General features: G+C 42.4%; 4 protein-coding genes, 1 long non-coding RNA gene, 1 other non-coding gene and 1 pseudogene across 43 annotated transcripts in view; 2 read left to right on the top strand and 5 right to left on the bottom strand.

Moving 5' to 3' along the window:
• The window catches only part of LOC126295288 (uncharacterized), a 562,445-nt gene extending 370,093 nt beyond the window's left edge, over positions 1 to 192,352 (bottom strand). For 4 of the 34 annotated variants that reach the window (XR_007552435.1, XR_007552428.1, XR_007552434.1 and 1 more), the window contains exons 1-9: positions 191,940 to 192,315; positions 191,044 to 191,128; positions 149,288 to 149,347; positions 139,015 to 139,077; positions 114,392 to 114,529; positions 85,328 to 85,390; positions 39,828 to 39,895; positions 26,523 to 26,762; positions 14,034 to 14,191 (exon numbers count right to left, since the gene is read on the bottom strand). Coding sequence is in view for 13 of the 34 variants with exons in the window: in XM_049987716.1 (XP_049843673.1) it covers positions 14,034 to 14,191; positions 26,523 to 26,762; positions 39,828 to 39,895; positions 85,328 to 85,390; positions 114,392 to 114,529; positions 139,015 to 139,077; positions 149,288 to 149,347; positions 191,044 to 191,070 (817 nt within the window). In the remaining 21 variants the exon portion in view is untranslated. The other 30 variants (XR_007552429.1, XR_007552437.1, XM_049987717.1 and 27 more) reach the window with 22 other exon arrangements.
• A 55,808-nt stretch (positions 192,353 to 248,160) lies between these two features.
• On the bottom strand, positions 248,161 to 266,947 carry LOC126295292 (uncharacterized). 2 transcript variants are annotated; one of them, XR_007552450.1, is made up of 7 exons: positions 266,356 to 266,947; positions 266,012 to 266,174; positions 263,454 to 263,658; positions 262,916 to 263,339; positions 260,900 to 261,122; positions 260,657 to 260,791; positions 248,161 to 251,716 (listed from the first exon to the last, which is right to left on the bottom strand). It is a non-coding gene; the product is annotated as an uncharacterized LOC126295292 (long non-coding RNA). The 2 variants fall into 2 exon arrangements; XR_007552449.1 differs by having other exon boundaries at positions 262,733 to 263,339; positions 266,356 to 266,940.
• A 36,826-nt stretch (positions 266,948 to 303,773) lies between these two features.
• On the bottom strand, positions 303,774 to 812,283 carry LOC126295284 (procollagen-lysine,2-oxoglutarate 5-dioxygenase). 3 transcript variants are annotated; one of them, XM_049987713.1, is made up of 17 exons: positions 812,162 to 812,283; positions 757,819 to 757,989; positions 644,997 to 645,085; positions 612,122 to 612,255; positions 607,362 to 607,525; positions 590,752 to 590,928; positions 574,075 to 574,274; positions 561,375 to 561,506; positions 546,390 to 546,511; positions 534,740 to 534,841; positions 504,966 to 505,091; positions 367,345 to 367,483; positions 352,328 to 352,510; positions 346,679 to 346,783; positions 328,038 to 328,184; positions 310,888 to 311,016; positions 303,774 to 308,955 (listed from the first exon to the last, which is right to left on the bottom strand). In XM_049987713.1, exons 1-17 carry the CDS (start codon positions 812,220 to 812,222, stop codon positions 308,800 to 308,802), a joined length of 2,337 nt encoding a protein of 778 aa, XP_049843670.1. In that variant the 5' UTR covers positions 812,223 to 812,283; the 3' UTR covers positions 303,774 to 308,799. The 3 variants fall into 3 exon arrangements, with proteins under 3 accessions (XP_049843670.1, XP_049843671.1, XP_049843672.1); XM_049987714.1 differs by having other exon boundaries at positions 757,819 to 757,986; positions 812,162 to 812,274; XM_049987715.1 differs by lacking the exons at positions 757,819 to 757,989; positions 812,162 to 812,283 and adding an exon at positions 728,052 to 728,233.
• LOC126295291 (immunoglobulin domain-containing protein oig-4-like) lies at positions 464,661 to 490,917 on the top strand. Of its 2 annotated transcripts, none has more exons than XM_049987729.1 (4): positions 464,661 to 464,738; positions 474,738 to 474,914; positions 483,302 to 483,451; positions 490,562 to 490,917. In XM_049987729.1, the coding sequence occupies exons 1-4, from the start codon at positions 464,730 to 464,732 to the stop codon at positions 490,718 to 490,720; spliced, it is 495 nt and encodes a 164-aa protein (XP_049843686.1). In that variant the 5' UTR covers positions 464,661 to 464,729; the 3' UTR covers positions 490,721 to 490,917. The 2 variants fall into 2 exon arrangements, with proteins under 2 accessions (XP_049843686.1, XP_049843687.1); XM_049987730.1 differs by having other exon boundaries at positions 464,673 to 464,738; positions 474,744 to 474,914.
• Trnat-ugu (transfer RNA threonine (anticodon UGU)) lies at positions 654,601 to 654,675 on the top strand. The gene has a single exon. It is a non-coding gene; the product is annotated as a tRNA-Thr (tRNA).
• Positions 660,829 to 660,946, bottom strand: LOC126295526 (5S ribosomal RNA; annotated as a pseudogene).
• Positions 812,284 to 828,983: 16,700 nt separating the features above from the next.
• On the bottom strand, positions 828,984 to 835,908 carry LOC126295018 (serine/arginine repetitive matrix protein 2-like). Its single transcript, XM_049987270.1, has 3 exons — positions 835,129 to 835,908; positions 834,271 to 835,063; positions 828,984 to 834,187 (listed from the first exon to the last, which is right to left on the bottom strand). Exons 1-3 carry the CDS (start codon positions 835,906 to 835,908, stop codon positions 828,984 to 828,986), a joined length of 6,777 nt encoding a protein of 2,258 aa, XP_049843227.1.
• Between the last annotated feature and the right edge of the window lie 317,525 nt (positions 835,909 to 1,153,433).

The raw sequence follows: 1,153,433 nt of genomic DNA, 5'->3' as shown, positions 1-1,153,433 counted from the left end.
CCGTGCGCCCGAATAGAGAGCAGTTCTAAGCTGTCCTCAATCTGCGCACGCGCAAAACGGGGTACCGCAGTGCTTTCCGATTGTTATTTGCAACAACTTGGTTTTATACTAACTGCTTGTGAAAGCATTTTTTCTTTCATATTACAGAAATGAAATGGAGCAAAGAGGCATTAAGTGTCTAAATTCAGGCATACAGCGAGGAAAGGTGTATGTATGGACACACTGTATTGTAATACGATATGTTGGCTATCAGCGCCCCCCCCCCCCCCTCCCCCAAGAAAAGGTAGTGTGCATACAACATTACACGGTGATTTTCGATTTGTATCGTAATGCCTTAGCTTACGAAACTTCATGTTTGATTCGATTGCATCTCTTGCTTTTTCTCACCATGCCAGAAAAGAGAAACGGACAGTGATGGCGAGAAAGCCCGTGCAGTTTTGCCTAGTGTGACAGTCGGGGACTGCAAAACTCTGAGTAGCACATTGCACATTGCATTCAACTTTCTCAAAATTAGAAAAATAACACAAGTGCACCTTTAAAAAGTATTGGTCCTTGAAAGTGTTGCAAACTGCAGTGAACTCATTCACAACTTTTGAAATAATGGGCTGTGCTATTCTGTGGCTCAAAGTCAGACTCGTGAAAGATTCCCCAGTTGCAGGAAACGTAATGTTACAACCAGCTTGCAACTTAACAGGGCATGTACTGGTATTTTATCAGTGATCAAGGCTGGTATGATCACAAAACATATAAACATATGATTAAATCTTACTTTCGAGAAGGTGACACAGTCACCCTCATCACCGTATCACCTTGCTTATTCCATTTTCTAAGACAGACAGCGGCTTCTCAAAACGGGCCATGTCCATCCTCATGAAGTTCTGAAATTCTTGCAGGTCTTCGAGCCTCACTTTTTCATACAGAATATCATCCTCTGTCTTCGTTTCTTCCTTTCAGCCAGAGTCGAACTCAACAATGTCTGGCTTTTTGTTTTCGTCATCGTCGTCATTTTGCCCTAATCTGAAAATTTATTGTCACTGCCAGGGCAATAGCTCCAAAAATAAGTGGGTCCTCCATGAGCAAAATGTAACGTTTGGTGTACATCTACCTGTGTAACCAAGTGTCATGATACAAAACTACACTACCGGCCATTAAAATTGCTACACCAAGAAGAAATGCAGATGATAAACGGGTATTCACTGGACAAATATAATGTACTAGAACTGACATGTGATTACATTTTCACGCAATTTGGGTGCATAGATCCTGAGAAACCAGTACCCAGAACAACCACCTCTGACCGTAATAAACGCCTTCATACGTCTGGGGATTGTGTCAAACAGATTTCGAATGGCGTGTACAGGTTAAGCTGCCCGTGCAGCTTCAACACGATACCACAGTTCATAGAGAGTAGTGACTGGCGTATTGTGACGAGCCATTTGTTCGGCCACCATTGACCAGACGCTTCCAATCGGTGAGAGATCTGGAGAACGTGCTGGCGAGGGCAGCAGTCGAAAATTTTTTGTATCCAGAAAGGCCTGTACAGGACCTGCAACATGCGGTCGTGCATTATCCTGCTGGAATGTAGGGTTTCACAGGCATCGAATGAAGGGTAGAGCCACGGGTCGTAACACATCTGAAATGTAATGTCCACTATTCAAAGTGCCGTCAATGCGAACAATAGGTGACCAAGGCGTGTAACCAACGTCACCCCATACCATCACGCCGGGTAATACACCAGTACGGCGATGACGAATACACACTTCCAATGTGCGTTCACCACGACATTACCAAACACGGATGTGACCATCGTGACGCTGTAAACAGAACCTGGATTCATCCGAAAAAATGACGTTTTGCCATTCGTGCACCCAGGTTCGCCGTCGAGTACACCATCGCACACTCTCCTGTCTGTGATGCAGTGTCGAGGGTAATCGCAGCCACGGTCTCCGAGCTGATAGTCCGTGCTGCTGCAAACATTGTCAAACTGTTGGTGCAGATAGTTGTTGCGTTGCAAACGTACCCACCTGTTGACTCAGGGATCGAGATGTGGCTGCACAACCTGTTACAGCCATGCGGATAAGATGCACGTCATCTTGATTGCTAGTGACACAAGGCCATTGTGATCCAGCACGGCGATCCGTATTACCCTCCTGAACCCACCTATTCCATATTCTGCTAACAGTCATTGGATCTCGACCAACGCGAGCAGCAATGTCGCGATACGATAAACGGCAATCACTATAGGCTACAATCCAACCTTTATGAAAACCGGAAACATGATGGTACGCATTTCTCCTCCTTACACGAGGCATCACAACAACATTTCACCAGGCAATGCCGGTCAACTGCTGTTTGTGTATGAGAAATCAGTTGGAAACTTTCTTCATGTCAGCACATTGTAGGTGTCGGCACCGGCACCAACCTTGTGTGAATGCTCTGAAAAGCTAATCATTTTCATATCACAGTATCTTCGTTCTGTCGGTTAAATTTCGTGTCTGTAGCATGTCATCTTCGTGCTGTAGCAATTTTAATGGCCAATTGTGTAACTGTCGAGTATGTAATTCAGACCAGTAGTAACTTACATAAGAGAGTAACAATTAATTAATAAATAATGATAAAAAACAATTGCTTATTAAATAAGAACCATGAGCTCACATAAATAATTTGAACGAATGAGGTTCCAATATATTACACGGTCCCCCTTGTGTTTCGCGCAGTAGAACGAACAACTTTACAAGAGAGCAGATAATTCTATTTGCGTTTCAGAAGTTATTACCATCTACTGCGCTTGGACGCCAGGTATAGCCCGCACTTATGGTGTAACAGGTGTACGCGAACCAGCACGTAGTTAGAGAGACGGAAGCTTGGGGCGCTGGTGCATAGGTGTACGGTTTACCCGCATCGTGTAATAGGTGCGTTAAGTCCACTGTACTTGTTGGACCACTATCTAACCTAGGCACTTCCAACGCTGCCCCTTTGAGCAAGTACATTTGTCATCATGCTCACAGTCAGGTGTGTGTGTGTGTGTGTGTGTGTGTGTGTGTGAGAGAGAGAGAGAGAGAGAGAGAGAGAGAGAGAGAGAGAGAGAGAGAGAGAGAGACATGCGCAAGCCACTCAGTCTCCCTAGCCTGTGTGGAATCGGCCTTTGCTGTAGGCTGGCTAGCACTATGGCCCGGCTGCAACACTTTGCACATGTCAGCAGTTTTCCCACTCCTGTACGCCTGTGCCTACACCCCACTGGCTGCTGCCAGATGGGCACATACACTGGAAAGACCTAACCTTACCAGTCTGTCGTCGAACGGTGCACTGATGACCTACGTTTCTGCCAGCTCGGCACAGATTGTAGCAGCACTGTTCCCTTCAAATGCACAGAATGACTCACTACCAGATACTCGACTATGGGGGGCAGGACTATTTTGTTTCAGTTCCTCTAGTGTTATGCTACAGAAATGTGATGTGGAAATTTTGAGACATACTAGAACTGCAGACCTGTAGTGGCACACTAACAAAAATCAATTATGTAACTATTTTTTCAAGGTGACAATTAAAACTTTATGACATCCCTGTATAAATATTATGGAATATTTTTTAATTATTTTGGAACAACAAATTTTTCTCCACTAATATACAAAAGTGGGTCTTTCGACAACCAGGTTAACTGAAGAGGAGCTACATCAGGGAAATACCTAGTAGTAATTCATACAACAACACTCATTAATTTGCATTTGTGTTGGGGATGAAAGCTTGTGAAAAAATTAAAACTTCTTTGCACGTCACATATGCTCCTGATCACATGCGATTTGTGAATAAATTTCAGCTATCGACAGAAGTGTACAGTTATAGCAAAACCACAGTTTCTCTCCAGTAGTGTGTGTGTGTGTAAATAGAAGAAAGAAGCAGCACTTAAACTTTTAATAAAGGACAACCTCAACTGGAAGAAAACGACCTCTTTACAAGAAGCTACTGCCTTTCCAGTTCCAACATTCAGCTGCAGCTTACTTGGGGATTGCCTTCAGACCAACAAGAACATGCCTGGACCTCAGTCAAATTTATGCGTTTACTATAACTGATGTAGCTGAGAGACCCACATCACAAAAAATTAAAAAAAAAAAATCGTAACATCGTGTCATGGGTCCCCTTATAATTGTAGAACTCAGACATAATTATATTTTGTGGGCTTAGTTGACTAAATTTTTCAGTGGGCATCTGATATAAATTAAGGCAGCATTCACTTCTCCAACCCTGCACTAACTCGCATTGGATTCCCTTTGGCATCCAGTCACAAGCAAGCCACTTCAGTTGGCAAAACTACCCAGGCTTTTAAATGGACGATAAAAAGAATTCTGGCAGTCTCAAATATGTTCAATTCTGCTGAAAGCCAATTTCTCGCCTATTTAATTTCATCTAAACCACAATCCACATTATGTTCCCCCCATATCGAGGTTACTCTAAGAAGGTGCCTGTCAGTAATCATCTCTAGTGGATAAAACAGAACTTACAGCTACTAACAGCAGTGGACAAATTTCTTTTTAAAATTGATTAGAAGCAGGCCTCAAATCTCCACAACATTAGAGGGCAGACTCAATGATTTGGCTTTCCTTTTTGCAGAAAATGATATTTAAGACAACTAAGTAATAAACCTACTGTAAGTAGCTTAATCTTGTGTGATGTGTATGCAAAAGACAACTAGAAGGTAAAATTATTTCAATTCTAACTTGTAGGCTGGTCGACTGGGCACGTAATGCATTGGAATTAAGTATAGCCAGAAGTGAAATACCACGCGATAGACATAGCAAGGTGCACAAAACGTACACTAACACAGATGATGAGGGTATTCCTGGCCAAAAGTAGTCTATTAGTGTCAGATATGTAAAGAAATTTCTGGGAATGTATGTTTCGAACACAACATTGTATGGTAGAGAAATTTGAACTGTGGAAAATTCGGAAAAGAAGTGAATCGAATCATTTGAGATGTGATGCTACAGAAGGATGTTACAGATTAGGCAGATTTATAAGGAATGAGAAGGTTCTCCACAAACTCAACAAAGAAAGGAATGTACAAAGGGGTACCCACAGAAATTTGGAATTATTTTTTAAAAGTTATATATTTTCAAATCCAGGGTGACAGCTATTGAACTATATGGGGAAAAAACGTATATTAGTTATAAACTACGGTGAACACACACTTTATTCAACACGTAAACATCACTACAGATACTTGGATTTGGATTATAACATGTTCAATTTGCTTGCCACCATTGGCAACGATGTGGGGGAGACGAATAGCGAAATTCTGCATGACACACTGAAGTACCAGAACATCAATGCTGTCGATGGCCTGTATGACTGTCACCTCGTCTTTAATATAGCCCAACAGAAAGGAGTTGCCCGTATCCAGATACGGAGAATATGGCAGCCAATCGAGGCCCGTGCCAGTGGCCTCTGGGTACCCTAGAGCGAGAATGCAGTCCCCAAAGTGCTCCTCTCTGGGACATCGGCACTCTCCCGCATCAGTGGGGTCGAGCTCCGTCTTGCGTGAAACACATCTTGTCAAAACTGGGGTCACTTTGGATACTGGGGATAAAATCATCTCCCGAGTCCTTCACGTACCGTACGGTAGCCACCGTGCCGTCGAGCAATATCGCACCAATAATTCTGTGACTGGATATTGAACACCACAGTGACCCGTTGTTCCTGAAGAGACTTCTCGATCATGAAATGTGATTCTCAGTCCACCAAATGTGCCAATTTTGCTTATTGACAAACCCGTCAGAATGAAAGTGGGCTTCATCGCTAAACCAAACTGTACACAAATATATTAATTCCCATCATACCCTGCGGCCAACCATGCAGTTTGAACATCCTAAACCAGATCGTTCAGAAGTGATGACAACTTTATTTCATTTGTTCCACCAGTGCTTCCACTGTTCTTTGACTTCTCCAATGCTGTCAAATCAGTGTCCTTTCATGTCTCTTTTCATGCATGAAAATAAGAAAATGTCTCACGGAGCCTGGTCAGGTGAGTAATGTGTGTGGTGCAGCAGGTGCCCTTTTTAGCCAAAACCCGTATAACAGAGTGTGTGTGCAAGTGCATTGTTGTGTTGTAAAAACCAGTCTCTTGCCTGCCACAAGTCTTCCGTTAAAATTTGCTGAACCTAGCTCCACGATAACCAGCTAATCTCTGAAAGTTGATCAATTGTCTGTCGACAGTCTGTGAACACGAGCTCTCAAATTTTTTCGATACTTTCATCAATTCGGGCAGTTGGTGGACGTCCAGAACGGGTTTGTCGTCAATCAACATATCGCCATTCTTAAATCGAGCAAACTATTTGTACACTCGAGTTTTTCCGATAGTGTCATTCTGGTATGCTGTAATCTTAAAACAGTTCAGCAGCATTTTTACTGACTAGAAAACAAAATTTCACAGTTTCGCGCTGTTCACTTAAACTTGTCATAGTAACAAATGAAACAAGAACAAACAGTGCTACCAAAAACAATAACTGTATGTGAACAGAACAGGCCAGGTCGACAACACAGGCAGCACCGAGCTGGCAATGAGTTCCACTATACACCTCTAGCAGCAGATGTGCAAACTGCACAAGATCCGCCCATAGAAATGTAATTTCTGTTTAGCCGTATGGCAAACACTGACAAAAAGGTAGGACAGGATGGCAGGTGGTGTTTTAAGACATCACAGAATAACTTGCTTAACGTATGCAGCAGCAATTGTCACCTAGGCAAGATGGACAAATTTTAAAAGATCATACACTGGGAACAGGAAACCATCAAATTCATTCCTCTGACACCGTGGTTTTTGCAAAAACCTAACCATTACTCTGTTAGAATGTACAGTGAGGCCATCAAAATTCAAAAGCACAGAAATCACTGTAAAAGATATGACGAAGGATCAAAATTAGGCAAGTTATCCGCTTTGTGCTAAGTAAAACAAATCGCAGCAACTCTTCCCCACTACAAGGTCCGTAGCATATGTCGACATGACTCCACGATTTTAGGCAGTGGTCTGATGACTTCACTTTGGCTTGCTGAGCTTATTTGAGACTGTAATTCATTTCTGAGCCATCACAGCCTCTGATGATGCCTCCAGTATTAGATGAAATTTTAGGCACAGAATTCTGCATTGGACCACAGCCTAATGCCCATAAAACCAATACTAGAAATAAGGTCAAGAAAGCTGAAGAAGTACGCCAGGAAACCTGCTGTGCTCTGACGAGAACTAAACTGATCAAGTCGAATATTACCAGCAGGGAGAGGGTAGCCATTCGAGACCAGAGACAGAGACTTCAGATTGTTGTCTTACCAGCTGACAAAGGCAATGCTACAGTTCATCTTTCCCATAAGGGCTACATTGAGAAGATGCAGAGCCTGCTAAATGACCAATCTTAGGGGAAAACCAACACTGACCCCACAAAGAAGGTGGAGAACGAGACTATAGCTCTTCTCAAGGACGCAGAATTAGCAGAGGATGTCACCAATAAATTGACACCTCAAGGACCCGTACCACCAAGACTTTATGGACTGCCTGAAGTCCACAAAGAAGGGGTGCCGTTCCGCCCAATTATCAGCAACATTAGGGCACCTACATACTTGCTGACCAAATACCTGACAGAATTACTAAGCCCTTATGAGGGTAAATACCCTCATCACATTCGTAATTCTGTGGATTTCGCAAAACATATCGACAACTTCAAGCTGAATGACTCAGATATCCTGGGGAGTTTTGATGACATTTCATTATTCACCAGGGTGCCTCTTCAAGAGTCAGTCAAGCATATTGCACAGAAATTTGACGAGAAGATGACCGACCTTCCAAAGCACATTCTGACCTCCACGTATTTTCTCTTTAAAGGAGAATACTGTGAACAAACAGAGGGAGTCACAATGGGGAGCCCACTCTCGCCTGTGGTCACAAATTTTTATATGGAGTACTTCAAGGAGGAAGCTTTGGCGTCATCCAAATGGAAGCCCACTTGTTTTCTAGGTTGTGTGGATGACACGTTTGTGATCTGGCCCCATGGAAGGGACAAGATCCTAGACTTCCTTACACTCCTGAACTCCATACAACCGAACATCAAAATATCAAATTCACTATGGAGACCGAAGCAGAAGGAAGATTATATAAATGTCATGGTCAAAAGAAGAGCATATGGCACCCTGGGCCACGGGGTATACAGGAAGAAAACACACACCGACCTGTACTTTCAAGCGGATAGCTGCCACCACCCTGTGCACAGGAATGGGGTGCTAAAAACACTGGTCTCGGTTTGCAGTAGGCTGGCATATACCAGATTCTGTGTCAATGTGGGAAGACTTATATTGGACAAGTCGACAGTCGCAAAGCACTGTCTGTCCGAAAATCACGAAATGGACTATCAACATACCAGGGTACTGGCACAGACATCTAAGTACTGGGACAGCGTCGTTAGAAAGGCTATCAATATTCGTACCAGGGATGGACTCATTAACCGAGATTGCGGCTACAACCTCAGCAGGGCATGGGAACCAGAAAAAACTCTCAGCAAAGGAAACGGACAGGCGACTAGGGCAGACACTGTAATTACACCAATGCCACCACAGAAGCCGATGCCAGTGTCTCACCGATCGCTGATGCGCGGGTGCAGACTGCAGAGAGAACGCCTCGTGAGGGGAGGGGATTTAAGACAGCTGCCCGACCTCAAGAGCTCAGTTCGTCAGCGCACCTGACGATGGCGACACATCTGATCGCCAAAATATTGTGCCCGTTGGACACTATGGACCGGCAGTACACCTGTGGACTGTTCGAGCAAGGTCAAGAAATACTTCTATCGTGATGGCTTAATATGTTTGAGGCAGTACACGAGGACAGTACACCCACAGAAGTGGTGTGTGAATGAGTGGATGCTACTCCATAACAAGGCACGATTGCATACGGCCCACATTATTCAGGAACTTCTTTACTAAAAACAAAATGGCATTTGTTCCCCCCACTTGTCGTGCTCCTCAGACCTGGCCCTGTGTGACGTCTTCCTCTTTCCCAAGATCCTCAGTTCAAAAAACAATGAGAAAATTTTGACAGAACTTTCCCAGAACACAAGAAATTTCTGATCTTCTATAAAATTGCTAAGTGGGTCTAAGGCTTCCATCCAGTCACTTGTTGACCAGTCTGGTGTGGCAGCAGAAGATAGCAAAAGGAAAGCCAAAGTTTTAAATTTCACATTTAAGAAACATTTCGTGCAGGAGAATCGTACAAACATACTGTCATTTGAGCATCGCAAAGACTCTCATATAGAGGATACAGGAATTGACATCACATCTGTGACATAGAGAAGCAACTGAAAGAATTGAAAACGATCAAGTCATCAGGCCCAGATGGAATCTCAATTTGGTTTTACAAAGAGTACTCTACGGCTCTAGCCACTGACTTGCAGTTATCACAAATTCTCACAGGATGCAAAGTCCTAAGTGACTGAAAAAAAGTGTGGGTGGCTCCTGTATACAAGAAGGGTAAAAGAACAGACTTGCAAAATTACAAACCAATAGTCTTAACATCAATTTTCTGCAGAGTTCTCGAACATATTCTCAGTTCAAATGTAATAAATTTCTTTGAGAAGTAAAAGCTTCCATCCACAAATCAGTACGGTCTGAGAAAGCCCTTCTCAACCGTGGATGGAGGCCAGCAGGCAGAGTCCATATTCACAGATTTCCGAAAAGTATTTTTCATGGCGCCCCACAACAGACTGTTAACAAAGGTACCAACAAACCGAATAGATTGACAGATATGTGAGTAGCTCAAACACTTGTTAAGTAATAGAACACAATACGTTGTCCTCGACAGCGAGTGTTCCTCAGTGAGGTGTACCTCAAGGAAGTGTGATAGGAGCACTATTATATCTATATACACAAATGATTTGGTGGTGACAAGCGACCTGTTACTGGCTGTTGATGATGCAGTGGTGTACGGGAAGATGTCGTAATTGAATGACTGCGGGAGGATACAAGTTAACTTAGTCAAAATTTCTAGTTGGTGTGATGAATGGCAGTTGGCTCTAAATGTAGAAAAATGTACATTAATGCAGATGTGTAGAGAGAGGGAACCAATGTGTAGATACAGCATTAATAGTGTGCTGCTCGATACAGGTAAGTCGATTAAATATCTAGGCGTAACATTGCGAAGCGATATGAAATGGAATGAGCACATAAGGACTGTAGTAGAGAAGGCGAATAGCTGATTTTGGTTCATTGGGATAATTTTAAGGAAGTGTGGTTCATATGTAAAGGAGATTGCATTTAGGATACTAGTGCAACCCATTCTTGAGTAATGGTGAAGTGTTTGGGATTTTTCACCAGGTCAGATTGGAGGAAGACATCAATGAAATTCAGAGGTGAGCTGCTAGATCGGCTACCGTTGGGTCTGAACAACATCCAATTACTATAGAGATGCTTCGGGAACTCAAATGGAAAGGCCATTGTCTTTTCGAGTAACACTATCGAGGAAATTTAAAGAACCGGCATTTGCAGCTGACTACAGAATGAGTCTACTGCTGCCAACTTACATTTCGCGTAAAGGTGGTGATGGTAATAATATCAGAGAAATTAGGGCTCATATAGAGGCGTATAGATAAATGTTTTTCCCAGCTCTATTTGCAATTGGAATAGGATTAGATTAGACTAGATTAGATTAGATTAATACTTGTTCCATAGATCATGAATACGACACTTCGTAATGAAGTGGAACGTGTCAGGTTAATAAAAGATGTCCGTACAAGATATTACATTACACAAAATACTGCATGACACTAATGCTTAAGTTAGTTTTTTTCCCTCCCTTAATTTATATCTAAAAATTCAGCCAATGAGTAGAAGGAGTTGTCATCTAGAAATTCTTTTAATTTATTTTTAAATGTTGGTTGACTATCTGTCAGGCTTTTGATGCTGGTTGGTAGGTGACCAAAGACTTTTGTGGCAGCATAATTTACCACCTTCTGTGCCACAGTCAGATTTAACCCTGCATAGTGAAGGTCATCCTTTCTCCTGGTGTTATAGCTATGCACTCTGCTGCTACTTTTGGACTGGGTTGGATTATTAACAACAAATTTCATAAGTGAATATATATATACTGTGAGGATCCCTATATCCTTAAATAGATGTCTGCAGGATGACCGTGGGTGGGCTCCAGCAATTATTCTGATTACACGTTTTTGAGCAATGAATACTTTTCTACTCAACGATGAATTACCCCAGAATATGATACCATACGAAAGCAGTGAATGAAAGTAGGCATAGTAAGCTAATTTACTAAGATTCTTATCACCAAAATTTGCAATAACCCTAATAGCATACATAGCTGAACTAAGACGTTTCAGCAGACCATCAATGTGTTGCTTCCAGTTTAACCTCTCATCAATGGACACACCTAAAAATTTTGAAAATTCTACCTTAGCTACAGACTTCTGTTCAAAGTCTACATTTATTACTGGAGTTGTGCCATTTACTGTACGGAACTGTATATACTGTGTTATATCAAAATATAAAAAAGAGTCCGTTTGCTGAGAACCACTTAAGAATTTTGTGAAAAACATCATTTACAATTACATCACTTAGTTCTTGGTTTTTGGATGTTATTACTATACTTGTATCATCAGCAAAAAGAACTAACTTTGCATCTTCATCAATGTGGAATGATAAGTCATTAATGTATATCAAGAACAGTAAAGGACCTAAGACCGAACCCTGTGGGACCCCGTGCTTGATAGCCCCCCAGTTTGAGGAATCAGCTGTTGTATTAACATTACATGAACCACTTATTTCAACTTTCTGCAGTCTTCCAGTTAAGTATGAATTAAACCATTTGTGTACTGCCCCCCTCAACCCATAATGATTTAGCTTATCTAAAAGAATTCCATGATTTACACAGTCAAAGGCCTTTGAGAGATCACAAAAAATACCAATGGGTGATGTCCGGTTATTCAGAGCATTTAATATTTGATCAGTGAAAGCGTATATAGCATTTTCTGTTGAAAAGCCTTTCTGAAAACCAAACTGTTTTCTTGGAATTATGTTTCACTGTTTTCTTGGGAAAACAATTTTCAAATACCCTTAAAAATGTATTGTGAAATAAGTTATATTTCAAGTTTGCATCGGGTTCCATATACACTTCATCCCAGTCTAGCTCCTTTAGTCTTTCCCTGAAGTTTGCAGTATTTATATTGTTAATTGAACACACTGCTTTGAAATTCTGATTTGATATACTGCATGGAGCTATGCCATGTACTGTAACTAGCTGTGCACCATGATCTGAAAGACCATTCTCAACAGGATAAGCATTTATGTCCTTAAATTTATCTTGGTCTATAAAAAAGTTATCTATCAATGTCCTGTTGTTCTTTGTTATCCGAGTAGGAAAATCAATGACGGAGCTCAAATTGAAAGATATGAGTAATACTACAAGGTCATTCTTCCTATCACACTCTTTCAGGGAATCAACATTGAAATGCCCACAAATGAAAATTTGCTTCCCTCTGTCTGACAGATAGCACAACAAAGCATCCAAGTTTTCTAGAAATAGCTGGAAATTCCCTGAGGGGGACCTATACACTGTTACAATTATGAAAGTGCCATCAGTTAGTTTTAGTTCAGTGGCACATGCTCCCATATGTTGCTCTACACAAAATTTTTTAGTTTCTAAATGTTTTGCGCTGTGGAAGCTTTTGACATATAGGAAAGGAAATGACTACTAGTAGTACAGGATACCTTCTGCACATGCACCATACGTCGGCTTGTGGAATAGATAGTAGAAGTTGATGTAAAAAACCAAGTTGGATGAGCAAGATTTGCTATAATGGATGACATTGGCAGTGGAATTGTTCAAAAAATGGTTCAAATGGCTCTGAGCACTACGGGACTCAACTGCTGTGATCATCAGTCCCCTAGAGCTTAGAACTACTTAAACCTAACTAACCCAAGGACATCACACACATCCATGCCCACGGCAGGATTCGAACCTGCGACCGTAGCAGTCACACGGTTCCAGACTGCGCACCTAGAACCGCGAGACCACCGCAGCCGGCGCAGTGGAATTGTGTAAGATACTAAGCATGTTAATTGAGTGACTTCCAGGAGGGATTTCGAAAGTGACAGAAACATCTGGATCAGGGTTTCTCTCCTGAAGGGATTACTTTGGAGGTTGTAATGGGTCACCCTCCTCTAATATTACCTTTTTTATATATATATAGAAATAACAGATACCATGTATATTATCGATTCTTGCATAGCTTAAAATTATCTCTGCTGTTTCACTAAAAGAATTATATGATTTTGTATACAATGTACTATATTTCAGCCAAAAATGTATAAAAAGAAATTAATGTGTTACAATCGATATGTACTAACAGTTAGTATTGCTCTTCTTTTAAAAACAACTGACACTGCAAAATTTGTGGCATACTTAAAATTCATATTATTAATTGCACAATCTAACACTAATTATTAAATTTATTTTTAGCTCGATTTACAAAAAAATTGTATATTTGAGCGAAGGTTCTTCTTCGGCGAAGAAACTTTGTAAACTCTTTCGCTTTGTAAACCTCTTTGGAATAATGAGAGACCTACAGAATGTAAGTAGTGGAGGGGCAAGCCTCTAACGGAAATGTACGTATTTTGCTAAACTTGTCAAAAAAAATGTAAGTTTTGGTGTGCTAGAAGTGAAAATTGTAAAGTAAGTGTGATTTACAAGAATGGGATAAAATAAAAAGATATTCATAACAACATGCAAATCTTCATCAGTTATTTTGTCTTCAGGGACACAGAACGTTATAATATTTCATCTGTAAGAATGTAACCCTAGACAAGACTTCGAGTCAAAGACAGAGAATTTTAATAGTGACGTGTGGAACTGTAAGATTACAAGGTGATGGTGCAACAAAAGAGCTAAAAACGGTGTAATAATTTAAATTAATATATTTCTTAACTTTTTGACATCGCCCACATTCTTATCTTGCCTTCGTGGAGCACAATACGGATAGAGGCAGCAGACTCACCGACTGACCAGTAGTGGGCATTGCGCTCGGGTGTGCGCTGCGTCTTCACGAAGAGTGGGCTGATGGACAGGATGTGCCTGATGGAATTCTGCCAGTTGCTCCGAAACCTGACACACGGGAAGTTCCTCCTGGTGTATCTATAGATCAATGAGATACGCCTGCACAAACAAATAGTTGGCACGTAATGTTAATTTTCAACAAAGTACGGTACAATACACGTAGGTCACGACTTCAGTATCCAGTAGGCATTGAAAGACAAAGAAAATAAGAAACACGAGAGAGAAATTTACTTACAAACACTTACAAAGCCATTCAGACATAGTGGTCATTGTAACTGCATGGACAACCCTAGCACACCTCCCATCAGATGCAAATTCTCCACTTAGCTGCTCACTACTAATGCAGTGCCACTTATACAAGAGATTATTGCCCATCTTGCCTAAATTATATATATATGTGGTACCTGTTCTTTCAGACAAGTCAGAATTCAGGTGAGGACAACCAATGGTCTCTTCAATGCAAATGCACACAAGGGTCAAACTCTTATGGGAATCGGCGAAATGCCACGAGTAATATGTGGTGTGTCTCCATTCGGACATGTCTTACAGAACACACCAAATATATACGAGGGCTGTTCAATAAAGAATGATCATAATTTTTTTTTAGAATATACTTCTACTCATCCTCATTAATTCTGATGGTCTTTCTCAAAGTAGTCTCCCACGAATGTGATGCACTTTCTCCCAGCAGTTCTGCCAGTCTTCAAATACATACTGGAAACCATTTTTTGAGAGGTCCTTCAAAATCGTCTCCGCAGCCTTCACCACTGCTTCTGATGTTATGTAACGTTTTGAAGGTGTTTTTTCGTGTTAGGGAATAGAAAAAAGCCACACGGGGCTAAACCCGGACGACAGGGAGGGTGAGGGATGCACTTCACGTTGATTTTTTCAAGATATTCAGCAACAACACTGGCAATATGTGACTGCGCATTATTGTGGAGCAGCATCCAGCCTGCTTCACAGAAATGTTGTCTTTTGCACCTGATATGGACTTGCAATGTTTTCAGGACATCCCTGTAGTATTGTCCAGTTACTGACATGTGTGCAGCTACAACATGCTGATACACCATTCCACGAATATCAACGAATGAGATGACCATAACTTTCCCAACAGAAGCAACCACTTTTGCTTTTTTGGGGGTTGGTGATGAAGAAGATTTCCACACTGAGCTTTGCTGTTTGCTCTCAGGATCAAAATGATGAGCCAAATTTCATCAACAGTGATTACACTAGAAACAAACTCCGGATCTTCCTCTAACATCAAGTTAACTGCATGCAAAGTTGCACGCAACTGTCCTTTTGTTTGAAAATCAACAGTCTCGAAACCCGTCGTGCGCAAACACGTGTCGTGTGCAATTTTTCTGTCACTAACGTGTGGGTGGCACCAATGAAATGTTCAGTATTCCAGAAAGTGATCTTAAGGTAATTCGTTGATCCTCTCTCACAATGACTGCAGAGGTGTTGATGTTTTCTTTTGTATGAGCAGTAACTGGAGCACCGGGTCCACATTCCTTTGAAATTAATTGTCTCCCCTTTTTAAACATTTTAAACCTCCTTCGAGCTGTGCTGTAGGAAAGAACAAACTCTCCATAGGCCTGCTGTAACACTGTATAGGCCTCAGCTGAAGATTTGTTGAGACGAAAGCAGAATTTCAAGAATTTCAGTCCCATATTGTTCCTAATGTGTTACCTCCATTGTAGGGGCAGGTGTTACTTAACATGTCTGACCTTGCCTGCCTCTCACAGGCAGGAACCAGGAGTCGCAACAATGAAACTACTAGGCATGTTTGTTGCACATTAAACTAACAGAATATCATAAGGTTAAATTTTAGCGTGAGAAATTATGACCATAAAAAAATTACGATTATTCTTTATTGAACAGCCGTCATATAATTAAGGAGGGACAGCCAATGACTTCTTCAGTGCACATTCACACAAAGCTCAAACTCTTACAGAAATCAACAAAATGCCACATGGGAGGATAAAGGCTGTGCGGGTAAGTTGAGAAACTGGGTCTGACAGGAGGCATGCTAAAGTAGTCTGTGCCGCTGCAATGACAATTGTGTCTGGACAATTCAGCGGTCAGAGCATCTGCCTAATAAGCAGGAGACCTGGGTTCGAATCCCAGTCCGGCACAAATTTTCAACTTTCCCCATTGGTTTCGGTCAATACCTACTCACAGCCAATGCCTGTCATTCCTCTGTGTCTTGTAATTCTTTTTGTTTAAAGTTTGAACTACCTTATTGTTTCATCTGTACAAGAGAGATTACCAAAATGCATTCGTTCATTTTTAAAACATAGGAGTTTTCTCTTAAAAATGATGTATTTAACTTTTGCTGGATTTTATTCAATAAGGGTGTTCCGTATTGCCAATCTGTCTATCAAATCTGAGATGCAATTTTATTTCATTTGCTAAAGAAAAGAACACTCCAAACTTTAATTATAAACTGCATATTAAATATGTACAAACGATACAGCAATACCTGAAAATCTTTCATACCTCACTGACCTACTAGATCTTTAGCACTAGATACAAAATTAAGCATTTTTGTTTTACAAAGGGAATTCAGAAAGTAAGTTACCCCCCACACTGAGACCACTGCGCAAAAAGAGAGAAGAGTACATATTGTTGATTTTCTACAGAGACAGTTCTGCTGCAGTACGAATAACAAGAGCATCACAGTGTGCAGGAGTTGGTGCAGCAACTGGAGATGTACTTCAAAGCCAATACAATTTTTGTGAGCAAAATGTATGAAATGCACGCAGATTCACCCACGAAATATTGGCAATATACGGATTGAATGCAATGTCTCATCCAGCCACACTGACATCGAGTACACAGATGTGGGGGCGGCGAAGGATCGTATGGCATTATTTGTCTGCCAGTGGTTTTCCGACCACCTGGTGTGAGTCTTTCTATTTGAAGGCACTTCAGCAAAAACACAACTATATAAATGTCTATAGCAATGTGTCCACATAGTTTTATAGACGGTTACTGTTGATGCCTATAGGCATTTGCACTTCCCATTTGAAAGCTGTCAAAAGAGCTGCCAGGTATTAGGGATATGCTTAATTTGACCTGATTGTACAACTGCATTAGTAGTAACGAAGAAATGTATTAAACCTTCGTGTATGATGTGGTAATTTTTCATCCATCTCCGTGTTTATGACATCATATCTCAAGAAATATGCGTCATACAGTGATGTATTTCAGTAGGTACATTCAGCGGCACACGTGCATGCTCTCTGCAAAATATGTTGCCAATAAACTTACTAGCGAAGGAGTAATAGACTTTAACATCAAGCATGATGTAGTAGTTTCTCACAAATCACAGTGTTCGTGATGTCATATCTCCTGATCTACATGTCATATAATAATTTAATTTTGTGGGTACATGCAGCAGCATAGACTATGTGATCAAAAGTATCCGGACACTTGGCTGAAAACGACTTACAAGTTCATGACGCCCTCCATCTGTAAATACCGGAATTCAATATGGAGTTGCCCCACCCTTTGCCTTGACGACAGCTTCCACTCTCGCAGACATACATTCAATCAGGTGCTATACAATTTTCTGGATAATGGCAGCCCATTCTTCACGGAGTGCTGCACTGAGGACAAGTATCGATGTTGGTCAGTGAGGCCTGGCACAAAGTTGGTGTTCCAAAACATCCCAAAGGTGTTCTATAGGATTCAGGTCAGGACGCTGTGCAGGCCAGTCCATTACAGGGATGTTATTGTCGTGTCTGCCACAGGCCACGAACTATGAACAGGTACTCAGTGGTGTTGAAAGATGCAATCTCCATGCCCGAATTGCTCTTCAAGAGTGGGAAGCAAAAAGGCGCTTAAAACATCAGTGCAGGCCTGTGCTGTGATAGTGCCATGCAAAACAACAAGGGGTGCAAGCCCCCTCAATGGAAAACAGGCCCACTCCACAACACCACCGCCTCCAAATTTTACTGTTGGCACTACACATGCTTGCAGATGACTTTCACCAGGCATTCGTCATACCCACAGCCTGCCATCGGATTGCCACATTGTGTACCATGCTTCGTCACTCCACATGTTTTTCCACTGTTCAATCGTCCAATGTTTACGCACCTTACGCCAACTGAGGCGTCATTTGGCACTTACCGGCGTGATGTATGGCTTACGAATAGCCACTCAACCACGAAATCCAAGTTTTCTCACCTCCCTCCTAACAGTCATGGTACTTGCAGTGGATCCTGATGCAGTTTGGAATTCCTGTGTGATGGTCTGGATAGATGTCTGCCTATAACACATTACGACCTTCTTCAACCATCAGCGGTCTCTGTCAGTCAACAGACGACATCCGCCAGTACGCTTTTGTGCTGTATGTGTCCCTTCACATTTCCACTTCACTATCACATCGGAAACAGTGGACCTAGGGATGTTTAGCAGTGTGGAAATCTCACATACAGACATACCACACAAGTGACACCCAACCACCTGACCACGTTCGAAGTCCATGAGTTCCACGGAGTGCTCCATTCTGCCCTCTCACAATGTCTAATGACTACTTACTCAAAGTTACTCAAATTAAACAGAAGTCTATAATAAAACCATGGATTACACACAGAATAAAGATTTCCTGTAAGACAAAAAGGAAACTGTATCTGTCTACCAAGAATAGCTCCAATACTGACGATTTAGCTAAATACAAAGAACACTGTAAAATATTAAAAAAAAGTAATTCAAACATCTAAACAAATGCACTACGAGAAGGAGATAGCAATGCCAGGGAACAAAATAAAAACAATATGGGATATAGTGAAAGAGGAGACTGTTAGAACCAGAAAGGAACAGAGGCAAATAGCATTAAGGGTAGATGACACATTAGTAACCGATGGGCATAGTGTGGCAAATCTATTTAACAAGTACTTTATATCCGTTACTGATACAGTGGGATTGCCAGGATCAGTAAATAATGCCCTCGAATATCTGAAACTAGCCTTTACAAATAGCTTCAGCTACATGAATATGTCACTCACTTCACCAAAAGAAATAACTTTCATAATAAAATCTTTAAAAACAAAGCATTCTAGTGGTTATGATGAAATGTCAACAAAGTTAATTAAGGCACATTCTTGTGAGTTTAGTGCAATTCGAAGTTACTTGTGTAACCAGTCAATTATAACCGGGACATTTCCTGACTGGCTAAAATATGCAGATGTTAAGCCTCTATTCAAGAAAGGGGATAAAGAGATACCATCAAACTACAGACCAATTTCACTTTTGCCAGCATTCTCAAAAATTTTAGAAAAAGTAATGTACTGGCAACTTCTCAACCATCTGACCACAAATAACATATTATCAAGAACACAGTTTGGATTTCTGAAGGGTTCTGATATCGAGAAGGCTATTTACACCTACAGTGAAAATGTACTTAATTCATTAAATAACAAATTACAAGCAGCAGGTATTTTCTATGATTTGTCAAAGGGATTTGATTGTGTGAACCACAACATCCTTTTAAATAAATTAGAATTCTATGGTGTCACAGGCAGTGCTGCAAAATGGTTCAAGTCATACCTCGCTAACAGGAAACAAAGGGTGTCAGTGCAAGGGACTAGTGAATTAAGTCATCAGTCATCATCAGAATGGGAAGAAATTACATGTGGTGTCCCACAAGGATCCATCTTAGGGCCATTGCTTTTTCTTGTGTACATTAATGATCTCTCATCAGTTACACTGCCAGAAGCAGAGTTCGTTCTGTTTGCGGATGACACAAGTGTTGCAGTAAATAGTATGTCGAGTGTAGTTCTAGAAAGATCTGCTAATGATATTTCCATGAATATTAATAAATGGTTTAAAGCCAATTCACTGACATTAAACTTTGAAAACACTCACTATATGCAATTCAGAACCTGTAAGAGGTTTCCACCCAGCATATGCACAAAGTATGAAGAAGAGCAGCTAGAAGAGGTTGACAGTCTTAAATTCTTGGGACTAGAACTTAATAATAAAATTCAGTTGGGAGGAGCACACCATTGGACTTCAGAAACGCCTTAACAAATCTGTATTTTCATTTCGAGCGTTAGCAGACATAGGCAACAAAAAAATGAAAAAGCTTGCATACTTTGTCTACTTTCATTCCATAATGTCATATGGTATAATACTTTGCGGTAACTCTTCAAGTCAAACAATAGTTTTCACAGTCCAAAAGCATGTAATACGTATTACTTGTGGGGTAAAATCACGAACATCCGGTAGAAACTTCTTCAAAGAACTGGGTATACTAACTACTGCCTCTCAGTATATTTACTCCTTAATGAAATTTGTCCTAAATAATATAACTCTTTTTCCAACAAACAGCTCAGTTCATAAATACAATACCAGGAACAAAAATGATCTGCACAAGAAGTTAAAAGCACTTACTTTAGTTTAAAAAGTGGTCCACTACTCAGGAACACCAATCTTCAATAATTTGCCAGCAAACATAAAAAATTTAGTTACAAATAAAGATCAATTTAAAAGGAGCCTGAAAGATTTACTAGTGGCCAACTCCTCCTACTCCACTGAGACGAATTTTTTAACAGAAACAAATGATGTATTGTATATATTCATACTATTAGTATTGTTATTTCAGGTTAAAAAAAAAAATGATGACATGTTCCACATCCACGAGGATCTCCTCAGCATGGATCTAGGATCTACGTAACGAAAAACTGATCTAATCTACTGAGGTCGCTAATATGAAGTACCTGGCAGTAGGTGGCAGCACAATGCACCTAAAACGAAAAACGTATGTTTTTGGGGGGTCCAGATACTTTTGATCATATAGTGAAATTTATTATGAATACAGTTAGTAGCACACGAAGTAATGCACTGAAACGTCATGCGTAATGTCGCATTTTATAATGTATCTAATTGTTTATGACTTCATTTCTCCTCAAATGTGTTAGGTAGGTGGTTCTTACCATCACGATTGTTGCCTGACAGTAAAGGATATGTGTATCAAGTTTGGTTGAAATCTCTCCAGTGGTTTAGGAAGAGATTTGGAAAACACACACACACACACACACACACACACACACACACACACACACACACACACACACACGTCACATATTCATTTTTATAATATGTATGGATAACTTGCATCTGTCAGTGATGCAAAATGTAAGGGAGAAGAATCATTTGGCAGTAAGCTTTAAATACTGGTGATCTAAATTTTTCCAATAGTATTTTGCAGAAGAATTTCATCTTCCCTCCAGGGCATCCCATTTGAATTCACAAAGCATCTGCAAAAACTCACATATTGAGTAACACCTGGTAACAAATGTAGCAGCACGCCTTTGCAATGTTTCGGTGCTTTCCTGGTGGGGATCCCAAACACATGGGCATTTCCCAAGAATCTGTGTAAGTGTTCTATATGAGGTCTCTTTTACAGATGAGTTACTATTTCTAAAGGTCTCCCAATAAACCCGTATCAAACATTCACCTTCCCTAATATCATACCTATGAGCTGATTTCATTTGCACCATTAAGCCTAAATATGTAATTGACACGACTGTCAAGCAAACACTACCACTGCTGTATTTTAACATTACACTGGTTTTGTCAAATGAAAGCTGAAAGTGCATTCAATGCAGCAACTAAATTTTATAAAAATGTCATACAATAAAATTTCCACAACAGATGTCAAGTGGAAATTTGTAACTTTAAACAAAAACTGTATTAATCGAATGGGTGCCAACAAAGAGTGGTGAAACTAGACAGTAATTACACCCGCAATGAAGCAATTTTTTTCAGTAATGAATGATAGCTTACAGTATTTCTTGCAATGTCAATATGACATCAAATACTCAATGTTGCAGAACAATTGTCAAATAATTTTACTAATGAGCAAGTGAAAAAAAAAGGGGGGGGGGGGGGGGGTGTCTGACATCGTGACTATTCTGGCAGTTACAATTTTTAATACATTTTGTAGATGGTCCCCAGTTGGAAAATCGAAGTTCTCAGCCTCACATCATCTGTGCTTGCGCTACAATTTTCTGTGTTTGTGCGCAGGGAGGGGGAGGGTGGGGGGCGGGGGGCGCCGATTTCACAGCCACACACTACGCCCCCCCCCCTGCAGTTATAGTATCCTGAGTAAATTTTATTCAGTTAAAAAATTCTTACATATTTTTATTTACAACTTTTCTTCTACCTCTTATAGGTTCCGAGATATAAATATTACACTGGGGACAGAACTCAAACTGTTGATGCTTACAGCACATGCTGCCTATTATACCCTCCACTCCTCCAAGGCGGTAGCGTGCACAAAAGCAAGCCATGCCGCGAGTGGCGACAGGTCGTAAACACACATTATCAGAATGCGACAAACAATGCAAGACACAGAACAGTAATACATTTTCAGCTTAGAGTGACGTAAACACCTATAACAAAGAGAACAGCACTTATCAGATCAAAGAAAAATAAGCAATCAATTCGAACCAGACGAAGCACGTGAAAAAGGAAATAAAAGAATACGGACAGAGTGTCTGACGCATAGCAATGGCTACCTGGTAAAGGTTACAGGAATCGGGTGATCTATGCGTAGATATCTGTTTCCACCAACCTATAGATAATTTGTCCAATCCGTGCCACACACAATCTGCTGTACTGTGTTTCAACTGCAGATTGACTTGCTATTAAACAGACGGTCATACGTCTGACATAATAGAACAGACATTTCGCCAATACTGAAATGTGAAGGAGGTTACTGTACCACTCTACAGTGTCGCGGAATTTTTTCCTTGTCCTCATAATATCTGTACCTCACTGAAATGTACGGCATAGGATTCCATTTATGGAACATCTGCAATTGAGCTGCACGGTCAGATTGAAAATACCCACTTCTCCTGTGACTTTATTTTCTTATAGACATGATCGGTTTCAGGAAAATATTGTTCCATCTTTTTGGGTACAAATTTACTGAACAAACAAATATTGCCAGTTTAGCACTATTAATACATTCTGCACTATCAATTCCTTCATTATGGCACTAGATTTGTTCCAATTTAATATTTAGTTTTCACCATTTGTGAGTGCTCAGGCCAGTCAGCTGTCTTAGTTCATTTCCCTCTACTGTCAGATGATGACTCTTCTTTCCTAGCATTCATACCAGTCAGCAGTTTACCTCTTACCGCAAGCTGCCTGCTCGCACCACCACTTTCCACAGTGCAGTTTGGCGTGACATGATGTCTTATAAAAAGTTGCTAAATGCTCTCTCTGAATTCTCCTTAGACAAGATAATTCAGTAGCCCACTCACGATGAAATTATACATCCAACAACATTACACCGAGTCAAAGTTCCAGGCCACAGGGCCTGCATATGTATGTACATACAGAATGAGTCTGTGATGACGTTACTAACTTACGGGGGTAATTGAGAAAGCTGAATGTATCAGTTTGAGATAAGGGTCCTTGTATCGGAAACAAATGAGTCGAAAGTTGTAATTGACAACTGTTCTGATACTTCAGACAGTGGAATAAATGTGCTGGCACTGTTGCTGCTAAGAGTGTAGGGTAAGCAACTTTCAGAGGTACTATGGATCAAAACAAGAAAAAAAAATTTCCCTTAAACATGGGCTCTAAAATGCATACCTGAGAAGCTACGGGCACTCATTCGATAGAGAAGATGTGTTTCACAATAACGAAGACGTAAAATGCTCATAGCTCCTCAACTATGCATTTTAGAGCCCACATTTACTGGGCATTTTTTCTTGTTTTGGTATACACTATCACCTCTGAAAGTTGCCTGCCCTACAATCTTAACAACAACAGTACCAGTACATTTATTATTTGTTGCCAGACCAGTGTTCCTTACCTCAAACTGGTACATTCATCCTTCTCCATCATCCCTGAAAGTTTGTATCATCATCACGGAATCATTCTGTATGTATATAAGCATATACAGGCGCTGGGGCCTACAACTTTGATGTTCTGTAGTGTCCTTGTATCACGTTTCTGGACCCAGGTTCCTACCTTCACTTTGTTCCAAAAGACACCTTCTACATCCCCTTGGTGTCGGTGTAATTTTGAAACGCCCTTTACATTAGGGTTAACAGCAACAAATAGACCTGACCTATTTGAGGATGACCACATACAAATTCATGTACGTGACTAGTGACAACTATTCCACCAAAGCCTATTTACAAAGTTTCAAGAAGCAGTATTACATGAGGGATCTAGAAATATATGGGGGCGGTTTGGGAAGCAACCTCCATTTGGCTGTAAATAAAAAAGTTACACAGAAAAATTTTTGTATTACATACATATTGAAACTAGCTTTTTGTTGTTTTACAACATAGTCAATTTAAGCATTTGTCATAGCATTTCAATAATTTACAAATTCCTTCTTCATAAAATTTTTCCACTTGGGCACATAGCCATTTTGTCACAGAATTTTGAAATTTGTCGTCATCATCGAGGTGCTGTGACACGAGCATATTCTTCATGTATACCAAGGCACAAAAATCACTTGGTGCCAAGTCTGGGCTGAGTGGGAGATGATTAAAAACATCCCATTTGAATTGCTTCAAAATCCCTTTAGTTTTTGGGTACTGTGAGGATGAATATCAGTGCACCGCGAGGTTTGTTTTGAACTGACTGTAGGAAATACAAAGCTGATGATGAATGTCTGCTGATGAAATGTTTTCACAGAAAGAAATCTTACTTTCACAGCTGGACTTTTACTAAATGATAGAACACATAGATGTGACAACAGAGATACTCTGGGCACAAATACTAATGCCATGATTTACGGGTGGTTACTTTATGGATTGCCTTCATACTGCAATGTGCTACATATTGCTTCAGAGCAGACCACCAAGGTGAGAGTAAACTAATGACATTGCATACAGAGGCACCTATTCAATCTTTCTTCCCATCCTCCATACATAAATGGTACAGGAAGAGGCACTAATACGTGGCAAGATGAGAACAACCCTCTGCCATCCACTTCACAGCAGTTTGCACAGCATAGATGTAAAATTGGTGTACACACTGTAATTTAAGAGTGCTTGCCTTTCTGAGGGAGGGTACAAACAAACTCTTGGCAGTGACCTTATTAACGCATTTCACCGGGCACCATATAGGGAGCCATAATTAATTAATAATAATACATTGACAGTAATCAATTTATGGTTTTCCGTATCTTCCTAGAGGCACAGCACAGCACTGTGCTAAATTACTGTCAAAAATATGAAACGACGAATGACAGAGTGTGTTCATTGGCTTTTGTCTGTCAACTGAGGCAGACCATCTGAATGGCGAGTGTGTGTGTGTGTGTGTGTGTGTGTGTGTGTGTGTGTGTGTGTGTGGCCATATGTGCAATGTGTTTGCTTGTCAACAGTTGGCTTGTGAAAAACACTGACCATTCCTATCCTGTATATTTACTGGTGAAGAGAAATAGTGTCTTTACGCTAACCTCTGGAAAAGAAAGGAACGGGTGAGCCCAAACAAAGGAGCAGCTCCTCATACAAAGACCTGCGTGCATGCACAAAAGAAAATTTTAAGTATCTGGTTCAGAGATGTTATGGTGTACTATGAACTGCTTCCTTGAGGTGTAAACCCCCATGCTGGTATTTACTGTCAACAACTGCAATGTCTCGTAGACACAATCCGAGAACAACACCGAGGACTGTGTAAAGTGATGCTACTGCGCGAAAACACCTGCTCGCATTCTGCTAGACTGACAATAAACACTACACAGGAGTTGAGTTGGGAAGTCATTCTGCACCCACTTTATTCACCTGATCTCGCGTCACCACGTTTTCACCTTTTCCGTTCTCTATCAAACACCTTCAAGAAAATTCCTTTCCAGATGAAAATGCGTTCTGAACGTGGCTTAATGAGTCCTTCACCTCAAAACCACGTGATTTCTACAGTTGCAGAATCAAAAAGTTTCCCCAGAATTGGCAAACTGTTTCAAATACTGAAGGAGACTATATAAGTGACAATTAAAGTCTCTGTTTTGTGTACCTGTTGTGTTAATTAAACTTGTGGAAAAATATTATGAACTTACACACCAACCCGACACATCCTGGTCAAACACTGAATACATGGTCACAAATTAATCTTGCTACAAAAGAAAAGCATTTAATATTTCAGCGAGAGCAATATGAAACATTAAACATCGTGCTATGAAGCAGGCAGTCACAATGTTGTTGCTCACTAGTGTAGAGTAGGATTACATGCATTGCAATCCCTGCCAGATAACATGTTGGTCAGCAATATAAACTTCAAATGGATCATTAAACTACTCCACACTGTCAAAGTGTCAAAATTGCATTACAGAACATGCAGTTTCAACTACTCAAAGATCTTCTCTGAATGTAAGCAACAGTGCAGTTTTTTTTAAAAAGTGAAAACAATTTATTTTAAAGTACTGTCTTTATTAGTTTGTTGGTAGGAAACAAACCAGTTTGGGGAATCCATGATAGCCATGGTGAGCATCTGGGAATACGGGATCCGTTTCCTGGCGTGTCCAGGACAGACGACTGGATTGCGGGGTACCACCTCGACTTCGTCGTCGTCTTCTTTTCCTAGGAAGGCTGCAGTACCGTCTGCACCTCTCAGAGAGCTTCCCGACCGTGTGTTGCCGACGTAATTGATGTAAGGCGGCAAAGGTGACGAGGGCTCCGATACTGGTATACTTCTGCTATTATACACAAAAGGAAAACATTTGGAATAAGAAGAATAGATAGTTCAGAACAATGTTTAGCATTTACAAGCAATTAAACAGCTTACTACATTTACAAGCAATTTAACAGTTTACTACATTAACAACGTATGCATTATATGAAAGTCTGTAACATTACAGAAATGGGAGTGAACGAGGTTAGAACGGCTACATTAAGAAGGCTGTGCTCAACCGAGTGAGCTAATCATATTAGGCTGCTACATCGCAGCTAGGCGAGTCGTGTCGGGCTGCTACGTCGCAGCTAGGCAGGTTGTGTCGAGCTGCTAAGCCGCAGCTAGGCAGGTTGTGTCGGGCTGCTAAGCTGTAGCTAGGCAGGTCGTGTCGGGCTGCTAAGCCGTAGCTAGGCAGGTCGTGTCGGGCTGCTACGCCGCAGCTAGGCGGGTCGTGTCGGGCTGCTACACCACAGTTAGGTGAGTAGAGTCAGGGGGCTATGCCATAGCTAGGTGAGTGGCATCGGGGGACTATGTCGCAGCTAGGTGACTGGCTTCCGTGGAGCTACGCCACAGCTAGGCGAGCAGCTTCCATTGGGCTACGCCACAGCTAGGTGAGTGGTGTCCGGGACTATACCGTAGCTAGGAGACCGGCCTGGGGGGCCTACACTGTAGTTAGGCGAGCGGCATCAGGGGGTTTACGCTCTAGTTAGGCGAGTGGCATCAGGGAGTTACACTGTAGCTAGCAAAGTGGTGTCGGGGGGTTATACTGTAGCTAGCAGAGTCGCGTCTGGGGGGTTACACCGTAACTAGCAGTTGGCGTTCGGGGGTTTCGCCTTAGCTAGGCGAGTGACAGCAGGGGGTACGCCTTAGCTAGGCGAGTAGTGTCAGGGGCCTACGCCGTAGCTACTGGAGCAGTGTCAGGGGCTATGTCATAGCTAGCCGAGTCATAGGACGAATCTCTACTTCATCCGAGAATACGTGCATAATTCTCCCAACATGTGGGTGTGCACTGTCGTGGATCAGTGAGAAACCATCACCAATAAATGGAGTGATGAAACACAAATGCTTAAAGGGATTTCCTCCACATATTGATGTGCTGTAAAGGTACATCTACATTCGGATATATGTATCGCGACATGTCAATTTGACATGTCGTGATACATCACCTCGTACAAAAATTCACGGAACTTGTATGCGGACCCTCGAGCTCATACATGTTGCTTATACATTTTGTATATCGCCTTTTGGCCATATACGCGACATGTATGAGCGATATTTGGAGAACTCACGCACGCACAGTACTATCACTTCCTGTCGTCTTGTCGCCTGCCGCTTATTTTGACGATTAGTGCATGCGTAGGACCGGGCTCTTTGGCGGCTGTTTCACTTTTGGAGGTGCCGACTGTCGTTTCGACGTTAACGTGTCTGCATAGAATATCAAAAAGTGCCATATGCAACACTATTCTTCGTGTTTGCAAGGCCACTGTCCAAGTTTTATCGCAAGAAGCGAAGGTAAAAGTTTTATATATATCAGAGTATGTAACACATTATATAATTTTTTCATGCATCTAGCAAATATATAATTTTTTTACTATTATTCCAGCGGCCTCGTGTGATAATGTTAACAAAGGATGCTGGCGGCCTCGTGTGATAATGTTGACAACGGATGCCGACAATAGTGTGTGAGATGTTGGCATTAGCAATCGCGCGACAATGCAAATGTTTTGTCATGAAATCTTCATTTTACGAGGAATCCCCAGTGGCCAAACAACGGAGTGTTACTGCCAACTGATCCTCTAGCGGAATCGCTTCCCGAAAGTTTGTGTTGGTTTTGGACACAAAGAGATAACAAACTGCGCAAATCCTCCATACTCATCCTAACATAATTTCTAAAATATGGGCCATCCTCTAGCGTTAATTCGCGTGAAACTCTCTCTGCCACCATCTACGCTTCCTCCGCCTTTTCTTCCTATCATCTTCCAAAAGAGCAAGTGTACCAGCACATAAAAATGTGAAATCTTCCAAATCTTCGTCGGAAGCCATCGCACAGTATACAAATCAACCAGTGTAAACGTACGCTCATACATGTATGAGGTTGATACTTGTCAACTCATACTAGTCGTGATACATGTTGCAGAGTCGCATATACATGTATCTCATACATGTGCCGATACAAATCGCAGTGAAAATGCACAATAAGACCAACACACCACAAAGACCAAATCCACTTTTGCAGTCATACTGACTGCTGTCCACACCATTGGAGAACCACCCCCCAAAAGCGACCTGGATGATAATAAGCAAGAAGAATGCCTTTCCCAGGCCCACACTCTATTGTCAGGTGATAGCAGGCCAAATTGCAACCTGTCGATGAACACCGCTTGCTCCAATTGTCGTATTTTCCAGCAGCAATATTCCTTAGGGAAACGTGGTCGAGCTGTGCGACACTCTCTGGTGACTTCGGGGCCCCTATCAGGCCTTCTGGACTTAAGATTCGTTTCGTCCAGTCTTCTTCATCAGTTCACTAACACTGACCCCCCAAACTCGGTGGAGTCGATATTGCACTTCAATGGCAGTAGTGTGTTGGTGGCTGAGGAGAACTTTTAGTTGTAGGAAATGGTTACCTCTCACTGATGTCGCCCTCCTTTCTCGGGTCTTATGACGGTTTCGTTTCACAGTTTCTGTTTACCTGCACCTGCCTCTGTTTCCCAGCACCTTCTTGCGGTTCTGGAAATTGTTGAAGGTGCAGTTTTCAATATTAAGATGCGTTCACACATTGCTCTTTTCCTCTTCAGCTTTCTGCATAAATTTCCAACAAGCAAGCTGGGAGCTTTTTACTTCCTCTCTTGCTTTGCCACCTACCTCTTTAAATTCATTTTATTTTTATTCTTGCCTAATTACCATTAACATACATGAGTATAATCAGCATTTCCATAAATAGAGAAAGGTTGGCCCTCAATCTTAAGGAATATAGCACCAGATCTAATTTTGTGCTTAGTTTTGTTTCTGTAATTAATCTCCTAATTTATTTGCACTATTCCTAGTTAATATCTTTTGTTATATGGTGGAATCAGTAATTGTTTCATGACTTAAATGCTATTGTTGACTTATAAACAAATATAAATTCTGTAATAATTCTACGAATTTGGAAGAAAAACTACTAGGATTCTTAAAGTATTTACTTGGCTTTATTTGAAAACGTGTTAGCAAAGCCCGCCCTTAATTTTTTCCAGAATAATTACCAGGTTTGTCAAAAGCAATGTTTGAGTAACAATATCTGTGAATTACACTATTTAAACAAATGATTCGGCCTAACCTTTGTGGTAGAAGAGACTGTTAAAACGAAGGAATTCTTCAATGTATTCAGTTAATCGGATGAGTTATGTTTTAACTGTACTTTCTGTAAATGAAACATCAAACAATGTGCCTATTATGGTGCAGATATGTAAAGGATGCATTTTTGGTCTCTGCCCACGGCTGATTTTCAGGTGGGAAGCCTGTATCAATTAAGAGTAACAATAATTGATTACAGCAACAGTAGAATTAGGGTAACACCCAATAGGCCATGTGCTAAAACAACAGTGTCTGTTCAATTTATTTGAAAAATAGTGTCACATGTACCTTATTATTCAGCAAGAACTGTGTGGTTAGGTATTTCCTGCTCACAGATGTTGCACAGCAAACTATTGTAGCAGTATGCTGATGTTTACCGGCAAGCTATTAATGAGGCTTATCATTTAACAAAAGCAAACTGGCCACATAACTGTGTAATATTGGGGGTTGTGAACAGTGAAAGTAGAGAACTGTGAAATGCAACTGTGCAACTGTCAGCTACATCATTTACAGTAGTCAGTGTTGAACTTCCAACCCCCATATTTCAGTCGGTACTATTTCACTTGCATCCTGTATCGTGATTCACAATGTTCTGTCAAAGGACTACTACTTTTTTGATGAACTTGGACTGTACGTAATTCCTGTCATCGTGTAGAATTTTGTGGACCAGGTATGCTGTGACACATCTACGCGAATTCCTCTTAAGTGTCTTCTCTACTGCAGGAAACTGCTAAAGCTTTCCGACTAACGACTTATACCAAATAATCAAATGATGACTTGACACGTGCTTTCACTTTCGACCAACCGTTTCCGGATGTTTATTGCATAACTGCATTTATTATTCAGTCCATTAACATGATGCTAATACAGTCTTTCTCTATAAGAACTCAAACAAGATTGCCGCTGTTCTAACACTAACACAAAAGCTTTCTTACATTACAAGCAAAAAAATATCATTTGTCTTTCTCCTCAGAGATTTCATAATCTTGCTTATTCTGTATGTGTCTTCTGGGTCCACAGACTGTATACCACCAGATGGACAGCAAGTAGTTACCATTCTCTTGGCTCCCGTGTACTGTGGCTACATCTTTCCTCGTACGCACTCTCTCCAGGAACAGACGCAGTATGCACAATAGGTCTGTCGATATTTAACCCCTCCTACTTTACTTAAACATCATGAACATCTTTAGTTGATGTGGCAATTCTTCACAGTGGAACAGGACTTTACCTACAACGTCCTGTTACACTAAACCATTACTGCCTCATTTGTAACGAGGTGTGTTTCACGTTGTGTGGAAAACAACAATTACTGGTAGTGTAATAAACAACTGAGGCTTCATTATTTGCTTGCATTGCAATGTCAATAATGTATCCTGTCTAAAACTACAAGATAATGTGGCATACCCTGATCGAATAGACTATTACACATCATTTATTGCACGCTGCATTTTTCATGCCATTCAGTGTATCTGTGTAATATAATTCGAATGGTGAGCATTATTAAAAGCTTTTTCGTGCAAGTCGGGGGTGAAAGTACAAAAGGGCTGGTGTCTGTTCAACACGAGTCAGTGTCACTCCACACAGATAGAATATTTTCCATGAAGTGGAACATAGAGACTGAGCTGTGATCGGTTAACACAGAGTTTCAGTACAATCCCCCTCTGCTGCTTTGCTTCAATTTAGCTACATCTCAATTTCACATTCTGGAACTTTAATAAATTGAATTGCAGTCCCCTCTCCCAGAGGCACAAAATTATGAGGGTAAATGACGTTTCTAATTAGGAGTGCACCGGCGTTCATGCCCCCTCACAGAATGTGGGTACAGGATTTTTATTCATTACAGAATTTTCATTAATGTCTAGCTCTATTTGTTTTCAGCTCTACTAAACAGCGAGTTTAACACTGCCAACTGCGACATGGAATACTGTGACTTTAGCAGTCAATACATATCTCGGATTTTGTTGGTCGTCATGCTGATCATGGGAAATCATACACACTCCTCAGCGCAGCATCACCAAACGTTTACAGAAGTGGTAAAACAGTGCCCTCAATCTTTTCTCTGACACTTTCTCATAATGCTCTTATCAAGCTGCAGGAAGGGGTCAATTCGAGACTATCAGACATGAATTCCCATCACACCTAAAATATGGCAGCAATATGCGTACCATTACCATTATCAGTCCTCAAGTCCCTCACACACACACACACACACACACACACACACACACACACACACACAATGACGACATGAAAATAATGCATTAACTCCAGTAACATGGTTAGATGTAAAGTTTATAGGCAAACAAAGTTCTATAATGGAATCCAACTTGGGTAAGTCTTAATTTACTCCCTGTTTTATCAGTGTTGCTAATCTATAATAGGATTTTCTCAAATGCTCAGAGAGTCAATAACATGGGCAAAAATATAAGATTATAAAATGGAAGAAATTAAATCAAATTTAATACATAAAGTATAATAGGAAGAAAGATAAGAGCAAAACAATAAAATAATATTTGTTTAAAATGATGTGACAAAAAAAATTAAAAAATATGTTTAAACCAATTAACTGATTAAAAATAATGACAATAGTCATCTTGATAAAGATTTAAAAATAGAAAATTTCAAAGCATGTGACGAGATCCGTACCCATCTTTTGCATGTGTGGCCTGTACCTTAGCCATTAACTGCACAACCAGTCTGTTAAACATACCTTTTCCACAAGCTGTGGAGCATCACACAAAACACCGGAATTTTTTTCCATCAGTTACTTATAAACTAGGGCCCACCACGACATGATCTTAACCTATATCACTATACAGATGATTTCAAGAAGTCGATCTCTCACCTGGGGACCAACACTGGTATTTATGTGATCCCGTGCCACTGCTGAAAAACATGTATTGCCAGGCGCTGTGCACTGCACTATCACCATACAAAATTACTAGGACCTGAGAAATTTGCTGTGGTGGAGCGCTGTCTAGCCGACGGCTACAGAATGAAGTAACACAAGGCACAGGTGCTTGCTCCCAGGAATCACTACTGGGACTCCGCCTTAAAGAAATCAGACTTTTAACGGAGAACGGTGGGACTGTCCTACTAGTTCCTATACCACTCCTGACCACTCTTCCCTTGTCTGATCTCTTTTTGTTAATGGTACACACACAATAGTCACTTGAAATATTCAATTTGTTATTCATACAACTTTGCTATTCACTGTGTAATTTAAGCAAGCTCAGCAAGCCAAACTATTTTACATATCCATGCAAAGATTAGCTCTTGATGTCGTCACATCGCTGCCTAAGATTGTTGATATGCGCCTACGTGTGTCGTCCAGCTTACAGCGTGGAAGAGTTGGTACTGTTTGCTTTATTTAGTTCTGTGTCTTTCAACTTCTCTAATTTCAGTCCTCCTCATCTTCTGTTAAAGTTTCTTTTATGCTTCTGACATTCTATGGCATCTCTGCACATTCTAACACAGTAATGGCTGGATCCCGAGAAAACAATAGTATCGGAGAAACGAATCTGGCAGTTCCCTGGTCTCAGTGTGGTTCCCCAGATGTCAATTGCTCTTTCATTCCTTAAGATCGGTGGTAATATTTCTTTTTGCAGTGCCTATGTACAGGGGCTTTTGTACTCTTCTGTTGTGGCCAGTGGTAAATGTAGGTCCTTCGCAGTGTTCTAATGTTAATGCGCATTTTTTGTCAGTTTTGAACCATATTGTTCCTACGATATTATGATTTTATCAGATCTGATCATTCTATGATAGGATGTACAGAGAGTCAAGAGAAATTAAAAAAGACAAAAGTTTTAACAGAAAAGGAACAGGACTGAAACAGGTCAAGTTGTTGGCCTTAGTACTAAATAAAGCAAATAGTGCAACTCTTCCCTGCTGCAAGCTCCACAACACATGTCAGTTTCACCGTGCCATCTTCGGTATTGGTGTCATGACACCATAAACCTACTATCACATGGATACGTATGAACAGTTTGGTGAGCTTCTTTGAGACTGTAGCTGCTTCCTGAGTCATTATAGCCCCAAATGATGTCTCCAGCATTGAAAGATGGAATGTCAGGCAGAGAAATGCACAAGTTATGTTGTTACAAACTTTGCAGAATTCTGTTTGACTCGTGTGAAAGACCTCACACTTTTTATTTTTCAGGGCCAACTGGCACTACTTTTCACACTATTCAAGTATCTGATCCAGTTCATACTGCAACTCACATTTATTACGTATTAACTTCACTAGGCAGTTAATGATTGCATCATTCGTAAACAATCTAAGAGAGCTCTTCAAGAACAGCAAAGGACCTGTCACATTTCCTTGCGGAAAACAAGACATCACTCGGATTTTTTTAATGATGACTATGGTAGATGTCATCAAAAGACTGGATTTAATAAATCTGATGCAGCAAGATTACTGACTGTAGAAAGAATTAATAGCAGCAGGTGAACTGAAGACAATCAAGTCTGGGGGTTAATTTTCCAAACGCATGAGAGTTTCTGATTTTTCTGCGCAAAATTGTGGGCCATTTTTATTTGATAATTATTATAGTTGAAAGGATAGTACTAAAAGAATGTAATAAGAAAACCAAAAACTTAATTTAGAATTGATTTTTAACTGCTGTTTAATGTACATAACGCAGGACACCAGCAAATCACAAAGTCATAAAAGCAGAAGAAACTTACTGATGATTTTTCAGCGTGTAGTATACCTTGAAGCAAGGTTCCACATACAAGGTGGTGAAAATGGTTACAAAATTACTTATGCGAAAGGATACATGTGCAAATGTCTGTGTGAGAGACGTGAACATGTGAAACATGACTCCCAATGTTTAAGAGAAAAAGAAAAATATCTGACAGGAAAACAGCAACTCCCAAGTGCAAACAGACCAGAAATTACGTCCGACACAACAACAGCAGAGCTTGTGATATTGTCTGGATAGAGCTGAACGCAGATACCTGCGTGCCCATGACTAATGATATTTTCTTTGTCAATTGGTTGTCCCTTGTTACAGTTTACCTGCCAATGTCACCTTTACTAACCCTTATGTTTAAGTTGTAACAAAAGCTAAGCGTTTTGATGAGATCTGTCATTCTATACTAATACCTATTATCACACAAACATTCCGTAGACTTCAATCTAACAAACTGTATCACAACATACAATTGCTTGGTGACTTCCAACTTGTCTGTCCTTACAAACACTCCCAAGTAATTTAATTATTTGACATTTGGTTGCCAACGTACGTCTAGGGACAAAAAAACAAAAAAAAACTGTCTAAAGAATATTGTAACAAAGAACAAGAAATTGGCAGTTTTTATCCAAATAATGCAAAAATCAGTCATTTTTGCAAAAGATCATCAAATTTTGCAATTTCTCCATTCCTGTGTAAAAATGTTTTAAATAGGATGGCACAGTTGAAAATATTATTAACTGATATGAGGCGTGTTTTTTAAATAAGTACTGTTTTACAACACCGAGGCCGCAGTGCTGCGGTCGGGGTTCTGCGCATGCGGGCTGGGTACCTGCATCTGTTGTCTACGCACTGACGCCATTACAGTTTGATTCTTCCTTGTTTACGTTGTGTACTGGGTGTTTAAGATGCCTCCAATAATCGTGATTCCCGCAGACAGTGAAGTACAGGCTGGTAAAAGATTTCTTAGTGCTAAAGGCCTAAAAGCAATCAATATTCATCATGAGATCTGTGTAGTTTACGGAGAAAACATTATGAGTGATGGAATGGTAAGAAAGTGGGAGAGAGCATTTAAAAGTGGCCGCACAAATGTGCAACATTTTTCTGCAAGACAATGCCCGTCCGCATGTGGCGAATCAGAGCAAAGATTTCATCACATCTTTTCGATGGGAAACACCAGATCATCCTCCGTATAGCCCCGATCTTGCGCCCAGTGACTACCATCTGTTTCTGCACTTGAAGGAACACGTGAGCGTTCAGAGCACCTTCGAGACGATGACGAAGTCAAAACAAGGTTGATGCAGTGGTTAACAAGTCAAGTGGCAGACTTCTATGAGGAGGGTATTCAAAAACTGGTACAATTTCAAAACGGTACTTACTTAAAAAACACACCTCGTATTAATTTACTGTTGAAACTGGTTCTTTACTTTTTCTGGGCTGAGGTACATGTATAACCTTACACCGGACATTCATTTCCATCCTAGAGTAGTTGTGCCGTAAATGTGACATTAGCTGGTAACAGTTAACTGCCAATGTCACATTTACTAACCCTTATGTATTACCGAGGGAATTAGATTAGGAAATGAGACACTTAAAGTAGTAAAGGAGTTTTGCTATTTAGGGAGTAAAATAAATGATGACGGCCAAAGTAGAGAGGATATAAAATGTAGACTGGCAATGGCAAGGAAAGCGTTTCTCAAGAAGAGAAATTTGTTAACATCGAGTATAGATTTAAATGTCAGGAAGTCGTTTCTGAAAGTATTTGTATGGAGTGTAGCCGTGTATGGAAGTGAAACATGGACGATAACTAGTTTGGACAAGAAGAGAATAGAAGCTTTCGAAATGTGGTGCTACAGAAGAATGCTGAAGATTAGATGGGTAGATCACATAACTAATGAGGAGGTATTGAATAGAATTGGGGAGAAGAGGAGTTTGTGGCACAACTTGACAAAAAGAAGGGACCGGTTGGTAGGACATGTTTTGAGGCATCAAGGGATCACAAATTTAGTATTGGAGGGTAGCGAGGAGGGTAAAAATCGTAGAGGGAGACCAAGAGATGAATACACTAAGCAGATTCAGAAGGATGTAGGTTGCAGTAAGTACTGGGAGATGAAGCATCTTGCACAGGATAGAGTAGCATGGAGAGCTGCATCAAACCAGTGTCAGGACTGAAGACCACAACAACAACAACAACAACATGTATTACTTGTACCAAAAGCTAAGTATTTTGATGGGATCTTCAATGCACTGCATCACTTACACTGCATTTTCCCTATTACACAAGTATAAATATAGAAACCACTTGAATGGCACTTTAGCTTCACAAATACAGAGTGTATACGTGGACAAGGAAAAAAAATTCCCTGATTTCCCGGTTAAAAATAAACTTTTTCCATGTTAATTGACAGTATACTCTTCCTCGGCACCGTAAAACTCATCAATTCTTTGAATGTTTATGGGGGAAAAAAATGTTTTGAAAGGCCTTTGATGTGCAGCATCGTGTACGCTGCATATTTCCATATTACGAAGGTATAAATTTGAATTCCACCATATACCGCACGTCACTTTCCGAAGCACTGAAATCGAGATTGCGATGCACTGTTGTGAGGCAATCATGGCTCGTGTCACTTATTCTCGCCAGCTGATGACAACATAGGCACGTGATGTAGTCATCCAATAGCAAGATCATTCTTAAGTAGCGCGAGCACACAAATAAGGAAAGTTAATGGTTTAAATTAATATACATAGCATTCACGTATAATATTGGTGTCGAAGATTAATAAGCTGGAAGAGAAGCTAAGCTTCCACGTATAATGTTGATCTTTTTTGCGCGTGTTACGCTTCCAGATACATAATACAAATGTGCCAGTAACATTTTTAATAACGACGTAAATGTCTGATCTCGGCTCAAAATTCTTCTAAATTCTTCGAAATTCTTCCTCAAAGAGTTGAATTATAAATAAATGAGAGTCAAACGCTTTGTGATTTAAGAAATTTGTCGTACATTCTCAAACATAGTTCATCTTACGTAAAAGGAAATTTGGTTTGAATGTAACGCTTTTCAAACCACCATTTCCAATATTTTCCTGCGGCCTTTTAGAAATAGGTTCGTTTCAGCAGTTGCAAGAGAGTGCCAGATAATAGGCATCACCAGACTTGTGCAGCTACGATGATGCAGGAAGCCCGTATGTTCGTACGTGTAAAACATTAAATGATCTTACATTGTGCCATAAAAGACACAAGACAACAGAGGATACTTCAAGAGCATCAGAATTTCGTGAACCATACTAAAATCCATAATTCGGCTTAAAATGCACATTCATGTGTCCAGATTCTTACTGTATTATCTCATGTTTGGTTCTTTATTATGGCATAATGACATACGTGCACTTGAAATGCAGCGAACAGTTGAAACTAGGCAATAGTGTGAAAGTAAACACTTCGTTTCAAATAAAGCAGAAAAGATTAATGAAAGCTGTTCTGCAAGGTGAATGCTTGACTGTCAGGAAGGTGGAAATAAAATCTAAAACAAATAATATAGCCTTCCGTAATTATGCAAAAGTATTTTAATTCATTTGATAACTCCCACCCACAATAATCTGTTTGTTACCATTTAACGTGAGAAAATAAACTGTAAGTAAACAACAAAATCACTTAATGTAATCACAGGTCACGTGGAGACATTCCATCTCTCCACCACAGCTCACGCTGATCTGGGCACCAGAGCCAGATTTACTACATGTCCGAACCGGTGCAATACTAAGTAGTGGCGCCCAGCCATACTTCTGTAACCAGAAGCGAAAGAAGGTACTGCTCGTAAGCGACTCAACTGCGCATGCGCAAGAGCCCGCCCGCAACTGCTCAAACGAATCTAATTTAAACAGTTGCCACGTCACGGGCATCGGAGGAAATTTGTTGTTAGGAAGCAATTCATAGTCTTCCTGAAGCCTTTGACACACTTTGCTGTTGGCAGACGCTTGTATGAGCACTGTGTTTTGTTGTTGTATATGGCGCGTTTCCTTTGCAACCAAAGTTTTATTTTTGTTTTTTTCCCCCCTCTCATTCATGTTTTGTTTCTGCAGTATTATCCTGTAATAGCATGATACAGTAATATCCTTTGTTAGAGTATTGGTTCTTACCAGTCAAAATCACAAAAATTTAACTGAAAACTAAAACAATGAAAAATTCCCGGAATTCTAAACAATTCCCGGGTTTTTCCCGGTTTTCTCCCGGACTAAAAAATTCCTGGGTCTTTCCTGGATCTCCCAGGTCGTATACACCCTGAAATACATAAACTGGTGGGCGCCTATTAGTTCGCTACTGTTCACCACAATCAGACCTAAGGCTACACAAAAGTTCAGACTGTCACCACGGACTTCACTCAAAAATAATTTAATATTTTATTATTTCAAGATTGGTTTTAAACAAGGAACAACAGTTTTAAAATAAGTCCAATGGAAATAAAAATAAGTGAAACAGCATAGATGTCCCCACATTTACCTACGAATGTCTGCAGAGTTTAAAAGTAATATCTCACAAACAAATGGTATTACACTTTACAGTGCAGTCAATTATGGTACAAATCATCTCCATTATCCATTTTGTAGTAACAACAGGTATTGTTCTATTAAACACACTATCATGTGCTACTGTTACATTACCACTGTACAGATTAGGTTTGCCTGTTGCTACAAATTCTATTCCAAGGAAACAGCACAACTTTACACACCTCATTTGAGAAATATTCACAGTATTAGCTTTGCACGATTCATCACACACTGTGCAAGTAATTTTTAATTTCTTTAGCTATTTAGGTACAAAAATAGACTTCAATATTATTAGTCAATATCAGCACAGTATCTGAATGCAGGTAGTGCAACAAGTAAAGCAAAGCGAGGCTGGCCACACACAAAAGCAGGTGCGAGTCTTGCACCCCTCGAATGGCAAATCCTTGTTCAAACAAAAGAAGGATTTGACAAGTTAATAGCTCTGAACACCATTCAGTTTTTTGTTCTGGTTACTGGCCGGTTTAGCTACTGTATAAGAGAAATTTTCCAACTTACTGAAATGCAGAAGCTGACAGTGAAACTTTCCTTGTACTGTCGGATGTGACGACTGCCGAATGATGTACCTGCAACAACAGAATTAAATATGTGGAAAAAGGATTTTGCACCTAAAGCCTGATTATGAATAACTGTTTCATTTGTACGACTATTAAGCTTCACTGTCTGACATCCCAAAATTTGGCTAAAATGCTGTATGTATGTTGAATGCAGACCTGTAATATGGTTAAAATACCATTTTATTAAATGGAGCCATTGAATTAAAGCAAGTGAATAAAACAACATTACACAACAGAATCAGCATGTGCTATGCTATGTTATTTGTTCTAAAAACTATTTTTTTCCAAACATTAATAATAATGCAATAAGAAATGAAAAGTCACAGCAATGAGAATGTTAATCAGAGATCTGTAGGACACAGATGTACATCAGCATAGTACCTGATAATACAAGGTCTGTTCAAAAAGTTAAAAATCAGACAGAAATGCTAATGGCCTTTGTGCTTACGCCATAATGCGATGGGGCCAAAGTGAAAATTATATTTTGCTTTTGTTATGTTGGCACGTGCTGTGCAATAATTTAAGTCTATTGCCAAAATAAACTGTGGAATAGTTGTGTCAATAGGGTTTTCAAAATATTCACAATGTGAGAAATTCACTGGAATGGATTAACTGCAATACACACCCATCTTAAAACCCTTTGTATGTGACAGTTTACTGCCTACAGGGAATTGTTACAAGGAGTCTACTTCATCATTTTCAAGAGTTAGCAAATGGACAGCTTTGTTCGAATGTTAGGATACGAGGATGAAGCAAATATAAACTGTAACTTTTTTCCATTAGTTTATTTAAGCTTCCAAAAAATTCATATACAAGATCTTAATTTTCTATACAGTCTCCAGAATTTCATATATTTTTCCAAGCAGATAAGCAGTGTCTTGAACCAGTTTTCATAAAATGAACATGGCTGTAACAGATGCGAGTTGTGTACGAACGCTTTGACAGCACCATTGTTATCCAAACAGTGGCGCAAACCACTGAAAATTGCAGGACGACATGTCTGGACTGTAAGGATGGTGTTCTAGTGTGGTATAGAACAATTCCTGAATTTTTATTGAGATCGGGCAGCCGTGGGGTGTGTCAAGTGTTGTCATGAAGCACGATCACATCCAGGATTGGAAATGCTTGCCGTTTCTGATAATACGCATGTTTTGTTGGGTTCACAAGTTGGCAACAGTATAAAGCATTCCCAGTAAAAAGATTGTAGAGAAAATCAATGAGAACTCCTTTAAAATAAAAAAGGATCATTACAAGAACCTTCCCAATGGAGAGACAGTTTTTGGCTCTGACTGGTGCAGATTCATCACTTTTGCACCATTGTGTGTTTTCAGATTCCAGTGTGTAATGGTGCACCCGTGTTTCATCACAGGTCAAAATCCAGCACATAAAATGCTCACCTTCAGTTTGGTAGCGCGTTAGCAGCCATTTGCACACATTGAGACAATGAAATTTGTACTCTGCAATGAGAAGATGACATACCCAACTTACAGACACTTTCTGAAATCTGAGGTTGTCAGTAATGATTGCCTGAGCACAACTGTAACTTATGTCAAACTCTGTAGCAATTTCACCAAATGATATTCTGCAATTGTCTTCAATAAGTTGGCTAACATGCTTATCTCGCTAGGGGTAAGATAGATACTGCCTACAGACAAATTAAAGACACCTTTGGAGAAAAGAGAACCACCTGCATGAATATCAAGAGCTCAGATGGAAACGCAGTTCTAAGCAAATAAGGGTAAGCAGAAAGGTGGAAGGAGTATATAGAGTGTCTACACAAGGGCGAAGTACTTCAGGGCAAAATTATGGAAATGGAAGAGGATGTAGATGAAGATGAAATGGGAAATACGATACTGCGTGAAGAGTTTGACAGAGCACTGAAAGACCTAAGACGAAACAAGGCCCCGGGAGTAGACAACATTCCATTAGAACTACTGACGGCCTTGGGAGAGCCAGTCCTGACAAAACTCTACCATCTGGTGAGCAAGATGTATGAGACAGGCGAAATTCCCTTAGACTTCAAGAAGAACATAATAATTCCAATCCCAAAGAAAGCAGGTGTTGGCAGTTGTGAAAATTACCGAACTGTCAGTTTAATAAGTCACAGCTGCAAAATACTAACGCGAATTCTTTACAGAGGAATGGAAAAACTGATAGAAGCCAACCTCGGGGAAGATCAGTTTGGATTCCGTAGAAATGTTGGAACACGTGAGACAATACTGACCCTACAACTTATCTTACAAGAAAGATTAAGGAAAGGCAAACCTACATTTCTAGCATTTGTAGACTTAGAGAAAGCTTTTGACAATGTTGACTGGAATACCTCTCTTTCAAATTCTGAAGGTGGCAGGGATAAAATACAGGGAGCGAAAGGCTGTACAATTTGTACAGAAACCAGATGGCAGTTATAAAAGTTGGGGGACCTGAAAGGGAAGCAGTGGTTAGGAAGGGAGTGAGACAGGATTGTAGCCTCTCCCCCATGTTATTCAATCTGTATATCAAGCAAGGAGTAAAGGAAACAAACGAAAAATTCGGAGTAGGTATTAAAATCCGCGGAGAAGGAAGGTTCACCAATGACATTGTAATTCTGTCAGAAACAGTAAAGGACTTGGAAGAACAGTTGAACGGAATGGACAGTATCTTGAAAGGAGGATATAAGATGAACACCAACAAAAGCAAAACGAGGATAATGGAATGTAGTCGAATTAAGTCGGGTGATGCTGAGGGAATTAGATTAGGAAATGAGACACTTAAAGTAGTAAAGTAGTTTTGCTATTTGGGGAGCAAAATAACTGGTGATGGTCGAAGGAGAGAGGATATAAAATGTAGACTGGCAATGGCAAGGAAAGCGTTTCTGAAGAAGAGAAATTTGTTAACATCGAGTATAGATTTAAGTGTCAGGAAGTCATTTCGGAAAGAATTTGTATGGAGAGTAGCCATGTATGGGAGTGAAACGTGGACGATAAATAGTTTGGACAAGGAGAGAATACAAGCTTTCGAAATGTGGTGCTACAGAAGAACGCAGAAGGATAGATGGGTAGATCACATAACTAATGAGGAAGTATTGAATAGGATTGGGGAGAAGAGAAATTTGTGGCACAACTTGACTAGAAGAAGGGATCGGTTGGTAGGACAGATTCTGAGGCATCAAGGGATCACAAATTTAGCATTGGAGGGCAGTGTGGAGAGTAAAAATCTTAGAGGGAGACCAAGAGATGAATACACTAAGCAGATTCAGAAGGATGTAGGCTGCAGAAGGTACTGGGAGATGAAGCAACTTGCACAGGATAGAGTAGCATGGAGAGCTGCATCAAACCAGTCTCAGGACTGAAGACCACAACAACAACAACAAAGCAAATATTCTCCTCAGTCGTGCTGGTCCTTGAGTGAAGTCGGTGAGCTGCACTTTAAACTGTTTCTCCTCCTCGTAAAAATGGTATGTGCCAGCTGTACCCTTGCGTCTTTGTTAAGAAAGTTGTCTCTGAACTCTGCCACAACTCTTTTCAAAATTTTGTACAGTTTTACACCCTCTATTGTGAGTAACTTGATTATAACGCCCTGTGCAATGTATTTCGATGCCTCCTGTTCTGACATTGTAATTCTGACCAAAGGAATAGTACAACACATTCCAGCTGTGGAGAACAACCGTGGAAATCAAAGCACCGACAAGCTGAGATTACGTTGCTATCCATTTACAAAAAGACGCGTTCAACAAAAATTCCTGCTTATATTTGCTTTACTCTTGTACTTTTCTATTAGTTGATTCATGTGAAGGGCACATCAAAACTATAACTACACATTAACACACCAGGAAACTGCACAATATGCTACCAAGAGCACAATATGTTCCCTGATGATAAGTGATTAAAAGATATACCAATTAGCTGATATCACACGCATATTAACAGATGTGTGTGTTTTGCACGGCAAATTAATCGCAAGAAAGTTGACACGTGTAGCAGTTACTGAATGCACAGGTAGATTCTTCTTAATAAATTATCTGTGGTGCCCGATTTATGTCTATGTACGAGAGGAAATGTAACTGCTTCAGCTAAGGACTATTGCAATATATAAAACCTTGGACTAGTGAGGTACACGATGCTCACATATTTCTAATGTGAATGACAGCCGTTTCTTCCCGGCAGGTTAAAACTGTGTGCTGGACTGGGACTTTTGAGCCGGAGCCTTTTACAGGCATGTGCTCCACCGACTGAGCTATCTGAACACAACTCTGACCCACCCTCTCACAGTTTTACCTCCATCAGTATCTGATCTCATACCTTCTAAACTTTACAGATCTCTCACATACCTTAGAGGACTATCACTCCTGGAAGGCAGGATATTCTGGAGACACGACTTGGCCACAGCGTGGGGGGTTGCTCCTTGAATGAATTTCAAGTTTCAGTGGTGTGCTAACTAGAAGTTTCAAATCAGTGTGAATTCCACTGCAGAGTGAAAACTTATTCAGGTACACGAGAGGTTTTTGCCAATTTGTAGCTTCGTTGGATAAATGTACAAGTCAATAACGTAAAATACAAATTCACGTGAACCAGATACTTCGTTGTCCAATGGCATGAAAATGAACAAATAGAATATCAAAATGTGTTGTTGAGAATAAACAAGATTGTACATATCTTCAAGTCACACACCATTTTTTTCCCTTTTTTTCTCAGTATGTTATGGCTAATTTCAGGATCTAATGTATGTACTTTGATACGGTATTCAATAATAGAGTAATACGCTCTAGGGGGCAAAAAAGATGTTCAACAAAGGAATTATCTAAATGGAGTGGAAATTGGTAAATGTGATGTACAGGTACAGTCAAACAAATAATTACAGAGTCAGAAAAATTGGAAAGAGCTTCACAAATTGAGCAAGTCAACAACACATTGTTCCTCATCTGGCCCTTATGCAAGCAGTTATTCGGCTCGGCACTGACAGATACAGTTGCCGGATGTCGAGTGATATCGAGTCCAATTCTGTCCAATTGTCGAGTTGTAAATATCCTAAGCTCGTCAGAGGGAGCTGCTCGTAAAGCTCCAAACAGCGATCTCGATGACCGTGGTAGTGTTTGGCAAATACGAAGACAAGCAGAAGAAACTCTCGTCCTGTGCGGGCGTGCATTACCGCCCTGAAATGCTAGCCCAGGATGGTTTGAAATGAAGGGCAATACAACAGGGTGTAGGATACCGTCGTACAATCGACTTACCACTGTGCTGTGAGGTTGCCACGGATAACAGCCAAAGGCATCCTGCTATGAAAACAAATGGAACCTCTGACTGTCATTCCCAGTTGGTGGGCCGTAGGGCGGGCAACAGTCAGGTCGGTGTCCCACCACTGTCCGGGCCATCTCTAGACACGTCTTCGCCGGTCATTGGGCCTCAATTTGTAGCGGGACTCGTCACTGAAGACAATTCTACTACAGTCAATGAGATTCCAGGCCGAAGTCACGCCTGAAGGTGCCCCAGACAGCGGTGGGGTATCAACCTGACTGACGCCCGTCGTAGCAACTGGGTGCCATTTATTTTCGTAGCAGGACCTCTTTTCCCGTCATCCGTGGCACGCTTACGACACAGCGGTACACTGACGATTTTCTACAGCCCGTTTTGTTACCTTCGAGGCAAGCCACCCTGGGCTCACATTTTAGCATGATAATGCCTGCCCATGTACAGTGAGAGTTTATACTGCTTGCCTTTGTGCTTGCCAAGCCCTGCTTTGGCCAGTAATGTCACTGGAGCCCACCTCAACTGAGGACGTTTGGAGCATTACGGGCAGCGGCCCCCAACCACCTCAGGATTCTGACGTTCACACATGCCAATTGGAAAGAATTTGTCGGGAGGACATCCAACAACTCTACTGATCAGCTACAAGATGTAAAAACGCTTTACTGACTTGTGAAGCTCGTTCTCTTGAATAAATCATCTAACTTTCCTAAACTTATAATCACTTGCTTTTCTGTACATATACATCACATCCACCGATATCCATCCCAATCAGATAATCTCTTCATGGTGTGTTGTCTTTTTTTGTCTTAGAGTGTAACTAAGAATTTGAAAACAGAAACAAGCAGGAATCTGAGGACAGAGAAAAGAAAATTTCTGACTAATTAACAAAATAAGATGACATAGCAGAAAAATGTTTTAAATGATGGAATGTTCATTTTGTTTTGTTTTAGGACACAAAAACAATTAGGGTCATATGCAACCATGTCAGAATCATGGAATATGAACATGAAAAAGAAGCTAAAAGCTAATACACGATAAACCCAAGTGATGGACAAAATACAGTGAAAAGCAGGGACTTTGAGAAAGGTCCTTAAAATACACCATAAACACAACGGAGGTCCCAAACTAAAGATTAAATGTCCTTCACCATACTGCTTCAAAAGATAAAAAGTAAAACGGGGCCGACAGCCTGTCTGTCGTTTGCTAAAATGGCTGATAAATCAGATGGCTAACAGAAATTTGAATACAGGTGGTTAAAAAAGGGCATTCAATCAGGAAATGGCAAACCTTCAAAAGTAGAGGACAATGAGCAAAAAGTGGTGGGGGATCACCACTTAACAAACGGTGGTGTCTAAAAACATAGTGCCCAACATGCAACATAGCTAAAATGATCTCCTCGCAGCAAGATGGCAGAGCGGAGGTTGGCCGAGCCCCAGGAACACATTTAATTTCCCAAAGTTTGTTCTCGTGAAGGGAAGACCAGTGTTGATGCCAAAGTGACACCACCTGGTGACAGACGTCAACACAGAGATCACTGGAGGAAGTGGAAGAACTAGCGGGCCGAGTTACGAGGACTGCAGCCTCAGCAGCAGCGTGAGCAGCCTCGTTTTCCGTCAGTCCGATGTGCCCGTGAACTCGCATAAACATCCCGGTGGATCCATCGAGAGTGAAAGCTTTGCTGGACCTGTTGCAGTAAGGAATGGGCGATGTACAGCATACAGAGTCTTTGAAGGGCACCGAGTGAGTCAGAGCAGACGATACAATTGGAAAACCTGTGTCGCCGAAAGTACTGTGTGGCCTGACGGAGGGTGAAGAGCTCCACTATAAATAATAAGCACTTTTCTGGAAGCCGATAGGAAAATTCAAAGAAATTAATGACAAGAATAGAAATAGGCTAACAGAAAAGGAAAGGATTCCTGACAGGTGGAGTTGCTGAATGCTGAAGATCCCAAGTGTGTCCCCCCAGGAAAAAAGAATTGCAGATATGTAGAGGAAGAAGAACAGTAAACTGAAAGATCAATTGAGAAACTTAAAGAATAATAAGACACCAGAAGAAAATAGCACAATTACAGAGATGTTGAAGGTAGTAGATGAAACAATTCAGAAAAAAATATACAGTCTCATAAGTGAAAAGTGGAGGAAGGAGATCCCAAAAGAGCAAGGGTCTTCTACAATTATCCCACAATACAAATGGAACAGTAAAGGAAATTGCAGTGACTACAGACGAATTTCTCGACTACATGTACACAGAAAGTGCTAGCGTTCTTAATTCTTGAAAAACTGAAGCCTGTGGCTGAAGATACTCATAGAAATTACCAATGAGGTTTTTCGGCTGGAAGCTCCAACTGTAGACTACATTTTCAACAGAAGGCAAATCTGGAAGAAATGCTGGGAATCCAATCATTGACTTTTGGTAATATTTGTAGATTTCTCAAAAGCTTGTGATAGTAAGCTAGTCAGACAAAAAATTAGTCACCCCTAGATAAATCATTACAACCATTATTTAATGTCATTTAATTCCAACCTCGGACTTGATAACTGCTTGTATTCGGTTAGGAAGGGAGTCCACAAAGTTGGGCAGGTACGCCACATCCAGGGTAAACCATTAGCGCCGTGTGTTGCCGTATGGCAACGTTTCTAACACATTTTTAAAATAGTCGATTCCACGACATTTACGAAGTGAGATTCCGTTCCACAGGACTGTAAAAATCACTACAATGCACCAGTGTTAACAATACATTTAAATTCTGCGGCTTAAGCAGTGTCAGAAGTCATTGTTTGCTGAATGACGAAGAAAAATGGCGTACAAGTTCGAGTAAGTATGTTTTACACAGTAACTTACGATATATAATTTGGTTTTTTAGTACGGTTGTGCTTTAAGCACTCAAATACATATTCTTTGGAGGTTACTGCTTGCTGTGAAATAAATTACATTCATTTAGGCTGTTTGAACATCGGTGTTGCCGTATGGTAACGCCAGGCGCTTGTACTCGGTAAAAGAACAAATTTTCTGTTTTTTGTTTTAGAAGGGGTTTCTCACTTGCTGAGGTGCTGGAGATTCTTTATAATGACGATATTGAAGGTGATGTGTTTGTTGAGCCCCCAGATCTGAATAGAAAAGAATGATGGATTATTGTATGTGCAGTGGCTGGACAACTCAGTTGTCACAATGATCTCTTCTTCATGTGATGCACTAGAAGATGGCCAAGTCAAGAGATTCTCACAACTAAAAAAGCGAAATATAATGATTCCCAAACCAAAACTGGTAGCCAAATATAATACATATATGGGAGGTACCGATCAGATAGATCAGAATCTAGCAGGCTATTGCATTGCTATAAGAAGCAAGAAATGGTACTGGTGTCTCTTTACACGGATGTTAGATGTCGCCGTACAAAACAGTTGGATTTTGTATAATAAAGCAAGAAACCAAACTATTTCTCAGCTTGATTTCAAGAGAGAAGTAGCAACAGTGTCATTGCAAAGACACCAAGCTTTACCAAAAGGAGTCGGGAGACCATCTGCACCGAGGACATGTTCCGACATCTGCATATCAGATTCAATTAGGTTTGATAAGACTGACCACCTCGTCCAGCACACAGAAGGAAAGAAGAAGAAAAGGTGTGCACACGAGGACGGTAAATCTATTGTGAGAACAATCTGTTAAAAGTGCAATGTAGGATTAAGTATCAATTGTATGATGAAGACTGAATAATAAATTTGCACAAAAATTGTATATGTAATAAGAAATTTCAATAACCACTTATTTTACTTGAAGTTGTAATCCATATAAACTTAGGTAGTGAAAGCACCTAGCGTTGTTATACGGCAACATCAAATATCTCACTAATGGCGGTAATGACTTTCGTCGAAACAACTCTGTTGTGTAATTTATGACTTTTACAGACATAATAAAGGAATTTTTTTTAAAAAAAATCACAAAAATTCCGGCGCTAATGGGTTAAGCAACTTGCTTAGAATTTGATTGCGTATTTCCACCAAACTGGGGGGATGGCTGATGTCGACATTTTACCCACTCGAGCCGTGGCGACTCAATTTGCTGGCGTAACAACTGCTTGCACCGGTATTGATAGCCACCTCCCTCGTGACTGATATTCGGTTTTTCTGGTCGAGGTGGAGGCTCGGCACGGCGGCAGTGAGTTGTGAACGGGACGTGACGGAAGGAGGGGGGCTGGAGCAGCAGTGCCCGGAGGTGGGGTTTTAATTGGGCCGAGTTGGGTTCGACGAAACGACTTGTCAAATGTCGGACAGCTGATAAAGAAAGTGACGAAGGTCGTGTTCTGGAGCTCTGGTGACGGAGCCTCCTCTTGCCTCCTGTTATTTAAAAAGGAGTTAAAAAGGTAACTGACTGTTTGGAGAGTGCACCTTAACATAGTGTCTATCAATATTCTAGCCCTGAGGATTTATTATTTAAAGGAATATTGGCAGATGTGAAAATTGACAGATGTGAACATTACCGAACTATCAGCTTAATAAGTCACGGCTGCAAAATACTAACGCGAATTCTTTACAGGCGAATGGAAAAACTAGTAGAAGCCGACCTCGGGGAAGATCAGTTTGGATTCCGTAGATATGTTGGAACACGTGAGGCAATACTGTCCCTACAACTTACCTTACAAGCTAGAATAAGGAAGGGCAAACCTACGTTTCTAGCATTTGTAGACTTAGAGAAAGCTTTTGACAATGTTGACTAGAATACTCTCTTTCAACTTCTAAAGGTGGCAGGGGTAAAATACAGGGAGCGAAAGGCTATTTACAATTTGTACAGAAACCAGATGGCAGTTATAAGAGTCTAGGAACATGAAAGGGAAGCAGTGGTTGGGAATGGAGTGAGACAGGGTTGTAGTCTCTCCCCAATGTTATTCAATCTGTATACTGAGCAAGCAGTGAAGGAGACAAAAGAAAAATTCGGAGTAGGTATTACAATCCATGGAGAAGAAATAAAAATGTTGAGGTTCGCCGATGACATTGTAATTCTGTCAGAGACAGCCAAGGACTTGGAAGAGCAGTTGAACGGAATGGACAGTGGCTTGAAAGGAGGATATAAGATGAACATCAACAAAAGCAAAACGGGGATAATGGAATGTAGTCGAATTAAGTCGGGTGATGCTGAGGGAATTAGATTAGGAAATGAGACACTTAAAGTAGTAAAGGAGTTTTGCTATTTGGGGAGCAAAATAACTGATGATGGTCGAAGTAGAGAGGATATAAAATGTAGACTGGCAATGGCAAGGAAAGCATTTCTGAAGAAGAGAAATTTGTTAACATCGAGTATAGATTTAAGTGTCAGGAAGTTGTTTCTGAAAGTATTTGTATGGAGAGTAGCCATGTATGGGAGTGAAACGTGGACGATAAATAGTTTGGACAAGAAGACAATAGAAGCTTTCAAAATGTGGTGCTTCAGAAGAATGCTCAAGATTAGCTGGGTAGATCACATAACTAATGAGGAAGTATTGAATAGGATTGGGGAGAAGAGAAATTTGTGGCACTACTTGACCAGAAGAAGGGATCGGTTGGTAGGACATGTTCTGAGGCATCAAGGGATCACCAATTTAGTATTGGAGGGCGGTGTGGAGGGTAAAAATCGTAGAGAGAGACCAAGAGATGAATACACCAAGCAGATTCAGAAGGATGTAGGCTGCAGTAGGTACTGTGAGATGAAGAAGCTTGCACAGGATAGAGTAGCATGGAGAGCTGCATCAAACCAGTCTCAGGACTGAGGACAACAACAACAACAGGAATATTGGCGCAATGTTATTGTGTCCTGTTCAGAGAATAATATGTATTTGTTTTGCAGTGTGTCTTGCCTTGACAGGGGCTAATGATTGTTAGTGCATCTTCTTTGAAGGCATGTGATTCTGTTAACTGGTAAACCGTTTCTGTCCACCCACTTGGGGGGCGATGTTATGAACTGAAGTGGTAACACTGGTGAGTGGCACTGTACCCGGTGGCAATGTCATGGTGCCGTATCAGGTACTGGCTACAACTTTTATATATCTAATTGTGATTTAGTAAAGTGTATTCATTCTAACCTACGTTAATGTGTTTTAGTCGCAACTGAATTATGTAGGGCTACTACCGAGTGAAATTTTCTGCTCTGCTTAAGTTCACCCTAACTAGTGTTTCTTAAGCCAATTTAGCAATACTCATTCAAGTGTTGGTGTGTGTGTGTGGGGGGGGGGGGGGGGGGGTTAACTGCAACTGCTCTCTTTGTCCCGCGTCTTGTCAGCTACACGTACTCGCTTATCACCTTACCCAGAGAGAGGCGTATGTATTTATTGTGTACGACAAAATCCATTCTAATTATCTCTGTCAATCTTAGCAAGTTTCCCCTGATCTTATTAAACGCCTTGTGAAGGTGTGTGTGTGTGTGTATGAAAAAGCACTGGTAGATAGACGCAATAAAAAACACACACAAATTTCAAGGTTTTGCAACCCGCGGTTGCTTCATCAGGAAAGAGGGAAGGAGAGGGAAAGACGAAAGGATGTGGGTTTTAAGGGAGAGGGTAAGGAGTCATTCCAATCCCGGGAGCGGAAAGACTTACCTTGGGAGGGGGGTGGACAGGTATAGACTCACGGGGACACACATATCCATCCGCACATATCCAGACACATACAAACACCTGCCTACACTGTGAAGCTTTCTATGTGGGAATGACCAGCAACAAACTGTCCATTCGCACGAATGGACACAGGCAGAAAGTGTTTGTTGGTAATGAGGATCACCCTGTGGCTAAACATGCCTCGATGCATGGCCAGCACATCTTGGCACAGTGTTACACCATCCGGGTTATCTGAATACTTCCCACTGACACCAACCTATCAGAACTCCAGAGATGGGAACTTGCCCTTCAATATATCCTCTCTTCCCGTTACCCACCAGGCCTCAACCTCCGCTAATTCAAGTTGACACCCCTCGTACATCACTTGTCACTCAACAACATCTTTGCCTCTGTACTTCCGCCTCGACTGACATCTCTGCCCAAACTCTTTGACCTTCCCTCTTTCCTGATAAAGCAACCGTGGGTTGCGAAAGCTTGAAGTGTGTGTGTGTGTGTGTGTGTGTGTGTGTGTGTGTGTGTGTGTGAGGTTATAAGTTGTATGTATCTTGCTAAAGTGAGACTCATAATTTGTGAGTGTATATTCTGTTATTGCTTGAGGGTGCTGTCACGCATGTGATTTATGTTCACAGTTGATTGCAAAACAAACGAGTCTACCTTGGAGTTTGCAGCCGTGACTTATGGAGCATTCTGCCCAATGCCCGAGGTCTAAGTTACTGCCGTGGGAGCACTTTGCCGCATCGTCTGTGGTGCCTAGCAAAAGTTGAGTAGTTGTCCTGTTCCTCAAAGCAACACCCGGGTTGAGCGACTGCCGCCAGGGTTGTAGGCTGTGGAGTTTAGCGGGATCAACTCGTGAACTTTGTAAATTACCGAACAATTCAAATTTCATTCTTACTGTTCAACAACTCGTATGTCTTGTGTTTATTGAATGCCATTTCCTTTTGTTTATATTGGTAAATTTCACTAGTTTGTCACTTTATATGTTACTGTAATTCTGATGGTTTTGATGATGTCATTAATCTGGAATTTAATTGATAAGTATGTTTTTCTTAAATGAATGTTAATCTGGTGAAAATGACGAACTATCTGACGGGTCTCCTTTCACGTAGTGATGAGTAATCCTTTCCTATCCTGAACCTGATACCTGGGGGGTTTCACCATTCTTCCAACATGTCCCAAGGATTTACTACAAGGTTCCATATAGATGATTGTGCAGGCCAGTCGACACGTAATAAGGTGGTGGAGTGTTCAGGAAACTAGTCTAATATTTTTCCAGGCCAACAAACACTGCTGTTGTCTTTTTGTGTCTGTGTGAGCAATGGCCTCTTCCAACACGAGTGGCTCCAAATGTGCACTTCCCACCACAGCGCTCCCCACTAATAGGTAGGAAAAGAACTTCACTTACTACCTGCAGCAATTCCAGACGTATCTGGAAGCAATTCCGATTCACAAGCTGTGCAATACATCTATGGTCACTCTCAGTCAGGATTTTTTTTCAACTACAATTCTGACAGCATGTTTCCAAGCCACTATTTGCAAACACATCAAACAGCCCATCACGGGACACCTACAAATCCAGCAACTTCACACACTGTACAATCACTGGCACAGACAGCACGATTACCCCTTTTTGCAATTCTGTCACACCCTTACATTTCTCATGTTTACTTACAATGTCTACATCTACACCTACATTTATACTCCGCAAGCCACCCAACGGTGTGTGGCAGAGGGCACTTTACGTGCCACTGTCATTACCTCCATTTTCCGTTCCAGTCGCGTACAGTTTGCCGAAAGAACAAACTGCCGGAAAGCCTCCGTGCCCGCTCGAATCTCTTTCATTTTACATTTGTGATCTCCTCAGGAGGTATAAGTAGGGGGAAGCAATATATTCGATACCTCATCCAGAAACGCACCCTCTCGAAACCTGGACATTAAGCTACACAACGATGCAGAGCGCCTCTCTTGCAGAGTCTGCCACTCGAGTTTGCTAAACATCTCCATAACACTATCACGCTTACCAAATAACCCTGCGATGAAACGCACCAATCTTCTTCGGATCTTCTCTATCTCCCCTGTCAACCCGATCTGGTAAGGATCCCATACTGATTAGCAATACTCATGTATAGGTCGAACAAATGTTTTGTAAGCCACCTCCTTTGTTGATGGACTACATTTTCTAAGGACTGTCCCAATGAATCTCAACCTGGTACCCGCCTTACCAACAATTAATTTTATTTGATCATTCCACTTCAAATCCTTCCGTACGCATACTCCCAGATATTTTACAGAACTAACTGCTACCAGCGTTTGTTCCGCTAGCATATAATCATACAACAAAGGATCCTTCTTTCTATGTATTCGCAGTACATTACAGTAGCCTGTGTTAAGGGTCAGTTGCCACTCCCTGCACCACGTGCCTATCGGCTGCAGATCTTCCTGCATTTCGCTGCAATTTTCTAATGCTGCAACTTCTATGTATGCTACAGCATCGTCCACGAAAAGCCGCACGGATCTTCTGACACTGTCTACTAGGTCATTTATACATATTGTGAAAAGCAAAGGTCCCTTAACACTCCCCTGTGACATGCCAGAGGTTACTTTAACGTCTGTAGACGTCTCTAAATTGAGAACAACATGCTGTGTTCTGTTTACTAAAAACTCTTCAATTCGGCCACACAGCTGGTCTGATATTCCGTAGGCTCTTACTTTGTTTATCTGGTGACAGTGTGGAACCGTATCAAACGCCTTCCGGAAATCGAGGAAAACGACGTCTACCTGGGAGCCTGCATCTAATACTTTCTGGGTCTCATGAAAAAATAAAGCGAGTTGGGTCTCACACGATCGCTGTTTCGGGAATCCGTGTTGATTCCTACAGATTAGATTCTGGGTTTCCAGAAATGAAATGATATGAGAGCAAAAAACATGTTCTACAATTCTACAACAGATCGATGTCAGAGATATAGGCCTATAGTTTTGCACATCTGCTTGACAGCCCTTCTTGAAAACTGACACTACCTGTGCTCTTTTCCAATCATTTGGAACCTTCTGTTCCTCTACAGACTGCTTGAAACATAAATGTCTCACTGATCGCTACTCCTTTACACTCATATGGAGACAGTGCACACACCGTTGAGTGCACAACTCAACCACTGCACCACCTGTAAAAGCTTACCAATTCATCTATCGTCTGTATGTGCACACAGGGACGACTAATTTTTTTTTTCCTGGTGAGCTTATACACGTATTAAATATGCACGTCATCTTGACAGAGATTGGCATACTATGGAAGATAATTAACTTGTTGAAGGTGCGTGCAGTGCAGACAAAAGCCAAGGTGAAATACCTACGGGAGCTGTCCGAGCAATTCAGCATCAGAACTCGTGCGAGACAAGGTGACATAATTTCACCACTGGTTTTCAATTTCGTCTTCACAAAAGTAATTCCGGAAATGTAAAGAGAGGCAAAGGAGTAAAGATAACTGGAAGATCACAGTTACTGGGATACGCAGACGGCATGGCAGCTACGGAGGAAGAGATGACAGGCACTGTAGGGGAAACAGCAAAGAATGTGCAGAGATGACTGAAATAACACAAGTAGACAGAGAAGCTCTAATAACACCCAATTACAGGCAAGAATATGAGACATAACCAGACTGCAAAATTTAAATATCTTGGTTCCTGGTTCAACAGAAATAATAATTTAAAACAAGAAATTAATCAATGTATGTTAATGTATCAAGGTTACTTCAGACTGAAGTAGATAATGTCATTACAAAAATGTATCAACTAAAACCAAACTTAACTCCACAATGCAGTGACACTACCAACATTGTTATGTGGGACAGAAGCCTTATGCAATACAAAAGAAGGTGAGAACACATTAATTTCGAATGGAAAATCAGGAAAAAGATCTCTTGACTAATCCACGAAGAGAACACCTGAAGACATGGAATGAAACACTTGAACACTGCACAGAAACTTAACGTGCGGAGAATAACCCTGGCAGACACTTACCGGGTCAAAGCTGTGCTTACAGGAAAACCGGAAACATTCCATCCAATTGGAAGATCGAGGAAGCGATGGGAGGATGGACTTCAGAAAGACCTTCAGCAACTGGATGTCCAGATCCAAAGTCCACACGATTGCCATCTACTGAGGAACACTGTTAAGTTGGTGCGCGATCTTCAGGGTCCGTGATCACCGATCTGGATGTGTGTAACTGGTTTCTTAATAACGTAATAGTTTGCATAATTATTCAAAGATCGCAAATAAAAAGTAGAGGTGATACATCTTCTTCGTCGTACAGTTCTGATCGAGGATGATTACTGTATTACTGTAATGGCTGTGAAGGAGCCTTGCACTTACCAAAAAAAAATTGAGGCAGACCAAACTAACCCTTACCGATCATGTGAAAAACCCTGGATCTCTATATTACGTGAAAAGTGCCAAGTAAAAATGTTTAGCTTTCTTTATACTTCAATTGCACGTGGTGCTCTGGCATCGAGTTGTGCAAGGCACTACTCATCTAGTGGGAGTACCGGGACTTTTTGTTGGTGACTTAAGATTTCTTCCTATTTTTTATCAGTTTTTCAAACACACTCTCAGTATAACTTCAACGCAGCCTACGTGACAGATCGAATCGTCTCCTCGAAACAACAGCTGTTCGTTCGGGTAAAAACGCCGCCAATGACGTGAGTAGGGATTCGGACTTGATTCCGACACTAATCGACACCTGCCACCACCGTCTCGATCGGTCAGTAATCTGTTCGTGTCTTGCCTATAAAAACCTCTCACCTCATTTCTAGCTTCCTCAGATGCCCTCTCCCTGGCAGACAACACTACGGACCACTCGACATTCGCACAAACTCGTGTCGGAGGACTGTGGGAGTGCCGTCAGCACGAGGGAGTGACGCAGGGTCGGCCCGGCACATTCGCTTCTCGAGCTGCCGCCTGTACCGGTCTCGCTCCTCCGTGACGCGTGCCACCGCCACCTTGAGGCGCTGCAGCTTGGCGACGAGTGTACGGTTCTTGACCTCGAGGGCCTGGCACTGACGCAGCCGCTTGACGCGACAAATCTGGGCGTAGCCGCGGTTCTTGAGTGTGCGCCGCCTCTGCTTCAGGTGCATTACGACCTCCTGCGGGTAGCCTCGGAGTTTCCTGTTGAGCTCGCAAATTGACAGCGATACGAGAGCGTCGTCACTGAGGATACCCTCGGCAGAGGACGTAGTGGACGTGTTGTGGGGCTGCCGTGCCGAATCCTCTCGTCGCAGCTGCTGTTGTGGCAGGTGGCGAGATGCCGACAAGAGGGGCGGAGTACCCAGCAGTCGCACGAGAACTGGATCCGCGCCGTCGACCTCACGCTCCCGGCACTGTCGCACTTGTTTTGGGCAGGAGTCCTCCACGTAATTCCGGTTATGGAGTGTGCGCCACTTCTCCTCGAGGTGCACCACCTCCTCGGGTGGGTAGCTCTGCAGCTTCTCGTCGAGCTCGGAAATTGGCAGAGACACGAGAGCATCGTCATCGAGGATCTCCTCGGCGGAGGTGGGATCTGGCGGCTGTGGCGTCAGCTCACAGTCGTCATACTGTCGTGACTGGTCACAGTCGTGTACAGTCAACAAGTCAGAGCCAGTGCCCGGCGGCCACGACACTGCCGGCTCCTCGATGTCGACCCGAACCTGTCGCAGCCGTTCCTTGCGGCACTTGTGCCAGGAGATGCGTTTCTTGAGCTTACGCCGCTTCTGCACGAGGCGCGTCACCACCTCGTGTGGGTATCCGCACAGTTTGTTATTGAGCTCGAACAATGATAATGACACGAGAGCGTCATCACTGAGGATGTCCTCGGCAGTGGAGGCAGTGGACTCGGTATATGGCGGTTGTCGTGCTTCCCCGAGGAGGAGATCGTGTGACGGCGGCGAGTCGGTGCCGACACTGAGCGGTACCTGCTCCTCACTCTCGGCACCGACCTCCTGGTACTGCTGCAAATGTTTGCCGGGGAGGTTCTGGGGCTCGGGCCACTTCCGATCTACGCACGGTATCTTCTCGCACGGAGAACTGTGCAGCTTCTCGTCGAGTATGTTGTCACTGACAACATCCTCGGTGGACGAGGCGGCGTACGGCACCTGCGGTAACAACTCTTGGGGGCAGTTCTGTCGGTAGTCGTGTGCTATAGGTGAGACCGTACCGGCATCCGCCATTCGCACCGATACGTGCTCCCCACTGGCGATCTCTAGCCTCTCGTGCTGTTGCCTTTTGCTGCTGTGGCCGGTTTCTTTCCAGTGCTGCTGTCGTGACCGATGTGCCTCGGGCGAGACGGAATCTTCACACGGAGGTCGCACCAGCACACGCTCCTCGCTGTCACACTCGAACTGCCGAGACTGTACCAGCTGTTTGTTTCTGGTATTCTGCGTGCAGCCGTGATTCTCGAGAGTGGGCCGTTTCTGCTCGAGGCACCTCGTCACTTCGCACGGGGTGCTGTGCCATTTATCGTCACTGTTAGTTTCCACGGAGGAGGAGGCGGTGTACGGCGGAGGAGGCAGTGGCACCACCTCGTGGGGCTGCTGTCGCGGCCGGTGGTGTCGGTTGGGCGGTGCCGGTGAAACGGGTGGGGTGTTCGGAAGCTGTACTGGAATCTGCTCCTCGCTGTCGCCCTCGGGCTCCTGGCACTGTTGTGGCCTTTTGCCACAGCAGTTACGTGAGTAACCACGATTCTCGATTGTGCAGCACGTCTGCTCGAGGTGCACCACGTCCTCGTGTACACGATTGGGCAATTTTTCGTCAGGCTCGATCTTCGAAAATGACACGAGTTTGTCACCAGTGAGTACGTCTCCGGTGGAGCGAGGTGGCCGCGGTGTGAGCTCGCGGTGGTCCTGCTGTCGGAGCCGGTCGTCATCACACGCGGTGGGCGAGATGGCTTCGGTGTCCGGTGGCCGCTCTGCTATCTGCTTCTTCATCTGAAGCAATTTGTACTGCCGCAGCTGTTTCCTGCGGCGGTCACGGGCGTACTCGCGGTTCTTGAGCTTGCGGCGCTTCTGCATGAGGCGCACCGCCACCTCGGGTGAGTAGCCGCGCAGCTCTCTACGGAGTTCGTACAGTGACAGTGACATTAGAGCGTCGTCACTGAGGACGTCTACGGTGCCGGAGGTGGAGGATGCGGCATACGGTCGCTGTGGTGCCTGCTCGTGGTCGCGCTCCTGATGTCGTGGCCGGTGTGCCGGTGACGAGACGGACCCGACGCTCGGCAGCAGAATCGGCACTCCCTCCTCGCTCTCGACAATGGAATCCTGAAGCTGTGGCGACAGTTTGCCGTGTAAGTTCCGTGTGTAGCTGTAGTTGAGGAGCTTGTGCCAATTAGGTTTGAGGCACACCACCTCACTGCACAGAAAACCATGCGCCTTCTTGTCGAGATCACTCACTGACGGCGACACGAGTGTGTCTACGCCGAAAGTGCCCTCGGCGGAGGAGGTGGCATACGGCAGCTGCGGTGCTAGCTCGTGCCCGTGTTGTCGAGGGCGGTCGTGCTCCACAGTCGAGACGGAAACTGCACGCGGGGGTCTCTCCGACACGTGTTCCTCAGCGTTAACCTCTAGTTCCCGGTTCTGTAGCTGTTTACTTCTGCAGCTCAGCTCGCCGGTGAGCCTGTGCTGCGGCCAGTGGCAGTGGCGTGTTTCGGGTGAGGCAGAGTTGGTGAGGAGTGGATGTACCAGCAACCGCTCCTCACTGTCGCCCTCAATCTCCCGGCACTGTCGCAGCTGTCTGGTGTCGGCATTCTGCGTGTAGCCACGTTTCTCGAGTGTGTGCCATTTCTGCTCGACACACACCACCACCTCACTTCCAGTGTCGTGCAGTTTGTCGTCAGACTCGCACGTCGACGGCAACACTGTAGTGTCATTTTTAGGTATTTCGTCTGCGGAGGATGTGGTGGATACAGTACACGAGGGTGGCAGCAGAGATGGAGACGGCGGAGGTGGTACCGGTGGCGGCTGCTCCGACTGGCGGTGCTGCTGTGGCGGCCGGTGGTGTGCTGCAGCCGACACAGAGCCGTTAGCCAGGGGAAACTCCAGCACTCGCTCCTCACAGTCGACCTCGAGCTCCTGGCGCCGTCGCAACCGTTTCCTGCGGCGTTCCTCCGAGTAGGCACGGTTCTTGAGCTTGCGCCGCCTCTCCATTACGCGCACTACCTCTCTACGCCGGTAGCCGTGGAGCTTCTTATAGATCTCAGAAATAGGGAGTGACAGGAGATCATTGTCACTGAGGAGTTTTTTGGTGGAAGAGGCAGTGGATACAGTATACTGCAGCCGAGGCGGAGGCAGATGCATAGGCGGAGGTGGTGGTGGTGGTGGTGGTGCCGGAGATGGTGGTGGTGGTGGTGCCATCTCGTGGTGGTGTTGCTGTTGCAGTGCTGCAGACGACACTGAGCTTGCGTCCAGGGCCCGCACCGGGACCTGTTCCTCACTGCTGATCTCGAGCTGCTGTTGCAATCGTTTCCTGCGTCGTTCCCGTGAGTAGACGCGGTTCTTGAGCTTGCGCCGTTTCTTCATGAGGCGCACCACCTGCTTGCGTGGGTAGCCGTACAGTTTCTTATAGAGTTCAGATGTGGAGAGTGACACGAGAGCATCATCACTGAGGATTTCCTTAATGGAGGAGTTGGTGGACACGGTGTATTGCTGCTGTGGCAGTGGCGGTGGTTGTGGAGACTGCACCAGCGGTTGCGCCTGCTCGTGGTTCTGCCGCCGCTTCATCTGGTGGGACGCTGCGTACGATGCGGGGCTGGCGCCCGGGGGCGTCACCAGCACTGAGTCCTCACTGTCGACCTCGAGATCCCGGCAGTGTCGTAGCCATTTCCTGCTGCGGTCCCGCGAGCTGCCGCGATTCTTGAGCCTGCACCGCTTCTTCAGGAGGCGTACAACCTCACTGCGTGGGTAGCCGTGCAGTTTCTTTTTGAGCTCGCACACCGTGAGCGATACTAGAGTGTCGTCACTCAGGACTTCCTTGGCGGACGAGGCGGTGGACGTGGTCTTCTCAGGCTCGGGTGGCGTTAGGTCGCAGTGGTGCCGCCGCGTCCGGTTACGGTGGTGCACCGCAGACGAGACAGAGCTTTCGACAGGCAGCTGCACCCGTATCTGCCCGTCAACTCCGAGATCCTGGTGTCGTCGCAGACTTTCACTGTGGCAGTTCTGCGTACGGCCGCGGTTTGCAAATGTGCGCCTCTTCTGCTTCGGGTGCACCACGTCCTCACGAGGGGTGCCGTGCGGTCTCTCGTCAAGCTCGCACAGTGACAGCAGTACGGGAGTGTCGTCACCAAGAACGTCCTCAACGGAGGAGTCTGTGAAAATAGCCCGCTCTAGCTCCGGCCGGTCGTGGCGGTGCACCGCGGGCGAGTCGGAACTGACGGCCAGTGGCGACGACAGCACCCGTCCCTCGCCGCGGTGCCGCCGTGGCGCGTACTCGGCCGGCAGCTCGGAACAGTCGCCAGTGATGGCGAACGTCGTCGCCGGCGCCCGGCAGGTGGCGGCGGGAACAGACTCGTCCCGCGGAGGCATCGCGTTTTCCACCGTGCAGCCGGGCTGCAGGTCCAGGTCGCACTCCCGTGCGATGCGGGTCAGTTCCACCCTGAGGTGCTCCAGCTTGGCGACGAGCGTACGGTTGGTGACCTCGAGCACGTGGTGCTGCCGTCGCCGTTTGCTGCGGCAAACCTGTGCATAACTGCGGTTTTTGAGCATGCGCCTCTTGTGTTTGAGGCGCGTCACCACCTCCTGCGGATAGCCTCGCAATTTCTCCTTCAGCTCGGACATCGGCAGTGACAGGAGAGCCTCGTCACTGAGGATGTCCTCGGCAGACGAGGTGGTCGAAATGACAAGTGGAGGTCGTGCCGCCGGCTCTCGAAAGTCGCCGTCTGAGTCGACGAGTGTGCCTCCGGGCGCACAGCCGGCATGGACAGGCACTGGCAAATCTGGGGGTTCTACCGTGGCATCGGCCGTGCAGCTGGGCTGCAGTTCGAGGTCGCCAGTCTGCGTGACACGTGCCAGCTCCGCTCTGAGGTGCCGCAGTTCGGCAACGAGCATGCGGTTCGTGGCCTCCAGGTTCCGGCTCTGCTGGAGCTGCTTGCTGCGGCTGTTCTGTACGTAGCTGCGGTTCTTGAGCGCACGCCGCCTCTTCTTGACGCGCAATACCACCTCAAACGGCCAACCGGACAACATCTTGTTGAGCTCACACGCCGACATTGACAAGAGAGTATCGTCGTCAAGGATGTCGTCGTCGAGGATGTCCTCGGCGGAAGAGGTCTTCCGCAGCTGCGGTGAAGCCAGCTCACGGCTCAGCTTCGGAGACCGACTGCGGTCGGCGGTCGGCCCGGACGTACACTGCGCCTTCGGCGTGTCGTCTGTGCGGTCGGGCTGCAGGTGGAGTGTCTCCGGTGCCGGGGAGTGCACGGCAGACTGCAGGGACCGGCCCACGTCGCTAGCCAGTGCCTCGGTCAGTACCTTTCGCCTGCGCGCAGAGAGCTCTCGCGGGCGTCGCGAACGTGGCCTCGTCAGCAGACCGCTGTCGATAGCCGAGGGAAATTCCTGGAAGAAAAGATATAGTGGATACGCCGCTTAACCACTACCTGGGGGATTGTTTCCAGATTTTCGATCTACAGTGGAATGTGCGCCAATTTGCGGACTGCCAGTCCCGCGAGGTAGCGAGAAACGTCTCTGAAGTTTCGAAGGTAGGTGAGCTACTGGCGGAAGTGCAGTAGTGGGGGCAGATTGTGTGTAGTGCTCGGATACCTCAGTCGGTAGAGCAATTGCCTGCGAGTAGATGTCCTGGGCTCGAGTCCCGAGCCTGCGCACAGTTTTAATCTGCAGGGAGCTTTAAATCACTGCACAATCCGCTGCAGAGCGAAAATTCGTTCTGAAAACAATCCCCCGTTCTGTGGCTAAGCCATGTATTCACAATATCATTTCTTCCACAGTGCTAGTCCTGCTGAGAAGTTTGGTACACAGGAGCCCAGGCACTGGCAGAGTACGAGCTGTGGGGACAGGCCTACTGTCCAAAGGACCCACGTTCGAGTCCCAGTCCGGCACACAGTTTTAATCTGTCGCGTAGTTTAAAATCGGCGCACACTCTGCTGCAGAGTGAAAATTCATTCTAGCAGATATTTTATTGAGGGTATTGTCCCACAGATTGGTGAAGAGATAAAGATGGTGTCATACTCATCTTTGCAGAAAGCAGTACACCTAGGTCTGCAAGGAGAGCTGGCTGATCGTTCTGTTTAATTTTCTCCCCGTGGCAACGACTTCCGGTTTGTGTAAACAATGAAGATAAATTGTGAACATTGGAAATACTCGGATCGTATTGTTAATAAGTCTCACACTACTCCTTATATTTACTATAGAGAGATTGGCCACCAAAGTGCCAATTGCAACCGTTGGCGGAACAGACAGGGAATAGGCAGACGAGGACCGAGAAGTTTTGGAGTCGACGTGAGATCTGGCAGGGAAATGGCAAAGGGGGGTGTCTTCACCACTCCCAGATCTCCACGAAGTCGCTGATGAAGTTAATTTTTGTGACTTAAAGAGGTGGTAAACACAACTGCGCAAGGCAACATCACATATAGGCCTGTTAAGAGTCTGATAGACAAGGGTGAGCAGGTGACCCCTAACAGCAGGCAGAAAAGGCCGAGTTTCCGCATTAGTGGGCTACGGACTGAAATTATTAGTCCATTAGGAACACGTCATGTCGATCTGGAGACTGGAGGTGGACAGTATAGACTGACACGGAAGGGATCAGAAAGAGGCCACGATTTTGGCACTATTCTGGGGAAATATTTCCTGCACCACTTTCAAAGCATAGTAGACTTCTGATTCAGTACAATCCACCAACTTGGCAGTGACAAAACTACATGCACTTGAGAAATCAAGTTAAAAGTGCCTATTTGCTCTATTTCGGTGTCGAGAGCCTGAGCTCCTAAAACTGTTTGCGTTGGAACAGGGAGAGTTCTCTGGGTGACAACCAGAATCCTACCACCTGCAGGAAATGTTTTCTCTGTTTGACATGCTCACCAGAAATGAGTTCTAGACCACCTGCAGATTTATGCAAAAAGAGGCATCCTAGGACAGAGAACATAAATGGAAAAAATCTGTACATCAGTAGGTTCGGATAGTTTTGACACTCACTCAAGAGGCAACATTTTCACACAGAACGATACTGGCCAGTATATACAAGGTTGTGACATTAGACAAGGAACAGCACAAGTTCAAAGAAAATAAAGAAACTACACTGCAGTTCTAAGAAGTGTGTCAAATTATGCCACCTCTAGAATCCAGTTCACACGAAAATTAAATGCTTTTGTCAGAACCAGACACACACTTCCTATGTGCCACGTTGAAGGAATCTGCGTGGCTGTATAAGGAGAGGCGATATTTTCCGACCACATATTTAACACAGCGTGAAATTCTGATAACGAATGGATGGCCCATAGCACAAAAGCCCTAGAGCAGGCTCGTCCAAACTGTGCCCCTGGGGCGCTAGCAGCCGCGACCGCCCGCGGCCAGCGCCCTGGGCGAATTTGTGTGTTGTCGCAGAGGCCGAGCCGTGTCGCGCAGGTGGACAAACCTCGTCATGCCGCTGTATGCAAGTATTGCAACAGATAAGAATTTATTTTGCGACCACACATCACTGTACTTTTCAGCAGAACTGGGGGAAAATGCATCTAAAACCAATCTTTTTTGTTAGTTCTTTATTTGAGTTTCAATGAATGAAACGATCAATCGTTAAAGTGATAAAAGTGTTTTAAAAACAGGATTGTACAAAATTAATTTTATGTTCTTTTTTGGCGTGGAAACAGGTGGGCAAAGTTTGTGCGCAAGTTACAAATGATCGTTGGTCCACCAGACCTCACGGAAAAATTTGAAAAAAAAAATAGCTCTTTCACCTCGAACTGTTGCTCACTGAGCAGCAATTAATGGAGAGAGCGGCAAACTTCATTTCATTTTCTATTCTAGGTGTCACCGAAGAATTTCTCAATCTTATACCATTAAAAGACAGAACCATGGTTTTGGATATTTTTCTAGCCGTGGAAAACGTGTTAGAATCAATGGGTTTAAACTGGGAACGCCTGATCAGTGTAACAAGGGATGGAGCCCCTGTGCTACAAGGGATACGCACTGGATTTCTGAGTTACGTGAGGTCAAAAATGGCTGAAGTTGGCTGTTCCTTATTCACGACAGCCCATTGTCTGTGCGAAGACTGTCAACATAACAAATGTTATGGACACAGTTCTTCGAATGGTTAATTATCTTCACTTGCATGGACACCGCCAATTTAAAAAATTTCTGGCTGATGTCGAGGCAGATTACCCAGATATCCCCTACCACACCGAAGTAAGATGGCTGAGCAGAGGAAAGGTGCTTCATCAGTTTTTCTCCTTGAGGGACAAAATAAATACCTTTCTGGAAATGAAAGGACGTCCAGAGGAATTACTTTGTGATCCTAAGTGTGTGGCGAATTTGGTTGTTTTGTGTGACCTTACTGGTCATTTAAATACTTTGAACATTTCACTCCAACACGGAAATCACTATGTTGTTGATTTAGTGCAGGCGATTGAAGCATTAAAAAAATTACAAGAACGAATTACAAGAACGGTTTGAAAACAGATTTTTGGAGATAAATGAGCTTCAGTCGGCCTTAGATAAATTTTTTCACCCGTTTTCCCTTCGGCATAGGGCGTCTCACAAGTGCTTCAACTAGAGATGATTGACCTGCAGTGCGATATCCGCCTGAAGGACCGCTTTCTCATGTGTAAAACTTCAGATGACTTTTACAGCTGTCTTCCACGAGAGAAATATCCTCTTTTGCACAATCACGCGGTCTAAGTTCTCTCAATGTTCGGTTCCACGTATATCTGTGAGCACTTTTTCTCTCTTTTAAAGCTTGCTAGAACTAAGGACCATTCAATACTTGGCGATAAAAATTTGACTAATTCTTTGAGGTTACGAGTCTCAGGAATATTGTATCAAGCATTGACAAAACCGTTTCCTCGAAAAAGGAAAAAGTGTAAAATGTTAATTGTCTTCTTTAACAATGTTGACTGTAAGAATTAAAGAGCTTTATAACCTATTTTTTAATAACTTTTCAAATGTGATCGGTTAAAATTATTACGTACAAAACAGCAAACTAAGGATCCGATTTCTAAACTCTAAAAAGGGATACAAAGAGATGTAGCCCGAAGTATAACAAAAAATACTTACTTGTAAATGCTAACAGTAAAAATGAGACTCTATATCCCTTACATAAAGTTATTTCTAAAATAGAATATTTATAACTCTAGTTCATTTAAGAAACTGATTTATTTTTCAGAAGACACCTACTGTACATATGACGAGTTTGCACGTGCAGCGGCCGGCCGGAGTGGCCGTACGGTTCTAGGAGCTACAGTCTGGAGCCGGGCGACCGCTACAGTCGCAGGTTCGAATCCTGCCTGGGACAGGGATGTGTGTGATGTCCTTAGGTTAGTTAGGTTTACTTAGTTCTAAGTTCTAGGCGACTGACGACCTCAGCAGTTAAGTCGCGTCGTGCTCAGAGCCATTTCAACCATTTTGCATGTGCTGTACTAATAGAATGAATGTGTGGGTCAGAAAACACCTAAGATGTTCTTCGATTCTTGTTTTGAATATTGTTGTCTAAAGCTTTGCGCAGTAATTCTGCCACACGAACACTAGTTGTTACCTAAACGGAAAATGGTTTGCTCGTTTTACTGCTCATCGGCCTCTTTTACAGAGGTGTGATTCCTCGGTTATTTTGTTTGCGCTGGATCTGACTGTGGGACAGTCCACCGCAGAGCAGTGGTCTGTGTTCTCTCTCTCTCTCTCTCTCTCTCTCTCTCTCTCTCTCTCTCTCTCTCTCCCTCCTATGTCGACAACGGACAGGGCGCTGAACTACACTGCCTGAAGCCCGCCAGGTGCAATCCTTGAATGAGCCTGCCCTAGAGCATACCCTATCATTTACTGTCAGTTGTGGAGGAAAGCATGTAACAGCGACAGCGTGCCGGGACAATTGCCCTTGGGCATTTTCTATTATTATCATGACCCAAAAGAAATCATTAATGGCAAGAAAACTTAACTGTCTTTGCGTCAAATCGTGAGCAGTGAATTGGGCTAACCACTCCCGACACGTGTGTGCTGCCTCATATTCATGAAATACTCTAGCAAATGGGAAACTGTACATATTCTACCACTCTACCTACGAAGACAGGCTATTGTCAAATTGCAATCTCGCCTTGGGACACACACGACACTGCATTTGTCACGTCTTCTAGACTGTATGAGTTTCTTAGACTGTCTTTTGGCTTGAGGCATGCGCTGCACCCATCACTTTTCCCCAATCTGCAGTATTATTGCTGCACGGATTGGAACCCAACACTTATTTAGTATAGCTGGATGAAATCGCTGACTTTTCACAGAAGATATAGGAACACGCTGAACAACTGAGAAATATACTATTATGGTTACAAGTTGATAGCCTAAGGTTAAAGTTGGAAAAGTGTTCTTTAACACAGTGTCAGGTAAAATACCTGCGCCACATTGTAAGTTCTGGTGGCATAAAAGCTGACCCGCATCTCACAGAAGCAGTTCACAATTCCCCACCATCAAAAACTGTGAAAGAGCTAGAATCAGTTCTCGTTCACGCTAATTACTATCGCAGATAGCCTTTAACTATATTATTAAAAAATGGTATCTTTCAATGTGAAATGGTGATGAAAAAAGTTAAAAGATGTTCTGACAAAATCCCCTCTGTTAACTTAACAACATTTTGAAGCACTACTTATTCTACCGTGTGATGCTAGTTACTGCACTCTATTACATGTTTTTAGTCAGAAGAAACACAATGAAGAGGAACCAGTCGGTTACACATTGCATCGGCACAATGGAGAGGAAATTATTTATAATAAATGTTTTACAGTAAGTTGAGCCAGCTCACGCTAATTTTAGAAGGTCCGAGTAGTTGACTGATAGCATGGTCTCTGAAGCCGGCTGAATACAATTACGAGAAGACCACAGAAAATTACACCAAATGCTGATGCCCTAATCCAAACAGTTCGTGTGCAAAAGCAGATGAGGTACTTACAGCCAAATTGCAGGAGGTGCACGAGTAGGACAAAGAACGCAAGCAGTATGCTACTGTAGTGTCGCAGAATAGTAAAGAGTTGGAAACGTGGAATATTGTCAAAGTTTCGTTGCCAATGCTGAGAGCCAGAGGCAGTAGGTTAGCCAAGAGGTAAGAGGATTGCACATGTATAGAATGTGTCGTCATGCATGGGCAATGGCCTGGTTACACACAACAGGTGAGAGAGAATTGCTTAGCACGCGGGTTTGTGTTAGACGGAGACTTTCGTAGAGTGCAAGACAGAGGTATAGCGTCAGCTGTACTGCACTTCACAACTTCGCGTAAGTATGCCGCAACAACACTGTTGCAAGAAAACCTAAGGGTTGAGTACGACAGATAAGTCAGCAGTATAAGTGGAACGAATGCGTTCATTACAAACGAGCACGATGTCAGGATGTTGCTAGTGCTTCATTTAAATGCGGCAGCTTTGATAGCAACAAGACACTCGCAGTTAGACTTGCAGTTAGATGTGTACTGGGTCGCTGATGGACATGTTAATCTTTATTAAGGAGATGTTGCAGTAAGGGCGGCCCATCCAGCAGCAGACGTGACAGGACAGTACCAGCTCTGGTCCTCTCTGCTGCCACTGTCAATCATCGGCCCAGGATTAGCAGACATTACGGCAGACTCGCTCGCTGCCAATGCTGACCACATCGGTGAGCCGTCATCGAAATCGTGCGGGGCCCAGGCCCTGTGCGTCTGCCGTCAGAACCAGGTGAGCCGACGCCGCCGGGGGATTGCTAACCATTCAGCCCGTCCACCGCGGGCAAGCCACCAGGAGGAGCAGGGAAGAAGACGGGGTGGGTCAGAGTACACTCCGCACTACGAGAACGCCTCTCGTGCTGACAGCGGCGGGACTCCAACACGGAGCCTCCTGCTGTTCGCAGCCGAGCCGGCCAGCCAGCCGGGCGCCACCAGCCACACACGGCCGAAGTACGAAGTGAGGACATTCCTCCGCCACGTCACAGCACACGGCGCTGCGCTAGCAAGACTGTGCGGCCCGGATCTGGAGTCATCGCTACGAGTCAGCGAGGACTCGGGGAAGGTCTTTGATATCACCAAGCCACATTGTACTCGGCGGGAATAAAGTTGTTATGAATGAATAATGTTTCTCTGGCATTTCTGATGCGTCCACAGTCACAGCATCCTGACACAAGTGGAGAGGTCACCGCTCGGACTCCAGTCCACCATGAGCGACCGGGACCACCGGGGAGCCTACACTACTCTTCCAGAAACTGCATAACAAGTTTCCATTTTATATCGTAAACCACAAGGAACTCAGCTGGTAATACCAAAAGTGCTCCTGCACCGTATTATCGTACAGCATCACGAATGTATTCTAGCTCGGCATAGTGAAAATCGGACCACAATGCCCATGTAGCGGCGAAGTATTTCTGGAGGGGTGACATCGCAATACTGAAGATTACATCTGCGATCACATTCCCCGTGCACGGTGAGCACAACAAACTAAACCCAGAGTGCTGCAGGAAACTCTGCCTGAGACCTGCACACCTTTTGAGACGGGAGCCGTGGACATCTTACGACCATTACCACAAACGACACAAGAACACAAATGGATTTTGTCTACTTTTGACCATATTTCACTGTATGTAGTTCTAGTTCCAATTGTTGATATAGCAAAGGAAACTGGGGCAATGGCCCAGTTCTACCTTTCGGAAGCCCGGACGAGAATTAATAAATGAAGAACTAACCTTTTTCGTTCTAAAGAAAATGGCACACTTGAGTGTGTTCACGAGACAATCACAAAGGTGCTTTCTTGTACGTTAACAGAACTGATAATGGGATATGTACTTACTGTACACGGTGTCTGTCTGAAACAGTTTTATCCACGAATGAAGTTTTGTACAGGCGAAAAAAAGTTGAGCTACCTTTTTTAAGTAGATATGCTGCCAGCAGGCACGGACTCTGGCAAAGTCAAGGGGCTAGCCAGGATGCAAAGCTATTTGAAGAAAGGTGAAACACAATAATTTCCAGAGGAGCTCCTACGCAGGTAAAGAGGGTAGTAAAAATGCAGTCTTCACTTCCTACCAACGGGCGGAATGGGTCTTACCGCAAAAATCCTATAATTGTGACAAGAATGACAAAGAAATTCTCCCCGTGTTATTCACTAAGGTACACAGTTTCGTCCATAGATCCACCAACAAAGGAGTGTGAGTTATGAGGATTTAGTTAATTTGTATATTACCTTGTCACTGGTCTTCAAGCACGGAGAAGCCTGCAAATCCACAACTCATTGATAATTCTTCTTATGTCTGTAGCAAAGCTCAACTTCGACTAAAACCAGGACTCGTCGGCTCTGATTTATAGGAAGGCTTTTATCTACATCTACATCTACATCTACATCCATACTCCGCAAGTCACCTGACGGTGTGTGGCGGAGGGTACCCTGAGAACCTCTTATCGGTTCTCCCTTCCATTCCAGTCTCGTATTGTACGTGGAAAGAAGGATTGTCGGTATGCTTCTGTGTGGGCTCTAATCTCTCTGATTTTATCCTCATGGTCTCTTCGCGAGATATACGTAAGAGGGAGCAATATACTGCTTCACTCTTCGGTGAAGGTATGTTCTCGAAACTTTAACAAAAGCCCATACCAAGCTACTGAGCGTCTCTCCTGCAGAGTCTTCCACTGGAGTTTATCTATCATCTCCGTAACGCTTTCGCAATTACTAAATAATCCTGTAACGAAGCGCGCTGCTCTCCGTTGGATCTTCTCTATCTCTTCTATCAACCCTACCTGGTGCGGATCCCACACTGCTGAGAAGTATTCAAGCATTGGGCGAACAAGCGTATTTTAACCTACTTCCTTTGTTGTCGGATTGCATTTCCTTAGGATTCTTCCAATGAATCTCAGTCTGGCATCTGCTTTACCGACGATCAACTTTATATGATCATTCCATTTTAAATCGCTCCTAATGCGTACTCCCAGATAATTTATGGAATTAACTGCTTCCAGTTGCTGACCTGCTATTTTGTAGCTAAATGATAAGGGGCCTTTATGGCTTTAATTACAAAACGTGATCAGAGGTTAATCAACTACGTACATCTTGTTCTTAACAAACTCCACACTTCCAAAGAATAACAAGAGTAGCCATACATCAGCATTTACATTATTATAATAATCTTCTGGTCATCCGTATTCCTCGAACACACAGTTTGTGCAGAAGATCCTTTGCTACCTCTGATTACTTTGCATGCCACGATGCCAAGTACAGCTCTAACGTCCTTAGGCACGGCACATAGCTTGTGTGTAATGTGTCAGAGAAAATAATACAACGCATGAAACGAGACTTTTAACTTCTGGGCGATTTTTCTGGATAAACAAATGAATAGATTTTCTGCTAATAAAGCTTGTTCATTTATATTCCAAATTGGGACAAGATTTCACCCTACATCAACAAAAGCTGTGGCTACAAAACATCTGGGAAATCTTGTTTTCTTCCAATTTGATGGCAACATACCGTGTCTTGCACTTTGTCTGCTGCTGTAAAAAGGCACCTGTGCTCTTCATTAACACCAGCACTGTAACTTGACAGTTCTCAGCTGGAAGCTGATGGTGTGAACCGCCATAATGCGCAACAGAAAAAATTAAACAGTGACTGACACAGTAAACTGCTTTATTTATCAGGATGTACACATGGACAAGGAACAAAAATTCCTGGATTTTTCCCGGATTTCCCGGTTGAAAGTACACTTTCTCCAGGGTGAACATACACTTTTCCTGTATTAAGTGATATAAGTGATAGTATACTTTTCCTCGGCACTGTAAGACTTATTAGTCCTCTGAATGTTTATGGTTTTATACGCCGACGTAGAATTTCCCAGCACTTTAGAAAACGAAACACAGGAGGGAAAAAAACATGTTCTGGAAAGATCTTTGATGTGCAGCAACATGTATGTTGCATATTTTCGTGTTGTGAAGATATAAATTCGAATTTCACCAAACACCGCATCTTACTTTCCAAAGCATTGTAATCGAGATTGTGAAGTGCTTTTGCAAGCCAGTCATAGCTCAAGTCGCGTGATGTCTTTCTTTCAGATATTTTTTTTTCTTTTCTTTTTCTTTTTTTTTTACACCCGGTCTGTGACTTGGGGGGGGCTGGAAACCAGCAGCAATGGGAGCAAAACTCAAAAAAGTGGGGAAACCAAAAAACAGAAGGAAAGCTTAAAAACCACTATATAAGGGGGTTGTTTCCCCCAAAAAGAGCTTCAAATGACTGACATTATCTCACTGGCACTAATGAACTCAAGAACACGATCGGCTGATCGCATGTCATCTGCTAAAATGGAAGATATATCAGGCGACAGCTGCAGACGGGCGCGTAATGGAGTAAATAGGGGCACTCAAGTAAAAGGTGTCTCACCGTCCACAGTTGAGAGCAGTGGGGACAAAGTGAGGGAGGATCGCCGCTTAAAAGATGTCGATGGCTATATAGACAGAGCCCTATCCGGAGCCAATTAAAATTACCTCCTCCCGACGACGAGTTCACGAGGAAGAGGTCCAAGCACAGGGAAGAGCTTTCATGTCCTGAAATTTATTATTGGGAAGTGTCGACCAATGTGCGCGCCATAAAAGAGCAACACGACGACATAAAACACTCCGCAGATCGGCGAAGTGAATCATGCAAACGCCTGGCCGAAGAAGAGAGACTGCAGCCTTGGCCGCTATATCTGCCGCCTCATTTCCACAGATACCAACATGTCCTGGGATCCAGAGGAACGCCACCGAGACGCCCCCCAAGTGGAGCAAGTGGAGGCAGTCCTGAATCCGGTGGACCAGAGGGTGGGCAGGGTATGGAGCTCGGAGAGGGGAGATAGTTGAGTGAATCTGAGCAGATAACATACTGTATCCACTGATGGCGAAGGGTGTATTGGACAGCCTGGAGAACAGCGTAAAGCTCCACAGTAAAAACTGGACACTGGTCGGGAAGCCAGGGGGGTGTCGCCAACAATATAGGCACTCCCAACTCCAAACAATGGTTTTGAGCCATCAGTGTAAATAAATGTGGCATCCTTCATTTGTGCGCATAGAGCAGCAAATGCCCGACGATAAACAACAGAAAGGGTACCATCCTTGGGAAACTGACAAAGGTCACAGAGCAGGCAGGTCCGAGGCTGGAGCCAAGGCGGTGCTGTACCCCAAGTTGTCAAGAAAGTTTTAGGAAAGTGGAAGGAAAGAGAATCACGTGATGTCGCCATCTGATGACAGCATAGGACACGTGATGTAGTCAGCCAATAGAAAGATCACTCTTAAGTAGCGCGAACAGACAAATAGGAAAAGTTAATGGTTTAAATTAATATACATAGTGTGCTACGAGAAAAACAAAGCTTTCACATACAATTGTGGTCTCGAAGATTAATAAGCTGCAAGAGAAGCTAAACTTCCACATATAATGTTGGCCTTTTTTGCTCATTTAAGATATATCACACAAATGTGCCAGTAAAATTTTTGATGACGATGTAAATGTCTGATCTTCTGGGCTCGAAAATCTTCTAGGTGGTCGCCCTCAAAAAGTTAATTTTTAATTGAGAGTCAAACGCTCTGTGATTTAAGAAATTCATCGTACATTCTTGCATATAGTTCATCTTGTGTAGAAGGAAATTTACATTGAAAGTAACCCTTTCTAACCACCATTCGCAATATTTTCCTGTGACCTGTTAGAAACTGATCCGTTTCAGCAGTTGCCAGAGAGCGCCAGATAACAGGCGTCATTGCTCTTGTGCAGCTACGATGACGCAGGAAGCACGTATGTGTAAAACATTAAGAGGTCTTGGACTGTCACAAACGAAACAAGGCATCAGAGGATACTTCAAGATCATCAGAATTTCGTGAACCATACTAAAATGCGTAATTTGACTTAAAGTTCATACTAAAATGCATAATTCGACTTAAAGTGCACATTCATATGTCCAGATTGGGATGTAAATGCCATGCAAGCTAGAAGATGGAAAATGTGCAGTTGAAATGCAGCGAACAGTTGAAACTAGCCAACAGTGTGAAATTAAACACTTCATTTCAAGTAAATTGAACGCTTCAGCACTTAAGATTAATACAAGCCATATCTCTTTAGCAAACCGACAAAAATAACTTCATCGTTCTGCAATGCTTGACTGTCAGAAAGGTGGAAATAAAACCTGAAACTAATAACATATTTTAGCCTTCCGTAATTGTGCGAACATATTTTAATTCATTTGATAGCTCCCGGCCACAGAAATCAGTTTTGTTTTTATTTAATGTGAGAGCAGTAAATGAAGAGGAAACAGCAAAATCACTCAACGTAAACACGGGTCACGTGGAGACTACCCACCTCCCCACTACAGCTCAGACTGCTCTGTGCATAGCCCCAGATCTACAACATCTCTTAACCGGGGCAATATTAGTGGTGCCCAGCCAAACATCCGTAGACAGAAGTGGGAAAAGGCAACATATGCAACTCAACTGCACATGCACAAGAGCCTGCCCGCAACTGCTCAAACGAATGTAATGTCACGTCACGCTCATCGGAAGCAATTTGTTGTTCAGAAGCACTGCATAGTCTTCCGAAAGCCTTTGACACACTTTGCTGTTCGCAGACGCTTGTATGAGCACTATGTTTTGCTGTTCTATATGGCACATTTCCTTTGCAACTTAAGTTTTTTTTCTTTTTCTTTTTTTCTTTTTTTTCCCCCTCTTGTACATGTATTGTTGCTGCAGTATTATTCTGCATAAGTGGGACACAGTAATATCTTTGTTGGAGTACTGATTGTTACCAGTCAAAATCACAAAAATTTAACTGAAAACTAAAACAATGACAGATTCCCAGGATTCTAAAAAATTCCCAGTTTTTTCCCGGATGGAAAAATTCCCGGTTTTTTCCCGGATCACCTGGCTGTCCCGGGTCATAGACACCCTGTTTATAATTATCAATAGTCACAACTTTCACGATGATGCCCTTTACGGACGAAATAATCACTTACCGCACCTTTCACACCTGGCAATGTTTGTTAACATGAAAGATGCCACGACGTACCACGGCTGGGAGTCCACTTTATGTGGTCACTATATGCCCCCCCTCCCATAACTGGCTAGGGGGACAGCACACAAGAGCCAACAGAACCATGTCTAGCAAAGCACTGTTGTTTTCTACACAAACTTCAGGTTGCTGGCAATTTTATTTTTTCAACATTACTTAAATTTATATTTGATGTTACCAAGTTTCTCGTATTAAGAAATGTTTTACCTGCTACTGATGGGACAATGTCACACATTACAATTCCACCATCATTCTGGAACCACTCACTGATTTGCGAGAACAGTTGGTTTTGCAAAATTTCTTTGCTGCGTTGCTGAACTTGAGAAGGGTGTGAGACACCATTTCAGCTTCTTGCCAATGTTATTCAGTCAGCACGAAGATGAAGATGTGAAGGAAACCGAGGAGAAATCCGTAAAGGGAATTAAAGTGCAGGGAGAAGAAACAAAAACTTTGTGGTCTACCAATGTCACTGGATTAGGTTGGTGCATAAATTAGTTGTGTTTTTGTTTTGAATCTTACAAAGGGTGTCTGTAAAATATGGTTCCCAATTTTTATTTTTTTTTTGTTTCCACAGTGTAAAACATGTTTATTTCATGAATGCATACATTTTTGGAAAGTTCAGACTTTAACCTATTTTTCTACATAGTTGTCATTGAGGTCAATACATTTTTGCATGCAGTGTACGAGCTTTTGAATAGCCGAGTAAAAACATCTACCGCCAAGCTGCACAGATACCTGAGAACCACTTCTTGCAGCTCTTCTCTGCCGCCGAAATGCGTTCCACCCAGGTGTTTCTTCATGCCAGGGAAGAGACGGTAGTCACTTACAGCTAAGTCCAGGCTGTAGGGTGGGTGTTTCACAATACCCCATCCAAATTTTGCAATGAGCTCGTCGGTAGCTCTAGCGGTGTGCGGTCGAGCGTTATCCTGATGGAAACGCACCCCCTGGAACAGCGTACCCCTCCTCTCGTTTTGAATTGCACGGCGCAATTTTTGCAGTGTCTCGCAGTACACGGCAGCATTGATTGTCGTACCGGTGGGCACGAACTCGCACAACAGTACTCCCTTCCTGACCCAAAACACTGTTGCCATCATTTTGCCGACATTTTGCGTCTGTTCGAATTTTCGCGATCTCGGCGACTCTGGGTGCTTCCACTGTTTGGACTGTTCTTCGGTTTCGGGTGTGCGGTAGTGCACCCGAGTCTTGTCTCCAATGACAATGGAGTCGAGGTATTCCTCGTCACAAGTTCCGTGATCTCGAAGAAGTTCTCGGGACGCTTCAACACACTGACGTTTGTGGTCTTCGGTCGACATTCTGGGTACTCACCTCGCGCAAACCTTAGCATACCCTAGACGCTCCGTCAAAATCTTGTCAATAGAGGTTTCGCTGACATCAGGGATCATTTCGAAGAGCACACGAACCGTCACTCTTCGATCTGAGAGCACCGCTGCCTCCACTTTTGCGGCTGTTTCGTCAGAAACAGATGGCTGTCCGGAACGCTCGTCATCATGGACACCAGTACTCCCGTTCTCAAACTCTCTGCACCATTTTCGCACATGTTGTACGCACGTACACTTGTCTCCATAGATTTTGCATAGCTGGGAATGGATTTCTGGCAGCGCAATGTTTTTTGAAGACAGGAAACGGATCAAAGAGCGTAGATATAGCAAAAAGCGAATTACGGCTGCCAAAAAATAAAAAACTGCACTATACTCCATGCTCAAAAATAAGAACCTAAGTAGGAAATTAAAGCCGACAATTTACAAAACAATGGTCAAACCAGTTCTTACGTATGGCAGTGAGGCACGTGTACTGACGGACGATTTGGAAAAGAACCTGGGTAGGGAAATTGCTGAGGAAGAGTTTTCATCCTGTAAAAGAAGGAGACGTATGGGGAAATAGGACCAATGAAGAAATAAGGTCTCTGTACACAGAAACTGGCTTGGTAACCTCAGTCAAAATGATAAGGCTAAGATGGTTAGGACGTGTCCAGCGGATGCCAGAAGAAAGGCTCCCGAAGAAGCTGATGGTGGGACATCCGGGCAGTAGAAGGAGAGGACGGCCACGCGTAAGATGGCTGGAAGACATGGAAGCTGACCTGAGAACAGTGATAGTGAGGAGATGGCGCAGGTGTGCTGGAAACCAACACGACTGGAACTCTGTGACTGAGAAGACCAAAGTCCTTAGAGGACCATAGTGCCACAGATGGGGATGCGATGTTTCACATGTGCGAACACATTCTGCACGGTACGCTCCTCATTATCTCCTCCGGATGTACAGATCGTTCCTCTCTATTACAAGGAACACAGATTCATCACTGAAACATCCTCGGATCATAAATACAAAATTCTGAATCCCATTACGAAATGAAAACCTCGTATGTGTTAACAGACTATTACAAGCAAAGGAAAACAGTTGGTAGAGCACTTGCCCGCAAAAGGCAAAGATCCCGAGTTTGAATCTCAGTCCGGCACACAGTTTTAATCTGCCAGGAAGTTTCATATCAGTGCACACTCCGCTGCAGAGTGAAAATCTCATTCTAGCAAAGGAAAAATCTGTGTCCTCAATCTAAATTGCAAAACTATCTTAGCCAAGACTGATCACTCACTTCCACAAAAAGATTAGGACCAACTCTAAAAACTCCTTCTTGCAGTTATGACTGACAACTCGATTTAAAAATCTCTCATTGGTGAGAAATAACTCTGGATTTGAGTCTGCAATGATTATCATTTTTTTAAAGTCTTCCCATTGTTCTAAAGGAAATGTTCCTGTCTTGTTCATACTTCCTCTGACCTTCTGACTAATATTTGCCACTTCCCTCCAAGTAAATCTCTGTCCTGCTCACAGTTTTCTGCCAATTTTCTTCTGCTGTCACTGGGAAACAATGGAACATTAGCAATTTTTCTGGCTGAAATGGTCGGTCAGGAGTTAAGGGACTAAACAAAAACGTCACCGATCCCTTGGTCGACGGTTAGTTCATCTGGAACTAAGTAGCCACCACATTCCAGTCTACTTTATTGTAAAATACTAAATCTGATACCAGCAGAAACAAAAATCTATTTTATAAATGTAACAGAGGGCACGTAACTCAGAACTGCTATTGAACGTCCATTTCTGGCACATAATAATTACAACACAAATGTGTGAAGATTTAAGATGTTTTGGAATCAGACCTCATACATTCTTTATTTGTTCCACAATGTTTCTTTCCTAGCAGAATTTGAGTTCCTTGCATCGCTCACATTGTACAATTCAGACTGCTGCCTCAAAGCTTCAATTAACATTTCGTCATTCTTTAGAAAATTATAAATTTTAACAAATGAATTAATTTATGACAATAATGATTAGCAAATACTTAGAACAAGTGACATCAAACACAAAAAGCACGACGGAACAAAGTACGGAGGATTAGTGCATGGCTGTGTATTGGAAAGAAATGTCACGTGATCGACAATGGACGATGACGTCAATTGTCAAAACTTTCTTCACAAGAAACCTCGACCACGACATGACGATCATGTCTGGCCTTTAGTGATATCTGCCAGAAATGCGATCGGAAGACGAATGTATGTACGAGTAGTAAGTTCGACACACTGGTGGCAATACTCGTAACAGAGCTGAGAAGTAATTTACAGAGAAGTTAAGAGTATGAAGACAAGAGCTCTGTGCCAAGAGGAACCTCACTCACATCCAACTTCCCACTAACCCAATTAAGGGAGATTTGATGTCAAATGAGCCACTTGGAGTGGCACCACAGGATATTTTAATTTCCATTGCCTATACTTTTACGAATAAATTCATAAAACTTTGTCAGCATGACCAGGAAGGATTCAGGATTCTCACTCATAGCAGTGAAAGTTCAAAAACATAGCAAAGTAAATTTATTTTACATATGAAATTTATTTTTTCACTTGCTATTGGCTGCATTTGTTGCTATAGGTACATTTTTCTTCATAAGTAAGAGAGTTTCTTAGATGAATTCTGCACAGCATACAAACCGTGCTTACTGGTGTATGAAATTCTAGAATCTTCCAAATCTACTAAAAACTGTGGTATAAACTGACACAATTAACTATAAAAATTAAGTTTTCTAAGCATTAAGTTTAAAATGTAACAGCTCATTCATCTTTTCATAAATTAAATAAATCTCTCTTACTTATGAAGGAAAGTGTACCTACAGCAACAAATGTAGCCAATATTAAGTGAAAAAATGACAAAATTTTGCATGTAAAAAATATTATTTTGTTATATATTAAAAACAAAGATTCTAAGACTTACCAAGCACGAAAGCGCCGGCAGACAGGCACAATGAACAAAACACACAAACACACACACAGAATTACTAGCTTTCGCAACCGATGGTTGCTTCTTCAGGAAGGAGAGGGAAAGACGAAAGGATGTGGGTTTTAAGGGAGAGGGTAAGGAGTCATTCCAGTCCCAGGAGTGGAAAGACTTCCCTTAGGGGAAAAAAAGGACAGGTGTACACTCGTGCACACACACACACACACACACACACACACACACACACACACACACACACACACACACACACACATATCCATCCACATGGAATGACTCCTTACCCTCTCCCTTAAAACCCACATCCTTTCGTCTTTCCCTCTCCTTCCTAAAGAAGCAACCATCGGTTGCGAAAGCTAGTAATTCTGTGTGTGTGTTTGTGTGTTTTGTTCATTGTGCCTGTCTGCCGGCGCTTTCCCGCTTGGTAAGTCTTAGAATCTTTGTTTTTAATATATTTTTCCCATGGGGAAGTTTCTTTCTATTTTATTTATATTATTTTGTTATGTTTTTGAACTTCCACTGCTACGAGTGTGAGTCCTGAATCCTTCCCGGCCATGCTGACAAAGTTTTATGAATTTATTTGTAAACGTATAGACAGTGGAAATTAAAATGTCCTGTGGTGCCTCTCCTACTCCAAGTCAGTCCATTTGACGTCCTACCCCCCTTAAGTGTCAAGGCCGTTACAGCATAAGGAATGTCTTCTAGTCAGGAGGTTCAAAACAGTAACACAAGTACACTAAAAATGTAATGGACATACATTCAACCAACAATAATGAAACACAGTGAGAGAATTAATGTGGTTACCAGGGAGGTGAATGCATGTGACAGGGGCCATCCCTCCCACAACCAACCCATCCCACTATTCATCAGAGTGCTACCTCTAAAACTAAAATAGGATCTGGCAGGAAGCACGGCAAACCCATTCTAAAAGTAATAAGAACACAATAAAAGAGGGACGACTGAGGCAGATGGCAAAGCAGGTAGGGTTCAGGGTCCCACAGACCCAGCAAGAGGCAGGAGACATCCCAATCATGATCACCCTGCTCCGGAAACACTTTAAAACAGGGCTTCCCAACATGTGATACGCGGACCCCTTAAGGGTCCGCCGGCTCTTTCTAAGGGGTCTGCAACCACCTTTGACCAAATCGTGCAAAATAATGAGTAAAATTATTGAATAAAAATGTGAAAATCAATATCATCACTTTTTTTTCGTGTGTAAAATATGTGTACTTTTACTTCAGGTCGTATTCCCAAGCAGCGTTTGTGGTTCCTAAGTGAGAACGCATACACAGTTTAGTGCCGGTGAATGCGGGTTCTCTGATCGACTGTTTCGCAACAGTACGGGGGTCATTTGTGCGCCGGCTCACGGCACTAGATGCGCTGAAACCTTTTACGCATGCGCGAAGCGAGCTTTGTCGACCAATCACAGTGCTCGCTGGCATGTATGCGGCTCCAGACATCGTTAAATGTTACACATGCTTTGTCAGTGCACTACCTATTTCATAAGTCGATTTTTGACCAGTTTATTACTTCTAACATGGATCCGTGGCTGAAGTCAGGATCATTGAAGAAGGGTGCGGTTTCTCCATCGCCTTCACAAGGGAAGTTTCCAGCTGAAATGAATGAGCAGGGAGGACCACAAAGGAAGAACCATCACAAGAAGCTCCAAAGACTATTGATACTTCGGGGGGGGGGGGGGGGGGGGGGTATTGGGAATATGGCACTTGCATTAAGAAGTTTTCAGTTCCCATGGGTTTTGCTCTGAAATTTAAAGTTATTGTGCTCTTGACTGACTAGGGGTCTGCCAAGGATTTTCGACTGTAGAAGGGGTCCGCCAGCTGAAAAGGTTGGGAAGCACTGCTTTAAAACATTGTATCTGAGGATAGAGTAACAACCGCTTCAACCGCCTGCAAGTCATCCTCCACCATTAGAATCAAAGAATTAGGAAGACCGTGCTTAGTATGGGGAGCAAGAAGAGGGGGGTAAAGGCTCTATTAACAACAACAACGTGGGAGTGGCACGCTACATAAAATAAAATTTCAAGTTAAAATAGTTTGACCAATGAGGAGGGGTGCATAGGACAGTAGATGTCTTCCGAAAAGAACAGATGGAGGAGTGCCGTGTAACTGTAGTATCTTTGGTAATGCGGATTTTATTACAGCCCACCAGATGTTGTTCCATCTCTGAGCCTTGCACGCAAATCCACACCTAGAATCATCGAAGCGGATGATGGGCAAGTATTCACTTCTCTAGCTCAATGGTCAGCCAATCTATTCCCTGGAATACGCACAACTTGGAACCCAGAGAGAGACAAAGGAGCAGGCAGTACAATTAAGTTAGAGAGAAGGTCACAAAAAGCAATTAGCACAGGGTGACAAGAGTAACATTGATCAACAGCCTGGAGACTAATCATCAAGTCACTACAAACTGAAACACAGTCAGTGCAGATCTGCTTAACAAAATGTAGAGCTCTGTCAAGGTGTACAGCGAGAACAACCCAAAACAATTGCAGACGGCAAAGTAGTCGCCTGCAGGGGGTGCGTTGCGGAGTGCAGCAACAGGCAAACAATGCGATCACTTGTAAGAACTACGTGTGGCAAAATGTCTGGTAACTCCACCACGGTTATTACGCTGTTACTGGAAGGGGAAGATGGTGACGTTTCAGTATAACATACCAGGAAGAGATGAATGCTGCATTTATATGAAGTAGGTCAGCAGAAGAAACTTACACAGTGTCCATTCAAAAACATGTATTAAGTGATGAGCACATATTCAGGAGCTATTGTTGTTTACATAAAAGACAGTTTAATATCGTGCACAGTTATATTAAAGATAAAATGAAACCACAGTGCCTAAGAAATACAATAAGTGCAGAACAGAAATTATTTTTGATGCTGACGTAAGTGTACAAAATTTCACAACTTCTGTGACTTGCAGAGTCAGTGTTACTAATACCGTACACTGCGCCAGAGGTGTGATGGTTGAAGGACCATGACGTGTGTTGCACTATGCCGCCATTATTTCATAGTCAGAAGCAGTATTAACTTTTTTTTATAACTTTGCTGATATGGGGGAAAATACATCGATGCCATCATCTTTGTTTTCTGTAAAAGTTGTTAGCAAATTTTGCTTGCTTTCTTTCCACATTTTTAATCTTATATCGTCATTACTACCAACTTTACTGTGTTTTCTTTTTTGTACTGGTACACTATGTTCTTCATTTGTTAACTCAGATCTTTCGTCACTAATTCCTATTGTATTTGTTTGACCTCTGGTAACTGTCTCTTAGGACTTCTGCTCCTTCTTACAGCCATCATCTTTAAATGCAGATTACATTATGTAGTTATATGTTTTCACTTGTTTCAGGTCCTTGGCTATAGGTGAAAGCTACCAGTCTGTGTCACTTGCATATCATATGTCACCATCCCACACATCAAGAAATGTGAAATATGGAATGAAGGTTTAAAGAATAAGGCTGCTGCCTGTATTGATGCCATGTCCTCTCAAATCAGATTTCACACATATTAAACAAGAAATTAACCATAAATTGAAAATACCTCTGTTATGTTGGTGGTATAGATGGAAAACATTTACATTTTTGCATGCAAGCACCAGAGAAGAGTGGATCACTGCCACCCCCCCACCTAAGATTTCTTTTCAATTGTTTTTTGTCAACTGTGCAGAATATTTCAAAAATCAGTTTTGGGGGAGAAAACAGCAACAAAGAAGTCAGTCACTAAAATTTAGCAATGTTCCTTTCTTCTGCACAAACCCATTAAGGGAACGTTTATGTACACCAAACTATACATTCATTTCATTTATCACATGTTAATTGCACCGGGGGCAACTACAAGGCTGATTTTTAAATAAGTATCATTTTGAAATAAAAATACAATAATTTGATTTTTTTAGCAATTTTATTGTTACACAGAAGCCTGTACTTTAATCTACTTTTCTACACAACTCCAACAAACATAAAGGCACATAATGTATCATACATCCATCTTTTGAATACCACCCTTGTAGAAATCTGTCACTTTATTTTGACAACCACCATAACATAATTGTTTTGACATTTTCATTGCTGTCGTGGCACTGACCACCCAGATGCTCCTGCAAATGCAGGAACACTTGGTAGTCACTGGGAGCTAAATTGGGGCTTTATAAAAGGTGGTCAGATTGTTCCCATCCAAATGATGCAACAGCTCTCAAGTTCGATCGGCTGTGTGTGGAGGGCACCGTCATATAGCAAAAAGATCCGCTTACTAAGTCAGCACGCCACGCATTTAGTTTTGGATTGTGCGGCACATTTTTTTAAGGTCCCTGTTCCTCATTCTGCACATTCATATGATAATCTTCAAAATCTGTCGCCCATTTCCGTACCATCCCATTTGCTCATAATAATGTTTTCTCCATACACTTCACTGATCTGATGAGTTTCAACTGTTTTCACACTTTTAGCACTAAGAACACAAACCACACGTATTTATAGTCGAGGAGGCATTTCAAGCATAAACACCCCGAAGGACTCTGTAACAGCATCTGTGCCTTGCCAACAGAGCAGCACAGCAACACAGCATGCATGCACCGAATGCTGACTTCACTGCAGCGGCAGAATTTCAAAACTTTACTTACTTTCAAAACAAGTCTCATAAATCTACAGCAATATACAGGGCTATTCAAAACGAAGGAACAGATTTCAAATATTTATTGCTTACAGACAAGAAGAGATAGAAACTCTTTTTCTGGGGAACGGAAGACATATCACACTGAAATTTACATAATATACTAAGGTCTATAGTCTCTTGGTTGTGTAAGACACACAAGCCTCTAAGTCAATGCAATGAAAATTATATGACTGTCCATCTAACCATATGTTAAAACCTTTTTTTCCTCAGGAAAGGGTACATGCATAAGGTTAAAATTTTGTGCCACATATGAAAGACTATGCAACCTTGGCGGCATAATAAACATTAGCTTTTAAGTCAATGCAGACAAAAGATGCAGCCATTTGGGTCATATGGTTTGCTGCTCGCAGACCCACTAATCAAAACCTATTGGTTACTGCCCATCGACCTACAGTCATAAAATTTGGAAGAAGCAAGGTTTCACAGTACAAGGGGGAAAAAATATTGTTAATTTGCAATGTTGTCTGGCTTCAAACTCAAAAATAAAACATTCTCCGACGATTTGAAGTGCCTGGGACTGATATGATGCCACCATAAAAAATCATCGAGATTCTCAATTCCTAGGGAGGGAAGGGGGGGGGAGGCGTAAACTACCTATAAACATACTCATAATTTAAGGTTCTGTGGAAGACTCAAAAGAGTGTGAGATGTACTTGCTCCTGACCAATTTCTAAAAATGACAACATTTTACAACTTATCTGTTACCAATTATCATTCACAATCACATTTTTAGCTATCATGCCATTGTTGACTAACAGTGTCAACAACATAAATTGCTAAAGGTCCAATTCAACTTTATGAATATGTTCTGTTGATTTTTCTTTTAATGGCAAATTATATTTTAAAAGTTACACTACAACTTACCTCATTATGAACACAGTTGAGAGAGGACAGCATCAGATATGAATTAACACACTTCGTAATGAAGCAGGACGTGTCATAACTTCAAAAAAATAATTTGGCTTTAACGAAATTTAGAGAATGGTGCAACAATCAAAACTATGAAAAATATGTTGCCATTCTTTAAGAAATACTGAGAAACACTTCCTCTGCACATAAGTAGCAAATCTGTCAGCTACCAAAACAATGAAGTCAAAACTTCAACAACTACAACCCTAAGGAACAACTTGTAACACTTTTGAAGTTAGAAAATTATGGTTTGACAGTACACACAACAATTTGGAGGGGAAATTTGCAACAGAGGAAATACTGTGTAACAACCAGTTTTGCAGTACCTTTATTGAAAGATAGCGGCAGAGAATTTCTCAAATAACGAATCGACACCTAGTAAAAGCAAATCTTCTCGCTGCATGTCCACATTAGCTTTCACGTCATCTGAGAACAGCTTTGGCCATGTATCCTCACTCTGTGTGTGTGTGTGTGTGTGTGTGTGTGTGTGTGTGTGTGTGTGTGTGTGTGTGTGTGTGTGTGTGCATAATAACTACACAAAATATTTAAGCACTCATATCTCACCTCTTTAACATGACGAATAGCAGACACTCTGACTCCGTCACTCGGTAGCGAATCTGCGGCACCCTGTAACAGTGAACATTTCACTTATATGTAGAAGTGTATTCTCAATCGAAATCAAAATTAAAATCAACTAAATAAATGTAAAATTATGATGTCATTCCTTAGCTGCTTCTATATTATTATTATTATTATTACACAATGGAAAATCCGGGACGGAATGTAACAACATTGTGAGCAGGAAAGTTGCCACTCACCATATAGCGGAGGTTCTGAGTCGCAAATAGACACAACAAAAAGACTCTCACAATTAAAGCTTGCGGCCATTGGCTTTCATCAACAAAACACACACACACACACACACACACACACACACACACACACACACTACACAGCTGCCAATTCTATCATCGTAACCAGTCTTTTTATTTCACTCCTTTTCTGCTACTACCCCCCCCCCCCCTCCCTCCCCACCTCTCCCCAGCCCTCCATCTAATTTGCAGCACTTAACTCTCTGCCATCCCCAACACACTATCCCTCCCCCTCCCCATGCCAGCCTCCTCCTTACCCCCACCCTGCCACCATTCCCATCATGCTCTGGTGCTCCTGCTCGCAGGGTTGTTTCAGCTGCCCGAGACTGCAGTCATGTGTGTGAGTTGCGTTTGCATGAATGTGTGTGATTGCATATGTGTGTCTATTGCTGACAAAGGTCAATAGTCAAAAACTTATACTATTATTAATATTATTATCAACACCATCAGCAAGGTGGTCCATCAATATAACTAAATAAAACGCTGTTTGTTTTAATGCATTTCACTTCCCTTTATTAATGAGTTATCATCAGAGGCCGGTAATACAGGCTTGTTGAAATTATACGAGGGGGGACCGAAAAGAAACCAGATTGTTGCCATTAAAAATTTATTGATGAACCTTTATACAAAATTACCAGTCACCTTCAAAATACTCTTTATTACATGCGATGCACTTGTGAAGTCTCTTTTCCCACTGTTGGAAGCACGTTTGGAACTCTTGAAGTTTGACATTGCCCAGTGCCCTTTGCGAAGCTGTTTTTACCGCCTCTACATCATCATAACACTCCTCTCTCAGCGTTTTTTTCATTCGTGGAAATAGGAAAAAGTCGCACGGGGCTAGATCCAGCAAATACGGAGCATGGGGAGCGACACACCACCTCTGATCTGCCAAATAGTGGGTCACTCGTAAGGCCGTGTGTGCTGGAGTGTTGTCGTGATGCAGAAACCAGTCACCTGGTCGCCAAAGTTCCGGGTGTTTCCTCCTCACGTCCTCTCGCAGACACCTTAAAACATCCAAGTAAAAGTGCTGGTTAACAGCCTGGGCAGGGGGTACGAATTCCCGATGCACAATTCCATGAACATCATAAAAAGACAATGAGCATTGTCTTCACATTTGACCTCACTTGCCTTGATTTTTTGATCTGGGAGAGTTGGAAGTCCTCCACTGGCTTTATGCTTGCTCTGTTTCTGGGTCATACCCGTAACACCAACTCTCATCCCCTGTAATGACTTTCTTCAAGAAGTTTGGATCATGTGCAAGCTCTGTTTTCAAGTCCTGACACACACTCATGCAGATGGTTTTTGGTACTCCTGTGTGATAAGGCACGGAACAAATTTAGTAGCAACGCGTCTCGTGTGCAAATCCTCACTCAAAATCTGCTGGCACGAGCTCCAACTGATTCCTGTCTCTGCTGAAATTTGGTAGATCGTTTGGCGATGATTCTCGTCAATCTTTTGGCGGACCTTTTCAATGTTCTCCTCATTTAGCGTGCAGAACGAGCTCGGTCTTCAACACACATCTCACCACGTTTAAAGTGCCCAAACCACTCGAAAACCTGTGTGCGACTCATAGTGTCCTCCTGGAAAGCTTCCTGGAGCATTTGGTGTGTCTCAGCTGCAGTTTTTTTTAAAGCAGAAAACAAAATTTCACACACACTCTTTGTTCTTTAAAAGTTGCCATAACGACTTGGCTGAGGTAACCCGCCAACAGTCAGACAAACACAATACCACGCTTGCACATTCAGCTCTATACTGACGCTGTCTGCACAGCTGTTTCATGAAGGTCTCTACTAAAACCATCTAGCGTGAGAACCCTGCACTACGTCTAATAGTGGCAGTGCCCTCGGAGTCCGGTTCCTTTTGAGTCCGCCCCCCACATACATAAATTCACTGTATAACATTTCCAAATACACACCATCCAGCCACATTTATGTGACCACCTGCGAAAAGTCTGAATAACCACCTTTTGCAGCACGACAGCTGCAAGACATGAAGGAAGAGAGTCAATGAGGTTCCGGAAAGTACCGACAGGAATTCGAAGCTGCGCCGAATCCTGTGCTGGGGCCACCCACAATAGCTTTCTCGGTCGAGGACCCCTCCGCACAGACAGCTCGATCGAGACGGTCTCTCAGGTTCTCGACTGGGATTAAATCCGATGAATTTGACGGCCAGTAAAGTACAGTAAATTCGTTCCGGTGTCCTTTGAACCACACACGTACTACCGAGCTTTGTGACACGTCACACTGTCCTGTCGCTAGATGCCAATGAGCAGAGCAAAAACAAACTGCGTGCAGGGGCGGAGATTGTCTCCGAGGATAGGTGCGTACTCGTGTCGATTCACTGTGCCTTCCAGAATGCCTAGATCGTGCAGAGAATGCCACGAAAACGTACACTCTTTTCTGGTTGCAGAATGTTTCCTTCCAGACATTTCACAGTGTACTCACATACAACCGTCTGTCCAACTGAGCATAAAATGCGGTTTACACGGAGAGGCCATTTGTCGCCACTCGGTGGATGTCCAGTAGTGATAATAGTGTGCAAATTCCAGCATTCATCACTGATGATGGGCAGTTGGCATGGGTGCACAAACAGGGTGTCTGCTGCAGAGGCCCGTACACACACACACACACACACACACACACACACACACACACACACACACACACACACACACACACACACACACAGAAAAGAGAAAAAAGAGAAAGAGTTCGCAAAATGTCCGACAGATGGCACTGGACAGTAAAACGTCAGTGACTGCGTGTGACAGTCATGTATAAAAGGAACTGTAATGAGAGATAGAATCAGATGCACCAGCAGTCGCAGCATGTTGACGTTACCTTAAAAGGCGCTTTTAGTGAATGTGTATTATCAGAATGGGGAATGTGCTAGTTCAGCGTTACAATCCTATCGCCATAGGCAGGGGATTCGAACAGGTGAAGGTCCGTTGACAAATGGAGCTGTGACGAGAATGATTTCAAAGTTCGATAGTCCCCGTAGTGGCTGACCAAGCACAAGGCGTAATGCTGCTGAGACAGTTCAGAAAGAAATGGAGACTAGCGGATTCGTCTATGCACGGCGAAGTAACTGCTACCGTGATGGGTGAGAGGTTCACCGATATGATACAGAATCGCATTATCCTCAGCCTGGCTGATAAACACCTGGTAGAACGTACGATGTTTATGCAGGTTGGCGCTCCACCCCATATTGCTAGACGTGTGAAACATCTCTTGCACGCAAAGTTTGGTGACGATCGTGTGCTCAGCCGCCACTTTCGTCACGCTTGGCCTCCCAGGTCCCCAGACCTCAGTCCGTGCGATTATTGGCTTTCTGGTTACCTGAAGACGCAAGTGTATCGTGATCAACTGACATCTCTGCGGATGCTGAAAGACAACATCCGACACCAATGCCTCACTGTAACTCCGGACATGCTTTACACTGCTGTTCACAAAATTATTTCTCGACTACAGCTATTGCTGAGGAATGATGGTGGACATATTGAGCATTTCCTGTAAAGAACATCATGTTTGCTTTGTCTTACTTTGTTATGCAAATTATTGCTATTCTGATCAATTTCCCCCCCCCCCCCCCCCCAATAAAACTCCGTGTCATTCCAAGCATGTGTGTCAATTTGTATCTCGGTATCTACATTATTCCGTGATTTATTCAGTTTTCAAATTTATACTGAATTTTTGATCACCTGGTACATTTAGCAGTCACTGCCTGTAGCCCTTCTCTTCATCTGGGTGGGTAGTTGCCTAACAGTTGCACATCTATTCCCCCGTGCATATCTTCACAGCTGAAGTTCACCCCGTCATCTCTGGCCTGTGGTGGACCACAGTTGTCTCACGTATGGTTTTAGATTATATGCATACGGCACCCGAGTACTACAGGCCATTGACAACACCTCATAAATAAATGAAAGTGAAATGTGTATAACATAAAAAGAAATAGCTTTCTATTTAGTTGCTCAGACAGATCACATCTCCATGAAGATAGTAATAAAATGTAAAAATGTCTCATATGCCTAATTACTGTCTACTGCTTTTCCACAATAACTGATTTAATCTATATTATTAAAATGCTATCCTAGAACCCAGTACCAGTTGCAGCGTAGGGGCAACAAAAATTTGATTTTTGATATTTTGTGTAGTTACTGGCCAAATTTAAAATGCTGTCTCAATATACTCATTAAGAGGTATAATTTTATATTCAATATTTAACACAATAAGACAAGTATCAGAGTTACATACTGCATGTTTGTCTTTGGGGTAGCACAACTAACAGAGCACTACTACACAGACTTATTCATCTAGTATTTGAGAGTGAGACCACTTAACAACTTTCACATAATTTCAAACCTTTACAAAATGTTTTTCTCACCACAGAAAATGAAGGGAGGAAAAAAGTTTATCGCTTACTACATTTTTGGTCTTCTGCAGAAAAACTTTAGCATCAGGTATTACATTTTAATGCAGTACTTCTTTAGTACTAGCTTGATTTACAACACAGTCCACGGACAGCATCCGCATATATCACTGAATGTAATTGCAATAACAGCATCCACATACCAGGTGTACCGGTATGAAATGAGCATTTTTTCGTGAAAATGAAACACTAATTTTGAATTGAAAAGTAAAAACATTTTATTCAAAGTACTGACCATTGCTTTCTATACATTTGGACCACCTTTCTGGAAATTTGTGGACACCACGCCAATAGAAATGTTCGTTCGTTTTGAAGCAAACTGATCAGTCACCCAATTTTCGACTTCTTCGTAGGAATAGAAGTGTTCCTCAGCCAATGCATGTCCCATTGATGAAAACAAATGGTAGTCGGAAGGGGCCAAGTCTGGTGAATACGGCGGGTGGGGTAGCAGCTCCCAGCCAAGTGTTTTGATTGTGTGCTGAACCAGTTTTGCTTTGTGTGCAGGTGCATTGTCATGTGATAAAAATTACTTTGCCATGTCTTCTGGCCCATTCTGGTCTTTTTTTGATCAATGCATAGTTCAAACAGATCATTTGTTGCTGTAGCGATTAGTATTCACAGTTTCACCGGGTTTTAGAAGCTCGTGACAAAACCACACCTTTCTGATCCCACAAAACACAGAGCACTGTCTCCTTGCCGAATCGATCTGGTTTTGCAGTCGATGTTGATGGTTGTCCCGGATTAACCCACGACTTTTCCCATTTGGGATTCTTAAAGTAAATCCATTTTTCATCGCCAGTAACAATTCCGATGCAAAACTGATTTTTTTTCATGTCTTTGAAGCAAAATTTTACAAGGGTCAGAAATTGTTTGTTGTGCAACATTTAGCATTGCTGCCATTTGCTTCTGACTCAGAGTATCATCTTCATCCAATATTCCTTGCAATTCGGAATCTTCAAACTTTTTTGGTGGTCTTCCATGTTCTTCATTTCCTACATCAAAATCAATATTTCTGAACCATTGAAACCTCCTTTTGCATGTTGCTTCTGATAGAGCACGATCACCATATGCCTCGACAAGCATTCAATGTGACTCTGCAGCACTTTTTTTCAAATGAAAACAAAAAATTGATGCTTCCCGCAAATAATCACTATCTGATACAAAATTCGACATTGTTAACACGATGAAAACATATGATGTTGTTTGTTCCATGACTTGATGTATACTAAATATCTTTGACAGATGTCATACCAACCACAAAAAAATTAATAAATAAATAAATAAAAAATAAATAAATTAAGGCTCCACAACAAATTTTCCCTATCGACACATTTCTATCTTAACGCTCATTTCATAACAGTACACTTGGTATATCACTGAATGTAATTGCACAATTATATCATTACACAACAATAGTTAAGAAATATGATGTGATATACATTGAGATACCTATAAAACTAACTTTTGCTTCAAATGCAATGCAAACTGCATTGTTTATATTCATCTAACGTTTCAGAATGAGAGCTCCTAGCAACTTACAACAAACTTTAAGCATCTTTTTAAACTTTTTCTGACCTTTCTCTCACTTATGTGCTTATAGCGAAATAATTAATATACACTACTGGCCATTAAAATTGCTACACCAAGAAGAAATGCAGATGATAAACGGGTATTCATTCGACAAATATATTGTACTAGAACTGACATGTGATTACATTTTCACGCAATTTGGGTGCATAGATCCTCAGAAATCAGTACACATAGCAACCACCTCAGGCCGTAATAACGGCCTTGATACACCTGAGCATTGAGTCAAACAGAGCTTGGATGTGGATGGCATGTACAAGTACAGCTGCCCATGCAGCTTCAACACGGTACCACAGTTCATCAACAGTAGTCACTAGTGTATTGTGACGAGCCAGTTGCACAGCCACCACTGACCAGAGGTTTTCAAATGGTGAGAGATCTGGAGAATGTGCTGGCCAGGGCAGCAGTCGAACATCTTTTTTTATACAGAAAGGCCCGTACAGGACCTGCAACATGTGGTAGTGCATTATCCTGCTGAAATGTAGGGTTTCCCAGGCATCAAATGAAGGGTACAGCCACGGGTCGTAACACATCTGAAATGTAACGTCCACTGTTCAAAGTGCCATCAATCATATGTTTTCATCAATGCGAACGTGTAACCGAGACGTGTAACCAACATCACCCCATACCATCACGCCGGGTAATACACCAGTACGGCGATTACGAATACACACTTCCAATGTGCGTTCACCACGATGTTACCAAACACGGATGTGACCATCGTGATGCTGTAAACAGAACCTGGATGAATCCGAAAAAATGACGTTTTGCCATTCATGCACCCAGGTTCGTCGTCGAGTACACCATTGCAGGTGCTCCTGTCTGTGATGCAGCGTCAAGGGTAACCGCAGCCAGGGTCTACAAGCTGATAGTACATGCTGCTGAAAATGTCGTCGAACTGTTCGTGCAGATGGTTGTTGTCTAGCAAACGTCCCCATCTGTTGACTCGGGGATCGAGACTTGGCTGCACGATCAGTTACAGCCATGCGGATAAGATTCCTGTCATCTCGACTGCTAGTGATACGAGGCCGTTGGGATCGAGCAAGGCATTCCGTATTACCCTCCTGAACCCACCGATTCTATATTATGCTAACAGTCATTGGATCTCGACCGACGCGAGCAGCAATGTCGGGATACGATAAACAGCAATCGCGACAGGCTACAATCGGACGTTTATCAAAGTCGGAAACGTGATGGTACGCGTTTCTCCTCCTTACACGAGGCATCACAACAACATTTCACCAGGCAAGGCCGGTCAACTGCTGTTTGTGTATGTGAAATTGGTTGGAAACTTTCCTCATGTCAGCACTTTCTGTCGCCACCGACGCCAACTTGAAAAGCTAATAATCTGCATATCACAGCATCTTCTTCCTGTCTGTTAAATTTCGTATCTGTAGCAAGTCATCTTTGTGGTGTACTGTGGTTTACTGGTTATTACCAAACATCTTCAAATTTGTTAAAAATAAATAAAAGGCAAGTTAAGTGTAGTCACACCCAACTTAAAACATATGAACGACCCCCCCCCCCCCCCTCACCACACACACACACACACACACACACACACACACACACAGACAGACACACACACACACACACACTATTAAGTAAAATGATGTACATTATATAAATAGTGGCTGAACAGTACTACAGTACTGATAAAGAACAAAGCTACACAAAATTGAATTGCAGGATTTATAAAGGAGCACAAATTAACTTGACCCTTTTGCTGTGGATGCTGCGAGAGTAAACATGCAATACCCACCTACGTTACACTATTTGGCTGGAAGTGAATGGAGGGGGATGGTGGAGGGGGAGGTTGAAAATGTGTAAGGGAAACAAGTCCTGCTACGTCCTCACATGCTAGGTGGTACACTGGAATCAACATTGTGTACACATGTCTGGTACAATGCTTTGGGGTTAGCTAACGTTGGCAATGGGCAGGAACTATCTGTACCAGCCAGGATTCATGTGACTTCCAACCATTGCTTTGTTCCCAGACAAGGGCCAGGTTACACATTCTGTATCGAACACATTACACTAAGATGACAAAAGTCATTGGATACCTGCCAATATTGTGTCGGACCTCCTTTTGCCGCCATTGTGCTGCAACTTCTGTGATTATTTTTACCCTCCACGCCTCCTTCCAGCACTAAATTGTTTATCTCTTGACGCCTCAGAATGTGTCCTACCAACCGATGTGCCACAAATTTCTTGACTCACCAATTCTATTCAGTATTTCCTCTTTAGTTACACTATCTACCCATCTAGTCTTCAGCAGCCTTCTGTAACAACACATTTCAAAAGCTTCTATTCCCTTTTTGTCTAAACTGTAAACCGTCCACATTTCACTTCCACGCATGGCTAGACTCTGTACAAATACTTCCAGAAAAGATGTCCTCTTCACTTAAATCTATACTTGACGTTAACGAATTTCTCTTCTTCAGAAATGCTGTTCTTGCCATTGCCATTCTACATTTATATCCTCTCTACTTTGACCATCATCAGTTATTTTGCTGCCCAAATAGCAGAACTCATGTACTACTTTCAGTGTCTGATTTACTAACTCAATTCCCTCAGCATTTCCTGACTTAATCCAACTACATTCGATTACCACTGTCTTGCTTTTATTGATGTTCATCTAATATCTTCCCTTCGAGATGCTGTCCATTCTGTTCAATTGCTCTTCCAAGACTTTTGCTTTCTCTGACAGAATTACAATTTATTTATTTATTCCATGTGATCTGATGGTACACAGTGTGTTGCCGATGTCGGAAAATATCATTTAACATTGCTAACATATATTAACATAAGCCTATAGTATCCTAATGTATTATATTGCTCAATTGTTTTCAATTTAACACAAAGAGCAAGATTACTGTTCTAAGAATTCATTTACAGAGTAAAAACAGTGACACAACAAATACGACTTCACAGCTTTGCTAAATTTTATGTTGTCTTCAATGGACTTAATACTAGTGGGAAGATTGTTGAACAGTTGGAGGGCCATGTGGAAAGCTCCCTTTTTACACAGTTGAGTGTTTGTACGTACAACATGCAGGTTTGCGTTTTTCCTGGTGTTGTGTTCATGTATTTCATTATTTTTTACGACTCTGGGGTCAGTTGGCACTATGTGGTTTCTGAAAAATTTTAGTCTCAAGAATATAGAGGCAAGGGAGAGTAAGGATTTCCAACTTTCTGGAGATGGGTTTGCCGGAGTCTCCCAGTAATAATCCTCAGTGCTCTCTTCTGGATTCTGAATGTGCTGAGAGCAGTTGGAGAATGTCATCAGCAAGCGTCAAGGTCTTTTTTATTTCTTCTCCCTGAACTTCAATTTCTACTCCAATTTTTTCTTTCACAATATTCCTCAGAGCTGAAGGAAGAAATACTTGAAGCCACCATGTCAGAACCCAAATCTTCATACAATAAACTATTCTCTCTTCCATGCAGTGCATTAATGATTCCATACTTCTTAAACTATTTAATCATTGTTTCAGTTATAAAAAGAGTCCCACATAGTTTTCACCCACTAACAACTTGAGAAATGCCAGGTCTCTTCCCACTTTCAATTTCAAAATTTGTAGATTGTATTTGTCTGTTCCACTTCTCCTCCCTAGTGTTGATACATACATCTAGTGGTTTAAGTAAACTAGTTATCTCTACTGGAATTACAGCTAACTGAGTCTCCAATTCATCCAAAAGTTCAAACTTTCCTCTTTTCTTTGCATTAACGACAATTTGATAAAATTCAACATTTTTTTTTTTCTTCATACTCAGCTGGCATCTTCTCTGATAGTTCTGTCTCGGCCCATATACATAGCCGGTGCCTCTTCATAAATCACGAACACAGTGATATCGATCCGAGGAAGTCATGAATCCCTTTATTGGTGGATATTGCTTTCACATAATGAACGATCATTACCATAGAAAAAAAATTCCCATTTGTCTGTTCTCTAAAATACAAGTATTGAGTTCTCCTTCAAGTTTTGGCTATTTCACAGTTCCACTTCTCAGATTATGTTTACTATGAGGTTGCTTTCTGGCTTTCCGGTAAGTTCTCATCATCTTGTTTAGTTGGAGGTGGCCCAGAATGCCTTTATTGCAGCACTGTTTCCACACTCTTCACCATTATGCAGTCAATTATAGCTTAAATTCAATAGTATAGCAACACCATTTTTCAGTCACACCTTGCAAATAAAACCACAACACAGGTATGACACAAGTGGCTCTCCAAACCACACACAACAATAACTGAAGTTTCAAAGAAGAATACAAAAACAGTTAACAACAACACATGTGCACCCACTTAACTCTACACAATTAGAATGCTCAAAATTCACAAAGAATGTAACAATGATTTGTTTCAAGCTGAAACAGAAATTTTGAAGAAATAGAGCTTACTGGTACCAGCCTTAACTTGCAACTGGTGTATAAGACACATCCGGTTTTTGTGCCTATGTTTGAAGGAAAAAATTACACCTCCTACAAGGGTTGGAACTTAAATAGTGGCAACTATATATTCACAACTGATACAAAAGAGTTACATGTTTGCACCTGCTTAAGTCCTTCAAAGCAGGCACCAGCATTGTGTAGAACTTGTTGCCAGCGATGTGGAAGGCATTAGCAGAGCCTGTTCTGTTGGTGCAAGTGGAGTGGTCTACTGCCTGTCAAATCTCTGGAACAGTTCTGAAGCGAATGCCACGAAGTGGTTCATTCATCTTCGGAATCACATCAAAGTCACAAGGACTAAAGTCCGGGGAGTATGGTGGAGGGTACAGTACTTCCCAGACCCATCAACCGAACAGAGCAGCCACAGCTTGCGCTGTATGCGCCTGCGCATTGTCATGCAAAATGACGGGTGGGTTGTGCAGAAAGTGTCACCACTTCTTTCACAAAACTAGTCGCAGGCGATACTCCAAAAACAAACAGTAATACTGTGCACTGATGGTCTGCCGTGGAGGAACCTAATGCATTAGGATAACACCATCACAATCGTACACGAGAATCACCGTAACTTTCACCATACTAGGGCTCTGACGCACTTTCAACTTTTGCGGCGGCCCATAATGACGTCATTTGTTGGATTGGCGTTTCAGTTTTGGCTCATACAATGTGGCCCACATCTCATCCAGTGTTACGATACGGTGTAGGAAAAACCTCTCCTTTGCATTCACAGCACTCTAAGTGCATCTGAGCAGCGTCGTAACGCATCTATACTGCATTTCCGCCAAGTCGTGTGGAACCCATTGTGATGCAATTTTTTGCATGCCCAGGCGTTCCTTCAGGATGTGAAGCACAGTCGTATGCGCTAATCCGGTTTCGTGGGTGAGCTCACGAATCATATGGCGGTAACAGCGTGCACTACTTCTTCAGAGTTGCTACGAGGACCTGCCCGAAGCACGTCTGCCACAGTTTGACGACCTTTGTTGAAGGCTTTTACCTAATGTGCTGTTGAAGGCTTTTACCTAACGTGACACTGTTCTGTATGGCTATGCCAATTCCCCAAACTCCTCTTGAAGATCTCAATGACACTGTCGTACTGTACGACCTCTGGCATTTTCAATCTCGATCCAACTACGTTGTTTCTGTTTCATAAACATAGTGACACCGCTACATTAGACCGCTCGCTCACAAGTGACTGTGTTTCCATTGACTGCGTGCGTAAGCCAGTGATGTGGATGGGCGAGTCCATTTGCTCAGAGGTAAGGTAGGTATGTCAACAACATGTGCTATCAGTGACAATAGTAGATTCCATTGCATACTGTCTCCACAGCAGTGTTGACGGAAAACCCAGTGACCCCCCAAGTAGATGCTATATTCCTTCACTTCTGGAAGGCGTTCGATACAGTTCCGCACTGTTGCCTGATAAACAAAGTAAGAGCCAACGGAACATCAGACCAGCTGTGTGGCTGGATTGAAGAGTTTTTAGCAAACAGAACACAGCATGTTGTTCTCAATGGAGAGACATCTACAGACGTTAAAGTAGCCTCTGGCGTGCCACAGGGGAGTGTTATGGGACCATTGCTTTTCACAACATATATAAAAGACCTAGTAGATAGTGTCAGAAGTTCCGTGCGGCTTTTCGCAGAGGATGCTGTAGTATACAGAGAAGTTGCAGCATTAGAAAATTGTAGAGAAATGCAGGAAGATCTGCAGCCGATAGGCACTTGGTGCAGGGAGTGGCAACTGACCCTTAACATAGACACGTGTAATGTATTGCGAATACATAGAAAGAAGGATCCTTTATTGTACGATTATATGATAGTAGAACAAACGCTGGTAGCAGTTAGTTCTGTAAAATATCTGGGAGTATGCGTACGGAAGGATTTGAAGTGGAATGATCGTATAAAATTAATTGTCGGTAAGGCGGGTACCAAGTTGAGATTCATTGGGAGAGTCTTTAGAAAATGTAGTCCATCAACAAAGGAGGTGGCATCCGAACCAGGTCGGGTTGACGGAGGACAAGAGAAGATCCAAAGAAGAGCAGGGCGTTTAGTCACAGGGTTATTTGGTAAGCGTGATAGTGTTATGGAGATGTTTAGCAAACTCGAGTGGCAGACTCTGCAAGAGAGGTACTCTGCATCACAGTGTAGCTTGCTGTCGAGGTTTCGAGAGGGTGCGTTTCTGGATGAGGTATCGAATATATTGCTTCCCCCTACTTATACCTCCCGAGGAGATCACGAATGTAAAATTAGAGAGATTCGAGCACGCGCTGAGGCTTACTGGCAGTCGTTCTTCCTGCGAACCGTACGCGACTGGAACAGGAGAGAGAGGTAATGACAGTGGCACGTCCACACACCGTTGGGTGGCTTGTGGAGTATAAATGTAGATGTAAATGTAGATTTAAGTTCTAAACTATGTATGCTGGCAAATACAGTAAGTTGTGGCAGTAAAATGGTGTGAATGTGCCAGCTGGCTGTACAGAATCAGCATTGCAAGGTAGGGCAACATGGGTAAGTGACAGAATAGCAGAATGGACAATCGTGTTTGTATGAAGCATTTACTAAACCTAGAATGAAGTTGCTGATTTCTTTGTGTGTCAAAGCGCACAGTCCGTGTCTGCGAGGAATGTCATATCACGTGCAGCCACGTGACAAGGGGGACGAACAGTGGTCATGAAAACATCCTAAATGACAGGAACCAGAGATGAGTGACATGCTTGGTCAACAACACTCAGTTTCTACACCAACAGGAATTGCTGCTGTCAGCAAACGCACTTCCTTTTCAACAAATTTCAAAGCCAACAATGTGAAGGCAACTGCACGCAGCAGACACACGAAGTTGGACACCTCGTAAAAAGCCATTGCTCACAGTTGCACAAAGTAACAAGATGCCGTGGTTCTAAAATCAAACTTTCCAATGTTTCGATTGTTGATTTCCACATAGTTTATTTGATGTGCTCTTATAGTTTGTTTATTATCATCATTTAAAACTTTTGTGTGCATCAAGAAATAAATTTGAATGGAGAACATTTGTGGGCTCTAACCTTTTGCTATCTTAAATCGTCATTAGTGCCTAAGCAATGAGAAGATCAGCTTTGACATGTATTTGGCAACGAAGCCCTGTAAAACGCCAACAATTATAACTAGTACAGCAAATTCAAAATGAATAAGTTTTCTGCTTAGTTATAAATTTTATGCAGGGCACCCTAGAACTACTGTTTCTAATGAAAATACTGCCACTGTTCAAGCAGTGCTTCAAGGAGATTGACTGACACAAATTAATTCAGGTGACATCCAGCACTGGTATGAATCAAATCCAAGACGTTTTACAACAACAGTTACATGTGAGGAAAGCTTGATGTCGACAGTTTCCACTCCCGACGAACAATGACGACACGCGGATACGTGCAGAAACACTCTGGAAACATTACAATATGGCACTTCAAACTTGGTTTGGAACATTCTTACTGGTGATGAATCTTAGACCCATTGTAAAAATCCCGGAAAGAAAAGTCTCCAAGGATCTTTCAGATAGAACATAAGCACACAAAAGTCTGACAAATTCATAGCTCTCTTAAAAAAATGTCGCCCCCCCCCCCCTTTTTTTTAACAGACTATATTGTTGCTATAGCATTAGAAGTTAGACATACTGTTACAAGCTACTTGTCACACAAAAATCTGTTTACTGGAAATGATTTTAAAGTTTGTGGGGTGAAAAAGAAAACAATTTTTCATCATGACAATGCACGACTGCATACAGCAAAACAACTGAGAATCTGTTTACAGTCCCTGGAAGTCAGCACCATGTACCCTCCGCCACAAAGCCCCCACCTAGTAATACCATTTCTTTTTGTGCCCAAAAGTTAAAGATAAAATCTATATCTATACTCTGCTAACCACTGTGAAGTGCATCACAGATGTTCCATTGTACTAATTATCGGAGTTTCTTCCCATTCCATTCACATATGCAACGTGGGAAGACAGACTGACTGAATGCCTCTGTGCAAGCCGTGACCGTGTTATTATTGTAATCTTGACCACATGATCCCTATGTGAGCAATAAGCAGGGGGTTGTAATATTCCTAAAGTATCATTTGAAGCCAGTACTTGAAACTATGTAAGTAGGCCTTCTCAGGATAGTTTACGTCTGTCGTCTGTCTTCGTGACGCTGCCAAATCAGTTTCTTCAACATCTCCATGGCACTTACCTATGGGTCAAACAATCCTGTGACCATCCGTACCATCCCTCTCTGTGTAGTTCAATATTCCCTGTTAGTCATATTCGGTACAGGTCCCATACACTAAAGCAATATTTCACAAAGAGCCGCACAAGTGTTTTGTACGCAATCTCTTTTGTAGGCCAATTGCCTTATACCAGTACTCTACCAATAAACTGAAGCCTACCACCCGCTTCAATCATGACAGAGTCTACACGATCATTCCACTTTGTGTCCCTACAAACAGTCACACCTGGGTATTTGTAGGAGTTGGCTGATACAAACTGTGACTCACTGGTATTTCAGACATAGAATACTATGACTTATTGTTTTGTGAAGTGCACAACTTTACAGTTCTGGACATTTAAAGCACGTTGCCAATCTTCCCAACGCCCTGAAATCTATCAAGATCTGTCTGAATATGTATGCAGCTTCTTTTAGACAGTACTTCATTGTAGACAATAGCATCATCTGCAAAAAGCTTGAGTTTACTATTAATATCGTCCACAAGGTCATTAATATACAACGTGAATAGCACTGGTTCCAACACACTTACCTGGGGCACACACAAGTTACTTCTGCATCTGATGATGACTCTCCATCCAAGATGCTGTGCCCCTCACTACTAAAAAATTCTCAATCCACTCACAAATTTCACTTGATACCCCATATGACTATACTACTGATGACCAGCATAGATGTGGTGCTCAGTCAAACACTTTTCAGAAATCAAGGAAAACTGAATCTGCCTGACTGACTTTATGTGAGGCTTTCAATAAGTCATATGAGAAAAGTAAGAGCTGGGTTTTCACACTCAATGTTTTCAGAATCCGTGCTGGTTGGCATGGAGAAGGTCATTTTACTCAAGATTTCTCATTTTGTTTGAGCTCATATTATGTTCTAAGCTACAACAAATCAATGTCGAGGATTTTGGGCAGTAGTTTTGTGGATCACTTCTCCTACCCAACTTGTAAAGAGGTGTGCTTTCGTCTAACTGCTGGGTATGGTTTTATGTTTGAGGGATTGACGATAATTACAGTTTGAAGATGGGCTAGCTCAGCTGCATACTGAGTATAGAATCTGACAGGAATTCCATTGGGACCTGAAGCTTCATTCAATTTTAATGATTTCAGCTGTTTCTCGTCACCACTGACACTTCTTTCACTCATCTTACACAGAATCACGTTTTTGTCATCAGATGAGGCAGTGGAATGTCATGAAAACCTGGTTTCTAAAGTGCCTCAAGAAGAGTACAATCACTTCTTTATGGAATGATTCCATCAAATGCAAAAATGTACTGATGTCAAAGGGGAATATTTTGGGAAAAGTTTGTACAGTAAAACTGTTCTTTTTACACTTTTCAGAGACTGACCCAAAAAAGAGTACAATGTAGGAAAATGTAAAATACAGGAAGGCACAGGAAACACAACAAAGGTGAATAAATTGCTGTTACAGTCATTCTCTTTACATTGTATAAAATATGAAATTAAAACAATTTACTTTTTACGTATTTAAAAAAATCTGAAATAATTGATTGTTTTTGTTTCTTTGTAACAGCAATTGGCTGAGTGCTGACACACACAAATGCACACTTGGGTTTCCCTCATCGTTCTGATGATGTCCAATGGCATAAACAAAACACGGAAGCAGAAGTCTTTCATGAAACTATATTAAAGTGATATTTGTGTTCTAATGGGAGACTTATTATTGATAGTTATTACAAAATTATGGTAAATAAAACTTGTAACACAATACTGGTTAAAACACAACAGCTGCAGAGAACAATGGACACAAAATCTATAGCTTGTTGCCGACAAAGAGGTTGCTCAGTTCAGGGATGTCCTGGGTGAAAAACAGTGTGGAAATCATCATCATCATCATCAACATGTTATGGAGCATCTTAAGGAGGAATGTTTACGTCTGACATCAGGTTGTACCAACTACAGCCATCGACACACAGACCGTGCTGTTGAACACGAACGTCAAGTTCAACATGCTGCTGAATGCTCAGAAACCACACGACCTAAGCATACGCTACGAATTCCTCAACACAGTACACGCAACAGCAGCTCTTCCAAGCGGAAGATGTTGGCTGTATCTGGCTCACGCATCCGATTGTCAAAACACACATTTGCTCCCTTGCCCATACACTAGTTATGTTGTTCTGTCTGTAGTATCCTTCTCATAAGGCAAAAAGAAATTTATCGTGCCCAGTCAATAAGGACATCAGCTTACAAAGGTTCCTTAACAAACAGTGCATTACAAATTCTCTCACTTGATTACTATTCCTGTTCAGCAACAGAATCTTTACAACATGTGAAATAAAAAACTTAAAGCAAGAAAGAGCAAAATATCTTACTGCAAGCTGTCTTGCAGATTAAGCCAATCGAACAAACTCACGCCTCAGAGATACTGCACTTATATTTACATAACACTGAATACTATAGAATATACTTTCATTAAACTAATAAGAAGCATCAGAACCTATTAAAAAATGTGAATACTGATGATAAAATTATTTGGATCTACTGAGGCAAGAACCAGCAACATATCAACAACTGCATCACCATTCAGTGACGCTGCTTCATTGCGCTATACCAACTATGACCGTTGGGTGACCATACTTTGCATCTTACCATCTACTGAAAGTTTTAATCGTAAATATTTTACTAACTGACATTTAATTATAACAAACTGTATCAATAACATTGCATTTCCTATGGATCCTAAGTGTACAACTGCCTTGAAAAGGTATACTTTCATAATATGCAAGTTACAATAATTCTTTAACAACCAATATCACATTTCCCATCATTGTATTTCTTAAGAAAAATAAAAAAAACAACCATACAATTCAAGATGAGTTTTTCAGAGCTTCTCAATTTTATGATGCTTGTTGATGGCACATATACGTATGGGCTTCAACTTAAAGCCAACACAGCCTCCCATGAGTCTGTACTGAAGAGATATGGCACATGCATGATACAGGTGGCTTTCTTCCATCTCAGTGATCAATATTCAAACACAAGTTCAGAATATCTGTCATGTTTGATACTGCTCTGCACATTTGGAAAAACTCCCAATGCACCTTTTCCATCCTACGATGTCAGAAAATGGCACACTCCACGGTCAAAATTTTAAAGCACAGTCCGTGTGCCAATGGCTTAAGACTGCACTCCAAGTACGTATTAGCGTATTTCATGTTGAAGTAATAACGACTCGTGAAAGCCTATTACAGAGTCAGCCAACTTTAAAAGCATTGTTTATTTATATAAAAAACTGTGAGATTAAATTAAAGCTGTTGTAATACAATGCAACGAGTAGGGGGGATGTCGCTAGTAAAACCACTGTCATCTCACTGTGATTATTGTTAAGGCAGTGACTCAGTATACTTTCCCACCCTTCCAAACATTGCAAACTTATAAACAGCTGCCCGTGACCCGACACGCTGACAATGAAAATCTTGCTTACCACGCTAACAATATGTTATGTCATCACTAACTTTGCATATAGTCTGCACTTTCTGCTTTGTTCTGAGGCTGATGTTGAGCAGGTGCTTAAACTGCAGCATGTGTGGAGCGTGTAGTTAAGGCTACAGGTGGTTCTGCGATGTTACGAGAGTGTCGCTCGTAAAATGACTCGAGCTCTTTCATTCAGTTAAATGTGATCACGAAAACTGACATTTATTTCAGCATTCTCAGTGATCGAGTGTTGCCACTCGTACATCTTCATCGTGCTGATGACGATCGGTTTGTGGGGTGCTCAACTGCTCGGTCATTAGCACCCGTACAAAGACCCAATTTTTCCACAGTACAATCTAACCACTGTCATGAATGATGACAATGATGACGAAATGGTGAGGACAACACAAACACCCAGTCTTCGGGCAGAGATAATCCCCAACTCGGCCGGGAATCGAACCCAGGACCGCGTGATCCAGAGGCAGCAACGCTAGCCACTAGACCACGAGCTGCGAACGCCTTCACGATGAGACTGCTGCAGACAGTATCACTTCCTAGATTATAACAGCTGTGTACACAGGGCTGCAGATGTACAACCTCGTCTAGACGAATGTTCAGAACCCTCTCACACTTCGACTGGTGGGCCATATCACTCGATCTTAATCTCACTGAAAATGCCTGGGGCTAGAGACAGCAGGGAAAATGCAGAAACCACCCTCCCTGCAACTTGTTAGCTGGATGAGGCATGTTGTTGTTGTTGTTGTTGTTGTTGTTGTTGTGGTCCTCAGTCCTGAGACTGGTTTGATGCAGCTCTCCATGCTACTCTATCTTGGGCAAGCTTCTTCATCTCCCAGTACCTGCTGCAACCTACATCCTTCTGAATCTGCTTAGTGTATTCATCTCTTGGTCTCCCTCTACGATATTTACCCTCCACACTGCCCTCCAATATTAAATTGGTGGTCCCTTGATGCCTCAGAACATGTCCTACCAACCGATCCCTTCTTCTGGTCAAGTTGTGCCACAAACTCCTCTTCCCTCCAATTCTATTCAATACCTCCTCATTAGTTATGTGATCTACCCACCTAATTTTCAACATTCTTCTGTAGCACCACATTTCGAAAGCTTCTATTCTCTTCTTGTCTAAGCTATTTATCGTCCACGTTTCACTTCCATACATGGCTACGCTCCACACAACTAGTTTCAGAAAAGACTTCCTGACATTTAAATCTATACTCGATGTTAACAAATTTCTCTTCTCTAGAAACGCTTTCCTTCCCATTGCACTTGCGCAGCTACGATGACGCAGGAAGCCCATATGTTCGTACGTGTAAAACGTTACATGATCTTACGTATGGCATAAAAGAAACAAGACATCAGATGACAGTTCAAGAATGTCGGAATTTCGTGAACCATACTAAAACGCATAATTCGGCTTAAAATGCACATTCGTATGTAAATTTTCTTGGAGTACCAGTACTGTATTATCTGATGTTTGGTTCTTTATTATGGCATAATGCCATACATGCACTTGAAATGCAGCGAACAGTTGAAACTAGCCAATAGTGCGAAATTAAACACTTCGTTACAAATAAATTGACTGCTTGAACAGAAAAGATCTATAATAGCCAAATCTCTTTACCAAACCGACAAAAATAACTTCATTGTTCTGTCAGGAAGGTGGAAATAAAATCTGAAACTAAAAACATACTTTAGCCTTCCCTAATTACGCGAACATATTTTAATTCATTTGATAACTCCGGGCAACAAAAATCCGTTTTGTTATCATTTAACGTGAGAGCAATAAACGAAGAGGAAGCAACAAAATCACTAAACATAAACACAGGTCACGTGGAGACGACCCACATCCCCACCACAACTCAGACTCCTCTGGGCATCAGCCCCGGATTTACCATATTTCTGAATTGGGGCAATATTAAGTTGTGGCGCCCAGCCACACTTCTGTAACCGGAAGCGGGAGAAGGTACTACTCATACGAGAGTCAACTGCGCATGCGCAAGAACCCGCCCGCAAGTGCTCAAACGAATCTAATTTAAACAGTTGTCTAGTCACACTCATCGGAGGAAATTTGTTGTTAGGAAGCATTGCGTAGTGTTCGTAAAGCCTTTGACACACTTTGCTGTTGGCAGACGTTTGTATCAGCACTGTTTTGTTGTTGTATTCGGCGCATTCCCATTGCAACTTTAAGTTCTTTTTCTTTTTTTTATCTCTCTCTCTCTCGTTCATGTTTTGTTGCTGCGGTATTATTCTGCAGTAGCGGGATACAGTAGTATAATTTGATAGAGTATTGGTTCTTACCAGTCAAAATCACAAAAAATTAACTGAAAGCTAAAACAATGAAAAATTCCCGGAATTCTAAACAATTCCCGGGTTTTCCCCGGTTTTCTCCCGGATCTTCCGGTTGTCCCGGGTCGTATACACCGTGCAGCAGTGAAATCTTCGGAGAAGCATCCGGTGCTAGCAGAAGACATCGGCGCTGCAAGAAAGCAAAACTAGCATTCTTCAACAATTAAGTCCACGAAAACGCTTAAGTTGTATAGAGAGAGCTTAACATTACACCAGGCCACCGCATCAGGCCCCTGCTACAGAAACCCGTCACCGAATGGTCTCCGAGGATACACTGCTGGTAGCCCCTGGATTCATCCGGACAGTCAGCTGCAAATCTATTCACCTGTTCCCATATCCGACAGCCGTCATTCGCCTGTCACCCAGGCCAGTCATGCACTACAGTTGCCTCAGCACCGGTTTTGGATACAGACATTTTGCCGTGCACGCTATACGTGGTGACTCACGAGGTTTTCCCCCAGTCTGGAGAATTTGTTTTGTTGTGGTCTTCAGTCCTGAGACTGGTTTGATGCAGCTCTCCATGCTACTCTATCCTGTGCAAGCTTCTTCATCTCCCAGTACCTACAGCAGCCTACATCCTTCTGAATCTGCTTAGTGTATTCATCTCTCGGTCTCCCTCTACGATTTTTATCCTCCACGCTGCCCTCCAGTACTAAATTGGCGATCCCTTGATGCCTCAGAACATGTCCTACCAACCGATCCCTTCTTCTCGTAAAGTTGTGCCACAAACTTCTCTTCTCCCCAATCCTATTCAGTACCTCCTCATTAGTTATGTGATCTACCCATCTAATCTTCAGCATTCTTCTGTAGCACCACATTTCGAAAGCTTCTATTCTCTTCTTGTCCAAACTATTTATCGTCCATGTTTCACTTCCATAGTCTGGAGGGTATTCCTTAGGTTATTTGGAACAAAAAATTTAAATAAAGTAATGGGATCCATAATTAAGGAGCTACAGTAATCGGAAAAGCTCAGGAAAAAAGCAGAAAAAAACTTTTATTGTACGATTTCAACATCAAAAATTCACAAAATAATTAATTTAAACAATTTTGTAGCATTCAGAGTAGATTTAAAGCAAGTGTTCAAAATTTCCTCTCTGCATCTGAAGGCAAAGATTCGCACGGGAGTGAACTGCGTGAGTAGCAGTTCGTAATTTCACACACTCGTCCCTTATTGACATTGTGGCATCTAAAATGCGTTGTATCAATTCTTCTCATGCTTCCACATCAACTTTGTACACAATGTATTTCATCCACCCCCAGATGCAGTAATCTAGCAGTGTTAAATCTGAGGATCTGGCACGCCAGTCGATAGGGCCCCCGCGACCTGTTCATCTGTGTGGGAACTGCCAATTAAGATAAGCTGTTACCACACGGTGGAAGTATGTAGGTGCCCTGTCATGTTGGACATACACGTGCTGTCTTGTTTCCAGAGGAACATCTTCAAGAAGCTGTGGTTAAGTCTTCTCGTAAAAACTTAGCGTACATATGACCATTTAAATTTCCCGCAAGAATAAATGGTGCCATTAACTGGTCACATGCAACACAACACCTGACATCATCATCATCATTTAAGACTGATTATGCCTTTCAGCGTTCAGTCTGGAGCATAGACCCCCTTGTAAAATTCCTCCATGATCCCCTATTCAGTGTTAACATTGGTGTCTCTTCTGATGTTAAGCCTATTACTTCAAAAGCATTCTTAACCGGATCCAGGTACCTTCTCCGTGGTCTGCCCCGACTCCTCCTACCCTCTATTGCTGAACCCATGAGTCTCTTGGGTAACCTTGCTTCTCCCATGCGTGTAGCACGACCCCACCATCTAAGCCTGTTCGCGCTGACTGCTACTTTTATGGAGTTCATTCGCAGTTTTTCTTTGATTTCCTCATTGTGGACACCCTCCTGCCATTGTTCCCATCTACTAGTACCTGCAATCATCATCCTAGCTACTTTCATATCCGTAACCTCAACCTTGTTGATAAGGTACCCTGAATCCACCCTGCTTTCGCTCCCATACAACAAAGATGGTTGAAGGACTGAACAATGCACAGATAACTTAGTCTCGGTAGTGACTTCCTTCTTGCAGAAGAGAGTAGATCGTAGCTGAGCACTCACTGCATTAGCTTTGCTACACCTCGGTTCCAGTTCTTTCACTATGTTGTCATCCTGTGAGAATATGCATCCTAAGTACTTGAAACTGTCCACCTGTTCTAACTTTGTTCCTCCTATTTGACACTCAATCCGTTTATATCTCTTTCCCACTGACATTACTTTCGTTTTGGAGATGCTAATCTTCATACCATAGTCCTTACATTTCTGATCTAGCTCTGAAATATTACTTTGCAAACTTTCAATCGAATCTGCCATCACGACTAAGTCATCTGCATATCCGAGACTGCTTATTTTGTGTTCACCTATCTTAAACTCACCCAGCCAGTCTATTGTTTTCAACATATGATCCATAAATAATATGAACAACAGTGGAGACAGGTTGCAGCCTTGTCTTATCCCTGAAACTACTCTGAACGATGAACTCAATTTACCATCAACTCTAACTATCTGACTATCTATGTAAAGACCTTTAATTGCTTGCAAAAGTTTGCTTCCTATTCCATAATCTCGTAGAACAGACAATAAATTCTTCCTAGGAACCTGGTCATATGCCTTTCCGAGATCTATAAAGCACAGATACAATTTCCTGTTCCACTCTTAACACTTCTCCATTATTTGCTGTAAGCTAAAGATCTGGTCCTGACAACCTAAACCCACACCAGACATTGACACTTAATCAGCGTTGAAATTGAGATACTACTGTACCATTTGGATTGTTGATACCATCTCTTGTAAAGGTCGCCTCATCACCGAACATTATGAAGCGACAGAGCTGCCGATTTCCATTTAACCAGACGCAAAAGTGCAAACAGTAGGCACAATCATGTGGCTCTAAATGGTGAACTTTCTGCACATGAAAAGGATACAGTCCATTCTCATGAAGAATCCTACATAACTTAGTTTGTGAAACATTCAGTCGGATAGCTAGGCGTCTCGTACTTGAACGAGGACAGTGTGGTCTACTGAATTACAAATGTTTTCCTCTTCTCGAATGTCACGGTGTTTTTCGGAGTGAATAAAAATACTGGGAAGAGCATCAGTTTCTAGCAATGAAACTTCCTGGCAGATTAAAACTCTGTGCCCGACCGAGACTCGAACTCGGGACCTTTGCCTTTTGCAGGCAAGTGCTCTACCATCTGAGCTACCGAAGCACGACTCACGCCCGGTACTCACAGCTTTACTTCTGCTAGTACCTCGTCTCCTAGCTTCCAAGTTTGGAAGTGCGTGAGTCATGCTTCGGTAGCTCAGATGGTAGAGCACTTGCCCGCGAAAGGCAAAGGTCCCGAGTTCGAGTCTCGGTCGGGCACACAGTTTTAATCTGCCAGGAAGTTTTATATCAGCGCACACTCCGCTGCAGAGTGAAAATCTCATTCCAGTTTCTAGCAATGCTCGATATGTTCCACTAAATGTTTTGGCACTCGCAAACTTACAATTAGGATACTGACGGTGATATTCGGCAACAGCAGCTTTTGCATTACCGTCACAGAAGCCCAAAATGTACACCAACTCTCCATACTCCGGCGGTGAAAACTTGTACGGCATCACAAAGTACACTGTATACAGGAGACAATAACAGTAAAGAGTGACTGCAGTATCAACAACGTGGTTGTTACCCAAACGTACTACTCACTGCACTCGCCTTCCTAAGACTGATGGTGTGTTCTGTGACCAAAGTGTAGCGCTCCATACACCGTGGCATGTTTCAGGACTCTGTTGTAGCTCCTTAACTATGGATCTGATCGCATTACTGTATTTACATAATAACCTAAGGATAACCTCCAGCAACTGGGGCAGAACCTCGTGACTCACCCTGTAGTTTATGCACCGTGGCACACGAACTGTTCGCAAACTCTGCTGTTTCGAAAATGCTTCAACCCCTCATCCAAAAATAAATGGCTGTGATGTGAGGTAAATCACTCCATTTCTGCATTACGACAACTGCAGTGCTGGTGCTGCCACTTGGCACGTGTGAGTCGTCAATGTTGAATCTAGGCATGAGTCATTTTAATGTGACTGAATTGTGTACGAGGAAACTCGATCACAAATTGATTTTAAATATGAAGACAGAGATGTTACCGGTGTACTTTGTCTGATCAAAATTATACGCACGCATCTACGTATTGTCGAATTAACCACATGTCACGAGAGACGGGCCCACCGGTACAAGAGAAGCCAAACAGTACTGTGTTGTCAGCAGGTGAGCAGTAACAACAGAATGGGTCGGTCAAGAGAGCTTAGTGGCTTCAAATGTGGACTACTTACTGGATGATAGGTGAGCGAAAAAACCATAAGGGACATTTCAACCCTCCTAACGCTGCCAGAGTTGATGTGACTGTCGGGTGGAAATGAAAAGGAACAATCGCGGCTAAAGCAACATCCGTGCAGGCCTCGTGTACTTACCAACTGGGGCTGTGAAACATTGCAGACAGTGGTTGTGGGTGGGTTTGGGTTTGGAAAAAGCTTCACAAATGGTAACTGCTATCACATTTAGCACCTAAAGTCAAGTACAGAGAAGGTGTGTTTTTTGTGGGTAGCGTGTGGTCCCCTTACTGCACTTGAAAAAAATGTTGAATGCATTGCAAACTGCGTACAGTAGCGGACAGTAGAGGAACAGTCTGCAGGCAGTAACTCTTTGCATCATCATGACAATGCACCCTGTTGTAAGGCAACAGTTTGTGAACAATAACATTCCTGAAATTGACTGGCCTGTGTAGAGTCAAAACCTGAATCCAATGGAACACATATGGAATGAGACAGAACATCAGTTTTGCTCCAGACACTAGCGTCCTATACAGGGTGGAGAAAAATGGTGTCACAAAATTATAACCCTGGATTGCTGATGCCAGTAGGAACCAAAATTGCTAACGTCGTGTATGTCAACGGAACCAAAATTGCTAATGTCGTGTATGTCAACGGCACACAATTTTTAAACTACAGAACCTCGGTACCACGCGCTGCAATTGGCCGTGGAATTGCCCTTTTCCCAGGTGCTCTGGACAACACGTGACCACGAATGCTTTGCCTGCCGGAGACCGCAGCACATCCGAGACAGCCTGCACGCTCGATGGTAGCGCGCCAGCTTTCCACTCTGGGGGCAAACCCGTCGGGGTTGTCAGGGTCCTGACACACATCGTAATTCCGCGATAAACACACTGGGAACAAACCCGTCAACAGTTGTTACTTTGCATTCAGAAAGTCTTTTACGAGTTGTGTCGGGCCTGAAAAGGGCCTCGTTCGTAGTTAGGACATTGTTTACTTAAAGCAGGTGCTCGAACTGGCGACCCTCTGACGCAACACGAGCTCGGTAACGTCGAATGGTGTTTTGCCAAACTCTTTCAAAGATCCCTGGCATTGCCCTGATGTGATTGGTGGTATGTTGAATATAATCCATTAATTCCTCTTCATTTCTAGGTTGTTCGTGTCCAGGTGGGTGAACTAGAACCTCGAAGAATCCCCACAGGAAATAGTCCAGGGGCGTGAGGCCCGGTGACCGCAGGGGCCACGTCTTACGAGTGCCTCTGCCAATTATCCGGTCGTCGAAAAGTTTATTTAAATATCTGCACACGGCACGACTATTATGTGCGGGCGCCCCATCGTGCTGCAACCACACGCGTAGCCTTACGTCCATGGGAACATTTCCAACAGGCCGAGTAGAGTTTCTTGCAAAAAATGAAGGCAATTTGACCCGGTAAGTCGAGGAGGTAGACGGACCGGCCCAATCAGATGGTCACCCACAATGTCCGCCCAGATGTCAAGCGAAAATCGTTCCTGGTGTCTGTGGATGTACGTAACGTGTGCATTTCCCCTTGCCCAGTAATGAATGTCTCGAATGCTGTAAAGGCCATCCCAGTGGAAGATGCACTCATCGGTAAACGACACAATGGTGAGGAAGTCGGGATCTCGTGCAACGCGTCACAGAAACCACCGGCAAAACCCTAGCCCTTGTTCGTAGTCCACCACAGGATTTAAGTCTTGCACAGGGTGGAAACTAAATGGATCCCTCAAAACCTCCCAGGCTAACCGACGAATGGCCCACGTCACGTCCACCCACTCAAGTACTTGTCGTAGCTGCTTTCTCAAAGTGCTCGAGAAGTCTGTTCAAATGCAACATCCCTTCGTGTTCGAGGTCTTCCGGCATCACCGCGATATCTCGCTAAGGAGGCCGTTTCGGCAGGTCGCTGGTGAATTGCTGTAAATGTTTGCAGCTGTGAGTGGCGTCTTGCTGGATACTGTTCCTCACATAACCATCGAGCTTCGTGCACATTACCATTGGCTAGTCCATAAACAAAAACCATATCTCGTTGTTCTTAAAACGAATACTGTGCTGCCATGCTTACTGTATGGCTAAATTGCAGGTGACGTGTGTGTGCTCCGAATGTGTGACTGCCTCTGACATGAGGTGGAGACAAACACCAAGACCTACATATTTACTCGAATCTAAGCCGCACTCAAATCTAAGCCGCACCTGAAAATCAAGGAAAAAACATTTTCACGAATCTAAGCCGCGCCTGAAATTTGAGACTCGAAATTCAATGGGCCGCATCTCCAAATCCAAACAAAGTTGGTCCATTGCAATATGAAACACAATTTAGGTTGAATGAATGCGATACAGCTACAGTAGTTTGGTTCGAGTTGTAAGCTTAGCAGTTAAGCTTTACCAGGTAGTCATTGCTATGCGTCAGGCACTCCGTCTGTATTTTTTATTTCCTTTTTCACGTGTTTCGTCTGGTTTGAATCGATTGTTTATTTTGCTTTGATCTGATAAGTACCGTTCTCTTTCTTATAGGTATTTACGTCACTCTACTCTGAAAATGCATTACTGTACTGTGTCATGCATTGTTTGTCGCATTTTGATAGTGCGTATGATAGAACATGTTCTGAATGAGAGTTTACGAAAAAATTTCTACGTTTGAAAATCTTTGCAATCGACTCTTCAGTACATCACAATCTGCACAGAAATTAAGAGTCATCTTAGATTTGAAAATCTAGTCAATTGCCGTGCTTCATTTCTGACTGTATCACTATTAGACATAAGAATAATATGAATATAAACATGACATGATATGTATATTCTTCCCCGTTTGCTATTGTCTCACTCCAGTTTCGTAGTTTATTAGGCACACACAATTTAAATGAGATAGCAGCAAACACGAAACAATACATGGCAAAATGTTTATATTTGTATTATTCTTATGGTGAAGAGAATACTGCATGTGATTCACAATTCATAGAAGTTCCTATTAGCAACCACCTCTTCTCACAGTTAGGAAAAAATTCAGAATGTAGAGTTGGCCAAATTGACAAACATCCCAAACAGTCTTGCTAGCCGGATTTTCGTAGTACATTGAAATGCTGCTACATTCGAAGATGATCAATACGGAATTTGTATTTACTTCGTTGGATAATGTATGAAAATGCAGTGGTCGAAACTGGGGGCGGAGAAAAAAGCTCATCTTCCACATTTTTTTTAAATTTTATTTACTGAGAGGTTTTAGTGCCAGTATTTATCTTTGTGCCTACAAAACATGCCTGCGTAGCACTACATATATTCAATGGCAGAAGTTAGTTGTGGCGGCACCCAACGACATTTTTCAGAATTTCCGCTTGCTTTGCACTCGATTCTAAGCCGCAGGCGGATTTTTTGATTACAAAAACCGGAAAAAAGTGCGGCTTGGATTCGAGTAAGTACGGTATTCGACACGTGTACAAATCACATCGGGGCAGTGACAGGTTGAGGGATGCCATTCCTCCACAGACACTCAGCTACTTCACTGAAATCGTCCGCAGCAGAGTTCAAGCCATCTCAAAGGAGAAGGATGGGCATACCATGCATTAATGTCCACTTATAGGTGTCCGCATCTTTTGATCAGATAGTGTACATCTGCTTTGAAAGTGGCTATGGGTCTGAAATGTCACCTTGTTCCACTCAGATCAAACTAATTTTAGCATGCCTTTGGTTTCCATTTTGTAATGAAAACTGCTACTGGAGATTGCCATGTCCTCATACAGCAGACAGCAGTCCAGTTTTTTCACGAATAGATAATCTTTTGTGAAGCTTTTGCTGATTTCTGAAATGCAACAGGGTCCTTCCAGTTAATCTGTGGTGCAGAACATCAGATACCTGCCTTAGACAAACTAGGAAAATGAAATACCTTTTCTCGCTTCACAGTCAAATCCGACGGTGGAAAATTCACGTCAGCTCCCTCGACTGGCTCTTCTTTAATAACACGATTTTTCACTGGCGGCCACACCGTGGGTTGTTTCTCTCCTCGTCCCAGATTCTCGCAGTCCTAAAACAGCACTCACATGTCAAATAAAGAAAGGGTGTCCCTACGGAATGTTACTTTTGAGTGCATAACAACATACAAATTTATTAGCCAAATTCAGCAATTTACATACCATTCCAATGGACGCTACCTGTGTTTTTGTACGAAACGTATTACTCAAAAGAAGGCACACGCTCCTGCTTTCGATGAAATTTTCCATAATTTTTTGGCATTCTCGTGCCTAAATTTCTTAAATTACACGTTGAATCACAGCTTTAAGTTCTCAAAGTGTCTGTGGTTTGTTGGAATTCACATGAGATTTCAAACTCCCATAGAAAGAAACCACACAATGTCACATCACAAGATCTGGATGGCCGATTCACATCACCACTGTCAGAAATCACAGGGCCAGGGAATCTTTCTCATAAGAAGTGAATTGCTGCAAGTGATGAGTGACATATTATATATTCCAGTCCATGTCATTATGGAACCCACCAACAACAGATAACGATTCAAACGAAGCCTCTGTTGCTATACCTGATATTCCTCCTGCCATGATGAGGTTTAATTACACAACACCTTCTTTCTAATTACTTTTATAGTTTATTACCCTCTCCCCCTACCTTCTCCCTCATAACTCATTATTCTGAATGTTTTTGCTATTTACCTTTTACCTCTTTAGGATTGCCCTTGGTTAACTTACATTTAATGACAAGGATGTTTCCCACCACTTTTCTACATGACAATGGGGCCCAATATTAAATGCTTTCAATTTTTTTTTCCCCCACTCGCGTTTTAGCGATATTAGATCCACTGCTTGTTACATTCACGTGTTTGAGCAGTAATTATTCCCTCACTATTCCAGTCTGATGACGCGATAACTGTGTGAAATGCATAACTACAACACAAACTGATTACTCATTTGAATGTGATAGGTTACACCAGCAATGAGCAGCCTGTGGGCCGTATATGGCTCGCATAAGAAAGTCACAATCCTAATTATATGAACATGGTGTCTGTTCTTTTGGACCATTTTGATCCTGCAGTCATTACAAATCGAGACACAAAGGAATTAAAGATGTTTAGATACTAGTGGGCATTGATTTACATTGATAAAGAGTCCTCGGTTCATATCCCGTTCTACCACAAATTTTCAACTTTCCCTTTTGAAGTAAATTAATTACCACTGGCAGCTAAATGTCATTAATTCCTTTGTATCTCGATTCATAATGGCTGCAGGACCAAAACGGTGTCCGTTCTTTTAGACACACAATTAAGGTGAAATTGGCCAATGATCCCTTTGGCTCAGAGGCACACCACACTCTGATCAGTGACACATTGCGTGTAATGAGGATAATGGGCAAGGGTCACTACATTCACAATATGTATACGAGTTGAGAATTTGGGTGTGACGCAAGGCGTGCTACAGTAGTCCGTGCAGTCACAATGACCGCTGTGTCCAGATGGTTTAGCGGTCAGAGCACCTGCCCAGTAACCAAGAGACTCGCATTCGAATCATGGACTGGCACAAATTTTCAGCTTTCTCCATTGATGTAAATCAATGCCCACTAACAGCTAAATGTGATTAATTTCTTTGTGTCTTTACTCCTAATCGCCTGTGAACTGGCAATGCCTATCTCATCGGCAGATTTTGTTTTCTATTCTTTCTCGTTTTAATATTAGTAAAGAATTCTTATTGTTATGAATATATTAAACACTACAACTGTTGAAACTGAAGATAACTTGTGATGAACTAATGAACCCAGAAATGCTTCTTAATTGCTAAATATGTATGGGAATTAGGTATATGTCATGACCTCCTTCTCCCCCCCCCCTTCCCCCGCTTTCTCTGTGCATCATCTCCCCCGCCCCCCCCAAAATCTCTCTCTCTCTCTCTCTCTCTCTCTCTTTCTCTCTCTCCCCCCCCCCCTCTCTCCACCCCCTTCCCCCCCCCCTTCCCCCCTCCCTCACTGACCTTCAGCCTTCTTTGTTTTTGCCACAGAAATTAGGAGTTGAAGTCACTTAAAATGAATGTGTAAATTGGTTGGGATAATTAACAAACGGGTATGGGAGATCTCACCTGCTGCTGGATCTATGAGGGTAGTAGCTCCCATGACAGTATTCTGCATAGTTTTAATTTGCAAAAGGGTACCATTACAAAATTTTGCACGATACAGATTCTTCAGAAGTATTCTCACCATAAGGCAATATGCCATACTTACAACCAACGTGTTTTCTGTTAAAACCAATACAGTTGTGTATACAATATTTGTTTAAAATTATATACAAGGTGTTTGGGGAGGAAAGGTCAATATTTTGAACAGTGATAGTATAAGTAATTCTGAACAAGAAATGTCATATGAACATAGGTCCGCAGATGCTTTGTTAGGGACGTACAGGTATTGAAAGGAACTTTTAATTCTGCAAAATTTATGTGCACAACATGAACGTATATGCAATACAAGTGGACTGCAACGTGACTTTCTTGAAAACAATGTTACAGAGAAGTAAAGTTATGCTACACATTTTTACATAAAGTTTATTCATTTATTTAGTACATAATGCATTAATTACATCATGCATGTTACATGTATTCAGTTGAAAAAGACGTACAACGTCTTTTACAAACGGCTTTAACACTTATCATTCAGCTGTTGTACAGTTCACAGAACAGGTTGGAATATCCCACCACGAATTTCAATGCACTTTTGCACTCTAGCGATAACATGTTGTGTTGCTTGTTCAACTGCCTGTGGTTGGTTCCTAATCAATTCAGCAGTGTCCATGATGCAAAGAAGCAGTTCATCTCCTGTATTTGCCTTTACTTTGTGCACCTCCGATTTCATCCCATCCCACAAACAGAAATCTAAATCTGTAACGTCAGGTGATCTCGGAGGCCAGTTAATAGAACCGCCACGGCCAATCCAGCGATTAGCGTAGGTGCAGTTGAGATGGTCAATCAAATGTAAGGTAACTTGTGGAGGGGCAGCATCATGTTGAAAATACATTCCAGTTTGCTTGGCTAAAGGAACGTCCTCGAATAGTTCGACAAACAAACCTCTCCGGGTGACACCACCTTGACGAAGCACTGTCCGTGCGGGTCGAGAGGCTTGCGTATCCGTGTGAAGCTGAGGGCTATACCGAAGGTAGAGGACCTACTGCCGGAAAGGCCTTATCTGATGGATGAGACTCAGTGTCCCACAACGCCCCAATGTTCCCTATCCAGTCCTAGTGCTTACCCAATTCCCTTTCGCAACCCGAGGTGTGATGCGATCTGAGCCGAGGGTTGTGCGGCACACGGGAAGATGTGTAGTAAACGGAGCGTCAGGGATACCGGGCAACCTCACTGAGTAAGTAGCCTTACACCGCGTGGGGTATTCGCAGTGTGGACCGTGTGGATCCCCAAACCTCGTGGGACCGAGATGGACATGACTAAAGAAAATAAATTAAAACAAACTGAGGGGCAAGCTGAGACCTCAGACACCCAAACATCGGGATCAGAACTGATGGAATGCATTCCCACTAGTGAATCAGGGTCTATACCTGAGCCAGAAGTGGTAACTGTAACCAAGAAGTTGGACCAGATGAAAATTACCGTATTTACTCAAATCTAAGCCGCATGTGAGAAATGAGACTCGAAATCATGGAAAAAAATGTTTTCCCAGATCTAAGCCCCTCCTGAAATTTGAGACTCGAAATTCGAGGGGAGAGAAAAGTTTTAGACCGCCCCTCCAAATAGAAACAAAGTCGGTCCAGTTTAACATGTGACACAATTGAGGTCAAATGGATGAAGATACAGCTACAGTAGTTTGGTTCGAGTCGTAAGCTTAACAGTTAAGCTTTACCAAGCAGCCATTGCTATGTGTCAGGCGTTCCATCCGTATTTATACGGGTACCCTTCCTTTTTCATGTACTTCGTCTGGTTTGAATCGATTGCTTATTTTGCTTTGACCTGATAAGTGCCATTCTCTTTGTTATAGGTGTTTACATCACTCTAAGCTGAAAATGCATTATTGTACTCTGTCATCCATTGTTTGTCACATTCTGATAGTGAGTGTTTACGGCCTGTCGCCGCTCGCAACAATGCTTGCTTTTGAGCGCGCTACCGCCGCTTACAATTAAAAAAAAAAAAAGAGAGAGACAGAGACAGAGACAGAGAGAGAGAGAGAGAGAGAGAGAGAGGAATTGTCTCTAACTGAAACAACGGCAAGAGACTGCTATTTGTTGTTACTTACACTGCTGCTTTCTTTGATAATGATCAACAAGAACCAAATAATAGACGGTGTATGATAGAATTTGTTCTGAATGAGAGTTTAGCGAAAAATTTTCTCCGTTTGAAAATCTCTGCAGACGCCTGTTTAGTACATTACATTCCGCATAGAAGTTAGAGCCATCTTAGAGTCATGCTTCATTTCTGACTGTATCACTATTCAGCATAAGAATAATACGAATATAAACATTGCATATGTATATCCTGCTGCGTTTGCTGTTGTCTCACTGTAGTTTCGTAGTTTATTAGGCAGACAGAATTTAAATGAGATAGCAGCAAACACGAAAGAATACATTGCATAATGTTTACATTCTTCTACCTTTTCTTTTAATTTATTTACTGACACAGATGTTTTGGTGCCAGTGTTTATCTTTGTGCCTGCACAGCATGCCTGTGTAGTGCTAGTATATTAGGGGACAGAAGTTAGTTGTGGTGGCACCTACCAACATTTTTCAGAACTTCCGCTTACTTTGCACTCGATTCTAAGCTGCACGCGGCTTTTTGGATTACAAAAACTGGAAAAAAAAAGTGTGGCTCAGATTCGAGTAAATACGGTAAAGCCTTGTCTGGGGCACACAGGAGGAAACTCCTGAGGGGACAGAGACAAAAGGAGGGGAAAGAATGGCATCCCAGAGACAAGTGGAGGGAATTAAAAGGGCTTGAGTCTAAGACCCCCAAGAAAAAACTGTCTCAGGTTGAAGGGATATGCAGCCCGCCACATCATTGAAGACAGGCAGCAAGAGGATAAAGGAGAAATCCAAGACTCACTCCTCCATGGATAAGAGAGCCCGAAAAAACCGAGGCTAGGAATAGGGAAACAGACCTATAGTAGTGCAGTCTCAGTTTTTAAGATGGCCGTTATCCAGGAAGCCTATCCACTGGTAGCCATCACATTGCAGCAGGAGGAACTTGTACAGATGGCCCTCTTCGAAAAGATTGGGGACGAAGGGGTGGGGTAGGGGGGGGGGGGGGGGGCGGGGCTGGTCCAGGACCCAACTTCAGGAGGTCTATCTACATTGTGGTGCACTCATTTTCGTCTGAGGGGGTTCACACGGTGGAATGGCTAAAGTACAAGATGCCCATGATATCCCCGTGGGAGGATGCGAAGCTGCCGGTCGAGGTGGCAGTGGACCTTCTTATGACTGCAAAGGTATGGGTACCAAAGATCCTTAAGGATGTCTCCCCTAAGACTCTGTTAGAGAAAATAGGGGTCCAGAATCCAAAAGTCTCGACTGGAGAGTAATCGACCAGAAGGTTGTAGCGAAAGAACGAACCACGGTGGCGGAGATCGGAGAGAAGTCCCTGAAAGTGATGCGAGAGCGAGACCTGAAATTGTTTTTAGGGTTCTCGCAGGTCGCCATCAGGGTTATTGAAGATCTCAAAGGCAATGGTGGCAGCAGGACGCAGACTGGAGGTGCTGCAGATTAATCTGCAGCACAGTAAAGTGGCCTCTGCTGACCTGAGCCGCAGCCTGGGGAGGCAGGAAGTGGACGTGGCCCTGATACAAGAACCCTACTCGTACAAGGGAGGGGGGGGGGGGGGGGGGGGTATCGGGCCTCGGAGGCACTGGAGGTAAGCTGATCTATGCTAGAAATCTAAGAAACTCCAGAACATGCATCTATGTAAGAAATGGAATTTCTTTCATGCCAATGGTGGATTTCTGCTCCAGGGACCTAGTGACCATAAGCAATGTGAGGACGGTATCACGAGGGAAATTGTTTTGGACTGAGCATACCTTCCTTAGGAAGACAGCTCTCCTCCTCCACTGGAAGTGAGGAGACTGACAGAAGCTCACCATTGGTGAGGTGACCGACTGTCGGTGGGATGTGACGCCAGTGGGTACAACCTAGTGTGGGGCAGCAAGGACACCGACATTAGAGGTGAGTACCTTCTCAAATTTCTCTTAGCTGACAACTTGGGAGGTCCTGAATAGGGGCAATGAACCTACATTCAGGAATAGCAGAAGGGAAGAAGTACTTGACATAACCTTTGTTTCCATGATGATGGGCAGCTATGTCAAACAATGGCAAGTGGCATTAGAGCCATCCTCATAACACCACATGTACATTAAATTCGAGGTTGAAATGGGAATCAGACAGACCACGGCCTACAGGAATCCCAGGAAAACAGACTGTGTGACATATAGGAGGGACCTAGACTTAGGCTTATCAGAAATTGAAACCTCAATAAGGATTCCAGTGGAGTTTGAGGAGGTAGCAGAGGCTGTTACCTCTGCCGTAGTGACCTAATATTAGAACAACTGCACAATCACCAAGAAGTGCACAAATAGGAGTGTGCCTTGGTAGAATACAAACTTCAAAATTCAAAGAAAACAGGTACGAAGACTGTTTAACCTTGCAATGGGCAAAATATCGTGAGGCTCTTGTCAACTACGACCTTGCAATTAGACAAGCGAATTCGGCATCCTGGAAGGCATTCAGTGGGGAAGTGGAGAGCACGGATGCTCAAGCCATACTTCACAGAATCCTCACTAGAGTACCAACCAATCCAGAAGGTACGTTGAGGAACGAGGATGAGGAATATACAAAGACAGCATATGAGATGCTGGAACTGCTCCTCAAAACTCATTTTCCTCAACACGCTCAGACCAGAATGCGATCCCGATGAGACAACGGTTCTCAGGCACTCAAAGAGAGAACTGGGAATCGGCCAAGGAGTGTGTGGACTTCAATAAAATCCAATGGGTGGTGGGAACATTCCAACTGTTCAAGTCACCTGACCTGAATGGAATCTTTCCAGCTCTCCTGAAACAGGCAGATTATTCAGAATTAGCCTAGCAATAGGATTCATTCCCAATGCTCGGAGGGCAATGAAGGTTATCTTCATTCCAAAGCCAGGGAGAATCGATCGTATCGAGGCCAAGGATACGAGACCAATCAGTCTGTCCTCCTCCATTCTTAAAACATTGGAAAAACTGGTTAATGTATACGTTGGGGGGAGGAGACTAATTAGGGCTCCACTTCATTCAAATCAAAATGCATATAAACCAGATAAATCATGTGAGACAGCTCTCCAACAAATCATTGGGAGGGAGGAGAAAGCACTTCACTTCCAAGAAATAGTCCTCTGCATCTTGCCGGACATCGTGGGGGCCTTCAGTAACGTGACCTTCAATTCCGTAGTAAGGGCAGCAGAGGTGCGTGACCTAGGGAGCAGTATATGTAGGTGGATCAGGGCCATGCTTTGTGGAAGGAAGGTAGAGGCTACCATGATGAAAAGTTGGTAATTAACACCACTAGAGGTTGCCCACAAGGAGGAGTTCTGTCCCCTTTATTGTTGAATCTAGTGGCAAATGAACTCATTCAGGAACTAAATTCCAGACAATGCTTTTTCCAATGAAACACAGATGACCTTATCATAGTAATACTTCGAAAATTTACCGACAGTCAGAAATATGGCACAAGGAGCACTGGACATTGTGCAAGACTGGTGCAATAAACGGGATCTAAGGCCGAGTCCTAAGTGAGCTACAGAAGCGAGCAACAGCTTCAGGTGACAAAACACAACCGCAGGTGTAGTTACGGAAGTGTCCTATGTGAGCGACATCTGTGTCGCTGCCTGTCTCCCACTGCAACTGGCTACGTTTTAATTCAGACGTGTTTGAATCTTGTCGCTGCAGCATGCACGACACAGAGCGACAGCCAAATGTCTCGGAAAAGCAGTGGAGTGGATGCAACAGCAGCTATGAATTACTCAACATCTGATTTTTCTTCAAAACTATTCAGTGAAAAAATTTGATTCTTCCGCAACCTATAGCTTGATATACTTAAACGATTAAAGCATGAATTTATTTTCGTTATTCATCATAATTACTGTGCTGCATAAAATTGAGTACATGGCTGCAAGAAATTTTTAAGAATTTGCAGAGGTAAAATCATATTGTGTAGACTTTCCATATAGTTCATTTAAGACCATACATGATTGCGTATGAAATGTAACCAATATCTCTAAACTGTATTTAAAGTTGAAACCGGAATTATGTCTCTTTCATTCGTGAGATATTGGTTGTTATATCCACGGACGGATCACTCTCAGTGCGTCTGAACCTTTCCTGCGCTTCGGGAATTGAGAGGTCGTAAAAATCATCGTATCTCATAAAAGGCACAAGATATCGAAACAATGAATTTTGGAAATGATAGCATGCAAAAAGGACTATTTTATCATACAATTAACACTCATTACGTTTTTGTAAATGCGTGATCAGAGCGAAAATAAGACTCCCTATAACTTACACCATGAGGTTTGTCCAAATTTTCATAGCCAAAGAAAGGGAGAAACAGGTAAACGGGGTATCAAAGTGACCAGCATGAGGTCTAGTTTGGCATGAAAATATTTAACTGCTTGAAAGTAATCATGGTAATTAACAAAAACTTAATTAATAAGCTGAGGAAAAATTGAAACATTTCACGAATAGCTGCTGTAAATAAAGTGTCAAAAATTTCATCTGTTCAAGACCTAGCTATTTTGCACATAAAAAGATACATTGGTGCGGTATTTAAATGTCAAAAAGGCTTCCTTTGAGTCAAGTATGTTAGGAAGGCAACCGAGGAGTCAGTAAAATCATGCTTTCTGAATAAAACTTGAAATAAAAAATGAAAGAAATCAGTCAAATATTTTATGAAATGATTTGTGTAAAAGAAATAAGTAGATCAGAGAAACGTTCTATGTGCCTTTGATAGATGCTCAAACAGAAAATGAAATGCACCAAACGGTTCCCCAATTTTTAAAATTTTTATTTAGTGTTACTTTTTTTCATGCTTTTATACAAATCAATACACAAAATGTTTGACTTTCTTTTCAAAAATTTTGTAAGCTTTACTTTTACAGAGTATTTAGAGTAATTGAAACACTCGGCTTTAACATTGACTGCTGATGAATTACGTTTGCAACATCAAATACATGTAAAATTTCATGATTCATTGTAATTTATTAGGAATTAAATGTAAAATTTCACGATTCATTGTAATTTATTAGGAATTAAATGTGTGTGATATACTGGGATAGGTGTGAAGATCAAGTTCTTTGGCAAGACCTTGAAAACGTACTTAGCGATGCAGTATAAACAGTATACATAAAACTTAGTATACAGAATTGTAACTGAGTCAGTAAAAATATAAGGACGGGGGGAATTTGAACTGTGGACCTTTACCTAACACATTATCACAAACTGTATTTACTACCCCTAAACCACAGCTCACTTTTCTTCACCAGTATCAATTTGTGTACGTATGTTTGTATTTAGCGTAGTTAGTCACGTAGTAGTCATTCCTCCGCATTTATTGGCTGTTAAAAGTTCTTGATCGTGTAAAAAAACATTTTTATTTAATTTATTGATGATATAGTTGAACCATTCGGCTCCTCTGCTCATTCACGTGTATTCGAAGAATCTGTCTGGTGATCATAGTTGATGATACTTATGAAATTCTCCATGGAGATTCCTCCCTTTGTGAATTTCATGCACAGCATTCCTTTTCATTTTATTTTCTTAAGTAAACCTAATTCAGTAGCATGTCTCTCCAGCTACAGTATTGCTCGCGTATCATGTCATTTCAGGAAACCCAGAATCTACTCTGTAGGGATCAACATGGATTCTAGAAACAGCGATCGTGTGAGACCCAACTCGCTTTATTTGTTCATGAGACCCAGAAAATATTAGATACAGGCTCCCAGGTAGATGCCATTTTCCTCGACTTCCAGAAGGCGTTCCGATACAGTTCCACACTGTTGCCTGATAAACAAAGTAAGAGCCTACGGAATATCAGACCAGTTGCGTGGCTGGACTGAAGAGTTTTTAACAAACAGAACACAGCATATTGTTTTCAATGGAGAGTCGTCTACAGATGTTAAAGTAACCTCTCCTAGTATATAGTGTCAGTTCCATGCGGTTTTTCGCGTATGATGCTGTAGTATACAGAGAAGTTGCAGCATTAGAAAATTGCAGCGAAATGCAGGAAGATCTGCAGCGGATAGGCACTTGGTGCAGGGAATGGTAACTGACCCTTAACATAGACAAATGTAATGTATTGTATACATAGAAACAAGGATCCTTTATTGTATGATTATATGATAGCAGAACAAACACTGGTAGCAATTACTTCTGTAAAATATCTGGGAATATGCGTACGGAACGATTTGAAGCGGAATGATCATATAAAATTAATTGTTGGTAATGGGGTTGCCAGGCTGAGATTCATTGGGAGAGTCCTCAGAAAATGTAGTCCATCAACAAAGGAGGTGGCTTACAAACCATTCGTTCGACCTATACTTGAGTATTGCTCATCAGTGTGAGATCCGTACCAGATCGGGTTGACAGAGGCGATAGAAAAGATCCAAAGAAGAGCGGCGCGTTTCATCACATGGTTATTTGGTAAGCGTGATAGCGTTACGGAGATGTTTAGCAAACTCAGGTGGCAGAGTCTGCAAGAGAGGCGAAGAGAGGTGCTCTGCATTGCGGTGTAACTCGCTGTCCAGGTTTCGAGAGGGTGTGTTTCTGGATGAGGTATTGAATATATTGCTTCCCCCTACTTATACCTCCCAAGGAGATCACAAATGTAAAATTAGAGAGATTCGAGCGCGCACGAAGGCTTTCCGGCAGTCGTTCTTCCCGTGAGCTGTACGCAACTGGAACAGGAAAGGAAGGTAATGACAGTGGCACGTAAAGTGCACTCTGCCACACACTGTTGAGTGGCTTCTCGAGTATAAATGTAGATGTAGATGTAGAAGGGCAGTGTTTTATAGAAACAGCTGGCTGGCTCTAAGCAGCGACCTTGTAGCACGACACGGTCGCTCGCACGCAGGACAGCCAAGTTTTTCATCCTACGCTGCTGCTTGTTGCTGGAGTGTCGTGTATCCAGACGTCGCTCTCTTCTGTCACTCACGTAGGACACGGCCTACAGGTTAATCCTAAGAAGACTGTTGTGGTGCCATTCACAAAGAGACATATCCAACACTCAAGTTGGAACGTGAAGCTCTTGGATGAAACTCTGCCTGTGAAGGGGATAGTGAAATATCTAGGGGTAACCCTAGATGAGAAACTAACACGGACCCCTCACATTAAGAGCATCTACTCCATGGTGAAAAGTACTCTAGTGAGTACCAGAAGGGCATGTGATAAAAACTGGGGTCTAAGCCCCAGAGGTATGCAACGGATATACATCAGACCTAGGATTTCCTATGGGGCCGTAGTGTGGTGGAAGAAGGCACAACAGCGCCTTGCAGCTAAGGAGCTTGCTAAGGTGCAGAGACTGGCCTGCTTAGCCATAACAGCCGGAATTAGCAGCACACCAACCGCTGGGATGGAAGCCGTGCTGGACATACCTACACTAACCCTTTGGGTAAAGATGGAGGCAGCAGCTGGGGCATACAGAATTAAAACTGGTAAAAACAGGATCTCACTGGGATATCAAGAATCTCTCACTAAGATAGTGAGAGAGGTAAATGTAGTAATGGCTGGAGAAATGCCAGCCAACTATATAATAACTCCCAACTGCTTCAACAAGCATTACAATACAACAGCTGGAAGGAGGGAGCAGTGGGAAAGAACTGTTCGACACCGTACGGGGGACAATGTTTGGTTCGCCGATGGGTCGAAATCAAACCGAGGCATTGGGGCAGGGGTGTACGGCATGCAAGCGAGACTGGAGGGCATCATCTCTCTAGGAAAACTGGCCTCAGTATTCCAAGCTGAAATTACTGCAATGAGGGCATATGTGGACGAGAATATGCATAGGTGCTACAATGACTGTAGCATCTACCTCTATTCAGACAGCCAGGAAGCCCTGACCATAAACAGAAACGTGGTGAAGTAATGATGCCTAAGCCATGTTTTAAAAGAAGCTCTGTAATCCTGGGATTGAACAGGAAAGAGATCAAACCCGTGACTGGATTGATGACCGGCCATGGGAATTTCAAAAAACACCTACACACAATGGATTTAATGGAAGAAGACCCTAAATATAGGCTCTGTGATGAGGGTGAAGAAACTGATCACATCTAAATCTTCGAATGCATGGCTTTGGAGAGCAAAAGATACAGAATCTTCAGGACAACTAGACCTGAAGAAATTGTGTCTAACAAAAAACTGGTAAAGGGACTCCTTGCACTATGGGCATTGGTTGGCTTTACTAGATATACAGGGAGCGATACCGCACAATAAACTCGGTTTCACTGCGGGCAGTGGTGTGTTAGACCAAAGCTGTTTTAGCTTCTCTGTCAAAACCAAATCAATCCACAAACGAGTTTTCCAAACGATGCAGGCACCTCTCTCCTGTCAGTCGCTGATAGATAATAAATGGACCTACCAAAAGGTCATGCCGCACCAAACATTTATTGCAAAATGAACTTGGAAATTGTTATCCACTAAAGCATGTGTATTTTCCCGTGACCATTGATGATTATTGTGTGTGTTGTGTATTCCATGTCGTGAAAACTGGGCTTTGTCAGTGAATACTACGTATGGAAGCAAATGACTATTCTCAATTACCCAGTGACAGAACTGAAGTCGTTGAGCATTGTCGCCAACGTGGAGATTTTGGACACTCTGTATGTGAAATGGTTACAGGTTTTCCACATGTAATGTTTCCCATACACGTGTCTGTGGGACACTCATATGCAGGGACATCCTTCGTATGCTCGTACCGGGACTTCGCTCAACACTTGCGATAACTTCTTCCTCTTCTTGCAAAGTTTGTTGACGATCACACTCGGACGAAGAATGTATACTTGGAAGAGAGCCTGTTGCACCCAAAGTGGTAAACACTGTGCGATCAGATAATCATCGAGTAGGAAAGCACCTGTGGTATTCTTCTCTCGCAGCAGTAGCACTACCGTCACAGAAGCCTAAACATACACTGTATCTGCATATTCCTCATTACTGTAGACGTGTAGCATTGTAACCAGCACTTGTACAACAACAGTTAACACCATACACTACACAGTTAACCGATCCATCGTCTGTACACTACACAATGTGACTTACACGGCACAACTGCGCAAAACAGCGGGTGATTGTACTACGTACGTCACACGACCATAATACGTGACAGGTTGCATAGCGTGCATTGTTTACAAGAAAATCACATTATGATCCAGTTGCATTGTGTGTACCTTAATGCTGAGCACATCAATTTTGCAGAATTAAAGTTAAAGTGTCATTAAGAAAATTTAAGAAAATCAGTCAAGAACTTGTCAAGATTTTTGCTAAAAACCTTTTCATTCATATAGTAAATACAAATTTACATATCATATATATTGTAAAAGATCTGCAGCCTATGATGGTCCAAAAGTTCATTAGAGTACTGTCTAATCTGAAGTAAATCTATGAAGTACATAAGACAACGTCTTTACGGACTAGCTGGCATGATTGCTTTTATGGGTGACTATTTTTCGGTAATTACATTTAAAGATACCTCTCAACCAATCTTCATATGCTTACATTGATTCACGTTTCGTGAATATTGTTTCTTTATTAACAGCATTGTAGAATTTTGGCACGGAAGTTTTAATGACAGCTATCATAAAATGCCATAAGTAAGGATATGATGTCCACAAAATAATGTACTCTCAAAAACATGGGTTTTGAGGCACAATTTGCTGGCATTGCATACCAGAAAACCCAAGCCATTCATTCATGTCAGTGCATTAGCCGATAAACAATAACATCACAGACGCTACAGTTTTGACTTTATGCACTAGGAGCGCTGCTTTCACGTTACACAAAGAGATGGCCCATGAGCTTAAAGAATGATGTGAATCAGGCTCACGGCTCACCAAATGTTGCCTGTGCTTAGGTTACACCATCTTGTTGAAACTGAACTTCTTCAGCATTATAATCCAGTTCAGACCACAAAACACCCCTTATGATATTGCAGTAGCATTCGCCATACATTGTCAGTGCATTTCCAATGCTGTCTTCGAAGAAGTATGGCCCAATTACACTCTCGGCCCAAATGCTGCACCACACAGTCACTCACTTAGGACATAACGGATTCTCTATAATTACTCGTACTTCTTTCTGTGCCCTAATTCCTGCAATTTTGTTTGTTTATGAATCTGTGCAACTGAAGATGCACCTCATCTGTGAAGGTTATTTTCTTAATGAAACTACTGCCCGCTCTTTGTATCGCAAGCACCCAGCGGACAAATGATCGAAACTTTTCGTGATTGTCTGGCTTCACTTCTCGGGTCAGTTGGATTTTATAGACCCGGTGGTGTAAATCACCTTTCAGAGCTTGTTGCAACTGTTGTAAATGTCGGCAAATGTATTCACCAGACTTACAGCCACATCATCTCTCATGATGGCAATGTTTTCCACTGAACAACTAACACAAGCCCACCCTGTAGGTTTAATGTCTACAACTAAACCGGTTTCCTGGAATTTAGCAACCAGTCTAAACACAACTGATATATTCAATGCATTCAATTCATTGTAATGAGCGTTATCTGTGACAGCATGCAGTTCGGTCATGAAGCACTTCATCACTCGCCAAAACAAATAAGAACTGTAAAAATGTTCAGCACTGCTAACTTATTCGAACAGCAATAGTGATCATTTTAAAAGCCGACTTCTTTACAGGGCCAAATAATAATAATAATAATAATAATAATAATAATAATAATAATAATAACAATAACAACAACAACAATCAGATCCCACCTTAGTCACTTTATTTGCTTAGAAACTTTTCATATGAGGAGTGGTGATATTCTTCAAATATTTTCAATCCAGGGTCGTGAAAATTTGTTTTTCATAAAACGTTAAACCCTAATGCAAAAACAATGCAGAGTGCCATCTTGTATGAAGCTGGTGCAATCCATTGATTCCAAATTTGGATGAACATTCAGTTTTCTACATCTAACAGAATCATTTTTTTATTTGACAAAGAAAGATGAAGGCACAAACTTTGCATATAGGTCTTCACAAATGAATCACATTCAACAACTATCATAAGACCTTCACATTAGCAATTTCTAAGATCATGTTGTTAAACTATATCTGTTGTTCCCACATAGTGATTTGTGAAGATGGAAAAAATCGATATTCGAGCAGTGATTTAGTAATTTGTAAATAAAAGTATGAAAGCAAAGGACATTCATGCCAATTTGCAGAATACACTGGGGAACTCTGCTCCTTCATATTCAACTCTTGCCAAGTGGACAAATGAATTTAAGTTTGGTCGGGAGAGCTTATATGATGATCCATGCAGTGGTTGGCCAAAATGTGTCACTACTCCAGAAATCATTGGAAAAGTGCACAAAATGGTCTTGGAGGATTGCCGATTGAAAGTGCATGAAATTGCTCACGCATGCCAGATGTCGTCTGAAAGGGTATATCACAAAATTATCTGCAAGATGGGTGCCACAACTCTTGACGTTGGATCAAAAACGCATGAGAATGGACATATCAAAACGACACGAACTAAGGTATGAATTGTTGCCACAGCTGCCTTATTCATCTGATATGGCTGCTCAGACTTCCATCTCAACCCAAAACTTGGTGGACGAAGATTCACTTCAGGCGAAGAATTGATAGCCAGAGTTGACAACTATTTTGCAGGCCTGGAGGAAACTTACTTTCGAGATAAGATAAAAGCACTGGAACATCATTGGACCAAGTGCATTAATCTACAAGGAGATTACATTGAAAAATTAAAAATATTTCAGTGATTTAAGTACTTTTTTTCTATTCTGTTCCGACAACTTTTCAAACCACCCTCATATGTTACCTTCTTTAAGCTTTAATATGACATTTTCCTTCATCTTCAAAATTTCTTTTTGCTTATTATGGGCGCAACTTTTATCACAGACCCGGCACACTACCTGATGGGAACAGAGTGACTGTAATGCAACAAAACTCTCTTATTATAACTCTTGTCCTTAATGTCACATTATAACAGTATCAAGTTCAGTTTCAACTTCTTAGCACATATAAAAGTAACACACTACGCAGGTACAGCTCACAGTACCTGCACTGAAGAAGGCCATTCCATTTACCAATCGAAACTATGGTGTCAGGATTCTCTAAAACATTTCCTTTCCTTTTCATGATCAGTTACTAAATATCACCAAAAGCTAAATCCAAGATAAGATCTATAGGTAGCACGTTTAGCTGCCAAACAATCATTTCCCAAAACTTTAGCATAAAGAAATTTAAATAAAAATGACACAATTGGAGAGATCCTTAATGTAGTGTACCACTTTAAAGAAAGATCAGATTCCAAATTTTCAAAAAAATAGATAATTTAGTTTTTTTCTGCTATATAAATGGACTTTCCTGGAGATGTTGGTGCATAATTTTTGAAAAAATTCTGTTTAAATGGTTTTTTAACTTGACACATCGCAATGTCTCCATTGGTTTTGTCGTCCTCTCGGATTTATATTCAAATCTCAGAAATACATGCCCTAGAAGGCTGTTGTTTTTTTCTTTCTCTTTGGCATTGTTTACCATAGGTTGGCTGCACAGATTATTTAATATTCCTTGCCCATACACTTGCATATCTTTGAAAACAAGGGAAATGTTTCCATGTTTGGTAGTTTGCTGTGTCTATAGTGAAAATGTTGTGCGTTGTTGCTCTTATTAAAATGACATAACCAAAAGGTATCTTCAAGAGACGCCACAACAAAGGAAATAGGTACTATAGAACATCACCAATTGTGGATAATATGAATTGAACCAAAATAATTGTTCAAAGGCTAGAAGACTGTTGGCACTCTCCCCAGTGCATTGAAAAAAAAAAAAAAAAATTGCTAGCTCAGTGTGATGGAGGTGCATTAACTGTCCATGAATGCAGTGGTGTGAATATAATTATAGATTTGAATATTTTAACAGCAGTATTGAAAGAGACTTTAGCATGCAAGTTACGTGTTAGAGATACAGTGAATTCAGAAGATGTGATTGCTGGAATAGTGTGTAAACTTGAAATTATATGCAAAAATTGTGGTGTTGAAAAATCATTTCTAACTTCTGCCAAATTTCAGGAATACAATGGCAAAGCCATAAGAGAAAACCCACATGATTTGGATAGCATGAAATGAGCGTTGTGGGTAACATAATTTCAAAGGCTATCCACATACACTAACCCTGTAAATAGCTTATGCCCGCCTGCACCAGATACACGATGCAAATATAGAAAAGCAGAGGCAGCAGGAAAATTAAATGCATTTAAACATAAACATTCAACACTGAAGCAGTAATGGAGGCCATTAAGCCTATATTTAGAGACTTAACACATCCAGACTTGCTAAAGAAATGCCTTCATGGGAAGACACAGGATACTAATGAGGCATTTAACAATATTGTGAAGACATGAATTCCCAAAAATGTGTTTGTAGGCATAAAAACTTTAAGACTAGGTGTGTGAGAGATGCAGTTATTTTTTTCAATGGTAGGAATTATGGGAGATTAAAAGTCCTGGATCAGCTGGGAATAAATGGAGGGCAGAATAAGGCAACTACACTGGAAGCTATGGACTGATTAAGAGTGCGCAAAGTTGAAATTACTGCTCAGCAAATGATCAAGGAGGCAAGAAAGAACAGAAGAATGAAGAATTTAGGTGAAAAAGAAGGATCAGATTATGGTGCAGGCTGCCTTTAGTCAGTTTTTTCAAGAAGAAAGGTATGTTTCTATAGACTTCTTATTTAAACTTGAATTTTCTCAAAACTGTAAATTTTCATGCAAAAGACCCATTTTCTCATGAACCAATAATTATAAAAACATAAAATTTATGGGGATTGTTTATATAGAGGAGGTGATTATATGGGTCTACAATCAGTGTTTTGAGAGTTATATAATTGATGATGTGCTGTATAAAACACAATAGTTTATTAAAACAAACAGGCATATTTACAAAAATTGTATCTCTATTTCCACTAAGTGTACTTTTTGCATTCTAGATCAGTGAACTAAATACATTCAGATAATCAATTGGTAAAAATTTGGTGGTGATATCATCAACAGTTTTAGAAATAATTGGTTAAAAGTTGAAAGAATTTAGCATTGACGGCATGGGGGGGCTGTTCTCACCTTAATTGAAGATTTTTGTAATACACACATATAAATGTGAAAATCGCAGATGGTTCATAGCATATTAGCTTCACTGCATTCTTAATGCTTTCCGTGTTTTCAGTACTGAAATTGAGATTGTTTTTCACGTTTTTTCAACCCAAGGCCCTGGCGAGTTTACGTGAAAAAAGAGTGATGTGCTGTGGTTAGCTGATACAAACAAATATAGTATGTATTGTGTTATTTTAAGTGTTTGCGAAGCAAACATGTTATATTTCATGGTTTTTGTACTTATACGAGGGTTGGAACTTTAATAGTGGCAACTATTTATTTACAGCTCGTACAAAATAGATACGGGTTTCAAAGTTTAATTGACCCTCAAAGTAGTCACCAGTATTGTGGATAACCTGTTGCCAGTGATGTGGAAGTCGTAGGAAACTCTTAGCAGTGCCAGTTGTGTTGACAGTTCGAGCGGCGCGGTCTATTGCCTGACAAATTTGTAGCAGTTCTGAAGCAAATGCCATGAAGTGTTTCTTTCTGTTTAGAAATCGAGCTGAACTCACGAGGGCTTAAGTCAGGGGAGTGCAGTAGGTGGTATGGCACTTAGCAGCCCCATCAGTCAAACAAATCAGTAACAGCTTGCACCATACGTACTTGAGCATTGTCCAGCAAAATGATGGCCAGATCCTGCAGAAAGTTTCATCACTTCTGTCTCTAAGCTGGTCGTAGGTTGTGTTCCAAAAATGAACAGCAGAGGTGTTGAGTCGCAGATAGGCACAACAAAAAGACTGTCGGAAACTAAGCTTTTGGCCAAAAAAATCATACAAACGTGCCAGTAAAATTTTAAGGCATGACGTAAATGTCTTCTCTTCTGGGATCAAAATTCTTCTAAGTGGCCAGCCCTCCCCAAGTGTTAAGCTTTAAATGAGAATCAAATGCTCTGTGATTTAAGAAATTCAAAGCACGTTCGCACGTGTAACAAAATCCATGTTGCGTAAAATGAAACCACCAATCGCAATATTTTCCCGCAACCTGTTCAGCAGTTGTTAGAGTGTGCCAGAAAATGGGATTACCGTACATGCACACCTACAATGATGTAGGTAGCCCAAATGTTTCTACATAGAAAGCATTAAGAGATCTTACATTACGTCATAAACAAAACAGGACATCAGAGGATACTCCAAGAGCAACGGAATTTTGTAAACCATACTAAAATGCATAATTTGGCTTAAAGGGCATATTTGTATGTCCAGATTCACAAAGAAGTAGGCCCCAACCTGTTATTAAACATTTCAGAGTGGTTTTCAGGATGCAAATTTTCTTGGAGTATCAGTACTGTTGTTATCTTATGTTTAGTTCTTTATTATGACGTAACGCCATACGTCCGAGGAGGTAAAAACGTGCACTCGAAATTCCACAAACAGTTGACACTAACCAATACTGTTTCAAATAAATTGACTGCCTTTGCAGAAAAGATTAATTAAAGCTAACGTTTTTTAGAAAATCAACAAAAATAACTTCATTGTTCTGCAAGGCAATTTATGCCTGACTGCCAAAAACCTGGAAATAGAATTAAATCAGAAAACTGAAACCAATAACACATTTTAACCTTCCGTAATTATGTGAATGTATTTTAATTCACTTTATAGTTCCCAGCCACAGAAATACATTTTGTTTTTATTTGGCTTGAGGGATGTAAACAAAGAGAAAACAGTAAATTCACCAAACGTGAAACCGTTCACATGGAGAATATTACTCAACCTATTACAACTCACACTACTGTTGGCAGATGCTTGTGTGTGCACTGTTTTGTTGTTCCACATGGTGCATTTTCTTTGTAACTTAAGTTTGGGTTTTTCCCCCCCTTTGTTTATGTTTTATTGCTGCAGCATTATTTTGTAGTAGAGGGCTAAAGTAAAATTCTTTGTTAGAGTATCAGTCCTTCCCATCAAAACCACAAAAATGTAACTGAAAACTAAAACAATGAAAATTTTTTGGAATTTTAAAAAATTCCCAGGTTTTTCCCAGTTTTCTCCCGAATGAAAAAATTCCTGATTTTTTCCTGGTTGTCCCGGGGTGTGACTAAACAGCACAAAAGTATTTAGTACAACAACTATCATATGTGGTGATTTTAACATAGATTTCAACTAGAACTCAAAAGACAAATTAAACAGTGATGCCTTATTAAAGACTTATAACATACACACAACCATTAAATCCCTGACCAGAGTCACCAAATCATCTAGTAGCGCTATAGATCAGACAGTAATAAATACAGATAAATATTTATACGAAACTGGAAACGTGAATCATTATGCACAATTTATTGGATTCCCAATAGAGACCACTGACAATACTGAACCACAAATAATAAGAAAATGTAGAAATTTTAACAAGCAAAACTTGGAACATCTCAGGCACTCACTAAATATCTTGTGCTGAAAAGAGGAGACTTCATAAAAATTTCAAAACACAAAATGTTACTGAAGAATTTCTGATGTATTTCAAAAATTATAAGAGAGTATTTCACAAAGATATAGAAGAAGCTAAAACAATGGCAAATGATAACTACATAATAATGGCCAGGAACAAAATGAAAGCCACATGGAAGAGAGTCAAACAGCAACTAGGTGAGAGCCCCCCCCCTACACCCCCTCCCCCAAAAAACAAATGGTAAGCCTCTAGCTAGACCAAGATGGCAAACAAATTACAAATCTGGAAGTAGCCAGTGACTCTAATACATATTTTCAAACATTAGCAAACAATCACTCTTTGGTACAAAATCTTCTAATACAAATTTTAACAGACTGCCAGAAAATCTAAATAGAAACCCTGACTCCCTATTTCTTCCCCCAACCAATCCTAAAGAAATTTTACTAGCAATTAGTACATTAAGAGCAAAATTTTCAACAGGTATGGATGATCCTAAAGAAATTTTACTAGCAATTAGTACATTAAGAGCAAAATTTTCAACAGGTATGGATGTGATTCCTATATGTCATTAAAAATGCAGGTGACCTCATTGCTGTTCCATTAGCCCAACTTTTCAACTATCCATTCCTTCCTGCTTAAAGATAATGATATTCAAGCCAATGTTCAAAAAATGGTAAGAAAGACAACATAACTAATTACACGGCTATTGCTTTGCTATCAGTATTTTTGAAAATACTACATAAAATTTTTCATAAGATGATGTTAGATTTCCTAAAAAAAGTGCACCATATTATCCACAGTCCAATATACTTCCCAGAAGGGCCAATCAACAGTAACAGTAACAGCAATACTTGAATTTCTGAGTGAAGTGCTCCAAAAACTTGATAGCGGAGGAAAAGTAACTGGCATATGTCTTGATCTGTTTAAGGTCTTTGACATCATGGACCACATCCTACTGCTGCACAAACTTTATAATATTGGTATCAGAGCTACACCTGACAACTGGGTTAGGTCATATCTTATTGGCTGGAAGCAAGTAGTACTAACAGAATTTCGAGAAGATAGTAAGTCAACCATACACTATTCCGATCACAATGAAGTATGGATGGCAAACCTTAGGACTCAGTATTGGGCGTCAACCTGTTTCTAATATATGTAAATGACGTAACATTAACTGAACAGTGTCATAGCACTATCCAGTACACAGATAACAGAAGTGTTCTAAACTGATTCAGCCAAAACAAACTAATAATAAATAAAAGTAAAACAATAGTATTAAATTTTCATAATATCAAGAGAAACAGCAAAGAGGATATAAACAATGCAGATATCAAACACAGATATTGTAAGTGTAGTGAATACAAAATTTATGGGACCTGGCTCTAAGTTAAATTTAAATACACTGCTGGCATTGATAGTATATTTAAGAGGCTAAGTACCATGTGCTATTTAATGAGTGTTTTTGAAAACTGTTGTAATAAGAACTGTCTAATGACTGTGAATTCCACTAATATACACTCTATTCTGAAGTACTGGATTACTTCTGGGGTAACTCGCCATCCTACCTAAAACTCTTCATTATGCAAGAAGGATAGTGAGAATCTTGGCTGGAATAAAAAAGAACAAACACTGCAAAACACTATTTAAAAGGATGGGATTCTTCCTCTTCCACATATATACATCTCTGAAAGTCCAATGTTTATCAAGCAATACGGAATAACAAATCCGAGTGTCGTTCTCAAAAATGAAAATCTGTATCAACATAACACAAGACAGAAAACTGACTGTCACATGCTCCAAATAAAAACTGATTTGTGCCAAAAATGAACATTACACTATGGTAAAATTATTTACAATATGTTGCCAAAAGAAATTACAATAATAAAATATCTAAAAGAATTAAAGCAATGTTAAAAGCATATCTATTAATGTATTGCTTCTATAGTCGGGAAGAGTTCCTCTAAAATCTTTGAGAGCTTAAAGAAGTTAATGTTACATGTATAAGCCACATTCTTTATCACTAACAAAAATATTGTGTAAATGTAACTATCTACTTTTAGCATGCAAAGATTGTTATCATTAACATTAGTTCATTCGTATTTTAGTTGTAATTATCTAGCTAAAGTGATTTAATTATAAGTCAGAATTTTAAAAATGGATTCGTTGTTGTAAAACTGAAGATATATCTGGACAATGGAAAATCTAGGATGTGATGTAACAATATTATAAAAAGGATAGTTGCTGCTCACCATATAGCAGAGGTGCCGAGTCACAAATAGGCAAAACAAAAAGACTGTTGGAAAAGAAGCTTTCGGCCAACAAGGCCTTTATCAAACGCACACTCACACACACACCATTGTGTGTGTGTGTGTGTGTGTGTGTGTGTGTGTGTGTGTGTGTGTGTGTGTGTGTTTTGACAAAGACCTTGTTGGCTAAATCTTACTTTCCGACAGTCTTTTTGTTGTGCCTATCTGTGACTCTCAGTGTTTCCACTATATGATAAGTAGCAACTATCCTTTTCCTAAATTTGAAGACATATTTGCATTGACCTGTCCAATATCTGCTGCGCAGTACTGTACATGTAAGATTTACTGGCCCAAATAAATACAATACAATATAAAAGTACGTTAAAAACTCAGAAATCACAAAGACAGGCATCTCGCAACGGTGGTTTAACCCAACTCTTTCTGAAGAAAGAGTTGAATTTTCCTCCATGGAAAACCACTTTACTGCCAGGAACTATTATCAGACAACTATGTTTGGAACGTCACGGTAACCTCGAATGGCTGCCAAGGTGTCCCGACCTAATGACCTGCAATGTCTTCTTCTGGGGGCAGTCTAGAAAGAAGTTTATCATACAAAACGAAAAATTCTTAATTAAATGGAGGAGCAAATTCGCCAAGTTTCTTGGAAATGTATCGCCAATTATCTGTACAAGTCTGTCGGAAATATCCACATCCGTTTACAGAAAATGGTAGATAATGGTGGTGCTTATGTTGAATTTTAGCAGTGTGCAACATTTCTACCATTTTAAAGAACATTTCTACCATTTTGTGTCATGGAAATTGGTTAAATACTAAAAACTGTGAACTGCATTGTGGATAGTGTCAGAGCAAAGAAGTAATACATAAAGGTGTCATGTCTGATGGTGAAAGTTTTACTGCAAAAAAGTTTTACAAAGGTTTCAATTTTCAAATTACTTCTAAGGCTTACTGAAAGTTACTGAGTGTTCTCATTCTCTAATACTGGGTGAATATAGTCTAGGTATTTGTGCGCCACTTGTTACACCGCCTCACGACAATCTAACTCTGATACTTGTCTTACTGTGTTCAACTTTTAACAAAAGATTACAATGAACAGATTACAACTGCATTTTCAGTTTTAAAATTCAGTGAATATATATGCAAAGTATCGAAAATCAAATTTTTGTTGCTCCTGGAAACTGCTATCTAGGCCCCCTGCAACTGACCCAGAGTTTCTGTATAGCGGTTAAATAATATAGACAATGTTACAACCTGATTTACACACTAACACATTATTTTCTAAGTCCAATACACAAAGTAATCTCTCCTCCAGTGATACCACTACTCTTGTTAGGACAAGCCAAAGCGACACTGATACGAGATGAAATTTCTACACCTTTTTCTGTCGAGAATCATTGGAACTGAATTTTTGTCTAGGGCGATACAAGGGGGAGGGGGTAGTTACTACTTTCTAGGTAACACACTATGTCAAGATTCTAAAGCACTAAATAATAATAGAATAACTAATGGTATTTAAAGTTACCTGGTCTTCTTCAATGCATAAAGGATCAGTTTCCTCCTGAGCACTATTTTCAAATGACCAGTCCTACAAAGAAAATGAAGACAGTGATAAGTTATATGGAGACAGGAGCACTGAAACAAATTTTTCCCAAACTAAAAATTACAGGGGTAAGACGATTTTTTAGCCTGCTCGTCTCCTTACTACTACTGCTACTACTACTACTACTACTAGCACTACGAGGATGGCTACTCAAACTCGGAAGAAAAATTGCCTGTGAATTCCAGGTGAGGAGGAAAATGCTGCCAAGAACCTCCTGATAAATTATGATAAATTAAGGGGGAGTGCAGAGTATAACACAATAACGATCTTGCTTTCTGTCCTCTCACCTGAGATAAGCTAACCATAAGCAATAGTTTTAAGCACAGTTTTTAAAATATATAATTTATATGGAATAGTATCCATACAAGTAACACATTTTGAAACAAAAATATTTTAAAATTTGTGATTTATAAGACTCGATAAAATTGAATTTTAATGCTAGGTTAAAAACACAGCATTCCCCAAGATTTTATGAAGTTTCTGAAGTTCCCTGATTTTACCAGGGAAACTGTAATTCTCTGAGAATTCCAGGTTAACCAGAAGAACTGCCACCCTGGCAAGCAGTAGCAGTGATAGTAGTATGCTTTTTAAAGTAGTCATGCTTTTGTGTGTATTGTTTTTGCCACAGATCATAATTATGAATTGCTGATATGTGGAATGCATCTATCTACAAATGTAATACACTTTGTCTACAAAAAAGTGTGGCAACAAATTACTGTATACAGCATTATCTTTTACATCTATTTTTTGAACACACACACAAAATCATTACACATTCCATTCAAATGTATTAACTGAAATTCTGTGCAGTTATAAAATTATTTGTTTTGAAAGGTATGTCGCCAAAAGAAATGTGTCCAGTTTTGGTTAAGGTTTACAAAAATTATTTTCCTTCACTGTCAACAGTTAAGACATTCCTTTTTTCTGACGACTGCGCGGACAGTGCAGTGAAGCGGATGCGACGTCACCCGCCTGCTACTGCAGTACTAAACATAAAATACCTGCAAATAAATTTGCCGAGACGATAGTTTAGCATAGCCTTCAGCTACGTCATTTGCTACGACCTAGCAAGGCGCCATTATCAATTACTATTGATATTGTAAATCATGTGCTGTCAAGAGCGACGTTCGTCATTAATGGATTAAAGTTAAGTATTCTACCAGCTACGTCCATTTTTCTAAATTCTAATTTCCTTGTCCTGTTCCAGACCTCACACCAGCCTGCGTGAGCTAAATCACGTGCCTTTCGGCCTCCTCTAGTAACATGGTGTTGGCTCTCCTGCCAACCACAACAGACTGTAAGTCATCATTTAAATTTCTTGTCACGAACACTTACTGTTTCACAAAATTTATTCAGCAATTTGTGAATTGCTTAATGACTCTGAATTGGAACACCTGGAAACTTCTGTCCAAACAATCTCTGGCAGTACAAGCAGACCCTGAATGCACATTCGAATTGTAAATAAACACTTGTTGTAGAATGGAATAATTCGGTCTTGCCACTGTGGCGTTTGCAGACTTCAAAGTTACACTCATGGTGTTTGTTTCACTGTTCGAATGACATTGACTGAAAAATCGCACAGTGGGACGTGGGATGCATTCAACTGGAATGCGTGACAGGTGACCGGCAAACACAACCCTGTACATGCAGTTGTCAGATAAAAGGTGCAACATGTAGACTGCATCCATAAGTATAGCAAAAGAATAGTATGGTAAATTTTGCGCAAATAATAATCTACCTGAAACCATTGTCGAAGACAGGTGCCACATTTGGTTAAGTCATGGCCAAAAGCATAAGCAAAAATGCACTGCTCAACAATTTTGGTACATGTTCAGAAAAATTCAATGGATTTTGTGTGCCAACATGTCTGAGCGGATTGTTATATAATTGAATGCATGAATTGGAAGAGTAGGGGAGCCAATTATCAACCCTTAAATCTTTATGACAATGCCAAACACGTTCAGGATAATAGATTTATCACTTCAAATCATCAGAAAGCAATCAATTACCAAATGCTCCAGGGCCCCATCACCAAGACAGGTAATATTACATGCCTGAAATGTTGGGAACTTTATTTCTTGGGAGTGTGGTTTAACATGACATTTCAGCAGAATAATGTGTAACCCGCATCTATATAGTCGACACATGACAGCCGCCACATTTGACACAACTAAAACCGTGTAGCATAGGGTGGTTATGATTAAACTTTCCAGAAAGGATGAGTGCTGTAGGACAACGGAGCTTTGTGGAAACATTTGTAACGACATGCAGAAGAGAAATAACAAATAAACCATTGAAAGAAATTTGTTTATGTCCACACGAGAGAGTAACACTTGTTAGCTCCTTACTACGTCTACAGTCCAGGTTACAAATGTTGCTCAATGTGATGACCATCCGCATCCGTCGACAGCCTCGAACTGCAGTGGAGATACTGTTTCGCAACTGTTCGCAGCACTTTTCGGAAAGTGGATGGAGCAATGTTCGGCTGTCGTGAGGCCTCTCATGCGCTGCTCGAAGACAGCACGCTGCATCCAGCATTCTCAGCCGTGGCAACAGTAACTTGTGATGTATTTTCACAACAGTTCTAGGATTTCCAGAAGCCCAAATTCTGCAGCTGTGGGTGATGGCACACCCTCAGAGTGTGAAATGGGCTTTGTCAGTCAAACACATAAACAACCAGTCGTCATCTCCCCCATTTGTTTTGAAGGTCCGACATCGCAAAAGGTCTCTGCATCACAAAACGGGTGGTTAACAGTTCACGTTTACAGCGGATTTTGTACGGATAGCACTGGCGGGCAGGCCTTCGTGCTGTCTGAACAGTGTCGCTCAGAATGTCGTCGTGACGTGTGACTTCACGAGCACTGGGTGTGGAGATGTACCCACTAAAGTCTCCATTTCTTCCTGAGATGTCTCAGCAGCAGTAGCACTTGTGTCTGGTTGCCCACTACGGGGATGATTATCCGAACAATCTGTGGCTTCAAACTTCGTGGCCATTTTCCCACAGTCACACTTGTCACAAGACCTTTATCAATTTGCAAACCCTTCTTATGGCAATAGAGTTGTATAGTTGCAGCAGCAGAGTCTCTAGTCTGATAGTAAGGCTTGAATAACAGCACCTTTTCTGGTAAAGTCTAAAGACTGACTGCTGACGTAACTGAATTCCTATCTCACTAACGTTCATTCTATATACAATTCTCATGCAGTGTCAGTGACACATCGCTGTCAGGTGCCATTAGCTGGCCTAACTGGAAACAGTGAACTTTCAAATGCCACCAGTCTTATTTGTCCCATGACACAATCAAAAACACTACTCACAGCAACACAAGACACAACACAAGATTAAAAATAAATACAAGGGATCAAACACAAGGATCAAGAGGTCATTACAATTTGTACGGAAACCAGACTACAGTAATAAAGAACCAGAGGACACGAAAGGTAAGCAGTAGTTATGAAGGAAGTGAAGCAGAGTTGTACCCTGCCCCCAATGTTATTCAATCTGTATATTGAGCAAGCACCAATTTTAAGTACTTGGGTGTGACACTGTTGTCCAATGGTAGAAGTACGGATGATGTAAACAATAAAATAGGCCAGGGCAAGCGAGCCTAAAAACAACTAAATGGTATTCTCTGGGACAAAAACATAACACGCAGAACAAAACACACCATCTACCACACAATTATTGAAAGTATCACAATATATGGTGCAGAGTTGTGGGAACTAACTCAGTGGCAGAAAGATCGCCTGCTGGCTGTCGAGACGAATTTCTGGAAACGGAGTTGTGGATACTTCAGACTTGATCATATTAGAAATGATAGGATCAGAGAGGTTATGAATGTCAAAAGCACAATACTAGACTACATAGAAAGAAAGTGTCTACTATGGTATGGTCACTTACAGCATATGCCAGACACAAGATGGCCAAAACGGGTACGCCAATGGACTCCACATCAGAGTAGAAAGCATGTAGAGCTGTGAGATGCTGGAAAGACGACGTCAACGAAGCAATGGTGGCGAGAGGTCTTAACGAAGGAGATTGGAATGACCGTGAACGATGGAGATTGGGATGCGAGAGGCGGCGGCAGCCGTAGAAACCTCACTATTGAGCAAGCAGCAAAGGAAGCCAAGAAGAAATTCAGAAAGGGATTTAAGGTCCAGGAAGAAGAAATAGTAGCACTATAAATAATAACATTGTAAAAAAGGACACTGTAATTCTGTCAGACATGACAAACGACTTGAGCACTTGAACAGAATAAACAGTGTCTTGAAAAGAAAACAAGGATAATGGAATGTAGTCAAAGTAAAACAGGTGACATGGGGGACATTTCGTTGGGAGATAGTAAAACTATAAGAGACAGTCAAATGAAAGCCAAACACCTGTCACAATGGGATCACAGAATGTTTCCATTCTAAAGTAATCACCAAACACGTTAACCCTTTGCGAGATGAGACAGTCAATTTATGTTTCGTAGAATGCGGATGACCTCTGAAGGACCCACAACTGCACCCACTGTTGCATTTCCTCTTCTGGCTGAAACAGATGTCCATACACAACTTCACCACTTTCTTCATGTCGCCGAGATGTGAAAACGAGGTGAACGATCTGAACGGTACAGAGAATGTTGCAGCATCTCCCAACCAAATTACCGAAGCGTAGCCTTCGTCCGATTGACAGTGTGTGGGTGGACATTATCGTGCGACAGGGCGATTCTGTCTGACAGGATTCCTGAGCGTTTTGACTTTACGCCCAAGGAACTCTACAAGTGGAGAGCCCCGGCGGTTGACGAAGCAGGTCATCACTGAATTTCTTTGGAGGGGGATGGGTGCAATGTTTCCACTGGTGGCTTTGCCGTTTGCCCTTAGGATCAAAATGGTCGCGCCACACGAGGTGGACGTGGGTTTCAGTCAGTCAAAGTGCGAGAGTGGATGCGGGTGTGGATCTGTCGGCAGCAGATACATCCTACAAAATGGGAACTGACCGTCTCAACTCCAAGTTGGATAAATGTCTTAATGTGTGTAGTGATTGCTTTTGGGTGGAAATGTTCCACGGTCAGATTTTGGTAGGTATTCGGTTTCCATTTGACTGACCCACACAGTAAATGATCTTTGCTATTTGGGCACCAAAGTAACAGATCACAGCAGAAGTAATGAGGATTTAAATGCAGATTGGCAATACCGGGAAAAACTTTTCAGAAAAAGGGCAATTTAAGGGGAGTTGGAGCACCCTACATCAACAAACTTAAATTTCGTTGCTCTTATTCCCTGTATTTCAGAAACCACAGTAGCAACAAATATGAATCTCTTGCAGTGTCACACATTAAGTTCTTAGTGTAATGAACAAAAATCATTGTATTTCATACAGTGGTTTCAGAAATACAATCTTTTAACTACACAGTTAAAACTTTGCAAAAATTTTTGTTCGTTTTCCAATATAATTTTAATAATATTAGCATTACGTTTTTATTTTAGTTCAGTACTCACTATACCTATGTTGCAACTCCCTGAACATTTGAAGACTCTACTCCAACTGGTTCATGACATTTAAGAAATAATGCAATCAAAAATGCCCAAGTTTCAGAAACAGCTTCTAAAGTTTGAAATGAGTAAAATTTACTTCACAAATGTTAAAAATGTTATTTTTACACGCTGCGATGCACCCTGTACTGTGTATCGTCCTCTTGATCATTTTCCGTGGATCTCATTCTTTTCTCATTTATGGACTCTTAGGTGGCCATTTCTGCCGGCTACTGTCCTTTATCGATTGAATATTGTCCAGTCAATGTAGTTTCACTCCCACTCACTTTAGTATCTTCCTTCCAACAAAAACATTTTTTGGTATGCAAGTTGCTATAAAACTGTCAAAAAACTAATTCAGATTCCGAGTCTGCCCGTGCAGACATTTCTTATAGTCAGAATGTGCGAAGTCTCTGTAAATGTGCTTTATTACTTCCATGACTGTTGCTGGGAGACAATGTTTCTGACTGTATAAATGAGCATTGAGCACTGTGATACTTAAACCACGAATCTGGTCCAGAAAGCCAAAGTTGATGTATTGGTCTGTCATATGTTGACAGTTTATGCAGAAAGGTAGCCCATATTACCTGTCAAATTCTGAACAAATCTCCAGTGTTATTCCTAAAGGCCCATGGTATTGTTGTAATTCATCAATAATTTTGTCTGCCAGCCAAGCCCTTATGACTTTACCATTACATAGTTTCTTGTTTCTCAACTTCCATGGCATGGTGCCCATCCTCTTCTGGATGTGATCCACACACTCCAGTTCTGTGATAATCTTATCGATATAAGACCAAGCTGTTACTACAATGTTGCTTGCTTTTGAGTCACCATCACCTAAAAACATAGAAAACAAACACCCATTTCATTCCTGGGCAGACTGAAAATTTCAATATCTGCAGAGGCTTCCATCCCATCACTTGGTCCTTCATAGTTCCTATCACAGATGTATTCTGCTTGGTTCACTGATTTACTTTTATAAAAAGTTCTGTCAGAATCTGAAAGTTGATTACCTTTCCAGTATCCACAACGTCCATCATTACGGTGACGTGATCAAGTTGAAACTCGTGTCAGTTGTGAGTCATTGCCTCGGTCACTACTGGTTACTGAGGCTGTGTTGTGAGTAATTCAGTTTTAAAATGAAAGCCGAAATTGAGTCAGGTTGGATTACACTGAGTGACACGGCTCCTACATCAAAATCGAATCCTTTTGCAGAGAGAAACCAATGGGAATTTACAATGCTTTGAGATAGGTGAGTAGCAATAGTCTAATGGATCACAGCACATTATCACAATGGTCTGTCGCTTTCCTTGAAGATCAGATAGGCACTGAGGACAAATCAATAAGGGGAGGGCCATCAACTGTAACAAAGTTTGCCTCTCATGTTACTGTTAATGAAACTTTAAGACAGGATCAACAAATAACATGTGAGGCATACGAGGCCAGAATGTCTGTCTCTTCAGTTTACAGAAACATAACTGAAAAGTTGAAGATGAGAAAAGTTGCTGCCAGATGGGTACCACATGATAGAGCAGAAAGCAAGTCGCAAATGAATTAAAAAAGAATTGATTCAACATTTTCAAACAAAAGGAGAACAATTACTGAAAAATACTTTTGCACTCGACGAAACCTGGCTGCAAAATTTTTAACCAGAACTAAAGTCTCAGTCATCACAAAAGAAAAGTTCAAAGTCTCCATGTCCAGAACAAATTCTGTTGCCATCAATAAAAGGTGAACTGATGATCTTTGAGTATGACACACGTCTACAGTCAGTGTGTCTCAGGGGATGTCTGTAACGGGCACATACTACAAGCTGTTTCAGCAAACTGTTTTGTGCCTGAAAATTCATCAAATAAGCCCTGACAAGCTTGCAGCTAATGTCCACATTTTGCACGATAATGCAAGTCTGCATATTGCCCTACCAGTGAGAGAAATGCAAGACAAATACTTGCCCACCCTCCATGTTATTGTTGTTGTTGTTGTGGTGGTCTTCAGTCCTGAGACTGGTTTGATGCAGCTCTCCATGCTACTCTATCCTGTGCAAGCTTCATCTCCCAGTACTTACTGCAGCCTACATCCTTCTGAATCTGCTTAGTGTATTCATCTCTTGGTCTCCCTCTATGATTTTTACCCTCCACACTGCCCTCCAATACTAACTTGGTGATCCCTCGATGTCTCAGAAGATGTCCTACCAACAGATCGCTTCTTCTAGTCCAAGTTGTGCCACAAGCTCCTCTTCTTCCCAATTCTATTCAATACCTCCCCATTAGTTATGTGATCCACCCATCTAATCTTCAGCAATCTTCTGTAGCACCACATTTCGAAAGCTTCTATTCTCTTCTTGTCTAAGCTATTTATCGTCCACGTTTCACTTCCATACAAGGCTACACTCCATACAAACACCCACTATACAGTCCTGATACGAGTCCACCAGTCTGATTTGTTTCCCAAATTGAAGAAACAACTCTACAGAAAACATTTTGATACAATTGATGCAGTGAGGTGACCCATATGATCAGACAGTTCAAAATGAAGGTGGCCAATCTGGAACACAGACATTGCTAAAATGTTGGGAAGTTGTCATAGGTAAGAATGGAGATTACATTGAAGACCTGTAGCATTACTTTGGAAAATAAATTATTTTCATCAATTTCATTGATTCTGTTTTACAGTCTGCAGGACTTTTGAAATGACCCTTGTATTAGGGAAAACTACTACATAGTTTCCAACAGTGCTACCAACAGATACATAATTTCTCCTTTGTAATATTGCAACCCAAAGTCTTCTACACAAAAAAATTACAAATTTATTTTATCTTGAAGTAAAGCATGTACAATTTTTAACATATCAAACAGTTGCAACCAATATGGAAAAAAAACTTCACATGCTAGTTTACAAGTGATTTATATAGCATTTTATTAAGCAAATTGCAGATTTTATAATGGGATAAAAATCCAGAAATAAAATCCATTTTAATTCCTCCCAAGTATTTGCAGGTCTTTTCTGAAAGTATACAGACAGAAAGAGAATCAAAGCTTCTGAAATGTGGGTTTGTGGAAGGAAGCTCAAGCTTAGAGGGGTGGCAGATGAGGAGGTACTGAACAAAATAGCTGAAAACAGGAATTTATGGGACAACCCAAGTAAAAGAAGTGACAGGTCGATAGCACACATCCTGAGCCATCCAGGAACCATCGATATGGTCGGTTGGTCGATTTGAGTGAGGGGACCAAATAGTGAGGTCATCAGCCCCATTGTTAGGGAAGGATGGGGAAGGAAGTCAGCCGTGCCCTTTCAAAGGAAGTATCCTGGCATTTGCCCGAAGCAATTTATGGAAATCATGGAAAACCTAAATCAGGATGGCCAGACACGAGTTTTAATTGTCGTCCTCCCGAATGCGAGTCCAGTGTGCCAACCACTGCTCCACCTCGCTCAGTCATCAATTTGGTAATAGATGGAAAGGAGAAGTAGGGGAGGGGAAATTCAAGAGGGAGATCAAGGCTTGACTACAGTAAGCAGGGTGCAATTGGCACGCAAAGATGGAGAGGATGGCACATGAAAGATCAGCTCACAGAACAGCAGCAACATAAATCACATTCTGTAAAACTACACCGACAGAAAATATATAAATCATAACACCAAAAATCAGTTGTGTGACATGAACAAAAAAGTCAGTAGGCTCATTTCTACATCTGAAAGATGATGTCTATTAGAATTTTGTACCGATCATGTAAGATAGGCACTAGCAGCGCCACTACGAGTGTGCAAATCAGGTTTCCTTCAAATACATGCCATTACAGTTGTGAGTGTTAGTTACCCTGAGACTGGACATAAGTCTACGTCAGCCAGGAATGCCTTCTGCGACATTGCAGCAAGACTTGGCAGTGATGTAACCACTGTACATGACTGCTGGCGGTGGTTACAAGGATGTCCGGTGGCAAGAAGACCGGTCCACGGAGTGGTGAAAACTGGTTCTGCGTCGCTGCCAGTGATGGCCGTGTGTTGGATAGCAGGTGGCTAGGTGAGTGCCTTCAACCAACCTGTCTGAAAGCTAGACACACTGGACCTCCACATGGAGTTATGATCTGAAGTGCCATTTCATATGACAGAAGGAGCATTCTCACAGTTCTCCCGTGCACTCTGACTGCAAATTTATATGTCAGTCTGGTGATACAGCTTTCTGGTGCTGCCATTCGTTAACAACATTCCTGGGGGTGTTTTCCAACAGGATAACGCTTATCCACATAATGCTGTTGTTACCCAACATGCTCTACAGAGAGTCAACAGTTTTCCTCGGCCTGCTCAATCACCTGACATCGGATGCCAACTTCAGCAACATCCACAACCGGCATTAACTATCCTCGTATTGACTGACGAAGTGCGACAGGCATGAGACTCCATCCCACAAACTGAAATTCGGCACCACATTCAACACTCTAGTCGTTACACAGGTTACGAATATACCAGCATTCCACATTTGCAATGGCTTTTCACATGCTTACATTAAACAGTCACTTAAATATGTTACCTGCAAAAAGCTATTTGCAAAATTTCATTACATTAATTATGTCTCGATGTTGGGTTTTTTTTCTGCCAGTGTATTTCAGTTAATATTTCACACCAAGTAGTTCAAAAATCTCATCCGCAACTGTAAATTAACAGAAAAACTTTTGGAATTACTTACAGCTTGCTCCGAAATAAATATCTGGTGAGGCTTTTGAAAGTGGCCAGGTACTTCCAACATCTGCAAAGAGAAAACAAAGCACAATGTAACTTTCAATAGCATTAGTACATTAACAAATTTTTGTGCAATATCTCAGACTTGAGACGGGTGAAGAAAATGGGAGCAACTTGATATCCCTGGATATGGTTACTATAACTATGATTGCTAGACAACTGCATAGCTCTTTCAGAGATTCGTGTTCTGACCTGATAATCACATTCTATTACTGGCAAAATGTCACAATTTCAATAAAATTTCACAATTCATGTCAAATATTTTTGTAAATAATGTAGTCTATGTTCAATGACTTATGCCTTTCGCAGCATTTATTAAGGAATGAACACACCAGTGAATCGCTCATCAAAACGTACCACAGTGAAACAGTTACAATTTATACGGCAACATTAATTTGCTGCCAGGAAGCTCCTATGTAGAGTTACGGCCACATACGTCACAAAAACTTTTATCAGCTCTTAAAGTTGGTTGGTCGGTTGGTAGTTAAGAGACTGAACAGCGAATGAACCCTTAAACAGTTCTTCGAGTGTCGAGTGCTATTCACTGTCCAAAAGCGTATGCGCTAGTTACGTACTGGGCATTATCTGCTACTTGTAACAATACTGTATGACTGCTCCCACTGTCTGTTCTCACGGGTCTATGCAGGATGAATGTGAAATCCAGCAACAAAATTTCAGAGATTGTTTAGGGATATTTTCTGAGTATTTTGGCATTGGGGATCAGCTGTAACAGAATACGTGCATTTTGTTTGATTTCTTACTCCTGTTTGTTTCTGTGTCTGTACTGCACTGAAAACATCTGCACAACAGTGCAAATGTCTACAATATGCACCGTGTGCGACTCATTTCCTGACATACTTGCCCCATTCACTCACGATCATTGCTGTTGACAACATCAATGCTCACTCTGCTCTTTGCCCTCAAACCTGCATTGAGTACTGCTCTGTTCCGTCTCAAGGTTGTTAACCCGGCAGAGTTAACTGTACATTGAGAGGACCTGGATGTTATGAAGGCTCAAAAAATTTGAAATTTTGTTTTTTTTTATCTAACATAATTTTCCTATTTTTCCTACTCTTAAAATATATGCTTTATGTATATTACTGCATCACTTTTGTGTATACATGTCTTTTCAAAGCAGATGTGGCACATGTTCTTTAAATGCCTAGCTGTCAAACACGAAACCTTCACTAAACTGGAAACACACACACACACACACACACACACACACACACACACACACACACACACACACACACACACTACCAGAAATTGTTATGGTAGTGTTGATTTGGGGGAAAAGACCAAACAGTGAGGTCATCGGGCTCATTCGATTAGGGAAGGAAGTTGGCCGTGACCTGTCAAAGGAACCATCCCGGCATTTGCCTGCAGCGATTTGGGAAAATCACGGAAAATCTAAATCAGGCTAGCCAGATGCAGGATTGAACCGTCGTCCTCCCAAATGCGAGTCCAGTGTGCTAACCGCTGCACGACCTTGCTCGGTGTGTTATGGTAGAACTAAAGCCAATATTTAGAGATCGTTCAGATTCTAAAATACTGGAAAAAATTTTAGTGGCAAAACACAAAACCACATGGAAATTTTTATAGTTCATCAGTAGTTCTGCATTTGACTTTATTGCTCATATGATACATTTCGGAATTTATCCCTCATCGGATACCTGCAAAAAGCAAATGCAAAAAAAAAAAAATTAATAAAACGCAGTAATGGATAGCTACTGGGTTCCAATCAACTAAAATCTCTTGGCACAAAGTCTACTAGACCTACCTACAAGTGATTGCTGCACATAGATATAGCGTTTAAAGTTGCATGGGAAAGAAAAATTTGCAGACTGTGGCCACTGTGTTGAATTTATTTTAGAAAATATTCGTAGCTGCATTTGGGAGCACTTGCCAAAAATTATATTTGTTGGCATGTGAACCTTCCACAGACTGGTGTTCTGGTGCAACCACAAGTGCCAGAACGAAGATGAGAATGCAAGACCAGAGAAGGAGGTGAGACGACGACAGCCAATAGTGCACTGACCAGGATGTCACCACAATATGAATGGCGTCTAGACTAGGGATTCCCAAAGTCGTCGATATTAACCCCTTGGGGTCAATATAAACGAAAACTTATTTTGGGGGTCGACGAGGTCTAAAAATCGACCCCTATTAAATTAACACAAGTTCTTATTTAAAACTTTCAAGATAGGTAGGTACTGTATTCTTTATGTTGTGGTACGTGTACTAAGAATAATTAATATTTTTGTAGGAAATAGCATTGTTGTAATAATGTAAAATCTCAAGTTCGTACAAGATGAAAAACTCGGCAAGTCTGTGCGAACAAGTTTGTGCAAGATAATGAGTACGTCTTTCAGGCGCGTTTTGACTTGCTCTCTATTTGACGCTTACGCGATTTAACACAAACGAATTCATGATCGAGTCCAAACATGTTCCTGATATTTTACTATTTAACGAGCTTGCACTTAAGTTGAAAGTCCGTTTGCGTTTTGAAATTCGTTGAAGCTTGAGCGATAATAACTCGTAAAGTACTCATTTATTTCAAGAGATTACAAAGTTATTACATAGCTAAATTAAGTGAAGTAAAGTGACTGAAAAAGTGGTAAACACAACATACAACATATTTTAAATAGGTAGGTATAAAAGTATTTGTAAAAATTACTTACACTTAAGTTGTTAAGTAGGTAGGTACATAAACTTTGAAGTGTTCAGTTTGCTTTGGTTTTCGTTCTTATACTGATAGGTACCTAACTTACCTAATACAAATTTTCTATACCTAATTACCTACTATAGTTATTTACCTAATATAGGTATCCAAGTTTATCAATGAGTAAGTCAGGAATACCTAACAAGAATCCATTACCTGGGTGTGATAAAAATAAGATAGTGTGCCAATTTAACAGTTTATTATTGTTTTTTATTTAGGTAGTTTTTTATTTGAAGGATTACTGTGAGTTTTATGATGGCAGACACGAAAAAAATGTAGACAATACAATTTGGACTACTTGAAGTTCAGATTTATTGCACCTCCATCAAATCAACACTTGCTGATGTGTCTCATATGTGAAAAAGTATTCAGTAACGATGCCATGAAGCCTTCAAAAATGGATGACCACTTATGAAGAGTACATGCTGACAAAAAAAGTAAGCCCTTGTCATTTTTTCAAGCACTTAAAGAAAAACTAGACAAAAGGCCATCCATAAGGTCGATGTTTGCGTCATCATCTATTAAAGATGATGATGCGTCCCATAATATAACTTTACTGATAGCGAAGTCGGGGAAACCCCACGGAATTGGAGAGCAGCTTATCTTACCAGCCATTGCGGAGGTTCTTAACAATGTATTGCACAAACCCACACATGATATTTTAAAGAGAATACCTTTGAGCAATAGCACTGTTCAGAGATGCATAGACGAGATGGAATGCAATGTGGAAAACATTTTATGCAAGTTCTTAGAGACCAACAGATTCTCTCTCAAGTTGGACGAGTCTACATTACTCGGCAATGAAGCTCTGTTGTTAGGATATGTTCGATTTATCGAAGATGAAAATATGTGCCAAGAACTTCTTTTTGCTACATATTTAGAGACTGATACCAGAGGAGAATCGATTTTTAAGGCCGTGGAACGTTTTTTTACTGACAAACCTATTCCTTGGAAGAACATTGTTTCTGTTGCGACTGATGGTGCACCATCTATGGTTGGTCGTCATCGTGGTTTTATAGCTCACTTAAAGCAACAACTGCCTGATGTACTGGTCATTCACGGTGTGATTCACAGGCAGCATTTAGTAGCAAAAAAGCTTGCATAAGTCTTTACAATATGTAATTAATGCTATCAACAAGATTCCAAGCAATTCTTTGAACTCTCGGTTATTTTCTCAGCTGTATGAGGAAAATGATGAAGTATTTACTCTATTACTTCTGCATACTGAAGTTCGCTGGCTATCAAGAGTCTCTTGCTTATAATGATTTTCAGCCATTTTTGAATCTGTGTTGGAGTTTTCACAAGGAAAAGATCCGAATTTGAAAGAAAATCTGAACGGTTATAAAACAGATATTTATTACTTGACTGATATCTTTGGAATGTTCAACAAAGTTAATTTGCAGCTGCAATGATGTTAACTTGATTAAAACAAAATCAATAATATCGGCCTTCGTGGGTAAACTAATCCTTTATAAACAAAATTTAGGCAGAAAAGAATATTCGCAGTTTCCGCATTTGTCAAATTTACCAGAAATGCTTCAAGATGATGACATTTTATTATATGCCACTCACGTAGATGCATTACACAAGGATTTTACGAAGAGGTTTGAGGATCCTTTAAATTTAGCCATAGAAGACGCCAATGTCATAATGCAAGAAGAGTTGATTACCATCAGCACAGACAAAGAGCTTAAGCAGAAGTTCAACCAAGGCTGGTTGCAATGCAACATTGAAACACAGTATCCTACATTGTGGAACATTTGCTGAAAAATACCTTATCACTTTTCCATCATCATATCTAGTTGAAAAAAGCTTCAGTGTGGTAACAAACATTTTGACGAAACAAAGAAACCGTTTGAAAATCAACGAACGTGGAGATTTAAGGCTGCAACTCACCAATATTGAACCGGATGTAGCTAGACTGGTAGATAGTCACCACGTTCATCCATCACACTGAATGTTTTATTTTCTCTTTGCGAATTAATACTTTTTTAATATAATTTCCTACCTACTTCAGATTCTTTAAGTACTTAAATTGTAATAATTATTATAAATTAAAATTGATATTTACTGAATTGTATGTCTTTTTATTTTGTTAAATTTTGATGAGAAAATTAAGTCAGCTTTACTTACTTAACCAAGTGCAAAGTTTTCCAATTGGTACCTTAGTACCTAGGTATTTTGTATCAATAGGAAAAAACTAAAGATAGGCCCCCTTATTCATAATAGTCTGCTAACTTAAAGCATTGCTAATTCTCACTCTGTCTTCTTCTATTGACCTAAGTCAGAATGAAAAATAACACTCTGTAGCAGCTGTTTTAAGTTAGTGGACCATTATGAATAAGGGGGTTGATCTTAAAAGTAGGTAATTTGGCCATGGGGGTCTGAGGTAACAGTTCACTTTGGAAAAGGGGTCACTTGTCCAAAATAGTTTGGGGATCCCTGGTCTAGACGAAGCAAATATAAGCACCGCTCCTGCCAACATCAGGCGGGCAGTATTAGCACAGTAGTAGCAGAGAGCCCTATGATAGCAGTGACGTGTAATCCGTATCAATTGCTTAAATGGACCTTGTATACAGCAAAGGACTTTGATTGTTTGTATGTTGCCCATTGCTTGTAACACTGTTGTAAATTCAAGTTACGTATTGTCAAATCTGCTTTATTGAAATAAAACTATTAATGTTATTTGCTTGAACTGTTGTATAGCATTCCAAGAACAGAGCATACTTTAGGCTCCCTCTTCAAGATGAGTGCGCAGGACCCCACAATTGGTGTGATGGGGCGCCATGAGGTAGTGACAATCAGATTAAAAACAATGAGCAAACTAAGCATCAAAACTAGGCAAAAATAGGGCTCCATTATGACAGCTGCCACCCATTCCATATCAAACGGTCCCTTTCCTACAGCCTAGGCCTTCGTGGCAAACGAATCTGCTCCAGTCCTGAATCCCTGAACCATTACACCAACAACCTGAAAACAGCTTTCGCATCCCGCAACTACCCTCCCGACCTGGTACAAAAGCAAATAACCAGAGCCACTTCCTCATCCCCTCAAACCCAGAACCTCTCACAGAAGAACCCTAAAAGTGCCCCACTTGTGACAGGATACTTCCCGGGACTGGATCAGACTCTGAATGTGGCTCTCCAGCAGGGATACGACTTCCTAAAATCCTGCCCCGAAATGAGATCCATCCTTCACGAAATCCTCCCCACTCCACCAAGAGTGTCTTTCCGTCGTCCACCTAACCTTCGTAACCTCTTGGTTCATCCCTATGAAATCCCCAAACCACCTTCCCTACCCTCTGGCTCCTACCCTTGTAACGGCCCCCCGGTGTAAAACCTGTCCTATGCACCCTCCCACCACCACCTACTCCAGTCCTGTAACCCGGAAGGTGTACACGATCAAAGGCAGAGCCACGTGTGAAAGCACCCACGTGATTTACCAACTGACCTGCCTACACTGTGACGCTTTCCATGTCGGAATGACCAGCAACAAACTGTCCATTCGCATGAATGGACACAGGCAGACAGTGTTTGTCGGTAATGAGGATCACCCTGTGGCTAAACATGCCTTGGTGCACGGCCAGCACATCTTGGCACAGTGTTACACCGTCCGGGTTATCTGGATACTTCCCACCAACACCAACCTATCCGAACTCCGGAGATGGGAACTTGCCCTTCAGTATATCCTCTCTTCTCGATATCCGCCAGGCCTCAACCTCCGCTAATTTCAATATGCCGCCACTCATACTTCACCTGTCTTTCAACACCTTCTTTGCCTCTGTACTTCCGCCTCGACTGACATCTCTGCCCAAACTCTTTGCCTTTACAAATGTCTGCTTGTGTCTGTGTATGTGCGGATGGATATGTGTGTGTGTGTGTGTGTGTGTGTGTGTGTGTGTGTGTGTGTGTGTGTGTGTGTGCGAGTGTGAGTGTACACCTGTCCTTTTTTTCCCCTAAGGGAAGTCTTTCCGCTCCCGGGATTGGAATGACTCCTTACCCTCTCCCTTAAAACCCACATCCTTTCGTCTTTCCCTCTCCTTCCTGAAGAAGCAACCATCGGTTGCGAAAGCTAGTAATTCTGTGTGTGTGTTTGTGTGTTTTGTTCATGTGCCTGTCTGCCAGCGCTTTCCCGCTTGGTAAGTCTTGGAATCTTTGTTTTTAATATATTTTTCCCATGTGGAAGTTTCTTTCTATTTTATATAGACACACACAAAGATGCCTATATACAAAGATGCCTTAACTTACCAAACGAGAAAGCGCTGATATGTTGATAGACACAAAATACACACACACACACAGGTGGTGGTAGCATCATCACATACACAAGGTATTAAAGGGCAGTGCATGGTGGAGCTGTCATTTGTACTCAGGTGATTCGTGCGAAAAGGTTTCTGATGTGATTATGGCCACAAAATAAGAATTGACAGACTGAACATGGAACGGTAGTGGGAAGTAGACGCATGGTACGCACCATTTCGGAAATCATTACGAAATTCAATAATCTGAAATCCACGATGTCAAGAGTGTGCCGAAAATACCAAAATTTAAGCATTACATCGAACCACGGACAACGCAGTGATCAACGGCCTTCACTCAACAACCGAGAACAGCAGTGTTTGTGTGGAATTGTTAGTACTAACTGATATGCAATACTCTGTGAAATAACCACAGAAATCAATACGGTATGTATTGATGTATGATGTGCAGCGAAATTTGGCATTAATGGGCTATGGCATCAGCAGACCGACACGAGTACCTTGGCTAACAGCACAACATCAACTGCAGTGCCTCTCCTGGGCTCGTGGCCAAATCAGTTGGGCCCTAGATGACTGGAAAATCATGGCCTCATCAGATGAGTCCTGATTTCAGTTCAGAAGAGCTGATGCTCGAGTCCTACTATGGTGCAGACCCACATTGTCAACAAGGCACTGTGCAAGCTGTTGGTAGCTCCATAATGGTGTGGGCTGTGTTTAGATGGAGTGGACTGGAAATGGTTACATTAGGCTACAAGGAGACTGAGCAATGGTGAAATGTTTACGGATAATAATGTACCAGGTCACGGGGGCAGAGTTGTTTACAATTGGTTGAAGAACATTCTGGACAGTTCAGGCAAACGATTTGGCCACCCAGATCGCCTGACGTGAATCCCATCAAAGATTTACGGGATATAATTGAGAGGTCAGTTCGTGGACAAAATCCTGCATCTGAAACACTTATGCGATTATGGTTGGCTATAGAGGCAGTGTGGCTCCATATTTCTGCTAAGGACTTTCAACAACCTGTTAAGCCTGTGCCACGTCGAGTTGCTGCTCTACAGTGGGCAAAAGGAGATGCAACATGATATCAACATGTATCCCACGACTTATGTCACTTCAGTGTAATGTTATTTTCTTGATATTAAAATTACTGGGATTACCGAGTTAGTCCCTCTTCCAACTATAATTTATCATAGATCCCTCGCATAAAAGACTGTGTCCAGTAAATGAAAGAAAGCACAGTTCACACCCTGTACATGAAGGGCACTAGAAGTGATCGACAAAACTACAGTCCAATATCCTTGACACTGATTTGTTGTAGAACCTTAGAACGTCAATTGAGCTCAAACATAATGAGGTATCTTGAAAAAAATAACCTCCTCCATGTCAACCAACACGAACTCTGAAAACATCAATCTTGCGAAACTCAACGCGTACTGTTCTCACATAATGTACTGAAACCTTCAGATGCAGGCAGGCAGGAAAATGTAGTATTCTTTGATCATCAGAAAGTATTTCAGCTCAGTACAATGCTGATGTTTATTATCAAAATTATGATCATATGGTGTATCAAGCAAAATCTATGACTCTACTAAGGATTTTTTGGTAGGGAGAACACAATATGTTATTTTGGATGTAGAGTTGTCGTCAGATTAGGATTAAGTGGAAGTATGTTGGGACCTTTGCTTTTCAGATTGTATATTAATGACCTTGCTCATAATATCATAATATTAACAGTAACATTAGACTTTTTTTGAAGGTGTATGTAATTTTACTTATGTTCGAAACAGGCTTATGTCTGTTGAAGTTATTTAATTGGTCTTGATGCAGCCACTGAGCTGAGACATTTTTCATTTATTAGTGTGTATGACTTCTGAAGAAAGCTATATTATTATAGCAGAAACCATGGCCAAGATTTGAAATAAACATAATTTAGGACAACTACAGGCTGTCTTTCATACGAGACAATTTCGTAAAGGTTGCTGTTGTCGCTACCATAATCCTTAATGTCAGTGCGTCACACAATTCTTGAGCATACTCTCAGTTCGAATATAATAAATTTCTCAGAGACAGGAAAGCTCCTGCCTGCATATCAGTGTGGATTCAGAAACCATTTCTCATGTGAAAATGAGCTTGCCATTTTCTTGCATTTTATCCTACAAACCATTGATGAAAAACAACAGGCAGATTCTAAATCCCCAGATTCCCAGAAAGCATTTAACATGGTGCCCCACCGTAGACCATTAATGAAGGCAAGAGCATACGGAATAGTATTTCCCAGGTATGTGAATGGCTCAAAGACTTGTTAAGTAACAGAACCCAGTATGTTGTCCTCAATGGTGTGTGTTTATCAGAGTCAAGGTTATTGTCAGACGTGCCCAAACAAAGTGCGATAATACCTCCTTATTCTTTATATACATTAATGATCTAACGGATAGGGTGAGCAGAAATCAGCGATTGTTTGAACAAGACGATGAGGTTGTGGGAAAGCGTCGTCGTTGAGTGACTGTTGGAAGATACAAAATGACTCGGACAAAATTTATAGTCGGTATGATGAATGGCAGCTTTTACTCAGTGTGCAAGTTACATTACAACTTAAGCTACTGCAGATGACTATGAAAAACAATCCTGTAATACTCAAATATGGCGTTAGTAGTGTGCTGCTTGACACAGCTCGATTAAATATCTAGGGCTAATGTTGCAAAGTGGTGTGAAATGGAAAGAGCGTGTAAGGATTGTAGTACGGAAGGCGAATGATCGACTTTGGTTTATTGGGAGAATTTCAGGAAAGTGTGGGTCATCTGTGAACAATAGTGTGACCCATTCTTAAGTACCACTTAAGTGTCTGACACCCCTTTAGGTCAGATTAAGGGAAAACATCAAAACAATTCAGGGGCGGGATGATATATTTATTACCGGTCATTTCGATCAGCCTGCAAGTGTTACGGAAATGCTTCAGGAACTCAAATGGGAAAGCGTGGAGGTAATATATCTTTTTTTTATTTTTTTTATTTTTTAAGAACACTATTGATAAAATTTAAAGAACTTCAAAAATCATTCTTAACCGAATCCAGGAACCTTCTCCTTAGTCTACCCCAACTCCTCCTACCCTCTCCTGCTGAACCCACGAGTCTCTTGGGTAACCTTGCTTCTCTCATGCGTGTAACATGATCCCACCATCTAAATCTGTTCGCCCTGACTGCTACATCTATAGAGTTCATTCCCAGTTTTTCTTTGATTTCCTCATTGTGGACACCCTCCTGCCATTGTTCCCATCTACTAGTACCTGCAATCATCCTAGCTACTTTCATATCTGTAACCTCAACCTTGTTGATAAGGTAACCTGAATCCACCCAGCTTTCTCTCCCATACAACAAAGTTGGTTGAAAGATTGAACGGTGCACAGATAACTTATTCTCGGTATTGACTTCCTTCTTGCAGAAGAGAGCAGATCGTAGCTGAGCACTCACTGCATTAGCTTTGCTACACCTCGCTTCCAGTTCTTTCACTATGTTGCCATCCTGTGAGAATATGCATCCTAAGTACTTGAAACTGTCCACCTGTTCTAACTTTGTTCCTCCTATTTGGCACTCAACCCGTTTATATTTCTTTCCCACTGACATTACTTTCATTTTGGAGATGCTAATCTTCATACCATAGTCCTTACATTCTGGTCTAGATCTGAAACATTACTTTGCAAACTTTCAATCAAATCTGCCATCACAACTAAGTCATCTGCATATGCGAGACTGCTTATTTTGTGTTCATATATCTTGATCTCACCCAGCCAGTCTATTGTTTTCAACAGATGATCCATAAATAACATGAACAACAGTGGAGACAGCTTGCAGCCTTGTCTTACCCCTGAAACTACTCTGAACCATGAACTCAATTTACCGTCAACTCTTACTGCTGCCTGACTATCTATGTAAAGACCTTTAATTGCTTGCAAACGTTTGCCTCCTATTCCATAATCTCGTAGAACAGACAATAACAAACAATAACTTCCTTCTAGGAAACCGGCCATGAAGATAAGGTAAGAGAAATTAGCACTTGTATGAAGGCATATAGACAGTCATTTTTCCGACAGTATACGCACGTGAACAAGAAAGGAAATGACCTGTAGTGGTACAATGTGCCAGTAGTGGTACAATGTGTCCTCCACCATACGCATGTGCGGTGTATATAAGTAAATGTAGAAAAAAATTATGTCTTACAATATTAGTGCACAGCCTTTTTTTAACTGTGAACTGTGGTTTCAAATTGTTACTGTTCTTTTACACAACTAGTTGTAACTTTATCAGGTCAGTAATAATGGACAAGTTTACAATACATCTGGTCTTGTATGGCAGAATGTCTGGGTGGCCTCAAGGAAAATGTCGTGCATGAAGGTTTTGAGCAATGGAAGGAACAAATGCAGATGTGTATCAAGTCAAATGGCTCCTATTTTTAAGGCAACAAACCACTATATTTGAATTCACAAAGGAACACTGTACATTGACGATCATAATTAGTAATAGTGTGGTTCTGGTTGCTATCGATAACATCATCTGCAAGAACTAAATGACATATTATACATAAGACAAATGACCCCCATCAACATAGAAACAAAAACACCCCATACAGCATCTAAGCAACATTACGCCACTTTCAACAGATGACTTGTTCACTGGGCCCTGTGTTCCACACAGGGCTCTTCAATGTCCTGTTAAATAATGCAGCGCAAAACTTACATACAAAATTAAGAAGTGGGAAGGTTTTGACCACAAAACTGTTCAAAGGAGGCAATGAAGACAGTAGACAAGCGAAAAGAGAAAAGAAAAACGTTGACTCATAAAAAATTGGAAAGTTACGTGAGCAGCTTTTTGTGGTTGTCAGCAGTCCAGTAGCAGAAGAAAACACTTTGGAAAAAATAACATTTTGGCAAATCGAGAGCTGAGGAAATGGCATTGCAGAACAGGGATATAACAATTAAAGCAGTTGTAAACTGCCACATATATTGCTCCTATAGGATTCAAAATTATCTACAAGCTATCAATAATTTAAAAGTCACGGAAATCAAAATAAATATGGACTAATGTGTTGCTGTTACGTTTAATTTCATGGTGATGCTTCATGTTCCTCTCCATCAAATATCTCTTAATGTTGATCACAGGAATGGACTGTCACATTCACTGAATAGCAGGATTCCCTGCCTTACAGTCGATGTAAAACGACACAGGCATGCAAGTAATGGTGCTATTAACGAATAACCCATTCATCAACTCGTTAAAACGATGGCCGAAAAGCTATGACAAGGCTTCCTCTATTTTCATAACGTGAACTATTTCTGTGCTGCAATCACTTTCCTTACAAACCTTAAAACTGTCAGAAATGCCTAGAAAATTCAATATTTTCAAGTAGCATTACCAGCATAAATATTGCTAGGACTTTAAATTTATAGTATACTCGGGCCTAAGACGGATTTATTATGACAAAATATCTAACAAGGTAACCCCTTATCAACTTTCTAGAAACAAAACTTAAATTAATTTAAGCGTCACTTGTGTGAAATTTCCTAATATGTTTCAAGTCCACTTACGCCATTTGGGCAACTTTGCGAATTGCCCTGCTGATTTTTCTTATTGGATCCCATTTTTGTCTAAATCTGCCTTCCACAGATTGTCTTCTGCATCAGCAAAACACATTAATTTCTTATTGAATTAATGCATTGAGATTGTCTGTAAGGAGAAACAGTTTTCGTTCGCTCGCTTTCCGATTTTTCATTCGATCTACGTTGGGCAACTCTAAATTTACACGGCCTGAATGGAATCACGGTTGGTATAGCATCTGGTGTTAGTCTTGGTATTTTTCTGGAAAATTCTTTAAGTTCTCCAGTATCGAAAACTCTATCTGTTCGAATTATGCACGATTCCTCAAAATGTTTAATGCATACACGAGGTAAATAACTAGAGTCAATTTGGATGTGCTTTAAGCCAGGCATTACGGCGTTTTTCATCAGATGGCAAAGAAAACATTACAGTTCGTTCGTTTTCCAAATAAGCATTCGACAGACATCCTATAACACTACATTTATGTGGCATAGTTAAATTCCACAAATATAACAATTTTCACATAGTGCATTACAGCACAAACACTGCAGACTTGCAGAGTGCAGTGGCTGACGGAAGCCAACTTTAACAATCAAACTTATTTTTCGAATTCAATCTTTACTGTTTGGGCATGTAAATTGATATCAACAGTTTTCTGTTTATTTCTTTGCGTTAAGGTGCGTTCACACGAAAGAATCCGTATATGTATCTGCGTCCTCTACATCTATACTCTTCAAACCATTCTGAAGTCTATGGCAGACGGTACGTGCACCAGTTACTTCCCGTTCTATTCACGTGTGGAGCGTGGAAATAACGATTCTTTAAATGCCTCTTTGCGTGCTGCAACTAACGTAACCTTGCGCTCATGATCCTATGGGTGCGCTAACGTAGGGGGCCGTAGTGTATTCCTATAGTCATCATTCAAATCCGGTTCTTGAGACTTTGTAAGCAGGCTTTCTCCAGATAGTTTATCTTCAAAAGTCTGCCAGTTCAGTTTCTTCACTCTCCAACGGATCAAACAAATTTATGATTACCCACGAATGAGCCTATACAGTCATTCCATATCATATATCTACAAAGTCTGTCATCCAGGTATTTTATGAGTTGGCCGATTCCAAAAGTGATTATTTATTTATTTTTTTTTAACGTTTCGTGAAGTGCACAGTTTCATATTTCAGAACATTTAAAGCAAGTTGCCAGTCTCTGCACCACTTTGAAATCTTATCAAGCTCTGGCTGAATATTTATGCAGCTCCTTTCAGATAGTACTTCATTATAGACATCAGCAGCATATGCAAAACGTTTGAGGTTATTATTGTCTGCAAGGTCATTAATATACATTTGTAGTGTTTTTCCACAAGTTTAATAAACACAACACATGCACTTGGAGGGTGAATGTATGTGTAGCATTTTTGGATACATTTAATAAACAACAGATACACATAACAGAGACTTGAGTCACCAATAAAATATTCTTCTTCACTATTTATAACAGTCTGCCAATGCTGGAGTATCTTTTCAATTCTTTGACTGTACAAATCATGTGGTTTTGAGGCGAAGAATTTGTCAAGCCTGTTCGGGGCACATTTTCATCCATAAAGGAAGTTCATAGGGAGTTGTTTGTCAGGGGGCAGAAAAGGTGAAAATCTGTGGTGCAAGACCAGGTGAATAAGATGGGCACACAATGACATCCCAATCCAACTCCCGTGCAGTGTTTCTCGTCAGTCTATCAGAATGCGAGTCGGCATTATTGTGGAGTAGCATCACTTCACGCAATCTTCCTGGTCGTCGTTCTCGGACTGCATCTGCAAGATCTCTCAGTTGCTGACAATAAATATCGGCAATTGTGGTTAAATCTCAGGGACGCAATTCATAGTACACAACGCCATCACTGTTCCACCAGATGCATAACATTATCTTTTGTGGATGCACACAGGTCTTTGCACGGAGAGTTCCTGCTGAGTAATGATACAGGATAGGAATGATGGGTATTGATCACGAGCCAATTGGTAATGAGCAAGCTGAGATGTACATATACGATTTTTGTTATTTTGGCTTAGAGCAAAAGGCACCCATACACCCAATTTTTGAACCTTACCCCTTGCATGTAATTGTCGCACAATGGTGGAATGATCACGGTTCATCATATTTGCCAGTCCTCGAGTACACTGATGTGGATCATTGTGGTTTAATGTGTTTAAACGATCTTCATCAAACGCTAAAGCTCTTCCTGAATGTGGAAAGTCACCAGTGCCACAGTAATCTTCCTTAAAAAGAGAAATCCATTTTCATGCCGTGATCTGTCGAATAGCATTATCTCCGTACACGGGGCAAATGTTTCTGGCTACCTCTGCTGCTGTCAACCCTATGCTAAACTCAGAAGAATATGTATGCTAAACTCAGAAGAATATGTTGTATAATTTCCAAGAAACAGTGCAAATTGAAACTGCAGCCTCATTACAAGTGATACACACTATGCGATCAAAAGAATCCGGATGCCCCCAAAACATATGTTTATCATATTAGGTGCATTGTGCTGCCATCTACTGCCAGGTACTCCACATCAGCAACCTCAGTAGTCATTAGGAGAGCAGAATGGGGCACTCCACGGAACTCGCAGACTTTGTACGTGGTCACATGTGTCATACATCTGTATGCGAGACTTTCACACTCCTAAACATGCCTAGGTCTAATGTTTCCGATGTGATAGTGAAGTGGAAATGTGAAGGGGCATGTACAGCACAAAAACATACAGGTCAACCTCATCTGTTGACTGACAGAGAGTGCCGACAGTTGAAGAGGGTCATAAGTGTGTACAGGCAAACATCTATCCAGATCATCACACAGGAATTCCATCAGGATCCACTGCAAATACTATGACAGGTAGGTGGGAGGTGAGAAAACTTGGATTTCAAAGTCGAGTGGCTGTTCATAAGCCACACGTCACAACATGACGCCTCGCTCGGTGTAAGGAGCGTAAAAACTGAACGCTTGCGAACAGTGGAGAAACGGTTTGTGGAGTGACGAATCACGATACACAATGTGACGACCCAATGGCAGGGTGTGGGTATGGCGAATGCCTGGTGAACGTCATCTCTCAGGGTCTGTAGTGCCAACAGTAAAATTCGATGGCGGTGGTGTTACGGTGTGGTCATGTATTTCATAGAGGGAGCTTGCATCCCTTGTTGTTTTGCTTGGCACTATCACAGCACAGATCTACACTGATGTTTTAAGCACCTTCTTGCTTCCCACTGTTGAAGAACAATTCAGGGATAGCAACTGCATCTTTCAACACGATTGAGCACCTGTTCAGAATGCACAGCCTGTGGCAGAGTGATTACAAGACAATAAGATGGTTCGCATGTTCCAAGATCTGATTATTTAATTCATTCAGACCCAAAAATGAGTGATACACCAAGACTGGTCTTCAGGTAGTTGGCATGCTGATCGGATGTGAAGGCAAAAATTTGCCATTAAGAGACTCTGTGATAAAGTGTGAGATGTTATGGAAAACTTCTTTGGATCCTATGAAATTAGACGACTCTTGGAAGAAAAGCAAATAAGTAGTAGCACATGTCTAGACGGTCCTGGAAAAAGCATTTGATGACTCTAGACACGCGCAGAGTGATCTTGCTTAGAACATTAATCATACCCAAATTAAATGAAGGCCAGTTGGAAGATCACTATTGTTATTGACTCATCATGAGAAAATTTAACTTAAATGAAATGAAGTTCCCAATTAGTGAAGAGTGGATAGGAACTTTGATCCACACTGGATTATTTGATCATTATGAACCTACAGTAGTGGCACTCTCCCAGAAATCCCATTAATGTAAAACTACTACAAGAAGTCAAACCTGAATATGCAAACAGATATGATGAGTCAACATTACACCTAAATAAAAGTCATACAAAACACATTATTAAATGCTACATATACAACAAACTGAATCATACTGCCTAGCATGGGTGAAAAGGGTGGAAGCTTGTCAATAAATAATAATGAAACCTTTCTTGCAGAAGATTCAATATAGTCTCAGAAGAGACACATGTCATATTTGTAAGAGGCAGTTAAATGAAGAAGTAAATAAAATCTCTGTAAAACACTGTCCTCACCCATCCAGCCCCTTCCCTACTCCCATTCCAGCGCTACACAGCCGTCGTTCCACCACCACATCCAGTCTTTTATTTATGTTATTTTTTATTTATTTCTCTCATTTTCTGCTACTTACCACTCCCCCCTCTTCCCTGCCCGCCACCCAATCTCCAGCACTTCACTGCCCGCCATCCCCACCATACTTATCCCTCCCCCTCCCCACTCCAGCCTCCTCCTTTCCCCCACCCAGCTGCCACTCCCATCATGCACTGGTGCTGCTGCTCACAGTGTGGTTTCAGTTGTCTGAGACTATAGTTGGAATACGTGAGGCAATACTGACCCTACGACTTATCTTAGAAGAAAGGTTAAGGAAAGGCAAACCTATGTTTCCAGCATTTGTAGACGTAGAGAAAGCTTTTGACAATGTTGACTGGAATACTTTCTTTCAAATTCTGAAGGTGGCAGGGGTAAAATACAGGGATCGAAAGGCTATTTACAATTTGTATAGAAAGCAGATGGCTGTTATAAGAGTCGAGGCACACGAAAGGGAACGAGACAGGGTTGTAGCCTCTCCTCGATGCTATTCATTCTGTATATTGAGCAAGCAGTAAAGGAAAAAAAAAAGTTTGGAGTAGGCATTAAAATCCATGGAGAAGAAATAAAAACTTTGAGGTTCGCCGATGACATTGTAATTCTGTCAGAAACTGCAAAGGACTTGGAAGAGCAGTTGAACGGAATGGACAGTGTCTTGAAAGGAGGATATAAGATGAACACCAACAAAAGTAAAACGAGGATAATAGAATGTAGTCGAATTTAAGTCAGGTGATGCTCAGGGAATTAGATTAGGAAATGAGACACTTAAATTAGTAAAGAAATTTTGCTATTTGGGGAGCAAAATAACTGATGATGGTCAAAGTAGAGAGGATATAAAATGTAGACTGGCAATGGTAAGGAAAGCGTTTCTGAAGAAGAGAAATTTGTTAACATCAAGTATTGATGTGTCAGGAAGTTTTCTGAAAGTATTTGTATGGAGTGTAGCCATGTATGGAAGTGAAACATGGACGATAAATAGTTTAGACAAGAAGAGAATAGAAGCTTTCAAAATGTGGTGCTACAGAAGAATGCTGAAGATTAGATGGATAGATCACATAACTAATGAGGAGGTATTGAATAGGATTGGGGAGAAGAGAAGTTTGTGGCACAACTTGACTAGAAGAAGGGATCGGTTGGTAGGACATGTTCTGAGGCATCAAGGGATCACCAATTTAGTATTGGAGGGCAGCGTAGAGGGTAAAAAATGTAGAGGGAGACCAAGAGATGAATATACTAATCAGATCCAGAAGGATGTAGGCTGCAGTAGGTACTGGGAGATGAAGAAGCTTGCACAGGATAGAGTAGCATGGAGAGCTGCATCAAAACAGTCTCAGGACTGAAGACCACAACAACAACAAGACTATAGTCGTGTGTGTGTGTGTGTGTGTGTGTATTGATGATGACAAAGGCCATTGGCCAAAAGCTTTTAATGTAAAAATCTTTTTGTTGCACCTATCAGCGACTCAGCATCTCCACTATATGGTGAGTAGCAACTTCTCATAATACTGGATTTTCCATTGTTTCATTAAATAAACTGTTTATTATTTCATGTGTAATCACCATAACTGTTAATGCATTTATCCCATTGTGAGACAAATCAGTCAATGGTTTCATGGAAAAATGTTTGAGATTGCCTTCAGAACCAAAATTGGACACAGGTGTGCACCTCTTTGTAAGAAGCAAATCAATGGCCACAAAAGTTCTTCTTCAGGACTCCAAAAATACTGAAATTGCCTGTGATTTCAACATTTCTGGCATCCTGAAGGAACAAATTCATTGCTTTTGATTTGCTTCTCATGAAGAGGTCCACACCTCAGTCCAATCTTGATTCCTTAAACAACCTCTAACATTTTTCCATTAAGCCATTGACTGTCGTGTCTCACAATGTGATAAATGTATTAACAGCTATGATGACAACTTCTGAATAACAAAACAATTTATTTACTTTATTTCATCTCTCTTGTTTTCATTTTAACTGCCACTTACTGATTTTTGTGCCTTGACTTGCATCACTAATGATGGATGGAAGCTTCATACTGCCAAGTCATGTAATAGCTCTGTGGACAGTGTAGCAGATGATGGATTTGTAGTAGGAAATTCTGAAAGTGTTGATCTGACCTCCTGTACTATGATAAAACAGTAGAGGTACAAGGGTCTGACATCACTAACATACTTAACTCAGCCATGAATATGCCCAAGTTAGTAAAATTGCAAGCAAAGTGAATAACATGTTGTTGTTGTTGTCTTCAGTCCTGAGGCTGGTTTGATGCAGCTTTCCAAACATGACCTCTAATTAATTTTTTAAAAAAAGTGGATTTATTAACGATGTAAAAGGTAAACCGACTGCCAGATCATTTTCTACAAACGGCATCTATTGTTTGAATACAAATGAAATGAAGCAATGCTACTAGAATAAAGGTAATGGATTTCTATGGCATCACAAGCTAGGACCCATGAATAGCAATGTATAGTGAAGTTTTCAAAGGTTTCAAAAGGATTAACTGAGGGTATTGTGTTTCGAGGATCCCTGTAAGATACGCATCACAGAAAAATAATCATGTCTCCCTTTCAGTACTAGTACATTCTGATTTATGCCAACCAATGGAAATTGCATTTTTCGTTGGGAGCCCTGATTTTCTCACATTTATTTATTTTTCAAGGTACAAGTTTGCCTATTTTTTGAAGAAAAAAAAGTCTGAGATCACACAGAACTTAATAATGTCAAAGTCATGGTAGAAAAGCAGACTGGCAGAAACATTAAGAGGTTGTAGTCTGATGATAGAAAGGAATGTGTCAACTATGAACTATGCTCCTTCTGAATGTAGCATATATCAATTTATAATATGATAGTCTATGGGAAAATGGTGTTGCTGAGAGAGCTAATCAGACATTGGTTGTGTTTGATGCCACATAACCAAAGGAGTATTAAGCTTTTGGTTAGTCTACTGCTGCATATCTATCAAATGGTTCTCCTTCACCATACTTGAAGATAAAACATGATATGAATTGCTTTACAGAGGGAAGTTTTCTGTACCGCACTTCAGGGATTTTTGCTGCTGTGCAATGGTTCAGATTTTGAAACTCCATCACAAGAGGTGGGCTAAGAAGTCACAGAAGTTTGCATTTGTAGGCTACTGCCAGAGAACCAAAGGTTATAAATTCATCTACATGTAGACTTTCTAGATAAATTCCAGCAAGGGCGTTTAATTTTCTGGAGGATGAGAACTTGCTAAGTTCAAAGACAGAGGAATCTAATGTCGCCAATGTCGTACGATTGTGACAATCACAGCTCTTTGTGACATCAATACTTTACATATTGAAGAAGAAATTAAGTCAATATACCTCGAAGATCGAGCAAAGAGCCAAAACCCGAGGAATGGCCTGATCATTTTACTTGCTACTAGCAAGGATGACTTCCGAATAAATACAATAATACGGAATAAATATGGAAAAAAGCACTGCTGAAAGAATTCTCATCTCTGGTTCACAATGGCACATTCAAAGAGGTAGTAGCTACACCCTGGGGACATAAACCTCTTAAGACTAAGTGTGTTCAAAATGTTCCAATGTGTGTGAATTCCTATGGGAACAAACTGCTGAGGTCATCGGTCTCTAGTCTTACACACTACTTAAACTAACTTATGCCAAGAACAACGCGGACACCCATGCCCCCGCAGCCACACTGTGCGGCACTAAGTGTGTACGAAAGATAAAACCAGGGGCTGCCAGTATACCTGAAACATTTAAGGAATGCCTAAAAGGTACTCTCATATTCAACATGTCGGTTATCACGGAACTTTCATCCCAAGGGTCAAGCGTGCATCCATTAGATGTATCTTGTCAGCAGCTCGGAAGAAACTGGATAGCGAACACGTTGATACCACCATCCCTTATCTCTAAGAATACCTAAATAAAGAAATTTCTGTCATTCCATATATATATATATATATATATATATATATATATATATATATATATATATATTCGTGGGAAAAATATGGAAGCTGAAGAACACTGTTTATGGATTTAAATAACATGGACGGAACTGGAATAAAAAAGTAATGAGATGTTAATAAAACTGAAACCGATCAAATCAACACTGATCCGTGTAAATATGTGTAGATCTGCAGTCTGGCCAGGTCACATATAAAAAATCATATAGCAGGGAAGAATGAAGTCACTGATCACCAATTACGTACGACACGTTTCAGAATTATTTCAATCTTCGTAAATTTAAAATAGAAATATAACAAATGGATTGGGATACAAAAATACATCAAAATAACTTTTTCAGATAGTAATAACTAAGCAACATTAAACAAAAGGGCAAACACAGTCCATTCCTATCTACACAACTACCCAAGTGCAACAGTACCACAAGGACAAGACTTAAAAATTTGCTGCGCTACCAGGAGAATATAAAGCAGAGCAAAACCTTTACAATAAAACTTACATTTGCTCCACTTCATTTTCCGGTATTACCACAGCAAATTGTCAGTGTTGGCTTGATATCGCTTGGCAAACTGTACCATTTTTATGATCAGTGGTCTATGACCCAGTGTGTTTTGACACATGTAATGTTTTTTAACATTTCCTTTATTATATTATTAAAATAGCTCATTACATTGCACTATTTTTGTATGCACTGATGTACTACTTTAAATTTATCATTACAGCATATATGAAACAGAGCCACCATGTTTCGCATGTTTTACCCTGCTGCCACCCAGCGGTAATTCTATTTTCTTAGTCTAGTTTTATGGGAACTCACTTAGTAATTTGCATCTCATGTTACGTACACAATTGGTAACACACTTTTACTTGTGCTACCTTTGCAATTTGCTAGATGGGAATTGAGTGTATTTGCACTTTTGTTTAATGTTGTTTAGTCACTACTATCTTAAAAAGTTATTGTAATGTATTGTTGTATACCAATTCATTTGTTATATTTCTATTTTAGATTTTTGAAGACTGAAATAATTCCAAAATGTGTCACACATACTCTGTGGCTGACAGTCAGTCTTCATCTGCTGTATGATTTTTATTCAACTTAGCCAGCTTAACTACAGATCTACGAGGGTCACTCCAAAAGAAATGTACACTATTTTTGTAAAAATACAGTTTTCATTCTGCATGTGTGAAAGATTGACAGTGTGTAGATGCATCCTTCCCACTTGTTTTCAAACTCGGTTCGACATGTTCCCGTGAGTGGCGCCGTCACAGCATGTCTTCAAGATGGCTGCTACACTTGACGTTCGTCAGATGCAACGTGCTGTCATAGAATTCCTGTGCTGTGAAAATGAGACAGTGGGAAACATTCACAAGAGGTTGAAAAAGGTGTACAGAGATGCTGCTGTCGGTCGCAGTATGGGTAGCCAGTGGGCAAGCAGGTTACGTGATGAAAGCGGGCACTGCAATATTGAGGGTTGTCCTCGTACTGCACACACTCCAGACAATGTACAGAGTTAACGAATTGGTGACTGCTGACAGACGCGTCACAGTGAACGTATTGTCACACTACGTTGGGATAGGGGAAGGAAGTGTTTGCAGAATACTGAAAATGTTGGTATTAAAAAAGGTTTGTACCAGGTGGGTTCCCAGGATGTTGACAGTGGCTCACAAAGAAACAAGAAAAAAAGGTATGCAGTGAACTTTTGGAACAGTACGAGAATGGTGGAGACGAATTTCTTGGAAGAATTGTGACAGGTGATAAAACATGGCTCCATCATTTTTCACCAGAGACGGAGAGGCAATCATGCAAATTCACGCAAGAAAAAAAAATTCAAAACCAAACCTTCTGCTGGAAAAGTTATGGCTTCGGTGTTTTTCGATTCCGAAGGACTCGTGCTTGTGGACATAATGCCGAGTGGAACCACCATAAATACTGAAACTTCAAGCTCAACTGAGTCGTGTCCGTCCACATCGGCAAAAACAGGATGTTTTGCTATTGCACGACAATGCATGGCCACATATCGGTCAACAAACCGTGGAAGCTATCACAAAACTCGGATGGACAGCACTGAAACACCTGCCTTACAGTCCTGACCTGGCTCCATGTGACTATCATCTCTTTGAGAAACTGAAAGACTCTCTCCGTGGAACAAGGTTTGAAGATGATGAATCCCTTGTGCACTCTGCCAAACAGTGACTCTAACAGGTTGGTGCAGAGTTTTACCGTGCGCTGGTTCCAAGATGGCTTAAGGCAGTTGGGAGGGATGGAAATTATGTGGAGAAATGAAAATATTGTTCGTGAAAGATGTATATACACACTATAAAACTTTCAAACATGTAGAATAAAAGATTGATTTTAAAAAAAAATAGTGTGTATTTCTTTTGGTGTGACCCTCGTACGTATATTTACTAGAATGGTCGCTAGCCTCCTATGTGACTTTATGTCACACCTCTGTTACTGATCCATGTATTTCTTTTCACAAAGAAGGCACCAAACTAGTCAACACAGCTTTAAATGTTGATGAAATGCTAGCATTTTCAAACAACAGAGATATTTTGAATCACATCAAAAAATATTTTAAGCGACTGTTTGAGGTAAAAGACTTAGGACCACTGAGCTAATGACAACATGTGCAAATTACACAAAATTGTGAAAAACAAAAGTTTGGATCTCACAATCCTATGCTAGAAAAGTCCTGGATAAATTTGGAATGAATGAAGCCATGCTGGTGTCAACACCATTAAAACTCAGTTTGAACTCTGAGGCAGTGAAATTAGGCGACATAAATGTACGTTATCAGGAGGCTACATGACTTCTTCTATATCTATTCCAAACCTCCGGACCTAACATGTTTTGCTGACAATCTCCTTGACAGATACAATCATTGTTTCGAAAATGTCCAATGGTTGTCAGTAAAAAAGAGTATTTTGATATTGAAAGGGAAGCATGAGCTATACGCTGGGATTTTCTAGAGATGTCGGTAAAGAAATTATGTCTAGCAGGGATGAAGACTGGGCAAATAAAATCAATGGTAGATACTCTGTGTGGTTAACCCTTTGGTTACCTGACAATGGCCAAGGCATGCCAACTTCTGTGAGTTCTTACCAATTTTCTTGCAAAAGGGTTTTGGGAATGGTTTCCTGATTACCACCACCACCTCACCTCAGTCCCAGGCTTTATCTTTAATATCCACATCCACTTAGCCTCCTGAGATTTAAGTCCCACAGGTAGCTCCGCCTCTTGGAATGTGTCATCACGAACTACAGATGAGAATTCTTTCTTCGTTGCTATTTTTCTGCTCTTCCTTATTTATCCATTCCAAAGTGTCTTTGATGTCAATGTTTTGGAAGTCCTCCTGTTTAGTAGCAACTGAATTAATTTCTTCTTCAGTATGTGAAGTATTGATGTCACAAAGAACTGCTTCTTGTCACAATCTTAAGGCAGCAGTGATCTTAGGTTCTGCAATTTCTGGGCTTTGAACACCGTGGTACAGGCTTTTTCTCCCAATGTTTGAGTAGTTCTCTCAGCAACATCACTTCATTATGGAGGGTATCATACTGTAAACTACTGTATGCTACTTCAGATGGAGACATCTCTACAATTAACAGTCCACATATTCCTTCCCATTTTCAGACCACAACTTCTTCATATTTTTGCCTGTCTCCTTTTCCACCGTGAGTTTGAAGGATTTAAATGTCTGTGTGACCCCAGACTACTACTTTAAGTGACAAATGAAAAAACACCAATAAATGTGGTGAAAAATCAAGACTTCCAGTAATAGAAGTTGTTTCCGTTGGCCCACCCAAATCAGAAGTACTAAGTCCAAGGCGTTTTTAGTCCTCATTCAATCCGATTGAAACCTTTGCCAACTTCAGTATACTTTTGTGAGTCATACACCCTCAATTGTGAAGCTTAGGAATCCACTACCTTTCGTGTAGTAGCATTGTCTCATTTTACTTGTATTCAGACAATAGACACAATTTTTCTGAAGTGCTGGTTTGGCTATCAATTCACCATCTTCATCACACAGGAATACGGCTCTGGTACGGAGCGCCACGGGTTTTGAATCTGCGCCAGACGGCACGGAACTCAATGACCACTAGAGGTCTTTGCAGCAGTCGCGCCATAAGCCGTGGCTGCGTGCGCTCCCGGCCCCGACTCTAACGTGAGGACGCCACCGTGGAGCACGGGGTTCCAGAGGCCAATAGCGACATACCCTGTCGTGTATTTAGGCAACTGCCTCTCACTCAGCAAGGCAGTCTGGTATTCGCGTCAAATCGGTCGATATCTCCTTCGAGACATCGTATTTACTTTGTGTGCTCTTACTTCCCGTTTACGAGTGGACGTTGTTTTGATTTCGTGAGGTTATCTCTTGTGACCCCGTCGCTTAATACTTTGTTGCTGGTCTTGGTGTCTCGCTCGGTTGTCTGTTGTCATGCTCATCTTTCCATTCCCGTTCGTCCATCTTGTTTGTTTGCAGGCCGCTCCTGTTTGATTCCACCGCGATTTCGTTAGCGGCAACCCCACGACCATTCCTGTAGTGGTTACAACAGTGTCGGCACTTACTGACCAGTCACATTAAGTGGCAATGACCTATCTCCAGACTAGCAAGCTCGGGGGGGGGGGGGGGGGGGGGAGGGGGCTCCGGCACAGAACTCCGTGGTGAGAGAGGGGGCTGTTGAGTGGGGTAGAGGAAGCTGAGAGCGTGGTGGGCACGGCATAGCATAGCTGGAGAGCCGAGCAAATTATCTGGGAGCAAAAAGTGCACTTGGAGACGTGCTCAAACTGTGTTACTGCACAAGTCTCAATGCTCGACCAGAAAATGGGACAAACGTATTTTGTGGCGGTATAAATACTTATGAAGCCGACGATTGAATTAAGGTACGAGAGTACTGTGTTCTGCAAAGAGTTTGCTGAAGTAGCCTCTGAAAAATGTTCACCACTGTTGTCACGGTCTATCTGTTGTGAAATACCGGTACTATTTGTGGTTCGGAGACAAGGTGCTGAAATTAATATTGGTCAGTCCCTTGCAATGTGTCAATGGTGTTTTAAAAGACATTCTTACAAGGCACCAAAGTAACAGGCTGGCATTTCTCTAATACTGCTGGTAACAGCCTGACACTATGATCTTATTACAGGTGCTTGCATATTATTTGTTAAGCTGATGAAATCTTGTTGTTTCCAGTGTGTAACATATACTTTTGCAGGTTGATGAAGTAAGTGTCTATATACTACATATATGAGGCCACAATCTGTGCCAATGGACTCCACGAAGTGCTTCTGTAAAAGGAAAACGCACTATCCACACAGTCTATGCTGCTGACTTACTGGACAGGATAGTGGCAATGGTTTTAGTGGGCTGCAACAGAAGGGAAGCATCAATTTGTGTTCATTATACAGGGTGGCACACGAAATGTGTTACCATTTTGTTTTTGAATATAAACTTTATTGTCAATACAATCTGGAAGGAACATATACTACAATGAAGAGCCGTCCATGGAGATGCTCAACATGTACTTCATTTTGTTTCCCAACTTCCTTCAAACGAACACTGAAGTTAGTGGTTACCCCACAGCACGTCTTCCGTAATTTCACTGCAAGCTTGAAGAATAAGTCTTCTGAGCTCCATTAAATCACATGGACGTTTCGGGAAAATTTTTTCCTTTAGGTACCCACAAACAAAAAAGTCACATGGATTGAGGTCTGGAATATTGGGGGGCCAATTTTGTCCGCCATTGAAGCGACCTGGAAACTTGAGTGAAATGATCCGCATGACGAAATGCTCGTTCAAAAACTCCAACACAGTGTTTGCAGTATGTGGCCTAGCTCCATCTCGCATAAACCACTGCATGTTGAAGGGCAAGGCAGTAGCAAGAAGCTGTGGAATGAAGCTATTGCGAAGCATGCTCAAGTAACACTCACTATTCACACTTTCTTCAAAGAAAAGGGGTTCAATAAGTCAGTGACTGGAAATTGCTGCCGACACTGTAATCCTCGGAGCATAATGTTGTCGTTCGTGAAGCACTTGTGGGTTTTCAGTGGCCCAAAAGCGTACATTTTGTTTGTTAACCACACCGTCTAAATGAAAATGCGCCTCGTCTGAAAACCAAATGTTGCTGAGAGTTTCTTCCCTATCCTCCGCCCACTGAGCAAACAGTAGTTTCTGCTGTTTGTGTTCTTCAGTGAGCTTCTGTGCACAGGTCATCTTGTATGGTCACTTTTAAGAATGCGTTGAATGGAGCGTCTGGATATTCCCAGTTGCACTGATGCCTTTCTACACGATTTCCCGGGACTTCTCTGTACAGCAACTCGTACCGCTTCAATATTCTCCGATGAAAAAACGGGCTTAGGCTGAGGTCACTTCGCTTCCAATACTGTTCCTTCCTGTACAAATTTATTGTGCAACCTGTGGATGGCCTTCTTGCAAGGGACCCATTGTGTGTTAAACTGTTGTCGAAAATGCCTCTGAGTCACAACAAGGCTTTTCATTTCATGAAAAAGTAGCACAATTGCCGGTTGTTGCAGTGTTCCATTATCAGCCATTTGTGCTTACTAGTCTCCTAGTGGCAGTATCGTGAATTACACGTCATTTTGTAACTCATTTGTTTTTCCAAGCTCTGCTGGTACTGCTGTAGAGCTTCCAGTGGGATATCTAATGTGCGTCATAAATTGTGAAAGACACAATTAGTAACACATTTTGTGCGCCACACAGTAGATTTCTGTAAAGGTTGTTCATCCAGTCCTATAAATAGATACACATTCTTTACTGCTGAATTACTGGACAGGATAGTAGCAGCAGTTTTGGTGTACTGCAACACAACGGATGCATCATTTTCTATTCATTACAGAATTCTGTATTTTTGTATTATGGTTTTACAAAAATAAACCATTTTGTATTTGTTGTTTTTAAAATTTTCGTCTTAATTCCTTCACCCTGTTAGTCATTTAGATTTTACTAAGTATGCTATTTATACTTGAGGTAACCATTGTGCAATTTGATAAATTTGGCCTTGTATTGTACACTCAATCAACTGACTCCATGAGTAATTATTTTGGGCTCCAACTCCCCACTTCCACAACAACTTTTAATATAAAAAAAGGGTTGTATTATTCCCTTTTGCTACCATTTATGTAATTGAGAGCAAATTCAAGGCTGAGTTTGGAATGTGAGTTACATAAGATGCTTGTACTTCTACAATTTTTATCACCAGTAGTAAGTCAGATCAACACTTCCAAAAGCCTCTGCTCCTAAGCCATCGCATCTATCTCTTGTGAATGTTTAGAATATGCTGCAAGAAAGGCTTTCTTTGGTTCTGCCTATATTCTAGTGACATTCCCCAACCCCTTTTTTATGAGCTTGTTCCTAGAACAATTTTTAGCAACGGGATTCACTTTGTTGAACTTCATAAAGCCTTTCGCATGACTGTTTATTTAAGTATAGACTACCACTGATTCATCATATCTATTTGTATTTTCATCTTCAGGTTTGATATCTTGTAGTAGTTTTACTGTTATAGATTCTGTGGTGATACATACACCACTATTTTGAAGTCCCACAATCATTGGCTGCTAATGATCAGGTAATCCATTCTTTACTAACTGGTACTTCATCTCATTTAAGTTAAATGCATTCATGATGATTTGATTGCAATTGTCATCTAACAAATTGCATTTAACTTATTTGGTTGTGACTGATGTTTTAAGCAAACTTGCTCTAGTCTCCCCCCCCCCCCCCCCCCCCTTGTCCTGGGCTTGTAACCTTTTTGTTGGTCTTTTTGGTATTAAAGTGTAAGCTTTGCAAAAGCTCATTTTTGTAATGAAAAATATTATGTGCACTGCAGTGACTACACATATACGAACACACAACAACCACAGAGTAACAATAACAAAAAGAAATAAACAGAAAACTGGTGATATCAATTTATTTACATACTCTAACAACACCCAACGGCCACAGGAGTGAAATATTTAACACAAATGAGTTGTTAGCTGCAACAAGCGGAAGACGAGCTTTGTCGGTGCTGCATATTTTAGTGATTTTGATTTAGACAAACACATGTTGCAGTGTTCTTCTTCGGCACACCTGTGTAGAAGTGTGCACAGAATCAGCTAACAAAAATCCGTGCAATACACATGTTTATTTATACTGTGAAATATTGAACACTCACGAGTGCAGCGATAAACTTGTACTGTTATCGTCAATGGTAGTCTTAAACTAAATTGTGCTCTTTCAAAATTTTTGAGAACAATATGCCTGTCCTTACTCAAAACAATTGTACAGTTGGTGAGAAATAGTTTAGTTTGAGAATTCTCAGATGCTTACAAAACTATATTTTTATAAGTTATTGGTATGAGTGTTATGGGAACGTAATTTATTTTGTAGCAAATCAGTGTTTGTGGTTCACAGTTCAGCCAAAGAATACATCACCCCTGAATTTCACTGTATATCAATGCAAAAAAACGTGCATTTTTGATAATTTTTGGTAGCTATTATTATCCTTTGCATAATCTATGAGCAATTTGTAGCACTAAACAGTTACTGTAGCAGATTTCTAACTAACTTATTGTGTTATATCTAGTTTTCCCTTAAAGAGGAGTAGCCCTATATATTATCTGCATTTCTCATAAATTAACTCTGTTTTTCAGTTTGCTAAGAACTATATCTAAGATCAAAACATTTTTGCACTGCACTAAAAGAAACCTTGTTTTGTATATTTGCTTCAATTCTTACAGGGAATTAGCAATTGTTAAGCTTAACAGAGTAAATGATAATCAGTGGGCTTAATTTAAAGTTATTTGTTGACTGCCTTGTAATACACTGCACCAGCCAACATGCAGCCCCAGTGTGAATAGTGTTCTCAAACACGGGGGATGAGTTGGTTGACGTTCATAGGCAGATGGAAATCACCCTGACTACTGTCAAACGATTGGCAACTGCTCCAAATCGGTTGGCCCTTATTTCATCAATGGTAGTCTAAACAGCACAGTGTATGCCAACCTCCTCAGATGAATTCTCCGTCCTCTTCTGGATGAAGTGCCGCTAAAAACCAGAATGCTTATGTGGTACAACACAGTGGGTGTCCAGCACACAAAGCCTTGCGTGCACATCGTGTTGTGAACCGAAGGTACCCTGCCATATGGATTGGTTGAGGAGGAACAGTTACTTGGCCTGCTAGGTCCCCCAATTTAAATCCTCTGGACTTTTTTCTTTGGAGATGCATTAAAGACAATGTATATTGCAATATTCCAACAATTCCAGAGAACATGCAGGAACATATCGTGCTTGCTTGTAATTCTCTTCAGCAGGCAACACTGGAAGCAGTCAATAATTCTTTCTTTCAACGGGTGCACCAGTGTATCGGTGTCCAGGGTCACCACTTTGAGCACCTTTAAATGTTCTACTCCTGGGCAATGGTACAGGAGAGTCAAAGTCAATTTCGTGTAATGTTTTTATTTGGTTTTCATTTGTTTTCTGACAACTCCAGCAAGTGGGTAAGTTTGTGATTCCGGGCTCAAAGTCAATGTTGTGTTATGCAATTAATAACGCACTGTGATACATTTTTGAATATGTCTTTAGGAGAGGACATGAATTACCGAATAAAAAATACAGGGTGTCATTTAAAAAAAGTCATAGCACTGTTCATATCTTTGTAAAAAAACAAAGCTACAGCGAAGGCAATCAGGCCGATTGATGTCCACCTGATGGCTAAAGAACATTTGCTTGAAACATTTTGTAATTTGCATCGGGACAAAGCTGTTTGGGGTGGTCAAGATAAATGGGACCACTAACACACTACAAATGTTTTTGCAATTCTGAGGTAGACTTAGACGCCTCACACACTTGCATGTTGATGTCTGTCTCTGTTTCGTCTCAGTTAGATGTTGGAGGAACAGAAATTGCTGTATGTACAACTTTAGTCTGACCAATCATCCTTACCAGCTGTGAGAAGGAACATGAAGTGGCTGATTGAACCGTTTATCTGCTGGCTAAGCTCAAGGAGATTTTGTGCCCCTAATGTAAAACTACTGAGCATACTATGAACAACCCTGTCAGTCGGTATGCCAGTAATTACTGCCATGTAATCCGCAGGCTCAAGATTAACAAAAGATACTTCATAAATACATTAATCCATTACACCACATCCTACATGTATTTAACGGCTAAAGAGATATGCTGAAATTGTGTGTTTTGGCAGAGGACACAAATTTAATACTTCTGTTTCAAAATGAGGAGCACAAGAATAGCGATCATTGATCTGTGTTGTGGATTATACCAGAGGTTACTGGTTTTTGTATTTATTTTTTGTACAGTATGTTTCTTGGAACGTCACAGAATTTCTTGGGATATTGTTTCATATTCTGATGTTTCAGTTTGGTTGTGATTTGCCAAAACCAACAAATGTGGCGGGATGAAAAACTGGTTGTGGTGAAGGACTGATCTGTATGGTAGAGCGAGGTTTAGGTTAGGCTGAAATGTAACAGTTTGGTTGTGGGTTGGCTCTGCCAACAAATGCGACTGGAGGAAAACTGGCTTTGGTGACAGAATGATCTGTAGCATGTGGTGTTTTCAGAATGACCTGATTTCTAAGGCAGTAGTTACGCAGGAAGGTAAGAGTACAGTTTACCAAATATTCTGTTTTATATGACAGCGTTCTATTTATGTTGCCACGTAATTTCACACACGTGACATCACGACATTTACCAAACTGTATTTTTTCCTCAGTTCCACCACCTTGTCTAATCATCCAATCCATGATGTGTCATACTCTCTTCCGGTCTTCCACCCCACAAACAAGTAACAACTGCAGCAAGCAATGGAAAAGCCATCGTACACTGCAAGTGTACTTTCACCCATTTAACAGACCCTAAAAAAATGTCTAAAATGTAAATATTGTACACATTCTGGTGCCATTTTTCTAGTAAGCTATAAACAGCATACTAAATTTTCAAATAAATCCTTACAGTTACAAGTGCCAGTTATATATAGTACCTTATGTTTGAGAGACCAAGTTGTAAATGGATTTTAGCATTTACTGTTCATGTGTCTATGTCAGTTCAGAACCAAAGGGTGTGAACTTTACTGACGTGCACCACAGAATGTGTGCAGTAAATAGCACAAAATGCATAGCATTCTATGTACTGTAGATTAAACTACAAATACAGCACCTTGGGTCTTCAGTTTTATACGGTGGTAATAATGATGAGAATGAAGCTATTTTGAAGAAATACACTACACTTTAGCACCTAAGGTGTGGAGTATAGAAATGCCTCCAAACTTTTTACATTTAAACGGAACAAATGCTATTAACATTCTACATCTTTATTCTTCATGTCTCCATATTTATTTCTCAACATATTCAGCCTGGCAATGAATTCATTTCTCCCAACAAGAGACCAGATTGTTGATACTGTCACAGTAGAATGTTCAACTTAGCTGATGGAGTCACAGCCAGTCTCACCTCTGCTTGCACTGCTCCATCACTATCAAAATGAAGTCCTCCTCAGAGGTGTTCTTTAAGTTCTGGGAACAGAAGAAAATCAGGAGCGTACGGAGGGTGATCAATGACAGTGAACCCGAGGTGATTAATTGTTGCAGATGCTGCAGCACTGGTTTGAGGTCTGATATCGTCATGCTGAAGGAGGGAGTATTCCACGTGTGGACAAACTCTTCAAATCCTTGCTTTGAGGCTTCTGAAATGCAACGACACAGTTATGTTACGCATCGCTACGTTACGTGCAAAAATCTTTAATCCTCTAGTGGCTATGGGTTGCAAGTTGAATCACTGAAGAGGTAGTTTTGACCGAGTAATATGCACAATACATAATACTTCAATTGATACTGAGAATGGAATTAACAATTCAGAGACATTACTTTTCACCATGTGAGGCTCCTGCAGGTGTAGTAAACAATAGAACTAAGTTGACACAGTTATAGATTAACTGTGTCATCATCATCATCGTCATTATCATCATCATTTAAGACTGATTATGCCTTCCAGTGTTCAATCTGGAGCATAGTCCCCCTTAGAAGATTCCTTCATGATTCCCTATTCAGTGCTGCCATTGGTGCCTCTTCTTATGTTAAACCTATTACTTCTACAGAGTTCATTCCCAGTTTTTCTTTGATTTCCTCGTTGTGGACACCCTCCTGCCATTGTTCCCATCTACTGGTACCTGCAATCATCCTAGCTACTTTCATATCCGTAACCTCAACCTTGTTGATAAGGTAACCTGAATCCATCCAGCTTTCGCTCCCATACAACAAAGTTGGTCGAAAGATTAAACGGTGCACAGATAACTTAGTCTCGGTACTGACTTCCTTCTTGCAGAAGGGAGTTGATCGTAGCTGAGCGCTCACTGCATTAGCTTTGCTACAACTCGCTTCCAGTTCTTTCACTATGTTGCGTCCTGTGAGAATATGCATCCAAAGTACTTGAAACCGTCCACCTGTTCTAACTTTGTTCCTCCTATTTGGCATTCAATCCGTTTATCTCTCTTTCCCACTGACATTACTTTCATTTTGGAGATGCTAATCTTCATACCGTAGTCCTTACATTTCTGATCTAACTTTGTCATATTATCCAATTTCTTGTTCAGAAAATCAAAAAGACCAAGTTCAGCTTCCTTTCACAAATGCAATCTATACTTTGACGTGCTACCCAAAAGTTTCTGAAATTTGTATGAACCACACTTACAAACAGTAGTGCAACCACACAATGCTAGGATTAGTGTAATAAATATCTTATGTGTCAGTACGCTCAGCAGCTTCGATCTAAGTGAACAAGTTTATTGTTGGCAGGCAGTTTTCAATTGTGATGTTTGCTTGTGTTTGTGATTTTGCAATGACTGACCTGAGAGAACAATGTTGCTGAATTACATGTTGTTTCAAACTTGGTAAAACAGCCACATAAATACACAAAATACTAGTGCAAACATTCGGTAATGACACTTTGGGCTAGATGCAAACATATAACTGGTTTAAACATTTTAAAAATGGCCAGACATCTGATGATGACGAACTTTCGGGATCACCACCTACCGACATTACACCACAAAATATCAGTGCGATTGGGAATGCGATTGCAAAAGCTCACAGGCAGGCCCTCCACGACATCCGTAACGTCGGGGTATTATCGCACAGCACAAGTCAGCAGATTCTGTTGGAAAAATTGTATGTGAGAAAGACGGCTGCAAAGTTCGTGCCACAACTTTTGAGTGACAGTCAGAAAGAGCAAAACACATACATCTGCGTGGAACTGAAGGAACTGCTTCACACTCATTAAGATTTTCTTTCTACGGTTGTTACAGGTGACAAACGCTGGGTTTACAGATATGACCCTGAAACTAAACAGCAATCATCCTGGCGAAGCATCCAATCTTCAGATTGCCCACAGAAAGCCCATCAAGTTCAGAGCAACATCAAATCCATACTGATCTACTTCTCTGATACTGGTAGAATTATTCACAAGGAGTCTGTACTTTGTGGTCAGACAATTAGCGGACAATTCTATCAGGACGCCCTGGGGAGACTGAGGGGGGGCATGAGAAAGAAACATCCAGAGAAATTGTGTAGCAAAGGCTGGGCCCTTCACCATGACACTGCGAGGCCACATAAGGCTTTAACAACGGAGTAATTTTTGGCAAAAAACAACACGGTCAATATGTAACTCTGCAGGCTTTCGTGGCCGTTGTCACTGAAGTTAAAATCTTCTGGGTTATTATGCCGCATCACGTTTCTTCTAAAATGATCGACGTTTCAAACCCTCTGCTGGGATCTTTCTCAGGATCTTCTGGTGTCCACTACTGCTAGAACACTGTCAGAGACGAGTGTCGCGTCCTCTTACAAAGGGGAGTTTTCACGTGTTCATGTTGGAGAAGTGATAATATTGGTTAAAATTCATATGGCTACCATTGGTGGGCCATAGTCATTTGCTAATATTCCCGCTCTGATGCAGCATGAGCAGTGGTAGCTCATCTCCTGTGGATACGATTCTTGAAATTTCTGAGAATGCATCTAATTTCAACAGAGAGGACGGCTATCGGCTTCTGGCATCGTGGCTCCCTGCCATCAAGGAAGTAAATACGCGGCCGCGATGTGTGAGCGGCATAAACAATGCGCAGCAAGTCGCCTTGGCGGACATTAATATTTTGGTTAAACATTCCCCCTCTCTTGCTCTGTCCGTTTCGAATCTAGCCACTGATGACGACCAACCACTAGCAGTAGCAATCATTTCAACCAATAACCCTTCTCCAGCATAAGTGTGGAATAGTGCCTTTCTATCCAATGAGGATGGACCGCCAATGGTATCCACAGGAGATGAGCTACCAACACCCCTTCTTCTGCATCAGAGTGGGAATATTAGCGAATGACTATGGCCCACCAATGGTAGCCATACGAATTTTAACCAATATTATCACTTTTCCAACACGAACGCGTGAAAACTCCCCTTTATAAGAGGATGCGACACTCGTCTCTGACAGTGTTCTAGCAGTAGTGGACACCAGAAGATCCTGACGAAGATCCCAGCAGAGGGGTGGAAACGTCAATCAGTTTAGAAGAAACATGACGCGGCCTAATAACCCAGAAGATTTTAACTTCAACATGGTGATGATTGACGATGATCGTATGGCATAGTTGGCTGGGAGGCCCCATACGAGGAACCCTGGCCGTCGTATTGCAAGTCCTTTTTAGTTGACAGTTCGGCGACTTGCAAGTCAACGCTGATGATGAAATGATGATGAAGGACACACAACACCCAGTCATCACGAGGCAGAGAAAATCGCTAGCCCGGGACCCCGTGCGCAGAAAGTGAGAACGCTATCGCAACCCACGAGCGGCACACTTCAACGTGATGATTCTTCCTCTTCCACCATGTTCACCCAACTTAGCTCCGTGTGATTTCTTTCTCTCTCTCAGGTTTAAAATGAAGTCAAAAGGAAGGAAGATTTGACATGTATAGTAGAGTCAAGTGGAATCATAAGTGGTGCTGAACCCACTGACTAAAAATTACTTTCAGGGTGCATTCCGTTTGTGGCAGAAGTGCTGAGTTCAGTGTTTGAGCTCCCGAGAAAACTACTTTGAAGGTGGTCTTAGTCAACAGAAATCTTGTATTATATGATTGTATTTGGTGTTAGAGTTCAGAAACTGTCGAGTAGCACCTCATACTACAATGAAAAGCCAAAGAAACTGGTACACCTGCCTAATATCGTGTAGGGCCCCGCGGGCGTGCAGAAGTGTCGCATCACGACGTGGCGTGGACTCGACTAATGTCTGAAGTAGTGCTGGATGGATTTCTCACTGTGAATTCTGCAGGGCTGTCCATAAATCCATAAGAGTATGAGATGGTAGAGATCTCTTCTGAACACAGCACATTGCAAGGCATCCCAGATATGCTCAATAATGTTCATGTCTGGGGACTCTGCTGGCCAGCGGAATTGTTTAAACTCAGAAGAGTGCTCCTGGAGCCACTCTGGACGTGCGGGGTGTCGCATTGTCCTGCTGGAATTGCTGAAGTCCATCAGAATGCACAATGGACATGAAAGGACACAGGTGATCAATCACACACGATGTTTGCGTACATGTCACCTGTCAGAATCATATCTATATGTATCAGGGGTCCCAATATCGCTCCAACTGCACAAGACCCCCCCACCCACGCACCCACCCTCGCCCCATCACAGAGCCTTCACCAGCTTGAACAGTATCCTGCTGAAATGCGGGCTTCATGGATCCGTGAAGTTGTCTCCATACCCGTACACATCCAGCTGCTCAATACAATTTTAAACAAGACTTGTCTGACCATCAACAGTTCAATGTCTTCGTGTTGTGAAGTCATCAGTCACCAAGGATACAAAAGTGGACTATATCGATGATGTTCCATTGAATGGTTCACACACTGGAATTGTTGATGGCCCAGCACTGAAATCTGTAGCAATTGGAGGAAGGGTTGCACTTCTGTTGTGTTGAACAATTCTCTTCAGTCATTGTTGGTCCTGCTCTTGCAGGATCTTTTTCTGGCTGCAGTGACCGGAGATTTGCTGTTTTACCACATTCCTGATATTCAAAGTACACTAGTGAAATGACTGTATGGGAAAATCCCCATTTCACCGGTACCTCTGAGGCACTGTGTCCCATTGCTCATGTGTCAGCTATAACACCACGTTCAAACTCACTTAAATCTTGATAACCTGCCTTTGTAGTAGCAGTAACCGATCTAACAACTGCACCAGCCACTTGTTGTCTTATACAACTATTGCTGACTGTAGCAAAGAATTCTGCCTGTTTACATATCTCCGTATTTGAACATGCATGCCTATACCAGTTTCTTTGGTGCTCCAGTGTATATAAAGTCACTGTTTAGCTGTGTTTAAAAAAAAAAAAAAAAAAAAAAAAAAAAAACTTGACTGATTTACTTCACATTTCTATATAATACTATAATACTTTACTAAACAGAGAGAGAGAGAGAGAGAGAGAGAGAGAGAGAGAGGGGGGGGGGGGAGGGGAGGGGAGAGGAGGAGGAGGATATCAAAAATCTTGAAAAGCTATTGACTGATTTCCTTCAAATTTTTATACAATACACTAATAAAGCTTCAGGCAGACATAGGCCATATATATGTTTTAAACAACAATGTAAAGGTTTCCTGTTAAAACTAAAACTGATAAGAAAATGCTGAGCATAAAAATGTGTGGAATTTTTTCTTTCACGCAAACAGTTTTATGTATGATAGCAGGCCATGTAAACCATTAAACAAATTGCTTACTCCCTATATATAATGTTAAAGAAAAATTGTTTATACACAAAAATGTGCTGTTTTGTTTTCTTTCTCACCACTGATTTTATAGAAAACAGGGCACATGTAATTACGGGTTGTGGTTTGTGGTTAGAATACTACTATAGAATCTGAATCATTAGAAACTTTGCAATCCTACCTGTTCACAGATGAAAACTATGTGAAATACTGTCACTAAAGCTGTTATCCTCCCAGATCCAACCGATTTACCAATTCATTTTAAGTTATTTCAATTTGCTACAAGGTTTAGTTTGCAATAACAATAAACAGGGCTTCAGGTCAGAGAGAGAGAGAGAGAGAGAGAGAGAGAGAGAGAGAGGAGAGAGAGAGAGAGAGAGAGAGAGAGAGAGAGAGAGAGAGAGCAGAGAAAAGGAGATGGATAGAGAAAGAGAGTGAGAGAGCAGAGAAAAGGAGATGGATAGAGAAAGAGAGTGAGAGAGCAGAGAAAAGGAGATGGATAGTGAGTGAGTGAGTGAGTGAGTGAGTGAGTGAGTGGGTGGGTGGGTGGGTGGGTGGGTGGGTGGGTGAGTGGGTGAGTGGGTGAGTGGGTGGGTGGGGGAGGGGGGGGGGGGGGCTGGGGAAAGTTCATAGGGGGAAGGAAGGAGGACAAAGAGAGGGCAGAGGAGGAACTGAAGAGAGGATGAGATTGACAGAGATAAAAGAGGATGAGATGGACAGAGATAAGAGGGAGGAAGTGGCTCCCAGGAAGGGGAGTGGGGGGGACGGTGAGATGGACGGGGAGAAGGGGTAGGAGGATGTGGCCAGGAAGGGGGGGGGGGGGGAGTGTAGGGTGTATATGCAATTCCCACACATATTTAGAAACTGCGAAGCGTTGCCACTTTTTCTGGTCTGCTTATAAATTTTGAGTAAATGTACGCTTGGAAATAATTGCGCCTCTGTCTCATGTTCTTGTCTCTTTTCGTCCTGACAAATAATTATGCAAAAGTCTGATACTATAGCTATTTTTCAACTACTCGCTAAATCTACCCTCCAGATTACCTCTGTAACCCAGCCTGAAGTGACCAGATAACTTATTCCAAGTTAATGCTTCAGTTCAGCATTATCCCACATTGGTAAAATGCATTTACTGCACTGTTCCAAGAACAAATGTTAACTGGCTGTTATTCGGATTTTGTACAAACACAGTGTCTATGATCAGTTTGACTGCACCATAAATGCTGCCAGTAATGACTGATGACAATCAATTTCTACTGTTACAGCTACTCACTGCAGCGACCGTAATGGCAGTGAATAAATTATACCTACTGGCCTACATTATGATGAACATAAAAAAGTGAAATTTAGCCAAATTAAACCAGGTGATGCTGAAGCAAAGAAGGGAAAGCAGAAAGATGGAAGGAGTATATGAGGGTCTATACAGGGGCAATGTTCTTGAGGACAATATTATGGAAATGGAAGAGGACATAGATGAAGATGAAATGGGAGGTACGACACTGCGTGAAGCGTTTGACAGAGCACTGAAAGACCTGAGTCGAAACAAGGTCCCCGGAGCAGACAACATTCCATTCAAACTACTGACAGCCTTGGGAGAGCCAGTCCTGTCAAAACTCTACCATCTGGTGAGCTAGATGTATGAGACAGGCAAAATACCCTCAGACTTCAAGAAGAATATAATAATTCCAATCCCAAAGAAAGCAGATGTTGACAGATGTGAAAATTACCGAACAATTAGTTTAATAAGCCACAGCTGCAAAATACTAACACAAATCCTTTACATACGAATGGAAAAACTAGTAGAAGCCGACCTCGGAAAAGATCAGTTTGGATTCCGTAGAAATACTGGAACACATGAGGCAATACTGACCTTACGACTTATCTTAGAAGAAAGATTAAGGAAAGGCAAACCTACATTTCTGGCACTTGTAGACTTAGAGAAAGCTTTAGAAAATGTTGACTGGAATACTCTCTTTCAAAATCTAAAGGTGGCAGGGGTAAAATACAGGGTGCGAAAGGCTATTTACAATTTGTACAGAAACCAGATGGCAGTTATAAGAGTCGAGGTACATGAAAGGGAAGCAGTGGTTGGGAAGGGAGTAAGACAGGGTTGTAGCCTCTCCCCGATGTTATTCATTCTGTATATTGAGCAAGCAGTAAAGGAAACAAAAGAAAAATTCGGAGTAGGTATTAAAATCAATGGAGAAGAAATAAAAACTTCAAGGTTCGCCGATGACATTGTAATTCTGTCAGAGACAGCAAAGGACTTGGAAGAGCAGTTGAACGGAATGGACAGTGTCTTGAAAGGAGGGTATAAGATGAACATTAACAAAAGCAAAACAAGGATAATCGAATGTAGTCGAATTAAATCAGGTGATGCAGAGGGAATTAGATTAGGAAATGAGACACTTAAAGCAGTAAAGGAGTTTTGCTATTTGTGGAGCAAAATGATGATGGTCGAAGTAGAGAGTATATAAAATGTAGACTGGCAATGGTAAGGAAAGCGTTTCTGAAGAAGAGAAAATTGTTAACATCAAGTATAGATTTAAGTGTCAGGAAGTTGTTTCTGAAAGTATTTGTATGGAGTGTAGCCATATATGATAGAGAAACGTGGACGATAAATAGTTTGGACAAGAAGAGAATAGAAGGTTTCGAAATGTGGTGCTACAGAAGAATGCTAAAGATTAGATGGGTAGATCACATAACGTATGAGGAGGTATTGAATAGAATTGGGCAGAAGAGGACTTTGTGGCACAACTTGACTAGAAGAAGGGATCGGTTGGTAGGACATGTTCTGAGGCATCAAGGGATCACAAATTTAGTACTGGAGGGCAGCACATAGGGTAAAAATCGTAGAGGGAGTCCAAGAGATGAGTACGCTAAGCAGATTCCGAAGAATGTAGGCTGTAGTAGGTACTGGGAGAAGAAGAAGCTTGCACAGGCTAGAGTAGCATGGAGAGCTGCATCAAACCAGTCTCAGGACTGAAGACCACAACAACAACAACTATGTTATTGAGCTTCTATGAATATTTCTGAATGTTAACGACAACTTTTTAACATTCTAAAATATTCCTTAATTTTGTAGAACGTTCCTGCTTATTTTAACACTCTCAGTAGTCTATAGGACTAAAGAAATGACTGGCAGAGTACTTAATTCCAAATTGGGTATTGTTGAATATTTCAGTGGATTTAGGAGCACCAGGGATACTTTCTGAATGGAATGTTGCCATTTTCATAATTTGTTGCATGATCATTTTCTGTGTGGCATACTAAAACTCTTATGATTTGTTGACTGTTCATTTTTACTATGTTCTATCATGTTCTCAAGTCATCTGGCATGTTTGCAGAACACAAATGAAAATAACAACCATGCGAAGTTATTATTTTTTTCAGCTAGTCTAACATCAATTTAATTGTTTGAAAGTCGTTTTTGTAGGTAGTTATCTGGAGTGTAGACTCTTATGGAAGGAAACTGTGGACAATAGGCAGCTAATTAAGAAGAGAATAAGTTTTGAAACATGATCATACAGAAAAATACTGAAGAGTAGATGAGTACATCTAATAACTAATGCAGAGGTACAACGTTGAACTCGGGAAAAAAGAAATCTGTGTAACAATTTGACCAAAACAAGAGTACTCGTCGATAAGAAATGCCCTGAAAGAATTATCAATATGGTAATGCAGGAAATGACGTTGATAAAAATCGTAGAGAGACCGAGAAAAGAATACAGTAAGCAGGTTCGAATGTCTGTAGGTTGAAGTCCTTATTCAGAGGACAGCCTGAGCACGATAGAACAGCATAGATAGCTGTGTCAAACCAGTCTTTGGACTGAAGATAATACACCACTGTCGATCAATTCATTCAATTAGATTCTCATTAACACACTACCAGGATAAATCAAATACCGACATAAAGTCATAATAATGTAAATTACATTGAAGCAATACAACTGTTATATCTTTTGTGTTATCAACTCTTTGTAGCCACAAAACTGTGAAAATCTTTTGCTCACCTCTTGTTCAACTAACCTGCAACATAAATATTACCCACAGCCTCCTTATCCCCATCATCACTACATCAATTTTATGAACACTTCCCAGTCACAGTACACTTGCAAGTATAGACATACATTCCATTATATATAGGAGTCTATTTATTGTCTTCGCAAACTAAACATTATTTCCACTAAAATCTAAATACATTATTTGTGTAAACATATCATCTATAGAGGTCGAGTCTTACCTCTGTTACATCACTATCCGATTCCATGATGTACGAAGAGGGTTCTTTTATTGAAGCGACATCACAACTGCACAGACGAGATCACCTACAAGAAAATTCAGTTCGTATTAATGACTGTGTCCCCACACACACAAAGCTGGCAGTATAAGTACCCGAACAACGGAAATTATCGTTAAAACGTTGTTACAATTAAAAATTACTAGACACAGTCGTATCTTTCTAAAACAGTTACTATGATTAAATGACACAAATTTTCCATAGTCTATGTAAATTATGAAATAAAAGCAGTATTTACTGTCAGTTTCATATCCCGTTTTTACAGACTGGCAAACTAATAGAGAAAAAGAAACTGCAGTACATAACACCTGGTATTGTGTGTTTTTCACAGTCTAGCAAGCTGGTTTATAATACCGCCAATTATTATTAATCAACTCGAATAAAAAACAGGTCATGGGTACTAAAGGGAAATCAACAACATTACAAAACCTACTGTAAAACGCAACATAACCAAACGAGAAGTTTGCTGCTTAACAATGCCCAATAAAAATAAAATATATCGACTAGCGACTACAATGTTGCAGTCACGAATGTTAGCTCAGAAAACGAACTCCTACATTTGCTATACTTTTCGGCTTAGGAGGAGGGAATGCGAAAAAAATTAGAAAATGAAATCATCACACGTTTTCACGAAGTTATGCACTTCCTAATCAACTTACGTTCTGCTTTTTCTGGGCCCTTCGCCTGAATAAAAACATATATTCAAAGATTCATTTGTTCATTTAAGTCTTCATTACCCATTAAAAATTTGCTAAATATTTTTTGTTCATGCAATATGACACTTCTCGACGCACATCATAGATACTACTGCAATATTTACGTTCGTTGCAAATACCAACCTGCAAATTGTTGACGTAAGCAACTCCACCTAATGCGTTGAAGTCCGTATTATAGCCGTAATCGAATAGTGTTACAGTGCATCGTGACAATATGCACCGAGATGCATGGAACCAGAAATTTGGCATCACGTACGAGTAATAACCAACCTCTTTCTGTTGCCAGACGCCACGCAGTAGTAGAGGCCCAGTGTGTGTTAGATTCAAAAAATGCTGACAGCAGCATCAGCATTCCTGGAATTCTGACAGCATTGCATCCGGACAGTTTCACCACAGTCTGTGTTTCACCAAGGCCATTACATCACGTCACTGCCCTGTGAAGGACATCCTCAACCCGCGCTCCACACCTTACACGCATCACGGGAGCTCTCAAATTAATTTGCATGTGTTACTTTTCAAACAATTAACCGCAGACACTGCTGACTGCGGGTCTGCAGTTTTGCAGAGATGAGCTGGCAAAGCCTGCGATTGTGACGTCACAATCATAAAAGCGCGGTTTTTACGTACAAGTGTGACAACAGCCAAAAACCTCTTTCAAGTTATTATAACTAATATGTATGATGTTCGTAATTGTACTATAACGCATTTTAATGCGTATGCACATTGTAAGAATGGACGCACTTACACATCAGACAATTCTGTTTTGGCTGGTCATCTGCATATTGGTTTTTCCTATCAATTTTAACAGTTTCCGAAAAGACACCCTACTAGAATGCCAATTTTTTTCAATTTCCCGATCTGAAGGCAATGGTACCAATTACCAACATTCAGCCAGTTTACCACTTTCTGGATTTGGCTACTTATAAAATTTCCAATTTTACAAACAAGTTTTAGCAATTTCCAATTTGGCATCCTACCAAGTTGCCAATTTTATGTCCAGTTTTAACAATTTGAAGATCTGGCGTCCTGCCAAATTACAAACTATACATCCAGTTCACCAGTTTTTGGATTTAGTGCAAGTTGGCAATTTTATGACCAACTTTACCAATTTACAGATTTGGCACCATACCAATTGGCCAGTTGTGCAAGCAATACTATCAATTTAAAAAAAAGTACAACTGGTAGTTACCAGACAATGCTGCTGCAAGCTCAATTGCTAGTACTTTATAAACTGCAAGTGTGTGTGGAGGGGGCGGGGGGGGGGGGGGGTTGATTGGTAGGGTTGAAGCAACAGCAGTGACGGTCCACAGGATTTCTTTCCAGCCTGTCTGACTTGCTCTTATTTGGCAACATCAGATAAATGCTAGAAAACTACTGCTGTTTACGAATATGTACAGTTTGATTGCAAGTGTATTTAAACATGTGAATGTGAGCCTAGCACCCCACTGTGACTTTGAGATGGTAACTGAAACATAGAACGTTCAACATCTTGGTACTAGATTGCTGTACGTGAATGAGACTGTCTGTGTAGTATGACAGAGTCAACTGATGTTTGTTCAACACACATGCTGATTATGCCGCTCACATTTTTGCATTTCTATACCATGTGCATTTCTGTTCAAGTCCCATCTGCCACCATGTAACTGCTGAGAATGCTGTAGCTAACTGTAAAGAGTATGTACACAGTATTATTATCTATGACAGACACATCTAAAGTTAGCTGTGAGTGCTATCTGGTGTTGTACATCCACCAGCTGTGCACTGTTTCTTGCTGACACACTTCTTGCTGAAACAGACACAGTTGCACCTTCCACTAGACATAAAGCGTTAACGTGGCACGACTTCACAGCACACACAAACTACCCAGAATACTCAAAACATGAAGTCTGTGACACAAATGGAATTGCTTAATCTATATAAAAGGAAAGCTAGTATCTGATCCCTAGTGAGTAAGACAGGAACTGAAATTGAGAATAACGAAGCACAAGATGAAATGCTTAACTTCATTTTCAAATGTACTTTTGCAAAGGAAAACATATGAAAATTGCCCCAATTTAATCCTTGTACCAATGAAAAGTGAATGAAATGAGTATTAGTGTCAGTGGTGTTGAGAAATAGCTGAAAATATTAAAATTGAACATAGCTCGAGGACCCAATGGAATTACTGTCAGATTCTATCCTGCATTTGGTGCTGAGTTAGTCCCTCTGCTAACTATAATCTGTCATAAATCCTTTGAACAAAAAACCATGCCCTGTTCTTGGAAAAAAGCACAGGTCACACACATCTACAATAAGGATAGTAGAAGCGATTGACAGACCTACCATTTAATTTGCATATCAATTTGTTGCAGAATTGTAGAACATATTCTGAGCTCAAACATAATGATGTATCTTGAATAGAATGACCTTCTCAGTGCCAACCAATGCCGATTCCAAAACCATCGATCACATGAAACTCAACTTGCAGTTATCTCACATGATGTAATTGATGGTTTGGATCAAGGCAGTCAGGTAGATTCAGTATTTCTTGATTTCCGGAAAACCATTTGACTCAGTGCGTCATCAATGCTTAGTGTCAAAAGTATGACGATATGGGATGTCAAGTGAAATCTGTGAGTGGATAAGGACTTTTTGGAAGTGAGGACACAGCACATTATCTCAGCTGGAGAGTCATCGTTAGATGTAGAAGTAACCTCAAGTGTGTCATTGGAAGTGTGTTGGGACCCTTGCTGTTGATGTTGTATATTAATGACCTGGCAGACAATATTAATAGTAAACTCATACTTTTTTTGCAGATGATGCAATTATGTATTATGAAGCTACATAAATATTCAGCCAGATCTTGATAAGCTTTCAAAGTAGTGAAAAGACTGGCAACTTAATTTAATCGTTCAAAAAAAAAAAAAAAAAAAAAAAAAAAAAAAAAAAAAAAAATATTAGCATATAACTATAATATCAGCAAATCACTGTTGGAATCAGCCAGCTCATACAAATACCTGGGTGTAACACTTTGTGGGGATATGAAATGGTTTGGTCACATAGACGTAGTTGTGGATAAAGCAGGTGGTAGACTTCATTTTATTGGTAAAATACTGGGTAAGTGCAATCAGTTTACAAAGGAGATTGCTTACAAATCACTTGTGCAACTGGTTCTAGAATATTTCTGAAGCATGTGGGACCTGTACCAGATAGTACTAACAATGGATATTGAATGTATACAGAGTGAAGGGCAGCACGAATGGTCGCAGGTTTGTTTGATCTGTGGGAGAGTGTCACAGAGATACTGAAGAAGTGGAACAAGTAGACTCTTGAAGACAGAAATAAACTATCCTGAGAAAGTCTATTAACGAAGTTTCAAGAACTGGCTTTAAATGATGACTCTAGGAGTATACTACAGGGTGTACAAAAAGTCCAGGAAAAAATTCAATTATTTATTGCACAAGAACCAAAATTTGTACAGATGTCATACATATTACATTTTGAAGAAAAACTTGGAAAGTTTTTTGTACAGACATTCAATATGCGAACCGTGAGTGACCCGGCAGACGTCAATACGGAGATCGAATTCTTGCCCCACCCGTCCCGGCACGGCATCGTCGGCTGTGGCAGTCACTTCCCGTATTCTCTCCCGGAGCTCTGCTATGTCACGTATTAAAGGCGGTACATACACCAGGTCTTTACTGTGTCCCCACAGAAAAAAAGTCACACAGAGTGAGATCTGGTGATCGGGGAGGCCATTTTGTCAAACAGCTCGCTCCACACCTGAAGTCGCCATGCTTGTGACTAGCACTGAGACAAATTACCAAACTGCACTGCAGTGGTATACATGAAAATAAAACTTTGAGTGTTTCTTTTCAAAATTACATATGTATGATATCTGTACAATGTTTGGTTCTTGTGCAATAAATAATGAAAGTGTTCCTGGACTTAATGTACACCCTGTATAATCCGTGATGTATTACTCATGTAGGGGTCAAGACGGATAAGATTAGAATAATTACTGCAAGCACAGACACACTGAAACATTCTTCCTGTGCTCCATATGTGACTGGAATGGGAAGAAATCCTAATAACTGATGTTTTGGGACGTATCCTCTCGCATGCACCTCATGGTGGTTTGTAGAGTATAGATATAGATGTAGATGTAGAAATGTCCTGACTGATTCGCTGACTCACCACTGGCCAGACCCAGTGGCTAAGAATAGACACCTGAAATTTGGAGATATTGTTGTTGTTGTTGTTGTTGTCCTCAGTCCTGAGACTGGTTTGATGCAGCTCTCCATGCTACCCTATCCCGTGCAAGCTTCTTCATCTCCCAGTACCTACTGCAACCTACAGCCTTCTGAATCTGCTTAGTGTATTCATCTCTTGGTCTCCCTCTACGATTTATACACTCCACGCCGCCCTCCAGTACTAAATTGGTGATCCCTTGATGCCTCAGAACATGTCCTACCAACCGATCCCTTCTTCTGCTCAAGTTGTGCCACAAACTTCTCTTCTCCCCAATCCTATTCAATACTTCCTCATTAGTTTTGTGATCTACCCATCTAATCTTCAGCATTCTTCTGTAGCACCACCTTTCGAAAGCTTCTATTCTCTACTTGTCCAAACTATTTATTGTTCACGTTTCACTTCCATACATGGCTACACTCCATACAAATACTTTCAGAAACGACTTCCTGACATTTAAATATATACTCGATGTTAGCAAATTTTTCTTTTTCAGAAACGCTTTTCTTGCCATTGCCAGTCTACATTTTATATCCTCTCTACTTCGACCATCATCAGTTATTTTCTCCCCAAATAGCAAAACTACTTTACTGCTTTAAGTGTCTCATTTCCTAATCTATTTCCGTCAGCATCATCTGACTTAATTCGATTACATTCAATTATCCTCGTTTTGCTTTTGTTGATGTTCATCTTATATCCTCCTTTCAAGACACTGTCCATTCCGTTCAACTGCTCTTCCATGTCCTTTGCTGTCTCTGACAGAATTACTTTGTCATCGGCGAACCTTGAAGTTTTTATTTCTTCTCCATGGATTTTAATACCTACTCCGAATTTTTCTTTTGTTTCCTTTACTGCTTGCTCAATATACAGAATGAATAACATCGGGGAGAGGCTACAACCCTGTCTTACTCTCTTCCCAACCACTGCTTCCCTTTCATGTACCTCGACTCTTATAACTGCCATCTGGTTTCTGTACAAATTGTAAATAGCCTTTCGCTCCCTGTATTTTACCCCTGCTACCTTTAGTATTTGAAAGAGAGTATTCCAGTCAACATTGTCAACAGCTTTCTCTAAGTCTACAAATGCTAGAAATGTAGGTTTGCCTTTCCTTAATCTTTCTTCCAGCAGGAGGCGTAAGGTCAGTACTGCCTTACGTGTTCCAATATTTCTACGAAATCCAAACTGATCTTCCCCGAAGTCGGCTTCTACCAGTTTTTCCATTCGTCGGTAAAGAATTGACCTTAGTATTTTGCAACTGTGACTTATTAAACTGATAGTTCGGTAATTTTCACATCTGTCAACACCTGCTTTCTATGGGATTGGAATTATTATATTCTTCTTAAAGTCTGCGGATATTTCACCTGTCTCATACATCTTGCTCACCAGATGGTAGAGTTTTGTCAGGACTGGCTCTCCCAAGGCCATCAGTAGTTCTAATGGAATGCTGTCTACCCCTGGGGCCTTGTTTCAACTCAGGTCTTTCAGTGCTCTGTCAAACTCTTCACTCTCCCATTTCATCTTCGTCTAAATCCTTTTCCATTTCCATAATATTGTCCTCAAGTACATCACCCCTGTATAGACCCTCTACATACTCTTTCCACCTTTCTGCTTTCCCTTCTTTGCTTAAAACTGGGTTTCCATCTGAGCTCTTGATATTTATACAAGTGGCTCTCTTTTCAGTAAATTAGCTTACTATGCCTACTTTCATTCACTGCTTTCGTATGGCATCATATTCTGGGGTAATTCATCGTTGAGTAGAAAAGTATTCATTGCACAAAAACGTGTAATCAGAATAATTGCTGGAGCCCACCCACGGTCATCCTGCAGACATCTATTTAAGGATCTAGGGATCCTCACAGTAACCTCACAGTATATATATTCCCTTATGAAATTTGTTGATAATAATCCAACCCAATTCAAAAGTAATAGCAGTGTGCATACCTATAACACCAGGAGAAAGGATGATCTTCACTATGCAGGGTTAAATCTGACTTTGGCACAGAAAGGGGTAAATTATGCTGCCACAAAAGTCTTTGGGCACCTACCAAACAGCATCAAAAGCCTGACAGATAGCCAACTAACATTTAAAAATAAATTAAAAGAATTTCTAGATGACAACTACTTCTACTCATTGGCTGAATTTTTAGATATAAACTAAGTAAAAAAAAAAAAAAAAAAAAAAAAAAAACTTAATCATTACTGTCATGCAATATTTTGTGTAATGTAATTTCTTGTACAGACATCTTTTATTAACCTGACACGTTCCACATCATTACGAAGTGTTGTATTCATGATCCATGGAACAAGTATTAATCTAATCTAATCTAATCATCTAATCTCCAAAGGTCTCTTTAATTTTCCTATAGGCAGTATCTATCTTACCCCTAGTGAGATAAGCCTCTACACAGCCATTTTGCACTTCATGTCAATCTCATTTTTGAGACGTTTGTATTCCTTTTTGCCTGCTTCATTTGCTGCATTTTTATATTTTCTCCTTTCGTCAATTAAATTCAATATTTCTTCTGTTACCCAAGGGTTTCCACTAGCCCTCGTCTTTTTACCTACTTGATCCCTTGCTGCCTTCACTGGTTCATCCCTTAAAGCTACCCATTCTTCTTCTACTGTATTTCTTTCCCCCATTCCTGTCAATTGTTCTCTTATGCTCTCCCTGAAATTCTGTACAACCTCTGGTTCTTTCAGTTTATCCAGGTCCCATCTCCTTAAATTTCCACCTTTTTCCAGAGTCTGCAGTTTTAATCTACAGTTCATAACCAATAGATTGTGGTCAGAGTCCACATCTGTCCCTGGAAATGTCTTACAATTTACAACCTGGTTCCTAAATCTCTGTCTTACCATTATATAATCTATCTGATACCTTTTAGTATCTCCAGGTTTCTTCCATGTATACAACCTTCTTTTATGATTCTTGAACCACGTGTTACCTATGATTAAGTTATGCTATGTGCAAAATTCTACCAGACGGCTTCCTCTTTCATTTCTTACCCCCAATCTATATTCACCTATTATGTTTCCTTCTCTCCGTTTTCCTACTATCGAATTCCAGTCACCCATGACCATTAAATTTTCATCTCCATTCACTACCTGAATAATTTCTTTTATCTCATCATACATGTCATCAATTTCTTCATCATCTGCAGAGCTAGTTGGCATATAAACTTGTACTACTGTAGTAGGCATGTGCTTTGTGTCTATCTTGGCCACAATAATGCGTTCACTATGCTGTTTGTAGTAGCTTACCCACACTCCTACTTTTTTATTCATTATTAAATCTACTCCTGCATTACCCCTATTTGATTTTGTATTTATAACCCTGTATTCACCTGACCAAAAGTCTTGTTCCTCCTGCCACCGAACTTCACTAATTCCCACTATATTTAACTTTAACCTACCTATTTCCCTTTTTAAATCTTCTAACCTACCTACCCGATTAAGGGATCTGACATTCGACACTCCGATCCGTAGCATGCCAGTTTTCTTTCTCCTGATAAAAAAAAAAAATGTAAAGGAACTCTATAAATTAAAAATACATTTTAAAGAATATTTACAAAGAACAGTTTTTACTCCATTAAAGATTTTATGAAACATAAAATTATTACAAATAAACAAGCAAGGGCCCTATTAAAAACTAGACAAAGAAGATGGACTATGATTGTTATCAACACAATACATTGTAGTTTTTAATTTACTCCAAGCAATACAAAACCAAGGTGTATTATCGTAAGAGTCTTATGTTTTCATTTCTCTTGTTTGAAGCAGGCTCTTCTGTCTTATGTAATGCAGTGATAAATTGTGTACATGTATACTTGTATTATGAATTTCTTACATAAATCCTGTTTTTCCATTATATTGTGTATTTTTAATATAGATTATTCATATATAGTGTGTAATGACAACATCCATGCAAAGAAATTTGTTTACAGATGAATGAATGAATAAATAAATGAAACTCTGTCACACTAAATGTAGAAGATAAATCTATGCCAATGACAGAAGTAGTAGTTGGGCATGTAGTAAAGAAACTGCTTAAAAACTGGATACCCTTACTGCACCAAGTTAGTACCCATCTCTTGAACAAATCATGGAAAACATTCCTGAGCACTTCACTAACAGTTCTACACATAATCATGGACTTACATTTGCCAATAAAAAACAAACATAAAACTCAAAAAAGCACGTTCTATAAAGGAACGAAATTCAATAATTTATTTCACAATGAAATGACAAAGAACACTATATTTACATCTAAGTGATTGCTTTGCTATTCACAATAAAGTGCCTGGCAGAGGGTTCATTGAACCACCTTCATGCTGTCTCTCTACCGTTCCACTCTCGAACGGCACACGGGAAAAACGAGCACTTAAATTTTTCCGTGCGAGCCCTGATTTCTCTTATTTTATTGTGATGATCATTTCTCCATATGTAGGTGGGTGCCAACAGAATGTTTTCGCAATCAGAGGAGAAAACTGGTGATTGAAATTTCATGAGAAGATCCTGTCGCAACGAAAAACGCCTTTTTTTTAATGATTGCCACTCCAATTCACGTATTATGTGTGCGATACTATCTCCCCAATTTCGCGATAATACAAAATGAGCTGCCCTTCTTTGTACTGTTTTGATGTCATCCATCAGTCCCACCTGATGCGGATCCCACACAGCACAGCAATACTCCAGAATAGGGCAGACAAGCGTGGTGTAAGCAGTCTCTTTGGTAGACCTGTTGCACCTTCTAAGTTCTGCCAGTGAATCGCAGTCTTTTGTTTCCTTTACCCACAACATTATCTATGTGATCGTTCCAATTTAGGTTATTTCTAATCGTAATCCCTAAGTATTTAGTAGAATTTACAGCCTTCAGATTTGTGTGTCTTATCGCGTAATCGAAATTTAGCTAAATAACTTCACACTTTTCCTTATTCAGGGTCAATTGCCACTTTTCTCACCATACTGATATCTTATCAAAATCACTTCGCAAGTTGTTTTGATGATCTGATGACTTTATAAGATGGTAAATGACAGCATCATCTGCAAACAATCAAAGACGGCTACTCAGGTTGCCTCATATGTCGTTAATATAGATCAGGAACAATAGAGGGCTTATATTACTTCTGTTTTACTCCATGACTTTCTGTCTATTGCTATGAACTGTGAACTTTCTGACAGGAAATCATGAATCCAGTCACACAACTGAGGCAATAGTCCATAGGCACGCAGTTTGGTTAGAAGACACTTGTGAGAAACTGTGTCAAAAGCCTTCTGGAAATCTAAAAATATGGAATCAATTTGACATCCCCAGTCAATAGCACCTATTACTTCATGACTATAAAGAGCTGGTTGTGTTTCACAGGAATGATATTTTCTGAATCTGTGCTGACTATCTACATCTACATCTACTATATGTCACTAAATCATTTTCTTCGAACTACTTCATAATGCTCGAATACAGTATATGTTCCAAAACCCTACTGCAAATCAACGTTAATGATGTAGGCCTGTAATTCAGCGGATTACTCCTACTTCCCTTTTTGGGTATTGGTGTGACTTGAGCAATTTTCCAGTCTTTAGGTACGTATCTTTCTGTGAGCAAATGGTTGTATATAACTGCTAAATATGGAGCTATTTTATCATCATACTCTGAGAGGAACCTGACTGGTATACAATCTGGACCGGAGACCTTGCCTTTATTAAGTGATTTAAGCTGCTTTGTTACACCGAGGATATCTGCTTCTATGTTTCTCATCTTGGCATTTGTTCTTGATTGGAATTCAGGAATATTTACTTCATCTTCTTTGGTGAAGGAGATTTAGAAAACCGTGTTTAATAAGTCTGCTTTAGTGGCGCTGTCATCAGTGACTTCGCCGTTGTGATGGTATTGATTGTGTCTTGCCACTGGTGTGCTTTATGTATGACCAGAATCTCTTTGGGTTTTCTGCCAGATTTTGAGACAGAATTTTTTTGTGGAAATTGTTAAAAGCATCTCGCATTGAAGTACACCTGTTTAAAAAAGTCAGCTAAAACATTATTCATAAATGATGCCTACTACACAATGAAAGATTACTTAGAGGACTCAGGAGTAGTGGTTAATAATGCAAAGAGGTAATGACAACATCTTGTCACATTAAATTATCACAGTGTAATACTCTTACAAGAAAATCCTGTGCCAGGATCTACAGTGCATGATAGTAACGTCTTGTCATTATCCTGAGCTCAACATCTCACTCATGATGAGGATGGGGAGGTGGCGGCGTGGTTGTTAACCCAGTTTATCAGGTGGACTGCAGACATGTATGAGGCACATATAGTTACATGTTTATGGGCCTGGAGTCAGTTCTTTGAACAAACTAGAGTGAATGTTGGGGCCATAGTAGTGTATTTGTGGTCCAAGAGTAGCGAGTTGGTGTCTTCTGTGTGTGCAGTGGTGCGTGACAAAACTATGCTTCCTAAGTGCGTACTGAGTGCAAATTAGAGAACATTTTACAACAAGGACCAACTGAATGTGTCAGCTGCAGTTGTTAAAGTCACTGACATCGTATTCGGGAAGATGAATTTTGCTGTGTCCCACCATCGTGATTTAGGTTTTCTGTGATTTTCCTAACTCATTTCAGGAAAACGCTGAGATGCTTCCTTCAGCAAGATTGTGGCCAACAACCCATCCTGCTCTCTTGAAAGCATACTTGTGTATTCTGTGTGTATGCATTTGGAGCTTTTTATTTGTATTATGGTGACAAATTGAATATCATTCTGTAGATAAAGCAGAGAATACTCAAAAGATTTTTGGTCCTTTGTAACTGAAGAGAGAGGAAAAGTAACAAAATGGACAGAGGTCATCTGCCTACTGAAAGATGGCAAAAGTCACATAGATTCTCTAAAAATAGCAAACATCTTTAAAAGATACTATATAATTGTAGCAGATGAACAGATGAAACAAAATAAAACAGGCAAAGAAAATACAAAGTCAAAAATCCCATATATAAACTATACAACTGTACTCACCCCAAACAACTGACACAGAAGTTTCAAATCTAATAAAGAAACTAAAAGTCAAACATTCATCTGGGTTAGGTGGTGTTACATCACACCTATTAAGGAATGTATGGAAATCATACTAAAGCCCTTAACACATTTGCTGAATTCTGCAATGGAGAAAGTCATATTTCCATATTCATCATCATCATTATTGTCATCACCTTCCTTTCAAGGATTACAAATGTTTTATTTTACCTTTGAGCATATTTACATGCAATCGGTTTCATCAAAGTTCAGACAATAATAATAATATAAACTTTTTGCACATGTCATTAACTATAAGAAAATAATCCAAGATAGATACACAACATATTTAAATAAATGACAATAACAATAAAAAGTTTCCTAACAATACACTACACACAGTGTGCAGTGCAGCAACTTCCTTATTTGAAACGCGTGGCACACAGTGGCTGTTAATCAATGCTGCTTGAGTTTCAGTGCAATCAAAGGTGTGAGACCTAACTTTTTTTTAAAGGTTAGTTTAGTAGTAGTGATCACACAGTGGGCAAGAGAGGAGTGCACGTTCACCGTTGTCACCTACTTTTCAAATGGACATTCGATCATCAGAACTCAGTGTGCATTCAAGAAGCACTTCAACATTGTGCCTACAGATCGTGTTCCTGAAGGGAAATCAATTGTTATGTGGACAGAAACCTTTATGGATACTGGAGTGGGCTGAGAAAGAAACCAGGTCCTTCAAGAACCACCAGAATGCCTGAAAACATTGAGAGAGTAAAGATGTCAATTTTGAATTCCCCCAAGTGATCTGCATGCAAACGTGCAGCTGCCCTTGCAATTTCTGAATGCACAGTGAGATGAATTCTTCATGAAGAGTTGAAGAACCATCTGTATAAACTGTCAGTGATGCACAGACTTCATCCACGTGATTTTGTTTGACGAAAAAATGCACATGAAGCCTTAATCGATGAGCTGCCTCGTGACGCCTTAGTGTTCTTCAGCGACGAGGCACATTTTCATTTGTCCGGCTGCGCGAATAAACAAAATATGTGGTATTGGAGTAATACGAAACCTCGAAAACTTCACGAGCGGCCCCTGCATACAGGACGTGTGACTGTTTGGTGTGCACTATCTAAAGCTGGCTTTACTGGCCCTCGGTTTTTCGAAGAGGACAATAAGGCATTGACAGTCACTTCTGAACATTATTTTCAGATGATTGAACAGTTTTTTCTTCCAGAAATTGAAGAAATGGATGTGGGAGATGGCTGGGTTGAACAAGATGGTGCCACAGCTCACACAGCAGGAACATCAATGACCGTGTTGTGCAAACACTTACCCGATCATCTCATCTCTTTGAGGGACAATCTCCAGTGGCCAGGTTTAGCACGGTGCAACTTTTTCTTATAGAGCTATATCAAATCCTTGGTGTGTACCTATCGTCTGCAGACCCTGGCTCTGCTACGGGACAATATTACTGTTGCCATTCCCAACCTCGACAAAGACGTGTTGGAAACAGTGGACCGAAACTTCTGATTTCAATTCTCCAAATGCATTGAGCAGAATGGATGTCACCTTCAAGATATCATTTTCAAAACTTAATGGAATAAAACCTTAGATGTTACTCTTTGTAAAGAAAAGAGAATTAAATTGACGTCTCTTTTTCTTCTTCTCCTTCGCGGATGGATCACTAAGGACCAAGTGTAACCAACATTTGTTGGCCTTCCTTTTCGCCCAGTATTCCTTCATAAACAGCGAATGGGCTAGCTTTCATTGCGTAGACCACGTATGCTGGTTAGTTTTTCTCTCTTATTCCTCAAAAGCCCCATGGACTTCCTGCGTTAACCTGTTTGAGTCCATTCTTTCTAAATGCCCCATTAATTGGATCCTTCCCATGCGCATTGTGTCTGTTATTTTGGAGATATTTTTCTATGTTTCTGCATTGGGTTTTGTATAATGCACACCACCTTTAGTTCTTGGCCCGAGGAGTTTCCTCATTATTTTATGTTCTTTCACTTCTGATTCCCCTTTTAGTATTCTGTGTTGAAGGTTTAGTGGCTCAGATGCGTAGAGAGCTTCGGGTTTAATTACTGTTGTGTAGTGTAGTATTTTGCAGTTCCACGAGAGACTCTTTTCGTTGTAAACGTCTTTTTTTAACTGAAAGGCCGTCTCCACTTTCTGGATTCTTGATCTGACAGATTTCTTTTCATTACAATTTTCTGCAATCCATTCACCTAAATATTTAAATTCTTTTACTCGAGGGGTGTAGTTATTATCAATTTTGAGATCAGAAAGTGCATCTTTGATGTCAGCCATAATTTCTTTTTTAATTTTTTTTTTTTTCAAATGAAATTTGTAATCGTATTTTTGCTACCTGCTCTTGTAATAATTCTAGCTGTTTCTGTGCATTGGTAATGTCTTGTGCGATCAGTGCCACGTCGTCAGCAAATGCTAAGCAGTCTAATTCTATGCCGTTACGCCTTGGTGCCAGTCCGTGCGCTGGTGCGCCTGCTATCAGGGAGAGGCTACAACCCTGCCTCACTCCCTTCCCAACCACTGCCTCCCTTTCATGCCCCTCGACTCTTATAACTGCCATCTGGTTTCTGCACAAATTGTAAATAGCCTTTCGGTCCCTGTATTTTACCCCTGCCACCTTCAGAATTTCAAAGAGAGTATTCCAGTCAACATTGTCAAATACTTTCTCTAAGTCTACAAATGCTAGAATCGTAGGTTTGCCTTTCCTTAATATTTCTTCTAAGGTAAGTCGTAAGGTCAGTATTGCCTGACGTGTTCCAACATTTCTACGGAATCCAAACTGATCTTCCCCGAGGTCGGCTCCTACCAGTTTTTCCATTCGTCTGTAAAGAATTGATATTAGTATTTTGCAGCTGTTACTTATTACACTGATAGTTTGGTAATTTTCGCATCTGTCAACACCTGCTTTCTTTGGGATTGGAATTATTATATTCTTCTTGATGTCTGAGGATATTTCGCCTGTTTCATACATCTTGCTCACCAGATGGTAGAGTTTTGTCAGGACTGGCTCTTCAAGGCCGTCAGTAGTGGAATGTTGTCTACTCCCGGAACCTTGTTTTGACTCAGGTCTTTCAGTGCTCTGTCAAACTCTTCACGCAGTATCATATCTCCCATTTCATCTTCGTCTACATCGACTTCCTTTTCCATAATAGTGTCCTCAAGTACATAGCCCTTGTATAGACCTTCTATATACTCCTTCCACCTTTCTGCTTTCCCTTCTTTGCTTAGAACTGGGTTTCAGTCTGAGCTCTCGATATTCAAACAAGTGGCTCTCTTTTCTCCAAAGGTCTCTCTAATTTTCCTGTAGGCAGTATCTATCTTACCCAAAGTGAGATAAGCCTCTACATCCTTACATTTGTTCTCTAGCCATTCCTGTTTAGCCATTTAACACTTCCTGTCAATCCCATAAAAAAAAAAAAAAAAAAAAAAAATTAAAAAAAAAATTCCAAGACTTACCAAGTGGGAAAGCGCCAGTAGAAAGGCACAATAAATAAAACACACACACAGAATTTCTAGCTTTCGCAACTGACGGTTGCTTCTTCAGGAAAGAGGGAAGGAGAGAGAAAGACGAAAGGATGTGGGTTTTAAGGGAGAGGGTAAGGAGTCATTCCAATCCCGGGAGCGGAAAGACTTACCTTAGGGGGAAAAAAGGACAGGTGTACATGGGATGGATATGTGTGTGTGTGCGAGTGTACATGGGATGGATATGTGTGTGTGTGCGAGTGTACACCTGTCCTTTTTTCCCCCTAAGGTAAGTCTTTCCACTCCCGGGATTGGAATGACTCCTTACCCTCTCCCTTAAAACCCACATCCTTTCGTCTTTCCCTCTCCTTCCCTCTTTCCTGAAGAAGCAACCGTAGGTTGCGAAAGCTAGAAATTCTGTGTGTGTGTTTTATTTATTGTGCCTGTCTACCGGCGCTTTCCTGCTTGGTAAGTCTTGGAATCTTTGTTTTTTTATATATTTTTCCCATGTGGAAGTTTCTTTCTATTTTACATATGGCTCAAATGGCTCTGAGCACTATGGGACTTGACATCTGAGGTCATCAGTCCCCTAGAACTTAGAACTACTTAAACCTAACTAACCTAAGGACATCACACACATCCATGCCCGAGGCAGGATTCGAACCTGCGACCATAGTGGTCTCGCGGTTCCAGAATGAAGCGCCTAGAACCGCTAGGCCACCAGTGACCGGCTTGATGATCTCATTTTTGAGACGTTTGTATTCCTTTTTGCCTGCTTCATTTACTGCATTTTTATATTTTCTCCTTTCATCAATTAAATTCAATATTTCTTCTGTTACCCAAGGATTTCTACTAGCCTTCGTCTTTTTATCAACTTGACCCTCTGCTGCCTTCACTACTTCATCCCTCGAAGTTACCCATTCTTCTTCTACTGTACTTCTTTCCCCCATTCCTGTCAATTGTTCCCGTATGCTCTCCCTGAAACTCTGTACAACCTCTGGTTTAGCCAGTTTATCCAGGTCCCACCTCCTTAAATTCCAACCTTTTTGCAGTTTGTGCAGTTTTAATCTACAGTTCATAACCAATAGATTGTGGTCAGAGTCCACATCTGCCCCTGGAAATGTCTTACAATTTAAAACCTAGTTCCTAAATCTCTGTCTTACCATTATATAATCTATCTGATAACCTTTTAGTATCTCCAGGCTTCTTCCATGTATACAACCTTCTTTTATGAATCAAGAAAGTCATGTTAGTTACACTATTTATAGCTCAAGAACGGCTGGACCGATTTGGCTGAAAATTGATGGAGAGGTAGCTTAGAACCAGGAGACGGACATAGGATACTTTTAATCCCGTTCGACCGCTGTAAAACGTGGTTTAACAAAAACGCATCTGGAGTGGAATAACAAAACGCAAATGTCAGCAAAATGTCTATGGTTAAGTATCAGTATATATCATTAATTAAAGATTTAAGAAATAATTTGTAAAACATTATTAAAAATGCCGAAACCCAGACGATCGAATATTTCTAGACAAAGCCGTATAATGCGAGAAGGATACAAAACATTGCGAATGAAAGGACTGAAGAAGAACAACAAATTGCCCGCGAAAGAGCGCCACGTTAGTATGGCTCGACTTCATGCTCTTCAATCACAAGAGCCAAGTGAGGCAGCGCGTGAAACGGCTCGTTTGGCAATGTGAAATCGTCGAGCGAACAACAGCGATCAACATGAAGATAATTTTCGACGCACAAGAAGAGATTTATCACGTGATGAACTGAATCGAGCAGCGTTTCGATACGATTGCTGCACTGTTTACTGCTTGCATCCTTGCGTTTTCATTGGGCCGATGGACGTTGTTTTGCGAGTATTGTGGCGCATTGAAGTTTTCCGGAGAAACGCACGGATTGTGCTGCCTTAGTGGGAAAGTGAAATTGCCATTATTGACTCCCCCACCTGAGCCATTGCATTCATTGCTTTGTGGCGAAACACCCGAATCACGTCATTTTCTTGCAAACACCCAAAAATACAGTGACCTCATTTGGGGCAGACCAAGGAAGACAGTGTCAAAGAACGAGGATTTAATCCGACATTCAAGGTATTTATTTATTTATTTTTGTACTTGCTCTGATTGTTGCCAGCAGCAGAGTAGTTTCAGGGGTAAGACAAGGCTGCAACCCGTTTCCACTGTTGTTCATATTATTTATGGATCATATGTTGAAAACAATAGACTGGCTGGGTGAGATTAAGATATGTGAACACAAAATAAGCAGTCTTGCATATGCGGATGACTTAGTTGTGATGGCAGATTCCATTGAAAGTTTGCAAAGTAATATTTCAGAGCTAGATCAGAAATGTAAGGACTAAGGTATGAAGATTAGCATCTCCAAAACGAAAGTAATGTCAGTGGGAAAGAAATATAAACGGATTGAGTGCTAAATAGTTCAGGAGGAACAAAGTTAGAACAGGTGGACGGTTTCATGTACTTAGGATGCATATTCTCACAGGATGGCAACGTAGTGAGAGAACTGGAAGCGAGGTGTAGCAAAGCTAATGCAGTGAGCGCTCAGCTACGATCTACTCTCTTCTGCAAGAAGGAAGTCAGTACCGAGACTAAGTTACCTGTGCACCGTTCAATCTTTCGACCAACTTTGTTGTATGGGAGCGAAAGTTGGGTGGATTCAAGTTACCTTATCAACAAGGTTGAGGTTACGGATATGAAAGTAGCTAGGATGATTGCAGGTACTAGTAGATGGGAACAATGGCAGGAGAGTGTCCACAACGAGGAAATCAAAGAAAAACTGGGAATGAACTCTACAGATGTACCAGTCAGGGCGAACAGGCTCAGATGGTGGGGTCGTGTTACACACATGGGAGAAGCAAGGTTACCCAAGAGACTCATGGGTTCAGCAGTAGAGGGTAGGAGGAGTCGGAGCAGACCAAGGAGAAGGTACCTGGATTCGGTTAAGAATGATTTTGAAGTAATAGGTTTAACATCAGAAGAGGCACCAATGTTAGCACTGAATAGGGGATCATGGAGGAATTTTATCAGGGGGCTATGCTCCAGACTGAACGCTGAAAGGCATAATCAGTCTTAAATGATGATGATGATGGTGATGATATTTGTACTTACGCACAGTACAGTAGAAGTATAACTTACTATACTTATTCGTACATATTATGTTTGCTAATTCTGAAAAAAGTGGTTATAAATCAGTAATATTTTATTTCTACATCTACATCTACATCCATACTCCGCAAGCCACCTGACGGTGTGTGGCGGAGGGTACCCTGAGTACCTCTATCGGTTCTCCCTTCTATTCCAGTCTCGTATTGTACGTGGAAAGAAGGATTGTCGGTATGCTTCTGTGTGGGCTCTAATCTCTCTGATTTTATCCTCATGGTCTCTTCGCGAGATATACGTAGGAGGGAGCAATATACTGCTTGACTCTTCGGTGAAGGTATGTTCTCGAAACTTCAACAAAAGCCCGTACCGAGCTACTGAGTGTCTCTCCTGCAGAGTCTTCCACTGGAGTTTATCTACCATCTCCGTAACGCTTTCGCAATTACTAAATGATCCTGTAACGAAGCGCGCTGCTCTCCGTTGGATCTTCTCTATCTCTTCTATCATCCCTATCTGGTACGGATCCCACACTGCTGAGCAGTATTCAAGAATTGGGCGAACAAGCGTACTGTAACCTACTTCCTTTGTTGTCGGATTGCATTTCCTTAAGATTCTTCCAATGAATCTCAGTCTGGCATCTGCTTTACCGACGATCAACTTTATATGATCATTCCATTTTAAATCACTCCTAATGAGTACTCCCAGATAATTTATGGAATTAACTGCTTCCAGTTGCTGACCTGCTATATTGTAGCTAAATGATAAGGGATCTCTCTATGTATTCGCAGCACATTACACTTGTCTACATTGAGATTCAATTGCCATTCCCTGCACCATGCGTCAATTCGCTACAGATCCTCCTGCATTTCAGTACAATTTTCCATTGTTGCAACCTCTCGATACACCACAGCATCATCTGCAAAAAGCCTCAGTGAACTTCCGATGTCACCCACCAGGTCATTTATGTATATTGTGAATAGCAACGGTCCTATGACACTCCCCTGCGGCACACCTGAAATCACTCTTACTTCGGAAGACTTCTCTCCATTGTGAATGACATGCTACGTTCTGTTATCTAGGAACTCCTCAATCCAATCACACAATTGATCTGATAGTCCGTATGCTCTTACTTTGTTCATTAAACGACTGTGGGGAACTGTGTCAAACGCCTTGCGGAAGTCAAGAAACACGGCATCTACCTGTGAACCCGTGTCTAAGGCCCTCTGAGTCTCGTGGACGAATAGCGCGAGCTGGGTTTCACACGACCTTCTTTTTCGAAACCCATGCTGATTCCTACAGAGTAGATTTCTAGTCTCCAGAAAAGACATTATACTCGAACATAATACGTGTTCCAAAATTCTACAACTGATCGACGTTAGAGATATAGGTCTATAGTTCTGCACATCTGTTCGACGTCCCTTCTTGAAAACGGGGATGACCTGTGCCCTTTTCCAATCCTTTGGAACGCTTCGCTCTTCTAGAGACCTACGGTACACCGCTGCAAGAAGGGGGGCAAGTTCCTTCGCGTACTCTGTGTAAAATCGAACTGGTATTCCATCAGGACCAGCGGCCTTTCCTCTTTTGAGCGATTTTAATTGTTTCTCTATCCCTCTGTCGTCTACTTCGATATCTACCATTTTGTCAACTGTGCGACAATCTAGAGAAGGAAGCACAGTGCAGTATTCCTCTGTGAAACAGCTTTGGAAGAAGACATTTAGTAATTCGGCCTTTAGTCTGTCATCCTCTGTTTCAGTACCATTTTGGTCACAGAGTGTCCGGACATTTTGTTTTGATCCACCAACCGCTTTGACATAGATCCAAAATTTCTTAGGATTTTCTGCCAAGTCAGTACATAGAACTTTACTTTGGAATTCATTGAAAGCCTCTCGCATAGCCCTCCTCACACTGCATTTCGCTTCGCGTAATTTTTGTTTGTCTGCAAGGCTTTGGCTATGTTTATGTTTGCTGTGAAGTTCCCTTTGCTTCCGCAGCAGTTTTCTAACTCGGTTGTTGTACCACGGTGGCTCTTTCCCATCTCTTACGATCTTGCTTGGCACATACTCATCTAACGCATATTGTACGATGGTTTTGAACTTTGTCCACTGATCCTCAACACTGTCTGTACTTGAGACAAAACTTTTGTATTGAGTCACCAAGTACTCTGAAATCTGCTTTTTGTCACTTTTGCTAAACAGAAAAATCTTCCTACCTTTTTTAATATTTCTATTTACGGCTGAAATCATCGATGCAGTAACCGCTTTATGATCGCTGATTCCCTGTTCTGCATTAACTGATTCAAATAGTTCGGGTCTGTTTTGTAGATACAAGGACAGATTCACCATCGAATTGGATCATTGCTACCTCTCGAAGATGCACAGCATAATTTTTTACAAATATACTTCATGGGCAACATGGAAGAACAACTTTAGCGACGTCAAGAGATCAATACAGCAATGAGAAGAGCAACTCTTCAAGATTTGTAGCAACTACTTCATGAATATCATGCGTTGGTCAGGCTGTTCAAGAGCGCTTTAGAGCACATGCCAAATGATGACTACAAAGGCGTGATCAGAGCAGATAAACGACCATCTGGAACACGCGAACGCACATTTAACGCTCCAACAATAGATGAAGTTGCCATCCTGATTGTTGGTGAACACTTGGAAACAGGCGATATTGTGCTTACACGTCGCGAATCGCGACACTGGGCAACTGCAATGAATATCTGAAACACATCGTTCATATGACACGTTGCAATAGCCACTGATGTTCTGGCAAGGAGAAGATGGATATTATTTCAATATCAAAATGATAAATCCATTGAATGGTGAGTGTCAAGATCATAGTTCAACATGACATACATTTTACATTGTTTGGTTTTGTTTTACAAATAAAGACCAATTTCACTGTTTATTACCAGGAAAAGATTAGGAGTTGTTTGTGAAGATAAAATTGTACAAATGACTGGCAATTGATTTTAAATAATTTAGCTTCACCCCTTTATAATTATCAGTGATCGGATTAGGAGTGAATTACCTCAAACATTGTGCTTAATATGGATAAGACGAGGGACTGTGGGACTCTTGTTTTTCAACAGAATATTTTTTATGTGACAGTACTTATAGTTACTCTTACATCTGGGCAAATACTTTATTAAAATAAAACATATTGTCATTTTCAACCAACTTAGAAAAAGAGGTTACTCAAATCAGAAGTGTGGTGTCACCGCCAGACAGCACACTTGCTAGGTGGTAGCCTTTAAATCGGCCGCGGTCCGGTAGTATACGTCGACCCGCGTGTCGCCACTATCAGTGATTGCAGACCGAGTGCCGCCACACGGCAGGTCTAGAGAGACTTCCTAACACTCGCCCCAGTTGTACAGCCGACTTTGCTAGCGATGGTTCACTGACAAAATAAGCTCTCATTTGCCGAGATGATAGTTAGCTACGTTATTTGCTATGACGTAGCAAGGCGCCATTGTCAGTTATTATTGATACTGCGAATCATGTAATGTCAAGAGCGACGTTCATCATTAAATGGATTAAAGTTAAGTATTCCACCTGCTACGTCCGTTTTTCTGAAGCCTAATTTCCTTGTCCTGTTCCAGACCTCACGCCAGCCTGCGTGAGCTAAAACGCGTGACTTTCGGCCTCCTCTAGTAACACGGTGTTGGCTCTCCTGCTAACCACAACAAAAAGTTTCCATTTTCTTAAAATATTTGTTCATGGTTTACTCAGAAACTACTGGGCCAATTGAAATGCTTCTTTTTTGTTGGATCAAATGTACCTTAAGGGTAGTTTCTTTAAAAAATCATGAATATCAAACCAGGATCGTCAGAGATGATGAGGGAAATAACTTCTGAAATTACAGCGAATATTATATTTCTCGCTGTCTAGCAATTGAATTAGCCTTAAAGAACTGGTTTGGAATAATGAACCACTAGCTTTAGTTATGCTGTTTTTGTCTAAATGACCACTTTGCTGTTTAGCAGTAGAATCGGCCTTGAACTTTTAGGTAGCAGGTAATAGGCCTATTAGTCACTGAAGTGGACCACTCTTCTTAAAATGTATGTTGTTTCATCGATAGATCGCAAGCGCGGTTGCGGTATCAAGATCCACATACAATAAAAAATACTTTGCGCGCTATGAGCCAAAAGGCAGAAAAACAACTCATGAAGATCTACAAGGTGGACAGTTTAAACGTACAAAAAAACAGTAATAATAATAATAATATATAATAAAAGTTACCCAAACCGTCCACCACCTAAACAATGTACTCTATCGGAACAATGTTTATGTGGTCACTGTATTGACCTACAGTCAATAAAAAGGCTATGCGCGATCTTCGTCTAACACCAATTTTTTTTACAGTATGAATATATTATGTTCAAATTATAGATTAACAAAAATATAATTTCGCAAAATAACACAAAATTTAATACTTTTTAAATGTAATGCCAGGATTACAAGTTACTCATATGTAGGTTCATACTAAGCTTATGCACCAAAGTACCGCAAATAAAATTCTGGGACTGCAAGTCATATCGATATTAAGCTCATACACCGAAGTCTTGCGAAACTGCACTACCTAATCCGACGATTGATAATTATGCTAATAATTTTACAGGAAATAATAAATCTACTGTTTTAATATCAGGTGAAGAAAGTACAAAGAAAGTTAGCTCGATGAATTATTATGCATATCGTTTGCTGACAACTATTTGCTGCGGTTTCGTAGATTGTTTGAGCAGTATTGTGTCGACATGTACGTCAAAATAGAAACGGAGCGTTTAACTTTCATGAGGTTAAACCGAGCCAAACTGCGTTCTGAGCAGTATATCCATTTACGTGATGGAATTGGTTCTGAAGGGAAACTATTCTGCCGGCGACATACATAGGTAGTCCACGTCATATGAATGAATATGCGCAAGATGCAGTGACATATGTTCGTCATTACGGTCGGCCAGATCTCTTTATTACCTTTATCTGTAATCCAAAGTGGATAGAAATTGTTCAGTTGCTGCTTCCCGGACAAAGATCAAATGATCGACACATCACAGCTCGTGTATTCAGGCAAAAAATGCGTTCCCTGATGAACTACATTGTTAAACAACGCGTCTTTTGAGATACACGATGCTGGATGTATTCAATCGAATGGCAAAAACGAGCCCTGCCGCACACACACATTCTTATTTGGTTAGTGGTTAAGATCTCAACCAGACCAAAAGATGATATCATAAGTGCCGAGATTCCCGATCACGAAGCCGATCCAGACCTACATGATGTAATTACAAATATGATTCATTGTCCGTGTGGCGCCATCAATTCCCAATCAGCTTGCATGGTCGACGGAAAGTGTTCAATAAAAAGGCTATGCGCGATCTTCCTCTAACGCCACGGAAATTAACGGCGGAGATCGCCACTGGCAACGATGGTTATCCACTGTATCGGCCTCGACCGCCCGATCATAGCGGTCCAAATATCACAACAAAAGTGAAAAGAATGGATTTTTTTGTCGACAGCAGTTGGATTGTTCCATATTCGCCACTTATTTCCAAAACGTACAAGACACATTGTAACGTTGAGTATTGCAATTCAGTAAATTCAATAAAATACATTTGCAAATATGTCACGAAAGGCAGCGATATGGCGGTTACCAACGATGAAATTAATCGATATCATGTTGGTCGTTATGTGAACTGCAGTGAGGCGATTTGGCATACATTCGCATTCCCTGGTCACGAACGTCATCCTATTGTTGTGCATTTGGCGGTGCTTCTGGAGAGTGGTCAACGCGTATATTTCACGGCTTCGAATGTTGTTCAAAGTGCTGAAACACCTCCAGCAACAACACTGACCAGTTTCTTTGCGATCTGTCAAAGCGATCCGTTTCCACGAACGCTGCTTTAATAGGAGGATGCCACTTTATTACACTTGAAATGCTCCATCGAAGAATTCTCAACGACGGAAGCAAGGCAATGCAGTTCCTGATTATTCAGATGTGCGTTCTACTGATGATCTTGGTCGTATGTATACAGTTCATCCAAAGCATGATGAATGCTTCTATTTGCGGTTGTTGCTGGTAAATATGCGTGGGCCAACGTCATTTGAGACACTACAGATTGTTAATGGTATAATATTCCCAACATATCGTGCTACATGTGAAGAACTCAGTTTACTAGAAAACCATACCCACTGGGATACAACAATCGGTGAAGCATCTGCATCTCCAAGTCAGATATGCACATTATTTGCTATCATCATTTCAACCTGCTTTCCATCGAACCCATCTTATCTGTCCCAGAAATACAAGGATAATGTGTAGAAGATAACTTACATCAAATTCGTGTCAGTCCCAGGAATCAAGATCTTGGAATGAATGAGGAGATACTTAATTGGGCTTTACTCTTGATCGAAGACATGTGTTACCGCATGTGTGGAAGTTTATTAGTCAGGTTAGGAATGGCAGCGCCAAATCGTGAAATGAAGCATTTAATCGAGAATTGGAATGGGAACGTGAATATGATCACCAGGAATCAGATTTAGTAGTTCAAACGAATGTACTCCTGTTGAACCCCCAACAAAAGGAAGTTTATGATACATTAATGAAGGCAATTGGTGATGGAAATGGTGGTTTATATTTCCTGGATGCCCATGGTAGAACTGGCAAGACATTCCTCATTTCAGTAGTTTTAGCCACTGTTCGTGCGAGATCCGACATTGCGGTTGCAGTTGCTTCTTCTGGAATAGCAGCATTAAAATTAGCGTTAAATCTTCAAGCTATTGAAGAACCAACATGTAATATTACAAAAAACTCAGCAATGGCCAAAGTTTTATCAGCACCCAAGATCATCATCTGGGACGAATGCACAATGGCGCATAAACGTGCATTACAGACACTTAACCGAACACTGAAAGATCTACGCAATGACTCGAGATGTTTTGGAGGAGCAATGATTTTACTGTCTGGCGATTTCCGCCAAACACTGCCAGTACTTCCCAGGTCAACGGCTGCAGACGAAATAAATGCTTGCCTCAAATCATCGAATCTTCGGCGCTATATAAAGAAACTTCAGCTGACAACAAACATGAGAGTTGCATTGCTTAGTGATACATCCGCTGAAGATTTCTCTGAGTAACTGCTGACTATCTGTAATGGTCGAGTACCTGCCCAAGAATCGAGAGGATTGATTTCATTTCCTCATAATTTCTGTAGCTTTGTCTCATCGAAAGTCGAACTTATCAGCAAAGTACTCCCAAACATCATGACCAACTACAAAAGTAATGAATGGCTGAGTGAGCGAGCAATTTTAGCGGCTAAGAATAAAGATGTAGATGACGTAAACTACATAATTCAGAATGAGATCATTGGTAAAATGCATTCATTCAAATCTAATGACTGTGTGACAAATGAAGATAAAGCCACCAACTATCCAATTGAATTTTTAAACTCCTTGGAAGTGCCTGGCTTACCACCACACAATTTAAGCCTAAAAGTTGGCTCCGTAGTAATCATGCTTCGAAACATAAAACAACCAAAACTGTGAAACTGTACGCGTTTGGTGGTAAGTTAATTGATGAACAATGTTATTTGAGCGACGATACTCAAAGGAAAATTCGAAGGTGAGGAAGTTCTCGTTTCGAGGGTCCAACGATCCCAACCGATATGCTGTTTGAGTTTAAAAGACTTCAATTTCCGATGCGTCTTGCATTCACCGTGACCATTAACAAATCACACTACCAAGTTTGTGGTTTAAATCTGGAATATCCATGTTTTTCACATGGTCAACTATAAGAGGCATGTTCACGGGTCAGAAGACTATCTGTGTTGTGTGTTCTTGAGCCTGATAATAAAACAAAAAATGTTGTGTATCACAAGATACTTAATTGATGAGTGGAAGCTATGCACCAAAAAACATAAAGAATAAAAAAATCATTAAAATACTTAATTTTTTATTTGTATTCCCTAATAAAAAATTGAACTTAACATCCAAAATCTGATTATTTATTCGCTTTAAGGCGGAACAGAGTTTGCTGGGTCAGCTAGTATATAGGGTGGTCTATTGATAGTGACTGGCCCGAATATCTCACCAGATAAGCATGAAACGAAAAAATCTACAAAGGATGAAACTCATCCAGCTTGAAGGGAGAAACCAGATGGCTCTGTGGTTGGCCCACTAGATGGTGCTGCCATAGGTCAAACGGATATCAACTGCGTTTTTTAAAATAGGAACCCCCATTTTTATTACATATTCGTGTAGTATGTAAAGAAATATGAATGTTTTAGTTGAACCACTTTTTTCATTTTGTGATAGATGGCGCTGTAATAGTCACAAACGTATAAGTACGTGGTATCACGTAACATTCCGCCAGTGCGGGAGGTATTTGCTTCGTGATACATTACCCGTTTTAAAATGGACAGTTTACTAATTGCGGAAAAGGCCGTTATCGTGTTGATGTATGGCTATTGTGATCAAAATGCCCAACGGGCGTGTGCTATGTATGCTGCTCGGTATCCTGGGCGATATTATCCAAGTGTCCGGACCGCTCACCGGATAGTTACATTATTTAAGGAAACAGGGAGTTTCAGCCACATGTGAAACGTTAACCACGACCTGCAACAAATGATGATGCCCAAGTAGCTGGTTTAGCTGCTGTCGCGGCTAATCCGCACATCAGTAGTAGACCAATTGCGCGAGAATCGGGAATTTCAAAAACGTCGGTATTGAGAATGCTACATCAACATCGATTGCACTTGTACCGAATTACTATGCACCAGGAATTGCATGGCGACGACTTTGAACGTCGTGTACAGTGCTGCCACTGGGCACAAGAGAAATTACGGGACAATTACAGATTTTTTGCACATGTTATATTTAGCAACGAAGCGTCATTCACCAACAGCGGTAACGTAAACCGGCATAATATGCACTATTGGGCAACGGAAAATGCAAGGTGGTTGCAACAAATGGAACATCAGCGACCTTGGCAGGTTAATGTATGGTGCACCATTGTGGGAGGAAGGATAATTGCCCCACATTTTATCGATGGCAATCTAAATGGTGCAATCTATGCTCATTTTCTACGTAATGTTCTACCGATGTTACTACAAGATGTTTCACTGCATGACAGAATGGCGATGTACTTCCAACATGATGGATGTCCGGCACATAGCTCGCGTGCGGCTGAAGTGGTATTGAATAGCATGTTTCATGACAGGTGGATTGCTCTTCGAAGCACTATACCATGGCCCGCACGTTCAACGGATCTGACGTCCCCGAATTTCTCTCTGTGGGGAAAGTTGAAGGATATTTGCTAACGTGATCCAGCGATAACGCCTGACAACATGCGTCAGCGAGAATGAGATTTTCATTCTGCAGCGGATTGTGCACTCATATGAAACTTCCTGGCAGATTAAAACTGTGTGACCGAGACTCGAACTCGGGACCTTTCGCCTTTCGCAGGCAAGTGCTCTACCAACTGAGCTACCCAAGCACAACTCGCGCCCCGTCCTCACAGCCTTATTTCTGCCAGTACCTCGCCTCCTACCGTCCAAACTTTACAGAAGCTCTCCTGCGAACCTTGCAGAACTAGCACTCCTGAAAGAAAGGATATTGCGGAGACATGGCTTAGCCCGCGAAAGGCAAAGGCCCCGAGTTCGAGTCTCGGTCCGGCACACAGTTTTAATCTGCCAGGAAGTTTCATGTGTCAGCGCATTGTCAATGCATGTGCGAACATTACAGAAGGCGAACTACTCGCTGTTGAGAGGACTGTCATTACACGTATTGGCAAATGTATTGAGGTTGACGGACATCATTTTGAGCATTTATTGCATTAATGTGGCATTTACAGGTAATCACGCCGTAACAGCATGCGTTCTCAGAAATGATAAGTGCACAAAGGTATATGTATCACATTGGAACAACCGAAATAAAATGTTCAAACGTACCTACATTCTGTATTTCAATTTAAAAAACATGCCTGGTACCAACTGTCCGTCTAAAATTGTGAGCTATATGTTTGTGACTAGTACAGCGCCATCCATCACAAAGCGAAAAAAGTGGTCCAACTAAAACATTCATTTTCTTTACGTACTACACGAATATGTAATAAAAAATGGAGGTTCCTATTTAAAAAACGCAGCTGATATCCGGTTCACATATGGCAGCGCCATCTAGTGGGCCAACCATAGCGCCATCTGGTTTCCCACTTCAAGCTAGACGAGTTTCGTTCTTTGTAGTTTTTTCGTTTGAGTCTTATTTCGTGAGATATTTGGCCCAGTCACGATCAATGGACCACGCTATATATCCAATAGTTTTGGTACACATTCTTCATCACGCAATCCACTTACACAGTACGACAGTTTCAGCATAAAACTTAAAAAAATGTATACATTCAGTCTAACACTTCTAGCCTAGTTCTTCCCAGAACAATTATTTTATTGAGAATTCGGACTTCAAGAACAAGGCACACTTCTCCATCTACCTCACCTCTTGCTAACAATGGTCCGTCGCATTGAAAAAGGGAAGGCTCTATAATACGCCATTGTATCATTTACTGGAGCTCCTGTTTGACAGCCTCCCTTTTGGACCACAGGGCGGAATAGGCTGATTGGCAGTAAGTTTTATGCGTTATGACTTCCATCCAATAAACATAATCCAATTATTGTCTACCTAACTATTGATGGATGTCAGTCTCATAATTATATCAGAGCATGTTTATCTGTTCATTCAAAGTATCGCCCCCGTACCGTCCCACAACTGTCAGCATGGATACCGTCATATTTAGTTTGACGCCCTGGACATTGTCACTGGTGGCGCTTCAACCACCTCAACCATCCGGACGTCCTTATTATAGTTATTTCTGTTTTGGTTTACAGCCGTTGCTCACCCTTGATTATTTTGGGACCACTGATTGTTGTGGCGTTGATTCCCATTGTTGTTTTGTCAGTTGCTGCTTCGATTATTTTGATAACCTGAATGTTACCAGTTATTATTTCGTCTCTACCTTTGAAAGAATGTCTGCCAGCTTTGTGGACCACCATTGTTGTCGTTCGGATTTGCGTGTCCTGTTTGCGGCGCACCACCGATACTCCTCAGCCCACCGTTACAGCTGAGCTGTTATTGTCACCGTCTACATTTTGGTTCGTGGACTGTGAGCTATTGTTGCCAGTGCTGCTTTCCACATATTCTTGTATTAGAACTATTGTATCAAGCACTGACAAAAAGTGTTCGAGGTCAAAACCGGGAAGTGTTATTAACTTTTCCCTTACGTGCACAGGCAACTTTGACTTCAAGATGAGTAATACGAGGGTAAGTCAATTATCATCTGCAAAGTAGTTATAAAATTTTATTGTAATCACGAACATCATTTTTTGACATAGTCTCCTTGCGTTTCAACGCACTTGGTCAATCGTTGTATAAGCTTCCTGATGTCCTCTTAAAAGAAGGTTCTCAGTTGAGTTGCGAGCCAGGAATGCACCCCTACTTTCACTGCCTTGTCCGAGGCAAATAGACGGCCCCTTAATGATTGTTGGAGTGGACGAAACAAGTAATAGTCAGAATGGGCAAGATCGAGAGCCAATACTTCAAATTTGAGTTTCTGGAGCGTTTCAGCAGTGTGGACAGCAGTATGTGGACGGGCATTGTCGAGCAACAACACAACACATTTCGACAGTAATCCTCAGCATTTGGTGGCCATGTGGGTCTAGGCACTTCAGTCCGGAACGGCGCGACTGCTACGATCGCAGGTTCGAATCCTGCCTCGGGCATGGATGTGTGTGATGTCCTTAGGTTAGTTAGGTTTAAGTAGTTCTAAGTTCTAGGGGACTGATGACCTCAGATGTTAAGCCCCATAGTGCTCAGAGCCATTTTGAACCTCAGCATTTGCTTCGAATTGCAGGCTTCAGCCTGGCAGTAAGCATCTCACTGTAACGTACACTGTTTATGTTGTGCCCCTTTCCCCATAATGTTCCAGTACTGGACCGTGTGCGTCCCAAAAATCCGTAAGCATCAGTTTTCCCGTGGATGGTTGGGTCTTGAACTTTTTCTTGCATGGCGAATTTGGAAGTTTCCATTCCATACTCTGCCGTTTACTCTCCGGTTCGTAATGATGGATCCATATTTCGTCACCAGAAATGATCCTGTCTAAAAAGTTGTCCCCTTTGTTACCATAGAGATCCAAATGATTTTCGCAGATGTCCAAGCGTGTTTGTTTACGGAACTGTGTTAGTTGTTTTGGGCCCATCTTGCACAAACACTGTGAAACCCCCAAATCGTTTCCATCTTGCTTGCGCCCCAGGTAGCTGAGTTGTCAGCACGACGGAATGTCACACCTAACGGCCCGGGTTCGATTCCCGGCTGGGTCGGAGATTTTCTCCACTCAGATACTGCGTGTTGCGTTCTCATTGTCGTCATCATTTCATCCCCATCGACACGCAAGTCGCCCAAAGTGGCGTCAACTCGAAAGACTTGCACCAGTCGAACAGCCTACCAGACGGGATGCCCTTGCCACATGGCATTTCCATTTCCATCTTGCTTGCGTACAGTGGAAAGTAGCTATCTTAGTATAGCGTTTAGTAACAATGTCTACTGCAATTACTAAGTTGGGAACTGTGTGAAATGCAGAAAAGACAAATGGCTGTGAATTAAATGAGCTGTGCCTCGCAGGCTACAAAAGTGGAGGCAATTGGTAACATGTTGACGACTATATCTTTCTCCCTGTGTTGCTTCTTGGTGTCTGCTTTAATTCCCATTACACCAGTTAATATCATTTGAGTTTCTTGTAGCCATCATCAGTTTTCTCTTGGCGCTAGCAATACAGTTGATTCCTGAAAATTAGAACAAACAAGCAATGGTGGCTGTTGTTTAAGAGCACATGAACGCCCTTTTTTTTTTGACAAATTGCAGATTTATTGGTTATTTCCATGGAGGTAGAATAAGAGGAGATGGCGCTACAGACTTACGCTGTACGTTGTTTTGAAGCCAGTGGGCGGAGCCTGCCACCATCTTGGATCCCCCAAAACATTAGCAGACGACTGTTTACTATTGCATCTTGTTCGTTATTTCTGTCGAGTGCACGCGATATTCGTTTTATATAGTAAATATTACACTGTTTTAGTGAAAAACAAAGCATAACGAATGCAACTTCAAACGTTTTTCTGGTCTTAAATGCGTATTCGATACAGTAATACGACACGAAAATATGACGGCTCTGGCTCAGTACTGCAATTCCTTTTTGTTTATACACTTCGAATAACCGAGAAGAGAAGTATGTGCTATGAAAATCGTGCTTTCGTAATCCATTTCTACTCACTTTCATTGTGTTTGTGTCGATAATTGATAAAGCCAGAGCTCCAAAAGCAGTTATTTATAGTTTAGAGGCACTGGTTTGTATTCGTTGTATTTTCAAGTCAAATACAAATTTTAAATGTTCCAGTTTGCAGGAAACTTACCTTGTTTCCTTTGGTGTCCCATAGATGTATGCACGGATGATATAAACAAGCCAGCTGTTATGTCAACAAAGTGAAAGATTCGTTAAATTACGAAGGAAAAGTACTGAATTTAAGATTGTCAAGCCCATTGTAGTTCACCCATCTGCTTTGTTTTTAAATTGTATCTACCAAATGACATTCAGTGTGGCAAATAACAGCAATTTACAGGGTAACACGACAACACAGTGATTAATGTAATGATCTAAGACTGGTCTTAGATAAGGAACTTTTCTTTAACAAATATGTATCCCTTTATGTACTTATAATTTAACCACTGCAACAGGTATTCCACACATTTTACTGAAGATTTAATTAACTAAATGTAGTTACATAACTTTTATATTAAATTATTGCATTTTAAAACATCAGTCCCCATTTCCAGGATATTTCTTGCCAGGACTTTTCGGTTACTTGGGAATAACCAAACAATGAAAACCAAGTGTATGGCTCACCTCCAGAGAGCTCTTCACGTTGGATTGATAGGAAATCTAAAGTCAAATCACAGAAATAAGACTGTAAAACTTCACAGTGCATCAGAATTTCAAGTATATATAAGAAAATAGAGCTTAAAGAAGCCTACTTACGAATGAAATGTGATTGGTTTAAACTTTAGACTACAATCAGAACGATTAGTACACCAGTAAGCCACACAAGCCGGTACTTTTTTTTTTTATCAAAACACTTCACGACTGCACGGAATCAAACCACCAGAAGCGAATGTTTTGGGGTAGCTAACATGGCGGATCTTCACTTAGGTCGGCTTCAAGTTTGTGACGTCATGACAACTCCTCTTATTTTTACTTCCATGGTTATTTCTCTTTGAATGCTGTTAAACATAATGTAGATGTGGTAATCTGAAATGCACGGCAATAATTCTACCGTGCTATGCTACATTACTCCATTTTGCATGTTCTGTGCTTGCACAACAGGCGCGACGTAATTGCCTTACGGGGTAAATACATACGGATTTGATACACAATGTGCACGGTTCACAACGTTAACTGCTAGCCCTTACTAATCAACTACAAGTTTATGTCAGTGCCACTAGGTGGTAGCACGTGCGCTTGGCATAAATCGCGTTTGACATATTCATAGATATGCCAATTCACTCACTATATAGTGAAATTAGATTGGACATCAGTATATGTTACAGTTATACTGACAGAAAAATCCATTGTGTGGGATTCTGAATGAGATATAGTACATTAAGTTTTGTATTTCATTATCCAGCATTTGAGGTGCTGAGAACCATAAAGCACGTCACCATCGATTATGAAACTGTAGCATTTATTCATGCTTCTGACATGTAGATCAGGTTTATCCGTACTGTAGGCCCACATTGTATGTATATCTGAACATTCACGAAAAGCTGTTCCATTGATTTATCTGATATTCACTTAAATATGGGGAGTCAAAGACAATGTGCTTTTGGTAGATACTACCACTTGTATTTAATAATTTCCACAAATGGAAGTTTGTGTTTGGCGTTGGTTGTTTACAGTGCAGGAAACGGATTTCCTGTGCAGTGTCAACACGATCTACGTAGATCCTGTACATTACATTCATCGTTTTCCATGGATCCCTTGGAGAGTAGTGTGTGGGATATGGAAAGTGTCAAAGTTTTTTTTTCTCAGATACATGGATATTGCACAATTATAAACCAGACGCAGTTATGAGCTATAATCCATCTAAAGATATTCATCGATGGAGTAGAAAGAGTTAGGCATCAGGAAGTTCTTTAATTCGCTCTGAAACCGATAATTATCACTTATAAGATCTTTGATATGTTCTGGTAAGTTGTTGAATATGTAAGTACCCATGTACTTGACTCCTTTTTGTACTAATGCTAAGCTTTTATAGTCCTTATACAGATTGTTTTTGGTTCTGGTATTATAATCATGTTTTGCACTATTTTGTGTAAAGAGAGACATGTTGGAAATGACACAGGACATCAATGAGTATACATTCTGTGCGGTAGTAGTTAGAATACTAAGTTTCTTAAAGTGGTAGCTGCATGATCATCTAGGACTACACCAGATACAATGTTAATGACCCATTTCTGAATTTTGAAAATGTTCTCTTTATGAGAGGGGTTTCGCAAAAGATGATTCCGTAACTCATTAGTGAATGGAAGTAGGTCGAATAAATAACTTCTTCATTTTTAAATTACCTATTTCTGCTCTCATGCATACTGCAAATTTGGCTGAACTATGGTATTTCATTAAGTCTAGAGTGGGAGTTTTCCAATTGAGGCTGCAGTCAATTTGTAACCCAAAAAATTTGACGCTGTCTGCAGCTTTAATTTCATTGTTTGAATACATTATACTTGTGTGAGGTACTAAACTGTATGTACTGGGTCTTGTCAAAATTCAGTGACAATCCATTTCCTGTGAACCACTCATCGATACCTACATATATTTCATTAGCTGACTGCTCAGTGAGATCACAAGTACGGTTTTTTTATACCAATACTTATATCATCTCCAAATAAGACAAAATTTGCTTTTTGTGACACTGAATATGGAAGGTCATTAATTTATAATAGGGACAACAAGGGACCTAAAATAAAGCCCTCGGGCACTCCTTGTCTGATGGTTTCACATTTTGAATGACTATTGTTATGTGGTAAGCCTGATACAGACATACACTGTTTTCTATTAGAAAGATGGGATGGGAACCATGAGCCTGCTACTCCTGTTATTTCATAATATTTTAACTTTTGTATAAGGATATCATGATTAACACGATCAAAGGCTTAAGCTTTATGGAAAAATTAGCAGGAAAAATTGTACAAAAAGGAATTACAGCCTTGCAGACCAGATCCTTTGTCTGAGAAAGTGATAAAATCAAATAAGTGTGACCACAAGCGAATATTTAACAACGAAGTATAAAATAAACACAAGCTGTTCTGTGTGTGCAAGATTAATATGCCTGATTTTCAGCCCTGAAGTTAATTCATTGACTGATGGGTCAATTAGAGATCTTGCGCATTTGTCCAAAAAATTAAAAAAAGCACAGAAACTCCCACTTACACAAAAATGCGAAACGGAGATCAACGAAAGCTTAAACATTATTTCGTTCTTGCCATAAATTGTACTTAATTATGTACAAAACAACAGAATTCCACAAAAAGGATTCTTCATTTATTCAGACAAATTATGCATATTATTATTATTATTATTATTAGTGACAGCGACTGAAGTCGTATAAATATGTTGATAAGCATAACTGTTATACAGCAGATGCTATTATTATTTTCACAGTTTCATATTTATCTGAATTTGAAAATTTGTGAACAACCATAATGTATACCTACAAGCCGCTACTGCAAATAACCATCAATTAACATCATACAAATTTTTGTTCGAGCAACACGTTCACTGCTTTGCTTAATAATGAATTTGCAATCCCTCATCCAGCATCAGATTCTCATTACACCGACAGCATTGTTTAGGTTGCGTTCACAGTCTCACCAACTACGACGATTGTCAGACGCTGTCGCCATAGTTTGCCCAATAACAACAGCCAACTGCTTGCTCACTGTACGTCCAATCTCATTCGTCAGTTTTTGGCGGGATCGAGGAGGTTGGGTTATGTCAGAATCTATTTTATGTATTAAGTACGTTGTATTGTAACCTCCAAGGCCGGAAGGGTACCGCGATGCCTCTTTGCTTAGATATGAGTGCTGCAGTGCGGCTTTTGTTGTTAAAATATGTGTGTAAATGAACTGTGTCTGCGTCGAAACGAACGTGGTGAGCACCGCACACTGCGTTCTCAGTTACTTGAAGGAAAAAAGACCATGCAAAAATTAAAGATGCTTTAGCTTTGTGACGCCACTTTCCTTTTCTCACCAGTGATTAGGGACCACTACATCTACATCTACATGACTACTCTGCAATTCACATTTAAGTGCTTGGCAGAGGGTTCATCGAAACACAATCATACTATCTCTCTACTATTCCACTCCCGAACAGCGAGCGGGAAAAACGAACACCTAAACCTTTCTGTTCGAGCTCTGATTTCTCTTATTTTATTTTGATGATCATTCCTACCTATGTAGGTTCGGCTCAACAAAATATTTTCGCATTCGGAAGAGAAAGTTGGTGACTGAAATTTCGTAAAAAGGTCTCGCCGCGACGAAAAACGTCTATGCTGTAATGACTTACATCCCAACTCGTGTATCATATCTGCCACACTCTCTCCCCTATAACGTGATAATACAAAACGAGCTGCCCTTTTTTGCACCCTTTCGATGTCCTCCGTCAATCCCACCTGGTAAGGATCCCACACCGCGCAGCAATATCCTAACAGAGGACGAACGAGCGTAGTGTAAGCTGTCTCTTTAGTGGACTTGTTGCATCTTCTAAGTGTCCTGCCAATGAAACGCAACCTTTGGCTCGCCTTCCCGACAATATTATCTATGTGGTCCTTCCAACTGAAGTTGTTCGTAATTTTAACACCCAGGTACTTAGTTGAATTGACAGCCTTGAGAATTGTACTATTTATCGAGTAATCGAATTCCAACGGATTTCTTTTGGAACTCATGTGGATCATCTCACACTTTTCGTTATTTAGCGTCAACTGCAACCTGACACACCATACAGCAATCTTTTCTAAATCGCTTTGCAGCTGATACTGGTCTTCGGATGACCTTACTAGACGGTAAATTACAGCATCATCTGCGAACAGTCTAAGAAAACTGCTCAGATTGTCACCCAGGTCATTTATATAGATCAGGAACAGTAGAGGTCCCAGGACGCTTCCCTGGGGAACACCTGATATCACTTCAGTTTTACTCCTTAGAAACTAGCAGGCCTCAGTTGTTTTTCATATTTATACACATGCATTACGAAAATATGTAGTTTCAGTGACACACTACACTAATGATCTCTCCAAAATACTTTGTCCAGAGTGTGATTTATTATGATACAGTGGCAGGATGTGCGACTTCTGTCTGTAAAGTTTTTGCCAATGAGGTTATGAGTACATAATGATTAATTTACGTGGTGAAAGTACAAGTTTCTATTATATTATACATGGATAAAATTTGTGTGTAAGGAATCAACTATTAGGCATATCTAATTAATGAAAGGAAGATTTGTGGTTTCACAGCAGATCACTTTATTTTAAAAATGGTGGAAATTAATGTAGCAATGGCAGGATATTCAGATAATCAGATTATAGCACACTTCGCAGCTCTCTGAACACATAGCCAGTGGATATGAGAAGGGAAGTAACAATATTCCTGGGGGCGGTATTATTTGAGATTGTTTTTTGTCTTTCAACAAAGAAAATCAACAGCACGTTGTATTACAGCGTCTTTTAGTGTACCTGCAGAGATTCAGAATTCGGTATAGACAAAATTTTAAAAAAATGGTTGTATGGGTATTTGCGGTGCATGAGTGAAAATGTCGTATTTTAAATTAGTATTTAGAGCATCGTAAATAGTATCTACCATATCGCACAAAAACTTTGATTCTGTACTTTTCTGAACGTGATATGGACCTAATGATTAGAAAGATATAATTGACAGATTTCAATATCCAAGTGTCACTTCTGGTTTTACTTGAACCAGAAGTGCATGTTTAATATGAGAATTGGATTTTATGATAGACCTGGAATCAAACCTCTACAAGTAAACGCCTACTCGAAATCTGTTTTGGTGAATTTATTTAACATTGTGCAGGAGTACTTAAATCAACTTCAATGACTGTCATTCAGCATATATGTGAAAGACACAAACTTTAGTGTACCGGTACGATACTCTGAACACGTAAAGAACAGAAAAGTGGAAACACATGCATACACCATATTTGCAAACCATTTCATGTAACAGATTCACCACCATACTGCCATAAAAACAATACCGGTAAGCAGTAATAATAATTTGTTGACAGCTGATGTCCACCTACAACAACCTAAAAACATACACTTATTTGAAACAATCGGCCGTCTTCAGCCGATGTCGCTCATCGGCAGAATCCACCGGTACCAATGCCACTGTGGCCGCAGCCTCAGAGGCCAGAGATCGTTCTCCAAATTATGCAGTTTACATAATTACATTGCCCGCAACCTGATAGAAAAGATCTGTAAAAGAAATAAAAGTTTGATTAAGTAACTGCCGACTGAACACTAGTAGCGTTGGGATGTGGCCACCAAACAATCCGTCAGCAGCTCTGCCAGCCTGAACAAGTTCAAAAATGCAACATAATAAATTAAGATGTGGCATTAATGGAAGGGGAAAGTAGGTTTCTTGATTCAAAAACGGCTGTTATCTTTAAATTAATGTGATTATTTAACCCAAAGTTAGACATACGAGAGCGACACTTAGATTTTATGAGACCAAACAAGCTAGGGACAGAGAGAGGAGGATTTATTTACACAGAGAAAATTAATTAAATGCTTGGGGCATATTTTATTAATTATTCAAAAAGCAACATTTCATCCAGTCATGCACTGGCCCTTTACTTCTTTCCTGTTTATACACTGAAGCTCCAGAGAAACTGATATAAGCATGAGTATTCAAACATAGAGAATGTATACAAGTAAAATACACACTGAAGCCCCAGAGAAACTGATATAAGCATGAGTATTCAAACATAGAGAATGTATACAAGTAAAATACAACTATGTAAGACAACAAGCGTCTGGCAATGTTTTAGATTGGTTACTGCTGCTACAATGGTAGGTATACAAGATTTAAGTGAGTTTGAATGTGAAGTTATAGTTGGCGCATGAGCAATGGGACACAGCGTCTCTGAGGTACCTATGAAGTGAGGCTTTTCTCATACAGCCATTTCATGAGCTTACTGTGAATATCAGGAACCAGTAAAACATCAAATCTGCAACATCGCTGCAGCCAGAAAAAGATCGTGCAAGAAGGGGACCAACGATGACAAGAAAATCGTTGAACATGACAGAAGTGCAACCCTTCAACTAATTGCTGCAGATTTCAGTGCTGGACCATCAATAAGTTGTCAGCATATGAAACATTCAATGAAACATCATCGATATGGGCCTTCAGAGCTGAAGGCAGGACACAAAGCTTTACTCCTCACCTTGGCCCTCAACACCGACATTGGACTGTTGATGACTGGAAACATGTTTCCTGATTGGATGAGTCCCGTTTCAAATGATGATGATGATGATGATGATTGGTTTGTGGGCCGCTCAAATATGCGGTCATCAGTGCCTGTACAAAGTCCCAATTTTTACATAGTCCAATTTTTTACACACAGTCCAACCTAGACACTGTCACGAATGATGATGATGACGATGAAATGATGATCACAACACAAATATCCACTCGGCAGAGAAAATTCCCAACCTGGCCGGCAATCGAATCTGAGAGCCCATGATCCAGAGGCACCAATGCTAACCCCTAGACTACGAGCTGCGGACCACTTCAAATTGTATCAAGTGGATAGATGTGTATGGGCATGGAGACAATCTCATGAATCCATGGATGCAGCATGTCAACAGCAGACTGTTCAAGCTGGCGGAGACTCTGTAATAGTGTTGGGCATGTGCAGTTAAACGGGACGACTTAGAGAAATGGCATTATCGTAAGCATCTTGTCTGACCAGCTGCATCTGTTCGTGTCCATTGTGCATTCCAACAGACTCTGGACATTCCAACAGGACAATGCGACACCTCACACTTCCGCTCGCCACCAAACTCTCCAGACATGAACATAATTGAGCGTATCTGGGATGCCTTGCAACGTTCTGTTCAGAAGAGATCTCCACCCCCTCGTACTCTTACAGATTTATGGACAGTGCTGCAGGATTCATGGTGTCAGTTCCCTCCAGCACTGCTTCAGATGTTAGTAGAGTCCATGCCACATTGTGTTGCGGCACTTCTGTGTGGTTGTGGGGCCTTGCACGGTATTAGGCAGGTGTACCAGTTTCTTCGGCTGTTCAATGTATGTTAATGTTTCTGTAGTTTGGGCATGATCAGTTTGGCGCAATGTGACCAAAAGGACAAAAAAAATCAATTTTACTTGCAGGATTTGTATGGTACACATGTTTTGGAGCGACAAAGAACTGACAGTTTACACTTCCTATTCAGAAATTGTCGAGGACTGTTTGTGAAGAGGGAAAATTAAATGTGGTTCTTGGTTTTGTGCAAGTGAAACTGGTGAACAATTACAGTGATTGTTAAATTTATGATAAGCAAAATACAGATTTATTTTTTGCTTGTGTAATACACCCCACAGAAATAAAACTGAACACATTCTTCAAGGTTCTTCCCAATTTAGATGCAACAATTAATATTTAAGCGGTTTTTTATTCTCTGAGTTGTATGATTAAGGTATGCTATACTATAACAGTAATGAATCATAAGATTCAATGTAAGCGTGGAACAGCTTACAAATATTTTACAAAATGTTCTACATATTTGTTAGGCACTAATCTTCTTACATTCATCGAAGCCTACATTCTAATACAATAAGTTTTGAAGCACGTTATCCATATGAGTGTAACTGTTTGTCAATATTATCATTCTTTGGACTACTATCACAGAAATACTCTGACAGAGATGCCATTTTCTTGTGGTCAGGTATTTTATATCTATAGTTTTCTGGAATGGTTGAAAGTGTTTACAATAGTTACATGGACTGTACACTGAATGCAAACAATATACCTGCAAGTTCTTGCATCTGCCATGGGTAACTAACCTTTGTTTTAGGTTGGTTCAAAAGTTTGTATCGAAGGAAATTGACGGAGATCCAAAATGTGAAATGATTTGGGTGAAGGTCACGGTTAAAGCAGGGTCAGACATGGTAATTGGATATCTCTATGGGCGCCCTGGCTCAGCAGCTGTTGTGGCTGAGCACCTGAAGGATAATTTGGAAAATATTTCGAGTAGATTTCCCCACAATGTTATAGTTCTGGGTGGAGATTTTAATTTGCCCAGTATAGACTGGGAGACTCAAACGTTCATAACGTGTGGGAGGGACAAAGAATCCAGTGAAACTTTTTTAAGTGCTTTATCTGAAAACTACCTTGAGCAGTTAAACAGAGAACCGACTCGTGGCGATAACATATTAGACCTTCTGGTGACAAACAGACCCAAACTATTTGAAACAGTTAACACAGAACAGGGAATCAGCGATCATAAAGCGGTTACGGCATTGATAATTTCAGCCGTAAATAGAGATATTAAAAAAGATTTTTCCGTTTAGCAAAAGTGACAAAAAGCAGATTAGAGAGTACCTAACGGCTCAACACAACAGTTTTGCCTCAAGTACAGATAGTGTTGAGGATCAGTGGACAAAGTCCAAAACCATCGTACAATCTGCGTTAGATGAGTATGTGCCAAGCAAGATCGTAAGAGATGGAAAAGAGCCACCGAGATACAACAACCGAGTTAGAAACTGCTGCGGAAGCAAAGGGAGCTTCACAGCAAACATAAACATAGCCAAAGCCTTGCAGACAAACAAAAATTACGCGAAGCGAAATGTAGTGTGAGGAGGGCTATGCGAGAGGCGTTCAATGCATTCAAAAGTAAAGTTCAATGTACTGAAAATCCTAAGAAATTTTGGTCTTATGTCAAAGCGGTAGGTGGATCAAAACAAAATGTCCAGACACTCTGTGACCAAACTGGTACTGAAACAGAGGATGACAGACTAAAGGCCGAAATACTAAATGTCTTTTTTAAAACCTGTTTAACAGAGGAAGACTGCACTGTAATTCCTTCTCTAGATTGCCGCACAGATGACAAAATGGTAGATATCGAAATAGACAACAAAGAGATAGAGAAACAATTAAAATCACTCAAAAGAGGAGAGGCCGCTGGACCTGATGGGATACCAGTTCGATTTTACACAGAGTACGAGAAGGAACTTGCCCCTCTTCTTGCAGCAGTGTACCGTACGTCTCTAGAAGAGCGTAGCGTTCCAAAGGATTGGAAAAGAGCACAAGTCATCCCCGTTTTCAAGAAGGGACGTCGAACAGATGTGCAGAACTATAGACCTATATCTCTAACGTCGATCAGTTGTAGTACTTTAGAACACGTATTATGTTCGAGTATAATGACTTTTCTGGAGACTAGAAATCTACTCTGTAGGAATCAGTATGGGTTTCAAAAAAGACAGTCGTGTGAAACCCAGCTCGCACTATTCGTCCACGAGACTCAGTGAGCCAAAGACACGGGTTAACTGGTAGATGCCTTGTTTCTTGACTTCCGCAAGGCTTTCGATACAGTTCCCCACAGTCGTTTAATGAACAAAGTAAGAGCATATGAACTATCACACCAATTGTGTGATTGGATTGAGGAGTTCCTAGATAACAGAACACAGCATGTCATTCTCAATGGAGAGAAGTCTTCCGAAGTAAGAGTGATTTCAGATGTGCCACAGGGGAGTGTCAAAGGAACGTTGCTATTCACAATATACATAAATGACCTGGTGGATGACATCGGAAGTTCACTGAGGCTTTTTGCAGATGATGCTGTGGTGTATCGAGAGGTCGTAACAATGGAAAATTGTACTGAAATGCAGGAGGATCTGCAGCGAATTGACGCATTACGCAGGGAATGGCAATTGAATCTCAATGTAGACAAGTGTAGTGTGCTGCGAATACACAGAAAGATAGATCCCTTATCATTTAGCAACAATATAGCAGGTCAGCAACTGGAAGCAGTTAATTCCATAAATTATCTGGGAGTACGCATTAGGAGTGATTTAAAATGGAATGATCACATAAAGTTGATCGTCCATAAAGCAGATGCCAGACTGAGATTCATTGGAAGAATCCTAAGGAAATGCAATATGAAAACAAAGGAAGTAGGTTACAGTACGCTTGTTCGCCCACTGCTCGAATACTGCTCAGCAGTGTGGGATATGTACCAGATAGGTTGATAGAAGAGAAAGAGAAGATCCAACGGAGAGCAGCGCGCTTCATTACAGGATAATTTAGTAATCGCGAAAGCGTTACGGAGATGATAGATAAACTCCAGTGGAAGACTCTGCAGGAGAGACGCACAGTAGTTCGGTACGGGCTTTTGTTAAAGTTTCGAGAACATACCTTCACCGTATATCTCGCAAAGAGACCATGAGGATAAAATCAGAGAGATTAGAGCCCACGCAGAATCATACCGACAATCCTTCTTTCCACGAACAATACGAGACTGAAATAGAAGGGAGAACCAATAGAGTTACTCAGGGTACCCTCCGCCACACACTGTCAGGTGGCTTGCGGAGTATGGATGTAGATGTAGATGTTGGTTTCTGGTTGTTATGGGTTAATTTTATATTGTCATTTGTTATTTCCATTGCACTGTCACTATTTGTGTTTATGTATTGACGTCTTCACATTTGAAGATAATGAGAGGCGCTGTGGATGCTAGAAAATGGAGTGCCACTCAAGATAGCTGAACATTTCCAACATATTCTTCTGTTTGATCTCAACAGAGGGGTGATAGTGGTGGAAGCAGCTAGAAACATTTGTACCATGTGTGGAGATAATGTCACTAGATGGAGCAGGGCAATAAAATGATTTTTTTCGTTTTAAGGAAGATCATTTTGATCCTAGTGACACTCCACATTCAGGAAGACCTTCAGAATTTGATGAAGATCATTTAATAGCCAGTCAGAAGTGAATGATGCAATCACGTTACAGCTCAGTTACACAAAGTTAAGCAAAACAATAATTCATGGTGACCTGTACCTGGAATTAGAAAGCAAAAATTTCATGTTACCTGCACCTTGAATTAAGATGAAAAGATTTCATGTTAGTAATAATTAACAATGTATAAAGTGAATTATTTGCAAAATACGGACATGATCAGTCTTAAGCGGCTATGATTTTGAACTTACCTTGATACTAGTAATGAATGATATGAGGCAAGGATTTCCATGCACTTCCCTCATTTCTGACAGAAATGACAGTGATGAGTTGACTTTATTTTTCAACTATGTAAAGTCACAATTTGGACAGATTTGCTCCAAGATATTCATGTCAGATCTGCCAGAGTCCTAGAGTAATGCTTGGAACAGAACAATAGGAGCTCTTAAAAATGAAACTTTTCTGGAATGTGGACAGAGCATGAAGGTAAAACATCAAGGTTAAAATTCTGTACAGGGACAACAGAAATGAGATGTAAAAGGTTGTTAGGGCATTAATGCATGTGAGAGATGTTGCTTTGTTTGAAGAATTGCTGCACATTACATGCGAGCATCTCTGTAGTTATCTAGATACATCCGAATTTGGTCATTATTTCAACACCTAATATGAAAAACTACGAAGTGTGGGGAATATTGTCACAGGATGCAAGCTGGACTCAGTCCAACCATGCACTAGTAGATTATGCACAAGGGTGTGAAATAAGTACGTGGTGTTCAAAAAGTCTCTCTGCAGTGCCACGTGATTGTTAGCCAAGCGTGCCATAATGAATATAGCGGAATGAGACTCATTGAAATACAAGTTATTAATTTATTGAATATTCATTTTTACTTACAAATTTTCACATTAAACGTTGAATACACAATTTAGTTCGTCTAATCATGTTTCCAAACACACACTGTAACATTTCTTCTGTAACAGAAGCAGTGAAAGTGGATATTGTAGGTTTCAATTCACCGATAGATTTTGTACAGTTGCTTTCACTGCACCCCAGAAGAAAATGGACAATAATGCAGTCTCTTGCCATGATCAGTTCTTGCACGACTGTCACTCTGCATGGGAAAAGTTCTAATTTTTTCCTTACAGCTGTTTGTGCCGTTCCGACACTAACATTGATTTCCTAGCGAGTTTTCTGACTGCGTTGTTCGGACTCATAGACATTTTATCGGAAATATTGAGTAATTTATCCTATAACAAACAGCTAGGATGACCACTTCTCGGTGCATCTGTCACTGAACTCGTACTTCGAAATTTGTTAGTCAAATCTCACACAGTTTCGCGGTGTGGGGGTGTTGTCTCTGGGAAAACTGAATTAAATGTTTGACGAACTGAAACTGTGTATTTACCGCCAGCTTTGAACACTTGTTCGCCTAAAAACACACGTTCTTCAGTGGTTAGCATTTTAACACTGACAAAACCGAAACAAACGGACAAAGGAACTAAACTTAAACGTTCACACTAACACGTAACGACAGACACCAACGATACAATTGACGCTGGCTGATATAAACGAAACAGTGGAATGTCGGGAGAGTCCACTTGAAGTAGGGTGACCAAATTATTTTCGGTGAAAACCAGGACGCATTCACCCAGGTGCCAATGGACACCTCATTCCACATGTACCCAGGTTTCTTAATTTTAAATATTAATGTTTTGTTGATAGATTTTGTTAACCCGATTATTATAACTAATAAGAGACAAAAGATTGATATAATCTAGATTATATGTATAATTAATGACATTTAATAAACGTATAAAGTAATACAGAAATGTATTACGATTTTACAAAATTTTACAGCCATTCAACTTTTAATCAATTAATATTAACATGAGTTTCAATATTACTGAGCACTTGCAAATGGAATTGACTGTCTTTGGAGAAAAGGGTATTTTTCACTGCCTCCAGCCTTTCTGATCATGTCTTTGTTCTTTGAGACACAGTGATAAAACTCGGCACAATCCATTTTGTAGTTGTACAGGATCTGCAGGATTGCCTCAAGAGAGTCCACCTCCATTCTGTTTCTTCCTTCAGTCCACTGGATATTCATGAACGAAAATATTCTTTCCACATTGGCATTATGGGCTGGGATTGCAAATAAATACCTTGCAATTATTACCAATTCAGAGTAACGCCGAAGACAGTCACAGCTTTTTTTAAAAAAAACTCGCCCACTTCTCATGACATTCCAATGGTGTTTTTTTTTTTTTTTTTCATCATTCCACTTGTGAAGACTTTCTTCAACAAAATTTGTCAGTATGCCGAACTGATAAAAGAGAATGGAATCATCGATTTCAATCACTTTACTCTTCAAATAAGAAACTGCCTCCTCAACACTTTCCCATTTCGGCACTCTCTTCAGTAACATGCAATAAAACGCCGGCGATGAGGGTAAATATGAGGCGCTCCACTTGCTGAGATATTCTACACAAGTGTCATAAAACTTGTTAACTTCTTCTCTAAAACTCCTTTGCGCTGCTTCTGATACTTTTGCTCTTTTAACGGCAGATTTAACATTAAAAGAAATGAACTGTTGTTCTCTCCTCTTAGTAACAGTTTCCAGAGTATTTTTCAAAACATCATTTACCTCTATTACACTTTTCGTGCTTCCCTCAATTTCCTTGATCCCATGCTGCAAAGTGCTAAGCTGACTGTGAATGAACCGTAAATAAGCTTCACTCAAAGGGTTACCGGAAAACTGAACCAATATTTTGGGGGCTTTGTCTTCATTTAGGAAAAAATCTCTTAACGGTCCTAACAGGCGGATTACTCTTTCAACTGCTGGAAACCGTGATAACTAACCAGTTTTCGAGTGGCACATTACTTTCATATATTAAGTTCCCACATAATCACAGAACTCCTTAAGCCTCTCTGTTCTAACAGTATATATGTAAAAGTGTGAGTATACCTTCATGACGGTAGTTTCAACATCACAGCTTAAACTGTCAGCAAATATCTGCACGCTATTGAGTAAAACATGTGCAGGGCACCCTATGCCTTCAATGTTTTCATGCAATGTTGCCTTTAATTTGGTAAATGCGTTGCATTTGCCTTGTCTTTTTAAACCACCAAAGTTTGTGTTGGTGTTGTCTCCACAAAATGCCACACATTTATTTTTCTCAAGATCAAACATTTCGATAGTATTCATACAAAATCTTGAAATTTCGTCAGATGTTTCATTAGGTAGGGAACTTACCTTCAAAAGTTTGGTCTCAATTCCCTAATTAATATCGAAAAACTGAACAACAAAAGGAAATATTTTAGTGTCCTTATGATTGCTGGCATCAGTGGATATCTCGTAGAAAGAAGACTTTTTGATGTATTCAAGGCTTTCCTTTACACTCTGGGGAGCAATAACTCCTTTCACTAAGGCTGACACTTTAGTTCTTGCTGAACTAAACTTTTTTGCAATGAAAGAATCATGAAACATAATGCCGTTACGATTATTAGTACAATCACTAGACCTACAAGTTTGGTGATGTTTTACCGTGCGGTAGGCTAGTGTGGGCTCAGCTGCTCGAACTTTCGTCTCTTCACTTGACATGTTTCACAAAATAATTTTGTAGAGTTTTACAGCAGCTCGGTTCAGTGCATCTGTTAATGTGTTTCTTTGACCTGATGTGATCAGCTATGTCGGAACGTCCACCATGACTTATACTAAAACAGTTACATACGGAACACTCTGCTTCGTAATAAAAAAGGATCTTTCTTAATGAAATACCATTCCTTGGAATAACGGAAAATGAACTAGCAGGCACGCTTCGGCATTATGTTTGACAGTGCTGCAGCAATAAAACCACTAGTATGAGAAAAAACTATTGCAGTTTCTCTGAAAAAAATCAACTACTACACTGTTCTGACAATGAGTGTGTGAGTAAGTGGCGTGACAATCGGACGGTTTCACAGCTCTGTTACAATAATACAACTTATTACTCGTTGGCCAAAGTACCGCTCAAAGTAAATTATTGCCTGAGTGTGTCAATACTGATACTGTGATTACTAGTATGGGACAATGGAGGTTTTAGACAAATAAGCTAAATTATATGAATTTATTGTGTTGTATTTCCTTTAATATAGCGAAATCCCAAAAATATGAGAAAGTTTCACGAAATGTATTTAAAAACTGAATTCTGGGACTTTCGAGCGTCCCGAAACAAATTTTCAGGACGCCGGAACACAGGGATGAAAACCGGAACAATCCCGGTTTTCCGGGACTTTTGGTCACCCTAACTTGAAAGGAAGTATCCCAGACAGGGGAACAATCATACATCAGGCGCGACTAACAATCATACGGCACTGCGGAGAGACATTTTTTGAACGCCCCATGCACGGTAATGCAAAGCAAGTGAAATAAATGGGCAAAGGTGTATCTGCACTGATGTCATTTGTAACAGTGAAGCTGTTTGATAGGTTTATTGAGATCATGAAAGGACTAGTAAAGTAAACGACAATTTTCTTATTAGGCACAAGTCTGTTTTAATGGACGACTTCATCACTAAAATAAACAGTGGCTGGGAAGTACCTGCCTCAAGATCATCTTAAGTTTATCTTGTGAAAGATAATAATGTCTGTTGCAAGGGTAGATAAGTGTGCACTAATTGTGAAATAGGCATTCACTGGCATTCTCGCACATCGATTACAGTATTAAATATGTGTAACCACATTCAAGTTGTTTGCCAAATGTAAAGGAAGAGCCGAGGTGATTTCTCTTTTAAAATCATGACGCACTTGTTACTGATGCTGGAGATGTGTCTGTGATTAATGAGAGAGAAGCAATTTTGGACCAAGTAATTGTATATGCTAACTCCAGTATCCAAGAAGCACAGTCGGATGAGAAGAAAAAGATTATTTGAATCTACATCTACATTTATACTCCGCAAGCCACCCAACGGTGTGTGGCGGAGGGCACTTTACGTGCCACTGCCATTACCTCCCTTTCCTGTTCCAGTCGCGTCTGGTTCGCGCGAAGATGACTGTCTGAAAGCCTCTGTGCGCGCTCGAATCTCACTAATTTTACATTCGTGATCTCCTCGTGAGGTATAAGTAGGGGGAAGCAATATATTCGATACCTCGTCCAGAAACGCGCCCTCTCGAAACCTGGACAGCAAGCTACAGCGCGATGCAGAGCGCCTCTCTTGCAGAGTCTGCCACTTCAGTTTGTTAAACATCTCCGTAACGCTATCACGCTTACCAAATAACCCTGTGACGAAACGCGCCGCTCTTCTTTGGATCTTCTCTATCTCCTCCGTCAACCCGACCTGGTACGGATCCCACACTGATGAGCAATACTAAAGTATAGGTCGAACGAGTGTTTTGTAAGCCACCTCCTTTGTTGATGTTTTCTAAGGACTATCCCAATGAATCTCAACCTGGTAGCCGCCTTACGAACAATTAATTTTATATGATCATTCCACTTCAAATCGTTCCGCACACATACTCACAGATATTTTACAGAAGTAACTGCTTCTAGTGTTTGTTCCGCTAGCATATAATCATACAATAAAGGATCCTTCTTTCTATGTATTCGCAGTACATAACATTTGTCTATGTTAAGGGTCAGTTGCCACTCCCTGAACCAAGTACCTATCCGCTGCAGATCTTCCTGCATTTCGCTACAATTTTCTAATGCTGCATCTTCTCTGTATACTACAGCACCATCCGCGAAAAGCCGCACGGAACTTCCGACGCTATCTACTAGGTCATTTATATGTATTGTGAAAAGCAATGGTCCCATAACACTCCTCTGTGGCACGGCGGAGGTTACTTTAACGTCTGTAGACGTCTCTCCATTGATAACAAGATGCTGCGTTCTGTTTGCTAAAAACTCTTCAATCCAGCCACACAGCTGGTCTAATATCCCGTAGGCTCTTACTTTATCAGGCGACAGTGCGGAACTGTATCGAACGCCTTCCGGAAGTCAAGGAAAATAGCATCTACCTGGGAGCCTGTATCTAATATTTTTTCGGTCTCATGAACAAATAAAGCGATCGCTGTTTCCGGAATTTATGTTGATTCCTACAGAGTAGATTCTGCGTTTCTAAAAACGACATGATACTCGAGCAAAAAACATGTTCTAAAATTCTACAACAGATCGACGTCAGAGATATAGGTCTATAGTTTTGCGCATCTGCTCGACGACACTTCTTGGAAACTGGGACTACCTGTGCCCTTTTTCCAATCATTTGGAACCTTCCGTTCCTCTAGAGACTTGCGGTACACGGCTGTTAGAAGAGGGGCAAGTCCTTTCGCGTACTCTGGGTAGAAACGAATTGGTATCCCGTCAGGTCCAGTGGACTTTCCTCTGTTGAGTGATGCCAGTTGCTTTTCTATTCCTTGGACACTTATTTCGATGTCAGCCGTTTTTTCGTTTGTGCCAGGATTTAGAGAAGGAACTGCAGTGCGGTCTTCCTCTGTGAAACAGCTTTGGAAAAGCTGAAATTTCACCTAGCCAAAAAAAGTGACATTATCGAAGGCAAAAGTAGATGCTGCTGCTTGAACCCATGAGCAGCAGTTCAACACTAGCCCAGAAAATAGTCACAAGAGAAAACTTGTTCCACAGAGGGGGCTGACTTCTACACAGAAAACAGATCACGCTGCCACATCCTACAGCAATGGTTGCAGCTACGCTCTCACGTTCGTGTGGTGTCAGATTCAAATGACTTAAGCCAACACGAGTCGACACAAACTTAAAAGGCACCTTCCTTCCTTATAGAGGACGTTCACCTCCACAGGGCACTCTCCATTAATTTTGTTACCACCTGCCATTTTTAGTTGTCTTATGCCTTCATCTTTGAGGATAAAGACCTAAACGAAACACACACGTAACTCGAGTAGTCATCAAGAAGGCGACGGCCTTGCCGCAGTCGCGACACCGGTTCCCGCCCGATCGCCAAAGTTAAGGACGGGTAGGACGTCAAACGGGCCGACTTGGAACAGGAGAGGCACCATAGGACATTTTATTTCCCACTGTCTGTACTTCTACAAATAAATTCATAAAACTTTGTCAGCATCACCAGGAAGGATTCAGGATTCACACTCATAACAGTGGAAGTGCAATAACATATCAAAAGAATTTTTTTTTTGAGATATGAAATATCATCATTTTTTCACTTACTTTGGCTCCATTGGTTGCTATAGGTATATTTTTCTTCACAAGTAAGACAGATTCTTTGCTGAATTTTGCACAGCATACAAATCGTACTTACAGGTGTTTGAAACTCTAGAATTTTCGATATCTATTAAAAACTGTGGTAAAAATTGAGATAATTAACTACAAAATGAGATTTTTTTCCAAACATAAAGTTTAAAACGTAACAGCTCGTTCATTTTTTCATAACTTAAATAGATTCTAGAGCTTTAGACACTTGTAAGTATGGTTTGTATGCTGTGCAAAATTCATCGAACAGTCTCTCTTACTTATGAAGAAAAGTGTACCTATAGTAACAAATGCAGCCAACAGTAAGTGAAAAAATGATGATATTCCACATGTAAAACAAATGATTTTGTTACGTTTTCGAACTTCCGCTGCTGCTACGAGTGTGAACCCTGAAACCTTCCTGGTTATGCTGACAAAGTTTTATGAATTTACTTGTAAAAGTATGTTATCCTTGTGGTCTTCAATCCTGAGACCGGTTTGATGCAGCTCTCCATGCTACTCTATCCTGTTCAAGCTTCTTCATCTCCCAGTACCTTACCGTACCTACATCCTTCTGAATCTGCTTAGTGTATTTATCTCTTGGTCTCCCTCTACGATTTTTACCCTCCACGCTGCCCTCCAATACTAAATTGGTGATCCCTTGATGCCTCAGCACATGTCCTACTGACCGATCCCTTCTTCTAGCCAAGTTGTGCCGCAAACTTCTCTTCTTCCCAATCCTATTCAATACTTCCTCATTAGCTATGTGATCTACCAAACTCATCTTCAGCATTCTTCTGTAGCACCACATTTCAAAAGCTTCTATTCTCTTCTTGTCCGAAGTATTTATCGTCCATGTTTTACTTCTATACATGGCTACACTCCATACAAATACTTTCAGAAATGACTTCCTGACACTTAAATCTATACTCGATGTTAACAAATTTCTCTTCTTTAGAAACACTTTCCTTGCCATTGCCAGTCTACATTTTATATCCTCTCTACTTCGACTATCACCAGTTATTTTGCTCCCCAAATAGCAGAACTCCTTCACTAATCTAAGTGTCTCATTTCCTAATCTAAGTTTTTATTTATTCTCCATGGAGTTTAATACCTACTCCGAATTTTTCTTTTGTTTCCTTCACTGCTTGCTCAATATACAGATTGAATAACATCAGGGAGAGGCTACAACCCTGTCTCACTCCCTTTCCAACCACTGCTTCGCTTTCATGTCCCTCGGCTCTTATAACTGCCATCTGGTTTCTGTACAAATTGTAAATAGCCCTTCGCTCCCTGTATTTTACCCCTGCCACCTTTAGAATTTGAAAGAGAGTATTCCAGTCAACATTGTCAAAAGCTTTCTCTAAGTCAACAAATACTAGAAACGTAGGTCTGCCCTTCCTTATTCTAGTTTCTAAGATAAGTCGTAGGGTCAGTATTGCCTCACGTGTTCCAACATTACTAAGGAATCCAAACTGATCTTCCCCGAGGTCTGCTTCTACTAGTTTTTCCATTCGTCTGTAAAGAATTCGCATCAGTATTTTGCAGCTGTGACTTATTAAACTGATAGTTTGGTAATTTTCACATCTGTCAACACCTGCTTTCTTTGGGATTGGAATTACTATATTCTTCTTGAAGTCTGGGGGTATTTCGCCTGTCTCATACATCCTGCTCACCAGATGGTGAGACACAGGTCTTTCAGTGCTCTGTCAAACTCTTCACGCAGTATTGTATCTCCCATTTCATCTTCATCTACATCCTCTTCCCTTTCCATAATATTGTCCTCAAACACATCACCCTTGTATAGACCCTCTATATACTCTTTCCACCTTTCTGCTTTCCCTTCTTTGCTTAAAACTGGGTTTCCATCCCAGCTCTTGATGTTCATGCAAGTGGTTCTCTTATCTCCAAAGGTCTTTTTAATTTGTAAAAGTATAGACAGTGGAAATTAAAATGTCCTGTGGTGCGTCTCCTGCTCCAAATCAGCCATTTGACGTCCTACCCCCCTTAAGTGCTGTACGGCTGGCTAGCACTCGGGTGGGTGACAGTCCGGTCTGCCAAGCGGGTACATTCAGACGTCCTGAGGCAAACTAGGGAGCTTCTCGATAGATAGGTAGTGGCTCTGGTTACACAAACTAACAATGGCCAGGAGAGCAGTGTGCTGACCACACGCCCCTCCGTATCATCATCCAGTGACGGCCCTGGGCCGAGACGGTGACACGGCATCTGGTCAATACCGTCGGGCCTTCCGAGGCCTGTTCGGACAGAGTTACTCGTCGACAAACTTAATGCCACAGTATTTGATGAAGCTGGATTGTGTAGCTCATTATATTTCCTCTTTCCACTTTAAAAATTGCCCTCCACTAGAGAACACCCAATCTTCAGATTTCACGTGATGAGTGGATTGGAGATTATCAATACAGCACTTTTTAGACTCCACTTCAAATGTACGTGTCCGCACTTTAACCACTGCTGCTGCTGCATTACACCACGAATATTCTGTCGTTGGTGTTTTAAACTTATTTTTCACGTAAAACTCTTGTTGCATATATGGCACTGGTAGGAACATGAAGGTTCATTATTTGTAGCACGAGGTACAATTTCGTTCATCTGCTCTGGGTGTGCTTTGGAAATATGCCATCCCAGAGTTTTATGGCAATTTTATTCGTTTTCACAAATTTCACAGTTAAATGAATTCATTTTAAATACTTTTAACTATACAACACTGCTGTGGCAAAACACATAGACCACAAAAAGGAGGGGAACACAGAAATTCTCGCACTGCAACACACTACAAAACATGATGACCACCACACACACACACACACACACGCACACACACACACACACACACACACACACACACACACACACACACACAACACCCCCCCCCTCTCTCTCTCTCTCTCTCTCTCTCTCTCTCTCTCTCTCTCTCTCTCTCTCTCTCTGTACAACACGGCATCAAAAATCGAGGAACAAATAAAGGCTCTCACAGTAGAGCTGGCTCAATAAACACAGGCACCCCACAAAGTGATGACTACCACAGACCATGCAATATGTGCTTCACCCCAGACCATTCCAGATAGCATAGGGACAGGTGTGGAGGGGAGTGAATGGACAGGACTTGTTCCAGCTCCGGGCCTGTCGCTGTTTCCTCTGAAGACCATGCATTAGTATATGCTGGACTCACGGGAGTTGAGGGTACCACGGTATTGGCTCCACACGACAGCACGCATCACTTGCACAGTGTTGAGGCAGCCACAGCTTGGCAGTCGCCGTGCAGTTACAGCCCAAAACTATTTAAACAACAATCCACAGAAAGGATGAATATCACCAACTTTTGTGTAACGACTCTTACTTCGCATTCAACTGCAGAAGACCCCAGGGATAACCAAAAATTGCACACTGCGCTATAGGGTGGCAGCAGTACCATTTTCTAGTTGCATTTCGGTATCTGCAACGTTAGAGAATTAGTGAAACAACCGTCATTTGAAGATCTGGTTTACTACGGAAGCCAATTTAGTTTACAAAAGTATCCAACAAAACGTATTTGCTGCAGCACTTCTAACACAGTTAGCACCATAGCCACTTCATATATGTAACCAAATTTCATTCCTATAACGCAATCATACTGGTAATTAAACACAAAGAACTTTTTTTAAGGTTTAGACAAATTGATGTGTGCCAAGAAATAGAGTTTAAGCTGTATATTATAGTTTGCAGTATTGAATACTTCAGATGGGCTTACAGTTAAATAACGACATAGGTGGAATCCATCAGTTTAGTTATCAGTATAATTACAACCACGAGTAGTGGTTAGTGGCAGGAATGTAATGTGAGTCATACGATAACCTTAGCTAATTAGCTGTCCGGTACATCTCAGTTGATGTTTGAACAGTTATTGGTGTTTCGTATTATACGTTCTATAGGTTATTGACCACAATCAGAAATATTATCCTCACAGTTGCAACAGAAAATTCGCCACAAAACTGTTCAAGTGAAATGTTAAAAAGTGCTTTTTTAAATACTGTAAACTGTGGCTACACTGCTCTTATGGGGGTTACTTTGCTCCAGAAATGAAAAAAAATTCAAAGCCCTTTGGAGGGTAAAATCTTCAACTAAACTCAAAAGCTCTCAGCTTTAAATCAAAGATGGCATCACAGTCTTCCAGCACTTTCTGGGTCTGCCTTTTCATGTTTAGCTGTTGACTGGAAGCCACTGAGTTGAAGTGTTATTTATTAAGCTGAAATTTGCATTGGGAAAGTTGTCTCTACAGAACAGAATTTTATTACTGAAAGTACAATTCAAAGCTGAATTAAAATTTACTTCATCTGATAATGCAGTTGCGTCTGTTTTTATCTTATTAAAAAATAAATAAGTGAGGTTACATTTTCCACAGTCGTGGGGCTACTTTGCACCAATCAAACAATGGAGCAAAGTAACCCCACTCATTTCTACAAAATGTATTTTAGTTATATTTCTGTATTATTTCTCATAGATGTGGTTCACAAATAAAGGGTGTTACAAAAAGGTACAGCCAAACTTTCAGGAAACATTCCTCACACACAAAGAAAGTAAATATGTTATGTGGACATGTGTCCGGAAACGCTTACTTTCCATGTTAGAGCTCACTTTATTACTTCTCTTCAAATCACATTAATCATGGAATGGAAACACACAGCAACAGAACGTACCAGTGTGACTTCAAACACTTTGTTACAGGAAATGTTCAAAATGTCCTCCGTTAGCGAGGATACGTCCATCCACCCTCCGCCGCACAGAATCCCTGATGCGCTGATGCAGTCCTGGAGAATGGCGTATTGTATCACAGCCGTCCACAATACGAGCACGAAGAGTCTCTACATTTGGTACCGGGGTTGCATAGACAAGAGCTCTCAAATGCTCCTATAAATGAAACTCAAGAGGGTTGAGATCAGGAGAGCGTGGAGGCCACGGAATTGGTCGGTCTCTACCAATCCATCGGTCACCGAATCTGTTGTTGAGAAGCGTACGAACACTTCGACTGAAATGTGCAGGAGTGCCATCATGCATGAACCACGTGTTGTGTCGTACTTGTAAAGGCACTTGTTCTAGCAGCACAGGTAGAGTATCCCGTACGAAATCATCATAATGTGCTCCATTGAGCGTAGGTGGAAGAACGTGGGGCCCAATCGAGACATCACCAACAATCCCTGCCCAAATGTTCACAAAAAATCTATGTTGATGACTTGATTGCACAATTGCGTGCGGATTCTCGTCAGCCCGTACATGTTGATTGTGAAAATTTACAATTTGATCACTCTGGAATGAAGCCACATCCGTAAAGAGAACATTTGCACTGCAATGAGGAATGACACATTGTCGGATGAACCATTCGCAGAAGTGTACCCGTGGAGGCCAATCAGCTGCTGACAGTGCCTGCACACGCTGTACACGGTACGGAAACAACTGGTTCTCCCGTTGCACTCTCCATACAGTGACGTGGTCAACGTTACCTTGTACAGCAGCAACTTCTCTGACGCTGACATTAGGGTTATCGCCAACTGAACGAAGAATTGCCTCGTCCATTGCAGGTGTCCTCGTCGTTCTAGGTCTTCCCCAGTTGCGAGTCGTAGGCTGGAATGTTCTGTGCTCCCTAAGACGCCGATCAATTGCTTCGAACGTCTTCCTGTCGGGACACCTTCGTTCTGGAAATCTGTCTCGATACAAACGTACCGCGCCATGGCTATTGCCCCACGCTAATCCACACATCAAATGGGCATCTGCCAACTCCGCATTTGTAAACACTGCGCTGGCTGCAAAACCATGTTCGTGACGAACACTAACCCGTTGATGCTACATACTGATGTGCTCGATGCTAGTACTGTAGAGCAATGAGTCGCATGTCAACACATGCACCGAAGTCAACATTACCTTCCTTCAATTGGGTCAACTGGCGGTGAATCGAGGAAGTACAGCACACTGACGAAACCAAAACGAGCTCTAACATGGAAATTAAGCGTTTCCGGACACATGTCCACATAACATATTTTCTTTATTTGTGTGTGGGGAATGTTTCCTGATAGTTTGGCCGCACCTTTTTGTACCACCCTGTATTTAAAAAAATCCAGGATCATGTCGATACGCTGATTATTCACCCCAACATTCAGTGTTGCTTGCCATAACAGAAATTGATATCTTTGAAAATGAAAAAGCATATATTATTCAAAAATGTTCATGTAGTATGGACAAGTACTAGTAGGCTCTAATGTAAGTAAATCCACTTTTATTTAAATACCATTGACAAAGTATCCTGACATGATTATTGTTTGAAGCACACCTGTATTCATTCCAAGTATGCCTCTATCAAATGGTTAATTTGGCAAACTGGTGTCTCAAGGGTAAATACCCAATTGTACAATTTTCCTGTATAAAACTGATGTACTAACTACATGTAGAAAATGTTTCAAAGTCAATGACCAAAAACTAATTAAACAAAACAAAGCCTACAATGCGTACAAATTGAGAAAAACTCATCTTTCTCTTAATAATGTCACAATGAAGTTCCACAAATTACATAAGTCTTTCTGTACTGAAGTTGATAAGATACACCTTTAACAAGATTGACCTGATACGGCAGTGGCACTTTTTCATCATTATTATGCCACTAAGCATTAGGGATATGGTATATTTTGAGAAGATATTCAACTATTTTCCATTTTCAGGTCACCTAAAATACTCAAATATTTCAGTAAGTGCAAAATCTTATAAAAATTAACATGTTGTATACTCTTCACAATATCTCATAGCTTTCCATATTATGTATTAGACACAGTGAGAGTTTTTTTCAGAGTAGTGCCACAAATTATTAAGCACATTTTTTGAGAAGGTTGAAGATGTGCTACATTTTGTATCACTGCTGAGCTGACTTTCCTATCCTGCCCCAAAATTAACAAAATATATTTTTTAAAAATTACTGCATAGCATTTCAATTTAAGACATACATGGCTATGCAATATGAGGGAAATTCCCTTACTTGTACATAAAGTACAGGGTGTCCAAAAAGACTTTCCCTGATTACATAAATTGATAACTCAGGCTAGAAGTGAGATACAAATATGAAACTTGTGTCGAATTGTTTACAACTATCAAAGTTTTCTTTTTCTGTTTTAGGTTTGCAGTACGTAAGTAGTGGATGAGCTGCAGTGCCCAAGAAGCCATGTTAAACAATCAGGAGAAGGCACAATGTGTCCTGTGGTACCATGAGACACGATCACCAACCACAGTGCAGAGACACTTCCAGACAACATTTGCAACGAAGCCACCTGATGTCAAGAGCATTAAAGCCTCGTATGAGAAGAACACAGGACAAGTTGCTGAACTTCCGAGGTCTGGTCGACCAGGAACCTCAGCAGACAGGGTGGGAGCTGTAAGGCAGTCTTTTCTGCGAAGTCCGAAGAAATCGGTGCGCAGGGCGTCACGTGAATTACAGATGCCAAAAAGCTCTCTCCATGACATTATACACAAACGTTTATTGTTTCGTGCATACAAAGGGCAAATCGTTCAGGCCTTGTTGCCCAATGACGGTACACGTCGATATGACTTTGCGGTCGAAATGCTATCACGTATTCAGGACGATTATGGTTATCTCAGACGAATTGCCTTTTCCGACGAAGCAACCTTTTTGTCAGTGGAGTAGTGAATCGCCATAATGTGCGCATTTGGGGTTCACAACCCCCTGGCGAGGTCAATGAGTGCACCAGAGGCAGTCCAAAGGTGAATGTTTGATGCGCGCTATTGCACAATCGAATTATCGGGCCATTCTTCTTCGCTGAGGCTACCGTCACATCTGCAGCGTATCTGGACATGTTGCAACTGTATGCTGTTCCTCAGCTGCTTCAGTATCACCCCGATGTCTTGTTTCAGCAAGACGGTGCACCGCCTCATTGGGGTTTGGACGTCCGTGCCTATCTCGATATGACCTTTCCTGGGCAATGGATTGGTCGTGATGGGCCAATGGTTTGGCCTCCACACTCTGCTGACATAGCCCCGTTAAACTTCTTTTTATGGGGTTATGTCAAGGATGAGGTCTACCGAACATGCGTACTAGATCTTGAAACCCTGTGGCAAAGGATATCCACAGTCGCTGAATCGATCCCTCCAGTGAAGTTGGCTAATGTGTGGAGGGAAACTGAATAGCAACTAGATGTGTTACATGCTACCAAGGGTGTTATAACCAGGAATAACACAATAACCTCTTCAGTCTGGTTTATTAAATCACAAATCACTTTTTAATAATTATGTTAGCCAAGCGTCTACCCAGGCTCACACTCAGAAGTAATGCATAATTAAAGTTTGGTTATACCAATGTCCAAATGTACATGGTGGTGTGCACGTCCCGTAATTATTCCCAAGTCCAGTGAAGTTCAGTCTCTCCGAGTGTAGATTTCCGCCGAGCAGCCAGGTAACCTCGAGTGGTGCGGCGAGTCATCCACAAGCAGCTGGAACACGGCGTACTGCACTTCCCGATGAGAACTGTCGGCTGGGTTTATATAAGGCTTGCTAGTTAATGGAGCCGTCAGCTGGGGTCGCTGTTGTCCAGGGAAAACCAATTGCAATGTTTCCTGGCGTAGGCAATTGCTGTGTGCTGACAAACGCGCGCGCGCTCACGCGTTGGCGGCCAGTGATGGTAGCCGCAAGCCGCCCGGAGAAGTTCGGCCAGCGATGTATTTCTCGGCCACGTAAGGGAGCGTGCGTGTGAAGACGGCCTGCGATGGAAGCAGCGGGCCGCCCAGAGAAGTGTGGCCAGTGATGTATTTGGCGGCCGCGTACTGGAGCGCGTTGTTCGGCGTTTGTTAGAAGTGGTGTATGCCACAAAGGGTTCTCATGTGGAAGTTTACTGATGTGTGAAAAAACTTTGATAGTTTGTAAACAATTATAGACACCAGTTTCATATTTGTATCTTACTTCTAGCCTGAGTTATCAATTTATGTAATCAGGGAAAGACTTTTCGGACACCCTGTATATCCTACACCGGTAGTAAGTACTCATCTTGAAGCTCCTGGGTTTTCAACAAATTATTTAACAGTGTACAGGGAAAAAAGGAAGATATTTTAAAATAAAAAATGGTATCTAAAACAAAAAAGAGTATACATTATGAGATAATTTTATTTCTACTGTTTTCCACAATGATATGGAGGGTTTAAAACATATTATGCTATTATAAAGAGAATGAATAAACAGAGTTAAGGTGCTGAGTACAAACTCTGGACAAGGATGGGGCAGCTACTTGGCCATGGCCTATTCAGTGGGACCAAAACACACACACACACACACACACACACACAGACAGACAGACAGACAGAGAGAGAGAGAGAGAGAGAGAGAGAGAGAGAGAGAGAGAGAGAGAGAGAGAGAATGTTTACAGGATCTCTATAAGAATGAGAGAGGTGGTCGGCCATGGCCTTGCTGAAGGAACCATCCCAGCCATTTGCCTTAGTGTCCAGGAAAACCACGGAAAGCCCAAATCAGGATGGCCGGACAGAGTGAACACCATCCTCCTGCACATGAGGTCAGTGCCATTAACAGCTGCACCGCCTCAGTCAGTTAGCCCCTATTGTACAATATTATTTGATTCCCACGAAAACATTGCAACTAGCAAACAATGATGAAATATACACACAATTACATATGCGACTACACTGCAACATTTTTCTCTATCACATCATACAAACACACCACTACCGCTGGACACTTCATTCACAGAACGTCTGCACACTGTCAGACTGCTTCACAGACTGCTGCATATACGACTAGTTATCTGAAACAGAAGAACAGGAAACGAACAGTAGTAATATCCTTGTCTAAAGACACTTTAGGAAAAGAACATAAAACCTGGCAGCAGCTACACATCTGACTCACACTAGAAGTAAACATTCACTTAAACAGTAAACACATGTCTGTAGCAATGAACTTAATATGTCCTTCAAACCCCTTGATGTATGCTGATAAATCGCAGTAGGGTGTGATCACAAAGTAGCTTACATCTCAAGAAACTGATAAGAGTCAGTGATGTCATCTTCACAAATTCTGGGATGTTAACATATGAATAGCTGTTTTCTGCAGGACAGTGATGTGTTTGTTATTATTGTAGGGTCCCGTATGTGAGGCAAGATGCTTGATACTGTGCCGACTCACAGAAATTTACATTTTGATGAAGTTTTAGATTAACATTTAAATACTCTCAGTTCTATCACCTCTGCATCTGTTAAGGGGGTGGGGTAGGACGTCAAACGGGCCGACTTGGAGCAGGAGAGGCATCACAGGACATTTTAATTTCCACTGTTTGTACTTTTACATATAAATCCATAAAACTTTGTCAGCATGACCAGGAAGGATTCAGAATTTACACTCACAGCAGTGGAAGTTCGAAACCATAACAAATTTTTTTACATGTGAAATTTCATCATTTAACTTACTAATGGCAGCATTTGTTGCTATAGGTATACTTTTCTTCATAAGTAAGAGAGATTCTTTGATGAATTTTGCACAGCATACAAACCATACTCAAAGGTGTATGAAACTCTAGAATTTTACAAATTTATTAAAAAATGTGATAAAAATTGAGGTAATTCAATAGAAAAATTGTGTTTTTTCTAAACATGAAGTTTAAAATATAACAGCTCATTTGTTTTTTTTTCATAAATTAAATAAATTCTAGATTAAAAACAAAGATTCCAAGACTTACCAAGCGGGAAAGCGCCGGCAGACAGGCACATGAACAAAACACACAAACACACACACAGAATTACGAGCTTTCGCAACTGGCAGTTGCTTCGTCAGGAAGGAAGGAAGGAAGGAGAGGGAAAAATGAAAGGATGTGGGTTTTAAGGGAGAGGGTAAGGAGTCATTCCAATCCCGGGAGCGGAAAGACTTCCCATAGGGGAAAAAAAGGACAGGTGTACACACACACACACACACACACACACACACACACACACACACACACACACACACATATCCATCCGGTTTCATACACCTGTAAGTATGGTTTGTATGCTGTGCAAAATTCATCAAAGAATCTCTCTAACTTATACACAAAAGTGTACCTATAGCAACAAATGCAGCCATTAGTAAGTGAAAAAATTATGAACTTTCGCACGTAAAAAAATTTATTTTGTAATTTTTCGAACTTCCACTGCAATGGGTGTGAATCCTGAATCCTTCCTGGTGATGCTGACAAAGTTTTATGAATTTATTTGTAAAAGTATAGACACTGGAAATTAAAATGTCCTGAGATGCCTCTCCTGCCACAAGTCGGCCCTTTTGACGTCCTACCCCCCTTAAGTTTTTTTAAGTTTAGAAATCGCAGGATGCAGGACTGTGATGATGTCCGTATGTTCGAGTACAATTACCCATTAATACAGCCACAATTTAAGATAGCAAACAGATATCGAGAATGGCAATTTTAAACACGGGGGGAAAAATGTGACATAGCATCGAGGGGAAAACTTCTCTGCAATAGTTAGATGGGCAGTAACAGCAGTAGCGAATTTCTTGCTATCTGCAAGAGATCGTGCAAAGATAGGTCATGTTAGTAGCATGTACTGTGCAGTTTGATACCAGTGTTATAACCAGCTGCACATCATACAAAGATCAGTCTAAATGCATGTCGGAACACCTCATGCTGCTATGGGGGAAGGCCAGTCGGCCACCTTTGTGTACTCCTATCCTTCTGGATCATACACTCTTATATTTAATGTCTTATTTAATAAAGATAACACTCTTCCATTTCTGGCACCCTTTCTAGAATACAAACTAGCAAAATTATGAGAATTAGTTATTTTTTATCTCAACCACAGGAAAACTTCAGTCTTTTGCAAGTCAAATTTATTATTGAGCACGAGATGTTTCACCTATTCACGTTTGGCATTTTCATTATGGTGTACTGTTTATGCAACCATTTGTTCTACAGTCTACATTGCTTACAGTAAATATTTCTCAGCAAATAACCTATACTGCAAACTTGCAAAAGACTGAAACTTTCTTATCTCCACAATAAAACATAATTTAAGTTGACAACTGAGGAAAATGGTTGCATATATTAACATTATTATAAGATTTGGTCTTAATACACATGAGATTGATGTCAGTACCATTTCATGATAGTTCAATATAATTCTTTCTCAGATTAGGTGCTACAGCTAACAATTTTTAAGTCAGCAGAACACAAAATGCTACTGTACTTAACACTTTGAAGTGTCGCATGCCTTGCCGTGGGCTACCAGTAACGTGCAACTATTTTTGGCATCTCGCGTCTCAAAGGCACTTAATTGGATTGCAATCTGATGATTTGAGATATTAGCATTAAAGAGAATATAGCTGCATCTAATGATGGAAATTTCAGAGCCATTGCTGAAACTAAGTTGTAAGTTAAGAAAGTGCCAATATTTACATATACATCACTAGTAATGCATTCACGTGTCATAACATTAAATATACTCTACAGATGTGTTTAAATTATTAGGGTCTAAAAGTAGGAGAAAGACTGAGTAACTGAGCTGAAGGAAGAGATATCCACTTCCTGTACGATCCAAAAGACTGAGGGACCTTTTCATCATCAGCAGCATGGAGATCACAAACGACATCTGACTTGACCTTTGTTATGAGGTGAGCAACAGGAGACGGGCTCCACGCGGAAAGGAGGGTATTACCGAAGTTCCCTAGAAGCCGCACCAACCTGTGAACGCCGAAGTGGGACCATCAATTTCTGTCATACAAAGCCCTCCAACCCAACGATGGAATCTAAAACAAGCTTACTGGGAGACATTTCGGACTCACACAGAGAGAACAGTGAACCGTATTCCTCCACTACCAGATAACTATAAGTGGTTCACTACTCTGATATATAAATCTGCACTGAAAAGTATTCCGCGCAGTGCAAGGAAAGAATATACTCCGTGTGGACAAGAGAGAGTGAATCATTATTTGAAGAATGCCAGAAGACGGAAAACTGTGAGGTTGTGGAAGAACTGGTCCAAACAATGAACGAAGAATGTAGGTGTAGATGGATGGAAACAATGGAGAGCACGGATTACTCTCATTCTAGCCGCAGGAGCTAGAGTCTGTTAAGAAGATTAGGAGGAGCCACAAACCTACACAGGCGACAATGACACCCAGCCAGATAGCGCTGCACTTAAAACAAACCTCAAAAATCCATCTAAGGACATCTGAAAAGAAAGACTTCGAACATATGATAAAAAAGGGAATGAAGAACAACCAGGAGAACACAGATCTGATAAAAGATGTAGAGTTTCAAGAGATCAATAACGCACTGACAGGAGTGAAGGCCGGCAAAGCAGCAGGAGTAGATGGAATCCTACAAGAATTCCTTAGAAATCTAGGACCGGCAGGAAGAAACTGGCTGCCAAAACTCTTCTGAGTGCATCAAGCAGATCGAAAAAGCTACTATACGGAAAGAAGCCAATGTAGTCACTGTCCTGAAACCAGAGAAAAACCCAAACATTTTAGACAAATTTCTCTTTTATGCACTGTGTATAAACTACTTGAGAGACTTCTGAGGACCAGCTCTCCCTGTACATAGAACCCTCCCTACCAAGGGAGCAAGCGGATTTTAGGCCTAAAAGAAATTGTTGTGATCAAGTCCTTGCCCTCAACTTTTATCAAAAAGGGCTATCAGGGAAAGAAGAAAACTGGCATTGCCCTATTCGATCTAATATCAACATATGACAGAGTGTGGAAGAATGGTCTACTTTATAAACTGATAGAAAACCATGGACCTTGCCATGGGTGGGGAGGCTTGCGTCCCTCAATGACGCAGATAGTCGTACTGTAGGTGCAACCACAACGGAGGGGTATCTGTTGAAAGGCCAGACAAACATGTGGTTCCTGAAGAGGTGCAGCAGCCTTTTCAGTAGTTGCAGGGGCAAGAGTCTGGATGATTGACTGATCTGGCCCTGTAACACTAAGCAAAATGGCCTTGCTGTTGTGGTACTGCGAACGGCTGAAAGCAAGGAGAAACTACAGCCGTAATTTTTCCCGAGGGTATGCGGCTTTACTGTATGGTTAAATGATGATGGTGTACTCTTGGGTAAAATATTCCGGAGGTAAAATAGTCCCCCATTCGGATCTTCGGGCAGGGACCACTCAGGAGGACGTCGTTATGAGGAGAAAAAAAACTGGCGTTCTACGGATCGCAGCGTGGAATGTCAGATCCCTTAATCGGGCAGGTAGGTTAGAAAATTTAAAATGGGAAATGGATAGGTTAAAGTTAGATATAGTGGGAATTAGTGAAATTCGGTGGCAGGAGGAACAAGACTTTTGGCCAGGTGAATACAGGGTTATAAATACAAAATCAAATAGGGGCAATACAGGAGTAGGTTTAATAATGAATAAAAAAAATAGGACTGCGGGTAAGCTACTACAAACAACATTGTGAACGCATTATTGTGGCCAAGATAGACACAAAGCCCATGCCTACTACAGTAGTACAAGTTTATATGCCAACTAGCTCTGCAGATGATGAAGAAATTGATGAAATGTATGATGAGATAAAAGAAATTATTTAGGTAGTGAAGTGAGACGAAAATTTAATAGTCATGGGTGACTGGAATTTGACACTAGGAAAAGAAAGAGAAAGAAACGTAGTAGGTGAATATGCACTGGGGCTAAGAATTGAAAGAGGTAGCCACCTGGTAGAATTTTGCCCAGAGCATAATTTAATCGTAGCTAATACAGGGGCGATGTTCCGGAGGGCAATATTATGGAAATGGAAAAGGATGTAAGTCAAACCTACGTTTCTAGCATTTGTAGACTTAGAGAAAGCTTTTGACAATGTTGACTGGAATACTCTTTCATATTCTGAACGTGGCAAACCAGATGGCAGTTATAAGAATCGAGGGACATGAAAGGGAAACAGTGGTTTTGAAGGGAGTGAGGCAGGGTTGTAGCCTATCCCCGATGTTATTCAATCTGTATATTGAGCAAGCAGTAAAGGAAACAAAAGAAAAATTCGGAGTAGGTATTAAAATCCACGGAGAAGAAATAAAACTTTGATGTTCACCGATGACATTGTAATTCTGTCAGAAACAGTAAAGGATTTGGAAGAACAGTTGAACGGATTGGAGCATGTCTTGAAAGGAGGATATAAGATGAACATCAACAAAAGCAAAACGAGGCTAATGGAATGTAGTCGAATTAAGTCGGGTGATGCTGAGAGAATTAGATTAGGAGATGAGATGCTTAAAGTAGTAAAGGAGTTTTGCTATTTGGGGAGCAAAATAACTGGTGATGGTCGAAGTAGAGAGGATATAAAATGTAGACAGGCAGGGGCAAGTAAAGCGTTTCTGAAGAAGAGAAATTTGTTAACATCGAGTATAGATTTAAGTGTCAGGAAGTCGTTTCTGAAAGTATTTGTATGGAGTGTAGCCACGTATTGAAGTGAAACGTGGACGATAAATAGTTTGGACAAGAAGAGAATAGAAGGTTTCGAAATGTGGTGCTACAGAAGAATGCTGAAGATTAGGTGGGCAATCACGTAACTAATGAGGAGGTACTGAATATAATTGGAGAGAAGAGGATTTTGTGGCACAACTTGACTAGAAGAAGGGATCTCTTGGTAGGACATGTTCTGAGGCATCAAGGGATCACCAATTTAGTACTGGAGGGCAGCGTGGAGGGTAAAAATCGTAGAGGGAGACCAAGAGATGAATACACTAAGCAGATTCAGAAGGATGTAGGCAGCAGTAGGTACTGGGAGATGAAGAAGCTTGCACAGGATAGAGTAGCATGGAGAGCTGCATCAAACCAGTCTCAGGACTGAAGACCACAACAACAACAACAACAACAACAGAAATAACTCAGATGAGCCAGACCCATAAACTTATGAAGAACAGTTTAACTGGAAGAAAAATTAGAGTGACTCTGAATGACAAAACCAGTAGATACTCAGCACTCAACTACAGACCCCCACAGGACCCAGTCCTGACCCCTTTATTGTTTAACTTGTTCACTGCGGATATCCCAGAAACAACCCCATGAGTTTATATATGCAGATGATATAGCAATAGCTTATCACAGCAAAATATTGAAAAAAATAGAGCGGAAACTGAACAAACACGTAAGGCTGTAGCACCAATACTACACCAAATGCCATTTACAACTGAATTCAGACAAGAGAGTTAGTATAAACATGCATTTTAGTGACAGAGGCCAAGAGAAAGCTAAAATCTGCATGAATAACCAGACCATTCAACATGAAGACATTCCTCAGTACCTCGGAGTGAAGCTCAGCTGGTCCTTAACATACGGAGCCCAGCTAGAAGATACAAAACAAAAACTGTAAACTAGAAATGCCATTCTAGCCAAACTCAACGGAACCACCTCGGGATGTGATGCAAATACCTTGAGAACTTCTGCCTCGGCACTGGTATACAGCGTGGCCAAGAATCGTGCACCTTCATGGGCCAGAAGCGTGCATATATCAAAAATCGATATCCAGCTAACAGAAAAAATGAGAATAATATCAGGAGCACTTAAACCTACACCTATAGATTAGCTAGCCATACTATCTAAGATAGCATCATCTGAAATCAAAAGAAATCCGCTACTATCAAGATAATATAGCAAAATACTGGCAAACCCTCCCATACACCAGGACCTGACACAAAAAACCGTCTGAGGTCAAGCTCATCTCTATGGCAAATAGCTGAAGTGGTGTTTCCCTTCAACCCAGAAAATGAGTGGAAAAGTTTATGGAGTAGAAGTAAAGTACAGAACAGAAAACTTGTTACTGACCCAAGCATACCAATAGAGGGCTTCAAGCTTTCCAGAAGAGTGTGGACTATGCTGAACAGTGCGAGGACGGGTGTCGGAAGATGCAGAGAGATGATGACAACATGGGGCTTCGCAAACGACCCTCAGTGCAAATGTGGACTCAATCAATCAATGGCCTACTTGATCAAGTGTACTGTGCATGGTTTTAATGGTGAACTGGAGGATATACATAACCTCATGGACAATGCCATTGAATGACTTCAAAAAATAAGTCATATTGCATAAAATTTTGTATTTATTATATGTAATTAAGTAATGCTGAATGTCTCATTTTAATGCTGTAATATCCCAGTTTAATATTTTGCCTTATAAATGCCAATCAAGTAAATACAATAAATAAGGAGAGAAAAGTAATAATGGATTTGTTTTAATGGTTTCATCGATTCCACAAAGGTTCACTTCCAAGCAACTCACAGATCACTAAATTTTTCACAGTTGGTAACATTTGTCCGTGTACACGCTTTGAAACTGTGTTTACAGTAATGTTTTATTTTTCTGTAGTGTACTTCAGCTTGTTATTTATTCTATCAACTTCTTGCTACATTAACAAGACATGTAGCGTGTGAACTTGCACATTTTTAGCTGTAGGAATAGATCATGATGTTTCCAAAGAAAGAGAGATTATGGGGAAGACAAAAGATGTTTCACCTCAGAAAGTTTTGGCTGTGGTAGCACTTCTAACTTAAAATCATTATACACAGCCAGAAATTGCTGACAGAATCAGAATCTCACAAAAAACTGTCAGCAAAATCAAACTTCCAGTGCAGAAAGGTGGTGCAGAAAGGAAAATGCAGACATAAAAGAAAAATCAGTCCTAGAACAATGAAAAAACTTACAAACATAGCACCAATGAACCATAAACTTACTTCTACAGGCATGAGCCATCAGCTTAACAGTTTGTGTGTTGAAGTTTCACCTGTGGCAGCGAGGAGGAGGCTGTTTGAATGTGGTTTAAAGGCATGCCGACCAAGGAAAAAGCACCTGCCATGACAACCAAAAGATTGCTGTGGGCTAAACAACTTCAGGAGCAGAGAAGTGAGGACTGGGCTAAGGTACGTGCAATGATATGGTAAATTAAGTGGGTCTGATCTATAAAGTTCGGAGTTTTTGCTTGAAATTGTGATGTTTTAGTGATACTGCACAGTTGAATTTTGGGACTGTTGATGCCTCCTATGCTATCATTCTTAACTTTTCAAACTTGCAATTTTGTACACATACTTCAGGTATGCTTCAGTGATGAATCTGTATTCACTGTTGTGGAATAAAGCAGCCAGCGTGTTCACTAAAGACCTGGAGAACAGTACTAAACTGAGTGTATGCAGCAATGTGCGAAGCATCCAACTTCTGTTATGGTCTGGAGTGTGATGTCCATGAAAGGCCCTGGCAGATTACACACTGTTGAAGGGACAATGAGACAAGAACAATACAAACAAATCCTTGGAAAGGAATTTTTCCCCAAATAAATGAGTGGTTTCCTAATAAAGATTCCATTTTTATGCATGATGGGGCACCTTGCCACAAAGCCAAAAGTGTTTCCAAGTACTTGGAAGAAAAGCAACTGAAAGTGTTGCCCTGGCCATGGAATAGCTCTGATATGAACCCAACTGAAAATTTATGGGCTATTGTGAAACAGAGGTTAAGGAAAACTACAAAAACCACCAAACAAGGTCTCATGGAGAAACTAGAGGAAATATGGTACCATGACAATGATACTAAAATGTCATGTGAAAAGTTAATAAAAACTATACCATACCAAACAGGATAAATATGTTGATTAAGAACGAAGGTATGCATACAAAGTATTGAATGTAGAAATATAATCTGTATGTGGATGTAAATGTATAATAAATGTAAAGTTTTGGAAAAAATATCTTTAGACTAACAATGTGAACACATCTTTACTTACTGCAAATGTACCTCCATTTTAAGTGAAAGGTCATATTTGCCGTTCATGTAGCAAACCACTATTACCTCATTCTTCAAGTTTTCCAAATTATAATTGTGTGACGTCTGCTGCTGGTGAGGGATTTTAGAGCAGTGACTGGAACAAAGTGCTCCGAGTTACTGACTACCAATATATTTTGCACACTACAAATGTACCTACATTTTAAGTGGAAGTTCAATTTCCCATACGTGTATCCACTAGTACCCGTTTCTTAAAGGTCCTCTTCATGACTGTGTGACATCTGCTGCTGGTGAAGGACTTTTGGAGCCATAACGGGAACAAAGAGCTGCGAGTTACCATCTGCCAGTATACACACTACCTCCATTTTAAGTGGTGAAATGTATCCAAAGGATACCTTATTCTTCAAGTTTCCCACACTATAACTGTGCGACATCTCCTTGGTAGTGACTGACTTGTGATGCCGTAACTGGAATAAAGGTATCCGAGTTACTAAGCCATTACACACTACAACTGTACTTTCATTTTAAGTGAAAGGTTAAATTTCCCATGCATGTATCCAAACTACCACCACCTTACCCTTACAGTTTCCTACATTATAACTGTGCAACACCTGACAATGTGACAGACTTGTGGAGCCATAAGTGGAACAAAGAAATCTGAGTTACCATTCACCAGTATGTTCCTCACACTAACTTCATTTGAAGTGAAAGGTTAAATTTGCCAAATATGTATCCAAACCACTACCACCTTATTCAAGGTATCCACATTATAACTGTGTGACATCTGCTGCTGGTGACTACTTCTGGAGATATAACTGGAAGTCTGACACACACACACACACACAGAGTCTCTCTAAATGTGTCACAACAAATATACTCCACACACTACAGATTTGTCGACCGAAACATCCGATCCCACCCGTCGGCTTTGACCCGTGACGTAAGACTGTTGTGGTGTGTGACGTCATGAAGGCGCGGAATTTAGTTTGTGAGAGTGGCGTGTTTGTAGGTGTCGTTTCGATGCGATTGGTGATGCTCTCTGGTGTTGTGTTAGGTGATGTTTTTGGTTTAGTTTGCGAGTGTGGCGTCATTTGTGAATTTTGGTAAATTGCTTTTTTTATGTCTTTGGTAGGTCTGGATATGACTGACAGGGACAACAGTTTTCGGTTGTCGGCTATGATTGGGACAGTGCATTTTCTCTAATAAAATTTCTTCAACTATTCGGATTTTTGGATGAAGTGTCGTGAAGAAATGAGCCTTACTTAAAGTTCTGGCGTCTCGGACCAGGGACGGCTGTATGTGAAGATGTCTTAAGGATAACAGGTCAAGGGAAGTGTTCGATCCCAAAGTGTGGCTGTGAATGTTAGTATCACGAGATGTTTTTGAGCTATATAGGTCAAGGGAAGTGTTCGATCCCAATTAATAGGATCGGGAGCTGCTGTTGAGCTATATAGGTCAATGGAAGTGTTTGATCCCAATTTATAGGATCGGGAGCTGCTCTTGAGCTATTCAGGTCCAGGGAAGTGCCTGATTCCAGATGATATTGTGGTTAGTGGTATTTGGGGAGTTTTGTGATGTCAGTTTTTTTCATCGTTTTGCGTGGTTTTTGGGGGGTGGGTGTCTAAATTTGTTTATATTTAGTTTGTCCCCACCCAAAAACCTCCTATTTCCCATGCGTTAGTGTCATTAGGCTTTTTGTGAAACGTGTGTATGTTTGTTTTTCGATGTATTTTCGTCCTCATTATGTGTATGTAATGACTTTATATGCGACATATTGGAATTGTGGTTTATGTTTGTTTCCGCCATATTTGTGACGTCACGGGCCAAAGCAGACGGGCGGGATCGGACACTTCCGTAATGCCCTACAGAAGTACCTCCATTTTAAGTGAGATGTGAAATTCACTAAACATGTACCCAAACCACAACTACCATTTTGTTAAAATATCCTAAGTGTTAAACCGAGACTGCTGCTGATTTGTCCCCTGAATCCACTACTTAAAGATCTAAGATAACAAATGCATATTCTGGTGTATATTTCACCAGTAATCTCTCATTAAATACAATAAACAACCTTTACCATATATCAGGAAATTCATGCGTCTCTACTGTTCATAGTTTTTTGACTTTCGAAGCCTCGAGATGTGTTCACCTTTCACCTACAAGGACACCTGGTTTCAAAAGTATCCTTTCACATGGTACAGAGGTGGTTCCTTTACCACTTTTGAAATATTCCAGAAAATATATTGATACTCTCACATACCATGCAAGTGGATCCTCACTTCTGCTAATTACTTGTCCAGATAGCTTTGTACTTCCACAGCAGCAGCTGACTGAGGACTGCCCCGGAACTGTTGCATCATAAACTCTCCATACTGACAAGGGATCAGTGCTAGTCAACACTGATAGTTTCGTGACCCTGGCCGGTGTTTGTCGGTCTTCTGTCACCCAGCTTTTGCATTAGCTGGCAACAAGCAGCTTCTTTGTGTTTTTTTGCTGCTACTCGGTTTACAGACAAGTTTTGAAATGTGTATCAAGTAGAGTAGCTACTGCTGTAGACTTTCTCATCTCTACTTTGCGGAAATGGTCCTTCAGGTCTTTTGTTAACCCTTCGACAACAGAAACACACGTGGCCTCTTCAAAAGTTCAGCACACACTGGTGACAATCCCCTTGTCAGGACAATAACCTGAAAGTTGGCATAATTTCTTCAGTATAACACAAACAGTACAATATCTCAAACAAATATATGGCATAAAGTCATAGCTAACACTTTAGCAAGAAAAAAAGCTGCTTAACTTACTTGGCTGCCAGCAGGATAGGACTCTGCACTAAGTTGTGTTGAAACACGCTCATCTAGTTTCAACACAGAACAGCGTCCTGAACAGATGTTCCATTCATCCTCTGTCAGTTGTTCGAAATTCACAGTACTTAGTGTTAGTCTTCACTGCATCTTTCACTTCAACTATTCGCTGTAACAGAGTAGAATTCCACCTCGCTGGCACATCCTGAAACCAATTTTTTTAAACATTAGTTACACCACTGTTTCTTTGGAATGTCGCCAGTCATTCAGTTGCCTTGCAATTACTCTTTAAGAATACTACATTAGCTTTTATCTTTTGCTGAATTGGCTGGAAATGTTTTAGCGCATTCTGCAAAATATGGCTCAATGTACATGCATAGTACCCAAAATGTTTCCATCATAAAATAGATCCTTCACTTTCAATATTTGCTGCAATATCCGTCACAACAAGAAAAACTTTATCAGTCTGAGCTTATCTGTCATGTCTATTAGAAATGCTGGCAGATTGGAAACAGTATGTGGACCATGACATTGGGTACATCCTTGCATCAGACTAAAAAGTGAAATGTTAAGAAGCAAAATGCCTTGTCACCACTATCTAGATTCTATTTCCTGACGATATCGAGCAATCGGTGGCCAGACAAACTGTCATCACAGCTAACAGTCTTACACTTTCACCTTTGCTGGTGTGTATGCCACTGGCAGCATCACACCTGAAACATGGTTCTTGCTTGGGATTTCATAAGCAGGATTAAGAGCCCAAACAAAACCATAAAACCCCAAATCTTCAACAACTGAAAAAGGCTGGAAGTATTTGCTGAATAGTTGAAGAAACTGCCCATCTATCCATTATTTTTCTGAAGTACTCCAATCCTTTTGCGGACATCTCATTATTGCAGTTTGCTGCATTGAGGTGGCTGGACTAGCTTCCCCTCCCACACAGCATGTGCCAAGCAGTCATCACCACCTCTACAGCTGGAGTTTGGCCTACAGAAAAATAGGTATAATATCAGCATGGGCAACGATTAAGTTGACAGCAAAAGTACAATAGAAATGATGCCATTTTCAAATTCTAAAGGAGGCAGGGGTAAAATACAGGGAGCGAAAGGCTATTTACAATTTGTACAGAAACCAGATGGCAGATATAAGAGTCGAGGGACATGAAAGGGAAGCAGTAGTTGGGAAGGGAGTAAGACAGGGTTGTAGCCTCTCCCCGATGTTATTCAATCTGTATATTGAGAAAGCAGTGAAAGAAACAAAAGAAAAATTCGGAGTAGGTATTAAAATCCATGGAGAAGAAATCAAAACTTTGAGGTTCACCGATGACATTGTAATTCTGCCAGAGACAGCAAAGGACTTGGAAGAGCAGTTGAATGGAATTGACAGTGTCTTGATAGGAGTATATAAGATGAACATCAACAAAAGCAAAACGAGGATAATGGAATGTAGTTGAATTAAGAGAGAATTAGATTAGGAAATGAGACACTTAAAGTAGTAAAGGAGTTTTGCTATTTGGGGAGCAAAATAACTGATGATGGTTGAAGTAGAGAGGATATAAAATGTAGACTGGCAATGGCAAGGAAAGAGTTTCTGAAGAAGAGAAATTTGTTAACATTGAGTATAGATTTAAGTGTCAGGAAGTCGTTTCTGAAAGTATTTGTATGGAGTGTAGCCACGAATGGAAGTGAAACATTGACGATAAATAGTTTGGATAAGAAGAAAATAGAAGCTTTCGAAATGTGGTACTACAGAAGAATGCTGAAGATTAGATGGGTAGATCACATAACTAATGAGGGGGTACTGAATAGAATTTTTGTGTAGAGTCTACTATATAGAACTTGCAGCTTGAGTGTTTACTTCATACTAATTGACAGTTGATTCTGTTCTGGACATGTGTGTAGCTTCAAGTTTCTTCTTGGAAAATATTTCCATGCCAAAATTAAACCTAGCAATAGCAACACATTTTCAATAATGTGTATCATCAGGAGACAAAAGGGCAGGTTACTTTAAGCCCACGCTAAAAAAATCCGTTAATTGTTGTTGACATATTAACATATATTTTAAAGAGATGCCGTTGTGTTTAAAATATTCAATAGGCCTATGACATTCATTCTGGAAAGTCACATTTATTACTGCAGTGACAAATTGTTGGATTATGTTCCACCAAAAAATTAGAACATTTATGGAATGGAAGACTTCATTAAAAACAAATATCCATTTCAAATATTTAAATACAATATTTTCAAAGGGTGGACATAAAGTACACCCTCCCCCTTGGTATCGCGAGTGTTAAAATAATAACATTACTAATAATTAGGAGATGCCAGTTGCGAAGCTTCTTAATAAACACATTAGGGCTTATACAGACTTTTGAAACTAGGCGCCCAAATATTAAATACCCTCACAAACGGCAGTGACATTTTATTAGAACTATCGCTATTACATCTGCAACAACAACTCTCTATATATAATATCTGTGTGTGTGTGTGTGTGTGTGTGTGTGTGTGTGTGTGTGTTATACACGAAAAAAAAAAAAAAGTATTTTTCCCGTTACTTACCCAAATCTGACTCCGAAGGTGTTTGTGAAGCCAAATTCGCATGTACGTCGTACGTGTGATTTCTTTAGATGCTGTGATGCTCTCTTGTAAGTTCGACGTCGTTGATTTATAAACACAACACAACCAAAAGCCGGAAAGAGTAACACTGCTCAGTGTTCTGGAACTGCAAGAAATGGAGACAATAGAATATTTGTTCTCTCCAGGTTACCTGTAGAGATAGGCCGTTAAGTGGCAGAGAACAAGAACTGAGCGCGTAAAAGATAACTGCCACAGAAAAATATAGACCTGTGACAGTTACTTCCATAGTCGCTCGAATTCCGTATGGTAACTCTATTTGCACTAACCAAACTAAGTTGACAAACAGTGCGGGGTCTCAGGCGAACCTTACATGTGCAATGCCTTTAAGGTCTCGTATCAGCCACCGATCTCACATTAACTTTGTTTAGTTGTTTGTGCTGAAAGTAGGGAGAACGCACGAAATAGTAAACAGTTCTGATTTGATCCATTATAAATGGTTCTGAAAGCCCGCGACTGAGAAAACAATAGGTGTGTTTAAAAATAACTCATCTGCTACCAGTCACGATTTTCTTTATTTTAATTTTCACACGACGCGTTTCGGGGAATGATTCCTATTTTCAAGCGAGTTTTTTATGTCATTCCTATGTGATGTCGAATTGTGAGATTCTGATTCCTTTCGTTGACTTTACTGCAATATATAATAAAACACGCGATTTTTAGGTGGTTCTCGATCTTTTTGTGAAGTTAGTGGCGAAATTTGGAATAATTTCTACTCATAGTTTCCTTATTGTCCATTTGTGAACACACACACTTGACACTAAACATCACACACAACTTGTACACTTTTAAACATCGAATTTGTTTGTGTAAAATGTTTTTCGATGATCGATAACATTTTACACAAACAAAATATTTACACAGATGTTCCTACAAGTAGTCAACAGAGATGATAGGTCTTCCACACAGTACAATATGTTTTTGTGGAGAGATTATTTACCTTAACAAAACAAATGATTCAAATGGCTTTGAGCTCTATGGGACTTAACTTCTGAAGTCATCAGTCCTCTAGAACTTAGAACTACGTAAACCTAACTAACCTCAGGACATCACACACATCGTTGCCCGCGGCCGGATTCGGACCTGCGAACGTAGCGGACTCGCGGTTCCTGACTGCAGCGCCTAGAAATGCTCGGCCACTCCGGCCGGCTTTACCTAAACAATATGGATCAAAATTTACTTATTTCTATGTTACAATTGTGCTTATTTCAATGTGTTCCTATTTTTATTTAAGCATACTGTCGAAACATCTGATGTTTAAAAGTGTACAACAAGTTGTCTATGATTATTAGTATGTGCGAGACTCTGCACAAATAAACTGAAAGAACACATTCTTCTAAATTTCGCCACTAACTTCACAAAAAGATCGACAACCAACTAAAAATCGCGTGTTTTCTTATATATTGCAGTGAAGTCAACGAAATGAAGCAGAATCTCACGCATCGACAACATCACATAGGAATGACATAACAAACACAAAAAACGCACTTGAAAATGGGAATCATTTTCTGAAACACGTTGCGCGAAAAAGAAAATCGCGACTGCTAACAGATGAGTCATTTATAAACAAACCTATTGTACACAGTTCTAGGTAATCGCAAATCATGTAGGCCATTGTTTCAAGAAAGGATGATCCTGCCACTTCCTTGCATATATATACTTGAAAATATAATGTATCTAAAGCAAAACTTACATACAAAAAGACCGCTCATCACTCAAAATCACACAATACACAGCTATGATACGAGACAAAAATTTAATGTACATGTTCAAAGTGCCAACGCAAAGTTATTTCAAAACAGCCTTATCCATCCTAGTATCAAACTATACAATGCCTTACTAGATACCACTAAACACATACAAAACATTGGTCACTTCAAATCTAAGCTGAAGTCGTACCTCGTTGATCAGTGCTTTTGCACAGTAAATGAATACCTACAAAACAAAATTTTTCTGTGTTTACTCAATGTAGTCTCATTCAGAAGAACATTTGTATTTTATCTCTCTGTATATAGCGTAACTACATTTATTTAAGTATTCATCATTCATTGATATATTAATGTGTGTTATTATGTACAAAGGTATATTATATGTAAAACTGTTAATATTAACAAACAAATCCAAATATCTCTTGCACATTGTGCAGCTGTAGATTAAATGGATCAATAAATTAAAAAAATATCAAAAGATGGCCCGTGGTCTCAGAGTTATTTCCCTGACCTATGGAACACCTTCCAGATGATCTATCCCTCTCCTTCGTCGCTCGAATTCCTCTCAGATGTCGCGAAGGCGTAGTATGATCTTCGGCAAACAGACAACGCGAGCCAGTGTTGGCAGTTATCGAAATAATTGATAGCTTCAGGTGGGCGGTTATCACAGGAACTGCTGCTACTCAGTAACCAGGTATTTCTAGCAGTTACATTATTTTGTGCCACATCTAGTCCACTGCATTAACTTTGGTCTCGTGAGGAGTAACTACGCTGTGAAGGCAGCCTACTGAATTTAACTGATGCAGATTATGAGACGTACAGATTGTGAATGTTTGCTTTTGTTTTCTTTTATTAACTTTTTCTCTAGATGTCCAAATATTGCTAGTCTGTCCATGAATGAGTTTCGTCTGATAAAGGGGACGTCACACGTTCAATAGTATTATCAAACTGCCAATATATTGACCGTCTGAGAGGCGTATTGATGAGCAGGATTGATGGAGCTGAAAATAGTCTCGGTATTGTCAATACATACTGAGCGTGTGAGGTCAAATATTGACGGTTTGATGATATTCTCCATCCAGGTGTTGACAGAGCTTCAGGAAGCAGCCACGCGGCGTTAGCCTGCACTGTTTTTTTCAATAAACGATTTATTGTGTTTTTTTTCCAATTCGCCATTGTGTACACCATAGACTCTATTTTTAAGGAGCCTTTTAATACAAAAGAATTTTAACAGCCTATGCAGGGGTAATCATGGTATATGCCACTTTGGGATGGTTAACGGAGGATATGACATTGCTTACGATATTAATTAGATTGGTGTTATATAGCAGTGTGGAAATACAATCCCATGTCAAAAAATATGTCGTATATCTACAATGACTACTAAGAAGTCTGCAAAATGTACGTCAGTTTCATCAGATTCTCGCAAAGTGTAAAGAAAAAATACGTTAATCGTCTAAACAGGTCCTAGCTAGGTAGATGCAATTGGTTCACAGGTTTCCATAGAATTTTACTAATTGTCCTTGCTGACACACAACTAAACTTCGAGCACTAGCATTGCCTGTCTGTCGCCAATCGCCATACATCTCGAAGACACTCCTAATCTATTGTAGAATGCGACTCCCTCTCTCATTAACACATTTTGCTTCTGTACTTTGTCGTGTATCAACAATAAAGTGCGCGTCATTTACGACGGCGGCCGAGTTTAGGTTCGTTCTGCGCATCTGATGTCACAAAGCACAGTCAGCCAATGAACAGAGAACGACGTTGCCACAGCTCGACTGCAGTGCAGAGCGCGAACGAGTGCCTTCAGTTTTAGAAACGTTCAGTCATAAATAAAGTAATTGAACAAAAGCAGTGTCTTGGTAGCGGGCTTTCTTTTACAGAAAGTTTGGAAAAGGCATTCTTTATACCAATTGCTTCACATTCTATTAATTAATTAAACCAAACAAGCAGTAAGCCTCCTAATTCAGGCGATAGCAAGGAAAGGTATTTGTATCATTCTCACTAACTGCTTCTTCGTAATAAAGAACAGTGGTAATTGTTTACTTCCTGTTGTACTTCGACGTAACGTGAGTAATTCATAGTCAGACCAACAGTGTTTGTCGGTATTCTGCGTGATAGTTTAAAGTTGTCTGGGGGCTGTGTTGAATGGCGGGCTGTGTTAGCATAATGGTTAAAGTGTATGGCTGCTAAGGAAAAGGTTCCGAGTGCAAGCCTTGGTCGGTGTTTAATATTTTCTTTATTTACAAATAATATCAAGTGTCTTACTTCATGAATTTTATTTGTTTGAATTTTTTGAAATCTCTAATGGCAACTAAAATCGACCATATGGAAAGTATACACTATGCACTGGTTTACTACATATAATGCTGCACAATAACTGCGTTGAACTTAGAAACAAAATTAAGCCATTTATGGGGGGAAGGTATCAGTCAAGAAGATGTGTAAAAATCAAATTTTTGGGCCAAATAGTTTTTGTGAAATCGAATGATAAAGTGTGCCAAAGCAGTCGAAACACCATGTTTCTGCACAGGCGAGCAGTGCAATGATGACAAAATCGCACACATCGCGGAATGCGGGGAGCACGTGTCTGTAGCAGCGAAAGGGTTAATGCGGCCGTGGTGGCTTTACTTCATAAACTGCACGCTCCCACCTAAACGTAAGTTTGCGAACTATACTATACTATGGCACTGCTTCTCTTGGCGCGTACAACTGGCAACGCAGCAATCTCCCGCATCTGGGCGAGCATGCGCGAACTGCCAAGATAAAAGAATTGAACTATAGTAACTTTTCGTACGATGCAGAAGTCATCAGAGATGCTTCTGATTTTAGTCAATAAATTAACGTGAGACCAGTCGTTCGTTTTTTCAACCAGTCTCGGACTCATTTCATAATTTTCGATGCTTTTTGTTGCTTGCAAGCTATAGATAATATACTGCTCGCACGCTTTATTTTGGCTGTTCGACATCTTAATCTTGTGAAAAGGCGGTATCAACTGACAGTTTTTGTCAATGTTATTGATAGTGTGAGGTCGTTCAATGTACTGAAGGCTTCACAAAGTAGTTTAGTCAATAAATATTGAAGTTTGTAGGCCCCTTTAGGTTACAGAGAAACAAAATTTAAAACTGATGTAAGACAATTGTTGTGTCCTAGGACATTCAAGCAGTTTGAGTGGTGATAAAAGCTTCATCATGATGTACCCTCTCCTAATTGATAACAAGATTCCCAGAAAAGACTAGTTATCTTCCAACTGACCTGTGGTCTCTGCTACGAATTTCAAAGGAGAGCATATAATAAACTTTGATGTGTGAATGAAATATGAGCAGAAATACTGAAGAGTGCGACTAAAATTAAGAGTTTGTGCAATATAAAAAATTTTCGACAGTCTTCCTCATTATTTAAGCAAAATGCCTAAATCTGACTCAAGGAAAGATCCAAATGAAAGAAGAAAGAAGGTAGAGGAAGATCCTCATAAAAGAAATGAAGTGGCTTGCAGTAGAGGTGACTAAAAGTTTTACAGACTTGTGCGAAAACATAAGTTGAAATGTGTAAAAAGTGACATGTAGTGTCATACTGCGATTAATGATGCTATATGTCTCTTTAGGTTATCAATGGCAGGCATTATAAAAAATTGAAAGATTATTAGGTGTGTGTGTGTGTGTGTGTGTGTGTGTGTGTGTGTGTGTGTGTGTGTGTGTGTGTGTGTGGACAATAATATTGTAAGTGCCTCTATATCTGAAAATAAGCTGGTGGTCATAGAGAACATTCTGCAGAGGCATGTAACCATTGAAACTGTTGGAACTAGCACAGCGAATAAGTAATTCTGAACCAGGAAAAGCAGGAATAAGGCAAAACTATATTTCAACATCTATTACATAGAATAGCGCATTTACAGTCAGTGGTTAAGATAACACCATAGAGTATAGAAAGCAGTCACACACTCAGTGCACTACACTATCCCACATACACATCCACGTAGAAAATTAGTATTCATATACCTCCAAGTTGCACAGAGTACAACTTAATCATAGCTAACACTTGGTTTAAGAATCATGAAAGAAGGTTGTATACATGGAAGAACCCTGGAGATACTAAAACGTTTCAGATAGATTATATAATGGCAAGACAGAGATTTAGGAACCAGGTTTAAAATTGTAAAACAATTCCAGGGGCAGATGTGGACTGTTACCACAATCTATTGGTTATGACCTGTAGATTAAAACTGAAGAAGCTGCAAAAAGGTGGGAATTTAAGGAAATGGGATCTGGATAAACTGAAAGAAACAGAGGTTGTACAGAATTTCAGGGAGAGCATAAGGGAACAATTGACAGAAATGGGGGAAAGAAATACAGTAGAAGAAGAATGGGTAGCTTTGAGGGATGAAGTAGTGAAGGCAGCAGAGGATCAAGTACGTAAAAACACGAGGCCTAGCAGAAATCCTTGGATAACAAAAGAAATATTGAATTTAATTGATGAAAGGAGAAAATATAAAAATGCAGTAAATGAAGCAGGCAAAAAGGAATACAAACATCTCAAAAATGAGATCGATAGGAAGTGCAAAATGGCTAAGCAGGCATGGATAGAGGACAAATGTAAGGATGTAGAGGCTTATCTCACTAGCAGTAAGATATACACTGCCTACAGGAACATTAAAGAGACCTTTGGAGAAAAGAGAGCCACTTATTTGAATATTAAGAGCTCAGATTGAAACCCAGTTCTAAGCAAAGAAGGGGAAGCAGAAAGGTCTATACAAGGGCGATGTACTTGAGGACAATATTATGGAAATGGAAGAGGATGTAGATGAAGATGAAATGGGAGATATGATGATACGATACTGCGTGAAGAGTTTGACAGAGCACTGAAAGACCTGAGTCGAAACAAGGCCCCGGAGTAGACAACATTCCATTGAAGCTACTGACGGCCTTGGGAGAGGCAGTCCTGACATAACTCTACCATCTGGTGAGCAAGATGTATGAAACAGGCGAAATACTCTCAGATTTCAAGAAGAATATAATAATTCCAATCCCAAAAAAAGCAGGTGTTGACAGATGTGAAACTTACCGAACAATCAGTTTAATAAGCCACAGCTGCAAAATACTAACACGAATTGTTTCCATACGAATGGAAAAACTAGTAGAAGCCGACCTCGGGGAAGATCAGTTTGGATTCCGTAGAAATACTGGAACACGTGAGGCAATACTGACCTTACGACTTATCTTAGAAGAAAGATTAAGGAAAGGCAAACCTACATTTCTAGCATTTGTAGACTCAGAGAAAGCGTTTGACAATGTTGACTGGAATACTCTCTTTCAAATTCTGAAGGTGGCAGGGGTAAAATACAGGGAGCGAAAGGCTATTTACAATTTGTACAGAAACCAGATGGCAGTTATAAGAGTTGAGGGACATGAAAGGGAAGCAGTGGTTGGAAAGGGAGTGAGACAGGGTTGTAGCCTCTCCCCAATGTTATTCAGTCTGTATATTGAGCGACACTAAAAGAAACAAAAGAGAAATTCGGAGTAGGTATTAAAATCCATGGAGAAGAAATAAAAACTTTGAGGTTCGCCGATGACACTGTAATTCTGTCAGAGACAGCAAAGGACTTGGAAGAGCAGTTGAACGGAATGGACGGTGTCTTGAAAGGAGAATATAAGATGAACATCAACAGAAGCAAAACGAGGATAATAGAATGTAGTCGAATTAAGTCGGGTGATGGTGAGGGAATTAGGAAATGAGACACTTAAAGTAGTAAAGGAGTTTTGCTATTTGGGGAGCAAAATAACTGGTGATGGTCAAAGTAGAGAGGATATAAAATGTAGATTGGCAATGGTAAGGAAAGCGTTTCTGAAGAAGAGAAATTTGTTAACATCGAGTATAGATTTAAGTGTCAAGAAATCATTTCTGAAAGACCACAACAACAACAACATATCCCCAACACCCCACAAATATTTCGGATGTCAAATCCACAAATCAAACCATATTGTCTCACTATCTTCTTTTACAGTCTACTTCAATGTTCCCTTGCTCTACGTTATCCCTTATCAAATGGTGCTTTGCATCAATGTGTTTGGTTCTGACACTAATTACATTATTTTTGGTTAAATTTATAACTCCCTCATCACAGACTATCTGGGTGAGTTCTGTACTGACACTGCTCTCTATATGCACTTCCTTAGAACCCTGACCCTCAATGTTTCTTGAACTGTGTGTAATACAGCCATATACTCCACTCCTACAGTGCTCAAGGCAACTGTTTTCTGTCCTTTACAGGACCTGGTTGTCAGTTCCTCCACTGATCTAAAACAACACCCAGTAATGAAATGTCTGCTCTCCAACTCAGATCCCCAAGCAGCACCACTATAGCCCTCGAGTTTTATATTTCCCTTTCTACAATACGTTAATTTATAATCTGTTTCCTTTAGATATCTAAATATCCTTATAATGTCTCTCCAACGTTTCTCTCTTGGGCTTTTGCAGAATCTGCTTACATTTGTGGCGGAAACAATATCAGACCTTGATATTTGTGACAAATACAAAAAGCTCCCTAATGCCTCTAAATATGGTACATTTGCACTCTATTTCTTCTTCATTAGTCGTTAACTTGGCTGCAGGTTCGAACAGTGCAGCAATAGGTGTACAGTCATTTATGCCACACTCTTCCAATATTCGTTGTGTATGTTGGTCTATGCATCAATCTTCTGTCATCTTATTTTTTTAAATCTTCATACCCAAGTATTGTTTTACCACTCCCAAGTCATGCATTTTAAACTTCGGTTTCAATTGTATTTTAAAATTATTCATCTGACTTCATCAATAATTAGAATGAAGAAATCATTGACCGATATAGCCATTACTGTGACCTCTTGTAATGGTACTTTGACTACCGCGCCTCCGCCAATACAAAGATATGATTTACGACCGCGCATGCAGAAGAGCGCTGCGCCAGTGACCGATTTTTAAAAATAATTTTGATCTTTTTCATTTACTCTTGCGTAGGTGTTTGTTTTTAACAACTAACTGATTACTTTCTCTCCTGTCTATATACTTCCAAGACGTGTACTTTTTGGCGCTGTGTTAAATATGCTTTTAAGTGGAAATTAAAACTATATTACGAAACGAAGTTATTTCAGAAGTGATTCGAAATGGTTATCGTCAAATTTATAAATTAATCCTGACAGTTACAACTTTTCATCATACAGAGAACAAGAGGACTAACGAACAATGAAAAAAAGGACATCCTACAATAAAATTAAGAAGTATTCCAGACGCAGTCACGAAGACTATAATATAATAAATACTACGTTTCTAACAGAATTATAAGGTATATTTCAACTTATTTCTGATGCTATTTCCTTACAGTCGCTTTTTGTAGTGTTCACGACCCAGTCTGCCATTCACGGTCAAATTACAGCACTATCTCAATCAGTAATATGGATTTCGCCTTATACGTAACTTATTCCATCAAAATTCAAAACCCAATCAGATTTTCTATTTTGTATTTCACGACAGAACCCCGAGGAAAGGAAACACTACAATTGGCGTCCTGGTGACAGGACTTGCAATCTTTGGATTTGATACAAGTGCATTTATTATAAATTTTGGACATTTTATCTAATTTGAATCACTTAATAGTACCCGAAAATGAATTTGGACTAATTCTCATTCAATTCAATTGTAATGTTACGTGCATGAAATTTACAACAATATTGTTTTCCCTGTTATTAATTCGTGGTAATTTTCATTTTCATCCTGAGGAAATTAATTTGTTAAAAAGGAAAAGGATAACGTTCCATAAAATAATTTGCATGGAAGCGAAAGAAAAATTTTGGATTGAAAACTGTATATATCTGACGCTACATTTGCAACGTAAGACTGAAGAACAAAAAAAAAATGGTGAGTACAGAAATTTACATATTTTCCAGTTTCAAGCAGCCATCTGTACTTTCTTTATTCCGATCCATTTATATCGAAATTATTTTTTCCCAAATTGTAGTTAAAATTGATTTACTGTTATTGCAAATGACAAGTGAAGAGCATATTCACAGTCATTTATTTGTGAGAGGGGAATTCAATTTCTAATTAAAAATCATATAGAAATATCCATTTCCATCAGAGAAATTTCAGATTACGAAAATCGAAAGATGGACGCTAGATGCTTAGAAATTGATTCTGCGGACGAGCTTAGTGAAAGTGACACATTGCAAAACATGTCCGACAGTCAAATTAATATTGCACTTAATAGTGAAGATGTTCAAGACATAATTTTACCGGATCGATTAAGACAACAAGCCCTATATTTAAACAGATATACAGGCGAATGGAGAGGGAGTACTACGCGACAAAACCAAACATCAATCAGACACGAAAAAATGTCGAAACTAAGACACAGGACCCTGATATGCTCAACCAGATTCTGAAGTTACTTGGTAACGAAAACAGAAAATTTGACACTTTAGACAAAGTACTTGACGCATTAGACGAGAAAAATGACAATTTAAAACGTGACATTGGGAAATTTGACACTAAATTCGATGAACTGACACGGGACATAAAACAATATTTTGAAAAACAATCGAGACAAATTGCTGACTTGACAGAAACCACCAGTAATCTTGGAAGGAAATTTACTGACTTATCAGACAAGGTTACGAGACAAGAAAAGGTATTTGTGGAATTCAGTGACGAGACAAAAACTGACTTACGACGATGTAACGAGGAATTGTTAACAGTAGTTTTTGAACGACAGAAGACCAGTACCCAAGTTGACGAATTACGACAGTCACACAATTCCGTAAAAATAAACCAAGAACACTTAGACCTGACGATTACAGACCTTTCAGACAGATTACATGATGTAACATTGGAGCAGAAGTAGCATCTTTAAAGAATGACGCAACTCTAGCAGAGAAACTTGTACATGAATGCAAATTATGTGATGATTATTTAGATGAGACGTTTGAGGCAATAACACAGATCATTTTAGATAAGACAAAGGAACAAGTAAAGGGAAAAACAGATAATACTCAGAAAGAAGTACGCAAACTTAAAGAAAATGTAATACCAAGTTTGTCAGTGATACCAAAACCCATAACAGGCAACCAAAAGACAAATGAGAATTCGAATAATGCTAGGCCCAGCACACAGCCGAAAATAGGATTACCAATGAGTGATACAAATCCCAATGAACCATTTTCAATGCTACCACAAGATCAAAATTACCATCAGACATCACCACATACTATGCACAGTTTGACACAAAATGTAGGACCCGTGATACCATCGGGAGTAGCTGCTGAAATATTAGTACGGCATGGATACTTTCAGACATTTTCATGTGATGAGAAAGACAAAGTGCACCCGATTGTTTTCATCGGCTCTTTTGACGGTAATTTCCAGAGACATTGGTTAGAAGCTGATAAAATTCGATATGTTACGAATTTGTTACGTAGAAGAGCAGCTAAGTGGGGAGCAGCAATGAAAACGACGATTTTTTACATTTAAACAGTTGGAACAAGCATTTCTTGAGGAATTCTGGTCGATCACAGAACATCAAAGTTTAAAACGAGAAGTATACAATCCAGAAATTTACAACCCGAAGAAAGAGACTTTACGTCAATACTTTGAAAGCTACCTAGACAAAACATTATATTGGACAAAACCAGCAGATTTACCAGACGTAATTCTACATCTACATCTACATCCATACTCCGCAAGCCACCTGACGGTGTGTAGCGGAGGGTACTTTCACTACTTCTATCGATTCTCCCTTCTATTCCAGTCTCGTATTGTACGTGGGAAGAAGGATTGTCGGTATGCTTCTGTGTGGGCTCTAATCTCTCTGATTTTATCCTCATGGTCTCTTCGCGAGATATACGTAGGAGGGAGCAATATACTGCTTGACTCTTCGGTGAAGGTATGTTCTCGAAACTTTAACAAAAGCGCATACCGGGCTTCTGAGCTTCTCTCCTGCAGAATCTTCCACTGGAGTTTATCTATCATCTCCGTAACGCTTTCGCAATTACTAAATGATCCTGTAACAAAGCGCGCTGCTCTCCGTTGGATCTTCTCTATCTCTTCTATCAACCCTATCTGGTGCGGATCCCACACTGCTGAGCAGTATTCGACCAGTGGGCGAACAAGCGTACTGTAACCTACTTCCTTTGTTGTGGGATTGCATTTCCTTAGGATTCTTCCAATGAATCTCAGTCTGGCATCTGCTTTACCGACGATCAACTTTATATGATCATTCCATTTTAAATCACTCCTAATGCGTACTCCCAGATAATTTATGGAATTAACTGCTTCCAGTTGCTGACCTGCTATTTTGTAGCTAAATGATAAGGGACCTATCTTTCTATGTATTCGCATCATTCATTAGAACGCTTAAAAGCCACTTACTACTTCCTTACCGTGATAAATTAATAGGATTGTCCGAGGACAACATAAAGAATTTTTTCAGTTATGTTGATGAGATAGATGTTGTTTACAGAGATGAGATTAGGAATTTCAATCAACTGTATCCGATCCATCCAAGCAGTTCGCATACGCACAACAACAGAAATGACAGAGGCTATTGGAATCCGCCTCCAACACCACAACAAAACACTCAAAGAAACAATTCGCACTGCACTGGGACAACTCCATTCAATATTAGGAGAAACAACTCGCAGCATTGGCGAGGAAACGGTGATTATTACTATAATGGTTATCCGAATAGTAATTACAATCAGAACAATAACAGTTATATTCAAAATAACAACAACAGAAAAGGAACCGAAATCATAGAGATCAAAGAAGAGAGGATAACAGGTACCATCCAGAATATTTTCAGAGAAACAACAGACAACAACATCCAAACATGTATTGCAGGAATAACAGTAATGGCAATAGCAGTTACAGTCATGGGCGAAACAATGTATTGGGAAATCACAATGGACCAGACCACTGCCACGACACATGCAATACAGCAACCCTCAACCAAACAGCTGATACTTGGGTGACACGCGACTGAAATGTAAATATTATTGAGTTGGGCAACGACCCCAACCCGCAGAAACAGCCGAATTTGCCGGAAAACGACTGACCTAAGCGGTCGAGTTACAGTCGATAGGGAGCAGAGCGCAAACGGAACCGACGATTTGTTTTCTCCGATATGATGACAGTAAGAAAATAGAAAAAGAATTATATCAGGATGCAGATTTTAATAGTACCAGTAAAACCAGTAAAACAAAAAAGATTATTCAGCCTATAACACGAGTTATGACTGGTAGTTATGAAGTGGAAGTAATGTTAGATATAGGAGCAGCAGCAAGTGTCATTTCAATGTCTTTATATAATGAACTCAAACAAGTAATGAACATACAAACATTGGCAGTACAGAATTGTCACATTATAAGTGCCACCGGTAACAAATCAAAGAATGTGAAATTTCAAGCTCTCATTAACTTCACATTTTCAAATACACCACTCATTTACGGTTTTCTGGTAGTAGACAAATTAGTTATGCATTACATATTACGAATTTACTTTTTGAATTAATGTCAACCAACAACAACTTACAACAGAGTTAACACAGGGTAAAACTTAAACAGTAAACAAGGTAAGTTTGAACAGTTACATTTTGTGTATCCACCAGCAACAAACATATGTAATTTAACTTTTAAGGTAGCTGTATCTCAGGGAATTAAACCTAATGATTTATATGAGAAATGCACAGAATCCGAATATTTGACGAAGGATCAACAACTTGAATTATTGAAGTTTTGTAGCAATTTGCTGAGGTATTTGTGGACAAATCTGGAATTATTAGAGGGTTATACTTATGAGATGGATGTTAAAACATACTGTTGAACATATTATAATATTCCTTGGTCAAAGAAACCCACAGTTTTGAAAGAGAGTGAAAGAATGCAAGATTGGGGTATCACTGAAAGGTCACATTCACCATATTGCAGTCCGATCCTAGCAGTTAATAAAGAGGATGGTAGTGTAAGGTTAGTGCTGGATGTACGAGAAATTAACAAAGTCATATTCCCAATCTGCATCTGACCTATAAACTTTGAAGAACAACTTTTAAAATTTCATAATGTACAGCATTTAACCAATATCGACCTCTGCTCATCGTTTTAGCAGGTGAACCTCCATAAAAACAGCCGTAAATACACTGCATTTCTATGTGAGGGACATAGTTATCAATTTTGTGTTCTACCCTTTGGTCTTCGAGTGAGTGCTGGAGTATTTATTGAAGCCTTGGATGCTGTTCTTGGACCACAATTGTTATCGCAAATCACAGTTTATGTTGAAGACAATGTCATTGCCACCACTACTTGGGAAGAACATGATAATGTTTTGATGCAACTTTTGACTAAATTTTTGATGCAGGTGTCAGTATCAATTTATCAAAAACGAAGTTACTTCTTCTATAACAGACACCAGGGCCTGCCTTAGATTATTTCAACTAATCTTTAGCAAGGCTTCATGCAAACATCTGTTCCAGCAAAGGACACTCTGCTTCAATTCATAGACGCCTTTCTTCAATCGCCAAATCTTCCATTTTTCTAGATGAGTTTTTCTAGTTTCTTCTGGTGGGATCATATACAGGGTGAGTGACCTAACATTAACCCTGGATATAGTTCGTACATCACATCAAATGCTGACGAATCGATTCTACAGACCGAACGTGAGGAGAGGGGCTAGTTAATTGGTTATACAAACCATAAAAGAATGCACGGAAGTATGTTTTTTAACACAAACCTACATTTTTTTAAAAATGGAAACCCGTTAGTTTTGTTAGCACATCTGAACATATAAACAAATACGTAATCAGTGCCGTTTGTTGCATTGTTAAATGTTAATTACATCCGGAGATATTGTAACCTAAAGTTGATGCTTGAGTAGCACTCCTCCGCTGTTCGATCGTGTGTATCGGATAGCACCGAATTGCGTAGGGATCCAAAGGGAACGGTGATGGACCTTAGGTACAGAAGAGACTGGAACAGCACATTACGTCCACATGCTAACACCTTTTTATTGGTCTTTTCCACTGACGCACATGTACATTACCATGAGGGGTGAGCTTCACGTACATACGTGGTTTCCAATTACGGAGTGGAATAGTGTGTGTCCCGACATGTCAGGCCAATAGATGCTCAATGTGGTGGCCATCATTTGCTGCTCACAATTGCAATCTCTGGCGTAATGAATGTCGTACACGCCGCAGTACATCTGGTGTAATGTCGACGCAGGCTGCCACAATACGTTGTTTCATATCCTCTGGGGTTGTAGGCAGGTCACGGCACACATTCTCCTTTAATGCACCCCACAGAAAGAGGTCCAGAGGTGAAAGATCAGGAGAAAGGGCTGACCAATTTATGCGTCCTGCACGTCCTATGAAACGCCCGTCGAACGTGTACCTCACCCCTCATGGTAATGTACATGTGCGTCAGTGAAAAAGACCAATAAAAAGGGGTGTTAGCATGTGGACGTAATGTGCTGTTCCAGTCTCTTCTGTACCTAAGGTCCATCACCATTCCCTTTGGATCCCTGCGTAATCCGGTGCTCTCCGACACACACGATCGAACAGCAGAGGATTGGTACTCAAGCGTCAACTTTAGGTTACAATATCTCCGGATGTAATTAACATTTTACAATGCAACAAACGGCACTGATTACGTATTTGTTTATATGTTCAGATGTGATAACAAAACTAACGGGGTTTCGTTAAAAAAAACGTAGGTTTGTGTTAAAAAACATACTTCCGTGCATTTTTGTATGGTTTGTATTAAACAATTACACTAACCCCTTTCCTCACGTTCGGTCTGTGGAATCGATTCGTCAGTATTTGATGTGGTCTACGAAATATATCCAGCGGTAACGTTAGGTGACTCACCCTGTGTATTTCTTCAGCTAACTTTCCAGTTAACTAAGCTGCCTTCATATCCATTTGGTGAATTAATAAAGCTTCCTTAATTGTTAAGGCTAAAAGGTACCACTGGCGAAAACATCTCTCTGTAATCTGTCCCTTCACTTTGTGAATACCCCTTCCTGCAAGTCATGCTTTATATTTTCGTGTTGTGCTATCATGATATCTTAGGCTAAACACTCATTGGGCTGTAACGGATTTTTCCTTTCTGACATTTCAACCAACTCGAAAGTTTCATTTTGATAAAATGACTAATTCTGTTTTCATAGCTTCTCTCCATTTAAGATAATTTTGATCACTCATAGCCTCTTCAACTGTTGTACATTCGTCATTAAAAGATTGGGTTCGATACATTTCATAATCAGGGTATTCTTTAGGTTTAGGTACATGAGAAGAATGTCTCAAAACATTTTCTTCCTGTTCTTTATCCTCTAAAACTTCATCGTACTAGAATATCTCTTTGTGTTGATTGCCATCTTCTCTTCCTCTCCTTCATTTTCTGTTTCTTTTTCAGAATTATTACTTCTTGCACTTGGCGATGTTAATTAAGTGGTTGTACTCTCTCAATGATCCTCTTTTAGTTCAGTTTTATTATTCTCAAGGAATACAACTCTCTGCTAGTCAGTATCTTCATATTCATAGGATTCATGAGTCGGTAACCCTTTGAGTCTTCATAATAGCCTATAAAAATATATTTCTTGTACTTTAGGCGAGATCTGTGCCATAGCCTCACATCTTAAAACTTCTAAGTTGCTTAGATTAGGCTTCTTCACTGTCCACACTTCGTAGAATGTTCTATTTTTTACCACTTTGCTAGGCAATCGATTGATAAAATACCCAGTTGTCGACACCGCCTCTTCCGAAAAAACATTTAGGTAACCCACCATCAGTTAACCTACTTCTTGCTTTTCCAACAATAGTCCTATTTACTCTATCCGCAACTCCATTCTGCTGGTCAGTATCTGATGGTGATTTGGTGTCTAATTACTACTTCCTTCAAATTTTTCTTGAATTTTTGATTGGTGTCCTCTGTCCCATTATCAGATCTAACAACTTTAACCTTCTTTCCCATTTCTCTTTCTACCATATTACGAAATTTCTCAAAAATTCCATTCACTTGAGCCTTAGAACTTGAAACATAAACATTATTATATCTTGAATAGTCGTCTATAATTGTAACAAAATAATGGCTTCCTCCTGTAGCATCACACTTCATTCATCCACAAACAACCATATGTATTAAATGCAGGACATTTGATCTTCTGCTTTTGCTGGGCTGAAAGGATAGTCTAGCCTGTACACATATTTCACAGATTTCTTTACATTTACTGCAATCTTCCATTCCTGTCACCATATCCTTTAATAATGATGTGCCTCGAATATTCTCAATGAATATTTTGTAAATAGCGTCATCACCCCACCCATCATTTCTGCCTCTGATGCAGAAGTATTGCTCACTTGTGCAAAACAGACAAGAAGTGAGAAGTTTACTTGGACCCGAATCACATTAAATGATATTCATAAGCCCATAAACAAATTAAGTAATTCCAAAACAGAAGATTATTATGGACTCAGTAATCTCATCATTAAATGTATAGCAAAAGAAATTGAAATGCCACTTCTGTCACTCTAAGAGTACTTGATGAAGGAATATTCCCTGACTGTCTTAAGCTCACAGTTACTTTGCCTGTGTATAAAAAAGGTGAAAGAACCCCCCCCCCCCCTCCCCTAATAACTACAGACCCATTTCAATAGTACCAATCATATCCAAGTTAGTAGAAAATTGTAAATAAAATAGAAAGAAACTTCCACATGGGAAAAATATATTAAAAACAAAGATTCTAAGACTTACCAAGCGGGAAAGCGCCGGCAGACAGGCACAATGAACAAAACACACAAACACACACACAGAATTACTAGCTTTCGCAACCGATGGTTGCTTCATCAGGAAGGAGAGGGAAAGACGAAAGGATGTGGATTTTAAGGGAGAGGGTAAGGAGTCATTCCAATCCTGGGAGCAGAAAGACTTCCCTTAGGGGGAAAAAAAGGACAGGTGTACACTCGCGCGCCCACACACACACACACACACACACACACACACACACACACACACACACATATATATCCATCCGCACATACGTATGTGCGGATGGATATGTGTGTGTGTGTGTGTGTGTGTGTGTGTGTGTGTGTGTGTGTGTGTGTGTGTGTGTGTGGGCGAGTGTACACCTGTCCTTTTTTTCCCCCTAAGGGAAGCCTTTCCGCCCCCGGGATTGGAATGACTCCTTACCCTCTCCCTTAAAACCCACATCCTTTCGTCTTTCCCTCTCCTTCCTGGAGAAGCAACCATCGGTTGCGAAAGCTAGTAATTCTGTTTGTGTGTTTTGTTCATTGTGCCTGTCTGCTGGCGCTTTCCCGCTTGGTAAGTCTTGGAATCTTTGTTTTTAATATATTAGTAGAAAATTGTGTGCATAAGAAGATATACAGGTATTTTGAAACCAACAAAATTTTAAATGAACAACAGTTTGGCTTCAGGTCACACCTATGAAGTGTAAAAGCAGTAGAAGCTTTGGTAAGCAATGTTTATGAAGGGTATGAAAAAAGGGTATCAATGTCTGGAACACCTAAGTAAAGCTTTTGACTCAGTGTCACGTGACATACTCATCAAAAAGTTAAAATACTACGGCATTGAAGATGACGCACTCTGACTATTCAGATCTTATCCAAGCGATAGGTTGCAACTTGTATATGCAAATAAGCAGAGGTCAGAAATACTCCCTATAGAAAGAGGAATACCCCAAGGCTCTGTTCTTGGACCTTTTCTGTTCATTGGCCACGTTAATGACTTCTCGAATTACGTACCATGTAAGGACATACTATATGCTGATGATATGACATTAATAAGTACAGGAGAGAACTTACAGAGTGTGCTGGACAAAAATAGAGAAATGGGAAGTGGCTAATTACTGGTGTCAGGCTAACCAGCTGTGCATAAATCAAACAAAAACAGAAGAAATAGTATTTAATCACAAAGTAACTAAAAATGAAAACAAAACAGTGAAATTACTTGGACTAATCATAGACCAAAAGCTCTCATGGGAAGGACACACCAATTATCTATGTAGTAAGCTAGCACAAGTACTTTTCTTATTGTATAAATTAAGAAACAGTGTGAGCAAGCAATTGCTACTCCACTTGTACTATGCTTTTTTTCATTCCCAACTGCAATATGGAATATTGCTTTGGGGTAACTCCCCAGGGGCTGAATGTATTTTCAGATGGCAGAAGAAAGCAATCAGGTGCATGGAGGGGTTAGCACCCAGAGAGTCCTGCAGAAATTATTTTAAATCTCTTGGTGTAATGACAGTACCAAGCATGTACATATATAACTGTCTAATATATGCCAGAGAAAACCTGAAAAAATTGAATATGAGATGTGATGTGCATGCACACAGTACAAGAAACAGTCGCCTGCTGGACTTGCCTTCCACAAGACTTGCTGTAGTCCATAATAACTATAAGTATTTAAGCATAAATTTTTTCAATAAGTTACCATGCTCAGCTCGCGCAGTACCACTAAATAAATATAAGAATACATTGCAAACCTGGCTAAAAAAACAACAAATTCTATACAACTGAAGAATTCTTAGAAACTAATCATCAAAATATATGTTTTACCTATGTTATCCCTCCCATGAACCATGGACCTTGCCGTTGGTGGGGAGGCTTGCGTGCCTCAGCGATACAGATGGCCGTACCGTAGGTGCAACCACAACGGAGGGGTATCTGTTGAGAGGCCAGACAAACGTGTGGTTCCTGAAGAGGGGCAGCAGCCTTTTCAGTAGTTGCAGGGGCAACAGTCTGGATGATTGACTGATCTGGCCTTGCAACATTAACCAAAACGGCCTTGCTGTGCTGGTACTGCGAACGGCTGAAAGCAAGGGGAAACTACAGCCGTAATTTTTCCCGAGGGTATGCGGCTTTACTGTATGATTAAATGATGATGGCATCCTCTTGGGTAAAATATTCCGGAGGTAAAATAGTCCCCCATTCGGATCTCCGGGCAGGGACTACTCAGGAGGATGTCGTTATCAGGAGAAAGAAAACTGGCGTTCTACGGATCGGAGCGTGGAATGTCAGATCCCTTAATCGGGCAGGTAGGTTAGAAAATTTAAAAAGGGAAATGGATAGGTTAAAGTTAGATATAGTGGGAATTAGTGAAGTTCGGTGGCAGGAGGAACAAGACTTCTGGTCAGGTGATTACAGGGTTATAAACACGAAATCAAATAGGGGTAATGCAGGAGTAGGTTTAATAATGAAAATAGGAATGCCGGTAAGCTACTACAAACAGCATAGTGAACGCATTATTGTGGCCAAGATAGATACGAAGCCCACACCTACTACAGTAGTACAAGTTTATATGCCAACTAGCTCTGCAGATGACGAAGAAATTGAAGAAATGTACGATGAAATAAAAGAAATTATTCAGATAGTGAAGGGAGACGAAAATTTAATAGTAATGGGTGACTGGAATTCGAGTGTAGGAAAAGGGAGAGAAGGAAACATAGTAGGTGAATATGGATTGGGGCTAAGAAATGAAAGAGGAAGCCGCCTAGTAGAATTTTGTACACAGCACAACTTAGTCATAGGTAACACTTGGTTTAAGAATCATGAAAGAAGGTTGTATACGTGGAAGAACCCTGGAGATACTAAAAGGTATCAGATAGATTATATAATGGTAAGACAGAGATTTAGGAACCAGGTTTTAAGTTGTAAGACATTTCCAGGGGCAGATGTGGACTCTGACCACAATCTATTGGTTATGACCTGTAGATTAAAACTGAAGAAACTGCAAAAATGTGGGAAATTAAGGAGATGGGACCTGGATAAACTGAAAGAACCAGAGGTTGTACAGAGTTTCAGGGAGAGCATAAGGGAACAATTGACAGGAATAGGGGAAAGAAATACAGTAGAAGAAGAATGGGTAGCTCTGAGGGATGAAGTAGTGAAGGCAGCAGAGGATAAAGTAGGCAAAAAGACAAGGGCTGCTAGAAATCCTTGGGTAACAGAAGAAATATTGAATTTAATTGATGAAAGGAGAAAATATAAAAATGCAGTAAATGAAGCAGGCAAAAAGGAATACAAACGTCTCAAAAATGAGATCGACAGGAAGTGCAAAATGGCTAAACAGGGATGGCTAGAGGACAAATGTAAGGATGTAGAGGCTTATCTCACTAGGGGTAAGATAGATACTGCCTACAGGAAAATTAAAGAGACCTTTGGAGAGAAGAGAACCACGTGTATGAATATCAAGAGCTCAGATGGCAACCCAGTTCTAAGCAAAGAAGGGAAGGCAGAAAGGTGGAAGGAGTATATAGAAGGTTTATACAAGGGTGATGTACTTGAGGACAATATTATGGAAATGGAAGAGGATGTAGATGAAGACGAAATGGGTGATACGATACTGCGTCAAGAGTTTGACAGAGCACTGCAAGACCTGAGTCGAAACAAGGCCCCCGGAGTAGACAACATTCCATTAGAACTACTGACGGCCTTGGGAGAGCCAGTCATGACAAAACTCTACCAGCTGGTGAGCAAGATGTATGAGACAGGCGAAATACCCTTAGACTTCAAGAAGAATATAATAATTCCAATCCCAAAGAAAGCAGGTGCTGACAGATGTGAAAATTACCGAACTATCAGTTTAATAAGTCACAGCTGCAAAATACTAACGCGAATTCTTTACAGACGAATGGAAAAACTGGTAGATGCGGACCTCGGGGAGGATCAGTTTGGATTCCGTCGAAATGTTGGAACACGTGAGGCAATACTGACCTTACTACTTATCTTAGAAGAAAGATTACGAAAAGGGAAACCTACGTTTCTAGCATTTGTAGACTTAGAGAAAGCTTTTGACAATGTTGACTGGAATACTCTCTTTCAAATACTAAAGGTGGCAGGGGTAAAATGCAGGGAGCGAAAGGCTATTTACAATTTGTACAGAAACCAGATGGCAGTCATAAGAGTCGAGGGGCATGAAAGGGAAGCAGTGGTTGGGAAGGGAGTGAGACAGGGTTGTAGCCTCTCCCCGATGTTATTCAATCTGTATATTGAGCAAGCAGTAAAGGAAACAAAAGAAAAATTTGGAGTAGGTATTAAAATTCATGGAGACGAAGTAAAAACTTTGAGGTTCGCCGATGACATTGTAATTCTGTCAGAGACGGCAAAGGACTTGGAAGAGCAGTTGAACGGAATAGACAGTGTCTTGAAAGGAGGATATAAGATGAACATCAACAAAAGCAAAATGAGGATAATGGAATGTAGTCCAATTAAATCGGGTGATGCTGAGGGAATTAGATTAGGAAATGAGACACTTAAAGTAGTAAAGGAGTTTTGCTATTTAGGAAGTAAAATAACTGATGATGGTCGAAGTAGAGAGGATATAAAATGTAGACTGGGAATGGCAAGGAAAGCGTTTCTGAAGAAGAGAAATTTGTTAACATCGAGTATAGATTTAAGTGTCAGGAAGTCGTTTCTGAAAATATTTGTTTGGAGTGTAGCCATGTATGGAAGTGAAACATGGACGATAAATAGTTTGGACAAGAAGAGAATAGAAGCTTTCGAAATGTGGTGCTACAGAAGAATACTGAAGATAAGGTGGATAGATCACGTAACTAATGAGGAGGTATTGAATAGGATTGGGGAGAAGAGAAGTTTGTGGCACAACTTGACTAGAAGAAGGGATCGGTTGGTAGGACATGTCTTGAGGCATCAAGGGATCACAAATTTAGCATTGGAGGGCAGTGTGGAGGGTAAAAATCGTAGAGGGAGACCGAGAGATGAGTACACTAAGCAGATTCAGAAGGATGTAGGTTGCAGTAGGTACTGGGAGATGAAGAAGCTTGCACAGAATAGAGTAGCGTGGAGAGCTGCATCAAACCAGTCTCAGGACTGAAGACCACAACAACAACAACAACAACCTATGTTATGAAGAAAATGTTTTGTTATTATATAAACTAGTTATTTACTGTGATTCTTTTCTTATGTGTGTATTTAATTACTGTACAAAACATTGTTTTACATAATGCTGAAAAAAAGGTCTTTAGTTCCTTTGCTCCCCTTTCTGTAACTATTTGAATATAATTCTGAAATTAAAACCCTGTGTAAACTTTGACGAAGCCAACTGTATGAAAAATACTGAAAGGCAAATAAAAATATTCTATTCTATTCCTTTTCTGTTTAGGTGCCCAAGTCTTCTATGCCATAAGAAGCATTTTGCAGAATACACAGAATGGCTTACAACTTCATCCACATCTTTAGCTGTATCTAACTTGAAAATTCCTCTTTATAGCTGTAGCTATAACTTCCCCATACTGGTTAACTACTTTTGCTCCATTCATATCGAAGGTTACTCTGTTTCCGTTCTTGACTGATAACAAGCTAGTTGCAGCATCTTTTACATAGTAAACATGTGCTGCAATATTTTCTTGTTATCCGTTTACATTTATCTTAAGATCAACTTTCCCGGCAAGCTCACATTCTAACTTGGAACCATCCACTGTGGATATAATCTTATGCATTTTATTAGTACCACCATAAGAGCTATTTTGTCTCTAATAATGTCCACTGATACTCCTGAATCTAATATCCATTCTCGCTCCCTATTAGAAAAGAGTAATAAGTAGATAGTGCCTTACCTTGGTCAGCAGTTCTCCTCCCTGAACCATTTGCATCTTTTTTTTTTTCCTTTGTTCTTGGCCTTTGGAGGTATTGGGATAACGTGTGGCCTATGATCTGGCAGTTGTAGCACTTGACTAGTTTCTTCTTCTTCTGAGAATAAAGTGTTGTAGCCGTTTTCTTCACTGAAGTAAGACACACTGACATATTTTTTATGTCCAAGAGGATCTTCACTTTTATACTGTCTCCCCTAATCGGTATGCCTGAACTTTCTGACCACATAATCCTGGGTGCATAGTTTTCGGGCAGTCCTACTAAAGGTAATGTGCCTGTCCATTCATCTAAAATCTTGAACCTGATGTTCCCTAATCGATTCAATGTGGATATTATCTGATTGACATGTTGTTGTTGTTGTTGTTGTGGTCTTCAGTCCTGAGACTGGTTTGATGCAGCTCTCCATGCTACTCTATCCTGTGCAACCTTCTTCATCTCCCAGTACATGCTGCAACCTACATCCTTCTGAATCTGTTTAGTGTATTCATCTCTTGGTCTCCCTCTACAATTTTTACCCTGCACTCTGCCCTCCATGTCTCAGAACATGTCCTGTCAACCGATTACTTCTTCTAGTCAAGTTGTGCCACAAACTCCTCTCCTCCCCAATTCTATTCAGTACCCCTTCATTAGTTATGTGATCTACCCATCTAATCAACATTCTTCTGTAGCACCACATTTCGAAAGCTTCTATTCTCTTCTTGTCCAAACTATTTATTGTCCATGTTTCACTTGTATACATCGCTACACTCCATACAAATACTTTCAGAACAGACTTCCTGACACTTAAATCTATACTCGATGTTAACAAATTTCTCTTCTTCAGAAACGTTTTCCTTGCCATTCCCAGTCTACATTTTATATCCTCTCTACTTCGACTGTCGTCAGTTATTTTGCTCCCCAAATACCAAAACTGCTTTACTACTTTAAGTGTCTCATTTCCTAATCTAATTTCCTCAGCATCACACAACTTAATTCGACTACATTCCATTATCCTCATTTTGCTTTTGTTGATGTTCATCTTATATCCTCCTGTCCATTCCGTTCAACTGCTCTTCCAAGTCCTTTGCTGTCTCTAACAGAATTACGATGTAATTGGCAAACCAAAAAGTTTTTATTTCTTCTCCATGGATTTTAATAACTACTCCAAATTTTTCTTTTGTTTCCTTCACTGCTTGCTCAATATACAGATTAAATAAAATCGGGGAGAGGCTACAACCCTGTCTCACTCCCTTCCCCACCATTGCTTCCCTTTCATGTCCCTCGACTCTTATAACTGCCATCTGGTTTCTGTACAAATTGTAAATAGCTTTTCACTCCCTGTATTTTACCCCTGCCACCTTCAGAATTTGAAAGAGAGTATTCCAGTCAACATTGACAAACGCTTTCTCTAAGTCTACAAATACTAGAAAAGTAGGTTTGCCTTTCCTTAATCTTTCTTCTAAGATAAATCGTAAGGTAAGTATTGCCTCACGTGTTCCAACATTTCTATGGGATCCAAACTGATCTTCCCTGAGGTCGGCTTCTACTAGTTTCTCCATTCATCTGTAAAGAATTAAGATTAGTATTTTGCAGCTGTGACTTATTAAACTGATAGTTCGGTAATTTTCACATCTGTCAACACCTGCTTTCTTTGGGATTGGAATTATTATATTCTTCTTGAAATCTGAGGATATTTCGCCTGTCTCATACATCTTGCTCACCAGCTGGTAGAGTTTTGTCATGACTGGCTCCCCCAAGGCCGTCAGTAGTTCTAATGGAATGTTGTCTACTCCAGAGGCCTTGTTTCGACTCAGGTCTTTCAGTGCTCTGTCAAACTCTTCACGCAGTATCGTATCTCCCATTTCATCTTCATCTACATCCTCTTCCATTTCCATAATATTGTCCTCAAGTACATCGCCCTTGTATAAACCTTCTATATACTCCTTCCACCTTTCTGCCTTCCCTTCTTTGCTTAGAACTGGATTGCCATCTGAGCTCTTGATATTCATACACGTGGTTCTCTTCTCTCCAAAGGTCTCTTTAATTTTCCTGTAGGCAGTATGTATCTTACCCCTAGTGAGATAAGCCTCTACATCCTTACATTTGTCCTCTAGCCATACCTGCTTAGCCATTTTGCCATTCCTGTCGATCTCATTTTTGAGATGTTTGTATTCCTTTTTGCCTGCTTCATTTACTGCATTTTTATATTTTCTTCTTTCATCAATTAAATTCAATATTTCTTCTGTTACCCAAGGATTTCTACTAGCCCTCGTCTTTTTACCTACTCGATCCTCTGCTGCCTTCACTACTTCATCCCTCAAAGCTACCCATTCTTCTTCCCCCCATTCCTGGTAATTGCTTCCTTATGCTCTGCCTGAAACTCGGTACAACCTCTGGTTCTTTTAGTTTATCCAGGTCTCATCTCCTTAAATTCCCACCTTTTTGCAGTTTCTTCAGTTTTAATCTACAGTTCATAACCAACCGATTGTGGTCAGAGTCCACATCTGCCCCTGGAAACATACTTGTTCTTAATATTTGAACATTCCAGTGCACGTTGTTCGTCTAAACTGTCTTTTTCACCTACCACAACCAAATCAAATACAAAAGCTTTTTGTTTCCTTAAACATCTCAGCACAAAATAAATTAAGGAACTTCCATTTTCTCAAGAATTTAACAGACAGGCTGTCTGAAGTGGAAATTCATAATGTAGAAGCAAGACTTCAGTTGTGTGGACAACTATTTGATGCAAACACATTCAGATATAAGAATCTGAAAATAAAAAAGTTGTGTCATGAGTTTACTTTGTTTTGGTCTTCGTGATAGGGATGAATTTCTTTCAACCACCAGATTTCGAATGATGATGTTGGAATGGTCTAGTCTGATTCTGGTGATGGAGATGATTGCATTTTTCTAGCAATTCCTGCCCAGACGTGTTTTTCACTGGATGTAATGAAACCGTTTCCTTCATACTGCCAAATGCAAATGAAACTAGGAAAGCCACAAACGTTGTAACTTTAGTTCTTAATGAATTTTCAGAAACTCGATATACAATATCTCCCTTGAACTGAAATTTTGGATTGCTATAAATCTCATCTATCTGTAAAATACGTATTGTTTCAACAAATGGATGAGATTTATTTGCATTTGGCAGCAGGAAGGAAACGGTTTCATTACATCCAGTGAAAAACACGTATGGGGAGGAATTATATGGAAAAATAAATGGCAGGGTTATAACTTGTAATATCCCGTGGGCTTAAAGTCGTAACTATAATTTGTGATAGTAATGATAAAGTAATGTATGGCACTGTACATCTGTCTGAGAAGATAGGAAACAACTGAATAAACTTAGTAGATGCAGACAACTTACAAGTCATTTACATTCCCATTATCTGATCAGAATTGTGATCAGGGTTTAGATTATGATTATACAGAGCAGAATGAAGAGACACATCCATTATAAAAGCAGCTTCAAAACTCGATTACAGAAGTGTGTATCCTAAGACCACTGGGCACCAAAATGTACGAATAAACTTGGCAAACAATCTTTTTGATTCGCAGGAGAGCTTCTGTAAAGTTTGGAAGGTGGGAGACGATGTACTGGCGGAAGTGAAGCTGTGAGGATGGGGCGTGAGTCGTGCTTGGGTAGTTCAGCTGGTAGTGCACTTCCCCGTGAAAGGCAAAGGTCCCGAGTTCAAGTCTCAGTCCGGCACACAATTTTAATCTACCAGGAAGTTTCAATCTTTTTGATGACACAAGTGTTCTGCTTTCGTTTGTTTTGAAGTGCAGAGTGACGGTACAGACCAGTTTGTATGAATAATTACAGACTGGTGGAAGTTGGTGATGTGAGAAACTCAGTTCATGGGTTTGCTTTTAATGATTAGAAGCTACCAGTTTTGTTAAAGTTTCAAATGTTGGTTAAGCAGATGACAGTCAGTCAAGATAGGCTAAAGGTTTCATCAATCTCAAGAGAAACACACAAAGCATTTTACTACACTAATGAAGAAAGTCTTGCTTGCATCATTCATTTATGTGTTTAGTAATTTCAAAATGCAGTTTCAGACTGATAATGTAGAAGCAAGATTTCGATTGTGTAGACAACTATTTCATGCAAATACATTCACATATAAGAATCTGAAAATAAAAATGTTGTGTCAAGAGTTTACTTTGTTTCGATATTCACATTATTTTCACCACCAGATTTCGAATGATGATGTTGGAAAGCTCTAGTCTAATTGTGGTGATGGGGACGATTGCATTTTCCTAGCAAGCCGAGAATGTGAAGGTTCATGTGTCAGAGTCATGAGCAAAAGTGACAGAACAAATAACAACCCTGCTTTTGTTTGTGTTTGTGGCAATGCAGAAGAGAAGACTTGATGAAAGAAATCTTGCGAAACTTGTGTTGCCATTTTAAAGTCAAGCGAATGCTGCCACCTTCATTTGAGGGGGTCAGCGTAACAGTGGTCTAAGGCACTTTTTGTCCAATTGTGGTTTATCTTGGAATCTGGAAATCCCACTTTTTTTTGGTAGTGGTGTATTCCATGGTGATGGGTTAACTTAACCACAATGTTGTAAAGTCTTTTGTGAATTAGTGCAGTTTTTATGAGGCACCTGCAACTTGTTTTCTTGGTTAGACCACTGTTGCACTGACATTTTTATGTACATGAGAAAGAAGAAAAAATGTTATTTGAATAAATGTAAAGTAATTAATCATGTGTTCATCCTAATAGTTCTTTTGCAAGTTTTAATATGAATTTAAAGGAACAACACATTACACAAAGTGGTTCTGCCAGTAAAATATTAATATCATTATAAGCAAGAGCTTTCTTTTTCAGTATGTGTTTTGCAAGATTACACAGTAGGCCTACTTTACATAATCAGGAATATCAAAAATGTCTTCACTGTCATCCTCCACAATATGTTGTATATTTTCATCTTCCTCAGTTCTATTTTGAGACACCAGACTACTGTAAAACGAATGGCGAATGTGTGGAACATATTTCAAAAGCTCATTAATGTCTTTAAGTTCCTTTGGGTTTATTGGCCTTGGGTTGGAATATTTTGGTACTAGCTGAACATGTTGTAGTTCAAGGGTGTGTTTATTCTTTCTCTTTTGTCCTTTAACAATATTCACATATGCACTTTGCTCTATACTATCTGAAGAACAAGACCTGACACAACATTTCCGTGGTTGTTCTATAGAGACTTTCAGTATCAAAATGTGACTGAAAGCAACAGGTTCTTTATTCTCAGTAAATTTATGATTAGTTATTTTATTAGTTAAAGGCTTTGAACTTATGAAATCAACCTGTTGCATTTCAGTTACATTAAATTTTCTTTTACCTGTCCTAGTACTTCTTATAATATCTACCCACCCAGCAGGTGTATACATGTATTTTTCCAATCTCCTTTTCTTCTCTATGAGTCCAAAGTCCCTATCATGGGGTAGGTAGCTATGACCTGATACTAGATACCTGTGAACTGTGTCCTTAACATATTGTCTGCGAAAAAGTTGCAACCAAAAACATACAAAGGATGTATTCTTATTATGAGCAAAACAGTTATCAGAATACATGATTAATTTACCAATATTTTGAAGATTGCTGGAAGTATATTTAATCAAACATGATATAATTCTAAAGGTGGCAGGGGTAAAATACAGGGAGCAAAAGGCTATTTACAATTTGTACTGAAACCAGATGCCAGTTATTAGAGTTGATGGATATGAAAGGGAAGCAGTGGTTGGGAAGGGAGTAAGACAGGGTTGCAGCCTCTCCCCGATGTTATTCAATCTATATATTGAGCAAGCAGTAAAGGAAACAAAAGAAAAATTCGGAGTAGGTATTAAAATCCATGGAGAAGAAATCAAAACTTTGAGGTTCGTCGATGACATTGTAATTCTGTTAGAGACAGCAAAGGACTTGGAAGAGCAGTTGAACGGAATGGACAGTGTCTTGAAAGGAGAATATAAGATGAATATTAACAAAAACAAAATCAGGGTAATGGAATGTAGTCGAATTAAGTCAGGTGATGCTGAGGAAATTAGATTAGGAAATGAGACACTTAAAGTAGTAAAGGAGTTTTGCTATTTGGGCAGCAAAATAACTGACGATGGTCGAAGTAGAGAGGATATAAAATGTTGACTGGCAATGGCAAGGAAAGCGTTTCTAAAGAAGAGTGATTTGTTAAGATCGAGTATTGACTTAAGTGTCAGGAAATCGTTTCTGAAAGTATTTGTATGGAGTGTAGCCATGTATGGAAGTGAAACATGAACGAAAAATAGTTTGGACAAGAATAGAATAGAAGCTTTCGAAATGTGGTGCTACAGAAGAATGCTGAAGATTAGATGGGTAGAGCACATAACTAATGAAGAGGTATTGAATAGAACTGGGGAGAAGAGAAATTTGTGGCACAACTCGACTAGAAGGGATCGGTTGGTAGGACATGTTCTGAGGCATCAAGGGATCACCAGTTTGGTATTGGAGGGCAGCGTGGAGGGTAAAAATCGTAGAGGGAGACCAAGAGATGGATACCCCAAACAGATTCAGAATGATGTAGGTTGCAGTAGGTACTGGGAGATGAAGAAGCTTGCGCAGGATAAATTACCATTGACAGCTGCATCAAACCAGTCTCAGGACTGAAGACGACAACAACAACAACAACAACAACAACAACAACATGATATTATTTCATCAGCACCCTGACCAGTAATATGTTGTGGCCATACATACATGTGCACATCATCTGAAGTACAAAAATTGTAAGTCCACAACTGTCTCTTGTAGAAAACTTCACTAGTGTGTAGATGGGGAGTAGGCAGAGCTTGTTGTAAATCAAATGCTATCACTTTCACAGAACAGTGGTCTTTAAAATAAGCTGTATTAGTCTTTAGATTATTAAATGCCTGTTGCAATTTTAATTGATGCAAATCTAACTCTTTTTGGACGTTAGCTGTTTCAACATCTTCCCCCGCACGTGCAAGTTTTATGCGCAATGAATCGCACACCTCGCGTGTGTCAGTAGACGGTGAGGAAAAAAGAGAGGTTGAATTCAGTATTTAAAATATCCCTGTAAATATACTCACTAACAATATCTTCAGGATTATGTTCCTGTTTCACACAAGTAACGTAAAGTTTATACATCATAGGTGCATTAAGACCTTCAGGCAAATATTTTCTGCTTGGTGCAGAAGCTCTCAAATAATGATTTTCATGCAGTGGAAAACTAATAATATGATTTACAACTAAACTGGACTGATGATCACTAGTTTTATTGGGTCTATTTCCATGTCTATGTTGTTTTGTTGTTAGCTCAGTCTGTTTCTGTGAAACTGCCCTCAAAAGTCTACCATTACTGATTCCAATCAAAGATATGAATGGCTGCTTGCAAACTCTTTTATCAGTACCATCTAACGAAATATAATACTCACGGGTGTGTTGTCTCCTGCTCTCATTTGCACTAGCACCATATCTTTTCTTCACTAGGTTTACTTTGACACACCCACTAATAAACGTATTTTGTAAACTAAAGTCACACATATTCCAAAACCTTTTGAACACTGTTTCGCGTAACACTTATGTTGACAACCACATGGTGGGCATTGTTTACGTTTGCCTGTTCTCTCTACATATTCTTCTCCTACATTTCTTTCCCTCTTCTTCATGTTCCTGTCCTGGGAATGTATACACCGTACCCTTTTTCTTCCACAGTTGTCCACTGTTTCTTTGTTATTTTCATTGCTTGAGACATCACTCTCACACTGAATGTCAGCCATACTTGATTTATTACACGTGATCCAGTTACTGAAATTAGTGGCTTCTAAATAATATGTACGAGCTGATATTGATCTATGCCACATGACAGAAAGGTAGTTCACCTCACTAGACAACAGATGGCACCAATATCTCATTTTCCATTTTGGAGAGGGTTAGACCACTGTTGCATCGCCCCCTCATTTTGACATCCTTAATAAGGTTGGCTTGACTTTGCGATCCTCAGTTGTTGTAAAATTGTGTCATCTAGCTTGTTGGAGTACAGTTTCTGTACTAATATCAGATTCTTATGGATCACACTTTAAAAATGTATAAGCAAAAGCAGGATGTTAAGTTAATTTTTAATAAAATAACCTCTTCAGACACCAGCCTACACCTCTTTCTTCATAATGGTACGAAGATGTATCCAATACAGTTCCAAATATTCTGCTGAGTAGGCACACAAAACAAAAACAAAAATAAAAAAAATGCATTCAAAAAATTAACTGATACAAGTGAGACGAAAATTAATTAATTTCAAGGAAAGTAAAACTTTAATCACATGTTGTTGTTGTTGTTGTGGTCTTCAGCCCTGAGACTGGTTTGATGCAGCTCTCCATGCTACCCTATCCTGTGCAAGCTTCTTCATCTCCCAGTACCTACTGCAGCCTACATCCTTCTGAATCTGCTTAGTGTATTCATCTCTTGGTCTCCCTCTACTATTTTTACCCTCCACGCTGCCCTCCAATACTAAATTGGTTATCCCTTGATGCCTCAGAACATGTCCTACCAACCGATCCCTTCTTCTGGTCAAGTTGTGCCACAAACTTCTCTTCTCCCCAATTCTATTCAATACCTCATCATTAGTTATGTGATCTACCCATCTAATCTTCAGCATTATTCTGTATCACCACATTTCGAAAGCTTCTATTCTCTTCTTGTCCAAACTATTTATCGTCCATGTTTCACTTCCATACATGGCTACACTCCATACAAATACTTTCAGAAACGACTTCCTGACACTTAAATCTATACTTTATGTTGACAAATTTCTCTTCTTCAGAAACGCTTTCCTTGCCATTGCCAGTCTACATTTTATATCCTCTCTACTTCGACCATCATCAGTTATTTTGCTCCCCAAATAGCAAAACTCCTTTACTACTTTAAATTTCTCATTTCCTAATCTAATTCCCTCAGATCACCAGACTTAATTCGACTACATTCCATTATCCTCGTTTTGCTTTTGTTGATGTTCATCTTATATCCTCCTTTCAAGGCACTGTCCATTCAGTTCAACTTCTCTTCCAAGTCCTTTGCTGGCTCTGACAGAATTACAATGTCATCGGCGAACCTCAAAGCTTTTATTTCTTCTCCACGGATTCAATACCTACTCCGAATTTTTCTTTTGTTTCCTTTACTGATTTCTCAATACACAGATTGAATAACAATGGGGAGAAGCTACAATCCTGTCTCACTTCCTTCCCAACCACTGCTTCCCTTTCATGCCCCTCGACTCTTATAACTGCCATCTGGTTTCTGTACAAATTGTAAATAGCCTTTCGCTCCCTGTGTTTTACCCCTGCCACCTTCAGAATTAGAAAGAGAGTATTCCAGTCAACATTGACAAAAGCTTTCTCTAAGTCTACAAATGCCTTTCCTTAATCTTTCCTCTAAGATAAGTCGTAAGGTCAGTATTGCCTCACGTGTTGCAACATTTCTGTGGAATCCAAACTGATCTTCCCCAAGGTTGGCTTCTACCAGTTTTTCCATTCGTCTGTAAAGAATTCGTGTTAGTATTTTGCAGCTGTGACTTATAAAACTGATAGTTCGGTAATTTTCACATCTGTCAACACCTGCTTTCTTTGGGATTGGAATTATTATATTCTTCTTGAAGTCTAAGGGTATTTCGCCTGTCTCGTACATCTTGCTCTCCAGATGGTAGAGTTTTGTCAGGACTGGCTCTCCCAAGGCCGTCAGTAGTTCTAATGGAATTAATTACATAGGAGTGTGATTTTAATCATGCTGTTATCCTCTATCCAGGTAATTTCATGTTTTGCTCTTATGTATCTGAATCTGGTTTTTGAAAACCGATTCTCCTGATTCAGGAAGTGTAATGCTGTGGAGATATGAGAAGTGTATACTTCTGTCTAATACAGTGTGAAATTTTTCCTGCCTAAAGCTTTCAAATCAGTTACATTTGGGGAAGTTGTGTTCATATGGCCACATTTCCTTGCATTCCCAAATTTGTAAGCCTCTGTTTTGAGTAATTGCAAATGTATGTAAAGGCACCAGGGAATATGACACAACAGCTCATCACAAGTATGTAGCTTTTACCAATGAAGTAAGCAATTGGGTAATAGCTTTAGAAATGGCTTGATGCCTAATTTATGCAATACAGAATAGCAAGTTTCTGTGAACTTTTAAACTGCAGTGCATTCTACAAATCTGGCTCTCTATTTTACAACTGAACCATGTTGCCACGTTGAAGACTCTTGCTTGTGTACAGTTGGCTACGACAAAGTTGTAAACATTCAGTGAAAACAGTGTTCCTTCAGGGTGCCATTTTTACACAGTGATTTTAATTATAGTTTGATTCCCTCAGTTATATCTTTGGTGACTGGACTTTCCCTTTGCATCAAGCCACACGCCAAAACTGGTAATCCATTCCCCTCCCATTTATTCCACATGGGGATCTCCTCAATCCTGCTCTGAACTCAAATGTTAACTGGCTGACAAGAACTGCATTTCTACAACAGGTGAGACATTAAACAGGTAGCTTCTCTTCTTAGAGAACAGAATGAAATGTACATGGGACGAAAATTTTTTATCATATTTAGAGGGCTGGGCTCTGATTCGGTCCACAAAGGTAGACCATCAATAACTACGAACTTACACATTAAAAAGCTATGTGCTGGGCCAGGTGGCAGCAGTCAGAACCAAACTTTTATCCACAACCACGGCTATTATAATTTTGGGAACCATTTTGACCCGTTCAGTAAGCCAGAACTAACTCTAACATCAGGGATGTGCCTTACCGGTGTTGCTTGGTGAGATCTAATCTAATGATTCATTTTCTATGGTAGATGTAGATGCCGATTAGGACAAAATTTGATACAATATACTCTGTCACACTTTTGTTGCTTTCATTAAATTATAGTTTTCAGTCATAATTACTCAAACCAATTTGGTGAAGTTTTGCACCGAACATCTCTGCAACATTTGGAACTCAGAAGAAATAGCTACAACTTGCTGTCAAATACTGCAAACTGTCACATCTTTGTAATACAGCGTGTGTATCAAGAACATCAACAAAAGCAAAATGAGGATAATGGAATGCAGTCTAATTAAGTCGGGTGATGCTAAGGGAATTAGATTAGGAAATGAGACACTTAAAATAGTAAAAGAGTTTTGCTATTTGGGGAGCAAAATAACTGATGACGGTCGAAGTAGAGAGGATATAAAATGTAGGCTGGCAATGGCAAGGAAAGAGTTTCTGAAGAAGAGAAATTTGTTAACATCGAGTATAGATTTAAGTATCAGGAAGTCTTTTCTAAAAGTATTTGTATGGAGTGTGGAAGTGAAACGTGGACGATAAATAGTTTGGACTAAAAGAGAATAGAGGCTTTTGAAATGTGGTGCTACAGAAGAATGCTGAAATTAGATGGGTAGATCACGTAACTGATGACGAGGTATTGAATAGAATTGGGGAGAAGAGGAGTTTGTGGCACAACTTGAAAAGAAGAAGGAACCAGTTGGTAGGACATGTTCTGAGGCATCGAGGGATCACCAATTTAGTATTGGAGGGCAGCGTGGAGGGTAAAAATCGTAGAGGGAGACCAAGAGATGAATACACTAAGCAGATTCAGAAGGATGTAGGCTGCAGTAGGTATTGGGAGATGAAGCAGATCGCACAGGATAGAGTAGCATGGAGAGCTGCATCAAACCAGTCTCAGGACTGAAGACCACCACAACAACAACAACAACAACCACCAAATGTACTTGGTGACACCTTAATAGGTCTATTAAGTAAGATTGCAGTGGAACACTTTACAATGTAATACATGTTGCAAGTCGTACTTGTAAACATATATAAGGAAATTTTTGCACGTGATGCTGATTTTGTGCTGAACACTACCTCTGTCATACGTCGGTGACTTCAAAGGGACTGAGGGAGCAACAGAATGGAATCAGTACCAGTAGTTTCCACAAGTCCTTGCCGACTAAAATAAAACAAAGCTACTGGAACATACTCAGAGTTAGTCTAGCAACGAAATAGAGGAGATGTAAAATGCAGACTGGCAGTAGCAACAATGTTCTTTTCAAAAAACATAAATTTGTTAACATCTAATAGTTTATGAACTTAAATGTTCATGTGGTGTCACCGCCAGACACCACACTTGCTAGGTGGTAACCTTTAAATCGGCTGCGGTCCGTTAGTATACGTCAGACCCGTGTGTCGCCACTATCAGTGATTGCAGACCGAGCCCCGTCACACGGCAGGTCTAGAGAGACTTCCTAGCACTCGCCCCAGTTGTACAGCCGACTTTGCTAGCGATGGTTCACTGACAAAATAAGCTCTCATTTGCAGAGACGACAGTTTAGCATAGCCTTCAGCTACGTCATTTGCTACAACCTAGCAAGGCGCCATATTCAGATACTATGAATGTATTCTGAACAGACAATATTGTGAATCATGTACCGCCAAGAGCGATGTTCATCATTAATGGATTAATGTTAAATATCAAACTAATTAGTTTGCTTTCTCAATTCTAATTCCTTGTCACGCTCCAAACCTCACGTCAGTATAGTCCTTCCCTCCTCACGCCAGCCTGCGCGAGCTAAAACGTGTGCATTTCGGCCTCCATTCGTAACACGGTGTTGGCTCTTCTGCCAACACAACAGTTCAAAAGTCTTTTCTGAAGCTATTTGGCTGCAGTGAACAACGATAAGACGTGCATAATGGAGAACAGGTTTAAAAATGTGATGCAATAGAAGAATGCTGGTGTTTATATCAGTACATCGAATAACTAATGAAGGGGTACTGAACCGAATTGAGGAGAAAAAAATATTAGTGACTCAACTTGATTACAAGAAGGCATTAGTCCGCAGAACAGCAAGGAATTGTTAATTGGTGACAAAGAGAGTTTCTCATGGTGGAGGGGGAAGGGGACAGATATTTATCACATCACACTGGTAAATGCCAAGCGGCACTTCACTTGGTGTAAGGAGTGTAAACATTTGACGATTGAAGAGTGGAAAAATGTTGTGTGGAGTGACGAATCGTGGTACACAATGTGGCAATCCGATGGCAGGGTGTGAGTACGGTGAACACACGGTGAATGTCATCTGCCAGCGTGTGTAGTGCCAACAGTAAAACTCGGAGGCAGTGGTGTTACGGTGCGATGGTGTTTTTCATGGAGGGGGTTTGCACCCCTTGTTGTTTTGTGTGGCACTATCACAGCACAGGCCTACATCAATCTTTTAAGCACCTTCTTGCTTCCCACTGTTGAAGAGTAATTCGGGGATGGCGATTGCATCTTTCAACACGATCGAGCACCTGCTCATAATGCACGGCCTGTGGCGGAGTGGTTACACGTCAATAACATCCCTGTAATGGACTGGCCTGCACAGAGTCCTGACCTGAATCCTATAGAACACCTTCAGGATGTTTTGGAACGCCAACTTCGTGCCAGGCCTCACCGACCGACATCGATACCTCTCCTCAGTACTGCACTCCGTGAAGAATGGGCTGCCATTCCCCAAGAAACCTTCCAGCACCTGATTGAACATACAGCTGCAAGAGTGGATGCTGTCATCGAGGCTAACGGTGGGCCAACACCACATTCAATTCCAGCATTACTGATGGAGGGCACCACGAACTTGTGAATCATTTTCAGCCAGGTGTCCGGATACTTTTGATCACATAGTGTGGAAAAAAAAGAAGATTGCCACTTTCACGGGTCAGAATGCAGAGTTGGCTATCACGTGTGTGTGATGTGTACTTGGTTTCGTGTCCGAATGGTATGTGTATTCTTTTACTGTGGCTGAAGGATTTGTGTAAGTGTCTTCTAATTGTGCCTGTCTGCAACTTAATGTGTCCTCTTTGCAGTAAGTAGCAATCTATCTTTTCCTACATTGTTGATATTCCTACCTGGAGTTTCCATTGTTTAATCTTATCAAACACAAACTGATTGTTGTAGACACTTCTATACATTGGGTACAGCTTACCACCACAAGCTGTCATTCACAAGTGGAAAGAATGTGTTAAAACTGCTGCATTGGTGGTAGGTATGCTTCTCACATTCCACAAAAATAAATATTAATTGATTACCAAGTTTCATGGGAAAATCACTTTGGTGGTAGCACACTTCCCACTAGCTTTTAAAACAATGTTATTTGGTGGTATGTATTATTTCTCAGAGCACAATGGACATTTCACGACAATTAAAACGTATATTTCTCAACAGACAAATACTGCAGCTGGTACAGCAAACAACCTCTAGATTCCAGCAGTGTACCGAGGTGATACGATGCAGTAAAGAAATGTAGTTCCTTACGTAAGGGTTAACTGTTTTCCTAAGCTTTAATAAAACCACAGGTTTTGTATCAATAGTTTACTGTTCAAATTACAGTAGAGTCATGCATACATATAACACTAAAATTACTTAACACTTTTATATTCTTAACAAAGCTATTAATTTTAGAAAGCTATAAAAGTCTGACCAAGCAGCCATTGATTCCCAAAACATCATTTTCACTTTGTCATCAGTCGACATCTTACAAACTAGCACCAATCAATTTCAAAAGTGACATACAGGCCCATACATTACATAATTACTATTTAACGTGAACACCAAATGTAACACAAACATTATTATACCGAAGTAAATGTTAACTGTGAGCTCAAACAATTCGGGCCTCAACTAGTAACCTTTATCATCAACAGTACTAATCAAATGTAAGAAAAAAATGTGAAAGGCATCACACATTACTCTTACTTGTCATTCCTCCTTAAAATGTATAACAAAGCAAGTGATTATTTAGTTCCTTACACGAAAGCCTTATGACAAATCACCGAAAAATTGGGAACCGGATAAGAAGACTAACAGGTAAAAAGGGAAGACATTATTTGTATAATATATTTAGAATATCAGTCATTGAGTAATATCAAAACACGGGAATGTGTTACTAATGTGTAGAAAACATCCTGTCTTAGCTTCAAAGAACATTAATTTGTCTGTGCTACCAATGACATTGTGATAATTTATTTGTTCCAATTTTGCCATCTTATCTCCCTTTCGTAACACAACAGTCTTACTATAGAAGTCAAACCCATTACACTACGAGGAACAATGTCATTTCATCGCTCTTCATTTTTGTATATCCTACTACAATAAATAAAGTGCAAGTAATAATAACTGTAGGCTGACCTTACAATGGTAACATTGGAAACTGAATGGTATTAGGAATTACACTACTTCTGTTTCGCACAATAATGGCAGTGTCAAGCTTAACTAGTGTACGTGTGTTACAAAATTATTAGTGTAAAAAATAATTTTAAATTATTTGTGCCACACAGGCAAGATGTGGCAGCTCATCATTATTGATCTATAGTTTAAAGGTATCTGTCATGCAGACTACAGTACAACTTTTCTTATAATGTGATACTAGTCGAAGAAAATGATCAGAACTATTTAGGTCATAACGCATTTTTATCCCATTTCTTTAATGCTGCAATGTGTTCAATACAGCTGTATTCATAAGCGCACACTTACAAAATGGCGCACACTTACAAAATGGCAGCTCCTAATTGTAATGCAGTGTGTCCTATCTCGCATTTCATGCATATTCTGTAACTGCCATTGTGTTCATTTAATACACTGTTGTACTGAAATGAGGGGGCAAACTATTAACAATGCAATGGCATATTTATTAGTACAATGTTGTTGTGACTCAGAAAGTTGCTTTTAAATACACTGGGTGGTGGCAGAATAGCTAAAGAGTAGCGACAGATGTTCAGCAATGTTAAAGACCAAAAGGTCTGCATTATTCTGTTGTAATTAGATCGATTATTTTCAGCTGGAATAAACTGCTACGCATATATCATGTTTTATCACTCATACTAAACAGGCTGATGTGTTATTCGAGGATGCAGGAGAAAATTTGTTAGACTATAATGATGTTTCACACTCTAGAAGATAACAACTGTGGGTCATGATGAATGTTAATGAAGAACAGAAACAGAAAAACTCTAGATGATTATTTACTGAAAATGAATTGAAAGCAAATGATACAGAATATAGAGTATTTTAAGATGTCAACAAAAACAATCAGTTTCTGAAAATATAACGTAACTGGACACACAAAAAAACTACTATAACCAGCAATAGGAGAATACACGTGTTAAGGTACTACAGCCTGCAAGATTTTGAAGCCTCTGGCTTCTTCTCCTTCTGGCAGAAGGGCTGAAGGGTGAAGGAAAAGGGGTAGAGTTCGGAAAAGACCCTAGAGCTGTGGATACTTATTGGATGATATGACAAGGAAAAAATGATTGTTGGACTGCACTAGACAAGATATGAAAAACTCATATTGGTTTTTGATTTTTCATATCTCATCTGGTGCAGTCCCCAACAATCAGTCTTTCCTTCTCATCCCACCCATTAAGTCTCCCCTGACCTCGGGTTTTGGGTGACTTTTCCAAACTCTTTACCTATTTCCTAAATGTCACCATTCCTTTGCCTTCACCCCTTCTGCCAGAAGAAAGAGCCACTGGCTCCAAAACCTTGCATACGTAATAACTTCTATCTGTGAGTTCTCCTTCCACTACCTGGTGTGCAGTTTCTTTATCTATCCAATGACATTAGTGTCTTAAGAGTAATTCCGTGAATGAGTTGTCAGTGTCCAGTGAGTAATGCAGTGGGCTTTCAAATGTAACACGAGCATGTTTTGGAAATACAGCAAAGAGCAGTTTCCAGTAAAAACATCTGTCTTTTGGGTAGACTGTGTTCTCTAGTCATCGGTACAGACTTGGATCTGCATTAACCTGAATAGTTGGGTGCTTGGTGTACCTTATGCAAGATTTTTCCTGAAATATTGGTTGCAGTGTGTGGTAACCACAAAACTGCCTGCCTAGCTATTTGCCAATATTATGACGTAACATTCAGTTCTAGTTGCACCATTTGAGAGAAGGTGGGATGAAGAGGACAGGGCAAGAGAAGAAACTACTGTGAACCCTTTGCCCTAAACAATGTTGCTGGTACAAGTTGTCAGATTGGTTCTAATAGACACCATCTTTGTTGTCAGCGAGTTGGACAGAGAAGTTTGTTCCATTATTTTTTAATAAAAGCTTTTCTGATTTTGTGTCATCTGATTTAAGGTAAGTCATTTACATAATTCTCGTTATCTCAACTGTATGTAGCGTAATGCCTTTTAAAAATATCAATGTTTAAACAATGAATTTTGGCCCACAAATGTAATTCCTTGTTGCTTCTTTCGGTCTGGCAATTTCACTTGTGAACCACTAATGCCGACATGGCAACTGATCGGGAAAAGTGTTTACCCCAGCAAGACTTGGTTACTTCTATACAGCACACATGATACTACATATCAGACCAACTTCTTAATCTTTTTATACAAAAAGCTATCATCTGTCATTCTACCCCTCTGTAACAATTTTGAATTAACTAATTAATTTTATTTAATACCTTCTCTGTTCCATTGTTTTTGGTCTAATACAAAAATCCAATTAAAAATACAAAAATCCAATTAAAAACAATGTGCTGCAGCTGCACAGTATTCTTTCAGATACAAGGGGCACCAAGATGCCTGGAAAATATGTCAGAAAAATGGAACAAGAAATGTGGGATCCTGTTGTGATGGCACTGGTCGTATTATCTCCTAAGACAGGAAAAAGTGGTTACTTTATAAGCCCTCACAAAATATCCGTATACAGTTCCATATATTATTTTCTTGTTCACTTAAGGTATGATGCGTCACAGAATCTAGATTCAAAATGTGTAAGCTGCAAGCTTCTACGATAGCCACAGTTCGGTGAAAATACAATTGCGCTTAGTGTTGTCACTTTACCCCACCTTCCCCATTTCAGTAATTGTCAATTCAAGAGCTGGCGTCAAAATTTTAGCCATTTACTGAGAACAGTTTCAATCTTTGTTGTACATTCTCACACTGCCTGGTAGGGTCTATAGGTACAAAATTAACCACTTCCTGTCCCCCAAAATGAGGAAAAGTACACGAAGGTTGAGACTGTCCCGCTAATATGTATCCGGTAAAATTACAAGGAGGCAGAATGACTGAGTTGCACTTACTATCAGGAATGGCGAATTCCAAGTACTTCCAACAGGCTCGTTTAAAACGTAGGATAAATTATACGGTTGCCTAAACTGTTAGTTTCTTTCACTGGGAGGAAGGAGTGACGGATTGGAAAGCAGAGAAGGTCAGTCAGATGCCAGGTCGAGATGGAGGGTGGGAGGTCAAATATAGGCACACACTGGCTTTCGAAGTGACAGGACAGAGTGAGGAGTGAATTTGGACTAAGAGGAACAGAGTCTCATGTGAAATTCAAAGTACAATTAAGAAGTAGGGGGAAAGCTGAAGAATAAATGGGGGTTAGGCTCGAGCATCCCATCAATGACGAGATTAATTGGAGAAAATATGAGGGAAGGAAACTGGCCACACCCTTTTCAAAGGAAACATCCTGGCATTCACCTTAAGCTATAAAGGAAACTGTGAAAAACCTAAACCTGGGTGAGCAGTCAGCCATTTTAACTGTCACCACCCCTTTGTACTAGCACCTCACTCAGGAGTGGGGAATAGAAGGTAACATTTGTGACACGAGACATTTTTAAGTAGAGAATGCAGATAAAAGTGGTTCAAATAGCGAAGAACACGTGACTTGTGCTCACGTGAAGGAATACTTTTCTGGGATTGCATATACAAGTAAAAGAAGTGGAACTTAAACAAATGTTGCTTATTTATTATCCACTCAAATGGTGTGTGAGTGCTGTACAATTGGGATAATGAAAGCAGGATGAAAATTACGTTAAACTGTTTGACACTATACTATTGGAAAGGAACTGTACTTTAACTATCAGCCCATGTGAATGAACGAGCACACGAGAATTCTGTTGTCTAATAATAATAATAATAATAATAATAATAATAATAATAATGGTCAACTGAGAGGATCTAAAAGGGAAGTAAAATAGCTGGATAGTTTAGGCTCAACAAGTTTCACACCCGGGGTGACCTCGTCACTGTACGTGTCTGTGGAGCATGTGAGAATAAATAAATAATAGAGTAAATAATGAAATTCTACAAATGGTAAGAAATTGTATAAAGAAGGAGTAGTTGTATTAATACTTTTAAATATGTTATGGAGGGTGGGACTTAAGGCTACCTGCAATACAACGAATTCCACCTTCTTGATATAAGTACAGCCCAGCCGTTCTGTCCCTTTATAATCTACTTTTGGCTTACGAGAATTTTCTATCTGGCACTGTATTCTGCATGACGTAGAGCTGCACCAAACACAATACAAGTAAAAGAGTCTCCGCACAGAGGACTGACGTCCACCGGTGTCAAGAGTTTCGCCACTGGGCGCACCGCTCACGGGTCGACGAAGGAGATCATGATGTAGCGCGTGCCCTTGGTGACCTTGAGCCCCTCGTGGTAGTGCGTGAGCCGGCCCGGGTGCATCAGCATCCAGCCGAGGCGCGTGTTCGTCACCGAGCAGTTGTACCGGATGAATCGGCAGCCTCCACCCTGAAACAGCAGTGTGCCACGAGTGACATCGTGCAGCGACAGGTAAGCCGTATATATGAAACATTAATTTAAATGTGCTGCTTTTGACTTGAAAGACAGGCTGGTGTGCCACACAAGTTTCAATGGGAAAGTACTAAAAGTGAAAAAAAATAAATAAATAAATAAAAAATAAAAATAATTTGAAATAAAATTTTCAATCAAATCTGTGAAATATACCCCAACTGCTGTACATCCCGTACAGCTTCTGCTATTTCGTGAGGTATTAATGTTTGTTTCTTTTACAATTAAATTTGACATATTACAACAATTTTGAATGTTCTCTCTTTGCACAATCATCGATTCATAATCTTCCTGAGAAAAATCTTTTTTTTGGTCAAAAACTGTAGTACTACTATAAAAATTGAAATTTCTTACAGTGGTCTTGACTTTGTGGAATGTCATTAGTTATTCCACTAATGCTGGACTTCAGCACTTCCCCATATAAATTTAGTAATTTAACTGTTTTACTGCTCTGCGCATCTGTATGTGTACTGCTACACTGTTCCCCAGGTGCTGTGGACACAAATAAGCACTTCGCTTTGGTTTTTCTACAGTCCCACACACATCTGCACGCATCCTGAGCTGCCGACTTCTCACAGCTGCAGAGTTATTTCTGTACCTCAGTGAATAAAAGAGTTTCGAGTATTTATTATACAACATATGTGCTACATTGTGTGCTATCATTTGCAGAAATCTTCACTTCAATATCTTGAATCATTTATGAGATGTGACGATTGTTATGAACAAATGATCCGTGATGTGGAAGAACGTGAATGGCCATGTTGTGTGTGACCGTCCTTCACATGTTGTTGTGGTCTTCAGTCCTGAGACTGGTTTCATGCAGTTCTCCATGCTAGTCTATCCTGTGCAAGCTTCTTCATCTCCCAGTACCTACTGCAACCTACATCCTTCTGAATCTGCTTAGTGTATTCATCTCTTGGTCTCCCTCTACGATTTTTACCCTCCACGCTGCCTTCCAATACTAAATTGGTTATCCCTTGATGCCTCAGAACATGTCCTACCAACCAATCCCTTCTTCTCATCAAGTTGTGCCACAGACTTCTCTTCTCCCCAGTTCTATTCAATACCTCCTCATTAGTTATCTGATATACCCATCTAATCTTCAGCACTCTTCTGTAGCACCACATTTCGAAAGCTTCTATTCTCTTCTTGTCCAAAATATTTTTCGTTCATGTTTCACTTCTGTACATGGCTACGCACCATACAAATACTTTCAAAAACGACTTCCTGACACTTAAACCTATACTCGATGTTAACAAATTTCTCTTCTTCAGAAACGCTTTCCTTGCCATTGCCAGTCTACATTTTATATCCTCTCTACTTCAACCATCATCAGTTATTTTGCTCAATAGCAAAACTCATTAACTACTTGAAGTGTATCATTTCCTAATCTAATTCCCTCAACATCACCAAACTTAATTTGATTACGTTCCATTATCCTTGTTTTGCTTTTGTTGATGTTCATCTTATATCCTCCTTTCACATATAAAAGCTAATAACTCGACAACAAAGTAAGATACTGTTCTGCTCTCAGTTTTAAATGAAATTTTGATAACTTATGTACATTTCATTCACTGTCATGTATGAGCTAAAATAAATTGTGTGGAAAGTTTATGCAGTGCAAAGGCTTTAAAATTTCACACATTTTACTTAATTTGACGAAGCACAGTGAAATTGTACTCATTTGTTTGTCTGTACACGTATGTCACGTCTACGAATTTCCATCTCATTTGGATAATTCCTCCATGGTGCATTGTTATTTGTCTTAAGAGTGTATTGTGAAAGATCAATCACATCAAAACCGTCTGAACACAATTTATTGTCAATACTCAGGTCACACGACTCGTGGAGAATTCTCCCTACAAAGCTCACCTCATAATCGACCTTAGGTGTGTTGAGGGCAATGTTGATGGTGTAGGTCGAGGAGTCGTGGTGTGGCCGCAGTGACGGCTGCTCGTCCGGCCGATAGCGGACGACGAAGTTCATCAGCGAACGTGGTGGCTGTAGCGAGAGATGGGCAAATTGAGGATACATTAATATTGTAAATAAACTGGGAAAGCTTAAAATTAAATAAAAAAGCTACTGATATCTGCATTGTATCAATGGAGTGGCCCGTATCAAACCGAAGACAGTGTGAAGCACAGTGTCAAGCTGAGCTGAAACTAAGGCTGTTACAAATGAGTGATAACTACCAGAATAAGCAACCCACAGTAGAACAAAAGCAATATGGTGATAAAACTCTATTACGGTAGTGGCTACATGGCAAGCCAACATGCTTATTTTCTTCATTTATAACAGTAATATGTAATTTGGAAAGTGCACTCTATTATAAAAGTGTAACAGGCATCGTAAAAAAAAAATGTTAAAATAATTCCACGCATAGCTTTCCATAATAACACACAAAAAATTATGACACTTCACTGATGTCATGAGTAAAACTAAATAACAATATAATATTAAGGAAATTTTTTATCCTTACGTACGATATCAGTCATTTAGGTGTGAAGTTGGCTCAAAACAATAAACTAAAATATCATTTGTATTGCATAGCTGACTTAGACCAGTTAAAATTGTGTATATGAACATTTTTTTATTACACCAATGTTGTTACTGCAGCATATGTACAACAAATAGTACAAAATAATTTGTGCACAAATGAGGTCACAATTTGAAAATTTTCTTTACCACGGCAGGTACATAGCAAGGAGCAAAAATTACACACGGTCTTCCTCTTAGTAGGGAAATTCCTTTGCGTATTATTAAATTGGCAGCATAAATATGCAACAAATAATTCTGGAGTTAAAGGTTAGAGCTGTGAACCTAACAAAAAACACAATTTTAATTAACAAAATTTAAAATGCAGTAATCTATCCAGGAATTCCCAGAAATTTTAAATGCGGGTTGTCATTTTTTAAGAACTACAGTTCCAATTCAGATACGGGAGAATAATTGGTTTGTTGACACAATTCAGAAATTTTTTTGGCTTCTTTGAAACTCCATGACAATCTGATAACTGCAATTTGAAGATATCACACATTTCGATCATAAGTCCCACTATTTTAATTGATTGATTAGATCGTGGCAGTAAAAACACTCCCCACCACATATCCACATTAAAACAATTTATACACTATGTGATCAAAAGCATCCACATACAGGGTGACACACGGGAGACGGACTGTTTTGAACTGCGTAATACTGAGGGCGCGGTGGTGGGAGGTGATCGTGGTGGGGATAGTTCTGATCCACACAAGACGAAATTTCATTTACTCAGTCACTATTGAGCAGTGGGACTTGCAACATCGAGTGTTTGCCTATGACAGTTTCGTGAAAAGTAGTGAATCTATTATTGCTACGCAGCGATTGTTTCGTGCGCGGTTTAATGTCGGTCGACACGGAGCTGTTCCGAGCCGTAACACAATCCTCAGATGGGTGGATAACTTCAGATCAACTGGAAACATAGTGGATAAGAAGCATCCTGGCCCGAGGCGCAGAGTAGACATCGTGCTAGTGAGTTACAAATCAATCGTGAATCGGTTAGACGAATTTTGCATAAAGAATTAAAAAATTCCATCCCTAAAAAATGCTCATTGTCCAACAACTTAAGGAAACTGATTTTGCTGTACGAGAAGACTTCGCTTACAGAATGCAAGTGATTTTGGGATCAAATAAAACTGAAATTTTATTGATGAGCGGTGTAGCTCATTTTCATTTAAATGGAACTGTGAATAAGCAAAACCTACGCTACAAGGCTGCAGAAGATCCACACCTTATCCATCAGCAACCTCTATACTCAGAAAAAATAACAATCTGATGCGCTCTTGGCTCTGTTGGCATTAGTGGACATTTTTTTTTTAAAAAAAGAAAACGGGGCCACAGTCACTGTTAATTCAGTTCGTTACAGTCGTACGCTTGAAACATTCTCGAAACCAGAACTAAGAAGACAACGAATCCCTTTAAAACGTGTTTGGTTCCAGCAGGATGGGGCAACATCGCACACTGCAAACACTTCAATGACAGTTCTTAGAAGCATGTTTCCTGGCCGGATTATCTCACGTTTTGGCAATGTTCCTCGGCCTCCCAGGTCTCCTGACTTGTCAGTACGTGACTTTTTTCTGCAAGGGTACCTTAAGAACTGTGTCTGTAGCCACAAACCACGAAATTTGGACGAATTGAAGAATGCAATCATTCAAGAAATTGCTGCCATCCCTGCAGAGATTTTAGTCCATGTGATGGAGGGTTTTGAGAAGAGACTTGAGTCCTGCATTCGAAATGACGGACATCACCTTGACGACACTGTTTTTCACAAATAACTTTGTTAACTAAAATGGCAAATAATGAGCTTTGATTTTGTGTAAACAAACATGCATTAATTTTAAAGTTGGCTGAGTATTATTTCATTAAAAACTGCCCGTCTCCCGTGTGTCACCCTGTATTACTGCACATTAACACAGAGTGTAGGCCACCCTTCGCCTTTATGAAAGACTGCCCTCTGCTGAGGAGATTTCAGAGACGAGTCTGAATGTCTTGTGGAGGAATGGTAAACCATCCTTACACAAGAACTAACTGAAACCAGGGAAGGCAATGATGAAGGACGCTGGATTCTGGATCACAGTCAGTGTTCTAACTCGTCCTGAAGGTGTTCTATAGGGTTCACGTTGGGGGTCTGGGCAGCCTGTGCATTTATTTTCCAACACAGATGCACTGTCGTGACGATCTAAACAATCTCTGTCTCGGAACTGTTCCTCCACTGTACGCAGTACATAAAGCTGTAGAATGTGTCGATATCCTTCCACATTTTGTTTTCTTAAGTGAAATAACAGGACCGCACCATAACCACAAAAAACATCCACATATCGAAACGGCACCTACTCCATGCTTCAGTGTTGCCACTACACATTCTGGCTGGTAATGTTCTCCAGGCATTAGTCAAACTCAAACTCTTCCACTGCACTGCCACAGGGTACAGCGTGATTTCTCTTCAAATCACTCATTTCCAACCAGAGGCGGCTCATCAGTATATATTCCGAGTGTTCACAAATTTTTAGATTCAGATAAATTTGAGAGTGTGAAATTAATATCATCTTCTGTACAACAGTTGAAGGGCGTATTTCAATAGTGGTACAAGTCCATTTTTGTTCATTTTGAGATACAGAGTCCTAAAGTTAAATGATCGCTGAAAAATCTGCAGTTGAGTCACCACAAATATTCAAGCATATGGCTTCTTGCTAGAGATGGACCTTTCTTTCTGTTTGTTTGGATCATTAATTTCAGAAGCATTATAGACAGAAAAGTGGAGGTAATGGACTTGTACCACTATTGAAATAAGCCCTTCAGTTATGCATGTCAACAAGTTTATACAACTACAGACACTGCCAATAATAATAATAATAATAATAATAATAATAATAATAATAATAATAATAATAACGATAATAATATCATCATCATCATAATTATCATCATTTAAGACTGATTATGCCTTTCAGTGTTCAGTCTGAAGCATAATCCCCCTTATAGAATTCCTCCATGATTCCCTATTCAGTGCCAACATTGGTGCCTCTTCTGATGTTAAACCTATTACTTCAAAATCATTCTTAACCGAATCCAGGTACCTTCTCCTTGGTCTGCCCAGACTCCTCCTACCCTCTGCTGCTGAACCCATGAGTCTCTTGGGTAACCTTGCTTCCCCCATGCATGTAACACGACCACACCATCTGAGCCTGTTCGCCCTGACTGCTACATCTATAGAGTTCATTCCCAGTTTTTCTTTGATTTCCTCATTGTGGACACCCTCCTGCCATTGTTCCCATCTACTAGTACCTGCAATCATCCTAGCTACTTTCATATCCATAACCTCAACCTTGTTGATAAGGTAACCTGAATCCACCGAGCTTTCACTCCCATACAACAACGTTGGTTGAAAGATTGAACGGTGCACAGGTAACTTAGTCTCGGTACTGACTTCCTTCTTGCAGAAGAGAGTAGATCGTAGCTGAGCGCTCACTGCATTAGCTTTGCTACACCTCGCTTCCAGTTCTTTCACTATGTTGCCATCCTGTGAGAATATGCATCCTAAGTACTTGAAACCGTCCACCTGTTCTAACTTTGTTCCTCCTATTCGGGACGCAATCCGTTTATATCTCTTTCCCACTGACATTACTTTCGTTTTGGAGATGTTAATCTTCATACCTTAGTCCTTACATTTCTGATCTAGCTCTGAAATATTACTTTGCAAACTTTCAATCGAATCTGCCATCACAACTAAGTCATCTGCATACGCAAGACTGCTTATTTTGTGTTCACATATCTTGATCTCATCCAGCCAATATATTGTTTTCAACATATGATCCATAAATAATATGAACAACAGTGGAGACAGGTTGCAGCCTTGTCTTACCCCTGAAACTACTCTGAACCACGAACTCAATTTACCGTAAACTCTAACTGCTGCCTGACTATCCATGTAAAGACCTTTAATTGCTTGCAAAAGTTTGCTTCCTATTCCATAATCTCGTAGAACAGACAATAACTTCCTCCTAGGAACCCAGTCATCCTTTTCTAGATCTATAAAGCATAGATACAATTCCCTGTTCCACTCGTAACACTTCTCCATTATTTGCTGTAAGCTAAAGATTTGGTCCTGACAACCTCTAAGCGGCCTAAACCCCCCACTGAATTTCATCCAATTTGTCCTCAACTAATAGCCGCACTTTCCTTTTAACAATACCTGAGAAGATTTTACCCACAACACTGATTAAAGAGATACCTCTGCAGTTCTTACAATCTTTTCTGTTTCCATGATTAAAGATTGGTGTGATTACTGCTTTCGTCTAATCTGATGGAACCTGTCCTGACTCCCACGCCAATAATAATAATAATAATAATAATAATAGTATGCATAACTTGTGTAACAGAAGAATGGACCACTTTCGCCAAATTTTGTTGTTTTATACATAATTATGTAGTGGTCATGGACAAACTATGTAAGTGGGAGTTAAAAAAAAAAATAAAAAAATGTAAATGATCCCTAACACAAGTATGAGTTAACAAATTAACTTGCCGGCTGAAAATCAGGCATTCTTAAATTGCACCCACACAAGAACTTCTGCTATTTGTACACTTCTGTGTTCGCCTGTAGTCACACTTATTTGGTTCATCACTGTCTCAGCCAACAGATCTGGCCTGGGAGGACCTAGTTCCTTTAACACTAACTTTTCCTGGTACTTTACTTTTTCGTTAGCACATATTACAGAGTTCGTGTTGACACTGCACACAGAAGCTGATTCCTGCACAATAAAAAACCAACTCCAAGCACAAACTGGCATTTGTCGAAATTATTAATACTGTCTGCCAGCAGGGTCACTCGACTACAATAAAAATGAGGTGCCAAAATAAGACCCAAAAGCACACCGTCGTCTGTCCCGCATTTCAGTGGATATCAGACAAACCACCGAGACAGCTTTTCATGAGTGTTCATATATACAGTGTGGGCCAACAGTACAGATAAGCCTGACGCACCAGAAGATCAACACATGCTAGAAGTACAGATAAATGCTACAGTCTCACAATCGACGATGATGTACTTTATGGTTTCAGCCCCTCAAATGGATTATTGTATGATAAAATTCAAATTTTAATATATTATACCTCATTTATAATCACACAAAATAGGTGTTTCTGGCAGTATAACTACACTACATGATCAAAAGTATCCTGACACCTGACTGAAAATGACTTACAAATTCGTGACGCCCTCCATCGATAATGATGGAATTTGTTATGGTGTTGGCCCACCCTTAGCCTTCATGACAGCTTTCACTCTCACAGCCATATGACCTGTCAGGTGCTTGAGGGTTTCTTGGGAAATGGCAGCCCATTATTCACGGAGTGCTGCATTGAGGAGAGGTATTGATGTCAGTCAGTGAGGCTTGGCACAAAGTCGGTGTTCCAGCCCAAAGGTGTTCTATAAGATTCAAGTCAGGATTCTGTCCAGGCCAGTCCATTACAGGGACATTATTGACACGTATCACTCCGCCACAGGATGTGCATTATGAACAGGTGCTCGATCGCGTTGAAAGATGCAATCGCCATCCCTGAATTGCTGTTCGACAGTGGGAAGCAAAAAGGTGCTTAAAACATCAATGGAGGTGTGTGCTGTGATAGTGTCATGCAAAACAACAAGGGGTCCAAGCCCCCTCCATGAAAAAAACCAACCACACCGTAACACCTCTAAATTTTACTGTTGGAACTACACATGCTGGCAGATGACGTTCACCGGCCATTTGCCACACCCACACCCTGCCATCGGGTCGCCACATTGTGTACCATGATTCATCACTCCACACAATGTTTTTCCACTGTTCAATTGTCCAATGTTTATGCTCCTTACACCAAGCGAGGCGTCGTTTGGCATTTACTGGCGTGATGTGTGACTTATAAGAAGCCACTCAACCACGAAATCTAAGTTTTCTCACTTCCTGCCTAACTGTCACAGTACTTGCAGTGGATCCTGATGCAGTTTGGAATTCCTGTGTCAAATTTAATTTTACTATGTAGTGAGTGAATTTGCCAATGTGAGGCGAGTGCTACCATCTAGCAGAATTTATGCCAAGTGAATGGGGATAAAAGTCTGCTGCTGTGTGCTAACACCCAGGGGCATTGATGCAAACTTGTAGTTGAATAGTAAGGGTTAGCACTGCACACCGTGAAATGTGCATGCCGTTTATCAAATCTGTGTGTATTTGACGCACAAGGCAATGACATCACGCCAGTCGTGTGCGCACGAAAGCTCCGCAGAGTGTGCACAACTGAAGGTATGCTCGCAACCCTGATGCCTATTTTCACAGAGCCTAGAGGAGTAGCAATACAATGCGCAGCAGATTTAGTGCCACGTATTTCAGTTTACTGCATCTATGGTACGTTTAACAGCATTTGGAGACAAATAGCCAACAAATCCACAAGGTGTCAAAAGTCAGGATGTTCACGTGCCCCCGCCCTCTTACGCAAAAGGCCGCCACTGTTTCCAGTCGTACATACACTGTCCAGTGGCATCACTTTTTACATCACCTCCAGCTTCGCTTAGCACTAACTATGAAAATGCGTGGCTTATGAGAATCTGAATAAAATCTTCTCAGATTTCGAGCCGCGTCAGTTCGAATAAAATTCTCGAGCTTCGGACGGCAATCTCCGCAACTGGCGTCAGGAGTAAAACCGGTGACTGCTAACTGCCTCGACCACTGTATTTCCTTCTTTTCAATTCCCTACACACATCACTGCGCTAGGTGAACTCGAGGTAGCACTTCGAAACTTTCGGCGATTCCTTCTGATGAGTCCGTGTCACATTTTACATCTGCAGCCCTCAACGTGTGTCAGTGTGTTAGGTCTACTTGGTCTCAGCTTGCCTCTGGTCGTTCCTTCATGTTCCCACTTCACAGTCACATTACCAACAGTCAGCTCGGGGAGCTTTAGAAAGACTCATTTCTCGCTGATCGATCTGCTACTCCTTGTCCACATTCCTCTGTCACTGCTTCTCTCAAAACAAAACTCCCCGCTTCCTTTTATATACAGATCCACTTCTTGTGACATCTAGTGCTCAATTACACAATACGTAAGGGTATCCAGGTACTTTTAATTAATAATAGGTACTGCCAGTAGATGCATAAAAAAAGTACACAACGCTAGCCTTACTTGCAGGTAAAATCTTCTGGGTTATTAGGCCGTATCATATTTCTGCTAAAACGATTGAGACGTTTCGACCCCTCTGCTCGGATCTTCGTCAGGATCTCCTGGTGTCCACTACTGCTAGGACACTGTCAGAGACGAGTGTCGCTTCCTCTTATAAAGGGGAGTTTTTCTGACGGAAACGGATGCACCTGTTTGCCTCCACAAAGCAGGCGCTTATCAAGTGAAATGTGGCTGCGGCCAAGTGTACCGTATTTACTTGAATCTAAGCCGCACCTGAAATTTGACACTTGAAATTCAAGGGGAGAGACAAGTTTTAGGGAGCAACTTCAAATCAAAACAAAGTTGGTCCATTGTAATATGAGACACAATTGAGGTCGAATGAATGACGATACAGCTACAGTAGTTTGGTTCAAGTCGTAAGTTTAGCAATTAAGATTTGCCAGGTAGCCATTGCTATCCGTCAGACGCTCCGTCCGTATTTATATGAGTACCCTTCCTTTTTTCATCTGCTTCGTCAGGTTTGAATCGACTGCTTATTTTTCTTTGATCTGATAACTTCAATTCTCTTTGTTATAGGTGTTTATGTCACTCTGAGCTGAAAATGCATTATTGTACTGTGTCATGCATTGTTTGTCGCATTCTGATAATGTGTGTTTACGACCTGTCGCCGCTCGTGGCACGGCTTGCTTTTGCGCATGCTACCGCCGTTTAAAAAAAAAAAAAAAAATTCTCATTAGCAAAACAATGGCAAGAGACTGCTATTTCTTGTTACTTACACTGCTGCTTTCTTTGATAATGATCAACAAGAACCAAATAATAGACTGTGTATGATGGAAGATGTTCTGAATGAGAGATTAGACAAAATTTTTCTCTGTTTGAAAATCTTTGCAGACGCCTGTTTTGTACATTACATTCTGCACAGAAATTAGAGTCATCTTAGATTTAAAAATCTATTCAATTGTCATGCTTCATTTCTGACTGTATCACTATTACGCGTAAGAATAATACGAATATAAACATAACAATGATACGTATATTCTTCCGCGTTTGCTGTTGTCTCACACTAGTTTCGTAGTTTATTAGGCTGACAGGATTTAAATGAGATAGCAGCAAACACGAAACAATACATGGCAAAATGTCTATATTCTTATTATTCTTATGGTGAAGAGAATCTCTTCTCACAGGAAGGAAAAAAATCAGAATGTAGAGTTGGCCATACTGACAAACATCCCAAACAGTTTGCCAGTCGGACCATTGCAATGCTGCTACATTCGAGGATGAACAATACGGAATTTGTATTTACTTTGTTGGATAATGTCTTGAAATGCAGTGGCCGAAACTCGGGATGGAGAAAAAATGTCATCTTCCATCTTTTTTTAAATTTATTTACTGATGCAGAGGTTTGTGCGCCAGTATTTATCTTTGAATATAATAGAGGGAAACATTCCACGTGGTAAAAATATATCTAAAAACAAAATATGATGTGACTTAACAAAACCAAAGTGCTGGCATGTTGATAGACCACAAACAAACACAAACATACACACAAAATTCAAGCTTTCGCAACCAATGGCTGCTTCACCAGGAAAGAGGGAAGGGGAGGGAAAGACGAAAGGATGTGGGTTTTAGGGGAGAGGGTAAGGAGTCATTCCAATCCCGGGAGCGGAAAGACTTACCTTAGGGGGAAAAAAGGACAGGTATACACTCGCACACACACACATATCCATCTGCACATTCCTCTCCTTCCCTCTTTCCTGATGAAGCAACCGTTGGTTGCGAAAGTTTGAATTTTGTGTGTATGTTTGTGTGTCTATCGACCTGCCAGCACTCTCGTTTGGTAAGTCATATCATCTTTGTTTTTAGAAGTATTTATCTTTGTGCGTGCAAAGCATGCCTGTGTAGCACTACATATATTCAACAGCAGAAGTTAGTTGTAGTGGCACCTACCAACATTTTTCAGAATTTCCGCTTACTTTGTACTCGATTCTAAGCTGCAGGCGGTTTTTTGGATTAAAAAAAGTGCAACAAAGTGTGGCTTGCATTCGAGTAAATACAGTATATAGGCGAAACGGGAAGAACTGTTAAAGAACACATTTAGGAACACGAACGGCACATGCGGCTAAAACAAAGCACAAAATTGTCAGTAGCGGAACATGTGAGAACTGTGGCTCTGACATCGATTTTAATAACGTACGTGTACTGGCTAAGGAAAGAAACGTTTATAGAAGGAAAGTCCAAGAAGCAGTTGAAATTTCCAAGAATGCATGTAATTTCAATAGAGAGGACGGCTACGGGCTTCCGGCATCGTGGCTCCCCACCATCAAGGAAGTGAATACGCGGCTGCGGTGTGCGAGCACATAAACAATGCACTGCAAGTAACCTCAGCGGACAATAATATTTTGGGTATACATTCCCCCTCTCTTGTGCTGTACATTTTGAATTTAGCCAATGATGAAGACCAACCAATAGCAGTAGCAGAAATTCCAACCAATACCGCTTCTCTAGCGTAAGTGTGGAATAGCGACTTTCTATCCAATGACAAAGGGCCACCAGTGGTATCCAGAGAAGATAGGCAACAATTTCCCTCATTCTACATCAGAGTGGGAATACTAGCCTATGACTATGGCCCACCAATGGTAGCCATATGAATTTCAACCAATACCATCACTTCTCCAGCACGAACGTGTGAAAGCTCCCCTTTATACGAAGACGCGACACTAGTCTCTGACAATGTTCTAGCAGAAGTGGACACCAGAAGATCCTGACGAAGATCCAAGCACAGGGGTTGAAACATCGATCATCTTAGTAGAAATATGACGCAGCCTAATAACCCAGAAGATTTTATCCACGATGACAACGCCCACGATAGCCTGCAGACTTAGCTAACCGTACTTGCTTGCCTTCTCTCTCAGGGAGGAAAGAGCAGTCGGTTGGAAATAGTTAGAAAGGAGGACAGGTCACTCAGATCTCAGGAACTTGCCCGTTATGAGGATAGGTGAGCAGAGACCATTGTCAACGATGAGATCAAAGATAATACTCTGGTAATCCGTGCTCCAACTTCAATACAGAGACTTTATAAGGACCAAGAAGAATGAAAAGATGGATACAGGAAAAATAATGAGAGGCCAAAATGAAATGCACTACACAGGGGAAAGTCCACATAACAGTTCAAAAAACAAAGAAGAATAAAACAAATGATACAGCATATGAAAGACACTCTGAAACATTTTTTTTCTTCACAATATTTATAAATTTAATACTAATTTGACTCTCATAGCTTTCTGTCTTGGAGAGTTTGTATGCATTTTTTCGTTTGTTGCACAAATGTGAGGAGTGTTGGCATTACGCTTCGTTCTCTCACAATATTAAACTGTGTCATCTCAAGCTCAATACGTAACATCAGTTTTATTGGAAACACTTTTTAATATTTTTGGTTCCGTAAACGATGCCATGTTTCTGGACTTCGGTGTTCAGTTGCCACCAAAATTTGCTTGTATGTATTATGTCATATGATAAAGCTATTATTTTGATAAATAATGCAGTAATATTCCCTGCATTTATTAGAGGAAAAATCAATCCAAAGAAAACAGCAAATTGTTGAAAATCTTCCTGTTGATGAAGGAGAGAATTAAGACTGTGCAATCTGTATGGTGAAATTTAGTATGAGATATAGGAGGGAAATGACATAATAAGTCACTAGAAGAAAATAGTTACAGGCATGAGAAAACAGCTTGCAAAGCATGAGGCTACACCCGGACATCACACTGTAGTGCATGAGCAATGTTTTACATTGATGGACTGCATCACTGATACAACGAGAATGCCATTTAACAAAAAGACTTCACAGCCTTTAATCCAACCATACCAATTACAACAGATGTAACTGTGTTATTTGATTTGCACTGAAGCAACTAACAGTGACCTCGAACAAGCACAGTTTATTTCAGGAATTATTGACTCTTCCAGATGCTCAAATTTGAAGCAGGCTCTTTTACTTGTCATATCGAGATAAAGGTATCGTGCCTCTTGTTGCTGGTCTTCCATATTTCCCAATGCTGTTAGCTGGTCCAACCAACCTGAATTTCTGTCCTTAAGAACTTGCTACATCATAAAATATCACTTTTGTACACATATAAACAGATTTTGCATCTGCCACTATCACTATTATTATTATTACACTGTTGTTGTTGTTGTTGTTGTTGTGGTCTTCAGTCCAGAGACTGGTTTGATGCAGCTCTCCATGCTACTCTATCCTGTGCAAGCTTCTTCATCTCCCAGTACCTACTGCAGCCTACATCCTTCTGAATCTGCTTAGTGTATTCATCTCTTGGTCTCCCTCTATTATTTTTGCTCTCCACGCTGCCCTCCAATACTAAATTGGTGATCCCTTGATGCCTCAAAACATGTCCTACCAACCGATCCCTTCTTCTGGTCAAGTTGTGCCACAAACACATCTTCTACCCAATTCTATTTGATACCTCCTCATTAATTACGTGATCTACCCATCTAATCTTCAGCAGTCTTCTGTAACACCACATTTCGAAAGCTTCTATTTATCGTCAATGTTTCACTTCCATACATTGCTACACTCTATACAAATACTTTCAGAAACGATCTCCTGACACTTAAATCTATACTCGATGTTAACAAATTTCTCTTCTTCAGAAACGCTTTTCTTCCCATTGCCAGTCTACATTTTATATCCTCTCTACTTCGACCATCATCAGTTATTTTGCTCTCCAAATAACAAAACTCCTTTACTACTTTAAGTGTCTTACTTCCTAATCTAATTCCCTCAGCATCACCCGACTTAATTCGACTACATTCCATTACACTCGTTTTGCTCTTGTCGATGTTCATCGTATCCTTTCCAGACACTGTCCATTCCGTTCAACTGCTCTTCCCAGTCTTTTGCTGTCTCTGACAGAATTACAATGTCATAGGCGAACCTCAAAGTTTTTATTTCTTCTGCATGGATTTTAATTCCTACTGCAAATTTTTCTTTTGTTTCCTTTGCTGCTTGCTCAGTATACAGATTGAATAACATCAGGAATAGGCTACAAACCTGTCTAACTCCCTTCCCAACCACTGCTTCCCTTTCATGTACCTCGACTCTAATAACTGCCATCTGGTTTCTGTACAAATTGTAAAGAGCCTTTCCCTCCCTGTATTTTACACCTGCCACCTTCATAATTTGAAAGAGAGTATTCCAGCCAACATTGTCAAAAGCTTTCTCTAAGTCTACAAATGCTAGAAATGTAGGTTTGCATTTCCTTAATCTAGCTTTTAAGATAAGTCGTAGGGTCAGTATTGCCTCACATGTTCCAATATTTCTACGGAATCCAAACTGATCTTCCCCGAGGTCAGCTTCTATCAGTTTTTCCATTTGTCTGTAAAGAATTCGCGTTAGTATTTTGCATCCGTGATTTAGTAAACTGATTGTTTGGTAATTTTCACATCTGTCAGCACCTGCTTTCTTGCGGATTGGAATTATTATATTCTTCTTGAAATCTGAGAGTGTTTCGCCTGTCTCATACATCTTGCTCACCAGCTGGTAGAGTTTTGTCAGGACTGGATCTCCCAAGGCTGTCAGTAGTTGTAATGGAATGTTGTCTACTCCCGGGGCCTTGTTTTGACTCAGGTCTTTCAGTGCTCTGTCAAAGTCTTCATGCAGTATCATATCTCCCATTTCATATTCATCTACATCCTCTTCTGTTTCCATAATATTGTCCTCAAGTACATCACCGCTGTATAGACCCTCTATATACTCCTTCCACCTCATCTGAGCTCTTGATGTTCATACATGTGGTTCTCTTATCTCCAAAGGTCTCTCTAATTTTCCTGTAGGCAGTATCTATCTTACCCCTAGTGAGATAAGCCTCTACATCCTTACCTTTGTCCTCTAGCCATCCTTGCTTAGCCATTTTGCACTTCCTGTTGATCTCATTTTTGAGACATTTGTATTCCTTTTTGCCAGCTTCATTTACTGCATTTTTATATTTTCTCCTTTCATCAATTAAATTCAGTATCTCTTCAGTTATCCAAGGATCTCTACTAGCCCTTGTCTTTTTACCAACTTGATTCTCTGCTGCCTTCACTATTTCATCCCTCAAAGCTACCCATTCTTCTTCTACTGTATCTCTGTCCCCCATTCTTGTCAATCATTCCCTAATGCTCTCCCTGAAACTCTCTATAGCCACTGGTTCTATCAGTTTATTCAGGTCCCATCTCCTTAAATTCCCACCTTTTTGCAGTTTCTTTGGTTTGTGTCGACATATGCCTCTGAATTTAATGGTACCACTTCCTGGCATCACATCAATGAGAATCACGCCCTCCCAGTCTCAGAAAACGGTGATCATGACCTTACCAGTGAAAGCAGTTACTTTTGAGTTTTTTCTTCAGTGAGGAGTCGGAATGGCACCTTTCCACCGACTGTCGTTTTGTTTCGGGCTCAAAATGGTGAATCCAGTCTTCGTCACCTGTCACAAAATGGAACATGAGGGCCTCCCCCTCAGATTCAAAATATTTCTACAAATCGAGCCAAATGTTTTTTCTGTGTGATTTTTGATCCACTGTTTTGACACTGCGGGACCCACCCTCACACACACTTTTGAATGTCCGAGATTTCGAATAATTACATCCACACTTCCTTTGCCGACCAACAGATGCAGCACCAACTGCAGAGTCGTAATGTGTCTGTCCTCACAAATTACATCAGCTCGCTGCAACGTGCCGGGTGTGACAGCCGTGGACGGTCACCCCGACTGCTGCAAATCGTAGAGCTCTGCCGAACCGCCTTCTACTGACCTCATCCTCCGTGGTCAGTGACTAACTGTACTTTTGTGGACAACAGATGCTCCGTACACTTTGCACAAGCGTTTGTGGATACTCCCCACAGTTCCTTTCTCTGCAGTGAGAAATTCATTGACGTTTATAACGTAGAGATGCCATTTTGAAACTGTCCTGCAGCTACGCTATCTGTCGGATGTGACAGAAACTTGGCGCGCTGCCTCAGAAGACTTCAAATAATACATTCATAACGTTTTGCATTCATAGCATTGTTTTTCGCTGGGAAAAAAAAATGCGGCGCAATATTTTCTGGACAACACTCATACTTACATAATGGCCAGAAATGCAGCAATGTGTTACAGTTTTCCTCAATTTGTGAAACTCTTCTGTTGAATAAATCATTCAATCTTTCTGAAATTGTAATCATTTGTCTGTCTGTACATGTACATCATGCCCATTGGTTACCATTGCATGTGGATAATTTCTTCACGGTGCATTTTTTGTCTTAGAGTGCATAACATTAGAGGGCCGTATAACATTACAGGTTGGGATTGATTTATGAGGTCTTGAATATCTTATTTGTATCTGTCAGCTGGTATGGAGGAATTGAGATTTGGGGGATTTCTTTATATAGTTTTGCTTGCGTGCCGACGCTATGCAATGCTGTCATCTACTTATGTGCGATTTGCGATCTGTTATGTGTTACTTTCTGATAATAAATCATATTTTCTTCTGATTACTGTTAAAATATAATGACGATAAATGTTTGAGATAATTTGGAATAATATTTTAATAACTATGTAGATGATGTGATGTCATTCATATACTCTTAGAAAGTAAAGAAAAAAAGTGTTAATTGTGCGTTTATGGATGGTCAGTGTCGGGATCAGTGATTACGATTCCAGAAATAATTTGATGAAGTTCAATTGCACACTATCATGTAGGGTGAAGTATGACCTTGAAATTGGTTGTAGATGTATGCAGGTCAATTTCGTGACAGGTTAGTAAGCATCGCAAGTGTGCCGTGGTATCAACACTACTTTCACGCAGCGATGGTTTGCTTTAAACTTGTGAAAACACAGTTTACGAGAATTCTTAATTGTTGCAAAAGGGTAGTGTAGTGTTGGCTGAAGAGCCAACACCGTGTTACTAGAGGAGGCCGAAATGCATACATTTTAGCTCACGCAGGCTGGCGTGAGGAGGGAAGGACTATACTGACGTGAGGTCTGGAACATGACAAGGAATTAGAATTGAGAAAGCGAACGTAATTAGTTTGATACTTAACTTTAATTCATTAATGATGAATGTCGCTCTTGACGGTACATGATTCACAATATTGTCTGTTCAGAATACATTCATAGTAACTGAATATGGTGCCTTGCTAGGTCGTAGCAAATAACGTAGCTGAAGGCTATGCTAACTATCGTCTCGGCAAATGAGAGCGTAGAAGTCAGAGAACCATCGCTAGCAAAGTCGGCTGTACAACTGGGGCGAGTGCTAGGAAGTCTCTCTAGACTAGACCTGCCGTGTGGCGGCGCTCGGTCTGCAATCACTGATAGTGGCGACACGCGGGTCCGACGTATACTACCGGACCGCGGTCGATTTAAAGGCTACCACCTAGCAAGTGTGGTGTCTGGCGGTCACACCACAGGTAGAATATTTGACGAGCCATTGTGGAGGATGTAAGTTTGGGTAGAAAGATCATTTTCAAAATCCAATATAAATCCTGTTGATGGAAGTAGCCTAGCAACCCAAAAGCTCATAGTGGTTACAGTGTACTATTTTTCATGGAGACATTTACACTCTAGATTGAGGTGTGGATGATTTGTGGGTGTGAAATAAACATTGAATGCATTTGTTTGGATAAAAAGGAAAAATATAAAGAAGTTGATTCGTATATTTTGTTATTTCATGTACAGTGATACTTTGTTTATAGTGGGGTAGAGCCTTATTATTTATATTGTGTCAGACCAATCACAAGTGCTCTCTTTACAAGTCGAGTTTTGGGCCTGATTAAGAGTAGCTGGTTCTTAAAGTCTCAAATGTTAAGAGAAGAATAATATCACACTTAAATAACGCAGCATCGAAACCCACTATCTTTACACTATATTAAGCTAGCTATTCCGGAATCCGGTGATACCGTTGCCACGCACGTGTGGTGTCGACAACAAATAGGTACACACTAACATAAACAAAAATTAAAATATAGCATTTCAATCTTTGATCGCTATTTTTTATTTTCAATGACCGGTTTCAGGCTAGCTGCCCATCTTCAGATCATATATTGCAGTTACAGAGTAACTTGTCAGTACAGAACTATCAGTTCGCTGTCAGAACATTTTGACTAACATAAACATTTCTCGTGCTCCAATAACGACGAGGGAAAGAGGAGACGACGACGACAATGACATAGATGAATACGTATACAAGTGGTATACGTGGCCCCTTGCAATACAACGACACAACAGACGTCACAGTATAAGTGTACTCTGCCGGTGGCTCGGACAGAAACGAGCTGCAGCAAGGAGAACCGGGCTCAGACTCACGTCGTGGATGTATCCCAGGAAGACGAGCTCCTGCAGCGGCCGCACGTACAGGCGCAGGAACTCCATCCACTGCGGGTCCAGCCCCACCTGCTTCATGTGGATGTCACGCGTCGGCACGTTCTCGTATCCGCCCTCCAACCGTGGGTCCTGCAAAAGGAGACGACAGCGTGAACAGACTGGCTGCGAGACTCCTCTGGTGCTGATACTGGTACTCCCATTTTCTGTATTCTGAAGCTTTTAAGGGGGGTAGGACATCAAACGGGATGACTTCGAACAGGAGAGACACCACAGGACATTTTAATTTGCACTGTCTATACTTTTACAAATAAATTCATAAGACTTTGTCAGAATGACCAGGAAGGATTCAAGATTTACACTTATATTGGTGGAAGCTATAAAACATAAAAAATAATTTTTTTTCTTTTACATTTGTATTCCACCTTTTTCCATTTACCATTGGCTACATTTGTTGCTATAGGTACACTTTTCTTCATAAGGAAGGGAGATTCCTTGATGAATTTTGCACAGCATACAAACCATACTTACAAGTGTATGAAACTCTAGAATTTTCCAAATCTATTAAAAACTGTGGTACAAATTGAGATAATTAACTATAAAACTTGAGTTTTTTCTAAACATGAGGTTTAAAATGTAACAGCACATTCATTTTTTAATAAATTAAATAATTTCTAGAGTTTTTCATACACCTGTAAGTATGGTTTGTAAGCTGCGCAAAACTCGTCGAAGAATCTCTCTTATTTATGAAGAAATGTGTACTTATAGCAACAAATGCAGCCAATAGAAGTGAATAATATGAATTTTCACACATAACAAAATTATTTTGTTATGTTTTTGAACTTTCACTGCTATGATTGTGAAACCTGAATCATTCCTGGTCATGCTGACACAGTTTTATGAATTTATTCGTAAAAGTATAGACAGTGGAAATTTGAAATGTCTTGTGGTGTCTCTCCTGCTCTAAGACGACCTGTTTGACGTCCTACCCCCCTTAAGTACTGGCAGAAAAAAGAAGAAAGATAGACAGGGGTGGCACATCGCTGACGATCTCACTGGAGCTGCCACCAACAACTGGTCGCTCACTTCCACTCTGCCACACGTTATCAGTTTACTGAGCGATTTTGACCCATATTTAGACTGACACGTTCAAATAAAATAATCAATAAAAAACCGAACTGAATGGTTTGTAACACGTTTTTTGGAAACTGTACAATATATTACAGAATACATAACATTTTTCACTGACTCCAAATGTGTTGTGAACATCTTTCCAGCCCATATTTCATAAACACACTATGTCATCAAAAGTATCCAGACACCCCCAAAAACATACGTTTTTTTTTATTTTAGGCGCAATGTGATACCACGTACTGCCAGGTACTCCATATCATCGACCTCAGTAATAATTAGACATCGTGAGACAGCAGAATGTGGCACTCTACGGAATTCACAGAATTCAAATGTGGTCAGGTCATTGGGTGTCGTACGTCTGTACGTGAGACTTCCACAGATTAGATTAGATTACATTAGATTAATACTTGTTCCATAGATCATGAATACGACACTTTGTAATTATGTGGAACGTGTTAGGTTAATAAAAGATGTCTGTACAAGATATTACATTACACAAAATATTACATGACACTAATGCTTAAGTTAGTTTTTTTCCCTCCCTTAATTTATATCTAAAAGTTCAGCCAATGAGTAGAAGGAGTTGTCATCTAGAAATTCTTTTAATTTATTTTTAAATGTTGGTTGACTATCTGTCAGGCTTTTGATGCTGTATGGTAGGTGACCAAAGACTTTTGTGGCAGCATAATTTACCCCTTTCTGTGCCAAAGTCAGATTTAACCCTGCATAGCAAAGATCATCCTTTCTCCTGGTGTTGTAGCTATGCACTCTGCTATTACTTTTCAAATGGGTTGGCTTATTAACAACAAATTTTATAAGTGAATACATATACTGTGAGGTTACTGTGAGGATCCCTAGATCCATAAATAGATGTCTGCAGGATGACCGTGGGTGGGCTCCAGCAATTATTCTGATTACACGTTTTTGAGCAATGAATACTCAACGATGAATTACCCCAGAATATGATACCATACGAAAGCAGTGAATGAAAGTAGGCATAGTAAGCTAATTTACTGAGATTCTTATCACCAAAATTTGCAATAACCCTAATAGCATACATAGCTGAACTAAGACGTTTCAGCAAACCATCAATGTGTTGCTTCCAGTTTAACCTATCATCAATGGACACACCTAAAAATTTTGAAAATTCTACCTTAGCTACAGGCTTCTGTTCAAAGTCTATATTTATTACTGGAGTTTTGCAATTTACTGTACGGAACTGTATATACTGTGTTTTATCAAAATTTAAAGAGAGTCCGTTTGCTGAGAACCACTTAAGAATTTTGTGAAAAACATCATTTACAATTACATCACTTAGTTCTTGGTTTTTGGATGTTATTACTATACTTGTATCATCAGCAAAATTAAGTAACTTTGCATCTTCATCAATAAGAAATGGTAAGTCATTAATGTATATCAAGAACAGTAAAGGACCTAAGACCGAACCCTGTGGGACCCCGTACTTGATAGAACCTCAGTTTGAGGAACCAGCTGTTGTTTTAACATTACATGAACCACTTATTTCAACTTTCTGCATTCTTCCAGTTAAGTATGAATTAAACCATTTGTGCACTGCCCCCCTCAAACCGTAATGATTTAGCTTATCTAAAAGAATTCCACGATTTACACAATCAAAGGCCTTTGAGAGATCACAAAAAATACCAATGGGTGATGTCTGGTTATTCAGAGCATTTAATATTTGATGAGTGAAAGCGAATATAGCATTTTCTGTTGAAAAGCCTTTCTGAAAACCAAACTGACATTTTGTTAGTACTTTATTTTTACAAATATAGGAGGCTACTCTTGAATACATTACTTTCTCAAAAAGTTTTGATAGAGCTGTCAGAAGAGAGATTGGGCGATAGTTGTTGATATCCGATGTATCCCCCTTTTTATGCAATGGTTTTACAATGGCATATTTCAGTCTATCGGGGAAAACACCCTGCTCCAGAGAGCTATTACATACGTGGCTGAGAATCCTACCTATCTGTGGGGAACAAGCTTTAACTACCTTGCTGGAAATGCCATCAATTCCGTAAGAGCTTTTACTTTTCAGTGAGTTTATTATTTTACTGATTGGTGGAAATGCAGTTGTATCAAACTGCACAGATATGGCCTCTCCTATTAGTAGCCTTGCCTCTTCTAGTGAAGATCTAGATCCTATTTTCTCCACAACATTTAAAAAATGATTATTGAAAATATTTTCAATTTCTGATTGTTGGTTAGTACACTTGTCATTCAGTTTTATGGCACTAAAGTCTTCCTGTGCTCTTGGTTGCCCCGTTTCCCTTTCAATAATATTCCAAATTGCTTTAATTTTATTATCAGAGTTACTGATCTCAGACATGATACACATGCTTCTGGACTTTTTAATAACTTTTCTTAGTACCGCACAATAGTTTTTATAATATTGAACAATTTCGGGGTCAATACGCCCTCTTGCTGTTAGATACAGTTCTCTTTTACGGTAGCAAGATATTCTTATTCCTTTAGTTAGCCAAGGTTTTTTATATGTTTTCTTGGAATTATGTTTAACTATTTTCTTGGGAAAACAATTTTCAAATGCCCTTAAAAATGTATCGTGAAATAAGTTATATTTCAAGTTTACATCAGTTTCCTTATACACTTCATCCCAGTTTAGCTGCTTTAGGCTTTCCCTAAAGTTTGCAATATTTATATTGTTAATTGAACACACTGCTTTGAAATTCTGATTTGATATACTGCATGGAGCTATGTCATGTACTGTAACTAACTGTGCACCATGATCTGAAAGACCTTTCTCAACAGGATAAGCATTTATGTCCTTAAACTTATCTTGGTCTATAAAAAAGTTATCTATCAATGTCCTGCTGTTATTTGTTATCCAAGTAGGAAATTCAATGATGGAGCTCAAATTGAAAGAACTGAGTAATACTACAAGGACATTCTTCCTATTACACTCTTTCAGGGAATCAACATTGAAATCCCCACAAATGAAAATTTGCTTCCTCCTGTCTGACAGATGGCACAACAAGGCATCCAAGTTTTCTAGAAATAGCTGGAAATTCCCTGAGGGGGACCTATACACTGTTACAATTATGAATGTGCCATCATTTAGTTTTAGTTCAGTGGCACATGCTACCATATGTTGCTGTACACAATTTTTTTTAGTTTCTAAATTTTTTTACACTGTGGAAGTTGTTGACACTCCTAAACGTCCCCAGGTCCACTGTTTCTTATGTGATAGTGAAGTGGAAACCGTGAAGGGACACGAACAGCACAAAAGCGTACAGGCCGACCTCATCTGTTGAACTGACAGACTGCTGACAGTTGAAGAGGGCCATAAATGTGTAATAGGCAGATTTCTATCAGGGTGTATACGTGGACAAGGAAAAAAAATTCCCGTATTTTTCCCGGTTAAAAATACACTTTCTCCCGGGTGAAAATACACTTTTTCTGTGGTAGGTGACAGTATACTCTTCCTCGGCATTGTAAAACTCATCAATCCTTTGAATGTTTATGTTCTTATATACCGACGTTTTGAAAGACCTTTGATGTGCAGCAACATGTACGCTGCATATGTCCGTATTACGAAGACATAAATTTGAATTCCACCAAAGGCCGCATGTTACCTTCCGAAGCATTGAAATCGAGATTGCGAGGCGCTTTTGCAAGACAGTTACAGCTCCTGTCACGTGATGTCGCCAGCTGATGACAGCATAGGACATGTGATGCAGTCAGCCAATAGCACGATCACTCTTAGGTAGCGCGAACACACAAATAAGAAAAGTTAATGGTTTAAATTAATATACATAGCATCCACATATAACATTGATTTCAGAGATTAATAAGCTGGAAGAAAAGTTAAACTTCCACATATAATGTTGATCGTTTTTGCGCGTGTTACACTTTAAGATAGATCACACAAATGTGCCAGTAAAATTTGTAATAACGACGTAAATGTCTGATCGCGGCTCGAAATTATTCTAAATGGTCGTCCTCAAAGAGTTGATTTTTAAATGAGAGTCAAACGTTTTGTGATTTAAGTAATTCGTCGTAAATTCTCGCACATAGTTCATCTTGCGTAAAAGGAAATTTGGTTTGAATGTAACGCTTTTCAAACCACCATTCGCAATATTTTCCTGCGACCTGTTAGAAATAGGTTCGTTTCAGCAGTTGCAAGTGAAGGCGAGATAACAGACGTCACCGCAGCTACGATGACGCAGGAAGCCCGTATATTCGTACGTGTAAAACATCAAAAGATCTTACATTATGTCATAAAAACAAACAAGACATCAGAACATACTTCAAGAGCATCGGAATTTCGTGAAACACGCTAAAATGCATAACTCGGCTTAAAATGCTCATTCACATGTCCAGATTCGAATGTAAATTTTCTTGGAGTACCAGCACTGTATTATTTCATGTTTGGTTCTTTATTATGACATAATGCCATACGTGCAACTGAAATGCAGCGAACAGTTGAAACTAGCCGATAGTGTGAAATTAAACACTTCGTTTCAAATAAAACAGAAAAGATTACTGAAAGCCAAATCTCTTTGGCTAACCGACAACAATAATTTCATTGTTCTGCAAGGTGAATGCTTGACTGTCAGGAAGGTGGAAATAAAATCTAAAACTAATAATATATTTTAACCTTCCGTAATTATGCGAAAGTATTTTAATTCATTTGATAACTCCCGGCCACAAAAATCCGTTTGTTACCATTTAACGTGAGAAAATAAACTAAAAGGAAACAACAAAATCACTTAACGTAATCACAGGTCACGTGGAGACATTCCATCTCCCCACCACAACTCACGCTGCTTGGGCACCAGTGCTAGATTTTCTACATTTCCTAACCGGTGCAATATTAAGTAGTGGCGCTCAGCCACACTTCCGTAACCAGAAGCGAAAGAAGGTACTGCTCGTTTTTCCCCCCTCTCGTTCATGTTTTGTTGCTGCATTATTATTCTGCAATAGCGGGATACAGTAATATCCTTTGTTAGAGTATCGGTTCCTACCAGTCAAAATCACAAACATTTTGCTGAAAACTAAAACAATGAAAAATTCCCGAAATTCTAAAAAATTCCAGGGATTTTCCCGGTTTTCTCCCGGATCAAAAAATTCCCGGGTTTTTCCCAGATCTCCCGGTTGTCCCGGGTCGTATACACCCTGTCTATCCAGACCATCACACAGGAATTCCAAACTGCATCAGAATCCACTGCAAGTACTATGACAGTTAGGCGGGAGGTGAGGAAACTTGGATTTCACGATCGAGCGGCTGCTCACATCGTGCCAGTAAATGCGAAACAATGCCTCCCTTGATGTAAGGAGCACAGTGGAAAAACATTGTGTGGAGTGATGAATCACAGTACACAATGTGGTCATCTGATGGCAGGGTGTGGGTATTATGAATGCCCAGTAAACATCATCTGCCAGCGTGTGTAGTGCCAATAGTAAAATTTGGCGGCGGTGGTGTTATGGTGTGGTCGTGTTTTTCATGGAGGGGGCTTGCATCCCGTGGTGTTTTTCGTGGCACTATCACAGCACAGGCCTACATCCATGTTTTAAACACATTCTTGCTTCCCACTGTCGAAGAACAATTTGGGGATGGTGACTACATCTTTCAACACCCATCGAGCACCTGTTCATAATGCACAGCGTGTGGCGGAGTGGTTACATGACAATAACATCCCTGTAATGGACTGGCCTGCACAGAGTCCCAATCTGAATTCTATACAACACCTTTGGGATGTTTTGCAACGCCGACTTCGTGCCAGGCCTCACCGACCGACACCGATACTTCTCCTCAGTGCAGCACTCCGTGAAGAATGGGCTGCTACTCCCCAAGAAACTTCCGAGCACCTGATTGAATGTATGCCTGCGAGAGTCGAAGTTGTCTTCGAGGCTAAGGGGGGCCAACACCGTACTGAATTCCAGCGTTACTGACAGAGGGTGCCACGAACTTTTAAGTCATTTTCAGACCGGTGTCCGGGTACTGCTTATTACACAGTGTACATACAGAGCCCCTTAAACCAGACGTATTTACACAATGGTTTTGCAGTCTCAATGCGTCTATAGAAATTTTATTGAAATCAGAACTGCTAGTTTCAATAATTCTCACTGCAAATTTTATGCCAGAGAGTTAGATGATATGATATGATAAGGGACTTAAGTGTGGCTGTAGAATGGCTATATCCTAAGAAACTAAATTAAATGCAATATTGCAGTTTGTGTATTTGTAAGAAATATGATGCAATGTTCTTTAGACACACATGCATATCCTAAGGAATAGGGACTGCAATGACCACAGCTGTCATGAAATACAGGAAATTTCCCAGTCCTGCACAAATTTTCAGTGTCGCCATTCCATTCCACACTTGGATGTTGCCCTTATTTGCAACTGCCATTTCATATCCTGTAGTCACCACAGTGGCCATTTCTTCAGACACTGTACTATATAGGCACTACAACTTTGTATTACTCTGCCAAGACCAAGCCAGCGACTCTCAAATAAATGTCTCTCTGTACAGGAATTACATAATGTGTATACAAGTACAGGTTGTGACACCAGAAAGACAACGTACGGGAATATGAGTCTGGCCGTTGAGTTGTGCACAGGTATCCAACACAGTTAAGGTGATCACTCATGTAAAGTGGGAAATCTGGGTTCAAATCCCAGTCTGGCACAACTTTTCATTGCTATCATTCGATTCTACAGTTGCAGGTTGCCCTTATTCGCACATTCAAATACATTTCCTGTAACTAAATTAAAATGTCCACTTTAAATTTCATAATACACGTACCTAAAAAAGTTTTACATCACCCCAGTTCCCACAACGCCTGAAGATAGATGTTGGCTGTGGATATTGTATCACAAACACAGCCCCTTTGACTGTTGAGAGATGTGAACAACAATACATGAACAGTGCCTGTTAGACAGAGGGGGTCCGACAGCTGATCAGTTCCAGTCATTCCACCAGGAAGGAGGTACACGGCTGGTGTTGTCTGTAGTTCAGGTGGTCAGTACTACGAGTCGATCGCGTCCGCATTGTTACTTTGTGCCAGGAAGGACTCTGAACAAGGGAAGTGTCCAGGTGTCTCGAAGTGAACCAAAGTGATGTTCTGACATTGAGGAGATACAGAGAGACAGGAACTGTCGATGACATGCGTCGCTCAGGCCGCCCGAGGGCTACTACTGCAGTGGATGACCGCTACCTAAGAATTATGGCTCGGAGGAACCCTGACAGCAACGCCACCCTGTTGAATAATGCTTTTCGTGCAGCCACAGGACATCGTGTTACGACTCAAACTGTGCGCGATAGGCTGCATGATGCGCAACTTCACTCCTGACATCTGTGACGAGGTCCATCATTGCAACCACGATGCCGTGCAATGCGATGCAGATGGGGCCGACAACGCCCGAATGGACCGCTCAGGATTGCTATCACATTCTCTTCACCAATGAGTGTCGCATATGCCTTCGACTAGGCAATCATCGGAGACGTGTTTGGAGGCAACCCAGTCGAGTTGGACACCTTAGACACACTGACCAGAGAGTGCAGCAAGGTGGAGGTTCCCTGCTGTTTTGGGGTGGCTTTATGTGGGGCTGACGTACGCCGCTGGTGGTCATCGGAGGTGCCATAACGGCTGTACAGAACGTGAATGTCATCCTCCGACCGATAGTGGAACCGTATCGGCAGCATACTGGCGAGGCATTCGTCTTCGTGGACGGCAATTCGCGACCCCGTTGTGCACAACTTGTGAGTGAGTGACTTCCTTCAGGATAATGGTGTCGCTCGACTAGAGTGGCCAGCATGTTCTCCAGATGTGAACCCTATCAAACGTGCCTGGGGTAGACTGAAAGGGCTGTTTATTAACGATGTGACCCACCAACCATTCTGAGGGATCGATGCCGAATTGCTGTCGAGGAGAGGGACAATCTGAACCAACAGTGCCTCGATGAACTTGTGAATGGGATGTCACGACAAATACAGGCACGCATCAATGCGAGGGGACGGGGACGTGCTACTGTGTATTAGAGGTACCGATGTGTACAGCAATCTGGACCACCACCTCTGAAGATCTCACTATACGGTGGTATGACATGCAATGTGTGGTTTTCATCAGCAATAAAAAGGGCGGAAATAATGTTTATGTTGATCTGTATTCCAATTTTCTATACAGGTTCCAGAAGTGAGGTGATGCAAAACATTTTTTGATGTGTGTAATTCTAGTACTTTCATAAATAACTCAAAATCACCATGTGGAGCGAGGTATACGATGACTTCCCATTACTTTTTACTTATAAAACAGAACCATAAGTATGCTATTTACTGCAAAGTCTAAGAGTATCATCAGTTTTAGATTTGTATCCTTTCTTATTAGTAGAATATTTGACTGCCGCTACACTCTTCAGAACGGTCTGTGCTCCCTGAATAACTATACGTCTAATACAAAGGACATGCTATGTGTGTTAGTGAGACAAAACAAAACTTCCCAACTATGCTCAACAGCTAGGCAAATGAGTCACAGCCATACTGCCACCTCGCGCAAGTGATTCACGAGACCACTCAGAAATTATAAGCGATCAGGAACCGATCGGGGACACGGCGAGGGATCGCTGGACTCCCACACCCTCACGTGGGGCTCTTCACGGAGACGTCGACAAAGTTGCGGGATTCCCGTACATACGTCACATTTGTGACCGAGGAACAATTAATAGCAAAACTGATTTCATCAGATGGTTTGTTGGATGACTCAGTTCATTTCTCTGTAACCTTTCAGCATTGAGCACCCATTTCCATGCACCACATTGAGCTATTGCCCCAGTTAAGATGATGTGGGACATTCTGATCACGAAAGCTTACTTGATGGTTGAATGGCTAGTAGATAGGTGCCTGGGATAATATTTTCATTTCATCAAACATAATCTTATATATAAGTTTTGTGGTACTGTGTTCAGCAACAATAGTTTTGTAAAAATTGCAATATTTAATGTGGTGTAGGTGCTCTGTGCAGCATCACGAAATTGTACATATTGACTGGTCAATGTACCTGCAACGCTCAGACCAAGGCTTTTTACTGGGCACAGTATGTCTTTAATTTTCTTGGTTGGTCATAAAATGGAGTGAATATTGTGTCTGTCCCTGGACTCTGCCTATTTTTATTTCTTTTAGCTCTAAAGAAAGGAGTGAATGCTATGGGTTCATTGTCTTCTCGTGATGGTCTCTCTCTCTCTCTCTCTCTCTCTCTCTCTCTCTCTCTCTCTCTCTCTCTCCCTCCCCCCTTCTCCTCTCACTCTCTTCCCCTCTTCTCCCACCCCCCTCTTTCTAGTGCTGCTTAACTTAACATCTCATTCAGGTAAAAACTCACCAAATAGCAGAGGTGTCGAGTGACTGACAGGCACATCAACAAGATGGGAAAATAACTAGCAATCACACAAATTATTCTTCCAGCTAGAGAACGCATGTAACACTCCCACCCCCCTTCACGCCTCTCACATGCAAAGCAGTTGTACAAGTGTGTGTATCTGTGAGTGTGAGTGTTTTTCTCTCCAGCTAGAAAAAAATTAATCTGAAAGCTAGCAAGTTTCCCATCTTTTTTGTGTGTCTGCCATCGGCTCATCGCCTCTACTGTTCAGTGAGTTGTTATCTTTGCTCCTAAGTTATTCACGTTCTACCAGTATTTCCCATTCCCGTACGTTTTCAGGTATCTGATCTCAGAATAAAAGAGGCCTTCATCAGAAACAGTTTCAGCTCTATGTAGCAGTGTGTTTAACACTTTGGGCAATAGCCATATAGACGAATATCGGGCCTAGGAAATTAGCCATTTATGCTGTTATTTAAAACATTATTGGCACATACTGATATATCTTCAAGAGTAATATATGCAGGGCCAAGGTTCAAGATATATTTTTCATATTTCCTTTAGTTCTTTGACAGATTACAAATTTTAAAATAATTTTGACAGGAAGTACAAGGCGTGTTTTTTTAAGTAAGTACCGTTTTGAAATTTAAAAAAAGACGTGCTAAGATATCTCAATAATTTTATTTTTACATGAAATCCTGTACGTTAATCTACACACTGACGCCATTACAGTCTGATTCTTCCTTGTTTACATTGTGTACAGAGTGTTCAAGATGCCTCCGATAATCGTGAGTCCCGCCGACTGTGAAGTACAGGCTGTTATTAGATTTCTTAGTGCTAAAGGCCTAAATGCGATCGATATTCATCGTGAGATCTGTACAGTTTACGGAGAAAACATTATGAGTGATGAAATGGTAAGAAAGTGGGTGAGAGCATTTAAAGACGGCCGCACAAATGTGCACGATCAACAACGGAGTGGATGGCCTTCAGTCGTTAATGAAAGTTTGCTGCAGGAAGTGGACAATAAGGTGAAAGAAAACAGGTGCTTTACGATTTCCTCCACTGTTTCTCATATGGCGTTGTGACCGAGCACTCGAATTACCGAAAATTGTGCGCACGTTGTGTACCGAAAATGTTGACAGATGTGCACAAAACCAAACGTTTAGACAGTGCACTGACTTTCCTCGAGTGGTACCACAATGACGGTGATGATTTCTTAAGCCAAATTGTTACGAGCGATGAAACACTGGTGGCCTATGTCAAAGCAGAATCAAAGAAACAGTCTACGGACGTTGAGCAAGGGCATCGTTTTGCTGCAAGACGATGCCCGTCCGCATGTGGCGAATCAGACCAAAGATCTCATCACATATTTTCAATGGGAAACTCTAGCTCATCCTCCGTACAGCCCCAATCTTGCACCCAGTGACTACCGTCTGTTCCTGCACTTGAAGAAACACCTGGGCGGTCAGTGTCTTCCAGACAATGATGAAGTCAAAACAGTGGTGATGCAGTGGTTAAGAAGTCAGGCGGCAGACTTCTATGAGGATCGTATTCAAAAAGTGGTACAGCGTTATGATAAGTGCCTCAATTTTGATGGAAGTTATGTACAAAAGTAGATTAAGGTACGGGCTCTCACGTAAAGATAAAATTATTGAGATACCTTAGCACATCTTTTTCTAATTTCAAAATGGTACTTACTTAAAAAATACGCCTCGTATAATTATACTCACAAGAATACAATGCGAGATGAATTATTGAGCAATTTCTTCCTCTTGAGCTTCCAAAGTTATTTGGTCGGTCAACAAACATAAAGTGTCTGTAATAGAATTACAGCAAATTGTGAATGTAATGAGTACATGCGTGACATTACGTCAGTACAATCACATTGACTCAGCCATTCACGACAACAGCTGTTACATTTGCTAAGATTTCTTTTGAAACAGTTTTCAAAATTGATACCTGAAGGCAGCACCAGCCAAGGGGCAGGTCTCGAGACATCAGTACATTCTTTTCATACGAAATGAATCCAATTATTGAGCAATAAGTGGTTCATGCTTTGAGAAAATCGTGGCCGCACCTATACCCGGGCAAGGGACACAAAGTGGGGGTCCGAGCTACTCTCCGGCTTTGTTTCCAAAGTCTTAAAACTGCACTCTATTGGCTAAACGGGGTCTCCGGTTCAATTCCCAGCGGGGCAAGGGATTTTCACCTTTTCAGACGACTGGGTGTTTGTGTTGTCCTCATCATTTCATCATCATTCATGTAAGTGGCGAGCTTGGACTGAGCAGAGGTTGGGAATTTGTGCGGGTGCTGATGGCCGCGCAGTTGAGCACCCTGCAAACCAAACAACATCAACATCATCTATTGGCTGGATGATGAAAGCTTTGCACGTTGAGATACATGCTACAGAGAAACAAGCTTAGTTACTTGCCTTCTAGTGGAATCAGCAGCATTACCAATGCCCCTCCATCGCAGAGACTCACATTATCTCTGGTAGTACAAGGAAGTTTCAGGAGTTCGTGACACAATTTGGCCAGCTAAATAAAGTACCGCACGGCCGACAGCTTAACTCCTGGCTTGACAACGGGGGACATCATTCTTAGCTCAGATTTATAATCACTCACAATGTGGAAAGTAAGCACAGCCTCTAGTTTACACCAAAGCCGAAATTTAATGTGTTCCTTCCCTCTCACAGTTCTGAGTATGACTCATTCAGATGAAATGAAATAGGATACACGTACAGACCATTCAGGAGGGAAGGGCCAACTTTTCCACCTCCAGTAATGTCTGACTTGTTAAAAATCAAACAATGGAAAATCAGGGATGGAATGTAACAATACCAGAGAAGGAAAGATGCTACTCACCATATAGCAGAGATGCCGAGTCGCGAAAGGCACAACAAATAGTACCACATCCGGCCACAGAGGAGCATTCCCCTCATAATTCTGTACTATCCGGGACTGGAGCAACTGAATTACATTCTATGGATTGGCGACTCCATGGAGTGTTCTGTGCACCACGACCAGATAAAGGATAACTGGAATATTTTTTTGTTTTATTATCCGCATTATTATGTGATCGCTCTAAGCTTGTTGATACCAGTGCCTAACAATTTTAATTGTATATTACAGCACCGAGGATGGTCACTAAGTGACCAAAAATTGATTTTGCAGATAATAAAACGAGAAAATACGACCAATGCTGTTTCTCCTTCCAATGGAATTACATTCTCCACCAAGGTTTCGATTACCTCTAGTCCTGCCCAGAAATGAGAAATGTCCTACCCACTATCCTTCCCACTCCTCCTACCGTGGTATTCCACCGTCGTCCACGGAACCTACACAATATACTCGTCTGTCCTTACACGACCCCTGCTCCCAATCCCTTACCTCGTGGCTTGTACCCCTGTAATAGATCTACATCTACATCTACATCCATACTCCGCAAGCCACCTGACGGTGTGTGGCGGAGGGTACCCTGAGCACCTCTATCGGTTCTCCCTTCTATTCCAGTCTCGTATTGTTCGTGGAAAGAAGGATTGTCCGCATGCTTCTGTGTGGGTTCTAATCTCTCTGATTTTATCCTCACGGTCTCTTCGCGAGATATACGTAGGAGGGAGCAATATACTGCTCGACTCCTCGGTGAAGGTATGTTCTCGGAACTTCAACAAAAGCCCGTACCGGGCTTCTGAGCGTCTCTCCTGTAGAGTCTTCCACTGGAGTTTATCTGTCATCTCCCTAACGCTTTCATGATTACTAAATGATCCTGTAACGAAGTGCGCTGCTCTCCGTTGGATCTTCTCTATCCCTTCTATCAACCCTATCTGGTACAGATCCCACACTGCTGAGCAGTATTCAAGCAGTGGGCGAACAAGTGTACTTTAACCTACTTCCTTTGTTTTCGGACTACATTTCTTTAGGATTCTTCCAATGAATCTCAATATGGCATCTGCTTTACCGAAGATTAATTTTATATGGCCATTCCATTTAAATCACTCCTAATGTATACTGCCAGATAATTTATGGAATTAACTACTTCCAGTTGCTGAGCTGCTATTTTGTAGCTAAATGATAAGGGATCTATCTTTCTATGAATTCGCAGCACATTACACTTCTCTACATTGAGATTCAATTGCCATTCCGTGCACCATGCGTCAATTCGCTGCAGATCCTCCTGCATTTCAGTACAATTTTCCACTGTTACAACCTCTCGATACACCACAGCATCATCTGCAAAAAGCCTCAGTGAACTTCCGATGTCATCCAACAGGTCATTTATGTATATTGTGAATAGCAAAGGTCCTATGACACTCCCCTGGGGCACACCTGAAATCACTCTTACTTCGGAAGACTTCTCTCCATTGAGAATGACATGCTGCGTTCTGTTATCTGGGAACTCCTCAATCCAATCACACAATTGACCTGATAGTCCAAATGCTCTTACTTTGTTCATTAAACGACTGTGGGGAACTGTGTCAAACGCCTTGCGGAAGTCAAGAAACACGGCATCTACCTGTGAACCTGTGTCTAAGGCCCTCTGAGTCTCGTGGACGAATAGCGCGAGCTGGGTTTCACACCACCGTCTTTTTCGAAACCCATGCTGATTCCTACAGAGTAGATTTCTAGTCTCCAGAAAAGTCATTACACTCGAACATAATACGTGTTCCAAAACTCTACAACTGATCGACGTTAGAGATATAGGTCTATAGTTCTGCACATCTGTTCGACGTCCCTTCTTGAAAACAGAGATGACTTGTACTCTTTTCCAATCCTTTGGAACGCTACGCTCTTCTAGAGCCTACGGTACACCGCTGCATGAAGGGGGCAACTTCCTTCACGTACTCTGTGTAAAATCGAACTGGTATCCCATCAGGTCCTGCGGCCTTTCCTCTTTTTGAGCGATTTTAATTGTTTCTCTATCCCTCTGTCGTCTATTTCGATATGTATCATTTTGTCATCTGTGCGACAATCTAGAGAAGGAGCTACAGTGCAGTCTTCCTCTGTGAAACAGCTTTGGAAAAAGACATTTAGTATTTCGGCCTTTAGTCTGTCATCCTCTGTTTCAGTACCAGTTTGGTCACAGAGTGTCTGGACATTTTGTTTTGATCCACCTACCGCTTTGACATAGGACCAAAATTTCTTAGGATTTTCTGCCAAGTCAGTACATAGAACTTTACTATCGAATTCATTGAACACCTCTCGCACAGCCCTCCTCGCACTACATTTTGCTTTGCGTAATTTTTGTTTGTCTGCAAGGTTTTGGCTAGATTTATGTTCGCTGTGAAGTTCCCAAATCATTTCACATTTCGGATCTAGATCCAAGACCTGTCCCACACATCCTCCTACCACCACCTACTCCAGTCCGGTCACTAACATTACCTATCCTTTCAAAGCAGGGCTACCTGTGAAACCAGTCACATGATTTACAAGCTAAGCTGCAACCACTGTGCTGCATTCTATGTAGGCATGACAACCAATAAGCTGTCTGTCCACATGAATGGCCACTGACAAACTGTGGCCAGGAAACAAGTGGACCACCCTGTAGCTGAACACGCTGCCAAACATGATACCCCTCATCTCAATGACTGCTTCACAGCCTCTGCCATGTGGATCCTTCCCACCGACACCAGCTTTTCTGAATTGCGCAGGTGGGAACTTTCCCTGCCATACACCCTACGTTCCCGTAACCCTCCTGGCCTTAACCTTCGTTAGTCACTGTTCTCACCCATGTAGCCCCCTCCCTTTTCCCATTTCAGGACTACACAACTGTCATTTCACTACCACACCCAGTCTTTTAATTTCTTTTTACTTCCTCTTATTTCTCTCCTTTCCGTTACTTACCCCCTCCCCCCTTTCTCTCCTGGCCTCCGCCTAAACTGCAACACTTCACTGCCCGTCATCCCCACCATACTATTCTCCCCCCCCCCCCCTCCCCACTTTTGCCTCCTCCTTACCCCCCACCCAATTGCCACTCCCATCATGCACCAGAGCTGCTGTTCGCAGTGAAGTTTCAACTCTCAGAGACTGCAGGTGTGTGTGCAAGTTGCGTTTGTGTGAGTGTGTGTGTGTATTTGTGTCTACTGCTGACAGAGACCTTAATGGCTGAAAGCTATAATTGTGTGAATCTTTTTGCTGTGCCTACCACGACTCGGCATCTCCGCTATATGGTGAGTAGCAACTTTCCTTCTCTGGTATTGTGTGACTTTATAACGATATTTATGGATACAAAATCTACTCACCAGGTGATGGCAGGAGAACACACATATACAGGTATTGAAATTGGCAAGCTTTTGGAACCAATGGCTCCTCCTTTGGGCAGAAGGTTCAAAGCAGAAGGAAGAGGAATGAAGGGAAAGAACTGTCGAGGTTTAGGAAAAGTCACCCAGAATCCCAGGTCAAGGGAGACTTGCCGAATGGGATGAGAAGGAAAGACTGATTGTTGGGGACGGCACTGGATGAGATTTGACAAACCTCATATTGGTTTTTGATTATTCTAATCTCATCCAGTGCCGTCCCCAACAATCAGTTTTTTCTTCTCATCCCATTCGGCAAGTCTCCCTTGACCTACAGTTTTGGGTGACTTTTCTAAGCTATGCCCCTTTTCCTAAATCTCACTAGTTCTTTTTCTTCACCCTCCTCCCTTCCCCTTCAGCCCTTCTGCCAGAAGTAGCTGCTGGCTCATGAGGCTTGCATATATCAAAGGCTGTCTCAAAGTACAAAGACATCAGAAAGAAGATCCTAAACACAGGTAATTACCTTACCTTCTGATGAGGTCACCCTTAGAGGTGACGAAACCTGGTCAAGGTATATAGAAAACCTATGCAACCGGTTGGCATAGTTTTACATATTTTTCATATTTCAGTACTTTTGTGGACATGTTCTCCTGCCGCCAACTGACGAGCAGACATTTGTGTTTATACAGCTACATTATACTGTCCCAAAATTTATTACTTTTGTTCATTAAAAATATTTAGTCCCTTTTCAATGTGAGAATTTATGACTAAAGACTTATGAAGCAAAGACTGAAGCATCTTTGCTACTTCAATAATGAACACTGTGCAGCCATTACTCTTTTGAATGGAAGTCTATTTTTTGTGATTGAATAGCATATTTGAGAGACAAATTCAGCAACGTGGCTTCTTCGCAGGCTTGGCAGGAAATGATGAAGCAAAACACAGAGAATTTGGGGATTTTTGTGCTGTAATTATGGCCATTCAAATGGCACGCTGTTGGGAAGTTAACTCCACTCTTCACTTTCCAGTGCACGTAGTGATTCAGTTTTTTCGTTGGGGATTTTGTGAGGTGGCTCTCATTTGTGAAAGAAAATTTCCAACTGCTCAAGAAGATCCATCGTCAAGCTTTTATCAGGAATGTGTGGGATAGAAATGTTACCCTTTTTCAAACCAACATCACAAATCATGGAATGAGCACCAGAAATATGAATAATCTTCACAAACATTTAAAGTCACTTACTTTGCTCCAGACAAGTTGTTCATTATTCAGAAACGCAAATTTTCAATAACTTGGCAGCTGCTGTAAGAAGTTCAACTACTAATAAAGTTCAATTTGAGAGGAGCCTATAGGATTTATTGATTGCCATCTCCAACTCTTTAATGAATTTCTTAGCAGAATCAACAAATGTGTACATGTTATTAGCAATACCAAATAATGTATTATGTACAATCTGTCATAAGTACAGATTCAATGGACTAATGAGATGAAAGTCGATGTTGTGAAATTTTATTTTTATATGATGACGCTTGGCTACATCTACATCTACATTTATATTCCGCAAGCCACCCAACGGTGTGTGGCGGAGGGCACTTTACGTGCCACTGTCATTACCTCCCTTTCCTGTTCCAGTCGTATACGGTTCGCGGGAACTATGACTGCCGGAAAGCCTCCACACGCGCTCGAATCTCTCTAATTACATATCTGTTTTTCTTTGTCAGCATTTTTTGTGCATTCTTGTTTTCTGACATGTTCTACAGTCTAGAGGATCCCTTCGCGATGGCTCTATTAGAACAAAAAGTACTTCTAATCTAATGTAAGTGTAAAACTAGCCTTTCCAAAATGTTGCACTCACAATGTGATCTTATGCAACAAGAAAGCTGTGAAGATTTTATTGTGATATTCACTTACATGGTTGGTACCATCAGACCACTGTCCAAAAGTTTCCATGATCTCGATGAACTCCTTGCAGAAACGAGGCGTCACAATTGGGAACCAGTAGACATCTGGACACGGCTGCAAAACAGAAGAAGCATACAAGTTATGTAATGAGTACAACCGAGAAATGTAATCTTACTGCAACTCGCAGCTATGTTATTGGCAACACATTTGTAGTAGAATTAAATTTACACAAACAATGGAAAATCCAGGATGGAATGTAACAATACGAGAGAAGGAAAGTTGCTACTCACCATATAGTGGAGATGCTGAATCGTGATAGGCACAACAAAAAGATTCACACAATTATAGCTTTCAGCCATTAAGGCCTTTGTCAGCAGTAGACACAAATACACACACACACACACACACACACACACACGCATCTTCAGTCTCAGAGAACTGAAAATTTATACAAAGTATGTTACAATATGGAATTTTTGTCTTTATTAATAACAATTAAATTTTGAAAATTAAGAAATGGGTAAGAGGAAGTAGCCATTACTCAGAACAAATAAACAACACTATCTTAACCATGCAGGAATGCTAATAAGTTCTGGCTTCAAAGCAGCAGTCTATATAGCAATAATTTTTTTAAATTTTTTATTCTTTTTACTAATGTTGATCTTTCAGACCATCCTCAGGCAAAGGCTCTGCAATGTGAGGCATGTCCAGAAACTAAGTTTCATTTTGGGGAAAAGAGCTCATGAATAATTTTCCAACAATTTATTTTTACAAAAAAGAGCATTTCTTAACCTAGTATTCAACATAGTTGCAACCATTTTCAGACATTCGTCATACTGCGAAACCAATTTTTCTGTGCGCTCTTCACAGAGAGATGCCTCCAATGAACGCAGGCACTGCTGAACACTACTTTTGCGTCATTGTTGTTGTCTAAATGCCTCCCTCCAAAATCATGCTTCAAGTTCAAGAACGACTGGCAGTCAGAAGACGTGAGATCGAGACTGTACAGCGGGTGATCGAACTGTTTGGGTGACACGAGCAGAATGGGGATGAGTAATGTCAAGAAGCAACACAATGTCTCGATTGCACATTCCACTTTTTTTTTTTTAACTTATAACCAGAATGTCGTATCTCTCCCAGAACACAGCGCATGTGTTTTTTTTTTCCTTTTTTTGTACTGACAACATTATTTTGAATTTTTGTTTTTTGGGGGATCGAGACTGCCTCTACTCTGTCAACTGTCGTTTTGATTCTGGAGCGATACGACACACCCAAGTTTCATCACCAGTCACAATTCTGTTTAAGAATTCATCTCCTTCAGTACTGTATTGCGTAAGAAATGTCACAGCAGTGCCAAGTTACTTCATTTTATGGGCAACTTCACGTATTGTGGAACCCAAAGGGAACACAATTTGCGAAAATTTAAGCAATATGTGACAAATCTCTAGCAAAACAGTTTTTGAAATTTGTGGAAACTCGTCACAAAGCATTCTTGTTTTGAACTGTCTGGAGGCCATCCTCTACATGCTTTGTCAAGAACACTGAATTGTCTTCCCACTTCCTCACTATTAGATAAGTTATTACACTTTCACCATAAATCTCTACAAGCTGACTTAAACACTCTCGGCATTCAAAAACCATATTACAGGACAAGCTTCACAGTCAGCAGCTCAGGGAATCTCTTAAACATTTTGAGATACGACTGTGACATTAATGCTGCGGTAGCGGTAAAATGAAACAGTTCTTACTTTCCGGACACACTTAGTGTATAACAGTTACAAAACATGATGTGCGACATACACTTGACAACATTGAAATATAACATAAAAGCAACATATAATGTTACGAGGTGTGACAATAAAGTAATGAGACTGATTTTCTTTGCAAGATGTGGCAACCCTGCAGGCTTGTGTAGGCACAATATCTTTGACCTCTGTCTATATGTTGCTTCTAGTCCAAGCAGCACATCGATGCAACTGCTCAGTTGTGAGTTGTGCTGTAATAAGTTTAACATGTTTTTGTCTCTCGTCACGGAAATGGTACCACATAATATTGCACAATGGTATGCCATTTCTTTTTGCGTTAAATTGGGTGACTATGCGCCGACAACTTAGGGCAATCTTCAGAAGGTTATGTGAAGAGCTCAAGTTTTTCGTTGGCATAAAATGTGTAGTGAAGGCAGAACGAATGTTGAAGATTAAGGCCGCAGTTGACGACTGTCAACCTCACGGACGGATGTCAACTTGGCCAGGGGGCGTGAACTTGTACGATCTGATTGAAGATTATCTGTAAAAATGATTGCAGAAGAACTGAACATCAATCGAGAAACGGTTTGTCTAATAATAACTGAAGATCTTGGTATGAGAAAGATTTGTGCAAAAATGGTCCCCGAAAATCTCATACCACAACAGCGAGAAACACAGAAAAATGTGGCAGCCGATCTGTTAGAACAAACGGAAATCGATCCAGAATTGTTGAACAGTGTTATCACTGGTGATGAAAGTTGTTTTTTTTTTTTTTTTTTTTTTTTTGTGCGAAACAGAGACAAAATGTCAAAGTTTGCAAAGATGCTCAAAGAGATCACCCAGACCAAAAAGCCTCGCATGTCGAAGTCAAAAGTGAAATGAATGCTTGTGTCCTTCTTTGATTCCAAGGGAATTGTTCATAAAGAGTGAGTGCCTCCTGGACAAACAGTTAACCAATATTACAACAAAGAATTTTTAGAAAGACCTCATAAGAGAGTTTTTCGTGTCTGTGCCAAAATTGCTGATAATTGGATTCTGCATCACAATAATGCGCCATCCCATACTGCTCTGTCACTACAGAAATTTTTAACCTCAAAACAAATATCAGTACTACCACAGTTATTTACCAGATATCGCTCCGTGCGACTTTTTTCTGTTTCCGAGAGTCAAAACGGAGGTCAGGGGACACCATTTTCAAACAACACAAGATGTCCAAGAAGCTGTGACGAGGGTTTTGGAGGATATCTCAGAAGACGAGTTCCAGAAATGTTACCATCAATGGCAGAAGCGCTAGAGAAAGGGTGTGCAATCAGAAGGGAATTACATTGAAGGAGACAACACTAAACTTGACTAAAACGGTAAGCAACATTTTTTTTCACTTCAGTCTCATTACATTACTGTCGCATGTATTTCCCAGCCTGTGCACCAAGCCGCTGTGTACACCTGACTGGCACCTCTCAGAAACTGCTATCTAGCTAGTAAAAGCTATGGGTTATAGAAGTGAAGCTCCAACTTCTGTTCCTCATACTATCCTTACTAAAAATAATTAAAATTGGCAAGCAGCATGTATATAAGAAGAAAATCCTCATACTGTGCATGAACACGTAATACAATATTGTCTACAATCTGGTAAAACATTTACAAAAGTTTAAAAGGTCAACAGTAATAGACAGTCGTAATGCATACGTGCATTCCCTTCACGTGTTTAAGTCACGTATTACGCACATTTATGTGATCGGGAATGCTCAGTAGCCGCCAGGCTTCATGTACATTTGACAACTAAGTGTCAGCAAGGAGCATTATATAACTTTCAGCCAATTGGCGTTCAGATCGCTGTTGCTAGGTGGATCTGTCTGCTTGTGTCTGTGTATGTGCGGATGGATATGTGTGTGTGTGTGAGAGTGTACACCTGTCCTTTTTTCCCCCTAAGGTAAGTCTTTATGCTCCCGGGATTGGAATGACTCCTTATCCTCTTACCCTCTCCCTTAAAACCTATATCCTTTTGCCTTTCCCTCTCCTTCCCTCTTTCCTGATGAAGCAACCTTGGGTTGCGAAAACTTGCAATTTGTGTGTGTGTGTGTGTGTGTGTGTTTTTTATTTTATTGTGTCTATCAACATACCAGTGCTTTCTTGTTTGGTGAGTTAAAGCATCTTTTTTCTTTTATATATATATATATATATATATATATATATATATATATATATATATGATGATGTGAATAAAACAGAAAGAAACTTCCACATGGGAAAAATATATTAAAACAAAGATTCCAAGACTTACCAAGCGGGAAAGCGCCGGCAGACAGGCACATGAACAAAACACACAAACACACACACAGAATTACGAGCTTTCGCAACTGGCAGTTGCTTCGTCAGGAAAGGGGGAAGGAGAGGGAAAAATGAAAGGATGTGGGTTTTAAGGGAGAGGGTAAGGAGTCATTCCAATCCCGGGAGCGGAAAGACTTCCCTTAGGGGAAAAAAAGGACAGGTGTACACTCGCACACACACACACACACACACACACACACACACACACACACACACACACACACACACACAAATATCCATCCGCACATACACAGACACAAGCAGACATATTTAAAGGCAAGTCCTTTTTTTCCCCTAAGGGAAGTCTTTCCGCTCCCGGGATTGGAATGACTCCTTACCCTCTCCCTTAAAACCCACATCCTTTCATTTTTCCCTCTGCTTCCCTCTTTCCTGACGAAGCAACTGCCAGTTGCGAAAGCTCGTAATTCTGTGTGTGTGTTTGTGTGTTTTGTTCATGTGCCTGTCTGCCGGCGCTTTCCCGCTTGGTAAGTCTTGGAATCTTTGTTTTATATATATATATATATATATATATATATATATATATATATATATATATATATATATATATACCTATGTGCAGGAAACGAGTGAAGTGTCCTTATTGGCTGAGGAAGAAAGGTGGGGTTTCTTTTGTCCATCAGGAGTTAGAACGGTGAGGAGAAAATATTCCAGCTGTTAAACATGAGATAAAGTGAAGGTTAGTTATCAGTGAATGCCACATGTCGTGGGCGGTGTGTATCACGATTACGGAAACTGAGAAAGGTGTTAATGTCAATAAAGGGTCGAATATAACAGCATAGTCCAGAGCCGCCATATTGCAAATGATGATTCTGTGCCGGTGTGACAAAGCAATTGCTGCATTAAAACAAGTACGGTGCGAACGTTGTTGACAATTACCAACAGGCATCCCTAAACACTCCACTTCAGCAGGATCCTTTTTCCTACAGGGAACCTGGCGACCGAGTGCTACTACTGTGTGACGAGGGAATTACGGAAGCAACGAGACACCGGGTTAGTGATACCGCCCAGAGAAGTTCTTCCATCTCGCTACAGTGTCACTGAGGGTGTTGTACAGTGTATAATAACCTGCCCTCTGTCCCGTACTCGACCGAGTTTATGCCGTGTATACGGTTCAGGGGCCAGATGCAGTGAGCACGCACACCACTTCAACTCACACTCCACTCACATCCCCCAGTATCACACGACACTTCTCCGACACATCCTATCAGTTGCTGCAGACACTGCTCTCAGAGTGTGGCCTGTCAACAAACTTAACTAGAACTACCCACTTCTGGCCCGGAATACAGGTCGACTTTGGCCCCCAGGCCACCAAAAGTGTATTTTATTTGGGTTCATATCATATGACATGTAATATATATATAATATATGTATTATAATATATATGTATATGTGTATGTATATGTATATATAATATATGTATTAATCAATAGCTGCAGGGAATCTACTACCAATTAAGACCTGTAAGGGAGTTATTTGAATTAAATGTTTTTCCCAGCAAAGAGAATATAAATAAATAACAGAAACAGTTACAGAAACTTGGTACCACAGCAATGCCTGGCCTCACCTGCTGGGCCGTGTTGTTGGGGTTGAAGTTCTCGGTGTAGTTGGCGTGGATGTAGCGCTGCTCCCAATCCCACCTGTTCTCGAAGATCTGGTACACCTCCGGGTTCGTCTTCGACGTGTCGAACGTGTCCGGGTCCACCAGGTGGCCGAAATCTAGCCGGTTTGACACGTGCATGAAAATGTCCTGCAAGGAAGAAGAACACATTATTCGAAATGCTCTGACCAGGATGAGCATTCACAGGAATGTATCCGAGTATCCAAAAGGGGTGGGGGCAAAGTGAAGTTCTAAAACATTACATTAAAAAAATGCTGCAGTCTAAATAGCTGCATTTAGTATAGAATTGGAAGGAGAATCAGCATTGGTTGTATTTTTTGTTTTTTGTTTTATTCTCTGTAATCGCTAAGCTTGTTGATACCAGTGCCTACCAATTTTATTGTATATTACAGCACTGAGGATGGTCACTAAGTGACCGGAAATCGATTTTACGGAGAATAAAACAAAACAAAAAATAAATAAATAAAGAAAAAAAATACGACCAATGCTGATTCTCCTTCCAATTCTACCCACTATTTGGTCGTGGTGCACAAAACACTCCATGGAGTCGCCAATCAACTGCATTTACTGCCACCAGTGTATAATGTGTGCGTATGGAAGGATTGTAGTGTCAGTGATTTATTCGCCAGGGTTGCCAGCAATCAGATGGTGCTCCAGAGGCGTGCCCTCTATTTTGTCAACGCAGGCAGCAACTGCACTGGATTTATAGGTGTACAGTGTCTGCAACATTAATTTTTGGCTACAACTGAGCTGCTCTGAGTGTTCTCCTGCTGAATAGCTTCAGCCATTCTAACAGTCACACTGTGGGCCTGCAGAAAGCTGGATGGGTGTACTGATGGATTACAGCATGTGTTAGGCGCAATGTATCAGTCACTGGTTGGTTGGTTGGTTTGCGGATTAAAGGTACTAAACTGTTTGGTTATCAGTCCCTTTTCGGACAGTCACACAGTTCCTGGACAAAAACCACATACCACAAAAATCCTATTGCTTGAAATCTGGAGAAGGAACAATATATGTGAAACTAAACATGTAGTCACACTGAAGGAGAACACGAAACAAGCACGCCAAATGTGAAAACATGAACTAAAAGGAAGAAAGTGCTAAAAGATGTTAAAACAATATACACTACTGGCCATTAAATTTGCTACACCATGAAGATGACGTGCTACAGACGCGATATTTATATGACAGGAATAAGATGCTGTAATATGCAAACGATTAGCTTTTCATACCATTCACACAAGGTTGGCTCTGGTGCCGACACCTACAACGTGCTGACATGAGAAAAGTTTCCAACCGATTTCTCATACACAAACAGCAGTTGACCAGAGTTGCCTGGTGAAATTTGGTTGTGATGCCTCATGCAAGGAGGAGAAATTCGTACCATCACGTTTCCAACTTTGATAAAGCTCAGATTGTAGCCTATTGCGATTGCAGTTTATTGTATCGGGACATTGCTACTCGCATTGGTCGAGATCCAATGACTGTTAGCAGAATATGGAATCGATAGGTTCAGTAGGGTAATACGGAATGCCGTGCTGGATCCCAAAGGCCTCGTATCAAACAGTCGAGATGACAGGCATCTTATCCGCACAGCTGTAATGGATCGTGCAGCCACGTCCCGATCCCTTAGTCAACAGACGGGGACGTCTGCAAGACAACAACCGTCTGCACGAACAGTTCGATGACATTTGCAGGAGCACGGACTATCAGCTCGGAGTCCACGGCTGCGGTTACCCTTGATGCTGCATCACAGACAGGAGCGTCTGCGATGGTGTACTCAATGGCGAACCTGTGTGCACGAATGGCAAAACGTCATTTTTTTGGATGAATCCAGGTTCTGTTTACAGCATCACGATGGTCGCATCCGTGTTTGGCGACATCGCAGTGAACGCACATTGTAAGCGTGTATTTGTCATTGTCATACTGCTGTATCACCTGGCATGATGGTATGGAGTGCCAGTAGTTACACGTCTCGGTCGACTCTTGTTCGCATTGACTGCACATTGAACAGTAGACGTTACATTTCAGAGGTGTTACGACCCGTGGCTCTACCCTTCATTAGATCCCTGCGAAACCCTACATTTGAGCAAGATAATGCACAACCGCATGTTGCAGGTCCTGTACGTGCCTTTCTGGATACAGAAAATGTTCGACTGCTGCCCTGGCCAGCACATTCTCCAGATCTCACACAAAGTGAAAACGCGTGGTCAATGGTGCCTGGTCAATGGTGGCCGAGCAACTGGCTCGTCACAATATGCGAGTCACTACTCTTGATGAACTGTGGTATAGTGCTGAAGCTGCATGGGCAGCTGTACCTGTACATGCCATATGAGCTCTCTTTAACTCAATGCCCAGGCGTATCAAGGTCGTTATTACGGCCAGAGGCAGTTGTTCTGGATACTGATTTATCAGGATCTATGCACCCAAATTGGAAAATGTAATGACATGTCAGTTGTAGTATAATATATTTATCCAATGAATACCCGTGCATCATCTGCATTTCTTCTTGGTCTAGCAATTTTAACAGCCAGTAGTGTAGCGGATGGCCTGGGCTGGCTGACTGCAAGAATAAAAAAGGGATGAGCCAGCCAGTCTGCAGCACACTAAAAACTCCAGTCTAAAACCGCCAGGCAAGAGAAACACAGATGGTGAAATGATGAACAAGTCGAACAGACAGCACCAGAGGGAGCAAGAAAGAGTTAAAATGCAGGTAGGGTCAAGGTCTGGGAAAGATGGACAATGTGCACCTTTAGAATGGGTGATAAAAACCCCCATCTTGAACGAAACTTAAAACTAGATGAGGCATTGAGGTGACACACTGTCACCTAAGTCTGTCTCATGGTGGCTAAATTTGGACAGTCCAACAAGATGTAGCCCACAGTCCAGTGTGGAGCACAGTGAGACAGGGGGGTCCTCGCGACATAGGAGGTGACCGTGAGTCAGCCGAGTACGGCTGATGCAGAACCGGCAAATGACAACGGAGTGGAGAACTGCCATACAGTCGTCATCTCCTATACTGTATGTAACTTGTCTGGCACAGTCAGGGAGCACCGTTCCATAATCCGGAGCCCAAAAACTCTGCAGCAAAATATTAATCGAAGATAAGATTCCGATATGGCTATCTCCAGACTCGGTTCACGAATAGCCCCTTTGGTAAAACTGTCGGCAAGTACAATTCCCGGGATTCCGACACGTCCCAGGATCTGTACGAAGGCCACCGACCATATTATTTGAGGACGAGGACTCTCGAATGGCCATCACAAAAGGATGGCGAGGACAGCACCGGTCAAAAACTTTTAGAGCGCACAAGGAGTCGCTACAAATGAGGAACAACTCTTAGGTGCAGGAGCGGAGCGCGAGAGATGGCTACCAATTCTGCGGTGGCAACACTGCAGCCGTCTGGCGAGAAGTGCTGTTCACTACATCCTGCACAAACGTAAGCAAACCCAACATGACCATCAGTCGACAAACTGTTTCTGTAAGCCAGAATGTTCCTGTAAACTGCGAGGGTCACTCCAAAAGAAATTCACACTTTTTTTTTGTAAAAATACAGTTTTCATTCTACATGTGTGAAAGTTTTACAGTGTGCAGGTACATCCTTCCCGCCTGTTTTCAAACTTAGTTCAACCTGTTCCCGTGAGTGGCGCGGTCACAGCATGTCTTCAAGATGGCTGCTACACTTGACGTTCGTCAAAAGCAACGCGCTGTCATAGAATTCCTGTGCTGTGAAAACGAGACAGTGGGAAACATCCGCAAGAGGTTGAAAAAGGTGTACGGAGATGCTGCAGTCGATCGCAGTACAGTCGGTCGGTGGGCGAGCAGGTTACGTGACGAAAGCGGGCACGGCAATATTGAGGATTGTCCTCGCAGCGGCAGGCCTCGTACTGCACACGCTCCAGACAAAGTGCAGGGAGTTAACGAATTGGTGACTGCTGACAGACGCGTCACAGTGAACGAATTGTCACGCTACGTTGGGATAGGGGAACGAAATGTTTGCAGAATACTCAAAGTGTTGGCGTTAAAAAAGGTTTGTTACAGGTGGGTTTCCAGGATGTTGACAGTGGCTCACAAAGAAACAAGAAAAACGGTGTGCAGCGAACTTTTGGAATAGTACGAGAATGGTGGATGTGAATTTCTTGGAAGAATTGTGACAGGTGATGAAATGTGGTTCCATCATATTTCATCAGAGACGAAGAGGCAATCAATGGAGTGGCATCGTGCAAATTCACCCAAGGAAAAAAAAAATTCAAAACCACACCTTCTGATGGAAAAGTTATGGCTACGGTGTTTTTCGATTCCAAAGGACTCTCGCTTGTGGACAGCGTGCCAAGTGGAACCACCATAAATTCTGATGCATATCTGATGACACTGAAGAAACTTCCAGCTCGAATGAGTGGTGTTCGACCACATCGGCAAAAGCAGGACGTTTTGCTGTTGCACGGCAATGCAAGGTCACATGTCAGTCAAAAAAGCGTGGAAGCGTTCACAAAACTCGGACGGACAACACTGAAACACCTGCCTTACAGTCCTGACATGGCTCCATGTGACTATCATCTCTTTGGGAAACTGAAAGAGGGGTGGAACAAGGTTTGAAGATGATGATTCCCTTGTGCACGCTACCAAACAGTGGCTCCAGCAGGTTGGTCCAGAATTTTACCGTGCGGGTATACAGGTGCTAGTTCCAAGATGGCATAAGGCAGTTGAGATGGATGGACATTATGTGAAATGAACATATTGTTCCTAAAGGATGTATCTACACACTGTAAAACTTTCAAACATATAGAGTAAAAGATCGATTAAAAAAATATTGTACATTTCTTTTGGAGTGACCCCCGTACCTCTGAACCCTGAGCTACGTGAAGAATAGTATCGGCGATGTGTCGCTGTTTTAAGCTGTGGTGCGTGGAACATTCTCATATCGTCAGATGAGTTTCCAGACATGGACTCGGTAATGACGCACGGCGAGGAGGACACACTGTGGGGATGGCGGAGGCAGACCCGACATCGTCGAAGTTAGAAATCTGGGCACGTGTCGCACCTGCTGAGGCATCACGGACTGTTGTAAGCTGTCTGCTTGCGCAGTATTAAGACCAATTGCACGTGTGGCCCGGCTACCACCGACTCTGTGGTCTGGGGTCGTGAAAGAGTCAACACGAGAATGGAGTGGTGCTCTGTCATCTTCAGTAGGTTCTGCTCCGGTGTGAGTGACGGACAAATATGTGTACGTCGGAGACCTGCTGGGCAGCCTAGTCTGGAGTGCATTGTGCCACAACACACAGACTCAACCCAGGCTTCAGGGTGTGGAAGCCATCAGCTAAAACTAGTGTTCGCATTTGGTGTTTATGCAGGGTAAAGCGACCAGTGCTCCTGTGTGAGTGACGGATGTATATATGTGTGGAAGCCATCAGCTACAACTCGTGTTCGCATTTGGTATTTATGCAGGGAAAAGCGACCAGTGCTCCGATGTGAGTGACGGATGTATATGTGTACATCGGAGAGCTGCTGTCTGGAGTGCATTCTGCCACAACACACAGACCCCAACCCAGGCTTCAGGGTGTGGAAGCCATCAGCTACAACTCGTGTTCACATTTGGTGTTTGTGCAGGGTAAAGCGACCACTGCCTGCTACATTCCAAAGGCCGTTATGCCTGTGCTAGTGACATTTCTTTAACAATGTATTGAAGCGCTTTTTCAGCAGTACAATGCACGTCCACAAACAGCTGCCATAATGCAACATTCCCTTCACACTGTACAACGACTATCCTGTCCCGAAAGACATAGGGATCTCTTCCCAACAGTACGTGTATGGAACACAAAGTGGAAATTTACTTGTTCTCTCAGGACTGTTGCCATACAGCAGCCAGAGGCAGAAGATGCTCAGGACAGTCTGTCATAGGATGCCACTTGGCATCTTTACAATTTTTTACATGTGAGAATTTACGTCTGCTCTGCTGTCATTGATACTGATGTGACTGTTTGGGTGCCCCTTACTGTGGTGTGTGTTTCATCTGCTCTGAACTGACACTGATGCACCATCACCTCATCCGTCAATAAAATGACCTTGTCCTTGAGATGTTGCATTTTTTTTTCCTGCAGTGTATATAAAACACGAGTTGGTGAGGACCTGCTCACCCAGCACAATGTGCAGTGCACTAAACTCTGATCCACGGACGATGGCGGTTCGCGCATGTCGACGCATACTAGGGGACTGCATTGCTGACGATTCTAAGTGACAGTTGCAGTATGTGCATGCATTTTCTTTTGCTTCAAGAAAGCATATATACTGCGAATTATATCAATCCCTTGCTTATACAGAATAAATCACTTACCACCACCATCAGCAACATCAATTTGCAACAAATGAAATATAAACTGACTAAACAATTCGCTACAATCACGTTTGATGCTCACATTAGGTACGGCACTCAGACCTGAAGCCTCAGAACACTACTAAACACTCACTGGCTGTCAGAAAACGCGTCATGTTCGTGCGCAGAACAAGCCTAAACTCGACCACCGTCGTTCGTGACTCCAACTAAAGGCTGCAAAACTGGCAGGTGAGCCAGACCCAGATCAAATGGGCGCGGCAAATTAACGATCTCAAGCTGGCACACCTGCCAACAGAGCTGTGGTTTTTAGGCAGAGTCCCACGACACTTTAAGCGAATGGTGGGCTGGTCCCCAAATTACGCCCCCGAGAATGTGGTACACAACCAGTTAAAACAAGATACCACACAGAACACACGCTACTGGCCATTAAAATTGCTACACCAAGCAGAAATGCAGATGATACACGGGTATTCATTACACAAATATATTATACTAGAACTGGCATGTCATTACATTTTCACGCAATTTGCGTCCATAGATCCTGAGAAATCAGTACCCAGAACAACCACCTCTGGCCGTAATAACGGCGTTGACACGCCTGCGTATTCAGTTCAAACAGAGCTTGGATGGCGTTACAGGTACAGCTGCCCATGCAGCTTCAACACGATACCACAGTTCATCGAGAGTAGTAACTGGCGTATTGTGACGAGCCAGTTTTCGGCCACCATTGACCAGACGTTTTCAATTGGTGAGAGATCTGGAGAATGTGCTGGCCAGGGCAGCAGTCGAACATTTTCTGTATCCAGAAAGGCCCGTACAGCACCTGCAACAAGCGGTCGTGCATTATCCTGCTGAAATGTAGGGTTTCGCAGGGATCGAATGGGGGGTAGAGCCACGGGTCGTAGCACATCTGAGACATAACGTCCAGTGTTCCAAGTGCAGTCAATGCGAACAAGAGGTGACCGAGACGTGTAACCAATGGCATCCCGTACCATCACGTCGGGTGATAAGCCAGTATGGCGATGACGAATACACGCTTTCAATGTGCGTTCACCGCGGTGTCGCCAAACACGGATGCGACCATCGTGATGCTGTAAACAGAACCTGGATTCATCCGAAAAAATGACGTTTTGCCATTTGTGCACCCAGGTTCGTCGTCGAGTACACCACCGCAGGCGCTCCTGTCTGTGACGCAGCGTCAAGGGCAACCGCAGCCACGGTCTCCGAGCTGATAGTCCGTGCTGCTGCAAACGTTTTCCATATTCTGCTAACAGTCACTGGATCTCGACCAACGCGAGCAGCAATGTCCTGATAGGATAAACCGCAATCGCGATAGGCTACAATCCGACCTTTATCAAAGTCGGAAACGTGATGGTACGCATTTCTCCTGCTTACACGAGGCATCACAACAACGTTTCACGAGGCAACGCTGGTCAACTGCTGTTTGTGTACGAGAAATCGGTTGGAAACTTTCCTCATGTCAGCACGTCGTAGGTGTCGCTATCGGCGCCAACCTTGTGTGAACGCTACGAAAAGCTAATCATCTGCATATCACAGCATCTTCTTCCTGTCGGTTAAATTTCGCGTCTGTATCACCTCATCTTTGTGGTGCAGCAATTATAATGGCCAATAGTGTAGTTTACACGATTTACATGCAGGTGGTACACAACTCCTTCAAGGCGGCCAGACACAGAACTACACACTTGAAGAGCACGCATGCATAAGCATTCTTTACAAATGTGCAGAAACACGAGTGCTTGCACAACTGTGCACAAATTCCTTGCGTCTCCACACGGCCAGAGCACACTTGTACAAGCATCAGTTTGCTCACAGAAAATGTTGAGCCCAGGCAATGATGCACTGGTTTCCGCAGCATTTTTGCTTTTGTTAAAACAAGAACAAGAAGAAGAAGACTAATGAAACAGGAAACATAACTGGAGCAAAGAGTGGTTTAAGAAACAAAAATACGCTGACTTGACAAAAGCAATGGGAGAGCATTATGCACATATACTGATGGTGGTAATATCACGCATACAAGGTATAAAAGGGCAGCACATTGATGGAGCTGTCATTTATACTCACGTGATTTATGTGAAACGGTTTCCGAAGTGATTATGGCTCCACAATGAGAATTAACAGACTTTGAACAGGAAATTGTTTGATTTGATCCATTATAAGTGGTTTTTGAAAGAAAACAGTTGTCAGATCAAGATGCATGGGATCATTTCAGAAACGATTGGAATTCAATATTAGAAGATGTATGGTAATATTTTATTCTTTAACTTGCCCTAATTACAGCAGAGTCTTTGTGAGGAAAGTAATTTAACATACAGAGTGACGTGATGCAGTGGTCAGCACATCGGTTCAAACATACCTCCGGCCGCCCTGATTTAGGTTTACCGTCGTTTCCCTAAATCGCTTCAGGAAATTAGAGAATGGTTTCTGTGAAAGGGCACGGCCAATTTCCTTCCCCATCCTTGATACAATCAGAGTTTGTGCTCCATCTCTAACCACCTTGACGTTGACAGAACATTAAACCCTATCTTCCTTATGCATTTAATTTAGCAGACCAAAGGAGAGTTACATCAAGTCACTGACGAATGCTTGCACAAGCCTGCCTGTTCTTTGTATACATGCTCAACAATGCTTACGCCCGAATGCTTGCACAAGTGTGCATAAAGCCTAGTTTAGACGATGACAGTAGGTTGCACGCAACTGCGCTACCGGCCACTGCGTATGCGCGCCGCGCGTTTGCACAACACGTTAGTGAAACTAAACATTTCCGGCGTGTTCCAACTTGGCGACACTAGTTGCACGAGTTTTGAGGTTATGTGTGTTCGTGGAGTGTAGACAAACTGAAATATGAAGCTGGGAACGGAGAATAATGTTCGCTTTTTGGATATCTGTGCTTTGCATAGGTTTTTGTGGGATTTCAGTGATGCCGATTACAAAAATAAGCAATATCTAGCTGCCGCTGAGACCGTCATGTGCGATCATAACATAGATGGTTTGACAGTATCTGAGCTGCAGGGCAAAATTTATTGAGTTAGGAGCACATATACAAGTGAATTAGGAAAAATACAAGCAAGTGTAATTCTAGCTGTGGCAATACTCTCATTTACAAGACTAAAATCCCATCGTTTGAGTTGCCCAACTCTCTGTTAAGGGTATACGGAACGCCCTATGCTTACAATGTTAAATTGAGCTAAAAGTTAGGAACATTCTCTCATTTGTTATTTGGACGATACTCTTGGTTTTTTCACAGAATGCAGACATATGTTGTGCTTTTATGCTGAATTATTAATTTTGAAAAAAATAATGTATAGTTTTTCAGATATTTTATCTTATGTAAATGTTAAAAAAAGTTATACATTTTAACAAGTACTTTAAAACTTACATCCATTAACACAAAATAATTCCACATATCTTTTAATTCAGATATATTAGAAGGTCTTAAGGAACAACTACAGAAAATTTCATCTTTCTACTATAATAGGCCTTGAGAAAATGTACCTTATACACGAAAACACTAAAGTTACGGGGAAATTAGCTTCAAAGTTTTTACTTCAGTACAAGCCTGCTCCTTAGCTTGTATCATCAGAATCGTCCAACAGCTTCCTCTTGATGGCTCTGCTATACTGTCTAGCCATCTTTGAATATACTTTTATGGCATTATCTGAAGACCTGGGCCGTTCCTTGTCCAGACAAAGCACTGCTGCGGCAGTTCGTAGTCCTACACAGAGCGCCAACTTCTGCAGAACTTCAAGAGAGTAGTTTGCGAACCATTCTCTTCTTAATGCGGCCTGCTTCGAATAATTATTGTTGATAACGTTAATAATCATTACTGTTATTGTTAACAACAATGGGTGTTAATGAAATAGCGTCATCACCAACTACAACCGTTATCTTATACCATGCCAAGTGTTCTCGATTGTCATACATGCAATATGATACGTAATTACAGTTCTGGGGACAGTTTTTCATTCCTTATCGCATAATTAACTCTATTTAGAAGAACCGTGAACAGTTCTGGTGACATTCTAAGATAATAAAAAGAACTTCTTGGATCTGCCGTTATAAATTATTTCAGCAAGGTTGCTGAGCAACCGAGCTGACGTCTTTTCTTCATCCAGTCACGAATCTAAACACGTTTCTTATTTTTTTTCTTATGCAGCGATTCCACGCAACAAGCTTTAACTCCACCACAACTCGTGAGACGTGCAGCTGCCTAAACTTTCATTTCAGACACGACTCAGGGGCCCACAAAACGACGAAACTGAAGTGTATACTGGTTTCGCAGTGTCTATAGTCAAATATGAAACTACTTGCGTCAACTCATTCCACGCAACGAGTGGCGCAACTCAATGTCGTCATCTAAAATAGGCTTAACCATAATTTCGTACAGCATCAAGATATTTGTATAATCCTGATGTTTGCACAAATTTACGCAACATGTGCTGAAATTGTTTCTGTAGGCACACTTATGGATGCGTTCTTGTCAAGCATGCAGTTACATGTGTGGTCACCTTTAGGTTACCTTGTCAACTGCAGCATCAGGGACAGCACCTAGCCACATAGTTAAATAACTAATTTAGTAATGGAAATAAAATAAATACAGCTGTGAACAATGGTAACTTTTATCCTTGATTTTCCTCTGCAAAATAACATTTGAACACAGAACCTTACTTTTGTCTTCCATTTTGGTAGAAGATGCGTGGTCTTTCTGCCAAGCAGTCCTTACCCTGGACTTCAAAGAGCCCGTGTCAAAGTCTTTGTTCTGCAAGATTTACACAAGGCAGGGGAGTCAGCTAAGGCTAGAAACCCATTCCATATCATTAAGATGCATAAAATTGACTTTTTTTATTTTAAGGATGCTGTTGAAACACTGTTGTCAATGGAAGTGTCCAAGAATGCCAAATGCAGTACTATAAGAGTGACTCGTTCTTGTCCGTCTCAAACAGTTATCAAAAACTCTTATCCTGGAACAGAAGGGTGGGAAAATATTGAAGTATTCAAAAGAGGAAAGACTGTGGAAAACGTTTGCCGTGCATTACTTCGCCTTAAACACTAGCCATGTTTATCACTAGCAAACCAGAAAGAACTGTTGAACTTTTACAGTGCACACTGCAACGACGAAATATCTTATCCTGAGAACGAAAATCAGAAATCAGCATTGAGATTTTTTAATGAGTTTATTTTGTTATTCTCTCATTAGAAATGTAAAACAAATGAGAAATGGTCTTTGTTGACCACAGTTCCACTAGTTAAAATATTACTGTTGTACGAGGGCAATTCCAAAAGTAAGATCTATTTTTTTTATAAGTACTTAGACGTCTTTATTTCTACAGTGGTTTACATCAATTTACAGCTTCAACATTTAGCTATTTTTCGACATAATCACAATTTCTGTCGATGCATTTCTGTAGACGCAGTGGCAGTTTTTGTATGCCCATGTCATACCAGCTCGCCGCCATGCCGTTCATACAGTTACGGACCTCTTCCTTCACCTCGTCGTCAGAGTCGAATCGCTGGGACCACAGTTAACGCTGGCAGGTACTGTGAGACTCTGAAAAAACTCAAACGGGCTATTCAGAACTGGAGAAGAGGAATGTTGAGCAAGGGCGTACACATTCTCCATGACAACGCTCGCCCACACATCACTGGGCAAACCGTTGCTCTCCTGCAACAGTTTCAGTGTAACGTAGTCACCCACCCACCCTATAGTCCTAACTTGGCGAGTGACTATCAGCTGTTCCCTAGGTTAAAAGAACATTTGGCGGGAAACCGATTCATCTCCGACGACGAGGCGAAAGAAGAGGTTCATAACTTCCTGAACAGCACGGCGGCGAGATGGTATGACATGAGCATACAAAAACTGCCACAGTGTCTACAAAAATGCATCGAAATAAATGGTGATTATGTCGAAAAATAGTTAAATGTTCTAGCTGTAAACTGATGTAAGCCATTGGAGAAATAAACAGGTCTATGTACTTATAAAAAAATTCAGAGACCTTACTTTTGGGATTACTCTCGTATTTCCGTATTTGTATTATCACAAATGTAATGCAGTCCCTCTGTATTGATCACATTCTCTGGTATGACACTTCCAGAATGTTCTTAAATAAATCATTTATATTCTAAACTCTCTCATTACTTTTTGGAGTGATGATGTGCACTACATAATTCTGTGGTATCAGAATACCTTCTCAGTTTTTCAGATACAAATAAGTTATGTCAAAAAGGAGGGATATTACTTTTTGAGTCTCCTGATAAATGTGAGATGCACTCATCATATGTTTTTCTTTTCCCTATCGTTTTTTTCCGTTACCCATGTTTCTCTCTTAGACCTTGGAGAGGTGAACCTTCGGATGTCTCTCCTGGTAATATACGCAGAAGTCGCACATGTATTGCTCGTACCGACACTTTTGGTTCAAAATGGTTCAAATAGCTCTGCGCACTATGGGACTTAACATCTGAGGTCAGCAGTCCCCTAGAACTTAGAACTACTTAAACCTAACTAACCTAAGGACATCACACACATCCATGCACGAGGCAAGATTCGAACCTGCGACCGTAGCGGTCGCGCGATTCCACACTGAAGCGCCTAGAACCGCTCGGCCACCCCAGCCGGCGACATTTTTGGGATGAGCATTTTAGACTCTAAGCACATTTTCGTGCAGTTCCCAACATTTGAGGTCATGCACTTCCCTTGTTACAAAATTTACTATAATTCTAAAACTTACTTGTTCCATACCGTAGGGAGAAGTCAGAATCATGTTCCAAGGAAATCTACATAACTAACGTAGTATAATTTTTGTACCTACTGTGCGGAAGGAAAATGAGTGAATGGACGTCATGGGAATGAGAACATTTCTTCTACATCTACACGGATACCCTGAAAATCACATGTAACTGCCTGGCAGAGGGTTCATTGAACCACCTTCACAATTCTCTATTATTCCAATCTCACACAGCGCGCGGAAAGAATGAACACCTATATCTTTCCGTAGGAGCTCTGATTTCCCTTATTTTATCGTGGTGATCGTTCCGCCCTATGTAGATCGGTGTCAACAAAATATTTTCGCATTCGGAGGAGAAAGATGCTGATTGGAATTTCGTGAGAAGATTTCGTCGCAACGAAAAACGCCTTTCTTTTAATGATTTCCAGCCTAAATCCTGTATCATTTCTGTGACACTCTCGCCTATATTTCGCGATAATACAAAACTTGCTGCCTTTCTTTGAAGTTTTTCTATGTAATCCGTCAGTCCTACCTGGTAAGGATCCCACACGGCGCAAAAGAATTCTAAAAGAGGACGCACAAGCGTAGTGAAGGCAGTCTCCTTAGTAGGTCTGTTACATTTTCTAAGCGTCCTGCCAATAAAACGCAGTCTTTGGTTAGCCTCCCTCACAACATTTCCTGTGTGCTCCTTTCAATTTCAGTTGTTCGTAATTGTATTTAGTTGAATTTACGGCTTTTAGATTAGACTGATTTATCGTGTAACCGAAGTTTAACGAGTTCCTTTTGGCGCTCATATGGATGACCTCACACTTTTCGTTATTTAGGGCCAACTGCCACTTTTCGCACCATTCAGATTTCTTTTCTAAATCGTTTTGCAGTTTCTTTTGATCTTCTGATGACTTTATTAGTCGATAAACGACAGTGTCATCTCCAAACAACCGAAGACGGCTGCTCAGATTGTCTCCCAAATCGTTTATATAGATAAGGAACAGCAGTGGGTCTGTAACACTACCTTGGAGAACGCCAGAAATCACTTCTGTTTTACTCGATGACTTTCCGTCAGTTACTACGAACTTTGACCTCTCTGACAGGAAATCACAAAAAAAGGGTTCAAATGCTTCTGAGCACTATGGGACTTAACTTCTAAGGTCATCCGACCCCTAGAGCTACTTAATCCTAACTAACCTAAGGAGCTCACACACATCCATGCCTGAGGCAGGATTCGAACCTGCGACCGTGGTGGTCGCGCGGTTCCAGACTGAAGCGCCTAGAACCGCTCGGCCACTCCGGCCGGCCAGGAAATCACAAATCCAGTCACATAACGGAGACGATATTCCATAACGCAATTTCACTACGAACCGCTTGTGTGGTACAGTGTCAAAAGCCATCCAGAAATACGGAATCGATCCGATATCTCTTGTCAATAGCACTCAATACTGCATGTGAATAAAGAGCTAGTTATGTTTCATAGGAAGGATGTTTTCTAAACCCATGTTGACTGTGTGTCAATAGACCGTTTTCTTCGAGGTAATTCATAATGTTCGAACACAATATATGTTCTAAAATCCTGCTGCATATCGACGTTAACGATATGGGCTTGTAATTTAGTGGATTACTCCTACTACCTTTCTTGAATATTTGTGTGACCTGTGCAACTTTCCAGTCTTTGGGTACGGATTTTTCGTCGAGGGAACGGTTGTATGTGATTGTTCGTATGGAGCTAATGCATCAGCATACTCCGAAAGGAACCTAATTGGTATACAGTCTGGACTAGAGGACTTGCTTTTATTAAGTGACGTAAGTTGATTCTCTACTCCGAGGATATTTACTTCTACACTTACGAAAGTGTGTGTTGAAAGTGAAAATCTGTCAAGAAACCCATGATGTCATACCTTTTCCCTGAGGCTGCTGCAAAAGGCCATGTCAGGATCCATGGTGCCGCTGTCATATGTGGGCCGCAGAGTGGGGTCCCTTATGACACTTCCGTTGACCAGGTAGCAGCCACTCACATACGGGACATTCCACAGGCCCCTGCCAAAGACAAAACACAATCAAATGTCACACACACACTACAAAACACGACACATTCACTACAAGCTAAAAAAAAGTGGGTGAATGGACCAATACACTATCTGATGAAAACCACCCTGACATGCATCTTTTTGATTTGTAGCTCCTTGTATTGGACGTGTTTGAAGTTAAAATTTTTGGATGTGAGGTCCGCCAGTTAACCAAAGAACTGTTGTTGTTGTGGTCTTCAGTCCTGAGACTGGTTTGATGCAGCTCTCCATGCTACTCTATCTTGTGCAAGCTTCTTCATCTCCCAGTGCCTACTGCAGCCTACATCCTTCTGAATCTGCTTAGTGTATTCATCTCTTGGTCTCCCTCTACGATTTTTACCCTCCACGCTGCCCTCCAATACTAAACTGGTGATCCCTTGGTGCCTCAGAACGTGTCCTACCAACCGATCCCTTCTGGTCAAGTTGTGCCACAAACTTCTCTTCTCTCCAATCCTATTCATTACTTCCTCATTAGTTACGTGATCTACCCATCTAATCTTCAGCATTCTTCTATAGCACCACATTCCGAAAGCTTCTATTCTCTTCTTGTCCAAACTATTTATCGTCCATGTTTCACTTCCATACATGGCTACACTCCATACAAATAGTTTCAGAAATGTCTTCCTGACACTTATATCTATACTCAATGTTAACAAATTTCTCTTCTTCAGAAACGGTTTCCATGCCATTGCCAGTCTACATTTTATATCCTCTCTACTTCGACCATCATCAGTTATTTTGCTCCCCAAATAGCAAAACTCCTTTACTACTTTAAGCGTCTCATTTCCTAATCTAATTCCCTCAGCGGCACCCGACGTAATTCGACTACATTCCATTATCCTCGTTTTGCTTTTGTTGATGTTTATCTTATATCCTCCTTTCAAGACACTGTCCATTCCATTCAACTGCTCTTCCAAGTCCTTTGCTGTCTCTGACAGAATTACAAGGCATCGCGAACCTCAAAGTTTTTATTTCTTCTCCATGGATTTTAATACCCACCCCGAATTTTTCTTTTGTTTCCGTTACTGCTTGCTCAATATACAGACTGAATAACATCGGGGAGAGGCTACAACCCTGTCTCACTCCCTTTCCAAACACTGCTTCCCTTTCATGTCCCTCAACTCTTATAACTGCCATCTGGTTTCTGTACAAATTGTAAATAGCCTTTCGCTCCCTGTGTTTTACCCCTGCCACCTTTAGAATTTGAAAGAGAGTATTCCAGTCAACATTGTCAAAAGCTTTCTCTAAGTCTACGAATGTTAGAAACGTAGGTTTCCATTTCCTTAATCCTTCTTCTAAGATAAGTCGTAAGGTCAGTATTGTCTCACGTGTTCCAACATTTCTACAGAATCCAAACTGATCTTCCCCGAGGTCGGCTTCTACTAGTTTTTCCATTCGTCTCTAGAGAATTCGTGTTAGTATTTTGCAGCTGTGGCTTATTAAACTGATTGTTCGGTAATTTTCACATCTGTCAACACCTGCTTTCTTTGGGATTGGAATTATTATATTCTACTTGAAGTCTGCAGGTATTTCGCCTGTCTCATACATCTTGCTCACCAGATGGTAGAGTTTTGTCAGGACTGGCTCTCCCAAGGCCGTCAGTAGTTCCAATGGAATGTTGTCTACTCCGGGGGCCTTGTTTCGACTCAGGTCTTTCAGTGCTCTGTCAAACTCTTCACGCAGTATCGTATCTCCCATTTACAAAGTTTTATACTGGTACCGTTATGTCGATGACATAATATGTCTGACTGATGAACCACATTCACACATAGAACAGCTACGCAATGAAATAAACAACTTACACCCAATAATTTACTTCACATTAGACAACACTTTCTAGATCTCACCATATCAGAAATAAACAACACACACAACTTCACAATATTCAGAAAACCGACAACCGCAAGCATCACGATTCACAACCTATCAAACAACCCATTGACACATAAGCAGGCAAACTTGGGACTCATGCTCCACAGATTAAACAGAACACCCGTGAACAAACAGAACTAAACACAATAAAACAAATAGCAGTAGAAAATGGTTATACTACACATATGGTAGACAAGTTCAATAAAAAACATGCAAATAGTACAAAAATGAACACACCACACACACGCAAATCCTCACCCAGCACAGAACAACACAAAACACAAACAATGACCATACACACACACACACACACACACACACACACACACACACACACACACACACACACACATTATATACAGGGTGTTTCAAAAATGACCGGTATATTTGAAACGGCAATACAAACTAAACGAGCAGCCATAGAAATACACCGTTTGTTGCAATGTGCTTGGGACAACAGTACATTTTCAGGCAGACAAACTTTCGAAATTACAGTAGTTACAATTGTCAACAACAGATGGCGCTGCGGTCTGGGAAACACTATAGTACGATATTTTCCACATATCCACCATGCATAGCAATAACATGGCGTAGTCTCTGAATGAAATTACCCGAAACCTTTGACAACGTGTCTGGCGGAATGGCTTCACATGCAGATGAGATGTACTGTTTCAGCTGTTCAATTGTTTCTGGATTCTGGCGGTACACCTGGTCTTTCAAGTGTCCCCGCAGAAAGAAGTCACAGGGGTTCATGTCTGGCGAATAGGGAGGCCAATCCACGCCGCCTCCTGTATGTTTCGGATAGCCCAAAGCAATCACACGATCGTCGAAATATTCATTCAGGAAATTAAAAGACGTCGGCCGTGCGATGTGGCCGGGCACCATCTTGCATAAACCACGAGGTGTTCACAGTGTCGTCTAAGGCAGTTTGTACCGCCACAAATTCACGAAGAATGTCCAGATAGCGTGATGCAGTAATCGTTTCGGATCTGAAAAATGGGCCAATGATTCCTTTGGAAGAAATGGCGGCCTAGACCAGTACTTTTTGAGGATGCAGGGACGATGGGACTGCAACATGGGGCTTTTTGGTTCCCCATATGCTTCGTCAGTAAACCAAATGCTGCCCACATGCATATCGCCTTCATCAATCCTGTGCACTATATCGTTAGCGAATGTCCCTCGTGCAGCAATGGTAGCGGCGCTGAGGGGTTGCCGCGTTTGAATTTTGTATTGATAGAGGTGTAAACTCTGGCGCATGAGACGATACGTGGACGTTGGCGTCATTTGGACCGCAGCTGCAACACGCCGAACGGAAACCCGAGGCCGCTGTTGCCCTCTGTGGTTGCCGTACGCGGTCGCCCTACCTTTGCAGCACGTTCATCCGTCACGTTCCCAGTCCGTTGAAATGTTTCAAACAGATCCTTTATTGTATCGCTTTTCAGTCCTTTGGTTACATTAAACCTCCGTTGAAAACTTGGTCTCGTTGCAACAACACTGTGTTCTAGGCGGTGGAATTCCAACACCAGAAAAATCCTCTGTTCTAAGGAATAAACCATGTTGTCTACAGCACACTTGCACGTTGTGAACAGCACACGCTTACAGCAGAAAGGCGACGAACAGGATGGCGCACCCACAGACTGCGTTGTCTTCTATATCTTTCACATCACTTGCAGCGCCATCGGTTGTTGAAAATTGTAACTACTGTAATTTAGAAAGCTTGTCCGCCTGAAAATGTACTGTTCTCCCAAGCATATTGCAACAAGCTGTGTATTTCTATCGCTGCTCGTTTTTTTATTGCCGTTTCAAATATACCGGTCATTTTTGAAACACCCTGTATATATATATATATATATATATATATATATATATATATATAAGCACACAACGAAATGGCACATACTCACCTATAATAACAAGATTGTTCGCAGAATAGGCTACATATCAAAGAAACAGGGACACCAAACACGATACAGGGCGGAGCACACAACACAGAAAAGATCAAAACACAAGAAACACCCATGGATAAATTTAACAGGTCAGGAATATCTGAACTCACATGCAACACTTGCTAGTCAGTGTACATAGGACAAACATGCAGAAACTTCAAAACAAGATATACGGAACATCTCAGAGCTTTAAAAAGCAACAGCTCGCATAGCACATTTGCTGACCACCTTGTAGCCAACAACCACCACCCAACCACAATGGAAACAGACTTAAGAATATTAAAACCCAGCCCCACAGCCTATACAGCAAACTGACCTTTGAGGAAAACTTCCATGTACAGAAGGCAATAGCAGAAGGAAAACAGGTTCAAGTGGCTCTGAGTACTATGGGACTCAACTGCTGAGGTCATCAGTCCCCTAGAACTTAGAACTACTTAAACCTAACTAACCTAAGGACATCACACACATCCATACCCGATGCAGGATTCGAACCTGCGACTGTAGCGGTCACGCGGTTCCAGACTGTAGCGCCTAGAAGCGCTCGGCCACTGTGGCTGGAGTTTTTGGAGAGCAACAGTGTGAAGAAATAGCACATTACTTGCGTCAAATACTGTTTTAGTTGCGTCAAATATTGTTTTTTTATGCAACTGCTGTGGTATTTTTTCACAACAGAAATCTTAGACACGGGTTCCCAGGTAGATGCCGTGTTTCTTGACTTCCGTAAGGCGTTAGATACAGTTCCCCACAGTCGTTTAATGAACAAAGTAAGAGCATACGGACTACCAGACCAATTGTGTGATTGGATTGAGGAGTTCCTAGATAACAGAACGCAGCATTTCATTCTCGATGGAGAGAAGTCTTCTAAAGTAGGAGTGATTTCAGGTGCGCCGCAGGGGAGTGTCGTAGGACCGTTGCTATTCACAATATACATAAATGACCTGGTGGATGACATCGGAAGTTCACTGAGGCTTTTTGCAGATGATGCTGTGGTGTATCGAGAGGTTGTAACAATGGAAAATTGTACTGAAATGCACGAGGATCTGCAGCGAATTGACGCATGGTGCAGGGAATGGCAATTGAATCTCAATGTAGACAAGTGTAATGTGCTGCGAATACATAGAAAGATAGATCCCTTATCATTCAGCTACAAAATAGCAGGTCAGCAACTGGAAGCAGTTAATTCCATAAATTATCTGGGAGTACGCATTAGGAGTGATTTAAAATGGAATGATCATATAAAGTTGATTGTCGGTAAAGCAGATGCCAGACTGAGATTCATTGGAAGAATCCTAAGGAAATGCAATCCGAAAACAAAGGAAGTAGGCTACAGTACACTTGTTCGCCCACTGCTCGAATACTGCTCAGCAGTGTGGGATCCGTACCAGATAGGCTTGATAGAAGAGATAGAGGAGATCCAACGGAGAGCAGTGCGCGCTTCGTTACAGGATCATTTAGTAATCGCGAAAGCGTTACGGAGATGATAGATAAACTCCAGTGGAAGACTGCAGGAGAGACGCTCAGTAGCTCGGTACGGGCTTTTATTAAAAGTTTCGAGAACATACCTTCACCGAAGAGTCAAGCAGTATATTGCTCCCTCCTACGTATATCTCGCGAAGAGACCATGAGGATAAAATCAGAGAGATTAGAGCCCACACAGAAGCATACCGACAATCCTTTCGACGAACAATACGAGACTGGAATAGAAGGGGAACCGATAGAGTTACTCAGTGTACCCTCTGGCACACACCGTCAGGTGGCTTGCCGAGTATGGATGTAGATGTAGATGTAGAAGATCGACAAGTAGGCACAGGATCAAGGGCGCCTGTCACGAGAGGGCAGAGACACGCCAGCAAGCGACACGCCGCCAACGTCCTCTCGACAGCCAGTATTTTGGCTGCTGCTCGCCGTGGGCGTCAGTCACTGACTCACTCACACATTCAGCGTGGCGTCTGTCACTTTCTCACAGAGCGGGCTCAGTTCATGTCACACGCTACGACAGTACATGGCGACCAGATTAGTGATTATAGCGGGACTTACACGTAACCAGAGTGAGACTAAAGTTTGTAATAGCAAGATTACCGATACCGTCTGCCACAGGACTATTACTGATGAGCTTGTACCACAAAACATCGACTCTATGCCAGTTAAGTAAAAGTTGATGTAAATAAAGAACCATATTAATCCGCGCGTGCATTTGTGTTGGAGAAAGATCCCATAACAACATCCTCTCCCGTCTTCCTTATTGTACAAAACTCTACAGTGGCCAAGGGCGAGTACAATGGGGCAGCTTCTTTGTGCCACCCTTCCCGGGTTCGATTCCCGGCGAGGTCCGGGATTTTCTCTGCCTCGTGATGACTGGGTGTTGTGTGTTGTTCTTAGGTAAGTTAGGTTAAGGTAGTTCTAAGTTCTACGGGACTGATGACCATAGATGTTTAGTCCCACAGTGCTCAGAGCCATTTGAGCTATTTTGTGCCACCTGTACTTTCTCTACACAGTGAAAGAAAAAGACTGGACGTTATGAAAGCTCAAAAAGAAGTAAGATTCCTTCGCACAGTTGAAGTAAAATTATGTTATACTACAATTTCAAAAGAAATGTTTCAATTATGTAACGAAAAGTGCGAAAAAATATAATAGTAAAAAAAATCTCTTGGAATGCCAAGATAAAGCACTACAACGCTGTGGTAAAAACAGAGTGCCTGTATGCCAGCGAATGCCTCTCAATGAATTACAAGCTGGGAAAGCTGGAAATACTAGACAGAAGAATATTACCGAAAATCATGGATCCGACCCAGGTTGAAATTGGCTAGAAACTTCGGAGCAACAATGAAATCTACAAAAAGGTGGAGAAAATCTCTGAGACTATGAAAAAGAGGAGGTTATCATTCTAGGATACCTGTAGAGAATGGACAAATCCAGACTAACCGAAAGGATATTCGACTACCTGTGGAAAAAGGAGACAACAACGACATCGATTAAGGAAGCTCGTAAAGATCTGGAAAGGTCCAACATTCAGGAAGTTCAGATGTTAAATAGGGATACATTTCGGACTGTGATTCAAAATTTGGAAGGATTTCAAGTCGAAAGATCTAGGAAGACTGGGAGAGCCTGGACGGATGAACAGAAGCAACAGCACAGCGTCCATATGAAGGAGTAGAGGAGAAAGAGGAAACTTCAGACAAAGAAGAAATGAAATTGTAGCGAGACCCTAAGCCGTTGCTACGGTCGCAGGTTCGAATCCTGCCTCGGGCATGGATGTGTGTGATGTCCTCAGGTTAGTTAGGTTTAAGTAGTTCTAAGTCTAGGGGACTGATGACCACAGATGTTAAGTCCCATAGTGCTTAGAGCCATTTGAACCTAAGACGTCAGTCTGAAGTAAAAAAATCTGCTCTCGACATTGCTATTTCGATATCGATGCATCGGGAAAAAAATCGTCGGTATACGGCGACGTTTTTGGTACAAAATATCATATTTCATAGCCGTGCTATTCAACCCCACGACTCCTCTGCCCGCATCTCGCTGAACCTGGCATCCGTCAGATCGGTGCTGCAGTAGGCGGCCGTGGTGTGAGGAAACGTGGCAGAAATATATCTGATGACAGTACAGAACAAACCCCTCCGGCTGGCGCTCCATCTGCCACTAGATTTTAGCACGCGGCAGCTACACGATGAGGCGGGAACCAGGATACGTAAGTGACACATCCGCCATCTCGCCACGAGAAAGAACGACGCATTTACACACAACAACAACAACAACAACAACAACAAACACACACACACACACACACACACACACACACACACACACACACACACAAAACAGATGAAAATACCATGCCACACACTCAACAGAAACAAAAGACGATTGAAAAACACACAGCGACAATTGGCAGCACTACACACCGAAAACAGACACATGTTGAACGCAAAATGTAAAGTGCAAGTCATGTATGGGATGTGTTGAATCAAAAGAGGGTGGACGAAAGCCAGAAGTCTCCCAACTGGAGCATGGAGACTAATCAACACCTCTCCAGGACCACACACATGGGCTAAGAGCACTGGATATCGTAAGTAACACCAAACGATAATTTCACATCGCGGAATTTGTGCTACAAAAGTTGATCTTAACATAGAAAAACAAGAGGCAATCACAACAAAATGTAACAGACTAACATATCGTAACTACCACGTGATACCTTTATTACACATATAAAAAGACGTGCATTAAAAACCACTGAAGATGCTTCACAAATAAAATAAGCGAAAAGCGTATGGCAATAAACAAAGAGCCTTCAATTAGTTGCGTAGACGGAACATACCTCTACGAATTGTGAGGCAGCTAAGGAACGACGGAAAACAGAAGAAGGGACGATATTCAACATGTGTCGCCATCAGTAATGGCCTCTAGCGCCCACATGGACTTGCATACTGTGGGTACCGCAATTAGAAGCAACACGGGTGAGAACGTATGAGGGAAAAGGAGGGAGAGTGGGGGTAGAAACACATGATATGTCGCTTGTGTCACAAAATATTCTCGAACCACCTGGCCCCACGTCGCATTTAAGGAAGATATCGAACTGCGTCAGAGGCAGACCACTCGGTTTGTTATCCGCAGGTTCAATCAGCACTGGGGTATTACGGTGATGTTTCTTGAACTCGGACCACAGGAAATTCAACGTTCGGCGATAGACTATTGAGAAAAATCTTGAAAACTGGCAGTTGCGGCTGACTCCAGAAATACACCACAGGCCACTAAAATATCTACACCTAGAAGAAATACAGATGATAAGCCAGTATTCTTTGGACAAATATATTATACTAGAACTGACATGTGATTACATTTTCACGCAATTTGCGTGCATAGATCCTGAGAAAGCAAAATCCAGAACAAACCACCTCTGGCCGTAATAACGGCCTTGATACGCCTGGGCACTGACTCAAACAAAGCTTGGATGTCGTATACCGGTACAGCTGCCCATGCAGCTTCAACACGATACCGCAGTTCATCGAGAGTAGTCACTAGCGTATTGCGACGAGCCAGTTGCTCGGCCACCATTGACCAGATGTTTTCAATTGGTGAGAGATCTGGAGAATGTGCTGGCCAGCGCAGCAGTCGAATATTTTCTGTATCCAGAAAGGCCCGTACAGTACCTGCAACATGCGGTCGTGCATTATCCTGCTGAAATGCAGGGTTTCGCAGGCATCGGATGAGGGGTAGAGCCAGAGGTCGTAACACATCTGGAATGTAACGTCCAGTGTTCAAAGTGCGGTCAGTGCGAACAAGAGGTGACCGAGACGTGTAACCGATAGCACCCCATACCATCACGCCGGGTGATACACCAATATGGCGATGACGAATACACGCTTCCAATGTGCGTTCACCGTCGCGAAACACGGGATGTGACCATCATGATGCTGTAAAAAGAACCTGGATTCATCCGAAAAAATGAAGTTTTGCCATTCGTGAACCCAGGTCCGTCGTCGAGTACACCATCGCAGGCGCTCCTGTCTGTGATGCAGCGTCAAGGGTAACCGCACCCGCTGTCTCCGAGCTGATAGTCCGTGCTGCAAACGTCATCGAACTGTTCGTGCAGATGGTTGTCGTCTTGGAAACGTAGCCATCGGTTGACTCAGGGATCGAGACGTGGCTGCACGATCCGTTACAGCCGTGCGGATAAGATGCCTGTCATCTCGACTGCTAGTGACTCGAGGCCATTGGGATCCTGCACGGCGTTTCGTATTACCCTCCTGAACGCACCCATTCCATTTCCTGCTAACAGTCACTGGATCTCGACCAACCCGAGCAGCAGTGTCGTGATACGATAAACCGAAATCGCGATAGGCTACAATCTGACCTTTATCAAGTCGGATACGAGATTGTACGCACTTCTCCTTCTTACACGAGGGATCACAACAACGTTTCACTAGGCAACGCCGGTCAATTGCTGTTTGTGAATGAGAAATCAGTTGGAAACTTCCCTCATGTCAGCACGTTGTAGGTGTCGCCACCGTTGTGTGAATCCTCTGTAAAGCTAATCATTTCCATATCACAGCATCTACTTCCAGTTGGTTAAATTTCGCGTCTGTAGCACGTCATCTTCGTCGAGTAGTAATTTTAATGGCCAGTAGTGTAGATTACGTTTCTAGCATTTGTAGACTTAGAGAAAGCTTTTGACAATGTTGACTGGCATACTCTCTTTCAAATTCTAAAGGTGGCAGGGATAAAATACAGGGAGCGAAAGGCTATTTACAATTTGTACAGAAATCAGATGGCAGTTATAAGAGTTGAGGGACATGAAAGGGAAGCAGTGGTTTTGAAGGGAGTGAGGCAGGGTTGTAGCCTATCCCCGATGCTATTCATTCTGTATATTGAGCAAGCAGTAAAGGAAACAAAAAAAAGTTCGGAGTAGGTATTAAAATCCATGGAGAAGAAATAAAAACTTTGAGGTTCGCCGATGACATTGTAATTCTGTCAGAAACAGCAAAGGACTTGGAAGAGCAGTTGAACGGAATGGACAGTGTCTTGAAAGGAGGATATAAGATGAACACCAACAAAAGCAAAACGAGGATAATGGAATGTAGTCGAATTTAAGTCGGGTGATGCTCAGGGAATTAGATTAGGAAATGAGACACTTAAAGTAGTAAAGGAGTTTTGCTATTTAGGAAGTAAAATAACTGATGATGGTCGAAGTAGAGAGGATATAAAATGTAGACTGGCAATGGGAAGGAAAGCGTTTCTGAAGAAGAGAAATTTGTTAGCATCGAGTATAGATTTAAGTGTCAGGAAGACATTTCTGAAAGTATTTGTATGGAGTGTAGCCATGTATGGAAGTGAAATGGACGATAAATAGTTTGGACAAGAAGAGAATAGAACCTTTCGAAATGTGGTACTACAGAAGAATGCTGAAAATTAGATGGGTAGATCACATAACTAACGAGGAAGTATTGAATAGGATTGGGGAGAAGAGAAGTTTGTGGCAAAACTTGACAAGAAGAAGGGATCGGTTGGCAGGACATGTTCCGGGGCATTAAGGGATCACCAATTTAGTATTGGAGGGCAGCGTGGAGGGTAAAAATCGTAGAGGGAGACCAAAAGATGAATACACTAAGCAGATTGAGAAGGATGTAGGCTGCAGTAAGTACTGGGAGATGAAGAAGCTTGCTCGGGATGGTGTAGCATGGAGAGCTGCATCAAACCAGTCTCTGGACTGAAGACCACAACAACAACAACAAGTGTATTTTACTGCCGCCAACTTGCACCTTGCGTAAGATCCGCAAAGACAAAATTAGATCTGGTACGAAACCACACAGACAGTCGCTTTTCCCTCGCTCTCTCTGTGAGTGCCACAGGAAAGTGGTAGTCTAGTAGTGTTACCGGCTTCCCTCCGCCATGTACCGTATGGTAGTTCGGTGCTTCTGTATGTACTGTATGTGGTCAAAACCATCTGGACACCCCCAAAAACATATGTTTTTCATATCATGTGCATTGTGCTACCACCTACTGCCAGGTACTCCATATTAGTAATCATCGTGAGAGATCAGAATGGGGTACTCCGCGGAAATCACGGACTTCGAACGTCGTCAGGTGATTGGGTGTCACTTATATCACACGCGTGTACGCGAGATTTAGATATTCTGAAACTTCCCTAGGTACACTGTTTCCGATGTGATAGTAAAGTGTAAAACGTGAAGGGACACGTACAGCACAAAAGCGTAGAGGCCGCCGTCGTCTGTTGACTGAGAGAGATCGCCGAAACTTGATGAGGGTCGTAATGCGTAATAGGAAAACATCTATCCAGAGCACAGGAATTCCGAACTTCATCCGGATCCACTGCAAGTACTGTGACAGTTAGGCGGGAGGTGAGAAAAGTTGTATTTCATGCTCGAGAGGCTGCTCAAAAGCCACACATTACGCCGGTGAATACCAAACGGTGCCTCGCTTGGTGGAAGGAGCGTATACATTAGACTATTGGACAATGGAAAAACGTTGTGTGGAGTGACGAATCACGGTACACAATGTGGCAATCCGATGGCAGGGTGTGGGTATGGTGAACGCCCGGTGAATGTCATCTGCCAGCGGGTGTAGTGCCAACAGTTAAATTTGGAGGCAGTGGTGTTACGGTGTGATCGTGTTTTTCATGGAGGGGGCTTGCACCCCTTGTTGTTTTGTGTGGCACTAAGACAGCACAGGCCTACATTCATGTTTTAAGCACCTTCTTGCTTCCCACTGTTGAAGAGCAATTCAGGGATGGCGATTGCACCTGCACGATCGAGGATCTGTTCATAATTCACGCCCTATGGCGGAGTGGTTACACGACAATAACATCCCTGAAATGGACTGGCCTGCACAGAGTCCTGACCTGAATCCTACAGAACACCTCTGGGATGTTTTCTAACGCAGACTTCGTGCCAGGCCTCACCGACCGACATCGATACCTCTCCTCAGTGCAGCACTCCGTGACGAATGGGCTGCCATTCCCCAAGAAACCTTCCAGCACCTGACTTAACGTATGCCTGCGAGAGTGGAAGCTGTCATCAAGGCTAAGGGCGGGCCAACACTGTACTGAATTCCAGCATACCGATGGAGGGCGCCACGAACTTTCAAGTAATATTCAGCCAGGCGTCCGGATACTTAGTGTATATAGATGTAGACGTAGACCTGTAGATGTTGAGGCATCGGTCATACGAAGCCTAATTCTCCCGTATCTTACGTGACATCATCCTAAGCCATGTACCAACGCGATCATGGGTAAGTCTCATAACCCGAATCCCCAGGACTTCGTTCGGTGGGAGAGGAGTCAAAACAAGCGAAACCGTGTCTCGGCCTACCTGTACATACTCGATCGTTTCTAAGGAAACGATCAAAATTTTCGAGTTATTTTATGTGCCCTTTAGCGTGTAAATAGTTCAACAGCCTTCAGAAAACATCGCTCTTGTGCAACGCAGCTAGCTCTTTATTCGCACGAAGTAATGGCCGCTATCGACAGGGGATCTCAAGTTGATTCCGTATTTCTAGATTTCCGGAAAGCTTTTGACACCGTTCCTCATAAGCGACTTCTAATCAAGCTGCGGAGCTATGGGGTATCGTCTCAGTTGTGCGACTGGATTCGTGATTTCCTGTCAGGAAGGTCGCAGTTCGTAGTAATAGACGGCAAATCATCGAGTAAAACTGAAGTGATATCAGGTGTTCCCCAGGGAAGCGTCCTAGGACCTCTACTGTTCCTGATCTATATAAATGACCTGGGTGACAATCTGAGCAGTTCTCTTAGACTGTTCGCAGATGATGCTGTAATTTACCGTCTATTAATGTCATCCGAAGACCAGTATCAGTTGCAAAGCGATTTAGAAAAGATTGCTGTATGGTGTGGCAGGTGGCAGTTGACGCTAAATAACGAAAAGTGTGAGGTGATCCACATGAGTTCAAAAAGAAATCCGCTGGAATTCGATTACTCGATAAATAGTACAATTCTCAAGGCTGTCAATTCAACTAAGTACCTGGGTGTTAAAATTACGAACAACTTCAGTTGGAAGGACCACATAGATAATATTGTCGGGAAGGCGAGCCAAAGGTTGCGTTTCATTGGCAGGACACTTAGAAGATGCAACAAGTCCACTAAAGAGACAGCTTACACTACACTCGTTCGTCCTCTGTTAGAATATTGCTGCGCGGTGTGGGAGCCTTACCAGGTGGGGTTGACGGAGGACATCGAAAGGGTGCAAAAAAGGGCAGCTCGTTTTGTATTATCGCTTAATAGGGGAGAGAGTGTGGCAGATATGATACGCGAGTTGGGATGGAAGTCATTAAAGCAAAGACGTTTTTCGTCGCGGCGAGATCTATTTATGAAGTTTCAGTCACCAACTTCCTCTTCCGAATGCGAAAATATTTTGTTGAGCCCAACCTACATAGGTAGAAATGATCATCAAAATAAAATAAGAGAAATCAGAGCTCGAACAGAAAGGTTTAGGTGTTCGATTTTCCCGCTCGCTGTTCGGGAGTGGAATAGTAGAGAGATAGTATGATTGTGCTTCGATGAACCCTCTGCCAAGCACTTAAATGTGAATTGCAGAGTAGTCATGTAGGTGTAGATGTAGAAGCTCACAGCGGCTAGCTGTCGCGACTTCACAGTTTTGCGCCCCGTGTTCGAAACCTGATTATTATTTTATTTTTGTTATTGCGTTTCTTACTCATGTCAGTGAATTCCATGCAGGGGACTGGGTGTTCTGTGTCCTTCATCATTATTTTCATCATCATTGACTCCCAAGTCGCTGAAGTGGCGTCAACTAAAAAGGACTTGCAATACGGCGGCGTAACTCCCCGAATGGGGCCTCCCGGCCAACAATGTCATACGATCATTTCATTTCATTTCTATACGAATGTTTTCCAGTGTATACTGAAATAACTTTGTCCTTACTCGTCTGTTAATTGCACGTCTGCTAAACGAATTAAAAAATAAAAGAATGGATAAATTATTTTAAATTATTATAATCAACTGCAAGCGCCATTCGAATGTTTCTACGTTCGGTATCATCCAAGGGACTGTACCATCTCATCCTGTTGAATGAACATAAGAATAATATGTGCCAATTTCGAACTGATACAATAAAGAAATATAAGAATATGAGAATTTAAAAAGATTGTAATCGCTAAAAATACCATACACATATATTATATAATATGTGATACTTATTGTGAAATCCGCTAGTAATTCTACAATTAAGATAAAGAAGAAAACTGAAGTACACAAACACAAACGCGATGATAGGTGCGAAGCCAAGCACACGCTTGTTACGCTCTTGGAAGTAGGTCCTACTTATGTATTAGGTATCTTGTTACTAAGTTCCGTTAAATGGAACTTCAAGATATTCTAATGTATTAACAGCCATCAAAGTCTTTGTTAATCACGCTTTATCTGTGTAGCTTTCATTTCAAAAATCGCCACTGTTGTTCTCTGATTGTCGCGCTGTTAATCCGCAAATGACAATGGCTTAGGCTGCGTCCTCTTCCGTAGTCAAACACGCGTTTCAAACACGGATAAAAAGTGCCGAGAAATAGGCTGCTCTGAACATTTTTCATTAATTTACAGAAAAAATCGGCTTTTAAGTTTACCGAGGCATTGAATTAGACACTGCTGATACACTAATACCCACCCCATACCTATAGCAGAATCAATAGCGTAATATGATTATAATCTGTTCATGAATGAATATATTTACAGCTTTTAACTATAATATTAATCATCATTTTTTATGAATAATGCACTACTTCTTTTCTCTAATTACATACTGCACGGGAAATTCCCGTTCTCACTACAAATTAAATTCTTAATTATCGACGTATTACGAAATATTGTTAATAAAAGCTGCTTCAAATGAGAAAACATAACACTAATTTTTTCGGACAAAAATGAAAAAAAATACTCTTAATCTGGAATATTGTTTCACACCACAGATGTAGTCTCACGCGAACGAGAGCTTTAACTGTCGTAGGAAATGCCGTAGAAACATGAAAACCCATTATTTTCACAGCATCGAGCACACCAAACAAATACTGCGTTTATAAATTTGCCACTGTACCATTACAATATGAACCCAACACAACGGATCTGGAGCCAAGTTAAGGGATTTGGCCCGGGAAGTAACAAGACTGTGCCGGCCGTGTTGGCCGAGCGGTTCTGGCAGCTTCAGTCTGATGGCCTCATGTGTTAAGTCCCATAGTGCTCAGAGCCATTTGAACCATTTTCTTAACAAGACTGTCAAGCTGCTGGACGTACCTGGGTTTTCGTTGTTGTTGTTGTGGTCTTCAGTCCAGAGACTGGTTTGATCCAGCTCTCCATGCTACTCTATCCTGTGCTAGCTTCTTCATCTCCCAGTGCCTACTGCAACCTACATCCTTCTGAATCTGCTTAGTGTGTTCATCTCTGTTGTCTCCCTCTACGATTTTTACCCTCCACGCTGCCCTCCAATACTAAATTTATGATCCCTCGATGCCTCAGAACATGTCCTACCAACCGGTCCCTACTCAAGTTGTGCAACAAGCTCCTCTTCTCCCCAATTCTATTCAATATCTCCTCATTAGTTATGTGATCTACCCATCTAATCTTCAGCATTCTTCTGTAGCACCACATTTCGAAAGCTTCTATTCTCTTCTTGTCCAAACGGGTTATCGTCCATGTTTCACTTCCATACATGGCTACACTCCATACTAATACTTTCAGAAATGTCGTCCTGACACTTAAATCTATACTCGATGTTAACAAATTTCTCTTCTTCAGAAACGCTTTCCTTGCTATTGCCAGTCTACATTTTATATCCTCTCCACTTCGACGATCATCCGTTATTTTGTTCCCCAAATAGCATAACTCCTTTACTACTTTAAGTGTCTCATTTCCTAATCTAATTCCCTCTGCATCACCCGATTTAATTTGACTACATTCCACTATCCTCGTTTTGCTTTTGTTGATGTTCATCTTATATACTGCTCTCAAGACACTGTCCATTCCATTCAACTGCTCTTCCAAGTCCTTTGCTGTCTCTGACAGAATTACAATGTCATCGGCGAACCTCAAAGTTTTTATTTCTGCGCCATGGATTTTAATACCTACTCCGAATTTTTCTTATGTTTCCTTTACTGCTTGCTCAATATACAGATTGAATAACATCGGGGAGAGGCTACAACCCTGTCTTACTCCCTTCAAAACCACTGCTTCCATTTCATGTCCCTCGACTCTAATAACTGCCATTTGGTTTCTGTACAAATTGTAAATAGCCTTTCGCTCCCTGTATTTTACACCTGCCACCTTTAGAATTAGAAAGAGAGCATTCCAGTCAACATTGTAAAAAGCTTTCTCTAAGTCTACAAATGTTAGAAACGTAGGTTTGCTTGTCCTTAATCTAGCTTCTAAGATAAGTCGTAGGATCAGTATTGCCTCACATGTTCCTATATTCCTACGGAATCCAAACTGATCTTCCCTGAGGTCGGCTTCTACCAGTTTTTCCATTCGAGTGTAAAGAATTCGCGTTAGTATTTTGCAGCTGTGACTTTTTAAACTGATTGTTCGGTAATTTTCACATGTCAACACTTGCTTTCTTTGGGATTGGAATTATTATGTTCGTCTTGAAGTCTGAGGGTATTTCGCCTGTCTCATACATCTTGCTCACCAGCTGGTATACTTTTGTCATGACTGGCTCTCCCAAGGCCGTCAGTAGTTCCAATGGAATGTTGTCTACTCCGGGGGCCTTGTTTCGACTCAGGTCTTTCAGTGCTCTGTCAAACTCTTCACGCAGTATCGTATCTCCCACTTCATCTTCATCTACCCCTCTTCCATTTCCATAATATTGTCCTCAAGTACATCGCCCTTGTATAGACCCTCTATATACTCCTTCCACCTACCTGCTTTCCCTTCTTTGCTTATAACTGGGTTGCCATCTGAGCTCTTGATATTCATACACGTGGTTCTCTTCCCTCCAAAGGTCTCTTTAATTTTCCTGTAGGCAGTATCTATCTTACCCCTCGTGAGATAAGCCTCTACATCCTTACACATGTCCTCTAGCCATCCATGCTTTGCCATTTTCACTTCCTGTTGATCTCGTTTTTGAGACGTTTGTATTTCTTTTTGCCTGCTTCATTTACTGGATTTTTATATTTTCTCCTTTGTCCGCAGCTCGTGGTTTTGCGGTAGCGTTCTCGCTTCCGGCGCACGGGCTCCCGGGTTCGATTCCCGGCGGGGTCTGGGATTTTCTCTGCCTCGTGATGACTGGGTGTGTTCTTCGTCATCATTTCATCCCTATCGACGCGCAAGTCGCCGAAGTGGTGTCAAATGGAAAGACTTGCACCCGGCGAACGGTCTACCCGATGGGAGGCCCTAGTCACACGACATTTACACTTTATTTTACATCAATTAAATTCAATATTTCTTCTGCTTCCCAAGAATTTCTACTAGCCCTCGTCTTTTTACCTATTTTATCCTCTGCTGACTTCACTACTTCATCTCTCAAAGCTCCCCATACTACTTCTACTGTATTTCTTTCCCCCGTTCCTGTCAGCTACCCTGGAAGTAACGCATGCATTTTCACACGTCACAGCCGAACGCTGGCAGGATTTAGAACGGCTAGTCATAAAAGAAGAAGAGAAAATGGAGTGCCTTGTTGGCTTCGTGGATTCTGTTGTTGATGACTCGTTATCAACGTAGCAGATGACAGTTCCAGAACTGAAATGTATTTTCGGATTCGGATAAGGAAGGAGCTAAGAGATTACCAGACTAACTGTGATCAGTACCATGAGTGGCTTCAGTATTCAACGGTACGGTGAAATCCTTGCAGTTTGCTTTTGCATTACACAGCTCGCTCAGAAAAATTACTCTTTGTTTAAGTTAGAAATTTTTGATCCCTAGTGTTAGTAATTAGAATACTAAGTTAGGTGAGAACGAGGGCATTTTATGCTTTCCGTCTGACCACCTTTTAAAAATTAAATGGCTTTCGAAGCTATATTGTTTCTTTCCTCCTCTCTTTTTAGGTCCGAACTGCAACTGCTCACACCATTTCAGGATAGTTGTACCACGTGGCTGACCAGTGCTGTCTAAGTTTAATGCGCCGATAAAGCTGTTGTCCGGCATTATCGCTCACAAGGGGAGTCGACAGTTATGAATATTACATTATTTGTGATAGTAAACATTTGTAGACTGACAAATAACATTGTAAATTTAATAAAAGTTTATCCGATTACACGTATTTTTTTCCCATTGTATCAGTTGTAATATAAATAATAAGGAAAATGACTGTGTAAAAAAAACAAAAAAACTGACGAACGGAACTCGATCCAGCGGCTTCAATGCCAAAAAAAAAAAAAGTTCTGTACTGTTCGCCGAATTTGTTCAGGGCGGACGTCCGATGACAGCCGTGCAGTTTGTTCCTTGATCCGTTCGCTCAGTCTTTCTATTAGAAAGGGTAGATAACGCTCTGACCGAACACGCTTTTTTTTATTCTCATTTTGTTTCGTTGCATCTTCTCGAGGCGGACGTCGTAAGACATCCGTATAAGTTCGTTGTTGATCCATTAACTCAGTTTTTTTTTTTTATTACAGAGGGAGCTAACCCACTAACAGAACGCGCTGAGTTACCGTGGCGGTATCACTGGGCCGCAGCCGCTTTATGGTTAAAATGGCCACGCACATATATATCCGACGATCGAAATTATCTTGCGATCTTCCTCAATAACGCTTGAGAAGTACGAGCTACTGCTGGCACATTTTGTTGTCCTCGTGGAGTACTACGAGTGCACGAAGTTTGCAGTAAATCCGCGTTCCAAACGTCGTGGCCTACCGTTGTCAGTCTATGAGCGTGTAACACTGCGTAAAACGCATCCTTATGATTGTACTTAACTGTACTGGAAACAGCTTGGCTTCCCCTCCACGTGAAACGAAATCCAATTAGATTCAAGCAAACGTGCAAGAATGCAATGTGTAATGTTTGCATCAGGTTTATTCTTATGATGAACACAGTACCGGTATAGCAACTGTGCCACCACAGTTGTGGCGAGCTTAGCACGGGCTAGATGGCATCTAAATGACCTCGAAAACAATGACAGTCGTTTTCTCAGAAACAGTGGTGTATCTAAGCGTAAGAGGAGAGACACGTTCACCCGTCTTCCACTGAGCGAAGTTTCTGGGAAATCGTGTTACGACACTTGTGTTCCCCTCGTCAGTGCTACACCAATGCTTATTAACGAAAGTACGATCAAATGAAGGTATCGAACCGAGTTAGTAACAAGAGTGAGAATTTCTTGGCAGATAAAACCGGAAGACTGAGTTTTAACGCCGCGTCGGCATCGACGTCATTACGGACGGATGTAACACCTCGGTTCAGTTTACAGTGATAAAAGCTATAGAAAGAATAATTTTCAATTAAGAATAGAATTTTTAGTGGGAAAATAGTGTAGAATCCGAGTTCGGTAATTGCAGATCAAAATTATAGTATATTAGCAAGTAGTTTAACGTCTAAGTACAGCAAAGACACGGAAGCTCCGTCATGGAGAAGGCAGTGATGTTAAACTCTTGTAATTAAAAACCTATAAAAAGGTCTGATCGTCATTATTGCCCCCTTTTTTTCTTGATTGTTTCGCTAAAGGGCGGGGAACCCGAGTCAGTCAACGAGACAATAATTAGATTGGACTTTATCGTGTTAAGGTTCACGATTAACTGTTAGAATATTACGGAGATTAAAAGTGATGTAGTGTACGATCTCTGACTGTTGATAGCAACGGAGTATTACGGGGATTTTAGGACTTTAGTTGTAAATTGTAACTTTACGGACATATAGGCGTCAGAAACTCAATGTATGTGCTGATACGAGTTAATTCAGCGGTACCGGTATTCAGATATTAACGTGTGGACTTTGGAAAGTGTCGAGTGCCGTTAGTTGCGAATCTGGACGTAGAGCGCGTGCATATCGACATTTGCGGACTATTTAGACTCCTCCAGGCTAGGAACCTTTTAAATAGACCATCGTCCATCACCATCTTAATCCTTGGATATAGAGTGAAAGTGAAATACCAGAGTGTCGTACTTATGGGAGCCTTTATATTTTATGAAGTAACAGCTTTTTCATGAGATGAGAAAACATTTTATTTTCCAAGCACAGATCAAAAACTCAAGAATAAACAACTCGTAACCAAGCCGACTACGGCAAAGATAAATATCTATCAGCTGCAGCTTTCACCAGCTGTTTTTGGCGCAGTGGGTAAATGACGTCGCCACATACTTATTTCATTTACCTAGTACTAATCAGTGAAGGTTTTACGGAACCAAAGCAATTCAGCAGTAAGTCAGCACTATCTAGCGGAAAGCGTAGGCATTAACTAACACGCTAACTGAAGTGAACATTTACGTGTTTTGCGGACTGCTTAATATGAACTTTTGTGACTCTTTGACGTCCCCACTCCCTCCGAAAAGTGGCGCAGGCTGCCTTAGTCATAAAAAGGGAGAGTTTTAGCCGGGCAAATTACTAAATAAAAGCGATATTTACAAGACTCGCTGTAATAGCAAAACACGAGGCTCGCACCTCATCGGAGAGTCGTCGCTGTCACGTCGGGAAGTAAAGAAGGAAAACCTACCGACCGATACGTATCTACGAGCAGACGTCGGCGTGGAGTACCTAAGAAGGGAACCACAAGAGAGCTGGGGTTGCTTCAAGGAGCACACGCTCGGATTGTGCCAAGGATGGGGAAGGTAATCAGCAGTGCTCTTTCAAAGGAACCATCCCGGAATTTGCCTCGATCAATTTAGGGAAATCACGGGCAACCTATGTCTGGATTGCCGGAACCGTCGCTCTCCCAAATGCCCGGCTCTCGGCAGAAACGCGCAGCTTTTAGATCTCGGCTGGGCTAGCACAGACGGAGCAGAACGTGGACGCTAGCGGGGCTCCCAGTTCCACCCTCGCAATGGGCCAATCGGCGACTTCCCGTGAGCAAAGCAGTCACGTGACCTGCGGCACTGCGCCGCGGGTTGGCCCTCTCCTCGCAGTTTTATAGTCTAATCCTGAGCCAAAGCACCTGCCTGCCACGCGCCGCATCGTATTGGACAGCCATCCCACCCCCACTCCAGCGACGCAGTAAGTACTGCACTTGACCGGTGTGCGACGGCGCACTGCCCACGCGCCTATGCCGCTCCACAAAATTAGTTCCCAATCTCTGGAAGCAGCTTATCTTTCTACCACGAACTTCTCAATTCTGTTTTGTAATACCAGTATCACAGTCAATACACAAAATTTTACGCTGAATGTACTGCATTACTAAATTTTTCGAAATGCTGTTGGTCCCAAGGGGCTATTCAGATTACGTTAAATACATCGTTATTTTTTCCTCTCTACTTTCTACGAAATACAGACTATACAACAATTTCGGTTCTTTCTTTTCCTCCAGCACTCTTTTCCACTTTTCCTTCTTCAGGCAATTACACATTTCAGTTACTGCTTATGCCTTGAAAGTCTTCTAAATTTAACACTTTACTATTTGTCTTTCTACCAGAAACTTCTCAATTCTATTTTGTAATACAAGTATTGTCGCCAACTCGCACAATTGAGTGTATTGCATTACTAAATTTTTCGAGATGCTGTTGGTCCCAAGGGTCTATTCAGATTGCGTTAATACATTGTTATTTTTTCTCTCTCTAGTTTTTACAAAATACATACTATAAAAAAATTTCAGTTCTTTCTTTTCCTCCAGCACTCTTTTCCACTTTTCCTTCTTCATGCAATTACACATTTCACTTACTGCTTATGCGTTGAAAGTCCTCTAAATTTAACACTTTAATTCTGCAAATACCTCTTACTGCTACTTCCTTCGCTTTTGTCGTCTATTTTTAAATCTTGAAAGTCCTCTAAATTTAACACTTTACTTCTGTAAATACCTCTCACTGCTGCTTCCTTCGCTTTTGTCGTCTATTTTTAAATCTTGAAAGTCCTCTAAATTTAACACTTTACTTCTGTAAATACCTCTCACTGCTGCTTCCTTCGCTTTTGTCGTGTATTTTTAAATCTTTCAATACCTCGGATCCAGCAAGGTGTTAATTTCTTTACCTGGAGATACCTGATTACTTGATTTGTTTGTTTAGCGTACTGTAATTCAACCTGTATAAATTTCCCGAAATATATCACAATCTCATTTTTGCATTATTATTATTATTATTATTATTATTATTATTATATGTTATTCGAATTTCGGCAACCCAGGACCGTGTGAATCAGCTGATAGACAACATATTCTCTCTCTCTCTCTCTCTCTCTCTCTCTCTCCCTCTCCCCCCCCCCCTCTCTCTCCCCCTTCTTCTTCTTCTTCTTCTTCGCAATACTTCTCCATTCTTGCTCTCTGTTGTTTTCTTCTTTCTTCTGTCCTTGCCCTTCCACTTTTCCTGTGTTTTCTTCTGAGAACCTTTGACTTTTGGTACGTTCTCCCTGAATTCATGTCTTTTCTATGTCTTTGTCTATATTTCTAACTTCTACAGGATGACTGACGAAGATATGCAAATATTTAAATATGTTACTCTACAAGTAAAACTAAAAAATAAAGTTCGTATAAACATAGGGCCGCAAATGTTTAATTACAGAGTTGCGGCTAATAAAAGGTTTTGCCTAAAATTTAGCAACTTTGCTAATATGAAACCATCGCAAAACTGTACGGGGTTAAAGCATGATTTCCATTTATTGTTTTGTTATTAAACTGTTGAATCTAATAAGACATGTCCTAGGCATGATATCTGCTATAAGAACGTCCGAAGGAACGAAGACGTAATTTCGCATAATTTTTAATTTATTAACTACTTGGCCCAATTTATTTTTTAAATTCCAGACAACTGCAGAAAGTTTTCAACAGAAGTCGTTGAGAATTTAATTTTGGAACAATTATAGTAATAATGTTAATTGAAACTATATGAATGTGTAAGATAATCTGCTTTTATTAATACCGTAGCACACGTAATTTCATGTTAAACCGGAAAAAACGAAGTTCACTGTTAAGGAAGTTGTATAGTGTACATACAATTTCACAATAAAAGTTCAAAAATGCCTCCAACGAGTTAAATGGAGTTGAACGGATTTTTTTGCTCGTTTCAGTTTCACTGGGTTGTTCTTTATTTCGTCTATTGCATTAACAATGCGAACAAGTAATGCGTCACGTCTATTGAATTTGTTCTGATAAACTACGTACTTCATCCATCCCCATACACAAAAATCCATTGGTGCTAAATCAGGCGATCTGGGTGTTATAGAAGTTGCTAAATTTCAGGCAAAAGATTAGCCGTAACTCTGCAACTGAACATTTTCGGACCTATGTTTCTATGAGCTTTTTTCTTTAGTTTTACTTAGAGAATGAAAGATTATAATATTTGCATATCTTCGTGAATCACCCGGTATATACCTTTCTTAAGTTCCACAAACCGTCAAAATTGGGTTTTTGGAATTCTGTCACCGAAGTTGAACTTCTTCTTCAGCTACCTGTTATAGGTTCGTTTTAAGCCATCATAAAATGTACATAGTTCGTCTGCTCGTTGCATCTATTATACTCTCAGTTTTTATGCACCTTCTTGTTCTTTGTGAGTTTCCAAATCCCGTTTTCATACTTCGTACCGAAAATATTTCGAATTGTTCTTCTTCCTTTGTTCTCCAAATTATTTAACTGTTTGATTGTAGTTACGGTGTGGCATTCTATGGCATAAAGTCAACCGGTTTTAATCACCACATTTTAATACCTCAATTTTGTAATGATACACAAAGATTTTTTATTGTGCATGTGCAAAGCCATTTCTATTTTTCTTATTGCGTCTGTTATTTCTGATGTATTTCAGCACAGCTTTTTAATGTCGAAGCTTACGTGGTTCTTATTAAATCTAGAATTTTCCTCATTTTCTTCTCTGTGATTTATTCCCAGCTTGTCTCATTTGTGATTCCAGGCTAGGTATTCACTTCTGTATAGGACTTTTGGTTTCACTTGCGTGTTGTAATCCATTAATCCTGCATTTCTTGATATGCACATTATATTGCTAATATTTTTTGTTATTCCTTCTGCTCCTTCCACTTCGTGTGTCCGTTCATTTATGGATGACTTTCCTAAGGAATTGTCCTGAGTTATCTCTCCTAGATATTTAAACGTTTTGACCTCTTCTGCTTGATCAATGCCCTCCTGTACAAAATTTGTTGCACTTGTTTTATGCCAGTGACAAATTTTGTTCTCTGTACAGATATTCTAGCTAATTTACGACCTAATATCTTCCACATACGTTTCTACAGACTGGATGGAACAATTTAAATGGAGGCATCTTCCGTTCCGGGCATTATTTATTTTTCATTTATATATGTACTTACAGATAGGAGCAGAAACTGTCCTACGTATGCTGGATGATTGCTTTTTGTTCATGGTATATCTAGAGCATTTATTTGTGGATGACCAAAAGACAAATTTTTTCCTTATATTATTGACTTTAGGTCTAAAAGTTATTTACTATCACGAAATTTGTATAACAATTTTTCACTTTAATCATTTTAAATAGTAAGCGTACTGGGTAAATTTTACAAATATCAAACTGTGAAATTCACTAATTGTTAGTAAACCACCGTCGCCTAACGCTTTTATAAATAACGGATTTCTATTTTTTTTACCTGATGGCCCACAGTACTTTTTGAGTTACAGACTAACATTAGCACTAATTCCTATAGTAAAATCAAATTTGGATATAAACTTGAAACATGCTATCAAAACGTTTCGGAATGGCCGGCCGAAATTTGAGCTGAGTACTTGTTGCCAAGTCAAGTAATAATTGTATAAGAGACAACAAAATATTGTGATCTTGCTTCCCTTGTTTGTAACTAAGCACTTGTTACTGCTGCCACTTCTTGCTGTTAGACACGTGAAATGGCTGCAGAAACCTTGAACTTCGTTTATAATTGTAACGAATGCTTGTGTGACAGCAAGAAATGACAGCAGCAAAAGAAATAAGTGCCTTAACACATCACAAATAAGTAAAGCAAGACCACGACTTAAAAAAATCGAAAGTAACGCGCTAAATAACGTGATATATAGCGAATCTCAATCTGAAGTGACCGAAAAGCAGAACAATGAAAATCATCTTCGGTTGTTAGCACATAAGAAGATACAGATTGTATGGCAGATAAAAAGCTAACAGCATATACAACTAATAGCTTCATATGAGAGATGTGAACAAATATGTAACCGTATTATTTCCACATTTAGTACTCAGAGCTCAGTATTTAAGCATACTGTTAGTTGAACAACATACAGCGCCTCAGTTCAGTGATGTATTTGCCACCTAATGATCGCTCCTTTGGAAATAAAAATACTTTTGAACCAAAAATTCATGTAACGAACATAAGAGGGTAACATATAACAATAATTTTTTCAGAACTAAAAATGGTTGGTTCAAATGGCTTTGAGCACTATGGGACTTAACATCTGAGGTCATCAGTCCCGTAGATGTAGAACTACTTAAACCTAACTAACCTAATGACATCACACACATCCATGCCCGAGGCAGGATTCGAACCTGCGATCGGAGCGGTCGCGTGGTTCTAGACTTGAAGCGCCTAGAACCGCTCGGCCACATCGACCGGCTCAGAACTAAAATAAACAAAAATCCCACCGATGATGACACAAAATATTGAAACATCATTCGGTAATAGAAAATCTATAACACGGTATCTTGCACATGGCGGAATTTGTTGCCAGTTTCACTTCCGAGAAAATGATGGCTTCTTTCTTTGGGTACACTGCTCATGTCGGCGGGGGTGGCACTTTGGTTCTAGGCGCTACAGCCTGGAACCGCGCGACCGCTACGGTCGCACGTTCGAGTCATGCCTCGGGCACGGATGTGTGTGATCTCCTTAGGTTAGTTAGGATGACCTCAGAAGTTAAGTCCCATAGTGCTCAGAGCCGTTAGAACCATTTTTACACAGCTCATGTCGCGAACGTCGCTTTAAAGATCTAGAATCAGTTAATGCTCAATGGTATATACCAATTTGTTTCAGAAAAGTCATGGACGAAATGACGAAAAGACAACGGAAAGCGTTCCACCATTCTCATGTCAATGCCAGCTGATACCACGTCGAGTCAAACAGTTGATAACTTCAAGAAGTAAAACATGGAATTGGTGTTTCATTGCCCATATTCGCCAAACGACTTCGTGCTGATCAAATGACTGAGTGGAGCAAAGAACAGAAAAAAAAGTTGTGGTAAGTTCCTAAGGGAACAAACTGCTCAGTCACGGGAGACGACTCGAACCTTCGACGGGGGAAGCCGCGCGAACCATGGCAAGGCCTCCCGGACAACGTTGCTTCGCCGCGCAACAGCAAAGACTTAGACTCCCTAGAAATTACACAATGGATTTTGGTCCGAATTGTAGTCAAACTATGAGTGGGAAATGGAAAAGTTGCCTATTGAAGAAAGAATCAGGACAGTTAAGAAAATCTTAACCAAGGGAAAAGCACCACGAAGGAGGTCATCCACAAGAATGCTAAAAGGAATCCGTTAAACGTCGGTTACAGAATAAATCAATCAAATATAAAGGCCGTAAATTCAACTAAATACCTAGGAATTATTACTACAAACAACTTAAACTGGAAGGGACACACAGAGGGTGTTGTGGGAAAGGCTAACCAAAGACTGCGTTATTGGTAAGACGCTTAGAAAATGTAACAGACCCTACTAAGGAGAGCGCCTACACTGTGCTTGTCCGTCCTCTTTTAGAATACTGCTGTGGGATCCCTATCAGATAGGACTGACGGAGTACATCGAAACAGTTCAAAGAACGGCAGCACGTTTTGTATTATCGCGAAATAGGGGAGACAGTGTCACTGAAATGATACAGGATTTGGGATGGATATCTTTAAAACAAAAGCGTTTTTCGTTGCGGAATTTCGATCACCAACTATCTCTCGCGAATGTGAAAACATTTTGTTGACGCCGACCTACCTAGGGAGAAACGACCACCATGATACAATAAGGGAAATCAGATGTCGTACGGAAACATTAGATGTTCGTTCTTTCCTCGCACTATACGAGTTTTGAATAATAGAGAATTGTGAAGGTGGTTCGATGAACCAACTGCCAGGCACTTAAATGTGATGTGCAGAGTATTCATGGTGATCTAGATCTGAATGGGGCGGAAATCGGTAGAAGTGGAATACATGTAGAGAAAAACAAATGACTACAATTTCAGAAACATTGGATGATTTATTGAAGACAAAAGCACTCCGTCTTCAGGCCACAAGTGGCCCATCGGGACCATCCGACCGCCGTGTCATCCTCAGATGAGGACGCGGATTGGAAGGGCGTGTGGTCAGCACACCGCTCTCCCGGTCGTTATGATGGTTTTCTCTGACCAGAGCCGCTACTATTTGGTCGAGTAGCTCCTCAATTGGCATCACGAGGCTGAGTGCACCCCGAAAAATGGCAACAGCGCATGGAGGCCTGGATGGTCACCCATCCAAGTGCCGGCCACGCCCGACAGCACTTAACTTCGGTGATCTGGCGGAAACCGGTGTATCCACTGCGGCAAGGCCGTTATTCAAGACAAAGAGCTTCACAAATTGAGCAAGTCAGCAATGCGTTGGTAAACATCTAGCCCATATGGAAGCAGTAATTCAGCTTGGCATTGACGGAGAGAGTTGTTGGATGTCCTCCTGAGGAAAAACAAACAAATTTTGTCCAATTTGCGCTTTAGATTGACAAAATCTGATTCCAGTTGGAGGGCTCTGCCCATAATATTCCATACATTGGGGACAGATCCGGTGACCTTGCTGGCCGATGTAGGGTCTGGGAAGCATGAAGACAGGAAGTAGGAAGTCTCACCGTGTGCGGGCGGGCATTATCTTGCTGAAATCTAAACCAAGGATGGCTTGCCATCAAGGGCCGAAAAACGCGGTATAGAATTTCGTAGATGTTCTGCTGCGCTTTATGGGCGGCACGGGTGGCAACCAAAGGGGCCTCCTATGAAATGAAATGGCACCCCAGACCAATCACACCTGGTCGTTGGAGTTAGTCTGGTATGCCACGACTGTCGAGGGCATCTCCAGATACGTCTTCGCCCGGGAATCTCATTGCCTGGAGCAGAACTGCCTTGAGTGATGAGTCCCATTCCGACTGATTAATTGAGAGGGGTTATGGGCCAAACGACGAGGTCACTAGTCTCGCGATTCCCCAAGTTAGTCAGAGAAGAAAGAGGGTCCACTAAAACTGGACGGACTCAGTCAGGGGAATCAAATTATAAAATAATGGACATTAAACACAGACACTATAAGGCATAAAAGGAGGCAGTCATGGAGGTCACAGACCGAGCAGACTGGAAAAGAAGTCCCAACCACAACCAACCTGCCCCTGCTCCAAGACTAAAGTGGAATCTTATATGTGGAAATAAAAACCATTTTCACAGAGGAAACTGAAGACCAGTTCAACCATTTGTGGATCGTCTACTACTATTAAAATTTAAGGAATCGGCAAGGCTATACTTAACACGAAGGGCCGAAAGAAGGGGGCATTCCACCAATCTGTGCGTTATCGTCAGCTAGTGGGTTTTTACGTAGGAGGAAACACTAGGTGAGCCAGGTATGACCAATGCGTAAACGGCATAAAACTGTGGACTCCTTCAGAGAGGAATGGAAAGAAGAGTGCCAAACTGCAGTAGGTTGGGTTTGGGTTGTTTGGGGAAGGAGACCAGACAGCGTGGTCATCGGTCTCATCGGATTAGGGAAGGATGGGGAAGGAAGTCGGCCGTGCCCTTTCAGAGGAACCATACCGGCATTTGCGTGGAGTGATTTAGGGAAATCACGGAAAACCGAATCAGGATGGCCGGACTCCCGAATGCGAGTCCCGTGTCTAACCACTGCACCACCTCGCTCGGTAAAACTGCAGTAGGCTCATTAATTGTGCGAAGTCTATTACTGTGAGGAGTAGTGCTCCAGGTGGGCTCCCAATATTGGGCAAAGAGAGATTTGACGTAGATCTGCATATCTGCAGCTCGAATCATGAAAGGAAACAGGGGGCGGGGGGAGTATCTGTTTCTCTAACCAAACGGTCAGGGGCTTGGGATCAAGAGAAAGACAACTGAACAGAAGGAACGCTCAACGGCAGAGAGAGGGTCATGAATAGATAGCAGAGACCACAAGGTGACGAGAGTAGCCTGGGTTGATAGCCTGCAGGCTACTCATTGAGTCTGAACAAATTAGAACACTGTGGAGGGAGGCTTGAGGAACAAAAAGGAGGGCCCTGTGATTGGCTAGAAGCTCTGATGTGAACACACTACAAGAACTGGTATAAGCATGCATATTCAAATACAGATACGTAAACAGGCAGAATACGGCGTTGCGGTCGGAAACGTCTACATAAGACAAGTGTCTGGCGCAGCTATTGCGTCGGTCATTGGCCGGTCAATAGCAGGTTCTCAAGATTTAATTGAGTTCGAACGTGGTGTTATAGTCGGCTCGCGAGCGATAGGACACAGCACCTCCGAGGTAGCGATAAACCGGGAATTTTCCCATAAGACCATTTCATGAATTTACCGTGAATATCAGGAATCCAATAAAACATCAAGTCTCCGAAATCGCTGCGGCCATTGAACCATTTTTTGAAGCGGGTTAAGCCGAGTACGTAGTACTAACTTTCATCCACCAGAGTACAAAGTGCAAAGAAACATTCAAGGAACAGGTCAAGACAATGTTTTTGTGAATTTCTGTTTATTTCTTTTTTTGATCACGTTTGTACAGTTTTGTGTATGGTTTTAGTTGTGTGTGTGATGCGTGAATGTGGTGTAAAGTAAATATGTGGATCACTGTTCTACTGATGAACGCTGTACGAACTAGCGTGAGAAAGTTTTACGACAGTGTAGCACAATACACTACTGGCCATTAAAATTGCTACACCACGAAATTGACGTCCTACAGACGCAAAATTTAACCGACAGGAAGAAGATTCTGTGATATGCAAATGATAAGCTTTTCAGAGCATTCACACAACGTTGGCGCCGGTGGCGACACCTACAACGTGCTGACATGAGGAAAGTTTCCAACCAATTCTTCACACACAAACAGCAGTTCACCGGCGTTGCCTGGTGAAACGTTGTTGTGATGCCTCGTGTAAGGAGGAGAAATGCGTACCATCACGTTTCAGACTTTGATAAAAATCGGATTGTAGCCTATCGCGATTGCGGTTTATCGTATCGCGACACTGCTGCTCACGTTGGTCGAGATCCAATGACTGTTAGCAGAATACTGAATCAGTGGGTTCAGGAGGGTAATACGGAACGCCGTGCTGTATCCCAACGGCCTCGTATCACTAGCAGTCGAGATGACAGGCATCTTATCCGCACGGCTGTCACGGATCGTGCAGCCACGTCTCGATCCCTGAGCCAACAAATGGGGACGTTTGCAAGACAACAACCGTCTACACGAACTGTTCGACGATGTTTGCAGCAGCACGGATTATCAGCTCAGAGATCGTGGGTGCGGTTACCCTTGACGCTGCATCACAGACAGGAGCGCCTGCGATGGTGTACTCGACGGCGAACCTGGGTGCACGAATGGCAAAACGTTGTTTTTCGAACAAATCTAGGTTCTGTTTCCAGCATCAGGATGGTCGCATCCGTGTTTGGCGACATCGCGGTGAACGCACATTGGAAGCGTGCATTCGTCATCGCCACATTGGTGTACCACCCGGCGTGATGGTATGGGGTGCCATCGGTTACACGTCTCGGTCACCTCTTGTTCGTATTGACAACACTTTGAACAGTGGACGTTACATTTCAGATGTGTTACGACCCGTGGCTCTACCCTTCATTCGAACCCTGGGAAAACCTACATTTCAGCAGGATAATGCACGACCGCATGTTGCAGGTCCTGTACGGGCCTTTCTGGATACAAAAAAAGTTCGACTGCTGCCCTGGCCAGCACATTCTCCAGATCTCTCACCAATTGAAAACGTCTGGCCAATGGTGGGTGAGCAACTGGCTCGTCACCAGACGCCAGCCACTACTCTTGATGAACTGTGGTATCGTGTTGAAGCTGCATGGGCAGCTGTACCTGTACACGCCATCCAATCTCTGTTTGATTCAATGCCTAGGCGTATCAAGGCCGTTATTACGGCCAGAGGTGTTTGTTCTGGATACTGATTTGTCAGGATCTATGCACGAAAATTGCGTGAAAATGTAATCACATATCAGTTCCAGCATAATATATTTGTCAAAAAAATAGTTCTAATATGTGTGAAATCTTATGCAACTTAACTGCTAAGGTCATTAGTCCCTAAGCTTATACACTACTTAACCTAAATTATCCTAAGGAGAAACACACACACCCATGCCCGAGGGAGGACTCGAACCTCCGCCGGAAACAGGCGCACAGTCCATGACTGCAGCGCCTGAGACCGCTCGGCTAATCCCGGGCGCCTATATTTCTCCAGTGAATACCCGTTTATCATCTTCATTTCTTCTTGGTGTAGCAATTTTAATGGCCAGTAGCGTAGTTACATTATAAGCAGCGTGGTGCGAGCTGCAGTGTGGTAGGTTTCTGCTCGGGTTTCCTACCGGCCATCTGCTGCAACGTGCTCACAGGTAGGTGCTTGTAAAAAGGGCGAAAGGAACCACACCGCCGCAACACCTACATAAGCATCATGTCTGATCACCTGCACCCATTCATGTCTATTGTACATTCTGACGGAGTTGGGAAATTCCAGCAGGACAATGCGACACCCCACACGTTCAGAATTGTTACAGAGTGGCTCCAGGAACACTGTTCTGAGTTAAAACACTTCCGCTGGCCACCGAACTCCGCAGATATTTATTGAACGTATCTGTGCTGCCTTGCAACGTGGTGTTGAGAAGAGGTCCCCACCCCCTCGTATTCTTACGGATTTATGGACACCCCTGCAGGATTCATGGTGTCAGTTCCCTCCAGCACTGCTCCTGGGGTATGCACTGGACATACACCACAGTGGATTTCCTATGGGGCCGTAGAGTGGTGGAAGAAGGTAGAACAGCAGGTTGCTGCTAAAGAGCTTGCTAAGGTGCAGAGATTGGCCTCCTTAGCGATAACGGGCGAAATTTGCAACACACCAACCGCTGGATTGGAAGCCATGCTGGATATGCCTCCACTTGGGGTCAAGATGGAGGCAGCAGACTTAAAAGTGACCAAAACTGGGTCTCATTTGGATGTCCAGAATCACACACTAACATAGTGAATGAGGTGTAGGTATGGCTGGGGAAATGCCCGCTGACCATATAATAACTCCTTACAACATAATAATTGAAAGTAGGGAGCAGTGGGAGAAAACAGTTCCGACATCGTACGGGGCATATCGTTTGGTTAACCGATGGGTTGAAAACAGATGAAGGCGTTGGGGCAGGGTAATTCGGGGTTCAGCAAAGACTGGAGAGCGGCATCTCTCTAGGGAAACTGGACTCTGTATTCCAAGCCGAAATTACTGCAGTCAGGGCAGGTGTGGAGGAAAATATGAGTAGGTGCTACAATGACCGTAGCATCCATCTACTCAGACAGCCAGGCAGGCCAGAAATCATTGGCAGCTCCTGGAACAACATCTAAGAGTGTTGCAGATTGTCACATGGCTCTGGTGGAGCTAGGGGAAAGCTATAGGGTAAACCTTGTGTGGGTTCCTGGCCACTCAGGGATCTGTGGCAGAGAACAAGCTGATAGATTGGCTAGGATCGGGGCAACAACTCCATTTATTGGACCGGAACCTGTCTTGACAATCACCAAGCGTATGATCAAATTAGGACTACAGAACTGGCTTAGGAAACAGCACGTAGGATATTGGACCAAGGTCCATAAACAAAAACATGGTAAGGTAATTATGCCGAGGCCATGTTTTAAAAGAAGCTCTGTAAGTCTGGGACTGAACAGGAAAGAGATCAAACTCGTGACTGGACTGATGACCGGCCATGGGAATTTCAAAAAACACCTACACACAATGGGTATAATGGAAGAGGACCCTAAATGCGGAATCTGTGATGAGGGTGAAGAAACTGCATCACACCTAATCTTTGAATGCATGGCATTGGAGAGTAAAGGATACATAATCTTCGGGACAACTAGACCTGAAGAATCTGTGTAGAGGGACTACTTACACTATTTAAGGGCAGCGGTTGGCTTTACTAGATACACAGGGGACAATACCGCACAGTAAACCTAGTTTCGGTGCGGGCAGTGGCGAGTCAGACCTAAGCTGCTTTAGCTCTCCTGTTAAAATCAGTCAATCAATCAATCCGTGCAGCACTACTCCAGACATTAGTCGAGTCCATCCGACGTCGGATGAACTCGCGTGCTCGCGGGGCCCTACACGATATTTGGCAGGTGTACCAATTTCAGTGTACATACAACCCATAGAAGGTTGATCTCTGCAACTCCCTGACATTCCTTTTCTGTCGGCCTCTTGATGCTCAAAATAAGTCATTATTTTTCCTCTCGTAAATGTTCTCTCAAATGAGCCTTACTAAAGGTTGGACTTGCAAGTCATTTTGGAATAGGTTTCGATCCTGTGGTGAGGTTGCGACAGGTGGGCATTCAGAAACTTTGGTGTTTGCAGGGGCAGCGGCATGAGGCTGCGCAGAGGAGTCGCCCGCTGGCTGGTGATCGCAGCGCTGGTGGCGGCGCTGCTGCCGGGGGCGGCGAAGGCGGCGCGCGGGGGCGGAGCCGGCGCCAGGGTGGCGGGAGGCGTGGGCGGCGGGGGCGGCCGGACCCAGCGGGCGCGCGGCGGCGCGGGCCGCAGGGTGGCGCAGCGCTCGCGCGTCATGGACGAGATCCCCCAGCAGCAGAACGCCTACTACAACCACAAAGACGTGAGCACCGCACCCACCGGTCGGCTGTTGTCAATGACTTGGACACCGTCTGTATCTGGAGGGGGCAACGGCCTTGCCGCAGTGGATACACCGCTTCCCGTCAGATCACCCAAGTGTAGCGCTGTCGGGCGTGGCCGGCACTCGGATGGGTGACCGTCCGGGCCGCCTTACGCTGGTGCCATTTTTCTGGGCGCACTCGGCCTCGTGATGACAACTGAGGAGCTACTCGACCGAATAGTAGCGGTACCGGTCAAAAAATACGACCGGGAGAGTGGGGTGCTGACCACACGTCCCTCCTATCCGCTTCCTCATCTGAGGATGACACGGCGGTCGGATGGTCCCGACGGGCCGCTTGTGGCCTGAAGACGGAGTGTTTTTTGTATCTGAAGGACAGTTCACATTCCTTCCCATAGTTCCTCTACAGATTCGCCGTTTCAACACATCTACTGGGATCATGCTCAGGTGTCTTCTCGTGGTCCCACGTTGTTTGTCGAAAACCAATCTCGTGTTCACTTAACAGGGTGTATACTCGGATAAAGGAAAAAATTCCCCGATTTCCCGGTTAAAAATATGTTTTTTCGCGGATGAAAATATACTATTGCCGTATTAAATGACAGTATACTCGTACTTTCCCTCACAACTGTAAAACTTAACAATTCTTTGAATAGTTAAGCTTTTATAGACCAGCATAGAACTTCCTGGCACTTTTACAAAACGAACTCCAGAGAAAAAAAATTCAGCAAAAAAATTAAAATAAAAAAGCTTTTTGGAAAGATATTTGATGTGCAACATCGTGTACGATCCATATTTTCGTATTACGATACGCTGCATATTTTCATATTACGAAAGCATAAACTATGTGATCAAAAGTACCCGGATACCTAGCTGAAATTGTCTTATAAGATCGTGATGCCCTCCATCGGTAACGCTGCATTTCAGTATGGTGTTGACCCACCCTTAGCCTTGATGACAGCTTCCATTCCATCAGGTGCTGGAAGGTTTCTTGGAGCATTACAGAGCATTCTTCACGGAGTGCTGCGCTGAGGACAGGTATCAATGTCAGTCGGTGAGGCCTGGCACGAAGTCGGCGTTCCAAAACATCCCGAAGGTGTTCTAAAGGATTCAGGTCAGGACTCTGTACAGGCCAGTCCATTACAGGGCTGTTATTGTCGTGTAACCACCCCGCCACAGGCCGTGCATTATGAACAGGTGCTCGATCGTGTTCAAAGATGAAATCACTATCCCCGAATTGCTCTTCAACAATGGGAAGCAAGAAGGTGCTTAAAACATCAATGTAGAACTGTGCTGTGATAGTGCCACGCAAAGCATCAAGGGGTGCAAGCCCCCTCCATGAAAAACACGACCACACTATAACACCATCGCCTCAGAATTTTACTGTTGGCACTACACACGCTGTCAGATGACATTCACCGGGCGTTCACCATACCCACACGCTGCCATCGGATCGCCACACTATGTACCAAGGTTAGTCACTCCCCACAACATTTGTCCACTGTGCAGTCGTCCAATGTTTACGCTCCTTATGCCAAGCGAGGCGTCGTTCGACATTTACCGGCGTCACGTGTGGCTTATGAGCAGCCGCTCGACCAAGAAATCCGAGTTTTCTCACCTCCCGCCTAACTGTCAGAGTACTTGCAATGGATCCTAATGCAGTTTGCAATTCCTATGTGGTGATCTGGATAGATGTTTGCCTATTACGCATTACGACCGCATTCAACTGTCAGTGGTCTCTGTCAGTCAACAGACGAGGTCAAAAGTGGTTCAAATGGCCCTGCGCACTATGGGTTCAAAAATGGTTCAAATGGCTCTGAGCACTATGGGACCAACATCTGTGGTCATCAGTCCCCTAGAACTTAGAACTACTTCAACCTAACTAACCTAAGGACATCACACACATCCATGCCCGAGGTAGGATTCGAACCTGCGACCGTAGCGGTCGCGTGATTCCAAACTGTAGCGTCTAGAACCTCTCGGCCACCTCAGCCGTCAGACGAGGTCGGCCTGTACGCTTTTGTGCTGTACATGTCCCTTCACGTTTCCACTTCACTATCACATCGGAAACAGCGGAGCTAGGGATGTTTAAGAGTGTCTAAATCTCGCGTACAGACATATGACACAAGTGACACCCCTATCACCTGCCCGGATACTTTTGATCACATAGTGTACATTCGAATTCCACCAAACATAGCAAGTTAATTTCCGAAGCACTGAAATCGAGACTGCCTTGCGCTTTTTTAAGCATATCGTACGTCATATCACGTTGTATCGCCGGTCGATGACAGATATTTAGAGCACAGTACACGTGATGTAGTCGGTCAATAGGAATACCACCGTTAAATAGCGCGAACACAGGTTTTCATAAATGCAAAAAAATACACTTTTTTGCCAGTATACTGTCTTGTATACTAGCTATTTGTGACAGCATTATTTCTGTTGATTACTTCGTATTGTAGAAATTAAATGGAGCAAAGAGGTGTTAAGCGTCTAAATTCAAGTATACAGGGAGGAGAGATGTATGTATGTACCCGCTGTATCATAATACGATACGTTGACAGTCGTTTCTTTCTGAGTAATATGCATACAACGTTACACGGAGATTTTCGATTTGTATCGTAATGCTTTAGCTTATGAAATTTCATGTTTGAGTTGATTGCATCTCTTGCTTAATTCCAGCATGCAAGAAAATAAAAACAGGCAGTGATGGTGAGAAAGTTCGTGAAGTTTCGCCCAGCGCGACCGACGATGAAAGCAAACTCTGTGTAGCACATTGCATACTATTTTCCACACTTGGACAAATAACGCATGTGCACTTTTTAATTTCTGATCCTTCAAGGTGTTGCAAATTGTAGTGCATACACCCACAACAACGTTCGACATGATGCACTGTGCTATACTGAGGCCGAAAGTCAGACTCATTAAGAGATTCCCCAGTCGCCAAGAAACTTGATGTTACAACCAGCCTGCAACATAACGGGGCGTTTACCGGTACCTCTTCAGTGATATAGGCTGGTATGATCGCAAAATATGTAAACATATGATTTAATTGTTCCTTACGAGAAGATGAAACAGCCTCCCTAATGACTGTGTCACACTTGCTATTTCCATCTTCTATTATAGACAGCAGCTTCTCGAAACAGGCCATGTGCATCCTCACAAAGTTCTGAAATTCTTGCTATCTTCGCGTCCCACTTCTTCCATTAGGAATATAGTTCTCTGACTTGCTCTCAGCCAGGGTCGAACTCAGTAACGTCAGGCTTTTCGTTGTCATCGTCGTTCTGCCTCAATCCGAAGGTTTATTCACACTGCCAGGGCAATAGCTCCAAAAACAAGTGGGTCCTCCGTGTGCAAAATGCTGTATAAATACACTACTGGCCATTAAAATTGCTACACCAAGAAGAAATGCAGATGATATACGGGTATTCATTGGACAAATATACTAGAACTGACATGTGATTACATTTTCACGCAATTTGGGTGCATAGACCCTGAGAAATCAGTACCCAGAACAACCACCTCTGGCCGTAATAACGGCCTCGATACGCCTGGGCATTGAATCAAGCAGAGCTCGGATGGCGTGTACAGCTACAGCTGCCCATGCAGCTTCAACACGATACCACAGTTCATCAAGAGTACTGACTGGCGTATTGTGACGAGCGAGTTGCTCGGCCACCATTGACCAGAGGTTTTCAATTGGTGAGAGATCTGGAGAATGTGCTGGCCAGGGCAGCAGTCGAACATTTTTTGTATCCAGAAAGGCCCACACAGGACCTGCAACATGCGGTCGTGCATTATCCTGCTGAAATGTAGGGTTTCGCAGGGATCGAATGAAGGGTAGAGAACACGGCTCGTAACACATCTGAAATGTAACGTCCACTGTTGAGAGTGCCGTCAATGCGAACAGGAGGTGACCGAGACGTGTAACCAATGGCACCCCATACCATCACGCCGGGTGATACGCCAATATAGCGATGACGAATACACGCTTCCAATGTTCGTTCAGCCCGATGTCACCAAACACGGATGCGACCTTCATGATGCTGTAAACAAGACATGGATTCATCCGAAAAAATGTTTTGCCATTCGTGCACCCAGGTTCGTCGTCGATTACACCATCGCAGGCACTCCTGTCTGTGATACAGCGTCAAGGGTAACCGCAGCCACTGTCTCCGAGCTGATAGTCCGTGGTGCTGCAAACGTCGTCGAACTGTTCGTGCAGATGGTTGCTGTCTTGCAAACGTCCCCATCTGTTGACTCAGGGATCGAGAAGTGGCTGCACGATCCGTTACAGCCGTGTGGATAACATGCCTGTCATCTCGACTGCTAGTGATACGAGGGCGTTGGGATCCAGCACGGCGTTCCGTATTACCCTCCTGAACCAACCGATTCCATATTCTGCTAACAGTCATTAGATCTCGATAAACGCGAGCAGCAACGTCGCGATACGATAAACTGCAATCGCGATAGGCTACAATCCGACCTTTATCAAAGTCGAAACGTGATGGTACACATTTCTCCTCATTACATGAGGCATCACAACGTTTCACCAGGCAACGCCGGTCAACTGCTGTTTGTGTATGAGAAATTGGTTGGAGACTTTCCTCATGTCAGCACATTGTAGGTGTCGCCACCGGCTCCAACCTTGTGTGAATGCTCTGAAAAACTAATCATTTGCATATCGCAGATCTTTCTGTCGGTTAAATTTCGCGTCTGTAGCACGTCAATTTCGTGGTGTAGCAATGTTAATAGTCAGTAGTGCACGTATACCTGTTTAACGAAGTGGTGTAGTACAAAACTAACTGTCGAGTCTGTAATGTAGAACAGTAGTTACGTACGTAAGAGAATACCAGTTACATAATAAATAATGATAAAAACAATTTCTTATTAAATAAGAACCATGAGCTCACATAAATAATTTGAAGGAGTGATGTCCCAATATATTACACGGTTCGCCCCCCCCCCCCCTCCTTATTTTCCGCAGTAGAACGAACGATTTTACAACGGAGCAGACGGTCCTATTTGCGTTTCTCGTGTTATTACCGTCTACTGCGCATGTGCGCCATGTATATCCCGCGTGGATGGTGTCATAGGTCTACATTAACATTATGTAGTTAACAGATACGCACACTTGGGGCGTTGGTGCACAGGTGTACGGTTTACGCGCATCGTGTAATGGGGCTAAATAAACCACTCCTCGCTGCCTCCCGTTGGCAGCTGCTAGGCTAGAGGCAAGATGTTGTGGCAGCACTGACTGCGTGATGAGAGGAGGGGGAGGGCGGGGGGAGGGGAGAAAAGCAATAAGGCCGGTGTTACACTATCAAATTTCTTTGTCAAAGATATGAGCAAATATTCCGTCAAATACATTTGACAAAGATCTTAGACGTAGCGCTAGAAGCGGTATTACACTGTCATCAAATTTTTCGTCAAAGTTCAAGATGGCTGACAACAACTTGTTATTAACCGCAGCAGTTGCACGTACCGCAATTGCATTGTGTGCACATGCGAAAAAAAAAGGACCATACATACGAGGTTGACAGTCTTAAATTTACAACTTGATAATAAATTCATTTGGGAGGAGAACACCACATAACTGCAGAAACGCCTTAGCAAATCTGTATTTGCATTTCGAGTGTTAGCAGACAGGCAACATAAAAATGAAAAAGCTTGCATGCTTTGCCTACTTTCATTACATAATGTCATATAGGATAATATTTTGCGGTAAATCTTCAAGTCAAACAAAAGTTTTCAGAGTCCAAAAGAGTGTAATACGTATTATTTGTGGAGTAAATTCACGGACGTCCTGCTGAAACCTCTTCAAATAACTGGGTATACCAACTACTGCCTCTCAGTATATTTACTCCTTAATGAAATTTGTCCTAAATAATATATCTCTTTTTCCAACAAACAGCTCAGTTCAAACATACAATACCAGGAACAAAAATTATCTGCACAAGGACTTAAAGCACTTACTTTAGTTCAAAAGGGGTCCACTACTCAGGAACACTCATCTTCAATAATTTGCCAGCAAACATAAAAATTTAGTTACAAATAAAGATCAGTTCAATAGGAGCCTGAAGGACTTACTACTGGCCAACTCCTTCTGCTCCATTGACGAATTTTTTAATAGAAACAAATGATGTATTGTATTTATTCATACTATTAGTATTGTTATTTCAGCTTGAAAATACTGACATGTTCCACATACACGAGGATCTCTTCAACACGGACCTATGGAAAGAAAAACTAACCTAATCTGGGTGAAGCCGTGGGTTTTACGACGACACGATAAAAGCATTCAACAAAACTTGTTACGTGAGCTCACAGTGGAAGACGTCAAGCCGTACATCAATTACTTAAGAATGGATGAGCATACATTTCTGTATGTGCTCAGTGAAGTGTATCCTCATATCACAAAGCACAATATTCACTTAAGAACTGCACATCTTCAGAAGACAGGCTCACTGTAACACTCCGATTCCTTGCTACAGGAGAGGGTTATGTTAGGTTGGGTTCGGTTAGGTCTCGTCTCCAATCTTCTTAATGTATTTTTAAATTCAGGGTGCCTCGCGTTGTAAAGCGCCTCATCAGCTTCATTTACCTCTTTTAATTTTGTAGTTGTCGGCACGCACCAATTGTATTTACCGACAATGTTTATAAAAACACTACAGACGACAGAAAGCTGCAGCGATGCTACCGCTCCACGTGGTAACATTTCACATTGCAGTGAACAGAAGACAAGCGACTTCTTTGATCAAATTTACAGCGAGGCCCTAGATTTGTTCAAATATTGGACGACATTTGACAAAGTTCCTATTACACCATCAAATATCTTTGACAAAGATAATGAACAAAGTTATTTGACAAAGAAATTTGATAGTGTAACATCGGCGTAAGAATGAGGGAGTAGGGAAGCGGCGCAGGTTCTCAGCTGCGTCCACAGCGACGATGCATGACAGCTCAGTAAAGAAACCATTTCATATGTTGCGACAAAAACGATTATTTTCCAGTTTTTCTCTCAAATTTGATACTTCCTTGACACGTTTTAAATTCCCTGATTTCCAGAACTTGTGGCAACCCTGCCTCGTTTCTTTACATGCTCCTGTTCAAGTTCCTGACTGAAACATGACATAACTGGCGTTCACAACAGAGGAAGAGTTCAACAGGAGCAGTACTTGTAAACCTCCATTTGTAGAGAATGGTAGCGGAATCTCTTTCCTGCAGTTGCACTTGTCGGGAACTGAGATCACTTAGCAGGCTGAAGTGTCGGTAAAACATGGAACTCACAAGGGTACCCATCGCACCCCCCTCAGATTTGGCGGTAAGTTGGCCCGCTTGATAGCCCTTCCAAAACTGAACACAGATCAAACATGAAAACATGAAGAGGATGCACCAAACTGTGGAAAAAAGAAGCAAAATAGAAACAGTGAACGCTCCACATTTAATGTGCGCAAAATCGAACAGCACTAATATCCGTTATCACATGGTCGTGGGGCCACGGTGTTGGACTGTGTTCAAATCTCCCGTGTGCTCAATACTTATTCCACAAAATTACGAACCGTCCATGCGGTCATTGACATGTCTACATCTACATCCATACTGGCAAGCCACCTGACGGTGTCTGGCGGGGGGTACTTCGAGTACCTCTATCGGTTCTCCCTTCTATTCCAGTCTCGTATTGTCCGTGGAAAGAAAGACTGTCGGTATGCCTCTGTGTGGGCTCTAATCTCTCTGATTTTATCCGCAAGATATACATAGGAGGGAGCAATATACTGCTTGACTCCTCGGTGAAGGTATGTTCTCGAAACTTCAACAAAAACCCGTACCGAGATATTGAACGTCTCTCTTGCAGAGTCTTCCACTGGAGTTTATATATCATCTCTGTAACGCTTCTCTATCCCCTCTATCAACTTGATCTGGTACGGAACCCACACCGGTGAGCAGTATTCAAGCAGTGGGCGAACAAGTGTACTGTAACCTACTTCCTTTGTTTTCGGACTGCATTTCCTTAGGATTCTTCCAATGAATCTCAGTCTGGCACCTGCTTTACCAACGATTAATTTTACATGGTAATTCAGTTTTAGATCACTCCTTAATGCCTACTGTTCAGTGCATTCAAATTTCTGTATGTGTCACGGTGTAATGTCCGTTTGCAACAGTGATATGCAATGAAGGGAGGTCCAGACCTCCTATTTGTTCTACACAAGTACCACAAGTTACGCCTCTTGCGTTCCGTTTTGGAAATTTTGGCTCTTAAATTCCCTGGTTGTAACGTAGGTCACATCTGTTTATTGTTGTTTTCATTTCTATGAGAAATCTATGCGGCATTTCACCTCCTCAGAACGTGAGTCATGTGGTAAGAATATGTTACCGCCGGAAGAAAATTTGATGCACAATAAGTGCAGGCGAGATACTACAAAGCCCTCTCAAAGAAATAAAAACAGCAAATAAATGGGTGTGACCTATGTTACAACACAGCAATTCACAGAGTCAAAGCTTCCAAAACGGAGCGCAAGAGGCGTTACTTGTGTCACCTGTGTAGAACAAATAGGAGGTACGAACGTCTGGAGGTACCTTCATTACACGTCGCTGTTGCAAACGGACGTTACACCGTGACACATACAGCGTGACAATCATTGAACTATATGGAGAAAAAAAAGTGAATTAGTTACAAACTACCGCATGTACACACTTTATTCAACATGTTGACGTTAGTATAGATATTCTGATTTAAGTTATGACATGTTCGATATCCCTGCCATCATTGGCGATGATGTCGCCCGGGCGAATAGCGAAATTCTGCGTGAGCCGCTAAAGTGTCACAATACTGATCCTATCTATGACGTCCAGAATCGCATTTTTCAGCTCAGGAAAGGATTTGGGGTCATTGCTGTACACCTTGTCTTTACTATAACCCCTCAAAAAGGACTCGCATGTGTTCGGATCCGAAGATTATGGCGGCCAACCGAGACCCATGCTAGTGACCACTGGGTACCCCAGAGCCAGAATGCGCTCCCCAGAGCTCTCCTCCAGTACACCTAACACTCTCCTGCTTCGATGGGGTCGAGCTCCGTCTTGCATCAACACATCTTGTCGGGATCGAGGCCACTTTGGATGATGGGGGATGAAATCATCTTCCAAAACCTGCACGTACCGTTCAGTAGTCACCGTGCTATAGGGGAATATCGCACTGATGATTCCATGACTGGACACTGGGCGCCACACAGTCACCCGTCCAGCGTGAAGAGACTTCTCAACAACGAAATGCGGATTCTGTCCCCCAAATGCGCTAATTTTGCTTACTGACGAAACCATCCAAATGAAAGTGGCTTCGTCACTAAACCAAACCATACAGTGCATACCCCGTCCGGTTTGAACGTCCCAACGCAATCCGTTCAGACTTCATCCCCATTTTATTTCATATACGAGGTTCGTTCACAAGTAAGTTCCGTTTCTATTTCTATCCGCAGCAGCGCTGCCATCGCAGTTCCGAGCATGCGTGGCAGTTGCTCTGACTCAAGGAGAAGACGTGTACGCCATTTTCAGGTCGCTGCTGCCCACGTGTGCTTTGTAGTGCTTCTTTATAATGCCAGCCGTAATTGAAGATGCCGCCGCGTGTCAAATCAGATTTGTGATTCGTTTCTAAATGCAAAGAAAGTTAAACCAAAGGAAATTCTTCGGCAAATCTGTGAGGTTTACAGACAAAATGCTATGACTGATTCAATAGTTAGAAGATGGATAAGAGTGTTCAATGAAGGACGTGTTCAATTGCACGATGAACAACGAAGTGGACGCCCGTCTGTGGTTACTGATGAACTGCTTCACACAACTGAAGAGGAGATTAAGCACAACCGTTAACTTTACACTTGGTGCCCTTGCTATGGAAGTCCCGAAAATCTCGCTAATTCGTGAAATTGTTCGTGAAAAATTGAAATTTCGAAAATTTTGCTCACTTTGGGTACCCAAAATTATAACTGAACAACAGAAAAAAAAAACAACGGATGGGCAGTGCACTTCAGTTTCTGACACGCCACAATAAAGGCGATGGTTTTCTTTCTCAGTCACAGGTGATGAAACTTGGGGTATCGTATGACACCCCTGAAACAAAATGGCAATCAGTAGAATGGAGGCACACTTGATCCCCAATGAAGGTTAAGCCAAGGAAGTCTAGACACCTCGAAGAGTCATGTGCACCGCTTTTTGGGACAGAAAAGCCATTTCGCAGATTGATTTCTTACTACGAGGCCAAACAATCAATGCACATGGTTACTGCGAGACCATTAAGAAATTGCGCCGCGGAATACAGAACAAGCGCCGAGGATTACTGTAAAAAGGTGTTTTTTTTTTTCCACGATATGTCCGACCTAACACGACCTGACGAAACAGCTCTTACAGGAATTTCACCGGGACGCGTTTGATCATCCTCCATACAGCCCGGACCTCGCTCGTAGTGACTTTCATGTCTTTTTACACCTAAAATCCGTCCTTTGTGGTCAACACTTCAACGATGATGACGAGCTGAAAGAACATGTTACCACATAGTTGAATACACATTTGGCAACCTTATATGATGAAGGCATACAAAAACTTGTGCCACGCTGTCACAAATGCCTACAAAATTCGGAAAAGTTGAGGGTCACTCCAAAACAAATACACACTATTTTTGTAAAAATAAAGTTTTCATTCTGCATGTGTGAAAGTTTTACAGTGTGCAGACACAACCTTTCCGCTTGTTTTCAAACTTAGTTCAACCTCTTCCCGTGAGTGGCGCCGTCACAGCATTTCTTCAAGATGGCTGCTACACTTGACGTTCGTCAGAAGCAACGTGCTGTCATAGAATTCCTGTGCTGTGAAAACGAGACAGTGGGAAACATCCGCAAATGGTTGAAAAAGATGTACGGAGATGCTGCAGTCGATCGCTGTACAGTTAGTCGGTGGGCGAGCAGATTACGTGACGAAAGCGGGCACGCCAATATTGAGGATTGTCCTCGCAGCGGCAGGCCTCGTACTGCACACACTCCAGACAATGTGCAGAGAGTTAACGAACTGGCGACTGCTGACAGACGCATCACAGTGAACGAATTGTCACGCTACCTTGGGATAGGGGAACGAAGTGTTTGCAGAATACTGAAAGTGTCGGCGTTAAAAAAAGGTGCGTGCCAGGTGGGTTCCCAGGATGTTGACAGTGGCTCACAAAGAAGCATGAAAAACGGTATGCAGCGAACTTTTGGAACAGTACGAGAATGGTGGAGATTAATTTCTTGGAAGAATTGTGACAGGTGATGAAACGTGGCTCCATCATATTTCACCAGAGACGAAGCGGCAATCAATGGAGTGGCATCGTGCAAATTCAGCCAAGGAAAAAAAAAATTCAAAACCACACCTTGTGATGGAAAAGTTATGGCTACGGTGTTTTTGATTCCGAAGGACTCTTGCTTGTGGACATCGTGCCAAGTGGAACCACCACAAATTCTGATGCATATGTGACGACACTGAAGAAACTTCCAGCTCGACTGAGTCGTGTTCGCCCACATCGGCAAAAGCAGGACATTTTGCTGATGCAAGACAATGCATGGCCCCGTGTCAGTCAAAAAACCGTGGAAGTGATCACAAAACTGGGATGGACAACACTGACACACCCGCCTTACAGCCCTAAGCTGGCTCCATGTGACTGTCATTTCTTTGGGAAACTGAAAGACGGGTGGAACAAGGTTTGAAGATGATGACTCCCTTGTGCCTGCTACCAAACAGTGGCTCCAGCAGGTTGGTCCAGAATTTTACCGTGCAGGTATACAGGTGCTGGTTCCAAGATGGCGTAAGGCAGTTGAGAGGGATGGAAATTTTGTAGAGAAATGAAAATATTATTCTGACGATGTATCTAGACACTGTAAGACTTTCAAATTTGTAGAATAAAAGATGGAATTAAAAAAAACAATTGTGTGCATTTCTTTTGGAATGACCCTCATACTTTAACAGTTGATTTTTGTACAATAAATATTTTTTCTGTATCTGTACATGTTTGTTTTATACAACTAAACGGAATTACTCTGTGGATGACGCTCGCAGTTCAATAACTGTCACACTACACACAAATCTGGGTGCAGTAAGGAGACATGTCAATGACCGGATCGGCAGTTCGTAATGTGGGATACGAGGGGGTTTGAACCTGGATCTGTCCCTTCATAGTCTGCCACTGTGACCACACAATCACTACACGATGGTCATTAATATCACTCGATACTGGTATATTAAATATGGACCGTTCACTGTTTCCATTTTGCGTCTTTTTTCCACATTTCAGTACAGCTTCTTCCTGCTTTCACACTTGATGCGTGTTCACTTCTTGACGGGCTACCTGATGGTCCAGTTCAACATTCAATGTGAGGAGGGTGCGATGGGGAGTTTCCCTTGTAGGTGTCGCTGATGGATGGGATTGAGCAGAACCTCAGGTAACTCCCTATGCTGAGCGCCTGCCGGAGTAGTCCAGCGGTTCTAAGGCGACGGCCACACGAGCGTTTTTTTTTTCTTTTTTCACGCGCTTACCACTGCGTGTTGAATGGGGCTGGCCACACGAGGCGTTTTCGCACGCCGCGGGCCCGCAAACTTCGGCTTTCACGCTGAGCGAACGCTCTCGGATGCATTCGTTCTGCGTGTTTTTCAAGCTGGGCGCTGGCCACACGAGCGAGAGACACGCTGCGGCAGAGCCCGGAACCTCAGCCCTTTCCTCAGACGCTTACCGACAATTGCCGAACTGAAATCGCAGCGATGCCAACATATGCAACAATGCGTGGAGCGGTATTATTTCAACAGCTACTTCATAATAAACAACATATGCAGTGTAACGATGCGTGGTGCGATATTATAAAAAGTAGGTATTTCATAATGAAGAAGCCACACGTCTTATTTTTGGTTTCATAACATGTGAAATGCATGATAAATGTACGTGGTTTGAAAGCCAAAGTACGAGATTTTAGTTGTTTATGTACGGGGAAAAATGTTCTATGGTTGGCAACGCTGCTCACTGTTCAGTTTACGGACAGACTTGGCCGTCCTCGCTTCGCTGTCTCTGTAGCAGTCTTCTTGTATTTTATAAAGTGCCAGAATGGGGCGTCTGGACAGTGAAATCATTATTATGGAAGTGCAGAAACATCCATGGCTGTACAATACGAGGGATCCGGAATACAAAATTACAGAAAGAAAAAGAGAATCGTGGCGAGCAGTTACAGCGGCCGTTCTGGGAGAAAAATGGGAGTGAATGGATAACAAGCAAAAATCAGATCTAGGTAATTACAGACGGCAAATATTTTATTAATTGCTATAAACAGTGTGCAATGAAATTTATAATGTTAACAAGCCAATACAAAAATTAGTCTTCATCCGAAGAAGTTTGCATAATGATCTTGCCATGGTACAGATATTCGAGGGGAACAGAAGTAGTTGATCTGCCGCTTAATATGGGATGAATCCAGTATTTTTTTTTCCCCCCTGCTGCCGTTTCCGACCTCTATGTACAACCAACGCAGCACATACTGCAAGAACCGCGTTCTTGTTTGATGTATTGCCGCTCATAGTTGATACTGAACTGCGCACAGTAGATGTTGTTGCCACAGCTTGCACCAAAGCACTACTGGCGTTTGGCTGGGCTTCACGACGCGTGGGAGAGGCGGCCATGTGGCCGCGCGTGTCTCGTGAATTCTGGCAGAAACGCGAGTGGAAAAAACACGCTCGTGTGGCTGTAGCCTAAGTACTTCAATCTGGAACCGCGCGACCGCTACGGTCGCAGGTTCGAATCCAGCCTCGGGTATGGGTGTGTGAGATGTCCTCAGGTTAGTTAGCTTTTCACTAGTTCTAAGCTCTAGAGGGCTGTTGACCTCAGATGTTAAGTCCCATAGTGCTCAGAGCCATTCGAACCCTACGTTGAGCGTCTGGCTGGTGTTCTTGTTGGCAGGGCGCGCGCATCGTCAAATCGTCGCACTTCGAGCAGGACTACATGCTGGGCCGCAAGATATCCTTCTTCTGCATGGCGCAGGGATACCCGCGACCGGAGATCACCTGGTTCAAGGACGGCGTCGAGCTGCTCGACCACCACCACTTCCAGGTCACTACATATGGACTGTACGCTTTAGGTTGCATTAATTATTATCTGTACCAATGCGGTTTGGTTGTTGTTGTTGTTGTTGTTGTTGTTGTGTTCTTCAGTCCAGGGACTGGTGTGATGCAGCTCTCCATGCTACTCTATCCTGTGCAAGCTTTTTCATCTCCCAGTACCTACTGCAGCCTACATCCTTCTGAATCTGCTTAGTGTATTCATCTCTTAGTCTCCCTCTACGATTTTGACCCTCCACGCTGCCCTCCAATGCTAAATTGGTGATCCCTTAATGCCTCAGAACATGGCCTACCAACCGATCCCTTCCTCCAGTCAAGTTGTGCCACAAAGTATTCTTTCCAAATCAATACCTCCTCATTAGTTAAGTATGGTAAATTCCTTCTCAGAAACGGAACATTCTGTTGCGCATTCACGGTCGGTAACGTCGAGTGTTCCGGTATTGTATAAAAAATCTCGACAACATAACAGCGTATACAGCTCATTGCTGAGAGCTACACTATGTGATCAAAAGTATCCAGACACCTTCAAAACATACGTTTTTCATATTAGCTGCATTGTAACTGCCAGGTACTCCAAATCAGCGACCTCAGTAGTCATTAGACATCGTCATTAGACGTCGGGCGCTCCCCGGAACTCATGGACTTCGAACGTGGTCAGGTGATTCGCTGTCACTTGTGTCATCCCATGGCGCACTGTTTCCAATGTGATAGTAAAGAGGAAACGTGAAGGGACACCAGGGACACCTACAGCCCAAAAGTGTACAGGCTGACCTCGTCTGTTGGCTGACAGGCTGCCGACAGTTGAAGAGGGTCGTCATGTGTAATCGGCAGACATCTATCCAGACCATCACACAGGAACTCCAAACTGTATCAGGATCCACTGCAAGTACTATGGCAGTTAGGCGGGAGGTGAGAAAACTCGGATTTCATGTTCGTAAGCCACACATCACGCCGGTAAATGCCAAACGACGCGTCGCTTGGTGTAACGAGCGTAAACATTGGACGATTGAACAGTGGAAAAAAGTTGTGTGCAGTGACAATTCACTCTAGTTTCACATGGTTCCCGCTAGGTAGCAGCAGAGTGCGCCCACTTCTGTTCTATTAAAAATGGTGTTGGGACAAGAGAGAGCGTTATTGTGTTCTACGTTTTGTGCAGTGCTGGTCAGTAATAACCGTTTTGCGTGAATTTCGTACTAGGTATGGTGTGGATGCTCCTACAGTTTAGAGCATTAGACGATGGCACGATCAATTCCGAGGAACAGGTTGTTTGTGTAAAGGTAAATCACCGGGCTGTCTATGAGTGGCTCACAAAGAAGTCTAACCCATTCGCCATAGTTCCACAACGAGTCCACAGAAATCCGTTCACCGCACAGCTCAACATGTCGCTATGTTCGTCTGGTGTGTGTTTCGTTGACGTTTACACACAAAACTGTACAAAATTCTGCCACTGCAAGCTCTTCGTGAAGGTGACACACAACAATGTGTGGAGTTTTGCAATTTTCTTCTTGGCAAGATGTAGGATGACACTTTTCTTCCACGCTTAGTGTTTAGTGACGAGGCAACATTCCATTTAAGGTGAAACATCAGAATGTGAGAATATGGGCTACGGTACCACCACATGAAGTTGTACATAATGAGAGAGACTCTCCAAAATTTAATCTGTTTTGTGCGGTTTCACGGGAAAAGATGCAACGTCCATTTCTCTTTGCCGAGAACACTGTTTCAGGAAGCACATATCTCGTATGCTTGAGAACATTCTTTTCCCACAGTTGGAGACTGATTCGAACGTCAGCATTTACCAACAGGATAGGCTTCCGCCAAACTGGCATCTGGAAGAGCGGGAATTTTTAAATCAAGGGAGTACTGGACGATAGATCGGTCACACTGGACCAAATGATTCAGCCTTACATTACTGGCCTCCGAGGTCACTTGACCACACTGTATGAGCTTATTCATTCCTTAGGGGCTGGGGGTTATAAGAAGATTCTGTATATGTGCCTCCGTTACCAACGACAGTGAATGAACTGAGACATCGCATAACAACAGCTGTGGAAGCTGTAACTCAAGAAATGATCGCTGTGGGAACAATTTGTATAGCGCATTGATATACCTGTGCATCTCAAGGGGGCATATTCAACACCTATGAGAAAGTATAAAAAAAAAACTTTTTCAGTTTCCTATTCATCAAAAAACAAAATTAATTCTATATGTTTATTAGTTTCAGAAATATAGAAGTACCAAATTATATGGTTCTTTTTAATACTATATATATATATATATATATATATATATATATATATATATATATATATATATATATATATATAGAGAGAGAGAGAGAGAGAGAGAGAGAGAGAGAGAGAGAGTATTAAAAAAACCATCTAATTTGCTACTTCTATATTTCTGAAACTAATAAATATATATACACTCCTGGAAATTGAAATAAGAACACCGTGAATTCATTCTCCCAGGAAGGGGAAACTTTATTGACACATTCCTGGGGTCAGATACATCACATGATCACACTGACAGAACCACAGGCAAATAGACACAGGCAACAGAGCATGCACAATGTCGGCACTAGTACAGTGTATATCCACCTTTCGCAGCAATGCAGGCTGCTATTCTCCCATGGAGACGATCGTAGAGATGCTGGATGTAGTCCTGTGGAACGGCTTGCCATGCCATTTCCACCTGGCGCCTCAGTTGGACCAGCGTTCGTGCTGGACGTGCAGACCGCGTGAGACGACGCTTCATCCAGTTCCAAACATGCTCAATGGGGGACAGATCCGGAAATCTTGCTGGCCAGGGTAGTTGACTTACACCTTCTAGAGCACATTGGGTGGCACGGGATACATGCGGACGTGCATTGCCCTGTTGGAACAGCAAGTTCCCTTGCCGGTCTAGGAATGGAACAACGATGGGTTCGATGACGGTTTGGATGTACCGTGCACTATTCAGTGTCCCCTCCACGATCACCAGAGGTGTACGGCCAGTGTAGGAGATCGCTCCCCACACCATGATGCCGGGTGTTGGCCCTGTGTGCCTCGGTCGTATGGAGTCCTGATTGTGGCGCTCACCTGCACGGCGCCAAACACGCATACGACCATTATTGGCACCAAGGCAGAAGCGACTCTCATCGCTGAAGACGACACGTCTCCATTCGTCCCTCCATTCACGCCTGTCGCGACACCACTGGAGGCGGGCTGCACGATGTTGGGGCGTGAGCGGAAGACGGCCTAACGGTGTGCGGGACCGTAGCCCAGCTTCATGGAGACGGTTGCGAATGGTCCTCGCCGATACCCCATGAGCAACAGTGTCCCTAATTTGCTGGGAAGTGGCGGTGCGGTCCCCTACGGCACTGCGTAGGATCCTACGGTCTTGGCGTGCATCCGTGCGTCGCTGCGGTCCGGTCCCAGGTCGACGGGCACGTGCACCTTCCGCCGACCACTGGCGACAACATCGATGTACTGTGGAGACCTCACGCCCCACGTGTTGAGCAATTCGGCGGTACGTCCACCCGGCCTCCAGCATGCCCACTATACGCCCTCGCTCAAAGTCCGTCAACTGCACATACGGTTCACGTCCACGCTGTCGCGGCATGCTACCAGTGTTAAAGACTGCGATGGAGCTCCGTATGCCACGGCAAACTGGCTGACACTGACGGCGGCGGTGCACAAATGCTGCGCAGCTAGCGCCATTCGACGGCCAACACCGCGGTTCCTGGTGTGTCCGCTGTGCCGTGCGTGTGATCATTGCTTGTACAGCCCTCTCGCAGTGTCCGGAGCAAGTATGGTGGGTCTGACACACCGGTGTCAATGTGTTCCTTTTTCCATTTCCAGGAGTGTATATATAAGGTGATCAAAAAGTCAGTATAAATTTGAAAACTTTATAAATCACGGAATGATGTAGACAGAGAGGTACAAATTGACACACATGCTTGGAATGACAAGGGGTTTTATTAAAACAAAAAAAAAAAAATTTCAAAAGTCTCCGACAGATGGCGTCTCATCTGATTAGAATAGCAATAATTAGCATAACAAAGTAAGACAAAGCAAAGCAAAGATCAGATCAATTGTGTGATTGGATTGAGGAGTTCCTAGATAACAGAACGCAGCACGTCATTCTCAATGGAGAGAAGTCTTCCGAAGTAAGAGTGATTTCAGGTGTGCCGCAGGGGAGTGTCATAGGACCGTTGCTATTCACAATATACATAAATGACCTGGTGGATGACATCGGAAGTTCACTGAGGCTTTTTGCAGATGATGCTGTGGTGTATCGAAAGGTTGCAACAATGGAAAATTGTACTGAAATGCAGGAGGATCTGCAGCGAATTGACGCATGGTGCACGGAATGGCAATTGAATCTCAATGTAGCGAAGTGTAATGTGATGCGAATACATAGAAAGATAGGTCCCTTATCATTTAGCTACAAAATAGCAGGTCAGCAACTGGAAGCAGTTAATTCCATAAATTATCTGGGAGTACGCATTAGGAGTGATTTAAAATGGAATGATCATATGAAGTTGATCGTCGGTAAAGCAGATGCCAGACTGAGATTCATTGGAAGAATCCTAAGGAAATGCAATCCGACAACAAAGGAAGTAGGTTACAGTACGCTTGTTCGCCCAATGCTTGAATACTGCTCAGCAGTGTGGGATCCGCACCAGGTAGGGTTGATAGAAGAGATAGAGAAGATCCAACGGAGAGCAGCGCGCTTCGTTACAGGATCATTTAGTAATTGCGAAAGCGTTACGGAGATGATAGATAAACTCCAATGGAAGACTCTGCAGGAGAGACGCTCTGTAGCTCGGTACGGGCTTTTGTTAAAGTTTCGAGAACATACCTTCACCGAAGAGTCAAGCAGTATATTGCTCCCTCCTACGTATATCTCGCGAAGAGACCATGAGGATAAAATCAGAGAGATTAGAGCCCACACAGAAGCATACCGACAATCCTTCTTTCCACGTACAATACGAGACTGGAATAGAAGGGAGAACCGATAGAGGTACTCAGGGTACCCTCCGCCACACACCGTCAGGTGGCTTGCGGAGTACGGATGTAGATGTAGATGTAGATGTAGAAATGCTCGATATGTCCACCATCATTCCTCAGCAATAGCAATAGTCGAGGAATATTTTTGTGAACAGCACTGTAAAGCATGTCCGGAGTTATGGTGAGGCATTGGCGTCGAATTTTGCCTTTCAGCATCCCTAGAGATGTCGGTCGATCACGATACACTTGCGACTTCAGGTAACCCCAAAGCCAATAATCGCCGGACTGAGGTCTGGGGACCTGAGAGGCCAAGCGTGACGAAAGTGGCGGCTGAGCACACGATCATCACCAAACGACGCGCGCAAGAGATCTTTCACGCGTCTAGCAATATGGGATGGTTCTAATAAAACCCCATGTCATTCCAAACATGTGTGTGTCAATTTTTACATTATTCCGTGATTTATTCAGTTTTCAAATTTACACTGACTTTTTGATCACCCTTATATAAAAGCACGCACAACAAAGTCGCAATACGGAAAACAAATACCATTTGGTCGTTGTTGGTCAGTTGAAAAGTTTTACTTCAGAGCACTCACTCACTCACACTACTAGAAAGTGCACTACGGAATGGTTTTTGTATTTGTTACTTCTGAAAGCTCTTTTTGCAGGTTTAAAATGCGTTTCGACAGGATCCGATTGTATGAGTATCTAGTGAGGATCAGAAAATACAAGAGTTCATATAAAACTAAATTTTGTCCACCGTTGGACATTATGAGTTTTGAAATGTTGCTAGTCGTCTATGAGGCAACATAACTGGCCGGCCGCTGTGACCGATCGGTTCTAGGCGCTTCAGTCCGGAACCGTGGGACTGCTACGGCCGCAGGTTCGAATCCTGCCTCGGGCATGGATGTTGTGTGATGTCCTTAGGTTAGCTAGGTTTAAGTAGTTCTAAGTCTAGGGGACTGATGACCTCAGATGTTAAGTCCCACAGTGCTCAGAGCCATTTGAACGGCATAACGCAAGGCACTCAAATTACCCAGACTATGTTTACCCACTATATGAGAATGAGAGTACTTTGCAATTCTCAACAAACTTTACACACAATTTAAAATATTTTCAAAACTTTTTGTTGTTGGCATTTCCCCCCCCCCCCCCGCCCCTCCCACACACACACAAACACACATGCACGCAGCCACACAATGATGGAAGGAAAAACGTTTATGGCTTAACAGCTCACGCATCCAAGTTGCTGACAAGAATAATATACAGAAGATTGGAAAAGAAAAATGAGGATCTGTGATGACGAACAGGTTGTTTTTAAGAAATGTGAAGACACCAAGAGGCAGTCCTGACGATGTGGTTGCTAACAGACGCACGACTGAAGAAAAGACAAGATGCAATCCTAGGATCTGTCGAGCTGGAGAAAGCGTTCTACAATCTAAAATGGTGCAAGTTGTTCGAAATCCTCAGAAAAGTAAGGGATGGAGTGGGTCCTCTGGTGCTTTACTGGCTGAATAAGATGTGCATCCATTATATTAGCTTGGTATTTATTTTCATTTGCTAACTGACAGAATTCCAGATCACTCAAGAGGGTAGCAGAAATGAGTATAAAAAAAAAAACGCAGAAATGTATTTCATGTTCAAAATTACACTCTTATGCCCAAAAATAGTCTTAAGTTGTCTGAAACACTAAAATTCCACTCAATACACTACTCGCTACCGTAACCAATTCACTTTCAGTTACAGTTATTTCATTTTCTATCACTTTCGCATTTGCTTTATCCGCTGAAATCGAATTCCAAAAGTATACTGACGCATGTCCCAGGAGGAATGTTCAGTACTCACGAACGCGACAGAAACGCTTAAATGAAGCAAAAAGCTTCATATGGACATACGAGAAGCTCATTTGCAAAGGTACCAAATTTGAAAAATGAGACGATAGTTGGCTGCACTACTTATGACGATTCTCTTTGTAATAAGAACCGCTGTGTGCGCCAAAACGTACCATTTACAGGGTGTTTCATAAATGACCGGTATATTTGAAACGGCAATACAAACTAAACGAGCAGCGATAGAAATACACCGTTTGTTGCAATATGCTTGGGACAACAGTACATTTTCAGGCAAACTTTCGAAATTACAGTAGTTACAATTGTCAACAACAGATGGCGCTGCGGTCTGGGAAACACTATAGTACGATATTTTCCACATATCCACCATGCATAGCAATAATATGGCGTAGTCTCTGAATGAAATTACCCGAAATCTTTGACAACGTGTCTGGCGGAATGGCTTCACATGCAGATGAGATGTACTGTTTCAGCTGTTCAATTGTTTCTGGATTCTGGCGGTACACCTGGTCTTTCAAGTGTCCCCACAGAAAGAAGTCACAGGGGTTCATGTCTGGCGAATAAAGAGGCCAATCCGCGCCGCCTCCTGTATGTTTCGGATAGCCCAAAGCAATCACACGATCATCGAAATATTCATTCAGGAAATTAAAGACGTCGGCCATGCGATGTGGCCCGGCACCATCTTGCATAAACCACGAGGTGTTCGCAGTGTCGTCTAAGGCAGTTTGTACCGCCACAAATTCACGAAGAATGTCCAGATAGCGTGATGCAGTAATCGTTTCGGATCTGAAAAATGGGCCAACGATTCCTTTGGAAGAAATGGCGGCCCAGACCAGTACTTTTTGAGGATGCAGGGACGATGGGACTGCAACATGGGGCTTTTCGGTTCCGCATATGCGCCAGTTCTGTTTATTGACGAGGCCGTCCAGGTAAAAATAAGCTTCGTCAGTAAACCAAATGCTGCCCACATGCCATAATCAATCCTGTGCACTATATCGTTAGCGAATGTCTCTCGTGCAGCAATGGTAGCGGCGCTGAGGGGTTGCCGCATTTGAATTTTGTATGGATAGAGGTGTGAACTCTGGCGCATGAGACGATACGTGGACGTTGGCGTCATTTGGACCGCAGCTGGAACACGGCGAACGGAAACGTGAGGCCACTGTTGGATCACCTGCTGCACTAGCTGCGTGTTGCCCTCTGTGGTTGCCGTACGCGGTCGCCCTACCTTTCCAGCATGTTCATCCGTCACGTTGCCAGTCTGTTGAAATGTTTCAAACAGGTCCTTTATTGTATCGCTTTTCGGTCCTTTGGTTACATTAAACCTCCGTTGAAAACTTCTTCTTGTTGCAACAACACTGTGTTCTAGGCGGTGGAATTCCACAACCAGAAAAATCCTCTGTTCTAAGGAATAAACCATGTTGTCCACAGCACACTTGCACGTTGTGAAAAGCACACGCTTACAGCAGAAAGACGACGTACAGAATGGCGCACCCACAGACTGCGTTGTCTTCTGTATCTTTCAGGTCACTTGCAGCGCCATCTGTTGTTGACAATTTGTAACTACTGTAATTTCGAAAGTTTGTCTGCCTGAAAATGTACTGTTGTCCCAAGCATATTGCAACAAACGGTGTATTTCTATCGCTGCTCGTTTAGTTTTTATTGTCGTTTCAAATATACCGGTCATTTTTGAAACACCCTGTATGTTGCGTAGTTCCCCTTACGACGTGTTGTTCACGGCGAAGAGCATCAAATACAGTTTTAAATCGTTTATAAGAAGTTCCACACACCGACAGCGAATGTTGCTCTTCTTGGTAATGACGTCACAGTCAACACGGCCGTAATTTATTTACATGATGTTTTAAGAACATGTCTGGCTGTTTTCTATTCTCTGTTTGAGTGTTTAATTAAATTACGGAGTTTGATACGTCAGATGAATCCTCTGGATCACCAACGGGAACTCCGGAGTAACAGTTACCGAAATTAACCTTCTGCGGAAAGGTACCAAATAAACTTTTATTTATGCAGTGTCAATTAAACGAACATTTAACACAGATGCTTTGTGTAATGTCTCTCGATATATGTCTGAATATAACAACAAAGATACGAAACATATCGCGATGCTACTGTGCTTGTATAACGTTTTTTTTGTCTCTCCTGTTAAATGAGACTTTATGAATGTGGTACCTTTTGCAAATGAGTTTCTCATACGTCCTATTTCTAACGCTTTCCGGGATGGAATATATTTACTGTACACTGGGTTTTGAGCTAGTGGCTCGCAGGTACGTGTCTTATCTACTCAACCTCTTTCGTGTTTAATTCTAGCTCAACCTATCTTGTTGCTTTTAACCTCTCTGCTCTATCCTTAAGCCACTAAACTAACGCGCTGAACGTACAGTTGAGCACGAACCTCAAAATAGTAATGTTGGTTAGTAATCTGCCGTGAAGGGACACACAGAAGATACACAGTTCAATTAATACCGGGAAAAGCAATCATCATCGCTTTGAATCTTGATTTGCTCGCCCCAGTTTCTTTCACTCTCACAAGGGGAGGCCGCCAATTGTGAGATTCAGATTCGATTCATACTGCGCGTAATAAAAGCTCATGGCCAGAGGTGTAATGTGGCAAAGCACGAAGATACACTTCTCAGCCGTTGTCGAGACAATCGACAGTTAAAAGAAACCGTTGCGGTTAAATACTCTCTACGATTAATAACTTTCCATATACACTACTGGAAATTGAAATAAGAACACCGTGAATTCATTGTTCCAGGAAGGGGAAACTTTATTGACACATTCCTGGGGTCAGATACATCACATGATCACACTGACAGAACCACAGGCACATAGACACAGGCAACAGAGCATGCACAATGTCGGCAATAGTACAGTGTATATCCACCTTTCGCAGCAATGCAGGCTGCTATTCTCCCATGGAGACGATCGTAGAGATGCTGGATGTAGTCCTGAGGAACGGCTTGCCATGCCATTTCCACCTGGCGCCTCAGTTGGACCAGCGTTCGTGCTGGACGTGCAGACCGCGTGAGACGACGCTTCATCCAGTCCCAAACATGCTCAATGGGGGACAGATCCGGAGATCTTGCTGGCCAGGGTAGTTGACTTACACCTCCTAGAGCACGTTGGGTGGCACGGGATACATGCGGACGTGCATTGTCCTGTTGGAACAGCAAGTTCCCTTGCCGGTCTAGGAATGGTACAACGATGGGTTCGATGACGGTTTGGATGTACCGTGCACTATTCAGTGTCCCCTCCACGATCACCAGAGGTGTACGGCCAGTGTAGGAGATCGCTCCCCACACCATGATGCCGGGTGTTGGCCCTGTGTGCCTCGGTCGTATGCAGTCCTGATTGTGGCGCTCACCTGCACGGCGACAAACACGCATACGACCATCATTGGCACCAAGGCAGAAGCGACTCTCATCGTTGAAGACGACACGTCTCCATTCGTCCCTCTATTCACGCCTGTCGCGACACCACTGGAGGCGGGCTGCACGATGTTGGGGCGTGAGCGGAAGACGGCCTAACGGTGTGCGGGACCGTAGCCCAGCTTCATGGAGACGGTTGCGAATGGTCCTCGCCGATACCCCATGAGCAACAGTGTCCCTAATTTGCTGGGAAGTGGCGGTGCGGTCCCCTACGGCACTGCGTAGGATCCTACGGTCTTGGCGTGCATCCGTGCGTCGCTGCGGTCCGGTCCCAGGTCGACGGGCACGTGCACCTTCCGCCGACCACTGGCGACAACATCGATGTACTGTGGAGACCTCACGCCCCACGTGTTGAGCAATTCGGCGGTACGTCCACCCGGCCTCCAGCATGCCCACTATACGCCCTCGCTCAAAGTCCGTCAACTGCACATACGGTTCACGTCCACGCTGTCGCGGCATGCTACCAGTGTTAAAGACTGCGATGGAGCTCCGTATGCCACGGCAAACTGGCTGACACTGACGGCGGCGGTGCACAAATGCTGCGCAGCTAGCGCCATTCGACGGCCAACACCGCGGTTCCTGGCGTGTCCGCTGTGCCGTGCGTGTGATCATTGCTTGTACAGCCCTCTCGCAGTGTCCGGAGCAAGTATGGTGGGTCTGACACACTGTTGTTAATGTGTTCTTTTTTCCATTTCCAGGAGTGTATATATAATTCCCGCCAATCAGTTGCAACAGTTATACATATAATAAGTTGTTGAAAGTTGTTTGTCATGGAAAAACCGCAAACAAAGTTGTATTTCACAAATGCTATTAATTGTCGAAAATCAATGCGGACGGGAGAGCTTTGTTACACCCTGTTAAAAAAAACGGAAAAATGGAGGCGGTACAATTGGAGAGCGATCCGGGCCTCACCAACACGCATAAGCAAGCAGTTCATTAATAGTTATATATATATACATTGGAATTACAAAAAACTAATAATAAAAAAATTTGGATGGCGCGAGATTCGAGCCGGCGACATTCGGGTTACGAAAGCGAGCGCTTACCACTGCGCCATGACGCTATAGAAAATTATTGATCGTAGGGAGTATTTCACCGCAACGGTTTCTTTTAACTGTCGATTTTCTCGACAACGGCTGAGAAGTGCATCTTGGTGCTTTGCCACATTACACCTCTGGCCATGAGCTTATATTGCGCGCACTATGAATCGAATGTGAATTTCACAATTGGCGGCCTCCCCTTGTCAGTGTAGTTGGACACTTCCACTGGATGGACTGGCGCTTAGTTACTGGATCATAAGCGAAAAAGCAAGATTTGTCACATGTTATCAATCTTACCACGAAATCAGGCCCATTTTAGTGGTGTTCAAAGGGTCGGTACAAACATTAACACGAGCTTCTATTTGATCCATCCCGAGAATTTTCGCGACCAGTTTCGTACACATTTTTGTCACGTTAAACTGATTATGTAAGATTTGCCTTACGCAGTTTTATCAGTTCATGCAGTTTCAGGACTATCAAATAACCAAATACTCAATCGACACTAATTACCTACTTTTTTTATGTTTTTCATCCGTGATAAGACACTGAATGGTGTCCCGGGCGGGAGTCATCTTGAACGGCTTCTGGGCCAACTTGGAAACGCTTGAAGCACTTGAAAACTGGCGTATGTGATATACATTACTCGCTATACACTTCTTTTAGAAAAAAAAAAAATAGGTTCCAAAAACCTTTTTCCCCAAGTTTCATGTAAAACTTAACGGCACGTCGACGTTCCATTATTACAGTCACTTATTTACTGGCAAACAACACAACAGCTGTTACACAAACACAGGCCACGGCCACACATATTAGTCTACAGACACCAGAGATGCCGCATTCTACTGAGAAGGCCTCACGATCCACAGCTAATGGTCGTTCATCGTTAGGCGCGTCGGCGTGGTGTGGGCGCCTTGCGACGGTTCACGTGCCGTCCCCCCCCCCCCCCCCCCCCCTCCCCTGAGGTTCCAGTCCTCAAAAAAAAGTTCAAATGGCTCTGAGCACTATGGGACTCAGCATCTCAGGTCATCAGTCCCCTAGAACTTAGAACTACTTAAACCTAACCAACCTAAGGACATCACACACATCCATGTCCGAGGCAGGATTCGAAACTGCGACCGTAGCGGTCGCGCGGTTCCAGACTGAAGCGCCTAGAACCGCTCGGCCACAATGGCCGGCTCGAGTCCTCCCTCGGGTGTGTGTGTGTGTGTGTGTGTGTGTGTGTGTGTGTGTGTGTGTGTGTGGTCGCCAATGCATTGGCGTTCAGCTTCTCATCCTCAGCAAAGGAAGTGCTCTAGGCCAAGGGATACGCCCATGCGGAATCGCAGCTGGCTTTGGTAACTTGCCGGCCAGCCATTTTGATATTTTTATAAAGTAGCGTTTTAATTACGGTTTCACCGGCCGACATTACGTGGGCAGAAGTCTTTAGTAGTCGTCCCATGTGCGACACTTATTTTATTACAAGGAGCTGACTATCATCATCAGAAGAAGAAGAACAAGAAACGACGCCGATGGACGACGTTTCTATTACATAAAAGTAGCAAGCAGTGTGGTGGGACAAAATTAATGTCTGTCATTAAAGCTGAACTGGAATATGGGCTATTTCATGATTTTTTCCCTAATCAGAGCTACAAATTTCTAAATGTTATTGAATCATGCAGGTTCTAAAACTTCCAAGGATGACATCTCGTTTGGAAGAGCTGTATCTGCAGCAGAAAGTTAGTAATTCCCAGTTTCGTTTCTTTCTCTGTCATTCAATAAAAACTCTGCTTTCTTTTTCACATCGTGCACATTTCTTTCTCTCAGGTTTTGTCCCCTCCAAGTGTCTAACCTTTTCAATTTTGTTTTTTTTTGTATCAGATGAATATGGTCTGGGGGTAAGACGCCTGGTAGATTTTTGCACAAAGCATAAGTTAATCATAGCTAACACTTGGTTTAAGAACCAAAGAAAGTTGTATACGTGGAAGAGTCCTGGAGACAGTGGGAGGTGTGTCCACTGGGGGCCAAACTGCACAATAACCCTGGGTTCGGTGTGGGGCGGCGGTGGAGTGGGTAGACTGCTGTGGACTGTTGTGGGGTTGTGGACCACTGAGGATTACAGCAGGGCAAAGCCTATCCGTCGTTTCTAGGTCCCCGGTTTAAAACACACAATACTATGATTCACACAATCAAATGCCTCGGATGGATCACAGAAAATACATACCGGTGCTATCTTGTTGTTTAATGCTTGTAATATCTGGTGTGTGAGAATGTGAATGGCATTCTCAGTAGAGCAACCCTTGTGAAACCCAAACTGTGATTTGCTGAGGATATTATTGTTGCCAAGCTGAGTGACTATTCTAGAATACATCACCTTCTCAAAAATTTTGTAAATGTCAGCAGTGAAAGAGGTCGGTAGTTACTGACGTCTCTCTTATCACCTTTCTTAAAGAGGGGTTTAACAATGGCATATTTTAGACTCTCTGGGAAAAGGCCTTGTGTTAGTGATGCATTCCGTATTTCGGGCAATATCGGACTTATTTTATGGGAATAAATCTTTAGTACTCTATTGGAAACAGCATCAAAACCAGAAGTGCTTTTATTCTTGAGAGAATGTATGTCCCTCTTAATTTCAGAATTAGAAGGTGGTGGTACATTCATATGCTTTAATTTTATGAGAGTTACTTCTTCAACATATTACTGCGATATTTCTCGTGAATTGTTGGTCCCTATTCTTGCTACTATGTTTAAGAAGTGAGTATTGAATACGTTTGCTACCTGTGACTTGTCATTTATAACCCTTCCATTCAATTCAGTAGTAATGTGATACTCTTCTGTGTTTGGCTGTCCTATCCCTTGCTTCACTGTATTCCATATTGCCTTAACTCTGTTGATAGACATGCCGATTTCTGACATTATGTGCATGTTCCTTGATTTTTTAATAACATTTCTTAGTAGTTTTGAGCCGTTTTTGTAGTGCGCAACTACTACAGGGTCTCTACATGTTCTTACCAAAAGATACGAGGCGTGTTTTTTTAAGTAAGTACCGTTTTGAAATTTAAAAAAGGACGTGCTAAGATACCTCAATAATTTTACTTTTACATGAAAGCCTGTACGTTAATCTACTTTTCTACATAATTTCCGTCAATATTGAGGCACTTGTCATAACGTTTGAATACCCTCCTCATAGGTGTCTGCCGCCTGACTTGTTAACCACTGCATCGCCACTGTTTTGACTTCGTCATCGTCTCGAAGACGCTGACCGCCCAGGAGTTTCTCCAAGTACAGTAGCAGATGGTAGTCACTGGACGCAAGATCGGGGCTGTACGGAGGATGATCTAGAGTTTCCCGTCGAAAAGATGTGATGAGATGTTTGGTCTGATTCGCCACATGCGGGCGGGCATTGTCTTGCAGCTAAACGATGCCCTTGCTCAACTGGCCACGTCTTTTGTTCTGAATTGACCGTCGCAGGTTGTGCAATGTCTTACAGTAAGCTGCAGCATTGATTGTCTCATTACGAGGCAGAAATTCCACAAGCAGTACTCCTTTACTGTCCCAAAAAACTGTGCACATGATTTTGCGGGTGCAAATTGATTGCTTAAACTATACTTTTCTGGGTGAATCTGAATGTCGCCATTCCATGGACTGTTGGTTTGATTCTGGTGTGACGTAGGCCACCCTCGTTTCATCGCCCGTAACAATTTGGCTTAAGAAATCATCATCGTCGTTGTGGTACCGCTCAAGGAAAGTCGATGCACTGTCTAAACGTTTGGTTTTGTGCACATCCGTCAATATTTTCGGTACCCAACGTGTGCACAATTTTCGGTTATTCGAGTGCTCGGTCACACTGCCATACAAAACAGTACGAGAAACATTAGGAAAATCATCCCGCAAGGAGGAAATGGTAAAGAGTCTGTTTTCTCTCACCTTATTGACCACTTCTTGCACCAAACTTACATTAACGACCGAAGGACGCCAACTCCGTTGTTGATCGTGCACATTTGTGCGGCCATCTCCTTTTGTATTATCGCGAAATAAGGGAGATAGTGTCACAGACATAATACGTGAATTGGAGTGGCAATCATTAAAACAAAGGCGCTTTCCGTTGCCTTGGGAACCTCACATGAAATTACAATCACCAGTTTTCTCCTCCGATTGCGAAAACATTCTGTTGGCACCCAGCTACATACGGAAAAATGATCATCACGATAAAATAAGAGAAATCAGGGCTCGCACGGAAAAACTTAAGTGCTCGTCCGTTCGAGAGTGGAACGGTAGAGAGACACCATGAGGGTGGTTCACTGAACCCTCTGCTAGGCACTTTATTGTGAATAGCAGAGTAATCACGTAGATGTAGATGAGAAATGCTCTCACCCATTTTCTTACCATTCCATCGCTCATAACATTTTCTCTGTAAACTGCGCAGATCTCACGATCTCTTTAGCACAGCCTGTACTTCACAGTCGGCGGGACTCACGACTATCGAAGGCACCTTCAACACTCAGTACACAACGTAAACAAGGAAGAATCAGAATGTAACGGCGTCAGTGCGTAAACAATATGCGCAGAACGCCTACCGCAGCGCTGCGCCCGCGGTGCGACAAAACGCTACTTACTAAAAAAAAAAAAAAAAAAAAAAAAAAAAAAAAAAAAAAAAAAAAAAAAAAAAAAAAAACACCCCTCATACACTTCCCTTTCCCTTTCACAAGATACTTTAATCCCCTTAGTGATCCATGGTTTTTTACATGGCTGTTTAATGTCCCTTCTGATTAGCTTATGCAAGAAGCTATTTCCAAATACCCCTATGAACTGCCCCCCCCCCCCCCCCCCTCACTCCTCCCGAGGCAGATCCGGGCTGTGGGGCGTAATCTTGGCCACCTCTACAATGAGATTTTCACTCTGCAGCGGAGTGTGCGCTGATATGAATCTTCCTGGCAGATTAAAACTGTTTGCCGGACCGAGACTCGAACTCGGGATCTTTGCCTTTTGTGGGCAAGTGCTCTACCAACTGAGGTACAATAGCACGACTCACGCCCCATCCTCACAGCTTTACTTCTGCCAGTACCGTCTCCTACCTTCCAAAGTTTGCAGAACTAGCACTCCTGTAAGAAATGATACTACGGAGACATGGCTTAGCCACAGCCTGGGGGATGTTTCCAGAATGAGATTTTCACTCTGCAGAGGAGTGTGCGCTGATATGAAACTTCCTGGCAGATTAAAACTGTGTGCCGGACCGAGACTCGAACTCGGGACCTTTGCGTTTCGCGGTCAAGCGCTCTACCGACTGAGCTACCCAACGCTGTGAGGACGGGCCGTGAGTCGTGCTTGGGTAGCTCAGTCGGTAGAGCGCTTGCCCGCGAAAGGCAACGGTCGCGAGTTCGAGTCTCGGTCGGGCACACAGTTTTAATCTGCCAGGAAGTTCCACATTGGCCACCTCTGTTTCAGAGCCACGCCTCGCGACGAGTGTAGACGTGAGCAATGTGCTGATGTGGCGGTTGCAGGTGCGAGAGTGGACTTCGGGCAACGACACGGTGCGGTCCAAGATGGAGATCGACCCGGCGATGCAGCGCGACGCCGGCTACTACGAGTGCCAGGCGGACAACCAGTACTCCGTGGACAGCCGGCGCTTCCGCACCGACTACGTCGTCTACACCTTCTAGCCCGCCGACACGCTGCGCCGTGCCTCCCCAACAGACCACCTCGGCACCAACGGTCACCACCACTGCACGATGCGATTTGCCTCATCTGCGTCGAATGTGCATCAGTGTGGCGCTCCATTCGAGATCTAAACCGTCATCGCATGTCCAGCTACCACACAATGTAATTTCACACCTCAGTATGAACAATGTGCAACTTCTTACAGCAATCGCTGCATTTATTTCGAGCAGGAATTTTACTATTTGCAATTTACTGTAAAAATAAATACTCTAACGGAACAACTGCTTTAATGTGTGTTTTATATGACGTAAGATTTAACAAGGACATTGCCGCTAGTTCATGTAAACATTTTTTTTTTCTGAACACTTTACTCTAAAAATTTAATGTAATGTCTCTTAAATAATTTTAACTTGTAGCTGACAACAACGAACTGCGACGAACTTATTGTCTTATGGTCCAAATTTCAATAAAATATAAAAGAAAAGTGCAATGTATTCACTACTGTATCATGCCGTAGTCTCCTATTAAACTACGTCGCTTTTACCTTCTAGACTACCTGCAGTATTCACTTACTAAAGTGCGCGTCATTTACGACGGCGGCCGAGTTTAGGTTAGTTCTGCGCATCTGACGTGACAAAACACAGTCAGCCAATGAACAGAGAACGACGTTGCCACAGCTCGACTGCAGTGCAGAGCATGGACGAGTGTCTTCAGTTTTAGAAACGTTCAGTCATAAATAAAGTAACTGAACAAAAGCAGTGTCTTGGTAGCGGGCTTTCTTTTACAGAAAGTTTGGAAAAGGCATTCTTTATACCAATTGCTTCATATTCTATTAATTAATTAAACCAAACCTAATTCAGGCAATAGCAAGGAAAGGTGTTTGTATCATTCTCACTAACCGCTTTTTGGCCATAAAGAATAGCCGTAATTGTTATTTCCTGTTGTACTTCGAGGAAACGTCAGTAATTCATAGTCATACCAACAATGTTCTGTCGGTATTTTGCGTGATATTTTAAACTCCTCCGGAAGATACATTGAACGACGAGCTGCATCAGCGCAATGTTTAAGGTGTCAGTGGAAGGATCAACCAACGAACTTAACGGACGTACGACGACAAAAAAAAAAAAAAAAAAAAAAAAAAAAAAAAAAAAAATTATATATATATATATATATATATATATATATATACTGTCTTACTTCATGAATTTTATTTGTTTGAATGTAATTTTTTCAAATTTCTAATGGCAACTAAAATCGACCATATGGAAAGTATACGCTGTTCACTTTTACCTCTGCAAACTCTTCAAAATTTCGTGCAATGCTTTACTACATCTAATGCTGCACAACAACTGCGCTGAACATCGAAACAAAATTAAGTCATTTATGGGGGAAAGGTACCAGTCAAGAAGATGTGTAAAAATCAAATTTTTGGGCCAAATAGTATTTGTGAAATCGAATGATAAAGTGTGTCAAAGCAGTCGAAACACCATGTGCCTGCACATGCAAGCAGTGCAATGATGACAACATGGCGCACAGCACGGAATACGAGGGACACGTCTCCGTAGCAGCGAAAGGGTTAATGCGCCCGTGGTGGCTTCACTTCATAAGCTGCACGCTCCCCCCTAAACGTAAGTTTGCGAACTATACTATACGAGGTGCATTCAAGTTCTAAGGCCTCCGATCTTTTTTTCTCCGGACTGCAAAGAGATAGAAACATGAGCATTGTTTCAAAACGAGGCCGCGTTCATTGTCAGTACGTCCCAGAGATGGCAGCACCGTACGGCAGATGGAATTTTACCGCCAGCGGCGAGAATGAGAACTGTTTTAAATACTTAAAATGGCGACGTTTTCCTTACTCGAACAGCGTGCAATCATTCGTTTTCTCAATTTGCGTGGTGTGAAACCAACTGAAATTCACCGACAGCTGAAGGAGACGTGTGGTGATGGAGTTATGGATGTGTCGAAAGTGCGTTCGTGGGTGCGACAGTTTAATGAAGGCAGAACATCGTGTGACAACAAACCGAAACGACCTCGGGCTCGCACAAGCCGGTCTGACGACACGATCGAGAAAGTGGGGAGAATTGGTTTGAGGGATCGCCGAATGACTGTTGAACAGATCGCCTCCAGAGTTGGCATTTCTGTGGGTTCTGTGCACACAATCCTGCACGACGACCTGAAAATGCGAAAAGTGTCATCCAGGTGGGTGCCACGAATGCTGGCGGACGACCACACGGCTGCCCGTGTGGCATGTTGCCGAGCAATGTTGACGCGCAACGACAGCACGAATCGGACTTTCTTTTCGTCGGCTGTGACAATGGATGAGACGTGGATGCCAGTTTTCAGTCCAGAAACAAAGCGCCAGTCAGCTCAATGGAAGCACACAGATTCACCGCCACCAAAAAAATTTCGGGTAACCGGCAGTGCTGAAAAAATGATGGTGTCCATGTTCTGGGGCAGCGACGGCGTAATCCTTACCCATTGCGTTCCAAAGGGCACTACGGTAACAGGTGCATCCTACGAAAATGGTTTGAAGAACAAATTCCTTACTGCACTAAAACAAAAACGTCCGGGAAGGGCCGCGCGAGTGCTGTTTCTCCGAGACAACGCACCCGCACATCGAGCTAACGTTACGCAACAGTTTCTTCGTGATGACAACTTTGAAGTGATTCCTCATGCTCCCTACTCACCTGACCTGCCTCCTAGTGACTTTTGGCTTTTTCCAACAATGAAAGGCACTCTGCGTGGCCGCACATTCACCAGCCGTGCCGCTATTGCCTCAGCGATTTCCCAGTGGTCAAAACAGATTCCTAAAGAAGCCTTCGCCGCTGCCATGGAATCGTGGCGTCAGCGTTGTGAAAAATGTGTTGAGAAGTAACGCCAGTTTCATCGATTTCGGGTGAGTAGTTAAATAGAAAAAAAATCGGAGGCCGTAGAACTTGAATGCACCTCGTACTATGGCGCTGCTTCTCTTGGCGCGTGCGTCGTGTGCAACTGGCAACGCAGCAATCTCCCGCGTCTGGGCGGGCATGCGCGATCCCCCAAGATAAAAGAATTCAACTATAGACTATGCTGTGCTCAGTCCTACTGGACTGCACCGTAGCCGCGCGGGATTAACCGAGCGGTCTCGGGCGCTGCAGTCCTGGACTGTGCGGCTGGCCTCGGCAGAGGTTGGAGTCCTCCCTCGGGCATAGGTGTGTGTGTTTGTCCTTAGGATAATTTAGGTTAACTAGTGTCTAAGCTTGGGAACTCATGACCTTAGCAATTAAGTCCCATAAGATTTCACACACATGTGAACATTAGAACTACACCGTATGCATCCACTAGGAGACATCATGTTCACCTACTACACTACCTCATAGTCACCTACTGATCTACACCGAATTCATCTTTTGGACTGTGTCATGTACATCGACTGGGAATGCTATTTACACGTTCACTTAACAAATATTTGACGCCTTAAATAACAAATTATGGTCAGTTGGTATTTTCTCTGATCTTCCCAAGGCATTTGATTCGATAGATCACTATGTTCTCTTCGAAAAAAACTGACTTTTTATGAAATTGATGGCTTCACACATAACTGGCCTGAATCATACTTAACAAATACAGTGCAAAAAGATCTGATGAATAATTTGAAGCGACCATGAAAGAAGAGAGAATTTTAGTGACTGGGGAGAAATCAGAAAGGAGTCCGATAAGGTGCAATTTTCGGCCCACTCCTATACATAGTACAGCGTATTTATGTCAACGTGAGACACTTAAATAACTCGAGAACGACGAATTCTTCGAAAATAAAAAATGTTCTAGGTGAAAAGTCTGCACTAGAACCGACCTCCACTTAACCAACACTTCTGCATGGACGAGCACAACTTCCTAGTTTCAAATGGGAACTCCCTTATTTATTGCATATTCGGATTCGACTACAAAAAACTAAGTACACTTTACTCTAATAATAATTTCCCATTCGTGATAGAAGGCGCTGTAATAGAGAAAAATCAAGTGTGCCTGTTTTTGCAATTAACAAAAATTGTTCAAATGGCTCTAAGCACTATGGGACTTAACATCTGAGGTCATCGGTCCCCTAGACTTAGAACTACGTTAACCTAACTAAGCAAATGACATAACACACGTCCATGCCCGAGGCAGGATTCGAAGCTGCGACCGTAGCAGTAGCGCGATTCAGCATTAAAGCGTCTAGAACCGCTCGGCCACAACGGCCAGCTTGCAATTAAGATCGATCCATTTTATCCTACATTTCATTTACAGTGTAAATCTTATGTGTTCTAACGGTTTGTGTTGACGTTCAAAATTTACTTTCCCATTGTAAGTTTAATTGTCCGATATAATATGCTCCGACATTTCAATGTCCGGTTGCAAATACGTTTACCGCGATCCAAGAATGGATTGGATGTAATAGTTTTCTGTTCCAATCGGGATGCTTGATCGAGTACCAAATTTTCGCTCTGCAGCAGAGTGTGCGCTGATACGAAACTCCCTGGCAGCTTAAAACTGTGTGCCAGACCGAGACTCGAATTCGGGACCTTTGCCTTTTGCAGGCAAGTACGCTACCACGGAGCTACCAAAGCACGACTCCCGACCCGCCCTCACAGCTTTTACTTACACCAGTAACTCGTCTCTAGCCCTCGAAACTTCACAGAAACTTTTGCTACGTTTGGAAGGTATTAGACGAGATACTGCCGGAAGTAAAGCTGTGAGGACGGGTCGTGAGTCGTGCTTGGGTAGCTCAGTGGTACAACCCTTGCCCGCGAACGGCAGAGGTTCCGAGTTCGAGTCTCGGTCCGGCCCAAAGTTTTAATCTTCCAGGGAGTTACGAGATACTTGCTACGGGTGAGTCTCCTTGCCTTGCCTCTCACCGTAGGGGCCCTTGATTTCGGCGTGTATCTACGGCAGCTGTGCCCGTCACCATCACTTTACGGACATTTTTACCTTACTACAGGAGACCGTATTATATGCATTTGAATCTTGAATATGCACTTGCATATCCGGCTCCTTTTCACCCGTTATTGCATAATTTGTCTAAAAACTAGTGACGATGCATAATTTCGCTCTGTTGTTGTTGTTGTTGTTGTTGTTGTTGTTGTTGATGTGGTCTTCAGTCCAGAGACTACTTTATCCTGTGCAAGCTTCATCTCCCAGTAACTACTGCAACCTACATCCTTTTGAATCTGCTTAGTGTATTCATCTCTTTGTCTGCCTCTACGACTTTTACCCTCCACGCTGCCCTCCAATACTAAATCTAGCTTCTAAGATAAGTCGTAGGGTCAGTATTACCTCACGTGTTCCAACATTTCTGCGGAACGCAAACTGATCTTCTCCGAGGTCGGCTTCTTCCAGTTTTTCCATTCGTCTGTAAAGAATCGGCGTTAGTATTTTTGCAGCTCTGATTTATTAAACTGACAGTTCGGTAGTTTTCTCATCTGTCAACACCTGCTTTACTCCAATAGTTTAATTAAAAGTTAATGCTGTTCAAAAAATTCATGATAGTGTGATGTTTTCTAAATAAAATATTACGGAGTTTTTGGACGTGCCACTGCGCGTGCGGTATACGAGGCTCACTCCACAAGAAATGCACACTATTTTTCTTAAAAAAAATCCATCTTTTATTCTACATGTTTCAAAGTTTCACACTGTGTAGGTACGTCCTTTAGGAACAATATTTTCATTTCTACACATAATTTCCATCCCTCTCAACTGCCTTACGCCATCTTGGAACCAGCACCTGTATACCTGCACGGTAAAATTCTGGACCAACCTGTTGGAGCCACTGTTTGACAGCGTGCACAAGGGAGTCATCATCTTCAAACCTTGTTCCACCCCTCTTTCAGTTTCCCAAAGAGATGACAGTCACATGGAGCCAGGTTAGGGCTGTAAGGCGGGTGTGTCAGTGTTGTCCATCCCAGTTTTGTGATCACTTCCACGGTTTTTTGACTGACACGGGGCCATGCATTGTCTTACATCAACAAAATGTCCTGCTTTTGCCGATGTGGTCGAACACAGCTCAGTCGAGCTGGAAGTTTCTTCAGTGTCGCCACATATGCATCAGAATTTGTGGTGGTTCCACTTGGCACGATGTCCACAAGCGAGAGTCCTTTGGAATCGAAAAACACCGTAGCCATAACTTTTCCATCAGAAGGTGTGGTTTTGAATTTTTTTTTTTTCCTTGGCTGAATTTGCACGATGCCACTCCATTGATTGCCTCTTCGTCTCTGGTGAAATATGATGGAGCCACGTTTCATCACCTGTCACAATTCTCCCAAGAAATTCACCTCCACCATTCTCGTACTGTTCCAAACGTTCGCTGCATACCGTTTTGCTTGTTACTCTGTGAGCCACTGCCAACATCCTGGGAACCCACCTGGCACAAACCTTTTTTAACGCCGACACTTTCAGTATTCTGCAAACACTTCCTTTCCCTATCCCGATGTATCGTGACAATTCGTTCACTGTGACGCATCTGCCAGCAGTCACCAGTTCGTTAACTCTCTGCACATTGTCTGGAGTGTGTGCAGTACGAGGCCTGCCGCTGCGAGGACAATCCTCAATACTGCCGTGCCCGCTTTCGTCACGTAACCTGGTCGCCCACCGACTGACTGTACTGCGATCGACTGCAGCATCTCCGTACACCTTTTTCAACCTTTTGCGGATGTTTCCCACTGTCTCGTTTTCACAGCACAGGAATTCTATGACAGCACGTTGCTTCTGACGAACGTCAAGTGTAGCAGCCATCTTGAACACATTGTTGCGGGACATTGCTACTCGCGTTGGTCGAGATCCAATGACTGTTAGCAGAATGTGGAATCTGTGGGTTCAGGAGGGTAATACGGAACGCCGTGCTGGATCCCAACGGCCTCGTATCACTAGCAGTCGAGATGACAGGCATCTTATCCGCACGGCTGTAACGGATCGTGCAGCCACGTCTCGATCTCTGAGTCAACAGATGGGGACGTTTGCAAGACAACAACCATCTGCACGAACAGTTCGACGACGTTTGCAGCAGCATGGACTATCAGCTCGGAGACCGTGGCTGCGGTTACCCTCGACGCTGCATCACAGACAGGAGAGGCCTGCGATGGTGTACTCGACGACGTACCTGGGTGCACGAATGGCAAAACGTCATTTTTTCGGATGAATCCAAGTTCTGTTTACAGCATCACGATGGTCGCATACGCGTTTGGCGACATCGCGGTGTACACACATTGGAAGTTCTTGATGAACTGTGGTATCGTGTTGAAGCTGCATGGGCAGCTGTACTTGTACACGCCAACCAAGCTCTGTTTGACTCAATGCCCAGTCGTATCAAGGCCGTTATTACGGCCAGAGGTGGTTGTTCTGGGTACTGATATCTCAGGATCTATGCACCCAAATTGCCTGAAAATGTGCTCACATGTCAGTTCTAGAATATTTGTGCAATGAATACCCGTTTATCATCCGTTGTTGGTGTAGCAATTTTAATGGCCAGTAGTGTAGTTTCCACATTGAAATCCTGTCTAGAAATGTGACGGGAAATCCAAAGAGATTGTGTTCCTATGTTACGTAAATCAGCGGAAAGGCTCGGTCTGTACCTTTACTGCGCGACAGCGACGGCAATGTTACTGATGACAGTGGAGTTATTAAATGCCGGGTGAGGAGGGGGGGGGGGGGGGGCACACACAAGAGAACCAACCCTTCGGGGCAAACGAGCGAGATGGCGCAGTGCTTAGCACACTGGACTCGCAATCGGGAGCACGAGGGGTTCAATCCAGCGTCCGGCCATCCTGATTTAGTTTTTCCGTGATTTCTCTACATCGCTCCAGGGAAATGCCGGGATGGTTCCTTTGAAAGGGCACGGTCGACTTCCTTCCCTGTCCTTCCCTAATACGACGAGACCGATGACCTCGCTGTCTGGCCTCCTTCCCCCAAACAACCCAACCCTTCGGAGCAGGTAAAATCGCGGCAAATGTCCGACATTCTCAGCTGAGTGCTGGCGTCCCCCCTGGCCCGCTGGGAACGGCCGGCGCGCATCGGCTCGGATCGCCCGCAGAGCAATTGGCGGCCTCCCCTGGGACGTGAGAAGCGGCCGGTCTCCGCTCTGCGCTCCACTCCACTTCGTTACGGCCCTAACTGCCGCGAATTGCTTAATGCCTCGCGGGGCGCTGATGGACGCTGCCGGCGTGATTTGTCTGCCGTCCGCTGCTTCACACTTCGCTCTCCACCCGACACCCGCCAGCTCACTCACACGTCCAGCCGTTCCTCGCCTTCTGGCAGGCACGCAACACACCGCCCCACTGTCTTTTGGTGTACATCAGTACCGGGGATACTACGCTATAAATGTTACTGGACAAACAAACCTGAAAAATATTGTACAAAATCAATGATGTGGCTCAAAAAGGTGTTATTGCACTGCCGGCCGCTGTGGCCGAACGGTTCTAGGCGGTTCAGTACGGAACCGCGCTGCTGATATGGTCGCAGGTTTGAATTTTGCCTCGGGTATGGATGTGTGTGATGACCTTAGTTTAGTTAGGTTTAAGTAGTTCTAAGTTCTAGGGGACTGATGACCTCAGATGTTAAGTCCCATAGTGCTCAGAGCCATTTGTTGTTACACTCCCATAAAAGAAAAAAAAAAAGGGATCAAATGGCTCTGAGCAGTAGGGGACTTAACATCTGAGGTCATCAGTCCCCTAGAACTTAGACCTACTTATACTTAGCTAACCTAAGGACATCACACACATCCATGCCCGAGGCAGGATTCGAACCTGCGACCATCGCGCGGTTCCAGACAAACGCCTACAGCCGCTCGGCCACATTGCCCGGTTTAGTTTGTAAATTATTGACTATAATAACTCATTCCTAAGACAGGACTCTTAGATGATGCCATTAAGCGTCGATGAATCATTACGTAACATTTGATTGTAGCAATAATTATAATATATCATTCCAAGAATGACGTGTTTTTGTAAACCGCGTGCGTGAAATCCTGTGACAAGCGCGAATCGACTGCAAACGAAAATCGATAGCCGATCACGCGTTCGTCGATACTGTGTGTGTCGACAAAATGACGTCACGTTTTCCGTAATTGTGGTGAAACGAACGCCTCATAACAGAACATACTGGCACACACTTCCATATACTACTAGTACGTACAAAACATCTTCATACCTAATGCAGATAATGTCAGAAATATTCCGCAATTTAGAATAAATTTCATAAATTTAGTATAAATTTCATAAATTTCGTATAGCTGCAAGAGCATCAATACTTTTTCTTTCTTCAGACACTGTTAAAAATATCCAACTATCACGCACATGTCTCGTTTACGGATATACGTTTGTTGAAACACTTCTGCTGTTACTATAGCATTCTACATCTACATGCAAACTCCGCAAGCCACCTGACGGTGTGTGGCGGAAGGTACTTTCAGTTCCTCTATCGGTTCTCCCTTCTATTCCAGTCTCGTATTGTTCGTGGAAAGAAATATTGTTGGTATTCCTCTGTGTGGGCTCTAATCTCTCTGATTTTATCCTCACGGTCTCTTCGCGAGATATACGTAGGAGGGAGCAATATACTGCTTGACTCTTCGGTGAAGGTATGTTCTCGAAACTTTAACAAAAGCCCGTACCGAGCTACTGAGCGTCTCTCCCGCTGTCTTCCACTGGAGTTTACCTATCATCTCCGTAACTCTTTCGCGATTGCTAAATAATCCTGTAACGAAGCGCGCTGCTCTCCGTTGGATGTTCTCTATCTTTTCTATCAACCCTATCTGGTACGGATCCCACACCGGTGAGCAGCAATCGAGCAGTGGGCGAACAAGCGTACTGTAACCTACTTCCTTTGTTTTCGGATTACATTTCCTTAGGATTCTTCCAGTGAATCTCAGTCTGGCATCTGCTTTACCGAAGATCAACTGTATATCATCATTACATTTTAAATCACTCCGAATGCCTACTCCCAGATAATTTATGTAATTAACTGCTTCCAGTTGCTGGCCTGCTATTTTGTAGCTAAATGATACGGGATCTTTCTTTCTACGTATTCGTAGCCCCGTACCGAGCTACTGAGCGTCTCTCCCGCTGTCTTCCACTGGAGTTTACCTATCATCTCCGTAACTCTTTCGCGATTGCTAAATAATCCTGTAACGAAGCGCGCTGCTCTCCGTTGGATGTTCTCTATCTTTTCTATCAACCCTATCTGGTACGGATCCCACACCGGTGAGCAGCAATCGAGCAGTGGGCGAACAAGCGTACTGTAACCTACTTCCTTTGTTTTCGGATTACATTTCCTTAGGATTCTTCCAGTGAATCTCAGTCTGGCATCTGCTTTACCGAAGATCAACTGTATATCATCATTACATTTTAAATCACTCCGAATGCCTACTCCCAGATAATTTATGTAATTAACTGCTTCCAGTTGCTGGCCTGCTATTTTGTAGCTAAATGATACGGGATCTTTCTTTCTACGTATTCGTAGCCCCGTACCGAGCTACTGAGCGTCTCTCCCGCTGTCTTCCACTGGAGTTTACCTATCATCTCCGTAACTCTTTCGCGATTGCTAAATAATCCTGTAACGAAGCGCGCTGCTCTCCGTTGGATGTTCTCTATCTTTTCTATCAACCCTATCTGGTACGGATCCCACACCGGTGAGCAGCAATCGAGCAGTGGGCGAACAAGCGTACTGTAACCTACTTCCTTTGTTTTCGGATTACATTTCCTTAGGATTCTTCCAGTGAATCTCAGTCTGGCATCTGCTTTACCGAAGATCAACTGTATATCATCATTACATTTTAAATCACTCCGAATGCCTACTCCCAGATAATTTATGTAATTAACTGCTTCCAGTTGCTGGCCTGCTATTTTGTAGCTAAATGATACGGGATCTTTCTTTCTACGTATTCGTAGCACATTACACTTGCCTACATTGAGATTCAATTCCATTCCCTGCACCTCCAGATCCTCCTGTATTTCAGTACAATTTTCCATTGTTACAAGCTCTCGATGCACTACAGCATCATCCGCAAAAAACCTCAGTGAACTTGCGATGTTATCCACAAGCTCATTTATATACCGGGTGACCAAAAAGTAAGTATAAATTAGAATAAATCACGGAATAATGTAGATAGAGAGGTACAAATTGACACACATGCTTGGAATGACATGGGGTTTTATTAGAACCAAAAAAATACAAGAGTTCAAAAAATGTCCGACAGATGGCGCTTCATCTGATCAGAATAGCAATTACAAAGTAAGACAAAGCAAAGATGATTTTCTCTACAGAAAATGCTCAATATGTCCACCATCATTTCTCAACAATAGCTGTAGTCGAGGAATAATGTTGTGAACAGCACTGTAAAGCATGTCCAGAGTTACGGTGAGGCATCGGCGTCGGATGTTGTCTTTCAGCATCCCTAGAGATGTCGGTCGATCACGATACACTTGAGACTTCAGGTAACCCCAAAGCCAATAATCGCACGGACTTAGGTCTGGGGACCTGGGAGGCCAAGCATGACGAAAGTGGCGGCTGAGCACACGATCATCACCAAACGACGCGCGCAAGAGATCTTTCGCGCGTCTAGCAATATGGGGTGCAGCGCCATCCTGCATAAAGATCGTACGTTCCAGCAGGTGTTTATCAGCCAGGCTGGGGATGATGCGATTCTGTAGCATATCTGTGTACCTCTCACCCATCACGGTAGAAGTAACCAAACCAGAATCACGCATTTTCTCGAAGAAAAAAGGCCCGATAAAGGTAGATGTGGTAAATCCAACCCATACCGTGATTTTCGTCGTGCAATGGAGTTTCCACGATAGTTCTAGAATTTTCGGTAGCCCAAATTCTGCAGTTGTGGGCGTTGACAGACCCTCGGAGCGTGAAATGCGCTTCGTCGGTCCACAACACGTTACTCAACCAACCGTCATCTTCGGCCATCCTTTGAAACGCCCACACCGCAAATGACCTCCGCTTCACTAGATCGCCAAGTAACAGTTCACGATGCCGATGGATTTTGTACGGATAGCATCGGAGGGTACGCCTCAGTGCCAACCAAACAGTAGTGTATGGAATGCCGGTGCGACGTGCGACTGCACGAGCGCTGACTTCCCCGTGCACAGACGAACCCGCTACAGTCTCCATTTCTTCCTGAACTGTCTCAGCAGCATTACGCCTTGTGATCGGTCGGCCACTACGGGGTCTATCGTCTAAACAACCCGTGGCTTCGAACTTCGAAATCATTCTCGCCACAGCTGCATTTGTCAACGGACCTCTACCAGTTCGAATCCGCTTTCTATGGCGATAGGATCGTAACGCTGAACTAGCACATACCCCATTCTGATAATATAGCTTCACTAAAAGCGCCTTTTCAGGTAACGTCAACATGCTGCGACTGCTGGCGCATCTGATTCTCTCTCTCATTACAGCTCATTTTATACACGATTGTCATGCGCAGTCACTGACGTTTTGCTGTCCAGCGTCATCTGTCGGACATTTTTGTGAACTTTGTTTTTTTTGTTTGCTCCAATAAAACCCCATGTTATTCCAAGCACGTGTGTCAATTTTTACCTGTCTATCTACATTATTCCATTGTTTATTAAGTTTTCAAATTTATACTGACTTTTTGATCACCCGGTATATTGCGTATAGCAACGGTCCTACTGCACTCCCCTACGGCACACTGAAATCTCTTACTTCGGAAGACTTCTCTCCATTGTAAATGACTTGCTGCATTGTGTCACCTGTGTCAATTTCCGCCACTAATTCTGAGACATCGTGTATAGGATGAACAGCAGCGGCCCTACCATCTTACCTTACAGGATGTAGCACGCTACCTTTCATTTCGACGCCGCCTCGCCATTAGCAAAGACATACTGACGAGAAGAAAACTGCAAGTGCCATAACCGGACTTCCCCGAAACTTCGCTCAGTGGGAGAGAAGCAAAAATAAACAAGCACGTGTCTCGGCTTACCCGTAAATACTCGACCATTTCTGAGAAAACGATGGTCAAATTTTTCGACGTAAATAAGATGTCTTTTGGCGGACGATAATCTGAGTCGGAATGGTAGCACAGCGGCCAGCACTGCAGCTTCTCAGTGTTGCATCCCGTGTTAGAAACCCAGTTATTGTTTTTCTTTATTTTATTTTATGTGGTACTTCATTCATTAATCTACCCATATCCGTAGAAGGTTACTACAAGAATATTTCTTATCTAGACACGGAATACATGGGCGCCATACTAATCATAAAATTAGAGCTGGGTCTTGCAATAAGTCATACATTTATTATACACTGAAGAGACAAAAAAACTGGTACACCCGCCTAATATCGTGTAAGGCCCTCACCAGTACGCAGAAGTGCCGCAACACTACCTGGCATGGACTAGACTAATGTCTGAAGTAACGCTGACACCATGAATCCTGCAGGGTTGTCCATATATCCGTAAGAGTACGAAGGAGTCGAGATCTCTTCTGAATAGCACGTTGCAAGGCATCTCCTTATGGCAATTAACTGCTAAGGTCATCAGTCCCTAAGTTTACACACTACTTAAGCTAAACTATCCTAAGGACGAACACGCCCACCCATGCCCGAGGGAGGACTCGAACCTCCGCCAGGACTAGCTGCACAGTCCATGACTGAAGCGCTTTAGACCGCTCGTAATGTTCATGTCTGTGGAGTTTGGTGATCAGGGGAAGTGTTTAAACTCTGATCCTGGAGCCAGTCTGTAGCTATTCTGGATGTGTGGGGTGTTGCATTGTCCTGCTGGAATTGCCAAGTCCCTCGGAATGCACAATGGACATGAATGGGTGCAGGTGATCAGACAGGATGCTTACTTACGTGTCACCTGTCCGAGTCGTATCTAAACGTCCATCACTCCAAGTGCACACCACCCGCAACATTACAGAGCCTCCACCAGCTTGAACACTCACCTGCTCACATGCAGGATCCATCCATTAATGACGTTGTCTCCATACCCGTACACATCAATCCGCTCGACACAATTAGAAACGACACTCGTTCGACAAGGCAACACGTTTCCAGTCATCAACTCTCGAATGTTGGTGTTGACGGGCCCAAGCGTGGCGTGAAGCTTTGTGTCGTGCAGTCATCAGAGGTATACTGGTGGGCCTTCGGCTCTGAAAGCCCATATCGATGGTGTTTCCTTGAATGGTTCGCACGCTCACACTTGTTGACAGCTCAGCTTTGAAATCTGCACCAATCTGAGGGAGGGTTGCACTTCTGTCACGTTGAACGAATCTCTTCGCTCGTCGTTAGTCTCGTTCTTGCAGGAACTTTTTCCGGTCTGTCGGAGATGTGATGTTTTTTTCGGATTCCTGATATTCACGGTATACTCGTGAAATGCGCGTACGGGAAAATGTACACTTCATCGCTACCTCGGCGATGCTGTGACCCATTGGTCGTGCGCTGACTATGACACCAAGTCCAAACTCACTTACATTCTGATAACCTGTCATTGTCGCAGCAATAACAGATCTAACAACTGCGCCAGACACTTGTCTGATATACGCTTTGCCGACCGCAGCGCCCAACTCTGCCTGTTTACGTAAGCTATGTGGTCAATAATATCCGGGCATCCCCAAAAACATACGATTTCATATTAGGTGCACTGTGCTGCCACCTACTGCCAGATACTCCATATCAGTGACCTCAGTAGTCATTAGACATCGTGAGAGAACAAAATCGGGCGCTCCACGGTAATCAAACGTGTTGAGGTGGTTGGGTATCACTTGTGTCAAACATCTGTACGCCAGATTTCCACACTCCTAAACATCCCTAAGTCCACTATTTCCGATGTGGTAGTGAAGTGGAAACGTGAAGGCCGACCTCGTCTGTTGACTGACAGTGACCGCTGACAGCTCAAGAGGGCCGTAATGTGTAATAGGCAGACATCTAGCCAGACCATCATACAGGCATTCCAAACTGCATCAGGATCCACTGCAAGTACTGTGACAGTTAGGCGGGAGGAGAGAAAACTTGGATTTCACGGGCTAGCGGCTGCTCGTAAGCCAAACATCACGCCGGTAAATGCCAAACGACGCCTGGTAAAGGAGAGTAGACATTGCATGACTGGACAGTGGAAAAACGTGGGGAGTTACGAATCACGGTACACAATCTGACTATCCGATGGCAGGGTGTGGGTGTGGCGAATGCCCTGAGAACGTCATCTGCCAGCGTGTGTAGTGCCAAAAGTAAACTTGGGAGACACTGGTGTCATGGTGTGGCCGTGTTTTCCTTGAAGGGGGCTTACACCCCTTGTTGTTTTGCGTAGCACTATCACAGCACAGTTGTACACAGATGTTTTAAGCACCTTTTTGCTTCCCACTGTTGAAGATCAATTCGGGGATGGCGATTGCATCTTTCAACACAATCGAGTACCTGTTCATAATGGACGGCCTGTGCCGGAGTGGTTACACGACAATAACATCCCTGTAATGGATTGGCCTGCACAGATTCCAGACCTGAATCCTACAGAACACCTCTGGGATGTTTTGCAACGCCGACTTCGTGCCAGGCCTCACCGACCGACATCGACACCTCTCCTCAGTGCAGGACTCCGTGAAGAATGGACTGCCATTCCCCAAGAAACCCTCCAGCACCTGACTGAGCGTATGCCTGCGAGAGTGGAAGCTGTCCTCAAGGGTAAAGGTGGGCCAATACCATACTGAATTCCAGCATTACCGATGGAAGGCGCCACGAACTTGTAAGTCGTTTACAGCCAGGCGTCCGGATATTTTTGATCACATAGCCGATCTCTGCATTTGTGTAGGGCGCTTCAGAATGGAATGTATGTGAGTGGATGATATTTTCTGGGGGTTATAATATTTTTTATATTCTTATATTCCATTCTCATGCCATTTCCTGTATTAGTTCTTAAGTTTTATTCTTATGCTTATCGTACAGGAAGATTTCGTGGGTTCCCTTGGATGACACTGATAGTAGAAACATTCGTATCGTAGAAATTCCGATCACCACAAGCGTCGCACTAAGCCAGTTTTAACACAGTGATATTTCTTCGTATGAACCTTCCTCGTCAATGATGCTAGAGATTTCATGCGTCGGCACTAACTTCACTGCAACCCATGCACAACGGACGACTTTACCGAAAAGTGACGCTTGCAGATTATTACGAAGCAAGATACACTACAGGAAGTTAGCTGGAAACAATCTGAAATTGTTGTCTCATTAACGTATTCTTTTCTTCTTTTGTTTCAAAATTCATTTACCAGACACACAATTAGTAGCCCGATTAAGGACGTTATTTCAACATACACTGGAAAACGTCCGTCACGTAATCTGCATACTTGGGTAGAAAAATGTACACTACTGACCATTAAAATTGTTACAGGCGTGCTACAGACACAAAATTTAACCGACAGAAAGAAGATGCTGTGATATGCAAATCATTAGCTTTTCAGAGCATCCACGAAAGGTTGGCGCCGGTGGCGACACCTACAACGTGCTGACATGTGGAAAGTTTCCAACCGCTTACTCATACACAAACAGCAGCTGACCGGCGTTGCCTGGTGAAACGTTATTGTGATGCCTCGTGTAAGGAAGAGAAATGCGTACCACCACGTTTCTGACTTTGATAAAGGTCGGATTGTAACCTATCGCGATTGCGGTTTATCGTATCGGGACTTTGCTGCTCGCGTTGGTCGAGATCCAATGACTGTTAGCAGAATATGGAATCGGTGGGTTCAGGAGGGTAATACGGAACGCGGTGCTGGATCCCAACGGCCTCGTATCACTAGCAGTCGAGATGACAGGCATCTTATCTGCACGGCTGTAACGGATCGTGCAGCCACGTCTCGATCCCTGAGTCAACAGATGGGGACGTTTGCAAGACAACAACCATCTGCACGAACAGTTCGACGACGTTTGCAGCAGCATGGACTATCTGCTCGGAGACCGGGGCTGCGGTTACCCTTGACGCTGCCTCACGGACAGGAGCGTCTCCAATGGTGTACTCAACGACAAACCTAGATGCACGAATGGCAAAACGTCATTTTTTCGGATGAATCCAGGTTCTGTTTACAGCATCACGATGGCCGCATACGTGTTTGCCGACATTCGCGGTGAACGCACATACTGGCGTATCACCCGGCGTGATGGTATGGTGTGCCATTGGTTACACGTCTCGGTCACCTCTTGTTCGCATTGACGGCACATTGAACAGTGGACGTTGCATTTCAGATGTGTTGTGACCCGTGGCTCTACCCTTCATTTGATCCCTGCGAAACCCTACATTTCAGCAGGATAATGCACGACCGCACGTTGCAGGTCCTGTACGGGCCTTTCTGGATACAGATAATGTTCGACTGCTACTCTGGCCAGCACATTCTCCAGATCTCTCACCAACTGAAAACGTCTGGCCAATGGTGGCCGAGCAACTGGTTCGTCACAATACGCCAGTCACTACTCTCGAAGACTGTGGTATCGTGTTGAAGCTGCATGGGCAGCTGTACCTGTACACGCCATCCCAGCTCTGTTTGACTCAATGCCCAGGCGTAACGAGGCCGTTATTACGGCCTGAGGTGGTTGTTCTGGGTACTGATTTGTCAGAATCTATGCACCCAAATTGCGTGAAAATGCAATCACATGTCAGTTCTAGTATATTTGTCCAATGAATACCCGTATATCATCTGCATTTCTTCTTGGTGTAGCAATTTTAATGTCCAGTAGTGTAAAACAAAAATAGGAATAATAATCGGGTTTGGAACATGGGACGCAAAAGCCATGATGCTAGCCACTGCGCCACCGTATCGGCTGAACTCTTTCCTAGTTAAAAGGCGTATGAAGCACCTCATCGTATTCTCAGAAACGGTCCAGTATGTACGGGTAGCCGAGATACGCATCGGTATTTCGACTCCTCTTCCACTGAGCGAAGTGTTTGAGGAGTCAGGGGATTATGGCACTTGCCCGGATCGCCAGGGATTCAAAATGGTTCAAATGGCTCTGAGAACTATGGGACTTAACTGCTGTGGTCATTAGTCCCCTAGAACTTAGAACTACTTAAACCTAACTAACCTAAGGACATCACACACATCCATGCCCGAGGCAGGATTCGAACCTGCGATCGCCAGGGATTGCCGCAGCTCTGTACTAGTAACATGTATCGTGTTTACGTTGCGTGCTACCCAGCACTGGAGAGAACTGACATTAACTGCTAGACTTGTGGCGATTCGTGATTGAGTCGTTCATTTGAACGACTCTAAATAAAGAATCGTATCGAATCGTGATACGTACGAATCGTCGTTCAAAAGAATCGTAAGAACGATTGCGTGTTTCCGAGTCGTGACGATTGCAAGTTGCAACGATTCATCGATTCTTAGTAAGCTATGCTTCGAAGGCAACTTCCGAATGGTGCCGAGTCGTGCCGAATGATTACGAGCGCCAGATGGCAGTCAAGTGGAGGATGCGTCTGAACAAGGGAAGCTCGGAACGAACAAACGAAGTTCGTGGGCCGTAATGTTACTCGTGAAAACCTAGCTGACACCTGGCGGTGACTGACGGGAACGAGCGCGAAGGCATTTCCCATTTACTATCGCTACCATCAGCCACCGTGCCTACGCGACGTCAGCTCAGTTTGCACGAGTAACACACGAACTAGTGATGACAGAAACCGATTTATGGCGAGTACACAGCTCCCAATACACACGATTAAAATCAATAAATCCAAGTATGATGAATAAATACGTATCTCTTATTTGTTGCAGATGCAATGCAAAACACACACACACCCTCTTTACACAAGAGCAATAGAACTAGGATTATGTATTATACAGGGTGTTACAAAAAGGTACGGCCAAACATTCAGGAAACATTCCTCACACACAAATAAAGAAAATATGTTATGTGGACATGTGTCCGGAAACGCTTAATTTCGATGTTAGAGCTCATTTTAATTTCTTCCACCTATGCTCAATGGAGCACATTGTCATGATTTCATACGGGATACTCTACATGTGCTGCTAGAACATGTGCCTTTACAAGTACGACCCAACATGTGGTTCATGCACGATGGAGCTCCTGCCCATTTCAGTAGAAGTGTTCGTACGCTTCTCAACAACAGATTCGGTGACCGATGGATTGGTAGAGGCGGACCAATTCCGTGGCCTCCAAGCTCTCCTGACCTCAACCCTCTTCACTTTCACCTATGGAGGCATTTGAAAGCTCTTGTCTACGCAACCCCGGTACCAAATGTAGAGACTCTCCGTGCTCGTATTGTGGACTGCTGTGATACAATACGTAATTCTCCAGGGCTGCATCAGCATATCAGGTATTCCATGTGACGCAGGGTAGATGCACGTATCCCCGCTAACGGAGGACATTTTGAACATTTTCTGTAACAAAGTGTTTGAAGGCACTCTGGTACGTTCTGTTGCTGAGTGTTTCCATTCCGTCATTAATGTGATTTGAAGAGATGTAACAAATTGAGCTCTAAGATGGAAAGTAAGCGTTTCCGGACAAATGTCCACATAAGATATTTTCTTTCTTTGTGTGTGAGGAATGTTTACTGAAAGTTTGGCCGTACCTTTTTGTAACACCCTGTATTTCGCGTATCTCGAAAACTGCCCTAAGGATTTGGATGCAGTTTTGTATTTAGACTGGTTTTAGCTTTTTGAGTTCACCTGCATAGTTCCATTCTTTCGTAAAAAGTCAATTTTACAATATATATATCCTACATAGTTCCATTCCTAAAAACGCAATGTTATATTACAAAAACGCTATTACACACGTTTTTATAACTCCATCTCATAAAACTTTGTTAGCGCGTATTGAATGTAGTTAAGGTTTCGGTTTTTATGTTTTTCTGTATATGGGTGTCTTTCTTTACAGCACGGGATTTTACACAAAAGAATTTTTAAATAAAAACGCGAATTTCGTGTTTCTTGGGAACGGCTTTAATAGTTTGGATAAAATTTCATATTTAAATACCGATTTTGATTTTTAAGTTCATCTATATTGGTGTGTTTCCTGAAAAAACTCGATTTTACACAATAAGTATTTTATATCGCAATTTCGTAAATTTTGTGAGATGGCTGTATACCATTATCCGAATACGTACACGTTCGACTTACCGTTCATCCAATAGTAACAATCATCCTAGATATGTTTTAGGTTAGACACGGTTTCCTCTGATCGCTGGTATCTCGGAAATGAAAATTTATATTTAGTTAACTGTTTGCTTTCAACTTTATTTGAATAAGTAGAATCTCCCAAAAAATATATGCATGTTTACTCATGTTGTTGTGGTCTTCAGTCCTGAGACTGGTTTGATGCAGCTCTCCATGCTACTCTATCCTGTGCAAGCTTCTTCATCTCCCAGTACGTACTGCAACCTACATTCTCCTGAATTTGCTTAGTGTATTCATCACTTGGTCTCCCTCTACGATTTTTACCCTCCACACTGCTCTCCAATACTAAATTGGTGAGTCGTTGATGCCTCAGAACATGCCCTACCAACCGGTCCCTTCTTCTCGTCAAGTTGTGCCACAAACTTCTCTTCTCCCCAATTCTGTTCAATACCTTCCTGATACTTAGATCTATACTCGATGTTAACAAATTTCTCTTCTTCAGAAACGCTTTCCTTGCCATTGCCAGTCTACATTTTACATCCTCTCTAATTCGACCATCATGAGCTATTTTGCTCCCAAAATAGCAAAACTCCTTTACTGCTTCAAGTGTCTCATTTCCTAATTTAATTCCCTCAGCGGCACCCGACGTAATTCGACTACATTGCATTATCCTCGTTTTGCTTTTGTTGATGTTCATCTTATATCCTCCTTTCAAGACACTGTCCATTCCGTTCAGCTGCTCTACGAGGTCCTTTGCGGTCTCTGTCAGAATTACAATATCATCGGTGAACCCCAAAGTTTGTATTTCTTCTCCCTGGATTTTAGTACCTACTCTGAATTTTTCTTTTGTTTCCTTTACTGCTTGCTCAATATACAGATTGAAAAACATCGGGGAGAGGCTGCAACCCTGTCTCACTCTCTCCCCAACCACTTCTTCCCCTTCATGCCCCTCGACTTTTATAACTGCCATCTGGTTTCTGTACAAACTGTAAATAGCCTTTCGCTCCCTGTATTTTACCCCTGCCACCTTCAGAATTTGAAAGATCGTATTCCAGTCAATATTGTCAAAAGCTTTCTCTAAGTCTACAATTGCTAGGAACGTAGGTTTGCCTTTCCTTAATCTAGCTTCTAAGATAAGTCGTAGGGTAAGTATTGCCTCGCGTGTTCCAACATTTCTACGGAATCCAAATTGATGTTCGCCGAGGTCGGCTTCTACCAGTTTTTCCATTCGTCTGTAAAGAATCCGCGTTAGTATTTTGCATCCGTGACTTATTAAACTGATAGTTAGGTAATTTTCACATCTGTCAACACCTGCTTTCTTTGGGATTGGAATTATTATATTCTTCTTGAAGTCTGAGGGTATTTCGCCTGTTTCATACATCTTGCTCAGCAGATGGTAGAGTTTTGTCAGGACTGGCTTTCCCAAGGCCGTCAGTAGTTCTAATGGAATGTTGTCTACTCCCAGGGCCTTGTTTCGGCTCAGGTCTTTGAGTGCTCATAAATAATCTATTTCTGGCATATCTTATCATGATACAGTTCGACTCTAAGCCCATTGACAATTTCAGACCTGCCCTGCCATCTGTGTAGAACTTTTTGCATTCCGTAAGAATTGTGCCATCGCAGACTAGAAAGAACCGTGAACGAATGGTAGGAATCGATTCGCAATGTGAGATTGAATCGTAGAAATGGAATCGGGAAAAGGAATCGTGTTGCCCAAATCCTGCATTGACTGCTGCGGCTGGCTGGGTAGCGGTGTGCACCGCCACCAGGCCTCCTTTGTGTTCGCCGCCGCGCCGCTCAGCAAGGGTCGCAATTGGCTGATAACGGCCGACTTCCCGACGGTGTAATGGGGCCCCAGACCGCACCCTGTATGTTCGCCGTAGACTCGCTTTCGCCACTCAGGGCCACCCAGGGTGTGGGCAGCGAAAACGCTCACTCAAAACTTACCCTCAGACCACGGACGAGCGCTGACTCGAGGAGGTGGGGGCGGGTGGCCTGGTCTATAGATGCGAGAGACCCCAATCCCACATCTGTTGTTCTTAATACACAGGCTGTGTGAATATCAAGAGCTCATATGGAAACCCAGTTCTAGGCAAAGAAGGGAAAGCAGAAAGGTGTGTAATAAATTTGGTTTTTTTGTAGATAGTTTATTTTTTTAAAGTTTAGGGGGGTAGGAACTCGTGAATGAGACCACCTCTGATTTTCGATCCGAAGTAAAACTGCCAAAAGAAAATGTATTTCTATGTGAACAAATTTCTATTATAGTTTTCTAAGTAGCCAAAAGAAAGTGTTTTTAATGCAGTATTGAGAATGTAACTTTTCACGACCGTATCGGACAATATGGGTCAATTTACTACAGAAATAACAACCTTGGATAATTTTTGAGATTTAGCAGAGTGAATTTGCTTTTTAGAATCCCTTTTTACCTAATTTTACAGTAGGCTGTGAAGATCTTCGTTTTCTCTCGACAGCTGCTGGCCGGCTAATGTCTCCGTTGATTTTCTCCCTCCGATTCTTGAAGTAGGTAGGTATGAAAATGATTTTTCTTCTAACTCTTGATCTTGCTTGTACTTGTTTACGACCATACGAATCTTCAAACTGGTCAATATCATTTACAAGAATACATCAGTCACTTGCAATGCTCCTATGAACTGCTCTGCAACGACCATACGAATCTTCAAACTGGTCAATATCATTTACAAGAATACATCAGTCACTTGCACTGCTCCTACGAACTGCTCTGCAACGCTACCGCACCGAACGCAGAGAAGGCGTAGGCGAACACGCGGAAACAGGAGGGGGAACACAAGTGCACCGCAACAAAATAGCCAGCGACAACAAAGCAATGACACACAGGCACACAGTCAGCAAGCCAGCGACATCAGCACACACACACTACTCCCCCCCCCCCCCCACCTCGTCTGACACACAGGCACCTCAAAATGTTCCACATAGCAACAACACAAGCGCCAGCCCACACATAACGCCAACACCCGCACCAGCGGCCGCCAACACCGCAACTGAGCCACAGGCCGACACACACAACATCAACACAACATTTGAGGGTTTATTGGGAACAATATTCATTCCCCCGTCACACGACCGCTCAGATCTTTAACAAGATCATGGCGGCCGTCGCCACACTCTTCACACAGCTCATGTCTGCTCAACCTGGGCAGTACTGGGCCGCCATACAAACAGCGTTCACCACACTGTTTACACCGATACGTGGATAACACGCCACACCCCGACCCCAACGCAAACAACCGAACACTAACACGGATCCTGTTCTGGAATGCAGACGGGATCAACAACAAAAGGGCGGAATTTGCCTCGCTCATGGAGCGTAAGGGTATCCTTATCGCACTATTGGGCGAAACTAAGCTCAAATCACGCAACCAACTAAACTTCACCGGCTACTGCGTCTGTCGCACTGACCGACCGGACGGCTGAGGTCATGGCGGAACAGCCATCATCATACACAAAGACATAGAACACACAAACATAGTACTCCCTGAACTTAAACTAGAGGCAACCGCCGTCAGGGTCAAGTTCAACGGAGCCTACACTACACTGGTGTCAGTATACAACAGCCCTAAAAACATTACAACAGGCGACATCAGCACAATACTCAACATGTCACCGCGCGTAATAGCCGCTGGAGATCTTAACGCGAAACACCCGGACTGAAACTCACGAATACGAAACTCCAACGGCAAGAAACTAGGACGAAACTACATCACACTAGCGCCGACCGAACCGACGCACATTCCCTACCGGAGGGGACACAGGCCAGACGTATTAGACATGGCCCTCATCAAGCGCATAACAACGACACTCAACGTTGCCGTTGAAAGCGATCTGCCCTCAAATCACCAAACCATTGTGCTGCACATTGAAGAAACACTGCAGCACATGGAACAACGCAGGACGTTAGACTACAGGCGCGCGAATTGGACCCAGTTCAAGGAAACGCTTGACAGTCGCATCCCACCCACCCACGCGATTAACGAGACAGCCCAAATTGACGAGACAGTTGAAACCCTCATCGGCGCCGTCAAGGACGCAATAGCCGACACCATACCAATCCGCACGCCACAACAACACAGTGCAGCCCTGCCCCAGGAAATCCTGGGCTAAACCCCAATGAGGAAACGCCTCGGGAGACACTGGCAGCGTACCAGACGCCAGCACTTCAAACAGCACATTAACAGGCTCCAGGGTATAATCCGGGAAAAAATACAAACATTTAAAACACAACAGCGGGACCAGAAACGCAAAGGGCTGGACACCACGCTACCTGGCGTGTGGCAGCTGGCCCGACACTTCACACCCACGTTAGAAGGGCCCGGCGGACCAGCATATTCTGCGAAAGAAAAAGCGGAACTGATGGCCCTTACACTCGCAGCGTCATTCACACCGAACCTGGATCCCTCAGACCCAGCGTTCACACTTGCTACGGACCAGGTCACACGCATCTTGGCCCAACCAGCGCGCAACAACATCCGACAAGCTAGTACAGCAGAAATCAAATGGGCCATCATGCATACCACCGCTAGGAAGTCCCCTGGTCACGATGGCATTCAAAACCGCGTACTCCAGGAGTTCACGGACAAAGCTGTAGACTACCTAACACACATCACGAATGCCATACTCAAGCACCAACACTTGCCCGCCTTTTGGAAGACGGCCAAGGTCCTGATGTTCAGGAAGCCGGGGAAAGACCACTCCCTCACAAAATTACCGACCCATCAGTCTGCTGAGCGCGCTCAGCAAGATCGTTGAGAAGGTAATACTAAAACGACTCACCAGACACTGCATCACTAACGACACCCTGAGGCCGGAGCAATTCGACTTCAGGAATCACCACTCGATAACACAACAACTCCTCCGCGTCGTTGAATACATAACATACGGATACAACACAAACAAGGCAAGTGGGGCGGTGTTCCTGGACATCGAAAAGGCTTTCGATCGTCTATGGCACAACGGCCTAACACGCAGACTTAGTGACGCAGGGTTCCCCGACGGGCTCGTACGTCTCATAAACTCATATCTCACGGACAGGAGTTTCAACACCGACGTGCAGGGCAAACAATCGACACGACACGGTATCCAGGCAGGAGTGCCCCAAGGATGCATCCTAGGGCCCTTACTGTTTAACCTCTACATTAACGACCTCCCAGCTACACATAACACGACGATGGCAATCTACGCGGATGACACTGCCATCCTCGCGCGAGATTGGAAGCCGTCTAACATTAACTCACGACTACAGACTGCACTCAGAACGGCGGAGCCTTGGCTGGTGAAACGGCGTGTTAGAGTAAACGTCGACAAGTGCGAGGCCGTTCTGTTCACTAGAAGACCGAAGCAACTGCGCAAACATCAGCACTGCAACCCAATAACACTACACACACGCCCAATACGTTTCCGCGAGAAGGTCAAATACCTCGGTGTCTGGCTGGACAGGAAACTACTCTGAGGGGGGACCACATCCAACACGTGACCAACAAAGCTAACGCGAGGCTCAAACAACTCTACCCTATGCTTAACAGGCGTAGCACACTGAACAGGAGGGTGTCTAGCTCCACGTACATGACACTTATTAGACTCCTGATGACGTACGCAGCCCCTGTCTGGGGATACGCTGCGCCAACTCGCCTGCGCCGTCTGCAGCTCATACAGAACAAAGTGCTCAAAATCATAAGCAACGCTCCGCGCTACACACGCATCGCGGACCTTCGCCGGGAACACCGGCTAGATACCACCTTGCAAGTATTTCAAAAACTCTCCACACGACTGTACAATAACACGAGACACTCGCGCAACCCGTTTATCCTTTCTCTGGGTAACTACGACCACAACCATAGATGGAAGCATAACAGACCAAAGACATTACTGGCTAGGAACTAAACATCTATGGTCCATAGAGCGCTAACACGACAGCACTGGCGAGCCCCTGCAACACAGTTATTACTGGAAACCCAGATGTGTGACCCGCCGAAAAACAGGCAACCGCAGGGAAACCGTACTGTACACAGCACGCAAACCAGCCACACACACCCCCTACACCGTCTGTGAGCCGATCTATGACCGATCGCCCACTAATCTACAACGACCTTGCACTGTTGAAGGGACGCAGCAACTGCAGCAAGCGCCGCAACAAGCTCCAACAACGACAAAGGTAACGATGCCCAATACCTCGAACTAACACAACCACACCTTGCATGCACTGTCGCAGATAGCAAGCCGCTACTGCCCTTACTACCCGTCCTACTGTGGCAGAGGTTTTTTTCCCTTGGCTCTTGCCTTGGCACTTTTTTTCCTCTGCCCTTACACCCGCTACCTTTCAATCGTTTTCGACCACTTTCTATCTCCTGATGAACCATGTTAATGGGTAATCTTACCCAGACGCATGGACAACATCACAGCTCGCATCCTGTGACGCCTGATTCAGAAACTAACATGTTTACGGAGGTGACAGTAGAACTTTTGGTTTGGTCACCACGTTGGTGTGGGCGTGGAGGGGCCCCATCCTTTATTAATGCTTCCGCACCTCTTTGGTCAGAGATAGCAATGCCTTGCCTTCGCTGCTTCCGACCAAAGAGCGCGTTTACAACAAAATTTATTGATTTATTTTAATATTAATTTACAAAAATGATAATTTAAATAATAGATTGCGTAATTTCATTTGAATAAAAAAATAAACATTTTCCTTTTGCGTCAGTGGGGAGGGGTCTGTTCCACTACAGGAGGAAGGGTCTAAACAAGGTCTATTTACTTGAGGACAATATTATGGAAATGGAACAGGATGTAGATGAAAATGAAATGGGTGATACTATACTGTGTGAAGAGTTTGACAGAGCACTGAAAGACCTGAGTTGAAACAAGGCCCCGGGAGTAGACAACATTCCATTAGAACTACTGACGGCCTTGGGAGAGCCAGTCCTGACAAAACTCTACCATCTGGTGAGCAAGATGTACGAGACAGGCGAAATACCCTCAGACTTCAAGAAGAATATAATAATTCCAATCCCAAAGAAAGCAAGTGTTGACAGATGTGAAAATTACCGAACAATCAGTTTAATAAGTCACAGCTGCAAAATACTAACGCGAATTCTTTACAGACGAATGAAAAAACTGGTAGAAGCCGACCTCGGCGAACATCAATTTGGATTCCGCAGAAATGTTGGAACACGCGAGGCAATACTGACCCTACGACTTATCTTAGAAGCTAGATTAAGGAAAGGCACCCTACGTTCCTAGCAATTGTAGACTTAGAGAAAGCTTTTGACAATGTTGACTGGAATACTCTCTTTCGAATTATGAAGGTGGCAGGGGTAAAACACAGGGAGCGAAAGGCTATTTACAATTTGTACAGAAACCAGATGGCAGTTATAAGAGTCGAGGGGCATGAAAGGGAAGCAGCGGTTGGGAAGGGAGTGAGACAGGGTTGTAGCCTCTCCCGGATCTGTATACTGAGCAAGCAGAAAAGGAAACAAAAGAAAAATTCGGAGTAGGTATTAAAATCCATGGAGAACAAATAAAAGTTTTAGGTTCGGCGATGACACTGTAATTCTGTCAGAGACAGCAAAGGACTTCGAAGAGCAGTTGAACGGAATGGACAGGGTTTTGAAAGAAGGATATAAGATGAACATCAACAAAAGCAAAACGAGGATGATGGAATGCAGTGGAATTAAGTCGGGTGGTCTGAGGGTATTAGATTAGGAAATGAGACACTTAAAGTAGTAAAGCAGTTTTGCTACTTGGGGAGCAAAATAACTGATGATGGTCGAAGTAGAAAGGAAATAAAATGTAGACCGGCTATGGCAAGGAAAGCGTTTCTGAAGAAGAGAAATTTGTTGACATCGTGTAAACATTTAAGTGTCAGGAAGTCTTTTCTGAAACTATTTTACATCTACATGGATACTCTGCAAATCACATTTCAGTGCCTCGCAGACGGTTCATCGAACCACCTTCACAATTCTCTATTATTCCAATCTCATACAGCGCGCGGAAAAAGTGAACACCTATATCTTTCCGCAGGAGCTCTGATTTCCCTTATTTTATCGTGGTGATCGTTCCGCCCTATGTAGGTCGGTGTCAACAAAATACTTTCGCATTCGGAGTTGAAAGTTTGTTTGATGAGAATTTCGTGAGAAGATTCCGTCGCAATGAAAAACGTCTGTATTTTAATGATTTCCAGCCTGAATCCTTTATCATTTCTGTGACACTCTCTCCCATATTTCGCGATAATACAAAACGTGCTGGCTTTCTTTGAACTTTTTAGATGTACTGCGTCCCTCCTATCAGGTAAGGATCCCACACCAACAGTATTCTATAAGAGGGCGGACAAGCGTAGTGTAGGCAGTCTCCTTAGTAGGTCTGTTACATTTTCTAAGCGTCCTGCCAATAAAACGCAGTCTTTGGTTAGCCTTCCCCATAACATTTTCTGTGTGTTCCGCCCAATTTAAGTTGTTCGTAATTGCACTCCTTTTAGCACTCATAAGGATGACCTCACACTTTTCGTTATTTAGGTCAACTGCCACTTTTCGCACCATTCAGATATCTTTTCTAAATCGTTTTGCAGTTTGTTTTGATCTTTTATTAGTCGATAAACGACAGTGTCATCTCCAAACAATCGAAGACGGCTGCTCAGATTGTCTCCCAGACAATTGTGTGCAGTGTAACGATGCATGGAAGTGAAACATGGTCAATACATAGTTTAGACAAGACGAGAATAGAAACTTTCGGAATGTGGTGCTAAAGACGAATGCTGAAGATTCGATGGGTAGATCACATAAAGAATGAGGAAGTACTGTACAGAATTGGGGAGAAGAGGAGCTTGTGGCACAACTTGACCAGAAGAAGGGATCGGTTGATAGGACATGTTCTGAGGCATCAAGGGATCACCAATTTAGTATTGGAGGGTAGCGTGGAGGGTAAAAATCGTAGAGGGAGACCAAGAGATGAGTACACTAAGCAGATTCAGAAGGATGTAGGCTGCAGTAGGTACTGGGAGATGAAGAAGCTTGCACAGGATAGAGTGGCATGGAGAGCTGCATTAAACCAGTCTCTGGACTGAAGACCACAACACACACAAAAAATAATCAGTACATTTTAAAAAATCATAACTATTGTGTTATTTGAGATAAGTGCTTGAACAACGTACTGTTAGAAGGAGCAAACTCTCGAGTTTTGCACGATTCCCGCTAGGTAGCAGCAGCGTGACCCCACCTCAGTTCCAGTAAAAATGGCGTAGAGACAACAGAAGGCTTTTTGTGTTCTACGTTTTGCGCTTTGCAGGTCAGTAATAACTGTTCAACGCAACTTTCGTACTATGTATGGTGTGAGTCGCCCTACCGTGCCACGTTTTATTTCGGCACTCTGCGTGCTCGCGGGAGCCGTACACGATAATAGGGAAGGGTACCTGTTTCTTTGCGTCTTCAGTGTATATTTCTTATAGAATACAAATTCACGTACCGTTACGTTATCACACACACCATCCTGTGGGAATACCCGCAGTCGAACTCATTTTGTAACGTTATCTCCTGTACATTTATCTGCCTTTGCTGCGTGGCTAATAGTGGATCTTTTACGTTCTCTGCAAAGAGACTATCACACCAAATTTACGTACATATAATTCAGTACTGTACAACACCTGAGTACCTGGAAATGGCTGTAAATGAAAAAAAAGTGAATTCTTAGGCTTTTGTATTGGTTCCATCCTGAACTTGAAGGCACGTGTTACTGACTTCCTTGTACATGTAAGCTCTGTTATTTATGCGTTTTGAATATTTGATTTTAAAGAAGAAATTGTCAGAAACCTGAATTACGTTTCTCATTTTAATTCACTAACGTCTTATTTGAGCATACGGGGCGAGTAAAAAGTCCTTGGACACCTTCATAAGTTGGAAGATTGAAGGGAAAATTGTAATTGATGATGGGAACATAGGTTTGACGAGGGGTAGCAACTTTTGGAGTGAATGTCATTGATAGCCGCCATCTTGAAATCCGACATTTTGGATTCAAGTTATTTTTTTAAAAAATGGGAAGGGTGGGTGTACGATACATCAAATAACACTCGCTTCAGCTCTGGAATTTAGTGGTGCAATTTGTTTTTCTCTATCTTGTACAGTTTAGAGGTGAGTAATGTTCAAAGTTGGGAAATTACCTTCATGCCATTTTAGATCAGCTGGAACAAAGAGAGACTTGAGTCGGTATCGAGGTAACTTCCGTAGTTCCTTTACAAAATGTGATCTTGCAGCAGAATGTACGTCAGCGCACTTGAGTTTACATGTTCACGATTTCCTAGACGAAACATATCACAGTGATGCAGAGCATGACAGCAAGCATAGGATGCCAATTTTTTTCTGGAATTCTGACGACATACACTGTCTTATCACAACCCGCCAGGGAAGCCGAGAGCGCTAGCTGCTGCCTGGACTCGGGCAGGCGCGCCTGCCCCGGATCGAATCCGCCCGGCCGATTAACGACATCCCAGCTTCCGACATCTGTATCGTTCAGGCTCTTGAGGAAGAATGGACTACCCATTCCTTCACAGAGATTGACACCTCAGTGAATGGACGTTACATCTCAGATGTGTTACCTGTAGCTCTAACCTTCATTCGATCGATACGAAACCCCACATTTCAGCAGGATAATGCACAGCTGCATGCTGCGGGTCCTGTACGGGCCTTTCTGGATACAGAAAATGTTCGACTGCTGCCGTCGCCAGCACATTCTCCAGACCCCACGCCAATTGTAAACGTCTGGTCAATGGTGGCCGAGCAAATGGCTCGTCACAATTCGCCAGTCACTACTCTTGATGAACTGTGGTATCGTGTTGAAGCTGCATGGGCAGCTGTACCTGTACACGCCATCCAATCTCTGTTTGATCCAATGCCCAGGCGTATGAAGGCCGTTGATACGGCCAGAGGATGGTTGTTCTGGGTACGGATTTCTCAGGATCTATGCACCCAAATTGCGTGAAAATGTATTCACATGTCAGTTCTGGTATAATATATTTGTAAAATGAATACTCCTTTATCATCTGCATTTCTTCTTGGTGTAGCAATTTCAATTGCCAGTACTGTAATAGCCGGAGTTGACAACTATGTTGCAGGCATAGAGGAAACTCGTTTTCCAGATGGGATCAAGGCACTGGAATACCGTTGGAGCAAGTGCATTAATGTACAAAGAGACTCCATTGAAAAACAATAAAAGTTTCAGTAATGTAAATACTCTTTTTTCTACTCCATTCCGAGAACTTTCCAAATACCAGAGTAGACACAGGACGGGGAAGTAGCGTTTTTTGTTATTTTAATTTTGGACAACAGTGTAGAATGAAAATATGTGAACTTGTGTTCTCTCAGGTGGCATGACTGGTTGTGAATTGTATTGCCGTGTCAGCTTTCTCTATTTATTATGATACTGTCTGTAAACGCCATGAAGCTATAACACTATTTGGGCGCAGTCACGAAGTTTCTTGTACAGCTGATGATTTCTTCTCGCTCCGTCCTTCCTTCGTATTTGGGCAAGTGCAGAAGAACGAGCGGGAGGGGGGGGGGAGGGGGAGGGAGAAGAGGAAAGGGCGAAAAGTTGCAAGCCAGTGCGATTGTAATACCCACGCGTTATAATGATACTGTTCTACGGACTGCACGGCGGGGCGTGATTAGGAAGGTGCGAGCAGGAGGGGGGGGGGGGGGGGGGGGAGAGTAGAATTGCGCCTGTAAAGGGGAAGTAGGGGGGGGGTGCCGTGGAGGGGGAGGAGGAGGGGGGGATGACGCACGAGGGGAGACGAGACGACGAGAAGGCAGTTCGCACACCGGCCTCGCAGGCTGCTGGGTTACCACGCGAACCGCTCAGGAGGGCAGAGTCGGATCGGAACGCCACCTATGGTCAAGGTAAAAGCGACCACGCCGCTGTCTTTCCACTTCCTCTTTGCAACAGCACTCTTTCAATTGTCCCCCACGCTTCTCCGTCGCCCTGTGTCCTGAACTACACGGTGGCTGCAAGTGGCGACTGCTGTGTAAAAGCACATTAACGCCCTAACTTTTGAAACCTTGCGGATTTATTTGTTATTTTTCTTTGAATGCTGTTAAACGTAATGTAGGTGCGGCAATCTGAAATACACGGCACTAAATGTACCACGCTGCGCTACATATTGCTCCTCTAGGCTTGGTGAAACTTACAAGGGAACCTCCCAATCGCACCCCCCTCAGATTTAGTTACAAGTTGGCGCAGTGGATAGGCCTTGAGAAACTGAACACAGATCAATCGAGAAAACAGGAAGAAGTTGTGTGGGACTATGAAGAAAAATAAGCAAAATATACAAACTGAGTAGTCCATGTGGAAGAGTAATGTGAGTCGGTAATATCAAGGTAACGTGAGTTCAGGAGCGCCGTGGCCACCTGCTTAGCGTGAGCACCTGCGGAATGAAAGGTCCTTGGTTCAATTCTTCACTCAAGTGAAAAATTTACTTTCTTCATTTTCGCAAAGTTATGATCTGTCCGTTCGTTCGACGTCTCTGTTCACTGTAATAAGTTTAGTGTCTGTGTTTTGCGACCGCACCGCAAAACCGTGCGATTAGTAGACGAAAGGACGGGCTTCTCCAATGGGAACCGAAAACATTTGATCACAAGGTCGTAGGTCAACCGATTCCTCCACAGGAAAACACGTCTGACATATTCTATACGACACTGGTGTCGGCATGTGCGTCGCATGGCAGGAATATGTTGGCGACCCACCTAACTTGTAGACTTGGCGAATAGGTAAAAAGATTTTTCTACCTTGCCCGATTTAGGTTTGCTTGTGTATGTGATAATCACTCCCAAAAACGTGATGAAAACATAAGAGTTTGTCGCATGTACTGCAACAAACAGTTTCACAGTCGCACAGTTTTCCCTGTGCTCTGTCAAAACATATGTTTTTAGCGTTTTCAAATTTTTCCGTGTGTAGACCGTCAAACCCTGCATATGTCCAAGCAAATCTGAACATGTCCTGGAATTTTGGAGAGCGAAGTTGATTATGTGTGAGTGTATAAACTTCGGTAACTGACACACGATCGCGTAAACAATACTGCTCTGTGTACCTGTGCAGCTTCGCAAAATCATAGAATCTGTTCACAAAGTGTTTCACATGCCGAAAACCAAACACATCTAACGGCTGCACAAGAGGTGTACAACCTGGAGGAATGGTTATCACGAATACGCCCACACTAAAATTGTCTGAAAATAAAAAATTAAACTTTTTACTCGTGCTAAGGCTTGAACCAAGTACCTCTCGTACCGCAGCTGCTCACGCTAATCACGGGACCACGGCGCTCCTGAGGTCAGATAATCCTTGATGTTGCCTATCTTGCGCATGGACTACTCACTTTGAATATTTTGCTCATTTTTTTCATAGTTCCACACAACTTTTTCCTGTTTTTTTGATTGGTCTCTGTTCAGTGTTTCAAGGCCTGTCCACTGTGCCAACTTATAGCTAAATCTGAGGGAGGTGCGATGGGGAGGTTCCCTTGTAAGTGTCGGGGTCGCGAGCACTCATTCATTCACGTGTGCGCGTTGTAAGGAGCTCCTGCACATGCGCAAATTGCGTGACGTAACTGTCTAATGGGCCAAATACATACAGATTTAAAATTCTGAACATGGCTGCCAAGGTTCTGTGGCAGTGTCAGAATTATATTAGAACAAATTAGCCCTCAGTCACAAATATTAAGTCAAAATTGACCAGGTTCAAAAATGGCTCTGAGCACTATGGGACTTAGCATCTGTGGTCATCAGTCCCCTAGAACTTAGACCTAATTAAACCTAACTAACCTAAGGACATCACACACATCCATGCCCGAGGCAGGATTCGAACCTGCGACCGTAGCAGTCGCGCGGTTCCGGACTGAGCGCCTGAACCGATAGACCACCGCGGCCGGCAAAATTGACCAGGTTTCGACGCTACTATTAGCGTCGTCTTCAGAATTAAACTAATCTAAAACATAAAAAGTATATAAGACATTAATAAACTAAAGTGTGTACTGACTGGAAAGAGATGCAGTCCTTACAAGTCACATTCTAAAAAATCTAAGCCGGAAAGGTGACGTCATGAAAAGTTGTAAATAAGATAAGATGGCGAGCCACTAAGGGCTGCTCGTACATCTACATCTACATCCATACTCCGCAAGCCACCTGACGGTGTGTGGCGAAGGGTACCGTGAGTACCTCTATCGGTTCTCCCTTATATTCCAGTCTCGTATTGTACGTGCAAAGAAGAATTGTCGGTATGCTTCTGTGTGGGCTCTAATCTCTCTGATTTTATCCTCATGGTCTCTTCGCGAGATATACATAGGAGGGAGCAATATATTGCTTGACTCTTCGGTGAAGGTATGTTCTCGAAACTTCAACAAAAGCCCGTACCGAGCTACTGAGCGTCCCTCCTGCACCTGAGTGAACACGGGTTGCATGAATAGCGCATATCATGATTTGGCCCGATTTCTACACGAAACTTTGAAAAAATCTTTCGTCTTCGAAAATAATTATTCCGTTCGTAACAGCTACGTTTTGGTCCAAAATATTAAAAACTTAGCATGCAGTTCAGACAGCAAGCTCTTTTACCTTAGATATTAAAAATCTTTATACCAATGTCCCGGAACATGAGACGCTCATCAATGTGGAAGAAAATTTACATAAGTTTAAAAAAGATCTATCAGATGAACGGATTACCGATTTTATGAATCTCGTTAATTTCGTTGTCAATTACAACTAATTTGAATTCAACAGACGACTGTCCTAGCAAACTGATGGGCTCGCTATGAGCAACCCTTTAGCCAGCATTCTTGTCAACATCTTTATCAATTCCTTGAAAAAAAAAAAAAAAAGCTGTTTAACAGTTTCTCAGCCGCTTCACTAGGTATCCTTTCTTACACAAGGTACGTTGGTGATATTCTAGTCATTTATAACGGACCCGCCGATAGAATTCATCATATATTTAAAACTTTTTAACGACCTCCACGAAAAAATTTCTTTCACTATTGAACTCGAAAACGAAAACCGCCAATTACATTATCTGGACTTGATGCTTACAATAGAAGACAATAACATCAATATTTTTTCAAAAAGAAACGTATACTGACCAAATCGTGCCTGCTTCCTCTTTTCATCCATAGTCTCAAAAAATGGCCTTTTTTAACTCTGCCGTCCACCGAGCCACCTCTATACCACTTTCAGCATAAAAGTTTAATGAGGAATGAATATACACCTAACATAGTGGACGATATCCTCAAAAAGAAAACTGCAAGAACTACTACGCTGAAGACCTCACGCGCTGAAGTTAACCCAAAAAATGTTTTTCTATTCCTTTCGTAGGACCTGTTTCCTATCAGATTCAGCGCATGGTTGGTTGGTTGGTTGGTTGGTTGGTTTGGGGAAGGAGACCAGACAGCGAGGTCATCGGTCTCATCGGATTAGGGAATGACGGGGAAGGAAGTCGGCCGTGCCCTTTCAGAGGAACCATCCCGACATTTGCCTAGAGTGATTTAGGGAAATCACGGAAAACCTAAATGAGGATGGCCGGATGCGGGATTGAACCGTCGTCCTTCCGCATGCGAGTCCAGTGTCTAACCATTGCGCCACCTCGCTCGGTGATTCAGCGCATGCTTCGCAACAAATACAAATGCAATGTTGCCCTCCCTACCAATAACAATTCATAATGTGAAATCCATTCGCCCCCCTACAGAAAATTCTGGGGTTTATAAGATCATTTGTGATACCTGCTCCTCCTATTATATAGGGCAAACCGGATGTGCTTTCACCGTCAGATATAAAGAACATCTTTTGAGAAAGAACGGCACCAGTCCCCTAAATTCATACTTTGCCGATCATCTCTTAAATACTGGACACGTGCCTAAAGCCATTGACGATAGCAATATTCTGTATACTGAAAAGAAAAGGCATTGGTTAGATGTTTTAGAGGAACTAGAGATTTCCGAAAATCTATTTCGTCATGATGGTCTCATTCTCAACGAACAGCTGCAGCTGCGAAATAAAAACTTTTTCGACTTTATAAGGCCGTTGCTTGATCTTCCATTCAGATTCCTCATGCAGTTTACCGAAATGTTATTTTTTTTAAGCGTTACAAAATGTATCTCTGTTTAAAGCAGATATTAAAATTTCATATGCCTAATTTATTTTGAATGTACAGTAGCCTTGTTGCTTCTGCGGCTACTAGATGGTGCTCGTAGCAACACCATGTTTACTTGCCCACACTTCCTAACGTGGGCACCTCAGTTTTGTTGCAACCAGTGTTCACTCAGGTACGAGCAGCCTTTAGCGTCTCGCCATCTTATGTTATTTACAACTTTTCATGACGTCGCCTTTCCGGCTTAGATTTTTTAGAATGTGACTTTGCAACTACTGCATCTCTTTCCAGTCAGTACACACTTTAGTTAATTAATGTCTTACATACCTATTATGTTTTGGAACAGTTAGTTTAATTCTGAAGACGACGTTCATAGTAGCGTCGAAACCTGGTCAATTGAGACTTAATATTTGTGACCGAGGGCTTATTTGTTATAATATAACATACAGATTTGATAAATAATGTGCACGGTTGACCGCGTGCACTACTATAGTAGAATTCTTTTATCTTGCCGGCTCGCGCACGCCCACCCAGACGCGGGAGATGGCTGCGTTGCCAGTTGTACGCGCCAAGAGAAGCAGCGCCATAGTACAGTATAGTTCACAAGGTTACGTTTATGGGGAAGCGCGCAGTTCATTAGCAAAGTCACCACGGCCGCATTAACCCTTTCGCTGCTACAGAGACGTGCTCCGTGCATTCCGCGATGTGCGCGATTTTGTCATCACTGCACTGCTCGCATGTGCAGGCACATGATGTTCCGACAGCTTTGACACACTTATCATTAGCGCCCGGTGTAAATAAAACTTTTATTACAGTCGCGAAGGACGGAATATTTCTCAATATTACATACGACACCTTTGTGGCACTTAAATTAATTGAGATATTTTTATACAATAAGTTTTATATGAAATTTTGGTATCTTGTCCACATTTCATTCTCAGCATTGTGGCAACTAAAATCGAGCATACGGAAAGTATACGCTATGGACTTTTACCTCTGCAAACTCTTCAAAATTTCGTGCAATGCTTTACTAAATTTAATGCTCCACAACAACTGCGTTGAACATCGAAACAAAATTAAGTCATTTATGGGGGGAAGGTATCAGTCAAGAAGATGTGTAAAAATCAAATTTTCTGGCCAAATAGTTTTTGTGAAGTCGAATGATAAGTGTGTCAAAGGAGTCGGACCAGCTTGTGTCTGCACAGGCGAGCAGTGCAATGATGACAAAATGGCGCACAGAGCAGAATGTGGGGAGCATGTGTCTGCAGCAGCGAAAGGGTTAATGAAGAGACTAAGCACTAGAAATTTCAAAAAATTGCATTCAAACGAATATAATTCGTGAAGTAAGACACTTCGAACTTGTTTTTAAATAAAGAAAATATGAAGCACTGCACAAGGACTGAACTCACATCCTTTCACTTACTAGCCCAACACCTTAACCGTTACACTATCGCAACTCATCTGGCAATATAACTCCATGAGGATTATAACATGTCACGCAAAATACTGACAAACAGTGTTGGCGTGACTATGAATTACTCGTGTTTCGTCAAAGTACAATAGGAAATAAACAATTACCGCTGTTCTTTATTGCGAAAAACGGTTCGTGAGATTGATACTAACACCTTTCCTTGCTATCGCCTGAATTAGGAGGTTTATTGCTTGTCTGGTTTAATTATTTAATAGAATATCTGCTATCAAGACACTGCTTTTGTTCAACCACTTTATTTACGACTGAACGTTTCTAAAACTAAAGACACTCGTCTGTGCTCTGCACTGCAGTCGAGATCTGGCAACGTCGTTCTCTGTTCATTGGCTGACTGTGTTTTGTGACGTCAGATGCGCAGAACGCACCTAAACTCGGCCACCGTCGTAAATGACACGCACTTTAGCCCTTACCAATCAACTACAAGTTTACATCAACGCCACCAGGTGCCACTGCAGCAGACGTTCGTTTGGCGCAAATCCCGCTACGTGGTAGCACACTCCACACATCTGCCAATTCAAATTCACTCAGCCTATAGTAAAATGAGATCGGACATCGGTATATGTTATAGTTAGCGTATTATGTGGGAATCTGAATGAGATACAGTAAGTTAAGTTTCGGATTATATCATAGAGTAATACATCTGCGGCGCTGAGAACTGTAAAGCATATGGTCGATTGTGAGACTGTAGCAATTATTAACGCATCTGATATCTGCTGATCTTGTGGTGGGTCACGTTTATCTGTGCTGTAGGCCCACATTGTTCGTGTATCTGAACGTTCAAAAAAAGTTGTCTCATTTGTTCACTTATTCACTTGAATATGGGGGCCCAGAGACGGAGTGTGCTTTCGGCCCTTATGGCTCTCAGCCCTTCCTTCGTACTCTACTCGAGTGATCTTGTTGGTAGATAGTGCAACCTGAAATTAATCATTTCCGCAAACGGCAGTTTGTGTCTGGAGTTGGTTCTCTATTGTGCAGGAACCGGCCTTTCTGTGGTATGTCAACATGAATTCCCTTCAATCTGTATGAAACGCTAACAGAAAACAAAATTACCAAGAAAAGTTAGCTGCAAAGAAACTTGGGCATTCGACATCAGATCCGTCACCTGAGAAAGTGACTAAATCAAATAAACGTGACTACAAGAGAAACATTTAACAAAGAAAGTGTATAATAGGCGAAAGCTGTTGTTTGGGTGTAATATACGAATGTCTGGTTTTTAGCCCAGAAGTTACTTTTTTAACTAATACATGAATTAGGCATCATGTACATTTGCCAAAAAAAATAAAAAGCACGAAAATTCTGAAACAAAATTGCGAAACCGAGAGTAGCGAAAACTTAAACATTATTTTTTCTTGCCATATGTTGTTGTTGTTGTTGTTGTTGTTGTTGTTGTGGTCTTCAGTCCTGAGACTGGTTTGATGCAGCTCTCCATGCTACTCTATCCTGTGCAAGCTTCTTCATCTCCCAGTACTTACTGCAACCTACATCCTTCTGAATCTGCTTAGTGTATTCATCTTTTGGTCTCCCTCTACGATTTTTACCCTCCACACTGCCCTTCAATACTAAATTGGTGATCCATTGATGCCTCAGAACATGCCCTACCAACTGATCCCTTCTTCTGGTCAAGTTGTGCCACAAACTCCTCTTCTCACCAATTCTATTCAATACTTCATCATTAGTTATGTGATCTACCCATCTAATCTTCAGCATTCTTCTGTAGCACCACATTTTGGAAGCTTCTATTCTCTTCTTGTCTAAACTATTTATCATCCACATTTCACTCCCATACATGGCTACACTCCATACAAATACTTTCAGAAATGACTTCCTGACAAATCTATACTCGATGTTAACAAATTTCTCTTCTTCAGAAACGCTTTCCTGGCCATTGCCAGTCTACATTTTACATTCTCTCTACTTCGACCATCATCAGTTATTTTGCTCCCCAAATACCAAAACTCGTTTACTACTTTAAGTGTCTCATTTCCTAATCTAATTCCCTCAGCATCTCCCGCCTTAATTCAACTACATTCCATTATGCTCGTTTTGCTTTTGTTGATGTTCATCTTATATCCTCCTTTCAAGACACTGTCCATTCCGTTCAACTGCTCTTCCAAGTCCTTTGCTGTCTCTGACAGAATTACAGTGCGCCTCAAGCAGCTGCCCGACCAGCGCCCTCCTCTCTTCGGACAAAACCCTCCACACACACGTCTAAAATCGAGACGGAGTTTCCTCACCCAGACGCAACGTAAAGATGTGTAAATGGGGATACCGAGATGGGAGGGTCACGTGCGAGTGCGGACAGACCCAAACAATGGACCACCTCCTGGAGTGCAGCAACATGGTGGAAGTGTGCAGGAAAGAAGATCTGGCAAACGCTACGGCAGTGGCAGTTAAATGCGCTGAATTTTGGCGGGTCGTGATATGAGATATATACTATGTTTGTCTTTATACTGTAATGTGACTCCCCATTTTGGATTTGTTTATTTATACATATGCGTATTGTATGTGTATTTGTGTGTATCTGTACCATAGTGAAAGAACTGGAAGAGAGGTGCAGCAAAGCTAATGCAGTGAGCGCTCAGCTACGATCTACTCTCTTCTGCAAGAAGGAAGTCAGTACCGAGACTAAGGTATCTGTGCACCGTTCAATCTTTCGACCAACTTTGTTGTATGGGAGCGAATGCATCTACATCTACATGACTACTCTGCAATTCACATTTAAGTGCTTGGCAGAGGGTTCATCGAACCACAATCATACTACTATCTCTCTACTATTCCACTCCCGAACAGCGAGCGGGAAAAACGAACACCTAAACCTTTCTGTTCGAGCTCTGATTTCTCTTATTTTATTTTGATGATCATTCCTACCTATGTAGGTTGGGCTCAACAAAATATTTTCGCATTCGGAAGAGAAAGTTGATGACTGAAATTTCGTAAAAAGGTCTCGCCGCGACGAAAAACGTCTATGCTGTAATGACTTCCATCCCAACTGGTGTATCATATCTGCCACACTCTCTCCCCTATAACGTGATAATACCAAACGAGCTGCCCTTTTTTGCACCCTTTCGATGTTCTCCGTCAATCCCACCTGGTAAGGGTCCCACACCGCGCAGCAATGTTCTAACAGAGGACGAACGAGTGTAGTGTAAGCTGTCTCTTTAGTGGACTTGTTGCATCTTCTAAGTGTCCTGCCAATGAAACGCAACCTTTGGCTCGCCTTCCCGACAATATTATCTATGTGGTCCTTCCAACTGAAGTTGTTCGTAATTTTAACACCCAGGTACTTAGTTGAATTGACAGCCTTGAGAATTGTACTATTTATCGAGTAATCGAATTCCAACGGACTTCTTTTGGAACTCATGTGGATCACCTCACACTTTTCGTTATTTAGCGTCAACTGCCACCTGACACACCATACAGCAATCTCTTCTAAATCGCTTTGCAGCTGATACTGGTCTTCAGATGACCTTACTAGACGGTAAATTACAGCATCATCTGCGAACAGTCTAAGAGAACTGCTCCGATTGTCACCCAGGTCATTTATATAGATCAGGAACAGCAGAGGTCCCAGGACGCTTCCCTGGGGAACACCTGATATCACTTCAGTTTTACTGGGTGGATTCAGGTTACCTTATCAACAAGGTTGACGTTACGGATATGAAAGTAGCTGGGATGATTGCAGGTACTGGTAGATGGGAAGAATGGCAGGAGGGTGGCCACAACGAGGAAATCAAAGAAAAATTGGGAATGAAGTCTATAGATGTAGCAGTCAGGGCGAACAGGCTTAGATGGTGGGGTAATGTTACACGCATGGGAGAAGCAAGGTTACCCAAGAGACTCATGGGTTCAGCAGTAGAGGGTAGGAGTCGGGGCAGACCAAGGAGAAGGTACCTGGATTCGGTTAAGAATGATTTTGAAGTAATAGGTTTTAACGTCAGAAGAGGCACCAATGTTAGCAATGAATAGGGGATTTTATATGGGGGCTATGCTCCAGACTGAACGCTGAAAGACATAATGAGCCTTAAATGATGATGATGATGTAACGTGTGGGTTGTCTATGGCTTTGACACGATTAAATAAATAAATAGGCGTTACCGACCGCAGGGCAGTATAATGCATGTTCACATATCTCTGTATTTCAATACGCTTCCCTATACCGATTTCTTTGTCGCTTCAGTGTATAAACCCCCCCCCCCCCCCCTCTTCTCTCTGTCTTCCTCTCTGTTTTTCAACTTGCCGCAGGCCATGTGGCGCCGGTGTCGAGGTGAGAGCGGGGGAGGTGTGTCAGTTGCAGGCGGCGCTGTGGCTGGCGGCGGCGGCGCTAGTGCTGGTGGCGCCGCCCCCGGGGGCGGAGGGGCGGCGGGGGCGGGCCCGCGGCCGCACCAAGTCGCGCACGCAGATCGGCTTGCCCATCACGGGCCAGTACCGCGACGCCGAGACCGACAAGTACTACAACAACAACGACGTGAGTACTCGCTGCGTGCACTCGGCACGGCGCACCTCCTGGTATGCCTGCTCGGCTAGCCGCGCGGTCTGACGCGCTGCTGCCCCAGCGGGAGGGCGTGCCGGTCCCCGACACGAATCCGCCCTGCGGACTGGTGTCGAGGTCCTGTGTGCCGGGCGGCCTCTGGATGGCTCCTAAGGCGGTTTCCATCTGCCTCGGCGAATGCGCGCTGGTTCCCTTTATTCCGGCCCAGTTACACTACATCGACGATTGCTGCGCAAACACTGTCTCCACAAGCACGTACACCATAATTACTCTACCACACAAACATTTGGGGTTACACTCGTCTCGTATGTTCCCGGTGTGAGTGTGCGTGTGTGTGTGTGTGTGTGTGTGTGTGGGGGGGGGAGGGAGGGAGGGGGGGGGGAGGAACCCCCCACTGGGGCCAAACTACACTACTGGCCATTAAAATTGCTACACCACGAAGATGACGTGCTACAGACGCGAAGTTTAACCAACAGGAAGAAGATGCTGTGGTGTGCAAATGATTAGCTTTTGAGAGCATTCACACAAGGTTGGCGCCGGTGGCGACACCTACAACATGCTGACATGAGGAACGTTTCCAACCGATTTCTGATAGACAAACAGCAGTTGACCGGCGTTGTCTGGTCAAACGTTGCTGTGATGCCTGGTGTAAGGAGGAGAAATGCGTACCGTAGCGTTTCCGACTTTGATGAAGGTCGGATTCTCGCCTATCGCCTATTATCGTATCGGGACATTGCTGCTCGCGTTGGTCGAGATCCAATAACTGTTAGCAAAATATGGAATCGGTGGGTTCAGGAAGGTAATACGGAACGCCGTGCTGAATCCCAACGTCCTCGTATCACTAGCAGTCGAGATGACAGCCATCTCATCTGCATGGCTGTAACGGATCGTGCAGCCTCGATCCCCGAGTCAACAGATGGGGACGTTCAAATGGTTCAAATGGCTCTGAGCACTATGGGAGTTAACATCTGACGTCGTCAGTCCCCTAGAACTTAGAACTACTTAAACCTAACTAACCTAGGGGCATCACACACATCCATGCCCGATTCGAACCTGCGACGGTAGCAGTCGCGTGGTTCCGGACTGAAGCGCCTAGCCGCTAAAAGTAGACGGATCCAGGCAGGAGAGTCGAATTAACAAATAATAAAGTTAAAACACAGAGTTAAAAGCAAAAAAGGTGAAACCAAGGCTAAAAACGGGAAAAGAGAGCTGTTTCCCCATGGGGGAGTAGTCATGCGGTCCCAGACAGAGCAGACATGAACAGAGGTTCCAACCACAACGACCCTGCCCCTGCTCCAGGAGTAAAGCAAAACTTTGTATCTGGCAATAAAATCCACTGTCACAGAGGAAACTGAGGGCCAGTTCCACCGTTCGTGAATCGCCTGCTAATATTAAAATTAAGGAATCCGAAAGACCGTACTTAGTACGAAGGGCCAAAAGAAGGGGACATTCCACCAACATGTGGGATACAATCAGCGTGGCTCCACAATCACATTGTGCGGGTAGTTCGTTATTCAGGAGGAAACAACTGGTGAGCCCGGTATGACCAAAGCGTAGACGGCATAAAACAGTGGACCCCTTCTGAGGGCAGCGGAAGGAAGAGCGCAAAACCGCAGTGGTCTCCTTGATTCTGCAGAGTTTATTACTGTGAGTAGTAGCGCACCAAACGTCATTCCAACTTTGGGCAAAGAGAGATTTGACGTAAATTGGCATATCTGCAGCTGGAGTCATGAAAGGAAATGAAGGGTAAGTAACTGCTTCTCTAGCCAAACGGTCAGCCAGTTCTCACAAACAGAAATCGGTACTTATCTCAGCAGGTCACGCTACTCCAACCGCCTACGGTGTAACCTAAAGCCGTCGGCACACGGACCGTGCTGGCCAACGTTGAGCGTGCCGACTTTCTGACGTCATAGCGTGGAAGAGCACGCTCGGGAGACTTTCCGAACGTGCAGAGCGATATCTGGCATGTCAGATATTCTGAGCGTGCGTCGGCGCGTTGACCGATAAGATGGCACAACGCCACCTACGTCACACGCACGCCGCCTCCCTTCAGCACAGAGTTGTGAGGCGCCATATTGGCATTCATTTCAAGCCTATATGTATATAAGCCGTTTCTGAGCACCAGCAAACTGACAATCACTGGAAAACCCGTTGCTATTTGCGTTATTCGTTCCAATAAAATAATGAGAAACATCAAATTCGTGGCGAAAGAATTATTGTAACTTGCATATTATGAGGGTAGGCTATAGATCTACTTAAACCTAAGGACATCACACAACACCCAGTCATCACGAGGCAGAGAAAATCGCTGACCCCGCCGGGAGTCGAACCCGGGAACCCAGGCGCGGGAAGCGAGAACGCTAACGCACGACCACGAGCTGCGGACAATGCTTCTAGTTCGCAAATCACACTGTTTACTCAACAGGCTGCGTACAATTCCCACGTTAGCTCTATTAAAATGCACATTTCCTCTATCGTCCACAAAAAGGAAAGTATCACGTCCAATCAATAAGGACACAGGCTTATAAAAGTTCCATTACGAACAGTGCGGTAGAAATTTGGAATACTTCTCCACATAAGATAAACACTATTTTATCTTCCCCACATTTTAGTAAAACCCCAAGGTCAGTCTTTCTTAATCACTGTTCCTACCCAGTAGCAGAAACTTTACATGTAAATCACGAAACTCAAAAGGAACAAAATATATTTGTACAAGTAGCGCAAGCTGTTCTGCAGATTAAGCCAATCAAACAAACTCACTCCTCAAAAAAAGGTGAATTTATATTTACATAACATCACATATTGTAGTGTATACTCACAGTAAACTAATAATAAAGCATCAGAACCTATTATATACGCGAATATTATGAAAAAATATTAAGATTTGGCGAGATACGAACAATCGTCAGATTACGTATCTGGTCTTGAATCATCGACGGTACTCACTATGCTAATGTGACAACAATTCGTTAATACCCCTCTTGTAAGATGTTACCACTTGCTGAATGCCTTAATCGTAGCTATGTTACTAATTGAAATTTAATTATAACAAATTGTACCAAGAACAATGCGTTTTTGGTTGATCCTCAGTGTGTCACTACCTTCAAATGATATGCACTCTCTTCTGGAAATGCGACAGTCATGTTGCACAGTGGTCTCAGAGGGCGACGAAATGTGTGTTACTTTCCTATGTATCTTCAGAGTTTAACGCATCGGTTTGATACTATTGATTCATTTCTTTAGAACAGCGGTTCCCAACCTGCGGATAATTACCCCTGAGGGGGGAGACGAAATTTTCTGAGGGGTAATGTAAATGCCGTGTGACTAGGGCCTCCCCTTGGGTAGACCGTTCGCCTCGTGCAAGTCTTTCGATTTTGAGGCTACTTCGGCGACTTGCGCGTCGATGGGGATGAAATGGTGATAATTAGGACAACACAACAGCCAGTTCCTGAGCGGAGAAAATCTCCGACCCAGCCGGGAATCAAACCCGGACCCTTAGGATTGACATGCTGTCGCGCTGACCACTGAGTTATCGAGGGCGGACCTTCTGAGGGGTAAAAACTAAAGGATTCGATTCTGTTTCAAGCAGTAAACTAAATTGTTTTCAGAAAATCATTGCTATTATCACAATTTTGTATGTTTCCAATACCGGTTATAAGTTATCACTTATTACTTTTTCTAAATTAGTAGCATTAATGCCACGGACCTTACGGCTTCTTCGCATAGTCCACCCACTACACACGTATGTTGTGCTTTGCCTCATACATTGCTAATGATAAAAATGAGACATACACCTAACAAATGCTAAATACCTCAGGATAATATCTTCTCCAAGTTGTAGAGCGTACCTGCAGCAGGCCAGAAACTGCTTCACAGCTCGTGTCGAAACAAATGAATTAATTGACAGCACGACACAGCAGTAATTCCATAGGGGCTACTATAGTGCTGAACACTGTATTATTACTCTTATTATTATTACTATTAGTGGCTGTGATTAGACGCAGTGGACTGACAGGTTGAGGTTGTGCAATTTCTGCCAGTTCAGGACTGATTTACGAACAGTATGTACGGTGTACACGAACCTGTCCGCAAAGGAGAGAAGTAATGTAGGGCAAGCATGTTTTGTAACAAGTGTCTACCCTCACTGTGGATAGTTATCTTTCATACCTGAGCGATCTATAGCGATGCACCATGAATGCCTTCATCATTCATTCTAACACGCAAACTAAACAGACAGGTAGACAATAGGCACTTGTTACAGAACATGCGTCCCCTGCACTGTCCTCTCTATTGCAGGACTTGCTTGAGCTGCACGCTGCATTTAAAATCCGATTCACCTGTCTGCACTGTACTTACTGCTTTCGAATCACTTCATTGCTGTCCGCCCTCGGTAGCTGAGTGGTTCTGAGTCAATCGATCAACCACGAACATAAATGTGCAACGAACAAATGGGAACAAAATGAGAGCTTAAAAAAAAAAAAAAAAAAAAAAAAAAAAAAAAAAAAAGTGGTCAGCGCGACAGAATGTCAATCCTCAGGGCCCGGGTTCGATTCCCGCCTGGGTCGGAGATTTTTCTCCGCTCAGGAACTGGGTGTTGTGTTGTCCTAATCATCATCATTTCATCCCCATCGACGCGCAAGTCGCCGACGTGGCACCAAATCTAAAGACCTGCACCCAGCGAACGGTGTACCCGACGGGAGGCCCTAGTCACACTTGATTGCTGGGCCCCTTACTACTGAACTGCTACAAATTGGACCACTTTAACTTTTAATGCTTTGCGTCTAACCAGTCTAAAATAATAATAATAATAATAATGTGTACACCCTCATGTAGTTACTACTGTGTCCTCCTATCAATTAGTTTGTTTATCTGTTTCGAAGTGGGAAGCAATATCTGGACTACTGCAGTTACTAAAAAATGGTTCAAATGGCTCTAAGCACTATGGGACTAAACTGCTGAGGTCATCAGTCGCCTAGAACTAAGAACTACTTAAACCTAACTAACCTAAGGACATCACACACATCCGTGCCCGAGGCAGGATTCGAACCTCCGACCGCAGCGGTCACGCGGTTCCAGACTGAAGCGCCTAGAACCGCTGGGGCACAACGGCCGGCTGCAGTTACTAGCTACAACTTGGAGAATAAGTTTCCTTCACATATTTGGCTTCTGTTGCATATATGTCTCACTTCCATCATTAGCATTGTATGGGACAAAGCACGACATGTGTGTTAGTGGGTGGACTATGTAAGGAACCTGTAACCTCCATCGCAATACTGCTGCTATAGTTGAATTCTTTTATCTTGGTTGCTCGCGCATGCCCGCCCAGACGCGAGAGATTGCTGCATTGCCAGTTGTACACGACGCACGCGCCAAGAGCAGCAGCGCCATAATATAGTATAGTTCACAAGGTTACATTTAGGGCGAGCGCGCAGTTCATTAGCAAAGTCACCACGGCGGCGTTGACCCTTTCGCTGCTTCAGAGACGTGCTCCCCACATTCCGCACTGTGCGCGATTTTGTCACTGCAGTGCTGTGCAGACACATGGTGTTCCGACGGCTTTGACACTCTTATCATTCGCGCCTGGTGTAAATAAAACTTTCATTACAGTCAAGAAAGACGGAATATTTCTCAATATTACATACGACACCTATGTGGTACTTAAGTTAATTGAGATATTTTTATACAATAAGTTTTATATGAAATTTTGGTATCTTGTCCACATTTCATTCTCAACATTGTGGCAACTAAAATCCACCATACGGAAAGTATACGCTATGGACTTTTACCTCTGCAAACTCTTCAAAATTTCGTGCAATGCTCTACTACATTTAATGCTGCACAATAACTGCGTTGAACATCGAAACTAAATTGTCATTTATGGGGGGAAGCTATCAGTCAAGAAGATGTGTAAAAATCAAATTTTCTGGCCAAATAGTTTTTGTGAAGTCGAATGATAAGTGTGTCAAAGGAGTCGGACCAGCTTGGGTCTGCACAGGCGAGCAGTGCAATGATGACAAAATGGCGCACAGAGCAGAATGTGGGGAGCATGTGTCTGCAGCAGCGAAAGGGTTAATGAAGAGACTAAGCACTAGAAATTTCAAAAAATTGCATTCAAACGAATATAATTCGTGAAGTAAGACACTTCGAACTTGTTTTTAAATAAAGAAAATATGAAGCACTGCACAAGGACTGAACTCACATCCTTTCACTTACTAGCCCAACACCTTAACCGTTACACTATCGCAACTCATCTGGCAATATAACTCCATGAGGATTATAACATGTCACGCAAAATACTGACAAACAGTGTTGGCGTGACTATGAATTACTCGTGTTTCGTCGAAGTACAATAGGAAATAAACAATTACCACTGTTCTTTATTGCGAAAAACGGTTCGTGACATTGATACAAACACCTTTCCTTGCTATCGTCTGAATTAGGAGGTTTATTCCTTGTTTGGTCTAATTAATTAATAGAATATGAAGAAACTGATATAAAGAATGCTTTTTCCAAACTTTCTATAAAAGAAAGTCTGCTATCAAGACAGTGCTTTTGTTCAATTACTTTGTTTATGATTGAACGTTTCTAAAACTGAAGATACTAGTCTGTGCTCTACAGTGTAGTTGAGATCTGGCAACGTCGTTCTCTGTTCATTGGCTGACTGCGTTTTCTGACATCAGATGCGCAGATCGCACCTAAACTCGGCCGCCAACATAAATGACGCGTACTTTAATTGAGTAAAAGAAATTATTCGTAACTTACATAATTACAATTTGTACAGAAACCAGATGGCTGTTATAAGAGTCGAGGCACACGAAAGGGAAGCAGTTGTTCGGAAGGGAGCGATACAGGGTTGTAGCCTCTCCTCGATGCTATTCATTCTGTATATTGAGCAAGCAGTAAAGGAAACAAAAAAAAAAAGTTCGCAGTAGGTATTAAAATCCATGGAGAAGAAATAAAAACTTTGAGGTTCGCCGATGACATTGTAATTCTGTCAGAGACACCAAAGGACTTGGAAGACCAACTGAATGGAATGGACAGTGTCTTGAAAGGAGGATGTAAGATGAACATCAACAAAATGAAAACGAGGATAATGGAATGTAGTCGAGTTAAGTCGGCTGATGCTCAGGGAATTAGATTAGTAAATGAGACACTTAAATTAGTAAAGGAGTTTTGCTATTTGGGGAGCAAAATAACTGACTATGGTCGAAGTAAAGAAGATATAAAATGTAGACTGGCAATGGCAAGGAAAGCGTTTCTGAAGAAGAGAAATTTGTTAACATCGCGTATAGTTTTGAGCGTCAGGAAGTCATTTCTGGAAGTATTTGTATGAACTGCAGCTATGTATGGAAGTGAATCGTGGACGATAACTAGTTTGGACAAGAAGAGAATAGAAGCCTTTGAAACGTGGTGCTACAGAAAAATACTGAAGATTATATGGGTACATCACGTAACTAATAAGGAAGTATTGAAGGGGATTGGAGAGAAGAGAAGTTTGTGGCACAACTTGACAACAAGAAGGGATCGGTTGGTAGGGCATGTTCTGAGGCTTCAAGGGATCACAAGTTCAGCATTGGAGGGCAGCGTGGAGGGTAAAAACCGTAGAGGGAGACCATGAGATGAATACACTAAACATATTCAAAAGGATGTAGGTTGGAGTAGGTACTGGGAGATGAAGCAGCTTGCACAGGATTGAGTACCATCGAGAGCTGCATCAACCAGTCTCAGGACTGAAGACAACAACAACAACAACATACATAATTAATATTAGAGTCTTATAAAATTGCGATAACAGCAATGGTCTTAGTTCGTGACAAACAGAATCGAATTGTTTAGTTTTTACCCCACAGAAAATTTCATTTTACACCTCAGCAGGTAACCACACCCACGTACCACTGTATTACAGTAAGGAGGTGTTTTCCGTGGTTAGGATGTGGTCCCCTTATTGCCCTTGCAAAAAAGCTATATGTTCATGGTTACCAACACATTCTAAAGCATTGTGTATTGGTTATGGCAGAGCACAGTTGGAAGACAATGACCGATCATAGCAGCATGATAATCCATCCTATCATAAAGCAGGCAATGGTCTGTGGACAATGACATTCCAGGAAAGCACTGCCCTGCCCAGAATCCCGGGACGAGTTCGAAAGTCGACTTCGCCACACATTCCAGCATCCACTATCACTGCCTCCACAGACACTGTAACACCTCACTCAGAATGTCCCCAGCAGAGTTCAAGGCTCCATACAGACAAAGCGGAGAGACAGCCCATATTAACGTCCACTGCTAGGGGTACAAACACATTCGAACAGGTAGTGTGTGAGAGCTTCATTGGATGTCGGCTCACCCCCGGTCACTTTCAGGGGGCCAAGATTCTGGACTGGTCCCACTTTGACTACGAGTACACGCTGGGCCACAAGATCGTCTTCCTGTGCCGCGCCAAGGGCAACCCGCGGCCGACCATCACCTGGTTCAAGGACGGGACCGAGCTCTACTCGCACAACTACTTGCACGTAAGTACCCCAACCTCACTACCAACTTAAAAAAGAAGTACACGTTAGAAAATGAGGTAATTCCACCAGCTGTATTAAGGTGTTGGTTTCATTGGCACTAGTTTCGATCTACATTTATACGGCGGAAGCCACCCAACGGTGTGTGGCGGAGAGTACTTTAGGTGCCACTGTCACTACGTCCTTTTCCTGTTCCAGTCGCTTATGGTTCGAGGGAAGAACGACTGCCAGAAAGCCTCTGTGCGCGCTCGAATCTCTCTAACTTTACATTCGTGGTCTCCTCGGGAGGTATAAGTAGAGGGAAGCAATATATTCGATACATCATCCAGAAACGCGCCCTCTCGAAACCTGGGCAGCGATGCAGAGCGCCTCTCTTGCAGAGTCTGCCACTCGAGTTTGCTAAACATCTCCGTAACGCTATCGCGCTTAGCAAATAACCCTGTGAAGAAACGCGCCGCTCTGCTTTGGATCTTCTCTATCTCCTCCGTCAACTCGACCTGGTACGGATCCCACACTAATGAGCAATCCTCAAGTATAGGTCGAAGGAGTGTTTTGTAAGCCACCTCCTTTGTTGATGGAATACATTTTCTAAGGACTCTCCCAATGAATCTCAACCTGGTACCCGTGTTACCGACAATTAATTTTATATGATCATTCCACTTCAAATCGTTCCGCACACATACTCCTAAATATTTTACAGAAGTAACTGCTACCAGTGTTTGTTCCGCTATCATATAATCATACAATAAAGGATCCTTCTTTCTATGTATTCGCAATACATTACATTTGTCTATGTTAAGGGTCAGTTGCCACTCCCTGCACCAAGTGCCTATCCACTGCAGATCTTCCTGCATTTCGCTACAATTTCCTAATGCTGCAACTTCTCTGTATACTACAGCATCATATGCGAAAAGCCACACGGAACATACGACACTATGTACTAGCTCATTTACACACACAGGGTGTTACAAAAAGGTACAACCAAACTTTCAGCAAACATTCCTCACACACAAATAAAGAAAAGATGTTATGTGGACATGTGACCGGAAACGCTTAATTTCCATGTTAGAACTCATTTTAGTTTCTTCCGGCTACGCTCAATGGAGCATGTTATCATGATTTCATACAAGATACTCTACCTGTGCTGCTAGAACATGTGCCTTTACAAGTACGACACAACATGTGGTTCGTGCACGATGGAGCTCCTGCACATTTCAGTTGAAGTGTTCATACGCTTCTTAACAACAGATTCGGTGACCGATGGGTTGGTAGACGTGGACCAATTGCATGGCCTCCACGCTCTCCTGACCTCAAACCTCTGGACTTTCATTTATGGGGGCATTTGAAAGCTCTTGTCCACGTAACCCCAGTACCAAATGTAGACACTCTGTGCTCGTATTGTGGATACAATACGCCATTCTCCAGGGGTGCATCAGAGCATCAGGGATTCCGTGCGACGGAGGGTGGAAGCATGTAACCTCCCTAACGGAGGACATTTTGAACACTTTCTGTAACAAAGTGTTTGAAGTCACGCTGGAACGTCCTGTTGCCGTGTGTTTCCATTCTACGAATAATGTAATTTGAAAAAAAAAAGTAATAAAATGAGCTCTAACATGGAAAGTAAGCGTTTCCGGACACATGTCCACATAACATATTTTCTTTCTTTGTGTGTGAGGAATGTTTCTTGAGAGTTTGGCTGTACCTAAAAGAAACACCCTGTATTGTGAAAAGCAATGGTCCCATAACACTCCCCTGTGGCATGCCAGAGGTTACTTTAACGTCTGTAGACGCCTCTCGATTGAGAACAACATGCTGTGTTCTGTTTGCTAAAAACTCTTCAATCCAGCCACACAGCTCGTCACATATTCCGTAGGCTCTTACTTTGTTTGTCAGGCGACGGTGCGGAACTGTATCGAACGCCTTCTGGAAGTCAAGGAAAATGGCATCTACCTGGGAGCCTGTATCTAATATTTTCTGGGTCTCATGAACAAATAAGGCGAGTTGGGTCTCACACGATCGCTGTTTCTGGAATCCGTGTTGATACCTACAGAGTAGATTTTGGCTTTCCAGAAATGACATGATCCGTGAGCAAAAAACATGTTCTAAAATTCTATAACAGATCGACGTCAGAGATATAGGTCTATAGTTTTGCGCATCTGCTCGACGACCCTTCTTGAAGACTGGGACTACCTGTGCTCTTTTCCAATCATTTGGAACCTTCCGTTCCTCTAGAGACTTGCGGTACACGGCTGTTAGAAGGGGGGCAAGTTCTTTCGCGTACTCTGTGTAGAATCGAATTGGTATCCCGTCAGGTCCAGTGGACTTTCCTCTGTTGAGTGATTTCAGTTGCTTTTCTATTCCTTGGACACTTATTTCGATGATAGCCATTTTTTCGTTTGTGTGAGGATTTAGAGAAGAAAATGCAGTGTGGTCTTCCTCTGTGAAACAGCTTGTTACAACACCATCTTCAGGGCCACACTTGTTGACAGTAACCGTATGTGTCTGACACAGTTCAGTTCTTTTATCTTGGCGGTTCGCGTATGCCCGCGCAGACGCGGGAGATGGCTGCGTTGCCAGTTGTACACGCCAAGAGAAGCAGCGCCATAGTATAGTATAGTTCGCACACTTACGTTTGCTTGTTTGGTTTAATTAATTAATAGAATATGAAGCAATTGGTATAAAGAATGCTTTTTCCAAACTTTCTATAAAAGAAAGTCTGCTATCAAGGCATTGCTTTTGTTCAATTACTTTGTTTATGACCGAACGTTTCTAAAACTGAAGACACTCGTCTGTGCTCTGCACTGCAGTCGAGCTGTGGCAACGTCGTTCTCTGTTCATTGGCTGTCTGTGTTTTGTGACGTCATATGCGCAGAACTAACCTAAACTCGGCCGCCAACATATATGACGCGCACTTTAGCAGTCAGTGGTGAGATGGAACACGCCTATCTCACCACTGACTACTAGTGTTAGAGACATACGGTTATTGTCAACAAGTATCAGCCTGAAGATGATGATGTAACAACATTGAAACTAGTTGCCAATAAAACCAACACCTTAATACAGCTGTACGAATTACGTCATTCTTTGACATATATTATACCAGCTGACGTCCCAAGTCGTCCGTTTTAATTATGGTTATACGAAGATTAAAAAAAGAAGAGTCATGAAAACTGACTTACTTAACGACTTTTCATGCATTGCGGCAACAACAGTTGGGATCTAAGAGGGCAATGCCGAAAGTTTTTCGCAGCCCGTAAACAGTAAGGCGGAGGACAATGGGGTTGTTTTCATTCGAAAGAGCGATGTTTTTTGACCCTGGGACGTGCGCGCTCTGCCCCTGGCTAGCTGTGATCCCCCCACAGCGCGGTAAGAATGCACAGGCAGTGCTGAGTCAGAGACGGTGCAGGATGAAGCTGTTGCGTCGCGACTTTCGCGCCACGATTTTTTATGATCATAAAAAGAGTTTAAGTGCCGAAGTATGCCATTCTTCTGTGCTGCGTGTTTTTGGTGAAGCTTCCCCTTCTAGGGCCGCAGTTGGAAATTGATTTCGCGAGTTTTCGAAGGGTCGGCAGTCAAATGAAGATGAACCTCGTCCCGGTCGGCCAGCAACAGCTGTGACTCCTGAAAGCATTGATGCTGTGAGGAAAATAATCAAAGAAGATCTACATCTTACATTTTGCGACATTGAAGGGACCCTAAATATTGGATCAACAGCAGCACAGACCATCGTTCATAATCACTTAGACCTTACTAAGAGATGTGCCCATTGGGTGCCACATTCCCTGACAGAAAGCCAAAAGGAGGCGAAAGTGGACTGGTGTCGTTTCATGCTCGAAAAAATAACGGAGGGTAGTCCCAAGGCACCTACAGGTGATGAAACGTGAGTCTGTCATTATGACCCTGAATCGACGAGACGGTCTTCTGTGTGGTGCTTTCCAGGGGAGGAACCACCCACAATAGTTCGACGAAGTCGGAGCTCTGGAAAAAAGATGGAGGCAACTTTTTTCACAAAGATCGGGCATCTCACCTCTGTGCTCTTGGACACACGTGGTACAGTCAATGCTGAATGGTGCATGAACGATTGTCTTCCAAAAGCCATCGTCACATGGAAGTCACAGCATCCAAAGTCCCAGAGTGGGCACCTTCTGCATCAACACGACAATGCATCTGCGCACAGGGCTGCCAGACCGATGGACTTTCTTAATAAGGAAAAAGTGCGAGTGTTACTCCATCCCCCCTGCCCTCTGTGACTTCTTTCTGTTCGCTAAGACTAACGAAAAAATTATAGGGCAGCGGTTTTCATCAGATGAAGAGGCCATTGTAGCATACGAGAGTGCACTAAGTGACATCCCAAAAAAAGCTTGGACTGACACATTTTCTAAGTGGTTTCAGAGAATGGAAAAATGTATACATGCTAATGGAGACTTATTTGAAAAGTTGTAAACGTTTTTTTTTTTTTAAATAAATTTTTTTCACACATTCTGCTAAAAACTTTCGGCATAGCCCTCGTATATGTCGTTCTATACACATGATGTCATCAAAAGTATTCGGACACCTAGCTGAAAATGACTTACAAGTTCGTGGTACCCTCCATCAGTAATGCTGAAATTCAATATTGTGTTGCCTTGACGACAGCTTCCACTCCCAGGCATACGTTCACTCAGGTGCTGGAAGGTGTCTTGGGGAAGGGCAGCCCATTCTTCACGGAGGGCTGCACTGAGGAGAGGTATCGATGTCGGTCGGTAGGGCTGGCAGGAAATCGGCGTTCCAAAACATCCCAAAGGTGTTCTAAAGGATTCAGGTCAGGAACCTGTGCAGGCCAGTCCATTACAGGGATGTTATTGTCGTGTAACCACTCCGCCAACACGCTGTGCATTATGAACAGGTGCTCGATGGGTGTTGAAAGATGTAGTCGCCATCCCCAAATTGTTCTTCGACAGTGGGAAGCAAGAATGTGTTTAAAACATGGATGTAGGCCTGTGGTGTGATAGTGCCACGCAAAACAACAAGAGGTGCAAGCAACCTCCATGAAAAACACGACCACACCATAACACCACAGCCTCCAGTTACGGATATGAAAGTAGCTACGATGATTGTAGGTACTAGTAGATGGGAACAACGGCAGGAGGGTGTCCACAATGAGGAAATCAAAGAAAAACTGGGAATGAACTCTATAGATGTAGCAGTCAGGGCGAACAGGCTTAGATGGTGGGGTCATGTTACACGCATAGGAGAAGCAAGGTTACCCAAGAGACTCATGGGTTCAGCAGTAGAGGGTAGGAGGAGTCGGGGCAGACCAAGGAGAAGGTACCTGGATTCCGTTAAGAATAATTTTGAAGTAATAGGTTTAACATCAGAAGAGGCACCAATGTTAGCACTGAATAGGGGAACATGGAGGAATTTTATAAAGGAGCTATGCTCCAGACTGAACGCTGAAGGGCATAATCAGTCTTAAATGATGGTGATGATGATCAAGCGTGCAATGTTTGTGCTCCTTACACAGAGTGAGGCGTCGATTACCGGCGTGATGTGTGGCTTATGAGCAGCCGCTCGACCATGAAATCCAAGTTTTCTCACCTGCCACCTAACTGTCATAGTTCTTGCAGTGGATCCTGATGCAGTTTGGAATTCCTGTGTGATGGTCTGGATAGATGTCTGCCTATTACACATTACGACCCTCTTCAAACATCGGCGGTCTCTGTCAGACGAGGTCGGCCTGTAGGCTTTTGTGCTGTACGTGTCCCTTCACGTTTCCTCTTCACTATCGCGTCGGAAACAGTGGACCTGCGGATGTTTAGGAGTGTGGAAAACTCGCATACAGACGTATGACACAAGTGATACCCAGTCACCTGACCACGTTCGAAGTCCGTGAGTTCCGCAGAGCGCCCCATTTTGCTCTCTCACGATGTCTAATGATTACTGGGGTCGCTAGTATGGAGTACCTGGCAGTAGGTGGCAGCACAATGCTCCTAATATCAAAAACGTATGTTTTGGGGGGTGTCCCGATACTTTTGATCACATAGTGTTGATAAGCACAACGAAATGTTTGGTTTTATGTTGTCGAGGTAAGCTACTACAAGCCGCGACAATGTAATGAAAAGAAGACATAAGATTTATGTACTATTTCAACATTTCTGGCACATGTTAACTCGTCACAAGTTACACCATGGATGGAAAATATCTTCATAAGCTTTCACGGAAATTTTGGATTCCACCTCGTAGCCCAATCAAGTTTTGTGGACGCCTGACGCGTGCGCAAACTTGAGTGAGGCCTTGCATTGTCATCCAGGAGGAGAAATTCACTTGCACGCTGAAGTCGTTTCTTCAATTTCCTGAGGGTAGGTACATTCCAGAGTGGATCATTACACCTTGAGGGAGGACATCAAACAGAATAACTGCTTCAGAAGCCCAGAGGACCATTGACACCACTTGACTGGCTTAGGGTGGAGCTTTTAACATTTTCTTCAGAGGAGAGGTAGTGTGGTACTATTCCACGGATTGCCATTTTGTTTCTGGTTCGAAGTGATGAACCTATGTTTCATCGCCTGCGAGGATGTTCGACAAAAAATTGTCACAATGGGTCTTGTGCAAGCGGTTCACACACATCGTTCTTCATCGCTTTCTATGGTGTTAGGGGCGAAGAAACCCGTGGGCACACACCACCCTAACTGGTGGACGCGTGTGGCAGCACTATCAACAGAGGCGTCCAGGTTTGCGATCCGCCAGTCATCTCGACTGAGAGCGTCCACTTGTTCCAACACTGCAGGAGTCACAGCTGTGAGACTGGAGACTGGATGCGATGATGGCAGACAGCTCGTCCAGTCACTCACTGTGCTTTTACTCACTGCCCGCTCTCCGTAAACAGTCTCCAAGCGCCTGTGAGTATCTGTGATGTTCCGGTTTTCCTCCAAAAGAAATTCGGTGACAGCCCTCTCCTTGGAACTCAGCTCTGTTACACGTCCCCATCCCCTTTTTCCACAAGTGAATCATTACAGCACACAATTACTAAGAGGCATAGTGAACAACTCAAATATTTTCGTTGCTGAAACACACGGCACATACAATGGCTGTATTTGGCTGTCAATAGCTGGACTAATCTGGCGCTTTCGACAGGTGCACGAGTGGCGCATCGGCAAGGACCAGGTGAAGTCCAAACTGGAGATCGACCCCGCGACACAGATGGACGCGGGCGTGTACGAGTGCTCTGCAGACAACATGTACTCCGTAGACAGGCGCAGCTTCAAGACAGACTTCAGCATCGCCTTCGACTAGCCGCTGCCGGAGCCTCACTACCCGCCAGCTTCCAATAGACTGAGCACTGCAATGCCTCGAACAAGTTATAACAGATTGCTTAGCGTACACGTCGGTACTGTACAGTAAGTTTTGCTGAATGTAAAGTACTACAAACTTCAAAAAAATTGTAAATATAAAGGATATATAAAAAGATTAAAAAGTGAGTAACAAAACAACTAATGCCACAGTCCTTACCAAACACAGCCTCGGAAATAAAATTTATGGGCAAAATTTTCGAATCTTCCTCTATACCCACAGTGATTTCTGTCTGGATGTTCAGGCTTCTCCCAGGCACTGATGTGGGGACTGTCACTCAGTTTTCACTAACAGACGGATTGATTCATGACAAAGGTTTGTTTACAAAATTTATCACCTTGCGCCTTATCATAGAACAAAGATTAAGGAAAGGCAAACCTACGTTTCTAGCATTTGTAGACTTAGAGAAAGCTTTTGACAACGTTGACTGGAATACTCTCTTTCAAACTGTAAAGGTGGCAGGGGTAAAATACCGGGAGCGAAAGGCTATTTACAATTTTTACAGAAACCACATGGCAGTTATAAGAGTCGAGGGACATGAAAGGGAAGCAGTGGTTGGGAAGGGTGTAAGACAGGGTTGTAGCCTCTCCCCGATGTTATTCAGTCTGTATATTGAGCAAGCAGTAAAGGAAACAAAAGAAAGATTCGGGGTGGGTATTAAAATCCATGGAGAAGAAATAAAAACTTTGAGGTTCGCCGATGCCTTGTAATTCTGTCAGAGACAGCAAAGGACTTGGAAGAGCAGTTGAATGGAATGGACAGTGTCTTGAAAGGAGGATATACGATGAACATCAACAAGAGCAAAACGACGCTAATGGAATGTAGTCTAATTAAGTCGGGTGATGCAGAGGGAATTAGATTAGGAAATGAGACGCTTAAAGTAGTAAAGGAGTTTTGCTATTTGGGGATGGTCGAAGTAGAGAGGATATAAAATGTAGACTGGCAATGGCAAGGAAAGCGTTTCTGAAGAAGAGAAATTTGTTAACATCGAGTATAGATTTAAGTGTCAGGAAGTCGTTTCTGGAAGTCTTTGTATGGAGTGTAGCCATGTATGGAAGTGAAACATGGACGATAAATATTTTGGACAAGAAGAGAATAGAAGCATTCGAAATGTGGTGCTACAGAAGAATGCTTAAGATTATATGGGTAGATCACATAAATAATGAGGAGGTATTGAACAGAATTGGGGAGAAGAGGACCTTGTGGCACAACTTGACTAGAAGAAGGGATCGGTTGGTAGGACATGTTCTGAGGCATCGAGGGATCACCAATTTAGTATTAGATGGCAGCTTGGAGGGTAAAACTCGTAGAGGGAGACCAAGAGATGAATATACTACGCAGATTCATAAGGATGTAGGCTGCAGTAAGTACTGGGAGATGAAGAAGGTTGCACAGGATAGAGTAGCATGGAGAGCTGCATCAACCAGTCTCAGGACTGAAGACAACAACACAACTACAACATAAATATTTGATGCAAAATGGCAAAACTACGATGAATTAAAGTCGACTTCCCTGCGAAAACTCTGCCATTCCCATCTAGCAGTGAAAGTCAGAACTCCCTGTAATCATGCGTACAGCCAAAGGCCATCCGACTGTAGCAGCAGACCGGAATATTTACTACGAACAGGAGGCTTGTGTGAGCTACCACTGACTTACTAAGTGATCTGCCTTGCTGGATGTATCAGATACTGATTTACTAACTGCGATTTTTGGCACAGAGTTAACGTTTAAGGCGAATTCAGGAAAAAGTCACACAGAAAATGTAGCTCGGACCAAAATGGTACTCCAGTTACGTGGGCTGTGCTGAGCAGTAGCTCACAGCTCCGGAAAGCTTTTGACACTGTTCCTCACAAGCGACTTCTAATCAAGCTGCGGGCTTATGGGGTATAGTCTCAGTTGTGAGACTGGATTCGTTATTTCCTGTCAGGAAGGTCGCAGTTTGTAGTAATAGATGGCAACTCATCGAGTAAAACTGAAGTGGTATCAGGGAAGTGTCCTGGGACCTCTGCTGTTCCTGATCTCACCTGGGTGACAATCTGAGCAGTTCTCTTAGGCTGTTCGCAGATGATGCTGTAATTTACCGTCTAGTAAGGTCATCCGAAGACCAGTATCAGCTGCAAAGCGATTTAGAAAAGATTGCTGTATGGTGTGTCAGGTTGCAGTTGACGCTAAATAGCGAAAAGTGTGAGATGATCCACATGAGTTCCAAAAGAAATCCGTTGGAATTCGATTACTCGATAAATAGTACAATTCTCAAGGCTGTCAATTCAACTAAGTACCTGGGTGTTAAAATTACGAACAACTTCAGTTGGAAGGACCACATAGATAATATTGTCGGGAAGGCGAACCAAAGTTTGCGTTTCATTGGCAGGACACTTAGAAGATGCAACAAGTCCACTAAAGAGACAGCTTACACTACACTCGTGCGTCCTTTGTTAGAATATTGCTGTGCGGTGTGGGATCCTTACCAGGTGGGACTGACGGAGGACATCGAAAGGGTGCAAAAAAGGCCAGCTCGTTTTGTATTAACACGTAATAGGGGAGAGAGTGTGGCAGATATGATACGCGAGATGGGATGGAAGTCATTAAAGCAAAGACGTTTTCCTTCGCGGCGAGATCTATTTACGAAATTTCAGTCACCAACTTTCTCTTCCGAATGCGAAAATATTTTGTTGAGCCCAACCTACATAGGTAAGAATGATCATCAAAATAAAATAAGAGAAATCAGAGCTCGAACAGAAAGGTTTAGGTGTTCGTTTTTCCCGCGCGCTGTTCGGGAGTGGAATGGTAGAGAGATAGTATGATTGTGGTTCGATGAACCCTCTGCCAAGCACTTAAATGTGAATTGCAGAGTAATCATCTAGATGTAGATGTAGACGGCTGCCGTCATTGCTACGCAGTGTCACTCCAAATGCCAATTACGTATGGAACAGAAAACAACTGTGCCTCCTGAGACATTTCCTGGCATGCTCTACTCAAATTCTTTATGTTATATGAAAGTGACGGTGTTAACTGAATTCAGTCATAATTCTTAACAGTGGCATGTAAACAAAAGTATCACTATGCCAGACAAGTTGTCTGGCTGTAGATACTTCGTGTTGCCCGTGCAAAGATTAGCAGCCAGGTGGGAGCCTAGTTTGACATAAGAAGCATGTAAGAAAAGCTGATTGGTTATCTCGACTCCTTTTCAATGCATTGGTAGATAAGATCATGAAAATATGGCAGAAACAAATACTTGGCTTAAATAGGGGAACAAAAAAGTTAAATGATTAATATGTAATATCTTGCGTTTGTTGATATTGTTGTGGTCTTCAGTCCTGAGACTGGTTTGATGCAGCTCTCCATGCTACTCTATCCTGTGCAAGCTTCTTCATCTCCCAGTACCTACTGCAACCTACATCCTTCTGAATCTGCTTAGCGTATTCATCTCTTGGTCTCTCTCTACGATTTTTACCCTACACGCTACCCTCCAATGCTAAATTGGTGATCCCTTGATGCCTCAGAACATGCCCTACCAACCGGTCCCTTCTTCTCGTCAAGTTGTGCCACAAACGCCTCTTCTCCCCAATTCTCTTCAATACCTTCCTGATACTTAAATCTACACTCGATGTTAACAAATTTCTCTTCTTCAGAAACGCTTTCCTTGCCATTGCCAGTCTACATTTTACATCTTCTCAACTTCGACCATCATCAGTTATTTTGCTCCCCAAATAGCAAAACTCCTTTACTAAAATGGTTCAAATGGCTCTGAGCACTATGGGACTTAACATCTTTGGTCATCAGTCCCCTAGAACGTAGAACCACTTAAACCTAACTAACCTAAGGACATCACACACATCCATGCCCGAGGCAGGATTCGAATCTGCGACCGTAGCAGTCCCGCGGTTCCTCACTGAGCGCGTAGAACCGCTAGACCACCGCGGCCGGCCTCCTTTACTACTTTGTCTCATTTCCTAATCTAATTCCCTCAGCATCACCCGACTTAATTCGACTACATTCCATTATTCTCGTTTTCCTTTTGTTGATGTTCATCTTATATCCTCCTTTCATGATACTGTCCATTCCGTTTAACTGCTCTTCCAAGTCTTTTGCTCTCTCTGACAGAATTACAATACAACCATAAAGCTGCATGCCCTCGTTCGCAGTACCAGCAGAGCAAGGCCGTTTTGGTTAGTGTTACAAGGCCAGATCAGTGAATCATCCAGACTGTTGCCCCTTGCAACTACTGAAAAGGCTGCTGCCCCTCTTCAGGAACCACACGTTTGTCTGGCCTCTCAACAGACACCCCTCCGTTGTGGTTGCACCTACGGTGCGGCCATCTGTGTCACTGAGGCACGGAAGCCTCCCCACCAACGGCAAGGTCCATGGTTCATGCTTTTGTTGATATCCAACGATAATAACTAGAACTATCACTGAAGCCAAACACGCCCTAGAGAAGCTTCGTGGGATCTGTCAAAACTCGCCTTCAAATCCGTTATGAGAAGTCAAAGTACGTGAGCTGAAGCACGAAGATTTGGGAAGAGCATCGCACAGGTTCAACACTTCAAGTACTCACAAGAAATTATTGCGAATACTCCAATGATGAAGTGTGGAATTAAACTTGTGTGGAGAAACTGCATAAAGCCTATGGTCTTCTGCACTATTTATAATAAAAGCCCTTCTTCATCAAAGATAAGTAAGCCTGTACCAAAGACTCATTCTCCTAGTAACACTCTGCACAGCTGAAATATCACCATTAGTCACGGATCATTCTGTCATGGAGGAAGTGTAACAACAGACATTGTGGAAAATATATGTACACAGTAGACATGCCAATATCTAGATGCTAAAACTTCAGAAGAATTGTACTCCCTGCAAGTTTATTTGAAGCTTTCATCAGAGCAAGCTTATGGAGCATAATCACTGGCAATAGCCTAACAATCACTTGTGCCTGAATCAGCTTCGTGGATAGTTTCTCAGATTAAAAGACTGCATTTGTGGATTTTCACGCATTACAGTTTTACACTTCTGCATTTATGTTCTTCTTGTACAAATACTGGTAGCTTTAAACGGATAGGTTTGATACCCTACACTTTCAGCTGCATTGCTCTACAGTTCTGTACCCAAAACGATGGCAGTCAGTAAATCTTAACCAAACTAAATTACACCCTCAAATACACTAGTCAACATGGGGGGTTCAAACGATATTTCTCTGCATTCTTCAAAACATAAAATCACTTACAGAACAGAACTGGGCACGGAGGGGCGTGGATCAAAATATTCAATGGCTATGTGCCTAGATCGCATGTACCTGCTTTCACCTGAGGATTTTTCTTCTCCTTCCTGCAGCCACCAGCTATGAATGAAGTTTGTAATTGTTTAATCAACTCCAGGTTGAAGAGTACACAAAGTGGGGGACCCCCACTCCACACACAGTTATATATATATATATATATATATATATATATATATATATATATATATATATATATATATATAGGGTGTTTCAAAAATGACCGGTATATTTGAAACGGCAATAAAAACTAAACGAGCAGCGATAGAAATACACCGTTTGTTGCAATATGCTTGGGACAACAGTACATTTTCAGGCGGACAAACTTTCGAAATTACAGTAGTTACAATTTTCAACAACAGATGGCGCTGCAAGTGATGTGAAAGATATAGAAGACAACGCAGTCTGTGGGTGCGCCATTCTGTACGTCGTCTTTCTGCTGTAAGCGTGTGCTGTTCACAGCGTGCAAGTGTGCTGTGGACAACATGGTTTATTCCTTAAAACAGAGGATTTTTCTGGTGTTGGAATTCCACCGTCTAGAACACAGTGTTGTTGCAACAAGACGAAGTTTTCAACGGAGGTTTAATGTAACCAAAGGACTGAAAAGCGACACAATCAAGGATCTGTTAGAAAAATTTCAACGGACTGGGAATGTGACAGATGAACGTGCTGGAAAGGTAGAGCGACCGACCACAGAGGGCAACGCACAGCTAGTGCAGCAGGTGATCCAACAGCGGCCTCGGGTTTCCGTTCGCCGTGTTGCAGCTGTGGTCCAAATGACGCCAACGTCCACGTATCGTCTCATGCGCCAGAGTTTACACCTCTATCCATACAAAATTCAAATGCAGCAAACCCTCTGCGCCGCTACCATTGCTGCACGAGAGACATTCGCTAACGATATAGTGCACAGGATTGATGACGGCGATATGCATGTGGGCAGCATTTGGTTTACTGACGAAGCTTATTTTTACGTGGACGGCTTCGTCAATAAACAGAACTGGCGCATATGGGGAACCGAAAAGCCCCATGTTGCAGTCCCATCGTCCCTGCATCCTCAAAAAGTACTGGTCTGGGCCGCCATTTCTTCCAAAGGAATGATTGGCCCATTTTTCAGATCCGAAACGATTACTGCATTACGCTATCTGGACATTTTTCGTGAATTTGTGGCGGTACAAGCTGCCTTAGACGACACTGCGAACACCACGTGGTTTATGCAAGATGGTGCCCGGCCACATCGCACGGCCGACGTCTTTAATTTCCTGAATGAATATTTCGATGATCGTGTGATTGCTTTGGGGTATCCGAAACATACAGGAGGCGGCGTGGATTGGCCTCCCTATTCGCCAGACATGAACCCCTGTGACTTCTTTCTGTGGAAACACTTGAAAGACCAGGTGTACCGCCAGAATCCAGAAACAATTGAACAGCTGAATCAGTACATCTCATCTGCATGTGAAGCCATTCCGCCAGACACGTTGTCAAAGGTTTTGGGTAATTTCATTCAGAGACTACGCCATATTATTGCTACGCATGGTGGATATGTGGAAAATATCGTACTATAGAGTTTCCCAGACTGCAGCGCCATCTGTTGTTGACAATTGTAACTACTGTAATTTCGAAAGTTTGTCTGCCTGAAAATGTACTGTTGTCCCAAGCATATTGCAACAAACGGTGTATTTCTATCGCGGATCGTTTAGTTTGTATTGCCGTTTCAAATATACCGGTCATTTTTGAAACACCCTGTGGATATATATATATATATATATATATATATATATATATATATAAGAGAGAGAGAGAGAGAGAGAGAGAGAGAGAGAGAGAGAGAGAGAGAACATTCCACATGGGAAAATATATTTAAAAACAATGATGATGTGACTTACCAAACGAAAGCGCTGGCAGGTTGAAGGATACAAAACACACACAAAATTCGAGCTTTCGCAACCAACGGTTGCTTCGTCAGGAAAGAGGGAAGGAGAGGGAAAGACGAAAGGATGTGGGTTTTAAGGGAGAGGGTATGCAGTCATTCCAATCCCGGGAGCGGAAAGACTTACCTTAGGGGGGGGAAAAACGACAGGTATACACTCGCGCGCACACACACACACACACATCCGCACATACACGGTCACAAGTAGACATTTGTAAACGCGATGAGTTTGGGCAGAGATGTCGTGCGTTTACAAATGTCTGTTTGTGTCTGTGTATGTGCGGATGGATGTGTGTGTGTGTGTGTGTGTGTGTGTGTGTGTGTGTGTGTGTGTGTAGTCTATCAACATGACAGCGCTTTCGTTTGCTCCTTCTCCCTCCTAATATTGTTATGTGCCTTTTCTCTACTGTCTTGGCAGCTATTTGCAGTTTTTTTTTTTTTTTTTTTTTTTTTTTTTTTTTTTTTTTTTTTTTTTTTTTTTGCAATGTGCTGCTTCACTCAGCCTGAACAAATACTTCTCATCAGATCTTTCATGCAACACCCAATGTACACAGAAAGCGTCCCAGAATTTTATGTGCTCATTTAATAGAGTGGTTCTAAATTATTCTAGTGCGATATTTTTTTTAAAAATTCATCTGTACTAACAGGAACAGTAAAATATATGAATAACAGGTATTTCAGCAGTGACTGAGCTACGGTGGTGCATGGCACGAGCAGTCAGTGTAGGCCAGGGCAACGACTCTGTCATTGCAGGAATACTGGTTATTCTTCGTGTTTTACTGTCCCTGTTAATACCCCTGTTAATATGCATTGATGAAACAATTTGGTATCACTCTATTGAATGGGAACATAAAATTTCACTTTCAAAATCATTTTGGTTGTAACAGAAAAAGAAACCAACGCTTTCCGTTGACAATGAGTATCCCATAAAGGTGTGCGAGTTGTGGTGATTCCAGGTAACATTGCAAAAATGAAGCTGAAAATATCTGCTGACACACCACAGACAATGCATCTGATTGTTAGGAGGTATACCCGGTTAATTTGTAAGGGGCATTCAAATGAGTAAAGTAACGGTATCGAGTTCATTAATTCAAAAATGTGGTTATACACGGTACACATACACAAAAATAGCCACCAAAACTGTTGGCTCATTTACCCCTTTGCAACACTAGCCGGTCGATTCCATCCTTGAAAAAGCTAGTAGGCTGCTTTTGGATCCAGTTCTGGAACCAATCACACACTTTGTTCTCCGTTGCGAACTTATGTCTGAATAGCTTGTTTTACAGGTCCAAATGCATGAGAGTCACCCTGCTAGAGGTCGGGACTGTACGGTGGATATTCCAGCGTTTCCCACCGAAGCTGCTGCAGTGTCGTCTTCACCGCATCGGGCATTATTGTGCAAGAGGATAACACGCCACTGGACAACGTGCTTCGGCATTCTGACTCGATGGCCTGTCTGCTCTATAAAGCGGGACATCGTGACATTACCAGAACTGGTGCGAACGACCTTTGATTTCTTTGGAGGTGGTGAAGTCGCACGTCTCCACAGCTTGCTCTGACGCTTGCTTTCCGGTTGAAGCGGGACTTTTCGCCGCGCTGCACTCGTTCCCTCAGATATAAATTATACCGTCGCAGCTGTATGAGCGCTCGACGGCAGAGAAAATATTTATAAGAAAATGAAGGTACAAAAATTGTGACTCTTTTTGTTTTCTACCCGCTATTGTCTTTTGAGAGCGGAAGCTTAACTTGACTTATTCGCTAGTCTTGGTATGATTCAGACGCAAAAACTTATTGATGTGCAGACATATAGCATTGTGGAAGCTTGCGTGAAATTTGTAGGATGGAAGCAGCCGTAAAATACATTGCATTCAACATCAAGATGATATTCATTGGTAGACATTAGTAATTGCTGGGCGCGATGAAATTTACTGCAAGATTTTGGAGCAGCTACGACTTCTCCATGCAGAAATCAAGCAGGAGATTGTTGGAGAACAAGACTTGAGCGCCACACAAGAGAAGACATATTAACATGGTAATGAATGTACTCTTATCTACGCCATTTCCCGTGTTAATCACATTTTGTTATTCTCTGTTCTCTTTTGTAGTCGAAATTGGTTTGACTTTTGCTCAGAAACGCCACAAGGACCACTCCAACAATAGCTTTTCCGAATCACGAAGTCCGATAGCTTTTCTGTAATACGAAGTCAGATTTGGATTTTATTTTTTCCCTTTTTCAAGGTCATTAATGATTTTTAAAAAAAACCTTTCTATTCATCATTTCTTCCCACATTTTCAACCATTTTCTTCTCTTTTTTATTAAACACTACACGGTTCAAAATGGCGACACCATGTTTCGTCACCTGTGACAATATCACGGTAACATGGCAGATGACTCAAAGACAGCGCCATTCGAGTACTGCGGTGTCCGGCAGTCAGTGGCTGGGGAACCCACTGCACACGCTGATGTTCAGTAATCGACGGATCTCGTCCACAGCGATTCTGCGGTCGTCCGAGACCAAAGCATTCACTTCCGCAGCCATTTCCGGCTTGACGGCACGATGAGCCTGTCCGGTACGAGCATCGTCTTCCAGTCACTCGCACCGCTCGAGGAATCATTTGCGTCGTTCCACAACACTCGAACGCCTTCATCCGTCGATACATTTCACAGCCTCCAACTCCCTCCGCCGCCAAAAATTGAATCACTCATTATTCCCGCTTACTCGTCTGCACGTCTGGTAGTGGACGATAACTTGTGTGACCACCTTCTGTTCGGCGTGAAACCACACTGGCGTTCTGCAGCATCAAATGTCAGTCTCTCCACCAATAGATGGCGCCATTATACCCGCAGTTACGTTGTGCCACCTTATGTGTGAGGTAAAGGTAGACGCACTGGCCAGGTTTCATTTGAACACATCTCATAGATGTAGATGAATGAAAATGACACACGCCAACAGTTGCAACAAGAAAGAGGAAAGCCGGCCGCGGCGGTCTCGCGGTTCTAGGCGCGCAGTCCGGAACCGTGCAACTGCTACGGTCGCAGGTTCGAATCCTGCCTCGGGCATGGATGTGTGTGATGTGCTTAGGTTAGTTAGGTTTAAGTAGTTCTAAGTTCTAGGGGACTAATGACCACAGCAGTTGAGTCCCATAGTGCTCAGAGCCATTTGAACCAAGAAAGAGGAAAGCCTTAAGGTAAACGGATCGTGGCTCCTCGTACTGCAGCGAATAACCGTCTCAGGTAGCAACAGCAGAACCGAACCGGAAACGACCGCGCAGAAGCCCTCGGACGTTGGCGCGCCAGGCACATATAGGGTGTTACAAAAAGGTACGGCCAAAATTTCAGGAAACATTCCTCACACACAAATAAAGAAAAGATGTTATGTGGACATGTGTCCGGAAACGCTTACTTTCCATGTTAGAGGTCATTTTATTACTTCTCTTCAAATCACATTAATCATAGAATGGAAACACACAGCAACAGAACGTACCAGAGTGACTTCAAACACTCTGTTACAGGAAATGTTCAAAATTTCCTCCGTTAGCGAGGATACCTGCATCCACCCTCCGTCGCACGGAATCCCTGATGCAGCCCTGGAGAATGGCGTATTGTATCACAGCCGTCCACAATACGAGCACGAAGGGTCTCTACATTTGGTACCGGGGTTGCGTAGACAAGAGCTTTCAAATGCTGCCTTAAATGAAAGTCAAGAGGGTTGAGGTCAGGAGAGCGTGGAGGCCACGGAATTGGTCCGCCTCTACCAATCCTTCGGTCACCGAATCTGTTGTTGAGAAGCGTACGAACACTTCGACTGAAATGTGCAGGAGCTCCATCGTGCACGAACCACATGTTGTGTCTTACTTGTAAAGACACATGTTCTAGCAGCACAGGTAGAGTATCCCGTATGAAATCACGATAACGTGCTCCATTGAGCGTAGGTGGAAGAAACTAAAATGAGCTCTAACACGGAAATTAAGCGTTTCCGGACACATGTCCACATAACATATTTTCTTTATTTGTGCGTGAGGAATGTTTCCTGAAAGTTTGGCCATACCTTTTTGTAACACCGTGTATAGTCTGCGGCCGCGAGCTCGGCTCCAGTTCACCACCGGCAATGGAGGGTGAGGCTTTGACAATGCCAGCCACTCGTGCTGGCGAAACCTCAGCAAAATCATTAGATGAACCTCGGCCGAAGAACCCGAGACAGAAGCCAATAGGCAGTTTGTCAAGTGGCAACGAAAGCCTTAACAATTTTGTATTGTGGCAAATGATAGCATACAAAGCGGAGAATATTTTACCACACTGTTACTATGTAAAATTTCTATCTACCGTGTTATTCCACTAATTACAGACTTTTTATGAGAGGCCCTGTACCAAGGATATACTGTTTCATAAGATGCTGACCTTACTTTTCCTCAGTTCCCCACTTAATAAACCACTTTTTCATAATTCTCTCGCAACTGGGTCTGCACAAGAAGTTTCTGAGATGAGACTGTGTGAACTCTGCCGAGTTTTGGTAAAAGAAGCACATTATAACACAGTAACAACAGTAATGCGTAAGTTTTATTCAAAATTCGCCGCTCCTGACATTTCCCCGAAAGTTACAATCAACAAGCCAGGCAAAAATAAATCATTGCATTTTCAGCAGAATTCTTTTTAGATACTAGCCAAAGCAGATGTGACAGATCTTATTAAATGATCACCATGCAAATGCGGGCATGAAGTGGCCGCAGTTAACATTTACAAAAAAATGTGAGCGTAGGCTTCAGTTTAGAACATCACTCCCCTCCAGCGCTCGGCATTTCCCATCGGCGCTTCCCAACCTTTTGAGTTGGTGGACCCCTTCTTCAGTCGAAAATACATGGCGGACCCCTGATCTGTTCCCAATGACTCCCCCCCCCCCCCCCCACGTATCATTAGTCTTTGGTTTAGAGATGAATGAAAACAACTTGAAGGTCAAAAATCGACTCATGAAACAGGTAGTGCACTGACGAGGCAACTTGAACATTTCATGATGCCTAGGGCCGCATACGTGCCAGCGTGTGCTGTGACTGGTCGACAAAGCTCGCTCCGCGCATGCGTAAAACGTTTCAGCGCATCTAGTGCCGTGAGCCGGCGCCCAAACGACCCCCGTATTGTTGCGGAACAGTCGATCAGAGAAGCCGCATTCTGCAGCGCTAAACTGTGTCTGCGTCCTCACTTAGCAACCGCAAAGGCTGCTTGGGAATGCTTGAGATGCTAGCATCAACAACGATGAGGGAAGTTACAAAAATTCATTACATAACATTATTTTTGTGACTGCTCCTCGAAGAATTTTACCTCCTACAAGTTACCCAAGGTCAACAGAGGAGTGTCCACTGGACCTGACGGGATACCAATTCGATTCTACACAGAGTACGAGAAAGAACTTGCCGCCCTTCTAACAGCCGTGTACCGCAAGTCTCTAGAGGAACGGAAGGTTCCAAATGATTGGAAAAAGAGCACAGGTAGTCCCAGTCTTCTAGAAGGGTCGTCGAGCAGATGCGCAGAACTATAGACCTACATCTCTGACGTCGATCTGTCGTAGAAGTTTTTGCTCACGTATCATGTCATTTCTGGAAAGCCAAAATCTACTCAGTAGGAATCAACACGGACTCCAGAAACAGCGATCAGTGAGACCCAACTCGCTTTATTTGTTCTTGAGAGCCAGAAAACATTAGATACAGACTCCCAGGTAGATGCCATTTTCCTTGACTTCCGGAAGGCGTTCGATACAGTTCCGCACTGTCGCCTGACAAACAACGTAAGAGCCTACGGAATATCAGACCAGCTGGGTGGCTGGATTGAAGAGTTTTCAGAAAACAGAACACAGTATGTTTTTCTCAGTGGAGAAACGTGTACAGACGTTAAAGTAACCTCTGGCATGCCACAGGGGAGTGTTATGGGACCATTGCTTTTCACAATATATGTAAATGACCTAGTAGATAGTGTTGGAAGTTCTGTGCGGCCTTTCGCGGATGATGCTGTAGTATACAGAGAAGTTGCAGCATTAGGAAATTGTAGCGAAATGCAGGAAGATCTGCAGCGGATAGGCACTTGGTGCAGGGAGTGGCAACTGACCCTTAACATAGACAAATGTAATGTATTGCGAATACATAGAAAGAAGGATCCTTCATTGTATGATTATATGATAGCGGAACAAACACTGGTAGCGGTTACTTCTGTAAAATATCTGGGAGTATGCGTGCGGAACGATTTGAAGTGGAATGATCGTATAAAATTAATTGTCGGTAAGGTGGGTACCTGGTTGAGATTCACTGGGAGAGTGCTTAGAAAATGTAGTACATCAACAAAGGAGGTGGCTTCCAAAACACTCCTTCGACCTATACTCGAGTATTGCTCATTAGTGTGGGATCCGTACCAGGTCGGGTTGACGGAAGAGATAGAGAAGATCCAAAGAAGAGTGGCGCGTTTCGTCACAGGGTTATTTGGTAAGCGCGATAGCGTTACGGAGATGTTTAGCAAACTCGAGTGGCAGACTCTGCAAGAGAGGCGCTCTGCATCGCTGCCCAGGTTTCGAGAGGGCGCGTTTCTGAATGAGGTGTCGAATATATTGCTTCCCCCTACTTATACCTCCCGAGGAGATCATGAATGTAAAATTAGAGAGATTCGAGCGCGCACGGAGGCTTTCAGACAGTCGTTCTTCCCGCGAACCGTACGCGACTGGAACAGAAAAGGGAGGTAAATGACAGTGGCACGTAAAGTGCCCTCCGCCACACACCGTTGGGTGGCCTGCGGAGTATAAATGTAGGTGTAGATGTACTACTGGACAGACATTCTGTCTCTCTGAAAATTTTCATTTTCATACAATAAACATTTTGCGAAGCACAGCCAAGAAAGTGTTGAAATATGTACAGAACTTGGGTCAGGTCAGCGATAATTCGAGCACTGCAGTTAAATGTGGCACGTAGGCGTACAACTGCGGCCGCTACAGGCACGCTTCTGCGGTACTCACCGCCTGTCGTTGTTGATGATGTCCATGTAGTCCGTGGAGCGAGCGTAGAAGCCGTCGGAGGTGAGGGCGCCCCAGAAGTTGGACCACGTCTTGTACGGCCTCACCAGCAGCGGAGCAGTCACCGTCCTGCAAGGCAGACGAACCGTGTCTCTGCACTCGTTCTCCACACAATGGTGCTCTCATTTTAACTGCACTACTATGCCTCATTACACTGACAAGGACGAGCTTCAAGATGAGCGACATAGCCTCTACATCACATAGACTGCACCCAAGAAAGACAAGCGACGTAGGACTGTGTGTGCCACTTTTCAGCTCTGTCAACACATTCCATTGTTGCCCTACATCTGTCACCTGTATAAAGGTGCTCTGCCGAGCTTTTACTGCAACAAAAAACCACAGATAGCAAACAAATGCAGACAACATCGTGTGTTATTGCAGTGTTCACGATCTCCTCTGTCGCCGCACACTGCGCCACACAATATCTTGCACAGTGGAAACAGTATACAGTACTCAGAAACAATAAATGGTTAGCTGAACACCTAGTTGTCCCAAACGTGAAAAAACTAAACTTTTTTCCCCCCTCTGTCAAGTTGGAGGACACTAGGAATGTGCAAGACGATCCATTTGAGATGTCAGAAAAGTATGACTTTATTAAAATCATGTACGTGTGTGTATGTGCGCGCGTCTATATATACACTACTGGACATTAAAATTGCTACACCACGAAGATGACGTGCTACAGACGCGAAATTTAACCGACAGGAAGAAGATGTTCTCATGTGCAAATCATTAGCTTGTCAGAGCATTCACGCAAGGTTGGCACCGGTGGCGACACCTACAACGTGCTGACATGAGGACAGTTTCCAACCGATTTCTAATACACAAACAGCAGTTGACCGGCGTTGCCTGGTGAAACGATGTTGTGATGCCTCGTGTAAGGAGGAGAAATGCGTACCATCACGTTTCCGACTTTGATAAAGGTTGGATTGTAGCCCACCGCGATTGCGGTATATCGTATCGTGACATTGCTGCTCGCGTTGGTCGAGATCCAATGCCTGTTAACAGAATATGGAATCGGTGGGTTCAGAAGGGTAATACGCAACGTCGTGCTGGACCCCAAGGGCCTCGTATCGCTAGCAGTCAAGATGACAGGCATCTTATCCACACGGCTGTAACGGATCGTGCAGCCACGTCTCGATCCCTGAGTCAACAGATGGGGACGTTTGCAAGACAACAACCATCTGCACGAACAGTTCGACGACGTTTGCAACAGCACGGACTATCAGCTCGGAGACCGTGGCTGCGGTTACCCTTGACGCTGCATCACACACGGGAGCGCCTGCGATGGAGTACTCGACGACGAACCTGGGTGCACGAATGGCAAAACGTCATTTTTTCGGATGAATCCAGGTTCTGTTTATAGCATCACGATGGTCGCATCCGTGTTTGGCGACATCGCGGTGAACGCACATTGGAAGCGTGTATTCGTCATCGCCATACTCAGGAATGTAGGTTTTATTCATTCACAGAATTTAACTGTAGTCAACATGAACATTCAAGTACAGTAGTTCCATTGCCAGAGCAGGGCAGGGCAGGGCAGAGCCATGGAAGAGAAGCATGTGCGGTTAAAAAATCATTTGCTAAATGATTTGTTAATGCAATTGCTGATGAACTGACACAAATTGAAATGCTATGATTTGCTTCAAATACTGCAGCATCATTAGCGGGATCACGATTTCTTGAAAATGTGTTCGCGCATATTCTACACCTTCATGTCTGCATGCATAATTGTGCAGAACAGAAACAGCTCTGATAACATCTGTCTGTTGCATATCCTTTGCTGTTACAAACAGCCTGCAGTTTATGTTTCTGTGAATGTATGAATTAACCCAGAATTTTTCCTTCTTTTTTTCATCCGTAAGTAATAACAACAGACGGCCACATCTTCTTCCGCCCGAATCTGTACTCAACGTGTCCTGCGTAACCAAAAGATGCTCGGGTAAAACAAACAGTACTGCTACCCCTCCACGCTCAAAAACGGCAACTGCAGTTCCTCACTGCAGAGCTGCACCATATTTGGAACTGTGTTGCGACCCAGTCTGCAACCAGACGTTGCCCACCCGTCGTGTTGCTTTTCAGTTGCCGTGCTGTGGGCGGACGGCCTAAATGTATTCGCAGTGGCAAATACGGACAACCGTCGGCTGTATAACAGAACGACGACAATAAAAATTTCTGCCGGACACTTACTCAAAGCCGAAATTCCCGGATATTGTGACGGGTCATCTTCCATTGCCTATGTGGCCATGACTCACAGCCATACCCGAACTTCTTGCATATGTCGTCAGCCGTGTGTCTACAACTTGTACTCGTACGTCCATTATGTGTATTCCAGTACAGGGGAGACATTTTACTTGAAAGTGACTTGCCTGTAGTCAGCGGGCAGGGAAGGGGAAGGGTTCGCAGCGTACGAGAGAGGTGCATTGTCTGGCAGTGTGTGCAGGCACTAGACACCCAAGAGGCGAGCGCGCGCACACACACAATATTGACTTACCAAGCGGGAAAGCGCTGGTAGATAGGCACAATAAAAAAAAAACACACAAACACACCCACAAAATTTCGAGCTTTCGAAACCCACCGTTGCTTCGTCAGGAAAGAGGGAAGGAGAGGGAAAGACGAAAGGATGTGGGTTTTAAGGGAGAGGGTAAGGAGTCATTCCAATCCTGGGAGCGGAAAGACTTACCTTAGGGGGAAAAAGGATAGGTATACACTCGCACACACACACACACACACACACACACACACACACACACACACACACACATACAGACACAAGCAGACATATTTAAAGGCAAAGAGTTTGGGCAGAGATATCAGTCGAGGCGGAAGTACAGAGGCAAAGATGATGTTGAATGACAGGTGAGGTATGAGCGGCGGCAACTTGAAATTAGCGGAGATTGAGGCCTGGTGGATAACGAGAAGAGAGGATATATTGAAGGGCAAGTTCCCATCTCCGGAGTTCGTATAGGTTGGTGTTGGTGGGAAGTATCCAGATAACCCGGACGGTGTAACACTGTGCCAAGATGTGCTGGCTGTGCACCCTGGCATGTTTAGCCACAGGGTGATCCTCATTACCAACAAACACTGTATGCCTGTGTCCATTCACGCGAATGGACAGTTTGTTGCTGGTCATTCCCACATGGAAAGCTTCACAGTATAGGCAGGTCAGTTGTTAAATCACGTGGGTCCTTTCACACGTGGCTCTGCCTTTGATCGTATACACCTTCCGGGTTACAGGACTGGAGTAGGTGGTGGTGGGAGGGTGCATAGGACAGATTTTACACCGGGAGCGGTTGCAAGGGTAGGAGCCAGAGGGTAGGTAAGGTGGTTTGGGGATTTCATAGGGATGAACCAAGAGGTTACGAAGGTTAGGTGGACGGCGGAAAGACTCTCTTGGTGGAGTGGGGAGGATTTCATGAAGGATGGATCTCATTTTGGGGCAGGATTTTAGGAAGTCGTATCCCTGCTGGAGAGACACATTCAGAGTCTGATCCAGACACGCGAAGTATCCTGTCACAAGTGGGGCACTTTTGGGGTTCTTCTGTGAGAGGTTCTGGGTTTGAGGGGATGAGGAAGTGGCTCTGGTTCTCTGCTTCTGTACCAGGTCGGGAGGGTAGTTGCGGGATGCGAAAGCTGTTTTCAGGTTGTTGGTGTAATGGTCCAGGGATTCAGGACTGGAGCAGATTCGTTTGCCACAAAGGCCTAGGCTGTAGGGAAGAGACCGTTTGATATGGAATGGGTTGCAGGTGTCATAATGGAGGTACTGTTGCTTGTTGGTGGGTTTGATGTGGACGGATGTGTGAAGCTGGCCATTGGACAGATGGAGGTCAACGTCAAGGAAAGTGGCATGGGATTTGGAGTATGACCAGGTGAATCTGATGGAACCAAAGGAGTTGAGGTTGGAAGCAAATTCTGGAGTTGTTCTTCACTGTGAGTCCAGATCATGAAGATGTCATCAATAAATCTGTACCAAACTTTGGGTCGGCAGGCCTGGGTAACCAAGAAGCCTTCCTCTAAGCGACCCATAACTAGGTTAGCATACGAGGGGGCCATCCTGGTACCCATGGTTGTTCCCTTTAATTGTTGCTATGTCTGGCCTTCAAAAGTGAAGAAGTTGTGGGTCAGGATGAAGCTGGCTAAGGTGATGAGGAAAGAGGTTTTAGGTAGGGTGGCAGGTGATCAGCGTGAAAGGAAGTGCTCCATCGCAGCGAGGCCCTGGACATGCGGGATATTTGTGTATAGGGAAGTGGCATCAATGGTTACAAGTATGGTTTCCGGGGGTAACAGACTGGGTAAGGATTCCAGGGGTTCGAGAAAGTGGTTGGTGTCTTTGATGAAGGATGGGAGACTGCATGTAATGGGTTGAAGGTGTTGATGAGATACGTTCTGTGGGGGCTTGGTAACCAGCTGCAATGGGGCGGCCGGGATGTTTGGGTTTGTGAATTTTAGGAAGTAGGTAGAAGGTAGGACACGTCTGCTTGTGTCTGTGTATGTGCGGATGGATATGTGTGTGTGTGTGTGTGTGTGTGTGTGTGTGTGTGTGCAAGTGTATACCTGTCCTTTTTTCCCCCTAAGGTAAGTCTTTCCGCTCCCGGGATTGGAATGACTTTGTGTGTATGTTTGTGTTTGTTTGTGTGTCTATCGACCTGCCAGCGCTTTTGTTTGGTAAGTCACATCATCTTTGTTTTATATATATATATATACTCCCGGAAATGGAAAAAAGAACACATTGACACCGGTGTGTCAGACCCACCATACTTACTCCGGACACGGCGAGAGGGCTGTACAAGCAATGATCACACGCACGGCACAGCGGACACACCAGGAACCGCGGTGTTGGCCGTCGAATGGCGCTAGCTGCGCAGCATTTGTGCACCGCCGCCGTCAGTGTCAGCCGGTTTGCCGAGGCATACGGAGCTCCATCGCAGTCTTTAACACTGGTAGCATGCCGCGACAGCGTGGACGTGAACCGTATGTGCAGTTGACGGACTTTGAGCGAGGGCGTATAGTGGGCATGCGGGAGGCCGGGTGGACGTGCCGCCGAATTGCTCAACACGTGGGGCGTGGGGTCTCCACAGTACATCGATGTTGTCGCCAGTGGTCGGCGGAAGGTGCACGTGCCCGTCGACCTGGGACCGGACCGCAGCGACGCACGGATGCACGCCAAGACCGTAGGATCCTACGCAGTGCCGTAGGGGACCGCTCCGCCACTTCCCAGCAAATTAGGGACACTGTTGCTCCTGGGGTATCGGCGAGGACCATTCGCAACCGTCTCCATGAAGCTGGGCTACGGTCCCACACACCGTTAGGCCGTCTTCCGCTCACGCCCCAACATCGTGCAGCCCGCCTCCAGTGGTGTCGCGACAGGAGTGAATGGAGGGACGAATGGAGACGTGTCGTCTTCAGCGATGAGAGTCGCTTCTGCCTTGGTGCCAATGATGGTCGTATGCGTGTTTGGCGCCGTGCAGGTGAGCGCCACAATCAGGACTGAATACGACCGAGGCACACAGGTCCAACACCCGGCATCATGGTGTGGGGAGCGATCTCCTACACTGGCCGTACACCTCTGGTGATCGTCGAGGGGACACTGAATAGTGCACGGTACATCCGAACCGTCATCGAACCCATCGTTCTACCATTCCTAGACCGGCAAGGGAACTTGCTGTTCCAACAGGACAATGCACGTCCGCATGTATCCTGTCCACCCAACGTGCTCTAGATGTGTAAGTCAACTACCCAGGCTAGCAAGATCTCCGGATCTGTCCCCCATTGAGCATGTTTGGGACTGGATGAAGCGTCGTCTCACGCGGTCTGCACGTCCAGCACGAACGCTGGTCCAAGTGAGGCGCCAGGTGGAAATGGCATGGCAAGCCGTTCCACAGGACTACATCCAGCATCTCTACGATCGTCTCCATGGGAGAATAGCAGCCTGCATTGCTGCGAAAGGTGGATATACACTGTACTAGTGCCGACATTGTGCATGCTCTGTTGCCTGTGTCTATGTGCCTGTGGTTCTGTCAGTGTGATCATGTGATGTATCTGACCCCAGGAATGTGTCAATAAAGTTTCCCCTTCCTGGGAGAATGAATTCACGGTGTTCTTATTTCAATTTCCAGGAGTGTATATTGGCCACAACATCTGGGCAGATGATTGTTGCAGTGTCTGTGTGTTTATGTGTTGCATTTTTTCATATGACCTGTCAAGCCAATGGCAGCATGGCATCTCTTGCCGCAATTGTCACAAGTGTACCTGGCTGCTGAGGCAGGAGCAGTGGTAGCATTGCGAAGCTTTTTTTGCCTTAATCTGTCTAACAAGCCTTCATCATGCTTCGACATTCCAGATGATATATCGTCACGCCACTCTAGTCTCATGCTAGCCTGTGCCTCCCATCTGTTTGTGTCGATTCCAAAGCTCTCCATATCTCATTTGCAGGAGTCCTTGAACCTCAATACAGGACATCCTACAGATCTTTTGGCTATAGAGATCTCTCCAAGCATCACCTCACGTTGTAATCTGTCAGGATCCATACGATACGTTGGGAGTATTGGAGGTGGGGAGAGGGGAGTGAAAGCAGGGAGCAAAAATGGAGAGAAGCAAGGAACGGTGCATGCACTGGCAGAATGTGGCACACAAAGAGGGTGGAAGTCTAGAATAAGAAAGAGGTGATATGACAGAGGGGGTGAAAACTGTTGGCCAAAGTGTGTGGGGACAGTATGTAACCACAGCTTGACGGGATACTTTTGGGAGCGGAGAATGTCACATGGGAGAGTAGAATAAGGAAGATATGATAGGGCAGAGGGGGAGGAAACTGTTGGGCAGAGGGTGTGGAGACAGTGGGTAACCACAGGTTGACACAGGGATACTTTTGGGGGCAGAGAATGTACTGTAAAGTAACTCCCATCTGAGCAGTTCAGAAAGGCTGATGGTGGAGGGAAGGATCCAGATAGCTGTAATGAAGCAGCCACTGAAATCAAGCGTGTTATGTTTGGCTGAATGTTATGCAACAGGGTGGTCTACTTTGCTCTCGGCCGCAGCCTGGTAGTGGCCGTTCATCCCGGCGGACGGCCAGTTGGTAATCGTACCGATACAAAAAGCTGTGCAATGATTGCAACAGCACCAGTGTACGACATGGCTGTTTTCACGTGTGGCCCAGCCTCTGATGGGTACGATAAGCCTACAACACGACTGGAATAGGAAGTACTGGCTGGGTGGATTGGGCAGGTCTCACACCTGGGTCTTCCACAGGGATAGATCCCTGTTCAAGTCCCGGCTGTGGCACAAATTTTAATTCATTTATTCAGCTCCCATCCTGATCGTAGATAAAGATGAAACTTAAATGTATTGAGGAAAGCTTAATTATAAGATGTATAAGATCACCTGAGGTATAGGATTTCTCCACTACATCCAATTCTGGGGTGCTGTTCCAATGCCGGAGAGCCCCTGCAATAGTCTACATCTACATCTACATGATTACTCTCCAATTCACACTTAAGGGCCTGGCAGAGGGTTCATCGAACCATTTTCATACTACCTCTCTACCATTCCACTCTCGACTGGGGCATAGGAAAAAGGAACACCTAAATCTTTGCCTTTCTCTGGCAAGTGTTCTAACAACTGAGCTATTCAAGCACATCTCACGCCCTGTCCTCACAGATTTAATTCTGCCAGTACCTCGTCTCTTACCCTCCAAATGTCGCAGAAGCTCTCCTGCATACCTTGCGGAACTAGCACTCCTGGAAGAAAGGATATTGCGGAGACATGCTTAGCCACAGCCTGGGGGGTGTTTCCAGAATGAGATTTTCACTCTGCAGCGGAGTGCGCGCTGATATGAAACTTCCTGGCAGATTAAAACTGTGTGCCAGACCGAGACTCGAACTCGGGACCTTTGCCCTTTGCGGGCAAGTGCTCTACCAAGTGCAGGAGAGCTTCTGCAAAAAGTAGGAAACGAGGTAGTGGTGGAATTAAAGCTCTGAGGACAGGGAGTCAGTTGTGCTTGGTTAGCTCAGTTGGCAGAGCACTTGCCCGCGGAAGGCAAAGATCCCAAGTTCGAGTCTCGGCCCGGCACACAGTTTTAATCTGCCAGGAAGTTTCATATCAGTGACACTCTAACCCCTATTGCATGATAACACGAAACCAGCTGTCCTTCTTTGCACTTTTTTGAAGTCCTCAAGCAATCCCACCTCGTAAAGATCCCACAACGCGCAGCAATATTCCAGCAGAGGACGGACAAGTGTAATGTAGGTTGTCTCTTTAGTGGTTTTGTCGCATCTTGTAAGTGTTCTGCCATCAAAGCGCAATCCTTGTTTCGCCTTCCCCACAATATTACCTATGTGGTCTTTCCAATTTAAGTTGCTTGTAATTGTAATTCCTAGGTATTGAATCGAATCGACAGCCCTTAGATTTGTGCGATTTATCGTATACCCAAATTTATCGGATTTCTTTTGGTACCCATTTGGATGACCTCGCACTTTTCTTTGTTTAGTGCTAATTGTCACTTCTCGCACCATACAGAAATTCTCTCTAGATCATTTTGTAATTGGAATTGATCGTCTGATGATTTTACTAGATGGTAAATTACAGTGTTATCAGCAAACAATCTAAGCGGGCTGCTCAGATTATCATCTAGATCATTTATATAAATTAGGAGCAGCAGAGGGCCTATGACACTACCTTGTGGATGCCAGATATCACTTCTGTTCTACTCAATGATTTACCATCCATCACTACGAACTGTGACCTCGCTGAGAGGATATCCTGAATCCAGTCACACAACTGAGGTGATACTCCATATGCATGCAATTTGATTAATAGTCGCTTGTGAGGAATGGTATCAAAAGCCTTCTGGAAATCTAGGAATATGCAATTGATCTGAGATCCCTTGTCAACAGCACTCGTTACATGCACAAGAACGACATTTTCTGAATTCGTCTTGGTTATGTATCAATAAGCCATTTTCTTCAAGGTGATTCATAATGTTCGGGTTCAGTATATGCTCCAAAATCCTACTGCTAGCTAAGGAACAGTGACGATTTAGGAGGAAAATAAGCTGAACATGTGAACTGAAATTTGTGTTGAAGAGGGCTTTGCACTTGGGTAGTCCGTGCAGCACTGCTAACCAGTGCTGTGTGGGTGTAACGGTCAGAAGTCCTGTGCAGTAAGTAATGAGACCCAGGTCCAAGTTCTGGCCGCGGCACAAATTTTAATTCATTTATTCAGCTTCCTTCATTATCACAGATAAAGATGAGATTTTGTCTCAAAGACAATTTAATTATAAGACCTAACGGACTAGGATGTTCCGGGGTTGAGTGGGTGACAGAACACCACTTTAGGGGTGTGGGTCGGATCTCGATTAGGGTGTCCCTCATTTCAGGACAAGCCAATAGGTGATCAAAGCTCTAACAAAGGATGTGGTTCAGTTGTTCCAGTCTGGGATGGTAGTGGGTGACAAAGAGGTTACTCCTTTGTAGCTGGGTTTTGGAGGTGGTGGGATGATTGGGGGGTTTAAGGGGAAACGGCAGCGGAGATTTGTTTGCGGACTATGTCTGGAACATAGTCCCTGTCTGTGAAGGCCTCAGTGAGACCCTCGGCATACCGAGCGAGGGAGGTTTTGTCACTACAGATACGCCATCCCCGAGTGGCCAGGCTGTGCGCAACAGATTTCTTGGTGTGCAGATGGAGCCATCATAGAGGAGGGGGCCAACTTGTAGAGGGTGGCATGCTGGGATGAGGGGCACCAGGTGAAGCAGATGGGAGACAGAGCGTTGAAGTTATGAAGGAATAAGGATACGGTGTCTTCGTCCAGAGTGTAGATTATGAAGATATCAACTATTGCACTACTGGCCATTAAAATTGCTACACCACAAAGATGACGTGCTATAGATGCGAAATTTAACCGGCAGGAAGAAGATGCTGTGATATGCAAATGATTAGCTTCTCAGAGCATTCACACAAGGTTGGCGACAGTGGCGACACCTACAACGTTCTGACTTGAGGAAAGTTTCCAACCGATTTCTCATACACAAACAGCTGTTGACCGGCGTTGCCTGGTGAAACATTGTTGTGATGCCTGTGTAAGGAGTAGAAATGCGTACCATCGCGTTTCCGACTTTGATAAAGGTCGCATTGTAGCCTATCGCGATTTCGGTTTATCGTATCGCGACATTGCTGCTTGCGTTGGTCGAGATTCAATGACTGTTAGTACAATATTGAATCGCTGGGTTCAGGAGGGTAATACGGAACGCCGTGCTGGATCCCAACGGCTTCGTATCACTAGCAGTCAAGATGACAGGCATCTTATCCGCACGGCTGTAACGGATCGTGCAGCCACGTCTCGATCCCTGAGTCAACATATGGGGACGTTTGCAAGACAACAACCATCTGCACGAACAGTTCGATGACGTTTACAACACCATAGACTATCAGCTCGGGGACCGTGGCTGCGGTTACCCTTGACGCTGCATCACAGACAGGAGCGCCAGCGATGGTGTATTCGACGACGAACCTGGGTGCACGAATGGCAAAACGTCATTTTTTCCAATCAATCCCGGTTCTGTTACAGCATCACGATGGTCGCATCCGTGTTTCGCGACATCGCGGTGAACGCACTTTGGAAGCGAGTATTTGTCACCGCCATACTGGCTTATCACCCAGTGCGATTTCAGATGTGTTACGACCCGTGGCTCTGCCTGTCCTTCGATCCCTGCGAAACCCTACATTTCAGCAGGATAATGCACGACCGCAAGTTGCAAGTCCTGTACGGGCTTTTCTGGATACAGAATATGTTTCACTGCTGCCCTGGCCAGCACATTCTCCATTATCTCTCACCAATTTAAAACGTCTGGTCAATGGTGGCCGAGCAACTGGCTCGTCACAATACGCCAGCCACCACTCTTGATGAACTGTGGTGTCGTGTTGGAGCTGCACAGGCAGCTGTACCTGTACACGCCATGGAAGCTCTGTTTGACTCAATGCCCAGGCCTAACAAGGCCGCTATTACGGCCAGAGGTGATTGTTCTGGGTACTGATTTCTCAGGATATATGTGCCCAAATTGCGTAAAAATGTAGTCACATGTCAGTTCTAGTATAATATATTTGTCCAATGAATACCTGTCTATCATCTGTATTTTTTTTTTTGTAGCAATTTTAATAGCGAGTAGTATAGATGGTTACTTAAGTAAGGCTCCTCTAGTCATAATTTACAATATCACTGGATACACAAGAGAGCACCTAGTCACAGTTACAGATCTGACGTATTAAAATGAGAATTAGATCGACTCAGGCTCAACAGCAAAAACTGCACAAACATTCTCTGCATAAAAACTTTTCCACTGCCACGTAATGGTTCGAGTTAAACTCACGCTCCAAGTAGACACATATCCCGTAATCTTAAATGTTACACAATAAAATCTCTCAATTAATCAAAAGGGTTCACAGTTAATTGGCTTTTTATAAAATAGTCCGACTATGAATGACAGTATAGTAATCGCAGACCCAAGAGATCAGCCTTCTAGAGCCCGCAGACACCATGTCGTATCTGTTAGACCATCGTCCTTCCGTGCCAAGAAACGTCCCATTTTTGAGAGCACACTCCCAGGCGCGAGCTCTATCAGTGCCGCAGCAAACCTCACTGCCACAGGCCACAGAGTGGCATGTACACCACCTCGGATGTGTGATGTCTCGTGATGGCACTGTTACTCTCCCAGCAAAAACAATATTTAATTTCTGTTTGTTCGCATTGTATGTTGATTCTACCGAACTAATACAGGGTGTATACGGGGACAAGGAAAAAAAAATTACTGGATCATTCCCGGGTTTCTCCCGGATATCCCGTTTAAAAAATTCGCTTTTTCCAGAGCGAAAATACACTTTTTCTGTGCTAAGTGACAGTAGATTTTCCCTCAGAACTGTAAAACTTATCAATTCTTTGAATGGTTAACGTTTTATACAATCGCGTAGAACTTAAAAAAAAAATTGAAAAAATAAAAAAATAATAAAATAAAACGAGAGAAGTGTTGCAAAGACCTTTGATTTGCAGCAACATACACGTTGCATTTTTTCGTATTACGAAAGTATAAATTCGTAATTGCACCAAACACAGCGCTTTAGTTTCCAGAGCATTGAAACCGAGGTTGCGATGTCCTTTTGTAAGCGAGTCATATCTCAAGCCACGAGATCTCGTCAGCCGATGACAGCAGCTATTCAGAACATAGGACACGTGTTATACTCAGCCAAAAGCAAGATCACTGGTTACCTAGCGCGAACACGCAAGAGGAAAAGTTAACCGTTTACATTAATGTACACAGTACCGTATATCTACAAGAAAAGCTAAGCTTTCACATATAATATTAGTCTCTAAGATTAACACGCTACAACAGAAGCTTAGCTTTCACATGTAATATTGATCTTTTTTGCGTGTGTTATACTTTAAGATACATCACACAAATGTGGCAGTTAATTTAATATTATGACATAAATGTCTCGGCTCGAAATTCTTGTAAGTGGCTGGTCCTCAAACTGTTCAGTTTCGATATGTGATTTAGATATCCATTCCACTTTCTCACACGTAACATAAGTCATCTTGCGTAAAAAGAAATTTACTTTGAAAGTAACGGTTTTCTAACCACCGTTCACAATACCATCCGGAGACTGTTAGAAATAGGTTCGATTTACCAGTTGTCAGAGAGCGCCAGAAAACATGCATTATTGTGCTTGTGCAACTGCGGTGGTGTAGGAAGCCCGCATGTTCGTGTGTATAAAGCACTAAGAGAGTTTACATTACACCATAAAAGAAACAGGGCATCAGAGGATTCTCCAAAGAGCATCGGAATTTCGTGAGCCATACTAAAATTCATAATTCGGCTTGAAGCGCGAATTGGCTTTTTTCAGATTCACAATGAAGTAGGTCCCATCTGATCTTAAGCTTTTCAGTGTGGTTTTTGGGATGTAAATTTTCTTGGAGTACCAGTACTCTACGATCTCATTTTTGGTTCTTTATAATGGCATAATGCCAGATATGGCAGAAGATGATAACGTGCCCTTGAAATTGCACTTTAAATTCAGCGAGCAGTTGGAACTAGCCAATACTGTAGATTTTCTTGGAGTACCAGTACTCTACGATCTCATTTTTGGTTCTTTATAATGGCACAATGCCAGATATGGCAGAAGATGATAACGTGCACTTGAAATTGCACTTTAAATTCAGCGAGCAGTTGGAACTAGCCAATACTGTAGAATGAAACATTTCGTTTCAAATAAAATGATTGCCTCAGAGAAAAGATTAATAAAGCCAAATTTCTTCAGCAAACTTGCAAAAATAACTTCATCGTTTTGCAACTAACTTCCTACTAACTTGTAAATAAAATCAAATAAAATCAGAAAACTGAAATTAATAATATATTTTTGCCCTCCGCAATTATGTGAATGTATTTTAATTCACTTGATAGTTCCCCGGCCACAGAAATCCGTTTTGTTTTCATTTCACTCGGGAGCTGTACACGAAGAGAAGCAGCGAAATCGCTTAACGTAAACACGAGTCACGTGGAGGTTAACCCCCTCTCCACTATAACTCAGACAACTCTGTGCAGCTAGGGCGCGCGAGAAAAATTTTTCTCGTTTGCATCTGGCTGCTTGCTGGTACTACCGACACAGCTAACAGCCAAACTTCAAGTGGCAGGAGAAGGTACTGCTTATACACGGGTCAAATGCGCATGCGCAACAGACCGCTGGCAATTGGTCAAACGAACCTAATGTGAACAGTTGTGACGTCATGCTTATAACAAGCAGTTTATTGTTACGAAGAATTACAGTTTGCGCCCTACGGCCTTTGACATATGTTTGCTATTTGCAAACGCTTGTGCGTGCACGGTTTTTTGTTGCTGTAAATTGCACATTTCCTTTGTCACTAAGGTTTTACTTTTTTTTCCCTCTTGTTTATATTTTATTGCTGCGGTATCATTCTCCAGTAGCAGGATACAATAACATGCTTTGCTAGAGAATCAATTCTGCAGCCACAATTTAAAAAAAATTTAACTGAAAGCTAAAACAATGAAAAATTCGCGGAATTCCGAAAAATTCCGGGGTTTTCCCCGGTTTTCTCCCGGATGAAAAAATTCCCGGGTTTTCCCCGGATTTCCCAGTTGTCCCGGGTCGTATACACCCTGTTATAACATGAAAAACATTTCTCGTTTGATTCTACAGAACTTATAACATGTAACACATTTCTCTCACAAACGCTGTGTGAATGTAATAAAAACCTGTTAATAGATACATAGTCTTTTGCGGCAGCATTAGTCTCATTAAAATTCTTCCAGTTGTTCAGCCTCATCATCTAAAGTAAAACAATGTTTTGGCTAAGTTGAAGTGAACTTCCGCAGGGCAAAGACTAATTAGCTGTGGATTGGGTGCACCAATACATCACTATTCTAATCATCTCACTAGACCATCTGTCGGCAAATAGCGGCCCACAGACCGTATGCATCTGCCAACGGTTTTTGTTCTACCTGCTGAGACAGTCCGAATTTTCATTTAACAATTTATACCTTTTATTAACTTCCTCAGTCTCAGAATTTCTTCTCAGTAACTATTCCTTTCTCCATTCCCTTTTAGTTTTCTATATCTTTTACTTCTATGTACACTGTGTGATAAAACGATCCGGACACCTGGCTGAAAATGACTTACAAGTCATCAATAATGCTCGAATTCAATAAGGTGTTGGCCAACACTTGGCCTCGATGACTCTCATACGCATATGTTCAGTCAGGTGCTGAAGGTTTCTTGGGGAATGTCAGCCCATTCTTCACGGAGTGCTGCACTGAGGAGAGGTATCAATGTCAGTCTGTGAGGCCGGGTACAAAGTCGGCGTTCAAAAGCATCCCAAAGGTGTTCCGTAGGATTCAGGTCAGCATTCTGTGCAGGCCAGTCCATTACAGGGGTGTTACTGTCTTGTAATCACTCTGCCACAGGCCGTGCAATATGAACATTTGCTTCATCGTGTTGAAATATGTCACCATCCCCCAAATGCTCTTCAACAGTGGAAAGGTGCTTAAAACATCAATGTAGGCCTGTGCTGTGATAATGCCACGCAAAACAACAAGGGGTGCAAGCCCCCTCCATGAAAAACACGACCACACCATAACACCACCACCACCAAATTTTACTGCTAGCACTAAACAAGCTGGCAGATTACGTCCACCGGGCATTCACATTACCTACACTCTGCCATCGGATCACAATATTCTGTACCGTGATTTGTCACTCCACACAACATTTTTCCACTGTTCAAATGTCCAATGTTTATACTCCGTACACCACACGAGGTGTCATTTGGCATTTATTGGCATGATGTGTTGCTTATGAGCAGCCACTCAACCACGAAATCCAAGTTTTCTCTCCTCCCGCCTAACTGTCATAGTACTTGCAGTGGATCCTGATGCAGTTTGGAATTCCTGTGTGATGGTCTGGATAGGTGTCTGCCTATTACACATTATGAAATGCAGAGTTAACTAATGCATGACATCATTTTAATAGTTGTCACCCTCCATCAACATCTGCTTCCACAAAGTGGCTCCCACTGCTGCACTAGAGCAACAAATGTAAATGTATCAGATTTTATTAGAGCTAAAATAACGTTTGTGGATCTTACACAAGAGGAAAGGGTATGTGGCAGACTATATGCAAAATGCACGACTCGCTGGCAACAAATAGCCTGCTACAAATCAGCGACAAGCTTTTGAAGGCTGTTAGTCGTGGAGAAATGACACCAGTTGTGTATGCACTGTTTGTTTAATTCAGTTGGTCTCTGCAGTATCCAGAAAGGTCACTGTCCTGCAGTCACACGTCGTGCCGGGATTGCTGGCACCCAGGACGTCAGTAGCCCGTATCTGGCTTCAATGTCGATACTATCAGGCTGTTGCAACAGGTTGACTGCCCCTCTCATTTTACATGTGCAGATCCACAGTTGTGTTGCAAATATTCTTGAAACTTCAGAGGCTGCCCACAATTGTGGTGGTGATCTGCTAGTGCTGATCTGTTCTGCTGCCACAACTGAACACAGTGTTCCTGCTCTGCTATGTGGGTAATAAAGTCTGTTCAGGCTATGGTGGTCAGGGTAAAGCGATCAAATTTCATCTGAGGCACTCTGTCTTCAGGCCACAAGTGACCTACCAGGACCATCCGACCGCCGTGTCATCCTCGGTGGAGGATGCGGATAGGAGGGGCGTGGGGTCAGCACACCGCTCTCCCGGTCGTTACGATGGTATTCTTGACCGGAGCCACTACTATTTGGTCGAGTAGCTCCTCGATTGACATCACGAGACTGAGTGCACCCCGAAAAATTGCAACAGCACATGGCAGCCTGGACAGTCACCCATCCGAGTCCTGACCACACCCGACAGCACTTAACTTCGGTGATCTCACGGGAACAGGTGTATCCATTGTGGCAAGGCCGTTGCCCTCATCCAAGGTACTAGTGGAGTTAATTTTTTTTGTTTGGAAGGGAAGGTCAACACTGTTTGCCACTTTTGGCCAGTTGGCGAAGTGCTGCTATGACAGAATAGAGATGCACACTCTGCAATCTCTCTCAATTGATTTTACAGAAAAAGAAGAAAAAAATTAATTGTGTTGCTTATAGCTTTAGACGTCAGCTTCATAATGACAGCCCATCAATGGTATTAGTTAGTGTGGTATTTGCCTTTATTTTAGACAGTGTGTGAATTTCGAGAAAGTCTGCAATAAAAGATAGGGTCACTATGATTTGTCATTTGGTGCATATTACACAATATGTTGCTGTGTATGAAATTTAGCTAATATACTGAATTTTTCTTTAGATTTGAGTGGAGGTCTATCTGCCACCAATCTTGAAAATATAGCTCATTCATTCGTAACTACGTACACCAGTGATAAAGCCAGAAAGAAATATACATAACATTCATCATCACAAGCAGTCTGCGATATCAAAACAAGATTTTGGCAAACAATAGTATGCAAAGAGAAGAGTATTTTGCCATATGGTTACTATGTGAAACTTTATTACCTACTGTGTTGTTCCACTAACTACAGGCTTTTCCGACGAAAGAATGCAATTTTTGAGGGTCATCAATAGCTGGTGAAATGAGAAATGCTGTGTGTTTTGGAAAAATATAAGTGAAGATATTAAACATTAATTTTTGTACTGAGGATGGGCTTTTTCATAATTATTGACTTTACTTGTTCGAAGTTCCTCACTTAACAAACCACTGTTTCAAAATTCTCTCGCAATTGCATCTGGACAACATCTTAGAGAGGTGAAATTGTGAAAACTCCACTGTGTTTTGGCAAAAGAAGCAAATTTTATCATTGCAAAAAAAGAAATTAAGGTTTTAGTCAAACTTTGATGGTTAATAAGCCAGGCAAAAATAAGTTGCTGCTTTTCTTGCATTTTCAGCAGAACTATTTGTAGATGATAATCAAAGCAGAGGTGACAGTAGATCTTTTTGAATGTTCACTGTGCAACTGCAGGCATGGAGGGGCTCCACTTAATACAGAGTGTTCATAAATGAATATTGGGGTTTTAACGCTTTATAATACACTCCTGGAAATTGAAATAAGAACGCCGTGAATTCATTGTCCCAGGAAGGGGAAACTTTATTGACACATTCCTGGGTTCAGATACATCACATGATCACACTGACAGAACCACAGGCACATAGACACAGGCAACAGAGCATGCACAATGTCGGTACTAGTACAGTGTATATCCACCTTTCGCAGCAATGCAGGCTGCTATTCTCCCATGGAGACGATCTAGAGATGCTGGATGTAGTCCTGTGGAACGGCTTGCATGCCATTTCCACCTGGCGCCTCAGTTGGACCAGCGTTCGTGCTGGACGTGCAGACCGCGTGAGACGACGCTTCATCCAGTCCCAAACATGCTCAATGGGGGACAGATCCGGAGATCTTGCTGGCCAGGGTAGTTGACTTACACCTTCTAGAGCACGTTGGGTGGCACGGGATACATGCGGACGTGCATTGTCCTGTTGGAACAGCAAGTTCCCTTGCCGGTCTAGGAATGGTAGAACGATGGGTTCGATGACGGTTTGGATGTACCGTGCACTATTCAGTGTCCCCTCGACGATCACCAGAGGTGTACGGCCAGTGTAGGAGATCGCTCCCCACACCATGATGCCGGGTGTTGGCCCTGTGTGCCTCGGTCGTATGCAGTCCTGATTGTGGCGCTCACCTGCACGGCGCCAAACACGCAAACGACCATCATTGGCACCGAGGTAGAAGCGACTCTCATCGCTGAAGACGACACGTCACCTTTCGTCCTTCCATTCACGGCTGTCGCGACACCACTGGAGGCGGGCTGTACGATGTTGGGGCGTGAGCGGAAGACGGCCTAACGGTGTGCGGGACCGTAGCCCAGCTTCATGGAGACGGTTGCGAATGGTCCTCGCCGATACCCCAGGAGCAACAGTGTCCCTAATTTGCTGGGAAGTGGCGGTGCGGTCCCCTACGGCACTGCGTAGGATCCTACGGTCTTGGCGTGCATCCGTGCCTCACTGTGGTCCGGTCCCAGGTCGACGGGCACGTGCACCTTCCGCCGACCACTGGCGACAACATCGATGTACTGTGGAGACCTCACGCCCCACGTGTTGAGCAATTCGGCGGTACGTCCACCCGGCCTCCCGCATGCCCACTATACGCCCTCGCTCAAAGTCCGTCAACTGCACATACGGTTCACGTCCACGCTGTCGCGGCATGCTACCAGTGTTAAAGACTGCGATGGAGCTCCGTATGCCACGGCAAACTGGCTGACACTGACGGCGGCGGTGCACAAATGCTGCGCAGCTAGCGCCATTCGACGGCCAACACCGCGGTTCCTGGTGTGTCCGCTGTGCCGTGCGTGTGATCATTGCTTGTACAGCCCTGTCGCAGTGTCCGGAGCAAGTATGGTGGGTCTGACACACCGGTGTCAATGTGTTCTTTTTTCCATTTCCAGGAGTGTATTTATTACATTACACTGACATTTATAAATTATGTGTCAAACGAAAGAGCAACTAAATATTTGTGTTTGGCACCAGTGCACATTCGCAGCACGCAATGTTCCTGCCGCAATCTGTTACACAGTCGTAGTAGTGAATAGGGCGACTAGTGAACAGAAAGGATTTTGTGTTTTGCAGTTTGCAAAGACCGAACCTGTAGTTACTGTGCAACGTGCATTCCGGCTGAAGTTCAGTTGTGATCCTCCAGGTGATGATAACATTTGTAGGTGGTATCATCAATTTGAAGATACCGGCTGCCTTTGTAAAGGGAAGATCACAGGACAACCAAGAGTCAGTGAAGAGACTGTTGAGTGGGTGAGAGAGTCATACACTTGTAGCCCAAAGAAATTAGTCCGAAAGGCTAGACGCGAATTACAAGTTCCCGTGTCGACTGTTTGGAAAATTTTAAGAAAACGTGTGAAAGTACGTTCTTACCGTTTACAGTTATTACAGGCTCTAAAGCCGGCAGACCACGATTTACGTGCCAACTTCACAAACGAAATGTTGTTACGTAACGATGAAGATTTTCTGGATCATGTTGTCTTCAGTGATGAATCGACCTTTCACCTAAGTGGACACGTTAATACTCACAACATGCGCATCTGGGGCTCAGAAAATCCTCGCGAGGTTGTACAAATGCAACGAGATTCCCCTACAGTGACTGTCTTTTGTACCGTATCCCGGCGGAAAGTTTATCGGCCTTTCTGTTTTGGTGAACCTACTGTAACTGGCACTTCTTACCTTGATACATTAGAGCAATGGCTCTTCCCTCAGTTGGAACAAGATGAGCCGGAGAACTTCATTTTCCAGCAAGATAGTGCAACGCCACTGGCATAGCAAAGTACGCGATTAGTTGAACTTCACTGTACCCAAGTGCTGGATAGGCCGAAAGGGGCCCAACGACAGGACTCGCTTCGCGTGGCCTCCACGTTCACACAACCTAATGCCATGTGATTTTTTCCTTTGGGGCTTCACCGAGGATCGTGTGTACGTACCTACGCTACCAGCAGCCCTCCACGAATTAAGAAACCGGATTGAAGCAGCTGTTGCTACAATCACTGAAGACACACTTATCTACGTTTGGGAAGAACTCGGCTACAGACTTTATGCGTGCCATGTGACAAATGGTGCTCACACTGAACATTTATAAGGTTCTTGGTACAACTGTTTGAGTTGCTCTTTCATTTGACACATCATTTATAACTGTAAGTTTAACATAAAAATATTATAAAGCATTAAAACCCTGATATTCATTTATAAACAGCCTGTATTTACAAGATAAGTGAGCACAGACTTGAGTTTGGAATGGCACTGCCCCTCCGACGCTCGGCATTTCCCCTGCAGTGGCTGCCCGCAACCACCACCACTGGCACTTCCCGCACACTCGCTGTGCTGACAGCGCAACTACCAGCGACAATACTGTGCGCACGCGCTTAACAGATTTAGCAGTTTCCCCAATGTAGGTGCACCGCACTCACACAGTCTCTCACATACACTGTCAGCTTTCGTGGCTTTTTATGAGTCCTTAGTGGATCCTACCAAATCCTGGACTCTGTGGCCACTTCAGAAGACTTGTCTGATGCCCCCTCACCAAAGCAACTCACCTGCTCCATCTATAACTAATGCCTTCAATTGCCCTCCAAGTCAGGTAATGCACCATCGAGAGTTGTTATTTTATCTCCCTTCTTTGATACTGGCTTCCTGCTGAATTTGATAGCTCTTCTCAGTACTTTACTGTCGTATCCATTGGCTCGTATAATGTTATGCAGATCTTTGAATTCTTGTTTGACACAATTTTTATCACTGATGTGTAGTGTTCGAGTGGGTAGCGTCTGTAGTACTCGTATGGAAAATGTCTGAGTCAGAAATTTTGGAATACGCAATGGTCAGTGTGAGTAGGTTTCCGGTAGGCCTCACGTCCGATTCTGCCGTCGGCAGTTGTGTAGACCTCAAAGTCCAGAAACGGCATCGTACCATTACTTTCTCGTTCTAGCATAAACTGGACGTTCTTCTGGAGACTGTTAATATCCTGATGGAATTTAGTCTGCTTTGCTTCTCCGTGCGGCCAAATACAAAACGTACTGTCCACAAGACGTGACCGACAGTGTGGGCAGAACTGCGGGGAGCTTAACACAGTTTGCTCAAACGCTCGTATAAAGACAACTGCTGGGAAAATTTGATTCAGAACATTTTCAAACAAGTGCTGATACGGATTTTCCTCCATAGATTCCTCTTGTAATCAAAACAGAAAACAGTGGACATGCATACAGGGTGTATACCGTATTTACTCGAATCTAAGCCGCACGTTTTTCCCCGTTTTTGTAACCCAAAAAACCACCTGCGGCTTAGAATTGAGTGCAAAGCACGCGGAAGTTCTGAAAAATGTTCGCCGGCCGCGGTGGTCTCGCGGTTCTAGGCGCGCAGTCCGGAACCGTGCGACTGCTACTGTCGCAGGTTCGAATCCTGCCTCGGGCATGGGTGTCTGTGATGTCCTTAGGTTAGTTAGGTGTAAGTAGTTCTAAGTTCTAGGGGACTGATAACCATAGCAGTTGAGTCCCATAGTGCTCAGAGCCATTTTTTTTTTTTTTTTTTGAAAAATGTTGGTAGGTGCCACCACAACTAACTTCTGCCATCGAATATATGTAGCGCTATACAGGCATGCTTTCCAGCCTCAAAGATAAATACTGGCGCCAAAACCTCTGAGTCAGTAAGTAAATTAAAAGGTAGAAGAATATAAACATTTGCCATGTATTCTTTTGTGTTTGCTGCTATCTCATTTAAATCCTCTCTGCCTAAAACTACGAAACTGGAGTGAGACAACAGCAAACGCGGAAGAATATACATATCATGTCATGTTAATATTCGTATTATTCATATGCTGATAGTGATACAGTCAGAAATGAACCACGGTAACTAACTAGATTTTTAAATCTAAGATAAATCTAATTTCTGTGCAGAATGCAATGTACTAAAGAGGCGTGTGCAAAGATTTTCAAATGGAGAAAAATTTTTGTTATACTCTCGTCCAGAACATCTTCTATCATACAAAGTCAATTATTTGGTTCTTGTTTATCATTATCAAAGAAAGCACCAGTGTAAGTAACAACAAATTGCAGTCTCTTGCCATTGTTTTGCTTGTGAGGCAATTCTCCTCTCTCTCTCTCTCTCTCTCTCTCTCTCTCTCTCTCTCTCTCTCTCTCTCTCTCTCTTTTATTGTAAGCCGCGGTAGCGCACACAAAAGCAAGCCACGCCGTGAGCGGCGACAGGTCGTAAGCACACATTATCAGAATGCGACAAACAATGCATGACACAGTACAGTAATGTATTTTCAGCTTAGAGTGACGTAAACACCTATAACAAAGAGAACGGCACTTATCAGATCAAAGAAAAATAAGCAATCAATTGAAACCAGATGATGCACGTGGAAAAGGAAGGGTACCCGTATAAATACGGACGGAGCGCCTGATACATTGCAATGGCTACTTGGTAAAGCTTAACTGCTAAGCTTATGACTCGAACCAAACTACTGTAGCTGTATCGTCATTCATTCGACCTCAATTCTGTCTCGTGTTACAGTGGACCAACTATGTTTCGATTTGCGGGTGTGGTCTAAAACTTTTCTCTCCCTTTGAATTTCGAGTCTCAAATTTCAGGTGCGGCTTAGATTCGGGAAATTTTTTTCCCCCTTGATTTCGAGTCTCATTTTTCAGGTGCGGCTTAGATTCGAGGGCAGTTAAGATTCGAGTAAATACGGTACGTAGATAAGGGGAAAAAAAGCCTGGATTATTCCCGTCTATCCTGTTTAAAAACTATATTTTTTCCTGGACGGAAATACACTTTTTCTGTGCTAATGACAGTAGGTTTTCCATAGATTTTTCCTTTGGAACTGTAAAACTTATCACTCCTTTGAATGGCTAACATTTTATACACTGCTGTAGAACTTACGGGCATGGTGGGTTACGGGAGAGAGAAGTCTTGGAAAGACCTTTGATGTGCAGCAACATATACGCTGCATATTTTTGTATTACTAAAGTATAAATTTGAATTGCACCAAATCCAGCAAGTTAGTTTCTGCAGCATTGAAATCGAGATTGCAATGTCCTTTTGTAAGCCAGTCACATCTCATGCCACGTGATCTTGCCAGCCGATGACAGCAGCTATTCAGAGCATAGATCACGTGCGTAGTGTGAATACACAACGAAGAAAAGTTAACGGTTTACATTAATGTACATAGTGTAGCAACAGGAAAAGCCAAGCTTTCACATATAATATTTGTCTCTAAGATTAATAAGCTACAAGAGAAGCTAAGCTTCCAAATGTAATATTGACCTTTTTTGCGTCTGTTGTACTTTAAGATATATCACACAAATGTGCCAATAAACTTAAAACAATGACATAAATGTCTGGTGTTCTGGGCTCTAAATTCTTGTAAGTGGCTGGTCCTCAAAGTGTTCAGTTCTCAACACTCTGTGATTTAAGAAATTCAGAAATGCATTCCATCTTGCATAAAAAGAAATTTACTTTAAAAGTAATGCTCTTCGAACCACAGTTTGCTACCAGGTGTACCGGTATGAAATGAGCGTTTTGTTTTTTTGTTTTGTGAAACTGAAAGACTAATTTTGATTTGAAAAGTAAAAACATTTTATTGAAAGTACTGACCATAGCTTTCTATATATTTCGACCACCTTTCTGGCAATTTGTGGACACCACACCAATTGAAATGTTCGTCTTTTGAAGCAAACCAATCAGACACCCAATTTTCGACTTCTTCCTTAGAATCGAAGTATTCTTCAACCAATGCGTGTCCCATTGATGAAAACAAATGGTAGTCGGAAGGGGCCAAGTCTGGTGAATACGGCGGGTGGGGTAGCAGCTCCCAGCCAGGTGTTTTGATTGTATCCTGAACCAGTTTTGCATTGTGTGCAGCTGTCGTGTAAAAATATTACTTTGCCATGTGTTCTGGCCCATTCTGTTCTTTTTTTGATCAATGCATAGTTCAAATTGAGCATTTGTTGTCTGTAGCGATTAGTATTCACAGTTTCACCGGGTTTTAGAAGCTCGTGATACACCACACCTTTCTGATCCCACCAAACACAGAGCATTGTCTTCTTGCCAAATTGATCTGGTTTTGCAGTCGATGTTGATGGTTGTCCCGGATTAACCCTTGATTTTTCCCGTTTCAGATCCTTAAAATAAATCAATTTTTCATCGGCAGTAACAGTTCGATTCAAAATTGATTTTCTTTTTTCACGTCTTTGAAGCAAAATTTGACAAATGGTTTTTTGGTTTTCCATCTGTCTTTCATTCAATTCGTGTGTCACTCATTTTACACACTTTTGGATCTTTCCCATAGCTTTCAAACGGTCAGAAATTGTTTGTTGTACAACATTTAGCATTGCTGCCATTTGTTTCTGACACAAAGTATCATCTTCACCCAATATTGCTTGCAATTCGGCGTCTTCAAACGTTTTTGGTGGTCTTCCACGTTCTTCAGTTGTTACATAAAGATCATTATTTCTGAACCGTTGAAACCATCTTTCGCATGTTGCTTCTGATAGAGCGTGATCACCATATGCCTTGACTAGCATTCGATGCGATTCTGCAGCACTTCTATTTCAAATGAAAACAAAAAATTGATGCTTTCCGCAAATCATCACTTTCTGGTACAAAACTCGAAATTGTTAAAATGATGAAAACATGTGATGTTGCTTGTTCCATGACTTGATGTATACTAAATATCTTTGACAGATGTCATACCAACCAAACAAAAAAAAAAATTAACGCTCGTTCACAACAAATGTTCCCTATCGACACATTTCTATCTTAACGCTCATTTCATACCGGTACACCTGGTATACTATCCCGAGACTGTTAGCAATACGTTCGATTTAGCGGTTGCCAGAGAGTGCTAGAAAACAGGCATTATTGTGTGTGCACAGCTGCACTGATGTAAGAAGCCTGCATGTTCGTAAGTATAAAGGACTAAGAGAGCTTACATTACGCCATAAAAGAAACAGGACATCAGGGGATAGTCCAAGAGCATCGGAAATTCATAAACCACACTAAAATGCATAACTTGGCTCGAAGTGCGCATTGGTTTTTTTCCAGATTCACAGTGAAGTAGATCCCATCTGATACTAAACTTTTCAGTGTGGTTTTTGGGATGTAAATTTTCTTGGAGTACCGGTACTGTCGTATCTCACATTTGGTTCTTTACTATGGCCTAATGCCATACATGGCAGTAGTTGATAACGAGCACTTGAAATTTAGTGAAAAGTTGGAACTAGCTAATACTGTGGAACGAAACACTTCGTTTCAAATAAATTGATTGCCTCAGCGGAAAGATTAATAAAGCCAAATGACTTTAGCTAACTGACAAAAATAACTTCATTGTTCTGCAAGGTGATTAATGCTTGACTGCTAATAACTTGGAAATAAAATAAAATAAGAAAACTGAAACCAATAATATATTTTGCCCTCAGTAATTATGTTGACTGGAATACTCTCTTTCAAATTCTAAAGGTGGCAGGGGTAAAATACAGGGAGCAAAAGGCTATTTACAATTTCTACAGAAACCAGATGGCAGTTATAAGAGTCGAGGGACACGAAAGGGAAGCAGTGGTTGGGAAGGGAGTGAGACAGGGTTGTAGCCTCTCCCCGATGTTATTCAATCTGTATATTGAGCAAGCAGTAAAGGAAACAAAAGAAAAATTTGTAGTAGGTATTAAAGTCCACGGAGAAGAAATAAGAACTTTGAGGTTCGCCGATGACATTGTCATTCTGTCAGAGACAGCTAGGGACTTGGAAGAGCAGTTGAATGGAATGGACAGTGTCTTGAAAGGAGGATATAAGATGAACATCAACAAAAGCAAAACGAGGATAATGGAATGTAGTCGAATTAAGTCGGGTGATGGTGAGGGAATTAGAGTAGGAAATGAGACACTTAAAGTAGTAAAGGAGTTTTGCTATTTGGGGAGCAAAATAACTGATGATGGTCGAAGTAGAGAGAATATAAAATGTAGACTGGCAATGGCAAGGAAAGCGTTTCTGAAGAAGAGAAATTTGTTAACAACGCGTATAGATTTAAGTGTCGGGAAGTCTGTTCTGAAAGTGTTTGTATGGACTGTAGCCATGTATGGAAGTGAAACATGGACAATAAATAGTTTGGACAAGAAGAGAATAGAAGCTTTCGAAATGTGGTGCTACAGAAGAATGCTGAAGATTAGTTGGGTAGAGCACATAACTAATGAGGAAGTATTGAATAGGATTGGGGAGAAGAGAAGTTTGTGGCACAACTTGATCAGAAGAACGGATCGGTTGGTAGGACATGTTCTGAGCCATCAAGGGATCACCAATTTAGCATTGGAGGGCAGCATGGAGGGTAAAAATCGTAGGGGGAGACCAAGAGAAGAATACGCTAAGCAGATTCAGAAGGATGTAGGCTGCAGTAGGTAATGGGAGATGAAGAAGCTATGACAGGATAGAGTAGCATGGGGAGCTGCATCAAACCAGTCTCTGGACTGAAGACCACAACAACAACAACAATGTGAATGTATTGTAATTCACTTGATAGCTCCCGGCCACATGAAATCTCTTTTCTTTTCATTTGACGTGGGAGCTGTAAACAAACAGCAAGCAGCAAAATCACTTCACGCAAACTCGGGTCATGTGGTGACTAACTCCCTCGCCACTACAGCTCAGACAACTGTGTGCATGCGCGAATCTGGCATCTAGGGCACATGAGACAAACTTTTTTTGTTAACATCTGGCTGCTTGCTGCTACTGCCGATACAGCTAACAGCCATACTTCAAGTGGCGGGAAGCAGGAGAAGGTACTGCTCATACGCAAGCCAACTGTACAAGTGCATGAGCCCGCTGGCAACTGATCAAAGAAACGTAGTGTAAACAGTTGTGACGTCACGCTCATAGAAAGCAGTTTGTTGTTATGAAGTATTACGTACTCTTTGCCCTACGGCCTTTGACGTATTTTTGCTGTTTGCAGACACTAATGTGTGCATGGTGTTTTGTTGTTGTAAATGGTGCATTTCCTTTGCCACTAAGGTTTTACTTTTTTTCCCCTCTTGTTTATATTTTATTGCTGCAGTATCATTCTCCAGTAACAGGATACAGTAACATTCTTTGCTAGAAAATCATTTCTTACCAGACAAAATTACAAAAATTTAACTAAAACTGCAGAATGAAAAATTCCCAGATTTCAGAAAAATTCCCGGATTTCCGAAAAATTCCCGGCTAATTCGCCATTTTTTTCCCAGATGAGAAAATTCTTGGGTTTTTCTCAGATATCACAGTTGTCCCGTTGTATACACCCTGTGGGTAAGAAAACAGCACTTTTGAACGGAATTAACTCTGTATATATTTTTTCCAACTTCAAGGCATTTAGGAGTCACATCGCAGCTGTTCGATGAAATAGAAATTATCTGAGATAATAATTGAAGCTGAAGAAATGAATTAAAATTTGTGCCATAGCCAGGACTTTGACTTGGACCTCCTCCTTTATTAAGCACGTATGCTAGCCATTACACCTCCTCAGCACTGTAGCTAACATATGCTAACAATGCGAGATGCCTTTAATAGGTTCATTGTATCTAAATTTGGTAGAAAATCCGAAGAAATTCTGGTTGTATGTAAAGTACACAAGCGGCAAGACGCAGTCAATACCTTCGCTGCACAGTGCCGACGGTACTGTTACCAACGACTAAAGTGGAGTTATTGAACGAAGTTTTCCGAAATTCCTTCACCAGGGAAGACGAATGGAATATTCCAGAATTTAAAACACGGACAGCTGCTAGCATGAGTTTCTTAGAAGTAGATACCTTAGGCCTCGCGAAGCTACTCAAATCGCTTGATACGGGCAAGTCTTCAGGTCCTGATTGTATACCGATTAGGTTCCTTTCAGATTACGCTGATACTATAGCTCCCTACTTAGCACTCATATACAACCGCTCGCTCACCGATAGATCTGTACCTACAGATTGGAAAATTGCGCAGGTCGCACCAGTGTTCAAGAAGGGTAATAGGAGTAATCCATTTAACTACAGACCTATATCATTGACGTCGGTTTGCAGTAGGGTTTTGGAGCATATACTGTATTCAAACATTATGAATCACCTCGAAGGGAACGATCTATTGACACGTAATCAGCATGGCTTCAGAAAACATCGCTCTTGTGCAACGCAGCTAGCTCTTTATTCTCACGAAGTAATGACCGCTATCGATAGGGGGATCTCAAGTTGATTCCGTATTTCTAGATTTCCGGAAAGCTTTTGACACCGTTCCTCATAAGCGACTTCTAATCAAGCTGCGGGCCTATGGGGTATCGTCTCAGTTGTGCGACTGGATTCGAGATTTCCTGTCAGGAAGGTTGGCGTTCGTAGTAATAGATGGCAAATCGTTGAGTAAAACTGAAGTGATATCAGTTGTTCCCCAGGAAAGCATCCTGGGACTTCTGCTGTTCCTGATCTATATAAATGACCTGGGTGACAATCTGAGCAGTTCTCTTAGGTTGTTCGCACATGATGCTGTAATTTACCATCTAGTAAGATCATCTTAAGACCAGTGTCAGTTGCAAAGCGATTTAGAAAAGATTGCTGTATGGCGTGGCAGGTGGCAGTTGACGCTAAATAACGAAAAGTGTGAGGTGATCCACACGAGTTCCAAAAGAAATCCGATGGAATTCGATTACTCAATAAATAGTACAATTCTCAAGGCTGTCAATTCAACTAAGTACCTGGGTGTTAAAATTATGAACAACTTCAGTTGGAAAGACCACATAGATAATATTGTCAGGAAGGCGAGCCAAAGGTTGCGTTTCATTGGCAGGACACTTAGAAGATGCAACAAAGTCCACTAAAGAGACAGCGTACACTAGACTCGTTCGTCCTCTGTTAGAATATTGCTGCATGGTGTGGGATCCTTACCAGGTGGGATTGACGGAGGATATCGAAAGGGTGCAAAAAAGGGCAGCTTGTTTCGTATTATCACGTTATAGGGGAGAGAGTGTGGCAGATATGATAGACGAGTTGGGATGGAAGTCATTACAGCATAGACGTTTTTCGTCGCGGCAAGACCTTTTTACGAAATTTCAGTCACCAACTTTCTCTTCCGAATGCGAAAATATTTTGTTGAGCCCAACCTACATAGGTAGGAATGATCATGAAAATAAAGTAAGAGAAATCAGAGCTCGAACAGAAAGGTTTAGGTGTTCGTTTTTCCCGCTCGCTGTTCGGGAGTGGAATAGTAGAGAGATAGTATGATTGTGGTTCGATGAACCCTGTGCCAAGCACTTAAATGTGAATTGCAGAGTAGTCATGTAGATATAGATAGCTGACAAACTACCTTAGTCCTATGCCCTCCCTAACACCAACTATAAATCACATCTTCAGCTTATTTTCCCCTTCTTAGAACATCACTATTGCCGAGGCTCCCCGGTGTTGGAATAGTGCAGCCTGGAGCAGAAAATTTTACTTTTTGGAAAATTAACTTAAGTTAATGTCCTCAATTATGACCTACAGTCAAGATGAAGAGGCAGGTGAGGATTATAATACGCAGACTCCAGGAGATATGCTTGCTATTTTTCAAACACCAACCGGGGGAATAGAGAAAGAGAGAGAGAGAGAGAGAGAGAGAGAGAGAGAGAGAGAGAGAGAGAGAGAGAGAGAGAAACTGTGGGCATCTTACCTGTTCTGCTCAACAAGCAGCCGCAATGTGTGCCGGTTGTCTAGGTGAGCCTCTCCATCAACGTTGAAGTACATGTCACATTTCTTCTTCAGAAAATGGTCACTGTAAAAAAATAAACATTGCATAATTTCAGTGGGACACTTTAAAATGCCATTTATTAGTTAGAAGTACAATTTTTTAAATTATTAAGCAGTAGTAGGATAATGCACATACAAAGTTATTAAAGTTTGCAAACTTTTGGAGGCAGTGGGTTGAAAGGGAAGGAAGAAGAGTGAAAGAAAAGACAGATGAGGTTCAGGAAAAAATGGTAGAGTTCGGAAAACTCACCCAGGACTCTGGGTCATGAGGAGACATACTGGATGGAATGAGAAGGAGAGACTGATTGTTGATGACTGCACCAGTTTTGCTTAATGGTGTAAGACAGTGTAATTAGTGAGAAGGAGATTACTGAAGAAACAACATGCAAGAGTAAATAAGAGTGGAAAGCTAATCACATAGTATGTGACAGAGATGGGTGGGGGAGCAGTGAAAAATAGAAAGATTAGCAAATGAAAGATGCAGAAAACTGCAAGGGAATGAAGAAAGGAGTAGTTACTGTGAAAAATGTTGAGACTGAAGAAATTAACATAAGCTTAATGCCGAGTGGGTCATGAGAACCAAGGAGTTGTCATAATGCAAGTTCCCATCATCGCAGTTCTGAGAAACTGGTGTCTGGGGGAAGAATCCAGATGGCAAGTGTGGTGAAACAGGCACCAAGGTTACGACTGTCCTGTTGTAGAGCATGCTCTGCAACAGGATAGTGTGTGTTGCAAGTACAGATCCTCTGAATGGGCGCAGGCAGAGGGTGTATACTGGCGATTCTCGCCTGGGTCGGAGATTTTCTCTGTTCAGGGACTGGGTGTTCTGTTGTGTCATCATCATCATCTCATCCCCACTGATACACAAGTTGGAGTCATCTCAAAAGACTTGCACCAGGCAACACATCTACCCGATGGGTGGCCCTAGCCACACGACATTTCCATTTCCATTTCTGCCCCCAGACATCAGTTTCCCAGAACTGTGCAGGTGGGTGGGAACTGGCAACTTATTTACATTAATATCTTCAGTCTCGGCATTTCTTCTCAGTAACTATTCGTTTCTTCACTCCCTTACAGTTTTCTATATCTTTTATTTCTATATATTTTATGTTCTCACCAGTCTGTTTCCCCCCATCTTTACCACATACAACACACTTAACTTTCCAACCCTTATCAACTCAAGTATGATGCATTAGCACCAATTTCTGACTTGCTTATTACCCTATCTTTCACCTTTAATTTATCAGGTTTTCAAATTTCATCCGGCGCAGTTTTAAATGATCGGTCTTCCCTTCTCATCCTGCCCGCTAAGTCTCTCTTGACCCAGAGTTCTGGGAGTCTTTTCCAAACTCTACCCCTTTTCTTAAACCTCACCAGTGCTTTAATTTCAATGCTCCTCCTTCCCCTTCAATGCTTCTGCCGGAAGAAGGAGCCACTGGCTCCAAAAGCTTTCAAACTACATTTTATATGCGCGTTCTGCAAATTTTTTATCCATCCAATTACATTATATTTTCAAAAATTGATTATTTTCCTTTCTGCCAGTACACTACATTAAAAAAATTAAAATGAGGGGTAGGGCACAGCTCGCAAAGGAGTTTTTTTTGGATTGTCGTTCTGTCAGAGATGGCAAATGACTTCGGAGAACAGTTAAATGGAATTTACAATATTTTGAAAAGAGGTTATAACATGAACGTCAACTGAAGTAAGACAAGGGTAATGGAATGTAGTCAAACTACACCAGGTGGTGATGAGGGTATTAGATTAGGAAAAGATACAGTAAAAGTAGTAGATGATTTCTGCTATTTCGTCGGCAAAGTAACTGACGGGGGCCGAAATAGTGAGGGTACAAAATGCTGACTGGCACTAGCAAGAAAAACATTTCTTAAAATAGGAATTTGTTAACACTGAATGCCATCTGAAGTGTTAGGAAACCTCACAAAACTAAAATGTGGACAACAAGCAGTACAGACAAGGAGAGAATAGAAACTTTTGAAACACGGTGCTACACAAGAATGCAGCAGATTCAATGCAGAGGCTGAATAAATACTGAGGAGGTTCTGAATAGTATTGGGGAGAACAGAAATTTATGGCAGAATTTTAGTAAAAGAAGGGATCACATGATAGGACACATCATGAGGTGTAAAGAAATCATCAATTTGGTATGGAGGAAAGTGTGGGGGTTAAAATTGTACAGTGAGACCAGTGCTTGAATACAGTAAGCAGATTCAAATGGATATAATTGCAAGAGTTATGCAGTGATATCATCCTTACTCCATGTTTCTGTTCAATTAATAGTCTGTGTCTATGTCTGGCATTTCTCAGAAAATTATTACATATGATCTCAATAGATGGGTGCACGTAAAAGTAAGCTAATTTACTAATGATGTTATCACAAAATCAGTAATTATCTGTGGAGTAAATGTTCCTGAACTCGAGTTTTGATGAACTTGAACACCCAGCACACTCTCTTTCATCCTTGCTGTATTGTTGTTGGTAATGACATAGGTTCCTCATGCGGAACTCAATTACTGTGTTTTTTCTAAGTTATTGATAGATCATTTACTGAGAACCAATCAATAATACTTTTCAGCACACAATTTATGGCTTGTTCTGTTGTTGCAGGTCTGTTGGGATTGAATATCAGCAAAGAGCACTGTTCCTACTTTATTACTAATTGAATTCAGCTAGCAATCGACGGTTGTGTACTGTAACTGTTACACATTACATGTTGGATGTATGCCTGATCACCATTTGGTTTCTATTTCATTTGTATTAAAAAAATCTAGTGCGTAAAAGGGAATAATTATCTCATTGATTATATCCACTGAATGAATGCATTTACCTATTTCTTTAATTTCTATCATTGTACTGGTGCAGTAAACAAAGGCAGACACAACTAAACACAGTACACACACGACATCGCATATGGTTCTGTTCTGTGTAACTTTACACTGCGCACAAATTACAACCACATTATTCATTTGTAAGTTTTAACGTGTTTATAAATGTAAAGCATTGTAAATTATGAAGGGCATTCAATAAGTCATGCAACACATTTTTTTCTTGGGAAATTTCACTTGAAAAATATGGAATGTGTTGTGGGACATCATGAGGTATTCCTGTTTAAGCCCTTACAGTTTCTTGAAGCTCTGATAGGTGATGTGGCTGTACGTAGCCTACAAAATGGCGTCTGTAACAGCGGTGCATTCCAAGAACAGAGATGCCATTCACTTCTTTTGGCAGCAAATAACAGCATCACAGATATTCATAGGTGTTTGCAAAATGTCTACAGGGACCTGACGGTGAACAAAAACATGACTGTTGATTGGCGACTCCATGGAGTTCTGTGTGCACAATGACCATATGTGTTAAAGTAAAAGGATGGTCAGCGTTAGTCATAATATTGATGTTTTATTGATAGCAGAATCGATTTTTGATCACATAATGATCATCTTCAGAGCCGTGGTGTATACATTAAACTCAGACACTGGTATCAAGTTTTCAATAACTAAAACTGAGAAACAATCACAGTAACTGTTATTGTGATCACTTCTCAGTTTTAGTTACTGATAACTTGATACCAGTGTCTGAGTTTAATTTGTACACCACAGCACTTAAGATAAAAAATGTCGTGTGACTGTGGCCTCCCGTCGGGAGACCGGTCGCCAGGTGCAAGTCTTTCGATTTGACGCCACTTCGGCAACTTGCGCGTCGATGGGGATGAAATGATGATTATGACAACACAACACCCAGTCCCCGAGCGGAGAAACATCTCCGACCCAGCTGGGAATCGAACCCGGGCCCTTAGGATTGACATTCTGTCGAGCTGACCACGCAGCAACCAGGGGCGGACAGCACTGAAGATGATCACTATGTGATCGAAAATCAATTCTGCTATCAATAAAACATCAATATTATGGCCAACACTGACCTTCCTTTTAATTTAAAAAAATGACTGGTTGTGTCATCACCACAACAAGGTTGCACAAACCTGTCCGATGTCCCACTTGCCAGCCTGCCATACAATGCTGTGATTCGACTGATCACTGCCAAACACCTCGCTGCACAACCGGATGTCCCTGTCAGTAGTGCTGACACACTCGTCCACTAGTTAGGGTAGTCAAGGAGTGTCACCGAAAAGAAGGCCAGCCATTAAGAGCAACAAACAGCTATCTGTGCAGAACTGCTTGCACGTTACGAGGCTAATCGTGCTAATTTTTCACCAAACATCATCACACGTGAGCAGCACTTCGAACTGGAAATGGACCAGCAGACTGTAGAGTGGCACCATACCACCTCTTCTCTGAACAAAAAGTTCAAAGCCACACGCTCGACTGGTAAAGTCGTGGCAACAGTCTTCTAGGACGCTGAAGGTGTTGTTCTGTTTGATGTCCCCCCTGTAACACCTTGGTTCAGTTTACAGTGATAAAAGCTATAGAAAGAATAATTTAAAATTAAGAATAGAATTTTTAGAGGGGAAAATAGTATACAATCTGAGTTCGGTAATTGCAGATCAAAATTGTAGTATATCGCAAGTAGTTTAACGTCTAAGTACAGCAAAACCACGGAAGCTCCGTCATGGAGAAGACAGTTATGTTAAACTCTTGTGATCAAAAACCTATAAAAAGGTCTGATCATCATTATTGCCGCCTTTTTCCTTGATTGTTTTGTTAAAGGGCGAGGAACCTGTGTCATTCAGCGAGACAATAATTAGATTGGAATTTATCGTGTTAGAATCTCAAGGAGATTAAAAGTGATGTAGTGTACGATCTCTGACCGTTGGTAGAGGATTTTAGGACTTTAGTGCTAATTGTAACTTTACGGACATATAGACGACAGAAACTCAAATGATCTGCTGATACGAGTGAATTTAGAGGTACCAGTATTCAGATATTAACGTGTCGACTTTTGAAAGTGTCCTGTGCCGTTAGTTGCGGATCTGGACGTAGAGCGCGTGCATATCGGCATTTGTGGACTATTTAGACTCCTCCAGGCTATGAACTTTTTAGATAGACCTTCATCCATCACCATCTTAATCCTTGAATATAGAGTGAAAGTGATATACAAGAGTGTTGTACTTATTTCATTTACCTAGTACTAATCAGTGAAGGTTTTATGGAACCAAAGCTATTCAGCAGTAAGTCGGCACCATCTAGCAGAAAGCGTAGGCATTAACTAACACGCTAACTGAAGTGAACATTTACGTGTTTTACGGACTGCATAATATGAACTTTTGTAACTCTTTGACGTCCCCACTCCCTCTGAAAGGTGGCGCAGGCTGTCTTAATCATAAAAGGGGAGAGTTTTAGCTGGGCAATATTTACAAGACTCGCATTAATAGCAAAACACGAGGCCTGCACCTCATCGGACAGTCGTCGCTGTCATGTCGGGAAGTAAACTTGGAAAACCTACCGACGATACGTATCTACGAGCAGACGTCGACGTAGAGTACCTACAAATGGAACTACAAGAGAGTTGGGGATGCTTCACCCCTCATGGTGCAACAACCAACTCTGAAGTGTATTGTGCTATCCTCTGGAAACTGAAAAAATGAATTCAGCGTGTTCATTGCCACAAAAATGCTAACAAACTTCTACTTCTCCTCGACAACATGAAAGCTCACACAAATATGTGCAACCAGCAGGGGCTGACAAAACTTCACGGGATTGTTCTTCCTGATCCACGGTACAGCCTACATCTTGCACCTTCTAACTCCTGTCTGTTTGGCCCAATCAGGAATGCACTCTGCGAGAAACAGTACATATATGGTGAGGAGGTTATTGATGCAGCAAGAGGTCGGTTACGACATCGACCAATACAGTGGGACTATTTGGACATAAGTGCCCTCCCTGTGAGTTGGCATAAGGCTTTTGCACTAAATGAAGGTTATGTTGGTAAACAGTGTTTTGTAGACAAAAGAGTGGGGAATAATAGGGTGTATTGAAACCCACATGGTTTCAGAAAAAATTGCAATGCATTACTTATTGAATGCCCCATCTATCAGAAATGAACAGAACTATGTTGTTGTTGTGGTCTTCAGTCAAGAGACTGGTTTGATGCAGCTCTCCATGCTACTCTATCCTGTGCTAGCTTCTTCATCTCCCAGTACCTAATGCAGCCTACATCCTTCCGAATCTGCTTAGTGTATTCATCTCTTGGTCTCCCTCTACGATTTTTACCCTTCACACTGCCCTCCAATACTAAATTGGTGATCCCTTGATGCCTCAGAACATGTCCTACCAACCGATCCCTTCCTCCAGTCAAGTTGTGCCACAAATTTCTCTTCTCCCCAATTCTATTCGATACCTCCTCATTAGTTATGTGATCTACCCAACTAATCTTCAGCATTCTTCTGTAGCACCACATTTCGAAAGCTTCTATTCTCTTTTTTTGTCTAAACTATTTATCATACATGGCTACACTCCATACAAATACTTTCAGAAATAGCTTCCTGATGCTTAAATCTATATTTGATGTTAACAAATTCCTCTTCCTCAGAAAGGCTTTCCTTGCCATTGCCAGTCTACATTTTATATCCTTTCTACTTCAACCATCATCAGTTATTTTGCTTCCTAAATAGCGAAACTCCTTTACTACTTTAAGTGTCTCATTTTCTAATCTAATTCCCTCAGCATCACCTGACTTAATTCAACTACATTCCATTATCCTCATTTTGCTTTTGTTGATGTTCATCTTATATCCTCCATTCAAGACACTGTCCATTCCATTCAGCTGCTCTATCAGGTCTTTTGCTGTCTCTGTCAGAATTACAAAGTCATCGGTGAACCTCAAAGTTTTTATTTCTCCTCCATGGATTTTAATACCTACTCCGAATTTTTCTTTTGTTTCCTTCACTGCTTGCTCAATACACAGATTGAATAACATTGGCGATAAGCTACAACTCTGTCTGATTCCCTGCTCAACCACTGCTTCCCTTTCATTCCCCTTGACCTTTATAACTACCATCTGGTTTCTGTACAAATTGTAAATAGCCTTTCGCTCCCTGTATTTTACCCCTGCCACCATGAGAATTTGAAAGAGGGTATTCCAGTCAACATTGTCAAAAACTTTCTCTAAGTCTACAAATGCTAGAAACGTAGATTTGCCTTTCCTTAATCTTTCTTCTAAGAAAAGTTGTAGGGTCAGTATTGTCTCACGTGTTCCAACATTTCTACGGAATCCAAACTGATCTTCCTTGAGGTTGGCTTCTATCAGTTTTTCCATTCGTCTGTAAAGAATTCGTGTTAGTATTTTGCAGCTGTGGCTTATAAATGGATAGTTTGGTAATTTTCACATCTGTCAACAGCTGCTTTCTTTGGGATTGGAATTATATTCTTCTTGAAGTCTGAGGGTATTTCGCCTGTCTCATACATCTTGTTCACCAGATGGTAGAGTTTTGTCAGGACCGGCTCTCCCAAGGCCGTCAGTAGTTCCAGTGGAATGTTGTCTACTCCGGGGGCCTTTTTGCGATTCAGTTCTTTCAGTGCTCTGTCAAACTCTTCACGCAGAATCATATCTCCCATTTCGTCTTCATCTACATCCTCTTCCATTTCCATAATATTGTCCTCAAGTACATAGCCCTTGTATAGACCCTCTATATACTCCTTCCACCTTTCTGCTTTCCCTTCTTTGCTTAGAACTGGTTTCCCACCTGAGCTCTCGATATTCATACAAGTGGTTCTCTTATCTCCAAAGGTCTCTAATTTTCCTGTAGACAGTATGTATCTTACCCCTAGTGAGATAAGCCTCTACATCCTTACATTTGTCCTCTAGCCATCCCTGCGTAGCCATTTTGCACTTCCTGTTGATCCAGAACTATAATGTAAATGAAATAAATAAATGCATAGAAGAATACCAAAACTAAATACATATTCATCTACATTTATACATTGCAAGTCACCTTCGGGCAAGTGGAGTAGGGTAGTTTTGGTACCGCTCTCTTTTCTCCCCTTTCCTGTTAAGTCAGTGAGTGGTGTGAGGGAATAACTACTGCAGGTAGGTTTCTGTATAACCCCTGATTTCTCTGATTGCTCTATCACAGTCTATTAATAACTTGCATGTGAAGCTCTATGTTGCCCAATGTATTGTTTCCAGATTTAATGAGAAAATATCCCCATGCTGCACAGCACCTCTCCATCTGCTAATATGATTTGATGAATATCTCTGCAATGCTATCACAGTTACTGATCAATTATGTGCTGCTCTCCTAAGGACCTTAGTACCTCTACTAGGCTTATACAAAATGATTTTTTCCACTGTGTACCAACTCTTGGGATTGATTCATGAGAGGATACACACCAAAAAATCCAAGAAACTTATGTCCGGAAATATACTGTTTCCATGTTAGAGACCATTTGTTCAGTTATACACTGTTACAGAGACTGCAGTATAATACATGCTGTACCATACAGCCACAGTCATGGGTGACAGGAACTCAATAGTAGGAAAGCGAAGAGAAAGAAATGTAGTAGGTGAATATGGAATGGAAGCAAGGGAAGAGGAAGCCGCTTGGTAGAATTTTGCACAGAGCGTAACTGAATCATAGCTAACACTTGGTTCAAGAATCATGAAAGAAGGTTGTATACAAGGAAGAACCCTGGAGATACTGGAAGGTCGCAGATAGATTATATAATGGTAATGCAGAGATTCAGGAGTCAGGTTTTAAATTGTAAAACATTTCCAGGGGTAGATGTGGACTCTCACCACAATCTCTTGGTTATGAACTGTAGATTAAAACTTAAGAAACTGCAAGGAGAATTTAAGGAGATAGGACCTGGATAAACTGACTAAATCAGAGGTTGTACAGAGTTTCAGGGAAGCATAAGGGAACAATTGACAGGAATGGGGGAAAGAAATACAGTAGAAGAAGAATGGGTAGCTCTGAGGGATGAAGTAGTGAAGGCAGCAGAGGATCAAGTAGGTAAAAAGATAAGGGCTAGTAGAAACCCTTGGGTAACAGAAGAAATACTGAATTTAATTGATGAAAGGAGAAAATATAAAAACGCAGTAAATGAAGCAGGCAAAAAGGAGTATAAACGTCTCAAAAATGAGATCGACAGGAAGTGCAAAATGGCTAAGCAGGGATGGCTAGAGGACAAATGTAAGGATGTAGAGGCTTATCTCACTAGGGGTAAGATACATACTGCCTACAGGAAAAATAAAGACACCTTTGGAGAAAAGAGAACCACTTGTATGAATATTAAGAGCTCAGATGGAAACCCAGTTCTAAGCAAAGAAGGGAAAGCAGAAAGGTGGAAGGAGTATATAGAGGGTCTAGACAAGGGCGATGTACTTGAGGACAATATTATGGAAATGGAAGAGGATATAGATGAAGATGAAATGCGAGATGTGATACTGCGTGAAGAGTTTGACAGAGCACTGAAAGACCCGAGTCAAAACAAGGCCCCGGGAGTAGACAACATTCCATTAGGACTACTGACAGCCTTGGGAGAGCCAGTCCTGACAAAACTCTACCATCTGGTGAGCAAGATGTATGAGACAGGTGAAATACACTCAGACTTCAAGAAGAATATAATACTTCGAATCCCAAAGAAATCAGGTGTTGACAGATGTGAAAATTACCGAACAATCAGTCACAACCAGCAATGTGGCTATAATTATAACAACACATCCACGGGGACACAGCAGTCTGTCTTACCACTTGACAATGACCGGGGAGAGCTCGGCGAAAGCTCGTGGGATTTTAACCACGTGACACGGCTGGAAGCCGGAGAAAATTTTATTAATTCATATCGCCATGTATTCATACATGATTGCTTTGTTCACAGCGATTTAAGGTAACCTCTACAAGCAAACATTAGACAGAAAAATTTCAGTTTAAGCAGAAAAGAAAACTGTAATTTCTGACTATCAGTGGTTACCTGAAAGTAAGTACACATAGGCTATGCGAGTTGCCATGTTACCAACTAATGAGTGGTCCTGGTTGGCTCATAGTTGCAGATTGTAGCCGATTTCAAACAAAAACAGAATGATAGGAAGAAAATTAAGAGCAAATAAAAATGATACATTTAAACGAATTAATTGAGTAAAATAATATCAAAGTTCTCTGATTAGATTTAGAAATTAAAAAAAAAATTCGATGAATTCAAACCTACAACCTTCTACATGTCAGGTTATGCTAACCTCTGCACTGTGACACTACACTAAATGACGTGGTTCTGTTTTTGACTGTGGAGATGCAGTTGCAACCATGAATTTGCAGCTTTCTAAAATTCGACATTATGCAGAGTCGTGTGAAGCTTTCTTATGTAAGCTGATCTCTGTAATTAAAATAATGATATATGTGACACTGAATTGATTATTGTACAGAAGGGTCCAGTAGTGTTTGGGTAGTGCTGTGTACAAAACGTGTCCAAACCCAGGATTTGGGGTCCAAACGCAGCAAGATAGAAAGCTGGAAATTGAACTGAAGTGTGTCGGCAGCAATTTCCAGTCACGGACTTACTGGACCCTATTTCTTTGAAGAAACTGTGAACAGCGAGCTTTCGCTGAGCATGCCTCGCAATAGCTTCATTCCACAGCTTCTTGCCACTGCCTTGCCCTTCAAGACGCAGTGGTTCGTGCAAGATGGAGCAAGGCCACATACTGCAAACGCTGTGTTGGAGTTTTTACACGAGCATTTTGACATGCGGATCATTTCACTCAGGTTTCGAGGTCGCTTCAATGACAGACAAAATTGGCCCCCCAATAGTCCAGACCTCAATCCATGTGACTTAATTCTTTGGGGGTACCTAAAGGAAAAAAATTTCCCAAAATGTCCACATGATTTAATGGAGCTCTGAAGACTTATTCTTCGAGCTTGCAGTGAAATTATGGAAGACATGTGCCGTAGGGTAATCGCTAACTTCAGTGTTCGTTTGAAGGAAGTTAGGAAACGAAATGGTGGACATATTGAGAATGTGCTGAGTTAGAGCAAATCTCCATGGATGGCTCTTCATTGCAGTATGTGTTCCTTCCAGATTCTACTGACAAAGTTTATATTCAAAAACAAAATGGTAACACATTTCATGCACCACCCTATAATTTCAGCAAAGACTTCCCAAATTAATTAAAATTTATATTTGATGCAGCCATTTTCCCTTTTCCTGAAATGCTTTTCTCATCATTATCAGTCACATTTCCTAATCTATCAGCAATACCCAATTTAATTTAACTACATTTCATTACCCCTATTTTAGTTTTGTTGCTCTCCATCTGCAAACACTGTCCATTTCGTACTACTGCTCTTCCAACTCTTTTGCTGTCTCTGACAGAATTACAGTGTCATCGGTAAACATCACCATTATATTTTCTTCTCTCTGAATTGTAACCCCATCTCTAACTTTTTATTTGATTTCCTTTGCGGCCTGCTCAATGCACAGATTTAATAACATTCGGGATAGGCTACAACTCTCTCTGCTTTCTTAAGTACAGCTTCCCTTTCACATCCTTTGACTCTTACAAGTTCAGCCTGGTGCCTGTTCAAGTTGTAAAAACCATTTTATCCTCGTATTTTAACCCTGCTACCTTCGATAAGATATACTGAAGTGCGGAGCTGTCATGTGGGCACTCACAGAGCTAGGTTCCTGGCCTTGCGCTCTGGGAAGTTATCCTCCCAGCCGATCTTCTTCACGCTGAGGTACTCCTTGCCGTGCTTTGAAAGGAAGTTCTCCACCAGCTTGGCATGGTACTCCACCTGCAATGGTCACAACATAGAATTCTTGCATTTTTGTCACAGTAAAGAGGTTATAAATTGAGTACACTAAACTCTCACTAATCTGACCCTCAGTAGTCTGGCCCCCATCCAGTCTGTAGTTGCTCGGGGCAGAAATGACACATACAATAACAAATTCTCAATTGTGACAATGTTGTTAGTAAATTATAATGTTAAACAATGCTATACACTGAGCTGTGGTAAAAATTGTTGTTTTAAAGAGCGCGGCGCAGCGCGTAGTGTGAAGCAGACGCCCTCCGTTTCTGGCGGTGGCGCCGCTGTGGCAATCGTAGCTTCGGTGTCCCTCTCTGATGGGAAAGGGGAAAGGTTACCTGTTCACGTGCGTTTAAGAGACGCTATGAGCTCGCTAGAGGGAGTCCGGTCAGTTGGTCAGCCGGGTCAGTGTGGGGCAGTCAGTGTCTGTCTGTCGTCCGGAGTGCTGGTATGTGTTAGGCCGGCAGTCTGCTCGAGTTTGCTCAGGCAACGGTCATTGGCGGTTGTATCGGTCGGTTGGTCAGCCGCGCACTGAGACACGAGATGACTTGTCCGCCTTGAGCGTCGGCGCACGTGAGGTCGCCACGTGAGTACAGTGGGCCGCGCCGTATAGCGAGGGGTAGTGGCTTCGTGGGGGCGACTTTCAGTAAACAACATGCAGCTGCGTAATTTCATTTTCTACTTGCTAAAAATGATGCTGAAACCATTTCCATGTTGGAAACAGCTTACCAAGATGACGCTATGCGAAAAAGTCCAAGTGTACAAGTGGTTTGCTCGATTTAAAAATGGTGCCAAGTCAATTAACGACAAACCAGGACGTTCACCAACTGCCTGAATCGATGAAAAAATTGAAAAAAATTGAGAGCTTGTGCTCACAGGACGTTGAGAGATAACTGGTCAACTGTCAGAGATTTGTGGTTAGCGTGGATTTCGGTTCAGAGAAATGTAACGAAACCTTTCAGAATGAAAAGGATTACTCCCAAGTTTGTTCGTCAGGTTCTGATTGACAATCAAAAGGAACACCGAGATGAAACATGCTCTGAAACGGCAGCTTGAAACTGATCAAGATTTTCTATTAAAGGTCATTACTGGGGATGAGTCACGGTGCTATGCTTACGACCCAGAAACAAAGCAACCGTCAAGCCAATGGAAGCTGTCATCACCCATTTCACAAAAAATGTCGTCTAGTCAAATCAAACACTGAAACAATGCTGATTTACTATTTTGATACCAAGGGCATAGTTCATTCAGAGTTTGCTCCCACAAGTGAGACCATCAATCAAACCTTTTATTTGGAAGTTTTAAGAAGATTGTGAAATGGAGTTCGTCAAAAAAGATTCGATTTGCGGCAGACAGGAGACTGGTGCTTCCACCACGACAACGCACCTGCACACACAGCCATGTCTGTTAGACAGTTTCTGGCTAAAATGGCATGGTTCTATTGCCACACACATCTTATATACCTGACCTGGCTCCATACAACTTTTTCTTATTTCCACACATGAAAAGGACACCAATTTGGCAACACTGAAGTAGTCAAGAACAAAAATGAGGGAGGAGCTGTCAGTCATTTCTAAAGATGACCACAGAAATGTTTCGAACAGTGGAAGTACTGGTGGGACAAATGTATTAGTTGTAATGGAGAGTATTTTGAAGCGGATAGGGGTAATGCAGGAGTAGGCTTAATAATGAATAGGAAAATAGGAATGCGGGTAAGCTACTACAAACAGCATAGTGAACGCATTATTGTGGCCAAGATAGATACGAAGCCCACACCTACTGCAGTAGTACACGTTTATATGCCAACTAGCTCTGCAAAAAATGAAGAAATGTATGATGAAATAAAAGATATTATTCAGATAGTGAAGGGTGACGAAAATTTAATAGTCATGGGTGGCTGGAATTCGAGTGTAGGAAAAGGGAGAGAAAGAAATGTAGTAGGTGGATATGGATTTGGGGCTAAGAAATGAAAGAGGTAGCCGTCTGGTAGAATTTTGCGCAGAACACAACTTAATCATAGCTAACACTTGGTTTAAGAATCATGAAAGAAGGTTATATACATGGATGAACCCTGGAGAATACTGACAGGTTTCAGATAGATTATATAATGGTAAGACAGAGATTTAGGAACAAGGTTTTAAATTGTAAGACATTTCCAGGGGCACATGTGGACTCTGACCACAATCTATTCATTATGAACTGTAGATTAAAACTGAAGAAACTGCAAAAAGGTGGGAATTTAAGGACATGGGACCTGGATAAACTGAAAGAACCAGAGGTTGTACAGAGTTTCAGGAAGAGCATAAGGGAACAATTGACAGGAATGGGGGAGAGAAATACAGTAGAAGAAGAATGGATAGCTTTGAAGGATGAAGTAGTGAAGGCAGCAGAGGATCAAGTAAGTAAAAAGATGAGAGCTAGTAGAAATCCTTGGGTAACAGAAGAAATATTGAATTTAATTGATGAAAGGAAAAAATTAAAAAATGCAATAAATGAAGCAAGCAAAAAGGAATACAAACGTCTCAAAAACGAGATCAACAGGAAGTGCAAAACGGCTATGCAGGGATGGCTAGAGGACAAATATAAGGATGTAGTGGCTTATCTCACTAGGGGTAAGATAGATACCGCCTACAGGAAAATTAAGGAGACCTTTGTAGATAAGAGAACCACTTGTATGAACATCAAGAGCTCAGATGGAAACCCAGTTCTAAGCAAAGAAGGGAAAGCAGAAAGGTGGAAGGAATATATAGAGGGTCTATACAAGGGCGATGTACTTGAGGACAATATTATGGAAATGGAAGAGGATGTAGATGAAGATGAAATGGGAGATACGATACTGCGTGAAGAGTTTGACGGAGCACTGAATGACCTGAGTAGAAACAAGGCCCCCGGAGTAGACAACATTCCATCGGAACTACTGATGGCCTTGGGTGATTCCTTGACAGTCGTGAGTCACTGGAAGACGATGCTCGTCCTGGACAGTGTCATCACACCGGAAATGGTGTGACAACTGCAGAACCACCATGTACGAGATACAACTGGGTATTAGTATGGGCATCGCTCACACCATAATACATCAACCCTTGAACTTTCGAAAAATCTGCATGCAGTGGGTTCACCAGCAACTGATCGCCGAACGGCGCAATGCTCGAATGACGCCATCTTTGAGTCATCTGCAATGTTATCGTGGGGAGGAATACAGCTTTCTGTCACGTATTGTCACAGGTGACGAAACATGGTGTCACAATTTTGAACTGGAAAGCAAGTGTCAGAGCAAGCAGTGGAAACATGTGACTTCAGCACTTCCAAAGTAATCAAAGCCATGCCCACCTGTTCTGGTAAGGTTATGATGCCCTTTCTTTATGATCAAAAGGGCCCACTGCTTGTCGAGTTCCTGGAACGGGGAACCACCACCAACACCCAGCGTTATCAAGCTACATTACAGAACCTTAGCACAGGTCCTAGAATCCACTTGCACAATCACATTATATGACAGACATTACCATCACAAAGCAAGCTAGCACATGCATCATCCTGCCCCTAGTACTCGTGTCCCACATGCATGTGCACACAAAATCACGCAATCACATAAATACACTCTGTACGTGACAACACTCCACTAAACAACAGAGGAATAGCTTCATCAGTACAACAGCAAGCACACATGAGATGCCACAATGAAACACTTTAAGCACTAATCCATGTACTGAGCTCCAAAATGGCATGGGCATAACCATTTAAAAACAATGAGGACATCAGAAAACATAAATGAAAATTGGCATACCCAGTTGAAAATGTCCGTCTATTTCAGGCCACTGAAAATGCTACAAACAAATTGAGGTGGAACACTTATGGTAGGAGATAAACTGAACTTATTCCATTATGCACACTGTAACTTCAAAATCACTAATACAGGGTGGCATAGTTAAAAGTTGCCTGCCTCCCCTTTGAATGGAAATGCAATATTACAACTTCTGAAATAGAGTAAACAGCTACAACAGTGGACAGCCTGATGCAATAATCGATTGCTGGCATTTCTCTCTCAATGTTTCAGTTTATTTCGTCAGTGAAGTTAGACGATTCTCTTAGCGGTCTGCAAGGTGGCTTTCTCGACAGAAGAAAGAACTGAAACTGCAAAAGCATATCTGGAAACTGGTTCGATTAAGGAAACTCGCAAAATCTTCAGGCTCAAGTACCCAGATAGAGGACTCCCGACAAAGAGAGCAATACAGATTCTGTGCCAAAGCTGGCGCACCTACAGATCCGCGCAAAATGTAAAACAAACAAAAAATCCTTCAGTTCGCACATCATAAATTATTGCAGACATGCACCGAAGAATTACTTGGAACCAAAAGAAGTTTACATTTAAATTGGTCCGACAGATGCAGGGAAGTCTGAGGAGTTGCCAGCAAACACCAAAAAGTCTTAATCTGAAGCCACATCATGTGATGGTTGTGCAGCAATTACAGGAAGATGATAGACAGAAATGTGTAGATTACTGCACGTGCCTTTTCAATAACATCAAATATGGTTTGTTAGATCCTTTCTTTTACAACACGAGTGATGAAGAAAGGTTTCATCTTTCTGGTCATGTGAATTCACATAACATGAGGCACTGAGCAACAGTGAACCACTTCATTGGACCAATATTTTTTGACACTATGTTCAACACTGTTGCACACGTGGAAATTTTTGATACATTTTGTACTAAACTCACTGAATACGAAAGACAATACCGCTTCTTCAAGGGGGAGGGGGGGGGGGTTCAAATGGCTCTGAGCACTACGGGACTTAACATCTATGGTCATCAGTCTCCTAGAACTTAGAACTACTTAAACCTAACTAAGCTAAGGACATCACACAACACCCAATCATCACAAGGCAGAGAAAATCCCTGACCCTGCCGGGAATCGAACCCGGGAACCCGGACGTGGGAATCAAGAACGCTACTGCACGACCACGAGCTGCGGACAAAGTGGAGCAACATGCCACATGTTTAAGGTACCCTTGGAATGAATCCATGATGTCTTCACTGTCAGCAAAGTCAAACAATTGGAAATTTAGACTGGAAAGTAAAATTTTAAAAGCATAGTTGCTGCTCACCATATAGCGGCGGTGTTGAGTTGCAGATGATCACAATAAAAAAGACTGTCAAAAAGTGAGCTTCTGACCAACAAGGCCTTTGTCGAAACCAGGCAAAACACACACACACACACACACACACACACACACACACACACACGTGATCACAGACTCTGGTTGCTGAAGCCAGACTGCTCGCTGCAGTGCACGATGGTGGTAGCGAGGACAAGTAGGAGGCTAGTGCAGGGAGGGGGACGGGTAGCAGGGGACAGTAAAGTGCTCCTAGTGGGAGCGTCCGGGGATGAGGTGGAGAGAGGGTAGGGCAGCTAGGTGCTGATGGGAGGTTGCACGGAGGGCAGAAACGAGGGTGGGGAGGTTAGTGGAAAAGAAGAGAAGTAAAAGGACTGGGTGCAATAGTGCAATGAGAGTTGTGTACTGTATTTACTCGAATCTAAGCCACATTAGAATCTAAGCCGCACCTGAAAAATGAGGCTTGAAATCAAGAAAAAAAAATTTCCCACATCTAAGCCGCACCTGAAATTTGAGACTCGAAATTCAAGGGGAGAGAAAAGTTTTAGGCCGGACCTCCAAATTGAAACAAAGTTGGTCCATATGAAAACAATTTAGGTAGAATGAATGATGTTACAGCTACAGTAGTTTGGTTCGAGTTGTAAGCTTAGCAGTTAAGAGGTAGCCATTGCTACGCATCAGGCGCTCCGTCTGTATGTATACGGGTACCCTTCCTTTTCCATGTGCATCATCTGGTTTCAATTGATTGCTTATTTTTCTTTGATCTGATAAGTGCCGTTCTCTTTGTTATAGGTGTTTACGTCACTCTAAGCTGAAAATGCATTACTGTACTGTGTCGCGCATTGTTTGTCGCATTCTGATAATGTGTGCTCACGACCTGTCGCCGCTCACGGCGTGGCTTGCTTTTGTGCGCGCTGCCGCCGCTTACAATTAAAAAACAAAAGAGAGGAATCGTCTCATAAGCGAAACAATGGCAAGAGACTGCTAACGGTATTTGTTGTTACTTACACTGCTGCTTTCTTCAATAATGCTCAACAAGAACCAAATAATAGACTGTGTATGACAGAAGATATTCTGAAAGAGAATTTAGCAAAAATTTTTCTCCGTTTGAAAATCTTTGTAGTCGCCTCTTTAGTACATTACATTCTGCATAGAAATAAGAGTCGTCTTAGATTTTAAAATCTAGTCAATTGCTGTGCCTCATTTCTGACTGTACCACTATTAGGCTTAAGAATAATACCAATATAAACATGACACAATACGTATATTCTTCCACGTTTGCTGTTGTCTCACTCTAGTTTCGTAGTTTACTAGGCAGAGAGGATTTAAATGAGAGAGCAGCAAACACGAAACAATACATGGCAAAATGTTTATATTTGTATTATTCTTATGGTGAAGAGAATACTGCATGTGATTCACAATTCATGAAAGTTCCTATTAGCAACCATCTCTTCTCACAGGTAGGAAAAATTCAGAACATTGAGTTGGTCATATTGACAAAATCGCTAACAGTTTTGCCAGTCGGATTTTCGTAGTACATTGAAATGCTGCTACATTCGTAGATGAACAATACGGAATTTGTATTTACTTCTTTGCATTAACTATGAAAATGCAGTGGTCGAAACTCGGGGCGGAGGAAAAAAAGCTCATCTTCCACCTTTTTTTTTAATTTGTTTACTGACGCAGAGCTTTTGGCGCCAGTATTTATCTTTGTGCCTGCAAAGCATGCCTGTGTAGCGCGACGTATATTTGACGGCAGAACGTAGTTGTGGCGGCACCTACCAACATTTTTCTGAACTTCTGCTTACTTTGCACTCGATTCTAAGCTGCAGGCAGTTTTTTGGATTACAAAAACCGGAAAAAAAGTGCAGCTTAGATTCGAGTAAATACGGTAGTGCTGGAATGGGAGCAGGGAACAGGCTGGATGGATAACGTCAATGATTAACGAAGGTTAGTCATTGTCCTTACTGATTTAGCCCCTTACCTCTTGCCATTCCAACTCTGTACAGCCTTCTATTCCACCAACGTGCCCTCAGTAGTTTTTCTTCTCTCTTTTCCCACTAAGGCCCGCCACCCTCTGCCTAACCTCCCAACTGCACCTACCCTCTGCACATCTCGTCCCTGTACAATCCCTCAAGCAGCACTTTGCTGTCCCCTGCTATCCGTGCCCCTCCCTGCCCTAGCCTCCTCCTTGTCGTGCACTGCAGCGAGCAGTCTGGCTTCGGCATTATCTTGTTGGCCAGAAGCTCACTTTTTTACAGTCTTTTTTATTGTCCCCTTCTGCGACTCAACACCGCCACTATATGGTGAGCAGCAACTGTGCTTTTCATAATATTGGAACAGTCAGAAAACATACACAGTGATCACGTTCGCCAGATCTAACACTGTGTGACTTTTTTTCTCCTGTGGGGACACCTGAAGAGCAAGGTCTACAAAACAAATCCACACACCGCACAGGAACTAAAGATCACATCAGCTGTGAAGTTGCCACCATCAATGTCCATCCAGTGTATCTGAATACGCTTAGACATACAAAGCTGTGTATTGATGTTTCAGAGGTCACCTTTGACATCTTCTCTAAATGTATTTATTGCTGCATTTTTCCATTGTAAATAAATGGTAAGACCATTTCAGCTCTTTGTGTCTGTAATTTCACTGCATTTCATCTACAGGGTGTTATAAAAAGGTATGGCCAAACTTTCAGGAAACATTCCTCACATACAAATAAAGAAAAGATGTTACGTGGACATGTGTCCATAAACGCTTAATTTCCATGTTAGAGCTCATTTTAGTTTCGTCAGTATGAACTGTACTTCCTCGATTCACCGCCAGTTGGCCCAATTGCAGGAAGGCAATGTTGACTTCGGTGCTTGTGTTGACATGCGACTCATTGCTCTACAGTACTGGCATTGAGCACATCAGTACGTAGCATCAACACGTTAGTGTTCATCACGAACGTGGTTTTGCAGTCAGTGCAATGTTTACAAATGCGGAGTTGGCAGATGCCCATTTGATGTACGGATTATCACGGGGCAATAGCCGTGGCGCGGTACGTTTGTATCAAGACAGATTTCCAGAACGGAGGTGTCCCGACAGGAAGACGTTTGAAGCAATTGATCAGCGTCTTAGGGAGCACGGAACATAACAGCCTACGATTCGCGACTGGGGAAGACCTAGAACAACGAGGATACCTCCAATGGACGAGGCAATTCTTCGTGCAGTTGACGATAACCCTAATGTCAGCGTCAGAGAAGTTGCTGCTGTACAAGGTAACGTTGACCACGTCACTGTATGGAGAGTGCTACGGGAGAACCAGTTCTTTCCGTACCGTGTAAAGTGTGTGAAGGCACTATCAGCAGCTGATTGGCCTCCACGGGTACACTTCTGCGAATGGTTCATTCGACAATGTGTCAATCCTCATTTCTGTGCAAATGTTCTCTTTACGGATGAGGCTTCATTCCGATGTGATCAAATTGTAAATCTTCACAATCAACATGTGTGGGCTGACGAGAATCCCCACGCAATCGTGCAATTACGTCATCAACACAGATTTTCTCTGAACGTTTGGGCAGGCATTGTTGGTGATGTCTCGATTGGGCCCCATGTTCTTCCACCTACGCTCAATGGAGCACGTTATCATGATTTCATACGCGATACTCCACCTGTGCTGCTAGAACATGTGCATTTACAAGTACGAAACAACATGTGGTTCATGCACGATGGAGCTCCTGCACATTTCAGTCGAAGTGTTCGTACGCTACCCAACAACAGATTCGGTGACTGATGGATTGGCAGAGGCGGACCAATTCTGTGGCCTCCACTCTCTCCTGACCTCAACCCTCTCGACTTTCATTTATGGGGGCATTTGAAAGCTCTTGTCTACGCAACCCCGGTACCAAATGTAGAGACTCTTCGTGCTCCAATTGTGGACGGCTGTGATACAATACGCCATTCTCCAGGGCTACATCAGCGCATCAGGGATTCCATGCGACGGAGGGTGGATGCACGTATCTTCACTAACGGAGGACATTTTGAACATTTCCTGAAACAAAGTGTTTGAAGTCACGCTGGTACATTCTGTTGCTGTGTGTTTCCATTCCACGATTAATGTAATTTGAAGAGAAGTAATAAAATGAGCTCTAACATGGAAAGTAAGCATTTCCGGACACATGTCCACATAACATATTTTCTTTCTTTGTGTGTGAGGAATGTTTCCTGAAAGTTTGGCCGTACCTTTTTGTAACACCCTGTATATTTACATGGTCTACCTTTATCTGCCCAACCCTGTATAATAGGTACAGTATGCCTACTCTGACATGACTCTCTGGAAGGTGACTGACAAGAGCAGCTGGAATGACAGATATTGTAATATGTTGAAGGTTTATGGGTTGCCACCAACTTTAGTTCACAGACAACACACTGGTTCCTGCATCTCATCATTATCAGTTTTGTGCAGGTTAAGCAGGTTCTGTGCATCTCCATTTCTGGCTGTCCACTGCTTCCTTCTCAATGCTGCTGTCCAGAAACTGAAACCTCTTCCTCTCTTGGCTCTTCTTCCTTTCCACAGAACCTTCAAAGACTGTTTGTATGAGCAGCTCCTTCTTTCTTCTGTATGTTCACGTCCAGTTTCTTTTCCTTCTTTTCATTGCATTTAGGAACTGTCTTTGTTCTTCCACTGTTCTCAGTACCACCTCATTTTTCGCTCTATCCACCCAACTTACTTTACATTTCTTGTCCATCTCCACACCTCTAAAGCCTCCACTCTCACTCTCTCTTCCTTCCTCAGTGACCACATGTCACCACCATAAAGGAGTACACTCCATATGAAACACTTCATCAGCCTTTTCTCAGGCTCGGATCCAGAAGGGGGAGGGGGGAAGGAGGGGGGGGGGGCAAATCATGTCATCTGCCCTGGTTGGCAATCTCAGGGGGCACCAAATTCAAATTCTTGAAGCAAAAACCTTTGTTTCACAACACACCTAGCATACAGCACACGTTGGTCTAACGATTATTCATATAATTTTGTAACGCATCACTATTGGTTTTTGAACATTTTTGAGCACATTACAAGTTGATTTCTGAACAAATCATAGTTAATTTTTGAATGCATGCATAGTGTTCGTGATGTCACTGCCAGGAGAATCGCTGTCGCATCAAGAAATAACAAACTTTCCCGCAGACAAAAGGGGCTACACGAAGTGAGCCGAATAAACCCACATGGATGAACACAAGTCGCTATCTTTTTATGCAATTGACTGGGAGTGCGAATTATAAGCCTTGTTATAATTATTAGTAGGTCCATAGATTCAGACTACCATAGTGGAAATAGACGACTAACAGGATAACAGCTAAGACAGATTGCATATTATCTTCTCAGTGTATCCAAGAAAATGAAAGTTTGGCAGAAAATTTTTGCCAGATCTCTACGCTATTAAGCACCAGTTGCACAGTCACTAGTAAGCAGCCGCTTTAGTTCCATTCTTGGAATAGCACACAAAATGTGTCATACAAAAACGTAATAATGCCTAACCGGAGAATAAATGTGGGATAAATAAACTGGTGTTTGTGGCAGGATCAATGAAGTTAACTGGAGAATTCGTTTTGACAATGTCAGGAACAATTACAGAATTAGTGATGACAGGATGGTTTGTTAGAACGAGGAAAGAAAAGAAGCGGGGACATTACACTAATTATATGGAAGAATATGACGATTCCAAACTTATAAAAAAAAAAAAAAAAGTTCGTACTACTACTTTTCGATCTCATGCTTGAGAAAATTGGAACATATGAATGAAATGTGAAACTATTTCCTAACATAAAACTTTTTGTTTGTAGTAGGCCTAACAGGCATTTGACATTGGTACTTCATGAATTATATTGTGTCGTGTTACTTATGAAAATAAGGTAGATAAAAATGACCATATGTGCCAAAGCAGTCTCGCTTATTTGGCGTATGTCACAATTGCTGCAATATTAGAAAGGCTTATTTCGTTTTATCTGGCAGACAGTGACAAAACAGAAGTAATCAAATGGAGAAACTACACCAGTCTTGGGTAATGTTAACAACTTTTCCAGTATCAGACAATGACGTTTTTATTTTTCATGTAGCAAAACCTTTGACGAAGTTTGATGAGGTAATAGATTGTTTTGCAGACAGAAAAGCATGTCGTAAGGCAATAAACAGAACAAATTTTCTGAACATTTCTTATTCCCCCAATCACAAACAAACCTACCCAGTACCAACTGGGAGTTTTTTAAAGGGGGGTAGGATGTCAAACCGGCCGACTGGGAGCAGGAGAGGCACCACAGGACGTTTTAATTTCCACTGTCCTGAATGTAGGTTTGATGGCTTCCATTACAAAATACACATGTTTGAATTCCACAGAGCGAAATATAGTGAAGTGTGACAGAAGAATGCTGTGTGAAGAGATGTGTCACTGCCCTTTGGCACACTTAAGAGCAAATAATGTTCTACATTTCCTTGAACGTATATGTTTTATATATCAAACTCTTCAGAAAGATGTGTGCTGCAAAATGAACATATTTTTGAAAAACCGATATTTTTTTCATTTTTGACATCCTATCACAACTGCTTGGGGAGGGGGGGGGGGTTGCACAGTTTCAAGTTTTTTTTTTGCTCCAGTTCGCAAATATCATAGATCCAGGGCTGCCTTTTCCTCGAACCTTTTTCCATACTGCTGCAGAAAACTCTTTCTTTTCTTACAAAACACCTCTTTCACCATCGCTATCCCAGTTTCAGTTTCTGGGCTGCACTACCAGCCAGTTTCTGCTCTCCATCCTATGAGTATAAAGCTATTGCTTTTGTTTTCTTCAAGCTGATTTTCGTTACAAAGCTATTTCCTGTAGTTTCACTGACCACTATTTTATGAAACACTTTTTCACTTGCTACTACAAGAAGAACGTCATCTCCAAACCTCAAACACTATATTATGGTTCCTTCAATTGCCCCCCCCCCCTCCCCTCTCTCCACCCATCACTGTAGTGGACTGTACTCAGCCAAATTCTTTAAGTACAGATTTAAAAGCCTGGGAGCCAGGCCACAGCCTTATCTTACTCCTTTCCCTAATTCACTCCAGCTGGTTCACATGCAAGCACTTTTTGATTTGAATATGAATTTATGCCATCCGTTTCTCTAAATCATTTTTTCTCTCACTACAGAGGGGTCCAAAAAACTGTATCTACAGTTTAAAAGTCCATAACTGGCAAACTAATTGACAGAGTTGTCTCATCTTTGGTAATGTAATAGTTTGTAGTTCCAGCAGTCGCCACACAAGCGCTGCTTTGCGTTGTTTTGTTCTGTCAGATGACAGCCACCTCACAGTCAGTGTTTTGTTCTTAGTTGCACCTAGTTACTGGAGTAAACATGGCTGGTGCAAGGCTTACATACGATGAAAGGAAGTGAGTTTTGAAGTGGTATTTTAAGTATGAAAACATTAACGAGATTCAACGGTTAGCCATGGTAAGAATTGCTGTTTTGAAAAGCGCGCCACAGTGCGTAGTGTGAAGCAGTCGCCCTCCGTTTCTGGCGGTGGCGCCGCTGTGGCAATCACAGCTTTGGTGTCTCCCTCTGGTGGGAAAGGGGAAAGGTTGCCTGTTCACATACATCTAAGGGGCGCTATAAGCTCAGCAGTTTGTCAGTCTGAGTCGGTCAGTCGGGGCGAGTCTGGTCAGTTGGTCAGCTGGGGCAATGTGGGGCAGTCAGTGTCTGTCATCTAGAGTGCTAGTATGTGTTAGGCCACCAGTCTGCTAGAGTTTGCTCAGGCAATGCCCATTAGCAGTTGCATCGGTCAGTCGATCGGTCGCGCACTGGGACACCAGATGACTTGTCCGTCTTGAGCGTCGCGGGGTGTGAGGTCGCCACGTGACTGCAGTGGGCCGCGCCGTATAGTGAGGTGTAGTGGCTTTGCAGCCGACACGAGAGCAACAGGAGTCAACCCACGACATCGGTCTGGCGAGCTGCGACGCCGTGAGACGGGAGATCGGCGCGCCTTCCTGCGTCCGCTGAAGCGGCTGGCAGCGGACAGTTCGGGAGAGCATTTTGGGCGTGGTGCGCCAGGTCTTCGCCAGAAATCGCAGTTTATTAGAAGTTAAGTGACTGGAGATATGCCGTTCATCTACTCGTTAAATTCAACTTGTTTTCTTGGTCAGTCTCTCGTCCCCATCTTGTTCGTTTGTCTCCCATCCGCATTTGTTAAACAGTTAGTGTCTGTCTGTCTGTATGTCTGTCTGTCTGTCTGCCGTATGTTAATAAAAGCTGCCTCTGTCATGTTTGTCGGATTCAGTGTTAATGAATTTATTGCTTAAGGTGTAAAGGCCAAATTCCTGAATATGTTTTATCTCGCCTATCACCTTGAGAGGCGGTATAGGTGTAATGTAGAGCATGTTTGTACATTTTATGTAAGACTGCATTTCATGGGTTTTTATTGAAATGGTTATTTTGGCATATAAAGTTGCCACCCTTCCACCGTAAGAATTTTTTTTAAAAATCAAGTTGCACTTTCGGTGGCAAGTTAATCTTTTAATGTTAGTGTTTTGTACTATTTCAATCCCTCTTACGGGGTACATAGTTTATGTGTTCGTGTGACTTGTTAAAATTTTTAGTTTAAAGTAATCTGGTGTATTGCAGATTTGCACCATTGTTGTCAGCGGTTGTGACTACGGCCGTGTTAAAAGGGAGCAGGCAAGGTTCTCAGCCCAAAAGCTCTTACTATAAAAAAAAAGGTTATTTCTGCCTCTGAATAAATTGTAACATGACATTTACAGGGTGCTTTCTGATAATAATTTAAATCTATTAAAAAAAATAAAAGGGGGGGGGGGGGGCTTTTAGGAATAAAATTTCCATTTATTGAATTTTTTTTTTATTTTTTTTTTAATTTGTCTCCATCAGTTACAGTTCTTTAAGAAAAGAATTTGAAAGTAAATTCACGGTTCAAACGGCAATGGCGAAATGAGTATCAAACAGAAGTACCGACACGTTTGACGGTTTTTCGCATTTAAGACAAATTTGAAGCCCAAGGTTGTGTTAAAGATGTACACAAACAACGATCTGGACGATCTGTAACAGTAACAAGTCCAGCTAACTCCCGTCTTGTGTATAAACAATTCACTCACTCAACACAGAAGTCTGTGAGACAGTGTGTCTGTGAAACTGGAGTGAGTCGGTCAAGTGTTCGGTGAATTTGCCAGGAATAAGTGTGTGGTGTGGGTTGTGTTACCGGGGTTTGATTGGGCCATTCTTCTTTGATGGCCCAGTTACCTATGAGGTGTACTTTCAGAAGCTTCAGAAATCCTTTTTACCTGCCATGCACGACTTGTATGGAGATGGAAGAGTTTACTTTCAACAAGATGGTGCCCCAGCCCACTACCAAAATCGTCTTAGGGCGTATCTTGCCGAAAATCTACCAGGAAGATGGACAGGCCATAGAGGTGCTGTGGAGTATCCACCACGTTCCTCTGGACTTTTAACTGTGGGGAACACTAAAGGACGTCGTTTATTGACAAAAGCCACGCACTTGTCTATCACTTCAGTTACTACTACTGGCCCTCTCACCGAAGGTCTACAAACAGAGAGCGTACAGTATGTCCTACTGTTGAGCATTACATCTGGCTAACAGGAAAGAAAAAACATAATGGAACACTGCACCTTAAGGAAGCATCAGTGTAACAAGCAGACAGATAAAGGTTACTACCCATATACATCGGAATAAGCTTAACTTACCGCATTGTGGACGAAGAGGTGCATGCGAGACTTTGGGTAGTCCTGCGCAGCAAATTTTTCGAAGAATTCCTCCAGGAAAGGTGTCGCTTGTTCCACAAATATGGCTGCCATCACTGTGGGGTGTGCTTTGGGCTGAAACACATGAATGACACTTTCACTTTAACGATCTTAGCTCAAGCGACAGAAGCATGTACATTAGTGTTCATGACAGACAGGTGTCCCCCCCCCCCCCCCCCATGTCAGTCGCAGACTCAGAGCTGCAGAGATGGGGAGCGGCATTCCAAACAGCCGACACTTGCAGCCCCATGGCAGTGTTGCTTCCTTTGATCCCAATTTAGGCACGTTTTGATACATTTCAGATATTGATAATCTATTTTCACTCTGCTGAATAGCTCCGTTGGGCAAAAAAAAAATAGCTAACTGGTTTTATTTTAACCTTCTCATTCAAAGAGATGCAGCGGTCAAATTCTGCCCCCCCCCCCCCCTCGCCCCCTCCAAACGAACCGGCACAGTTAGTTTCAAAGTGGCAGTTCTTTATGAGTTCTGCTGCTTCTTACTGTCCTCAAGTTACCACAGTGTCAACTAAAATTCATTGTAGACACAAATATTTTATGAGCAACACACAAATATTTTATGAGCAACATAAATTAAACCTAATGTAATAATTCCAATCCTAGTGGAGGTGTGAATATTATTGGACTATCAATTTAATAAGCCATACTTGTGAAATACAGACACAAATTAATTACAGAAGAATGGAAAAATGGTAGAACCTTAGAACCTGACCACAGGGAAGATCAATTTGAGTTCAGGAGAAATGTGAGAACATATGAGGCAATAATAATTCCACGTATTATCTTAAAGGATAGGTTAAAGAAAGACAAACCTACATTTATAGCATTTTTAGACATAGAGGAAGCTTTTGACACTGTGTGGCAGTTCACCACATAATGTGATGAAAAATATATTGAATAAGTTTGCAAATATACCAAAACTGATGTCCTAACAAAATAAATACTATCACAGAAAATCACAAAGACTGTGTGATCAATTAATATGATTTGAGAATGTAATTGCAATCTCTGTTCCTTTTGAAAAATGATCGCTCTCTCTTTTCTTTTGTTTCTTGATAGCGCAAGGAGCCACTTTGTGATGAGGCATGAAAACGTATACGTTTCATGTAATATTTAGCCTAAATATAATCAAATATTATTTAAAAGTGTCACTAATGTTCTCTGTAACAACTCTTACGTTCACAAAGTAAAATATTTCAATACTTTAAGCAAATTTTATATGGGAACATTGGCGTACAGGTCACCGCCATTTTCTAAATGATAACAGCCCAGAGTCATAACAAATATCTCAGTATTCGCTAATTTTGACAAGTAAAAATAAATGTAAATGTAGGAGAATTCTCTTGATTAGTGGTTCTTCCTCTGAAACAGTAAAAGTAATCAGTTTTTCCAATACTGAATTATACTTGAGTAAAGTGAGTTCAGTAAACTTTTTATGATCCCTGCTTAACGGAAATTGCAAGATTCTCCTTAGCGTTGCATTTTCATAAAAGTAAAAAAATTAACAACTGCAATAATAAATGCAGCTGTATATCTGGAATTTTGTGTGTTTGTGGTATCTTTCAATATAAAAACATCGTTTTGGGCAAACTAACTGTGAGAAGTACCACAACTGAGTCACTGACGTAATAATTTTTCAGTTGTGAAGCAGCCAGAAATAACAACTTTTCATAACACATAAAAACCAATACGTTAAAAGAACCACAACTGTTGACCGGGATACACTCTTTGAAATTATGAAGGCAGCAGGGATTATTTACAACTGGTACAAAAACTAGATGGCAGTTATAAAGAGTCAAGGGGCATGAAAGGCAAGCAGTGGTTGAGAAGGCAGTAAGACAGGGTTGTAGTCTATCTCCAATTTTATTCAGTCAGTACATTGAGCAAGCAGTAAAGGAAAAAATGTAATGGGATGTAACTGAACTAAATAAGGTGATGCTGAGATAATTACATTAGGATACGAGACATTAATAGAAGCATATGTGTTTTCCTATTTGAGCATCAAAATAACTGACGATGGCCAAAGTATAGAGGATGTAAAATGTAGACCGGCAATGGCACAAAAAGTGTTTCTGAAGGAGAGAAATTTATTAATATATAATATAAATTTTAGTGTTAGGGTAAAGTCTTTTTGAAGGTATTTGTCTCGAGTATAGCCTTATATGGAAGCGAGATATGGACGATAAACGGTTTACACAAGGAGAGAATGGAAGCTTTTGAAATGTAGTGTTACAGAAGAATGTTGAAGATTAGATGGGTGGGTAGTTATAAGTACTGAACAGAACTGTGGAGAAGAACTTTCCGGCACAACTTGGTTAGAAGAAGACATCGGTGGATAGGGTAAATTCTGAGATATTAAGGGATCACCAATGTAGTATTGGAGGGAAGTGTGGAAAATAATTATAGACAGAAATCAAGAGATGAAAACAGTAAGCGGATTCAAAATAATGTAGGTTGCAGTAATTATTTGGAGATGAAGATGCACGCACAGGATAGATTAGCATGGAGATATGAATCAAACCAGTCTTCAGACTGAAGACTGCGCGCAACAACAACACAAATTAAATAAACTTTGCTTTATGTCACAATATACCTGATCTACATAGAATATGATTCCACTGTACTTTATTCAAAACTTCAGACATGCAATACACTATTAACTGAGTACCCCTTATCTAGGCATGCATTTCATCATGGAGAGAAGCATAAAAATCTGAGTGGAATTCTACATCTACATCTACATCTACATCTACATCTACATCTACATGATTACTCTGCAATTCACATTTAAGTGCTTGGCAGAGGGTTCATCGAACCACAATCATACTATCTCTCTACTATTCCACTCCCGAACAGCGAGCGGGAAAAACGAACACCTAAACCTTTCTGTTCGAGCTCTGATTTCTCTTACTTTATTTTCATGATCATTCCTACCTATGTAGGTTGGGCTCAACAAAATATTTTCGCATTCGGAAGAGAAATTTGGTGACTGAAATTTCGTAAATAGATTTCGCTGCGGCAAAAAACGTCTTTGCGTTAATGACTCCCATCCCAACTCGCATATCATATCTGCCACACCCTCTCCCCTATTATGTGATAATACGAAACGAGCTGCCCTTTTTTGCACCCTTTCGATATCCTCCGTCAATCCCACCTGGTAAGGATCCCACACCGCGCAGCAATATTCTAACAAAGGACGCACGAGTGTAGTGTAAGCTGTCTCTTTAGTGGACTTGTTGCATCTTCTAAGTGTCCTGCCAATGAAACGCAACCTTTGGCTCGCCTTCCCGACAATATTATCTATGTGGTCTTTCCAACTGAAGTTGTTCGTAATTTTAACACCCAGGTACTTAGTTGAATTGACAGCCTTGAGAAATTTACTATTTATCGAGTAATCGAATTCCAACGGATTTCTTTTGGAACTCGTGTGGATCACCTCACACTTTTCGTTATTTAGCGTCAACTGCCACCTGAAACACCATACAGCAATCTTTTCTAAATTGCTTTGCAACTGATGCTGGTCTTCGGATGACCTCACTAGACGGTAAATTACAGCATCATCTGCGAACAATCTAAGAGAACTGCTCAGATTGTCACCCAGGTCATTTATACAGATCAGGAACAGCAGAGGTCCCAGGACACTTCCCTGGCGAACACCTGATATCACTTCAGTTTTACTCGACGATTTGCCATCTATTACTACGAACGCCGACCTTCCTGACAGGAAATCACGAATCCAGTCGCACAACTGAGACAATACCTCATAGGCCCGTAGCTTGATTAGAAGTCGCTTGTGAGGAACGGTACCAAAAGCTTTCCGAAAATCTAGAAATACGGAATCAACTTGAGATCCCCTGTCGATAGTGGCAACCCCTGTCCACAGTACGAGCAGCCCCTAGCGGCTCGCCATCTGACAAGTGTTCATGACGTCGTCTTTCCAGCCAAGATCTTTTTTAATATGTGACTTGTAAGTACTGCATCGTTTCGAGTCAGTACAAACTTTAATTTTATTAATGTACTATATACCAAATGTTTTAGTACAGTTAGTCTAATTCTGAAGACGACTCTCACAGTAGCGTCGAAACCAGGTCAATTTTCACTTAATATTTGTGACCGAGGGCTTATTTGTTGCAATATAATTCTAACATGGTCACTGAACCTTTGCAGCTATGTTCAAAATATGCTTCTACCTGAAGCAATTGCAATCCAGTCATTCTGGAATAATTTAACTTAATTATCACTTACTGTCATGATAATAATTTGAACAGGGATGTTACAATGTGAAGAAGAGGGATAAACACTGTAAGCAACCTGTATACCAAATTCACAGAGAAAACTTGTTTTTAATCAATAAAAATATAGAAACATTCTGTACAGCGTAGTTCCAGAATGATTGCTAAAGGTGGCTATGAAGCGTTTTATGATAGAACTCGCTTTATTTGTCACATCAGATTCAGAGAAAATAACAAACCTCGCAATGACTGAAAACTGGAGATTTTTATCTGAATTTGATGAGACAAGTAAAACAAGAACTTTTCATCCAACCACTGAAGATGTTTTGCAAACAAAAGAGAAACTGCAGTATGTGAGACACAGCAAATTTGAATTACATCATATGTAACAATTTTGAATCCCGATAATAACTAATTTGTTCTTCTTTCTCTTATCTTTGCTCTACCTGAATACAGATATTTACATAATTTATATGTGGCACAGAACATAAATATTTCAAAATATTATCTAGGCTTAATTTGATTTCAAGTCATTGTTTTGTTAATGTGCTGATTCTTCTAATGTATGTGGTTTTCATGAAAATGTTATTAATCTAAAGATAAGAATAATTAAACATTTTACTGTGATAGGACTTAGCAGATATCGTGTGTACTAACATGTGTCTAAGGACTTAGTGACACCCCTCTTTAGAATATTGGCTTTCCAGCTCCTCAGTAAAGTAGTTCAAATTTTGTGAAACTCTAACTTACAAGATAATTAACAATAAAGTTCCAGAATAGCTAAATTTTCCATAACAGATACTGCCTCTGTGCTTGTTAGATTCTGATCTTTGCTGCTATACTTTTGTTGACCTTACTTTTTACAGACAAGCTGGCATATTTCATTAACTGATTAACCCATTAATAAAGATTTTTGCATAATTTACCACAATTTCAATATGGCTTTTGTACCATTGAACTGGGTATTCCCAATGCACATGCATAAAATGGTTTCATAAACTTTTATAAATTCCTAAATCACCACTTACAATTCATCCCATGTAGTAAAATTTAATGTGACATTTTTCAAATGACTGTGTATTTTCCAAAATAACAATTTCTTCACGATGCCAGTCATTAAGTAGCCAGACAGCACACAAAATCCCCAGTCTATGAGAGGCAAGTAACAGTGCAACAGCTATGTGAGAGTCACATAGGTGAACACGTTAACAGCTTTAAGAGGCTCTCAGCCGAGTGAGTAAATCGGCAACACATACACTATGTGATCAAAAGTATCCAAACACCTGGCTGGAAATAACTTACACGGATGACAGTGCACGCTCTCGCAGGCATACTTTCAATCAGCTGCTGGAAGGTTTCTTGGGGAATGGCAACCCACTGTTCACGGAGTGGTGCACTGAGAAGAGGTATCGATGTTGGCTGGTGAGGCTCGGAATGAATTTGGCATTCCAAAACATCCCAAAGGTGTTCTATAGGATTTACGTCAGGGCTCTGTGCAGGCCAGTCCATTGATATTACTGTCATGTGACAACTTCACCACAGGCCGTGCATTATCAACTGGTGTCTCACCATGTTATTAATGTCGTGTGACTAGCGCCTCCCATCGGGTAGACCGTTCGCCAGGTGCAAGTCTGTCGATTTGGTGCCACGTCGGCGACTTGCATGTCAGTGGGGATGCAATGATGATGATTAGGGCAACACAACACCCAGTCCCTGAGCGGAGAAAGTCTCCGACCTATCCGGGAATTGAACCCGGGCCCTTAGGATTGACATTCTGTCACGCTGACCACTCAGCTACCGGGGCGGACTCTTATCGTGTTGAATGATGCAGTTGCCATCCCCGAATAGCTCTTCAACAGTGGGAAGCAAGAAGGAGCTTAAAATATGAATGTAGGTCTGTGCTGTGATGGCGCCACGCAAAACAAGGGGTGCAATTGCCCTCCATGAAAAACACGACCGCACCATAACACCAAACCCTCCAAATTTTACTGTTGGCACTACACACGCGGCCAGATGACGTTCATCGGACATTCGCCATACCCACAGCCTGCCAACGGATCGTCACATTGTGTACAGTGATTCGTCACTCCACACAACGTTTTTCCAGTGCTCAATCATCCAATGTTTATGCTCCTTACACCAACTGAGGCATCATTTGCCGTTTACTGGCGTGATGTGTGGTTTATGAGCAGCCACTTGACCATGAAATCATAATTTTCTCACCTCCTGCCTAACTGTCATAGTATCTGCAGTGGACCCTGATCCATCTTGGAATTCCTGATTGATGGTCTGCATAGATGTCTGCCTGTTACACATTACAACCGTCTTCAACTGCCGGCGGTCTCTCCTCACCCCATTCTGCTCTCTCACAATGTCTAATGATGACTGAAGCTGCTGATACGGAGTACCTGGCGTTAGGTGGCAGCACAATGGACCTAATACGAAAACCGTATGTTGTTGGGTGTGTCTGGATACTTTTGATCACATAGTGTATGTGCAAACTATCCACAAAACAGTTCTCTGAACAGCTCCCATTTAACTACTGGATTTGGTTTACCAGCTGATTCTTTCAATGATTGGATTTTATTCAAAACATCATCAACTGTGCTGATTCTTTTATTATTCTACTACTGTCTAATCCCATTACTGTATTCACTGGTTAGAGTGCCACTGCACTAAGGCAGTGTTCTTAAGCTTACATACAGAGATAGTGGTGTGTATAAGATGTGTGAATGTGAAACTGGTCCTGGTTATTGTATTGCTTACAGTGTTATGAAATATGGGAAGAGATCTTTCCTGTATAAACTGAATAATGTACATCAGTTGCACAATCCCTGAAAACAATTTCAGTATCCAAATAATTGGTATATGCTGGGGTCAGCCAGATATTAAAGTGACAGAAGAGGGAGCTGCTGATGGCTGGTTTTTTGGGGGGTGGGGGCGGAATTAAACGTATGAGTGGCCAAGTAAGTGGTCCTGACAGTCGGGATACCAGTTACTTTGGAATAAGGCTGGGCATCTCGGACATATTCTGAGTCGTGGTCACCTTTGTGCTCATACGGCAAAGACTACCAAATCCACCGGTTATTCCCTCAACCGTTAGGGGTAAAACCTAATGGGACTTGGGGCAAGTAAGGCTAGCAACCTGCTTCCCTGGTACTATAAATATGATGCTGGCAACGATCAGAGCAAAATGCCTCTGACCTTTGGAGGTGACGGAGTCCAACCTCTTAACTGACAATCCAGGGACTCCTAAGATACGACTTGGCAAACAAATGGTAATGAGATGGGGAGCTATTAATATCAATGGGGGCTACTTAGGGAAGAAGGTAGAGCTGGCAGAGGCTGCAAGTAAGATGGGGCTGGACGTTTTAGCTGTTAGTGACATTCGGGTAAGGAGTGAGAAAGAAGAGGAAGTGGGAGAATACAAGGTCTACCTGTCAGGAGGCAAAGCAGGAATAGCACAATGGGGCGTAGGGCTTTACAACAGGAAAGAAATGGAACCAAGCGTAGTTGCAGTAAGGTATGTAAACGAACTACTGATGTGGATAGATTTGACAGTGTCTAGCAAGAAAATTAGGATTGTGTCAGTATATTCGCATTGTGAAGGGACAGATCAAGATAAGATGGTTAGTTTTTATGAGGAACTCAGTGATGTAGTTGTTAGAGTAAAGCACAAGGACAGTGTTCTGGTCATGGGGGATTTTAACGCCAGGATTGGAAATCGAACAGAAGGGTATGAAAAGGTTATGGGTAAATTTGGAGAGGATATGGAGGCCATCAGAAACGGGAAACAACTCTTTGATTTCTGTGCCAGTATGGGCTTAGTAATCACAAACTCCTGTTTTAAACATAAGAACATTCACCGTTATACTTGGGAAGGCAGGGGAACCAGATCTGTCATTGACTATATAATAACAGATCAGGAATTCAGGAAGGCTGTGAGGGACACACGTGTATTCAGGGGATTCTTTGATGACACTGATCATTATTTAATCTGCAATGAAATTGGTATTGTGAGGCCGAAAGTGCAGGTGGTCAGGTCCATGTGTAGGAGGATAAGAGTGGAGAAACTTCAGGATAAGAAAATCAGGCTCAAGTACATAACAATGATCTCAGAAAGGTACCAGTTAGTTGAATGTAGTCAATTACAGTCATTGGAAAAGGAATGGACAAGGTACAGGGACACAGTACTAGAAGTGGCTAAAGAATGTCTTGGAACAGTAGTGTGTAAAAGCAGGAAGAAGCAAACAGCTTGGTGGAATGACACAGTGAAGGCAGCCTGTAAAAGGAAAAAGAAGGCATATCAAAAATGGCTACATACTAGAACTCAGGTAGACGGAGAAAGTTATGTTGAAGAAAGAAACAAAGACAAACAGATAATTGCAGCATCCAAGAAGAAATCTTCGGAATACTTTGGAAACAAGTTGGAGACTTTGGGTCAAGCTGCTGGAAAACCATTCTGGAGTGTAATTAGCAGTCTTCGAAAGGGAGGTAAGAAGGAAATGACAAGTATTTTGGACAGATCAGAAAACTGCTGGTGAACCCTGTGGATGCCTTGGGCAGATGGAGGGAATATTTTGAAGAGTTGCTCAATGTAGGTGAAAATACGATCAGTAATGTTTCAGATTTCAATGTACAATGAGACAGGAATGATGATGCAAATAGGATCACATTTGAGGAAGTGGAGAAAATGGTCAATAGATTGCAGTGCAATAAAGCAGCTGGGGTGGATGAAATTAAGTCGGAACTCATCAAATACAGTGGAACGTCAGGTCTTAAATGGCTACACAGGATAATTGAAATGGCCTGGGAGTCGGGACAGGTTCCATCAGACTGGACGAAAGCAGTAATCACAACAATCTTTAAACATGGAAACGGAAAAGATTGTAACAACTACAGAGGTATCTCTTTGATCAGCGTTGTGGGTAAAACCTTCTCAGGTATTGTTGAAAGGAAAGTGTGAGTATTAGTTGAGGTCAAATTGGATGAAAATCAGTGTGGGTTTAGGCCCCTTAGAGATTGTCAGGACCAGATCTTTAGCTTACGGCAAATAACGGAAAAGTGTTACGAGTGGAACAGGGAATTGTATCTATGCTTTATAGATCTAGAAAAGGCATATGACCGGGTTCCTAGGAGGAAGTAATTGTCTGTTCTACGAGATTATAGAATAGGAGGCAAACTTTTGCAAGCAATTAAAGGTCTTTACATGGATAGTCAGGCAGCAGTTAAGAGTTGACGGTAAATTGAGTTCGTGGTTCAGAATAGTTTCAGGGTAAGACAAGGCTGCAACCTGTCTCCACTGTTGTTCATATTATTTATTGATCATATGTTGAAAACAATTGACTGGCTGGGTGAGATTAAGATATGTGAACACAAAATAACCAGTCTTGCATATGCGGATGACTTAGTTGTGATGGCAGATTCGATTGAAAGTTTGCAAAGTAATATTTCAGAGCGAGACCAGAAATGTAAGGACTAAGGTATGAAGATTAGAATCTCCAAAACGAAAGTAGTGTCAGTGGGAAAGAAATATAAACGGAATGAGTGCTAAATAGTTCAGGAGGAACAAAGTTAGAACAGATGGACGGTTTCATGTACTTAGGATGCATATTATCACAGGATGGCAACACAGTGAGAGAACTGGAAGCGAGGTGTAGCAAAGCTAATGCAGTGAGTGCTCAGCTACAATCTACTGTTTTCTGCAAGAAGGGAATCAGTACCGAGACTAAGTTATCTGTGCACCGTTCAATCTTTCGACCAACTTTGTTGTATGGGAGCGAAAGCTGGGTGGATTCAGGTTACCTTATCAACAAGATTGAGGTTACGGATATGAAAGTAGCCAGGATGATTGCAGGTACTAGTAGATGGGAACAATGGCAGGAGGGTGTCCACAATGAGGAAATCAAAGAAAACCTGGGAATGAACTCTATAGATGTAGCAGTCAGGGCGAACAGGCTCAGATGGTGGGGTCATGTTACACGCATGGGAGAAGCAAGGTTACCTGAGAGACTCATGGGTTTAGCAGTAGAGGGTAGGAGGAGTCAAGGCAGGCCAAGGAGAAGGTACCTGGATTCGGTTAAGAATGATTTTGAAGTAATAGATTTAACATCAGAAGAGGCTCCAATGTTAACACTGAACAGGGGATCATGGGGGAATTTTGTAAGGGGGATTATGCTCCAGACTGAACGCTGAAAGGCATAATCAGTCTTAAGTAATGATGATGATAATGATGATGATTAAAAAATTGCATTTATGGCGCAGGTCGGGTGAGACATAAGCCATTTGTATTAGCATAGTTTCCAGGCAGCAGCTGGTGCAGAACGGTTAATGCAGTCAAGCCTGTATGCAGAAACATTTTTTATCATTAACTTTTGTGTTACTGATACTGCAAATAAACTGAAACAATGCTCTGTACATTGTATTTATTAGCATTTTCACAAAAGGCATTAAAAAGGAAGGCAAAGAAAAATTTGATGTTCTAAATAAATATCCAGGCAGTGATTACAATGCCTAGATGAGAACTTCTTACATAAAAAGAAATGTTTTTATTTACAGTCGACAATATACAAATGCTAGGGTGATATTCATCATAAAAACAGGTAGCAGTAAATTTTCTCGAAATCCTGCACACATTTTAAAAACCACATTTTTTAATACATGGTTTACATTCCTAAACAGTTCTCTTTCAATGGGCAGATTGGTAGCAAATTGCACACAACAAAAGGTCCCGTGTTCTTTAATTGCAATCAGTTCTCAGAAAGATATTTCACAACACCTTCCCTGAAATTTATTTACAATCCCAAATTTTCCTTTGCCTTTCCTTTTCATGCATTTTATGAAAATATTAACAAACACAATACAGGATGATTCAAAAAAGAAATAACAGATTTCAAGTGTATGGAAATTAGTTGTGGACACAAAGGAAAAGTTCACAAAAATGTTGAGAGTATCCGAGATGCGATCATACGGAGCCCCCCCACCCCTCCCCCGAAGTCCATAAGACAGGCACTCCAGGGGCTTCAGCTCCCTAAAACAATGGTGTGGCGTGTTCTGAAATGATGCTTGCATATTAAGCCTTACAAGTTGCTGTTAATGCAGCAATTGCGTGTCGACAACCGTAACGGAAGGTACAAATTTTACACTTCATTACGGAAGGATATGATAGAGGACACTTTTTCCCAACACCACAGCTTTCCAAATGAACTAACATTTTGTCTATCAGGTAAACTAAGCCACCATAATGTAATAATTTGGCGGTCACAAAATCCTGTCACCGTCACTGAACATCAGAAAGATTCACTGAAAATGAATGCGTTTTGTGTCATTTATGTTCACAAAGTTAATGGAACTTTCTTTTCTGCAGAGGAAACTCCATCAGGAACTTCATACCTGAACGTGCTGGAAAATTGGTTGTTTCCTGAACTTTACGAAGATTAGAATGATTTCATATTTATGCATGACAGTGCCCCGCCTCTATTTCACCTCGAGGTGCGACGTTTATTTAACGAGGCCATCCCACAACACAAGATTCAGAGAGGTAGACTACACAATCTTATTCATCACTTTTGGCCTGCCAGACCTTACACCTTACAACTTCTTCCTGTGGGGGTACATAAATGACCGAGTCTTCATCCCACCTATTGCAGCTTCTCTTAGAGATCTGAAAAATCAAACTGGTGAAGCTGTCGATTCAATGAACAGGGACGTGTTGATCTGAGGGTGGAATGGAATGGACTACCGTTTCAATGGTTCTTGAGCAATGCGTGGTGCTCATCTTGAGGGCGCGGTATAATGTCTGTGTGAACACAGAACTTTCAACTTTCCTCTATCCAGATCCAGTGGCGTGCACAATGGTTTCTGCCTTTCACAGTTTGTCTGTAGCAACCAACTGCAATGTTCTTTCTTTATGAACCGCCCTGTATAATGAGCATTATTTCAGTTTATATGCAGTCTACGTAATGTCAAATAAAATAAAATAAAATAAAATAAAATAAAATAAAATAAGCACACAACTCTCACAGTATCATTCTATACTCATTGCACTGCACCAACCTCTATGTGTAAGCAATGCAAACATAAATGACTTGTGCCCTGCCTAACCCACACCAAAAGTGCTACCTTTTCTAAGCACTGAGCAATCTTGAGTTCCCTCTTCTGTCACTTTCATTTCTATATATACTTTCATTCTGTATATACCAATTATTTCCCACAAAATCTGTGATGACAAGTAGGTGCGGTCCCTGGTAAGACGCCAAACTGTGAGGCTGTGAGGAGTTGTCAGGATATGCAGGTAGGGGACTGATCTGTATGCTCGATACAAGGAGAAACAAGTAAGAACTGTAACACACTGTGTGAGAGTGGCTCACATCCTGTGTACTGGGCACAACTCACCTTCTTTCCATCCAGAGACAGGGTGTTGTCCCAGCAGGCGACGCAGCCCTCCTCGGGGTGCCAGGCGCCTGCCAGGTAGTTGCCCAGCGTGTTGAGCAGCACCTTGCTGCGGCCGTTCCCGTGCACCACCAGCGGCACCGTGTTGTACGCCGTGTTCTGCAGGTACGACCGGTGGCCCTTGAACCTCAGCTCCACGTCTCCTGTGGGGTCACGACAGCCATGTTCAGAACACTCGCTTGTTCACACACTGCCTCCTGTACACCACATCGTGAAGCAGCAACTTCAGTGACACGCAACAAGTCGAGGTTTACATCAATGGCAGAAGCGACTACTACGGTTAGCAATGTAATCGATCAACTGACACACTAGGAATCCTTTGATACTTGCAGGTATCAGTATCTTTGTTTACATAAAAATAAAATCAAACAATGGAAAATCCAGGATGAGTTGCTACTCACCATATAGCAGAGATGCTGTCACAATAAGCACAGCAAAAAGACTCACACAATTATAGCTTTCGGCTATTAAGGCCTTTGTCAGCAGTAGGCACCCGCGCGCACGCGCACGCACACGCACAACACTTGCACACAAGTCTGCATTCTCAGAGAACTGAAACCACACTGTGAGCAGCAGCACCAGTGCATGATGGGAATGGCAACTGGGTGGAGATAAGGAGGAGGCTGGAGTGGGGAGGGGGAGGGATAGTAAGGTGGGGGTGGCGGACAGTGAAGTGTTGCAGTTTAGACAGAGGGCAGGAGAGAAGGTGCGGAGGGGAGAGGGGGTAAGTAGAGGAAAGGAGAGAAATAAAAATAAAAATAAATTAAAAGACTGGGTGTGGCTGTTGAAATGACGGCTGTGTAGGGGCCGGATGTGTGAGTACAGTGACTAACGAAGGTTGAGGCAAGGAGGGTTACGGGAACGTAGGATGTATTGCAGGTAAAGTTCCCACCTGCGCAATTCAGAAAAGCTGGTGTCGGTGGGAAGGATCCACATGGCAGAGGCTGTGAAGCAGTCATTGAGATGAGGGATATCACGTTTGGCAGCGAGTTCAGCAACAGGGTGGTCCACTTGTTTTTTTCCTACAGTTTGTCGGTGGCCATTCATGCAGACAGACAGCTTGTCGGTAGTCGTGCCTACGTAGAATGAACCACAGTGGTTGCAGCTTAGCTTGTAAATCACGTGACTCGTTTCACAGGTAGCCTGCCTTTGATGGGATAAGTGATGTTAATGACCATATTGGAGTAGGTGGTGGTAGGAGGACGTACGGGACAGGTCTTGCATCTAGGGCTATTACAAGGGTAAGGAATTGGGAGCAGGGGTTGTGTGAGGACGGATGAGTATATTGTGTCGGTTCGGAGGTGGACAGAGGAATACCATGGTAGGAGGGGTAGGGAGGATTGTGGGCAGGGCATTTCTCATTTCAGGACATGACAAGAGGTAATTGAAACCCTGGTGGAGAATGTAATTAAGTTGCTCCAGTTCCCGTAACCCTCCTGGCCTCAACCTTCGTTAGTCACTGTCCTCACACATCCAGCCCCCTCCCTGTTCCCATTCCAGCACTACACAGCCGTCATTTCACCCCCCATACCCTTTCTTTTTATTTCTCTCCTTTCCGCTACTTATCCCCCCTCCGCAGCTTCTGTCCTGCCCTCCGTCTAAACTGCAACACTTGACTGTCCGCCACCCCCACCTTACTATCCCTCCCCCTCCCCACCCCAGCCTCCTCCTTACCCCCACCCAGCCGCTACTCCCATCATGCACCGGTGCTGCTGCTCGCACAGTGGTTTCAGGTCTCTGAGACTGCAGGTGTGTGTGTGTGTGTGTGTGTGTGTGTGTGTGTGTGTGTGTGTGTGTGTGTGTGTGTGTGTGTGTCTACTGCTGACAAAGGCCTTAATGGCTGAAAGCTATAATTGTGTGAATCTCTTAGTTGTGCCTATTGTGACTCAGCATCTCCACTATATGATGAGTAGCAACTTTCCTTCTCTGGTATTGTTACATAAAAATAAATTCATATAAACCGAAGCTGATAGAAATTAATTATTTCACGCTCAAATGATTATACACTGAAACATCTTTATAACATTCCTCCATATTATGTTTTACTTTATGTTATGTCCATATTTTCTGGTCCCAACCAAGAGGCCATATACAAGGGGGTGTCCAAAACATTAAAGAATTTCACTGTTAACACCATGAAACTATACTTATGTCCTAATGTCCTCTGTCACCTTCAAAGTAGTCACCTCAGGCACGTATGCTACAAACTCAGAATTATTCCCATTTTTGCAAGCACTGCTGGAAGTCCACAGGGTAAAGGGGATTCAAGAGCTGTGCCAATTCCACTCAGGATGTCTTCAACTGAGTCAAAACATCGCTCTTTCAATGCGATTTTAATCTTCGAGAAGAGGAAGAAGTCACACAGTGCTAGGTCTGGTGAGTAGGGAAGTTGGGAGTCATTGCCATGTTTTTGGCCAGTAATCCCCTCACGACAAGGGAGATGTGTGTGGGTGGAGTGTCACGGCGCACCAACCGGTCTTTCTTATTCCACAACTCTGGCCATTTGGGCCAAACATCTTCCCTCAGTAGCCTCAAAACCTTGCAGTAAAATTGGCTATTCACAGTCTGAGCAGGTGCAACAAACTCCTTATGCGCTATTTCTCTTATGTCAAAAAAACTGATCAGCACCGACTTCATGTCGCCGCAAACTTGTCGAACTTTTTTGGTCTCGGGGAAAATGGCATTTTTCATTGTTAACCAGGAATAGTCACCTGTTATGACTCTGGGTAACAATTTTGGACACTCTCAAACTCTTTGTTGCAGCTCACTGCACGTCTGAATCCTACAGTTTCGTTGGTCGGTGCTGAGAAGCTGAGGGACAAACTTCCTTGCAATTCATCTAATGGCCAGAATTCGTATTATACTATAGCCTAAATCTGTTACAAACACTGTGAATTGTCTGCCTCCAGTCTCTGTGACATACATCGTGCACTTTTGCGATTATTATCAGTGTTGTGCACGTTGACAGTTAACCAGACTGTTTGTCATCTTCCACAGATTGTCGGCATTCCTTAAAGAGCTCCAGTCACTTAACTGTTCTTGCATGACTCAGTGCACTCTCACGAAATGCCTTTGTCAGTATGTGGTGGATTTCAACTGCAATTTTCTTCAACTTGAAATAGGATTTATTGCAAATCCTTTGCCCCTTCATGTAATCCATTTCACAATTTGCAGAAGCAGTGACACACATCCTGACAAGCACCACTACAACTCACAACTGCATTTGCCAAAGATGACGCAACTTTGTGCAGCAACAGCTAAGACGTGTAGCTCGAGACATTTAGTGGTAGAATGTATTACTGCTACTAGTTTGACTGCTACAATGAAATTTTCAGATTTTTTTTTTGTAGCAACTTGTATGCAATGCTTAACTTTTGTCTGCACTATGCTTCCTCAATACCACGGTTTCCTCCATGCACCGTTCATATTTTTGTGATAATTTTGGAAACCTAATAAATATTTCCCTCTTTATAACATTTAAGCCAGTGGATTTAGACGCACTGTTTTCCCCTCTGTGGATTCACAGAGCCCCCGAAAGGCTGTGCTCGGCACGAGTCACACGTCAGCATTCAGTCATGTGAGATGTGACACGTGTCGCACTTGCCATCTGCCGCGTTGGCACCGTTTTATTGTGTTTAGTGTGAGAAAACAGTGTACATCTGTAGTGAAAACAATGGCGAATATACTGCAGTGCAGTGATTTGGAGTAATGCACAGGTAAGCAATAGGATTTTCTGACTTTAGATGATGTGGCCGTCACAGGAGTGCTGAGTGTTGAAGAATTGACTCCTGAGAGAAGCAAGGAAAATGGAAGTGAAAATGAAGGTGATAGTGAGGCAGAATTGCCTTCATTTGCTATAGCAGCTGAAGGATCTGAAACATTCAGAAGGTTTATTATGGCCCATAAAGCTGAGCACACACCAGCTAACACAACTTCCTCATGTAGAACAAGAAATGTTTCTGATTCAATCCAGAAGAAATAGGAAGCAAACTGATTACTTAAAAAAATCCTAGCAATATGACGTTAAAGCTAGGCCACTTCACGGATTTTTGTGAAAATTTGACTTAAGATGCATTTTACAATTTAACTATTAAAGCAATTTTTTGGAGCTAATTATTTTTAATTTGTACAATTTACTGCATTTTTATGTACCATATCCTCAATAAAATTTGACTTAATTTATATAATTATCAATTGGAAGTCTTCCTCTTTCATAGTGCTTTCCTCTATACAGCATTCCCATATATATATCGTGTCTGTGTATGTATGGATGGATATGTGTGTGTGTGTGTGTGTGTGTGTGTGTGTGTGTGTGTGTGTGTGTGTGTGTTTGTGGGGGGGGGGGGGGGGGGCACGCGCGCGCGAGTATATACTTATCCTTTTTTCCCCCTTTCCGCTCCCGGGACTGGAATGACTCCTTACCCTCTCCCTTAAAACCCACATCCTTTCATCTTTCCTTTTCCTTCCCTCTTTCCTGACGAAGCAGCCGCCGGTTGCGAAAGATCGAAATTCTGTGTGTGTGTTTGTGTGTTTTATTCATTGTGCCTATTTACCGGCGCTTTCCCGCTTGGTAAGTCTTGGAATCTTTGTTTTTAATATGTATGTGTGTGTGTGTGTGTGTGTGTGTGTGTGTGTGTTTTCCACTGTATTCCACATATTAAAACGATTTTGAAAGAGCTATTGTAGTGCAAAAATGAGTGGGGGCTCAGATATGTGGATAATGTGCTCTGTTTGTAGACCAGTACCAACAGACCCTTACAAACATTATTACTACGCGTAAACTCATAACACAGGATAATTATGTTTACAATGGAGTTGAGAGGCTCTTCTACAAATTTTATGGACTGTAATATAGATATTAGCACAAGGTGAGACTTATTCAGCATTTTCAGAAAAACCATTGCAACAGAGATGGCAATCCCTGCCAGCTCCCAGAATCCATACAGTCACAAACATACAGCTTTCCATTCAATGGTGAATCCCTGATATCTCTTCCATTATCTGAATCAGTCTTTCAAAAAGAATTACAAACCATCAAACATATGGCTTCCAGCAATAGCTGTAGCTCTGCCATGATTGATACTGTTGTACCTATTGCTTGTGCCTGATTCCTGCGGTTACACAGGGTTGTCATGGATAATCAGGTTTGGCAAGGTTAGTTTTAAGAGGTGGCCTGATGCCCTTCCTGCCGCCACCCCATATCCCTCGGGACAGAATTAGTGTACCCCAACTGTCTGCAACTAGTGTAATCCATGGAATAGTGTGAATGTGTGCAGATGTCTGCGAGCCGTGTAACTGAGGCGGGACGTGGGGACCAGCCCGGTATTAACCTAGTGGAATGTGGAAAACTGCCTAAAAACCACATCCAGGCTGGGCAGCACACCGGCAGGGCGGATCCAATTTGAGGTCGGCACGCCTACCCGAGTCCAGGAAGCAATGCATTAGCGCTCTCCGCTAACCTGGCGGGTGACTGATACTGTACTACGAAAAAAGAAAAATAGTATATGTACAATGGCTAACAGCAATCTGCCCGGTGCAAAATCCCATTTATTGGCAACATTTCAGATATTCTTGCAAAACTTATTTGTTTCACAACTACAGACCATTTTTATGGCCTTCATTGGACCACTCTAGCCAACTTTATACAAATAATTTTTCAGTTTCCTGTCAGACCAGTAGTACTTTGTTCTCTCGGGTCTCATCCTTCTTTCAACATCAGAAATTACCCTTCCTATTGTATGTTTGTTAATTCTCGTTTGCAGTCTGGTTTGTTTGTCTGTGCACATCCAGATTTTCTCAGTTTTGTTTCTAAGGTCTTCCAATGTAATCTGTAGCTCATCCATATCTTCCTTGATTTCAGTAATCCACTTAATGGTGCACTTACTTTCCACAATTTTTCTATTACTCTCCTGATGATTCTGTTCTCTGGTGATCTGATTAGAGGTCTGAAAAATGAAATGCGTTTCTTCCTGTTTGTGCTCATTACCAGTTCTGTTTCCTGGTAGTCTGTTTCATTTGTAGCTACTCTCCAGCTTCTGTCTATCTGGTACGATTTGCTGATGCACGTTCTGATGATTCTTCTCTCCATTTTCAGTATTTTGTCTATTTGTGCAGTGTTAGTTGTTTAGAAGATGGTTTCATTTTACGTTATTTCTGGTTGAGTGGCTGTTTTGTAGTGTTTTAATTTTGTTTCCATTGGCAGGCTCCTTTTGTTGTTGGTGTTCTTGGTGATATATTGTGTTCTATTCAATTTGTTAATTCTGTTATGCCTTGTTGGCTTTTCATTGAGGTTATATGTTATGATTTCTCCCAGATATTTAAATTTATCTACAATTTTGATTTCTTGGTTTCCTATGGCAATTTTGTTTGAGTGGTGGGTCTGTTAAAATGATGACTGGTTTTTCAAAGGATATTCCAAGACCAGTTTTCTGTGCTATTTCCTGTAGTGACATAACTTGTTTGGTTTCCTGAATACTGTTGGTCAAGAGAGCAAGGTCATCAGCGAATCCTAGACAATCTAAACTTACGTTGTCTTTGGGTCTTCCAATTTGGATGTTCTTTGGGTTAGTCTTGTACCATTACCTCATTATGTATTCCAAAGCACAGTTGGCAGGGGTGCCAAGCAATCTCCTTGTCTTAAACCTGTTTCTATGATGAATGGCTCAGTGTGTTCCCCCCTGACCTGGACTTTTGATAAAGTGTTGGTTAAGGTGAGTTCTACCAAACTGATTCATTTTCTATGAAGCCCGAAATTTCTTAAGATTTTTGACATTGAAGGTCTATGGGTGCAGTCATATGCTTTTTTAAATTCCACGGAGGTTGTTACAAGAGGTTTATTTGGTTTCTTGGAATATGCTATGGCTAATTATAAAGTGATGATCTGTTCTGCCCAGCTTCTCCAAGGTCTGAAGCCTCCTTGGTATTCACCTAATTCTTCCTCTACTTGTCCTTTGATCCTCTTGTATAGGATTCTGGAGAAAATCTTGTATGTGCAGTCTAAGAGAGAGATACCTCTGTAATTATCTGGGTTACTTTTATCTCCTTTTTTGTGGAATGGGTGGATTATGGCTGTGGTCCAATGATCAGGGAACTTTACTGTTATCCAGATTTTTGTTAGGGCTATGTGTAAGGATGTTCGAACTATATCACTGGCATATTTCCACATTTCTGCAAAAATTTGGTCTTCTCTGCATGCCTTATAATTTTTCATCTCTCTGAATGCTGTTTCCGCCTCTTTGGTCGTTGGATGATTTATGAGATCAGGTGGAGTCTTGATGGATGTGTCTGTATTAACTCCTAAAATTTCCTGGAGTTCTTCACAATTTAAAAGATTACTAAATGCATTTGCCATGATTTCGGCATTTTCCTTGTCATTATGTGCTATTTTTCTGTCTTAACTTTTCAGCATTAATGAGGGAGAGGCAAATTTTTGTAATCGTCTTCCGAACATTTTGTAAAAGTCTCTCGAAATGGTTTTGTGGTAATATTCTTATATTGAGTAGATTAGATCTTTCTGTGATTGTCTCTTGGTTTGCATGGTAATTTGTGTGAACTTTTTCCTGATATTTTTGTGGTTGGTTGCATTTTCTTCTGTTTTTTTTTTCTTTTTTTAACCATGCATGATGTCTTTCTACATGAATTTTGTCACATTCTGAGTTCCACCAGACATACCTTTTGCATGGGTTCAATGGGGCTAAATTTTCTGCTTGTTGCCTGAGAATTTGAACCAGATCTTCTAAATTATCTGTCAGTTTTATGTTTTGTGTGCCTTCTCTACATTTATCATTCCTAATTAATTGGTGGGGATCGAAGTTCCTCTTTCGTTTATTGCACTTTGCTTTCTTTTTTAGTGGTGTGAACTTAATTTTGATTTGATAATGTAATGATCTGAACCTGTATCTACCCCTCTTAATACTTTAACATTGTAGATTTCTCTGTGGAAGATTTTGTCCACAAATACATGATCCAGTTACCGTTCTCCTTTTTTCAAATCAGCATGTTTCCAAGTTTTAAGTTTGTTTGGCCTCCTTTTGAAGTATGTAGACTTTGAGATCAGTTTGTGTTCGCTACAGAGTTCAACAAGTCTTTGACCATTCTTATTTGTTTGTTTATGTGGAGCCCATTTCCCAATGATAGCCCGGTATTTTTTTTCTCTTCCGAATTGCGCATTGAAGTCCCATAACAGGATCTTAACACTGTTAATATTTACTTGGTTTGTTGTTTGGTCAAGCAGATCCCATAACTTTTCCACTTGTTTCCTAGTCTTTGTTAGAAAATTCTTCTTATTAGTAGGGGCACGGGTATTATAGACGGTATAAATTTTATTGGATGCTTTTAAACTCAAAGTTCATATTCTAGGGGAGATGGCTTGAAAATCGATAATCGAATCTATTATTTTCACACTGACTATAAACCCAGTTCCAAATTGGGGACATTCTTCCTGCATTTTATAATACCTATAGCATATCAAAATTTTTCATTCAATAGTAAAGACAAACTGCAACCCCTGACACTGGGAAGTGTGTATAAAATCACAGGCAGACAGTTTGAAAAGGTATATATTGGTCAGTCCGGCAGAACTATGACAATTATGCCACATGAACATGAGAGAATCTGGTGATTAAGGAGCAAAGATTTGACCTTTGCTGATCAATTTTTGACAGAAAACCATATGAGGCAGAATGTGAAATTTTACATTCTTTCACAAAAAGCAGGAAGACGACCCTACAGGAAAGCTTTTATAGTATCTCTTCTGTTTTTCTTCTTCTTCTTCCTCTTCTTTACTGTTGGTGGACTTGGCAGGAAATGGCTGAAAATGGAAATGGTTTCTAAGGCTACAGATAGCAGATGTATTATTGGCCACATTTGTTGAAACTGTGTCATCGTAATATGTCAAATGCTGCAGAGTACAAATTTTTAGAAGTTTAAGTAATTTACTTCATTTGGTATACCAAGAATTACATGATTTTCACATTCATTTCATCACTTGATTTCCTCTGTACTAGAAGAGAACCCATGGACACCATCATGCCTTTAAAGAAGACAATGAAGCCATGATCAAGACAATAAGCATAGTAAACTTTCATCTTTTCATGGCATCTGATTTGAAGACAAGTCATTACTATGTGTAAGGATGTCCGAACTGTATCAGTGGCATATTTCCACATTGCTGCAAAAACTTGGTGTTCTCTGCATGCCTTATAATTTTTCATCTCTCTGAGTGCCATTTCCACCTCTTGGATTGTTTGAGGACTTATGAGATCAGGTGGGTACAATATACTGCAGTGATGAAGAGAAGAATTAACACTCACTTAGCCAACCATTACAGAAAATGTCACTTCTGAGAAAACCTATAATTAAAAAAAATGGGAAGAAACATCCACCGTTTGAAGTTGGTGTGTGTGTTTGGGCTTACGGGAACTCGACGTCAAGGTCATCAGCGCCTTTGAAATTCGAGTCACTGAAGAATGCACTGCACAAAGTACTACTCCTTAAGAAAATTTCTAGACAATTTAACTGTATTACCATGTAAAGAACTGTAATCTACAAATGAGCATTCCATACAGAATCCTATGACAAATATTTTCAACAGCTCTAGTGGACATATTGTCCACAATATCACAGAAAAAGAAGAGGAAATACACAAAGATGAGCTGAAAGATGTGATGTGACAGAAGGATTTGACAAGCAGTGGAAGAGCTATGTTGAAACCAGGCCCCTGGAGTAGACTACATACCCTCAGAACTACTGACATCCTTGGGACTAGAGACGGGCAAACTCGTTCATCCTTGGGAACTAGTTCACTGCTGATCGTTCTTTTTTGGGAACCGCTCATTTTTCGTCGTTCAGCGTTCATTTGTGCTTGGTATACGGTTCTCATGAAAAACTGAAAACTAGTAGTGTAGGTGACTGAAGGATGGAGGGCACCAAGAGGGGGACTTGCCTCCCCCTGGAGTGTACAGTTTTTATTCATTACAGAATTCTTTTACACTTTTAGAAGTAATTTCTGTGATTCTGCAGAACCTCTCGTTTAGCCAACTGTAGCCTCGTGTGGCTGATTGCAGGGAAATAATATAGGGTGGCGCACGGAAAACCGGCCCCGAGTGCAGTCTGCTCGCCAACTACGGACGATGTGTTGCCCGTTACGAGCAGATACGACAAACAGACAAACATGTAATAATTAGACAGTGAAGAAATAACAAGTTAATGTAAGTAACAATTGCGAAACAATCGATAACGATATGAAGAGAGCTGAATGAAAATCTCACGCAACGCAATGGGCTATAGTTCCTGTAGTCTTGTAAACCTGTTGGTGGCTGTTTCCCAACTATATAGACCACAAGTGTCTTGTATAAAATTCTTCGTTTTGACTTCCACTACATAGCTATGCTATGTTGTAAACAATAATCGTTTACACCCTATATATACACTTCACGTTGTCTCTGAGTTCATAGGGGAAGTTGAGACTTTATGGAAGCATAAAATAAAATGTAGTTTTCTCATACTTGCGTCACACGCTTAGTAAAAATTAGGTTTTTATGTTGCATTATTAAAGTTAATGCAGCAATAATAATAATAGTAATGTTCACAGTAGTAAAGTTTTTGGTTTGAAAGCTCCTTCTGAACAAATGTTTTTGAGATAATAAGTAAATATGATTTTATGGCAATCTATGGCTTTTCAAATGGAGAGGCACCACTTTTCCTACTGAGCCAAAATGACTCACAACCCACTTATTATTTTTTTTTCCCCACAAGTACACCAAACTAGCAGGTAACGCAATTTGGAAACAACCAAATTTAAAAATAATTAGAGCCTTTCTAAATGTAATGTTTTGTATATGGAAGATACACGAAAATCGTTTTATATGAGTTTTCATACACTAAAAATTAAGCAAATTATTGAAAGTTAGCTGCTAAATCAAGCTGATGAAACCAAAAAATATATGAATAACAAAACACTTTTCTTGTTACAAGTATGTCTTCTAAGTGACCGCCGCGACCGAAGTGAACTAGTGAACTATGAACCAATTGTTCCTCATTCCCGGGAACTATAAGTAGACCGCCACGACTGAAGTGAACTATGAACTGATAGTTCCTTGGAATTCATTCCTCAGTCCTTTTCTTCATCTTGGTGAACCGTTCCTTTGCACCTGTTCGTTAGTGAACTATCCATCTCTACTTGGGACAGCCAGCTGTGACAAAATTATTCCCCCTGTTGTGGAAGATAAATGAGACAACAAAAATACCATTACACGTCAAAAAGAATGTAATAATTGCAATTACGAAGAAAGCAGATGTTGACTGGTGTGAATATTATCGAACTACCAATTTAATAAATCAAGGTTGCAAAATATGACACAAATAATTTAGATAAATCAAAAAATCTATGAAGACAATTTCAAGAATCATCAGTTTGGGTTCCACAGGAATGTAGGAATACATGAGCCAATACTGATTCTACAGTTTAACTTAAAAGATAGCTTAAAGAAGATAAATCTATATTTATAGCATTTTTAGATTTAGAGAAACCTTTTGACAATGCTGACTGGAATACACTCTTTGAAATTCTTGTGGCGGTAGGGATAAAACACAGGGAGCAAAAGGTTTTTACAACTTGTGGAGAAACCAGATGGCAGTTACAAGAGTAGAAGGGCATGAAAGGGAAGCAATAGTTGAGATGGGAGTGAGACAGAGTTGTAGCCTATCCCCAGTGTTCTTCAATGTATACATGAACCACTTGTTCACACACACTGTGTCTCATAAATCAGACCATGAACAAGGAAAGGTATATAGGAATATTGTAAGCGATTGTCAGGATTCCAAAAACCATAGTACACAATGCAATTGATGTAGTAATACAAATCTTATTTTATTGGCTACTGTCACGCATAAACTTTCGTTTTCAACATAGTTCTTTTTATTTTATTTTTATTTTTTTTACTTTTTTTACAAATGCTTAATGTACGGACCTGTTGCTACTCGACACACATATACTTGCACAAGACAATACACCGCTTCCCACAGATGTCCCTGTAGTCTGGGAGACAAGTCTTTGGTAACTGTAAAATGATGTGTACCTTTGTAACAGTGAGTTTCTTGCTGAAAACCAATACTGTCATTTCGCTTTGTCCAACTAGATATCTAGTTCAAAGTTTATTTCGTTTCACAAATTATTTGTATATATATACTCATATATTACATTTTAAAGCATGACCAGTGTGATGTGCAGTGTAAACACAACAAATGAAAGTAAAACACAGGAAGCAAAGTGTGCTACATAGCCGTGCCCTCATATTCGTGTAGTCGCCCCTTGTTCCTTGTTGCTCATGTTGTAATGAGAGCCGAGACTGCTTAGGGAAAAATAAAACCACTGGTTTAACAATAGGGAAAAAAATCAGCAGACTACAGAGTGTGGTGAGGCTGGTACAATATGGCTGCAGACACCAGAAAAAAGTGACAGAGGAAGAAGCAAGTGAGCATTGGAAAGTTTTCAAAAAATGATGTTCATCCCATATACAGGGTGACACAGAATAATGGGAATGTTTGAAATGAGTAGGGGCAGCCATGGGAAGTTGGCAGCACTGCAGATTTGTGACAGTTAGTGAGTAAACAGTCTGTCATTTCAGCAATCGTGGATCAGTGGAATGGACAACAGCGTGCGTTAGCCATAAAAATGTTTTATAAAACAATGATAGTTTGGTAGCAGTGCAGAGGGAGTGTTTATAATTTAGGACACCATGATGCCATTTCATCTAAACACGCGGTAAAATGTTGGATTAATAACTTTGAAGAGACTGGATCTGCCCTCAAGAAGAAACCAACAGGACGACCAAGAAGTGTGCGTTCTCCAGCGAACATTGATGTTGTACGCATGTCTCTCTTACGGAGCCCACAGAGTTCAATTCGTAAGCAAATGGCAGTGGTTGGAAAATCCCAGGAGATTGTTTGCAGAATTCTTCATCTCGATTTAAAATTTCATCTGTACTAACAACAGATGGTGCAAAAATTGAAGCACAACAATCACCGATTACGATTAGGATTCTGTCAACAAATGATAACAAAAACAAACAATGACGATGAATTTCTAAACAAGTTGTGGATGTCAGATGTGGCACATTTTCATCTCACAGGTTATGTGAATAAACAGAACTACCATTACTGGGCAAACACAAATCCTAATGACATTCATGATCGCCCTTTGCATGTTAGTAAAGTGACAATATGGTGTGGTGTTTCATCATGTGGGATTATCAGACCATATTTTTTCGCAAATGAACAGGAAAATACAATTAACGGTCAATGCCGGTTATTATGTGGAGATGTTACGAACTTTCATTACACCTGCATTGGACAACTTTCCAAACGTTCAAGAAGCCCGGTTTCAATAGGATGGAGCAACATCACACACTGCACGGCAATCAATGGCACACGTGCGAGAATTGTTTGGCAACCGTGTGATTTCACGATTCGCTAACATTCCCTGGACCCCTAGGTTGCTAGATTTATCCCTTTGTGATTTTTTCTTGATTCTGCTACCTAGCCAGCAAATTAACCAATGACAGATGGAGCAAGGAGGACATCAAAAGCAGACTAGCAATGGCAAAAAGGGTATTCCTGGCCAACAGAAGTCTACTAGTATCAATCATAGGTCCTAATTTGAGGAAGAAATTTCTGAGAATGTATGTTTGGAGCACAGCATTGTATGGTAGTGAAATATGGACTGTGGTAAAACCAGAACGAGAGAGAGATAGAGAGAGAGAGAGAGAGAGAGAGAGAGAGAGAGAGAGAGAGAGAGAGAGAGAGAGAGAGAGAGAGAGAGACCACACTGTCGCAATTCCTCATGTAGCTTCTGAATGGTGATCTTTTTAAAGGCAGCAAAATTTCAAAGTCAAAGGCACCAGCTACTTAGTTATTAATGGACATCAAATATTATAGGAAAGGGCACATGTGGGTGTACGGTGGTGCAGCTTTCAGCAGAGGATCCAAAGTGTGACATTTGAAAGTTCTGTGTGGTTAGATGAAACTTGGATCAATCCCCGTGACAGCTTGAGCACAGCACAAGAAAATTATTCGGAATCAGATTCTGACAGTGATGTGAGTAGTTTTTCTGGTACTTAACTGCAGCACACTCACGAATTTAACATGGGAGTATGCTACACACTTTCTTCTAACTATAACAGTTAATATTGTCACAAATTATTACAACATGTCCTCAGTTCTCATTACCCACTTAGCCCTAATTTACATCAGTTCCTTCGGTCTCACAATTTCTTCGCAGTAACCGTTCCTTTCTTCACTCCCTTTTGGTTTTCAATATCCTTTATTTTATTTTCTGACCTGTCCATTTTCCCCTGTCAGCTATCTCTACCACGTACAACACACTTAGTTTCCAGCTCTGATTAGGTCTTGCATGATGCATTGTCTGTAATCTCTCTCTCGCTTACAACTCTATCTTCCACATCTAAGCTGTTACGTTTTCAAATCTCGTCTGATGCAGTCCCCAGCAATAAGTTTTTCCTTCCCATTCCATCTGATGGGAGGTTCTGGGTGACTTTTCCAAACTCTCCCCATTTCCTAAACCTCACCAGTCCTTTTCCTTTGTCCCTCTCCCTTCCCCTTCGATCCTTCTGCCAGAAGAAGGAACCACTGGTTCTGAAGTGTAGCAAATTTTCTTAAGCTTCATACATGTGTGTTCTCCTGCTGCCACTTGATGAGTCAATTTACATTTTATTTTTACAAATTATTCTGTCATTTTTTATAGAACAAGTGAATAAAGCAAATGTTTAACAATGAAAAGAATATCAGTAAATGCTCGACAATATTGCAAATGCAGTTTGCATTTCTGTTATGAAGTAAAAAAAAATAGTAATCTAATGTGTGGCTCTACAGACTCGACAGGTTCCTTGCAAAAACAACATAGGTCTGAAGATGAGCCATTGAGATTAAAACTGGTCATGTACTGTATTAAAAAATGGACAAGGGGACTAAAACACTGATATATTCTAATTGTTTTACATAACACACAACTTGAAGATATTTCACTACACTACACTAGCTCTTCTCAATTTTTTGAATTCACATATTGAAACTAGTAATCGTAAGTAAGTTCAGGCTTACAGATACGACCTGCATGCTTTCTTTTTTATTTAATTTATTTATTCATTTATTTATTTTTTCACAGTTGCAGTGGATGAAGTGCAGTATGCTGCATTCAGCTACAGAGCCATCTGGTCGCACGCACCAGCAAAACCAATTATTCATCTCGTGTCTCATGTCTCACAGACTATACATGTCAGCAGTGAATACAAATATAAGTACATATATAAAACAGAGACCAGTCAATTTTTGAAATATCTGGTTATTTTCATAAAATAGATTTTGAGCTTCTTCAGGCTCATCTTCGGGTGGGATACAGGGAAGTTACATATTTATTTCTGCAACATGATGCTGTGTACTGGCTCTGTGCAAGAAGATAGCAAAACTTGATTCATGGCAATACATAAACTAAATTTTATCGATGGTACAACAAACTTAATATAGCCTTCAGACTTGGTGGTTATATTCTTAATATTTCTAACACGTAGATGTGGACATGAATGAGGTGGAGGTAGATGAGAGGCAATTAACTGCCCTCTCTTGCTCACAGCCCCCACCTTAACATCTCTCAAAACTTACCAATTCATTTATATAAACTAAACTCCATCCGAACAGGCCTTGGAAGGCCCAATGGTATCGACCGTCCGCCACATCATCCTCAGCCCATATACATCACTGGATGCGATTATGGAGGGGCATGTGGTCAGCGCACCGCTCTCCCGGCCGCATGTCAGTTTACGAGACCCGAGCCGCTATTTTTCAATCTTCTCAGTTTGCCTCACAAGGGCTGAGGGCACCCCATTTGCCTACAGTGCTCAGCAGACCGGTCTGTCACCATCCAAGTGCTAGCCCAGCCCGACATCTGTTAACTTCAATGATCTGACAGGAACTGGTGTTATCAATGTGACAATTCATTTATATATTATGGTAATTTTAGGGTCTTCCCTCCCATCCGTCCCATGTTTTGGAAAAAACTTCTGCAGGCAGTAATGCAATCCAGGATTTATGGGATGCTGTCAATAGCCATGTGTGTTTGATGAACCAAACACCAACTATACAAGAACAATTGTGGACAGCACTGCAAGAGCCATTGCTCAATTTCTCTCCACTATTCCAGGCCACCCTATAAGTGTCCACCGCTTAACATTTCTTTCCAATGTTGAGGCCTTGTGGTCAGCCTTGCTATTAAAAGCACATCCAGTGTCTTCCCCCAACATTTGTCCATTCAGTGTAAATCAAGGTAAGGTAATGAGAAACAAAACTATATGGATATGCTGTAATAGCAACATGTGAACAGTCAGCACGATTTCAACTCCTCGACACCATACCATGTATATGCTGTGGCCTTATAAAGTGCTATGGATTCTTGCATGAGAACCTCTGGAACAATAATGGCATTACATTCATGAAATGGCCCATATTTCCTAATACTCACAATCCTATGCTGGCAAAGAGGTACCGGGTGTCAAATTGCAGCTACTCGTGCAGAACCTCGATTCAGACTGCAGCATAAAAAAAACGTACCTGAAGCTCCGTTGAGGTTCTGGAAGATGTCTGACTTGTGGTCCAACTTGATCTTGAGTTTGGTGCGCAGCTTCTCATCTAGGTAGGCCCGTGTGTAGAACAGCTGGTCATCATCCGTATCGGTGATGGCAGCGTGTGTCACCACGGCATACAGCTCAGGTGCGTATCCGATGAAACCTGCCAACACAACAGTAAGTATTACTCCTCTTCAGTGTCCAAGTCCTGCATGCACAAAAAATGCACCATCACAATGAAACAACACCACTGTTTAGAAAAGAGTGGTTTGTAATGAAAATGTCCTTACAACACATCTACACTATGTGATCAAAAGTATCTGGACACCCCCAAAAACATACGCTTTTCATATTAGGTGCATTGTGGTGCGACCTACTGCCAGGCACTCCACATCAGTGACCTCAGTAGTCATCAGACATCGTAAGAGAGCAGAATGGGGCACTCTGCAGAACTCACCGGAACTCACGGACTTCAAATGTAGTCTGGTGATGGGGTGTCACTTGTGTCATATACCTGTACACGAGGTTTCCACACTTCTAAACGTTCATAGATCCACTGTTTCCAATGTGATAGTGAAGTGGAAACGTGAAGGGACATGTACAGCAAAGGCGTACAGGCCGACCTCATCTCTTGACTGACACAGATCGCCGATAGTTGAAGAGGATCGTAATGTGTAATAGGCAAACATCTGTCCAGACCATCACACAGGAATTCCAAACTGCATCAGGATCCACTGCAAGACATCCGATAAGTGACCCAGAGGGGTTCAGGCGAATGTGGCCACTGAGACAACAGCATGAGTCCACTACAATGTTCCTAAAACCACTGTAGCACGGTTCTGGCTCCGACATACTGCTGAAAGATGACATCATAGTCGAAGAAGACATCAAGCATGAACGGATGCAAGCGATCAGCAGGTGTCTTCGATTACTATCACAGATCCCGTGCAAGCACAGGAGAATGTGTCTCACAGCATAATACTGCTCCCAACAGCCTGCGTTTGTGACGCACTGCATATTTCGCGCCGAGGTTCACTTCGATGACGGCGTTTGTGGAGAGGGCCAGTGGCCTAGTGTAGCACAAATGTGATACACCCGAAAAGCTGACACCAATCCACTGATTGATCGACCATCGAGTCCCAATTGTACCGTGCCCTCTGAAATCGTAGTTGACGATGTCGTTGGGACAACATGTGTACACGTAGGGGTGATCAGCTGCAAAGCTCCATGTTCAACAATGTACAACGAATGGTGTTCTCCGAAACACTTGTTCATGCACCAGTATTGTGCTCTTTCGGCAGAGATATCACATCACCATCTATCCTACTTCACAGAGCAGACAAGCCTCTGAACCGTACATTCTGTGAAGAGTTGTGGAGGTCCAATCATTTAGCGCCAGGAGGTAGTTTCAATGTATACATCTACATCTATACTCCGCAAGCCACCTCACGGTGTGTGTGGCGGAGGGTACCTTGAGTACCTCTATCGGTTCTCCCTTCTATTCCACTCTCGTATTGTTCGTGGAAAGAAGGATTGTCGGTATGCTTCTGTGTAGGCTCTAATCTCTCTGATTTTATCCTCATGGTCTCTTCGCGAGATATACGTAGGAGGGAGCAATATACTGCTTAGACTCCTCGGTGAAGGTATGTTCTCGGAACTTCAACAAAAGCCCGTACCGAGCTAATGAGCGTCTCTCCTGCAGAATCTTCCACTGGAGTTTATCTATCATATCCGTAACGCTTTCGCGATTACTAAATGATCCTGTCACGAAGCGCGCTGCTCTCAGTTGGATCTTCTCTCTCTTTCTTCTATCAACCCTACCTGGTACGGATCCAACACTGCTGAGCAGTATTCGAGCAGCGGGCGAACAAGCGTACTGTAACCTACTTCCTTTGTTTTCGGATTTCATTTCCTTAGGATTCTTCCAATGAATCTCTGTCTGGCATCTGCCTTACAGATGTTCAACTTTGTGATCATTCCGTTTTAAACCACTCCTAATGCGTACTCCCAGATAATTTATGGAATTAACTGCTTCCAGTTGCTGGCCTGCTATATTGTAGCAAAATGATAAGGGTTCTTTCTTTCTATGTATTCGCAGCACATTTCACTTGTCTACATTGAGATTCAATTGCCATTCCCTGCACCATGCGTCAATTCGTTCCAGATCCTCCTGCATTTCAGTACAATTCTCCATTGTTACAACTTCTCGATACACCACAGCATCATCTGCAAAAAGCCTCAGTGAACTTCCGACGTTATCCACAAGGTCATTTATATACACTCCAGGAAATGGAAAAAAGAAAACATTGACACCGGTGTGTCAGACCCACCATACTTGCTCCGGACACTGCGAGAGGGCTGTACAAGCAATGAACACACGCACGGCACAGCGGACACACCAGGAACCGCGGTGTTGGCCGTCGAATGGCGCTAGCTGCGCAGCATTTGTGCACCGCCGCCGTCAGTGTCAGGCAGTTTGCCGTGGCATACGGAGCTCCATCGCAGTCTTTAACACTGGTAGCATGCCGCGACAGCATGGACGTGAACCGTATGTGCAGTTGACGGACTTTGAGCGAGGGCGTATAGTGGGCATGCGGGAGGCCGGGTGGACGTACCGCCGAATTGCTCAACACGTGGGGCGTGAGGTCTCCACAGTACATCGATGTTGTCGCCAGTGGTCGGCGGAAGGTGCACGTACCCGTCGACCTGGGACCGGACCGCAGCGACGCACGGATGCACGCCAAGACCGTAGGATCCTACGCAGTGCCGTAGGGGACCGCACCGCCACTTCCCAGCAAATTAGGGACACTGTTGCTCCTGGGGTATCGGCGAGGACCATTCGCAACCGTCTCCATGAAGCTGGGCTACGGTCCCGCACACCGTTAGGCCGTCTTCTGCTCACGCCCCAACATCGTGCAGCCTGCCTCCAGTGGTGTCGCGACAGGCGTGAATGGAGGGACGAATGGAGACGTGTCGTCTTCAGCGATGAGAGTCGCTTCTGCCTTGGTGCCAATGATGGTCGTATGCGTGTTTGGCGCCGTGCAGGTGAGCGCCACAATCAGGACTGCATACGACTGAGGCACACAGGGCCAACACCCGGCATCATGGTGTGGGGAGCGATCTCCTACACTGGCCGTACACCTCTGGTGATCGTCGAGGGGACACTGAATAGTGCACGGTACATCCAAACCGTCATCGAACCCATCGTTCTACCATTCCTAGACCGGCAAGGGAACTTGCTGTTCCAACAGGACAATGCACGTCCGCATGTATCCCGTGCCACCCCACGTGCTCTAGAAGGTGTAAGTCAACTACCCTGGCCAGCAAGATCTCCGGATCTGTCCCCCAATTGAGCATGTTTGGGACTGGATGAAGCGTCGTCTCACGCGGTCTGCACGTCCAGCACGAACGCTGGTCCAACTGAGGCGCCAGGTGGAAATGGCATGGCAAGCCGTTCCACAGGACTACATCCAGCATCTCTACGATCGTCTCCATGGGAGAATAGCAGCCTGCATTGCTGCGAAAGGTGGATATACACTGTACTAGTGCCGACATTGTGCATGCTCTGTTGCCTGTGTCTATGTGCCTGTGGTTCTGTCAGTGTGATCATGTGATGTATCTGACCCCAGGAATGTGTCAATAAAGTTTCCCCTTCCTGGGACAATGAATTCACGGTGTTATTATTTCAATTTCCAGGAGTGTATTTTGCCGGCCGCGGTGGTCTCGCGGTTCTAGGCGCGCAGTCCGTAACTGTGCGACTGCTACGGTCGCAGTTTCGAATCCTGCCTCGGGCATGGATGTGTGTGATGTCCTTAGGTTAGTTAGGTGTAAGTAGTTGTAAGTTATAGGGGACTGATGACCACAGCAGTTCAGTCTCATAGTGCTCAGAGCCATTTGAACCATTTTTTGCTAGTCACACAAAAGAACGCTAATCGGTAAGATTTACAATTTTTGTATATTTGCTCCCAGTGACATACGGGTAATTTTATTTTAAACAATAAATGTACAGTACACTGCAAATATCACGTAAAATTCTTTTTCCACTTCACATGTAGCTTTCTCTGTGAGTTTTTCCGCCCGCGCGGGGTAGCCGCCTTGGTCTCGGGCGCCTTGCCACGGTTCGCGCGCCTCCGTCGCATCGGAGGTTCGAATCCTGCCTCAGGCACGCGAGTCTGTGTTGTCTTAAGTTTAAGTTAGGTTAAATAGTGTGTGTGCCTAGGAACCGACGACCTGGAGTCCCAAGGAGGCCAATTTGACCATCTGTTGTGACGTGGATGTGACGCAGCCCTGTACTGTGTACCAGGACGATTTGTTGCCGCTGCACGCACACAGTCCATTTCGGGACACATGTTCACAGGACCTTTTCCCTCAATTTCCCTGCAGTTTTTCCGATTTTATTAATGTTAACCGTGTATATTCCGTTTCTGAGCACCAGCAAACTGAGGATTTCTCGAATACTCGTCGTTTATTGAATAGTATGATTCGTTGTAATAAAATGACGAAAGATCTCATATCCGTCGTAAAAGGATTTCTGTGGCATGCCCGTTATGAGATTATGCCGTTTCAAGGCAACAGCACACTTACGTTGAATGAAAACGCGTTGCTCTTGCTACAGTTTGTTATAATTAAATGTCAGTACCATAGCTACAATCAAGCTTTCAGGTGATGGTAAGACGCCAAGTACGGTCGCCAAACATGCACGGTCGAGGTGGCGCAGTCGTTAGCACATAAAATTGCATTCGGGACGATGACAGTTCATACCCGCGTCCGGCCATCCAGATTTCTGTTTTCCGTGATTTCACTAAATCGCTTCAGGCAAAGACTGCGATGGCTCCTTTGACACGGTATGGCCGATTTCCTTCCCCACCCTTCCCTCGTCCGATAGGACCTGTGACCTCCCTTTTTGGTCCCCTCCCCCAAAGATCGACCGACCGACCAACCAACCAACCAACCATGTATTGTGACTACGGCGGCTTTCCCGGCGTAATAATTGAAAATATTCTTCCCCGGGTATGCAGCTGGATCATAACGTCTTCATGACACAATATTTCCTTAGTCCAACTGGCCGCCATCTTCAGGTGAGAGTTCTGGTGCACAATCTCGCCGGAACTGACTTCCCAGCGCAAGCGGCGGCCCCTATATAGACCCACAACGCGTGCGCGAGAAGGTGCCGTAACCGCCCTCTAGCGCAGTAGACATACCCCGCCGCCAGTGATGGAAACAGGTGAAATCGAGATATCGCGTTGTGGGTCTTCTGCGGCCTATATAGGGGCCGCCGCTTGCGCTGGGAAGTCAGTTCCGGCGAGATCGTGCACCAGCACTCTCGCCTGAAGATGGCGGCCAGTTGGACCACGGAAATATTGTGTCATGAAGACGTTATGATACGGCTGCATAGCCGAGAAGAATATTATCAATCATGTATTGTCGGTGAAGCGCAATAAGAAGTGTCAAAGAATTGTAAGGAATCAAGCGATGTGTTGGTGATTTGCGTAGTACTGGATCCAAGCATTTTTCTACTACCCTCCGTGTTGTCCAATAGCTTCTGACACTCTTGTTAGTTTAATGTAAGTATAATCTATAATATTCCATGTTATGTTGTTTCTGAGGAGTGAGTTTGTGAATTTGTTCGATATTCTCCAAGACAGTTTGAGCTACTTGCAGTAAGATACGAGGGTTGGAACTTAAATAGTGGCATCTATTTATTCACAAGCGATACAAAAGAGTTACATGTTTGCGCCTGTTACTGTCCTTCAAAGTAGTCACCAGCGGTGTGCAGAACCCGTTGCCAGCGTAGTTTACCGTAGTATACTCTTCTGTTGTTGCTGGTGCGAATGGAGCGGTCTGCCGCCTGTCGAATCTCTGGAAGAGGTCTGAAGCGAATGCCACGAAGTGGTTCCTTCATCTTCGGAGTCAGATCAAAGTCACAAGGACTTAAGTCCGGGGGTACGGTGGATGGTACAGCACTTCCCAGTCTCGTGGACCGAACATAGCAGCCACAGCTTGCGCTGTATACGCCCGCGCATTGTCGTGCAGAATGATGGGTGGGTCGCCGCTTTTCTCGCAAAGCTGGTCGCAGGTGAACGAACAGTAATGCCGTGCATTGACGGTCTGCCGTGGAGGATAACGTGAATCACCATATCTTCAGACCGCTCCATTTGCACCATCAACAGATCAGGCTCTGCTACGGCTTGCACATCGCTGGCAACGGGTTCTACACAAGGCTGGTGACTACTTTGAAGGACAGTAACAGGTGCAAACATGTAACTCTTTTGTACCGGTTGTGAAGAAATTGTTGCTACTATTTAAGTCCCAACCCTCGTATTTTGCTCTTTCGTCTTTTAGGATTTGTATTTCATATGGTGTAAATACTCCGCTACTGTTTACTACGGTATATTGATAATTTTTACTTTTTGCACCGTCTGACTACAACTGAATGAGACACAGTTTTCGTGCCATACGCATTTCGCCTTAATTCTCTGCAAGGCATCTTCAGTGGCCTGGAATACGCACATATTTTTACTATTCAGTGTACATTTTGGGGCAATGTACCTATAGGTTAAAAACAGTTCCGGTGGTTGGTTTTTGCTATGATTTAGTAATATTTTAAATTCCGCTTAAAGGATGTGTGGAAGATTTTCTACATTTTACGTTTCTCTTCCATTTTTGGTGCCGTTTCTCTTTTATAATTGCCAATGGGTTTTTTCCCACATTTCACAACACTACGAACTGAACACTTGTTTTGGTTTGTGTTCCAGACCGTCGGATGCTATTGTCAAAGATCGAATGTTACTGCCAACTTTCGAGAGTAATTTTTGAAGTATCTGATCTGTTGGCGTATGCACTACTGGATAGGAACAGTCATCCAGTAAGAATGGCCTTCCGGTTTTTACTAGGAAGCGAGTGTGATGAAACCATTTTGATGAGAAATATTTAAAAGTTGTATCGTACCATTTGTAATGCAACTTCTCTAAGCCGAATGACTGCACGTGGTACCTTCCTTTTTGGCCTATGACACGTTCACTGCTCCTGAAATTTTTTTTTCGTGCATATTACAGCCAGAACAACCAGACTAGTATATGGACAAGGGAGGAAAGTGCATTTTAATAGAGCAAACATAGGAATTTGACGCCCGTCTACATTGTAAACAGTGTGATTTGCGAGCCACATACAGCTGACAACTGTCGCTGGAGCGCGCTGCGATTGCATATACCACGTTGGAGAACACGTACCGCACGCACAAATCTTATTGTTTGTGAGCTTTCAGCAACTTTGACATCGGCACGCTCAGCGTTCGAAAGCACGGTCCGCGTGGCGACTGTTTGTAGTGGGCAGAAGCCACGCCCCCGCCCCTCCCCCATCCTCCCCCTGTCGACCCCATTTGTCAGTGTTTAGCATAAATCTCAAGTTCAAGGGTGAGAGCGTTTCTAAAATGTTTCCGTACTTACAACGGGAAGCCATGGGATCACGGATTTACTTCAAACTTTGTACACCTTTAATAGGCCATTAAAACAACATAATACGCAAGTAAGGTAGCTGCTCTGGCAGTTCCGAGAAAACCACGAGTGCAGTTTTACGTATTATGTAACTGATGTTCCTGTGGGAAGCGCCTGCCTGTAAGAACTCATTGAGGTAAAGCTGCAGCCTTCACGGTAGCTCAGAGTGTTCAGTCAGAAGATTGATTGCCCTCTGCAATAAAAAAGAACTGAATGAAGAAATCAACGATGCACTTGAATGAAGTAACGTGACGTCCGCTCCGACCAAACGAAACGGAAAAAATGTGGTTAGCGTTCGCACCTAGCAAGAGAGACGTCATCGAGGCGACGGTTCGAATCTCGCTAATTTTTATTTCTTTATCTACACTCCTGGAAATTGAAATAAGAACACCGTGAATTCATTGTCCCAGGAAGGGGAAACTTTATTGACACATTCCTGGGGTCAGATACATCACATGATCACATTGACAGAACCACATGCACATAGACACAGGCAACAGAGCATGCACAATGTCGGCACTATTACAGTGTATATCCACCTTTCGTAGCAATGCAGGCTGCTATTCTCCCATGGAGACGATCGTAGAGATGCTGGATGTAGTCCTGTGGAACGGCTTGCCATGCCATTTCCACCTGGCGCCTCAGTTGGACCAGCGTTCGTGCTGGACGTGCAGACCGCGTGAGACGACGCTTCATCCAGTCCCAAACATGCTCAATGGGCGACAGATCCGGAGGTCTTGCTGGCCAGGGTAGTTGACTTACACCTTCTAGAGCATGTTGGGTGGCACGGGATACATGCGGACGTGCATTGTCCTTTTGGAACAGCAAGTTCCCTTGCCGGTCTAGGAATGGTAGAACGATGGGTTCGATGACGGTTTGGATGTACCGTGCACTATTCAGTGTCCCCTCACGCCCCACGTGTTGCGCAATTCGGCGGTACGTCCAGCCGGCCTCCCGCATGCCCACTATACGCCCTCGCTCAAAGTCCGTCAACTGCACATACGGTTCACGTCCACGCTGTCCCCGGCATGCTACCAGTGTTAAAGACTGCGATGGAGCTCCGTATGCCACAGCAAACTGGCTGACACTGGCGGCGGCGGTGCACAAATGCTGCGCAGCCAGCGCCAACACCGCGGTTCCTGGTGTGTCCGCTGTGCCGTGCGTGTGTTCATTGCTTGTACAGCCCTCTCGCAATGTCCGGAGCAAGTATTGTGGGTCTGACACACCGGTGTCACTGTGTTCTTTTTTCCATTTCCAGGAGTGTATATTTTTTTCATCACTGGCCACATCACAGGGCGTTTCTAAATGAATGTACGGGTTCTGAGGCTTTGTAGCATTTATGACATTCAACTTACAGTTATAAACAATTCATCAAATGAAAGAGCAACTGAAACAGTTTTTCTTACAAGTGTTCAATGAGACCACCATTCATCTGACACCGAGTGGGTATGGGATTTCTTCCCAAACTTTGATCAGTGGGTCCGGTATAAGTGTTGCAACGCTGCTGTTTCCATAGTCGGGCATCTCAGCTGGTAGCGGAGACACATACGGAAGATCCTTTACGAATCCCCAAATTTGAAATGAAATGTCGTGTGGCTAGGACCTCCCGTCGGGTAGACCGTTCGCCTGGTGCAGGTCTTTCGAGTTCACGCCCCACTTCGGCGACCTGCGCGTCGATGGGGATGAAATGATGATGATTAGGACAACACAACACCCAGTCCCTGAGCGGAGAAAATCTCCGACCCAGGCGGGAATCGAACCCGGGCCCTTAGGATTGACAGTCTGTCACGCTGACCACTCAGCTACCGGGGGCGGACAATCCCCACATGTAAAAAGCCGCATTGAGTCAGCACGTGTGTGAACGTGGAGGTGATGTAAAACAAGCTCTGTCATTGGGTCCCTTGCGACCAATGCAGCGGTAAGGTACAACGTCGTTTAACCAATCGCACACTAAGTTATGCCAGCGAGGAGGCGCACCACCCTGATGCCAGATAAAGTTCTGTGGTTCAGCTTCTTCCAGTTGAGGAAAAACTAGCGCATCAAGGTAAGACACACCAGTCAGTTGCTTCACCGAAAAAGAAAGGCTCATAAAACTTGCAGGCCAGGACATGGCACAGAAAAGTTCAGTTTAGGCTAGTCTCTTTACAGGTGTACTATTTCGTGAGGATTTGTTGACCCCGAGACGCGCACATTACGTGTGTTCACATTTCCAGTTAGGTGAAATGTCAATTCATCAGCGAAGACGACACGACCCACAAAATCTTCATTGTCATTGTCATCACTTGCGCAGTTGGCACGTAAAGCGTACTCTGTAGGCATTAGAGCTTGTAACAAATGCAAACGGTAAGTATGTAGCTGTAAGCGTCTCCTAAAGGTCTCCACACAGACGACACTGGAAATGCTAATTCACGACTGGCCATTCGAACTGATTTCTTGCGGCTACGCGTGAAAGGCTCTCACTCATTCAGCATGTTCTTCAATCACTCTTGGGGGTTAAAATTTCTTGCGCCAAGGTGTACAAACAAACTGTTTGGTGAAACTTCCTGGCAGATTAAAACTGTGTGCCCGACCGAGACTCGAACTCCCGAGTTCGAGTCTCGGTCGGGCACACAGTTTTAATCTGCCAGGAAGTTTCATATCAGCGCACACTCCGCTGCAGAGTGAAAATCTCATTCTGGAAACTGTTTGGTGGTTCAAATGGCTCTGAGCACTGAGGGACGTAACAGCTATGGTCATCAGTCCCCTAGAACTTAGAACAACTTAAACCTAACTAACCTAAGGACATCACTAAACACCCAGCCATCACGAGGCACAGAAAATCCCTGACTCCGCCGGGAATCGAACCCGGGAACCCGGGCGTGGAAAGCGAGAACGCTACCGCACGACCACGAGATGCGGGCAAACTGTTTGAGTTGCTCTTTCGTTTGGTGTATTATTTATCATTCTAAGTTGAATGTAATAAATTTTACAAGGCCTTAAAAGCCGTATACTTGTTTTGAAAGACCCTGTACTTAATTTATATGAGGTTTGAGAGGTTACATAACGAAAAAGAAAACCACGTTCATTTTCATGAAGTTGAACTGAATTTTACGTGTTATATGGCTATTTACTATCTTTAATTACATCTCACAGGACGAGTGACAGACTTGGAAAGCCTAAGTCAAACCTCGATAAATAATCATGCTAATTAAGTTACTCAGTAATATAGTATGTCACAATGTGCCAGACCAAAAGAGTAATATATAATTACTCGTCGGACGTGCTCTTGACGTCATACTTTCCAGGCTGGCATTTGTCATACGGACATGGAAAACATAAATTGAAATGGCACCTACCGACTCGAATAAATGCAGTTTTCCCGCATTTACAGCAAATATTCAGAGCTGACACTTTGAAAAATTCCACATTTTTCCGATAGCATAGATAAAAAACTAAGTTTGAAGCCGAACCGTCGCCTCGTACACGATCGTCTAACAAAGTTCGAACGCTAACCAATTGACCACCATGAACTCTTACGTCTGGCACCTACTCAGACACACAAGCCTCATAACAGACGCGCAAAGCTTCTCTTGCGATTTTCTCGGAATTGTCAGAGTAGTGCACCTTACTACCTGCATATTTTGTTGCTTTAGTGTCCTACTAAGCGTGTACATAGTTTGAAATAAATCCGTGATTCCAATGTCGTGCCTCCCCTTCTTAGTGTCAGAGGCTGGAAGTGGGAATGAGACCAGTATTTACATAGTGGGATGTGGAAAACCGCCTAAAAATCACAACCGGGCTTGCCAGCCTCACTGGCCCTCGTCAGGCTCGACTTCCCGAATTGCAGAAGGGGCATGTTAACGCGCTTGGCTATCTGCACAGGTTCTAATTGGTTAACGCGAATATAACAAGTAACTGCACTCCTGCACGGTAACTAGTGGTTTCATTTAGTGTACATACAGGGGATGGACAAAATAATAAGGTGGGTAAACAAAATAATGTGAACACCTGTACTTACTTGGGAATGGTTTATTAATAAGGGGTTGGACCCCCATTTGCCCGATATACAGCTGCGATTTCTCTTGGAACACTAGCATATGATTGTACAGTCCCCAGTGGAATATTACGCCACTCTTCGATCAGAACCTCTTGTAACTCCTGTAGTGACGCGGAAGGCGGAAATCTGCTCCGGAGTCTGCGCTCCAATACCGCCCATGAGAGTTCCATAATGTCCTGTGTTGGCCAGGGAAGACGCTGCAGTTCAGTTGCATGCTCCTCATACCACGATTGTACTGCGCTGGCTGTGCGAATGGGTGCGTTGCCGTCCTGAAATATGGCATCATTGTTGGGGAACAATATTTGAATCGTGGAGTGCATCTTTATCACCTAAAATGTTCACGTAATCGTTGGCTGTAACACGGCCTTTAATGATGGGACAAGCAGAATATTATCACATGGCTGCCCACACCATCACACTTCCACCTCCATGCTTAACCGTTGGAATCAAGCAATCAGGATTGTACGCTTCTTTTGGCGTTCTCCAGACGTAAACCCGGCCAGATCATGGAAATAACGAACACGTTGGCTCGTCGGACTATATGACGTTTTTCCACTGATCAGCCGTCCAGAATTTATGCTCCTGACACCGTGTTTTACGCTTCTTTGCGTTGATTGTCGTCACTATTGGTTTCGGTATAGCAGCTCGTTCACGAATATTCACTTTTTGGAGTTCTCGGCATACAGTGTCTATAGATAGGGCGTCTCGAAGATGGCTGTTCAGCTCCGCAGTCACTTTAGGCGCCGTAATTTTGTGTAGTTTCGACACAATTCGTGTTAGTGTAGGACGATCTCTATCATTTAGCACTGATTTGCGCCCACTATCATGGGTGACTGGAATTCGAGAGTAGGAAAATGGAGAGAAGGAAACATAGTAGGTGAATATTGAAATTGAAATTGGGGCTAAGAAATGAAAGAGAAGCCGCCTGGTAGAATTTTGCGCAGAGCACAACTTAATCATAGCTAACACTTGGTTCAAGAATCATGAAAGAAGGTTGTATACATGAAAGAACCCTGGAGATACTAAAAGGTATCAGATAGATTATATAATGGTAAGACAGAGATATAGGAACGAGGTTTTAAATTGTACGACATTTCCAGGGGCAGATGTGGACTCTGACCACAATCTATTGGTTATGACCTGTAGATTAAAACTGAAGAAACTGCAAAACGGTGGGAATTTAAGGAGATGGGACCTGGACAAACTGACTAAACCAGAGGTTGTACAGAGTTTCAGGGAGAGCATAAGGTAACAATTGACAGGAATGGGGGAAAGAAATACAGTAGAAGAAGAATGGGTAGCTTTGAGGGATGAAGTAGTGAAGTCAGCAGAGGATCAAGTAGGTAAAAAGACAAAGGCTACTAGAAATCCTTGGGTAACAGAAGAAATAATGAATTTAATTGATGAAAGGAGAAAATATAAAAATGCAGTAAATGAATCAGGCAAAAAGGAATAGAGACGTCTCAAAAATGAGATCGACAGGAAGTGCAAAATGGCTAAGCAGGGATGGCTAGAGGACAAATGTAAGGATGTAGAGGCTTATCTCACTAGGAGTAAGATAGATACTGCCTACAGGAAAATTGAAGAGACCTTTGGCGAAAAGAGCCACTTGTATGAATATCAAGAGCTCAGATGGAAACCCAGTTCTAAGCAAAGAAGGGAGAACAAAAAGGTGGAAGGAGTAAATAGGGGGTCTATACAAGGGCGATGTACTTGAGGACAATATTATGGAAATGGAAGAGGATGTAGATGAAGATGAAATGGGGTCGAAACAAGGGCCCCGGAGTACACAACATTCCATTGGAACTACTGACGGCCTTGGGAGAACCAGTCATGACAAAACTCTACCATCTGGTGAGCAAGATGTATGAGACAGGCGAAATACCCTCAGACTTCAAGAAGAATATAATAATTCAAATCCCAAAGAAAGCAGGTGTTGGCATGTGAAAATTACCGAACAATCAGTTTAATAAGTCACAGCTGCAAAATACTAACACGAATTCTTTACAGATGAATGAAAAAACTGGTAGAAGCCGACCTCGGGGAAGATCAGTTTGGATTCCGTAGAAATGTTGGAACATGTGAGGCAATACTGACCCTACGACTTATCTTAGAAGAAAGATTAAGGAAAAGCAAACCTACGTTTCTAGCATTTGTAGACTTAGAGAACGCTTTTGACAATGTTAACTGGAATACTCTCTTTCAAATTCTGAAGGTGGCAGTGGTAAAATACAGGGAGCGAAAGGCTATTTACAATTTGTACAGAAACCAGATGGAAGTTACAAAGGTCGAGGGGAATGAAAGGGAAGCAGTGGTTGGGAAGGGAATGAGACAGGGTTGTAGCCTATCCCCGATGTTATTCAATCTGTATATTGAGCAAGGAATAAAGGAAACAAAAGAAAAGTTCGGAGTAGGTATTAAAATCCATGGAGCAGAAATAAAAACTTTGAGGTTCGCTGATGACATTGTAATTCTGTCAGAGACAGCAAGGGACTTGGAAGAGCAGTTGAACGGAATGGACAGTGTCTTGAGAGGAGTATATAAGATGAACATCAACAAAAGAAAACGAGGATAATGGAATGTAGTCGAATTAAGTCGGGTGATGTTGAGGGAATTAGATTAGGAAATGAGACACTTAAAGTAGTAAAGGAGTTATGCTATTTGGGCAGCAAAATAACTGACGATGGTCGAAGTAGAGAGGATATAAAATGTTGACTGGCAATGGCAAGGAAAGCGTTTTTGAAGAGGAGAAATTTGTTAGCATCGACTATAGATTTAAATGCCAGGAAATCGTTTCTGAAAGTATTTGTATGGAGTGTAGCCATGTATGGAAGTGAAACAAGGACGGTAAATAGTTTGGACAAGAAGAGAATAGAAGCTTTCGAAATGTGGTGCTACAGAAGAATGCTGAAGATTAGATGGGTAGATCACATAACTAATGAGGAGGTATTCAATAGAATTGGGGATAAGAGGACTTTATGGCACAACTGGACTAGAAGAAGGGATCGGTTGGTAGGACATGTTCTGAGACATCGAGGGAGTATTGGAGGGCAGCTACATCAAACCAGTCTGAAGACCACAACAACAACAACAACAACAACATTACATTTACAGGATGATGTCTTTCTACGTTTTGTATAGGCTCTCATGACTGTTTAAACAGTTGCTCTCGAAACATTCAGTAAGCCGGCTGTCTTGGTTCAAATGGCTCTGAGCACTATGGAACTTAACATCTGAGATCATCACTCCCCTAGAACTTAGAACTACTTAAACCTAACAAACCTAATGACATCACACACATCCATGCCCGAGGCAGGATTCGAACCTGCGACCGCAGCAGCGGCGCGGTTTCGGACTGAAGCGCCTAGAACCGCTCGGTCACGACGTCCGGCTGTCTGTCTTGGTACTGATGCTCCAGGTAATCGGGCCCCTACAATCTCCCTCTTCGGAACTCTTAGATTTGTCATTGCACGTCGACCGCGGTCTCTCAATGCAAATACGAAGTGAGCACTCTCGTAAACAACTCGTAATGATGTCTAGTCGTACTGAAGACGCACAGTCCAGCGCGACACGTACCTTTACCTGCTTTGTTCACCGTCAAACACGACCATCCCATACTACCACTGTTCACATTATTTTGCCTATCCCCTGTATGGGGGACCGGAGGAAAGCAGTAATCACACCAATCTTTAAACATGGAAACAGTAAAGATTGTAAATACTACAGAGGTATCTCTTTAATCAGCGTTGTGCGTAAAATCTTCTCAGGTATTGTTGAAAGGTGCGAGTATTAGTTGAGGACAAATTGGATGAAAATCAGTGTGGGATTAGGCCTCTTAGAGGTTGTCAGGACCAGATCTTTAGCTTGCGGCAAATAATGGAGAAGTGTTACGAGTGGAACAGGGAATTGTATCTATGCTTTATAGATATAGAAAAGGCATATGACCGGGTTCCTCGGAGGAAGTTACTGTCTGTTCTACGAGATTATAGAATAGGAGGCAAACTTTTGCAAGCAATTAAAGGTCTTTACATGGATAGTCAGGCAGCAGTTAAGAGTTGACGGTAAATTGAGTTCGTGGTTCAGAATAGTTTCAGGGTAAGACAAGGCTGCAACCTGTCTCCACTGTTGTTCATATTATTTATTGATCATATGTTGAAAACAATTGACTGGCTGGGTGAGATTAAGATATGTGAACACAAAATAACCAGTCTTGCATATGCGGATGACTTAGTTGTGATGGCAGATTCGATTGAAAGTTTGCAAAGTAATATTTCAGAGCGAGACCCGAAATGTAAGGACTAAGGTATGAAGATTAGAATCTCCAAAACGAAAGTAGTGTCAGTGGGAAAGAAATATAAACGGAATGAGTGCTAAATAGTTCAGGAGGAACAAAGTTAGAACAGATGGACGGTTTCATGTACTTAGGATGCATATTATCACAGGATGGCAACACACTGAGAGAACTGGAAGCGAGGTGTAGCAAAGCTAATGCAGTGAGTGCTCAGCTACAATCTACTGTTTTCTGCAAGAAGGGAATCAGTACCGAGACTAAGTTATCTGTGCACCGTTCAATCTTTCGACCAACTTTGTTGTATGGGGTCGAAAGCTGGGTGGATTCAGGTTACCTTATCAACAAGGTTGAGGTTACGGATATGATTGCAGGTACTAGTAGATGGGAACAATGGCAGGAGGGTGTCCACAATGAGGAAATCAAAGAAAAACTGGGAATGAACTCTATAGATGTAGCAGTCAGGATGAACAGGCTTAGATGGTGGGGTCATTTTACACGCATGGGAGAAGCAAGGTTACCCAACAGACTCATGGGTTCAGCAGTAGAGGGTAGGAGGAGTCAAGGCAGACCAAGGAGAAGGTACCTGGATTTGGTTAAGAATGATTTTGAAGTAATAGGCTTAACATCAGAAGAGGCACCAATGTTAGCACTGAATAGGGGATCATGGAGAGAACGCTGAAAGGCATAATCAATTTTAAATGATAATGATGATGATCCCCCGTATGGCAGCTGAGATAACAGAACCTAGGATAGGATGTGCGAGGGTGTGAACTCACCGCCGGAGTTGAGGAAGCGCTTGCCGCGGGTGATGGTGGGGTACTGCACGGCCAGCGACTCGTCGGGCCAGCAGAAGCCCTCCGCAGAGAACAGCACGCGCGCCCCAGTACGCTCGAACTGGTCCAGGATGCGCTCCGGGTCTGCCAGCACCACCACGTCGTAGCTGCAACACACACACACTCCCAATGCACACCCCTCCTCACCTGTCCTCATTTCTTTACTTCTGTTCTTCATCCACCCTACCCTGTCTCCACTCTTTCTTCCCCCACTCTTCCCATTTACCTGTTCACTTCCTGTGCTCTCTCTAATGTCAATGTTTCATTCTTCTCACAACACTGCTCTCTTCCTTAATTCTCATTTTCCCCACTTACCTGCTTCCTTACTTTGATTCTCCTCATTTCCAGCTTCCTTCTTTCATTCTATTCACTTAATTGATTCCTTCTCTCATTCTACTAACTCGTCTGCTTACTTCTATCTTTCTAATCACTTATCTGCTTTCTCATTTGTGTGCTTATTCCTTCTTTGCTCTCATGTTTCATTCCACTAACATTCCTACTTTCTCCTTTCATTCCACTCGCTACCCTACTTTCACCTCTCTATGCCTATCCTGTTGCCCTCTTCTTTCTTTGCTAGCCTTTTTTGCGCCCATCTCTATTGTCTACTTTCTGCCTCCCTTCTTTACTCTTACACTTCCCTTTCCCCTTGTTCTTCTGCCCATTCACTTCTACATCTACCCTCCCATTTCAAGTTCCATGTTTGCACTTTAATTTCCACATTTCCATGCCAACTTCAGCTTCCATTTATTCACTTCAACTGCCACACTTCCACTTCAGTTACTGGCCTTCTACTTCTTCATTCATCCTTTCCCACATCTACGTACACCCTTCTCCAATACTACTGGCAGACTTCTCCTCTTCTATATATTCCCTTCTCCACTTCTACTTTAACCCATCTTCACTTCTACACTCCTATTTCCCTTTTCTCCAATACAAATTTCCCCTTCTCCACTTCTGCTTGCTCCCTTCTGCACTTACACTTCCATTCTTCTCCACTACAAATTTCACCGTTCTCCACTTCTACTTGCTCTGTTCTGCACTTCTACTTCCATTCTTCTCTCGTACATGTTCCATCCCTCTACGCTTCAATTTCCACCCTTCTCCACTCCCATATCCTCCCTCCTCAAATAGCCCCTTCCTCTATCTGTTGCCCTTTCTTTCATCCCCTATCCCCTCCTTCCTTCCTTATTCCCTCTTTCCCACTTATTTGTAACTTTCTGTTTGACCCAAAGAAGGCATAGAATTCTCATAGAGAGGCAGAAACTACTTAAATGAGCTTGGATGGTGCTGTGCAATGTGTGAAGAAGGATTTTGTCATTTATATGAAATTCTACCTCTAATAACACTCTTAGCAAATTCAAAATGTTCAAATGTGTGTGAAATCTTATGGGAGTTAACTGTTAGGGTCATCAGTCCCTAAGCTTACACACTACTTAACCTGAATTAGGCTCAGGACAAACACACACAGCCATACCCAAGGGAGGACTCGAACCGCCAGGATCAGCCGCACAGTCCACGACTGCAGCACCTTAGATCGCTGGGCTAATCCCGCGTGGCTTCTCAGCAAGTCATGACATATAAGGGAGCTCTTAGCTCTGCAGACCTCTGTTCTCCTAGCATTGTATTAGTCACACGGTTAAGGCCACATATCAGTCTGTTCGTGGAGTGGTTACCCTTAATCGACTCTCTACTGGTCTTCAGTGAATCTTTCCTGGGTCTCAAAACAGCCCCCTGGACCTCGTAATGACGAACTGTGGCAGTTGTTCAAGTGGGATCTCCTTCGAGACCTATCAGCATCCAATCCTTCCTAACAGAGAGCTAATTTTGTCTTTGTGGGATTAAAGCAACAGATTGTACTCTACTCATGATCATTCCATGTCAAATCAACACACTTTAAATAAAAATTTTACCTCACCCTCTTAGATTTTGCTAAAACGTGGTCTACTTATAGTTGGTGCTGAAACTAAGAAAAATACCAGATTTCAATTTTTTTACCTCAAACCATTCCTGAAATATGGTCATGTAAACTTTTCAAAAACCAGCCAAAAATGTGTGAACGGACTTTGTTTTAAATTGCCCTAGGAGCTGCCCTAATTGACCTAGAGAACTGGGAAAGGTGTCATTTTGCAGCATTTTTATGCTCTTTCCAGTGATAGACAAAAACCATAGCTTCTAATTAATAACCTTTTTCAAAATGGTAATTAATATTTTGATTTAATTTTTTTACAAAAAGTACATAATTGAAAATTTTCAAAATATTTCCATAACAACTTCATACTGTTGTAAATCACATGGCAAAATATAAATGTGGGATGATGATGGGTTCATTGTTAAAAAAAATTATTCCAGACTCTTGTTTTTCACTAACGGCCCTAGGTTGACCAAACTGACCTTTAAGGTAGTACGTCAGTGCTTTGCAACCCATCATCAGTTGATTGCAACATGGGAAACTGGGAATACTACCCAGGAGGAACTGTCACACGTAAAATTTTAAAAGACTCTTTTCATGAAAACTAAATTGAACAAGTTCAGTGGATGTCAGTTGACAGATGTAATCTGGAAATTGTTCAGAAAACTTCTGAAGAATTCATAGATTTATTTTGTAGTATGATGTCGACTTTGATTCGGCATGACTTCATTGCCAAGCAACAACGAACATTACTTAACTCCACAAGAGAAAACCTGATGGAATCTGAATTTGTTGTCATATGTGATTTTTCAGAAAATTATAGTATAATTCTACAGGATGAAGCTCAGAGTTTCCCCTGGACAAGACAAGAGATTACCATTCATCCTTTTGTTATACATTACAAACAGGAAGACAAAATTGAGCATATGAGCTTTTTCATTGTTTCTGATTGCCTGGTGCACAATACAACTGGAGTTTACACCTTTCAAAAGAAGCTAATTTTATATCTAAAAAATAAATTTCAAAAGATTCCAAGAAAGATATACTATTATTCTGACGGTTCTGCCACTCAGTATAAAAATAAGAAAAACTTCCTGAACCTTTGCCTTCATGAGGAAGACTTCAACGTAAAAGCTGAGTGGCACTTTTCAGCCACAGCACATGGGAAAGGGCCTTGTGATGGAGTAGGGGGTTCAGTAAAGAGACTGGCAGCTCGTGCAAGTTTGCAAAGGCCACACCAAAATCAGATCCAAACCACACGATATCTATTTGAGTGGCCAGTAGGTAATATCACAAATGCTGATTTTGCATATTCCACTCAAGAAGACTACGCTGCTTAAGAAATATTCTTAAAAAGCCGACTTGAAGAGGCATTGACAATCAAAGGAACACAGCAATTTCATGCTTTCATTCCCAACACTATATCAAAATTAGTAGTCAAATACTTCTTCTCAGGTGATATGCAGAGTTGGGAGAGGGAAGTAACCACATCACCAGACAAACTGAAGTTACACGATGTATCAGGCTATGTCACCACTGTATATGGCAGAAACTGGTGGCTTGGGTACATTTTAGAAGAAAACGAAGAACCTGATGAAGTGAAAATAACTTTTCTTTATTCATGTGGACCAGGTAAGTCATTCTCTTATCCTGCACATGCAGATGTCATGTGGGTGTCAGTTGTCGATGTTCTCATGGACCAGAACTGTTATGTAAATACTTGTACTTATTCATACTTTATTTCAGTTTGTAGTTAAATGCTCAATTTCTTGTTCTTCTTATATCGGTTAATATACTGTTAGTGAAGTTGTATGAAATTATAATATGCAATCAACTTAATTATAAAATATGCTGATTAGTTTTGGTTTAATAAGGTGATGTTTTGATATTTCTAATACTTTTTTTACTTACCTTTCAGTATATTTTAAAGAAATTCCTGTTTTTTAAAGGTCAATTTGGTCAAACCAGGGCCGTTAGTGAAATACAAGAGTCCGGAATAATTTTTTTAACAATGAACCCATCATCATCCCAGATTTATATTTTGCCATGTGATTTACAATAGTATGAAGTAGTTATGGAAATATTTTGAAAATGATCAATTATGTACTTTTTGTAAAAAAATTAAATCAAAATATTAATTACCATTTTGAAAAAGGTTATGAATTAGAAGCTATGTTTTTTTGTCTATCACTGGAAAGAGCACGAAAAATGGTGCAAAGTGACACCTTTCCACAGTTCTCTAGCTCAATTAGGGCAGCTCCTAGGACAATTTAAAAAAAGTCCGTTCACACATTTTTGGCTGGTTTTTGAAAAGTTTACATAGCCATATTTCAGGAATGGTTTGAGATAAAAAACTGAAATTTGGTATTTTTCTTAGTCTCAGTGCCCACTGTAAGTATGCCAAATTTCAGAAAAATCTAAGAGGGTGACGTAAAATAGGTGTGTTGATTTGACATGGAATGTCTCTCATAGAACAAGCCCGCATCGCCACCCATCTCCTGAGACTCGTTGAGAAGTGTGTGCAAAATGGTGAATGGTCGCTAATACACTCTGATGCGAGCTGTTATTCACCTCGTTTTACCTGGCTAATCTTCCATCTTTCCCCGTCTAGTAGCGCCCTTCCATTCAACCACCACACTTCCATTTCAACTTCACCTCATGTTACCTGCACACTATCTTGGGGACGTGTCGTGGTTAGGGGCCCCGTGCTGAGTGAGCTCTGAATGCCTTCCCACACAGGGGCCAGCCGGCAGTGTTTTGGCCTGTGCTCGCCCTTTGCGCCCACGCTGCTCACCTGTCAGTGAACATGATGACCTTGTCGGGGTCACCCTTGTGCTGTTCCAGCTCCTCCCGCAGCAGGTTCACCTTGAAGCCTCCGCCCGCATAGTTCATGTTGCCCCCTTTCCACGCCTGGCCCATCCCTAGCACCTGAAAAAAGAGAGTTGCATTTGTTATTGAATCTACATAAATTAACTGTCTCGAATGCACTTAATGTACCAGTATCGATTAGCAAATGAATACGACTCTCAATCATTTTTCAATCAATCAATTGTCGGTTCATCAATCAGTGATGCAATTAATATAACCTTCAAAATTTCAAACTGTGTGCAGGACCGAGACTCGATCTCGGGACCTTTGCCTTTCGCGGGCAAGTGCTCTACAGACTGAGCTACCCAAGCACGACTCACGCCCCGCCCTCACAGCTTTACTTCTGCGAGTACCTCGTCTCCTACCTTCCAAACTTTACAGAAGCTCTTCTGCGAACCTTGCAGAACTAGCACTCCTGAAAGAAAGGATACTGCGGAGACATGGCTTAGCCACAGCCTGGGGGATGTTTCCAGAATGAGATGTCCAGGGCCCGAGTTCGAGTCTCGGTCCGGCACACAGTTTTGATCTGCTAGGAAGTTTCATATCAGCGCACACTCCGAGGCAGTGTGAAAATCTCATTCTGGAAACATCCCCCAGGCCGTGGCTAAGCCATGTCACCGCAGTATCCTTTCTTTCAGGAGTGCTAGTTCTGCAAGGTTCGCAGAAGAGCTTCTGTAAAGTTTGGAAGGTAGGAGACGAGGTACTGGCGGAAGTAAAGCTGTGAAGACGGGGCGTGAGTCGTGCTTGGGTAGCTCAGGCGGTAGAGCACTTGCCCACGAAAGGCAAAGGTCCCGAGTTCGAGTCTCGGTCCGGCACACAGTTTTGATCTGCCAGGAAGATTCATATCAGCGCACACTCCGCTGCAGAGTGAAAATCTCATTCTGGCCTTCAAAATTTCAGTCATCCACCCAATCAATTAACCAATCAATATAGCCACTAACCAATCAATCTATTTATCTATCTATCTATCAATCAGTCCAACATCACCAAGCCGACCAGTTTTGCCTCTGTAATTTCAGTACGTATTTCAGCCTCAGGAAACTCAAATGCTATCATTAACATTTTCGACTCATTATCAAGCTAGTAAATTTTAATAATGACTACTGACGCTTAAGAGACACGTCAGGAGAAAGCAAAATAGAAAAAAGTGGGATATTGAGGGGCTGATGAATGATGAGTTGTTTGAACTTCTCTGAGCTTGTAGGTACAGCGATAATGAATACAACAGTACACAGTTCAGTTGAGGAGGGATGGACATCTCTAAAAAAGACAATTAGAAATGTTGGAATGGAGAACCGAACAAGTTGGGTCTGACGTGATCGTTGCTTTCAGAACCCATGTTGGTTCCTAAGGAGAAGATTTTCGGCCTCCACAAGTGTCATAACATGCAAGCATAAAACATATTTCAGAATTCTGCAGCCGACCGACGTCGAAGAGGTAGGCCTATAGTTCTGTGTGTCTGTTCGACGATCGTTCTTGAAAACTGGAATTACCTGTGCTTTTGTTCCAGTTAGGAGTAATCCACTAAATTATAGGGCCATATCATTAACGGGTAGATCACATAACTAATGAGAAGGTACTGAATAGAATTGGAGGGAAGAGAAATTTGTGGCGCATCTTGACTAGAAGAAGCGATCGGTTGGTAGGACATATTCTGAGGCATCAAGGGATCACCAACTTAGTATTGGAGGGCAGCGTGGAGGGTAAAAATCTTAGAGGGAGACCAAGAGATGAATACACTAAGCAGATTCAGAAGGATCTAGGTTGCAGTAGGTACTGGGGGATGAAGAAGCTATGACAGGATACAGTAGCATGGAGAGCTGCATCAAACCAGCCTCTGGACTGAAGACCACAACGATAACCATTACCGTCGATATGCAGTAGGAGTTCGGAACATACACTCCTGGAAATTGAAATAAGAACACCGTGAATTCATTGTCCCATGAAGGGGAAACTTTATTGACACATTCCTGGGGTAAGATACATCACATGATCACACTGACAGAACCACAGGCACATAGACACAGGCAACAGAGCATGCACAATGTCGGCACTAGTACAGTGTATATCCACCTTTCGCAGCAATGCAGGCTGCTATTCTCTCATGGAGACGATCGTAGAGATGCTGGATGTAGTCCGGAGGAACGGCTTGCCAAGCCATTTCCACCTGGCGCCTCAGTTGGACCAGCGTTCGTGCCGGACGTGCAGACCGCGTGAGACGACGCTTCATCCAGTCCCAAACATGCTCAATGGGGGACAGATCCGGAGATCTTGCTGGCCAGGGTAGTTGACTTACACCTTCTAGAGCACGTTGGGTGGCACGGGATACATGCGGACGTGCATTGTCCTGTTGGAACAGCAAGTTCCCTTGCCGGTCTGGGAATGGTAGAACGATGGGTTCGATGACGGTTTGGATGTACCGTGCACTATTCAGTGTCCCCTCGACGATCACCAGAGGTGTACGGCCAGTGTAGGAGATCGCTCCCCACACCATGATGCCGGGTGTTGGCCCTGTGTGCCTCGGTCGTATGCAGTCCTGATTGTGGCGCTCACCTGCACGGCGCCAAACACGCATACGACCATCATTGGCACTAAGGCAGAAGCGACTCTCATCGCTGAAGACGACACGTCTCCATTCGTCCCTCCATTCACGCCTGTCGCGACACCACTGGAGGCGGGCTGCACGATGTTGGGGCGTGAGCGGAAGACGGCCTAACGGTGTGCGGAACCGTAGCCCAGCTTCATGGAGACGGTTGCGAATGGTCCTCACCGATACCCCAGGAGCAACAGTGTCCCTAATTTGCTGGGAAGTGGCGGTGCGGTCCCCTACGGCACTGCGTAGGATCCTACGGTCTTGGCGTGCATCCGTGCCTCGCTGCGGTCCGGTCCCAGTTTGACGGGCACGTGCACCTTCCGCCGACCACTGGCGACAACATCGATGTACTGTGGAGAACTCACGCCCCACGTGTTGAGCAATTCGGCGGTACGTCCACCCGGCCTCCCGCATGCCCACTATACGCCCTCGCTAAAAGTCCGTCAACTGCACATACGGTTCACGTCCACGCTGTCGCGGCATGCTACCAGTGTTAAAGACTGCGATGGAGCTCCGTATGCCACGGCAAACTGGCTGACACTGACGGCGGCGGTGCACAAATGATGCGCAGCTAGCGCCATTCGTCGGCCAACACCGCGGTTCCTGGTGTGTCCGCTGTGCCGTGCGTGTGATCATTGCTTGTACAGCCCTCTCGCAGTGTCCGGAGCAAGTATGGTGGGTCTGACACACCGGTGTCAATGTTCATTTCCAGGAATGTATATTGTGTTCCAACATTATGAATGACGTCGAAGAGTACGGTCTATTGATACACAGTCTACACTGATTTAGAAAACATCGTTCCTGTGAAACAACTAGCTCTTTGCTCACACGAAGTGCTGAGTGCTATTGACAAGGCATTTCAAATTGATTCCGTATATCTACGTTTCCAGAAGGCTTTCCACACTGTACCACACAAGCAGCTTGTAGTGAAATTGGGTCCCGTATCCTGTATCATTTCAGTGACACTCTCTCCCATATTTAGAGGTTAATACAAAATGTGCTGCATTTCTTTGCACTTTTTCGATGTACTCCGTTAATCCTGCCTGGGAAGGATCCCACATCGCGCAGCAATATTCTAAAATCGGACGGACAAGCGTAATGTGGGCAGTCTCCTTAGTAGACCTGTTATATTGTCTAAGTTTTCTGCCAATAAAACGCAGCCTTTGGTTAGCCTTCCCCACAACATTTTCTATGGGTTCCTTCCAATTTAAGTTGTTCGTAATTGTAATTCCTAGGTATTTAGCTGAATTTACGGCATTTAGATTTGACTGGGTTATCGTGTAACCGAAGTTTAACGAGTTCCTTTTAGCACACGTGTCGATGACCTCACACTTTCCGTTATTTATGGTCAATTGCCAATTTTCGCACCATACCAATATCTTTTCTAAATCATTCTGCAATTTCTTTTGATCTCCTGATTACTTTACTAGTCGATAAAAGACAGCATCATCTGAAAACAACCTAAGACGGCTGCTCCGATTGTCTCCTAAATCTTTTATATGGGTGAGGAACAGCAAAGGGCCTATGACATTACCGTGAGGATCGCCATAAATTACTTCTGTTTTACTCGATGACTTTCCGTCAATTACTACAAACTGTGACCTCTCTGACAGGGAATTACGAATCCAGTCACAAAGCTAAGACGATATTGCATGAACATCCAATTTTCACTACAAGCCACTTGTGTGGTACAGTGTCTAAAAAGCCTTCCGGCAATCCAGAAATACGGAATCAGTTTGAAATCCCTTGTCAATAGCACTCAAAACTGCATGTGCGCAAAGAGCTAGTTGTGGTTCACAAGAACTATTTCTTCTACATCCGTGTTGATTGTGTGTCAACAGACCTTATTCTTCGACGTAATTCATAATATTCGAACGCAATATATGTTTCTAAAACCTGCTGCATATCGAAGTTCACGATATGGGCCTGTAATTTAGTGGATTACTCCTACTACCTTTCTTGAATATTGGTGTGACCTGTGCAACTTTCCAGTCTTTGGGTACGGATCTTTCGTCGAGCGAACGGTCGTATATGATTGTTAAGTGTGGAGCTAATGCATCAGCATACTCCGAAAGGAACCTAATTGGTACACAGTCTGGACCAGAAGACTTGCTTTTATTAAGTGACTTAAGTTGCTTCACTATTTACTTCTACGTTACTCATGTTGGCAGTTGTTCTTGATTGGAATTTTGGAATATTTACTTCGTCTTCTTTGATGAAAGAATTTCAGAAGGCTATGTTTAGGAACTCCGCTTTGGCAGCACTGTCATCTATACTATTTCCATTGCTGTCGCGGAGAGATGGCGTTTATTGTCTTGCCGGTAGTATACTTCACATACGACCAGGATCTCTGGATTTTCTGCCAGGTTCCGAAACGAAGTTCCGTTGTGGAAACTATTATAAGCATCTCGCATTGAAGTCCGCCCTAAATTTCGAGCGTCTGTAAAAAAACGTCAGTCCTCGAGATTTTGCGTTCGTTTAAATTTGGCACGTTTTTTTCGTTGTTTCTGGAACAGTGTTCTGACCCGTTTATTAAGGTAAGCATTTCAATATTTACTAACTGCAACTGGCGCTCAATATCGAGTAAGGTACTTTCGAGGATCATTTTAAGCCGCATTAAGGATTTTGTGGAAGCACAACTGAGGAGGGAGCAGGCGGGCTTTAGGAAACATCGAAGCTGCGTGGACCTTATCAATACTCTCACAATTATTCTCGAACAAAGTGCGCAGTGGCATCACACCCTCTACCTTACCTGCATTGACTCTCAAAAATGCTTTCGACTCTCTCAATCGAAGAGTCATGTGGGATATACTTGCAAAATACGGCATTCCAACGAAGATTATTAATATCATGAAGAGTGTGAATGCCAGGTACTACATATTCCAAGTTAATTCGGGAGTAGTACAAGGGTGTCTTCTTTCGCCAACACTATTTCTTTTGGTGGTGGACCATGTGATGAAGAGAGTGATTGGGGGGGGGGGGGGGATGGGGGATGGAAGAGGGGTGTGCAATGGGGGATGCGGGATAGGCTCGAAGACTTCGCAGGCGACATCTGCCTAATGGCACAACGATATCGAGACACTGAAGAGAAACTGGCCAGGTTACAGAGAGAGGCAGAAGTTGCAGGCCTCAAGACAAATCCAAAGAAATGCGGATAAATCCGAGCATCACAAATAGGTTGGCCATTAATGGAGAGGGCGTACGAGAAGTCCAGTCCTTCCTCTATCTCGTAAGTATAGTCACGACTGCACCAAGTGCTGTGGAGGGCGTCCGTAGTCGCTTCCGGAAAGCAAATGGTGCGTCTGTACACCTGCACCCCGTTTGGAGAAATAGGAACATCTCAAAGAAGACCAAAGTCCGGCTTTGCAACAGCAATGTGAAGGCTGTTTGGTTGCGAAACTTTGAAGGCGACTAACCTCATCAAAAACCGACAGCTGTCTCCGGCCTATTTTATATGTGAGATGGTCAGGTATAATGACAAATGAAGATCTTTGGAGCGAGACAAACCAGGAACCAATCAATATACAAATCAAGGAAAGAAAATGGAACTGGATTGGGCATACATTGAGGAAATCAGATGCAGCTCTTGAAAGGGTAGCGTTGGACTGGAACCCTCAAGGAGTTAGAAAACGTGGTCGTCCCAACACACCAGGAAAACGACGATCGAGAGAGAAGACGCACACGATGGAAAAGCCTGGAGTGGTTCAAAATGGCTCAGAGCTCTATGGGACTTAACATCTGAGGTCATCAGTCCCCTAGAACTTACAACTACTTAAACCTAACTAACCTAAGGACAGCACACACATCCATGCCCTAGGCAGGATTCGAACCTGCGACCGTAGCGGTCACGCGGTTCCAGACTGAAGCGCCTAGAACCGCTCGGCCACTTCGGCCGGCCAAGCCTGGGGTGAAGAGACTTGCTAGAAATCTTACTAGGTGGAGGAATTTCGTCACAGCACTATGTTCCAGAGGAAACGACAGGTAATAATTCAAGTAAGTCAAGCTCAACAAACGAGAGTGGCCTATATGGAGGGGGACAGACATTACGAGCGGTGATTGCCGCAGTCCTTTACACTCTTGCCATTATTGCTTCCAGACTGGTATGAATGGAATCCTGTCACTTATGACATCGGTGTGAACCAAGGTGCACACCCCTCCAGACAGCACAGTTCCGACAGAACGCCAGATAACCGCGAAATGTTGAAGAGTGGTCACCACGCAAGTGCGTTTCTTGAAGAACAAGGCAGAACGGAGACTAAGAGGAAACGAGGCGTTGTATTTCCGGCAGGTGACGGTAATGTCCATTGCAATTCCCCTGGATTAGCATGTGGGAAGATCCAGGTTAGACATAAAGAAGCCGAGGGAATGTCATGTCATGTGGTCAATGGTTATCACCGCTGAGGATGGAATAATATCAATAAATACACTATGGCGCCGAAGAAACTGGTATAGGCATGTGTACTTAAATACAGAGATGGGCAAACAGGCAGAATAAACGCTTATTATGGGGAAAACGGAGTTTATGGATATGAACGCATTTCCTACCTTATAAAAGCGTAATAAAACGATTCATATATGTTTTTGAGGAACGTCAGAAAACTAATGCTGCTTGCCAAACAGATAGGTCGTCATCCACTCCTGTGGAAGAGGTGAATTACGACTGACAGTGTTACAAAACAAGTATTCACCAAATAACTGTAATTCTTTCGGTTGTGAAAAGAACTGTCAATAATTTTAAATGGCCACGTCTAATAACCATAACCGTCACATTAATATTAGGAATTTCGAAAAAATTAATTAGCTGTACTATAATGAAGAGCCAAAGAAATTCGTACACCAACCTAATATCGTGTAGGGCTCCCACGAGCACACAGAAGTGCCACAGCACGACGTGGCATGAACTCGACTAATGTCTGAAGTAGTGCTGGAGGGAAGTGAACCCCGCAGCGCTGGCCATAATTCCGTAAGAATACGAGAGGGTGGAGATCTCTTCTGAACAGCACGTTGCACAATGATGTTCACATTCGGGGAGTTTGGCGGCCAACGTAAGTGTTTTAAGTCAGAAGAGTGATCCTGGAGCCACTCTGTAGCAATTCTGAACGTGTGGGGAGTAGCATTGTCCTGCTGGAATTGCCCGTCGGAATGCGCAATGGACGTGAATGGGTGCAGATCAGACGTGCGTGTCACCTGTTAGACTCGTATCTAGAGGTATCAGGGGGTCCCAGGTCACTCCAACTGCACACACCCCACACCATTACAGTGCCTCCAGCAGCTTGAACAGTCCCCTGCTGACATGCAGGGTCCATGCATTCATGGGGCTGTCTTCATACTTGTACACGTCCATCCGCTCGATATAATTTGAACAAAGACTCGTCCGACCATGCAACATGTTTCTAGTCATCAACAGTCCAATGTCGGGCACGGGAGAGGCGTTTTGTGTCGTGCATTCAGCAAGGATACGCAAGTGGGCCTTCGGCTCCTAAAGCCCATACCGATGAAGTTGCATTGAACGGTTTGCACGCTGGCACTTGTCGACAGCCCTGCATTCTAATCTGGACCAACTTGCGGATCGGTTGCACTTTTGTCACGTTGAACGATTCTCTTCAGTCGTCGTTGGTCCCGTTCCTGCAGGATCTTTTTCCGGCCGCAGCGATATGATGTGATACCGGATTCCAGATATTCACTAGTGAAATTGTCGTACGGGAAAATACCTACTTCATCGCTACCTCGGAGATGGCGTATCCCATCGCTCGTGCGCCGACTGTAACACCACGTTCAAACTCGCTAAAATCTTGATAACCTGCCACTGTAGCAGCAGTAGATATGACACATTAAAGCGTCAAAGGAACTGGTATAGGGGTCCGTACTTCAATGCAGAGTTGGGTAAGTAGGCAGAATACGGCGCTGCGGTCGGCAACGACTATATAAACCATCAAGGGTTGGTTCAAATGGCCCTGAGTACTATGGGACTCAACTGCTGTGGTCCTCAGTCCCGTAGAACTTAGAACTGCGTAAACCTAACTAACCTAAGGACACACACACATCCATGCCCGAGGCAGGATTCGAACCTGCGACCGTAGCAGTCGCACGGTTCCGGACTGCGCGCATAGAACCGCGAGACCACCGCGGCCGGCACCAACAAGGGTCTGGCTCAGCTGTTAAAACAGTTACTGCTGCTACAATGGCAGGTAATCAAGATTTAAGTGAGTCTGAACGTGGTGCTATAGTCGGCGCAGGAGCGATGGGACACAGCATCTCCGAGGTACCCATGAAGTGCAGATTTTCCCGTATGACCATCACACGAGTGTACCGTGAATATCAGGAATCCGGTAAAACATCAGATCTCCGACATCGCTGTGGACGGAAAGAAATCCTGTAGAAATGGAATCCACAACGACTGAAGAGAATCGTTCAACGTGACCCAAGTGCAACTCTTCCGCAAATTGCTCCAGATTTCAATGCTGGGCCATCAATAAGTGCCAGAGTGCGAACCATTCACCGAAACATCAACGATATGGGCTTTCGCAGCTGAAAGGCCACTTGGGTACCCTTGCTGACTGCACGACACAAACCCTCGTCTGGGCCCGTCAACACCGACATTGGACTGTTGACTCTAGCAACATGTCGCCTAGTCGTACGAGTCTCATTTCAAATTGCAAACAGCTGTATGTGCCCCGAGCGGCAAGTTCAGGGGGCGCCATATTCATTTCCTTGGATAAAGAAACCTTGTTTCACAAAGCGCCTTAGCACTCTGCGCACAGTGGTCTATCGATTATTCACACAGTCTTGAAACGCATCCCTCCTGATTTTTGAACATTATTGTATATATTCATGAGCTGTGGTAAAAATTGCTGTTTTGAAGAGCGCACCGCAGCGCGTAGTGCGAAGCAGTCGCTCTCCGTTTCTGGCGGTGGCGCCGCTGTGGAAATCGCAGCTTTGATGTCTCCCTCTGGTTGCCTATTCGCGTGCATTTAAGGGGCGCTATGGCTACGGTCGCAGGTTCGAATCCTGCCTAGGGCATGGATGTGTGTGATGTCCTTGTGTTAGGTGGGTTTAAGTAGCTCTAAGTTCTAGGGGACTGATGACCACTGCAGTTAAGTCCCATAGTGCTCAGAGCCATTTTTTAAGGGGCGCTATGAGCTCGCCAGTGAGTCAGTCTGGGTCAGTCTCTCGTCCCCAGCTCGCTAGTCTGTCGTTCGGAGTGCTAGTATGTCTGTCGTTCGGATCAACCTTTAAAGCCGGCAAAACGAGAGTCTTTCCACTCTGCCAGTAAGAGGATTCAGCTAGCGGTCACCTGGTCGGGGCTGAGTTGCTGCAACTGAGCCTGCGCGTTAGGCCGCCAGTCTGCTCGAGTTTGCTGAGGCAACGGTCATTGGCGGTTGGATCGATCGGTTGGTCGGTCGCGCACTGAGACACGAGATGGTTTGTCCGCCTCGAGCGTCGGCGCATGTGAGGTCGCCACCTGAGTCCAGCGGGCTGCGCCAAATAGCGAGGGGTAGTGGCTTCGCTGTCGACACGAGAGCAGCAGGAGTCAACCCACGACAGCGGTCTGGCCGGTGCGAGCTGCGACGCCGTGAGATCGGCGCGCCTTCCTGCGTCCGTTGAAGCGGCTGGCAGCGGACGGTTCGGGAGAGCGTTGGGGGTGCTGCCCCGGGTCTTTTCGAGAAATCGCAGTTTATTAGAACTTAAGTGATTTGTGATATGTCGTTTGACTTACTCTTGTTAAATTCTTGTTTTCTTGCTGAGGTCACCAGCCGTTTTGCTTTGGGGTCGTCCCACCATCCTTCTACGTTTGCCCACCCGCGGGATGGTGGTTGTTTATAAATTGGGTGGTCCGTTTTTTCTTTGTGGAATAGGGTCGGGTTAGAGCAACCTGCGGTTCGGCTTGTTCGGTAATCTCCCTATCAATCTACCGTACGTTAGTAGCTGTCTCTGTCATGTTTATTGGATTTGGTGTGTTAACGAATTTATTGCTGGGAGTGTAAACGGCCTAATACCTGAAACTTTGATAATATTGCCTATGATCTTGAGAGGCGGTATCTGTGTACTGTAGAGCATCTTAACTAATGTTTGGCCAACCTTGTAGAATTTTATATAAGATTGCATTCCATGGGCTTTTTTTTTTTTTAATGATCATTTTAGTATATAAAGTTGCCGCCCTTTCACCGTAAGACTTTTCTTAGAAATTAAAATCAAGTTGCACCTTCGGTGGCAAGGTGAATATTTTAATTGTTTGTGTTTTGTACAGTTTCCATCCCTCCTACGGGGGTGCATAGTTTGTGTGCTTGTGTAAATCGTTAAAACTCTTAGTTCAAAGTTATCTGGTGCGTTGCAGATTTGTACCAGTTTAGTCTTTCAGAGGCTGTTGTGAGCGGTCGTGACTACAGCCGTGTCAAAAGGGAGCGGCAAGGTTCTCTACCCAAAAGCTCATACAGTCAAAACGTTGTTTCTTTCTGCCTCTGAATAAATTGTAACTTTGATATTTAGAGGGTGCTTTCTGATTATAATTTTAAATTTGTTTCTTAAAAAAATGGTTTTCGGCACTATTAAAGTGAATAAAACTCTGAGTTATTAAAAGGAATTTGGTTATGATATCGTCAGTTACTCCCTGGCAACTACTTCCATGCTTACACAGTGTGATTAAATGTGTTAATGTTCTTGATGAATCTCTAGTAAATTAAATTCTTAAGAATATTCTTTGAAAATAAATCACGTTTCAATTTCAAGTTGATTTCTGAACGAATGATAAGGATTTTTGAATGCATGCGTAGTGTACGTTATGTCTTTGCCAGCAGAATCCCCGTCGCATCTAGATATATAAAACTTTCCTGTTGACAAAAGGGGAGCCGAATAAACCCGAACGGGTGAATACTAATCGCTGTTCGTTTATGTGGTTGATTGGGTGTGCGAATCACAAGCGATGCTATAATTATTAGCGAAATCCATAGATTCAGATTATCAGTGTGGAAATAAAGACTAACAGGAGTAACAGGTAACAAATATTACATATTATCTTCTCGGTGTACCCAAAAAAATTAAATTTTGACAAAATTTTTCCCAGATCGCTACACTACTAGTTGTACAGTGCCCGACTAACAGCCGCTTGAAGTTCTATTCGCGGAAAACGCGTTGTAGAAACACGTACTAACGCCATAGAGTAAAAATATCTCTGGAGTGAGCATTCAGAAGCGCAGAATTGATTTTGTGTTGTCAACATACGTGCTAGAATGGTCACGTGATCTCGGGACGCCGTAGATTTGTCCGACTTTTGTCCTGTAAATTTTGAATGTTGTCATATCGCTAGTAAAGACAGATTCCCTTCCTAAGTGTTCTGGATTTAGTATAAACGTTTGCAGGCACCATAGCAGTTTACGTCTGATATTTGAAATAAATTGAGCTCTTAGCTTTGAAGAGCAAAATGAACGAGCATGACGACACAGAAGCTTCACGTCAGCATGTATTTACAACGTCTTTCGTGTCACATCTCTTCAAGCCGCTTAACACAGTACTAAACGGAGAAACTGGGGTTTTGAGTCACCATCCCTAATATGCATAAAATGTTATAGTATCAGAACTGAGGAGCTAACAACGACAAAATTTGTCAATGACAGAAGCAAACTTTATAACTTATGTTCTTGATCAATTATGTTTGGTAAATTACTGAGAAGTGAGACAAATACATTCGTACACATCAAAGAAAGCTTCAAACGAATTAATCAAGCATGTTACTTATCCATTATGTTACTTATCCATTATGTTTTTATTACGTAATTAATAACGACATAAACAACTGTATTTTACTCCTTCATTAAAGCTGACTTTTTTGCTTAAAATGTCATATGGTGGAATTTGCTTCGTCTACTGATATTCTTATACATATACATTGTGGGCGTCAGCGCCGTTGTGTTATCGTAAAAGCTAAATAAGTTTTCGCCTTCAGATATACGACCTCGGTTGTGTAAGAAAGTGGAAAAAATATCCCAGTCGTCATCGAACATCTCCAATTTGTTACTAAATCAAAGCGCTATTATAAAATAAAGATTATGAAGATACAACAGAACAAAATCCACTGGTATAAGGAGAATGAGCGCGGTGAAAAGAGGTTAACTTAAGATGTTAACAGACTGGTACCGTTAAAATTTTCTTCCCGAGAAACCTTGACGTACCGTGAAATGACGTCACATTCCGTTGACGACCTGTGCGAATGCCTCCATTCGAAAGATGTTGTAGAATGTTTTGGTGTTATGTGACGAGACGTGACGTTACCTGATAGTGGACGCGAATTGGCTAAACAATCGACGCCGTCCCTAGATCACGTGACAATTCCAGTTTAATGCTGACGACATGCACAGGACGCAAAGCTCACTCCAGAGATATTTCTACTCTATGGTTCTGTTATACTGTGTTTATTCCATGGTTCGGCGTTATTCCACGTTCCTACAACACGTAGGCGTTATTCATGAAGTAGAGTACTCTATGAGCAGAACCGGTAGTTCTCGATGGGTTAGTGAAGTTAACCAGAGAATAAGTTTTGACAAGTGCAGCAACCGTTAGAGAATTAGTGACGATAAAAATGTGTGTTAGAACGAGGAGTGACAAGAAACCGGACATGTCACAAATTATATGAAAGAATATGTCGATTCCAAAAATTTTATACTGTTACTTTTCCATCTCATGCTTGAGAAACTGGAGGGTATGAATGAAATTGTTAAACTTTCCTGGCATCAAACTTTATGCCTGTAGTAAGCCTAATAGGTATTTGATATCGGTACTTCGTCAATTACATTCTGTCGTGATATTTGTGTAAATGAGGTACATAAAAATGACCATTTGTGCCAAAACAGTCCCGCTTATTTGGCGAGTGTTACAATTGCTGCAATATTAGAAACGCCTAATTCGTTTTATCTAGCAGACAGTGACAAAATAGCTGCAATCAAATCGAGGAACCACACCAGTATTCCGTACTTATTTGCATTAGCAGCTTTTTCAGAACTAAACAACGACATTTTGTTTTTTTCCACTTAGCAAAACGTTTGACGAAACTTGATGAGGTAATAGATTCTTTCGCACGAAGGAAAGCACCACACCGTGTAAAGTTGTAGCAAGATTACAGGGAAAAAAAATGATGGGACCTAAGGATTGAAGAAATGTGTACTGCCTTACTTGTCTTTTGTCTTTACTAGTTTTACGCTTCCTAAAGAAGTTACAAGGGTCGATAGGCAAGAAAGGGAAGCAATGGTTGGGAAGGGAGTAAGACAGGGTTGTAGCCTATCCCCGAAGTTATTCAATTTATATACCGAGCAAGTAGTGTTGTTGTTGTGGTCTTCAGTCCTGAGACTGGTTTGATGCAGCTCTCCATGCTACTCTATCCTGTGCAAGCTTCTTCATCTCCCAGTACCTACTGCAACCTACATCTTTCTGAATCTGCTTAGTGTACTCATCTCTCGGTCTCCCTCTACGATTTTTACCCTCCACACTGCCCTCCAATGCTAAATTTGTGATCCCTTGATGCCTCAAAACATGTCCTACCAACCGATCCCTTCTTCTAGTCAAGTTGTGCCACAAACTTCTCTTCTCCCCAATCCTATTCAATACCTCCTCATTAGTTACGTGATCTATCCACCTTATCTTCAGTATTCTTCTGTAGCACCACATTTCGAAAGCTTCTATTCTCTTCCTGTCCAAACTAGTTATCGTCCATGTTTCACTTCCATACATGGCTACACTCCAAACAAATATTTTCAGAAATGACTTCCTGATACTTAAATCTATATTCGATGTTAACAAATTTCTCTTCTTCAGAAACGCTTTCCTTGCCATTGCCAGTCTACATTTTATATCCTCTCTACTTCGACCATCATCAGTTATTTTACTTCCTAAATAGCAAAACTCCTTTACTACTTTAAGTGTCTCATTTCCTAATCTAATTCCCTCAGCATCACCCGACTTAATTCGACTACATTCCATTATCCTCGTTTTGCTTTTGTTGATGTTCATCTTATATCCTCCTTTCAAGACACTGTCCATTCCGTTCAACTGCTCTTCCAAGTCCTTTGCCGTCTCTGACAGAATTACAATGTCATCGGCGAACCTCAAAGTTTTTACTTCGTCTCCATGAATTTTAATACCTACTCCAAATTTTTCTTTTGTTTCCTTTACTGCTTGCTCAATATACAGATTGAATAACATCGGGGAGAGGCTACAACCCTGTCTCACTCCTTTCCCAACCACTGCTTCCCTTTCATGCCCCTCGACTCTTATGACTGCCATCTGATTTCTGTACAAATTGTAAATAGCCTTTCGCTCCCTGTATTTTACCCCTGCCACCTTTAGAATTTGAAAAAGAGTATTCCAGTCAACATTGTCAAAAGCTTTCTCTAAGTCTACAAATGCTAGAAACGTAGGTTTGCCTTTTCTTAATCTTTCTTCTAAGATAAGTCGTAAGGTCAGTATTGCCTCACGTGTTCCAACATTTCGACGGAATCCAAACTGATCCTCCCCGAGGTCCGCATCTACCAGTTTTTCCATTCGTCTGTAAAGAATTCGCGTTAGTATTTTGCAGCTGTGACTTATTAAACTGATAGTTCGGTAATTTTCACATCTGTCAGCACCTGCTTTCTTTGGGATTGGAATTATTATATTCTTCTTGAAGTCTGAGGGTATTTCGCCTGTCTCATACATCTTGCTCACCAGCTGGTAGAGTTTTGTCATGACTGGCTCTCCCAAGGCCGTCAGTAGTTCTAATGGAATGTTGTCTACTCCGGGGGCCTTGTTTCGACTCAGGTCTTTCAGTGCTCTGTCAAACTCTTCACGCAGTATCGTATCACCCATTTCGTCTTCATCTACATCCTCTTCCATTTCCATAATATTGTCCTCAAGTACATCACCCTTGTATAAACCTTCTATATACTCCTTCCACCTTTCTGCCTTCCCTTCTTTGCTTAGAACTGGGTTGCCATCTGAGCTCTTGATATTCATACACGTGGTTCTCCTCTCTCCAAAGGTCTCTTTAATTTTCCTGTAGGCAGTATCTATCTTACCCCTAGTGAGATAAGCCTCTACATCCTTACATTTGTCCTCTAGCCATCCCTGTTTAACCATTTTGCACTTCCTGTCGATCTCATTTTTGAGACGTTTGTATTCCTTTTTGCCTGCTTCATTTACTGCATTTTTATATTTTCTCCTTTCATCAATTAAATTCAATATTTCTTCTGTTACCCAAGGATTTCTAGCAGCCCTCGTCTTTTTACCTACTTTATCCTCTGCTGCCTTCACTACTTCATCCCTCAGAGCTACCCATTCTTCTTCTACTGTATTTCTTTCCCCTATTCCTGTCAATTGTTCCCTTATGCTCTCCCTGAAACTCTGTACAACCTCTGGTTCTTTCAGTTTATCCAGGTCCCATCTCCTTAATTTCCCACATTTTTGCAGTTTCTTCAGTTTTAATCTACAGGTCATAACCAATAGATTGTGGTCAGAGTCCACATCTGCCCCTGGAAATGTCTTACAACTTAAAACCTGGTTCCTAAATCTCTGTCTTACCATTATATAATCTATCTGATACCTTTTAGTATCTCCAGGGTTCTTCCACGTATACAACCTTCTTTCATGATTCTTAAACCAAGTGTTACCTATGACTAAGTTGTGCTCTGTACAAAATTCTACTAGGCGGCTTCCTCTTTCATTTCTTAGCCCCAATCCATATTCACCTACTATGTTTCCTTCTCTCCCTTTTCCTACACTCGAATTCCAGTCACCCATTACGATTAAATTTTCGTCTCCCTTCACTATCTGAATAATTTCTTTTATTTCATCGTACATTTCTTCAATTTCTTCGTCATCTGCAGAGCTAGTTGGCATATAAACTTGTACTACTGTAGTAGGTGTGGGCTTCGTATCTATCTTGGCCACAATAATGCGTTCACTATGCTGTTTGTAGTAGCTTACCCGCATTCCTATTTTCCTATTCATTATTAAACCTACTCCTGCATTACCCCTATTTGATTTTGTGTTTATAACTCTGTAATCACCTGACCAGAAGTCTTGTTCCTCCTGCCACCGAACTTCACTAATTCCCACTATATCTAACTTTAACCTATCCATTTCCCTTTTTAAATTTTCTAACCTACCTGCCCGATTAAGGGATCTGACATTCCACGCTCCGATCCGTAGAACGCCAGTTTTCTTTCTCCTGATAACGACATCCTCCTGAGTAGTCCCCGCCCGGAGATCCGAATGGGGGACTATTTTACCTCCGGAATATTTTACCCAAGAGGATGCCATCATCATTTAATCATACAGTAAAGCTGCATGTCCTCGGGAAAAATTACGGCTGTAGTTTCCCCTTGCTTTCAGCCGTTCGCAGTACCAGCACAGCAACGCCGTTTTGGTTAATGTTGCAAGGCCAGATCAGTCAATCATCCAGACTGTTGCCCCTGCAACTACTGAAAAGGCTGCTGCCCCTCTTCAGGAACCACACGTTTGTCTGGCCTCTCAACAGATACCCCTCCGTTGTGGTTGCACCTACGGTACGGCCATCTGTATCGCTGAGACACGCAAGCCTCCCCACCAGCGGCAAGGTCCATGGTTCAAGGGGGGGGGGGGGGGGGGGGAGCAAGTAGTAAAGGAAACAAAAGAAAAATTTGAAGTAGGAATTAAAATCCACGGAGAAGACAAAAAACTTTGAGGTTTGCCGATGACATAATTATATCAGACACAGCAAAGGACCTAGAAGAGCAGTTGAACGGAATGGACAGTGTCTAGAAAGGAGGATATAAGATGAAGATCAACAAAAGCAAAACGAGGATAATGGAATGTAGTCGAATTAAGTCGGGTGATGTTGACGGAATTAGATGAGGAAATGAGACGCTTAAAACAGAAGATGAGTTTTGCTATTTGGAGAGAAAAATAACTGATGATGGTCGAAGTAGAGAGGAAATAAAATGTAGACTGGCAATGGCAAGGAAGGCGTTTTTAAAGAATATAAGTTTGTGAACATCGAGTTTAGATTTTGGTGTCACAAAGTCTTTCCTGAAAGTATTTGTATGGACTGAAGCCATGTATGTAAATGAAACATGGATCATAAATAGTTTGGACAAGAAGAGAACAGAAGCTTTCGAAATGTGGTGATACAGAAGAATGCTCAAGATTAGATGGGTAGATCACATAACTAATTAGGGGGTATTGGATAGAATTGAGGAGAAGAGGAGTTTGTGGCACAACTTGACTAGAAGAAGCGACTGGTTGGTAGGACACGTTCTGAGACATCGAGGGATCACCAATTTAGTATTGGAGGGCAACGTCGAGGGTAACAATCGTAGAGGGAGACCAAGAGATGAATAGACTAAGCAGATTCAGAAAGATGTAGGTTGCAGTAGGTACTGGTAGATGAAGAGGTTTGCACAGGATAGAGTAGCATGGAGAGCTGCATCAAACCAGTCTCAGGAATGAAGACCACAACAACAACATATTTAATTTTATATCACACAAAAGAGAAAGTCATTAGCTAATAGGACATAAAAAGTGCAAATTTTCTGAAGACTTCTTAATTTCCCGGTCCCAATTAATCCCACCCATCACCTAGTATTTTTAAGGTGGTATGGTGTCAAACCGGCTGACTGGGAGTAGGAGAGGCACCAGAAGGCATTTCAATTTCCACTGTCCCGAATATAGGTTTGATAGATTTCTTTGCATAATATACACGTTTGATTTCCATAGAGCGAAATGAAGTGACGTGTAGCAGATGAATATGTCTTGCATTTCCTCGAACATACACATACTACTGGCCATTAAAATTGCTACACCAAGAAGAAATGCAGATGATAAACGGGTATTCATTGGACAAATATATTATACTACAACTGACATTTGATTACATTCTCACGCAGTTTCGGTGCATAAATCCTGAGATCTCAGTACCCAGAACAACCACTTCTGGCCGTAATAACGGCCTCGATACGCCCAGGCATTGTGTCAAACAGAGCTCGGATGACGTGTACAGGTACAGCTGCCGATGCAGCTTCAACACGATACCACAGTTCATCAAGAGTAGTGACTGCCGTATTGTGACGAGCCAGTTGCTCGCCCACCATTGACCAGACGTTTTCAATTGGTGAGAGATCTGGAGAATGTGCTGGCCAGGGCAGCAGTTGAACATTTTCTGTATCCAGAAACGCCCGTACAGGACCTGCAACATGCGGTAGTGCATTATCCTGCTGAAATGTAGGGTTTCGCAGGGATCGAATGAAGGGTAGAGCCACCGGTCGTAACACATCGGAAATGTAAAATCCACTGTTCAAAGTGCCGTCAATGTGAACAAGAGATGACCGATACGTGTAACGGATGGCACCCCATACCATCACGCCGGGTGATACGCCAAATACATGCTTCCTATGTTCGTTCAACCGCGATGTCGCCAAACACGGAGGCGACCATCGTGATGCTGTAAACTGAAGATGGATTCATCCGAAAAAGTGACGTTTTGCCATTCGTCGACCCAGGTTCGTCGTGGAGTACATCATCGCAGACGCTCCTGTCTATGGTACAGCGTCAAGGGTAACCGCACCCACGGTCAGCGAGCTGATAGTCCGTGCTGCTGCAAACGTCGTCGAACTGTTCGTGCAGATGGTTGTTGCCTTGCAAACGTCCCCATCTGTTGACTCAGGGATCGAGACGTGGCTGCACGATCCGTTACAGCCATGCGGATAAGGTGCCTGTCATCTCAACAGCTAGTGATACGAGGCCGTTGGGATCCAGCACGGCGTTCCGTATTACCCTCCTGAACCCCCCGATTCCATTTTCTGCTAACAGGCATTGGATCTCTAACAACGCTAGCAGCAATGTCGCGATACGATAAACCGCAATCGCGATAGGCTACAATCCGACCTTTATCAAAGTCGGAAACGTGATGGTACACATTTCTCCTCCTTACACAAGGCATCACAACAACGTTTCACCAGGCAACGCCGGTCAACTACTGTTTGTGTATGAGAAATCGGTTGGAAACTTTCCTCATGTCAGCACGTTGTAGGTGTCGCCACCGGCGCCAACCTTGTGTGAATGCTCTGAAAAGCTAATGATTTGCACATCAGAGCATCTTCTTCCTGTCGGTTAAATTTCGCGTCTGTAGCACATTTTCGTGGTGTAGCAATTTTAATGGCCAGTAGTGTATATGTAAACTATTCGGAAAGGCGAGCGCTACAAAATGAACATAGTTTTGAAAAACTTTTTTGTCGGTTTTTTGTTTTTTTTATGTTTAACGTCAGATCTCAAACACTCGAGAGGGAGGGGAGGGCGGGGGGCACTACCAAGCTTTGCCACGGTTCTGAAGTATCATAGTTCCTGGGCTACTTCCTATAAGGCAGCTTCCCCCCGACAGATCATAAAAACGGAACGCGCTTTACCCGCACGTGCTGTCAGTGCCCGGAGTGAGTAACACTGCCATGAAATGCACCTGAGCGCGTTCGCGCCGCGAGAACGCAGAAGTCTGCTGGCACGCAATGTGCGTAAAGGCGTCATGTAACCCAGCCCCATTCGACACGTAGTGGTCTACAATGACGGCGTGAATTATGTCACGGACGCGTGTGAAAAACAAACGCGTATGGCTTAGGCCGGTATTACGCTATCAAATTTCTTTGTCAAATATCTTTGTCCAAAATCTTTGTCAAGGATATTTGACGGTGTAATAGGAACTTAGTCAAATGCCGTCCAATATTTGATCAAATCTAGGGCCTCGCTTTAGATTTGATCAAAGAAGTCGCTTGTCTTCTGTTCACTGTAATGTGACATGTTACCACATCAAGCGCTAGCATCGCTGCAGCATTCTGTCGTCTGTAGTGTTTTTATAAACATTGCCGGTAAATACAATTGGTGCGTGCCGGCAACTACAAAATTAATAGAGGTGAATGAAGCTGATGAGGCGCTTTACAACGCGAGGCACCCTGAATTTAAAAATACATTAAGAAGATTGGAGACCTGACCTAACCTAACCCTCTCCTGTAGCAAGGAATCGGAGTGTTACAGTGAGCCTGTCTTCTGAAGATGCAGCAGTTCTTAAGTGAATATTGTGCTTTGTGATATGAGGATACACTTCACTGAGCACATACAGAAATGTATGCTCATCCATTCTTAAGTAATTGATGTACGACTTGACGTCTTCCACTGTAAGCTCACGTAACAAGTTTTGTTGGATGCTTTTATGTGTCGTCGTAAAACCCACAGCTTCACCCAGATTAGATTAGTTTTTGTTCCATAGATCCGTGCTGAGGAGATCCTCGTGGATGTGGAACATCAATTTTTCAAGCTGAAATAACAATACTAATAGTATAAATAAATACATCATTTGTTTCTATTAAAAATTTCGTCAATGGAGTAGAAGGAGTTGGCCACTAGCAAGTCTTTCAGGCTTCTTTTAAACTGATCTTTATTTGTAACTAAATTTTTTGTGTTTGCTGGCAAATTATTGAAGATGGGTGTTCCTGAGTAGTGGACCCCTTTTTGAACTAAAGTAAGTGCTTTTAAGTCCCTCTGCAGATAATTTTTGTTCCTGGTATTTTATGTATGAACTGAACTGTTTGTTGGAAAAAGAGATATATTATTTAGGACAAATTTCATTAAGGAGTAAATAAACTGGGAGGCAGTAGTTAGTATATCCAGTTCTTTGAAGAGGTTTCAACAGGACGTCTGTGAATTTACTCCACAAATAATACGTATTACACGCTTTGGACCCTGAAAACTTTTCTTTGACTTGAAGATTTACCCCAAAATATTATACCATATCACATTATGGAATGAAAGTATGCAAGCTTTTTCATTTTATGTTGCCTATGTCTGCTAACACTCGAATTGCAAATACAGACCTGTTAAGGCGTTTCTGCCGTTCTGTGGTATGCTCCTCCCAACTGAATTTATTATCAAGTTGTAATTTCAGGAATTTAAGACTGTCAACCTCGTATGTTTGGTTCCATTTTTCCCCCACTTCTTTTCCGCATGTGCACACAATGCAATTGGGGTACGTGCAACTGCTGCGGTTAATAACAAGGTGTTGTCAGCCATCTTTAACTTTGACGAAAAATTTGATGACAGTGTAATACCGCTTCTAGCGCTACGTCAAAGATCTTTGTCAAATATATTTGACGGAATATTTGATCACATCTTTGATCAAATCTTTGACAAAGAAATTTGATAGTGTAACACCGGCCTTAGCTGGCTCCATCGCCCACCTGATGCTCAAGCTCCGATGACAGGCAATCGCACCTTCTCAGCTCGTACATCTTTATGGGCTTCTAAATCTAAAAACAAATTTTTCAATACCACTTCTGGTCTGTCAGGTAAAAATTGTACTATCAATTCTGCGAACACTGCGTGAGAATGCTGTGTTAACCAGATAATTGAACATCACGCAGAGGCCTTTCTAACGGTCTTAGAATTCTTAGGCTAGGCGCAAATTGAGACGCGTACAGCACGTGTGACGTGACACGACACTACAGCGCGACACGCACGTGCCGCTAGGGTCACGTGGGTGCAGCGCATATTGCGACGCGTACACCGTACTTCACAAGCACCGACTGGCGACGCCCTGCGCTGACTGAACAGAAGCCCGCGCAACCTGTGATCTTTCTCAAACGATTTTACGGAAACTATTCAGAGAAAATATACGATTTTTGCCTTACTTGTAGCGTTACATGTCAGCTTCGCCGGCCGCGGTGGTCTAGCGGTCCTAGGCGCTCAGTCCGCAACCGCGCGACTGCTACGGTCGCAGGTTCGAATCCTGCCTCGGGCATGGATGTGTGTGATGTCCTTAGGTTAGTTAGGTTTAAGTAGTTCTAAGTTCTAGGGCACTGATGACCACAGCAGTTGAGTCCCATAGTGCTCAGAGCCATTTGAACCATTTTTGTCAGCTTCGATGGCGTAGTACTCATCACCTCGCTAATGACCATTCTTATTACGATGTATACATTTTAGTAGGACACTACGCAAAACTCAAGAAGTTTGCAACGAAAATTAGGGGTCGCTATGATTTTGCGTTTTGGTGCGTTCGCGAGAATGAAACACTCGCGACATCTCTCATACCTCCTGAACGGCTCGAGACATCGAAACGAAAGTTTGGCGAATGGTAGCGCACAAGCAGGAGAGCGTTTTGCCAATTCTTAAGCACACGGAACTTTCTTATGTATAGCGATACATTAGTACTTATACCTCCCTTTTTATTTATTTCACTCCAGTGACTGACTAACTCTTTAAGAGTTATAGACAGCTAGCGAAACAACAGCTTCCTAGTATGGAAATCAAATGAAATTTCTTCTTTTATGTTACTGCAAACCGACACTATGAGGTTTTCCGTCAACTATTGAGCTCGGTGACTGCCAATTACTTGTTTAATGAGGCACTCCGTTTCGGAATTCTATCTCAATAGCTGCTGTGTGATGAGTTTGGCAAATGTGACAAAGGAAGTACAATTAAACCAGTCACCAAGAGAAATGTGGCCGTTACTCACAAACGGTGATGCTTCTTCGAATGAGAAAAGGTTAACAGCTCACACAAAAATAGATTGCCAATTCTGTTGGCATTTTCGTGGAATCCCCGTAACCCATCGTACTTTTAACACTGAGCGACTGGAATGGAAACTTACAGAAGGATTTTATTCCTTCTCTTGATCTGAGCAGTATTAATATAATGACGAGCGTTCCTTCAGGCGGAATGATAGGGACTCGCCAGTTACTGGTTACTCACCTACGGCTTGCCAACCTGACAATGTGTGATCGCGAATAAAATAGTTGTTATTGAGAAAAATAAACAATTGGTCTGTCGCGCAACACAATGGTCAGTGTATTGCCAGAGGAATGCACAAGCTAGCCATGTGTGCTTTTTTTGTGTTTGGTCGTAGCGGACGACACAATGACATCCGTTCAAGTTCGTTTGTTCATCCTTCAACTCAGTTTTTTATTACAGAGGCCAACCGGCTCTCTGACCGAACACGCTGAGCTACCGTGCCGGGTGCCTTGTGAGTTGGAGTTCGAAAAACATTCTCCTGAAAGTAGATCTGCCGTTGTCAGTAGTGCATTTGAACAAATTAAATATATCTAATCATAACACTCTTTCAGGATATTCCTACTTTCGTTATAATACCGGCCATTTTCTTCATCTGTGTAGGCTGTTGCATAATTAGTTCATTAATGCTAATAATGTGTATGCAACAACTGAAATGCTTTTTCTCATCACGGCGAACCAATTAAAACATTTGTTATTTGTGACTGCTTTTCGACTGTTTCCAGCTTGCACTGGAAATGTGATGTTCACATGCATGTAGTACAGTGTGTCATATTATATTATAACATCCATATCCAAATAGCTCAAAATGGTTCAATTGGCTCTGAGAACTATGGGACTTAAAATCTATGGTCATCAGTTCCCTAGAACTTAGAACTACTTAAACCTAACTAACCTAAGGACATCACACACATCCATGCCGGAGGCAGGATTCGAACCTGCGACCGTAGCAGTCGCCCGGTTCCGGACTGAGCGCCTAGAACCGCGAGACCACCGCGGCCGGCATCCAAATAGCCACAGTGAGACTTCTATACTTCAGATGTTGGACGCTTTTTACCAGGAGCACAAAGGTATCACACCTGTGAAGATTATACTTTTCTAAATTTTTGTAACAGATCGTAAATATACGCCAGCATTCTAGGCCGCGAAAAGATAACCTTTTCTTTTACTTTCCTGCCTTGATTCTTAATCACAAGATTTTATAATATTCCTTGCTTCCTTATTCACTACCCTCTGTCCCTTCTTGCGATCTGAAAACATCGCGGAGCCATATGATACAATTCCAGCGGCCAATGGCTCATCAGTTACTGAAGTATGCATTTTTCTTGACAGAAGAAAAACAAACCAGAATTATACAGATATAAATAACAGAAAAATATAATGTACTAACGAAGAAAGTTGGAGCGTTTACATGGGGAAAAACGAAACACTACCCAAAGGCAATAAAATTTAGTATACAGTAAGGCAAAATTTATCGTATGGACAATAATACCACTGCTCATATGCGCCGTTCCGGTGTGAGCATATGGCCGGGCTACTTTTCCGCTCCCCGCCTCAAATTTCCCACGGTGCTAGAGAGTCACGCGCGGCGCGAGAAACTGCGCCGCTACCACAACGCCGCGCGACCTGGCGCAGGCGCGTGTCGCGTCCCAGTCGCGTCGCGTCGCAATTTCCGCGGTCCCATTTGACCCTGTGATGTTACAAAAACACGCGCTGCGCTGCGCTGCGTCGCGCTATACGCGTCTCAATTTGCGCGTAGGCTTATTAGGTGGCTCCATTGCCCACCTGATGCTCAAGCTCCGATGACAAGCAATCGCACCTTCTCAGCTTGTACATCTTTATGGGCTTCTAAATCTAAAAACAAAGTTTTCAATATCACTTCTTGTCCGTCACGTAAAAACTGCGCTATCAATTCTTCAAACACTGTGAAGCAGATAATCGAACATCAGGCAGAGGCGTTCCTAACGATCTTTGAATTCTTACACTTACTGCCCAGTTCTTCTACTACTTAACTGTCTCTGTTGCTGATAATAAGACTCTCAAACCCACGTCCAGCCATCCTGGTTCAGGTTTCCGTTACTCCCCAAAATCGCTCTAGGCAAATACCGGGATGGTTCCTTTGAAAGGGCACGGCCGACCTCCTTCCCGATACTTCCTTAATCCGATGGGACCGATGACCTAGCTGTTTGGTCCCATTTCCCCAGCAAACCATTCAACGTATATTATGTGATCAAAAGTATCCGGATACCACCCAAAACATAAGTTTTTCATGTAAGGTGCATTGTGCTGCCACTTCCTGCCAGGTACTCCGTATCAGCGACCTCAGTAGTCATTAGATATCGTGAGAGAGCAGAATGGGGCGCTCCTCAGAACTCAACGGACTTCGAGCGTGGTCAGGTGATTAGGTGTCCCTTGTGTCATATGTCTGTACGCGATATTTCCACACTGCTGAACATCCATAGTTCCACTGTTTCCGATGTGACAGTGAAGTGGAAACGTGAAGGGACACGTACAGCACAAAAGCGTACAGGCCGATCTCGTCTGTTAATTGACAGAGACCGCCGACAGTTGAAGACGGTCGTAATGTGTAATAGGCAGACATCTATCCAGACCATCACACAGGAAATCCAAACTGCATCAGGATCCACTGCAAGTACTATGACAGTTAGGTGGGAGGTGAGAGAAGTTGGATTTCACTGTCGAGTGTCTTCACATAAGCAACACATCACGCCGGTAAATGCCAAACGATGCCTCGCTTCGTGTAAGGAGCGTAAACAATGGACGACTGAACAGTGGGAAAACATTGTGTGGAGTGACGAATCACGGTACACAATGTGACGATCCGATGGCAGGGTGTGGGTATGGCGAATGCTCGGTGAATGTCATCTGACAGCATGTGTAGTGCCAACAGTAAAATTCGGAGGCCGTGGTGTTATGGTGTGGTCGTGTTTTTCATGGAGGGGGCTTGCACCCCTTGTTGTTTTGCGTCGCACTATCACAGCACAGGCCTACATTGATGTTTTAAGCACCTTCTCGCTTCCCACTGTAGAAGAGCAATTAGGGGATGGCGATTGCATCTTTCAACACGATCGAGCACCTGTTCATAATGCAAGGTCAGTGGCGGAGTGGTTACACGACAGTAACATCTCTGTAATGGACTGGCCTGCACAGATTCCTGACCTGAATCCTATAGAGCACCTTTGGGATGTTTTGGAACGCCAACTTTGTGCCAGGCGTTATCGACAGTGTTAACTTTCCTCAGTGCAGCACTCCGTGAAGAATGGGCTGACATTCCCCAAGAAAGCTTCCAGCACCTGACTGAACGTATGCCTCCGAAAGTGGAAGCTGTGGTAAAGGCTAACGGTGGGCCAACACCATACTGAATTCTAGCATTACCGTTTTGGCGCCACGAACTTGTAAGTCATTTTCAGCCAGGTGTCCGGATACTTTTGATCACATAGTGTGTGTATGAGCAGATATAGTCGTCCGGGAGCCGTCTTCTGGTAAACACCTGTGTTAAACGGAGATGATCAAATTTCTACCAAAATTAAGAAATTCACACGGTTGATGGGTTCTCGTGTCGTTGACGAAGAGCGATTACAGTATTAGGTATTTTGTGAATGTTGGTAAATTGTGAGTGATTTATTTAAGGAGATATTTGCGTGTGAAGATTTCATGTGGTGCATAAACTCCTCGTGGCGTGTAATTGCGGATTACGAGACGTTATGGCAAGCACCCCTTTACAATAAACCTACAGAACGACTCAGTGTGTCAATAAGTTGTTTAAGGACACTCAGAATATCGGGTCGAATTAAGTATCTTCTGCTGCTTTTAGGCATGAACTTGTAACAGACAAACGCCCGCATCTCGTGGTCGTGCGGTAGCGTTCTCGCTTCCCACGCCCGGGTTCCCGGGTTCGATTCCCGCCGGGGTCAGGGACTTTCTCTGCCTCGTGATGGGTGGGTGTTGTGTGATGTCCTTAGGTTAGTTAGGTTTAAGTAGTTCTAAGTTCTAGGGGACTCATGACCATAGATGTTAAGTCCCACAGTGCTCAGAGCCATTTGAATCATTTTTTGTAACAGACAAACATTGCGTAATTCCGTAACTGATATCGGGATATTAAATACGGACTTGATACCCGTTTTCTGTGTTTTAAAGACAATTAACCAATATAAAGAACATTTTAGACTTTTTTGAACAAGTCATGCAAGAATAGTATTACTAACTCTCAGCTACTGCCCACTGGAGTTACGTTGCTTTCGCGTGGTAGCGATGTGGTCGACTTTTCGTCAATGCTGCTTTTTTCGGCTACCATCGCAGAGTTAAGGGGCAGACAGCCTGAAATCTATTCTGGTGGCTGGACTGACTGTTTAAAGGATAGTAAGAGACCGACCCGACCCGCTGCAGTGGGCAAGGAGTATAGTGGCATAATAACGTTGACCCTTCAGCGTACCGTGTTGAAAGATTTGGTCAGTACTCCCATGAAACATTACCCCTTCCCACGTCATAACATCTGAACCACTGCAGCGATCATTTTCGATAGCTGTACTCTCACGGCGACAGATAATACAGCTAGAAGCATTGTCGAACATGATCGTTTTGGTGGTTCCATACTCATTGTGTGGGGGAGGTATAATTTTGCGTGGGTGTTCTGACCTGCAGCGTTCATTTTAGATAGCTCTGCTCTCATGGCGGGAAAGCCATAATGTTGCATGGGTGTTCTGACCTCCAAATCTTTGAACAGGGTCTACTCATCTGTCAATGTCATTAGAGACGCTGTATTCTTCCCATATGGCGTGCTATTGGCCCTGACGTGATATTTATGCATGACAATGCGCGACCCCACATCGGACTGCAAAGGTGGGAGGGGGGGGCTCTCGGAACGAGAGGAAATCCGGCAATTGGACTGGTCTGGCAGTTCCCACTACACTTCTGGCGATTAAAATTGCTACACCAAGAAGAAATGCAGATGATAAACGGGTATTCATTGGACAAATATGTTATACTAGAACTCATATGTGATTACATTTTCATGCAATTCGGGCTGATAAATCAGTACCCAGAACAGACACATCTGGCCGTAATAACGGCCTCGATACGCCAGGGCATTGAGCCGAACAGAGCTTGGTTGGCGTGTACAGGTACAGCTGCCCATGCAGCTTCAACACGATACCACAGTTCATCAAGAGTAGTGACTGGTGTATTGTGACGAGCCAGTTGCTCTGCTACCATTGACCAGACGTTTTCATTTGGTGAGAGATCTCGAGAATGTGCTGGCCAGGGCAGCAGTCGAACATTTTCTGTATCCAGAAAGGACCGTACAGGACCTGTAACATGCGGTCGTGCATTATCCTGCTGAAATTTAGGGTTTCGCAGGGATCGAATGAAGGGTACAGCCAGCGGTCGTAACACATTTGAAATGTAACGTCCACTGTTCAAAGTGCAGTCAATGCGAACAAGAGGTGACCGAGACGTGTAACCAATGGCACCCCATACCATCGTGCCGGGTGATACGCCAGTATGGCGATGACGAATACACGCTTTCAATGTGCGTTCACTGCAATGCAGCCAAACATGGATACCACCATCATGATGCTGCAAACACAATCTGGATTCACAATCTGCGACATCGTCGCGAAAAACACAGTAACCCGTATATTTAATAAGTTTCCTTTCATTTACGTCTATGGTCACAATCTTTTTGTTTAACAGATTGCGGGTTTCGGACATTAATGACCATCACCAGATCTGTTTCATTACATTACGACTTTGTTTTTATGAACCGTAAATTAAAGGAAAATTAGGAACTGGATTCATCCGAAAAAATGACGTTTTGCTATTCGTGCACCCAGGTTCGTCGTCGAGTACACCATCGCAGGCGCTCCTGTCTGTAATGCAGCGTCAGAGGTAACCGCAGCCACGGTCTCCGAGCTGATAGTCCGTGCTGCTGCAAACGTCGTCGAACTGTTCGTGCAGGTGATTGCAGTCTTGCAAACATCCCCATCTGTTGACTCAGGGATAGAGACGTGGCTGCGCGATCCGTTACAGCCGTGCGGATAAGATGCCTGTCATCTCGACTGCTAGTGATACGCGGCCGCTGGAATCCAGCACGGCGTTCCTTACCACCCTCCTGAACCCACCGATTCCATATTCTGCTAACAGTCATTGGATCGCGACCAACGCGAGCAGCAATGTCGCGATACGATAAACCGCAATCGCGAGAGGCTGCAATAGGAACTTTATCAAAGTCGGAAACGTGACGGTACGCATTTCTCCTCCTTACAGGAGGCATCACAACAACGTTTCACCAGGCAACGCCGATCAACTGCTGTTTGTGTATGAGAAATAATCGATCTTAAACTAACTTACGACAGAGGTGGCGCAGTGGTAGCACACTGGACTCGCATTCGGGAGGACGACGGTTCAATCCCGCGTCCGGTCATCCTGATTTAGGTTTTCCGTGATTTCCCTAAATCTCTGGCGGCAAATGCTGGGATGGTTCCTTTGAAAGGGCGCGGCCGACTTCCTTCCCCATCGTTCCCTAATCCGATGACACCGATGACCTCGCTGTCTGGTGTCCTCCCTTAAAACAACCGAACCCAACTAAAGTAACTTTCCCATTTAGTGACACTGCCAAGCAGTATAGATAGATGAAACAAGGAGGAAACATAGAAAAAAAGTGCTGCATTGTAATACAGAACTGAAAGAAATACACAATGAGACGAACAGAAATGTCACTTCCGTTCAGAGACAGTAGTAATTTTTGATGGTTCCTTCGACATGGTTGTTAACAGCGTGTCATCACTACGTATGGCAGCTCTGCAACGTGCTGCCATCCTGCCCACAAGGTTGGTAACGAGTTCTTGTTGCAGGGCATTGCATTCCTCAACCAGCATGGTTGAGAACTGGTGAGTGGTCGTTGGTGGATGTGGACGTGCTGCAATACGTCTGCGCAACCCACCTCACACATGTTCCGTAAGATCTAAGTACACTACTGCCCATTAAAATTGCCACACCACGAAGATGACGTGCTACAGCCGCGAAATTTAACCGACAGGAAGAAGATGCTGTGATATGCAAATGCAGCTCGGAGACCGTGGCTGCGGTTACCCTTGAAGCTGCATCACAGACAGGAGCGCCTCCGATAGTGTACTCGACGACGAACCTGGGTGCACGAATGGCAAAACGTCATTTTTCGGATGAATCCAGGTTCTGTTTACAGCACCATGAAGGCCGCATTCGTGTTTGGTGACATCGGGCTGAACGCACATTGGAAGCGTGTATTCGTCATCGCTATATTGGCGTATCACACGGCGTGATGGTATGGGGTGCCATTAATTACACTTCTCGGTCACCTCCTGTTCGCATTGACGGCTCTCTGAACAGTGGACGTTACATTTCAGATGTGTTACGAGCCGTGTTCTCTATCCTTCATTCGATCCCTGCGAAACCCTACATTTCAGCAGGATAATGCACGACCGCACGTTGCAGGTCCTGTACGGTCCTTTCTGGATCAAGAAAATGTTCGACTGCTGCGCTGGCCAGCACATTCTCCAGATCTCTCACCAACTGAGAACATCTGGTCAATGGTAGCAGAGCAACTGGCTCGTCACAATACACCAGTCACTACTCTTGATGAACTGTGGTATCGTGTTGAAGCTGCATGGGCAGCTGTACCTGTACACGTCAACCAAGCTCTGTTTGACTCAATGCCTAGGCGTATCAAGGCCGTTATTACGGCCAGAGGTGGTTGTTCTGGGTACTGATTTCTCAGCATCTATGCGCCCAAACTGCGTGAAAATGTAAATGCATGTCAGTTCTAGTATAATATATTTGTGAATACCCGTTTATAATCTGTATTTCTTATTGGCGTAGCAATTTTAATGGCTAGTAGTGTACGTTCTGAAGTATTGTCACTGGCAGAATAAACTATAATGGTTCAGTCTTTCTGTCGTTTCAATGGAGTGGAGACAGCAACATTATGGTCACCGAGTTGGTAGTAATAACAGTAAGTTTATGGAGAGGGGGTTGGTGTTGACTTGTGTTTACTCTACCTAATGAGTGACACAAGAATTTGGGTTCAGATACTGTAGTCAGCAGGTAGCGCAATGCAACAACAACGTGACTTACCGGAAGCTGTGGCATGGAGAGCGACAGACACAGAGGGAGGTGGCTGCAGCTACTGGAGTGTCCCAGTTCCAGGACCTGGACACGATTCCAGACAACAGGAACCGTTAAGAGACGGCAAGGCCAATATCGTCCACATGAGCAAGACACGACCGTAATCTCAGGTTAGCAGCCACGCGAGACAGGAGGCTGACTGCAACTCAGCTGCAACGCACCCTCCAGACAGCTACGATGCCCAATATCAACGAAAAAAAAAAGTCCGAAATCGCCTTCGGAAATGTGGCCTCTATGCACGGAGGTCTACGTTGTGTGTTCCATTAAAACCACGACGCCGTTTAACCCGCAGAAACTGGGTGGAAGAACATTAGGATTGGAGTTGTAACGCATTGCGCCGGGTGCTGTTCACAGATGAATCGAGATTTGTGTGTTCAGCCGGACAATCGTCGTTACCTGGTCTGGAGAGAACGTGGAACTCTGAACAATCCTGCTTACAAGCAGGAACCATCACCATATGGTGTGGGCAGGAGGCAGTATTGGCGGATGTTCGGACCTCTATGCCGTTCAGGTTGGCACTTTGACTGCTCAGAGGTATAGAGCTCGTTCGACCTTTTGTTGTGCCCTACGCTGGTGCCATAGGAGATGGGTTCCCTCTGGTGGACTACAATGCTCTTCCCCACGGAGCTGCACTGGTGGACGACAAGCTTGAACTGAGGGAATTGAACGAATGGAGTGGTCAGCTTGTTCACCAGACTTAGCCCCGATTGAGCATGTCTGGGATGCACTTGGCAGACGCATTGCAGCCAGATCGGCACCTCCCAGAACGGTTGCAGAGCTGGCTATTGCACTCACGGAAGAATGGCCAAATATCCCCCAAGAGCTGATTGATAACCTCATGTGTGCAACTGTACTGGCCGTCCAAGGTGATCATACAGCGTATTAGGGTAGCCCTATGGTGTCTCGCTCTACGTAAACGCCATGTAAACCTTAAGTATACAGTTAACACAGCAAAATATCGTACTGTATCACACACAAATTACAACTGTAATCGATATCTGAATAAAATACGTACCGTATGTCTATTGTGTATGATATCTCACCTGATCCCCTAATTGTCTAGAGCAGTGTAGTTTGTTTGCAAAATTCTGTGATCAAAGTAAATAAATGATAATAATGTGTGTGAAATCTTATGGGACTTAACTGCTAACGTCATCAGTCCCTAAGCTTACACACTACTTCACCTAAATTATCCTACAGATAAACACACACACCCATGCCCGAGGTAGGACTCGAAACTCCGCCGGGATCAAAGTAAATATTCACCTACCAGTAGGATCCGAACAATGTAACACAACTGCTGATGCAGCAGCTGTTTTCCAAATTATTAACTTACTAATTTAGTCGATTAACGTTAGATGGCATAAGCATGAGCAGCACTAAGGATTGTTGTGATTCGTGAAGGTTCTCTTTCATAATGAGATTTACGGAACATGACGGATGAGCGAGTCAAAAATTAATGACATATGATGCGACCAACCTTAACAGGCACATGATTGACTGTAGCTGATCTCATAAACCTCTGGTATCCCTCCGTCTGGTTCGTTGCAACTGTGACCAGCAGAAAATCTGAAACAAACAAAATATGCTAACGTTAATTTCTGAGCCTACACACCTTGCTGAACATCGTTTGGCAAAAACCATTTGCGAAGTCACAAATTGATTTACATCCAAATTGCATTTGTTCCTCGCTGGTGTACTACGAGGTGCATTAAGTTCTAAGGCCGCCGATTTTTTTTCTCCGGACTGGAAAGAGATAGAAACATGCGCAATGTTTTAAAATGAGGCCGCGTTCATTGTCAATACGTCCCAGAGATGGCAACACCGTACGGCAGATGGAATTTTACCGCCAGCGGCGAGAATGAGAACTGTTTTAAACACTTAAAATGGCGACGTTTTCCTTACTCGAACAGCGTGCAATCATTCGTTTTCTGAATTTGCGTGGTGTGAAACCAATTGAAATTCATACGCAGTTGAAGGAGACATGTGGTGATGGAGTTATGGATGTGTCGAAAGTGCGTTCGTGGGTGCGACAGTTTAATGAAGGCAGAACATCGTGTGACAACAAACCGAAACAACCTCGGGGTCGCACAAGCCGGTCTGACGACACGATCGAGAAAGTGGAGAGAATTGTTTTGAGGGATCGCCGAATGACTGTCGAACAGATCGCCTCCAGAGTTGGCATTTCTGTGGGTTCTGTGCACACAGTCCTGCATGACGACCTGAAAATGCGAAAGTGTCATCCAGGTGGGTGCCACGAATGCTGACGGACGACCACACGGCTGCCCGTGTGGCATGTTGCCGAGCAATGCTGACGCGCAACGACGGCACGAATGGGACTTTCTTTTCGTCGGTTGTGACAATGGATTAGACGTGGATGCTATTTTTCCAATGCAGAAACAAAGCCAGTCAGCTCAATGGAAGCACACAGATTCACCGCCACCAAAAAAATTTCGCGTAACTGCCAGTGTTGAAAAAATGTTGGTGTCCACGTTCTGGGACAGCGAGGGCGTTATCCTCACCCATTGCGTTCCAAAGGGCACTACGGTAACAGGTGCATCCTACGAAAATGTTTTGAAGAACAAATTCCTTGCTGCACTGCAACAAAAACGTCCGGGGAGGGCTGCGCGTGTGCTGTTTCACCGAGACAACGCACCCGCAGATCGAGCTAACGTTACGCAACAGTTTCTTCGTGATAACTTTGAAGTTATTCCTCGTGCTCCCTACTCACCTGACTTGGCTCCTAGTGACTTTTAGCTTTTTCCAACAATGAAAGGCACTCTGCGTGGCCGCACATTCACCAGCCGTGCTGCTATTGCCTCAGCGATTTTCCAGTGGTCAAAACAGACTCCTAAAGAATCGTGGCGTCAGCGTTGTGAAAAATGTGTAAGTCTGCATGGAGATTACGTCGAGAACTAACGCCAGTTTCATCGATTTCGGGTGAGTAGTTAAATAGAAAAAAAATCGGAGGTCTTAGAACTTGAATGCACCTCGTATAAGGCAGAGTTTACAGGCGTACGTGTACCTCATCAGCCCACCCCTGGCTCTGAGCAATCCAACCTCCTACTGCTGCAGCTTGGAAAGGGTGATTACTTCACAAAAGGGGAGGAGATGGTGAAACTTTTACAGAAGTTAGATAAACTTCGGAGTAAGAAAGGGAAGCTGTTGAGTACACTCACCTTCTTGCTGAGATGCCATGACGAAGGTATTACTCCTAATTTTGCCAGATTTATTGATTTTCTTAATAGTAAGAGAGCTAATAGGATTAAGGAACGTGCAAGCCAAGCACTTTTAAAAGAACGCATTCGTTTTACCCGCAGACAGCTGGATATTGTTTCCAAAGATTTATTTTACTTACATTTGAACTTGTCATCGCAGTTGCCGGTCGGAGTGGCCGAGCGGTTCTAGGCGCTGCAGGAGCGCCGTTACCAGACAATCCTCGAAATTTGAACGGCTTCTTTCTCGTTCTACAGCGGATAAACGTCGGCGTACTGTGATTAATCTCTCTAACAAGGCGTTGGATGGGCCCACAATGTCGGTATCGGAGAAAGGTTTAAATTTCTCGCCCACTCCCAAGAGACTTGCAGTCACAGAGTTCATATGCTCTGTAGAAGAAGCAGTACACAGGCTACCCGAAGGATCAAGCAGAGGAAATAAGGCAAGAACTGTCCCAAACATTACAGCGGACTCGACCACCACGGGAAAACATCTCTTCCGCAGAGAGAGCAGCCATTCGTTCCCTGAAGAATGATGATCAAGTAGTAGTTTTACCAGCTAACACAGGGAATGTCACGGTTTTAATGACGCGGGATGATTATGTCCTAAAAATGGATTTACTTCTCAACGACGCGGAGTACAGAAGATTATCTAATGACCCCACATAAAGGATCAAACGTAAGACACTTTCACTGCTGGAAAAGAGTTCGTTGTCAGATGATTTACGTAAGAAACTTCATCCTGGTGCTGCCGTTCCGCCTAGGTCGTATAGTGTGCCTAAGTTGCATAAGGAAGGGGTTCCTCTACGCCCTATTGTTAGTAATTTGGGTGCACCCACTTATAACCTGGCAAAGTATTTATGATCTGTTCTCAGTCCATTTGTTGGCAAGTGTGAACACCATATATCCAGTTCGGTGGATTTTATTCGACGATTGGGATCTTTGAAGTTGAGTCCTTCAGATCTGTTAGTGAGTTTCGATGTGGTATCCCTATTTACACGAGTTCCTCTGGAAGAGTCCCTCAGTTTGTCCAGTGAAAAACTGGATGAAGAGCTGGTGTGGCTTTGTCGTCATGTGCTGACTTCCACGTATTTTTTATTTAACGGTAATATTTTTGAACAGAATGACAGAGTGGCTATGGGTAGTCCTTTGTCACCCATAGTCGCCAATTTATTTATGGAGGACTTTGCGGACATGGCACTGAGGACTTCAACTTTGCAACCAACGTGCTTCTGGAGATACGTGGACGATACCTTCTTCGTCTGACCGCATGGATGTGATGATCTTAACAGATTTTTGGACCACTTCAACTGTCTTCATCCCCGTATCATATTTACTATGGAGGTTGAAAATGATGGGATGGGGGTTTCATAAAAAACCAGATGGAACTTTGGGACACAGTGTTCACCGAAAGCCGACACACACAGATTGGTATTTGCATCCACCATACCAACGCAATGGCGTCCTTAAGACTTTGGTACGGAGAGCATATGCCATTTCCGATGCAGACAGCTTAACCCAAGAACTTGAGCATTTGATGACTGTTTATAAGGAAAATGGGTACACCGAGAAGCAGATCCGTCGGGCTATGGAGTTTGCACCATCTCCGGAGGAACATAGATCTGTGGCCTTTCTTCCTTATGCTGGAGGCTTATCGTTTGAGACTGGACGAATTTTAAGGAATTTTAACATTAAGAGTGTGTTCCGTCCACCGTCTAAGATAAGGGCACTGCTCGGCTCTGTGAAGGATGATTTGTGGCTTAGGAAACCCGGGGTGTACAAAATTCCGTGTCAATGTGGGAAAGCTAACATTGGCCGTTCGATTCGCACAGTGCATGACAGGTGTGTGGAACATCGCCGTCATACGAGGCTACAACAGCCGGAAAAATAGGCGGTAGCAGAACACTGCCTAAATGAGAGACAAAATATGAAATTTGAGGAAACTGTGGTGGTTGCCAACATTTCCGGTTTTTGGAACAGTGTCTATAAAGAGGCGACTGAAATTAGGTTGGCTGATAATTTAATCAACAGAGACAATGGGTTTCCTCTTAGCAAGACGTGGAATCCTCTATTACCTCGCATCAAAACTGAACGTTCTTCGGTGCGGCTTTGATAGCGATATATCGTTGCCAGCAATGTTTCACTAAGGGCGGAGCCACCTCCCTGTCTTGGAGGGCAGAAACCGTGATGGGCGGCGCATGCGCCGTGTACTGAACGGTGGCCTGTATAGGACGTCGATTTGCAGCCTGGCGTCAGTTGTCAGCGGGACTCATCAGCAGAAGCAGCATTCCTTAAAGATGGCGACCAGTTGGATCGCCGAAATAACGAGTCAAGATGATTTTAGGATCCGGCAGCAAACCCGAAGAGACTTTCACCACACGAAATTATTTTTCGTCCATTTTTTGACAAACACTCGACTTCCTTGGTTCACACGAATGCCAATCACAAAGAAATGGACCAATATGGCTGGAACTTAGTATGCCTTCTTTCCAAAGATGCTACTAACTAAACACGATCTCGATACGCGCCAGTGATGCCATCTCTCGGACTTTGCACGGACTTTTCAAACGCCCCTCGTACGTATATCTAATTTTACACTACGTTACTTCTTAGCATACTACTGCTGCACCACCAAAGCATCTCTACTTGTAATGGTTTTTACTTAGAGAAGGAACAGGGGACATCTAAAAAAAAATTAAAAAAATAAATAAAACAAAAAAAACAATTTGAACATAATTTTTGAAAAATCATAACTAACTGATTATTTGTCTGTGTAACTTCCTGGCAGATTAAACCTGTGTGCCCGACCGAGACTCGAACTCGTGACCTTTGCCTTTCGCGGGCAAGTGCTCTACCGACTGAGCTACCCAAGCACGAATCACGCCCGGTACTCACAGCTGTACTTCTGCCAGTATCTCGTCTCCTACCTTCCAAACTGGGAAGGAGGGAGACGAGATACTGGCACAAGTAAAGCTGTGAGTACCGGCCGTGAGTCGTGCTTGGGTAGCTCAGTCGGTAGAGCACTTGCCCGCGAAAGGCAAAAGTCGCGAGTTCGAGTCTCGGTCGGGCACACAGTTTTAATCTCCCAGGAAGTTTCACATCAGTGCACACTCCGCTGGAGAGTGAAAATCTCATTCTATTTGTCTGTGTACTCTGATCCTGGTTCAGTAATCAGAAAAGGGGTGAAATTATACACTACTGGCCATAAAAGATGACAGGCATCTCATCCGCACGGCTGTAACGGATCGTGCACCCACGTCTCGATCCCTGAGTCAACAGATGTGGAAGTTTGAAAGACAACAACCATCTGCACGAACAGTTCGACGACGTTTGCAGCAGCACGGAGACCGTGACTGCGGTTACCCCTGACGCTCCATCACAGACAGAAACGCCTGCGATGGTGTACTCGATGACGAACCTGGGTGCACGAATGGCAAAACGTCACTTTTTCGGATGAATCCATGTTCAGTTTACAGCATCACGATGGTCGCATACGTGTTTGGCGACATCGCGGTGAATCCACACCGGAAGCGTCTATTCGTCGTCGCCATACTGGCTTATCACCCGGCGTGACGGTATGGTGTGCCATTGGTTACACGTCTCGGTCACCTCTTGTTCGCATTGACGGCATTTTGAACAGTGGACCTTACATTTCAGATGTGTTACGACCCGTGGCTCTATCCTTCATTCGATCCCTGCGAAACACTACATTTCAGCAGGATAATGCACGACCACCTGTTGCAGGTACTGTATGGGCCTTTCTGGATACAGAAAATGTTCGATTGCTGCCCTGGCCAGCACATTCTCCAGATCTGCCACCAATTGAAAACCTCTGGTCAATGGCGGTCTCGTCACAATACGCCAGTCACTACTCTTGATGAACTGTGGTATCGTGTTGAAGCTGTATGGCCAGCTGTACCTGTACACGCCAACCAAGCTCTGTTTGACTCAATGCCCAGGCGTATCTAGGCCGTTATTACGGCCAGAGGTGGTTGTTCTGGGTACTGATTTCTCAGGATCTATGCACCCAAACTGCCTGAAAATGTACTCACATGTCAGTTCTAGTATAATATATTTGTCCAATGAATACCTGTTTATCATCTGCATTTCTTCTTGGTGTAGCAATTTTAATGGCCAGTAGTGTACTTCCTAAAAATTTCAGATCTCTGTCTCTCAAAGGTTATGAGATAATGGGTCATCAAGATTGCAAATTTAACACTGAAGGTATAGGACGTGCGCACTCCCCTTAGGTTGAAGGCATTTCATCAGCTAATGAGGAACCTCCGCCGTGCCCGTATACTGGCCAGTCGGGACACGTGAAAGTGTGACCGCAAAGAAAGCGATCGGCCGCATAAAAGGCGCGGGTAGCGTTTCCAATCAGACGAGCGACGCCCGCCGCCGTGCCGGACGGAGCAAGAAGTCAGCGTGACGGGAGGGTAGGGGAGGTACGTGATGCAGCTGCGCGGTCTCACAGCCTGGGCTACTCAGCCGGCACGCCGGAAACGCGGCTCAAGCCACCGAGCGGGAACACCGGCGAGGAAAAACCGCGACACGCTTTCTACCAGCGACGCTACTGACTTGCACCGAACGAGTTCGCAGTGTCACCTCGTGCCTTCTTCACGTCGACTTTTCCGAGCGACGCTACGAGAATGAGTTGCATTTTTTTTCACTTTGGCGCGGAAGTAACGTGGTGATGTTGTCAACCTGAAAGTTGAAAGTCCTTGACTATTTTAAACGCGGTCATTCTGGAGCCGGTATCGCCTTACAAGCACTAATCTAGGGTTGGGTTCTAAAGAGGGGAGCATCGCTGGGTTTAGTTTGTCAGCCCTCCACTACCCCTGCCCAAAATATAGTCGCTATCACTCCAGTTTTCACATTCCACCATTGCCTACGATTTACATGTTTTCGTATATTCATAATAACCAGTAACCCTCTACAGGGTGTTACAAAAATGTACGGCCAAACTTTCAGGAAACATTCCTCACACACAAAGAAAGAAAATATGTTACGTGGACATGTGTCCGGAAACGCTTACTTTCCATGTTAGAGCTCATTTTATTACTTCTCTTCACATCACACTAATCGTGGAATGGAAACACACAGCAACAGAACGTACCAGCGTGACTTCAAACACTTTGTTACAGGAAATGTTCAAAATGTCCTCCGTTAGCGAGGATACGTGCATCCACCCTCCGTAGCACGGAATCCCTGATGCACTGATGCACCCTGGAGAATGGCGTATTGTATCACAGCCGTCCACAATACGAGCACGAAGAGTCTCTACATTTGGTACCGGGGTTGCGTAGATGAGAGCTTTCGAATGCCCCCATAAATGAAAGTCAAGAGGGTTGGGGTGGCGGTGAATCGAGGAAGTACAGTACATACTGACGAAACTAAAATGAGCTCTAACATGGAAATTAAGCGTTTCCGGACACATCTCCATGTAACATCTTTTCTTTATTTGTGAGTGAGGAATGTTTCCTGATCGTTTGGCCATACCTATTTGTAACACCCTGTATAACTGGCAAGCTAGCAGATGGAGAACTACGAGGTGCAACAATACAGTAATGAGACTGCTTTTCTTTGCAAGATGTGGCAACCTTGCAGGCTTGCATAGGCATAATATCTTTGACCTTGGTCTATATGCTTCTTCTAGTCCAAGCGGCACATCGATGCAACTGCTGAGTCGTGAGTTGTGCTGTAATAAGTTAACACGTTTCTGTGTCTCTCGTCACGGAAATGGAACCGCATAATATTGAGCAACGGTATCCCATTTCTTTTGCGTTAAATTGGGTGACAACGCGGCGACAACTTACGGTTAAGCTTCAGAAGGCTTTTGGAGAGGAGATTATGTCAAGAGCTCAAGTTTTTCGTTGGCATAAAATGTTAATGAAGGCAGAACGAATGTTGAAGATGAAGAGGGCAGTGGACGACTGTCAACGAAATGCATGCTTGTATGTTTCTTTGATTCCAAGGGAAATGTTCATAAAGGGTGGGTGCCTCCTGGATAAACAGTTAACCAATAATACTACAGAGAAATTTTAGAAAGACTTCGTAAAAGAGTTCTTCGTGTCCGTGGCCACATTGCTGATAATTGGATTCTGCGTCACGATAATGCGACATCCCATACTGCTCTGTCACTACAGCAATTTTTAACCTCAAAACAAATATCAGTACTACCACAGTTATTCACCAGATATCGCTCTGTGCGACTTTCTTCTATTTCCAAGACTCAAAACGGCGGGTTAGGGACACCATTTTCAAACAACACAAGAGGTCAAAAAAGCTGTGACGAGAATCTTGGAGGATATTACAGAAGATGAGTTCCAGAAATGTTACCATCAATGGCAGAAGTGCTGGAAAAAGCGTGTGCAATCAGGAGGGAACTACTTTGAACGATACAGCACTAAACTTGACTAAAACGGTAAACAACATTTTTTTCACATCAATTTTATTGTCGCACCTCGTATAAATATAGACGTCTTCAAATTATTGGACTAAAGATATTTTTTCCAGAACTTTACATTTATTACACATTTACATCCACATACAGATTATATTTGTACATTCAATACATTGTCTGCATGCCTTTGTTCTTAATCAACATTTTTATCCTGCTTGGCATAGTTTTTATTAACTTTGCACATGACATTTTAATATCATTGTCATGGTACCAGATTTCCTCTAGTTTCTCCATCTTGTTTGTGGTTATTGCAAAATTCCTTATCCTCTCTTTCACAAAAGCCCATAAATTTCCAATAGGGTTCATATCAGGGTTATTCCACGGTCAGGGCAACACTTTCAGTTGCTTTTCTTCCTAGTACTGGGAAACACTTTTGGCAAGGTGCCCCATCACGCATAAAAATGGCATCTTCACTACGAAACCACTCATTTATTTGGGGGAAAAGTTCCTTTTCTAGGATTTCTTTACACTGTTCTTGCCTCATTGGCCCTTCAACAACCCGTAATCTGCCAGGGCCTTTCACGGACATCATGCTCTAGACCATAACGGAAGTTATATGGATATGGTGTCTTGTCCGTTATAATTATCCGGGCTGTTATGCCGTGGTCGGTTTAAGAATTCTGTGTCAATTCCCAACGTTTCGTCTCCGACTGCGGGGGACGTCTTCAAGGGGGTCCGTAGATCGATGGAAGGTCCAACACAACCACTGCCTCGCCAGTGGGTGTGTTGGGCCTTCCATCGATCTACGGACCCCCTTGAAGATGCCTCGCCAGACCTTCCATCGAGCTACGAACCCCCTTGAAGATGTCTCCCGCAGTCGGAGACGAAACGTTGGGAATTGACACAGAATTCATCAAGCGACCACGGCGTAACAGCCCGGATAATTATAATGGACATGATATTTCCGGCCGTGAAAGTCTACATTTTAGTATCAGATACTGACCATTGATGGATGACCTGCAGCTGTCTAGAACGAAATTAGAATTATATTAATACTTTCAGCTGCTGGCGGGCGTTGATATATATCAACGGGGACAGGTGAAAATGTGTGCCCCGAGCGGGATTCGATTGGGATCTTCTGCTTACATGGCAGACGCTCTATCCTTCCGAGCCACCGAGGGCACAGACGATAGTGTGACTGCAGGGTCTATCTCGCGCACGCCTCCCGCGAGACCCACATTCTAACCTTAAACGTCCACACACTACATTCGTAGTGTCCCTACCCAACACACTCATTACTCTTGGAAGACATTCTTACCAAGTCCCGTAGAGTTCGGGTAATACGTGTGCATCCGCACGGAAGAAGGAGGTCATGGCCGGTATTTCCAGAACTATATGACGGGCGTTTTTATGTATCTCGCGGGAGACGTGCGCGAGATAGACCCTGCAGTCACACTATCCTCTGTGCCCTCGGTGGCTCGGAAGGATAGAGCGTCTGCCATGTAAGCAGAAGATCCCGGGTTCGAATCCCGGTCGGGGCACACATTTTCACCTGGCCCCGTTGATATATATCAACGCCCGTCAGCAGCTGAAGGCATTAATATAATTCTAATGACGGAAGTTGGATGCTTCACACATTGTTGCACACACTCAGCTTTGAACTGTTCTCCAGGTCTGCGACGATAATACTGGCTGCTTTCTTCCAGCACAGTGAATACAGTCATTAAAATTCTTCTGGGTATTATGACGCGTCATTGCTAAAAGCTAACAACAATAATATACTAAACTCGGCGTTTCGACCGAATTGCAACTGCCTTCCTCAGGGCACGACACCGGCCGCGGAAGCCTACGTTCTTATAACAGTGAATACAGATTCATCACTGAAGCATACCTTAAGCATGTGTACGAAGTTGCAAGTTAGAAAAGTTGGGAATACTAGCATAAGAGACATCAACAGTCCCAAAATTCAAATGTGGATTTCTTCAGTATCAAGAAAACATCACAATTTCAAGGGAAAATTCCTAACTTTAGAGATCAGACCTACTTAATTTACCATATCATTGCACGTACCTTAGCCCAGTCCTCACTTCTCTGCTCCTGAAGTTGTTTAGTGCACTGCAATCTTTTGGTTTTCGTGGCAGGTGTGATTTCTGTTCTTTCCTTGATCGGCATGCCTTTAAACCACATTCGAACAGCATCCTCATCACTGCCACAGGTGAAACTTCAACACACAAACCTTTCAGCCTGTGGCTCCTGTCTGTAGAAGTAAGTTTACGGTTCACTGTTGCTATGTATCAAAGTCTTCTCATTGACCTAGGGCTACTGTTTCTTTTACGTCCACATTTTGCTTTCCTGTTTGGCTTGTATTCACCACCTTTCTGCACTGAAAGTTTGATTCAGCTGGCAGTTTTTTTTGTGGTGTTCTCATTCTGTCAGCAGTTTCTTGCTGTGTATAACGATTTTCAGCAGGACGTGCTATCTCAGCCGAAAGTTTCTGAGGTGAAACATCTTTTGTTTTCCGCATAACCTCATTTTCTATGGAGACTCCACGATTTATTCCTATAGCTAAAAACATGCTCGTTCACAAGTCATATAATGTCTTGTTAATGTAGCAATAAGTTGATAGAATAAATAACAAGCCGAAGTACACAACAGAAACATAAAACATTACTGTAAGCATAGTTTCAAAGCACGTACACAGACATCTAACACCAACACGATTTGGAGGGAAAATGACAAATGTTACCAACAGTGAAAAATTCAGTGATCTGTGAGCTGCTTGGAAGGGAAATTTGGTGACATCAATCAAACCATTAAAACAAATTAATTATTACACATTTCTCTCCTATTTTTACGCCAGAAAGTATCAAGAATAATCGTTTAGTCTCACTCCACGCGATCTGATGAAACTGAATGATTACTTCTATAAATGGACACCAGCACAACCGGAATAAAAATTAGGTTGCTGCATTCCACCTAAGTAATAATGATGCCCAAAGAAAGCTACCTCTGGATCAGTCCTTGACATTCAAATAACAGTGCACCATGCTATTAAGATTCAAATGGCTCTGAGCACTATGGGACTTAACATCTTTGGTCATCAGTCCCCTAGAACTTAGAACTACTTAAACCTAACTAACCTAAGGACATCACACAACACCCAGCCATCACGAGGCAGAGAAAATCCCCGACCCAACCGGGAATCGAACCCGGGAACCCACGCATGGGAAGCGAGAACGCTACCGCACGACCACGAGATGCGGGCTGCTATTAAGAAACTTGACTGAAGAGTAAATCTACTTCGCTAAATTTTTGGAAGCAGCTGGTGTGCGGACTAGTACTGCAGATATTATTAACAACATCGGGAATCCGATACATCCACATTTAAAAAAAAAAAAATCATTATAGGCCTACGATAAATCGAAAAAAAGATATCGACGTAATGACCTATAAAAATAACGGCGGCACATTGTAAGTATACTGACAGTTTTACGGCTGTATATCTAAGTACTGATTTATTATTGGATATCCTGTACAATTCTATACATCATCCAGCTAGCAGCTTGCCTATTCCCCTTAGAGCAAAACTTAAAAGGAAAGTGGTGCATGTTCACACTTGGCCATAAACACTTTGCTAACAATGGTAGCTACGGGTAAGTGCCACAGTAAACGGCGTCCGATGGGTCCGACTTTCGGTTCTGTCTCATATCGGATTCGTCCGGAACATTTCATGCGAATTTCTCTGTTTTTTTTTTCCCTTATCTGCAAACGCCGGCGACCTAGTATACATTACTGATGACAAAAGTGAGACGTTATTGTTGTTGATGTTGTTGTGGTCCAAACACTGCTTTGATGCAGCTCTACATGCTACTCTATCCCGCGCAAGTCTCATCATCTCCGAATAATTACTGCAACCCACATCCGTCTGAACGCCGGCGACCTAGTATCACTGCGTGATGAATTTAAACGTTGGATATTACGTCAGAATCTCCCCTCACACGTCTTTGCACACCGCAAGGGCAAATCTTGTAATTTAGATTTTTTGTTCATCAGTTTCAGCCCCCCCCCTCATGAACCATGGACCTTGCCGTTGGTGGGGAGGCTTGCGTGCCTCAGCGATACAGACAGCCGTACCGTAGGTGCAACCACAACGGAGGGGTATCTGTTGAGAGGCCAGACAAACGTGTGGTTCCTGAAGCGGGGCACCAGCCTTTCCAGTAGTTGCAAGGGCAACAGTCTGGATGATTGACTGATCTGGCCTTGTAACAATAACCAAAACGGCCTTGCTGTGCTGGTACTGCAAACGGCTGAAAGCAAGGGGAAACTACGGCCGTAATTTTTCCCGAGAGCATGCAGCTTTACTGTATGATCGTACATGGAGACCAAGAGATGAATACACTAAGCAGATTTAGAAGGATGTAGGTTGCTGTAGGTACTGGGAGATGAAGCTTGCACAGGATAGAGTAGCATGGAGAGCTGCATCAAACCAGTCTCAGGACTGAAGACCACTACAACAACAGTTTCAGGAACTGTTTTAGAAGAATACCGATCTGAAGATCGCTATCTGCATTAAAACTGTTTTTATTTTTATTTTTTTTAACATTTGCTTTGTTACTCCTTCACATCGCAAATCTTGTTATTCTATTCATATCGACACCCTCCCCTCCCCCTCCCCAGTGCCAGAGGAATCGCAATTGTTCTTTTGTGACACATATACATGCTTCACACAATCAAAGAGAAAGACTGGACGACAAAAGCTCAAAACGTAGGAAGATTCCTACACACAGTGAAAGAGAAATTATGCTCTACTCCCCTTTCAACAGAACAATTTAAAAATATTTACCTTAAATTGAGCAAAGAATATAAAGTACAATAAATATATCGGCACTAGATACTGCCATTTCGATATCGATATATCGACATATTAGTGATATGTACATAACGTAAATATCGATATACACTCCTGGAAATTGAAATAAGAACACCGTGAATTCATTGTCCCAGGAAGGGGAAACTTTATTGACACATTCCTGGGGTCAGATACATCACATGATCACACTGACAGAACCACAGGCACATAGACACAGGCAACAGAGCATGCACAATGTCGGCACTAGTACAGTGTATATTCACCTTTCGCAGCAATGCAGGCTGCTATTCTCCCATGGAGAAGATCGTAGAGATGCTGGATGTAGTCCTGTGGAACGGCATGCCATGCCATTTCCACCTGGCGCCTCAGTTGGACCAGCGTTCGTGCTGGACGTGCAGACCGCGTGAGACGACGCTTCATCCAGTCCCAAACATGCTCAATGGGGGACAGATCCGGAGATCTTGCTGGCCAGGGTAGTTGACTTACACCTTCTAGAGCACGTTGGGTGACACGGGATACATGCGGACTTGCATTGTCCTGTTGGAACAGCAAGTTCCCTTGCCGGTCTAGTAATGGTAGAACGATGGGTTCGATGACGGTTTGGATGTACCGTGCACTATTCAGTGTCCCCTCGACGATCACCAGAGGTGTACGGCCAGTGTAGGAGATTGCTCCCCACACCATGATGCCGGGTGTTGGCCCTGTGTGCCTCTGTCGTATGCAGTCCTGATTGTGGCGCTCACCTGCATGGCGCCAAACACGCATACGACCATCATTGGCACCAAGGCAGAAGCGACTCTCATCGCTGAAGACGACACGTCTCCATTCGTCCCTCCATTCACGCCCTTCGCGACACCACTGGAGGTGGGCTGCACGATGTTGGGGCGTGAGCGGAAGACAGCCTAACGGTGTGCGGGACCGTAGCCCAGCTTCATGGAGACGGTTGCGAATGGTCCTCGCCGATACCCCAGGAGCAACAGTGTCCCTAATTTACTGGGAAGTGACGGTGCGGTCCCCTACGGCACTACGTAGGATCCTACGGTCTTGGCGTGCATCCGTGCGTCGCTGCGGTCCGATCCCAGGTCGACGGGCACGTGCACCTTCCGCCGACCACTGGCGACAACATCGATGTACTGTGGAGACCTCACGCACCACTTGTTGAGCAATTCGGCGGTACGTCCACCCGGCCTCCCGCATGCCCACTATACGCCCTCGCTCAAAGTCCGTCAACTGCACATACGGTTCACGTCCACGCTGTCGCGGCATGCTACCAGTGTTAAAGACTGCGATGGAGCTCCGTATGCCACGGCAAACTGGCTGACACTGACGGTGGTGGTGCACAAATGCTGCGCAGCTAGCGCCATTCGACGGCCAACACCGCGGTTCCTGGTGTGTCCGCTGTGCCGTGCGTGTGATCATTGCTTGTACAGCCCTCTCGCAGTGTCCGGAGCAAGTATGGTGGGTCTGACACATCGGTGTCAATGTGTTCTTTTTTCCATTTCCAGGAGTGTATATTTGGAAGATGTATCGATATATTCATGTTTTACCAGCAACCCTAGTACCCAGAATGAGATTTTCACTCTACAGCGAAGTGTGTGCTGATAGGAAACTTTCTGGCGGTTTAAAAGGGTGCCGGACCGAGACTCGAACTCGGGACCTTTGCCTTTCGCGGGCAAGTGCTGTACTAACTGAGCTACCCAAGCACGACTCACAGCCCGTCCTCCTCACAGTTTTACTTCTGCTAGTACCTGGCAGGTAGCTCAGATGGTAAAGCAGTTGCCTGCAAAAGGCAAAGGTCCCGTGTTCGAGTCTCGGTCCGGCACACAGTCTTAATGTGTCGAACTTTATGGGACATAACTGCTAAGGTCATCAGTCCGTAAGCTTACACACTGCTTAACCTATATTATCCTAAGGACAGACAGACACACACCCGGGACTCGAACCTCCGCAGGGACCTGCCGCACAGTTCGTTACTGCAGCGCCTCAGTTTTATCTGCCAGAAAGTTCCAGCCCTAGTGTGTAAGACAATACTCTACAATCTGCTGCACTCTCTCTTGTGTATTCTGCTGGAGAATGACGCGCATCTGTGTGGGGGAATAGTAGCCACACAACGAACACTGGTGTACAGCTTAATGGAGCCATGCGAGCTATCACTGGTATTGTCAGGTCTACCCTCAGTCAGTGGGCGCCAGTCTTAGCTAATATTGCTCCGCTAGATCTGAGGAGGAAAAGCGATTACTCAGAACTTGCTCAAAAAGATTACTTCTCATAAGACCTTTCCTTTGTACGCTGCCCTAGAAGATCCACCAACAACTTTGAAATCATGCTACCACCCTGGGTTAATTTAGAATAGCGGTTTCCGACATGGGGCTAATTACCCCCTGATGGGTAAAATGAAATTTTCTGAGGGGTAAAAAGTAAATGATTCGGTTCTGTTTTACTCAGGAAACTAAACTGTTTTCAAAAGATTTTTACAATTTAGTAAGACTCTAATACTGATTATTGAAGTTACCAACAATTACTTTTTCTCAATTAGTAGCATTAATGCCACATAGGTTACATGTTCCCCGTACAGTCCACCCACTTCACACACATGGTGTGCTTTGTGCTGTACATCTCCTCACGAACAGGCTACGAAGGCCCAAAGGTACCGACCGGCCGCCGTGTCATCCTCAGCCCATAGGCGTCACTGTATGCGGATATGGAGGGTCACGTGGTCAGCACACCGCTCTCCCGGCCGTATGTCAGTTTCCGAGACCGGAGCCGCTACTTATCGATCGAGTAGCTCCTCAATTTGCCTCACAAGGGCTGGGTGCACCCCGCTTGCCAACAGCGCTCGGAAGACCGGACGGTCACCCATCCAAGTGCTAGCCCAGCCCGACTGCGCTTAACTTCGGTGATCTGGCGGGGACCGGTGTTACCACTGCGGCTAGGCCGTTGGCTTGTGCTGTGCATCGGTGATGATAAAAGTGAGGCACACACGTAAGAAATGCTAAATATCACAAAAAAAGTCTTCTCGATTTGTAGATAGTACCTGCAGTACAATCCACACATAGTTTCATCAATCGCTTCGACATAGGAAACTGAACCAATTGACAACGCGAGACAGCGTAAAGTTCTGAACATAACGTAATTATTATTATTATTATTATTAGAGTGCTTGGACACAAAGCATTAGCAGCCTGAAGTCTTCCAATTTCTGTCAGTTCCGAAGTAAGGAGTGCAGCAATGAAGTGATTTTAGAACAGTAAGTATAGTGCACACATTTGAAATTCTTTGATTTTAAATGGAGTTCCAATGTAGAGAGGAGTAATGTAAGCGAAGTATGTAGTAGATAGCTTTCCTAGGGAAAGGGGGGGGGGGGGGTTCGCACTTAAAATGCGCCACGAATTCCTTCGTAATTCATTCTAACACACACACACAAACTTAATATCATTTATATTTCATCATTTTAAAAACAAAAAAATGTGACAACAAAAGTCTGCCATTCTTTAGTTTAGTTCGGTGCTAACGTTGGTGATAATGTGACGGAGAGAGGGGGGGCGGGACAACATTGGAACGAACATCCACCCAACAACGCTCACCTAGTAGTCGAATTAAATCAGATGATGCTGAGAGAATTAGATTATGAAATGCGACAAAGTAGTAACTGAATTTTGCTATTTGGGCAGCAAAATAACTGATAATGGTCGAAGTAGAGAGGATATAAAATATAGACTGGCAGTGGCAAGGAGAGCATATCTGAAGAAGAGACATTTGTTAACATTAAGTATGGATTCAAGTGTCATGAAGTCTTTTCTGAAAGTATTTGTATGGAGTGCAGCCATGTACGGAAGTGAAAATGGCTCTGAGCACTATGGGACTCAACTGCTGTGGTCATCAGTCCCCTAGAACTTAGAACTACTTAAACCTAACTAACCTCAGGACATCACACACATCCATGCCCGAGGCAGGATTCGAACCTGCGACCGTAGCAGTCCCGCGGTTCCGGACTGTAGCGCCTAGAACCGCTCGGCCACTCCGCCACTCCGGCCGGCGCGAGCGACGACCTCAGCAGTTTGGTCCCGTAGGAATTCACACACGTATGGACATTTTTGAACATATTTCACGCGAAATTCCTGTTTCCATTTCAAATGTAATTTCTCAATTATCTATATTTTATGAAAATGCTTAAATTAACGCAGATAACCCTGACGTCCTTCTGCAAGGACGACGTAACTCAGTGTTGAAATTATTTATTTTTGCGTATAACGCATTGTTGCAACGCACTGTGACACATTGTAATATGAAGTAAACAGAGTCAGTTGCGTGCTGCGAAAGTCAACTTGACGCTGTCGTCCAGAGTGGGCGAGACACTGTGTCTTGAAGGTAGGGTCAATTTTACCATGGACGAACTGACTGACCTTGTCATCGATGGGTATGTAAATTTTCTTTCATATTGCGTCACTTATTCTGAAACTTATCATATAACATCTTACAGAATTAACCTATATTATTTATGGGTTCACATTACGACTGAAAGTTTTCGTCAGTTGTACTTCAATAATGTTTTCAACCGTCCTTCCAGAAGGACGTCAGGGTAATATGTTGTCATTTTGTATTCACAGAATACGATGTACACTTGTGGAACTTTTGGATATGTTAGAATCAAAAGATGAGATAATACGTAATACTGGTGTGAATGTAACATTACATCTCCTCTAAATTCAACTGATGACGTAACAGATTAAGATTCGGGTGCTGAAGAAAATCCAAGTGTAGATGAATTACCAGCAAGTCGGCTCAATGCTACTGCGCTACATGACCTAAAAGAGAGGGGCGTGGAAGCAACAGGAACAGTAAGAAGCAGAGTTAAGAATTCTACTCTATCATCTGTCGATAAAAGAAAATAGAGGATCATACGAAATTTGTTCTAACTCAGCATCCGGGATTTCCATTGTATGATGGAATAACAACAATGTTGTTACTGGAGCCACCAACTTCGACAGAGTGCAACCACTTACGCACTGTAGCAACATTTTGTAGCGAACAAAAGAAAAGGATGAACATGCTTCAACCTAACTCATTACACTCGTACAATACTCATATGGGAGGCACAGATCGAGCTGACCAAAGTGTATCCCTATATAGATGCTCTGTAAGAGGGAAAAAGTGGTATTTCCCGATCATTGCACATTTCATTGACATTGCAGACAAAATGCCTGGGATCTTTACAAGCACAACGACCAACACTTAGATCACCTGACATTTCATCGTCGAATTGTCACTGCAATTCTTGAAAGTAACAAAAGACTCACTACCAGCAGAGAACGTCCTAGTAACAGGGCAAAACTAGATTCTACATTTGATGGAAGAGAACATTATGTTGCTGAATTACCAACGGACGGGGTAACAAAAAAGAAGAAGCAGCCGAAATGTCGAAGTTGACACAAAAAACTACTACTATGTGCGTAAAAGGTGACGAACTACTTCATGTTTGTTGCTTTTTGTCTTATCATATTAGTGCATAAAATATGTGTATAGGTTATCTTCTTTATTTTTTTGTATTTATTAGCTGTTTTAGCCCATAATTCAAATTTATTTATGTTTATTTGAAAGTATAAAAACCAAAACAAGTTAGTTGCGCAATGTCATATACTTTAAAAACATGTTCCCTTATTGTCCTGACGTCCTTCTGAAAGGACGCCCATTTTTGGAAATACTAAATAAAAAAAATACTCAATTGTTTTTACTCTCTTCCTTACAACATTGTGAATGAATGTAGATAAGATATAAATCAATTTTGTAAAATAAATAATTCAGGACTACCTGGGTTAAGAAAACAATATAATTTTAAAGAAAAAACGAAAAACCAAGCACTCTTTATTTAGACTATGTCCATTGTTTTATACCACAGATGTAGCTATGCGTCGTAGAAACATGTAAATTGCTGAGCGGTTCTAGGCGCTTCGGAACCGCGCGACTGTTACGGTCGCAGCTTCGAATCCTGCCTCGGGCATGGATGTGTGTGATGTCCTTAGGTCAGTTAGGTTTAAGTAGTTCTAAGTTCTAGGGGACTGATGACCACAGCAGTTGAGTCCCATAGTGCTCAGAGCCCTTTGGTGGCTTCGTGGTTTCTGGTGTTGATCGACTCTTTATCAACGTAGCAGATGACAGTGCAAGTACTGAAATGTATTTCTCAAATTCGGACAAGAAAGGAGCTAAGAGATTACCACACGATTGACAGTAATTAATACTGTCAGTGGTTTCAGTATTCAACAGTACGGTGAAATCACTGCAATATGCTTTTGCATCACACATAGCTCGCTCAGAAAAAATACCCTGTGTTTACGTTGGGAATTTTCATCACTCTCGTCTGTAATTAGAATGCTATGTGAGGTGACAACGAGAGCATTTTACGCCTTTCGTCTGGTCACCTAAGAAGCGTACTGGAGTTTCTCCGAATATTATTTCACTCTCTTTAAAAATTAAATGTCATTCGATGCTACATTGTTCTCTGTTCGTCTCTTTTTGCGTCGGAAGTTCAGCTGTTCACATCATTGCAGGTTAGATGGACCGCTGGCTGGTCAGTGCTGTCCACGTTTAATGCGCCCGTAAAGCTGTTGTCCCGCATTATCGCACCTTCTGTGTGCGTGTAAAGGCGCGTTTACACCGAGTTCGCAACATTGCTCACAACATTGTTCGTGGCTAGTATTGGACTACCGATGTTGGCAACATGTTCGCAACACAAAATCAATGTTCCACGGCTGCGTCGGTAGAGATCAAAGAAACATTGTTCGTGGCCTGCTACCACTAAATTCCGCTACGCAGCGCTGGTGTTCGTTGGCTCTGAGTGAGTGTTTTGGTGTTCGTTTTGCTGGAGTGTAGTGGTGCGTTTATTTTATGTCCCTTCATTTTTATTTGAAATGGAGTGGTCACGAGACAAAATTTTCCAGTTGATATCGCTCTGTGAGGCAGAGGAGTCGCTGTGGAATGTACGTTGCGCAGGTTACAAAAGTACTAAAATCAAACATGATTCATTACAAAAAGTTGCTGCGGCGCTTGGCACCTGCGGCAGTGACGTGGACAAAAAAATTGAATCTCTCTTCTCTCAGTACCGAAGAGAGAAAAGAAAAATACAGGAAATTTAAAAAAATCTGGATGTGGTACTGACATGCTTTACGAATCGCACTAGTTTGTATTTAAATATCTACGTTTCCTGGATGATATGGAACTCTTTCCTGATGCCAGAAAACGAGAGTAACAACAAGTTCCCAGGGGTTCCTTTTCTGAAATTTGTGTCTTTCTCTGAAACAGCTGGTCCTATAATATTCAACAAAATTTCAAAATCTGACGGCGACATCCTGTGAAGTTACGAAAGCCAGAACCGTCTTCCAAATTCAGGTCACAAAGCATGTCATTCCCGCCACGTCTTCTACAGTAGCGTTTTGGTCCACCGACGACGACTACATCGTTTGCTTCGTCTATTTATTTCGTTAAATATTATTAATGCAGCACCAAATGTCATTAATACTTCCTTTCCACTTGACATTGCGTATCTCTTGATGTGAATACACAAAGTAACCTGACAGTTCACCGCAGCGGACTATGCGAATACGAAGAAATGTTGGTCGCTAGTGTAAACGGAAATGTGAACAACGAACAATGTTGCCAACATGTTGAGGGAACACGTTGCACACAACGTTCTGAACAAAAACATGTTCTGAGCTCAATGTAAAGGCGCCTTAACACAGCATAAAACGTATCCTAATTATCGTACTTGGCTGTACTGGTCACAACTCGGCTTCTGATGCACGTGAAACGAACCCCAATGAGATTCAAGGAAACGCGGAAGAATACGTGGCGTAATGTTTACATCAGGTTTATTCTTATGTTGAACGGAGTATAGCAGTGTGTAACATTAATTGTGAAACAGCCTGTACATTACGGTAGCGACAAATAACGTTAAACGCGGAAGATGACAAAGTAGGTCTGGTACCGCAAAGCGGAACTACCAGGAGGAACCCGGCAGCGCGGGTAATGAGTGTTTATTGCCCTACGGTACTCCTGCGCTCAGCAATTATTATTATATTTTATCTCGAAGACACAACGGTGCCAGCAGAGGGCCGCGTAGCGGTGCCACAGCGATGCCGCACGCCGCTTCACAACAGCCAGCTGGCGGAAACAGCTTTTTGCTACTTGGCGGGAGGGGGAGGGGGGGGGAGGGAGGAGGAGGGTTAGTCTGGAGCGCAGCTCACAAGGGGAGGCCGCCAATTGTGAAATTCAGATTCGATTCATACTGCGCATAATAGAAGCTCATGGCCAGAGGAGTAATGTGGCAAAGCACCAAGATGCACTTCTCAGCCGTTGTCGAGAAAATCGACAGTTAAAAGAAACCGTTGCCGTGAAATATTTCCCGGCTATCAGTTGCAACAATTATGCATATAATAAGTTGTTGAAAGTCGTTCGTCGGGGAAAAACTGTCAACTTTGAACATCATTATGTTTTCCGCAAAGTTGTATTTCACAAATGTTATTGTCTTCATAATGTTAACCACGTATAGTTAACGGAAGACGTAGAAACGATATTCCGAAACGAATACGTATAGCGTTAAGACGTAGAAACGATATTCCGAAACGAATACGTATAGCGTAAGTCAAACGTTTGAATTAGAATAGAGACCCCACGAACACAAATTTGCTGTGGCAGGTATGAAATATAAACTCCGTTACTCGCTCGTTGCACTTGAAGGCCAGATGTTGAATGGGCCGAAACGAGCCGCCGCATAACAGCGTAGTTGCCTGCTAACTTCGAAAGACGGTAGATGCGGTCCCTAGCGAAACTTATAACATCGCCGAAAATCTGTGCGGACGGGAGAGCTTTTGTACAGCCAGTTAAACATACAAAAAACTAATAATAAAAAAATTGCATGGCGCGAGATTCGATTCGGCGACCTTCGGATTACGAACCCGAGCGCTTACCGCTGCGCCACGACGCTGTAGAAAATCATTAATCGTAGAGAGTATTTCACCGCAACGGTTTCTTTTGACTGTCGATTTTCTCGACAACGGCTGAGAAGTGCATCTTGGTGCTCTGCCACATTACACCTCTGGCCATGAGCTTTTATTATGCGCAGTATGAATCGAATCTGAATTTCACAATTGGCGTCCTCCCCTTGTCAATTTAAAAAGAAACCTCCCGCCCACTGTACCGTTAACTGCCGCTACCGCCGACTCACAATACTGTTGTTCTGGGCGTCGGCCCTTTTAAACGTTAGCTGAAGCCATCGAGTAAATATCAGGCATTTTAACGGTGTGCAGGCATTCGCCACGCCGGACATTTGCCACGATTTTAACTGCTCCGAAGCGTTGGGACTCTTGTCTCCTCCTCCTCATCGCTTACTGAGCCTTTCCGCTGGTATACTTGAGATAGGACCAGAATCTCTTTGAATTTTCCGCCACATTTCTAAAGGGAGATTCGGTGTAGAAACTATTACATGCATCCCGCATTGAAATCCGCACCAAATTTCGAGCCTCAGTAAAACTTCGCCAATCTTGACTTTGCCTTCGTCCAAATTATACTTGCCTTTTTCGGTGCTCCTGCAGCAGCTTTCTGTCATGTTTTGTGTACCATGGGAGATCAGTTCCGTCTCTTATTAATTTATTTGGTATGAATCTCTCGAGTGTTGTTGATACTATTTCTTTGAACTTAAGCCACACTTACATAGCTGGGAAGGATTGGAGACTGCCTCTTACAAGGGAACCTCCCCATCGCATACCCCCTCAGATATAGTTATAGGCCTTGCTCAAATTGACCACTTCGTCAGCCTCGCCGCTGGAAGGAGGTTCTGCTCACCAGATTGCACATCGGGCATGTTGTTGTTGTTGTTGTTGTTGTTGTGGTCTTCAGTCCGGAGACTGGTTTCATGTAGCTCTCCATGCTACTCTATCCTGTGCAAGCTTGTTCATCTCCCAGTACCTACTGCAACCTACATCCTTCTGAATCTGCTTAGTGTATTCATCTCTTGGTCTCCACGATTTTTACACTCCACGGTGCCCTCCAATACTAAATTGGTGATCCCTTGATGCCTACCAACCGTTCCCTTCTTCTAGTCAAGTTGTGCCACAGACTCCTCCCCAGTTCTGCCCAATACCTCCTCGTTAGTTATGTGATCTACCCATCTAATCTTCAGCATTCTTCTGTAGCACCACATTTCGAAAGCTTCTATTCTCTTCTTTTCTAAACTATTTATTGTCCATGTTTCACTTCCATACATGGCTACACTCCATACAAATACTTTCAGAAACGACTTCCTAACACTCAATGGCCCTTTCAAACATGGCTTCCTCCTCCGTCGTGAGGCTCCACCACTCTGTGAAATTTGTGGCGTACCGCTCTCAGTTCAGCATATTGTGGCTACGTGTGCCCCATACAGTGATATTAGGGCAGCCATCTGTCTCGCTGGAGATCTGCCCACCATCCTCGCAGATACTGATATTAGTGTTACACGGATGATGAAATTTTGTAAACTGCCAGGACTCATCCCTAAATCGGTAGGGAAGGGCGGCGGACTTTAATACAATATAAACTGCTCCGCATGTGGGGACAGCCCATGAGATTTGCATGTTAACTTTTCGTCAGGGCACTGATTACCATTACGTCAACTGCCCCCTCATCCCAAATCATCGCCATCATTTTCACCTCCAGTCGCTGTGCATGAAGTTACTCTGTATGGTGAAACTTCACCTCCACAAACATACGTTTTTCCTACTGCCAGGTACTACATATCAGCGACCTCAGTAGTCATCGTGAGAGAGCAGAATGGGGCGCCCCGCGGTACTCACGGACTTCGAACGTAGTCAGGTGATCGGGTGTCACTTGTCACACACCTGTAAGGGAGATCAGCACACTCATAAACATCCCTAGGTCCACTATTCCGATGTGATGGTGAAGTGAAAACGTGAAGGGACACGTACAGCACAGAAGCGTACAGGCCGACATCGTCTGCTTACTGACAGAGACCGCCCACAGTTGAAGAGGGTCGTAATTCGCAATAGGCAGACATCTATCCAGACCATCACTGAGGAATTCAAAACTGCACCAGGATCCACTGCAAGTACTATGACAGTTAGGGGGGAGGTGAGAAAACTTGGGTTTTTGTGGGCGAGCGGCTGCTCATAAGCCACACATCACGCCAGTAAACGGCAAACGACGCCTCGCTTGGTGTAAGGAGCGTGGTCGTGTTTTTCATGGAGGGCGCTTGCACCCGTTGTTGTTTTGCGTGACACTATGACAACACAGGCCTACAATGATGTTTTAAGCACCTTCTTGCATCCCACTTTTGAAGAGCAATTCGGGGATGGCGATTGCGTCTTTCAACACGTGGAATGGGTTACACGACAATAACATCCCTGTAATGGACTGGCCTGGCAGAGTCCTCACGTGAATCCTATAGAACACCTTTCGGATGTTTTGTAACGCCGACTTTGTGCCAGGCGTTATCGACAGACATCGTTAACTTTCCTCAGTGCAGCACTCCGTGAAGAATGGGCTGACATTCCCCAAGAAAGCTTCCAGTACCTGACTGAACGTATGCCTGCGAAAGTGGAAGCTGTCGTAAAGGCTAACGGTGGGCCAACACCATACTGAATTCTAGCATTACCGTTTTGACGCCACGAACTTTTAAGTCATTTTTAGCTAGGTGTCCGGATACTGTTGATCACATAGTGTATGTATGAGTAGATATGGTTGTCCGGGAGCCGTCTTCTGGTAAACACTTGTGTTAAACGGAGATGATCAAATTTCTACCAAAATAAAGAAATTCAACGGTTGATGGGTTCTCGTGTCGTTGACGAAGAGCGATTACAGTATTAGGTATTTTGTGAATGTTGGTAAATTGTGAGTGATTTATTTAAGGAGATATTTGCGTGTGAAGATTTCATGTGGTGCATAAACTCCTCGTGGCGTGTTATTGCGGATTACGAGACATAATGGCATGCACCCCTTTACAATAAACCTACAGAACGACTCAGTGTGTCAATTAATAAGTTGTTTAAGGACACTCAGAATACCGGGTCGAACTAAGTATCTTCTGCTGCTTTTAGGCATGAACTTGTAACAGACAAACGCCCGCATCTCGTGGTCGTGCGGTAGCGTTCTCGCTTCCCACGCCCGGGTTCCCGGGTTCGATTCCCGCCGGGGTCAGGGACTTTCTCTGCCTCGTGATGGGTGGGTGTTGTGTGATGTCCTTAGGTTAGTTAGGTTTAAGTAGTTCTAAGTTCTAGGGGACTCATGACCATAGATGTTAAGTCCCATAGTGGTCAGAGCCATTTGAACCATTTGGTGCTGGAGGTGCAGATGCCACATTCGGCAGTTCTGTGCGTTCACCTCATCCGTCACAGAAAAAAGAGCTTCGTCTGTCCATAGGATGGTCAGGGCCAGCATTCGTCAGCTTCAGTCCTTGCGAGAAAATGGAGAGCGAAGTCCATACGTCGTTGTGGGTCCTGCGGCACAAGCTGCTGTACGATATGGATCTTGTACGGATACCATTTGAGAATGGTTCGACGCATCTTTCATGCAGTGGACCACGGGATGTTCAACTGTCGTGACACAGCACGCGTACTGCCTGACGATACGTTGTGGCCGTGCGGTTCTAGGCACTACAGTCTGGTGCCGCGTGACCGCTACGGGCGCAGGTTCGAATCTCGCCTCGGGCATCGATCTGTGTGTTGTCCTTAGGTTAGTTAGGTTTAACTAAGTTCTAGGGGACTGATGACCTCAGATTTCAAAGTCTCATAGTGCCTAGAGCCATTTGAACCATTTTTGAACCTGACGATCGGGGATTCCGCGCAGCGTTCTCTGCCACTGCGTTAGGGATTTCATGAACCACCTGTGGTGCAACCGATCGTCGGCCTCTTCCCAGAGAGACGTCTCGTTCTCCACTTGATTCGAACTGCTACGTCATTCTCCGTACAGCAGGTGGAGGAAAACAGGACCCTTCCATAATCATTTCAGCCGGCGATATTCTCCAAGTGCAGCTGCAGCATTACTTTTGTTTTGATAATACAGCTTCACCAGTAATGCCCTACTCCTTTTAGCCGAGCTCATGTTGACACGTCAACAAGTACGCTGCGACAGGTCAGGTGTGTTTGTGTAGTAATTGACGGAAACTCATCCAGTAAAACAGAAGTGATATCAGGCGTTCCCCAAGGCAGTGTTATAGGCCCTTTCCTGTTCCTTACCTATATACACAATTTGGGAGACAATCTGAGCAGCCGTCTTCGGTTGTTTGCAGATGATGCTGTCGTTTGTCGACTAATAAAGTCATCAGAAGATCGAAACAAACTGCAAACCGATTTAGAAAAGAAATCTGAATGGTACGGAAAGTGGCAGTTGACCCTAAATAACGAAAAGTGTTAGGTCATCCACATCAGTGCTAAAAGGAACTCGTTTAACTTCGGTTACACGATAAATCAGTCTAATCTAAAAGCCGTAAATTCAACTAAATACCTAGGTATTACAATTTCGAACAACTTAAATTGGAAAGAACACACAGAAAATGTTGTGGGGAAGGCTAACCAAAGGCTGCGTTTTATTGGCAGGACACTTAGAAACTTTAACATACCTACTAAGGAGACTGCCTACACTACGCTTGTCCGTCCTCTTCTAGAATACTGCTGCGCGGTGTGGGATCCTTAACAGGTAGGACGGGCTGAGTACATCGAAAAAGTTCAAAGAAGGTCAGCACGTTTTGTATAATCTCGAAATATGGGAGAGAGTGTCACAGGAATGATTTGGGCTGGAAATTATTAAAAGAAGGCGTTTTTCGTTGCGACGGAATCTTCTCACCAAATTCCAATCACCAACTCTCTCCGCCGGCCGCGGTGGTCTCGCGGTTCTAGGCGCGCAGTGCGGAACTGTGCGACTGCTACAGTCGCAGGTTCGAATCCTGCCTCGGGCATCAATGTGTGTCATGTCCTTAGGTTAGTTAGGTTTAAGTAGTTCTAAGTTCTAGGGGACTGATGACCTCAGATGTTAAGTCTCATAGTGCTCAGAGCCATTTGAGCCATTTGAACCAACAAAATATTTTGTTGACACCAACCTACATAGAGAGTAATGATCACCAGGATAAAATAAAGAAAATCAGAGCTCGTACAGAAAGATATAGGTGTTCATTCTTTGCACGCGCTATACGAGATTGGAACAATAGAGAATTGTTAAGGTGGTTCGGCGGTGGTGGTTAGTGTTTAACGTCCCGTCGACAAGAGGTCATTAGAGACGGAGCTCAAGCTCGGGTTAGGGAAGGATTGGGAAGGAAATCGGCCGTGCCCTTTCAAAGGAACCATCCCGGCATTTGCCTGAAACGATTTAGGGAAATCACGGAAAACCTAAATCAGGATGGCCGGAGACGGGATTGAACCGTCGTCCTCCCGAATGCGAGTCCAGTGTGCTAACCACTGCTCGGTGAAGGTGGTTCGATGAACCCTCTGCTAGGCACTTAAACGTGACTTGCAGAGTATCCGTGTAGATGTAGATTACGAATCACGATGACTGATCACGGAACCTGTTGGCCACAGTTGTAACTGGACGGTGGCGCTGTGACGCATGGAAATCATGCACCCCACCCTCTGGACGTTAATGCTACAAGGTTTGGTCCTCGTATGGTTTAATTATAACCAGCCGACAGATGAGCTACAAAGTTGGAACAGAGTGTTAACTGACAGTGTAGTAGAGTTGTGGAGCCCGTTGTTGCAGTACGATCCGGCGACAGATTGCACCCAGGAAGCAGAGAACAGAGACGGGACGTCAGCTGTGTGATGTGCCCGACTTGCTCTCACTGAAGACTCGCGGGCGCAGCAGCAGCGCGTGGCCGACGCGATAACGCAGGCTGACTTCCTGACCCCGCGCGCCTCTCAGATAGCAGGGGCGGCCGTTGCTCTGCGAAACCAAGTCGACACCCTAAATCTAGTCTGCTGGTACGTCTGCGTTGGACCGTCTCCAGGGGCACACCGCTAGCTGACTGTGGTAAAGCCAACCTTACACGGGACGAGATAGTTAACGTGGAGCTGAACGAGTTTTGTGACGTCACTTCCTGCTACACCACACTGAGACAAGACAATGGGGCCTGATACACTCCCGTCATAAAAACGAATATATATACACTCCTGGAAATTGAAATAAGAACACCGTGAATTCATTGTCCCAGGAAGGGGAAACTTTATTGACACATTCCTGGGGTCAGATACATCACATGATCACACTGACAGAACCACAGGCACATAGACACAGGCAACAGAGCATGCACCATATCGGCACTAGTACAGTGTATATCCACCTTTCGCAGCAATGCAGGCTGCTATTCTCCCATGGAGACGATCGTAGAGATGCTGGATGTAGTCCTGTGGAACGGCTTGCCATGCCATTTCCACCTGGCGCCTCAGTTGGACCAGCGTTCGTGCTGGACGTGCAGACCGCGTGAGACGACGCTTCATCCAGTCCCAAACATGCTCAATGGGGGACAGATCCGGAGATCTTGCTGGCCAGGGTAGTTGACTTACACCTTCTAGAGCACGTTGGGTGGCACGGGATACATGCGGACGTGCAATGTCCTGTTGGAACAGCAAGTTCCCTTGCCGGTCTAGGAATGGTAGAACGATGGGTTCGATGACGGTTTGGATGTACCGTGCACTATTCAGTGTCCCCTAGACGATCACCAGAGGTGTACGGCCAGTGTAGGAGATCGCTCCCCACACCATGATGCCGGGTGTAGGCCCTGTGTGCCTCGGTCGTATGCAGTCCTGATTGTGGCGCTCACCTGCATGGCGCCAAACACGCATACGACCATCATTGGCACCAAGGCAGAAGCGACTCTCATCGCTGAAGACGACACGTCTCCATTCGTCCCTCCATTCACGCCTGTCGCGACACCACTGGAGGCGGGCTGCACGATGTTGGGGCGTGAGCGGAAGACGGCCTAACGGTGTGCGGGACCGTACCCCAGCTTCATGGAGACGGTTGCGAATGGTCCTCGCCGATACCCCAGGAGCAACAGTGTCCCTAATTTACTGGGAAGTGACGGTGCGGTCCCCTACGGCACTGCGTAGGATCCTACGGTCTTGGCGTGCATCCGTGCGTCGCTGCGGTCCGATCCCAGGTCGACGGGCACGTGCACCTTCCGCCGACCACTGGCGACAACATCGATGTACTGTGGAGACCTCACGCGCCACTTGTTGAGCAATTCGGCGGTACGTCCACCCGGCCTCCCGCATGCCCACTATACGCCCTCGCTCAAAGTCCGTCAACTGCACATACGGTTCACGTCCACGCTGTCGCGGCATGCTACCAGTGTTAAAGACTGCGATTACCAGTGTTAAAGACTGCGATGGAGCTCCGTATGCCACGGCAAACTGGCTGACACTGACGGCGGAGGTGCACAAATGCTGCGCAGCTAGCGCCATTCGACGGCCAACACCGCGGTTCCTGGTGTGTCTGCTGTGCCGTGCGTGTGATCATTGCTTGTACAGCCCTCTCGCAGTGTCTGGAGCAAGTATGGTGGGCCTGACACACCGGTGTCAATGTGTTCTTTTTTCCATTTCCGGGAGTGTATATATATATATATATATATATATATATACAGGGTGTTTCAAAAATGACCGGTATATTTGAAACGTCAATAAAAACTAAACGAGCAGCGATAGAAATACACCGTTTGTTGCAATATGCTTGGGACAACGGTACATTTTCAGGCGGACAAACTTTCGAAATTACAGTAGTTACAATTTTCAACAACAGATGGTGCTGCAAGTGATGTGAAAGATATAGAAGACAACGCAGTCTGTGGGTGCGCCATTCTGTACGTCGTCTTTCTGCTGTAAGCGTGTGCTGTTCACAACGTGCAAGTGTGGTCTGGACAACATGGTTTATTCCTTAGAACAGAGGATTTTTCTGGTGTTGGAATTCCACCGCCTAGAACACAGTGTTGTTGCAACGAGACCAAGTATTCGACGGACGTTTAATGTAACAAAAGGACCGAAAAGCGATACAATCAAGGATCTGTTTGAAAAATTTCAACGGACTGGGAACGTGACGGATGAACGTGCTGGAAAGGTAGGGCGACCGCGTACGGTAACCACAGAGGGCAACGCGCAGCTAGTGCAGCAGGTGATCCGACAGCGGCCTCTGGTTTCCGTTCGCCGTGTTGCAGCTGCGGTCCAAATGACGCCTACGTCCACGTATCGTCTCGTGCGCCAGAGTTTACACCTCCATCCATACAAAATTCAAACGCGGCAGACCCTCAGCACCGCTAACATTGCTGCACGAGAGACATTCGCTAACGATATAGTGCACAGGATTGATGACGGCGATATGCCTGTGGGCAGCATTTGGTTTACTGACGAAGCTTATTTTTACCTGGACGTAAACAGAACTGGCGCATATGGGGAACCGAAAAGCCCCATGTTGCAGTCCCATCGTCCCTGCATCCTCAAAAAGTACTGGTCTGGGCCGCCATTTCTTCCAAAGGAATCATTGGCCCATTTTTCAGATCCGAAACGATTACTGCATCACGCTATCTGGACATTCTTCGTGAATTTGTGGCGGTACAAACTGCCTTAGACGACACTGCGAACACCTCGTGGTTTATGCAAGATGGTGCCCGGCTACATCGCATGGCCGACTAATTTCCTGAATGAATATTTCGATGGTCGTGTGATTGCTTTGGGCTATCCGACACGTACAGGACGCGGCGTGGATTGGCCTCCCTATTCGCCAGACATGAACCCCTGTGACTTCTTTCTGTGGGGACACTTGAAAGACCAGGTGTACCGCCAGAATCCAGAAACAATTGAACAGCTGAAGCAGTACATCTCATCTGCATGTGAAGCCATTCCGCCAGACACGTTGTCAAAAGTTTCGGGTAATTTCATTCAGAGACTACGCAATATTATTGCTACGCATGGTGGATATGTGGAAAATATCGTACTATAGAGTTTCCCAGACCGCAGCGCCATCTGTTGTTGGCAATTGTAACTACTGTAATTTCGAAAGTTTGTCTGCCTGAAAATGTACTGTTGTCCCAAGCAAATTGCAACAAACGGTGTATGTCTATCGCTGCTCGTTTAGTTTGTATTGCCGTTTCAAATATACCGGTCATTTTTGAAACACCCTGTGAGTTACCAGTTCGTGGCGCCCTCCATTGGTAATGCTGCAATTCAGTACGCCGTTGGCCCACAATTAGCCTTGATGACAGTTTCCACTCTCGCAGGCATACATTCAATCAGGTGCTGGAAGGTTTCTTGAGGAATAGGAACCAATTCCTTACGGAGTGCTGCACTGAGGAGCGGTATCGTTGTCGGTCGGTGAGGCCTGGCACGAAGTCGGCGTTCCAAAACATCCCAAAGGTGTTCTGCAGGATTCAGGTCAGAACTCTGTGCAGGCCACTCCATTACATGGATGTTACAGTCTTGTAACTCCGCCACAAATCGTGCATTATGAGCAGGTGCTCGAACGTGTTGAAAAATGTAATCGCCATCCCCGAATTGCTCTTCAACAGCGGGAAGCAAATAGACGTTTAAAATACGAATGTGGGCCTCTGCTCTAAGAGTGCGACGCAAAACAGCAAGGAGTGCCAGCCCCCTCCATAGGGAACACGACCACACCATGACACCACCTCCTCCGAATTTTACTGGTGGCACTACACTCGCTGGTAGCTGACGTTCACCGGGCATTCGCCATACTCACACCCTGCCATCGGATCGCCACATTGTGTACCGTGATTCGTCAATCGAAACAACTTTTTTCCACTCTTCAATCGCCCAATGTTTACGCTCTTTCCACCGAGCGAGGTGTCGTTTGGCATTTACCGGCGTGATGTGTGGCTTATGAGAAGCCAACGACCATGAAATCCAAGTTCTCTCACCACTTACAGTGGATCTTGATGCAGTTTGGAACTCCTGTGTCATGGTGTGCATAGATGTCTGCCTCTTACACATTACGACCCTCTTCAGTCGCTGTCAGTCAACAGACGAGGTCGGCCTGTACGCTTTTGTGCTGAACGTGTCCCTTCACGTTCCCAGTTCACGATCATGTCGGAAACAGTGGACCTAGGGATGTTTAGGAGTGTAAAACTCTCGCTTACAGACGTATGACACAAGTGATACCCAATCACCTGACCACATCGACGTACGTGAGTTCCGCGGAGCGCCCCATTCTGCCCTCTCAAGATGTCTAATGACCACTGAGGTCGCTGATATGGAGTACCTGGCAGTAGGTGGCAGAACAATGCGCCTAATATGAAAAACATATGTTTCTGGGGGTGTCCGGATACTTTTGATCACAGTGTATAAATGCCAGTAGTGCTCTTCACGGATATGCGTCCGGATTTCATTATCCTGACGTCACGATATTTCGAAGGTCCACGTTGTGCAGACGCAATTACGAGAGAATTCTGAAACTGTGGTTTATTAAGTGGATTAAGTGAAGAGGCGAGGGAAAGTAAGGGCAGCATCTTATATAAAAAAGCACAGCCGCGATACAAAATAAGCATGTCTTCACTTACGTTGTTCCAAAGCTCATAGCATTTCTCGTTTCGCCAGCTATCGATGGTGCTTAAAAACTACGTTCTTTCATCGAAAAAGTCTGTAGTTAATAGAATAATAAGAGGGTAGATAATGAAGCTTTTGCATAATAACCATACAGCAAAAATCACTCCTCTTTGTGTGCTGTCATTTGCCACAATGTTATCACGATATCTAACCGTTTATTGAATATGAGGAATGCTGTGAATATTTCATTGTGGCTTTATCGTTGGAACGGTGACATTCACGCATCGTACAGCCGTTACGGCGCCTTCCGTGACCACCAACGGCGTACGTCGGCCTCACATTATGCCACCCCGAAACAGCAGGGAAGTTCCTCCTTGCTGCGCTCGCTGGGCAGTGTGACTAAGGCGTTCAGTCTGCCTGCAAACACGTTTCCGACGAGTGTCTGGTTGAAGGCATATGCGACGCTCATCGGTGAAGAGAACGTGATGCCAATACTGAGCAGTCCATTCGGCATGTTGTTGGGCCCATCTGTACCGCGCTGCATGATGTCGTGGTTGCAACGATGAACCTCGCCACGGACGTCGGGAGTGAAGTTGCGCACCGTGCAGCCTACTGCGCACAGTTTGAGTCGTAACGCGACGTCCTGTGCCTGCAGGAAAAGCATTATTCAATATGGTGGCGTTGCTGTCAGGGTTGTCATGAGCAATAATCCGTAGGTAGCGGTCATCTACTGCAGCAATAGCTCTCGGGCGGCCTGAGCGAGGCATGTCATCGACAGTTGCTGTCTCTCTGTATCTCCTCCATGTCTGAACAAAATCACTTTGGTTCACTCTTGAAACGGCTGGACATTTCCCTTGTTGAGAGCCCTTCCTGAAGCAAAGTAACAATGCGGACGCGATCGAACCGCGGTATCGACCGTCTAGGCACGGTTGAATTACAGACAACACGAGTCGTGCACCTTCTTCCTAGTTGAATGATTGAAACTGATCGGACCCCCTCTGTCTAACACGCGCAGCTCATGCGTGGTTCTTTCCATCTTTGGGCGGGTTTACTCACATCTCTAAACAGTCAAAGGGACTTTGTCTGTGATACTACACTCCTGGAAACGGAAAAAAGAACACATTGACACCGGTGTGTCAGACCCACCATACTTGCTCCGGACACTGCGAGAGGGCTGTACAAGCAATGATCACATGCACGGCACAGCGGACACACCAGGAACCGCGGTGTTGGCCGTCGAATGGCGCTAGCTGCGCAGCATTTGTGCACCGCCGCCGTCAGTGTCAGCCAGTTTGCCGTGGCATACGGAGCTCCATCGCACTCTTTAACACTGGTAGCAAGCCGCGACAGCGTGGACGTGAACCGTATGTGCAGTTGACGGACTTTGAGCGAGGGCGTATAGTGGGCATGCGGGAGGCCGGGTGGACGTACCGCCGAATTGCTCAACACGTGAGGCGTGAGGTCTCCACAGTACATCGATGTTGTCGCCAGTGGTTGGTGGAAGGTGCACGTGCCCGTCGACCTGGGACCGGACCGCAGCGACGCACGGATGCACGCCAACACCGTAGGATCCTACGCAGTGCCGTAGGGGACCGCACCGCCACTTCCCAGCAAATTAGGGACACTTGCTCCTGGGGTATCGGCGAGGACCATTCGCAACCGTCTCCATGAAGCTGGGGTACGGTCCCGCACACCGTTAGGCCGTCTTCCGCTCACGCCCCGACGTCGTGCAGCCCGCCTCCAGTGGTGTCGCGACAGGCGTGAATGGAGGGACGAATGGAGACGTGTCGTCTTCAGCGATGAGAGTCGCTTCTGCCTTGGTGCCAATGATGGTCGTATGCGTGTTTGGCGCCGTGCAGGTGAGCGCCACAATCAGGACTGCATACGACCGAGGCACACAGGGCCAACACCCGGCATCATGGTGTGGGGAGCGATCTCCTACACTGGCCGTACACCTCTGGTGATCGTCGAGGGCACACTCAGTAGTGCACGGTACATCCAAACCGTCATCGAACCCATCGTTCTACCATTACTAGACCGGCAAGGGAACTTGCTGTTCCAACAGGACAATGCACGTCCGCATGTATCCCGTGCCACCCAACGTGCTCTAGAAGGTGTAAGTCAACTACTCTGCCCAGCAAGATCTCCGGATCTGTCCCCCATTGAGCATGTTTGGGACTGGATGAAGCGTCGTCTCACGCGGTCTGCACGTCCAGCACGAACGCTGGTCCAACTGAGGCGCCAGGTGGAAATGGCATGTCAAGCCGTTCGACAGGACTACATCCAGCATCTCTACGATCGTCTCCATGGGAGAATAGCAGCCTGCATTGCTGCGAAAGGTGGATATACACTGTACTAGTGCCGACATTGTGCATGCTCTGTTGCCTGTGTCTATGTGCCTGTGGTTCTGTCAGTGTGCTCATGTGATGTATCTGACCCCAGGAATGTGTCAATAAAGTTTCCCCTTCCTGGGACAATGAATTCACGGTGTTCTTATTTCAATTTCCAGGAGTGTATATCCACAGTTAATGTCTATCTTCAGGAATTCTGGGAAACGGGCTTATGTATACAGAGTTTTCCACTTTCCTTCGAAGCAGCGTATTCCGGCCGCGCAGTTATGCTTGTTGACCAGCGGGTGTGGCAGTGGCCATGCAGCCACACGACGCTGCGTTCTCAGAAGGCCGACCACGCGCGCAGAGCCGCGTCTGCGTAGGCGGGGAGAGAAACTCGAGACACGCAGCACTGCGAGCGGGGACACAACAAGAGTAGCGCGGATAACATCACCAGCACAGAGCTGCACGCTAATCTTGACCGAGTCTGAGTGGCGCATACTGAGCTGTTACGACTATGCCTGTTGATATGTAGACATTATTCCAAAAAATATATATATACGATATATATACGATATATATATACGATATAAAGTGTGATTACAATTAAAGCTAAACTTTCAAAACGCTGTAGAAATAACACCACCGGTCAGAATGACGTCAAACTGCAACGGAATATTATCGAAGAAGGGGCAAAACGTATGGCAGAAAAAAAAAAAATACTGCGAAAATGGTCAATAGTTGGTGCTGTATGTGTCAGAATACGTAAGTGAAAACTCCTGTCATGCGCACGACACATTGAAGTTGGTGTAAACACGCCGGGTACACGGCTCTTCCTGCCTTTCGCGTCTGCGACGTTCGCCACGACTGTCTCAATGCAGGATCAAAAAAATGGCTCTGAGCACTATGGGACTCAACATCTGATTCATCAGTCCCCTAGAACTTAAACCTAACTAACCTAAGGACATCACACACATCCACGCCCGAGGCAGGATTCGAACCTGCGACCGTAGCAGCCCCGCGGTTCCGGACTGCAGCGCCAGAACCGCACGGCCACCGCGGCCGGCAATGCAGGATCGCGCCACAGTCTAATATACAGGGTGTTACAAAAAGGTACGGCCAAACTTTCAGGAAACATTCCTCACACACAAACAAAGAAAACATGTTATGTGGACATTTGTCCGGAAACGCTTAATTTCCATGTTAGACCTCATTTTAGTTTCGTCCACCTACGCTCAATGGAGCACGTTATCATGATTTCATACGGGATACTCTACCTGTGCTGCTAGAACATGTGCCTTTACAAGTACGACCCAACATGTGGTTCATGCGCGATGGAGCTTCTGCACATTTCAGTCGAAGTCTTCGTACGCTTCTCAACAACAGATTCGGTGACCGGATGGATTGGCAGAGACGGACCAATTCTGTGGCCTCCACGCTCTCCTGACCTCAACCCTCTTCACTTTCACTTATGGAGGCATTTGAAAGCTCTTGTCTACGCAACCCCGGTACCAAATGTAGACACTCTCCGTGCTCGTATTGTGGGCGGCTGTGATACAATACGCCATTCTCCAGGGCTGCATCAGCGCATCACGGATTCCGTGCGACGGAGGGTGAATGCATGTATCCTCGCTAACGGAGGACATTTTGAACATTTCCTGTAACAAAGTGTTTGAAGTCACTCTGGTACGTTCTGTTGCTGTGTGTTTCCATTCCATGATTAATGTGAATGTCCACATAACATCTTTTCTTTATTTGTGTGTGAGGAATGTTTCCTGAAAGTTTGGCCGTACCTTTTTGTAACACCCTGTATACAGTCGCGACATTTTTGTTATACACCGCGACAACAGCGCCCCATGCAGTGCAGAAGCTACGCTGCTGAATACGGTATTCAGTAAATGCGAGCAGTATCGTTTATATTCATTTTTAACATGGTTTTTACGAAAGGCAGCGTATGTAGCGCAATCTGTTGGAGTAATAATAAGAAGCAGACATCACATTTGTCATTCTTCAGGTTTCCTAAGGACCCTGAGAGGTATGAAACATCACATTAGAGCGCTATTTACTTTCGATTTTTTTGTAAACTGTATTGAATTACTGAATTTGTTTTTCTTTTTTAGGAGCAGAAAATGGTTAATGAATAGTAGAAGACAGGACCTGCTACAAAAAGATGCCCTTTATTTGCACAATAACGAAGTTTTGTGCGTTACATTTCGAATCAAACCAGTTCATGAGAACGGAAAAGAAGAGATTGGTATGCAATGCAGTTCCTACGTTATTTGACGTGCCGAATAAGCCACAACTAGTGACGATGAAGAGAAAATTGCCATACAAACGTGAAAGTGTTACTGCGAAAAACAATAAAACTGTCTCCTGACACAGATGAAACAGCTACCACAAAAAACAATAAAACTGTCTCCTGACACAGATGAAACAGCTACCACAAGTGTTCCTACACGAGAGACATATACAACATCACTACCAACGGAGTCTGCAACACAGACATCTTTTGAAGATGAAATGCTTAGATTACATCAAATTATTCGTGTGTCGGAAAATCGTGTGAAATATAAAAACGTGCAAATCATTGGACTTCGTACGAAATTACTACGTGACAAGGAAAGTGACCATCGTAAGAATAAACTCCAACCACAACGTCTCAGGACACAAGTAGAAAAGGACAAGATCATTTTAAAAAGTATTGGTTCCAAGTACTTGAAAAAAGATGCTCTCGATTTATTGATAAGCCAAATCAGTATACCATTGAATGGCAAACGTGGTGCGAGATGGAAAGATGAAACTAAATTATTTGCACTTAATTTGTTGTATTGTAGTACTCAGGCATACAGTTTTTTATCACTCTGCTTTAGCGTTCCATCGATAAGTACCCTACGAAAGTATGTGGAAGATAAACAATTAAACTGTCGGATAAATAAATACATATTTCATCTTTTAAAGCAGAAAGTGCAGCAGTTACCAGACTGCTGATGTAATTGTTAATTTGTCTATGGATGACATGTCACTAATGAAACATTTGATATATGACAGCTCTAGGGATCGTGTTATTGGAATTGAAGACATGTGTTTCATACGTACATTTGTGGTTGCCAATACTGCATTAGTTATAATGATTAACGGCATCTTCTCAAATTTTAAACAGCCATTAACGTATTATTTCTCCAAAGTACCAGCAGGAGCCACTCATCTGACGCGCATATTCTTTGAAGTTGTCAAAAAACTCACAGAGATCGTTTGATTTTATTTTCGGTAAATGAATCAATGGGATATAATAAAGTTTTAAAACAGTCGTGCTTTTTATTGACATAACCTGATAGCACAAAGAATAAGATGGAAATTGTATTTTTGGAAGCAGGCTTCCAGCAAAGCAGAACGTAATGGAAAGTGATGTGTTGCTTCATTGTTACACAAGGAAGACCATCTATATACTTCATATGTGGGATATACAGTGTGTATTCTCTTACTTACAGTGGAGGATTCTGGTACAGACGTCGAGATACTGGGACAGCGTTGTGAGAGAGGCCATCGAAATTCGCACCAATGACGACCTCATAAACCGTGACTGTGGCTATAATCTTAGCAAGGCTTGGGAACCAGCGATTGGGTTAATCGAGAGTAAATCGAGCAAACGTATAGTTGTGACGACCACGGCGGACAGAGCCATCACACCGACGTCATCTCAGATGCCGTCGCAATCTGTCCCACAGCGGGGCGCGGACGGCGGAGTGAGCGCGCCGCGGGCGGAGGGTATTTAAATCGGCAGCCGCCGCGACCGAAGCCAGTTCTCCCTGAGCAGCCATTGCGTACGGATCTCCGTGCCGGCACGTCCACAGGAGCTCAGTCCGTCAATTCACCTGATGATGGCGACATGTATGATCGCCGAAATATTGTGCCCGTTGGACACTGTAGGCCGGCAGTACACCCGTGCATATTTTAATTATCAAATACGCCGGGAGAAACTTAAGAATCACAACTTATTCAATGTTTCAAGATGAACTGTTTCAACAGTCATGTCAGCCTATATAAAACATAGATGGACGTCATCGAGTAAACGTAAGAGTGGGCGCGAATTGTGTCAAAACTACGGCGGATAAAGTGACTGCAGAGCTCAGCAGCCATCTTTTCGAGACCCCGTATCTATCGACACTGTCCGCCGAGAACTCCAAACGCGAATATTCGTGGAAGAGCTGCTGTACCGAAACCAATAGTGACGACAACCAACGCAAAGAAAGAAGCTTAAAACATGGTGTCAGGAGCATAAGTTCTGGATGGCTGATCAGTGGAAACACGTCATATAGTCCGTCGAGTCAACATTTTCGTTATTTCCAACATCGGGCCGGGTTTGCGTCTGAAGAACGCCAAGAAAAGCTTAGAATTCCTGATTTCTTGATTGCAACGATAAAGCAAGCAGGTGGTTCAAAAAATGGCTCAAATGGCTCTGAGCACTATGGGACTTAACAGCTGTGGTCATCAGTCCCCTAGAAATTAGAACTACTTAAACCTAACTAACCTAAGGACATCACACAACACCCAGTCATCACAAGGCAGAGAACATCACTGACGCCGCCGGGAATCGAACCCGGGCGAGGGGAGCGAGAACGCTACCGACCACGAGCTGTGGACTAAGCATACAGGTGGAAGTGTGATGGTGTTGTCAGCCATATGAGATCATACTCTGTTGGTCCAACGTCACTCTCAAAGGCCCTAATATAGCCAACGATTATGTGAACTTTTTAGGTGATCAGGCGTACCCCATGATTCAAATATTGTTCCCCAACAATGATGCCATATTTCAGGACGATAACGCACCCATTCACACAGCCAGGACAGTACAATCGTGGTATGAGGAGCATGCAACCAAACTGCAGCGTCTTCCCTGGGCTGCACAGTTCCCGGACTTTAACACTATCGAACCCTCGTTGGCAGTATTGAAGCGCAGACTGGAGCAGATTTCCGCCTCTCTCGTCAGTACAGGAGTTAGAAGAGGTTCTGATCGAAGAACGGCATAACATTCCAATGGAGACTATACAATCATTATATGCCAGTATTCCAAGAAGAATCGCAGCTGCATTACGGGAAAATGGGGACCCAACCCCTAATTAATAAACCATTCCCAAATTACTGCTCGCCATCCATGTGGAGCACGTGTTGGTCTCACCGCGGATTTCATCAAAGTGTACGGGCCTGAAGTGGGCGCTGACGGAACGTCGAAACTAGTAGCGAAGTAAACAAAAAATCTTAAGTACAGCTGGAGGAATTTCATGTTTAATAAAAATTATACCAGCTGTGTCCCACCTTCGTCCAGTTTTAAAATGGATGTACGAAGATACCGAAGGAAGCACAGGTGTTCACATTATTTTGCCTATCCCCTGTAGCGTATGCTCAAGCCGCAACGTTTGTGAGCGATCTGCAGCACAATGAACTCAGCACGCTCAACGCTGACATTCGAAAGCACCGTCCGTGCGCCGACGGCTTAATGTTTTCCCCTCCGAGTCGGCATAGCAATGCTTAAAAAGAGCTTCCAAGATCGTCTTGGGCTCTGTCGTGTCCTTCGGTCCTGCTTCTTGGAGTCAACCGTAAAGCTCTGCGCCTACGCATCCAGCGATCCCGCAGCCTCAGAGACTTGCCTGGAAGAATATGTACGGCAAGGCGTGGCTGTAGTGCGTACGTGACTTCGCGGGCGTACCAGTAACATCAGGAGCTATTTTGGGAACAGCCGAGTGCGGGATTGAGGTTCGCTCTGCGCGAGTAAAACGCGACTGCTGGGAAGACGAAGGATAAGAAAGGAAAAGAAAAGAACGAGGACCAACAGGCGCGCCCGCAGCTGACTGTGTTCCGCGCAGCAGATAGTGGACATGAGTGAGGGGGGGGGGGGGGGGAGGGGGAGATATGTATGGAGGGGAGGGGAGACGATGGGCAGATGATGAGTAATGGGGGTCACACACGTAACCCCTAACATTACAAGCAGAAGACGACGTACCGTTAGGCCGTTATTACACGCTCATATTTCTTTAACAAAGAAATATCATCAAATATTCGTTTCTTTGACGCGGCGCTAAGAAGGGGTATTTCCACTGTCATCATATTTTTCGACAACGTTCAATAACGCCTGAACCGTGAATTTACTTTCAAAATCTTTACTGAAAGAATGTTTCTTAATTTACTAGCGATTCATCATTTCTTTAACAAAGAAATATCATCAAATATTCGTCAAATTTCTTTGACAAAGGTCTTTGACGTGGCGCTAAGAAGGGGTATTTCCACTGTCATCATATTTTTCGACAACGTTCAATAACGGCTGAACCGTGAATTTACTTTCAAAATCTTTACTGAAAAATTTACTTAATTTGCTAGCGATTCATCAAGAACACTAACACATTTAATCACACTATGTGAGTGTGGAAGTGGTTTCCAGTGGGTAACTGATGAAAACAAATTTCTTTCAATAAATGGAAATGTTATGCCTAAAAATCATTTCTTAAAAAAATAAAAAAAGATTTAAAAATTATAATCAGAAAGCACCCTGAAAACTCTTACGGTGGAAGGGTGGCAACTTTATATACTAAAATGACCATTTAACCCATTAAGTACCAGTGTCCTATTTTGAGGACAGAGCACATATTTATTTATAGCTACACAATAAATTATTAATTTGCAACTATTACTGTTCTACGTCATTTGTTGATGCTTTTTATAATAAATGTATGCTTACATGGAATTAAAAGCAATAAATCCTACCATTAATTGATTATTGAATACTAAGGTACACTTTTCGTTATTGCAGGTATTTACTTTATCGACAGTTTAGTAATATTTGAAATATGTGGCAAAGATATTTTTGTGATTATTTATAGTCAAAATGTGTCTTTTAAACTACTTGCATTGTTAGCCCAATTTGAGTTATATTCAATGTTTTCCATTGTTATAAAATTTAGTGTGCTCGAAATAGGACACTGGAATTTGGTGTTATCATATCAGTTATTTGTATTGCTGCAAGTTCGAATATGAAACGCTGCTACTGCTGATGTATTTTCATTTTAGAACGCGGTAATTTTACCAGATTTTGTTGCTGAGGTAAGTAACGACTCTTCTTTTGGATATGAAGTTACTTGGAAATTTACAGCGTATTATGTAAGTATATTTATGAGTATGTTACCCATTAGTAAGTATTACAGTTGAAAATGATAAATGAATCTTTTCAAAAATTTGGGATATTTTTGAGAAAATTTGTCAGTTGACGAAATGATAGTCAAATACTATGGATGAAGTGGGCTGAAACAGTTTATCCGAGGCAAGCCTATTAGATTTGGCTATAAGTTGTGGTCTCTTTGTGGAGCAAGCGACTGCTGTTTCAAATTTGATTTATACTGTGGAAAAGATCCAGAAGATACTGCAAGGGATGACCTACTATTGGGAGCAAGAGTAGTCCTAAACGTGCTGCATTGAAACACTCGAGAATCATTGTGTGTACTTTGACAATTTCTTCACTAGTAGTGATCTTCTGATTCACCTGAGAAATTTGCGTTTTCGAGCAACTGGTACTGTCAGAGAGAATCTAGTTAGAGATTGTCAACTACTGAGCAGCAATGAACTGAAAAAGACAGTTCGAGGAAACTATGACTATCAGTTGGACAGGAATGGTGAAGTCTTATTTGTTCGATGGCCACGACAAGACGTGTTACAATTGGTACAAATTTTGACAAAGTTGGACCTCTGGGAGCAGCTACGCGGTACAGTAGACAAGCAAGTAAGAAGACATAAGTGCAACAACCCGCCGTTTTGAAGTCGTATAACGCGTACATGGGAGGTGTTGACCACGATTGGTTAGTTGGAAAATATGTGATAGTAATTAGAGGGAAAAAATGGTAAATATTCTTTGGCGATTTTTGTACTTCTTGTGGTTCATACACTATGTACATTATAATTAACGAATAAAACATTCAACTTTTTAAAAAAAATTAATTTGGGACATAATGGGTTAAATAAAACCCATGAAATGCAGTCTTACATAAAATGTACAAACGTGCTTTACATTACATAATACCGCCTCTCAAAATGATAGGCAAGATAAAAACATATTTCAGGAATTCGGCCTTTACACCTTAAGCAATAAATTCGTCAACATCGAATGTGACAAACATGACAGAGACCACTATGAAAGTACGGCAGACCGACAGAACTAACTGGCTAACAAATGCGGACGAGACACCGACCAGCAACTGGTGACGCGAGACAGACCCAGCCTCGCTCCGACTTCCCACTGGCTAGACTCGCCCTTTAGTGAGCTCATAGCGCCCCTTAAACTGCAGCCTTTCCCCTTTCCCACCAGAGGGAGACACCAAAGCCGTTATCGCCACAGCGGCGCCACCGCCAGAAACGGAGGGCGTCTGCTTCACACTGCGCGCTGCGGCACGCTCTTCAAAACAGCAAATTTTCACCATGGCCCAATAGAGGACAATAACTTGTTACTATGTGCTCCACTTGCTTGTACCACAATTGCATAGTGTGTGCATTCGGAAGAGAAAAAAAGGAAACAAACTTGGGTGAATCTGTGCATTATACGTAGAGATAATAAAAGCAATCAGCAAAATTTTTTTACGACAGCTGCATGTGGAGTACGTCAGGTCTTATACAAATTACTTGCGAATGGTTGAGAGTGGATTTCAGTATTTACTCAGTAAAGTGGGTCCTCATATTACAAAACAGAATTCTCAGTTGAGAAATGCTACACAGGTTGATTAAAGAAGATATGTAAATATTCTAATATGTTATTCTACAAGTAAAACTAAAGAAAAACGTTCATATAAACATAGGCCCGCAAATGTTTAGTTACGGAGTTAGGGCAAAAAAAGATTTTGCCTGGAATATAGCAACTTCTCTAATTTGAAGCCATCGCAAAACTGTACAAGGTTAAAGAAATGCAATATTTCCATTTATTTTGTTGTTATTCATCTGGTGAATCTAACAAAACACGTCCCAGATGTGTATCTGCAGTAGTTTTCCAGAATATCCAGAGAAGCAAAGATTATTATACAAGCACATTTGTTTACTTTCCATTAAGAATGTAGAAACGTTTACGTGATTGTTGGCAACCGTTAGTGAGCCGATTCAGTCGTTTTGTAACCTTGAAACGAGTTAGTTTTCTGTATCGTTCAGTGAAAGAACATAATAACAACAGTGCCTTTAAGTGTAGCCACATCGTAAATCTTGTAGATTATTAATGAAATCGGGATGGCTTTCAAATTGATACACGTGCAGCTAAATGCATTGAACTCAGTGGAGACATTTTTGAACATTTATTGTAAATATTGTGAAATTGTATGTACACTGTACAACTTCCTTAACACTGAGTTTTGTTTCTTCGGGTTTAACATGAATTCACATGTGCTATGGTATTAATAAAAGCAGATTATCTGACACATTCATACAGTTTCAGTTGACGTTATTACCATCATTTTTGCAAAATTAAATTCACTACAACTACTGTTGAAAACTACACCCTGCTATCGGATAGCCACATCGTTTACCGTGATTCGTCACTCCACACAGCGTTTTCCTACTGCTCAATCGTCCAATGTTTGCGCTCGTTACATCGAGCGAGGCGTCGTTTGGCATTTACCGGTGTGATGTGTGGCTTATGAGCAGTCGCTCGACCACGAAATCCAAGTTTTCTCACCCACTAGTACTTGCAGTGGATCCTGATGTAGTTTGGCATTCCTGTGTGATGCTCTGAATAGATGGTTGCCTATTACACATTACGACCCTCTTCAAATGTCGGCGGTCTTTTGTCAGTCAACAGAAGTGGTCGCCCTGTACGCTTTTGTGCTGTACGCGTCTCTTCACGTTTCCACTTCACCATCACATCGGAATAGTGGACCTAGGGATGTTTGGGAATGTGGAAATCTCGCGTACAGACGTATGACACAAGTGACACCTAATCACCTGACCACGTTTGAAGTCCGTGAGTTCCACGGAGATCTCCATTCTGCTCTCTGACGATGTCTATTGACTACTGAGGTCGCTGATATGGAGTACCTGGCAGTGGGCGGCAGTACAATGCACCTAATATGAAAAACGTATGTTTCTGTGGGTGTCCGGATACTTTTGATCACATGATTCATTTAAATTACGTCAAAAACTTTGACAGTTATTTTCTCAAAAACGATCAAGTATCTGCGGTTAAGCCGAGGCACATGGTCGCCTAATCTCGCTCGTGTTAAATTGAGCGAAGTTACCGGGGAATCGAAATATGGCACTTGCCGTGTTCTCTTCGTTGGTCAAACATTAACAGCAATGTTTCTCCCCGGCTAGGGACGGAGATGACCTTTCGGTTTTCCTCTTACCAACTCCATTCCGTAAAATTCCTCACTTTTCTCCGCGGGCCCCAACTTCTAATTACGGCGCTAATTTTATCGAATCTGAGTCTGTCTAGCTTTCTATTAACTCAATCTCCTCTCCATCTCAATCTCCTCTCCATCTCGCTTGGTCCCTATAACCCAGAAATCCACTTGGCTGGGCGCCAAATTGCCTGCACCAGCAGCAACGAATAGATCTTAGATCGCCTCGCCAGCGCTGCACCGATAAACAAAACCATCACACAGAGCTACTGCGGCGAATGACTTCCAGTACGACCAACGGTCTTTAAAAATAGTTGCGTTTCGCAGACAATCTCAGCAGCTTTCTTCGAGTCTTCGCTGATGATACGCCGTTTATCGTCTGCTTTAACCAACAGAAGATCAAAATTAAGTACAAAATGATTGAAGCAAGTTATCTGTTTACTGCGAGAAGTGGATCTTGACCATTAACAATAAATCGTGTGATGTCAGCCCCATTACTATAAGAATCCTGTTGATTTGTGTTACACGATAAATCACGAAAAGTACGAGATTGTCAGTCCAACTAAATATCTACATCTACAGGACTACTCTGCAATTCACAATTACGTGCTTGACAGAGGGTTCGTAGAATCACTTTCAGACTATTTCAAGACCGTTCATCTCTCGAATAGCACGAGGGAAAAATAAACACCAAAATCTTTCCGTACTAACTCTTATATGCTATTTTATTGCGATGGTCATTTGCACCTAAGTAGCTGGGAGTCAACAAAACAATTTCGTATTTCGAAGAGAAAGCTGGTTATTGAAGTTTTGTGAAAGGATCTCGAAGCAACGAGAAACGCATTTGTTTTAATGGCTGCCACCTCAACTAACATATCCTATTTGTGACACACTCTCCTTATTTCGCGAAATAGAAAACGAGCTGCCCTTTCTCGAACTCTTTCGATGCAGTCCGTCAATCCTATCTGATAAGGGTCCCACACTGCGCAGCAGTACCCCATAACAGGACGGACAAGCGTGGTATAAACAGTCTCTTAAGTAGATCTCTTGCGTTTTCTGGGTATTCTGCCAACAAAACGCGCCCTTTGGTTCGTCTTCGCCACAACATTTTCTATGCCGTGGTTTAAATTTAAGTTATTCGTAACTGTATCTTTAAAGAAATTTTTTATAGGCAAGAACGCATTCAAAACTACACTGACGGAAAAAAATCGCAACACCAAAAAATAATTAATGTAGAATAACGGAATTTCAGGAATTTGTCTACGAAAAATATTTATGCGATTAATTTTGTAACATCAGTGGTTAATGTAAGCTTGAGGTAGGCCACTGGCAATGTGAAATGCTACTACGAGGATGACTCCAAAAAAAAAAAAAGCATACTATTTTTTTTAAATCCATCTTTTATACTACATTTTTGAAAGTTTGACAGTGTGTAGATACATTCTTTAGGAACCCTATTTCAATTTCTCCACATAATTTCCATCCTCTCAACTGCCTTACGCCATCTTGGAACCAGCGCCTGTATACCCGCACGGTAAAATTCTGGACCAACCTGTTGGAGCCACTGTTTGGCAGCGTGCACAAGTGAGTCATCATCTTTAAACCTTGTTCCACGAAGAGAGTCTTTCAGTTTCCCAAAGATTCAAAATGGTTCAAATGGCTCTGAGCACTATTGGACTCAACACCTGAGGTCATCGGTCCCCTAGGACTTAGAACTACTTAAACCTAACCAGCCTAAGGACATCACACACATCCATGCCCGAGGCAGGATTCGAACCTGCGACCGTAGCAGCAGCGCGGTTCCGGAATGAAGCGCCTAGAACCGCTCGGCCACCACGGACGGCAAGCTTTCCAAACATGTGACAGTCACATGGAGCCAGGTCAGGATTGTAAGGCGGGTGTGTCAGTGTTGTCCATCCGACTTTTGTGATCGCTTCCACGGTTTTTTGACTGACACCGCGCCATGCATTGTCTTACATCAGCAAAATGTGCTGCTTTTGCCGATGTGGTCAAACATGACTCAGTCGAGCTGGAAGTTTCTTCAGTGTCGTCACATATGCATCAGAATTTATGGTGGTTCCACTTGGCACGATGTCCACATGCAAGAGTCCCTCGGAATCGAAAACACCGTAGCCATAACGTTTCCAGCAGAAGGTGTGGTTTCGATTTTTTTTTTCCTTGGGTGAATTTGCATGATGCCACTCCATTGATTGCCGCTTCGTGTCTGGTGAAAAATGATGGAGCCATGTTTCACCACCTGTCACAATTCTTCTAAGAAATTCATCTCCACCATTCTCGTACTGTTCCAAAAGTTCGCTGCAATCCGTTTTCCTTGTTTCTTTGTGAGCCACTGTCAACACCCTGGGGACCCACCTGACACAAACCCTCTTTAACGCCAACACTGTCGGTATTCTGCAGACACTTCCTTCCCCTATCAGAACGTAGCGTGACAATTCGCTCACTGTGATGCGTCTGTCAGCAGTCGCCAATTCGTTAACTCCCTGCAAATTGTCTGGAGTGTGTGCAGTACGAGGCCTGCCGCTGCGAGGACAATCCTCAATACTGCCGTGCCCGCTTTCGTCACGTAACCTCCTCGCCCACCGACTAACTGTACTGCGATCGACAGCAGCATCTCAACCTCTTATGGATGTTTCCCACTGCCTCGTTTTCACAGCACAGCAATTCCATGACAGCACGTTGCTTCTGACGAACGTCAAGTGTAGCAGCCATCTTGAAGACATGCTGTGACGGCGCCACTCACGGGAACAGGTTGAACTAAGTTTGAAAACGAGCGCGAAGGATGTGTCTACACACTGTAAAACTTTCACACCTGCAGAATGAAAACTGTATTTTTACAAAAATAGTGTGCATTTCTTTTGGAGTGAGCCTCGTACTAGACGGCAGGTGTTGGATGTCAGTTTGTGGGATGGAGCTGAATGCCTGCTCACTTGGTGGATGAACTCAGGGATGGCTGATGGTGTTTGTGGGTGACGCTGGAGTTATCCGATGGTTGTGTCTCTTAACTAAAGACAGATCTCGTGATCGATGAAGTCAAGGCCACATGTAGACACACTGTACAGTGTGTTGGGTTACAACAGCAGCAAGTGGGCGACCGTTATCCAGTAGGAACACACACCATGGAATGCTATTCATAAATTGGAGCACAACAGGTCGTATCACCAGACTTGCGGTCAGGGTGCAAGAGATTACCCCGAGAGTGTTCCTGCTGTCCATCAAAACCGCACCTCTGACCACAAATTTATGTGTAGGTGCAGTGCGTCCGGCAGGCACACATGTAGGGTGTCAAGCTGCCTCCTTCTAACCAACATTCGGCCATCACTGGCAGTGGGGCAGCACCAGTTTTCTTCAGAAAAGAAAACAGACCTGCCCCAGCCCCCAAATGACCTTTGCATCACTAATTTGCAAATGGCGGTGGTTTGGCGTAGGACTGTTCATATTTTGAAGTGTCGGGAATCCGATGTATAGATACTTAAAAGAATGTCGTTAATGCCAATGTATCGAAGAAAGTATCGATATATCGACAGAATAAAATATCGCTGTACGAGTCTATAAAAATACCGGCTGCAGATTGTAAATATACTAGAACGAGATTTTCACTCTGTATCGGAGTGTGCGCTGATATGAAACTTGCTGCGAGATTACAACTGTGTGCCGGACCGAGACTCGAACTCGGGACATTTACCTTTCGCGGGCAAGTGCTCTATCTTTTTTCTTTCTTTCTTTCTTCCTAAGGGGCAACGGTTCCCGTGATATCACCGAAGTTAAGTGCTGTCGGGTGTGGTCAGGACTCGGATGGGTGACCGTCCAGGCTGCCATGTGCTGTTGCAATTTTTCGGGGTGCACTCAGCCTCGTGATGCCAATCGAGGAGCTACTCGACCGAATAGTAGCGGCTTCGGTCAAGAATACCATCGTAACGACCGGGATAGCGGTGTGCTGACCACACGCCCCTCCTATCCGCATCCTCCACTGAGGGTGACACGGCGGTCGGATGGTCCTGGTAGACCGCTCGTGGCCTGAACACCGAGTGCTTTTTCTTTCAAAGGAACCGCTGCAGGAGCAGGACGACGGATAGGGCAGAGGTCGACGCCCGAGGCCTGGCCATCCCGCCCCCATGACCAAGCAACGTGTTCTACGAAGAGGATGTAGCAAGTTTGTCTACGTTGTTTTATTTATTCCTGTAATTTTTATATTTTTTATTTTGAATTGTATTTGTGGATTTATTTTTGCTTCATTACAAAGAAGGTCTTACAACTGCCGTAGCCAAGCAACTGCCGTAGCCAAGCATCAGAGTCTTCTCCTCTGTTGGTAGGAGTTTCCCCCCTATTCCGTCCGTAAAGGATCAAGGTACTCGACGATTCTTCTTCATTTTCAGCGTCACATACCCCCGGAACGCCCCAGTGAGCAGGAGGATCCACAAATAATGAACTTAAATAATATGCGAAACGCGTTTTGTACTTCGGGTGCCGGCTGCGTTTGTCGTCATCAGTAGGGACCAGAAGTCGAGTGTGCCTTGCGAGCGTCGCAAAATATGTAGTAAAGGGCCATGCCTTCTATCCAGCTAACGTCGTTCGTCCTGGTCGATGGAAAGTATACACCGTCAGGGCGCAGTATACACTACTGGCCATTAAAACTGCTACACCACGAAGATGACGTGCTACAGACGCCAAATTTAACCGACAGGAAGAAGATGCTCAGATATGCAAATGATTAGCTTTTCAGAGCATTCACACAAGTTTGGCGCCGGTGTCGACACCTACAACGTACTGACATGACGAACGTTTCCAAGCGATTTCTCATACACAAACAGCAGTTGACCGGCGTTGCCTGGTGAAACGTTGTTGTGATGCCTCGTGCAAGGAGGAGAAATGCGTACCATCACGTTTCCGACTTTCATAAAGGCAGTATTGTAGCCTATCGCCATTACGGTTTATCGTATCACGACACTGCTGCTCGAGTTGGTCAAGATCCAATGACTGTTAGCAGAATATGGAATCGCTGGGTTCAGGACGGTAATACGGGAGGCCGTGCAGGATCCCAACGGCCTCGTATCATTGGCAGTCGAGATGACAGGCATCCTATCTGCATAGCTGTAACGGATCGTGCAGCCACATCTCGATCCCCGAGTCAACAGATGGGGACGTTTGCAAGACAACCACCATCTGCACGAACAGTTCGACGACGTTTCCAACCGCACGGACTATCAGCTCGGAGACCGTGGCTGCGGTTACCCTTGAAGCTGCATCACAGACAAAGACCGCCTCCGATGGTGTATTCGACGACGAACCTCGGTGCACGAATGGCTAAACGTCAATTTTTCGGATGACTCCATCTTCAGTTCACAGCATCACGATGGTCGCATCTGTGTTTGGAGACATCGCCGTGAACGCACAATGGAAGCGTGAATTCGCCACTGCCATACTGGCGTATCATATGGCGAGATGGTATGGGGTGCCATTGGTTACACGTCTCGGTCACCTCTTCTTCGCATTGACGGCACTTTGAACAGTGGACGTTAAATTTCAGATGTGTTACGAGCCGTCGCTCTACCCTCCATTCAATCCCAGTGAAACCCTACATTTCAGCAGGATAATGCACGACGGCACGTTGCAGGTCCTGTACGGGCCTTTCTGGATACAGAAAATGTTCGACTGTTGCCCTGGCCAGCAAATTTTCCAGATCTCTCACCAATTGAAAACATCCGAGCAACTGGCTCGTCACAATACGCCAGTCACTACTCTTGATGAACTGTGGTATCGTTTTGAAACTGCACGGGCAGCTGTACCTGTACACGCCATCCGAGCTTTGTGAGACTCAATGCCTAGGCGTATCAAGGCCGTTATTACGGCCAGAGGTGGTTGTTCTAGGTACTGATTTCTCAGGATCTATGCACCCAAATTCCATTACAATGTAATCACATATATTTGTCCAATGAATACCCGTTTATCATCTGCATTTCTTCTTGGTGTAGCAATTTGAGTGGCCAGTATATCATGAGGGGACATAGTCTCCGGCAATCGCCGCAAGAGTAATGCCTGTATGCGTTGTGTCAGTAGCCAGCACTCGCTGGTCGCGGGATACGTTAGGCGGTGTGCATCCGACTCAACGACTCAGCATGTCGGACGCAAGGGATCGTCCGTCAGATGAATCGAATGTAGCCTCTGACGAGTAGCGAACTACCCATCCCCGACCACGTACCACAATGAACGCACCGTCGTAGGTAGAAATGGTGTGTATATCGGTCGCCACACCGTGTTCCAGACAACTTCAGGGTGTATGTGTGCGACCGTATTGATAGGTTGCTGCTGCTGACAAAAGCGATAATAGCTGTAGCGATGCCAGCGCTCCAAGCGGTTACATTTCACATCGGAATTGCTCTTCAACAGCGGAAAGCAAGAAAGTGCTTAAAACATCAATGTAGGCCTGCGCTGTGATAATGCGGTGCAAAACAACAAGGTGTGCAAGCCCCCTCCACGAAAAACATGACAATACCATGACGCCACCGCCTCCGAATTTTACTTTTGGCACTACACACGCTGGCACATGACGTTCACTGGTCATTCGCAATACCCACACCCTGCTATCGGATAGCCACATCGTGTACCGTGATTAGTCTCCACACAGCGTTTTCCTACTGCTCAATCGTCCAATGTTTGCGCTCGTTACATCGAGCGAGGCGTCGTTTGGCATTTACCGGCGTGATGTGTGGCTTATGAGCAGTCGCTCGACCACGAAATCCAAGTTTTCTCACCCACTAGTACTTACAATGGATCCTGATGCAGTTTGGCATTCCTGTGTGATGCTCTGAATAGATGGTTGCCTATTACACATTACGACCCTCTTCAAATGTCGGCGGTCTTTTGTCAGTCAACAGAAGTGGTCGCCCTGTACGCTTTTGTGCTGTACGTGTCCCTTCACGTTTCCACTTCACCATCACATCGGAATAGTGGACCTAGGGATGTTTGGGAATGTGGAAATCTCGCGTACAGACGTATGACACAAGTGACACCTAATCACCTGACCACGTTTCAAGTCCGTGTTGGGCATCCGTGTTGTCGGAAGGTCTGACCGTAAGCAGCTGAGGTCAATCAAGATCTCTCTGACGCGGGCGAGTGCCGGTGAAATGTGCCCTACAGAAACCGGGGGACGCAGAGAGTGTGGTGCCACTTCCGCTATCAGGGTGCCCGCCAGAGTGGCGTGAGCAGAGGTCCACGTGCGACGAATAGTGTTGAGATAAAGCGATCGCGCACGGTTATAGACATGAAGTAAACCGATACCGCCCGCCCGCTGCGGCAGTGTCAGGGTGGCGTATCGGACTTCCAAAACAAGGCCGGCGCTTACGAAATGTCCGTATGCTGCGTGACATCTGTCGGCGTTCGTAATCGTCAAAGGAAGGACATGCGCAAAATAGTTCACTTTGGAGACAAGATGGGTCTTGACATAACGTGTTCTGAGGAGCACATCCATGCGACAGTTTGTTGTCCTGCAGCAGAGCACATGTGTGGTGTAGGAGCCGGCGGTACGTACAGGTTGGTCCATTGACAGTGATCGGGCCAAATATTTCACGAAATAAGCATCAAACGATAAAACTACAAAGAACGAAACTAGTCTAGCTTGAAGGGGGAAACCAGATGGCGCTATGGTTGGCCCGAAAGATGGCGCTGCCATAGGTCAAACGGATATCAACTGCGTTTTTTAAATAGGAACCTCCATTTTTATTACATATTCTTGTAGTACGTAAAGAAATATGAATGTTTTAGTTGGACCACTTTTTTCGCTTTGTGATAGACGGCGCTGTAATAGTCACAAACGTATAAGTACGTGGTATCACGTAACATTCTGCCAGTGCGGACGGTATTTGCTTCGTGATACATTACACGTGTTATAATGGATCGTTTACCAACTGCAGAAAAGGTCGATATCGTGTTGATGTATGGCGGGTGTGCTATGTGTGTGCTGCTCGGTATCCTGGACGACATCATCCAAGTGTCCGGACCGTTCGCCGGATAGTTACGTTATTTAAGGAAACAGGAAGTGTTCAGGCACATGTGAAACGTCAACCACGACCCGCAGTACCATATTTCTATGCACCAGGAATTGTATGGCGACGACTTAGAACGTCATGTACAGTTCTGCCACTGGGCACAAGAGAAATTACGGGACGATGACAGATTTTTTGCACGCCCGTTCTATTTAGCGACGAAGCGTCATTCACCAACTGCGGTAACAAACCTGAAAATATGCACTATTGGGCAACGGAAAATTCACGATGGCTGCGAAAAGTGGAACATCAGCGATCTTGGCGGGTTAATGTATGGTGCGGCATTATGGGAGGAAGGATAATTGGCCCCCATTTTATCGATGGCATTGTAAATGGTGCAATTATGCTAATTTCCTACGTAATGTTCTACCGATGTTACTACAAGATGTTTCACACCATGACAGAATGGCGATGTACTTCCAACACGATGGATGTCCGGCACATATCTACACTCCTGGAAATGGAAAAAAGAACACATTGATACCGGTGTGTCAGACCCACCATACTTGCTCCGGACACTGCGAGAGGGCTGTACAAGCAATGATCACACGCACGGCACAGCGGACACACCAGGAACCGCGTTGTTGGCCGTCAGCATTTGTGCACCGCCGCCGTCAGTGTCAGCCAGTTTGCCGTCGCATACGGAGCTCCATCGCAGTCTTTAACACTGGTAGCATGCCGCGACAGCGTGGACGTGAACCGTATGTGCAGTTGACGGACTTTGAGCGAGGGCGTATAGTGGGCATGCGGGAGGCCGGGTGGACGTACCGCCGAATTGCTCAACACGTGGGGCGTGAGGTCTCCACAGTACATCGATGTTGTCGCCAGTGGTCGGCGGAAGGTGCACGTGCCCGTCGACCTGGGACCGGACCACAGCGACGCACGGATGTACGCCAAGAACGTAGGATCCTACGCAGTGCCGTAGGGGACCGCACCGCCACTTCCCAGCAAATTAGGGACACTGTTGCTCCTGGGGTATCGGCGAGGACCATTCGCAACCGTCTCCATGAAGCTGGGCTACGGTCCCGCACACCGTTAGGCCGTCTTCCGCTCACGCTCCAACATCGTGCAGCCCGCCTCCAGTGGTGTCGCGACAGGCGTGAATGGAGGGACGAATGGAGACTGTGTCGTCTTCAGCGATGAGAGTCGCTTCTGCCTTGGTGCCAATGATGGTGGTATGCGTGTTTGGCGCCGTGCAGGTGAGTGCCACAATCAGGACTGCATACGACCGAGGCACACAGGGCCAACACCCAGCATCATGGTGTGGGGAGCGATCTCCTACACTGGCCGTACACCTCTGGTGATCGTCGAGGGGACACTGAATAGTGCACGGTACATCCAAACCGTCATCGAACCCATCGTTCTACCATTCCTAGACCGGCAAGGGAACTTGCTGTTCCAACAGGACAATGCACGTCCGCATGTATCCCGTGCCACCCAACGTGCTCTAGAAGGTGTAAGTCAACTACCCTAGCCAGCAAGATCTCCGGATCTGTCCCCCATTGAGCATGTTTGGGACTGGATGAAGCGTCGTCTCACGCGGTCTGCACGTCCGGCACGAACGCTGGTCCAACTGAGGCGCCAGGTGGAAATGGCATGGCAAGCCGTTCCACAGGACTACATCCAGCATCTCTACGATCGTCTCCATGGGAGAATAGCAGCCTGCATTGCTGCGAAAGGTGGATATACACTGTACTAGTGCCGACATTGTGCATGCTCTGTTGCCTGTGTCTATGTGCCTGTGGTTCTGTCAGTGTGATCATGTGATGTATCTGACCCCAAGAAAGTGTCAATAAAGTTTCCCCTTCCTGGGACAATGAATTCACGGTGTTCTTATTTCAATTTCCAGGAGTGTAGAATGCCGTTGAAGCGGTATTGAATAGCATATTTAATGACAGGTGGATTGGTCGTCGAAGCACCATACCGTGGCCCGCACATTCACCGGATCTAACGTACCCGGATTTCTTTCTGTGGGGAAAGTTGAAGGGTATTTGCTATCGTGATCCACCGACAACGCCTGACAACATGCGTCAGCGCATTGTCAATGCATGTGCCAACATTACGGAAGGCGAACTACTCGCTGTTGAGAGGAATGTCGTTACACGTATTGCCAAATGCATTGAGGTTGACGGACATCATTTTGAGCGTTTATTGCATTAATGTGGTATTTACACGCTGTAACAGCATGCGTTCTCAAAAATGATAAGATCACAAAGGTACATGTATCACATTGGAACAACCGAAATAAAATGTTCAAACGTACCTACTCTCTGCCTGTTACCAAATGTTCGCCCGAAACTGCGAGCCATATGTCTGTGACCATTACAGGGCCTTCTATCACAAAGCGAAAAACAGTGGTCCAAGTAAAACATACATATTGGGCCAACCATAGCGCCATCTGGTTTCCCCCTTCAAGCTAGACAAGTTTCGTTCTTTGCAGTTTTTTTTTTTTTTTTTTTTTGGTTTGACCCTTATTTCGTGAGGTATTTGGCCTGGTCACGATCAATGGACCATACTGTATATTTGGACGATGTGCCACTTGGAACAAGTTTACAGTCGCGCGCCAGGGTACCGCGAACACAATAGTACTGAAAATTTGTTTTGTACAAAAATGACACTTCGAATGCTTGATATTTCCACTCGTTAAATAAGTAACTAGTTCGTTTATTTCGAGGTTTCTACAGTGCAAGTATTTCTTTAGCACTACTTTTGGGACACCCGGTAACGCTGGTGGAAAAAACTTGTGAAACACCATGTGGTGACACTCAGACGAGCGCGTGTGCAGTCGTGCAGTCAGCGAGCAAGAGGCAGAGAGAGAGAGAGAGAGAGAGAGAGAGAGAGTAGCGGATGATGGAGAATGTGGGGAGGGGGAGAGGTGATAAGGTCACGCACGGAGCGAGGACTGCCCGAAGAGGCCAGGCGACAAGTGCCACGCGGCGCGTGACGTCACCAGCCGGCGCAGCTTCCGTCAAACGGGGCCAGAATCTCTGCGCGCGCGCGCGTGTGTGTCTGTCTGCTCTTGCTGCGCCCACCATATGTGCAGCGGGCGGAGAGACGCACACTATTCGCAGCCGACAGAATACAAGGAGCCGCGGCGCGCGTAAAGAAGTAGTTACAATTAGAGCAGTCGGTAAAGGCCGAAAACGGTGGAATATGATGATCTACATCCATACTCCGCAAGCCACCTGACGGTGTGTGGCGGAGGGTACTTTGAGTACCTCTATCGGTTCTCCCGTCTAATCCAGTCTCGTATCGTTCCTGGAAAGAAGGATTCTCGGTATGCTTCTGTGTCGGTTCTAATCTCTCTGATTTTATACTCATGGTCTCTTCGCGAGATATACATGGGAGGGAGCAATATACTGCTTGACTCTACGGAGAAGGTATGTTCTCGAAACTTCAACAAAAGCCCGTACCGAGCTACTGAGTGTCTCTCCCACAGAGTCTTCCATTGGAGTTTATATATCGTCTCCGTAACGCCTTCGCGATTACTAAATGATCCTGTAACGAAGCGCGCTGTTCTCCGTTGGATCTTCTCTATCTCTTCTATCGACCCTATCTGGTACGGATCCCACACTGCCGAGCAATACTCGAGCAGTGGGCGAACAAGTGTACTGTAACCTACTTCCTTTGTTTTCGGATTGCATTTCCTTAGGACTCTTCCAATGAATCTCGGTCTGGCATCTGCCTTACAGACGTTCAACTTTATGTGATCATTCCATTTTAAATCACTCCTAATGCGTACTCCCAGATAATTTATGGAATTAACTGCTTCCAGTTGCTGGCCTGCTATATTGTAGCTAAATTATAAGGGTTCTTTCTTTCTATGTATTCGCAGCACATTATACTTGTCTACAATGAGATTCAATTCCATTCCCTGCACCATGCGTCAATTCGTTCCAGATCCTCCTGCATTTAAGTACAATTTTCCATTGTTACAGCCTCTCCATATACTACAGTATAATCCGCAAAAAGCCTCAGTGAACTTCCGATGTTATCCACAGGGACATTTATGTATATTGTGAATAGCAACGGTCCCATGACACTCCCCTGCGGCACACCTGAAATCACTCTTACTTCGGGAGATTTCTCTCCGTTGAGAATGACATGCTGCGTTCTGTTATCTAGGAACTCTTCAATCCAATCACACAATTGGTATGATAGGTCATATGCTAGTATTTCGTTCATTAGACGACTGTGAGGAACTGTATCGAACGCCTTGCGGAAGTCAAGAAACACGGCATCTACCTGGGAACCCGTGTCTATGGCCTTTGATTTTCGCGGACGAATAACGCGAGCTGGGTTTCACACGACCGTCTTTTTCGAAACCCATGCTGATTCCTACAGAGTAGATTTCTAGTCTCCAGAAAAGTCATTATACTCGAACATAATACGTGTTCCAAAATTCTACAACTGATCGACGTTAGAGATATAGACCTATAGTTCTGCACATGTGTTCGACGTCCCTTCTCGAAAACGGGGATGACCTGTGCCCATTTCCAATGCTTTGGAACGCTATGGTACACCGCTGCAAGAAGGGGGCAAGTTCCTTCGGCCTTTCCTCTTTTGAGCGATTGTAATTCTTTCTGTATTCCTCTGTCGTCTATCTCGGTTTCTACCATTTTGTCATCTGTGCGACAATCTAGAGAAGGAACTACAGTGCAGTCTTCCACTGTGAAACTGCTTTGGAAAAAGACATTTAGGATTTCGGCCTTTAGTCTGTCATCCTCTGTTTCAGTACCATTTTGGCCAGAGTGTGTCTGGACATTTTGTTTTGATCCACCTACCGCTTTGACATAAGACCAAAATTTTCTGCCAAGTCAGTACATAGAACTTGATGATGATGATGATATTTGATTCGTGGGGCGCTCATCTGCGTGGTTACCGGCGCCCGTACAAATTCCCAATCTTTTCACTGCCCAGTCTAATCACATTCACGAGTGGTGAAATAATGAGGACAACATAAACACCCAGTCCCCAGGCGGAGCAATCTCAGACCCGGAAAACGATGGAATAGGGAACAAAATCGTCGCGATTTTTTTTTCTCTCCAGGACTAATAGTTTCCGCGTTGCAGGGGATAAGAAAATTGCACATTATTAAAAATAGCGTTTTAGTGGCATAAAATTGCTGTTTACTGTTAAATGAAGTGAGTTACGAACAAATATGAAATGTGTGTAACACGTGTAACTGCAGTAAAGTCGTGTTGAGGATGTGTAACAGGGCGGAGCGTATGCGAACTGACGGCAGAAGAGCGAAGGGAGTTAGGAAGCTGGATTGTGGTCATGCAATCTTCTCCTATTTACAATCGCATCAAGAAGTATCGGCACACGTGCGTATTTATCGATGCTGGTTACAAACGCCGCACCTTCCGGTACGTGCTACCTCACATACCAGACACTACAATTCTGCCCACAGTGCCTACCATTAACAAAGAAATGCAGTGTTAAGGGCAAACATGCATCCCCTCTGCACACAAGTATTGGCACAGAGCGTGGCTTCTCGGCATATTGCTGGGTTTTCAGGTACCGGAACGCCATCTGCTGACGCAAGAGACACTGCGTGTCTAGTATGTTGCTGTATTGCGTGATGGTGGTCAGCATGGGGCCGAAGAAGGAAGGTTCAGTGGCGTTGCGTGAGAGAGTGGTATTGCTCCATTCACAAGGGAGAAGCTAGCGACAAATCGGACCAGAGGTGTCAGTTAGCTACACCACGGTACGACCCATAATTCATAAATATAAACAGACTGGCACAACAGTGAATAAGTGTCGTTCTGAATGTCCAAAAGTCTTTACAACCCGAGAGCATCGCCATATCATCGCACTTGCTCGGAAGGAACCTGCCACAAGTGCAGCAAGTCTTGCTGAGGTTTTTCAGACAACGTCCGACAAGGTTAGTGTTCAAACTATACGAAATGTATTGAATGCGGCTGACATGCTGTGGACGTTCTGCCAGGAAAAAGCCATACATATCGGAAGTTAACCGGCAGAAACACCTGCACTTTGCTAGGGGCTGCATCAGCAAGCCGATGGAGTTTTGGAACACTGTGATATTTAGCGACGAATCGAAGTTCAGTGTGTTCGGATTTGATGCAAGAAAGAAAGTTTGGCGCAAGCCGCATACGCACCTCCACATCAAACACATGCATCTCACAGTCAAACACGGTGGGGACGGTATCATGGTCTGGTGCTGTATGCCAGTGTCCGGCGTTGGGAAATCTAGCTGTTATCCACGGTACAATGGATCGTATGAGCTACATCGACGTGTTGCGAGGTAATTTACACGCTAGTGCACAGACATTGGACCTCACGGGGGGGGGGCGGTTTCTCTAAGTCTACAAATGCTAGAAACCTAGGTTTGCCTTTACTTAATCTTTCTTCTAAGATAAGTCGTAAGATCAGTATTGCCAAACTGATCTTCCCCGAGGTCCGCTTCTACCAGTTTTTCCATTCGTCTGTAAAGAATTCGCGTTAGTATTTTGCAGCTGTGACTTATTAAACTGATAGTTCGGTAATTTTACAACTGCTTTCTTTGGGATTGGAATTATTATATTCTTCCTGAAGTCTGAGGGTATTTCGTCTGTCTCATACATCTTACTCACCAGATGGTAGAGTTTTGTCAGGACTGGCTCTCCCAAGGCTGTCAGTAGTTCTAATGGAATGTTGTCTACTCCCGGGGCCTTGTTTCGACTCAGATCTTTCAGTGCCCGGTCAAACTCTTCACTCAGTATCTTATCTCCCATTTCGTCTTCATCTACATCCTCTTCCATTTCCATAATATTGTCCTCAAGTATATCGCCCATGTATAAACCCTCTATTTACTCCTTCCACCTTTCTGCCTTCCCTTCTTTGCTTAGAACTGGGTTTCCATCTGAACTCTTGATATTCATACAAGTGGTTCTCTTTTCTCCAAAGATCTCCTTAATTTTTCTGTAGGTAGTATCTATCTTACCCCTAGTGAGATAAGCCTCTACATCCTTACATTTGTCCTCTAGCCACCCCTGCTTAGCCATTTTGCACTTCCTGTCGATCTCATTTTTGAGAAGTTTGTATTCCTTTTTGCGTGCTTCCTTTACTGCGTTTTTATATTTTCTCCTTTCATCAATTAAATTCAATATTTCTTCTGTTACCCAAGGATTTCTACTAGCCCTCGTCTTTTTACCTACTTGGTCCTCTGCTGCCTTCGCTACTTCATCCCTCAAAGCTACCCATTCTTCTTCTAGTGTATTTCTTTCCCCCATTCCTGTCAATTGTTCCCTTATGCTCTCCCTGAAACACTCTACAACCTATGGTTCTTTCAGTCTATCCAGGTCCCATCTCCTTAATTTAGCACCTTTTTGTAGTTTCTTCAGTTTTAATCTACAGTTCATAACCAATAGACTGTGGTCAGAGTCCACATCTGCCCCTGGAAATGTCTTACAATTTAAAACCTGATTCCTAAATCTCTGTCTTACCATTATGTAATCTATCTGATACCTTTTAGTATCTCCAGGATTCTTCCATGTATACAATCTTCTTTTATGATTCTTGAACCAAGTATTAGCTATGATTGCAGTACCAGCACAGCAAGGCCGTTTTGGTTAATGTTACAAGGCCAGATCAGTCAATCATCCAGACTGTTGCCCTTGCAACTACTGAAAAGGCTGCTGCCCCTCTTCAGGAACCAAACGTTTGTCTGGCCTCTCAACAGAAACCCCTCCGTTGTGGTTGCACCTACGGTACGGCCATCTGTATCGCTGAGGCACGCAAGCCTCCCCACCAACGGCAAGGTCCATGGTTCATGGGGGAAGCTGAAGGTGGTAGGGGTAAAATACAGGGAGCGAAAGGCTATTTACAATTTGTACAGAAACCAGATGGCAGTTATAAGAGTCGAGGGGCATGAAAGGGAGGCAGTGGTTGGGAAGGGAGTGAGACAGGGTTGTAGCCTATCCCCGATGTTATTCAATCTGTATATTGACCAAGCAGTGCAGGGAACAAAAGAAAAATTCGGAGTAGGTATTAAAATCCATGGAGAAGAAATAAAAACTTTGAGGTTCTCCCATGACATTGTAATTCTGTCAGAGACAGCAAAGGACTTGGAAGAGCAGATGAATGGAATGGACAGTGTCTTGAAAGGAGGGTATAAGATTAACATCAACAAAAGCAAATAAAGGATAATGGAATTTGGTCGAATTAAGTCGGGCGATGCTGAGGGCTTTAGATTAGGAAATGAGACCCTTAAGGTAGTAAAGGAGTTTTGTTATTTGGGGAGCAAAATAACTGATGATGGTCGAAGTAGAGAGGATATAAAATGTAGACTGGCAACAGCAAGGAAAGCATTTCTGAAGAAGAGAAATTTGTTAACATCGAGTATAGATTTAAGTGTTCAGATGTTGTTTCTGAAAGTATTTGTGTGGAGTGTAGCATTGTATGGAAGTGAAACATGTACAATAATTAGTTTGGACAAGAAGAGAATAGAAGCTTTCGAAATGTGGTGCTACAGAAGAACGCTCAAGATTAGATGGGTAGATCACATAACTAATGAGGAGGTATTGAATAGGATTGGGGAGAAGAGGAGTTTGTGGCACAACGTGACCAGAAGAAGGGATCGGTTGGTAGGACATGTTCTGAGGCATCAAGGGATCACACATTTAGCATTGGAGGGCAGCGTGGAGGGTAAAAATCGTAGAGGGAGACCAAGAGATGAATACACTAAGCAGATTCAGAAGGATGTAGGTTGCAGTAGGTACTGGGAGATGAAGAAGCTTGCACAGGATAGAGTAGCATGGAGAGTTGCATCAAACCAGTCTCAGGACTGAAGACCACAACAACAACAACGACAACAACAACGGCACATAATATAAATTTACTAATTTTACGTGTTGAATACGGAACATTTGTTGTTATTTTATAATTAACAATATAATTGTAATTCTTTTTAAATAGAATGGTTCCGTTTTCTGTTATTTACAAAGGTAACTAGTAATTGCATATAAGAAAATGTATTAAATACCGTTGATCGCCGCTGGGGGTGTTGCCGTCTATTCACGTGATCTCAGCACGCTATTTAAGCCAATACGAAGGGTTAGTCTCGCATAGTTTCCTGCCCCTATGTAGACAGGAGTGACTCCACCAGCAGTCGATCAATGGGTAACATATTTTAAATTTACGTAATTTTAGCTGTTGTATAATGGAGTCTTTGTGACGGATATATATAATTTCACAGTGTAAACGCCCATTTAAGATGACCCCTACGCCGGGTTGAAACCGGTTGGCAGCATAACAATAATAAATGCGCTTAAGAATGTTTCTGAATAATTGCTTAATCATACTAATCGCTGCTTAATCTCCACAACCATGTTGTCCAAAAATCCCGGCATCTGCCGGGAGCGATTTCGGGAAGTCGCGGAAGACCTAAATCGGGATGGCCGCAAGCGAGATTGCACCGTGGTCCTCCCGTATGCGAGTCCAGTGTGCTCTGCGACACCTTGCTGCGTGTGCGATTGTTTTGGGGCTCGGCGCCCAGCCCACGTCAGCTGCCTCGGCCCGTGTGAGGACGGGTTAAAACTATCGCAGCTAGTTTACGCTCGTCCATTTCGACAACTAGTAGGCCTATTGCGTAGTTCGTTGCAGCTTTGCCAACACAGAAAAATTTATTCCGCTAAACTGAAGTTAAAATTCCTCTAAATGCTTATTATTGTTATTTACTCCCTAACAACAAAATTTCAATGCACTGATTACGTACAAAGAATATTTTTGTCATCGTCGTGGCCTATTACACTCCTGGAAATGGAAAAAAGAACACATTGACACCGGTCTGTCAGACCCACCATACTTGCTCCGGACACTGCGAGAGGGCTGTACAAGCAATGATCACACGCACGGCACAGCGGACACACCAGGAACCGCGGTGTTGGCCGTCGAATGGCGCTAGCTGCGCAGCATTTGTGCACCGCCGCCGTCAGTGTCAGCCAGTTTGCCGTGGCATACGGAGCTCCATCGCAGTCTTTAACACTGGTAGCATGCCGCGACAGCGTGGACGTGAACCGTATGTGCAGTTGACGGACTTTGAGCGAGGGCGTATAGTGGGCATGCGGGAGGCCGGCTGGACGTACCGCCGAATTGCTCAACACGTGGGGCGTGAGGTCTCCACAGTACATCGATGTTGTCGCCAGTGGTCGGCGGAAGGTGCACGTGCCCGTCGACCTGGGACCGGACCGCAGCGACGCACGGATGCACGCCAAGACCGTCTCCATGAAGCTGGGCTACAGTCCCGCACACCGTTAGGCCGTCTTCCGCTCACGCCCCAACATCGTGCAGCCCGCCACAAGTGGTGTCGCGACAGGCGTGAATGGAGGGACGAATGGAGACGGGTCGTCTTCAGCGATGAGAGTCGCTTCTGCCTTGGTGCCAATGATGGTCGTATGCGTGTTTGGCACTGTGCAGGTGAGCGCCACAATCAGGACTGCATACGACCGAGGCACACAGGGCCAACACCCGGCATCATGGTGTGGGGAGCGATCTCCTACACTGGCCGTACACCTCTGGTGATCGTCGAGGGGACACTGAATAGTGCACGGTACATCCAAACCGTCATCGAACCCATCGTTCTACCATTCCCAGACCGGCAAGGGAACTTGCTGTTCCAACAGGACAATGCACGTCCGCATCTATCCCGCGCCACCCAACGTGCTCTAGAAGGTGTAAGTCAACTACCCTGGCCAGCAAGATCTCCGGATCTGTCCCCCATTGAGCATGTTTGGGACAGGATGAAGCGTCGTCTCACGCGGTCTGCCCGTCCAGCACGAACGCTGGTCCAACTGAGGCGCCAGGTGGAAATGGCATGGCAAGCCGTTCCACAGGACTACATCCAGCATCTCTACGATCGTCTCCATGGGTGAATAGCAGCCTGCATTGCTGCGAAAGGTGGATATACACTGTACTAGTGCCGACATTGTGCATACTCTGTTGCCTGTGTCTATGTGCCTGTGGTTCTGTCAGTGTGATCATGTGATGTATCTGACCCCAGGAATGTGTCAAAGTTTCCCCTTCCTGGGACAATGAATTCACGGTGTTCCTATTTCAATTTCCAGGAGTGTATTATTACTACTGCTACTACTACTAAAAGGAAGTTTACTAAGTTCAGATTCCACTCACCACATTCATGTAGTTCAAGCCACAGTATTTCAATTTCCTCCTCACCCTGCAGTAGGTTGTCCACTGTAGTCTTGGGACCGAGTGACCCCGGCTCAAAAATGGCTCTGAGCACTATGGGACCTAACTAACCTAAGGACATGACGCACATCCACGCCCGAGGCAGGATTCGAACCTGCGACTGAAGAGGTCGCGCGGTTCCAGACTGAAGCGCCTAGAACCGCTCGGCCACAACGGCCGGCGTACAATCTCACATTAAAGGTTTGTGACAGTTAGCCGTCTATCAAAGTTAGAAACTGTGTACACGTCTTCATGCAGGATAACCCTCCGTGCCCAAGTACCCCCCCTGTCCAAGTACCCAGACTATATTCCTCTTGAACTTAAGAATGAGGGCACTCAATGACTTAACAACAATCTTTAAACACACACTACTGGCAATTCAAATTGCTACACCGCGAAAATGACGTGCTACAGACGCGAGATTTAACCGACAGGAAGGAGATGCTGTCATATGCAAATAATTAGCTTTTCAGAGCATTCACACAAGGTTGGCACCGGTGGCGTCACCCACAACGTGCTGACACGAGGAAAGTTTCCAACCGATTTCTCATACACAAACAGCAGTTGACCGGCGTTGCCTGGTGAAACGTTTTCTGATGCCTCGTGTAAAGAAGAGAAATGCGTACCATGTTTCAGACTTTGATAAAGGTCGGATTGTAGCCTATCGCGACATTGCTGCTCGCGACGGTCCAGATCCTATGACTTTTAGTAGAATATGGAATCGGTGGGTTCAGGAGGGTAATTCGGAACGCCGTGCTGGATCCCAACGGCCTCGTATCACTAGCAGTCGAGATGGCAGGCATCTTTTGCGCACGGCTGTAACGGATCGCGCAGCCAAGTCTCGGTCCCCGAGTCAACAGATGGGGATGTTTCCAAGACAACAACCATCTGCACGAACAGTTCGACGACGTTTGCAGCAGCACGGACTATCAGCTCGGAGACCACGGCTGCGGGTCCCTTGACGCTACATTAAAGACATGAGCGCCTGCGATGGTGTACTCGACGATGAACCTGGGTGCACGAATGGCAAAATGTAATTTTTTTGGATGAATCCAGGTTCTGTTTACAGCATCACAATGATCGCATCCGTGTTTGGCGACATTGCGGCAAACGCACATTGGAAGCATGTATTCGTCATCTCAATACTGGCATATCACCCGGCGTGATGGTACAGGGTGCCACTGGTTACACCTCTCGTTCGCCATTGAACAGTGGACGTTACATCTCTGATGTGTTACGACCCGTGGCTCTACTTTTCATTCGATACCTACGAAAACCTACATTTCAGCAGGATAATGCACCAGGTTCTGTACGGGCTTTTCTGGATACAAAAAATGTTCGACTGCTGCCTGGCCAGCACATTCTCCAGATCTGTCACCAATTGAAAACATTTCGTCAATGGTGGCCCAGCATCTTGCTCGTCACAATACGCCAGTCACTGCTCTCGATGAATTGTGGTATCGTGTTGAAGCTGCATGGACAGCTGCACCTGTACACGCCATTCAAGCTCTGTTTGACGCAATGCCCAGGCGTATCATGGCCGTTATTACGGCCAGAGGTGGTTGTTCTGGGTACTGATTTCTCAGGACCTACGTACCCAAATTGCGTGAAAATGTAATCACATGCCAGTTCTAGTATAATATATTTGTCCAGTGAATACCCGTTTATAATCTGCATTTCTTCTTGGTGTAGCAATTTTAATGGCCAGTAGTGCAGTTTCAAACTTTTTGTCGCTTACATGCTTAACGTCAAATGCTTAACTCATTTGAAAAGTAAACAGATGTTTCATCCTGTTTCATACAATAAGTTCGTGTCTTTGAATAGAGAGTTTATTGGCAACATTGTTATCGGTTGAAAACAAAAATTGGGTTATTTTTTGTGGTCTGCCCTCGTATTTTCGCCGCACATTCGCGCTCACGCTCTCTCTCTCTCTCTCTCTCTCTCTCTCTCTCTCTCTCTCTCTCTCCGTCCCCTCTTTCCTCCTCTTAGTGGTTTGCCGGGACCGCCTACGGCGTTGAGTTCCTTCGCCTGAGAGCGGTTCCCTGTAGCAGCTGTCTGCACTCTCCCAAACAGCCACAATAAACAAAACACCACACAACGCACTCGGCAAGAGCGCAACTGTTTCGCTACTGAACGCGTTCTCTTCAACGCTAATAATACCTTCTTTTCCACATCTTTTCAAAAGCAGACATAATGAAAGCATAGCTGTATCGCAATAAGGTTTATACTTTAAAAACAGCAAACCGCCACAAGAGTGGTTTTAAAAACAGTTTATTACAGGTTCCGGATTTATTACAAATCCATCTGCACATGGCTCTTACAAACTTCCTGGCTTCCCTCCTGGGGCTTTGTTTAGTACTTACTACACTTATGCTCATAAATTAACGATAATTGCAGAATGTTGTGCCACACAACGTGGCACTACACAAAACTGGCGCTAATAGCATAGGCACATAGGGAACACACACCACACAGATCTGTAAGTCCACAGTATTGGAGATAAGTTGAGAAAACCGTCCCGAAACACATGTGCTACGAAACGCCACTGTTTCCTGCGCATGTACCCCGACATCAGTTTGGGATATAATCACCGTGCACCCGTCCACAGGCCGCACAACGGGATGGCATACTCTGGATCAGGTGGTCGAACAGCTGTTGGGGTATAGCCTCCCATTCTTGCACCTGTGTCTGTCGGAGCTTCTGAAGTGTCGTAGGTGTTTGAAGACCTGCAGCGGTACGTCCACCGAGAGCATCTCAGACGTGCTCGATGGGGTTTAGGTCTGGGAACAGACAGGCCACTCCATTCGCCTGATATCTTCTGTTTCAAGGTACTCCTCCACGATGGCAGCTCGGTGGGGCTGTGCGTCATCATCCATCAGGAGGGAGGTGGGACCCACTGCACCCCTGAAAAGGTGGACATACTGGTGCAAAATGACGTCCCGATACACCTGACCTGTTACGGTTGCTCAGTTAAAGACATGCAGGGTTGTAGGTGGACCAATCATAATCCCACCCCACGCCATCAAACAACAACCTCCATACAGATGCCCTTCAAGGACATTAAGGTGTTGGTGTCTGGTTCCTGGTTCATGCCAGATGAAAACCTGGTGAGAATCAGAGTATACCTGGAATCGTGCGTAAACATAACCTGGAACCACTGTTCCAATGACTGTGTAATTTGTTCTGGATACTAGGCTTTACGGGATCACCTGTGACCAGGGGTGAGTGGAATGCACCTTGCAAGTCTCCGGGCGTATAAACCGTGTCTGTTTAGTCGTCTGTAGACTGTGTGTCTGGGGACAACTGTTCCAGTGGCTGCGGTAAGGTCCCGAGCGAGGCTACGTGCAGTACTCCGTGGCCGTCTGTGGGCACTGATGATGAGATATCGGTCCTCTTGTGGTGTTGTACAATGTGGACGTCCAGTACTGTAGCACTTGGACACGTTTTCTGTCTGCTGGAATCGTTGCCATAATACTGAGATCACATTTTGTGGCACACGGAAAGACCGTGCTACGACCTGCTGTGTTTGACCAGCCTCCAGTCGCCCTAGTATTCTACCCTTCACAACGTCATCAGTATGTGTTCTTTGAGCCATTTTCGACACACAGTCACCATTAGCACGTCTGAAAACGTCTGCACACTTACTCACTGCACCGTACCCTGACATGCACCAACAAACCTCTGCGTATGTGGACTGCTGCCAGCACCATACCCCGAGGTGATTTAAACCCGCAAACCGCCCCAACAAGACCATTGTTTCGCCATGTATCAGCATTACCCTTAGTTTATGTGCACTAAAATAAAAAGTTTTCCGTTAAAAATTGGGTAAACGTACGAGAGTTGCTTTTTGTGCTTTACGGAAACACGCATGAAATATTTTTGAATTTAATACTACATGAAATGTGGCGAAAACTTTCTTGGTGTATATCTGAACGCAATGAAACGTTCGTGTGTTAGTCATTTTCACGTGCGTACTACATATGCTAAATCCTCAGGAAATTGCTTGAACACAAACCATTTCACGTCTTATAGTACCAGACACAATCAGTATTTGCTAAACGTCGCCCAGCTTTATATAAGTGCAAATAGCTCTAAGTATTATGGGACTGAGGTCATCAGTCCCCTAGACTTACAAGTACTTAAACCAACCAACCTAAGGGCATAACACACATCCATGCCCGAAACAGGATTCAAACCTGCGACCGTAGCAGCAGCACGATTCCTGACCGAAGCACCTAGAACCGCTAGGCAACAGCGTCGGGTTCAAATGTATCCGGACAACAGAACAACATACGTTTTTCATAATAGGAGCACCTACTGCCAGGTACTCCAGTAGTCATCATACATCGTGAGAGAGCAGAATGGGGTGCTCCGCAGAACTCAGGACCACGAACGTGGTCACGTAATTGGGTGTCACTTGTGTCATACGCCTATGCGCGAGATTACACACTGATAAACATCCCTGGGTCCATTGTTTCCGATGTGATAGTGAAGTGGAAACGTGAAGGGGCGCGTACAGCACAAAAGCGTGCAGGCCGACCTCGTCTGTTGACTGACAGATTCAAATGGTTCAAATGGCTCTGAGCACTATGCGACTTAAAATCTGTGGCCATTAGTCCCCTAGAACTTAGAACTACTTAAACCTAACTAACCTAAGGACATCACACACATCCATGCCCGAGGCAGGATTCGAACCTGCGACCGTAGCAGTGCCGCGGTTCCGGACTGAGCGCCTAGAACCGCGAGACCACCGCGGCCGGCTGACTGACAGAGACCGCCGACATTTGAAGAGGGTTGTAATGTGTAATAAGCAGACATCTACGCAGACCATCACACAGGAAATCCAAACTGCATCAGGATCCACTGCAAGTACTATGACAGTTAGGCGGGAGGTGAGAAAACTTGGATTTCACGGTCGAGTGTCTTCACATAAGCCACACATCACGCTGATAAATGCCAAATGACACCTCGTTCGGATTAAGGAGCGTAAACAATGGACGATTGAACAGCGGATAAACGTTGTGTGGAGTGACGAATCGCGGTACACAATGTGGCGATCCGATGGACAGGGTGTGGGTATGGCGAATGCCCGGTGAATGTCATCTGCCAGCGTGTGTAGTGCCAACAGTAAAATTCGGAGGCGGTCATGATTTTCATGGAGGGGGTTTGCAACCCTTGTTGTTTTGCGTAGCACTATCACAGCACAGGCCTACATTGATGTTTTAAGCATCTTGCTTCCCACTGTTGAAGACCAATTCGGGGATGGCGATTGCATCTTCCAACATGATCGAGCACCTGTTCATAATGCACGGCCTCTGGCGAAGTGGTTACACGACAATAATATCCCTGTAATGGACTGTGCGCGCACAGAGTCTTGACCTGCATTGTATAGAAGACCTTTGGGATGTTTTGAAACGCCGACTTCGTGCCAGGCCTCACCGACCGACATCGATACCTCTCCTCAGTGCAGCACCCCGTGAAGAATGGGCTGCCATTCCCCAAGAAAACTACCAGCACCTGATTGAACATATGTATACAAGAGCGGAAGGTGTCATCAAAGCTAAAGGTTGGACAACACCACACTAAATTGCAGCATTACCGATGGGCGGCGCCACCAACGTGTAAGTCATTTTCAGCTAGGTGTCCGTATACTTTTGATCACATAGTGTAGGTTCAAAGAAGGTAACTGCGAATCAATCATGGGTAACATCAGAAATAGGCAAAAGAAGGAAATGCAAAAATGTTCAGGGAAATTCAGGAACATAGAGATACAAGTCGCTGAAGAATGAAACAACCAGGAAGTGCAGGGAAGCTAAGACGAGGGGACTGATGACCTCAGATGTTAAATCCCATAGTGCTCAGAGCCATTTGAACCATTTGAAGCTAAGACGAAATGGCTGCATGATAAATGTGGGAAAAAATCGAAAAAGGAATTATTGTCGGAAGGATTGACTCAGCATACAGGAACGTCAAAACAACCTTTGGTGAAATTAAATGCTCAAATGTGTGAGAGATCTTATGCGACTTAACTGCTAAGGTCATCAGTCCCTAAGCTTACACACTACTTAACCAAAATTATCCTAAGGACAAACACACACACCCATGCCCGAGGGAGGTCTCGAACCTCCGCCGGGACCAACCGCACAGTCCAAGACTGCATCGACCCAGACCGTTCGGCTAATCCCGCGCGGCGGTGAAATTAAAAGCAAGAGTGGTAACATTAAGAGTGCAACGGGGATTCCGCTATTAAATGCAGAGCGGATAGGTGCAAGAGTATAAATGATCTAGTGCGTAATGTCGGAAGCTCCGCGGCGTTGTTCGCAAACGATGCTGTCCTGTACAGAGCGGTGCAAAGCTATTGCTCTTGATCTGGTCCCTCGCATTCACCTCAACTACTAATTTCCTGGGCGCCGCACATTGGACCAACTCGCTTCAAAAAACCTGGGCACAACAGAAAAAAAAATGCGCGTTCCAACGACAGTTCTGCGAAATGTGTAGATTGCGCTGGTGCACACTTGCCCAATACTGTGTGCTGTGGTGTCCTTCCAGACTCAATTAGATATGGTACTTTCGGCGATAGTTGACGGTGGACAGTGAATCGTACAACGGCACGTTTCTCACATATTGTTTTTGTGACTCTGTCGTGACGAAACCATGATAACGGGGTAGTATCGCGTTTACGACGCATAAAATGACAGTGCATTGTCGGAGCCGACATTTGTACTTAAGGGGGGAAACCACATCAGGAGGTTCAAAAGATTCCATTATTTTTTATTGCATAAATCGTCAGCTTAACTATCCAAGAATAAGAAACTTCCTGGTGGATTAAAACTGTGTGCCGGACCGAGACTCGAACTGGGTACCTTTGCCTTTCGTGATCAAGTGCTCTGCCAACTGAGCTACCCAAGCACGACTCACGCCTCGTTCTCACAGCTTTAGTTCTGCCAGTACCTCGTCTCCTACCTTCCAAACTTAACAGAAGCTCTCCTGCGAACCTTGCAGAAGTAGCACTCCTGAAAGAAAGGATACTGCGGAGACATGGCTTAGCCACAGCCTAGGGGATATTTCCAGAGTGAGATTTTCACTCTGCAGCGGAGTGTGCACTGATATGAAACTTCCTAGCAGATGAAAACTGTGTGCCGGACCGAGACTCGAACTCGGGACCTTTGCCTCTTGCGGGCAAGTGCTCTACCAACTGAGCTACCCAAGCACTTTAGTTTGAACTAAAACTGCGAGAACGGAACGTGAGTCGCACTTGGGTAGCTCAGTTGGTCGCCAGCACGGTAGCTCAGCGTGTTCAGTCAGAGGGTTAGCTGCCCTCTGTAATAAAAAAAAAACTGAGTTAATCGATCAACAACGAACCTAAACGGATGTCTTGCGACGTCCGCCCTGAGCAGATGCAACGAACAAAAGCGAACAAAATTAGACTAAAAAAAAAGTTGGTAGAGCACTTGCCCGCAAAAGGCAAAGGTCCCGAGTTCGAGTCTCGGTCCGGCAAACAGTTTAAATCTGCCAGGAAGTTTCAAATCAGCGCACACTCCGCTGCAGAGTGAAGATCTCATTCTGGTATCCAAGAATATGATGTCAAAATTTCACGGCGAAGTTCGCACTCGTTTAGATTTTATGAGCACAGAATCTAGTGCACATCGGGTACAGGTAAAAGATTATTTAATGGATGAATTACTGGAGAGATGTTTAGGTGGCCACACACAAATTGCGAATTAAAGTTTTAATTCCACCATTTGGCGAATAGCTCCTAAACACTTGCACTCAGGACTAAAAGTAGTTGAATTGGCATCTTATTTAGCAGCAGGCTTATCCAATGAAGGAAATTCAGCCCTTCTGATGGTCATGAACGAGGCAGGAATCGTAGTAAGCACGCAAAGCTTCAGTTATGCCCAACAAATGGATAACCAGCGCGTGAACCGGCAGAATTGACGTAATTCATTGGAACAGAAGAAGATCGGAAAGCTCGGAAAGCACCGCTGCAAGCGTAAAACGAAGCCTGTGAGGAAGAAGAAGGATTAGTGTGTAGTGCTGGAAACACAGATTAATCGGGAAGCATTTTACATTTTTGCTAACTTCCGTGAATTTCTAGTTTTCGAGAATTCATTTTTCAAACGTGTTTATCTCGAAATGACTTTTTTCACATTTACGAACACACTAACTCAAAAAGTATACAACCGATCGTTATAAAAAAACTGATGGTACGATTCTTTATATAATTACGAATTATATGAACCAACTTGTGAGATGATATCAGGATTGTAAGGATATCTTTCTATGCATAATTACAGAAAATATCGTTAAAATCGAAGTACATTGTTCCAACGCCCGCAAAAATGATAATTTTCATGTTTTTCACCAGCATTGGGGTTCATATTCTTGGAAAATAAGTTATTAATGTAAAAATAAAACTTTTTTGATTTCAGATGAAAATCGGAATGGCTACACTGCACGTAATTGGAGAGCTATACTCACAATCTTCAGCGGACGTCACAGCGTTAATTCGTTATCTTTGGCTGAAATTATTAAAAAAAACTGTTCGAAATAGGAAGGAAATTATGTAAAAAGTTGATTAAATTTCAATTAATTCTGCCCACCCATAAAAATCAGTCTCAAACTGCCTCCTAATGAGGTTTTGCCCCTCCCCCCCTTTAAGCGATCCATGTGAAAAGGTGTGCGATACGATTGTGGCCGCACGACGGAAATTAACAGACTGAGCGCGGAATCGTAGTGGGAGCTAGACAAATGGGACATCGCGTCTCGCAAATCCATAGCAAATTCAATATTCCGAGATACTGCGTATCAAGAGTTTGCCGAGAATACGAAATCACAGGCATTACCTCTCACCATGGACAACACTTTTTGATATCATATTCTTAATCAAATATCATTTTCTTAATCAAAGATAAAAATGCAGTAAATGAAGCAGGCAAAAATGAATACAAACGTCTCAAAAATGAGATCGACAAGAAGTGCAAAATGGCTAAGCAGACATGGCTAGAGGATAAATGTAAGGATGTAGAGGCTTATCTCACTAGGGGTAAGATAGATATTACCTACAGAAAAATTAAGGAGACCTTTGGAGAAAAGAGAACCACTTGTATGACTATCGAGAGCTCAGATGGAAACCCAGTTCTAAGCAAAGAAGTGAAAGCAGAAAGATGGAAGTAGTATATAGAGGGTCTATACAAGGGCGATGTACTTGAGGACAATATTATGGAAATGGAAGAGGAGGTAGATGAAGATGAGGTGGGAGATATGATACTGCCTGAAAAGTTCGACAGAGCACTGAGAGACCTGAGTCGAAACAAGGCCCCGGGAGTAGACAACATTCCATTAGAACTACTGACGGCCTTGGGAGAGCCAGTCCTGACAAAACTCTACCATCTGGTGAGCAAGATGTATGAGACAGGCGGAATACCCTCAGACTTCAAGAAGAGTATAATAATCCCAATCCCAAAGAAAGCAGCTGCTGACAGATGTGAAAATTACCGAACTATCAGTTTAATAAGCCACAGCTGCAAAATACTAACACGAATTCTTTACAGACGAATGGAAAAACTAGTAGAAGCCGACCTCGGGGAAGATCAGTTTGGATTCCGTACAAATATCGGAACACGTGAGGCAATACTGACCCTACAGCTTATCTTAGAAGCTAGATTAAGGAAAGGCAAACCTACGTTTCTAGCATTTGTAGACTTAGAGAAAGCTTTTGACAATGTTGACTGGAATTCTCTTTCAAATTCTGAAGGTGGTAGGTATAAAATATAGGGAGCGAAAGGCTATTTACAATTTGTACAGAAACCAGATGGCAGTTATAAGAGTCGAGGGGCATGAAAGGGAAGCAGCGGTTGGGAAGGGAGTGAGACAGGGTTGTAGCCTCTCCCCGATGTTATTCAATCTGTATACTGACCAAGCAATGCAGGGAACAAAAGAAAAATACGGAGTAAGTATTAAAATCCATGGAGGAGAAATAAAAACGTTAAGGTTCGCCGATGACATTGTAATTCTGTCAGAGAGAGCAAAGGGCTTGGAAGAGCAGTTGAACGGAATGGGTGGTGTCTTAAAGGGAGGACATAAGATGAACATCAACAAAAGCAAAACGAGGATAATGGAATGTAGTCGAATTAAGTCGGGTGATGCTGAGGGAATTAGATTAGGAAATGAGACACTTAAAGCAGTAATGGAGTTTTGCTATTTGGGGAGCAAAATAACTGATGATGGTCGAAGTACAGAGGATATAAAATGTAGAATGGCAATGCAAGGAAAACTTTTCTGAAGAAGAGAAATTTATTAACATCGAGTACTGATTTAAGTGTTAGGAATTCGTTTCTGAAAGTATTTGTGTGGAGTATAGCCATGTATGGGAGTGAAACATGGACGATAAATAGTTTAGACAAGAAGAGAATAGAAGCTTTCGAAGTGTGGTGCTACAGAAGAATACTGAAGATAACGTGGATAGATCACGTAACTAATGAGGAAGTATTGAATAGGATTGGGGAGAAGAGAAGTTTGTGGCACAGCTTGACCAGAAGAAGGGATCGGTTGGTAGGACATGTTCTGAGGCATCAAGGGATCACCAATTTAGTATTGGAGGGCAGCGTGGAGGGTAAAAATCGTAGAGGAAGACCAAGAGATGAATACACCAAGCAGATTCAGAAGGATGTAGGTTGCAGTAGTTACTGGAAGATGATGAAGCTTGCACAGGATAGAGTAGCATGGAGAGCTGCATCAAACCAGTCTCAGGACTGAAGACCATAACAACAACAACAAGAACAACATTCTTAATCAGCAACTTCGTTAACATTTACATACTAACTTTGGTACAAATTCAACAACTCTTTATACAGCGTGTTTCAAAAAGAATGTACGTATTTCGAATTTATTCATTTATTAAACTTTAAGACACACGAATATGAAACTTTACGAACATATTTACGAACCTCCCAGGTTCAGATTACTGATGTTCAACATGTCCTATATCAGCAAACCAAACAATATCACATCGATACTGAAATTCCTTCCATACTCGGGCAAACGTGTCCTCCGTCACTGATGTCATGGCAACACGGATCTGGTTCTTTAAGTCTTCCAGGTTCTGTGGGAGTGGTGGTACACAGACGTTGTCTTTAACGAAACCCCACAGGAAGATGTCAGAGGCTGTCAAATTCGGTGACTGTGGAGCCCAGACGAGACATGCTGCCAATCCAACGGTTCGGTAGAGTTTCATTCAGATATTCCCCAGTGAGAGGGTGTCCCATCTTGTCGAAAAATGAAGTTGTCTTCGTGCAGCCTTAGAAACAACCAGTTTTGTAACATAAAGAGATGCTGCTGACCGTTAACTGTGTTTCCGTCAGATGATCGGGATATCGCCCAAAACACATTCACTTTGCGCGAATCTCGTACATGTTCAACGGCTGCATGTGGGTTCCAAAGGACCCAAATTCGAAAATGGTGTTTGTTTACCTGACCACTAACATGGAAAGTCGCTTCATCACTGAACACGATGCGTTGTGCGAAAGTGTTGTCATTGTCAGTAGCATCAAGAATCTCGTTACAAAATGCCACACATTTGCGTTTGTCATCAAGACGCAGAGCTTGTAACAGCTGTAACTTGCACGATTTCGTAACCAACCGACGTCTCAAAAGACGCCAAATTGTTGTTGTATCCAGCTGTAACTCCCGACTGGCAAGACGAGTTGGTTTTGAAAGTTTACACTGGAAAGCAGTTTGAATTCGTGCAACATTTTATTCAGGGACACGAGGGTGGGCAGGACTCTTTCCTTTACATACACGTCCTGTATATAGAAACTGTCGATACCATCTGCGAATGTTCCACCCATTCGGAGGATCAATTTGGTACTTCAAACTGAAAAGTCTTTGCACCATAATCACGGAACTGCACTTCGCAAACTCGAGAACACTAATTAATTCCTGCTTCGGAGTAGCCATTTTAAACATATGACGGCTACCAAGCTAAACAGAAGACAACTGACATCTAGCGGCTATTACACTACTAGCCATAAAAATTGCTACACCACGACGTGCTACAGACACGAAATTTAACCGACAGGAAGAAGATACTGTGATATGAAATGATTAGCTTTTCAGAGCATTCACACAAGGTTGGCGCCGGAGGCGACACCTACAACGTGATGACATGAGGAAAGTTTCCAACCGATTTCTCATACACAAACGCCAGTTGACCGGCGTTACTCGGTGAAACGTTGTTGTGATGCCTCGTGTAAGGAGGAGAAATGCGTACCACCACGTTCCCGACTTTGATAAAGGTCGGATTGTTGCCTATTGCGATTGCGGTTTATCGTATCGCGACATTGCTGCTCGCGTTGGTCGAGATCCAATGACTGTTAGCAGAATATGGAATCGGTGGGTTCAGGAGGGTAATTCGGAACGCCGTGCTGGATCCAACGGCCTCGTATCACTAGCAGTCGAGATGACAAGCATCTTATCCGTATGGCTGTAACGGATCGTGCAGCCACGCCTCGATCCCTGAGTCAAAAGATTGGGGCGTTTGCAAGACAACAACCATCTGCACGAACAGTTCGACGACGTTTGCAGCAGCAAGGACTATCAGCTCGGAGACCGTGGCTGCGGTTACCGTCGACGCTGCATCAAAGACAGGAGCGCCTGCGATGGTGTACTCGACGACAACCTAGATGCACGATGGCAAAACGTCATTTTTTCGGATGAATCCAGGTTCTTTTTACAGCAACACGATGGTCGCATCCATGTTTGGCGACATCGCGGTGAACGCACATTGGATGCGCGTATTCGTCATCGCGGTACTGGCCTATAACCCGGCGTGATGGTATGGTGTGTCACTGGTTACACGTCTCTGTCACCTCTTGTTCACACTGACAGCACTTTGAACAGTGGACGTTACATTTCAGATGTGTTACGACCTGTGGCTCTACCCTTCATTCGATCCCTGGGAAACCCAACATTTCAGCAGGATAATGCACTACCGCATGTTGCAGGTCCTGTACGGGCCTCTCTGGATACAGAAAATGCTCGACTGCTGTCCTGGCCATCTCCAGACCTCTCACCAATGGAAAACGTCTGGTCAATGGTGGCCGAGCAACTGGCTCGTCACAATACGCCAGTCACTATTCTTGATGAACTGTGGTACCGTGTTGAAGCTGCATGAGCAGCTGTACCTGTGCACGCCATCCGAGCTCTGTTTGACTCAATGCCCAGGCGTATGAAGGCCGTTATTACGGCCAGAGGTAGTAGTTCTGGGTACTGATATGCCAGGAGCTATTCACCGAAATTGCGTGAAAATGTAATCACATGTCCGTTCTAGTATGATTTATTTGTCCAATGAATACCCGTTTATCATCTGCGTTTCTTCTTGGTGTAACAATTTTAATGGCCAGTAATGTATATGAAAGAAGGTAGAGAAATCTCTGCTGTTTTTATAGATTTAGAAAAAGCTTTTGACAGAGGTCAGTGAAACAAGCTGACGAATATTTTGGAGAGGAAAGGAGTAGATTGAAAACAGAGACGACTGATACAGAATCTATATTTATACCAGAAAGTAAGGATAAGGATTGGAAATGAAACGTCAGAAAGAAGCAGCAATGGACGAGGTGTTAGACCAGGTTGTTGCCTTTCCCCACTGTTGTTTAACGCACACGTTGCGGAGATTTTTGCGAAAGGCTTACATTGAAAAAGAGGAATATGTATTGGTGGAGAGAGAACAGAATGTATAAGATTTGCTGATGGTATGGTATTAGAGGCAGAAAGCGAGCGGACAGTGAATAACATGCTGAAACATCTGAATGAAGTTCGTGTGGAATATTGGATACAAATAAACACAGCAAAAACAAAGAGTATGGCCACTAGTACAAGACGCAGACTGTCCAATATTAAAATAGAACAATCTACCATTAGCCAAGTAAGCGCATTTAAAAATATCTTGAAATAAGAGTAACTGAGGACTTGAGATGTCACCAGGAGGTGAAAACTCGAACTGTCATAGCGAAGAAGGCATTCAACAAAAGAGCAGACTGTTTTGTGGCAAATTAGATGAAGGATTAAACGTGGATGCTGAGACAAGAGGATGAAAAAAGGTTAGAAGCGTTTGAGATGTGGATGAGAGGAGAATGGAGACAATAAAGCCAGATGCAAAGAGTGAGTACTGAAAGACTATTGGAAAGGGTTGGAGAGAGAAAATGTCTGCTGAAGGCTGTAAGAGAAAGGAAAGATAACTGGTTGGTACATACATTGAGAAGGGAGTGCTTGCTAGTAGATGCTTTGGGAGGGCTGGTTTGCGGGAGAAGACTGAGAGAAAGAAGAATATACAAGATGATAGACGACCTAAAGGGAAGAGGAAATGATGCAGACCTGAAGAGGATGGCACAAGACCGGACACAGCCTGGAGAACTGCCTTTTGGCTATACAGGACTATACAAGAAATCTTCGTCTTTCATTGAGTTTAGATAAACAGACCATCGTATTTTTACGGGATAGATATTATTATTATTAGATACTTATTATTCAGTGCGTAGTATTTAGATACAAATAAATACTCTCACACAGGAAGGCCATTCGTATCTACTTGTAACGTTATCACTGCTTAAGGGGCCTGCACACATTCAATATTTGCTGACAATACTAGTTTGTCAAACCACCAATATACTGAAGCGACCTCGCACTATCAGTAACAATGACAAAAATTGTCAGTTGACAAAGCAATTTTACAAGATTGAGACGTCGAAGACCCTAAAGAAAGCCTGTGCTGTAAACGTATTAGTTATAATTTGCAAGCAACAGAAAACAGCGAAAAATACGAAATGGTCTGATGAGATTGGTTGAAAAAAGGAGTCACTGGTCACATGCTAATTTACTGACTGAAATCAGATTTTCTGATGAGTTCTGCATCCTACGATACATTACCAGTGTTGACATAAGGTAAAATAGAGACGCAAAATACGTGAATGAGAGGGACAATCGCATTCGAGAAGACATTAGGAGTAACTTCGAGATATCTGGCGACAGACAGGTTATTCTAATGCTCGAAGATCTATAATATCGGCAAGCACATTTAGTAAAATTCTATGGAAACCTATGAAACAATTGTATCTGCCTGGCATGGATCTGTTCGTGAAAATAACGTCAAACATTTTTAAATTAACAAATATATGACGTATTTTTCAAAATGGTAGTGTTTTTCAAAACTGCTATGTAACACAACACTCTAAACAACATTTTCAAATTAATGAAGTAAGCAATACCATAATCATCCGTTAACCATCCAGAAGTGGAGTATAGAATTATTGCTCTTGCATAGGTCTCTTAAAATTAAAAATCGGATACAAAGTATGCTATACACAACGGCGAACTGAAAAGATAAACAATGCACAATAACGCTGCGTGGCTCGTTCCTGAAATTCTGTTAAATTCTGCGTGGCGAATACTGTCAAACACTCAATGTTTGACCTCATACGGTCAGTGTCTATTGACAATACTGAGAATGCTTTTGAGTTCCATCAATACTGCTCATCCATAGTTCCAAGATTGACAATACTTCAATACCCGCCTTAGATGGTCAATTTATTGACAGTTTGACAATATTATTGAAAGTATGGGGCGCCCTTAGCTTCGGCCTATGAACTCAGTGACATACTGTCAAAACATCTGTTCGGAATGTATTTTCTAACACCTTTATCTGTGATCGACACTTTGGGTTTCAATATGATGACATCACACAGTCTGTATAATCTATAGCTGTGATTTTTTTTAAAAGTACATTCCGCATTCTATAACTTACATTGAAGTCCCTGGTGAAAACCCATGTACTTCGGTATTTTCAGGGTTTTAGTGTATCTGAAGACATTAATTACAAGAACCTCCCCACCCAAACTCCCCATTCCCGTGATTTCTGTTAGTTTTGGGCCTTTGCTTTACTGTTTCATACCGTTATTCATGTCATGTTTTGCACATTTCTTGCGGATCGTGTATCTATCATTTTAATTACCAACAGGTCTATCGGCGCGGTATCACGTTTACTAATAACAGTATTTTTCTGAAGAAATTAGTTTATATTATAAAATTGAAAAAAGGGTCCGATGACGTTAGGAAAGAAAAATATAATAGGCACAACATGACTGATTTTTTAACATCCTGAGTGTATAATGTAGTTTACTGTAAAAAGGAGTTGCAAGTGTTTTCACTCTAAATAGTTACGAAATATTGGAGGTGAGTTCAAAAAGTAAGGTGAGCTTACATTTTTACGAAAGTATATTTATTTATTCATCGGTATTCATGTTGTCCCCTTCAAAGAAATTCGCCTCAGGTACAGTACACTTGTGCCAACGCTTCTTCCAATCCTCGATGCACTTATCATAAACACTTTTCGGTATAGCCATGAGTATTTCCAGCGATGCAGTTTTTATTTCCTCAGTTGAAAATCTTCGTTCTTTCATAGGTCTCTTCGGTTTCGGAAACAGGAATAACTTTCTCCACAATTTGCTATTGCTTCTGACAAATGGCGCATTAACTCAAGGTAATACTCCTTACTGACCGTACGATCTTTAGGCAAAAATTCATGATGCACTACAACACGGTAATTGAAAGAAAAACAGCGAGGAAAACTTTGAGATTTGACCGAATTTAGCGTGCTTTCTTCGGTCTTCGCTCTCCGGGATGCTTCCATTGGGATGACTCTGCTTGCCTTCGACGTCATCGCCGTAAACCCACATTTCGTCACCAGTTATGATCCTTTTGAGCAAATCAGGATCATAACTGACATCATTCAAGAGTTCCTGAGCTATACTCATGCGACAGTTGTTCTAATCAAAATTGAGAAGGTCTGGAACAAACTTCGCTGACACACGTCTCATGCCCCAACGATCCGAAAAAATTGCATGACGCGGGCCGGCCGATATGCCAAAATCCTCAGCGACTTCTCATACGGTAATTCGTCGATTTTCCAAAACATTTCACTTCACGGCTTCAACGTTATCATCCGTTGTTGATGTGCTGGGGCGTCCAGAGCGAGCAATCTTTTTTTTTTTTTTTTTTTTTTTTTTTGCTTACAACAAACTCATCGTATGCCACTGTCAACATTTCAAGTGTTTTAGAGCACTTGGTTTTATTTTTCACACGAGATTTGATGCAAATTCTTTGCTCGATTTTTTATAACAATCGAAAATCGCCGAGCATGTTAAAAAAACGCCTAACCTTTCTATCTGTCAAGAACAAACGAAGTATGCTGTACACTTGAAACTGTGAAGGTACTTTAGGGACATGTGTACCAACATAACAGAAAGAAAAGATGAATAGAATTACGTCGCCCGCGCTATTTGAAAAGGCGCCTTACTTTTTGAACAGCCCTCGTATTTTTTTTTTTTTTTTCTGCCAAGAAATGAGGGCTTCTGTTAAGTCTTCTTTTTCATCTAACTAATGACGTGTCCGACGCTGATGGGCAAGAAAGTAAAGAAAACAGAAGAATATTGCTGTGTACCATATTCCAACAATTTAAATTAGAGATAAATTAGTTCACATTGTTGAGATTTTCCATAACACACTGTTACAAATTCCTGCAAGTCAAGTTCGTTGAGTCTAATTAATACGCACGGTCAGCGAAACTTTGGAAAACAGTATTACTTCATGACGCTTATTAACTAAAATAGCAGTGGATAGCAAATTTATAAATATCCCATGTCCTCCGATTGTGCAACCAGCTACAAAAACACACACCTAACACTCTTCCAGTAAATATCATGTAAACAGTTGCCGACTAATCTATGCCATAGTTAAATGGTACCACACTTTTAAGTTCGCATATTTCGAGCAAGTTTTTAATTTTTGCACAACTCTGATATTTTGTCAAGATTTGACTGCACATTACAAAAGTTTTTGTCCATTTTGTTGGTGGCGGAGCTGTTTCCTTCATATTTTATCAGGTAACACTTCCCCATAAAAAACGCGTGATTTACCAAAAGTCTAAGAAGCCCGAACTAATATTTTTCAGAGGCCATAAAAATAAACAATGAAAGTGACCCTATTACGCTTCTACCGCAAATAGCTAAAATTAATATTATGGTTAAGGGTGATTTTTGTCCAACGAAACATGCTACATACAGCTGTCACGAAATAGTCAACCTACTTGTAGACAAACATTCCACACGAATCTATTTTTTTCGCCCTTCGAAATAGCGTGAAGTCTAGAAACGTACGCGCTCTCCTGTGCAGTTTTATGAAAGTTAAAAATTTCTGTATGAATGAGTTCTTATACGTGTTTTTAAAACTGGACCGACTGCTTATAACACATTTGCATTTAGTATATACTGCAACTGTCGTCTATTGCACATGTATGTCCTCATTAAAAACCCACGCATCATGTGTGAAATATTAGAGGATGGTATAATCATGTTTTTAATTGCTCTCCAGCAAGTTTTCAACAATCGAATGACCCAACTCTTTACAATAATCGTAAGTAGAAAGAACCAGCTACCGCATTCCATGCACTGGAAGTCGAAGGCTGTTGACATTTGCCGCTATACTTAATGTAAACATAGGGTTATGATCACGGCGATGCTTCCCGCTTAGGGCAGCAACTCACCTTTTCCGCCGCTTTCTGTTGACACCGGTACAAGCGACGACAGCGCGAACATTCCCAGTGGCAGTAAGAGGCACGAACGAAACATTTTGAACGTCATATTCGCGCTACTACGTTCCGAGCTCAAACATCCAACCTCACACTCGCTCTCCAGCCGCTGCGCTACTGTCAGTGTTCTGACGCCAAAGCATAAGAGTTGCAAAGACATTCCACACGACCAATAGCAGCAAACGCCGACAGAGAGCAGCACGCGCTTCGTGGCAATGGCGGTCCGTTTCAAACAACGCAAACGTTTACGTGTTGAAATGAAACTTCCCGGCAGACTAAAACTGTGTGCCCGACCGAGACTCGAACATTTGCCCGAGTGAAAATCTCATTCTGTTTACGTGCTGCATTTGACGACTTCAGGTTATGCTCTGAAAGTTTCACATAGCAGCTTCACTCAGGTATCTTTTTGGAGATTACATAGTTTGCTCTTAAAAACAATAAAGCAGCTGGTTTGGAAGAAATCTCTGAGAAAACTCTGAAGTATGGAGGTCTGGGTTTAATTCATCACCAAGCTAGACTGTGCAATACATACTGGCAAACCAGTCAACTTCGAGAAGACTGCAGGCGTTGTATCATTGTTAAACCAGCGAATAAATGAAATACAAATTAATGAACAAACTGGAAAGGATTCACGGCTCTTTTGGTGCCAAGCAGAGTCTTTTGTCTCGTTCTTTTAAAAAGGATGGAAGCAGTAGCTGATTGTCGACTGCGCGAAGAATAGGCTGGCTTTCGAAGTGAGAGATCTTACTCTGAACTAATATTTGTTCTGTGAATCGCAATAGAACAATGCATAAAAGTCAACTTTCAACTATACCCAAATTTCGATGATTTAAAAAAAATCTTTGACAGTATACACCAAAAAACATTGTGGAACATTGTAAGCCTATGTGGAATTCTTGAATATCTCAATCGTATTTTCAGAAACCTGTATCTAGGCTCGAGTTGCTGTATAAAACAGAATATGGGAACATCCCTTTCTTTAACATTCTGACAAGCGCCATTCAAGATTTCCGAGGATGCATTTTGTCACAATACCGATTAATTTTGTCTTATATTCCCCAATAGGAAAAGCTACGGACAACTCCAATATGGGCACGCATTGGAAAGAGCAATACAGGTTTTCGGATCTCGCTTTTGCTGATTAGATAGTTCTTCTGGCAGACACACTACGAAGTTTGCCACTACCAAATAGCCAGTTCTGTAGGACAAAATAAATTGTGCTGAGAAATATGCAATGTACATAACAAGCGAGAATGTATCTACTCAGATTATTACGCAACAGAATGTACTGAAAATTGATGACCTATTTCCAAATACCTCAGCGGTCTTATCTGTAATAACGGGATCCGTATATTCAGACATCAGCAGCAGAACTGGGAAAGTCTGTGGGGTCTTCCAACGAATGTGATCCATATGGCAACTGGATTCTATAAGAATGCCTGCAGAGGTTCTACTGTTCTCCTTCATCGTTCTACCGAAGGCCGTATGCGCATGTAAGACTGAAAATTGTCAGTAAAAGCAGCACACAAGCTAAATAGCTAAATATTTTTCGCCAGTTTTTTTTTGGGCGAATTTCGAAGAGAATGTATAGCGAGCACTTTTAAAATGATGAAGTACGGAGAAGTGGTCTACGCAACGTGCACAAAATAATTGGTGCAACGTGGCTGAAGCTTTTGGGGCATTTTCTCCGCATAGTAGATGGGAGAATCCGCAAATCAGCACTGTTCTCTTAACCAACGGAATGAAAACACAAGCAGACATTGACGACGTAACAAATGGAAAATGGAAACGAACTTTTGCAAAGGATCTTCAGTGGATAGTCATGAAGTGGGAGGAAGCTGAAAACCTGGTAGCTGATCAAGGAGGAAACATGTTGGTAGAGATGCAATTTAGCATTGGAGAAATTTACAGTCCGAAACCGCGCTGCTGCTACGGTCACAGGTTCGAATCCTGCCTCAGGCATGGATGTGTGTGATGTTCTTGGGTTAGTTAGGTTTAAGTAGTTCTAAGTCTAGGGGACTGATGAACCCAGATGTTAAGTCCCATAGCGGTCAGAGCGATTTGAACCATTGGAGAAATTAAGTCTAAATAAGTAAGACATAGTTTGTTTATCGGTTTTATCATTAGGAATGAGACTGGAAGAAACTATAAGCGTCATTCACGACCGTTTATTCAGAGTAACCATGAAAGATCAGACAAAAAAGACAGCAATTAGAAGTAAACAAATATTCGCTGATGACGTTTTCATTTTTTTACCAAATATGTAGCAACCAGTCGCAAAATCATGTTTCTTTATTAACTTTTTCAAATCGACTTCAAAAGCCATCATCGGTGCGTTCAACCAATATGTGCCCTAAGTAGTAATACTGTCTTAAGGAGACGTCAAACATAGACTTTATGTTCTGGTTGAAAGCACCGATGATGGCCGTTAATCAGTTGAAATCGATTTGCAAAAGTGAATAAATAAAACATGATTTTGCAACTGGTTGCTGCATATTTGGTAATGTAATGGTTTACGGTCGCTGCACGATTTGGGAACCGCATGGAGCCCACCATTCATAATTTTCATTTTACACGATTCTGAAAGGACGTGAATTATGCAGGGCGACTCCGTGATGATGTTACGAACTTTTAGGGATGAAAAAGGTAAATGCGTTAAACTGAGGAAGCGAAACTTGATGCGGAAACGACCGAGTAGAAAGTCACAACCGATATTCGTTCTAATACCTCTAACAGTGGACTTCTTCTACTGCAATCCCTTAGCTTTCCATATTTTTGGAGGAGGTAGTATAGATCAAAACAAGGAAAAAAATCTTCCAGCAAACATGGGCTCTGAAGTGTATACCTTAAGAGCTATGAGCATTTTTTCCATCTTTGCTACTGTGAAAAACATCTCTTCTGTTCAGCAAGTGATCGTAACTGTAAATTTTTATTGTTTATTTACAGACACAATCACATGTTTATGACAACGCATGAACCTGTGTTCTACATCTACATCTACATCCATACTCCGCAAGCCACCTGACGGTGTGTGGCGGAGGGTACCCTGAGTACCTCTATCGGTTCTCTCTTCTATTCCAGTCTCGTATTGTACGTGGAAAGAAGGATAGTCGGTATGCTTCTGCATGGGCTCTAATCTCTCTGATTTTATCCTCATGGTCTCTTCGCGAGATATACGTAGGAGGGAGCAATATACTGCTTTACTCTTCGGTAAAGGTAAGTTCTCGAAACTTTAACAAAAGCCCGTACCGAGCTACTGAGCGTCTCTCCTGCAGAGTCTTCCGCTGGAGTTTATCTGTCATCTCCGTAACGCTTTCGCGATTACTAAATGATCCTGTAACGAAGCGCGCTGCTCTCCGTTGGATCTTCTCTATCTCTTCTATCAACCCTATCTGGTGCGGATCCCACACTGCTGAGAAGTATTCAAGCAGTGGGCGGACAAGCGTACTGTAACCTACTTCCTTTGTTTTCGGATTGCATTTCCTTAGGATTCCTGCAATGAATCTCAGTCTGGCATCTGCTTTACCGACGATCAACTTTATATGATCATTCCATTTTAAATCACTCCTAATGCGTACTCCCAGATAATTTATGGAATTAACTGCTTCCAGTTGCTGACCTGCTATTTTGTAGCTAAATGATAAGGGACCTATCTTTCTATGTATTCGCATGACATTACACTTGTCTACATTGAGATTCAATTGCCATTCCCTGCACCATGCGTCAATTCGCTGCAGATCCTCCTGCATTTCAGTACAATTTTCCATTGTTGCAACCTGTCGATACACTACAGCATCATCTGCAAAAAGCCTCAGTGAACTTCCGATGTCATCCAACAGGTCATTTATGTATATTGTGAATAGCAACGGTCCTACGACATTCCCCTGCGGCACACCTGAAATCACTCTTACTTCGGAAGACTTCTCTCCATTGAGAATGACATGCTGCGTTCTGTTATCTAGGAACTCCTCAATACAATCACACAATTGATCTGATAGTCCGTATGCTCTTACTTTGTTCATTAATCGACGGTGGGGAACTGTGTCAAACGCCTTGCGGAAGTCAAGAAACACGGCATCTACCTGTAAACCCGTGTCTAAGCCCCTCTGAGTCTCGTGGACGAATAGCGCGAGCTGGGTTTCACACCACCGTCTTTTTCGAAACCCATGCTGATTCCTACAGAGTAGATTTCTAGTCTCCAGAAAAGACATTATACTCGAACATAATACGTGTTTCAAAATTCTACAACTGATCGACGTTAGAGATATAGGTCTATAGTTCTGCACATCTGTTCGACGTCCCTTCTTGAAAACGAGGATGACCTGTGCCCTTTTCCAATCCTTTGGAACGCTTCGCTCTTCTAGAGACCTACGGTACACCGCTGCAACAAGGGGGGCAAGTTCCTTCGCGTACTCTGTGTAAAATCTAACTGGTATCTCATCAGGACCAGCGGCCTTTCCCCTTTTGAGCGGTTTTAATTGTTTCTCTATCCCTCTGTCGTCTATTTCGATATCTACCATTTTGTCAACTGTCCGACAATCTAGAGAAGGAAGCACAGTGCAGTCTTACTCTGTGAAACAGCTTTGGAAGAAGACATTTAGTATTTCGGCCTTTAGTCTGTCATCCTCTGTTTCAGTACCATTTTGGTCACAGAGTGTCTGGACATTTTGTTTTGATCCACCTACCGCTTTGACATAGGACCAAAATTTCTTAGGATTTTCTGCCAAGTCAGTACGTGGAACTTTACTTTCGAATTCATCGAAAGCCTCTCGCATAGCCCTCCTCACACTACATTTCGCTTCGCGTAATTTTTGTTTGTCTGCAAGGCTATGGCTATGTTTATGTTTGCTGTGAAGTTCCCTTTGCTTCCGCAGCAGTTTTCTAACTCGGTTGTTGTACCACGGTGGCTCTTTCCCATCTCTTACGATCTTGCTTGGCACATACTCATCTAACGCATATCGTACGATGGTTTTGAACTTTGTCCACTGATCCTCAACACTATCTGTACTTGAGACAAAACTTTTGTGTTGAGCCGTCAGGTACTCAGAAATCTGCTTTTTGTCACTTTTGCTAAACAGAAAAATCTTCCTACCTTTTTTAATATTTCTATTTACGGCTGAAACCATCGACGCAGTAACCGCTTTATGATCGCTGATTCCCTGTTCTGCATTAACTGATTCAAATAGTTCGGGTCTGTTTGTCACCAGAAGGTCTAATATGTTATCGCCACGAGTCGGTTCTCTGTTTAACTGCTCAAGGTAGTTTTCAGATAAAGCACTTAAAAATATTTCACTGGATTCTTTGTCCCTGCCACCCGTTATGAACGTTTGAGTCTCCCAGTCTATATCCGGCAAATTAAAATCTCCACCCAGAACTATAACATGGTGGGAAAATCTATTCGAAATATTTTCCAAATTATTCTTCAGGTGCTGAGCCACAACAGCTGCTGAGCCCGGGGGCCTATAGAGACATCCAATTACCATGTCTGAGCCTGCTTAAACAGCGACCTTCGCCCAAATCATTTCACAATTCGAATCTCCGTCAATTTCCATCGATACTATTGCACTTCTTATCGCTATAAACACGCCTCCCCCTTCACTGTCCAGCCTGTCTCTGAGGTATACATTCCAATCTGAGTTTAGGATTTCATTACTGTTTACATGTGGTTTCAGCCGACTTTCTGTCCCTAGTACTATATCGGAATTGTGACCGTTTATTAATGAGAGCAGTTCTGGGACCTTTCTATAGACGCTCCTGCAGTTTACTATTAGCACATTAATATTGTTATTCCCTGTTGCATTTTGCCTACTCCTGCCTTGCCGCGTCTCAGGAGGCGTCTTGTCGGGCCTAGGGAGGGAATTCTCTAACCTAAAAAAACCCCATGTGCACTCCACACGTACTCCGCTAGCCTCGTAGCCGCTTCCGGCGTGTAGTGCACGCCTGACCTATTCAGGTGGACCCTACATTTCTCCGCCCGATAGCGGAGGTCGAGAAATTTGCACCCCAGCTCTCCGCAGAATCGTCTGAGCCTCTGGTTTAAGCCTTCCACTCGGCTCCAAACCAGAGGACCGCGATCGGTTCTGGGAACGATACTACAAATAGTTAGCTCTGATTCCACCCCGCGAGCGAGGCTTTCCGCCTTCACCAACTCCGCCAGCCGCCTGTACTAACTGAAGATGACCTCTGGATCCAGACGGCAGGAGTCACTGGTGCCGACATGAGCAACAATTTGCAGTCGGGTGCACCCAGTGCTCTCTATCGCCGCCGGTAGGGCCTCCTCCACATCTCGGATGAGACCCCCCGGCAAGCAGACAGAGTGAACACTGGCCTTCTTCCCCGACCTTTCCGCTATTTCCCTAAGGGGCTCCACCACCCGCCTAACATTGGAGCTCCCAATAACTAATAAACCCCTCCCCCCGTGTGCCTGCTCGGACCTTGCTGAAGGAGCAGCCACATGTCCACTCACAGGCAGAGCGGGCGATGCCACACGGCCAGCCTCCACATTTACCCTCCGCCTCTTGCGCCGTGAACGCCGCTGAACCAGCCACTCCTCTCGGGGAGAGGGTGGCCCAGCCGCGCCCGGTACCCGCGAAGATGTCTCGACAGCAGGGACAGTGGGTGAAGCATGTAACATCTGGGGTGTAACTTGCGACCCACCAGACTCCCCACTGCCGCTACACTCCGAGGCAGCAGCCTGAAGACGGCTGACCGCGGCCATCAACACGCTCAGCTGTTCGCGAAGAGTGGCCAGCTCCTCCTGTGTCCGTACACAGCAGTCACACATCCTATCCATCCTAAGGAATCAATTTACTGAAGAGACTTAATCAACTTTTAACTAGACTGCTAATTGACTAAAGGCGGCTGATTATTGACTAAACTGTGATTGCTATCCACTTCTTCTGGAAAACAATGAAAATATCACTACCCGCCTCTGGACTGTATTCAAAACAAACACTAGCACTACTGGCTCTATGGCTGACTTCAAGGACTCTCTCTAACTATTCAAAACAAACACGAAATCTATGGAACACTATTAATAGCACTCGACAATTAAAGGTTCCGAAAACAAAAACACACCGAAGAAGAAGTGACAAGTAAGAAAAATATAGTTAATACTTAAATTAACGTAGCTCGTTGCACAGCAGACGTGAAGCAGACGGCGGTTAGGGCGACACTGTATTCCGTCTTTAGCATCTGAAGATGGTCACTGTATGGCCGAAACCTGTTATGACTGTGTCATAAACATGTGATTGTGTCTATAAATAAACAAAACAAAAATTTACAAAAGAATCAGTCACGCACTCCATAGACAAAATGTTTTTTCCAAGATCATAACTCTTAAGGTGTGCACTTTAGAGTCGATGTTTACGCTTTTCTTTTTTCTTTTTTAGTGTCCATATCATCTCGTCTCAAAATATGGACAGCAAAAATATTGGAGTAGAAGAGATCCAATGTCAGAGGTAGCGGAATGATTTTCGCTTATAACTTTCGACAGGGTCCCTTGACACAAATTGGTAGATTTACTGTCCTCCATCATCACTGAAATTTTGTAATATCATAATGGAACCATGTAATAAACAGGGTGAATCACCTAACACTTGCACCGCAAATATTGCATAAATGGAAAGTGCTATTGACGTGCGGGTTTCACAGAATGGATTGTTACTAGTCAATCAACAGAATGTAATACTCATCTTGGGGTGGAAGCTCTTTTTTCCGTGTTTGCTTTAACAATACGAGTGTTTTAGGATAGGGTCCGCCTTCAGCACAGTTTTGTTTTTTAATTCAAACGTATTTCACTGCACTTGCAGCACTTTAGTGGGCTTTTATTTTTCATCTTTTAACCACATGGTGTGGTCTTTCTGATGTGTTGTGTTTCTACAGTGACTGTTTTGCTGTCGACGCAAAACAGTCACTGTAGAAACGCACCATGTGGTAAAAAGATGAAAAATAAAAGCCCACTGAAGATGCTGCAACTGCAGTGAAACATTTTTGGGTTAAAAAAAGAAAGCTGTGTTTTGGTGAAGATGGACCCTATACAAAAACATACGGAATGTAATGAAACTTAGAAAGTGTACTTTTTGTGAAAACATGTACTTTTTTTGACCGAGCCAGGTGGCGCAGTGGTTAGCACACTGGACTCGCATTCGGGAGGACGACGGTTAAATCCCGTCTCCGGCCATCCAGATTTAGGTTTTCCGTGATTTCCCTAAATCGCTTCAGGCAAATGCCGGGATGGTTCCTTTGAAAGGGCACGGCCGATTTCCTTCCCAATGCTTCCCTAACCCGAGCTTGCGCTCCGTCTCTAATGACCTCGTTGTCGACGGGACGTTAAACACTAACCACCACCACCATATACTTTTTTTTGAAATGGAACAACGCCTGTTGACATTAACATACCAAAAGTAGGGTAAATTAGATCGTCAGTGGCGTTTATTGCAGGATTTTAGTGCGAGTTGACTACGAGATATCGTATGTTGAAAAGTTTTCACACCGACACTTGTACACTACCTGTGGTAGCACACTTACGAACAACACAAGTGCACACAATAGTTTGATGGATTCTGACCAGTAACGAGACAACTGGCCATCACAGGTCGTGTTGGAAATGATCACCGCGAGCTGCAGTACACGGTTTCAGCCTCGCATGGGACGACTAGTGCGAGCGTGCTAGCACTTCACCGGAGACGTCCGAGAAGGCTCCAGTAATATGTCGTGGGGTATCATCGGGTGTAGTTGGTATGTCCTCGTAGACAGCGTATTTCAGTTTTCCCCACAGAAAAAGGTCTGTCTGTGGGAGGCCCGGGTAACGGTCCAGCCGAGGTACAGGTCCTCTACGTCCAATCCAACAAGTTGGAAACAATTCGTGAAGACTTGCTACAGTGCTTCGAGCACTGTGGGCTGGACAGCCATCATGTTAGTACCATCGCCTGCAGAGGAACGTCTTCTACTATCTGTGGAAGAAGGTCTGTTAGGCGGGCGCGATATTTGCGCACATTCCGTGTTCCGTTTGTGAAAACCGGGCCTATGGGCTGATGGCTCACTACCCCACACCACATGTTTTCACCCCTTGGACTCCGACATTCCACCTCACGAGGATAATAAGGATCGCCAACAGACCAATGACCCATGTTTCGGGGGTTTATCTGACCACGATTGGTAAATGTGGCTTCACCGCTCAAAAGGATGCATTTGGAGTTTCGTGTCCATGTACTAAAGTCAACACGCTTCTCTTAATCGCTTCCACGTAGCTCTTGATGAAAGCGACATGATGGGATGAGACCTACATTATGTGATCAAAAGTATCCGGACATCCCCCAATACAGACCTTTTCATATTAGGTGCATATTGATGCCACCTACTGCCACGTACTCCATATCAGCGACCTCAATAGTCATTAGACATCGTGAGAGAGCAAAATGGGGCGTTTAGCGGAACTCACGGACTTCGAACGTGGTCAGGTTACTGGGTATCACTTGTGTCATATGTCTGTATGCGAGTTTTCCACACTCCTAAACATACGTAGGTCCACTGTTTCCGATGTGATGGTGAAGTGGAAACGTGAAGGGACACGTACAGCTCAAAAGCGGAGAGGCCGATCTCGTCTGATGGCTGATAGAGACCGCCGACAGTTGAAGAGGGTCGTAATGTGTAATAGGCAGACATCTATCCAGACCATCACACAGGAATTCCAAACTGCATCAGGATCCACTGCAAGTACTGTGACAGTTAGGCAGGAGGTGAGAAAACTTGGATTTCATGGTCGAGCGGCTGCTCATAAGCCACACATCACGCCGGTAAATGCCAACCGTCGCCTTACTTCGTGTAAAAAAACGTAAACATTGGACGAATGAACAGTGGAAAAACGTTGTGTGGATTGACGAATCAAAATGTAGGATAAGTCAGGGCGATATGGTGAACCGGGTGGAATGGTGAATTGCTTTAATTCTTCAGTGGGTAAACAGATGTGTCTGTATGTCTGCATGCCAACAGTCTCTGATCATCTGTGCAGTGTGCACGTTTTGAAAACCAGCTCCATTTTAAAAGCCGTAAGTACTTTGTACAAAACTGTTTTAGGTGCTAAATAATTTCTATATGCTGCATGGATTTGTAGATGTTACTCCAGGTAGCGTAGTCCGCGTGGTATTTTTTGATATATTCTGCCTTCTTATACTGCTTATGTACCACACAACCAAGAAATCGTTGCGACTAATGTTTTGAACTTCTTTCCGTGCTATTCACCGTTTTATCCACAGGAAATGGGAGACATGGTGAACTCGGGCAGCGGTGATACGGCGAAGGAGTCCCATCAATCCGAACTAACTGGGACCTGACTTTGTTCGAATTACTGATTTGTTCGGATTAGCCGGCATTGCAGCGACGAGTTTTTAGAATGAAGTATACCAAGCAGATAAGTAGGTACACAGTGGTAACAAACGGAAACAAGTGTGGGAACATTGGCTCACTGTCACTCCGTGACCTAGTTGTTGCGGATTGTTAAGTCGTTTGTAGTGTCTGAGGTCAGTGCACTGCCAGGTGGCTCTCAAAGCGCTTGGTTATGTTAGTTATTGGTCGCTGGTACGCGTAACAGTTGTACTGTATTCGTTCAGGTGTGTACGAATATTCGTCATGAGTAAACGGAAACATACAACGCTAACTCTCAAAGAAAAACTGAATGCTTTGAAGTGGATGGACAATGGTGAGAATGTATGTAAACTGGCAACTGAACTGGGTGTTGGTAAAGCAACCTTGTGACTGGAAAAAGAACGGAGTGAAGCTAGAACAGTCCTGTGCGACGTCTTCGGGAAAAACACTCGAAATTCGGCAGACTTCGAAACAGTCCCAGTACGATAACGTGGATGAAGCTCTTTTCCTTTGGTTTACGCAGGAAAGGGGAACTCTCCAGAGCGGAGCACTGGCTCAGGAGAAGGTTGTTTACCTGAACAAGTTAATGAATGGTGGTGAGTTTTTTTAGTGCGATTACGGGTTGGTTGGACATATTCAAAAAACGTCATCGATCCGCCAGCTAACAATTACTGGAGAGAATCTTACTTCTGACCGTGATGCAGCGGAAGAATACTTGGGTGAGTTTGAAAAACGATAAGAGAAGGAAAGTATTTCCCCCAACAAATTTATAACACTGACGAGACTGGCTTTAATTTTAGGGCATTGCCAACAAAAAGGCTGGCATCAAAATCAGAAGACCATGCTTCTGTTTCTAAAATGTGCAAAGATCGTGTGACCTTATTAGCATGCAGAGACGCTGCTGATAACCACAAGCTGCTTTTAACGCTGATCGGCAAATCTGCTAGGCCCTAAGCGTTTAAAAACTGCAACAAATGCTCAAATGTGTGTGAAATCGTATGGGACTTAACTGCTAAGGTCATCAGTCTTCAAGCTTACACACTACTTAACCTAAATTATCCTAAGGACAAACACACACACCCATGCCCGAGGGAGGACGCAAACCTCCGCGAGGATCAGCCGTACAGTCCATGACTGCAGCGCCCGAGACCGCTGGGTTAATCCCGCGCGGCAAACTGCAACACGAAGTCCCTGCCCGTATGTTATTGCAACCAGAAAAAAGCACAGATGCATTGTAAGCTGTGCAAAGCAGTATCTCACCCCAGCACTGAGGAATTATGTGACGGAGAAACTGTAGCGAAGTTTCTGCCGCCGAATGTTACACCACTTCTACAGGCGATGGACCAGGGCGTACTGCAAACATTAAAAGTGATTTACAGAAATTAATTTTGCAGAATGCTGATCCAAGTGAACCGTGAATTTACTTTCAAAATCTTTTCTTAAAGAATTTACTTTATTTACTAGCGATTCATCAACAACATTTACACATTTAATCACACTAGGTGAGCGTGGAAGTAGTTGCCAGTAACTGATGGAAAATGAAATTACTTTTAACAAATCTGAATTTTATTCCTAAAAGCTTTTTCAAAAACATATTTAAAATTATAAGCAGAAAAGCACCCTTGAAATATCAAGTTACAGTTTTATTTAGAGACAGACAGAACAATATTTACAGTATAAGCTTTCGGGCGGAGAAGCTTGCCTGCTCCCTTTTAACACGGCCGTAGTCACGACCTCTGAAAGAGTACACTGGTGCAAATCTGCAACACACCAGATTACTTTAAACTAAAAAAAAAATTTTAACAACTCATACAAACACATAAACTACGCACCCCGTAAGAGGGATGGAAACGGTACAACACGCAAATTATTTGCCACCGTAAGTGCAATTTTTTTTAAAAGGACTCTTACGGTGGGAGGGTGGCAACCTTTTACCCTAAAATGACTATTTAAATGAAACCCATAAAATGCAGACTTACATAAAATGTACGACATGCTGTACAATACACATATACCACCTCGCAAGAGGATAGGCAAGATAAAAACATATTTCAAGAATTCGGCCTTCAAACAATAAATTCGTTAACAGCGAATCCGACAAACATGACAGAGGCAGCTATTAATGTACGGCAGACCGACACACAGACACTATCTGCCTAACAAATGCGGAAGCGAGACAAACGAGCAAGCTGGGGACGAGAGACTGGCCAAGAAAACAAGTAGAATTTAACAAGTAAATGAAACCACATATCAGGAATCACTGAACTTTTAATAGACTACGATTTCCGGCGAAGACCTGGGGCAGCACCCCCAAGACGCTGTCCCGAACCGCCCGCTGCCAGCCGCTTCAACGGACGCAGGAAGGCGCGCCGATCTCCGATCTCACGGCGTCGCAGCTCGCCCCGGCCAGACCGCTGTCGTGGGTTGGCTCCTGGTGCTCTCGTGCCGGCAGCGAAGCCACTACCCCTCTACGGCGCGCCCCACTTGACTCACGTGGCGACCTCACATGCGCCGACGCTCAAGGCGGACAAGTCATCTCGTGTCTGAGTGTGCGACCGACCAACCGATCGATCCGACCTCCAATGACCGTTGCGTCAGCAAACTCGAGCAGACTGGCGGCCTAACACATACCAGCACTCCGGACGACAGACAGACACTGACTGCCCCACACCGACCCGGCTGACCAACTGACCGGACTCCCTCTAGCGAGTTTTTTTTTTGTTTTTCCTTTATTGTCATTTTATACCTACAAAGGTAGGCCGGCAGCGGCCTAATATGCCGCTCTTCGGCCACAAGAAACATACAAGAGATAAAAACAGGAAGACATAATCTCAAAACACAGACATGGAGGACAAAAATCAGAAGACAACAGAGAATAAAAAGAATTGAAGTCGTTCACCGACGCAGCACTGTTTCAGTTTTAAAAAAAAACGGGCAGCACAGCACGGAACAGAGAACACTAGCACAGGTGAACGGTGGAGCAGAAAACGAAGAAACACTCGAGGTACAGACGGGACGAAAGACACGGACACTGCGGAGATGGGCTTCGGCGCTTGCAGGGGCACTGTCCACACCGAAAAGCTGGGGGCCTGCCAAGGGAAAAAACAGGGGGAGGGAAGGAGGGAGGGGGAGATAGGATGCCAGGGAGGAGGAGGGGAGAAAACGAAAAGAGGGGGGTGGAAGCCCCTCTAGCGAGCTCATAGCGCCCCTTAAATACACGTGCACAGGCAACCTTTCCCCTTTCCCACCAGAGGGAGACACCAAAGCTGGGATCGCCACAGCGGCGCCACCGCCAGAAACGGAGGGCGACTGCTTCACACTACGCGCTGCGGCGCCATCTTCAAAATAGTAAATTTTACCACGGCTCACCATAGCATTAATTTAGTGGACAAAATAAAAAAAGACCGATGTGAAGGATGTTTATTGGGCCGCTGAGGCATGGCAGAATATTTCAGAGAATACTCTGAGATAATCATGGAGAAAACTGTGGACATCTCTTGAATTTCTGGAAAACCTAGTTGAAAATGAAGGAGAGGAAAATCTACTACCAATGATGCAGACAATCCCTGGATGTGAAGAAGATAGTGAGGGAGATGTAGATGAGAGGAAGGCAGCGGATGGCGCACGTGTGGAGAACCTTACTGACGCTGTGACTGAAGACCAGGAAGAAGTGGACTGCTGTGACGGACGTGACAATGAGCCTGGTGCCACACAGTGACGCAGCAGAGGCCCCTGACCTCGCGCCACGTCATTTGCACCAACATCACACTGCTACACCTGCTGATTTCATGTTTATGAGACGATGGCGGAGCTATGAGCCATATAACAGACTGTCTTCATCATGCCAAAAAACAATGACTGACCTGTATGTCATCTAAAAAGTAGGGATAGAATGTCCGCTGTCTTTCAGGAGATTGGTTGGTTTGGGGGAAGAGACCAATCTACGAGGTCATCGGTCTCATCGGATTAGGGAAGGACGGGGAAGGAACGCGGCCGTGCCCTTTGAAAGGAACCATCCACGCATTTGCCTGGAGCGATTTAGGGAAATCACGGAAAACCAGGATGGCCGAATGCGAGTCCAACCACTGCGCCACCTCGCTCGGTGTCTATTAGGAAGTTCGACAGCTTTTCTTTCATTGTTATGCATTGTTTAAACATAATGTTTTCTTACCAATTTTTCTAATACATGTTTACTGTAATGTCTAAATTAACATAGTGTGCATGAAGAGCGGTTTACTTCTACATCTACATCTACATCTACATCCGTACTCCGCAAGCCACCTAACGGTGTGTGGCGGAGGGTACCCTGAGTACCTCTATCGGTTCTCCCTTCTATTCCAGTCTCGTATTGTACGTGGAAAGAAGGATTGTCGGTATGCTTCTGTGTGGGCTCTAATCTCTCTGATTTTATCCTCATGGTCTCTTCGCGAGATATACGTAGGAGGGAGCAATATACTGCTTGACTCTTCGGTGAAGGTATGTTCTCGAAACTTTAACAAAAGCCCGTACCGAGCTACTGAGCGTCTCTCCTGCAGAGTCTTCCACTGGAGTTTATCTATCATCTCCGTAACGCTTTCGCAATTACTAAATGATCCTGTAACGAAGCGCGCTGCTCTCCGTTGGATCTTCTCTATCTCTTCTATCAACTCTACCTGGTGCGGATCCCACACTGCTGAGCAGTATTCAAGCATTGGGCGAACAAGTGTACTGTAACCTACTTCCTTTGTTGTCGGATTGCATTTCCTTAGGATTCTTCCAATGAATCTCAGTCTGGCATCTGCTTTACCGACGATCAACTTTATATGATCATTCCATTTTAAATCACTCCTAATGCGTACTCCCAGATAATTTATGGAATTAACTGCTTCCAGTTGCTGACCTGCTATTTTGTAGCTAAATGATAAGGGACCTATCTTTCTATGTATTCGCATCACATTACACTTTTCTACATTGAGATTCAATTGCCATTCCCTGCACCATGCGTCAATTCGCTGCAGATTCTCCTGCATTTCAGTACAATTTTCCATTGTCGCAACCTGTCGATACACTACAGCATCATCTGCAAAAAGCCTCAGTGAACTTCCGATGTCATCCAACAGGTCATTTATGTATATTGTGAATAGCAACGGTCCTACGACATTCCCCTGCGGCACACCTGAAATCACCTTACTTCGGAAGACTTCTCTCCATTGAGAATGACATGCTGCGTTCTGTTATCTAGGAACTGCTCAATCCAATCACACAATTGATCTGATAGTCCGTATGCTCTTACTTTGTTCATTAAACGACTGTGGGGAACTGTGTCAAACGCCTTGCGGAAGTCAAGAAACACGGCATCCACCTGTGAACTTCAAAGTTTTCCCTACTGTAACATTTTTCATGTTCGGATCAACCGAAGGTTCGGATTACCCTGGTCGGATTAGCGCCACTCTGCTGTACTACAGTACATACACATAAGACTGCGTCACTTCTACTATGTTACGCCGATAGGTTCAAATGGTTCAAATGGCTCTGAGCACTATGGGACTTAACATCTGAGGTCATCAGTCCCCTAGAGCTTAGAACTACTAAAACCTAACTAACCTAAGGACATCACACACACCCATGCCCGAGGCAGGATTCGAACCTGCGACCGTAGCAGTCGCACGGTTCCGGACTGCGCGCCTAGAACCGCTCGACCACCGCGGCCGGCTATGCCGATAGGCCACGCCAATGGTGGGCCACGGGCGCTGAGTCGTAACTCAAGCCTATCGGCATAACATTGGTAGAAGCAATGCAGTCTTATAGCTATGTACTAACATTTTAAGACTGCCGAGGCCAATATCTGGCATGTTTTAATTTAGTTTTATATTGTGATATTTCTGAAGACGGCTACATTATTACAGCTGAAACCTAGGTAAAGTTTCCCTGCTTATGCAACTGGAGGCTGAAATTTAATATAATATACACTACTGGCCATTAAAATTGCTACACCACGAAGATGGCGTGCTACAGACGCGAAATTTAACCGACAGGTAAAAGATGCTGTGATATGCAAATGATTAGCTTTTCAGAGCATTCACACAAGGTTGGCGCCGGTGGCGACTCCTGCAACGTGCTGACATGAGGAAAGTTTCCAACCGATTTCTAATACACAAACAGCAATTCACCGGCGTTGCCTGGTGAAACGTTGTTGTGATGCTTCGTGTAAGGAGGAGAAATGCGTACCATCACGTTTCCGACTTTCATAAAGGTCGGATTGCAGCCTATAGCGATTGCGGTTTATCGTATCGCGACATTGCTGCTCCCATTGGTCGAGATTCAATGAATGTTACCAGAATATGGAATAAGTGGGTTCAGGAGGGTAATACGGAACGCCGTGTTGGATCCCAACGGTCTCGTATCACTAGCAGTCGAGATGACAGGCATCTTATCCGCACGGTTGTAACGGATCGTGCAGCCACTTCTCGATCCCTGAGTCAACAGATGGTGACGTTTGCAAGACAACAACGATATGCGCGAACAGTTCGACGACGTTTGCAGCAGCATGGACTGTCAGCTAGGAGACCGTGGCTGCGGTTACCCTTGACGCTGCATCAGAGACAGGAGTGCCTGCGATGGTGTACTCGAGGACGAACCTGGGTGCACGAATGGCAAAACGTCATTATTTTCGGATGAATCCAGGTTCTGTTTACAGTATGAGGCTGGTCGAATCTGTGTTTGAAGACATCGCGGTGTACGCACATTGGAAGCGTGTGTTCGTCATCGCCATACTGGCGTATCACCCGGCGTGATGGTATGGGGTGCCATTCGTTACACGTCTCGGTCACCTCTTGTTCGCATTGACGGCACTTTGAACAGTGGACGTTACATTTCAAATGTGTTACGACCCGTGGCTCTACCCTTCATTCAATCCCTACGTAACCCCACATTGCAGCGGGATAATGCACGACCGCACGTTGCAGGTCCTGTACGGTCCTTTCTGGATACAGAAAATGTTCGTCTGCTGCCCTGGCCAGCACATTCTCCAGATCTCTCACCAACTGAAAACGTCTGGTTATGGTGGCCGAGCAACTGGCTCGTCACAATACGCCAGTCACTACTCTTGATGAGCTGTGGTATCGTGTTGAAGCTGCATGGGCAGCTGTACCTGTACACGCCATCGAAGCTCTGTTTGACTCAATGCCCAGGCGTATCAAGGCCGTTATTACGGCCAGAGGTGGTTATTCTGGGTGCTGATTTCTCAGTATCTATGCACCCAAATTGCATGAAAATCTAATCACATACTAAATGTCATTCGCTGTCTTTTCCACTCGCAAATGGAGTAAGGGGAAACGAATGTATACAGCTTGTGTTTCCACAAAAGCGTACAAAAGTATGAGAGAACATAGGGAATGTTCCAATGAACAATTTGAGGTAGGGAATCTGGGGTCGGAGAAGCCAGCTTAGAGAGATATGGGAGTAAACTTGTCTACCGCTTTGTCTACCATTACTCTTTTCCACCTCATTTACAACTAACATGCGTACTATTTTACACATACTGTGATCCTTATTTACAAGTACATCCTTTATTTCCTGCAAGGAAACAAGGAGGACGAGGTTGATTACTAGGAACTCATGATGCAGGTTTTGTTTACTTTGCTTGTCCATAAGGTGACCCTGTTGTACTGTATTTACAGATTCCTGACAGAGGGTGCTATGAATCAACGACAGACCATCCACTACTCGGTGCTATTCAGAGACAAACGGTACAATAGAATGGAGCAGTACCGGTACAGTATTTCCTGGTCGCTGGATTGGAAGTGGAGGTCCTATTCCATGACCTGCCAGGTCACCAGGCCAGAATCCCCTTGATTATTTCCCACGGGGATATCTAAAATCACTTGTAAATGACACCTCAGTATATACCGAGATGAAATTAATTGCCAGAATTGTAGCTGCCTGTGACGTGATTCAAAACACACCATGGATACACTGAAGAGCTGAAGAAACTAGTACGAGGTGCAATCAAGTTCTAACGCCTCCGATTATTTTCTAATTAACTACTCACCCGACCGATGAAACTGGCGTTACTTCTCGACGTAATCGCCCTGCAGACGTTCACATTTTTCACAACGCTGACGCCATGATTCCATGGCAGCGGCGAGGGCTTCTTTAGGAGGCTGTTTTGACCACTGGAAAATCGCTGAGGCAATAGCAGCACAGCTGGTCAATGTGCGGCCACGGAGAGCGACTTTCATTGTTGGAAAAAGCCAAAAGTCACTAGGAGCCAGGTCAGGTGAGTAGGGAGCACGAGGAATCACTTCAAAGTTGTTATCACGAAGAAACTGTTGCGTAACGTTAGCTCGATGTGCGGGTGCTTTGTCTCGGTGAAACAGCACACGCGCAACCCTTCCCGGACGTTTTTGCTTCAGTGCAGGATGGAATTTGTTCTTCAAAACATTTTCGTAGGATGCACCTGTTACCGTAGTGCCCTTTGGAACGCAGTGGGTGAGGATTACGCCCTCGCTGTCCCAGAACACGGACACCATCATTTTTTCAGCACTGCCGGTTACCAGAAATTTTTTTGATGGCGGTGAATCTATGTGCTTCCATTGAGCTGATTGCCGCTTTGTTTCTGGATTGAAAAATGGCATCCACGTCTCATCCATTGTCACAACCGTCGAAAAGAAAGTCCCATTCGTGCTGTCGTTGCACGTCAACATTGCTCGGCAACATGCCACACGGGCAGCCGTGTGGTCATCCACCAGCATTCGTGGCACCCACCTGGATGACACTTTTCGCATTTTCAGGTCGCCGTGCAGGATTGTGTGCACAGAACCCACAGAAATGCCAACTCTGGAGGCGATCTGTTCGACAGTCATTCGGTGATCCCCCAAAACAATTCTCTCCACTTTCTCGATCGTGTCGTCACACCGGCTTGTACGAGCCCGAGGTTGTTTCGGTTTGTTGTCACACGATGTTCTGCCTTCATTAAACTGTCGCACCCACGAACGCACTTTCGACACATCCATAACTCCATCACCACATGTCTCCTTCAACTGCGTATGAATTTCAATTGGTTTCACACCACGCAAATTGAGAAAACGAATGATTGCACGCTGTTCGAGTAAGGAAAACGTCGCCATTTTGAGTATTTAAAACAGTTTTCATTCCCGCCGCTGGTGGTAGAATTCCATCTGCCGTACGGTGCTGCCATCTCTGGGACGTATTGACAATGAACGCGGCCTCATTTTAAAACAATGCGCATGTTTCTATCTTTTTCCAGTCCGGAGAAAAAAAGATCGGAGGCCTTAGAACTTGAATGCACCTCGTACACATGTCTACCATCAAGTAGGGCTCCCACGAGAACGCAGAAATGCGACTGTACGACGTGGCATGGACTCCACGATTCTTTCAGGGCTGCCCAAAAAACCGTAATAGTATGAGCTCTTCTGAACAGCACGTTGCACGTCAATAACGTTCATGTCTGGGGAGAGATTGGTGGCCAGCCGAAGTGTAAAAACTCAGAAGAGTGTTCCTGGAGCCGCTCTGTAGCAATTATGAACTCTTCGGGTGTCGCATTTTTTTGCTGTAATTGCCCAATTCCGTTAGAATGCACAATGGACATGAGTCTATGCAGGTGATCAGACAGGGTGCGTATGTATGTGTCACCTGCCTGGGTCGTGTCGAGATATATCAGGAGTCCATCTCACTCCAGCTGCACACACCGCACACCATTAAAGAGCCTCCACCAGCTTTAACAGTCCCCTGCTGACATGCAGCGTCCATGGATTCATGAGGTTCCTCTCCATACCCGTATACATCCATCCGCCCGATATAATTTGGAACGAGACTCGTCCGACCAGACAACGTGTTTACAGTCATCAACAGTCCAATGGCGGTGTTGATGGACCCAAGCACGGCATACAGCTTCGTGTCGTGCAGTCATCGAGGATACACAAGTGGGCCTTCGGCTCCGAAAGGCCACATCGATATGGTTTTGTTGAATGGTTCGCAAGCTGACACTTGTTGGTGCCCTGCATTGAAATCGGCAGCAATTTGTGGAAGGGTTGCACTTTTATCACATTGAACGATTCTCTTCAGTTGTCGTTGTGTTTCCGTTCTTGCAGGATCTTTTTCCGGCCGCAGCGATGTCAGAGATCTGATATGTTTTACCAGATTCCTGATATTCACGGTACACTCGTGAAATGGTCGTACGGGAAAGAGACCATTTCATCGCTATCTCGGAGGTGCTGTGTCCCATCGCTCGTTCGCCGACTATAGCACCACGTTCAGACTCACTTAAATCTTGATAATCTGCCATTGTATCAGCAGTAACCAATCTAACAACTGTGCCAGACACTTGTTTCCGTACATAGGCGTAGCTGACCACAGCGCCGTATTATGACTGTTTACGTATCTCCTTCGCACACGCATATACGCATACCTATGCGCTTCAGTGAAAATGTCAGGGGGCGTCAGAATCTTGTTCGCCGATGTCATGCTTGCACAGAGGTTGATGGCCGTCAGTTTCAGCACATTTTGTAAAAATGGTTCAAATGGCTCTGAGCACTATGGGACTCAACTGCTGTGGTCATTAGTCCCCTAGAACTTAGAACTACTTAAACCTAACTAACCTAAGGACATCACACACATCCATGCCCGAGGCAGGGTTCTAACCTGCGACCGTAGCAGTCGCACGGTTCCAGACTGCGCGCCTAGAACCGCGAGACCACTATGGCCGGCACATTTTGTAAGATACAATACAAATGGTGCGTTCATTGTGTCAATGATGGTGTTTGCAGCTAACTAATGTTAATAAAAAGAACACAGTAATCTGATTTTATACTTATTATCTCATTAAGCTGGCTTCTCCGACCTCAGGTTCCCTACCTCAAATTGTTCAGTGGAGCATCCTCTATGTCCTGTTAAATTTTTGTATGCTCTTAGGGAAACACCTTGTATAGGCTTCCGTACGAGCACTAATTTCTAGCTGTAGTAATTCAGGACGGGGGTCGTTTCTGCCATATACAGTGTGACAGTTACTGAACTACATGGAAAAATGTAAATTAGCAACAAACAACGGCGTGCACACACTTTGTTCAACATGTAAACGTCACTACAGATTTTCGGATTTAGGTTAAGACATGTGCGATATGCCTGCCATCATTGGCGGTGATGTGGCGCAAACGAATAGCGAAATTCTGCATGAGCCGCTGAAGTGTCGGAACATCGATGCTGTCGATGACCTCCTAAACAGCTGTGTCCAGCTCAGGAATGGTTTTGGTGTTACTGCTGTACACCTTGTCTTTGATATAGCCCCACAAGAAGGAGCCGCACGTGTTCAGATCTGGAAAATATGGCCGCCAATCCAGACCCATGCCAGCGGCCTCTGGGTACCCCAGAGCCAGAATGCGGTCCTGCGTCCGGCCATCCTGATTTGGGTTTTCCGTGATTTCCCTAAATCGCTCCAGGCAGATGCTGGCATCGTTCCTTTGAAAGAGCACGGCCGACATCCTTCCCCATCCTACCCTAATCCTATGAGACCGATGACCTCACTGTTTGGTCTCTTCCCCCAACCAACTCAACCCAACAAACAATGCGGTCTCCGAAATGCTCCTCCAGGCCATCAAACACTCCCCTGCTTTGATGGGGTCGAGCTCCGTCTTCAAAATCAACTAGCTCTAAGCACTATGGGACTTAACATCTGAAGTCACCAGTCCTCTAGAACTTAGAACTACTAAAACCCAACTAACCCAAGAACGCCACACATATCCGCGCCCAAGGCAGGATTCGAGCCTGCGACCGTATCAGCAGCGCGGTTCTGGACTGAAGCGCCTTAGAACCTCTCGGCCACAGCGGCCGGCAGCTCTGTCTTGCACGAACCACATCTCGTCGAGATCACTTTGGAGAAGGGGGACGAAATCATCTTCAAAACATTCACTTACTTTTCGGCAGTCACTGTGCGATCTAGGGATATCACACCGATTATTCCGTAAGTGAGCATTGCATACCACACAGTCACCCGTTGAGGGTGAAGAGACTTCCCGATCGCAAAATGCGGATTCCCAGTCTCCCAGATGGGAAAATATTGTTTACTGACGAACCTATCCGGATAAAAGTGGGCTTCGTCACTAACCAAACCATATTCACAACAAAGTCCTATTCGTCAGTTCTGTGGACAACAGTGTTGGCAAAACACAACCGCTGTTCCATGGGCCTGGGGCTTAACAGCTGACAGGTCTGAATTTTGTATAGGAAGGGATTCAGGTCTTCGACAACAATTTGTCGCAGTATCTTCCGGTCGATTCCCACCTGTCGCGCAGCTCGTCTGATCGTTATCCCGGGACCGGTTTGAAACACGCCATTTGTCTTCTCGATGTTTTCAGGAGTTTTCAGCCTTTGTCGACGGCTGTCATTGCCAAAAGTGTCATCAACAACGCTAGACGTTCTCTCGAACTTTCGAATCAAATTCTTGATTGTTGGCGCACTTGATCTGGCTGTCTTCGTCTTGAACTCTGCCGCAAAGTTCCTTTGAGCCGTAGTTGGGTTGTTGTTGGCACAGTAGGCCTTCACAAGCGCTATACACTGAGGCACGCCGTGCCGTGAGATTTTCACGTGCAGGTGGCCGAGAACAACAAGGCGCCATGCGCATACTAATTTCCGTCATGGCGTGCGGCCAACTGCGCAGTTTGGAGGTCCTAATGCAAAGCGTTTGGAACTCACAACGATTTGACTTCATACACTGAAACCCCAAACAAATTGGTTTAGGCATGTGTCGTCAAAGACAGAGATATGTAAACAGGCAGAATACGGCCCTGAGGTCGGCAACGCCTATATAAGGCAAACAGTTGTCAGATCGGTTATTGCCGATACAATGGCAGGTTATCAACATTTAAGTGAGTTTGAACGTGGCGTTTTAGTCGGCGAACGAGCGATAGGACACAGCACCTCCGAGATAGCGATGAAATGGTCTCTTTCCCGTACGACCATTTCGCGAGTGTACCGTGAATATCAGGAATCTGGTAAAACATATCAGATCTCCGACATCGCTGCGACCGGAAAAAGATCCTGCAAGAACGGAAACACAACGACGACTGAAGAGAATCGTTCAATGTGATAAAAGTGCAACCCTTCCACAAATTGCTGCCGATTTCAATGCTGGGCACCAACAAGTGTCAGCTTGCGAACCATTCAACAAAACCATATCGATGTGGCCTTTCGGAGCCGAAGGCCCACTTGTGTATTTTCGATGACTGCACGACACGAAGCTGTATGCCGTGCTTGGGTCCATCAACACCGACATTGGACTGTTGATGACTGGAAACACGTTGTCTGGTCGGACGAGTCTCGTTCCAAATTGTATCGGGCGGATGGACGTATACGGGTATGGAGAGGAACCTCATGAATCCATGGACCCTGCAAGTCAGCAGGGGACTGTTCAGGCTAGTGGAGGATCTATAAAGGTGTGCAGCATGTGCAGCTGGACTCCCGATGCAACTACATACGATCTGACAGGTGACACGTACGTAACCATCCTATCTGATCACGTGGTACCATTAGTGTCCGTTGTGCAATCCGACGGGAAAATTCCAGCAGAACAATGCAACACCCCACACGCCCAGAACTGGAACTGAGTGGCTCCAGGAACACTCTTCTGACTTTAAACACTTCTGCTGGCCAAAAAACTCCCCAGACATGAACATTATTGAGGGTATGTGAGACGAATTGCAACATGCTCTTCAGGAGAGATAGCCACCCCCTCTTAGTCTTACAGATGTATGGACAGCACTACAGGAATCATATTGTCAGTTGCCTCCAGCAGTACTTCAGACATTAGTCTAGTCCATGCCACGTCAAGTTGCGTCATTTCTGCGTGCACGCGGGGGCCCTACACGATATGAAGGAGATGTACCAGTTTGTTTGGCTCTTCAATCTACAATTCAATAATTACCACGCCGAGTAATTACGAAGGTCACTCCAAAAGAAATGCACACTTTTTTTTAAATCCATCTTTTATTCTACATGTCTGAAAGTTTTACAGTGTGTGTGTATCCTTTAGGAACAATATTTTCATTTCCCCACATAATTTCCATCCCTCTCAAGTGCCTTACGCCATCTTGGAACCAGCGCCTGTATACCCGCACGCTAAAATTCTGGACCAACCTCTTGGAGCCACTGTTTGGCAGCGTGCACAAGGGAGTCATCATCTTCAGACCTTGTTCTACGAAGAGAGTCTTTCAGTTTCCCAAAGAGATGATAGTCACATGGAGCCATGTCAGGACTGTAAGGCGGGTGTTTCAGTGTTGTCCATCTGAGTTTTGTGATCGCTTCCCCGGTTTTTTGACCGACATATGGCCGTGCATGATCGCGCAGCAGCAGAACATCCTGCTTTTGCCGATGTGGTCGAACACAACTGAATCGAGCTGGAAGTTTCTTCAGTGTCGTCACATATGCATCAGAATTTGTGGTGGTTCCACTTGGCACGATGTCCACAAGCAAGAGTCCTTAGGAATCGAAAAACACCGTAGCCATAACTTTTCCAGCAGAATGTGTGGTTTGGAATTTTTTTTCTTGTGTGGATTTGCACGATCCCACTCCATTGATTACCTCGCCGTCTCTGGTGAAAAGCGATGGAGCCACATTTCATCACCTGTCACAATTCTTCCAAGAAATTCGTCTCCACCATTCTCGTACTGTTCCAAAAGTTCGCCGCATACCGTTTTTCTTTGTGAGCCACTGTCAATATCCTGGGAACCCACCTGGCACAAACCATTTTTAACGCCAACACTTTCATTATTCTGCAGACACTTCCTTCCTCTATCTCAACGTAGCGTGACAATTCACTGTGACGCGTCTGTCAGCTGCGAGGACAATCCTCAATATTGCCGTGCCCGCTTTCATCACGTAACCAGCTCGCCCACCGACTAACTGTACTGCTATTGACAGCAACATGTCCGTACACCTTTTTCAACCTCTTGTGGATGTTTCCCACTGCCTCGTTTTCACAGCACAGGAATTCTATGATAGCACGTTGCTTCTGACACGGGAACCTCCCCATCGCACCCCCCTCAGATTTAGTTATAAGTTGGCACAGTGGATAGGCCTTGAAAAACTGAACACAGATCAATCGAGAAAACAGGAAGAAGTTGTGTGGAACTATGAAAAAAAAAAATAAGCAAAATATACAAACTTAGTAGTCCACGCGCAAGATAGGCGACATCAAGGACAGTATGATCTCAGGAGTGCCGTGGTCCCGTGTTTAGCGTGAGCAGCTGCGGAACAAGAAGTCCTTGGTTCAATTCCTCCCTCGAGTAACAATTTTACCTGCTTTATTTTTGAAAAGTTATGATCTGTCCGTTCGTTCATTGACGTCTCTGTTCACCGTAATAAGTTTAGTGTCTGTGTCTTGCGAACGCACCGCAAAACCGTGCGATTAGTACACGAATGGACGTGCCTCTCCAATATTCATTGACCTTGCTATTGAAGTGGCGAGCTATATTTGATGGATTCATATTGCCCACGGAATACATCCCACTTCTCCTTTTTTTTTTGTTTGGTCGTTGCGGACGTCGCAAGACATCCTGTTCAAGTTCTGTGTTTGATCCTTCCACTCAGCCGGCCGCGGTGGTCTCGCGGTTAAGGGGCTCAGTCCAGAACCGTGCGACTGCTACGGTCGCAGGTTCGAATCCTGCCTCGGGCATGGATGTGTGTGATGTCCTTAGGTTAGTTAGGTTTAAGTAGTTCTAGGGGACTGATGACCACAGCAGTTGCGTCCCATAGTGCTCAGAGCCTTCCACTCAGTTTTTTATTACAGAGGCCAACCGGCTCTCTGACCGAACGCGCTGAGCTACCGTGCCGGCATATTTAATGCACTCTCGTCCAAAGTAGCGAGCAGTCAACTGCCAGCCAGCGTCGTTAGCAGGAATACTCTGTCTTCCGTGCGCTGTAGTCGACTGACGCCGTGTGTTTCTATGTTTGTTTAGGAGTAGCGTCCCCAAACTACGGCGCAGTTACCTCGCATTGGACGGACGGACAGATAATAATTGTCTCAAAATAAAAAAAAAATAAACTTTTCATTCGAGGGAAGACTTGAACAAAGCACCTCCCGTCCCACAGCTGCTCACGCTAACCATGGGACCACGGCGCTCCTCACATAATATTATCCTTGATGTTGGCTATCTTGTGCATGGCCTACTCAGTTTGTACATTTTGCTTAAATTTTTTCCATACTTCCACACAACTTCTTCCTGTTTTCTCGATTGGTCTGTGTTCAGTTTCTCAAGGCCTACCCACTGTGCCAACTTATAACTAAATCTGAGGGGGATGCGATGGGGAGGTTCCCTTGTGGGGAACGTCAAGTGTAGCTCCACACACCACTGCCGTCTGGTACGAGGCTCACTCCAAAAGAAATGCACACTATTTTTGTAAAAATACAGTTTTCATTCTGCATGTGTGAAAGTTTTACAGTGAGTAGATACATCCTTCCCGCTTGTTTTCAAACTTAGTTCAACCTGTTCCCGTTTGTGGCACCATCACAGCCTGTCTTTGAGATGGCTGCTACACTTGACGTTCGTCAGAAGCAACGTGCTGTCATAGAATTCCTGTGCTGTGAAAACGACACACTGGGAAACATACACAAGAGGTTGAAAAAGGTGTACGGAGATGCTGTGTCGATCGCAGTACAGTTAGTCGGTGGGCGAGCAGGTTACGTGAAGAAAGCGGGCACGGCAAAATTGAGGATTGTCCTCGCAGCAGCAGGCCTCGTACTGCACACACTCCAGACAATGTGCAGGGAGTTAACGAATTGGTGACTGCTGACAGACGCATCACAGTGAACGAATTGTAACGCTACGTTCTGATAGGGGATGGAAGTGTCTGCAGAATACCGACAGTGTTGGCGTTAAAGAGGGTTTGTGCCAGGTGGGTTCCCGGGGTGTTGACAGTGGCTTGCAAAGTAACAAGGAAAACGGTATGCAGCGAACTTTTGGAACAGTACGAGAATGGTGGAAGTGAATTTCTTGGAAGAATTGTGACAGGTGATGAAACAAGGCTTCATCATTTTTCACCAGAGACAAAGAGGCAATCAGTGGAGTGGCATCGTGCAAATTCACCTAAGAAAAAAAAATTCAAAACTTTTCTTCTGCTGGAAAACTTATGGCTGCAGTTTTTTTCGATTCTGAAGGACTCTTGCTTGTGGACATCGTGCCAAGTGGAACCACCACAAATTCTGATGCATGTGTGACGATACTGAAGAAACTTCGAGATCGACTGAGTCGTGTTCGACCACATCGCCAAAAGCAGGACGATTTGCTGTTGCACTACATTGCACGGCCACACGTCAGCCAAAAAACCGTGGAAGCGATCACAAAACTCGGATGGACAACACTGAAACACCTGCCTTAGAGTCCTGACCTGGCTCCATGTGACTATCACCTCTTTGGGGAACTGAAAGACCCTCTTCGTGGAACAAAGTCTGAAGATGATGACTCCCTTGTGCACGTTGCCAAACAGTGGCTCCAACATAATAGAATGTTGGTTCAAAACCCGTCTGTTTTGCTATTGCTTCCTTTCGATGGTCTTATTTCGAGAAATGAGAACAGTTCGGTACTTGGCTTTCACCATGACAGGACTGACAGTTCTGCTGGGAGAGAGTGTTGTAACCGCTCTATCTTCTCTGGATGTCTTCATCTCTGCATAACTCCTTCAAGCTACATCTATTTCAACCTGTTTACTGCGATCATGCCTCGGTCTTCCTCTACAGCTCTCACCATCTACGCTTCCTTCCACACCGTACTGTCATTTCTTTCACCCCTCTGGATGTAATGTCTCGTATCATCAGAGCCCTCTTAGCCGGATGACGACTGTCTCGTTTTCACAGCACAGCAATTCCATGACAGCACGTTGCTTCTGACGAACGTCAAGTGTAGCAGCCATCTTGAAGACAGGCTGTGACGGCGCCACTCACGGGAACAGGTTGAACCAAGTTTGAAAACGAGCGGGAAGGACGTATCTACACACTAAAACATTCACACATGCAGAATGAAAACTGTATTTTAGAAAAAAAATAGTGTGCACTTCTTTTGGAGTGAGCCTCTTAGGACAAACCTTGAGTCTCGTGGATGGCTGGGAGACTGCCCTGAAATCGCGAGAAAGAAAACACTGGCAAGGCTTGGTTTGTGTTTGTTGTGGTTGGCAGGAGAGCCAACACCGTGTTACTAGAGGAGGCCGAAAGGAACGCGATTTAGCTCACTCAGGCTGGCGTGAGGTCTGGAACAGGGCAAGGTAGTTAGAATTTAGAAACAACGGACGTAGCAGGTGGAATACTTAACTTTAATCCATTAATGGAGAACGTCGGTTTTGACGGTACATATTTCACAATATCAATAGTAACTGATAAAGACGCCTTGCTTTGTTGTTATTGCTGTGGTCTTCAGTCCTGATACTGGTTTGATGCAGCTCTCCATGCTACTCTATCCTGTGCAATCTTCTTCATCTCCCAATACGTACCGCAGCCTACATCCTTCTGAATCTGTTAAGTGTATTCATCTCTTTGTCTCCCTCCACGCTGCCCTCCAATACTAAACTTGTGATCCCTTGATGCCACAGAACATCTCCTACCAACCGATCCCTTCTTCTTGTCAAGTTGTGCCACAAACTCCTCTTCTCCCCAATCCTATTCAATACTTCCTCAATAGTTACGTGGTCTACCCATCTAATCTTCAGCATTTTTCTGTAGCATCACAATTCAAATTCTTCTATTCTCTTCTTGTCTGAACTATTTAAAGGCTACCCCCATGAACCATAGACCTTGCCGTTGGTGGGGAGGGGCTTGCGCGCCTCAGCGACACAGACAGCCGTACCGTAGGTGCAACCACAATGGAGGGGTGTCTGTTGAGAGGCCAGACAAACGTATGGCTCCTGAAGAGGGGCAGCAGTTGCAAGGGCAACAGTCTGGATGATTGACTGATCTGGCCTTGTAACACTAACCAAAACGGCCTTGCTGTACTGGCACAGCGAACGGCTGAAAGCAAGGGGAAACTACGGCCGTAATGTTTCCCCAGTATGGGATAAATGATTATGGAAGTGAAACATGGACGATAAATAGTTCGGACAAGCGCTTTGCTAGGTCGTAGCAAATAACGTAGCTGAAGGCTATCGTCTCGGCAAATGAGAGCGCAGAAGTCAGTGAACCATCGCTGGCAAAGTCGGCTGTGCTTGGGAGCCTCTCTAGACCTGCCGTGTGGCGGCGCTCGGTCTGCAGTCACTGACAGTGGCGACACGCGGGTCCGACGTGTACTACCGGACCGCGGCCGACTTACAGGCTACCACCTGGCAGGTGCGGCGTCTGGCGCTGACGCGACAGTGTTGTGCGGTGTCGAGCTGCGGTACTCACCCTGGGCCACGAGCAGGTGTCCTCGGCGCGGCCGGCAGTAGCGGCTGGCTGCGTTGTGGACGCCGGCCGGCGCGCCGTAGCTGCCGTTCAAGTGGCGCTGCGGCGCCTCGCACACACCGGGGTCGCACTCGACCGGCTCTTCCGTCTGCTGCTGGCGACCCGCATCCTCTGCTGGAACAGCAGCAAACTCGTCAGCCAGAGACGGAGAAAAGAAACGCGTCTGTTGTTACACTGCTGGCCATTAAAAATGGTTCAAATGGCTGAGGTCTTCAGTCCCCTAGAACTTACAACTACTTACACCTAACTAACCTAGAGACATCACACACATCCATGCCCGAGGCAGGATTCGAAACAGCGACCGTAGCGGTAGCGCAGTTCCAGAATGCAGCGCCTAGAACCGCTCGGCCACTCCGCTCGGCTGGTCATTAAAATTGCTGCACCAACAACAAATGCAGACGATAAACGGGTATTCATTGGACTAAAATATTATGCTACAACTGACATGTGATTACATTTTCACGCAGTTTGGGTGCATAGATCCTGAGAAATCAGTTCCCAGAACCACCACCTCTGGCCTTAATAACGGCCTTGACACGCCTGGGCATGGAGTCAAACAGAGCTCGGATGGCGTGTACAGGTACAGCTGCCCATGCAGCTTCAACACGATACCACAGTTCATCAAGAGTAGTGACTGGCGTACTGTGACGAGCCAGTTGCTCGGCCACCATTGGCCAGACGTTTTCAATTCGTGAGAGATCTGGAGAATGCGCTGGCCAGGGCAGCAGTCGAACACTTTCTGTACCCAGAAAGGCCCGTACAGGACCTCCAACATGCGGTCGTGCATTATCCTGAAGGGTAGAGCCACGGGTCGTAACACATCTGAGATGTAACGTTCACTGTTCAAAGTGCCGTCAGTGCGAACAAGAGGTAACCAGTGGCACCCCATGTCATCACGCCGGCGATGACCAATACACGCTTCCAATTTCAAGTCGTAGTGTCCGCAGCTTGTGGTCGTGCGGTAGCGTTCTCGCTTCCCACTCCCTGGTTCCCGGGTTCGATTCACGGCGGACTCAGGGATTTTCTATGCCTCGCGATGACTGGGTGTTGTGTGATGTCCTTACCTTAGTTAGGTTTAAGTAGTTCTATGGTCTAGGTTTCTGATGACTATAGATGTTAAGTCCTATAGTGCTCAGAGCAATTTGACTTGAATTCGTAGTGTAGCGTTGCTCTTGGAGAGGAGAGGAGGAGGGGGGGGGGGCGAAAAGAAAAAGAAGTCTTATCTTATTTTTGTTTTGAAAAAGTTAATATTTTTTGTGGGACAATTGGGAACAGAATCAGGGATTGATTACACTATTATAATAAAATGCGTTGAGCATTAAATACCTGAATAAGAGTAGGAGATTGGTTTATTCGAGATAGTTCGGGAGAAACATTATCATTTCTGTGCATTTTTATAGTCGTTATGAAGTCATACCCGGATCAACACTAAGAGACCAAAAGATTTATAGACTGCAGCACTACACAATAAAAAAAGAGTTGATTGAGAAATAATGGGAAAATGTTCCTTCTGCGCTCGGCCCATCAGCGTTATCGTAATTTCTGGTGTAAATGAGGAGATGGATCATCAAGATTAATAAGGACACTTATCTATGTACCTTTTCATATTAAATTACAATAGCTGACCATTGCTTTTAATTACTTTATACGCAACAGTCAGCTGAGCAGTTCTAGGCGTTTCAGTCTGGAACCGCGCAACCGCTACGGTCGCAGGTTCGAGTCCTGGCTCGGGCATGGATGTGTGCCCTGTCCTTAGGTTAGTTAGGTTTAAGTAGTTCTAGGGGACTGGTGACATCAGATGTTAAGTCCCATAGTGCTCAGGGCCATGTCGTAACAGTCAAAATGCCCTCTTCTACATCTACATCTACATTTATACTCCGCACGCCACCCAACGGTGTGTGGCGGAGGGCACTTTACGTGCCACTGTCATTACCTCCCTTTTCTGTTCCAGTCGCGTATGGTTCGCGGGAAGAATGACTGCCGGAAAGCCTCCGTGTGCGCTCGAATCTCTCTAATTTTACATTCGTGATCTCCTCGGGAGGTATAAGTAGGGGGAAGCAATATATTCGATACCTCATCCAGAAACGCACCCTCTCGAAACCTGGACAGCAAGCTACACCGCGATGCAGAGCGCCTCTCTTGCAGAGTCTCCCACTCGAGTTTGCTAAACATCTCCGTAACGCCATCACGGTTACCAAATAACCCTGTGACGATACGCCCCGCTCTTCTTTGGATCTTCTCCATCTCTTCCGTCAACCCGACCTCCTACGGATCCCACACTGATGAGCAATACTCAAGTATAGGTCGAACGAGTGTTTTGTAAGCCACCTCCTTTGTTGATTGACTACATTTTCTAAGGACTATCCCAATGAATCTCAACCTGGTAGCCGCCTTACGAACAATTAATTTTATGTGATCATTCCACTTCAAATCGTTCCGTACGCATACTCCCAAATATTTTACAGAAGTAACTGCTACCAGAGTATGTTCCGCTATCATATAATCATACAATAAAGGATCCTTCTTTCTATGTATTCGCAGTACATTACATTTGTCTATGTTAAGGGTCAGTTGCCACTCCCTGCACCAAGTGCCTATCCGCTGCAGATCTTCCTGCATTTCGCTGCAATTCTAATGCTGCAACTTCTCTGTATGCTACAGCATCATCCGCGAAAAGCAGCACGGAACTTCCGACACTATCTGCAACATCATTTACATATATATTGTGAAAAGCAATGGTGCCATAACACTCACCTATGGCACGCCAGAGGTTACTTTAACGTCTGCAGACGTCTCTCCATTGATAACATCATGCTGTGTTCTGTTTGCTAAAAACTCTTCAATCCAGCCACACAGCTGGTCTGATATTCCGTAGGCTCTTACTTTGTTTAGCAGGCGACAGTGCGGAACTGTATCGAACGCCTTCCGGAAGTCAAGGATGAAGCAAGTCCACGCCCGCCCTTCATGGAATACGAACAGCAAAAGGTGAGGCGCCCAATGCCTCATTTGTCTTGAAACAACAGTATTCTTTTTTATAAGACTAATCGATACATGAACATAGAGATTTACAGACACCGCGCAAGAACGGCAAAGACAAAGAATTATAGATTCTGTCGCTGCCATGCGATGGTTCATTTCTTTTGCTTTACAGTTTTTCGATAACTTTAGCCATCAGGCGTTTAGTATTGAGCGTATGTTAATGTTTGTGAGGCGAAAATTACTAATATCCCGATTAAGATATTATCATAAACAAGATACCACAAACGCACTCTTCCTTGCACTAAACTCATCAGCTTTTGACACTCAACGTTTCGTGTGGGAGAACGTCAGTCGATTCGACCGAAGAAAACAGACCGATTTGAATTTCACCGATTGTCGTCCGATGTCTGTATGGCCAGGCGAAGAGGTCAGCTGCAGTGTGAACTCGCGCGTTGTCGGGTGCCGATTTGGAAAGATCGGCCGTCTTCGGACGTTGTAGTTCGTCGACGGAATCCATCGATATTGGTGCGAGTGTGACAGCATCGATCAGTCGATCTGTGACAGCTGCAGAGGGCTGCGGCCCGGCAGCTCCGCGCGCCTTCTACAACCGCTGAGGTAATGCGATTTTGTAAACATCTGTACGGCAACGCCTCAGTGTTGTCACAGCACTGCAGGCGGCTACTATTTACGTCTTCACAGTTCATAACCGGAAATGGCGCTACGAGTTGTCAGGGAGCTTCTTACACCGTCTCGGCTTAAACTCTCTTTACTCTGATTACTATGAGGGTCATTCAATAACTAAAGAGAGAAATTTGTCTGGAGAAAAACTGTTAGTGGGGCGAGTTTGCTACTTTTATGGCTTTAAGTTGGCATCATTGGAATGAGCCCTGGATAAGCTGACGTATCAACATTGTTTTGTTTATAACCTCAAAAATACATTTCACGATGGCGAGTCTGCTTGAAACGTCCACATCAGTTGAAGAAGTAAATGTAGACGGTAGAATGTCTAAAGTTTATGGAGAAGGTTGTATGAATCGTGCAAATTTTTACAAGTGCGTAGAGATGTTCAGAAATGATCGCAAGTTAATGACTGATGAACACCGTTCTGGCCCACCAGTTGCAGTTTCACCTCCCTCACTTGAAAGTCGAATTGACGACATTGTTCGTGCTGACCGCCGTGTGACAGTGGAAACGATGGTTCATAATGTTCAAGTTAGTACTGGTACAGTTCATAACATTGTCTGTAACAAGCTGAAATACGGCAAAACGCGTGCAAGATGGGTCCCAAAGGAGTTGACGCGGCTACACAAGGAAACAAGATTGAAAGCGTGCACAGAGCCAAAGGAACGTTATGAAAGAGAAGGTGACCACTTCCTCGAACAAATTTTAACTTGTCATGAAACTTGGGTTCATATTGTGAGCCGTAAAGCATGGAGTGGAAGCACGTCAACTCACCTGTCAAGAAACGATTTAAGCCCAAACATCAGCAGGAAAAGTCATGTTAACGGTGTTTTGGGATGCTGAAGGTCCAATTTTTTGTGATTATCTCGAAGAGCAGTATACAATGAGTAGCCAATACTACTCGGATTTGCTTTTGAACCAGGTGAATCCAGCCATGAGAGAGATGTCTTGGATCTCAGAGGACAGGTGTGATTCTCCAGCAAGACAAGGCACGTCCTCATATTGCTCAACTAACCCATGAAATCATCGACAACAGGGGCTGAAAAGCACTGGCTCATCCCCCTTTCAGTCCTGATTTAGCACCTAGTGAGATACATTTGTTTGGTGCACTGAAGGAGGCATTACATGTGAAGAGCTTCCAGGACAATGAAGACGTGAAAAAGTTTGTGGGAAATTGGTTCAAACATCAGCAAAAGAATTCTTTGCGACCGGAATAAAAAGGCTTGTAGTGCGTTGGAACAAGTGCATAAACGTTCAAGGGGATTATGTTGAAAAATAAAAGACCCCTTTTTTCTCCAGACCAATTTGTCACTTTAATTATTCAATGACACTCGTATTATCCTGACAAACAATGGATACTCAAGGTAGGAATATCAACAGTTTAGGTAAAGACGGATCGCTACTTACTGTAAAGAAGACCTGTTACGTTGCAGACAGGCACAATTAAAAGACATTCACATAAAGCTTTCGGCCGCAGCCTTCGTCAAAGACACACACACAAGCACACACACACTCACACAAGTATGCACACCTCACGCACACATGACCACCGACGCCAGCAATGCAACTGTCACGTGCGACGCAAGCAACAATCTGGAGTGGGCTGGAAAGGGGTATCAGTAGTATGGTATTCTGCCTTACGGCAGGTCTTGTCATGGGTTAAGCCTCTTCCACTTTTCTCTGTCCACAGCTAGTCTTTTCATTTCTGAATATTTGTCTCTTTTATATTGTACAGCATTTGATATGTTGTTTTTTCCTCTTCCCCTTTTTCCATCCACTACCAGTACCCGTAGTCTGGGGGTAGCGTCTTTGATTAATAATCAAAACGTCTTCGGTCCCGGGTTCTATCCCCACCACTGCCTAAATTTTGATAAATAATCAGCATTGGCGGCCCAAGACTTCCGGCATAAGAAGTCAGCCTCATTCTGCCAACGGCCTTGTCAAATAGGGTGGAGGAGCGGATAGAGGTTCAGGGCACTCTCTTGTCCTAGGGGTGGGAAATTGCCCCTAAAGGCGGAAGAATCAGCAATGATCAACGACATGATGATGCAGAAGGCAATGGAAACCACTGCATTAAAGACACGTAACGTGTATCCACAGGACATGTGGCCTGTAGTTGAACAAGTGTCATGATGATCTCTCCATTGGCAAAAGATTCCGGAATAGTCCCCCATTCGGATCTCTGGGAGGGGACTGCCAAGAGGGAGGTTAGCATGAGAAAAAGATTGAATAATCAACGAAAGGATAATGTTCTACGAGTCGGGGTGTGGAATGGCAGAAGCTTGAATGTGGTAGGGAAACTAGAAAATCTGTAAAAAAGGGAAATGCAAAGGCTCAATCTAGATATAGTAGGGGTCAGTGAAGTGAAGTGGAAGGAAGACAAGGATTTCTGGTCAGATGAGTATCGGGTAATATCAACAGCAGCAGAAAATGGTATAACAGGTGTAGGATTTGTTATGAATAGGAAGGTAGGGCAGAGGGTGTGTTACTGTGAATAGTTCAGTGACCGGGTTGTTCTAATCAGAATCGTCAGCAGACCAACGCCGACAACGATAGTTCAGGTATACATGCCAACGTCGCAAGCTGAAGATGAACAGATAGAGAAAGTGTATGAGAATATTGAAAGGGTAATGCAGTATGTAAAGGGGGACGAAAATCTAATAGTCATGGGCTACTGGAATGGAGTTGTAGGGGAAGGAGTAGAAGAAAGGGTTACAGGAGAATATGGGCTTGGGACAAGGAATGGAAGAGGAGAAAGACTAATTGAGTTCTGTAACAAGTTTCAGCTAGTAATAGCGAATACCCTGTTCAAAAATAACAAGAGGAGGAGGTATACTTGGAAAAGGCCGGGAGATACGGGAAGATTTCAATTAGATTACATCATGGTCAGACAGAGATTCCGAAATCAGATACTGGATTGTAAGGCGTACCCAGGAGCAGATACAAACTCAGACCACAATACAGTAGTGATGAATAGTAGGCTTAAGTTCAAGACATTAGTCAGGAAGAATCAATACGCAAAGAAGTGGGATACGGAAGTTCTAAGGAATGACGAGATACGTTTGAAGTTCTCTATACAGTAATAAGAAATAGCACAGTAGGCAACACAGTTGAAGAGGAATGGACGTCTCTAAAAAGGGCCATCACAGAAGTTGGGAAGGAAAACATAGGTACAAAGAAGGTAGCTGTGAAGAAACCATGGGTAACAGAAGAAATACTTCAGTTGATGGATGAAAGGAGGAAGTACAAACATGTTCCGCGTAAATCAGGAATACAGAAGTACAAGTCGCTGAGGAATGAAATAAATAGGAAGTGCAGGGAAGCTAAGACGAAATGGCTGCAGGAAAAATGTGAAGACATCGAAAAAGATACGATTGTCGGAAGGACAGACTCAGCATACAGGAAAGTCAAAACAACCTTTGGTGACGTTAAAAGCAACGGTGGTAACATTAAGAGTGCAACGGGAATTCCACTGTTAAATGCAGAGGAGAGAGCAGATAGGTGGAAAGAGTACACTGAAAGCCTCTATGAGGGTGAATATTTGTCTGATGTGACAGAAGAAGAAACAGGAGTCGATTTAGAAGAGATAGGGGATCCAGTATTAGAATCGGAATTTAAAAGAGGTTTGGAGGACTTACATTCATAGGATTTGTCAACCTGGAAAAAGCGTTCGGCAATATAAAATGGTGCAAGCTGTTCGAGATTCTGAAAAAAGTGGGGGTAAGCTATAAGGAGAGACGGGTCATATACAATATGTACAACAACCAAGAAGGAATAATAAGAGTGGACGATCAAGAACGAAGTGCTCGTATTACGAAGGGAGTAAGATAAGGCTGTAGCCTTTCGCCCCTACTCTTCAATCTGTACATCGAGGAAGCAATGATGGAAATAAAAGAAAGGTTCAGGAGTGGAATTAAAATACAAGGGGAAAGGATATCAATGATACGATTCGCTGATGACATTGCTATCCTGAGTGAAAGTGAAGAAGAATTAAATGTTCTGCTGAATGGAATGAACAGTCTAATGAGTACACAGTATGGTTTGAGAGTAAATCGGAGAAAGACGAAGGCAATGAGAAGTAGCAGAAATGAGAACAGTGGGAAACTTAGCATCAGGATTGATGGTCACGAAGTCAATGAAGTTAAGGAATTCTGCTACCTAGGCAGTAAAATAACCAATGACGGACGGTGCAAGGAAGACATCAAAAGCAGACTCGCTATGGCAAAAAAGGCATTTCTGGCCAAGAGAAGTCTACTAATATCAAATACCGGCCTTAATTTGAGGAAGAAATTAATGGGGATGTATGTCTGGAGTACAGCATTGTATGGTAGTGAAACATAGACTGTGGGAAAACTGGAACAGAAGAGAATCGAAACATTTGAGATGTGGTGCTATAGCCGAATGTTGAAAATTAGGTGGACTGGTAAGGTAAGGAATGAGGAGGTTCTACGCAGAATCGGAGAGGAAAGGAATATGTGGAAAACACTGATAAGGAGAAGGGACAGGATGATAGGAAATCTGCTAAGACATGAGGGAATGATTTCCATGGTACTAGACGGAACTGTAGAGGGCAAAAACTGTAGAGGAAAACAGAGATTGGAATACGTCAAGCAAATAATTGAGGACGTAGGTTGCAAGTGCTACTCTGAGATGAAGAGGTCAGCACAGGAAAGGAATTCGTGGTGGGCCGCATCAAACCAGTCAGTAGAACGATGACAAAAAAAAAATTCCTTCTATTCCTTCCTCCAATAAACAGTCCCTTCTCAAACAATGTCCAAGCAAGTTCCGTTTTCTCTTTCTGATAACATTCAACATTTTTCTTGTCCAACTCTTTTTTATACTTCTTCATTCCTTACTCAGTCTTCGCATTTCACTTTTTCCATTCTTCTCCACAGCAACATCTCTGGTGCCTCCAATCTTGTTTCATCTTCCTTCCTCAATGTCGAGGCCTCCGCACCATATAGTGCAACGCTCCTGATGTAACATTTGGCAAGTCTTTTCCTCAGATCCTTGTTTAGTGGTCCACAAAGTAATTTCTGTTTCCTCTTCATTCCTTCTTTTGTCATTGCAGTTCTTTTCTTAATTTCTGTTGAGCAGTACATATCATCCATTATTACACTTCCCAAGTAAGTGAAGTTATTCACTTGTTCTACTTCCTCTCCCCTTATTTTCATACGGCATTGTCTCCTCTTTCCTCCAATTACCATGCTTTTCATTTTCTTCTTGTTAATCTTCATTCCATATTCTTCTAAATTTGTGTTTAGATCATCTAACATTTGTTCCATCTCTTTTGCACTCTCTGCCATCACAAACATGTCCTCTGCAAATCTTATACATGCCACCCTCTGACCCCCTATACAAACTTCTCTCCTTCCACCAAAACTTTCACTAATAATGTCCTTCACATATACATTGAACAGTGTCGGTGATAAACAACAACCTTGTCTTACACCTCAACCCAGTTCTTTTTTTTCACTCATCACACCTCCTATTCTTACTCGTGCTCTCTGGTTCAATAATAAATTTCTAATTAGTCATCTATGGATCGGAGCGTGGAATGTCAGATCCCTTAATCGGGCAGGTAGGTTGGAAAATTTAAAAAGGGAAATGGATGGGTTAAAGTTAGATATAGTGGGAATTAGTGAAGTTCGGTGGCAGGAGGAGCAAGACTTTTGGTCAGGTGAATACAGGGTTATAAATACAAAATCAAATAGAGGTAATGAAGGAGTAGGTTTAATAATGAATAAAAAAATAGGAGTGCGGGTAAGCTACTACAAACAACTTAGTGAACGCATTATTGTGGCCAAGATAGACACAAAGCCCACGCCTGCTACAGTAGTACAAGTTTATATGCCAACTAGCTCTGCAGATGATGAAGACATTGAGGAAATCTATGATGAGATAAAAGAAATTATTCAGGTAGTGAAGGGAGACGAAAATTTAATAGTCATGGGTGACTGGAATTCGTCAGTAGGAAAAGGGAGAGAAGGAAACATAGTAGGTGAATATGGATTGGGGGGAAGAAATGAAAGAGGAAGCCGTCTGGTAATTATAAAAGAAGGTTGTATACATGGAAGAATCCTGGAGATACTAAAAGGTATCAGGCAGATTATATAATGGTAAGACAGAGATTTAGGAATCAGGTTTTAAATTGTAAGACATTTCCAGGGGCAGATGTGGACTCTGACCACAATCAGTTGGTTATGAACTGTAGATTAAAACTGAAGAAACTACAAAAAGGTGCTAATTTAAGGAGATGGGACCTGGATAAACTGAAAGAACCATAGGTTGTAGAGAGTTTCAGGGAGAGCATAAGGGAACAATTGACAGGAATGGAGGAAAGAAATACAGTAGAAGAAGAATGGGTAGCTCTGAGGGATGAAGTAGTGAAGGCAGCAGAAGATAAAGCAGGTAAAAAGACGAGGGCTAATAGAAATCCGTGGGTAACCGAAGAAATATTGAATTTAATTGATGAAAGGAGAAAATATAAAAATGCAGTAAATGAAGCAGGCAAAAAGGAACACAAAAACTAAAAAATGAGATCGACAGGAAGCGCAAAATGGCTAAGCAGGGATGGCTAGAGGAGAAATGTAAGGATGTAGAGGCTTATCTCACTAGGGGTAAGATAGATACTGCCTACACGAAAATTAAAGAGACCTTTGGAGAAAAGAGAGCCACTTGTGTGAATATCAAAAGCTCAGATGGAAACCCAGTTCTAAGCAAAGAAGGGAAGACGGAAAGGTGGAAGGAGTATATAGAAGGTTTATACAAGGGCGATGTACTGGAAATGGAAGAGGATGCAGATGAAGATGAAATGGGAGATACAATACTGCGGGAAGAGTTTGACAGAGCACTGAAAGACCTGAGTCGAAACAAGGCCCCGGGAATAGACAACATTCCATTAGAACTACTGACGGCCTTGGGAGAGCCAGTCCTGACAAAACTCTACCATCTGGTGAGCAAGATTTATGAGACAGGCGAAATACCCTCAGACTTCAAGAAGAATATAATAATTCCAATCCCAAAGAAAGCAGGTGTTGACAGATGTGAAAATTACCGAACTATCAGTTTAATAAGCCACAGCTGCAAAATACGAACACGAATTCTTTACAGACGAATGGAAAAACTGATAGAAGCGGACCTTGCGGAAGATCAGTTTGGATTCTACAGAAATGTTGGAACACGTGAGGCAATTTTGACCTTACGACTTATCTTAGAAGAAAGATTAAGGAAAGGCAAACCTACGTTTCTAGCATTTGTAGACTTAGAGAAAGCTTTTGACAATGTTGACTGCAATACTCTCTTTCAAATTCTAAAGGTGGCAGGGGTACAATACAGGGAGCGGAAGGCTATTTACAATTTGTACAGAAACCAGATGGCAGTTATAAGAGTCGAGGGACATGAAAGGGAAGCAGTTGTTGGGAAGGGAGTGAGACAGGGTTGTCGCCTCTCCCCGATGTTATTCAATCTGTATATTGAGCAAGTAGTAAAGGAAACAAAAGAAAAATTTGGAGTAGGTATTAAAATCAACAAAAGCAAAACGAGGATAATGGAATGTAGTCAAATTAAATCGGGTGATGCTGAGGGAATTAGATTAGGAAATGAGACACTTAAAGTAGTAAAGGAGTTTTGCTATTTAGGGAGTTAAATAATGATGATGGTCGAAGCAGAGAGGATATAAAATGTAGACTGGCAATGGCAAGGAAAGCGTTTCTGAAGAAGAGAAATTTGTTAACATCGAGTATAGATTTAATGGTCAGGGAGTCGTTTCTGAAAGTATTTGTATGGAGTGTAGCCATGTATGGAAGTGCAACATGGACGATAAATAGTTTGGACAAGAAGAGAATAGAAGCTTTCGAAATGTAGTGCTACAGAAGAATGCTGAAGATTAGATGGGTAGATCACTAACTAATGAGGAGGTATTGAATAGGATTGGGGAGAAGAGGAGTTTGTGGCACAACGTGACCAGAAGAAGGGATCGGTTGGTAGGACATGTTCTGAGGCATCAAGGGATCACCAATTTAGTATTGGAGGGCAGCGTGGAGGGTAAAAATCGTAGAGGGAGACCAAGAGATGAATACACTAAGCAGATTCAGAAGGATGTAGGTTGCAGTAGGTACTGGGAGATGAAGAAGCTTGCACAGGATAGAGTAGCATGGAGAGCTGCATCAAACCAGTCTCAGTACTGAAGACCATAACAACAACAACAATTAGTCATCTATCCCTGCAGTCAACTCAATGTTTCTTTAAGATTTCCATCAGTTTGTCCCATCTGACACAGTCAAAAGCCTTCTCAAGATCAATGAACACAACGTACACCTTCCTTTTCTCCACCATGTACCTCTGCCCTATCACTCTCAGTAGGTAGCCCAATGGCATCTCTAGTTCCCACTCCTCGCCTGAAACCAAATTGTTCATCTCATTTTACGCAATTCAGCTTTCCATATAGCCTTCTGTTGTGCATCCTCAGTAAGACTTTGGCTGCATTCGATATCAGGGCCACTTTCTATGTTCCACACACTTCCTGCTGGTTTTTTTTCTTTTCTATAAGTATTAAGATACTTTCTGTAAAGTCCTTTGGCCACTTTACTGTAATGTTATTTCATTACACAATTCAATTAACTCCTTTTTCCCTTCTTTCTCCAATGACTTTAACAGTTCCGCAGGAATCTCATCAATACCCATTGCCTTTCAATTTTTCATCTCCTACATAGATTCTTCAATCTCACTAGTTCGTATTGCATTTCATTTGTCATCATCTGCAACTTTATCTTCTTCTTCTATTCCGAGTTCTTCTTCACTTGGTCAGCTGTCTGCAGCCTATAGCCATTCTATATATTCTTCCCATCTTCTCATTATTTCTTCGGGTTCGCTCACCATTTTACTGTCTGCTGCCTCTACTTCCTTTAGTCTATTGTTGTTTCTCTTTTCCCTGAATGTCAAATCCATTGATTCTTTATACATCAAATCATATTTTACTTCTTTCTCCAATTTCTCTGTCTTGTCACACTTTTCTGTCAGCCATTTCTCATTTGGTTTTTCTGTCTCCCTTCTTAATTCATTATTTAACCTCCTGTAGTTGCGCTTCTGTGTTTACAGTTTTCAATTTCCTGCGATCACCCATCTTGGTTATCATATCTGGTGTTACCCATTCTTTCTTTACTTTTTTCCTCTTGTTGACTCCAAGTGTTTCCTTAGCTGCCTTTTTCGTCCCATTTTTAAAATGATCCCATCTTCCTTCTGTGCATTCCGCTTCCTGTACTTGCATCATGATTTAACAATATTCATTCTCTAATTTTTCACTATTTCCTTTGTCTTTCAGTTTCTCAAAGTTAATGTGCTCTCTTTTCTGTCCTTTCCAGGTTCTTTTCAATTTAACTAGAACCTCAGATACTAATAATATATTATGATCTGAATAACTATCTGCCCCTGGATAGCTTTTGACACTCTTTAGGCAATTTCGGTATCTTTGGTTCATCATTGTGTAATCAATTTGATATTTTTTGTTGTCAAATCTAGATAGCCAAGTATACTGTCGTCTTTAGTGGTTATCAGATACAGAGGGGTCCAAAAAATGTATCCACTGTTCAAAAGTCCATAACTGGCAAACTAATGGACGGAGTTGTCTCAGCTTTGGTAGTGTAATAGTTTGTATTTCCCACAATCGCCACGCAAGCATTGTATTGCGTTGTTTTGTTTTGTCAGATGACAGTCGCCAGGTAGTCAGTGTTTTGTTCTTAGTTGCACTAGTTACTCGAGTTAATATGGTTGGCGCAAGGCTTACATTCGATGAAAGGAAGACAGTTTTGAAGTGGTTTTTCAAGTACGAAAACATTAATGAAGTTCAACGGCAATGGCGAAACGAGCATCAAACAGAGCCACTGACACGTTTAACGATTCGCCGCATTCGAAACAAATTTGGAGCCGAAGGCTGTGTTAAAGATATACACAAACTAAGATCTGGATGACCTGTAACAGTAACAAGTCCAGCTAACTCCCGTCGTGTGTTACAACAATTCACTCGCTCACCACAGAAGTCTGTGAGACAGTGTGCCCGTGAAACTGGAGTGAGTCGCTCAAGTGTTCGGAGGATTTTGAAAACAGCAAAGTGGAAGTGCTAAATCCCACGATTGCTACACGCAATGAACGAGGGCGACCCAGGTCGTAGAATGGAGTACTGCGAGTGGTTTACTAACATGGCGCGCAACGATGAAGAGTTTCCAGAGATGATTGTGTGGTCTGATGAGGCACAGTTCAAACTCAATGGTACAGTAAATCGCGTATCTCGGAGAAAATCTACCTGGAAGGTGGATGGGCCGTAGAGGTGCTGTGGGGTATCCACCACGTTCCCCAGACCTAACTCCTCTGGACTTTTACCTGTGGGGAACACTAAAGGACGTCGTTTATCGAGAAAAGCCACGCACATTGGATGAAATTCGAGAATCCATCATTGTACATTCATGTGCAAATATCCAACTGAACACGTTGCAGTCAGTAGCTCGTGCTGCAGCTCGACGGCATCGTTGTGTGTGGATGTTAATGGTAACCATTTCGAACACCTACCGTGATATCTTTAAGTTGGACTTTAAGCTACACTTTCATCAAAAATGAGACAACTCCGTCAATTAATTTGCAAGTTGTGAACTTTTAAACAGTTGATACATTTTTAACCCCTCTGTAGAGTATTTCCAACTACCATGAAATTTTCATTGCAGTATTCCAAAAATCTTTGTCCTTTCTCATTTCCTTCTCCCAGTCCAAATTTTCCCAGAACTTTTCCTTCTGGTCCTTCAGCAACTACAGCATTCCAATCACTCGTTATAACAATACAACACTACTAACCATTAAAATTGCTACGCGACGAAGATGACGTGCTACAGACGCGAAATTTAACCGACAGGAAGAAGATGTTGTGACATGCAAATGTTTAGCTTTTCAGAGCATTCACACAAGGTTGCCGATGGTGGCGACACCTACAACGTGCTGACATGAGGAAAGTTTTCAACCGATTTCTCATACACAAACAGCAGGTGACCGGCGTTGCCTGGTGAAACGTTATTGTGATGCCTCGTGTAGGAAGGAGAAATGCCTACCATCACGTTTCCCACTATGATGAAGGTCGGATTGTAGCCTATAGCGATTGCGGCTTATCGTATCGCGACATTGCTGCTCGCGTTGGTCGAGATCCAATGACTGTTAGTAGAATATGAAATAGGTGGGTCCAGGAGAGTAATACGCAACGCCGTGCTGGATCCCAACGGCCTCGTATCACTAGCAGTCGAGATGACAGGTATCTTATCCGCACGGCTGTAACAGATCGTGCAGCCACGTCTCGATCCCTGAGTCAACAGATGGGGACGTATGCGAGACAACAACCATCTGCACGAACAGTTCGACGACGTTTGCAGCAGCACGGACTATCAGCTCGGAGACCGTGGCTGCGGTTACCCTCGACGCTGTATCACAGGCAGGAGCGCCAGCGGTGGTGTACTGCACGAATGGCAAAACGCCATTTTTTCGGATGAATCCAAGTTCTGTTTACAGCATCACGATGGTCGCATACGTGTTTGGCGGCATCGCGGTGTACGCACATTGGAAGCGTGTATTCGTAATCGCCATACTGGCGTATCACCCGGCGTGATGGTATGGAGTGCCATTGGTTACACGTCTCGCTCACCTCTCGTTCGCATTGACGGCACTTTGAACAGTGGACGTTACATTTCAGATGTGTTACGACCCGTGGCTCTACCCTCCATTAGATCCCTGCGAAACCCTACATTTCAGCAGGATAATGCACGACCGCATGCTGCAGGTCCTGTACGGGCTTTTCTGGATACGGAAAATAGTCGACTGCTGCCCTGACGAGCACATTCTCCAGATCTCTCACCAATTGAAAACGTCTGGTAAATGGTGGCCGAGCAACTGGCTCGTCACAATACGCCAGTCACTACTCTTGATGAACTGTGGTATCGTGTTGAAGCTGCATGGGCAGCTGTACCTGTACACGCCATCCAAGGTCTGTTTGACTCAATGCCCAGGCGTATCAAGGCCGTTATTACAGCCAGAGGGTGTTGTTCTGGGTACTCATTTCTCAGGATCTATGCACCGAAATTGCGGGAAAATGTAATTACATGTCAGTTCTAGTATAACTATTTGTCCAATGAGTACCCGTTTATCATCTGCATTTCCTCTTGGTGTAGCAATTTTAATGGCCAGTAGTGTATTGCTCCTATTTAAAAAAACGCAATTGATATCCGTTTGGCATATGGCAGCGCCACCCAGTGGCAGAACTGTACACGATGTTCAGAGTCGTCGCCATGGAGTTCCTTTTGCATAGAAATAAGGTACGCGTGCAATCGATGTTGATGTAGAGATACCCGATTTTTGCGCAATTTGTCTGCTACTGATGTGCGGATTAGACGCGACCGCATGTAAAACACCTACTTTGGCATCATCATTTTTTGCATGTGGTGGTTGGCGTTTCACATGTGGCTGAACACTTCCTGTTTCCTTAAATAACGTAACTATCCGGCGAATGGTCCGGACACTTGGTTGATGTCGTCCAGGATACCGGGCAGTATACATAGCACACGCCCGTTGGGCATTTTGATCACAATAGCCTTACATCAACACGATATCGACCTTTTCCGCAATTGGTTAATGGTCAATTTTATCACGGGTAATTTATCACGAAGCAAATACCGTCCCAGTGGCGAAATGTTACGTCATACCAAGCACTTACACGTTAGTGACTATTACAGCGCCACCTATCACAAAGCGAAAAAAGTAGTTCCACTAAAACATTCATATTTCTTTACGTACTAGGCGAATGTGTAATAAAAAATGGGGGTTCCTATTTTAAAAAAATGCAGTTGAGATCCGTTTGACATATGGCAGCGCCAGCTAGCGGGCCAACCATAGCGCCATCTGGTTTCCACCTTCAAGCTAAACGTTTCGTTCTTTGTAGTTTTTTCGTTTGATGCTTATTTCCTGAGATATTTGGACCGGCCACTATCAATGGACGACCGTGTATACACAGATGGGCAGCAGGAGTAGTAACGGGTTTGTTCAATCCGTCGGATAGTGTCACAGGGATGGTGAGGAAACTGAATTGTCAGGCTCTCGAAGACAGACGGAAACTGTCCTAAGGAAGCGTACTTATTAAGTTTCAATAAACGGCATTAAATGATGTACTACATCCCCTTACGTATCGGACTCCTGCAGGGATTGTGAGAACAATGTTAGGTTAACTGCAGCACACACGGAGGCATTTAAATAATTACTCTTACGGCGCACCGTATGTGAATGGAGCGGGATAAAACCCCGATAACTGGTACAGAGGGACGTGGCCTCTGCCATTCGCGTCACGGTGGTTTGCAGAGTGTAGAGCTCACTATAGATAAAGATGAAGTCGATCAGAAATGGAAGTGTTAACCGATGATCTCGTCGAGAGAGTGGATCGGCGATTCATGTATGTTCAATACCCCCTGTTTCTCCTACTCGGTGCAGGTCTCACACACTTGAGCAATACTCTAGAACTGGTCGGACAAGTGACTTGTAAGCAACCTCCTTTCGTAGACTGATTCTGCTAATAAAGCGAAGTTTGTCAACTGCTTTAGCCACGACTGAGTCTGTGTGATTCTCTCACTTCATACCGCAGGCCTTTGCACGGGTTGGCTGAGTGCACCAGCGACGCATTGATATTATACACTGAAGAGCCACAGAAACTGGTACGCCCGCCTAATACCGTGTAGCGCCTCCGCGAGCACGCAGAAGTGCCGCAATCATAGAGCAAATGTCTCTGGAGTGAGCATTCACATGCGCAGAACAGACTTTGTGTTGTCAACATACATTGCCGGCCTGGTCACGTGTTCTCGGGACGTCGTGTGTTTGTCCGTATAGCGCGCTGTATATCTAGAATGTCACTGCATCCCTGGTACAGACGGATTCTTTACGTAAGAGTCGTGGATTATTTATATATGTTGCGCAGACATTTTAACAGTATCCTTCAGATACCGGCAATAAACCAGCTACGTAACTTTCAAGGGCAAGTGATATTACATCCTGCTTCTTTGTGATAGGTGTCACAGTTCAGTTGCACTCGATTTTTGGTAGTTTTCGGTATGATACGGCACGTTATAGTAGTATAGAGCCTGACGTACATTTTTGCAGTGATAGTCTTGCAAAACGACTTGACAGTACGCTAGTACTTTTGCAAGTGCCCGAAAAACACCGAATTTGCCACACATTAGCGATTATATCCCTGCTAATTCGCCCTTTTTTCTTCTACTTCTGCGTATTTATTTTCTCGTTTTTGCGACCTGAAGCGCAATTTTTCTTACTGGTGACACTTTTAAGTGTTTATTTAACGCATTTTACGTACTTGCCCCCAGTTTATTAAATAAAGCATAGACTGAGTAAGAAGGGGGAAAAAAGGGGACCGGAGAGTAAATGTACTGTAAAGCAAATACAGTTGGTCATGTAACAGTCAACCCATATAACACCACGAAGGGAAGTGGAAAGTGAGACAAATGAAAGAGTTTGGGGACATGTTTACTAATATTTTACGCTTCTTAATGAAATGGCGAAGAAAATAAATTGAAGGCAAAATGCACCAAAGAAGATGAATGTGTACTTTGATTAGCTACACTGTTGTGTTTTTTCAAGATTTCTGCAGAAAATGTATTCAAGCTGAATGCAGAAATTGGTAGTAGGTACTGTGGAAAATTAAAAATAGTTGGTATAGCATCTACCTTCAGCCACACATGTCCAAATTTTTCTCTGTCTAAACATTTCTCTTCAAACTGTTTTGAACATACTTCGGAATATTTTGTGGGGACAAGATTACTCCTCCTTATGTTCTGGAGCCACATCTTTACTCATTGTTCATCCTTCGGGAAACTAAAATATAAATGACACATAATAATTCTCCATGTTCTAGACACACTTAACATGGTCTCCTACTGTAACTTCATAGTAAACAAAAAGGTTTGGACACACATATTATACGAAGACAATAACAGACTATTGAATTTATATGTCTCCCGTCTTTCAAATCTATATACATAATCGACAAGTCACTGATAAATGTATGGAGGACAGTATTTGCTGAAACAACTAAACATTCCCTTTCCTGCTCCACTAGCAAATTTACCAGAGGAAGCGATTGTTTGTAAGCTTTTGTACGAGCCGCAATATCGATTATATAGTCATAAAGTGGTAGAAAAATAGGTCTACAGAATCAAGCCTTAATTATAATGCGTCTCGAAATTTTTAAACATATCCAGTGTCTCTTACTAATATGATAACTATAATTAGTGCTACATGGTATGTACCCATGAAAAGTTACTATCCCTCCATTCAGATGTTTGTCTTTGCATCCGTAGCAACAAGAGTACTTCACCATCGCTATTACAGTATCAAAAAACGGTGAAACACAACAAAAACTCTTGATATTATAAACTAGAAACGCTGCGGAAAGCACACAAGCACAGCGAAGCCCCGAAAAGACGTGACAATCCTGGTTTAATGTTGACAACATGCGCAGAACGTAATGCTCACTCCAGAGATACTTACTCTATGGTCGCAACACGAGGTGGCGTGGACTCGACAAATGTGTGAAGTAGTGCTGGAGGCAACTGACACCATGAGTCCTGCAGGGCTGTCCATACATCCGTAAGAGTACGAGGGAGTGGAGATCTCTTCTGTGCAACACGTTGCATTCCAGATATGCTCAATAATGTTAATGTCGGGTTCTACTGACCGCAGTGATAAGGGGTAAAGCGTTTTGGATAGTCCTTGGTGAAGCGTCATTTCGGAAGAAAGGCCATACTGTAGCTATCATAGAGTACAGAGTCATAATTCAAGCATACACACTTCCTCTAGCCTGGTCAAAATGGCCAAATACGTTGGTTCTTCTGCATAGGCGTGGGCCAGGGTGGACCGTAGGCGGCTTCTAACAGCACCATTTGTTCGCGGGCTGCTCTTGCGCAGACCTCGAAAAACCGTGATTTGTGGGTGCAGACGGTGTCACTTGTCGCTATCGGCACATCTACAGAGTGTTTCAAAAATGACCGGTATATCTGAAACGGCAATACAAACCAAACGAGCAGCGATAGACATACACCGTTTGTTGCAATATGCTTGGGACAACAGTACATTTTCAGGCGGACAGACTTTCAAAATTACAGTAGTTACAATTGTCAACAACAGATGGCGCTGCGGTCTGGGAAACTCTATAGTACGATATTTTCCACATATCCACCGTGTGTAGCAGTAATATGGCGTAGTCTCTGAATGTAATTACCCGAAACCTTTGACAACGTGTCTGGCGGAATGGCTTCACATGCAGATGAGATGTACTGCTTCAGCTGTTCAATTGTTTCTGGATTCTGGCGGTACACCTGGTCTTTCAAGTGTCCCCACAGAAAGAAGTCACAGGGGTTCATGTCTGGCGAATAGGGAGGCCAATCCGCGCCGCCTCCTGTATGTTTCGGATAGCCCAAAGCAATCACACGATCGTCGACATATTCATTCAGGAAATTAAAGACGTCGGCCGTGCGATGTGGCTGGGCACCATCTTGCATAAACCATGAGGTGTTCGCAGTGTCGTCTAAGGCAGTTTGTACCGCCACAAATTCACGAAGAATGTCCAGGTAGCGTGATGCAGTAATCGTTTCGGATCTGGAAAATGGGCCAACGATTCCTTTGGAAGAAATGGCGGCCCAGACCAGTACTTTTTGAGGATGCAGGGACGATGGGACTGCAACATGGGGCTTTTCGTTTCCCCCTATGCGCCAAATCTGTTTATTGACGAAGCCGTCCTGGTAAAAATAAGCTTCGTCAGTAAATTAAATGCTGCCCACAGGCATATCGCCGTCATCAATCCTGTGCACTATACCGTTAGCGAATGTCTCTCGTGCAGCAATGGTAGCGGCGCTGAGGGGTTGCCGCGTTTGAATTTTGTATGGATGGAGGTGTAAACTCTGGCGCATGAGACGATACGTGGACGTTGGCGTCATTTGGACCGCAGCTGCAACACGGCGAACGGAAACCCGAGGTCGTTGTCGGATCACCTGCTGCACTAGCTGCGCGTTGCCCTCTGTGGTTGCCGTACGCGGTCGCCCTACCTTTCCGGCACGTTCATCCGTCACGTTCCCAGTCCGTTGAAATTTTTCAAACAGATCCTTTATTGTATCGCTTTTCGGTCCTTTGGTTACATTAAACCTCCGTTGAAAACTTCGTCTTGTTGCAACAACACTGTGTTCTAGGCGGTGGAATTCCAACACCAGAAAAATCCTCTGTTCTAAGGAATAAACCATGTTGTCCACAGCACACTTGCACGTTGTGAACAGCACACGCTTACAGCAGAAAGACGACGTACAGAATGGCGCACGCACAGACTGCGTTGTCTTCTATATCTTTCACATCACTTGCAGCGCCATCTGTTGTTGAAAATTGTAACTACTGTAATTTCGAAAGTTTGTCCGCCTGAAAATGTACTGTTGTCCCAAGCATATTGCAACAAACGGTGTTTTTCTATCGCTGCTCGTTTAGTTTTTATTGCCGTTTCAAATATACCGGTCATTTTTGAAACACCCTGTATAATTCCTATTCGCTAATAGAAAACACTGATACTCAAATCGTTATAGGCACTGATATAAGCTTAGCCGAAATTTTTGCGAAGAACCTAACCATGTTCCGATAGGATATACTAAACACGGTTGGCGGTGGCGTGTTTGTTGTTGTCAGAAGTAGTTTAACTTGCGATATTGAAGTAGATGCTTCCCGTGAGTTATTATGGGCAGAGGTCATTGTTGGCAACTGGAATAAAATAATAATTGGATACTTTTACCGACATCCCAATTCAGATGAGACGGTTTCTGAAAGTTTCAAAGAAAACACATATCCGACTCATTCGATAGTAGTTGCTGGAAACTTTAATTTACCCTCGATGTGTTGGCGAAAATACATGTTCACTTCCAGAGGTACGCATAAAATATCATCGGAAATTGTGCTAAAAGCATTCTCTGAAAATTAGCAGTTAGTTCATGAGCCCAGGCGAACGGTTGTGAAAACACACTTGACCTCTTAGCAACAAATAATCCTGAGTTAATAACAAGCATCAAAACCGGTTCAGGGATTAGTGAACACAGAGTTGTTGTAGGGAGATTAAATAATGCAATCCCCAAATCGTCGAAAAATAAGCGAAAAATGTACCCATTCAAGAAAGCAGATAAAAATTCACTCGACGCCTTCCTGACAGACAATCTCCACTCATTCCAAATTAATAATATAAGTGTAGACCAGGTGTTGCTTCGATTCAAAGAAGTAGTTTCGGCAGCAATCGAGAGATTTATACCAAATAAATTAACAAACGACGGAGCTGATGCTCCTTGGTACACAAAACGGGCTAGAACGCTGTTGCAGAAACAACGAAACAAACATGCCAAATTTAAACAGACGCAAAATCCCCAAGATTGGCGATCTTTTACACAAGCTTGAAATTTAGCGCGGACTTCAGTGCGAGATGCTTATAACAGTCTCCACAGTGAAACTTTGACTCGAAACCTGGCAGAAAATCCAAAGAGATTCCTGTCGTATGTGAAGTATGTTAGCGGCAAGAAACAATCAATGCCTTCCGAAATGCCTTCACGAAAGAAGACGAAGTAAATATTCCAGAATTCGAAACGAGAACAGCTGCCGACGTGAGTAACGTAGAAGTAAATATCCTCGGAGTAGTGAAGCAACTTGAATCGCTTAATAAAAGCAAGTCTTCTGGTCCAGACTGTATACCAATTAGGTTTCTTTCGGAGTATGCTGATGCATTAGCCCCATACTTAACAATCATATACAACCGTTTACTCGAAGAAAAATGCGTACCCAAAGGCTGGAAAGTTGCACAGGTTACTCCAATATTCAAGGAGGTAGTAGGAATAATCCACTAAATTACAGGCCCATATCGTTAACGTCGATATGCAGCAGGATTTTGGAACATATATTGTGTTCGAACATCATGAATAACCTCGAAGAAAACAGTCTATTGACACACGGTGTACATGGGTTTAGAAAACATCGTTCATATGAAACACAAGTAGCTGTTTATTCACATGAAGTGTTGAGTGCTATTGACAAGGGATTTCAGATCGAATCCGTATTTCTGGATTTCCGGAAGGCTTTTGACTCTGTACCACACAAGCGGCTCGTATTGAAATTGCGTGCTTATGGAATATCGTCTCAGTCATGTGACTGGATTTGTGATTTCCTGTCAAAGAGGTCACAGATCGCAGTAACTGACGGAAAGTCATCGAGTAAAACAGAAGTGACATCTGGCGTTCCCCAAGGTAGTGTTATATGCCCTTTGCTGTTCCTTATCTATATAAACAATTTGGAAGACAATCTGAGCAGCCGTCTTCGGTTGTTTGAAGATAGCGCTGTCGTTTATCGACTAATAAAGTCATCAGAAGACCAAAACAAACTGCAAAACTATTTAGAAAAGATATCTGAATGGTGCGAAAAGTGGCAGTTGACCCTGAATAACGAAAAGTGTGAGGTCATCCACATGAGTGCTAAAAGGAACTCGTTAAACGTCGGTTACACGATGAATCAGTCTAATCTAAAATCCGTAAATTCAACTAAATACCTAGGTATTACAATTACGAACAACTTAAATTGGAAGGAACACATAGAAAATGTTGTGGGGAAGGCTAACCAAAGACTGCGTTTTATTGGCAGGGCACTTAGAAAATGTAACAGACCTACTAAGGAGAATGACAACACTGCGCTTGTCCGTCCTCTTTTAGAATACTGCGGCGGGGTGTGGGATCCTTACCAGGTAGGACTGACCGAGTACATCGAAAAAGTTCAAAAAAGATCAGCACGTTTTGTATTATCTCGAAATATGGGAGAGAGTGTCACAGAAATGATACAGGATTTGGGCTGGACATCATTAAAAGAATGGCGTTCTTGGTTGCGACGGAATCTTCTCACGAAATTCCAATCACAAACTTTCTCCTCCCAATGCGAAAATATTTTGTTGACACCGACCTACATAAGGACGAACGATTACCACGATAAAAGAAGGGAAATCAGAGCTGGTCCGGAAAGATATAGGTGTTCACTTTTTCCGCGCGCTATACGAGATAGGAATAATAGAGAATTGTGAAGGTGGTTCGATGAACCCTCTGCCAGGCACTTAAATGTCATTTGCAGGGTTTCCATGTAGATGTAGAAGAAGATGTAGATGACACAACGTCTAAATTTATACCATATGTTCTCTAAATAATTTTCTCCGGGAACCTTGAAACTTTTTTCGATATCCTTGTCCGTTACCGAGCTCCAGGGGTTTAAAGTCACCGTACGTATGCACATAAAACACCTACGTTATATCCGGTTAGAGGCATGTGTGTAGTTTTAACTCAGTCAGTGAAAACATTGCAAGGCTTCGGGGGTCATCGCAAGGGTTCTGAGGCGATCACGTATGTTTTAGTAAGCATTATTTCACCAATAAAACCTTATGGCGAGTTGTATATAATGGGCACTTCATGCCTTTACAAACATGCCCAAAATGATACTGTTACTACAAAATATGAGGGTCTTAACAAGTCCATAAAGAACTTAAAACTACTGCCAAGAAACATCTCAAACTGGAAAGACTGAAAATTCATTTCTAGTGACATTTTTATTTTTTAAGACACAAATCATACACTGGGTATTTTCGATCAATTGCGATGAGCGAAGATTCCGGAAAAATGTAAAGCAAATGATTTTGTGTAAATCTTATATTATGTGCACTTGTTTATTGTTTACCCGTGTGAAAGTATATAAATGTGTCGAAGTTTACAAATAAAGTATCAAAATTTTTCTTATCTTTAGATTTGGTTTTATATAAGCAGCGCATGGGAAAGAAGTGAACCAGCGGAAAAATGCCCCTGCCAGAGCAAAAAAATGCGAATATATTCTTATTTAAGTGACTCTTGGCAGAAAAGTGGGAAACCAGCTGCCTCAATAATCCTCGTTCCGCCCTCCTGAACAAAAATTTTGGCGTGCGAACATATTCGCCCTCTTTCTTCCGCTGGAAGAAAGCAACAGAAGGGCAGTGACGGCGTGAGAGGGGGGGAGAGAAGAGAGAGAGAGAGAGAGAGAGAGAGAGAGAGAGAGAGAGCGAGAGAGAGAAAGGAGACAGTGATGGTGGGAGAGAGAAAGTGGTGGTGAAAGGGAAAGGTGGATGGATGAAGACAATAGCAGTGGGATCCAAAAAGAGAGACAGTGAAAGCAAGAGAAAGAGACGGAAATAGCGGGAGCAAAAGAGAGAGGAGACAGTGTAAATAAAAAACAGAGATGAGTGGAAACCATACATTCGATAGTGGCAACTTTCCCCCATCCCCTACATCCACGTGTTAAAGTTTTGCAGACTTGGGGTCGAAACCCTGAGGAAGCTATCCACAAGGACATGTATGGAGAGGTGACTGGTATGGTCCAAGAGAGAGATAGCAGACTATAAGCGAGAAGGAAAGAGACAGGCAATGTAACAGCAAAAACAATGCCAGTAGGACAGAGAAAGAGTGAAGGAAGACGGCAGTAAGGAAAAGTGAGAGAAGGGGATGAAAACAGTCACAGTGGGACAGAGAGACAGGAGGAAGTGCCAATAAGAGAAAAAGGGAACAGTGGGAGGGAGACACAGCTAGACAGTGGCAGTGAGATGGAGATGGTGGGTATGAAGGCTTCTCCACAAATAGAGACACTGGGAAAAGGATTTAGAGTGTTCTGTGTTTGCACGCCAAAATCTGGTGAGGGAGGGAGATTGAGGATTCAGTCAAGATGGTATTCTCAGTAATGAAACAAACCAGTAGGCTCTGCCAGAAATGTCAACTCTTAGACAATGTGTCTAAACAGTGTATCTTAATACGACAGTGCCATCTTAGGCACATTTAAAACACTTGATAATGGCCCTTTGAAGCCGAAATCAATATTGTGTAAGTGTAAATGCAACACTGTAAATACACAAGTCTAATGGGGGTTATGACTTTAAATAAATGAGGACTGAGGCAACTGGTTCCCTACTTTTCTGTCAGAGTCCTCTAAATAGGAGCATATTCGCCTTCTCAGCTCGTATAGATACGTTTTTTTTTTCAGTTATGTCCATCTTTACGATAGCAGAAGATAATTACTAATGCCATCAGTGGCTTGGAATGGAATTCAGTGTGGGGCCACAAATATTTTTGATCATTCACTCATTTACAAATGCTATAAAAATAGGTTTGCATTAGTTTAACCTATCTTCTAGGTTGTAGGCACAGTATAGCCTTCCGTGTTCATACACTTCCCCAAAGCCCAAACTGATCTTACTGATGTCAGCTTCCACATGTTCCCTATTCCTCCGTAAATATAAGGAGCAGTCAAACGAAAACGAGACAGATGGGAAAAAAGTAATTAAACTGCTTATTATTTCAAAAGTAATCGCCATAACTGTTAACACATTTATGCTACTTTGACGCGAGGTGGATTGTACTTTCGTGGAAAAATATCCGTGGTTGCCTACTTTAATAGTTGTTTATTTGCGAAACCATTACCACCCGCCAACCCTACTTTTGGATACCTTAGATTAATGGTTATTTTTCTACGTAATGTGTCGTATATTTCACTCTATTCAAATTTGGTTTCATTTTTATATGTATGTACGTCGATATTTTGAGACGTTGAAATCGATATAATATCTAGTGTGAATATCTTTGTACTTATTGTTATCTTTGATGCTGGTTTGTGACTTCTGGCACGGAAGTGTACGGAGTAGTCAAGTTTTTGTGTCGAATATGAACAAACTTGACTTTGTGTTGGAAATGAAAAGATGAGACTGAGTTGTCGACAATGAAAAATGTTGTGAGTTTTATTAAGAGCAGTAACGGCTGCGAAATTGTATGGTGAAGTAATGTTTTGAACATGCGAAAGTATAAAAAGTTTAGTAAATGTGAATTTTTGTCAAAAGTGAGTGTCAAGAATTATTTTCAAGTGACCATTGTTTAAAAAAGTATGAAGCACATTGCAATTAAAAACATAAATCATCAAATTAATCCTGAAAGATTGTCTTCGTAAGTTCTTCAAGTCGTCTTTATTAACATCCGAGTGCCTTTTGCACCAACAGCGATAGTCATGCTACCTAGACAACATTTTTAATTACCAGCCAAAGCCAGAGCGAGACCGTCGTTGGATTTGCAAATACAAGATAAGTGGTATTATTGTTAATTTTCTTCAGTGACTGTAATCGACTGATGTAGCAATACCTGCCACATTAAAGACCTTTTAGTTGCGCAATAAAAAGATCATACTTTGAGTGAGCGAAGCGATGATTTTTGAACTAATTGTTAGTGGAGGTATTGTTATACTACGAAACCAAGGTTTTAGCCAGGCACGCACCTCTTCGTACGAATCTATTTGGCGGCCACGATTGTCTTTCTTGAGGGCTCCAGAAGTATGGAAATCACATAGGGAGATGCGAGTGCAGGCTTTCTCGGCGAATTTCATATATGAAGTGTTCAGGGGGTGTTAGCCGAGTAGCATCGTCGTCTCGTAACAACGTCTCGATGGAATGTGTCTCCATCATCCTCAGGCGAAGTGTCGGGATATCGCTGCTGCTCTCATCTGTTACTTTCCCCTCTTTGGGGAAGTGTGAGGAGGAGTTTGTAGCCTTTCGGCTTTTACTCTCCTGTGTACGTGTGTGTGTGTGTGTGTGTGATTATTTCTGTAGTTTTTTGGTGTCTGTGAAATGTGATGATTGTTCTATTTGTGTCTGGTTCTTGCCTGAGGTTGGCGAGATGATTGGTGTTATATGGGAAGGAGCAGGATTAAGGGATTGGGTATTGGAATTTTCTCTTTGACTTAATCGTTGAAGATCGTCGTGGGGCCCTTGCGCTTGCCGCGGGACATGTCATACCGACCTAGGGAGTGGATGAGGGCGTTTCTGGATCTGGAAGAAGTCTCATAGAAGGCCCTTGCCAGATCTTGGAAACGCTCTCTCAGGAGTCGGATTTCAGCTGTGGCGTGCAGATCATCTACAGGGAATCCAAGAGGCAAATGCAGTGCCCTCCTGGGGGCGCGGTTTTGCAGACTCTGGAGTTTTTCCAGGTGCTGCTTTGCCACGTATCCCCAGACAGGGCACGCATATTCCATTACTGGCCGGATCAGGGCCTGGTATACATTTACTGCTACTGGGCAGGGAAGGGAGCTGGTTGAGTTCAGGATTGGGTACAGAATGGGCATTCTGGCGCAGACCTTCCTGTGGACCTCATCTATGTGGGCTTTCCACGTAAGACGAGAGTCCAAGGTTACGTCAAGGTACTTGGCGGTTCTGCGCCAGGGGAGTTGGGTTCCATTTAAGTGAAGGTGGAGGGGGGGGGGGGCGTTGAGGAGGTTCGTGCCTTCCAAGCCTGCGGGTAACCAGCATAGCCTGCGTCTTTTTTTAGTTGATGGTGATGCGCCAGTGACGGGCCCAGGTTTCTGTGTCGTCTAAAACCCTTTGTAGCCTACGAATGACCAGGTCCTTGCTCGCATTTCTTGTGTAGAAGGCTGTGTCGTCTGTGTACTGTGCAGTGTGCACGAGGGGGGGCCATTGCTGTGTCCGCAGTGTACAAGATGGGCCCCAGGACCGATCCCTGTGGCACCCCAGCACGAATACGCCTTTTGGTGGAGGTGGCAGTTTCTACTTTGACGGAGAAAGTTCTATTCGTGAGATAGCTTTTGATCAGCTGAACTATTCTTCCGGGAAACCCTTGTGTGTACAGCTTGTATAATAGCCCTCTATGCTAGACTGAGTCGAAGGGTTTGGCTACATCTAATCGCACTATCCCGCAGTAGCCTCAGTGGTTGAAGCCCTCTGTGGCTGCTTCAACCACTCTCATGATCTCAGAATAAGATTTTCACTCTGCAACGGAGTGTGCGCTGATATGAAACTTCCTGGCAGATTAAAACTGTGTGCCCAACTGAGACTCGAACTCGGGACCTTTGCCTTTCGCGGGCAAGTGCTCTACCATCTGAGCTACCGAAGCACGACTCACGCCCGGTACTCACAGCTTTACTTCTGCCAGATGGTAGAGCACTTGCCTGCGAAAGGCTAAGGTCCCGAGTTCGAGTCGCGGTCGGGCATACAGTTTTAATCTGCCAGGAAGTTTCACTCTCATGATATGTTGTGGGGCAGAGTGGTTCTGCCGGAACCCGAATTGGAAATCCGGCAGAATTTGGTTTCTGGTAATATGAACTTGTATGGGTCTTAGTAGGAGGCGCTCATAGATCTTGCTGAGAGTTGGCAAGAGGCTAATCGGCCTGTAGTGCTGCGGGAATAGAGGGTCTTTCCCTGGTTTGTGTATCGCGACCATTTCTGCGTGTTTCCAGCAAGCTGGGAACACGCAGGTACGAGTAATCTCGTTGAGGACGTTCGCGAGGTGTGGGTGGGAGATTTTTGATTGGTGACACTGTCGTGCCTTGGCGCCTGTTTTGTAGGGAGGGACCTAATTACTCTTGCCACATCCTCGGGGGCAAAAAGTGCGGGTTCGTCGTCTGGGTCCTCCTCAGCATTGAGGAAAGCCAGGTGAGGACTGACTCCCTCGCTCTTCATCCTGGGTTCTGCCTCTTGAAACTACTTCCTGAAGGAGTCGGCGAGGGCGTTGGCCTTCCCAGCATGGCTGTAGACCAGACCCTGCTCGCCGTGCAGTGACGGCATCCTAGCGCGTCTTTTTGTGAACTGTTTGGTTGCTTGCCTTAGTGTATGATCGGCTACTTTGAGAGCTGTGAGGCGGTTTTGCCACTGCTGGTTTCTGTGCTCACTGAGCGCTACCTTCAGTTCTCTCTGTAGACGATTTGGCAGCCCCGTGGTTCCTCGATTTCTGGTGATCTTCCACTATTTTACCGCTCCTAGAGTGCTCCAGAAGTATGGAAATCACATAGGGAGATGCTAGTGCAGGTTTATCGGCGAATCTCATATATGAAGTCTTGACGGGTTGTCAGCCGAGTAGCATCGTCGTCTCGTAGCAACGTTTCAGTAGAATGCGTGTCCATCATCTTCAGGCGAAGTGTCAGGGCACTCACTCACTCACTATATTGACGGGCCTGCCTTGGCCCGAGATAGCGGAGTTTAAGCTGTTTGAGCTGTTCCTCCTGAAGTCCTCTATGTTTGGAATGTTTTTCTTCGCATGTTGGTCTGGTCTCTGGTTTCTGTGGATGCAGGAGTTTATCTGCAGCCTGTTTCTGCGGCTTCTTGTTCTTCTTCTTCTTACTGCTTCCTGGCTGCCCGAATTCTATTTTCTTTAGGCGGGAGTAGTCCACTGGCGGCGTCTGTGTCTGGATGTGTTCGACTGCTTCCTCAGTCATGTATTTCCGGTCCTCGTCCTTGAAGATTGGGCGAATGTTTATGAGCTCCAGATCTCCACGCCTGAGGAGTTCCCTCCCGTGCAGCTTCTGGTTCAAGAGTTCACACCACCAGTAGAAAGGACAAGGTTTGTGAGGAAGGGGAGGGATGTTATCTACTGTGGAAGGGTAAGGACGATCACGATTGGGGTAGCTACCGTCTCGCAGGGAATCGGCGATCTCGGTGAGCCCCTCCCTCACACAGTTCTCGTTGGGGAGGGGGAGGCACCCGAACGGCTCGGCTTCTTCTTCTCCCTCGGTCCCCATCGGCACTTCCCGTGTCGTCTGCGTTTCCGCACAGACAGGAGTGACGACTGCTTCCGAGGGGGCCGTCTCCTTGTTGTCGGCGGTTTTCCCCGACTGCATGACCACCTCCCCAGCAACCTGCGTTGTCGCGTCGCCCAGGGAGGCAGTCGTTTGTGTTGCGGCATCTACCCCCGTACAGGTGGCGGTCGGTGCCACGTCCGTCTTCGTGCGGGACGCGAGGTACAAGGTGACCCTCAGTTGAGTCACCTTCCGGCGCGTCTCTTCTAGTTCCGCTCTCTCCTCCGCCACGGCGGATTTGAGCGCCGTGATTGCGTCCTCGTCGGCTTCCAGCAGTGCTCGGCGGAAGGCGTCCGCGTCGTCTCGGTGGCGGAGCCCGCTTCCCCTACTGTGGCAGGGGGGCGGCGTGACCACCGTTTCTTCTTCTTGGGCCACCTCTTCGTGTGTGGTGGCCAACTTCCGCTGCTTCCACGTCTTCAGGTAACTGCGAGCCACCGCAGTTTACGCACAGCGCTGCAGTACCCCTCGGTTTGGTGCAGTTGCTCGTCTCGAGCGGTTTCCCGCACTTAACACACGCAACCACACCGTCGCTTTCTTTGGCTATGTGTCCAAGCTTTTGACACTTACACCACTGTAGTTGTGCCACAGGCTTCCGCTTCTTCTTCTTATTGCCGCAACGGTTGCTCCCGACTGCGTTTATCAAGGAGTTCCACATCAGCAGCAATCTTGCCTCTTCCTCCATTCCTACTTCTCGGCGTGGCGTCGGGCTAGTGGCGTTGGCGTGCGCAAGCGACGGTAACGAAGTGAGCCGCAGCGAGTCGAGCAGCGGAGTGCGTGCGCGCAGCGTCGGGATATCGCTGCTGCTCTCATCTATTACTTTCCCCTCTTTGGGGAAGTGCGAAGGGGAGTTTGTAGCCTTTCGGCTTTTACTCCCCCGTGTACTTGTGTGTGTGATTATGTCTGTACTTTTTGATGTCTGTGAAATGTGATGATTGTTCTGTGTGTGTCTGGTACTTGGTTTGGCGAGATAATTGTAGTTATTTGGGTAGGAGCAGGATTTGGGAATGGATATTGGGATTTTCTCTTCGACTTAGTCGTCGAAGATCGTCATGGGGCGATTGTGCTTATCGTGGGACATTTCATATCGACCTAGGGAGTGGATGAGGGCGTTTCCTGACCAGGAAGAATCTTCATAGAACGTCCTTGCCAGGTCTTGAAAAAGCTCGCTCAGGAGTGGAATTTCAGCAGCGGCATGCAAATCGTCAATGGGGAATCCAAGAGGTAGACGCAGTGCCCTCCTGAGGGCGCGGTTCTGCAGCCTCTGGAGTTTGTCCAGGTGCTGCTTCGCCGTGTATCCCCAGAGAGGACACGCGTATTCCATGACTGGCTGGATAACGGCCTGGTATACGCTCACTCCTACTGAGTAGGGAAGGGAGCTGAATGAGTTGAGGATTGGGTACAGGATGGACATTCTGGCGCAGACCTTCCTCTGGACCTCGTCTATGTGGGGTTTTCACATAAGGTGAGAGTCCAAGGTTACGCCAAGATACTTGCGATTCTGCACCAGGGGAGTTGGGTTCCATTTAGGTGAAGGTGGATGGGGGGGGGGGGGGGGGGCGTTGAGGAGGTTCGCGCCTTCCGAGTCTACAGGTAATCAGCATAGCCTGCATCTTTTTGGAGTTGATGGTGATTCGCCAGTGACGGGCCCAAGTTTCTGTGTCATCTAAAACCCTTTGTAGCCTACGGATGACCAGGTCCTTGTTCGCATTTCTTGTGTAGAAGGCTGTATCGTCAGCTTACTGTGCAGTGTGTACCAGGGGGGCCGTTGGTGTGTCTGCAGTGTACAGACTGTACAAAATGGGTCCCAGGACCGAACCCTGCGGCATCCCAGCACGAATACGCCTCTTGGTGGAGGTGGCTGTTTCTACTTTGACAGAGAAAGTTCTATTAGAGAGATAGCTTTTGATCTACTTAACTATGCTCCAGGGAACCCTAGTGTGTACAACTTGTAGAGTAGCCCTCTATGCCATACTGAGTCAAAGGCTTTGGTACATCTAGTAGCACTATCCCGCAGTAGCCTCTGTGGTTGAAGCCCTCTGTGGCTGCTTCAACCACTCTCATGACCTGTTGTGGGGCAGAGTGGTTCTGCCAGAATCCGAATTGGAAATCCTGCAGAAGTTGCTCTCTGGTAACATGTTCCTGTATGGGTCTAACCAGGAGGCGCTCATAGATCTTGCTGAGAGTTGGCAAGAGGCTAATCGATCTGTAGTGCTGCGGGAATATAGGGTCTTTCCGTGGTTCGAGTATCAGGACCACTTCCGCTTGTTTCCAGCAAGCTGGGAACTCGCGGGTACGAGTAATCTCGTTGAAGACGTTCACGAGGAGTTCGATCGCCGTGGGTGGGAGGTTTTTGACCAACTGGTTGGTGACACTGTCATGTCCTGGCACCTTTTTGGAGGGGAGAGACCTAATTACTTTTGCCACGTCTTCAGGGGCAAAAACTGAGGGTTCGTCTTCTGGGCCCTCCTCAGCGTTGAGGAAGACAGCCAGTTGACGACGCACCACTCTTTTATGCTCATCATCCTGGGGCTGTGCCGTTTGGAACTGCTTCTCGAAAGTGTCGGCGAGGGTGTTGGCCTTTTCAGCATGGCTGTAGGCCAGACCCCGCTCGCTGTGCAGTGGCGGCATCCCAGCGCGTCTTTTTGTGAACTGTTTGGTTGCTTGCCAAAGTGTGTGATCGTCTACTTTGAGGGCTGTGAGGCGGTTTTCCCATTGCTGGTTTCTGTGCTCATTGAGCGCTACCTTCAGTTCTCTCCGTAGACGATTGGGCAGCCTCCTGGTGGCCTGGTTTCTGGTTATCCTCCACTCTTTTGCCACTCTGTCCTTGTGTCGAATTTGAGCTAGCAAGTGTTCCGGGAGCTGTATTTTCGGTGGCGGGCAATCCCTTTGTGGAGGGGTTGCCTCTTCTGCTGCCTGCAGGATGGTACCTGTTAGGTCTTGTAGCGCTTGTTCTACTTTTTCGGCAGTAGGTGGCAGAGCGCGAGCGATATCAGAGGCGACAGTTTCTCGGTATCGCTCCCAGTTTCTACGTTTGTAAGACGTCTGCTACTGTGGGAGTGCTACCCATTCTCCCACGTCGACCTCTAGAATCACTGGGCTGTGGTCGAAGGACATTCTGTTGATTGTCCTCGCGGTCACAAACCCCGTAATCCTCCTGGTGAGAGCTATGTCTAACACGTCGGGCCTGCATTTTTTGGAAAATGTGTGGGCTGGCCTGGACCCCATGTTTCTAAATGGTGGTTGCGCGCAATTTGTTGCAATCTGGCGCGTGCTCTGGAGGTTACTCTAGAATTCCAATCAGGATGTTTGGCATTGAAGTCACCCCCTATTAAGAGTTTGCCTTCGATTTGCCCTAGAGTAGCTATGTCTCCCTCATCTATCTGGTCTTGTGGGGGTCGGTAGATTGCAACGATTGTTAGGTGTCCAGTGGCAGTGGCTACTTCCACCGCCACTGCTTCGATTTTATTGGTAGTTGGTACGAATACCTGGTGGTGGGAGATCCCTCTTTTTATGTATATGGCCACTTCTCCACCTTGGGTTGACCTGTCTTTGCTGTAGCTAATGTAGTTGGGAAATGTCGCTTTTATTCCCTGTTTTAGGTGGGTTTTCCCCCATCGTGCATATGTCGATGGAGAACTCTTTCCTGAGTTCTCTGAACTCGACCTGTTGATTAACAATGCCGTCTGCATTAAAGACGCACGTTGTCAGGCCTCGGATGTTTGGTCGTCTATCCATGATGGGGTTTTGAAACTACTGAGGAAGTCACAGAGGGGAGCGACTGCTGGACTGCTGCCTGAAGGGCAACGAGGATCTGTGTGTTCTGCTTCTGGCTCAAATGGCTCTGAGCACTATGGGACTCAACTGCTGTGGTCATCAGTCCCCTAGAACTTAGAACTACTTAAACCTAACTAACCTAAGGACATCACACACATCCATGCCCGAGGCAGGATTCGAACCTGCGACCGTAGCAGTCACACGGTTCCGGACTGCGCGCCTAGAACCGCGAGACCACCGCGGCCGGCTCTGCTTCTGGGATTCCCTGAATTCCTTCATCATTTCCATGACGAGGTTCATGTTCTGCACCATAACGCCTAACAACTGATCGATTGGGGGGGGGGGGGGCTGTGTGTGGGGTTCCCTAGAGCTTCCTCTCTCTTGGTGTACCTGGTCGTTGTTGTCGTGTGTTTCCCGGTGTTGTTCTTGTGACAGCGATTGGTGTTGTGGTGACAGGGCCACGCTTTCGTGGTTTCTCGGAGGAGAAACCACTTCTGCGTATGTTGCCCTGGGTGTGTCCAGTCTCGGTTTTACCCAGGCCTTGTCTGTGTGTGTTGTCGTATTTTGTTTTCTTGTGCGACTGGTTGGGTTTGTCGTGTTTTGTTTACACGTGTGGAGGGCGGCCTTTGCGCCCTTTGATGCTGTGAGTGTCTTTTGTGGATCTCACAACCTTGGTAACCCGCTGTGTGGTTTTTGCCACACAGCGCGCAACTTATATGTGGGTCCGTGTGTTTTTCTGTGCACGTCCTAGTGTCGTGGGCCTCGGCGCACTTCCTGCATCTCACTGGCATGGTGCAGTGTGCAGCGATGTGGTTCAGGCCCTGACACCTGAAGCACTGCACCGTCTTGTTTTTACGGCGCAGCGGCTGCGTGGTGACAGGCACAGCCAGGACCATCTTAGTCTCCCTCTTTTGGGGTATGTCAGGGAGTGTTACCTGGTAGAGCCGCCACTTGCTGTCTATGCTGCCCATCTGCTGGATCACCCTGACGATGTACCCCCGGGGAGTCACAGGATATTGTTGCTTGCAGCTCTCTGGTATGCACAACCTTCCCTGATGTGGTCTACAATATCGGAGTCTGTAGTCAATTGACATTTACTCCACAAATATAAAGGTAAAATTGACTGGGATTAAAAAGGGTTTTGCTAAAACTCGTCTGAGCTCGACAGGATAAAATACAATGGCTGCTAGGAAACTAGCGGCGAGAGGAAGAGGAATGTTTGTTCTTCTTCTGCTTACTCTCGGAATAGCAACGATTATACGCTGCCAGTCATAGTCGGTAAAAATAGGGAAGCGGTTTATAAGGTCCTTCTCAGGAATGACGGCGGTCAGATTTGCAATTGCCCTGCCGAAATCATAAGGCTTATGGGGTAGAGGTGGTTTAGGATCATTGGAGGCGGTAAAAGGGTACGGGGTATTGAGATGCGCGAACGTCTTGTCACGCAATGATTTTGCGAACATCTTCAGTGGTTCTGGAGCAGTGATCTCTGTCTCTGCTGGCGGCGTGTGGACTACTGTGTCCTGTTCTTGGATGGGTGCAGCAGTTGCGACTTCATCTCCAGCAGCGGCAGTCCCGCCTTCTCCTCGGAAGGGCGGGCGGGCGTTTCGATGCTTTTGGCCACGTCATCTCGTATTGCTGGTGGAGCTGGCTCGGAATCTTGTTTCCGCTGGCCCTCCTCCTTCGAGGAGGGGGCAGACGTCTCGTTTGCTACCTCCGTGGGCACCCCCACAGCGCCCTGCGTTACCGCAGGAGCCGGAAGAGCGTCCGTCTGCATGGCGATGGTGGCAGTCGTAACTTCTCGCCCCTTGCGAGACTTGCAGGCCAGCAACTCGCAGAGCTGGAGGCGTACCTCGTCCACCTCGGCCCAAAGTGCAGCCCTCTCCCCTGCCGTGGCAGATTTGAGAGCGGCAACTGCGTTGGCGACAGCATCGTCAGCCCTCCACTAGCGACAGCACCGGCAGAAGTGCCAGGGGCGTGATGCGTGGGCGGAGCTTTTACCGCTTCTCGATTCCTTGTCACTTCTTCTTGCGCAGTAATTCGCCGTCGGTGTGTGTGCCGCTCCGTACCGTGGCCTCAGTTCTTGAGGTAACTGCAGCCACGGTGGTTGGCGGCGTGAGAAGCGCCGCCATTACAACATGTAGCAGCGGCTTCCCTGGGCTTCTTACAGTCGCGTGTGACGTGCAGCTTTGCACACTTCAAACACGCGAGTACTCCTGCGCAATCCGCGGCGAAGTGCCCCAACTTCTGACAGCGGAAGCACTGTACAGGTTTCTTCCTCTTCTGCTTGCTGTCCAGTCCAAGCGCTTGGCCCAGGGGGCTAACGATTGCGGCAACTTGTTCTCCTCGTCTCCCCTTCTGGCGTCCAGACATGTTGGCGCGGCGAGCGAGAATGCCGGAATGTGGGACATCGTCGGTCGCGGGCTTATATGTCTGCTGGACCGTTCCCCGCTTCCCGCGGCCGGCCAATCACGCGCCTGCGGAATCGCCCGCTACGCCTGGATCGGCCGGTGGTGGGGGGGACGCGTGCTTCGTCCGCGGCCCTCGGTCGAACGGAACGTTCTGCTCTGATATTCCTGATTGCAGGCTCCTGGGCTGTGCTGAGACGGTAGCCACTGTCGCGGTTGATTAGCTTATCGTGCAACCGTATTTCTATGGACTCTTTCATTACTGAGTCCCAAGCTCCGTTTGTACTGCATATTTTCTTTGTGTCCTCGAAATCGAAGGTGTGCTTCTCATCGATACTATGTTCCGTCACAGCAAAAAAAAATTGGCTCTGAGCACTATGGGACTTAACAGCTATGGTCATCAGTCCCCTAAAACGTAGAACTACTTAAACCTAACCAACCTAAGGGCATCACACAACACCCAGCCATCACGAGGCAGGGAATCGAACCCGGGAACCCGGGCGTGGGAAGCGAGAACGCTACCGCGCGACCACGAGATGCGGGCTCTGCCACAGCAGATTTGTTGGTCTGCCCCAAGCGTACATGCCCGATGTGTTCATTGAGACACTGTGAGATGCATCGCTGCGTCTGTCCTATATATTGCATCCCACATTCCCGTGACCGACGATATCCCGACACTTCGCCTGAAGATGATGGAAACGAGACGACGATGCTACTCGGCTGACAACCCATGAAGACTTCATATACACATAGGGAGAAATTGGGACTGTACAGAGGACGTGTTAGGGCCTCCCAGAGAAATTTGTGAAGCATACTCGGATCAACCTTGGCAACATGTAGGCGGATAATATCCTGCAACGCAATGTTATCCGTCAACATGCCTTGTCGTTTGGCCTCGGTGGTGCGCTTCGATTTCACCAGTGTGCACATACCACTGGGCGTTAATCGTGGCATCGTGTTCCAGAAAGTCAATGAGCAGCGGTCACTTGCAGTAAAAAACAAAGGTCATCATGACTTTCCTGGAACTGGCCTGCCTGTTGCTTCGACAACGCTGCAGGAGTTTCCCTGGGAAGCCCTTACACATCGTCCGTACAGTCCCAATCTTTCCCCATTCGATTTACAAACTTCTGGAGCTCAGAAGAAACACATTCGTAGCCATTGATTTGCTTCGGACGAAGAGGCACACACCTGGAGCAATCACGGTTCCGTACTGTAATTGTTCTTTATTTACGTGACGATTACGGCACTCTAACCCCAGTTCTCAATACCAGTAATATCGTACTACTTTTCTGGGAAGTAACAGACATATTTTTGTGACAATATTCACATATGGTTTTATTAATGTATAGGTACTCCGATGTATAGGTATATTACAGTGATATGGTTCTTGTGTGTATTCATTTCTGTGACTTACTTGTAATCGTTTTGGCGCGAATGGGCACAGAGCATCCTTTATTGTTAAGTTGTTATTTCGCTTTGTAGAAAGAACAGTCAACTCTTGTGTTTGGTTAAAGTGGAAATTAAATATATCAAGATTGATACAAAACTGTTTTCTTGATGATGTGACAATTAAGAAGAAGTTTATGTGAATTTACAAGAAGTATATTAAAAATGTTTGTTCGTGAGCACCAAGTCAAAAATTATTTCTACCATACCATTGTTCTGATCTGGGATTGTTTGATCATTAAGAATTTCCTGAAAAACGCATTTGTTAGGTCATCAACTATTGATAAACTACAGATCTGGACCTTCTATCAGTCAAACTGGAATCACCCTGGAATCAACAAGATGAGCCATAACGACTTCGACGAAATCTACGTGGCAATCCATTCAAGATAAGTGCCAACATTAATGACTCTTTTACAGTGACTTCATTATGTCCATTCTGATGATACCATCCACAGTCAGTAACTTTGTTGTTGCCCAATAAAGCGAACATATGCTGCATGAGCAACATTATTGATCTGATTTCTAACCTAATTTGCAAGTGGTGGTATTGTTAGAGTAGACAACCGCAAACACTTTCGCGAGAAGACATTGACCATAACACTGGACTCGCATTAGGAAGGACGACGGTTCAATCCCGCATGCGGCCATCCTGATTTAGGTTTTCTGTGATTTCCCTAAATCGCCCCAGGCAAATTCCGGGATGGTTCCTTTGAAAGGGCACGGCCGACTTCCTACCCCATCCTTCCCCAATCCTATGAGACCGATAACCTCGCTCTTTGGTCTCTTCCCCCAAACAACCAACCAACCAACCAACCATTGACCATCTTGTCTCGCAGTGGGATAAATGCGGTAACAGTTATGGCTATTAATTTTTGTGAAATCGTCATTTTCTTTGCGCCTTTGTCCCACTTCAACACTGGGTCGGCCTTGTTGATACGGATTTGGTGATGTTAGTGTCAAACGGTGGCCGGAAGCCGCTCTTGTCGCGACCCAGAGGACGGAACTACACTACATGCCATTAAAAGTGCCACACTACGAAAATGACGTGCTACAGACGCGAAATTTAACCAACAAGAAGGAGAAGCTGCGATATGCAAATGATTAGCCTTTCAGACGATTCACACAAGGTTGGCGCCGGTGGTGCCACCTACAACGTGCCGACATGAGGAAAGTTTCCAACCGAATTGTCACACACAAACAGCAGATGACCGGCGTTGCCTGGTGAAACGTTGTTGTGATGCCTCGTGTGAGGTGGAGAAATGCGTACCATCACGTTTCCGACTTTGATAAAGGTCGGATTGTAGCCTATAGCGATTTCGGTTTACCGTATCGCGACACAGCTGCTCGCGTCCAATGACTGTTAGCACAATATGGAATCGCTGGGTAATACGGATCGCCGTGCTGGATCCCAACGGCCTCGTATCACTAGCAGTCGAGATGACAGGCATCTCATCTGCATGGCTGTAGCGGATCTTGCAGCCACGTCTCGATCCCTGAGTCAACAGATGAGGACGTTTGCAAGACAACAACCATCTGCACGAACAGTTGGACGACGTTTGCAGCAGCACGGACTATCAGCTCGAAGACCGTGGCTGCGGTTACCCTTGACGCCGCATCACAGACAGGAGCGCCTGCGATGGTGTACTCGACGACAAACCTGGGTGCACGAATGGCAAAATGTAATTTCTTCGGATGATTCCAGGTTCTGTTTACAGCATCATGATGGTCGCATCCGTGTTAGGCGACATCGCGGTTAATACACATCGGAAGCGTGTATTCGTCATCGCCATACTGGCGTATCCCTCGGTGTGATGGTATGGGGAGCCATCGGTTACACGTCTCGACGACCTCTCATTCGCATTGACGGCACTTTGAACAGTGGACGTTACATTTCAGATGTGTTACGACCCGTGGCTCTACCATTCATTAGATTCCTGCGAAACCCTACATTTCAGCAGGATAATGCACGACCGCATGTTGCAGGTCCTGTACGGGCCTTTCAGGATACAGAAAATGTTCGACTGCTGCCATGGCAGGCAGATTCTCCAGATCTCTCACCAATTGAAAACGTATGGTCAATGGTGGCAGAGCAACTGGCTCCTCACAATACGCCAGTCACTACAGTTGATGAACTGTGGTATCGTGTTGAAGCTGCATGGGCAGCTGTACCAGTACACGCCAACCAAGCTCAATGCCCAGGCGTATCTAGGCCGTTATTACGGCCAGAGGTGGTTGTTCTGGGTACTGATTTCTCAGGATCTATGCACCCTAACTGCGTGAAAATGTAATCACATGTCAGTTCTAGTATAACATATTTGTCCAATGAATACCTGTTTATCATCTGCATTTCGTCTTGGTGTATCAATTTTAATGGCCAGTAGTGTAGGAACCCCAGCTGTCTGTGCCTAGTGTAAGCCATGAAATAGAGCGAACGTTTTCCAAATGTCTGCGAGTCGTGTAACAAAGGCGGGACGTGGGAACCGGTCCGGTATTCACCTCGTGAGATGCGGAAAACAGGCTAAAAACCACATTCACGCCGACTCCCACATCGGCCCTCGCCGTTAATGCGCTGGGCGCATTCGATCTGGTGCCGTCACGCCTATGCGAGTACAGGAAGCAGCGCATTAGCGCACTCGGCTAACCTGGCGGGTCCTATTATTATTTAAAAAAATAATAAACAGTTTCTTTACTTTTTTCCATCTGTGTTGTTCAAAAAAAGAAGTTCAAATGTGTGTGAAGTCTTATGGGACTTAAATGCTAAGGCCATCACTCCCTAAGCTTACACACTACTTAACCTAAATCATCCTGAGGCGAAACACACACACCCATGCCCGAGGGAGGACTCGAACCTCCGCCGGAACCAGCCGCACAGTCCACGAGTGCAGCGCCCGAGAACGCTCGGCTATCTGCGTTGTTCGTTTCCATTTTATTTTAATTCGTGTGAGTATTTTCCGACTACAAGGTACTTTTATCTGACAAATCAAATGCGTAATGGTTACGTGTTTTTTATTCTCTTGCCTATTATTTTACTCTTTACCATCGTAATACACTCCTGGAAATGGAAAAAAGAACACATTGACACCGGTGTGTCAGACCCACCATACTTGCTCTGGACACTGCGAGAGGGCTGTACAAGCAATGATCACACGCATGGCACAGCGGACACACCAGGAACCGCGGTGTTGGCCGTCGAATGGCGCTAGCTGCGCAGCATTTGTGCACCGCCGCCGTCAGTGTCAGTCAGTTTGCCGTGACATACGGAGCTCCATCGCAGTCTTTAACACTGGCAGCATGCCGCGACAGCGTGGACGTGAACCGTATGTGCAGTTGACGGACTTTGAGCGAGGGCGTATAGTGGGCATGCGGGAGGCCGGGTGGACGTACCGCCGAATTGCTCAACACGTGGGGCGTGAGGTCTCCACAGTACATCGATGTTGTCGCCAGTGGTTCGCGGGAGGTGCACGTGCCCGTCGACTTGGGACCGGACCGCAGCGACGCACGGATGCACGCCAAGACCGTAGGATCCTACGCAGTGCCGTAGGGGACCGCACCGCCACTTCCCAGCAAATTAGGGACACTGTTGCTCCTGGGGTATCGGCGAGGAGCATTCGCAACCGTCTCCATGAAGCTGGGCTACGGTCCCGCACACCGTTAGGCCGTCTTCCGCTCACGCCCCAACATCGTGCAGCCCGCCTCCAGTGGTGTCGCGACAGGCGTGAATGGAGGGACGAATGGAGACGTGTCGTCTTCAGCGAGGAGAGTCGCTTCTGCCTTGGTGCCAATGATGGTCGTATGCGTGTTTGGCGCCGTACAGGTGAGCGCCACAATCAGGACTGCATACGACCGAGGCACACAGGGCCAACACCCGGCATCATGGTGTGGGGAGCGATCTCCTACACTGGCTGTACACCTCTGGTGATCGTCGAGGGGACACTGAATAGTGCAGGGTACATCCAAACCGTCATCGAACCCATCGTTCTACCATTCCTACACCTTCAAGGGAACTTGATGTTCCAACAGGACAATGCACGTCCGCATGTATCTTGTGCCACCCAACGTGCTCTAGAAGGTGTAAGTCAACTACCCTGGCCAGCAAGATCTCCGGATCTGTCCCCCATTGAGCATGTTTGGGACTGGATGAAGCGTCGTCTCACGCGGTCTGCCCGTCCAGCACGAACGCTGGTCCAACTGAGGCGCCAGGTGGAAATGGCACGGCATGCCATTCCACAGGACTACATCCAGCATCTCTACGATCGTCTCCATGGGAGAATAGCAGCCTGCATTGCTGCGAAAGGTGGATATACACTGTACTAGTGCCGACATTGTGCATGCTCTGTTGCCTGTGTCTATGTGCCTGTGGTTCTGTCAGTGTGATCATGTGATGTATCTGACCCCAGGAATGTGTCAATAAATTTTCCTCTTCCTGGGACAATGAATTCACGGTGTTCTTATTTCAATTTCCAGGAGTGTAGTAAAGGAAGGGAAACGAGTACGAATGTACGTCATCATCATCATCATCATCATCATCATCGTCATTTAAGACTGGTTATGCCTTTCAGCGTTCAGTCTGGAGCATAGCCCCCTTATAAAATTGCTCCATGATCCCCTATTCAGTGCTAACATTGGTGCCTCTTCTGAAGTTAAATCTATTACTTCAAAATCATTCTTACCCTCTACTGCTGAACCCATGAGTCTATTGGGTAACCATGTATCTCCCATGCGTGTAAGATGACCCCACCATCTAAGCCTGTTCGCCCTGACTGGTACATCTATAGAGTTCATTCCCAGTTTTTCTTTGAGTTCCCCATTGTGGACACCCTCCTGCCATTGTTCCCATCTACTAGTACCTGCAATCATCCTAGCTACTTTCATATCCGTAACCTCAACCTTGTTGATAAGGTAACCTGAATCCACCCAGTTTTCGCTCCCATACAACAAAGTTGGTCGAAAGATTGAACGGTGCACAGATAACTTAGTCTTGGTACTGACTTCCTTCTTGCACAAGAGAGTAGATCGTAGCTGAGCGCTCACTGCATTAGCTTTGCTACACCTCGCTTCCAGTTCTTTCACTATGTTGCCATCCTGTGAGAATATGCATCCTAAGTACTTGAAACCGTCCATCTGTTCTAACTTTGTTCCTCCTATTTGCACTCAATCCGTTTATATTTCTTTCCCACTGACATTACTTTCGTTTTGGAGATGCTAATCTTCATACCATAGTTCTTACATTTCTGATCTAGCTCTGAAATATTACTTTGCAAACTTTCAATCGAATCTGCCATCACAACTAAGTCATCCGCATATGCGAGACTGCTTATTTTGTGTTCACAAATCTTAATCTCACCCAGCCAGTCTATTGTTTTCAACATATGATGCATATATAATATGAACAACAGTGGAGACAGGTTGCAGCCTTGTCTTACCCCTGAAAATACTCTGAACCATGAACTCAATTTACCGTCAACTCTAACTGCTGCCTGACTATCCATGTAAAGACCTTTAATTGCTTGCAAAAGTTTGCCTCCTATTCCATAATCTAGTAGAACAGACAATAACTTCCTCCTAGGAACCCGGTCATATGCCTTTTCTAGACCTATAAAGCATAGATACAATTGCCTGTTCCACTCATAACACTTCTACATTATTTGCTGTAAGCTAAAATCTGGTCCTGACAACCTCTAAGAGGCCTAAACCCACACTGATTTTCATCCAATGTACGTCAGGACGAGAAATAAGATTCTAAAGATTTTTTTGTAGCATGAACGAGGTGGGCTACAGAGAACTCTGTGAACGTTGAGATGAAACAGAGAGCATGAAACAGCTACAGTATTTGCCGACACTGTGCAGATGGTGATCCAGAGCCATAAACGCTGCACACTCCTTCAAAGTATCACATGGGGATATATCTAACTGACGGGGTGTTTCAGGTTGGAGTGGAATGAACTTTCTTGGGCAATTTAAAAACAGAGTTTGTAAGTAGGCTGTTTAGGTTTTTTTATTGGTAACACCGCCCCCACGTAGCGCTCTGTATGAAAAAGACTGGCTGTGCCGTGTGCAGTCTGTTGCTGGTTTGCATTGTTGTCTGCCATTGTAGCGTTGGGCAGCGGCAGCTGGATGCTAACAGCGCGTAGCGTTGCGCAGTGGGAGGTGAGCCGCCAGCAGTGGTGGACGTGGGGAGAGACATGGCGGAATTTTGAAATTTGTAAGAATTGGTGTCACGAATTGATATATATATTATGACTATTAAGGTAAATACATTGTTTGTTCTCTATTAAAATCTTTCATTTGCTAACTGTGCCTATCAGTAGTTAGTGACTTCTGTAGTTTGAATCTTTTATTTAGCTGGCAGTAGTGGAGCTCCCTGAATTGCAGTAGCTCGAGTAACAAAGATTTTTGTGAGGTAAGTGATTTGTGAAACATATAGGTTAATGTTAGTCAGGGCCATTCGTTTGTAGGGATTTTTGAAAGTCAGATTGCGTTGCGCTAAAAAATATTGTGTGTCAGTTTAAGCACAGTCGTGTACAATTGTTCTAAGGGGACGTTTCAAGTTGTCAGAAAGAAAGAGATGCAATGGACTTTGGTAAGCTAGTTATGAACATTATTGTTGGAAAAGGTGGGCCGGCCGCTGTGGCCAAGCGGTTCTAGGCGCTTCAGTCCGGAACCGCGCGACTGCTACGGTCACAGGTTCGAATCCTGCCTCGGGCATAGATGTGTGTGATGTACTTAGGTTAGTTAGGTTTAATTAGTTCTAAGTTCTAGGGGACTGGTGGCCTCAGATGTTAAGTACCATAGTGTTTAGAGCCATTTGTTCCATTTTTTTTTTAAAAAAGAAGGGCTTTGTAAGAAGTAAAAATGTCATTTGATCTGAAACAAGAGTATCATGCATTACTTACGAACAAAAAACCAATTATAACGTAGTTTTAGTTATTTAACCAGAAACAACCGATTGTACAAAGAATCGAATCGAATTCAGCCAGGGACTCCTGATTACAAATGGATTAGTGTGACTGTTAAACGTGCAGGCGCGAACAAGTATAAAATTATGATTATTATGTAAATTGAAGGTGGATGGCGGAGAAAGTTAGTATGCACTGAGATGACAAGTGCCATGGGATAGGGAAATGCACATATACGGTATGGCGTACACAAGGCGGAAATGGGCAGTGCACTGGTGGAGCTGTCGTTCGTACCCAGACGATTCAAGTGAAAAGGTTTCCGGCGTGATTATGGCGGTCGACGGGAATTTACAAACTTTGAACGCGGGTTGGTGCTAGACGCATGGGACATTTCATTTCGGAAACCGTTAGTGAATTCAATATTCCGAGAGCCACAGTGGCAAGAACATGTGTGGAATACCATAATTCAGGCATTAATCTCTTAGCAGAGGGCAATGACTTTCACTTAACGACCGAGATCAAAAATGGCTCTGAGCACTATGGGACTTAACATCTGAGGTCATCAGTCCCCTAGAACTTATAACTACTTAAACCTAACTAACCTAAGGACATCACACACATTCATCCCCTAGGCAAGATTCGAAACTGCGACCGTAGCGATCGCGCGGTTCCAGACTGTAGCTCCTAGAACCGCTCGGTCACTGTAACGACCGAGAACAACGGCGTTCGTGTACAGGTGTCAGTGCTAACAGACAAGCAACACTGTGTGAAACTTCAGAAATCCATGTGAGAAGTACGACGAACGAATCCATTAGGACAGTGCAGCTATATTTGGCGTTAATGGGCTCTGGCAGTAAATGACCGACGCGACTGCCTTTGATAACAGCACGAAATCGCCTGAAGTACCTCTCCTAGTCTCGTGCCCAAATCAGCTGGATTCTAGGCGACTGGAAAACCGTGGCCTGGTCAGATAAGTCCCCATTTCGGTTGGCAAGAGCTGATGGTAGGGTTCGAGTGTGGCGCAGACCTCACGAGGCCATAGACCCAAGTTGACTAATGGCACAGTGAGAGCTGGTAGTGACTCCATAATGGTGTGGGTTCTGTTTACATGGAATGGACAGGGTTCTCTGGTCCAACTGGTCATTGAGTGGAAATGGTTATGCTCGGCTAATTGGAGACTATTTGAGGCATTCACGTGCTTCATATTCTTAAACAACGGTGGAATTTTTATGGATGGCAACAAGAATCGTTCGCCATTGCTTTGAAGAACATTCGTAAATGAAAATGGCTCTGACCACTATGGGACTTAACTGCTGAGGTCATGAGTCGCCTAGAACGTAGAACAAATTAAACCTAACTAACCTAAGGACATCACACGCATCCATGCCCGAGGCAGGTTGAAATGGTTCAAATGGCTCTGAGCACTATGGGACTTAACATCTATGGTCATGAGTCCCCTGTAACTTAGAACTACTTAAACCTAACTAACCTAAGGACATCACACACATCCATGCCCGAGGCAGGATTCGAACCTGCGACCTTAGCAGCTGCACGGTTCCGGACTGAGCGCAATAACCGCGACACCACCGCGGCCGGCCCGAGGCAGGAGCGTAGCAGTTGCGCGGTTGCAGACTATAGTGCCTAGAACTGCGCGGCCGCCACGGCCGGCCATTCGTCAATGATTTGTCCACACAGATCGTCCGGCACGAATCACGTGGAACATCTATGGGATATAATCGAAAGATCAGTTGATGCACAAATTCCTGCACCGACGACACTTTCGCAATTATGGACAACTGTAGGAGCAGCATGGCTGAATATTTTTGAGGGACGTCGCGTTCCTGCGCTATGCAAGGAGGTCCGAGAGGATATTTGGAGGTGCTATATGGCCTTTGTCACCTAAGCGTACTTAACAAATGGTTCAAATGGCTCTGAGCACTATTGGACTTAACATCTATGGTCATCAGTCCCCTAGAACTTAGAACGACTTAAAACTAAGTAACTTAAGGACATCACACAACACCGAGTCATCACGAGGCAGAGAAAATCGCTGACCCCGCCGGGAATCGAACCCGGGAACCCGGGCGCGGGAAGCGAGAACGCTGCCGCACGCGTACTTAACAGTTTTGTTATCTCTTTCTCCTATTCACTCCGTCTTCAGGCCACAAGTGGCCCATCGGGACCATCCGACCGCCGTGTCATCCTCAGCTGAGGATGCGGATAGGAGGGGCGTGTGGTCAGCACACCGCTCTCTGTGACCGGAGCCTCTACTATTCGGTCGAGTAGCTCCTCAATTGGCATCACGAGGCTGAGTGCACCCCGAAAAATGGCAACAGCGCATGGCGGCTTGGATAGTCACCCATCCAAGGGCTGGCCACGCCCGACAGCGCTTAACTTCGGTGATCTGACGGGAACCGGTGTAGCCGAGGCAGGATTCCAACCTGCAACCGGAGCGGTCGCTCGGTTCCAGACTGTAGCGCCTAGAACCGGACGGCCACTCCGGCCGGCTGTAAATCTTTAATAACGATTTTTTTTTTTGTTGGCTTGAAATATTCTCTGGGATGTCTATCTTGTAATGTTCAATCCATTTTCTCAAGAAACTTCGTTACCGAGTTACAAGGCGATTTGTGAAAAAATGTCAGCGAAAACCATTCACAGAGGGCAAAAAAATTATCGAAACGTAATATGAACGTGAGGGGCGTTATGGAGATAGTGAACGTGCTAGAGCTCGAGATCTACATCTACATGACTACTCTGCAGTTCACATTTAAGTGCTTGGCAGAGGGTTCATTGAACCACAATCATACTATCCCGTTGGTAGCTTCTGCTTCACAGGAAAACCAAGCTGTGACGCATGTCTATTTGACAAGAGATGCGACTGTGAGTATTCTAAGACAAATTGTGTCAGGTGTTTGTACAATTTCACTGGATAATTTCGGTATTTCCAGAATGAGATTTTCACTCTGCAGCGGTGTGTGCGCTGATATTAAACTTCCTGGCAGATTAAAACTGTGTGCCCGACCGAGACTCGATCTCGGGACCTTCACCTTTCGCGGGCAAGTGCTCTACCATCTGAGCTACCGAAGCACGACTCACGCCCCGTCCTCACAGCTTTACTTCCGTCAGTATCTCGTCTCCTACCTTCCAAACTCACAGAAGCTCCCTTGCGAACCTTGCAGAACTAGCACTCCTGAAAGAAAGGATATAGCGGAGACATGGCTTAGCCACAGCCTGGGGGATGATTTTAACTAATGTGTTGTACCGTTCATCTTGGACGATGGTTAATAAACCGTGTAGGTCTTAGTGGCTGCGCGGTTTGAGGCACCATGTCACGGATTGCGCGGCCCCTTTCGCCGGGGGTTCGAGTCCTCCCTCGGACGTGGGTGTGTGTGCTGTTCTTAGCATAAGTTTGTTTAAGTAGGGCGTTAAGTCTAGGGATCGATGACCCCAGCAAAATGGTTCAAATGGCTCTGAGCACTATGCGACTTCACTTCTGAGGTCATCAGTCGTCTCGAACTAATTGAACCTAACTAACCTAAGGACAGCACAGACATCCATGCCCGAGGCAGGATTCGAACCTGCAACCGTAGCAGTCGCTCGAATCCTGACTGTAGCGCCTAGAACTGCACGGCCACTCCGGCCAGCGATGACCTCAGCAGTTTGGTCCCTTAGGAATTCACACACATTTGAATAAACCGAAAGCGGTAGCTGATTAGAGAAAAATAACTAGCTGGTCGTTACAATGCATTTTACAAACTGTAGGCTTAATGGCAAAAAAGTTATTTTTATGTCATATTTTTACAGTTGACAAATTTTTCGATTTTTTTGCTTTACTTGTACTGCGAAACCTTGCTTCGTGCCAAATTTTATGATTATAAGTCCATGAGGAGTACCGTGTAGGTTTTGATGAGTGAGTTTGCAAGCATCAAAAAGAGCGACAAAAATAGCCATATATTTTAACTGCATTGGTTCACAAGCTTAAATGTCTTGCACCACCAACAGACTGCACCACTTGGTATCCGAGATAAATTCCATATTGACACGTCTACGCGTTGCTGAGGCAAACGGTTCTTACGAGGGTAAACCACATTAGGAGGTTCAAAAAAATCCCATTTTTTATTGCATAAACCGTTAGCTTAACTATCCAAGAATACGCTGTCAAAATTTCAAAGGAAATTCGCATTCGTCAGATTCTTCTAATATACAGGGTGTTTCAAAAATGACCAGTATATTTGAAACGGCAATAAAAACTAAACGAGCAGCGATAGAAATACACCGCTTGTTGCAATATGCTTTGGACAACAGTACATTTTCAAGCGAACAAACTTTCGAAATTACAGTAGTTACAATTTTCAACAACAGATGGCGCTGCAAGTGATGTGAAAGATACAGAAGACAACGCAGTCTGTGGGTGCGCCATTCTGTACGTCGTCTTTCTGCTGTAAGCGTGTGCTGTTCACAACGTGCAAGTGTGCTGTGGACAACATGGTTTATTCCTTAGAACAGAGGATTTTTCTGGTGTTGGAATTCCACCGCCTAGAACACAGTGTTGTTGCAACGAGACCAAGTTTTGGACGGAGGTTTAATGTAACCAAAGGACCGAAAAGCGATACAATAAAGGATCTGTTTGAAAAATTTCAACGGACTGGGATCGTGACGGATGAACATGCTGGAAAGGTAGGGCGACCGCGTACAGCAACCACAGAGGGCAACGCGCAGCTAGTGCAGCAGGTGATCCGACAGTGGCCTCGGGTTTCCGTTCGCCGTGTTGCAGCTGCGGTCCAAATGATGCCAACGTCCACATATCGTCTCATGCACCAGAGTTTACACCTCTATCCGCACAAAATTCAAACGCGGCAACCCCTCAGTGCCGCTACCATTGCTGCACGAGAGACATTCGCTAACGATATAGTGCACAGGATTGATGACGGCGATATGCATGTGGGCAGCATTTGGTTTACTGACGAAGCTTATTTTTACCTGGACGTCTTCGTCAATAAACAGAACTGGCGCATATGGGGAACCGAAAAGCCCCATGTTGCAGTCCCATCGTCCCTGCATCCTCAAAAAGTACTGGTCTGGGCCGCCATTTCTTCCAAAGGAATCATTGGCCCATTTTTCAGATCCGAAACGATTACTGCATCACGCTATCTGGACATTCATCGTCAATTTGTGGCGGTACAAACTGCCTTAGACGACACTGCGAACACCTCGTGGTTTATGCAAGATGGTGCCCAGCCACATCGCACGGCCGATGTCTTTAAATTCCTGAATGAATATTTCGACGATCGTGTGATTGCTTTGGGCTATCCGAAACATACAGGAGGCGGCGTGGATTGGCCTCCCTATTCGCCAGACATGAACCCCTGTGACTTCTTTCTGTGGGGACACTTGAAAGACCAGGTGTACCGCCAGAATCCAGAAACAATTGAGCAGCTGAAACAGTACATCTCATCTGCATGTGAAGCCATTCCGCCAGACACGTTGTCAAAGGTTTCGGGTAATTTCATTCAGAGACTACGCCATATTATTGCTACGCATGGTGGATATGTGGAAAATATCGTACTATAGAGTTTCCCATCCGCAGCTCCATCTGTTGTTGACAATTGTAACTACTGTAATAAGTTTGTCTGCCTGAAAATGTACTGTTGTCCCAAGCATATTGCAACAAACGGTGTATTTCTATCGCTGCTCGTTTAGTTTGTATTGCCGTTTCAGATATACCGGTCATTTTTTAAATACCCTGTATGAAGGTATATCAAGGGATGAATTACTCGAGAGATATGTAGGTGGCCACCCACAAAATGCGAATGAAAGTTTTAATTCCACTATTTAGCGATTGGCTCCTAAAAACTTGCACTCCGGACTAAAACTCATTGAATTGGCATCGTATTTAGCAGCGGGCTTATTGAATGAAGGAAATTCATCCTTTCAGGTGGTCATCAACGAGGCAGGAATCGTAGTAGGCACGCAAAGCTTCAGTTGTGCCGAACAAATGGATAACCAGCGCGTGAGACGGCAGAACCGACGTAGTTCATTGGAAGCGAAGGAAGGTCGGAAAGTTGGGAAAGCACTGCTGCAAGCGTAAAACGAATCCTGTGAGGAACAAGAAGGATTGCTGCATGGTGCTGGAAACGCAGATTAAGCGGCAAGCAATTTACATTATTGTTAACTTCATTGAATTTCTCGTTTTCGAAAATTTATTCTTCAAACGCGTTTATCTCGAAATTACTTTTTTCACGTCTCCGTGCAGTCTATCTCAAAAAGTATAGAACCGATCATTATGAAAAGTGATACTGTGATTCTCTATAAAATTACGAATTACACGAACCAACTTGTGAGATGATATCATGATTTTATGGGTATTTTCCTTTGCATAATTAGAGACAAAAAGTCGTGAAAATCGAAGTAAATTGTCCCAGCGCATTCACAATTTTTAATTTTCATTATTTTTACCTGCGTTGAGGTTCATATTGCCAGAAAATAAGTTATTAATGTACGAGGATTGGAACTTTAATAGTGGCAACAATTTATTTACAGCTCGCACAAAATAGATACGTGTTTCAAAGTTTTACTGACCTTCAGAGTAGACACTAGCATCGTGTATAACCCGTTGTCAGCGATGTTGAAATGAAATGAAATAAAATGATCGTATGGTGGAAGTCGTGGGATACTCTTAGCAGTGCCAGTTGACAGTTCAAGCGGCGCAGTCTATTGCCCGACGAATTTGTAGCAGTTCTGTAGTGAATGCCGTGAATTGTTTCTTTCAGTTTAAAAATTGAGTTTAGCTTACGAGGGCTTAAGTCAGGGGAGTGCAGTAGGTGGTACAGCACTTAGCAGCCCCATCAGTCGAAAGAAATCGGTAACTGTACGTGCTTGAGCATTGTCCAGCAAAATGATGGTCAGGTCCTGCAAAAAATGTCATCACTTCTGTCTCTATGCTGTTCATTTTTGGAACACAACCTACGACCAGCTTAGAGACAGAAGTGATGAAACCTTCTGTAGGACCTGACCATCATTTTGCTGGACAATGCTCAAGCACGTACAGTGAAAGCTGTTACCGATCTGTTTCGACTGATGGGGCTGCTAAGTGCTGTACCACGTACTGCACTCCCCTGACTTAAACCCTCGTAAGCTCAACACGATTTTTAAACTGGAAGAAACACTTCACGGCATTCGCTTCAGAACTTCTACAAATTCGTCGGGCAGCCGCTCGAACTGTCAACACAACCGGCACTGCTAAGAGTGTCCTACGACTGCCACATCGCTGGCAACGGGTCATACACAATGCTGGTGACTTCTTTGAAGGCCAGTAAAACTTTGAAACAGGTATTTGTTTTGTAAGAGATGTAAATAAATACGAAGCGTGTTTTTTTAAGCAAGTGCCGCTTTGAAATTAAAAAAAAAAAGATATCTCAAAAATGACTCTGAGCACTATGGGACTTAACATCTATGGTCATCAGTCCCCTAGAACTTAGAACTACTTAAACCCAAGGACATCAGACAACACCCAGCAATCACGAGGCAGAGAAAATCCCTGACCCCGCCGTGAATCGAACCCACGAACCCGGGCGTGGGAAGCGAGAACGCTACCGCACGACCACAAGATGCGGGCGCTAAGATATCTCAATAATTTTATTTTTACATGAAAGCCTGTACGTTAATCTACTGTTCTACATAATTTGCGTCAATATTGAGGCACTTGTCATAACGTTGTACCAGTTTTTGAACACATAGTTAACCACTGCATCAACCCTGTTTTGCCGGCCGCGGTGGTCGTGCGGTTCTAGGCGCTGCAGTTCGGAACCGCGGGACCGCTATGGTCGCAGGTTCGAATCCTGCCTCGGGCATGGATGTGTGTGATGTCCTTAGGTTAGTTAGGTTTAAGTAGTTCTAAGTTCTATGGGACTGATGACCACAGATGTTAAGTCCCATAGTGCTCAGAGCCATTTGAACTATTTTTTTGAATCATTGTGCATAATAGGCTCAGTGACTATAGACACACAAATAATGCCAAGTAATTCGAATAAATAAAATATAACAGAAAAAATTTTGTCTTTCAAGGTGTTTCGAATCGTTACTATAAATTCACCATGCTTCCCAGCCCTTCCCGTGCACCATTACACTATCAGTGATATGTCAAACAGATTGCTTGCAATTATACCTACATCAAATTTATCTATATGTCTAATAACTGTCACTCTACGCTTTTTGATATTCGAAATGTTGTAGGCTTACTTGCGTTTCTTAATATGATTACTGTACATGACCAGAGAAACGTATGTTATAAAAAAGGTGCAATTTAACTGAATGATTTTCACATATTTATTATTTTGAATGTGAATAGTATGCGTTGTTTTATTGATGGGTTAGTGTTTATAAAGCAGATGTTACGCCATTTCGGAATAGGACAGTCAGATAGAAACGAAGCTTGGTTTTCGGGTATCTTAAGCTTCATGCTATCGCTTGTCAAAAAGACTTCGACTCCCTTGAAAGTGTTTCACGAAGTGGTATGTTGTGTTTCAGTACCTGTGCCGACCCCGAATCTCGTCCGAACATCACTGTTTCGATACAATTAGTCCGTTCCAAGCACAGGTGGACTGAAACAGCATTATTTTGAAACAACGATACAGTTTCTGTGTCTGGCTCGAGATCGAATCTGGTCCGGTTATCCGAGACAGGGGCGGAATGAAACACCACTGTTTCGAAACAGAGAACCACAGCCGTTCCGAAACACTGAAACCGTTCCACGTATCTATACACTGTATCGAATCACGGAAACACTGCCCAAGTCTAGTGTCTATGTTGCGAGTGTCTCGAGAGTTTGTTTATAGTTGTATGCGCTGTGCTAGTTGGTGCGGGACAATCCAAAGTTTGAATTCGAAGAGACAAGGAAAATCTGAAAATAGAAATACCTAAAGAACGTGAAACATCGCTTAAGAAGCATCTTCCATAATGATTGATTACTAATGCTAGTCCCCGAAGTGGAGTCTATTTGAAAGACTTGCACAAGACTCGTGAGTAAAATAAAATGAAAAGAATTTTTTTACTTAAAATTTTTTCGCCGAACTAGTCGGTTAACCGTTTAACCATAACCTCCCGCTTTGTAAAAATAGAGCTCCGACAATGTCACGGTGTATTGGTCACGATAGGCCTCGAAACTAAATTGTTGGCAGTATAGGCACCGCCTAAAATATTTGGCTGGCCGGATACCGGGGATGTCCGGCCAGCTAACGCGGGCCGGTTTGCCGGGTCTCACAGGCCGGTTTCGGCCCGCGGGCCGTACTTTGGAGACCCCTATAAGGGTTCCGGTTCTACCGACTGAGAAACGGAATCCCAAATAATCGTTTATCACTAGATGTGTTGTGGAGTTTTGGGACTCACCAGAGGCCAGGTAGAGAGCCAGCGTGGCGAGCACGCACAGGGCGACGGTGGAGCGGAGCATGGCGGAGGGTGCCTTCTGCGGAGGACGGCCGTACAGTCCAGACTCCGGCGGTGGCGCTGCCGGACTGAGCAGATCTCCGGTTCCAGCGGGCGCCGCCTGGAAGGCAGGAGCGATCGCCTGTGACCGGAGAAAGCCGCGCCGGTTTTGTTCTTCCGGCGCTAAAAACTGGCGCTGCTCGCCTTCTCCGCCAAACTCTCTTCTGCGAGGGCCATCCCGAAACTAATGCCTCCCTGTTTCCTGTGTCGCCTTTCAGTGTCCGAGTCGGACCGCGTCGCTGTGCTACCAGTTTTTTTGCCTTGCTGGTTTCGTCTATACAAGCGGCAGCAACGAACTGTTGAGTTTCCTTTTTCATTTATTGTTATTTCAGTCCCCTTGCCCCATTTAGGGCGGAGGGGGGCTTGAGCGGTGTAACATTTCGCTCTTCGGCCAAGATCGTTTAAAAAAATACAGGACGATTATAATTAAACTTTCAAAGCGCTGTCAACGGTATATTAGTGGAGAAGGGGGAAAACGTATGCCAGAAGGAAAAAAATAGTATGAAAATTGATCAGCAGATGGCGCCGTATGTGTCAGAGTTGTTGTTGTTGTGGTCTTCAGCCCTGAGACTGGTTTGATGCAGTTCTCCATGCTACTCTATCCTGTGCAAGCTTCTTCATCTCCCAGTACTTACTGCAACCTACATCCTACCGAATCTTCTTAGTGTATTCATCTCTCGGTCTCCCTCTACAATTTGTACCTTCCACGCTGCCCTCCAATGCTAAATTTATGATCCCTTGATGCCTCAAAACATGTCCTACCAACCGGTCCCTTCTTTTTGTCAAGTTGTGCCACAAACTCCTCTTCTCCCCAATTCTATTCAATACCTCCTCATTAGTTATGTGATCTACCCATCTAATCTTCAACATTCTTCTGTAGCACCACATTTCGAAAGCTTCTATTCTCTTCTTGTCCAAACTATTTATCATCCATGTTTCACTTCCATACATGGCTACACTCCATAAAAATACTTTCAGAAACGACTTCCTGACACTTAAATCTATACTCGATGTTAACAAATTTCTCTTCTTCAGAAACGCTTTCCTTGCCATTGCCAGTCTACATTTTATATCCTCTCTACTTCGACCATCGTCAGTTATTTTGCTCCCCAAATAGCAAAACTCCTTTACTACTTTAAGTGTCTCATTTCCGAATCTAATTCCCTCAGCATCACCCGACTTAATTCGACTACATTCCATTATCCTCGTTTTGCTTTTGTTGATGTTCATCTTATGTCCTCCCTTCAAGACACCACCCATTCCGTTCAACTGCTCTTCCAAGTCCTTTGCTCTCTCTGACAGAATTACACTCTTCTTCCTCTCGCGTCTGTCACGTTCGCCATGACTGTCTTGATGCAGGATCGCGCTCTGCTTGTAAAGCTGTATTACAAGAATGAGTACTGTGTACCCGTCGCTCTGCACAAGTTCTGGACACTGAAGGGTTTGAGAAAAGGTGTTGGTCGGATGACTGCTGTGGGTCTGATTTGGAACTTCCAAAAGACGGGTTCTTTTGGTGTGCAACCTGGTAGATGGAGGAAACGAATTGATTCGACGTTAGTAATGGCCGCTATCGACAGGGGATCTTAAGTTGATTCCGTATTTCTAGATTTCCGGAAAGCTTTTGACACCGTTCCTCACAAGCGACTTCTAATCAAGCTGCGGGCCTGTGGGGTACCGTCTCAGTTGTGCGGCTGGATTCGTGATTTCCTGTCAGGAAGGTCGCGGTTCGTAGTAATAGACGGCAAATCGTCGAGTAAAACTGAAGTGATATCAGGTGTTCCCCAGGGAAGTGTCCTGGGACCTCTGCTGTTCCTGATCTATATAAATGACCTGGGTGACAATCTGAGCAGTTATCTTAGGTTGTTCGCAGATGATGCTGTAATTTACCGTCTAGTAAGGTCATCCGAAGACCAGTATCAGCTGCAAAGCGATTTAGAAAAGATTGCTGTATGGTGTGTCAGGTGGCAGTTGACGCTAAATAACGTAAACTGTGAGGTGATGCACACGAGTTTCAAAAGAAATCCGTTGGAATTCGATTACTCGATAAACAGTACAATTCTCAAGGCTGTCAATTCAACTAAGTACCTGGGTGTTAAAATTACGAATAACTTCAGTTGGAAAGACCACACAGATAATATTGTGGGGAAGGCGAGCCAAAGGTTGCGTTGCATTGGCAGGACACTTAGAAGATGCAACAAGTCCACTAAAGAGACAAGTTACACTACACTCGTTCGTCCTCTGTTAGAATATTGCTCCGCGGTGTGGGATCCTTACCAGGTGGGATTGACGGAGGACATCGAAAGGGTGCAAAAAAGGGCAGCTCGTTTTGTATTATCGCGTAATAGGGGAGAGAGTGTGGCAGATATGATACGCGAATTGGGATGGAAGTCATTAAAGCAAAGACGTTTTTCGTCGCGGCGAGATCTATTTAGAGTTTCAGTCACCAACTTCCTCTTCCGAATGCGAAAATATTTTGTTCAGCCCAACCTACATAGGTAGGAATGATCATCAAAATAAAATAAGAGAGATCAGAGCTCGAACAGAAAGGTTTAGGTGTTCGTTTCTCCAGCGCGCTGTTCGGGAGTGGAATGGTAGAGAGATAGTATGATTGTGGTTCGATGAACCCTCTGCCAAGCACTTAAATGTGAATTACAGAGTAGTCATGTAGATGTAGATGTAGTGGAAGCAGCGGCCACAGCAATGCAGGAGGAGACGGGTGGTGGAGTGCCAACGTGTGGTGCACGGAGAATTGCCCGAACATTGGGCAATCCCGTGAGCACGGTGCTAGAAATCCTGCGAAACACCCTTCTTTGCTATCGATTCAAAATTACACATGTGAACGAGTTGCTCCCTGTTAATCTGCCAGCAAGAGAGACCTTTGCTTCGGAATTTCTTGATCGCACGGAAGTGGACAATGATTGCCCGTTGAAGATTTTGTGGACAGACGGAGCCCACTTCCATCTGACAGGATATGTCAGTACACAGAACTGTCGAATATGGGCAACGGAAAATCAACATGCAAATGAATGATCCTGGAAAGGTCACTGTGTGGTGCGGGTTTACGGCATCCTTTATCACAGAGCCTTATTTTTTTGAAGAGACAGGTCCTGTTATCTGTACCATCACTGTTAAGAACTATGAGTGTGTTTTCCACAACCACGTCATTCCAGCTCTCCCACAGCGTGGATGTGTGGATCGGATCCTTTTTATGCAAGATGGCGCACCTCCTTGCATTTGCAAATCCAGTGAAGCAGCTGCTGAAGAGCTATTTCGGAAATGCTAGAATTATCAGCCGCTATTTCCCTACAGCCTGGCCGTCCCGTTCACCTGATCTTAACCCTTGTGATTTCTGGCTGTGGGGCTGTCTGAAACATGTTCTGTTCGGTGTTCCGATGGCTAACTTTGCTGCACTGAAGGCATGCATTGTGCAACACATTCTGAACGTAACCACGGAAACACTTTGATTTAGTTATGGAATATGCTATTTTTCGATTTCAACTTGTTGCAGAAAACGGTGGACAGCATACTAAACATGTTTTGCGCCAGTCACTCGGAAATTAATAAACCGATTTGATTTTTATTGCTGCTTTTATGAGGTTTTTGGCCTGAGGACAATTAAAAACCGATCTTTCCCTTCCGATATGATTTGACCTTGCCGTGTTGGATGCGGTTACGTACGTACGACACCTTGTAATGCCACTTCCTCGGACGAGAAATAAAAATCAAACATTAGCTCCCAATACCCCGAAGATTTCCCCCCAAGGTCTCTAGAAGAGCGTAGCGTTCCAAAGGATTGGAAAAGGGCACATGTCATCCCCGTTTTCGAGAAGGGACGTCGAACAGATGTGCAGAACTATAGACCTATATCTCTAATGTCGATCAGTTGTAGAATTTTGGAACACGCATTATGTTCGAGTATAATGACTTTTCTGGAGACTAGAAATCTAATCTGTGGGAATCAGCATGGGTTTCGAAAAAGTTCGTCTGTAACCCAGCTCGCGCTATTCGTCTACGAGACTCAGAGGGCCATAGACATGGGTTCCCAGGTAGATGCCGTGTTTCTTGACTTCCGCAAGGCGTTAGATACAGTTCCCCACAGTCGTTTAATGAACAAAGTAAGAGCATATGGACTATCAGACAATTGTGTGATTGGATTGAAGAGTTCCTAGATAACAGAAAGCAGCATGTCATTCTAGATGGAGAGAAGTCTTCCGAAGTAAGAGTAATTTCAGGTGTGCCGCAGGGGAGTGTCATAGGACCGTTGCTATTCACAATATACATAAATGACCTGGTGGATGACATCGGAAGTTCACTGAGGCTTTTTGCAGATGATGCTGTGTTGTATCGAGAGGTTGTAACAATGGAAAATTGTACTGAAATGCAGGAGGATCTGCAGCGAATTGACGCATGGTGCAGGGAATGGCAACTGAATCTCAACGTAGACAAGTGTAATGTGCTGCGAATACATAGAAAGATAGATCCTTTATCATTTAGCTACAAAATAGCAGGTGAGCAACTGGAAGCAGTTAATTCCATAAATTATCTGGGAGTAGGCATTAGGAGTGATTTAAAATGGAATGATCATATAAAGTTGATCGTCGGTAAAGCAGATGCCAGACTGAGATTCATTGGAAGAATCCTAAGGAAATGCAATCCGAAAACAAAGGAAGTAGGTTACAGTACGCTTGTTCGTCCACTGCTCGAATACTGCTCAGCAGTGTTTGGTCCGTACCAGATAGGGATGACAGAAGAGATAGAGAAGATCCAACGGAGAGCAGCGCGCTTCGTTACAGGATCATTTAGTAATAGCGAAAGCGTTACGGAGATGATAGATAAACTCCAGTGGAAGACTCTCCAGGAGAGATGCTCAGTAGCTCGTTACGGGCTTTTGTTAAAGTTTCGAGAACATACCTTCATCGAAGAGTCAAGCAGTATATTGCTCCCTCCTACGTATATCTCGCGAAGAGACTATGAGGATAAAATCAGAGAGATTAGAGCCCACACAGAGGCATCCAGACAATCCTTCTTTCCACGAACAATACGAGACTGGAATAGAAGGGAAAACCAATAGCGGTACTCAGGGTCCCCTCCGCCACACACCGTCAGGTGGCTTGCGGAGTATGGATGTAGATGTAGATGTAGAAGTCCCAAGTTCCCAGAAAAGTGAGTAAGCGAACGAAGCTCCATTTATCACTATTATTAGGGATATAACAAGTAATTAGGATCGTAAGACTTGACAATTTAGAAAGATAGATTAAATTTCAGAAAATTAAAATCAAAATCATAACAAATCGCAAAATTAGCATAAATTAACATTCGCAAAGTAGAACCAACGATCCCAAAGAATACTCCGTTGAGTACTCTTTGAGAATCGTGAGCACTGACTAAGTATAATTCAATGCATTGTCACTACGTTACGAGAGTTAGCCGAGGCACGTCATATATTTGAATGCTCATATTTAGGCGAGCTTAGATTGTTTTTGAGATTGAATAATTGCGATCTATTATGAAGCAGTAATACGATCTTCTGTCTTCAAATGTCACGGCATTAGAATTCCAACGGAGGACTTTTACCTACTAGAATAAAGTGAACTTTTAACTAGATAATTGAACTAAACATTACTTAGACAGTGATTTAGGCAACGAATACTGATAGAAAATTTTCATTGATAATAGCCAGTGGTTTATGGAACTTTAAGTGATAGCTCCGAAGCATATAATTGAAATCCCCCCAACACCTGGCAAAGTTTTCTTCTCAAGGCTCGGTTAGGAAGTGACTGATATTGTGCAATAAAACACCCTCTCGTGCCAAGTCGTGCATTTGTGATTTAAAATTCTATCAAACTATTGACACGAAACTCCCGAGTAATAATTACGCGCAGCGATAATATTTGACTGTAGTGCTCGGCGCTTGTGTAGAATCTTTGACTCAAACAACAAGCCCACTGTTACGATTTCTTAGATACTTGAAATTACGAGCAGCTTGTAGGAAATTTGTTGCAGATGTCACTGTATCGGTTTTATCACTAATATTTCATCATTAATCAGTTGAACATCGATTACGGACGATTAATTACGATTCTTGGTGAAGTAAATATCTCACGCACGTCGAGAGTTAGGTTCAGTACTGTTATTTTGTGTAGCGTCGTCTTCGTTACTTGATAACGATCTCAACACACTACCGACTGTCGCCAAGTTTTAGCCGAGGCCAAGTACATATCAAACCAAATCATCAAGAAGAAGAGCCGTTACAACCTGTAAACCGATGCACACTGAGTAGTACCGTTTGTTTAACGTCAAACATACGCCTTAGGCAGTGTTGTATGATTCATTTGTCATTTGTAGTCGACCACCATTTCATTATGATGCTTACAGCACCACCTATTGCTACATTTTGTAATTATTTATTTTTCTTCTGCCATACGTTTTCCTCCTCCACCGATAATGTTCCGTTGCAATATGACGTCATTCTGACTAGTTATGTTATTTCTACAGCGGTTTAAAAGTTTAACTTCAATTACAATCACCCTTATAACGAAGACGAAAACTACTGTTATTAAAAGGTGCACAGTTTACATATGGTTTTAAAACTACAAAAATGATAATTTTATTGGTGTTTATATAAAAAACATTAAGACTGTTATCTTTTTAGGATTCTGTGCTTCAATCTGTAGAAATGGAAACTTTATGGGATCACTTTGTTGTTCGTTTGTCTGTCTGTCTTTCTTACTTTTCGAAACCCTTTTTTCTCAGAGACAGGTAGACGTATCGAGATGAAACTTATGCCATAAGCTAAGATGTACAGTCTCTTGCTGGTGTAAAATATTTCAGGTTTTAAGTCAATTCAGTTAAGGGGACAGCATAATTGGAATTTGCTGAAAATTGACACTTTCTGCTTTCTACTCCATAATGTACTTTGGGCTCTCCTGAACATTTTGGCATATAATACATTAAAAACAGACAATTGTGAGACCTCCAAATAATATTTTGAATTTTGATGTGTGACTCAAATCTAGTGGCTGTGCATTTACTGCCACAGTTGGGCAGTCATATCTTGGGATCTACACAGTCTAGAAGGCTGTGATTTGCTTTGTTTTGTGTCTACTGCTACGTCTCAGAAGTTGTCATTACGAATAAACAAATCAGTCCTTTCTTTCTGATACTAGTTTTCGTTGAAAGTAGTGTGATTATTGGCTATTTTTGTAGTAAGCTGACTTCTATTGCTTTTTGCACTTAAATAAAATGACTAAGCGTAAAAGTAACTTCAAGAAACGCAAATTTGCGGGTAACAGATATGTGAGACCTGCATTTTCTTCTGAAATACTTGGAAACACCTGTGCTAGCAGTGAAGGAAACCACGATAATGTGATCATGCTTTGTGTCCACTTCCACCAAACACTTGGTGTAAATATAGGCAAGCTGAATTTTCTGGTACTCTGCATGAATTTACACATAAACATTCCCTTCTTTTGGCAGTAATGGAGGCAATCAAACCTATTTACAGAGCTCTGGCATATCCTGACCTACTAAAGAAGTGTTTACATGGGAAGAACCAGAATGTGAATGAATCCTTCAATAATGTTGTGTGGTGCTGTGTGCCTAAAAATGTATTTGTTGGTCTTATGACTCAAAAGTTAGCAGTGTCTGATGTTGTAATAACTTCTAATGGTGGGAACTATGAAAGACTTAAGGTCCTGGAGAAGTTAGGGGTAAGATTTGGACAGAATACACCTAAAAGATCGCCGGAACTGGATGAGCTTTGTGTACGTGAAGCAGAGTTAGCTGCTCAGAAAATGACAAAAGAAGCAAGAAAGAAAGGAGGAGGCTGTTGTGGCACTGAAGATGGGCCAGGGAAATTCTAGAGCATAAAAGACGCAGAAATGTAAGTCTGTATAACAGTTTGTAATAAAAAAGTTTAAAACCTCAATATCTCTGAACTACATTTTTTACAATAAGATCCGTTTTCTAAAAAAATGTACTGATGGTAGATACATGAAATTTTCACAGCATGCAAAGTGTGAGATTCAACACATATGGGTCTACATTCATGCTCATAAATTAAGGATAATTGCAGAATGTGGTGCCACACAACGTGTCACTACACAAAACTGGCTTTAATATCATAGGCAAATAGGGAACACACACGGCACGGATATGTAAGTCCTCGTCATTGGTGATAAGTTGGGAAAACCGTCCCGAAACACATGAGCTACGAAACGCCACTGTTTCCTGCGCATGTAGCCCTACATCAATATGGGATATGATCACCATTCACATGTACACAGGCCGCACAATGGGTTGGCATACTCTGGATCAGGTGGTCGAGGAGCTGCTGGGGTATAGCCTGCCATTCTTGCACCAGTTCTTGTCGGAGCTCATGAAGTGTCGTAGGGGTTTGAAGACGTGCAGCCATATGTCGACCGAGAGCATCCCAGACGTGCTCGATGGAGTTTAGGTCTGGAGAACAGGCATGCCACTCCATTGGCCTGATGTCTCCTGTTTCAAGGTACTCCTCCACGATGGCAGCTCGGTGGGGCCGTGTGTTATTATCCATCAGGAGGAAGGTTGGTCCTACTGCACCCCTGAAAAGGCGGACATAGTGGTGCAAAATGGCATCTCGATACACCAGACCTGTTATTGGTTGGTTAGTGGAAGGAGATCAGACAGCATGGTCATCGGTCTCATCGGATTAGGGGAGGATGGGGAACGAAGTCGGCCATGCTCTTTCAGAGGAACCATCCCGGAATTTGCCTGGAGTGATTTAGGGAAATCATGGAAAACCTAAATCAGGATGGCTGGATGCGGGATTGAACCGGCGCCCTCCCGAACCTGACCTGTAACAGTTCATCTGTCAAAGACATGCAGGGGTGTACGTGCACCAGTCACAAACTCACCCCACACCATTAAACCATGACCTCCACACAGCTCCCTTTCAAGGACATGAAGGATTGGTATAACATAGTAGGTGAATATGGATTGTGGGTAAGAAATGAAAGAGGAAGCTGTCTGGTAGAATTATGCACAGAGCATAACTTAATCATAGCTAACACTTGGGTCAAGAATCATAAAAGAAGGTTGTATACATGGAAGAATCCCGGAGCTACTAAAAGGTATCAGATAGATTACATAATGGTAAGGCAGAGATTTAGGAACTGGGTTTTAAATTGTAAGACATTTCCAGGGGCAGATGTGGATTCTGACCACAATCTATTGGTTATGAACTGTAGATTAAAACTGAAGAAACTGCAAAAAGGTGGGAATTTACGGATATGGGACCTGGATAACCTGGTTAAACCAGAGGCTGTACAGAGTTTCAGGGAGAGCATAAGGGAACAATTGACAGGAGTGGGGGAAAGAAATACAGTAGAAGAAGAATGGGTAGTTATGAGGTATGAAGTAGTGAAGGCAGCAGAGGATCAACTAGGTAAAAAGACGAGGGTTAGTAGAAATCCTTAGGTAACAGAAGAAATATTGAATTTAATTGACAAAAGGAGAAAATATAAAAATGCAGTAAACGAAGCAGGCAAAAAGGAATACAAACGTCTCACAAATGAGATTGACAGGAAGTGCAAAATTGCTCAGCAGGTATGGCTAGAGGACAAATGTAAGGATGTAGAGGCTTATCTCACTAGGGGTAAGATAGATACTGCCTACAGGAAAATTAAAGAGACCTTTGGAGAAAAGAGAACCATTTGTATGAATATTAAGAGTTCAGATGGAAACCCAGTTCTAAGCAAAGAAGGGAAAGCAGGAAGGTGGAAGGAGTATATAGAGGGTCTATACAAGGGCGATGTACTTGAGGACAATATTATGGAAATGGAAGAGAATGTAGATGGACATAAAATGGGAGATACGATACTGCGTGAAGAGTTTGACAGAGCACTGAAAGACCTCGGGGGTAGACAACATTCCATTAGAACTACTGACGGCCTTGGGAGAGCCAGTCCAGACAAAACTCTACCATCTAGTGAGAAAGATGTATGAGACAGGCGAAATACCCTCAGACTTCAAGAAGAATATAATTACTCCAATCCCGAAGAAAGCAGGTGTTGACAGATGTGAAAATTACCGAACTATCAGTTTAATAAGCCACAGCTGCAAAATACTAACACGAATTCTTTACAGATGAATGGAAAAACTGGTAGAAACCGACCTCAGGGGAGATCAGTTTGGATTCTGTAGAAATATGGAAACACGTGAGGCAATACTTACCTTACGACTTATCTTGGAAGAAAGATTAACGAAAGGCAAACCTATGTTTCTAGCATTTGTAGACTTAGAGAAAGCTTTTGACAATGTTGACTGGAATACTCTCTTTCATATTCTAATGGTGGAAACGGTAAAATACAGTGAGCGAAAGGCTATTTACAATTTGTACAGAAACCAGGTGGCAGTTATAAGAGTCGAGGGGCATGAAAGGGAAGCAGTGGTTGGGAAGGGAGTGAGACAGGGTTGTAGCCTCCACCCAGTGTTATTCAATCTGTATATTGAGCAAGCAGTAAGGGAAACAAAAGAAAAATTCGGAGTAGGTATTAAAATCCATGGAGCAGAAATAAAAACTTTGAGGTTCGCCGATGACGTTGTAATTCTGTCAGAGACAGCAAAGGACTTGGAAGAGCAGTTGAACAGAATGGACAGTGTCTTGAAAGGAGAGTATAAGATGAACATCAACAAAAGCAAAACGAGGATAATAGAATGTAGTCGAATTAAGTTGGGTGATGCTGAGGGAATTAGATTAGGAAATGAGACACTTAAAGTAGTAAAGGGGTTTTGCTATTCGGGGAGCAAAATAACTGATGATGGTCGAAGTAGAGAAGATATAAAATGTAGACTGGCAATGGGAAGGAAAGCGTTTCTGAAGAAGAGAAATCTGTTAACATAGAGTATAGATTTAAGTGTCAGGAAGTCGTTTCTGTAAGTATTCGTATGGAGTGTAGCGATGTATGGAAGTGAAAGATGGACGATAAATAGTTTGGACAGGAAGAGAATAGAAGCTTTCGAAATGTGGTGCTACAGAAGAATGCCGAAGATTAGATGGGTAGATCACATAACTAATGAGGAGGCATTGAATAGAACTGGGGAGAAGAGAAAATTGTGGCACAACTTGACTGGAAGAAGGGATCAGTTGGTAGGACATATTCTGAGGCATCAAGGGATAACCAATTTAGTATTGGAGGGTAGCGTGGAGGGTAAAAATCGTAGAGGGAGACCAAGAGATGAATGCACTAAGCAGATTCAGAAGGATGTAGGTTGCAGTAGGTACTGGGAGATGAAGAAACTTGCATAGGATAGGGTAGCATGGAGAGCTGCATCAAACCAGTCCCAAGACTGAAGACCACAACAACAACAACATCTAGTCCCTGGTTCACGTCAGATGAAAACCCAGCGAGAATCAGTGTTCAGACTATAAATGGACTCGTTCGTGCACATAACCTGGGAACACTGTTCCAATGACCATGTACTGTGTTCTTGACATGAGGCTTTACGGGCTCTCCAGTGTCAGGGGTCAGTCGAATGAACCTTGAAGGTTTCCGGGCGAATAAACCGCGTCTGTTCAGTCCTCTGTAGCCTGTGTTGCTGCGGTAAGGTCCCGAGCTAGGCTACCTGCAGTACTGAGTGGCCGTCTTCGGGCACTGATGGTGAGATATCGGTCTTCTCGTGGTGTTGTACGCTGTGGACGCCCCATACTGTAGCGCCTGGACACGATTCCTGTCTGCTGGAATCGTTGCCATTATCTTGAGATCACATTTTGTGGCACACGGCCTGTGCTACAACCCCCTGTTTGACCAGCCTCCAGTTGCCCTAGTATTCCACCTCTCATAACGTCATCTGTATGTGTTCTTTGAGCCATTCTCTACACACAGTCACCATTAGCACGTCTCAAAACGTCTGCACACTTACTCTCCGCACCGTACTCTGACATGCACCGACACACCTCTGTGTATGTGGACTGCTGCCAGCGCCACCGTGCGACGACCGCAGGTCAAATACACCGCATGGTCATACACCGACGTGATTTAAACCCGAAAACCTCCCGCCAGAGCGTTGTTTCGCCATGTATCAGTATTATCATTAATTTGTGAGAATGAGTGTAGAATAATTAAAAATCCTGAGTTGTTTTGTTTTATGTCCATTTATTTACAAAATTCTGCCATAATTTGAGTGTTTGAAAAAAAAGATAACATGTCTCACAATACAATTTTACTAATAATTTTAGTTCAGTGTATTTAAAAGGTGCATTCAATAATTGTGGAAAATTGTAAGCTGGTGTCTTATAAAGTTTCCAATATAATGGGTCACAAAATTCGATAATTTGACATTGGTGGCATAGGACATACAATGTCCCCTTAAAAGTTACGGCCATTTATTTCACATAATTTGATACTCGCAAACTCACTCATTAAGACCTACAGGATACGTATCGTTCACGTAGAATTATGAGATTCGGCAAGAAATGTTTCACAGTACAAGTTAAGTAAAAAATCTGTTGAATCGCGATCATATCATCTAAAAAATACCTTTCGCCATTTGAACATATACTGCATTCAACATCCTTCAAAACCTTAACAGTCGAACATTACTCCATACAACCTAAAATGTAAGTTCTAATGACGTTTTACTGAGTAAATAAAATGTTTTATTAACATATATAAACTGAAGTCGCCTGCTCGCTTCTTTTTGTATATCCGTGCTATTCTGAGGAGCTACAGTAGAGATCTTTATACGGTATTCGAATTCCTGGGATCAATACTCTGCCAATATCGATATCAATAACTAGTTGAGATTGTCTATTCCAAAGATAGATGAACAACATACGCACATCAAAAAATTGTTTTGCGTCACCACGGTTTCCAGAACTCCTAAAGATAGGCGTTGACTGTGGATATTGTATCAAGGACACAGTCCCATTGACCCGGTAGAGATGTCACCAAACAAGCCCAAAGACGTAAACAACCACGCATGAGCAGCGCCTAGTAGACGGAGGGGGTCCGACGGCCGATCAGTTCCAGTCATTCCACCAGGAATGACACACACACACACACACACACACACACACACACACACACACACACACACACATATATATATATATATATATATATATATATATATATATATATATATATATACAGGGTGAGTCACCTAACGTTACCGCTGGATATATTTCATAAACCACATCAAATGCTGACGAATCGATTCCACAGACCGAACGTGAGGAGAGGGGCTAGTGTAATTGGTTAATACAAACCATAAAAAAATGCACGGAAGTATGTTCTTTAACACCAACCTACGTTTTTTTTAATGGAACTACGTTAGTTTTGCTAGCACATCTGAACATATAAACAAATACGTAATCAGTGCCGTTTGTTGCATTGTAAAATGTTAATTACATCCGGAGATATTGTAACCTAAAGTTGACGCTTGAGTAGCACTCCTCCGCTGTTCGATCGTGTGTATCGGAGAGCACCGAATTACGTAGGGGTCCGAAGGGAACGGTGATGGACCTTAGGTACAGAAGAGACTGGAACAGCACATTACGACCACATGCTAACACCTTTTTATTGGTCTTTTTCACTGACGCACATGTATATTGACATGAGGGGTGAGGTACACGTACACACGTGGTTTCCAATTACGGAGTGGAATAGTGTGTGTCCCGACATGTCAGGCCAATAGATGTTCAATGTGGTGGCCGTCATTTGCTGCACACAATTGCAATCTCTGGCGTAATGAATGTCGTACACGCCGCAGTACATCTGGTGTAAAGTCGCCGCAGGCTGCCACAATACGTTGTTTCATATCCTCTGGGGTTGTAGGCACATCACGGTACACATTCTCCTTTAACGTACCCCACAGAAAGAAGTCCAGAGGTGTAAGATCAGGAGAACGGGCTGGCCAATTTATGCGTCCTCCACGTCCTATATGAATCGCCCGTCGAACGCGTACCTCACCCCTCATGGTAATGTACATGTGCGTCAGTGAAAACGACCAATAAAAAGATGTTAACATGTGCACGTAATGTGCTGTTCCAGTCTCTTCTGTACCTAAGGTCCATCACCGTTCCCTTTGGATCCCTACGCAATTCGGTGCTATCCGATACACACGATCGAACAGCGGAGGAGTGCTACTCAAGCGTCAACTTTAGGTTACAATATCTCCGGATGTAATTATCATTTTACAGTGCAACAAATGGCACTGATTACGTATTTGTTTATATGTTCAGATGTGATAACAAAACTATCGGGGTTCTGTTGTAGTTCGCAGGAGAGCCAACACTGTATTGTTAAAGGAGGCCGAAATGCACGCGATTTAGCTCACGCAGGCTGGTGTGAGGTCTGGAACATGACAAGGGAATTAGAATTGAGAAAAACGGACGTAGCAGGTGGAATACTTAAATTTAATCCATTAGTGACGAACGTCGATGTTGATGGTACATGATTTACAATATCAATAGAAACTGATCATGGTGCCTTACTAGGTCGTAGCAAATAACGTAGCTGAAGGCTATGCTAACTATCGTCTCGGAAAATGAGAGCGTAATTTGTCAGTGAACCATCGCTAGCAAAGTCGGCTGTACAACTGGGGCGAGTGCTAGGAAGTCTCTCTAGACCTGCCGTGTGGCGGCGCTCGGTCTGCAATCACTGATAGTGGCGACACGCGGGTCCGACGTATACTAACGGACCGCGGCCGATTTAAAGGCTACCACCTAGCAAGTGTGGTGTCTGGCGGTGACACCACAGGTTCCATTTTTAAAAAAAAGTAGGTTTGTGTAAAAAAACATAATTCCGTGCATTTTTTATGGTTTGTATTAACCAATTACACTAGCTGCTCTCCTTACGTTTGTGGAATCGATTCGTCAGTATTTGATGTGGTTTACAAAACATATCCACCGGTAACGTTGGGTGACTCACCCTGGAAAAAAGAACACATTGACACCGGTGTGTCAGACCCACCATACTTGCTCCGGACACTGCGAGAGGGCTGTACAAGCAATGATCACATGCACGGCACAGCGGACACACCAGGAACCGCGGTGTTGGCCGTCGAATGGCGCTAGCTGCGCAGCATTTATGCACCGCCGCCGTCAGTGTCAGCCAGTTTGCCGTGGCATACGGAGCTCAATCGCAGTCTTTAACACTGGTAGCATGCCGCGACAGTGTGGAAGTGAACCGTACGTGCAGTTGACGGACTTTGAGCGAGGGCGTATAGTGGGCATGCGGGAGGCCGGGTGGACGTACCGCCGAATTGCTCAACACGTGGGGCGTGAGGTCTCCACAGTACATCGATGTTGTCGCCAGTGGTCGGCGGAAGGTGCACGTGCCCGTCGACCTGGGACCGAACTGCAGCGACGTACGGATGCACGCCAAGACCGTAGGATCCTACGCCGTGCCGCAGGGGACCGCACCGCCACTTCCCAGCAAATTAGGGACACTGTTGCTCCTGGGGTATCGGCGAGGACCATTCGCAACCGTCTCCATGAAGCTGGGCTACGGTCCCGCACACCGTTAGGCCGTCTTCCGCTCACGCCCCAACATCGTGTAGCCCGCCTCCAGTGGTGTCGCGACAGGCGTGAATGGAGAGACGAATGGAGACGTGTCGTCTTCAGCGATGAGAGTCGCTTCTGCCTTGGTGCAAATGATGGTCGTATGCGTGTTTGGCGCCGTGCAGGTGAGCGCCACAATCAGGACTGCATATGACTGAGGCACACAGGGCCAACACCCGGCATCATGGTGTGGGGAGCGATCTCCTACACTGGCCGTACACGTCTGGTGATCGTCGAGAGGACACTGAATAGTGCACGGTACATCCAAACCGTCATCGAACCCATCGTTCTACCATTCCTGGACCGGCAAAGGAACTTGCTGTTCCAACTTGCTCTAGAAGGTGTAAGTCAACTACCCTGGCCAGCAAGATGTCCGGATGTGTCCCCCATTGACCATGTTTGGGACTGGATGAAGTGTCGTCTCACGCGGTCTGCACGTCCAGCACGAATGCTGGTCCAACTGAGGCGCCAGGTGGAAATGGCATGGCAAGCCATTCCACAGGACTACATCCAGCATCTCTACGATCGTCTCCATGGGAGAATAACAGCCTGCATTGCTGCGAAAGGTGGATATACACTGTTCTAGTGCCGACATTGTGCATCCTCTGTTACTTGTGTCTATGTGCCTGTGGTTCTGTCAGTGTGATCATGTGATGTTTCTGACCCCAGGAATGTGTCAATAAATTTTCCCCTTCCTGGGACAATGAATTCACGGTGTTCTTATTTCAATTTCCAGGAGTGTATATATATATGTATATATATATATATCAACAGCGTTTTTGAAAATAGGAACCCCCATTTTTTATTACATATTCGTGTAGTACGTAAAGAAATATGAATGTTTTAGTTGGACCACTTTTTTCGCTTTGTGATAGACGGCGCTGTAATAGTCACAAACGTGTAAGTACGTGGTATAACGTAACGTTCCGCCAGTGCGGAGGTTGACGGACATCATTTTGAGCATTTACTGCATTAATACAGGTAATAATGCTGTAACAGCATTCATTCTCAGAAATGATATCCGTTTGACCCATGGCAGCGCCATCTAGAGGGCCAACCATAGCGCCATCTGGTTTCCCTCTTCAAACTAGACACGTTTCGTTGTTTGTAGTTTTTTCGTCATCATGACACGAGTTCGCGATGCTGACGACCGAGGACGACGCGCGCGCGCCCGCGCCGATGTCAGCTGCTGGTCGGTCGGTTGGGCCTGGCGCGTCGGCCGCTGGTCGGTCGGTTGGGCCTGGCGCGTCGGCCGCTGGTCGGTCGGTTGGGCCTGGCGCGTCGGCCGCTGGTCGGTCGCTTGGGCGTGGCTGTCGGCCGCTGGTCGGTCGGTTGGGCCTGGCGCGTCGGCCGCTGGTCGGTCGGTTGGGCCTGGCGCGTCGGCCGCTGGTCGGTCGCTTGGGCGTGGCTGTCGGCCGCTGGTCGGTCGGTTGGGCCTGGCGCGTCGGCCGCTGGTCGGTCGGTTGGGCCTGGCGCGTCGGCCGCTGGTCGGTCGGTTGGGCCTGGCGCGTCGGCCGCTGGTCGGTCGGTTGGGCCTGGCGCGTCGGCCGCTGGTCGGTCGGTTGGGCCTGGCGCGTCGGCCGCTGGTCGGTCGGTTGGGCCTGGCGCGTCGGCCGCTGGTCGGTCGGTTGGGCCTGGCGCGTCGGCCGCTGGTCGGTCGGTTGGGCCTGGCGCGTCGGCCGCTGGTCGGTCGGTTGGGCGTGGCTGTCGGCCGCTGGTCGGTCGGTTGGGCCTGGCGCGTCGGCCGCTGGTCGGTCGGTTGGGCCTGGCGCGTCGGCCGCTGGTCGGTCGGTTGGGCCTGGCGCGTCGGCCGCTGGTCGGTCGGTTGGGCGTGGCTGTCGGCCGCTGGTCGGTCGGTTGGGCCTGGCGCGTCGGCCGCTGGTCGGTCGGTTGGGCCTGGCGCGTCGGCCGCTGGTCGGTCGGTTGGGCCTGGCGCGTCGGCCGCTGGTCGGTCGGTTGGGCCTGGCACGTTGTACGCTGGTCGGTCGCTTGGGCCTGGCGCGTCGGCCGCTGGTCGGTCGGTTGGGCCTGGCGCGTCGGCCGCTGGTCGGTCGGTTGGGCCTGGCGCGTCGGCCGCTGGTCGGTCGGTTGGGCCTGGCGCGTCGGCCGCTGGTCGGTCGGTTGGGCCTGGCGCGTCGGCCGCTGGTCGGTCGGTTGGGCCTGGCGCGTCGGCCGCTGGTCGGTCGGTTGGGCCTGGCGCGTCGGCCGCTGGTCGGTCGGTTGGGCGTGGCTGTCGGCCGCTGGTCGGTCGGTTGGGCCTGGCGCGTCGGCCGCTGGTCGGTCGGTTGGGCCTGGCGCGTCGGCCGCTGGTCGGTCGGTTGGGCCTGGCGCGTCGGCCGCTGGTCGGTCGGTTGGGCGTGGCTGTCGGCCGCTGGTCGGTCGGTTGGGCCTGGCGCGTCGGCCGCTGGTCGGTCGGTTGGGCCTGGCGCGTCGGCCGCTGGTCGGTCGGTTGGGCCTGGCGCGTCGGCCGCTGGTCGGTCGGTTGGGCCTGGCGCGTCGGCCGCTGGTCGGTCGGTTGGGCGTGGCTGTCGGCCGCTGGTCGGTCGGTTGGGCCTGGCGCGTCGGCCGCTGGTCGGTCGGTTGGGCCTGGCGCGTCGGCCACTGGTCGGTCGGTTGGGCGTGGCTGTCGGCCGCTGGTCGGTCGGTTGGGCCTGGCGCGTCGGCCGCTGGTCGGTCGGTTGGGCCTGGCGCGTCGGCCGCTGGTCGGTCGGTTGGGCCTGGCGCGTCGGCCGCTGGTCGGTCGGTTGGGCCTGGCGCGTCGGCCGCTCGTCGGTCGGTTGGGCCTGGCGCGTCGGCCGCTGGTCGGTCGGTTGGGCCTGGCGCGTCGGCCGCTGGTCGGTCGGTTGGGCCTGGCGCGTCGGCCGCTGGTCGGTCGGTTGGGCGTGGCTGTCGGCCGCTGGTCGGTCGGTTGGGCCTGGCGCGTCGGCCGCTGGTCGGTCGGTTGGGCCTGGCGCGTCGGCCACTGGTCGGTCGGTTGGGCGTGGCGCGTCGGCCGCTGGTCGGTCGGTTGGGCCTGGCGCGTCGGCCGCTGGTCGGTCGGTTGGGCCTGGCGCGTCGGCCACTGGTCGGTCGGTTGGGCCTGGCGCGTCGGCCGCTGGTCGGTCGGTTGGGCGTGGCGCGTCGACTGCTGGTCGGTCGGTTGGGCGTGGCGCGTCGGCCGCTGGTCGGTCGGTTGGGCCTGGCGCGTCGGCCGCTGGTCGGTCGGTTGGGCCTGGCGCGTCGGCCGCTGGTCGGTCGGTTGGGCCTGGCGCGTCGGCCGCTGGTCGGTCGGTTGGGCCTGGCGCGTCGGCCGCTGGTCGGTCGGTTGGGCCTGGCGCGTCGGCCGCTGGTCGGTCGGTTGGGCCTGGCGCGTCGGCCGCTGGTCGGTCGGTTGGGCCTGGCGCGTCGGCCGCTGGTCGGTCGGTTGGGCGTGGCGCGTCGGCCGCTGGTCGGTCGGTTGGGCGTGGCTGTCGGCCGCTGGTCGGTCGGTTGGGCCTGGCACGTTTTACGCTGGTCGGTCGGTTGGGCCTGGCGCGTCGGCCGCTGGTCGGTCGGTTGGGCCTGGCGCGTCGGCCGCTGGTCGGTCGGTTGGGCGTGGCTGTCGGCCGCTGGTCGGTCGGTTGGGCCTGGCGCGTCGGCCGCTGGTCGGTCGGTTGGGCGTGGCGCGTCGACTGCTGGTCGGTCGGTTGGGCCTGGCGCGTCGGCCGCTGGTCGGTCGGTTGGGCGTGGCGCGTCGACTGCTGGTCGGTCGGTTGGGCCTGGCGCGTCGGCCGCTGGTCGGTCGGTTGGGCGTGGCTGTCGGCCGCTGGTCGGTCGGTTGGGCCTGGCACGTTTTACGCTGGTCGGTCGGTTGGGCCTGGCGCGTCGGCCGCTGGTCGGTCGGTTGGGCCTGGCGCGTCGGCCGCTGGTCGGTCGGTTGGGCGTGGCTGTCGGCCGCTGGTCGGTCGGTTGGGCCTGGCGCGTCGGCCGCTGGTCGGTCGGTTGGGCGTGGCGCGTCGACTGCTGGTCGGTCGGTTGGGCCTGGCGCGTCGGCCGCTGGTCGGTCGGTTGGGCCTGGCGCGTCGGCCGCTGGTCGGTCGGTTGGGCCTGGCGCGTCGGCCGCTGGTCGGTCGGTTGGGCCTGGCGCGTCGGCCGCTGGTCGGTCGGTTGGGCCTGGCGCGTCGGCCACTGGTCGGTCGGTTGGGCCTGGCGCGTCGGCCGCTGGTCGGTCGGTTGGGCGTGGCGCGTCGACTGCTGGTCGGTCGGTTGGGCCTGGCGCGTCGGCCGCTGGTCGGTCGGTTGGGCCTGGCGCGTCGGCCGCTGGTCGGTCGGTTGGGCCTGGCGCGTCGGCCACTGGTCGGTCGGTTGGGCCTGGCGCGTCGGCCGCTGGTCGGTCGGTTGGGCGTGGCGCGTCGACTGCTGGTCGGTCGGTTGGGCCTGGCGCGTCGGCCGCTGGTCGGTCGGTTGGGCCTGGCGCGTCGGCCGCTGGTCGGTCGGTTGGGCGTGGCTGTCGGCCGCTGGTCGGTCGGTTGGGCCTGGCGCGTCGGCCGCTGGTCGGTCGGTTGGGCGTGGCGCGTCGACTGCTGGTCGGTCGGTTGGGCCTGGCGCGTCGGCCGCTGGTCGGTCGGTTGGGCCTGGCGCGTCGGCCGCTGGTCGGTCGGTTGGGCGTGGCGCGTCGACTGCTGGTCGGTCGGTTGGGCCTGGCGCGTCGGCCGCTGGTCGGTCGCTTGGGCGTGGCTGTCGGCCGCTGGTCGGTCGGTTGGGCCTGGCACGTTTTACGCTGGTCGGTCGGTTGGGCCTGGCGCGTCGGCCGCTGGTCGGTCGGTTGGGCCTGGCGCGTCGGCCGCTGGTCGGTCGGTTGGGCGTGGCTGTCGGCCGCTGGTCGGTCGGTTGGGCCTGGCGCGTCGGCCGCTGGTCGGTCGGTTGGGCGTGGCGCGTCGACTGCTGGTCGGTCGGTTGGGCCTGGCGCGTCGGCCGCTGGTCGGTCGGTTGGGCCTGGCGCGTCGGCCGCTGGTCGGTCGGTTGGGCCTGGCGCGTCGGCCGCTGGTCGGTCGGTTGGGCCTGGCGCGTCGGCCGCTGGTCGGTCGGTTGGGCCTGGCGCGTCGGCCACTGGTCGGTCGGTTGGGCCTGGCGCGTCGGCCGCTGGTCGGTCGGTTGGGCGTGGCGCGTCGACTGCTGGTCGGTCGGTTGGGCCTGGCGCGTCGGCCGCTGGTCGGTCGGTTGGGCCTGGCGCGTCGGCCGCTGGTCGGTCGGTTGGGCCTGGCGCGTCGGCCACTGGTCGGTCGGTTGGGCCTGGCGCGTCGGCCGCTGGTCGGTCGGTTGGGCGTGGCGCGTCGACTGCTGGTCGGTCGGTTGGGCCTGGCGCGTCGGCCGCTGGTCGGTCGGTTGGGCCTGGCGCGTCGGCCGCTGGTCGGTCGGTTGGGCCTGGCGCGTCGGCCGCTGGTCGGTCGGTTGGGCCTGGCGCGTCGGCCGCTGGTCGGTCGGTTGGGCCTGGCGCGTCGGCCGCTGGTCGGTCGGTTGGGCCTGGCGCGTCGGCCGCTGGTCGGTCGGTTGGGCCTGGCGCGTCGGCCGCTGGTCGGTCGGTTGGGCGTGGCGCGTCGACCTCTGGTCGGTCGGTTGGGCCTGGCGCGTCGGCCGCTGGTCGGTCGGTTGGGCCTGGCGCGTCGGCCGCTGGTCGGTCGGTTGGGCCTGGCGCGTCGGCCGCTGGTCGGTCGGTTGGGCGTGGCGCGTCGACTGCTGGTCGGTCGGTTGGGCCTGGCGCGTCGGCCGCTGGTCGGTCGGTTGGGCCTGGCGCGTCGGCCGCTGGTCGGTCGGTTGGGCCTGGCGCGTCGGCCGCTGGTCGGTCGGTTGGGCCTGGCGCGTCGGCCGCTGGTCGGTCGGTTGGGCCTGGCGCGTCGGCCGCTGGTCGGTCGGTTGGGCCTGGCGCGTCGGCCGCTGGTCGGTCGGTTGGGCCTGGCGCGTCGGCCGCTGGTCGGTCGGTTGGCCCTGGCGCGTCGGCCGCTGGTCGGTCGGTTGGGCCTGGCACGTTGTACGCTGGTCGGTCGCTTGGGCCTGGCGCGTCGGCCGCTGGTCGGTCGGTTGGGCCTGGCGCGTCGACCGCTGGTCGGTCGGTTGGGCCCGGCGCGTCGACCTCTGGTCGGTCGGTTGGGCGTGGCGTGTCGGCCGCTGGTCGGTCAGTTGGGCCTGGCGCGTCAGCCGCTGGTCGGTCGGTTGGGCCTGGCGCGTCGGCCGCTGGTCGGTCGGTTGGGCGTGGCTGTCGGCCGCTGGTCGGTCGGTTGGGCCTGGCACGTTGTACGCTGGTCGGTCGGTTGGGCCCGGCGCGTCGGCCTCTGGTCGGTCGGTTGGGCGTGGCGCGTCGGCCGCTGGTCGGTCGGTTGGGCCTGGCGCGTCGGCCGCTGGTCGGTCGGTTGGGCCTGGCGCGTCGGCCGCTGGTCGGTCGGTTGGGCGTGGCTGTCGGCCGCTGGTCGGTCGGTTGGGCCTGGCACGTTTTACGCTGGTCGGTCGGTTGGGCCTGGCGCGTCGGCCGCTGGTCGGTTGGTTGGGCCAGGCGCGTCAGCCACTGGTCGGTCGGTTGGGCGTGGCGCGTCGGCCGCTGGTCGGTCGGTTGGGCCTGGCGCGTCAGCCAATGGTCGGTCGGTTGGGCCTGGCGCGTCGGCCAATGGTCGGTCGGTTGGGCCTGGCGCGTCGGCCGCTGGTCGGTTGGTTGGGCTTGGCGCGTCGGCCGCTGGTCGGTCGGTTGGGCCTAGCGCGTCGGCCGCTGGTCGGTCGGTTGGGCCTGGCGCGTTGGACGCTGGTCCGTCGCTTTTTGCCTGGCGCGTCGGCCGCTGGTCGGTCGGTTGGGCCTGGCGCGTTGGACGCTGGTCGGTCGGATGGGCCTGGCGCGTCGGCCGCTGGTCGTTCGGTTGGGCCTGGCGCTTCGGCCGCTGGTCGGTCGGTTGGGCCTGGCGCGTCGGCCGCTGGTCGGTCGGTTGGTCCTGGCGCGTCGGCCACTGGTCGGTCGGTTGGGCCTGGCGCGTCGGACGCTGGTCGGTCGCTTGGGCCTGGCGCGTCGGCCGCTGGTCGGTCGCTTGGGCCTGGCGCGTCGGCCGCTGGTCGGTCGCTTGGGCCTGGCGCGTCGGCCGCTGGTCGGTCGGTTGGGCGTGGCGCGTCGGCCGCTGGTCGGTCGGTTGGGCCTGGCGCGTTGGTCGCTGGTCGGTCGGTTGGGCCTGGCGCGTCGGCCGCTGGTCGGTCGGTTGGGCCTGGCGCGTCGGCCGCTGGTCGGTCGGTTGGGCCTGGCGCGTCGGCCGCTGCTCTGTCGGTTGGGCCTGGCGCGTTGGACGCTGGTCGGTCGCTTGGGCGTGGCTGTCGGCCGCTCGTCGGTCGGTTGGGCCTGGCGCGTCGGCCGCTGGTCGGTCGGTTGGGCGTGGCGCGTCGGCCGCTTTTCGGTCGGTTGGGCCTGGCGCGTCGGCCGCTGGTCGGTCGGTTGGGCCTGGCGTGTCGGTCGCTGGTCGGTCGGTTGGGCCTGGCGCGTCGGCCGCTGGTCGGTCGGTTGGGCGTGGCGCGTCAGCCGCTGGTCGGTCAGTTGGGCCTGGCGCGTCGGCCGCTGGTCGGTCGGTTGGGCCTGGCGCGTCGGCCGCTCGTCGGTCGGTTGGGCCTGGCGCGTCGGCTGCTGGTCGGGCGGTTGGGCGTGGCGCGTCAGCCCCTGGTCGGTCGGTTGGGCGTGGCGCGTCGGCCGCTGGTCGGTCGGTTGGGCCTGGCGCGTCGGCCGCTGGTCGGTCGGTTGGGCCTGGCGCGTCGGCCGCTGGTCGGTCGGTTGGGCCTGGCGCGTCGGCCGCTGGTCGGTCGGTTGGGCCTGGCGCGTTGGACGCTGGTCGGTCGCTTGGGCCTGGCGCGTCGGCCGCTGGTCGGTCGCTTGGGCCTGGCGCGTCGGCCGCTGGTCGGTCGCTTGGGCCTGGCGCGTCGGCCGCTGGTCGGTCGGTTGGGCGTGGCGCGTCGGCCGCTGGTCGGTCGGTTGGGCCTGGCGCGTCGGCCGCTGGTCGGTCGGTTGGGCCTGGCGCGTCGACCGCTGGTCGGTCGGTTGGGCGTGGCTGTCGGCCGCTGGTCGGTCGGTTGGGCCTGGCGCGTCGGCCTCTGGTCGGTCGGTTGGGCGTGGCTGTCGGCCGCTCCACATGGGACGGATGCCAAGTTGACGATCGAGGCTATGGCACCGGTTCGTGGCAGGACAGAAGGTCAAGAACGACGATCGACAGGCGCTATTCGACCGCAGAAGAATACACACCACACGACGAAACCGTATTCGGACGTCGGCCATACGTCACATCACGACGGACGCAGCAAGCAAGACGACCGCCAGGAGACTCGACATATGTCGGGAGGAGGACAGAGAAACGCTGAAGGACATTCAGCGCCTTATCCGCTATTCACGGGAAGCGCAAGAGGAGGATAACTGTCTGGCATCTCCAATTGTGGACTCAGATGTCGAATCATAGCACTCCCACCAAACGGTCGACGACGCGGAGATGGCAGCGGCCTTTCCAGCAGAAAACGACAGCGACTCCCCACACGCAGAGGGGGACTTTACGCTCGTACACAACAAATGGAGCGGATAGCCCAAAGCAATCACACGATCATCGAAATATTCATTCAGGAAATTAAAGACGTCGGCCATGCGATGTGGCCGGGCACCATCTTGCATAAACCACAAGGTGTTCGCAGTGTCATCTAAGACAGTTTGTACCGCCACAAATTCACGAAGAATGTCCAGATAGCGTGATGCAGTAATCGTTTCGGATCTGGAAAATGGGCCAATGATTCCTTTGGAAGAAATGGCGGCCCAGACCAGTACTTTTTGAGGATGCAGGGATGATGGGACTGCAACATGGGGCTTTTCGGTTCCACATATGTGCCAGTTCTGTTTATTGACGAAGCCGTCCAGGTAAAAATAAGCTTCGTCAGTAAACCAAAAGCTGCCCACATGCATATCGCCGTCATCAATCCTGTGCACTATATCGTTAGCGAATGTCTCTCTTGCAGCAATGATAGCGGCGCTGAGGGGCAGCCGCGTTTGAATTTTGTATGGATAGAGGTGTAAACTCTGGCGCACGAGACGATACGTGGACGTTGGCGTCATTTGGACCGCAGCTGCAACACGGTGAACGGAAACCCGAGGCCGCTGTCGGATCACCTGCTGCACTAGCTGCGCGTTGCCCTCTGTGGTTGCTGTACGCGGTCGCCCTACCTTTCCAGCACGTTCATCCGTCACGTTCCCAGTTCGTTGAAATTTTTCAAACAGATCCTTTATTGTATCGCTTTTCGGTCCTTTGGTTACATTAAACCTCCGTCGAAAACTTGGTCTCGTTGCAACAACACTGTGTTCTAGGTGGTGGAATTCCAACACCAGAAAAATCCTCTGTTCTAAGGAATAAACCACGTTGTCTACAGCACACTTGAACATTGTGAACAGCACACGCTTACAGCAGAAAGGCGACGTACAGAATGGCGCACCCACAGACAGCGTTGTCTTCTATATCTTTCACATCACTTGCAGCGCCATCTGTTGTTGAAAATTGTAACGACTGTAATTTAGAAAGTTTGTCCGCCTGAAAATGTACTGTTGTCCCAAGCATATTGCAACAAACGGTGTATTTCTATCGCTGCTCGTTTAGTTTTTATTGCCGTTTCAAATATACCGGTCATTTTTGAAACACCCTGTATTTTACGCATGAGGCACCAGACGGCAGGGAACTGAAAGTATTTGTCAAACGCCTTCCGGCGGAAGTTACCGAAGAACAACTTTACTATGCCGTCAAGGAATAGGAACGCGACGAGAATACGAAACAATTGATACCGAGACCTGTGTACCGAGTCGCCCTCCCGTCCGGAAAAGACAGTGACAAGGTATATGATGTCAAATACCTGCTCTACACACGAGTGATAATAGATGCCTATAATAGTAAAGAAGGACCAGTCCAGTGCCGACATTGCCCACGTTCCGAGCATACAGCGAACTACTGCAGCATGCCAGCCCGCTGCGTCCGCTGCGGTGGATCCCATAAATCATCGAATTGTACCCATCCTAGGACGGCGCCCCCAAAGTGCGCCAATTGTGAACAAGAACATCCAGCGACTTTCCGTGGCTGCCCCAAATTTCAAGAACTCCTACAGAAATATTCTAGAAGGACACCAAACAAGTCGACCCCACAACGGCCTGTAATTGTTAAGAACTCGGCCATGGCAGCGATTCCGGCCACCCAACAACAAGCGGCACCTCTCCCTGTGGAAACAATCGCCTCTCGACCACAACCGTCACCCAGAGTGGCTGCACGACAGACAAGACAACAGCGCTGTTACTCCGAAGCAACACACTCCCACCCACTGACGCCAACACCAGCGGAGACATCATCTGCCTGCTCGACCACCTTTACACCACGGTTAACAGACATTCTTCAACTACTCACCGCCCTCCAGCAGAAGCTGACGTCTATCCTCTCGCTTGTAGAAAGCGTCTGACAGCTTTTCAAACACCCTCAATGGATAGACGGCAACACACGAGGAATCTTATCTTCTGCATCTGGAATGCCACCGGCCTGAAACTGAAGAAATTCACGGACTTCTTACATCGCCACAGGACAGACGTAGCATTTGTCTCCGAAACACATCTCCTCGAGTCAACCGGCCTCCGCTTGAGGAACATGCACATCTACCGGACGGACAGACGGGACCAACGGGGTGGAGGGACCGCAGTTCTGATCAAAAAATGTATTCGTCACCACCAAGAACGTTTACCCCAACCCCAGACTTTAGAGGCCACGGCAGTAACAATCCACACGACGCTCGGAAACATTACCTGTATTGCGGCTTACCTTAGCCCAAAGAAGCTCCTAAACCCAGAAGATCATAACGCCGTTACAGAGGGTTACGACAAGATCCTCCTTGGAGAGGATCTTAGTAGTAAACATGTTGCCTGGAATTCCCGTAAGACTAACCCAAAAGGACATACACTCCTGGAAATTGAAATAAGAACACCGTGAATTCATTGTCCCAGGAAGGGGAAACTTTATGGACACATTCATGGGGTCAGATACATCACATGATCACACTGACAGAACCACATGCACATAGACACAGGCAACAGAGCATGCACAATGTCGGCACTAGTACAGTGTATATCCACCTTTCGCAGCAATGCAGGCTGCTATTCTCCCATGGAGACGATCGTAGAGATGCTGGATGTAGTCCTGTGGAACGGCTTGCCATGCCATTTCCACCTGGCGCCTCAATTGGACCAGCGTTCGTGCTGGACGTGCAGACCGCGTGAGACGACGCTTCATCCAGTCCCAAACATGCTCAATGGGGGACAGATCCGGAGATCTTGCTGGCCAGGGTAGTTGACTTACACCTTCTAGAGCACGTTGGGTGGCATGGGATAGATGCGGACGTGCATTGTCCTGTTGGAACAGCAAGTTCCCTTGCCGGTCTAGGAATGGTAGAACGATGGGTTCGATGACGGTTTGGATGTACCGTGCACTATTCATTGTCCCCTCGACGATCACCAGAGGTGTACGGCTATTGTAGGAGATCGCTCCCCACACCATGATGCCGGGTGTTGGCCCTGTGTGCCTCGGTCGTATGCAGTCCTGATTGTGGCGCTCACCTGCACGGCGCCAAACACGCATACGACCATCATTGGTACCAAGGCAGAAGCGACTCTCATCGCTGAAGACGACACGTCTCCATTCGTCCCTCCATTCACGCCTGTCACGACACCACTGGAGGCGGGCTGCACGATGTTGGGGCGTGAGCGGAAGACGGCCTAACGGTGTGCGGGACCGTAGCCCAGCTTCATGGAGATGGTTGCGAATGGCCCTCGCCGATACCCCAGGATCAACAGTGTCCCTAATTTGCTGGGAAGTGGCGGTGCGGTCCCCTACGGCACTGCGTAGGATCCTACGGTCTTGGCGTGCATCCGTGCGTCGCTGCGGTCCGGTCCCAGGTCGACGGGCACGTGCACCTTCCGCTGACCACTGGCGACAACATCGATGTACTGTGGAGACCTCACGCCCCACGTGTTGAGCAATTCGGCGGTACGTCCACCCGGCCTCCCACATGCCCACTATACGCCCTCGCTCAAAGTCCGTCAACTGCACATGCGGTTCATGTCCACGCTGTCGCGGCATGCTACCAGTGTTAAAGACTGCGATGGATCTCCGTATGCCACGGCAAACTGGCTGACACTAACGGCGGCGGTGCACAAATGCTGTGTAGCTAGCGCCATTCGACGGCCTACACCGCGGTTCCTGGTGTGTCCGCTGTGCCGTGTGTGTGATCATTGCTTGTAGAGCCCTCTCGCAGTATCCGGAGCAAGTATGGTGGGTCTGACGCACCGGTGTCAATGTGTTCTTTTTTCCATTTCCAGGAGTGTATGTTGTTCGCACTGGCTGAGAATTTACATGTTTCCGGCCATGGACCATGGGAACCGACGAAGATACCTTACGTCCAGACACTGATATTCTAGACATCCCCATAATCAAGAACATCAACCCGAATCTCCATCTGCTGATGCTGGATGATCTTTCGTCGGACCACAGACCGGTGTTCGGGCTACTTTGCAACTCCCACTGCCGACAAGAACTCACGACTGGCAGCAGTTCCAAACGTACCTCAACAACAATGTGCGACCAACTCAGGTCGTTACTACCAGAGAAGCGATTGATGTGGCCGTCGCAGTACTCACGAAGAAGATTAACAGTGCGAAACAAGAGTACTCACGGAACACCTGCAACCAGAAGTCAATTACGACGAGTTTCCACCACCACTGCAGGAACTTAAGGCAAGGCGCAATCGGTTTCGGAAATGGTGGGTCCGTTACTGCCATCTGGACGATAGGCGGGAGACCCACATACTAACCCAAGAACTCCGGCGGAAGGTTCAGGACTGGAGCTCAAAATGGACAACTTTCTATTACGCACCAAAGATGAATGGCGAATAGTTAAAAGTCTGCGCAGCAACAGCCCCCCAAAAGGGCAATTCGAGGACCCCATGGCCTCTTGTACGATCCACTGGCGCAGGCGGAGCTGTATGCGGATACATACCAACAACAGATGACTACGCCCCCCGCGGAGGATGGAGATGATGCACTCCACCGTGCAGAGGAGGTCACAGAGGCGGAATGGGAAGCTATCCGGGACGCCCCGACTAACACTACGCCGGAGGAAATTCGGAAGATTATCAAGTATAGCAAACTCACCTCACCTGGAACAGATAGAATCAGCAATACGGAATTGAAACACCTACCGAGAAAGCCTGTTGCGCTTCTCACCCGGATAGTGAACAGCTGCCTCAGGACTGGATACTTCCCAGAGGCATGGAAGAGTGCCAGAATAGTGCCAATACCTAAACCAGGCAAGGATCTCTCACACCCTGACAGCTACGGGCCCATCAGTTTACTGCCGACGCTGGAAAAGGTACTGGAACGTGTGCTACTGAAACGCCTGCTGGACATCCTCGTGGCACACAACATCATCCGACCGGAGCAGTTTGGCTTCCAGGCGAAGCTGTCGGCTGAGTTACAACTACTGCGCATCACGGAATTTATCCAGGACAACTTCCACAAGAAACGACATGCTATAGAAAAGGCTTACGATAAAGTATGGCGACGCAACTTGATCGCCAAGCTGCGATGTACCACTCCCCTGCCAGGCTGCTATTTAAAGCTTCTCGACAATTTTCTTCGGGATCGCAGATTATATGTTCGCGTTGATGACAAGAATTCAACAACACGGCCTGTCCTTGAAGGACTTCCACAAGGATCGGTCATACCTCCACTGCTGTTTAATTTATATATTAACGACCTCCCGACGGTGCCACATGTTACTGCCAGTTTCTACGCCGACGACACAGCGCTCCTGGCTGCAGGCCACCTCGTCAAAAGGGTGCAGCGCCAACTAGATTTAGTGGACCCCTGGACCCACAGGAACAAAATAACTCTCAATGCAGAGGAAACCAAAGTTATTGTCTTCACACGTCGGAGACCCATCGTCAATGAACGCCTACGGATATCAGACCAGCCACTCCCCTGGGCAACAACTGTAAAATACCTGGGAGTGCATTTGGATGCCAAACTGCTGTATAGTCATCACATCATAGAGAACAACACGTCTGGCCTGAAAAATGCTGGGAGCTCTCCTCCCATTTCTGAAGAGCTCGTACCTCAGCCAACGCACGAAACTCCAGTTGTACCATGCCGCAGTCGAACCGTCTATTTTGTATGGATCGACCTCTTGGGGTAGTACGTGTGCCACAAACTACAAGAAGTTACAGGTTGTACAAAGCAGGTGCCTACGATGGATCACTGGAGCCCAATGGTGGATCCGAAATCGTGACATCCATCGAGCTTTAAGCGAATCTTACCTTTCAGACAAGGTCAAGGAGAAGGCACGAACCTTATTTCGAAAGTTGGACATGATACGTGACAGTACACCACAACTCACCACAGTAGGTACGGTAGAACCCTTACGCTACCACAAACATAAAGTACCGAAGGCGATAGTATTTGAGCCTCCCTAAATGATATCCCTACGTAATTCTCAATAATTTAAGGACATATAGTTCTTTAACACTTCTACACACATGCTGTTAAATAAAGAGAAAATTTTTACACCTTCCATTCCCCCCCCCTTTTTTTTTGGTCACCTGTCTACTGACAGGTTTGATGCGGCCCGCCATGAATTCCTTTCCTGTGCTAAACTCTTCATCTCAGAGTAGCACTTGCAACCTACGTCCTCAATTATTTGCTTGACGCATTCCAATCTCTGTCTTCCTCTACAGTTTTTGCCCTCTACAGCTCCCTCTAGTACAATGGAAGTCATTCCCTCATGTCTTAGCAGATGTCCTATCATCCTGTCCCTTCTCCTCATCAGTGTTTTCCACATATTCCTTTCCTCTCTGATTCTGCATAGAATCTCCTCATTCCTTACCTTATCAGTCCACCTAATTTTCAACATTCGTCTATAGCACCACATCTTAAATGCTTCGATTCTCTTCTGTTCCGGTTTTCCCACAGTCCATGTTTCACTACCATACAATGCTGTACTCCAGACGTACATCGTCAGAAATTTCTTCCTGAAATTAAGGCCGGTATTTGATATTAGTAGACTTCTCTTGGCCAGAAATGCCTTTTTTTGCCATAGCGAGTCTGTTTTTGATGTTCTCGTTGCTCCGTCCGTCATTGGTTATTTTACTGCCTAGGTAGCAGAATTCCTTAACTTCTTTGACATTGTGACCATCAATCCTGATGTTAAGTTTCCCGCTGTTCTCATTTCTACTACTTCTCATTGCCTTCGTCTTTCTCCGATTTACTCTCAAACCATACTGTGTACTCATTAGACTGTTCATTACGTTCAGCAGATCATTTGATTCTTCTTCACTTTCACTCAGGATAGCAATGGCATCAGCGAATCGTATCATTGATAACCTTTCACCTTGTATTTTAATTCCACTCCTGAACCTTTCTTTCATTTCCATCATTGCTTCCTCGATGTACAGATTCAAGAGTAGGGGCGAAAGGCTACAGCCTTGTCTTACTCCCTTCTTAATACGAGCACTTCGTTCTTGATCGTCCACTCTTATTATTCCCTCTTGGTTGTTGTACATATTGTATATGACCCGTCTCTCCCTATAGCTTACCCCTACTTTTTTCAGAATCTCGAACAGCTTGCACCATTTTTTATTGTCGAACGCTTTTTCCAGGTCGACAAATCCTATGAACGTGTCTTGATTTTTCTTTAGCCTTGCTTCCATTATTAGCCGTAACGTCAGAATTGCCTCTCTCGTGCCTTTACTTTTCCTAAAGCCAAACTGATCGTCACCTAGCGCATTCTCAATTTTCTTTTCCATTCTTCTGTATATTATTCTTGTAAGCAGCTTGTCAGCTCTTGCCGTCTTCGGAATTGTGTGGATGATGCTTTTCCGAAAGTCAGATGGTATGTCGCCAGACTCATATATTCTACACACCAACGTGAATAGTCGTTTTGTTGCCACTTCCCCTAATGATTTTAGAAATTCTGATGGAATGTTATCTATCCCTTCTGCCTTATTTAACCGTAAGTCCTCCAAGCTCTTTTAAATTCCGATTCTAATACTGGATCCCCTATCTCTTCTAAATCGACTCTTGTTTCTTCTTCTATCACATCAGACAAATCTTCACCCTCATAGAGGCTTTCAATGTATTCTTTCCACCTATCTGCTCTCTCCCCTGCATTTAACAGTGGAATTCCCGTTGCACTCTTAATGTTACCACCATTGCTTTTAATGTCACCAAAGGTTTTTGATGTCTTCACATTTTTCCTGCAGCCATTTCGTCTTAGCTTCCCTGCACTTCCTATTTATTTCATTCCTCAGCGACTTGTATTTCTGTATTCCTGATTTTCCCGGAACATGTTTGTACTTCCTCCTTTCATCAATCAACTGAAGTATTTCTTCTGTTACCCATGGTTTCTTCGCAGCTACCTTCTTTGTACCTATGTTTTCCTTCCCAACTTCTGTGATGGCCCTTTTTAGAGATGCCCATTCCTCTTCAACTGTGCTGCCCACTGCGCTATTCCTTATTGCTGTATCTATAGCGTTAGAGAACTTCAAACGTATCTCGTCATTCCTTAGAACTTCCGTATCCCACTTCTTTGCGTATTGATTCTTCCTGACTAATGTCTTGAACTTCAGCCTACTCTTCATCACTGCTATATTGTGATCTGAGTCTATATCTGCTCCTGGGTGCGCCTTACAATCCAGTATCTGATTTCGGAATCTCTGTCTGACCATGATGTAATCTAGTTGAAATCTTGCCGTATCTCCTGGCCTTTTCCAGATATAACTCCTCCTCTTGTGATTCTTGAACAGGGTATTCGCTATTACTAACTGAAACTTGTTACAGAACTCAATTAGTCTTTCTCCTCTTTCATTCCTTGTCCCAAGCCCATATTGTCCTGTAACCTTTTCTTCTACTCCTTCCCCTACAATTGCATTCCAGTCGCCCATGACTATTAGATTTTCGTCCCCCTTTTGCATACTGCATTACTCTTTCAATGTCCTCATACACTTTCTCTATCTGTTCATCTTCAGCTTGCGACGTCGGCATGTATACCTGAAATATCGTTGTCGGTGTTGGTCTGCTGTCGATTCTGATTAGAACAACCCGGTCACTGAACTGTTCACAGTAACACACCCTCTGCCCTACCTTCCTATTCATAACGAATCCTACACCTGTTATACCATTTTATGCTGCTGTTGATGTTACCCGATACTCATCTGACCAGAAATCCTTGTCTTCCTTCCACTTCACTTCACTGACCCCTACTATATCTAGACTGAGCCTTTGCATTTCCCTTTTCAGATTTTCTAGTTTCCCTACGACGTTCAAGCTTCTGACATCCCCCCCCCCCCCCCGACTCGTAGAACATTATCCTTTCGTTGATTATTCAATCTTTTTCTCATGATAACCTCCCCCTTGGCAGTCCCCTCCCGGAGATCCGAATGGGGGACTATTCCGGAATCTTTTGCCAATGGAGAGATCATCATGACACTTCTTCAACTACATGCCACATGTCCTGTGGATACACGTTACGTGTCTTTAATGCAGTGGTTTCCATTGCCTTCTGCATCCTCATGTCGTTGATCATTGCAGATTCTTCCGCCTTTAGGGGCAATTTCCCACCCCTAGGACAAGAGAGTGCCCTGAACCTCTATCCGCTCCTCCGCCCTCTTTGACAAGGCCGTTGGCAGAATGAGGCTGACTTGTTATGCCGGAAGTCTTCGGCCAAAAATTTATAAAAATTTAGGCAGTGGCGGGGATCGAACACGGGACCGAAGACGTTTTGATTATGAATCAAAGACGCTACCCCCCTTTTTTCACCCATCTAGCCTAAAAACAAAAACAAAGATAGTGCCACCGCCACTTTCATCCTGCAGTTAACTAGGACGGCCGTTCGCCACCACTTTAGATTTTGCCAACGAAACAAAAATTAAATATGCCTCTGAAATTTTAATATAAAAAAATAATAAAAGGAGAAAGGAAAGGGTATAACACGTTATTATATTTGATTTGTTGTTCATTTTGTTCTTAGTTTGTTCTTGTGTATTTATTTGGATTCTAAATGCAGGTCTCCTGCCCACTTTTTTTTAAAAATCGTTTTTTTATTTATATACGTATCAATGTGCGAACAGTCATAGTTAACCAAGCCTGGAAAAGTAAAACAGAATGAAGACACCATCGAAGATATTAAACGTAAATAACATGAAAAGAAAGCTACCGCGTCGTAGTTAGGCTTTCCATTGACTGCGCCCACTGATAAAGATTGTTCAATATATGCTCGTTGGCAGTTTGTTCTGACCTCATCTGCCACTGCCTGGAACATTCCAGCTGCACGGGGGGCTGTGAAAGGCGCTCCAGAGGTAGTTTGTGAAGCATTGTCGATATCTGGTATGCCCGGAAATAGCATGATGTCTTTCTTGCAAATAGAGCCAGAAGTCAAGGAAATTCTTGTGTCCGTCACGACAGAGGTAATGGACCGCATGTCCACGTATCCAGGTGACGGAGTTGGTTCGAGTCTTGGGTAAAATGTCTCATCCGGGAACAATAACGTGCGTGCAGATATATGCTCCGGCCTAACTCGCAAGACATAAGCCAGCATCTGCCGCACTAGGCGCCAAACCGGTTCCGCCTCTCCAAAGCTGAGGCGGTGCTCGTCAGAATCTACTGTGTTACAACCCACACAATTGGGAGATTGTGCCATGTGGATATTGTAGAGACGTTCTTGCGTCACCAGCTTCCCATTAACGACTACGTACCATTGGGAAACAACGTCGGAATCAAGCATGGCATCGTGTACAGTCTCCCACACCACGCGCCACCGTACGTCAGGATATTTTAGTTCGACCACATTTAGTGGGCGGCGTTGCAGCATGTCGTGATATAGGCGTCGAGTCGTGGCCATTTGTGGTGTCGTGAGCGCTACACTGCAATAACTTTGTTCTAAATAGAAACGTCCTATATAAAAGAGGGGCGCTGGGATGTCCTGTAGTGGCACCGGCGCTCTTAGTAAAGCAGGTCGTAGCGCCGTCAGAAGCAGACTCGTGAAGCTCGTAGGACAACGGCGCAGCAGACATAAATGTGAGCTAACATAGAGGGCAATGGCCCTATCATGGACGTTGACAAGGCCGAGACCACCTTTTCCCTTGGGGAGGGTAAGAGATACGTATCTGATCTTAAGTAACATACCAGCGGTGACGAAGAATCCCAGCGCTGCCATAATGTTACGAGCCAAGGGTTTCGGAATGGGTAGCGTTTGGGCGACATGCGGTATGCGGGACGCAAGGTATACATTGGCATAATACGCCCGCTGAACGATGTTGGGGGATCGCAAGCGCTGATCTGCAATTCCGGCCCTAATTTGGTGAAGAAGGCGTCGATAATTGAGCGTCTTCGCGCGTCGCATGTCGTTCATGAAATGTAAGCCCAAGCAGCGGACAGTATCACTGAAGCGTAAGGGGGCAATGTGTTCCTGCGGTAGCCCAATCCCGATGCTCAAGGCGACAGACTTGTCAACGTTGATTTGGCTACCAGAAGCTGTACCGTAGGTTGCAATCCAGTCCAACGCCGCGGCCATATCGTCAGCTCCTCGTATGACGATCATCAAATCATCCGCATATGCGGTGCGGCGATAGATGGAGCCGCCGAACTGTATCCTAGTGAGCCTGTCTCGGAGACCACACAACAAAGGTTCTAAGGCCAATGCAAATAACAATGTTGACAATGGACATCCCTGTCGTACTGATCGGCGGATCGGCACGGGTGCCGTCAGTCTTCCATTAACAAGAACTCGAGAAGTAGCCCCATGCAGAAGGCGTGTCAACCCTGTGATAAAGGGGTCGGGGTATTCCATGCGCCGTAGAACGGCAGTGAGGAAAGTGTGGCCCACACGGTCAAAAGCCTGGCTAAAGTCGATAGACGCCAGGGCTGCCGGCAAACGTCTCACCCGTGCAAGGGAGATGAGATCTCTGTAACGACATAACGCAGTTCTGATGCTGTTGGGTCCCCCCAAGGACATCTGATCGCTGGACAGGACGTGCAATAGTGTGCCCCGAAGACGTTCTGATAGCAGCCTCGAAAAGATCTTGAAGTCGCTGTTCAATAACGTTAAGGGGCGATAGTCGCGGACATGATTCCATCCCTTCGGCTTATGGATGGGTACAATCAGTCCTTCCAAGAACGGTGCAGGCAACGGTATACCCGGGGACATCAATTCCTGACAAATTTCAACCCATCACGGTATCATCAGTTGTTTAAATGCTCGATAGAACTCTAATGGTAAACCATCGATTCCTGGTGATTTATGGGGAGCACCTTTACCAATTGCGTCGAGCACTTCCTCTTCTGTCACTTCTCCCAGTAAAGTCGGTACTGTGTCTGGTGGAACTGTACCGTGGACAGGTGCTGAAATGGAGTCTACCGTCGCCATATCAGTGAGCACTGCTGAATAAAGTTGAGTGTAATGCCCATAGAAGGCTTCTGCTATATCTGCTTGTTCTGCCACGTGTCGTCCGTCGTCCGTTATCATGTCGGTTACCAGTGCCCTACGGCGCCTCCTGCGTTCTAGGAGCACGTGGTGCATAGATGGCCTTTCTGATTGTATCGTGTCTGGAGCACGCGACCGTATAACAGCGCCTTGTAAATGATGGCGTGCTAAGGAGATGAGTTGCGCTTTCGCGCGACTGTCTTTGATCTGCCGGTCAGGTGAGGGCTCCACAGCAAGACATTCCTGTAGGACGGTGTAATAAAAGTTTTCCGTGCTCCTCCTCCATGCCGCCGCTTCCCGGCCGTAAGCCATGAAGGTGCGCCTAAGAGCAGGCTTCGCACATTCAATCCACCAACTTAGGGTCGATCGGTAACGACCACGACGCTCTAAGGACGCGTTCCACGACTCTTCGATAGCACCTTTACATGCCGGCTCGTCCAGATGGGCGACGTTGAGTTTCCAGGGGGGCCTACTGCGCCACACACGTGCAGGTTGGAGGGCAATGGTGCAAATATAGGCTGTGTGGTCGGTGAATGCAGTGGGCCAGAGCTCTGCTCCTCTCGTCGCCGTCGAAAGGGTGCTTGTGACGTAAATCCTGTCTAACCGACTTGATGAATGACTTGTATAGTGGGTGAATCCAGGAGCTGGGCCATGGATATGGCGCCACGTGTCAATCAGGTGGAGGTCACGCACTAGCATTTCCAACTCCGCACACGGGACGTGATGTGGCTGCTGATCAGACGGAGATGAAGTACAGTTAAAATCTCCTCCGATCACCATATCGTCTATGCGGCCCATAAACAGACGCGTGATATCTTCCGAAAAGAAGCGGGCCCGATCTCTCCGTCTCCCTGATCCTGAAGGTGCATAGACATTGATGAGTCGTACACCGTTGACAGTTACTGCCATGGCTCTTGCACTCGGTAAGTACAGTACGTCCGTAGCCGTCAGAGCATCTCGTAGCAGAACGTCTACACCACAATCGGTAGAAGAGGTGTGGGAGATGTGGGCGGTATATCCGTAGAAGTCAGGGAAACTAGCGACACATACTTCCTGTAAGAGGGCCACGTCGACGTCCGCCGCATCAAGCATGCGTTGTAGCATTGTCAGTTTGTGTGGTGCCCTTATCGCGTTGGTAATGATTGTGGCAAGGCGAAAGGTGTGCTGCCTAGCCTCTTCACCTAGGGTAGACCCCATGGCAATCAAAGCTAACCGCAAGAGATGCCGGACCTACCAAATCCGTTACAAATTATGCGTCTTTTACGATAGGAGTGGCATCTCCAATGCCACCCCCTCCGCTGTCACCCGTGCCCTCTTTAGGAAGTTCCTCAACATCGTCCGACCAAAGTGGCTGCAACACGATGCTGTGTAGCTGATCGGCACCTAAATCTCCCGCACGTACGTCGTCTTTGTTAGAGGTAGACGGAGCGCCATCCATCGACGCGACCTGCTGCATCTGTGGTGCAAGAAGTAACTTGGCACTCGTGGTATGGGCAAGTGAACCGTCTACACCACTTAGATCCTCAGCAGGCGCAGCATCCATGCCGTCTGAGGAGATGTCACTTTCTTGACCGGCCGTGTGTAGGAGGCAATCGTCAGAAGGAGACATCCGTATCCGAATGTGGGAGGCAATCCAGAGTCGTATCACCTACCGCTAGGAAAGCCGCGGTTGGGACAATGTTCGAGTCCACGTCCATCGCGTTCTGAATGTTATGTTGCGTGTGGAGTCCGTGGGGCTGTTGCTGCTGTTGTTGCTGTGGAGGGGTCGACGTATGGGTTGGCATCGGCGGTCCTTCCTCTTCCTCTCTTCGTACTTCTGGCGTCGATGGGTGTGTCTGATCGCCCGTTTCGTCCTCAACTATGGTGCGCATCGTCGTCTGAGCGTACGTGAGGGGCAGGATTGTCGTTCCCGTCGGGGAAACGGAGGCTCCCACTGGTATCGACGTTGTAAGCAGCTCGATCGAACATGGCCTTCCTGCCCACATCCGGAACAGGTACGCGGCTGACCGTCGTACATGATGATTGCACGACAGCCACCGATGTTCGAATAGGACGGCACATGTTTCTTGAGCTCAAGTTTAATTTAGCGCACACCATTGTAGACCTTATACGTCGAGAAAGTTCGCCACTTTTCTGCAACGTGGCTGATAACATTGCCGTACGGTCGGAAGGCGGCCTTGACAACTTCCTCTGGGACCTCGAAGGGGAGCTCAAAAACCCTTACAGTCCTTAGGCCCATGCCTGCATGATCCACCGTCACTGCACCGATATGCCCGTCAGAATGTTTCAATCTAAGAGAGTTCGAGTATTTAGACACCACTGTCGCGCAGACCGCTGCACTGGTCATTTTAACGTAAACCACGCTCGCCGTTATAGAAAAATGTATTCCGACGACAGTCGCCGGATCTAAACGTAGATCGTCGCGTATGAACTGTTATATTTCATAGGCCCGAGGACGCGCGTGATCTGGTTGGAAGGTAATTTTGATCGTATCGTGGCGCCACGTGTGTGCCATAGTCGCACCGAACTTGGAACTAATACAACTCGCGCCGCGAGAAGGTAAACACAAGCAAGCGCTCACGGTCGCGCACGGCGGGGCGCAGCGGACGTCCTCGCCCCACCGCAGCCGAAAGCAGACTGACCCCTAGACCACGGGTTAGTTCCCTTACTATGCTCTTCACAATAAAGTGCCTGGCAGATGGTTCAATGAACCACAGTCAAGCTGTCTCTCTACCATTTCACTCTCAAACGGCGATCGGGAAAAACCTGCTCTTAAATTTTTCTGTGCCAGCTCTTATTTCTCTTATTTTATCGCTTTGATCATTTCTCCCTATGTAGGTGAGTGTCAACAGAATGGTTTCGCAATCGGAGGATGAAACCGGTGATTAAAATTTCACGAGAAGATCCCGTCGCAACGAAAAAGTCTTTGTTTTAATGATTGCCACTCCAGTTCACGTATCATGTCTGTGGCTATCTCCCCTATTTCGCGATAATACAAAACGAGCTGCCCTTCTTTGTACTTTTTCTATGTCAGCCGTCAGTCCCACCTGATGCGAATCCCAGACTTGCTGCACTTGAGGAGCTTGTGGCACGTGAATCGAAGGAAATGACATGACGAGCTGCACCGAAAGCTAGACACATAGATTCTAGCCAACAGCGCCCTGTGCTCCCGGGCGGTCACCCATCCAAGCTCAACTTCGGTGATCGGACGAGAACCGGCGTATTTTTACCCTTTTCTTACCCCGTTGCCGTTGGTGAGTGAATGCGGACAAGCTTGGTGTAAGCAGTCTCTTTAGTAGACCTGTTGCACCTTCTAAGTGTTCTGCCAATGAATCGCAGTCTTTGGTTTGCTCTACCCACAATATTATCTATGTGATCGTCCCAGTTTAGGTTATTTGTAATTGTCATCCCTAAGTATACTTGAATTTACAGCCTTCAGATTTGAGTGACTTATCGCGTAATCGAAACTTAGCTGATTTCTATTAGTACTCAGATGAATAACTCCACACTTTTCCTTATTCAGGGTCGATTACCACTTTTCGCGCCGTACAGAAATCTTATCTAAATCATTTTGCAATTACGTTTGGTCATCTGATGACTTTACGAGACCATAAATGACAGCAACATCTGTTCTTCGGATGTGCTCTCGACATCACACTTCCCGGGTTCGATTCCCGGCCTCGTGATGGCTGGGTGTTGTGTGATGTCCTCAGGTTAGTTAGGTTTAAGTAGTTCTAAGTTCTAGGGGTCTGATGACCATAGATGTTAAGTCCCATAGTGCTCAGAGCCTCGACATCACACGTTGCAGGACGGTATTTGTCATACAGGGATGGAAAACATAAACTGAAACCGCGTCTACTACATGAATACAGTTTTCTCTCATTTACAGCGAATGTTCAGAGTTTGGTTCAAATGGCTCTAAGTACTATAGGACTTAACATCTGAGGTCATCAGTTCCCCGGACTTAGAACTACGTAAACCTAACTACAGACATCACACACACCCATGCCCGAGGCCGGATTCGAACCTGCGACCGTAGCAGCAGCGGACTGAAGCGCCTAGAACCGCTCGGCCACAGAGGCCGTCAGTTCAGTTTCTAATGGGAAACACACCTCGTTGACATTTGAAAAATTTCTCTTTCTTCCTATAGTTTGGAGGCAAAGCACGCGCAGCGCAAACTTCTTGGCAAATATACGGGGTGGCAATTATTGAACTACATGAAATAAAATCGTCATAACTTCTAAACGGCCTCTGTTATGATGTTAAAAGTGCAAGGTTGGCCGCGGGGAATGATGGGAATTAATATGCGCATGAATAGTTTGGATAAGCGACGAAGCCCACTTTCATTTGGATGGGTTTTGTCAATACCGACAATACGAATTTCGCTATCGGGAAGTCTCTTGCCTTCAATGAGTAACTATGTGGTGTACAGTGTCCGGTCACGGAATAAGCGGTGCAATATTCCACGATGGCGCAGTGACTACCGAACGGTACGTGAAGATTTTGAAAGATGATTTCATCCGCATCGTGCAAAGTGACCCTGATTCCGAGAAGATGCGGTGCGTGCAACACGGAAGTCGACTGCGACGAAGCAGGAGCGTGTTTGGTGTCCTGGAGAAGCACTTTGGAGACCGCGTTCTGGCCCAGGCGTACCCACAGACCACTGGCACATCTGAACACACGCGATTCCTTTTTGCGGGGCTACATTAAAGGCGAGCTGTACAACAATAACCCCAAAACCGTTGCTGAGCTGAAAACAGCCTTTCAGTAGGTCCTCGATGTTCCGACACTCCAGCGGGTCGCGCAGAAATTCGATATGCATCTGCGCATGCGCCAATGATGGCAGGCATATCGAACATGTCCCAAGCTAAATGCGAATGTGTGTAGTGACGTTTACATGTCGACTAAAGTTTGTAACTAATGTGCGTTCTTTTTCATATAGTTCAATAATTGTCTCCCTTTAGGTACTGACAATTGATAATGTACGATGGAAAGCATATTCATGAGAAGCAAGTTCCCGTTCGTTTTCAATCAAAAATGAACAGTTCTAAAGGCGCTTGACAAAGTCTTTTACTTGCCGATGGAAATAAATTTCGCATGGTTCGCAAATCGGAATACGTTTTGGGGGTATGACTCTAACTGTGTAAGGTGGAACACCTGCGACAAAGACCATGAAACTCCATGCAAATACGAGTGGTTTTTTAAATTATATTACCGCTCAAATGTCATATAAATTAAATAGTATGACCAGCGATGAAGAAACATAGGTTGCTAATTAAGTTTGAGCGTGCCTCATACATGTTCGTGTTACAGAGTTCGAGCGCTAATCACTTGCTACCGACGGCCTGGGTGGCCGAGCGGTTCTAGGCGCTACAGTTTGGAACCGCGCGACCGCTACGGTCGCAGGTTCCAATCCTGCCTCGCGCAAGGATGTATGTGATGTCCTTAAGTTAGTTAGGTTTACGTACTACTAAGTTCTATGGGATTGATGACCTCAGATGTTAAGTCCCATAGTGCTCAGAGCCATTTTTTGAACTTAACTAGTACCAACGCAAATATCACTTACTACACACAGACACATACGCCACGGACGAAGACAATGGAACACCTGCCTAACATCCCCCGCTACCACGCAGAAGTGCCGCAACACGGCGTGGCATGGACTCAACTAATGTCAGAAGTAGTGCTGGAGGGAGCTGACACCATGAATGCTGCAGGGCTGCCCGTAAATCCGAAAGAGTACGAGGGGCTGGAGATCTCAGCACATTGCAAGGCAGCACAGATATGCTCAATAATGTTCACGCCTGAGGAATTTGGTGGCGAGCGGAAGTCCTTAAACTCAGAAGGATGTTGCTGGAGCCACTCTGTAGCAGTTCTGGACGTGTGGGGTGTCGCGTTGTCCTGCTGGAATTGACCAAGTCCGTCGGAGTGCACAATGGACACGAACGGATGCAGGTGGTCAGACAGGACGCTCACGTACGTGTCACCTGTCAGAGTCGTGTCTAGACGTGTCAGGGGTCCCATACCACTCCAACTGCACTCTCCCCACACCACTACGGAGCCTCCACATACTTGAATAGCCCCTGCTGACATGCATGGTCCGTGGATTCATGAGGTTGTCTCCATACCTGTACACGTCCATCCTCTCGGTACAATTTGAAACGTGACTCGTCCGAGCAGGCAACACGCTTAGAGTCATCAACAGTCCAGTGTCGCTGTCGATGGGCCCAGGCGAGGCGTAAGACTTTGTGCCGTGCAGTCATCAAAGGTACACGACTGGGTCTTCGGCTGCCGAAGCCCATATTGACGATGTTTCGTTGAATTGTTCGCACGCTGACACTTGCTTATGACCCCAGCATTGAAATCTGCAGCAATTTGCGGAAGGGTTGCAGTTCTGTCACGTCGAACGATTCTCTTCACTCGTCGTTGGTCCCGTTCTTGAAGGATCTTTTCCCGGCCGCAGCTATGTCGGAGGTTTGATGTTTTAGCGGATTCCTGATATTCACAGTACACTTTTGAAATGATCTCTACCTCGGAGATGCTATATCCCATCGTTCGTGCGCCGACTATAACTCCACATAGAAACTCACTTTAAAACTTGGTAACCTGCCATTGTAGCAGCAGCAACCGATCTAATAACCGCGCCAAATACTTGTTGTCTTTCATAGGCGTTGCATACCGCAGCGCCGTGTTGTGCCTGTTTATATATCTCTGTATTTGCATACGTGTACTCGTACCACTTTCTTTGGCGCTTCAGTGTAACTTTTATTAACGAGAAGCAACCACCATGCGAATTTCTCAGACGCTATCTTCAAACCTTTAGAATGAAACTTTCACTCTGTACTGGATAGTCCGCGGATCTGAAACTTCCTGGCAGATTTGAACTGTATTTCGGACTGAGACTCGAAGTAAAAAAAAAAAAAAAAAGTTCTGAGCACTATGGGACTCAACTTCTGAGGTCATCAGTCCCTTAGAACTTAGAACTACTTAAACCTAACTAACCTAAGGCCATCACACACATCCAGCAGCAGACCGTCCCTGCGTGGCTCAAATGGCTCTGAGCACTATGGGACTTAACATCTGAGGTCATCAGTCCCCTAGAACTTAGAACTACTTAAAACTAACTAACCTAAGGACATCACACACATCCATGCCCGAGGCAGGATTCGAACCTGCGACGGTAGCAGTCGCACGGTTCCGGACTGCGCGCCTAGAACCGCGAGACCACCGCGGCCGGCGACTCGAAGTCAGGTCCTTTGCTTTTGGAAGGCAAGTGAGGTACCCAATGACGACCCACAACCCCTCCTCACAGCTTTACTTGCGTCAGTACCTCTTCTGCTACCTTCCAAGCTTTAGAGAAGCTGTCCTGCGAGCCACTTCGAACCAGTTTGCAGGAGTGCATCTGTGACTTTTGGAACGTAGGGGATGTACTGACGGAAGTGCGACTGTGAAGAGGGGTTCTCTGTTGTGTTTAGGTAGCTCAGATGGTAGAGCACTAGCCTGCAGAAAGCAAAGGTCCCGAGTTGGAGCCTAGGTCTCGCACTCAGTTTTAATCTGCCAGGAAGTTTCATAAATAACTGTGAGGATGAACTTGGACGCCTGACGTGTGACGTCCGCAACGAACAAAATGAGGTAAAATAAAAAGAAATAATAATAATTGGTAGAGCACTTCCCCCCAAAAGGGAAAGGTCCCGAGTTCGAGTCTCGATCCAGCACACAGATTTAATCTGCCACGAACTTTCATATCTTCTACTTGCCTAGGATTGCCGGTATTATCTTCAAACTGTCGAGTGAGGGTGATAACAGAAAATTAGCTGCAATTCAATGCATGCAGTGAGCCGGCCGGTGTGGCCGAGCGGTTCTAGGCGCTACAATCTGGAACTGCGCGACCGCTACGGTCGCAGGTTCGAATCCTGCCTCGGGCATGGATGTGTGTGATATCCTTAGGTTAGTTAGGTTTAAGTAGTTCTAAATTCTAGGCGACTGATGACCTCAGATGTTAAGTCCCATAGTGCTCAGAACCATTTGAACCATTTTTGAACTGCATGCAGTGCACTTTACAGTTTTGATGGTGTAATCGACGTGTGCAGCACAAACACTGCATCTCGAATAGAAGGTCTACATCCTTCTTTCACTTTATGAAGGAGCGCAAGTGTGCAAATGGATTAGGGGGAAAAAACTGCCTGGTTACTGTACTTGTGAAAGTTATCGCATCTATATTCTATTGCTCTTGGTTGTCGAGAACAGAGTTCTCAATTCCCTGTATTCTCATTTCCGTCCACCCTTACATTATTGTGCAGCGAAGCCAGCTACTGGATTGCAGGATTCGTAGCTCTGTGGCTGCATGTGGCACTGTATAACAATAAATAAAAGTTTAAGGACGTCCCAATTCCTGGAGAGACCATCTTTTCACCCTTCACTCAATTTTACTGTCTTCTAGCACAGTATATGGTTTTCCTGTTTTTCGACTAATGGAGGCGCATAGATTGAATATAAATGGTGACATGTACTATCTAACATCCTAGTGTGCTTATAATACCTCTGCGGTGTAAAACTGATTGTACAACCAGCGAGCATAGCAGAATAATATTGTGTTTTAGTACCTCATTTATTGTAAACAGTATTCATGGGTTTGCCGCCGGATCACATTGTGCAAATTCCACAATATTTCCTTGGAGCAACTGTTCGACATCTTCAGGAGGTTCAACTTTGCTGGTGTCTACGTACGACTGACGGTATCCGCACGTCATCCTCATTTATTGTTTCACATGTTTCCACAATAATACCATTTAGGGTATGAGGCCCAATGCAGGATACAAATTTTGAATGTTTGTAATCTATTCCAGCTGATAGTTACCTTAAAGTTACATATCAGATTATCGTTGAGTAACTAGAATAGGTCTTCGCATAATAGTCTCTTCTTTTTTTTTTCAATGTGAGTGCGAAGTAATTATAACAAGTTACTGGACGTTTGACAGTTCACTGATGTAATTATAAGGTTCAGAGTGTCGTATTTCCAAAAGTGAGGGGGGGGGGGGGCGCTCTGAGCACTATGGGACTTAACATCTGTGGTCATCAGTCCCCTAGAACTACTTAAACCTAACTAAGGACATCACACACATCCATTCCCGAGGCAGGATTCGAACCTGCGACCATAGCAGTCGCGCGGTTCCGGACTGAGCGCCTTAACCGCGAGACCAACGCGGCCGGCATCGTATTTCCTTCGGCGGAGATTCATGGAGCTTAGTTACAACCATTCCCGGGATCAGTGTCTTCTTTCTTTTTTCTTCTTTATATGCAGGGCTAAAGCCGATGCAAGGAAAGCTCCGCCTGCATTGTTAGCCATTTGCAGTAGTAGAAAAAACAAAAAAGGTTGAAATGGCTCTGAGGACTATGGGACTTAACATCGGTCTAGAGGTTTAGCAAGGCATGCTTCTTCTAAAGACCATCTACACAGTTTCAGTTTATTTCAAGAACTAACCAGACAAATGTTTAGTATTTCGTAGCTATATAATGAACATCACAAACTGATGAAAATCAGACTAAATAGGGAAGTGAAAGCCAACAGAGATCATGAAACTTCTTCCTGACATCACAAGTCTTTTGTGTTAGCAGGAGCTAGCATTCAGACGTCATGGTGAGGCAGAAGATTCCCTGAGCCCCATGAATTTCAGAGTCATTTTTAAATTTGTGCTAAACAGAAACGAATATTTGAAATCACAGAGGAGAAAAATGGGATTTTCAAAAACTATACAGAACGAATTTGTTGAATGTATAAACGAGTCAATTTGTGAACATACAGTGTGAAACTATAGGGAATGATTAATGAGAGGATGCAGGAGAAAAGGTCTAATGAACTTATGTCTGGAAATGCATGGTTTCCGTGCTAGAGACCATTTATTCAGTCATACTTTGTTACAGAGACTGCGGTTTAATACTCGGTGTACTATGCAGCCACAGCTACACTATGCATGATTTCGTCCTAGAGGGTGGTACTGTTCCTCATATGTCATGCCCTTGCTACGAACGCAAATGACAACATCCATACATTTTAAAATGTCCACAGATAGCTAAATAAATCAATAAATAAACAAATAAAAATAAATGGCGCGCTCTCCTGCGATACTACTTGGTAATGTTATGCCCGATTCACTTCTCTTGCTGACTCACTTTGTAATGGATGTGATGCAGCTTTGAACAAAATGGTTCTGTATTCAAATTGAGAGCTTGCCGACATAGTGTTTACTTACAGAAAGGCAAAAGGCAAAGGGCGGCGGACAGCAAGGTTGTATCAGGAGACCTACTCCCGCCAACAACCACACAGCATTCAATGTTTGCAACAGTGTTTCGCGATTACTCTGACACAGGATCACCGGCCGCAGTGGCCGAGCGGTTCTAGGCGCTACAGTCTGGAACTGCGCCACCGCTACGGTCGCAGGTTCGAATCCTGCCTCGGGCAAGGATGTGTGTGATGTCCCTAGGTTAGTTAGGTTTAAGTAGTTCTACGTTCTAGGGGACTGATGACCTCAGAAGTTAAGCCCCATAGTGCTTAGGGCCAAATGCTCTCTAGCATGGAAACCATGCATTTCCAGACGAAAGATCATTAGACTTTTTTTGTTCCCTATCCTCTCCTCGATCAGAGATCTCCCCAGAATTTGTACACGGCGGAAAAAATCAATCTGAAACTTCCTGGCAGAATAAAACTGTGTGCCAGACCGAACCTCGAACTCGCCTTTCGTGAAACGCAAAGGTCCCGAGTTCGAGTCTCGGTCCGGCACACAGTTTTAATCTGCCAGGACGTTTCATATCAGTGCACACTCCGCTGCAGAGTGAAAATCTCATTCTAAAAATCGATCTGTTTATGAGGGTAAGTGAAACATAGCCGGACTTTCTCAAAAACACACTTTTGCAGTAGTTATACTGCGTTCTGCGAATGCGTAAATACAGTTCGTACTACTGAGCCGACGTACGCCTCACTTGACCTTCATGGCAACAGAAGTGAGCTGGCAGTGGATGTGTAAACATGTGGGCACCTCTAGCAGTTTGCACCTAGGAAGAACAAAGGGCAGATTTCTTCGGTCAGAAGGCGTGAAGGGGGCTGAAATTCATCGTAGACTCAGCACAGTACATTGCCGCGATCAAGTGTTTTCTAGCGGATCGAAAAGTTCAAAAGTGTCCAGACAAATGTGACACCCGACAGGCAGCAGGGCACCTGTCAACGTCCACAACGGCCGACAAAATGAAGCAAATTCAGTTGATGCTTTTGACAAATAGGCGGGTTGCTACCAAAGGCGTAGCGACCGCACTGAACATCGGTCGCGGTTCTGCCTGTACCATCATCCGTGATGAACTTGGCTTCTGTATGTTAGTTCGTGGTGGGTGCCTCAACTCACTGAAAAACACAAACGAAACGTCTTGAGATTTGGCAACGCTTACTGCACCATTACAACAGAGAAGGTGAGTCAGTTTTTTGGAAAGAACAGCGAACGTCGGCTGATCTCTACGAACCAGAATCAAAATGCCACAGTTTGGAGTGGAAGGACCCCGAATCACCAGTGAAGAAAAATTCAAGTCTGTTGGATTGGCAGGAAAGGTCACATTGACCATATTTTTGGACACCATAGGGAAGATTGCATGAAGATGGCGAAAACCATCAACAGAGACTATTGCTGTGGATTGTCGAGTCACCAACTTAAACCAGCAATTCGCAGCAAACGACGAGGTCTTTTGTCCCGGAAAATTTTGCAGTTGCACGATAACGTCCGAACTCACAGGGCTTGCCTCACATTTGAAACCATGCAGAAATTGGGTTTGGAACTGCTGGGACTTCCACCTTACAGTCCAAATCTTGTTCCGTCAGACTTGGGACACTGAAGGACACTCTGCGAGGTCATCGGTTTTCCTCAGACACAGAGATACAAGAAGTGGTGCATCAGTGGTTTTACAACTAACCGAAAACCTAGTTTTCGGCAGGAATGCACAAGCTTGTGGACTGCTGGACCAAGTGGATTTCAAAGAAGGGAGACTATATGGAAAAATAACGTGTAAATCAGACTGTATTTTTGAACTAAATAAAGTGTTTTATGAAAAGTCCGGATAATTTTTGATTTACCCTCGTACATTCAAGTTTGGATACAACCTCATTTTATGTCTGCATTGTGAATGAAGCAACAGACGTTTCGAACAGATGACAGCGCTCTGTTGTTGTAAGGCTGCAAAGCTGACATTGAAGAACATTTTCTTGGTTTCCATGATGTCAGGCAAGCTGCTTTAGCGTTTTTCAGAATTATGGTACACAGAACTAACACAGAACTAACACAGAACACGATGGTGCTTGCGTTCTGGCAGGCCTGCAAACTAAAGTCAGTGAAATTGCCTGTCCGCATCTCGTGCTCGTGCGGTAGCGTTCTCCCTTCCCACGCCCGGGTTCGATTCCCGGCGGGGTCAGGGATTTTCTCCGCCTCGTGATGACTGGGTGTTGTGTGCTGTCCTTAGGTTAGTTAGGTTTAAGTAGTTCTAAGTTCTAGCGGACTGATGACCATAGATGTTAAGTCCCATAGTGCTCAGAACCATTAGAACCATTTGAAATTGTCTCCCAAGCTACTTTTACTCACTGTTTTCCACATCCTTCAAATTTAGTTTCGCAGCAGCGCTGTTCTTGTGTAAAAGCATTAAGTATTTATTTCCTCCACGCTTCAGGATATTCCTGATTTCTTCAAAAAGTCTTCCAAACACACAGCAATTCTTGTCACTATTGCTCGTAAATGCATTCCTTTCAATACTGAAACAAGATGCAGCTGTAACGCCAGAATAACATCATCTATTCGCGAAAACCATCCGGGGACAATTGAGATTTTTAAAAAAATAATTGGCAGTTTGGACCCCAGTCTAATAAATGAAGGTACGGCACTCTATGATGTGAAAGTTGTTACCGTTTGACAGCTAGAGCGACACTAGCGCTCCAAGCGGTGGGAAAGCAGATAGTCAAATACATAGTAAGGATAATGTTTGTTTTAATTAGTTTCTACTTAATTAACGGAACAGTTGTTAAATTTGTGCGTTCCATGTGTTACTAAGTTACCACGAGACGTGAATTATCGTGTCACACATGTGAAAACAGCCAAATCATACTGATTCAGTGACATAAGCTACAACTCATTCGTGAAGAAATATTTTCGGATATGTCTATATTTTCAGCTTATTCCGCTGAAAGCTTGAGAATATAAACGCATTTTACGTATGAGAAGCATCAAACCCGCCATGTTAGCCAAGAGTGCTAATGCTGCTTCCTGAACTCAGGTAGGCGCGCTGGCCCCAGATCGCATCCGCCTGGAGGATTAACGACGAGGGCCGGTGTTCTGGCCACGCTTGACGTGGTTTTTAGGTGGTTTACCACTTCCTACTAGGTGAATAATGGGCTGGTCCCCATGTCACACGTCAGTTACATGATTCCCAGACATTTGAACACATTCACACTGTTTGATGGCTTACACTCGACACAGACAGCTGGGGTACACAAATTCCATCCCAGCGGGTACAGGGTAGCGACAGGAAGGGCATTCGGCCACACTCTGCCACTAACATTGCCAAATCCGTAGTAACATGGCCGACCCCACGTTGAAGTGAGACAAAGGCCAAAACGAAATGATGATGTATGAGAAGCATATATTACTGTTGTTGTCTATTGTTATCATCATACCAACTTTTCTTTTATGGAAGCTGATGATACGCCAATTCCTACACTTCATTGAACTTTCCAATAAACTAATATTTCTGTAAATGTAATTACTTATGCTTCAAAAGCAAATGTGTTGCAGATTCTTGTCGTTCGTAGCTCAGATTTAGCAACAGTAGCAGAATGAGTTACTGCTTCGTTGGAGCTCCAGTTTTATTGCTTTTGACGAGTTATTATCGCTTATGTGTGGTCTTCCCTTAAGCTACAATTCAAATGGCTTATTTGTTGTGTTAAATAAATGTAGGTATTACATTTCATACAGGTGTCCTACATTATACATCACTGATTTCGCTGAAAGTGTAGTGAGCAAAACTATGCTTTGTTGGAGAGACATGTGACTTGGGTGGAATGTACCGTTTTGTATTTCCCAGTGTCCCTAGGGAACTAAATAATGACAAAGGTGGGGTCATTTTTTAGTTATGTCGATTGTTATGGTACAAACCGTTCCTATAGTAAAAGCTATGTTACAAATCAATATAAATAATCATTGGATGTGGTATTTAGAAGTAGCACTTGATGGCCGCTCGGGGCGCTGCTATCGCTACAGGTAACAAAAACGAAACAGAGTCGCGATTGTTCAGACTCAAATACAACGAAAAGAGCCTCGTAGATTGACATTTTTCTTCTGTTTTTCAATGCATATTTTTAAAAAACGAGTTGCTTCTCAACATTCTTCAGAAAAATTATGATGTGCAGTTTTGCAACAATGCTCTCTCAGAATGCATAGCTTACACAAAAAACTTAAGAAAAGGAGATAAATTGATCGTCTTTTTAAATTCTACGAAACGCTCGAAAATAATTCAAACCTGAGGCTCCCACGAGTATATCCGAAATGATGGATGTAGTAGTAGTAGTAGTAGCTTTATTCATCTGTAGATTTTTACGAGGATATAGGACATATCAAATTATTTGCAAATTTAGAGCAATTTAAAATAAACTAATTCGTATAGACATATATTTACAGACTTCTAGTTACAGACAATCATTAGAGACAATGTATATATTGGCAATTCATTGGTAAAATACAAACAGGTGTACTTCTGGATATTGGATAATATTGTAACACAACTGGAAAAAATTTTCACATAATGATAAACTGCAAATCCTTAAATTAGGCGATACTACTCAACTCGCGAGCTACACTCAGCACTTCCCTGTTCCATTATTACAAATGTATGGTGTATTAAAATGAAATTTTCACTCTACAGCGGAGTGTGCGCTGATATGAAACTTCCTAATAGATTTAAACTGTTTTCCGAACCGAGACTCGAACTCGGGACCTTTGCCTTTCGTGGGCAAGTACTCTACCAACATTTTTTTTAGTCTAATTTTGTTCGTTGCATCTGCTCAGGGCGGACGTCGCAAGACATCCGTTTAGGTTCGTTGTTGATCGATTAACTCAGTTTTTTTTTTTTTTATTACAGAAGGCAGCTAACCCTCTGACTGAACAGGCTGAGCTACCGTGCTGGCGACCAACTGAGCTACCCAAGTGCGACTCACGTCCCGTTCTCGCAGTTTTAGTTCAAACTAAAGTGCTTGAGTAGCTCAGTTGGTAGAGCACTTGCCCGCAAGAGGCTAAGGTCCCGAGTTCGAGTCTCGGTCTGGCACACAGTTTTCATCTGCCAGGAAGTTTCGTATGGTGCATTCTTCAATAGCTTGCACTTGCGTGTAGGAGTGGAGACTATATTATCTTTCCAGAATAAAGAAACATTTGACTCTTTCAGTTTAGGAGACTTAATCAAAAGAGTGACTAAGAACGAAACGAACCAGATTCTTCCATAAGTTTTCAAACTATGTTGTCTAACTACTGTGACTCTTGCAACAAGTGCTTTAAGTTCTACATCTACAGCAAATTCTACGCGGATACTCTGCAAATTACACTTAAGTGCCTGGCAGAGGCTTTATCGAACCACCTGTATCTTTCCGTGTGAGCTCAGATTTCCCATATTCTACCTTTATAGGTCGGTTTCAACAAAATATTTTCGCATTCGGAAGAGAAAGTTGGTGATTGATGTTTCGTGAGAAGATTCCGCAGCAACGAAAAACGCTTCTGTTTTCATGCTGTCCACCCCAAATCCTGTATCATGTCCACGACACTCTCTCTCCTATTTCGCGGTAATACAGAACGCACTGCTTTTCTTTACACTTTCTCGATGAACTCCGTTAATCCCACTTGGTAAGAATAGCAGACGGCTTAGCAGTACTCCGAAAGAGAGCGGACAAGTGTACTGTAGGCTGTCTAATAGATCTGTTACACTTTCTGCCATTAAAATGCAGTCTTTGGTTTGCCTTCCCTACAACGTTTTCTTTGTGTTCTTTCCACTTTAAGATGTTCATAATTGTAATTCCTAGGTATTAGCTGAATTTGCTGCCTTTTAAATTTGACCAGTTTATTGGACTGGTTTACTGTGTAACCGAAGTTTAACGGATTACTTTTAGCACTTATGTGGATGATGTCAAACTGTTCATTATTTTGAGTCAACTGCAATTTTTCGCACCATACAAAATTTTTTTTAGATCATTGTGCAATTTGTTGTTGTTGTTTTTTTTTTGCCTTAAACGCGTAAAAACGTATTTGACGAACAATATGGCCCAGGATCTCTTATCAGCTGTTGTTTGTACCTCAACAAATAAAAATTGTATTGCAAATATTTGGAAGCCGAGATACACGGTGTGGCGATGTAGTCAAAAGATTCGGGAAGAATGATCGTCGATGCTCAAAATCCAATCTACAAGTTTATAAACAAAAGAGAGAGCAGTTAGTGGTGGTGGTGGTCCATTAAGAGGAAAGAAAAGGACATTTTAAAATATGTTTCTTGGTCTCCTCCATAATACGGCACTGGAAGTCACAGAGAAGTGTAAATACTGACGAAAATGTATTTGCTGTCCACTGCCATATCCCGAAGAAGTGCAAGATCCGATGACAGCACATTCTAGTGGCTGTCGGAAGAACTATTCGCTCTCCACTAGCGCCATATCGGACAGGCCTTATAACGAAAGCCGCGGAATTTAAAAATTACGCACGAAAATAAAGGCGAAGACTATTGATATTGTAATGTATAGTAACGCCTGGTAAAAGTTTTTCCAAAATCTTGATGCTTGTATCTCGTTATTTTTCTTTTATGAGCTATATTTGGCTCTGAGGCTATTTTTGTTTTTTTAATAAACTAAAATAACTTGCTCCTTTTTTATTGTTTAGTAGCAGCCGGGACAATTTAGTCTGTTGCATCCAAGGAAAAATCTCGTACATATACTTAAAAATATATAAAGCAATATATAAATTCTTTAGTTAGCGAACTGTAAGCTCAGAATATTTGTGTTGCGTTTGGAAATTTACTCGTTAGTACGAGGACACATTTGTTGTTCGAAATAATGATTGACTTTCACTCTTTCTTGATCGTGATAAGTAATAATTTAAATAGTTTGGTCACCGTGTCGCTCTTTTATTGCAATCATTGATTAGATTTTTACTGTTAATCTAACAAAGTGTAAATGTGATTCACTGTTCTTCTGAGCAAGCGCATTGCAAGAACTTCTTTTTGTTATACTCTTTATCTTCCATGTTTCACTTCCATAGAAGGCCACACTCGAGACAAAAACATTAGAAAAGTTTTCCTAAGACTAAAATTTTATGTATATGTTAAAAAATTTCTCTTTTTCAGAAATGATTTCCTTGCCAGTCTGCATTTTATATCCTCTCTACTTCGCCCATTATCACATAATTTGCTGCCCAAACAACAAAACTCTTCTATTACTTTAGAGTCTCATTTCCTAATCTAATTCCCTGAGCATCGCTTGACTTAATTCAACTATATTCCATGACCATTATATTATATAACCATTCTTCAAGGCATTGTCTATTCTTTTCATCCAGACTTCAAAGTCCTATGCTATCTCAGACACAATTACAATTACAATTAGGGAAACTTCAAAGTTTTTATTTCTTCTTCTGTAACTTTAATTCTCTAACCACAAATTTCACATGTCTGCACTTACACCATATGACGCTTCCAGCTGCATAACATCTGCTCGAAAAGGCTGACTGGAAAGATGTCCATTATGCTAGCAATATTGACAATAAGGTTCATGAATGTATGTGTGTCTTGAAGCACTTCTATAAAGTGGCATTCCCAATAAAACTTGCAGCTAAACAGTACACATGCAAAGTGTCTAATAGTAAATGGCCTAATGATAAATGGCTGACGCCAAGAATATAAATCTCTTCCAGAAATAAGAGAGTGCCTTATGCTTACAGTAAAACTACACATACTGAGTAATTTTTATAACTATTTAAAACAGTATAAAAATTCTCAACAAAGTATTTCATGAAGCAAAAGAAAATGTAAAATTGTCAGTTCATCACTTACTCAAGTAATATATCAAAAGCCATGTGGAAATTGATCAATGAACAATTGGCAAAAAAGACAAGACACACTCAATAAGATGCATTAAAAATGGAGTCAGTGCTACTGCTGACCCTAAACAATTATGTGAAATATTCAATAAGCACTTCATAAATATTGGTGACAAGCTCTCTTCTGTAAACAAGACTTGTGCACCCACTCATTACTAAAATTCATTGGTACTCCCACAATCAGTTTTTTTAATCCAGTCACATCAAGTGAAATCTGCAGTATTGTAAGGCAGAAATCAAACAGACATTCCTGTGCTCTTGATGATATATCACATAACCTTTTAAAACAAATCTGACACCGTGTGTGTGATCTGCTGTCATTGCTCCCGTATTGTCAGGCCAATTATCCGGAATTTTTAAAGCAGAAAAAGTTGTTTATCTGTTTCAAAAAGATGAAAGGAGTGATGTAAACAACTACAGACCTGTCTTCATCTTATCTGTGGTGTTCACTATATTTTGGATCTGAATCCTTTCTGAGAAGACTTATGCTTTCAGGTAGCTTCTTGTACAGAAGTACTCCATAGTGCCTTACACTCTGTGCCATTTACATAGACATTAATGAACTATAAATACATCATCAGAATGCTGTGTATTAAGGTGGTGAATATCTTTATTTTTTGTAAATATATTGACAATTTCTGCTACAGCGGAATTTATGAATACTAATCTAAAATAATTTGTGTAATGTACTTTAACATGTGTGTCAACATTTCACTTTCACTTGATTTATTTGACTCACTTAATAACTGTAATTGTTGGTTCCTTGTTATGGCTTATTTGCACATATGAAACATAATGTAAATATTGTATGCAGATATTACTCTGTAATCTCTTTTGAGGACTGTATGTGAATGAAAAACATATAATTTATATATAACAACGAAAATAATCTATTTTTGACCAACCAGGGTGTACATAAAGTCTGGGGACACTTTCAATTATTTATTGCACAAGAACCAAACATTGTAGACATATCACACACATGTCATTTTGAAGAGAAACCCTGAAAGTTTTTTTCATGTATACCACTTCAGCGTAGTTTTGTAATTTGCCAACAGTCAGCGCTAGCCACAAACATGGTCAGTTGAGGTGCAGAGCGAGCTTTCTGTGTGTCAGAGTTCAGCAAAAACAAGCGTGCTACAGCTTTTCAACAGATGTTTAGAACCAAGTACGGTAAGAAGCTACCAACAAGGAATGCCATTTACCACTGGCACAACAAATTTGTTATGACAGGTTGCTTGTGTTCGGCAAAGAGAAGCGAATGTCCCAGTGTGAGTTAAGTGAATGTGGAGCGTGTACAGAATACATTCATAAGGAGTCCAAAGAAATCGGTGCACCGTGCATCCCGTGAACCTGAAATGGCTCCAATGAGTGTGGAAAGTCCTGTGACAGAACCTGTCTATGAAACCGTTCAAAATGGAACTAGTGCAGAAGCTCAATAATGACAACAAAGACAAGTGTTTCGTGTTTCGTGAAATGGCCTCCCCGATCACCAGATCTCACACCGCGTGACTTTTATCTGTGGGGACTCATTAAAGATATCTCTTGCCTCTATTATGTGATGTAGCAGAGCTCTGGGAGAGAATATGGGAAGTGACTGCCGCAGTTGGTACGACAAGAGTTGGGTTACCGTATTGATGTCTGCCAGGTCACTTGTGGTTCGCATATTGAATATTTGTAAAAACACTTCCAGAGTTTCTCTTCAAAATGCAATATGTATGACATCTGTACAATGTTTAGTTCTTGTGCAATAGATAATTGAAAAAGTGTTCCTAGACTTTATGTACACCCTGTATAATGTATGTGGATAGATAAAAAAATCTACCCACCACTTCAAGTGGTGGAAAGATAACACATACAAAAAAGCTTTAACTTATGGCGGTTTTCAGAGCCAACGGCTTGTTTTTCTGGCAGAAGGATTGAAGGGGAAGGGATTGAAGGAAGAGGGATGAAGGCAAGGAACTGGAGAGCTTTAGGAAAAGGAGTAGAGTTTGGGAAAGTCACCAAGAGCCTGGGTCAGGTGAAGCTTACCGGATGGAATGAGAAGGAAATATGAGGATTTGATCTGTCGTCTTAACATGTATTCTCAGATAGAGAACTGAATCTTTTCATCCCATCCGGTAAGTCTTCCCTGACCTGGGGATCTTGGTGACTTTTCCAATCTCTGCCCCTTTTCCTGGACCTTTCCAGTTCCTTTCCCTTCACCCCTCTTCCTTCCCCTTCAAACCTTCTGCTGCAAGAAGGAGCCACTGTATTTGAAAGCTTGCATAAGTAACATCCTTTTTTATATGTGTCTTCTCCTGCAACCACTTGGCGAGTAGATTTGTTATCTATAATTAGATTATATAACTTAAATAACTGTATATCTTAAAAATGTTTATATGTATGCATGTATGCATCCGAATTCCTCAAAAGTGAATATACTTATGTTCATATGTAACTCAAATGTGATGTGTCTATATCTGTCACTAATAACAAAATGAGATTTCCGGGATCAACAAAAATCAAATCAAAACATTCAGGTCTCATACACAGCACTGCTTCAAACAGGACAACCTTTCCCGTGACTTACATTCACTCAGTTTAGTATCTCTCAGAGGAATGTAACAGCATCTTGAACCATGAATAATGGCATTTTTATTCTAATATAACCCAAATATGTCCATTTCAATGAGTTATCATACACAACATTTGGTCAATGCTGAGATTGTGGTACTTAACACAATATAAAGTGATATTTTAACCCAGCCAGAGTAACAGTATGTTACCATTATGATTCAGTTGATCAATAGTACACTACTATATATTTGTGTTAAGGCAAGAATTTGGTTTTATGAAGCCGACTTCTTCACAGGTACCATCTTGTTTATGAAAAATGTGCTAATATCATGTTTGTCTTCGTTTCCTTTCGTGATGGCAAAAACAACAATTTTACTGTGATCTCTCTGGTTTACTCTTGTATTTGAATTGTTCTTGAGTGATTTGAGTATATAACCACGGGGCGTTTCGTTTGCTTTCTTCACTTGTGAGCAGACTATGTTTCTCTTTCTGTTTAGCCTGATGTTCTACTACAGTTTCATTGATGTTTTCATCAATGATGATACTCCTAGCCAAAGTCTGCTGGGTCTTACTTAGTTCCTTGGACTGCCATACATGCATCAGTTCTTTGCTTGCTTATGTGATCGAAGTCGCCTATTGTTTCAGGTGTCGGAACATGTGTCAAAGTCCTGGAAACAAAATGTTCTCTGCACTGCAGGGTACCGCAGTTAAAAATAGTTCACCTCCTCTTTGAACATGAATGCAATATTTTGACTTCTGAAATAGAGTCAACAGCTACGACAATGGACAGTTTTATCCAATAATTGATTGTTAGCATTCTACTGTCAGCATTTCAGTTTATTTCATCAGTGAAGTTAGACATTTCTGTTTGTAGTCTGCAAAATGACTTTCTTGATACAAGAAAGAATTAAAATTATCAAAGTGTATCAGAAAACAGGTTTGACTAAGGAAGCACTCACAAAATTTTCAGGGTCAAGTATCTGGACAGATGAATTACAGCAAAGAGCAGAAAAGAGTTGTACAAAAATTGGCACACCTGCAGATTTGTGCCAAATGTAAAACTACAAAGAATTTCTTCAGTTTGCACACATTCACCGAAGGACTATCACTAAAGGATTATTCAGAGCCCAAGGAAGTCTGCACATAAATTAGCACAACAGGCTCGTGTAAGTAGAAGCAGTAGGGAGTGGGTATTGAAAGTTCTTAATTTGAAGCCTTTTTGTGTGATGGTTGAGCAGAATTTATTGGAGAATGACAGACAGAAACATATAGATTACTGCACATTGCTTTTGAATAACATCAATGTTGGTTTGTTAGACCTTTTCCATCACATAATGAGTGATTTGGTGTGGTTTCATACACTCCTGGAAATTGAAATAAGAACACCGTGAATTCATTGTCCCAGGAAGGGGAAACTTTATTGACACATTCCTGGGGTCAGATACATCACATGATCACACTGACAGAACCACAGGCACATAGACACAGGCAACAGAGCATGCACAATGTCGGCACTAGTACAGTGTATATCCACCTTTCGCAGCAATGCAGGCTGCTATTCTCCCATGGAGACGATCATAGAGATGCTGGATGTAGTCCTGTGGAATGGCTTGCCATGCCATTTCCACCTGGCACCTCAGTTGGACCAGCGTTCGTGCTGGACGTGCAGACCGCGTGAGACGACGCTCCATCCAGTCCAAAACATGCTCAATGGGGGACAGATCCGGAGATCTTGCTGGCCAGGGTAGTTGACTTACACCTTCTAGAGCACGTTGGGTGGCACGGGATACATGCGGACGTGCATTATCCTGTTGGAACAGCAAGTTGCCTTGCCGGTCTAGGAATGGTAGAACGATGGGTTCGATGATGGTTTGGATGTACCGTGCACTGTTCAGTGTCCCCTCGACGATCACCAGAGGTGTCAAGCCAGTGTAGGAGATCGCTCCCCACACCATGATGCCGAGTGTTGGCCCTGTGTGCCTCGGTCGTATGCAGTCCTGATTGTGGCACTCACCTGCACGGCGCCAAACACGCATACGACCATCATTGGCACCAAGGCAGAAGCGACTCTCATCGCTGAAGACGACACGTCTCCATTCGTCCCTCCATTCACACCTGTCGCGACACCACTGGAGGTGGGCTGCACAATGTTGGGGCGTGAGCGGAAGACGGCCTAACGGTGTGCGGGACCGTAGCCCAGCTTCATGGAGACGGTTGCGAATGGTCCTCGCCGATACCCCAGGAGCAACAGTGTCCCTAATTTGCTGGGAAGTGGCGGTGCGGTCCCCTACGGCACTGCGTAGGATCCTACGGTCTTGGCGTGCATCCGTGCGTCGCTGTGGTCCGGTCGCAGGTCGACGGGCACGTGCACCTTCCGCCGACCACTGGCGACAACATCGATGTACTGTGGAGACCTCACGCCCCACGTGTTGAGCAATTCGGCGGTACGTCCACCCGGCCTCCCACATGCCCACTATACGCCCTCGCTCAAAGTCCGTCAACTGCACATACGGTTCACGTCCACACTGTCGCGGCATGCTACCAGTGTTAAAGACTGCGATGGAGCTCCGTATGCCACGGCAAACTGGTTGACACTGATGGCGGCGGTGCACAAATGCTGCGCAGCTAGTGCCATTCGACGGCCAACACCGCGGTTCCTGGTGTGTCCGCTGTGTCGTGCGTGTGATCATTGCATGTACAGCCCTCTCGCAGTGTCCGGAGCAAGTTTGGTGGGTCTGACACACCGGTGTCAATGTGTTCTTTTTTCCATTTCCAGGAGGGTATTTCTAGTCATGTGAATTCGCAGAACATGAGGTACTGGGCAATGGAGAACCCTAACATTGTATGTCAGCAACCACTCCATGATGAATAAATCGGTGTTTGGTGTGGTGTAACAGAAATGCACACCATTGGGCCAATATTTTAAGACAACATGGTTGCATTTATGGAAATTTTTGATACATTTTGTGCTCAGTTTTCTGAATATGACAGATAATGCTGCATCTTCCAGCAAGATGGGGCAACATGCCACACATCTAAGATATCCACAGAATGCGTCCACAATGCATTCACTGAGGAATGAACTGTCAGCAAACATATATGTCCACCACATTTGCAGGATCTGATAACATGTGATTTTTATTCCGTGGGGACACTAGTAGAACAAGCTCTATGAAACAAATCCATACTCAATAAAGGCACTGAAAAAAAGATGCCACCATTGATTCCAAACTTTACACTGAATGCATCCGAATATGCTTAGAGATACACAGCTGTGTACTGATGCTGCAGGGCGTCACTTTCAACATCTTCCAAAAATGTATTTTTCACTGTAAAGAAACAGCAAGACCATTTAAGCTCTTTTTTCCATAATTCCATTGCATTTCCTTCATACTTACACAGGCTAGATACTTTTATTTACACTTTAGTATTACTGTAAAATAATTGCTATGATCAAAATCAGTTCAAATTCATAAAACAGTATTTTAAAAATATTTGTTTATTTTTACTGATTGTCTGCAGCACTCAGCTTGTTTGATGAATTTGATGTGGTCCCCAAGATGCTATTTTCATTATTTATTTCAATGGGTAGTTTATGCCTTTTAAACTCATGTATTTTTAATATTTTCTTGGTGTTTTTTTAAACTTGTCCACTGAAGCAAATGCGATAACATGTAAATACAATTTATTCAGTGACTGTTTGCAAGATTTAATTACACACATCTCAAAAAGTTTTGCTTTACCTCAGTTTTGAGAGTTCCAGAGCCTATACAGAAAGTTGAAATAGAGATCAACATAAACAACATATCTGCCCTTTTTATTGCTTATGAAAACCACACATTCCATGTTGTACCAACATACAACGAGACCTTCAGAGGTGGCGTTCCAGATTGCTGTACACATTGGCACACCTAATACCCAGTAGCATGTCCTCTTGCACTGATGCATGCCTTTATTCATTGTGGCATACTGTTCACAAGTTCATCAGGGCACTGTTGGTCCAGATTGTCCCATTCCTCAACAGCGATTTGGCATAGGTCCCTCAGAGTGGTTGGTGGGCCCTGTCATCTGCAAACAGCCCTTTTCAATATATCTCAGGCACGTTCGATAGGGTTCATGTCTGGAGAACACACTGGCCACTCTAGTCGAGTAATGTCGCTATCCTGAAGGACGTCATTCACAAGATGTGCACAATGGGGACGTGGAATGTTATCCACGAAGATGAATGCCTCGCCAATATGCTGCCGATATGGTTGCAGTATCGGGTGGAGGACGCCATTCACATATCGTACACCCGTTATGGCACCTTTCATGACTACCAGTAGTGTATGTTGGCCCCACATAATGGCACCCCAAAACAGAAAGGAACCTTCACCTTGTTGCGCTCACTGGACAGTGTGAGGCGTTCAGCCTGACCGGGTTGCCTCCAAACACGTCTCCAACAGTTGTCTGGTTGAAGGCATACGCGACACTCGTCAGTGAAGAGAACATGATGACAATCCTGAGCAGTCTATTTGGCATGTTGTTGGGCTCATCTGTACCACACTGCTCGATGTCGTGGTTACAACAGTGGACCTTGTCGCGGACGTTGGCAGTGAAGTTGCGCATAATGCAGCCTATTGCACACAGTTTGAGTCGTAAGATGATGTCCTACATACTGGCACACCTTGTGCACCCAACTCTGTAGCATCTGCAGGAGGCTTGACAGTAAACAGCTCATCAAATCTTCTCTCAATAAATGATGTCTCAAACTCTGTATATACTACAAAGTTGAAGCCAACACTGTATCGCTGAGTAGGAGATTAAGATAAAATTTTACTGGTTTACGGTGTTGTTGCTGCTCTAGTCTTAAGCCCAATGGCTGATTTGAGCAAATTTATTTATTTCATGTTCCATAGATCCTGGAAGTGAGTGAATCGCAGGGATATGGAACATGTAAATTGTACATAGTTCAAGCATAACTTGTATAAATACATACAATAAAGATACAATGTAAATAAAATCAATAGACAACAGCACAAGCAATAAACAGAAAATTGTTATTCACATATTAAGGATAAGTAATATATATAGAGGGAAACATTCCACGTGGGAAAAATATATTTAAAAACAAAGATGATATGTGACTTACCAAATAAAAGTGCTGGCAGGTCTACACACACACACACACACACACACACACACACACACACACACACACACACACACACACACACCCTTCCGAACATATACAGACACAGGCAGAGGCTTAACACAATCTTCAGATGGGTGGAAAACTTAAGATCAACTGGAAACATACTGGATAAGAAGCATCCTGGTCCGAGACCCAGAGTAAATGTTGAAAGAGTAAGGCAAGCGGCAGTCTTATGTCTGCCTGTATCTGTGTATGTGCGGGTGGATATCTGTGTGTGTGTGTGTGTGTGTGTGTGTGTGTGTGTGTGTGTGTGTGTGTGTGTGTGTGCGCGCGACTGTATACCTGTCCTTTTTTTCTCTTAAGGTAAGTCTTTCCGCTCCCGGGATTGGAATGACTCCTTACCCTCTCCCTTAAAACCAACCCACATCCTTTCGTCTTTCCCTCTCCTTCCCTCTTTCCTGAAGAAGCAACCAGTGGTTGCGAAAGCTTGAATTTTGTGTGTATGTTTGTGTTTGTATGTGTGTCTATCGACCTGCCAGCGCTTTTGTTTGGTAAGTCACATCATCTTTGTTTTTAGATATATTTTTCCCACATGGAATGTTTCTCTCGATTATATATATAAACACAGATGATGTTACTTACCAAACAAATGCGGTGGCAGGTCAATACACACACAAACATACGCACAAACCTCGAGCTTTTGCAACGCACGGTTGCTTCATCAGGAAAGAGGGAAGGAGAGGGAAAGATGAAAGGATGTGGGTTTTAACGGAGAGGGTAAGGAGTCATTCCAATCCCGGGAGTGGAAAGACTTATATATATACAATTTATTGCAGCAAAATAGCCATTATACATTAGATTACAACCATTTGAGAGTGAATTACAAGGATGTATTGAGGGTCTGCATAATTCTTAGTAGTAGATTACATTCAGTGCAGGTATTATAACAGATTATCATTTGAACGATTTATTGCATAGTCTCTAATTGATCTGGTCCTCTTGTTGCACATTTCTATATGGTATCTCTCACAAGACTGTCCACATAGTGTACACTTGCAAAGGTTTGACAGTTTGTGGCATGTAGTATTTGCACAAATTTCATGGTGGAATCCATGTACTACGAGTCTTGTAAGTACGTGTCTCATCTCAGAATTTGCTGCTGTCCAAGTGCGGTCGATCATGGCCCCGGATCCGTAGAATTCCGTCGGTACTTCCTCTCTTTTCTTGAGTTGTGATCTTAGTAGATTCTCCAATGCTGATGTGTTGGGAAGTAAGAACCTTGTCCTTAGATCCTCTATGAGGAAACATTCTTGGGTGAGAAGGTAGACTAATCTTGATCTTGTGGTTTTTGCTACCCCTAATGCTCTTCCGATATAGGTTGCTTTTAGTCTTTCCAATGTTTCTAAGTTCTTTTCATTTAGGTGTATCCATACGATTTCTATTCCGTAAGCTAGTATCGGTATTATTTTTGATTTGTAGAGTGCCATAGCTGTGTCTAGATTTAGTGTTCTGATGGAACTTATTTCGTTTATGGCTCTGATGGCTTGTGTCGCTTTCTCTGTTGTGTGTTTAGTGAAGCACTCTGCGGACGGCTGGAGTGTTATCCCCAAATATTTGTTATCTTTTGTGATAGATATTTGCTTTCCTTGTAGTGAAATTCTTGTCGTTTTTGCGATTTGGCTGCCTGGTCTGAATACCATCATTTCCGTGTTGTCGGTGTTGATTACGAACTTGTGTTTTGTGCACCAGTTTTCCATGTCTTCTATAGTCTCCTGTAGTTTCTTTAAGTTCTTTTGAGCCTGTCACAATGTCGCCCGCATAGGCATATGCTTCGACATTTTCATCTTGAGCGATTTCCGTAATGTCCTTTGCTGCCAGAATGAACAGCAGTGGGCTTACTGGGTCTCCTTGGAGTACTCCGTTTGTTTGCCTTATTGGTTCAGACAGCTCGAGGTTGCCCGAGATCCTTATCTCGTGCCATTAATTTATGGAGTTTATGATCCTCGTCCAGACGCTGTCTCTTCCCAGGGTTTCGTCGAGCATCCTTTTTACTAATGATCGATCGATGATGTCGTAGGCCTTTGTGAAGTCTACGAATACACCATAATATTTTTGTTTCTTATCGATGGTTTCCCGTATGTTTTATAAAAGGAGCTCCAATACTGTGATAGTGGATCTTTTTTCCCTGAACCCAAATTGAGATTCTGGGAGGTGGTCTTCTAAAGTGTGTCTTATTCTTCCTCTGATTAGTTTCGTGAATACCCTAAAAGGGTTGTTTTCCAAGGCTATTCCTCTGTATTTGTTCGTGTCCTTTGGGTCGCCCTTCCCTTTGTACGTTACCCTTACTATTGATTTTCTGCACTGGCCTGGGATTTTTGCTGTTTCAGTGCATTTGTTATAAAGTTTTGTCCAGGTTGGTGCTAGCAGATGGGCTGCGTCTTTAAGGTATTCATTGTAAAGCATGTCCCGTCCCGCTCATTTCTTCCTTTTTGTTGCTTCAATGGTGTTTAGGACCTCATTCGGAGTGAGTGGGGACCAGGCTGGCATCTCTTGCAGAGTGAGCTCTTGACTTGCTACCTGTGCTCCTTCTCTACCATCTTTGTTGAGAACGTCTTTGAAATGTCTCGTCCATTCTTCCATGATTACATAGTGTGTCTGTGCCTGCTTTCGGGGGCGGACTGCAATGAATGGGTCTCTCCTGGCTTCTTCAGCTAGTCTTCTTCCCTCTTCTTCCCTGTGTGCCATTCTCTTCTGCCTTGTTAGTGTTTTGTAGGATCTTCTTTTCTCAGCGTATGTTTGTAGTAGTGAGTGATTATCTGTGTCTGTTTTTAGTCAGTGTAAAGCTTGTAGTACTTCTTTTCTTTGCTGATAACACTCTTGATCGAACCATGGTTTAGCTCTTCTCACTTTCCTGGGGGTAGTTGCTTGTTTTCAGAGTTTCTCCAGTTCAAGCGCTGCCTCCTCTACATTCGAGTTGTCGATTAAGGACTCAGTTTGTTCTAACATTCAGTAAACATCAATAAAATAATGTTGTGCTAAAGGTTTACTTATTGTGTAAAATATAGATACAAAAAATTAAAATGTAAAAAGTGGTCCAGCTAACCCAACTTTACCCTACACCTATACTGTGCAAGCCACTGTGAGGCTTATGGCTGTGGTATGTCCCATTGTACCAATTATTAGGGGTTCTTCCCATTCCATTCATGTACGGATCATGGGAAGAATGTTTGTTCAAATGCCTCTTGTGTGCTGTAATTATTGTAGATGTGTCATCTCAATCCCCATGTGAGCAATATGTAGGGGGTCCTAGAGTCAACATTTAAAACCTGTTCTTGACACTTTGTTAGTAGATTTTCTTGGCATAGTTTAAATCTACCTTCAAGAGTCTTCAATTTCAGTTCCTTCAGTATCTCTGTGACACTCTCCCACAGATGAAACAAAATTTTCACCACTTGTGCTACCCTTCTCTGAATACATTCATTATCCAGTGTTAGTCCTTTTTGGTACAGGTACCACACACTTCAGTGATATTCTGGAATCAATCCCATGAGTGATTTGTACACAGTCTCTTCTGTAGACTGAATGCACTTCCCAAGTATCCTACTAATAAACCAAAGTCTACCACATCAGTATTTCAAAGATGTGTAATACACAGGGGTACAGTTTTATAGAAGACAGACCGATAGGCTCCAAACATCCACCAGAAAGTGACTTTAAGTGCCACTGGAGACCACACGCTGCACAGCTCTACCCTCTTTCGCAGGACGTGCGGTCAAAGCTAGGCCCGCCTGTATCCTAGTCCCTGGTGGTAGTTAGGGCAGCACCCGGGTCAGACCAGACAAGTTCACTCTGAGTGAGTTTCCTGGGTTAAGCAATGAATCCACAAGGATTCCATCAATCAGGATTCTCACTCGAGAGCTATCTCCACGATGTCATTGCCGTTCTCATCTGACTTTGCAGTCCTGGGGGATGGCAGCTGTGGACCAAAGAAGATGGGGACACTGACATTGTGGCATACTTGCGACCTGTAAACTTATTCCTAGTTAACTTTCAAACAGCCACATGCCATACTTAGTTTTGCTCTGTGGAGAACTGACCTTTATAGAATGTGTACTTAATGAACTTAGTTACAGCTACACTCTAACCAGACTTTAGCCATCGGAAATATTATTGTTCTACGTCTAGAACTGATTTATTTCACATTTTGTTTCAGTCCACGTCAGTGTAGTATTGCTATTAATCTTTGATAAATGAACTTGTGCAATCTTTGTCACTATTGATGAACATGTCACTATCATATAATTTCACCTGTGCCACAGGGGAAAAAAAGAAAAGAAAAGAAAAAAAAAGAAAACCTGCCACAGGGTTGGAGGTGAGGGGGGGCGGGGGGAACTGCAAATGTGTTTCTACTGTTGGACAAAGTAGACATATTTCATACATTGATGTAATTTAAGTACAGTTATTATATGGGGAAAGCAAAAATATCTTGTTGCTACAATGATACTTTACAGTTACACCTGAATTGAAATAACTGCAACATACTTTACTGTTGTACATGCATTTCCAAATGTTTGAAAATAGACATTAATTAAACAGGTTAAGAAAATTTAAGAACTTGGTGCAAACAAATGTTCATGCTCTTTACAATGCATTCAAAACATAGTGGCTTTTTTTTACCAATACGAGAAAGAGAGAAAGAAAGAAATTACCATAAACAGCACAGGTTTCCAGCACACATTATTGGATGAATCTACAGACTGAGTCATTAAGTGCAACAGTTATTACACACTATGTTAGTACAACCTTTTTCTGGTACTCACAGCTAAAGATGCTCCCTATAAAATAAAATATACAATACGACAAGGCAGCTGTGATGGAATTGTCTGTCACTCTTGCAATTTTATTTTATACTGCCTACAATACGCTTTATTACAAACAGTATGAGTGTGCTATCTGCCTCGAGTGTGCACTGAAAAATTTAATACTGAGAACAGTAAAAAAGCCCTTCACTGTCGATTTACTTTGGTGTGAATTTTTTTCCTCTATACAGTATGGCAGATATCAATAGAGGATCAGTATCTCACACATACAAATTTCTGCCATTTCTTTATACTGTGGAGAATTTAGATGAACAACACTAAAGAAAGTCTTGCTACATAACATATTTGTGTCATCTGTTTTCAATGAGCAAGCCTGCACTGTTTTTTTTTTTTTGTTTTTTTTGTTTTTTTTTTTTTTTTTAATGTAGTGAATTACTTCTCCAAAAATAAGGTGTTTTCAGTCACTTGTAATAACTGCTGTGCTTGGTTAATTTATTTTTGGTGTGTGTTTTTTCACAAATCCACATCACTGAGCAAGTAGCTTGGATAAGGACTGATGCAATGCAGGCAACATAAATATCAATACATTTAATCTAAATAAGAAGGCAGGAGAGGTAATGAGCTCTATAAATGGCCATGAGTTATTTAAAATTTTTCCTTGCAGCCTTAGATTGGAATACTACTGTCACACACAATTAACATGAATGTGTGACATTACAGGATCATATTAAAGATTTTATTTGTTATTGCAAAATAATTACTCCATAGAATAGAATGCAGGTCCAAGGTCTTTTGTATGAGTAGAAAATGTTTGTGTCAAAAGTAGATATCATCTCCTCTTCTAATGTATAGGTTGTGGTATTGGCTGTTTGTTTCACACTGAGCAGGGTTATTTATTACAAGATACACAAGGGTTTATGTACCAAGATGACGTCACTTGAAAAGATTACTAGACGAATTTCAGTGGTGACCTGTAAAGATTCGAACTCCTCTTTTGCGTTTGGAGAACACGATTTTCCAGCTGTCGTCTACATTAATTCCAAGAAATTTAGAATCTTCCACTTGTTTGCAGGAGGATCTGCAGCGAATTGACGCATGTTTCAGGGAATGGCAATTGAATCTCAATGTAGACAAGTGTAATGTGCTGCAAATACATAGAAAGGAAGATCCCTTATCATTTAGCTACAATATAGCAGGCCAGCAACTGGAAGCAGTTAATTCCACAAATTATCTGGGATTACGCATTAGGAGTGATTTAAAGTGGAATGGTCATATAGAGTTGATCGTCGGTAAAGCAGATGCCAGACTGTGATTCATTGGAAGAATCCTAAGGAAATGCAATCCGAAAACAAAGGATGTAGGTTACGGAATGCTTGTTCATCCACTGCTTGAATATTGCTCAGCAGTATGGGATCTGTACCAGATAGGGTTGATAGAATATATAGAGAAGATCCAATGGAGAGCAGCGCGATTTGTTACAGGATCATTTAGTAATCGCGAAAGAGTTACGGAGATGATAGATAAACTCCAGTGGAAGACTCTGCAAGAGAGACACTCAGTAGCTCGGTACGCACTTTTGTTTAAGTTTAGAGAACATACCTTCACTGAGGAGTCAAGCAGTATATTGCTCCCTCCTACGTATATCTTGCGAAGAGACCACGAGAATAAAATCAGAGAGATTAGAGCGCACACAGAGGCATACCGAAAATCCTTCTTTCCACGAACAATACAATACTGGAATAGAAGGGAGAGCTGATAGAGGTACTCAAGGTTCCCTCCGCCTCACACCATCAGCTGGCATGCGGAGTATGGATGTAGATGTAGATGCTTTGTTACTTAGTCATTACACTCATCAGATGCTCAATTGATCGTTCTTAGATCAAGTTAACAAGAGTTGACTGTAAATCAGACCACACGTTCCTTGGGAATCTTGTTGCAATCAGATACCAATTTGGTAAGAGATGTGTTACCTACCTCGAAATTTTTAGTCATCAGGAAGCATTGTAAAATCACAGTTTTTGCCAAGGGACAGAAAATGTCATACATATATACATTTCTCAAGGAAATTAGTCTCAAAGAACAGTCTTGCACAAATGTCAATTTGTATGGCTGTACTCCAGAATGAACCAGTGTGTTGTGCTTGAGACCGCAAGGTTCAGCATAGGATTTGCTACAAATGTCACATTCGTGTATCTTCATTCATGAATATACTACTACATAGGAATGTAATGTCTGTAGCACACTCCACAGTGGACCACTTCATGGGCACTGAAATGATCAGCTCTTATAAACAATTTATTAACATAAGCTCAAGTGACTAATATTTTATCACCACCTTAAAACAGCACATTGCTCACTTTAGATGACTGTACGTGGAGCAAAACTGGTGTCAGGCAGTCATGTGACCATCCATCACTAACATAAATCACAAAACTTGCATTTTTTTTTTAAATACCCTCCTCCTGTCTCACAATTAGAGGATTACTGTAAAGGTTTCTCAAACGTGCAACATAAATTTAGCAATTTGGTAGTAAACATGCAAGTCAGTGTATTATGACAGTCACAAAATGGAGGTGACCCACATTGAGGATGGACAATTTGTGCACAAATACAACACTGCAGTGAAGCATATTTGATTCTTATTGACAGATTGCCTTACTGTGGTTAGCTAACAGCATTGCCACAGTCATAACACCCATACCCATCCGATCACCAAGGTTATGTGCTCTCGGTCTCGGCTAGCATCTGGGTCTGCCGAGCACCGTTGGCAAGCGGGGTGCACTCAGCCCTTGTGAAGCAAACTGAGAAGCTACTTGACTGAGAAGTAGTGGCTCTGGTCACGAAAACTGACAACAAGTGGGAGAGCATCCTGTGGCGCCTACCAGCAGAGCATGACAGGCAACTGTTTGGTACTGTTGGACCCTACAAGACCTGTTTGCAAGGAGTTTTATTGTAGTCCATCCCTCGATTTTTTCACATCACTGGCATTATATAGGGTCAACGAGTAAGCCGGCCGGCATCACTGTTTACAAAGTAACCAATCGGACCCGCAGAATTGTTGCTATAAAATACTGCGTACAGCAGGAAAGTGATCGAGTAACATATCTCAGGGGCTTCTGGCTATTAAATGAAAAGTTATTAATGAAAGAACACCGACAGTGTCCAAATGTTTGCCTCCTAACAATCCACCACCAGGCTTGCCAGTTTTCTCCACGGAACACACATAATATACAACACAAATCGAAGAAATGATAAGGAGGCATGGTGGTGGCTTAGATTAATGATATACTTGGCAAAATAGAGAGATATAAATAACATTTGTCCAGCAACTATTTAAGGATTACACAACTTATATCTGCTCAGACTGAGCTCCCAGGAACAGGAAATAAATTAACAAGATGGTGACAAAAGACTACAACATCTTCACCTCTTTCAGTGGCTTTACATCAACCACCTATGCAATTTCTGGAAGCATCAATGTATCAAATATATTCTATGGATCTTTGGTGAAAATTGTCTTTCAGCAGATACTTTCCTGTTCTTACAAATTGATTTATTTTCTCTTATTATACATTACAACACCATCAATTAAATGAGGAAACTCCAGAGAAAAACGAAATAATAAAAAATGTTTCATACTAAAGCAGAACCTACGTGTCAGCCAGTTGAATGAAATCAGTGCACTAAGCTGGGTCAATATGAAGACACGACAGAATGGCAGAAATGAAATACTGTGCCTGGATGCACCTGTGAACACACTGTGTAACAAGTTGTCAAATTTGTTCATGTATCAGCAAGGAAAGTCCAACATGTCTGCAAGGAACGGTGTACCACACTCAGTCATATTCTCGTACATGCGAGACCCAGAAGTTTAGGAACTCTGTGTGTCGTTGTCGCAGCACTACCATCCACGGCTGAATAATCCCTTCTACTGCATCCACATTTTGTTCATCTGCATGTTCAGGTGAGAGATGACTGCCGGGCATTGCTCAAGTCACACATACACCGATCAGCCAGAACATTACGACCACCGACTTACTACCGATACAAACCTGTCGAGGCGATAGCAGCATTACCTAGTAAGGAATGTCTGCCTGTCAGACACGCAGGGTGCATGTAGTGTCAGAGAGGGTGCCGTCTGTGTGTAGAATGGGGAAGCTGCGTGATCTGTCCAAGTTTCACTGAGGGCAGATTGTAACGGCCAAAGGGCTTGGCACGAGTATTTCAGAAACTGCAAACTGAGGCATGCTGTGGTGAGTGCCTTCAACATGTGGTGAAACTATGTCCAGATGTTGCGGGGTTGGGTGGTCACCACTCATTACAGATATCAGATGTCGTAGGCTGGGCAGACTGATGAAACAGGACAGGCAGTGAAAGGTGGTGGAACTATCGTCAGAATTTAATGCTGGCAGAGTACACAAGTGACTGAACACACGTTGGACCAAACACTCATAAGCATGGGCCTCCACAGCCAACACCCCTCGCATCTGCCAATATTAACACCACGACATCGGCAACTGTGACTGAATTGGGCACGTTACCATTGGCACTGGATGCTGGCACAGTGGCAGAATGTTGCACTGTATGAAGTATCAAAGCACTTTCTTCATTGTGCCAATGGGAGAGCGTGTAGCTCCCCGGCACCAGTACTGAAGGATGGAGATGAGCTGGCGGTGGCTCCATTATGCAGTGGACAACATTCATGTGCCTATCCATGGATCGAGTGGAGCTTGTGCAGAGCACCATGATGGTTGCAGACAAGATACAGCCCTTCGTGACGATCATATTTCCCAACAGCCGTGGCATTCTTCAACAAGATGTGCCAAGTCACAAGCCTAGAAGTTGGATGGAGTGTTTCAAAGAACACAGTGGCGAGTTCCAGCTCATGTGCCGGCCCCCCAGCTCGAGTGATCTGAACCCGATTGAACACGTCTGGCATGCGATTTGACGTGGCATCAGAGTTTACCACTTCCCCTCCCCAGAATGTAGGTTAATTGGGCAACACGTGTGTGCAGGTATGGTACCAACTTTCTCCAGTGACCTACCGAAGCTTCATTGCTTCCTTGCCACAATGCATTGCCACAATTATCCATGTCAAAGGTGGACACACTGGTTATTAGCAACATGATCGCAGTGTTCTGGCTGAGCAGTGTATTTTAGTGAAAAAGTGAGCAAACACTCTGGGGTCTGATGCTCTGAAAATGGTCCATCATGTTCTATACAAGCAGAAACACCTTTCCTATAATAAAATATGGACGCTGTAGTGGCTGGAGGTCACTCTGTCTGGCAATTTGGGGGGGGGGGGGGGTATTTTCTGATGAAGGCTCTGCCTGAAAGCTCAATGTGTAACAGTCTCCTCATTGTGCCTGTCTGCAACTCAACATGTCATCTTTATGATGAGTACCAATCTATCATTTTTCATAATGTAACAATGAATAAAATCAATTATTGACAAAATAATTTAACTGAACAGATAAAAAATCTACTCACCAAATGGTGGCAGAAAACACACATAAAACACTGTTGTTATTTGCAAGCTGTCAGAGCAAGTGGCTCCTCCTTCAGTCAGAAGGGTTGAAGGGAAAGGAAGCAGGTTGAAGGGAAAGTGCTGGGGACTCTAGGAAAAGGGGTAGATTTCGGGAAAGTCACCCAGAACCACGGGTCGAGGGAGACTTACTGTACAGGTTGAGAAGGAAAGACTGATTGTATTTACGTGACTATCAACAACACAAGATAATCACACTCCTCTTCCTTCTTAATGCTTGATGGACAATACTCGGGAACAAAATGTTCTGCACATGCATCAATCTATAACAAAGAAAAAATCAATAAACCAGCTCATCTCTGGCAAAAATTAACTTGAGCAGTTTCATTAATACCACTGTATGGGAAGTAAATGAACACACTAATGAATCTATTTTAGCAAAGAAATACAAGTTTGAACATAAGACTGGAGAAGTAAGTTTTCAGCCACTCTGGTACTCAATTCACCACATCCACCAAATACTGAAGTATCAGATGCACACTCTCAGTTTCAATGCCAAATATTATGAATTGTTAAAATCTGTGTCATATCAACTGATGCCCTCTTTTACATTATAAAATTAAATCATCGAATGGTTACTAAAATAGCATATTATTCTAAAAATTTTACCATGTTGTGACACGGCAGTGTGGTATCCCTGCTGGAGAACCCAGAAAGAAGAAAGAAATCGTTAAGACACAAGTGGCATTACAGATAAGATATGTTTGCAAAGAAGTTGTGAAAGAGAATGGCTTACATAGGGATGCCAAGAGATTAGGGAATGTTATGAGGCATACAGATAGTAGTTTTTCTTTTGCTCGTTATTTGAATGGCATAGGAAATAAATCAGTAGTATTGGTACAAAGTATCCTCTGCTCTGCACTGTACAGTGGCTTGTGGAGCATATTTTTGGATGTAGATGCAACGCCATGAGTACTTACACTATCCTCCAATTCAGCCACTTCAAATGTCAATTCAGGCTCTTTCTTGATGATATCAGTACACACTGATGTTTGAAAATGCTCATTGAGAACCTGAAGAGAAAAATGAGTCAAAATGACATAAAAGTAACACAAAAATCCAACAGAAGACTTAGTATTTTGAGTGCCAAAATGTGGCCACATTTAGAGGTCACAGAGAGAAGAGGAAGGACTGTGGGAAATAACAAAATTTAAATTAGTCTCAAGCCGACAAAAGGTTGTATGAATAAAAAAGAGAATATTCTCCAAAGAACATTCTCAGAGCAAAAGAAAATTCTCTAAGAAAGTTTTCAATTTAGTATGAATAAAAAATTCTAAGCATAATCACTGTTAAGGTAGTTCTTTCTCATTATAGCCTCTCCATCTTGAGGGGGTTCTCCGAGTGTGTTCGTCTCACACCAAACACACATGTAATCTTACTTTTCATTAAACTCCCTCAAACAGGCAAACTATTAAATTAACAGATCTGGAGGAGCTACACTATGTTTTAATTTAAGTTTAGGTGCAAAAACAAAGTATTAAGACAATTATGGAAAGTTCACGAAAACGCCTTTGTTGACAAAGTTACAAAATTTTCGACATGCAGGAAACATTTTTGTTATTGAAGTAAGGTGAACACATTATGTGAATGAAGCCTTAAGAATACATCACATTATTTTCATCTACTCCAAACTGGATTTCTGTCAGTTTTCTAACGTAAGATAATTTTGGTTAAATATGACACATAATGGTCCACTCATGCACAGTTTTAATGTAACAAAATATAAGATTTATGCTGTGACAAAACATGAAGAACATCTGAAAACAACAGTGACACAGTTGTCTGCCTTATACCTAATAAATCTTGTCATACACCAGTCTGAAAACCTTGGTTTGCTAAATAGTATATGAAGTTTTCACTTTTGCTTCATTTAAAAAGTAATCCCTTCTTCCTTCACAGTTCTTGGGAGGAAATTTTCTTGTTAAACCTGTAGAAACTACAGTTTCCCTCTGCCGTATTTCTTTCCACTGCATATATCATTTTTTATTTTTTTATTTTTTTTTATTTTTAATTTTTTTTTTAGCTGCCAACCAACATATTATCTGCCATTGTTACTAGGAAATCCAGTGAACTTAACTGCAATGGAACTTTCTCACCTCCAAGTATGCTACAGAGCACATGGAAAGAAATGATGGAGAATGTTCTCTGACTCTGAGAAACTTCTCTAGTTTTATTCACTCAAAATCAGAGAATGCTCTTTGTGTTGAGCAAATTCCCCCCACCCTTTTACTCAAGTTGAGAGCATTCTCAAATGAAGTGTATTCTCAGACTCTCTTTATTCATATGAACCTGAAAACGTTCTCCAAAGTTCTGAGAATAAAATACATTCTGTGTTTTATTCATATGACCCACTGCTGTCATTAGAGACAAGGGATAGGACAGCACTAGACAAAGATGAAGGAGAGTGGCCACAGATATTTGAATGTAGATATCCTGATATTTGACTGGTGTGATTCAGAGAAACTGCAAAAGACATGAATCTTCTATTTTATTCCCCCCCCCCCCCCCCCCCCCCCGTCCCTCTCCTCTCCCCTTCCTCCCCCTTTTTATTTTCCAGTTCTCACCAATCAAGTTTCATAATTTTTCGGAATTCTTCAGCACTTCATAACCAGTAAATTGAATTGTGGTCACTCAACATCTGCTCCTGTGAATGTTTTACTGTTTAAAATCAAGTTTTCATACTAATATATCTCTCTTATCATTACACGGCTGTCTGAAACCCTCTTGGGTCTCCGGGGTCTGTTCCACAGATACAATCTTCTTCCACAACTCAGAACTGACTCTGTGCAAAGGGTAAGGTCTTATCAGTGGAGTCATAGCAACAATGTGCTCTCTAATGACAGTTACGTTCAATAAAACTTTCTCAGTCTTGCAGTCACATCTACCAGCAAAATGTCACAAGTTCCCTACCAAGGGTGCTGTCAAGAGGACTGAATGCCAATTAATTGCTGGTATTTACTCACACACTCTTGCTACATTCTGTGACGTTTGCTTCGGTATCACCTTGTGTGAGGATTGCCTGCGCCTGCTTCAACCTTGCCATTGCCAGTACTATACCACAGTAAGTTGTAGGCCAACATCTCTGTTAAGGCTCTTGTCCATAACTGTTTACAGCACATACAGATAATCTAGTAAAAAGCGTCGTATGCTCTTTAAGGCTATTCGCAGATGATGCGGTTGTCTGTACCAAAGCAGTAACACCAGAAGGTAGTAAGAATTTGCAGAATGACCTGGAGAGAACGGTGCAGGTTCTGGCACTTGGCCCTGAATGTAAAAGAAAATGTAACATGTTGCGCATACCTAGGCAAAGAAGTATAGCTACACTATTGATGACAAACAGCTGGAGACAGCATCTGCCATAAAAGATCTAGGAGTAACTATCCAGAGCGACCTTAAGTGGAACGACCACGTAAAACAGATAGTGGGAAAACCAGATACCAGACTCAGATTCATCAGAAGAATCTTAAGGAAATTTAACTCATCCACGAAAGAAGTGGCTTATAAGGTGCTTGTTTGCCCAATTCTTGAGTACTGTTCATCTATCTGGGATCCGTAGCGGGTAGGTCCGATAGAGGAGACAGAATATTCAAGGAAGAGTGGCGCATTTTGTCGCGGGATTGTTTAGCTGGTGAGAGAGCGTTACAAAGATTCTAAACAAACTCCAATGGCAGACATTACAAGAGGGATGTTGTGCATCACGGAGAGATTTACTACTGAAATTTTGGGACAGCGCTTTTCAGCAGATGTCTGACAACATATTACTTCCCTCCACATACATCTTGCGTATTGACCACGAGGAGATAATGTGAGAAATTAGAATCAATACAGATGCTTACCGACAATCATTCTTCCCACGCACTATTCACAAATGGAACAGGGTTGGAGGTAAAAAGATAGTGGTACTGAGAGTACCCTCCACCACACACCATTATCTGGCTTGCAGAGTATGATGTAGATGTGGAATATTTTAATAGCTTCTTGGATAGTGCTGTCCCCAGAATCTGTTAGTGGAGACTATGTCAGAGGTGCCACCAATGTTTAATCAGTGCCCATTAACCAGGGCATGCTGAACTATAGCAGTGACCATTTCCCAGGATATACTCTAGGAAAGATGGAGCTGCACTGCATACCAGTCTCACAGCCAACACGGAGGAGCGGCAAAAATTAGAATGCATTCAAAAGGAATGGTGATACATCAGCACAAAAGTGGAATAATACGGAGAGGTGGAGGCTGACACAAGTTACAGCTATCTGCCTGCACGAGATGCTAATACAAAAGAGCATAATTCACGAATCTCCCTCTACAGGCACACTCAGGAAGTGGTCACAAAGTCTCTCTTCCATTCCTCCTGATTGCTTAGCCTTCATCCGTCCACTGTGCTAATATTGGCACCACATTGGCCAATATTAAGGGACAGCATTCACACGTTCAACCCAACATTCAGCTGATTTCATACAGGGCCAACATTAACACATGAAGGTGAATCAGAAAGCTTTTGCCCCCTTTTTTTTAGGCTAAATTATGTATGTAAATGCAAACTCAACATATCCATTCCAAGTGGATGACCTCTGTTCTTTCTCAGACCTGCCTGGCCTTACCTGTCAGTAGCTCTGTCGCATGGTGATGTTGTCAACTGCTGAATATGGCATGGTGTACAAAGCAGCAATGTGTGATACATTTTCTATGGAGCAAAGGACAAATGTCCATTGATATCCAAAGCAGAATGCAGCCCTTCTATGGGGAAAAGTACCTCACTTTGAGAAGAGTGAGGTGGTGCTGCTGCAAGACTGTAAAAGTCTGAAGACTAGCACGACAATGGGTTTTGAGGTAAGTTGCATTCCTCACCGACTGACAAAAACATCTCCTGCACAGATGCAGTGCTGAGGTATCCGCATGTACACCTCAAAGACATTTCTCAGGAGTCTGGCATTTGGTACTGGAGTGTTTACACCATTCACGGATCCTTAAGTACCAGAAGGTTTCATGTCGGAGGGTGTGTAAGCCGCTGTATGACATAACGAGAGGCAAGCAAATGATGGCTTCACTGAACCATCTGCAAAGGCATGCCAAGTAGGGTGGCAGTAGTTTGAGCCACATTGTTACCAATAATACAGATATTGCATTTCACACTCGAATCTAAGCAGTAGAGCATGGTGTGGAAAGCTGACGTGCTCCAGTCATTTCTCTGGGAGAACCTGGACTGCCCATTACACAGTCTGGACCTCACACCTAGTGATTTCCATGTTTTAAGCCCCCTGAAGACGTTTCTCACAGGACAGTGATTCATGTTCAATGATGAAGCTAAGACAACTGTCCAATTGTGGTTCCACAGTCAGCTGGGTGAATTCTACCACAGGGACATCTCAAATTTAGCGCTGTGTTGGGACAAATATCTCAATCTGTGTGGGCACTCAGGGGATAAATAGTGTAAAGGACATAGAGTGATGTGTGGATTGGTAATTACCTGTACATACCTTATTTTGGCTAAAAACAATATGACCAAATACTTTCTCCTCATTTGCCTTAATATTTGACTCACAGTTCACTGCTGCTGCATTTGTGGTTTTGAGTGTCTGAATAATTATATCTTGATGTTGCAAAATAGATAAAGGAAAACTTATAAGGGAAGATAGTAAGCTATAACACTAAACACATTACAAAATAAGTAAGTTTTAAGTATGGTATAACCCGCCAATAACCATAATTAAAATATATCAGTTATTAGGCTGTTCGAAGCATGAACTCTCACAACAGTTTGGTAAGTTTTGTTGTACATCAACAACAGATTTTGTGTAGCTTCTTCAAATGACTGAACCCAAAATATAGAAAAAAAGAGGGAAGCTCTACCTGCAAAAGTTCATCTGACAGAGAAAGTTCAATTTCTTGCTAAAGTAGTAACTTTCAAAAGCTTCTCTTCCTTTCTGCTGTACACTTGTCATCCTTAAGATCACAGACAAACCATATACTTCATAAGTTGAGGCCCCTAAACCAACTGAGTCTTTTGTCTTGTTATAAGTTCACATAAAGGCTTTTTTAATTAATTACCATGCAACCCATATTGAATTTTTGATGGTGCACTGTAATGCATCTGCAGTGATATTGCATTCCTCATACCACAGGCCTCTACAAATGTATTTCATGCTAATAAAGATTGAAAAATTCAAGAACTGTTTGCGTGAAACCATAATTTTGAAAATCTACTTGAAAGTGCAGGCAGCAAAAAACTCTGATTTCAAAACTGCATCCAAAACACACCATGTGTGTGGTCATCACATTGATATGGCCCGAGAGCTCTCTGATGTTTGGTCAAAACACAAGTGACAAGGCTGATGTTGATTCCAATGGCCTGGACTGAAACTGTAGGCGCCACCATTGATTCCCATGTGCAGATCCATTCTTACTGAAACAACAGCTGGGCTATACTGTGCCTTCATATGGGCTCTGGAGCACTTGGGCCCGCGTCTACAGTTACATACATACAGTGCGAGCCATTGTATGGTGCACTGTACCACAATTAGTCATTTCCCGTCGTCTTGCATTCACAAATAGAGCAAGGGAAAAATAACTGTCTATATGCACCCACACTAGCCCTAATTTCTCTTGTCTTTGTGGTTCTTACACGAGATGTACATTAGCGGCAGTTGAATTGTTCTGCAGTCAGCTTCACATACTAGTATCCTAAATTTTCTCAACAGTGTTTCTCAAAAATTGTGTCACCTTATTTCCAGGGCTTCACATATGAGTTCACTAGCACCTCTATAATATTTACACGTTAACAAATCTAGCAGAGCGCCTTTGAATTGCTTCGTTGTCTTCCTTTAAGCTGACCTAGTGCAGATCCCAAACGCTCTAGCAGTACTCAAGAATGTGCGGTGTGTGTTCTACTTCTGGTCTTCTCCACAGATGAATCACACTTTCCGATATTTCTCCCCAAAAACAAAAGTTTACAATTTGCCTTCATTATTACATTATTCCATTTCATATCACTTGGGAACCTTACATCTCGATATTTAAAAGACTTGACTGTGTCACACAGCACACTACTAATGCTGTATTCAAACATTACGGTTTTGTTTTCCCAACTCATCCACATAAACTTACATTTTTTCTATATTTAGAGCTAGCGGCCATTCATCACCCAAACTATAAATTTTGTGCAAGTCATTTAGCAACCTCCTACAGCCACTCAACAATGACACCTTTCTGTACACAACAGCATTGTCAGCAAAGAACTGCAGATTGCTCCCCATACTGTCAGTCAGATCATTTATGTACAGAGAATAGTAGTGGTCCACTACACTTAACTGGGACGCTCCTGACGAAACCTCGCCTCTGATGAACACTCAGAGCAAGCACTGGGATCTATTACTTAAAACGTCTTTGAGCCACTCACACGTCTGTGAATGCGATTTGTGTGCTCAGACCTCTGTCAAATGCGGGACAGTGTCAAATGCTTTTTTGATATTAAGGAATATGGGATCTACCTATTGCCCTTCATCCACAGTTCACAGTCTACCATGCGAGGGAAGGTGAGCCAAGTTTCACACAAGCAATACTTTCTAATACTGTGCTGATTTGTGGACAGGGGCTTTTCTGTTTAAGGGAGATCTATCATTTTCGAACTGAGAATATGTTCAAGAATTCTGCAGCAAACCTATGTTAAGATATACAGGTCTCACCTGCATTTTTCTCCAGTCCTTTGAGACTTCCCACGGAGTGAGAGATTCACGATAAATGTGACCTACATAAGGGATCAGTGACGTAGAGTAATCTTTGTAAAACCACACTGGAATTGCGTCTGGACCTGGCAACTTATTTCCTTTCATCTCTTCCAGTTGCCTCTCTACACCAGGGGTGCCTATTAGTATGTTCCCTTTATGGGGGTCTGTGATATGGTCTGTTTGTAATATGCTCCAGTGTGAGCGATGCCTTGAATTTTAAATTTGAAACTTCAGCTTTCCTTTTGCTGTCTTCTGTTTGCACACCAGACCAGTCAATGAGTGAGTGGATAGAAGCATTCAATGCACTTAGCATACATACAGTGGCACGCATATGTGGCTAGAATGATTGGGTGTAGAAAGTAAAATTGTAACAGCAGATGGAATGATATTCAAATACACTCCTGGAAATTGAAATAAGAACACCATGAATTCATTGTCCCAGGAAGGGGAAACTTTATTGACACATTCCTGGGGTCAGATACATCACATGATCACACTGACAGAATCACAGGCACATAGACACAGGCAACAGAGCTTGCACAATGTCGGCACTATTACAGTGTATATCCACCTTTCGCAGCAATGCAGGCTGCTATTCTACCATGGAGACGATCATAGAGATGCTGGATGTAGTCCTGTGGAACAGCTTGCCATGCCATTTCCACCTGGCGCCTCAGTTGGACCAGCGTTACTGCTGGACGTGCAGACCGCGTGAGACGACGCTTCATCCAGTCCCCAACATGCTCAATGGGGGACAGATCCGGAGATCTTGCTGGCCAGGGTAGTTGACTTACACCTTCTAGAGCACGTTGGGTGGCACGGGATACATGCGGACGTGCACTGTCCTGTTGGAACAGCAAGTTCCCTTGACGGTCTAGGAATGGTAGAACGATGGGTTCGATGACGGTTTGGATGTACCGTGTACTATTCAGTGTCCCCTCGACGATCACCAGAGGTGTACGGCCAGTGTAGGAGATCGCTCCCCACACCATAATGCCGGGTGTTGGCCCTGTGTGCCTCGGTCGGAGGCAGTCCTGATTGTGGCGCTCACCTGCACGGCGCCAAACACGCATACGACCATCACTGGCACCAAGGCAGAAGCAACTCTCATCGCTGAAGACGACACGTCTCCATTCGTCCCAGCATTCACGCCTGTCGCGACACCACTGGAGGCGGGCTGGACGATGTTGGGGCGTGAGCGGAAGACGGCCTAACGGTGTGCGGGACCGTAGCCCAGCTTCATGGAGACGGTTGCGAATGGTCCTCGCCGATACCCCAGGAGCAACAGTGTCCCTAATTTGCTGGGAAGTGGCGGTGCGGTCCCCTACGGCACTGCGTAGGATCCTACGGTCTTGGCGTGCATCCGTGTGTCGCTGCGGTCCAGTCCCAGGTCGACGGGCACGTGCACCTTCCGCCGACCACTGGCGACAACATCGATGTACTGTGGAGACCTCACGCCCCACGTGTTGAGCAATTCGGCGGTACGTCCACCCGGCCTCCCGCATGCCCACTATACGCCCTCGCTCAAAGTCCGTCAACTGCACATACGGTTCACGTCCACGCTGTCGCGGCATGCTACCAGTGTTAAAGACTGCGATGGAGCTCCGTATGCCACGGCAAACTGGCTGACACTGACGGCGTCGGTGCACAAATGCTGCGCAGCTAGCGCCATTCGACGGCCAACACCGCGGTTCCTGGTGTGTCCGCTGTGCCGTGCGTGTGATCATTGCTTGTACAGCCCTCTCGCAGTGTCCGGAGCAAGTATGGAGCGTCTGACACACTGGTGTCAATGTGTTCTTCTTTCCATTTCCAGGAGTGTATATTAATTGATGTTAACGCGAAGGGCTACGAGGGTTGTACAACAGTTTTCCCAACTTGAAATAGAGCACCTAAACTTACACAAGTAACTCAAGCAGGAAAAGCAAATAGACCAATTACGATAAGCAGGAAAACACTTGCGCGTTCATCCACAACAGTGGAAAGGGAAGAGCATGTTAGGAGGAAAGAAAGTAAAAATTTAACATCCCATCAAAAGATGACATCATTAAAGGTGGAGTTCAGGCTCAAACTGAGAAGTGTTGTGCCCTTTCAAAGGAAACACCCCAGCAACTGCCGTAAGAAGTTTAAGCATACCACAGGAAATCTAAATCTGGATTTCTGGGCACAGATTTGAACCACCATCCTCCCAGATCTAAGTCCAGTGCCTCACTGTTGCTTTAGCCACTTTGGCAAGCTAGAAAGAGGTCCATCTAAACTAAATGTGTTCTGTGTCACTTCTTACAAAGATGCGTACAGCCCGTTCATCTTTGACAACGACAAACTGCCTTCAGGAGGACTCTAATGTTTTTATATTCTGACAAAACTCTGCTCCACGGTGCTAGTAAGACAGTGTCTATTTCACACTGCCTCAGTATCAAATAGGATGGCCAAGAGATCGAGTCACTGGCCTACATTCTTGGTCTCCAAAATATTCAGACGTGACACCCTATGATGTTTCCTTGCAGGGATGTGTGAAGGAAACTGGCAGCTGATCAAAGATGTTTATGGCTGAATACCTCACTCGTGCTAAGGCAGAGTGAAGGGTAATGTAAATCATTTCTCCTTCCAGTGTTACACTTATGAATGTTACCGATGATTTCAAACTTGTGACTGATTGTAGACAGCAAAATTCATCAGAGAGTAAATGCACTGCAAGGCTGCCTACAAGAGGTTACAGAGTGGTCACCATACATCACCCTTACAACACACTTCTGTGCAACAAACATTTTTCACTTCAGCGGCAAGATAGTCCAGAATGTGATGCAATAAGAGATTAGTGAGTGAAAATGGGAAGAACAAATCAACATTTTGACATTTTTGTTCCCAAAATCTGACATTATCTATATTGCAAATAGATAGAGTTAAGCAATTTAAGACACTCTGTAGCATATGACAGGTTCTTAGTAATATACACAACTAAGAATTTTGAACATTTTGTTTGTTTATTAATTTACCTACAATTTCCAATGGTATGGTCAGGCCTTGTGCAGTATAGAAAACCATGTATTGTGTTCTAACAAACTTCAGTTCATTTTACATAAAGTGTGCAATGTTTTTAACTATATTCCATGTTCTAATGTTTTCTGTGCAGCAATTGTGTGACATAGTTCTTGAAATAACATAACAAAAACTTTAGAGTTTTGCAGGTATTTTGCAATTTGCCCATATTTATAGAATATTCCAATTAGTAAATATAAACTGTTAAAATTAATTTCAAAACTACCTGCCCTATCTTTGGCCAGCTACTATCTCTCCCCCCCCCCCCCCCTTTCAGCCTTACAACATATCTGTTCCTTTCAACCTGTAGTTCAAGTCAGCTTCTCTCATTTCCAGCACCAGCACCCCACAATCAATTACCCTCTTTCATTTCTGAGAAGAAAAAAAACACAGACACACACACACACACAAATGAGAGTGATCCCAAAACTGAGGTTTGTAATATTATTCTTGATTTTTTTAAAGGAATGTTTATTTACAATAGATTACACATAGTTTTGAAGCTTCAACATTGCCATTTCGATGAACGAGCTTTTGTAAATGCTGTGGCAGTTTTTGTGTGCCCATGTTATGCATGCCCTCCACCATACTACTGAAGTATCGGACCTCGTCTGTCATCTCGTCTGTCACTGAAGTGCCTTCCTACCAAATGTTCTTTCTATGTCAGGCAATACCTGTCAGCATTTGTTGTTGTCCCAGGAACTGTGAAGCTGAGCAACACTATTCCCTTTTGATCCCAAAACACAGTTGCCATGACTTTACCCACAGACTGTGTTGTTCTGAATTTTCACAGCTCGGGTGAATCGGATGTTAACACTCGTGTGACATATTTGCTCTTAGGTGTGAAGTGGTAGGCCTAGCTTTCATGACCTGTGGCTACTGAATCCAAAAGGTCATCCTTTTCATCTGCATAGCATTGAAGAAACTGCCATTTGTGGTCTCCTGTCAGCATTCTAAGGACCCATCTTGAACACACCTTCTGAAAATGCAACACTTCAGTCAAAGTCCAGTGTACAGTGCTTCTAGAAACTTGAAAACAACAGTGCAGAACATGTCAAGAGTAATCTGGTGGTCTCTAAGCATGATTTGTTCAACATTTGTCAATGTCTCTTAGAGAATTGGTAGTCTCCCACTTCTTACCTCGCCATGAATTGCAGTACAAAACCTGCAGGTGTGAGGTGGCTTCTGTACAGTGTGGAGAGAGCAAGGAAAAACCGGTGTGACAAACAGCTACCCAAACAGTTTTCCTGAGGCCCCTGCACTTTGGAGATCTCCCTTTTGGGATTACCTCTTAACTTTTGAAAACTAGAAAAACCGTTTCCTATTTGTAACTGTTTCTTTCTGCCTCCTAATTCTTCAGTGCAAATACCTACTTACACCACTCTCAATCACATCCACACCCAGATCCAGCTCAGGATCTTCCTTGATACGGACACTGCATTCTGCAGTTATTGGTGGACCTTCTGTAAACTGAAGAAAAGGAAAACAATAAATCATTGACTGTTCAGATGCTTACACACATTTACATTTACCCTTGGCTTGTCTAACAGTCACAATTTGCCACAGGTGTGTGGTACTTCTTAAGTTTTGAGTTACGTGCTGGTGCATTTAGCCCAAACATGGGCTGCACAGGCAATGTTTACTGCTTTGCCCAACAACTACATAAAGCATCACTTGAAAAAAAAGATGTTTATTGTTAATTCCAGCTGAGACTTGATGCAACAATAACAAGTGAATATATTGGTGCAGGGTGTTACTCATTTTTCACTCCTAGAACAGCCAATGTCAACTTTGGTTAATAACATTACAACTGACTCATATGAGTTTATTCTTTGACTTCAACTTTTTATTGTTTAATCTCTGACTGATATTATAATAATGGTGAATGTTTGTAAACATGTTTTTATTGAGAGGTCAGCAGACATTCTTTACGCAAACAATGTCCAATTTTTCCTATGAAGAAAATTATGTGTTATGAGTTAGATTAATTTAATATCAGAATATGAGAGTTAGTTTGATTAAGTTTTACTGGATGCTGGCTTGAAAATGGCTTCAGACAAAGGTGTTGATTTTTCTAGTGATGGTTTTTATGAACACTCCAAACCACAAACTATTTCTGCAGACTTGCCCGCACCCTCTATGTCTGAAACTGATGCAACCAATCTAACAAAAGAGAAGGAATTAATCCCCATGTCCAATGCAAAATATCTGCATGATATAACTGCATCTGAAACTGCCAGTGCTATGGTTAATTTTTTTCCAGACATTGCGTCTGAATACATCCCAACAGCAAGTTCCAATTCTTTTGATTTTGCCATTTTAACATTTAACAATAAATTATAAGAAAAAATGGCAATGCTGAGAAACATTACCAGCTGACAGAACAGCAGGACAAAATTTTTCAAAGAACAAGCACACAAGAAATTCAACATCTCATCCAGCAAAATGGGTTCGTAATACTTTTTAAAAACACACACACACACACACACACACACACACGCAGGATACAAGTGAAACAATACATTTTGACAACAGGAGTACAACAGCCAGTTAAGACAGAAACCAACTGTGTAAATGTTGTTGAAAATGCTTTGATACCAGAGAAGGAAAGTTGCTACTCACCATATAGTGCAGATGCTGAGTTGTGATAGGCACAAATAAAAGATTCACACAATTGCAGCTTTTGGCCATAAAGGCCTTCGCCAGCAGTATACACACACACAAACAGAGGCTCACGCAAACACAACTTGCACACACAACTGCAGTCTCAGAGAGCTGAAACCACACTGCAAGCAGCAGCACCAGTGTGTGATGCGAGTGGTGACTGGGTGGGGGTAAGGAGGAGGCTGGGGCAGGGAGGGGGAGGGATAGTAAGGTGGGGGTGGCAGACAGTGAAGTGTTGCAGTTTAGACGGAGGGCAGGAGAGAAGGTGTCTGTCCGTATGAACGGCCACCGACGAACTGGGGCCGAAAAACAACTGGACCACTCTGTTGTTGAACATGCTGCCAAACATGATATCCCTCATCGCAATGACTGCTTCACAGCCTCTGCCATATGGATCCTTCCCACCAACATTAGCTTTTTTGCACTGCGCACGTGGGAACTTCCCCTGCAATACATCCTACGTTCCCGTAACCCTCCCGGCCTCAACCTTCGTTAGTCAATGTCCTCACACATGTAGCCCCCTCCCTGTTCCCATTCCAGCACTATACAGCCGTCATTTCACTGCCACACTCAGTCTTAATTTCTTTTTCTTTTAATTTCTCTCCTTTCCTCTACTTACCCCCCTCCCCTCCGCACCTTCTCTCCTGCCCTCCGTCTAAACTGCAACACTTCACTGTCTGCCACCCCCACCTTACTATCCCTCCCCCTCCCTGCCCCAGCCTCCTCCTCACCCCCACCCAGTCACCACTCCCATCATGCACTGGTGCTGCTGCTCACAGGTTGGTTTCAGCTCTCTGAGACTGCAGACGTGTGTGCAAGTTGCGTTTCTGTTGAGACTTTCTGTGCGTGTGCGTATGTGTGTCTACTGCTGATAAAGGCTTTTATGGCCGAAAGCTGCAATTGTGTGAATCTTTTTGTTGTGCCTATCGCATCTCAGCATCTCCGCTATATGGTGAGAAGCAACTTTCCTTCTCTGGTATTATTACATTCCAGCCTGGATTTTCCATTTTTTAAAAATGCATTGAGAAATTAATGAACAAGAACGGAATGATACTTTCATCAAATTTTACAACCTACTGGATGAGGCGCAAAATCAACAAATATTATGCACTATACAGGAAAACCCTAATAAAACTGTTTGCTTAAGAGAAAAGGATACAGTATGTAGCAGCAGATGCTAATTTTCAAGAAAATATGTTTCTTGGAAAAACCTGGCATGGAAACAATCAAGGCATGCCAGACAACATACCACGTGGTTATAATTAAAGTGCAGCTACTCACCGAGGTCTGTGTGCAAATCTGGCACTGTACAGCATCTTGTCAACATCTGCAGTGTTCATACTGAACAAATTGACAGTTATTTTAAATGCAAGACTGCATTTTTAGTCGAATTAAGTCGGGTGATGCTGTGGGAATTAGATTACGAAATGAGACTAAGTAGTAAAGGAGTTTTACCATTTGGGGAGTAAAATAACTGATGATAGTCGAAGTAGAGATGATATAAAATGGCAAGGAAAGTGTTTCTGAAGAATAGGAATTTGTCAACATCGAGTATAGATTTAAGTGTCAGGAATTCATTTCTGAAAGTATTTGTATGGAGTGTGCCATGTATGGAAATGAAACGTGGACGATAAATAGTTCGGACAAGAAGAGAATAGAAGCTTTCAAAATTTATTTATTTATGTATTTATTTATTTTATCCATCTTTCAGCATTAACATGCAATCGATGTCGTCAGAAGAGTTACAGCTATTTGTACATTATGTTTTACATACCAAAATATTACATAGTAAAAATATAGCAATGTTGTAAACTATTAGCTTACAACAGCCTCTACACCTAGATCTATACATAACAGTAAGCCATAATTTATCAGCATTAACATGCAATCAATGTTGTCAGAAGTATTATAGCTATTTGTACATTATATAACAAAAATATTACATGGAGAAAAAAAAAATGACAGTGTTGTACCCTATTAGCTTATAGCTAGCTGCCTCTACATCCATAACTATACATAACAGTAAGCCTTAGTTTATCAATAAATTAGATCATCTTTACAACTATTCTGAAGTTCTTCTATACTGTAGAAAGTATTTTTCTTCATCCACACTTTGGTTTTAGTTTTGAAAATATCCATTGAAACTAATTGAGCCTGTACAGGTACAGTGTTGAATAATTTTATGCCTATGTATTCATAGCTAGATTGGGTTTTCTTAAGCCTGGTTGTGGGTATATCAATCATATTTGTTTGTCGAGTATTGTGTTGATGAACTGATTTCCTTATAGTGTAGTGGTTTAAGTTTTCTTTTATGTTTAATAGGCAACAATATATGTAAAGAGATGGGACTGTGAGAATTTTTAAGTCTCTAAAATAAGGTCTACATGAGGTCTTGTTGTCAGTGATTCCGTAAAGATTCTAATTGCTTTCTTCTGTCAAGTGAAAATTTTTTGGGCTCCTGGAGAGCTACCCCATAAAAGAATGCCATATTGTAGATGGCAATGAAAGAAGGCATAGTATGACTGAAGCAATAAATCTTGTGTAACGCATGTGTGTAGTTTGGCTAGTAGGTAGATAACTCGTGATAGCTTTCGACATACATAATCTGTATTCCTAGTAGTTTAACAGGTGATAACTCCGTGTTACTGTTTCATAAACTGAAGATTATCTTGACAGTCTTTTCATGGCTCATAGATAAGTCATTAGCTTTAAACCAGATATTAGACATTTTGAGACACACTTCACTTTCCTCCTTCAATTTGTTTATATCCTTTCCAGAATTAGCTAATGTTGTGTCATCAGCATAGAGGGTAGATTTACAGGGTAAGTTATACGGAAAGTCATTTACAAACAATATAAATAGTAGAGGACCAAACACTGAGCCCTGCAGAACACCTCGTTTTATACTTAAAGTCTGTGACTGTTGGTCATTATGCTTTACTATTTGTTTTCTATTGCTGAGGTATGATTCAATTAGTGAGAGTGTTTGATTCCATAGCAACACAGTTTATCTAATAATAACTTATGGTTAACTGAGTCGAAAGCCTTACTCAAGTCAATTAGAATGGCTTCAGCAGATAATTCTGACTCAAATGCACTTAGTACAAAAGAGATAATGTTTTCAACTGCTTTGACTGTTGATAAGTTTGACCTAAATCCATACTGAGAATCATTTAATATATTATTGTCTGATAGGTGTATGCATATTTGCTGCAGTATGCAATGTTCCATAATTTTTGAGAGAATAGGCACAAGTGAAATTGGTCTATAATTATTGATACAGGACTTGTCACCCTTTTTGTATAATGGTATGACAACTGTTTTTTTGAGACATTCTGGAAAGTGTCCACTCGAGAGAGCATCCAGTTTATCAGTATGCAAAGAGGATATGATATGAGATCTACAACTTTTTTAATTACATAGTTTGACAGGCCATACACATCTTCAGATCTAGAGTATCCTAATTTAGAGGTTGCTTTAATTATATCAGTTACTTGTACTTCTCTCCATTTACAAGCTGACACTATGTTTGTAATGTTTTGTTGAAAATTTCTGCCAAATATGGGGTGAGAAATAGGTGTACGTGTTGAATTGGAATTTTGGTTGCTGTGGGTTGGAAGGCTAAGATTGGCAAAGTTGACAAAAAAAGTGATTGAAATCATCAGCAGTGATGTTAGCAGCATTTGTGTTGTCTTTGTAGTTTATATCCATACCTAGCTCTGCTTTTATTACTTTCCATGCAGCCTTACATTTATTGTGTGATTTTTTAATGAAATCACCATTTGCCTTACACTTGGCTATTTTAATTTCAGATCTATATTTTCTTTTCAGGTTTTTGTAAGTTTCTTTATCTACTGCTCCCTTTTTCACCTTATTATGACAAGTAATTACTAATAGTCTCAGTTTTTGTAATGGGGGTGAAAACCACTTCTGTAAAGTTGAGTGGCTGGGTTTCCTAACTTTCTTGCTTTTTTGTTTTTTAACCAGTGGACAGCATGCATGGAAGATTTCAGAAATGATTTTGAGGAATGTGCTGAAGGCTTCATCAACATTTCTGGAGGAATATATAACAGTATTCCAATCTATAGACTTAAGTTCTTCTCTATACTTGATAATATTTGTATCTGTAGATAGTCTGACACACTGAGTTTGTTCCTCGTCTTCTTTTGGTTTTTTAGTAATTAGTTTCACCCATATACCTCTATGGTCTGACAGGTAATCGACATTAAATAAGCCTAGCTGAAAATCACATTTGTATACATTTGTTATTAGATTGTCAAGACAGGAGGAGTGCCTTGTAGGACTTTCATTAGCACAAAAGAGATTATAGGATCTTAACATGTTTACTAAATCAACATTTCTGGCTGTCATTTTCCTAATGTCTATGTTTAGATCCCCAAAGATTAAAATTTTGTATTTAGTATATTTTTGTATACTGATCACAAGTTTTTCTAAATGTTCTATAAATTGTTCTACATTACTTTCAGGAGTGTGATATAAAGACACAGTTATGAGCTGTATACTAGATATAATAAAAGCAGCTGCTTCAAAAACACCTTTAATGCATAGGTCACTAACTTCAAGAACAGAAAACTTTAAGTCTAGGTCATTGCTAATATATATGGATGAACCCCCATAGGACTCACCGGGTCTGCAGTAGTACGTAGCTAATCTGAAACCCGATGGTGCATACAGTTTTATATCCTCTTAATTTAACCAATGTTCGTTTATGCATAAAATCATTCTTTTGCTACTTTTTAATAGTATACCAAGCTCATCAGCTTTATTTTTCAGAGACCTGACATTTAAGTGCAGAAATAAGATACAGTTACTGTCACAGGAGGGGAGGAGTACAGTATTATGGGGCGATGGAGAACATTTAATTGTTTTTTCAGCCCTAGAATCTATGTTAGGTAGCGTTTGGACTTCCTTGGGATAAACCATAAAAAATCTTCATTTCTCTTTGGTAATTTTTTGGGTCTGTTTGAAACAGGGATGGAAGTTTGTTTCACTTCACTGTCCACAAGTTTTATAGGAACATGTTTTCCCAAATCATTTGGTATCACTTCATCATGAGACAAAGATGATACTTTACTTACTGCGACTGGTCTATTCTTTTCTGCTACTCTTGAAGGTGATGGAGGAGGAGCTGGTACTGTTTCTGCTGTTGGTGAAGTTGGTTTAGTTGCTGCTGGTGGAGGAGTTGTTTCTGCTATTACTGGTAAAGGAGTTGGTTCTGCTACTGCTGGTGTGGGAGATGGTGCTGCTGCTAGAGGAACTGGTTCTGCTGCTGGAGGAGTTGCTTCTGTTGTTGCTGATGGTGTTTCTTTTGCTATTGCTGGTGGAGAAGTTTGTGCTGCTACTGCTGGTGAGGGAGATGGTGTTACTGCTGTAGGAGCTGGTTCTAATGCTGGAGGAATTACTTCTGCTGTTACTGAACGTGGTTCTTCTGACCCTGCTGTTGATTCTGCTTCTGTTAGTATTGCTTCTTTAGGTACTTCTGCTGCATTTTCTGTTACTGTATCTGATTCTGCATTAGTCATTCCTAGAAATACTTTCTGTGATGATGATACAGGTATCACTGATGATGTTGTTGGTAAGTATTGCAGTCTCTGAATAATTTTCATTAGCTTTCATGTAACAAGTTGCTTTCCAAGGCCATTTAAGTGCAGCCCGTGAGTAGTGTGGAATCTGCGTCCAGTGGTATTAATATTAACAACAGAAACATTTCTATATTGTTTGCATATACTGGAAAAAAGTTCATTGGCAGCACTAATTTCCTTGTTTACACACGACCAGGACATCAAGTCGTACCTTTGTGGTATATTTACGAGGATAACGTTTGTATGACTTAGTTCAGATAAACACTTGTTTAATTCGCAGCAGGCTTTAGATGTATCATTTTGATAAATGTCATTAGATCCACCAAAGAGGACAACAAAATCTTTCGAAGACAGATTTTTTATTTCTTCAGAAAAAACTAGTTTTCTTATTTCTGAGAGGGGCGCCCCAGGCTTTACAAAGCTCGTCGATTTCACATTTGAAGCTTTATTTATGCGTGAGACAATACCGCGGCTGTGGCTATCGCCTAAAATATAAAGTTTTGGAACATGGTCGGGAGTTTTAGACTGATGTTTTCTTTCGCACTCGCAACAGGTTGCACCACTGTTTGTGTTTTTCCCGCAGTTTCTACAAACATAAACAACAGAACTGTTATTAACAAAGGTTACAGTATCTTGAGGTAAAACGCTAAGCCTCTTTGCTTCTTCTTCATACTGTTCGTGTTCGTGATGTTTTATAACTGAAAACTCTTCCAGTAGAGCACTGATAACTTCGTCTTTGGTGTTTCTCATATTAGGTTTTTGGCCTAAGTCTCCTTTGAAACAGCTATTGCAGAACCATAGTTTCCTCTTAGGATTGACATTAACACATGAATAATGAAAAACCGTTTTACAATTTAAGCACATTGTACCTTTTACAACACGTTTCTTGCAATGGCATGTTGTATCAGAGTTAACCCTTCCCCACGAATGAGTCGAAGTACTTGCTGCATGAGATGCCTGATAATAACATTTCCCTGTTACCAGGTTTTTTTTTTGGCGTCTACTTTTGCGATAATATAACATGGCATACATGTACTGTCATAATACACACAGAATTTGTTGCATATCGAACACTTTTCCACGTTATTTTTTGAATTTTGTACGGGAATAACATACTCCCGATCTACACTAGGCGCCATTTGAAACCCTTTTCTTGCGACAATACCTCACAAACACGATGTGATCTTTAATTTGTGTGTTAACAAAGAGATCCACAAACCAACATTACCATCAAACAAAATAATGTGGTGCTACAGAAGAATGCTGAAGATTAGATGGGTAGATCACATAACTAATGAGGAAGTATTGAATAGGATTGGGGAGAAGAGAAGTTTGTGGCACAACTTGACTAGAAGAAGGGATCAGTTGGTAGGACATGTTCTGAGTCATCAAGGTATCACCAATTTAGCATTGGAGGGCAGCGTGGAGGGTAAAAATCATAGAGGGAGACCAAGAGATGAATACACTAAGCAGATTCAGAAGGATGTAGGCTGCAGTAGGTACTGGGAGATGAAGATGCTTGCACAGGTTAGAGCAGAATGGAGAGCTGCATCAAACCAGTCTCAGGACTGAAGACCACAACAACAACAACAACAAGTATGCATTTATCACTTTGCACAACTTTTATTTTGCATCAATTGTTTCCCTAGGTGAATAACTGATGAATAGTCTCCTTGTTAAAAATCCATGCATCATTGTAAAGTGGAAACTTTGTATTGTTCCACCGAGCGGGAAGTTATTGTAACCATAATTGTTGACACACTCAGTAGCTACCAGCATTGAGACAATTTCTGTACAAGCTTGTCATGTTTCTTGTGCAAGGTTATAAAACAATGACCATTTCTGTAAAACTGTGTACTGGGGTGATTTCAGACAATGCCAAGAACATATAAGTGCAGGAGACATGCTACAATACGATGTAATTATGACCCAGAACTTTTATATAAAGCTGTTCATGATATACGGAGTGGTAAATTATCGTATAGAAAAGTGTGTGATTTGTATGGTATACCTAAATCATCCTAACAAAATAAAGTGCGGAAAGCACATCCGAAAAAAAATGGGAAGACAGCCAGTGCTAAATAAAGAAGAAGAAGAAGAAATGTTGAAGCAAGGCATCTTGAGGGCTGCACATTGGGGATTTCCCTTCACTAAATTGGATATTTGATATTTAGTTAAAGGCTACCTTGATACATCTGGCCGAAAAGAGAAGAAATTTCATAATAATTTGCCAGGAGAAGAATGGGTGCATTTATTCGTCAAACGACAGTCAGTATATCTTTCTGTTCGTTTAAGCAAAAATATTAAACAAGCTCGTGCAGAACTTATCTGTAATATATAAAATTCATTATATCATTCCATATCACTTATTCGTAACACAGGGATACCTTAAAATTTGTAAAATGTCACCAAAATCAAATAAAAAGCATGTCGAATTTGAAAAAAAAGTCAGTAACTGTCTGAATACGCCCTTTATATACTGTAACTTTGGCAGAGATTTAAAAAACACGTGTCCGAAATCACTCCAATCCATGGGGTGACTTCGGACACTTTATTTAACTGCCTCACATAAATGTACCTACACATACACTTTCTGGTTCTGGGACATTTTATTCGTTACACATATACCCTAGCACCTCCATAACATTCAATTTAATCTAACAATAAATACGAAAGTCTGAAACAGACTGTATGCAGAAAAATTTCTATACACGTTTCTTGCATTCACAGCACCAGATTGGCACACGGTGGGCAACAATGTTACAAATATTTTTCCAATGTAGACCAGATCCGCATTAATGAATTAGAATACCTACCGAGTTTTGCTGCCATACAATAATTACAGCCCACACTCTGTCTGTCAGTAGCTGCTCCCCATACAGCCATACTTCTTGGTTACTGTACTCATCATTCAGGATAACATGCAGAAAATAAATACTTAAATTCTGACTCATCTATGTCAGAGATATACAGGTTACATTGAGACATGTTATGAAGAACAGTGTTTACATTTTGAGTCAGAGATTATTTACCATGAACTACTTGCCAAAAATTTTAACTTTTACATCCATCAGCCATGTATGAACTCGAGCAACAACAACTGATATTGAGTAAGAAAAACAATAAAAGTATAAAAAGAGGAGAAGGTTCATTTAAATTTAGCAGAATCTAGTTACGAGTGAAAGTACGTCAACAAAGGAAAAAGTAAGGAAAATCAAAGCATTTTCCCCCTATCCTTTCATTTTCAAAATTGGTTACCAGCACCAATTATACACAAAGGGATAGTTTTCTATAAACACTTGCTCTGGACTCTGTGCACTCTGGAACAAACAATCACAAATCCATTCAGTTTAATATTATCTTTGAACTCTTCCATTTGGTCCGTGTTTGCATAGAAATACAGTAATATCAGAAACTGAGACGCCTTGATGCAAAACACCTTGTTATTCGTTTATTTCTTTATTATCCCAAACTAGTTTTGGTGACAAATATCACCATCATCAGTGGGATTTTTTAATCTAAAACTTGCAGAGAATGGCATGGTTGTACAAACACAGTAAAACGTTATTACATTTTTACAAATCATCTTTTGAAGTATAGTTTTATACTGATACTTTCATACTACCTTATTTATTGTATGTTACAGCATGTTTTAAGCAATTATTGGTGCTGTTGACATATTTTCTCTGCAGGCGAGGTGGTGCAGTGGCTAGCACACTGGACTCGCATTCAGGACAACGATGGTTCTATCCCACGTCTGGCCTTCCTGATTTAGGTTTTCCGTGATTTCCCTAAATCGCTCCAGGCAAATGCCAGGATAGTTCCTTTGAAAGGGCACAACCAACTTCCTTCCCCATCCTTTCCTAATCCAATGAGACTGATGACCTCACTGTCTGGTCTCCTCCCCCAAACAAGCCAACCTGTCTTAGTAAGGCTTGGGGCTTGACAGTCAGCATTATCAGGAGAGAGTATGAACTAGGAGGGGAACATTAAAACTCTTAAGAAACAATGGAACTCAAGTTATACGAGTTTAAACAAGTGCACCATGCTAACAACAGAAATTTGAATGAAGAAAAAACATCTGTATAAATAAGTTTTAGATAGACTTACAAATTTGATGCACATAGTTCTCTGTAAAATACATATTATTAATCCAAAATTACAAAACATAGGCAATAACTCTTTCTTTTTAGGTTCATTAATTGATGTCCGGCCTGAAATGGATGGAACAGTCCCATGCCAATGGTGGTGTACAAGGAATGTCACCATCTCCTGCTAATACTGATATTTTTCTAAGCTTCTGGCTCCTCAGATGTGAGGTGCACATTTATGAAGTTGAAATCAGTTTTTGACATCCTGATCTGAGATACGGTGGTGAGCTAAGGGAAGGTTTCTCAATAGCGCCATATTCTGTCACAAAGAATACAAGAGTATCTGGACACCATAATTTAAAACCATCTGTTTCGAAGGTGTTATAAACCACAACCTTGTGGAGCTAGTTGTAACACTTTAATTACACACACGATGCAAATACTAGGCGGAGGATGTGTAGAAAGAGACAAGTATAGCAAAATTTGCCACCACAGACTTTTTATGACCCATGTGTTTACATATGTAGCTCAGTACTTTAAACAGCCTATGGTTGAAACTGTGTAAAAGGGTGCAAACATGCACACTTGTTTTGTTTTAGGGTGTGAAAACAAGTAAGGTCATACATGCCCATGTCAGAACCTTAGAAAATTAATATGAAAAAGGAGTTAAAAATGACCACATGTTAAGCCCAATCAACAAAAGGAAAGACAGCTAAGAAGGACTTCCTCTTGGAGGAAGAGCCACAAAATATGCCATACTGCTCCAATATGCCATACTGCTGCAATGGATAAAATCTGGTTGACAGGCCAGGCAGCATTTGCTAAAATGACTGCTAACTCGGATGGCAAACATACATTAGAATGCAAGTGGCAAACCATCAAAGGTTGACGACAATGAGCACGAAGTGGTAAGGGATCACCACTTAACAAATGGCTGAAACAACAGTAGGCAATATGCAACCCAGCTAAAATGAGCTGCTCACAGTGAGACAGCCGTGAGGAAGACGAGTAAGCAACTGTGAGAGGTTTAATGCTCTGGAGCTTGTGTCCCTGTGGGGAATACCAGTGATGATGTCAAAGTGATACCAGCTGCTCACAGACGGCAACACGGAGATAATCAGAAGGAAGGGAAGGACTGGGAGGATGGAGGCCTTGGCAGCAGCGTCAGCAACCTCTGTTTTGGGGCTCTGTTGGTGAATACTTCAGTGTTGCACACACACTGTGTCGGTTTTGTAAGATTTTAATTCTCACAGTCCATCAATATATCAGCCCTGTCTTGACACTATAGTCTGCATTTGCTAGTTTTTTATTCGAATAGGCAGCATTTCTTCCACTTCTCAGTATAACAACATTGCTTTACACGTGGGTCAACCAAATATACTTGCTGATAAGTTTAAATAAAAACAGTTGTTTGTTGCAGTTAAAATCATGTCAGGTAACATAAAAAAGTTCATTGAGTTGTGTGTCTCTTAAAAACCACAGAGCTTATGCTGTGGTCCATGATAAAATTTCGAGAAGTTTCAGGAAGTCAGAGATGACATTGCTTATACAGATCCATCGAAACACGATTTGTAATGTTGCGCTGTTTGAATTCAGTAATCTTTCAAAAATTAGTAACCATTCTTTCCAGGTTCCTATGAACTTTTAATGAGTGAATATGTAAGTATATTTCATTAATTAACACTTCTGGACTCTGAGATGTGGTCAGTGTGGAAAAGTCAATCAAACCTACTAATATCTGTGCTGTAAAATTTCACATAGTAAAATATTTTGTTTTTCAACCCACAAAGTGCAGTTGATGCCAATCCACATCTGATAACAGAAATCCAGTCAATCTGATTCCAGTAGATAGTTCGTGCACAAGTCACTCAACTTTAATAAATAAGAAAAGAGTTATTTCGTAGTAAATTCCTGATACACAGTTTGTAAAATAATGGTATTGTCATAAACACACTTTACATAATTTTGTACAAATTTGAGCCATAAAATACAAGGGTATTTCGGAAAGTAAAGATACTCCATACGCCAGAGGAACAGAAGAGTTTTGGCGAGCAAGTTGGCAACACTGGTGTTAACCTTGAACCGTTAACTTTCTCCTCGCGGTCGTTCGCCAGTTGAATGTTGCTTCTGGTTGGAGTAGGTCGTGTTTAAAATGGCTGTGCTGATTCAGAATCCCGTCAAATGAGAAGTGCGCTCCATCATAGATTTTCTTCATGCAAAAGGTCATCGACCAGTGGATATTCACAAAGAAATTGTTTCTGTTTATGGGAACATTATGAATCAACAAAATGTAATGAAATGGTGTCATCATTTCTCTGAAGGTAGGACCGATGTTCGTGACGAACAAAGAACAGGTCGGCCATCTGTGATCTCTGATGCCCTTCTTCGGAGAATGGAGGAAGCAATTCATGCGAATAGACACCTCACATTGAAAGAATTGCATCAGATCATACCAGACGTGTCAATGATGACTCTTTGACATTGTGACTGTCATGTTTGGGTACAGGAAATTGTGTGCGTGCAGGGTTCCAAAACTGTTAACGGGAGAACACAAAAAGAAAAGGGTGGCTTTGCACTCGACTTCCTTACACACTATGCTGAAGTGGGTGATGAGTTCCTTGATCACATTGTGACAGGTGACGAGACGTGGGTTTATCATCGTACACCTAAATCCGAGCAACAATCGATGCAATGGCGCCATTCGAAATCACCAAAGGCCCAGAAATGCAAAATGTCGATTTCAGCGAAGAAAATCGTGGCTTCTGTTTTTTGGGACAGACAAGAGATTCTTTCATTGGAATTTATGCCTCCTGGAATGACAATCAATGCTGCTGCATACTGGCAGGCTTTGAAACGCCTTCAAAGGGCAATTCAAAACAAACGCAGGGGATTGCTGACAAGTGGAGTCCACTCGCTTCGTGGCAACGCTCGGCCTCACACGGTGCTTGTAACCAAAGCACTACTCAAACAATTCAAATGGGATGTATTGGACCATCCGCCATAGAGCCTGGACATTGCGCCTACCGACTTCCGCGTCTTCCGTTACCTGAAGTCACATATCAGTGGAACATCATTCCACAACGATGAAGAGATCGAAGATGAAGTTGAAATGTGGTTCTGACAACAGGCGGCATCCTTCTATGACTGTGGGATACAAAAGCTTGTCCACCAACTTAACAAATGTTTGGATAACGGGAGTGATTATGTCAAAAAATAACAAATAATCTAGTTAATAAGATGTAACTGACGTTTCCGAAATAAATGTTCTATTTAACTTTTCAAAATGCCCTCATATCTGTGCGTGGGTCAAGAGCATCTTTAAAGTAACTAAGATATTTCATTTCAGTTTTTATGGTCTTTACAATTTTTTGTCATAATAATTTCTGCCAGTAATGCTGTCTGCCAAAGCCTTTCTTCTTGTGATTGCAGGCTCATGCCACACAGTCGCCCAACGACCAGTTCTGTGGCTTGGCTACAGGTTGCTCCAGATGGGTGTGATTTTGTACAGTGATTGTGAAATTTAAAACACAGCACCAGAATTCAGTTCTCATGCTAAACAAAAAATAATAACAAAAATACAAACAGAAATTTCCTTCACTCACAACATGTGTTTGAAGCAGGTCATAAAGCCTCACATTTTACATTTTGGGAGACTACAACGCACTAGTGTTTTTGTCCAGTTTTTGTAACCTTTTGTTAAGAATACAGTTAGTAAGAGCGGTTTGGTAAATGTAAATGTGCATGTGGCTAGGCTATGCTATAAGGTAGACTGGCAGTCTTGTGTAAGTATTTTTAGTTGACGCCACTTTGGCAATTTGTGTGTCAGTGAGGATGAAATAAAGATGAAGACAACAGAACAGCCAGTCTCGAGCAGTAAAAATCTCTGACCTGAGCAGGAATCGAACCTGAGCCCCTCGCGTGGAATTCTGCAGCGCTGACCGCACAGCTATAATGGCAGATGGTTGGTAACCATTGCTTACAACTATTGTCTTGATTGTGTCTATTTGTTCACACTCATTCAGGACACTGACAAAGCATTTGTTGGGGACATGTGTGTATTTGTGCGTCCACTGTATGTTTTTAATTGGAAGCTTTGTGTGTTGTTGTCAATATTAATGTCTCAGTTGTTGATGGATATTCTTCCTATTTCTCTGTATTTTCTTGCAGTCCTCATTCATATTTCTCAGAAAAGTTTGCAGTATTCCAATTGTTCCTTTCTACATATGTACCAGTATCAGTGTATCTCACATTTGACTAGCGGTTCCACTTTAAGTAGTAGTCTTGAAACTGTTCTTGGTAGAATGCGTTTTGGAAACAAAAACATTTTTTCCATGTATAGATCCACAAAATCCATAAAGTTTGGATGTTTTGTTGGATTAATATGCTTCTTCTGCAAATCCACTCATTAACTGGAATATTGCAAAACTTATTTAGTAAAAGTATACTGTTCTTAATACTGTGCTATGCTTTCAGGTTCATTGGTTTTGGATCTCAACTTGAGCTTTTCTTCCCATGTTGAGCACGGATTGGTGCAGACACTGCTAAGACTAGACAGCTGTCTTCTGAAAGATTAATTAAATCTAAAATAATGGTGCAGAAGCATTCATCTTTATTGTGGATCATATTTCAGTCTCTCAAAAAGTACTGGTGCATTTATTAATAATATTTCTCACTGGTTTCCTAAATTCATTTTTGGTATTGTTACTCAGGTTCTGCAGTTTCTCAGAGTTAAGGGAATCTTCCCTCTGTTTCAAATAATCTGTTTTGTCTAAAAGTATCCTCGTCCACTTTTGTCACTGCTAAACCACTATTCTACTTTCTCTCTCAAGTCTCAGAGAGTTACCAGCCCACTTTTGCTGATAGTATTCAGAGTAAATAAATTTAAAAAAAATTTTAAAAATCCCCAAACGTTGTGCTTACCAGATCATTTTGATAAAGGGTGGCTCGTACTGCATGAGGGGAACAGGTGAATCAGAGTCCACCATAGTTGGAGACTACAACAAAATCTGGAGGCTTTGTCTGAAGACCAGACACAGTTGTGTAGTAGGGGTAGAAATATGACAATCTGAGTAAAAAGGCCAGAAACTGCATCTGCCAGAAGTACTACAGATCTGAGGGCACTACAAGTACGACCCTGAACAGATAATGAACGAGCAGACTCACTCACTATTCCTCACTCATTGATGCTGTGACACCTGCAGGTTACCCCATCCAATTTTTTTGGATCGATTTACCATTTAGTTACTAATGATTATGACTGTATTATTTCACATATCCAGTATCAGCTGTTATTTGTTGTTCGTATTTGTACCATTGTGGACATCATCATCTTAGTCAGTAATGTTAGACAACAGGTTGGTAACGCAAAACCCAAAGTGAAAAAATAATTAGTGAATGCAGTGGCCAGAAATGTGTTTGTAAATGTTTTAAACCAACATGGGGATGTGCTCTATGTATTTATTTTGAAAGTAGCTCTTACATTTGTATGTATAATTTGTTTACCAGTTGAAGGGAACTGTGCTTATGGAATACAGTGCACAGAACAATATTTCCTTACTTTCTTTCAAGCAGTGCGTGCGTGCCTGCATATATATATATATATATTTTTTCCACATGTTCCTGTAAGTACGGTTGTGGCATAAAACAAACCAATTTCTTGGTGCGGGTAGAAGATTATGTGTGCCACACATTCTACTAGTGGTCAGTGGCTACATCTCCTCGGCATTGTTTATTGTTCTTACCTTAGAATTTATAGTGTGTTATATTTAAAGAGAAAATGGATGTGCAGTGGACTACAGTGGCCAGTCATGACCAGGAAAAATGGTGGGACTGAATGCTAGTGAAGGAAAGGACTTATACAGCAAGCACCCATTAAATTTTTGAATTGGAAAGCCTAGTAGCTTGAGCAATATTCTTTTTTGTTTACCTGTGTAATTTTCAATTTTATTGGTATATACTGGCATGTTAACACTTATTTGTCCTGTAGATCATAGCTGCTGCCATATAGACAATGACCTATATTGACTGTAAATTTTATGTTATAGGTTGATCTGTATCCTCACACTTTCATTATGAATATCAAACAGGAGCCAGAGGATTATGAGAATGCGGAAATGTTTCAGTTGATATCGGTACAATATATTTCCTGTATTTAATGTAATTAATCTCTGCTTTTACTGCAGTGGGTAATTTACAGAATTATGATTACAGTTTACTTTTTTGGCTGGTTGGGTTCATCTTCTTGCAGTAGACAAGAGATTCAGAGTGGCATATCTAATTCCAGAGTATCAAGTAAAATAACACAGCTTGTATCCACTTCAGCCCATCTACTCTATGTGATCAAAAGTATCCAGACTCCCCCCCATTTTTCATATTAGGTGCATTGTGCTCCACGTACTCCATATCAGCGACCTCAGTAGTCATTAGACATCCGAGAGAGCAGAATGGTGCGCACTGCGGAACTCCAACTTTGAATGTTGTCAGGTGATTTGCTGTCACTTGTAATACGTCTGTACCTGGGATTTCCACACTCATAAACATCCATAGGTCTGCTGTTTCCTATGTGACAGTGAAGTGGACGTGTCAAAGGACATGTACAACACAAAAGCGTACAGGCCGACCTCGTCTGTTGGGTGACACAGAGCGCCGACAGTTGAAGAGCATCGTAATGTGTAATAGGCAGACATCAGTTCAGACTGTCACGTTCCAAACTGCACCAGTATCCAATGCAAGTACTATGACAGTTCGGTGGGAGGTGAGAACACCTGGATTTCATGGTTGAGTGGCTGCTCATAAGCCACACATCCTGCCAGCAAATGCCAAATGATGCCCCGCTTGCTGTAAGGAGCGTAAATATTGGACGATTGAACAGTGGAAAAATGTTGTGTGGAGTAATGAATGATGGTACACAATGTGGCAATCCGATGCCAGGGTCTGGATATAGCAAATGCTCGGTGAACATCATCTGCCAGCAAGTGTAGTGCCAACATTAAAATTTGGTGGCGGTAGTTTTATGATGTGGTCGTGTTTTTCATGAAGGGGGCTTGCACCCCTTGCTGTTTTGTGTGGCACTGTCACAGGCCTACACTGATGTTTTAAGCACCTCGCTTCCCACTGTTGAAGAGCAATTTGGAGATGGCGCTTGCATCTTTCAACACAATCGAGCACCTGTTCATAATGCACGGCCCGTCGCAGAGTGGTTACATGACAATAACGTTGCTGTAATAGAATGGACTGCACAGAGTCTTGACCTGAATCCTGTAGACCACCTTCGGGATGTTTTGGAATGCCGACTTTGGATTTTGTGCCAGGCCTCACCGAACAATGTAGATCTCTCTCCTCAGGGCAGCAGTCCGTGAAGAATGGGCTGCCATTTCCCAATAAACCTTCCAACACCTGACTGAATGTATACCTGTGAGAGTGTAATCTGTCATCAAGGCTGAGCGTGGGCCAACACCATACTGAATTCTAACATTATTTATGGAGGGTTCCATGAACATCTGTCATTTTTAGCCATCTGTCCGGATACTTTTGTATGTATATTTTGTTTATCAGTTGAAGGTGACTGTGCTTCCAGAATACATTGCACAGAACAATATTTCCTTACTTTTTTTCAAGCAGTGTGTGTGTATAATTTGTTTCCACATGTCCCTGTAATTACAGTTTGGCATAAAACATACCAATTTCTTGGTGCGGGTAAAAGATTGCGCGTGCCACACAACGCATCATTCTACTAGTGGTCAGTGGCTACATCTCCTCGGCATTGTTTATTGTTCTTACCTTAGAATTTATAGTGTGTTATATTTAAAGAGAAAATGGATGTGCAGTGGACTACAGTGGCCAGTCATGACCAGGAAAAATGGTGGGACTGAATGCTAGTGAAGGAAAGGACTTATACTGCAAGCACACATTACATTTTTGGATTGGAAAGCCCAGTAGCTTGAGCAATATTCTTTTTTGTTTACCTGTGTAATTTTCAATTTTATTGGCATATGCTGGCATGTTAACACTCATTTGTCCTGTAGATGATATCTGCTGCCGTATAGACAATGCCCTATATTGACTGTAAATTTTATGTTATAGGTTGATCTGTATCCTCACACTTTCATAACGAATATCAAACAGGAGCCAAAGGATTGTGAGAACAAGGTAATGTTTCATTTGATATCACTACAATATATTTCCTATATTTAATGAAATTAATCGCTGCTTTTACTGCAGTGGGTAATTTACAGAATTATGATTACAGTCAACCAGTTTGTATAAGGAGCTGTTTCTCCAGGTATGTTCCAGCAGTGAATTACTCATGGTTAGCATGTGCAAGAGCAGTCTAAAACAGTTTGAAAGTGTTTTGGATTTTTGTGCTGGGGGAACACCGTTTTTTGCCCATACCATTTTGAGCACAGTGAATTGCATGATTTTGCCATACTTTGTACACAGCAACAGTCATTTGGTACTGTATGGACATATAGATGGTGTTCACTAATGTATGGGAAAACCCCCAAGGATGGATAGATGACTTAAAAGGAAGAGAGTAGTTCATATATACATGTGGTCAGTTCTTTTTTTTTTATTTTCTTGCTTAGACACTTTGTGTTGTTGTATGTTTGCTTCATTTCTGTCTTTTTGTTTGAAGTTCCCAGCTTGGTTGTACAGGTATTTTTTTCCTTTCAAACATTGTTTATTTTGGGAAGTATTAAGTCATCTCAGATGCCATGGTGCTGGTAAATAAGGTAATCCTTTCAGTATTGAGAACACATTTGGTTGTGGAAGCTTACCCTACAGTTCTTATTGGACTAGTGTTTAGTGTGTACTGATCATTCTTTACCTCTTCAGCAGTTGAATTGCCTGTTCTGAGAGAGTGCCACCTAACATAACAAGCACGTGTAGCAACCTGAGCTGGAGTATAGCTCCGGGGGGTGACCACTCTCTGGTGAGTTCATGGTTGGCTACCACAGGGCCCCAGCCTTGGCAGCACTTTTCCTTTTCTGTGTTGCATGTCTATCTTCCTGTCATTCTTTTTATCCTTCCTTGGGAGCAAGTCTGGGATATTTTTGGGAATATGACCTAAATTTTCAGTAGCCTGACATCAGAACATTTCCTACACAGTTTTTTTCATTTTTTTTCATTGCCCCTTTGCTACCCTTCCTGCGCTGTGGCATTTTAGTTTCCTCTTTTCCTTCTTCCTGCCTGTGTCCAACTGAAGACCAGCCCATACATCTGACACCTAACAGGCGACTGAGTAATGCGTACTTCACCGCCCCAGGTTGGCAGGTAGGGTCTGCGTCTATCCCTGGTACAGGCCAGGCCTAGGGAGGGGTGATGGCCCGAGCTGTTACCTTCCCAAACTGCCGACTGGTCCGTCTATTGGGTACTTGGGAAGTTTGAACAATCAACTGAGGCGGATGTGTCCCCCCCCCCCCCCCCTCCCCCTCTGATGGAGGGTGCCGAGTTGGAAGAAGCGTGCCATCAGAGATGCTTGCAATCGTGAGGAATTTTCTCACAATGAGCCAATTATCTTCTTCACACTCTACGTAAATGGAATGAGGCTAACAGTTCAATGACCCTCCCAGCTGCACCACAGTTCCTTTTGGTTTCACGTACTGAAGACGGTCAGCCCTTTGTTACGGTTACACCGTTTATTGTTCAGGAAGGTGATGATGCAATTGCTGGCCCTGTAAAACCCAGCTGTTGTTTAGAGAGCAGTTTGCTTTTGGAGACTCATTCTGATTCTCAAGTGCAACAAATGCCTGCAGAGTTGCTCGTCCACAGCTATTCCGCTCGTGTCGAGGCTAGACGAATGCTGAATTCTTCGCGTGGTGTTATTTACACTAGGCTACTTGATGGTCTGACTGAGGCAGAAATCGTAACTTACCTGTCTGATCAGGACGTCACAGCAATCCGTCAGGTGATGAAAAAGGTAGATGCATCATTGGTGCCTGCATGCACTCTTTTTCTGACGTTTGATAGAGTAGTGCTTGTGTTGAAGATCAAAGCAGGCTATGAAGTCATCACAGTCCAACTGTACATTCCAACCCCAATGTGCTGGTACCAGTGTTATCATTGGAACCACACTCGAATGTCCTGTTGACACCTGGCCAAATGTGTTATCTGCGGTAAGGGTGCTCACGAGGGCATTTGCCTGCCTCCTCCTTCCCACAGTATCAATTACAATGGCTACTATGCAACCTCTTCCTGAGAATATCCTGTGTACCTCAATGAGCAGGCTGTCCATGTGATCTGGGTGAAGGAAAAAAGTGCTGTACCATGCAGCTCGCAATTTGTTGGCTAGTTGGAAGCCCTGCATTTTACCACCTGGCACTTACAGTTCTGTTCTTGCTATATCTTCCTCCATGAAGGACGTAGCCGTGCAGACTCTCAACCTCAAATTCAGCACCTCAGTTGTAAAATCTCTGTGTCACGGTACCATCACCGTCTCCCCCTCTGGCTGTGCAACAAGCCACGAAATTTTTGCCTCACATGGCAAAATCACATACTAAGCAATCAGCAGGTGAGACAGTATTTGGGAGGAATACTCCCATGAAGACTGTTTACATCTCTCCAGCCAACAAACATCTGAATCTCCATCTGCCAGCCAAAAAGTATCCAAGAAATCGAACAAAGGCAAACGGTCTTCACCTTCACCGATTTCGAGAACCTCTTAAACGGTGTCACTGTGCGATACCCTCACCCGCCCAAACTTCGTGTCACCGGTATGCACCGCCAACCATTTTGCTGCCCTGGAATCCACAGCCTGACTGACGGAGAATGCCGATGCCTCTCTAGAGCTCGTAGAGCAGGATCTTCCAGCCTCTGCACTCTGTAGCAGAGTGTCTTTGTATGCTGGCACTTGGCAGCTGCCCTTCATTTTTTTCCCTCCTCTCCTTTATCCAACATGACTCTCCTCCAATGGAACATTTGCAGCCTTAGATCCAACGAGAAGGAATTATGGCTCATCATGGAATCACAGCGTCCACTTGTTCTCTGCCTCCAGGAAATAAAATTGCATCCTCATGACCTCTTTGACCTCTTGCATTTCTTTCCAGTCTGCTTTGACCTTCACCCTGAGGATGGCATTCTGTCTCCTGGGACTGTCATGCAGCTCATACGGGATGACATTTACATTCAAATCATCTCAGTGAACACCTGGCTACAAATTGTTGCAGTCTTCATTTTCCTCCGTTTCTTCACCTTTTCTCTTTGTACCATCTACATCCCTCTGTCATTCAGTGTCACTGGGGCAGACTTCCTCCAACTTACTCGTCAACTCCTTCACCTCATTTTGCTGCTTGGTGACTTTAATGTTAACCATCCACTTTGGGGCTCCTCCAGAACTTGTCAGAGAGGTGCCCTTTCAGCACAATCAACTAAACCCCATCTGCCTTAACACTGGAGCACCCATGTTCCTTTCAGACTCCACACACACACACACACACACACACACACACACACACACACACACCTCCTGCTCTGCCCGGCTTGCCCATTATATCAAGTGGCCCAGTCTCTCTGATACATACTCCAGTGACCGTTTCCCACGTGCTGTCTGTCTGCTGACTCCTTCCCACCTATGTGTAAACCAAAATGGCAGCTTTCTAAACCAGACGGTAGACTTTACTCCTCCCTGGCAACCTTCACTGGACACCATTTCTCCAGTTGTGATGACCACTTAGAACACTTTAGAAATGTTATCCTTATTGCCACAGAATGTTCTGTTCCTCACACTTCACCTTTACTGCGCTATGTCCCGGTCCCTCGTGGAACTCGAGCATGCCACGACACAATTCGTGTGCAGAGACGTGCTCTCCACATTTTTAATCGGACAATGTTCATATTCAGATGTTGCAGCACCTTTCTCTTGTGGGCAAGCAGTTTCTGCTTCATATGTAAAGTTGCATCCAGTCAGATCACACGTTCCCCAGACACTGGCATAGAGTCACTTTCGTACACATACTCGAGTCCGGTATGGACAAACCCCTTCCTTCTAGCTATCACCCAGTTTCTCTCACCAGTGGTGTGTGCAAAGTGATGGAGTGTGTGATTCGTGTGCAGGTGGTATGGTGGCACGAGTCTCACAAATTAGTAACCACTGCACAATGTGGATTTCAGGTGTGCCATTCTGCAGTTGACCATGTTGTCACTTTGGCAACCCATGTCATGAATGGTGTCTGCAGAAATACCAGACTGTGGCCACATGTTTGGATTTCAAGAAAGCCTTTGACACGTGCTGGAGGACTGGTATCCTCTGTACTCTCTACATGAGGTATTACGAGGATGCCTGCTCCGTTTCCTTCAGGAATTTTTAGAAGCCAGAGTTTTCAAAGTACATGTGTGTTGTGCCTTCTCGGACACCTTTATCTAGGAAAATGGGTGCCTCTGGGCTCCGTCACGAGCATCATCATTTTTGCTATAGCCACTAATCCTGTTACGGTCTGTGCCCTACCGGGCATCTCCAGCTCCCTTTCTGTCGACAATTTTGTGGTCTATTTCAGTTCTCTGTGGACTTGTCTCTGTCAGTGGTGTCTTCAGTGATGTCTCGATTGTCTTTGCTTGTGGAACATCGACAGTGGCTATCGCTTTTCCTCTGAAGTAACTGTTTGTATGAATTTCTGAAGGTGCATTGGGTTTCTTCCGTCAGCTTTACATATTGGGCCTTTGCTCTTCCGCTCACTGAAACTCCAAAATTTCTGGGACTCGTGATTGATAGAAAACTTTTTGGTCGTCTCATGTGTCTTACCTGGCTGCTTATTTACCTGGCCCCTAAATCTTCTATGTGTCCTAAGCAGTACTTCCAGGATACCTTGCCCATCCAAAACTACACTATGAGTATTTATTTTACACATACGCACGTCCATCCAATTTCTGCCATCTAAATACAGTTCACCATCATGATACTCATTCGAACACTGGCACCTTTTACACTAGCCCAGTTGAAAATCTCTAATCAGAAGCTGCTGTACTTCCGCCGTCATACCGGCACGCTGTTCTAGCGGCAGAGACGCATGCCGTTTGTCTGCCATGCCTGGTCGCCCATCCTGTGCCTCATCCTTCATGGCTCCTGTGACAGTTAGGGTGGGGCAATCTCCCTCTTCACTGTAACCTCGTGGACTTTGCTTTCGTAATTTGCTCTGGTAGCTTAATTTCACACTACATGCCAGTTTCCTCAATGGGTGTGAACCCTTCATCTCCTTGGCTTCACGTGGCGGCTTGTGCTCACCTTGGACCCCATTGGCTTCCTAAAGAAACTACTCCAGGTTCAATCTATTGCTTTAAGTTTCTAGGCCTCCAGTTGGAGCTTAGCGAAGGTATCTTTGTGCACACTGATGGCCTTTAGTTGACTGTGTGGGCTGTACACCGTCCATCCCTTAGTGCAACGGGTTCGAGAAAGTTTCCACCTGCTCACTCTCGACGGAGCCACCGTGACGTTTATGTGGGTCCCTTCTGTCGGTCTGATGGGAAATGAGGCTGCTGACGCTGACGCTGCTGCCGAGGCCTCCGTCCTCCTAGTCTTCCCTTCCTTCCGATTATCTCCGTGTTGCCGTCTGTGAGCAGCTGGTATCACTTTGACATCATCACTGGTTTTTCCCACAGGGAAACAAGCTCCAGAGCATTAAACCTCTCACAGTGGCTTACTCGTCTTCCTCACGGCTGTCTCGCTGTGAGCAGCTCATTTTAGCTGGGTTGCATATTGCGTACTGTTGGTTTAGGCATTTGTTAAGTGGTGATCCCTTACCACTTCGTGCTCATTGTCGTCAACCTTTGACGGATTGCCACTTACATTCTAATAAATGTTTGCCATCCGAGTTAGCAGTCATTTTAGCAAATGATGCCTGGGCTGTCAACCAGATTTATTTTTTATCCATTGTAGCAGTATGGCATATTTTGTGGCTCATCCTCCAAGAGGAAGTCCTTCTTAGCTGTCTTTCCTTTCATTGATTGGGCTTAACATGTGGTCATTTTTAACTCCTTTCTCATATTAATATTCTAAGGTTCTGACATTGGCACCCTTTTACACAGTTTCAGCCACAGGCTGTTTAAAGTACTGAGTTACATTTGTAAACACATGGGTCATAAAAAGTCTGTGATGGCAAATATTGCTATACTTGTCTCTTTCTACACATCCTCAGCCTAGTATTTGCGTCGTGTGTGTAATTAAAGTGTTACAACGAGCTCCACGAGGTTGTGGTTTATAACACCTTCGAAACAGATGGTTTTAAATTATGGTGTCCAGATACTCTTGTATTCTTTGTGACAGAATATGGCACTCTTGAGAAACCTTCCCTTAGCTCACCACCGTATCTTAGATCAGGATGTCAAAAACTGATTTCAACTTCATAAATGTGCACCTCACATCTGAGGAGCCAGAAACTTAGAAAAATATCAGTATTAGCAGGAGATGGTGACATTCCTTGTACACCACCATTGGCATGGGACCTGTTCCATCCATTTCAGACCAGACATCAATTAATGAACCTAAAAAGAAAGAGTTATTGCCTATGTTTTGTAATTTTGGATTAATAATATGTATTTTACAGAGAACTATGTGCATCAAATTTGTAAGTCTATCTAAAACTTATTTATACATATTTTTTTTCTTCATTCAAATTTATGTTGTTAGCATGGTGCACTTGTTTAAACTCGTATAACTTGAGTTCCATTGTTTCTCAAGAGTTTTAATGTTTCCCTCGTAGTTCATACTCTCTCCTGATAATGCTGACTGTCAAGCCCCAAGCCTTACTAAGACAGGTTGGCTTGTTTGGGGGAGGAGACCAGACAGTGAGGTCATCAGTCTCATTGGATTAGGGAAGGATGGGGAAGGAAGTTGGTTGTGCCCTTTCAAAGGAACTATCCTGGCATTTGCCTGGAGCGATTTAGGGAAATCACGGAAAACCTAAATCAGGAAGGCCAGACGTGGGATAGAACCATCGTTGTCCTGAATGCGAGTCCAGTGTGCTAGCCACTGCACCACCTCGCCTGCAGAGAAAATATGTCAACAGCACCAATAATTGCTTAAAACATGCTGTAACATACAATAAATAAGGTAGTATGAAAGTATCAGTATAAAACTATACTTCAAAAGATGATTTGTAAAAATGTAATAACGTTTTACTGTGTTTGTACAACCATGCCATTCTCTGCAAGTTTTAGATTAAAAAATCCCACTGATGATGGTGATATTTGTCACCAAAACTAGTTTGGGATAATAAAGAAATAAACGAATAACAAGGTGTTTTGCATCAAGGCGTCTCAGTTTATGATATTACTGTATTTCTATGCAAACACGGACCAAATGGAAGAGTTCAAAGATAATATTAAACTTAATGGATTTGTGATTGTTGGTTCCAGAGTGCACAGAGTCCAGAGCAAGTGTTTATAGAAAACTATCCCTTTGTGTATAATTGGTGCTGGTAACCAATTTTGAAAATGAAAGGATAGGGGGAAAATGCTTTGATTTTCCTTACTTTCCTCTTTGTTGATGTACTTTCACTCATAGCTAGGTTCTGCTAAATTTAAATGAACCTTCTCCTCTTTTTATACTTTTATTGTTTTTCTTACTCATTATCAGTTGTTGTTGGTAGAGTTCATACATGGCTGATGGATGTAAAAGTTAAAATTTTTGGCAAGTAGTTCATGGTAAATAATCTCTGACTCAAAATGTAAACACTGTTCTTCATAACATGTCTCAATGTAACCTGTATATCTCTGACATAGATGAGTCAGAATTTAAGTATTTATTTTCTGCATGTTATCCTGAATGATGAGTACAGTAACCAAGAAGCATGGCTGTATGGGGAGCAGCTACTGACAGACCGAGTGTGGGCTGTAATTATTGTATGGCAGCAAAACTCGGTAGGTATTCTAATTCATTAATGCGGATCTGGTCTACATTGGAAAAATATTTGTAACATTGTCGCCCACCGTGTGCTAATCTGGTGCTGTGAATGCAAGAAACGTGTATAGAAATTTTTCTGCATACAGTCTGTTTCAGACTTTCGTATTTATTGTTAGATTAAATTGAATGTTATGGAGGTGCTAGGGTATATGTGTAACGAATAAAATGTCCCAGAACCAGAAAGTGTATGTGTAGGTACATTTATGTGAGGCAGTTAAATAAAGTGTCCGAAGTCACCCCATGGATTGGAGTGATTTCGGACACGTGTTTTTTAAATCTCTGCCAAAGTTACAGTATATAAAGGGCGTATTCAGACAGTTACTGACTTTTTTTTCAAATTCGACATGCTTTTTATTTGATTTTGGTGACATTTTACAAATTTTAAGGTATCCCTGTGTTACGAATAAGTGATATGGAATGATATAATGAATTTTATATATTACAGATAAGTTCTGCACGAGCTTGTTTAATATTTTTGCTTAAACGAACAGAAAGATATACTGACTGTCGTTTGAGGAATAAATGCACCCATTCTTCTCCTGGCAAATTATTATGAAATTTTTTCTCTTTTCGGCCAGATTTATCAAGGTAGCCTTTAACTAAATATCAAATATCCAATTTAGTGAAGGGAAATCCCCAATGTGCAGCATGGATTTTTAACAAGGAGACTATTCATCAATTATTCACCTAGGGAAACAATTGATGCAAAATAAAAGTTGTGGAAAGTGATAAATGCAATCTTGTTGTTGTTGTTGTTGTGGTGTTCAGTCCTGAGACTGGTTTGATGCAGCTCTCCATGCTACTCTATCCTGTGCAAGCTTCTTCATCTCCCAGTACTTACTGCAGCCTACATCCTTCTGAATCTGCTTAGTGTATTCAGCTCTTGGTCTCCCTCTACGATTTTTACCCTCCACGCTGCCCTCCAATACTAAATTGGTAATCCCTCGATGTCTCAGAACATGTCCTACCAACCGATCCCTTCTTCTAGTCAAGTTGTGCCACAAACTTCTCTTCTCCCCAATTCTACTCAATACCTCCTCATTAGTTATGTGATCTACCCATCTAATCTTCAGCATTCTTCTGCAGCACCACATTTCGAAAGCTTCTATTCTCTTCTTGTCCAAACTATTTATTGTCCACGCCTCATTCCCATACATGGCACACTCCATCCAAATACTTTCAGAAACGAATTCCTGACACTTAAATCTATACTCGATGTTAACAAATTCCTATTCTTCAGAAACGCTTTCCTTGCCATTGCCAGTCTACATTTTATATCCTCTCTACTTTTGACCATCATCAGATATTTTACTCCGAAAATGGCAAAACTCCTTTACTACTTAGTCTCCTTTCGTAATCTAATTCCCTCAGCATCACCCGACTTAATTCGACTAAAAATGCAGTCTTGCATTTAAAATAACTGGCGCACAGGTGTTAAAATAAGTAACTCTTTGTTTCTATGCATTGGCAAAAAGCAAATAAGCCATACTGTCTGAATTTGCCGTGGTGTCCGAAATCACCCCATTTGACAGTACGCATTTTAGAGCACATGTTTACTGGCCTTTTTTTCTTGTTTTGGTCCATGCTACCACTTCCCAACATACGGACAGCAAAGACCTTGCATTGGAAGAAATTTGTTTCACACTTGACGTCTTTGGTTTGAATGATCTTTCCTGTCATATCCCTGCTTATGAAGCACCCTGTATAATGCATTAGGACTGGCACATACATGGAAAAGGTCAAACAAGTGAGAAAGGCGTAATGCGTATTTCATTATTAAGCACTGCTTAAACAATTTGTTCAGTATGAACACTGCAGATGTTGACAAGACGCTGTACAGTGCCAGATTTGCACACAGACCTCAGTGAGTAGCTGCGCTTTGATTATAACCACGTGGTATGTTGTCTGGCATGCCTTGATTGTTTCCATGCCAGGTTTTTCCAAGAAACATATTTTCTTGAAAATTAGCATCTGCTGCTACATACTGTATCCTTTTCTCTTAAGCAAACAGTTTTATTAGGGTTTTCCTGTATAGTGCATAATATTTGTTGATTTTGCGCCTCATGCAGTAGGTTGTAAAATTTGATGAAAGTATCATTCCGTTCTTGTTCAGTAATTTCTCAATGCATTTTTAAAAAATGGAAAATCCAGGCTGGAATGTAACAATACCAGAGAAGGAAAGTTGCTACTCACCATATAGCGGAGATGCTGAGATGCGATAGGCACAACAAAAAGATTCACACAATTGCAGCTTTCGGCCATAAAAGCTTTTATCAGCAGTAGACACACATACGCACACGCACAGAAAGTCTCAACAGAAACGCAACTTGCACACACGTCTGCAGTCTCAGAGAGCTGAAACCAACCTGTGAGCAGCAGCACCAGTGCATGATGGGAGTGGTGACTGGGTGGGGGTGAGGAGGAGGCTGGAGCAGGGAGGGGGAGGGATAGTAAGGTGGGGGTGGCAGACAGTGAAGTGTTGCAGTTTAGACGGAGGGCAGGAGAGAAGGTGCGGAGGGGAGGGGGGTAAGTAGAGGAAAGGAGAGAAATTAAAATAAAAAGAAATTAAGACTGAGTGTAGCAGTGAAATGACGGCTGTATAGTGCTGGAATGGGAACAGGGAGGGGGCTACATGGGTGAGGACATTGACTAACGAAAGTTGAGGCCGGGAGGGTTACGGGAACGTAGGATGTATTGCAGGGGAAGTTCCCACGTGCGCAGTGCAAAAAAGCTAATGTTGGTGGGAAGGATCCATATGGCAGAGGCTGTGAAGCAGTCATTGCGATGAGGGATATCATGTTTGGCAGCATGTTCAACAACAGAGTGGTCCAGTTGTTTTTCGGCCCCAGTTCGTCGGTGGCCGTTCATACGGACAGACACCTTCTCTCCTGCCCTCCGTCTAAACTGCAACACTTCACTGTCTGCCACCCCCACCTTACTATCCCTCCCCCTCCCTGCCCCAGCCTCCTCCTTACCCCCACCCAGTCGCCACTCCCATCATGCACTGGTGCTGCTGGTTGCAGTGTGGTTTCAGCTCTCTGAGACTGCAGTTGTGTGTGCAAGTTGTGTTTGCGTGAGCCTCTGTTTGTGTGTGTGTATACTGCTGGCGAAGGCCTTTATGGCCAAAAGCTGCAATTGTGTGAATCTTTTATTTGTGCCTATCACAACTCAGCATCTGCACTATATGGTGAGTAGCAACTTTCCTTCTCTGGTATCAAAGCATTTTCAACAACATTTACACAGTTGGTTTCTGTCTTAACTGGCTGTTGTACTCCTGTTGTCAAAATGTATTGTTTCACTTGTATCCTGCGTGCGTGTGTGTGTGTGTGTGTGTTTTTAAAAAGTATTACGAACCCATTTTGCTGGATGAGATGTTGAATTTCTTGTGTGCTTGTTCTTTGAAAAATTTTGTCCTGCTGTTCTGTCAGCTGGTAATGTTTCTCAGCATTGCCATTTTTTCTTATAATTTATTGTTAAATGTTAAAATGGCAAAATCAAAAGAATTGGAACTTGCTGTTGGGATGTATTCAGACGCAATGTCTGGAAAAAAATTAACCATAGCACTGGCAGTTTCAGATGCAGTTATATCATGCAGATATTTTGCATTGGACATGGGGATTAATTCCTTCTCTTTTGTTAGATTGGTTGCATCAGTTTCAGACATAGAGGGTGCGGGCAAGTCTGCAGAAATAGTTTGTGGTTTGGAGTGTTCATAAAAACCATCACTAGAAAAATCAACACCTTTGTCTGAAGCCATTTTCAAGCCAGCATCCAGTAAAACTTAATCAAACTAACTCTCATATTCTGATATTAAATTAATCTAACTCATAACACATAATTTTCTTCATAGGAAAAATTGGACATTGTTTGCGTAAAGAATGTCTGCTGACCTCTCAATAAAAACATGTTTACAAACATTCACCATTATTATAATATCAGTCAGAGATTAAACAATAAAAAGCTGAAGTCAAAGAATAAACTCATATGAGTCAGTTGTAATGTTTTTAACCAAAGTTGACATTGGCTGTTCTAGCAGTGAGATATGAGTAACACCCTGCACCAATATATTCACCTGTTATTGTTGCATCAAGTCTCAGCTGGAATTACCAATAAACATCTTTTTTTTTCAAGTGATGCTTTATGTAGTTGTTGGGCAAAGCAGTAAACATTGCCTGTGCAGCCCATGTTTGGGCTAAATGCACCAGCACGTAACTCAAAACTTAAGAAGTACCACACACCTGTGGCAAATTGTGACTGTTAGACAAGCCAAGGGTAAATGTAAATGTGTGTAAGCATCTGAACAGTCAATGATTTATTGTTTTCCTTTTTTTCAGTTTACAGAAGGTCCACCAATAACTGCAGAATGCAGTGTCCGTATCAAGGAAGATCCTGAGCTGGATCTGGGTGTGGATGTGATTGAGAGTGGTGTAAGTAGGTATTTGCACTGAAGAATTAGGAGGCAGAAAGAAACAGCTACAAATAGGAAACGGTTTTTCTAGTTTTCAAAAGTTAAGAGGTAATCCCAAAAGGGAGATCTCCAAAGTGCAGGGGCCTCAGGAAAACTGTTTGGGGAGCTGTTTGTCACACCGGTTTTTCCTTGCTCTCTCCACACTGTACAGAAGCCACCTCACACCTGCAGGTTTTGTACTGCAATTCATGGCGAGGTAAGAAGTGGGAGACTACCAATTCTCTAAGAGACATTGACAAATGTTGAACAAATCATGCTTAGAGATCACCAGATTACTCTTGACATGTTCTGCACTGTTGTTTTCAAGTTTCTAGAAGCACTGTACACTGGACTTTGACTGAAGTGTTGCATTTTCAGAAGGTGTGTTCAAGATGGGTCCTTAGAATGCTGACAGGAGACCACAAATGGCAGTTTCTTCAATGCTATGCAGATGAAAAGGATGACCTTTTGGATTCAGTAGCCACAGGTCATGAAAGCTAGGCCTACCACTTCACACCTAAGAGCAAATATGTCACACGAGTGTTAACATCCGATTCACCCGAGCTGTGAAAATTCAGAACAACACAGTCTGTGGGTAAAGTCATGGCAACTGTGTTTTGGGATCAAAAGGGAATAGTGTTGCTCAGCTTCACAGTTCCTGGGACAACAACAAATGCTGACAGGTATTGCCTGACATAGAAAGAACATTTGGTAGGAAGGCACTTCAGCGACAGACGAGGTGACAGACGAGGTCCGATACTTCAGTAGTATGGTGGAGGGCATGTATAACATGGGCACACAAAAACTGCCACAGCATTTACAAAAGCCCGTTCATCGAAATGGCAATGTTGAAGCTCATAACTATGTGCAATCTATTGCAAATAAACATTTCTTTTAAGAAATCAAGAATAATATTACAAACCTCAGTTTTGGGATCACTCTCATTTGTGTGTGTGTGTGTGTGTGTGTGTGTGTGTGTGTGTGTGTGTGTGTGTGTTTTCTCTCAGAAATGAAAGAGGGTAATTGACTGTGGGGTGCTGGAAATGAGGGAATCTGACTTGAACTACAGGTTGAAAAGAACAGATATGTTGTAAGGAAGAAAGGGGATGGGGAGGGGGGGGGGAGGTGGGGGGGGGGGGGGAGAGATAGTAGCTGGCCAAAGATAGGGCAGGGAGTTTTGAAATTAATTTTAACAGTTTATATTTACTAATTGGAATATTCTATAAATATGGGCAAATTGCAAAATACCTGCAAAACTCTAAAGTTATTGTTATGTTATTTCAAGAACTATGTCACACAATTGCTGCACAGAAAACATTTAGAACATGGAATATAGTTAAAAACATTGCACACTTTATGTAAAATGAACTGAAGTTAGTTAGAACACAATACATGGTTTTCTATAGTGCCCAAGGACTGACCATACCATTGGAAATTGTAGGTAAATTAATAAACAAAACAAAATGTTCAAAATTCTTAGTTCTGTATATTACTAAGAACCTGTCATATGCTACAGAGTGTCTTAAATTGCTTAACTCTACCTATTTGCAATACAGATAATGTCAGATTTTGGGAACAAAAATGTCAAAATGTTGATTTGTTCTTCCCATTTTCACTGACTAATCTCTTATTGCATTACATTCTGGACTATATTGCCGCTGAAGTGAAAAACGTTTGTTGCACAGAAGTGTGTTGTAAGGGTGATGTATGCTGACCACTCTGTAACCTCTTGTAGGCAGCCTTGCAGTGCATTTACTCTCTGATGAATTTTGCTGTCTAAAATCAGTCACAAGTTTGAAATCATCGGTAACATTCATAAGTGTAACACTGGAAGGAGAAATGATTTACATTACCCTTCACTCTGCCTTAGCACGAGTGAGGTATTCAGCCATAAACATCTTTGATCAGCTGCCAGTTTCCTTCACACATCCCTGCAAGGAAATATCATAGGGTGTCACGTCTGAATATTTTGGAGACCAAGAATGTAGGCCAGTGACTCGATCTCTTGGCCATCCTATTTGATACTGAGGCAGTGTGAAATAGACACTGTCTTACTAGCACCGTGGAGCAGAGTTTTGTCAGAATATAAAAACATTAGAGTCCTCCTGAAGGCAGTTTGTCGTTGTCAAAGATGAACGGGCTGTACGCATCTTTGTAAGAAGTGACACAGAACACATTTAGTTTAGATGGACCTCTTTCTAGCTTGCCAAAGTGGCTAAAGCAACTGTGAGGCACTGGACTTAGATCTGGGAGGATGGTGGTTCAAATCTGTGCCCAGAAATCCAGATTTAGATTTCCTGTGGTATGCTTAAACTTCTTACGGCAGTTGCTGGGGTGTTTCCTTTGAAAGGGCACAACACTTCTCAGTTTGAGCCTGAACTCCACCTTTAATGATGTCATCTTTTGATGGGATGTTAAATTTTTACTTTCTTTCCTCCTAACATGCTCTTCCCTTTCCACTGTTGTGGATGAACGCGCAAGTGTTTTCCTGCTTATCGTAATTGGTCTATTTGCTTTTCCTGCTTGAGTTACTTGTGTAAGTTTAGGTGCTCTATTTCAAGTTGGGAAAACTGTTGTACAACCCTCGTAGCCCTTCGCGTTAACATCAATTAATATACACTCCTGGAAATGGAAAGAAGAACACATTGACACCGGTGTGTCAGACGCTCCATACTTGCTCCGGACACTGCGAGAGGGCTGTACAAGCAATGATCACACGCACGGCACAGCGGACACACCAGGAACCGCGGTGTTGGCCGTCGAATGGCGCTAGCTGCGCAGCATTTGTGCACCGCCGCCGTCAGTGTCAGCCAGTTTGCCGTGGCATACGGAGCTCCATCGCAGTCTTTAACACTGGTAGCATGCCGCGACAGCGTGGACGTGAACCGTATGTGCAGTTGACGGACTTTGAGCGAGGGCGTATAGTGGGCATGCGGGAGGCCGGGTGGACGTACCGCCGAATTGCTCAACACGTGGGGCGTGAGGTCTCCACAGCACATTGATGTTGTCGCCAGTGGTCGGCGGAAGGTGCACGTGCCCGTCGACCTGGGACCGGACCGCAGCGACACACGGATGCACGCCAAGACCGTAGGATCCTACGCAGTGCCGTAGGGGACCGCACCGCCACTTCCCAGCAAATTAGGGACACTGTTGCTCCTGGGGTATCGGCGAGGACCATTCGCAACCGTCTCCATGAAGCTGGGCTACGGTCCCGCACACCGTTAGGCCGTCTTCCGCTCACGCCCAAACATCGTCCAGCCCGCCTCCAGTGGTGTCGCGACAGGCGTGAATGCAGGGACGAATGGAGACGTGTCGTCTTCAGCGATGAGAGTCTCTTCTGCCTTGGTGCCAGTGATGGTCGTATGCGTGTTTGGCGCCGTGAAGGTGAGCGCCACAATCAGGACTGCCTCCGACCGAGGCACACAGGGCCAACACCCGGCATTATGGTGTGGGGAGCAATCTCCTACACTGGCCGTACACCTCTGGTGATCGTCGAGGGGACACTGAATAGTACACGGTACATCCAAACCGTCATCGAACCCATCGTTCTACCATTCCTAGACCGTCAAGGGAACTTGCTGTTCCAACAGGACAGTGCACGTCCGCATGAATCCTGTGCCACCCAACGTGCTCTAGAAGGTGTACGTCAACTACCCTGGCCAGCAAGATCTCCGGATCTGTCCCCCATTGAGCATGTTGGGGACTGGATGAAGCGTCGTCTCACGCGGTCTGCACGTCCAGCACTAACGCTGGTCCAACTGAGGCGCCAGGTGGAAATGGCATGGCAAGCTGTTCCACAGGACTACATCCAGCATCTCTATGATCGTCTCCATGGTAGAATAGCAGCCTGCATTGCTGCGAAAGGTGGATATACACTGTAATAGTGCCGACATTGTGCAAGCTCTGTTGCCTGTGTCTATGTGCCTGTGATTCTGTCAGTGTGATCATGTGATGTATCTGACCCCAGGAATGTGTCAATAAAGTTTCCCCTTCCTGGGACAATGAATTCATGGTGTTCTTATTTCAATTTCCAGGAGTGTATTTGAATATCATTCCATCTGCTGTTACAATTTTACTTTCTACACCCAATCATTCTAGCCACATATGCGTGCCACTGTATGTATGCTAAGTGCATTGAATGCTTCTATCCACTCACTCATTGACTGGTCTGGTGTGCAAACAGAAGACAGCAAAAGGAAAGCTGAAGTTTCAAATTTAAAATTAAAGACATTGTTCACACTGGAGCATACTACAAACAGACCATTATCACAGACCCCCACAAAGGGAACATTCTAATAGGCACCCCTGGTGTAGAGAGGCAACTGGAAGAGATGAAAGGAAATAAGTTGCCAGGTCCAGATGCAATTCCAGTGTGGTTTTACAAAGATTACTCTACGTCACTGATCCCTTATGTAGCTCACATTTATCATGAATCTCTCACTCCGTGGGAAGTCTCAAGGGACTGGAGAAAAATGCAGGTGAGACCTGTATATCTTAACATAGGTTTGCTGCAGAATTCTTGAACATATTCTCAGTTCGAAAATGATAGATCTCCCTTAAACAGAAAAGCCCCTGTCCACAAATCAGCACAGTATTAGAAAGTATTGCTTGTGTGAAACTTGGCTCACCTTACCTCGCATGGTAGACTGTGAACTGTGGATGAAGGGCAATAGGTAGATCCCATATTCCTGGATATCAAAAAAGCATTTGACACTGTCCTGCATTTGACAGAGGTCTGAGCACACAAATCGCATTCACAGACGTGTGAGTGGCTCAAAGACGTTTTAAGTAATAGATCGCAGTGCTTGCTCTGAGTGTTCATCAGAGGCGAGGTTTCATCAGGGGTGTCCCAGTTAAGTGTAGTGGACCACTACTATTCTCTGTACATAAATGATCTGACTGACAGTATGGGGAGCAATCTGCAGTTCTTTGCTGACAATGCTGTTGTGTACAGAAAGGTGTCATTGTTGAGTGGCTGTAGGAGGTTGCTAAATGACTTGCACAAAATTTATAGTTTGGGTGATGAATGGCCGCTAGCTCTAAATATAGAAAAAATGTAAGTTTATGTGGATGAGTTGGGAAAACAAAACCGTAATGTTTGAATACAGCATTAGTAGTGTGCTGTGTGACACAGTCAAGTCGTTTAAATATCGAGGTGTAAGGTTCCCAAGTGATATGAAATGGAATGAGCATGTAAGGATTGTAATAATGAAGGCAAATTGTAAAATTTTGTTTTTGGGGAGAAATATCGGAAAGTGTGATTCATCTGTGGAGAAGACCAGAAGTAGAACACACACCGCACATTCTTGAGTACTGCTAGAGCGTTTGGGATCTGCACTAGGTCAGCTTAAAGGAAGACAACGAAGCAATTCAAAGGCGCTCTGCTAGATTTGTTAACGTGTAAATATTATAGAGGTGCTAGTGAACTCATATGTGAAGCCCTGGAAATAAGGTGACACAATTTTTGAGAAACACTGTTGAGAAAATTTAGGATACTAGTATGTGAAGCTGACTGCAGAACAATTCAACTGCCGCTAATGTACATCTCGTGTAAGAACCACAAAGACAAGAGAAATTAGGGCTAGTGTGGGTGCATATAGACAGTTATTTTTCCCTTGCTCTATTTGTGAATGCAAGACGACGGGAAATGACTAATTGTGGTACAGTGCACCATACAATGGCTCGCACTGTATGTATGTAACTGTAGACGCGGGCCCAAGTGCTCCAGAGCCCATATGAAGGCACAGTATAGCCCAGCTGTTGTTTCAGTAAGAATGGATCTGCACATGGGAATCAATGGTGGCGCCTACAGTTTCAGTCCAGGCCATTGGAATCAACATCAGCCTTGTCACTTGTGTTTTGACCAAACATCAGAGAGCTCTCGGGCCATATCAATGTGATGACCACACACATGGTGTGTTTTGGATGCAGTTTTGAAATCAGAGTTTTTTGCTGCCTGCACTTTCAAGTAGATTTTCAAAATTATGGTTTCACGCAAACAGTTCTTGAATTTTTCAAACTTTATTAGCATGAAATACATTTGTAGAGGCCTGTGGTATGAGTAATGCAATATCACTGCAGATGCATTACAGTGCACCATCAAAAATTCAATATGGGTTGCATGGTAATTAATTATAAAAGCCTTTATGTGAACTTATAACAAGACAAAAGACTCAGTTGGTTTAGGGGCCTCAACTTATGAAGTATATGGTTTGTCTGTGATCTTAAGGATGACAAGTGTACAGCAGAAAGGAAGAGAAGCTTTTGAAAGTTACTACTTTAGCAAGAAATTGAACTTTCTCTGTCAGATGAACTTTTGCAGGTAGAGCTTCCCTCTTTTTTTCTATATTTTGGGTTCAGTCATTTGAAGAAGCTACACAAAATCTGTTGTTGATGTACAACAAAACTTACCAAACTGTTGTGAGAGTTCATGCTTCGAACAGCCTAATAACTGATATATTTTAATTATGGTTATTGGCGGGTTATACCATACTTAAAACTTACTTATTTTGTAATGTGTTTAGTGTTATAGCTTACCATCTTCCCTTATAAGTTTTCCTTTATCTATTTTGCAACATCAAGATATAGTTATGCAGACACTCAAAACCACAAATGCAGCAGCAGTGAACTGTGAGTCAAATATTAAGGCAAATGAGGAGAAAGTATTTGGTCCTATTGTTTTTAGCCAAAATAAGGTATGTACAGGTAATTACCAATCCACACATCACTCTATGTCCTTTACACTATTTATCCCCTGAGTGCCCACACAGATTGAGATATTTGTCCCAACACAGCGCTAAATTTGAGATGTCCCTGTGGTAGAATTCACCCAGCTGACTGTGGAACCACCATTGGACAGTTGTCTTAGCTTCATCATTGAACATGAATCACTGTCCTGTGAGAAACGTCTTCAGGGGGGCTTAAAACTTGGAAATCACTAGGTGTGAGGTCCAGACTGTGTAATGGGCAGTCCAGTTTCTCCCAGAGAAATGACTGGAGCACGTCAGCTTTCCACACCATGCTCTACTGCTTAGATTCGAGTGTGAAATGCAATATCTGTATTATTGGTAACAATGTGGTTCAAACTACTGCCACCCTACTTGGCATGCCTTTGCAGATGGTTCAATGAAGCCATCATTTGCTTGCCTCTCGTTATGTCATACAGCGGCTTACACACCCTCCGACATGAAACCTTCTGGTACTTAAGGATCCGTGAATGGTGTAAACACTCCAGTACCAAATGCCAGACTCCTGAGAAATGTCTTTGAGGTGTACATGCGGATACCTCAGCACTGCATCTGTGCAGGAGATGTTTTTGTCAGTCGGTGAGGAATGCAACTTACCTCAAAACCCATTGTTGTGCTAGTCTTCAGACTTTTACAGTCTTGCAGCAGCACCACCTCACTCTTCTCAAAGTGAGGTACTTTTCCCCATAAAAGGGCTGCATTCTGCTTTGGATATCAATGGACATTTGTCCTTTGCTCCATAGAAAATGTATCACACATTGCTGCTTTGTACACCATGCTATCTTCAGCAGTTGATAACATCACCATGCGACAGAGCTACTGACAGGTAAGGCCAGGCTGGTCTGAGAAAGAACAGACGTCATCCACTTGGAATGGATATGTTGAGTTTGCATTTACATACATAATTTAGCCTAAAAAAAGGGGGCAAAAGCTTTCTGATTCACCTTCATGTGTTAATGTTGGCCCTGTATGAAATCAGCTGAATGTTGGGTTGAACGTGTGAATGCTGTCCCTTAATATTGGCCAATGTGGTGCCAATATTAGCACAGTGGACGGATGAAGGCTAAGCAATCAGGAGGAATGGAAGAGAGACTTTGTGACCACTTCCTGAGTGTGCCTGTAGAGGGAGATTCGTGAATTATGCTCTTTTGTATGAGCATCTCGTGCAGGCAGATAGCTGTAACTTGTGTCAGCCTCCACCTCTCCGTATTATTCCACTTTTGTGCTGATGTATCACCAATCCCTTTGAATGCATTCTAATTTTTGCCACTCCTCCGTGTTGGCTGTGAGACTGGTATGCAGTGCAGCTCCATCTTTCCTAGAGGCTGTCATTGTAAACCCTAAGCTGCAGTGAAAGTAGACTTCTTTTTGCTATACTGACCACTTTCGATCACCCCTACACTACCCCTTTTTCCATCCTGCCCACACCCCACTCAGTGTGGCTCTCACTGTGCCTGCTTCGGCAGAGTATATTCTGGGAAATGGTCACTGCTATAGTTCAGCATGCCCTGGTTAATGGGCACTGATTAAACACTGGTGACACCTCTGACATAGACTCCACTAACAGATTCTGCGGACAGCACTATCCAAGAAGCTATTAAAATATTCCACATCTACATCATACTCCGCAAGCCAGATAATGGTGTGTGGTGGAGGATACTCTCAGTACCACTATCTTTTTACCTCCAACCCTGTTCCATTTGTGAATAGTGCACAGGAAGAATGATTGTCGGTAAGCATCTGTATTGATTCTAATTTCTCACATTATCTCCTCGTGGTCAATACGCAAGATGTATGTGGAGGGAAGTAATATGTTGTCAGACATCTGCTGAAAAGCGCTGTCCCAAAATTTCAGTAGTAAATCTCTCCGTGATGCACAACATCCCTCTTGTAACGTCTGCCACTGGAGTTTGTTTAGAATCTTTGTAACGCTCTCTCGCCAGGTAAACAATCCCACGACAAAATGCGCCACTCTTCCTTGAATATTCTGTCTCCTCTATCGGACCTACCCGCTAGGGATCCTAGATAGATGAACAGTACTCAAGAATTGGGCAAACAAGCACCTTATAAGCCACTTCTTTCGTGGATGAGTTAAATTTCCTTAAGATTCTTCTGATGAATCTGAGTCTGGTATCTGCTTTTCCCACTATCTGTTTTATGTGGTCGTTCCACTTAAGGTCGCTCTGGATAGTTACGCCTAGATCTTTTATGGCAGATGCTGTCTCCAGCTGTTTGTCATCAATAGTGTAGCTATACTTCTTTGCCTAGGTATGCGCAACATGTTACATTTTCTTTTACATTCAGGGTCAACTGCCAGAACCTGCACCGTTCTCTCCAGGTCATTCTGCAAATTCTTACTACCTTCTGGAGTTACTGCTTTGGTACAGACAACTGCATCATCTGCGAATAGCCTTAAACAGCATACGACGCTTTTTACTAGATTATCTATATGTGCTGTAAACAGTTATGGACAAGAGCCTTAACAGAGATGTTGGCCTACAACTGACTGTGGCATAGTACTGGCAATGGCAAGGTTGAAGCAGGTGCAGACAATCCTCACAAAAGGTGATACCGAAGCAAACGTCACAGAATGTAGCAAGAGTGTGTGAGTAAACACCAGCAATTAATCGGCATTCAGTCCTCTTGACAGCACCCTTAGTAGGGAACTTGTGACATTTTGGCCGGTAGATGTGACTGCAAGACTGAGAAAGTTTTATTGAACATAACTGTCATTAGAGAGCACATTGTTGCTATGACTCCACTGATCAGACCTTACCCTTTGCACAGAGTCAGTTCTGAGTTGTGGAAGAAGATTTTATCTGTGGAACAGACCCCGGAGACCCAAGAGGGTTTCAGACAGCCGTGTAATGATAAGACAGATATATTAGTATGAAAACTTGATTTTAAACAGTAAAACATTTACAGGAGCAGATGTTGACTGACCACAATTCAATTTACTGGTTATGAAGTGCTGAAGAATTCCGAAAAATTATGAAACTTGATTGGTGAGAACTGGAAAATAAAAAGGGGGGAGGAAGGGGAGGGGAGAGGGGGGGGGGGATAAAATAGAAGATTCATGTCTTTTGCAGTTTCTCTGAATCACATCAGTCAAATATCAGGATATCTACATCCAAATATCTGTGGCCACTCTCCATCTTTGTCTAGTGCTGTCCTATCCCTTGTCTCTAATGACAGCAGTGGGTCATATGAATAAAACAGAGAATGTATTTTATTCTCAGAACTTTGGAGAAAGTTTTCAGGTTCATATGAATAAAGAGAGTCTGAAAATACACTTCATTTGAGAATGCTCTCAACTTGAGTAAAAGGGTGGGGGGAATTTGCTCAACACAAAGGGCATTCTCTGATTTTGAGTGAATAAAAGTAGAGAAGTTTCTCAGAGTCAGAGAACATTCTCCATCATTTTTTTAAGTGTGCTCTGTAGCATACTTGCAGCTGAGAAAGTTCCATTGCAGTTAAGTTCACTGGATTTCCTAGTAAGAATGGCAGATAATATGTTGGATGGCAGCTAAAAAAAAAAAAAAAAATAATAATAATAACAATAAAAAAGAGAGAGAGAGATATATGCAGTGGAAAGAAATACGGCAGAGGGAAACTGTAGTTTCTACAGGTTTAACAAGAAAATTTACTCCCAAGAACTGTGAAGGAAGAAGGGATTACTTTTTAAATGAAGCAAATGTGAAAACTTCATATACTATTTAGCAAACCAAGGTTTTCAGATTGGTGTATGACAAGACTTATTAGGTATAAGGCAGACAACTGTGTCACTGTTGTTTTCAGATGTTCTTCATGTTTTGTCACAGCATAAATCTTATATTTTGTTACATTAAAACTGTGCATGAGTGGACCATTATGTGTCATATTTAACCAAAATATCTTACGTTAGAAAACTGACAGAAATCCAGTTTGTAGTAAATGAAAATGTGATGTATTCTTAAGGCTTCATTCACATAATGTGTTCACCTTACCTCAATAACAAAAATGTTTCCTGCATGTCGAAAATTTGGTAACTTTGTCAAAAAAGGCATTTTTGTGAACTTTCCATAATTGTCTTAATACTTTGTTTTAGCACCTAAACTTAAATCAAAACATAGTGTAGCTCCTCCAGATCTGATAATTTAATAGTTTGCCTGTTTGAGGGAGTTTAATGAAAAGTAAGATTACACGTGTGTTTGGTGTGAGACGAACAAACTCAGAGAACCCCCTCAAGATGGAGAGGCTATAATGAGAAAGAACTACCTTAACAGTGATTATGCTTAGAATTTTTTATTCATACTAAATTGAAAACTTTCTTAGAGAATTTTCTTTTGCTCTGAGAATGTTCTTTGGAGAATATTCCCTTTTTTATTCATACAACCTTTTGTCGGCTTGAGAGTAATTTAAATTTTGTTATTTCCTACAGTCCTTGCTCTTCTCTCTGTGACCTCTATATGTGGCCACATTTTGGCACTCAAAATACTAAGTCTTCTGTTGGATTTTTGTGTTACTTTTATGTCATTTTGACTCATTTTTCTCTTCAGGTTCTCAATGAGCATTTTCAAACATCAGTATGTACTGACATCATCAAGAAAGAGCCTGAATTGACATTTGAAGTGGCTGAATTGGAGGATAGTGTAAGTACTCATGGTGTTGCATCTACATCCAAAAATATGCTCCACAAGCCACTGTACAGTGCAGAGCAGAGGATACTTTGTACCAATACTACTAATTTATTTCCTATGCCATTCAAATAACGAGCAAAAGAAAAATTACCATCTGTATGCCTCGGAACATTCCCTAATCTCTTGGCATCTGTATGTAAGCCATTCTCTTTCACAACTTCTTTGCAAACATATCTTATCTGTAATGCCACTTGTGTCTTAACAATTTCTTTCTTCTTTCTGGGTTCTCCAGCAGGGATACCACACTGCCGTATCTCAACATGGTTAAATTTTTAGAATAACTTGCTATTTTAGGAAACATTCTATTATTTAATTTTATAATGTAAAAGAGGGCATCGGTCGATATGACACACATTTTAAGAATTCATAATATTTGGCATTGAAACTGAGAGTGTGCATCTGATACTTCAGTATTTGGTGGATGTGGTGAATTGATTACCAGAGTAGCTGAAAACTTACTTCTCCAGTCTTACGTTCAAACTCGTATTTCTTTGCTAAAATAGATTCATTAGTGTGTTCATTTACTTCCCATACAGTGGTATTAATGAAACTGCTCAAGGTAATTTTTGCCGGAGATGAGCTGGTTTATTTATTTTTTCTTTGTTATAGATTGATGCATCTGCAGAACATTTTGTTCCCGAGTATTCTCCATCAAGCATTAAGAAGGAAGAGGAGTGTGATTATCTTGTGTTGTTGATAGTCACATAAATACAAGCGACGGATCATTTTTAAAACTGGATTCAAATGTAGGAAAACTACTCCACTTACACATATCCGTCATTCCCTGTTTAGCTTTTACCCTGGTTGCAGTGTGTCCATTACAAACTCCAGACCAATGTGTCTCCTTTACTCTTCAGTGCCAGTCTTCAAACTGGTTAGCAAACTAGTTACCTTCAGCTTTCAAAAGTATGGTCTTTTAAGGAAAAAAAGAGAGGTTGTTATCTTGCTTACTTAACAGTCAGGTGTTACAATGTTCACATTACGCTTTTCCTCGAGCCAGACAAGATTGTGATGATGGCTAGCACTGAGGAATGACAAAACTTGGAGTTTGTGTGGGTAACCTTCGGCAGCAGCAGAGGAGGGAAAAGGTGTAGCAGTGAGAGATGTTTGGCTACACTGGAACAGTGCAGATTATTGCAGTAAGTGCATAGTATCAAAACAGTTGAGAGTTTTGGTGCTCCTGCAAGATGTAGCTCTTTGGTCCAAGTCTATTATATCACAAAGTGACAACAGAAAATTCAGCTTCTAGGGGCATGTACAGCCCGTACGTATCACTGATGACACAGATGCTGTTCAAGCTGCCATCAAAAGTAGTCTTAATTATTTGATGTCTTGCCATCACACCTCAGTCATCATAGCATTTGAGGACTACTAAATAAGCTTGTTTCATCTCTACACTCCTAATATTGTATGAGAGTCACACTGAAATTTGTGAGCAACCCATTGTTACAATTCTAATTCAAACAATGTAAGAAAAAAACTGCAGGATTGTAATCTTCAGACTTTACTCCACATATGCCCAATATTATGACATAGCATCTCTTATGTGACCACAAGCAGCACTTCGGAGATGATCGATTTCAGTGTTCCATTTTGACAGTGTGCTCTTATTGAATTCCTTGTTGAAGAGGGAAAAATGTGCTCTGTTGAAATCCACCTCTGAAGTCATGCCTACAGAGATGTCTGAATAGCCACTAGTAGTGTTAAGAGATGGGTGACACATTTTAAAGACAATATCAAACAATGGAAAATCCAGAAAAACCAGGATGGATTCAGCAGCCAGAGACTGTGATCATGTGTCTCCGAGTCTGTTTGTCAGTCTGTGTGTGTGTGTGTGTGTGTGTGTGTGTGTGTGTGTGTGCGTGTGTGTGTGTGTGTGTGTGTGTGTGTGTGTGTAACCTTCACCACCCTTCACCAAGCAATCAATTAAAATGACCAGGCAATCTCATCTGTGGGGTCATTCTGCCCCATGACAATGCAAAGCCTCATATGGCCAACACAGTCATGGCACTTCTGCAGAAATTCAAACGGGAAGTTCTTGGCCACCCTCCACACAGTCTGGACCTCTCTCCCTGTGATTATGCCATTTTTGGCCCCCTTGAAAAGGTTCTTAGGGGCAAACTATTCACTCCGGACGACGACGTCCAGCTGTACGTGTGGAACTGGTTAGCGTCGCAGCTCCGGGAATTTTATGAGACAGCCATTCACCACCTTGAGTCACAGTGGGACAAGTGTCACAACAGCCAGGCTCAATACTCCTAACATTCGCGTACCGGTTTTTGTAATTATGCCTCTGGCTCGTTTCTTTTTGAACACCCCTTATATATGATCTAAGTGAAGCATTGGTTGCATTCCTTTTAACATATTCGTAACAAAACTGGAGTATTATGGTGTACAAATGTCTACATTAGTAGTAAGATCACCAATGTAGGAAAAGAAAGATGGATACTTACCATAAAGATGGCTAGTCAACATGCCAAGAGGTGCAATTAAAAGACTCTTACATAAAGCTTTAGGCCACAGCCCTCATCAGTAAAAGAGACATACACACAAACAAGCACACCTCGTGCACACCACACAACTACCGAGTCAAGCATCGCAGGTCTGTCTGCAGCTAGACATGTCTTTTTTACAGCGAGTAGCACTCTGCTTTTTCCTAAACTGTTGATACTCCCACCTGTTGTTTCCATTGTTTGATTAAATTGGTAATAATTTCTTCTTCCCCTGAACAGAAGATATTATGTCTCAGTTAGAAATACTCTCTCCATCTTCAGGTTCAGGTATTCCACAGGGCTCTGTCCTTGGCCCCTTCTTTTTCATTGTGGCAATCAGTGACCTGCCTCATTGTGTACCAGTCTGTTAGCTTCTAAGCTGATATACAACTTTACCTACTTTGCATCATGACATCCCAGCTCTCGATAAGATTATGCAAGAAACTCTTGACTCTGCATTAAGTTGATTTGCAGCCAATTAACTAGTTTGTAATCCAAACAGAACCCAAAAGCTTATGTTAGGACTACCTAAGAATGTGTCAAACCTTTAGGAATACATATTGGTGCCAAACTAAGTTGGGGAAGAGCATATAACATGTAGAAACTGGGAGATAAGGTCAGCAATAATTATCTCCATATTACATATTTCACATTCTTTCGATCACGTATATTCGTATGGCCTACTCATATCAGGAGAATCTCCTCCTGACAGTAACATTTGAAAAGTAAAAGAAAAAAATCTGTAATATGTAAGGCTGGTCCTACAGAGCACTGTTGCCCTCTTTTTTTTTTTTACAAGGCTTAGGATATTAACAGTGTCGAATCAGTGTAGCTATGAGTCTCCACTCGTTGTGAAGAACAACATTAAACAATACATAATTAGGAAAACAATACATGAACATGACACTAGAAATAAGGCAAACATTGTCATCCAAAAGTACAGGCTAGCAATAGCAAGAAACTCGCATAAATTGTATGTCTTCAACATTTTCATGTTTTTCTCTCACTGCTTGATCCTTACCATTTAAAAAATTAAAACAATGTGACTGGCTGACAAAAATCCATGTTGCAATATAACAGAGTTATATGATATGGACAATGTTGATATTAATATTTAAGATTATAGTTCTATATGTGGTACTTAATTTGCACTTGTAATGAGCATTAATTCTAATACTTTGATTGCAGTTGTAACTTTCTGTCTCTGAGAGAACCTGTTCTACTGTATGCTTTCAATGGCAAATAAAGAAACTGAATCTGAACTACGTAGTGCATCAATGTATAATTGTTCCTTTGAAGAGGACAGTGCCCTCATCTCAGCTGACATATTTCGTTTGAGCAATAAGAGAGGAGTCTTTGTCATTTGTACAGAATGCTTCAGCAGGAATAATACATATTTGAAGGGGTGGTAGCATAGGAAAATTTAAACAAGTAATTAAACATAACAGTTTTTGTTGGTCACAGAGGTAAGTTTGCATTTTCACTTGTTGGTAATCCAGTTGCCATGGGGTTATTTATAAACTCGATGGAAAGTCCAACAATATTATGAATATGACAAGTCATATATCAGCTATTATGTACACACTGTTCAGCCTTCTACATCAGCATAATTACTGCCAAATTATCAATTAGGATGAATGGGCATAGGCAAAGGGTGTATACTGTCAACTCACTATGTCCTGTTGCAGAGCATGCTCTACAACATGACATTTGTGACCTCAGAACCTGTTTCACCGCATGCACCATTTGGATTCTTCCCCCACATGCCAGTTTCTGAGAACTCCATAGGTGGAAACTAGCACAACAACATGTCCTCGGTTCTCGCTATCCGCGTGGCCTTAATTTGTGTTAACTTCTTCTGTCTCTGCATTTCTTCACTGTAACTACTCTTTGCTCCACTCCATTTTAGTTTTCTACATCTTTCATAGTCTTTCCTGACTATTTTTCACCACCCCCTCCCACCCCTATTACATACAATGCACTTAGCTTTTCACCCTTATTAGCTCGTGCCAATGTTTTAGTAGTAATGATTTGCATATTACCCTGTCTTCCACCTTAAATCTCATCCAATGCAGTCCGCAACAATCAGTCTTTCCTTCTCAACCTGTACAGTAAGTCTCCCTCGACCCGTGGTTCTGGGTGACTTTCCCGAAATCTACCCCTTTTCCTAGACATCTCCAGCCCTTTTCCCTCACCCTTCTTCCTTTCCCTTCAACCCTTCTGACTGAAGGAGGAGCCACTGGCTCTGAAAGCTTGCAAATTACAACAGTGTTTTATGTGTGTTTTCTGACACCATTTGGTGAGTAGATTTTTTATCTGTTCAATTAAATTATTGTGTCAATAATTGATTTTATTCATTGTTACATTGTGAAAAATGATAGATTGCTACTCATCATAAAGATGACATGTTGAGTTGCAGACAGGCACAATGAGGAGACTGTTACACATTGAGCTTTCAGGCAGAGCCTTCATCAGAAAAGACCCCCCCCCTCCCCCCACAAATCACCAGACAGAGTGACCTCCAGCCACTACAGTGTCCATATTTTGTTATAGGAGAGGTGCTTCTGCTTGTACAGAACATGGTGGACCATTTTCTATCAGCAGAGCATCAGACCCCAGAGTGTTTGCTCACTTTTTCACTAAAATACACTGCTCAGCCAGAACACTGTGATCATGTTGCTAATAACCAGTATGTCCACCTTTGACATGGATAATGGTGGCAATGCATCATGGCATGGAAGCAATGAAGCTTCGGTAGGTCACTGGAAGAAGTTGGACCATAGCTGCACACACGTGTGTCACCCAATTAACCTACATTCTGGCCAGCTCATCTCCATCCTTCTGTACTGCTGCCGAGGAGCTATTCCCCCGGAAGATGACAGATACACGCTCTCCCATTGGCACAATGAAGAAAGTGCTTTGATACTTCAGACAGTGCAACATTCTGCCACTGTGCCAGCATCCAGTGCCAATGGTAACGTGCCCAATTCAGTCACAGTTGCCGATATCGTGGTGTTAACATTGGCAGATGCAACAGGATGTTGGCTGTGGAGGACCATGCTTATGAGTGTTTGGTCCAACATGTGTTCAGTCACTTGTGTACTCTGCCAGCATTAAATTCTGACGATAGTTCCACCACCTTTCACTGCCTGTCCTGTTTCATCAGTCTGACCAGCCTACGACATCTGATATCTGTAATGAGTGGTGACCACCCAACCCCGCAACATCTGGACATAGTTTCACCACATGTTGAAGGCACTCACCACAGCATGCCTCAGTTTGCAGTTTCTGAAATACTCGTGCCGAGCCTCTTGGCCGTTACAACCTGCCCTCAGTGAAACTTGGACAGATCACGCAGCTTCCCCATTCTACACACAGACGGCACCCTCTCTGACACTACACGCACCATGTGTGTCTGACAGGCAGACATTCCTCACTAGGTAATGCTGCTATCACCTCGACAGGTTTGTATCGGTAGTAAGTCGGTGGTCGTAATGTTCTGGCTGATCGGTGTATGTGTGACTTGAGCAATGCCCGGCAGTCATCTCTCACCTGAACATGCAGATGAACAAAATGTGGATGCAGTAGAAGGGATTATTCAGCCGTGGATGGTAGTGCTGCGACAACGACACACAGAGTTCCTAAACTTCTGGGTCTCGCATGTACGAGAATATGACTGAGTGTGGTACACCGTTCCTTGCAGACATGTTGGACTTTCCTTGCTGATACATGAACAAATTTGACAACTTGTTACACAGTGTGTTCACAGGTGCATCCAGGCACAGTATTTCATTTCTGCCATTCTGTCGTGTCTTCATAATGACCCAGCTTAGTGCACTGATTTCATTCAACTGGCTGACACGTAGGTTCTGCTTTAGTATGAAACATTTTTTATTATTTCTTTTTTCTCTGGAGTTTCCTCATTTAATTGATGGTGTTGTAATGTATAATAAGAGAAAATAAATCCATTTGTAAGAACAGGAAAGTATCTGCTGAAAGACAATTTTCACCAAAGATCCATAGAATATATTTGATACATTGATGCTTCCAGAAATTGCATAGGTGGTTGATGTAAAGCCACTGAAAGAGGTGAAGATGTTGTAGTCTTTTGTCACCATCTTGTTAATTTATTTCCTGTTCCTGGGAGCTCAGTCTGAGCAGATATAAGTTGTGTAATCCTTAAATGTTTGCTGGATAAATGATATTTATATCTCTCTATTTTGCCAAGTCTATCATTAATCTAAGCAACCACCACGTCTCCTTATCATTTCTGCGATTTATGTTGTATATTATGCGTGTTCCGGGGAGAAAACTGGCAAGCATGGTGGTGGATTGTTAGGAGACAAACATTTGGACACTATTGGTGTTCTTTAATTAATAACTTTTCATTTAATAGCCAGAAGCCCCTGAGATATGTTACTCGATCACTTTCCTGCTGTACGCTGTATTTTATAGCAACAATTCTGCGGGTCCGATCGGTTACTTTGTAAACAGTGATGCCGGCCGGCTTACTCGTTGACCCTATATAATGCCAGTGATGTGAAAAAATCGAGGGATGGACTAGAATAAAACTCCTCGCAAACAGGTCTTGTAGGGTCCAACAGTACCAAACAGTTGCCTGTCATGCTCTGCTGGTAGGCGCCACAGGATGCTCTCCCACTTGTTGTCAGTTTTCGTGACCAGAGCCACTACTTCTCAGTCAAGTAGTTCCTCAGTTTGCCTCACAAGGGCTGAGTGCACCCCGCTTGCCAACGGTGCTCCGCAGACCCAGATTGTAACCCATCCGAATGCTAGCCGAGCCCGAGAGCACATAACCTTGGTGATCGGATGGGTATGGGTGTTATGACTGTGGCAATGCTGTTAGCTAACCACAGTAAGGCAATCTGTCAATAAGAATCAAATATGCTGCCCTGCAGTGTTGTATTTGTGCACAAATTGTCCATCCTCAATGTGGGTCACCTCCATTTTGTGACTGTCATAATACACTGACTTGCATGTTTACTACCAAATTGCTAAATTTATGCTGCACGTTTGAGAAACCTTTACAGTAATCTCTAATTGTGAGACAGGAGGGGGGTATTTTTAAAAAAATGCAAGTATTGTGATTTGTGTTAGTGATGGACGGTCACATGACCACCTGACAATTATTTATAAGAGCTGATCATTTCAGTGCCCATGAACTGGACCATTGTGGAGTGGAGCTACAGTGATGTAACATTTACAATGTGCTACAGCCATTACTTTCCTATGTAGTAGTATATTCATGAATGAAGATACACGAATGTGACATCTGTAGCAAATCCTATGCTGTACGTTGCTGTCTCAAGCACAACACACTGGTTCATTCTGGAGTACAGCCATAGAAATTGACATTTGTGCAAGACTGTTCTTTGAGACTAATTTCCTTGAGAAATGTATATATGTATGACATTTTCTGTCCATTGGCAAAAACTGTGAGTTTACAATGCTTCCTGATGACTAAAAATTTCGAGGTAGGTAACACATCTCTTACCAAATTGGTATCTGATTGCAACAAGATTCCCAAGGAACGTGTGGTCTGATTTACAGTCAACTCTTGTTAACTTGATCTAAGAACGATCAATTGAGCATCTGATGAGTGTAATGACTAAGTAACAAAGCATCTACATCTACATCCATACTCCGCAAGCCAACTGATGGTGTGAGGTGGAGGGAACCTTGAGTACCTCTATCAGCTCTCCCTTCTATTCCAGTATTGTATTGTTCATGGAAAGAAGGATTTTCGGTATGCCTCCGTGTGGGCTCTAATCTCTCTGATTTTATCCTCATGGTCTCTTCGCGAGATATACGTCGGAGGGAGCGATATACTGCTTGACTCCTCGGTGAAGGTATGTTCGCTAAACTTAAACAAAAGCACGTACCAAGCTACTGAGTGTCTCTCTTGCAGAGTCCTCCACTGGAGTTTATCTATCATCTCCGTAACTCTTTCGCGATTACTAAATGATCCTGTAACAAATCGCGCTGCTCTCCATTGGATCTTCTCTATATCTTCTATCAACCCTATCTGGTACAGATCCCATACTGCTGAGCAATATTCAAGCAGTAGATGAACAAGCGTTCTGTAACTTACATCCTTTGTTTTCGGATTGCATTTCCTTAGGATTCTTCCAATGAATCACAGTCTGGCATCTGCTTTACCGACGATCAACTTTATATGACCATTCCACTTTAAATCACTCCTAATGCGTAATCCCAGATAATTTGTGGAATTAACTGCTTCCAGTTGCTGGCCTGCTATATTGTAGCTAAATGATAAGGGATCTTCCTTTCTATGTATTTGCAGCACATTACACTTGTCTACATTGAGATTCAATTGCCATTCCCTGAAACATGCGTCAATTCGCTGCAGATCCTCCTGGAAAGCAAGTGGAAGATTCTAAATTTCTTGGAATTAATGTAGACGACAGCTGGGAAAATCGTGTTCTCCAAACACAAAAGAGGAGTTCGAATCTTTACAGGTCACCACTAAAATTCGTCTAGTAATCTTTTCAAGTGACGTCATCTTGGTACATAAACCCTTCTGTATCTTGTAATAAATAACCCTGCTCAGTGTGAAACAAACAGCCAATACCACAATCAATACATTAGAAGACGAGATGATATCTACTTTTGACACAAACATTTTCTACTCATACAAAAGAGGTAAATTACATTGGTGCTAAAATCGTTAATTTACTTCCACATAACATCAACACAAACTATGTAACATATTCTTATTTGAAACTAATTTAGAGGAGTGCCTGCTTGGACCTGCATTCTATTCTATGGAGTAATTATTTTGCAATAACAAATAAAATCTTTAATATGATCCTGTAATGTCACACATTCATGTTAATTGTGTGTGACAGTACTATTCCAATCTAAGGCTGCAAGGAAAAATTTTAAATAATTCATGGCCATTTGTAGAGCTCATTACCTCTCCTGCCTTCTTATTTAGATTAAATGTATTGATATTTATGTTGCCTGCATTGCATCAGTCCTTATCCAAGCTACTTGCTCAGTGATGTGGAACTGTGAAAAAACACACACCAAAAATAAATAAACCAAGCACTGGTATCGGCAACACAATGTGATAGTTATAATACAGCAGTTATTACAAGTGACTGAAAACACCTTATTTTTGGAAAAGTTATTCACTACATTTTAAAAAAAAAAAAATCAGTGCAGCCTTGCTCATTGAAAACAGATGACACAAATATGTTATGTAGCAAGACTTTCTTTAGTGTTGTTCATCTAAATTCTCCACAGTATAAAGAAATGGCAGAAATTTGTATGTGTGAGATACTGATCCTCTATTGATATCTGCCATACTGTATAGAGGAAAAAAAATTCACACCAAAGTAAATCGACAGTGAAGGGCTTTTTTACTGTTCTCAGTATTAAATTTTTCAGTGCACACTCGAGGCAGACAGCACACTCATACTGTTTGTAATAAAGCATATTGTAGGCAGTATAAAATAAAATTGCAAGAGTGACAGACAATTCCATCACAGCTGCCTTGTCGTATTGTATATTTTATTTTATAGGGAGCATCTTTAGCTGTGAGTACCAGAAAAAGGTTGTACTAACATAGTGTGTAATAACTGTTGCACTTAATGACTCAGTCTGTAGATTCATCCAATAATGTGTACTGGAAACCTGTTCTGTTTATGGTAACTTCTTTCTTTCTCTCTTTCTCATATTGGTAAAAAAAGCCACTATGTTTTGAATGCATTCCAAAGAGCATGAACATTTGTTTGCACCAAGTTCTTAAATTTTCTTAACCTGTTTAATTAATGTCTATTTTCAAACATTTGGAAATGCATGTACAACAGTAAAGTATGTTGCAGTTATTTCAATTCAGGTGTAACTGTAAAGTATCATTGTAGCAACAAGATATTTTTGCTTTCCCCCATATAATAACTGTACTTAAATTACATCAATGTATGAAATATGTCTACTTTGTCCAACAGTAGAAACACATTTGCAGTTCCCCCCACCCCCCTCACCTCCAACCCTGTGGCAGGATTGTTTTTTTTTCCCTCCCCTGTGGCAGAGGTGAAATTATATGATGGTGACATGTTCAACAATAGTGACAAAGATTGCACAAGTTCATTTATCAAAGATTAATAGCAATACTACACTGACGTGGACTGAAACAAAATGTGAAATAAATCAGTTCCAGACGTAGAACAATAATATTTCTGATGGCTAAAGTCTGGTTAGAGTGTAGCTGTAACTAAGTTCATTAAGTACACATTCTATAAAGGTCAGTCCTCCACAGAGCAAAACTAAGTATGGCATGTGGCTGTTTGAAAGTTAACCAGGAATAAGTTTACAGGTCGCAAGTATGCCACAATGTCAGTGTCCCCATCTTCTTTGGTCCACAGCTGCCATCCCCCAGGATTGCAAAGTCAGATGAGAACGGCAATGACATCGTGGAGATAGCTCTCGAGTGAGAATCCTGATTGATGGAATTCTTGTGGATTCATTGCTTAACCCAGGAAACTCACTCAGAGTAAACTTGTCTGGTCTGACCCGAGTGTTGCCCTAACTACCACCAGGGACTAGGATACAGGCGGGCCTAGCTTTGACCGCACGTCCTGCGAAAGAGGGTAGAGCTGTGCACTGTGCAGTCTCCAGCAGTGCTTAAGTCACTTCCTGGTGGATGTTTGGAGCCTATCGGTCTGTCTTCTATAAAACTGTACCCCTGTGTATTACACATCTTTGAAATACTGATGTGGTAGACTTTGGTTTATTAGTAGGATACTTGGGAAGTGCATTCAGTCTACAGAAGAGACTGTGTACAAATCACTCATGGGATTGATTCCAGAATATCACTGAAGTGTGTGGAACTTGTACCACTTAGGAGTGACACAGCATAATGAATGTATTCAGAGAAGGGTAGCAAAAGTTCGTGTCATCTGCAGGAGAGGGTCACAGAGATACTGAAGGAACTGAACTTGAAGACTCTTGAAGAAAGATTTAAACTATGCCAAGAAAATCTACTAACAAAGTGTCAAGAACAGGCTTTAAATGTTTATGACCCCCTACCTATTGCTCACATGGGGATTGAGATGACACATCTACAATAATTACAGCACACAAGAGGCATTTGAACAAACATTCTTCCCATGATCCATACATGAATGGAATGCAAAGAACCCCTAATAATTGGTACAATGGGACATACCACAGCCATAAGCCTCACAGAGGCTTGCAGAGTATAGGTGTAGGGTAAAGTTAGTTTTTGCACTTTAATTTTTTGTATCCATATTTTACACAATAAGTAAACATGTGGCAAATCATTATTTTGTTGATATTTACTGAATGTTTTTTAAAAAAATATTAAGAACCCAACCAAAATATTTTAAAAAGCAGAGACCAAAATGTAACATTGTTGCAAGTGGTACACTTAACCCCCTGGAGGAGGTTAACTGAACCATTCAGTGTGGTTAACTGGACCACTGACATTTATTGGTATTCACTGAAAAACACAATATACAGGGTGATTCAAAAAGAATACCACAACTTTAGGAATTTAAAACTCTGCAACGACAAAAGGCAGAGCTAAGCACTATCTGTCGGCGAATTAAGGGAGCTATAAAGTTTCATTTAGCTGTACATTTGTTCACTTGAGGCGCTGTTGACTAGGCATCAGTGTCAGTTGATGCTAAGATGGCGACCGCTCAACAGAAAGCTTTTTGTGTTATTGAGTACGGCATAAGTGAATCGACGACAGTTGTTCAGCATGCATTTCGAATGAAGTATGGTGTTAAACCTCCTGATAGGTGGTGTATTAAACATTGGTATAAACAGTTTTCACAGAATGGGTGTTTGTGCAAAGGGAAAAGTTCTGGACGGCCGAGAATGAGTGATGAAAATGTAGCCCTGATCTTACCCCCTGCGATTTTTTCTTATGGGGGTATGTTAAGGATATGGTGTTTCGGCCACCTCTCCCAGCCTCCATTATTGATTTGAAACGAGAAATAACAGCAGCTATCCAAACTGTTACGCCTGATATGCTACAGAGTGTGTGGAATGAGTTGGAGTATCGGGTTGATATTGCTCAAGTGTCTGGAGGGGGCCATATTGAACATCTCTGAACTTGTTTTTGAGTGAAAAAAAACCTTTTTAAATATTCTTTGTAATTATGTATAACAGAAGGTTATATTATGTTTCTTTCATTAAATACACATTTTTAAAGTTGTGGTATTCTTTTTGAATCACCCTGTATATTACAATAGCCAGTGCTTCATACTATTTAATACGGGATACAGAAATACAAACAATTCGTTATATACCCAGAACAGTCAACAAAAGGCTGATAAACAGCTAATACAATGTGAAGTTATGCAAATCACACTTGAAAGAACACATATTTGCATATCCAGCAGATTTTAATTGAAATGGATTAGGTAATTTTAATACAACATCAGTCTCTGGCACTAAACTTCGTTCATCTGTTGTCATAAATTTGATTGTTCCAGTCAATCGTTTGTAAAATGACACTTTAGCTCCATCTTTTAGGGCTTTAAGAACCTTAGCAGCATAATGTCTGAAAGAAACTTTCACAGTCACAAAATTTCCTAAAGAATTAACCATACTGATGAAAAAAGAAGAGTCATTATAGAGAAGAGATCCTTCAGACTCTTCAGAGTTTTACAACTCAAAGACCTTTCTCTTTGGTCTCTTATTCTGATCAGACTTCTTTCTTATCGCCCTATTAGATTTCTTCAGTTTCTTTTCTTTTGTTAATCTAGGTTGATCTTCAAGAATGTTTTTTTATGAGCTTGTCTGTCAGAATCATTGCTTTTGATTTCATGATTTGTTTTCTTCTTGGAAGAGGGGCTTTGGGATGAGGCCGAATGTCTTCTGGAGAGATCCATTCAATTCTTTTGCCATTCATCTTGACTTGTTTATAAGGATGAGGAATATTTAAATCTGTAGTTATGGTCTTGTTGAAACAGCAACCGTGGAAGTAGATGGCATATTGTTTCTCTGGTTAGAATCAGTGGGATAAGGCTGATTAGTTAAATAAGTTGGGAGATAGTCTTTAGGTCAAAAAAGTCTCTGTTTAGTAATTCAATACCACATGCCCTAAAACCACTGCATATATTTCGGCTGGTGAATGCAAAGGGAAAAGCTCTGCCAACCAGTCTAGCAACATCATAGATTGTGATAGATCTTCCTGTATCTGCCATAAGATCTAAACATGCTGTATTGTAGAAATTCTTGACAGATTCAACAACTCCCACATCCAGAGGTTGGAGCTTATGCCTTGTGTGAGGAGCCAAAGTAGCAAAATAATTCCATTTTCTTTTGCATATGATATTGCTGCTATGCTTGTGTGACTTTCATGATGATCAAGAATCATGAGCATAGGATGTTCCTTTGTAGGCCTCTCATGTTTTACGAAGTGCTGCAGGACTGGTAAAAATAGTTCACTGTTTGTCCATCCTGAGACAGTGGCTCCACCACCAGAGCCTGGTGGGGCATTACGCAGCATGTGACCTTTAAAATGCACCCCAGGAAACACAAGAAATGGTGGCACAGCTGTTCCAGAAGCACTGATTATTGCAACCATTGTCACAAGTGATCCTCTTTCAGCAGATGTAGCTTGTCCAACTGTTCTGCACTCAGTCTGTGCCAATACTTTAGGTGGTTTCTGCACAGTGGTTGCTGCAGCCTCATCCAGATTGTATATGTCTTGTAGTTCAAACCTGTATTTTGCTTTAAGGCAAATCAGATTGTCAAAGAACATTTGCCTCTGTGAAGCTAGTGGCCTACTTGTCTGTTCTGGCGTTTGTGATGAAAGTCTGTTTCGTTTCATAAATGCCCTGAGCCATTCCAGTCCTGACATTTTCTCTCTTTCCCAGGTCTGAGATACAGGGTTTCCATTCCTCTTAGCATATTCATAAGCCAGAGTCCTTGCAGTTTTTGTGGCTAAGCTATAATGGATATTGCATGCAGTTGTAATATAGTTAGCAAGTGTTGGAGTGGGACAGAGGCCCCAAGAAAGAAAGAAAGATGTGAGCCATTACTAAATTACATGAAGCATCATCAAATGTCAGAAAGAGAATTTCATAACCAATTTGAGCAACGGAATCCAGTGCTAAGTTAATAAAGTTAGCCCTCTCAAGCTCCCAAGCCATTAATTACAAAATAAACTTTGCAAAATTTCAAATATCCGTTAACAGAAGTTAGCATGCGCACTCTTGCTTCTTATGATGCTGAAAGCTGATAATTGTCCAGACCTGTCCAATAATCAACATACCCACTTGACTTCTGCCCATCCTATTCAACCTATTGCCTCTTTGCAATTTCATCTACCACTATTGCACAATACAATTTCTCACCCTTGTTTGACACTTCAGCAACTTTTCATTTCAAGACAGTTAGAGCTCTAGAGGTAAAACCTATTGATCTGTCAACAGAATTCTTAATGTAGCCTCGTGGGGCAAGTCGAAGTCAAAAGTCTCTTGTAGTTATAAGCTCGAGTTGAGTAGAACTGGAGAGTTAGTGCAAAAGGTCAGAATTCATATTGTCTCTTCAGCTGATAAAGCCCTCTTCTCCAATTCCTTTGAAGGTCCTGGGACCGAGGCCTGAAACACAAACATGAACTTTCCAAATTTACCAAATAAAGGAAAGGCAACCACTCACATATAGCTGGCTGTTGTGAGGTGTATTACAGAAAACAATTTTTACACTAGCTTTCAAGTTCGTGTAAAGTCTATTTTCTGTTGCACGCTTCTAAGTGCCACGCATCAGTCAGTTATAGGGGAGTGACTGCCTTTCCTTTATTTTCCATAAAAATGAGCTTTTCACACACTTCTTTATTACACGATGGAACAAGAGAATGAATAACAGTATTCCTTAACTTTGACCTCCAAAACTTTATGCATTTGTCAGAAACATTGGTCTTCTCTTTTAGCTGAGCAAGTGAAGACAATAACGACACTTTTTTCCTTACACCTTGCATTCAAAGCTCTCAGCTGATCAGCCTTCTGCTTTTCTTATACCACTTGATACCTAACAGCAAGAAGAACTTTCTTTGATTCTGCAGGAGGGTTAATGTCCTCTACTCGTATTTGTAATGGTAAAAATGGCTATAAAGACAAATGTAAACTTTTCTGATTTATGAACATCACAGAAAATATTCGTACATCATCATAACTGTAAGGCTTCTTCTTGGGTCCTGATGTTGAAGGCAATGAGAGGAACATCATTTTCACTTGGTATTTTGCTGGATATCATCCACATTTTGGGAATGTACTCCATCACAATCTGGTAACATTTATTGATGTCCTAATAACAAGTCAGATTACGTTCAACATGTCTGTTTCAGAAAAAAATGGAAAATAAAATCAAAAGTGTGGTAAAATCAACACATAGCAGCGCTTGATAAATTTATTTTTGTTGGTGATTTTCTTGATGTCAGAGATGTTGTGGGAAATCAAAAATTGTTGGCACACCATGAGCCTTTGACTACGCATTTCCAAACATCTCCCTATCAAAACATTCCTCTGCATAGTACTTAGAGCACACTTTCGAATACTTTGTAGTGATTGTTCCTTTTTACTTTCTAAAGCCATATTATTTACACTCTTCATTTTTTGGGAAACTAAAATAGAAAAATCACAAAAACTAGTGAACTCTCATACAAAAGGGAGGATCTAACAACCTACATGAAACAGAGTAAATTAATCTGACTTTCATGTATAAATCTTAGCTACAGATGAATATAGTATGAACATGTATACATAGACTAACAGTTTGTTCAAACATACTTCAAATTTATCTAGCACCTGTCTCATAAATACGAGGGTCACTCCAAAAGAAATGCATACGATTTTTTTTAAAATCCATTTTTTATTCTATATGTTTCAAAGTTTTACAGTGTGTAGATAAATCCTTTAGGAAAAATATTTTCATTTCTCCACATAATTTCCATCCCTCTCAACTGCCTTACGCCATCTTGGAACCAGCACTTTTATACCCGCACGGTAAAATTCTGGACCAACCTGCTGGAGCCACTATTTGGCAGCGTGCACAAGGGAGTCATCATCTTCAAATCTTGTTCCATGAAGAGAGTCTTTCAGTTTCCAAAGAGATGATAGTCACATGGAGCCAGGTCAGGACTGGAAGGCGGGTGTGTCACTGTTGTCCATCTGAGTTTTGTGATCACTTCCACGGTTTTTTGACTGACACGGGGCCATGCATTGTCTTGCAACAGCAAAACATCCTGCTTCTGCCGATGTGGTCGAACACGACTCAGTCGAGCTCGAAGTTTCTTCAGTTTCATCACACATGCATCAGAATTTATGGTGGTTCCACTTGGCACTATGTCCACAAGCAGGAGTCCTTCGGAATCGAAAAACACCGTAGCCATAACTTTTCCAGCAGAACGTGTGGTTTTGAATTTTTTTTCTTGGGTGAATGCTGCCACTCTATTGATTGCCTCTTCGTCTCTGGTGAAAAATTATGGAGCCATGTTTCGTCACCTGTTACAATTCTTTGAAGAAATTCATCTCCACCATTCTCGTACTGTTCCAAAAGTTCACTGCATACCATTTTTCCTGTTTCTTTGTGAGAGCCATTGTGAACATTCTGGGAACCCACCTTTTTTAACGCCAACACTTTCAGTATTCTGCAAACACTTCGTTCCCCTATCCCAAGGTAGCGTGACAATTCGTTTACTGTGATACGTCAGTGAGCAGTCACCAATTTGTTAACTCTCAGCACATTGTCTGGAGTGAGTGCAGTGTAGGCCTGCCACTGCGAGGACAATCCTCAATATTTCCATGCCCACTTTCATCACGTAACCTTCTTGTCCACCGACTAACTGTACTGCAATCGACAGCATCATCTCCGTACACCTTTTTCAACCTCTTGTGGATGTTTCATACTCTCTCCTTTTCACAACACAGGAATTCTATGACAGCACGTTGCTTCTGCTGAATGTCAAGTGCAGCAGCCATCTTGAAGACATGCTGTGATGGCACCACTCACAGGAACAGGTTGAACTAAGTCTGAAAACAAGCGAAAAGGATGTACCTACACACTGTAAAACTTTCACACATGCGGAATGAAAACTGTATTTTTACAAAAATAGTTTGCATTTCTTTTGGAGTGACCCTCGTACATGACAAAAAATACCAAAAATTAGCTCCTGTAGCAACAACAATACTGCACCACAGCTGCTATTAATAGTTAAGTGTACAGAAAGACATGTAAAATGAGGTAAATACATGTACTATCACAACAGGCAACTAAGTAGCATCATCCCAATTCCATACGATTAGCCTGATCTGATATCTAGAACATGCACAGTATGCTATCTTTTTTAAATGAAGCCCCATCACTTCTTCAGCAATCACCATTTCTCAGCAACAGGGAAAGCTTTTTAGTTTTCACCCTTTTATCTCCTGCACTTGGGAATGACTTGTAAGGGTGACAGGTCCATAAGTCTCTCCTCCAAGGGTCTGTTTCTTTATTTTTAGTGTGTCTTTTTCAATTTCCTATTCAACTAATGCCTTGGTCACTCTGTACTGATTCCGTAGTTCTACTCTGGTGGTACCTATTTCTGATGTGAAGTATGACATGTCTCACTTGGTATAATTTTTCACAAATTTTTGTGGACCTGAGTTTGATCAATTCCTCTGTATGTTCCCCACTGAGCTCCTTATGCAATGTCTGGAGGTGTGTGTATTGTGAAGCCCTAAGTATTTACTGAAGGACTTTATTTTGTAATATCAAGATGTGCTGTATTTGGGTCCTACTGTTGAGGCCCCATAGATATTTATATTCTATGGCAAAGGGAGCAACTAGACCGAATAACATCCTATGCAGGTGATTGGTCAGAAGACGTGATCTCATCAGTTGCAGCTCTGGCTGTCTGTGGAGTTGTGATGTCACGCCTTTCATCACATCGTGCATAAGACATCCCAATGCATGTCTGCATTTTAGAAAATGGCACTATATTAAGGTGTGTCATGATCAGAAGAAAATTCAAAGATAACCTGGACATGTAAAAATACTCTCAGGGCTACTCAGTCAGACACTCATGTGAAGAAATGGGTGCATGGTACACACAGAAAATGCTGGACAACCAAATATTGTGACAGATGTAGAAAAAGCCCACCTGCTGTATAAATGTAGTATTGTTTATTTACGGATTATCATTTCCAATACTCTTAGGCTTAATTTCGTTCCATGCATTGACTAATAAAATCCACAGCATAAGTATTTCCTGTAAACCTGTGCCAGTAATGTGACTCATAACTTTTATTTTAGGAAAAAAAAGTGTTTTGCTCTGCATGACCTTTGAATAAAAATAACTATGTGGCGTGAAGATAAAGTGGAAAACATGTCTGAACTAAAAATTTCAATATTAGTTCCATAGTTTTTCTTAAGATTTTGTAGTTAGCAAGTTAAAATGCACATGCCCTGTAAAAACTGCCTGAAAGTGGTGACATAACACAACAATTTGGTTTGACATTCCATTTTTTTAATAATATAAATACTGCACTCTGTTGCTGGGTACGTTCTGGGCCCTTTGTGGTCTAAAAAGAAAAATATTGATATTAAATAATAATATTGTCATTTAATATGTAAACAGTAATCCTGAGGCTCAAAATTAAATGAATACCAGGTTTGTAGATGTAAAATGCAAAAATTTGTACTCTATTTACTGAAATACATCATCATTTCAAGAATACATTGAATACAGTTAATGCTGTAAAGTGCACATACCATGAGATTTCCTCATTAGACTCGAGCAGTCCTTCTTCCTTGATACAGTTGCATAGAGATCTGGACAAAATATTCCTTGAGCCAAAGGTTTACAGGTTTCTTTTTTTGTGTGGGGAGTGTTGGTGGGGGGGAGGTAGAGGGGGAGCCACCATTAGTATTCTGACTGTTTTGATGCGGCCCGCCATGGATTCCTCTCTAGTGCCAACCTCTCCACCTCAGAGAAGCACTTGCAACTTGCGTCCACAATTATTTGCTGGACATATTCCACTGTCTGTCTTCCTCGACAGTCTTTTTGCTCATCAGCTCCATCTAATCCTGTGGAAGTTATTCCCTGGTGTCGTAACAGATGTCACTTCTTCTTGTCACTGTTTTCTATATATTCCTTTCCTCTCCAGTTCTGTGGAGAACTTCCTCATTGGAAACCTTATCAGTCTGTTTACTTTTGAATGTTCTTCTGTAACACCACATCTCAGATGCTTCAATTCTCTTCTGTTCCAGTTTTCCCACTACATATTTCACTGCAATACAACACTGTGCTCCACACATACATTCACATCAGCAGTTTCTTTCTCAAATTAAGGCCTATATTTCATATTAATAGACTTCTCTTGGGCAGAAATGCCCTTTTTGCTAATGCTAGTCTGCTCTTTATCTCCTACTTGCTCTGTCTATCTGGGTTATTTTGCTGCCTAGGTAGTAGAATTCCTTAACTTCGTGATTAATATAGGTACAAAATGAGAGCTGCCTCACTTTCTCTCACTTGGTTTCAACTATCTTTTGCAGTAAGCCAATTACACTAAAAGGTCATTGAATTACTTCAGTTACGAATACTCTTCATGCCTGGTGAGGTGAAGATCAATAAATTCACACCTTCCAAAAATTCACTACCTAAACAATACAAAATAATGTATGCAATACTATAAAAACTTTTTTTCCTTTATTGTATTTCAGTTCCCCATCAGGGTGGGCTGGCCGCTGCATATGCATTGCTCTTCAGCCGAAAGACATAGAATGAACAATAGAAGACATTTAAAAATAACATAAAGGAGAAAACATGGTGTACATAGATACAGAAAAAAGGGGGGAACATTATGGAAGACAACAGACAAAAGGGGCGACTGTAAAGTGGAGATAAAAAGCATAAAAAAGTAGCGCATACAAAAAAACCACACACTGGGACAATTGAAAGAACACAAGGCGCGGTATGACTGGAGCATAAAAGTATTGATGGATGGCATAGTACATAATGATCACTGACAATAATACTAAGTACAAGGCCAGCACACAATTAAAATCACACCTCTCGACACACAGGAGAACAGCATCAAACACAACACCGACGTGGCACGCTGATGATCAAAACAGAGGATCTGCCAGGTGCAAGGAGATGAGGGAGACCAGAAGAAGGGAGGTTGCGAAGGGAAGAGAGGGGAGAGATGGGCAGGGGGCGCACCAAAGAGAGCGAGGTGGGAGGGAGGGATGTGGGAAGGAAAGAGGCAAGGATGGGGTGCAGGGTCTCAGGGGGGAGGAGGAGGAAAATCCGCTCTGGAAGAAGGAGGGGAGAGGAATAAGGGGGCCCCTGGGAAAGGGGTGGGGAACAAGGCCAGGTTATAGTTGGAAGGAAGGGTAGATGTCACGGCGAAGTTTATCATCCGGGAGGGGGAGGCGCTGGAAGTACCCCTGATGAAGGAGATGGAGGATGTGGAGGTGTAGAGAGGGAGGGATACAGCGATAGAGGCGCGGCAATGGGCGGGGGGTGGGGGGGATCGAGCCTGCAGACAATGTAAAGTATGTGGAAATGTTGGAGGAACAGGAGGAGGTGGGGGAAGGGGGAGGAGTTCACACAGGAGCCGTGTGGGGGAAGTAAGGCAGATACGGAAGGCAAGGTGGAGCGTGTGGTGTTTGAGGATTTGGAGGGCCTTGAAAAAGAGGGTGGGAGCAGAGATCCAGGCAATGCTGGCATAACACAGGATAGGATGGATGAGGGATTTGTAGGTGTGTAGGATGGTGGAAGGATGCAATCCTCATGTCCGGAGAGACAGGAGTTTCAGGAGGCAGAGGCGGGAATGTGCTTTCTGCTGGACAGTCTGGAGGCAAGGGGTCCAGGTGAGGTGACGGTTTAGTATGGGATAAACGCAAATAGGGGAAAAGCGGAAATATGGGAAAAACGCAAATATGGGAAAAACGCAAATATGGGAAGACGCAAATATCGGAATGACGCAAATGTGGGAAAAACGCAAATATGACAAGAAAAGCAAATATGGGAAAAATTCAAATAAGGGAAAAAATGAAATATGGGAAAAACGCAAATATGGGAAAAACGCAAATATGTGAAAGAACGCAAATATCGTAAAAGCGAAAAACAGGGAAAAACTGAAATATGGGAAAAACACAAATATAAGAATAACTCAAATATGGGAATTCACAAATATGGGAATAACGCAAGTATGGGGAAAATGCAGAATGGGGAAAATCGCAAAAAAATGGGAAAAACGCAAATATGAGAAAAATGCAAATATGGGAAGAACGCAAATATGGGAGAAAATTAGATATAGGAAAAACGCAAAGATGGGAAAAAATTAGATATGGGAAAAACGCAAGTATGGGAAAGACCCAAATATAGGAAAAAAGCAGATATGGGAAAAAACAAAAATAATGGAAAAATGGAAATGTGTGAAAGAATGAAAATATGGGAAAGAACGCTAATATGTGAAAAAACGAAAATATTGGAAAAACGCAAATAAGGGAAAAACTGAGATACGGCAAAAATGCAAATATAAGGAAAACTCGAATAAGGGAAAAAAACAAATATGGGAATAACGGGAATATGGTATTAATGCAGATACTGGAAAAACGCAAAAAATATGGGATACACAAATATGTGAAAGAATGCAAATATGGAAAAAAACGCAACTATGGGAAAAGCGCACATATGGGAAAAACGCAAATATCGTACAACCGCAAATATGGGAAAAACGCGAATATGGGAAAAACGCAAACATGGGAGAAACGCAAACATGGGAAAAACGCAAATATGGGAAAAACACAAATATCGGAATAATGCAAATGTGGGAAAAATGCAAATATGGGAAAAATGCAAATATGAGAAATACGCAAACATGGGAGAAACGCAAACATGGGAAAAACGCAAATATGGGAAAAACGCTAATATGGGAAAAACGCAAATATGGGAAAAACACAAGTATCGTAAAAGCGCAAAACAGGGAAAAACTGAAATATGGGAAAAACGCAAATATAAGAATAACTCAAATATCGGAAATACACAAATACGGGAATAACGCAAGTATGTGAAAAACGCAGAAAGGGGAAAAACGCAAAAAATATGGGAAAAACGCAAGTATGGGAAAAATGCAAATATGGGAAGAACGCAAATATGGGAACAAATTAGATATGGGAAAAAATTAGATATGGGAAAAACGCAAGTATGGGAAAGACCCAAATATAGGAAAAAAGCAGATATGGGAAAAAACAAAAATATGGGAAAAATGCAAATATGTGAAAGAATGCAAATATGGGAAAGAACGCTAATATGTGAAAAAACGAAAATATGGGATAAACGCAAATAGGGGAAAAACGCAAATATGGGAAAAACACAAATATGGGAAAACGCAAATATCAGAATGACGCAAATGAGGGAAATACGCAAATATGACAAGAAAAGCAAATATGGGAAAAATTCAAATAAGGGAAAAACTGAAATATGGGAAAAACGCAAATATAAGAAAAACTCAAATATGGGAAAAACACAAATATAGGAATAACATAAATTTGGAGATAAACGCAGATATGGGAAAAACGCAAAAAATTTTGAAGAATGCAAATATGGGAAAAACGAAAATATGGGAAAAATGCAAATATCTGGAAAACGCAAATATGGGAAAAAAGCAAATATGGGAAAAACGCAAATATGTGAAAGAACGCAAATATGGAAAATACGCAAACATGGGATAAACGTTAATATGGGAAAAACTCAAATATGGGAAAAACGCAAATATCGTAAAAGTGCAAAACCGGGAAAAACTGAAATATGGGAAAAACGCAAATATAAGTATAACTCAAATATGGGAAATACACAAATATGGGAATAACGCAAGTATGGAAGAAACGCAATAAGGTGAAAAATGCAAAAAATATGGGAAAAACGCAAATATGGGAAAAATGCAAATATGGAAGAACGCAAATATGGGGAAAAATTAGATATGGGAAAACGCAAATATTGGAAAAAATTAGATATGGGGAAAACGCAAGTATGGGAAAGATGCAAATATAGGAAAAAAGCAGATATGGGAAAAAACAAAAATATGGGAAAAATGCAAATATGTGAAAGAATGCAAATATGGGAAAGAACGCTAATATGTGAAAAAACTAAAATATGGGATAAACGCAAATAGGGGAAAAACGCAAATATCGGAATGACGCAAATGAGGGAAATACGCAAATATGACAAGAAAAGCAAATATGGGAAAATTCAAATAAGGGACAAACTGAAATATGGGATAAACGCAAATATAAGAAAAACTCAAATATGGGAAAAACACAAATATGGGAATAACGCAAATTTGGAGAGAAACGCAGATATGGGAAAAACGCAAAAAATATTGGAAGAATGCAAATATGGGAAAAATGCAAATATGGGGAAAACGCAAATATGGGAAAAACGCAAATATGGGAAAAACGCAAATATCGGAAAAACGCAAATAGGTGAAAACGTGGATAGGGGAAAATGTAAATATGGGAAGAAACGCAAATATTGGAAAAACGCAAATAAGGGAAAAACTGAGATACGGGAAAAATGCAAATATAAGGAAAACTCGAATAAGGGAAAAAAACAAATATCGGAATAACGGGAATATGGGATTAATGCAGATACTGGAAAAACGCAAAAAATATGGGATACGCAAATATGTGAAAGAATGCAAATATGGAAAAAAACGCAACTATGGGAAAAACGAACATATGGGAAAAACGCAAATATCGTACAACCGCAAATATGGGAAAAACGCGAATATGGGAAAAACGCAAAAAATATGGGAAAAATGCAAATATGTGAAAGAATGTAAATATGGGGAAAAAAGGCTAATATGTGAAAAAACGCAAATATGGGATAAACGCAAATATGGGAAAAACGCAAATATGGGAGAAACGCAAACATGGGAAAAACGCAAATATGGGAAAAACACAAATATCGGAATAATGCAAATGTGGGAAAAATGCAAATATGAGAAATACGCAAATACGGGAAAAACGCAAATATGGGAAGACCACAAATATGGGGAAAAATCAAATATGGGAAAAAATCAAATTAGTGAAAAACGCAAATATAAGAAAAACGCAAATATGGGAAAAACTCAAATATGGGAAAAACGCAAACATGGGATAAACGCTAATATGGGACAAACGCTAATATGGGAAAAACGCAAATATGGGAAAAACGCAAATATGGGAAAAACGCAAGTATCGTAAAAGCGCAAAACAGGGAAAAACTGAAATATGGGAAAAACGCAAATATAAGAATAACTCAAATATCGGAAATACACAAATATGGGAATAACGCAAGTATGTGAAAAATGCAGAAAGGGGAAAAACGCAAAAAATATGGGAAAAACGGAAATATGGGAAAAATGCAAATATGGGAAGAACGCAAATATGGGAAAAAATTAGATATGGGAAAACGCAAATATTGGAAAAAATTAGATATGGGAAAAAGGCAAGTATGGGAAAGACCCAAATATAGGAAAAAAGCAGATATGGGAAAAAACAAAAATATGGGAAAAATGCAAATATGTGAAAGAATGCAAATATGGGAAAGAACGCTAATATGTGAAAAAACGAAAATATGGGATAAACGCAAATAGGGTAAAACGCAAAAATGGGAAAAACGCAAATATGGGAAAACGCAAATATCGGAATGACGCAAATGAGGGAAATACGCAAACATGACAAGAAAAGCAAATATGGGAAAAATTCAAATAAGGGAAAAACTGAAATATGGGAAAAACGCAAATATAAGAAAAACTCAAATATGGGAAAAACACAAATATAGGAATAACACAAATTTGGAGATAAACGCAGATATGGGAAAAACGCAAAAAATATTGGTAGAATGCAAATGGGGGAAAAACGCAAATATGGGAAAAATGCAAATATGGGGAAAACGCAAATATGGGGAAAACGCAAATATGGGAAAAACGTAAATATGGGAAAACGCAATATGGGAAAAACGCAAATATGGGAAAACATGGATATGGGAAAAATGCAAATATGGGAAGAAACACAAATATTGGAAAAATGCAAATATGGGAAAAACTGAGATATGGGAAAATGTAAATATAAGGAAAACTCGAATATGGGAAAAAAAACAAATATGGGAATAACGGGAATATGGGATTAATGCAGAATGGGAAAAACGAAAAAATATGGGAAAACCGCAAATATGTGAAGGAATGCAAATATGGAATAAAACGCAACCATGGGAAAAACGCAAATATGGGAAAAACGTAAATATGGTACAAACGCAAACATGGGAAAAACGCAAATATGGGAAAAACGCAAATATGGGAAAAACGCAAATATGGGAAAAACCCAAATATTGGAAAAACGCAAATATGGGAAGAATGCAAATACGGGAAATACGCAAATATGGGAAAAACGCAAATATGGAAGAAACGTAAATATGGGAAAAACGTGTAAGGTGTCAGGCAAATCCAACACCTTTCATGAAAACTCTGACATGATAAGCAAATCCAGTAGTATAGCTCCAAATAAATCGTGTCATTAAATTAACCAAAGTAATACGAGTAACGAGTGAGCAAATGGAATACCACAGACTAACACAAGAATGCCTAAATGCATGTCATACCTTCCCACCGTGAGACCGACGCAATTCCGAGGGGAAAAACGAGGACAGAAGCCGAGAGCAGAACCGTGTTAAGCTAGAAGACCCTACGATAACGGATGGAGTGAACACCCACGTCGATAGCCTACCGCTAAGTCTACGACCCACACGTTTTAGCGTGAGGCTTTTTCGCGTCTCTGTTACGTCAAGGACCACCCCCAGCCCATGTTAAAAGCTAGAGCCCTCCAGAAAAACAGTATAGATCTTACGATAACACAAAAAGGGCCACTACCACCCGCAAGTTTTAGCGTGAGACATTTTCGCGTCTCAGGTATGTCAAGGACCACCCCCCATCCCATGTTAAAAGATAGAGCCCTCCAGAAGAACAGTATAGATCTTACGATAACGCTAAAAGGACCACACCAGCCGCAGGTTTTAGCGTGAGACTTTTTAGCGTCTCTGTTACGTTGCAAACTTTAAAAACATTGCCCCACCACGAAAAGTATAACGTTTCTCATTGGATAGACAGAATTTTTGTAGGCGGAGCTTAAGGTTAACATTGAGACCCTGATTGGTCAGATGAAAACATAGCCAGATAGTTTTTTTAAACTAACTTCGGTAAATTGTAGTAAGGAGAAGTTAGAGGAGAGTGAGTTCCGAGACGGCGAGCTGGATGGCTGGTGCGCCACCCGCTGTCGCCCTGACGCTGCCTAAACACCGACAAGGTAATGAACGCACGTGATGCCGCATTTTTGAGCGCATAAAGCTTCACTCAGTACTGCAGAAGACTCATCTGTTACACCCCTTTTTTGCGTAATGCTAGTGTCGATCGTTAATTAAAACTCATGGTGTTCACATTTGCCACTTGAAGTAAAGATCTGAAACGCGATGATTTTTCTATTTTATAGTTATTGAGAAGCCACATCAGCCACTGTAATTTACGACAGATTAGATTAGTAATTAAAGATAATTGAGGATCACTGTAGACTATTTTGATAGTTTTCTCTTTTGTGAAACGTAATTTGAACATAGATTATAGATGTGATATGGCATAGGTCATCCTTCGATCGATTGTAGAACTTGGAAACCCATTCAGGGAATATTCGTTCACATTTTTGTTGAACGCAGTTGGTTTTTATCATCCTGTATTAAAACATTTCCTTTTATCAATAGTGCAATTTATAAATGATGTTTTGTGAGTAGAATAAAATTTCCAATGGTAAACTTAACTGCTTTTTCGACGTTATTTTACCAGCTAACTAAAAATAGGAAAGCCTTGAACCCTTTCCACTATATTTAGTTAGTATTAAGATTCTTTTACAATGAGTGCAGTGGAGCTGACGCTGAGATCATTTAGTATTTGGTTATATCATCGCTAGTCTCACTGAACTCTTCTGAATTCTACATGTCATGTGTGGTCTGGCGTCTCCTTACCAGCAACAGGTCCCAGGTTCAAACTAGTTAATTCCCTAAAAAACACGCTCAGAGCGTCGTTGCGCGAAAGTGGTAGTGAGACACGACATAGAACAATCAGACACCACCATGAATGTTTAGAAAATGGCGACCCTGCCAGGATGGTAAAATACCATAATTCAAGGTCGATTACATGCCTAATTAGATCAGAAAAAAGCAGCTAAAAATTTTTTCGTTACAATTTTTTTTCCTAACGTTATAAATAGTCGAAAACAGTAGCTGCCGTGATACATACCAGAAGTATTCAAGGGAGACATTCTAGCAGTGACAATAGCATAATTAAGTTATGAGTTTTGAAAATTGTTAGAATTAAGTTTTCTCTCCAATGCAAGCGCACAGGTGGCGGATACATCGTTGACAAGTTGGCTCTGACCCAACAAGTAAGTGAATGGATTGTCAGTCTTGGCAGTGTCAAGGCGTGTGAACAAAAAATTTATGAAATTCGTGAGATCGTATGAGCGCCGTGTGAACAAAAAATTTATGAAACGCTTGAGATCGTATGAGCGCATGTTAATGCGAAGTAGGGCGCGTGAATTGCTTTTAAAACAGAAAATAAGGGATTCGGAAAGATTAGCAATGGCAGATCGAGACCTTGACCGAAGTGAGGTAGAGACCCAGCATGAAAATGGACAGAGAATAGAGGACAATGCAACAGACGATGCAGTATCGCGAGAAATAGGACAGATAACGCACCATAACGTGGATAATGTACGTCGAGGCATAGAAAACCTAGGTCAACATACGACAGAGGAGCAGGAAAGTAGAGAGAGACAGTCGATGAGGATTCTAACTTGCGTCTTGAATACGTAGAACCCATAGTACAAGTAATCAGAGCTCCCTCACCACATAGTACAAGGAATGTGAGCAGAAACGTGTCACAGCACAGTTCAATGCAATCGGCTGCGAACCAACACTTGGGCGAAAACACAGAGCGTAGGACGTCGGAAGAAACTGCAATAGGACCCACCAATCTGGCAGAATTATTACAACAAATTATGGAAACCATGACAAGGCAAAATAAAGACATAGCGAACCAAATTCAAATTTAGAATGCAGAAACCACGAGAAAATGCGTGAGATTAAAGAACAAAACAAAAAAATTCAGTTACACCTAAGTCATATTGAAGAGGAGGCAAAAGAATCTCGAGAAGTGATAGGACAGGTAATAACAGGTCACAATCAATTGAGAACAGACATTGACGAGGTACAAGCGGACGTACAAACATTGTGTAATGACACTGAGGACGAGATCAAAACATTACGTAACTAGACCCACGGAGAAGTCAAGAAAGTAGAGAAACAGATAAACGAAATTACTAGACAAGCAGCAGGTACAGCGCGTGAAATTGTTGAAAACAGTATGTTACACAAACGTATCACAAAAGCAGTGCTGAAAAGATATGATAACCGCATAGTCAAAATAGAAGCGCAAACGAAGCGACAATTTCAGAAATTGCGAACAGAGTTGTCGCAAACCATTGAAGAGCATAGTGAACAGGATCGAACAAGCACAGAGTCTACAACCACATCCGTATCTGTAACAGCACCGGAAAAACAAGCAATTAACGAAAATATTACGCATTTGCGATTCCAATCACAGGCGGAAAGTAACATACGTGAAATCAGACAGCCTGCACCGCGGGTACGCGAAAGTTACAGTGGACAATATCCAATGGATCTACCACAACAGGAAAGAACGACGGGAGAAATTATCAGAAACAAAAGTGGCGAAGAATCACAAATTTCATATGGAACTATGACGAACTACGATAACGATCATTTCCTCACAGTCAGAAAATTTCAACACTTTCGAGAAGGAAACTTATTACATCCACGAACTTTTATTGATCAATTCCGAGTAGGATTACCAGAACACTGGACGCTAGCACACAAATCAGACTTTATATGTGCACACATGTCAGGAACAGTCTCTGAAACCATGCAGGATGTTGCAGCGACATGCCGATCTTACAAAGATTTCAGAGAGAAGTTTCTCTCACGATATTGGTCCAGCGAAGCACAGAACAGAGTGAAATACGAATTATTACAGAACCCATATTTTGAAAATTCAGGAGAGAAGAGTCCCGTGAAATTTTTCGAAGTAATGGCAAACAAAAATCAATGCTTAGATGTACCATACAGTGACGGAGAGTTGATTAAATTATGCGCGATGAAACTACCATTGAAATACCAGAAATCATTAGTAGGTCGCGGAGGCAATGACGTTGAAGCATTTAAAGGTATTCTAAGGGAACTAGAGTTCATATTTTCGGAAGATGACGCAAGAAATAGAAGAAGCGCACGTGAAAACAAATGCAAAAAGCAGTGGAATCCACAAGACACAGCACGAAGAAACAATAATTACGAACCACGTGATAACTTCGCGCCAAGAAACGACAATAGAATTCAACAAAGAACCGGTTATGGATTTAGAAAAGAATATGGCAATAACTGTAATTCACCCAGGAACGGCAACAACTATTACAGAGCGAATAACGACAACCGGAACGGGTACTGGAGAACCAATAGACCGACAAATTATCAACAAAGAAACCACGATCAACAAGCTGAACAAGAAAAGCGAATACAGATAGAAGAAGTGGAGGTAAGGCCACCAAAACCAAAACCCCATAAACGTTCCGATTGACAACTAAGCGCCCATGCCAAAGAGAATGGCGCACCGACCCAGGACAATTACAGCACCTTGAAGAGAGAAGTAAAAATCTTATCACGTGAAGAGAAGAAGGAAGAAACAAATCCACAGGGACCAGATGAAAACGAAGACAAGAAAATAACAATATCGTGTTGGGACGAAGTTAATTAGGAGAATACTGACGAGGAAGATGAATTACCAGAGGCATGCACAACGAATGTAGGAGGAAAGGACGAAGTAATGAGTATTGCAGAGCTATTTGAGATGAAAACCAGGGAAAGCGAATTCAATGAGGATAATGCGCAGTCGACGGAAGTTGAAAATTAGTTACGAGTGGGCACACAACCCAACATATATAATGAAGGAAGTTATGAAGCGATAATTAGAGCATTTAGATGCGATTATGTGGAAGTAGCGACGAAGAAGGAGAAGATAGACGAGGATGAGGAAAAAGTAGGCGATGTAGAAGAAAGCGTAAATGAAGGAAGAAATAGAGAAGAGGAAATGAAAGAGAGAGAAGTAGCAGTCGAAGCTTATCCTACAGAAAGTTCGAATTCAGAAGGGAAATTCCTAAAAAGACTCATTTATGATTCAGTGGAGGATTCGTTGATGCAAGAGGAAGAAGAACAGAACCAACCCTTTCAAATTCAACCAATTGTGAAGGCTATGGTAAAGCATATCCCAGTCAATATTGTAATTGATAGCGGAAGTGAACTGACTGCGATCTCAGAAAATTTATTCATGCAGTGTAATGCCAATGAGGAATTGTCAGTTCTGAAAACATGTAAGATTAAAGTAAGAGGTCCTATTAGAAACAATGCTGGGGAAGTTACGAGACAAACAAGGTTAACTCTTTCGTGCCAAGGTCAAAAGATCGAAGCCAACTTCGTGATTATACCTAAACTAACTGTAGATTTGATTATAGGTGCAGATTTTTTAAATGAGAGACGAGCGATAATAGATATGGGGAAAGGTAGCGTAACATTCGGGAATGTCACAATTCTCTTTGAGCAAAAGCTAAAATTAGAAGAAATACCATTTATAAAATAAATTAAGAATGATGCGAGATAAAGAGGATGAAAAATTAGGATGGTATGCACAAAAGGGGGAATAGCCTCAACTCATGTTAGAAGTCCATAAAGAATTCGACGAAAAATTGCAAAAAGTTCAAGGTATTTCAGAAAACAGTAAAAGAGAATTAGAGGGTATTTTACGAGAGAAAGCAGAGGTATTTTTACCCGAGACTGGCAGTATTAAACGCTTTCAGTACAAGATTGAAGATTAATTTTATTACTGGTAAATAATCAGCACAATATTTCAAGATTATGTTGCAGATAAGATCGTCAGGAGAAAGAAGAATGAAGAGAGAGGAAGGTGGGAAAAATAAAGTAATTTCAATAATAACACCAATAGTGCCATAGCTTAAGGTGAAGGGATAAAGCGTAGATAGTCTAACAGCATGAAATACTAAAATACTATACACCACGACATTACACAAAAATAAAAAACGAATTTGAGGATTCTTGAGTAGACGTTAAGACGCCAAATATCTTAGAATTGTAACATGGAAAGGGCGCCGAAATTTGTAAAGCTTTTTAAGAAGGCGTAAAACAAGTAGGTACTAGATATATGTTAGATGATTATAAGTAAAACTTTTTGTAAGAACCATTGTAAAAACTCCAGCAAGGAAGATATGCAACGACCCACAATTTGCAACGCGAGATGTATCAAGAAAGAAAAGGACGTAATCAGCAAGACACGATTCCTACATAGCAGGAACGTCGAGAGAAGGGAAAGGACAGCGAAACTAACAGATGGCCCTTGTACAGAAAGTGGGCAATAAATTTGCCCACTAGGAGGAACCCTGATGGGATGGAACACCGAGCCGCACAGTGACAGACCCCTGCAGAGACATGACAGAACGCCGAACGTCAGTATGGACAGACAAGAAGACGCCCCACTTTCGCCGCTTGTATACCCCAGGGCGCCCCCGACTCAGTGGAGCGAGCAAAAAACGGCCCGACGAGAAGACCAGTTGGGCAAGCCACCGCTGGCAAAATATATGCGTAAAAGTCACACTACTGCTATTAAACAGCACGCTGATGCACGAAACTGAAGAAGAACTTCCACAAAGTAAAAATGACACGCCCAAACAATTTATCAAACTGTTACTAGGAGGAGAACTTTAAAGCGACTAGTTATCAATAAATATTTCCATATACTGCCCAGAGAAGAACCAAGAAGCAAGTAAGAAGTAGAGAAAAAGCAGGAAGAACAGAAGTTGAAGATTCGCAAGATTGAGACCAAGAAAGAAGATGGGTGAAAAATAGACGACATATCTCCCAAATCCCTATCCTATTGTAAACTAGTCGTCTGCGAAGTATTACAACGAAAAACGACCGCATTCAGCTACACATAACGATGACTTTCACGCATACAAAGCCAGTAAACCATGAGATTTTGCACTCATAGCTCCATTCCATTATGGGACCTCCACAACATCGACACACACTTGCAAAGCCAACAAGGAACGACGAACGAAGCTGTACATCAAATACTTGCCCACATCCATTTCGCTCAAGTTCATCACCTTCGTGCAAAAGTATTCGCCAACCTCATGCTTAAACATTCATAGGATTGTGTGAATGTGCGAAATCAAATTATGTGATGTAGGAATTGTGCAAAAGAAACGTGTGAAAAACTAAATCAGTTAAGCACACCAGACAGCTAATAAACTACAAAATAACAGTCATTGACTATGGACTTAAATAAAAAATAGACTATCGATAAAAATAAGTCATTAGTTCTGAAATGGACAGTATATAAAGAAACAATATGCCACTTATTTTCTCCTAAAAAATGAAAGAATAACTATATTTTACTTAGTTTCTCCTTATAAAAACAAAGAATAAAAAATTATCTTGTTGGATGTTTTCCTTCTTTTTAAACATTTGTACCATTTAGTATGATAATATCTCAATACTTGTGTATGTATATGTCTTTGTCAAAGCAATTCTTGGAAATAATTCTTATTTGTTAGTGTAACAATGTGGAAATGAGTGTCTAGAAACAAAAACATTTTACTTGTACATGATATTTAGAAAATGTGTTAGGAATAGATTTTACTTAATTAATATATTTATATAAACAATATTTCTAAGAAAATCGATGTGAAAGACTCTTCACTTTCGAAAACAAACTTCCTAAAAAACTAACTTCACACTTAATAAAAAAAGAAAATAATTAAACATTAATAATAGCATAAAAATATTCTTCTCTTGTCATTCTTAATTATAATGTGGAAGAATATAAAAATATAAATTAGTAATACCTAGCATAGAACAGAATAACGTGGCTGAACAGTAGGCAACAAAATTTAGACACCGGAATAATTTTTGACTGATTTAGACAAAGATTCAATCATTGCCTAACTTCAGTGCAAAAATTAAGTTCGAAGGGTGGTGATATGTAAGGTGTCAAGCAAATCCAACACCTTACATGAAAGCCCTGACATGATAAGCAAATCCAGTAGTATGTCACATAGCTCCAAATAAATCGTGTCATTAAATTAACCAAAGTAATACGAGTAACGAGTGAGCAAATGGAATACCACAGACTAACACAAGAATGCCTAAATGCATGTCGTACCTTCCCGCCGTGAGGCAGACGCAGTTCCGAGGGGAGAAACGAGGACAGAAGCCGAGAGCAGAACCGTGTTAAGCTAGAAGACCCTACGATAACGGATGGAGTGAACACCCACGTCGATAGCCTACCGTTAAGTCCACCGACCTCATGTTTTAGCGTGAGGCTTTTTCGCATCTCAGTTACGTCAAGGACCACCCCCAGCCATGTTAAAAGCTAGATCCCTCCAGAAAAACAGTATAGATCTTACGATAACACAAAAAGGGCCACTACCATCAGCAAGTTTTAGCGTGAGACTTTTTTGCGTCTCATGTACGTCAAGGACCACCCCCCAGCCCATGTTAAAAGATAGAGCCCTTCAGAAGAAAAGTATAGATCTTACGATAACGCTAAAAGGACCACACCAGCTGCAGGTTTTAGCGTGAGACTTTTTAGCGTCTCTGTTACGTTGCAAACTTTAAAAACATTGCCCCACCACGAAAAGTATAACGTTTCGCATTGGATAGACAGAATTTTTGTAGGCGGAGCTTAAGGTTAACATTGAGACCCTGACTGGTAAGATGAAAACATAGCCAGATAGTTTTTTTTAAACTAACTTCGGTAAATTGTAGTAAGAAGAAGTTAGAGGAGAGTGAGTTCCGAGACGGCGAGCTGGATGGCTGGAGCGCCAGCCGATGTCGCCCTGACGCTGCCTAAACACCGACAAGGTAATGAATGCACGTGATGCCGCATTATTGAGTGCATAAGGCTTCACTCAGAACTGCAGAAGACTCATCTGTTACACCCCTTTTTGCGTAATACTAGTGTCGATCGTTAATTAAAACTCATGGTGTTCAATATGGGAAAACCCAGATATGGGTAAAATGCTAAAAATATGGGAAAAACGCAAATATGAAAAAAACAACGCAAATATGGAAAAAAACGCAAACATGGGAGAAATGCAAATACGGGAAAAACGCAAATACGGGAAGAACGCAAATATGGGAAAAAATCAAATATGGGAGAAACACAAATATGTGAAAAACGCAAATATGGGAAAAATGCAGATATGGGAAAAACGCAAATATTTGAAGAAACGCAAATATGGGAAAAACGCAAATAAGGGAAAAACACAAATACGGGAAAAACGCAGATATGGGAAAAACTTAAATATGGGAAAAACACAGTATGGGGAGAAACGCAAATATGGGAAAATCTCAAATATGGGAAAAATGCAAATATGGGAGTAACTCAAATATGGGAAAAGCACAAATATGGGAATAACGCAAATGTGGAAAAAAATGCAAATATAAGAAAAACGAAAATGTGGGAAAAACGCAAATATGGGAAACATGCAAACAGAGGAGAAACGCAAATATGGGAAAAACGCAAATTTGGGAAAATCGCAAATATGGGAAAAAATCAAATATGGGAAAAACGCAAATATGGGAAAAACGCAGATATGGGGCAAACACAAAGTTTGTAAAAACGCAAATATGGGAAAAACGCAAAAATGTTTCAGGTGGCTCTGAGCACTATGGGACTTAACATCTATAGTCATCAGTCCCCTAGAACTTCGAACTACTTAAACCTAACTAACCTAAGTATATCACACAACACCCAGCCAACACGAGGCAGATAAAATTCCTAACCCCGCCGGGAATCAAACCCGTTAACCTGGGCGTGGGATGCATGAACGCTACCACACGACCACGAGATGCCGGTGGGAAAAAGGCAGATATGGGAAAAACACAGTTATGGGAAGAAACGCAAATATGGGAAAAACGCAAATATGGGGAAAACGGAAATATGGAGAAAATGTAAATATGGGAAAGAGGTAAATATGGGAATAACACAAAAATTGGAAAAATGCAAATATGGGAAAAAAGCAATATATTTGAATACGCAAAATATGGGAAAAACGCAAAATATGGAAAAAAGTTAAAACGTAGGAAAAAGGAAAAATATGGGAAATACGCAAATATGGGAAAAATGCAAATATGGGAAAAACGCAAATATTGGAAAAATGCAAATATGGGAATACCGCAAAATATGGGATAAACGCAAATATGGGAAAAACGCAAATATGGGAAAAATGCAGATATGGGAAAAACGCAAATACGGGAAAAACTCAAATATGGGAAAAACGCAACTATGGGAAAAACGCAAATATCGGAAAAACGCAAATATGGGAAAAACACATATATGGGAAAAACGCAAAAGGGGGAAAAAAGCAAATATGTGAAAGACGCATATGCGTGAAAAACACAAATACGGGAAAAACGCAAATTTGGGCAAAAATCAAATATGGCAAAAACGCAATTATGGGATAAACGCAAATATGGGAAAAACGCAAATATGGGTAAAATGCAGATATTTGAAGAAACGTAAATATGGGAAAAACGCAAATAAGGGTAAAACACAAATACCAGAAAAACGTAAATATGGGAAAAACTCAAACATGGGAAAAACACAGTATGGGAATAACGCAATTATGAGAAAAAATCAGATATGGGAAAAACGCAAAAATATGGGAAAAACGCAAATATGTGAGAGAACGCAAATTTGGAAAAAACGCAACTATGGGAAAAACGCAATATGGGAAAAACGCAAATGTGGGATATACGCAAATATGTGAAAAACGCAAATACTGGAAAAACATAAGTACGGGAAAATGGAAATATGGGGAAAACGCAGATTTGGAAAAAACGCAAATATTGGAAAAACGCAAATATGGGAAAAATTCAGATATGGTAAATACGCAAATATGGGAAAAAGGCAGTTTTGGGTAAAACGCAAATATGGGAAAAATGCAAATATGGGAAAAACGCAAATATACGAAAAACGCAAATATGGGAAAAACGCAAATATCGGAAAAACGCAAATATAGGAAAATGCGGATATGGGAATAATGCAAATATGGGAAGAAACGCTAATATTGGAAAAACGCAAATAAGGGAAAAAGTGAGATACGTGAAAAACGCAAATATAACAAAAACTCCAATATGGGAAAAACACAAATATGGGAATAACGGGACTATGGGATTAATGCAGATATGGGAAAAACGAAAAAATATGGGAAAACCACAAATATGTGAAAGAATGCAAATATGGAATAAAACGCAACCATGGGAAAAACGCAAAAATGGGAAAAACGCAGATATGGGAAAACTGTAAGTATAGAACATACGCAAAAACGGGATAAAACGCAAATATGTGAAAAACGCAAATATGGGAAAATGTAAATATGTGAAAAACGCAAATATGGGAAAAATTCAAATACGGGAAAAGCGCAAATATGGGAAGAACGCAAATATGGGAAATACGCAAATATGGGAAATACGCAAATATGTGAAAAACGCAAATATGGGAGAAACGCCAATATGAGATAAACGCAGATATGGGAAAAACGTAAATACAGGAAGATCGCAAATATGGGAAAAACGCAATATGGGAAAAACGCAAATGTGGGAAACACATAAATATGGGAAAACCGCAAATAACAGAAAAGAACAAATATGGCAAATACCCAAATACGGGAAAAACATAAATACAGGAAAAACATAAATACGGGGAAAACGCAAATATGGGAAAAAAATCAAATATGAAAAAACGCAAATATGGGAAAAACGCAAATATAAGAAAAGAAGAAATATGGCAAAAACGCAAATATGGGAAAAACGCCAAAATGGGAAAAACGCAAATATGGGAAAAATGTAAATATGGGAAAAACGCAAATATGGGATTAACGAAAATATGGAAAAAACGCAAATATGGGAAAAACGCGAATATGGGGAAAACGCAAATATGGGAAAAAAGCAAAATATTTGAAAAACGCAAAGTATGGGAAAAACGCAAAATATGGGGAAAAGTTAAAATGTGTGAAAAATGAAAAATTTGGGAAAAACGCAAATGTCAGAAAAACACGAATATTGGAAAAACGCAAATATTGGAAAAACGCAAATGTGGGAGAAACACAAATATGGGACAAACGCAAATACGGAAAAACGCAAATACGGGAAGAACGCAAATATGAAAAAATTTAATATGGGAAAAACGGAAATATGGGATAAACCCAAATATGGGAATAACGCTAATACTGGAAAAACACAGATATGGGAAAAACGCAAATATTTGAGGAAACGCAAATATAGGAAAAACGCAAATAAGGGAAAAACACAAATACCAGAAAAACGCAAATATGGGAAAAACTCAAATATGGGAAAAACACAGTATGGGAATAACGAAAATTTAGGAAAAACCCAGATATGGGAAAAACGCAAAAAATTTGGGAAAAACGAAAATATGTGACAGAACGCAAATTTGGAAAAAAACGCAAACTTGGGAAAAACGCGAATATGGGTAAAACGCGAATATGGTAAAAACGCAAATATGGGAAAAACGTAACTATGGGAAAAACGCAAATATAAGAATAAAACAAATATGGCAAATACGCAAATATGGGAAAAACGCAAATATGGGGAAAAACGTAAATATGGGAAGAAACGCAAATATGTGAAAAACGCAAATATTGGAAAAACGTAAAGATGGGAAAAATGTAGATATGGGAAAAACGCATATGTGGGATATACGCAAATATGTGAAAAACGCAAATACGGGAAAAACATAAATACAGGGAAAACATAAATACGGGGAAAACGCAAATATGGGAAAAAATCAAATATGAAAAAACGCAAATATCGGAAAAACGCAAATATAAGAAAAGAACAAATATGGCAAAAACGCAAATATGGGAAAAACGCCAAAACGGAAAAAACGCAAATATGGGAAAAATGAAAATATAGGAAAAACGCAAATATGGGAAAAAAGAAAAGTATTTGAAAAACGCTAAATATGGGAAAATCGCAAAATATGCGGAAAAGTTAAAATGTGGGAAAAAGCAAAAATATCGGAAAAACGCGAAATTGGAAAAATACAAATATTGGAAAAATGCAAATATGGGACAAACGCAAATAAAGGAAAAACGCAAATACGGGAAGAACGCAAATATGGGAAAAAATCAAATATGGGAAAAACGCAAATATGGGATTAACGAAAATATGGAAAAAACGCAAATATGGGAAAAACGCGAATATGGGGAAAACGCAAATATGGGAAAAAGGCAAAATATTTGAAAAACGCAAAGTATGGGAAAAACGCAAAATATGGGGAAAAGTTAAAATGTGTGAAAAAGGAAAAATATGGGAAAAACGCAAATATCGGAAAAACACGAATATTGGAAAAACGCAAATGTGGGAGAAACGCAAATATGGGACAAACGCAAATACGGAAAAACGCAAATACGGGAAGAACACAAATATGAGAAAAAATCAAATATGGGAAAACGCAAATATGGGATAAACCCAAATATGGGAAAAACGCTAATATGGGAAAAACGCAGATATGTGAAAAACGAAAATATTTGAAGAAACGCAAATATGTGAAAAACGCAAATAAGGGAAAACACAAATACCAGAAAAACGCAAATATGGGGAAAACTCAAATACGGGAATAACGCAAATATGGAAAAAACGCAAATAGGGAGAAAAACGCAAATATGGGAAAAACGTAAAAATGAGAAAAATGCAGATATGGAAAAACGTTAATAATGGAAGATCGCAAATATGGGAAACACGAAAATATGAGAAAAAAGCAAAATATATGAAAAACGAAAAATATTGGGAAAACGCAAAATATGGGGAAAAGTTAAAATGTGGGTAAAAGCAAATATATGGGTAAAACGCAAATATCGGAAAAGCGCGAATGTTGGAAAACGCAAATGTGGGGAAAACGCAAATATGGGACAATCGCAAATACAGGAAAAACCAAATACGGGAAGAACGCAAATATGAGACAAAATGTAATATGGGAAAAACGCAAATATGGGAAAAACGCAATATGGGAAAAACGCATATGTGGGATATATGCAAATATGTGAAAAACGCAAATACGGGAAAAACATAAATACGGGAAAAACATAAATATGGGAAAAACGCAAATATGGGAAAAATGCAAATATGGGAAAAACGGAAATATGGGAAAAAAGCAAAATATTTGAAAAACGCAAAATATGGGAAAAACGCAAAATATGAGGTAAAGTTAAAATGTGGGAAAAAGCAAGAATATGGGAAAAACGCAAATATCGGAAAACGCGTTATTGGAAAAACACAAATATTGGAAAAACGCAAATATGGGACAAACGCAAATACGGGAAAAACGCAAATATGGGAAGAACGCAAAAATGGGAAAAAATAAAGTATGGGAAAAACGCAAATATGGGATAAATGCAAATATGGAAAAAACGCAAATATGTGAAAAACGCAGATATGGGAAAAATGCAAATATTTGAAGAAACACAAATATGGGAAAAACGCAAATAAGGGTAAAACACAAATACAAGAAAAACGCAATTATGGGAAAAACTCAAATATGGGAATAACACAGTATGGGAATAACGCAAATATGAGAAAAACTCAGATATGGGAAAAACGCAAAAATATGGGAAAAACCCAAATATGTAAGAGAACGCAAATTTGGAAAAAACGCAAACAAGGGAAAAACGAGAATTTGGGGAAAACGCAAATATGGTAAAAACACAACTATCGGAAAAACGCAATATGGGAAAAACGCAAATGTGGGATACATGCAAATATGTGAAAAACGCAAATACGGGAAAAACATAAATACAGGAAAAACGCAAATATGGAAAAAATCAAATATGGGAAAAACGCAAATATGGAAAAAACGCAAATATGGGAAAAACGCAAATATGGGAAAAACGCAAATATGGGAAAACGCAAATATGGGAAAAACGTAAATATGACAAAAACATAGATATGGAAAAACGTAAATATGGGAATATCGCAAATATGGGAAAAACGCAAATATGTGAAAATAGCAAAATGTTTGAAAAACGCAAAATATGGGGAAAAGTTAAAATGTGTGAAAAAGGAAAAATATGGGAAAAACGCAAATATCGGAAAAACACGAATATTGGAAAAACGCAAATATTGGAAAAACGAAAATGTGGGAAAAACGCAAATATGGGACAAACGCAAATACGGAAAAACGCAAATACAGGAAGAATGCAAATATGAGAAAAAATCAAATATGGGAAAAACGGAAATATGGGATAAACCCAAATATGGGAAAAACGCTAATATGGGAGAAACACAGATATGGGAAAACCGCAAATATTTGAGGAAACGCAAATATGGGAAAAACGCAAATAAGGGAAAAACACATATACCAGAAAAACGCAAATATGGGAAAAACTCAAATATGGGAAAAACACAGTATGGGAATAACGAAAATTTAAGAGAAACCCAGATATGGGAAAAACGCAAAAGATATGGGAAAAAACCAAATATGTGGCAGAACGCAAATTTGGAAAAAAACGCAAACTTGGGAAAAACGCGAATATGGGTAAAACGCGAATATGGCAAATACGCAAATATGGGAAAAACGCCAAAATGGGAAAAACGCAAATATGGGAAAACCGCAAATATGGGAAAAACGCAAATATGGGGAAAAATGCATATATACGAAAAACGCAAATATGGGAAAAACGCAAATATCGGAAAAACGCAAATATAGGAAAATGCGGATATGGGAATAATGCAAATATGGGAAGAAACGCAAATATTGGAAAAACGCAAATAAGGGAAAAAGTGAGATACGGGAAAAACGCAAATAGAACAAAAACTCGAATATGGGAAAATACATATATGGGAATAACGGGATTATGGGATTAATGCAGATATGGGAAAAACGAAAAAATATGGGAAAACCACAAATATGTGAAAGAATGCAAATATGGAATAAAACGCAACCATGGGAAAAACGCAAAAATGGGAAAAACGCAAATATGGGAAAACTGTAAGTATAGAACAGACGCAAAAACGGGATAAAACGCAAATATGTGAAAAACGCAAATATGGGGAAAACGTAAATATGGGAAAAACGCAAATATGGGAAAACTTCAAATACGGGAAAAGCGCAAATATTGGAAGAACGCAAATATGGGAAATACGCAAATATGGGAAATACGCAAATATGGGAAATATGCAAATATGTGAAAAACGCAAATATGGGAGAAACGCAAATATGAGATAAACGCAGATATGGGAAAAACGTAAATATGGGAAGATCGCAAATATAGGAAAAACGCAATATGGGAAAAACGCAAATGTGGGAAACACATAAATATGGGAAAACCGCAAATACCAGAAAAGAACAAATATGACAAATACCCAAATACGGGAAAAACATAAATACAGGAAAAACATAAATACGGGGAAAACGCAAATATGGGAAAAAATCAAATATGAAAAAACGCAAATATGGGAAAAACGCAAATATAAGAAAAGAAGAAATATGGCAAAAACGCAAATATGGGAAAAACGCAAAATGGGAAAAACGCAAATATGGGAAAAATGTAAATATGGGAAAAACGCAAATATGGGATTAACGAAAATATGGAAAAAACGCAAATATGGGAAAAACGCGAATATGGGGAAAACGCAAATATGGGAAAAAAGCAAAATATTTGAAAAACGCGAAGTATGGAAAAAACGCAAAATATGGGGAAAAGTTAAAATGTGTGAAAAATGAAAAATATGGGAAATACGCAAATGTCAGAAAAACACGAATATTGGAAAAACGCAAATATTGGAAAAACGCAAATGTGGGAGAAACGCAAATATGCGACAAACGCAAATACGGAAAAACGCAAATACGGGAAGAACGCAAATATGAGGAAAAATCAAATATGGGAAAAACACAGTATGGGAATAACGAAAATTTAGGAAAAACCAAGATATGGGAAAAACGCAAAAAATATGGGAAAAAGGAAAATATGTGACAGAACGCAAATTTGGAAAAAAACGCAAACTTGGGAAAAACGCGAATATGGGTAAAACGCGAATATGGTAAAAACGCAAATATGGGAAAAACATAACTATGGGAAAAACGCAATATGGGAAAAACGCAAATGTGGGAAACATGTAAATATGGGAAAAACGCAAATATAAGAATAAAACAAATATGGCAAATACGCAAATATGGGAAAAACGCCAAAATGGGAAAAAGGCAAATATGCGAAAACCGCAAATATGGGAAAAACGCAAATATGGGGAAAAACGTAAATATGGGAAGAAACGCAAATATGTGAAAAACGCAAATATGGGAAAAACGTAAAGATGGGAAAAAAGCAAATGTGGAAAAAGCAGATTTGCAAAAAACGCAAATATGGGATAATCGCAAATATCGGAAAAACGTAGATGTGGGAAATATGCAAATAAGGGAAAAACGCAGTTTTCGGATTAACGTAAATATGGAAAAAACGCAGATATGCGAAAAAAGCAAATACGGGAAAAACTCAAATATGGGAAAAACGCAAATAAGGGAAAAACGCAAATATGGGAAAAACGAAAATATGGGAAAATCGCAAATAGGAGGATAATGCAGATATGGGAAAAACGTAAATAAGGAAAGATCGCAAATATGGGAAAAACGCAAATACGGGAAAAAAGCAAAATATTTGAAAAACGCAAAATATGAAGAACGCAAAATAAGGGGAAAAGTTAAAATGTGGGAAAAAGCAAAAATATGGGAAAAACGTAAATACTGGAGAAACGCGAATATTGGAAAGACGCAAATATTGGAAAAACGCAAATGTGGGAAAAACGCAAATATGGGACAAACGCAAATACAGGAAAAACGCAAATACGGGAAGAAAGCAAATATGGGATAAAATCAAATATGGAAAAAACGCAGATATGTGAAAAACGCAAATATTTGAAGAAACGCAAATATGTGAAAAACGCAAATCAGGGAAAACACAAAACCAGATAAACGCAAATATGGGGAAAACTCAAATATGGGAATAACGCAAATATGGGAAAAACGCAAATATAAGAAAAGAACAAATATGGCAAAAACACAAATATGGGAAAAACGCCAAAATGGGAATAGCGCAAAAATGGGAAAAATGTAAATATGGGAAAAACGCATATATGGGAAAAAAGCAAAATATTTGAAAAACGCTAAATATGGGAGAAACGCAAAATATGCGGAAAAGTTAAAATGTGGGAAAAAGCAAAAATATGGGAAAAACGCAAATATCCGAAAAACGCGAAATTGAAAAAACACAAATAATGGAAAAACGCGAATATAGGACAAACGCAAATACGGGAAAAACGCAAACACGGTAAGAACGCAAATATGGGAAAAAATCAAATATGGGAAAAACGCAAATATGGGATAAACGAAAATATGGAAAAAAAGCAAATATGGGAAAAACGCGAATCTGGGGAAAACGCAAATATGGGAAAACGCAAATATGGGCAGAAACGCAAATATTTGAAAAACGCAAATATGGGCAGAAACGCAAATATGTGAAAAACGGAAATATGGGAAAAACGTGAAGATGGGAGTAAAGCAAATATGGGAAAACGCAGATTTGCAAAAAACGCAAATATGAGAAAAACGCAAATATGGGAAAAACGCAGATATGGGAAATACGCAAATATGGGAAAACGCATTTTTTGGATACACGCAAATATGGAAAAAACGCAAATATGCGAAAAACGCAAATACGGGAAAAACTCAAATATGGGAAAAACGCAACTATGGGAAAAACGCAAATATCGGAAAAACACAAATATGGGAAAAAATCAAATATGGGAACAACGCAAATATGGGAAAAACGCAAATATGGGAAAAACGTAAATATGGGAAAAACGAAAATATGGGAAAAACGCAAATATGTGAAAAACACAGATATGGGAAAAATGCAAATATCGGAAAAACGCGTTATTGGAAAAACACAAATATTCGATAAAAGCAAATATGGGACAAACGCAAATATGGGAAAAACGCAAATAAGGGTAAAACACAAATACCAGAAAAACGCAATAATGGGAAAAACTCAAATATGGGAATAACACAGTATGGGAATAACGCAAATATGAGAAAAACTCAGATATGGGAAAAACGCAAAAAATATGGGGAAAAACGAAAATATGGGAAGAACGCAAAAATATGGGAAAAACACAAATATGTAAGAAAAGCAAAATTGGAAAAAACGCAAACTTGGGAAAAATGAGAATATGGGCAAAATGCAAATATGGTAAAACCGAAAATATGGGGAAAAGTTAAAATGTGGGAAAAAGCAAAAATATGGGTATAATGAAAATATTGGAAAATCGCGAATATTTGAAAAACGCAACTATGGGAAAAACGCAATATGGGAAAAACGCAAATATGGGAAAAATGCAAATATGGGAAAAACGGAAATATGGGAAAAAAGCATACTATTTGAAAAACGCAAAATATGGGACAAACGCAAATTATGAGGAAAAGTTAAAATGTGGGAAAAAGCAAGAATATGGGAAAAACGCAAATATCGGAAAAACGCGTTATTGGAAAAACACAAATATTGGAAAAACGCAAATATGGGACAAACGCAAATACGGGAAAAACGCAAATATGGGAAGAACGCAAATATGGGAAAAAATAAAGTATTGGAAAAACGCAAATATGGAATAAATGCAAATATGGAAAAAACGCAAATATGTGAAAATAGCAAAATATTTGAAAAACGCAAAATATGGGGAAAACGCAAAATATGGGGAAAAGGTAAAATGTGGGAAAAAGCAAAAATATGGGTATAATGCAAATATCGGTAAACGCGAATATTGGAAAAACGCAAATATTGGAAAAACGCAAATGTGGGAAAAACGCAAATATGGGACATACGTAAATACGGGAAAAACGCAAATACGGGAAGAACACAAGTATGGGATAAAATCAAATATGGGAAAAACGCAAATATGGGATAAACCCAAATATGGAAAAAACGCAAATATGGGAAAAACCCAGATATGGGAAAAATGCAAAAAATAGGGGAATAACGCAAATATGTGAGAAAACGCAAATTTGGAAAAAAACGCAAACTTGGGAAAAACGCGAATGTGGGGAAAACGCAAATATGGTAAAAACGCCAATATGGGAAAAACGCAACTATGGGAAAAAAGCAATATGGGAAAAGCGCAGATGTGGGATATACGCAAATATGTGAAAAACGCAAATACGAGAAAAACATAAATACGGGAAAAAAGCAAATATGGGAAAAAATCAAATATGGGAAAAACACAAATATGGGAAAAACGCAAATATGGGAAAAACGCAAATATGGGAAAAACGTAAATATGGGAAAAACGCAAATATAAGAAAAGAACAAATATGGCAAAAACGCAAATATGGGAAAAACGCCAAAATGGGATAAACGCTTATATGGGAAAATTCAAAATATGGCGAAAAGGTAAAAAGTGGGAAAAAGCAAAAATATGGGAAAAACGCAAATATCGGAAAAACGCGATTATTGGAAAAACGCAAATAATGGAAATATGCAAATGTGGGAAAAACGCAAATGTGGGAAAACGCAAATATGGGAAAAACGCAAATATAGGATAAACCCAAATATGGGAAGAACGCACATATGGGAAAACGAAAATATGGGAATATTGTAAATATGAGGAAATCGCAGATATGAAAAAAAAGTAAATATGGCAAGATCGCAAATACTGGAAAACGCAAATATGGGAAAAAAGCAAAATATTTTAAAAACGCAAAATATGGGGAAAAGATAAAAAGTGGGAAAAAACAAAAATATGGGAAAAACGCAAATATCGGAAAAACGCGATTATTGGAAAAACGCAAATATTGGAAAAATGCAAATGTGGGAAAAACGCAAATATGGGACACGCAAATACGGGAAAAACGCAAATACGGGAAGAACGCAAATATGGGAAAAAATCAAATATGAGAAAAACGCAAATATGGGATAAATGCAAATCTGGGAAAAACACAAATATGGGAAAAACGCAGATATGAGAAAAACGCAAATATTTGAAGAAATGCAAATATGGGAAAAACGCAAATAAGGGAAAACACAAATACCAGAAAAACGCAAATATGGGAAAAACTCAAAAATGGGAAGAACTCAGTATGGGAATAACGCAAAGATGGGAAAAATCCAGATATGGGAAAATTGCAAAAAATATTGGAAAAACACATATATGTGAGAGAACGCAAATTTGGAAAAAACGCAAACTTGGTATTAACGCGAATATGGGCAAAATGCAAATATGGTAAAACTGAAAATATGGGAAAAACGCAAATATGGGAAAAACGCAATATGGGAAAAACACATATGTAAGATATACGCAAATATGTGAAAAACACAAATACGGGTAAAACATAAATACGGGAAAAACATAAATACGGGAAAAACGCAAATATGGGAATAAATAAAATATGAAAAAAACGCAAATATGAGAAAAACGAAAATAAGGGGAAGAACTCAAATATGGGAAAAAATCAAATATGGGAAAAACGCAAATATGGAATAAACGCAAATATGGAAAAAACGCAAATATGGGAAAAACGCGAATATGGGGAAAACGCAAATATGGTAAAAACGCAACTATGGGAAAAACGCAATATGGGAAAAACGCAAATATGGGATAAACCCAAATATGGGAAAAACGCAACTATGGGAAAAACACAATATGGGAAAAACACATATGTTAGATATACGCAAATATGTGAAAAACGCAAATACGGGAAAAACATAAATACGGGAAAAACATAAATACGGGAAAAACGCAAATATGGGAATAAATCAAATATGAGAAAAACGCAAATATGAGAAAAACGCAAATAAGGGGAAGAACTCAAATATGGGAAAAAATCAAATATGGGAAAAACGCAAATATTGGAAAAACGCAAATAAGGGATAAACTGAGATATGGGAAAACGCAAATATAAGAAAAACTCGAATATGGGAAAAACATAAATATGGGAATAACGGGATTATGGGATTAATGCAGATATGGGAAAGACGAAAAAATATGGGAAAACCGCAAATATGTGGAAGAATGCAAATATGGAATAAAACGCAACCATGGGAAAAACGCAAATATGGGAAAAACGCAAATATGGGAAAAACGTAAGTATAGAACAGACGCAAAAACGGGATAAAAGCAAATATGTGGAAAACGCAAATATGGGAAAAACGTAAATATGTGGAAAAAGCAAATATGGGAAAAAATCAACTAGGGGGTAGAGCGCAAATACGAGAAAAATGCAAATATGGGAAGAACGCAAACATGGGAAAAAATCAAATATGGGAAAAACGCAAATATGGGAAAAACGCAAATATTGGATAAACCCAAATATGGGAAAAACGCAAATATGTAAAGAACACAAATATGGGAAAACGCAAATATGGGAAAAACGTAAATATGGGAAGATCGCAAATATGGGAAAAAAGCAAATGTGGGAAAAAAGCAAAATATTTGAAAAACGCAAAATATGGGGACAACGCAATATATGGGGAAAAGTTAATACGTGGGAAAAAGCAAAAATATGGTTAAACGCAATTATCGGAAAAACGAGAATATTGGAAAAACACAAATATTGGAAAAACGCAAATGTGGGAAAAACGCAAATGTGGGACAAACGCAAACACAGGAAATACGCAAATATGGGAAAAAATCAAATATAGGAAAAACGCAAATATGGCATAAACCCAAATATGGGAAGAACGCAGATATGGGAAAAACGAAAATATGGGAAAATTGTAAATATGAGGAAATCGCAGATATGGGAAGAAAGTGAATATGGGAAGATCGCAAATATGGGAAAACACAAATATGGGAAAAAAGCAAAATATTTGAAAAACGCAAAATATGGGAAAAACGCAAAATATGGGGAAAAGGTAAAAAGTGGGAAAAAGCAAAAATATTGGAAACACGCCAATATTGGAAAAACGCAAATACTGGAAAAACGCAAATATTATAAAAACGCAAATGTGCGAAAAACGCAAATATGGGACGCGCAAATACGGGAAAAACGCAAATACGAGAAGAACGCAAATATGGGAAAAAATCAAATATGGGGAAAAACGCAACTATGGGAAAAACGCAATATGGGAAAAACGCATATGTAAGATATACGCAAATATGTGAAAAACGCAAATACGGGAAAAACATAAATACGGGAAAAACATAAATATGGGAAAAACGCAAAATATGGGAAAAACGCAAAATATGCAGAAAAGTTAAAATGTGGGAAAAAGGAAAAATAATGGAAAAACGCAAATATCGGAAAAACGCGAAATGGAAAAATACAAACATTGGAAAAACGCAAATATGGGACAAACGCAAATACGGGAAAACCGCGAATATTGGGAAAACGCAAATATGGTAAAAACGCAACTATGGGAAAACGCAATATGCGAAAAACGAAAATGTGGGATATACGCAAATATGTGAAAAACGCAAATACGGGAAAAAAATAAATACGGGAAAAACGCAAATATGGGAAAAAATCAAATATGGGAAAAACGCAAATATGGGAAAAACGCGAATATTGGGAAAACGCAAATATGGTAAGAACGCAACTATGGGAAAAACGCAGATATGGGAAAAACGCAAATATTTGAAGAAATGCAAATATGGGAAAAACGCAAATAAGGGAAAAACGCAAATACCAGAAAAACGACAGTATGGCAAAAACTCAAATATAGGAAAAACATAGTATGGGAATAAAGCAAATATGGGAAAAATCCCGATATGGGAAAAACGCAAAAAATATGGAAAAAACGCAAATATGTGAGAGAACGCAAATTTTGAAAAAAACGCAACTTAGGAAAAACGCAAATATGGTAAAAACGCAAATATGGGAAAAACGCAAATATGGGAAAAAAGCAAAATATTTGAAAAACGCAAAATATGGGGACAACGCAAAATATAAGGAAAAGTTAATACGTGGGAAAAAGCAAAAATATGGGAAACACGCCAATATCGGAAAAACGTGAATACTGGAAAAACGCAAATATTATAAAAACGCAAATGTGGGAAAAACGCAAATATGGGACACGAAAATACGGGAAAAACGGAAATACGGGAAGAACGTAAATATGGGATAAATCAAATATGGGGAAAAACGCAACTATAGGAAAAACCAATATGGGATAACGCATATGTAAGATATACGCAAATATGTGAAAAACGCAAATACGGGAAAAACATAAATACGGGAAAACGCAAATATTGGAATAAATCAAATATGAAAAAAACGCAAATATGGGAAAAACGCAAATATGGGAAAAACGCAAATATGGAAAAAACGCAAATATGGGAAAAACGCGAATATTGGGGAAACACAAATATGGTAAAAACGCAACTATGGGAAAAACGCAATATGGGAAAAACGCAAAAGTGGGATATATTCAAATACGTGAAAAACGCAAATACGGGAAAAAAATAAATACGGGAAAAACGTAAATACAGGAAAAACGCAAATATGGGAATAAATCAAATATGAAAAAAACGCAAATATGGGAAAATCGCAAATATGGGAAAAACGAACATATTTGAAAAACGCAAATATAAGAAAAGAACAAATATGGCAAAAACGCAAATATGGGAAAAACGCCAAAATGGGAAAAACGCAAATATGGGAAAAATGCAAATATGGGAAAAACGCAAATATGGGAAAAAAGCAAAATATTTGAAATACGCAAAATATGGAAAAAACGCAAAATATGCAGAAAAGTTAAAATGTGTGAAAAAGCAAAAATAATGGAAAAATGCAAATATCGGAAAAACGCGAAATGGAAAAATACAAATATTGGAAAAACGCAAATATGTGACAAACGCAAATACGGGAAAAACGCAAATATGGGAAGAATGCAAATATGGGAAAAATCAAATATGTGAAAAACCGCAAATATGGGATAACGCAAATATGGAAAAAACACAAATATGGGAAAAAGGCAAATATGGGAAAAACGCAAATATGGGAAATAAGCATAATATTTGAAAAACGCAAAATATGGTAAAAACGCAAAATATGCGGAAATGTTAAAACGTGGGAAAAAGCAAAAGTAATGGAAAAACGCAAATATCAGAAAAACGCGAAATTGGAAAAATAAAAATATTGGAAAAACGCAAATATGGGACAAACGCAAATACGGGAAAAACGCAAATATGGGAAAAACGAGAATATTGGGAAAACGCAAATATGGTAAAAACGCAACTATGGGAAAAACGCAATATGCGAAAAACGCAAACGTGGGATATACGCAAATATGTGAAAAAAGCAAATACGGGAAAAACATAAATACGGGAAAAACGCAAAAATGGGAAAAAATCATATATGTGAAAAACGCAAATATGGAAAAAACGCAAATATGGGAAAAAATCAAATATGTGAAAAACTCAAATATGGGATAACCCCAAATATGGCAAAAACGCAAATATGGGAAAAACGCAGATATGGGAAAAACGCAAATATTTGAAGAAATGCAAATATGGGAAAAACACAAATAAGGGAAAAACTCAAATACCAGAAAAACGACAGTATGGCAAAAACTCAAATATGGGAAAAACAGAGTATGGGAATAAAGCAAATATGGGAAAAATCCAGATATGGGAAAAACGCAAAAATTATGGGAAAAACGCAAATATGTGAGAGAACGCAAATTTGGAAAAAAACGCAAACTTAGCAAAAACGCAAATATGGTAAAAACGCAAATATGGGAAAAACGCAAATATGGGAAAAACGCAATATGGGAAAAACGCAAATGTGGGATATACGCAAGAATGTGAAAAACGCAAATATGGGAAAACATAAATACGGGAAAAAAGCAAATATGGGCAAAATGCAAATATGGGAAAATGCATATATGGGAAAAATGCAAATATGAAAAAAGTGCAACTATGGGAAACATTCAATATGGGAAAAATGCAAATGTGGGATATAAGCAAATATGTGAAATACGCAAATACGGGTAAAACATAAATACGGGAAAAACGCAAATAAGGAAAAAAATCAAAAATGATAAAAACGCAAATATTGGAAAAACGAAAATATGCGATAATCGCAAATATGGGAAAAACGTAAATATGAGAAAACTTAGATATCGGTAAAACGTAAATATGGGAAGATAGCAAATATGGGAAAAACGCAAATATGGGAAAAAACCAAAATATTTGAAATACGCAAAATACGGGAAAAACGCAAAATATGGGGAAAAGTTAAAATGTGTGAAAAAGCAAAAATATGGGAAAAACGCAAATATCGGAAAAACGCGAGTATTGCAAGAACGCAAAAAAGGAAAAAATCAAATATGGGAAAAACGCAAATATCGGAAAAACGCGAAATGGAAAAATACAAATATTGGAAAAACGCAAATATGTGACAAACGCTTATACGGGAAAAACGCAAATATTGGAAGAATGCAAATATGGGAAAAAATCAAATATGCGAAAAACCGCAAATATGGGATAAACGCAAATATGGAAAAAACGCAAATATGGGAAATACGCGAATATTGGGGAAACGCAAATATGGTAAAAACGAAACTATGGGAAAAACGCAATATGGGAAAAATGCAAAAGTGGGATATATGCAAATATGTGAAACACGCAAATATGGGAAAAACATAAATACGGGAAAAACGCAAATATTGGAATAAATCAAATATGAAAAAAACGCAAATATGGGAAAAACGCAAATATGGAAAAAACGCAAATATGGGAAAAACGCATATGTGGGATATATGCAAATATGTGAAAAACACAAATATGGGAAAAACATAAATACGGAACAAAACGTAAATACGGGAAAAACGCAAATATGGGAATAAATGAAATATGAAAAAAACGCAAATATGGGAAAAACGCAAATATGGGAAAAACGCAAATATTTGAAAAACGGAAATATAAGAAAAGAACAAATATGGCATAAACGCAAATATGGGAAAAACGCCAAAATGGGAAAAACGCAAATATGGGAAAAATGCAAAATATTTGAAAAACGTAAAATATGGGAAAAACGCAAAATATGCGGAAAAGTTAAAATGTGGGAAAAAGCAAAAATAATGGAAAAACGCAAATATCGGAAAAACGCGAAGTGGAAAAATACAAATATTGGAAAAACGCAAATATCGGACAAACCCAAATACGGGAAAAAGGGAAATATGGGAAGAACGCAAATATGGGAAAAATCAAATCTAGGAAAAACGCAAATATGGGAAAAACGCAAATATGGAAAAGACGCAAATATGGGAAAAAATCAAATATGGGAAAAATGCAAATATGGGATAAACCCAAATATGGGAAAAACGCAAATATGGGAAAAACGCAGATATGGGAAAAAGGCAAATATTTGAAGAAATGCAAATATGGGAAAAACGCAAATAAGGGAAAAACACAAATACCAGAAAAACGCCAGTATGGCAAAAACTCAAATATGGGAAAAACAGAGTATGGGAATAAAGCAAATATGGGAAAAATCCAGATATGGGAAAAACGCAAAAAATATGGGAAAAACGCAAAATTGTGAGAGAACGCAAATTTGGAAAAAAACGCAAACTTAGGAAAAACGCGAATATGGGGAAAACGCAAATATGGTAAAAACGCAAATATGGGAAAAACGCAGATATGGGAAAAAAGCAAATATTTGATGAAACGCAAATATGGGAAAAACGCAAATACGGGAAAACACAAATACCAGAAAAACGCAAATATGGGAAAAACTCGAATATGGGAAAAACACAGTATGGGAATAACGCAAAGATGGGAAAAACCCAGACATGTTGAAAATGCAAAAATATGGGAAAAACGCAAATATGTGAGAGAACCCAAATTTGGGAAAAAAGGCAAACTTGGGAAAAACGCGAATATGGGGAAAACGCAAATATGGTATAAACGCAAATATGGGAAAAACGCAACTATGGGAAGAACGCAATATGGGATAAACGCAAATGTGGGATATAAGCAAATATGTGAAATACGCAAATACGGGAAAAACATAAATACGGGAAAAACGCAAATAAGGAATAAAATCAAAAATGAGAAAAACGCAAATATGGGAAAAACGAAAATATCCGATAAACGCAAATTTGGAAAAAACGTAAATATGAGAAAACTTAAATATGGGTAAAACGTAAATATGGGAAGATAGCAAATATGGGAAAAACGCAAATATGGGAAAAAAGCAAAGTATTTGAAAAACGCAACTTACGGGAAAAACGCAACTTACGGGAAAAACGCAAAATATGTGGAAAAGTTAAAATGTGTGAAAAAGAAAAAATATTGGAGAAACGCAAATATCGGAATAACGCGAATATTGCAAGAACGCAAAAATGGGAAAAAATCAAGTATGGGAAAAACGCAAATATGGGATAAACCCAAATATGGGAAAAAGGCAAATATGGGAAAAAAGGCAGATATGGGAAATACGCAAATATGGGAGAAACGCAGTTTTTGGATAAACGCAAATATGGAAAAAACGCAGATATGCGAAAAACGCAAATATGGGAAAAACTCAAATGTGGGCAGACACGCAAATAGGTGAAAAACGCAAATATGGGAAAAACGTAATGATGGGAAAAACGCAAATATAAGAAAAGAACAAATATGGCAAATACACAAATTTGGGACAAACGCAAATATGGGAAAAACGCGAATATTGGAAAAACGGAAATATTGAACAAACGCAAATGTGGGACAAACCAAATACGGGAAAAGCGCAAATACGGGAAGAACGCAAATATGGGAAAAAATCAAATATGGGAAAAACTCAAATATGGGATAAACGTAAATATGGGAACAACACAAATATGGGAAAAACGCAGATATGGGAAAAACGCAATATGGGAAAAACACAAATGTGGGATATAAGCAAATATGTGAAAAACGCAAATACTGGAAAAACATAAATACAGGAAAAATGCAAATATGGAAAAAAAATCAAATATGGGAAGAACGCAAATATGGAAAAAACGCAAATATGGGAAAAACGCAAATATGGGAAAAACGCAAATATGGGAAAAACGTAAATATGAGTAAAAAGCATATATAGAAAAACAAAAATATGGGAAGATCGCAAATATGGGAAAAACGCAAATATGGGAAAAAAGCAAAATATTTGAAAAACGCAAAATATGGGGAAAACGCAAAATATGGGGAAAAGTTAAGAAGTGGGAAAAAGCAAAAATATGGGTAAAACTCAAATATCGGTAAAACGCGAATATTGGAAAAACGCAAATGTGGGAAAAACGCTAATATATGACAAACACAATTACGGGAAAAATGCAAATACGAGAAGAACGCAAATATGGGAAAAAATCAAATATGGGAAAAACGCAAATATGGGAGAACACCAAATATGGGAAAAACGCAAATATGGGAAAAACGCAGATATGGGAAAAACGCAAATATTTGAAGAAATGCAAATATGGTAAAAACGCAAATAAGGGAAAAACTCAAATACCAGAAAAACGACAGTGTGGCAAAAACTCAAATATGGGAAAAACACAGTATGGGAATAAAGCAAATATGGCAAAAATCCAGATATGGGAAAAACGCAAAAATTGGGAAAAACGCAAATATGTGAGAGAACGAAAATTTGGAAAAAAACTCAAACTTAGGAAAAACGCGAATATGGGGAAAACGCAAATATGGTAAAAACGCAAATATGGGAAAAACGCAAATATGGGAAAAACTCAATATGGGAAAAACGCAAATGTGGGATATACGCAAGTATGTGAAAAACGCAAATACGGGAAAACATAAATACGGGAAAAAAGCAAATATGGGAAAAAATAAAATATGGGAAAAATGCAAATATGGGGAAAACGCAAATATGGGAAAAATGCAAATATGAAAAAAAGTGCAACTCTGGGAAACATTGAATATGGGAAAAATGCAAATGTGGGATATAAGCAAATATGTGAAATACGCAAATACGGGAAAAACATAAATACGGGAAAAACGCAAATAAGGAAAAAAATCAAAAATGATAAAAACGCAAATATGGGAAAAACGAAAATATGCGATAAACGCAAATATGGGAAAAACGTAAATATGAGAACACTTAGATATGGGTAAAACGTAAATATGGGAAGATAGCAAATATGGGAAAAACGCAAATATGGGAAAAAAGCAAAATATTTCAAAAACGCAACATACGGGAAAAACGCAAAATATGGGGAAAAGTTAAAATGTGTGAAAAAGCAAAAATATGGGAAAAACGCAAATATCGGAATAACGCGAATATTGCAAGAACGCCAAAATGTGAAAAAATCAAATACGGGAAAAACGCAAATATGGGATAAACCCAAATATGGGAAAAAAGCAAATATGGGAAAATGGCAGATATGGGAAATACGCAAATATGGGAGAAACGCAGTTTTTGGATAAACGCAAATATGGAAAAACGCAGATATGCGAAAAACGCAAATATGGGAAAAACTCAAATGTGGGCAGAAACGCAAATATGTGAAAAACGCAAATATGGGAAAAACGTAATGATGGGAAAAACACAAATATGAGAAAAGAACAAATATGGCAAATATGCAAATATGGGAAAAACGCAAATATGGGAAAAACGCGAATATTGGAAAAACGCAAATATTGAAAAAACGCAAATGTGGGACAAACCAAATACGGGAAAAGCGCAAATACGGGAAGAACGCAAATATGGAAAAAAATCAAATATGGGAAAAACTCAAATATGGGATAAACGTAAATATGGGAACAAAACAAATATGGGAAAAACGCAGATATGGGAAAAATGCAAATATTTGATGAAAGGCAAATATGGGAAAAACGCAAATACAGGAAAACACAAATACCAGAAAAACGCAAATATGGGAAAAACTCGAATATGGGAAAAACACAGTATGGGAATAACGCAAAGATGGGAAAAACCCAGATATGGGGAAAATGCAAAAATATGGTAAAAACGCAAATATGTGAGAGAACGCAAATTTGGGAAAAAACGCAAACTTGGGAAAAACGCGAATATGGGGTAAACGCAAATATGGTAAAAACGCAAATATGGGAAAAACGCAACTATGGGAAAAACGCAATATGGGAAAAACGCATGTGTGGGATATACGCAAATATGTAAAAACGCAAATACCTGAAAAACATAAATACAGGAAAAACATAAATACAGGAAAAACGCAAATATAGGAAAAAATTAAATATGAAAAAAACGCAAATATGGGAAAAACGAAAATATGGGAAAAACGCAAATATAAGAAAAGAACAAATATGGCAAAAACGCAAATATGGCAAAAACGCCAAAATGGGAAATAAGCAAATACGGGAAAAATGCAAATATGGGAAAAAAGCAAAATATTTGAAAAACGCAAAATATGGGAAAAACGCAAAATATGCGGAAAAGTTAAAATGTGTGAAAAAGCAAAAATAATGGGATAAAGCAAATATCGGAAAAACGCGAAATTGGAGAAATACAAATATTGGAAAAACGCAAATATGGGACAAACCAAATACGCGAAAAACGCAAATATGGGAAGAACGCAAATATGGGAAAAAATCAAATATGGGAATAACGCAAATATGGGATAAACACAAATATGGAGAAAACGCAAATATGGGAAAAACGCGAATATGGGTAAAATGCAAATATGGTAAAAACGCAACTATGGAAAAAACGCAATATGGGAAAATCGCATATGTGGGATATACGCAAATATGTAAAAAATGCAAATACGGGAGAAACATAAATACGGGAAAAACATAAATACGGGAAAAACGCAAATATGGGAATAAATCAAATATGAAAAAAACGCAAATATGGGAAATACGCAAATATGGGAAAAACGCAAATATTTGAAAAACGCAAATTTAAGAAAAGAACAAATATGGCAAAAACGCAAATATGGGAAAAACGCCAAAATGGGAAAAACGCAAATATGGGAAAAATGCAAATATGGGAAAAACGCAAATATGGGAAAAAGCAAAATATTTGAAAAACGTAAAATATGGGAAAAACGCAAAAATGCGGAAAAGTTAAAATGTGGGAAAAAGCAAAAATAATTGAAAAACGCAAATATCGGAAAAACGCGAAATGGATAAATACAAATATTGGAAAAATGCAGATATGGGACAAACCAAATACGGAAAAAACGCAAATATGGGAAGAACGCAAATATGGGAAAAAATCAAATATGGGAAAAACGCAAATGTGGCATAAACGCAATTATGTAAAAACGCGAATATTGGGAAAACGCAAATATGGTAAAAACGCAACTATGGGAAAAACGCAAATGTGGGATATACACAAATATTTGAAAAACGCAAATCCGGGAAAAACATAAATATGGGAAAAATGCAAATATGGAAAAAAATCAAATATGGGAAAAACACAAATATGGAAAAAACGCAAATATGGGAAAAACGCAAATATGGGAAAAACGTAAATATGAGAAAAAGGCATATATAGAAAAACAAAAATATGGGAAGATCGCAAATATGGGAAAAACGCAAATAAGGGAAAAAAGCAAAATATTTGAAAAACGCAAAATATGGGAAAAACGCAAAATATGCGGAAAAGTTAAAATGTGGGAAAAAGCAAAAATAATGGAAAAACGCAAATATCGGAAAAACGCGAAATGGATAAATACAAATATTGGAAAAATGCAAATATGGGACAAACCAAATACGGGAAAAACGTAAATATGGGAAGAACGCAAATATGGAAAAAAATCAAATATGGGAAAAACGCAAATATGGGATAAACGCAACTATGTAAAAACGCGAATATTGGGAAAACGCAAATATGGTAAAAACGCAACTAAGGGAAAAACGCAATATGGGAAAAACGCAAATGTGGGATATACGCAAATATGTGAGAAACGCAAATACTGGAAAAACATAAATACAGGAAAAATGCAAATATGGAAAAAAATCAAATATGGGAAAAACGCAAATATGGAAAAAACGCAAATATGGGAAAAACGCAAATATGGGAAAAACGTAAATATGAGAAAAAAGCATATATAGAAAAACAAAAATATGGGAAGATCGCAAATATGGGAAAAACGCAAATATGGGAAAAAAGCAAAATATTTGAAAACGCAAAATATGGGGAAAACGCAAAATATGGGGAAAAGTTAAGATGTGGGAAAAAGCAAAAATATGGGTAAAACTCAAACATCGGTAAAACGCGAATATTGGAAAGGCGCAAATGTGGGAAAAACGCTAATATTGGACAAACGCAATTATGGGAAAAATGCAAATACGAGAAGAACGCAAATATGGGAAAAAATCAAATATGGGAAAAACGCAAATATGGGAGAACCCCAAATATGGGAAAAACTCAAATATGGGAAAAACGCGAGTATTGCAAGAACGCAAAAAAGGAAAAAATCAAATATGGGAAAAACGCAAATATGGGATAAACCCAAATATGTTACAAACGCAAATATGGGAAAAACGCAGATATGGGAAATACGCAAATATGGGAGAAACGCAGTTTTTGGATAAACGCAAATATGGAAAAAAACGCAGATATGCGAAAAACGCAAATATGGGAAAAACTCAAATGTGGGCAGAAACGCAAATATGTGAAAAACGCAAATATGGGGAAAACAAAAATACGGGAAAAACGTAAATACGGGAAAAACGCAAATATGGGAATAAATGAAATATGAAAAAAACGCAAATATGGGAAAAACGCAAATATGGGAAAAACGCAAATATTTGAAAAACGGAAATGTAAGAAAAGAACAAATATGGCAAAAACGCAAACATGGGAAAAACGCCAAAATGGGAAAAACGCAAATATGGGAAAAATGCAAATATGGGAAAAACGCAAATATGGGAAAAAAGCAAAATATTTGAAAAACGCAAAATATGGGAAAAACGCAAAATATGCGGAAAAGTTAAAATGTGGGAAAAAGCAAAAATAATGGAAAAACGCAAATATTGGAAAAACGCGAAGTGGAAAAATACAAATATTGGAAAAACGCAAATATGGGACAAACCCAAATACGGGAAAAAGGGAAATATGGGAAGAACGCAAATATGGGAAAAAATCAAATCTGGGAAAAACGCAAATATGGGATAAACGCAAATATGGAAAAAACGCAAATATTGGAAAAACGCGAATATTGGGAAAACGAACATATGGTAAAAACGCAACTATGGGAAAAACGCAATATGCAAAAAACTCAAATGTGGGATATAAGCTAATAGGTGAAAAACGCAAATACGGGAAAAACATAAATACGGGAAAAATGCAAATATGGGAAAATATCAAATATGGGAAAAACGCAAATATGGAAAAGACGCAAATATGGGAAAAAATCAAATATGGGAAAAATGCAAATATGGGATATACCCAAATATGGGAAAAACGCAAATATGAGAAAAACGCAGATATGGGAAAAAGGCAAATATTTGAAGAAATGCAAATATGGGAAAAACGCAAATAAGGGAAAAACACAAATACCAGAAAAACGCCAGTATGGCAAAAACTCAAATATGGGAAAAACAGAGTATGGGAATAAAGCAAATATGGGAAAAATCCAGATATAGGAAAAACGCAAAAAATATGGGAAAAACAGAAAATTGTGAGAGAACGCAAATTTGGAAAAAAACGCAAACTTAGGAAAAACACGAATATGGGGAAAACGCAAATATGGTAAAAACGCAATTATGGGAAAAACGTAAATATGGGAAAAACGCAATATGGGAAAAATGCAAATGTGGGATATACGCAAGTATGTGAAAAACGCAAATATGGGAAAACATAAATACGGGAAAAAAGCAAATATGGGAAAAAATCAAATATGGGAAAAATGCAAATATGGGAAAAACGCAAATATGGGAAAAATGCAAATATGAAAAAAGCGCAACTATGGGAAACATTCAATATGGGAAAAATGCAAATGTGGGATATAAGCAAATATGTGAAATAGGCAAATACGGGAAAAACATAAATACGAGAAAAACGCAAATAAGGAAAAAAATCAAAAATGCGAAAAACGCAAATATGGGAAAAACTCAAATGTGGGCAGAAACGCAAATATGTGAAAAACGGAAATATGGGAAAAACGTAATGATGGGAAAAACGCAAATATTAGAAAAGAACAAATATGGCAAATACGCAAATATGGGAAAAACGCAAATATGGGAAAAACGCGAATATTGGAAAAACGCAAATATTGAAAAAACGCAAATGTGGGACAAACCAAATACGGGAAAAGTGCAAATACGGGAAGAACGCAAATATGGGAAAAAATCAAATATGGGAAAAACTCAAATATGGGAAAAACGTAAATATGGGAACAACACAAATATGGGAAAAACGCAGATATGGGAAAAAAGCAAATATTTGATGAAACGCAAATATGGGAAATACGCAAATACGGGAAAACACAAATACCAGAAAAACGCAAATATGGGAAAAACTCGAATATGGGAAAAACACAGTATGGGAATAACGCAAAGATGGGAAAAACCCAGACATGGGGAAAATGCAAAAATATGGGAAAAACGCAAATATGTGAGAGAACCCAAATTTGGGAAAAAACGCAAACTTGGGAAAAACGCGAATATGGGGAAAACGCAAATATGGTATAAACGCAAATATGGGAAAAACGCAACTATGGGAAGAACGCAATATGGGATAAACGCAAATGTGGGATATACGCAAGTATGAGAAAACGCAAATACGGGAAAACATAAATACGGGAAAAAAGCAAATATGGGAAAAAATCAAATATGGGAAAAATGCAAAAATGGGAAAAACGCAAATATGGGAAAAATGCAAATATGAAAAAAAGCGCAACTATGGGAAACATTCAATATGGGAAAAATGCAAACGTGGGATATAAGCAAATATGTGAAATACGCAAATACGGGAAAAACATAAATACGGGAAAAACGCAAATAAGAAAAAAAATCAAAAATGAGAAAAACGCAAATATGGGAAAAACGAAAATATGCGATAAACGCAAATTTGGAAAAAACGTAAATATGAGAAAACTTAAATATGGGTAAAACGTAAATATGGGAAGATAGCAAATATGGGAAAAACGCAAATATGGGAAAAAAGCAAAGTATTTGAAAAACGCAACATACGGGAAAAACGCAAAATATGTGGAAAAGTTAAAATGTGTGAAAAAGCAAAAATATGGGAGAAACGCAAATATCGGAATAACGCGAATATTGCAAGAACGCAAAAATGGGAAAAAATCAAGTATTGGAAAAACGCAAATATGGGATAAACCCAAATATGGGAAAACGCAAATATGGGAAAAAGGCAGATATGGGAAATACGCAGATATGGGAGAAACGCAGTTTTTGGATAAACGCAAATATGGAAAAAACGCAGATATGCGAAAAACGCAAATATGGGAAAAACTCAATTGTGGGCAGACACGCAAATAGGTGAAAAACGCAAATATGGGAAAAACGTAATGATGGGTAAAACGCAAGTATAAGAAAAGAACAAATATGGCAAATACGCAAATATGGGACAAACGCAAATATGGGAAAAACGCGAATATTGGAAAAACGGAAATATTGAACAAACGCAAATGTGGGACAAACCAAATACGGGAAAAGCGCAAATACGGGAAGAACGCAAATATGGGAAAAAATCAAATATGGGAAAAACTCAAATATGGGATAAACGTAAATATGGGAACAACACAAATATGGGAAAAACGCAATTTGAGGAAAATGCAAATATTTGATGAAAGGCAAATATCGGAAAAACGCAAAAACGGGAAAACACAAATACCAGAAAAACGCAAATATGGGAAAAACGCGAATGTGGGAAAAACACAGTATGGGAATAACGCAAAGATGGGAAAAACCCAGATATGGGGAAAATGCAAAAAATATATGAAAAACGAAAATATGTGAGAGAACGCAAATTTGGGAAAAAACGCAAACTTGGGAAAAATGCGAATATGGGGTAAACGCAAATATGGTAAAAACACAAATATGGGAAAAACGCAATATGGGAAAAACGCAAATGTGGGATATAAGCAAATATGTGAAAAACGCATATACTAGAAAAACATAAATACAGGAAAAATGCAAATATGGAAAAAAAATCAAATATGGGAAGAACGCAAATATGGAAAAAACGCAAATATGGGAAAAACGCAAATATGGGAAAAACGTAAATATGAGAAAAAAGCATATATAGAAAAACAAAAATATGGGAAGATCGCAAATATGGGAAAAACGCAAATATGGGAAAAAAGCAAAATATTTGAAAAACGCAAAATATGGGGAAAACGCAAAATATGGGGAAAAGTTAAGATGTGGGAAAAAGCAAAAATATGGGTAAAACTCAAATATCGGTAAAACGCGAATATTGGAAAAACGCAAATGTGGGAAAAACGCTAATATATGACAAACGCAATTACGGGAAAAATGCAAATACGAGAAGAACGCAAATATGGGAAAAAATCAAATATGGGAAAAACGCAAATATGGGAGAACCCCAAATATGGGAAAAACGCAAATATGGGAAAAACGCAGATATGGGAAAAACGCAAATATTTGAAGAAATGCAAATATGGTAAAATCGCAAATAAGGGAAAAACTCAAATACCAGAAAAACGACAGTGTGGCAAAAACTCAAATATGGGAAAAACACAGTATGGGAATAAAGCAAATATGGCAAAAATCCAGATATGGGAAAAACGCACAATTGGGAAAAACGCAAATATGTGAGAGAACGCAAATTTGGAAAAAAAACTCAAACTTAGGAAAAACGCGAATATGGGGAAAACGCAAATATGGTAAAAACGCAAATATGGGAAAAACGCAAATATGGGAAAAACTCAATATGGGAAAAACGCAAATGTGGGATATACGCAAGTATATGAAAAACGCAAATACGGGAAAACATAAATACGGGAAAAAAGCAAATATGGTTAAAAATAAAATATGGGAAAAATGCAAATATGGGGAAAACGCAAATATGGGAAAAATGCAAATGTGAAAAAAGTGCAACTATGGGAAACATTCAATATGGGAAAAATGCAAATGTGGGATATAAGCAAATATGTGAAATACGCAAATACGGGAAAAACATAAATACGGGAAAAACGCAAATAAGGAAAAAAATCAAAAATGATAAAAACGCAAATATGGGAAAAACGAAAATATGCGATAAACGCAAATATGGGAAAAACGTAAATATGAGAACACTTAGATATGGGTAAAACGTAAATATGGGAAGATAGCAAATATGGGAAAAACGCAAATATGGGAAAAAAGCAAAATATTTGAAAAACGCAACATACGGGAAAAACGCAAAATATGGGGAAAAGTTAAAATGTGTGAAAAAGCAAAAATATGGGAAAAACGCAAATATCGGAATAACGCGAATATTGCAAGAACGCCAAAATGGGAAAAAATCAAATACGGGAAAAACGCAAATATGGGATAAACCCAAATATGGGAAAAACGCAAATATGGGAAAATGGCAGATATGGGAAATACGCAAATATGGGAGAAACGCAGTTTTTGGATAAACGCAAATAAGGAAAAACGCAGATATGCGAAAAACGCAAATATGGGAAAAACTCAAATGTGGGCAGAAACGCAAATATGTGAAAAACGCAAATATGGGAAAAACGTAATGATGGGAAAAACACAAATATGAGAAAAGAACAAATATGGCAAATATGCAAATATGGGAAAAACGCAAATATGGGAAAAACGCGAATATTGGAAAAACGCAAATATTGAAAAAACGCAAATGTGGGACAAACCAAATACGGGAAAAGCGCAAATACGGGAAGAACGCAAATATGGAAAAAAATCAAATATGGGAAAAACTCAAGTATGGGATAAACGTAAATATGGGAACAAAACAAATATGGGAAAAACGCAGATATGGGAAAAATGCAAATATTTGATGAAAGGCAAATATGGGAAAAACGCAAATACAGGAAAACACAAATACCAGAAAAACGCAAATATGGGAAAAACTCGAATATGGGGAAAACACAGTATGGGAATAACGCAAAGATGGGAAAAACCCAGATATGGGGAAAATGCAAAAAATATGGGAAAAACGCAAATATGTGAGAGAACGCAAATTTGGGAAAAAACGCAAACTTGGGAAAAACGCGAATATGGGGTAAACGCAAATATGGTAAAAACGCAAATATGGGAAATACGCAACTATGGGAAAAACGCAATATGCGAAAAATGCATGTGTGGGATATACGCAAATATGTAAAAACGCAAATACCTGAAAAACATAAATACAGGAAAAACATAAATACAGGAAAAACACAAATATAGGAAAAAATTAAATATGAAAAAAACGCAAATATGGGAAAAACGAAAATATGGGAAAAACGCAAATATAAGAAAAGAACAAATATGGCAAAGATGCAAATATGGCAAAAACGCCAAAATGGGAAAAAAGCAAATACGGGAAAAATGCAAATATGGGAAAAAAGCAAAATATTTGAAAAACGCAAAATATGGGAAAAACGCAAAATATGCGGAAAAGTTAAAATGTGTGAAAAAGCAAAAATAATGGGAAAAAGCAAATACCGGAAAAACGCGAAATTGGAGAAATACAAATATTGGAAAAACGCAAATATGGGACAAACGCAAATACGCGAAAAACGCAAATATGGGAAGAACGCAAATATGGGAAAAAATCAAATATGGGAATAACGCAAATATGGGATAAACACAAATATGGAGAAAACGCAAATATGGGAAAAACGCGAATATGGGTAAAACGCAAATATGGTAAAAACGCAACTATGGAAAAAACGCAATATGGGAAAATCGCATATGTGGGATATACGCAAATATGTAAAAAATGCAAATACGGGAGAAACATAAATACGGGAAAAACATAAATACGGGAAAAACGCAAATATGGGAATAAATCAAATATGAAAAAACCGCAAATATGGGAAATACGCAAATATGGGAAAAACGCAAATATTTGAAAAACTCAAATTTAAGAAAAGAACAAATATGGCAAAAACGCAAATATGGGAAAAACGCCAAAATGGGAAAAACGCAAATATGGGAAAAATGCAAATATGGGAAAAACGCAAATATGGGAATAAGCAAAATATTTGAAAAACGTAAAATATGGGAAAATCGCAAAAATGCGGAAAAGTTAAAATGTGGGAAAAAGCAAAAATAATTGAAAAACGCAAATATCGGAAAAACGCGAAATGGATAAATACAAATATTGGAAAAATGCAGATATGGGACAAACCAAATACGGAAAAAACGCAAATATGGGAAGAACGCAAATATGGGAAAAAATCAAATATGGGAAAAATGCAAATGTGGCATAAACGCAATTATGTAAAAACGTGAATATTGGGAAAACGCAAATATGGTAAAAACGCAAATGTGGGATATACGCAAATATTTGAAAAACGCAAATCCGGGAAAAACATAAATACGGGAAAAATTCAAATATGGAAAAAAATCAAATATGGGAAAAACGCAAATATGGAAAAAACGCAAATATGGGAATAACGCAAATATGGGAAAAACGTAAATATGAGAAAAGGCATATATAGAAAAACAAAAATATGGGAAGATCGCAAATATGGGAAAAACGCAAATATGGAAAAAAAGCAAAAATTTGAAAAACGCAAAATATGGGAAAAACGCAAAATATGCGGAAAAGTTAAAATGTGGGAAAAGCAAAAATAATGGAAAAACGCAAATATCGGAAAAACGCGAAATGGATAAATAAAAATATTGGAAAAATGCAAATATGGGACAAACCAAATACGGGAAAAACGCAAATATGGGAAGAACGCAAATATGGAAAAAAATCAAATATGGGAAAAACGCAAATATGGGATAAACGCAACTATGTAAAAACGCGAATATTGGGAAAACGGAAATATGGTAAAAACGCAACTATGGAAAAAACGCAATATGGGAAAAACGCAAATGTGGGATATACGCAAATATGTGAAAAACGCAAATACTGGAAAAACATAAATACAGGAAAAATGCAAATATGGAAAAAAATCAAATATGGGAAAAACGCAAATATGGAAAAAACGCAAATATGGGAAAAACGCAAATATGGGAAAAACGTAAATATGAGAAAAAAGCATATATAGAAAAACAAAAATATGGGAAGATCGCAAATATGGGAAAAACGCAAATATGGGAAAAAAGCAAAATATTTGAAAACGCAAAATATGGGGAAAACGCAAAATATGGGAAAAAGTTAAGATGTGGGAAAAAGCAAAAATATGGGTAAAACTCAATCATCGGTAAAACGCGAATATTGGAAAGACGCAAATGTGGGAAAAACGCTAATATTGGACAAACGCAATTACGGGAAAAATGCAAATACGAGAAGAACGCAAATATGGGAAAAAATCAAATATGGGAAAAACGCAAATATGGGAGAACCCCAAATATGGGAAAAACTCAAATATGGGAGAAACGCAGATATGGGAAAAACGCAAATATTTGAAGAAATGCAAATATGGTAAAAACGCAAATAAGGGAAAAACTCAAATACCAGAAAAAGGACAGTATGGCAAAAACTCAAATATGGGAAAAACACAGTATGGGAATAAAGCAAATATGGCAAAAATCCAGATATGGGAAAAACGCAAAAATTGGGAAAAACGCAAATATGTGAGAGAACGCAAATTTGGAAAAAAAACTCAAACTTAGGAAAAACGCGAATATGGGGAAAACGCAAATATGGTAAAAACGCAAATATGGGAAAAAAGCAAATATGGGAAAAACTCAATATGGGAAAAACGCAAGTGTGGGATATACGCAAGTATGTGAAAAACGCAAATACGGGAAAACATAAATACGGGAAAAAAGCAAATATGGGAAAAAATAAAATATGGGAAAAATGCAAATATGGGAAAAACGCAAATATGGGAAAAATGCAAATATGAAAAAAAGCGCAACTATGGGAAACATTCAATATGGGAAAAATGCAAATGTGGGATATAAGCAAATATGTGAAATACGCAAATACGGGAAAAACATAAATACGGGAAAAACGCAAATAAGGAAAAAAATCAAAAATGATAAAAACGCAAATATGGGAAAAATGAAAATATGCGATAAACGCAAATATGGGAAAAACGTAAATATGAGAAAACTTAGATATGGGTAAAACGTAAATATGGGAAGATAGCAAATATGGGAAAAACGCAAATATGGGAAAAAAGCAAAATATTTGAAAAACGCAACATACGGGAAAAACGCAAAATATGGGGAAAAGTTAAAATGTGTGAAAAAGCAAAAATATGGGAAAAACGCAAATAACGGAATAACGCGAATATTGCAAGAACGCTAAAATGGGAAAAAATCAAATATGGGAAATACAAATATGGGATAAACCCAAATATGGGAAAAACGCAAATATGGGAAAATGGCAGATATGGGAAATACGCAAATATGGGAGAAACGCAGTTTTTGGATAAACGCAAATATGGAAAAACGCAGATATGCGAAAAACGCAAATATGGGAAAAACTCAAATGTGGGAAAAACGCAAATATGTGAAAAACGCAAATATGGGAAAAACGTAATGATGAGAAAAACACAAATATGAGAAAAGAACAAATATGGCAAATACGCAAATATGGGAAAAACGCAAATATGGGAAAAATGCGAATATTGGAAAAACGCAAATATTGAAAAAACGCAAATGTGGGACAAACCAAATACGGGAAAAGCGCTAATACGGGAAGAACGCAAATATGGGAAAAAATCAAATATGGGAAAAACTCAAATATGGGATAAACGTAAATATGGGAACAACACAAATATGGGAAAAACGCAGATATGGGAAAAATGCAAATATTTGATGAAAGGCAAATATGGGAAAAACGCAAATACAGGAAAACACAAATACCAGAAAAACGCAAATATGGGAAAAACTCGAATATGGGAAAAACACAGTATGGGAATAACGCAAAGATGGGAAAAACCCAGATATGGGGAAAATGCAAAAAATATGGGAAAAACGCAAATATGTGAGAGAATGCATATTTGGGGAAAAACGCAAACTTGGGAAAAACGCGAATATGGTGTAAACGCAAATATGGTAAAAACGCAAATATGGGAAAAACGCAACTATGGGAAAAAAGCAATATGGGAAAAACGCATGTGTGGGATATACGCAAATATGTAAAATCGCAAATACCTGAAAAACATAAATACAGAAAAAACATAAATACGGGAAAAACGCAAATATAGGAAAAAATCAAATATGAAAAAAACGCAAATATGGGAAAACGAAAATATGGGAAAAACGCAAATATAAGAAAAGAACAAATATGGCAAAAACGAAAATATGGCAAAAACGCCAAAATGGGAAAAAAGCAAATACGGGAAAAATGCAAATATGGGAAAAAACGCAAATATGGGAAAAAAGCAAAATATTTGAAAAACTCAAAATATGGGAAAAACGCAAAATATGCGGAAAAGTTAAAATGTGGGAAAAAGCAAAAATAATGGAAAAACGCAAATATCGGAAAAACGCGAAATTGGAAAAATACAAATATTGGAAAAACGCAAATATGGGACAAACGCAAATACGCGAAAAACGCAAATATGGGAAGAACACAAATATGGGAAAAAATCAAATATGGGAATAACGCAAATATGGGATAAACACAAATATGGAGAAAACGCAAATATGGGAAAAACGCGAATATGGGAAAAAATCAAATATGGTAAAAACGCAACTATGGAAAAAACGCAATATGGGAAAATCGCATATGTGGGATATACGCAAATATGTGAAAAACGCAAATACGGGAGAAACATAAATATGGGAAAAACATAAATACGGAAAAACGCAATATGGGAATAAATCAAATATGAAAAAAACGCAAATATGGGAAATACGCAAATATGGGAAAAACGCAAATATTTGAAAAACGCAAATTTAAGAAAAGAACAAATATGACAAAAACGCAAATATGGCAAAAACGCCAAAATGGGAAAAAAGCAAATACGGGAAAAATGCAAATATGGGAAAAAAGCAAAATATTTGAAAAACGCAAAATATGGGAAAAACGCAAAATATGCGGAAAAGTTGAAATGTGGGAAAAAGCAAAAATAATGGGAAAAAGCAAATATCGGAAAAACGCGAAATTGGAAAAATACAAATATTGGAAAAACGCAAATATGGGACAAACGCAAATACGCGAAAAACGCAAATATGGGAAGAACGCAAATATGGGAAAAAATCAAATATGGGAATAACGCAAATATGGGATAAACACAAATATGGAGAAAACGCAAATATGGGAAAAACGCGAATATGGGTAAAACGCAAATATGGTAAAAACGCAACTATGGAAAAAACGCAATATGGGAAAATCGCATATGTGGGATATATGCAAATATGTAAAAAATGCAAATACGGGAGAATCATAAATACGCGAAAAACATAAATACGGGAAGAACGCAAATATGGGAATAAATCAAATATGAAAAAAACACAAATATGGGAAATACGCAAATATGGGAAAAACGCAAATATTTGAAAAACGCAAATTTAAGAAAAGAACAAATATGGCAAAAACGCAAAAATGGCAAAAACGCAAAAATGGCAAAAACGCCAAAATGGGAAAAACGCAAATATGGGAAAAATGCAAATATGGGAAAAACGCAAATATGGGAAAAAAGCAAAATATTTGAAAAACGTAAAATATGGGAAAAACGCAAAAATGCGGAAAAGGTAAAATGTGGGAAAAAGCAAAAACAATGGAAAAACGCAAATATCGGAAAAACGTGAAATTGGAAAAATACAAATATTGGAAAAAAGCAAATATGGGACAAACGCAAATACGCGAAAAACGCAAATATGGGAAGAACACAAATATGGGAAAAAATCAAATATGGGAATAACGCAAATATGGGATAAACACAAATATGGAGAAAACGCAAATATGGGAAAACCGCGAATATGGGAAAAAATCAAATATGGTAAAAACGCAACTATGGAAAAAACGCAATATGGGAAAATCGCATATGTGGGATATACGCAAATATGTGAAAAACGCCAATACGGGAGAAACATAAATACGGGAAAAACATAAATACGGGAAAAATGCAAATATGGGAATAAATCAAATATGAAAAAAACGCAAATATGGGAAATACGCAAATATGGGAAAAACGCAAATATTTGAAAAACGCAAATTTAAGAAAAGAACAAATATGGCAAAAACGCAAATATTGCAAAAACGCCAAAATGGGAAAAAAGCAAATACGGGAAAAATGCAAATATGGGAAAAGAGCAAAATATTTGAAAAACGCAAAATATGGGAAAAACGCAAAATATGCGGAAAAGTTAAAATGTGGGAAAAAGCAAAAATAATGGGAAAAAGCAAATATCGGAAAAACGCGAAATTGGAAAAATACAAATATTGGAAAAACGCAAATATGGGACAAACGCAAATACACGAAAAACGCAAATATGGGAAGAACGCAAATATGGGAAAAAATCAAATATGGGAAAAACGCAAATATGGGATAAACACAAATATGGAGAAAACGCAAATATGGGAAAAACGCGAATATGGGTAAAACGCAAATATGGTAAAAACGCAACTATGGAAAAAACGCAATATGGGAAAATCGCATATGTGGGATATACGCAAATATGTAAAAAATGCAAATACGGGAGAATCATAAATTTGGGAAAAACATAAATACGGGAAAAACGCAAATATGGGAATAAATCAAATATGAAAAAATGCAAATATGGGAAATACGCAAATATGGGAAAAACGCAAATATTTGAAAAACGCAAATTTAAGAAAAGAACAAATATGGCAAAAACGCAAATATGGCAAAAACGCCAAAATGGGAAAAACGCAAATATGGGAAAAATGCAAATATGGGAAAAACGCAAATATGGGAAAAAAGCAAAATATTTGAAAAACGTAAAATATGGGAAAAACGCAAAAATGCGGAAAAGTTAAAATGTGGGAAAATGCAAAATTAATTGAAAAACGCAAATATCGGAAAAACGCGAAATGGATAAATACAAATATTGGAAAAATGCAGATATGGGACAAACCAAATACGGAAAAAACGCAAATATGGGAAGAACGCAAATATGGGAAAAAATCAATTATGGGAAAAACGCAAATGTGGCATAAACGCAATTATGTAAAAACGCGAATATTGGGAAAACGCAAATATGGTAAAAACGCAAATGTGGGATGGACGCAAATATTTGAAAAACGCAAATCCGGGAAAAACATAAATACGGGAAAAATGCAAATATGGAAAGAAATCAAATATGGGAAAAACGCAAATATGGAAAAAACGCAAATATGGGAAAAACGTAAATACGAGAAAAAGGCATATATAGAAAAACAAAAATATGGGAAGATCGCAAATATGGCAAAAACGCAAATATGGGAAAAAAGCAAAATATTTGAAAAACGCAAAATATGGGAAAAACGCAAAATATGCGGAAAAGTTAAAATGTGGGAAAAAGCAAAAATAATGGAAAAACGCAAATATCGGAAAAACGCGAAATGGATAAATAAAAATATTGGAAAAATGCAAATATGGGACAAACCAAATACGGGAAAAACGCAAATATGGGAAGAACGCAAATATGGAAAAAAATCAAATATGGGAAAAACGCAAATATGGGATAAACGCAACTATGTAAAAACGCGAATATTGGGAAAACGGAAATATGGTAAAAACGCAACTATGGGAAAAACGCAATATGGGAAAAACGCAAATGTGGGATATACGCAAATATGTGAAAAACGCAAATACTGGAAAAACATAAATACAGGAAAAATGCAAATATGGAAAAAAATCAAATATGGGAAAAACGCAAATATGGAAAAAACGCAAATATGGGAAAAACGTAAATATGAGAAAAAAGCATATATAGAAAAACAAAAATATGGGAAGATCGCAAATATGGGAAAAACGCAAATATGGGAAAAAAGCAAAATATTTGAAAACGCAAAATATGGGGAAAACGCAAAATATGGGGAAAAGTTAAGATGTGGGAAAAAGCAAAAATATGGGTAAAACTCAAACATCGGTAAAACGCGAATATTGGAAAAACGCAAATGTGGGAAAAACGCTAATATATGACAAACGCAATTACGGGAAAAATGCAAAATCGAGAAGAACGCAAATATGGGAAAAAATCAAATATGGGAAAAACGCAAATATGGGAGAACCCCAAATATGGGAAAAACTCAAATATGGGAGAAACGCAGATATGGGAAAAACGCAAATATTTGAAGAAATGCAAATATGGTAAAAACGCAAATAAGAGAAAAACTCAAATACCAGAAAAAGGACAGTATGGCAAAAACTCAAATATGGGAAAAACACAGTATGGGAATAAAGCAAATATGGCAAAAATCCAGATATGGGAAAAACGCAAAAATTGGGAAAAACGCAAATATGTGAGAGAACGCAAATTTGGAAAAAAAACTCAAACTTAGGAAAAACGCGAATATGGGGAAAACGCAAATATGGTAAAAACGCAAATATGGGAAAAACGCAAATATGAGAAAAACGCAATATGGGAAAAACGCAAATGTGGGATATACGCAAGTATGTGAAAAACGCAAATACTGGAAAACAGAAATACGGGAAAAAAGCAAATATGGGAAAAAATAAAATATGGGAAAAATGCAAATATGGGAAAAAAGCAAAATATTTGAAAAACGCAAAATATGGGAAAAACGCAAAATATGCGGAAAAGTTGAAATGTGGGAAAAAGCAAAAATAATGGGAAAAAGCAAATATCGGAAAAACGCGAAATTGGAAAAATACAAATATTGGAAAAACGCAAATATGGGACAAACGCAAATACGCGAAAACCGCAAATATGGGAAGAACGCAAATATGGGAAAAAATCAAATATGGGAATAACGCAAATATGGGATAAACACAAATATGGAGAAAACGCAAATATGGGAAAAACGCGAATATGGGTAAAACGCAAATATGGTAAAAACGCAACTATGGAAAAAACGCAATATGGGAAAATCGCATATGTGGGATATATGCAAATATGTAAAAAATGCAAATACGGGAGAATCATAAATACGCGAAAAACATAAATACGGGAAGAACGCAAATATGGGAATAAATCAAATATGAAAAAAACACAAATATGGGAAATACGCAAATATGGGAAAAACGCAAATATTTGAAAAACGCAAATTTAAGAAAAGAACAAATATGGCCAAAACGCAAAAATGGCAAAAACGCCAAAATGGGAAAAACGCAAATATGGGAAAAATGCAAATATGGGAAAAACGCAAATATGGGAAAAAAGCAAAATATTTGAAAAACGTAAAATATGGGAAAAACGCAAAAATGCGGAAAAGTTAAAATGTGGGAAAAAGCAAAAATAATGGAAAAACGCAAATATCGGAACAACGTGAAATTGGAAAAATACAAATATTGGAAAAAAGCAAATATGGGACAAACGCAAATACGCGAAAAACGCAAATATGGGAAGAACACAAATATGGGAAAAAATCAAATATGGGAATAACGCAAATATGGGATAAACACAAATATGGAGAAAACGCAAATATGGGAAAACCGCGAATATGGGAAAAAATCAAATATGGTAAAAACGCAACTATGGAAAAAACGCAATATGGGAAAATCGCATATGTGGGATATACGCAAATATGTGAAAAACGCCAATACGGGAGAAACATAAATACGGGAAAAACATAAATACGGGAAAAATGCAAATATGGGAATAAATCAAATATGAAAAAAACGCAAATATGGGAAATACGCAAATATGGGAAAAACGCAAATATTTGAAAAACGCAAATTTAAGAAAAGAACAAATATGGCAAAAACGCAAATATTGCAAAAACGCCAAAATGGGAAAAAAGCAAATACGGGAAAAATGCAAATATGGGAAAAGAGCAAAATATTTGAAAAACGCAAAATATGGGAAAAACGCAAAATATGCGGAAAAGTTAAAATGTGGGAAAAAGCAAAAATAATGGGAAAAAGCAAATATCGGAAAAACGCGAAATTGGAAAAATACAAATATTGGAAAAACGCAAATATGGGACAAACGCAAATACACGAAAAACGCAAATATGGGAAGAACGCAAATATGGGAAAAAATCAAATATGGGAAAAACGCAAATATGGGATAAACACAAATATGGAGAAAACGCAAATATGGGAAAAACGCGAATATGGGTAAAACGCAAATATGGTAAAAACGCAACTATGGAAAAAACGCAATATGGGAAAATCGCATATGTGGGATATACGCAAATATGTAAAAAATGCAAATACGGGAGAATCATAAATTTGGGAAAAACATAAATACGGGAAAAACGCAAATATGGGAATAAATCAAATATGAAAAAATGCAAATATGGGAAATACGCAAATATGGGAAAAACGCAAATATTTGAAAAACGCAAATTTAAGAAAAGAACAAATATGGCAAAAACGCAAATATGGCAAAAACGCCAAAATGGGAAAAACGCAAATATGGGAAAAATGCAAATATGGGAAAAACGCAAATATGGGAAAAAAGCAAAATATTTGAAAAACGTAAAATATGGGAAAAACGCAAAAATGCGGAAAAGTTAAAATGTGGGAAAATGCAAAATTAATTGAAAAACGCAAATATCGGAAAAACGCGAAATGGATAAATACAAATATTGGAAAAATGCAGATATGGGACAAACCAAATACGGAAAAAACGCAAATATGGGAAGAACGCAAATATGGGAAAAAATCAATTATGGGAAAAACGCAAATGTGGCATAAACGCAATTATGTAAAAACGCGAATATTGGGAAAACGCAAATATGGTAAAAACGCAAATGTGGGATGGACGCAAATATTTGAAAAACGCAAATCCGGGAAAAACATAAATACGGGAAAAATGCAAATATGGAAAGAAATCAAATATGGGAAAAACGCAAATATGGAAAAAACGCAAATATGGGAAAAACGCAAATATGGGAAAAACGTAAATACGAGAAAAAGGCATATATAGAAAAACAAAAATATGGGAAGATCGCAAATATGGCAAAAACGCAAATATGGGAAAAAAGCAAAATATTTGAAAAACGCAAAATATGGGAAAAACGCAAAATATGCGGAAAAGTTAAAATGTGGGAAAAAGCAAAAATAATGGAAAAACGCAAATATCGGAAAAACGCGAAATGGATAAATAAAAATATTGGAAAAATGCAAATATGGGACAAACCAAATACGGGAAAAACGCAAATATGGGAAGAACGCAAATATGGAAAAAAATCAAATATGGGAAAAACGCAAATATGGGATAAACGCAACTATGTAAAAACGCGAATATTGGGAAAACGGAAATATGGTAAAAACGCAACTATGGGAAAAACGCAATATGGGAAAAACGCAAATGTGGGATATACGCAAATATGTGAAAAACGCAAATACTGGAAAAACATAAATACAGGAAAAATGCAAATATGGAAAAAAATCAAATATGGGAAAAACGCAAATATGGAAAAAACGCAAATATGGGAAAAACGTAAATATGAGAAAAAAGCATATATAGAAAAACAAAAATATGGGAAGATCGCAAATATGGGAAAAACGCAAATATGGGAAAAAAGCAAAATATTTGAAAACGCAAAATATGGGGAAAACGCAAAATATGGGGAAAAGTTAAGATGTGGGAAAAAGCAAAAATATGGGTAAAACTCAAACATCGGTAAAACGCGAATATTGGAAAAACGCAAATGTGGGAAAAACGCTAATATATGACAAACGCAATTACGGGAAAAATGCAAAATCGAGAAGAACGCAAATATGGGAAAAAATCAAATATGGGAAAAACGCAAATATGGGAGAACCCCAAATATGGGAAAAACTCAAATATGGGAGAAACGCAGATATGGGAAAAACGCAAATATTTGAAGAAATGCAAATATGGTAAAAACGCAAATAAGAGAAAAACTCAAATACCAGAAAAAGGACAGTATGGCAAAAACTCAAATATGGGAAAAACACAGTATGGGAATAAAGCAAATATGGCAAAAATCCAGATATGGGAAAAACGCAAAAATTGGGAAAAACGCAAATATGTGAGAGAACGCAAATTTGGAAAAAAAACTCAAACTTAGGAAAAACGCGAATATGGGGAAAACGCAAATATGGTAAAAACGCAAATATGGGAAAAACGCAAATATGAGAAAAACGCAATATGGGAAAAACGCAAATGTGGGATATACGCAAGTATGTGAAAAACGCAAATACTGGAAAACAGAAATACGGGAAAAAAGCAAATATGGGAAAAAATAAAATATGGGAAAAATGCAAATATGGGAAAAGCGCAAATATGGGGAAAATGCAAATATGAAAAAAAGCGCAACTATGGGAAACATTCAATATGGGAAAAATGCAAATGTGGGATATAAGCAAATATGTGAAATACGCAAATACGGGAAAAACATAAATACGGGAAAAACGCAAATAAGGAAAAAAATCAAAAATGATAAAAACGCAAATATGGGAAAAATGAAAATATGCGATAAACGCAAATATGGGAAAAACGTAAATATGAGAAAACTTAGATATGGGTAAAACGTAAATATGGGAAGATAGCAAATATGGGAAAAACGCAAATATGGGAAAAAAGCAAAATATTTGAAAAACGCAACATACGGGAAAAACGCAAAATATGGGGAAAAGTTAAAATGTGTGAAAAAGCAAAAATATGGGAAAAACGCAAATATCGGAATAACGCGAATATTGCAAGAACGCTAAAATGGGAATAAATCAAATATGGGAAAAACGCAAATATGGGATAAACCCAAATATGGGAAAAACGCAAATATGGGAAAATGGCAGATATGGGAAATACGCAAATATGGGAGAAACGCAGTTTTTGGATAAACGCAAATATGGAAAAACGCAGATATGCGAAAAACGCAAATATGGGAAAAACTGAAATGTGGGAAAAACGCAAGTATGTGAAAAACGCATATATGGGAAAAACGTAATGATGGGAAAAACACAAATATGAGAAAAGAACAAATATGGCAAATACGCAAATATGGGAAAAACGCGAATATGGGAAAAATGCGAATATTGGAAAAACGCAAATATTGAAAAAACGCAAATGTGGGACAAACCAAATACGGGAAAAGCGCTAATACGGGAAGAACGCAAATATGGGAAAAAATCAAATATGGGAAAAACTCAAATATGGGATAAACGTAAATATGGGAACAACACAATTTGGGAAAAACGCAGATATGGGAAAAATGCAAATATTTGATGAAAGGCAAATATGGGAAAAACGCAAATACAGGAAAACACAAATACCAGAAAAACGCAAATATGGGAAAAACTTGAATATGGGAAAAACACAGTATGGGAATAACGCAAAGATGGGAAAAACCCAGATATGGGGAAAATGCAAAAAATATGGGAAAAACGCAAATATGTGAGAGAACGCATATTTGGGAAAAAACTCAAACTTAGGAAAAACGCGAATATGGGGTAAACGAAAATATGGTAAAAACGCAAATATGGGAAAAACGCAACTATGGGAAAAAGCAATATGGGAAAAACGCATGTGTGGGATATACGCAAATATGTAAAATCGCAAATACCTGAAAAACATAAATACAGAAAAAACATAAATACGGGAAAAACGCAAATATAGGAAAAAATCAAATATGAAAAAACGCAAATATGGGAATAACGAAAATATGGGAAAAACGCAAATATAAGAAAAGAACAAATATGGCAAAAACGCAAATATGGCAAAAACGCCAAAATGGGAAAAAAGCAAATACAGGAAAAATGCAAATATGTGAAAAACGCAAATATGGGAAAAAAGCAAAATATTTGAAAAACGCAAAATATGGGAAAAACGCAAAATATGCATAAAAGTTAAAATGTGGGAAAAAGCAAAAATAATGGAAAGACGCAAATATCGGAAAAACGCGAAATTGGAAAAATACAAATATTGGAAAAACGCAAATATGGGACAAACGCAAATACGCGAAAAACTCAAATATGGGAAGAACGCATATATGGGAAAAAATAAAATATGGGAATAACGCAAATATGGGATAAACACAAATATGGAGAAAACGCAAATATGGGAAAAACGCGAATATGGGGAAAACGCAAATATGGTAAAAACGCAACTATGGAAATACGAAATATGGGAAAATCACATATCTGGGATATACGCAAATATGTGAAAAACGCAAATACGGGAGAAACATAAATACAGGAAAAACATAAATACAGGAAAAACGCAAATATGGGAATAAATCAAATATGAAAAAAACGCAAATATGGGAAATACGAAAATATGGGAAAAACTTAAATATTTGAAAAACGCAAATTTAAGAAAAGAACAAATATGGGAAAAACGCAAATGTGGGATATACGCAAATATTTGAAAAACGCAAATATGGGAAAAACATAAATACGGGAAAAATGCAATTATGGAATAAAAAAAAAAATGGGAAAAACGCAAATATGGAAAAAAAGGAAATATGGGAAAAACGCAAATATGGGAAAAACGTAAATATGAGAAAAAGGCATATATAGAAAAACAAAAATATGGGAAGATCGCAAATATGGGAAAAACGCAAATATGGGGAAAAAGCAAAATATTTGAAAAACGCAAAATATGGGGAAAAGTTAAGATGTGGGAAAAAGCAAAAATATGGGTAAAACTCAAATATCGGTAAAACGTGAATATTGGAAAAACGCAAATGTGGGAAAAACGCAAATATTGGAGAAACGCAATTACGGGAAAAATGCAAATACGAGAAGAACGCAAATATGGGAAAAAATCAAATATGGGAAAAACGCAAATATGGGATAAACCCAAATAGGGGAAAAACGCAAATATGGGAAAAACGCAGATATGGGAAAAACGCAAATATTTGAAGAAATGCAAGTATGGGAAAAACGCAAATAAGAGAAAAACTCATATACCAGAAAAACGCCAGTATGGCAAAAACTGAAATATGGAAAAAACACAGTATGGGAATAAAGCAAATATGACAAAAATCCAGATATGGGAAAAACGCAAAAACAATGGGAAAAACGCAAATATGTCAGAGAACGCAAATTTGGATAAAAACGCAAACTTAGGAAAAACGCGAATATGGGGAAAACGCAAATTTGGTAAAAACGAAAATGTGAGAAAAACGCAAATATGGGACAAACGCAAATACGCGAAAAACGCAAATATGGGAAGAACGCAAATATGGGAAAAAATCAAATATGGGATTAACGCAAATATGGGATAAACACAAATATGGAGAAAACGCAAATATGGGAAAAACGCGAATATGGGGAAAACGCAAATATGGTAAAAACGCAACTATGGAAAAAACGCAATATGGGAAAATCGCATATGTGGGATATACGCAAATATGTGAAAAACGCAAATACGGGAGAAACATAAATACGGGAAAAACATAAATACGGGAAAAACGCAAATATGGGAATAAAATCAAAAATGAGAAAAACGCAAATATGGGAAAAACGAAAATATGCGATAAACGCAAATATGGGAAAAACGTAAATATGAGAACACTTAGATATGGGTAAAACGTAAATATGGGAAGATAGCAAATATGGGAAAAACGCAAATATGGGAAAAAAGCAAAATATTTGAAAAACGCAACATACGGGAAAAACGCAAAATATGGGGAAAAGTTAAAATGTGGGAAAAAGCAAAAATAATGGAAAAACGCAAATATAGGAAAAAAGCGAAATTGGAAAAATACAAATATTGGAAAAACGCAAATATGGGACAAACGCAAATACGGGAAAAACGCAAATATGGGAAAATGGCAGATATGGGAAATACGCAAATATGGGAGGAACGCAGTTTTTGGATAAACGCAAATATGGAAAAACGCAAATGTGGGACAAACCAAAAACGGGAAAAGCGCAAATACGGGAAGAACACAAATATGAAAAAATCAAATATGGGAAAAACTCAATTATGGGATAAACGTAAATATGGGAACAACACAAATATGGGAAAAACGCAGATATGGGAAAAATGCAAATATTTGATGAAAGGCAAATATGGGAAAAACGCAAATACAGGAAAACACAAATACCAGAAAAACGCAAATATGGGAAAAACTCGAATATGGGAAAAACACAGTATGGGAATAACGCAAAGATGGGAAAAACCCAGATATGGGGAAAATGCAAAAAATATGGGAAAAACGCAAATATGCGAGAGAACGCAAATTTGGGAAAAAACGCAAACTTGGGAAAAACGCGAATATGGGGTAAACGCAAATATGAAAAAAAAGCAAATATGGGAAAAACGCAACTATGGGAAAAACGCAATACGGGAAAAACGCATATGTGGGATATACGCAAATATGTGAAAAACGCAAATACCTGAAAAACATAAATACGGGAAAAACATAAATACAGGAAAAACGCAAATATAGGAAAAAATCAAATGTGAAAAAAACGCAAATATGGGAAAAACGAAAATATGGGAAAAACGCAAATATAAGAAAAGAACAAATATGGCAAAAACGCAAATATGGCAAAACGCCAAAATGGGAAAAACGCAAATACGGGAAAAATGCAAATATGGGAAAAACGCAAATATGGGAAAAAAGCAAAATATTTGAAAAACTCAAAATATGGGAGAAACGCAAAATATGCGGAAAAGTTAAAATGTGGGAAAAAGCAAAAATAATGGAAAAACGCAAATATCGGAAAAAAGCGAAATTGGAAAAATACAAATATTGGAAAAACGCAAATATGGGACAAACGCAAATACGGGAAAAACGCAAATATGGGAAGAATGCATATATGGGAAAAAATAAAATATGGGAATAACGCAAATATGGGATAAACACAAATATGGAAAAAACGCAAATATGGGAAAAACGCGAATATGGGGAAAACGCTAATATGGTAAAAACACAACTATGGGAAAAAAGCAATATGGGAAAATCGCATATGTGGGATATACGCAAATATGTGAAAAACGCAAATACGGGAGAAACATAAATACGGGAAAAACATAAATACAGGAAAAACGCAAATATGGGAATAAATCAAATATGAAAAAAACGCAAATATCGGAAAAACGCGAAATTGGAAAAATACAAATATTGGAAAAACGCAAATATGGGACAAACGCAAATATGCGAAAAACTCAAATATGGGAAGAACGCATATATGGGAAAAAATAAAATATGGGAATAACGCAAATATGGGATAAACACAAATATGGAGAAAACGCAAATATGGGAAAAACGCGAATATGGGGAAAACGCAAATATGGTAAAAACGCAACTATGGAAAAAACGAAATATGGGAAAATCACATATGTGGGATATACGCAAATATGTGAAAAACGCAAATACGGGAGAAACACAAATACGGGAAAAACATAATTACGGGAAAAACGCAAATATGAGAATAAATCAAATATGAAAAAAACGCAAATATGGGAAATACGCAAATATGGGAAAAACTCAAATATTTGAAAAACGCAAATATAAGAAAAGAACAAATATGGCAAAAACGCAAGTATGGGAAAAACGCCAAAATGGGAAAAACGCAAATATGGGAAAATTGCAAATATGGGAAAAACGCAAATATGGGAAAAAAGCAAAATATTTGAAAAACGCAAAATATGGGAAAAACGCAAAATATTTGGAAAAGTTAAGATGTGGGAAAAAGCAAAAATATGGGTAAAACTCAAATATCGGTAAAACGCGAATATTGGAAAAACGCAAATGTGGGAAAAACGCAAATATTGGACAAACGCAAATACGGGAAAAACGCAAATATGAGAAGAACGCAAATATGGGAAAAAATCAAATATGGGAAAAACGCAAATATGGGAGAACCCCAAATATGGGAAAAACGCAGATATGGGAAAAACGCAAATATTTGAAGAAATGCAAGTATGGGAAAAACGCAAATAAGGGAAAACTCAAATACCAGATAAACGCCAGTATGGCAAAAACTCAAATATAAAAAAAACACAGTATGGGAATAAAGCAAATATGGGAAAAATCCAGATATGGGAAAAACGCAAAAAATACGGGAAAAACGCAAATATGTGAGAGAACGCAAATTTGGAAAAAAAACGCAAACTTGGGACAAACACGAGTATTGGAAAAACGCAAATATGGTAAAAACGCAACTATGGGAAAAACGCAATATGCGAAAAACGCAAATGTTGGATATACGCAAATATGTGAAAAATGCAAATACGGGAAAAACATAAATATGGGAAAAATGCAAATATGGGAAAAAATCAAATATGGGAAAAACGCAAATATGGAAAAAACGCAAATATGAGAAAAAATCACATATGGGAAAAACGCAAATATGGGATAAACCCAAATATGGGAAAAACGCAAATATGGGAAAAACGCAGATATGGGAAAAACGCAAATATTTGAATAAATGCAAATATGGGAAAAACGCAAATAATGGAAAAACTCAAATACCAGAAAAACGCCAGTATGGCAAAAACTGAAATATGGGAAAAACACAGTATGGGAATAAAGCAAATATGGGAAAAATCCAGATATGGCAAAAACGCAAAAAATTTGGGAAAAATGCAAATATGTGAGAGAACGCAAATTTGGAAAAAAACGCAAACTTAGGAAAAACGCAAATTTGGGAAAAACGAAAATATGCGATAAACGCAAATATGGGAAAAACGTAAATATGAGAAAACTTAGATATGGTAAAACGTAAATATGGGAAGATAGCAAATATGGGAAAAACGCAAATATGGGAAAAAAGCAAAATATTTGAAAAACACAAAATACGAGAAAACGCAAAATATGGGGAAAAGTTTAAATGTGTGAAAAAACAAAAAATATGGGAAAAACACAAATATCAGAAAAACGTGAATATTGCAAGAACGCAAAAATGGGAAAAAATCAAATATGGAAAAAACGCAAATATGGGATAAACCCATATATGGGAAAAACGCAAATATGGGAAAAACGCAGATATGGGAAATACGCAAATATGGGAGAAACGCAGTTTTTGGATAAACGCAAATATGGAAAAAACGCAGATATGCGAAAAACGCAAAAATAGGAAAAACTCAAATGTGGGCAGAAACGCAAATATGTGAAAAACGCAAATATGGGAAAAACGTAATGATGGGAAAAACGCAAATATAAGAAAAGAACAAATACGCAAATATGGGAAAAACGCAAATATGGGAAAAATGTAAATATGGGAAAAACGCAAATATAAGAAAAGAACAACTATGGCAAATACGCAAATGTGGGAAAACGCCAAAATGGGAAAAACGCAAATATGGGAAAAAAGAAAATTTGGGAAAATCGTATATGAGGAAAATCCAGATATGGGAAAAACGTAAATATGGGAAGATCGCAAATATGGGAAAAACGCAAATATGGGAAAAAAGCAAAATATTAGAAACATGCAAAATATATGAAAAACGCACAATAAGGGGAAAAGGTAAAATGTGGGAAAAAGCAAAAATATGAGAAAAACGCAAATATCGGAAAAACGCGAATATTGGATAAACGCAAATATTGGATAAACGCAAATGTGGGAAAAACGCAAATATGGGACACGCAAATACGGGAAAAGTGCAAATACAGGAAGAACGCAAATATGGGAAAAAATCAAATATGGGAAAAACTCAAATATGGGATAAACGTAAATATGGGAACAACACAAATATGGGAAAAACGCTGATATGGGAAAAATGCAAATATTTGAAGAAATGCAAATATGGGAAAAACGCAAATACGGGAAAACACAAATACCAGAAAAACGCAAATATGGGAAAAACTCGAATATGGGAAAAACACAGTATGGGAATAACTCAAAGATGGGAAAAACCCAGATATGGGAAAACGAGAAAAATAGGGGAAAAACGCAAATATGTGAGAGAACGCAAATTTGGAAAAAAACGCAAACTTGGGAAAAACGAGAATATGGAGAAAACGCAAATATGGTAAAAATGCAAATAAGGGAAAAACGCAACTATGGGGAAGACGCAATATGGGAAAAACGCAAATGTGGGATACACGCAAATATGTGAAAAACGCAAATACGGGATAAACATAAATACGGAAAAAAAGTAAATATGGGAAAAAATAAAATATGGGAAAAACGGATATATGGGAAAACGCAAATATGGGAAAAACGCAAATATCGGAAAAACACGAATATTGGCAAAATGCAAATATTGGAAAAACGCAAATGTGGGAAAAACGCAAATATGGGACAAATATCGGAATAACACAGATAGGGGAAAAATGCATATACGGGAAAAACATAAATATGGGAAAAACGCAAATATGGGAAAAAATCAAATATGTGAATAACGCAAATATGGAAAAAACGCAAATATGGGAAAATCGAAAATATGGGAAAATCGTAAATATGAGGAAAACCCAGATATGGGAAAAACGTAAATATGGGAAGATCGCAAATATGGGAAAAACGCAAAATATGCGAAAAACGCAAAATATGGGGAAAAGTTAAAATGTGAGAAAAAGCAAATATATGGAGAAACGCAAATATCGGAAAAACACGAAATTGGAAAAACACAAATATTGGAAAAAAGCAAATATGGGACAAACGCAAATACGGGAAAAACGCAAATACAAGAAGAACCCAAATATGGGAAAAAATCAAATATGGAAAAAACGCAAATATGGAAAAAACGCAAATATGGGTAAAACGCAGATATGGGAAAAATGTAAATATGAGAAAAACGCAAATATGGAAAACCGTAAATATGGGAAGATCGCAAATATGGGAAAAACCCAAATATGGGAAAAAAGCAAAATATTTGAAAAACGCAACATATAGGGAAAACGCAAAATATGGGGAAAAGTTAAAATGTGGGAAAAAGCAAAAATATGGGTAAAACGCAAATATCGGAAAAACGCGAATATTGGAAAAACGCAAATACTGGAAAAACGCAAATGTGGGAAAAACGCAAATATGGGACAAACGCAAATACGGGAAAAACTCAAATATGGGAAAAACGCAAATATGGGATAAACCCAAATATGGGAAAAACGTAAATATGGGAAAAACGCAGATATGGGAAAAACGCAAATATTTGAAGAAACTCAAATATGGGAAAAACGCAAATAAGGGAAAAACTCAAATACCAGAATAACGCAAATATGGGAAAAATCAAATATGGGAAAAACACAGTATGGGAATAAAGCAAATATGGGAAAAACCCAGATATGGGAGAGTCGCAAAAAATAGGGGGAAAACGCAAATATGTGAGCGAACGCAAATTTGGAAAAAAACGCAAATTTGGAAAAAACGCGAATATGGGGAAAACGCAAATATGGTAAAAACGCTTATATGGAAAAAACGTAAAGATGGGAGAAAAGCAAATATGGGAAAAACGCAGATTTGGAAAAAACGCAAATATGGGAAAAACGCAAATATGGGAAAAATGCAGATATGGCAAATATGCAAAAATGGGAAAAACGCAAATATGGGAAAAACGCAAATATGGGAAAAACGCAAATATGGGAAAAACGCAAATATCGGACAAACGCAAATATAGGAAAACGCGGATATGGGAATATTGCAAATATGGGAAGAAATGCAAATATTGGAAAAACGCATATAAGGGAAAAACTGAGATACGGGAAAAACGCAAATATAAGAAAAACTCGAATATGGGAAAAACACAAATATGGGAATAACGGGATTATGGGATTAATGCAGATTTGGGAAAAACGAAAAAATATGGGAAAACCGCAAATATGTGAAAGAATGCAAATATGGAATAAAACGCAACGATGGGAAAAACGCAAATATGGGAAAAACGCAAATATGGAAAAAACGTAAGTATAGAACAGACGCAAAAACGGGATAAAACGCAAATATGTGAAAAACGCAAATATGGGAAAAACGTAAATATGTGAAAAACGCAAATATTGGAGAAACGTAAATATGGTAAGATCGCAAATATGGGAAAAACGCAAATATGGAAAAAGCAAAATATTTGAAAAACGCAAAATATGCGAAAAACGCAAAATATGGGGAAAAGTTAAAATGTGAGAAAAAGCAAATATATGGAGAAACGCAAATATCGGAAAAACGCGAATATTGGAAAAACGCAAATAGTGGAAAAACGCAAACTGGGGAAAAACGCAAATATGGGGAAAACGCAAATATGGTAAAAACGCAAAAATGGGAAAAAAGAAACTATGGGAAAAACGCAATAAGGGAAAAACGCAAATGTGGGAAACACGTAAATATGGGAAAAACGCAAATATAAGAAAATAACAAATATGGCAAATACGCAAATATGGGAAAAACGCCAAAATATGAAAAACGCAAATATGGGAAAAACGCAAACATGGGAAAAACGTAAATATGGGAAAAACGCAAATATACGAAGAACAAATATAGCCAAAACGAAAATATGTGAAAAACGCCAAAATGGGAAAAACGGAAATATGGGAAAAACGCAAATATGGGCAGAAACGCAAATATGTGAAAAACACAAATATAGGAATAACGTAAAGATGGGAAAAAAGCAAATATGGGAAAACGCAGATTTGCAAAAAACGCAAATATGGGAAAGACGCAAATATGGAAAAAACGCAAATATGGGAAAAACGCGAATATGGGGAAAACGCAAATATGGTAAAAACGCAACTATGGGAAAAACGCAACATGGGAAAAACGCTAATGAGGGATATACGCAAATATGTGAAAAACGCAAATACGGGAAAACATAAATATGGGAAAAACGCAAATATGGCAAAAAATCAAATATGGGAAAAACGCAAATATGGAAAAAACGCAAATATGGGAAAAACGCAAATATGTGAAAAAGCAAAATATTTGAAAAACGCAAAACATGGGGAAAACGCAAAATATGGAGAAAAGTTAAAATGTGGGAAAAAGCAAAAATATGGGTAAAACGCAAATATCGGAAAAACGCGAATATTGGAAAAACGCAAATATTGGAAAAACGCAGATGTAGGAAAAACGCAAATATGGGACAAACGCAAATACGGAAAAAACTCAAATACAGGAAGAACGCAAATATGGGAAAAAATCAAATATGGGAAAAACGCAAACATGGGATAAATCCAAATATGGGAAAAACGCAAATATGGGAAAAACGCAAATATGGGAAAAACGCAGATATGGGAAAAACGCAAATATTTGAAGAAACGCAAATATGGGAAAAACGCAAATAAGGGAAAAACAAAAATACCAGAAAAACATAAATATGGGAAAAACTCAAATATGGGAAAAACACAGTATGGGAATAAAGCAAATATGGGAAAACCCAGATATGGGAAAAACGCAAAAAAAATAGGGGAAAAACGCAAATATGTGAGAGAACGCAAATTTGGAAAAAAACGCAAATTTGGGAAAAACGCGAATGTGGGGAAAACGCAAATATGGTAAAAACGCAAATATGGGAAAAACGCAGCTATAGGAAAAACGCAGTATGGGAAAAACGCAAATGTGGGATATACGGAAATGTGAGAAACGCAAATACGGGAAAAACATAAATACGGGAAAAAAGCAAATATGGGAAAAAATCAAATATGGGAAAAACGCAAATATGGGATAAACCCAAATATGGGAAAAACGCAAATATGGGAAAAACGCAGACCTATGAAAAACGCAAGTATTTGAAGAAACTCAAATATGGGAAAAATGCAAATAAGGGAAAAACACAAATACCAGAAAAACGCAAATATTTGAAAAACTCAAATATGGTAAAAACGCAGATATGGGAAAAACGCAAAAAATATGGGAAAAACGCAAATATAAGAAAAGAACAAATATGGCAAAAACGCAAACTTGGGAAAAACGCGGATATGGGGAAAACGCAAATTTGGCAAAAACGCAAATATGGGAAAAACGCAACTGTGGGAAAAACGCAATATGGGAAAAAAGCAAATGTGGGAAAACCGTAAATATGGGAAAAACGCAAATACACTCCTGGAAATGGGAAAAAGAACACATTGACACCGGTGTGTCAGACCCACCATACTTGCTCCGGACACTGCGAGAGGGCTGTACAAGCAATGATCACACGCACGGCACTGCGGACACACCAGGAACCGCGGTGTTGGCCGCGCAGTATTTGTGCACCGCCACCTTCAGTGTCAGCCAGTTTGCCATGGCATACGGAGCTCCATCGCAGTCTTTAACACTGGTAGCATGCCGCGAAAGCGTGGACATGAACCGTATGTGCAGTTGACGGACTTTGAGCGAGGGCGTATAGTGGGCATGCGGGAGGCCGGGTGGACGTACCGCCGAATTGCTCAACACGTGGGGCGTGAGGTCTCCACAGTACATCGATGTTGTCGCCAGTGGTCGGCGGAAGGTGCACGTGCCCGTCGACCTGGGACCGGACCACGGCGACGCACGGATGCACCCCAAGACCGTAGGATCCTACGCAGTACCGTAGGGGACCGCACCGCCACTTCCCAGCAAATTAGGGACACTGTTGCTCCTGGGGTATCGGCGAGGACTATGTGCAACCGTCTCCATGAAGCTGGGCTACAGTCCCGCACACCGTTAGGCCGTCTTCCGCTCACGCCCCAACATCGTGCAGCCCGCCTCCAGTGGTGTCGCTACAGGCGTGAATGGAGGGACGAATGGAGACGTGTAGTCTTCAGCGATGAGAGTCGCTTCTGCCTTGGTGCCAATGATGGTCGTATGCGTGTTTGGCGCCGTGCAGGTGAGCGCCACAATCAGGACTGCATACGACCGAGGCACACAGGGCCAACACCCGGCATCATGGTGTGGGGAGCGATCTCCTACACTGGCCGTACACCTCTGGTGATCGTCGAGGGGACACTGAATAGTGCACGGTACATCCAAACCGTCATCGAACCCATCGTTCTACCATTCCTAGACCGGCAAGGCAACTTGCTGTTCCAACAGGACAATGCATGTCCGCATGAATCCCGTGCCACCCAACGTGCTCTAGAAGGTGTACGTCAACTACTCTGGCCAGCAAGATCTCCGGATCTGTCCCCCATTGAGCATGTTTGGGACTGGATGAAGCGTCGTCTCACGCGATCTGCACGTCCAGCACGAACGCTGGTCCAACTGAGGCGCCAGGTGGAAATGGCATGGCAAGTCGTTCCACAGGACTACATCCAGCATCTCTACGATCGTCTCCATGGGAGAATAGCAACCTGCATTGTTGCGAAAGGTGGATATACACTGTACTAATGCCGACATTGTGCATGCTCTGTTGCCTGTGTCTATGTGCCTGTGGTTCTGTCAGTGTGATCATGTGATGTATCTGACCCCAGGAATGTGTCAATAAAGTTTCCCCTTCCTGGGACAATGAATTCACGGTGTTCTTATTTCAATTTCCAGGAGTGTATATTTAATGCTCCTCAATAACTTCGTTGAACATCGAAACAAAATTAAGTAATTGACGGGGGGAACGTATCAGTCAAGGAGATGTATAAAAGTCAAATTTTTGGGCCAAGTAGTTTGTGTGAAACCGAATGACAAGTGTGACAAAGCAGCCGGAACACCATGTGTCTGCACAGGCGAGCAGTGCAGTGATGACAAAATCGCTTACAGCACGGAATGCGTGGAACACGTGTCTGTAGCAGCGGAAGGGTTAATGCGGCCGTGGTGGCTTTACTTCATAAACTGCGCGCTCCCCCCACCCCCCACCCCCTAAACGTTAAGTTTGCAAACTATACTATGCTATGGGGCTGCTTCTCTCGGCGCATACAACTGGCAACGCCGCCATCTCCCGCGTCTGGGCGGGCATGATAAAAGAACTGAACTACACACATCCAAGCTAAATTGACATATGAGGTGGTGGCTCCAGGGCATGAGCGCACTTGTTAATGCCTGTAATGCAGCTCCTATCAGCCACCGCTCCGACATTAACTTTATTTAATTGTTGTGCTAAAAGTATCGAAGGTGCACGGAATAGTGCACAGTTCTTGTCAAGATATGGCGACCAGTCTTACAGTTATTCCCATGACCTATAGAACGCCTTCCAAATGGTCTATCCCCCCCCCCCTCCTCCCCTTTGTAGCCAGAGCTCCGATGCGTTGATGCAAAAGCGTAGTACGATATTCGGTCAACAGATTTCGCTAGGCACCGTTAGCAGTTACTGAAATAACTACCAGTATCAGATGAGCGGTTACCACAGTAACCGTTACTGCTTCAGTTACCCTTTTTTTTTTTTTTTTTTGCCACCTCTATGTAGCACGTATCAACCCAGTCTTGCAGTGATGAGCTAAACTGCGATTATCCGATATCTGTAATTTCTGTGAATGCTACTTTTCAGTATCTGTTATTCTTAATTGTGATTTGTAGCAGTTTAGCAGCTAACGAATCCAAGTCTTGCCCGTCCGCACTCTACCAGTTATTTTTGTGGCTCGAGCAATTTCCCGTGACTCCTGCGATTGCTGTAACTCCTTTGATTTCTGCAGTGTATCACCGTATGAAAAAGTTGTGCTTGTCCAAAGGGAAAATTGCAGTTCTAGAAAACTGTCATTAGTAACTATGTTTTACATTCATTCTTTCGATGGCTTTGACTTTGTATTAAAGAAACTATTGTGAGAATATTAATAGTGCAGTTAATATGTAAGTAGCTACACAGTACCGTAATAGTTCGTGTTTAGAAAACGAATTCTAACGTATTGTTATGTTCACAGGTACCTGAACTACGTTTCAGTCACTCAGTATAGCGATAATACAAAGAATCACTGTCAACAGATCTGGAGAAATTGCCACTGCATTTTTAGATCTTCTTCATCAGACGAGAGGTTAGTTTCTAAGTGTTACGATGAATTTAATTATTTAGGTGAGATCGTTCTCGCAAATGTGAAACATCCGTCGTTGAGTGGCTTTCATTACAGGAGATATTAGCAATACTACTCTGTCAATTACATTGCTTGTAATTAATGACAGCAAAAATGTTTAATAATCCTTGTGATTTTGTAGACACAGTTCTCAGTAACTTCTGCACCATTTCAGTGCAGTAATGTGTTCATTGTAAATAAGTATTATAGTAGTTGTATAACATGTTTATTACCTAATAAATAAATAAAAAACTTTTTTGTTTTAAATTCAGTGCATTAGTATTTGTAAAATGACTTTCATATAGTGTTCATTAAAAAATGACGATCATTCCACTTGGGACCTGTGGAATGGTACATTAGCTTATTTGTTTTAGTTGTAAATATTTGTCATGTATTGTTGTTATTCTGACATGTTCCACGTCCTGGAGGACCTCCTCACTACGGACCAATTGGAATGAAAGTAAATCTAATCCAATGTAATCCGACTCTGATTGCTGGTTGCTGTACGTATCTGTGCACATCAAGGCTCTTGAGTGACAATAGTGAAGATTCAAGATAACTATTGGAGGACTTGCAGCCATGAAAGAAGTGTGGAGAATCAGTGACTGAACTGTTCGAAAATGGCTCTGAGCACTATGGGACTTGACTTCTGAGGTCATCAGTCCTCTATAACTTAGAACTACTTGAAACCTAACTAACCTAAGGACATCACATACACCCATGCCCGAGGCAGGATTTGAACGTGCGACCGTAGTGGTCGCACGGTTCCAGACTGTAGCACCTAGAACCGTTCGCCACCCCAACAGGCGCTTGAACTGTTTTTAATTGAAGTTGTTATACGACCTTAAAGGAATGAGAAATAAATGTTAAATACAATGAGTGAATAACGAAGATCCCATTTTCCCCATGTTAAACCGTCCTATAACCAGTACATTTTCCGCCATTTATTTATTCGTAACGTCCTGTTGGGAGTTACACGCCCCACTCCTTTCCACGGTATCTTGACGTGGTGATGCTGACCTGTAACATAGCCCGAGGTCTAGAGTATGCATTTTGAGGCTGTTGATATGAAAGTGGGAAATATAGATCTTTCAGGTAAATCAGGAATAGTTTACGTGCAGTACTTGAGGGTAACACAGAAAAAGCTTACTTGTGTAAGTGGTTGTAGTGTCGGCAAAAAGTTCTTTGTGTGTGCAGTTGCCACGTAGAACGCCATGTGTAAAATTTTTCTCTAGAGTCTTGAACTGTGTCGGAAGAAAAGTGACGGATTCATTTGACTCAGTAATATTGTTTTCATTTCATTACACTTATACAGATGTCTGAGTTCCGCTATGTTAACATTGCAAAGTCCTGTAGGCATGTGGCGTATTAACCACAACTGTCATACTGGAAGCAGAATCAAACACATCTTTTAGGTTATTTATATGATATTTCTAGGAGAAAAATCAATGTTGCTTCTTATTGATATAATACATCCAGAGTCACAGCTGTGTTTGGCCAACTATATCTGGTGCTGAATGTGAGAGTCGTCATATAGTATACACACACACAGTACATCGATATCGCGAGGCACAAGGTTCTTATAGCGATTACGAACGTCGATCTACATATGGCATTCGGCAAAGGATGTCAACTGCCCTTCTTAGTTGGTACTTGCGACGTTTAGTTCCGATTTGTCGCAGAAATTGCAGTTGCACTCGATAAGGAATCGCAGAGAAAGAACGTAGTACGAACCTTGGCCAACAGATGACACACGGCGTTCACTGTCAACTGCGCTTTTTAGTTGCTACTTGCGACCTCTAGCAGCGGCTTGCCACGGAAATCGCAGCTAATTCCATAACATGACACCAGGTTTACAGAAAACAGTAAAAAATTCGGCCAACAGATGGCACACGGCGTTAAATGTGAAATGCTAGTTGCGACTGCCAATTGCGGCTGAAATCGCAGTTAGATTCTGTGAAGTTCTTATTGTCATATATATGACTTCTCTATCACTGTGATTTGTAACAGGTAAGCGATTTCCTGCCCACCACTAGTCTCAGAACCTTATCCATCATCTGACAAACCTCTTCTAAGATTGCATTCCCTTGCAGTTCTTGTGAGGAAATGTGCGTTCTATTTTTTTGACATTCGTGTACGAGTTAATTAAGTTATGGTTGCAAAATACTAATATTAATTATTTACAGGAAAACTGAAAAACTGTGGGAATAGACCTTAGGGAGAATCAGTTAGAAATGTGAGACACCCTAGGCAATACTTACCCTCAAGGGCATTGATGGGTGCTGGGGTGGGTGCGTATTTTGCAACCACAACTTTTTTTAGTGTGTAAGAGACTCAAATTAAAATATGGCACTTGCTAGTAGTATTAATATGAGGTTTTACAATGCTTGTTAGACTGCAGAGTTTGGCAGCAGTGGGGGTGGGGAGGGGGCACGACGTGTATAAGTCGCCAATGCTAGGTTGAGCTTCAGCTACGTACTTTAGACATAGCGTCACCTGTCTCATGTCTTACGAGTGCTGCCAACTTTAGTGATCTCACAGCTGCAGCACTATAGTAGCATGGCGAACATGGCTTAGCCACGGCCTAGGGGATGTTTCCAGAATGAGAAGTAAAGCTGTGAGGACGGGGCATGAGTCGTGCTTGGGTAGCTCAGATGGTAGAGCACTTGCCCACGAAAGGCAAAGATCCCGAGTTCGAGTCTCGGTCCGGCACACGGTTTTAATCTGCCAGGAAGTTTCAAATCAGCGCACAGTCCACTGCAGGGTGAAAATCTCATTCTAGCTAGTGTACACTCTACCACTAATTCAGTTGGCGCTACTGTGGAGTGATTTGGGCAATCTGCTCATCAATGTAGTTTGTTGTGCTTTAAAGACTTCTTCTGTGTGTGTCCCTGTTCATCGTCAGTTTATTCTGCCTTCAAGATTGCCTGTTCATCGGCACTCTCTTTTGTGCATCATTCTCATTAGTGTTGTCATCTTCATTTGGCTGCTGTTTCGTCACCTTTCCAACATCATTGCTGTCATCGCTGCTGTCATCGCTACTGCCTTCATGCCAATGCCATCGCCAATGCGGGGGAATTCATCAGTCATCCATTAACTGATAACCCAACTGTCACCATGCCTTTTCCAACCACTACCATTGTTTATATCTGCCCCTCACAGTCCCCTACAAAGCACTTCCAGCTTCCATCAGGCCTGTCCGCCATTCCCAGTCCTCTCCTCTCTTGACATGCCATCCTTAGTAACACTCTCTTCAGATACAGTACAGGGCCAGTGTCATCAAGTGCAGCCCCAACACCCAAACTGCCACTACCAAAAGTAAATCTACCTGCGCCATCACCATCGACTCAGTCAACGTCTCTGCAGCAAATCCCTGGACTGTGGTTCCCCCTTCACTCAAACCTCATTCCAAACCACCTGATCACCTGCTACTGCCAGCAGTGCCAACCACTCCCTCCTTACCTACACCCATCAGGAAGGCTGCCAGACACCTCATTTATAACACTGCCACCTGAACCTGAACCCAAAAAAGACACCTAAACAAACAGAAACTCCAGACATCATGGAGTGCTATGTCATCCTATCTGCAACTATGACTACAGAACTTGGTACCTTTCTCCTCTCCTGTCCTGGTTCCCTCAAATCGAAAACCCTCCTCCCCAACATCAAAAAATATTACCCTCCTTACCCATCACTCATATCATCCCTAGCAAAGACTCTGTCCTCATCACATCCCCTGACCCAGAATTCCATACCAAATTCCCCCAAGAGATCCCATGTGTCAATGTCAGTCCCCATGCAAACCTTGCACCCTTTCCCACAGCCACCCAAACCCAGCAACCCCAACCTCCTCACTGTCCCCCCACTCTCACTGCCATGATCAAAACGACTGGCCCTTAGGCAATGATGCAAGAAGTGGAGTCTGAACTCCCTTCCTAAACTCAGATTTCAGAAAGCACTATGTATCTTCTGTCCCAACCATCAATGTCTGCATTTTCACTTAATCCCAATCTACAACTGACCATCTTCTCTACCCTGAGTCCCTGATCTGCATATGATGACATACCATTCAGCCACGCAAATCCTGTCCCATATCTTACCACTACCAAAGATGCCTAATGTATAGTGATCATGTAACCACTGACTGCAAAAACCCTCCCACCTGCCCCTACTGTAAATCCCACCATTTCCTTGTGCAATGTCCTAACCTCCCTTCCCTCCCTCATGTAATAACTGTAGCCTGCCCCACCCAGTGTATTCTTCCAAATGTAGGGCTCAACCTCCACCTTCCAAACCTAAGCTGGCAGTTCCCATCAAATCTATTGACAACCCCCTCTACCTCAACAACTCCCTCTGGCCACCTCTCACAGATGAAAACATTATCTCGTTTATGACTATAGTTCTTAAAAAATTTCACCCTTTCTAGTGGCCTCAAACACCACACCAAATGTGCCTTGCTGCCCACTCTGTCTTCACCCATTTCGATAGTCTAGTTTAATCCCACCCCAACCACCCATTCCCACAATTGCGTGTTTTCTTAAATCATGGCGCAACAGCAGTGTAATACACTATTACCTTTTCTCACTCTCTTCCACAAAATAACTGTTGCCTGCGCCACTATATACAGGGTGTTACAAAAAGGTACGGCCAAACTTTCAGGAAACATTCCTCACACACAAATAAAGAAAAGATGTTATGTGGAAATGTGTTCGGAAACGCTTAATTTCCATGTTGGAGATCATTTTAGTTTCGTCAGTATGTACTGTACTTCCTCGATTCACCGCCAGTTGGCCCAATTGAAAGTAGGTAATGTTGACTTCGGTGCTTGTGTTGACATGCGACTCATTGCTCTACAGTACTAGCATCAAGCTCATCAGTACGTCGCATCAAAAGGTCAGTGTTCATCACGAACGTGGTTTTGCAGTCAGTGCAATGTTTACAAATGCGGAATTGGTAGATGCCCATTCGATGTATGGATTAGCACGGGGCAATAGCCGTGGCACGGTACGTTTGTATCGAGACAGATTTCCAGAACGAAGGTGTCCTGACAGGAAGACGTTCGAAGCAATTGATCGGCGTCTTAGAGAGCACGGAACATTCCAGCCTATGACTCGCGACTGGGGAAGACCTAGAACGACGAGGGCACCTGCAATGGACGAGGCAATTCTTCGTGCAGTTGACCCTAATGTCAGCGTCAGAGAAGTTGCTGCTGTACATGGTAACGTTGACCACGTCACTGTATGGAGAGTGCTACGGGAGAACCAGTTGTTTCCTTACCGTGTACAGCGTGTGCAGGCACTATCAGCAGCTGATTGGCCTCCACGGGTACACTTCTGCGAATGGTTCATCCGACAATGTGTCAATCCTCATTTCAGAGCAAATGTTGTCTTTACGGATGATTTCACAGATTTTCTGTGAAAGTTTGGGCAGGCATAGTTGGTGATGTCTTGATTGGGCCCCATGTTCTTCCACGAACGCTCAATGGAGCACGTTATCATGATTTCATACGGGATACTCTACCTGTGCTGCTAGAACATGTGCCTTTGTACGAAACAACATGTGGTTCATGCACGCTGGAGCTCCTGCACATTTCAGTCGAAGTGTTCGTACGCTTCTCAACAACAGATTCGGTGACCGATGGATTGGTAGAGGCCGACCAATTCCGTGCCCTCCACGCTCTCCTGACCTCAATCCTCTTGACAGTCATTTATGGGGGCGTTTGGAAGCTCTCTTCTGTGCAACCCCGGTACCAAATATAGATACTCTTCGTGTTCGTATTGTGGACGGCTGTGATACAATACGTCATTCTCCAGGGCTGCATCAGCACATCAGGGATTCCATGCGACAGAGGTTGGATGCATGTATCCTCGCTAACGGAGGACATTTTGAACATTTCCTGTAACAAAGTGTTTGAAGTCACGCTGGTACGTTCTGTTGCTGTGTGTTTCCATTGCATGATTAATGTGATTTGAAGAGAAACAATAAAATGAGCTCTAACATGGAAAGTAAGCGTTTCCGTACACATGTCCACATAACATATTTTCTTTCTTTGTGTGTGAGGAATGTTTCCTGAAACTTTGGCCGTATCTTTTTGTAACACTCTGTATATCCAAGCAAATAACCCCATTTGATACCACTTCCTCACACACACAGGCCATACCTTTTCACATCATATTACTGCCATTGGCCTTAACATCCATAACTGGTCCCATGTTGAACTCCAGTGGTTGCATCGTTTTACTCGCCCTGAAAGCAGTTCCACTCCTGATGTTATCCTCTTGCCTCCTAACCTCCATGAGTGCACTACTGAGGCAGTCCTGACTTGTCACAGCTTCAAATCACAGTTGACGAATCACAGCTTGTACCCTTCAGCACCCTACCAAAGCTAAAATGCGATGTACCGCTGTAGATGCCGCATTGCAAATAGTTACAGGAAGCAGCTAACAGGTACAGGCAAGTAGGTGTGCTAACAGCTACTTCTGGTCAGGTGACCTTTCTCATTGCAATGGAAGTGACATGTTGTCGCCTGTAATGTGTGCAAACTGCTGTAGCTTTCAAGTGGTTATGCACGTTTCAAAGGAATGATAATCAAATGATAACTCTCAGTGCATAATGAGATTTCCACTCTCCCCATAATCGTAAATTCTCTGCCAGGTTATTATTGATAAAGATTCGGTTATGTCTTTTAGGGTTATGGTATGCAAGCCAGACAGTCGGAAGTACAGATATTCCAGTTAAAAGCTGATATCGATAATGTTTTAAGTTCAGTACCTGAAGCCACACCGAGAAAGTATTCATGTATATTTAGTGTTGAAGGAAGTATTTATAAACGTACCCCCTTGCAGTTTTCCAATTTATTTAAACATCGAACTACTCGTCGGAACCTTGGCCACTATCCAATACACATTTTCTCAATTTACATTGCACTTTCAATCTTTATGATGAATAGTGCATCGTTTGTATTTAAATATAGCGCGAACGTAAATAAAAGGTTAACTACAGGTCCATCTTTTACCATTATCCTTATCAGGCATTCGTCGATTCTCAACTGAATTATCATCTTTCACCCCGATCAGTCTGTCGCCTCAACCAAGGTTACAAGGGAAGGGGGCGAGGGTGCAATCCGACATCACCCTATCCGTCAGTTGTACAATCCTAGGTACCTTCTTCCATGCACTTGTTAGTCGTTTGGACAATAAGTGCGTCTACATCCACATGAGTACTTTGCAGTTCACAATCCCGCCTGGTGGGGGTTCTTTCTCAAACGTTCCATTCTCGAACAGTGCTAGGGAAAAACCAACACTTAAATCTATCTGTGCGATCTCTGCTTTCTTGTTATGACGCTCATTTTTCGCCGACAAAATATTTTTTCATACAGAGGAGGAAGCTGACGATTGAAATTTCGTGAAAAGATAAGGCCACAACGGAATACGACTTCGCTTTGATGATTCTCACCACACGGTAGTGTGAAACCCAGCTCGCACTAATCGTGCACGAGACTCAGAGGGCCATAGACACGGGTTCACAGGTAGGTGTCGTGTTTCTTGACTTCCGCAAGGCGTTCGATACAGTTCCCCACAGTCGTTTAATGAACAAAGTGAGAGCATATGCACTAGCAGACCAATTGTCTGATTGGATTGAAGAGTTCCTAGATAACAGAACGCAGCATGTCATTCTCAATGGAGAGAAGTCTTCCAAAGTAAGAGTGATTTCAGGTGTGCCGCAGGGGAGTGTCGTAGGACCGTTGCTATTCACAATATACTTAAATGACCTTGTGGCTGACATCGGAAGTTCACTGAGGCTTTTTGCAGATGATGCTGTGGTGTATCGAGAGGTTGTAACAATGGAAAATTGTACTGAAATGCAGCAGGATCTGCAGCGAATTGACGCATGGTGCACGGAATGGCAATTGAATCTCAATGTAGACAAGTGTAATGTGATGCGAATACATAGAAAGATAGATCCCTTATCATTTAGCTACAAAATAGCAGGTCAGCAACTGGAAGCAGTGAATTCCATAAATTATCTGGGAGTACGCATTAGGATGATTTAAAATGGAATGATCATATGAACTTGATCGTCGGTAAAGCAGATGCCAGACTGAGATTCATTGGAAGAATCCTAAGGAAATGCAGTCCGACAACAAAGGAAGTAGGTTACAGTACGCTTGTTCGCCCACTGCTCGAATACTGCTCAGCAGTGTTTGATCCATACCAGATAGGGATGATAGAAGAGATAGAGAAGATCCAACGGAGAGCAGCGCGCTTCGTTACAGGATCATTTAGTAATCGCGAAAGCGTTACGGAGATGATAGATAAACTCCAGTGGAAGACTCTGCAGGAGAGACGCTCAGTAGCTCGGTACAGGCTTTTGTTAAAGTCTCGAGAACATACTTTCACCAAAGAGTCAAGCAGTATATTGCTCCCTCCTACGTATATCTCGCGAAGAGACCATGAGGATAAAATCAGAGAGATTAGAGCCCACACAGAAGCATACCGAGCATCCTTCTTTCCAGGAACGATACAAGACTGGATTAGACAATGTGGTGCATTGGAAACCAAAAACAAAAAAAGAAAAACCTGCTTTCAGAAAAAAATACATTACATTACTTATTGAAAATTCCTTGAATATCACAGTGATATGTACAAAAGGCAATATTAAAAAAAAAAACATTCTGGTAATAGTTACGATATTGATGTAGCTGATGAAAAGTATTGCTAGCTGCTGCTGAGTTGTGCTAATAAGAAATACGTCTAGCTTTTTTTTTTTTTTTTGGGCACTAGGCAATTTCAGGACGATGTATGTTGCAATAGGTACTGGGAGATGAAGAAGGTTGCACAGGATAGAGTAGCATGGAGAGGTGCATCAAACCAGTCTCAGGACTGAGGATCACAACAACAACATTTGTTTTTTGTGGTCATCAGCTTTAAGACTGCGTTGATACAGCGCTGCACACTGGGGTATCCTATGTCAACCTCTTCACCTCTGCACAACCCTGCCTCCTACATCCATTCGAATCTGCTTGCCGCTGTTAAGTCTTGGCATTCCTTTAGAATTTCGCCTCCATTACGAAACTGACGAACTCTTGGTGCCTCATAATAAGTCCTGTCAAATGATTCCTTCTCTTACATAAGTTGTGCCGTTATTTCCTTCTCCCTAGTTTGGTTCAGTACGTCTTCACCAGTTATGCGATCTACATATCTAAACTTTTGTATCCTTCTGTGGCAGTACATTTAGAAAGCATCTGCTGTCTTCTTGACAGATCTGTTTGTCGTCCATTTTTCTCTTACTTACAACGGTACACTGCTCACAAATACCTTCATAAAATACTTTCCAACACTTACATTTATAGCAAATGTCACCAAGTTTTTCCTTTTCAGAAACGCTTTTCTTGCTACTGCCAGTCTGCATGTTACCCTCTCTGCTTCTGACTTCTCACCTACTGTTTTCAAGTTCTTGAACTCCTAAAACTGGTGTCCGGTTCTGTGCGATTTATAGATAATCTTGTGTTCTTGCGATTTATCCTTTGTACCTCTAGAGCTTCAAACAAATGCTATAAATATGGATCTGCCTTTCTTCTGTCTATATTCTAAGTCAAGTGGTAGGATCAGTATGGCCTCACGTATTCAGACACTCTCAGGAAACGAACATCGTGCTCAAGTTCCTGTATATAAAACCTCACCCATACATTCCTTCCACCTTCCGGTTTTCTCTTCTCTCCTTAGTTCTGGTTGGTTATCTGGCCTCCTGAAATTTGCACAGTTGCTTCTTTTTGCTCCTGCAACTTTACAAAGCGAGTGTCAGTGCGAGGAAAGTATAATGGTGTTGAATTTGCGTTTGAGCCGTTCTTAATTTGCTGATTTGCACTTTCTGCCAATGTCAATTTTTAGACATGTATTCCCTACTGACTATTTGTTTTTCTGCAATGTAATATTTTCCCCTGTTGCTAATTAATTCCTTCTATGGTTTCTTATCCCAGGACTTCTTTGCGTCTTTCCCTACTCCCTTCACTACTTCTTTTGTCAAAATTACCCATTTGCCTTGTGCTGTATTCCTTCCCCTGTTTCAGCCAGTCGTTGTCTAATGATGCTTTTAGGATTGTCGAAAAACTCTCGATCTCAACTTATAAGGATTCCTCCTCCTTAACTTGTTACCTTTAACTATCTCTTTGGTTGTAATCTGCGGTTTATAAACAATAAATTATCATCAGTCTGAGCCTGCACCTGGAGATATCTTAACACGCTGCGTACCCTTCACAAAGTTTTACATGTTTCCACGTCCAACTGTTGTGAACGGATCACGTAAATTTACGTTTTTCGTTCTGCTCGCGTTTTCTGAGACCTGTAGCTGACGCCAGTTACTATTTCAGTTTGACAAAAGTAGTGATGGGCAGCTCGTGAATGAGTCGTTCAAATGAACGCTTCACTCCAGTGAAGTGTGAACTAACCTCTCAATTGCAATGAACTGATACTTCAAACTCCTCACAGATAGCACACGCCACACTTTTTTCTAGTTCACTCACTCTCTTCCCCTGTCCCTATCCCACTACATCGGCGCTACGTCACTCATTCTCCCTTCACTTCAGTCCGCCCTCTACTGCCTGTCGACGAAACGCGCGGTGAAATACACTTAGAACAACAGTTGCACTTTGCTTTCCCATCACCTAAATCGGCGATGAAACCCCAAGTTTCACTACTTTTACGCGATCGCGATTTGCTAGCCATTGTATAAGCGTGAACAGACACGAAAACTGCTTTCCGAATAAAATAAAGAGGGATTTTACCTGAAATCGTACCAAGGACTACAGGTGACAGTTTACGTTTTGAATGTAGAGGGTTATTATTCTCAACAAAATAAAATCAACAGGGAAACTCCTGAATAATTACTTAACGTAGGTATATAGACTTTGTGACAGTGGTAAACATGCTCATTCTATTTTGGATTAAATTTTAAAAGGAACATAAAATTGGACTGCATTTCGTTGGTAGCCCTACTTTTCAGACCTTGAATACAACAAATAAGGTTTCACTTGGCAGATAAAGACTTTTTTTTGGCACTTCATTAAAAAATGTGGAGCAAGATTAAACATAGTACCTTCTTTATATGTGACGAGCTTCCCTGTTTATTGTTCCTTTGTCCCATTCGACCACGCTCTAAGTTAACTCAGACGCTGTAAGACGTAAAACGTTGCGTGCATGTTACTGCGTAGTTCGGCCATCTGTTGGTAAAATTATGAAGTATTACGAAGCTTTATTGTGCGAGCGAAGCGAAGCGAGCGTAGCCGCCGCTGAGCGGCGAACTGGGCAACTTCGGCAGGCTTCCGTACTTCATGAATGAACTACTTCATTTGAACGCTTCACGGCAAAGAGTGAAATGAAGAAAGTAGTTCACGGGAATAAACGAGTTCGATCCATCTCTAGACAAAAGGTTACGTATGAAAGCGAGGGTTAGTGCAGCGATCGACAGTACGAAATTATTTTAATTTTTTGTTTTACCGCCAACAATCAGTACTGCTACATAGCACTGTTGTTGTTGCCTTGCTCGGTATCTCGCGGAAACAGTTGACGGGAAGCAAGATTCTAGCTGAACTGTTTGCGGACAATTGTTCTGATGTTCCAAATGATACAGATAATGTTACTGATAGTGGTAGTGGAAGTGAAGATGGAAACAACACGCCAATAATCAACCAAAATGAGATAATTGTGACCAATTTAGGTGACGAAACTTTTGACAGAGCATGTTGACTGAAGAAGAACAAAACCATTATTTTAGAAACATTTAGTGTAATTCGACATGTAAAAACCGTTCCCAGTGAGATCAATATCGTTATAAACACTGGGCATGAATTGTTCAATCAGATGTCGCTACAATCAAACTTGTCTTACGAATAAAACAAAAATCATTATAAAGAATCTCCCAAGTCTCCAAAATTTACGAATATTACTGGTTCACGCCTACTACAGTAGTACAAGTTTATATGCCAACTAGCTCTGCAGATGAGGAAGAAATTGAAGAAGTGTATGACGAAATAAAAGAAATTATTTAGATGATGAAGGGAGCCGAAAATTTAATAGTCATGGGTGACTGGAATTCAGTGTTAGGGAAAGGGAGAGAATGAAACATAGTAGGTGAATATGGATTGGGGCTAAGAAATGAAAGAGGAAGCTGCCTGGCAGAGTTTTGCACAGAGCATAACTTAATCATAGCTAACACTTGGTTCAAGAATCATGAAAGAAGGTTGTATACATGGAAGAACCCTGGAGATACTAAAAGGTTTCAAATAGATTATATAATGGTAAGACAGAGATTTAGGAACCAGGTTTTAAATTGTAAGACATTTCCAGGGGCAGATGTGGACTCTGACCACAATCTATTGGTTATGAACTGTAGATTAAAACTGAAGAAACTGCAAAAAGGTGGGAATTTAAGGAGATGGGACCTGGATAAACTGAAAGAACCAGAGGTTGTACAGAGTTTCAGGGAGAGCATAAGGGAACAATTGACAGGGATGGGGGAAAGAAATACAATAGAAGAAGAATGGGTAGCTTTGAGGGATGAAGTAGTGAAGATAGCAGAGGATCGAGTAGGTAAAAAGACGAGGGCTAGTAGAAATCCTTGGGTAACAGAAGAAATATTGAATTTAATTGATGTAAGGACAAAATATAAAAATGCAGTAAGTGAAGCAGGCAAAAAGGAATACAAACGTCTCAAAAACAAGATCAACAGGAAGTGCAAAACGGCTAAGCAGGGATGGCTAAAGGACAAATGTAAGGATGTAGAGGCTTATCTCACTAGGGGTAAGATAGATACTGCCTACAGAAAAATTAAAGAGACCTTTGGAGATAAGAGAACCACTTGTATGAATATCAAGAGCTCAGATGGAAACCCAGTTCTAAGCAAAGAAGGGAAAGCAGAAAGGTGGAAGGAGTATATAGAGGGTCTATCTAAGGGCGATGTTGAGGACAATATTATGGAAATGGAAGAGGATGTAGATGAAGATGAAATGGGAGATACAATACTGCGTGAAGAGTTTGACAGAGCACTGAAAGACCTGAGTCGAAACAAGGCCCCCGGAGTAGACAACATTCCATTAGAACTACTGACGGCCTTGGGAGAGCCAGTCATGACAAAACTCTACCAGCTGGTGAGCAAGATGTATGAGACAGGCGAAATACCCTCAGACTTCAAGAAGAATATAATAATTCCAATCCCAAGGAAAGCAGGTGTTGACAGATGTGAAAATTACCGAACAATCAGTTTAATAAATCACAGCTGCAAAATACTAACGCAAATTCTTTACAGACGAATGGAAAAAATAGTAGGAGCCGACCTCGGGGAAAATCAGTTTGGATTCCGTAGAAATATTGGAACACGAGAGGCAATACTCACCCTACGACTCATCTTAGAAGCTAGATTAAGGAAAGGCAAACCTACGTTTGTAGCATTTGTAGACTTAGAGAAAGCTTTTGACAATGTTGACTGGAATACTCTCTTTCGAATTCTGAAGGTGGCAGCGGTAAAATACAGGGAGCGAAAGGCTATTTACAATTTGTATAGAAACCAAATGGCAGTTATAAGAGTTGAGGGGCATGAAAGGGAAGCAGTGGCTGGGAAGGGAGTGAGACAGGGTTGTAGCCTCTCCCTGATGTTATTCAATCTGTATATTGAGCAAGCAGTGAAGGAAACAAAAGAAAAATTCGGAATAGGTATTAAAATCCATGGAGCAGAAATAAAAACTTTGAGGTTCGCCGATGACATTGTAATTCTGTCAGAGACAGCAAAGGTCTTGGAAGAGCAGATGAACGGAATGGATAGTGTCTTGAAAGGAGGACATAAGATGAACATACGAGGATAATGGAATGTAGTCGAATAAAGTTGGGTGATGCTGAGGGAATTAGATTAGGAAATGAGACACTCAAAGTAGTAAAGGAGTTTTGCTATTTGGGGAGCAAAATAACTGATGATGGTCGAAGTAGAGAGGATATAAAATGTAGACTGGCAATGGCAAGGAAAGCGTTTCTGAAGAAGAAAAATTTGTTAACGTCGAGTATAGATTTAAGTGTCAAGAAGTCATTTCTGAAAGTATTTGTATGGGGTGTAGCCATGTATGGAAGTGAAACATAACATAACTAATGAGGAGTTATTGAATAGAGTTGGGGAGAAGAGGAGCTTGTGGCACAACTTGATTAGAAGAAGGGATCGGTTGGTAGGACATGTTCTGAGGCATCAAGTGATCACCAATTTAATATTGGAGGGCAGCGTAGAGGGTAAAAATCGTAGAGGGAGACCAAGAGATGAATACACTAAGCAGATTCAGAAGGATGTAGGTTGCAGTAGGTACTGGGAGACGAAGAAGCTTGCACAGGATAGAGTAGCATGGACAGCTGCATCAAACCAGTCTCAGGACTGAAGACAACAACAACAACAACTGCTGTTGAAGTGAAAAGATTTCTGTGCATTATTATCTTGATGGGCCAAATAAAAAAAAAAAAAGATTATTTGAAGGACTGTTGGTCGACAGATCCTCCAATCGAGACACCGATTTTTGGCAAACTAATGAGCAGAACTCAATTTGAGCAGGTATGGAAATTGCAGTATTTCAATGGCAGTTGCTTACAGAGCGTTCAGGGAAACAGACTCTACAAAATTGAACCTGTGATAAAGTACTTCCTAGATAAATTTCATGCCATATAAAAACCTGAACAGGAGCTTTTTCTTAATGAAGCAATAATACCATGGAGAGAGCAATTTCTTTTCCGGACATACAATCCTGGAAAACTCATCAGACATGTTTCGCTTGTTCGTATGGTTTGCGAAAGTGTTAGTGGTTATATCTCCAATCTAGAAATATACACTTTGAAAGGAAAAAAAACTTCAAGCCACTATTCTCACTCTACTTTCACCTCACCTTGGCATGTGGCACCATGTTTATCAGGACAATTATTACAACTACTGCCGAAACATTTATAGAAAGGAAAACAAGACTTTGTGGTACAATATGAATCAACAGAGATCTGCCTCAGTGTCTACAAACAGGAGCCAAATTTCTAAAGAAAGGTGACGTTTTGCTGCAGGTATGGAAAGATAAAAAGGTAGGTGAGAATGGTAACAACAATTCACGATGCTTCCATAGTTGCTACATGAAGAAAAAAAATACTGCAAGCGGAAATCATACATAAACCAAAACGTTTTGTAATGTATAATAAATTTATGGAAGTCGTGGACAGAGGTAATCGATATCTTTCATGTTGTGGACCAATGCGAAAGATCAATGAATGGACAAAGAAAGTAGTTTTGTTCATAATAAATTGTGCTTTTCTTAAAGCATACGAATGTACAGAAACGTAAATCCAGTTATATATAGAGGGTGCGTCAAAAAATGTATACACACTTTGAAGCGTTATAGAAAATTTATTTTCCCTTTCTGCAATGTTAAATTTCTGGAAATGGAAAGCTTAAAGTCCAATTGAAAACATAAATGTACTTTGCAAATGTGATTAATGTTCAAACTGGTTGCCTTCAGTATCAATACATTTCTGAGAACGAGTCACCACTGATTCCGTACATCATACCAAAGTGTCCAATGAGATTTCTGCGCACGCTGCCTGAATCTCATTCCAAAGTGTGTCCAGGTTACGTGGTTTATGTCTGTACACCTCATCTTTTACTGTGCCCCATAAGAAGAAATCCAGCGGCGTGAGGTCTGGAGAGCGTGCAGGAAACTCGATCGGTCCCCTGCGTCCTGTCCGCTGGCCTGGCACACCGTGATCCAGGTATGCTCGTACGTCCCTATGATAGTGCGGCGGGACGCTATCTTGTTGGAAATAAAACTCATCATTACCGCATAATGCACGAATGGCAGGGAATATGGAGTCAGCAAGCATTGTTGGGTACGGTTCTCCAGTAACAGTAGCTTCAAAGCGGAAAGGCCCAATGAGTCCCCTTGCAGACAAACCACACAACACATTTAAACCAGGCAAATTCACAGCCTTTTCAGCTGTAATGTGAGGATTATCTTCAGCCCAGTACATACAATTGTGCCTATTGACAGTTCCATTGAACCAAATTATGCTACCCATAATTCCCGGTTCACGTCTCACCATCTCCTGAACCCATTCACAAAATTCTAACCTTCGATCTGGATCGTCGTCACTTAGCTGTTGCACGAGAATGCATAGCACACTACTAGCACTTACATTACTCTCACGTGCCGCTTGCCTTGAAGATTTTTGAGGCGACATTTTCCAAGTTGTGGAATCGTCACTTGTAGCTGCACGAGGTCGCCCTGATCGACCTTTATGCACATCACACACTGTTCCACGAATTTCGAATTTGTCTAGTAGACGTGTAATTGTTAACCTTGAGGGTGGTTCTGTACCATACTCACTTCTCCACTGTCTTCGAACCGCAGCTACATTCTCAAACTTCCAGTGTCACTTAATTATCTGCTTTCGCGCTTCAAAGCTCAAACGCACGTTCGCCATGTTGCAGTTACTTCCTTGCCACTGCTGCCACCTGTTGAAGAAACATAACATCACTTTCTCGCAGATATTTAACCTTGTAGAACGGGAAGTAAATTGTCTACGACAGTTCAAAGTGTGTATACATTTTTTTGACACACCATATACCAGGTGATCAAAAAGTCAGTATAAATTTGAAAACAATAAATCACGGAATAATGTAGATAGAGAGGTACAAATTGACACACATGCTTGGAATGACATGGGGTTTTATTAGAACCAAAAAATACAAAAGTTCAAAAATGTCCGACAGATGGCGCTTCATCTGATCAGAATAGCAATAACAAAGTAAGACAAAGCAAAGATGATTTTCTTTACAGGAAATGCTCAATATGTCCACCATCATTCCTCAGCAATAGCTGTAGTGAACAGTACTGTGAAGCATGTCCGGAGTTACGATGAGGCATTGGCGTATTTCAGCATCCCTAGAGATGTCGGTCGATTATGATACACTTGAGACTTCAGGTAACCACAAATCCAGTAATCGCATGGACTTAGGTCTGGGGACCTGGGAGGCCAAGCATGACGAAAGTGGCGGCTGAGCACACGATCATCACCAAACGACGCGCACAAGAGATCTTTCACGCGTCTAGCAATATGGGATGGAGCGCCATCCTGCATGAACATCGTACGCTCCAGCAGGTGTTTATCGGCCAGGCTGGGGATGATGCGATTCTGTAACATATCGGCGTACCTCTCACCCGTCACGGTAGCAGTTTTGCTGCCCAGCGCCATCCGTCGGACATTTTGTAGACTTTCTTTTTTTTGTTCTAATAAAATCCCATGTCATTCCAAGCATGTGTGTCAATTTTTACCTCTCTATCTACATTATTCTGTGGTTTATTAAGTTTTCAAATTTACACTGACTTTTTGATCACCCGGTATATATATATATATATATATATATATATATATATATATATATATATATATATATATATATGTGTGTGTGTGTGTGTGTGTGTGTGTGTGTGTGTGTGATCAACAAGTTGCCGCAGCAACTTTGAAGGCAACTGAGGCAATCCGTCGTACAAAACGAGTGCCTGCTCAGGATGCAGCTAGTTGATTGTCAAGGAACATGAAAGAACGTACTATTCGGACTATTGTTGGAAGTAGCGAAAAAAAAAAATTCCACTTCTACATTTCAGCGTTCGCACAGCGCATCGTAAAAGAAATCAAACATGTCACTACATTTGTGAAGTACCGTTACATTATGGCGTGTGCTTCGAGAGAATAATAGAACATGAGAGAAACATGTTCGCCAAGTTTCATCTGCGTCAGACATGGGTGAATGCACCTACATTCAAATGAGGAAGGCGCGCTCATTTTGCATCCATCTTACGGAAGCTGTCGGGAACTGCAACAATAAACGCGGCGAGGCAGCCGGGATGCAGTGTGTTAAAGTTTAAAATCTGGTTTCGAAAACCCTGTTCCGCATATGCATTCTTATTTCACGCCATGATTAAATTTCAGCCTCTTATCACGTTTTAAATTTTTGACTTCTCTCTCAATAATTTCATCTGATCGTAATTTTTTCAGATTGTTCACTGTGTTGATAGGGATGCAAACTTGTACCACTGGGGTGGGTGGTGCTGGCATTGCGTTGCGTGGCAACGCCAATTCCGCGACCCGCCGCATCACCTCGGAAGAGGGCGAACAGTTTTCGGGCTTCCAGCCGGGTGGCGGTGTCTTCAAACCGCGACGTTTCGACGAGTGACATACTCATCATCTTCTGCCGAAGTGCCGAGACGTTGACGCTGACATACGGGCCTGACCATTGGCCCGAGGTATGGAGTCTAAGCTATTTTTGCAGCTATTCCTCCAAGATCCTCATTTGTTGGGATGGTGTTCCCTCTCGTTATAGTCGGTCCTTAGGTGTTGCCTGGTCGTAGATCCCGGTTGCCAGCATGCAGGCACGCTGGCGGTGTCAGTGGCTGTTCCTGTGGGTCTAGGTGATCTTCCCTTCCCGCGCTATGTTGTTCAGCGTGGACTCCAGCTCGGGTGTGACCTTCCTCGCGCCATCTCCAACTTCTTTCCTCAGCCGCACGGCCGCGTCCTCCAAGATGAAGCCCCAGTCCCGCGGCGTAAAGATCGGGTTGGAGTTTATGGTGTGCAGGTCCTTCTTCGTGACGAATTCGAGCATAATCGCCCGATATCCGCCACGAAGCTCGAACGGCCGGTGTGGAAGCGGTGGCTTCCGCTTCCCTTCCGCTTTCGCGAAAAGGTACGGTTTTCTTCGGATGTCGTACCGCCCATCCCGCACCATGCCTCCTCCTTCAAAACCGCTGGGATGTTGGTGACGTCCGGTAAGGGGATGGTTGTGGAGTACATCCCTCCCGCCTCTTGTGTGTCCTGCAGCTGCTGCTTCGACACATACGGTGGCGGCGGCGAGACAGACTTGACCACGCCCATGGGCGTCTCCCCAGTCTCCTGTATTGCTACAGGTTCCGGGGCGACGTCCGTCTGCGTGGACACATCCGTTTGCGTGGACACATCCACTCCAACTTGTCGTACCACCGTGGGGGTGGCAACGGGGGCGGGTGTCTTCTTTTGCGTCGTGCGGATTTCTTCCCGCAACTCTCGCAGCTGCCGGTGTAGCCCGACGACCTCCTTCTGCAGGGCCGCTCTCTCTGCCGTCGTCGGCAGCGGCGCTGGGCGGGATTGCGGCCGCCCCGTTTTCCCCCTTGGGCGGGGGTGGCGGGACGGCCGCCTCTTCTTCCTGTACCGCTCACTTGGCGGTTGTTGGTGTCCGCTGCTTCAGGTATGCGTGTGAGCCGCCGCAGTTAACGCACGTTGGCGCGACGTGTGATGGCTTGTCGCAGTCACGTGTATCATGTGCCTTTGCACATTTCAGGCACGCAGCTGCGTCCCGGCGACGTGTCCCATCTTCTGGCAGCGGTAGCACTGCCTCTTGTGCTGCGGTCGGCTGCGCTTCTTCTTCTTCTTGTTGTTGCTGCCGCGGCCATCTCCTGCCAGCGTGAGCAGAAGCTCTGCCACAGCGGCAGCTTTGCCTCCCTTTCCGCGTCCGGACATGGCGATGGGCTAGTGGCGTTAACGGTAACGGCGCGAGCCGCAGCGACTCGAGCAGCGGAGTGCGTGCGCGAGTGGAGTGCGTCTGCCGAGACTTTCCGACTCCGATACTGTCGTGCCTACCTGAGGCACGTGTGTGGGCAAGGTAAGCACTTGTGTGCTGTGCCTGCAGAACCTGGAATAAGTGTTTTTCGAAAGACATCCTAACCGTTGTGGGGGTCCTCTCGGTGATTATCTCGTGTGCCCTGGTGTTGTTGGGGTAGTGTTATTCCCGCAACAGGTCCTTGCGGATGCCGGCCCCTTTATACCTGCGGCGTGCCCCCACCACCTGGCCGCAGGAGGCCGGGTCAAGAGGAGCCGGCGGGCGGCGTAGAGGGGGAAGCGGGTGCGCCGTTCGTGTTCTCCGTCACAGCATTCCAGTAGCGCCTCGTGAGCTGGACGGTTCTTGGTGCGTTCCTGGCGTATTACGGCTAATGCTGGATTCCAGGCCGCGCTCAGTTGATAGCCTTCGCCCCTGTTCACAAGATTCAGGTGGACCCGTATTTCTACTGACTCTTTAACGGCGCTATCCCAATAGCACCCGGCTCGGCACAGCACTCTGGTGTTTTCGAAATCAAAGGTGTGGTTTTCTTTGATGCTATGTTCAGCTATAGCAGATTTCTCTATCTGTCCAAGTCGAACGTGCCTGATGTGTTCCTCTCACCTTTTAGAGATGCAGCGCTGCGTTTGACCAATGTAGTGCACACTACATTCGCAGGCAATGCTGTATACACGAGGTGTGTTTAGTTTGAGTGGGTCTTTAGCTGAGCTCAGCAGCTCTTTCGTCTTTGGCGGCGGTTGATTTTCTCAGTAGCCTCCAGATTTTGGCTGATATGGGCCTCAAATATGGAAGAAAGGTTAGTCTCTTGTTAACTTCCTCTTCCTGAAATTTGTCAGCCTGTTTCCTCTTGAAGGCCCTGGCAATCTGTGTTTCACTGTACCCATTTTTCCGAAATACCTCTCTTAGGTGGTGTAAGTCGTCTGAGAGGCTTTCTTTGTCACAAATTTCGTTAGAATACTGAAGGACGTTCGAATACAGAGAGATGACCTACTCGTCAGCTTCGACGTCACCTCCTTGTTCACGAAAGTACCCCTAAAAGACGCCTTGGCACTCCTTAATCAGCACTTCGAGCCTAAAACAGTGAAGCTCTTTGAACATGCACTTACAACCACCTACTTCAAGAGCAATGGAGAGCATTATGAACAAGTGGATGGAGTGTCCACGGGATCCCTTTCTCCAGGGATCGCGAATCTTTATATCGAACACTTTGAGGAGGTGACACTACAAACTGCTCACCGTAAACTCAGGCACTTCCTCCGCTATGTGGACGACACTTTCGTAATTTGGCAGCATGGCAGCAGGCACTGGAGGCGTTTATGGAGCAATTAAACGGCATACATGAGAATATCACCTTCACGATGGAAGTGGGAGAGAATGGATGTATTCCACTTCTGGTCATATTGATCAGGAACAAGGCGGATGGCACGTTGGGCAATTCAGTATATAGAAAGAAGACGCACACAGACCTGTACCTCCATGCAACCAGCTGCCACAATCCGGCGCAACGCCAGTCAGTACTGACCACCTTGGTACATAGGGAGCGCGTCATTTGTGACAAAGAAAGCCTCTCAGACGAATTACACCACCTAAGAGGCGGCCACTGAGTTTCTTCGGCTCGCGAGTTTTTCCGCTCATTGAAGGTGTTACAGAGAAGTGCGGCAGTCCACAACGTGTGCATCTGACTAAACAAGTGTTACTTGCCGTGGTGTATTGTTCTTCGTCGATTACCACAAGTGATAAGTGACAAGTGAGTGAAAAATGGGAAGAGAACGAGTAAGCGGCAGCAGGCGAGGCTACAGGGGCGCAGGCAGCGCGGGCGCCCCGCCTCCCGACATCGGGGAGCTCGTCCGGTCCCAGGTGAGTGCGGCGCTGCACAGCAAAGACACGCTAGATGTAATCGTCCAATCCATCACGGACTCTGTGACGGCCGCGGTCATGGACAAACTGCAAGAGTCTGTCGGGCGCAACAGCACCGGAATCCAGTCTCTTAGGAAGTCCCTGGCCGCACAAGAGAAAAAAGCCGCCGACCTAGAAGCTAAACTGTCTGCTGCCACCGATGAAATTGAGCAGTATCAGCGAAGGAACAGCTTGCGCTTGTTCGGGGTAGCTGAAAACGATCGCGAAAACACCGACGACCTTGTCATTAGCCTCGTGCGTGAGAAACTTGACGTGCAGATCGACGTGGCCGATATTGACAGAAGCCACCGTGTTGGGCGCAGGATACCAGGTGCCGTGAAACCCAGGCCCATAATAATTAAATTTGTGTCTTACCGGAAAAGAGCTTAAGTGTTTGCTCAGAAAAGAAAACTCGCCAATAGTGGGGTTATCCTGAGGGAAGATCTGATGCGCGAAAGACTAAAAGTTTTGAACGCTGCGATCACACAGTTTGGCCTTCAAAATGTATGGACCCAGGATGGCAGGATCGTAATCAAGACGGAAGGAGGGAGGAAAACGGTGACAAACATGTTCGAACTGAAAGGCTGAGCGAAATCTCGCGAGACACAAAGTCTCATATTGTAATCTGTCTAATATAAGTTAATTTTTATTCTTTCTTTTCATGTTTTAGCTTAAATATAGCTCCGTTATTTCTATAAGTACCATAAGTACTCTATTTAAAATCAGTCAATTATTTCACATAAATATTGTTTCTTTATTTGTCTATCATAAGTGCTCATGTATATTCATATTGTCAGTCAAATGGGAATTAACATTCTCCATTAACAGGAATCCCCTTACAACCGCCTTTCTATATCTGTTATTTTCATCTTCGCCACTACCACTACTACTACTATTATCTTTTTCGTAACCACTACTGCCACTTTCCATCTTTCTTTTCGCTCCCTTCTCCGATACTTCCAGCGTGTTTTTCACCTTTAGTCCACAGACGCTTGAGTCAGTCACGACCCTGGACACACCTGTAAATATGTCTTGCCCCGCGAAATCCAGCTTTTGTCCCTCTTCCGGCCAGCAGGTAAACGGAGCGCGCTCGGTCCTACAGGCGGCCACAATGGGACGGACCGGTTCCGGCGGCGGGCTCTTTGTGGCCCACGCGAACGCGCAGTCGCTAACGGCTCACTTCGACGAGTTCTGTGACCCGTTCTGCCAATCGCTGTTCCACATTATCCTCGTCTCTGAAACTTGGTTGAAACCAAACATTTCTTCCGACGCTATCCGAATCGCTGGTTACTCTCTCCTAAGGGCAGATCGTGAAACACGACGCGGGGGTGGTGTGGGTGCCTATGTTCGCTCTGATCTGACACCTACTGTACTATGCACATCGGATGCAAAGGGCGAAGGAGAAGCAGAGTTTTTCGAAATAAATACATCAAATCAGAAACTGCTAATTGGAGTAATCTATAAACCTCCAAACGTCGGTGCCGTGTCCTCCTTTCAGTCTGCCCTGTCCTCACTCGTGACACAGTATGAACACATAATCATTATGGGCGACACAAACATCGACTTACAGTTAAAATCTCCCTCTGCCGAAAAATTAAGGCGACTGTTCCACTCCAATGATATGAGTTTAACACCGCTGGACCAACTCATCACACACCACACAGCCACACATTCATAGATATAGTAGCAACAAAGCGACCAGATAAAATAATCTGCGCCAATCAGACATCCACTCCGGGACTCTCTGCTCATGAAGTGATATTCTTAAATTACTCAATGCATACTACCAAAGAAAAATCTCACCTGATAACCTATAGAAACTTAAAAAATGTTAACCATGACGCTCTTCAAAAGGATTGCTCAGACATCCCTTGGCATGATATAAGCAATGAACCGACTTTAGACGGAAAAAATTCATCAATTATGTCGCAAAATTATTGCACTGTATGATAAACATGCTCCTCAACGCACTGTCAACGTAAAGAGAGCTCCCACTCCATAGCTTACCACTGCATTACGCCAGTTAATGAATAAACGTGATGCTACACATAGGGCCTTCAAGCGTAACCCAACTCCCGAGGCGTACGAAGCTTATAGGAAACTCCGAAACAGAACCAAGCAAAGCGTGAGGAATGCCAAAATCAGACATGCCCGCTCTGTCGTATGCGGCATATCAAAACCTGCTGCTCTGTGGAAAAAGCTGCTCAGTTTCGGTATAGGGAAGCGAAGATCTGACGTTGTTTATCAACCGTCTGCAGAAGAATTAAACGATTTCTTCTCAACAGCTGTAAACTGCCACGCAGCGACAAATTACCAGCCCCAAGATATGAATCTCTCGAGAGACAAGTTTTTCCTAAAACATGTCACTACCGGCACAGTACACAAGGCAATTATGAGAATCTCTTCCGAAGCAGTAGGGAATGATGGAGTGAGCATTGGCATGATTAAGAACGCCGTAGACACTATTATTCCAGTTATCACAGACATCTTCAACCTGTCTCTTGTCAGTAGTACATATGCTACTGAGTGGAAGTAAAGTTTAATTCAGCCTATACCCAAGACTGACAACCCTAAGTCGCCAGGTGACTACACGCCGATCAGCATACTACTTGCAATATCTAAAGCCCTAGAATACATCGTCCAGGAACAGCTGACGGATTACCTCAAAACTCATAACACCCATGACGAATATCAGTCAGGCTTTCGAAAGCACCATAGTACAGCAACTGCATTAATCAAAGTAACTGATGACATTAAACATGCTATGGACAGACGTGAAGCTACTATCCTAACACTGCTTGACTTTAGCAAGGCTTTTGACACAGTTGACTTCGATATATTACTAATTAAAATGAAACAGCTGAATTTCTCAAACAGCACAATACACTGGTTCGACAGCTACCTCAAAAACAGAAGTCAACAACTAATTTGTGGCTCGGAAAAGTCATCATGGAAAAGCGTGCGCGCTGTGGAGTTCCCCAAGGCTCCGTCCTTGGTCCACTATTCTTCTCACTGTACATTAATGATATTTCTTCAGTGATTCACTCCTGCAACTACCATCTTTATGCCGACGACATCCAACTGTACATAAGTGCAAGCCCCAAAAACATTGCTGGCGCAGTAGCGAGTATGAACGCAGATCTTTGCTCTGTTTCTCGATGGGCACAGAACCTAGGTCTGAAACTAAACCCCAAGAAATCCCAGGTCATACTTATATCTCATCCAAAGTTAATCAGCCGGAACTTTCGCAAAACAGTCCCTAAAATACTCCTCAATGGTATCCAACTGCCATACCAAAAAACAGTAAAAGACCTTGGAATAATCTTGGATGAACACCTAAACTGGGAAGAACAAACAGTGATAGCTTGCCGGAAATCGCTCTCCTCCCTACATGCAATTCAAAAATTTAGAAAAATATTTCCAACCCATGTTAAACAAAAATTAGTCCAAACACTAGTCTTGCCTAATCTTTACTACTGCGATGTAGTTCAACACGGCACGAATAGTGAAAATTCTAGATGCCTCGAGCTAGTGATGAGTGCTTGCGTTAGATACGTGTGCAATATTCGGTTGTATGATCATATCAGTCCTTCATTCTCCCAGCTAGGTTGGATACGCCCACATAAGGCTTGCGATCTCCACACGATGAGCTTACTTCATCGATTTCTTAGCCACTGGTGCCCCCAATACTTATCTTCTCACATTAAACACCTATCATCATTCCACAATCGCAACACCAGATCGGATACGTCTATCATCTTGGCTGTACCTTTACATAACACAAAATCTTTCTCCGTGTCATTCTCCATCTCATCCATACGACTATGGAACGCGCTCCCCTGTGATCTTCGTCTTATCCAGAACTACTCAACATTCAAGAGGGAACTCAAGACTTACATATTAGAGACGGTATAGCCACCATTGTTGTGCCCCTCCCATCTCTTTCTTTCTCCTCTCCATCACAGCTTCGACTTTTACCGTTATATTTCTCTTCCTCTAACCTATCTACCTCTTATATATCTCTTTCACCCCATTCTGTCGTCTTATGTCTCTGCTCGATGAGAATAACTCACAAGCTGCAAGAACATAACGAGAAAATTCCCAACTAACAATGGGACTGACATTCAGAAAAGAAAAGTATGTTTACATTCATATACATAGTCATTATTATTATTATTATTATTGATTGTTATAATTATTTTTATTGTTAAAATTATCATTGTACTGCTGTTATAATATATATATTTTTTCTTTAACATCAATACTGCATAATAGGCTATATTTCCTTAATGTTATGTAGAAACTGTAACTCGTTCAATCTGAGTATGCCTGGTTAGGTGTAAGAGAGGGCCTGAAGGCCCTACTCTTGCCAGGTAAAATAAATGCATAAATAAATAAATAAATAAATATTTCCGAAAAACGGGTACAGATTGGCAGGGCCTACAAGAGGAGACAGGATCACAAATTTCAGGAAGAGGAAGAGGAAGTTAACAAGAGACTCGCCATTCTTCCATATTTGGGGCCCATGTCAGCCAAAATCGGGAGCCTACTGAGAAAATCAAACATAAATACCGTCTTCCGACCACAGCCGAAGACGAAAGAGCTGCTGAGCTCAGCTAAAGACCCACTCAAACTAAACACACCTGGTATATACAGCATTGCCTGCGAATGTGCTGTGCAGTACATTGGTCAAATGCGGCGCTGCATCTCTAAAAGGAAAGATAGAGAAATCTGCTATAGCTGAACATAGCATCAAAGAAAACCACACATTTGATTTCGAAAACACCAGAGTGCTGTGCCGAGCCGGGAGCTATGGGGATAGCGTCATCAAAGAATCAATAGAAATATGGGTCCACCAGAATCTTGTGAACAGGGACAGAGGTTATCAACTGAGCGCGGCCTGGAATCCAGCAATGGCCGCAATACGCCAGGAACGCACCAAGAACCGTCCAGCTCATGAGGCGCTACCGGAATGCTCTGACGGAGACACGAACGGCGCACCCGCTTCCCCCTCCACGCCGCCCGCCGGCTCCTCTTGACCCGGCCTCCCGCAGCCAGGTGGTGGGGGCACGCCGCAGGTATAATCTGACCGGCATCCGCAACCCAGCATCCTGTGATCCACTTGCTAGATAACTAACGTGTTTACGGAGGTGACAGTAGAACGTTTGGTATGGTCACCACGTTGGTGCGGGCGTGGAGGGGCCCCATCTCTATTTTAAAAACGTCTCGGCACTTCGCCAGAAGATGATGAGTATATCACTCGTCGAAGCGTCGCAATTTGAAGACACCGCCACCCGGCTGGAAGGCCGAGAACTTTTCGCCAGCTATATACGCCGGGAAAGCATACATTCACCTCGGAAGACGTTTGCCGCTGCCGTTGCTGGAAACCAGTCTTTATAGTTACGGCGCCAGTCTGTTACTTTTATCTGGTGAACACGTTGTGGACACGTATCTCACACACTGAACTCGCTCTTTCTTCAAGACTACCGTTAAAAAACTGCGTTGAGAACGGACCAGCGCAGCAGTAACTTCAAGCCTAGCTACTTCGCTGACATCTGTTGGCACGCCAAGCAACAGCTGCGTGGCATTAAGTTCGATAACTGGGTGACGTGGCAATCAAGTTTATTCCTGCAGTTTGAAGTTTTGTTAAAGAATAGTTGAAGAAAAGCTCACCTCAATGGCTGCATATTTTTATCCTTTACTTTAGTATGAATGAATGCGGCTTTGGAAGATTACGACGCGATTATTTCACACTCATTGACATCTTTCATAGCAAATGGTATATGCGACATTCCGCTACGTGAATGCAATCACCCTCCCTGATGATGTCCTCCTCCCCTCCATATACCCCTCCGACCAACTTTGATCTCCGCTCCCTCTTCCTGTGTCTGTTCCTATGGGTACCCTCCCTCCCTTACTCCGCCCTTTCTCCCCACTCCTCCCTTGGGCTTCCCTCCCCTGTCCCTCTCCCCCTCCTCCCATCTCCTCAGCCATTGGCATCTTTGTTCTCCCCTCTCCACCCCTCACCCTCCTTCCCCTCTTGGCAGGTTCCCGGACTCACACACGCTACATGGACTTTCGCGCGCCGTAGATCGTCATCAGTGTCTCGTGTGTGTGACGTCATTTTGTGTTTTTAGTGTCTGCCGTCACACATCTACGTTCACTTGTGCCATCGGATTCATCAGTGTTATGTGCGCCGTGTCAACGTGTTTTCAGTGTCGTTATCGTCGAGTGTCAACGGCTCCGTGTTTTTTGTGACCACTATTTTTTAGCCCGTAACTATGTTCATTCTGTTTCTCCAACCTGTGTTCTTTCATTGTCAACACTATGGCTGAAGAGCGGCGTAGCATGCCGCTGACAGCCTACCTGATTGTTTAGGTATTAAAATAACAATAAAGGAAAAAAATGAATGGAGTAGTTTCCTAGTGTTCTATTGCAAAAATTTTTTGAATGAGCAGAACTGCAAATTAGTAGTTCTAGCTTGTATTGGTTACCATTGATACACTATTAGAAAGATTTGACCTGCTAGATTTGCAAGTTAGCAATTGTAGCCTGTTCGTAAAGGTAAGTGTACGTCCATCATTTCCTTTCAAATCTTTCTGTTGTGTTTCAAACAAACACTTTTACTGGGAATGAGTCTGTTACAACTGCAACTTAAAAAAAAAACTCTTAGATGATTATTCCAAATACGTTTTGTATGTAGTTATTTATGTAGTAAAACAGATGTTTGAACTTTTCAACATTTCTTGATCATATTTAATACAAAAAATGTTTTATAAAATTTTAGTTTGAGAAAAAAGTGTTCATACATGGTACTTCAAAATAGTGTTTGTATCCGGGTTTCTGCATATAACCATATGTTATAGCTTAAATTTTAACTTTTACTATACACAAAAATTGAAATTTAATTACGATATTTGATTCTGACGAACTATATTTAACTCATTTTCTGTGGGTATGATATTAGCGTACGCAGTTATTGCAGTAAATATTTGTATGCTCTTGGCAGAAGAGTGATTGACAACGGTCACACTTTCGATCTTTCTTCTGCAGCAATATTTTCCAAACTTACTTTGATTTTGTTAGGAATATTTTTTCTCATTCTTCCTCTTGCATTGGTTTTGTTAGCTGATATCCAATTTCTCTTAGAAATAGCCGTCTTCTGTATAATTTGTTTTGATTGTAGCCAGGATTAGTGTGCACATACAAAACATGAGCATTTATTGCAGCAATGTCTAGCATATTATAGACCAAACATACAGGCCACCTCTTAGCACACCTTCTACAGGAATATGTGCTGGCAAGTTTATCTGTAGGATTACATCAGGCTTCTTACGCTCTTCTGAAGACAAGCTACAGTCACAGTGCATCGTAGAGAGTAATACTATTGTCTTCTTCTTTTTTGGCATGTACAAATCCAGCGTTACATCCCTCTGATATCCAAAGATGGTTCAAAACACTGGTCTGCTATTGTTTGGCAGCATTTCCTTCGGAAATGCTTTGTTCTTTCTGAGAGATCCAACTAATGTTAGATTTTTTTTTAGAAGTTCCTTGGCCAGGGTGTAATCCGTAAAGAAATTATCGGTGGGGCAATGTTTCACCAAGTTTTCTCAATACTTTCCACAGGCCTCAACATAGCATCTCTGCCTTGATTTGTTTCTCACGGACCATTTTCCGGCTTTCCTGTACACACTTCTGCTGTAAGAACACGTGATGTTTCCACCTCAGGTAACGACCATAATTTTATTCCAGTTTTTCCTCTCGGTTTTGAAGGCATACACTGATGGAAGGGATACCTTCCTCAGAACGGAACCCGTTGCTCGTCGACTGTGACATTTTCGTTAGGAGCGACCACTTTAGGAAATTGTTCCACAAACTTTTCAAAGACAGTCCTGATAGCAGCTAGTTTACCATGGCGCCGCCTAGCTGATCGATCTTCCTCGTTGCAAATCTGAGAACTCTGCTGATTGTATGGAAACGCTGAAGTGGCACCGTTGCACAAAAAGCTGGTCGACCATTCATGTTGTCCCATAGCTCTTCAAGAGATTCTCCAGCAGATCTGTACACACCAGCCAATATAATAAGTAGCATATAAGACTTCAGTTACTGATTTGTAATAGATGTGAAGATCGCATTTTTGGCTTGTGACGCTCGGGTCATTTCTCTGTTGGTTTCGTTCAGAATTGATGCCAACTTTCTTCAGTTATTAACAATGACAATGAGGCTACTTTCGTTTCGTTAATTCTCTGAAGAGAAAACCGGGTAGGTCCTGGATACTAGGCCTAAGACATTATGGAAGATGAAGGTTTTCATCTCTCTAGACAATCAGCACATTGCCTCCTCTACCACAAAAATCAGCTTTGGCCGAACGAAGTTTCGAATCCAAGACCACAGTGGTGATAACCAACGGTGTTAGACACTTCCTTACGACGCAGACCAATAATAACAACGATATACTCGTAAAATTCAGTTGTATATAATATACACTCCTGGAAATGGAAAAAAGAACACATTGACACCGGTGTGTCAGACTCACCATACTTGCTCCGGACACTGCGAGAGGGCTGTACAAGCAATGATCACACGCACGGCACAGCGGACACACCAGGAACCGCGGTGTTGGCCGTCGAATGGCGCTAGCTGCGCAGCATTTGTGCACCGCCACCGTCAGTGTCAGCCAGTTTGCCGTGGCATACGGAGCTCCATCGCAGTCTTTAACACTGCTAGCATGCCGCGACAGCGTGGACGTGAACCGTATGTGCAGTTGACGGACTTCGAGCGAGGGCGTATAGTGGGCATGCGGGAGGCCGGGTGGACGTACCGCCGAATTGCTCAACACGTGGGGCGTGAGGTCTCCACAGTACATTGATGTTGTCGCCAGTGGTCGGCGGAAGGTGCACGTGCCCGTCGACCTGGGACCGGACCACAGCGACGCACGGATGCACGCCAAGACCGTAGGATCCTACGCAGTGCCGTAGGGGTCCGCACCGCCACTTGCCAGCATATTAGGGACACTGTTGCTCCTGGGGTATCGGCAAGGACCATTCGCAACCGTCTCGATGAAGCTCGGCTACGGTCCCGCACACCGTTAGGCCGTCTTCCGCTCACGCCCCAACATCGTGCAGCCCGTCTCCAGTGGTGTCGCGACAGGCGTGAATGGAGGGACGAATGGAGACGTGTCTTCTTCAGCGATGAGAGTCGCTTCTGCCTTGGTGCCAATGATGGTCGTATGCGTGCCACAATCAGGACTGCATACGACCGAGGCACACAGGGCCAACACCCGGCATCATGGTGTGGGGAGCGATCTCCTACACTGGCCGTACACCTCTGGTGATCGTCGAGGGGACACTGAATAGTGCACGGTACATCCAAACTGTCCTCGAACCCATCGTTCTACCATTCCTAGACCGGCAAGGGAACTTGCTGTTCCAACAGGACAATGCACGTCCGCATGTATCCCTAGCCACCCAACGTGCTCTAGAAGGTGTAAGTCAACTACCCTGGCCAGCAAGATCTCCGGATCAGTCCCCCATTGAGCATGTTTGGGACTGGATGAAGCGTTGTCTCGCGCGGTCTGCACGTCCAGCACGAACGCTGGTCCAACTGAGGCGCCAGGTGGAAATGGCATGGCAAGCCGTTCCACAGGACTACACCCAGCATCTCTACAATCGTGTCCATGGCAGAATAGCAGCCTGCATTGCTGCGGAAGGTGGATATACACTGTACTAGTGCCGACATTGTGCATGCTCTGTTGCCTGTGTCTATGTGCTTGTGGTTCTGTCAGTGTGATCATTTGATGTATCTGACCCCAGGAATGTGTCAATAAAGTTTCCCCTTCCTGGGACAATGAATTCACGGTGTTCTTATTTCAATTTCCAGGAGTGTAGATTCATTCACAATAGAAAGATTAAGACGTAAATGTTATTGCATACCCAAGACGTATCAACCTTGTCTTGGAACCTTGTCCATTATCTAAGAAACCTTTTCTCAGATTGCGTTACTCCTTCAGTATTTTGTGATGAAATGTGCATTTGGCATACATCTATCAGTCAATTAAGTTGTGGTTGCGAAAATCTTCAATTTGGCCACTGCTCTTATTTCTTGCCCCGTGACTATGTACTCCTACAATTTTCTCTTCCTGTCCCTGTCACTAAATTCCAGTTTCTCATCACATTTTAAATTCTTGACTCCCTTAACTATGTGAATAATTTCTTTCATCTGATCGTACATTGTTTCAGACTGTTCATCGAGCGTTGACCGGTATGTAAATTTGAACCACTGGAGTGTGTGGTGTTGGCTTTTACACCGATGTTACAGCGCACGTCGTTTACGACGGCGGCCGAGTTTAGGTTCGTTCTGCTCATCTGACGGCCAAAACACAGCCAGCCAATGAACAGAGAACGACGTTGCCAGAGCCCGACTGCAGTGCAGAGCACAGACGAGTGTCTTCAGTTCCAGAAATGTTCAGTCACAAAAGCAATGTCTTGATATCAGACTTTCTTTTATAGAAAGTTTGGATAAAGCGTTCTTTATACCAATTACTTCATATTCTATCAATTAATTAAACCAAACAAGCAATAAGCCTCCTAATTCAGGTGATAGCAAGGAAAGATCTTTGTGTCATTCTTACGAACCGCATTTTCGCAATAAAGAATGGCGGTAATTGTTTATTTCCTATTGTACTTCGAGGAAACGTGAATAATTCATAGTCAGACCAACAGTGTTTGTCGGTATTTGGCGTGATGTTTTAGAGTCCTCCAGGAGTACTGTTAACGTAATGGTTAAGATGTTTGGCTGCTATGTGATAGGTCCTGAGTTCAAACCATGATCGGTGCTCAATATCTTCTTTATTTTAAAACAATATCGAAGTGTCTTACTTCATGAATTTTATTCGTTTCAATGCAATTTTTTGAAATTTCTAGTGCTTTGTCTCTTCGTTATAATCATAATAAGTTTTCGGTTTTTCTAATTTTGTCCTCCAATATTTCTTTTCACAGCAATTAAAAACAATGAAAAGGCATACACACACTATTCATGTTATCTGTTTTGTTTGTATATCTTCTTTCCACAGTCGCTGTTTTATTATTCATATTGAGATATATTCTTTTGCGACAGTATTATAAGTATTATTTAGAGCAGAATTTAAGCTCGTACGTTGCTGAGCTTCTCGATTGTCTGACTCAGTTCTGTGCTTCGCTGCTTTGGCAGCATCATATTCAATGTTTTCGTTGACTGATCTATGTTTTCGTTGACTGATCTATGTTTTGGCAAGTATTTGCTATCCGTTGTGACAAACACACATTGTTTACGCACTGCGCCTCACTGACAATATATTTTAGTTTTCTTCTATGTTTTATGACGTCCACAATTCAGTGTTGTGTACTTCGCCAACTGCGTTTTAATCAAAGCGTTTTTAAGAAAAGCGAAATGATTCTGGTATAAATAAAAGTTTTATTGAAGACGGAATATTTCTCAATATTACATACGGCACCTATCTGGTACTTAAATTAAATGAGACATTGTTATACAGTATATTTTATATGAAATAAAGGTATCTTGTCCACATTTCATTCTCAATATTGTGGCAACTAAAACCGACCACACGGAAAGTATACACTATGGACTTTTACCTCTGCAAACTCTTCAAAATTTCGTGCAATGATTTACTACATTTAAAGCTGCACAATAACTGCGTTGAACATCGAAACAAAATTAAGTCATTTAAGGGGGGGGGGGGGGGAGGTATCAGTCGAGAAGATGTGTAAAAATCAAATTTTTGGGCCAAATAGTTTTTATGAGATCGAATAATAAGTGTGTCAAAGCAGTCGAAACACCATGTGTCTGCACAGGCGAGCAGTGCATGCCGGAAGCATGTCTCTGTAGCAGCGAAAGGGTTAATGCGGCCGTGGTGGCTTTACTTCATAAACTGCGCGCTCCCCCCTAAACGTAAGTTTGCGATATATACTATACTATGGCGATGCTTCTCTTGGAGCGTGCGTCGTTTGCAACTGGCAACGCCGCCATCTCCCGCGTCTGGGCGGGCATAAGGGAGCCGCCAAGATAAAAGAATTGAACTGTAGTTGCATGGGTACGCTAACACCGGGAGCCGCAGCGTCAACTCGGAAGACGTTTGTTGCTGTCGTTGCTCGAAACCGGCCTTCATACATTCAGCGCTGGCCTTACTTGTATCTGGTGAACAGGCTGTGGACGCGTGTCTCACACAGTGAACTCGCTCTTTCTTCCAGAGTGCCGTTAACTCCCCAAACTCTCGTCTTTAAAAGTTACGCGATTGCTCGCGTGTCGAGCATTTTGCTTACACTCAACGAGCAATCTGAAATGTACCTATTATGTGTAAATTACCATGTTTTTTGTTATTTTTATAATAAAACACTCATATTTTAATATTTAATACATTTGCAGTGCACAACAATGAGTTTATCTATACTGTCGGTAGTAATCTTTTGACAATTACAATCGCCAGTCTTCTGAGGCACTTATAAAAAAATAATAAGAAAGCAGGTATTTCTTATTATTACACTTTTGTGACTTAATCTTCGTCGTATATCTGAGCTTTGCATGTATCACATAATATTACGTGTTCATTATACAAAAAATTTTGACAATCATTTTTTGTCCTCCGATTTTTGCGTCTTGGACAGATTTGTCACGAACGACTGGGTTTTTCAGGGTATGAAACTTCAGTCTCACTGGTAAATCGTTTCATAACTTGCAGCAGAGGCTGAGATAGGTTTTGGATTGTACTCCTACGCAGAGTTTGTGGTCGTGTTAGGTCTACTGCCAGCGTTTTCAAGTACTGTCTCCTAGTAACAATCACATTTGTATTCTCTTTGTACATTATTTGACTGTTTACGCCAATAATATTTAAAATGGAAAAATATAATCTAAGTGGCCACCTACATGTTACTCGACCCATGGAATATTCTTCTTTCAGTCGATCCATCACATTGACACCTCCTTTTTTCTGATTATAATACGTGATGATTTCGGGTTTCGCGTATTTGCCAGTTGTTTTCTCAATCTGGTCGTTGCCATGGAATCTACATCTACATCCATACTCCGCAAACCACCTGACGGTGTGTGGCGGAGGGTACCCTGAGTACCTCTATCGGTTGTCCCTTCTATTCCAGTCTCGTATTGCACGTGGAAAGAAGGATTGTCGGTATGCTTCTGTGTGGGCTCTAATCTCTCTGATTTTATCCTCATGGTCTCTTCGCGAGATATACGTAGGAGGGAGCAATATACTGCTTGACTCTTCGGTGAAGGTATGATCTCGAAACTTTAACAAAAGCCCTTACCGAGCTACTGAGCGTCTCTCCTGCAGAGTCTTCCACTGGAGTTTATCTATCATCTCCGTAACGCTTTCGCGATTACTAAATGATCCTGTAACGAAGCGCACTGCTCTTCGTTGGATCTTCTCTATCTCTTCTATCATCCCTATCTGGTACGGATCAAACACTGCTGAGCAGTATTCGAGCAGTGGGCGAACAAGCGTACTGTAACCTACTTCCTTTGTTGTCGGACTGCATTTCCTTAGGATTCCTCCAATGAATCTCAGTCTGGCATCTGCTTTACCGACGATTAACTTTATATGATCATTCCATTTTAAATCACTCCTAATGCGTACTCCCAGATAATTTATGGAATTAACTGCTTCCAGTTGCTGACCTGCTATTTTGTAGCTAAATGATAAGGGACCTATCTTTCTATGTATTCGCATCACATTACACTTGTCTACATTGAGATTCAATTGCCATTCCCTGCACCATGCGTCAATTCGCTGCAGATCCTGCTGCATTTCAGTACAATTTTCCATTGTTACAACCTCTCGATACACCACAGCATCATCTGCAAAAAGCCTCAGTTAACTTCCGATGTCATCCACAAGGTCATTTATGTATATTGTGAATAGCAACGGTCCTACGACATTCCCCTGCGGCACACTTGAAATCACCTTACTTCGGAAGACTTCTCTCCATTGAGAATGACATGCTGCGTTCTGTTATCTAGGAACTCCTCAATCCAATCACACAATTGATCTGATAGTCCATATGCTCTTCCTTTGTTCATTAAACGACTGTGGGGAACTGTGTCGAACATCTTGTGGAAGTCAAGAAACACGGCATCTACCTGTGAACCTGTGTCTAAGGCCCTCTGAGTCTCGTGGACGAATAGCGTGAGCTGGGTTTCACACGACCGTCTTTTTCGAAACCCATGCTGATTCCTACAGAGTAGATTTCTAGTCTCCAGGAAGGACATTATACTCGAACATAATACGTTTTCCAAAATTCTACAACTAATGTACTTATCATATGCACAACTTTTTTCTTTTTTTTTCTTCTTCGATTCATAGGAAACCAGAACCTTGTTCTCATGAAAACCAAAGATACTGCTGGGTGCTGGTCTTATTTCAGTATCTAGGAACAAGGACAGATTTCTTTTTTAACTCTCCTAAGAGTACCAACTAAGGTCGTTCTTTGCTAATCAGTTCGTCAGCCAATGGAATCGAAGTTAAATAATTATCAGTCATATTTCTACCATTCTATGCTATATCTTGTGATAAGCGATTCACGACTGGAGATGCAGTGTTATCTAATTTGTAAGGGCCCTTTAGTTTCTTGTTTGGGTTATTTTCTACCTGATAATTGATCGGTACTTTGCGACAAGTGAATCAAATATTTCACGAATTGGGGGGAGATTGTGATACTTGGACGTCTCTGAGCTGGTTGGAATATCGTCAAACCTCACAGTTGTCATTAGAAACAGAAACCTAGTATTGCTCATAGCGGCTCAAAAAATATCAGGAGCTGTGGCATCTTTGTCCCACATTTCCTGCAATTCAAATGACGCACTTTTTTTTTTAAATACCAGCCATGTATAAAATGCCAACAAAGCTTTCAGTTCTCTCTTTCTTGAAAATCGAGTCTTGATTTTTCTGATATGAGTATTCGTATACGCTACTATGTCAGTCAACATTTCTTCACTTACGAAAAGAAGGAAACAGTCTACAATATCTTTGGTGTGTTTTGCCACAGCTTTTATCTCTTCTCTACCAATAACAATATTAGGGAATCTTTTCCTCACGTTGGAACGTCTTGCATTGTAACTCCACTTCGTTTGTTTGTCCCTGCCTAAGTAAAATAACAGACCTCGTGCTTGGATGGAAGACATTTCCAGCTCATCATCTTAAGGCTGCTCCGTCTCGGTGCGATGGTCGCTGTGTTCACTGTCTAGATCACTTTCGGTGTTATCGGTTCTAACAGATGCCACTGCAACATCTTATGGGTCGTCTTCTTCCAGACACGCCAAAATTCGTTCTTCTAGTTTATCCATCTATAAAGATACAAAATAATGTTAGTTTACATAGATACTTAACTATCGTAAATAATAATTAAAAACACAATAAACTGGGAGAAATGCACATAAAATGGCATTTTAAGAAGTATGGATAACAAAATATACTCTCGCACGTCGAGCAAAATGCCGCACGGCGATGATCGGCCTAATCAAACGATATTTACGAGCGGCCTTCCCTATGACAACAGTTTGCGCGAGTCAGGCGACGTACAAAACCCACTGCCGAGCGAACCAGAACGCTGAACTCATTGACAAAATGACGACTGTTGTAAAATTTGTGTGAGCAAAACGTGAGCGCGAGTGGTTGAGGGTTAAAAAACTGCGATAAGAACGTATCGACAATGTAGTAACGGCAAGCCTAGCTACTTTGCTGCCATCTGTTGGCGACGCCAAGCAACAGCTGTGTCGCATGTCCTTCGATAACTACATAACGTGGCAATCGAGTTTATATCCGCAGTTTGAAGTTTCGCGGAAGAATAGTTGACGCAAAGCTACCTCAACGCTTGCATGTTTCTATTCTTTAATTAAGTTAGTATGAACGAATGTGGCTCTGAAATATTACGACGAGAATGTTTCAAACTCGTTATAACCTTTCATAGCAAATGCGTCGCTGGCTTTGTGCATCTTCATGCGCCGGAGGTCGTCGCCAGAGCTCGTGTGTGTCACCACGTCAGTGCAAACAGTGACATTGTCAAAAACTGTAAAATGGCGGTGAGGTATGGAATTTAAAATATAAAAACACTGCGGTGACGATGCGGATGAAGAAATAGACAGGCACAATTAAAAATGATGGCTTACAACACTCGACACTCACTTATAACGGCACTATACAGGTGGCACAGCGGCAGATGGTGGGAGGGACCTGGAACTGTGACGGGGAAGAGGGGGGAGGAGAGGGGGGAGGAGAGGAAAAGAAAAAGGGGAGAGCTGAGGGATGGAGGGGACAGAGAAAAGAGGGGGCTGGGCAGACACGAGAAGGAGTGGGAAAGGCAGTGGAGGGGTGAGCAGAAAGGACTCAGGGGAGAGAAGGCAGGCAGAGAGAGGGTAGGCGAGGAATAAACAGGATAGAAGGGGCGAAGAGAGAGCCCAGGGAAAGGACAGAGGAAAGGAGGGGGGGGGGGGGGTCAGGATCAGAATTGATAGGAGGGATAAATGGAAGGAGAGCTGGCATCGTCCAGGAGGGGGAGTTGATGGAAGCCACCTTGGGAAAGGAGATGAAGGGTGTAGTCATGGAGGTAATGGGGGACCAACAGTGAAGGCACGGCAGAGGGCACGGGCTGGAGAGGACAGGAGCAACCAGGGGGTGAGGGGGATCAAAGTGGCGGGAGGTGCAGAGAATGTGGATATGTTTGTGCAGATGGGGGAAAGGAATCATATTGTAGAGGATCCACGTGGGGGATGGGAGGTGTACACGAAAGGTGAGGTGGAGTGCATGGCACTTGAGGATCTGGAGGGACTTATAGAAGTAGTACTACTGCATGTGTTTTAATGTGCTTGCTCGCTAAGTATTAAGAAAATGAAACATTTGGACGAGAAAAAAAATGGCTCTGAGCACTATGGGGCTTAACATCTATGGTCATCAGTCCCCTTGAACTTAGAACTACTTAAACCTAACTAACCTAAGGACATCACACAACACCCAGTCATCAGGAGGCAGAGAAAATCCCTGACCCCATCAGGAATCTAACCCAGGAACCCGGCCGCGGGAAGCGAGAACGCTCTCGCATGACCACGAGCTGCTGACATTTGGACGAGAAAATCTTGCTTTCAGGAGTCTGAGAAAACTTTCAGAATGAGACTAATTTCAGTAACCGGTTTTACAAGAAGAGCTGAAGAAACTGGTACACCTGCCTAATATCGTGAAGGGCCCCCGCAAGCACGCAAAAGTGCTGCAACACGATGTGGCATCGACTCTACTAATGACTAAAGTAGTGCTGGAGGGAACTGACAACATGAATCCTGCAGCGCTGTCCATAAATCCGTAAGATAGAGATAATGAACATGAATCAATGCAGGTGATGAGACAGGTTCAAATGACTCTGAGCAGTATGGGACTTAACATCTGAGGTCATCATTCTCCTAGAACTTAGAACTGCTTATACCTAACCAACCTAAGGACATCACACACATCCATGACCGAGGCAGGATTCGAACCTGCGGCCATAGCAGTCGTGCGGTTCCGGACTGAAGCGCCTAGAACCACCCGGCCACTGCGGCCGGCGATCAGACAGAATACTTGCATACGTGCCACATGACAGAGTCGTATGTAGACGTACAAGGGGTCTTATATCACTCCAGCTGCATGTGCCTCACACCATTACAGAGCCTCCACCAGCTTGAACAGTCCATTGCTGACATGCAGGGTCCATGGAGGTTGTCTCCTTACCCACACATATCCATCCACTCGATACAATTTGAAACATGACTCGTCCGACTAGGTAACATGTTTGCAGTCATCAACAGCCTAATGTCGGTGTTGACAGGTCCAGGCGAGGTGTAAATCTTTGTGTCATGCAGTCATCAAAGCCCATATCGATGATGTTTCGTTGAGTAGTTCGCACACTTGCACTTGTTGATGGCCCAGCATTGAAAGCTGCAGCAATTTGCAGAAGGGTGGCACCTCTGTCACGCCCAATGATTCTCTTCAGTCGTCAATGGTCCCGTTCTTGCAGTGTCTTTTTCCAGCTGCAGCGATGTCGGAGAATTGATATTTTACTAGATTCTTGGTATGCAAGGTACACTCGTTAAATGCTGGTTACGTGAAAATCTCCATGTCATCGCTACTTCGGAGGTACTATGTTAAACCTTGATAACCTGCCATTGTAGCAGCAGTAACCGATCTAGCAACTGCGTCAGACATTTGTTGTCTAATATAGGCGTGGCCGACCACAGTGCCGTCTTTTCCTGGCTGTTTACATATCACTGTATTTGAATATGCGTGTCTATAGGCGCTTCAGTGTAACTGCATTGATGTAGTGATGGTGGCTGTTGGGGAGAGTGCACATTGATTGAATTAAATAAACGTATAAACATTACTATTTGTACCAAAACTTTATGTCAGAGATGTGTACCTATTATTTGGTACGAACTTGTTGGTATTATGTGTGATTGTACGTGAAAATATGATACGTCTATTTTTTGTAGAGCTTAGTTCAATTAGCTACAGCCAGACCTCGTATGACAACAATCATATAGCTGACCATCAGTCTTCATGATGCTGTTTTTAGACATGGCTATATCAGTCGAGTTTTGTACAGTTTCTCGCGTCTGAGTTACACTGTTTGTGCCCTAGACCAGGGAGGGGACCTATGAAACATACAGAGATAAATGAACACAAATAAAGAAAGTTTAAACTGCGCTCTTCCTACCGAAAAATCCTGTCAGGCAACCAAATTTGTATGTTACTCCATATGACCCTACTCTAGGCAGTAACAGTTGGCGTGCTGCCTGGTCAGATTATGTTTGGGGACTGCGAAATACTGCGTATATGTGGCTACCTTGATCCTTTGCTTTAAAGGATGTCTTGTGAGAAGAGGGCGAGATGAATTTAGTGTGATAAATGTTTTTGATACCTGTGCTGGATGAAATGGATGAAGTCCTTCTTTAGGAGGTATTCATTCTATGAGTATATTATAACTAAACAAATTTGTATTTGCTGTCCAAATGACATACCACCTACGTATTGCACATGCAAATCTGAGTCGTGTGCAACAAAAGTACTTTTTTAAATCTTTTATATGGAAACTTCCCATCAAAATTCGTGTCTGTAGCTAACGACTCTCTAAATGAATGGCGTTACTGCTACAACTGTCTCAAGATACTGAATTAGGGAAGGCTCATTCTTTAAAGTTGTTGTTGCCTTCATCGATCTTGGATTGCTTCAGTTTAATGAAATGTTAGAGCAATTATTCCACTTAAACTTTCACTAGACATCAGGATATCAGCAGGCAATTAATTAACATGAGAGTAATTTAAATATATTTATATGATTTTCAGAGTATCCTACTTAAACTTTTCACCACCAGTACCTCTATAGCCACAATAGATAATAACAAATGGCTTTCACAGGTATGAATGTACGGCAGGGGCTCACGAAAGTAAAAACAATGTGATATTCTAAACGATGTGAAAATATTGGTTTCAACTCACGTATTTTTAAATGGGCACCCCATATTATTCCATACACAATCACTAACATGATAAATCGCATCACAGTACGTCAGTTATGTCCTGAGAAACTGGAACCTGACGTGAAGACGCGAAATGAACGAAATGCACCGCTACTGCACTTCCCGCGATGCTCATTATCACGTTGTGATAGACGTATGTATTCTTACTTTCACTGAGCGCCGAAAGTAAAAATTGGGATTACTACCACAAACATGTTCATGTTTTATTTATCTACATACAGACCACAGAACAGTACTGGGCGTTGTACACTGCCCTGTTACACCACACAGGCCACCCCATTGCCTGCGATGTACAGGCATGGACTGCAATTGGGACTGTGTGTGGGAATGGCTCACTATGAAGCAGGTTGTTCTGCGTGGAAGTACGTACAGGCACGTGGCACCAGTGTACTGTACGCTGTAGTTGGTGTCACTGTTGTAATCTTAATATTGACTTACCTGTAGATCCGTTCTAGGAATTCGACACGGTATTCACAAATGGGGAAATGGTTGACATGACGTTACTGTACAGAGATTGTCACCAAAATGGTACATGTGTGGCACAGGTACATGCCCACTGGTGCCCTCATAGACGTCATCTGACCCTCCCTACCTTCATCAATATTGTTAGAAGGTTGGGGTGACAGGATGGTAGTCTCCACAAACATGGATATGGAACAGAGGCGTAACACATCAAGCGGCAGAGGTTGCTGTTCTGGCAGCCACTGCAATAAATCCTCATGCAAGCATTCGTGAAATGGAGAGAGAGATGGGAATCTCTTGAATGAATGTGATCGGTATTCTGCACAGGCATAGACATCACCAACGTCACATGTCACTACACCAAGGCCTCCGTGGCAATGATGTTAACAATCGCCTGCAATACTGTCAGTGGGTGGTGTAGCAAAGCAATTACTTTATGCATAGCGTAATGTTTACCAATGAGGCCATGTTTGCAAACGATGGGAACATCAACTTGCACAATATACATTACTGGTCGTCAGAAAACTCACACTGGTTCCGCTGGGTTGAACATCAACATCAGTGAGTGTCAATGTGTGGTGTGGTATTGTAGAGCACCACATCATTGGCCTGTATTTTATTGATGGCGCTCTTAATGGACGACAGTACGAGTGGTTCCTGAGATGTACCTTAACTGGACTGATGGAAGACCTACCCCTTCATTGGTGTCAAATAATGTGGTATCAACATGATGGATTCCATGTGCATAATTGCATGATGGAACAACAGATTCTAAGCCAACAATTCCCACATTTATGGATTGGATGGGGCAATCCTATTCAGGAATTTCCAACACTGTCATCGGGCCTTCAGCCATTGACTTTTCGTCTGGGGAATGTGAAAGAAGTCGTTTATCTGCAAGTCCCAACAACATTAGTCAACATAAAAGCCCATAACACCGCTGCATGGACTGAATAACACCACAAACATTGACAGCTATGCGTAGATCCGTGATAGAGTGTGCACAGTGGTGTTGTCAAGCAAATGGGAAACTCTTTGAACATACATTGTAGCGTTTCAACTGTGAAACATGTGATTGCACACTGACGTACATTTAGTGTATTATGGAGAAGACATATATTTGTTTTCTTGTTACTACTGTACTTTTATGTATCATTGCACCATCTTCAATGGTCAATTGTGTCGCAGTAATTAAAGATGTTCCGTGACGTGTTCTGTACATAGCATGCACCAATGTGTAATTGATGTGGAACTATGTACAGCATGTATCGCTTTGTGTGACCCTTTGACAGCCATTAATTTTGTTTACTCTGGCCGGTGGTTATCCGTATTTCGTTATCTTTGTGTCCATTGTAGTGCTATCGAAAAGTTCAATAAAGTGTGTACAAGTAAACTATGTCCTGTTTTCATTGTGGCTGACTGGACATTCATATGTTTCACAGGCCACCTACTAACAGTACATATAGAAATATGTAAGTACAATGTTTGTTGCATCGTCGTACACCAATCACATCTCTATTAGTAGCAATGTACAGGTGACGCTTGCGTTCGCGGGAAGTGATATAGCTACCCATTTCATTCATTTTATGCGTCAAATTTTCCTTCCAATTCCTCGGGACGTAATTGACGTATTCCAATGCAACCGACGCCATTATTATTGCGATTTCTCATGTTATTTATTGCGTATAAAATAATATGGGATATCTCGTCAAAGCCGTTTGTGGTTCCAGAGATATTAGCGGTAAAAAGCTTAGGTGGGACACCCTATATAGGCCACCCTGATGGCTGCTTTAGCCATTTTTACTCTAAGCAAAATGGATGTTTGGTAAAAGAACACTTTGTTTTTGTTAATCTGTGCGAAACAGGGAAATATTACATCCCAATTGTATCACAGCTTCTAATAAAGGCCGTACTGGTACTTAGAAGTAGTATACCCTTTGACCACTGATGCTGCTGACCGTAATGTTTTATATTCTCTTGGCAAATGATAAAATTATTTGGAAGGAAAACATAGAAATTTTTGTAGGGAAGACAAACCAAAGACTGTGTTTTATTGGCAGAACACTTAGAAGATACAACAGATCTACTGCAGATGTCGAATGAATTCGCAATTTCGAATTAGGACAACCATCAGGTGTAGATTCGAATGACTACAGTGAAGTATTCGTGCCGGACCGGTACTCGAACCCGAATTTCCCGGTTATCAGCAGTCGTCGCCTTACCATTTGGCTATCCATTAGAGGTTATTCTCCTTAATTAAAAATAAACTGCTAACATGATTTTCGGTTATAAGTACATAATATGTGTGAATATTGCATACATAAGCTACTGAGATATTTGAACAGCAGACACATGTTTATATTACACCCGATAGTCTCTGTTGACCAATAATGTGGCATGATGACTTCATTTCCTGAATAAACTGAGTCTGAAAGTCAGAAATCATTTGATGTAAATATTGCTAAAAACATCACATTCTAACAAGCGACTCAAAGAACTTCACACCCTGGACTCATAAATAAACTGGCAGGCAGACCTCACTTACTCATAAACACCTCATTTGTACTTTCAGCAATCACGAGGACTCTCCAAGTAACTTTCTGTAAAGGGTAGTATCTAATGCATACAGGAGTTTATATTCTGTTAGTTTCATTTTGACCTTTGAGCAGCCCTCAGCATTTGCATACGAACAACATGTTATTGGTACAAATAAAATCAGCCCATCTGCTATTGGAGATGATGGAAGCTATGCCTATGGAGCTGATTTGCTTGATAACTCTCAACCAAGTAAAGTAAATTTTTGGGGAATATTATGAGAACACAGTGGGAATATCGCTTTTCTGTAGTAAATGTAAAATAACTATATGATTGGAAAAGTCTCGCAGACACCGAGAAAATTACTATTTCCCCTGTTTTTACAATGAATATCACCTATCACCAAACAACTTGCAAATCACAAACTGCAAAGTGACAAAAGTGGGCAGGATGTATTCGTGGACTAGAAAAAAAGAATTCCCTGACTTTTCCCAGATTTCCTGGTTAAAAATACACTTTCTCCCGGGTGGCAGTATATTTTCCCTTAACAATCCTTTCAATGTTTATGGTTTTATACACGAGTGTACGATTTCCCGGCACTTTAGAAAACGAAACTCAGGGAAAAAGACACGTTTTGGAAATATCTTTGATGTGCAGCAGCATGTACGCTGCGTACTTTCATATTACGAAAGCATACATTGGAATTCCACCAAACACCACATGTTACTTTCCGAATCATTGAAATCGGGGTTTCGATGCGCTTTTGTAAGCCGTTCGTAGCTCATGTCACATGATCTCGCCAGCCGATGATTGCGGATATTCAGAGCACAAGACACATGATGTAGTCAGCCAACAGCAACATCACTGTTAAGTAGCACGAACACAGAAACAGGGAAAGTTAATAGCTTAAATTAATATACATAGTGTTGCTACAGAAAAAAAGCAAAGCTTTCACATATAATACTGGTCTCAAGCTGCAAGAGAAGCTAAGCTTTCGCATATACTGTTGATCTTTCTTGCGATTGTTACACTTAAAAAGATATATCACACAAATGCGCCAGTAAAATTTTTAATAATGACATAAATGTCTGATCTTCAGGGTTCGGAATTCTTCTAAATGGCTCGTCATCAAAGAGTTGATTTATAAATGAGAGTCAAACGTTCTGTGATTTAATAAATTCATGCTACATTCTTGCACATAGCTCAACTTACGTAAAAGGATATTTACTTCGAATGTAAGGCTTTTCAAACAACTATTCGCAATATTTTCCCGGGACCTGTTAGAAATAGGTTCGTTTCAGCAGTTGCCAGAGAGCGCAGATCACAGGCGACACCGCACTTGCCAGTATATGCGTATGTGTAAAACATTGAAAGATCGTACATTATGTCATAAAAGAAACAGGACATCAGAGGATACTGCAAGAGCATCGGAATTTTGTGAACCATATTAAAATGTGCACATTGAAAGTGGATACCTAAGGGGCACACTCGTATGTCCAGATTCCCAATGAAGTATGCCTCGACCTGATGCTAAGCTTTTCAGTGTGGTTTTCTGGATGTAAATTTTCTTGGAGCACCAGTACTGTATTACATCATGTTTGGTTCTTTATTATGGCATAATGCCATAAGTGCTAGAAAATGAAAATTTGCACTTGAAATGCATCGAACAGTAGAAACTAGCCAGTACTGTGGAATTAAACATTTCATTTCAGATACATTGACTGTCTCTGTGGAAAAGGTTAAAAAAGTCAAATTTCATTAGCAAACAGATAAAAATAACTTCATTGTTCCGCAAGGCGATTAATGCTTGACTGTAAGAAAGGTGGAAATAAAATAAATTCTGAAACTAATGACATATTTCAGCCTTCCGTAATCATGTGAATGTGTTTTAATACACTTAATAGCTCCTGGCCACAGATATCCGTTTTGTTATCATTTGACGTGAGAATAAACGAAGGGGAAACAGCAAAATCACTAAATGTATACAATGGTCACGTGGAGACTACACACTATACCTCAGACTGCTCTGCGCATCAGCCCCAGATCTACGACATTTGCGAACCGGGTCAATACTAAAAAAAAAAAAAATCGAATTTTCAAAATATGTTCATCTTGTAGCGCACATCTTTCTGAAAATTCTGAAACATAAAACATATGTATTCGAGGAAATGTAAGACATATTTTGGTCTTAAGTATGCCAAAGTGGAGTGCCACACCTCTTCATAAAGCCTTTTTCTACCGCACGTCCAAAATATATTCAGGAGAGTGGAAACTGAAATGTCCTGTGGTGCCTCTCCTGCTCCCATTTGGCAGTTTTGACAGCCTGCCCCTCCTTTAAAAAAATAATTAAAAAAACCTCTCAATTAATAGCGGATGAGATTATTTGTAATCGAGAGAACAAGAACTCTTCAGAGCACTTGGTTTAAGAATCATGAAAGAAGGTTGTATATGTCGAAGAACCCTGGAGATACTAAAAGGTATCAGATAGATTATATAATGGTAAGACAGAGATTTAGGAACCAGGTTTTAAGTTGTAAGACATTTCCAGGGGCAGATGTGGGCTCTGACCACAAGCTATTGGTTATGACCTGTAGATTAAAACTGAAGAAACTGCAAAAATGTGGGAAATTAAGGAGATGGGACCTGGATAAACTGAAAGAACCAGAGGTTGTACAGAGTTTCAGGAAGAGCATAAGGGAACAATTGACAGGAATAGGGGAAAGAAATACAGTAGAAGAAGAATGGGTAGCTCTGAGGGATGAAGTAGTGAAGGCAGCAGAGGATAAAGTAGGTACAAAGACGAGGGCTGCTAGAAATCCTTGGGTAACAGAAGAAATATTGAATTTAATTGATCAAAGGAGAAAATATAAAAATGCAGTAAAGGAAGCAGGCAAAAAGGAATACAAACGTCTGAAAAATGAGATCGACAGGAAGTGCAAAAGGGCTAAACAGGGATGGCTAGAGGACAAATGTAAGGATGTAGAAGCTTATCTCACTAGGGGTAAGATAGATACTGCCTACAGGAAAATTAAAGAGACCTTTGGAGAGAAGAGAACCATGTGTATGAATATCAAGAGCTCAGATGGCAGCCCAGTTCTAAGCAAGGAAGGGAAGGCAGAAAGGTGGAAGGAGTATATAGAAGGTTTATACAAGGGCGATGTACTTGAGGACAATATTATGGAAATGGAAGAAGATGTAGATGAAGACGAAATGGGAGATACGATACTGCGTGAAGAGTTTGACAGAGCACTGAAAGACCTGAGTCGAAACAAGGCCCCCGGAGTAGACAACATTCCATTAGAACTACTGACGGCCTTGGGAGAACCAGTCCTGACAAAACTCTACCAGCTGGTGAGCAAGATGTATGAGACAGGCGAAATACCCTCAGACTTCAATAAGAATATAATAATTCCAATCCCAAAGAAAGCAGGTGCTGACAGATGTGAAAATTACCGAACTATCAGTTTAATAAGCCACGGCTGCAAAATACTAACGCGAATTCTTTACAGACGAATGGAAAAACTGGTAGATGCAGACCTCGGGGAGGATCAGTTTGGATTCCGTCGAAATGTTGGAACACGTGAGGCAATACTGACCTTACGACTTATCTTAGAAGAAAGATTAAGAAAAGGCAAACCTACGTTTCTAGCATTTGTAGACTTAGAGAAAGCTTTTGACAATGTCGACTGGAGTACTCTTTTTCAAATTCTAAAGGTGACAGGGGTAAAATACAGGGAGCGAAAGGCTATTTACAATTTGTACAGAAACCAGATGGCAGTTATTAAAGTCGAGGGGCATGAAAGGGAAGCAGTGGTTGGGAAAGGAATGAAACAGGGTTGTAGCCTCTCCCCGATGTTATTCAATTTGTATATTGAGCAAGCAGTAAAGGTAACAAAAGAAAAATTTGGAGGAGGTATTAAAATTCATGGAGAAGAAGTAAAAACTTTGAGGTTCGCCGATGACATTGTAATTCTGTCAGAGACGGCAAAGGATTTGGAAGAGCAGTTGAACGGAATGGACAGTGTCTTGAAAAGAGGATATAAGATGAACATCAACAAAAGCAAAACTAGGATAATGGAATGTAGTCAAATTAAATCGGGTGATGCTGAGGGAATTAGATTAGGAAATGAAACACTTAAAGTAGTGAAGGAGTTTTGCTATTTAGGAAGTAAAATAACTGATGATGGTCGAAGTTGAGAGGATATAAAATGTAGACTGGCAATGGCAAGGAAAGCGTTTCTGAAGAAGAGAAATTTGTTAACATCGAATATAGATTTATGTATCAGGAAGTCGTTTCTGAAAGTATTTGTTTGGAGTGTAGCCATGTATGGAAGTGAAACATGGACGTTAACTAGTTTGGACAAGAAGAGAATAGAAGCTTTTGAAATGTGGTGCTACAGAAGAATGCTGAAGATTAGATGGGTAGATCACATAACTAATGAGGAGGTATTGAATAGGATTGGAGAGAAGAGAAGTTTGTGGCACAACTTGACTAGAAGAAGGGTTCGGTTGGTAGGACATGTTTTGAGGCATCAAGGGATCACAAATTTAGCATTGGAGGGCAGCGTGGAAGGTAAAAATCGTAGAGGGAGACCGAGAGCTGAGTACACTAAGCAGATTCAGAAGGATGTAGGTTGCAGTAGGTATTGGGAGATGAAGCAGCTTGCACAGGATAGAGTAGCATGGAGAGCTGCATCAAACCAGTCTCAGGACTGAAGACAACAACAACAACAGTTAATAACTTGCTGTTTTGTGTGACATAAAATTAAATATAGGATATATGAAACCAATACTTACAAGAGATAAGCAAGAAATTGCACATTTCTTCAAACCTTAGCTCCTAGCATTTTTTTTCTCTCTAATCTTTCTACAGCCTTACATGGCGTGCTTTCCTTTCTGCGAAAAACAAGTTCGTCAAACGTTTTGTTACAGGAAAAATCGAAATGTCGTTATCTAATACTGAAAAAACTGTTACTACAGATAATACCCAAGACTGGTGTGGTTTATCGATCTCATTACGTCTATTTTGTCATTGTCTGCTATATAAAACAGAATAGGCCTTTCTAATATGGCAGCAATTTTGTAACACACCAAATAAACGAGACTGTTTTGGCACAAATGGCCATTTTTATAACACGACAGAATATAACCTAATAAGTACCAATATCAAATGCCTATTAGTCCTACTAGAAGCAAAAAGCCTTAAGTTAGTAAATAGTTTCACATTTCATTCATACGCACCAGCTTCTGAAGCATGAGATCGAAAAGTAGTGTTACGAAATTTTTATATAAATTTGAAATCGTCTTATTCTTCCATAATTTGTGTGATGTCTCCGTTTCTTCTCCTTCCTCGTTCTAATAAACAATCTTGTCATCACCAATTCTGTAGCTATTGCTACAACTGTCACAATTTTTCCGCCGATTAACGTCACTAACCCTGACAGAATCACAGGTTAAGCTATCCCGCGATTATTTACCGGTGAGGCGTTATTACGTGTTCGAACAACACGTTTTGCGCGTTACTTCCAGAATAGAACTTAAGCGGCTGCTAGCCAGGGACTGTACTACTGGTCCTTACTAGTGGAGCGATCTGGCCAAAAACTTTCTGTCAGAATTTCATTTCTTGGATACACCGATAAGATAATACGTAATCTTTCTCACCTGTTATTCCTGTCAGACGTTTATTTCCATTATGGTTGTCTGAATCTATGGATTTCTCTAGTAATTATAACAAAATTGATCATTCGCAAACCCAAGCAACCACATAATCAGACATTGATTGGCATTCATCCGTTTGGCTTTACTCCCTCAGCTCCTATAGCCCCATCCCCTTTTGTCTGCAGAAAGTTTATTTCTAGATGCGACGAGGATTCTCCTGACAGAGACATCGCGTACACTATGCATGCATTCAAAAGTCCACTTCTGATCATTCAGAAATCAACTTAAAATGTGTTCAAACATGTTCGAAAACCAACAGGGAAGCGTTTCAAAATCATATGAATAATCGATAGACAAACGTGCGCTGGATGCTAGGTGCTTTGTTAAACAAGGTTTTTCCTCAAGAATATGAATTTGGCGCCCCCTTTTCCTGGTAGCATCTAGCTTAGGGTGTCCATTCGTCCCGTTTTTCCCGGGACAGTCCCGTTTTTTACCAAAATGTCCCGCAGTCCCGAAAGTTTTTTGGGGACGCTCAAATGTCCCGTTTATTTATGATTCCACTTGGATAGAGTATTTTACGCTACTGGTTGTTTGACTTGCTATTAACTGCTCAATTATTTACGCTAGGAAGCGTGTGATGACTTTCAGCATACCCCAAACATGTACCGAACTGTCAAAAATCGCAAGTAATTTTAAACTCACTATAGGTTATGAATAAAAACGAAGATTCTTCTCTTCTAAATCGATTTACTGAATCCGTCCTTTCGGTCCAGAGATACTCTACCCCACTAATACTTGCTCTCTGGCTTTCATCACCTCACTGTTAATGTTTTGCAGTGTGCCATCACTGTTTCATTATGCCAAAACGAAAGTGCAAATTTAACAGCAATATAAAAACCAAGTTTCCTTTTATCACTGGTAGTGGAGAAACTGTAGAATGTACGTTGTGCAGATCAAAATTTGCTATTGATCATGGTGTAAGGTCTGACATTGTGAATCACATTAAGACTAAGAAACATGGCATGAGTGATCAAACGGAAAGAGCAAACAAATGCTTCAGTGACTACTATATAAACTTAAAATCAGCAGCAGAAATGGATAGGCAGCTGGCAGCACAAGAAGCTACGTTTGCATACCACAGTGCAATGCATAACCATAGCTTTAAGTCAATGGACTGTACTAGAGCAGATGCTAAAAACCTTTTCAGTCCTAAATTCACATGTGAACAGACAAAATGTAATGCAATCATTTCAAATGTTATTGCACCATACGCAGCTCAGCAGGTTTTAAATGAACTGAAAAGTGCTCGATTCATTTCTGTAATGATTGATACATCGAATCATCTGGATTTGAAGTTGGTTCCTCTCCTTATCAGGTATTTTCACCCTGAAAATGGCATCACAGTGGAAGTGCTCGAATTGCTTAATTTAGGTGGAGAAACTTCAGATTTACTTCAGAATTATGTGCTGGAGATTTAAGAAATATGATCTTTAGGGAAAGGTGATTGTAGTTTCTGCAGAGAACACTAACAGCAATTTTGGTGGCAAGCAGAGGAAAGGAAAAAATTTGTTCTATAAACCGCAACAGAACACAGTGAATAATATAGTAGGTGTTGACTGTCCCACACATGTGGTGCACAATTCCTTACAAACTGGCTCAGACTGCCTACCCATCGACTGACAATTAATTGTAAACAAAATCTACCATCATTTCCACATATATACAGTAAGGGTTGAATCTCTGAAGTAATTCTGTAAGTTTACTGAAACTGAATACAAAACTGTACTTTGGCACAGCAAGACAAGGTGGCTATCTCTGCTACCAGCATTGGAAAGAACTGAAGAGATATTTCCTGCTTTGAAATCATATTTCATTTCTCTTGATAAGTGTCCTGTTATCCTTAAACAATTCTTTGATAACCTTGTGTCTATTGTTCTTCTACATTTTCTTGGTAGCCAGCTAAAACCCTTCTCCACAACAATTAAATGTACTGAGAAACAAGAAAGTTTATCAAGAACTAATCAAATAATTGGGCAAATTTCAATGTAGAAAATCTGAAAGATTTCCCACATCCTTTGTACATGAGACTCTAAGAAAGCTGGAAGAAGAGGATGAAATTGCTATAGAACAATTTCATATTTATGCTGAAATCTTCTATGACTCTTGCATTGAGTATATTAAAGAATGGTGTTTACCATTACTCACACCTTTTAAAGGATTTGACAGGGTCAATAATGAAAAGGAGCAGCTACAGTAAAGGATATACAGGACTGTTGTGTTTTTGTTAAAAGTATTGTACTAAAATTTCCTGTTGATGAAGACGAACTGTTTGATGAATTTTCATGTGCACAGAACTTTGAGAAAAGTGAAGAAGAAGACAAAGAAAGTGTTAGTGCAACATGGTCTAAAATATTTGCTTATTTCAAAAGTAAAAACATTAACATGAAAAACATGATTCATTTGGTGGAGCTTTGTCTGGCAATTCCTGGGTCAAATGCTGCTGTGGAACCCGTGCTTTCGCTAGTGAACTCTTTGTGGTCAGATGAAAGAACAGATTGAAAGTTGAAACAGTGAGGGCCTTGCACATTGACAAAACACACTTTAGTGTTGTATCGTGTACTGACTTAAAGATACAATTTCAAATGAATATTCACTTCTTGATAAAGTACATAAAAGTGAAAAGTACTGTGATAGTGTGGCAGAATAATAGTTAAATGTTATTTGGGGTCATCTGTGTGCACCTTTTTAAAGGTAAACTTGTATGCATATTAAATTAGTCTACACAATATTTATGTCCGGTTTTTTTCTTCATTGTCCCAGGTTTTTCTCTAATTTATTTTAAATGCTACTTTCTTCAATGAAAATGAAATGGACACCCTAATCTAGCTGCTTGCTGTGACTGCTTGCATAGCCAACAGCCACATTCCTGTTGCCAGAAGCGGGAGAAACTACTACTCAAACGTGACTCAACTGACTATGCGCATGAGCCCATGCCTAACTGCTAAAACAAATCGAATGTAAACAGTTGCGACTTCACGCTCATTGGAGGCAATTTGTTGTTATGAAGCACTGTAAAGTCTTCCTAAAGCCTTTGACACATTTTCAATTGGCAGACACTTGCGTGAGCACTGTCTGTCGTTGTTATATATGGCGCATTTTTTTGCAATTTAGTTTCGTTTTTTTCTTTCGTTTATGTTTTATTGTTGATGTATTATTCTGCAGTAGTGGGATACAGTAATATGCTTTGCTAGAGTATCGTTTTTTACCAGTCAAAATTACAAAAAATTTAACTAAAAACTGAAACAATGAAAAATTCACCGAATTCAAAAAATTTAATATACAGAGCTCTCGTGTACAGTCTATAATTCCTCCAGGAAATTGAGCTGCAATCTCAAATTTTTTATTGCCTTTTATGAAAGTATTAACAATTACAACAAAATGAACGCTTTTATTTCCTGTATAAGTAACATAAATATCGAGAACAAAAAAGGAATTACACAAAGAGACTCATACTCATAACTCTTGGATTAGCATTCTATATGCCTCCCACTACACCAGCTGCCACCTGGAAATTACAGTAACAAATTGCTCGTGCATCGTACAACCTGCACCAAAAATGCAATTTTTCTAACTACTTTGCTGTTACTTATGCCACATCCATTTCTAGCTAAATCAATGATGATGAATAGTGTGGTACACTTATTATTCTTGTGATTTGAACCGCAAATACACTATGTGATCAAAAGTATCCGGACACCTGGCTGAAAATGACTTACAAGTTCCTGGCACCCTCCATCGGTAATGCTGGAGTTCAGTATGGTGTTGGCCCACCCTTACCCTTGATGACAGCTTCCACTCTCGCAGGCATACCTTCAATCAAGTGCTGGAAGGTGTCTTGTGGACTGGCAACCTGTTCTTCACGGAGTGCTGCACTGAGGATAGGTATCCATTCGGTTGGTGAAGCCTGGAACAAAGTCGGGGTTCCAAAACATCCTAATTCCAAAACATCCTAATGGCGTTCTATATTATTCAGGTCAGGACTTTGAGCAAATCAGTCCATTACATGGATGTTATTGTCGTGTAATCACTCCGCCACAGGCCGTGCATTACGAACTGGTGTTCGATAGTGTTAAAAGATGCAGTCGCCAGCCTCAAATTGCTCTTCAACAGTGGGAAGCAAGAAGGTGCTTAAAATATCAATGCAGGCCCTTGCTGTGATATTGGCACGCAAAAAAACCAAGGGGTGCAACCCACCTTCCTGAAAAACACGACCAGACCATAACACCAGCGCCGCCGAATTTTACTGTTGGCATTACACACACTGGCAGATGACATTCACTGGGCATTCACCATACCCACACCCGGCCATCGGATCAGTAGATTGTGTACCGTGATTCGTCACTCCACACAACGTTTCTACATTATTCAATCGTGCAATGTCTATGCTTCTTACACCAAGCGAGGCGTCGTTTGCCATTTACTGGCGTGATGTGTGGCTTACGAACAGCCTCTCGACCATGAAATCTGACTTTCCTCACCTCCCGCCTAAATATCACAGAACTTGTTGTCGATCCTGATGCAGTTTGGAATTCCTTTGTGATAGTCTGGATAGATGTCTGCCTATTACACATTACGACTCTCTTCAACTGTCAGCGGCCTCTGTTAGTCAACAGACGAGGTTGACCTGTACGGTTTTGTGCTGTACATTTCCCTTGACGTTTGCAGTTCTCTATGACATTGGAAACAGTGGACCTAGGAATGTTTAGGAGTGTGGAAATCTCGTGCACAGACTTATGACACAAGTGACACCCAATCACCTGACTACGTTAAAAATCCATAAGTTCTGCGGAGTGCACCATTCTGCTCTCTCACGATGTCTAATGACTACTGAGGTCGCTAAAATGGAGTACCTGGCAGTAGGTGGCAGCACAATACACATACTATGTAAAACGTATGTTCTGGGGGTGTCTGGATAATTTTGAATACATAGTGAAATTTCTAAACACAGACTTTGTATACCAGTAATCTGGATGTGGTGGAATTTGCAGTAGTTCCACATAGCATCAAACATGCTCCTATCAAGTACGTTTCAGGAATCAAATATAGCACCAAATGCCCCTATTAGTAATGAAGTATTTTTAGATTCTTGTAGAGATTTCAAGAATGGAAGCTTACCTCTTGTTACTGACATCCATTTATCATCACTCTAGTTGTGACCTTGTTAGAATAGTAAATGCACTATATTTAATTACACAGAATAGATGTGGGATTAACTTTTTTGTATTTTTTACTTTCAAAATAAATCACTGTACTACATGACTCAGTTCTATACGTTTTGCTCCAGAGTGGTTTGCTGGACTGCTAGTTTCATCTTAGTATGTATGAGGTGTTAGTGTTTCTTGTGCCTGGCGAGCTCCAGTGGAGTCTCCCCCTCATTACACCTGGCCTGTCCGTCGGCCCCCGCCTCCAGCAGCGCTGTCGCCGCATCTGCGTGGCCGTACCACGCTGTCCAGTGCAGTGGCCTTGGGGTCGGCAGAGGAAGTCGCCAGCAGCTGCAACACAGCTGTGTGGCCACTCAGTGCAGCCAAGTGCAGAGGTGTCTGCTGCGCGCTGTTCCTGGCGTCCAGCTCAGCCTCGCCCTCCACCAGACACCTCACCGCCCCGACGTGTCCCTCCTCAGCTGCCCAGTGCAGGGCGGTCTCCCTACGCCTGCCCGTGCAGCGAGCAGCTCCCGCAGCTCCTCAACTGCCCCCTTTTTAGCTGCTTCGATCACATTCTGGCCTTTCTCCACACAGTAATGGCTCCTGCAACAAACAATGATGTTTCATATTTACCACACATATAGACACACACACACTTGCAAACCTTTAACCTAAGTAGCTGTGACTGCAATGTGTCTTAAGGCAACATAAAAACTACAGTTTAAGGGAGAAAATTAATTTCCATGCACTTTTGTACATTACTATTTCACATACTGTTTGAAATAAATCTTGCTTTCCTGAACACACAATACACCACATGCCACTGATATGTATACACGCCATTTGCACATGACGTCCTGGTTGCAATGAACCTAACAGGTAATACCTACATTCTGCTACTACAAAGAGCATGTTTCATGTGCTCAGAAGTGAAATGTAGAAAATTCTTTTAAGCTGCAGACAATTAAGAACAATTACATTACTTTATCCAGCCACAATATTGCAGATGATAAATTCAGTACACACCAGTCGGTTCAGTACTCATTCTGTTTTTCTGTGAATGCTTAATACTTGCACATGTAGATACTAATGGATGTACACTCACACACATATATACTGCCTGTTGTATGGAGTAGGGCAACTCACACAGCAGGGGCTTGGAAATAGTTTTTTGTTAGTATTTCCGCTGCTATGGGGCCTAGGAGGTCTTAATCCCCACAATGCTAATTCCCATGGGACAAACAGTTTGCATACCAGTTATGCTTGAAATTGATGAAATGCTTTGGAAGGAGATGCTGGATGTACACACATACATCATATTCTGTGCATATATGTTAAGTGTCTTTTCCCTGCAGCTTTGTATGCCCCACACACAAATAATGCTGACACCTTATCTTCCTCCCTCTCTTTATCCATCTTCTCCTGTCTCATCTGCTATTTTCTCATCCCTTCTCTGTGGCCATCACCTTCCCCCTCTCTCTATCTGTAGCCTTCTCCCCTATGCTCCATTCACCTCCTCTTCACACACCTCACTGCAAATCTCCTCCTTACCCTCACCTTCCATTGCCTGTCTCGTCCCTCTCTCTGCCCTTCTCGTCCTCCCCTCGTCTCCCCATCTACTCCTCCACATCTCTGACCACCTTCTCATCAGCCCTCTCTCTCTGTACGTCTTTTCTCTCTCTGTCCAGCTACTTCTCCTATGCCTGTCTTTTCCCATCTCTTCCTCCTTCCACTCTCTGTCTATCTACCCCTCCTGTTGTGTCCTATTTCTTCTCCCCACTATCTCTGTCTATCTCCTCAATCTCCCCTATTGCCAATAACTCACAATGTTTCATAAAGTGGAAGGTATCCACATGGACAATTTTGAAAAAAGTAAAATCTACAGCTACATACACTGCAATAAGAGCAATCTTCTCAATGAACAAACAATGCTTTCAGAATGAATTTTACAGTTGTTATGTCTTGTTATGCAGTACAGCAAATCCTATTATTGTAAACACCAGACGATGCTTTTTTCTTTATGGCTATATGTTGTAATAACCCGTGTTCGTGTGCTGAGATATCCTTGATGGTTTCGACTTTTTACTACGGATTGGTTTCAACTTCCCTGTTTCTATATCATAAGTTTTGTGATTGTCATCTATCATGCTTTCTCTTTTCGCAGCAATACTTTTATACATCTTTTTTTTTATTATGATTTCTTGTTAGTCTTTAAAATTTTGAAATTGTTTTGTGCTTTATTTAAATTTTTAAAGAATTTTTTCAGCTTTTATCTCATCACTTTCTTCTTCCCACTTACCTACCTGCCCCATACAGACTTTACCTCTAACTTCCCTCTCCCCTATTTACATAGTGCCACTTCTGACACGCCTCAGCAGTCGTCCTCTGTCTTCTCAGGACGGTTGACGGCACACCAAGGAGTCATAGTTTGTAAATGACTTTATACAGTATCTATGTTATTATGGTGTTTCTATGATGTTACTTAACAAGCTTTTTTCAGTATTATTTAGTTTACAAAACATACACTGGGTGACAAATGTCATGTAATACCTTCTAACATTGTATCAACCTCCTTTTGCCTGGCATATTGCAGTAACTCGATGTGGCATAGACTCAACAAGTCGTTGGAAATTCCCTGAAGGAATATTGTGCCATGCTGCCTAAATAGCTGTCCATAATTGCGAACATGTTGGTGCAGGATTTTGTGCAGAAACTGATCTCTCGATTTTGTGCCATAAATGTTCAGAGGGATTTATGTTGGGTGACATAGTGGCCTAATCAATCACTCGAATTGTCCAGAATGTTCTTCAAACCAGTCATGAACGATAGTGTCCTGGCGACATGGTGCATTGCCATTCTTAAAAACTCCAACTTTGTTTGGGGACATGATGTCTTACCAACTGAAATCGCGACTCATCTGACAAGGGCGCGGTTTTCCTGTCTGGTGTCCGACAGATATGGTCTCCAGCCCAGGAGAGGCGCTGCAGGTGATGTAGTGCTATTAGCAAAGACACTCGCGTCAGGCGTCTGTTTCGATAACGCATTAATGCCAAATATCGCCGCACTGTCCTAACACAAACGTTCGTTGTATGTGCCACATTGATTTCTGCTGTTATTTCACGCAATGTTGCTTGCCTGCGAGCACTGACAGCTCTACACAAATGTCGCCGCTTTCCATCATAAAGTGAAGAAGTGGCCACGGCTCGGTCCATAGTGAGTGGTAAAAACAGAACTTTGGCAATCTTGGCACACTCTTGGCACTATGGATCTCGTAAAATTGACTACCCTAACATTTTCCAAAACGGATGTCTCATGCACCTGGCTCCAACTACCATTCCACTTTCATAGTCTGTTAATTCCCATTGTGCGACCATAATCACGTCAAAATTATTTCACACGAATCACCTGAATACATATTAGAATTCTGCCAACGCATTGCCATTTTATACCTCGTGCACATGACACTACCGCCATTGGGATATGTGCTTACCACTTCCCCATGACTTTTTTCACCTAAGTGTGTATCCATTTTAATAATAGATGAGTTCATGCTACATTATTCTTTTAATTTATTGATTTTAAGTTATCTTGAATATTCACATTTGACTTGCTGTTGATTATGCTTATTCCCATACTCTTCTCAATAAGACTAATTCTGTTGCTCTTTGTTGTTTGATTTAGATACCACTATATGATGGCCTTGGGGTATAAACATGTCATGGTTTAAAATAAAATTAAAAGTGAAGATGATGCTGACTTTTTCTTCAAAATCAACTATCTACCTAACTGCACCACCCTCCATCTGTCTGCTCATTTCCTCGTACCTATCTTTCTCCATCAGTCTTCTCATCTCCCCACTCTCTCTGTCCACCTCTGGCTCCTCATCTCCCTCCCCACCTCTTCTCCCTCTTGCTCTGTCCATATCCTCCTCCCCCACCCCTCTCTGTCCATTCCTCCTGTCCCCTATCCCAGTCATGCCCCTATTTTGTTATCCGTCGTCTCCCCCATCACCACCTACTCCTCTCTTTCTGCCTTCTCCCTATCCATTTCCTCCTCCCTATTAATTTTCTTGTACCCCTATCCTTCTGCATCTCCTCCAGCTCCTCTCCCCATCCGCTTCCTCCTCCTGCTTCTCTCTCTATCCCTCCAATCCTTCCTCCTCTTTCTCTACATCCCCTCTTGCCCAGCTCACTACCCATCCCCTCCTGCTCTGTCCATCTCAAGCTTCCACAGCCAAAGCCATCGACATGTATAGCACTATAAAATAAGTCAATAAAGCAGGCTGATAGTATTCCCACAACACACTGCCATGCAGGGCAGCCTACAAGTCAGGAAATTGAAAACCAATTGTTGCCCCTAATGTATTGGCCACCATGCTAAACAAATAGATTAAGCAAGCCTACAACTGCAACACAAGATAGAACAGCACTGCATACTTGTCTTACAGGGCAGCCTATGTATCAGGGCCTGAAAACCATCCACTGCTGTAACTCTGCTCCTATGAGAACAAGGAGATTCTACCCAAACTCTGCAGATGTTCATGTAGTGTGCTGTTTGTGTCCTATATTTAACTGAAATTGATGCTACACACACACACACACACACACACACACACACACACACACACACACACACACACAATGCTTATATTTATGCTGTATTGTTCCCAGTGGCTTTACACATGTACACATTCGACACATATGTTTGCAACACAACAAAAGTATCTGGACACCAGGCAGAAAATGACTTACAAGTTCCTGGCGCCCTCCATTGGTAATGCCAGAATTCAATATGGTGTTGGCCCACCTTTAGCCTTGATGACAGCTTCAACTCTCGCAGGCATACACTCCTGGAAATTGAAATAAGAACACTGTGAATTCATTGTCCTAGGAAGGGGAAACTTTATTGACACATTCCTGGGGTCAGATACATCACATGATCACACAGAGAGAACCACAGACACATAGACACAGGCAACAGAGCATGCACAATGTCGGCACTAGTACAGTGTATATCCACCTTTCGCAGCAATGCACGCTGCTATTCTCCCATGGAGACTATCATAGAGATGCTGGATGTAGTCCTGTGGAACGGCTTGCCATGCCATTTCCACCTGGCGCCTCAGTTGGACCAGCGTTCGTGCTGGACGTGCAGACCGCGTGAGACGACGCTTCATCCAGTCCCAAACCTGCTCAATGGGGGACTGATCCGGAGATCTTGCTGGCCAGGGTAGTTGACTTACACCTTCTAGAGCACGTTGGGTGGCAAGGGATACATGCGGACGTGCATTGTCCTGTTAGAACAGCAAGTTCCCTTGCCGGTCTAGGAATGGTAGAACGATGGGTTCGATGACGGTTTGGATGTACCGTGCACTATTCAGTGTCCCCTCGACGATCACCAGAGGTGTACGGCCAGTGTAGGAGATCGCTCCCCACACCATGATGCCGGGTGTTGGCCCTGTGTGCCCCGGTCGTATGCAGTCCTGATTGTGGCGCTCACCTGCACGGCGCCAAACACGCATACGACCATCATTGGCACCAAGGCAGAAGCGACTCTCATCGCTGAAGACGACACGTCTCCATTCGTCCCTCCATTCACGCCTGTCGCGACACCGCTGGAGGCGGGCTGCACGATGTTGGGGCGTGAGCAGAAGACGGCCTAACGGTGTGTGGGACAGTAGCCCAGCTTCATGGAGACGGTTGCGAATGGTCCTCGCCGATACTCCAGGAGCAACAGTGTCCCTAATTTGCTGGGAAGTGGCGGTGCGGTCCCCTACGGCACTGCGTAGGATCCTACGGTCTTGGCGTGCATCCGTGCGTCGCTGCGGTCCGGTCCCAGGTCGACGGGCACGTGCACCTTCCGCCGACCACTGGCGACAACATCGATGTACTGTGGAGACCTCACGCCCCACGTGTTGAGCAATTCGGCGGTACGTCCACCCGGCCTCCCGCATGCCCACTATACGCCCTCGCTCAAAGTCCGTCAACTGCACATACGGTTCACGTCCACGCTGCCGCGGCATGCTATCAGTGTTAAAGACTGCGATGGAGATCCGTATGCCACGGCAAACTGGCTAACACTGACGGCGGCGGTGCACAAATGCTGCGCAGCTAGCGCCATTCGACGGCCAACACCGTGGTTCCTGGTGTGTCTGCTGTGCCGTGCATGTGATCATTGCTTGTACAGCCCTCTCGCAGTGTCCGGAGCAAGTATGGTGGGTCTGACACACCGGTGTCAATGTGTTCTTTTTTCCATTTCCAGGAGTGTATATTCAGTGAGATGCTGGAAGGTTTCTTGGGGAATGGCAGCTCATTCTTCACAGAGTGCTGCACTGAGGAAAGGTTGGTCAGTGAGGCTAGGCACTAAGTCAGGGTTCCAAAACATCACAAAGGTGTTCTGTAGGATTCAACTCAGGACACTGTGTAGGCCAAACCATAACAGCGATGTTATTGTTTTGTTCCCACTCTGACACAGGCCGTGCATTATGAACAGGTGCTCAATCGTGTTGAGAGATGCAGTCACCATCCCTGAATTGCTCTTCAACAGGTGGAAGTAAGAAGATGTTTAAAACATCAATGTAGGCCTTTGCTGTGGTAGTGCCACACAATACGAGAAGAGATGCAAGTATCCTCCACGAGAAACGCGACCACACCATACCACCACCACCACCGAATTTTACTGTTAGCACTACACATGCTGGCAGATGATGTTCACCAGCCATTGGATCGCCGCATTGTGTACCGTTATGCGTCACTTCACACAACGTCCAATGTTTACCCTCCTTACATCGAGCGAGGCGTCGCTTAGCATTTACTGGCGTGATGTGTGGCTTATGAGCAGCCACTCGACCATGAGATCCAAGTTTTCTCACCTCCTGTCTAACTGTCATAGTACTTGCAGTGGATCCTGATGCAGTTTGGAATTCCTGATGTCTGCCTATTACACATTACGATCCACTTCAACTGTCTGCAGTTTGCGTCAGTCACCAGACGAGGTCAGCCTGTATACTTTTGTGCTCTACGTCCCTTCACGTTTCCATGTCACTATGACATCGGAAACAGTGGACCAGGGGATGTTTAGGTGAGTGGAAATCTCGTGCATAGACATATGACACAAGTGACACCCGATTACCTTACCGCATTCAAAGTCCGTGAGTTCTGTGGAGTGCCCATCCTGCTCTCTTACGAAGTCTAATTACTACTGAGGTCTCTGTACCTGGCAGTAGGTGGCAGTACAATGCATTAATATGGAACGTATGTTTTGGGGGTGTCTGGATACTTTTGATCACATAGTTTTTGTCTTCTTTTCCCCCACCTCTGTGTCCACCTCATCCTCCAGCCTCCCATCTTCCTGCTCTCTCTGACTATCCCCTCCTTCCCCTCTTTCTGTCCATCTCCTCCTTCCAGTCCACCTTTCAATCTCCTATGCCCAAGGCTTTCAGGTCACCTCCCCCTCCTCTCCTTTCAGTCCACCTTCTAATCTCACATATGTCTGTCCATCTCTTCCTACCCCCAATCTATGTGTCTACCTCATCCTCCCGTTCTCTCTGTGTCCATTTTCTCTTGCCCTATTCATGTCTGCCTATCTTAACCTGCCCTCTGTGTCCATCTCTGCCTACCAGTCATATTTCTGCCCACTTTATCCTCCCATACCTATATCTTGACCTTCCCCTCCCCACCTCCCACTATCCCTCTCATCTCTATCTCCATCTAATTCCCTGTCTGTCCATCTTCTCCTTCCCCTTTTCTCTGAGCATCTCATCCTCTCTCTCTCTCACTTTCTGTCTCCCCTCTTCTCTCTGCTTAGGCATTCCTACCCACATATGTTGCCTCTGTACTGCTAACCAATATCGTCTGCACAACATGTCTTTCAAGCAGGGCATCTCTCACGCCAGGGTTGAAAACCCTTTTGTGTCAACATCTCTGCTAGTTAGGAGGTTCTAACCCCTGAATTGCTTATTCTCATATAGCAAGCAACATGAGCTCCAATTTTGCTACAAAATCCAGTGATTACAAGGAAATTCTGGACAGACACAGACACACACACACACACACACACACACACACACACACACACACACACACACACACGTGCTGTTGTGTATGTGTGGTAAAAGACAAGTGTTGTTAATATTCGAAGTTTTTACTCCTTTACTGAAATTGAAATTTTAGCACCTGGACCTCTTTGCATAATGCACAATTAAAATATTCCACTAGTGATAGCACTGAGACAGGCAAATTAACTAAATATTCTCTAAGGAAATTGCTCCCACTTACTTTACTTCCTATTCTGGAAGGCACAGAAAATATTCACTAATAATAGATCCTGCTGCTATGCTGCTACCCTTCTTTCATTTTTTTAAAACTGCTGAAATTTTACACTTCAGTTCATATTTAAATAAAACTGGTTTTGCCCCTATGTATTTTACACTATGTACTGTGTTGTAATCAAGTGTTTGGTTTTTACTGATTTCTATTTCTTGTAAGAAAATTACGAGGGTAATCTAGAAAGTAATGTTCCAAATTTTTTCTTCAACAGCTACTTATTCCACAGAACGAAAATTACACACGTGAAAGAATTGTGTTTTGTCTACACACCAGTTATTCAGTTATTCTCCTTCCGCCGGCCGTGGTGGCCGAGCGGTTCTAGGCGCTACAGCCTGGAACCGCACAACCGCTACGATCGCAGGTTCGAATCGTGCCTCGGGCATGGATGTTTGTGTGATGTCCTTAGGTTAGTTAGGTTTAGGTAGTTCTAAGTTCTAGGGGACCTTAGAAGTTAAGTCCCATAGTGCTCAGAGCCATTTGAAGCAAGCCATTCTCCTTCCAATTCTGTGGTATGCCTGCATGAGGCAGAAAGGCATGCATGTACCAGTAATTTTTCTGATCACAAAGCCATTTATTCGCAATGTGGATCAGCTTCCAGTGACCCTCAAAATGTCATCCACAAATGCTATCCCTTAATGGCAAAAACAAGTGGAAGTACTAGTTAGCTAGGTCTAATGCTGACTGGATGAGGTAGCACTGTCCAACCTTACTTCATAATGAGTTAGGAAATATTAAACTTGTAAGGGCCGAATGTTAGCATGTTGAGCCAAAACAACCTTTGAGTTGTTCACAGCAGCAGTGCAAACTGCTGAGTCGTAATGCTTGAATCTTCATGAATCAGAACTTCACCATGCCTTAACATGTGAGGTGTAATAGCCCAGGATGGTCTCCTCATTTGTTGTAAATCATGAAGCTCCACTGAACCACATTCCGCTGGCTGTCTAAACAATAGTAATTTCGAGTACTTTGTGAAGCTACACTTTCTGAGGAAACATATTCACTCAGGAATTTACAAAGAATTCGTGCCTAACGTTTCATAACAGAGACTTCGGCTTTTAAATGTGGAGCATTACTTTTTGGGAAGTCTATAAATTTCCATTTTCAATTTTCCTGTCCTACCTACCCGATTAGAGGATCCAACATGCCATACACCAACTGTACATTGGCAGTACAGTTTCTCATGATGTTGATGATTTCCTCTTGAGTTGACACCATCTGGAGATATGAATGGGGAACTATTTTAACCACATTTAACTTAGCTAAGAGGATGACAATATTATTTAATCATACAGTGGGTCTGTATACTGTTGAAAAAATTTACAGCTGTAGTTTCCCCTTGCTTATAGACATTTGTCATACCAGCACAGCAATGTTATGTTAATGTTATAAGGCCAGAGCAGTCAATGATCCACTCTGTTGTCACTGCAGGTACCAGCTTCTGAAGAGTCTACTGCCCCTCTTCAGGAACCATGGGTTAGCCTCTGGTGTTGCTGTTGTGGTCTTCAATCCAGAGACTGGCTTGATGCAGCTCTCTGTGGTACTCTACCCTGTGCAAGCTTCTTCATCTCTGAGTAGCTAATGCAGCCTAAATCCTTCTGAACCTGATAGGTGTATTCATCTTTGGTCTCCCTTTACGATTTTAAACCTCCACACATCCCTCCACTACTAACCTGGTGATCGCTTGATACCTCAGAACATGTCCTACCAAACAATGCCTTCTTTTAGTCACGTTGTGCCACTAATTCCTCTTCTCCCTAAGTCTATTCAGTACCTCCTCCTCCTACTCATCTAATCTTCAGCATTCTTCTGTAGCACCACGTTTCGAAAGCATCTATTCCCTTCTTGTCCAAACTGTTTATCGTTCATGTTTCACTTCCATACACGGTTGCAAATTATACAAATACGTTCAGAAAGACTTCCTGACACCTAAACCTATACTCGATGTTAACAAATTTCTCCTCTTCAGAAACTCTTTCCTTGCCATCGCCAGTCTACATTTTATATACTCTCTACTTCGACTATCACCAGTTATTTTGCTCCCCAAATAGCAAAACTCATTTACTACTTTAAGTATCTCGTTTCCTAGTCTAATTCCCTCAGAATCACCCGATTTAATTCCATTATCCTCATTTTGCTTTTTGTTTATGTTCATCTTATATCCTGCTTTCAAGATATTATCTATTCCATTCTGGGTCCTTTGCTGTCTCTGACAGAATTACAATGTTATCAGAAACCTCAAAGTTTTTATTTCTTCTTCATGGATTTTAATTCCTACTCTAAATTTTTATTTTGTTTCCTTTACTGCTTGCTCAATTACAGATTGAATAACATTAGGGACAGGTTACAGCACTGTCTCACTCCCTTCTCAACCTCTGCTTCCCTTTCATGTCCCTCGACTCTTATAACTGCCATCTGGTTTCTGTACAAATTGTAAACGGCCTTTCACTCCCTGTATTTGACCCTTACCATCTTCAGAATTTTAAAGAGAGTATTGCAGTCAACAATATCAAAAGCTTTCTCTAAATCTACAAATTCTAGAAACATTGGTTTGCCTTTCCTTAATCTATCTTCTGAACTAAGTCATAGGGTCGGTATTGCCTCGCATGCTCCAACATTTCTACAGAATCCAAACGTATCTTCCCCGAGGTAAGTTCCTGTTCAGTTCGTCTGTAAGGAATTGGTGTTAGTATTTTGCAGCCATGATTTATTAAACTGATAGTTCGGCAATTTTCAGACCTGTCGACACCTGTTTTCTTTGCGTTTTGAATTATTATTTTCTTCTTGAAGTCTGATGGTATTTCACATGTCCCATACATCTTCCTCACCAGATGGTAGAGCTTTCTCATGGCAGCCTCTCCCAAGGCTACAAGTAGTTCTAATCGAATGTTGTCTACTCCCAGGGTCTTTTCTAATTTAAGCCTTTCAATGGTTTGTCAAATTCTTCACACAGTATTATATCTCCCATTTCATCTTCATCTACATCCTCTTCTATTTCCATAAAGTTGTCCTCAAGTACATCGCCGTTGTATAGACTCTTGATATGCTGCTTTCCCTTCTTTGCTTAGGACTGGTTTTCCATTTGTGCTCTTGATATTCATGCAGGTCGTTCTCTTTTCTCCAGAGGTCTCTTTAATTTTCTCGTAGGCAGTATCTGTCTTACCCCTAGTGATATATGCCTCTACATTCTTACATTTGTCCTCTAGCCATCCCTGCTTAGCCATTTTGCACTTCCTGTCGATCTCATTTTTGAGACGTTTGAATTCCTTTTCCCCTTCTTCATTTAATATATTTCCTCCTTTCGTCAATTAAATTAAATACCTCTTCTGTTACTCAAGGATATCTACTAGCCCTCGTCGTTTTTCCTACGTGATCCTCTGCTGCCTTCACTATTTCATTTCTTCAAGATACCCATTCTTCTCCTACTGTATTCTTTCCCCAGTGTTTGTCAATCATTCCCTAATGCTCTCTCTGAAACTCTCTAAAAAATCTGATTCTTTCAGTTTATCCAGGTCCATCTCCTTAAATTTGTACCTTTTTGCAGTCCCTTCAGTTTTAGTCCACAGCTACAATAAATGATTTTCAGAGTCGACATCTGCCTCTGGAAATGTCTTACTTTTTAAAACCTGGTTCCTAAATCTCAGTCCTACCATTATATAATATATCTGAAGTCTTCCAGTGTCTCCAAGCGTCTTCCACGTATACAACCTTCTTTCATCTTTCTTAAACCAAGTATTAGCTTCCTCTTTGATTCCTTACCCTCAGTCCATATTCATCTACTAGTTTTCCTTCTCCTTCTTTCCCTACTATCCAATTCCAGTCCTCCATGACTTAAATTTTCGTCTCCCTTAACTATCTGAAAATTCGTTTTATTGCATGATACATTTTTTCCGTCTCTTCACAATCTGCAGTGCTAGTTGGCATGTAAACTTGTACTACTGTGGTATATATTTAAACACACACACATATATATATATATATATATAGTATATATATATATATATATATATATATATATATATATATATATATATATATATATATATATATATATATATATATATATATATATATATATATATATATATATATATATATATATATATATATATATATATATATATATATATATATATATATATATATATATATATATATATATATATATATATATATATACGTGTCAAACCAGGGAGTGCTGTTCAATATATATATATATATATATATATATATATATATATATATATATATATATATATATATACGTCTTCTGCTTATCAAAAACTACAAATAAAGCAACAACCGATTTACCGACTTACTGACAGTAACACTTGCTTCACACCCCCACATATGATACATGATACTATGCATATGGGAAATTTTTTCTTGTAGTGATGGAACTTACCACATGTGAGAGACTGCTGGATCATCAGCTGGAAGAGTATAGCTGGAGGCCACAGTTCCTGTGGGGAATCGCAAATGTGGGGAATCGCAAACGTGGGGGAGACGCAAACGTGGGGGAGACGCAAACGTGGGGGAGACGCAAACGTGGGGGAGACGCAAACGTGGGGGAGACGCAAACGTGGGGGAGACGCAAACGTGGGGGAGACGCAAACGTGGGGGAGACGCAAACGTGGGGGAGACGCAAACGTGGGGGAGACGCAAACGTGGGGGAGACGCAAACGTGGGGGAGACGCAAACACGGGGAAAACGCAAACACGGGGAAAACGCAAACACGGGGAAAACGCAAACACGGGGAAAACGCAAACACGGGGAAAACGCAAACACGGGGAAAACGCAAACACGGGGAAAACGCAAACACGGGGAAAACGCAAACACGGGGAAAACGCAAACACGGGGAAAACGCAAACACGGGGAAAACGCAAACACGGGGAAAACGCAAACACGGGGAAAACGCAAACACGGGGAAAACGCAAACACGGGGAAAACGCAAACACGGGGAAAACGCAAACACGGGGAAAACGCAAACACGGGGAAAACGCAAACACGGGGAAAACGCAAACACGGGGAAAACGCAAACACGGGGAAAACGCAAACACGGGGAAAACGCAAACACGGGGAAAACGCAAACACGGGGAAAACGCAAACACGGGGAAAACGCAAACACGGGGAAAACGCAAACACGGGGAAAACGCAAACACGGGGAAAACGCAAACACGGGGAAAACGCAAACACGGGGAAAACGCAAACACGGGGAAAACGCAAACACGGGGAAAACGCAAACACGGGGAAAACGCAAACACGGGGAAAACGCAAACACGGGGAAAACGCAAACACGGGGAAAACGCAAACACGGGGAAAACGCAAACACGGGGAAAACGCAAACACGGGGAAAAACGCAAACACGGGGGAAACGCAAACACGGGGAAAAACGCAAACACGGGGAAAAACGCAAACACGGGGGAAACGCAAACACGGGGAAAAACGCAAACACGGGGGAAACGCAAACACGGGGAAAACGCAAACACGGGGAAAACGCAAACACGGGGAAAACGCAAACACGGGGAAAACGCAAACACGGGGAAAACGCAAACACGGGGAAAACGCAAACACGGGGAAAACGCAAACACGGGGAAAACGCAAACACGGGGAAAACGCAAACACGGGGAAAACGCAAACACGGGGAAAACGCAAACACGGGGAAAACGCAAACACGGGGAAAACGCAAACACGGGGAAAACGCAAACACGGGGAAAACGCAAACACGGGGAAAACGCAAACACGGGGAAAACGCAAACACGGGGAAAACGCAAACACGGGGAAAACGCAAACACGGGGAAAACGCAAACACGGGGAAAACGCAAACACGGGGAAAACGCAAACACGGGGAAAACGCAAACACGGGGAAAACGCAAACACGGGGAAAACGCAAACACGGGGAAAACGCAAACACGGGGAAAACGCAAACACGGGGAAAACGCAAACACGGGGAAAACGCAAACACGGGGAAAACGCAAACACGGGGAAAACGCAAACACGGGGAAAACGCAAACACGGGGAAAACGCAAACACGGGGAAAACGCAAACACGGGGAAAACGCAAACACGGGGAAAACGCAAACACGGGGAAAACGCAAACACGGGGAAAACGCAAACACGGGGAAAACGCAAACACGGGGAAAACGCAAACACGGGGAAAACGCAAACACGGGGAAAACGCAAACACGGGGAAAACGCAAACACGGGGAAAACGCAAACACGGGGAAAACGCAAACACGGGGAAAACGCAAACACGGGGAAAACGCAAACACGGGGAAAACGCAAACACGGGGAAAACGCAAACACGGGGAAAACCGCAAACACGGGGAAAACGCAAACACGGGGAAAACGCAAACACGGGGAAAACGCAAACACGGGGAAAACCGCAAACACGGGGAAAAACGCAAACACGGGGAAAAACGCAAACACGGGGAAAAACGCAAACACGGGGAAAAACGCAAACACGGGGAAAAACGCAAACACGGGGAAAAACGCAAACACGGGGAAAAACGCAAACACGGGGAAAAACGCAAACACGGGGAAAAACGCAAACACGGGGAAAAACGCAAACACGGGGAAAAACGCAAACACGGGGAAAAACGCAAATACGGGGGAAACGCAAATACGGGGGAAACGCAAATACGGGGGAAACGCAAATACGGGGGAAACGCAAATACGGGGGAAACGCAAATACGGGGGAAACGCAAACACGGGGGAAACGCAAATACGGGGGAAACGCAAATACGGGGGAAACGCAAATACGGGGGAAACGCAAATACGGGGGAAACGCAAATACGGGGGAAACGCAAATACGGGGGAAACGCAAATACGGGGGAAACGCAAATACGGGGGAAACGCAAATACGGGGGAAACGCAAATACGGGGGAAACGCAAATACGGGGGAAACGCAAATACGGGGGAAACGCAAATACGGGGGAAACGCAAACACGGGGGAAACGCAAACACGGGGGAAACGCAAACACGGGGGAAACGCAAACACGGGGGAAACGCAAACACGGGGGAAACGCAAACACGGGGGAAACGCAAACACGGGGGAAACGCAAACACGGGGGAAACGCAAACACGGGGGAAACGCAAACACGGGGGAAACGCAAACACGGGGGAAACGCAAACACGGGGGAAACGCAAACACGGGGGAAACGCAAACACGGGGGAAACGCAAACACGGGGGAAACGCAAACACGGGGGAAACGCAAACACGGGGGAAACGCAAACACGGGGGAAACGCAAACACGGGGGAAACGCAAACACGGGGGAAACGCAAACACGGGGGAAACGCAAACACGGGGAAAACGCAAACACGGGGAAAACGCAAACACGGGGAAAACGCAAACACGGGGAAAACGCAAACACGGGGAAAACGCAAACACGGGGGAAACGCAAACACGGGGGAAACGCAAACACGGGGGAAACGCAAACACGGGGGAAACGCAAACACGGGGAAAACGCAAACACGGGGAAAACGCAAACACGGGGAAAACGCAAACACGGGGAAAACGCAAACACGGGGAAAACGCAAACACGGGGAAAACGCAAACACGGGGAAAACGCAAACACGGGGAAAACGCAAACACGGGGAAAACGCAAACACGGGGAAAACGCAAACACGGGGAAAACGCAAACACGGGGAAAACGCAAACACGGGGAAAACGCAAACACGGGGAAAACGCAAACACGGGGAAAACGCAAACACGGGGAAAACGCAAACACGGGGAAAACGCAAACACGGGGAAAACGCAAACACGGGGAAAACGCAAACACGGGGAAAACGCAAACACGGGGAAAACGCAAACACGGGGAAAACGCAAACACGGGGAAAACGCAAACACGGGGAAAACGCAAACACGGGGAAAACGCAAACACGGGGAAAACGCAAATACGGGGAAAACGCAAATACGGGGAAAACGCAAATACGGGGAAAACGCAAATACGGGGAAAACGCAAATACGGGGAAAACGCAAATACGGGGAAAAACGCAAATACGGGGAAAAACGCAAATACGGGGAAAAACGCAAATATGGGAAAAACGCAAATATGTGAAAGAACGCAAATATGGAAGAAACGCAAATATGGAAGAAACGCAAACATGGGAAAAACGCAAACATGGGAAAATGCTAATATAGGAAAAACGCAAATGTGGGAAAAAAATAAATGTGAGAGAAACGCAAATACAGGAATAACGCAAATATGGGACATCATCGCTAGTCTCACTGAACTCTTCTGAATTCTACATGTCATGTGTGGTCTGGCGTCTCCTTACCAGCAACAGGTCCCAGGTTCAAACTAGTTAATTCCCTAAAAAACACGGTCAGAGCGTCGTTGCGCGAAAGTGGTAGGGAGACACGATATAGAACAATCAGACACCACCATGAATGTTTAGAAAATGGCGACCCTGCCATGATGGTAAAATACCATGATTGAAGGTCGACCACATGCCTAATTAGGTCAGAAAAAAAACCTGCTAAAAAATTTTTCGTTAAAATTTTTTGTTTTTCCTAACGTTATAAATAGTCGAAAACAGTAGCTGCAGCGATACATACCAAAAGTATTCAAGAGAGACATTCTAGCAGTGACAATAGCATAATTAAGTTATGAGTTATGAGTTTTGAAAATTGTTAGAATTAAGTTTTCTCTCCAATGCAAGCGCACAGGTGGCGGATCCATCGTTGACAAGTTGGTTCTGACCCAACAACTAAGTGAATGGATTGTCAGTCTTGGTAGTGTCAAGTCGTGTGAACAAAAAATTTATGAAATTCGTGAGATTGTATGAGCGCCGTGTGAACGAAAAATTTATGAAACGCTGGAGATCGTATGAGCTCATGTTAATGCGAAGTAGGGCGCGTGAATTGCTTTTAAAACAGAAAATAAGGGATTCGGAAAGATTAGCAATGGCAGATCAAGACCTTGACCGAAGTGAGGTAGAGACCCAGCATGAAAATGGACAGAGAGTAGGGGACAGTACAACAGACGATGCAGTATCGCGAGAAATAGGACAGATAACGCACCATAACGAGGATAATGTACGTCGAGGCATAGAAAACCTAGGTCAACATATGACAGAGGAGCAGGAAAGTAGAGAGAGACAGTCGATGAGGATTCTAACTTGCGTCTTGAATACGTAGAACCCATAGTACAAGTAATCAGAGCTCCCTCACCACATAGTACAAGGAATGCGAGCAGAAACGTGTCACAGAACAGTTCAATGCAATCGGTTGCGAACCAACACTTGGGCGAAAACACAGAGCGTAGGACGTCGGAAGAAACTGCAATAGGACCCACAAATCTGGCAGAATTATTACAACAAATTATGGAAACCATGACAAGGCAAAATAAAGACATAGCGAACCAAATTCAAATTCAGAATGCAGAAACCACGAGACAAATGCGTGAGATTAAAGAAGAAAACAAAAAAATTCAGTTACACCTAAGTCATATTGAAGAGGAGGCAAAAGAATCTCGAGAAGTGATAGGACAGGTAATAACAGGTCACAATCAATTGAGAACAGACGTTGACAAGGTACAAGCGGACGTACAAACATTGCGTAATGACACTGAGGACGAGATCACAACATTACGTAACTAGACCCACGGAGAAGTCAAGAAAGTAGAGAAACAGATAAACGAAATTACTAGACAAGCAGCAGGTACAGCGCGTGAAATTGTTGAAAACAGTATGTTACACAAACGTATCACAAAAGCAGTGCTGAAAAGATATGATAACCGCATAGTCAAAATAGAAGCGCAAACGAAGCGACAATTTCCGAAATTGCGAACAGAGTTGTTGCAAACCATTGAAGAGCGTAGTGAACAGGATCGAACAAGCACAGAGTCTACAACCACATCCGTATCTGTAACAGCACCGGAAAAACAAGCAATTAAGGAAAATATTACGCATTTGCGATTCCAATCACAGGCGGAAAGTAACATACGTGAAATCAGACAGCCTGCACCGCGGGTACGCGAAAGTTACAGTGGACAATATCCAATGGATCTACCACAACAGGAAAGAACGACGGGAGAAATTATCAGAAACAAAAGTGGCGAAGAATCACAAATTTCATATGGAACTATGACGAAGTACGACAACGATCATTTCCTCACAGTCAGAAAATTTCAACACTTTCGAGAAGGAAACTCATTACATCCCCGAACTTTTATTGATCAATTCCAAGTAGGATTACCAGAACACTGGACGCTAGCACACAAATTAGACTTTATATGTGCACACATGTCAGGAACAGTCGCAGAAACCATGCAGAATGTTGCAGCGACATGCCGATCTTACAAAGATTTCAGAGAGAAGTTTCTCTCACGATATTGGTCCAGCGAAGCACAGAACAGAGTGAAGTACGAATTATTACAGAACCCATATTTTGAAAATTCAGGAGGGAAGAGTCCCGTGAAATTTTTCGATGTAATGGCAAACAAAAATCAATGCTTAGATGTACCATACAGTGATGGAGAGTTGATTAAATTATGCGCGATGAAGCTACCATTGAAATACCAGCAATCATTAGTAGGTCGCGGAGGCAATGACGTTGAAGCATTTAAAGCTATTCTAAGGGAACTAGAGTTCATATTTTCGGAAGATGACGCAAGAAAAAGAAGAAGCGCAAGTGAAAACGAAAGCAAAAAGCGGTGGGATCCACAAGACACAGCACGAAGAAACAATAATTACGAACCACGTGATAACTTTGCACCAAGAAACCAGAATAGATTTCAACAAAGAACCGGTTATGGATTTAGAAGAGAATATGGCAATAACTATAATTCACCCAGGAACGGCAACAACTATTACAGAGGGAATAACGACCACTGGAACGGGTACTGGAGAATCAATAGACCGACAAACTATCAACAAAGAAACCACGATCAACAAGCTGAACAAGAAAAGCGAATACAGATAGAAGAGGTTGAGGTAAGACCACCAAAACCAAAACCCCATAAACGTTCGGAATGACAACTAAGCGCCCATGCCAAAGAGAATGGCGCACCGACCCAGGACAATTACAGCACCTTGAACAGAGAAGTAAAAATCTTATCACGTGAAGAGAAGAAGGAAGAAACAAATCCACAGGGACCAGATGAAAACGAAGACAAGAAAATAACAATATCGTGTTGGGACGAAGTTAATTGGGAGAATACTGATGAGGAAGATGAATTACCAGAGGCATGCACAACGAATGTAGGAGGAAAGGACGAAGTAATGAGTATTGCAGAGCTATTTGAGATGAAAACCAGGGAAAGCGAATTCAATGAGGATAATGCACAGTCGACGGAAGTTGAAAATAAGTTACGAGTGGGCACACAACCCAACGTATATAATGAAGGAAGTTATGAAGCGATAATTAGAGGATTTAGATGCGATTATGTGGAAGTAGCGACGGAGAAGGAGAAGATAGACGAGGATGAGGAAAAAGTAGGCGATGTAGAAGAAAGCGTAAATGAAGGAAGAAATAGAGAAGAGGAAATGAAAGAGAGAGAAGTAGCAGTCGAAGCTTATCCTACAGAAAGTTCGAATTCACAAGGGAAATTCCTAAAAAGACTCATTTATGATTCAGTGGAGGATTCGTTGACGCAAGAGGAAGAAGAACAGAACCATCCCTTTCAAATTCAACCAATTGTGAAGGCTATGGTAAAGCATATCCCAGTCAATATTGTAATTGATAGCGGAAGTGAACTGACTGCGTTCTCAGAAAATTTATTCATGCAGTGTAATGCCAATGAGGAATTGTCAGTTCTGAAAACATGTAAGATTAAAGTAAGAGGTCCTATTAGAAACAATGCTGGGGAAGTTACGAGACAAACAAGGTTAACTCTTTCGTGCCAAGGTCAAAAGATCGAAGCCAACTTCGTGATTGTACCTAAACTAACTGTAGATTTGATTATAGGTGCAGATTTTTTAAATGAGAGACGAGCGATAATAGATATTGGGAAAGGTAGTGTAACATTCGGGAATGTCACACTTCTCCTTGAGCAAAAGCTAAAATTAGAAGAAATACCATTTATAAAAAAAAATAAGAATGATGCGAGATAAAGAGGATGAAAAATTAGGATGGTATGCACAAAAGGGGGAATAGCCTCAACTCATGTTAGAAGTCCATAAAGAAATCGACAAAAAATTGCAAAAAGTTCAAGGTATTTCAGAAAACAGTAAAAGAGAATTAGAGGGTATTTTACGAGAGAAAGCAGAGGTATTTTTACACAAGACTGGCAGTATTAAACGCTTTCAGTGCAAGTTTGAAGATTAATTTTATTACTGGTAAATAATCAGCACAATATTTCAAGATTATGTTGCAGATAAGATCGTCAGGAGAAAGAAGAATGAAGAGAGAGGAAGGTGGGAAAAAGAAAGTAGTTTCAATAACAACACCAATAGTGCCATAGCTTAAGGTGAAGGGATAAAGCGTAGATAGTCTAACAGCATGAAATACTAAAATACTATACACCACGACATTACACAAAAATGAAAAACGAATTTGAGGATTCTTGAGTAGACGTTAAGACTCCAAATATCTAAGAATTGTAACATGGAAAGGGCGCCGAAATTTGTAAAGCTTTTTAAGAAGGTACTAGATATATGTTAGATGATTATAAGTAAAACTTTTTGTAAGAACCATTGTAAAAACACCAGCAAGGAAGATATGCAACGACCCACAAGTTGCAACGCGAGATGTATCAAGAAAGAAAAGGACGTAATCAGCAAGACAGGATTCCTACATAGCAGGAGCGTCGAGAGAAGGGAAAGGACAGCGAAACTAACAGATGGCCCTTATACAGAAAGTGGGCAATAAATTTGCCCACTAGGAGGAACCCTGCTGGAATGGAACACCGAGCCGCACAGTGACAGACCCCTGCAGAGACATGACAGAACGCCGAACGTCAGTATGGACAGACAAGAAGACACCCCACTTTCGCAGCTCGTATACCCCAGGGCGCCCCCGACTCAGCGGAGCGAGCAAAAAACGGCCCGACGAGAAGACCGCTTGGGCAAGCCACCGCTGGCAAAAAATATGCGTAAAGTCACACTACTGCTATTAAACAGCACGCTGATGCACGAAACTGAAGAAGAACTTCCACAAAGTAAAAATGACACGCCCAAACAATTTATCAAACTGTTACTAGGAGGAGAACTTTAAAGCGACTAGTTATCAATAAATATTTCCATATCCTGCCCAGAGAAGAACCAAGAAGCAAGTAAGAAGTAGAGAAAAAGCAGGAAGAACAGAAGCTGAAGATTCGCAAGATTGAGACCAAGAAAGAAGATGGGTGAAGAATAGACGACATACCTTCCCAAATCCCTATCCTATTGTAAACTAGTCGTCTGCGAAGTATTACAACGAAAAACGACCGCATTCAGCTACACATAACGATGACTCACGCATACAAAGCCAGTAAACCATGAGATTTTGCACTCATAGCTCCATTCCATTATGGGACCTCCACAACATCGACACACACTTTCAAAGCCAACAAGGAACAACGAACGAAGCTGTACATCAAATACTTGCCCACATCCATTTCGCTCAAGTTCATCACCTTCGTGCAAAAATATTCGCCAACCTCATGCTTAAACATTCATAGGATTGTGTGAATGTGCGAAATCAAATTATGTGATGTAGGAATTGTGCAAAAGAAACGTGTGAAAAACTAAATCAGTTAAGCACACCAGACAGCTAATAAACTACAAAATAACAGTCATTGACTATGGACATAAATAAAAAAAATAGACTATCGATAAAAATAAGTCATTAGTTCTGAAATGGACAGTATATAAAGAAACAATATGCCACTTATTTTCTCCTAAAAAATGAAAGAATAACTATATTTTACTTAGTTTCTCCTTATAAAAACAAAGAATAAAAAATTATCTTGTTGGATGTTTTCCTTTTTTAAAACATTTGTACCATTTAGTATGATAATTTCTCAATACTTGTGTATGTATATTTCTTTGTCAAAGCAATTCTTGGAAATAATTCTTATTTGTTAGTGTAACAATGTGGAAATGAGTGTCTAGAAACAAAAACATTTTACTTGTACATGATATTTAGAAAATGTGTTAGGAATAGATTTTACTTAATTAATATATTTATATAAACAATATTTCTAAGAAAATCGATGTGAAAGACTCCTCACTTTCGAAAACAAACTTCCTAAAAAACAAACTACACACTTAATAAAGAAAGAAAATAATTAAACATTAATAATAGCATAAAAATATTCTTCTCTTGCCATTCTTAATTATAATGTGGGAGAATATAAAAATATAAATTAATAATACCTAGCATAGAACAGAATAACGAGGCTGAACAGTAGGCAACAAAATTTAGACAGCGGAATAATTTTTGACTGATTTAGACAAAGATTCAATCATTGCCTAACTTCAGTGCAAAAATTAAGTTCGAAGGGTGGTGATATGTAAGATGTCAGGCAAATACAACACCTTACATGAAAACCCTGACATGATAAGCAAATCCAGTAGTATGTCATATAGCTGTGAATAAATCGTGACATTAAATTAACCAAAGTAATACAAGTAACGAGTGAGCAAATGGAATACCACAGACTAACACAAGAATGCCTAAATGCATGTCGTACCTTCCCACCGTGAGGCAGATGCAGTTCCGTGGGGAGATATGAGGACAGAAGCCGAGAGCAGAACCGTGTTAAGCTAGAAGGCCCTACGATAAGGGAGGGGCTGGACAACCACGTCGCTAGCCTACCGCTAAGTCCACCAACCTCATGTTTTAGCGTGAGGCTTTTTTGCATCTCTGTTACGTCAAGGACCACCCCCCAGCCCATGTTAAAAGCTAGAGCCCTCCAGAAGAACAGTATAGATCTTACGATAACGCTAAAAGGACCACACCAGCTGCAGGTTTTAGTGTGAGAATTTTTAGCGTGAGAGTTTTTAGCGTCTCTGTTACGTTGCAAACTTTAAAAACATTGCCCCACCACGAAAAGTATAACGTTTCTCATTGGATAGACAGAATTTTTGTAGGCGGAGCTTAAGGTTAACATTGAGACCCTGATTGGTCAGATGAAAACATAGCCAGATAGTTTTTTTAAACTAATTTCGGTAAATTGCAGTAAAGAGAAGTTAGAGGAGAGTGAGTTCCGAGACGACGAGCTGGATGGCTGGAGCGCCGGCTGCTGTCGCCCTGACGCTGCCTAAACACCGACAAGGTAATGAACGCACTTGATGCCGCATATTTGAGCGCATAAGGCTTCACTCAGAACTGCAGAAGACTCATCTGTTACACCCCTTTTTGCGTAATACTAGTGTCGATCGTTAATTAAAACTCATGGTGTTCACATTTGCCACTTGAAGTAAAGATCTGAAACGCGATGATTATTCTATTTTATAGTTATTGAGAGGCCACATCAGCCACTGTAATTTACGACAGGTAGGATTACCTGAAAACTCAAATATGGGAAAACCTCAAATATGGGAAAACCTCAAATATGGGAAAAACGCAAATAAGGGAAAAACTGAGATACAGGAAGAACACAAATACAAGAAAAACTCGAAAATGGGAAAACACAAATATGGGAATAACGGGATTATGGGATTAATGCAGATATGGAAAAAACGGAAAAAAATGGAAAACGCAAATGTGGGGAAAACGCAAATGTGGGGAAAACGCAAATGTGGGGAAAACGCAAATGTGGGGAATACGCAAATGTGGGGAATACGCAAATGTGGGGAATACGCAAATGTGGGGAATACGCAAATGTGGGGAATACGCAAATGTGGGGAATACGCAAATGTGGGGAAAACGCAAATGTGGGGAAAACGCAAATGTGGGGAAAACGCAAATGTGGAAAAAACGCAAATGTGGAAAAAACGCAAATGTGGAAAAAACGCAAATGTGGAAAAAACGCAAATGTGGAAAAAACGCAAATGTGGAAAAAACGCAAATGTGGAAAAAACGCAAATGTGGAAAACGCAAATGTGGAAAACGCAAATGTGGAAAACGCAATATGGGGAAAACGCAATATGGGGAAAACGCAATATGGGGAAAACGCAATATGGGGAAAACGCAATATGGGGAAAACGCAATATGGGGAAAACGCAATATGGGGAAAACGCAATATGGGGAAAACGCAATATGGGGAAAACGCAATATGGGGAAAACGCAATATGGGGAAAACGCAATATGGGGAAAACGCAATATGGGGAAAACGCAATATGGGGAAAACGCAATATGGGGAAAACGCAATATGGGGAAAACGCAATATGGGGAAAACGCAATATGGGGAAAACGCAATATGGGGAAAACGCAATATGGGGAAAACGCAATATGGGGAAAACGCAATATGGGGAAAACGCAATATGGGGAAAACGCAATATGGGGAAAACGCAATATGGGGAAAACGCAATATGGGGAAAACGCAATATGGGGAAAACGCAATATGGGGAAAACGCAATATGGGGAAAACGCAATATGGGGAAAACGCAATATGGGGAAAACGCAATATGGGGAAAACGCAATATGGGGAAAACGCAATATGGGGAAAACGCAATATGGGGAAAACGCAATATGGGGAAAACGCAATATGGGGAAAACGCAATATGGGGAAAACGCAATATGGGGAAAACGCAATATGGGGAAAACGCAATATGGGGAAAACGCAATATGGGGAAAACGCAATATGGGGAAAACGCAATATGGGGAAAACGCAATATGGGGAAAACGCAATATGGGGAAAACGCAATATGGGGAAAACGCAATATGGGGAAAACGCAATATGGGGAAAACGCAATATGGGGAAAACGCAATATGGGGAAAACGCAATATGGGGAAAACGCAATATGGGGAAAACGCAATATGGGAAAACGCAAATGTGGGATACACGTAAATATGTGAAAAACGCAGATATGGAGAAACGTAAATATGTGAAGATCGCAAATATGGGAAAAACGCAAATATGGGAAAAAAGGAAATATGGAAATAAAGGTAAATATTTGAAAAACGCAAAATGTGGGGAAAACGCAAAATATGGGGAAAAGTTAAAATGTGTTGGAAAAAGCAATAATATGGGTAAAACGCAAACATCGGAAAAACGCGAATACTGGAAAAACGCAAATATTGGAAAAACGCAAATATTGGAAAAACGCAAATGTTGGAAAAACGCAAATACGGGACAAACGCAAATACGGGACAAACGCAAATACGGGAAAAACGCAAATACGGGACAAACGCAAATACGGGACAAACGCAAATACGGGAAAAACGCAAATACGGGAAAAACGCAAATACGGGAAAAACGCAAATACGGGAAAAACGCAAATACGGGAAAAACGCAAATACGGGAAAAACGCAAATACGGGAAAAACGCAAATACGGGAAAAACGCAAATACGGGAAAAACGCAAATACGGGAAAAACGCAAATACGTGAAGAACTCAAATATGGGAAAAAATCAAATATGGGAAAAACGCAAATAGCTGAGAGCTACTTTGATCATTACGCCACTTGCTTCACTGGTCACTTGGTCACTTGGTTTACACTAAGAGCGTAACTCCACAATAATTTTGATAATTAAAATAAATTAGATCGAAAAGCAGTTTACAAAAGAAAAACCTCGAACTGGTTACTATCGTCTTACTATTAACCTGATGGGTCAAATAATTGTATAAGCACGTGGTACTGGTCTCACAAAGTACACCCCACGTGGTTTGAACATAAAGAAAAGTTGCTATATTGAAAAATATTGTTAAGACGAGACGTTAGAATCTCATGCACATTCGTATTTAAGATTGATGATCTTAGTTAGAGTTTCTGATCAACACGTGGATCCACTTTACTCACAAAGTAGTGACAAAGCAATTACTGGAAGTTATTCTGAAGTTGACACTCGAAACACACTGCGTTGCAATTTAAGGTAACATTAGATATTTTAGAGCTAAAACCTTAAATAAAGGTGATTAAATTTTCAGTTAGGCTGAACTTAAGAAATCCATTGTCCTGCAGACTTAGCAGACACGCGCTTAGTCGGAGATCTTACCACTTCACACGCTCGCCGCGGGCAGACTGACCTGCGCTCCTACCGACGTGCTTCCCAATACAAAACGGAAGTGACCAGAGAGGCAGCTTCCAATACCAACATGATAAGGGACGGACAGAACCATACAAAGGATAGAAACCTCTTTACTTTTAGAAAGCGTAGCTACCTGTTCCAACGTTGGTCCTACTGTTCTCTAGCAGACAGACTGGTCTGCTACCCTCAAGCATGCAACTAGAAATACATTTGCTCATTCATCCTCTCACACAGAAGGGAAGAGGGATGACAGTATCTTATCATATACAGTACATAAAAGAAAGTGGATGTAGGTTCCGTATGAGATATTGTGACATGAATAAACTGTGTTTTAAAGTGTAGTAGTGTGACAGATCGTTCTTGTTTATGTGTAAAAGTAACACGTTCCACTACTCAGTCTCCTCGCAGATAGTCAGAAACGCCACAATAAATTTAGAAGAGGAATTTATGCCGTAAATGACCACAGATTTAAGAAATTAACATGAAAGGAATCCAACAGAGGCCTTTCAACGTGAATATCGCAAATATGTGAAAATCGCAAATATGTGAAAATCGCAAATATGTGAAAATCGCAAATATGTGAAAATCGTATATATGGGAAAAACGCAAATATGGGAAAAACGCAAATATGGGAAAAACGCAAATATGGGAAAAACGCAAATATGGGAAAAACGCAAATATGGGAAAAACGCAAATATGGGAAAAACGCAAATATGGGAAAAACGCAAATATGGGAAAAACGCAAATATGGGAAAAACCCAAATATGGGAAAAACCCAAATATGGGAAAAACCCAAATATGGGAAAAACCCAAATATGGGAAAAACCCAAATATGGGAAAAACCCAAATATGGGAAAAAGGCAAATTTGGTAAACACGCAAATGTGGTAAAAACGCAAATACGCGAAAAACGCAAATATGGGAAATACGCAAATATTGGAAGTACGCCAATTTGGGAAATACGCAAATATGGGAAAAAGGCAATTTGGGAAAAAGGCAAATATGGTAAAATGCAAATATGGGAAAAACAAAAATATGTGAAAAACAAAAATATGTAAAAACACAAATATGGAAAAAACGCAAATATAAAAAAAATGAAAATATGGGAGAAACGCAAATAGCATAAAAACGCAAATATGGCAGAGAGAAAGGAGGGGCACAACTTGAGTAAAAGAAGGAATCGTTTGGTAGCATAGGTTCATGAGTAATGGAAAAACTCAAGATGGGAGAATAGAATTTTGTGGCACACCTTGACTAGAAGAAGGAAACGGTTGGTAGGATGGATTCAAGAGATATGGGAAAAATGCAAATATGTGAAAATCGCAAATATGCAATAAACGACAATACGTGAAAATCGGAAATTTGTGAAAATCGCAAATATGTGAAAAACGCAAATTTGGGAAAATCGCATGTATGGGAAAAACGCAGATATGGGAAAAACGCAGATATGGGAAAAACGCAGATATGGGAAAAACGCAGATATGGGAAAAACGCAGATATGGGAAAAACGCAGATATGGGAAAAACGCAGATATGGGAAAAACGCAGATATGGGAAAAACGCAGATATGGGAAAAACGCAGATATGGGAAAAACGCAGATATGGGAAAAAACGCAGATATGGGAAAAAACGCAGATATGGGAAAAAACGCAGATATGGGAAAAAACGCAAATATGGGAAAAACGCAAATATGGGAAAAACGCAAATATGGGAAAAACGCAAATATGGGAAAAACGCAAATATGGGAAAAACGCAAATATGGGAAAAACGCAAATATGGGAAAAACGCAAATATGGGAAAAACGCAAATATGGGAAAAACGCAAATATGGGAAAAACGCAAATATGGGAAAAACGCAAATATGGGAAAAACGCAAATATGGGAAAAACGCAAATATGGGAAAAACGCAAATATGGGTTAAACAGTAATATCGTAAAAACGCAAATATGGGAAAAACGCAAATATGGGAGGAGCACATACATGGGAAAAACGCAAAGAATATGAGAAAAAACGCAAATATGTGATAGAACACAAATATGGAAAAAATGCAAACATGGAAAAAATGCAAACATGGGAAAAACGCAAATATGGGAAAAACGCAAATATGGGAAAAACGCAAATATGGGAAAAACGCAAATATGGGAAAAACGCAAATATGGGAAAAACGCAAATATGGGAAAAACGCAAATATGGGAAAAACGCAAATATGGGAAAAACGCAAATATGGGAAAAACGCAAATATGGGAAAAACGCAAATATGGGAAAAACGCAAATATGGGAAAAACGCAAATATGGGAAAAACGCAAATATGGGAAAAACGCAAATATGGGAAAAACGCAAATATGGGAAAAACGCAAATATGGGAAAAACGCAAATATGGGAAAAACGCAAATATGGGAAAAACGCAAATATGGAAAAACGCAAATATGGAAAAACGCAAATATGGAAAAACGCAAATATGGAAAAACGCAAATATGGAAAAACGCAAATATGGAAAAACGCAAATATGGAAAAACGCAAATATGGAAAAACGCTAATATGGGAAAACGCAAATATGGGAAAAACGCAAATATGGGAAAAACGCAAATATGGGAAAAACGCAAATATGGGAAAAACGCAAATATGGGAAAAACGCAAATATGGGAAAAACGCAAATATGGGAAAAACGCAAATATGGGAAAAACGCAAATATGGGAAAAAACGCAAATATGGGAAAAACGCAAATATGGGAAAAATGCAGATTTCAGAAAAACGCAAATATGGGAAGAACTCAAATATGGGAAAAACGCAGATATGGGAATAACGCAAATAGGGGAAACACTCAAATATGGGAAAAAGAAAAATGTTGGAAAAACGTGGATATGGGAAAAACGCAAAAATTATGGGAAAAATGCAAATATGTGAAAGAATGCAAATATGTGAAAGAATGCAAATATGGGAAAAACCGCTAATGTGTGAAAAAACGAAAATATGGGATAAACGCAAATATGGGAAAAACGCAAACACGGGAGAAACGCAAATATGGGAAAAACGCAAATATCGGAATAATGCAAATGTGGGAAAAACTCAAATATGACAATAACGCAAATACGGGAAAAACGCATATATGGGAAGAAGGCAAATATGGGTAAAAATCAAATATGGGAAAAACGCAAATATGGGAAAAACGCAAATATGGGAAAAATGCAAATATGGGAAAAACGCAAATATGGGAAAATCACAAATATAAGAAAAACGCAAATATGGGAAAAACTCTAATATGGGAAAAACTCAAATATGGGAAAAACGTAAATATGAAAAAAACGCAAATATGGGAAGAACTCAAATATGGGAAAAACCCAAATATGGGAAAAACCCAAATATGGGAAAAAGGCAAATATGGGAAAAAGGCAAATTTGGTAAACACGCAAATGTGGTAAAAACGCAAATACGCGAAAAACGCAAATATGGGAAATACGCAAATATTGGAAATACGCCAATTTGGGAAATACGCAAATATGGGAAAAAGGCAATTTGGGAAAAAGGCAATTTGGGAAAAAGGCAAATATGGTAAAATGCAAATATGGGAAAAACAAAAATATGTGAAAAACAAAAATATGTGAAAAACAAAAATATGTGAAAAACAAAAATATGTGAAAAACACAAATATGGAAAAAACGGAAATATAGGAAAAATGAAAATATGGGAGAAACGCAAATAGCGGAAAAACGCAAATATGGCAGAGAGAAAGGAGGGGCACAACTTGAGCAAAAGAAGGAATCGTTTGGTAGCATAGGTTCATGAGTAATGGAAAAACTCAAGATGGGAGAATAGAATTTTGTGGCCCACCTTGACTAGAAGAAGGAAACGGTTGGTAGGATGGATTCAAGAGATATGGGAAAAATGCAAATATGTGAAAATCGCAAATATGCAATAAACGACAATACGTGAAAATCGGAAATTTGTGAAAATCGCAAATATGTGAAAATCGCAAATTTGGGAAAATCGCATGTATGGGAAAAACGCAGATATGGGAAAAACGCAGATATGGGAAAAAACGCAGATATGGGAAAAAACGCAGATATGGGAAAAAACGCAGATATGGGAAAAAACGCAGATATGGGAAAAAACGCAGATATGGGAAAAAACGCAGATATGGGAAAAAACGCAGATATGGGAAAAAACGCAGATATGGGAAAAAACGCAGATATGGGAAAAAACGCAGATATGGGAAAAAACGCAGATATGGGAAAAAACGCAAATATGGGAAAAAACGCAAATATGGGAAAAACGCAAATATGGGAAAAACGCAAATATGGGAAAAACGCAAATATGGGAAAAACGCAAATATGGGAAAAACGCAAATATGGGAAAAACGCAAATATGGGAAAAACGCAAATATGGGAAAAACGCAAATATGGGAAAAACGCAAATATGGGAAAAACGCAAATATGGGAAAAACGCAAATATGGGAAAAACGCAAATATGGGAAAAACGCAAATATGGGAAAAACGCAAATATGGGAAAAACGCAAATATGGGAAAAACGCAAATATGGGAAAGACGCAAATATGGGAAAAACGTAAATATGTGAAAGACGCAAATATGTGAAAGACGCAAATACAGGAAAAACACAAATACGGGAAAAACGCAAATACAGGAAAAACACAAATACAGGAAAAACGCAAATATGGGAAAAAATAAAATATGGGAAAAACGCAAATATGGGAAAAACGCAAATATGGGAAAAACGCAAATATGGGAAAAACGCAAATATGGGAAAAACGCAAATATGGGAAAAACGCAAATATGGGAAAAACGCAAATATGGGAAAAACGCAAATATGGGAAAAACGCAAATATGGGAAAAACGCAAATATGGGAAAAACGCAAATATGGGAAAAACGCAAATATGGGAAAAACGCAAATATGGGAAAAACGCAAATATGGGAAAAACGCAAATATGGGAAAAACGCAAATATGGGAAAAACGCAAATATGGGAAAAACGCAAATATGGGAAAAACGCAAATATAACAAGAACACAAATATGGGATAAACAGTAATATCGTAAAAACGCAAATATGGGTTAAACAGTAATATCGTAAAAACGCAAATATGGGAAAAACGCAAATATGGGAGGAACACATACATGGGAAAAACGCAAAGAATATGAGAAAAAACGCAAATATGTGATAGAACACAAATATGGAAAAAATGCAAACATGGGAAAAATGCAAACATGGGAAAAATGCAAACATGGGAAAAATGCAAACATGGGAAAAATGCAAACATGGGAAAAATGCAAACATGGGAAAAATGCAAACATGGGAAAAATGCAAACATGGGAAAAATGCAAACATGGGAAAAATGCAAACATGGGAAAAACGCAAATATGGGAAAAACGCAAATATGGGAAAAACGCAAATATGGGAAAAACGCAAATATGGGAAAAACGCAAATATGGGAAAAACGCAAATATGGGAAAAACGCAAATATGGAAAAAACGCAAATATGGAAAAACGCAAATATGGAAAAACGCAAATATGGAAAAACGCAAATATGGGAAAAACGCAAATATGGGAAAAACGCAAATATGGGAAAAACGCAAATATGGGAAAAACGCAAATATGGGAAAAACGCAAATATGGGAAAAACGCAAATATGGGAAAAATGCAAATATGGGAAAAATGCAGATTTCAGAAAAACGCAAATATGGGAAGAACTCAAATATGGGAAAAACGCAGATATGGGAATAACGCAAATAGGGGAAACACTCAAATATGGGAAAAAGAAAAAAGTTGGAAAAACGTGGATATGGGAAAAATGCAAAAAATATGGGAAAAATGCAAATATGTGAAAGAATGCAAATATGTGAAAGAATGCAAATATGGGAAAAACCGCTAATGTGTGAAAAAACGAAAATATGGGATAAACGCAAATATGGGAAAAACGCAAACACGGGAGAAACGCAAATATGGGAAAAACGCAAATACGGGAAAAACGCATATATGGGAAGAAGGCAAATATGGGTAAAAATCAAATATGGGAAAAACGCAAATATGGGAAAAACGCAAATATGGGAAAAACGCAAATATGGGAAAAACGCAAATATGGGAAAAACGCAAATATGGGAAAAACGCAAATATGGGAAAAACGCAAATATGGGAAAAACACAAATATAAGAAAAACGCAAATATGGGAAAAACTCTAATATGGGAAAAACTCAAATATGGGAAAAACGTAAATATGAAAAAAACGCAAATATGGGAAAAACGCAAATATGTGAAAGATCGCAAATATGGAAGAAACGCAAACATGGGAAAAACGCTAATATGGGAAAAACGCAAGTGTGGGAAAAACATAAATGTGGAGAAACGCAAATACAGGAACAACGCAAATACGGGAAGATTGCAAATATGGGACAAAATCAAATATTGGAAAAACGCAAATATGGGAAAAACACAAATATGGAAAAACGTAAATATGGGAAAAACGCAAATATGGGAAAAACGGAAATATGGAAAAAACGGAAATATGGAAAAAACGCAAATATCGTAAAAACGCAAAAATGGGAAAAACGCAAATATGGGAAAAACGCAAATATGGGAAAAACGCAAATATGGGAAAAACGCAAGTATGGGAAAAACGCAAGTATAGGAAAAACGCAAATGTGGGAAAAACGCAAATATAAGGAAAACGCAAATGTGGGAAAAACGCAAATATGGCAAACACGTAAATATGGGAAAAACGCAGATATGGGTAAAACGCAAATATGGGAAGAAACGCAAATATGGGAAAAACGCAAATAAGGGAAAACCTCAAATACGGGAAAAACGTAAATATTGGAAAAACTCAAATATGGAGAAAACACAAATATGGGAAAAACGTAAATATGGGAAAAACGTGTAATGTGTCAGGCAAATCCAACACCTTATATGAAAACCCTGACATGATAAGCAAATCCAGTACTATGTCACATAGCTCCAAATAAATCGTGTCATTGAATTAACTAAAGTAATACGAGTAACGAGTGAGCAAATAGAATACCACAGACTAACACAAGAATGTCTAAATGCATGTCATACCTTCCCACCGTGAGACCGACGCAATTCCGAGGGGAAAAACGAGGACAGAAGCCGAGAGCGGAACCGTGTTAAGCTAGAAGACCCTACGATAACGGATGGAGTGAACACCCACATCGCTAGCCTACCGCTAAGTCTACGACCCGCTCGTTTTAGCGTGAGGCTTTTTCGCGTCTCTGTTACGTCAAGGACCACCCCCAGCCCATGTTAAAAGCTAGAGCCCTCCAGAAAAACAGTATAGATCTTACGATAACACAAAAAGGGCCACTACCACCCGCAAGTTTTAGCGTGAGACATTTTCGCGTCTCAGGTATGTCGAGGACCACCCCCCATCCCATGTTAAAAGATAGAGCCCTCCAGAAGAACAGTATAGATCTTACGATAACGCTAAAAGGACCACACCAGCCGCAGGTTTTAGCGTGAGACTTTTTAGCGTCTCTGTTACGTTGCAAACTTTAAAAACATTGCCCCACCACGAAAAGTATAACGTTTCTCATTGGATAGACAGAATTTTTGTAGGCGGAGCTTAAGGTTAACATTGACACCCTGATTGGTCAGATGAAAACATAGCCAGATAGTTTTTTAAACTAACTTCGGTAAATTGTAGTAAGGAGAAGTTAGAGGAGAGTGAGTTCCGAGACGGCGAGCTGGATGGCTGGTGCGCCACCCGCTGTCGCCCTGACGCTGCCTAAACACCGACAAGGTAATGAACGCACGTGATGCCGCATTTTTGAGCGCATAAAGCTTCACTCAGAACTGCAGAAGACTCATCTGTTACACCCCTTTTTGCGTAATACTAGTGTCGATCGTTAATTAAAACTAATGGTGTTCACATTTGCCACTTGAAGTAAAGATCTGAAACGCGATGATTTTTCTATTTTATAGTTATTGAGAAGCCACATCAGCCACTGTAATTTACGACAGATTAGATTAGTAATTAAAGATAATTGAGGATCACTGTAGACTATTTTGATAGTTTTCTCTTTTGTGAAACGTAATTTGAACATAGATTATAGATGTGATATGGCATAGGTCACCCTTCGATCGATTGTAGAACTTGGAAACCCATTCAGGGAATATTCGTTCACATTTTTGTTGAACGCAGTTGGTTTTTACCATCCTGTATTAAAACATTTCCTTTTATCAATAGTGCAATTTATAAATAATGTTTTGTGAGTAGAATAAAATTTCCAATGGTAAACTTAACTACTTTTTCGACGTTATTTTACCAGCTAACTAAAAATAGGAAAGCCTTGAACCCTTTCCACTATATTTAGTTAGTATTAAGATTCTTTTACAATGAGTGCAGTGGAGCTGACGCTGAGATCATTTAGTATTTGGTTATATCATCGCTAGTCTCACTGAACTCTTCTGAATTCTACATGTCATGTGTGGTCTGGCGTCTCCTTACCAGCAACAGGTCCCAGGTTCAAACTAGTTAATTCCCTAAAAAACACGCTCAGAGCATCGTTGTGCGAAAGTGGTAGTGAGACACGATATAGAACAATCAGACACCACCATGAATGTTTAGAAAATGGCGACCCTGCCAGGATGGTAAAATACCATAATTCAAGGTCGACCACATGCCTAATTAGATCAGAAAAAAGCAGCTAAAAAATTTTTCGTTACAATTTTTTTCCTAACGTTATAAATAGTCGACAACAGTAGCTGCCGTGATACATACCAAAAGTATTCAAGGGAGACATTCTAACAGTGACAATAGCATAATTAAGTTATGAGTTTTGAAAATTGTTAGAATTAAGTTTTCTCTCCAATGCAAGCGCACAGGTGGCGGATACATCGTTGACAAGTTGGCTCTGAGCCAACAAGTAAGTGAATGGATTGTCAGTCTTGGTAGTGTCAAGTCGTGTGAACAAAAAATTTATGAAACGCTTGAGATCGTATGAGCGCATGTTAATGCGAAGTAGGGCGCGTGAATTGCTTTTAAAACAGAAAATAAGGGATTCGGAAAGGTTAGCAATGGCAGATCGAGACCTTGACCGAAATGAGGTAGAGACCCAGCATGAAAATGGACAGAGAATAGAGGACAATGCAACAGACGATGCAGTATCGCGAGAAATAGGACAGATAACGCACCATAACGTGGATAATGTACGTCGAGGCATAGAAAACCTAGGTCAACATACGACAGAGGAGCAGGAAAGTAGAGAGAGACAGTCGATGAGGATTCTAACTTGCGTCTTGAATACGTAGAACCCATAGTACAAGTAATCAGAGCTCCCTCACCACATAGTACAAGGAATGCGAGCAGAAACGTGTCACAGCACAGTTCAATGCAATCGGTTGCGAACCAACACTTGGGCGAAAACACAGAGCGTAGGACGTCGGAAGAAACTGCAATAGGACCCACAAATCTGGCAGAATTATTACAACATATTATGGAAACCATGACAAGGCAAAATAAAGACATAGCGAACCAAATTCAAATTCAGAATGCAGAAACCACGAAACAAATGCGTGAGATTAGAGAACAAAACAAAAAAAAAATCAGTTACACCTAAGTCATATTGAAGAGGAGGCAAAAGAATCTCGAGAAGTGATAGGACAGGTAATAACAGGTCACAATCAATTGAGAACAGACGTTGACAAGGTACAAGCGGACGTACAAACATTGCGTAAGGACACTGAGGACGAGATCACAACATTACGTAACTAGACCCACGGAGAAGTCAAGAAAGTAGAGAAACAGATAAACGAAATTACTAGACAAGCAGCAGGTACAGCGCGTGAAATTGTTGAAAACAGTATGTTACACAAACGTATCACAAAAGCAGTGCTGAAAAGATATGATAACCGCATAGTCAAAATAGAAGCGCGAACGAAGCGACAATTTCAGAAATTGCGAACAGAGTTGTTGCAAACCATTGAAGAGCGAAGTGAACAGGATCGAACAAGCACAGAGTCTACAACCACATCCGTATCTGTAACAGCACCGGAAAAACAAGCAATTAAGGAAAATATTACGCATTTGCGATTCCAATCACAGGCGGAAAGTAACATACGTGAAATCAGACAGCCTGCACCGCGGGTACGCGAAAGTTACAGTGGACAATATCCAATGGATCTACCACAACAGGAAAGAACGACGGGAGAAATTATCAGAAACAAAAGTGGCGAAGAATCACAAATTTCATATGGAACTATGACGAAGTACGACAACGATCATTTCCTCACAGTCAGAAAATTTCAACACTTTCGAGAAGGAAACTCATTACATCCCCGAACTTTTATTGATCAATTCCAAGTAGGATTACCAGAACACTGGACGCTAGCACACAAATTAGACTTTATATGTGCACACATGTCAGGAACAGTCGCAGAAACCATGCAGAATGTTGCAGCGACATGCCGATCTTACAAAGATTTCAGAGAGAAGTTTCTCTCACGATATTGGTCCAGCGAAGCACAGAACAGAGTGAAGTACGAATTATTACAGAACCCATATTTTGAAAATTCAGGAGGGAAGAGTCCCGTGAAATTTTTCGATGTAATGGCAAACAAAAATCAATGCTTAGATGTACCATACAGTGACGGAGAGTTGATTAAATTATGCGCGATGAAGCTACCATTGAAATACCAGCAATCATTAGTAGGTCGCGGAGGCAATGACGAAGCATTTAAAGGTATTCTAAGGGAACTAGACTTCATATTTTCGGAAGATGACGCAAGAAAAAGAAGAAGCGCACGTGAAAACGAAAGCAAAAAGCGGTGGGATCCACAAGACACAGCACGAAGAAACAATAATTACGAACCACGTGATAACTTCGCGCCAAGAAACGACAACAGATTTCAACAAAGAACCGGTTATGGATTTAGAAAAGAATATGGCAATAACTGTAATTCACCCAGGAACGGCAACAACTATTACGGAGGGAATAACGACCACTGGAACGGGTACTGGAGAACCAATAGACCGACAAACTATCAACAAAGAAACAACTATCAACAAGCTGAACAAGAAAAGCGAATACAGATAGAAGAGGTTGAGGTAAGACCACCAAAACCAAAACCCCATAAACGTTCGGATTGACAACTAAGCGCCCATGCCAAAGAGAATGGCGCACCGACCCAGGACAATTACAGCACCTTGAACAGAGAAGTAAAAATCTTTTCACGTGAAGAGAAGAAGGAAGAAACAAATCCACAGGGACCAGATGAAAACGAAGACAAGAAAATAAGAATATTGTGTTGGGACGAAGTTAATTGGGAGAATACTGACGAGGAAGATGAATTACCAGAGGCATGCACAACGAATGTAGGAGGAAAGGACGAAGTAATGAGTATTGCAGAGCTATTTGAGATGAAAACCATTGAAAGCGAATTCTATAAGGATAATGCGCAGTCGACGGAAGTTGAAAATAAGTTACGAGTGGGCACACAACCCAACGTATATAATGAAGGAAGTTATGAAGCGATAATTAGAGGATTTAGATGCGATTATGTGGAAGTAGCGACGGAGAAGGAGAAGATAGACGAGGATGAGGAAAAAGTAGGCGATGTAGAAGAAAGCGTAAATGAAGGAAGAAATAGAGAAGAGGAAATGAAAGAGAGAGAAGTAGCAGTCGAAGCTTATCCTACAGAAAGTTCGAATTCACAAGGGAAATTCCTAAAAAGACTCATTTATGATTCAGTGGAGGATTCGTTGACGCAAGAGGAAGAAGAACAGAACCATCCCTTTCAAATTCAACCAATTGTGAAGGCTATGGTAAAGCATATCCCAGTCAATATTGTAATTGATAGCGGAAGTGAACTGACTGCGTTCTCAGAAATTTATTCATGCAGTGTAATGCCAATGAGGAATTGTCAGTTCTGAAAACATGTAAGATTAAAGTAAGAGGTCCTATTAGAAACAATGCTGGGAAAGTTACGAGACAAACAAGGTTAACTCTTTCGTGCCAAGGTCAAAAGATCGAAGCCAACTTCGTGATTATACCTAAACTAACTGTAGGTTTGATTATAGGTGCAGATTTTTTAAATGAGAGACGAGCGATAATAGATATTGGGAAAGGTAGTGTAACATTCGGGAATGTCACACTTCTCCTTGAGCAAAAGCTAAAATTAGAAGAAATACCATTTATAAAAAAAAAAAAAAAATAAGAATGATGCGAGATAAAGAGGATGAAAAATTAGGATGGTATGCACAAAAGGGGGAATAGCCTCAACTCATGTTAGAAGTCCATAAAGAAATCGACAAAAAATTGCAAAAAGTTCAAGGTATTTCAGAAAACAGTAAAAGAGAATTAGAGGGTATTTTACGAGAGAAAGCAGAGGTATTTTTACCCAAGACTGGCAGTATTAAACGCTTTCAGTGCAAGTTTGAAGATTAATTTTATTACTGGTAAATAATCAGCACAATATTTCAAGATTATGTTGCAGATAAGATCGTCAGGAGAAAGAAGAATGAAGAGAGAGGAAGGTGGGAAAAAGAAAGTAGTTTCAATAATAACACCAATAGTGCCATAGCTTAAGGTGAAGGGATAAAGCGTAGATAGTCTAACAGCATGAAATACTAAAATACTATACACCACGACATTACACAAAAATGAAAAACGAATTTGAGGATTCTTGAGTAGACGTTAAGACACCAAATATCTAAGAATTGTAACATGGAAAGGGCGCCGAAATTTGTAAAGCTTTTTAAGAAGGTACTAGATATATGTTAGATGATTATAAGTAAAACTTTTTGTAAGAACCATTGTAAAAACACCAGCAAGGAAGATATGCAACGACCCACAAGTTGCAACGCGAGATGTATCAAGAAAGAAAAGGACGTAATCAGCAAGACAGGATTCCTACATAGCAGGAGCGTCGAGAGAAGGGAAAGGACAGCGAAACTAACAGATGGCCCTTATACAGAAAGTGGGCAATAAATTTGCCCACTAGGAGGAACCCTGCTGGAATGGAACACCGAGCCGCACAGTGACAGACCCCTGCAGAGACATGACAGAACGCCGAACGTCAGTATGGACAGACAAGAAGACACCCCACTTTCGCAGCTCGTATACCCCAGGGCGCCCCCGACTCAGCGGAGCGAGCAAAAAACGGCCCGACGAGAAGACCGCTTGGGCAAGCCACCGCTGGCAAAAAATATGCGTAAAGTCACACTACTGCTATTAAACAGCACGCTGATGCACGAAACTGAAGAAGAACTTCCACAAAGTAAAAATGACACGCCCAAACAATTTATCAAACTGTTACTAGGAGGAGAACTTTAAAGCGACTAGTTATCAATAAATATTTCCATATCCTGCCCAGAGAAGAACCAAGAAGCAAGTAAGAAGTAGAGAAAAAGCAGGAAGAACAGAAGTTGAAGATTCGCAAGATTGAGACCAAGAAAGAAGATGGGTGAAGAATAGACGACATACCTTCCCAAATCCCTATCCTATTGTAAACTAGTCGTCTGCGAAGTATTACAACGAAAAACGACCGCATTCAGCTACACATAACGATGACTTTCACGCATACAAGGCCAGTAAACCACGAGATTCTGCACTCACAGCTCCATTCCATTATGGGACCTCCACAACATCGACACACACTTTCAAAGCCAACAAGGAACGACGAACGAAGCTGTACATCAAATACTTGCCCACATCCATTTCGCTCAAGTTCATCACCTTTGTGCAAAAATATTCGCCAACCTCATGCTTAAACATTCATAGGATTGTGTGAATGTGCGAAATCAAATTATGTGATGTAGGAATTGTGCAAAAGAAACGTGTGAAAAACTAAATCAGTTAAGCACACCAGACAGCTAATAAACTACAAAATAACAGTCATTGACTATGGACATAAATAAAAAATAGACCATCGATAAAAATAAGTCATTAGTTCTGAAATGGACAGTATATAAAGAAACAATATGCCACTTATTTTCTCCTAAAAAATGAAAGAATAACTATTTTACTTAGTTTCTCCTTATAAAAACAAAGAATTTAAAATTATCTTGTTGGATGATTTCCTTTTTTTTAAACATTTGTACCATTTAGTATGATAATTTCTCAATACTTGTGTATGTATATTTCTTTGTCAAAGCAATTCTTGGAAATAATTCTTATTTGTTAGTGGAACAATGTGGAAATGAGTGTCTAGAAACAAAAACATTTTACTTGTACATGATATTCAGAAAATGTGTTAGGAATAGATTTTACTTAATTAATATATTTATATAAACAATATTTCTAAGAAAATCGATGTGAAAGACTCCTCACTTTCGAAAACAAACTTCCTAAAAAACAAACTACACACTTAATAAAGAAAGAAAATAATTAAACATTAATAATAGCATAAAAATATTCTTCTCTTGTCATTCTTAATTATAATGTGGGAGAATATAAAAATATAAATTAGTAATACCTAGCATAGAACACAATAACGAGGCTGAACAGTAGGCAACAAAATTTAGACACTGGAATAATTTTTGACTGATTTAGACAAAGATTCAATCATTGCCTAACTTCAGTGCAAAAATTAAGTTCGAAGGGTGGTGATATGTAAGATGTCAGGCAAATACAACACCTTACATGAAAACCCTGACATGATAAGCAAATCCAGTAGTATGTCATATAGCTCCGAATAAATCGTGACATTAAATTAACCAAAGTAATACAAGTAATGAGTGAGCAAATGGAATACCACAGACTAACACAAGAATGCATAAATGCTTGTCGTACCTTCCCACCGTGAGGCAGACGCAGTTCCGAGGGGAGAAACGAGGACAGAAGCCGAGAGCAGAACCGTGTTAAGCTAGAAGGCCCTACGATAAGGGAGGGGCTGGACAACCACGTCGCTAGCCTACCGCTAAGTCCACCAACCTCATGTTTTAGCGTGAGGCTTTTTTGCATCTCTGTTACGTCAAGGACCACCCCCAGCCCATGTTAAAAGCTAGAGCCCTCCAGAAAAACAGTATAGATTTTTTAGCGTGAGAGTTTTTAGCGTCTCTGTTACGTTGCAAACTTTAAAAACATTGCCCCACCACGAAAAGTATAACGTTTCTCATTGGATAGACAGAATATTTGTAGGCGGAGCTTAAGGTTAACATTGAGACCCTGATTGGTCAGATGAAAACATAGCCAGATAGTTTTTTTAAACTAATTTCGGTAAATTGCAGTAAAGAGAAGTTAGAGGAGAGTGAGTTCCGAGACGACGAGCTGGATGGCTGGAGCGCCGGCTGCTGTCGCCCTGACGCTGGCTAAACACCGACAAGGTAATGAACGCACGTGATGCCGCATTTTTGAGCGCATAAAGCTTCACTCAGAACTGCAGAAGACTCATCTGTTACACCCCTTTTTGCGTAATACTAGTGTCGATCGTTAATTAAAACTCATGGTGTTCACATTTGCCACTTGAAGTAAAGATCTGAAACGCGATGATTATTCTATTTTATAGTTATTGAGAGGCCACATCAGCCACTGTAATTTACGACAGGTAGGATTACGGGAAAACTCAAACATGGGAAAAACTCAAATATGGGAAAAACACAGTATGGGAAAAACACAGTATGGGAAAAACACACTATGGGAAAAACACAGTATGGGAAAAACACAGTATGGGAAAAACACAGTATGGGAAAAACACAGTATGGGAAAAACACAGTATGGGAAAAACGCAAATACGGGAAGAACGCAAATACGGGAAGAACGCAAATACGGGAAGAACGCAAATACGGGAAGAACGCAAATACGGGAAGAACGCAAATACGGGAAGAACGCAAATACGGGAAGAACGCAAATACGGGAAGAACGCAAATACGGGAAGAACGCAAATACGGGAAGAACGCAAATACGGGAAGAACGCAAATACGGGAAGAACTCAAATACGGGAATAACGCAAATACGGGAATAACGCAAATACGGGAATAACGCAAATACGGGAAAAACGCAAATACGGGAAAAACGCAAATACGGGAAAAACGCAAATACGGGAATAACGCAAATACGGGAATAACGCAAATACGGGAATAACGCAAATACGGGAATAACGCAAATACGGGAAAAACGCAAATACGGGAAAAACGCAAATACGGGAAAAACGCAAACACGGGAAAAACGCAAACACGGGAAAAACGCAAACACGGGAAAAACGCAAACACGGGAAAAACGCAAATACGGGAAAAACGCAAACACGGGAAAAACGCAAACACGGGAAAAACGCAAACACGGGAAAAACGCAAACACGGGAAAAAAACAATTGTGGGAAAAACGCAATTGTGGGATAAACGCAATTGTGGGAAAAACGCAATTGTGGGAAAAACGCAATTGTGGGAAAAACGCAATTGTGAGAAAAACGCAATTGTGAGAAAAACGCAATTGTGGGAAAAACGCAATTGTGGGAAAAACGCAATTGTGGGAAAAACGCAATTGTGGGAAAAACGCAATTGTGGGAAAAACGCAATTGTGGGAAAAACGCAATTGTGGGAAAAACGCAATTGTGGGAAAAACGCAATTGTGGGAAGAACGCAATTGTGGGAAGAACGCAAATGTGGGAAGAACGCAAATGTGGGAAGAACGCAAATGTGGGAAGAACGCAAATGTGGGAAGAATGCAAATGTGGGAAGAATGCAAATATGTGAAAGACGCAAATATAGGATAAACACAAATACGGGCAGAACGCAAATAGGGGAAAAAATAAAGTATGGGGAAAACGCAAATAGGGGAAAACGCAAATAGGGGAAAACGCAAAATGGGGAAAACGCAAATATGGGGAAAACGCAAATATGGGGAAAACGCAAATATGGGGAAAACGCAAATATGGGGAAAACGCAAATATGGGGAAAACGCAAATATGGGGAAAACGCAAATATGGGGAAAACGCAAATATGGGGAAAACGCAAATATGGGGAAAACGCAAATATGGGGAAAACGCAAATATGGGGAAAACGCAAATATGGGGAAAACGCAAATATGGGGAAAACGCAAATATGGGGAAAACGCAAATATGGGGAAAACGCAAATATGGGGAAAACGCAAATATGGGGAAAACGCAAATATGGGGAAAACGCAAATATGGGGAAAACGCAAATATGGGGAAAACGCAAATATGGGGAAAACGCAAATATGGGGAAAACGCAAATATGGGGAAAACGCAAATATGGGGAAAACGCAAATATGGGAAAAACGCAAATATGGGAAAAACGCAAATATGGGAAAAACGCAAATATGGGAAAAACGCAAATATGGGAAAAACGCAAATATGGGAAAAACGCAAATATGGGAAAAACGCAAATATGGGAAAAACGCAAATATTGCACAAACGCAAATATTGCACAAACGCAAATATTGCAAAAACGCAAATATTGCAAAAACGCAAATATTGCAAAAACGCAAATAAGGGAAGAACACAAACATAGGAAAAACGCAAAGAATATGAGAAAAAAAGCAAATATGGAAAAAACGCAAATATGGAAGCAACGCAAATATCGGAAAAACGCAAATATCGGAAAAAAGCAAACACGGAAAAACGCAAATATCGGAAAAACGCAAATATCAGTAAAACGCAAATATGGGAAGAAACGCAAATGTTGGAAAAACGCAAATAAGGGAAAAACTGAGATACAGGAAAAACGCAAATATAAGAAAAAATCGAATATGGGAAAAACACAAATATGGGAATAACGGGATTATGGGATTAATGCAGATATGGAAAAAAACGAAAAAATATGGGAAACCGCAAATATGTGAAAGAATGCAAATATGGAACAAACGCAAATATGGGAAAAACGCAAATATGGGAAAAACGCAAATATGGGAAAAACGCAAATATGGGAAAAACGCAAATATGGGAAAAACGCAAATATGGGAAAAACGCAAATATGGGAAAAACGCAAATATGGGAAAAACGCAAATATGGGAAAAACGCAAATATGGGAAAAACGCAAATATGGGAAAAACGCAAATATGGGAAAAAATCAAGTATAGAACAGACGCAAAAACGGGATAAATCGCAAAAATGTGAAAAACGCAAAAATGTGAAAAACGCAAAAACGTGAAAAACGCAAAAATGTGAAAAACGCAAAAATGTGAAAAACGCAAAAATGTGAAAAACGCAAAAATGTGAAAAACGCAAAAATGGGAAAAACGCAAAAATGGGAAAAACGCAAAAATGGGAAAAACGCAAAAATGGGAGAAATGCAAACATGGGAGAAATGCAAACATGGGAGAAATGCAAACATGGGAGAAATGCAAACATGGGAGAAATGCAAACATGGGAGAAATGCAAACATGGGAGAAATGCAAACATGGGAGAAACGCAAACATGGGAGAAACGCAAACATGGGAGAAACGCAAAAATGTGAAAAACGCAAAAATGTGAAAAACGCAAAAATGTGAAAAACGCAAAAATGGGAAAAACGCAAAAATGGGAAAAACGCAAACATGGGAAAAACGCAAACATGGGAGAAACGCAAACATGGGAGAAACGCAAACATAGGAGAAACGCAAACATGGGAGAAACGCAAATATGGGAGAAACGCAAATATGGGAGAAACGCAAATATGGGAGAAACGCAAATATGGGAGAAACGCAAATATGGGAGAAACGCAAATATGGGAGAAACGCAAATATGGGAGAAACGCAAATACAGGAAGAACGCAAATACAGGAAGAACGCAAATATGTGAAGAACTCAAATATGGGAAAAATCAAATATGGGAAAAACGCAAATAGCTGAGAGCTACTTTGATCATTACGCCACTTGCTTCACTGGTCACTTGGTTTACACTAAGAGCGTAACTCCACAATAATTTTGATAATTAAAATAAATTAGATCGAAAAGCAGTTTACAAAAGAAAAACCTCGAACTGGTTACTATCGTCTTACTATTAATCTGATGGGTCAAATAATTGTGTAAGCACGTGGTACTGGTCTCACAAAGTACACCCCACGTGGGTTGAACATAAAGAAAAGTTGCTATATTGAAAAATATTGTTAAGACGAGACGTTATAATCTCATGCACATTCGTATTTAAGATTGATGATCTTAGTTAGAGTTTCTGATCAACACGTGGATCCACTTTACTCACAAAGTAGTGACAAAGCAATTACTGGAAGTTATTCTGAAGTTGACACTCGAAACACACTGCGTTGCAATTTAAGGTAACATTAGATATTTTAGAGCTAAAACCTTAAATAAAGGTGATTAAATTTTCAGTTAGGCTGAACTTAAGAAATCCATTGTCCTGCGGACTTAGCAGACACGCGCTTAGTCGGAGATCTTACCACTTCACACGCTCGCCGCGGGCAGACTGACCTGCGCTCCTACCGACGTGCTTCTCGATACCAAACGGAAGTGACCAGAGAGGCAGCTTCCAATACCAACATGACAAGGGACGGACAGAACCATATAAGGATAGAAACCTCTTTGCTTTTAGAATGCGTAGCTACCTGTTCCGACATTGGTCCTACTGTTCTCTAGCAGACAGACTGGTCTGCTACCCTCAAGCATGCAACTAGAAATACATTTGCTCATTCATCCTCTCACACAGAAGGGAAGGGGGATGACAGTATCTTATCATATACAGTACATAAAAGAAAGCGGATGTAGGTTCCGTATGAGACATTGTGACATGAATAAACTGTGTTTTAAAGTGTAGTAGTGTGACAGATCGTTCTTGTTTATGTGTAAAAGTAACACGTTCCACTACTCAGTCTCCTCGCAGATAGTCAGAAACGCCACAATAAATTTAGAAGAGGAATTTATGCCGTAAATGACCACAGATTTAAGAAATTAACATGAAAGGAATCCAACAGAGGCCTTTCAACGTGAATATCGCAAATATGTGAAAATCGCAAATATGTGAAAATCGCAAATATGTGAAAATCGCAAATATGTGAAAATCGCAAATATGTGAAAAACCCAAATATGGGAAAAACCCAAATATGGGAAAAACCCAAATATGGGAAGAAGGCAAATTTGGTAAACACGCAAATATGGGAAAAACGCAGATATGGGAAAAACGCAGATATGGGAAAAACGCAGATATGGGAAAAACGCAAAGAATATGAGAAAAATGCAAATATGTGAAAGAATGCGAATATGGGAAAGAACGAAAATATGGGAAAAACGCAAACATGGGAAAAACGCAAACATGGGATAAACGCAAATATGGGATAAACGCAAATATCGGAATAATGCAAATGTGGGAATAACGCAAATACGGATAAACGGATATATGGGAAGAACGCAAATATGGGAAAAATCAAATATGGGAAAAACGCAAATATGGGAAAAACGCAAATATGGGAGAAACGCAAATATGGGAGAAACGCAAATATGGGAGAAACGCAAATATGGGAGAAACGCAAATATGGGAGAAACGCAAATATGGGAGAAACGCAAATATGGGAGAAACGCAAATATGGGAGAAACGCAAATACGGGAAAGACGTAAATATGGGAAAAATGGAAATATGGGGAAAACGTAGAGTTGGGATAAAAGCAAATATGGAAAAAACGTAGATGGCTGGTTCAAGTGGCTCTGAGCACTATGCGACTTAACATCTGTGGTCATCAGTCGCCTAGAACTTAGAACTAATTAAACCTAACTAACCTAAGGACATCACACACATCCACGCCCGAGGCAGGATTCGAACCTGCGACCGCAGCAGTCACGCGGCTCCGGACTGAGCGCCTAGAACCGCGAGACCACCGCGGCCGGCGAAAAAACGTAGATATGAGAAAAACGCAGATATGGGAAAAACGCAAATATGGGAAAAACGCAAGTATAGAACAGACGCAAAAACGGGATAAAACGCAAAAATGTGAAAAACGCAAATACAGGAAAAACGCAAATTTGGGCAAAAATCCAATATGGGAAAGACGCAAATATGGGAAAAACGGAATTTTGGGCAAAAATCCAATATGGGAATAACGCAAATATGGGAATAACGCAAATATGGGAAAAACGCAAATATGGCAAAAACGCAAATATGGCAAAAACGCAAATATGGCAAAAACGCAAATATGGCAAAAACGCAAATATGGCAAAAACGCAAATATGGCAAAAACGCAAATATGGCAAAAACGCAAATATGGCAAAAACGCAAATATGGCAAAAACGCAAATATGGCAAAAACGCAAATATGGCAAAAACGCAAATATGGCAAAAACGCAAATATGGCAAAAACGCAAATATGGCAAAAACGCAAATATGGCAAAAACGCAAATATGGCAAAAACGCAAATATGGCAAAAACGCAAATATGGCAAAAACGCAAATATGGCAAAAACGCAAATATGGCAAAAACGCAAATATGGCAAAAACGCAAATATGGGAAAAACCCAAATATGGCAAAAACCCAAATATGGGAAAAACCCAAATATGGGAAAAACCCAAATATGGGAAAAACCCAAATATGGGAAAAACCCAAATATGGGAAAAACCCAAATATGGGAAAAACCCAAATATGGGAAAAACCCAAATATGGGAAAAACCCAAATATGGGAAAAACCCAAATATGGGAAAAACCCAAATATGGGAAAACCCAAATATGGGAAAAACGCAAATATGGGAAAAACGCAAAATATGGGAAAAACGCAAAATATGGGAAAAACGCAAAATATGGGGAAAACGCAAAATATGGGGAAAACGCAAAATATGGGGAAAACGCAAAATATGGGGAAAACGCAAAATATGGGGAAAACGCAAAATATGGGGAAAACGCAAAATATGGGGAAAACGCAAAATATGGGGAAAACGCAAAATATGGGAAAAACGCAAAATATGGGAAAAACGCAAAATATGGGGAAAAGTTAAAATGTGGGAAAAGAAAAAATATGGAGAAACACAAATATCGGATAAACGCGAATATAGTAAAAATGCAAATATCGGAAAAACGCAAATATGGAAAAACGAAAATATTGGAAAAACGCAAATATGGGAAAAATGCAGAATTGGGAAAAACACAGAATTCGGAAAAACGCAAATATGGGAAGAACGCAAATATGGGAAAAACGCAAATGTGGGAAAAAATCAAACATGGGAAAAACGCAAATATAGGAAAGACCACATAATGGGAAAAACGCAAATATAAGAAAAACGCAAATGTGGGAAAAACGCAGATATGTGAAAAACGCAAAAAATATGAGAAAAATGCAAATATGTGAAAGAATGCGAATATGGGAAAGAACGAAAATATGGGAAAAACGCAAACATGGGAAAAACGCAAACATGGGAAAAACGCAAACATGGGATAAACGCAAATATGGGATAAACGCAAATATCGGAATAATGCAAATGTGGGAATAACGCAAATACGGATAAACGGATATATGGGAAGAACGCAAATATGGGAAAAATCAAATATGGGAAAAACGCAAATATGGGAAAAACGCAAATATGGGAAAAACGCAAATATGGGAAGAATGCAAATTTGGGAAAAACGCAAATTTGGGAAAAACGCAAATATGGGAAAAACGCAAATATGGGAAAAACGCAAATATGGGAAAAACGCAAATATGGGAAAAACGCAAATATGGGAAAAACGCAAATATGGGAAAAACGCAAATATGGGAAAAACGCAAATATGGGAAAAACGCAAATATGGGAAAAACGCAAATATGGGAAAAACGCAAATATGGGAAAAACGCAAATATGGGAAAAACGCAAATATGGGAAAAACGCAAATATGGGAAAAACGCAAATATGGGAAAAACGCAAATATGGGAAAAACGCAAATATCCGAAAAACGCAAATATAGGACAAACGCAAATATGGGAAGAAATGCAAATTGGGAAGAAACGCAAATATGGGAAGAAACGCAAATGTTGGAAAAACGCAAATAAGGGAAAAACTGAGATACAGAAAAACGCAAATATAAGAAAAACTCAAATATGGGAAAAACACAAATATGGGAATAACGCAAATATCGTACAAACGCAAATATGGGAAAAACGCAAATATTGGGAGAAACACAAATATGGGAAAAACACAAATACGGGAAAGACATAATTAAGGGGAAAAACGCAGATAAGGGAAAAACGCAGATATGGGAAAAACGCAGATATGGGAAAAACGCAAATATGCGAAAAAAGCAAATATGGGAAAAAAGCAAATATGGGAAAACACAAATATGGGAAAAACGCAAGTATAGAACAGACGCAAAAACGGGATAAAACGCAAAAATGTGAAAAACGCAAATACAGGAAAACCGCAAATTTGGGCAAAAATCCAATATGGCAAAAACGCAAATATGGCAAAAACGCAAATATGGCAAAAACGCAAATATGGCAAAACCGCAAATATGGCAAAAACGCAAATATGGGAAAAATGCAAATATGGGAAAAATGCAAATATGGGAAAAATGCAAATATGGGAAAAACGCAAATATGGGAAAAACGCAAATATGGGAAAAACGCAAATATGGGAAAAACGCAAATATGGGAAAAACGCAAATATGGGAAAAACGCAAATATGGGAAAAACGCAAATATGGGAAAAACGCAAATATGGGAAAAACGCAAATATGGGAAAAACGCAAATATGGGAAAAACGCAAATATGGGAAAAACGCAAATATGGGAAAAACGCAAATATGGGAAAAACGCAAATATGGAAAAAACGCAAATATGGAAAAAACGCAAATATGGGAAAAACGCAAATATGGAAAAAACGCAAATATGGAAAAAACGCAAATATGGAAAAAACGCAAATATGGGAAAAACGCAAATATGGGAAAAATACAAATATAAGATAATGAAAATATGGGAAAAAGCAAATATGGCAGAGAGAAAGGAGGGGCACAATTTGAGTAAAAGAAGGAATCGTTTTGTAGCATAGGTTCATGAGTAATGGAAAAACTCCAATATGGGAGTATAGAATTTTGTGGCACACCTTGACTAGAAGAAGGAAACGGTTGGTAGGATGGATTCAAGAGATATTGGAAAAATGCAAATATGTGAAAATCGCAAATATGCAATAAACGACAATACATGAAAATCGGAAATTTGTGAAAATCGCAAATATGTGAAAAACGCAAATTTGGGAAAATCGCATGTACGGGAAAAACGCAAATATGGGAGAAACGCAAATATGGGAAAAACGCAAATATGGGAATAACGCAAATATGGGAAAAATGCAGATTTGGGAAAAACGCAAAAATGGGAAAAACGCAGATATGGGAAAAACGCAAAGAATATGAGAAAAAACGCAAATATGTGATAGAACACAAATATGGAAAAAACGCAAACATGGGAAAAACGCAAATATGGGAAAAACGCAAATATGGGAAAAATGCAAATATGGGAAAATGAAAATATGGGAAAAACGCAAATATGGGAAAAATGCAAATATGGGAAAATGAAAATATGGGAAAAACGCAAATATGGGAAAAACGCAAATATGGGAAAAACCCAAATATGGGAAAAACCCAAATATGGGAAAAACCCAAATATGGGAAAAAAACAAATATGGGAAAAACCCAAATATGGGAAAAACCCAAATATGGGAAAAACCCAAATATGGGAAAACCCAAATATGGGAAAAACGCAAAATATGGGGAAAACGCAAAATATGGGGAAAACGCAAAATATGGGGAAAACGGAAAATATGGGGAAAACGGAAAATATGGGGAAAACGCAAAATATGGGGAAAACGCAAAATATGGGGAAAACGCAAAATATGGGAAAAACGCAAAATATGGGGAAAAGTTAAAATGTGGGAAAAGAAAAAATATGGAGAAACACAAATATCGGATAAACGCGAATATAGTAAAAATGCAAATATCGGAAAAACGCAAATATGGAAAAACGAAAATATTGGAAAAACGCAAATATGGGAAAAATGCAGAATTGGGAAAAACACAGAATTCGGAAAAACGCAAATATGGGAAGAACGCAAATATGGGAAAAACGCAAATGTGGGAAAAAATCAAACATGGGAAAAACGCAAATATAGGAAAGACCACATAATGGGAAAAACGCAAATATAAGAAAAACGCAAATGTGGGGAAAACGCAGATATGTGAAAAACGCAAAAAATATGAGAAAAATGCAAATATGTGAAAGAATGCGAATATGGGAAAGAACGAAAATATGGGAAAAACGCAAACATGGGAAAAACGCAAACATGGGATAAACGCAAATATGGGATAAACGCAAATATGGGATAAACGCAAATATCGGAATAATGCAAATGTGGGAATAACGCAAATACGGATAAACGGATATATGGGAAGAACGCAAATATGGGAAAAATCAAATATGGGAAAAACGCAAATATGGGAAAAACGCAAATATGGGAAGAATGCAAATTTGGGAAAAACGCAAATATGGGAAAAACGCAAATTTGGGAAAAACGCAAATTTGGGAAAAACGCAAATATGGGAAAAACGCAAATATGGGAAAAACGCAAATATGGGAAAAACGCAAATATGGGAAAAACGCAAATATGGGAAAAACGCAAATATGGGAAAAACGCAAATATGGGAAAAACGCAAATATGGGAAAAACGCAAATATGGGAAAAACGCAAATATGGGAAAAACGCAAATATGGGAAAAACGCAAATATGGGAAAAACGCAAATATGGGAAAAACGCAAATATGGGAAAAACGCAAATATGGGAAAAACGCAAATATGGGAAAATCGCATGTACGGGAAAAACGCAAATATGGAAAAAACGCAAATATGGAAAAAACGCAAATATGGGAAAAACGCAAATATGGAAAAAACGCAAATATGGGAAAAACGCAAATATGGGAAAAATACAAATATAAGATAATGAAAATATGGGAAAAAGCAAATATGGCAGAGAGAAAGGTGGGGCACAATTTGAGTAAAAGAAGGAATCGTTTTGTAGCATAGGTTCATGAGTAATGGAAAAACTCCAATATGGGAGAATAGAATTTTGTGGCACACCTTGAAAGAAGAAGGAAACGGTTGGTAGGATGGATTCAAGAGATATTGGAAAAATGCAAATATGTGAAAATCGCAAATATGCAATAAACGACAATACATGAAAATCGGAAATTTGTGAAAATCGCAAATATGCAATAAACGACAATACAGGAAAATCGGAAATTTGTGAAAATCGCAAATATGTGAAAAACGCAAATTTGGGAAAATCGCATGTACGGGAAAAACGCAAATATGGGAGAAACGCAAATATGGGAAAAACGCAAATATGGGAATAATGCAAATATGGGAAAAATGCAGATTTGGGAAAAACGCAAAAATGGGAAAAACGCAGATATGGGAAAAACGCAAAGAATATGAGAAAAAACGCAAATATGTGATAGAACGCAAACATGGGAAAAATGCAAATATGGGAAAAATGCAAATATGGGAAAAATGCAAATATGGGAAAAATGCAAATATGGGAAAAATGCAAATATGGGAAAATGAAAATATGGGAAAAACGCAAATATGGGAAGAAACGCAAATGTTGGAAAAACTCAAATAAGGGAAAACTGAGATATAAGAAAAACTCGAATATGGGAAAAACACAAATATGGGAAAAACGCAAATATGGGAAAAACGCAAATATGGGAAAAACGCAAATATGGGAAAAACGCAAATATGGGAAAAACGCAAATATGGGAAAAACGCAAATATGGGAAAAACGCAAATATGGGAAAAACGCAAATATGGGAAAAACGCAAATATGGGAAAAACGCAAATATGGGAGAAACGCAAATATGGGAGAAACGCAAATATGGGAGAAACGCAAATATGGGAGAAACGCAAATATGGGAGAAACGCAAATATGGGAGAAACGCAAATATGGGAGAAACGCAAATATGGGAAAATGGAAATATGGGGAAAACGTAGAGTTGGGATAAAAGCAAATATGGAAAAAACGTAGATGGCTGGTTCAAGTGGCTCTGAGCACTATGCGACTTAACATCTGTGGTCATCAGTCGCCTAGAACTTAGAACTAATTAAACCTAACTAACCTAAGGACATCACACACATCCACGCCCGAGGCAGGATTCGAACCTGCGACCGTAGCAGTCACGCGGCTCCGGACTGAGCGCCTAGAACCGCGAGACCACCGCGGCCGGCGAAAAAACGTAGATATGAGAAAAACGCAGATATGGTAAAAAAGCAAATATGGGAAAAACGCAAGTATAGAACAGACGCAAATACAGGAAAAACGCAGATTTGGGCAAAAATCCAATACAGGAAAAACGCAAATTGGACAAAAATCCAATACAGAAAAACGCAAATTTGGGCAAAAATCCAATACAGGAGAAACGCAAATTTGGGCAAAAATCCAATACAGGAAAAACGCAAATTTGGGCAAAAATCCAATACAGGAAAAACGCAAATTTGGGCAAAAATCCAATACAGGAAAAACGCAAATTTGGGCAAAAATCCAATACAGGAAAAACGCAAATATGGGAAAAAAGCAAATATGGCAAAAACGCAAATACGGCAAAAACGCAAATATGGCAAAAACGCAAATATGGCAAAAACGCAAATATGGCAAAAACGCAAATATGGCAAAAACGCAAATATGGGAAAAACGCAAATATGGGAAAAACGCAAATATGGGAAAAACGCAAATATGGGAAAAACGCAAATATGGGAAAAACGCAAATATGGGAAAAACGCAAATATGGGAAAAACGCAAATACGGGAAAAACGCAATATGGGAAAAACGCAAATATGCGAAAAAAGCAAATATGGGAAAAATGCAAATATGGGAAAAACGCAAATATGGGAAAACACAAATATGGGAAAAACGCAAGTATAGAACAGACGCAAAAACGGGATAAAACGCAAAAATGTGAAAAACGCAAATACAGGAAAACCGCAAATTTGGGCAAAAATCCAATATGGCAAGAACGCAAATATGGCAAAAACGCAAATATGGCAAAAACGCAAATATGGCAAAAACGCAAATATGGCAAAAACGCAAATATGGCAAAAACGCAAATATGGCAAAAACGCAAATATGGGAAAAACGCAAATATGGCAAAAACGCAAATATGGCAAAAACGCAAATATGGCAAAAACGCAAATATGGCAAAAACGCAAATATGGCAAAAACGCAAATATGGCAAAAACGCAAATATGGGAAAAACGCAAATATGGGAAAAACGCAAATATGGGAAAAACGCAAATATGGGAAAAACGCAAATATGGGAAAAACGCAAATATGGGAAAAACGCAAATATGGGAAAAACGCAAATATGGGAAAAACGCAAATATGGGAAAAACGCAAATATGGGAAAAACGCAAATATGGGAAAAACGCAAATATGGGAAAAACGCAAATATGGGAAAAACGCAAATATGGGAAAAACGCAAATATGGGAAAAATACAAATATAAGATAATGAAAATATGGGAAAAAGCAAATATGGCAGAGAGAAAGGAGGGGCACAATTTGAGTAAAAGAAGGAATCGTTTTGTAGCATAGGTTCATGAGTAATGGAAAAACTCCAATATGGGAGAATAGAATTTTGTGGCCCACCTTGACTAGAAAAGGAAACGGTTGGTAGGATGGATTCAAGAGATATGGGAAAAATGCAAATATGTGAAAATCGCAATATGCAATAAACGACAATACATGAAAATCGGAAATTTGTGAAAATCGCTAATATGTGAAAAACGCAAATTTGGGAAAATCGCATGTACGGGAAAAACGCAAATATGGGAGAAACGCAAATATGGGAAAAACGCAAATATGGGAAAAACGCAAATATGGGAAAAATGCAAATATGGGAAAAATGCAGATTTGGGAAAAACGCAAAAATGGGAAAAACGCAGATATGGGAAAAACGCAGATATGGGAAAAACGCAAAGAATATGAGAAAAAACGCAAATATGTGATAGAACACAAATATGGAAAAAACGCAAACATGGGAAAAACGCAAATATGGGAAAAACGCAAATATGGGAGAAACGCAAATATGGGAAGAAACGCAAATATGGGAAGAAACGCAAATATGGGAAGAAACGCAAATGTTGGAAAAACGCAAATAAGGGAAAAACTGAGATACAGGAAAAACACAAATATAAGAAAAACTCGAATATGGGAAAAACACAAATATGGGAAAAACGCAAATATCGTTCAAACGCAAATATGGGAGAAACGCAAATATGGGAGAAACGCAAATATGGGAGAAACGCAAATATGGGAGAAACGCAAATATGGGAGAAACGCAAATATGGGAGAAACGCAAATATGGGAGAAACGCAAATATGGGAGGAACGCAAATATGGGAGAAACGCAAATATGGGAGAAACGCAAATATGGGAGAAACGCAAATATGGGAGAAACGCAAATATGGGAGGAACGCAAATATGGGAGCAACGCAAATATGGGAGCAACGCAAATATGGGAGAAACGCAAATATGGGAGCAACGCAAATATGGGAGAAACGCAAATATGGGAGAAACGCAAATATGGGAGAAACGCAAATATGGGAGAAACGCAAATATGGGAGAAACGCAAATATGGGAGAAACGCAAATATGGGAGAAACGCAAATATGGGAGAAACGCAAATATGGGAGAAACGCAAATATGGGAGAAACGCAAATATGGGAGAAACGCAAATATGGGAGAAACGCAAATATGGGAGAAACGCAAATATGGGAGAAACGCAAATATGGGAGAAACGCAAATATGGGAGAAACGCAAATATGGGAGAAACGCAAATATGGGAAGAACAACAATACGGGAAAGACGTAAATATGGGAAAAATGGAAATATGGGGAAAACGTAGAGTTGGGATAAAAGCAAATATGGAAAAAACGTAGATGGCTGGTTCATGTGGCTCTGAGCACTATGCGACTTAACATCTGTGGTCATCAGTCGCCTAGAACTTAGAACTAATTAAACCTAACTAACCTAAGGACATCACACACATCCACGCCCGAGGCAGGATTCGAACCTGCGACCGTAGCAGTCACGTGGCTCCGGACTGAGCGCCTAGAACCGCGAGACCACCACGGCCGGCGAAAAAACGTAGATATGAGAAAAACGCAGATATGGGAAAAACGCAAACTTGGGCAAAAATCCAATACGGGAAAAACGCAAACTTGGGCAAAAATCCAATACGGGAAGAACTCAAATACGGGGGAAACTCAAATACGGGGGAAACTCAAATACGGGGGAAACTCAAATACGGGGGAAACTCAAATACGGGGGAAACTCAAATACGGGGGAAACTCAAATACGGGGGAAACTCAAATACGGGGGAAACTCAAATACGGGGGAAACTCAAATACGGGGGAAACTCAAATACGGGGGAAACTCAAATACGGGGGAAACTCAAATACGGGGGAAACTCAAATACGGGGGAAACTCAAATACGGGGGAAACTCAAATACGGGGGAAACTCAAATACGGGGGAAACTCAAATACGGGGGAAACTCAAATACGGGGGAAACTCAAATACGGGGGAAACTCAAATACGGGGGAAACTCAAATACGGGGGAAACTCAAATACGGGGGAAACTCAAATACGGGGGAAACTCAAATACGGGGGAAACTCAAATACGGGGGAAACTCAAATACGGGGGAAACTCAAATACGGGGGAAACTCAAATACGGGGGAAACTCAAATACGGGGGAAACTCAAATACGGGGGAAACTCAAATACGGGGGAAACTCAAATACGGGGGAAACTCAAATACGGGGGAAACTCAAATACGGGGGAAACTCAAATACGGGGGAAACTCAAATACGGGGGAAACTCAAATACGGGGGAAACTCAAATACGGGGGAAACTCAAATACGGGGGAAACTCAAATACGGGGGAAACTCAAATACGGGGGAAACTCAAATACGGGGGAAACTCAAATACGGGGGAAACTCAAATACGGGGGAAACTCAAATACGGGGGAAACTCAAATACGGGGGAAACTCAAATACGGGGGAAACTCAAATACGGGGGAAACTCAAATACGGGGGAAACTCAAATACGGGGGAAACTCAAATACGGGGGAAACTCAAATACGGGGGAAACTCAAATACGGGGGAAACTCAAATACGGGGGAAACTCAAATACGGGGGAAACTCAAATACGGGGGAAACTCAAATACGGGGGAAACTCAAATACGGGGGAAACTCAAATACGGGGGAAACTCAAATACGGGGGAAACTCAAATACGGGGGAAACTCAAATACGGGGGAAACTCAAATACGGGGGAAACTCAAATACGGGGGAAACTCAAATACGGGGGAAACTCAAATACGGGGGAAACTCAAATACGGGGGAAACTCAAATACGGGGGAAACTCAAATACGGGGGAAACTCAAATACGGGGGAAACTCAAATACGGGGGAAACTCAAATACGGGGGAAACTCAAATACGGGGGAAACTCAAATACGGGGGAAACTCAAATACGGGGGAAACTCAAATACGGGGGAAACTCAAATACGGGGGAAACTCAAATACGGGGGAAACTCAAATACGGGGGAAACTCAAATACGGGGGAAACTCAAATACGGGGGAAACTCAAATACGGGGGAAACTCAAATACGGGGGAAACTCAAATACGGGGGAAACTCAAATACGGGGGAAACTCAAATACGGGGGAAACTCAAATACGGGGGAAACTCAAATACGGGGGAAACTCAAATACGGGGGAAACTCAAATACGGGGGAAACTCAAATACGGGGGAAACTCAAATACGGGGGAAACTCAAATACGGGGGAAACTCAAATACGGGGGAAACTCAAATACGGGGGAAACTCAAATACGGGGGAAACTCAAATACGGGGGAAACTCAAATACGGGGGAAACTCAAATACGGGGGAAACTCAAATACGGGGGAAACTCAAATACGGGGGAAACTCAAATACGGGGGAAACTCAAATACGGGGGAAACTCAAATACGGGGGAAACTCAAATACGGGGGAAACTCAAATACGGGGGAAACTCAAATACGGGGGAAACTCAAATACGGGGGAAACTCAAATACGGGGGAAACTCAAATACGGGGGAAACTCAAATACGGGGGAAACTCAAATACGGGGGAAACTCAAATACGGGGGAAACTCAAATACGGGGGAAACTCAAATACGGGGGAAACTCAAATACGGGGGAAACGCAAATACGGGGGAAACGCAAATACGGGGGAAACGCAAATACGGGGGAAACGCAAATACGGGGGAAACGCAAATACGGGGGAAACGCAAATACGGGGGAAACGCAAATACGGGGGAAACTCAAATACGGGGGAAACGCAATACGGGGGAAACGCAATACGGGGGAAACGCAATACGGGGGAAACGCAATACGGGGGAAACGCAATACGGGGGAAACGCAATACGGGGGAAACGCAATACGGGGGAAACGCAATACGGGGGAAACGCAATACGGGGGAAACGCAATACGGGGGAAACGCAATACGGGGGAAACGCAATACGGGGGAAACGCAATACGGGGGAAACGCAATACGGGGGAAACGCAATACGGGGGAAACGCAATACGGGGGAAACGCAATACGGGGGAAACGCAATACGGGGGAAACGCAATACGGGGGAAACGCAATACGGGGGAAACGCAATACGGGGGAAACGCAATACGGGGGAAACGCAATACGGGGGAAACGCAATACGGGGGAAACGCAATACGGGGGAAACGCAATACGGGGGAAACGCAATACGGGGGAAACGCAATACGGGGGAAACGCAATACGGGGGAAACGCAATACGGGGGAAACGCAATACGGGGGAAACGCAATACGGGGGAAACGCAATACGGGGGAAACGCAATACGGGGGAAACGCAATACGGGGGAAACGCAATACGGGGGAAACGCAATACGGGGGAAACGCAATACGGGGGAAACGCAATACGGGGGAAACGCAATACGGGGGAAACGCAATACGGGGGAAACGCAATACGGGGGAAACGCAATACGGGGGAAACGCAATACGGGGGAAACGCAATACGGGGGAAACGCAATACGGGGGAAACGCAATACGGGGGAAACGCAATACGGGGGAAACGCAATACGGGGGAAACGCAATACGGGGGAAACGCAATACGGGGGAAACGCAATACGGGGGAAACGCAATACGGGGGAAACGCAATACGGGGGAAACGCAATACGGGGGAAACGCAATACGGGGGAAACGCAATACGGGGGAAACGCAATACGGGGGAAACGCAATACGGGGGAAACGCAATACGGGGGAAACGCAATACGGGGGAAACGCAATACGGGGGAAACGCAATACGGGGGAAACGCAATACGGGGGAAACGCAATACGGGGGAAACGCAATACGGGGGAAACGCAATACGGGGGAAACGCAATACGGGGGAAACGCAATACGGGGGAAACGCAATACGGGGGAAACGCAATACGGGGGAAACGCAATACGGGGGAAACGCAATACGGGGGAAACGCAATACGGGGGAAACGCAATACGGGGGAAACGCAATACGGGGGAAACGCAATACGGGGGAAACGCAATACGGGGGAAACGCAATACGGGGGAAACGCAATACGGGGGAAACGCAATACGGGGGAAACGCAATACGGGGGAAACGCAATACGGGGGAAACGCAATACGGGGGAAACGCAATACGGGGGAAACGCAATACGGGGGAAACGCAATACGGGGGAAACGCAATACGGGGGAAACGCAATACGGGGGAAACGCAATACGGGGGAAACGCAATACGGGGGAAACGCAATACGGGGGAAACGCAATACGGGGGAAACGCAATACGGGGGAAACGCAATACGGGGGAAACGCAATACGGGGGAAACGCAATACGGGGGAAACGCAATACGGGGGAAACGCAATACGGGGGAAACGCAATACGGGGGAAACGCAATACGGGGGAAACGCAATACGGGGGAAACGCAATACGGGGGAAACGCAATACGGGGGAAACGCAATACGGGGGAAACGCAATACGGGGGAAACGCAATACGGGGGAAACGCAATACGGGGGAAACGCAATACGGGGGAAACGCAATACGGGGGAAACGCAATACGGGGGAAACGCAATACGGGGGAAACGCAATACGGGGGAAACGCAATACGGGGGAAACGCAATACGGGGGAAACGCAATACGGGGGAAACGCAATACGGGGGAAACGCAATACGGGGGAAACGCAATACGGGGGAAACGCAATACGGGGGAAACGCAATACGGGGGAAACGCAATACGGGGGAAACGCAATACGGGGGAAACGCAATACGGGGGAAACGCAATACGGGGGAAACGCAATACGGGGGAAACGCAATACGGGGGAAACGCAATACGGGGGAAACGCAATACGGGGGAAACGCAATACGGGGGAAACGCAATACGGGGGAAACGCAATACGGGGGAAACGCAATACGGGGGAAACGCAATACGGGGGAAACGCAATACGGGGGAAACGCAATACGGGGGAAACGCAATACGGGGGAAACGCAATACGGGGGAAACGCAATACGGGGGAAACGCAATACGGGGGAAACGCAATACGGGGGAAACGCAATACGGGGGAAACGCAATACGGGGGAAACGCAATACGGGGGAAACGCAATACGGGGGAAACGCAATACGGGGGAAACGCAATACGGGGGAAACGCAATACGGGGGAAACGCAATACGGGGGAAACGCAATACGGGGGAAACGCAATACGGGGGAAACGCAATACGGGGGAAACGCAATACGGGGGAAACGCAATACGGGGGAAACGCAATACGGGGGAAACGCAATACGGGGGAAACGCAATACGGGGGAAACGCAATACGGGGGAAACGCAATACGGGGGAAACGCAATACGGGGGAAACGCAATACGGGGGGAAACGCAATACGGGGGAAACGCAATACGGGGGGAAACGCAATACGGGGGAAACGCAATACGGGGGGAAACGCAATACGGGGGAAACGCAATACGGGGGAAACGCAATACGGGGGAAACGCAATACGGGGGAAACGCAATACGGGGGAAACGCAATACGGGGGAAACGCAATACGGGGGAAACGCAATACGGGGGAAACGCAATACGGGGGAAACGCAATACGGGGGAAACGCAATACGGGGGAAACGCAATACGGGGGAAACGCAATACGGGGGAAACGCAATACGGGGGAAACGCAATACGGGGGAAACGCAATACGGGGGAAACGCAATACGGGGGAAACGCAATACGGGGGAAACGCAATACGGGGGAAACGCAATACGGGGGAAACGCAATACGGGGGAAACGCAATACGGGGGAAACGCAATACGGGGGAAACGCAATACGGGGGAAACGCAATACGGGGGAAACGCAATACGGGGGAAACGCAATACGGGGGAAACGCAATACGGGGGAAACGCAATACGGGGGAAACGCAATACGGGGGAAACGCAATACGGGGGAAACGCAATACGGGGGAAACGCAATACGGGGGAAACGCAATACGGGGGAAACGCAATACGGGGGAAACGCAATACGGGGGAAACGCAATACGGGGGAAACGCAATACGGGGGAAACGCAATACGGGGGAAACGCAATACGGGGGAAACGCAATACGGGGGAAACGCAATACGGGGGAAACGCAATACGGGGGAAACGCAATACGGGGGAAACGCAATACGGGGGAAACGCAATACGGGGGAAACGCAATACGGGGGAAACGCAATACGGGGGAAACGCAATAGGGGGAAACGCAATATGGGGAAACGCAATATGGGGAAACGCAATATGGGGAAACGCAATATGGGGAAACGCAAATGTGGGATACACGTAAATATGTGAAAAACGCAAATACGGGAAAAACATAAATACGGGAAAAACATAAATACGGGAAAAACATAAATACGGGAAAAACATAAATACGGGAAAAACATAAATACGGGAAAAACGCAAATATGGGAAAAAATCAAATATGGGAAAAACGCGAATATGGAAAAACGCAAATATGGAAAAACGCAAATATGGGAAAAACGCAAATATGGGGAAAACGTAAATATGAGAAAAACACAGATATGGAAAAACGTAAATATGTGAAGATCGCAAATATGGGAAAAACGCAAGTATGGGAAAAAAGGAAATATGGAAAAAAAGCAAAATATGGAAAAAAAGCAAAATATTTGAAAAACGCAAAATATGGGGAAAACGCAAAATATGTGGAAAAGTTAAAATGTGGGAAAAAGCAATAGTATGGGTAAAACGCAAACATCGGAGAAACGCGAATACTGGAAAAACGCAAATATTGGAAAAACGCAAATGTGGGAAAAACGCAAATATGGGACAAACGCAAATACGGGAAAAACGCAAATACGGGAAAAACGCAAATACGTGAAGAACTCAAATATGGGAAAAAATCAAATATGGGAAAAACGCAAATAGCTGAGAGCTACTTTGATCATTACGCCACTTGCTTCACTGGTCACTTGGTCACTTGGTTTACACTAAGAGCGTAACTCCACAATAATTTTGATAATTAAAATAAATTAGATCGAAAAGCAGTTTACAAAAGAAAAACCTCGAACTGGTTACTATCGTCTTACTATTAACCTGATGGGTCAAATAATTGTATAAGCACGTGGTACTGGTCTCACAAAGTACACCCCACGTGGTTTGAACATAAAGAAAAGTTGCTATATTGAAAAATATTGTTAAGACGAGACGTTAGAATCTCATGCACATTCGTATTTAAGATTGATGATCTTAGTTAGAGTTTCTGATCAACACGTGGATCCACTTTACTCACAAAGTAGTGACAAAGCAATTACTGCAAGTTATTCTGAAGTTGACACTCGAAACACACTGCGTTGCAATTTAAGGTAACATTAGATATTTTAGAGCAAAACCTTAAATAAAGGTGATTAAATTTTCAGTTAGGCTGAACTTAAGAAATCCATTGTCCTGCGGACTTAGCAGACACGCGCTTAGTCGGAGATCTTACCACTTCACACGCTCGCCGCGGGCAGACTGACCTGCGCTCCTACCGACGTGCTTCTCGATACCAAACGGAAGTGACCAGAGAGGCAGCTTCCAATACCAACATGACAAGGGACGGACAGAACCATACAAAGGATAGAAACCTCTTTGCTTTTAGAAAGCGTAGCTACCTGTTCCGACGTTGGTCCTACTGTTCTCTAGCAGACAGACTGGTCTGCTACCCTCAAGCATGCAACTAGAAATACATTTGCTCATTCATCCTCTCACACAGAAGGGAAGGGGGATGACAGTATCTTATCATATACAGTACATAAAAGAAAGTGGATGTAGGTTCCGTATGAGACATTGTGACATGAATAACCTGTGTTTTAAAGTGTAGTAGTGTGACAGATCGTTCTTGTTTATGTGTAAAAGTAACACGTTCCACTACTCAGTCTCCTCGCAGATAGTCAGAAACGCCACAATAAATTTAGAAGAGGAATTTATGCCGTAAATGACCACAGATTTAAGAAATTAACATGAAAGGAATCCAACAGAGGCCTTTCAACGTGAATATCGCAAATATGTGAAAATCGCAAATATTTGAAAATCGCAAATATGGGAAAAACGCAAATATGTGAAAAACACATATATGGAAAAAACGCAAATATAGGAAAAATGAAAATATGGGAAAAACGCAAATATGGGAAAACGCAAATAGCGGAAAAACGCAAATATGGGAAAAACGCAAATACGTAAAAATTGCAAGTATGGGGAAAATGGAAATATCAGAAAAAACGCATATATGGGAAAAACGCAAATATGGGAAAAACACGGCTTTGGCAAAACGCAAATATGGGAAAAAACGCAACTTTGGGAAAAGGCAATTCCGGGAAAAAACGCAAATAAAAGAAAAACACAAATACGGGAAAAACTCAATATGATAAAAACGCAAATATGTGAGGAACGAAAATATGGGAAAAACGCAAATACAGGAAAAACACAAATACGGGAAAAACGCAAATACGGGAAAAAATCAAATATGGGAAAAACGCAAATATGGGAAAAACGCAAATATGGGAAAAACGCAAATATGGGAAAAATACAAATACAGGAAAAACGCAAATATGGGAAAAACGCAAATATCGGAAAAACGCAAATATGGGAGAAACGCAGATTTGGCAAAAACGCAAATATGGGAAAACGCAAATATGGGAAAAACGCAAATATGGGAAAAATACAAATATAAGATAACGCAAATATGGGAAAAAGCAAATATGGCAGAGAGAAAGGAGGGGCACAACTTGAGTAAAAGAAGGAATCGTTTGGTAGCATAGGTTCATGAGTAATGGAAAAACTCAAGATGGGAAAATAGAATTTTGTGGCACACCTTGACTAGAAGAAGGAAACGGTTGGTAGGATGGATTCAAGAGATATGGGAAAAATGCAAATATGTGAAAATCGCAAATATGCAATAAACGACAATATGTGAAAATCGGAAATTTGTGAAAATCGCAAATATGTGAAAAACGCAAATTTGTGAAAATCGCTTGTATGGGAAAAACGCAAATATGCGAAAAACGCAAATATGGGAAGAAAAGCAAATATGGGAAAAACGCAAATACGGGAAAAACTCAAATACGGGAAAAACACAGATATGGGAAAACTGCAGATTTTGGAAAAACGTAAATATGGGAAAAAGGCAAATATGGGAAATATGCAAATATGGGAAAAACGCATATATGTGAAAAACGCAAATATGGGAGAGATGTAAATATGGGAAAAATGCAAATATGGGAAAAACGCAGAGTTGGGATAAATGCAAATATGGGAAGAACGCAAATATGGGAAAATCGCAGATATGAGAAAACCCAAATACGGGAAAAACTCAAATATGGGAAAAACGCAAATATGGGAAAAACGCAAATATGGGAAAAACGCAGATATGGGAAAAACGCAAATATGGGAAAAAATTAGATATGGGAAAAACGCAAGTATGGGAAAAACGCAAATATGGGAAGAACACAGATATTGGAAAACAAACAAATATGGGAAAAATGCAAATATGCGAAAGAATGCAAAAATGGGAAAGAACGCTAATATGTGAAAAAACGCAAATATGGGATAAACGCAAATAGGGGAAAAACGCAAATATGGGAAAAACGCAAATATGGGAAAACACAAATATCGGAATAACACAAATGTGGGAAAAACGAAAATATGACAAGGAAAGCAAATATGGGAAAAATTCAAATAAGGGAAAAACTGAAATATGGGAAAAAAGCAAATATAAGAAAATCTCAAATATGGGAATAACACAAATATGGGAATAACGGAAATATGAGATTAATGCAGATATGATAAAAACGCAAAAAAATGGGAAAACCGCAAATATGTGAAAGAATGCAAATATGGAAAAAATGTAACCATGGGAAAGATGCTAATATGGGAAAAACGCTAATATCGTACAAACGCAAATATGGGAAAAACGTAAATATGGGAAAAATGCAAATATGGGAGAAATGCAAATATGTGAAAAGCAAATATGGGAAAGACGTAAATATGGGAAAATGCAAATATGGGAATAACGCTGAGTTGGGATAAATGCAAATATGTGAAGAACGCAAATATGGGAAAATCGCAGATATGAGAAAACCCAAATATGGGAATAACTCAAATATGGGAAAAACGCAAATATGGGAAAATCGCAAATATGGGAAAAACGCAGATATGGGAAAAACGAAAAAAATATGGGAAAAATGCAAATATGTGAAAGAATGCAAATATGGGAAAAAACGCTAATATGTGAAAAAACGAAAATATGGGATAAACGCAAATATGGGAAAAACGCAAACACGGGAGAAACGCAAATATGGGAAAAACGAAAATATCGGAATAATGCAAATGTGGGAAAAACGCAAATATGAGAATAACGCAAATACGGGAAAAACGCATATATGGGAAGAAGGCAAATATGGGTAAAAATCAAATATGGGAAAAACGCAAATATGGGAAAAACGCAAATATGGGAAGAATGCAAATTTGGGAAAAACGCAAATACGGGAAAAATTCAAATATGCGAAAAACGCAAATATGGGAAAAACGCAAATATGGAAAAGAAACGCAAATATGGAATAAATGCAAATAAGGGAAAAATTCAAATATGGGAAAAACACAAATATAAGACAAACACAAATATGGGAAAAACTCTAATATGGGAAAAACTCAAATATGGGAAAAACGCAAATATTAGAAAAACGCAAATATGGGAAAAACGCAAATATGTGAAAGAACGCAAATATGGAAGAAACGCAAACATGGGAAAAACGCTAATATGGGAAAAACGCAAGTGTGGGAAAAACATAAATGTGGGAGAAACGCAAATACAGGAACAACGCAAAAACGGGAAGATCGCAAATATGGGACAAAATCAAATATTGGAAAAACGCAAATATGGGAAAAACACAAATATGGAAAAACGTAAATATGGGAAAAACGCAAATATGGGAAAAACGGAAATATGGAAAAACGCAAATATCGTAAAAACGCAAAAACGGGAAAAACGCAAATATGGGAAAAACGCAAGTATGGGGAAAACGCAAATGTGGGAAAAACGCAAATATAAGGAAAACGCAAATGTGGGAAAAACGCAAATATGGCAAACACGTAAATGTGGGAAAAACGCAGATATGGGATAAACGCAGATATGGGTAAAACGCAAATAAGGGAAGAAACACAAATATGGGAAAAACGCAAATAAGGGAAAACCTCAAATACGGGAAAAACGTAAATATTGGAAAAACTCAAATATGGAGAAAACATAAATATGGGAATAACGCAAATATGGGAAAAACGCAAATGTGGAAAAAACATAAATATGGGAAAAACGTGTAATGTGTCAGGCAAATCCAACACCTTATATGAAAACCCTGACATGATAAGCAAATCCAGTACTATGTCACATAGCTCCAAATAAATCGTGTCATAAAATTAACCAAAGTAATACGAGTAACGAGTGAGCAAATGGAATACCACAGACTAACACAAGAATGTCTAAATGCATGTCATACCTTCCCACCGTGAGACCGACGCAATTCCGAGGGGAAAAACGAGGACAGAAGCCGAGAGCGGAACCGTGTTAAGCTAGAAGACCCTACGACAATGGATGGAGTGAACACCCACGTCGCTAGCCTACCGCTAAGTCTACGACCCGCTCGTTTTAGCGTGAGGCTTTTTCGCGTCTCTGTT

Source organism: Schistocerca gregaria, chromosome 11 (assembly GCF_023897955.1).
Source record: "Schistocerca gregaria isolate iqSchGreg1 chromosome 11, iqSchGreg1.2, whole genome shotgun sequence".
Lineage (NCBI taxonomy): Eukaryota > Metazoa > Arthropoda > Insecta > Orthoptera > Acrididae > Schistocerca > Schistocerca gregaria.
The sequence above is the reverse complement of the archived record's forward strand: the minus strand, read 5'-3'. Positions and strand labels throughout refer to the sequence as shown.

Excerpts from the sequence above, each read along its gene's own strand:
- LOC126295018 (XM_049987270.1), bottom strand. The coding sequence starts at position 835,908 with ATGTGGAGCGGCCGACAGCCACGCCCAACCGACCGACCAGAGGCCGAC. Across the intron at positions 835,064-835,128 it reads ACCAGCGGCCGACGCGCCAG|GCCCAACCGACAGAGCAGCG; the intron begins GCCCAACCGACC and ends CCAACGCGCCAG. Across the intron at positions 834,188-834,270 it reads ACCAGCGGCCGACGCGCCAG|CGGCCGACGCGCCAGGCCCA; the intron begins GCCCAACCGACC and ends CCGACCGACCAG.
- LOC126295284 (XM_049987713.1), bottom strand. The coding sequence starts at position 812,222 with ATGCTCCGCTCCACCGTCGCCCTGTGCGTGCTCGCCACGCTGGCTCTC. Across the intron at positions 590,929-607,361 it reads GCGCTTCCTCAACTCCGGCG|GTTTCATCGGATACGCACCT; the intron begins GTGAGTTCACAC and ends TTGTGTTGGCAG. Across the intron at positions 311,017-328,037 it reads TCCTGGGATACATCCACGAC|CCACCACGTTCGCTGATGAA; the intron begins GTGAGTCTGAGC and ends CTCTCGCTACAG.
- LOC126295291 (XM_049987729.1), top strand. Across the intron at positions 474,915-483,301 it reads AGTACTACAACAACAACGAC|GGGGCCAAGATTCTGGACTG; the intron begins GTGAGTACTCGC and ends GGTCACTTTCAG. Across the intron at positions 483,452-490,561 it reads ACTCGCACAACTACTTGCAC|GTGCACGAGTGGCGCATCGG; the intron begins GTAAGTACCCCA and ends CGCTTTCGACAG.